The following is a 1,153,433-nucleotide window of genomic DNA, read 5'->3' on the forward strand; positions in this document are numbered from 1 at the left end:
CCCTTTCTCTACAGTGAAGGGCCTCTGGAGTGGAGGCTGTTTTCATTGTGATTACTTCTGCACAAGCGGTACTACCTGCACAGCATCTCTGGTTCTAGGGTTAAAAAGAGAGGCCTAGTCTTCAAATGTCCACAAAAGATGGGAGGGCAGTGGCAGTGCGTGAGGGCTTGGGGTTGTACCTTATACCCTGTGCCTTTCCAATAGGTCCCCCTTCTGTACCTGCTGGCATGCTACATGTCTGTTGTGGTTTGAAAACAGAGCTCAAGCAAGAAGTGACTATGATACCTAGGTTCACCACAGCTTGAGTGTTTGCTGCCACAGTCTACTTTGACCAGATTTCTGTCAGGAAAACCAAGATCCACATCAGAACTTTTCACTTAAGGAGTTTTCCAGTCATCTTTCAACTTGGCCAGCTGTAGAATCATGCAGGGGGACAAGCCTTTGCACTATCACATCCCTGCCACCATGCTGTTGTCCAGACCAGTGCCCCTTTCTCTCTGTCCTGTACGCACATGGTGGCAATCTAAAGGGATGTACAGAGATGGCCCTGGCTGCCCCTGGGCTTCTCATGCTGCTGCATCTCTCCTTCCCCCTCACCTCCAGCCTCAGTGTCTGACCCTGGAACCCACTTAGAGTGTAAGCCACATCCCAATAGGCAGGAAACAAAGGGAATAAGGGTCTTGTCCCCACCTACCTGTTGGAAGCAGGACAGATTTTAACCTTTGGGCTCCTGATGCTGGAGGAGAGCTCAGCATTTTCAGGAGCTCGTCAAGCAGAGTGCTGGCAGTCATTGGAGGAGGAGGAGAAGGAGGCAGAGAAACAGGAGGAAAAAGAGGAAAGCCACCCTGACAGGGAATGACAAGTGTCCCATAACCTAGCCAGCATTGTGTCTGTGAGGACATGCAGTCATCAGTGGTAACTGCTGTGTTCAGCTGGCTACTCATGGAGAGCAAAGCAAGAGCCTGTAGGATCTGATATTCTGTGCCTAAAACAGAGAAATAAACAGACTTAATTTTGAATAATAGTGAGACACATACGTATTAAGAAATGGTGATTGTTTTGTTAGAAGTGTGGCAAGGAAAGCAGTATTTTGTAGAGTTTCTGTGAGACTGTTCTTGCAGCTGTCTGTAGTAAACACAAGAGAGTTTGTGCAGCTTTGATGAATTCAGAGGGGTTTTTCTTCCTGTAGGAGCCACTGATGTCTCCTGGAAAACATTATGTTTACTTTTTACTGCTTTTTTAATTTGAAGTCTAGCAGAATGACAATCCCTGCCATGGGGAAATCCTGTCCCATGTTGTACGCCTTTGGCAGAGGCCGCATAGCACAACCTCAGGCAGCTGCATTTTTTGCAGCTGTACTTCTGCATTTTCATTAGAGATGATGGGTTTGTGCTGATCCGAGGGTATAACATGAAAGCTGTTCTTGTGTGTCATTCAGAATTTTGCTTACTAATGTTAATACACTAGAGGAAAAGAGCAGATGGCTCTTACAATACGGCAGACCGTATAACCACTAGAATATTTACTTGCAAATAAAGAATATTCAACAAAGAAATATTTACGGCAGTTGTAAGGAGTCCAAAGTTACTGTTTTTCTGAGCAAGATAACATAGTAAGGAGCAGATCAATCACTGCCTTTTAAAATGAAATAAATAGATGGAATAAAATGAAATTATCAGTTACAAATATTTCAAAGGGAGACAAAAAGGCTTAAGGGAGACAAATGCATTCTGTGCATAACTAGTCCAACAAATTTACCAGTGAGGAATACTGTGAAAAGCCAGAGTTTAAACTTTTTCCAAGTTTATGGATGAAGAGTCCAGCAAGGCTGACAGAAAGCAAAGACTGAAAAAATGTCTCCAGTTCGGATAACCTCAGCTGCAGAGCATTGGAAGCAGGAAGATAAACTCCCGGTAAAGATGCTTCCATATCCTTGGAAGGAGCGCAAGAGCCTGCTACAGCACACTGCAAGAGAGAGGGTACAGGTCTAGAAGGGCTTTTGATAATATTTACCAGAGCCATTCATATGTAACATTAACCCCAAAACAGAGACATAATGAAATGGCTGTTATGGATGACTTCATAATTGCCCCCAGGGAACAAACCGGGTCACCAATTAATTATATGGAGAAGGAGCAGCAGTGGCTTATGAACTTCTCCAGAGACATAGTTTCATGCATTAACAAAATAAGCAGAATAGATAAAAACTAAAATAGAGTAGCTGTGCCAATAGAATTTTCTCCAAATGAAGTGTTTTGATATTTTCTCCCATGAGCTGACAAATTTATAGAACTGATTTTTTTTAACTTTACAATGTGTGTACATATATATAGACATACATACGTTCATTTAAACTTTTCCAAAGATAGAGGAAAAACAGAAACCTCATAAGAATCACAGCATCTCACAGAAAGAAAAGGAGAACACTAAGAAGGAAAGAAATTATATTTGAGCATAGGAGAGTTTTGAATTGCAATTATCCTGTTCAAGACATAATATGTATTTTAAGCAATAAACAAAATCACACATATCAAAATAGAACTTTCTGTAGTGCCCAGTGAAGATACCTATCACAAACATAAAACCAACAAAACAGCTTATTCCATGCCAGCTTACTGTTTATCAGCTAGAAACAAATCTAAGTGCATCATTAATTCAGGCCATCAGAGAATAGATCTGTATTAAAGAAAATTAACTCCATCGGTCAAAGTCAAATAGAAAAAACTTGTTTAATAATATGTGTGACATTAAATGCATCCACCATGCTCCAGGGCCATGAAGAAAAGCTCAGTGAGAGCAAGACTCCTTTGGCTGGTAAAAGTACAGATGTATATGTTTATGCACACACACACGCACACATACAATTGCCTGTGATAAAATCACGCCTTGGCTGAGGGATAAGCAACTGATCCAAGACACTTTGAATTATAAGAATTTTTCATATCTTGATTCCATGCCATAAAACTTAAATAGTTTTAGCACTGAAAGGAAAGGTCATTTTCACCAAGGCAAGAGAAAGCTTCTCCATGTTTTATGTATTTTCATCTTTATTTGCAAGTCAATACATTCTGAATCTCTGTAGGTTTCCATTAAAGTGGAAATTGCAAAACCCTTTACCTTGATGGAAACTTGAAGTTAATATGCTCTAAGCCTTGCGTGACTCCTCTTTTTTTATATATTTTATTTGTATTCACAAATCTGTAAGGAAATTTCTGAGAAGCAGATGATTAGAGGTGATTCTGGCACACTGTCTTAGAGGAGCCAGAATTCCTTAAGCAACAAATTCAAATCAAGGTTACCATTAAAAATACAAAAAGGCTTATGGCAGGCAGCTGCCATGGAGCTGCAACTGTAAAATAATACTGAGTTTATTGTTATCATTGTAAATTTTATCAGTAGATACTTGAATGAGAAGCCTGAGCAAAACTCCAGATACTACAATAGGCAAAGCCGTGTTCAGTAATTACAGAATTGTGAAGAGGGTTATTTATAACCCATTTTGGTTTTAAGAAATGTGTGTACTTGGACATGATACCACTACATTGGGCTGTGTCTGCAATGCAGGTGCCCCCCCAAGGCTGTGTCATCTGTAAATAAGACACTGTGCTACCTGTGTGTCCAAAAGGACCCCTCTTGTGCTGTGTCTGGGCAATGCATCTGGCACCCTCAGGGACACAGTGCATCACACAGCTTGGGGTCCATCGAGGGTGACTTGAACACCCCATGATTCAAGCTTTGGTGGGACTTGTTGGCAGGCTGAGATCAAGGCAAATTTAAATGAAAATGTAATCAAATTGGTTGCTAAGCACACTGTGATCTTCAAACCACCCAGGAATGCCCACCTATGTCCCATGGAGACCCTGCTGAGATCATCCTGAAGCATCAGATGCATGCAGAACAAAGTCAAGTTAAAGCCTGTTCCTTACCAGCCAAAGGCCAGACTTTCCTACTGAAGAATGGCAAGTTGACTGACAGCTGCAGCTTCTTAGTGCTATTCCCTGGAGAAACCCAAGGAAAAAGGCATTTCCCAGATAGGATGGGTTTAAAAAAACAGTCAAGACCCTAAGTGAGAAAACACCTTCAAGGCCACATATAAATACAAGGCACGTGGTTTCAATACAGCTATGCCCAGCTACATGAGGCCCAAATTTTGTTCTTAATGATAAGCAGGAGTATGGCTGATGTTTTCCTACAAAGACAGAAATGACCGGTTATCAGACACTAGACCTCATCTGCACTGTACTGAAAAACTGCAGGAATTATGCTGACTTCATCTATTTTAATCTCCCATGACAGAACTGATTGAAATACAAAATGGCAATTCACAATTACTTAAGAAAAGCAGAATTTGAAAAGTGCTTTGGAAATAACAGTCTTCTGCATCAGCAGAACAATCTAATCCCTGATACTAATGATGTTGTTTTACTGATGAAAAAAATAGAAGCATGCAAGATTAAATAATTGCCATGAAATAGACATTTCTAATCGAGAAATCAGATCTCCTGAAAGAAAACTGTGCTCTGTTTTCTTTCTTCCTCTGTGTGAAACTGATCAAACACCACTAATAAGAGCATGCATCTCGTTTCAGTATGTACAGAATCAGGCTGACAAATGATTTCATTTTAAATTAAAGTTATATTACAGGAACAACTGTCATTCTTCTAAGTGAATTCGTGTCAGATAGATTTGTGTAGACAAATTTACGTCAAACAAAAGACAAAGCTCTCCTCTGTTTTCCTCTCCTCTCCATCTTATGCTTATTAGACTCTTTTTAAAGGCTTGTTAGGATATATTGCAATTAGGATATATAGTAGGCTATGGAAGGATATATAGTAGGCAAAACACACTGAAAGACTCTCCAGAGCTCTATACAACGGCGTTTTTCACTCTCAAGGATTTAAAAATTAGAAAACAAGTAAATGAGACAATAACTTTTTCTTCATGAGCTTTTTTCTTGGAGATTTAAAGCTGCCTGCCTGAAATGTCCAATTCAGAAATACAGAAGGAAAAAAGATTAGTGTCAGTGTTACTTCAATGAGAAAAATCTCTTATAATAGATTTTAGGTTTTTCAATGTGTTGCAAGAGCAACCCAAATATTTCCTCAAATAGGCAAACCTGACACATCTTCAGAATACTTAACAGTTTATATATTAAAATAACCCCAACAACTCAGACTGAGACCTTTCAAATCCAAATATAGAAATATATCAAAATCCACCATAGAAGTTGTCATCAGGAAACTGATGAAAGCAAGAGCAAACCCCGAACAACACAAGCTGGTTATGTGGCTCAGTGAATACTGCAGTAGGGAGAGGGGTAAGGATCCATATGGAACTAAACAGACCTTTGAATATCTTGTGCTGAAAATTGTTATTTCCATATGCTTAGAGTGGACTCATGCTGCCGATTGGGATCACAATGCTTTTTTCCTCTTGAAGTACAAAGTGTCAGAACCATGAGGACACTGACATCCCTGACTGTTCCTGCAGCATCTCCTAAGGTGTCCCACCAACTTGCCCATGGTTGAGGACTCCTCTCAGCCCAGCTGTCCCACACCCACAAGCCTGGTCTGGCCTCGGGTGCTGGGGATGTCCCTTACTGCCTCCAAGCTGCCCTGCTCCCTACTGGGGTGATGGGCTGGCTCTGCCCTGCCACCCTATAGGAAGCTCCACTCCAATCAATCATTCCCAGCCCCAGGGAGCAGCCTTCTCTTTCCCAATACAGACACCTCCACAAGGTGTGAAGCTGTAGAGCATCAGGCCCACCAACTAGAAACACAGGTTCTGTGTGAGTGCTTGCTGTGTACCAATAGGGTTGCCACAGGGTGGGCTTGGGTGGAGCTGGTGTTCCTGTGAAGTCTGATGGGAGGCAGAATACATTATCCCTTCTACTCTTCTTTGGAAACACAAGTCTTTGTTTCAATGAACAAATACCATATAGAACTTAAATAGAATTTGATTTTGCAGCCTCAGACTGCTTAGAGCTGTCTTTCTAATGTGCATACCCTTCAGTCTCCCAAAGAGGTCAACCTCACTGACAATCCAGTTGTTATTTAAAGGCTTGATTTAATCAGGAAGAAGCATACTTAAAAAGCGTGCTATTACCCAAAAGCAGACATTACATAAATTTCATTCTATTTTTACATCTTCCTGGCTTCGATCTCCTGAATCTGACATTAACCATAACAATCACACATGTGACTAAACCAGGCCAAATTCTCCTTTCTCTATTCCAGTATAAATATAGAAGTAATACTGTTGAAGTAATAGCTTTGAGTTAGACCCACTGCACGAGAACAGGATTTTTCTCAGTACAGGAAAGCATGCTGATTTTGAGGCCAGGTTTTTATCTCCTGTACTGAAAAGTTAGAGCACCAGTGTGAAAGAGACCACCAAGGTTGACATGAAAGACTGGTAGTCCCAGAGGCTGGGGACATGCATTAATGTGGATGGCATTTGAAAAGAAAGTGAGGCTTCAAAGCTCTTGAGCGATTTTCAAAGTGCCTTAGACTTTCAGAAGTTCAAGCCCCACTGATTTGCAGCAAGACTTGAACTTTTAAATGCATTTATTGTTTGTGCTGATGATACATGGCCTCCTAAGACTCATATCTATGTGAGATTCGGCTTCACAGCCATAACCTCCCCCTTAAGTTTGACTCTTTGGCTTCATGTTGAGACTCTCCCTTTGGCGTTCCTGAGTATGCCAAAATTGAACCAAGGGTCAGAAGATGAAGACCTTGCAGATAACTCTGGGAAGTGGACAGTGCAGTGCCCTGTGGACACAGCCCTGCAAGAAAGCTAGTGGTATTGCATGGTTGCTTGGTCATTGAGCCATGGCATGGGTGCATAGCCTGGGGCTCACGTTGCTCTCTGAGTATTTGTGTATCTCAAGTAGGAACCTGGGAGCTGTAGTGAACTTTTTTCAGGACTGGTATTACCTGAGCTCTGTTGTACAGTTCTGCCACTCTAGGAACACTACTTGGCTCGCACGGAGCACTTCAGAAATTCTGCTTTTATGCTGCAACATATAAGCTCTCCACAATAAAATTCAGAGTGGTTTAAGACAATTAAATTTGTATTGTAAGGCTTTTACAAGGCCTTCTATCTTCTGTCACATAAATAAAAACTACTTAGTCCTCCATAGTCATGCATATTTGCCTGAACTTTGAAGTTAGAAAATTCATACTTTATCCTACTTTTGCACCCCCCAGTATGTTAGGGACTGTTTACAACATCACCTGGACCAAAGGGACCACACTTTAGCAGGCCATTTCTAGCTGGGGATTTACCCATGTAGGCAACATTCCCAGTTCCCTTTTTGGAAAAGCTAATGGCTTGCTGTGTTGCAACAGCAGTGCAGAGAGACCTTTTGTACACTTAAAAACATTGCTAACTTCACTATGACTGCAGCTTGAAAAAATCTACTCGCGTCAAGCCCCAGACAGATGTCCTTTTCATGTGCAGCACAACAGGGACAAGAGGTTGCTACTCAGCTGAACAGGCTGCTCCCTGCTTCAGGTCACAGTCACCACTGCTCCTCTGTCAGAGAGGTTTATGCGAGCCTTCTCCAGCACAGTTCAGGGGAAATCAACCACCTTAGTCCTGCCCAGGCATTTAAACCGCTCCTTTGGTCTTTGCCTAGTTTCAAGGAGAATGCAGTGCCTGGATGGATGCCTGCTTTTCTACAGGGTTCCCAGAAAGGCACAATGCCTGGATGATATAATTTGATGAACTTCCAGAAGAAAACAATGTGCTGGTGTAAAAGGGTCCCTTTCAGGGTATGGAAGCTTACTTCTCTTCAAGATTATCTTTTTAGATACTGAGCACTGTTCTTAGGTATAAATGCTGTCACCAAGGGACCAACTGCGTGAAAGAAAATCCGTCTTCAGAGGTGTCTATGATCTAATAAATGACATTTACTTTGAGGGGATGAGAATTAAGCCATGCACAAGGACTAGACATACTTAGCCAAAAATCCAGTGAATTTCTCAGTGTTGTGCTTGCTGCATGTGTCTTGAGCAAACTTTTCTGTCTGGTCCCCATCATTCATCCCTGTGCAAAGTGGTTGCTCTCATGATGGGAGTTCTTCGTGGACTTTTGATCACAAACAAGCCCCTGAGTGTGAACAGAAGTGAGCACAAGGCACAAAGCAGTGGAATTCTATGAGCCATGGTGAAATCTATGACTTGCTCATTTTCCCTCATGTGCATTGCACTCTGACATTTTCTTATTGCTCCCTCTCTTTCTTCCTCTTTCTATACCACCTGAAATGGTTTTCCCAGTCTGTTCTCGATTTCTTTTCTATCACTGCAAGGTTGGTAAAGCAGAATGATCTAAGATAGGAGATGGAGATGGAAATTCTTCTGGTAAGAGCTGGGTAAGCATCAAGAAGAAGACACCTGCCTGAACTCTGTGGGAGATGGGCATACTGCTTTAGGCATCTATCCACACTTTTAGATGCCTACGTACTTCCACATGCTTGACTCCAGTTCAGATTCATAACTAATCCTGCAAATTGCAAGTCACCCATGAAGACAGCTTGTGATTTATGGCTCCCGTCTCTTTTTCTTTTTAATTTATTTATTTTAAGAAAATAGAGAAAACCTTTCAAGGGAGCCCCTACCTGAGGTGTAGGGACACTTAAATCCTGAGTCTTCTAGTGTTAAACCCCAGCCATTTTTCACTATGCTTGCGAGCAAACATATTTTATCCACTTTAATTTCCAGCTGTAAGCAACTGGCCCAGCTTCTCGGCTCTCTGTCAAGACAAATTCTGTTAGGTTTTATTTATTTGTGTGTTCTGGTACAGCTGGCAGTTAAACTGCTTTGTCTGCCAGCCCTCATGTTAAAATTCCCCTCAGCTGAATCAGACTATCTCATTGATAAATGCCTTGCCCAGCTTTTAGGGCATCTTTCTTAAAAACAACCTTCCAAATAATGCAAATAGCTGGAACAGGAGAGACCGTGTTTCATGTCAGACACTGAGAAATAAAATCAAACACATTGAACTTCTGGTCTTGGTTATGTGCACTCTATTTTTTATGAAGGCTTGAGATGTGGTTGAAGAATCTGACTGCATTCAATGTAGTTATAAAGGAGACTGTTCAAACAGTACCAGCTTACGTGACTGAGGCTGTTAAATGTCAGCAGGGCTAATAAGGCCTTTAAGGATTGTCTTCTCAGAAATATTTAGCTGGTGTTCCTTCCCATTGGCTGATTGATCCCTTTGGGCATCATCAGCTATCCTGGGACTGGGAATCAAAAGTTCAGACTGCTCAAAAACTGTCAGGTCACTCTCCCCTTCTTATACAAGAGAAGTAAAGACAACGTAAAGCCATGTGAAGATTGCTGGATTGCGTAGATAATCCAAGGAGCGTAGTGGTGGCCAGCTGTGGTCTTGATTCCTTTGAGTAAGGCATGGTCTTATAAGTGGAGCTTTGCAAGTCCACTGTAGTCCCCATAACACAAAACAAGCTGGGAGATGCAGTGCCCAATTGAAGGTGAATGATCTATGTAAAATACCTGTGAAAAAAAAACATATAAGATTTTTATTTTAAATAGCATAAAAATCACACAGTCCAAAGAAACCGCAGAGTGTGGCATGCCAAATGCAAGACACTGATTCTTGTGGATCATGTTTTGAGAGGGAAAAGGCAGGCATAGCTAGTGAGTTTTCAACCTAATTGTTGAGGCTTTTTCTCTCTGCTTCTCATCCTGACTTTATCTCCTTCTCCATCTTGTTTCTTGTCGATGGGAGAGCTGGGGAATGTCTGTACATCCCACAATGGGGATACAAGTTAGTGGATGTGAGGCAGTGCTGGCCTTTCATATTGGAGAGCCAGAGGATGTATAGACTATGTCGTTCCACGCCACTAAGCCATTGATAGTGCTGCAGACAGAAAAGGCCTAGGAGCATCACCACTTCTGTCTACATTTTTTACACAAGGAAGCTAAAACACGTCTTCTTTTCCTCAAATGGTTGTATATATGTATTGGAAATGAATTCAAAGCTAGCAAAGAAAGACAAAATTAAGAACACAGCCAGGATAACTTGTAACTAATAATTATCGGCTTTTGACCCAGCTTTTATTTATAACATATACTTATGGGAAATCTGTGATTGTTTCAAAACAATGCTAATTAGCAAATTTTAGAATTAGGACCTGCATAGCTGAACAAGGGAGGAATTACCAGAATCATGTACCAGGAAGTCTAAAAACTGGGAATTTGCTGCAATCACTTAAATTCCTAAACTTAAAAAAGAAAAGGAATGATAACACCTATTAGTAATTAAGTGAGATTTCTTAAAGGCTTGATGTTAAAGACCTTCTAAGGCCTTTAGGCCTCTAGGCCCAGCACTTAGCTTCAAAGGTCATGTAGTACACAGAGTATCATCTGAAGGTCATAGAATCATAGAACAGTTTGGGTTGGAAGGGAACTTTAAAGGTCATCCAAACCCCCATGCAATGAGAAGGGACACCTACAACCAGATCAGGTTGCTCAGAGCCCTGTCCAACCTAATCTTGGGTGTTTCCAAGGATGGGTCATCTACCACCACTCTGGGCAACCTGTTCCACTGTTTCACCACCCTCATTGTAAAAAATTTATTCCATATATCTAGTCTGAATCTCCCCTCTTTTAATTTAAAACAATTACCTCTTGTCCTTTCATAACAGGCCCTGCTGAAAGATGTGTTCCCATCTTTCTTACAAGCTCACTTTAAGCATTGAAAGGCCTCAAAAAGGTCTCTTCAGAGCCTTCTCTGGGCTGAACAACTCTAACTCTCCCAGCCTTTCTTCACAGAAGAGGTGTTCTATCCCCTGATCACTTTTGTGGCCCTTTTCTGGACCCACTATAACAAAAAACATCTTCCCCGTACTAAGGACTCTAGAGCTTCCAGGTGGGGTCTCACTCCTCCATCATCATCATCATCATCATGGCTTGACTTCGCGAACGAAGATTTAGGAAGGGCTTTACCCATGCTTACTACAGGCGCGCTGATGACTAAGAAGGCCAATGTAGGATAGGCAAATCCGGCTACAAAAAGCACAGCAGATGATCTCCTTGGGCGGTACAGGTGGGGTGCAATTCTTTCTTCATTGTCTTTTCTCCTCGAGGCTAGTTCTTCGTAAACTCTCAAGGGAGTCAACAGCATTATGTATGGTGTGCCTCCAAGTCTCCCGATTGGAGGCCAAGGCAGACCACTGATGATAGTTGATTTGGCCAAGGCGAAGATATTGTTTCAGGGAGTCCTTATATCTCTTCTTTGGGGCACCTCTCTTGCGGCTACCGGTGGCAAGTTCACCATAAAACACGATCTTGGGGAGACAGTGATCCTTCATCCTAGAGACGTGCCCTGCCCAGCGCAGCTGCAATTTCAGCAATATGGCCTCAATACTGGTGACCCCTGCTTATTCGAGCACAGTGACATTAGACACACAACTCCAACTCTCCCAGCCTTTCTTCACAGAAGAGGTGTTCTATCCCCTGATCACTTCTGTGGCCCTCTTCTGGACCCACTATAACAGAAATATGTCTTCCCCGTACTAAGGACTCCAGAGCTTCCAGGTGGGGTCTCACTAGAGCAAAGTAAAAGGACAAAATCACCTCCCTTGACCTCTTGGCCATGCTTCTTTCAATATTTCTTAACAGCATGTGATATGTATTAAGTCCAGAATAGGGGTTTAAATATTTTTCCAGCACTGAATGAATCAGATGGGTTTATGCACAAGGGCAGTGATTATGCTGCTCATGAAATTTGGTTAATGATGGAGCAAATGAACCTGCCACCCTCACTTGGACAAGCTGTTCCAGGAATCACTGCACATTAGAACTTATCAGCACATCCATCATCTTCCAGTGAATGCTTTGGCATGCACTCTTGCTCTACCCAGTGGAACCTATTGAAATGCTATTTTCTAAACTTGGAATAACACTCTGTTAATATCATTCTCATTACTACTTTTGCTGATGGTTTTGTTGAAGATGATCATTATTATTGTGAACAAGAAAACCATGTGCTTGTTTTGGATTTCAATATTTGGGGAAAAGAATGAACTCCTCAAATGTTGGTTTTCCCTGAATGAGACTATTTGTCATATATAAATGACATTGTTTCCTACCCCAGTTCATGGACAAAAATCTGCATCTTTAAAAAAATATACAAACTATACAGAGTCTGTATCCTGAAACAACATGACCAAAGTATAATTTATGACTCGCTTTCTGCCTACCAGTTAACTCTCTGTGGCCAAATATTTCACCTCAACATAGATGGCTCCTGAGAAAGTGATCTCTAACTTTGTAAGCATAGGTGAACTTAAATCTCTGATTTTGGCCTCTTAATTCAGCCTGAAATTTCAAAAGCATGGACATATGTTATCATTCACCTTTAACTTTAAAATTTACCTTTTAGAGCACTCACCAGGAAACAGGTGGATGGGCTCAACACCACATCCTTCCTTGGCCTGAGGAGATTTACATTTTCCAAAAGATTTCTGTAATAACAAAGACAGGTACCTTCCACTCCTCCTTTTAAGACTGGAACACTACATAGGAAGAAATGCAAGACCCTGAAGTCAAAGGGCAAGCAAAGTCCTGATTCTGTGGTCTAATGCATGGTTTCCCAAATGCCATTTGTTGGCTGCCACTGTTGGAAGCAGGTTCCTGTATCCCCCTAAAGCCCAAATTGGGGACTGTAAACATTATCACTGAACATTATCACTATTTTCTCTCAGTCCTTCTCTGCTCTCCTTGCAGTCCCACCATTCTGCTTCACAGCCCCATCACCTCTTAAGATCCTCAACCCATAAGTGAAAGCTCCACATATTCTCCACTATGCCTTCTCTTTCCCAAATTGGTTCTCCAACCACAATGCCCCAGCCATCTATGGCACATCCTTATTTCAACAACCCCCTTCCTCTCACTTTCTGCAAATGTCTTTTTTCCCATGACCTTAGCAGAAGCACATGGCCCAGCAACTGATTTCCTGTAGGCACATGAGAAGAACAGCAGGGGAGGTCTGGGAGCTGGAGACCACTTCACACATCAATAAGTTACTGGCCAGCCAGTGACAGGAGCAGCTGTGTGAAGGCTCTTACTCTGATTTGTAAAAGGTCCTGGACACAGGAAAAAACAGCAGTTGTTGAGACTAGTTTTGCCTGGCTTACATGCAACACAGTGTGGGAACATCTCGCCTACCAGTTCTGACTTTCATCTGGCAAAGGGCCGTTTTTGTCCCAGTCCTTGATCCTCAGGTCATGTCTGCTTTTTATCCATCAGTTTTGTGTAAAATGCATATGCAGTTTTAGACATGAACTCCTTCCAAGCTGCTTCCTCCTGGCTAAGTGCTTAAAGTTGTTTTCCTCTGCAGAGAGCTTTGTTGTCCCTGATTTAAGACCTAAAAAAATCCTTTATTTGGGTATAGTCACTAGTACATCAGAGCAAACATCACTGTGAAGTCTGTGCTTGTAGCTAAATACTGCCTTGGAATTATCATTTGCTGCTCTGCTGTAATGTTAAGCATTCATATGTTAATCCACTCTTAAAGGCTGTTGTGCCTGACTGTAGTGTAAGGCTTTATTAAAAGACAGCAAAATTATTAGTTTGGTTTCTGCTAATTTGATACAAGATGCTTAATATGAAAAGTGGAGTATACATCACTGAAGAGAATTCTGGAGCACTGCTTATTTCTTTCCAAGTGCAATATTTTCATCCTATTTAATGCATTGCCATTGCTACCGACACAGCTTCCAAATTTCCTATTCCTTAAAACATAAAATATTCTTTATAAAGATCGTGTATGTGTATATGCTGATCTTTTTCCATGCTGAATAGATTTGACCATGACATATATCAGCTGAAATATCAAATATATGCAAATAAATGTAGTGGTTTGGGGTTTAAAATCAGTATCACAGAGAAGGGAATGAGAACAGCAATTTCCAGGTTAATTCACTTTGCAACTTCTTTCAGTCTGAGTTTGAGAATGAATCGTGAGTTTCGCTGTAAAAAAAAAGGTAGATGGATGTTTCACAGATATTCTTCTGAATCCTCCACTCCATATCTTCTTTTTCTCTCCGCAGAAGCCAGTGGTACTCTGATCTCCTTGAACGCTGTAAATTAACTCTGAAGGAATGGACAACTCCAACAAAAAACCCCACACAAGTCTTCTGAGGAGCCAGCAAGGGAACTAGAAAAAACAACTTGATTTGCAAAATCTCACCTGACCCATGACTGCATCTCTGCTAATACAATACTAATTTAAGACACCTTTGTACATCAGGTACTGCAACTCCTCAGCATGTTATCTTTGTACAGTTATTTTCTTTAGTCTCCCAGTATATGGTGGAACAGAGAAATCACATTTACATTCCATGTTTATGAAAACACCCAAATGCTATATATAAAACTTTAAACAATTTTCTTGCAAGATATTGCAACACAGTTCATGTCATATGAGAGTCCAAACCAGGCTTAAAAAACACAGCCTGTTAGCACCCCATTCATATTCCGTCTATCCTCTGCCAGGCAGCTGCTTAACACAAACTGACTGATTAGGGTGAATTGGTTATTTGTGTTGTGGTCACCAGCATTTCCAACCGGGAACTGAAACTGTAGTTCCTACTCGTATCCCTTCTGAGGGTCAGCAAGTTTCTTCTGTGGTTATTCAGGTTGGAGACCCATTTGCAATCATAAAGGCAAATTTCAAAATGAAATTAAATGAAATTAAATAAAATTAAGGTGTAAGCTTTGTCCTCACTAGAAGAGACTGCTCCTATGGGCACATGCTCCTAATATAGATATATCTCCCTCCCATCAAGAAGGTTTTTCTCTGTAAATCTTATACACTTCCCAATGACACACACACACACACTCAAAATGGTATGTAGGCAGAGGACATTTCATTGAAAAATCCAGATTCTAAAAAGAACCAAATGTTTCAAATTTTGATCTAAAAAAGCTAGTATTGTGTCAATTATACTATGTCAGTCACATACAGTAACACACATGGTGACCAGAAAAAGGTCCTGACGGACTTTTCTCCTGGTGTGTTACATGGATTCTGGTAACGCAGAAATACCATGTTGATCTTCGCATGTGCAGTTGTGTATAATGCACCGCAGTGTCACACTTACTGGTATATTCAGAGCCGTCTGCATGTGACTAGAGTGCCATTACATGCATAGTCTTCTTTGTATGCATTTTTTCCAGATCCAAGGATGATTGTGTTGCTTTACATTACAAGTTTTGTAATCTACACAAGCGGACAACCTCTTCAAAGCCAGTTCAAAGGAGAAAATTATTACACCAGATACATCTGTAGCATTCCTGGTTTGCCAGGGCCTGCAGGTCCCCCTGGAGCTGGCGGATCCCCAGGGCCACACGGACGCATTGGTCTTCCAGGAAGAGATGGTAGAGATGGCAGGAAGGGAGAAAAAGGTGAAAAAGGGAGCGCAGGTATTGAATATTTGTGCAACCTAACACAGTAGTACAATAAAGTAAGACCTTTCATCATCGCTGTTGTATGTATGTATGTGTATGATGAATGTGAGTATGCTTCTGTGTGGGTTTAAGTGTGACACATGCATATGCAGTGAAAGAAAATGTGCAGATTTATTTTAGATATGTCTAATATGCACATGCTGAAATCTGTGCAAATAAATGTAAGTGAATAGCCTTCCTGCACAGAGACGCTAAGACAAAGTTTGAGAGAAATGAAGCATGTGTGGTGTCAAATAAACTAGTCTTATTTGTGCCATTAGCCAGGAATAAAAGATTAGCAGGTACTTAAATACATACTAAAAATGCTTAACTAATACTAGATGTTTAGTGCACAAGTACCATGTTATAGGGCTCACAGTTCAGTCAGTAATGGACTGATCAGGTACACATTCTTCAATGTGTAACCAAGGAGTATGAAGGAAAGTAGAAACATAGAAACAAAGGACCCCTGGGCTGTGGTGCTCAGTCCTCTGTTCCAACCTGCCATTCCTTTTGCAAACTTACTAGTAGCCCACACAATCATTTACTGAGTGGATATGTGTCAACGATTAACTAACTTAAAATGTTTTTGAAGGTTTAAGAGGAAAGACTGGGCCATCAGGACCAGCTGGAGAGAAAGGAGACCAAGGTCAGGCTGGTAAAAAAGGACCTGGAGGATTGACTGGTGCCAAAGGTGAAGTAGGTCCAGCTGGACCACCAGGACCTAAGGGAGATAAAGGAGACCGCGGACAGCCAGGTGCACCAGGAGTCTGTAAATGTGGAAAGATAGTGCTGAAATCTGCCTTTTCTGTTGGCATCACCACAAGCTACCCAGAGGAAAGATTACCAATTGTATTCAATAAAGTCCTCTTCAATGAGGGGGAGCATTACAACCCTTCCACAGGGAAGTTTATTTGTGCCATTCCAGGGATTTATTATTTTTCCTATGATATCACCTTAGCAAACAAGCATCTTGCAATTGGGCTGGTTCACAATGGGAAATACCGAATAAAGACGTTTGATGCTAACACAGGTAACCATGATGTAGCTTCTGGATCCACAGTGATCTACCTTCAGCCAGAAGACGAAGTATGGCTTGAAATCTTCTACGCTGACCAAAATGGTCTCTTTTCCGATCCAACATGGGCAGACAGTTTGTTTTCGGGATTTCTCTTATATGTTGATACAGATTACCTTGATGCTTTATCAGATGAAGATGAGCTCTGAAACACATGATGTCAAATGACGTTCAAACTGGACACCCCAGCACAAGAGTTTATAGAGCTGTGTGTGGGACACAAAGTTGAAAAAAAAAAACCTGGGAGTTTACTTTTGTTCTGTTAGGAACCAAATCTGAGCTCATGAGGACCTTTCTAGAATATAAGGTGGATTTTTTACTGAACAGCAGGGATATCAAAAGGAACTGTAATTAATAAAAGACTGCATCACTCCAGGACTGACTCCTCCTGAAAGTTATGTTTATAATACTATTTAAACAAATTTAACATACTGTACATTGGATTTTATATAAAATATATTAAGTTGCAATGTAGAATGGATATTTTGTACATGTCATTAAAGTAAAATTGAACAACTGACAGCAGTATCATCTTTGGTTGTTTTAAGACAGGAAACACATTAAAAAATAGAGAAAAAATAGATTTTTCCTAAGGAGAGTAATATAATAGGACTGCCTGCTTCAGGATGCAGCTAAATTGGTTACAAGGACAGTCCCATCTTATATTTACACCAACAAGTGTTATACATAACCATCTAACCTCCTAATAAATACATACAGAACTAATAAATACATACAGAACTAGCTGAGGACTGCCCAATGATAGTCATAAAAGACCAGAACAAAGGTATTAAACATATAAAATAATAAAAAACTGGGAGATCTGAAAACATGGAGATAGAAAACTAGTATCCAATATGGGTATTTCCAGTATAATTCCAAGTGGGTCTGCTATTCTTCCAATGCTATTTAGTATCTTCATGAGAAACATGGAAGAAAATATAAACTTTGTGCTAAAGGAAATTATGGATGCCAAAAATCTAATAGAACAGTAACCAGTAATGAGAATAAATTATATGGAACAAACTGAGTCACATCATTAAAGCAGATTTAATTGCATTCTAATATGGCCAAATGCAATGAAATAAATGTAGGTCACACACAAGATGAAAAACTGCATTCAGAAAATCAGTGAACTTGGAAAAGGTACACAGAACCTCATGGATAATCAGCTAAATATGCTGTTGGTACAGCCTTTTTGATGTATGACAAATGTAATTACAAGTAGACGTAAAGAGTAGTTACTTACAAAGATGCTACTTCTGCCAGTGTTTCAAAAACTCACCCAAAAATTGAATAAAAAAAAAAAAGGCTGTAATTCTACTCATGTGGATTACACGAGAGATGTAACAAGGTCAACTTATTTTTCTTCTCAGTGAGGACCAGAGGTGATTTGATTGCAGTCTGCAACTACCTGTTTGGAGATAAAATTTCTGGTAGTAGCTGGCACTTCCTTCTATTAGCTAGTAACACAGCAAGATCCACAGGTGAGAAACTGTTATCAATTTCCTCTGGGAATGAGGAACCCATTTTAACAGTGGCAGCAGTCAATCATTGTAAAAACACCTAGTAACATTATGAGTTCTCCAGCATTCAACACCTCTAAGCCAGCACTGACAATCTTTAATCGGGTGCTCTTGCTTGCCAACAATTTACAGTATTATTTTATTCATCCCAGATTTACATAAACCTGCCATTTCTAACAGCTACTCAGTTTCAAACCCTACTAGTCTGTATTGCACAACTCTTGATCCCACTTTATTCATAACCAAGGTGGAGGGAACTTTCTGGGTTTTTTCTGTGTACTTGACTTCATTGAAAAAATTACATTCAAATAAAATCACACAAAAATACTGTTGAGATGAGCACTACAATTATGTATGGAACATTAACCCTGTATATGTGCCCTTATTTCTCCACATATCTTTGAGTACATGATTGCTGCTTTATGCAGAGAAGAGGTGCGAAGTCCTGTCCACAAATCAAACTGGCAATGCTCCTACAACCCTTATTTTATTTGACAGTGAGAGATGACTGGTATAAGACAAAAGTGGATTATTAGAATTTCTAACTAGACATCTAAATTATTAGTGTTGTACAAGGGCTGCTTCCTGTGAAAAATATGGAAGAAAACACAGGTTCAGTTTGTCACTGAGCTGTACAATCATTTATACATCTGCAAATTAAGCACAATATGAGAGCAAAATGCAGCCTAATCATTATTTATAACAATGACTGATGCCAATGCTTCACAGCCATCAGTGCCTATACAGGGCACAAAGACTGTCAGCATTGCTCAGTGCTGTGTGCACTGAAATTCCACAGGACAGAACAGCCATTGTATCAGGACCATAATTTGCAGAAAACATAAATCAATAGATGCAGGATTAGACCTATAATATGTGTTATGCAGCAAAAGCAACTGATAGAAGTTTTTAATGACATTTTTATTTAAAAAATTGTGGAAATACGTTTATGCCATCTGAATCAATAGGAAGTTTATGTCAGGAGTAACAAGTCAATTTTTATTTGAATTAGAAAATGTCCTATAAAGCCAAACTTAAGGAAAGAGTATGACTGATTTTCTTCAGACTCCAGAGAAACATATGTGGTAGTTACAATAAATCTGGAAAAAAAATTCAGACAAAACTAATTTTTCACAATTGGATAGAAAAAAAAATAGGGCTTTAAGTGAAATGTTCCTGGTTGCAATCCTAAGCAAAAGCAAACTGCTTCCACGTAATAATCTTATAAAAAATGAACGAAATATAAAAGAGATATTTTAACCACACCTATATTGAAAATGACATCATGGGAATAAGTAAACCAAGAGTTATTGCTTCCTTTTACTTAATAATTTTAGATTTATGTTTGTGCAATCATACACTAGTCAGTTTAGCTTCTCTTAGTTTTCCCATTTGGATTCTGTAGTTATTTGAACAGTTTAATATTTTGGCATGAACTGTTAAAAATAAGTAATTCCATTGAATTATGTCTCTAGGCTTTGGCAAGAAGAATCTTTTTACTATATGTATGGACAGCATATGTGTGCAAGTAGTATGTGTCCCAGCCCTTATTCAGGATCTCAGGACTTTATCCTAAAGGAAATCACCGCGATTGCTATTATTTTACTTGAAAACAGATCAACTTTGATGACAGGAACTTTCATTACGGGTATTCCTCTGTCTAAATTTGAATTTGTATAGAAAATATCTTGGGATGAAGTCTTTCCTCTATTTACACTGGTAGATGGAGAGGTCTGGTTTGGTTTCAAGATGTTGTAGGATAACAAAGAACAGAATCTCTTTGGGATTAAATTTGAAATGAATCAAAGATTTCTACACAGTATATATGCCATTCTACATATGCCATAGTGCCATATAAAATTAGGCATCCAGACCAAGGCAGACCTTTAGACTTTGCCTACAGTCAGCAGAGAGAAAGTATCATCATGAGAAACACCCAGGAGAAAGCTGCAGCACCAACTCTTGGTTGGTATAGGTATGGAAATATACATAAGTAAAAACACAATTATTTGAAACAACACAGCTGCCCAGAGTCTTTTAACCTTTCAGACTTCTTTTACACCTGGTAGAGTGACAGCAAGGAAAAAGTCAGTCACGTGTTCCATTGCTGAACGTTTTTAACCTAGACAACTACTTGAACACTAAACTCCATCTTCAAATTGATATGTATTACTTTGATATGTTTTTACCTTTGCTTTTTTCACAACTGGTATACATGTCCATATGGTTCAGGCCATTAAACAATTATACCAGGAGCAACAAGTCCTAAGAATTTTTTTACAATGGTCAGGCAATGTAGAGGAAATAGTAGTGGATATCAGTACTGGCAACATTATCTACAGTCTGCAATTATTTTCAAATCAACCTAACAATATTTATGTACTTGTGGAATAGGCAAAACTACACAAAACTGACAAGCAGCTTATTTCGTACCCTACTAAGTATGTTTCATCAGTTGATGCAGTTCCTATACTACATTTTTTACCTTCCACTAGATTCAGTTCATATTCATTCACTATGACATTTACTGAATAATTTACTTTCCACTCATTGGTTTAATTTATCCATCGGCAGGTAATTCATACTCAGGATAACTATATTGATGCTATACTAGGCAATTCGGTCAGTAGGAACTTCAGTTTTATGTGAAATGTGTTTCAGCTTATGTGGAAATGTGGCTTACTTTATATATGCATTTCAGTAGGTGATGAATCCCCTCCAGGAAATAATATATGAGAGTAAACAGGAGAAAAAATAGAGTTGAGAAAGCAATATACCACAATCTTTCTCAATGAGCAATACACTGCTTTCAAGAAGCAATTTATTCCTTTCAGCATAAACCAGTTAGACTTCAGCTCAAAGAGCATTTAGTGGTTATGTTCACTTCCCTGTAACTCCTTAAGTCACCGCTCCCAACTGAGGTTATGTCAGTATTTCTGAATTTCAGAGGCACGATCCTCCCTTACACTGGCAGGAAGAAATTTCCGAGTACTCTCACAAAATTCTCAGTCTCTGATACTTGGTTTTGTCCTACCTGCATGTTATCATATCAGGTTATGAAAATTACTACCTAAAGCAAAAGAAAACTGAATTAGACATATTATATGCATATCTTTCAATAATAAATACAATCAAAGGAAAAGGTGCCTTGGATTATTTGGCTTATACCCCTCCAATCTGAATATAAAACTCTTGGTTCAATCCTGCTCAAAGAGTTGTGGAGAGATTTTTCCTCTATGCAGATTGCTCCTTCAGCAACTATTAATATAAAATTTATGTTACCTGATTTTAATCTCTAAAAGGTCAAAGATCATTGCCTAGGCTAAATTAGTTAGCTCTCCTGTCACCAGTGCAAAGAAATAGGAGAGGTAAATCTCTGACTGGATGACACTGTATGACACCTACTTTCAGAAAGGAGGAATCAGGATGTACTTGTCTCTTCACATGACCTGTACCTATGACTAACTTAGGTTAGCATTTAACTTTGAGATGTCAAAAGTTAAGTAAGATGTCTGATCTTAAAGGACAATCCACTAAGCGGAAAAGTCAGTGTCATTTAACTGGGCAATTTATGTGTCTCACAATTAAAGAGAAGATGTGGATTGATGAGAACACTGAAGTACCCTTATAATGATGGAAGTGACCTCGTCAGACCTTTCATAAAGAATTGCTCAGGTCCCCCTGGGACAGCTTTAACTGCAGTAACTTTGCGGAGAAAATTTTACAGCATATTAAGGTTGGCTAGATAATCCTCTCACACCTCCAAATTCAGCACATTCTGATCTATATAAAATATTAGAGCTTTTAAGGAAACTTAATTTTAGGTGTAGAAAACCTAAATGTATCCTGGAGTACTTCTACTTGTACCAAAAACATACAAATTTGTTTCTTTTCAACTTTAAAGCACCTGTCAAAATCCTAAGCATGACACAAAACATAACTCAGTATTTGTAAAATCATCTCTATGGAAGAACAGCCTTGATTATGTCATGTTAACAAAGGGAAAAAAAATACTGAATTCGTGAAAAACATACATGAACTATGATTCTCAGCAGGCTCGAAAGTGAATTTTTAGCAAGAAGCAGATGGGATTTCTAGAAATGAATGAATTGTATGAAGGAAACATACCAGCAGTACCTTTTCTTTCTCTACTTTCAACCAAGTGTTATCCCTATGCTTGGAAGACAGTGGACAGGATTTAAAACCTTTGAGTTGAAGAACAATCTCTACCCATCTGAAACCTGGCTAACCACTGATGCTGATGTCTCTTTCATGCACACCTGTGTTCACCCACACTATCAGATGTTCTGGTGCAGGAACACAGATTTCTAAACCATGTGTGACAAATTTCAGGAAACTTTACTTGTGATTTCTGTCATGTGGGAGTAAAGTGCACTCAGTTTAAAATAATCAAGATGAGAAGAGTTTGTTCTTGTTTGTAACCTCCCTGAGGCTGGGATCACTGTAGAGTTGCACATGGTACTTGAAATTCCTATTCTAAGAACACAGCAACACGTACTCTTATTCTGTAAATGTTGTACATGGCTTGTAGGATTTGCAGTTTTGCTTTTGTTTTAATCTGCTTTCACAAGTTTTGGCTTTGATTCTAGGCAGGCATAAAAAGGTGTATATGGGAATCCAAACTTTGCATTATCCTCAAAGCCTGAGAATAAACACCATCATTCATTGTCCACTATTCATTTCAAAACTGTTTAAATGCTGAATATGGGATCTGTGATCCCTTAGCCTGCTTGCTTCTGGGGGAACCTGCAGCGTGGTCACTACAAGCTGCCATCTACTCTGCCTATGCTAAAAAGCCATCCTTGACCATCACTGACAAAACAACAGTTTATGCCTAAGTGTCACATTGGCACCTCTAACAAAGTGGAGCAGCTCATATCCTCTTATTTGGATCACTAAGTCTGCTGTCCAATGTAATCAATGACATTAGGCTTGCCTTTGTTTTTATAACGCTGACCAAGAGAAATTAGTTGTTCCCTGCTCCAGGAAACATATGTGGTTTGAATTCCATGTGTCTCCTGTGAGTAGAGTCATTGTACTGACACGTGTTTTTAAGCAGCTTTCCATTCTGTTAAGCAAAGGTCCCCCACTGCTCCTTTAGGGTATTATAGTAAAGTTCCTTACATAATGCTGTTCGTATTTGTCCCATCATTTAAACTGTTTGTACAACTGTTCCTGAGAGTGGAATAGATTGCTGGGACAGACTTATTAGCAAAACAAGATGTTGAACCTGAGTCCTTGCCAAAACTTTGTGTAAAGATTCACCCACTGGATCATTTCCATAGTCCCACATACAGTGGGACTTAGCAGTTAGCAGAGATTGTGTATGTGTATGCTCCCCTAAGAAACCTGTACCTGTGTTCTGATGACATTTCTTTCCCATTTGTCCTGGGTTTAGCAGTAGCAGTCATTTTTCTCTTTCTTGGTAGCTGGTGCAATGCTGTGTTTTGACTTTTGGGCTGGGAACAGAGCTGATAAAAATGATGTTTTGGTTTGGCCAAGGACTTGATGAGCCTCATGCTCTGCCAGGGAGGAGGGGAAGCCGGGAGGAAGCAGAGACAGGACACCTGACCCAAACTGACCAAAGAGGTATTCTATACCACAGCACGGCATGCCTAGGAGGTAAATGGGAGTTCCCCAGAAGGGCTAGGAAGGCCTGCAGGGTTGGAGGAGGTATCGGTCGGTGCTTGGTCGGGCTGGGGTGGGGGGGGCGAGTTATCGGTCGCCTGGTGCTGAGGTGTTGTATTCTCTTTCCTTGTTATTTCCTTTATCATTACTATTACTGGTGGTAGCAGTAGTGATTTGTGTTATACCTTAGTTACTAAACTGTTCTTATCTCAACCTGTGGGAGTTGCATTCTTTCTGATTCTCCTCTCTGTCCTTCCAGGAGTAGGGGGAGGGCAAGAAGGGGGGGGAGTGAGTGAAAAGCTGTCTGGCTGGGGTTAAACCACGACACCATTCTTGAAAGATGTTGTCATGTCAGGTGTCTTCTAGCTGTGATAGTTCCTCTTTTAGCAATTGAAAATGCATACTCCTAATCTTTTTATCTGCTATGACTGTTTACTTCTTCCCATGGTCTTTCTTACAGTAGTAGTCAGAAACGAGAAACAATTTAGTCATCTGTTTTCACGTGATTCCAGCTACTAAATCTTGCAGTAACAGGCCTTCAGATGTTATAGGTGCTGTTTATGTGAAGACAATTATAAACAGTTCTAATGACAATTCCATTTAGCATCAGCAATATTGTTTATTCTTGTCATACTAAAGATACCAATACACGTTAATTTAAGAAACTACTTCGTTAACAGCTCAGTGCAGAAGAAAAGGCTCCTCTCCAGAATCAACAGAAAAACTATAAATTGCCTTGTACCTATAAAAATAGGAATTTTATATAAAGACAATCCACATTTTCACAAACTATCTGATAGCTCTGACATTTCTGCCACTCCTAGTATCTACACAGGCTGTTTGTGAGCATTTAACAAGCAGATAACCCATTCCTCGAGTCCTTCTCTAATTGGGACTTAAGGATTGTATTTCCCTTTGAGCAGGCTCTACAACTCTAATGAAGCCTTCATATCTTCTTTTTCCTCCTACATAAGTATACATAGGTATATTGATAACTTTGTAAAGTTATGATTTATCTTACTTCTTACTTTGGTTTCAGGATTGTCCTGGGTTCAGCAGTAGCAGTCATTTTTCTCCTCAGGTGGTGCAGTGCTGTGTTTTTGACTTTCAGCCTGGGAACAGCTCTGATAACACCGATGGTTTTAGTTGCCGCTCAGTCATGTTTACTCTGACCAAGGCCTTTCTGAGTCTCATGCTCTGCCAGGGAGGAGGGGAAACCAGAAGGAAGCAGAGACAGGACACCTGACCCAAACTAGCCAAAGAGGTATTCCATACCACAGCACGTCATGTCCACTATATAAAGTGAGGGCAGTTACCCGGAAGAAGTAGATCAGTGCTCGGTTCAGGCTGGGTATTGGTAGGTGGGTGGTGAGCAGTTGTATTCTCTTCCCTTGTTATTTCCCTTATCATTATTATCATTGGTGGTAGCAGCAGTGGTTTGTGTTATATCTTAGTTACTAAATTGTTCTTATCTCAATCCATGGGAGTTACATTCTTTTGATTCTCCTCCCCATCCCTCTGGGAGCAGGGGCGAGGAAAGGGAAGGATTGAGCAAGCGGCTGCATGGTTGAGTTACTGGCTGGGCTCAAACCATGACAGCTCTTTTTGGCGCCCACTGTGGGGTACGAAGGGTTGAGATAACAACAGATCTGACTGGACTGAGTCTAATCCTATTTGTGATAAGCATTCATTGTTTCGGATTAATAGTCACTTGTCACAATGCTGATATACTGGCTCTCAAAGTTGTTGCTCTTGATCTCATGGTTTCAGCATGTCCTACCTTACTTACAGCTGGTATTTGCTGTGTAGTGTTTATCAGCTGGGGGCCTTGGGCTAAGGTTCTTGTTTCATTGTACTTTATGGTAATGAGTTGTAATACAATAGAATCATTGATCATGAAACTGATCTGGCTTGCGTTCCCACTGTGGTCACCACCTCTGTACTTTGGGAGGTATATATGTTTAGCAATTACACATCTTTTTTCCCCTCCTTGGGTAGTCAACCCATGAGGGAGACATTCCCATACCTTCCCAGCTCCCCCACCAGACCGTTTACAGCATCATTTGAGAGTTCTGAAGATTTTGAATGGCCTTTAAGTACCCTTGAGACCTGCCCTGGTGATTGTGATGGGGATCACCATGTTGGCATGTATACAGAGTGTGTTTTACCCATGACCATTTCGCCTGTTCTTGAGAGTTAAGCAAGGTCGGGTTTGGGTGTTGTCTAGGGTTAGACGACGATATAGGAGGACCAAGAGATTTTCCCCAAGGCTGGACAGCCATGAGTGGCAGGGTGTGTGGGATAGTATGGGCAAGTACCTAGGCCAGAGGGGCCCGCCAGTGCTTTGGAACTTCACCACTGAACAAGTGCAAAATCCAGAAAAATTAGTAAAACACTTAAATGAGGTGTGTTGTCATTCTTGTCATACCAGAGGGGGACAAATCATGGCAATGTGCTGGGGCTTGGCCTATGCTTACAGAGCCCTGTTCAACATCGTCCAGCACCTTCAAAAGGAAAAAAATGTCCCTGGATCTGAGGGCAAAGCAACAGACAGCACAGCTACTCCAGCTCCAAGCACAGCAGCTACACCAGCCCAGCTTTTCCAGACTCAGAACATTTACCTGGTATGGCAAAAAGTCCATGTTTGCAAATTACAGCTGCTGAGAGATTATACCTTTTTAAACTCTGCTATGTTTTCCATTATTTTTCCTCAAAATGTCATGCTAAGAAGTTTAGTGAGGCTTATGATGACTTGTAAAGGCCAACTGTAAAGAATAATGCATTACTCTCCCCTTGATACAGCTTCAGTTAATACTCCGAGTACTTAAAAGCATCGCAAAACAGAGACAGCACTTGGAAAACAACTGGCTACTAACTGTCCACTTCAAGGATTTATCCCTACATGCCTTATATCAGGGTTTTTTTCACAGCATATTTAATCCAAAAAGAAGTAAAATTACCTTTTGGAATGTTGGCATACAGTCTGAATTAGAGGTTTAGCATCTCCCTTTAGTCAGCAAAGTGAAATAGGCTCTTCCACAACTGACTAGTAGTCAGGAATCACTGCTCTGAATTGTACAGGTCCTAAGAAGAGTCTGCACCTCTTCTCTACTGATAAAAAAAGTACACAGAAATTAAGTCAGACAATTTAACAGAATTAGGTACTAAAAGTTAGGAGGAGTGATTATCTGTATTGTCTTTCAGTCTGAAATAACCATCCTGGATCCTGCAAAAGTATGCTATGGATATTTGTTTTTTTTACATTACTGCAGTAACTAAAATGTGTTGCTGTCTCCAAGAGCTGCAGTCACTTCATTCTCCCCATACCTTATTCATTACTTTTCCTTTTACTGTAAAAGAAGTTGTTTACAAAACAGAAGTCTTCCAGAACTGTTTTAGTGGCTTGAGGAGGAGAAAGTGCCTCTTTCCCTTTAAAAAGCAAAGCCGAGGCTTTGTTGCTAGGGGGAGTGTTGTGCTTGGCTTGTGTTTTATACGGAAAGCTGCTGTGCAAGAAAACCTAGGTAGGAAAAAAACATTTTCCTTTATATCCGTTTCAGTATCACTACATTCTGTGTGTTTTCACGAATGAGACAGGTTTAAGAATCCAAGGGCCTCAAAATTATTTACTCGGTACTTTTGATGTAGTTACTTGTTTAAAGAGCAGTGAGAGAATCTTCACTGTGTTTCTGTTCTTAGTTTTAAGTGCTTTGGAAACTGCCTCTCAGCTAATGGAGAGCTTTATAGGTTTTGCATCCAGTTGTTTATTACATTTTAAAGTGCCTGCTATAGTACTTAAATTCAAGAAATGCTAGAAAATTGTTAAAGAAAGTGGCCATAAGGCCCTTCCCCTATGTTGCCAAGCATTCTCCATTTACGGGTGCCTTTAGGAAAGACTGTTTAAATTTGACACATAAAGCTCGATATGAAAAAGAGGTTTATGTGCCAAGTAATAAAAGTGTTGCCACTTCTTGCAGTGCTGTATTTTTCTGCTATGAAGAGGGTATTTGATGAACCTTTCCTGCAGCAAGGAAATGTTGCCATTTTGGGGTACATCACCCTTAGCCCTTGAACAGGATACTTACTGAGGGTGCTGAGGCAAACGCACAGGTGGCTTGGGAGATAGTCACATTTGCCTAAAGAAAACGCTTGTTTAGGGCAAATTCAGCTCCTTCTGCTAGTTGAGACATTTAGAAACCTGAAAATCCTTGGGGCTAGTAGCTGGTATGGGTTGAGCCTCAGGCAGGGGATGACCACGTTGCTCCTCTGCTGCTTCTGCTTTTATATTAGGCATCTCCTAAGAGACAAAGAGAGATGTGAAGATCACTTTTCATATTCTAACCTTGGCTGGAAGCACTTGAGGCAAGTATGCATGAGCCTGTGCATGCCAGTACAAAGAACCGAATGGGGAAAGGACAGATGACCTGTGAAGGCCTCAGCCTCCTCACTAGAGGAGATATAGCCTGTTAGGGAAAAAGCCCCACTTTTTACCCCCGCAAGCCATTTAATGGGGATTTTGAAATCCAGAATAAACCATTCCATTGCGAGTTACTTCTTCTCTTAGCTCAGTACATTGTCACTTGGTTTCTGTACTGGTTGGTGCGAGCTTTGTGTTGGGAACAAGTACAGCTGAGGTCTCTTTCCTGTTAATTAAAGTTAAAGCAGAACAGGAACCTGCAGTAACAATACCAATAAATTGAGTTTTACAGATACAAATTTTAAATTTTCCTAAATGATTGTAATGAAATACAGCAACTTTGCAGTGTAAACAAAGCTGAAATGTTTGGTAGGTTCCAGGTTTGGTAAAGTTGAAAAGCCAACCAAACCCAGCACTGAAAGTGAGTGGAAAAAGGGCATTGAACCTGTCTTTGTGATCTGAACCTTGCAGCTGGCTTTATGGACCATAGGTGGACTGTTTATTAAAAAGCAATGTAACAAGAGTGTTCAAACAGGATGTACAGGCCCACATTATTCACTGTTATATGGAATAATTAAATTAATGGACACATATTTTTAAATCAGTCCATTCTAGAAAAAAAAATATTTTTTTAGGTACTAAGGCTGTATGTTTAACAGTATGCCATATGAGTGTCCAGGGTGCAAAGGTTACATGGAATGTATCTCAACATCACTATGTACGTATCAAAGCGTTATCTCTCACAAGGAATTCCTGCATTGCTCGTGACAGCCAAGTGTTAGCCACCAACCAGATGAGCCACAGCGAAGAATCTCAGATGATCATCATGGAGGTAAGTGTCCAATTAGTTGAGACAAAAACAGTGTATGATTGTTTTCACTAGTAAGAATGTTTTGTATATGTAACTGTGAAAAGCGAGGCAAGTAAATAGTGTCTTGTAAGCTCTTGTTAAGCCTCAGTCAGCCAGTACCATTCTAGTTAAAGCTGGTTTGCATAATTACTCACTTCTGTGCAAATACATTGCAACCGTACATACCATATGCTAAGAAATAGGTACCTTTAATGTCTATTTTTATTCTATATTGACCCAACACTTGATTAAATTATCTACAAGTTATCGGTTAAATATATTTAGTCTCGAGTACATTGCAAAATCAGAGTTACCCTATTTTCTCATCTCTAGAAACGCTTTTGATGTGATTATGCTCAGACTGTGCCTGGTGCTATGTCAGTAAGATGTCAAAAGAGAAAACAAACACCTCCCCCTCCCCTACTTCCCCCCCCATAAACAAAACGCACACACACACAAACAAAACCCCCACAAACCAAACAAAACAAACACAAAAACCAGTCAAGCAACCAAAGCACACCAAAACCTCAAAACAAACCAACAGCTTTGTGGTTTGAAGTAAACTGTCAGGATAAGGCAAGGCACTTTAGTGTCTTCAGTAGGCTTTAATCTTGGTGGTAGCAGTGTGTTCTACCATGTCAGAACTGTAGCGTGCCAATGGCATCAGTGGAACATGTATACGTATGTGTATATATATATACATATATATATAGAAAATTGCATAAATCGGGTATTTTGATAGATCGGAGGTATCTCCGTGGGTCTGGGGTCAAGGCCCGCCTGTGCCCACAGCACAGCTCTCTGTGTGACAGGAGCTGCAGGATGAGGACGCTGCCCAGGCGGATAGGCTGCAGAAGACGCTGACAGCCCGCAGGCACAGCAGAAGGCACACGGTAACCCCACTGTCTCCCATCCCAGTTCCCGCAGCCCCGAGGTCCCCCCTCTGTGCTGCCGGCGGGCAGCCGCGGCTTCCGCGCATGCGCGCCGGGCTCCGGGCTCCGCAATGCGCATGCGCAGTCACTCGCTGCCGCCTGGCCCCGAGGGTTGGGGTACCACCAGCGGCCGCAGGTTGCGGGCGTGTTTCTTGTCCTGTCCCAGCTGCCCTCACTCATGCGCCGTCCCTCGGCCTTTCTGCCCCGCTGCAGCTGCCGGAGGCTGTCGGTCTCCCCGAGTCGCGGGAGGAGGAAAGGAACCTCGGCGGCATGGCGGCTCCCCCTGCGGCGCCGCGAGGTGAGCGACTCGAACGGGCGGGGCGGGGCGGGGTGGGGCGGGGCCGGGGGCGGGGCGCAGGGCCGCCATGCTCGGGGGGGCTCTGTGGTTTGCCCATCCCGGCGATGCCCCGGGGCAAGCGGAAGGTTCACACGTTGCAGTCGGTGTTACCGGGGCTGGGGGCTCCCGCTTCGAGATCGCTTGCGGTCATGGGCGGGAGAACTGCAGTTGAGGTCCACGTGAGCGGGGAGCGTGGTTACTCTTGCCGCCGGAGCCCGCTTAAGGTCGCTTGTTGTTCGCAGCATAGAGCAGGGATGGAGGTGTCTGTCTTGTGCCAAGTCGGCTCCGAGCATCAGGTGTGCAGTTAGAACGCTGCATTCTAAACGTGTTCCTGTGGTATTTAAATGCGGGATTATTACTAAATGTTCCTCAATAAAATACACCTTTTTCAGAGGTTTGGGGGTAGATATGTAGTATTTACATATTTGAATGTCATAGAATCAGCTAGATTGGAAAAGACCTTTAAGATCATCAAGGCTAACCCTTACCCTAGGGCTGCCAAGACCACCGCTAAACCATAGGGGCCTCATCTACATGGTTTTTGAACACTTCCAGGGATGGTGTTTCCACCGCTTCCCTGGAAAACCTTTTCCAATGCCTGATTATCCTCTCTGAAGAAATTCTTCCGAATGTCCAATCTAAACTTCCCCTGGCACAACTTGAGGCTATTTCCTCTTGTCCTGCCACTTGTTACATTGTAGATATGACCAACCGCCACCTCACTACAACCTCACTCAGGCAGTTCTAGAGAGTGATAAGGTTCTCCCTGTGGCTTCTCTTCTGCAGACTGAACAACCGCAGTTCCTTCAGCTGTTCCTCAACTTCATCTCTTGTGCCTGGAGTGTTAATCATGCTTATGATGGTGCATGGATTTATTGATGGCTATTTTAACTGTCACATGTGAAGTACTGTATTTGCTCACAAAGTAGGAGAGCACAAGGGAGCGGTGATGTAGTGGGAAGCTGTTGGAAGTGAATGTCTAATTGCAGGCTTGGAAAGAATCAGATGGTACTTGAAAATTGATCTTATATTTCTTTGGCAGAATCCCTGCAATATTCCTGTTAAATACTTAGGACTTTTAATGTTGTCAGAGTTACTGCATGGCTTTAGGGGTTTACCTAAATAAGATGCATAAATGAGCTGATTGCCAACAGAGTATTTAAAAGTCAATAAAATGAAAATCCATTGAAATATAAACACACTTAGTTTTTTGTCAGTATCAAAGTTTACCAAAATAAAAATGTATTCATTGTCCTTAAAATCATTTTAGTCATTTGCAAAATATGGTATTTGTTACAGGCATCTACAATTTAGGAATTTTTCCAGCGCTTTTAAGGACTGTGTACTTTTCTTTTGAATGGTTTTGAGTCTTATTGTGCCAGCTTGTGCTAGAAAATGATGTGCTGTTGACAGATGGAATCCAAACAGTTTTCACAATGGTTTGCATGGGGAAATCAAGAGACACCCTCTAGCGATGGTTATTTTCTTTTATAGATGCTCATTTTCCAAGAATAACCAGCACAGCACAGCAGTACTCTTGAGAAGAAAAATAGCCTTTTTTTCCCTTATGTGATGTTTTATTTTCTTAAGCATTTTGTTGCTGCTTCTGAAATCCCTGTAATTCTGCTGTTCGTATGATCAAATGAAAAGTACTGCCTGTGGTATTCTGAGTAGACTATCATTGCTTTACTTTAATTGTAGTATAATTTATCCATCTGATTTTTTTTAATTACATCTTAAGTTTTGAGAGAGACTGCACCTTGATTTGAAATCTTCGTGCACCTATCCGAACCAAAATCATTCTGATGAATATTTATCTAGAACTTGTTCTCTGTTTTGTCATTAATTCTTGACCTGCTCTTACACATACTGCATTTCTTGTTAGAAAAGACAAAATGCAAATAGACTTTTTTACGTTTCATCTCTTAGTGTACTTGCTTATTTCTGTCTCTAGTATTCCTCTAGGTAGGGAGTTGGCTATGGGATGCTTTCTTTTCTATTTGTGTACCTCATGCTAGTGCTAATCACTTTGGGCCTTCCTTTTTTTCTTTTGAAAGTTTCCAAATACAGTGAATGCTTCTTTTTACAAATACAGGCAGTGAATTGTGTAATTTGGAAAGATTATTATTCTCCCAAATCTTTTGATGATTCTGAGTAGAATTGGTATTAGTAGGGTTTATCTTAATGTATTTTTCAAATGAGAGTGGACTAAGGTCATGCTAGAAATTAGATTGCACTCTGAGTTTGGTATTGTAGGTAGCCTTTAAATGTTTAAGTTGTATGTTCAGCATACAGTATTTTCTGCTTCCAGTAAAGCTCTTGGAGTAATATCGAATCAGCCATAATGTGATATATGTTGTCTGACATTACCACTCCTAAGCACTTACACTTTGCTGCTTTATCTCCTTTTCATGAATTTAATGCCTTACATAAACCTGAAATCACCTTTTGCTTAGACCTTGACAAACAATGTTCTTTTGTAAGGACAAAGAACAAATCAGTGTTTGGCTTAAAGAACTGACAAGTAATATGATTCTGTAAGTGGAGATAACTGGAAAAACTTATTTCCCTGTGGTGTTATATGTAATTTATTATTATATATAACAAATACATATTTATTTATTTTTGTGTATATATATATATTTTTAAAGATGTCATGCACCACATAGTGTGGATGCAAAGAGAGCTACAGTTTTCTCCTTGTAAAAGGACCAGTGTTTTTTGTGTGGAATGCTGAAGCTCCTTCTGGAAATAAAAGCTAGTTATAAGAGTTGAGAAGGAAAACGTAGCATCTGAGGACTCTAAGAAGGCATGTAAAGCATTTGTCTTTAAAATGTTAATATTGCATGTATCAGTCTAAGTTAAAATTTCAGTAAGATCCTGAGAATTTCCAGGTGAATTCCAGGGTCCAGATGAGACTGAAGAGGTCTTTGCAGATGGGAAGGCAGTTACGTAGCTAAAATCAGTTTTGTTAATGGAGAAATGAATTAGGTCTTTCAAAAAGAAAAATGCTTAAGTGATAACTTTCTAAGCTACTAAGTATATAAAACTGTTTTCAGCTGAAAATATTCTGTAGACTTTTACAAAGAGATAACCTTGAGTCTTGTACAGTGGTAGCAGAATCCAAGAGAAGGAGATGGATACCTTCTCAAAATACCATGTATTACCATAATTGTGTTTAATACATAAAACTCCTGGGAGTGTTGCCTGTTGCTTACACATATAATCATGTTTATATTGTACATTTAACATGTTTTTCATTTGAGTTCATATGAGAGGATGGGTTGTAGGTATACACTTTGTGTTTCTGACTCCAAGAGCATAGCTCTCTGTAAACAACTGGATAATTCCCTTTATAGAAAAGACTAATACTTACTGAGTCTACCTGAAGAAATCATAGTCTAAGAGGATTTGATATGTAGAAGATAAGGGGGAAGAATGCCATCAGTCCTTCAAAGGAAAAGGAGGTCCTGATAAATTTAGTTATCAATGATGTGGTTGCATTCAATTTTTGTTATGGAATAAAAGCCTCAGCTTTTTGGGAGCAGCAATTCAAAGGGTGCAACAAGCAGTAATCCTCCTTTTCCATAATCTCATGATTACCCAAGTCTGTGTCCAAACATGGTATTTACTATCAAAAAAATCTAAGTATATGCCACTAATTTAAAACTGGGAATTGTATGTTTCACAGGATCCTTAGAAAATAAAATCCTAAAGCACGTAGAGTTTTGATGAGTACTTGGGGTTGGAGCATGGGTTGTAGGAATTTTTGTTTGTTTGAAATCAACTGCAGGGGTACAACTTCAGTGATGGCCACCAGACTTAACACTATTGATCACAACCCTTTAAGCCCAAGAGTTCAGCCAGTTTTCATCCCACCTACTGCTGTAGCCCATACTTCCATCGGTTTCTCTGTAAGGGTGCTACAGGAAATAACATGCACTGCTTTCCCTTCATCCACTTACCCAGTTATCAAAGAAAGTTGTCTCATTGGTCAGGTAGAAGTTTTTCCCTTCATAAATCAATGCTGATAACTCCCAGTTTTGTCTTGTACTTGACATTTGTGACAATGCTTTCCAGTATTATTTGCGCCATCACCTTCTTGGGCTCATTGAGATGATGCTGACCAGCCTGTAGTTCCCCAGATTCCCTTCCTTGAAGACAAGGGTGATGTTTGCTCAGTTTCAGTTCTCAGGAACCTCCCTTGATAATCACCAAAGATAACTGATAGTGGTCTTGAGGTGACATGGACAAGTTCCCTCAGCAGTCATGGGAACATCCCATTAGGACCCATAGATTTGCATATTCCCAGTTGGTTTAAATATGGCCTTACTTGATCCTTCTTTATTGAGGGTAACTTTGCTGCCTCAGGCTTTGCTGCTGTCTCTGGGGCTTGGTGTTCCTGATGGCAGTAAAAAAATTAAGAAAGCACTGATTATTTGGATTTTTCCTGTGTCCCTTTCTCACCTTGTCCCCTACTCTAGCAGCCTGTAACCATTTTCCTTAGTCTTCCTTTTGGATCTAAAACACCTGTAATACCCCATCTTGTTGGCCATCACATCCACTGACAGATTTGAGTGCAGGTGGCCTCTGGCTTTCCTCAGCTTATCTCAGCATAGTTGGAGAGTGTGGTAGTATCCCTCGGAGGTCACCTGTTGCTGTTTACATCTCTTACAAGTTTTGGTTTATGTATGAGCTGAGTTAGTTCATCCATCTATGAGTCTTGTTTGACATCCTGAGTGTGGGGATAGACTACTGTTGATCTTGGAGGAGGCAATCTGTTGATTCAGAGCAGTAAGCAGAAGTAGAGCTCAGAGTAGCTTGTGTGTGAAATGGGAAGTTACACAATGATGCTTTCAGTCATACATGATATAGAGTAAAATGCATCTTATTCCCTTGATTGTGCTAGAGCTATAGCACAAAAACACTGCTGGAGAAATTGATAATTTGTCGCTACGAAAAAGCAGGTAGCTTTAAGCTGGAAAAAAGAAGCAAGTCTGTAAATTCTTTACTGGTAACTGTATCTTTACCTGTGTCACACTTGTATCAGGATTTATGGCAAATCACCTTTCAAAATTAGATCTGGACAGCTCTGACAAACAGCTTATAAAATGCCAGGTAATTCTTCATACATTTTTAATAGAAAAAAAAAAAAGAAGTGTGTATGTGCTTTACTTAAGGTGGTTCAGTGTATAATGAAAGGTAATCTTTACCATTGCAGGTAAAGGCATTTAAGGAATAGTCTTTAAGGTCTGATTTAAAAAAAAAAAGTTGCATTTCTTCACATTTTCTCATGTAAGCTCTTTCCATTGGAACATGGGACTCTGTATGGTATATACGGTCTTATTCTACATAGTTAGAAACTTCTTTCAGAAAATGCCTGATTTAACATGTTACTGTGTTTCTCTGTTTCAGAATTGCCACCAGTTCCTTCTACATCAGGGGCAGGCTCTGCAGAATCTTCTGTTAGGGAGCGAATGAGAGAGAAACTAAAAGCAGCAAAGGTGAGAATCCTCCAGAAGTGCTATTTGGTTGGTTTTAGTCTTATAAGTACCAGCCACTTAATCTTGCTTGCTTTGGGCTATGTATTTTTTTTCCTAAAGTTTATATTATCATTGATTTATAATTCAAATGATACGGTCATTAACAGGATGCTTTTGTGTTTCTTACACTATTTTGAAAGTAACGGGTTTCCTTGTAAGCTTACTGTGCATCTTAATAGGGGGTGCTAACATCTAGGTGTGTAAAATCACATAAGATGATTATACATATTATAAGCTGATTAATAGAGTCTGTCCTTAACACAAACTTATATGTCTTTGATATTCTAGTAATTACTGTAGCTTTGGTCTTGCTATATTTATGTTATAACTAAACAGGTTTTTTGTTCCCTTAGTCAAAAGCAGAAATTACTTTATTGCAAGAAGATCCCAGTCCAAGACCAAGGCAATTAAAAAGCATCAAAGAAAAAAAAACAAAAGTCAGATTGGATAAAGCGGTAAGAACGTGCATTGTGTCTTGCTATTCTGATAATAAGAAGGTAAATTTGAACATGAAATAAAGACCACACATAGTCTCAAAGAGAGATTTCACCTATTTTAATGGGTTCAAAATTATATTATTGTTTGAACTAGGTAACCAGGAAGGAACCTTTCTGATTGTTGTCTTTAATGTTTAATTTGAACATTATTATTGCCTTTAAAAATAATAATTTGCTTTCATTATACTATAGACATTGTGTGAAACCTCTGTCATTTACAGGTTTCTGACTTCTGTTGCTTAAGATGCCTTAAAGTATTTAAAAGTTACTGTAACAGAAAAGACCACTGTATTATAACTTTATATAAAGTTACACAGTGAAATTTCTAGAGGCTGAATATTAACTTTATGTCATTGTACTGTATTGTATTTCCATGTTACTGTTTTATATTTTTATTATTTTTTTTAGTATAAGCATGTTTATTACAACCCAGATATTCTTCAGAATTCACAAAGGGATTACTTGCCTATAGAAAACGCATTCCAAAGAATGTGTATGCTCAAGAAATAACAGCATGTAGCTGTAACATTTTTATCTGGATTTCCAAACAATATGAATTAGCCTGGCTAAATTGCTTGCCTAGGGGAGAATTGCCTATTTATATTGGTTGTGGGGAGGTTTTTGGCAGTGTTTTCCTATAAAAAGTAATTGTTGCAGCTTTCAGCTGAGTAGTATTTTATTATGTTTGTACTAGGAAAATGTGGAAGTGATATGCTTATTAAAAGTTGTTTACTAATTTTATACAAAGTGTAGCTGAAATCTCCCCTGTGTTGCTTTTGCTTCCTGCACTTTCTTGAAAAGGTAGAGGAGTATCATAGAATCATAGTTAGGGTTGGAAAGGACCTTAAGATCATCTAGTTGCAACCCCCCTCCCATGGAGTTTTAGTGGAGTAGGCTAGCAATAACTGAGAGAGAATAAAACAAATAATGAAGTCTGCATTAAAGCACCCAAGCAATGGACGCCACCATTTTTGAATACCAGATAGATTTTTCCTGATTACAGCAGGGGCTATATGAGAAGCTGGCCTTAGCTGTTTGATTCCCTTCCCTGGTTGGCAGTGTGTGTCAGCAGCACCCTTGCCATTGCTTGTGCAGTCTGTCAGCCTCTCTTCTGTAGATGGGAAAATGTTGCATTTCTCCCCCTTGCGGAGATTAGCATGTGGTTGCTTGCGTTTGGGAGTGCAGAAACAATGATCTTGGCAGCAACGAAAAAAAGTAAGCTAACATTTATTGCAATGAGCCATTTCTTGATACTCTACAGTCTATTTCTTGACCCAAAGGAGGAAGGAGTTAAGTAATAATTAGATGTACCCTTTTAAAATAAATACTAAATCAGAACAATTGTTACCACAGGGGTTGTGTTTCTTTTTTCTTTGTTTGTTTTTCTGTGAAAATGCAATATCTAATTTCTGCATTCAGCTGGTTGATTTTTTTTATGAATCAGTAAATGAATGCTATAACTTGCCTATATATTTTTTATGCAGTCTGATAATGATAAATTTAGAGAGATGCAAGAGGATGAATCCCACTTGCCATCAAAAATAAAGTTTCGCGATACTGTAAAAAAAATTAAGGAGAAGTCAACAGTGAGTACCAATTCCTTCATTTCAATAACTGATACTGATTTGATTTGGTTTAATTTAAACTTTATATGGCTTCATGATGCTGTTTGAAGCATCAGGCAGGATTCCGTCTTAAGCAATGGAGAGGGATTTATTTAATTAAAAAATTCATAAACAGTATATTCCAAGAATTGAAATATATAAACGGAACCTTCATAAAATAAAGGAATGGCTTTGGGTCATTTGATTTTAAAAAGAAAAAATCAAGTTAATCCATTTGGACATAATTACTAGAGGTTGGAAACAAAAATGCTGCTTCTGTTTAAATCCTTCTTATTAAATGCCACCAATTGGCAGTTAGAGCAATTTACAGGTTAGTATATTGATATTTATTAGCCACAAAATACTATTATTAATTCTAATATTAGAGGATTCATCCTAACACTAAAGAGGCCTGGCTCCTTCAGAGACAAAATAACATTAGCAATTTATTTTCATATGATTCACCTGGATATCTGTATTATGGCCAAAATTTAAACTTTGGCATTCTTGATTTGCAAGTCATTTATGTGTAAAACAAAAGGCTGGTTAAAATGAAACCAGGTACCTTTCTGTAATAAAACATTGCAAGAAATATTTAATGAAACTGTAGTATAGTACTAGAGTAAGTTTCATGTATATTTTCAAAATTTCGGTCAGCTTCAGAATTTGGGTGAGTTCTCTCTGAGATAAAACTATTATTCTCTGATAAGTGTTTATACATGTTGTTATTGCTGTTGTTAATTGAAAGATATCCTTACTTGCCCTAAATCTCTTATAAATGTCATGTTAATGTACCTTTGTCTTTTTTTCTTAGTACCAGAATGATTTTCCTTCTGCTGAAGAAGCATATAATTTCTTTACCTTCAATTTTGATGCTGAACCACAGAATATGAAAGCTGAAGCCAAGAGAAGCAATGAATTAAATGAAGAAGATGAGGCAGAAGAAGAATGCATAGAAACGCAAGAGGGTGAACAAGAGGAGGATGAAACGGTGTGAGCTACAGAATAAATGTTCATATTTTTTATTTAGACTTCTTGAATTAATTTTAATAATCTAATACCAAATGGCAACTTTTGTTTCCTTAGAACTTCTAAAGGTATACATTCTAAAGATCTCCATTTTAAGAAATAGACAAGCTAACAGAGATGTTTCCACTTAAACTGTAGGATGAAGATGCACGCCTGGTTAAAGATGATTTATTCATTATAGGGCAGACAGCTGAAGATTTTCTAGTAATGGAACCTCCTGACTGTGAAAACTACTCTGAGCAGCTGAAAAAGGAAAAAGAGTTTCTCTTCATTCCCAGCATGCTAGCAGGTATGAAGATTGTGCTTATCCATTTTGTTCCTGGATTTTACGTATCGTGGCACTTTTTGATCTGCTGAAAAATCTTGTATCAGTCTGTCTCTGGCAGTAGAGAGATTTAATTGCAGTTCTCTGACACTGATCATCCAGTTAAGTCTGAAAAGGTCTGACAAAATGGATTAACTAGGGACATGAACACCTCAGCAGGTCACCAGCTGGTACGCTAGCAAGTGAACTCAGGGCATATCGGTTATCTGGAGTAGTTTAATGCTGTCTATAGTAATGGATGGCCCCTCTTTCAGTGGGGTTTAGCTGTTACATTATTTAACATGCAGCAGGTTAATTGGTATACTCATTTAGGCACAAAGGGTGGCTCTGTACATTGTAACTGTTCCCTTGGCCGTATCTGCAGTTTTTTGCCATGTGGCAAGTTTGTCAAGAGTCACGTAGGTAACATACGGATTTTTGTGATTCATGGGGCCTTTTTCTCAGAGTCTGATTTTGTGAATTGGAAATAGTTAACATTGACCATGTCTCTGACTTTTTCTCCTTATTCCCATAGAACTGTAAAGTCCTAAAAATTACTTTAGAATATAATTTGCTATTTAACATTTGAACTGGAAGAAATAGAAATGGGTCTCGGTGATTTGTACCAGAATGGACTCATCACAGCTTGCAGTGTAATGTCAAAATATTTACTGGGTAACTTGTTTTTTCTGTCTCGTAAATTCTGACATCTTCCAGTGTGGTCCACTGTGTTCTGTAGGGGATAGCTGTTACTGTAACCCTCAGTGTAATCCCTCCCTGTTTCGAGATTGCTTCTTGAAAAGTACTGAGCCCATACACACCAGTGAAATAATCCTGCAGCCAAGTTTTAAAGAATTCCACGTGCTCTTGGGCTAACATGACTTTTCATACATGTTCTGTAGTTTATGTGATAGTAGCTTAAGTAAACTGTTAATAGTGGTTGATATTGGTCTTGGTTAAAGTTTCACTTTATATGAGAAAGGCTTAGTAACGTTTGTCTAGTCAGTTGTTGCTGCTAAAAGTTTTTTACAGGGTTATGAAGCAACCATTAAAACTAAACTCCACTATGTCATTTGAAGTATTTTTTTTGGTGAGGAACTTTTTCATTATCTGCTTAGAAGACTTATGACAAGTTTATAATAGATTTAAATTGAGAATCTGTCCTGGTTAAGAAAAGGACCTGTTCTGGTTATATACTTACTTCTTTTTTCCTTGTTAGGAAAATATTCCAGACAGCATGCTTAATATGCATTGCCATTAATTTTCAGAATGGCACAGACTCTTAGAGAATTAATAAACTAGAACTCCAGTTATATTTTACATGCTTTTCTTTCTAATTTCTCATTAGTGCCTGCTTCTGAGAAGATGCCCAGAGACATGCAGCCTAGGTACCTTGAGGATGAAGGTCTTTACGTAGGTGAAAGGCCCTTTGTATCACAGTCGAATCAAAATATTTTAGAAAACAGAATACTCAGACAGGAGCAAGTAAGTCATGGACAGCTTCTTAGTTGTGTTTTTTAAAACTCTTTATCAGTGTTTTATTTTGTTACAGCTAAGTAGGTCATAGTAATATGGGGCTTTCATCTTTATAATGTTTAGCAATATCAAAACACCAGGAATTTTTATTTTCAGACATTTTGCATTTTTTGTAGGAGTCTATTTTTCGTCTACCCCAATAGTCAGAGCACCAGACTGGGTCTTAGAAAACTGGTGTCTTCCTGGCTCTGCTCATAGCCTGCTGGGGAACAAATCACTTCACTTGCCTGTGCCACACTACAATAGGGGCAGTTGTAATTTAGTTTTTTTATAAAATGCTGTGAGTGTTAGTGGTAAGTATAAAGACTTACACAAGAGATGGGCACTCTTGTGCTACTTACTAACAAAAGGAAGCAATATGGAATTTTCTTTTTGTTTTTTTCCTTTCAAATCTGTAGTACTGAATGTTGAAGGAGAAAAATCAGTACATTTAAAGTTTGAGCAAGCTCTTGAGCTTCAGATTTCAAAACTTACCTATAATACATTTGAAGATTTCATTTTGGTGTCTTAGAAGGGGTTTGGTTAATTCAGTCACAAACAGTTCATGAAAAACAGTTAGAATAAAAGGGTGACTATAAGAAGTACAGATATGCAGTTATGCCTATATAAAGTAAGAAACAATATTAAATTACATTTTTATTTGTAGGGGAAAGGGTGGTTTGGTGATGATGGTAAAATCTTAGCATTGCCTAATCCAATTAAACAGTCTTCTACAAGGCCTCCAATATTCTCACTGGAAGAAGGCATTGCACCAGAACTTGAAACAGTGTATGTAAAGGTAAGTATATTTTGTATACATGGACACCCAGTATCACAGTTCTTCTGCAGAAGCAACCCTGAGGAGCTGTAGGGTTTTGTGCCAAGAACCATGAATACTGACTGCTTTTTGGGGTTCCACAGCTAGTCTTTTAAGTGTAACCTACTTCTGCAAGTATATTCCCCCTGTATTTTTCTGTTAAAATAGTGCATGCTAAAGGATGAATTGTTTTGCCAGTAGTACTGGTTAAAACAGTAAAGTGACGGTCCATGACAAACTCATTGAAGTCTGTGAGTCACTAAGGTCTCTGTGAGGCACCCTGGATATTCTCATGCCGAAGTAGGGTAGTTCCTACAGTAGTGTATCTATAAAGCACCTGTTGTTAGGAGCTGGTAGACAGATCAGGACAGAGGTGCTCTCTTCAGCATAAGAGAGAAATAATTAAAAGGCATGTGCATGGTGGTTGTTTTACAGTTATGAAACTCCTCCAGAATAAGTCTGCATGTGCAGTTTCTCATATAGAAAGCAACCAATTTTGAGTTACGTTTCATCAGTTCAGCTCTTGTTTTGATTTGCTTTGTGTTTTTTTGTTTTTCCCCTCAGTCACAGCATGCCTATCCTGGCAAACAGCAAGATGCAGTGTGCAGTCAGTACAAATCAAAATAAGTTTCAATTAAAACAATTTACCAAGCTTTAAGCAAGCTTTAATTGTTCTACTTGTTAGCACTCTATTATCCCCTTGGAAAAACTGACTTTTTTGATTTTAAATTAGATTACTCTTTTGGGACACACGAGTGTTTCTGTCTGCTCTTATTGATAGAGATTTAATGTTGCCCTTTAATTGATGCTGGTTACAAATACACAAGTTGCAGGATGCATCCATACCACAGATCTACTCAGGATGTTTCTGCATGCAGGAAGAGTTTGCTGCTTAGATCTTAGTAAAGATAGGTCAGGGGAGCTTATGTTTCAACCAGGACACAGGAACACCATGTTTACCTCAATAGTGACATGTAAATTACTGTTGAAAGTAAATTATTAAACTTGGAAGTAAGTAAGATTAAGCCTGGGGGCTCCTTTATGGGCAGAAATATAGTTTAAGGATTTCAAAGCTGTCACTTTTATGACAGAGTATGTCATATTAAACATTTTGATGAGGACCTGAATGTGGAAGGATCTGGTGGACTTAAGCGTGTTTTGTGGACATTTATAGCAGCCCTATAAAAGAGCTATGCAACAGCTGAATTCCCCTTTCAATAGCCCTTTTCCCAGTTCCTATGAAGAGGCTGTAATGAACACTGCAGAACTAACAACTTCATCATTTGTGATACCAGAATATCTCTGGTGAATCTCTTCTGAAGAATTCTACAAGCAGCAGCAGTCAGACAGGAAGCACTGCTGATGCTTTTCTGATTTCACTAACCTGAGTTCATTAGCTGGGCTGTTTATCTGAGAGCTCAGTTCTAGGAGGAAATAAAATGATACCAAGCAAACAGGTAAAAAGAGAATTAGCAGGCTTTTCTTTTTCCAGTTCAGTGTTATTGTCTTAATTTTTCAGCAAAACCTGTAATACAGGTAATACTTCTTATTTCAGCCTCATATGGGTTATCACTGTTCTGCTGTGTAAAATACCCATGGTGGTTTTATGCCACCCAGTTGTCAATAAAGCAAAGAAGTTACCATGAAGTGTTTACAGTTTCAGAGTCAGTAGTTAGATGCAGGAAGTGCTAAATGGGTCATTTTCTGTCATAGAATCTCTCTGTAAAATTGTTTTGTCAGGGTTTGTAAATCCATTTCTTTTTTTTTTATTCAGGCAGTAAAAATGACAGCTGCCAATCAGTATCTTGTTGGACTTGGAGATTTCCAGGGCCCGTTTCGATTGGATATTGATATTTCTGGACTGATATTCACCCATCATCCCTGTTTCAGCCGTGAGCATGTGTTGGCAGCTAAATTGGCTCAGTTGTATGATCAGTATTTAGCAAGAAAACAGAAGAATCTTACCAAACTTCTCACAGACAAGGTATTTCTGTTCCATTGTCATAACTGATCAAGATAATGATGTGACAGTTTAAACCAAAAGCTGGATTTTTTTCTTTGGAGTAGAGTGATAGAATTGTATGTAATAACTAGTGTACTGTCAGAAGATAAAAACAAAAGTATTTTGCCTAGGTTGCTGTGTGTTTAGTGCAGAACTGCATTTTTTAAGGTTATGAATTTCTTTTTGATCTTCTAATTAAAATGAGCTCTATGCAGGTTCTGAGGTAAAGGGAGTATAATTGTTAGAATACAATAACATGAGTATTCCTTAGAGTATCCAAAATGTTTTTCAGTGAACGACAGTTAAGATTTCACATAAGATAATTCTTCAGAAATGTGAGGTAAATACTGTGATACAACATAGTTCTGTGTAGTAGGGCTGGTATGTTCAAAAATTACTTTGATTATTGAGTACATATAAATTCAGATTTCTGTAAATTCAAGGTGGTGATGATTTTCTACCTTAAAGGACTATTATAAGGGAAAAACAATCATTTTATGCAAGTTGATTTTATATTAGTGTAATGAGGGTCAGTAGCTGCTGTACAGATACTTCTGAATTTTGGTATAAAGCATCAGATGTAGTTCTGGTGATGGACAAATATTTCATACAGTGTCTTCAGAATAATTCTTTGGTGTATTTTAGTCTGTCATTACTTCTGAAGGATTGTCTTTAGTGTAATATGAAACAGGAAAAGAGGACATTTGGCTTCTCCATGCCTGCATCACAAGAATCTGTGTGCTGAAGGGACTTTCTGAGTGTTTCCACAATACATTGTCAGTACTGTGGGCAACTGCCTAATGTATTTTTCGTAAAAGGATTTTAACAGTAAGGTATTTTAGCTTCCATTCTTTGTTACTGACAGGTGGTTTTAAAACTTGTCTCCTCTAGGAGTCTTGTCACCTCTCTAGTCTAACTAGGCGTCCATCCTTAACGGCCAGATTGTTGCAGCCAGATAGTTCTTAAGCTCTTCTTCCCTCTTCTCCTCCCTCCCCACCATGTCCCAGTGGACCTTTCCTTATCCAGTGCTGATTCTTGCTCTTTCTTTGTATCTTAAAATACATCACCTTTCAGTCCTCATTTTGGCAGGGTAAAGGAACTTCGCTTCCTGTCTCCTTTTATAAAACATGCTCTCTGTGCCTGAGAGAGCACTAGCAGATTTCCATGTGCTCAGTTACTCTTTCTTTCAAAATTTCTTTCAATTTCTTTTTTTATACCAGTGAGTTTCATTTTGTAGTTGCCCTTACATGTTTTCAGCTGTATGTTTCCTGCTCTTCAGTTATCTCTCCAGTTTGATAGATTTGTTTAAAAAATCTTTGCTCCTTTATTTCCCACTGCTGTTCCTTATTTTCTCTCCTTCCAGCCAGTCCTCTGCATTCTCATTCTCATTCTACAGTCTTCACAGCCATGCATATTTTTGCATTCTTCTAAACTAGGTGTCCATCCTCCATGTAATCATTTGATGCCTGTTTTCAAACCTTAGTTGAAGGGGTGGCCTCTTGTCTCAACAGTATGGCTTCAAAAGTCCATTTGAACTGTACCATTGTTACCAGTTCTGTCTCATCCTTAGACCTTCAGGTTGTTACATGCAATATTTTATGCTTAAGTGCTTTGTTGCAAGGTTCCCATTTCTTTAATACAATAATCAAATCCCAATCCATTCATTTTTGTTATTTATTGATTTTGCTAGGGTTACCTCTAGTGGCTCTTCCTAGTCCTCAAAAATCTTTTATAAAAGGTGGATTCTTATGGGTTGTTTTTTTTAACCCCTTAAATTCCTGAGCTTTCAGAATAATCCCCAGATGGTGGTTTCCTATTGTTTAGATGTGTCACAGTGATGAAGTCAGTATCTCCCTCATACATCCAAGGGTCCTAATTAGAATTTCGTCTTGAAGAGTCAGCACCTCACAGACATGGCAAAACCCTGGGAATACGGAAACAAGACAAGTCAGAGTTTTCAGTTATGTAATAACTAGCTCTTTCATGTCAAGATGCATTGCACTGTATGCCTTATAAATGTCAAACTGTCTGTTACTTGTGTGTTTAAGCTGCATGTTTTGAGGAATGCGGTGCAATCTGGCATAGATAGTGGTGATGCTGGTGTTCCTAGACCTGTGGCACAACAGAGCATACCTGAATACAAAATTGAGATCAGGTAGGTATGGATCATTAAATCACTGTTTTTTAAAACTGCATTCCTTTTTTTGCTTTCCATGCTAGTACAAAATGTGATTCATGGCAGACCTTTAAATTCTGCTGTAAATTGCTCTAGAAAATTTTCAGGGCTTAAGAGTTCTTACTGATTGGTTAAGTAAGAAAAATTATTAAGAAAATACAGTTTAGGCTGAAATCTTGATTCAGAAAGGGTCTAATCTGATTGCCTTTTATTAATTATGTAGCAACTATTTACTGGTGTGTATTGCACAATTAAAATTCAGTTGAGCTTTCAATAGACACCAGTGGGATGCATGAAGCTCTCACAACAATCCAAGTGGCATAATTTTCTGAACAGACAAAAACTTTAGTTTTTTTTCCGTTGTCTTCCTCATTATTATGTATGTGTTCTTGATTCACTTCCCATTCTTAGGTATTTTGGCCGTATTTTTGCCAATGGGTTAATATACATAAAATGGTAGAATTTTGTTTTACAAAATTATGGTTATTTTTTCTTAGACAGTACATGTGTAGCAAAAATATACAGTTCTTGGCTTGGCAGTGAAAGTTAGTATTATTTTTGGCAGATGGACAGTGGTGAACTGTAAGTGTAAGCAGTATGCTCAAAATTAAATTATTTTGGAGATCTGTGCTGAACATCCTTTGAACTAGTAGATACTTAAAAATCTATCAGCTTTTCGCAATCTGAAAGTAGGGAATAATATATTAAAGAAACAGAATGTTAGATTATGTCACGGGTTACACGATAATACAATATTTTAAGAAATCTTTAACAACAATTCTACTTTCAGCCTTGAAATTTACATTTGCTTACGGTTACTCATCCACTCACTACTCTTAGTTTGGGAATTGGTTAAGATTTTCGTCTTTCAAGCATGCTGTCTTGTAATACATTAGTATTTGTACAGGGCATGGAGAATTTATAACATACAATTTTATACTGAAGGACAAAGTCTTTCTTCCATTGAAAAAGGAGTAGTTTTTATTAGTATTTTCTTAACACATCTGCTAGAGGACTAGGAGCAGGAGGTGTGCAATTACCACATGGTACTTTGGAGACAGGATCTCTCACCAGGAAAAACATGAGAATAGTAATGAGAAGGTTCACTGTGGGAATGAGATTCTTGGATTTTGGCACCAACTCTGGGACTTGCTTGATGGTTGATCTTAATTTGATAAAATATTCCTTCTGAGTTTCTTAAGTGTTTTTCTAGGCCATGAATGATTTAGTTTAGTGTCACATTATAATGAGTTGGGAGAACCTCAGTTGAAATCAGTGAGATCAGAGTTGTGTAAGTAATGTGAGATTAGTTTGGCTGGGATTATTCTAGGGCTTTTCATATCTGTAATTCTTTCTGGCTCCAGCTCTGTTGTTGGAAGCTGTTACGCATATGAAGCTCAGATGATTTCAGGAATTTTTACTGTCGTGATGCTTAATACTAATTTGGACTGTGTATGTTGGTAAAAACATCTGACCTGCCTTGTCTTTCTTTTAACACTGCATTTCCCTGATGGTCAGTGTAGTACACTCATGAGAAATTATAGATGTGAAGAGAGTGTAGCATGGAAAATCATCTAATTGCTTCCTCCACCCTCCAATAACATAACTGATGCGTACTCTTTGCTGTCTGACGATCAGAGTTGTAGTTTTCTATTGGTTTGAGGAAGAAATGTCATCTGAATACAGAAGATACTTGCAAATCAGCAATTTCAGCCCTCCTGACCTCTTTTGTGGAGGAGGAAGCCAGCGTATGCTGTGGATTGCAGGTTTCAAGGCTCTTCTGGCTGATATGTTTTAGCAGGGGTGATTCTCTACTGAAAGGTCCTGCTTCCAAATTGTATACATTAAATAAGTGTAATTACTGATCTGTATGATCCTCATGTCTTTAAGCTTCATCTTATAGCTTCATCTGGTAGACAAAGAAGAAAAGGTTGTTAAGCTGCATGGATAAGTAACACTCAGACTGCTAGCTGATGAATTGGAGAAGTATCCCTTTCTGGAAAGTCTGTATTTCTTCCTTATTTATTGTTTTTACTAAATTTGTTTATGCTTTTAAGTAGTGTAAGATGTATTGCTTCTTTCAGCTCTAACTCACCCTCCCTGTCTTCCACATTGTCTGAATATTACAAACAGTAATGTGTTACATCTTCTGTTGTTTTGGGTTTTTTTTTAAATCATGTTCTTTTTACTAGGCATGTTTAGCTACCAAGATGGTACTGGAAACTGGTACTGGAAACAGTCTGTGCTTGTGCTGCATGGACATTTACATGGGAACTGTGTTATGGTCATTAAAAGTGTTAATGAATAGCTCTTTTGCAAGCAGATGAGATGCTGAAAATGTGAAATACCAATTCTGAGGAAAAAAAAAAAAAGCCCTGTTAATTTTGTTTGTGTTAAGAATCTTGTAGGGCTGTCAGAGGACTTAAATTACTTTATACTTTGCTACATTACTTCATCTCTGCAAGCCCATTTTACTGGAGCTAGAGGCATGTTAAGTTTAAAACATATTTTATAATGTACAATGTAATATGCATTACTTCATAGCAGCAGTGTAGGTTTCCTGGGCTATTGTTTACATGAATTGACTTTAAAATGTTTTTAATGATGTACAGCTGTAATAAGCATTTCAGAAAACTTTGGGATCTCTGGAGAATGAGTTGTAATTGAAGTCAGATTGTCCAAAATGCAAGAGACTGGAGTACAGAAGGAAATCAAATCCTGACATCTTCAAGCCTGGGTTTTGTGCTCCTTGGACTTAAACCACTGCAGCCATCAGTCAAATTGAAACCCACATCACTTGGCTTTTGCTATTGCACATTTTCACTCTCCTGTTCCACTGAGTTATAAAATTCATATTGATTTTGTGCATATGTGTGTATGTTTCTAGGCAAACCAGACGACTTCGTGATGCTGAACAAGAAAAAGACAGAATGTTGCTTAAGTCCATTATAAAAGTTTGGAAACAAATTAAATCCCTCCGTGACTTTCAGAAGTTTACTAACACACCCATGAAACTTTACTTGAGGAAGTATGTTTTGATAATGCTTTTTTATACTTCATTTGCTAGCAGCAGAGTTTTAGTAAGATTAGTTGATTTGGGAACTTACAATTCTGGTGTGAAGGGTGCAGAAGTAAGAATTTGAGTAGTGTCTAGCGCTGGTTGAGCCTGCCACTATTCTTGTTGAGCTTGGGGAGGAAGGAAGGTTAAAGTAACAAGTAATTGCTGTAACAGAAAGGAATTTCTACAGGCTAATGGTATGATATCCATTCTGGATAGTGACTGCTATCAGCTTTTAGACTGTCTATGCTGATATTTTTAAATAGAACACACTTTTGATCTAACAAAATTTATCCATGAAGAAATAGACTTAGGTTACATATTACAGACTTAATTGTAGCCCGTATGTTAATTTATGCAACATGTTGATGACTTGTTTTGAAGGGAACAGGTTGATCAGAGATTAGATGAAGAAGCATATGAAGCAGAAATTCAAGCTGAGATAAATGAATTGCTAGAAGAATACAGGGAAGAATATGAGAAGAAAATGGAGGAATATAAAACTGAGCTAAAGGAGTGGAAATTGTGGAGGAAGACACAGGTTTGTTTAAATCATACAATTTTACAAGAAACATCAAAACTTGCTAAATGTGTAGAAAAAATTGTCCTTATGAAAATTTGTTCTTCTAATACAGAAGATTCAATTTCAGGGTAGTTATGCATAAATTTTGTGATGTATTTGGACACATTCTGTCTACTTAGAATTTGTTAGTAAATTAATTGTGACTTAATTGAAATTAAAACTAAGGTTTTTTGAGCACTGTCTCCTGCTATTGATTTTCAGCACTTCACCAGCTCTTTAATAGTTTTGCTGCATTCCCATTAAATTCATGCCTTTGCAAACAAAAAACATGGATGAATTTTGTGTGAATGGTGAAGCAAAGTAACTGTTGGGGTGTTTCCAGAGAACAAGCAGTTGATGTCATCTCATGTAAATTTCAGTTTTGGAATATCCCAAAACTGAATTGTTTAATGCTAAGCTGCAAAGCTTGTGCATTGGAGTTTGTGGCACACGTGCATTCACTTCAGCAGTGTGTATGCAGACAGTGTGTCTCAAAGAGCTGTGTCTGCCGGTTAACCCTTCTTCAGTCCTGACAGAATGCATATGGTAACTCAGGCTAAATGAGAAGTCGGCTGCTAGCCAGAAAGTTCAAGAAACATGTTTATTTTGTAAGTTGGTTGAGAAGGTTAAATAAATGTTTTGTTTGAAGCATATTATGTGTTGAAACATACGAGTGGAATGCAGTGCTGAATTCTGAATCTGAAGTAGTACTGTAGTGTACGAGAAATGTCATTTGTGTGTTGTGATTTTAAAATTACACAGTCATTTCTCACACATTTATCACTTATGAATCAAGAGAACAAGGGAAAAAAACTGGTGATTGAAACAAGTTCAGGAAGAACATTGTTATTTTTATATGCAGAAATCCAAAAAGAAAAAGAAGAAAAAAGACATTAATGAAGAGGAAGAATCAGATGAAGATTGTGATCTTGGTGAGGAACGTGTAAAACCCATCCCACCTAAAATGGCCAATAGTCTGGACGTTGAACAGCAGGTTAGAGAAAAAGCTGACAACTGCAGAAGGAAACCTGGAGAGCCTGCTCTAATTCCTGAACTGGTGCTGTCAGGAAACATAACTCCAACGGAGTTGTGTCCTCGGTAAGATCAATGGTGGCCTGCAGATTATTTTCTTTTGTGACTTTTCTGGTGTTATTTATTAACTGATGGTTTGCACAACTTCAGAAGCATGTGCTCACCACTCTGTTTAGCCTAGTGATAAAACTGCTCTCTGAAGTTGATACAACTTAGTTTGTTTTCAAGTCACATATAACCTTGTATATTAGTGGCTTGGAGAATGCATATATGCCCATTCCTTTTGAACCTTCTGATGTTCGTTGAGCATCTGCATGGAGCAGTGATGTGTCTATAAGGAAGTTCTTTTCAGTGTAGAGTCTAGGTCACTTTCGGGAGTACCACACTCACTAGCTAGTCCTTTACACCAGATCTCTGCTACAGTCAACAAAGTAAGGAAATAGTGTAGTAAACCAGAGATTTCAGTGTGGATAAAATAAATAGATTTACTGGTTTGTGTTGATTTCTGCATTTACACACACAATTAAACATAGATTTAGTAGACCTTACTCTTTCCAAAAACTCCTTTGTTTTGTATTTATTCAGCAGATAACCTCATCAAGGAATATTGCTTGGCTCTTTCATTCCCAGCAACTAAAAACTTAAGTCTTAATTTGATATCATCTGTTGTGTTTTGGAGGAAAGGAGTAAAAGGAAATCTTGTTTCCCTATATAACTCCTTTTATATGGAGATGGCTTTAGTGGATCTAAAATGTGACCTGTTAATTTTTAAATCACATTATATTCATGAGAAGATAAAACAACTGTTAAGTAATAGTTTTAAAGTCATTCCTGTCTAGTGACATTTTTAGAATACCATTTTAATTTAGGCAACTTCTGTTTACTCTTGCAGAATCAGATTCTCATTAAACATAACCAAGGAATAAAAAAGTTATTAAAAATTATATGACAGCTTGTTTGACATATTTACAGAGCTGAAGTTTTGCGACGAGAAGATGTGAAGAAACGCTCAGCTTTTATAAAAGTCCTTTTCAACTCCAAAGAAGTATCAAGAACCGTTACCCGACCGTTAAGTTCAGATTTCAGAGTTCACTTTGGACAGATTTTCAATCTACAAATATTCAATTGGCCAGAGAGTTTGCAACTGCAGGTAGATAATGATTTATCATAGAAACTTTTAAGAAGATGATATGAACTGTAATTCCACTTGTAATGCTTGTCTTTTGCTCTATGGTAGTGTTGTAAAGACTGAAAAACCCTTTGTAAATCATCAGTCTTACATCCCTTCCTTGCTTCTCCAGTCACAAACTTTTAACTTTTTTGCTACATTTTTGATGCTTGCGCTTTATACATACATTGGATGATCTTAAAGGTCTTTTCCAACCTGGTTGATTCTATGATTCTATGATTTATATATAAGTGTGTGTGTGTGTGTGCATGTTACATATAAAGTGACTATGGGCAGCATGAGGAAAAGGAGGTAATTGGGACATACGGTTAAATATGTTACCGGAGCAGCCTGTTAGTTTTAGAAGAACTGATACAAGTTGCAGGTAAACTTGGCAGAATGGCTTTCTTAAGATATTATTGTCCAAACAGCAAAATCATCATAATGTTTGCTGGAGGGGTATAATTAAAAAAAAATAAATCATTGCTAGTAATGTCCATAACTGCACTTGACCCAGTCAACAGTGCAGTTAAGTCAAACCACCACCACCTCTATTCCAAGCAAGAATTAATGAATGAGTCACATGAATTTTCAGGGCCAATACAGTATATTTTTAGGAGGAATATGGTCAGGATTCTACTCATGTTAAGTAACTTATTCCTGGTAGTTCAGAGGGTGTATACCCCTTGCCTGCTCAATTTATGTAATGCACAGATTGAAAGGGAAAAGAATCATAGAATCACAGAATAGTTAGGTTGGAAAGGACCTTAAGATCATCTATTTCCAAACTCCATGCCATGGGCATGGAGATCTCACACTAAGCCATCTCACCCAAGGCTTCATCCATCCTGGCCTTGAACACTGCCAGGGATGGAGCATTCACAACCTCCCTGGGCAACCCATTCCAGGGCCTCAACACACAGGAAAGAATTTCCTCCTTATATCCAATCTAAACTTCCCCTGTTTAAGTTTTAACCCGTTACCCCTTCTCCTGTCACTACAGTCCCTAATGAAGAGTCCCTCCCCAGCATCCTTATAGGCCCCCTTCAGATACTGGAAGGCTGCTATGAGGTCTCCACGCAGCCTTCTCTTTTCCAGGCTGAACAGCCCCAACTTTCTCAGCCTGTCTTCATACGGGAGGTGCTCCAGTCCCCTGATTGTCCTTGTGGCCCTCCTGTGGACTTGTTCCAACAGTTCCATGTCCTTTTTATGTTGAGGACACCAGAACTGCACACAGTGCTCCAGGTGAGGTCTCACAAGAGCAGAGCAGAGGGGCACGATCACCTCCTTCGACCTGCTGGTCAAACATTTGAATGGAGAAATCATTAATGTCACTCTGAGCCTTCAAGTGGCCAGAGGAGAGGAAAGCATCTTGCAATACTGCCAGAACAGGCGGTGTGTACCTTTCATGGTAAGGGAGAATTAGTGAGGCAGAATCCCCTTGACATCTTCACCTGGTGCCAGTGACTGTCAGAAGCAGTTATGTATTGTACAGTGATGTTCTTTATAAGCCTGGAGTTTATTATATTATTCTCTAATGCTTTATAAAAGTGAGCAGAATATACATCTAGGAAAAATTCAGATCAAGTTAGCTGCTGGTAGCTGAAATGTCTGCTAACTGGGGAATTCAGAAAGTAAATTAATACAGTTGTCTTAATTATTTCATGCTTAAATAATAGTAAAATCATTTGTTCAGATACTCTACAGTATGTTTTCAACTTCTCATGAGTACATCTGGTTTTATTATGTCTGTCCCTGTGTTTTTTTCTAGATATATGAAAAAACGGGTATGAGCAGTACCACCTTGTTGGCTGAAGTGTTCATACCTGTTCCTGAGACTACAGTTCTGACAGGCAGTGCTCCTATAGAAGAAATTGAGTTCAGCAGCAGTCAGCGTGTGGTGTTGGACCATGAAGGAGTTGGGAGTGGTAGGATCTCTTAGTCTTTCTCAGTTCAGTGTTTCTTATTTCACTGAAACCGTGTAACAGTAACAGGCTGGTATAAGTTTCAGAGTAAATTCTGGTAAGCGTGAAGGTTCTTTAGTACTTACATAGTCAGGCCTCTGACACTGCAGAGCAAGCGTGTGATGTTAATCGGTATAGGTCCGATGATGTTAATGTTTTATACCACTGAAGAACTGGCTATAAAATAAAAAGCAACACATGAAAAAAACACACTTTCAGGTGTAAAGTATCGCAGTATCACAGTATGTTAGAGATTGGAAGGGACCTCAAAAGATCATCTAGTCCAATCCCCCTGCCGGAGCAGGAACACCTAGATAAGGTTACACAGGAACGTGTCCAGGCGGGTTTTGAATGTCTCCAAAGAAGGAGATTCCACAACCTCCCTGGGCAGCCTGTTCCAGTGTTCCGTCACCCTCACTGAGAAGAAGTTTCTTCTCAGGTTTAAGTGGAACCTCTTGTGTTCCAATTTGTACCCATTTCCCCTTGTCCTTTCATTGTTTGCCACTGAGAAGAGCTTGGCTCCATCCTCGTGACACTCCCCCTTTATATATTTATATACACTAATAAGGTCACCCCTCAATCTCCTCTTCTCCAAACTATAGAGACCCAGCTCCCTCAGTCTTTCCTCATAAGGGAGATGCTCCACTCCCTTAATCATCTTAGTTGCCCTGCGCTGGACTCTCTCCAGCAGGTCCCTGTCCTTCTTAAACTGAGGGGCCCAGAACTGGACACAATATTCCAGATGAGGTCTCACCAGGGCTGAGTAGAGGGGAAGGAGGACCTCTCTCGACCTACTAACCACCCCCCTTCTAATACACCCCAGGATGCCATTGGCCTTCTTGGCCACAAGGGCACAGTGTCGGCTCATGGTCACCCTGTTGTCCACTAGGACCCCCAGGTCCCTCTCCCCTACACTGCTCTCTAACAGGTCGTTCCCCAACCTATACTGGAACCTGGGGTTGTTCCTGCCCAGATGCAGGACTCTACACTTTCCCTTGTTATATTTCATCAAGTTATTCCCCGCCCAGCTCTCCAGCCTGTCCAGGTCCCTCTGGATGGCAGCACAGCCTTCTGGCGTGTCGGCCACCCCTCCCAGCTTAGTGTCATCAGCAAACTTGCTGATAGTACACTCAATTCCCTCATCTAAATCGTTGATGAATATATTAAATAATACTGGTCCCAGTACCGACCCTTGAGGCACTCCACTAGATACAGGCCTCCAACTAGACTCCGCCCCATAGACTACAACTCTCTGGCTTCTCTCCTTCAGCCAGTTCACAGTCCACCTCACTACCTGATCATCCAGACCACACTTCCTCAATTTAGCCGCAAGGATGCTGTGGGAGACCGTGTCAAACGCTTTGCTGAAGTCAAGGTAGACCACATCCACCGCTCTGCCATCATCCATCCACCATGTTATTTCCTCATAAAAGGCTACGAGATTGGTCAAGCATGACTTCCCCTTGGTGAAGCCATGTTGACTGCCCCTCATAACCCTCTTATCCTTGATATGCCTTAAGATGGCACCAAGGATAAGGTGTTCCATCACTTTCCCAGGAATGGAGGTGAGGCTAACCGGTCTATAGTTACCCGGGTCCTCCTTCTTGCCCTTTTTGAAGACAGGAGTGACATTTGCTTTCCTCCAGTCCTCAGGCACCTCTCCCGTTTCCCAAGACTTGGTAAAGATGATGGAGAGCGGTCTAGCAATGACCTCAGCCAGTTCCCTCAGCACCCGCGGGTGCATCCCATCTGGACCCATGGATTTATGGATGTCCAGATTGCTCAACTGGTCTTTAACCCATTCCTCATCGACTAAGGCAGACCGCTCCGTTGACCTATCTTCATCTGAGGTCTCAGCGGTACAGGGCTCTTCAGGACTGCCTCCGGCAGAGTAGACAGAGACAAAGAAGGCATTCAGTAACTCTGCCATCTCTGTATCTTCTGTCACCAGGGCACCCGTCCCGTTCATCAGCGGGCCTACATTGCCTCTGGTGTTAGTTTTACCTGCCATGTATTTGAAAAAGCTCTTTCTGCTGTCCTTGACCCCTCTCGCCAGCTTTAATTCCAAGGAGGCCTTAGCCATCCTAGCAGCTTTCCTACATCCTCTAGCAGCAGCCTTATATTCTTCCCAAGTGGCCAGCCCTTCCTTCCATGACCTGTAAACTCTCCTCTTCCACTTGAGCATACCAAGCAATTCCCTGTTTAGCCACGCAGGTCTCCTGACCCTCTTCCTTGACTTCCTACGTGTCGGGATGCTCCGATCTTGAGCTCGGAAAAAACATATATGCAGAGTAAATTTTTGGCTTCCTATTTGCCTTGTTGAAGTCCTGCAACATGTTTTATCCCTGGGACACTGGAAAGATAAAACAAGGGAGAGAGAGGAAAATGGGAATCGGGAATAATACATAGCAGCATATGGAACTTTCAAGTTTATATAGGTTTGAACAGCATTATGAGATGACTGACTTGCATAAATTTGCCATGTATGAAATGCAGATAAAGCTAGAGCAGAATAATACATAAACAACTGTGGAGGAAAGAAATACAGTAAAAAAATCATTAAAACAAATATGTTTTAAGTGTCACTGGCCGTGATGACTTTACATGCAATCACAGAATCCCAGAATCCCAAGGGTTGGAAGGGACCTCAAAAGATCATCTAGTCCAACCCCCCTGCAAGAGCAGGGTAACCTAGAGTACATCACACAGGAACTTGTCCAGGCGGGCCTTAAATATCTCCAACGTAGGAGACTCCACAACCCCCCTGGGCAACCTGTTCCAGTGCTCTGTCACTCTCACAGTAAAGAAGTTTTTCCTGGTGTTCACATGGAACCTCCTGTGCTCCAGTTTACACCCATTGCCCCTTGTCCTATCACTGGACATCACTGAAAAAAACCTAGCTCCATCATCCTGACACTCTCCCTTTACATATTTGTAAACATTGGTGAGGTCACCCCTCAGTCTCCTCCAAGCTAAAGAGACCCAGCTCTCTCAGCCTCTCCTGTCCTCCTTGAACTGAGGGGCCCAGAACTGGACACAGTATTCCAGATGCGGCCTCACCAGGGCAGAGTAGAGGGGGAGGAGAACCTCTCTTGACTTACTAACCACACCCTTTCTAATACACCCTAGGATGCCATTGGCCTTCTTGGCCACAAAGGCACATTGCTGGCTCATGGTCATCCTCCTATCCACCAGCACACAAAGCTTTAGGACTGAATTTTTTAGTCATGCATTATTCTCTTGACTCTGAATTTCTGTTTCATTAATAACAGTATGCTGAACTGGAAAACTACCAGAAATATTAGGGCGTGTCTGTGAAGGAGGAAAAAAAGCTTTTGACGTAGTTTTCAGGGATTAGCCTTTCCTTCCAACCCAGATGGAAAGCCTTTCTGTGCAAGACTCTGTGGAACAGAGTCCTTCACTCTTTTTGTAGAGCAGAATCATGTTGTTTGACATTTCTCCATTTACATAAAGACAAAGGTTATTTCATAGAAGTGTTGAATAACTGGTTGGACGGGACCTCAGGGATGATCTGATCCAGCCTTTCTTGGCCATGACCTAGCTGACTCAGTGGCCTGTCCAGCCAAATCTTAAAAAGGGTCCAACGCTGGGGAGTCCACCACTTCCTTGGGGGGATTACTCTGTTCTGATTGACTACTTATTTGCAGGATGTGTCTTTAAAAATGTTCAGACATTGTGTTTGAATGCCTAAATATACTACTTTGGGTTTTTTTGTCTCTTGATAGGTGTGTCCTTTTCATTTGAAGCTGATGGTAGCAACAGGATGACTTTAATGACCTCTGGGAAAGTATCTAATAGTGTCTCTTGGGCGGTTGGAGGAAAAGGAATCCCCTTAGTTCCCCCAGTGTCTCAGCAAAACACAAGCATTTCAAGGTAATATGATAGGAATTTTCAGTGATTCAGGGGAAACTGATTATGTTAGTATTTAAAAAAACCCGAGGCTTTCATAAACAAGGATTATCATAATCTTTTTTCCTTAAATGTAGATATTTTACTTTGAGCTGTAACTCCCTGCAGATGTCTTAGGGTACACAGTTTTGGTAAACAGGTTTTAATTAGAAATTTAATCTTTTAATATATTAATTACCAACAATATTAAAGTTAAACTCAAGCTGATTAATACACTTTTATGATTTTCTAATAGAGAATGTCTGTACTGGCAAGGAAATTTCCTGTAATTTTGCTCAGAACAGAAACTCCATCTTTTTCTTAATCTGGAGTGTATTTGGGGAGGCTGTTGGGACACACGCTTTAACTGCCTTCTCTATAATTAATGATAAAGGGTACGCTATGAAAGCAGTAGAAGTTAGTGTAGGGGCTTGACACTGTTAGTGAATTAATCAGTGAAAAATTCTCATCTGTCGAATCATTCCAAGATAATACTCTTTTGCAATTTTTCTCCACCAGAAGTGTATTGACGTGCAGAAATGAGTATATTATTCCATTCAAAACAATCTTAATTTGCCCTGTGGCTGCAAATTGAGTATTGTAGATGATTTATCCATCTTGTTGCTTTTATATAATTGCAATAAAGTCAAGGAAATGGTACTTAAAGTCTGCATTTGTAATGTCTTCAGGTAACTTCACTGTAAAGCCTTAAGAGTTTTCCTGAACTTATTAACACTGAGCAAGTACCTTTTCCAGCTGATTAGATTCTGACATTTTATTTATTTAGAGGTTAGACATTGGCATCCAAATCAATATGTTGCTACTTTTGACCCAAGCTGCAAATGTGAGAGTAATTTTCTCATCAGTGTGTGAATAACCTGCTGACTTCAGTAAGATTAAAACATAAGGATGTATTCCCAAAGGCTAACTTTAAACTCTGGAGACTAATCACTGTAGTAAATGGAAAACCAGGGAATTTCAGAAGTTAGCTGTAAAAGATTCTTTCTTCATCTCTAAAGGGTGATTCAGTCATCTGTGACTTTCCATTGTTTGCTGTGAGACAGCTTTTCATGCCTAAAGTTAGTTTTTGCTACCCGTTAGCTTTTCAGCACAACTGTGATTCAGTGGCATTTGTCAGGACTGATGCCTAAAGATAAAACCTCCATGTTACCACTTTATCTGCTACTCCAGTAACTGCTGGATATTTGGCTGATTCTAACCAAGTGTGAGAAGGATCCATAAGCTCTTAAAGCTTTCTTGAAAATATTCAACTAAGCAGAGATCAAAGACTCAAATTATCACCCCTAAAAAAAGAAAGGGCAACATCCACCCTCTGTGGTATTTGATTAATAACATGCATGTCCTGGTGTATTGGGTTTATGTGGCAAGATTTTGGTAGTGGAGGGGCTTCAGGGATGGCTTTTGTGAGAAGACTCCAGAAGCCTGGCTGGCAAGTCAATGTACAAATGGCCTTCATACTAGCTACCGTAGTTCTTTGTCTGCTCTGAGTCTAATAAAGTGAGAAGTGTCCAAAGGATAAGGAGTGGAACTGGGACTTTTAGTGTCAAGGAGGGCCAAAAGCAAGGCTATGCCACAAAGGAGAAGGCTGAAAAAAGGTTCCCAGCACAGTTAGTGTCCTTGCCAGCCAGCATGCAGTCTTACAGGCATGACAGGCAGAGCAGGCTACTGGCAGCAGTCCTGACATGGCAAGGGGAGGAATCAGGCCCCAGGATCTACCCAGAAATACCAGGGAAGGGACAAGACTACAATGCAGGTCTGAGTAAGCCATCCAGGGTACAGATCAAAGATATAGGGGCAAGTGAGGACTGTCTCTTGAGAAGTACGTTTCAGTATGGATTGCCAAATATTTCATGCTACATTTCATGCTTTACAAGGAGGCAACATGGAATACTGTAGGTGTATCACAGATGTGTCAATAAGCACCTTATTACCTTGTATAAAAGTTCTTTTCCACCAGTTCCTTTGTGTTTCCCCATTGTTTTCCTTTGCAGTTCATCATTCCTCCATTCGCAAAGCTGCAATTAAGAAGTGTGTAGTGGAATTTACTGTTCAGGTTGTGGGGACCTTTTTGGTTTTGGTTGGGTTTTTTTTCCTAAGATTGTATTAAATACTTCTTTTTTTTTTCTTTTTATTATTGCTAAATCATATGCATGGTATAAGTGGGATCAATTCTGTCTTTTTAGTGCTTTAAAAAATACAGATGCTATTGCATCCATTGGCACATCAGGCTTAACTGACATGAAGAAGCTAGCTAAGTGGGCAGCGGAAGCAAAACTTGATCCAAATGACCCAAGCAATGCAGCTCTGATGCAGTTGATCATGGTAAGTGGCTTTTGCAGAGCTGTAGGGCTAATGGAGCTGTGAAACACCTACTCACCAGTACCTTCCCAGGCAACCTACATGCATGCCAGGGAGGTACTAGCATTTGAATTTGTTATGGACATACCTGTGTGAGTCTTAAGAAGCAAAATGTTTACTAAAATATGATTTCTTAATCTATTTAATAGTGACTTAATTATTAATGAGTATGATTTATTAATCCATTCAGTAATATTCTAATGGTGAAAAATAGGTATAAGGGAATATGCAAACTGATTAATTTATAAATAATAAAAAAAAATACACGTTTTGAGTTTGTTTCCTTAAGGAGCAGGAGTATTCCCAGTGCACTTGTATGATATTAAATAGGAAGTTTCTCACAGTGACAACTGCACAAATAGATCTAGTGTGTTGTAGAAGTTGCAGCTTTTCTGAACATCAAATTGAGGACCTGTTTACGTAGCTGAAATTGTGTAAATGAATCATCTTTACAGCACAGCTGCCTAGGTTACTCTGCTGTGTTGCAGTTTTCCTACTCTTTATTATGTTATGAAGAAATAGAATTTTATTGTATTCTTAAATATGTATACTTTGCTCCACAAATCCCCACTTTAAAACACTCGGTGTTTCAGTCTCTGTTCGATCTGTCTCAGTTGCTTTTGCTTAAAATGACCACCCTTGCCATACGCAAGTAAGACTTGCAGAAGTTATTTTATAGACTTCAGTCACTTTGCATGAAAGGGTTTTGGTTTCTTTTTTTAGTAAAACTATATTTTTTTTTTACTAATTTAGGCTGCTATGGGTGGAGAGGCCCGTGTTCCGGAGTTCTTCAGGTTGGAACAGTTGCAGCAAGAATTTAACTTTGTTTCTGATGAGGAATTTAATAGATCAAAGAGATTCCGACTTCTGCAGCTCAGAAGCGAGGAGGTGGCAGAGTTCCGAAACTATAAGCAAGTCCCCTTACATGAACGAGAAATCAGTGAGAAAATCTTCCAGGTAGAATGCTACCTGAAATATTTCTTTTCTAGTTCTAATGCTAATATTTGACTTGCAATGAAGTCAGTTGGTCCCTTAAAGAATGTACAGCTGTGCTGATATGTAAAAAGTGAGAATTTTAATCCTTCAGTCTTTTCTAGTTTTACTTTAAGACAGCTTCCTTCCAAGGCAATATTTCCACAGCTATACTGTGCAAGCAGACAGGTAAACCACAACAAATTTAATGAAATTCAACAAGGGCAAGTGTAGAGTCTTGCATCTGGGGAAGAACAACCCCATGTACCAGTACAGGTTGGGGACTGACCTGCTGGAAAGTAGCAAAGGGGAAAGGGACCTGGGGGTCCTGGTCGATAGGAGGATGACCATGAGCCAACAATGTGCCCTTGTGCCAAGAAGGCAAATGGCATCCTGGGGTGCATTAGAAAGGGTGTGGTTAGTAGGTCAAGAGAGGTTCTCCTCCCCCTCTATTCTGCCTTGGTTAGGCTGCATCTGGAATATTGCATCCAGTTCTGGGCCCCTCAGTTCAAGAAGGACAGGGAGCTGCTTGAAAGAGTCCAGGGCAGAGCCACAAAGATGATTAAGGGAGTGGAACACCTCCCTTATGAGGAGAGGCTGAAAAAGCTGAGTCTCTTCAGCTTGGAGAAGAGAAGACTGAGGGGTGACCTCATCAGTGTTTACAAATAATGTAACGGGTGGGTGTCAGGATGATGGAGCTAGGCTTTTTTCAGTGATATCCAGTGATAGGACAAGGGGCAATGGGTGTAAACTGGAGCATAGAAGGTTTCACGTTAACATCAGGAAGAACTTCTTTACTGTGAGAGTGACAGAGCACTGGAACAGGTTGCCCAGGGGGGTTGTGGAGTCTCCCACATTGGAGATATTCAAGGAACGCCTGGACAAGTTCCTGTGTGATGTACTCTAGGTTACCCTGCTCTTGCAGGGGGGTTGGACCAGATGATCTCTTGAGGTCCCTTCCAACCCTTGGGATTCTGTGATTCTGCTGTAGACAAATTCTAAGATAGTTTTTGTTAAAGGTGAGAGACCTTTCTTTTCATTTATTTGTAAGTGATTTCAAATACAGAAAGATAATAAAAAGATAATTCAGGCTTAGGCTTACTAACTTTTGAGCCCTTTCTGTGGAGGCTGCTGGAAGCAAGGACTAACAAAACTTAAAACCTTTTTATGTTTTGCTACAGCTTATGTTGCAGTTATTCTGCAATTGTTTCAGTTAGCTTACCCTGTCCTTGCCTGTCTGTGAAGAACCCTACTGAAATGCAATGTGTGCAGTTTTTATTTGGGTCATACTTCAATTATTTTTAATCTCAACTCCATTATAAGTGTTAAGTCACGCATGCTTTTGTTCTTTAGCAATTAATGTAGCTAAGGAGCATTTTAGTGTGTTCATTTCCTTAGTAGGATCAGGATCGTAGAATAGGTTGGAAGGGACTTTCAAAGATCATCTAGTTCTAACCCCCCTGCAAAGAGCAGGGCATCTTCAACTAGATAAGGTTGTTCAGGACCATATCCAGCCTTCATCTCTGATTCTGGCAACTGCTGCTTAATCCCTACTTCTTCTTACATAAATTTATTTGAAAAAAATTCTTTCTTCCATTACTTTTGGATTATCTCTTTTTTAAAGGTATTTATTAATTCAGTCATGTCTGGCTCTTTGCAATAAGTATTTTTCCTTTTTAAATTTTAGATTAGTTTTGTACCTAAAAAGATGTGCCACATCTTTGATACATGTTTCTGATCACATTGATTTTTAGAGACTTTATTTATTTTTCTCACTCAAAATTGAGAACTATTGTTTAAGAATTTGTTTATTTCTTTTCTTTTTTTGTTTAAGGGTAAATTGGATAAACCTATGATCATCCATTCCAAGTTAATTTTATGTGGCATGATCTTTAAAACTAAGTTTAAAGTGGAATAGTTCCTAGTTGCTTTACTTGCTATTTGGCAAAGAAGTCTGAAAATTCATAGAATTGTGGCAGTATTGTTTGGAAAATATTGTTTGGAGGTCATCTACCCACACTTTACACTGAAGTGGTGGGACTGTTGCCAGCACTAGATGAGGTCAGCTGTGTATTTGTCTAGCCAAGTTTTCAAAACCTCTAACTGGGAGATTCCATAGCCTTTCTGGATAACCTGTCCCAGTGTTTTCCAATGATTATAAAAAAAACCACAAGGAATAGATCCTGTCCAACCTGAGCCATCCAAGATGTATTTAATGGTTGTTTTCTCTTGTTGTATTGTCTGGAACTAGAGAGATGAGTTTGGCACATTCTACCAACTCAAATAGTTATGGGCAAATACAGGGTTGGTCATTAATCTGTTCCTGACCAGACTGAGTTGAACACCTTGTCTAGTGCAAGAAAGATACTGAAATACTGTAGCAAGTCCAGCACAGAGCTGCCAGTACATCTACTGGGCTGACGCACCTGACATGCAAGAAGTTGAAAAGACTAAGATTTGCTCTGGCCTAAGCAGGCAAGGTTAAGTGGGGACTCTTACAGCTTCCTTCAGGTACCTAGCAAGACAGAGCAGCAAAAACAGCAAGGCTCATCTTAGTGGCGAGATGATGACAGGCACAAGTCACTCTTAAGAGAAATTCTAGTTAAATATAATTAAAACACTTTTCACAAAGAATGTATTCAAAATCTAGAACATGTCCAGCAAGTCTGTAGAGTTACCATCTCTAGAGGTACTGAAAATTCAACTGTCAAAGGCCTTTGAGCATCCTGATTGCAGTTGTTCCTGCTGTGGGTGAGGGTTTGGATCAGATAACAACCAGAGTTCTCTTCCAACCTACATTATTCTAAGATTCTGACCTGTTCTTGTAGATCATGTTCTATATGCCTCTGACTTCTTCCTATTAGTGGACCTCATCCAGTTTCTCCACATGCTTGTTGAACAGGCAGCCCCAACTTGATTTTACCAAGTAGCTTTTAAGTGATAAGCAGCTGTGATTCTAAAGCCAACCTGCAGACTTCCATTGAGCCTGCAGGTCTGGAGAGACCCCTGGACTTGTAGACTCTGTTTTTCTTGGAAGCTGAGTGTCAGCTCTAGCCTTTTCTTAATTTATGAGACACCTTCCAAAACTTGTGAATAAAAGTTGCACCTGTCAGTACAGTTGTGTCACTCGTTACATGTATTAAAACACAGTTCACATTTCAGGTCATCCTCCATAAATACTGCATCACTTCTGTTGTAAAAGGATTCTCCTTTATATTTGCAGCTATTGCAGCTGCAGTAAGAGAAGCCACTTCCAGTTCGAATGGAATTTCAGTTTACAGCAGCAGGTCAAAGTTAGCTTTAAAAGAAGTGAGGGAAATCTTCAAGTTATTCATAGTAATTTAAACCACATGAATCTTGTAACTTAATGGAATTCTTGTCTATATTCATGGTAGTTTAGCAGTGCTGTTGCTGTATACATTAGCATTAAAAATAGCTTTATAAACCTCTGACATCTGTTTTGGTTTATAGCGATCCATACATTAATATTAATGAAATATGTGCCATTTTTCATGTATGTAATAAAGCGCTGAATATGTTTCAAATCACAAACTCTAGTAAATATCTTTAGGACTATGAGAAGAGACTGCAAGAGAGGGATGTGGTTGACAGCAAAAATTACTTAGATGCCCACAGAGCAGTTGTTGCCAACTATCTACAGAAGGTAAGCTGCAAAAAATAAGGATCCACCATATTTCTCTAGACCATATGTTGCTTCTATACTTGGAAGCTTCATTTCCATGAATATTAAAAACTTACTCATCTCTAAACATGACTTACAGACATATTTAAAGTCTCAAGTTGGGCCTGAAACTGGTCTAGTTGAACAAGTGGAGATTTATAAATGACTCATTTAATGTTACTGAAAAAGATGCCATATACAAGATGACCAGCCATTCTGGATTTTTCCAGCAGTTCTGTAAATTCTCTTTTGCTCCAGTGTCCCAGAGATTTGTACTGTTGTGTCCCAGGCATTCACTGTTTTCTCTTTCCTCCCTATTTTCCTTCTTGTAAGCTGCGATGCTAAGAACTTTATTATCTCCATGAAAGTGGCCCTAACCTGTGCAAAAGATGTGATACACATTGTGTCTTGTCCTGCAGCCTGAGGCAGAGGGCACATCTTCCATCACATCACCTTCACTGTGGTATTATAGTATATGAAAACATTGGTCATATAACCAAGAGAAGTTTGCCATTTCAGATTATTTTGGCAAAATAGGAGGTGCAAAACATGGCTACCAGTTTCCTACCAGTACTGGAAATAACAGGACATGTACTAAATCATAGGCAGCCAGCGAAACATACACTGTGATGGTAACATTGATATGATGTAGGACAAAACAGTTTGTCTGTTAGAAAGAATGGTTTGTAAAAGAATCCTAGACAATGAAGAGTGTTTAAATCTTCCGGGCAAGTGCCAGAGCCCAGATTCAGTATGATAATATAAAAAACATTATTTTAACACAGCTGTCATGTCCATGTCAGCCCCATATGTTTTGTCTGATACTTGAATGTGCACTCAAACATCAGTGCACTAAATGCAGTGCACTAAATAATGGTATAGTAGTGCAGGGTAATAAGCATTATGGTACCTTGATTTGTCACTCTTTTAGATCAAATACAATATCCTTTTTTTTAGAATAATATTTGGGTATTTTGCAGTTATTTGGGTATTTTACAGTTATATAAATTGTCAGGTGTGCTTGAAAATTAGACTTCTCCCATCAGAACTGAAATCCAGTTCACCCAGAAATGTGATCTTTATATGCCTGTTGCTTCAAAACAAAGATATAATAGTAGTAACTTAAAATCTTTTATAAATAACAAAGGGGGAGATGTATTTCAGACAGGTCTTTGGTATTGCTGTTCTGCAGTGGTGCACTATATAAAGGCATTACTAGCATTTGTGGTAGGAAAAAAAGACAAAGGCACTATGTCAATCTGCTTAAATATAGTTGTTAGGAGTCTTTTAAAAGTGGAAAAAAATAATGTGCATTTGGAGATTTGTTTGCATTTAATAGAATGCAAATATTTGCAGTAGGTTTGGATTAGAAATGTATTTTGGTCTCTTCTCCCTCTGCATTCACAGGTTCGAGAATCAGTAATAAACCGTTTCCTCATAGCAAAACACCATTTCATTCTCTCTGACCTTGTTAATGAAGAGGAGATTCCCAGCCTGGGGTAAGAGAGCTGTCTTTATTTGTTCTCAATCAAAATATAATAGTAACGTAAAACTAACTGATCTTTTTTTGCAGAGCATTGATGTGCCTAACAGCTGATGCAATTTTGTGTTTAGTGTAACATATAAACTTCCAATTACTAAGTGCACCTCTGCCAGTATTGATACACAGAGTGTGTAAAACCTTTTTTAAGAAAAAGTCTGGGTTTGGCAGAAGTTGTGGCAGCATGGGGATAAGATTTAGTCCATATAATGCATCAGGCTGTGATCTGATGAGCTGAGCATAGCCCTAGGATTGTGCCAGACTGAATGATGTCCAAATATCAGACAAGCATTGGAGCTAGTAATGCTACCACTAGTTCTGTAGGTGGTGCTCACTTAGAGCTAGTGCACATGCCCTGCAAATAATGTGCAATAGATATCTTTTTAAATAGTCATTTTCCTTATTTTACTTCTCATGTATCTGTATATTGTCAAATGCTGTTTACTTTCAGCAATGTTACTGGGTTTGGAAATGCCTTCTTTTTTCTTTTAATATTTTTTTTAAATTACTTTAAGCACTTTCTTCGAATGGCTGTTCCAATTGCCATACTTGTGGAGTATGACATTTATTAATCTTCCCAGCACAGATGACTCTTAAAGTTGCTCGCTTAAAAGCTGTGTAATCAAACAAGTTGTGGAATTTATTTTTATTTCCATGTAGAATTTGCTTGTGTTCACTGTAAACATGACACTCTTAAAGTGCAGCCAAAGGTTTTTCACTGAGCAGTATAAATCTAAACAGTCCCATCTGCTGGAGATACAGAGACTTGCTCTCTTACAGAAGAGCTCATCCTGTTTTTTAGCTCATGTTTTCACATCACAGAATAGAAGAAACCAAATGAGTCTATAACCAGCTTTTGGAGTTGTTTAAAATCAGTTGCTTCACTGATATTTTCTTATCATGAATATTAATTCATATTTGCTGATACATATGGTTAGTGAATTTAAAATACACCATGAGTTTTAAAACCATCTACTTAGTGAGATATCTCAGTAAGTCTTGGTTTTGTGTTATTTTAACACTAATTACTCTGGGGGTTTTAATTATATAAGGAAATAATGACATTGGCTATCAGTTTTCAAAGTACATTTTGGAATGCCTGCAGTTAATATCAATGATGTGTAAAAACATACATCTGCTTTTTATTCTTCTCCTGTTTTTATTTTTTCTTTGGTTCTGCTTTGCCTTGGGTTGTAAGTTCTGAGGGTCCAGGGTATGTTGTGCCATATTCATTATGATTCCTTTCTATAGCTCATTGTTTGTTGTACATAGCTGTGTAATTAGATTTTTTTTTGCTTATTCCATACAGTGGTTGTTATCTGCTAGATGCCTTGGTTTATAGCACTGTAGTTTAGATCTATCTTGAAGTTGTGTAACTGTAGCTTACCTGGTTTGGGGGAAGAACCAAAACAAAACGGAAAAACAAACATACCCACACCCCTCCCCCCAAAAAAAGTTTTTCTGCACATTTAAGTTAGAATTTCTGAACTGGAAGACAATACTGGATTGTGTACTACTAAACAATTAAAACATTTTGACATTTTCTAGTTTTGTGTGGTACTAACAGCAGCATATATCTAATGTGCATGTGTATCATGGGAACACTAAAATGTTGCATTCTATGCAAGAATTACTAACTATCTGCTATCTGTTTCATGATTATTAGTATTTTGGGACTCAGCCTCTTTAAACTGGCAGAGCCAAAACGACCATTAAGGCCAAGAAGAAAAGAAAGGAAGAAGGTCACAGCGCAGAATTTATCAGATGGAGACATCAAACTGTTAGTGAACATTGTTAGAGCTTATGATATTCCAGTGAGAAAACCAGTTATGAGGTATGTTTAAATGCCTGTTTCCAGTACAGGTTCGTTTTCTGGTTTCTGCTGTCTTGAGGAAGCTGAAGCAACTAATGTTGAAATTCAGCCATCTGTGTTGTTTTGATCCTCATGATACACATTTGTCTTTTTATTAATAATGATAAAGAACTGCTGTTGAGTGAGTTTGGAGAATAATGTGATCATTTATCAGTAACTACTAACCTCCAGAAATGTTTTACTAAAAACTCTCTTAATTTGGTTCAGGAAAAAACTGTCTGAAAGGTAACTTACAGCTTTGACAACATTATAACTCTGGTAATATCAGATGAATTATACCTTAAGCAAGCCTCCTACTTTTACTAGGGTAATTTAAATTCATAATGTCTTACTACTAAAAATAAGTATTAAAAAATCTAGTTCTTCATTGAGGGATATTATATTTGCCTCCTCAGTGGAGCATGTTGTTCTTCTCCTTCACGAACTGTTTGTTTAAGTTAATGAACTGAGCCTGATTTGGCTCTAATTTTAAAGGTGACCATTATCTTCAGGCAAATTAAGGCAATGCCTGCACTGCGTGATGTTGTTTCACACAGAGATGCTGGAGTTCTGAACAGTCATCTGGTTCAGCTCCAGAAATGATGTATTAGTGCAGTGTTCTCTCTCTCTCTCTCTCTCTCTCTCTCTCTCTCCCTCCTAAAATGAATACACCCTGCATTTAACTCAGAGGTATTTTCAAGCCAACCGATTACTGTGCATACAAAATTTAGCATCTTCTGCTGTTTTATCTCTTTACTATAATAAAGGTTCTTTTGGCTTATGTAAGTAAGTTCATACCGGGAAAAGCAATTCATATTGGAAACATGTTGATAAGAAGGAAAAGATGAAAATTTCAATTCATCATCAGTCTTATAAAAATAACTAAAGCCCCTCCCAGTCTTGCATTATATGATACCTTGTTTTGAGCTGCTTTCTCCATGAGTAGTGTTTCTTTTATAATCTCTAGTGTGGCATTAATACAAAAAAAGTTCTGTGGAAACACTATAAAAATAAACCTATTAACATTTATTTTATTTCACTCATGGGTTGCTGGTTGTGTAATACTCATATGGGTTTAATTTTATTGAAGAGGCCTTGACTGAATACCATGAAAAGTGTACACTGTTATGAATTCTGTGGGGATTCATCTCCTTGAACCGAAAAACCCGGAGCTCAAAAAGATCATATGGAGAGGGGGGAAAAAAACAAAATCTGGGCTGATAAGCTCTTCAGAAAATAAAGCCCGCAGGCACAAAGTGCTCTTGCAATGAGGCATGCAAGAGCTTTACACTCACTACCCCTTTCTGGCATTCATTTTGTGTTATTTGATGGGATAAATATCTTTCCAAGGTTAAAATCATGACATTAAAGTATCAGAAGTATTTCCAGAATTCAGAATGGTTAATACAGAATGTGAGGGATTCATAGTTTGGAATGTGTTCTCTGTCTTGTTGTTGTTGTTGTTCCCTCTCGTAGTAAATTTCAACAACCAGCCAAATCTTCAAGGTCCTTTAATGAGATGTTTGCAGCCTCTGCGTCAGCTCAGAGCCCAGCTGATAGCCCTGATTGGGCATTCAACCAGGTACATTACCAAATGAGCATTTTCTTATGTGAAGTTGGGAGCATTCCTCTCTTCCACAGACAGTAACATTAACCATCAGAAAGATGGCTTACTAGTGAGGTTGGTTTCCTTGCTCCTTGCAAAAAGCTGCAAAAGGCTCAGAGAAGGTGATAAGGAGGTCAGAAGTACAGAATGCCTAATGTACAGTGAAAAATGGTAGGACTTTACAGCCAGCACAGCGGTACTGCACATGGAGGAGGGAGGAATATGGTAGAAAGGCACAAAATCATGATTAATGTCGAGGCCACGGATAGGGATTGACTGTTTACTGTCTCTTTCAGTAGAGGGGTGAGGGATCATCAGATGAAGCTGGTAGGAGTTAGGTTTAAAACAAACAGAAGGCTGTCATTCTTCAGGCAGCACTTAGTAGGTACCCAGAGAAGTTGCTTATGTGTACTGTGGACTAAAGAGGTTTTCTTGCATTGGACAAGAAAAATTATTGCAGGCTTAGGGAAGTCCTTCATCTCAAAACAGTCGAAGCCTGGAAAAGTAATAGGAGAAAATGCCATATATGCCTGGTCTGTTCTTACTCTTCTATATGTGTCTGCTCATGGCTATTTTCACAGCCTGAATTTTGGGCCTGCCGCACTCTTACTGTAAACCACCATCCTTCTGAATGAAGGTGAAAGCCTTTTGGGGTTTTTTTTTCCCTGTTTTTCTTATGATGTCCCTTCAAAATCACAGCTTTTTGAAATACAGAAAAGGTTATGCCATATGCACTTGAATATTAATTAAATGGCCCATTAAGCCATTTTTAATCACATCAGATTTTTGTTGTGTCTAGTAGAAGTTGCTTATCTGTAATAGGAGCCAGTTTCAGAGACAGCCAGGATTGCAGCAGTAGGCTGCTTGGATTACAGATAAGAGGACACAAGTGATCTTTTTTCCACTGGTGTCTGGATCGTGTGTTCTGTTTCAGTTACCTTCTGTGATTAGATAGCCAGTAGTTTTCCCATTCTCCAGAGAAAATGTGGTTCTGTTGGTATATATGAATATGTCAAGTTTTCTGAATATACATAATCTTTTGGAAATGCTAACATACAAACATTTTTTTAAGAACTTCATAAATGCTTAGAAGTGTGGGAAGTGCAGTATTTGAAGTGTGTTGAAGTTTTATCTGGCCTTGACCAGCCTTATCTCCACAAAGTACATGTTTATTCTTCTAAACACATGAAAATGTGTAATTTCAGATGTTCTCATGAATTTTTATAGAGGTTTATTTCCTTTGTTTTGATGTCTATTCATAGGTTTTAGTCCGTCCTTTTGTAGAAGTTTCTTTTCAGCGAACAGTGTGCCGGACAACAACAGCAGAGGGTCCAAACCCCAGCTGGAATGAAGAACTTGAGCTTCCATTTAGGTACAGCAAAATGAAGCAAAATTATTTCTGAGTAATGGCAATTTAATTTGAGCATGCAAATGTATTAAATTTTCCAGCTCTGTTCAAATCCCATTTTTGGTATATTTAACCTTTTCAGAGCTCCTAATGGTGACTACAGCACCCATAGTTTGCAGTCAGTGAAGGATGAAGTCTTCATTAACGTTTTTGATGAAGTACTTCACGATGCTATAGAGGTGAGTTCATAATTGCAGGACAGTGAACATTAGCGAATATTACGAGCTTTTGAAGTTGACAGAATAAGTATTTTTGGTGTAATAGATTTCATCCTCTTGTGCCTCTTTTATCTATTTTGTCATTCCTTATGATTCTATTTCTACTCAATAATGCAAGATTATTAGAGGGAGCAATCTGTATAGTGTTGACCTTTGTCTGTACAAATTAAGCGTGTCCTTCATAATCTGCTGCTAAAGTTCAACACATGTATGTAATGGGTTTTACTGGTATTTCATGAAATTGGAGTAACTAAAATTGAGAGGCAACATGCGAACTGTAATCTGAATTCTATTCTAACAATCAGAATTTTTTACTAAATTCCAGATGAATGATCCCAATTCATGTATTTTTATTAACTTTTTATGCTGTCATCCTGATCTGATTTTTTGGAATGAGGTAAATTAAGCTCTCAGGGTTGACATAACTCCTTCCCCTGTTGAAACCAGTGCAAGCCCTCCCAGGCAGTTCAGCAGAATAGCAGTACTCAGTACTCTTGGAAATGCAGCCCCAAAATGAAAAAATGTGCACATGTCACTGAGAACACAATTCTGTCCCCAGAACTGAAATGGTGTTTGGGGGAGCAGAGGGAAGAATGACAGTCTTGAAACTCAGATGGCATCAGAGCCTTTACAGATTTTGATTCATTCATTTTTAACAATGTATAGGCTGATTATACTGGTTTCAGAAATCCCTGATAAGCAATACACGTGAGAACAATGCTTCTGTTCCACAGCATTTAGTTAGATTTTCGTACAATTTTACCTTCAAAAAGCTTTCTTAAATGCTAGCAAAATACTTCATTAGAAGACATAGCTTAATTTACCTTGTCTGAGAAGGCTCTTTTGGATGACTTCTCACATTTTTGAGTTCTTTATCACAGGTTATACAGGACTTGAACCCTGAAGTGCAAGTACATTTCATCATTGGCCATGATGTCCTTGTAATTGTTCGGTATCTGGCGTGCTTGAAAGGCATACAGAATAACCATTGCTGTACTAGGAATGAGTTTGTATCTGTAGTAAATTATTAATACATATTTTTTATTAATGCCTGGATTAAATTGCTGATTGGATTAAAGGAAATTAAGGTGCCTTACAAAGTGTTATGTTGGTCACCTTTTTAACAGGATGATCGTGAAAGAGGCAGTGGAATCCATGCTCATGTTGAGAGACGCTGGCTGGGATGTGTTAAAATTCCATTTACTACCATATATTTTCAAGCAAGGGTCAGTAACTTGGAGTAAATGTCTTAAAATACAAAACTGGAGAATGGAACAAGGCTGGTAATGAAATGCCAGATTTAATCATGTTCTCTGTACTTGTTGGCTTATTTTTATGGAATTGTTTGAAAATGCCTTTGAAACAACTGTTTTTTGTCAAATCTGGTGAGTATTTGTCAGGAAGTTCAACATTCTGACGGGAGGAGCCATAAGCAAACGTACTTCTACACTGACCTGGTGGTGGCCTGGTTTCTTCCAGTAACAAGATTAAAAGTACAAATACTTTAGATGGTTTTGTCAGTGGCTTTTGAGATCTTTGGTATGCACAGCCTTGATACATGAGCTACAAATAGGAATATCACCTAGATAGGTGATGGAAATCTTGACCTACCTTCTTTTTTCACATTTTTCTTGAATCACCAGATTTTCATCTTTGCCGCTTCCTGTCCCTGCTTTCCCCCATTCTTAGAACTTTTCAAGAGAAGCTTTCTTCAAGAGATATCAACAGGTAGTCATGGGAAAAGTAAAACTTGCAGTTCTTTATAGGGTAGTTCTTCTGTCCTTCCACCCATCCTGGGCTAGGTTAAGGAAACTCAGTTTTTCACATCAATAGTGCTATCATATTGTAACCTTGCTGCAGGACTTTTTTATGTAGGGCAGTTGCTTTCATCTATAGATCAAGTCATCATACCACAGAAGTCTCTGTTTCTTACTTCATGAAGATTTTGACATCAATTGCATGCCTAATGACATACTAATTTGCTTTTCTCTGGCTATATGGGACACTTCTCAGAACCTTAAGTGCGTAAGAGTTTAATTGATAAATTTAGGTGTTTGAGGGTTGTGGTGCCCTATAGAATGAATCTTTCATTAACTTCAAAGAAGATGTAAGTAATAGGGTCTGGCCCTCTTTTCATGAGTCTTTGGCCATCCTGTCCAGACAGTGACACATCATGTCACCACTGTTGTTACAGGTCAACAGACAAAAAGGAACAAGAACCTCTTTTTAAGAAAATGTTCCATGCTGGGTTTAGGGAAATGTTCTAATACATGAAATTCACCCACAAAGTGTGTCTGCTCACAGTCATGAGAGACTTAATGGACAGACTTAGACAGTTTAACACACTGATTACCGATATGTAGTGAAGGACACAGCCTATAATCCATCTTTGAGGATTACCAGTGCTGATGTCAACCTCTGTCCTTCATACTTCTTGTTGGTGTATCAGTCTTTCTGTTGTAGAGCCAGAGTACTTCCAGGATTCCTGTTAGTGCACTCCTATCTGTCTTTGACGAGGTCTTGCAGTTTGTGATTCCCTAAGCATAATGTGCATGCCTGCACACATCTCCCTAGCATTAGACATTCTTTTAATTGAACAGGATTTCTTACTGAATTTGAAAAACCTGATTAGTTCAGCAGTTATATCAAGGTGCATCTAGCAATTAGATTTTAGTAGCAAATGGAGCATTTCTTCATCCTGTCCCACTGCACTGCAGCAGAAATTCTGAGTGAATTATTTAGTTTTCTTCTCATCAAACTTAATTTTGTTCTTAAATGTTTGATGAACCAGCCCAGTGAGTCATCTATTCATCTTCCACATCCACTGGAGATATCCTTCCTGATGGCAGTTACCTGAATTCTGCCCAAAACAGGAGGTTAATCTTCTTGCTTTTCTCTTAATGCTACTTACATCCACTGTTGATACTTGCCCAAGCAGGTGTGGGGCATGCCGCCCGTCATCTCACACAGCCTTTTCTGAAAGACCTAATCTTCTGTTGTGGTGGCAGAGGAAAGTACAAAGGGCTGTTGAGTCTATCAGAGCACTCTTCTGTGGGGAGGCTGACTGAATGGGCCCAGTTTTAGTCGTACCCAAGATCACGAGCAGTTTCTGCGTGGAAAGTGTATACATTAGATGCTGGTGCGTCCTGCAAACAGGTAAAGGCCTGTTGGTATGATGCTGCCTTCAGAAGTGGAGTCCTACAGACTGTATTTTGCCATTTTGACAATTTTCCAGGTACATAGTGCCATACAGAGATTGCTGTTTGGAAGAAAAACAGTGAAATGCTGGCACCCTTTAAGAACTAGTGTGTATGATTTCCATTTCATTAAATATTAGTGTCCACAATATGCAAGACAGGCTGACATCCACTTGTAATCAATACATTTAACAATGAGATGTCTCATGTTTTCCCCACAGTTAATCAATATATATGTCATATTCTCTCATTTCATTGTTTTGTAATTCAGGGTAATAAAGAAGTCAAAGGAATAAAATGTTTGAATACAAGCAGCAAATGTATTTGAGAAGAAAGTTTTGCTTTTTTCTTCTAATGAGAAGTATTTATCTGTATATGTTGTAGATTGATGGTACATTTAAAGTGGATATTCCTCCAGTCCTCCTTGGCTACAGCAAAGACAAGACCCTGGGAATCGAGAGAGGTTATGACTCTGTGCAAAATCTGAGTGAGGGCTCATATATAACACTGTTTATTACCATTGAACCACAGCTCATTCCTGGAGAGTCAGTCAGAGAGAAGGTAACTAATCGGCAGTTCATCATATTCTTGCTTTTTGTTTCCAGGGGTGCAGTTCCTGAGAGGGATATAAATAGGTATGCTTAGTGTACTGAAGGACACGAATACAAGTATAGAAAGATCTTAATACAAATTCTGAGTGTTCTGCTGTGAATTTTTTTACTCAGTTCAATTTAATTGAGTGACCAGTACGTTAGATGGACACTTAATGCATAAGTAACTTCTCACTTTCACCAGGTGTCTAGTTCTAGTGTTAATAGAAAGCATATTTGTGTTCATTATCTATGAGCATATCATTTTCCCATTTATTTCTGTAGACAATAAAGTGTTCATGTGAGTATTTGTGACCAGTGGACAAAAAGGAGGTAGGAAGTGCAAACTATTTTCCTCTTTCTGTGTTTATACTGTTCAGAGAAAGCGTTTATTATTTATGGCTCCATGATGCCAGATCTTGAAGACAATTCTTTCTAAACAGCAGCTGTTACTGTTTTCAGTTATTTTATTTAAACCAGAAGTGCCTTACACTAACAGCAACAATTTGTTGTTACAATGCATGCACCACTTGCTGTTTTATGTAACATTATGCAATGATTTTGAGATCCATTCAGCAAGGATGCATGTTCTTCACACGCAGACAGCAGCAGTTCATTCTTTTCCAGTGCTGCACTTGTCATTTATTAGAGACAAACAGATCTGGAAAGAAAGGTCTATCATGATGTAATTTCCTTTTCAGAATAAATATATAAATCTGTATGATGCATTTTAAAAACCTGTTTTCCTTTTCAATTACGGTCTTGGAAACTATCCAGTCCTGGGTTCTCTTGCTCTCCTGCAATACTGTGGGAATTGTTACATGTTAGTCCTGTTGAAAATAAAATCAGTGAAGTGCATTCATGGGTGGGTTTTAGTGTTAATTGGTGTGAATGATGAGATTATTACTGTGGCTTAGAACCAGAAATGCAGTCTTAAAACAGCCTTGAAGCACTTTTAATAGATGAGACCTTATTCAAGAGTTCTGAAGTCTGAATCTTTACACACAGCAATTACTTGCTAGGAAGAAAATGCACTGAATTTGTACGGACACAGATCTCCATCTGCAGAAAGATCTGTCTCCAGCCCTGTTTCAAAAGAGAACTCATTGAAATTCAACTAAGGGATGAGATTATTGTAAAATACTTTGGACTGTATGTTACACATCTTGAATTTCAAATAATGAGCAGATGTTCAGACCTTCTTGTATAGATGCAATTTGATGCTCAGTTACCAAAAGGTTATGTATTGTATTAATGCTCAGTGAAATGCACTTTGGTAGCTATATTTAGAATGGATTTGAACACTTCAGAGGGAAAAGCAGTGTATTTTATTCAAGTCAAAGATCTTTCTGACATAAGTTCTTTTCCATTTCAAATATGACAGTAGGACCTAACTGTCCCCTGCCAAAACTCAGACGTAAAGAACTGGAAAGAGACTGAAGTATGTTCCATTCTGAAGATTCAGCAAAGAATTGTAGCACAGTAAATCACAACAGAGGAGATGAGTCCTGTTCTAAATGGCAAGAAATAAATGTGAAAGCTTCTCCTCACAAGGAGCCAATACTGAGAAGACAAGGGGCAATGGGTACAAGTTGCACCGGGAAAGGTTATATCTCCATATAAGAAAGGAGTTTTTTACAATGAGAACAGTTGTTCACTTGAACCGTCTCCCTAGATATGTCGTAAAGTCCCCCTTGCTGGAGGATTTCCAGATGTGATTGGACAGGGTGCTAGATAATCTCATCTAGGCTCCGTTTTCCACAAAGGATTGGACCAGATGGTATTCTGAGATTCCTTTCCAGCCTGGGCTCTTCCATCATCCCATGAAAGCCAAACTACCAGAAATTATGCACAGTCACTGAAGTGCACTGAAAGTGAAACCAGGAATGAGGACACTGTTGCTGAGGAGGAGGCCTGAGGAGGGCCATGAGGACAATCAGGGGGCTGGAGCACCTCCCGTATGAAGATAGGCTGAGAAAATTGGGGCTGTTCAGCCTGGAGAAGAGAAGGCTGCGTGGAGACCTCATAGCAGCCTTCCAGTATCTGAAGGGGGCATATAGGGATGCTGGGGAGGGACTCTTCATTAGGGACTGTAGTGATAGGACAAGGGGTAACAGGTTAAAACTTAAACAGGGGAAGTTTAGATTGGATATAAGGAAGAAGTTCTTCACTGTAAGGGTGGTGAGGCACTGGAATAGGTTGCCCAGGGAAGCTGTGAATGCTCCATCCCTGGCTGTGTTCAAGGCCAGGTTGGACAGAGCCTTGGGTGATATGGTTTAGTGTGAGGTGTCCCTACCTGTGGCAGGGGGGTTGGAACTTCATGATCTTAAGGTCCTTTCCAACCCTAACTATTCTGTGATTCTAGATAGAAAACAGTTGATACAGAATATCTGTTCTCTAAAATTTGAGAAACAGTAGAAAAACCAGTTGTGATTAAGAAATCCGTGTGAGTTTTCCCAGATTTTTGTTCACTTTTTGCATTAGAGTTTTTTCTAAATCTTGTAAAAACTTCACAAGGTTTAGTTTACAGCTGGTTTATTGACCTAAGCCAAACTGGATCAGTTCTTTAGCAAACGTACGGGATTTTCAAATAATCTGTTTTTCAAAGCAAAATAAGTAGAAAACAGTAAGATGCAATTTGATGTTAGAGGAAACCAGGTAAAGCAAGACAGAATTCATTAAGAGACTGTTCTGTTTTAGGTAGCATGTGTCTAATGAAATCTGTACATTTCTACAGAAACTCTACTAAAGTGACAGGTGTGTATATTCTAACCATGACAGAAGAAGTTGTAACTCTGTGTTGCAACTCCCCAAACAGATATTCCCACATATAGTTACTAGTGAAAGTGTTTAACATAAAATGACAAAAACTAAATGTTTTGCCATCCTTTGTTCTATTGCTAGCCATTTCTGCTGAAGTTAAATCATTTGAAATACTTGTGTGCTGCTTTAAGATGCTAAGCTCAGTTTTAGTTTGATTTTAAAATACCTTTTTTCATTTCTTTACCTGTTTTTCCTCCCTCTCCTTCCTGAATCTCTATCTAGATGAATGAAATGCTTAAGAAGGTACAATATTCATTAAATCAGCTGCAAGATTCCTATTGTTCCCTGTGTAAGATTTAGCTTAGTTTTGTGCTATTCAGCAATCTGCTTGCGCTTTGCACTGCTTGTCGCTGATATAGGAGTTGTTTATTTGTCAGTGATATTTGCAGCGAATGACTACATTGGAATTTACAAAGTGCCAGAGGCTGTAAGTTTTGGCTGTTAATATACAAGGGATTCCAAGTGGGTGAAACAAACTATTTTGACTGATCCTGGTACCTTTAAAAGATGACATCTTAGGTGATGTGTGAGTAAATAATTGTCATTGTTACATAGTTAATATGTGCTAGATTTGCTTCTGGAAAATCTCATCTAAAAGCATTGAAATTTTAGACATATCTGAATTATAAGGGTTCATCTAAAAATTTCTTGGACCTTCTCTGCAAATATTTTGGGTTGTCGCAGTATTATTAATATAAAAATGATAGGATTTTATGCATAGCCTCAGTTGTGGTTTTAATGGAATGCCGTGTGAGTAGCATGTGGGATAGTGCCTAACCATAATTGTTTAACTTTGAATTAGTAAGTGGTGTTACATACTCTTTCCTGCAGGTTTACTTGGCCATAACTTTTCAGTGTTCTAATAGAGCCTGCTTAGAGGTACAGGTCATTATGTGCATTCATAAGTAAATGCACATTGCCTGATTTTGCGTTACTTTGACCTCTCTTATATAACTGACATCCAAAGTATATACTGCAGGAAAAGTTCAGAATGCTGTTAGGAAAGAATTTCTCACTGCATTTATATTCCTGTAAATGGTGAAATAAGGCCAAATATAGTAAAGGCTTAAGCTCAAACTATAAATAAAACTATTTTTGTATGAATTCTACTGTCTTTTTAAGTTTGATACCCAAGAAGATGAGAAATTGCTCCAGGCAGCAGAGAAGTATGAAGCTGAATGTACATCAGCATTCCCAAGCCGTCAGTGCCTAACAACTGTGATTGACCTCAGTGGGAAAACAGTTTTTATTACCAAATATATCAAACCTCTGAATCCACCAGAGGAGCTTCTTGATGCTGTCCAAGATAGTTCTCAATCAGCAGCAGTAAGTACTTGGGAAAGACAGTGAAGTTTCTGGGATACGGATTTCCAAGTGTGTGCATTCACATGTGGGCACACTTGCACATAAGTACATACCAGTTCTATACATCAGTTGTACAGCTACACTTTTGGAAAAGGAAGGACCACAGACAGGAAATAAATTAGTAATGACTATGTGTGCTACACAGGGAGTCTATCCATAATGATGCTGGAAAAGGATATTTGTATTCTCTGAAAAAAATAGATATATGAATGAGTATTGTGCTTTAAAAGACAAAGAATTATGCCGTATCTCAATGGGAGGTATGAGTTCTGAAATGAGCTGGTTGCTGCTGCAATGCGGTTAGTGTTTTGTCATTGATATCTGTGGCAATAGCACTGGTGCTTCACACCTGGTATAATACTACTGTAGTGGGGTGAACTGAAGGAGTGACTTGCTTTGTTATGTTTCCTTGCAGGAACTGGTGGCTCGATATGTTTCTTTGATTCCTTTTTTGCCGGATAGTGTGTCATTTGCTGGAATTTGTGATTTATGGAGCACATCGGACGTAAGAAATGCATTAAACAGTTCTTTATCCTCTTGAATGTGAGGCAGCATCCTAGCAGCCCGTTTCAGGGGGATATTGTACTAGATGAGCTCGTGAGGTCCCTTCAAACTGAAATTATTCTGTGATTCTATTATTGTGAAGACTTTATTTCAGGGAATAAGGACCAAAGCTTAAAAAGCTCATCCTGATACGAACCAGAATTTTTATCTTAGATAGGTTGCAGTTGATTGACCCTGCACAGGATTGGGGCTTTAAGCTTTTCCGGGGTGTTTTTCTGTTACAAACCAATCCAAAATAGCTCGTCCTGTGCAAGTGAAGGAACACTGATTGATCAAGACTTTAAAACTAGGCTTAAAATCGATCATTGTAATTCCAAGGAACTACAGAAAAAAACACTGCATGTAATGCCAGCAGAAATGGGGTATTTAAGCCTTCTCTGTTGCATAAAGATAAATCCTGTCATCTACAGAGTAGCAGACATTGTTAATCTTATATGATGGTTTTACCATCTCAAACTCTTCTCAAAATTCAGAATAACTCAGGCAAAGACCCTGTTTCTTGTGGCACAACCTCCATTCTGCATCATGGATTTTCACAGCATTCACGCTTCATTCTGCACGTTGAAGCAGTGCCCAGTAAACAGGACAGGTCAGATCTGAGAGTAGTCTTCTGCTTCAGAAGTGGTAAAAAACACTATAAAGTGTTGAAAACACAGCTGATAACTGCATAGAAAGACTTTTTTTTTTCCTTGTACCTTAATTAGCAATTTCTGTACCTTCTGGCGGGAGATGAGGAAGAACACGCCGTGCTCTTGTGTAATTATTTCCTTGGAATGGGGAAAAAAGCCTGGCTTATCATTGGAAATGCTATTCCTGAGGTAAGAGGATTTTTTCACTTGGTCTCAGTATTAACTTGTATTCTGTGCAGTCTTTGGTTCCCACCAATGGGTAGAATTGTTTCTTGCTGGCACGTTTATTCAGGAGTTATGTGAGCATTGGTGCTGATGGAACTGAATCTTTCCAGAGAGAATTAAGAAAAAAAAGAAAGCTAAAAGTGTATCTTAGTTATAAACATAATCTGGTTTTTTTTTCCTAGACTGTCTCCACACTTAATCTGGTAGTAGCTGTTGTCCTCATAGTACACTGCCAAGCATCTGTAAACCCTGATTGGACTTTAGCTTGTATAAATGGTGTGTCCAGGACAGACACAATGGGGATAGCCCATTCACAGCGCTTCAGTTGTGAATACACAGCCTATGACAGTTTGGGTGGGATTGGGTAAAGGTTGAGAGGTGGCAGGAGAGGGTTAGGAGCTTGCCCGGGATTCTTACTGGTATGTAAACATTCTTTGATCCTCTTTACAGCTGACAGCAAAGCTGCAGCAAGATGATGGATTTGTTCAGGCTCCACAAGTCCATCTGCATCCACCTCCTCTGATACAGGCTGGTTAGGCAGTCTACTCCACCTTGGACTGCTGTGTACCTGATCACTCCCCTGAGCCCACTATGGCAGCAGTCTGGCTTAGCCTGACCAACATCTAACACATATAGATTCTTTCTCCCTTAGGAGATGCATTTATTCACAGGGAAGCACTCAATTTCCAAGTAACCAATATTGCTCTTTTCAGAGAGATGGTAGCATGGTCTATAATGCAGATTTCCACCATTTGTATCTCAAATTACCAAGCACATGTGAAAGTTTTGCTGAATAGAATTTTGGTAAAAATCCCTGTCCAAAAGTGTCTTCATGCGGAGGTACTGCAGCAGCAGGAACAGGTACTCAGGTGCATTCCTTCCACTCACAACCTGGTGGAGATGGTAGTTCTTAATAAAGCCGTCAGCTGGTGCATGCTGTAAGGAGGGGGTTATTCCAGGTATTTCAGGGTACCTGGAAATTGTAGGAAATAAGGAAACAGAAGGGATTCCTGATAGAGAATACAAAAGGGAGCTAGGAAATTCCTTATGTGCCTGTACAAGGGAAGGCTGATAGATGAGATACATGGTGTGCTGCCCTGGTGGGGCACCTTCCCCTCGGAGGCAGCCCATGGGTGAGGGTTGTGGCAGTAGTCAAGCAGCACATGCTGGTGCTGAAGTGGCACTAAACATTCCTGGATGTGGAATTTCACACTGGTTTGTAACTGAAACAAGATGACTTTCAGAATCTGTACTTTAAGACGTACTGTGTATGTCTAACAATTTCTGTGCCACATAAGAGACTGAGACCACATTATGTGTTAGTTGGTTGCATTGTAAAGAACCTGTACATTCTTCCAACCAGCATGCCCCCCAAAAGTGCTGTTAATAATAAAAAGTTAATATCCCAAACAATACAAAACATGCTGTCTTTGTAGCCAGTTTTCAAACATCTTTCTCACCCTTTTTCTTTCTTTCTAGGGACCAACTGCTTATGTATTAACTCTGGAGCAAAGTCAGTATGTGATTTGGAACACCAGTACTGGATGTTTTTATGGCCAGTATGATACTTTCTGCCCTTTACAAAACGTGCACTGTCTGATCAGCTGTGATAATGTAAGCGTTTTGTCACGTTTCTGTACACATAAGAGTTGATGACTTGATACCTGCCTTGACCTTATGCATCATTAGTTCATCCATGTAACTATATTTAGCTTGTCACTTTATTAATGATTTTACCGAATATTAAGCAGGTTTTTCAGCTACTTTAAAGAGGAAAGTTATTTTTAATTAGCAGTTAGGTGGATCATGACATCTGTTCATATAATTTTACAAATGAAGCGTACTGGAAGGAGTCACTTGAGTTGCATACGCAGTGGCTGGCACAGCCCTGTTGGGTTCTGTGTGCAAAACACAGAGGTGGCACTACAAGGCACAGAAACTGTACTGATTTTCTGCCTGGTGTTAAGTCCTCCTGTTTATTTGCTATAAAATACAAGGAATACTAGTGCATGTTCACTGTGGCATTACTCGCTGCGTGTCTGGAAGCCCTCTGAGAGCAGTGAGGGCAAGACAACAGGGTAAGAAGGAGCTGTGCAGCTTAGGGCAGGTGAGCCGGAGGAGGGGGAATGGGGCTAAGCTGGGTCTGTGCCAGGAGAGACAGAAACCCTGGGCAGGTTCCTGCCAGCAGCATTCCTGGGGACACAAACCAGGACATGATGGTGAGGTAGAGAGAGATGTGCGAGAGGCTGACACTGAGGAAACAGAAGGTCAGTTTAAAAAAAGATGCTAGGTTTTCAAATTCAGTGTAAAGGTTTGCTCCTCTGTTTTTTGGGAACACTATAAGGAAGCAGTGAGTCAGGCTTCCATTATGCACCAAATCATAGCAAACAGCTTTTATATCCTGTATTGAAAACATACCTGGGGAAGTCATCTGAAGTGTCATGCATTGTCAGTTTTGTTTTGTAATTATCAGGGGTTTTATTCTACACACAAACTATGACTTGAGCTGAGCATTTAATATTCTAAAGCACATTTATTTTAAAGTGTCAGTTCTCTTTCACAGACCGTGTTCTGGGGAGGGTTCAGTTGGTTTGGGGTTTTTGTTTAAGCAAAATAGTATTTAACCTGCAGTTTAGGCTCACAGACCAAACTGATTATCTATAAAAAAGTGGGGTGCAAGACATGGGTTCCCTTCAGTGACAGAGTATACATAGATGCTGTGTGTACCTGCAGATCCTTTCCAGTCTAAGTGATGCCATGATTCCAAGTTGCCAGCTGCAGTCAGTAATTCTGTCCATACACTACTCTCAGTCCACATTCAGAATCATGAGACATAGTAGAGCAGCACCATGCCTTTTGATGCAGGATCCCGAAGCTGCACATGAGCTGTGACTACAGCAGAGTGCCTTGTTCCATATGAACTCATACTGGCACTTGCTCTGGGAGGTCAAGTTAGTGGCACGTAGGTGGAATGTGTTCCATAGGTGTGGTTATATACCAAAAGTTAAAAAAACCTCGCTTTCTTGTAGATCTGGTTTAATGTGCAAGAACATGATTCTCCAGCAAGGATAAGTTTTGATGTCAGCAAACCAAAACGTTGGAAGTCTTTCTTCTCCAGAAGCTTTCCCTACCCTGGCCTCAGCAGCATTCAGGTATCACTGGATGTTAACAGCTTGGTTTGAAGGGTTGAGAGGCCACAGACTAAATTCTTTGGACTTCTGTGGTTAAGTGTATTCATGTAGCATTAGGTTGTAAACAGATTTTCCTAGACACTGCTTAAAAAACAGGCAAAGCAGAATCGTGTAAAGCATTTGGTTTTATAGAGAACGGATGCATGCCTGTTGTCCTTTTAACTACCCATGTAAGAACATGGGACAACAGTGAAGTAAAAAGGAACAAATCTTTTAACACAGACATATCTAAAGTAGTAGCTTGGTATTATAATGTCCATGCTTGTCTTATGGCTAGGACATCCCTAGTAAACAACCTGTGATTCCTCCAGAGTTTATCAAAGGGAGTTGAAGTTTCCTTTGGGATGAGAGAACAAACAAAAATACCCAAACACTGTTACACACAAGCATCTAGTTAATGTTTTTATCATGTCTCTAGTAACCAAGAGATTATTTTAGCATAACTGTGAACTCATGGGAGTACCAGCAGGGCAGTAACTCCTGATGTTGTTGTATAGCCAGAAGAGATTGCACATTTTCATGTTTCACTGTCTTATTTCTAGCCTGAAGAGTTAGTTTACCAGTGTTCAGACAAGGCTGCTGCAGTGGAACTCCAGGGCAGGTAATTGTACCTCCAGAACAAATGCTGTTGGTCCTGATAACCAGCACCTGTTCCCACCCAGATCCCAAAACCTGCTGTGAATGCTGGGAGCTGAGACTGGCCTAAGCAAGCCAGCAGTTCACAGGGCTGCTTTTCATGCTCCCTCATTAATAGAGAAAGAGCTGATCAGCCATGGCTGCACAGCTTCCTAATAAGCAAGATGCTATAGAGGGATGAGAAGCTGTAAACTAGAAAGGGCTGCAAGCTCCTGGCATCCACTTCTGTCAGTTAACATGCAGGCACGACACAGCTATGTTGGCATTGCTTTTCTGTGCTTTTAGGTAGCAGTAAATTTAACTGAGGTCATTTGTGATCCCCATAAACATACTAAGTGTGTCAGAGAGGACCAGTTGAGGTGTCCAGTCAGGACTAGAATGGTAACAATCACTCTGTTTTACTGCAGGATTGAGAAAATATTAAAAGAGAAGATTATGGAATGGAGACCAAGGCACCTCACGCGCTGGAACAGATACTGTACCTCTGCCCTACGGAGCTTTTTGCCGCTGCTGGAACAAAACCAAGGCAAAGATGTAGAAGACGATCATCAGGCCGAGCTGCAGAAACGGCTAGGGGATTACAGGGTACTGCTGTGAACATGTCTGGCTTGTGCATAGGAGGGTCGTCTAAATCCCTAGGATTTTGTAATGCTTTGTGGCATAAGTGTGCTAGGTTATATATTTCTTCTGCTACTGAGAGTCACAAGGACTTTTATACTCAAACAGATGTAAGGAGTGATTATCTATTTCAGTTACAGATGTTGAAGATAAAATTTTCCTGTTGAATGTAAAGATCAGAATGTACAGGTAAACTAGCTGCGCTGTTCTTGCATTATTGCTCTACCACAGAACAGGCTGACCGGTGCATTAGCTCTCAAGTCTGGTTGGTAAGAACCTGGCAGTGGTGCCGAGTAGTGTTAAACAGTCTACTTACAGCTGCAGGAGCCCACACACCACCATGCTTTGCTGCTTTTCTAGTCCTTGCTCCAACTCTTTATAGGAAGAAATTGTACTTCAGCATTCACTGCAGCCACCAGTGTGCCTGTTCCTTCTTCCTCCAGGCTGTTGTAACGCTTAGGTCCTCCTGCTCTTCATGTTCACACATGTGGCAACACCAGACACAGCGTAGCCACCGTCAAAGTGAGCTGCGGTTTCAGGTCCTGTTGGACCTGAAATGTATGATGGGCAGGAGATGCCTGCCACATCAACTCCTCAGCAGAGCAGGCAGACAGAACACAATGAATTAACACCAGTTAGAAGGCAGAAAAGCTGTAGCTACACTGTATGTGTTCATTAATGTAATTTTATTGTACTGCATTTCTAAACAAACATCTTCACTTCAAACTTAACCCAGAGAGGAGAAATGGCAGCAGCTTGCCTGGAGTACAGGAAATAGGGAGGTGGTATTAAAATAGAAAATAAGCCTTTTTTATTGCAACTCCTCAGGCCAGCATAAATTTGCATGCAGAGTAGAACAGGTTTTTAAACCTATGTATTTATTCCAGTGCCTTTACCTTTCCTCATTACCTGTTTTTCCTCGTTCTCTCTCCTAGGTCTCCGGTTTTCCTATTCACAGGCCATTTTCTGAAGTCAGACCTTTAATAGAAGCTGTACACAGCACCGGTGTTCACACCATTGACATTGCCAACGTTGAATTTGCTTTAGCTGTGTATGTTCATGCTTATCCCCAAAACGTTCTCTCTGTATGGATTTATGTGGCTTCACTTGTTCGAAATAAGTAGTACAGACAAGTCAGAATACCTACAGAAATTTGCTTATGTAGGGGACAAATGTGAGAGATTTCTCACACTGCTGATTTGAGCTATCTCAAGTATTTTAAACATCAAATGAGGGTTTCAGTAGCTGCAAACACGAGTGTTACCATCCTACAGCCACTGATGAGGCTACTTACCACCGCCAAGGAAGAGACTGAGAGCATGCAACTCCAGTACTACTAATAGGCAATTTTTATGCCGTGTTTATTGCTCTCAGTGGGACACCATTCTCTCAGAGTGTTACAGATGCCCTCATATGGTGGTGACACTGCAGAGTACCACAGCAGTTCAAGCCACCTCATTTCTAGGTATCAGGTGGTTCCTAGAATCATGCCTTGAGAATGATGGTTTTTACTAGTCAGTTTATTTTATCTACAGCCTTTCTTCCTCTTCAAAGACAGTGGCAAATACAGTTACAGTTTTCCAGTACTCCAGCTCCTGAATGAAGGAGTATTTACCCACAAGTACATTTCACGCACCGAAGAGCCATCAGTGAAGACCACACTTCAGTATTTAAGAGGCAATTTCATCTGCTGCTCCATACTTAGTGGCTGTATAATGCCAGCACCATTTAGAGGTGTAAGATGACATTTTCTTTACAAGTTAAATGCTTCATCTTTAATAAATATTTATGACAAAATCTAAGTGGAAGCTCATTCATTTTCTACAAGAATTTGATTAAATTACTTTGGAGAATGAAATCCTTAGCTGCAAGTTACCCTAATGAAAGAGTATGAAAAGAATAGCTTACCAAAAAACACATTTACATATTAATATCATAGAATCATGTAATAGTTTAGGTTGGAAAGGACCTTAGTCCTTAGGAATCACCTAGTTCCAACCCCTCTGCTGTGGGCAGGTACAACTTCCACTAGACCAGGCTGCTCAAGGCCCTGTCCAAGCTGGCTTTGAACACTGCCAGGATATGCAAGTAGTTAATATTTAACTTGGTGTTAATACTGCCAATACTGATACCTGTACTTCTGCACTTCCCTTGCTAATCACGCTCTTCCAAGTGATAATGACAGCCTTCAAAAACTGAGTCAGGATGGGCAGGGGAGACCAGTCTGCCTTCTACAAAGGTGCCCACTGATGTGGTTTAACCCATGCATTCCAGTTGCTCCCTCACCTGCCCCCACCCAGTAGGGTGGTAAAACCCATGTGTTGAGATAAGAACAGTTTAGTAATTAAAGTGCACTACTAATAGTACTAGCAATAATAATAATGAAAAGGAAAATACTGAACACCCACACACACACCAAAAAAAACCACCCAACCTAACCAAACAAAAAAACATCCAACACAAGTGATGCACAATACAATTGCTCACCACCTGCTGACATACCCAGCCCAACCCCAAGCAGCGACTGACCTCCCTCAGCCAACTCCCCCCACTTTCTACACGCAGAATGACATGCTGTGGTATGGAATACCCCTTTGGCTAGTTCAGGTCAAGTGTTCTGTCTCTGCTTCCTCCTGCTCCTTGAGCCCCTCCTCACTAGCAGAGGATGAGACTGAAGAGTCCTTGATTGGGTAAGTGCTACTTAGCAACAGCCAAAACATCGGTGTGTTATCAGTGGTGGTGTTTGAAGCCAAAACACAGCCCTGCACCAGCTACTAGGAAGAAAATTAACCCAGCCAGAATTGGGACACCACCCACCCCTCCTCCGCCTGAGGAAAACCACTCATGATCTGGTGGCCACTGAAGTTTGCACCCTAGCATGGGCTACAACACTCCTTCTTGCCATGGGCTCTTCCCCATACCGCCACACAAACACTCACACACTACTCAAACATTACTCATCTTTTCCTAGCTCAGGTTTCACTTGGCCCAGCAGTGGATCTTCTGCCTTCCTGCTAATCTCTGGTGTTCAGCAAGCAGCCTTTTTACAAATCAAAGCCATGGGGAAAAATGTGACTTTGGCTTCCTGGATTTCCTATTAATGAAAATAGGCTTCCTTGGAAGCTGTGCCAAAAATACACCTTAGCATGGTTAGAGGAACAAAAAAAAACCAAAACACAACCCCACACACATTGCAGGTTCACAGCTCTGCAACACCCACCCCATCTCTGCAGCGTGCTGGCATGGTACGCCTGCACATCACACCTCAAAAGCATGTATAACTCAAGTGCTACGCCAGGGTCATATTGGTGGGAATGTTTTATTTGAGTATGCCTTTCAAGCCCAAATACAAAACCAAATGCAAAAGGAAGGTGAGAATTTCCCTAATTTTGCAATATAAAGAACAACTTGAGGATGAGAGGAAAGGGGAAGAAACAAGGCTCCTAAAGGTGTAGAGTTGTTACCCAAACGCAAACAATACATTTCAAATTCTCTGCAGAGCTTTGTATTGTACTTACGGATTCAAAACAGAAAAAGCCCATTCACTTAACACAAAAGAATCCAGTAAAGTCTATTTAAGTGCCGAACTTGGGAGAAAGTGGCATAAAGAGACATCTGAATGTTTTCCCATCTTCCCCAAATTAAGTAAAACAAAACCCAACACCCCCAAACCAAATGAGATTGTGAGATTGTTACAACACTGTACAGTACACTCATAATTAAGATTCTGAAGTTGTGGGCAGGGTCAGGCTAGTAGAACAAATCTCACTCCAAGGATTGTTAACACAAGATGCAAACTGTAAGTAAAGTGCATGAAAGGAAGCCTGCTCAGCTAAATGAAGTAGACTGAAAGGTCAGGAGTCAGCGGTCATTCGCCAGAGCGGCAGCAGGCCCGAAAACCACACTGCAAATTCTGGCATCCACTGGCGGTTTCAGCATGAGGACCTGCACAAAAACAGAGCACATGTGAGAAGGAGAAAAGGATATTTGCTCAGATCCAGAATCCTCAGAACCTGGTGATTCAGGAAGTGTCTCCTCATTTTCATTCTTGCACTACACTTCATTCAGCACTGTGAAGTCTGAAACACTGCCAGCACTAGCCCAGTGTAAGAACCTCAATTTGTGCTCTAGTACCTTAGTCCCATGAAGGTAACACATTGAGAGTGACGCAGATGTATGATGAGCAGCACTACACAAGCAAGTTTCAGCAAGCTCTCGCGGCCTGCTTTCAGAATTGAGGTGTATTTACACAATGCATATTTAATGCCCGTTTATCAAACTCAACAACCTCATGGACAACCATAATCTCCAAAGCAATTTCTACCATAATGAAAACAGGTTTTTAGTCAAGTTTTTTTTTGCAATGAACACTTCCTGGTTGGCCAGACTCATACAGTCTGACTGGACATTCAAAAACTAAACAGAAGCATCAACATTTTGTATCACCACAGTTACCAGAAGCTGTAGGGCTAAAAACCAGCCGCTGAAAAAGAAAGAGTTGTGAGCACAGACAGTACAAACCAACACGGTGATTCTACCCACCTCCACTTACCTTTGCTTACTGTTAGCCCTTTAACTTGAAATGTTAAAGTGATCATGAGATAAGAAACTATTACATTTATTAGTACAGAATTTTATTTCCTGCAGCCTGCTTTAGACACACAAAACATTTACAATCAGATTGTCTGAACTCTGGCACCTGACATAAACTGGAAGTGGGTTGCAGAGTTAACTAAAACTGGGAAAGACCTAACCAGAAAAACCCAAATTCCCCTCCTTTGTATTTGAGACAAATCAAAGAATAGTTAAGGTGGTTTTAATGCATTTAGAAAAGACTAGCAAAATCATGTCATGAACTAGGTAGGGCACCATGCTACGTCTGGCTTGTTTTTTTCCCTTTTGAACAGGGATTCGAAGTCATAATTCAATTAATTTCCAAGAACCTGGTGTCTGCAAATCAGCTTTCTGCTTCACACGACACACCGATGAGGAATATTCTACAAGGTAATTAAGTTAACATGCATGAGACTGAATAAAACAAACCTGAAGCTATAAGGAGGGACAATGGTTATAGTATGCAAAACAGTTAAACTTCCATTTGTCAGTAAACTCATTTTCCTTTTCAAATCTTTATTCACCTGAACTAACTTTGATCCTCCAAGTCGCTTACAAGCTAGAGTCTGAAAGCCTCTTCGTAAGTCCTTAAAAAAGGAGGCTCGGTGATTCTGAATAGCTGGTTTAGCAGAGCATGTCCTGTGCAGCAGCATTTTCCAAGTTGTAGCTGACCTTCCTCATCATTGCCACAGCTAAGCAGCACATCAGCAATTCTGAAGCAACTGTCACATTTCTAGTAAAATGCCTGTTACAGAAGCACAGTTCTACAGTTCACAGTTACGTACAGAACCACGACATCCCAAGGAAGGGAATATTCCGTATATTTCAATGCCATTTTCCATCCTTTTCTTGCTCACTTTAAGAATTATCTTCCTCATGCTCGTAACTGGAACATAAAACCTGCACTTCTAGGTCTGACCAATGTCCATCTAAGACTACCTTCATCACTGGAAACAGCGAGTGTTATCTACGGAGACAATGTACACTTATCGTGCGCAGCTTTTATGTCTTCCCAGCATACCCGACTGTTGTAGTAGGGACATTAAAGTCCATTCCCTGCAATATTTGTTTATGGCTTATTCCTGCATGCACTTGTTTAACCTCTACCTAACCGATTCCACAGCTCTGACAGAACCGAGTTCCAGAAGTCCACTACACTGTTACATCTGTTTTAAATCAATCACCTGCCCACTTCATCTACTGTCACTGGGCTGCAATCCTGCAGAATTTGGAGTCACTGTTGCAGAATTTGCCTCACCTACTGCTTTCCAGTTCTGTAAGCAGCCATCGCCCTTTCAGCCTTCCCATTCTCAGACTGAAGCATTCCAGCCTTTTGTGCATCTCCTTGCAAGACAGCTGCGCAGTTCCCTAACTCTTTTCAGTAGACCTCTATCTTCTGTAACTCTGTTATACACCCCTCAAAACAGGAAGACCACATGCAGTACTCCAAATGAGTGCCTCAAGGCTTCCAGGACCATGCAGCAACACTTATCTTGTTCTCAACACCCTGATGACTCATAACACTGGTGACTTTCTTGGCTGCTGCTGCAAACAAGAAAGATCTCAGAATTAGCACCTGCTCTCTGAAATCATTGTCTGCACACTGCAACTGCCAGTTCTGAATTCAGCTTCATGCAGTCATAGTTTGATTATTTCCAACCACATACGTATAACATACATACAGCTGTACTGAAGCTCTTAAGAGGTCCTTCTGGAAATCTTCAGCAGCCCAGTACCACTCAAAAACATGGAATTTACCATGTGTATCTCTTACACCACAACAGCAATGGAAAAGCTGGGTGAGACTGAGCACAGCACAGAACTGCAGGGTGGAACTAGGGGGACAGGACACAACACAGGGGAAGACAGGGAGATATGTCACCTTCTAGATTCCTATCCATCCTGAACAGTGACCATCAAGCCCTGCCCTTTCCACCTACCATTTAACTACCCTGCAGTTTTTTAAACAGTCCCACAGCAACTTAAAATCTCAAAATCTCAGAAACGTCAAAGTAAACTGCACCGTCTGAAAAGTTTACAGGTTCATTTCTTCATTTATTAGGCACTGAACTGCAAATGACATTAACCACACCGCACTGAAATTTTTTGTTAGCATATACAGGCAATTCCCATAATTTGGAGGGTATTTTACACTCTTACTACAAGGTAATAAGTGTCATTAATGCCAAACATAATTACTGAAAAGTAAGGCTATTTGATTATGACTCATTTCAGTTATGTTTTGACATGTCAATTATTTCCTCCATCAAAAGTCATTTATCTCCTCTATAAATGGCCTAGCCCTCCTTATTCTTTTTACATTCAATACTGATAGCAAAATTCAAATGCCTTTGCTTCTGACAGCCAGAGAGACCGTGTTTTTGTTTCCCTAGCTCTAATTGCTAGAACTAACTCTGGCTACATCTCTTTGGCTTCCTAATCTCTGATTTCCCCAGTCTTTACTACTGACCCCATTTAGACTGGACTTTGTTTTCAAACAATCTGTTTGAGCTCAAATGACCTCTTTAATCTTGTCAAAAAACATTCTTTTGTGTTTCCTTTGGACTCTATACGCAAGGTCTCCATTTCATCTCGCTTCACTGATGCACTAGGTTAAGCAATATGGTAACTGTATACAGTTCCTCTTACATTGCCAAGTGAATGAGATGGTCATATCAGATCTACTTAGAATGGGGCTGACTTTCAGAAGGGTCCCTTCTCTTTCTACTGACTGTGATGACTTAACAAGTGCTAGCAGTACAGTGTGCTTTGGGCTGGTCCACCTGGGAAAGTTAATCCATTCTCATCTAACCTGCTACAGTCTACGTTACTGGTTTAGTCACCTCTAAACTGGATTACTGTAATGCTCTTTATGTGCACATCCGATTACTCAGATGCTTCAGGTGACCTAGAATAAAGGCCTGTTTACTCATGACGAACAGCTGTGTTTTCAAATAAAGTACACATGAACATGCCTTGCAATATAAGAGGAGCACAGCTATTGCATTACTCTGTCACACATACCAGTGAAACAAACATTACCAGAAGTTTTCTAGAAAGAAGTTAGGCATTTCAACAAAAACACGTAAGAGCCCAGACTGTGACCATGGTGACAGAACCCTTCCAGCCAGGACAACAGCCTGCCACCATAACAATCCTTCAGCCACTTGTTCTAGCCCTCACCTGTGGTGGCAGAAACTGTCATGTGGTCTATAGCAAGATGGATCCCTGACCTGTCTAGGAAGAGAGAAGAGGGCTCTGGGGAAGGAAGGTTTTGACTTAATTTACAAAGTAGCTACAGAAAGGCTAATGCTGGCCACAGGAAAGCAGGAATGAGCTGCAAGGAGCACAAAGGAGGGAAGGAAAGACAATTCTTTTTCACAGCCACCACCATGAGAGGCTCCATCATCAATACTGCATCCTGTATGTGATAGTAATGTAGCAACAGTAATACATTACAAGAGAATTACTAAAAAAGAGCCATCAAATTAAGCTTTACCTTTGAAAAATACATAAATGCAACATAAAGTCAAATCTGAGTTTAGTGAGTGTTGCTCTTTATCAGCCCCGTGGTAAAATGACTCTTACACACCTTTGTGAAAACACCTTGGTTATCTGTAGAACTCAGGAACTGGTTTTTGTAAGTCTAACAACAATGCACTCCCATATCAATCTGTACACAGGAGTCCATACATCTTGAGAGAAACTGCAAAGTCTTGGCTCCGTTGCTGGAAGACAGCTCAAACTGTGAGCAGTGAATTTCAAAATGCCAGAAGACTGATGCATCAGAATTACCACGACTTTATTTCATTAATGCCCTATTTCTTTAATTAAGCACCTGAGGACTCCATCATTAAAAAACTCTGGAAATTGAATCACATGTAAAAGCTTCAAAGGACAACTGCTGCAGAAATCAGGGAGCCCCATTTTTCCAATCCTGAAGCTGGGAGCACTCCTTCAAAACTGAGTAAGTATCCAGCAAGGAGACTGAACACAGCTGGATAAAATAGCCCACGGGGAAATACAAATTTTATGCAGCAAGAGACAAGTGAAACATTTAATTTTTCTTACTGATCAAATGTGCTTGAGAGATGAAAAATAATCAGCCATTAGGAAGGGTATATACTGACAGATCTGTTTTCAGCTGCGGCTGAGGATTATCTAAGTCTCCAGTGTTGAGCAGAACAGAAGTAAGAGATCCTAAACATTCGTATGCACACCAAGAACCAAAGTCATACTAACAGCAAACAAAAGAGATTTGGAAGTGTGAGCAAATTCATGGCCTCTGCTCTTAAAACCTGCATCTTATTACTGCTGTGCAGCAGCAGGCTGTGACTCAGACCCAACTGAGTCAATCCAACCAAGCTGCCCTACCTTTTTAGAGCAACTACGGTTAGACCAGCACTTGAAATGCTGAAAACTGCAAACAAACATGCCTAGCAAGCAAGCCCAGCAAACCCTCCACAAAGAAAATCCAGTGAAGCTAAGGGCCCCCACGCTCAGTGTTTATAGACAAAAACATCTGCAAATAGGCTGTAGGTGAAAGTAAAGCCCTCATTTATCAGCAGATAACAGTGATATCTTTCTTATTCAGAGATGGCTAAATTCCATGCTGTTGGCTCCATTTTTTGCTCTGCAGGACTGACGGGTTTTCTAAAATGATCCCAGTTCTGATAAACTGGTAGGTGAAGAAAATTATGAAATTATTTTCTACAAGCTTACAGAGCAGGAATCTTTCTGCAACAGCTAATAATACAACCCATGTATGTGCAAAGTAACAAAACAGATAGGGACTGATTTAAATGACACAGCTATTGCTTTCCCTATAGTTACTTTAGAAACACCAAGTGATACAGAAATAGCTCAAGCTGTTGCAGAAATCCTGCTGCCCACAGAGCAGAATAAGGCATTAGTTTTGCACTTAACAGCTCCATCAAAATGAATTTGAGTGAAAATACAAAGAACAGTACCCAGATAAAACTGTGGGGGATTCAGTTATAAAAGGTCATTTCCCACTTTAGGATTTTGCTTAGGATACCACTTCTAAGTTTTTATCAACTTCCTTCTGATAGAGAACAGCCACAAACTTCTGAGATGCTACTACTTATCAACAGATGTGAGAAGTCAGAGCATTACAACTTCACTCTCCTCTTGATTTCTCTCTACAGCAGTAACTGTTCATTCAAAGCCATGCATGATGCTTTATAGAACCAAGCAGAGCTTACAAGGCTTACAGCTTCCAGAAGGCAGTAAATAAAAGGAAGGAAATAAACAGGAAGAGGGTCAGGTCAACTTTAAAGGGTAATTCCAAACAATATTCTGTTCAAATATAAATAATTTCTTGAGGATATTAGGGAACAGCCAAGCTGTAAAGTGGTGGTCTCACACAAGGGATTTTGCCTTTGTAAACTAAATACTAATATGACATAGTGTGTTCTAGGGATGAAGCAAGAAACAGAAACATTTGAAGACAAACCAGAACATCAAGTCTGGTATTACTGACAGAAGTGAAAACAGAAGAAAACCAGCAAGGAACTGGATGTAAAAGGAAAAGGCTTTTAACTTGTCTTTGAAGACACCTTTAAACTCAGCACAATGCAGAAAGGAGAGTCAGTAAAGAGTCTTAAAAAACGAACCTTAGCATTTTCAGGTTGAAATGCCAGAAGATTTCTAAAAGCTGTAGTCTAAATAGAAGGGAAGGAAGTAACAAAAAGCAAGCGTCTCAAAAGGAATACAAACAGCGGGGTCAAAAAAGTGCATAAAGAAGTGCAAAAAAATTATGGAAGCAGATTATTTAATCCTTTGACCTCTAATATAAGCATCCAACCCAAGTGCCTCATCTTAAATCAATTTCCATGGACTGAATACCCAGATGTCAGCACAGATTTAACTGTAGTACCAAGCCTCTGGCATCCTGCTGTGGCTGCAGCTCAATAAGAGATGCAAATTATTAAGCTGAACGTCATGAACTACCAGGGAATGTAATTTTGTTTTATGCACAATTAGTTCTTACAATCCTGTGAACTCAGTTTTTATCCTCCTTTCCCCTTCCCTTCTGTTGCACTTACCCGTTTTAAATTCACACAAGGAATACAAGTCACACCATGGTTCCCATCTCTCATACTATGAATGCTTACTGGACCTAACACAACAGACTGAATTCCAGTGTGCCGAAGTGGTGAAAACACTTGCACCATAAACATTTTATGCATTTTTCCAGATCCTTCTCCAGCTTAAATCCATCTCTAAGTTGCTGAGTCAAGCAAAGACAGAAAACTAAATTACATTTTCCATAAGGACATGGAATGATAGGATCAAAGTATCCTACACCAAATCTACCAGAATATGGGAGGTTTGCACAGCAAAATACAAGTAATTCCTTGCCTAAAAACCACCACTTTGATGCCAGTCTAGTGAAGCCTCTGTCTGAACTTGTAACCGTAAAGAAAACATGAGGGGACAAGTGTGTGCTAGCTATATGGAGACTTACTTTCTATCCCCTATTACTTATGCTCAAGTATGTACACTAAAAATAACTTTCTAGGTAATACAGAACTGTACTAGTGCCAATGAAAAAGAAACAACAGCTCAAAAGAATACATGAGGAAAATCTGACTTAACAGTTGTCATAACTAATGTGTGAAACTCAGTGCTACACAGCCAAGCAAGAAAAGTGGTGTTCTGGTTGTTCTTTTTGGTTTTAAGTGTCCTCAAACCAAGCAAATACTGGTCCCCAGAAAAGCATCACACCTTCATAAAAAGACATTACCATTAATGTTGTCACAGTAGTAAAAGTGTTCATCTTTTAGAGAAGGGCATGCAGAAACTAAATCCTGCAGGCCTGCACCAGTTACAGAGAGACAACCGGAGAGGTTAAGGTGTTCCAAATGTGGCAGTCCTCCTCCCAGCATCAACGCCCTGTTAACAGACACAAGAGAGGTGTTAAGAGCCCACACAGCCTAGAATGACAAGTACTCTACCAATCACCAAGTCATGGACTTAACAGTGTCTCCTAAGAAAAAACAAAGAAATCCAAACCAGACCTTTAATAAACAATGTCCTTTTAAATCTGACAGTTTCATACCTTATAAAGGGGATCGCCCCTGAAGTGGCATAACAGACCTGAAAAATGAACTGATTTCTAGAGAAACTAACAATCCTTTCTGAGAGACTTCAATGGTGGATCACTTTGCTCATGAATGACTCCAGAGGCGACCAAGTACTTCAAGGAACTACCAAACATTCTTCTCTGAGTTGCCACCGATTTTGGCAACCCCTCCAAACTGATGAATATTCTTCAATTCACCCTGAAAACACGACACTCATTTGGTGCACTACACTTCCAAAAGTTTGACTATGTTTTTTTGGTTAGAATTAATTTGGAATCCAAATTTGTAGTTCTCTAGGACTGACAGCAGAGAGTCTGTCAACAGACCACCTTATTATTCATGCAGAACTCTATTTTTCCCCTGAGCGCAGTTTGGCTGCTGATGCAACAGCTTCATGGAGATATCACACCTGAGCAGTCTCACTCAGTGTGTCTACGAACTCACAAGGCAAGTTCAATCACAAACAAGCTCTCACACCTGAAAAAGGCACCAGGCTTGAATTACCAAGCTACAGATCCAAGACACTCTCTTTCCTCAAGGGTGCAAAATTACTCTGGTAAGTGCAAGAAGCACTTGTTACAGCACACTCTCAGGTCTTAAATGCAGTCTTCTTTCTAAAAAGCACCGAAGGGAAACCAGTACCACAACTAAACTCTTCCCATGACTCAATGAACAAATCTCCCTTTGGTCCTGGATTACCAAGTCATGAAACAGAGCAGTTAACATGCAAACTACACGCAGCATGACCTAATCAGCACCTAATGAAACTCAGCAGTACCAACACTAGAGCAGCAACAAGCTCAAACAGGAAGCACAGTTATCCGAAGCCTACTCTGAGCAAGACTAACTGGTGAGTGAAAGAACCACCACTGAAGGAGACATTAAAACAGCTGGTACTTCTGAACTTCAAATGGGGATGAAGCCTTCCATACAAACAAATTAACTCACACTACTTCTTGCTTGACTACAGCATACAGTACAGGCAGGCATCCTAAGTGCTGCAGTACACCTGAGAAGGTGGATGCAAGTACTTCAGCCTCCTCCGATTTTCACTATAAAGCAATACTACATTTTCCTGACACAATACAAAATATCAATAGAAAGTATCACACAGAGGGAATTTTTTAGCTCTTGAAGCCACCTCAATGTTCAAGTCAACTTTTCTCCTCCTTTGTTACATGAAGTCATATTTAATATGCTGCACACAGAAAATTATCATAGAATCATTTAAGTTGGAAAAGACCTTTAAGGTCAAGTCCAACCATTAACTCAGCACTGCTACTGCAAGTCCACCACTAAGCCATGGCACTAAGTGCCACATGTACATATCCACCTTGCTACAACCTCCTTTCAGGTAGTTGTAGAGAACGATAAGGTCCCCCTGAGCCTTTTCTCTAGACTAAACCACCCCACTTCCCTCAGCCATTACCCATCACACTTGTGCTCCAGACCCTTCACTAGCTTTGTTGCCCTTCTCTGGACCCACTCCAGCACCTCAATGTCTGTCTTGTAGCAAGGGGCCCAGACTTGAACACAGGATTTCAAGTGCAGCCTCACCAGTGCCCAGTACAGGGGGAAGATCACTGCCCTGGCCCTGCTGGCTGCGCTATTGCTGATACGGACCAGGATATCATTGGCCTGCTTGGCTGCCTGGGCACAAGCTCAATCATGCTCGGCTCCACCAATCAGCACCCCTAAAGTCTTTTTCCATGAGCAGCTTTCCAGCCACTCTCCCCCAAGCCTGGAGCATTTCATGGGGTTGTTGTGGCCTAAGTTCTAGATCAGGTACTTCGCCTTGCTGAACCTCATGCAATCGGCCTCAGCCCACTGATCTAGCCTGTCCATAAATTATGCCATTATCCAGATAGGCTGACCAAGATGCTACTCCAGTTTTATACATTTTCAAATGTATTGACAAGCATAATGAAAAAAAACAGTGAATCAATACAATTTCCTAACATGAAATCACTGAAGTTCAGATCTAAAAGCATTAAGACAGCCGAAAACAACAAATTCACAAAAATACTTGACTTCAGAGTATACGTCTGAAATATTTTTATTTCTTTTGATTCCACAAAGGAGAAGTTTTCAAGTTGGGTGCTGTAAGTATTTTAAGATGCAAAGAGTGCTTAAAACTTAGAAGATATTCTTCAGTAAAAATCTTCCTGCTGAAACTAAGCAGATTCACCCCAGAATGACTCACCAAATAAAAGTACAATGTCTCCTCACCTGAGAGCACGGTCTGTGATCTGGTAGCATCCAGACAGACTGAGAAACTGAAGAACTCGTGCAGTCTCTTCATCTGCTGTGTCACTCCCAGAGTATGCAAAGTCTTTTTTCTCTGACTGCTTAGTCCTTGTTGGCTTTTTACACAGTGCAGAGGACTCTGGGAGCTCCTGAATAGTTCTTAGTGCTGTCCCAGCACAACAAAATGAGTGACCGCAGTAAATCAAGTCAGTAGAAGCACAGTGCTGCTGCCACCCTCTAGTCCTTAATCCATAAATGTCTCTATTGTAGCACGATGCAGAACAAGTAAAATGGGATGTTGGTTCCATAATACAAAATCCTTCAACATTTCTGTGTCTCCACTCTGCAGCATCTTCGATGTCAGCTAAATCATCTGCATCCAGCATCCACACATAAGCAGAATTGAAGCTTTCAGAGCTGTCAGGTTTAGTCCAATGCTGCTCACTGTCTCCTCCCTCAATGATGTTTTCATTGCTGATTTCACGCAAACAATTATACTTCTTGGTGGACTGCAGAGTAATCTCTCTGTTCTTCCACAAAGTCTTAGCATTCCTGTTTCTGCAGCTTTTCAGAATACCTCTGGTGTGGTGAGTTGATATGATACCCAGAGCTCTGGAAATCCTCTCTATAGCCACATCTGTGATTTTTTCACATCCAGACAGATCAAGGTGGCGGAGATTTTGACAATAACCAACTGAAGACCAACTGAAATTGGGGAAAAAAGTGGTGTGCTTAGTTGGTTTTTAGTTTCTGTTCAGAAACAGGTGTTAAGGCTAAATATACAGAAGAATATTTCCACAAGTAAAATGCCTCTACTGCTTCACAGAATATTTAAAGCCAAGACCGAGACAAGGTAGATTTGATACTCCAAGTGTTATATATACGCTTGTATATACAAAAGCTCACAAATATTGACTTCTGAGCCACAGAAATTCCATAAAGCTTTTATTTCAACTAAAAGTTCTTGCATAAACTACAGTGTTGTTGCCAGCATCCATTCTGGTAAAATTATCTGTGTTGATAACGCATTCATTTGAGAGCCCTATATGATGCAGGTGTTGAACACTGAAATAGCCACTGAGTTTCAGTATCACAGTAAGACCCATTAATGCAGGCTCTGCATCCATGCACCATCCCACTGACACCAATGACATTTCTGCAGGCTTCAGTAAAACTCAGGCATTCACAGTTACTACATCTAAGCCCTAGAGTTTTGCCTACCATTTGCTCAGCATCTTGAACAGCAGTATTCCAAATCCTACCAATATCAGATCAAGGGAACTACTATAACTGCATGACTCCACAAAAATCTATGGACAATTTCAAGTTGTTAGTACTAAAACAAAACAGCTATTGCTATGGATAGCTACACATTGATAGATAATACACATCCAGTAGTGAAGACAGAGCATTCTGAATGGCTGTTATAACGTTACATGCTTCATTTGTTAGTTTAGTGATTTGCTACTGTGGCTTGGTTCTTATGTGTGCATCTTGAATGTGATTTCTCTTATTTCTCTCTTTACTGGCAAAGGACTAAATTTGAATGTTCCTTTACCCTCCTCAGAAAGCTGATCTTTTATATTATGCTTTTAAGTAAACAGTAACTATCTAACCTTTCAAATGCAGAGTCTGAAATATCAGTTTGAGTGAGATCCAAATACTCCAAGTTGGGGCAAAGCTCCAAGATCTGTCTAACCTGTAAAGGGAAAGAAAAATAATCAGTAAAGACACAAGCCAGTAAGACTCACACAGTGTGAAAAGGCAACATACAAATTAACGTTCTCTTGAACTGCAACTGATTTTCACTACCTAAGTGTTGTGTTTTAAACTGAAGCACATCAGTTAATAATTAGAGGCTGCACAGCCACAATGATTAAATGCCAGTTTCAAAGGGCATACCATTTTGCTAGACACTGCAGAGCTGTAGGCCAATACAAATGTCTTCACTGAGGAACCCACATGTGGGAGGACATTATGAATTAAGCCATGAAGTAAACGTTTTTCCATCTGTGCTATATTAATGGCAAGTGAACCTTCAGCTGCTTCTTCTGCAAAATAAAACCAAATAGAGACTTAAAAACATTCTTTGTGTCATTTGCAATTCACACTGTCATCTGATATCAAACAAGTTAGCAGAAAACTAAAAGAAAGCATAACAAAGCATAAGTTTCACAAAGTACCTTACAACAAACTTTTGCTGAATCTGATGTACTGCTTAGGCCTCATCTTAAAAAAAAAATACCTGCTTATCTTTCTGACAGAGTTAGCTCCAACAGCAAGTAAAACACTGAGTCTTCAAAGAAAATCATAATTAAAGGACTTGGAGAGATATTTACTACAGATTACACACTGCTCAGGGCTGTCTGGGCACCTGTTTCCACCGACTTGCTTTGTACACTGAAATACTATCTCACAGGGCATTCACACCCTTGCAATGTAACAGCTTACAACAAGTTTTAAATTAAGCCTAGAACGCATTAGGCTGCAAGATGATTCATCCAAACTTTCTGAAAAGAGGAAGCCTAGCTTTTATCTCCTTCCTGACTCCAGACACATCCCTGTAACTCTTCTACCTGCACTCATGTTTGCTCTTAAGATTAATTCATTCAGCTCACTAAAACCCACTGCTTGCTTGCCCGTGCCCTTACCCCCACTCCCATTTGTTTCTTTACCCAACCAGGAATCAGGTGAAGATGAGGAAAAAAAAAAAAAGAGTACTCCTTTCAGGAACCCTTAGTAGTTGCTAGACAAAACTTCACAAGTTCATTCTTACAACATAAGTCTACTTTGCTTAGTAAGCATTTAATCAAGACAGAACATAAGTTTCCATTTGTCATTAATGTACTGGTATAACTATGATAGAATCTGTATTTTAAACTGATTTTACAGAAAAGACTGTATTTTACACATTTATTTCTTAAAGCTATATAATCTTCAGGGAAAAAAAAAAAATAATCAGAATTTACCTACCAGATTCATCTATGTCAGCATCTTCATCCCATTCCTGGAAAGCACGACATTCATCTTTTCTATTTTTCACCCATTCCTCATCAGGTTCCATCTCAAGATCTGCTGCAGGACCACTATACCAATCACCTGCTTGGCCCCAAGTCCCCCAGAAAAAAAAGGGGGGAGAAAAAAAGTTAAGACAAACTTCTCATCAGTGCAGAAAACAGCAGTGCCATATTCCCTTGTTTAATACTCAAATATGGGATAGTAGAAATATTTAAAGCTACAAATATACTCTGATGACTTGTAACTGGCCTCACTGGAATACACACTGGTTTGTATTTGAACAGGAATTTCTGCAAAGATTACACTTCTCAACAGGGTATTTTAATTCACAGGAGAGTTTGAGGAACAAAAGCTGTAAAATACCACTTAGCCCTTACTGCAGCAATAGTTACTGAAGCAATATATCTAAAGAAACAATATTAAAATTAATGTGCATGCAGTTTTAAGTTTGAATATGCAAATTAAGAATTGATGGTAGTGAACTGTTAGCTCCATTTGTTTTAAACTTCCGTTCTGCAGCTACGTACCTTATTTCTACCTACTAACTTACTGAAATGAAAATTTTACTGATACAGGTGAAACAGCACCATTTATAATTTAAAACCCCTCCGATTCTTAAATCATAATTAAGATGTTGAATTAGTGAATATACCTGTTAGCATTCATACAAGCAAACAAACCTCAGCAAAACTAATCAACAGTTAGTATACAAAAGTTACTCATGAGTTACAACCAGGATCACTTTTTAACTGATTAGTTAATTAGTTTAATTAGTTTCTTAATTCTACAAGATGGAAGTATGTTTTGTGTATTTTTAACATTTAACCAAGTTTCTGGGCACTATCATCCTTGACAGAAGGGTGCACATCCTTCGAGCATGCTCAGTTGTCATGTTCACTGTACATGATGGCCTATACTAAAACATTCGTCCATAGACTCAGAAATTCCGAGTTAAATTAAATTTAACTTACCTCTGGCCCAGCGAACAGGGTAAAGATGCTTCCAGAGAGATCCAGTTTTAGCCAGCTGTGACCATTCAGTGCTTACTTGACTACACTGACATAACTCTTGGGGGTTAAGGTAACTGAAAATGGTCAGCATTACTTCAGGAGGAAGATTAGTAATATTTGTGGTATGCCCTGTTACTTCGGTTTCTGAAATACAGAAAGCATGTGTTAATTGAAGCACAGCCTTACAGCTTTAAACAACACTAGTGGAACTCACACTTTGACAAGGGCAGTGAAAAAAAGTGTCTGAAAAAAATGTCGAACTATTGCGTAGCAAAAGAGTTGAGAAAATATAGGTATGGCTTTGGCTTTAAAAAGCTTTCACTGTAGTCACACCTTAAACAAACAAAAAGATCAGCTCGATTTTCTGTGTGCCATTTTCTCAACTGGAAAGTTTCTTCCAACCCTGACCTTGCAGAGGTCCAAAAATGCCCCTGGAAAAACGTCAACTGCTGCTACCCAATCATAGCGAGATGAAAACAGTATCTGCTAAAAATGAAATGCTTAAAAAAATAACTGCTTTCTGTCACTGATGAAATCTATACCTGCTTTGCCACATTCCCAGGAAACAGTGCGAACATGCAGAATCTACCAGCTGGGACCACTCTCACTGAAAGCACTCAAGCTCTTGGTCAGGACACAGCAGGAAGTCTGTGCTTCACTCTTTGCAGCTGCCTCACATTTTATTTCTAACTACTGGCATAGACAATTAATTTTAACTTCTGAATGGTGATGAGCCATTCAGGTTGTAAAGTGATACTAAATATTAGGTTAGAGATTAAAATGGGACCACTACAATTAATTACTTCAATGGACAGCAGTAGGAACTATTTCCAATAGCTCTCCCCTTTAAAATAGTACAGCGAGAGCTGGAAACTACATGAAATTACAAATTCAGTGCTTTGGTTAATGTGGGTTTTGTTCTTTGAAGAGGATTTTTAATGTTTTAAGGACAACTGACTTGAAGGAAAAAAATGACTTGAAGAAAAAAAGATAACCCTAAAATAGTTTTCAGGAGTCCTTAGAGCAGGTTTTACAAATTAGTAGGGATCTGCTTTTCAGCTTAGGACACAAAGTACATAGACTTCACAGTGAGACAAGCATCGGGGTGTTTTTTGCACAGAAGCTTCAACAGTGAGCACAAGGTAAACTTCACCTGTGACAGCCTACTGCTACTTCAAAAAATATAATTGTTTCACCTGATGAATCAATATAGTTATTTGTAAACCTGGCAAGTTGTTGCAAGTAAACTACAGTGAATTTCACACTAGAATGCAGGTAAAACTGCACTGGACTGCAAACAGTGTTATTTTTCTTCTATTTAAAAAAAATGAATGCAGGACACATACTTCCCTCTCCCTAAAGACTAGAACACAACCATTGCAGAATTACTACTGTCCCAAACTGCTATTCCAGCTCGACTTAACAGCAAGTTATGCCATAAGGCTACTTCTGTCACTTCATCTGCTCAGACTCAATAGTATTTCACACCATGGACCATGATCTTTTCTGAAGGCTTCACCTGGAGGGCAGAAAATGACCAGTTCAGTAGTTCAGAGAAGTAAAGTTTCATTAAAAAAAAATAATAAAAAAAATAAATAAATCTCATTACAGAGTCGTTTTCCAAGTTTTTCTAATGAGAGCATCACATCTTACGACACCACAAAGTCAGTTTATGAGGACTTGCTCTAGTTACCAGTTTCACACCCCTGTATTACACTTTCAGTACATTAATTCCCATTCTTTGGGGCATCATCTGCTCTCTGTTAAATAAAAACTGTAACTACAGACAACTCTGGCTGCTTCAACAGTCATAAAACAAGCCTGACAGTGCACTTCAATAGTTATCCATTTATTCTAAGTTTCATCAAGAAAGGTAGTTACAGATGAATGCAAATTAAATACCTACTCTAAGAGCGCAGGTTTCATCTGACCTACTAACATGCTACAGATTTATTCCCTTGCATTACTCCACACACACAGTTTTTTCCCTTCTGATTCCTGAGAGGCCCAGAGAAGTTAGGCAGTGGAGTTAGGTAAGGCGAGTTGCTTTTCATTTGAAATACTGTCAGTTTTGATTAACTATTCTGTGGTTTTAAGCCATCAAAAGAAAAGCTTACAAAGTAGTCCTGAAAACCAAGACTTAAATGCAGAGTCTGCAAATAAAAAAATATCATTTCAATGGAAGCATGAAATTAGAATTATCATTTTTTTGCCTGTTATATCAAATATTACCATGGAAGGGAAGGAAGAATGTGGAGAAACAGGTAAACAATGAAGTATTATCTACATTATGACCTGCAAAGAAGCCTGCATCAAACAGTAAAGTTTCTGAAGTTTCAAAACTGGTTTGAAGAAACTCCCATTTGATAAAAACTATTTTATCTGCCTGTATGTAACTTTAGGTAAGATACTGGTGTGGCTTTTGAGATAAAAACTGCAGTCTGAAAACTACTTTAATCAGATGCTTCACCTTGATCTGCCTTCTCATCCACAGAATACTTGAAGACCTTCTGAAGCTCTTCTGCTTGATTCCACTTATTAAGACCTCTGAATTCTGCAGCCTCTTTCTGTGAGCAGTGCTGTGCAATTACTTTCTTCTTAATATCTTTCAATTCTTCGTAAGTAAAGTATTCCATCAACATTGGCTGAAAAACCTAAAGCAAAGGAAAAACAGTCTGATGCTTATGGAGAAAGTTGATAATGCTACACAGACCTACCAACATAGAATTTCCGTTTTCAGATACTCTCCAAGTAAAACATGTCATACACTAAGTGAACTCAAGGACAAGATCATGGAAGTTTTGAGTTCCAGCCCCCTGCTTGCCAGTAGATCACTGGTTAGTCTCAGGCAAGTTGCTTAACTGTTCTCCCCAACCAAAAAGGGAAGTGATTAAAGTTGCTTAAACAATATAACTTAAAGTACTCACATGAAAGGCAAAGTGGCAAGGAATAAAGACATGAGAAAAGATTTCTCTTGGACACACTTCGGAAGATTTACTCTCACCAGAAGCTTCGTCCCAGTTTTTGGATACCCGTAAATCATCAGACTGGCAGTACTAGTCTATGTTTCAAATATAGGTCAGAGGCTGTCTGGGAGTGTCAGTTTGAGTCATGAAGCACTGGTTTACAGGACTTTTCCTTCCCTTACATTTTACTAGACATCCCCTTAAATAATTACCTGCTCAAACAAATCCCAGCCCCAGTGGACTTTAATTATCAATTTTTTAAAGGAATAGAATTTTATCATAAATTTTCAACTTACTCAGTTTCAGAACATGTCACTTTGCAGTCAGAGAACAGAACAGTGTCATCACAGTTCTGAATGCAAACTGGCATACATAAAAACAACACTGAACCTCTAAGCCCTTTTGTCTCTATTCAGTCATTGCAGACCCTAAAGGAGATAAACATAATATTTGAGGAAAATTTTTACCTACCTCTTCTTCCTCTTTCATATGAGGAAGGAAATCCCTGGTAAAGGCTTCCAACCTCTCCTTCAGCTGTTTCGCATAGTTCAGCTGTTCATACTCATTCTGAAAGAAAGCAAAGATTTAACTGTTACCTGATCTTGTCCTTTCATTCAAAGACTGAACTGTTAAATCAACCAGCATTTCAAAGTAAGGCTCATTACGTCTTCCCCACGCATGCAACATGTTTGCTTTATTTCACAGTAAGAATGCGCACACTTACAAAGTTTCGCGACAAGCTGACAGCCTGTACCAGCCTGCTGCTGCGCAGAATGAAGTATTCCCTTCCTCCCTGGTTCCAATTTATTTTATTAGCAGATATTAATTAACTTGTCTAATCACACTTTTACTTTGGAGCAAAGAGTGAAGTCTGCCGATCTACAGTCTCACCTGAAGTTCAAAGTAATAACACACTAATCTAAGTATTTGTATGTTTTGCAGAAGAATTACATGATGACGCAGCAATTCCACTTCAGTTTTAGCATATACATTTACACTACTTATTCTATACTTCTAGCTTCCAAATTACAATCAGAATTCACAGTCAGACATGCTCTACAGACATTTACTTTGGAAACTGAAAGAACTCTTAAATAAAGATATAACTGACTTTTAAATGTTGAAGTTAGACCAACCTCTATATTAATTTGTCAGGCCTGTTCTCTGTGCCAGCAATAAGAAGCTGGTTCTTAAGTCTGCCCAGTAATTGCAACACACTGAAGTTCCTCACAGCTCTTACAGTAAACGTTGCAAGTTTTTCTTGTCAAACTTCTACAACATCAAGAAACCCTGACTGTTACAGAAAACAAAAAGCTTAAGCCATCAGGTTAAATGAACCACACTCTCAAAAAAAGTTACAAGTTAGCATATCTAAACAGAGTTAAGAGAAATCTGGTTTTCCACTCTTACGTAACAGAATAATACTAGCATCCCATCAGAGAAGGTGTAACACAAAGCTAAGTGTTAGATTTCCCCTCTCCTTTACTTCCCTTCATTTTCCAATTCATTAATGAAAACAACTGAAGACAAATTTTAAGGCTTGATAATGCACAGGGAGAAAAGAAAAAAACCAAAAACAAACCTATCTGCAAGACGCCCAGGTCAAAAGCAACCTTAGACAGTAAAATGGAATCAATTGACTGGACAGTTAATATTTTTCTTACCGAAAATATGGCCTACAAGTACTAGAAATATAATACGGGATGTTAAATTATTACTGGAGACCATAGTTCTTAGACTGCGGGAAGGAGGAGTTGGGTTCCCCAAAGGAAAGATACAGCAGAATTCAAGTAGGATTCTATTGGAGAAGAATTTAACAACTTCAAGTTGTTAAAAAGCCATCTGGAAAAATAACATTTAGAGTATCTTGAGCACTGGAACAATAACAACATTACTGAGCAACAGATTACTGGAAGGAGTACATGACTCACTAACAGAATAAAACAATGTGCTGCTTTTGCCCTTTTCATGTTTTTAACTGTGGTAATCATCTCCGTTTGTGACATTACAATGCTTCATGACACAAAAATAGATCCTCAGGGTTTCCTAGCAAATTAATTAAAAAACATTATTTCTATAGTCAGAAACTGTTTTGACCAATTAGCAGTCTTTGTATTTGAGACTTCCATGTTGTCTCTCCAAATCACCTCCAACTATGCAGTGACAGACTGCTGTCACACAATACACCTCTGGGAAGAATTTTTACTAGAAATTTAGCACAGAGATGAATGGCAAAAGAATTCGTGCTTCTGACTGGAAAGTTTTCAGTACTGTATGAAGAAGCCACAAATGCTGCTTCTTCCTCTTCACTTTCAGAGGGTATTCAAGAAAGCTGAGAAGAAATAATCACAGCATGCTCTCCTTAGGACACAAATCCTTCTTATAGTCTACTTACCTTTACATTCTTTAACCCTTTCTCAAAGAGGCTAAGCATCTCTGAGAGTTTGTTGTCCGAGTGTACATTGTACACTGTCCGGCTACGCTGCTGAAGTAAACCAATGATACACTCATTTTCAATCTGCTCATGCATTTTAAATTCCTTGAACGTGGCGTAAAGAGATTGCAGAAGAGCCCGAAAATCATTGTTGTTGGAGAAGTTGGTCTTGGAAAGCTAAAAGAGAGAAAAGCTCATAAAAACATCAATGCAAAACACATCAAGGTCAGGCTAAATCCTTATAACAGGTATTAGCTCCCATCGCTCACTGCTCCCATTATTTATAAAAGCTGAAAACCTTCAGTTTCTATACAGAATAGTGACAAAAAAAAAAAAAGGAAAAAGAATTTGTAATTTGAGCAACTCATTTCAAAGACATCAAAAATAATAAGCAATAAATGCTTTTAATTTCAATCTTCAAGTAAAACAGGTAAAAATCAGGCAGTCAAGGGCATAAATAGGAATACACAAACTAGTCTTCTATTAGAATAATGACCTTCCTATAATTTATGTATTTGGTGCATTAAAATATAATTTCATATAACTTCTTCCAGAAGTGGGCTCAGTTAAGACTGCCATTTGAATGCTACAGTTTAACATTTATAAAGTATCTCTACACATATGACTTTTGAAATTATTCCCAGAATTCGTAACTATTTTAACCTTTATGACTGGCATTGATTTTTTTATTATCAGGAACTGACAAATTCTATATAAACCCCTCAAACTTATTTTAAAACTTTCTAAAAGTCATTACACATGGTCATTTTATAGATATATTTCCTCTTGCAGGTCAGTAAAACAGTAAGGTAGTCACACTCCAATTCTGTTAACTCCCCAAAATAAGTTATCTGAACAGTTTTCTACAACTTTGTGCTTTATGAATGAGGTTTAAGTAAACCAAGGGATTTAATTTCATAATTCTCTCATTTCCAGTGCCAAATATGTAACTGCATTTCCAATCACAGGCTCTGAAGAAAAAAATGAAGCTATAATTATAGAAATATTACAAAGAACTAATGTAACTACAGTTTAACAAAGCACAATATACACAATAATGCACATTGAAATGAAAAGCATGTAACATTTAATCACACAAATTCTGAAGGCAACTGTCTCATTCCACAAGAATAAACAGAGCTTAAGAAAACAGGGAAGTGATATGACAGCTTCTTAAAGGAAGATCATCCTTGAGAGAACAATGCAGTCAAGAAGCCATTAAAATCAAGGTCATATTTAAGCAACATAAACCCATCTTAAAACAAACAAATGGAGAAAGATTTCCTGGCAGAAATCAATGTAATCTCCCCAGCCCGGTGGGTAACTGAAAGGTTTAGTTTAGCCACTTTCCCAGAGCTACACTGCAGTCTGTAATAGGAAGCTGTTAACGATAGGCCCCTGTGCCTGCCTTTTAGGATCTATTATCCACAAGGAATGCCAAGTCCTACCAAGTGAATACAAACTATACTAACTATTGGAACAGGTTTCCAATAGACCAAGAACCTACAAATTAAGACAGCACAAAGTTCTAGGTACCACAGTAATGCCATTTTAACATACATACAGTCACCATTAGCAACAATGCATTTTAAAACTGCATTTTCCTCTGGTGAACAAAGAAAGCCAGTATTTTTTCCATTCCTCTATTTTATTCCACATGCAACTTCAAGAACCATAGCTTATGGCAGGATACAAGAGCAAACACTCTAAAAATACAAATAGATTAATTTAATTCAAAAGACAAGCCACTAAAATATTCAGAAGTGGTTTAGTTTACAAAGACTCTGGAATCAAAGGAATTTACTAGAAAGGGGAATCTGAGACATACATATGCATGCATATTACTTGCATACATCAAAACCAGACATAAATCGAGATATCTAAAACTTCTATAATTTAAAAACAAACAACTCAACAAATGTACTTATTCATCCTTGCATTGCATTGCCACTTCCTGGCAGCCACTAGCAATGCAGCCAAAACACTCTGGACATCTGCCAAGTCCTTATGCAACCCCATGTCAGCTGTGCATACTGTACATTACATGCTGTACATAGGAGCAAAATGACTGTTATAATGGGAAAACAAATTTACTTAGCCTCAGCGGAGGTAGAAAACAGGACAACGTTAAGCATTGTGTTCTTTGTTTTTTCCCCTCTTTAGACCAACTACTGTCAGGCCAGGAAAAATTCCTACATCTGCAATGCACTGTGTTAGTATTAGAGGCATGAATTCTTAATGTACTGATCACAAATGGGAAAAGAACTTGGCTCTGAAGACCATTTCTATCCTATGCTAAGCTCCAAGACTGCAATACACAGCAGTTCTAGATGAAACTAAAGGCTAGACTCCCCACACTGAAAAGCAGAAGTCTGAACAGGCCCATAAGATAACTGTAAAAAAACCTTTGCAATATAGCTCCTCACCTCCAGCTGCTTGCAGTTCAGACCACAGTAAGGGTAAAGTTTGGTTTCTAATGTAGCATTTCTCTTGATCAAGGAGCGTCTCAAAATTGCTCATTCTACCCATAAGGATCCACAATACCTGAAGTATGTCCCCAAAGACCCTTTTCCCCAGGAATCCCATCTGCTCCCAAATTGACATTCTGATTGACATAAAAACATAAACAAAGCTGCTGAAGTCTGCAACAGGAAGATTATACAAAACTATTGTGTTTTGCTGTTGGGTTTAAAAATAAATGCATAAATAAATAGACTGGTTCTGATACAAAATAGCACCTTCTCATCCTCCTGACCTGAAGTCTTCTCAAGACTCAGAAACTTCTGTTAAACCTACCTATTACCATCCACAAATTTAGAATAAAGAAAGAATTTATTTGTGCATGCAATTTAAGAATTCCTGTTATAAATGTATTGTTCTAGAAGCCACTGTGACATGCAACCCTTGCATATACACCTCTGCTACTGGGACTTCCAGCAAATACGTAAGAGATTAGGAACTATGGAGAGGATATTGAAATGTAATGACTGTACTTGAATCAGAAATCGGTGCATCAAAAATGTCAGCCAAAGCTGAGAAAAAGTGTTCTTTCAGAGGACAGGTAGCCTAGCAACAAAGCCACTTGGTCACATCTGTAATTTCATTACCAGGACTGATGAAGTCTTATGACAGGGGACCAAGACTATTAACAGACAGCAGCTGCTCCACCCTGAGGTCCACTTTCACCAGCTCTTCACAACAAAAACTAGTGTAGGAGTTTAGCAGTGCAAAAAGAAAACCACCATCCCCAAACTCAGGCAGAGAATCCCAGGAAAGCAGCAAGGCAGAGAAAATGGATTGTATCAAGGATATTGGCTGACTGGAAAAAAATATAAAGCACAGCAGACGTGTGCTCCCTGAGTTGGCTTAAAACACACTGCATTAAACCAATTATCTAAGGGGTGTTAAAGGTACACAGAAGATTTCTGGACTTTTGAAGGCATCATATTTAAAAAATTGTAAGTTACAGCTCAACCAGTTTTGTGTTTGGAATGCAAACTCCAGTTGACAAGTGGTCCCACAAGCAGAAGAGGCCTGGTGTCTCCAGAAGCCTCATGAAGTTTAAGATTATACATAATCCAAACTACTTGAGCAACAGGCCAAACAACAGTCAAATTCTGTCAGAAACACTTCGGAGATCTTTGGCTGACGGCTGATACTCCAGAAGTATCCAGGAACTGTTAAATTCAGTATTATTTATTATTAAAAAAACCCCAAACAAATAAAAAACAACAACCAACCAACCAAAACCCACACACATCAACTTAATTTCAAGTAAACTGGGGGAGGTATATCAATAATCCCAGGGCCACTGTGGTGCCAGCAGTGAAGTAAGGCACAGGGTCACAAAATGTACCAAACCTGTTCCAATTAACACCATGACAAGCAGACAGGCTAACTTAAAGGCACTGTTCTAAAGTTCTTCATACTTAACTGGTCAATGTAGAGGGACTGCAGCACACAATACTTACAACTCAAGACTGAAATAAAAATCAAAAATATTGTGTTGGCTTTTTTTTTCAATCAAAACTGAAAGCAATGTAAACTAGGATTAAGAATATTAGGAAGTAAATCTTAGAAGTTTTCTACCATTGATTCAAGATCAGGTAATTCCATTCTTCCTTTGCAGGAAAGAAAACAAGTAACTCAATGAAGAAATCACTTCATATGCATCTTTCTTAAATCCAAATTATGCAATTAAAAAAGCTATGCTTGAAAAACCTGTGTAGCTCTGGCAGTCATAAAGCAGCTCGAGGTGAGTGTCCAGCTCCACTGCACTACAACAGAGCCATTAACATGGTCAAGATGAATGTACAGAGATGTGGCAAACAAACATCCTGCCTTACTGTAAGCTATCATTTCAGTTTTGTGCTTCAAGAGCAAAATGACAAGACTGGCAAGATTCACAAAAATTGCTATTCATACACTGCTTCATGTTCATGACACTCAAGTGAAGATAAACTACATTTAACTCTCATCTCCTTTGTGGCTTTAGTACTTTCATTAAAAGTGAAACTTTCTGTCAGATGAAGACAGATATCTCTATCCACAATGTTGTGAATAAATAATAAAGCTCAAGACTGGTAGTTAAATCACGGAGCAAAACACAGTATTTACTTGGTTTCTAGAAGTGTTTTACATATTTGCCAATATAGAAAAATGTCTTCTTAGAAGAAAACAATTTTCCTAAAGTGTTAGCTTACAGTGAGTAAATTGAAACAGTTATTTCCTAATATTTGTGCCAAAAATACATTAAATGAGTGGAAAAGGTTTGCTTCTTCCTTAAAAATATCCAAGCATAGTATTAGTTGGCAAGGAGAAAGTAGCAAACAGGCATAAAGAAAAAGTTTTCTGCTCTTATCAGACTAGCCCAGCAGTAAGCAAACTCTGTGCTGTGTACTAACTTTGCCAGCCACAAGTTATCTCTATTCCCAACTGCAAGCTGGAAAACAACAAAAATGTGAGGAAAGAACAGGAAAAGGAAAACTTATTTTTCCACTCTGCCCAAAGATTTCACAAATTTAAAATGGAATACTTGAAGAATTTTAAAGAGGATACAAATCCCCAAACTTCTTTATTTCAATTGAAGGTTCTCCCCATAAACACCTGTAACTTCTGAGCAACCACTAATCTTAAAAAAACATGAAGTCATGGGTGACTTCAACCACCCTGACATCTGTTGGAATGACGGTATGGCCCAGCACAAGCTCTCCAGGAGGCTCCTCGACTGTGTGGACGACAACTTCCTTCTGTAAGTAATAGAGGACAAGGAGAAGTGCCATGCTTGATCTTGTGCTCACCAACAGGGAAGGGCTCGTTGGAAATGTGGCACTGCAGGACAGCCTTGGATGCAGCGACCACGAGATGGTTGAATTTGAGATCCTCAGGACAGTGAGAAGAGCGTGCAGCAAGCTCACTACCCTAGACTTCAAAAAAGCAGACTTCAGCCTCTTCAGGAACCTGCTTAGTAAGGTTCCATGGGATATAGCCCTAGAGGGCAGGGGGGCTCAAGACTCTTGGTTGGTCTTCAAGGATCACCTGCTCCAAGCTCAGGAGTGTTGCACCCCAACTAGAAGGAAGTGCAGCAGGAGGGCCAGGAAACTTCCTTGGATGGATAAGGAGCTCCTGAGGAAAATTCAAATGAAAAAAGAGTTTTATAGAAAGTGGAAGCAAGGACAGGTGGCCTGGGAATAGTACAGGGATGTTGTCCGGGAAGCTAGGGACCAGGTTAGGAAAGCTAAGGCACAGTTAGAATTAAACTTGGCTAGGGATATTAAGGATAACAGGAAGGGATTCTACAGGTACGTAGCAAATAAAAAACAGATTAGGGAGAACGTCGGCCCCCTCAGGAAGCTCTCGGGTGAGCTAGCTACACAGGATTTGGAGAAGGCTGAGGTTCTGAATGACTTATTTGCCTCGGTCTTCCCTAGCAAAGGCTCTGACTGCACCACCCTAGTCTTGGAAGGCAGACGCAGGGACTGTGAGAATGAAGACCTTGGACCCATTGTAGGAGAGGAATTGGTTCGAGACCATCTTAAAAATCTGAACATGCACAAGTCCATGGGTCCTGATGAAATCCATCCAGGGGTCCTGAAGGAGCTGGCAAATGAAGTTGCTAAGCCGCTGGCCATCATATTTGAAAAATCATGGCAGTCAGGTGAAGTTCCCGATGACTGGAAAAAGGGAAATATAACCCCCATTTTCAAGAAGGGGAGAATGGATGACCTGGGGAATTACAGACCAGGCAGTCTCACCTCTGTGCCTGGCAAAATATTGGAGCAGATTCTCCGGGAAGGCATGCTAAGGCACATGAAAAAACAACAAGGTGCTTGGTGACAGCCAGCATGGCTTCACTAAGGGGAAATCCTGCCTGATCAATTTGGTTGCCTTTTATGATGTGGATACAGAACTGACAGACAGGAGTAAAGCAGTTGATGTCATCTACCTGGATTTGTGTAAAGCATTCGACACTGTCCCACATGACATTCTTGTCTCTAAATTGGAGAGACATCAATTTGATGAATGGACCACTCAGTGGATAAAGAACTGGCTGGATGGCCGCACACAAAGAGTTGTGGTCAATGGCTCAATGTCCGCCTGCAGACCAGTAACGAGTGGTGTCCCTCAGGGATCGGTGTTGGGACTGGTCCTGTTTAACATCTTTGTCAGCGACATGGACAGTGGGATTAAGCGCGCCCTCAGCAAGTTTGCCGATGACACCAAGCTGTGTGGTTCGGTTGATACGCTGGAGGGAAGGAATGCCATGCAGAGGGACCCTGACACGGTTGTGAGGTGGGCTGATGCCAACCTCATGAAGTTTAACCATGCCTAGTGCAAAGTCCTACACCTCGGTCGGAGCAATTCCAGGCACAGCTACAGGTTGGGCAGAGAAGAGATTCAGAGCAGCCCTGTGGAAAACGACTTGGGGATGTTGGTCGATGAGAAAATGAACATGAGCTGGCAGTGTGAGCTTGCAGCCCAGAAAGCCAACCGTATCCTGGGCTGCATCAAAAGGAGCGTGACCAGCAGGTTGAAGGAGGTGATCCTGCCCCTTTATTCTGCTCTTGTGAGACCTCACCTGGAGTATTGTATGCAGATCTGGTGTCCTCAACATAAAAAGGACATGGATCTGTTGGAACAAGTCCACAGGAGGGCCATGAGGATGATCAGGGGACTGGAGCACCTCCCATATGAAGATCAACTGAGAAAGTTGGGGCTGCTCAGCCTGGAGAAGAGAAGGCTGTGTGGAGACCTCATAGCAACCTTCCAGTATCTAAAGGGGGCCTATAAGGATGCTGGGGATAGACTCTTCATTAGGGACTGTAGTGATAGGACAAGGGGTAATGGGTTAAAATTTATACAGTGGAAGTTTAGATTGGATATAAGGAGGAAATTATTTCCTGTTAGGGTGGTGAGGCACTGGAATAGGTTGCCCAAGGAAGTTGTGAATGCTCCATCCCTGGCAGTGTTCAAGGCCAGGTTGGATGAGGCCTTGGGTGATATGGTTTAGAGCAACGTGTCCCTGCCCATGGCAGGGGGGTTGGAACTTAATTATCTTAATGTCCTTTCCAATCCTAACAATTCCATGATTCCATGATTCCATGAAGGTAACTTTTCTTTTTCATATATCACACATATAGGTCATTCCTAGATATTCTGCTTTTCATGGATAACCACTGTGCTCATTAAGACCTATACGAGAAGCCAACTGCCACTGGAGGTGCAATACAGTATTCCTAATGATCAGGGCAGACTAGACTTCCACCGCTAGTTAACTCAGCAGACGTTAAACTCATTAGTAAAATAGTAAAATCTTTTTCATTATAGAGCTGGCCGACTACTTTCATTAAAAAACCTCAAACCTAACATTTTTAGACTGTAACAGCATCAGGAAGAACTAAGAAAAAAGGCAGCATGGATTACTAGCCAGCTACAACTTTTCCCTCTTACATTTTTAGGTATTATCACTTCACATATGCAATAGCACTATAATTCAAAGGATAGGAACTTGGGACTCTGCAGAGTTATCACAATTTTATGAGCAAGAAAACTGAGGGACAAAGATCATAAGGTGTGCTTGTGTCAACACCAAGAGCATGCGGTTTCACATTAATCTGCTGTAAATTAGGGGTTGGAGGAGGAAACAGAGGCAGCTGTCCTGCCCCTGTTTCCAGCTGTACATCCCTACCGCTTCCCTGGAATACCCTCTCAAAATCATGCAGCTACACAACGAACTTATCCTGTAAGAAGTTGTGCATTTTCAGTGGGTTCATTTCTCACTTGGTCAGCTCACCAGTCTGGCAGCCCTCAGTGACACCCAGTTACATGCAGTGCCCTATATGGTAATGCACAAGAATTTCAATTTATATGGTCCCCAATAATAACCACAGTGCCAAGATAGCCTGGCAAAAAAAAAAAAAAAAAAAAAAAAAAACACTTTTCAGTGTCACTTGTTCCTTTGCTTACTCGTTATGGAGAGGTACATGAGGTGAACACTAAGAGAATCAGCTAAATTACTTCACACTCCAGCTGTTCAGATGTATGAAGCCTTAAATCAGAGGAGTAATACAGGTTTTCTACCCTGGGTGCTTTTCTTGGCTGTGGGTCAATCCACAATAACAGTAATTAGTAAGGCAGGCAGAACAAGATCTGGCAGAACTCAACAAGAAACCCAAAACTTTCAAATGCCCATCTGTCTGTCCTCTTCTCTATATAATCCTGTCCTCTATGTAATCTTGTCAGCTGGTTGCAACTTAACCAAAATCTTGACATAGCCTTAGAAAGCACACACAAAAAACCCAAACAACACTATTAACTCAAAGTTTAAGGCAAACAAAACTATTTTGTTTTTCAAAGAGCAACAGGGCAGGTAAAACCTTGTATTATTGTAACATTTTGAAAGGCTAAGGTCAAGCTGATAACTGCCAAGCATAAGAGCACAGTGGAGGTGGAAACAAACTGTTGTATTTTTATTAGGCTCTTTCATATCACCCTCTTGCATTATATACACAGCCAATTTTCTAATAAGCACCTATAGATCAGGTTTTGAATCATGAAAGGCTTTTGACAAAGAGATAAAAACACAGGACTGACTGCACCAAGACTTTCAGTGATGCAACTGTTACAGCGTTGGACCTCTCCAGGGACTGCAGCGGAAAGCACAGCTTGGGAAGCACTGGTAAAATCAGCAAAGCCTCCTTCACCATGAGGTTTCTTTCTACAAGTGGAAGTCTACTAGGGATGAAGGGACACAGGCTGCCACCAGGTCTGCAGAGATGAACACCCCCCCCCCCCAAAAAAAAAAAAAAACACATTAAAGAAAAATCTAGTACGGATATGAAATAAAAGGGCCTCAAATGAAAGCATAATGAACACCTGCAATTATGCTGTTAATTAGTTATCTGTATCACAGCATTTCTAATACACATTCTAGATGCCATAGAAGACTTCTTTCCTGTCCTATATCCTCACAGAGATAGACTTCTGCTAAGACCTGGCATTCTGGCCTTCCATCAGGACATATCTAAAGTACCAAGAACAAAATAGCAGCCTCAAGGCTCCTCTCCATTTTCCCAGTGCAGTACCTCACAAACTACAAACATAGCAAAATTCTTTGCCCCTCTGCACCAGTGACTGCAATTTTCCAACACAATAAAAGGTGGGCACTTGAAAACAAATCACTCCAGCTTAATCCATCTTGGGCACTAACTGCAAAAACAAAAAGCTAAGTATCTCAAGAATTACAACTCACACTGTTTAATCAGCTAAAGCATATGCTAGGATAGCTGCATAAAACCTGTACAAACTGATACCAACTACAGTCTCTGGCTTTTTTAGATGGCATCAGTTTCCCTCCTCCTTTTTCTTTTGTGCCACAAAGTAGGAAAGAACACATTGTTGCCCAAAGCAGAGAAAAGGCAAAGGCACATTATCACTGCTTTCCAGAGGAGCAGGCTGGAAGAGATGGAAAATATAGAGCAACATGTGAAGAGTGAACAGAAAACTTTTCCTACAATTTGAGGGCAAAAAAGGGTGCTAAGGAATTACCTGGAAAAAAAACCTTACAACTGTATCAGGCAGATGAGAATACCCTCAGATTTTTCTTATGAAGGTAAAAAAGAGAAACAGAAGGGCAAAGCATCTGAGAGGTAAGAAAAAAAATAGGTGTTTTATTAGAAAAATACCCAAATAAATAAATGGTTAGTTTGAGGTGGCAACAAGAACTAGATGTGTCCTCAAAATAAGGATTCAAACCGCTAAGCAAGTCTGAAGAGCTTCACAGGAGCTTCACTTAAACTCCAAACATGTTTTACCACTGCTGACCCACACTTCACATCTCCTTTGGCACTTCAAATGCATTTGCTTTAAAAAGTAGATATTTGAAGCACATTGTCACTTTCAGATTCACCTTCAACATATTCGTCTGCATGAAAAAAAAAAATAATCAATTCACAGCTGTCATTTCCCAATAGGTACAGCAACAAGTTACTGAACTATTCAGCATTCAGAAGCTAAGATGGAAAGTTTCCTGGTAGAATCTCTGCTGAAATAGTCAAGAGGAACAGACAACAAATTGCTCACCTACCTCTGGATGCTAATGAGGCGGAAGGAATTCCCTCCCATCTTCTGCCTGCAGTGATAGTGTAGCCCATCATTTGCAAACTTAGTAACAGTAGTCTTTATTCATTCTGAACGCAGGTGAAGGCAAGTGCTCAATGCTACAGAATGCTAATTGGTAATAACCAAACACTATGCATTTCTAAGTCAACACACACATGTTTGAAGCAGCAGTGGAATATGAATGGCAGTGTACCGAAATACTGAGAAGGGATTTCACAGAAGTAAAATGAAAGCTTTACCAACATTTGTTGATTAGAAACAGAAAGAGACTTGTCTTCATGGACCAGATTCTGTTCTCAAGGACACCAAGTGAAAAATACTTGATTCGGAAATATGAATTCAGAATGTTGATAACTTGTCTGATTTTTCAGATTTCAGTCACTCTTGCTGCCACAAAAAAAAGTATAATCATAACATCGCCATAGAATTCTCTGCTCAGTTCAACTTAATACAGGAGTATTTTTCAATCCTAAAATAGTTCATCTGCAATATCCTTACTCTAACATCACAAATTTAACACATGAAAACAAGTCATTCTCTTCAGTAGAGGCCAAAGCTTGCAAGGAAAAGAAACAACTGAATGACAATACTGAAATAGACATAAAGGTTAAAGAGAAATGCAAGTTATCAAAAGAAACCTTTGAGAGGCACTTCTTAGCTATACAGAAGTTTTGAAAAGAATCTTACAAAAATTAAGTTTTCATTGCAGGCAAGTAGTACACAAGAGCATTTAGATTTCAAAGGAAGACACAGAAAAACAGAAAAAAAAACCCAAGATATATACATGTGTAAAAGAAAAGGGATACTTTAAATCAACTATTTAACAGGAAAGGCAGAGATGACAACAGCAAAATTAAATGTCTTTGCTCAAGTATTCATGAGGAAATTAATTAGAAAAATATTTATGGCAATTTTTAATAAGGAGTCAGAAGTACAGACTAGAAAAGAAAAATACTTGTTAAATATTTATACAAGTTGAATGCATTCGAGTCAGCAGAACATGAAAAAATTGATCTGAATTTCCTGGAATAACTAGCCAAAGCAATTATTGAACCATGAAAAATAACTGCAAAGATCTTCTGCAGAAAGGCAAGATCACAGAAGACTTAAGTCAGGCAAACAGGGGGAGGACCTTAGCTGTTTTTGTTCAAACACCCAAAGGTTTCACAATAAAGCTGAGCTATTCAAGCTGCCATTTATTTGGGCAACAGCCCTTTTTCCTCCTACAATACTCAACCTGGTTCTGGAGCTTGTTTGACCTCTTAGTGAGCCGGGTTTACTGAATCACCTTTCGGTTCAGTGCACCCTATGAAGTAGCTGCTCATCAAGGGGCCAGACAAGCACAGATGATATAAACAACAATTAACCCTTCCAGCAGCAGCCAGTTGATAGATCCACCCAGTCACAGTATCAAGTCTCTCCCTACTTTTGAGAAGCAGACAAAAACCCATGAGAACAATCACCAATAACTTGCACTACAGCATTCAAAGCGTAATTATTTCTCTTATTCATTTTCCTAAAGCAGCCTGAATTTGCTGGGCAATCCCAGATTTGAAAATACATTCTTCAGCTTCAGTAACTCCACAAAACAGTAGGAAGTTTGAAATCCCATGGAGCAATACCAACTGCCTTGTCTCTGGGGAAGGCCCAGCCAAAACTTAATCTCAGTGCGTGTCTAGACCAGTGTCTGCTCCTTTAGCCCTGATCTTGTAGCTAATGAAGTAACTATCAGCCAGTACAGATTTGTTTAGAAGAAAGAATCCGATTTCCTTTTGGTAACTGAACTACTTAAGAGGAAGATGATTTATGTTAGAGATCATGCTTTCTCAAAGGTTTTTGATACTGTTTTGCCTTACAGCAAACTAATACAGTCCACAGGAAATCACAAGGTGGCTCAAGCACTTGCAAATGGTCCTCTCAACCCATAGCTACCACTGTTTCTGGCCAAACCACAATGGCATTTTCAACACATGATCAGTTGAAATCTGTCTCATGACAGATACGGCAATTTCAGCCACAGCTGGAAAGCAGGAAAGCTGGTAATATACAAGTGCTATACAAGACCATAACGTGACAACAGAAACAGTCTCTACTGGACATCGACATGCTGACTTGGAGAAGTGCATGCTTCTACACACAGGATAGACGACAGATGACAAATATGAAAGGAAATCTGATAATCAGTCCTCAGAGAAGCAATGGATTATAGAGAAGCACAAGGAGAGCATTCTGCTGTTAAAAAAAAAAAGACTGCAGAATAACACAAATAACACATCCAAAACACATCTGCTCTACTCAACACCAGCAGTTTCTCGTTTTGCACAACAGATTTCAGGCAAACACAAACATAATTAGACTGAGGTTTCACAGTAGCTTAAGCCAATCTATTTGCTGGCTGCCACAGTCCCACCCTCTGCCTCACACTGGCTTCAGTGCACAACTGACCAGCTCTTTCTGGCAGCACTACATCAGCAGAAAAACCACCATGCTTGGGGGAAGAGGAGGGGGAGCGTGAGGGGGTGGAAATGGGTTTTGCCAGCTTTTGTGAGTCTTTGTGAGTCACTTCAAGTGCTGATGGGAGCAAGAAAGCCACGCAGTCATAACAGCGGTGGTCAGATAGCTTAAATTGTTACAGAACAGCAGCTTTGTCCTCACAAAAGCAACAAGTACACTGAGATACAACAAGCCCGACCTATGTGATGAAGCAGAATGAATCAGTTTGCTCAAGCCAGAAGACAGGTAACTAAAACTGAGAATACAGCTACAATCTGCCAGTCGGCACAAGATCTGTCTGAAGATGAAGAGCAGTTCACTGGAGACAGGAAAACAGAATCTGCTCTATTTGTAGCAAAGATGACATCAGGCATTAGGAAAAGCATTTCAACTATAAAGACTGCCTGCTGTAGCACCCCACCACCTACAGGGGGGTACAATCTCAGAGGACTTAATATACTTAAGAGTAGGCAACAGATTTGATAGCATTGTGGGTTTTCTTACTGAACAGAATTCTAGTTATTATCCAAGTCCAGGGAACCATGTACAACACAGGCAAAAATGCCACTTACAAATGCAGCAAGCATACAGTAAGATCTCTGCTAGCAACAGTTAAAAATGCAAATAACTTTCCTAATGCACCAAACATCAAACCTCTGATTCACTGTTCTATCTCCCAGCAAGTCCTGGGAAAACAAAATAAACGGTGTCTCTCACTGTCCTAAAGGATTATTTAAGTACCTACATACTTAACCCACCAATAACATTATAGCTGTTCCCCTGGAAAGCAAAGCATGAATGCACCCGTCACCCTCACTAATATTTGGTGAAATTTTATAAATTCAGCCGCTAACAGACAGCTATTGCAGCGTACAGGGAACGTGAAAAACCGCAGCTAACATGTAACTCACAAAATTAAAGACCCCTCAAGGACGAACTAAATTTATAAAGAGAATGGCGTTAGAGATTATAATTGCTGTGTAAGCAGAACTAGTCTTATCTAATTACATCTCAATCACACAAGAAGGAAAGACAAACAGTTTAGAGGTTTTTCTGATGCAAAGCTAGCATTACTCTAATACAAAGGTCACAGGCCAGGCACAGTCTCCAAGTTCTGAAACAGGGTTATAGGGTGCAAGATTAGCACTTTCTGAAGCATTCATTCATTCATGCCTCAAAAAGAAAAGAAAAAAAAAAGAAAAAGAAGCAAGCAAACCCCTGTATGAAAACTTTTAGAAAATGAAATATAACACTTATTGCAAACCACACAGCTTTAATCAAATTTGCATACATTTAGGAAAAAGAATCATTCCTGCCAGAGCAGTTTTACTTTTATCAAGTCATGGTAAATTTGGTCAGAACTTCATAGGAGGCTTAAAAGTGACAGAAATGCCTCCCTAGGAACAAAACCTAATGACTACTGTATCTGGAGATTCAAACAAAACCTGTTTAGCTGCTGTCAGCAACATGCTAATACTACTGCTGGGGGTCAGGAGGCAGAGTCGAAGGCGTTTGTTTCCCTTCATGTAAAATCCACTCTGTTAAGGTATCACAAGTTTTCATGCCACCAGAAATTAAATATAAACTGCAAATGTACTCAGATAGAAAGCACAGCGAAATTACATAAGTTCTCACCTTCTCCCCTCCCAGCCCCTCTGCCCAGCCTGTTCAGTTAGCTAACCCAGCAAAAAACAACTCGCATTTTCTTTACCCTATCAGTAAACTGAACAGGCTTATACGAAGGGAGCTGATGGGCCTCAGAGCAGTACATGGTGGCATGGGGAAAACAGGGGAAGGAAGCGTGAACTCCCCATCCTCCTGGCAGCAGTAAGCTATCATACTATCTCTCATGTAACTTCACCCTTCTTTTACATGTCTGCTAGCCAATCTGGTTGTTCAAACAGCCATTTATGCCCAGAAATGGGAGGCACTACTACTTTCAGTACAAGTACCGGCTCTGAAGTGTTTTCCCGAAACCCTTCCATTCCACTCAAAGCTGCTGAAGCAAAGTTTGCCTTTCAGGCAAACTACTAAATAACCTGATGCAAACTACTAAATACCCTGATGCAAGAATAAAAAATAACTTTTGTCCACGAGTAAGGTTACATATAATTAAAGTGAAAAACCCTACCTAAGGTACCTTTAAGCTACTCGTCAATTAATCGCTGCGCATATAAACGCGAGCACAGCGGCTTGCAGACCGCTAGCGAGTACTAAGCACAGCACCGGTGCCTGGCACTGGTTAACTAACGAGAACGGGCGAGCACGCCACCTGCCCCCACGCCGCCCCCCTCAGCACAGCGGCAGCTGCTGCGCCGCGGCCGGCCCCGGGGCTGCAAGTCCGGGGGATGATGCCGGCCCCCGTGCCCCGCGGCCCGCCGAGAAGGCGTGGTCCTCGCCGAGCAGAACGGGACACCCTGCCGGGGTCGGCGCGCAGCCGCTGGGGTACGAGAAACGACGGGAGCGCGAGTGCGAAGGGGCCGAGCGGGGCGCGTCGGAGAAGGCGGCACCAGCAGCCCCGCTACCCGTGGCGGGAAGGGCCGGGGCACCCGGAGCTCCGCCGCAGAGCTGAGGAGAAGTTGCCGGCGGGGCCGGGGCGATGACAGCTGCGCACTACCGAAACCCTCCCTCCAGCCTCCGGGGCGCGGGGCAGAGGCCGTCCCCATCGCTACCTTGTCGCAGTAGAGCCCCACGAGCTGCTTCATCCGCCAGTGCGGAGCCGAGAAAACATCCACCTCCTCAGGGAAGGGAGCCATGTTCTCCCCATAGAGCCGCGGTGCTAACGGCGGCGCTAACATCCGCACCGCGCATGCGCCGCCGAGAGCCGCCCGCCACACTGCGCATGCGCGTTTGGCCCCACCCCTTCCCTCGGAGCGCAGGCTGTGGAGGGCTGGAGGCGGTCCCTCAGCGTCGGGGTTGGGCTTGGGGTGGAGTGGTTCAGGGCAGGGCGGCTGATCCGTGTCTGTATGTGGAGGGCATCGCCCAGCCCTGCTAATGCGGGGAAGGGGGGGGTGGCTGATCAGAGCAGAGGGAATTGCTCTCGGGCCACTGCCTCTTGCTACGGGGCCTTGAGGCCCACGGGGTCACCCGGCACCTCAGAGGCACAGCTTTTCTGCCTTGGGAAGGAGTTAAAAATTGTATTGGGCGTCACAGGAAGTCAAGACAACTCGTTTCGTTTAAGCAAGCTTGGAGATGAGAGTGCGTGAGGGGTAAAGAGGAACATAGGAAGTGGTGTTTGTGGGGAAATACCTAAAGGGGGCCTAAAAGAAAACTGAAGAGGGGCTTCTTATAAGGGCGGGTAGTGACAGGACAAGGGCTAATGGCTTTAAGATGAAATAGGGAACAAGTTCTTCACTGTCAGGGTGGTGAGGTCCTGGAGTAGGTTGCACAGAAAAGCTGTGGATTGTTGAATCACCTAGGTTGGAAAAGATCTTTAAGATAATTAAGTCCAACCATTACTGCAGCGCTGCCAAGGTCACCACTAAACCACATTGCTAAGGGCCTCATTGTCATCTTTTTTGAGCACTTTCAAGACTGATTCCACCACTTCTTTGGGCAGCCTGTTCCAATACCTGGTTACCCTCTCGGTGAAGAAATTTTTCCTAACATCCAACCTGGTGCATCTTAATGCCCCATCCCTGACAGTGTTCAACACCAAGCTGGATGGGGCTTTGAGCAACCTGGTCTAGTGGAAGGTGGCCCTCCCCATGGAACCGGATGATCTTTAAGGTCCCTTCCAACCCAAATCATTTTGTAGACATACATGGCCCAAACTGAACTGCAGCAGGCAATCTGCACCTAACTTCTTGCTGCATTGGTGCCAAATAAGTCGAGTTTAATGTGTTTAACATCTTAAGACAAGCAGGAACACCAACCTTTGATACTCATCTGCCCATGCGACAATTCTAAACCAGCAGGAACACTTAGCAGAATTGAGATTACACCCAGTTTGGAAAAAAAATATAGCTGTCAGCCAACAATGCAATGTGTAGTAAAACTGCTGACCAGCATGGCAATGTATAAGTGTCCCCAAAACATACTGACAAACATAATAAATGCAGCAGACTTTCTGACCAAAAGCTATTACTGTAAAAAAATCTACATTGAAGATATTAAATACACTAAAAACTCACCAATCTATAGATGTAAGCAATTAACTGTAAACAGATTGAAGTATTTCAACCAAGGGCACACGTATGTTGTTATTCCAGTATTCCTCAATGAACTGATGCCTAGGTATAAAATGTGAAACTGTTGCTGGTAAAAGTAGTAGATAGTGAATTGAGAGACCATGCAATGAGGGTTATCTAGATCACACTGTGCACAATAATCTTTTTAGCTCTTTATCTAAGGAAATGAGGCTTAAGCAATTACGGTATTGAGTGTTTCCTTTTCCATTCATCCTTTCCACCTCAAAGGATTTTGAACATGCTGGCCTACTTAAATCATATCTGCAAATATGTATGAATCTTGGAAGGTTAAATTTGTAAAACTCTGGGGGAAAAAAGCAGTTACACATGTGTGAGAGACTGATCTGAAACCAGATTCCACTATCCATTGTCTCAAAGATTGGTCTGAGAAGCTGAGGTGGAAATCCACCTATTTTTTGTCTCAGAGATGGGTGGGAGGAGTTGAGATAAGACTCCAATATCCATTGCCTGGGAGAAGGGTGTGAGGAGCTGAACTGGGACTCCACCATCCATTGCCTAAGGGATGAGTGGGAAAGAGCTGAGACTTCCATTAACTCTACCACTGGTGTGAGGAATTGCTACCCATTTTCCCAAGAATTGCTGCAGACACATGTGTGTGTGCAGACAGGTGCCGTTGAAGAGCTGGCTGCAAGACCAGGGAAACTGGTCCACCAGGAATGAGTAATACGTGACATGAAGAACAGAGGTACTCCCCCCAACTCATTATAAAAGAGGGAAAAGGTAATCGTGGAGAGGCACATTGCCAGGGAGCCATTGCCATGAGGATGACTCCAGAAGGACACCTCTGTGAGAGCACTCTACCGAAAACTACTATGGACCCCGAGGGACACCTTCCATGAGACATTGCATGAGGGCAACTCCAAGAGACACTTCACAGAGTACCTTCAAGGGAGCTCCAGAAGAGCACCTCCACGAGGACACCCACCTCCCACAGACTCTTGGGGGACGCTGTGGTCCAACTATGAACCCTGAAGAACTCCCACCACCACCGACGATGACAGTGGATCCTCAGAACACTTCTGGATCAATGGTGGTGACTATCTCTCTCTCTCTGCACCCCAAATCCTTGCTTCATTTTCTACCTTTTTTCCAGTCTGTCCTATCGCTATCCCCTTTATTACAATTTTCCCTTTTGTATAATAACTGCCTTTTTGTAATAAACCAACTAATCGATTATGGTACTTGACCTCATTTGCATCTTCATTTCACTCTTGGGATCATGAACTGAAAGAGGGTCCAGCCGTGGGGTTTCCCCCAGTCGGACCCTGACAACATGAGAGAAGAAAAAGGCAAAGCAGAGATCTTGCGCAGCTGGCCAGGTGGTTCTATCTACTGCTTGGCTAATAAGCACAGCTCTGACTTTGGGCTTGTGCACTTCTCGCACAGAGAGTGTATCATAGCATACTAAGGAGCGGCTGGGGCCTTAGGTTACTGCTGTAAGTAGAATTACGTACAAAAGACACAAGCCCGCCAGAAATAATGTTTGCTGAGGTTCTTAGCTTACAGGAGCTTTTCATTATGAGCAGTTCCAAGATCTTATTTCCAGGCCAAAAGCATGAAGTCATGCATAATTAGGGTTATTCTGCCAGCAGTTCATGCCTGAGTACTAATAGAAGGTTAACGTTCCCTCCCGTTGCACCTTCCTCTGCTGGAAGTTACCACTCCCATCTGATAGAAATAACAAGAGAGAACATGTCCGTTCCTCAGCCTCCAGGGGTGCAAAAGATAAACATATGCCAAATTTCATGATCATTTGAGTTAATTTTCAGTTTTTGATCTAGAATATTTCTCGAGCAGATATGCTGCTGATTTTGCTGACTCTCCTTCATGGGCAATAACATCTTCTAAGAGTGAGGGGAAGCTGTCTGCATCCAACATGAACTGCCAGAGCTTGGGAGACAAGATGGAACAGCCAGTCTGTGGCAGTGAAGTACAGTACAGTAAGGCAAATTGGCTGATAATGGGATTCAATTACTGACATTTTCATGGACAAGTTTAAAGGGAGGCTTGGTCCCTTTCTACAAGGCGTTACAAGGACAGAAGATTTCTCAGGGTAGTTCATTAAAGACATCACATGATCCAGTGACTGGAAGCTAAAGGTAGACAAGTTCAAGACAGATTGAAGGATTGACACTCAAGGCTATCAAACCAGTGCACAATTTCCCTGGAGGTGTGTTAGTTTAGCCATCATATGAAGAATTTGAATCAAAACTAAGAACATATATTAAAAATGGCTGGGCTGAGTCAAATCAGAGGCTCTTCTGGACTGATGCTCTGTTTCTAGAAGTGGCCACTGAGGAAAGGGAGCTCAATAGGATGAGATGAGGATCCCAGCTGTTGAGTTGGAAAGGACCTTAAGATCATCCAGTTCCAACCCCCTGCTATAGGCAGGGACACCTCACACTAAATCATGTCCCCTAAGGCTCTGTCCAGCCTAGCCTTGAACACCGCCAGGGATGGAGCATTCACAACCTCCCTGGGCAACCCATTCCAGTGCCTCACCACCCTTACAGTAAAGAACTTCCTCCTTATATCCAATCTAAACTTCCCCTGTTTAAGTCCTATCACTACAGTCCCCCTTGTCCTATCACTACAGTCCCTAATGAAGAGTCCCTCCCTAGCATCCCTGTAGGCCCCCTTCAGATACTGGAAGGCTGCTATGAGGTCTCCACACAGCCTTCCCTTCTCCAGGCTGAACAGCCCCAACTTTCTCAGCCGATCTTCATACAGGAGGTGCTCCAGTCCCCTGATCATCCTCATGGCCCTCCTGTGGACTTGTTCCAACATTTCCATGTCCTTTTTATGTTGAGGACACCAGAACTGCACACAATGCTCCAAGTGAGGTCTCCTGAGAGCAGAGCAGAGGGGCAGGATCACCTCCTTTGACCTGCTGGTCACACTCCTTTTGATGCAGCCCAGGATACGGTTGGCTTTCTGGGCTGCAAGTGCACACTGCCAGCTCATGTTCATTTTCTCATCGACCAGCACCCCCAAGTCCTTCTCTGGAGGGCTGCTCTGAATCTCTTCTCTGCCCAACCTGTAGCTGTGCCTGGGATTGCTCTGACCCAGGTGATATCTTTATAACACGTTTATGGGAGAAATCTGTCATCACCTATTTACTCAGTGATGAGCAAGATTTTGCCTTTGGCAGAATCCATCAGCTGAGTGCCAATGTTTCAATGTAAGCATGACACTCTATGAATTAAGTACATAAATAATAAAGATGTAGATATTCACAGAGGTGTGGAGGCCGTTTAATAGAAAGAGCAAAGGAACCAGCATGTTCCTCAGAAGTGTGAGTCCATGGACAAATTAAGGTTGAAAAAATACTTCATTTTTTTCTCAAGGGGAGAAAAGTAGTGTGACTGTATTTGCACAGACTATTTACACAGAAGATTAGATTAACTGATGCTATTTGATGATTTAGCAAGGCACTTAGGAAAAAGAAGCTGGAGGGAGGATAACAGTAACCCTAGAAGTTGAAGAGATTTCTTCAGTGCACAGGAAGTATGGCAACCCTTTTGGTTCTCATTATGGTTTAGAACCTGCCTGCAAGGTGGTTTGGTTCATGAAGACTTTAAAACTCATCACGCTAAAATGTTGCTATCAGTATCCAGGGGAAAGGTGGAAAATGAGCTGACAAATGTTACCCCTGCTGTGTGACAGAAGATCACCTGAGAATTTGAGTATTTATGCAATCATTGCTTTATCTGCATATTTCTTACTTCTTGTTCTTGATACATATTTCAGCATTTTTTCAACAATTAGAGAAATATATGAATTAAAAGTAAAAAATATAGCTCCTCTGAAATGAAAATAGACTGTTTTAAAATGTTGCTTTCACACACTTGCGAGGTTTGAGGAAGGTGTAACATGGCAATGAATACTGAGCAAACTTATCTTAAGTACTGAAGTGGTAAGAGGTTTTTCGTCATTTACTGAAATAAACTGTAATTCTTCTCAGTTATCAGCAGATGGCAATATCATAACCTTAAAAGTCTCGTTTTTTTGAGTGGGGAACAGTTAGATTTGAGGAAGTGATGTATCCCTGTGCTGTAATCGTTCCAGGAAATTGTTATATTACAGTCCCAGCAAGGTTCAGATTTCCGTCTAAGTTCGTCTTCTGCGTAAAGAACTATAGCCAATATTGAAAATGTTAAATGTTAAGCCTGCAGGTTTCCATGTAAATCGTATCATTTAACACTCTTTCTTATTTCTTTCTTTTTCTTTTTTTTTTTTTTTTTTGGTAAAAGAACTTGTTTTTCTCAGGAATTCATGATGAAGAACCTTTTTTTGCCTCTCTTAGTTGTCTCTGTTCTGTTTATGAGCAGCTTCTCAGAAGTGCAGGGAGGGAAATGGAAAGGTGAAGGTACAACACAAAACCTGGAAAATATTGTCATTGGAAGATGCTATGACTATATTAGGATTGTGAATCCTGCTGTGGGGTAAGTTTTGCTTATTTCTGTATTATTTTTTATGTTCTGGTTGTTAATCAGAAGCCTCATGCTTCACTTTTAGCCATGAAAGTGATCCTGTTGAAGCCAACATGAATGTAGCTGTCTGGAAACAAAAAATTAACTTTGACAGACGTCATATTAATAAAAGTAATGTAATTAAAACAAGATTTTTAGTCCTTCAATTTTTTTATTTCACATTTCCCCCTAGTGCCACAGTGTTCTGTAAGGAGAAGATACAGAAATGGTGGGGACTGTATTTCTTAAGTACCAAAGCTGACAGTGCTCCTGGGAAGACCAGCTTTACTTTGCATGCCTTGTATGTCAGTCAGGTCACGTAAGAAGGAAACACCACGTTTTATAGCTATCCTATGGTACTGAAAAAGGTTATTTACTTCATCCACCTCAAAAATCAAGTAGTAACCAACTGTGAAGTATGATTACCCATGAACTTTCATTATCTGTGTTAATTACACAGAACTGTGTTAGTGGGAGGTTGGGAGCCCATGGCAGGGGCTTGGAACTAGATCGTCTTAAGGTCCTTTCCAACCTTAACTATTCTATGATTCTAACTGGAGATAAGTGACACACTTTGCTAAAATGACCACTTTTTCTTTCCATAACATTGTTTGGGCTTTGGTAAAAAGGAAGATATTAATAAGGACGGTCTCCTGGAGTTCAGTTCTTTTTTCTGTAGCTTAATTCTTTCCTGCTAGTTTGAAGAGGTATTTGCAGAGGTGGCCTGGGTGAGTCTGCAGCACTCAAGCATGGTCATAAACAGGATTAGATTATGTTGCATAATATCAGCAAATATCACCTCCTTCCGCCAACCTCCCATTTTCAGTTCCTGCTGTAAAAGAGGAAGATACGGGACTGAAAACGAGTTAATGGCTTTTTACAAAGGCAAACTGATGTTTCTTGCTAATAACACTTATCAGAAGAATTTTGGTTCGGTTCCCCGTGAAAGAAGAAGAAAGCATCCTAATGCAAATAAAATGGTACTAAAGTTTCAGTTGAAGAATTCCAGTCAGGCAATTTTATAAACACATTACTGTGGAAGGTGCCAGTAAAATTTAACTATAGTGTTCCACATACCTACAATATAATATATGATATCAACTATGAAAACCTAAGTCAGTTAATAGTTGTGTAAGTATATGAAGTCTGGTCTGCAGCAGGCTTTAGGTAGAGTTCTTGTTGGAGTTAACAGGTGTCACTTCATTTATATGTGAAGCAGGACATGACTAATAATACAAATACGTTAAAAAGCAACATAGGAATTGTTATTCTGGAAATGTTAACTTTATCATTAACTGATTTTGGCTTTTAGAAATGTAAATGAAGTGTTCTTAGAAAGTATTTCTATATGTCTTATGTTTATGACTGTTTTGTGGTCTAATTAATTCCTGTGACATTTTCACAATGTAACTTTAAAATTGAGAAGTCTGAACACATTTATCAAAGTATTCCTTTTTTCAGAATAGCCTGAAGCCAGGCTGGACATTAGCACTGCTTTCCTGAAATAAGGCCCAAATACCATTATAAAAAGAAGAGCTGCACAATTAATTTCATATGGTGTGTTCTTTTCTCTTTCCCTTAGGTCTATAAGCAAACAGTGTAATCTAAACAGAATGGAAATTTCTTATTGCACAAGTGCAAAACAGATACTCTAATTATTTGTAACCCTTTTTATTCATTGTTTCTTTCTTAATTGCCCCCAGGCTAGCTTTTATAGAGGAATAGCCACCTGGGTAGGTTTTGCTTCTGAATTTATGGGCAAATAGAATAATTTTTTAAAACTACTTTGCTAACAGAAGAGAAGCTAGCATGGCATGCCTTTACACTGCAGCATAATTAGAACATAAAGGTGTCTATAGAAGATAAGAAAAACTTTTCCTTATCTTAGAACATGAAAAATGGCAATTAAGAGAGGCGTTTTCCAAAATGTGGAATGTCATGTAGAAGTGAGGGATTTGAATGAAAATCTGATTTCTTATAGGAGCATGCTATGTAACACAAATGTTCCTGCAGTGTTTCCCCATATTTCTTTATTTGCAGTATATAATGGAAGTTCTGAAAACATTTTTTTTTGACTGACTAGTATGAAATAAATCTAATAAGACTTATTAACGTCTATTAAGATTGGAAGGTATTGTCTGAACTACAGTCCTTCCCCACCCTGTAATTTCAAAAAGTGTTTTTGCCAGCTAAGAAATTTTGAGTAATGGAGCAGAATAATCCTTTTGGTGTACAAGCTGTTCAAACCTGGATGAGAAGACATGAAGAAAAAAAAACATGCAATATGTGAATTAACCAAAAAAATTACTGATGGATTCAGCTGTCAGGAAAGGTGTTAACAGTTCAGTTGATCATAATTGACAAGTACTGCCATGAATAAGGAGTGCTTACAGTAGACAGCTCTTTAGCAGAATGAGACATACACAATTATCAGAAGCTAAAGTTTAACACCTTGAAATAGGGTGCAAATCCTTTTATCAAGTAAATCCATTTAAACATTGGAACTACTGAACAAGGCCATGTTGCATCACTGAAGATCAGATCAAGATCCCACATTTGCTTATGATATTTTGGAATTTTTTGTATAGCTGTTGGAAGCATGACTAGGGATAACTGCAAGAGAGTCTGTGATCTGTTTCCTGCTTGGGAGCTGGTTAGCTCATCACAAGGGGTCCTTTAAAGTTTCTGTGACATTTAACATCACAAAACAGCTCCTTAAAGGATGTCACAAGGTGTAGCCTAGCAGAAACCCTGCTGCTATGGATGACATTAAATGAGCAAAACATGTAATGGTAATGTTTGGTTTACTTACCAGGACTACTGTTGTTCAAGCTAGAGCTTTGCAATTACAGCTGTTCACATTAGGATGCTGTATGCTCTTGATATACATTATTCTGTTCTGCAGAGTATTCCAAGCATAGACATTGTCACAGCATATGTGGGGAAGGTACTATGGGAAAGTGGTGAAAGTAGAAATTCTCTTTTTAATTACTCCAGGCAGGCTCAGAGCTGTGACAGATGAGATCCAGCAAATCCAGAGAGATACACTTCCTAGATGGTCTGTCCTGTCCTTCCGCAGATTATTGCCCCCAGGGCAGAGCTGGTAGAAGGGAAATGTCGAAGTGCACAGCCTAGCATCTTATTTCAGGCCTCTCTTCATGATGCTGAATCCTAACAATATTCTTGTAGCTGCTGCACAGTGACAGTACATGTCCCACATGGTCACTGTACTCCTTCCAGCAAGGTAAAGTTGCATAACCCTAGGGTTTATATACACAGAAAATATCTCTCTGTCAAAACCATTATTCTACTATCAAAACTTTCCAGTAACAACTCTTACGTTTGAATATGACATTTTAAGAGTAATTTTATGTTTCAGTAGGTTTGCACGTTTTGCTACGCTTTAATTGAAATGGCATTTTCAATCTTGAATATTTCAAAGAAAGCTGTTTTCTTCAGTATTTCTACAATGCTGGATAATAAGGTCATTGTGCAGAGTGTACCTTCTCAGTTTTTTGTTGAATTACTATGTGTCTCTAATTCAACACTGTCAATCCTAATATTTTCATTGCTATTTCTTCATAATCTGCTGCTCTTAGGAGTGAGAATGAGACAAAATGTATATGCTCTTCCTGGATTACAAGTTTGCTACCACTCTGACTTCAGTTTTGTATCTTAAACTTGTAGTGGTTTTAATTTGGGAATTTGAAGAATTTGGGAACAAATAAATTCCTTGTTCTGCTTTGAGAAAACTCTGCTATTTGTTTGAATGATTACAGGGAGAAAAACTGTTCAGAGATATGGGAAGCATTTAAAAATGCATTTATTAACAAGGATCCTTGCAACATTCTGCCTGAGGACTATGAATTATTTATCAACCTGTCCTTGCACACAATTCCACCTAACAAGGTAATGATTTTTAATGTTATGTTAACAGTCCTGTGAGATCCAGCAGATTTTCCATGACACAGTTCAAAATTGACCAAAAGTCATTATGTGGCTGACTCATGATTCATTATTTTTGCCTGTCTGTAGTTTACAAATGAGACTCTGGCTTGATGGCGTTTTTCAATGTGTTTGACTGCATTTATTTTATGCAGTAACTTTTCAGCAACTTCTCTATTTTTTTCACAAAGATCCCCCGTTTTTCCTGCTGTACTGGGTGCTTTGTCATGGTTCCTGAACCTCCACTTCTCCTTTCCTCAAGTTAGGTGCTCTGCCTGCACCTGGTGTGCCTGCTGTTTCCTTTTGCTTCCACTCCTCACAGCCAAGTCGCAGGGCAATGGCGTGTTAAACATTGACATGTTAAACAAACATAAGCAGTAACGGACAGGACTCCATTATGTGCTAGAAAACAGTAAGGGTTTAATGTGCTGGCAGTTGCAGAGAACTGTGAAAGTGCAAAAAACACAGCTCTTCACGCCATCAGAATGTGTGCTTTGGCCTTCTCTAAAAGGTGGTGCTTTAAAGCAGTTTTACATTTAGCACAGTTATTCCTTATCTCTAAATCATACAAGCGAAACCAACAAATACTGCTGTCACCATAGCTTAATTCATGAAAGAGTTCTGCAAGCACAGAAATAACAGCTAGATGAATGATTTTGTTCACCTCATAAGCCAACATAGTAGTGTGAGAGACTCCTGGTAAAACATATCTGCCTTATAAATGTCTTCTCCTTTTCCTCCCTTTTCCTAAATCTGTCTGCTGAGGAAGGCAAAGCTAGGCCTAACTATACTTAATATAAGTCTATATCCATTCCTATCATGGTATAAATACTCCTCAAGCCTCTAGTGATCAGAATTTATATCACTGTAAAAAAAAAAAAAACCAAACTAAACCAAAAAAAACCCAAACAACTTCGTTCCCCTAAAGATATAGGTAACATTTCAGGTTATTAGCTTGATTTTGAACAAATACCAAAACATCTTTAAAACTGTGTTCAGCACCCCATAATCTCAGTGTGTCCATGCCCGAGTGATGTTTCATTTGTTCTTCTCTTCTTCTCTCGCCCCCCCTTCCCCCCTTCCCCCCTTTTTTTTATGTAGTCTCTCTTCTGGGAAAATAATCATCTGCTAGTCAACAGCTTTGCTGGCAGGGGCCGGCGCTACATGTCTCTGGCTGATACTCTGTTTGGCTGCTTTGGAGATTTTCTAAACTGGTGTGGGCAGGCCAACAGCATTGGTAAGACAATGTGTACTATATTAAACATCTGTGTTTAAAACCACAGTGGAGAACAACTGCTGTGTTCTGAAGGACCTAGTTTTGCTCTTACTCCATGAAAAATCAGAGCGAGCTTCACTATCTCATTCTCTTCTGTTTTGTGTGAATATGTAACATTGTGGTCAGGGGAACAACAGTGAAATCTAAACAGTGCAGCACAGGAGATAAACCTCCTTCTTAATCCTCTGAATGCAGAGCTCTCTGCATCCCAGATACAGTGTTATAGCTGTTTTAGCCAAATTATTGAATCCACAGAATTTCACTGTTTACATGAAGTGCACAGGATGGAAAATGATAGAAAAAAATACAACTGTCGTTTTCAGTGTTGTGTCAGACCATCTTGTATGTTCAGTAAATAATGCGCAAAATACATTTAATTGCTTTCTAATATCACTTTTTACAGTCCTAATCATCTCTCTAATAGCATAAATCACATGCCTTCCTACAGAAATGGACTATGAATCCTGCCCTACCACGGAGGAATGTGAAAACAACGCGGTGGAATCTTTCTGGAGGATGGCCTCAATCACTGTAAATAATTAATTACTTCTGACTTCATTCATTACTGAGTGTGTCCTGGGTGATTCAGGGAAACATCATGGGATCAGACCAGGTTTAAGTTTGTAACTGTGTTAGATTAGTTCCTCTGATACAAATACACTGGTTTACACCAGGTGCAGTGTTCTAGCAAGAGTAACCTTTCACCTTAGATAATGTGTTAAAATTCTGTTAGCTTTGTTAGTATATATTAAACATAATTCACAGATCAAACCCAACACAGAGTGCCAAAAAGCTTTCTTCCTATGCTGAAGAAACTACTTATAGGTGTGAGAAAATAGATGTATTAATTTAATGCTCTGGCTATTTAGTTTCTTATTCTCTCTACTGCAGTGACCTGCTAGGGTGCTAGTTTAGTATTATTTTCACAATTCCGATATGTCTTCTTGATAAAACTCTTTCTTTGGTCGTTGATGCTTGCAATACAATACCAAGTCATGTAACAAATCTGTAAGTTCTGAAAAAACCCTGTTATCTATTGCAGTATGCACAGCACAGTTCTGGGGTGATACATGTCTTGTTGAATGGTTCTGCAGTTGGAGGAGCTTATCCAGAGCCAGGGTAAGAAAACTGAGTTATTTCTGTGTAAATGGCCTGATGCCTGCAAAAAAAGGGTCAATCAGTTGTTTGGGTTTTCTCCTGCATGGGAAGGTGGCTAAAAGAGCCTGTTGCATCAAAGTCTGCTGTGTTGTGGGGACAACTGTTAATTGTACTCAGATGTAGGAATTAATATGAAGTGGATGGAAACAATCCTTTGGACTCCTGCATTTTACAAACTGCTGTGGCAAGCAGGATAAATGTCCTTTGAAAGCATCCTTTAAGTGAGCCCACATAACTGTGGCAAAATGTGCATGTTTTCAAAAAGATGAGCATTACAAAATTTCTATTCAGAGACATCTCCAAGGAGAGGACATCATTACAAGGAGTGTAGCCTCTGTCAGGTCTAGGAACAAACTTGGTAAGTTCTATAGGGAAAATACTTTTACCTGCTATTTCTTCAAGACCAAAAGAGGAGGTAGAAGAAAGATTTGGCTTAAGAAAGCAAAAAAAAAGCTTATTGAGAAGAATGATAGCAAGGATTAGCTTCCTATTCTCCTTATTCCCTCATATATTAAGGACAGATTTTTTTTTTTCTGATTTATAAATGTAGCACTATGCACAAGTTCTTCTAAGCTTATATATGAAACTTACTGTAAAAGTACACCCTTGAGAACTTTTACTGAATATGTGGCTATAATGACTTTCCAGCTTTGATGAAAAATACATCTTTCTTTACCTCAGGTAACTACATCTTTCCTTACCTTGAGTCCTGTCCAAGGCAGACAAAAAAAAAAAGTCTTTTAAAGACCCATATAACAGATCCTTCTCCTGTGTGTTCACTGTGGACTAGAAGTAATCATTGAAAAGTTAATTTTATCTCCATATAGGAGAGTAGCAAGCACCATCTGTTCCAAAACACCTACTACCTACTTACCTCCATCCCCCAAAGGTCCGTCTCTGTACACAGCTTTCAACTAATCAAGAAGATATATGATTCTCTTGGGTTGGGCAGGTTGTCAGCTGGGATCAAGTCTTCTGCAGATGACAACAGCTGGCAGCAGAGCAGAGCCAGGAATCCAGTACAGATGCCTTATTTCAGAAACAGATTCACTTTTTTTTTGTTAATTTACAGATTCCTTATTTCACAATACACACAAATTAATTCCACCAGTTCCCTGGGTTGCGTGTTTGGAGGTATTGTAACCAGTGAAATTTCCACCACTGGAACACAGCCTGCCAAGAAAAAAAAAAAAGCCAATTAGTTACTCCATCTGTTTTCTTTGCTGTGTATCTTCTGGTATATTTATGGCTGAACTTCTTTAAGAGATCTTGTTTGAAAGAGGCTTGGAGTTGAATAATTAGTATCAGAAAGTAATCTCAAAGATCCACCTGTCTTCCTAAACATCTCTCTGATGTATTTTCAAGCATTTCAAAACCACTCCCAAAGTTTATCCTGAATTACATTTTGTGCACTTAAATCATCATTAAGTCACCTCTTACCAATTCAGTTCAGATTTATTTCTCCCTTCACTGCAAAATAACTTTGCTCACGTAGTTGGCAGACTTCTTTAATTATGTTAGCCAGTTCAGAAATAGGTATTCTGAAGTCAGTGGTACATTGTTCCTCCACAGTTTCTGACTCTAGTTAAGGATTCATTTGTACTTTGGAAGAAGCTGCATTTTTACTGGCAATAACATACATGTGAATGAACAAGTGGGTTAAAAACAATTGAAATCTTTGTCTTTGGTTATATTTTTGCTATGTGTTTAAGACAGGCTTGGACACCCTGAACAGACAGACAAATCTGCTGTTGTTGCTACTGGTCTCTAGTTAGCCATACTTGTCCAGAGCAGGCAACTGCTGCTATCGCCTCCTCATGTTCTACTTCATAGAAGCATAGAATAGTTAGGATTGGAAAGGTCCTTAAGATTATGTAGTTCCAACCCCCCTTCCATGGGCAGGGACACCTCACACTAAATCATGTCACCCAAGGCTCTGTCCAACCTGGCCTTGAACACCACCAAGGATGGAGCATTCACAACTTCCTTGGGCAACCCATTCTGGTGCCTCACCACCCTTACAGTAAAGAACTTCCTCCTTATATCCAATCTAAACTTCCCCTGTTTAAGTCCTATCACTACAGTCCCCCTTGTCCTATCACTACAGTCCCTAATGAAGAGTCCCTCCCCAGCATCTTTATAGGCCCCCTTCAGATACTGGAAGGCTGCTATGAGGTCTCCACACAGCCTTCTCTTCTCCAGGCTGAACAGTCCTAACTTTCTCAGCCGATCTTCATACAGGAGGTGCTCCAGTCCCCTGATCATCCTCATGGCCCTCCTGCGGACTTGTTCCAACAGTTCCATGTCCTTTTTATGTTGAGGACACCAGAATTGCACACAATGCTCCGAGTGAGGTCTCAGGAGAGCAGAGTAGAAGAGCAGGATCACCTCCTTCGACCTGCTGGTCACGCTTCTTTTGATGCAGCCCAGGATACGGTTGGCTTTCTGGGATGCAAGCGCACACTGAAGCCGGCTCATGTTCATTTTCTCATCGACCAACACCCCCAAGTCCTTTTCCACAGGGCTGCTCTGAATCTCTTCTCTGCCCAGCCTGTACCTCTGTCTAGGATTGCTCCGACCCAGGTGTAGGACTTTGCACTTGGCATGGTTAAACTTCATAAGGTTGGCATCAGCCCACCTCACAACCATGTCAAGGTCCCTCTGGATGGCATTCCTTCCCTCCAGCGTATCAACCGAACCACACAGCTTGGTGTCATCGGCAAACTTGCTGAGGGCGCGCTCAATCCCACTGTCCATGTCACCGACAAGATGTTGAACAGGACCAGTTCCAACACTGATCCCTGAGGGACACCACTCGTTACTGGTCTCCAGCTGGACATTGAGCCATTGACCACAACTCTTTGTGTGCGGCCCTCCAGCCAGTTCTTAATCCACCGAGTGGTCCATTCATCAAATTGATGTCTCTCCAATTTAGAGACAAGGATGTCATGTGGGACACTGCCGAATGCTTTTGCTTCCCCAGAAGGTTAAACTTTCTAACTCCATGAGCAGGTCTCGGCTGGCTGTCAACAGATACTGACAACCACCAGGCCTTTTACTTCCCTGCCAGAGCACCAGTAGTTTGCCTGCAGGCACCAGGAGGGTAAAGCTGTGATCACATTGCCACTGCTGCTCTCATGCAGGAGATGACAGCTGACAGTCCCTTCTAGTCTGGGGGGTATTAGAGCATTGAAAGTGGCTAAGAGACACTGCATCCCAGAGGTAGACATTCAAAAAGATCCATAATGGGCGAATTAGAGCACACACTTAGGCTCAGATTAGGACCAAGCATTCAGTGCAGACACAGACATTATAAGCTTTCTGATGAATAATAAAAAAATAAAAAATGAGAACAATTTAAAGGTTGGAAATCATTACAGTACATCTTGCTGGAATGGTTTGAAATCTGTGGCTTTGAAATGCCTGCGTCTCACAGAAAAGTCAGTTTACAGATACTAAAATAATCCTTTAGATTTGGCATCTTTATTTACCAGGAAGAAGTTCTTTACTGTGAAAGTGGTGAGACACTGGAACAGATTGCCCCAAGAAATTGTGGCTGCCCCATCCCTGGAAGCGTTCAAGGTCAAGCAGGACAGGGCTTGGAGCATCGTCCTCTAGTGGAAGGTGTCCCTGCCTGTGGCAGGGGGGTTGGAACTGAATGAGCCTTAAGGTCCTTTCCAACCCAAACTGTTCTGTGATTCTGTGATTTAGTTGCCACTTTATTATCTTGTTTTAATTGTTACTTAAATACCTACACAAAGCAATAAAGTGAAAGATTTCCTAAGCTAGGGTTAGACATGGCTAGAACTTGCTCCTTTATGGTCTTTCATATCCTAGGCATACATACTTCACATCAATGTTGCAGTGATTTTGTACATTTAAATCTATTTCTTTTGTAGAAAAAAAAAAGTGGTTTGTGTTTACCTTAGTTCCTGGACTGTTCTTATCTGAATTTAACATGGGAGTTACATTCTTTCAATTCTCCTCCCTATTTCTCCAGGAGTGGGAGGGAAGGGGGGCGGGCGGGAGCGAGTGTCTGTGTGGTTCTGAATTACTGGCCAGGCTTAAACCACGACAGTGGGAATCCCACGAGTTGAGATAAGAGCAGTCCAGTAACTAAGGTATAACACAAACCACTGCTACTACCACCAATAATAATAATGGTAAGGGAAATAAAAAGGGAAGAGAATATAAAACTAAAAGGGAAAGGGAAAAGGAAAAGAAAACAATAAACACAAGTGGTGCACAATTAAAACCACTCACCACCCACCAGCTGATACACAGCCTGACCTGAGCAGCAATCTGGGCCTTCCAGCTGACTCCCTTGGGTTTATACACTGGGCATGACATGCTGTGGTATGGATACTTTGGCTAGTTTGGGTCAGGTGTCCTGTCTCTGCTTACTCCCGGCTTCCTGTGGCCCTCCCCACTGGCAGAGTGTGAGGCTGAAAAGTCCTTGATGGGAGTAAACGTTACCTAGTAACAACTAATATCATCGGTGTATCAGAGCTGTTCTCAGACTGAAGTTGAAAACACAGCACTGTACCAGCTACTAAGAAGGAGGAAAATGACTGCTACTGCTGAACCCAGGAAATGTCTAAAAGCATTAACTACAAGAGTGACCTTTTAATTTTTTTACTAATTATCAAATATTTTGGGGTTGTTTTTTTTTTTGCGTTTTGAAAAGTTCCCTTCATTCTGGTTCACCTCTTAAGTTCTAACTTTTTTTCAGCTGAGCCCTTCTAAGATAAAGAATGTGAAAACAGATCTTCTGATTAAATGCCTTTGACCTTTGAGGGCATTCAGAATGTGAACCAGAGTTTTTCTACTCTGTTGAGTCTAATTGTCATCATTAGATATAAATGTAAAATTGAGCAAGCCCATATCCTATAGCAGGATCAAAGCCTCCATTAATGCAAATGGGAAAAGGTTATTTATTTTTCTTGTTCTGTATAGTTCGAAAAATTTGTTTCTTGAATTAGTTTTTTTGCAGATTATGAAATACCTAATCTTCAGAAAGACAAAATCTCACAAATTGCCATCTGGGTTGTGGATGACATTGAAGGACCAGACGCGTAAGTTATGTCTTCCATAAAGGTCAATTTCTCCTATATGGACCTGTATATAAAAATTGACCTTATTTTTCTTTTAGTTATATTTGCATAGGAGTTGCAATAGCCTGAGGGGTAATGGTTTTAAAGTAAAAGAGGAGAGATTCAGGCTGGATGTGATGAAAAAAAATTTTAAGTAACAGTGGTAAAACCTTGGCACAGGTTGCCCAGAGAGGTGATGGATGTGCCATCCCTGGAGACATTCAAGGCCAGGCTGGATGTGCTTCTGGACAACCTGATCTAGTTGAAGATATCCCTGCTCATTGCAGGGTCTGGACTACATGACCTTTGAAGGTCCCTTGTAGGCCAAACTATGATTCTATGATTCTATGGTTATTTTGTTGGTCCCTATATGATTACTTCACTCATGAGTGTTTACAGACCAATGGGTAAGTAGCCTTAATGCTTCATGTTGGTGCAAGTTTTAGAAACCTCAGTAGGTTCTGTACTATGCTAAACTTTGTTTAGGTAATCAGACCATAAATTAGAAAATCATTGCTAGACCACAGAAGCTGCATTTTAGGATTGTTTCTGGGTTGTTTTTTTTTCCTTTCTCCTTGTGTTTTTTTCTGTTCTGTATTTAAGAAAGAGAGCAATTGCCTAACAACAAGAATAATTCTAATTTATTATAACCAGCTTATTCTGTAGAGACAGCTGGCATCAACTTTAGCACCACCTAAAAAGCTGCCAAAGAATATTACAAATGAAACACTCATTATTATTTTACAAAACTAACTAGCTCTTTTTCTGTTTGTCTAGTGAAATATTAGATGTGGGAATATTGATTAATAGAACCTGCAAGTGCTACAGTGACTGAAGCCAACATTCCAGTATCTGCAAACTGAGTATAAAATATTAAATGACTGTAAGAAAGTGAAGCATTATAAATAGGATTGTACACCAGTTTTCTGTAGGTGTTAAGGAATACAGAAGAGCCAAAATAATGGGGATTTACTTAAGTAATTCCATCAGGTTCAGTGAAAGGAAATGCAATAATACTAAAATCTTTTCTCACAGAGAGTCCTGTGGAACTAACAGTGTAGAGAAACTAGAAAACAGATTGAAAACCCTTGGTTATGATGTCATCTGCACTGACAATTACAAGTAAGTGAAATTCCTTCGTTACTATAGTGTATTTGCAAAAGCACCTCATCTATTCTAAATGGTTTCTTACCTTTTTAAATGCAATTAATCTTGTGTCTTCAGTAAGAGACTGATATATTGGATATGATGGATATGATGGATATATGTCATATTTTTCAGACTTGGCATTTTTCAGCCATGAATTGAGCAGAACACTACACCGTATTGTATAATTGTATAATTAATTACCCAGTATCAGACAAAGAAGATGGCCTCATGTATTCCACTTCATTATAAAATCTGTATTTATATTGAAAATCCAAACAACAGTGAAAAACACTAGTAATCTGCAGGATTACTAGTTATTCTCAGTAGTATTCACAGCTCTAGTTATTTACACTAGATTGCAAGTAAATATAATTGAAGGGAAGCTTTAGACATGATAATACTGTTGATTTTGTTTTGGATTTTTTCATTTGTTTTCTTCTTTTTTCTGCCCCAAAGATGCTAAATAAAATGATATCTTCACAGGTCTGTAATGTTCTTACTTTGTGTGGATTATCCTGATGATTCTAAGTGTACCCTTTCATCGTAAGTAAAAGAAGTTCAATCCATCCTCAGTGTCATTACAACCAAATAATGCAGAAGTCAACAGTTCAACATATTCCACCTCTACCATCTATTATCTATCACTCATACACAATATGCAGTATTCTTGAATTTATTACTTACTGTGTACTGAGTGAGCAGTTTCTATCTACAAATTGCACACAATTGTCTGTGAGCACCTGCTATTCAAAATTGAGTGTTAATCAGTTCATCAATTGCACAATCACGCTGTGTATCACTGGTGGTATGGATGAAGTTTGTATATATCAGTGTTTTGATGCCAAATCTGTTACAAATTTGAAATTGCTTTCATTGATATTCTTCTGTGAATAATGAAATTGTAGGTCAAATGGCAACAGATCTAAAGGGCATTTCTCCAGCTACTAGAACTTTCAATTCCAAATTTTGAGGATTTTTTTTTTAATCTTTCATTTTTTGTGCAAACCCAATTTCTGTATTTTAATGTCTTTACTTTGGGCCAGTAGGTTATCTGCAGGGAATGCATATTACATCCAACATATAACTTTCTCAGTTAGCAAGCATCACTCCCAAACTAGGTTTTATACTCTCCCTTTCTGTCTGTATTTTGCTTTATTATAAAAAGAGGATTAAATTGATTTATTATGTATTGCAGTAAATTTACAATAAAGATGACTGTTTTCAATTATAATTAAATTTCTTAATCTATATGCTGCTGCATGTGTAGGTACACATAAGGTATTTGAACACCCAAATATGAAAACTTCCTCACAGTTTGAAAGTAGAAGGATATATGGATGCATAAAAGTTGTTCTTGAGTTACATTATTTTTATGCATAATCCATACATTTGGCTGTATCCTACCTCCTACTGTCCTTTCTGCCCTAATTCAAGCACCTGCAAATCTTTTGTATGTTGATACCTATGTAATACAGCAATGATAACTTCTGCTATGAAAAACCTGTTTTGCTACTCCTGGTTATGGCAGCAGAGAGGTGCAACTTCTACTAGCCTGACTTTGGTTGTGTGGCCGTAATGCTTCATGCAGTACAGAAAAGGTGTTGTATATCACTTTCTGTAGCATATGTTCCCTTACAAAGTGTACACCTTACACCCCCTGTTCCTGCTGGTCACTGAAAGTTTTTACTCACCTTGTCATGCAACTTTTATTCTTACATCCAAATTATATCCCAGCACCAACTTATAAATGTGTGATGAAAATGGTTGCATTTTACATATCAGATAGCTCTGGACTCCTAGGTAGTAGATCATAGAACAGGCTTCCAGTCCTGTTTGGCATTTGTTTGCTACTGGATAACTGCTCACATGGTGGATTAAAATAGGGTTTTATGGTAAGGCTTTTGTTCACGTGTCAAAAGAAAATACAGCTGCCCCATGCAAAATTGCAGTTGTGAACATGGTGACATTATTAACAAATTGGAGGAAAAGCACTTTACAGGATTTTAAAATATATAAACCTGTGAACTCCTAACAGAAGTTTTTCTCTTCTCCCAGGTTTTAAACCATTTCCCGCAAAGTTTTGTGAGGAAACCTGGATGAGAAGGCTTTTGGAAAACATTAGTGTCTTTTTCCTTTCACCTAAGGGATGAGAATACCAGTTCTCCAGTATTACCACATAACACTTGCAGTATGTAAGCCGGGGAGCAGCCACCCCTTCCTTTCCATCCACACTGGTCCTTAAATTAACATAATAACTACTGTATTCTAAGCACCAGTCTCATACTCTCTTGGGGTAGCTACTAAGCAGCTCAGCTATCATCCTCCTTAGGAAATTTCTTTGCTTCTTGCCTTCCTGAGCCTTCTATCCCCTCCTGTATAGGTGGCAGTGTAAGAGGCTTGATTCACTTCTTATCTGTGCTATCCCTAATCAGGTCAGAGTCTGAATGTTATCATTGCCTTTCCCTGAAATTTACACAGCTAAAATACTTCAAGACAATGAATACTTGCACTCTTCCCAAATCACTTCTCTGCAATAAATAATATTTGCATTGAAATTAGCTGCCCTATGCAGATGTATATAAATTATTTGATGATTATCTTCTAGATCTGTTTTCTCTGTGGATGGATCACTGCTCTCTGAGAGTCCATTAACTGACATAGGAACAGTTTGGTCAGTAGGGATGTCACTATTAAGAACATGTTACCTGTCAGGAAAAGTTTCCCTTGCAGAGCGTGTGCTCAGGGTATACACTTCTATAATAAGTAGTGAGGCTAGGCGTGCAGGCTCTGTTACATCCCCTTTCACAATGGCTATTTGCTGTTACAGTGTTAATAGCTGCCTTCTCAGCCTCTGGAGAATAATGCTCCGAGCAACAAAACAAAGTTGTCCAAGTGACTTTTCTTGTTTCCACAGTTCCTGTTACATTGGGATACCAAAGGAGAAGGCTGCGTCAGGGTAGCAGAGGGATGGCTTCTTGGGTAGCAATAGTGGCTCTTAACTCCTCTGCAAACTTGATCTATGGTCCTGTTGAGTTAAAATTTGGATTTGGGCTTGTTGTCACCCTGGTATTTGCAGAAAACTTGTAAATAAAAAACTACCCACTAGATGGCATAGATGGTTTACAAACATGAGTAGAAAAGGAAACCAGACGCAACTTATTAGTAGAGGTATTTATTACTTGCATTATTGCAATGTCAGGGGGGCTTAGAAATGGATCTGGATACTGTTGAATCAACTGCTGTAAAAATAGACCTCTAGGACCACTGCTGTCTAGATTTGCTTTATACAATCTCAAGCATAAGGCCAGAGGCAGTAAATGGATGTGGAGAAACAAGGAGGATTGGGTATGCAGGTAGAAAGAAGTGTTCCCAGGGCTTTTTTGCATAAATATCCTGTTTATAACATTGTGACAGCCAAAGGGAATCTGGTGGCAAGCTCTTACAAAGAAACTTCTACCTTAGCCCTTGGACTGCAGACTTCATCCTTGGCTACAACCGCCTGATATTTAAAAGAATCCTAACTCAGCTCTGTGCTGTGAACATCCTTTTTGTTTTCTTTTCTTCAGATCTGCGCCAGCAGCACAAAGAGGACCTATATCTTCAGACAGAGGAGGCAGCTGGAACAAGCTCATGTTTGTTTCTTTTGTGGGCTTTTTGTTCAAATTTGCTTTAGTGTACTAAGTTAATCAACTGCATCCATATCCTCTGTTTGCCTTAGCTGGCTATAAATTTGGCTTCAACTAATTTCTAAATGCAGTTTCACCCTACTTTTTGGACTACCACACGTGCATATTTAAATCATACGTAATTCTATTTAGATACCAACTACTTTTAGTATCAAAAATTATTCTACTGCCGCTAGAAAGCCTCACCCTTTATTTCCTTTTTTTTTGAATCCATTGCTCTTTCCTTTTATTCTGCAGAATTAAACTGAGAATAATACTTCCTGTTAACGTATTGCAGAAAGATAAGTGAAACTGTGCCTGTCATACATCTCCCACACAGCTTGTTTGTGAAATCAGTCCATTTGGCCTTGGAAACCTAATGTCTGATTATTGTGTTTAAGGAAGGGGAAATATGAATTCAGGTGGAAGAGAGCTTTGATCTCTCAATAAGTGGTCCAGAACTCGGGCTAAACTTACCTGAAACTGTTGTACAATAAGATTCTGGCTCGCATATTTGCACATAGTATTTTCCCACTTAATATCGATTACTTCATCATCCACACAACTGTTCCTCAGCTGGTTATTTTCTGGCCATGTCATAGCCCATAGTCAGGAAAACCAGCTCTAGAAAGTTCCACAGTTTTTCCATGATGATGTGATGGTTGATCATCGTGAATGTGATTTATGGCATATCAAATTCAGACAAGAACCTGCCAAGTCAGGCATCTGCCTGCTTGCAGTGAACTCAGTCAGCATGCTTCAGAATACATTGAGGAGAGAGCAGATGCCATCTTGAAGGTCCCTTAAATTACTTTTGTGAATTATCTAAGAATTCCAGCTAGTTGTTCCTCTAAACCACCAAGAAATGCAGCTACCAAGGTGACACATAAATCTTTGGAAAAAATTATTGTTCTTCTAGAAAATAACTTTAAGTAGAATTTTGTTGCACATTTTGTTAGGTTCTGTGTTATTTATATGTGTTGTCAGAAAATGGGATAGGATGTTCCTGTTATCTCAGTCCATCTGATTTAGGGCTTCATAGTAGATCTGCATCCTTTCAGTCCCTGGTAAAACAATATCACATTTTATGTTTGAAAGATAAGCTACCTACAGTATGTTGTTGCTGTTGCCTATTTGTCTGCCTTCAATTCCTGTAGTAACTTTTAATTTGGTTGCAATGCAAATCCCTTTATATTGTACACATAGTTGCATTTGCCTGTGTCACAGCTGGGTTTAGGCTCCAGCTTGAAGGTTTTTTGTTTCTGCTTCAGACACTTGCAGAAGTACTTAAATCAGAAGTTACAGACCTTTCAAAATCTGGGCTGTATTACAACTTAAAATTGTTCCCTACCTATGCTGAAACATTAATCCTTTAATTAGTCTCTTCAACATCCTCCTCATTTTTATTGCTTCTTTGATGCTGTCCTTAACAGCAGCTGCCAGAATAATGAGAGGTATCAGAGACATCTCAGATGACTGAACCCAAGCAATTTTGATCAGTCTTTGATTTGTCCATAGATCACGTCATGGCAAATTTTGGACTGTAGGCTGTAGAGATAGTGCTCAGAGACAGGTGTCCAAGCCACCATTTGCTTTAGTGTTGTCCTACCCACTGACTGTGTGCAGGATTTAGAGAATAGCTTATTATCACTAACAAGCGTCAGGCAACTTGCACCCACAAGCCAAGCATCCCAGCTGGTCAGCTTTTGCTTTCTATCCTCTAGATGCAATCCACTCCAGCAGCACAGTCGGTGCTGGCCAATACATATGATACCAAGAACATTGTAGGAAGTGCTAAATAATTCTGTTTGGAAAAAAAAGTAAAATATAAAATAGGGTAGATACAATTCAAATTTGAAGTTATTTGCTGCATAACCTTGTATCAAGAGCAACACAATCAAAAGCCTATTGCAGTGTTTCCTTATTTCTAACGTTCTTGCCTCTTTTCCTGTTACTTCAACTCAGTAGCAGTTTTTTCTTCCAGTATCATTTGAGTAAAGTGTCTCAAACTTACTGGAAAAGCTTCTGAAGATCCATAAAGATTTTTACCTGACCAACTAATATAGCTGGGGATAAAAAGGCAGCAAAGTTTTAGATACATAGGCTTCCTGATATCTAAGAGACAGCAAATTTTAAGCTGAGTGAGGATCGTTTGTTCTGAGTTTAATATAATGGTTTTAATCTGTATGAAAGAACATTGTGACTGGCATCTCAGAAGCAGAGGGGCAGATGTGTCAGCAAAGTGCGAAACAATAAGGTCAGTTGTTACTCCCAGAGGGAGCAAGAGATATGAGCAGAAAGTTGTGAGCAAGAGAATCCCATATCTCTATTTCTATGTTTACAAAGTATAGGAATAGTGCTATTTACACATATATTTTATGCTTATGTGGTGAGAATCGAGCAGGTATGCCTGTGCTCTGGCTTGAGCTCTCAGTAACTGCTCTGATTAGCAATGTCTCATGTAACAGCTGTGCAAAATGTAGAGAAATCATAATGTCCAAAAGGCATCTGCCCTTCTCCATAATGTTCATCAGGGTGCTTCAAATATGTATTCGAAATGTTTCAATCATTCCTACTTGCACTAGCAATACTGCAAAACCAGCCATCTCCAGGCCTGAATTCAAGGGGAGAAGTGTTTTATCGAAAACATTACAAATATTACTTCATTTTAAATCCAGTTGGATGCCATAATCCTATATAGGTCTGTTAATATCCAACTAAAGGCAAATGAAAGCAGCATGTACAGGAGCATTACAAGCTGTTCTGCATTTCTGCAGACAGATTTGTGGAAGCTCCTGCTACTAAGGGAGTATTTACTGTCTTTTCCCATTTTGTGGGCCACTTAAGAACTCAGTTATATCGTGGTTTTCATTCCTATATAGAAATAAATACAATCTCCTCTTTTGCTAACCTACTTATTTTTTTCTGCTGCACATGTTCCAGTCATTGTATCTGACAAAAACCGAGCTCTAATTCAGAGTAATTCCTTGTGTGTGCATGCACACACATTCATCTGCTCATAGCTTCTGTGATCATGTACTTTTAAATGCAAACTCTCAAATGCTCTGTAGTAAGAAGTTATGAGAATAAAGCAAGGACAACTTGTTCACCTCTCTGTCCTTTTTATACTGCTGGTGTTTATTTTTGTCATATTGGCCTGATGTGATACTCAGCTGCTGTGACTGTTTCCGACCACCAATCTTGAATGTAGTGAAACTTGACCTGAAATCTCAACAAGTTGCATAACACTGGTTGTTCAAAGAAAGATATCTCTTTGAGAGTTCTCTTTTCTATTGGATTAGCTAGAAATAATTTTGCTATGTTCTACTTCAGCAATAGAGTGTAAGGTGGAAGAAGGGTTCTTTAAGCAGGGCCAAGGAGTTTGGTTTAAAATAGCTCAGTATGGGGAGGCACAGTATCTAATTTAGCCTAATGTTAGGGTGGCTCAACACTTGACAAGTGTTTTTCTGATTTTCAGGTTTTCCTGAAATTCCATCTTCTGCCAAGTCTAAATTTATTTGCTGTTTTACTTAAGATGGAGAATATAATCTGCCAGATTTTGTTTATACTCTGCAAGCATCTGATTTCCTAGTTTCCTGCAAATTCTTAAGGCAAGGTTGGAGGAGATCCTTATTTCCTTACTGCAGCAGTGCAGTTCAAGTGCAGGCTGGCAGAGAGCGGGGCACAGGAAACTGGAGCCTGGGAGCATGGCACGTATGTACTCTCACACCATGCCAGAGTATCCATCCTGCCAAGGCTGCCCCTCTTTGCTTACCTTCTCCTCACTTTCCTGCAGCTGCAGCAGAGGTGAACCTGATCCCAGTTCCAATGAGTTACTTCACATTTTTAGCAGAATATGTGAGCAGAAAACTGTGAAGTTTGAAGTTTTATAGAAGGAAAATGAAGGAGGAAATTATAATACACATTTCTTTTCAGTAGTAGGCAGTGAAGTAAAGTAACTAGTGTTTCACTTGTGACTATCTGACTAGCAATACATCTGTGCTATTTAAGCAGTAAATGTGGTAAATCCCTGAAGTGCAGACAGAGGGGATCCTCCAGAACTCTGTGTCTGCAGTAACTTGAGTTATTCCATTAGTTACCATCATTAACAAATAAATGTTATTTTTTAATCCAGTAAATATGTTTGCCTGAGCATCAGTTAGTGATTACACCTGAGATGGTCTGCTATCGGGTGCTAATGAGTGCTTCAATAAATGATTAACAAGGAATGTGAAGTACTGTAGGCAGAAAACAGAATTGTAGGTCAAGAATCTGGCAATTGCTGGACCACCAAACTGCAGGAAGACTTTTTTTTCCATTTGCAACAGGTAAAGTCAAGAGAGCAGTGCTAAGAAAATGATAGGTATCCATATGCTACACTGAATCAGGGTACAGAGCTTGTACTCCCGCAAAGCGGAATGAATGCTGTGGGCTTTCATCCTGAACTTGCTGTCACTGCTGCCCATTAGCATGGGGTTAAATAAAAAAACAAAAGAGTTGCTGAACTGGTATGAAAAAGGAGTGATGACAAGCGATGTATATGGCATAAGTCATGTGAAAAGAAGTTAAGGACAGTAAGCACAAACAATAAACTTGCAAGTCACAGCATCAAATCCTGGACAAATATTTACACACATGTATACAAAAGCTTATATTTTACATAGTTGGTAACCAACTCTGTTGGTTTTCAAGGTTCTTGGTTTTTGATCTTTGAACCATCTCACAGATCCTTTCCAAGAGGCACGTCTGCCCCATGCAGTTCCTGTAGGAGAAGTTGTGCTATTTACGCACTCCTGGACTTAGAGAGCATACTTCAACTTTGTTTCCTGGGCTGCCTCAGTGGGATGGAAGCCTGCTGGTTATTTCCCTTCAGAATGTGTGAGCAGCATAGTAATGAGCACTGGCCAGAAAACAAGCACACGGTTCCATGGAAGTCAGTGAGGTTACTGCATCTGCTTTTCCTCTGCACTGAAACTAAACCTTGAAAGGTGTTTTGCACTAAAAAAACTACAGAAATCAAGGTAAGATCCCCCACTGCTAGGTCACAGCTTTGGTATAGCTCTCAGTTACTTGCAAACTCTTTTACTGCAGCTGTTCTATTTTGTATAAGTCAAACATGAAACAAGTAAAAATATTTTCTTCATAGTCTGGTTCATGTTGAATGCATGGTTCATTAAACATGGGTCTCCCATGCTCCATATCAGCGATTTAATCACAATACCCTTGAATGTGTCTTTGTAAATTTGTCTAAGACATCATTGTCTGACATGTCTAAATAGAAAGGCAACAAAAAAAATGGTGATAGAGAAGAATGAAGCAACTCTTTTCCTCAACCTATTCTGGACCTATTCCACACCTTGTGTCCCCACTCCACCTCCTTCCCCACCAGCAGTGTGTTTGTCTGTAGGGGAACTCTCCGTATGATGCCTTGTTCCTTGAGAAAAATCAAAGCACAAACCCCAGCCATGACTTTGCTGTGTTACAAACCCACCACTTTGGCTGAGAAAGAAATTGGGAATTGCAAAATGCAAAGAGCAGCATTGATGACATCAGGAAATTAATTCTTCAGGCAGCAGCAGCAAGGCTTAGGAAGCACCTGTATGAGTGCCAGGCTCTCCAAATGAGAGGGAAGGAGCAGATGGCCTGACACTCAAGAGAGACAGCAAGGAAAACAAGCACAGAAATGGGAGGAAGAAGCTTGGTCCAAAGCAGGAGGACATTTGGGACCCTTGGGATCTCTGTTTGCAATAAACAAAGAAGAAAATCAGTCACTGGTGTCTGTTGCCCTGTCTCACACTGAACAGCACAGGCAGTGCTGTCACGGCTCCAGCTGGCTACAAGCAAGCTCACACAGCACCAAGCAGAGAAGCAAGGGCTGATCAGACAGACAAGGGGAAAGGAACTAGATTGTGCATGTCTGTGTGGAGAATGATGAAGGAATCCCAATTACCCCTTCCCTGAACATGAGCTTTAAATACACATCCTATCATAATGTTATTCATTTGTAAGGCAGTCAAAACTGCAGTACAGTTTGAAACATCTGAGCTGAAGGACAGATGTCATGACTTCTAAAGTCACGACTTGAGGGTACATCTGTATTCTTGTCAGTGTATCTCACCAGATACTTGATCCTACTGAAATAACCTGACTGTTCATAAATCGCGTCTTAGAAACAAGCAGATTAAAATACAATTGTTCCACTGCCATTACAGTAGAGCACACCACCAGTGGAAAAAGCAGGCCACTAATTTAGGGATCTTAACTCAGCTGTGGGCCCTGAAAAGCTCTCATCCCTTCTTCTGTGTCCGCGGCCTGCTATGAAGAAATAATATGTACAAGAGTAGATTAGTTTTTTAGGCAGTGTTTGATAGGAGTTTCCTGATCAGAAAGGTTTTTAGAGCAGTTAACTAAAAAAAGTTTTTGAAAACATCCCTGAATCATTACTGAGGCAAACAAGAATTACCCGCACACAGACAAACCTTCCCTATCCGGCCAAACAGACAGGTTTGGAAAACTCATTTACTTCTCAGAAAAATTAGCACTTATTAATAAGATTTCTCCTCCATACTAATGCATGATATTTGATGAGAGGAAAAGATGCTTTGCTTCCTTTATTTGTCTAGTTGTGATTCCCATTTGAAAGGAAGGATATTTGGAAGGATAGAATAGGGTGAGACAGAGATTTCATTCTAGGATTCAAAGGAACTGAAGAGTCCAGAACTGTTTCTGCTTTACCAAATCCCTAAAGGAAACCATGGTGGGGGAGGGGGGTGGTGGTGGTGGAAATCCTGACACAGCCATGCTGTAATTCTTTACCACAGCTTCCCTTAATCTCTTCTATTTACCAAAAAAAAAAAAATTAATCCAAGAGGAAGCAGTTCTGAAAATCTTTTGAAATAACTGGTGGAAGGAACTTGTAAAAACCTGAACATCACAACCCATCCTTAAGACACTTCAGTATGCATCAAATCTTCCAAAAGAAGATCCAGAAAGTTAGCCAGAAAGGATAGTTTCTTCTGCTATCTAGAGGGCATTGCAGAGAAGATGGAGCCATACTCTTTTTCAGGGACATACAGTGAAAAACACGGGACAATGGTCAAAAAGTGCAGCAAGTGAAATTCTGACTAAGCATCAAAGAGCATCACCGTGGGAGTGGCTGCCCAGAGAGTTTCTGGATTCTCCATCCATGGAGGTTTTCAAACTCCACTAGAGAACAGCACCCCGAGCAACCTAGTGCAACCTTGAAGTTAGCCATTATTGGAGCAAGTGGTGGGACCAGATAGCCTGCAGAGGTCCCTTCCAACCTACATTGTTCAACGATACTGGGAGTTTTCAAAAATGACAATTACTACATGTTTTCTTTCTGGAAGGGCCTGTCATACATAGCACTGTCCCCTTTCTTATTTCACAATGCTAATGCATAAGTGGAAAGACAGCTCTATTTTTATAACATCTTTAGCTGTCCATAGAATTCTAGCAGTCAGTCATACTGGGCATGTTTATTTTAAAACCTGATGGCTAACATGTTTTAGCAAAGACATTTAAAATTCTAACCTAGGTAGGTAGCAGAAATTACATTCCACAGCGTTTTTCATGCACAGTCAACCTTAGGCTACCTGGAGATTTGCTCTTATACATAACTGATTTCAGCTATTTTCTTCAGGGAAAGATTAGCTAGATTTCCATCTGCCTTCAATTCCATAAATCCCAATATCTTTGGAGACCTGTCTGATAAAGTTCCTTAGTTCCACTAGTTATTCATTATAAAGCATGTGAGATCTGTCCACATTCTGCAAATCTGTATCACAAAATCATAGCTTCAGAGAATCATACAGGTTGGAGGGGACCTTTCAAAGACAAGAGTAGCTTTGCTGTGATGTAAGACAGCTTGTCCTTACTACCCTCAGATGCATCTCATCTGGACACGGGAACTTATATTCAACAAGAGTGCTTAAATGGTCCATAACTCAATCTTCACTATGGGTAGTAATTTTCTCCCCAAAATTCCTACCTGTGCACTGTAGAAAGACTGAGGACAGAATCTGCCAGTGAAGAGCAAGTCAAGGCTTTGAGTCATCTCTGCTTTTTCAGTATCCTTTGGGAATAGGTCACCTATCCCATTGAGCTGCAACTCCATCTTTTCCTTGGTGCTCATCCTGCTGCAGATGTGCCTGTAGAAGCCATTCTTGGTGCCCTTCCACACCTCACCAGTTTTAACTTTAGTTCAGGGTTGGCTTTCTTAATTCCTTCCCTGTATGTCTGTCACACACACCAGGACACCCCTGGTCCCATAGTTGATCCCCACCCCGTGCTCTTGACTTTTAGAGACACCCAGGTGCTCTCAAGACAGAGCTGGCCCTTAAAGACCAAGTCATGTCACCTGCTCACCAGCTCATCCAGCTTGATCTCCGCTAGTGCTCGCAGTCACTCTCACACCTTCACACTCCAGCTGCTGGCACCAGGGACACACGGACCCTCCAACCCATGGTCTGACCTGCTGCTGCACTCACAACCCTGTGCACACAGAATGGAGAGCCATCACACAGGGAAGTGCTGTAAAGCTGTTGACGAAGACAGGACAGACTGCCCTGTTCAAGAGCAGAGCATACTGAGCCAAACAAACTGACCACCAAGTATTTAGGTGCAGTTGACCTTTTTATTCTCTTACCCTTCTATTTCACCACTCTTTTTTTTTCTCCCAAATTACCTAAAACCCTCTCATGTCCCACTTTTGCTTTTCCTCCTAAACGTCCTATAATAAATTCTGTGTGATCATGAGCTGCTTTTCCCCTGCATCCCCCAATATACGCCACCCCTAGGCAGCAAGCCTCTTAGTACAGAAGAAGATACAGAAAGCTGCTCCCAGTGTTCATGGTGATGGGTGTCACATCTGGTTGTTGGGGCTAACGCACTTCTGGGACAGTCCTGGAGGAACACAGACAAGGTGGTTGTACCTCAGGAGTCTTTTATTTGGGTTTTTGCCTGCCTTTGTGCCCCTGGGCTTCTCTAGGCTTGTGAACATGAGTCTTTAATGGGCAGATGGCCCCTGTTATAGGCCTGGGAGGATCCAGGCAGGGTATTATTTGGTTTCCTTATCCTGCCATTGTCTCCCTAAGCCCCTCCTCTGTGGATGTGCAGATAAGCTTTATCCCATAAATTGACAGCCTGGGCAATGCTTCTGCATTTCTTCCAGATAGTCCATCCCTGCTTCCACTCTCACCCTACACTTTTTTCCCACACCTAAGCTCAGTCAGTAATCCCTGATTTCGCCAAGTTGGCCTCCTGCTACAGCTTTGACTTCCTGACAATGAGGATAAACCACTCTTCTGCTTTGAGAATGTCCCTGAATCAACTTGGTTTCTCGGGCTTCATTGATGTTCACTGTTCCCTGGGGTCACACCTACTGGGTCCCTAAAAAGGCCACAGTCATTCAGTCACAAGTGTTTCTGTCACACTGAACTGAGTACATACACAGTTTTGTATCTGTTTTCCTTCAGAAAGCCATTTTTCAACATTTCCTAAGCAGGAATTTCTGACTAATTTTCTGTTCTGATAGTGAAATTCCCCATCCTGCTGATTAATCTGTAGAAGTGGGTAACTGATTCCACGGTTTTGAGAAAACTACTACTAGATCAATTCATCCCCAACAAAACACAGTGAAGCAGCACACCTCTACTGCACCAGGTCACTGAAAGACAGCCCAGTGAGTGCTGGTGCTCAGCACCTGAGCATTGGACTGATCTACCCGGGGTGTCGATTTTGTATGGACAAACTGTAGAGCAGCTGGGCATATGGAGAGGGGCTCTACCTGAGCAACCCAAGCAGGTCTACTGCTTATTGTCCCATGCCTGCCTAAACTTATTCCCAGTTACAGATCTAACAGGTAGATAAACAGATAGACCAGAGAATCTAGTGACTCACACAGGAATGAAATAGCTTTGTGCTGGTGGCCCTAAGGCATACTCCACCCAGGCATACTTCAGCAGTGCACAAGTACTGTGTTTGAGAAAAAAGAGGCAATAAGGAAAGAGGAGAGAGAATGGTGTGAGCCTGTGCAAGTATGGAAAGGTTTTGTCTTTAATGAAGACTTCCCATTTTAGATGTTGCTTTGTCATGCACTGCTGTGCTGGCTCTTTCTTCCTCCACAGTTAAAAACTGTGTGTGTCAGCCTTAGGATTCAATCCAGCATTAAGCCCTTCATACACGTGCTGCTTCACATTATTTACACAAAAAGCAGAAACATTATCATATTTGTTAGATTTTATCCTGATTCAGAGAAAATCCATATTCAATCCATATTGTTTTTTCTTTCTTTCCTTATACCCTTGGATTCCTGCACAAATCTTGAGACAAGAAGCAGCCACACAATATCAAGCCAGGAATGTGTGCGGGGTAATAAAAAGGTCACCACCAAAGCTACAAGGCACAGTGGTGACATTTGGTCCTCCCACACTCCCCTCTTATGTGAGAATGCATAGGAAAAAAAACAGTACATTCTGGTTGAGAGAGCAGACTGCATTATTGAGAGGAAACAGGCATAGTGCTTGTCAGCATGGGCTGATCCAGCACTCTGGTTTCCCATCAAAAGCCCTCAGCAGCACATGAAACAAAATGAATAATTTCCACATGAAAAACAGGCTGCTTACAAGAGATAGGTATGAGAGAGATGGAAATCCCCAGCAGCCTGTAACGGGCAAACTGCAAATAATGACTCTCTGGTGCCATTTGGGAGGATAAATTCCTGTGCTCGGGGTCCAGCACTTTAAGCCTGTTGGCCTGCGGTTGGGTGGGCTTGCCGTGGCTTGCAGCACTCAGAGGAGGACCTGTGCTTGAAGCAGCCCAGATGACTGCAGTTTCAAACGTCCATGCTGTAAGTGGGGCTAACCTAGAAAACTGATGTTCTTGCTGTCTCTGTGAATGGAAGCTGTGCTCTCCTCCATGTTCTGAGGAGATTAACCCTCCCTAATATCCGATACTCAGACTTTAACTTATAATGAAGCATTTTGTCATTAGTAGTAATTTTAAAGATGCTACAGGAGAAGAAAAAGCAATCAGAGGAGGAATCTTTGTCAAGTAACAACAAAGTGAGCAAGGCAATACAACCATAGAATAGAATCATAAAATCATAGAATAGTAAGGGTTGGAAAGGACCTTAAGATCATCTAGTTCCAAAGCCCCTCCCATGGGCAGGGACACGTCGCTCTAAACCATATCACCCAAGGCCTCGTCCAACCTGACCTTGAACACTGCCAGGGATGGAGCATTCACAACTTCCCTGGGCAACCCATTCCAGTGCCTCACCACCCTAACAGGAAAGAACTTCCTCCTTATATCCAATCTAAACTTCCCCTGTTTAAGTTTTAACCCATTACCCCTTGTCCTATCACTACAGTCCCTAATGAAGAGTCCATCCCCAGCATCCCTATAGGCCCCCTTCAGATACTGGAAGGCTGCTATGAGGTCTCCACGCAGCCTTCTCTTCTCCAGGCTGAACAGCCCCAACTTTCTCAGCCTGTCTTCATACAGGAGGTGCTCCAGTCCCCTGATCATTCTCGTGGCCCTCCTCTGGACTTGTTCCAACAGTTCCATGTCCTTTTTAAGTTGAGGACACCAGAACTGCACACAATATTCCAGGTGAGGTCTCACAAGAGCAGAGTAGAGGGGCAGGATCACCTCCTTCGACCTGCTGGTCACACTCCTTTTGATGCAGCCCAGGATACGGTTGGCTTTCTGGGCTGCAAGCGCACACTGAAGCCAGCTCATGTTCATTTTCTCATCGACCAGCACCCCAAGTCCTTCTCCACAGGGCTGCTCTGAATCTCTTATCTGCCCAGCCTGTAGCTGTGCCTGGGATTGCTCCGAGCCAGGTGTAGGACCACGCTGAAGAAGAAAACTGGGTAACAGCAACCAGCAGAGAGGAACAGGTTTGGGGTTGGGAAAGGAATGCTGGTGCTCAGACATTCTCCAGACAGCTCACCTGTGGTATCATTGAAATCTAGGCATGACTTAAATGAGTCTTCACGACTCCTAAACTGTAGTGTTTGGAGCAGCCTTCTTATCTATTGTAGGGACAAATGCACTGCTAATATAGCTAAGCAACAGGATCTTGTACTTGGCATTGTTGACCTTCAAGAGGGTTGTGTTCGTCCACTTCTCAAGCATGTCCAGGTCCCTCTGGATGACATGCCTTCCCTCCAGTGTGTTGACCACACCTCACAGCTTGGTGTCGTCTGCTGAGGACACACTCAATCCTACTCTCTATGTCACCAACAAAGATGTTGAACAGGGTCAGTCCAGATACTGACCCCTGAGGGACACCCCTCATCACCGGTCTCTTCAAGCCATTGACTGAAATTCTTTGAATGTGACCATCCAGCCAATTCCTTATCCACTGAGCGGTCCATCCATCAAATCTATGCCTCTCTAGCTCAGAGACAAGGCTGTTGTGTGCAATAGTATCAACTGCTTTGTAGTCCAGGAAGACTTGTGCAAATGTCAGTTGCTCTTCCCTTATCAATCAAAGCTGTAACCCTATCATAGAAGGCCACCAAATTCCTAGAAGCACTGAAAGGATTCACAATGTATATTTTCTTCCCTATGTTTGCAGGTCACTATTGTTTTGGACAGGTTCAGTCCTACCTACTGCATACCACATTTTACCAGGAATTTCTGATATGAACGATTCTTTGTGTCATTGGCCATGCTTTGGGTGCCAGAACCATCCACATTTGACAGGTAATAAAAAAGAAAAAATAAATCAAACTTTCAAGTGATCAGGCTTTGGGAATGGCTGGGGGTGGTCTGTTATCCTTTGCTGCCTCAGAAATACCATCTGTAGAAGTTGCAGGCAGCGGTGCAAGCTGGCTGCTTGTCTCTTACAATAATCCTAGCGGTAGTGTGCAGGCTGATAAATTATACATAATAGACGTCCTTTCTTATAGAAGCCCCCTGCTGCAATCTGTGGTATCATCAAAGCACAGGCTGGCAATTATGTGCTTAAAGTATTTCTATCTTCCAATCTTTTCCACCGACTTTTCAATCACCCCACCCAGTGAGTTAGTGTGAAGGCTGGCAGAAGAGTGAACACACCTTGATAAAACCAGGATTAGTTAGGTTTACTGCCTTGGAAATGCATGTAGCTCAGAGGGCTCCAAAAGCTGGCTATCTGGTTATGAGACACAGTGCTTTTAAAACTGTAATCTTCCTTACAGAAGGCAAACATAACCACTGGCAAAACAGTTCAAGGATACAGATCCTTGAGCACTTCAATCTCAGGGGAAATCCTAAGTTTGTATGAGGATGCTTTTTGAGGATACTGAATTCTTGTGGAATAGTTGGTCAGCTTAATTAAGGTCATCTACTTGGGAAAACTGCTTAGGAAAGAAGTGAAATCCAGGTCACTCCAAGAACTAAGGGGATGCAAAACCCTTGTGAAACACACTGGTTTTCACCTCCCTTCGTCCTTCCCCATTTCACTCTCTCTTCTGTGCTCCCTTCTGTTCAGGGCATGCTGTTTCATCCCTTCCTTACTAAGTCACCATTATCATCTTACTTACACCTCCTGTGGAAATACTCTTGGGCCAGAACATTTGCAAGGCGTGAGTTCATGCTTACATTCATACTGAAAAAGAAACTACCAGATTCTGAACCACTGGGAGTATGTGTTTTTACTGGCATTTCTGCTGCTCCCTCAACTCTGCTTTCTCTATTTATTCATCCTGATTAGGCTGCCAAGGCTTGCTGAAAGGAGGCTTGGCATTTACATGTCTTTGACATTCCTTATGTAGTTTGAGGTGTTACAAAGTCAGCAGCAAGGACACCTTCCAGAGCTGCTGAGTCTGCGTTCATTTATTTATTCTTGATGAATCAATGTCATATCTGAACAGAAGAAAACTTTTTTCACCCATCAGGTTACTGGGAAGCAGTGGGTTTTGAACATGTAAACAAACATTAAGGGGAAAACAAACCAAATTCAGTAATCTCTCATGTCCAATAAAAGATCACAAAGTTCTTCTGTAAATACCTTACATTCATGATGAAAACAAGGAACAAATAAAGAACAATCATTCAAGCCTGCCAAGGCAAAACCCAGATGCTTACTGGAATGATTATGGGGAAAAACTTCCTTTATGAGCGAATTCTTATGAATTGTCTCCTACAGAGCTTCCTGAGCTTCCTGCAGAACCTGCAGTGGGGACCGCTGAGGGAACAGAAACAGTGTCATAAAGAGAAAACAATGTTTTCCCTGTTAAGAAGACATGACACTGTTAGGGGGAACATACAGAATAGAGTATTTCAGTTGCAAGGGACCTACAACGATCATTTGAGTCTGACTGTTTGACTACTTCAGGGCTGACAGCCAGATATGCCACTGTGAAACTGAGGCTTCATTTCTGAGTGAAAACCTCCCAACATCTGCATCATTTCTCAGAAAATAGGATCGGAAAAATTCAGATTATGCGCTTAAATGGTTGCTCACCAGTGCAGGCTTTGGTCAGAGCACAACCTTTCAGAACTGCCTGGCCTAACGGAGGTGTGCCACAGGTGCCCTTTCTCATGGTCAGCCTGTTAAAGACAGATGATCAGTAAGCAGTTATTAACAATTTATTAGTAACTTATATTTATTCTGACATGGCAGGGGGGTTGGAACTAGAGGATCTTAAGCTCCTTTCCAACCCTAACTGTTCTATGATTCTATGACATTGCATAGCTTCTTTTGTTTAGATTTTGAGATTTGAGTCTTATTTTGTGTTGGCTTTTGACTAAGGAAGAATATTGCCCTATTTAGAGAGGAGGAAAAGGGTCTAACTTCCCTCTGCAGAGAACACTGAATCTCTTGTGAGATGATTTCACACAGCCTCAAAAACCCACAAGTCACACACTAGTCTTAGAAATTCACGTGACAACTAACCAAGACCGCAAGGGACAGAGAGATAAAATACCTCTTCGTGTCTCAAAGAATTATATTTTTATGACTACTGCAAGGTTGATAACTGCCTTTGGTAAAGCTGGATTCAACACCTATCATTTAAAACCAGATTAATTTAGAGGAAACAGGTTGCATGAATTCATCTTTCAATCACACATCAGTTGGAACATGTGATGGGATCTTTATTTGAGCAAAGGCTTTGGGAGTTTTATGGGTAATTTCCTGAGATTCACTTTTGTGAGTGCCCGCTGATACTTTGCAAAGTTTAAGACAGGGAGGTCCACAGCAAGATGAGGAGCAGAAGGCAAGCACCAGCGAGGCTCTCATGTCGAGCCCCGAAAGGCCACTGTTCGGCTTTTAAAACGACTGAATTGTCCTGAGCCCGCTGGGGACAGTGCGGTGCAAGCGGGCTCCTGTTCGGGGCCAGCAGCACCCTCAGTCTCACTCTGCCGGCTCTGCCGGAGGCGGCTCGGGGTGGCCGCTGGAGGCGGGGGTCAGCCCGGCCTCCTGTCAGCCGCAGGCACCGAGCCCGGCGAGGGGCGGGGGGGGACGGCGGCGACACTCTAGAAAGCTGTGTTCCCTCTGCGCGGGGGGAGCAGTTGCTGCTGCTCCTCAGGCAGCCCTCGCAGGATGCCGTTCCAGCACGGCTCTGCCCGGGCGCGGCAGCGCACCGTCCTGCTGGTGGGGATGGTGGTGCTGCTGGCCGGCCTCGTCCTCGCCGTCGTGCTGGCCTCCATCCTGACTCACGGGAAGCAGGAGGGCAGTCCTGAAATGCTGAAGTGGAAGGACAGAGGGACCACTAAGAATCTGCAAGAAGTCATCCTGGGAAGATGCTACAACTACGTCATGGCGCGGCACTCTGAGCTGGGGTGAGTAGTGGTCTCAGTTGTGCGCCGGGTGTGTAAAGTGAAGAGTGCTGTCCCACACCTCCACCTGTCTGTGTCCACTAGGTTTGTAGCAGCAGAGGGAAATCAGGGGAGTAAGACTCCTGTTTTGCAGCAAACTGGGCAAACTCAGACAGCAGCTGTTAGTGCCCAAATGGAGGCTTTTTAAGGAAACTACCTGCAGAGCTAATGTAATACTAACCCTAGGTCAAAACATAATCAGAAATGCATTTCGCAACTTCCTTAGAGTCATAAAATAAAATAAAATAAAATAAATAAAATAAAATAAAATAAAATAAAATAAAATAAAATGCTGTATCCTAACAGGTCTGAGTATGTGAAAGTGAATCCCTTTGCTGTAAAGCTGATCTGCCAGGAATTTTGTAATGTGTGACCCCACATTCACATAATCAAAACTATGCAGGAGGGAGGAAAAGAAGAAGATTCAGCACAGATTTATAGAATGGACAAAGATGTTAGAAAGACATTAGGAAATATCTTGGTGTTATCCAAAGCAGATGTTTTTGGTATGTGGACAAGACCTCACAATGAGCACAGACAGCTTGCACAGGGAATGCAGACTGATCACAGCGCCAGCACGGCAGTCCCAGGCAAAACCTTCACCCATGCTTAGTCCATTACAGCAGGCAGGGTAACACTCCTCTGCAGCAGAAGAAGATTGCCTGGGCCGAGATCTGCAGTAGAGTGTGAGGGCTAAGAATTGTTTTATTGATCCCCTGACCACAGGACAAGGCAGACTGTAAATATGGTGTGCCCCAGGCCTCCTGCAGGTAGTGGGGACACCCAGACTCTCCAGACAGGATCCAAAGCAGCCAGGGTCTCTCAGCAGGGACCCATCCATCACTTCTGTGGCACCAGCCACTCAATTTTGTGCCTGCAGTAAACCTCCAGCAGATATTTGCACCAGTCTGGGTTGAGCACCACAGGGCTGCACTACACCTTGGCCAGGTGACAGAACCCTCCTGGTCTTTGCCTTAATAAATTATCCCTCTCTTGTTTCCATGACATTAAACTGATGGGAGCAAAGCTGTACGTAGTTTGCTTGCATTTGGACTTCCCTTGGCCTTGGATGTCTGGTGCTGTATGGAAAAGCAGTGCTTGAAAGGAAGTGGACACATGGAAAATAATGGGCCAGGAGTGCAGAAACTTTACATTAAAAACCTAAGTGGGTTTAGTGAAGGGGGATCCTTTTACGAGTAAAGTAAAAAAGTTCCCGAAGCTTTTTCAAAATCATGCACACGTTTCTAAAATCACACATTATTTTATTAGAGAAGTGTATCTAAATCTGAAAGTATTTTGAAGCCAAAGAGCCTTTGTTACTTATGCTTCTTTCATGCAAACTGAGGTGCTGAAGATGTAAAAAACCCTTTTGTGTAAATATGCTTTCAGTCAACGCCATGTACGTATTTGCTTGCAACACAGTCTGAATCTGGACCACAAATATCGCTGGGAATAATTCATTTAAGCCATTATTGCAAGGACACCATTTAAAAAATCACAAACCCATGATCACGAGTTTTCTGAAAAGGCTGTTTTTACAAGGCATGACATTTTGTGCTGTTCATAATCCAACACCCTTTAGTAGCTTCATGGCTGTGAGCTCACTTTCTTCCACATCAAATGATTTTCGTATAGTATCACCGTTTTGTTTTATGTAAGAGACAAATATGCTTGTTTACATACACTTCAAATGTTCGGGAGGTTCCTGAACAGAAAAGCAAGTGTAAGTGCTTTTTTGGGAATCCAGCTTGAGATTCCCCATTTCTGCTCCTGCTGAGCTCTGTGCAGTCTGCCATGTAACCAACTGTTCCCATTGCTGGCACTTCCTGATAATGAAGTGGGTGCCTTCAGGAAACATCAGAGAGGCCCGTATCTTTCATCCCACGCTCTTTCATGATTAATGTAGGCCTTGGATCTTGCGTTGTGTGAGATCTTTGATACACTTAATCAAAGATAAGGAGGAGGAACAGGGAACTGCAGAAACTCAGGCAGGCTTATGAGCTGCGGAAGCTGTGTCCTGTGCACGGCTAGGACTTCTGGTGCCACTGCTTCCACCATGGGAACCTTGCTGTCTTGGTTAGAAATCTTCTGATTTCCTCATAAATGTGTACAGTCTCTTCTTGCCCTTTTAATCTTACATAAACATGCGCAGTTGTTTAAAAAGCCCTGGGGTTGGAGAACTCATGGCCATTTCCTCATATTTTTACTTTTTCATGGTAGAGCCACTAAGTTCCATCTTTGACAATTCTTTCTTTTTTTTTTTAATAGCAATTTAAGCACTGCAGTAGTGAGTGAGTGTGACTACTGCTGTTTTGGAGTGCCATATTGCAAATTGGAATAGATAGCAGGTTAAGGGAAAAATGGGGAGTGTTGACATATGAATATGGACTTCTAAATATTTATAGATATCACAGCTGGAGTTAACAGAGGCCAGGAGTCTACAGCTCCCATTTCAGCTGTACTTTTGCAACTGCATATTATAACTCATGTGAGAAAGCCATGGATATGCTAGTGTACACCTTCACCACCATGGATGTGCTCGTGTACACCTTCACCATCATGGCTGTGCTCACATACACCTTCACCATCATGGCTGCTTCAGTCCTAGAGGATACCTCCGTGTGCTCTCCCTCATCTTACTGGAGCCCCAGATACTGTACACAGTGGCCATGCTCTGGTCATGTTCTTCTCTTTTCCAGTATGATTCGTGGGCTGAACCCAAGCCCGGTGAGGCCACTGGAATGAGTTTTGGGAACACCTCATGCAATCAGATTTTAACCTGTTGATTTGCTTATTCTCCATAGTTACCAAAACGTTTTGGTGCTGTATCAGACTTCTTCACTAAAGAGCAGTTCTCAGGTGCTGTTTACAGCCCCTCCTGATGATAATTCGGTTCAACTGCCTGTGTGCAATTCAATCCTTGGTTTTGTTTCTGCTGCTGGGTGGGTGACTCTTACCATTTGTACACATACAGCTTCCTCAGTTAGCTTTCCTGCTTAGATCTGTCGTTGTGCCAAAATTCAGGAGAAAGAGGCAGGGAATACCAAATGTTTATATAATGCATTCTCAGTGTTAGTCCCATTTAAAAGGAGAAAATGTGGATGGTATAGCAGCAGGCTTTGGGTGTTTTGTTCCCTGCACGTATTGTTGCATACCGGGATACTGCCGTTAAAGAGCAGTACTTCTTTTTGTCTTCCCTGGAAAACGCTGGTTGCTGCCAGAAGACGGAGCTAAAGCAATAGTTTCTCCCAGCTCAGTAGCATTATCTATTTTCAACATTAACAAAATCTGGAAGCTCTGCTTTCACTAGTCTTGCAAAAAAAAAAAAAAAAAAAAAAAAAAAACCACCAAAACCCTACTCATCAGCCACAGCCATTGGTATGTATTGCAGTTTCATCTGAATAAAAGCCAAAAGCAGTTTGGTCTGAAAGAAGGATTTGACCTCGAATTATTTGTCTCCCCATCCCAGTAGTACGGACTCCCTCTTGTGGCTAGCACAGTTCTCGTACTCCGGGTCTCATGCAACGCAAATCCAAGTTCGCAAGAATTTAGCTCCGGTGTAATCAAAGGAGGAAAGGGCAGTGAGGTCCGCAGAGCTGCACGCTCACCAGCACCAGGCTTGTGCAGGGCCAGCTCAGCACCTCAGATCTGGCACATCAGTGCTGGTCCAGACCAGTTGTGGCCACCCAATAACTTACCCGTTGCTCTAAGGATGCTGTTAAAATGGTTTTGCACCTTGATGCCCACTGAGGAAGAACAGGTAGTAACAGACATAGCATGAAACTTGTTGATAAGAAGTTAACTGGTTTAGTTTTCCCCTTCAGCAAGCTTTAATTGGCATGCTGAGATCAGATATGATCAGCACTTTGTGACCTGGGGAAGGAAGAGAGAAAACATGTTATCTGAAAGGTCATAGTCAGGAGTCCCCAGAACACAAACAATGCTTTTTCTATTTTTTTAAATCTAGAAATAAACTCATCTAACATTTGCAGCTCAAGTGATTTTTCATTCCCAGATAATGATGACTCCCCCTCAGATCTGCAGCCACTTCTCCATTTCTGATCCACCCCAACTAAGCCAAGCTTTCAAGGACCTACTTAAAACTGGATGAAGTCTAACCTCTAGCAGTGAGAGAGCACCAAGGATGCACAGAGGGAGCCAGTTCAGTAACGTGTGGGACTCTCCAGGCCCAGCAATCCTACTGTGCCTGAGTAAGCAGTGCAAACACCCAGTGATAAAGATGCAAAGCGCAGAACTTCAGTACGTTTTTCATGCAATGCTGTGTGGACACACAAGATGTACTTCCCCTTTAGATACAATTGGATCAACTAATGTTGTTTTCATAGTTTGTGGCAAATTCTTTCTATATCAAATTGTAACAGTCTGTAATTCCTTTGAATATAGTAAAAGTTGATGCGTGTCCAGGAGAGATTTGCTTCTGACTGCATGACTATGAATGCATTTTGCATTTCCATTCTTTTGCAGCCTGTGGAGATGGAGATACATTTTGTTAAAATGAACACATGGAACATAATTTTGTATGAGATGCTATTGCACTTGAGCATAATTTCTTCCAGAAAGAAATCTGGGTTTTGTTGTATGCTTACTTTTGCATTTTGCCTTCATGCTTTGCTAGGCACTTTTACACTGATTTCTTTGTATTTGTTCACTGGTTGTTAGCATTCTCACATCAAGCATGGCACTAAACAACAGCCATAATTTGATTCAGTGTCACAAAAATCTTAGCTTTATTTTATATAACCGTGACATATGAAACTTACATGAGAGTTGTCTCTTCATTAGCAAAATATGCCTTATGTAAGAGAAACCTTTACTGAATCTTCTGAAAGGTAGTGTTGCAACCTAATAGTAATTCATTAGCACCCTATTAGAGTGCATTGCAGACTTCTAAAGATTCTCAATTTAATACACATCAAAGTGCAAAGGATCTAGTTTTACTTAAAAACCCACATTATCTTAAAAAAATTGAATTGTTACTGTTACACCATCTCTTTTTGGTCCCAGAGCAAATGAATGGCTTTAGTTGCACTATCTGTGGAAAAGGACATGGGTTTCTGGTGGCAAAGCTGAACATTAGACACCAATGTGCCCTTGTGCAAAGGTGAGTGGTGTCATGGGCTCCAGGAGGAGTGCTGGCAGTGGCAGGAGGGAGCTGATCCTTCACCTCTTCTTAGTACTGGCAAGATATATCAGGAGTGCTGGCTTCAGTTCTGGGCTCCCCGGTACAAGGGGGTCGGGGACATACTTGGAGCATGTCTAATGAAGGACTATGAAGGCAACTGAAGTGTCTAACATACAGGAGGAGGCTGTGAGAGCTGAGACTATTCATCCTGGAGAAGAAAAGGCTCATGGGGATCTTATCAGTGTGTATAAATACCTGATGGGGGAAGTAAAGAAGAGAGAGAAAGCCTTTCTCAGTGGTATCCAGTTGTGGGACAAGAGCCAATGGAATTAAAATTTGCAATATAATTAAAATACAGGAAATTCCATTTAAACATAAGATTTTTTTACTTTTTTTACTGTGAGGGTGACCTAGCTGTGGAACAGGATGTCTGGAGAGTTGGTGGAGGTTCCATCCTTGGAGGTATTCAAAACCAGACTGGACATAGCCCTGGCCAACCTTCTCTGAGCCAGGACTTGGGCTATGTGATCTCCATAGTTGCCTTCCTATTATTCTATTTCTTAGAAAATGCTTTCAGACTTGCAAGAAGTCCACTGGATAACTTGGACCACCAGTGGTGCAAAAGCATTTTAGCTCACCTGTAGTGCCAATGGTGTTGATATCTGTTGCTACACTCAGTATTAAGATGATCATATAACATACTGCTCATTAAATGCCCAAGTCAGAACATATGTTACAATGCTTCAGTGTACTCTCTTAATAGTCCTTTCCATACTTAATATGCTAATGTATTGTCTTTAATACCCTTTCTGTGTCGATCTTGTTGTATCAAACGTGCAGAGCTCTGTTTTCTGTCCTTCAATATTTATAACAAGGTCTTAATTTACAATTGTTTTCCTCTGATTTGTGTGTGAGTGACTTTGACTGTTCTTGTCGTTTCTTGGTAATTACAATATAATCATTATTCTGACAATGGCAGGGGGTTGGAGCCAGGTGATCTTTAAGATCCCTTCCAACGCAAACCGTTCTGTAATTCTATGATTGTAAATATTAACAACCGTCTCAATCTTTCTTAAAGATACACTCCCTAGACTGCGAAAAGTCATCCAACTCTGTGCAAAGCTCATACTCAGTTCTGCACAAAACACCTTCCCGGGCTGTAACTCCACTGACAACAGCAACTCAAAGACAGAAATTCCTGCAAATTTAACAGGGAGATGTCAAAAGGTGTTTTGTCTTTTCTCCATTGCCAACATCAATGCACTTCTGAGGAACAGAAATGCTGCCGAAATCAGAATTTCTCTCTTGCTTTGGCAGCCATATGTCAACTCATCTGTCTGTTGTCTATATTAAGTTATAATCATATGTAAATTGTTATTAAATGACTATGTATTTCTCATATACTCAAACTTCTTACATTTATATAACGGTGGTTACATATTTACTGGTCCTTGCTGCAAGATTGTGTAGGATTTCAAATAGTATTTCAAATAGTATTTCACGTTTGGGTTAGCCTACACACACTACATCACAATTACTCCTCTGTCATATATTAAAATCTCCTTGCAGTGAGTATCTCCTTTGGTTTTAATCCCAGATACCAGAGAGAGTATCATTCTGTCCGTACTGTCCTTTTACACATTCATTAGAAGTATTTGTTGATGTTAATGTTGTTGCTGAAAGGTGGAATCCTGTTCATCGCACCCCTCCTTGCTTCAGTTCTCCTGTAGCATCTGTAGAGATGCCAGTGAAAACAGCTGTGTTCAGAGGTGATACTGTTCAGCTGACATTTTTAAATTATGGCCAAACTTCAAGAGCTGTTTAATGCCTCAGAGCACTGTGGGGAAATACAGCTTTGACTATGCATACGGATAGGAGTAATAGATCCATTTTCCCTCTAAGATCAAATGAAAACCTACCTCAGGTGTCCAAGGGTAGAAATAGATGCTAAAGATGCAATTTATCTTCCCAAGAGATGACACCAAAATAAGGCATTAGCAAAGAGCACACTCACACTTGTACTAAATCCCTGATCCACTCCCTTGTCCTTGCCCCACTGATGCTTGCTACCCTTGAAGCAGGGACTTCTCCTGACTTACTGCACTTATGCCAAATTCCAGCAGTTTTAGTTCTATAAAAGCCCCCAGTGTGCTACAAATTCATGTTAAGGGAAAAAAAACCTAAAAGAGCATCTGCAGCTGCATTAAGCCATTGAGCGTTTCCTTACCTTAACATACCTTTATTTAGTTCATTCTTATAAAAGTGTTTTTCTAAGTTCAATATTAAAAATAAAACAATAGTAATAATACACTTTCTAATCAAGAGGTAAGATGCCAGCTTAAATTTGTTCCCTTTATTGTCTGTTGATGACATGGCCCTCACTTGGAAGCTTAAACTGTAGAGCAGTTATGACTCTCTGTCAAAATACAGTCCAGGTGAGACTTCTGCCCTTCTGGAGGCTACGTCCCACTTACAGAGCATTGCTGAAACCACCATCTGCTCAAGCAGCTTGGTTTTTCACCCGGGAAAGCTGAAATTAAGCCAGAAAAAGAATCTGAGTATATAGATGAGCTCTTCCCTGGTTTATAGCTGCCACCTCGTGGTTCAGCCCTTCCCAGAAGGGTGGTAAGGCTTAGTATTGGCCTGGAACACTGATTCCCAACTCACGTAAGATACTCTAGGAGCTATAAATCAAAGCCACAAGTACACCTGTCCCTAAAAACTCATTCCTGCCAAAGGTTGAGGACCGGTGTGACAAGGAGCTATAGTTTGTTCCAGGTCATTCCTTGGACACAAGCACACACAGCCCTGAAGTGCACCCAGTGGAAATCTCACCTTGTACTCCTTTTCTCAGGCCTCCATATTCCCTGTATCTGCCATGGAGAATTTAATTGCTCTGCCTACAGGTAACCTTCCCAGAAGTCATCTTTCTTTGAGGCAGAGTTTTGGATCTCTGTCTCTATTCCCAGTCAGTTCCTTCAGTACTTTCTTTATTGGCTTGTGAACTATTCAATTAGCAGAGAGCAATACTTACAAAATCAAGCTGCCAAAAAAATCCAGTATGTCATTCCCATATTGGAAAAAAGTCAGTTACCATAAATGTTTCAGTGGCAGACACTTTGCAATAATTAAACTAAGTGGGTAGCTAGAGGCTCATACTCATTGAAGATGCTGGGATTGACAGCTCTTCCATAAGCTTCCTTCATCTTTTTTCCTTGGTAATTTTTCCCTTCTCTATTATACCAGTACTAAAACCAGCAGACAGTAATGTGTCTCCTCAAATCCTCAGCAATGACAGCATGTTGGCTGACCTCTGTTAATGCACATCTGCCTGATTTTTAGCACAAAGGTACCTGATGGGAGACTTCAGGTGCAAGAGTATGAAGGAAGCTGATCCGTTGCATGCACGTGCCCATTTCCTGACTCAGTGGTCCGGAGATGGGTCAGCCCCGTGAAGAACTGCAAAACTTTGGTGCTGACCTCAGCTGCTGCTCCGGAGAAGTCCCTTCTCCCGCGTGGTGGCAGTGTTCGCCTTGTTTTTAGCTCCTCGCACCCGCTCCTCCGGGCGACTGCGGGGGAGTCTGGCCACAGCTGCCTGGGCTGGGCTTGGAGGCAGCCCCACGGCATCTACTCCGGAGCATCAGAGGCATGGCGAGGCTGGGAGAGGGGAAGGGACAGCAGAAGGGAAAACAGAAGTGTTTAGCACATAAAAGGCAGCAAAAGGATTTTAGGTTACAGAGGGCTTCTCAACACAGGCATAAGGGTTACTGTTCATTGCATGATTTTTGACAACATAAAGAAAGCTACTTGTAAGCTCACGTGAAAAAAAACAACTGAATTCAATATGGATGTATAAATTGCGCTGCTGTCTACAGCCGACAGAGTTTACTTAAAAGAGGAAGATAAACTGGCACACAGGCAAAGATGTGTCTGTTAGATGCAGGAATATTGATACAGCATTTAGATGCTTTGACATGTGTTCTCCTGAAATGTCTGGGCTTTTACAAGTGAAGACAATGGCTTAGACTCCCAGGAGGCTATGAATTGGTCTTATGCCTTTGAGGAGCTTGGTTATAACCACAAACTTCTCACTGACGTTTTAAAGAGCCGTATTTCTGAGTGCTTAGGTGCATATCTGCATTACTGTTGTGGCTGAAGGCGATAGCAAATGAGAAGGATTTTCACATACAAACTGCAACTGCTGGGAAAGTTTGGTCTCTGCAAAGGGCAGCTGCTCAAAGGGCTCAGGGCACTGTGGCCAGCTCAGACTTCAGAGTCACAATTAAAACCTTGGTGTGTCCTGAAAACCTTGCCATGTTTTAGAAGGAAAACTCAGGACCTTGAAAAGCTCCTATTGATGGCAGGGGAGACCATGTCTCATGGGGAAAGTCTCTCTGCCTGGTAAAGCAATTCAGACAATATGGGCAGAGTTTATTGAGTTCTCCAGAACAAAGCCTGGAAGTCATTTTTCACTTGTAAGCTTAAAACAGGTTCCATACTTGAAGTATCTCTTGCAAATTCTGAGTGAAAAACTGGAGGCAACATCGCCCAAGGAAACACTGCCCTTCTTAAGAGATTTTAACATGTCCAGTGCTAACTGAAAGATATTGTTCATGGTGTAACTGAAATCAGCAGAGATGAAACTTATCCTTGGTATTATACCAATTAGATCCATTTCAGCTGGGGATGAATTTGCTCCATCATGTACAGTGAAAGGAAGAAAATAATAGAATAATAGAATCACAGAATAATTAGGGTTGGAAAGGACCTTAAGATCATCTAGTTCCAACCCCCCTGCCATGGGCAGGGACACCTCACACTAAACCATGTCACCCAAGGCCTCGTCCCACCTGGCCTTGAACACTGCCAGGGATGGAGCATTCACAACTTCCCTAGGCAACCCATTCCAGTGCCTCACCACCCTAACAGGAAAGAATTTCCTCCTTATATCCAATCTAAACTTCCCCTGTTTAAGTTTTAACCCATTACCCCTTGTCCTATCACTACAGTCCCTGATAAAGAAAAAAAATACAAGAAAAATAATTAAAAACTAATTAAAAATAAAAGATATGTTGATAGTGATTTCCCACGTACCTCAACACCATCCCATTCCTTTAAGTGAAAGGACACTCTTTCAAGGTTAGCCAGACCAGTGTACTGATATGCAAGAAATAATGACGCATAAGCTATTTTTCTAACATGCACATTAAAGTTTGGCTCTGAGGATAGCTGCTAATGTGAATATTCTTGGCCCCAGCTTCCGCTGAATAGATTAATGTGATATTCCTATAAAAGGTCAATGTATAGAAATACTCAGATTCACTGGAAAAAGCAACTTCTGCCCAAATATAAGAACAAATACAGGATATACTTTGCAGCATATAAAACATTTGGATTTAATAAGGAAACGGTAGTTGTAATGGTTATTTGTATACCAGCCCTTATTTTATGCTATACTGAGTGCAGGATGTAATCTCTGTCTCTAAATGTTCATAAGGCAAGTTCTGCAAACCTCACTTTCTAGAGAAAGGGTTGTAGGCTCTGTTCTTGAGTTTACAACAGGGTTCAGTGTTTCTTCTAGAGTCTGTTAGGTATTACTTCACATTTACCAGCATTTCCCAAATTCTATTAATTTAAAAAAAAAGAGCTTTAAAAAATGAAACATAAGATTGTATTTCTATAATTATGTATATAGTATATATATTTTGCATATTATTGAATTGGAATTAAATATTTCAGATTCTGTAGAAGAATAAAAGGCCTTAAATATTTCAGCATAAAAAAGTTAGCCTCAAAGGAAGAAATCCATTATGCATAAATAGATGATATTCACAGATACAATGCAGAATTTATAGGCAACACAGAACATGTAAAAACCCAGGGATGGAGAGCACACAAGCCCTGCAGCAGAATGGTATGTAAAAGTAGCATGTAAGTGTATTCACCATGGACTCCTGTATCCAAACTGGATTAATTTAATTGACTGGTAGACTGGTGATCTCTTTTGGACCCTTCCATTCTTTTTCTAACCAAAAGAAAACTAAATGAACACGTTTTGTGACTGAGAACTTCCCAATAAGGAGTTGGGAGCAGCCTTAAGAAGACAATTTGTTTCTCAGGCATTTTTAGGCAAGGCAGATGTGCTTGTTCCAACCTGAAAGTGTTCTCACTGGAATTCTCAGCATTCCATGTGCCAGCAAACTTCTCATATTGTGTTCAGGAGGCCCAGAGCTACAGCAGATTTCTGCCCTTAGCTCTGCTCAGCGTCAATTAAATGCTGCACATCAAATACTTTCTTGCTGTGCTGGAAAAAGGACAGGTGAAACCTTATTGATAGTGTCTACCTTAAGGGTGAGGTTGGACAGAGTAGCATATTTTCCTGGATCTGGGATTAACAAGTCCTAAAGTCTCCTCACTGCTTATTTTTTCCATAGATCAACCAAAATTGTTGTTGTATGTGCCTGGAAATCTCTTTGAGATGTGAGGCAAAACCTGCATTTCGTATCAGAGAAAGAGCTTTCCAATGGCAAATCAATGAATTACTATACTCAGTTGTAAAATTATACATGTTGATAGGTGAGGACAGTGAAAATGGAATATTGATTAGCTTTCATATGTGTTTTTTTACGTTAAAGATCTGTATTTTTCTTTCTAAAATGATGATGAAATTGCCTAGTTTCTATATCATTAGAATATACCTTATCGGTCTTCTTCATGCCTTATCATTCTTCTGTGTGGTACAACTAAAAGCACCACATCGATTACCAGCTGTAGAAGAGCTTCCCCATTTGGAGGCTAAGCACTTCTATGATATTAAACACACAGTTTTGCTCAGCTCTGCCAGGGCTGTGGATGAAGCCTCTCCTTTCCCATCTGAATGACATCCATGCATATCATCAAGTGCTGAGCTCGGTGTCTTGAAATGCTGGAAACCTGGTGCTTTGTATCTGTGATTCAGCAAATCGTCTTGACAGGACTGTGAATCAGCTTGGTTGTTGTTGCCTTGTGTGTCTTACAGCCATGACTTGGGTCCAGCAGCAGAAATGCTTTGTATGGTGTCTCTCACTCACCTCTCTGCTTTGGAAATTAAAACCCCAGGTTTCTCTTAGGATTCCTTGAATATTTTGTTTTCTGAGACGAAACTTAAAACTTTGTAATACAAAAGGATAAATGACCGGGTAACCAGCTCTCACCTGCGGCTCTTATACTGTTATACTCTATACTGTTATGTAGAACGCATTTCTGGAGCAGCTTATAAAGAAAAGTCCTGACAGGAGGCCAAATCATTTGACAGAAAGTGTGCTCCATGTAATTGTGAGATGCACGAGTGCTTACAGCCAAGCCCTACAAATTCTCTTTACGATACCACTGACTGTGCAAAGCAAAGGGGACAGCTGCCGATTCAGTAAAGTCACCTTTTAATCAGTAGGAGCCCTCTCTCTTGGCTGATGCAGTGTGGTCATGTTGTAATCCTATGTGGCAGGCAGAGGTATTTAAAACTTCCCAATGCCTAATGAAGTACCACAGTTGGGAAGATGGCCTCTGTGGGCTGCTTACAAGGTTTGCAGCCAGCTACAGGCTCCTCCAGGAGAAAATATAATACACCCAAGTTAAATTCTGCTAAGTAAAACATGTGAATGCTCCCTGACATGGCTGTGCAACAGCAAAGCAATGACTGTGCTCCCTACAGCATCTGCAGTTTGGCTTCTTATTTCTACAGTGACTGTAACTGAAAGTGTATTTAGGCTCCTGGATAAAAGAGAATAGCCTGGTAAAAAAGCATCATTGTTATTAGTCACTGCTTACCTGGAGGTAAATACGGTTTATGTAAACAGGAGACATGGTCCTTACTCTGCAGGCACTGCCCCTGTGACAGACTGGCATGGTAAGAAACGAAATTCAGCATGTGGCCAGAGCTGCCCTGTTGTCATACTGTCATACTGTCTGGCTGTTTGTTACACAGCCAGAGAGCTGCCTTGTCCTGTCCCCAGGCTCTGTCCACAGTTCAGACAACACTGTACAGTGGCAATACCCAAGTTTGTTTCAAATCAGCAAGGTCAGGCTTCAGGGTATCTGCAGCCCAGATAGAGCTCTGTAGCATAATGCACTTGGCTGCCCCAAGAGGGAGAGATGAAGACACATCCACCATAGACTCCTCATGGGGGGAGGACTGGAAGAAACTGGGACATGGAAACCTGCTGTAGTAACCACCTTACTGGTATGTCCTCCCAATAGCCGTTACCATGTATAATGCTAAGTTAGATTTGTTACTGCATAAATAAAGGCAGAAGGGAAGGCAGGGCAAGGACATCTTGGTGTAGCTTGCCTGATCCTTCCCAGTGTGATACTGACCCAAGCCCCAAGACAGAGGCATTCCCTCTGGTATGTGGTGCTGTTGCTTTCTTCTGGACACAGATGGAGTCTGGCCTCCTCTTTGCATGATGTTTATTTTCCATAAGGCTTAGGAAGGGAAGGAAGACCATTCATGTCCAGACAGCAAGGGAACAGCCAGGAGCTGACAAGTGGCTCTGAGTCCTGCAGTTTGGAAGAGGCCTGCATAATACAGCTCAACTCCCTGTGTTCCAGTTTGCAATTCTGATGCTCAGAAGGGCACTCAGTAGAAATTGTGATCAAGTTCAGCAGTAGCAATGAGATCACAGGCCTGTAGGGAGGATTAACTTGAAAATGCTTGGAAATCTTCAGTGAATTACTACCACATTTCTTAATCCCTTTAGGACTATTTTCAAGACTAATCAAATTCCACATCCTACATGTTACCCGCCTACCAAATGGTAACAAAGCCTGCAGCTGCATGTCTGTCACATAGTAATTGATCAGTGCTACTTTTATAGTGTTCTGAAGGCATTCGTTTCTTTACACAAGACTAAGTCCATTCTTCAAATGGCTTGTAGCGGGAACACACTGGGAGAAGATTGAAAACAGTGAAGAAAGAGTGGATGAGTCAGCAACAGTCAGAAGAGATCCATTCAGACAAGCAGACAGTAGGATAACGCAGTCAGCATATTACGTTTACGTAAAAACAGGGAAGAGGAGGATGCAGAACTGTGGCAATACTGTCACTGCTGCAATGAGAGGGGCAGGCTTTCCACAGGACCTGAAACTATGGGAGCATGAAGAGGAAGGGAAGTGCGCCCAGGGGGTCACAGCCTGGCAAACACATACTACAGACAATAATTACAAATTACCTTATATTTGCATTCATAACCTCAAGTACAAGGAAGCAGATGTTCTGAGCTGTTCCAGACATTGTCTGCGGCAGCCTCAACAAGGGAGCATGGCACTCCTTCAGTACAGGGATACAAAATTGCTTGTCCACACTGCAACAGATTTCCTCTCCATAGTACAAAAGGGCTCCTGCTTCTGTCAGCAAAGAGGCACTTTGCTTCCTAGGCTGATGAAGTAGTATCTTAAGAAACAAATGTAGGCTGAGGTGATAGGGTGTGTCGTGGCATGAAGCAGTTCCCCCCTTACAACTTTAGTGGAGTTCTGACTCATGCCAGTGAGAGCAATAGGGCCAGAACCCGTAACACAGTGGAGGATCAGCATGAGACTGGAAAAACCTACTGGAGACCAAGCACCTGGTCTGGATCTTGGTTGTACGTGTGCAAATCAGTTGTGGCTCCAGTAAAGTCGATACCTGCAAATTAGTGCGTAAATGAAAATAATACCAGGTCCAAACCAGCCAGAGCCCTGCTTTTGCTTTAGATAAAATTGTAGATGCTGTTTCTGTAGGGTTGAATGCTCCACGGGGATACACATGGGCATATTTTTGGCTCACTGTACCTGAGGAGGAAGTATTCTTCAGCCATAGCTTTAAAATGTAGAACCTACAGTCTGCCACGTGCTGCTGATGATTTGTCATGAATAATCAAGGAATGAAATCTTCTGCTTATGTGATATCCGCACTGCTGTTTTTAGGGGACAAAATCATAGAGGACATTCAGATGCTGCAATAATCAGTAATTTAAAATGCAGGAGAGAGAGAAAAATGTTTTAGAAGTGCTCATTCCTCATTTTATACTTAATTTGTTGAAGATATGCTGCTTTTGTAACAGGTAATGTATTTTTGTGCCTGAGCATAATTAGAACTCCTTTAAAATCTGATCCATAGTATTTAACTATAACAGAAAGAGATCCTTTCATATCCATAAATACTCATAAATTCTAATTAACTATGTTTTAATCTTTTGGCAGAGATATGGATTGCCTAAAAATATGGGAATCATTAAAACAGGCATTCATTTACAAGAATCCCTGTAATACTACATCAGAAGATTACCAGCCTTTAATGGAGTTAGCAAGTCACCCTATACCCTGTAACAAGGTAACATCAGAATGCACAGTGGGCTTCTTAAGTAGGATTGTTGAGGGATGGCATGCCTGAGCAGTGGTCTGGGTGATGGGATCTTGTCCATAATGGTTATGAGGGTCTATAGGTCCACAAGGATGGTGTTTCTCTCTTGTGCTTATTGCAGTAGTGCTGCAGTTATCACCTTTGGATCCAAACAAACCTGTTAATTCTCTGTCACTGGAAATCATCACTATGTAAGGCTTGATTCAAACCTCAGTACTGGAATGATCCTGGTGAAGTGATGGAGATGCTCCTGTTCCATAAGCATACAGCTCTCTGTAAGGAGCATGCGGTCATGCTGTCAGAGGGACACTGCTTCTGAAACACTGCTCTTCCCTGTGCAGTTCAAAACACACTACAAATTACGTGTTTATCCTATGAGAACTAGACAAAACCTTTCCTTAAAAATTCTTTACAGGCTGAGCACTTCAATTGCCACAAAAAGTAACTGCCCAAATAGATTTGGGAAATGGGAATGTGGGCTGGAGAAATAAGAACTGACCCACTAAGGGGAACGTGCATCATTTCAATGAAAACAAAAACTCCTTCATTACCATGAAAACTTTTTTTCTCCAGGAAAATTTCCTGACCAGCTCTAGTGTAAGTATCACTTATTAAACATTGTACCTTATTTACAGTCACTGTTTTGGAGCAAGACAAATGACCTCGCTCATCGTTACACAAAATCCAACCAAAATTTCTTTACTTTGGAGGACACCTTGTTGGGTTATATGGCTGATGGGGTTTCATGGTGTGGAGACCCCTCTGCCCCAGGTAATAAGTCCTATTTTTTTGCAAAACAAATATGAACATTTGAATTCCAGATTATTCTTTTCTCTTGTATACCTAAATACGATCCTTTCCACATATTCTTTTCTTGTAATTCAGTTTAAAACCTTTATTGTACTTCTGTTCCATGTTATGGAAGACTGAAAATAATACTTAGCTCTTGAGTTAATTTAGAGAACACAACTTTGGCTGTTATTAAAACACCAAGTTGCTGCTTAGACCAATGGTCACATCTAACCCTCTTTATCTAGTTTACTTGCTTCCTTCCTGCAACTTCTACGGGACAGATTGCAAAACAAGATTGCAAATCAAAAAGGTCCTGGGTGTAGGCCAGTCAAAGTGGAGGGGTAGCATGCAGGTACCTGGGGTTACTGATGCCTGCATGACTCCTGGGTTGGTGTTTAAAGTTGGCAACCACTAAACTGGGCTGGAATTGCTGAAGATGTTGAGCAAAGTTTGATTTTGCAATGCAGTCAGAGAGTATTTGTCAAGAGTATTTGCCAACCTATTTCTCACATTTAGGACCCTTTATCTTCCTGTATCACTTTTCTGGGAATTATTTGCATACAGGGCCTGTAGCTGCCTTCCTGAAATGTGTGTGAGCGTACAGGAAAACCTTTGAATGCATGCAAATTCCTTTTCCTCTTAGAGCCCTTGTCCTATGTAGTCTTCTTGCTTTTGTAGGAGCAAATCTTTCTGCCATCCTTAGTCAGCTCTCAAAGCCATCTAAACATTGCAACAATATTTGCTCTAACCTTAGCTATTTTACAAATGTATTTCTTCTCAGGAATCAACTATGAATCTTGTCCAAAACGAAGTGAATGTGAAAGCAACCCTGTCTCTGTGTTCTGGAAATTGGCATCCAAGATGGTAAGATTCAGAATAAATCTCCCCAAATCCAAGAATGTTGAAATGTACTAAGTTGCTAACACTGCCAAAAATGTGAGTTTGCAGATTGGACTTAGAACATGAAATAGTAAAAGTTCACACGAGCTTTGGTTTCAGGTGCTAAAAATCATGTGGAAATTTGTATTTCAAAGGTCCCATATTTTATGTACGGTATTTAATGTCACTGCAATTGGGGCATTCTTATTTGTGGACTGTGTGCCACTGTCTAGAACAGCACCCGGCAGACAGCTGGAGCTTTGCAAATAACGTTTACAATAACAATAGTCACCACCTTAACTAAATCAGAGGATGGAAAGTGCTAAAACAAAATTCATTTCAGCACATTAATGTTGAGAGCAGTGCCCGAATTGGCACGGGAACACTCAAAGCAGCAGGCAGTCCCCTTCCAGCTTCCTGCGCAAACCTGAAGAGCATGTCTTCTCACAGCAGTAGCTGGCAAGGTTCCTATGATGTACCCACCCATGTGCACATGCCAACTCCCCTCACACAAATAAGACCCTGCTACCCCAAGTTAAGCAGTCAGTCTGGCATTGCTCAATCAGCACTTTATACAGGAAAAGTGCCAGGCAAGAACCTGCTCTCCTGTATCAGTTTGATTTTACATGTCTCTCAAGACTTCACCCTTGATATGACTGTTAGTAGCTGACTGCTCAGGTGGAAAGCAAACATTCTGGTATGCTTCAGATCTCATGTACATAAGAAAGTCTTCTCATTGTAAAAAGATGCTGTTTTGTGGGTAAACTAGTGTACATAATTTTTCCAAGGTCAAAAGAGTTTCTATGTTCGCATTGATCAGCCCAGTTCCAGAGTCCAGGAGCGACAGACCACCACACAGAGCCAGGCTTGCTCAGCTGCAGGCTTTCTAGACAAAATAAATTTAAAATCTACTGAAACTCATGATTATTACATTAGAAAGTTACAAATAATGAAACTTTCCTGCAGTTTTACAGCTCCTGAGATCCGAGGTTGAGCCACACTTGTTTAGATGTAACACTGGGAAGATTTGAGAAGTACAGTCCCCTGTGTTACGCTTTTGAAAAATTATTTGTCTTACTACCAGATTACCTATCTAGTGAGTACTTCATGTTGTAAACTTGGAAGTCTTTAAATATTCAGGCACAAGTTTTAAATAACAGAACAGTGATTACATGATCCAGTACTTTAAAAATCAAATCAAACAAATCTCAGTGATGAGTTTGACTAAAACCACTGTGGAGAAAATTCTCAAGCCACAGAAGAGCACAGAGCATGAGTCACAAGGTAATGAATGCACAATGGTTTGCGTGTCCTTAAACTAGTGGTACCTCTGTTCTGGCTCAACCTCACCACTGGAGTTAAAGCAGAGTTATTCCAGTTTACTACAGCCCCATCAGGCAGCTGAAGTTGGGGAGCTCTGGAAAGCCCTGTAAAATCTGAAACCAGCAGTGACAGCAGAGTTCCTATATGATCGCTGCAGTCTCAGACTGACACTTCATACCTGGCTACTGCAGCTTTATCACAGTTTTGCCATAGCTTTTCAAGGCTTTCGGGGTTTTTTGCACTGACATGTTCTGTAAAAATATTGCCCAGATCCTGCACTTGTATAAGTCAGTTCTGATGACATCAAAGAGTCACAGTGATTTCCACTAGCTGCGAGTCTGGCATGGCTCTGCTCGTAGTGCCAGAATATAATGTCCATTTGCTTTGTTCAGTTTGCAGAAACAGCATGTGGTGTGGTTCAAGTGATGCTCAATGGATCACTAGAAGCTGGAGCTTTCAAAAGCAGCAGGTATTTACTCAGCATGCTACCATCCAAGTTTCTGTGGGGCCTGTGTGCTGGTGAACAAGCCTTTGCTAGTGAGTCCCAGCGCAGAATAGATTCTGATAAACACATATAGGGGTCTAAACCATTGGTTGCTGTAGAGCTGATTCACTTAACTTCTTCTATACAGTGACTGTAATTAAAATCTGCCAGAGAGTATGCAGATGGGGCAAACAGTATGCTCTTACTGCACAAAGTAACTTTATTGGTGCGTTGATGGTGCATTTATTCATTATGAATGACACATTTCTAACTGTTTATGGAGCTGACTGGATATTACCCTTCCAGACTGTGCAGTCTTCAATAATATTGAAAGACATTGAAGAATATGCTGGCTGGGGGAACAGCCGTGTTTATTTCCCTTGCTCCAAACCAAATCAATAGCAAGTAAATCATACAGGAGAAAAGACGGAAAAACCTTATCTTGTTTCAGCCTGTGGACAGTTTCAAAGGTTCTGCTGACAGTGAAATAAGAATGGGAAGAAAATATTTTACCATAAGGCAATTAAATAGCCTATGAAAATCCACTAACTAGCAAGATAATGTTCTTTCACGGAGAATAATAGCAGCACAAGTATTTGGGTTTCATACTCTGTACAACTTTCTCAGATAACTAAGAATGTTTTGCTTTTTCATGCCCCATTCTTACAGCATCTTTGGAAGCATTGAGATCTTTAACCTAAATCCAGACAAAGTCTCTGCAGTACACATTTGGCTTATGCATGACATTGGTGGACCTCAAAGGTAAGTCATGCCAGTATGAAACAACGAGAAGTGTGTGAGAGGCAGATGGCACCGCTTTGATGAGCGACTGTCTAACAGTAATAATGTGTTAAAACTTGCTGCACATTCAATCTCTTAGCTGCTTACTTTATTGAAAAGAATAACATTTGTACTGTTGTTTTCTTTAGTATTTTCCATAGGTACTCCTGAACTGTTATAGCTAAGACACACTGACATTTCTCTCACTTTCAAGAGGTCCCATGACCTTTACATTCCTTCCAACCTCACTGAACTCTACAGACTTTTAATGTGGGTGCAGCACAGAAGTCACAGAGCAGGCTACTTTTTCAGGGTGAACAGTGGAAAAATATGTTTGTTCACAGGAATAGTACAATTATTGCTGAGCAGAACTATTTTTGATAAACTAATGTCAAAGGCTGGAACAGGCTTCCCAGAGAGGTTGCAGAGTCTCCATCTGTTGGACATACTTGAAACTCGAGTGGGTCCTGGGCAACTTACTCTCATATTGGCTGGATATCTCAAGCAGTCGCTCAGCTCCTTGCCAAAAACAGAGCAGAGGCAGTCACAGACTGAGTAAGACAAATAGGAGGTGCTCATATCCTGTTTCCACCCATGTTTTCTGTCTGCTTCATCCTAGCATACGTCCTGCCTGGGACTTAGCTGCTGGTTTTCATGACTTACCCTTTCTCATCACACAGAGGACTTGATCCCTTTGTCGTTCCAGAGACTGAATAAGCTCCATTTCATACTCCTGTGGATGGAGGCAAGCAGCAGCTCTGGAGCAGCTCTAGAGCACATTGAACTGTGACTGGAACTAAGTTATTTCCCACAGATACCTTCTTGCATAAAGTTCTTGTGCAAGATACACAACTGAGTATCACATACCTTGTAAGAGCGAAGGCCCAGTGGTAGCCAAAACTCCGCACACCAATGGACTTTACAGCACATTAGCAAATAAGCTTTTGAAGAATCTTACCTGAAATAAAGCAAAGTGACTTAGTGTGGAATGTATCTGAGCTTCTTGTACACAGAAGGAACCCAAGTAATGAAAGACTTTTCTCTCTAGTGAATCCTGCTCAGGTTATTCCATAAAGAGGTTAAAAAGCATCTTAGAAGAACGAAACTTTCAGATCACCTGTGAAGACAATTACAGGTAATTACTTGCTCTTATTGGTGGTGACTTCTTAACACAAAACTAATACTGCGTCTCCCTCTTGACTCAATATAGGTTTACAGCAAGCTAGAAGGGAGTCCCCTCTTAACTGCCATCTCATCCCTTGGATGCGGCTGTGTGGTTCTCAGGAGCTTCCACTCTGGCTGCAGACCTCCTGTTGGCTGGGTCTGGGGTTTGCTCTCTGCCCTGCACTTGCCATTGAGCAAGTTCAATTGGCAACCCAGCCTCCTTCAACAGATTCTCATCTGACCAGGCTTTTACACACAGTAATGAGATCCAAATAGGAGCTTTTCCTTCGCTATAGCTTAAGCTTACTTTCTATCCAGCTGCTTTGTCAGAGTGAGGCATGAAACATGATAAGTATTAGTAATTGCTATAATTCACCATTGTCAGGAGAGAAAAACAGGAGTCCAGGAAACAGCAGCCCAAGTTCAGACTTGCCTGCTGAAGAGATGGAAAAGCCTGAGATCCTTTATCCCTCTGTGTAGTTTCAGAGACCTTCATTAGTGCTCTTTAGTGACATTAGAAAAGCAGCAAATGTTCAGTATTACCATATCTGCCAGGAACAACTTCTTAAGAGTGAAGAATTCATACTTGGGTAAGAGCATTTCCAAAAGAAACAAACATTTCTATAAACCACTGAACTCATTCCATTCGTATTAAATAAGGAAAAGTTGGTCTGCAAAGGAGTCAAATTCCTTAACTGGTGATAGAACTTTAATCCTGATGGCAGAGCAATATATTCCTGTTCAGGTATTGCTGAACCTGACTAATGGGCGCTCTGCACATTGTGAAAATATTAACACTGGTGTGGTGTGTAAATCTGATGAGCTGTGTACTCGCTTTCTCTTTGGGTACGTGCAGCCTTTAACCAGTACTCCCAGGACCTGTAAATAGGCACAGATTATTTCAGCCTATGATGAAATAAACTAGGGAATGGGGAGGAATGGGAAATATGTAGTACCTCAGATCTGTTGTGGATTAATTGAAGGAGAAACCTGAAACACACTGTGAAGAGTTGTTGACACAATTGTTGCTGTGGATCACAACTTGCTTCTTAAGATAGAATAACAAGTAGAGCTTTTTGTCAGAGCTCAACTAACACATACATAGAGAACTGTGTAGAGTGACATGAACAGTTAATTTTACTGTTCTTTATAGAGAGCAATAATAAACTAACCAATTTGTATGTGCAGTAAAACTCTTTGGAATAGATCATATAAATGAGCTTCTCTCCCCTGAAGTCATTCCAAACAGATCCATGTGGGTCCATATCAGCTGAGCATCTGTTTTTTCATGCCATGTAGCAATCCATACTGATCATTTTCTCTTGCTTTCGTCCATGGCAGCAGCACGTTCCAGAAGTAACTTAAAAATAGATTCCCTGGGTGTACTTCTAGCAAAATACCTAATTCTGTCTGACATGGTTAGCAACAGCTTTACATTATAGCAATAGGGATTACCACTGGGTAAGCAGGATGGTGAACTTCCAGCATGGCATCAACTCCGCAGTCTGTGAAAGAGATCTTACTTCTTCATAATTATTGTCTAATCACAGCATAGCTGACATGGTGTGAGTTCACATCCTACTTTATTTTGTACTCACCTGCTCTTGTCCTTAGCCCCTATAAACACCAAAGTTATCTTTTCACAGCAAGGTCTAAAAAACTATATCCTAAGCCATCCACTTGATAAGCTCGTATGTAGCATACCCTTTGACTTTCATGTTGCACATAGTGACTGTGGAACCATTCTGTTATACTTGCAAAGTGGTTACTTAAGTTTTGTTTGCCTTTGTGTCTTGTCACAGGCCAGTTCAGCTCCTTCAGTGTGTGCATAACCCTGACCACACAGACTGCAAACTTTGCACCAGCTCCACAGCAGCTCCATGAAACGGAGTCCTCCATGCTACTGAAGTTGACTGTGTGTAAAGCTGGAAAAGATATGGCTAAATAGCTTAGGGTGATAAATAGTAATGTGGTGTGTACAGAGTCCATAACCAAAACCCTTGCTGTGATACTAACAGCCACATAGCAGCAGATGATACTTTAGGTGTCATGACTGTACACACATGCACACAACACACTATTTCAGAGAGGCTGGGGGATGTTCGGTGGTTGAGGGCAGATGCTTTGCCCTGGTTTGCCCTGGTTTCCCCCCTCCTGTACAACTCCACTTGTGCCCAGGGGCTCAGAGTGGGGATTCCCTGGGGTGTGCACGGAGAAGAACAAGAATTTCCAGAGGTAGGGCTTGCTGGCATCAGCACTCAGCTTCCTCCCTGCTGGAAAGCTGGATGGAAAATGACCAAAGCATTCTACATTCTCCTTGCATCCCAGTGCAACATCCCCCAGAGAGGAACATTGCCCCACGGCACATGGTATAGATCATGTTGCTCCCAGAGACTGTGGCACCTCTGAGCAGATAAAGCAAGCAATGGGAGAGGCAGAGCCTCCTTTTAATGGGCATCATAAGTAAGTGGCTGGTGGGGAAACGACTGAGCTGAGCCAAGAAAAGACCAGAAACCACTCAGAGGGTTGCCAGGAGCTGTAAGGACATGTCAAGTGTGTAGCTGGAGAGAGAAAATAGCAAGACTGGCTCAGATGGCCCCATTAAAATCCTACTGGAAACACCACTGCAGTTCACATTACATGTCATTCTTAATATAGCAGCAAGTATAAGCCTTCCAGCTTTCATGGAAGGTCCCTCAGGCCACAGGCTGGCCAGCCCCTGGAATAGAGACAAACATCAAACGGTTGCCACAATAAGGAGTCTCTCTTGACCTCAGTTTCTGAGGTGAAAGGTGATGCCTTGCAGTGTATAATTCATATGCACAGACATGCTGCAGTACACTGAACCAGCAGGCTTCATGGATTTTGTTTGATTCCTATTCTACTGCTCTCACATGCATAGTCAAGTGCAGGTTTATAACAAAACAAAGATCTGAGGCCAGCTTGTGGTCATGGCTGTAGTGCCTTTGTGCAGTCTCATCGGCACTAACAATACTGAGCAGGTTTTGCTACAGATATACTCTCAGGTGTTGCAGCACCAGCGTAACCAGCCATTGTCAATTTGGTAGGCAAACCGAGGTTCCCATGATCCCTTAGACAGAAGGTTATAATACTCTTTGTTTTAGTGACTACCCAGAGTGTGAAGCATCCTTATGGAACTACACAAGCCGGTGTAATTTCGTGCACCTCTAGAGGAGCCCTTTCTCTGTAATACAGAGGCCTGCACTGAGCATAGCTGGACCAGACCCAAAGCCTCACCCATAATGTTTACATTAAGTGAAATGTATTTTTATTTGCACTCTGTCATGTAGCTACTTGGATGTATCGACACAGACACATACCAATGCTTTCAGATAGGTTATTTCTGACAGGTCAAGAGTTTGTCTTCATGCTCACTTTTGTACCTCTTCTGTTGTAATATAAAATGTTGACTGTAAAATCGAGACCTGTAATAAAATTGCTGATGGCAAACATTGTTAATTCATGTCACATTCTACTTAACCTCAGACTGAACATGAAAATAACTCACTTCCTAAAATTAGCTGAGAAATTCATTCCACATATGAAAGTCTATATATACCCATCCAGGAAAGCAGAGAAAGGGCAGAGTGCACATCTTCCCCAGACTACACTCACTACCTCACTTTCCATCTTATACAGAGAAGTCATCGTCTTTGCACGTGCCTGGAAGTGAAACATCCTGTGTCTTTACCTTGAAAACAGACATCTGGATATATATGTTGTTCTCAGACATAGTAATTAACAAAGGTGACTGTTTTTATCAGTGGTTAAGTAGTAAAATGCTAAGGAGCAAATCTGTGTTACTGAAAGCTGAGATGAACACTTCATACAGGCAACTGTGCTGGAGTAAATGACAACACAGGTCTCAGCAAAGAACACTTCTTTTACAGGTATGTAAAAAGACACACCTTAACAGGGAAACTTGGCAATAAACACACTTAACACCAGGGCAATAACTGAACTTGTAACTGCCTGGTTTCATTCTGACTCGTTCTGCTGCAAAGAGGGGCTGCAGGCTTTGCAGATCTGCAGTGGGTGTACTGGGAAGAGAGTGCAGGACACTAAGGGTTTGTTTGCTTTTCCCCTCTTCCACTTGCAAGGGGAGAATTGTCAGCCCAAGCACAGTGGCTGCCACACACTCTGGATATGCCTCAGCCCCTTTCCCCAGTACCACTCTCAAGTCCCACAGAGCTTGGTGTCATCTACCATGTCCTGCTGCTTGCCCTTAAGGAGGGAGCATTAATGTTGGCTGCCTTTATTTATTGGTACAGGTACACCATAGCTGTACATCTGGTCCACTAACACATACTCCAGCCTGTGTGTGTACATAGCAGAACATGAGTGAGCTCATTTCCAGCAAGCATTTTTGCTATCCATGATCACACATGTGAAATACCATGCTGACATGTCCTACCAGGCAGGTAAAATTCAAATCCTATTGCTCTGCTGAAAATTTATAAACCAAAAAATCTTCCAAACCAATACAAAGTATCCCAAATTCACAGAAAACTAAATAAAAGGAAAATAATCTGTGTGTTTTTCCTACTATGTGGAAGAAATGTTTCTTGTTGTAGTTTGAAATGTTGAGTTTTGAAAATATCTTTTAAAACTGATGAAGGTAATCTCTGTCTCAATTTGTCCAAGATAAAATGAGCTAGCTTGTGCCCCAATAGCAAACACTGCCAAAGAAAGAGCACTGCCCAGAAACCTGAGAGGAGGACTGCCTGGAAACCCACAAGGAATCCAAGTTATTGTGCGATAAGGTGATATCAGTGTTATGTACTCCCAGAAAGAAGCAGCCCTGGGAAAGCTACTTCTATGACTGCATTAGCACAGCATTGCAGCTCCCCAGTCTTTGACGTACTTACCCTGACAAGAGCCTGCAATTATTAAACTTATTTTTGAGATTAGGAAACAAATGAAATACAGAAATACTTGTTCTCCTTGCTTGGCCTTGTGCTTGATTTGAAACATGTCAGACTCTCCTAGGGTCAGGACATATGCAAGCTGCCCCATATGCCTTGTGCTTCCTCTTGCCTGACCCCAGGTACCTGCCCCAACCCATGGCTTCAGCCTCCTGAATCTCCCTGCGGTCACCTGTCAGGAGTGTCAGCTCTTTCCACTGTTTATATGTATGGACATGGGTGAAATTAATGACTCTGTCTATAGGCTTTAATTTAAAATAACAAACCTAATGAGCCTAGAGAAAAAAACTGAAAACTGGGAATAAAGGTTTAAACATGAGAAGGGCAATAAATCTTACCCTCAGGACCTTTTTTTTTCCTTAACCTTTTTTTGTGCTGTTTTTCTTTGGAGTCCAAAATTCTTAATGCAGTGACATAACATAATCTATGGGAGAACGTCTTTGAAGAATGGGGTTTGATTTTGTTTATATGTGTATTGACAGCATATAGTGCAGTGGATCTGGGTTCCCCTAGACACTCCCTAGGGGAGTGGTTTTGGATGGAACCCAACATTACTAAAGCACTGTAGAGTATATCAGTCAGAGGCAGAAGTTTCTGGACTACCTTCATGCACTTCTATGGGAAGACTCCCTGATAGCCAAAACAACGACCCTCAGATACTGTCTTAAGCAAATGAGCTCAGGAGAAAGAGTAGAAAAGGAGATTAGCAAGCCCTCAGGTAGGACACCTGGTGAACAGGTTGCACCTCAGAAACTCTCTCTTAATAGCAGTACCATTTATAGGCTTAAGACAACAATTAAATGTGCTAAGAACCTGATCCTTCCTATTAAATAGTTTGAAAAGAGTAATGCACTGGCTAATCCAAAGAAAACATTTTGCACGTAAAACATGAAGGCTGGTGAAAAGACAAAAACCACATAGTATGGCTGAATGACAGAAGCAAACACACAGTAAATACACAACAAGCCTCAGTAGTGGAAGAAAAAGATACAGAAAAGGTCTAGCTATGCCGTTGGATCCTAACAACCATATTGTCTACCTATAACCTTGGGGTGTACACCTATCTGTCCTCAAAGCTGAAGGGCTGGATTCAGTACTTGGCTAAGCCACGGAGAGGTATGCAGGCTTTAGCAGTCCTATGCAGCCTTTCCAGCTTGCTCCTTATCTTTCAGCCCCATCCCTCTGTTCTGCCAACACAAATGCTTCACTGACCACTCAATAAACCAGGACAGTCAAATGGTCTGCGGTAATGTTTTCTCCTTGCTTGGCAAAAAAAGAAGAGCTTATATCTAGCTGAAAAATATGGGAACCAGTGGGACTTTTTTGTTTCAAAGTGGGTGTTTATTTTCATCAGTGCATTGTGGAGTGAGAGAGGGCAGCTGCCTGCTCACCATTCCTCCTTTCTTGTGTGGCACTGTTTGCCCAGATCAGAAGAGCCTAGAAAGCACATACAGGATCAGCTGCTCCACACCAGCACATTTCACAGAAATACTGCTAGCTTAACCCTGATTCATTTCACTACTGGGATTTGGGTGTGCATTGAGGTAGAGTAGAGGGGGTTAAAATCCGTACTAAATGCATAAGATAGGATTAATATTATTCAAAATTCATCACTTCATTGTAAAGACTTCCTCTTTAGTCAAAGGGACAGTTCAGGCACATCCTGAAAGCAGTTATCCTGCTCTGCACTGGTGGGGCAAGAGACTAGGGATGAGGCGTGCTCCAACAGAAGCTTTTTGTCTCTCTCCAGTGGCCATGAAATTGTCTAGATTATTAGCTCAAATTTAGAAAATTAGCTTCCAGGTGGCTAAAGTTGCATAAAACAAATCCCAAACATAAGATGTTTCCCTGTGAGAAATATTCCTGAACAGAAAAGGACAACGCAACGTCCTCTCACAGAGAAAGATTAAAGGGTTTGCAAAATATGTAAGAATTGCAATTTCACAATCCATTTTCTGAGTATGCAGAGCCACAGCTCTAAAATCTGCTGATGTTGTAGGACCTGACTGTGTGATAATGAAGTCTTTCAAGCATGCCAAATTCAGTCGGTTAGAAAATCTGGTATTGTGCTAGAGAAAAAACCACCATGCTGTTATTAATCTGCTGTCTCTGTTTCATAGGTTGTTTTCTGTTGACTACTTCCATTTTCAAGACTGAGATCACATTTGCTTGCTTTAGGGTTTTCTTTTTGTGCACACATCATACTCCCTTAGATTTATTTTTGCTAATTTAGGCACAGAAGAAATTGCCTGATGCCCCCATAGCAAAAAACAGTTTCTTTCCTATTGCTTAAGGGAGCAAAAAATGCATCAGGTGTTATTTATGAATTATATCTACACCATAAATAGCTTAAAGGGTAGCTTAAATATTTTTTTCTCTTGCTGAAGTTGAAAATCCAGAAATCGGTCAATGCAAAAGGGTTACACTAATGGCTTGCACAGGACTAGGACAAACTCCAGAAAGAATATTTTTCCATTCCTACTCTTCTTGAAATACTAATCAAATCATTCGTCCTGCACTGCAATTAGACCTGGGACTTCTGCAGCTGCGGTCTGAACCTTAAGAGCTTGAGCAAAAGATCTGTCTGTGAACACTAGCAAACTACATTCCCTGTGGGTCAGACGCAGAGGGGATGCTTAGTTTGATAACCAGTCAGTTGGAGCTGCATTGGGATAGATAATAAAACTTCTTGATGACAAGGCCCTGTGCAGAAACATATTTTTATATTACATGTGCTTCATACAATGTTAGGTGACCAGAAGGAGCCAGTTTTGCTTCTCCCAAGTCAGACTTTTAACAACACTGGTATGCTTGATTTATAGCAGAGAAACATGAAACAAGACAAGAAGGTAAATAATAGAAATAATAGGTAAATAATAGAAATAAAAAAAATAAAGAAATAAAAAGGTAAATAATAGAAATAAACAAAACAGTAATATGGGTGATAACCCATTCCTTATTTTTATCAGAAGCTCATAGTTTCTATGAGTAGCATCAGACACGTCTGATGTGTGATCTGTGGGACTATTTCCGAAAGCAGTAAAATAGTAATCTATGGCTTGCTAAGTTTAAGCAAGTCCTGGGTTGCTTGAATCTTTTTTTCGTCAGTTAGCTACATTTTTCTTTGCACTGTAGCTGCATTGAATGCACTTTATTACGGATAGGGATTAATTTCTAGGGTTACTGGGGACTTGATATGCAACAGTGGGAAAACAATCCAGTCTCCAGAGTTGAGATTTCTTGCCTGGATGGGAGGAACAAAAGTTGATATTTTAAGATCACCAGGGTTATCATAATATTGAAAATGATCTTACAAATACTACAGCTTTTTAGTTTAATCCTATATCATGCCTCTACTCTGCCCTCAAATTGTGCTTTAAGCTAACATATCCTTTGCAGAGAGGCCTCATGCTTTCTGATAACACGAGGCGATGAAGCATCCACTCTTCCCATCACGGGTTATGTCAGTAATTACTCAGTACCATTACTGGAAATTAGTTTATACTTTGCCTATGCTCAGGTTCTAGCAACAACTTCTTGTATCCTGTGCTAAAAGTCTTTACTTTTGTGGGGAAGGGTAGCTTCTCATGAAAGTAAATCTTAATACAGACACGTCTTACTCTTTTTTTTTTGGTGAATTAAAGAATTTGCAAACATTTGAGGATTATTCATTTGGTACAGTCTGTGAGTTTTTACTTCACTCTCTCCTATTCTTTGCTATTCTTGTAGTGCAAATAAACATCTTATATCCCCTGCAGCAGGATTTTGGATTAGACTGACATAGCTAGAACAAAATTCAATCCCTGCTTTTATTGTGTTGATCCCTTATGAGTCATAATAAAATGATTACAGAAAGTAGTCACAGGTTTGTTGGAGCAAAGTTGAGAGGCAGATTCTCTGCTATTGAAAACCAATTCAGTTACTACTTGTCGTGGTTTAAAACCAGTCAGGCAGCTCATCCACTCACTCTCCCCCTTCTTTCTCTCCCCCTACTCCCAGAGGGACGGAGAGGACAATTGATAAGAATGCAACTCCCACGGGTTGAGATAAGAACAGTTTAGTAACTAAGGTATAACACAAATCACTACTGCTACCACCAATAATAACAATGATAAAGGAAATAACAAGGGAAGAGAATACAACACCTCAGCACCCTCAGACTGATAACTGGCCCCTTCAGCCTGACCAAGCACTGACCAATACCTACTCCAACCCCGCAGTCCCTAGCCCTTCCGGGTAACTCCCTGTTACATCCTGGGCATGATGCGCTCTGGTATGGAATACCTCTTTGGTCAGTTTGGGTCAGGTGTCCTGTCTCTGCTGCCTCCCAGCTTCCCATCCTCCCTGGCAGAGCATGAGACTCACAAAGTCCTTGGTCAGACTAAAACATCGGTGTTATCAGCTCTGTTCACAGGCTGAAAGTCAAAACACAGCACTGCACCAGCTACTGATCATGATCATCATTATGATCATGGCTTGACTTCGCGAACGAAGATTTGGGAAGGGCATTTACCCACGCTTACTACAAGCGCGCTGATGACTAAGAAGGCCAATGTGGGATAGGCAAATCCGGCTACAAAAAGCACAGCAGAAGGTCTCCTTGGGTGGAACAGGTGGGACACGATTCTTCCTGCGTTGTCTTTTCTCCTCGAGACTAGTTCTTCGTGAACTCTCAAAGGAGTCAGCGGCATTATGTATGGTGTGCCTCCAAGTCTCCCGATTGGAGGCCAAGGTGGACCACTGATGGTAGTCAATATGGCCAAGGCTAAGGTATTGTTTCAGGGAGTCCTTGTATCTCTTCTTTGGGGCACCTCTCTTGCGGCTACCGGTGGCAAGTTCACCGTAAAACACGATCTTGGGGAGGCGGTGATCCTTCATCCTAGAGACGTGCCCTGCCCAGCGCAGTTGCAGTTTCAGCAATGTGGCCTCGATGCTGGTGACCCCTGCCTGTTCGAGGACAGTGACATTAGACACATAGTCAGTCCAATGGATGTTTAGAATTGTACGAAGGCAGCGCTGATGAAGCTACTAAGGAGGAGAAAAATGACTGCTACTGCTGAACCCAGGACACTACTCTAACCAGTAGAAGCTCAGTGGATATTGTGGTCAAAATGCTCAGCTGCAGTGAAGTTTCAGGGAACCTCTCTTTCTAATACAAATTATATGCTTTACTTATCAGCTTTCCTGAAAGACAAAAAGCTCTCACCAGCAACAACATATCACAGTCTCAATTCACCAAGAGAAAACCAACAGTCCTGGCAAGTTAAAGATCTCTTTACAAACGTCTGAGTTCTCTCCAAACCTAAATACTAAATTGAAGCACAAAACCTCATAGAAACACAGCTGTAGACCTGCTGATGCTCTATAGTCCTCTTTAACTCCGCAGCCCTGCTCAAGTGCCACACAGGTTCCATCTGACCATAATTCTAATATATTTTTCTGCTTCTGGGTAGTTTCTACTAAGTCCTCCATGAAAACAGAAGTGCCCATGAGTAAAATAGATGGAAGGCACAAGCACATGAGCTGTGGAATATAACTGAATGTTGAAGCCAAAAATAGATGATTGATATTTCAAAGAAGAGGAGCAAAATCACTGAATGTCCTATGTCCTTTTGGTTTGAACTGTGTGCGCTCAGAGTGTCACAATATTACCTTAAAGTAAGTGCCACAGAGATAATTTATTGGGAGAGGACTGATTTTGATCTGGGGATGTACAGCATGACAAATTGCATCCATGCAGAAATAATTGCTTTTTAATTACAATGTCAAAAATGATACAGTCCCACAGCAGAAATATACCAGTGTGCATTTCTAAAATTGCCACTCTTTTCATCAGATTACTTTCAATTAGCTCAGCAAAAGTTACTTTGGCTAAGACTTGGCATGATAAAACTTGATGTAGTAAATTAAAAATGGATAGGAAATTATTCATATATCTCCTCCTGTGCTATTTCCAGCAGTGGGTGAGTTGTACTATATACTAATGACAGCACAATTAGAAAGTGCCTGGGCTGCCCATGAGCTGAGAGGCACCTACTGGTTAATAAATCCATGGTAGAGACTCTTGGAAAATGTCCCTAGCCAGAGATAAAAATATCATTATTATCCAAATTTGGTTAAAACCCTGCTTAGTATTTTCAGGGATATTCCATTTAATAATTACAGGGAGAGAACCCAGCCTTTTGTGCTGCTTTGTTCCCAGTTCTGAGTCCACCCAGGAAAGAGTCCAGCCCCCTGTGCATGAGTGGAGCAGCATCTCCAATGTAGTGACTGTGCTCCAGCAACCTGGTCCATGGGGTACAAGAACCAGGACAGGAAACATTTCAAAGAGCAGAGCATGCAGTGGAAGACTCCCCAGAGGAGAGCACCAGCCATTGCCTGGGCCTGCTTGAGCATCTCAGACATGAGGAAGGGAAAACAGGAACCACTGCAGGAAAAAAACTCCCCAGGGGCTGGGTCGGATCTTTGTCAATGGAGACCAAACATTTCCCAGAAGGAAAAAGCTGGAGGAGGAGTGAAGAAATACAATGCATCCTTGCCAGGGGTGAACTCTTCCTGGAGTGATTGTCAGGATTTTTGGTTATCCCAAAGAATACGTAAGCAGTAAAAAAGGTCAGTGTTTGGACAAAATCATGTAAACTCTAGAAGGCTTCACGATACGCGCTGCAACTGAAACTGCCCAGGAGAGTACGGTGAGCCAGCCTCTCTGACTGCGTCCCCATTTAGCACCCAGCAATGCCCTCCAAACACCCACATTTTTGTGATGCTCAGCAGATGCAGGGAATTTAAATCCAAACTCAGTGCTTCAATGAAATAATACAAATTTATTGGTAGCACGCATGTACTAATTATGATGGCAGACTAGCATAATAAAGATATAAAGAGCTTGTACTACTGTAATTACTATTTTCCCTGTCACGGACATACTACCTCAACACAGGCCTGAACAAAACTACAGTTCTTGTTACCAACTGAAACAGAACAAACTGTTCCCTCTAGAGAACATTGTTTCTTGGGATGTTCCTGCCTGTAAAATTCGCATGATAGCCTCAGGTAAAGGCTCTTTCCTGGCAGGTTTCTGGCAATAGTACTGTGGAAATCAAGGCTGATTAATGTTGGATTTGACCCATTGGCTTCAGCTTTAGCTTTTTAATTTTCTTCAGACAGGATCAACATCAGCGGGTTCTATGGACAATACGCTGTTTGCAACCTGTGGGGTTATTTTATGTGTTTTGGTAAGTCGTTGTAGAAATAGCACAGGAATAACAGGAATCCAGCCTGTGACCTATAGGACCTTGGACAACAGCATACATCAAAAGTATGTGTTTAAATTCCAAGAAGCATTGATAACATCTGCATTGGTGTCACAGACTCCTAAAGCTGCTGCAGGCTTTTTACTGCTCTTTCTGTCTAATAAAACTACCATACTTGAGTCTGGTTGCAGACAAAATGTGGAATGACAGCAGTATGTCCAGAATTTATTAACACACTATGCATGTACTCTTTTCCTTCAGCTCTGTCTAAACTACTAGATGTGCTGAATCCTACGTAAATGCCTGAAATCCTGGACAACAGTTCTTGATGAAAAAAGAGATGAGGTTCAAGCAAGACCACACACATCGCTCTTACAGTTTATTTACCTAAATGAACATCAAGCTGCAACACATTCCTCTTTTCCCCTGTCTTCATAGTATTTGTTATAACAGGTTTCTGCTTTATTACTAGCAAACAAGGTATTCAACATTACCATATAGCCCTTGTGGTTGAGAATGACTGTGCAGGGCTGCTGGTGAGCTAAACCCATGCCACCAGCAACACTGCCCAGCATGACCATTACTGTTGCTCAGGTACTGGTCATGATTTCCCACCTTATTCTTGCCCCAGGTCTGACCATTGCTGATCTGAAATGCCAACAGCTTTCCTCATCAGGGAGCTCTGTAATGCTGCCTGTAACTAAGCACTGCAAAGATTCAGCTAGTACACTATATGCAAACATGTCCATCATATATCCTGAGGCACTTCGTCTTTCTTCAGTATGAGATGATATATAATGAATGCATAATGAATTATTGTAGGCTTTTGACTAAACTGAAGTCTTAGGCATGACTCTTTGAATATTTCAACACACATTTGATCCACATGTTCTTATGATTGGCCATTAAACAAGATGTCTAGCAGCAGGTATCATTACTTGATCTTACTGTTTCATTATTATTGTTCTTGATTCTTCCAAAATCCTGGGCAAAGGCTGAAGTTCAGATATAATGCATCTGAAAGGGACTTTCCTCCATCTGTGGAAGCTTCCTTGGAGCATTGCGTTTTGCCTCTAAGGAAGGATGGATGCTGCAGACCTGCTCAGCTGTCAACACAGCCTAGAAATCTAAAGCAATAGTAGGGCCAAGGAATTTATTTCTTTAGTGCAATGTACAGATTTGAATATTTTAAATGTGGATGTAGAAGACATAAAACTTTGTGAATTGTACAAAAAATTGAAGTCACCACATGTTCATTTTAAAAGCTTACACACAGTGGTGGCCAGGATTGACAGCTTGTTTCATTTGCTGCACCCATTGCTCATAGATTTCGAGATGCTGATCACAAAAGACGCACGTGAATTTCCTTGTGGGTGGAAAAGGGTGTTTGTCAAACTCTTTTTCCAAGCTGAATCTCCCCTGGCAGCTCAGCAGCAATGATGCCTTCATCAGACACACTTCACAGCGTACTAGCATCTCAGTGCAAGGTTTCTTCAAATCTCAGTGAAGCAAGCTAGTTTCTGGAAAGAACAGAGAAAACGTTGTTCACATGTGCTGCCTGTTGCCAGACAGATGCACATCCAGTGTGCAATAAATCAACTTGGTACAAGAGGTGCAAGAGTGTTTCCTTTTCTACAATGATGTCCAATGAAGGTTTCTTTTATACCTCCAGGCTGGAGCCCCTGAGGCCTCTGAATGGTCTGCACTGCTCAGACGGTGCCCATTATTTGTTGTTTCCTGTGCACCAGCAGTACGTGTGTTTTGTGATTTAGTACCGTATCATGAAATGGCACACAGTAAAAGGAGCACCACACATCCTCCATGAAAGCTCTGAAGCATAATTCAGCTACCTGTAACTCATCAGCTGAAGGAACAAATCCAAAGACTCCCAGATTTCATTAAAATGTATTTCCTTATGCCATTCTAAGTTCAGAGGTCAAGTTTTAGACCCTATTTATTGACTTATGAGGACCAGAGGCATTTGGAAACACTCATCACTCCCAATAAGGGAGAGAAAATAGGACCATAAGATTGTCTAGCCTCAGCAATGTTTCTAACAAACAGCAGGTATGTTGTAGTCTCTTGCTCGCCTGCGCATGGTAGATGAAATCTGAGGTGACTGTGATGAGCAGTAACTCATCAGAGCTGGTTGCAGTAACAAGAACATTTAAACTAGTGGGAACGTGCCCCCCCAAAATATTTCAAGTGTTACTGCAAACAATGAAATCTGTTTCTTTCTGTACTTAAATTATGAATGATATTGTAACATAATAACAGCCACTGGATGAGACTATTGCTCACTACCAACGATCAGTGTGAGCTCTGGGCTGCAAGGGAATGGCAACCCTAAGAACTTTCTATCATCAATAAAAATCAGGAGCCAGCCCAAAATTAGAGTAACACTCCATGGTAACTGGATGTCCCAGTCATAAAACCAGGCAGAATGAAAACACTTCAATCCTTTTAGGCACACAACCATTTTACATAGTGTATATGGTTTATGTAAGCATGTAATTTTAAGCTGCCTTCTTCCATACATTTCTATTCATGTGTCTGGTTATGTAATCTAACAAAGATGTTTTCAAGATGCCCAGAATTTTAAGTTGATTTATTTTGCTTATAAATTAAACTGTTCTGTTGATTTCGTAATCGATTGTCCACTAGATTGATAGTTTTAACAGGGCAGTGGGAGTAAGTTTATAGACTGGCTTTGCACTACGTATCAGCTCTTCCAGAATCTAGAAACTGGTTGGATTCCCACTTCATGGTTGTTCATATTCCTTATATTCAGCCATACAGCCTCATAAACACTAAGAGAAGCCAATGGAAGTGTTGACATTTTGAATTCTTGGAGAGTGTAGGTGCAGGTGGAAATCATCCAGGATTTATATGTGCCGTTGAGACAGACTGATCAGAAGTTACAGTGAAATTGACAGCTGCTGGCCTCTTGGCATCATGGTATTCCCATTCTGTGGTGACTTCAAGAAATGAACACTAAATCGGTAAATTCTGAAGCCGAATTAATACTTAATATAAGTCCTAGGTCAGGTTGCTCATTCTGAAGGTCTTATGACTCATTGAGCTGTGCCTTTTCTTGTTTCCCTGCGCAAAGCTGGATTTCTCTCCATATGAATGGAAATCTTTGGTATCCTGTTATTCCTTTTGCTCCCTGATGACTTTGATTAATAGCAATGCAGAAGAAAGATTTATTACAGCACCTGGCCAGCATTCTGCATATGTATGAAACGTGGCTAGATTTTGTTTAGCGTGTTCTAAGAAAGTGAATCTTCCTGTGATACGTAGCAGAATGTATTCCAGCTGTACAGAAATCACGAGAGGCAATTATCTTTACAACTGCCAAAGACACTTACAGACAGATGATGGCTTCATTTGCTTTGCAGGGTTTTGATCTTTCTGTTGGCTAGATCACACCCAGAAGAGCTTTCAACTTTTCCAAAAACTGTAGTTCAGTAATCAGAAAACATAAAAAAGAGAATATTGGTCAGTTCTATTGAGTCTGCATTCTGCTCCCCCATAGCCCCCAAACTGTTTCCGTTATCCAAACCTGAGTGATAGTTTCTATCGTTCCAGCAGCAATGCCCATTTTGTTTCTCTCCTTTCATCTTTCTATTTGAATTCTTAAAGACAGAGCCTCTACCTTTCTCTAAAATTTCCTCACGTGTATATTGCCAGGGAAAGTAACAGTGTGCTATTTATCTGGGCAGAACAAAGCTGGTGACTCAACAAATGCCATTCTCAATTAATTCTATAGGCTGTCTGAATGAAGAACTGGTAGCAGCTCCTTGTGTCACACAATTAGTCTAACAAGGTAACATTAGGAAGTCAATATTATGTTCTACATGGACTAGCTGTTCTCTCAAACCAGGTATTTCAGGCAAATATAAGAGAGAAAGGTATGATCAAAACCAATCAACAATTGATACCCCATTATCAAAGTAGAAGATTTATTACTTAGAAGCACTGCTCAGTATGTTGGCAGCCACCATGAACAGGCTTGAGCTACATATTCCTGGAAACCAAAGAACTTCCATATCCACCAGGTCAGATACATACCCACTAGATACCGGTGGGATTATGTTCACTGGAGTGTTTGCTGAACTAGTATGCAGCACTTGTGTCTCGTATTCATGAAACAGCCGAAAAGGCATGGCCTAAAAGACATGACCTAAAAGAGTGTAGAAAGAAAGAGCTGTTGGTAGATGTTGTTTGTGCTACTTTCTCCTTTAGGACTGCTTTCAGTTGTTCAATTAATTCTATTTGGAAGCAGTTAATTACTTGGCCACCTCTGACTTACTGGTCAATAGTAAATTACTGTAGCTATTTCAAAGAATAAAATTAATCCTAACTAGAAGCCAAATGTACTTCTTAGTAGTACTTAAGTGAGTCCAGAGGAGCTCCATTAGTATTGAACAGACATGTCACTGAGAGCAGTGTTCTTGTATAAATAGGAGGACCTGAGGAGGAAAACACATAAAAATACATAGTTTTCAACATTCATTTGGCAAGAGATCGAGGGGTGATATGAAAACTGGTGCTTGGTAGGAAGGTGAGTTAGTTTTCATCTCTAAGTAAATCTTGCCTTGATTAAAAAGACTGAAGCAAATATACTAGCAAATATATTAGCTATACTTTTGCAGAGGGCACATTCAGGTAAGTCATTCAGACATGACTCAGTGTAATCAGCTCCAAACAGAGGTCTAAATTCAGGCATTAAGGTAACATTAGTGCTGCAATACCAGGTATAAAATAATTAAAAAAGATTTAAAAAGAATGCCCAGTTTTTAAGGAAAGGGCTCAAAACCAAACAGCACCTGCCAGTTGATGAGCTTGTAATGATTCACCAAACACCACTAAACCTGCTTTAATACAATTCTGGTTTAGGGGTTTTGCTTCATTTTGGTTTGGTTGGCATGGGTTTGATTTTTTTCATATGCCCCTGACTCATACTTTATCTGTTCTTCCAGAGGAAGGAGACATAAACCTGTGTGTTGTGCTTCTGGAGTGATCCTGGTTTACACCCATCTTCTGTTCTTCCATTGCCACAAAGACCTGTAAAACAAGTCAGTGCTTGAATATCCTCCTGAAGATAAGAGCAATGTCACAAAAGAAATATGTAAGATAGCAGAGGCACCCAGCTAAACGCCAGCAGCTTTTGAAAAGGGAAACTCCACTGGAACTTTGCTTGGAAATATACTCCAGCTGGATGAGGAAAAACTGCATACTCAGGTTCCGAGAAGTCTTTTTTAATACAATGACAGGTATTTATTTAACTTTTGGTAATAAAATTCCTCTGTTAAAATAGGTCTTCTATTTTTTTCCTTTTTTTTTTTCTTTTTCTGCATAACCATAGAATCACAGAATAGTTTGGTTTGGAAGGGACATTAAAGATCATCTACATCCAAGCCCCCTGCCATGGACAGGAACACCTTGCACTGGACCAGGTTGTTCCAAGCCACATCCAACCTGGCCTTGAACACTGCCACGGATGGAGCAGCCACAACTTCTCTGGGCAACCTGAGATCATCACCACCCTCTTAGTGAAGAATTTCTTCCTAGTATCTAATCTAAATCTCCCTCTTTCAGTTTAAAGACTATAGGCTGCCACACATACAGAGCAAAGACTACGTTCATGCCTGCAGGAAAAAAAGGCAAGACACAAAATTCCCTGGAAGCTTGCACTGCAAGGAAGAATCATAGAATCAGCTAGGTTGGAAAAGACCTTTCAGGTTGTCAAGTCCAACATATCCCACTAAACCGTTTAACTAAGGACCTCATCCACATGTTTCTTGAACACTTCCACTGCAGCCATCCTTTGGAAAACCCTTTTACAAGGAAGAAGGCTGCCATAGTATATACATCTGTAGAAAGTTGGCTGCTGTGCAGTAGCCTGAAAGCAGTCCCAGCTATTCTGGGAATCACACCACCTCTAGAGTGATTCTAGAAACCATATCTCCTTCAGGCAACAGATGTAAAGGTAACTCACAGGATTTAAGTAATATTCTATTATCCAAGCACATTCATTACATATAATTATTGCATGTATTATGGCTGTATGGAATACATTTCTGCTACAGATAATATTGTAATTCCTGGATTTTAAGATTCATCTTAACATCAAACGTTCTGTCTGACTGGAACAACTCTCCTTGTCTTTGGCACACACAGAGCACCACAGAGTGCTTATATGTGCGCACTCAGACAGTTTTGAACATGTTGCAGGCTCTCGTTATACAACAAAGTCCCTTTGATGTGTTTGACTGTTGCATGGAAATCGGTGTGAGACTTTCATGGTCTGTTGGGAGCTTCAGGTGAATTAAGTGTATCATTTCTACACAGAGCCTGCTATGATCAGTGGCTGAGGCAGCAACTGATGGGAAGCAGCAACTTGATAGCAAGTCTTTGCAGTTCTTCCACTTGGTCATTATCACTTATTTGTCTTAAAACAGCTATTCCTTGTGGGATCGATAAGCAACTTTGGAAGTTCTGGTAGCCGAATACAACACATACTTGACATGGATAGCGACATGTTTCTGGAGAAGTCTGTTCCATGTATCCTTGTTAAAGAGCTAAGGATCCTAACACATCCTTTTCTGCTAGTAGAAACCAACAGATAAAAAGCCCTGTGATATGGCCAGTCTTTATGTGTGACACTGCATTGTCTCACTGTGGTAATGACAATGGCAGGAGCAAGTGAGGCACCTGGATATCAGTTCAAAGCCTCTAGGTATTCAGTGCCTGGTAGCTCTAACCTTACTAGGATTCATGCACTTTGCCTTCTCTTTCCTGACTCTTGAAAGAGAGGTGATGACTGCAGCCGAGGTTCGAGGTTCTGCTGCTCTTTAAAGGGAGGGAGCAGAAAGAAGCTCAAAGATGTTAGAACACGGGTACCAACAGCAGTCTTGAGACCCACAGGATTAATTATACCATTTGTGATGCTAACAGTCAGGAGCCATGCGTGCTGCAGCCAGCGACTATATTGCAAGGAGCTTCTGCAAGCTGGAACCTGCTGAATTTCCTGTCCTTGAAGCTGTTTTTTTCCCATTTGATAGATTCCCATTGTGGTATCACTCTTGGAAATAGCCTACAGGAACAAACAATATAATACATTGAAATGGAATGAAAACCAGGCAAAGGCATGGGTGAGGTGCAGCAGCTACCAGCAAGTACTGAGCTGCCTTGCTCAGGGCAGCATCTGAAAAAACTAAGGTAAAGTTGGAAAGGGGAGTGGAATTTATTATCTGGGTTCAGCTATGTCTACACAGATTGAGCACGGCAGTGTAAAATGTGTAGTCTCAACACACAGTCTCAGCTACGGTTGGTCAAATTCAGGTGAGGTGATATCAGGCGGTAGGTACTCATTGGTCCCCTTGGGGGAGAAAAGAAAGGTGGAGCACTCATGGACCTTCCTCAAGTTGAAAGGTTGAGTCACTCAGCTCTATTCTACTACAAGTAGTCATGCAGTGAATGAGATTAGATATGTAATCTGTACTGATGCTGAAGTGGTAGATGAATAGAGGAAGTTGCAAAAGACACAGATGAAATTGTGTCTGAAAGCGAGTAGAAAATACCCTGCGCAAAATAATAAAAGCTCTAAAGTTAAAGGAGCTGAAATGTTACAGACTCAATACTTCATTGCCAGAGCTGTTTGCTGGGCATTAACAATGTCTCCCCATTTTTGAGTGAATAGGAAGATACATGTAAAATTTTCTAGGTAAGACTGTCATAAATTAGGAAGTAAGTTTGGAAAAGCTCTTAGCTTCCAAATTCTTTACTCCTCTTAAAAAAAAATAAAATCCTTTTCTTTCTTGATTCTCCAAATTCTGGTGAAAGTTTGAGAATTTGTGGGAGTTTGTGGAGGTTGAGTCCTCCCAAAAAGATCATCCATAGCCTAAAGCAGGTACCAAAAGTACAAATGTTCCATATTACAAGAGCAGGGAAACGGAAGCTTCCTTATCTCTGAAGCTAGACCGAGCTTCCTATCTTCAAAAGCCCTATGCTTCTTTCCAAATAAATATTCAAATTGCAATACCCATGGCATTGTCATGTCTGAAGAAACAAACTCTATTTCCTAGAAAGCGAGAGACTTTTTTCCAGAGATATTCCTGATAATTTTAAAATACATAGAAGTTAGCAAGATATTTTCAAGAAAAACTACACGCAGTTCTTGTGCAGAATGGTCTAATCAAGAGGCATTAGGAGGGGACTGCTGGAAATCTGAAGATTTCTGTTTGGTTCCTGGTTCAACCAATGATTTTTTCATTTGCCCAGGTGTGAAATGGGGCTGATTTTTCCTCATCTCAGGTTGACACTGAGAAAGCTGAGATCCTTACGTTTTCAGCTTGGTAGGACACAGGACTTGAGCTGCACAGACATAATTTAAACCCATTCACTGTTGTCCTTCACTATGTTCCTGCTTGCTCTGCTATAGAAGGTGTCAGAAAAGTCACTACCACCTTTACTCCAGGTTATTCAAACATGAAGTTCCGACACAATGACAACTGGTGCATTGCAGGAAAAGCAGCACAGAATAGACCTCAGCTTTTTCATAATGACCACAGCTGCTAAAATGAAGAATGCCAGGGAATGTTTTATTTATCCTACCCAGCTTGACTCCAGAAGCACTACGGTTGTATTGACCTAATTGACTCTGTAACTGCCTTGAAGAAAGCGATTCATATGTAGCTTCTGTCCAGTGAATGCTCTGTAGATATAGGACTGAAACACAAGGCTTAGTAAGTGCAATGGGAACTTGGATGCACTTCACCATAGACTTGTGGTTTCTGCAATTATGGAAAAGGCTGTGCATGAAATTAGACTCCAGATGCATTTGACCCAGACCCTGCTATTCCGAAATGTGCCTCTCTGGAGAACAGCCAAAATGACATACCCATGGAAATTAAAAATCCCACCCTTTTGCTGAGACAGTTTTGAGATCTGCACTCTCACATTAGCCCACCTTCTACACAGAGACATCCTTTCTCTCCTGGTGCTCCACGCTGTCCTGTAGGATACTGGCACAACTGCATGCATCGCAGGTGAAAGGCACCCAGGGACTGCTGAGATGAAGCATGTTTCATTACTGCAAAGAGGCACACGTGAAGATAAAAGTTCATCCTGAAAGAAAACAAGACAACGATGCAGCAGAAATCTAATGCAACCCTGGAGAGAAGGATGCAGCTCCAACACATGGGTCTAAGCGCCGACAGTCCTGCACTCAGAGATGTAACTCACAGCTCTGGAATCCTGGGCTGGAATTTGCTTTGGGATATGTCACTGGCTCGCTGTGCCTGGCTGGACGGCAGCCACAGGAAGAGCAATGCCTTCTGGCAATTCAGAGCAGCCAGATCAGCTGCAGGAAACAAAGTACTTAGGATTGGACATTTTCCAAGACATCTGGAGCAACTGGGCCCCTTACGCCAGGCCTCATTGTGATCTGGGACTGTTGTACTGGTGTCCATATATTCATAAGTAATTGCTCCAGTGCATGACTGCTTGAGACAAATGTGTGCTCCTAATTCCTCCTTTGCATCTTTTGACTTTCTCATCCCAATGAGCTCCTAATGGGAAGTGGTGTAGGCCAACACACAAGAGTTCCATCAGCTGGAGCTCACCTGCACTTGTAGCATTCATGTATCTACCTTATTATTAAGGAGCTGGTAGGTGGTTTTCCACCCTGCTTGGCACCAGAATAGCTCTGTCTTCCAACCTCCACAGGAGTTAGTACTGATTCCCTTTCTTACTGGAATGAATTTAGTCTGCATAGCCCGGTGTTTTCACAGGACATGCAGAGGCTGGAACTTCAGTATGAAGAACCTGCTTTATTTTTGCCATTCAGACAAATAAATAAGGCTGAATCCTTCTCAAACACAGCTTGACTGACTAATAGCAGCATCCCACACTCAGGATATTACATAGAGAGCACAATATTGCAAGTAGCAAAATAATGTAAATGAATATTCTATGAAGTACTTATGAGAGCCTTCTGAATACTGCGCACTTTAAAATACTGTGGTTAATGCCTGAGCTGATGCCAGGACTTCTTCCTGACTCTGCCAAAATCATTTAAACTCTGTGTAAGAAGACTTGACCACTGCTAACAAACAAAAAATAGAAAAGCTGTGTGTTGGTGGCACTTTCCTCACTTATTGAGGACTTCCATCTACATTTAAGCATTTTTGGTAAGTTAACTCTTCAAAGAAAATAGTACATGATACTAGATATTGGCAAGGGCCTTTATTGCTGTAACAAGAGAGAGTAACACTAAAATGCCTCCCAAACATGCTCATTTAAATAAAGAGTACATGCGAGAGTGATGGAAAAGCAAAAAGAGGCATGAGTGGAGTTACTCATAACTACCCTTCTAAAAAATATTCTCTCAAATATTCCAGCAATGAGATCATTACAAAGGGAACAGGCTATATTTTCTCCAGGAACAGAACTATTGGTCTAATTTGCTAGAAATGCCTGGGGAAATTATAATTCATGGAAGTTCAAGTTTCTCCAAGTGGAACACTGTGGTAGAAAACCATCCTTCCTAGCCCAGAGCCACTGGAAAAGCACATCTTGTGTATTCCATTTCCTCCAGCTTGAGTTTCAAAAACCAGCAAAGGTCAGTTGTCATTAGTTAGCTTTATGTTTTCTGAAATCTCTATTGTTGTAGAGTTTGGATTTCTCCTCTTCAAAAATACAGATGAAGTTTAATGAATAGGAAAGTATTTATTAGTGTTGTCCTTACATAAAAATGTGTACGAGTTTGGCATTTCCAAAGAACACAGGGGCAATGTTGAGCGCAAGTGCTTTAGCTGCTTGAGTAAAGGTTTCGATCCTGGGCCTATGTACAAACTATATGAGTGATTTTATCTCTGCAGCAATGTTTACCTGCCAGAAAATGTGTCATATGTGCTTCATACTATAGGAGAAAAGAGAGAACCAAAGTTTGCAAAGTTTTCTGACATTCTTTGATGATATTGGAAAGCTGAAGATCTCTAAAACTATGGAAAAAAACTGGAAATCTTGTTTCCCTTCATTATCACAATGACAAAAACTAACGATAATGTAGTTCACTAGCAAAATGTTGCTTGCACTGCCTAAGAAAGCTGAAGCCCACCAAGCTGCTGAAGTCTTTTTAAAAGTGCTTTATAAGCAACACTTTCCCTGCATCCTGTGAGAGATCAGTCTTCGACAAAAGCTTTCTTAGCACTTACAGAGAAACCAAGTTAAACAGAGAGAGAGAATGTTTTGAATATGTTCTGAAGTTTATTTTTCTTAACAATTTTTATGTCAAAAATACGGTACATAACCAAGAAGTGCATAGCACTGAATTCATCACTTTGGCTAGCACAGCTCAAAGAGGGGCAAGGAGGTTACTTGTATGCTTGTGGGTAGCATGTGTAACATCTATTGGTAACACTCATATAGCAATCTATGTGCAAATAATATCTATAACCTCTTCAAATATGTGTATATACAAAATCAGAAAATATATTCATTTTTTTCTTATATACACTATATAACATGAGAATAAAATCTGTAGTTTGCAGTAACTTATATGAGACCGGGCTTCCATGACTCAGAGCTTTATAAACACTTCCTCAGCACTTTTTGTCTTGGACCATCGTGATAAAAAAGTTACAGAGAGAAAGAAAGCCTTCTGGACAGTATTCCTCAGCCACCTTTTTCTGATCAATATAATCTATGTCTTCTACACAGTCTTCAGGGCTATGTTCTGGCTTTTTTCCAGTCACAGAGACAGCTGGTGGAGTCTGAACAACTTCTTTTGCGTGATGCATTGTGTTCCCATTTGCAGGACCCACTGATGTTAGTAGGCTTGAGCGGGTCAGTTTGAGATGAGCACTTCTTGGGCCTTTTCTACATACTTTAGATTTTAGGAGAGTTTTGGGGTCTTGGCATATCTGCTTCTGCTTTCTTAGGGATCGGGAGACCTGCTTCCAATAGGATTTCTGGTTTGCTGCATACTGTGCACAGCTGGAAGGGTCACCAGAGAATTCGCACCAGAACTCACCATCACCATGCCTGCATTCCACACGCACAGTAGGAGCATTCATGTCAGTCACTGCCCAGGTGCATTCAGCATTTTCTTTGGTTTTAAACTTGCCCTTAGGAGATGATTTCCCTCCTCTTGATTTTCGCCCTTTTTCATTCTCTTGGTTAGATGCAGTTCTTTTTTTTCCACCGTCTTCTATGCCTTGTCTTCTCTTTTTTCTTTCCTTCTCTCTTTCACAGTTGGTCAGTAGCATCTGGGAGACTAGAATCAGCACACAAAGAAGTCCAAAGCTTTTGATCCTCATGGTCTCTGTGTTGCTTGTTATCTGCCTTCAAAACAAAAAAAAAGGAACTCACTTCATGCTGGACTCCATTTGGCAGTTGCAGTGTTTCAGACATGGTATTACACTGCTCTTTACACCCATTAAAAAGATGTTACCAGCAAAATCCTCTGTCCTTTGTTTAGAAAATACCCGTTTCCTACAACCATTAGGTATTATCTTTGAGAACTGTAGATGGCTGTGGAGTAAGTCGTTCTGTCCCAGTTACTTAATTACCTATGCAATGTGGAACAGAAGGTAGTCACTCCCAGGACATGCGACAGCCCAGTGACTAAGGTACCTTGATTAAAATCTCTTCTGCAGTCAGAGAAGGAATTTGAACCTGGGCTTTGTCAGTCATCTCAAATGGATATCTGAAGTTACAGCATACAAAGCAGTCGTGGTTTCCATGATCTCCCATATTATAAATGGCACATAAGTGATTTTGACTTCAACCTCTGGCTATTTTTAAAAAATATGCCACACAGAAAGGAAACCATTTGGTTCAAGTTAGGCAAAATTATATCTTAGGCATCTTGAAAATTGCTTTAATTCCCTGGTTATGCCAGCATTTCAGTTTAGTGGTAGAAAAACCAAGATGGTAGTCTTTCCAGACACCAAAAAGTAACTATTGATGCATTCTTTGCTGCCTTGACTGTTAAACAAACACAATTACCTTTTGCTTTTGAAGCACCTGCAGTGTCTAAATCTCCCAAATTCAAGGGATAAATATGCAACATCAGTTTTGAAATGTAGCTGGTTAGCAAATAATTATCAAGCTGCTCCCTGTGTCTGCATGGAGCACGTTCGTTTCTGTAGGTGTTTCTCTTTAAGAAGCAGCTTTCAGGATCAGAGCATAGCAAAATGGGTTGGGGGGGGTGGGTGTGTGTGGGGGTGTGGGAGTGGAGTAGGGGGTGGGTTAAATTTGGCGTTTAGTTGGTTAAATCTGTAAATGTATGTTTCAGATGTTTCCATCATAGCCATTTCTGTGGCCAAGTTTCTCTGTTAGAAAGCAGAAAATCATGTGGAGGCATGCTAATAAGGAACCTATTTCAGCACACAGCTATCTACAAATACCTTTAGTTACAGAAATTTATAATCTAGGATATATAGATAGCAGCAGATGTGAGCAAGTCCTACGCTTGCAATGGTCTTACTTGACTTGCTTCATGCCTTATACTGCACAGAGATTTTCATTCCATAAAAATCCTCTTTAGAGAACATCAGGTAGTATTTACAGTTCTGTTGCAATCACAGCAATTAATATCATTAAAATAAACAATGATGTAACAGTAGCCTTCTGTTGCAAGCAGAACAGCGCAGAAGTAAGATAACTAAAAGACATACCTTGCACAGGGGTTGGAGATATCCAAACGCAACTCCTGATGCAACTGGGTTCCAAAAGACTCAAGAGCTAGTCGTAAAAGCAGCGTGGTATTTATAAAGGCAGAGGCACACCTTCAGGTCTCCAACAAGTCTATTACAACACAGTAGGATACTCCAGTGCCACATTCGTTTGCCTCTGACACACCTTCTTGGGAAAGTGCCAGTTCTTAGCACAAAAAAGGCAGCAAAACCAGAAGAGCTCTGGTGGAGCACAAGGTATGCTTGCGTAATTTGGATGTTGTTTTGGCCAAGTCCTTCCCTCTTCATGAGCAATGATAAGAACTTTATTAGATCCTAAGCTTCTCTACAAGAGCTTTTCCCAGCCACTGAGGGATGTATCCTGCAACGCCCTAAGAAGTTTCACCACACTGTGTTTAGCAGAGTTTGGGTAGTAGAGTTCAATGATTCTTTGTGAAACTAAAACAATTCCACAATGCATTTCAAAACTACCTTTTGAACATTTTGTTTCCTCCTGTCACAGCAACGCATTGGAGAACTTTTAAAAATGAATATAACTATGAAGTACTCTGCATTAAGGACAGCATTCATTATGGTGAGATGATTACGAGTGCAAAGCTCAGAAACAAATTCAAACTACCTGAAAATAAGTGACTCTCTGGGGTCTAAGAGCTGAGACCAACTGCACAGCACTGATTGATCTATGCTCCTCCCTCTCTCTGCCAGCTTCTGCATATGGAAACAAGTGGGTTACCTCATGAGATTTCATTATGGGACTATGTCTAATGCATATTAACCTGAAAAAGGTGGTGACAGTGAAAGAACAAGCATTAGACAAGTTGGGAATAGGTGTCCCTTAAAGAATGAATGGAGCAGCTAGTGCCTTTGTAGCTCAGTTGCTTAAGGTGGTTTTACTGGAGAAAAGTAAGTGGGACATTTGTTACATATGCTTGGGAAATACGAGATTAAAAGGTGGAATGCCAGAATCAATAAAAATAGAAATTGGTGTAAGATACAGGCAGGTCTTCCTCTTTGACTCCCATCAGACAGAAATAGAACAAGACAAAGGGACAAAGCTATAGGCAAGGCATTGTCTGCACCTGTTTGGTGATGCGGAGACTGTTAACTTTCTGTAAAAAAAAAACCCAGAAGACATAAAAGGAAGAAAAAAGTGTAATTCTGCAGTGAGTGCAGGACAGGAATGGGGGCTCTGATCTGTATGCTGGGATTATCTCCTTATCTATGCATGTTCAGCTACCTTTGATGCTTTCCAATTGAGTTCAGCCATCAGATCTGTCTTGTGCACCTTTAATTGGCATGACTTAGTATGAAAATATTCACAACAGTCCCCTAAGTGTGAAAGATTTGTGATTAGCACTGGCAAAGGCTAATGAATAAGGGTAAAATGATGTAAGGATCAGTAAATATTTAACTCTGTGTCAGGCTGGATGGGAATCAGAGAATGAGAACAATGTAAGAGATAAGCAAGGGAGGGACTATCTTGCTCAGGAATCCTGAACTAACACGACATAGTATGCAGAATATCATCTGAAATATCAGCATTTAGCAGGGATCCTCAAAACTGTGCAGGTGCACTAATGTGGCTATGGGTCCTAGTTAATCAGGACTAATTACTCTGGGGACAGCATTAAACCAAAGCAGTGGCTACGCTACCTCAGGTTCTGGATCTAATTCAGGTAGGGCTTTATTATGCCCTATTGCCTTGTGTAAGCATATAAAAATTGACTTTTTTTTGGGACAGATTAGGAGGGTAGTTCAGACGTATCACAAAAGAGCCCCAAACAACCAACAGCACCAAACCACCAGCACACACCTACTTCTCTACTGTGGCTGAACAATATCTACAAGTAAGGAAGAGAGGAAGGTTGCAATGTAGGGAAACAGAGTTACAGTGAGGAATTATGTATTCCTGTCCCAGCTCTGCCACAGGCTTTTTCAGACATTCACTAGGAGATGCCAGATGTTCTTTACCTAGAAAGGCAATATTCTTGTAGATAATGTTGCAATGATTTTTTGTTTTTGTTTACAAAATACCATTTACTGGTGAAACTAATCACAATGTATGGAAAATATTTAAGCCCTCCATCATTCATCACTTCTAAAATCACCTGTTTTGACAGCTTTGCGAACCAAAATCTGTTTCAATGTCAGTCTCGGTTCAGCTGCTGATGCTCAGTTCAGCATTATTGATGGGACATTATCAGCCTAGCCTTCCTACTTCATATCAGTGAGGGAGGACAGGGAGAGAAAAGACTGCACGAGAGAAGACTTGCCTTTCTGCTGCTTTGACATTCCTTCTATGAGGCCATGGCAGACTGGACAAACATCAGCTCTTCCTGTCTTTGACATGCAGAAACCTCTATAGAGAATTCTGCAGTTAAATGGTTATTGATATGGGTGATTACATCTTTGAGATGATCCATCTTGGCTCAGCTAGAATTCTCGCCTACTCTACTTAGATTATTTCAAAATCACAGTAAACCAGGATTTACTTATTTAGGTAAGTAAAGTGTAGTCTCAGAAGAAGGAGGCTGACCTGGATACCCTGCAGGTTTTTTGGTATGTACCCAGAATATCTGTTTGGGCCTTTTTTTAATTAGACATGAACTGCTGTTTTATGGATGTCCTTTACCTACCTGGGCATAGAGTGCATATTCATACTGTACCCCAATAATCAATGCTGGGAGTTGTCTCATCAGATGATCAGAACATTTGTTTTCTTGACTTTCATCTTGAAAAGGAAGTACACACATTTAGAGTAGGACCTGCATTTCATAGGTGCTTAATTAGCACTTAACCATCACCAAATAATTGCTGCAAAACCAAAATGAACACTTCTCCTTCATACAGTGGTTATGTATGAGTGAAACTAACAGCTTAATCATCTTATCCATCATTTGTAGCCCTATTTTGACTGATTACTTTCTTCATCTACAAATTCAGTAGTTTTTACTTGCAGTATTATTCTTAATTTACTTGTTGGCATTATGTTTGCAACGTTTTGATTAAAATAACCTAAAATTCATTACTGCCAATGTGTTTATCTTCACCAGAGATCCAACCCTCTGGACTCCCAGCTCATACCTGGCAGTCAGCAGCTGTTAATGTATTACCCAGTTACATATTGAACACACTTTCACACATAGTCAGAAAAGGGAGAGTTTGTTTTCAGGCCTGCAGAGTATTGCTTTATCTTAATAGGCAAGGACAACACTATTTTCAGTAAGTGACTGTAATTAATCCAAGGAGATCCAAGCCAGTGGTGGAACACAACCATTAGGAACATGTTCCTGAGACGATGAGGAAGCCCCTCTTGTTTCATTAGATAACAGAGAGGAAAATTCTGTGGAGCACATATATACAGGAGACAGAAATCTTTGATGCTAAATGGAATTTATAGAATGTTTTGCCTTGGCAGGAGGAGGCCTCCGGAGTTCAAACAAGGATAGGAGAATTTGAGATGCCTTCTCTCTCTTAATTCTATTGTCAAAGTTGGTGGAACCAACCTTAAAGAAAGTTTGCTTTGATTTTGGAGCAGTTCAAAGACAGGATCACCCTCTTCTATACAGGATGTTAAATGCTGCTAATAGGATAAAGATAGCTGATACTATACAAGAGTTGGTGGAAAACATACACCAATCTAATCAGAACTTAAGATTTTGGTCCCTGCACATTTGCATCTGATAATGCCACAGGGTCACCAAAGAAGAGATGGGATTTGATAAATACAAAAAAAAAGAACCCCAAACCCAAAACACAACCCAAAAAAAAGAAAAAACAAACAAAAAAACCAAAAACAACATTTTTTTCTTCTGTAGGATTTAGTTCTGATAGAAGACAAAAGTTATATTCTGTAAAGAAAAAAATTTTGGAATAAAAATAATGTAAAATAGGGATGCTACACTGAAGTGCGTGTTTCACACTGATTTTTCCAATATCAGGAAGTACTTAACCTCAAAATCAGAGTTCTATGTATTTTCATTTAATTTTGGCTCTAACGGAAGTTATCGTTTGTCTGCCTCAGTAACAGCTACAGACTGTACAAGCACAATCATTTCTTTGTCCTGTGGTTTTATTTGAGCAGGCTGCCTGTTTGATTTATTAGCATAGATATTCCCTATATTCAGGACACACCAAGTTGTTTCAGCAGCCAGGGGAAGCAACTATTGACTAATTGCCATCTTAGCCTACTAAAAATTCTATAGCTTAGAGCAATGCAAGAGTCTGTCTGTCTGACCAGAAAAGCATCAGTAACACAACCAGACAAAGGATTCCTCTCTTACAGAGAGATAAAATGAGTAAGATAATAAGATGTTATTGTACATTACTGCCTGCCATTACACTAGAGGGTTGTACTCAGGGTAACTGGGAGTCATGCATATCTATAAGAAGGAAGAATTTGACACATGACATGAAATCATCAGACACATATTGCTAAAACACAAGGGACTCTCTTATGGGCAGTGCTGTTTACCAACAATTTCTTTCAGCTGTTATGGATGCCTGATCTCTCATGAAAGCATTGCAGTAAAAAATTCCCCATATGCTTATGCAGAGGAATAGCCGAAAAAAGTCTCTACATTAAGGCAATACTGGTAGATTTACTACAGGCAAACAGGTAAAAAATGAGATTGAACCCTCCTGTAGTTCTACTCCACCTTCTCACAAAGGTAAGATTTCTTTTCCTAGTGGGAACTTTAAATGACTGAGGCAATTGTTCTAGGTTTTTTTTCTGGTGTATACGCAGTGGTCTTCACAGTATTACTTCCTCTGTAGGTGACAAAGATACTAACTAATCCTGGGAACCAAAATCAACTGAGGCTATAGCACTGTTTGGAACATCTATAATATTGCCTAGATCAGTGGTGCAATTCTACTGCACCTTGGTGTGGTTGCAGACTGATACATGATGAACATGAATGGAGTTGAAGACAGAGAAAGGAACTGGAGACAGAGTATGCACAGGCCAAGATGTGGTATATTAGAAAGTCAATCTTTCCTAGCTGCTGACCACATTTTTGAGGTTGTGTCTGGGCTTCTGTAAACCACATCTGATGTGAACCAATACGATCAACAGTATTTTCCGCAGTATTTTTCTGGCTGGGATTGAATTCATTTTTTATATCAGCCCATACAGTGCTATGTTTTACATTGGTGACTAGGACAGTGCTAATAACACACTGATGTTTTAGCTATTGCTAAACTGCATCAAGGCCTTCTCTGATTCTCAGTCTGCCACCTCTCCAAAGAGAAGGCTGCGGATGGGCAAGAGACTGGAAGGAGACAGAGTCAGGACAGATGACCCCAGCTGACCAAAGGGACCTATGGGATATTCCTTACCAGATGCCGCATGCAGCAACTGGGGGTAGACTTTCCAGAATAGCTGTTACTTGGAGACTGGGCATCAGCCTTCGTGTGAGAGGTGTAGAGTGGATGTCTCTGAATCATTTAGTGGGTTTTTTTCCCCCCATCCTCACTTATGAAGCTGTCTTTATCTTGACCCACATTTCATTCCATCTTTTGCTCTTCTGATTCTCTCCTGTATCCCACTGAAAAGGAGGGGTTAGTGGATGTCAGGTGCTCCATTGCTGTTTTGGGTCAACCACCGCAGAGACTTCAATCCTGCAAATAACTAACAAATCTTTATTTTTGTGGATTTCAGTTGGAAAGAAACCAAGAGAGTTCAGTCCATGTGTAGAACTTCCCCTTTGCTAGAAATAGTGATGGCCAAGCTACAGGAACGGTGCCTTGCTCCATGCTTCTGAGCCACAACAGTTTTCACAGCACAGACAACAAGAAGGCACAGTCACAGCTGTGACACCTCATTTGTTGATTTAGATTACTATCTTTAGAGGAAACTATTCCAGCTACATGGAAAAGGTAATCTTGGGCTAACACAAGCTATTCCTCTACAAGTCATGTCAGCCGTCATGGGCTGACCTATGCACTGACATGATTAGCCATAATGTCTATCCTCCATCATTTTATGGGTTATCCTTGAAATATAGTATAAGCATCATCTAAATGCACTTGGGCTGTAAGGCTCAAGAGCTCACATGTGGAAGAGGATCTGAAGAGTCCTGCTGAAACTCAGCAAGTCAGAAGAATGACTATATAGGTGTGCATTTCACAGCTACACTGTGAATTGGTAGCTCTCAGCGTTTTCACATCTGACGTAGGTCTCTGAAGGCACAAAGAAAATGGACAACTCTTACCTACCATTTTCATTTTACTGAGATCAGCGTGTTTGGATATATAGCAAACAGAAGACATTAACAAAGAACAAAGGTTTCTTGGCCTTTCCAGGTTCTAGTGCAACTCATTATGGTTACCAAAAGCTGAAAGGACACTCATCCTTCAGCATTTATGATAGACTTGGGGATTGACTAGCTAACCAAGAGAAGATACGCTGTCTCTGACTACATTGTTCTTTCAAAGCCTGGTGCTTTTCTTGGATCATTTCTAACTCTACAGCTCCTCCATGTGGAGATCGGTAACAAGTAAGAAATCAGTGATCCTGAACACCAGGTATTAATACTTTCCTTATTTTTTAATAGGCTTGCAGAGGAATAGCAGTATTCTAATTATTTAGTACATTCTTTAGAGGCATTCAACCCTGTTTAGCCAGAAACCCCATTTTCTGTAATGAGGTGAAAAGTAATGCAGTAGTTCTGTAGATCATGATGCTGCTGCTAATGCTGAGGTGTTACAATTCCAGTTCTGGTTTAAGTTATCATTTTTCCTCTGTTACCACATAAATTACAGAAACTAGCTTTTCCCTCATGTTTAATTCCATTTGTTCCTGTGTGGCTGTATAAGAATCTCACATCTATGTCCTACTTCATGCTATTGGGGAATTTGGGGATTTTATCCTGTACTTTGGAAAGAGGACCTAAATCCTGGTTAACTAACCTGCTGGTTGCGAACAGAGCTGAAGGCTGTGATGAGTAAAGAACAGCCTTCCCATATCCCTTCCCACACTGTCCGTCCACAGCCTCTGGAAACTGAGTCCTAGATTATTCAATATCTCGTATTATCTGTGTACCGATGATCACACAGTCTATAGGACTTCATTAAACACTAATAAGCACTAGGCTTGGGGCAAACTGTTGTTGTTCAGTAGTGTTGCATTAAGAGCATAGTCAGTCGCTAGTCACTATCAATAAGAACTACCATGGTTCTGGATTTACGAATACTGCGTTTTATTGAAGCAACAGAAGCACAGATTCGAACTGCTGCTGACGCATTCACTAACCGTGTTAGTGCTAAAATCCAAAGCTTGCCAATGACTGAGCTCATCTAGATGAAGAAAACAATTGGTAACTCGTTAAAGTTAGTTCCCACCTAGTCAGAGGCTCAAATTTTGCCAAAGAGGCATCCCTGCTTTGCAGAGGAGAGAGGAACGAGCCCATCGACTTGTCTGCAGGGGGGCTGTATTCTCATCCTCTCCCATGGAGGACTTCAAATGCCCAGTTTATACTTCCGAGAGAAGTGGAGATAAGGCTGCAGTCAAATTACCTATTGCTGCCATCACAAATGGGGAGGTAAGAGGAGGGGCACGGAAGGGGGCAGCGACTGCCTAACTTGGTGTATTTATTATCTGTAAATGAGAGCTAAAAAGAGTTTCAATTACCTTTGGTCAGGCTGCTCCAGGGCTGTAGGACTTGAGAATAGAGAACCATGAAACGTTCACATCACTCCCTCTTCCACTCCACTGAGCAGCCCATCATCCCCATCAGGGGGTTGCAAATAACACACTTCATTAATCCCTTCACCATGTATCTCACGGCCTCAGGTCTCATTCCTACAAGCAGAACTCACCTTAACCAAGGACTTTTGTGTGTCTCAAGTTCTGCCATTGAGGAGGGGCACAAGGAGCCAAGAGAGAGCAGAAACAGGACGCCCGACCCAAACTAGCTGAAGGCATATCCACAGCACATCATGCCCAGTATATAAACCAGGGGGAGTTACCCATAAGGGACAGATTGCTGTTCAGGGACATGCTGGTTATCCGTCAGCAGGTGGTGAGCTGTATGTGTATGTGTACGATGCATCACTGCTGTTCATTGTTGCATTTTTTCTCCCCCCCTTTATTTTTTATATATATATCTTTGTTATTTCCTGTTTTATGAGTAGTAGAACCTTGACACGCTTGTGAGGTGGGCTGATGCCAACCTCATGGAGTTTAACCATGCTAAGTGCAAGGTCCTACACCTGGGTCAGAGCAATCCCAGACATAGCTACAGGCTGGGCAGAGAACAGATTCAGAGCAGCCCTGCGGAGAAGGACTTGGGGGTGCTGCTCGATGAGAAAATGAACATGAGCCAGCTTCAGTGTGCGCTTGCAGCCCAGAAAGCCAACCGTATCCTGGGCTGCATCAAAAGGAGTGTGACCAGCAGGTAGGAGGTGATCCTGCCCCTTTATTCTGCTCTTGTGAGACCTCACCTGGAGTATTGTGTTCAGTTCTGGTGTCCTTAACATAAAAAGGACATGGAACTGTTGGAACAAGTCCAGAGGAGGGCCACAAGAATGATCAGGGGACTGGAGCACCTCCCATATGAAGATAGGCTGAGAAAGTTGGGGCTGTTCAGCCTGGAGCAGAGAAGGCTGCGTGGAGACCTCATAGCAGCCTTCCAGTATCTGAAGGGGGCCTATAGGGATGCTGGGGAGGGACTCTTCATTAGGGACTGTAGTGATAGGACAAGGGGTAATGGGTTAAAACTTAAACAGGGGATATTTAGATTGGATATAAGGAGGAAATTCTTTCCTGTTAGGGTGGTGAGGCACTGGAATAGGTTGTCCAGGGAGGTTGTGAATGCTCCATCCCTGACAGTGTTCAAGGCCAGGTTGGACGAGGCCTTGGGTGATATGGTTTAGAGCAAGGTGTCCCTGCCCATGGCAGGGGGGTTGGAACTTGATTATCTTAAGGTCCTTTCCAATCCTAACTATTCTATGATTCTATACTAAAATCTAATCATTAAACTGTTCTTATCTCAACCTGTGGGTTTTACATTCTTCTCATTCTCTCCCCATCTCACCCAGGGGGCAAAAGGGGATGAGCAGCTGTCCAAGGAGCTGACAAGAGGAGCCTGGAGCAGCTTCGTGTGAAGTACACTCTGGGCTTGGGCTTGACGTTCAAGCTTTAATCCAAAAGAACCATTTTCTGGAACAGAGCTTCACTTCTGCCTGGCTTGTGAGGGACAGCGGCACAGCGCCCACAGGCTCCATCGCTGTCTTGGCTGCATCCTTGCACATCTCATGATCGAGGTGGTCTGAACTGCCAGGGATGCAACCCGGAGGTGGTTGTCTCTTGGCAAAAGCCGTAGGGCTGCCACAGAAGGGAAGAGAACAGAGCTGCAGAGAGCCCAGCCACGGAGGGGGAAGCAGGAGGCACAGAGTCCCTGGCTGCACAGGCCCTGCAGGGGGAGTCGGAGCTCTGGCCCCCACAGGGCTGCTCCTCGCTGTCAGTGCAGCAGCTAACACCACACTAAACCAAAGGTTCTGTTCGACCTGGCCTTGAACACTGCCAGGGATGGAGCATTCACAACTTCCCTGGGCAACCCATTCCAGTGCCTCACCACCCTTACAGGAAAGAATTTCCTCCTTATATCCAATCTAAACTTCCCCTGTTTAAGTTTGAACCCGTCACCCCTTGTCCTATCACTACAGTCCCTGATGAAGAGTCCATCCCCAGCATCCTTATAAACCCCCTTCAGATACTGGAAGGCTGCTATGAGGTCTGCTATGAGGAAATGTACAAATGGAAGGCAATATGGAAATAAAATATCTTACAATATTAAACAACTTCTACAATTGAGAAGTTAACTTCTAGCTGAGTTCGATATTCCTGTTGTATTCAGTTTTCCTTTCCAGCTTTACAGGCTGACAAGTGTGGTGTGCTTACACAAAGCTGTTGTAGAAAGCACACTAGCAATTACATTGTTATATGTCTTTTTAAATAGCAAGGATTATTTTAGATTACATTAACTTCGAGATTAACACAAGAGAAAGCTAAGACATGATGACGATGTGCAAATTAATTACCCAAGGATTCCCTTCTCAGACGGATTTCCTCCTCTTTCTTACACATTTACAAAGTGCTTTTCTTCTCACAGCTGCTGAAAGCAGTTTTGTACACCACTTTCTAGCGCTTGACAATTTCCTTTGCTCATGTAAATGTTGCTGAGTCTGCAAAGGAGTCCTACACTGGTCTTTGCCACTGGAGTTCAGCAAACACGTAGCTGTTTAAAAGGGGCATGATACATCCAGTAGAATAATTTGTCTAGTGGTAAGGATTTTAGGTACTATTTAATTTTGGATACTGGGTTCTTTCCAAGTAATAAACACTTCTAACACAATCCTCCCCCCAGAACAGAAAGATTAATAGTGAAGAAGAAAAAAACAAGTTTGCTTGTTCCATCAGCCCCCTGTGATTTATCTATTGGATTTCATTTGAAGTATGTTCCTGCTGAAGGACACTGCTGCTGCTGATGTGAAATATTTAGCGTTCAATAAAAAGTTTTATAGTTCCCTAAGCTGAAGGAAAAGTGTTTCTAATTTCTTTCAGTTGTTAACTCACCCTGAGCCAAGAAGATGTCCAGACACCATGCAATCAGTATGAAGCAAAACCAAAGGTTTTCGAATTGATTCCAACTGCACAAAAGACTTCAGGCCCCAAAAGGCAAGGGGAAGCAGATGGCTACAGATGATGTTCCTTGTTGATTCTACTCCATGGCTATTACCTCTTCCGGTCTGATAACCTGTGAAAAACATCTCCTGCCATCCCGGTATAGCCTACCGTCATGGCAGACAAAATACAGATTTCTATGGACGGATTTTAACAACAGATCTTGGAACATCTTCCTGATAAAATGGAGCAGGACAGGTTATGCGACAGCAGTGTTCGAGGCAGGTGTTGAGGAAAGATGGAGAACTTGTCTGATGAACCATGTCTCCAGAGCCTGCTCCAGCATCCACCCCTGGGCAAACCCACCCTCCCATGGCCTGAGTTCACCAGCATGATTTAAAAGACATAAGTGTCCATCCCACTCTGGCTGCAGCCCCTGGCAGGGTCCTGCCAGCTACACCTCCCTGAGGACTGGGAGCCAGAATGCCTGCATTCTGCAGAGCAGTCAAAATGCCTGTATCTGCAAACCACCCTCCTCAGCATTGCCCAGAACACCAACCCAACCCTGGCACTGCTACATGGCCCCACCACACAGGAGCATGCACTGGGGCCATGGGCACCTCACTCAGGAGATGACCCTCACAGGGGCCATGCAACTTCTTCCCCATACAAAAACAGGCGCTGCTCAAAAACTTGACCTCCAGCTTCAGTGATGCTCATCTGAGGCATCTAAGAGCGTTGGTGGTCTCAAGCAATACATTCGGCACACAGACATGGAAACTCTTCTCCATGCTTCCTCCTGTCACCTTCCCTCACAGACCAGGTCTCCCACATTGTTGCAAGGGCACTAGATAACCTTCCCCACCCTCACACATGAATTTGTGGATTCTGATGTTAAAATCACTTAGGGTTGGAAAGGACCTTAAGATCATCCGGTTCCAACACCCCTGCCATGGGCAGGAACACCTCACACTAAACCATGTCACCCAAGGCTCTGTCCAACCTGGCCTTGAACACCACCAGGGATGGAGCATTCACAACCTCCCTGGACAACCCATTCTAGTGCCTCACCACCCTTACAGTAAAGAACTTCCTCCTTATATCCAATCTAAACTTCCCCTGTTTAAGTTTTAACCCATTACCCCTTGTTCTATCACTACAATCCCTGGTGAAGAGTCCCTCTCTGATACACTTGTAGGTCCCCCTTCAGATACTGGAAGGCTGCTATGAGGTCTTCACATAGCTTTTCTTCTCCAGGCTGAACAGCCCCGACTTTCTTACCCTGACATCGTAGGGGAGGTGCTCCAGCCTCCTGATCATCCTCCTGGCCTCCTCTGGACTTGCTCCAACAGCTCCATGTCCTTACGTTAAAGTGTTAACTTTCTGGAGACAGGATCATCTTAGTGGCTTGGTGACAGCACCCATACAGCCTGTGCCTGCCTTGAAGGGGGCTGAGAGGGAAGAATGGTGGGCAGCACTCCTGCCTGTCTGCCGATAAGGATTTTGGCAGAGGAAGTGGTGAGGCCCCTCTGGCAGAGTTTGGAGCCAAATTCTGCTCACCGTTTCCTTCGGTGGGAAAGTCTCTATCCCTCTTAAGTTCCTAGGCAAGTTCTTCATTTTATTCCGGCCGCATTTGTGGGGAGGGCCCCCTCACACACCACATTACGCTGGTAAGACAAATACAGGGGCAACCTATTTCACCATTTGCACATTAATTTTTATGGATGGCAGCAGTAGTGACAGAGTCATGCAGTTTTCTACATCTGCAGCCAGCAGACCTGAAAGCACACCTCTGTTTCCCCTCATGACTATGAGCATTGTAAGGCTGGAGGCACCAGCATACCACGGGATGGATGCCTATAGCGAGCTGCTGGTTATGCAAACAGCTTTTGAGGGAGGTGAGGAGGGGAACACGGACTTCCACTCTGCATCAGGCATCAGCTTTGTGTTTTTCTTGCTCTATTCATACTGTATTATAGCTACTTTGGTAATTCAGCACCTGGCCTCCTACCTAATGTTTATGCAGTTAACTTTGTATACAAGATGTGAAAGTGAAATAAACAAATTCTCAGTACATCTAATAAAAAGTGTCCATGAGATAGCACTGATGTCTTGTCATCATACTAACTGCATCTCTTCCACTTTGCTTTCTTATCCTGTTTTTGTATCTATATATCACATACTGTAATTCTAAAATGATTTGTGAAGTCTCATGAGAACAATTCTCTTGTTTGAGAGCTAAAAGAAACCTCCTGTGCTGCATCTGACTCCTTTCAAGAGAAGAAAGCAAACTGGGAAAAGTAACAGCAAGAGAAACAGAAAAAAGAAAACAACAATCATAAAGTTCCTGAAAAAGAAGGAATGGCAATGGGCAACTTTGGGAAATTTTAGCTTTTCCTCTGTCTTCTTATTTTTGTGGAAGATTTCCGTCCCTGTAATCCAATCCATCTATCAACTACAACACCTACTGAAATTAAGAATGCAAAACCTAAGACTGCAAACTATGCCAAAATAACCAGATAACACACCTAAACAATTCTCTCAGAAAACACCAGAGTGCACTACTGCATAGTTGAGATGATTTACGGGCAGGCTAAATGTTATTATTGACATGTGCATTTGGTCTACTTTACACACTACAAATGGTGATTTTCCTAGTTTTGGATATTTGATTTTAAGGCAAACAGACCTGATGCTCAGCGTTCCTTCTCACCTGAATCTCTTGTTGTTTTTCTGTTGTCAAAACCAGGCTAAATGAAAATAGGTATCAAAAGACAGTGGTACTGAACATGAAGTTATCCAAGATGATACACACAACTTAATGACGACATCTGCCATCCAAAGATTCTTAAGAAAATTGTCTCTCTTTTTTGATAGAAGATCATCCAAGAGCATTTTTCATACTCTAAGGAAACATGGAAGCTAACAGAGGTGTTCATTATTAAATACCCAGAACTTTTGGTTATACAAAATTAACCATAGAATTGTACAAATTAAACGTAGAAGAACCTTTCTTCTATGTTTCCATTGTAAACCATATGATCATTCAGGCCAGAAGGCATCTTGTGAGGTCTGCACTCCAACCTTCTGTTTAAAGCAGGGTCACAGTGAATTCAGACTATGCTGCTTAAACTAGGTCTAGCTGGTCCTGAAAAACTCCACAGACGGAGATTTCGGAGCCACTCTGGGGAGCCCATTCATGTATTTATCCTCCTCACAGTGAATGTTTTTCCTCACACCAAGTCAGAACCCCACCTGTATCAAGTTGCAACCATTTCTTTTTCTCCTATCACAAAAGCCAGTGAAGAAGCTGTAGAGACGTATTCTCTATAGCCACCTCATACATATTAGGGGTTAGCTATAAGGTCCCCCCAAAGCCTTCTCCAGGCTGAACAAGACCCATTCCCTTAGCCTTTCCTCACAGGAGTGTGCTCCAGTCCTTACTATTCTGGTGGCTTTCCACTTACACTCACTCCAGTCTTTCCTGGATCTTAGCTATGCGAGTTACACACACATCCTTTTACATACAGGTTCTCCAAATGCATAATTCTACTTTTCTTTGAGGCTTACCTTGTCAAAGTGGTGAATATTCATGATGCCTCTGTGGTAACCTAAACATGAGGCTCTTGAAGGAGGTGGACTACCTCACATTGCACCAAATTAGCAGCAGAAGCAGCAGGCCTGGGTATCCAGGCTCCCTGATTGCAGGAATCCAGACAAATGTTTTTGCCTGCTGTTCCTGTCAAATAAAGACAAATTCTACCTCCAACTTGAGCGGATTTCCTGAGGTGCTTATGTATATGGGGCTAACAGGTTAAACTAAAATGAATGGAACAGTAGGTTTCATTCATGCATGAGGTACTTGAAGGTTGCATTAGACTCACCACAAACACCTCTCAATTCATCCTTTCATTAATGAACAGCACTTTCATACCAGGAAGGTTACTTGAAATGTTGTAACTGTATGTTTCTAGTACTAAACACAATTAAATAGTAATGTAGCTGATACAGTCACAGCACTGTTACACCTAAGGTGGGGGACTTCACATACCATCCAGATTTTAAGCAATTTTAAAGTAAGCTCATTAAACTGATTTGCTGAGGGTGCATAGTATTGCCTAATGAAATGCAGTCCAAGTCACGCATCATTTTGGTACCAAAACCTTAACCTAGCTGAAAAATTCAGTGCTTATATTTTGGACCCTGAATGCTTTACAAAAAGTATTTAATGAAAGAGGGGCCTTTGGTGCAAGTCTGTTCAATTTCTGGTTTCCACAGTGAAGCTTCAGGTGGTCATTTCAGACTACAGAGTGCCAAGTGCAGAGCCCTGCTCTAGTGAAATAAGGTCCCCAGGAAATAGTGCACTAGCAGTTTTGACCTCTACTAAGTGGAATCAACAATGGCCACATATTAAAGACTGTATCATCAAAAGTTCTACAAGTGTCAGAGAACTTTGCTGCCTTCTGTGCTCCATGCATATACATAAAAGAGTCTTCTTGTAAACCAATGAAACCTCCTCTTTTCTGCTACTATCAGTACAGTGGGTGACGGACTCTGCCAGACTTCTCTAAATGCAAAGCACCATCTCATTGTAGTGGATACTATGGCAAAACAGTCCCTCTCCAGAGTCCATATGCATCATACAAGAAAAGTTTTAAAATGTTTTAAAAGCACATCTCAAGGAAATCCTCAACCTCCAAATAGCTCCCATTGTAGTTGATGAATGTAATTGATGTTTGCAAATGAATTACATTAATTTCTATGACAAATAAGTGAATAGGTGTACTGCTACATTTTTTATATACTCACTGCACAAGAGCCTGGCAAGGCTTATCACTGAAGTTATAAATGAAGATTAACCACATTAGATTTAAGGCTGACAAAAATACAGACTTGAGTGTGCATGTTAGCAGCAGCCAAGCTCTATTTCTCCAATGATCCCGTGTTCAGTGCTTACTGTTCCTTTCCATATCTTTCAAGAAGTTTGGGAACAGAAAGTTATTCCAGTTTTGGTATAAGATACAAAGTTTAGTGATTACACAATTACAACCTGGAATTATCAAGTGAGAATTACAAATCCGTGAGTAAAACTGGAGAAGTACTTAAGTGTGACACCCTGCAGAAACTGTTAACAGTAAGTACAGAGCACCACTAATTTCTGTGGTATGAAGTTTTTCCAGTTATATCCCTGCTGTGAAGCTCCCTTGGGAACAGAAGGGACTACTCTTAAAAAACAAACTGAATATAAACCTCTGACAACAGGCTATTAGGTCTGCTTTGTGTTTTGATGAGATTTATGCAAGTGCCCAAGTGAATAGATACAAATTACCTTTCAGAATGTTTACTGAACCCAAACAGTACTATTTCCACTAACAGATGCTAGTAATAGTGAACTCTGCAGATGCATCACAGATGAACACTTCTGATCTGCTATGTTTGGAAATGTATTCTTACATTACTCTTCTACTTCTCCAGTCCTTCCTCCCTGCTGTCTGTAACTTATCATTGCAATATAAATGTAGTAACACTGAAAATATTAATATTAATGAAAACATGTTCACAGTGGGAAAATAGTGACTCAGGCTTGTAACTCCACTTACACATTCCAGCAATAATCTCTTAAGAAACAAGCATCAAATACCATGACTTTATACAAGTAGCACCATTTAAAATTGCAAGTAAGCACACTGAGTATGTTTTTATACATTTTATTGCTTGTAATAACTGTAGCATCATTTACAGCTTTCATTTCCAACACATCAAAGAGAATCAGCACAAAAACCTATCCAAGCTCAGCACTCCTGAAGTGGAACCTTGGTTACATAAGCGTTGTACACCTTGGTGTGTAACAGACCTAAGAACAGTCAGTTCATCCAAACACTTTAAGTACAGTCACTTCATGCATTTTTCAGGGCTGTCTTAAGTTTCATGTTAGGGGTGCAAAAAGAAGAAAAAGCTACAAGATTTACAGAGATGACCCATTTTTAAACCAAAATTCTTATGTCTAAATTATTAAACTACAGCAAGGGCCCTTCTTCAGCTGTAAAAATTTTGCTCTGCAAAACAAAGAAAAAAACAAGATTAGTCACTTTGCTGTATCAAGCACAAGAAAGATTAGCAGCAGCCTAAAGACTTGCTGGTTCATGCTGCATCTATTCCCATTTCTGTCAAAATTGTGCCAGATTCAGTCACCAGTTCCTGAGCCAAAATGGAAGTAGATATAAAACCAATCACTTCCTCAAGGGCTTTGCCTTTTTAAATCCTGGCTGAAAACCTGAGACTTGTCAGGCAAGCGCCTGCATGCAATCCCCTACTGTCTCCACAGAAACTCACAGACTCTCAAACCAAGACAGTCCATTTGGTTTTACTCATTTCTTTTAGTTGTTTATGAACTACTTAAAATGAAAATTGTTAATTATTAACTACCCATTGTGATGAACAACCTTTATCCTCTGAATTTCTGAATGTAGGTTTAAGTTGTTCTAGCTGATGCATTTGTTATTTAGCTTACTTCACTGGCTTAAATATGAAAGTCAGCACAAGAAGGAAGGAGTAACAGAAGGCAGAAAACAAACCCAATTCAAACAGGTAGAACTGAAATATCATAGAATTAATAATAGATAGAACAAACATCTCAGTACCCACTGAAGACCCCACAGGAGGCTGTGAACTAGTCCTTAACTAGCAATCATCACTGAAGTTTAAGTTGTCCAGCCCCTCAGAAGCCACAGTACAGGCTTTGCCATGTTAGATTTCAGTAAATGAGCCTAGAACCTCCCTCCCCACCTCTGAAAGACCCCCAGGATCAAAATTAAACAAAATTACAACAGGATTGTGCTCAGGTATATTCTGCTGTGCTTCAAGGTGGGAGTTTTACCTGAAGTGAACCCTTAACCTCTGAAGATTCCAATAATGTAGGAGCAGAAACCGTGCAGGGATTCCCAGCAATGTTCCCGGGCCAGCTTCATTGCTTCTGTTTCATTTTCAGACCCTTGACTATGTCGGGTTGGTTTTATAAGTGGTAGTATTGGAGGTTTTAATATTTTCTTAATAGGGCTTTTCCCTGCTCCCCTTCCAGAAGTGGAAGTTTTCTGGACTGATTTGACCTGGTTTGCTGCATCTCCTGGTTCCATACCAGCAGCTATTTGCTTCATGAAAGCTGCTGAGGGAGCCTTTTGGCACATGGTGATCTTCAACACTTGTGTGGATTCGCAGGCGTGTGGGAGCTTTCTAAGTTCCATGGCAATCTGGTTCCAGTAAATCTTTGGGTTGTTTCTGAAAGCACGGCAGACTGATGGCTTGCCAGTGAATTCACACCAGTAGGTCATAGCTTGGCTTTTGCATTCAATTCTAAGTTTCATCTCCTCATCCCCACTCATGCTCATTGTGCAAACATCTTTGGTTTTAGTCCGAAAATTGATTACTTCACCATCGCTTCTTTTCTTTGGCTTCAACTTGTGTCCCAATCCTCCCAAGCCACAGATCACTACTAGGAAAAGAAGAGCAAAACTCTTCATGGTGAGAGGAGGTGACTGAGATCCTTGAGCAACACGATCCAAATAAGTGGAAGCAGTAAGTGGCTGCTCACAATTTAAAGGCTTGGTGCACAAAGGAGCCTCTTACCAGCGGAACATGGGATGGGAGGTTTATTTTTTTAAATAAAAATAATAAATCACACTTCAGTAAGCATGTGCCATAATTTATAGCCTGAGGGAGTGTCAAATAACCTGCGAACCCCCAAGAAGGTAACAGGACAAACCTTGTAAATGCAGTTATAGAGTGATAGTTGTATAACTGAGAAGCACATTCCTATGAGGATGAACATGTCATATTTGATTTGAACAGGTATTTTCCATTCTCCAGCTGCTTTATAGCCAGCTATCTTCATGCCAGAGCTTGTAAGACCATACTGAAGTAAAAAAAGATGAAAGTGCCAAAGCAATCTATGCCGCTACATCTGGGTGATTAAAATGTGTCTTACTAATAAAGGCTGATTTGTGGAATAGGTTTTCTGTGGATTTGTACAGTAAGGATCCAATGCTAACACGTCATCAGCACATGACACATGTCAGCACAGTGGGGACATGTTGAAGAATCAACTGCACATTCTGTGAGCTGTGAAAGGTTTTCAGACTTGCAGTTTTCAACAATGTTAAGGAATAAAGGTTTAGCAAAATAAGGTATTACAGGCCTAAACATAAACCAAACATGTGGAAGTGTATCACCATTGTCACACCATGGGTTGTTTTCAGCCAAAGGAGCAAGACAACAGAGCTAGCTTATCATGGGTCTCAGCAGCAGGGAAGAGACCCCAGAGTATGTCAGATATTTGTGTTTTATCACCTTCCACTTTTTTTCTAAATAGATATTTTCCTGTTCATAGTAAATGAGCTGTGAAACTGCCATAAAACAAAGGCAAGGGAACAGAAATGTATTACTGCAGATTCCTGTACTAGCAGTTTCTGCTACAGCAAGTAAAAGCAGAGCTAAGGAAAATCATGGTAACTCTCCTGGCATCCAGGAGGCCATGAGAAGAATCCCTTCCAGACTTCTGCAAGCCACAGTACATTTCTGGCTAATACGACCCCAGCAGATATGTATGATACACCAAGTCTGACCTGAACAGCTTCTGGAATGGTGAGCATGTAATTAAAGTATGCTTGAATAACTGGGGTGCTAGAAACCCTGGGTATAAGAATGGCCATACACAATGGAATAGAACACCATTTTGTATACCTAGCAGTTCAATAGGTATCAATAAATAAAATAACAAGGTAAACCCATTCATTTAACACAGACAGTGAAGCAGAACAGAAAAATAAAATTGCAAAAGGTGCTTCTCTACTAATTGACAGTAGTCCTGGCTGCTGTGGCATCCCAGCTTGTCTGGGAGTTGTCTGCTTCACGATGGAACTACTTGGAACAGCCATTTTGGGTAGCCTGAACCTCATTCTTCCAGTGAACGTGCCATGAAGTTCCCCAAGACTAAACACCATTTGTTAGAGAGAACAACATAGCTTTCTTTCCATCTCCTTTCTAAGGCAATTTTAACCACATTTTTAGTAGAGCTCTGTTTTCTAGCTTCTTGCCATTTGTACCCCCTGACTGTCTCTTTCAAAGGACAATGGTGTGCCTCTCCAGCCTTAGAGTCTCAGGTTTTAGGAGAAACAGCAATGGTACAAACCTGCTTCAGATTCACAATTCACTCTTCTATTGTTTTCTAGAGGTCTCCTTGCCCATCATCCAGCCAGACAGAAGAATCTTGTTGCCTACCTCACACTTCATTTCACCGCATCTTCATTTCAAGAATTTCAAATCCCTACTGCAAGCAGTCAAATAACTATTAATATTTGACAAAGAAATGTATTATTTACACTTGATTATGCATAACAGCACTGACAGTTTCTAGGTTAAAAACTAAAGCCATTCATCTCTCTTGTTCTAACAATTGTTAAAGAGTTCAAAATTACTTAAAGGTTACTTTATACCAGTTTCAGATCTCTTGTTCTGAAAGTTTTCAAAGTGCAATCATGGAAACAAAACAGACTACAAGGACAAACACCAAAGTTTGGACTCAAGAGCACTGGTATATTTATGTATTACAGTTAATATGTTAATGCTCAGTGTTTGTCTTGCTTCCATTTGGCATGTGTGTCCCCCGTCTGCCTGTGCATCACATGAAACAAACTCATGGTCTGTTGTATCAGTGGAAAACAACTGTCCTTTTACAAGGTAAGTCAGGATGCCAGCAGTGAACTACAGGAGCAGAAGAACTGGCAAACATTTAATTCTGCTGTCACTGCTACAGCACCACCAACAACAGGCAAGTGGTAACACCTTGAGCACTTGCAGGTTATGCGGGTACCCTCTACAACTCATTAGCTTGAATCCTTCCACCTCTGCATAATCTCTATGGAAGCTGGAAGCTCTCCCACTCAATATTCTTTCAGATCTTCCTGCTCCAATTCTTAGTCTCTTATGTTGCTTAAGCTAAGGTCATTAACAGAAGTCAAATATAGCAGAAATATTTAATCATGGTAAAAAAAATAATTTTCATCAGAAGTTAACTCAGTGCATGTCTTCTGAGACAGGTCTACACAACAAAACAACTGAGAATCAAACATCAGGTAGTTAAGCAACTTCTTTTTTATTTAAATGAACTGGGAAACTGGGAATTTTCTCAAATTAAAAATAGAAACTTTTAAAAATCTGCTGTTCTGAACATTACATATACACATATGCTACATACTGGCAATTAGAAATGTTTCCATTTATGACCTAAAAATGAAAAATTTAAGGTTATTCCAGGTTAAAGACTGGTATCGCTTTTCAGTAGGTCTTAACAATTACATGACTGTTTGACAGAATTACCCCTACTTCAAGCCAATGAAACTTGTTGGAAACAAAGTTAACAATACTGACATATGAAGAGACAATATTTTAGATCAATATACACACTTAATTCACCCACCTTAATGTTTTACTCCAGTAACAGAGATACTTTTGGGCCTCGATGAATTCTGCTGTTAATTAATTCAGCAATGCAACTGCATGCCTAAAATCAAGGCAGTAACTCTAGTAGTAGAAATGTTAACTTCAATTGTGAAACACATTTGAGTTTCAGTATTAGAAATCATATTTTTAAAATATTTAGCAAAAATAATATTGCTGCCCCCTGAAAGAGTCACAGCTTAACAGTGGTGCTATTAAGAACATTACAGAAATGAGTGTGAATGAAGAAAAGGGAGACAGAAAACGTAAAGCATTCCAAAAATCACCCACAGATGGCATTTCTCATGCTCTTTTTGAGTACTACTGAACTCTAGAAAGCTTAGCTTTTGCACTATATTATGCATCACGGACACTCCCAACCCTCCCACCCAAAGAGTTTCAAAACAAACTTCTCCAAAAAATTCCCTTTTAGGTCTATACTGCAAAACCCACTAAATATTAAATAATTAAAAAAAAAAAAAAAAAAAGAGGGAGCAAAACGAAACTGCAACTGAAGTTTTCAGAGACACAAAGAGACACTGTGGATCCCATTACACTTCAAATTTAGTCCCAAGTGATCATTCAAGAGCACCAAATAGCAACACTGATCATGCTGGTAAATTTGTGAAGAGCACTATACAAGATTAAAATCTTAACTAAACACTTAAGTCTTAAGAAAAATGTATATACAAAAGCCTCTGTATACAAAATGCATTTTTATGTAAACGTGTATGTACTGTGTTTAACACAAATCAACAATTTAAGATAAGAACTTGACCAGGTGTCAGAGAATTGCTAGGCAAAGACTGTTAATCTAATTAATTTATATACTGTGATGTAAGGTAAAAAGCTCAGTGTAAAAAAGTAAAAAACAAAAACCATTTTAATTCAAGCTTTGAACAGTGGTATTTAAGAGGCAGTGCCCTGATTGCAAAATATTCTGTACAGTAGTTTATGGCATAACATTCAATAGTACAATTGGGATTTACAGTACGGGCGACATAAATGAAGTGGCTCAGGATTTAGAAGATGAATGCAAATGCCAATACACTTGGAAGAATAATGACATATTTCCACAGAAGAATCTCGAGCCTCATTTATATAGCCTGGAAATAAACACAAAAACAATTCAGGGAATCTTTATGAAGACAGAATTATAATGTAATTTAAGTAGAATTAGGCATAGATTTTCACATGGGTATCAATGTGGTTCAATAAGTAGCTTATTTTTTACTTTTACAACTTAAAACACTCATGTTACGGAAAGCAGAGCAGCCTTCTTAAAAACAGTAAAGTAGTAATAACCTAGAATTGACTTTAAAAGCTCATTACTTACCCCTTCATATTTCCAGTACATGTTACCACTGTTCCACAGAGCTATACAAGAAAAAACACAAACCAAAACCATCATTTTCTTTTGCCCACAAGTGGAACAGAAATACTGTGTCTGACTAAGGTGAGACAAGCCGAGCTGGCATGAACTATTCTCATACTTGTACCCACTTAAGCAAGAATTTTTCCAAAGAGGAGGAAACAGATTCATGGTTTTCTCCACCAACCTTTCTTTATTATCTTTGTTATCTTTGTTTCACGATAGGAAGAAATGCTTGGATTACTATTCACTGACACTCCTTTGAGAACTTAACCTAGCCTCCCATTTTGCTCTCATAAAAACAGTGACTGTATTTGAGGTTATTTGTATCTTTGGCACATATATAAAAAAACTGTGTGAGATACCTATACAAATATAAATATACCTTATAGAGATCTCACACTTGTATTTACATATTCCATATTTATAAAGAAAAATATTGGCTTCTCTTTCCAGCAAAATAATCCACCTGATTCCGAAGGACAAAAAAACCCCTATGGGATTCTTCACACCTGCAAAAGTGCAGGTGTACAGAAATCTATTTGAATTCATGTCTCAATGTACCTCCCAAAATACTTTATAGGAAATAAGAAAAAGGAAGGATAGCACAAGAGTGAAGAGTTTGCCAAAATGAAAATTAGAAACAAGTCTATTTGCTGTGGGAATCCCAGACTGAGAAATTCAAAAAGCATGTCTCTCTCAATTAGCAGTTTTTCAAATTATGTCAGCAAACAGAAGTCAGCATTGCTGAATCTCTACATTTTATTATGGCAGCCCATTTTGAGTAACTTAAAACTTAAGATTTAAGAAAATAAAGTCAAGACTGAACTAGTGGGTCTGTGTTTAAATTATTATTTTAGGTTAGTAATTTTTAGCTTATTCAGGAGCACTGTATTAACTATTCATCAATCACTGAAATATCACAGAAAACATGCTATGAATGTCAAGAATATTAATATTCATATTAAAGATTCAAAGATCAGAAAGGCACTTCTAAGGCCTGAACGATTATTAGTTTACTCTCATGTAAAATATCGAAAGTCCTTAGATATGCCAGAAGTATTTTTGAATTAAACACATTGCAGGTTTTAATATTTAGAGAGTACCCTTAAGGTGCAGAATATATCATAATGATTGTTATTGTAAAAATTTCCTTCAGAAGGAATCAAGATTTGGTCAGCAAATTAATTATTGTTAAATAGAGTTCTAATAAATAGTAACATACACCTGATTCAGCAAAAAAATCTGGCATGACTTCCAAACTGTAAGCTCTCTTGGTATTTACCCATTATGGAAGGAATTTCTCTACCAGTACTCAACCTGTACTTTCAGTTGTGAGATCGCAAGTTAAGGCACAGTGAGCACAGATTTCAGTTGCAAGTTAGATCCTTCCTTAAGCAACTCAGACATTTTGCAACCCTAACTATCAAAACTGTGGGACACTCTATGGTATCCCTATGGAAACTGAAAGTCTCACAGTAGCTAAGATTTTACAGCACAGAAGTTGCAGATACAGAAAAGAACTCAAATCCCCTCTTTTGTAAACAAAACAGCTTTTTTATTTTATGCCATTACACTAGTTCCACCCATGCAGAAACACCCACTTTCTCTGGTCGTGTTTTCTGCAATACCCTGCATCACCTGCCTTTTCCATAGGAAAAGCTCCTCTTGCCACAATCCAAGAAATGAAACAACTTGGGATTAAGAATGCATTCCATCCTATCAATTTCAACGACTATCAGAGTATTTTAATGTGTTTATCAATTTAGGACCACCCACTGGCCTAGATAAATACCTAATCACCTGGATTTTAAGATCCAATTTTGGCAACTGCTTTGTTAAGTTGCTGGAAATGACGAGAATATCTGCTGCTACGTAAAGAATATTGGAGAAATATAAATCATACAAAATTTGCTATAGTGAGTAACCATGCAAAAAAACCCCCACATAAATAAGTGATTCTCTTTAAAACGTGCAGAAAAGTGGATAGGTGATTAATATAGTAGATTAAGTAAGGACACATGAAGGCATGCAGTTTCAGACTTGGTTTACCTTGTAAAAACAGGATTGTGTATACCATATAAATGCTCTTTATGATAACCATTATTACCATTTTCCATACTGCAATAAAATAAATACACCAAGAAAGACCATGTTAACTATAAAATGTGCTATGTACAGTATGGCTTCTAAGACATGTACATGGATGTCAGTGTTATGTGCAAAGATAAACTGTGTCTGTACAATAGAACATACTTTTCCTTTATAACATTCAGGAGTTGTGGTATAATTATAATTTTATATTTTTTTAAATACTTTTATATATAGTCCAAAAATTAAGTATTTTGGTATTCTTGAGTTGGATACTCTAATATAATCTATATTGTCTGGTGAAACAGAACACGTTACCTCATTTGAAGCAACAAGTTACATGAAAAATATAAACCCTCTCACCAGAAAAATTGTAACAAATACCAGCAAAAATGTCTTACATTTTCATCGGTATAGTTTCACCACTAAAAAACACAGAAAAGGAGGAGGAATTAACTAGACACTAATAAGTGAGTAATTTTAGCTGTACGTGCCTGTTTCTGCTCCACTGACTAGTGAATGTGTAATGAAAAATGACCAGTGTGAAAACTGAGAAATGCAGTGCACAGGCTAACTGAACAATGAGCAAAACCAAAGAGTAGAAAACAGTGAAAACAAAATTGATGGAAAAATGTGCAAGAACAGTTATCATAAAGTAAAATGCCAAGTCCCTGAGACAGAGGAACTGCAATTGAAAAAGGAAAGACTCGTTAGGAATAACTAAGACAGAAAGAAAGCAAAAAATTAATTCAAGAAGATTACAAAGCAGGCATAATTCACCTTAACAGGTTACTTAGCAAAGCTAATCACTTGTACCTTTAGAATACATTTATATAATCACTGTACACAAAGCTCTGAAAACCTCATTCTGAAATAAGTTTCTCAAAGTCAGGGCTGACACTATCTGCACAGGGTCACAGCAAGTCAAGGCAACCACATCCCACCTGCACAAAGCACTGTGTAGGCACCAACCCAAACCTGCAATACTTTAGAAGAACATACAGTTCTAATCTGACCACGCAGAAGGTTTCAGGATTATAGTGCCTTCATGTGAGATGCTACAAAAATATTGTAATCCATGTGCCATTTAGCTCACTTAGGAGTATATACTTACTCATCATATACATCCTCTGTATCCATTCTACGATAGTATTTGGAGAGTTTCACAGCAAAAATTATGGCAGGAATTAAAAATATTGACGAGCCTCCCAAACCAAACCAGAAGGTATTCTGAAACAGAGCAGAATCCAGGAAAAAGACATTGATATTCTAATCATTGTTACTGGAAGAATACAGACAAAATTAGTGGCACTGGTCTTAGGATTATCTGAAGCTCCTTATACTAGCATGGAGCAGGGCACGTTAAGTATTCTCTACTGTCAATGTGAACTAAAGTAATAACAGCACTGTTCTCAAATGTAACCAAATAGAAATGTGTCTGAAGTTGCTCAAAGCTACACAGCCATAGTGCCCTAAGAAGTTATTTCAATGTACTCAGCCTTGGGTGAGAAAGTAATTTTGCATATCAGCATTCATTTCCAGTCACATTTTTTTCTTTCTCCTTTTCTTGGTATTTTAAAGTATTCATCTTTCTCATAGTTCTTTCTCAAAATTCAAGTTTCCAGCACTTTCTCAAGGTACTTTTAAACTTGCTAACTGCAGCCTGTTTGTGTAACTAATTTCATTATCATACAGTTGAACTGAGTTATCACCAGATGTTAAAAAGATCATTTTTTCAAATTTGATTTGTATTGGCTGGAGGCATTTTGACTTTCAAGTGACTCAACTAAGTTCTATCATCAGGAAAATCATGGTCCATCTCCCACCAGATGGTTAGTGGCTACACAAAGGAGAACAGAAGCTCTATAACATGCGAGATAATCGATGATTCTGCCAGGTTAGGAGGTTTATGTTGTTAAGCATTATCAAGATTAAGCATTTTGTGGTTAAAGTGCTACCAGGGTTCGAATGCTTTGGCTTTGATTATACACATTTACTCTTGGTATAATTAGGACCTTGCTACAGGTGCCATAAATCTAAGCAATAACTAGGAGATATTTTAGGTAGTTTCCAGGCATGTGGTTTCTTATGCTCTTTTTAATACATACTGCCCTCTTTCCAAGCTCTTTTAGCAAGATGAAAAGCCAATACTGCCCTTATATATTGCAACCAGTCATGCTCCAAGTCTCCACTGTATAGGAATGAATCAAGGTCTGCTACAAGTCAAATGATAAAACCTCATTCAGGTTTTCTAGATTCTAGGGAAGATACTTGAGAAAGCTTTTCCTTCCTATTTCTCACTTCCTTCCCCCACTCCCTCTCCTTAAAGTCAGAAACAGTTACAGCTGAAACTTCAGATCTTTATGCTTTTCCACTTCAAGGTCATTCAGAATCAAGTAATCAAACAGAAATCCAGCTATTTTTCCCAAGAACTTTTATTCCAAACCAGTAGTACTGTATTTACTTTGTACTTCAAGTTGTAATTTTACAGCATTCTCGCTAATAGAAGCCTAAGTTTACAGGGAATATAAAACAAGTCCAGCACTGGTTTGGCTTTGGATTTGATCCAGATCTGAACTTTTTTTTTCCCCTGCATAACTTTGAACATGACACATTATTATCATACTTCAGAACAGTCTAGCCAGAATAATTAAATGCAGAAGTACAGTCAAAGAATTTCCCACTGCCCCAATTCTGAATAACAGAAAATATTCCTTACCACAGAATCAGTTATATAGCTGCATAGAAAAATATCTACTGCTGTATCTATCACATTGGCAATAGGCTTGCACGCCGCTACCTCCATGGCAATCTGAAAGACATTAAAAAAATAAGTATATAGTTCAAAGTATGTAAAAGAATAAAATATGAATTTCAAAACTTGCTTATAGTTACAGATGCTGTTTATTAAATTGTTTTCTCTGACCCTACCCAAATTCCAATGGGGGTATGCTATCAACTGAACATCTCTAAAACCTCAGCTTACTTTCTTAAAGGCTGCAGCTGAAGAAAGAAAAATCAAAAAATATGCTAATGACATCAATTTGAACTAAGCAGGGACATGCTCAGAGCAGTATTAGCACAAATGCTAATGGCAGATTTCAGGCTAGCCCTGGAAAAAAAAATATAGTTTTTACATCTTATTCCAATCAACACAACTCATCATTTCTGTTCTATTTCAAAAATAACTGAGCTATTTACAGAAGACAAGTTTTCCCCTTCATAGTAAATACAAATCTCTTACAAATTGAAACTATGAAACATACTATCAAAATAACATGATCATTATTATCATCTAGATTTTTCACAGTCTTTTCAAGCACAGCTTCTCTCAATGAAGTTAACGCATCTTACCGACTCCTTGACCCACTCAATATATTGCTCAAAGTAGCCAACAATGGTATCCATGTACTTTTTTGTCTCCTAGGAACAGAAAAAAGTGAGGTGAATAAAAGTAAATGAAACTTTATCTCCATGAAATCATAAATTAATTTACTTTAATTAACTAAAGCTCACCTGTACAATAACTAGAGAAGCGTTGTTATTTATGAGAAGCTGGGCAGCATTAACAGCGCTTATGACATTTTTCACCTTAACCTGGAGAGGAAGAGACAGTGTTTAATATAAGTAAATCCCTTTCAGACTGTTACAATGGCTCTCCAGCCATTTTTGGGACCCCATTCTCTTTAAAAACCAATGTTATTGTCCTGTTAAAACATGCAAATCCAGACAGAACATGAGCCGGCCTATAGATTCAAGATCACCTAACAAAATTCTCTCACTACTAAAAAAAGGAAGACATTAGTGATTATAAACAGTATCTTTTCCTGAATCCTATGTTACCAATTTATATACTAGATCAGCTTTCTCTTCCATTCTCTTTCCTTTCTGTAAAAGTAGAAATACATTCATCAATGTAGTATATATATTACAGACACATACAGTGCACAGCAAGAATACAGTGCCTGTATTACTATTAGAACCCTTACTTACTACAGTATGATTCAATACAGCTAGAACACGCTGCTAATCAATAGACGAAAGGATTGAGACAATTCTTCAATGCATGTGGAACCCTAACAAGTCTCTCAAAGAACACACACAAAGGATAATGTACCTACAGCTTGAAACTGTAGAGGTGTTTTCCAAATACATTTACAGGTCAAACACTTGTTTATCAGCACCTGATTTCATGGCTTCTTAGTCCTACCTTCCAGGTTCAAATCACAGATTCTAAGGGAAACCTAAGCTCACCTGCTGCTGTGGATGGGTGAAAACCATAACAGGAAGAACTGGGGTAGGTATGGCCCACCAAGCTGTTGCGGTTATGACTCTTAAGTGCTAGCTAGTGTGGCTGGATTCTTGCTAGCAGAGCCAAGGGAGGCTGGTGGCAACAGAAAGCTTTGCTGCCATTAAAGTAACCATTCTGCTGCGTATTCTCCCAAGTCCAGGAGACTGTGAAGGCAGCGGTCCCATTGTGTGGACATGAGCTGCTACTTAGAGGGGAAACATGGCTCTCCTGGGGAAGACTCTATACAGGTCCAGGCTCCCACAGTAAGGCTGAAGCTGCAGGAGCAGGAAGGTAACAAGTCCAGTGATAAAGAAACAGGCCCCTAGGAGCTGTATGTTGGACAAGATGTAGTTGGACAAGACAGTTAAGCTCTTTTCTCAGCTGAATTTTTGTGGTTTACTTCTTGGTTGTCTCCCCCCGAACTCCCCAAGTTTTGCATTCAAGGATTCTAGAAAAAACAACTACAGTTTTAGGAAAATGAGTAACACACCATATGGAACTGTGCTGAAGTCTAGTTTACCACATGACAATTCAGTTTACAACTCATGCTTCAAAAAAAAATTCCCAACTTTTTCTTTTCTTTTTTTTTTTCCCCCTCTGTAAGGAAGGGAAAGCCAGGGCAGAAAATGCTGTGCACAAGAAATATCTGAATCCCTGCTACTACTTCAATGCATTACAATCTTTCCCAATAACAGAACAGCTAGAAACAGAAACAGCATATATGCCCTGCATATGTGGTGAATGGACTTAAAACACATAAAAATGTTCCTGTTGCCAGAAAGAGAAGTTTACCGTAAGTTCAGATGATGTCCTCTTCAGTAACCGGATGCTCTGATTTAAAGTGCTCTATTAGAAAGGAGGGGAGAAAAAAACCAAACATTCAAGTCATTGCTACAGGTAAGAGCCCATCTCTTTTAATATTATATGCATAATTTGATCTTCTCTAGATTACTTTATATAATACATCACACTATATATAGTAACAACAGTTGTATTAAAATGAATATGACTTTTTATAAAAACAAGTAGTGATAGGACAAGAGGTAATGGCTTTACATTGAAAGATGGTAGATTTACATTAGCCATAAGGAAGAAGTTCTTCCCTGTGAGGGCGGTGAGGCACTGGCACAGGTTGCCCAGAGAAGTTGTGGCTGCTCCATCCCTGGAAGTGTTCAAAGCCAGGTTGGATGGGGCTTTGAGCATCCACTGGTCTAGTGGAAGCCGTCCCTGCCTCTAGCAGGGGGTTGGAACTATATTATCTCTAATAATCCCTTCCAAACCAAACCATTCTATGACTCTTACGCACTGTGTACTGGAAAACTTTAGATTTAACTAAGATTTATTTGGAGTGAAGAGGGAACAGTTAAAATCAGAACCAAGCATTCAGAAAATTCTATAATGTGCCACTGCAGAAGGGAAAAAGCACTTACCCTAGCTTTAACATATTTCTTGACAGTCGGTTTTGTAAAAGGAAAAAGAGATGAGAATAATTAGGAGTTAATTAGGAAGAACAGCACAGAATTAGACTGGAAGAGGAGACTTAACTCTTTTCTACCAGAGGGCTTTGATAGGGCAGGAACACTGTATCAGATGATAGGATAAACTAAAAGTCATCATGTTACGAAGAAGAAAAAGCAACACCTAGTATATACACAGCTTGATACTTATAAGCTTGGCAAAAATCAGGCAGAAGCAGCTCTTTCACATCTTTTATGGCATCAATTAAAAATACTTTTCTTTGGCTCTAAATACTCCTGTCAGGAGTTTCCAGTTCTGATTAACACTGTTAGGCGATTGCTAATTCCAAGAAACAAAGTGTGAAAATGGTAACTGCTTTTAGTAATGAAGACAAATGCTAAACAAAAAAAGAAATTGAGTGAATTAGGGTTAGGATTTTGTAAATTTCTCCCATTTCCTACTTTATTCATATATAATCAAAAATAGATATAGAAAAAAAACCATGGGGAGGAAAAAGGTCACTATTTTAGAAAGCATTATAAAGTAGTAGTATTACAAGTAGGAAAACTATTTATTAAACACGTACTTTAACCAGATTACTCTTCAGTGATACAGTGAAAATGCAATCAGTGCTTATGTACTAGCAAAAGTCCAGCTTTCTGTATTTAAAAGATTTAAAAATTCATATTTTCTGTAACTACATTTTAGTATTGCTTTAATATTTTACCATAGCTTGCTCTAGCGGAATGACTTGCTGGTTATGAATCATCCGAATGTTGTTTGCATGTCCTTTTAAGGCATTTTCCAGTGCTCCTTTTGGCTGTAAAAAACACAATTATGCAGTATTGTTCAGTAGTCTCAAAGCTTTCCAACAAAGCAAGAAACAATGAGAGTTGCACATCATCGTCGTCCATTGCGGAACAGCTGATGCTAACAACGGGATATGGCAAATTGAATTCCTCAACACAAAGAGAAGAAAAATCACCATATTAATAATTTAAACCTCAATAACTGAACCAGATACATTATACTGCTTTTCTGGCTATAACATTATCAGCACATATTTAACTGGAGAGAATTTTCACATGGTGCACTAAGTCATTTTAAATACAGAGGAGCTAGCACATCCCCCTCTAACTCACTGCAGCATGGCACCGCAGCTGGGATGAGCATTGCCCAGGTACAGGTATTTGCTTTTATTTTGGGCACTGTGGTCATCACACTGAGGCACACTGCTTTCTGAGGGGCACAGAAGTTTCCCAGCTGGTAACTTGGAAACGTGCCTGTGGAACCTATTCTTCATTTCTGCAGCTCCTGCTTTTCAGTCAGAAGATAAAAGTTTGTGCCTTGATTTTCAAGGCTGACTGCCTGTCTGGAGCTCACACTTCCTGCAAAATACCATGGAATTTGATTTTATTCTCAGAAATACATTTCTCTTCCATTTCCTTTTGATGGCAAAATCACTTGGCTCCCTGCATACATTCTGAATACATGCTGCTCACTATTTTGAAAGCGTACTAATGGCATACCTCAGAGCTGTGTTTGCTTCCTGTGTTCAAGGAAGTGGTCAGCTGTGGCACTGAGCTTCAGGATGCTTTATGTGCTGCACTGACAAGCTGAATTCTGTTACCTAACAACACCTGTGGGTGATAGCACCCTCCATACCCTGACCCAGTGTTTTGATACAAGTTTTATTCCATTTAATCCTTCCAGTATAAAAACATCCATTCAGTTTCATGTCAGGTGCCAGAAAATGTAAACTATAACCCCATGGTTGATTAATTCCAAATGGTTTTAGTTTATTCTTTAATTGATGGTTCTTGTAAACTTTAAGAGTTAACACTAATAACAAAGCGGGATTACAAAATATTCTTGGAAACCAGTACCAGTTCTGAAACAATCTAATTTTTGTACTGTGTCATGCTGTTGTGGGGGTCTGGAGGGCTTTTTTTTTTTTTTTTGCGTTTCATAGATTACAGTAAGGAAGTAATAAAAATATACACTGTGACAGTGAGCACATTTAATACTGTGGTTTTTCTTTGTCTTCTATATGAAGAAATTACTCTGCTTAATTATTCGCAATTCAAATACTTCTTTTAGATTCTATTACCAAAAATAAAAAAAAAACCCTATCTACCAGCAGAATAAATTATCTTTTATGGAGCTATGTAGAATATACCTTCAAAGAGACATCTCAGGCAATTCTATGTAAAGCATAACACATTTGAAGAAACTCAGCTTTCACTTAGAAAATAACCCAAAACATCAGCAAAAATTCCCCACCTGCATAAGGTTCAAAATGGCACAGTAAAAACTGAAAACTGAAGTGAACTGTGGCCGAAGCTACTGGTACCTGTTGAATTTAGCAGACAAACTACATGAGTAAACAGGCAACATGTGGCTCACTCATGGTACTTGGAGAGGGTAATACAATACAATACAATACAAGAAAAGCTCTGAGCAGCCTAAACCTGACATGAACGCACATGTGGCAGAAAAAAGCACTAAGATATGTGATCAAATTATATGGAGTAAGCACACCAGCGGCCTATATTGTGCCTTCTTCTCCCTAGAGGAGGGATGGGTATCTGATAAATTCCAGACAGCATGATCTCACTCTGCTCTCTATGCCCCTTAGTGATCCAAGCAATAGCAGCACATATGCAGCATAACTCTTTCTCCTACACCACAATGAAGGCATTTGTCTTAGGCCAGTCTCCAACCTTGTGGCCAAACTAGGACCCTCATTTTGAAAAACAAATATGAAGTGACCTTGACATTCATACAAAACATATTAGCTGAATATTCACTAACTTAACACAGCTGTGCCATTCTGCAGATTCATCTGCAAGCAATGCCGTAGCTGCACCCTCTGATCATTGTCCACGTGCCTGCATGCAAAAAAGCCCTTCAGAGCAAGACAGGATCTCTTTTGTGTGTTACCCTGCCACAGTGGAGCCCAAGCCCTCATTAGAGCTCTTATAAGCTGCCACAGTATTAATTTTATTGACAATTGCAAAACATTCTGCTCTGTAACTAAAACAAAATTAATTCAAATCATCATCTTCATCACAGTGTAACCTATTTTCTTTTTCCAATTGGGAGCTTAAAATGTAGACAGCATGAACAGGAAATACTCAGAGTATTCCCCTCATTTCTTAAGCAAACAGTGAAATTCAAGAAATTATACTTCCAAAGAAGAAATTATACTTCCAAAGCAGAAATTGTACAACAGTTAGCATAGAAAAATCAGTAATTAGCAATATTTAAAATACAGTTCATATCAAGTGTTTTTCTTGAAAGCTTTTCCTTACGTGACAATGCATCATGTATATAAATGTCTGAAGTACAAGAGTACTCCCACAGGAAGTCTAAATGCTTGGCTATGTATTTATACTTACAAAGTATATAAACGATGCATTTTATGTATTACTGTATTAGTGAATTAAACTTACCAGCTGGTCTGCTCTTGCTTCTAAGTCATTAGCAAATGACAGAAGATCAACTTTGGTAACACTTTTATTGATCTGAAACAAGATGTGAACAACAGAAGCAAGAGTTTATGTTGTTACTGCATACAAACACTGCACACCACCTACTTTGCCTACCCTTTACTTCTTTAAATGTTTGTTGAGCTTAACTTCTGAAGTGCTTTTGCTCCACGTTTTGTGATTCTCCAAAACACACCCCTTCACACAAAAGCAGATTTTTCTCTGTTTTGCCCACCGTTAAAAGAAACATTTCATTTTATGCTTTGTCCCAGTCAAATCTCAGTTGACTACAGTCTCACCTCTGCCAAATACGCTGCAAAGTTTATCCCTTCTATTCCTGAAGAGCTGAAATTCAAAAGATTCTCCTTCCCAATTTCATCCAGCAGGATGATTTTGCTGAGATTTATCTGAATATGCTCAATTTTAAGAGCTACATCTTCTGTATACTGAGAAGAAAACAAAATAAAGCATATAAGTGGTTTGAGCCCAGTGCATATTCGTCTATAGCTGCCCCTCCCCAAGCATTTTGCTTTTGCTGACTCATCACTTTCATGAAGAAGCACACACTGATTCTTGCTTACATCAGTTGAATTCAATTAACTTTGATGGAGTCCACCAGGTAATGCTCTTCCCTTTCCTGCAATATCCACACAGTTTAGCCATGCCATGTTCTAACCTAGCCATGCATCTTTCATACCAATGAATTACTTGCCTTTCATGACATTAGCTCTCGGGAGGACTAGCTACACAGGATTTCTAGAAGGCTGAGGTTCTGAATGACTTCTTTGCCTCGGTCTTCGCTGGCAAAGGCTCTGACCGCACCACCCAAGTCTTGAAAGGCAGACGCAGGGACTGTGAGAATGAAGACCTTGGGCCCACTATAGGGGAGGAACTGGTTCAAGACCATCTTAAAAATCTGAACTTGCACAAGTCCATGGGTCCTGATTAAATCCATCCACAGGTCCTGAAGGAGCTGGCAAATGAAGTTGCTAAGCCGCTGGCCATCATATTTGAAAAATCATGGCAGTCAGGTGAAGTTTCCAATGACTGGAAAAAGGGAAATATAACCCCCATTTTCAAGAAGGGGAAAATGGATGACCCGGGGAATTACAGACCAGTCAGTCTCACCTCTGTGCCTGGCAAAATCTTGGAGCAGATTCTCCTGGAAGGCATGCTAAGGTACATGAAAATCAACAAGGTGCTTGGTGACAGCCAGCATGGCTTCACTAAGGGGAAATCCTGCCTGACCAATTTGGTGGCCTTTTACGATGGGGCTACAGAACTGATGGACAGCGGTAGAGCAGTTGATGTCATCTACCTGGATTTGTGTAAAGCGTTCAACGCTGTCCCACACGACATCTTTGTCTCTAAATTGGAGAGACACCAATTTGATGAATGGACCACTCGGTGGATAAAGAACTGGCTGGATGGCCGCATGCAAAGTGTTGTGGTCAATGGCTCAAAGTCTGGCTGCAGACCAGTAACGAGTGGTGTCCCTCAGGGATCAGACTTGGGACCGGTCTTGTTTAACATCTTCGTCGCTGACATGGACAGTGGGATTGAGTGCGCCCTCAGCAAGTTTGCTGATGACACCAAGCTGTGTGGTTCAGTTGATAGGCTGGAGGGAAGGAATGCCATGCAGAGGGACCTTGACACGCTTGTGAGGTGGGCTGATGCCAACCTCATGAAGTTTAACCATGCCAAGTGCAAGGTCCTACACCTGGGTCGGAGCAATTCCAGGCACAGCTACAGGCTGGGCAGAGAAGAGATTCAGAGCAGCCCTGCGGAGAAGGACTTGGGGGTGCTGGTCGATGAGAAAATGAACATGAGCCGGCAGTGTGCGCTTGCAGCCCAGAAAGCCAACCGTATCCTGGGCTGCATCAAAAGGAGCGTGACCAGCAGGTCGAAGGAGGTGATCCTGCCCCTTTATTCTGCTCTCGTGAGATCTCACTTGGAGTACTGTGTACAGTTCTGGTGTCCTCAACATAAAAAGGACATGGAACTGTTGGAACAAGTCCAGAGGAAGGCCATGAGGATGATCAGGGGACTGGAGCACCTCCCATACGAAGATAGGCTGAGAAAGTTGGGGCTGTTCAGCCTGGAGAAGAGAAGGCTGCGTGGAGACCTCATAGCAGCCTTCCAGTATCTGAAGGGGGCCTATAAGGATGCTGGGGAGGGACTCTTCATTAGGGACTGTAGTGGTAGGACAAGGGGTAATGGGTTAAAACTTAAACAGGGCAAGTTTAGATTGTATATAAGGAGGGTATTCTTTACTGTTAGGGTGGTGAGGCACTGGAATGGGTTGCCCAGGGAAGTTGTGAATGGTCTATCTCTGGCAGTGTTCAAAGCCAGGTTGGACAAAGCCTTGGGTGATATGGTTTAGAGCGAGGTGTCCCTGCCCATGGCAGAGGGGTTGGAACTTGATCTTGAAGTCCTTTCCAACCCTAACTATTCTATGACATCCATTTAAGCAGGGTTCTCTGAATAGATGTTTGTCCCTCCTAAGTGGAGACCAAGATAAAAGAGAGTTCTCTTTCCTCTCCAGGAAATGTTATGTTTAAATATTTAAGCTCTACCCCTGGCCCTAACCAAGGAAACCTAGAGAATTCAGTACCTCCGTTGTGGCCAGGTCGGACACTGTCCACTCTGTTGGCCACAGGACTAAATGAGACTCCTCTAAATATGTTTAGTGGGAACTCCAGATGACCTGTTTATCATTACCTGAAGTCCTGCATGGCATCCAAATCTAAAATGTTACCTTTCCTCCACAGGCCACAGAGCAAAATATGAGCAATCTGGAAACCTGACTTCCTTTCCAGCCTGCTGTGGACACTCAAAATAATCTTCCCTGCTCATCTGGTGTATTGTTTGGGGCAGGGGCTGTATCTATTAAGTGTGGGTACAGTGCCTGGCAGAACAGAATAGGGTTCCCCTAGGGGTTGCTGTAATGAAGATTAGTATTATAGGCAACCCCAGAATTAGTACAGTCACGTGATTATAGAATCATAGAATGATTTGTATTGGAAGGGATCTTAAAGCTCATCCAGTTCCAGCTGGGCAGGGACACCTTCCACTAGACCAGACTGCTCAAAGACCTGTCCAACCTGGTCTTAAACACCTCCAGGGATGGGGCAGCAGCAACTTTTTTGAGCAACCTGTTCTAGTACCTCACTACCCTCACAGTGAATAATATCTGATCTACAGCTACCCCTGTTTCAGCTTAAAACAATTCCCCTTTGTTCTGTCCCTGCATGCCCTTATAAAAGTAATGACAATGAAGTTGTGTATTACTACAGCTTAACTGAAAAAAAATTATTTTATCCCAATCCCTTCCCACTGAAATTGGGAACCATTCTTAGGAGCACAGTATATCATATCCTGGATCAATATAAATCTGACTGGAATCAGAAGAGAACACACTAAGACAGACATTTATCTAAAGAGCAAGACTCTCATTACACACCATAAGTAGTCTTCGGAAGATGCTAGACTTGAACCTTCTATGCAAGTTTCAAAATTAAAATCAACTATATTTTTATTATTATAAAAAAGCATATCAGAGAACCTTCTGTGGTCCACTGAGACGGGCAAAAAACATCTTGTCTGTAAATAGATTCCTTTCTTTCAAATTATCTTGGCCATTTTTTGGCTCCTCACAGGATATGTTGCATATAAAACCCAAAATCGCACAAACCCCAGACACGCCATACTGTGTTCAGACACACCTCCAGCCTTCAGAAGTAATCATGCACTTGCTCATACTTTCTTTACTTACCATACTAATATTTAGGAATTCATTGATATTGAACAGGTGTTCTAGCTGAAGAGAGGTATAAATTCCTTTGTTTTCCTTACAATCACTGTAAAAATAAAAATATATGAGCCTAAAAACCACTTTGAGGACGAAGCATTATGAGAATGAGTCACAATGTGTTCATATTCTAAGAGAATCAACCTGATGCAAAATATTTTATCAAAGAGTTCAACTAATATTGTTATACATATTACACTAATACTACCTCTAATACCTCATGCTTTTGCTACTGATTCACTGTAAAAATCAGAACGTCTTCTGGAATATGTACCGTTTTTGCATGTGCTTTACATATCAAGCATGGAAGATACCACAAAACTAATATGCATAAATGGTATAAATCTTGACCATAACTTTAGTACCTGTACACATTTTCGAAAGTCAAGTTAATATTTGGATTTTTAAACAGGATGCCAGAAAGATAGTTTTTCCAGTGCTGATTTAGTAAGTAGGGAGTATCCAAAACCTACAAGACAAAATTCAGCAATGTTACTATAGTTCTGAGTTTTCAATTAATGAACTTATTCATATGCAACCTTTTGACACCTACCCACATATAATCTTATCACCCACTAATGGAAACACAAGCAAACCAGCAAATTCAACCTCTCTGGTGCAGAAAATGAGTATTAGAGCTGAACTTCACCAAGAAATGCTGAATTCACACAAAAAGTATCTCCACAAGACGACAAATGTGCAGTATTTACACTGCAAAGCAAATTAAACCAAGAAAGGATGAATGTCTCTATTTAGTGCGTAACAGGAAAATAAAACCAGACACAAACTCACTTCAAGTGTCCCATTAAAAAATAGTATACCATACATAACTGACAAGACCATCAGGACTCATGGGGATTCCAGTCACTGTTTAATAAAGTGAAGAATTTTACCTTGAATAAAGTTTTATCTTCAAAGGGCTCACAGACCAGTTTTTCTACATTTCCACCTGTGACAAAAGTGAGCACGACTACAGTCATCAGCACCCAGGAGAAAAGAAAACTGAATCCAACACCACTGAAAGAAAATAAGTTGAGTAAGTTTTTGCTTTTGAAGAACAAAGTATGTATACTTGGGGCAACAGTGAAGCCAACAGCAGCTACAATATGACAAGTGATAGGTGGTTGAAATACTTCTGTTTTCCAGATAGGTTTTTGCCCCTTGAAACATCTTACATGCTTCATCTCTGTAAAGTCTTTAGCTAAATCACATTCAAAATGCCCACATCTGCACTGGGTGTGCAAACTCTTAAGAATTAGATTTAAGAGCCACAAAAGCATACAATTTTCTTTTTAAAATTCAGCTTTCTAGCCTTGTGCTCTCAGAAGAATTTTAGACAAATTTCAGATGCAAGCTTCTCTTGCACCTAGCAGAAATGCCATTAAACCACCACTAGGAACTTCCAACAGCAACCCCCAAACTCCTAAAGTGCTCTGAGAAAGTCAAGTGTTTCCTGACTCCTTGCATGGCTTTTTTTTCTTTTTTCTTTTAAGCAACTGCTCAAGTGCACTAAAAAGCTATGAAAACCTCTTTGTATTTTCAATTATCTGTTCCCAGGTTTTGCAGTTTCCAAATGGGCTGTCCTTGTGTCAGCTGGGTTAGAGATTAATTTTATTCTTAGTAGCTGGTACAGTGCTGTGTTTTGGATTTAGTATGGGAATAAAGTTAGTAACACACTGATGTTTTATGCTGTTGCTACGTAATGCTTACCCTAAATCAAGGACTTTTCAGTTTCCCATGCTCTGCAGTGAGGAGGGGCACAAGAAGCCAGGAGGGAGCAGAGACAGGACACCTGACCCAAACTAGCCAAAGGGGTATTCCATACCACAGCACGTCATGCCCAGTATATAGACCAGAGGGAGCTGGCTGGGAGCCACTGATCACTGCTCAGGGACAGGCTGGGCACTGGTCATGGGTGGTGAGCAATTGTATTGTGCATCACTTGTTTTCTTTCCTTGGGTTTTATTCCTCTCTATACCTCTTTTTCATTATAATTGTTACTGTTCGCATTATTTTATACACTCCCCCAATTAATAAACTCCTCTGATTCTCCTCCCCATCCCACCAGGGGCCATGAGTGAGCTGCTGTGTGGTACTTAGTTGCTGCCTGGGGTTAAAAAACAACATTACATAGAAATATGTCAGCTACAGCACTTGCCTTAGAACAGCAGATTCAGAGATTTTATCCTTCAGCTATAATCCTTAATGAAAGAGAACCCAAAATTCCCAAGACCCTCAGTGGAAGTACACGAGATCACTACTGATTTTTGTTCTGATTTTTCCCCAGCACATACACATAGAAAGCATCAATTCTTTTCATGCACATGCCCTTCAAAAAAAATAAATCAGTAAAAACAACGTTCTACAGGTACCTTTTTTTTCTCATTCACTAATAAGTGAAACTTACGCCATGAGGAAGTTTCCTCCAGTGTTGGAGATGCAGCCTCTGGTTGTTGGAGAAGCATGTTTGTCATAACCACAGGTGCCACATAGCAATCCAAGACAGTAGAAGATCAGAATCAGGACCACCATGCAGCACAGGATGAGACAACCCAGCCACCTAAGGAATAAAACCCAAAGCGTTTGGTTATTAGCACACAAAGAATACACCAGAGACCTGCAGAATATGTAAGGCAATACTATATTCCCAGCTGGCCCACTCAGTTCTGTTTGAGCAACAAATATCAGCAAAAATGGTTTTCCTGTACTTACATATATTTTGGGACAGAACATGATCACTGTTGTATAATAGACAGCTGCTCCTGAAGGGCTGGGGAACAAACATCACAGGAACAAGGTGTTCCCATCCCATTACTGCAGGTGAACTGTAGTGTTCTAAAGTGCGCCAAGTGGAGCAAATAATGACTCAGAGGAGGCAGATGCTCAAACGGTAATTTATTCAAGAAACAATGGAGAAATTTATGAATGTGCACTAACCATTAGTCATGAAGCACATTACTCTTACTGTAAGGCTTACTACTTTTTGCACACAGTGTGACAGGACTGTAATAGTTAAGTAAATGTATTTAAGGCTATTAATACCTAGCTTTATGTGCCTGTGCTGGAATGCTTTCACTGTATGGAGCATTTAACAGAACTTGATCAGAAGGAAGATCTTGAATAGGAACTGAACCTTCATTTTTATTGATTAAATCCCATAACAGTTCTATCTGCCCACATATTTGGAGCACACCCATTTATTCACACATTTTGGATTTTCATTCTAGCCTTTCATCTCCTCCCAATTCACTCTGCTGCCCCTTTCCCCTTTTGTTGCCTTTCTCCCAGCTTGTATTTCTTAAGTTCACTTTTCTCTTCCCTGTACCTCTGTAGAGGGAAAGTGGGAACCAGAAAAAGGAATGCCATAATGAATATGAGTAGTCAAAACAGAAAGAAAAACATAATGCTGACAGGCACATTTGTAAAAGAATACTTATTAAGAACAATGCATCTGTAATTAAGGAAGAGGCAGACAGAAAACAATCTGGACAGCAATAAGCTTTGGTTTCACTTGTACTTGGAAATACTACTAAGTCAGGTTCAACAAGAATGGGTATTTAAGTGCCATGCAAACAAGATATTTCTCCACTTATTTGAATCTAATACAAGATTCACAGAGGCATACTGCAGCAGAACAAAGCAATGCATTTATTTGGTTAAATGTAATTTGAGCTTCAAAGAAAATACTAATAAATCTGACACATCAAGGCTCACCACAAAAACTGCCTGACAAAGAATGGGTTAAAGATTATAGATTGCAAGTAAGGCTCTCCAAGTTCAGTCTGCTTATTTTGATTTAATATTGCATAAATGCCATCAGCACACATTCTGCAGCAGTGGAACTGATTCTGACACAAAGATAGAAACAATTATTGATTACGGGAACAACTGAAGTTTCCAAATGTATGGAGAACTTGATCAGCTTGAGGACTGAAATGATTAAATCTGAACAAAGTTAAATACTATGAAATCAAAAGCTTTATGCTTCAAACTGTGAGATTATTAACTATAGGAGTCACACAAGTCTCAAATAAGAAGAATATGGAATATGTTTTTTTCTCTCAAGGTACAATTAACCTAAGCATTCCCAAGGACAAGTACTACACCAGTAGGAACAAGCATGGGTGCACGAGGATTTGTAAGGTGTGCAGCAGAATCCCTACTACTCTCTGCAGTAGAAAGGGTGAAATAAATACAGATTAGCAAGGCCTCTACATTGTTATGCTCTTACAATTAAGCTGCAAACTCAGCAAAACTAAGCCCTAAACAAGAAATCACCCTGGCATTGTGAAAAAATCCCTTCTTTTATGCATTACACCTTTGACATCTACCTACACCTATCCTCCCTGAAAAAGACATGAAGGCCTACACAGTAGGATCTACCTCTTGCTCTGTAGTGAAACAGCACCAGTTGTTGATCAACTGCAGTTTTGACTTTTACCAAAATGCCAATAACAAACAAATGCCAGTAACAAACAAATGCCTTATAGCATCTTTGTTTCACTGTGTTCATCATTAATATTTTAATTACCTTTACAAAACATTAAAATATTACAAAGTATTACCAACAGGTAGCAATTCACTCTTGATTTACTTCCTGCACATACCTGTAGAAATCGTACTGCTCCACCACTGGAAAATAATCTTGAACATATGCTTCACTTTGTGTAAGATATATCGTCAGATCTGCTAAAATCTTCTGAACAGGGAGTGTTTTTGCAAAGGTAGTGATATTTGAACCAATGGATTCCAGCACGTTTTTGATATCTAAAAGAACAAACATAGTGCGCTATTACAGATTTCATAGAAGAAATTTTCATTCCATGTATGCATTATAAAATGCTATTAACCCATTTGCCATACAAAACAAGCAAGCCATGAAGACAAGCATGAGGAAGAGACAAGCAGCAACAAAAACACTAAGCTTCAAAGTAGCACAATGGTATTTTAAAACACACATTTTATTTTTAGCATTTAATTTAATGATGAAAGATGTAGATGTCAAGCCAGAGCTCTCTCTTTCCTTTTGTTATAATTAATGTGTCACTTCTAATCTAGCCAGCTTAGATCTTGCTTTTCATGCAATATTGCATACGGTAACACTGAGCAGGACAATTAGGCACTAAGTTTACAGAGGACATGATCGAGATCTATTTAAATTCCATCCCTTGGGAATACAACAGTGAGAAAGAAATTAGACTGCCTATATTGAGAATCTATACTAGTTATTTTCAACCTTCTTAACAAAGATTACGTAAATAAATTCATTCCAATTAGTTAGCAACACTCTTGAGATAATGATCAACTAAGCCATTTTCCCCCTCAAATTAAGAATGAACATGCTACCCTATACTTACAGTTTGTTACACACTATTTAGATACACAAAGACATGATTAATTTACTTATTATACATATTTTCTATTTGTCAAATGCAGTTTCTATTCACTTTTCCCCTTCTTTCAACTTGGAGCATATTTGAAACAGCAGGACCTATAAACTGTATAGGTTGCTATTTGGCAGTAGGCAACAGTCTCCTCTTTCTCAAACAACTGCACAAGTTTTTGGCTGTTCGTTTAGATGCTTACTCTTCTAAATTCAACTGGATTCCAAAACACACTTTTTTTTTTTTTTAAAGTCTACAAATAAATGCCTTTTTTTTTCCCCTAGCAAGCCTAGGTTATTTGCTTTGTAACTCAAACCCAGTTTTTATAAAACCAAACTCCCAGCTATTTATAAACAGATAAATCAAGATGGCTTGTCTGTGTTTATATATCAGCAAATACCAACAATGAGTAAGTCTGCACTGTATTTCCGAATGAAAAGCATAATACAACTTTTAGCTCAGTTCAGGCAAGTTCACACAGTATGCTCTGCTTGTATATATACTGTGTTTCATTTTGCCCAGGAGGGGGAAAAATAGAAAGAAAAACTTACAAGGAACAGCTGTTTATATATGCAGAACAGGTCCACAATGCAAGAACAAAAATTAAAACAGATTAGTATACACACACTATACTACATTTTATTTCAAATGTCAAGTGTCCAGGTACCATCAGAGAGTAACAGTGTGTCATGGTTTAAAAACCAGGAACATCGTGTAACCCCAAGTACCAAGATAATTAAAAGAGACATTTAAATTATCCCTAAGGCTTAATTTTACCTCCCCTTTGCCATCCACTACATTTTAATACAGCAGCAGGCAGGTTCAGTTTTTTTAACACCACACTCCTAAGTATGTTACAGGCACACTGGTCAAGGAAAATGAGCTTTTGAACCAAAAAAAGATAAAACTTCAGTGTGACTTTGAACAGTAAAAAGCCTAACAAATAAAACTCCTGCATAAAATACCATACGCTCTATTTTTAGACTTAATTTTGGATCCTCATTACCACATGGTGGCTTTCCATGGGATTTTTGTGTCACCAAATCATAAAAATACCCCAAATTTTACATTTCCATTTTCATGCTATTTACCTCAGAAAAATATACTATTGGTAAAACAAAACAAAAACATCAGTAAGTTTCATCAACATTAAACAATCAAAATTAAAAGACAATTTGTCCTCACCTGATAAAATATTCCGTGTTTGATTCACCACTAAGTCTGGAGTATCATTAAATGCCGCATAACCCTAAAAGTTGAAAAAACTGTAATAAATTTCTCACTGTCAAATTACTATATTTTTCCTTTTCTACAAGGACTAAAATTATACACATTCTAAAATGTTTGTGGTAATACCATCAAAAATACATTTTTATTGCTGCCCGTTATAAAGGGTCAAAGCAAAACAGGAACTCAATTCTATTTCAGACTCAGTTTGCTCTCAAGGATAATCCTTGGGAAAAAAATATCTGGATTTAAATACACATGCATCAGTCACATCTCAGACTTTATAGCACTGTTGCCTGTCAGATCTATCTGATATAAAACTGAGAATGTACATACGATGACTCATTAAGTGAAAGGAGCTGCTGTACACCAGTCAGTGCCTCCTTCTTAAAATGAAATGCATGTTACAAACAGCAAAATGCAACTGCCTCTGAAGACACTGTTAATGCTTTCGTCAATGAAAAGGCAAAGAAAGAGTCTAAACCATAGGGACCAAGCTCAGTAGCTCATCTGGACAGAAAGAAGCTGCCACTGCAGTGGGTATTTGAAGTTTTACTTCCTGCAGACCTGATCACTTCAGAAGCAGGCAAGGGTCTAAGCCCCTTTCACATAGCCTTTGATTTCAGAAAGCGCCTGCTATTCTTAGCAAGCATTTTCAGATTGCTAGATTTTTAAATTGCTCAAACTAAGCCATTTTTGTCCAGGTGAAAATCATTGTGTTTCGCAACACAAACAGTAATCCCATTAGGTCCACTGCATCAGATTTAATGTAAAATATGTACATGAAGAATTTCTAAGACATACTTCAAAATAGCTGGAATACAATAAAAATAATTAAGAAATCATGGACTTTTCTTTAGTTTGAAGCAAAAAAATATAGAGCACACCAGCAGATCCATGTTTCTGCCTTTTTGTTTCTTACGGATTGTTCTGTCAAGCAGTAAATTAGCAATACATTTTTGATCTGTAGTACCCTTGAGATATAAAGCACTATACATTCCTACTTTCAAATCTTGGCCAAACAATGGAATAATGAGAGATATCCACCATGAGGCAGGATGAGGCGGGAACAAGAGAATTCTGCTTGCGAAAGCCTAGGAAAAACAAGTGATATAAAAGTATCCCAGTTTATTAATTAACAGTTTACTAGCCTGTCAAGAAACATACCTTTTGAACCAGACTAGAAAGGTCTATTTTAAGGACATCATTGATCTTCGCAAGCTGTGAGCTCACTCCCGGCAACTAGAAAACAAAAAGCATTCTTGACTCACATCAAAATAGTAGACTCGTTTCTTTAGTAAACACCTCAAAGGTAGGAGAGAGGGTAAAGAAACTAGAAACACGATCTGCAGTAGAACTTTTGTAGCATACTCCCAAAACCTTTGCTGTACAGCAGCAAAGCCTAACCTTAGCATTTTTGGGAAGACGTACTGTTTCACTGCCCAGAGCAGCATTTTAATGTAACTGCTTCGCACACATTTTATTCTCTTCTACACAGAAGATGAAAACAGTGACTAAAATTACCTAGAAACACAGAATATGGGAAGGTCACTTATCTCACCAGTGAGCACACATCAAGCTGTTAAGTTGCAGAGATACTATTGGGCTTATTCAAGGCAATTACACTGTAGGAGTCTGAAAAACATTGTCTTACCCCACTAAAATTGGCATTGATGTTCAGTTGATTTAGTGAATTCCTGATGATATTGCAAGTTGAGGCAGCCTGAGTTGCAGAGCATGCAGAATCATTGAGGGTGTTGCTTAGGTGCATTTTAACATCTGTCAAGTTTGCATGGAGCCTCTCTGTTCCCTCCTGCAAAACCTCTACGGAGACGCTCACATTTTCCAGTGCTTCCTTTGTTTCTCTGATGGCTGCAAGGATATGAAGTTTAAAAAAAAAAAACCTCTAGTTAGAAACCATGCTATAGATACAGATATGAAGAGAAAGTGTGCATGCATGAATGCTATATTCCTAATAATATTGATTTAAATAACCCTGCCTCCCTCCCAGAAAAACCCTCTACCACAGAATATGTTTTTATTGCACATAAAAATGCATCACTTACATCTTCTTACGAACAAATGAATATGTTCAGACTACTTTTATTGAGATTCCCAGATCACACTCTTCTACTCTTTCCCTACTCCTTACTCAGTGGTTTCAGAAAAGAACTTTAACACTTGGTCAGTAGAAATCAGAAGAAAGCCCATATCCACAAAACAGTATTTTCAGTATTTTGTTTATAATCCAACTCACAAATTATACAGCTGCAAGACAAGGGAAAGAGTTCATATTGCATCAACCAAGCATTAATGAGTGTTCAACACTGTCTGAGCTTTAGATTTCATCCCAATCAGATGAAGGAACCAAAAAAAACAAAACACTGAAGAGGTGTTTAGTAGATAAAAAAACCACACATATACAACTAAAAATACACAAGTTACAAAAATAGTGCACTTCACACAACACAAGGTTTTATTGATTTTTTACCTTTGATAGCCCTTTCCACTTTGACTTCAAGACAAACAAGAGAAATAAATCAAAAAAGGACAATGACAAGGAGTAAATGGAAAAGAATTCATGGGTAAAAAAAAAAAAAACAGAAGTAACTCAGATTCATGGATGCCTTTTTTTCCTATAAGCTGTACCTGAGTCCTGAAAAAAACCCTTAGATAGAAAAAGTAATAATGGAATATTTTCTTTGATAGGAGACATAACTAAGCATGAGGAATGCTAAACACAAAGACACAATGAAGAAATTACAGACAGCATCTCATAATAAGCTTGGCAGTGTATAGGATGAGGCCATCATATGTTCCTGACCTATTAAAGACTAACCTGCTGACCTATGGACACTCTTAAAGCACAGGCTTCCCAGTCCCACCTATATACAATGGAAAAGAATAACAACCTAGAGCAGGGAATTTGGATTTCATCTCTCTTCAATGACTGCTGAAACTAGGTATCAACAATAGCACATAAATCTTGATTTAGTTTTAAAATGCATTTATAAACCTTAAGATATCAGAAATCCTCAGTTTAAAAGAAGCCTCAAGGCATACAGAAAAATGGTAAGTTGAACCATGGTACTGCATGAAGTCATCCCATACTTCTGCACTAGAAAGACGATGCCTGTTTTACCATGGCAACAGAACACGAATATAACAATATGTACATCTTTACCTCCTGCCATTGTCAGAGCTGCATCAAGTGCAGGACGTACTTCTTTTCCCAGCTGTTCTTGAACTCTACTTCCAAGCAAAGGTCCAACATCTGTAGCATGGAGAGATTAAAAAACAAACAAAAAAAATTATACACTAGTTCAAATCAAAATACCTCTTAGTATAGGTTCTGTCATACTTAAAGTATAAACAGATAATTAAAATTTCTCTAAGGCCTGACAATCAGAGCTTAGTGACAGAAGATACTGCAGGAACACAGTTCTCCTTTAGCTAGCTATAGACCTAAGAAGGAAAGCAGTAAATCAAAATATGTCGGAGAATATTCACTAGCACTTGACAGTATAGGTAAGAACACAATCATTTCAAACTCAAGATTTCATTACATTTACTACTTTTTTTTGGACATTTTTCCCCACAGTCTAGTCCAACATCTGGATGGGAATTTTATGGCATACTCTTTTGCCACACACCGTACCTTCATAGCGTAAGAGAAAATGGATTCTTTTCCTTTCTCCTGCTCCTTGTGCACTCAGCAATGTCAAGGTCACCTGCAACCCAGATCTGCCAAGTCACCTCCACTGAAATCCCTTAAGCGTGTTAAGCATGTGTCTCTAGTCCCTGTGCCCTCATACAGTGCATGCAGCACTGATGCTCACAGTGCTGGCTGCATGCTTACCCATAGCTATCCCCACCTCCAAACCCTCCTGCTCACAAACAGAAATGAAGCTTAAATGACAAATAAACACCAAGCAGAGTTTGGTGAAGCATCTTAATTTTACACATCCTTTAGGTAGTTGCTGGGTCCCCTCCATGTTCAGATCACGGTAAACAGCTTTGAGTTTTTTGCTGTTGATGAGATGGGAATACTATGTGGTACAGAACCATCCATTACTGTCAGCACTGCCATATCTGGCTCAGGATGAGAATTTTTATCAAGCAGAAAACACTTTCAGCATTTCCTTACGGTGGGCAAACTGAAATCATCTACATTTCTCTTGAGATTTATGCTATTGTCAATTCCCTTAGAATGAAATCCTTTTGTCCCCAGGTATCACACACTTAATTCTGATATTTCACAAGTAAAAGCTAACTTTATTTATTGATGAGAGTCTCATCACAGATCCCCCTAAGTCCCTATTAGCTACTGTATTAAACTGGCACTGAGAATGAATAAATATTTGAAATTTCAGTTTGGAGTAGCTTAGAAGTTACAAGCTCCTGGAAATGCAGATGTCAATTTATTAGTTTTATAGAACTAAAGATGACACACTTGGGTGGTTTTTTTTCGGACCAGGGTGTTCCTGCCTAACATTAAGGAGACTGGTTAGCTACAACTGCTACTAATACTTTTTATAGCACATTCAATGTGCTTTAGTAGCCTCAAATAAGGCAAGACACATTGGCCTCAGGGTATGCCTGAGGTAGGCTGGCTGCCTTGAAAACTACCTTTAAAACACATTTTAAGCCTAGACAGAAGCATGGATTCTTGGTGTGATAAGCCAATTTAGGATAAGTGGCACGCTGCCACAATTGCATACTCTGATCCCAGTAACAATCCTGTTTAAAATTGGTTTTGGCATTCCTGTATTTCACTTCAGTTTGAAATGCAGACACATTTATTAATGCCCACTAAAAATGTATCTTGAATTTGAATCTGCAGTGTATGTGGTCAGCCCCTTCTGTATCCGTTCTGGAAAGTGATGCTTAGGTTGAAAAAAATTAAAATTAAGAAATCGATTGTTTGGTTGCTTCTGTTTTACCAAAATCTTTTAAAGGTAACAACACCTTGTATTGTGACTGCGCTGAAGGGGAAAGTGTAGTTGTCCTATTTCAAGTGCTATCTCCTGCTCTTCAACTGCTCATTCTGAAATGGTAAATACGTTAAGCAGCTTTAAAAAGAAGATAAGCTTATACCTCAGCTTCTAGCTGAGTAGAGGACAAAGATACAACAATAAAATAAACAGAGATCTCTCACTCATTGGAACCACACCACCAAAAGAGCTAGTAGCTCTATTCCTTGACATTTGGCTCCACAGTTAAGAACTGGTGAATAATATTCTAAAAAAGCATTAGGTCGATGTGGTTATGTAACTATAAAAAGAGAAAATAAGATAGTAGCCTGACTTACTGTATAAGCAATTTAATAACATACTATTATTTCAGGAAGTAATAGGCATTATACCAGCTCCAAGACATTTTATGTGAAAAGAATTTTCAGCTTTAGTCTCATTTATCACTGAGAATAATGCTTCTGTCTGAAAACCCCATTCCCATTAAAAAAATTTCACTTTGCATTATGAGGTATTTGCATCATCTTATTGAAGTCTTTAAATACACATCGCTAACCCCTTTTAATTCAAAGTACTTACTATTTAGGTCAGAGAGTGCTTTATCCTTAGTTGTGTTGTACTGGTTCACCAAGTACTCAATTTGCTGAAAAGATGAGAAAAAACATGTTGAAAGATTTGGAAAAAAGTAATGCTTTTAAATAATGAGTTAAACTGCTCTTCTGAAACAATCAAAATATTTGTGCAAACCCCCAAAATCCTGGTGCTCTACTGTTTTCTACCTTCCTTGGCAGAGCTATGCATTATAAAAGATGTATTTAATTGGGAAATCTATTGGAACATCTCTAAGGTAAATGATTCAGCTTATAAGTGTTAAGTAGCAGGAACCATGTTCTTATGAAGTCAGTTAGCCCAATGAGGTTTTGCATGTCTTCACCTCTGTTATTTTATTTTCTAGTGGCATTAGGTCCTCCTTCACAGAGACATGCGGCAAGTTAATGGGGTGGCAATTTTTAGGCAATTCACCAACCAAACTGGCTTCCATCTGGGCAGCCTCTCAGAGTTTAGCTGGCAGAAAGGAGCTGGCTGCTCTTTCTCAGTACAAATGGTTTTCCTAACTCCCAGTTGGCCCAGTTCAGTCACAACTTCAGGTCTACCAAGATACCTTAACAACAGAAAGCAGCAACTTGGTTATCACCAGATCCTGGCTTTGGACAAGAGGCTATCAAAGAACCATCCCAAATGATTCTTTTGAAACAACATTAAATAACCTTCAACTGATTTCTGCATGTTTAAAATAATGTATTATAAATCCTACCCCAATTGAGTTAAAGTAACGTAAAGTAACACCTTGACAAATGGGTTTACAATTTTAAATGTGTACCAATCTGGCATTCAGTCTCATGCTTTCTGTGGAGTAAAGAAAAAAACAAAACACCAACAGACAATAAGGCACCCTTAACCAACCTATTGATCATGCAGCAGTGGATGTAATTAAAATACAAACTGTGAGTCAGACCTCCTTTTTCTGAAAAGGAGAAAAAAAAATTCTTACTAATAAGGGTGTAAGTATATTTTTGTTTATTTGTTTGTCTTTCTAGGGTAACCTAAAGACTAAGAGTTTGAAGGGCTACAGGGTTTGCATTGTGTCCAGCAGTGTCACAGATTAAAGGTAATTCTGTATAACTAATGGTGTTATCGCTCAATATTCATAGTCCACAAATCTATGACATGAACTCTTAACATTGGACTTGTTTTTCCAAATCCTCTTATATGCTGTACACCTCATACCGATGACTCAAGAACATCAGTCAGGATTTCAGAGCTTTACAGCCAATTAGTTGGATTCTACAGCTTTTTGCAAGAAGCTGAAGTCCTTCTCCTATCCTCAAGATATTCTCACATACGTGCATGTGTGTGTGTGTATATGTGATATTCATGTATCTTGTCTGAGAAAATTACTTAGGCAGATGTCTCCTGTTCTCATTCAGTTCTGTCAGCAGAAAACCAGCCCAGAGTTACTGTGACTGGGATACTATCATACTCATGGATCCCTCATAATTGTGGGAATGCCACCTACTTCCAATTTATCAGCCATGTGGGAGTAAAACAGATCACTTAAATTTAATTCATTAAAATGAATGAAAGCCAAGGTAATAGGACTGTTGGACTTTTTTCTTCCTAACCAATAAAGAACTGGAATTTGCCCATGAGAAAGTTTACAAGTCTTCCTTGCTAGAATTTCTTTTTTTCTTTCAGTGTAAAAAGGATATGCAGAGGACTGCTTTTGGAACTCTAAGGAAAGCTTGAATGCAGAAAAGAGACAGTATTTCCTGTTTGGTATGGCACAGTATGACACTGCTTTAAAGTCAAAAATACTTCTGGAAAAGAAGGCACTGTAGCTCAGTCCCAGAGCACATATAAGTCAGCCCTTAATACTAGGAAACAGGAAAGAGCAACAAGAAATCCAAGTTTTCATACAATATCTTTTTTTATATGTATTCCTTTTAAAAGCGTATTTTCCCAAATGAGTCACCTTCTGCTAGTGATCTACACTAGTTCAGTAGGAGGAAAAGGGCCTACAAGCATCATCACAGCATATCCCAGGAACACAGCTCAGAAGTTGCTCAAAGAACACTGATCCATCAGGATAACTCCCAAACATTTACTGCTGTCTGAAAACGTCTTACCTTGCATCATTACTTTGTGAGAATGACAGACAAAGAATAAGCAAAATACTGCAGGTGTGATTTATACTGAATAGAAGGAAACAATTATTTTCTGCAGCACTTCTTTCTTACACCTCTTCCCTCCCATCCCCATTCCCCATACAGAAAATATTCTTTACCGCTGGAGTGTCGTTAAGGAAAATTTTCAGATCTTTAAAATTACTGTTAACCAGTTTCTTTGCTCCTCGGACTTGGTTAGTTAAATGCTGGTTGGCAGCATACGCACAGAGCACTCCAACACTACAAAAAATACAGATAATGGGTATTTATTATTGTACAGAACAAAAAAATCACAGCAAATAAAAGGTAAACATTATCAAAACAAAGGGCTTCACAAATTTCCATATTCTCTTTTTCTTACTACAAGTTCTCACTTGCACCATGAGGCAGGAGTAGAAGAATTTGCCATAAGGGCTGATACTGTACTACTAATTAAAAAAATCAGAAAGGAAAAAGCAAAGTTAACCCAAAGTCTTCTGAAGTTAGTTACTTATCCATTTGCACTGATTCTGTCAGAAAACAGCCTAGGCAAATTAGAGGGGACTTTGAAATGTTAGGCTCTTTTAGAAGTACCATTAACCCTCATACAGCTAGAAGCAAATGCTCCTAAGTTAACTGTGAAAAGGAGTATTTTACACTTGAGAACTTCAGCAACATTTACTCATAATGGCCCAATTTATTTACACAACTGCACAGATCTTTTAAAAGCACTTGAATAGTCCCTAAAATAATATATAAGGATTTCCCGATGGTAAGTGAGCTAGACTTCCAGTCAGCACTGCTGCTTATTTTCTATTTGATCATTCCCCACTGTGAAATTCTAATTACAGCCCAGAAGATCTGCATAAACAGTAAGTAAAAAGGCAATTAAAAGTCCCATGAGAGGCTTCAAAAGCTCTCTTAGTGTACATGATCCTTAGGTTTTTGTTTAGTTCAGGTGTAAAACAGACTTAAACAGGATGACTTTTCGTTTTTAAACATCTCACATTAACAGCTAACCTATCAGATAAGCACCGGAAAAATTAAGAGGGACCATCAGAGTGGCAATAGCCTCAAAAGCAGGCTGACTACAAACCCGAGGTGTTCAGCACTGACTTCCCACAGATCTAACTTGTGAGCAGCAGATCCACTCAACACACAAGCACGAAATACCCCCAAAAGGCAAAGACTGCCTAGAAGCTGCGGTCAGGTGCATCACAGGCAATTCCTGTATGGCACATTTATTCAGCCTCTTACTTTGCACTGGAGCTCAGTACTAGAGAGGCAGCACTCTGAGAAGCCATCACAAAAGTCCAAGCCAAAGGAGAAGGGAGTCACTAACACAGATGGTACTGTACTCTTCCCAGACTGATAATTTTCCTGAGTTGGAGTGTCAAGACCACTAGTAGTAAATACTACTGTTTTTAAATAAGGCTTAAAGAAAACCCATACCAGGCTCCATACAGGACAAAACACATGTGTTAAGTATAATCCTTGATCCAAATGTATGTTCAAAGAAAGCCATAATATAGCCATGCAAATGAGAAATGTGATGGTGGAAAGCAAATGGGGACCTAAAATGACACTATTTACGTATTTTACCAGGGCAAGACAGGTGAAAGCTCCCTGATGATGCTTGTCTCCTCTTATCAGTGATCCGAAAAACAAATCTTCATTTTACTTTGCCTACTTTAGCTTCCTAAAGGCTTGTTCTCCCTGTAAAACTGGTCAAGTACAAGAACTTTTGCCGCTCTGACAACTAAATACTCTCAGTTGGAAAACTCTGAGTTCAAAGCACAAGACAGGGAGAGATGGCAAGGCCTTATGCTACAGGTGCTGGTCTACTAGGATTTTTTCACTAATGTTTTTCTCAACATACAAAAATATTCAGAACAGGATGACAGAGTTGGAGATAAAGAGATTGCTCCTCTACGCAAGTTTTCAATTATGTAGTCAGAACTGCCTATTAACTACCTTCCCAGAAGTCACTAATGAATGAAGGGACACCAACATTTTTCTTGCTACTTATTTAACTAACAGCAAATGGCATAGTTTTATTTCCACTATGACCAACATTCAGGCAGCCAATCATCGGCTACTGTCCATGGAATGAGAACTCCGAATGCACCCAAGAAACCGAGTAACTTTCAACCCAAACCATTGTATGATTCCATGATAAGCAGAAGTAACCAGTTTCATTTTAGACACATGCAATATAATATTTCTTCTACAGTTATAAATGTTAATTTTTTAAAAAACATCTTTTTTTTTTTTTTTTAATATCAGAAGACGAACTGTCTCAAGCTATCAAGAAAAGTAAACATTTTTATATCGCTCTGAGGTTTGGAGTCTGTAACAACATGCTTGTTCTTTGGCCAGACAGCATTTTTATGTCCTTTCAATGTTATGGTCACAGAGCAGAAAGGTCAATTGGAAGCTAACAAAACAGTACTTTGTAAGACTTGAGCACGATAATTTTTCTTTTCAGTCTTCTAAATGGAAGGAGTGGGAGGAAACAAGACAACAGAGATGCTTTAAGGAGACAATCGCAGCTACATTCCAAATATAACTAAACAAACACACAATGTGAGAAAGGAAGGAATCTATTTATTATGTAGCTGAGGCCAACATTCAGGAAGCAGCTACAAGGAGAAAGTCATAAAGCAGTAATAAAAAGGACAGCTTTTTTTTTGTAGCATATTAGAGGACTGTTGAAACAGTCTCTTCAGGAATCAGATATTCCGCCCTCAATTTCTTGTCAGGTTTCACAGGCTGATACAAATGTTACTAAACCAGTTGCAGGAGGGGGACCCAAGATTTCCCTTTAGCTGTGCTTGCAAAAAAATTTCAAGTCATAGAATAGAAACAGATTTACATATTGAAAGAATGTTACCTCCTCACTGCTAGCTAATGAATTCAAGACAATAATGGTCCACAGATTTCTGTACCAACTTTTTCATCAATTCTTTCACATAACATTGATTCCCAGTTTCTGAAAAAGCATTACCAATCTCACAAAGCCAAGAGGACTCCTATGAAGACTGCATAAGGTACTTGCCAAAATACCAAGTACCATTCCTTTCCTTCAGACTTAGCTTTCCCTAGCTTCATATATAACAACATTCACAATTCCAAGAAAGAGCTTTTAACACAAGCTCTCTTGGGAAGGACAAAAAACTTGGCTATGTGCTTTTCTGTCCAACAGCCATGACAATTTCTACCACCACTATTAAATTTGATATATTTGGTATTACAATATACACTTTCTTAAAAATCAAATGTCCCTTCCTTGCCTTTACAATATAGAGGAATTGAGGAAATTACATTTCTTTCCCATTTCTCTGCCCCTAAACTCTTAAACCTTTGATGAAAAACATGTAATTGTTTTAATGATAAATATGGAATGTCAAACCTACCCAGCAATCTATTTGATACATTATTTCTACATCCTTTGTCCTACAGCTACAAAGTAGGTGTAGGAGCAAAGTCCTACAACTTTGTAGGACAATATTCATGTATAAAAGCTGTGAATTACCAAAGACTCTGAACGTATTTTTGACTCTATCAAAAGAAATATTTCAAGCACAAAATACGTGTACTGGAAAATGACACACTTAAGGCCTATTTACTTTAAGATTAACAACTGTGTATGTTATCACAAGTCTTCTGACTTGTTTCTTATACCTCTTCCTTGAGGAAAGCATAATTTCCATGTATACCTCACCTTCACAGAGCAGATCTAAGATCTAGCAGATCTTTTAATAAAAAAATGCCATCTTTATATATTATTTACACATCATTCCAGTAAACTTAGTATTAAAACCTCATCCTAATTACCAGAGCATTATATCACTGGAAAAGTAAGAAGAAATGTTCTTCATAATTAAATCTAGTAGCTGAAATATTCCAAAATCCACATTAACAGCATACATATGTAAGTCAGTTTGAATCTGCATGCTGGCACACAGAAAAGTCACCCATAACATACATTTAGATGATAAACCTGAAGCACATCCCCTAGAAAACCTTCCCATTCCTTCCAGTGCCTTCCTTGTTTTGCTGGTGCAATGGCTACTAACAAGACTGTCCTTTCATGTTTCAGCATAGTCGTAAGAAAAATGACCTGGGCTTAAATACATCCAAGCACATCATCTTCTTTCCCTTGTGAAAGAAGATCCAGGAAGGACAGCAGGACCAGAGCACTCAATCAGACTGAGGTCAGTAATATTAGCTTTGTAAAGTCCTATCTTGCCTTGCACAGCACTCACAGCATTAGAGACTTAGCCAGGGAGTCATATGAGATTATCTTCACCTGTGAAACCTGCAGACAAAGCTCAGGCCAACACCTCCCTTAGGGTAAGCATCTGATACTCCTGATGTCTTATACAAGAAGGAAAAGAAAGGGTGAGTTAAAGAGGCAGTTTTCCTGCTCCTGGAAAGCATGTTACTATGGATCACTGATCTGCCAGTCATGACCTGAGAAGGAACATTTGCCAGTGCTGGGATATGCTTATTACCACTAGAATAGCTGGCAGCAGACACACAAGTTAGAGAGACCAACTGGGAGGACGATCTCTTAGTTTCTCAGCTGGCAGGCAACATTCCTCAGCCACTATAACCAGACTGTAGCATTCTGCAAGCTGGTGTAAAGATAGCTGGCAATCTCTGTGAGCCAACTTCAGTTTTGGCATGCTAAGAGGTAATTTAATAGCTTACTTTGACTTCACTGTCATATGAAGAACTTTTGTCCTGTCATCATAGCAGGAATGCACCTATCACCCCCAATACCATCCAACTTCCTGTTCTTTAGAATACTGAAGTGTCATGTTTGTTAGTGATGCCTGGGAGAAGAGAATGTATTCTCATCTCTTATATCAGCATGACCTACATTTGAGCATAGGCAAGGTCTCAATTTGTCATGACAAAGAGTAGTAAAAAGAAAAAAAATCTATATTACACTGAAGTGACAGAGTAAATCCCATCTGACTGAACAGTAATACAGTATAGAGCAAAACTCGATTTTTTAATACAGAAAAAAAACATGAAATAATGATAGGAGGCAAGTGAAAATATGAAGAAGTTGAAGGAAAATAAAAAGCTTGAAGCAAACAATGTATTTTGAAAACATCTAAAGGAAAAAGAAAAGTCTTGACTGCAGTCCCTCATCACCCATTAACACATCCAGCACAGGAGTATGTATTCTCTGAACACCAATAGTGGAAAAAGAGCTCCAAACTCCACGAATTTACACTGACTGCATGTATGGTTTAAACAACTCAGTGTCCCAAAGAAAACCATTGTTTTGAACTAACGAGAAAAATCTCAAGTACAGCAAATAGTGAAGAAAGTCACACAATTGCTTTTCTCACCCCTACTACTCTATCAACAGCAAAGCATTATGTTGTACCTCAGATTCTCAACGGGATGGTAACTGAACATAGGACACAGTATCTTATGTTCATAAATTTAATATAACATTCTGCAATTGTCATTTTAAGACTGACAAAAACTTCATCTGCCGAATTCAAGCTTAAATTTTGTTTGGTTTCATACCTACATTCCTCTCAAGTATACAATGACCTGTGGATAGCAATGGTAGCAGCATTTTCATAATGCAGTCATATGTTCTTTAATAAGCAATGTATTACTTTGTCTAATAAAATCATTTCTGCACCCATAGGCTAATACAGTAACATTATTTATCATATGAAACTGCAAAGTTAGTGCTATACCAAGCTTCGCATTGTTCTCTTTATTACACTTGCCTTATTATTAAAGAAGCAACAAAAAGAAATGTTGCAAAACAGCTCCTCTGACAGTCAGCATTTTTCTTCTGTCTTTGATGCATTTCCCCACCACAGTTGTCACAGCAACGACACATACAGAAGCAAAGTCCCACAAGAGGCAGTAACAAAATAAATACGAATCCCAAGGCTGCGGAGACTATAAAACCGATTTCATAGTAGATGGCCTGTAATTCAGACAAAGATAGTGGTAACAGCAGATATCACAAAGTAACTGCAATCAATATAGAGCAAATAATTAAAAATCAAACTACAGACTAAACCATCTACAAAGTTAACCCAGGTTATGGAGTTGGTATATTTTGTCAATTGACAACTTTTCTAACAAAATGATACACAACACCAAATACTGATAGCTAATAATTATTTAGCTAGAATATTAGCTAGGTAAACTACAGGAGTGAGTACTAGGAGAAAAATACACTCATGAGAAACAAATGGGAATCAGTGCAATTGAAACGGGTTAAAGATGGACACATTTGATTTCCCAGACCACAGATTTATTATTTCTCACATCTGTTTCCAAAAAGGCTCCACAAATGCCAGAAAGGCTGACCAGATCAACAGTTCATCTGGGAGGGGGGAAGGAGGCTTAGCTTGTTCTCCATTTTAACCAGTTATGAGTAGGAAGATTTGTATGTATGACCACAAAAGGAAGTACTCCACTGTGTGATGGATTGCAATGGCAGAGGTTTCTCCAAAGTACTGAAGCTAAAAGCGCTTAGGGATTGGAAAACATGAAGGAGTGGATTTTAAACTCTCCTAGGTAAAGACATTTGTTCTGCTGCCAAACAGCAAAGCAGCAGCAACTACAAGGATACTTTTAAAAGCTGGAAGGAGTGAAAGGGAACAATGCAGTGCAATACCCTAACTAGCTTTTACACTGGAAACAGTGCAAGTGCTCCAGGACAGAGAAGCTGGGGCAGGCAGCCCTGGCACAGTCCTACACGAGGCACTGTGGCCTCAAGGGGACAAGCTGTGAGCTGGCCATGCATTTTTCCCTCTGCTGCAGACACAAGTCAGCACATCCCAAACAAGATCAGGCAAATGTCTGCACACAGAGCTAAACAGTGCAGTCTGGGCACACCCCGGTGGTCTTCCTTCCCTGATAAAGCTCTCTTTTCCTTTCCCAATTTTATGAGAATCGATTCTCACTCTAATACTTAAGAGTCCGCTTCCATTCTACAAATCTACCGGCACAAGGGTAACTTGGCAGTAAAAGGATGAAATGCAGGCTCTGTGTCGTCCTGCAAAATAAGTTACAATTTCTCACAAGCTATCAGTCATGCTCCAGTTCCAGCTTTGCTGATGCCCTTCCTCACAATCCTTAATTACCAACTGATCCACATACAGCAACCATCACCATTAGCAGAGCTGGAAATTTCTGACCTAATTACCAATTCTAGTTTGAAATCTGGGGGGGGGTGGTGGGGGGTGGTATTATTATTATTGTTATTAACTGCTGGTTAAAAGCTGTTATCCCTTCTGAAGAATATGAAATAGATGCTTGGAAGAAAAATTTGTCTAGACCTTGCAAAAGAATTACTGTTGGGGTTTTTTTCTAGTTAGCTGAACACCTCAGAAATTATTTGAAAACATACATTATTTTAATATAGGTTAGATGGAAAAATGCTACTTAAAAATAACACTGAAAATAGTTATTGATGTTTTAATAGAAGTAGTGCATACAGACATGGTTAGTTTCTTTTCAAAGCTGCACCTCTACCATGAGACATTACCTGAAGAGTCAGGACAACATTCTCTGGCTGTGGAAGTCAAAACAAATGGAGAATGTGTATAATACACAGGCAGCATGCACAAAAACAAATCACATGAGTAATGAATAATTAACCATGACCAAAACAACTGACATAGAAACAGTAACAAAAAGACACTGAAATAAAACAATGCATAGAAATACCAATAAATAATTACGGAAAAATATTTATGATAAAATACACAACAGATAATTTCTGGTTTTCTTGGTAAATGAAAGGAATCTAAGTTTGCCCAACAAATATTTCCATCTTAAATCAACAACAGACCAGTTATTTCCACACTGAGCATCTGTTTCATATCAATCCAAACACATCTCTCAAAAGAGAAGGCCAGAGATCACATTACTTTGTGGTTTAGCAATTTCTTCACAAATTCCACCTGTCATAACAGATAAGATATTCCTGACTTTTTCTTTTCAACACTTATTTTAAGCAGCTTCAATAGCAGTTTTAGGTTCTTAACACATTACAGACAAAATTCACCCTCACTTTTAACTAATTACGTAGATGTTAACTTTAAATTATTCAAAGGTAAAAAAAGAACAGGCATTCAAGAACAACAGAAGAAGTCTATTTAACAGGTTCTTAATTGTCTCCTCACCTGTAATTTCAGAAGAACACTGAAAACTAAATATTCAGTGACAGGAATTTCAGAAGAACCCAACTTCCCCTTTGTTTCCAAAATGGAAATAGAATTTCTTGTATTTTTCCCCTTCATCTCTGTACAACAAGTTCACAGCTGATAACACTTTCACTTTTCTCACGAGTGAAAGGGAAAAGGGAAACAGACAAGCTAAAGACAGCAAGACCACTCAACCCAAGGTCTGATGTGTGTGAATCAGAAATGTTCTCAAGTCCTGGGAAATTTTTTTCAGGATCGCACACATCTTTATGAAACATCTACTGTACAATATACTTAAAATGTTTAAAATCAGAACTGTACTTTTAATGGGAGGAAACCCAGTGCTTACTATCCCTTATAAACCTGGTTCCAAGAACAATTTTGGACATTTTAAGCAACACATCTCCCAGCAGAGGTAAAGCGACAGCAGCAGCCGCAAGCTGGCTCCCCCTGAGCAGGCACGGCAGCTGGGCTGGCCTGCCAGACTGCATACCCTGGCAGGGGACAGGGACATGTCATTGGTAAAGAGTCCAACTGGGAACACTAGGGGACACAGCACAGAAGTGGGAAAAGCCTCCTGGGCCACTGACACATTCTACGTATAGATTAAAAACAAGCATTAAAAAAAGATAGGAAGGAATGACAGCAGAGGCAGGTCTGTTCTTGCTGTTGAAGGGCTGTTCCTAATGCTTGGTGAATGAGTCTTCTCACATGGCCTATTTCTGTCCCTTTGCTTCTGTGATAGCACCATCTTTTGCCCAAATAAGAGTGCTTTCTTCCTGGTGTTTCCTCTCCAGATGTATTTTAAAAGGCAAATCACACCCCTTATCAATTCTTTTCCTAAGCAAAGCAAACTCTTCCAGTCTCCTCTGAAGACCTGCATGCTTCCCAGATCTACTAGACACTTTCTGAACTCATGCTAGTCCGAGTTCATTATCCCTGAATTTGAGTCATCAAAACCACAGACATTTCTAACTATTTACCCACACCCTTCAGCGACGTTCACAATTCCATATTCCCACTGGAAATTCATCTGGGATACATTCTGCAGCCACACTGACCTCTGCACAGCTATCTCTCACTGATGCTTCTGGGGGACCCTCTATTTGCCCTGATATAGTCTCCTTTTCCAAGTTTGTTTTCAGGTTTTGCACTGTAGTCAGGTCACATTTAGGACCCATATCTGTTTTGCTTTTTAAGCACACCTAATATTATATTTGCCACCCTATAATCACACTGTATTTTAGTGCCTCCACCACACAAGATTACAGCTGTCATTCATCTTAAATTTCTTATGACACAGATGCTAGTTACTAAATACTACACTTGTGCTTATGTATACCACCTATGCTCTAACTGTTTTGTTCATAGACTGCCAATCAAGTCCACCCTATGCTGCTTCATGGGTGTGCAGGCACTGGCTGTGATGCAGCACTCTCACAGAGCCCCACCAAACAAGCACATGGGATCTGCAAGAGTCACTTCATGCATCATAACAATACCCACACTCTTCAATGTCATACAGAGGTTATTACTGTAGCAATAGGCTCATTGCGAGGAAGACATGGAAGCACATGACTTTTCCCCTTCAAATCCCAGAATCATTCAGGTCATCCTGATTTACAGCTGAGTGCCTGTATGCCAAGCGCCATAGAATCATAGAATCATAGAATAGTTAGGGTTGGAAAGGACCTTAAGATCATCAAGTTCCAAACCCCCTCCCATGGGCAGAGACGCCTCGCTCTAAACCATGTTACCCAAGGCCTCGTCCAACCTGACCTTGAACACTGCCAGGGATGAAGCATTCACAACCTCCCTGAACAACCTATTCCAGTGCCTCACCACCATAACAGGAAAGAATTTCCTCCTTATATCCAATCTAAACTTCCCCTATTTAAGTTTTAACCCATTACCCCTTGTCCTACAACTACAGTCCCTAATGAAGTGTCCATCCCCAGCATCCCTATATGCCCCCTTCAGATACTGGAAGGCTGCTATAAGGTCTCCACGCAGCCTTCTCTTCTCCAGGCTGAACAGCCCCAACTTTCTCAGCCTGTCTTCATACAGGAGGTGCTCCAGTCCCCTGACCATTCTCGTGGCTCTCCTCTGGACTTGTTCCAACAGTTCCATGTCCTTTTGAAGTTGAGGACACCAGAACTGCACACAATACTCCAAGTGAGGTCTCACAAGAGCAGAATAAAGGGGCAGGATCACCTCCTTCGACCTGCTGGTCACGCTCCTCTTGATGCAGCCCAGGATATGGTTGGCTTTCTGGGCTGCAAGTGCACACTGAAGACAGCTCATGTTCATTTTCTCATCGACCAGCACCCCCAAGTCCTTCTCTGCAGGGCTGCTCTGAATCTCTTCTCTGCCCAGCCTGTAGCTGTGCCTGGGATTGCTCCTATGCAGCTGTAGGACCTTGCACTTGTCATGGTTAAACTTCATGAGGTTGGCATCAGCCCACCTCACAAGCGTGTCAAGGTCCCTCTGCATGGCATTCCTTCCCTCCAGCGTATCAACCGAACCACACAGCTTGGTGTCATCGGCAAACTTGCTGAGGGCGCACTCAATCCCACTGTCCATGTTATCGACAAAGATGTTGAATAAGACCGGTCCCAACACTGATCCCTGAGGGACACCACTCGTTACTGGTCTCCAGCCGGACATTGAGCCATTGACCACAACTCTTTGTGTGCGGCCATCCAGCCAGTTCTTTATCGACCTAGTGGTCCGTTCATCAGATTGATGTCTCTCCAATTTAGAGACAAGGATGTCATGCAGGACAGTGCCATACTCATCTTCCTGGCAAGTACACCACACTGGAGGGACTACAAGCAATTTATACAAAGTAACTCTTCCATTGCATGGTTCCTACTGCAGGAAATCAACCAGTGATACTGCTTCAAAAAGGAGCTACTCCCCTTGGGAACAGCCTGAAACAGATGGATGTTACATTCTATCTTCTCTTGCTACCAGATACCCTCTGAATTTCAACTGTTACAGGACAATCACAAACCAAAAAGAGAGAATGGAAGATATCCTTGACTTGATTAGCATGCTACATAAAACAAAACATACTTTATAGCTAGGAAACTACATGGAAACTTCATGCTGCACAAGAATCAGCATATAAATTCAGCTTTTTAAGGACAACAGCTGAAGCTAACATAAGAGCTGAGCAGTAACGGTTCCCTCTAAGTTTTTTTAGTATTTTTCAGTACAAAGAGCCTTCAATCTTTATGCAACAGACACCGTAATCACATTACAGCTGGAATTTATAAGTACACCTTAACTATGCTTAGCTTCTTTATAGTATCTTATGAACTTTTCTTTGTAATATTTTTTGAAAGGATTTTGTCCCATATTTTCTATGAAACCATCAGACTTATTATTTGCAGATTTGATTCTTGCGTCCTGCTGTTAAAGCTTTAAAATCCTATTCCCTGCTTTAGAAACAAAATTAAATTTCAAAGCCAGTTTTCATTGTTTTATGCAGAGATAAATAATTTACCTTTTGATAATCGCCCTGTGCATTTCCAAACTTCTGCTGTGCTAGTTTTCTGACGAGATCTGAAAATAAGCAAGAATATGCCAGTTTTAAACAACATACATTATAAAAACGGGGGAGGAGAGGAAGGTATAAATTCTATTGTTAAGATAGGCACAACAAAATTAAGAACAGACATCAGCAGGATAGTCAAGCACGTAACTGTTTTCATAAGCCTGTCTACTAACAAGATTTTTTATTAACTCTGAGTGCACAGGAAGATAACCAGGTGATCTGTCAATGAATCAATTCCCACTGAAATACAGTGAAGGTTTTTCTGCGGTCATCCTCTGTATCATCAAATCATTATTAAAAGTTAATCACAAACTTATCAATTACTTGGACAATGTTCAGCCCTGCTTCAGGTTTATGCCAAGTATATACATGAATACATTATAGATACACATAAAAAATTAGCTACAAAATGTATAAAGCAAGCATGCAAACAATAAATTCCTGGCTGAATGGTACAAGGAAGAAGGCCCTTATCTTGCCAGCATTATCTTAGTCATTTGGTCTTTGCCCCTTCATACCCCCCTTTTCTTTTGGTCTCTGGACCAACAGACTTTGCATGAGAGTACACGACACCACCAACAAATCAGAAAGTCTAACAGATGTCAACTTACTGTGCTTGCAGCTCCATCTAACACACTCATCTTTAACTTATTCACAGTATGGACAAAACAGAGCAACAACAAAAAAAAAAAGAAAAAAAAACCACAACAAAACAAAACAAAAAACTCAATGAAAACCACAAAGTAGGAATATAATACAAATAGCACCACTTCACATTGTAAATATCGTTTCACCGTACCAGTTCCTTTCAGTATACCCCAGCAGCTGCAATGAATGGACCTCCTTCTGGGTACATCACCAGCCCAGGATGCTATGGCATCACCCTCTTTGTTGCTACTTCAACGCAAACCCAGGAAGACCCCCCCAGCAACCTCACTTCCAGACTGCTCCTAACTTGGAGGCTCCTCTTGCTCTGGAAAAAGGTTGGACCTGATGACCTCTGGAGGTCCCATCTGATCTGAATTACTCCAAAGTTATCCTATAATCATCATGACTTTTTACTATAAACTATTTAATGGAGGAGTGAAGGCACTGCCAGGAAGCATTTTAGAAAGCTGAACTGCCAACCACTGGGAACTACTACAAGATAAAATTTCAAAAGCATTAGCCTTTCCTGTTAAATAAAAGTTGAAAGTTTTTAACCATTTTTCTAGCTGAGTGTCTGTCTCACTCATAAATTAAAATAAAAAATCCCCAACAAACACTTTACATAAAGCTTTACATACATCTATACCCATATATATTTAAAGATATCTGTATGGATATGTACAGCTACTCAAGAAAAACAAAGGACGGTTGAGGCTGGAAAGAGCCCTCCTAAGATCATCCAGTCCAACCCCCCAGCTCAGTGCACACTCACCCATCGCAGGTTACCAAGGACCACATCCAGTCAGACTTTAAAAGTATCTCCAAGGAGAACAGATAATACTTAAAAAAAAAAAAAAAAAAACAAAAACACCAACCAAAACTGTTGCGATTACTTGCAAGATGTTTAAATTGCTGAGAATGTTCCTGATTCAGTTGTTTGTTTGTTTCAGTAAGTTACAGCATGCCAGTCAAAAAAATAACAGAAATCAACCTGAATACACTATGACAAACTGACGAAGAAAACAGTATTTTCAGTGTGGTTTTGAAATTTAGAGGTTATAAATCCTGCTCATCAGAACCTAATAACTTTTAGGTTTATTATAAATAAGAAAGCCTGAAAATAGGTACATAAAGTTCCCACATGGATTGAATAAGTCAAATTGTGAGAACAATACCGGTTTCATACACTGCATAGTGGCCACTATTACACAGCCCATTTTTCCCCTTAATTTCCCAGAACGCGAGATTTCCCTGCTGAATAAAGATTTACTACTTATATTACTCTGCAATGATTTTTCAGACGTAATGTGATGCTTCAGGGTGTTTTTCTCCCTAGGCAGCACACAGTGATTGACCAGTCATTGCCATAAATTCACTATTTCAATAGCCTTCAGTATCAACTGGATTAGACATATTCCCAGTTAATTCATTTCAAATGAAATGTGGCAGTCGTATTTCTCATAAAAAAATTTGGGCTATAACTGAATCATAGAATAGTTAGGGTTGGAAAGGACCTTAAGATCATCTAGTTCCAACCCCCCTGCCATGGGCAGGGACACCTCACACTAGACCAGGTTGCTAAAGGCCCTGTCCAACCTGGCCTTGAATGCTGCCAGGGATAGAGCATTTACCACTTCTTTGGGCAGCCTCCTCCAGTGCCACCCACTCAGTAAAGAACTTCTTCCTTATATCTAACCTGAACTCCCTCTGGTTAAATTTAAACCCATTCCCCCCCTGTCCTATCGCTACAATCCCTGATGAAGAGTCCCTCTCCAGCATCCTTGTAAGGCCCCCTTCAGATACTGGAAGGCTGCTATGAAGTCTCCACGCAGCCTTCTCTTCTCCAGGCTCAACAGCCCCAACTTTCTCATTCTAGTGAGATTACCTGCGGTTACTCACTCACACATTTTTAAGTACAAACGTGCCTTAGTAGTTTTGCAGCCTCAAGAATCTCCCTTCTCATTGCAGAGGGCACTGGACTTTAAAGACATCTTTAAAGGACTCTTCCAAGCCAAACTATTCTATTATTCTACTGGGGTTTATGCAAATTCATAGCAATCACAGCTACTACTGCAACACAGAAGGGTTAGGCTAGGCAATGTTCTGTGCCAGGTACTCTGCAAACAGAAGCATCATGTTTTCAGGTATAGCTATACTGCTCACTGTAGCACAGTGAAAAGTCACCTCTGCTCACGTTTAATTCAGCCTGTGATTTTGGTTTGCTTTTATGAAGCATCTTTCGTCCCTAGCTAGTACATCTCCTGTCTAGTACTAGAATAAGATTTTATTTAAAATCAAACTAAGGTGACTCCACACAACTCTTCCGCAGTATTGGTAGCATACCACCTTGAGGCTGATTTCTGTTTCAAATATAAAAGTGCTAGGAAGGTGTGATAAAAACCAGTGTCCTCTATTTTCAAATTAACAGGATTACTTCTGAAATCTCAGCTTGACTAACTGCACACATTGTTTCACAGGACCAGTAATCCAAGGCTTTAGCACAGAACACATTTTATTACTGGGGTTAAACAGATTTACTTTGTGAGGCTCATTTACACGGCTAATTACATTACTGTTTTCTCTGTCTCCTCCCTGCTCTCATCACACATGCAAAATGCCATCTGCCCTAGTAAATCTAACTAGCCAGATGAACTGTTAATTTACCAATGCAATTTGTGATGAAATATTAAGCACCTCTGAGGAATCCCGGTTAAGAAAACATAATCACTGACTCCTGCACTGCATGAGTATTGTGTACATACATTCAATATCTCATTACCCAAGCAAGAAAAAGGGTTATCACTAGGCTTGCCTCTCAGAACTGCTCTACAAAAAGGGATAGCAAAAATAATAAGAGATTTAAAAATAAGCTGTCTGGCTATTAAGTACCACCATAAATTAGTTACAAATTCTTCTTCCAAGAAAGCTTTTCAAATCTAGGTGACAGGAAAACAGTTGGAGTAAAACCTTTGGGAATGCTATGCTTCCTCTTCACTCAAACAATTCCATTGAGCCAGTTCAGTTATAGTGCAACTCCAGCATTAATCACATTATGCCAGAAATTAATTTATCTTTTTGTGCATAATATAAAATAGTGAGCTTCTATTCTGACAAGGACTTCAAACAAACCAGTAAGAACCACTGCTGAAGCATTCATGTCACACTGAATGAAGATTTTTCAGAGCAACAAGGGAAAATTACACAGATAATACACATGATAAATTAATAACTGTTTTAATGATATCTCATTCTAATGCATAAAACAGTATTTCATCCCATTCCCTTTCATCTATAATAAATAGACCCAATGGACTACACACATACAGAAGAGTTCAGCATCTCTCTGAATATGGGTCAGTTTGACCACATTTAGTGTAATAAATAAGTAGTGATAATGAGACTGAAATTTATGAATTAAAATTACTTCAAGCTTTGTTTTTTCCTCTGTAATTATGACTCAGACTAACAAATAACTCTTGCAAGTCCAAGAAAACCAGGAAATCTGTATTAGCCTTTCAGACTTAGCAGAGATTAAAAACTTTTCAGATAAGCTTTACTGCAAGTTCAGTTTATTGGCATTTCACAATACTTGCTTTGCCTTCAGTGGGGACTTGGTTACTTCCTCAAAGTTAGACAGCCACGAGCCATTAGCCTTTACTATGGTCAGATCCACCTGCCATTGATAAGGTCTCCTTCAGCAGGTATCCCAAGCCCACCTTTGGTCCCCTTCACTGCCACCACCTACCTAATGGCTCTGCTCACTCTCAGTGTCCCTAATCCCACAGAGATCACTTGGCTCTGGTTCCACAGAGGCAAGAATTCAGTGCTATTGATGGCCACAGCATCCACAATGCTCATTGGTGCAGACTGCAGAGAGGGTCCTGCCATACTGCTCACCCTAAGCAGTCTGTCCTCTTTCTGCAGAGCATCAAGAAAACTCACTCTATAGGCCAATGCAAACTCTCACAGATGAAATCTTCCCACTTCCCAGACAGTAAGTGCAAAGATGAGTAATCTAATCCATGTGTTCTCTCATAGCCTGTTCTTTTCCAACTCCAGAGTTAACTCTCTTCTTGTCTCCCTCAGACACGGTTTATGTCCCTCCCCCTGTTTGGGGACATAACCTTTGTCCTCAGACTAAGAAAAAACCCCTCCCTTCTTAGATAAATTCTCCCCACAACTTTCAGGCAAGCTATCTCTCTATACAATTGCCATCTTTTTCCCTGAATTACTGGGAACATCAGGCTGGTTTGGCTTCCACCCTCCCATTCCTTGCAAAAGGCCCTTCTGGCCCTCTTCCCTCTGGCCTTCTTCCTTTTCAGCACAACTCCTGAGCAACCTACCTTCCCCTCGCTTTTGAAGCTCACACATGAGAACACCTACTTACATTACAGAGATGCTGAAATGAAATTCTGTTTATTCTATTTATTCTGTTGAAGAAATTATGTGCAAAAACTATAATCTTAAACCATCAGCCTTGCCTTTGGACAAGAAAAAAGGGCAAGTAAGAAAGGAGCCTTTCTGCTTTACCTCAGCACTGTCACACAAAACGAAGCCCTGGAACCTGTTACTCTACAGTGGCTGGAAGAACGTGTTTGAATGGGAGTGAAAAACAACAAATACATACTAAATTGTGCAAGTATTTTAACTCATCTCTATTGCAATCTTTTTTTCACCATCTTTTGACTTGCATATGCTGTTTCCTCTCACCAACATGATCATCGTCCGTTCCCATTCACTGACTGTGTTCTTTAATTACACCCTGATCAAAAGCACTTATCCTGTAGTACTTAGGCTCAATCTCAAGGTCCAGCAACAAGCAAAAATATAGCAAATGCATTTTTAAGGTCTCAGCAGACTTGTAGAGCACATACTGCTTTATTCATAATTGAATAGACGAGTTACTAGAACACCCAGAAATAAGTCTTAGCTTATACTGGATGCAGTGAGAAGCAACATCAGAGGGGGCAGAGCTGCAATACCAAGTAGGTAATGTATTGAGAAGCAGCTATGATCAGGACTGGAACTGTAGAAGTAGTCTAAACAGGGTGAGCTTTAACCACAGTACAGGTAGAACTAGGCATGTTGGAACCACTGAAAACAAGGAACTACAGAGCAGCCACAGCTGCTGAAGGAGCCAGGCCATGAAATTAAGGAGACCCCCTTTGATGCTTCCTGACAGAAACATCACTGATCCATTGAAGAAACTAAACAGCAGAGGATCAGATAATAGTAACAGTCCATGAACTTCATCCATGCACGCAAAAAGTTCCCCAATTTTCAAAATATATGGATACCACAATGGAAGTTTTCCAAGTTTAGCTTTCTCAGGATTGTTGTTAGTCATAAAGATCAAATAGGCAATTTAAGTTTTCCACAGAAAATCCTCACACCTTATAGCTGCCTAAATGTGAGGTTCTTCCATTAGTGCACTCACATTTTCTGTTTAGGCACATTCTGCTTTCCATCAACGTGCACAGGCAACATTAAAGAGCCTGGTCAGAAAAAGGTTTGGATAAAAAAGGAAAGAGCCACAATATTGACTGTTACAGGACACCCAGAATGAAAGCTTTCTCCTTTGAAAATAACCTTTGCAGGGGCTTTCTAGCTGTTCTTTGCTACAAAGAAAGTTCTGTTCTTGCTGAAGTTCTGGAAAAAGAACAAAAAGAGAGAAGCCTTTAGAAAAATCTTTGCTTAGGAGGCTGTAATAAATTTGCATGTATCACACAGACACAAAGTCAAGTAGAAAGCTTTGAAGAAGTATTCCACACAGAAACTGCATTCTCTCATTTTGTGAAGGCAACAAAACTTCTGCAGCACACTGTGCCACGGCAGCTATTTTTTGCCACTTACTATGCCTGCAGTAGCTACCTGAAGTTCTCCCTAGGCCACCATCTGGTAAGGATTTACAACAGATTACAGGCAAAGATTTAACTCGGTACACTGTTTTAGCACACTGCAGAGACTGAGCAACTTCTTGATAGCATGGACAGTGTAGACATATTGGATTTGTAACTTTGATCAAAGTAGTAAATATTTAGACTGTATGAACATTTTTCCTACCCCCTTCTCTTCTCAGAAGTTGCTGTAAACTAAGGGAAGCATAGAAAATCTTCTTACATTGCATAACTTGAATTATTTGAAATACGAACAGAGATAATTGGGAATGACACACTGGAGCCCTGCTGCTATCAGCTTTTAATTACCTTAGTGACTGGTGTTCTGGCAGCTTCACTGAGATTCCTTAGAATGCTTTCTCTCCGTTTTCCTATTTCTGCAAGAGTCACAATTTTCCACATATGTTCAGTATCTTTGCCATGCATACAGGTTTAAAGTATTACAGAGATCACTACTTCACTCAAAAATCAAAGCAAAGTAAAGGTCGCTACTTTGAAGTTAATTAGGCATCAAGTTTGTGTTTGTTCTGTATAGGTACATCAAGGCATCTTTCAGCTGAGTTAAACAGCCAAAGCGATACTTAGTAAGATATCCACATTCACAACTGTAATCACTGTAAAAGTACACAAAAAGAAACTAATTTGGTGTATTTTCAGAGAAAGGAAAGTTCTGAACACGATACAGATCATAGTTTAATCTTAGAACTGCCCATAGATGAGAAAAAAAATAAATCTAACTATTGAAAAAAAAAAGTGTCAAAACTGGTTTGTTTGTGGTTTTGGTTATTTTGTTTTTTGTTTCGGTTTTTCTTTTTGTGGGCTTTTTTTTGTAACTGGTAGGCTTACACTAAGATTATAGACTGATAGATTAGTCAGTTTAAACTACTATAGCTGACACTTGTGGCAGCTGGTTTCCCTTCTAACAAGGTAACTTGCTTGTGGAAAAGGAAGAAGTGTACTCAAAAGCTTTCATACCAATATGAAAAGATTTAATACCCTTAAAAGGATGACAAAACCCACTAAAATGAATATTTACACATTTATTTTTCTCCAGCAACTTTTGAACAGTGCATATTCACTTCAGAAACAAAAGCATAACTTTTGTTGAGATCTAAAAGTTATAAAAAACATCTTGAGAAGCAAAATGAAACAGTGAGAAAAAGAAAGAGGAAAAATTCTAATTCTCAGTCTTCACTGTAATTAAACACTAAATATGAGGACAGTGGGAAGAAGATTTTTTGTGAAGATCTTATTACTTTAGCCGATACCACTCAAGAAAAAGCCATCATTGTGTGGGACATCGGAGTTTGTTGTTCTGTAAACGACAACAAACCAAATAGACAAAAAATGAGAAGCCTGGGCTAACGTTATCCGATTATGACGGTCTGTAACAAAAAAAAAAAAAAAAAAGAAGTCAAATGACTGCTTGTCCAATAACAGGCAGTATCTGTAAGTATCTCACAAAATACTCCAAATGCTTCATAACGGCCAAGACAAATGAAGTAACTGAGAGGACCCTTAAAGGCCTGTGAAAATATTATTCCAGTTATATTATTCCAGTAAGTTCAGAGACATCTCCATCAGTTCCATGAACTACAAAAGTTGCAAGAGAGAATGAGGTTGAACACTGCAGATAGATAAGCTTGTAAAAATTAAATGGAGGGAGAGGTTGGATAGCAGAGCAGGTGCCATTGTTACGCTAGGAAACTCATGAAGCCTCAGCAGAGTGGCCTGAAAACCTATAAGATGTCTGCAGTCAAAGATAATTTTCAAAGAGGTTCACACACAATGTAAGCTACTAGAAAGTGTGGCTGACCCAGAACTTATTTAAATCCTCACTTCTCACCATATAAGATGCTGCAGGTATGTTCTGAAGTCTCAAATAAGCTTTCATGCTTTCAATGGTTTAGATTTCCTGGTAACAGAGGGAGAGACACAAAGAACTGTCTTCTTCACATGGTTATAATCTGACTCACCAGCATCCAAAAGACAAAACTTAGGCTTTGACCAAGGGTTAATGCCCAAGGTGCTAAATGGGATGGGCAATCTTTTAGAAAAGAAAAATGAATGCACACAGAACTTAACTCAGTGTTTTGCTGTAATTGCTGGCACACAGACACCACACCACATTCAACATATCCAACATTACCACTCCTACCTCCAGTACACACACCACACAGTAGTACCAATTATCTAGATACACAGATTTTTAGGACATGGTGCCTTTGCTTTTTTCTTTAAAAATACAAACCCTATAAACAAAGCTTCTTTATCTAGAATAATAAAGGAACAACAAGGACACCTTCTGTCAAAATATTACTGTGTACCTCCCTCCCTTCCGTTCCTTGTAGGCAGCACCCCTGGGTTTAGCTGTGCCCAGAACTCATCCCCTGCACAAGAAGGCAGGAAATGCTACTGATCAGCTCTTTGTGTCTGAGACCTTGTGTCTCTCAGTAATGTCCACAAACAGAACAGGGCTGGGACAGCTTCAAGCACTGGCCTGGCACTGCCATGCTGTAACTACTGCAGGTTTCCTCAGTACCTCACCCAGAAAATGCCCAACCTGATTGCCAGGAAACGTTCCAAACAGACTGAGAGGACTGGAAGGGGTGGAAGGCAGGTTAGGTTTGAGAAATATGAGCTGGGTCTCAATACTACACAACTGTAGGACCATTTTATTTACTAGTACAAGCTAGCCTCCAAAAAGCACTACTGCTTGAGGCACCACCCAGTCCATTACCACAGCCATCTGTGGTAAAGCCACTTCTGAACACCCTCCCTACAGAAAGTAACCCAATTCCCTGAAACTCTGCTTGATGTTGATTTTCATTAGTTTCTCCCTTCTGAACTAATAGTGTTGAAATTGCAAAGCTGGACTGTCATTTTCTAAGTGCTGTCAAGGCATGTTTTTTCTCATAGGCACAGCTGGCAGGCAATATTAAACCAGATTAGAGCAAGCACTGTGGGTACTGTAGAGAAAGGATTCCAGATGTGTGTACAGTGCAAGACTTTCAAATGACCAGCTATACTGCACTGATTAAAAAATTACTTACATATTTTCCACATCATACTTGACTGCAAAAGAGATTCCTTGTTTACATAATCCAAATGAGTGAGCAGGAAGACATCAAGAAGTGTCAATGACTGCAACTGTAGTTTTCCAGCACTCTCCAGTAGATAATGCGCATAAACCTCCCCTCCCCAAAACCTCTGTCTCTTCCCTGTCCACAAAAAACCCCTTTGACACACAATCTGTTAGATAGTGTGCGGTTTGGAGGAGTTAAGGGAAAGAGGCATCATTCTTCTGACAACTAAGAAAAAAAAAAAAAAAAATCAGACCTTAAAACTGCTTCAGAAACATTCTCAGCATGTTCCTTGTTTACATGGGTATGCCATCAAGTAGAGCATCTCTTAACTTCCCAGCACGAAATGAGCAGTGATTTTTTGTAAACACTATTTCCTTAAATGTATATGAGTGGGCATAGAAAAGAGGCTGATTTATCTTGTATCTTTCTGCTGCTCCATCTTCCCCAGTATTTACAACATTAGATACAAGAAATGTCTTTCAATGAAAGAAACACCATATTACCAAATATAGGAGCACTTTAAGTTCCCCTTCTTATCCCAGTTCTACCCAAATGACACCACCACTACTTGCTACATACAACTCTTGACACTGAAATCTGTATTTTGTTGTACATGCTTTAGCTACTACTGTACATTTATGCCACAGCTCTAGCTACACCACTATAAAAAAAAGGGGAAAACAGTTACAGAGAGTATCTTCCTCAGGGATTTTAGAGACAGGGCAAGGGGTAATGGGTACAAACTTAAACAGGGGAAATTCAGGTTAGATACAAGGAAGAAGTTCTTTACTGTGAAGGTGGTGAGGCACTGGAGGAGGCTGCCCAAAGAAGTGGTAAATGCTCCATCCCTGGCAGTGTTCAAGGCCAGGCTGAACAGAGACTTGGGCAACATGGTCTAGTATGAGGTGTCCCTACCCATGGCAGGGGGGTTGGAACTAGACGATCTTAAGGTCCTTTCCAACCCTAACGATTATATGTGGTAAAGGCACTGACTCTATAGCTCACCAAAATTGTCATTTCACAATACAGCTTAGCCAGTCTAACAGCTAACTTACTGAAGGGCAGGTCTTGCTCCTCTTCCCTTCTCAGTTCCTGCACCAGCTACTACATCTGTGCTCCCAACCCCGCACCAGGATGGAAGCTTTAAGAAAACCAATGCCTAAGCACAGGGGGGCAGCTGTCAAACACAAGCAGTTTGTCACATCAGTGCTGTTTCACACCAAAACTGCACACAAGAGAAAGGTCATTGTAATTTATGTTTTTACAAAAGGTCATAATTGCTTTGGGGACTGGACTGCAGTGTCAGAGCCCAAGTCAGAGCCCAAGTCAGAGCCCAAGTCAGAGCCCGAGCACAGTTGTTTCACCCCATGCTAGTGTGGTTATGTCCAAAGTTCCTGGGAAAGTCTCAAGTTTAAAGACAAAGGGCATTACCAACTATCCATAGCTGAGTTTAGCTCCAATGCTGCAACATCCAGACACATGCACTTTTTTATGTAGGGAAGCTGTGGAGGATTTATTATTAATAGGAAGCAAAACTAAAGTAGAAATCAGGCAGCCAAGAACTAAATAGTTACAAAAAGGAAACAAATTAGTTTTACATTAATTAAAAAAAAAATAAAATCTGATTTACTGAGTGAGTGATAAAGCATTTTGATTATTTGCTTTAGAACCTCACATCCAACACAGCTAATATATTAAAAATCAATATTCTAGGAGCTCATAAACAGGGCTTTACATATGCATTTTCTATTACAGCTACACCAGCTACAGATACAGTTTATTCTCACATAAAGTGATTATTTTTTACGGTAAAAATGTTTTAATTGCTGAATACATTTCAGGTATTAATTACAGAGATAGTGAACACAGGATAAACTTGCTGAACTCCACAATGTGCAGCTACTTTAAAGGCTGGCCAGGTGAGGAGAAAGACAAACAAAATGGTCAGAGATAGGATTCTGCATTAAAATAGTCAAGTTCTGATCCTCAGTCTTATGCTCAAACTCTTCAACAAGTGAGGCTCCACAAACAGAAGGAGTGTTAGTCCAGGTGTGAAAAATAGCCTGTTCTTGTTCCCCACAGGCCAACAGTATATGTAACTCTTCATCTTATATTCTGCCCAGGAAGTACCTGCATTCAACAGTCGATTTTTACGTTAAAGTTTTATTCCCACTACAAAGGAAACAGATTTCTCCAGAATAAAAACCAGAAGCTGGAAAAAAGCAGTTATAACTCAACCTAAGTGGCACAGTTGTTCCGCACTATGTTCAGCTACAGCAGTGTACAGTAAACAGGCCTATAGTCTTTGTCTTACTTCACCTAAAAACAGGAGCAGGACCTTTAACCCCAGCTTTTTTGCTTTGTAAACTCTTAACATTCTCATTACAAGGCACAAGCTGGAAAGCTGAAGATTTGCCATGCACATCCTGCTGGCAAGTGGAATTTGAGATTAATATTGTCTTACTGCAACTACCAACTGGTTTCCACGGGAACAAAGACAAAACCATGATAAGATATTCACAGCAGGCAGGGAAGCATACTGACCATGCCCTGTCTACACCACATTCACGTCTGAAGGTCTCCGACACAAGAGGTGACATGCACCATGTCACAGCCATGAACTGACTTCACTTTATTAATAAAAAAATGCTTCAGTTTATGACACATTCTAAGTGAAAAACTGACAATTTGCTTTGCTAGATGTCCTCTTAGCTGACAGATGGAAGCAACTAATAATTTTCTTATTACTATCTATTTATTCTAAGTGGTGCTATTAACAGGAAAGAATAACGATGCACTGTACTACGCAGTCCTCAACAAAAGGAGTTGTAGAACCATCATTTCCATTTTACAGATGCAGAAACCAAGGCACAGTAAGATTAAAGTGACCTACTGAGCCTCGGGTAGCAAACCAGTGACCAAACACAGTCTTTTGCACTCCAGTGTATCATTACTCTAAGTGAAGGCTGCTTCCCTGCATAACAGTTCACGCTTGGGAGTAAATTCTTTCCCATTTACACCAGTAAAGTCAAAAGTATTTGACTGGTGGAGCTGAAACGAGAATCTACTTATGCTCACTGAAGCATCATTATCAGATACCTTAGCACACTTTTTTAGAATAGTTTCTTGCCATATCCAAAGAGCACGGTGTTCGTCTGAAAGATTCAGCAATGTAAAAAAACTTCCTCGCCCTGGTTCTGTTACTGTGCTTTACATGAGCACTGTATTTAATCTCATTAACATCTTATCTATTAAATCTAAACTTAGATTAACTGGATGGCATGGAAAATTTTTACTCATATTGAACTCAAAGCAAGCCTTAGAAAATATTTGAATTTTTTTTCCTTTAAATTAAATGCTCCCTTTCAACTTTTAAGTAGCATATAAGAATTTTTAGATAAACAGTAAGGCTTAGCAGCATGCAAATACTTTAAGAACAATGTCTCCCAAAGACTCTGACATACTTCATATACCGATTTATCATAATAATAGAAAGCTCATACTAGCTGTCTTCCTAAAAGGCATACATGGGACTGAAGGGGTATGAATGTTATATTGTATATATTCTGCTCCATCAGAGTGCTACTGTAAGCATAAGGACGATTTGGAAAGGCAGGAATATCTACATGCAGTTAGACACCCCTGACACTTCTTTCCTCCCAACTAAGAGTAGACTGGAAAACCAAACATCCTGTACTTCCAAATATTATGAAAGAAAATAAAAGACTACTAAGATTAGATGTCTAAGTGACTGATATCAAGTCCTGCACACAAATCGCACTTCTCGTCTGTTATGGTTATATGCAATACACTGGGGCATCAATCTGGAGCTAACTCTTCTGAAGCACCAGCTTAATCATAATGACAAAGTTCTGAGCTAGAAACATCAAAAGGTTTGCTTTCTGTGCACATTTGTGATTACATTTGTTTTCACCCTTGAAGCAGAATTAACTCCATGCCAACTTGGCAGTACAAGAAAAAAACAAAAAAAACCCAGAAAACAACCCACCATTTTCAATATGTAGCTACATCATTAATATACTTTATGTGAAAATAGAACAGCATATGGCAAAAGAGATTATGGGGATTAACCAATTAAATGGTATGACTCAAACCAACACAATCCATCAGATCCGTATTTTGCAGTGAGGAAAGCAGGGCCATGGGAAAAGGACTTCACCCAATGCAAATAATGAAAGACAAACTTCTAAAAAGTAACCAATTTGGCAAAAAGTATCTGCCAGGAAGGAAGGAGAGATAAGAAATGCTAACAAGCAAAAAACAGACTTTGAACACTTCTGGATGTGTCCTTTTCTCATTAAGGCTGGATTTCACAGCACCTACTTGATGCAGAATTTACTACAGGAGGTTCCACAGTACTATAATCGTGATGATAAACTTGATACTCAAGTACTATTTACATGCTTAGGACACATAATATTAAATTTGATGTGCAAGGTTACAGACCAAATTCCTGTTAATATAAAGACACACCAAATATCTCTTTGAAATCAAGTTTCCACAAACCTGAAAGAATAAAATACTGCAGCAGGGATTCAGGCAGAATGAAGGCCTGCTCCTAAGAGTTGAATGCAGATGACAATCCTAACATACCAGGTCTTACAGAGAAGCAATCATCTTCATCTACATACTTATGCAGTATGTTCATCTAAATGTATGTATGTTTGTTTATATATTTAATGGAAAAAAGGCCACAAAAGTAGAGGTATCTGGAAACAGTTCCTCCAAAAGGTGACATTACTGTCAGCTTCATGCAATTGCCCTCATTACACCTTGTGTAATCCTGCAGGAAACAGGCCAGGATTTTGCTCCCCTCAACGCCTGGGACACTGGGCACTTGTCTGAATAGAATTCATTCATTCAAGTTCATTTGAGATCACTCTTCTACAGCTATTGAAGAAATGTCAAAAAAACAAGCAACTAATAATTCACAGGTATACCGGTACATGACCAAAGGATTTAAGACTTTAAATTACTCAAGGACTTAATATACAAATTGAAATACACACTACAAAATAATATAAACACTTATTGTATACTCTTGTAGCTAAACAAAAGGAAACAGTAACAAACCAAAGCCCTTCTTAGATTTTATCAAAGTGTCACCTTAATATAATTTTAAATCGCAGTATTATACAAACACATTAGCATTTTCTTTTAAGAGCTAAATGAAACAAAAAGCATGTTGGAAAGTTAACTGCATACAACTTAACTTTCATATCCACAGAGAAATCCCAAAAGCACTTTTTAATCAATGCAACCTCAATAAGCGCACATTTCTGTATCTTAACTTTTCATTTGAAAAAGGGACAACTTAGTAGGGAAGGAGTGGAAAATAGAAAGTCTCAATAAAACAGATGTAGTTTCAAGTCTTGACCACTTACAAAGGAATAAGAAATTATGCACAGCTGTGTAAAGGAACTGTCCTTATATAAAACCTCACTGTGGGTGCCCAGATATGGAAGCAAATGAAATTTATTTCAAGTTGCTAAGTTTCCATTTCCTAACCTATATTACACCATTTTATAACCACCTGATCATTTATCATAATATAAAAATCTAAGAGTCGTCTCTTACGGATTTAATATTAAACACAAAGAAGTTCATGCTTTACTCCTATCTCATGCTTCTGAGCAAACATAAAAAAAAGTCAGTTAAAGGAAAAAAATGGCCCCAAATGCATCAGTGACAGCTTTGAGATATGTAAGCAAAGGTCTATGAAAATCAAATGTTGAAGAAATTTCATTAACAACCTTCCCCCCACTATGCTTAGCAGAAAAATGTTATTTTATACAGAACTGTACACATTTCCAAGATGTAACATGCTACTAAGAAAGCCCTTCATATAATTTACTTCCAGATTATGGTCTTGGTATCTAGAACACGATGAAAGCATCAATTTAATTAAAAAAAATAAAAAATTAAATAGTAATTTATCTGCTTACCTTGCGGAAAAGAATTTGGTTGCACTAAGTACAGATATGCATGTACTATTTTAAACAAAATTCCTATTGGCCCAGGTTCATGGTATGCACCTGTATCATATGTCTTGGCTGGTACAAATCCAAAATCCAAAGTCCCAGGAGGCGGTTTGTATATAGGCTGTACCTCTGAAACGGTAGTTCCACAAAACAGTAGCAGCAGCAAACAGAGTTCCACAGCCATAGCTAGCAGTATTCATAAATTGGAGGTAGAGATATTTGTCCCACCAAGCCTAGAAATCTTCAATACATTCACCTGGAAGTTAGCCTTCCAGCCAGGAGTACACTGCTGTGCCCTCACACAAGGTTCTTCAACGTATTCTTGCTTTAGAGGGGTACAGAAGTCTCTTGTGGAAATCACTCAGCGCACCATCTCTGGCAAAAAGAAGAAAGAGCTTGTTAAGGTGTGTGCAAGCAAATATTAAAATGCAAGATAACCTGGAATATTATCTAAAAACTGAACACACTGATAGTTGCAAAAGCAAGCTAGATTGGACAGAAAAGGAAAAAAATAAAATCAAGATTTGGTAATAATATGGTCTAATACACACACTGTACTTGAAAGAGGGGCAAAAAATAATTATGCATAGTTCCAGGTCAGTGAGTTTTCAAATACAAACAAAGCAGAGCATTGGGACAGCTCCAAAGGAACCAAAACTAAAGGAACCATGTCTGAATTGCACTTCCAACTAAGTACAGTATGTCATATCACAACCGTTACACAATGCATTTAATCAACCACCTGATGTTACTGTAGTTTATGGCAATTATTACAAGTCATATCCCGTAGCTTCTTTATCTCAACCTTTCAGTAAAACCTTCTAGATGCCAGCTACTCCTAATCATCCTCTAAGACTGAGGAAAGAAATTATGACTGAAAAGTTAATACCACAACATAAGAACCTCACCTTCCTGACAGGTGACAACAATTACTTTCTATTAACTCAAGCTATCTCAATTCTCCCCTCAGGAACTGGAGAAGTCAACTCAACAATTTTTATCCACGGCTTGCTAAAGCTGAGTGTCATTAAGGTGAGTTTGGATGCTTACACATTTAAGAAGGCTCTGAAACTACAAAATCACAGCAGTCTAATCAACCACCACCTAAGAAATGTAAACAGAACATACACACACACCCTCGGGTTCCAACAGAACAACTGACCACATCTCCATCTACCTGGGGCTAGGCAAGATTTCTTCACCTCAGCATGGGCCATGGTGGCCTCCAAGGAAACAGGTCAAGAAAAACCCTATTAAGTAAAAGGGAACAGAAAACTTCTGCCACTTTCTGACTTCAGAAAGCTGCATGTACTTGAAGATCATGCAAGTGATCACACTGACTTTCTCACCCATCAGACTGGCTTACCTTTGATATGGCTTCAGTGATATACCAGAGTGCTGCTGCTGGGAATACCTGGGAATGTGCTTTTCATGACAAGCCACCCCCTTCAAACTGGGGAGCACCAAGCACAAACTGCCTTTGCTTAGCATAGCTGTGTCTCTGTTGCCTTTTTCAGCAGCACTACTGAACATCAATGTTTTAATCTCCACCATATTTTTCAGACTATTCACTTACAAGAATGACAGCAAAATAACACAAACGCCTCACAGCGTCAGTCAGAGCAATCCTACACCACCACCTTGACTTCCAAGGTGCCTCCAGGTCAAAGAGATGCTGAAGACAAAAGACCTAAAAAAATCAGTAACAGGGTAGGATGTCTCTCCCATGCTTTACAGTCTCTGTTAAAACACAGGCTACCTTTCTGAAAACCAACAAGAACCCGTGTTGCAGGCTTGTTTAGCAGTCTGTGCTGCCCTCAAAGGATAGTTCAAGATGACGAAAACATGGAACAGAGGAATACAAGAATACATCAAAGAACTAGACACAGTTTAGTTTCCCTGAAGTCCAATTGAGTGAAGAAGAAAAATTCAGATCTATTTTTCACCCTCATGGATAATGAAAATCAAGAAGAATGAACAGTAATAATGCTACAAATAGCAGAATTATCCAAGCCTTATTGAAAAAGGTGATGTCAGTATTCACTCTGTAATATGATGCTCAACATGGGAACATAAGAATTTAGAACATAGCAAACTGAGTATTTTCCTATCTGAAAAAGGATGTTTTGTTAAACAATAATGAAGGGGGGGAGAAAAAAAAAAAAAGTAAAGCTCCAAAATATTTTTCCAGCTTTCATTTTTTCTTGAGACATAGTTTTTCAGCCTAAAAGATATTTTTCAGTGAATTTTTCCTTTATGTGCCTATTACTACAGGGCTGAACACAGACATGGTAAAAAAACTGAAGACTACTTATGCTGCAGTTTATTGTCAAATCTACAGAAGCTCTATGGGACAAAATATCACAAGACCAGAACTATGTGTAAAAAACCAAAGTATTTTGTGTTAATGACAGAACAGTGAAGATTGGGCAAGTTCAATACTTACAGTTCACCTAGACTTTCTTAAAGAAAAAGGTTTAAAGACTTTTCTAAGTAAAGTTAAGCTTTCTAGAGATTTCTCAAGTACAGTTGTAACACTTCAGTGAGTCAGGAAAAAAGCTCATGCAGTGACTGAGCCTTCCAAGAGTTAAGGAAGTAGAAACAAAAGCACACAATACAGGGAAACATCAGGTGTCTCTGAGAAAGATGAAATTGAAAGGAAAGTGGCCTCCCTAACTGGTGTCTTAAGGCAAAGCTAGAAGACAGGGCATGTTCTCTGTAGTGTGTTCTGCTATACTAGGGAGATGGCATTAGAACAGAAAACACATGCCACTTCTTCGTTGCTGTTAGATTCTAGGTTAAGGACAATTTAAATTGCATCTAATTGTACAAACAGACAAAGCAACATCAAAACTTCCTCACAGTACAGGGAAATAATCACTATGTCTGCTAGAAATGTGAAGTTATGTATTAACCAAGCCAGAAAGTTGGCAGTTTTAAGACAAGGACATTACTGAAAGTGCAAGGACACTACCTATACTGCAGATAAAAAAAGATACCCTGCTAAGTGGAGGTACATAAGCAGCTGAATTCTCCAACTCTACATAATTTTCAGTTAAGCTTTTATAAAATTCAGATTTTTTTTCAACAGAGCGGCAAGTTTCTCTCAAATGAAAGAATCTGCATAATTCCAACCATACTTTCTTCCTCTCCCTGTGTTGGCAAATATATCACGAGAAACACACTATATGTAATCTTACCAGGCAACTCCTCCAGGCTGACACCAGATCTTCTCTATATTACATAAAAACCTAATATATTTTCAAGGTTACATTAATAATGATCAGGAACTCACAGAAACACTACTACCTCCAAGCATTCAATATGTATTCAACCTACCTAAAATAACTCAGGTATAAAAAGCTCTCAGCAGTTATCCTTATCTTGATATCTAAAAGAAACTTAGGTGCGGGCACGTTAGTAGTTAAACATGCTAGACAAACAACACTGAAGAGGAAAACATAAAAATCTATCCATGAAATTTGTAACTGTGAGAACTGCAAAGTGACACACACAAGTGACACACATAGCAGTTTATGGTGCTCTTAGCTGCAGCATGTGGTCATCGCATTTCCTCAAAACCAGCATGGCATCACTGCAGTCAGTGAGCTACAGCAACTGCCAGCACAACTCTCCCCAAGTTCAAATAAATAGTGAATGAAAAGAAGCCACATGCACCTTTGAAGAGCTTACATTAATCATCAAGATAGCCATTTTATTAGTATGCTTCAATTAAAAAAAAAAAACAAAACAAAAACAAAAAACACACAAAACAACACAAACCTGGAATACTTCATAATAATTAAAATGTTTATTTTCTGTGTGGTTTCCCAGTGTCCACCTCTAAAACACTAGAGCTTTTGCTTTTTATTCTGTGGTTGTCACTAATAACTCCACATGTACAAGCCACTGAACATAATTCCTAGGGTTTTAAACACTATCTGTGGAGAACACCATCAGCCTTTTACCAAATATGCCGCACTATTATCATATCTCTGATATACCCAGTTATTAAAAAGATTGTAATATTTTCCAAATCAAATAAAGCTTCAGGAACTCCACTGTAAGTTTCAGAGGGTGAGAGGAGACAGAGCAAGAAATGCATTAGTTCAGGAACTGCTTCCATGATACATCAACTCTAAACAACCGAGCTCAGAAACAGCATGGTGTCCAGCTCTTTGTTTCAAAAGGGCTGGCCTCCTTCTGTTTAACACTGCAATCCACGCAAATACAACACTGCAGTGCAGTGATGCAACAATGATTAACCCTGTGAACTGAAATTCAGTCAGCCAAAGGCTTGATTGTTAAAGCTCAATATGGGAGCCTGCTGGCCATGAAGCATGATGGGATGGAATACTGGAAGATGAAGTTGTACATAAGAACACAAAGGATCTGGCTATGTTGGTTACATCTTTTAATTAGTCATCTTAAGAACCCAACTCCATAATCCCCCTTGAGGCTGCTCCAGTGAGAGCAACTACCAGAAGAATGAAATAAAACATTCAAACAGGTAGTTACAGTACACTAAAATTCCCAAGCAGGTATTAAAAAAAACCCACACCACCACCTTCCCATTCAAGAGACATGATGAGCCACCCAAGTTAGACACAAGCAAGCTAAAAATGCAGAGTTTTCTGTTACAAAAGTCTGTCCCAAGCCTACCAACAATTACAACCTGTTGCCACAGGAGTAGTAGGAAGCAAATAAACATAATAAGCACAAGGGACTGCAGAACAGAGTGGCAGCACTGACAAAACCCAAACAAACAGGATCATCCTCACAAGATAGCCTCAGTATGCATCTCATGTGCTTGCTACATCTCAAAACAAGTAAATGTTCAAGTCAGGAAAAGCTGGATATTCAGAAGCCAGTTCTCTTTGAGCAGCTACTTAATAATTTGAAAATAAATAAAGAAACCAACACCAAAAAAAAAAAAATCCCACTGTTTTACAAGTCATAACCATTTGCAAACAACAGAAAGAGATCTGTAATAATTCTAAGCGAGATATTTTACCCAGAGCATCAGCAGGTCTGATTTTTAGCCGAGTACTTAGATGTTTAAAGCACGTTTTCACTAGCTGAACAACAACAAAAAAAAACCATACTTAACTTGATTTTAAGTGGTGCATTTACCCTAGCATTCATAGAGCATTCCTTATGAGAGCACTTTTCAGCACCACATACAAAATGCTGAAACACAGTAAAGCCAACACATAAAAAGGCCTGATTTTTTGCTAATGTGAAGTGATAAGGGCTGAGTACGAGTCCCAATACCAACATACTGCAACAACAGACCACACATACTCGCATTGGCAGTTGAGACCAAGTCTTTCCTCCGTCATCTTTCCATTTACTAGAACTGTAGAGATCTCTTCCTCTACCACTGTGCTTAGTCCTCGATCTGCAAACTGCATACTAACACGGTACCGCAACTATGCCCTGCTGGAACACCGACCCCTTTAATAGTTTCTTCAGCTGCTCCCCGGCATACGCGTGCAGAAGGAGACATAGCCCATGCTGACTGCCACAACTGCCCCTTCTCCCCTGCTCTCGGATGAGGTTCCGAGCTCACCGCAGAGCTCACCCCTGCCGAGATATAGGTCTGACCATCTGGGGTGAGCTGTCTCGATGTGCCCAGGCACACACGGCGCAGCAGCCACCAGCACCACCACCTCTATTAACTCCCCCGGGGCGGCACCACCGCAGCGCTCTGCCGTAGCGAGCAGGGACCCCCGGCGGCGGCGGCGGGCGGGCCCCATCCCCGCTCACATCCACAGCAGCACCGCAAAACCAAAGCAGTAGAGGCTTTGCCTCCTGCCTCCTCCGTCCCTGACTAGCCTATTTCGAGGCCAGCACCATGTCCCAGTCCCCCTGCCCCTCCCGGGCTGCTCAGGCCCCACCGCCCGCCTGCCCGCTCCTCGCCCCGGGCAGGTGCCCTCAGCGGACACCTCCTCCCCACGGAGAGATTCCTCTCTGCTGGAGATCTCCGGGGCTCTCCCCGCCTTTCCTCTGTTCAGCGGGCAAACACTCACAGCCGAACCCGAGCCCTCCTCACCCGAACCCGCCACACACGGCTCCCCGGGGAGCAAACCCGCTTCCCTCGCAGCGCCTGCCGCCCCGCTCTCGTCAGCGGGCGGGTCCGCCCTCTCTCCCCGCGGACCGGCACACACCGCCCCGCCGTGCCGCAGACCCTTCCCCCCAGCCAAACGCGTCCCTCCCGCAGAGCCCCTGCCCGCAAGCCCGCTTCCCCGGCTCCGCTCAGCACAGACCCGCCGGCCGGCCCCTCTGTCCCCACCTCACCCCGCGCTTTCGGGGCTCCCTCCTTCAGCGCTTCCATCCCGCCACTCCCCGCTCCCACAGGTCGTTCTCCCAGCCCCGACTGAGCCCGCCGGGACTCACAGAGACCCCCTTCCGGCAAACACCCCGCTCCCTCGGCCACCCGCTTCCTTCGACGGTCACTCACCACTCACCACTCCCCACACCTCTCACCCCCTCACCCGGCTTCCCACAGCAGCTCCGGGCCCGCTCTCCTCCTATGGAGAAGGGTCCCTCCTCTCCCAGCCAGGACCTTCCGCCTCCTGCAGCGGGAGCAGCCGGGAAGACGGGGGAGCCCCACCCCCACCTGCTGCCGGCCCCGCCGCGGGCAGAGCGGTACCGGGGCAGCGCTGCTCCCGGGATGCTTCCTCGCGTTCCCCCCCCCCCCGCAGCACTCACCGGCCAAGCGGGAAACGCGAGGCAGAGGCGGCGGGGCGCGGAGGGCACTGCGGGGCGCGGTACTGCCCGCTCCGCCTGCCTTCTCAGAGCGCCGGGCCGATGGTGCTGCTGCTGCCGCCCGCGCATGGATTATGGAGGGCGGGCTCTGCCCCGGACCGGGGCTGCGGGACCACCCCGGCACGCTGGGGCTGAGGGGGGAGGAAGAGGAGGAGCGTGAGGGGCTTAACCCCGGAGGGACCCGCTGGCGAGCGGGAGTTGGGAGCTTTTGTGTCGCTGATGTTGAACCGCGGTCGAGCAGATCAGGCTGAACCTGTACTCGGGCCGGCGGGAGCATGCAGTGATAGGCGACCTGTTGCTCCGAGGCAGGATCTGTCTCCTGCCCTCGTCCCACCGGGAAGGTGTCTGGGAACGCCGGGACCAAGGGCCGGCCTCTGCCGAGGCGCACCCCTCCTTTCCATCCCAAGTGTGGCCGTGCCTCACACCCTTTTTGGTGCTTCTCCTAGGGCTTGGTGTGAGTTCAGCCGGATTTGTTTTCCCATCAAGGTGACTTACCCCATTAGCTTTTGGAAAAACATCTTGTTTTACCATTCCCGAGGGGTGTCCATAGTTTCTAACGGGGTTATCATTCCTCGTCGGGCGGGTGTCCATGTTTCATTTTCCTAAGTGGTTTTGTTTGTTTCTGAGGGTGTGTGATTTATAGGTAAAACGAGAAGCACCTTTCCTACAGGTTACAGTAACATACACTTCTAAAGGCTCCTGTGCTTTCCTCTTCCTGCCCTTTTCAGGTTTTATTTGCAGCTTTGGTATTTTAATATGGTCTCCCCCATTGCAATGTTAAAACAACCATGGTTCTTATCTCTGTTACTAGATCCTTTATTTTTCAGCAGCACAAATAAGGCAAAGCAGAATTTGCACTGGATATCCAAGGTCATGCTGGTTCCTTGGAAGTACTTAGAACACTGATGGAGAAGGTGTTTAGTCTCTCTTTTGGCAGGCAAAAAGAACTCAAGGCTGTGGCAGCAGTCTGCATTGCTAATGTGAGTTTGGCCAAACATTGAACAGCTTTCCCATAGATGTTCTTTGGTGTTGCTGAACTCTACCTGCATTTCAGCTCAGGAGGTATGCCAGTGATACACAACAAAGAACACGTTGCCACATTGGCTGCCCATAGAAAGACCAGTTATTCTGACTCCAGCTAATCCTGGATTTGTTCAGCAGGAGGACAGAGTGGCACAACCCAAAACGGAGTGACACAGAGCTCAAAGAAAGGATCTTGACCCAGTTCTTTTTATAGTTCTCATATGCACCCTAAGCCATGTGTCAAAGAGGGGCAATGCTGTAGTATGGGGGAAAACACAGAACATCTTGACAAAAGGACAAACGTGTTACATTAGCAGTATAGTCTCCAGATCCATGGTACAGGTCCTGTCTTAAGCTTTAGATGAAAATTGTTCTAAATACAAGACAATTTTCTTTCCAAATAATGGGCTGTGAGTGCCCAACACTCTCAATCATAGAATCACATCATCAACTAGATTGGAAAAGACCTTTAAGATCAAGTCCGACAGTTACCCCGGGACTGACAGGACCACCTCTACACCATGTCACTAAGGGCCTTGTTTACATGGTTTTTTAACCCTGTCAACAGACTGTGACTCCACCACTTCCCTGGGCAGCCTGTTCCAACGCCTGATCACCCTTCTGGTGAAGACATTTTTTCCTAATAGCCAATCTCAACCTTCCCTGGTGCAGCTTGAGGCTGTTTGCTGCTGTCCTGTCGCTTGTTACTTAGGAGAAGAGACTGACCCCCACCTCTCCATCCTTGTTTCAGGTAGTTACAGAGAGTGATAATGTCCACCCTGAGGTGTTTCGATTTTTGCAGCTCAAAGACTGTAAACCTGTGGAAAGGAATATATCTCTCTTACTAAGCAGAGATACCTGAAGACTTTACATAGCACTGAGATGATCTGGTGGATTTGATTCTCTTGCTTCCACATAGGGTTAAAACAAAAAGGCCAAATCAAAATGGCCCCATTGACAGAGGCAGTGTCAAGTTTAAACTGCAGTGTGAAGGCATACAGCTACAGTGATAAATAACTGCAAGGGTGGAATAGTCTGAAGGAACTTGAAGAGAATCTAGAAATGTGGAAGAAAACAGCATGGAGTAACGTTTCAGGAACTCTTGCCTTGTTAGAGCCAGAGACATTAAGATTTTCTTTTGGATTGCTAATTTATATAAGTTATAGTTTTATTACCATTTATGGTAGTTTGCATCAACAGGAGCATGCAAATGGAGTTACAGAAAAAGGATACTAGCTTTTGGAGAAGAACTGAAACTAAATCAAGGCAAACACTATTAATAGAGGCATTTCTTCAGCAGAATAAGCCAACACCTATTTTCTGATTAGTATTATTCGTGTGTAACAGCTTTCCTGCTTTTTTATGGATGATGCCATTGTCACATCAGAAGTTTCTTTGTACTACTGGTATCTAGCCTGATACAAGGAGTTTGCCTCAGATGTCTGAAGTGACCAAGTTAAGATAATTTATACTGTATTAGGTACTGCAAATGTGCTCTCCGAGTAGCACGGAGTTAAAATGTCAGAGCTTGTCACTGTGAGATGGTAAATGGAAGCATGACCTCTTCAGCTGCCTCCTACTACATTGCTAGCAACTCCAAGTAAATGTCTGACCTGAAAGCGCTCTGAGCAGCTGTTGACCTTTCCTTGATGCTTCTTCTCCGCTAACTGCATGTCAGGTAGAGGCGAACAACGGTGAAGTGGGAAATACTGCACAAGTTAGCAGCCCTTTCCCTTCACTCCCTGTCTCCCTGCCATCCAAATTACAACTGAGTCAGGGCTTGCTTAGCTGCACTTACCTGCTTGGCGTTTTGCTGTATGTTCTGCAAACGATGTGCTGGTAGGTGGCTTGCATGCACAGTGTAACACAGTCACATTAGAGAAGCAGAATGTGTAAAAACAGTGTAGTCTTGGCAGGCTCAGAGAGCATCAAGAAAACTTGACCTCCAGGGACTGCAGCATCTTTTATATGTGGTCCTTTGTGTCTCAGGGCAATTGGGCTAAAATTAATCAAGATGCCTCCTAGCTTTATTCTTTGTGGCACAAACTTTTAAATGATCTCAGCACTCAGAGCTGCGGTCAGGTTAGTGAGACAGCTAAACCCCTAATTGCTCACATAAATGAGGATGCAGTCTTTCAAACCACAGCACAGTAGGTGCTAATGCCTTTGAAAACCTGCTTTATAGGCATCCAGAACAGGAACAGCTGGATGATAAAACCTGGCCGGTACTATGTGGTGAGCATTTGAAAATCTGTCTGCGTATCAGTCATCTCTGTTATCTCAGAGGAAAATCCTCAGATAACAGGAAGATACATGAGATTTAGAGCTTAACTGTAATGGTTGTATCACGTAATTGATTTTTAAGTAGAGCTTGTGATTAAAGGTCTATTAGATAAATAGCCTTTTTCATTAGTTGGAGTTAAGCGACGCATAGTGTTGCCTGAAGAATTCTAAAATCATAACTCCAACCCTTCCACCTCCCCAAAAGAAAGAGTTTGAAGTAGAAAACCTCTTACATTGTGTTTAGTTTTCCTCTGCCTATCCCCTGATTGTGTGTTCAGAGAAAAAAGGGTGCATGGAAGTGGCAGAGAGGAGCAGCATGCCTTCACTGCACCAGGGATATGGAGAAAAAGTGATTTACACCTTTTGTCAAGAACACACTGAAGACTGAATTCTGCCAACACCCCAAAATGCAATTTACCCCTCTTGTCAGCTTTAGAGTTTAGCCTGATGCCTGCCTACTTTGCCCAGCTTCCTGTGGGCTATGCCTCCCAGTCCTTCCATGCCCTCTGTTTAGCAGTGCCCTCCCTCCTGCCACCTGATGCCCGCCTTCCCTCCAGGTCTGGCTTAGCCCTTTGGATTCTGCCAGCCCTCCCAGTTAGCTAATGCAGCCCAGCAGCACCCACCAGCCACTCACATACCCCGTATCCTCCTTCTTCTCAGCTCCCTATTGACATTGTTTCTCTGACATCCACAGCTGCTTCCCTCCTTATCCTTAATTCTCCTGTGGGATGCAAGGCTTAAGGGATTATGGGCTGTGTGAGTTCACGGCCTGAACTCCAATTCTTCCAGGCTAGAGCCAAGGCTAGTCCAGACTCTGCAGGCCCTGGGAAAGCAGGGAACTAGGGTTACAGCAGGCAGGAGCTGGCATGTTAGACACAAAATACATAACGTTTGAAAGAATGATTAGGATCCATAAAATGGTGGGAAACATTACAATTGCTCTGTGCTATAGCCTGCCATGTATTTGCTTAATTTCTTACTCCTGAGGGAAGATAAAAGAAGGAAATGCACAATCTTACTCACATTCATTCTCAAACCTAGAAAACAACATGGCATTTCATTGTAGACCTTTGATTCATACCAGTTTAGGGTATGATTTCAGTGAGCCTTGCCTTCTTTTGAATGGAAGATTTATGCTGCTGTATATCACTTTAGGATGTCTTCAGAGAGCTGATGTTTTGTTAGCTACACATGTCTTGCCATTATGCTATGCTGTGCCCCTTCTTGTGACTGTGATAGATCTGCATGACAACTCATCAAGGAAGTTAAAAATTACATTCATTGCTTTTCATCTGAGGAAACCACTAGTAGCTGCTATAACATGCTTTACAGCTAAACAAAGATACAAAATGACAGGGATTAGATGATGCATGTACTAGGAACTTGTAGCTTCTTTTATGAGCTCCTCCCAATTCCATTTTTCTATCATCTCTGTGTTTTATTTCTGCTCACAAGCTTTGACACTTGCCATCCTGATAAATTACCATGTCAGGAATGGTTGAAATTAAAATGGGAAAGGCACATGTCTTTTTGACACTGGAACCAAAGGAGCATTACTTGTTTCTTATGCTATTTGATAGCAGCTTGAGGATACCTCCCCCGATTTTGGTTCCAGCTCTGGCACACTTGTGACATAAAGGTGTTGAACAGCAGCTCCTAGGTTCTCTCTGTGGGAGCTCTATGTAACGAGCTGCCTGACGGAGGGCTGAGAGAGTTGAGCTGCTTCAGCCTGCAGAAGAGAAGGCTCAGGGGAACCTTGGGGCAGCTTCTGGTGCCTAAAGGTGCCTGCAAGAAACCTGGGGAGGGAGTTTTTACAAGGCAGGTAGTGACAGGACAGGGGGGGGATGTCTTTAAACTGAAAGAAGGTAAATTCAGATGCACTATTAGGAAGAAATGCTTCCCTATGAGGGTGGTGAGACACTGGCAGAGGTTGCCCAGAGAAGCTGTGGATGCCCCATCCCTGGAAGTGTTCAGAGTCAGGTTGAACAGGGCTTTGAGCAACCTGGTCTAGTGGAAAGTGTCCCTGCCTATGACAGGGGGATGGAACTAGATGATCTTTGAAGTCACTTCCAATCCAAACCATTCTGTGGTTCTATGTTTCGGTGACATGGCCATGTCATCAAGGGCATTTCAGTTTGTTAGAAAGCAACTTATAACCTTAAATAAAAGCTTCCAAATGAAGTCATTAAACCCTCCTGCACAATTATAATGTCACCTTATAGAAAAATAGATTTTAAATAAGGTTGTTCCTGTTTACCAAACTCACACACATGGTTTAGTGCCTTTCCCCTCAGAAATGAGGGTATGTTCATGGAGCACGTCTGTTCTAAACTACTGTTTAATTGCTTGCTTGTGACCAGTTAATCGCTGACTACCACTACAGCTGTTTCTTGTGGTATACTGGTATCTTGTGGCTGGGTCCCACAAGCATAGTCATGAAGTCGAGTCCTGACTAACCAAGCCACCCAAGCACATGATGCAAGTGTCCAGGAGCTGTATGTGGTACAGCACTGAGCCTAGCCTGCTGCCTCGCCTCAAGCTACAGTAAGGAACACCTGGCAATCAGGACTGAGATTCTTCGTTCTTTCTTGTGGCTTATTTGTTTTGATTTTATTTTAAGGAATGCATTTATTCATCTCTTCTTAAAGGTAGGACCTAAGCTGGACTGCTTGGACAGAGGCAAGAGAGGCTGTGAGAAGTGGTTTAAATAAGCTATGCATCTAATAGGAGAATCTGTATGTCAGTAAGAACAAAACATTGCAGACGAACCAAGTACAGTCATAAAAACTAGGACAGAAGCAAAGTCATTGATCTTGGCAGTCAGTTGTCAGGAAAAAAGATCAGTTTTCGTCTGTTTTTTTGACCCTATGATAAACAAAAATCCCCTTAGCACAGGGCAACCATCCCATGCTTCCCACAAAATGTAATCCTACCTTAGAAGCTTAGCTGCTGCAGTGACCTTCCTTTGTCTGCTTGCTCTGGAGTAAATTCTGTCTGATGTGAGTGAAGAAGATTGGAAGAAGGTTATTTTTAATATCAGTATAAAATAATCTGTAGCACAACAAAATACAAGAGAGGAAGGCATCCTTCATTATGTTTTAAGGGAGAATGACACCACCACCTACAACATCTTGCGGGAAGCACATAAACAACACACATCGCAGGATTAACCTGACAGGGCCCCTTCGCTCTAGTTTCTATTATTAACTTTACACCTAGTGCAAGTCTCCTCACATGAACTGTATGAGGTATTATGATTTATCTTACACAGACTGTACCTCAGCTGAAAATTTATTACCAGGATGGTAAGAGGCCTGGCTTTTATATGTCCTTCACAGAGGTGTGCCAGTTATCTGATCCCTAAGTTTCTTGTAGTGTAGATACAATTCTTACTGTTACCTTTCCAGGCTTCTGGTTTAGGTGGTGAACTTCTCTGTCCCTCTCCTCATGTTAAAATTCATGCTTAAAAAACCCCCACTTCTGTTCCTTCCTAACCAAGCCCCCACTTTCCACTGGGACAGAAGCCTACTACCCACAAACTGTTCCCATGCAAAACAGAAGTGCAGCTTCTCCCCTTTGCCACCTCACAGCTCCAGCTCCCTCCTCAGTCTTCTCTGGTTTGGTACAGAAATGTTCATTATGGCTGAGCAAAAGATTGCAGCCCCAGTGATAACATGCCCCAAGTAAATGCCACTTTATCCTCTGTAATATAAGGGGGGTGAACCAGGTGTTGTTGATTTGTTTGTTTGGCTTTTGTCAAGAAAGGTCTTTACAGAATTTTATGGAGGAGATTGACTTTTTCTTCTCCTAATGAACGCATTAATTTATTATCTCCCGTGTTCTGACTCCCACCTCATTAAACTATGAGAGACAAAGTAAGGGAAAAGTATTTCCGTTGTTGAAGTCTGAAAGATATAAAAAGAGAAGCTGACCTTTAACTCTGCTCTCTTGGTTTTTTGCACATCTGAATGTTCAATGATTTTCCATATTATTCCATGGCAATACTAAGCATTTGAGAACAGGGAACATTTATGCTGTCAGAGGACACCTGAGGTTGGTTGCTTCACAGTTAAACTGTAGGCTTAAAATCTAGCCTGAGTACGAGGTAGCACATAGCTATATTTGTGCAGGCAGCAGAGCAAGAATCACTCTCATGCTTCAAGAGCCAAAGTGTGCCCCTTGGTCCTGCCCTGCTGTAGGCTACATCTTCCTTTCCTCTGTGCCTGAGTTCACAATCAAGCTGATGAGTACAGCAGGGGCTCAGCCATGTCATTGTGCTGGTTTGTTCTTTGCTCAGGTTTCCACTATCTGGCTGCACAAGTGTTAGTTCACGTGTAGTTTCCAGACTGGCACAGTTTAAAGAGTAGTGAAGTCTGGGGTGTGGGTCATTCACTTAAGCACATCCCTGCTGCATCCTTTGGCCTGGGAATGGAGGACCACACAGGCACAGAAAACAGAGACGTTGCACACAAGATCTAAGCAACACAAAGACTAACTTTCATCATCCGACTTAACTCATCACATACTTTCATGAAAGGGACTGCAGTAAGTTATGCACTCTTTGGTCTGCATTGCATCTGATGAAGAAATAAATGACCGAGTGTTGTTTCATAAGTGCCTTGATTCATAAGGTTTTTCTTTTAAGTTAGAGAGAACTGCTGTGATTACTTTGCATGTGATTTATATGCAAAACATGCAGGAAGCCATGAAAACTCACATGGTAGTTTCAACATCAAGTTCATTAGTATGGCAGACTTCTGGAGTACCTAGGTTTCAGATGACAGCAGACCTTGGTTGCTTTTTGAACTGTTTGAATGACCATCTTCTCTCATATTAAAGATTAACATTTTAGCCTTCATTTGAGGTATCTAGTTTCAGTTTCCAGTTTCTTTTCTACTCTGTTGAACAGCCTTGTGATAGTGATAAACAGTGCAGTGGCTCCACAGTACCAAGCAATACCAAATAATTAGGCGTGGTACCACTCAGTGGACATACTAGTCTTCAAGCCTAACCTCTGTTGGCCCAACACTGGTGGCATTTGGACTTCATGAGATTCTGTTAGTCTTTTGCATTGACAAACTAAAGCTGTTATGACAGTGTAGCACTGTTCTAGAAGACAATCTTGCAAAGTAGAACTTTGATGCTTTTCTCTCACTTTCTGAAAAAAATATTACTAAAAGCCATGTTAGATAATATATTTTAACACCCACCAGTACTGGTATTGCCTGGTCACTGGATTAAATTAGTGCCTGTGATGGATATGGTACAATCTATACAGTATAGGAAAAGAGGATCTGTGCTTTGAAGAGGCAGCAGTCCAAAGTGGACATGACAGATAAAAGATTGGGATTCTGATGGCAATTCCAACTAGAAAGCAGCAGTATTCTCTTCAGCATAGAAAATCTGCAAGTTCTACATGGTTGCTAAGGTAGAAAAGGTCTTTCGACAAATCTGGAAGCTGTTGTTTGTTACTCTAATGCTTTATCCATAAATTAGAGCCTGACTCATATTGTGGCATTCTTTCTGCTCTTCAATTCCCTGAACATTGAATTACCGACATTTGAAGAGCTGGATGTCTAATAGACTGAGCTTATACCGCAGTCCTTTTCCCTCTCCTCTCGCTAAATGGACACTTCATTTAACTCCTCTGCATTTTAACCTGCCTATCTGAAGAGGCAGTCACAGAAAGGCGGTACAGGACAATCAAGGGCAGCTCCCTACCAGGCAGATCATTCCCATAATCTTAATGACTTTGTGTTTGTTGTTTTGTCGTATTTAACTTTACAAGTCCTAATAAGTCCACGGTAATTTTCACCATATTCCCTAAGTCCACCAGTTCTCTGTTTCCATCACACCTTGCTCATCACAGTATGTTAGAGATTGGAAGGGACCTCAAAAGATCATCTAGTCCAATCCCCCTGCCGGAGTAGGAACACCTAGATAAGGTTACACAGGAACGTGTCCAGGCAGCTTTTGAATGTCTCCAGAGAAGGAGACTCCACAACCTCCCTGGGCAGCCTGTTCCAGTGTTCTGTCACCCTCACTGAGAAGAAGTTTCTTCTCAAGTTTAAGTGGAACCTCTTGTGTTCCAGTTTGTACCCATTGCCCCTTGTCCTATCATTGTTTGCCACTGAGAAGAGCCTGGCTCCATCCTCGTGACACTCCCCCTTTATATATTTATATACACTAATAAGGTCACCCCTCAATCTCCTCTTCTCCAAACTATAGAGACCCAGCTCCCTCAGTCTTTCCTCATAAGGGAATCCAAGCATTTACCTCTGTACAGGCTTTAATATTTGCTTTTGCAGATTTGTAGTTTTTACCCTCTGCTATTTGTAGTAAGGAAAAGAAATAAATTCCCAAATCATGCTGTAGTGATAGAAGCAATCATTCTATAAAAAGTAACCCACAATTCCCTGCAGTAAAACATGCTAGTTTATATATTCTATAGGAGCAATCTGAGTTGGTACAGTAAAGGCATGCAATTAAAAAGTGCACATCAGATGTATTTTGAGCTTTCTTTAGCAGCTGTTTCGTATTGCCAAACATGCACATTGCAGTGGTTTTGTAATTGGATTTAAGTAGCTGGCAGAGTATCTCAATACTCAGAGCAAAACCCAGCAAAACATTATCAAGAAGTGTGCATAGTAATTTCACCCAGGAGCTGCCAAAGCAAGAGCAGAGAGATCACATGCAAAATATTTCCTGCCTGTGTGAAACTGTGAAAATTCCCAGAAAGACTAGGAAACAAAGCCTGCCCTGAGATGGGAATACAGTTTACACTGAACCCAACAAGAGAAGATATATGTGTGTGGAGCTGTCAGCCAAATCTGAATTCTGGCATACATCAAATGTCATTAGTTTGTACTTAGTGGCACAGCATACCACATACACTTGAGAAAGCCTTCCAGCTGAATTTCCAGCCCAAGTTTCTGCATATTATAACCATTCTGATATTTATGTTCTGCAGTCACTTGGCAATATCTGGAAGACAGTAAAATCCTGTCTTTTGCTTTTGACTGAGAAGCCCAATTTCTTTTTTAATGTTAAAGTTCTGCCATGGGGGTGGGTGGGTGGTAGGGGGATATATTATTTTTCTAATTGGGTTCTTAAATCATAGAATACCAGGTTGGAAAGGACTTCAAGGATCATCTGGACCAAACTTTCTTGGCAAAATCACTAAAAGATTTTAATATACATTTTCTCGCTGATTTTAGAGGGGAGAGGGGAAAAAAAACCCTGGTTTTGCTGCTGAAGCAGGATTTGCAATACTACCAGCAACTGCTGTTCTATTTGTGAGCTAGGATTTCTGTCAGTGAAATAAATGGCTCAGCTCCCCAAGGTTCTCAAAATTCCCATTATCCCTTTGCCAGGTTCACTATAGTCTCGTATTTGTTATTTCCACTATATTATATTTTTTTCCATTATATTTCCACTAAAAGGGAAAAAAGGAAAAGCATGTGCATGGCTGAAGAGCTTCAAAAGCATCTCTGTAGAGCACCTATGTGGTGAAGAGCGTTGCTGTTTAACCAGAACCTGTGTATCCCAGGGCTTGGAACAAAAACCTAGGGGATGGACATTGTAAAGCTAAAACCTCTCTCCATGAATCTGTTTGTCCCACTTTCTCTCACCTTGAGAAACACAGTGTACTTGCTGCAGTTCACTTTACTGGCTGGAAAAAGCAAAGCAGTTATAATGAAACCTGCCTTTTTTCACAGCTTTCTGTCAGCACGTATTCTGTAAGTGCCTCTGGAGCCCTGTTTGAAGAGCACTGTATGGTACAGTACAGTGTCTTGGGAAATCAGGCAGATGTATGGCATGTTTAGAAATGATTTGTCTGTAAAATGAGATCATAATTGGTTAAATTGCAGGGTAATTAAGGAATTTTTGCTCTTCTTATTAGATAAACAGACTTTTTATTGCAAGCAGTTCTCGTCTTTCTAAATCAGTTCCAGGAAACCCTATAATGTCAGTCACTATTAGCATTTGGAATAGCATTAAGAGCTTTATATGAGCTCATATTAATCTGCCTAGGTTAACCTTTGTATCCAGGCTGCCTCAGTTGCTGTGTTTCAAATCTGCAGAATGTCAGTTCTTCTCAGTGGGCAGGAAGAGGTTTAGCACAGATTTAGCAATGCTTTGATCATAGTATGAAGTCATTTTGAACTATTTGTGACCAAGAAATTTTCTCTGGAGCACTTCCATGCAGTCTTATCAATTGAGTTGTTTTATCAGGTGAAGCAAACTTTTAGCTCTAAAAACTGCTATGAAGACCAGATGAACGTTGAGACAAACAGTAGTGTTGTTAGGAATATTACATTTCATTTGGGCACTGCATGTCAGAACTTCACAAATACCACTTAGACATAGAAGCTGAGCAAGAAGAGTCACCAGTTCCACTCCCAGCTGCAAGGTCTGCTCAGATCATCCTTGCCCAACCTGCACTCCAGCACCTGTGAAGGCAGAATCCCTAAGGCAGTCTGGTCCAGCACTTAATTATGCTTATAATTAGAAAGTTTTCCTAATATCTAACATAAATAATCTTTTGTGCAGATTAAGTTTGCTTCTGATCACCCTTCCCTCAGTGGACATAGAAAGCAATTGTCATTGTTTCTATAACAGCATTTGAAATACTGGAACATGCACTGGGACAAGTTACCATGTCCTTCTCCCAGTTCTTCTGTTTTCTGGATTGAAGACCAGATCCTAAAAGTCATGGTTTTGTTTCTGTCTTGTGACCTGCCTCCAATTTGTGTATGTCTTTTAAAATCTATAGTTCTCCTGTATAAACATGCAACTCCAGCTGAGGGCTCCCTTCCTCAGGAAAGCAATTTGATGACATCCCATACTATACATAGCTTCTTCTTTGTGCACTGCTGAATCTGTCTTCTTGGTAAGAGCATCCTATCCAGAATCTCTTATGAAGTACTGCTGCCTAGGCAAGTAATTCTGGGGGTTTCTGTGTATGTTTGATTTTTCCCTCCTTTTTACTTCGCTTTCTTTAACTTCATATAGTTGATCTAGGACTTTCTCAGCTTATAAAGATTATTTTGAATAATCCTGGCTCCATAGTGCTTGCTGTGTCTCAAATTGGCATCAGTTGCATATTTTATAAGGACACACTTCACTCCCGCTGTACCATTGAGGAAGGTATTGTGAGGCACAGAACTGTGTCCCAAAAAGACACCACTTCAAGTGCCTTCAGAGGTTGGCACTCAACCACTGAAACCTAAGTGTCCTGTTGCGTACAATGAAAAGAGTGACATGCCATCAGTTTGCTTGTTTACATGTGGTGCAGGGTTAAGGGAGGTTTTGTGGTAATAGCACAAAACTAGGAGTCAGACAGAGTTTTAACTTTTTTTTCGTAATTTTTTCCCCAACTTTTAATACATATATAAGAAAGTTATCATAGCCTCTCTTTTCACTGATTCCTTGTGTGTAAATGGGAAATGAAGATGCTTGTGAAGTGCTTGGCTTCTTGGGGGAGGATGGTATTGAAGTGCACAATATAAATGGTTGTGTCTCCAGCACTGACATCAGTCATGCTAGTGGAAACTAATGTTGATGAAGCCAGTGAATCTGTAGTACTTACACTCTTGGTATCAGAACCTAGGTCTATACTGTGCTGGGGTCTTGTCAGGACACTTTGCTTTGATTCGCTCTTCTAACATTGGTCAGCAGGATGTGCGTTTGTGCTTGGCTGGCACCAGCACTGTGTGAAACACAGCTGGAAACAAATTCTAATTACAATTCCCTGCGTGCACCTGGCACAAACCTTCTCACCATTAAAATGTACCAGTCACCGTTGGAAATGGGGTGTGGGATGAGCTTGTGTTAGTGGCTGTTGCTATGATTTTGTAATTCATATTAGAATAGCCGACTTCTTTCCTTTCTGCTTTTAATCTTTCTGGCAATGATGCAAATCAGTTTTTCAAAGCTTATTTGCAGCAAAAGGTTATAATAATCAACAGCGTGAAGCTGCAGTGAGGTTTGGAATCGCATGGGTAAACAAAACTCATTCCAAATAAAAATGTGACAAAATGCCTGCTCAGTGCCACAAACAGCACCAAGTAACCCACTGAAGTGGCTGAGCCGAGCACCAGCCCTGCAGCTTGGGTGAAGGGGATCTGCTGCTATGCCAGGGATTTGAGTTTCAGCCCCAAGGTGGGGTCTCAGGCTCTGTCTCAGCTCTCACATAGCCTATCAGACCCTGCCCGGCTTGTGCCTGTGCTGTGGCACTAAAGTGACCATGATGCTGAGCCTATGAGGGGAAAAGAAGAAATGTAGATGATCCTGGAGGGGTGGTAAAAAAACGTGTTGATGTTTATGACTGGCTGCTTGCTTGCTATTTAAGCATGCAGGGAGACAGCTGATAAATATTTAAGTAGCACAAATTCATTTAGTGCTGTACATGTTTAACAAGATGAATGCTAAAAAGGCTAATCAAATTAAGATTTACCAAATGTGCCTTTTTTTCTTCAGGCTTCTGTGTATCAAGGATGTTTCCACCACAGTATTAATATATTAATAAATCTTGTGCTTTGAAACCTCAGCAAACATCCTGCACCAAGGTAACCACCCTGACTTAAGCAGTATTTTGTGCCACTGCCACACATCCTTGATGCGTTTGTACCAACAAAGCATCTGCAGGTCAGACAAGGCTGGGGCTTCTGCACCTCTGTTCTGGCTGTCACCTTGAACGCTTTTGTTCTCACCTTGAAATGCTTTGCTTTTGCATGAAGACGGTATAAACATTTGCTCTTGCACACGTGCACACTAGGCTCACCAAACTCACAAGTAAATATACATGTATATACATGAAATATGTGACCCTCCCACACGTATTTGTCTCAGTCACATGCGATTGGGAGTAAATCTGAGTGTGGAAGAAGACATATAAAGCCTCAGTGAATCTCACCTGATCACTTCTGTCCTGACCCCAATACAGAAGTAAAAATATTGAACAACCTGTACTAAATTAAGTAACACAAGACCATGACTCAAGTATGCATGACTAAATCTAGTTTAGTGATTCTGTGCTTGAAGTGTGTCACCAAGCTATCCCCAGAAGAGAATGGCTTAGGTAAATTCACCGTGGGATCTGCTTGCAAGGAAGAATCACTTTTGAATACTTGTTTATATTAGTCACAACCATACAAAAGCCCTCTGGCAGTGCTGAGCTTTTGTTTCAGGTAGTAGAATACCCATTAGAAATTAAATTACGGCATTGGCATTGTTTAGTGCTTTTTCCTTTTGTTGTATTTGATTGAGAAAAAGCCTGCCTTCAGCATGACATCCTGCAGCTCTCATGGCCATTGACATCAGTACAGAAGACTCAAAATATATCTTAGCCACCATTTCATGCTTTTATTTGCTCTCCCTGCGACACTGGAGAAGCTCAGCTGAGATAAGAGTGATGTGATAGAAACACAGGTTCAACTTCACACAGGTGGGGATGGGACAAAACCGATGCAAGTCTTCTTGATGGGGTAGTCAAAGCTGAACTTCTGTTTCTTTGCTGTGAACATCTCCTCAATACAGCTCCCACCAAAGAATGGGGGCAGAGCTGCCTCTGCCCCACCACTGGTGCAGCCTTGCCTCACACAGCCAAAATCCTCAGCACCAGCATCAGTTCCCTTCCTAGCAGGCAAAGGAGGCAGTGGCTGCCTGTTACAGGGGTTTGGCTGTCCCTGTCAGGCTTCTGGCTTCAGCAGCTGCCTGGCTTACCCATGTGTTAAACCACTTACAGGAGGGGGAGTGTTTCCACAATCTGGTGACTTCTCTTAAGCAGAACTGGAGCTATAAAAACCTTAAAAATGCTTTAGGAGTAACACTATTATGCATGAGAAATACAGCCTATGTGTCCATATATAAAACAGCATTTCATATTAAATACATTTATCCTCATTCTGTCACCCATGCAAAGTTATTTGCACCATTAAAATTATGCATGACAACTTGTTTACCCATTCTGACTGCACTGGACGGGAGCTAGCTTTCCATTCCAGAGCAGAACATACATCACCTCCACACACAAATATCACATCTATTTAAAATGCTTGCTGGAAGATTTAATTCCTTTATCAATTTTGTTAGACAGTATTTCAGACAGGGATAAAGTTTACTGTGGAAAGATCTTCCTTCAGTCTTATTAGCATGCAGTAAGAGGCTGTTGAAGCTCTCTCAACAAACAGCAAGGAAGGGACACTTAGCCAGCGAGGCAATAAAAAGCCTAATGGAAGGCTACCAAAGCCACAACATTGTTTTATTTGGGGGAAGTTTGCCAGGACAGCAGGAGTGCTGGTGCCTCAGAGGCGGGAGGCTGGAATAAAGACCTGAACATTGCTGTCAACTGGAGGAGGACCCAAACCTTCAACTAAGTCCTCTGGGTTAATCTAGGAGATCAAGGACAAGGCAAATGGGGTTTTCTTGTCCTGTGTAATTCAGAGGAGTTATTTTATCTGGATTTCACAAGACTTGGTTATTTTTACTTACCAAAACACGTTGGGATGTTCTGAAGCAAGACTTCCCAGCATGTGGCCCTGCTTTGAGAAGGCACTCACTGGTGCCTTCATGCTCCCACTGGGCAGGGTTGCCTGAGGCTCATTCCACTGCCAAGACCACCGCATCTACCAGAACAGAAAGGCAGTAAATATCAGGATATGCAAAAATTAGTTGCCCTCTGCCTTCTCTATTTACAATCATTTTGCCCCAAATACAAACACTGACCTGTTATTGCAAAGAGCCACTTAGGGGTGTGAAAGCAGAGGAAGAGCTCAGGGTAAATTGGTGCTGCTGCTGAGTGAAGGTTTCAGTGGCACACAAACATTTGCAGTGCTTGGTCTCTTGCTGTGAGTATCTTTTCTTCCCTAGTCCTGGGGTGAATTGCAGTATGAGATACAGCCTTTAGAAAAACATTAATTAGTATTTCCAATCCACAGCACCTAGCTTGAGCCAGCTGTTCTTTCAGATTCATCTGCACATCACATGGCCGTTGTAAGAACACCTCCGTTACAATTTTATAAACAAATTAGACCACATGCACTTGTTTTCAGCAGCACACAGAGAGGGCACACGATTTATGTGAATTTACCCTCTAGCAGCTGGAAAGTTCAGTATTTGAACAAGCTATGCGTTGGAAACCCCCATTCATATAGTTGCAACAAAATCCTTGTGATGAATGGGGGCAGGAGGGGAGAAGGAATCATGAAATACAGTTCCCAAATTGACTGTCTGCCTGGGTGCTGGGAGCTGTATGCGCCTATGTGATTTAGAGGTTTATTTTGAGCATTATTGTCAGGCTCCTCTTGGTGCATTCTCCTCTGTTTCAGAAGCAACTGGTCAGAGCTACAAAGCGTGAGCGCATTATCTACACATCAGTGCTCCAAAATTTCCATCATTCACCTACAGAAAATACCCAGTTTCAAGAGCACACTTACCTATTCATTACACATAGCTTCCCAAGCCTCAGGCACACACTTCAGGCCATGCTTTCCTACATAAAATACACTCTTTTTTTTTTTTTTTTGCTAATTTACTCCTCCTTTGCCCTACAAATATCTATAATTCATTTTGAATATTTTATGCAAAATGCAATACTAATGGGATTTGAGTCTTGTTGATAAGGTTTCAGTTCCATAACCGGTATTCATACAAAACTTAGTCTCTGGGTTTCAAAATAGATGTGATTCACAGTGCAAAACTGCTTAAAGGCACAGAAATAATGCTTAAAAGGGGAACTAAAAAAAGGAGTAAGGAAGAATTTCTTCTTTGCCAAGCAAATGACAGTGCTGAAACCTCTCCCATTACCTGTTTGGAAGAGAATGAATAAAGAAAATGTCCATCCTTAAGCTGGCAGCCTGGTCATGCTGCAATAGAGTCTTGTTTTCAGTGTTTGTGGTGTTCAGTGTCCAGTCTGCAGGCAGCTGAAAGGGGGAAGATGTCATCTTGCCTCCTGCAGTTTGGAGCAACATGCATCCTGAAGGCATGGGGGGGGGGCCCCCCCCGAGTTCTTTTAAGTTCCAGTTGCAGAAAAATAGAGATATTTTTATTCAACCTGGAGCATTCTCTCAGTAGTTTCCAGGTGCACCCAGTTATGCCCTGAGGGGAAATAAAAAGTATTTGAACTATTGGAAATCTCATCCTCTGGGGCTGTTTCTTTACCTGCAATTTGATTGACTACAGACATATGACTTTTGTTTGCCTTCATGCAATATTTCCACTCAGTGCAATGGTTCATATCATACCCTGCCCTCATCACTCAATATCCCTCTATTCTCCATAAAGGGTGAATATTGCCTTCCTTATGGTGTTTATTGGTCATGGACAGCTCCTTCATGCTCTCAAAATCAAAGGAACCCCTTCTTTTCATACAATTGTGCTCTACACAACATTTTTGGACCAAGCTCTCCAAAACTATTCATGCTAATAGCCAAAGCAAAAGTAAGGACACATCTGAGCAAGACTGACGAATGGAGCAGTGTTGACACCAGTGTTAGCCTGCCACACTGTGCTACCCTTCATTCACCAGCGTTCATCATGAAGGAATGTGTGACATCTGAAAACTGTCAGCCCAGTGCTCCATCAGTACTTTTGACAAGCACCTAAGAGACAGGCAGAGCTTGAGCAGCCTTTTCTTGTGCAGGGCTGTTGCTCGATAGAATCCAAGACCCTCATTCAGACAGTTGTGGTTGCGTGGACTTACACTGGTATCACAGGGTAACTGTAGCTTGAAAACAGACAAGTTGCCTGGCAGAAAATTACACATCCCAAATGCAAAAAGTTATTTTTTTTTCAGGTCAGAATACGCATAAAACCATTGGGAATTACTGGGCTTCTTTTCAAAATAACATGCAAGAGGTTTACTTTGCTTTCTTTTTAAATAGCAACCTCAGAGGAAATAGTGACCATACTAAAAATAATTCTCAGATACTCATCAGAAGGATTTCTGGTGACAACAGTGTTTTACATTTCCAAGCTGGACATCAAACTGGACAGAGCAGCACGTAATGCTGGAAAATGTCTCCCTGGAGTCCATCACAGATACCAGATTCCAGTTCAGTCTCTCAACTGTTGAAGATCTGCGGGGATTATACGAACCATGTGCATGTACAAGTGTCTTCCCTGATAATCAGAGCTATCAGGAATATGACAGGAGCTGGGAAACAGACACAAATCCAACAGGATGGGTCTGGAGCAGCCTCCCCTGGCAGAACTCCAGCAGCTCCGTTCAAACGCTGTGACAGCTTGTGCAGCACTGACTGAGCCTCCCTGCAGAGTTCAGGTTTCCAGCATATGGGGGCCATGAAAAGGCGCAAAAAACTTGCACTAACTGTGCGAGAGAGAAATAAGCAGTAGAGAAGTGGGAAGATCAGAGGGGGAGAGATTATTGTATCAACACCAGATACTGTAGGAAAGGTGGTCCTAAGTGACTGGAAATGAGAAATTCTTGACAACCCTGTTTGTGCACTAGTTCATAACTGCATTTATCTCCATTTCTTCACTATTGCCAGTGAAACAGGGTCTTCTTTGGAAAGGCAGCTGCTGTTCAGTGTGCTTGGACACTGATGATTATTGTGCTCTGCCATGGCTGGCTCTCCTGTAACCCCACAGTGGGAACCACTGGGTTAAATAAGACATCATTAGGTTAAGTGAGATTATTCAAGTGTTGAAAGGCCTTGTAACAGGAAACAAACACATTGAAACTAGAAGATGGTTGTTAAAAGGAGGGTCATTGTTTAGGAAGGAAAGCGTGGTGTGAAGCCCCACAATAAGCCTTGGCAGTCTAATTCAAACTCATTTCTTTCAATCAGTTACCATGATTTACCCTATTTAAACCATAACCAACAAGGGAGAAGGACTCCTATAATAAAGTGGATGTGTTTTCAGAAGTGGTATGTGTTTAAAGAGGAAACCCTCCATGAATCTTATTAAGGACAAGGCTAAGCCACAAAGTTCACTTGGGTTTGCTTAAATAGGCATAGATAAGTGCACAAGAGAAGGAAAAAGAACTCGGAGAGGAAGCCAGCAGGGACTGCCAGGGGTACAGCTGCAAAAGCACGTGTAGCAGGACATTAAAAGAAAGCCTGTGAAGACAGGGCTCTGGGCCAAGGTGGTGGTTGCAAAGCTGATGAGATGTTAGAAAGGAAACACCGTCCTGTTTGATCTTCCGCGGGCTCTTCTAAACACCACGAGTCTTTGTCAACAAGCAGCATCACATTAATGATGCATCCCACGTTCAGTTTCCTCCTGCAGTTAAACAGTTTGAAAGACCTTTCTGAGCTTTCTCTGTCTTGGTTCAGTTGTGCAGCAATCCAGAGTGAAGATGGTGTGTAATTCCCACATGAATTTTGCACAGTAACCTCTGCTGCTCTAGGGCTTCTCATTGGATTATCATGAGCAAGACAATGAAGATGAGTGTTACTCTACTTTCAGACTCTCTTAAGAAAGCCTTCTAATAAAGCCCTCTGAAATTAATGGAACACATAGTGTGTTTGCATTGAGGAATATTTGAGTAACAGCATTTGTTTTGAACAGTGCTACTATGCCTTTTATCAGTTCTATATGCTAGAACTATCCAGGTTTATTATGTTTGGATTTTGAAACAGAAGGGTTTGATTTAAATTTTGTGATTTGGCTTGAAAACAGATAAATTTGAACTACAAGTTTGAGCTTTACAACTGAAAGAGTTCAATGAAGAGAATCATTCTACCACAAACTCCAACCTGAAGTGGAGTTAGATAGTTTCAATTTATGTTTCAATAGAGTAATGAATAGATGAAAACTGCCCAGTTTAGCACAAGAGACATTGCTGTGTTGTTTTATTTTCATGCTCCTATTCAGCTTCTGCAGCGGAATACTGCCAGAAGAAATGGTATTCACTCAAGTCAGATTAACAGATCATCAGTTAATATCCTCAACTGTCTACACAGTGATGGTCATTCCCTACACGTTTGTAGCTCCTCTAACACAGTGTGACCTGAACTACAGCACGGTGGTTGTTCTTGACACAGTAGTTATTAGCTGTCAAACAGCAAATACTCCTGCTGGTGAGGGAAATACAGACAGAGCACATCCTCCACACATGTGAGCATAGTGAATGTCATCACATTCTTAAGAGCAATTTATAGGCCGGGATTCGGCAACAGGCACACAGATTGATGTGCTTTGGAGGATGTTGCTTCAATGGAATGAAAATAGAGAAAAGATACCTTTTCAGCACTTACCCAATCTGGATCCCACTGTTAGCTTTCTACTATAGCCAATGACACTTCTGCCAGATGAACCGAGAAGCTCCAGTAGGGTATTGCTGCCACAGTCACAACTTAGCTAGTAGATATGATTGATGTATGTGTTACCTCACTGAAGCAGTACAATCATTTTTAGATTGCCATACTAAATTTGGTGCAGTGGTACATCAGATCTGGAGCAGACCTGCCTTCTCATCTCTCACTGTACCATTCAAAGACACTGAGAAATCATGAGGTCAGGGAAGAGGAAGACATATTCTAGCTCAGACATGCATTAAAGAAGGAAAAAGTGTTCACTGTGTTATCAGAATATTATTAGCTCAAGAGCTGTATGTGACTGCAAACTCAACAACTTCTGACAGCTTTTCAGTCAAATTAAATTGTTCTGCAAGCCAAATATCAGCTAACCCTGTTCCTAAAAGGGTCTGCTGTAATTGCTGCCTTGAAATGAAGCTGCACACACAGTCAAGGCAATACTCACTAGTGTGTCATGACAGAGATGGGAATTAGGACTTGTTCAGTTCTTACTATGATTGCTCTTAATAAGCCCATATAATTATATGGTAATACAATGCAAAACTACTTTGGTGGGTTCTCTGCAGTGGAGGAGCATTTTCCCCAGGGAGAAAATGTTTAGTTAAGGTGGCAAGCCTCATTTGTGCGCTGCAGTCCTGCCAGTCTTGCAGTACTCACACTTACTGTATTTCCTAATGCTGGAACTCCTGGGGTCTTCTGATTGTCTGACAATCTGCAATTTATGTATTTAGTTTAGAGAAAAAGCCTCCAGCTCTCAGAGTTACAGACAAAAGCTTCAAAAAATAAAGAATAATAGTAATATAAAACATGTCCCGGAGGTCCAGGGAAAGAAAGTGGTATCCAAACCTTTTTGTTTTCCACATCTCCTGGTGTGTTTCAATCAAGGTGCTGCAGAGCAGGGTGAACCTGCTCAGAATTTTATCTACTAAGAATGGATAATCCTGAAGCCCAGGCTTGAAACACCCTTGCACATTCCCTTGATGAAACCCCGTGCAATGACAGTAAAACAAACCGTTTCCTTTGCTTCAGGGCAGTGCTGCCTTTACCGTGGACCAGCGCTATAGATCCTTCTGGCCTTGTTCCTTACGGTAACACAGATTTTGGGTCATCAAGCTAGATACTCTGTACTTCATTTCATTAATTTCTTAAGCAGAAATAGTCTCTTATGTCCCACTGTGGAGAATGTGCTGCTGTGAAGATTAATAAAGATGTATTGGTTTTGAGACTATGGGCTGAAATGTGTAAGCATGATGCTATATTTGCACAGGGATTTATTGTATGTTTCAAAAAGCAGAAAGGATTCTGACTTAAGTGAAAGCCATTATAAGAAGCTGAGGTATACCTTTTAATATGTATATCGCTTTCAAGCAGACACAAGCTTTTAAGTAGCACCAGTTGTTAGCTAGGGGAGTTGCCTTGGGGAACTATAGTATGTTTCCTAATTAATTACCTCAGATTAAAGGTATCTTTAAACGTTACTGCATTGAAGGGCAAGCTATATTGGTGCTTTCAACTTACAACCTAGGAATTATTAATTAAATATTTTAATTAGGAAAAGTCAGCTCAAACTGAGGAGCTGCCCACATCATTCTGGAGATTATTGCAAATTGCAGTGCCCTGGAAATTGCTATCATTTGCTTTAAAAAGGCAGTGTGTATGTGCACGTGTATTGGGGGGGGGATTGGGGGGGGGTGAGGTTATGGTTTGGGTGGGTTTTGTTTGTTTTTTTAACAAGTATTTGACCTCAGATTTTCTTCATTCAGGTAAGAGTGAGGTCTTTACACTGAATTAGCACTTTATGAAATACATTCATCGGATGGGAAACCTGTCAGGGTGAAGTACATCTCTGATTCTTTGTGATCTGCTGGTATTCCATTGAGAGCACAGGCTCAGGGACTTAACTTCTTGCCTGAAGCATTTTATTTCAATTCTCCTCCAAAAATATAACACCCAAATCTTTGACACCTCACTGGAAGTGGAAGCGTAAAGAGAATTGAAGTGCAAAGGAAATCAGGCAAAGCTTGCAGCTTTCATCTCTCCTTCACAGTGCTACCTCTTGGATTTCACATCAAGACAGTGACACTGTGAGTGGAGCTGATATTGCATCTTAATTGCCTGTTTCGGGTCTTGATCTTTGATTATCTGTAACCAAAGCACCAGGGTCCCAAAGCAAAACCATTCATCTGTATTTATGGCTACTAACGCCTTAATAAATAAAAAAACAATATCAACAGAATATGAAAGAGATCAGTTTCCTAAAAGTATTTAGGAAATAAACAAAATTAATTACCATCTAAATCCTTTTAAAGTCTAGCCCAGACATGGTGCAGTTGGCTGTACCACTACATGGGGATGTCCAAAGTTTATGCTGACAGAGACAAGTTAAAGATTTGCTTTATCAGCTGTAAGATACATTAATGGGGCCTAAAGTGAAAGGCAATCATTAGTCTGTTGTTTTTGTTCCCAGTGAAGCCTCAACAGAACTGCCTCTCCTCTTGGGGATGACACTTCAAAGATGCAGACAAGTTATGGAGAGTCTAGAGGAAAGAACGTGAAGCAGCTTTAGCCTAGAAAAAAAACAAGATGATCAAGAAGAGGCATGATAACAGTCTTATATTGTTATAAAGAAAGTGATTCATTGCTCTATCTGCTAGGGTGAGGAGAAAGGAAATGAACATATTGAAGGCTTCCTCTGCTTCTGCCCTTAACAGGTAGCCTCCAGACTAAGGATGGTTTAAATTGCTGCTCCAATATCCTGCCAGCAAGTAAGAATTTGCTCTTTGCTGCAAAAATAACGCATGCCTTGCTGAAAATCCATTTCACAGTCATCACTGCAAGCAAAGAGCAGCAGGGACTGGAGGACTTTCAGCTAGGTGCAATAGAAAGGCTCCTGCTCAGGGAGATGGGGTCTCCCTCAACATCCAAGCCTCAGAGTCATTGGAGAGGCACAAAGACAGTAAGAGTCACACCAAGTGACCCTGGCTGCTCAGCTAAGATACTTTCAAGAAAGGCTTGAATAGTAGAGAAAGTAGTGGTGATGTTGCTCCAGGCTTGTGAATCCTTATCCTTCTAGTCAAGGATGAGGTGGAGCCAAATGCTTCCTGGAGACAAGCGCACAGATGATGTTTGCAGGATGGCTTTGTCATCCTCAGCCATGTGACAACATTGCATGAGCTGCTGAGGAAGATGGGAACCCTCTTGACAAGGAAGCCTCTTTGTCTGCCAGCTTTCCAGGGCATGGAGGGTTTAAGTGAGATTTGAGAGGAAAAGAGTAACAGGAGCCCATAGGTAAGCAATAACAGCTCAATCTGGACTAAAGTCTAAGGAGCAGCAGAAATTAGGTAGCTATTGTAAATCCAAGAGAAGGACAGAAAGGAACACAGGGAAATCCCTTCCCTGAATGTTTTAGTTACCTGAATACTGCCTGAGCAGCACACTGCTGCTTCTCTTGTGCAGCAAAGGACAGGGCAGAGCTACAGCCCTCACCCAGTGTTTGAGGGTTATGATGGCACACTGCCCTGCTTTGACAGGGCTTTGCTTTCTTGACTCTCATCACTGTACATTAGGACATCACTTCAGAGGTTTATCCCATTTGTTCCCTGTTTTTCCTTAAGGCCCTTTGATAAACATGGGTTCTGGTGATAGGTTAGCACTTTCCTCCTTTTATCCCTGTAGGCACCAGAAGGCACATTAGTAAGGCTTTGCACAACATATTATCAGAGCTTCTTGAGTCGTGTCAGCCTTCTTTGTCGGAACACCACACAAAGACAAATCAGACCAGTACAAAGCCACCATTTCTCCCTACCAATCACCACCAGCAGTTTCATGGGGACTCATACAGACCCTGTCACATCACTACTGCGGTAGGTGAGGTTTTTCAGTCAGCTCAGGTCTTATCCTTGGCAGCAAACCAAAAAAAAAAAACCCAAGTGGCAATCATTAGCAGTTTCCTTGTGATTTAAAAGAACAGTCTTTAGAACAGGGGAAAAGGAAACTATCGAGCAAACAAACTGCAGTGTTCCAGATTTTTTTCTGGGTAAGTAATCAGACCTGGGTTTTGTTCTTGTTGATGCTTGAAGAGTAACGCGATGATGAATGAAAGCCAGCAGAAATTTGTCAGATCATTTCAAACCAGTGCATCTCCCTTCAACAGCGTAATATACCAGAAGGTGAGAAGCAGCAGATAATCACATATGTTGATTTTCAAGAGGCTTTTGATACTCTCTCACATGATATTCTCAAACTAAGGAAACATAGAACAGATTGAAATTGCTTGGAGTAGTTGACAACGCTTGTTGGGTAATTCTGCTTGGGGAGTATTTATCACCAGTCCATCATCACACAGTAGTAAGGTCCCGCAGAGTGCTCTTCAGGCTCCATTGCTTTCAGTGTTTTTGATCAGTAGGATCGCGCTGGTGCCAGAGAAAGGTAAAGGAAGGAAGGGCTTGGGATACTCTACATGACAGGAGTTCAACACAAACTTGAGTAACCACAGAAAGAGATGGTAAAAAATGAAGCCGAAGCAGCTCTAATACAGGATTTTACATTTTGGCAGCACTGCGCTGTGGCACAAGTGCAGGCTTGGGAACAATTAGGCAGTTCCACAATAAGGATATCAATCTCACAGCACATTCAAGCTCTCCAGGGTCAGAGGTGATAGCCTGTTTTTAAGAGGTAAATCCCGTACCAGGATATGGCAATTAAAAGCTGGCTGATGAAATCCTTGTGCTCGGCTCAGCCGGGTAGAAAGACATAAGCTGGAGTTCTGTGGCCAGGACAAGCACGGGACAAGCACATCAGGGTGGTTTAGCAAAGGAGCCTGAAGGGAAACATGAACCAGACTCAGCTGCCAGGATGTAGGACAGAAAGAGAGAGAGAGAGAGAGGGAGGTGAAATTTATTCTCCATGCCCAGGGCAGGTAAAAGTAATGGAGGTTAAATTTCAGTAAGGAAGACTTAAAACAAGCAGTAGGAAGGTCTTGCAGGTAATAACAGCATTTGCAGTGTACATATTTGCTGGTCAAGAAGGCTGTGGAATCTCTGTCATTTAAGACTGAGGAAGATGTTAAGTAAATAAGGTTAAAACAAGTAAAACAAGTGAGTGCAGCAGTGAGTACTGGGGAAAACCAGGCGGAAAACAACTGAAGAGCTCAGAGGACAAACCTCAGCCCTGGAATTAGGCTGCTCTCTACCACTCTCATGGCAGGGAACCCAGCCATCAGGGCTGGACTATGTGATGAGTGCAAACACGGAGAAACAAGGAGGAAATGACAGCAGAAGGAAAACAAAAGACCCAGATGATGACATTTGTCTCCCACTGGCTGCTGTAGCCTGGTGTGCTGGACTGTCCTCCCTGATTCTTTAAAAGCTGTGACTGCTGTGTGTATGTGCGGCCCAAGAAAGCAAGGAGCTTGAAAAGGCCCCGTAGTGGAAGGGCTGGAGCTGTCATACTTGTAAGGTAACTCTTACAAATGCCCCCTTTACCTCCTATGAGGCACTGGCTGGAGCTCAGATGTTCTTACCCTTATCTCCCATGGTGTATGCCAGGCTGCTACATGCCGACACACAAACCCACCCCATTTTACATGGGGCAAGTAGAACAAAGCCTTCTTCCTGTGCCAATCAAATCATGTTATCACCATCACTGCCACAGCACCATCCCTCACCCTGGGAGCTCAGCTGTCGGCTTTGAGATGTAAAAGAAGTCTCTCTTAATGATTCTCCGTGGATGCAAATGTACCACTTACTGCAACATGAGGTCAAGTAGGAAACTTCTGTACTGTGGTACAAAAGTACATTATTTACGGTTACAAAGGGGGCTTTGACAAAGGCCTCTATGTGCAATCTACATCCAGGAGAGCCTGTTGGAGTTCACATCAGGCCATAGCCTCACCTTGGCACCCATCGGCAGAGGGAAACCATATCTGGCCAAATTCCTGAGCAGTGTAACAAAGGAGAGGAAATACCTGCTCTTATAAGATGCCCCAAACCAATCCCCCCACCCTTTACTCCACAACTCAAGTCAAGGATTACACCGATCCACGAACAAGGAGGCTTGTTCTCATCTACATACTCAGCTCTTGCTCTACCAGGGCTTCTTGTCCAGTATCAGAGAAAATGCTGCTCAAAGGAAGACCTTCCCCAGGACCTGAGCATGTACCTTTGCTTTGAAGACCTGGCGCCCTGCAAGGGGAACAAAAGCACCCACTAACCAGTGTTACAGCCAAGTTTCATTCTCAGACTGTTTTTCTTTAGAGACTGTTTTGAAGGGGTAAATAGCACTGCTTAGGAGAATGGAATAACAGTGAAGGAAGACTTTACCTTACTTTGTCCCTACCACATAAACATACACAAATGCAACTCTGAAAACATGCACTCATGAAACACATGCCATTCCTACTGTTACACTTCATGTATAAGGTTCTACCTTTGCAGAGACTATTTTCAAACATCAAATTTTGGTTTTTTTTTTTCAACTGGTTGAAGTTATCTATCAGACCCTTCCTTCCTTTTTTCTTTATAAATAAAATCATATATATGCTCTTTATAGATCATTAGCAAGCATACGAATGACACGAGCTTTAGACTGGATATAAGGAAGAAGTTCTTTCCTGTTACGGTGCTGAGGCACTGGAATGGGTTGCCCAAGGAGGTTGTGAATGCTCCATCCCTGGCAGTGTTCAAGGCCAGGCTGGACAGAGCCTTGGGTGATATGGTTTAGAGCGAGGTGTCACTGCCCATGGCAGGGGGGTTGGAACTTGATGATCTTAAGGTCCTTTCCAACCCTAAGTATTCTATGAATGTAAGTCCCAGTCTTCTGAGCATTACCCCATGGTGGGCAGAAGGAGAAAATCCCTGATTTTTTTTTTCTGGGAAAAACATTATCCTGACCAATTTCTCTTGAAGACACCACAAAAGACTTTCAAATGCTCCATAATATACTAAACAAAATTAACAGGTTTCACATGGCTTTTAGGCCAGAGCTCATTAATTAGGGAGCTCTGGTTTACAGCTGTTGCATGACTGTGTTTGAAGGTTACCCAGGTGTCCTCATACTTGTATTATCCCATAGTGAAACCATAACGCTGATAATTTGATACTCATCTCACTATCACCACAGGCTGTCAACAAGCTACTTGCAGCATTACAGCAAACCCAAAGCCAGTAATCAGAGACAAAATCTCGTCTTATTATAAGACAACAACGTTTTTAAACAGTCCAACAGCCCTTCCCAAATTAAGTTCCTGTGAGAGTATTTTCTTCTACAGGCAAGATTTATCCAAGATCTAGCTCATTTCCTTGCACTGTAAGGAGAACTTACAGGTAAACTGTAGCACCTGCAAACTGAGTATACTGTGTATTGGTTTCTTACTGTGCTCTTTCTGCTCTCATGGACTGCTCACACCAGGGATAAACCACAGATTATCCTGCTCCGTACAGTGGGTATGTGAAACTATGAAGCTTGTATTTTGGTTTCTTAGGGTTTGCGGTGTGGTTGCCATATCAAGAGCTTAGCACCTACTGCCCCTGGGACAAAGGTCCACATTACAGGAACATGGGACTACTGGAATGTTAATGTTTCAGAAAGAAGACTTGTCAGACCAATTAAATAGCAATAAAAAATGACATGTATCCAGATCAAAAGCTGAAACTTACTTTATACAAATTGCCATTTTGAACGTAAGATGTACAAAGCAGATAAATCGATTCCACAAAATCACTCTGATGCCATTAGCAGAACATCTACTGTAAAGAATCACTTACTAAACATACACTGGGGCTTTGGTCCTTGCTCTTAATGAGGGTTTAGCACAAAAACTGGCTAGAGAATTTACTGCTGCACTGATGGAGGTGAAATAGCATGTGGTCACTAAACGGCTGAACAAGCACCATAAACCATTACCTCAGATGGACCAAAATTCACTCTCCTTCTCCAATGTCGGAGTAATTTTAAGGGACTAAAGACAACTCAATTTTTTTGCCTAATAGGTGGTTTCTCTGCTACTGTATTAAGGACATTGTCTCAAATCAGTAGATAGTGCCAAGCCTCAATGCAAGGCTCCTTTCAATTACAGATACATCTTGCAGGTATCCAACGGGAACAGAGTGTTAACTGACCCTAAACCAAGGTTTCATAGCTTTGAGGTTAGATATGTGTGCACATGATACTTCAAGAATTGCTTCCAGAAGAGACTAGCTTAGCACAGCTCCTGCTGCTTTGGCTATAGAAAGAATAGTATAGATTGGGGGAATAAGAATAGTATAGACGGGAGAATAGTATAGATTGGGGAACGACCTGTTAGAGAGCAGTGTAGGGGAGAGGGACCTGGGGGTCCTAGTGGATGACAGGGTGACCATGAGCCAACACTGTGCCCTTGTGGCCAAGAAGGCCAATGGCATCCTGGGGTGTATTAGAAGGAGGGTGGTTAGTAGGTCGAGAGAGGTCCTCCTTCCCCTCTACTCAGCCCTGGTGAGACCCCATCTGGAATATTGTGTCCAGTTCTGGGCCCCTCAGTTTAAGAAGGACAGGGACCTGCTGGAGAGAGTCCAGCGCAGGGCAACTAAGATGATTAAGGGAGTGGAGCATCTCCCTTATGAGGAAAGACTGAGGGAGCTGGGTCTCTATAGTTTGGAGGAGACTGAGGGGTGACTTTATTAGTGTATATAAATATATAAAGGGGGAGTGTCACGAGGATGGACCCAGGCTCTTCTCAGTGGCAAACAATGAAAGGACAAGGGGCAATGGGTACAAACTGGAACCCAAGAGGTTCCACTTAAACCTGAGAAGAAACTTCTTCTCAGTGAGGGTGACAGAACACTGGAACAGGCTGCCCAGGGAGGTTGTGGAGTCTCCTTCTCTGGAGACATTCAAAACCCGCCTGGACATGTTCCTGTGTAACCTTATCTAGGTGTTCCTGCTCCGGCAGGGGGATTGGACTAGATGATCTTTTGAGGTCCCTTCCAATCTCTAACATACTGTGATACTGTGATACTGTAACTTGGCTAATGGCGATATTGTTGCCTTTAACAAGAATGTAAAGTTCAAATCTAATCTGCGGGAAAACTGTCACCAGGATTGTACTTGCCAACATCAACTCAAACACCCTTCTGCTGAGCCCAAGGATGGGCTGTCCAATGCTGGATTTTAGCTTTCATTGCCACACTTCCTAGTAAATCAGAGGCATCATTTCCCAAGGCCCCACAATTCCACTTCCCTGGATTACCTCTTTGAAGCTGTTCTGAATGACCTCTTTTAAACTGTCAGCATGGCACAAGTGATTCCTGAGCTACCTTGATACTTCATTGATTTTCAACAGGAACAGCAGATAGAAGCATCTCTCAGGACTGGGCATCACAGGAACATGCTCTGATGTTCAAAGTAGTCCACCTACATAAAACTTACTGCTGCTTTTATCCAACAGACCGAGAAGGGATGGGAAGCAGCAACACCAACATAAAACCTGATCCTTACCTGAACACCAGAATTGCTCTATTAAAAATATACATACCTTGCAACATTACTGTCATACCACCAACCTGAGTAATTTCTGGTATAAAAACATGAAAGTAGTAAATGCAATGCAACGTGTAATACATACAGTGTTCGTCTATTAAATACAGGGTATTTTTAGCAAAGCTTACAAAACTGCACCAGTCACCCTAAATTAAAAGGAACCCAAGGCAGTGTTGCTGCAACCCACATCTTTGTACTCACCACAAATCAACTCCTCTCTCCCCCCGATGCTCAATGCTTTCTGCAGTTTGGCTGCAAGACAGAACTGCCTCCAATTAGAGTGAAAGCTTGGCTCAACTTGATAGCATTACTCTCCTACAAAGCATAATGAATGGAAGACATGCACAGTCTAAACCAGGAAAGGCACATTTTAATTAAAATCTCAGTTTATTTCATTGCAAACATGGTAATAGTGTTTTGGTCAAAACTGAGGAATGTTTAAAACCTATTATAAGTTTGGATTTTTCTGTTATTACAGCTGCAAGCTTACTAAGAATGTTCTTTGGTGTTATGTACTCATGACCCCTCTTACAGCTCCTCTGTTGGCAGTGTTTTTTCTAAATCAAAGTGTAACAGACACTCAAGTCCTAGAAAAGGTCTACCTTGGCTCAGGCTTAGTGGGCATGGCCAGTGAAAGATACTGTTCCCCTAGAGAACAAGACACACAGAAATGACACATTAGGTTTTTGACAACCTTCATAGTCTTAAGTATCCCATACCACTACAATATGGGAAAACCTCCCTGAGATAAAGATGGCCCTGTTGTGCTGCTTCCACAGTGTTTGTTACGGCCCCCTTGCTTGCCGCTTAGTGCTTACACAAAGCTGTTTGGTTCCTTGGAGTCAGCAAAATTAACATAGTCCAAATGTCTAAGAAGCAGCAATTACTCTGAAGATCTTTCAAGATGAAACTTTGTGCAGTAACTGTGAAGAGCATTCCTGAAGCCATCACTACCCAAGACTGACACAGTTGGTGTAAACCCTTGTTTACTCACAATGGAGCAGCCCCATCTGTAAGACAATGTTTCCTAATGTCCTAATTAGACATCAGGCAGAAGTTCTTCCCTGTGAGGGTGCTGAGGCACTGGCACAGGTTGCCCAGAGAAGCTGTAGCTGCCCCATCCCTGGCAGTGTTCAAGGCCAGATTGGACAGGGCTTGGAGCAACCTGGTCTAGTGGAAGGTGTCTCTACCCATGGCAGGAGGGGTGGAACTGGATGATCTTCACGGTCCCTTCCAGCCCAAACCACTCTGTGATGATTCTATGAATGTTTCAGGGAGTTTGATTACATTTGTACTATAGTTAAGTTGAATTGATCCTTGCTTACCACCACTAAATTGATTCAGAATTGCAGCCCAACAGCTGAGCAGGCGTAGCAACCACAACTGGGCAAATACTGGCTTTAACAACAGGGACCTCAACAACCTTGCCGAATTACAAAGACTTCTAAATGAATACTTAAATAGAAAAAATTTTGCACCACAAAGAGCCAAGACAAAGTTGAAGTTTCAACAAACTCACTCTGAATGAAGAGGCAAGTAAATTAACTGTGTACTTGTGATTGTAAAACTATTTTGCTTGAGGGGAAATTCTACTTGGCTTATGAACATCTGAAAGGCTTTAGAAGATTAATTAAATAATCCTATGAAAAAACACAGTTGTTCCTTAATGCTCCCCATAATGAGTAATATTAATTATGAATATACACACTACTCAGTGTGTGCTTTTGGAATTATTTTGGCAACTGTAACTGTAGTTGAAATACTACTGCTTGCATCAGAACCGCCTAGGTTTTATTTTTGGAGGGATTTATCAATTGAAGAACTCAATTTATTCACTGCTTAACCTCCAATGCTGTTACTTATTTCATTGTTAAGAGAGGATCTTTTCACGAAAGCCTATAGAAATAAAGAACCGTATCTACAGACAAGAAATTCAGTGTTTCCGGGTTGCTTTGTGGTTTGTTCCGCCTCACCACCTCAAGAGTTCTAAGAGGAGCACCCGGGTCAGAGAAGTTGCAACCTCTCATTAAAGATGCCCTGCTAGATAGTCAAGGAATCCCTATTAATTACAAACAAAACCATGACAAAAACTAGAAAGCTTAGAGCAAGAGAGAACAATGAAATTTCATGCCAAGTTGGGCCCCTACCAGACTTCCAGAGAGTTTAAGGGAAGTGTTGCATTTGCAATGCCCTCTCTAACCAGTGCCTTGAGCACACCTTGGAACTACTGTGATCTGTACATCAACAAAGTTACAACAAACACAGTGTAACAGCCATATCCCAAAGCCCAGCTATGCTGCTTTAGCTCTAGTTACCACAATTCAAGTGTAAAAACAAAGCAATAAAGGCTGCCAACCTCAGGATGAGGTTGTGGGCAGGACTTGACTTCAGTGAAGTTACCTGTTGCCCGTTCACTATTGTCCTGTGCACAGGAAAGGTTATGCCTAAGCTTATACCACAATTACATTTGGCTTTGCTGTGTAGGTGTAACTAGTCCAGTTGTAGTAATTTACTACATAAATTGTAACTGCTTTAAGACATACTTTTACATTTACATGGGTTTTACCTTTAAAAAACAAATTAATACTAGGCTGGCACTGACACCTTCTTCGTACAAATGGCAGTAAGCAACTGCTACAAAATAAATCAGAAGTCACTGATAACCCAGTTGCTACCCACATTCATGTGCCACACTTGCAAGATACGGAAATCAGAATTTAATACAGTAAATACATTGCAAGTTCACCAACTCTGAAAATGAAGAAAGAAACGTCAACGCTGTACTTGTCCTTTTTTAAACAAATATTACAAAATTGAATTTTATTGAGTTTCACACAAGATGCACATATAAAATTGATACAGAATGTCATTCAACAGAAAAAAAAATGAAAGCAAATCCAAGCTTTCTTTAGCAACTGCTAAATAATTCAAAAATGATACACCAAATCGACAGATAATCTGAATTTCAATGTGTGAACATCTCCAATTAGTATAAAATACATCAAAAGTCAAAGAGTTTCAGATTTTTCCCCAGCACAAGTCCTCTTCTTTTTACTCTCATCCCTGAACAGTGCCCACAGATTTTGGCCGTTCCTCCAGCTACTCTTGATGGGAGAGGAGAGGCTGAAAGACTGCAGCAAGAAGTTCCCACCAGAGCAGAGCATGTTAACCTGTACGGCAAATCTCATTACCGAGTCTGCTCAGATACATGGTAACTCTGTTCAGCTGTCTCCATGTGTTATATTACTGTAGTCCTGCAAGTTTCAGGGATTATCATATACATTAGACTTTCATATGTTCATAAAGCAAATAAACTTTGTCTTTCCCACTCTGACAAACTATGAAATTAGCAAAGAGCAAATTTTGTCTTCATTTGTTTGGCACTGAAGTACTTTTATGATACCTTCCCTTGGAAAGTGAAACAAGTGCCTACTTAAATAGCCGAAAGGGATTTGAAATTAATGTGGTGTTTTACCATGATTTATCGTTAACTACAGGGTGTCTTCTGATACAAGTCTCCAGCCTAAATTTTGAGCTCGAATTCATTCCATTCTTGGTCTGAGGATTCTAAACCATCTTTCATCAATCCTCCCACAACTGCATTTCACACCAGAAATTTACATGCATTGTAATGCTTGAAAGCTTTTTATAGATCTAGTCTACTTAAGTGTGGCTAAACCCAATCAATTACAATGGATCATTCTGATCTGATTGTCAGTATGTGCTTTTATAGCATGTTTTCAGGCATGTTAATACACAGATGTCATTCTTACCAGAGTTAAACCCAAAATGCAGTGCAATATTCTTTTCTGCTGTGCTAATGCCATACATACGGTTCCAACATGACACTTGCTGCCATTAACACTGCCTTTCCTCAAAATATACAAGTGCCCCTTTATTAATTTTTCCTACAGCAACAAAAAAATCCTCAGCTTTTCAAAATAATTTGATAAATAATTTGCCTTGCAGGACACACAGCACAAGAAATGAATATGCTTCATGTTTGCCCAGTTAAGCAGAACCTTCACTACTGTGATCTTTCCTTGGTGTTCAGTATTTGGACAAAACAGTATGCAGTAAGTCCTTCATTCAAAGGCAAGATTTTATTCTGATTACAAGATTTTCAAGATACATCTTGAAAAGTTTTCTGTTGACAGGAGTAACTATCTTGACTTACTGTTTTATGTACCAATGTTTTATGCATTTGTTGATATAAGCACAAGTTTTGGATTCTGCTTGCAGATGTTTAAAATAAAACAAGGTAACTGGAAAGGCAAGCTCCTGCTCAAGTTGCATTCATTTCCAGGAATATCCTTACGCTGGAGGGACCTTCATGACAAGTAGTATGTTCTGGAAGCATGGTTTCATAACGCAGAACAGGCTTATGCTTTTTTTCCAGTCTATTTTCCAGAAAAGTGATATTGCAGCTCTGCCACCAGGCTAGAAACCCAACGATCCACCACATTTTCCACGAGGCAAGTTAAAGATCACTGACTTGACCTGACCAGATACCAAGCCAAGTTACTTGTAGAAAGAAATTAATTTTTTTGCCATTAATAATTTAAGTTTTTAAATAAATATTTATGTGCCTTTTTTGGCACTTGTCCATTCTGGTAGCATCTGCTGTCCCCACAGCTCAGTATCCTCAGCACACTGATTAAAATAAAAAATCTTAGTCGATTCTGTTTCCACAAATAGTAAACCTGTCTATCTCCAGCAAGTCTTTCTTTGCAGACCTGTGTTTTAATTCTGAACTGTCTTGGCTTATATCTTTTTCTTCTCCATCAGGAGTTGTCAGAAACTGATCAGAATTGCTTGTTACAAGTAAAGATGGCGAGTTCTCCTGGTGCACAGGTTGACTGGTAACTGATGCAGATCCATTTTCATCTGTGGAAATTCCTGTTGGAACAGGAGACAATTACAAAGATAATCACGAATGTAACACAGACATACTGACACACCTGTGATGTCCAGATTTATCCAAAGCTGGTATGAAAAAGTGTGCTGCACGAAATCAGCAGAAGCGATAGAAGAATGCTTGCTGGGAGCCACTACCTCTTAGTTTTACCAAGAGATTTCCTTTTCTAACTGCGTGAAAGGATAGAAAACGAATTCTGTAGAAGTTCAGATAACAAGCAAGAGCATAAGCAGCAGATGTCAGGACATAAACTGCATTCCTCTGGTTTACATTCTCATTTTTGTTGGCTTAGGCAAAAAGATTTTTGACAGTTATTGTGTGAATCAGACAAATATTTTCTACCGAAATGAAGAAAAGGAAACTCTGTAGTGGGAACTAGATGTGTCTAATCCTCTACATAAGCACAATAAACCTGTCTTCTCTAGGGATGGCTAATAAATTACTCATGCACTGCTACACACTTTAATAGCACTGGCTCCTAAAGCTGTTCTATTAAAGATATCTATTTTTATTCCTGCCTCTTACTTGAGTGGAATTGAACACCAGCTCCATTAACTCAAGATATTTGTAAGTAATACCCATGTATTATTTCCACATTTAAAGAATTAAAATGCACAACAAGAAGGAAATAGTTTTTTCTTATTTACTATTTCCTCATAAAGACCAAGTTATTGTTTCTAAACGAATCTGAACTGTGGAGAACAGATTTGCCTGATGTGGAGAATACTGAAGACCAGGCCAACAGAACACTGTGTCAGAATGGCAGCACTACCCAAATTACTAAAAAAACTTCTCTCTGTATAGCATCTCTTCAGTGTATACCATCTACTCCTTGAAGGTACATGGATTACTCCCCACAGTCTTATGCAAGACAAAGGTACAAAACTTGCACTAAGAAAGGAGACAAGTAATGCTAATTACAGAACTTCGTTACAAAGGTATTTTCTAACTCAGCAGCTTCCAGAGAGCTGCTCAGCCTATAAACGATTACCAGCCTTTAGGACTTCCACCCTTCACGAGCAAGTATAAGATTTTATCCTTCAAAATTGTAAACTGTGTCTGTGGTCGAGGTGGAAACTCTAAGGAAAATGAACTGACTTACATTATAAGCTGACAGAAAGCAGACCAGGTTAATTCCCTCACCCTCACACTAGTAGGAGGTGGGTTGAGAGACTGTATTGAAAAAAACTGTGGTAAGTGGGGCACAGAGATTAACCAGTATTGCAGAGCTCTGCAGTAATAATGCAAACACAGAGAAGCTGGGTAAGGTAAAATTAGTCTTTCACACAACCGAGGTTTCTAATAAATAAAGAGCTGTTAAAAGGTATAACCCCCTCAAAAAATTATTAAAAATTGAGCTTTTTCATCACAAATGAAAATTAAGAATATTCTAAAAGTCAGGAGAAGCTTTTTGATTGCTACTTTTCAATCAAAATCTTTCCATTTGCAGAAAAAATGTCTCTGCTGACTGATCTGGTAAAATTGCTGCTGCTTCAGCTAAGAACAGTCTTCAGGACTTATTTATTGCAAGTTTAAGGGTTAATCTAAGTGAGTACAACTTATTGTCATACTCAAGTGTAGTATTATCATTATGACAGTTGTTTAATGAAACGTAAAAGCCATTCAGAGTAATTCATATTACATTCTTTCATCACAAAATGAAGCAACGCTATGAATCTATTTAAAAATAAAGGTCCACACCAAGTTTCTGCCTGTGATTTGACACAGGTGAGATACAGAGATTTATGACTGAAACACTGACCGATTCTTAATTCTACTGTTGCTGGTGAGGCACTATCATGACTAATAAGCACCTTACATTTCAAGCTTTTCAAGTCTTTGGCAAGCAATAGAGTGAACACAATAAAAGCCCCACTGTTAAGCTTTCTAGGGCTGTAACTGAGCTCTTCACAGAGGAAGATATACAACCCAGTTCAGTTGACTGGAACAATGAAGGTTTCTGTTTCCTTCTATAATGTGTCACAAGAATAGAATAATGCTCCATTGCAGGTATATATTAACCGCTAATGCTGAAGACCTAGATGAGAAAACCACACTGCATGAACTTGAAGTGAGCAGATCAGCTGAAATACCTATTTGGATTTCATAAAGGTTGTTGTTAATGTGTTCATGACAGCTACAAGTAATTATACCTATGGTGTGCCACATTTTACATTAATTTCCAGAAGAAATGCCCAAACTGCTTCCTTATGAAACTTCAGCACTGCCAGAGACAATGTGTAAATATTTACTGAGATTTGTGTAAATCAGAGGACTAGATGATCTTTAAAGGTCCATTCCAACCCAAACCGTTCTATGATTATGATTTTCAAACAAAAGCATGTGGGTGTTTTGATGTTTCTATCACCTCCACATATCGGGGTGGGATTTTACCAGAGAGATGAGTATTTATAACCAAAAGATGCATGGACTAAACCCAATAAATTTTATTACAATTACAGGGTTGTGTTCACAGCTGTGATATGGTACAATTAAGGTCCAGCAACAGCATTACTGTGCAGCAAACTATATCCTACCTCTGGTTTAATACTAAATTTAGTCTGAAAGGAATTTCAGCTGAAAACATAACAAGGTAGTTAGCCTTACCTTGGGTAGATTTAAACGTGTTTTGCTGTTTGCCAGCTGGCTTCCCTGGGGTGGCAGTAAGGACAGGATTGAATAATTTCTCCTCCATTTTTGCCTCCTTCACATATTGACATGATTTCCCCAGCAATACAATACTGTTAAGGACTTTCAGAGATATTAACCTGAAAAAAAAAAGAATTTGTTTACATATTTGCATTAGCATATTAAAATAATTGCATATTATTCAGACTGCAATTATTCATATTAAAATAATTGCACATGGTTACTGCTGTCTTGGAAGGATTAGCTAACAAATTAAATCCCTTCTATAGCAAGATCAAAAAGTAACTTCCTTTTCCTAATAATCTGTTTCAGATACAATGCTTAACGTTTTGTTTATTCTTTTTTTGAGAAGGTTTTCACAAATTACAGGCTAATCATAGAGTCCTTTTTCACATTGCAGAAGGCAGTCAATAAGACTCAACAAATCCAAACAGGCAGCACTGCTTTACCATCACAACACAGACACTAATCTGCAACTGGCAAATCATTGAAAGTCCCTTTATACCTGTCTTCTCATTTGAAGAACAAGAAGGTCTCATCTACCACCAGGTGCTTTTAAATTTATCTCAAATGAGCTTTGTAAATTCTAAGCTCCATTACTAGTATTACATGACATGCAGAGTAATATCCATTCCAGAGGTGAAAGCAGAGGTGAAGCAGGCAAAGGCTCACAACAGAACAAGGAAATAGCAATCTATTCTCTGTAGGATGAATACAAATATTGTCTACACAAATCAACCTACGTAACAGAATTGAACCAAATGCAGGCTTTAAATTCATTCCCCACTCTGAAAATCTGTTTATTATGTATACCACTAACAGCCTAAAAACAAGACTTGAAGTGAACATTAACAGATTCATGGAGTGGGTCTAACTGCTTAATCATAAAGTGACCCAAGCACAATTCAGCAGCAGCTTCACTATTTCTCACTGCATTAATGTACCCAGAACTTGCCAAAACAGAAAAATACTCTGCACTTTCAAGGGGATTTTATGCAATACATTTACATGCAGAAGAAATTTAGAGATATAGAAGAATGAGCAGAGCAGACCATGCTCATTACTCAGAAGAAGCCAACATTTCAGTATCCAAGCAACCACAAAGATGATATAATTTTATACAAGTTGAAAGCTATGGTTCTCTACAATTTTATCAGGTTATCAGGACAGATTTTGTTTCTGAGAGTTAAGAAGCTCTTCTCCATTTCTAGTAAGTTTTAGAGGTTTGGGATTTTTTTTTTTTTCTTTTTCCCCCCTACACTTTTTATGCCATGTTTCTACACTTTTTATGTTATACTTTCTACGCTTTTTAGGCTTTTGTTCCAAGAGAGTAGGTGTTTACAGCATGATTTGACTCTGATTTTATGAGCTCAGAAGCTGAAAACGCCGTAAATCAACACTTTACTGTATCAGCTTCAGCTTTTCATGGAAAATTATGCAAGAATTTCTAGTGATTCTCCTGTATTCTTTTCTGCCAGTCCACACCAGGCTCAAATTTCTAACAACAGTATAAGTTTGCAGTTGTTCAGAATCCTGTAACTATTACACACTATTATAGTAAAATCTGTTCTCACTTTTCAATTAAGACAAAATAAACCAAAATCTATTTCACTCTTGTGACCTAAGCCTTCAAAGAACAGCACTTAATCCTTCATGTTAATCACATTACTTCTTCCTGCCATCTATCCTCCAAGCCATAAACAGAACTGGGCTGAAGCAGTGGAATAGCAGATGTAGGGAAATAAATGTTGGGAAAAGGAAAAGCCACTGAGCAGAATGAAGGTGCTGAGCTTGGTATACCATAGCATGAATACGTGACTCTATAATAGAGAAAACACTTTGGAAATCCACTTGTTCAAGTACTAAGAATGAGACATTTTCCAAAGACCATAGCACAGCTTTGGCAGCAGCAGATTATTCCTGCCTGATGTACTGACTGTTTCACTCTGTGTAAAGAAGTAGTAAATAAACAAGACTAAAAGTGCTTGACACAGCTATTTAGATGGCCAAATGCCTCCTGCTATACACTGCTAGTGAGGAATCACACAGCAGCAGATTCAGAGTTAGAGTACGTTGATGCTGGGCAAGTCAGACCACAGAGGAAGGAACAGAAAGACAATGTGAACCAAGGTCACATTGTCTAGTGTTTTTTATTACACAGAGCTGGTTTTAGAGAGAACATGGACACAGCACGTGGTATGCTGGGAAAGGAATCAAAGTATGGTGGAGAGGAATATAGCAAATGTTAGTATCTGGCCTATATGCAACATCCCGAAGTCCTAATATGCAACACTGAAGAGACGTGTCTCTACACTGATGTGGGCTAGACACACCAGACCAAGTTTACATTTTTTGCAGATCAAGGTCCGATTAGAGATATGAGTCCAACTATTCATTAGAACTGTGTAGTAATCCCATCCTTTTCATAAGATACTGTAAACCAGCAGCCTTCTCCTTTCCAGTGTACCTGTTGGACCACTGCCCCAGACCTAGAAGTGTTTTACTTTCCATCTTGCTGCCTTCATACACAACTTGGTAGGATGTTGGAAGAGATATTCCCACAATACCCCAGACAGATTCTCTGTGCTGCAGCAACCCGAAACACTTAATTCTTTATGATCAATTTTAAGAGGACTCCAGTATCAACAAGTACTGAGACAACAAATGTTAACACAGTTCAGTACGCAGCTTTCCTGGAAACTAGTCATCCCCATATAGTCTACAGCAAGTGCCTCAGGACAGGCAAATTAGACTGAATTTGAAGTGCAACTAAATGCATCTCAAATATGTTTTGACTGGTGAGTAGTTAAGGATAACACGGGTTCAAACTTAAACAGGGGAAGTTTAGGCTGGATATAAGGAAGAAGTTCTTCACTGTAAGGGTGGTGAGGCACTGGAATGGGTTGCCCAAGGAAGTTGTGAATGCTCCATCCCTGGCGGTGTGCAAGGCCAGCCTGGACAGAGCCTTGCATGACATGGTTTAGTGTGAGGTGTCCCTGCTCAATGGCATGGGGGTTGGAACTAGAGTATCTTAAGGTCCTTTCCAACCCTAACTATTCTATGATTCTATGTGGCAGCAAAGGGCACTTGCAAATGATTGGTTTTGGAAAACAAATTGCCACAGAACATTCAAGGCCAGACTGAATGGAGCTCTGAGCAACCTGCTAGTGGAAGCTGTCCTTGCCCATGGCAGGGGGGTTGTAACTATATGATCTTTAATGTCCCTCCCAACACAACCCATTCTATGATTTTAAGATTATATTTCCCAAGATTACTTACTGACCCATTCTTCCCAGCAAGGTGAGCCTTGCATTTAATTTTTTTTCCTCACATAGCTGTTTTCTAACAGGAAGAAATCTCACATTCAGCTACCAGAGAGAAGAATGCATGATCTGTTTGCAGTATTTACTGCTTATTTTTGTTAACAGATTGAATTACTGTTCTTTTCACAGAAAGTTTAATTCCTTAGAATTCAACTTCCCCTTTTATGCAGCGGTATGGTACTTGTCTGTCAAATTCTTTCAGTTATTATTCAACTAGTTATTTTCATTACTGAAGTTACTTATTGTGGGCTATGATAACCCAATGAATTTACAGTACTTAGCGACCAATCTGCACTCTGAATTTCAGGTTATAAGCATGTTTTACATTTATGTTCTACTGACCATAAACTGTGTCTACACTTACATTTAGACATACCAAAAGAAGCTTTTTTCACCTATTAGATCAGATAATGATAAATGTGTTTCAGTTTATTTACTTACCCACAGTAGAACAGCACAACACAAACATAAGCTAAGACTCCCTGTACTTTTATTGAGCTTGTTACGACTCTGATGAGCTGTTTTAAAGACAGAAGTTAAACAGTTAAAACACACAGCACATGATTATTACTAGAATATTTTAACAGACCTTGTTTATTTGGTAAATTCAAGACAGAAGTAAAATCATTTCTTTAACAGAAATTTATTCTAATGCTCCCCCTGGTAGTGTTAACTATTCAGGGTTTTGGTTTGAGTATGTATTACACTAGCACTTATTCGCAACTTTGCCAAAGCTACAGTCTGGTAATGTTTATTTCTCCACTGATACTTAAGTAGAATACTGAGCAAAACCCTTCCCAGAAGTCAAGGGCTGGAAGCTGAGTTAACAATTTGCGTGGAAAACGTCAAGAGATGTTGATGCAGTAAAACAGAATCAGTGTTTCACACTATGCTAACATTCTGAACACAAAATTCCTTTGTGGGCTTGGTATATGAATCCCAAGATTCAGTAACAAATGACCCTGAAACCTTAGGTTTACCTCAGTATTTCACAGTTAGGGTTCCAAGTTAGCAAAGCACTTCAGTTTGTTTTAAACCTATCAGTCTCAGGGATATCATATCAGCACACAATTTAATTGAAAAAAGCATTTCAATTCTCACTGGATGTACTTTCCTCAGTTATAAAAGAAATCAAGATTATGACCCCAGCTGGTATATTTTTTGGTAGTGCTTTTTTCTTTTTGGTGTATTTTTTTTTTTTAAATCCTATATAAAACTAGGTGAAGTCTGTCAATGATATTTTTCCCCACCTCTATGGAAAAAAATATTTAAGTCAATTCATATTGATACTCTTCCAGGAAAATGATGAGTTACCATCCTGGCTGGCAAAGCAAGGGCACAACCCGTGTTAACTGCTGCTTGTCTGTATGTATGTGTATGTGGAAAGTCAGACCAGCTATTTACACAAAACATTCTGCAACAGTTAATTCAGAACAGGGAGCATGTGGACACAATTCCAATAATGAAGTAATTCATTTTATAGCAGCATGTCCACATAACATGGTTAACTATTTCAGAATCATGTATTCCACAAGAGCTCAGAAGCTCAGTGCCCCATACTGTCATGGTTTAACCTGGCAGGCAGCGAAACACCACACAGCTCCCTCACATAAAAGAAAACTGCGTCATTAAGCATACCATTACAGGGAAAACCATGAGGACTCACATGAAAAACCTGAAAAAACTAGTACACTACTGCTAACCTTCTGGCAACCAGCTGCTTTGACTCTTCCGAATGAATGAACAGGATAATTGCCAAAAGGAATAAATGTTTAATAAGCACAGATGTAGTTTAGCTCCACTGCTACAATCCAAGTGCTTACAAATTCTATAAAATTAAAATATATTTGATTTTCTATGAAGAGATGATAAACAGTAACATATTCATGAAGTTACAATTAATATGTGATACAGATTACACTGAATGAGAACTTAACCTTGCAGCACCACTTCTGTGACTTAACACGATCATTTCGTCCTCAAAACACCAAAATGCTATCTCACAGGCGTATACTCTCAAAGTGAGATCTTACTGACAGAAAACTTATAGGAAAGATATAACTTACTAAGACAGCCAGTGGAAGAGGAATGAAGCCCATCCTTCTGGAAACCGAATCACTATAATCTGTATATGCCTAGGAAAAATGAGGAAGAATGAACTATTTATGCAAAAGAATGAACTTACTTTAGCTTCGCACACCCTCTAGATAAGAATCAATCTGCTGACAAACACTGTACTGGTATAAAGTGTACCTATTCACATTCCGAAATCCAAATGCAGTTATCTGTACTCTCAGACAAAAATGTAATACTACCATGACCAGCAAGATTAGCCTCAGCATTCTAAACCAAGAGCAACTGGAGTATAATACAAATCTCTAAATCGAGAGCCATTAGGACACTGAATCCAAATGCACCATGATATTTCATGCGCACATTATTACTAGCTTAGAGACCTTTTTGTATTAATTTGACTTTGATCCTCAAATACTGTACAGAAAAACCCATAACAGGGATAAAATTACAATTATCCATCATGCTAGTGATTTTAAATCATTCTATGAGCATCTATAATTAGCCTCAGGATAATTGTCTTAAAGTAATTTTGAAAATATGTTTACATTTGAACTCCCAAAACACAACTACTTTGCATGACAGCTTTCATGCAGTATTACAAGTCATGCCAAAGTTAGTGGCTATATGATGCTAACTTATTTTCCACAGAAGATTCCTAGGGAAAGGAATGGAGTTTTGAGAACTATAAACCATTTTTAAACATGCACAAATTATTTGTAACTGAAGGTGTCTAACTCCTTTATGAGGTATTACTACTTCATTCCTAGCAATAGCTATTAAACATTCCCAAGAAAAGTACATAAATAATAATAATAAGGTTCATTTAATAGGTAGAGGACTCATTCAGAGCACTCACTAAGGGTTAACAGACTCATCATGAAAGGTGTGCTGTAAATAGTCTTCCAAAAACCAGTACTAATAAAAAACACAAGCAGTTTGTATGCTTTTTAAATACCTATGTTCACAACAGTAACATGCAAAATAAAAACATCCCCATACATCTGCACACATGGTGAAGAAATGATATAAATTCCTGATGAATACTGTATTTCGTTGCAACCCAATTAAAGCAAAAAAGAATGGTAACTGAAAATTATCTCAATGACATCTTGTTAAGGTGAATTACTTCCCATATATCTCAAAAACGTCGAAGTTGGTACAACCATCACCTGACTACAAGTGTATTTGGAAAAGACTTCACAACAACGTATCAAATAAAGCCTGAAGTGACTTTAACAACTGGATAAAAATATTTCCTGTTATCTCTGATTAAAAAGCAGGGTAGAATTTCAGTGCTGTAGGAGTGCAACAGTTCTGCATTTCTTTAAGTATATGTTCCAGTACCCAATACCATATTCTAGGATACCCACTGTAACAACTATGTTAGTTAACGCAAGATGCCTTTATTTTGAGGCTTACGTTTTTCTGTCGACTGCTAACAAGGTCAAATGCAAGGCTGGCTCTGTATTCACTGTAGACCTGGAAAAAATCCAGCACATCGGATGTGTGATTAATTTCTTATTACATTATAGAAGCAGCAGAGATATTAATAAAATAAATCTATGCCAGGCTGAAGTAGTCCAAGCCAGTTTTAGTTAGGTCTAACTACACCCTTCAACAGATGAGCCTATCTTTCCATGATAAGGTAACTTGCGTATATATACAATAAACAGCACTACACTGTTTTAAGAACTGAATGAGACTTTAAAAAGCACTTGCTAAACTTGAGGATCATCAGAAACACAAAGTAAGAGAAATCACATATACTTTTTCCCTACATTTCATAATTGTTTAAGCTATGTGAAAGATAGGACTGGGATCAAATTAAGCAAATGAAAGCTTATTTATACACTAAGCAAGTGATCCTGCGAAACAAGGAAGCTGTATCAGAAGATAAATGTAGCTTATCTTTCTCTTTAAAACAGTTCTGCATATTAAAGACATAAAAGCATCTGTTTTAAGGATAAGTGGCAGGGCAGCTGCACTGCAGGTGTTCAAAACTTCTGAGAAAGTCTGACCTAGCAATCATAAATCTTTAGAACTCCTTACAAAAAATACAAGGTTTGTTAAATAAATCTTGCAAAATTGTCATTCATAAGCCCCATCCTCCAGCTGTTTCAGCACACTGAAGCATGTTACACTCTTGGCTATCATGACTTCATTATTGCTCTTTTCCACACTCTGTATGAAAGTAGGGCATGCATAAATGCCTCCGGCATAAGGGAGCTTATTAAGTACATCCATTAAACTTGTTTCTACACTGCACAATGTAGTTACTTTAGAGATACTGGAAAAGATAGCACTTACAAGTTCTGATCTAATTTCCTCAAAAGAGGTTCTAAAAGTGAAAAAACACTAGCTCATCACTACACAAATTTATCAAGCATATTTGAACTCGCATGACATGCAAGACAAATGGCCAGTGTATCACACCATAATACATAAAAAGTAACCTCATCTACCACTTTAAAAGCAGGACTGCATAATACATATGGCCTAAGAATTTTCAGAGTGGGAAATGACTATAACCTACTTCATATTAGTGCTCCAGGGACAGTGGAAACATGTATCTTTGATCTCAGATTCCACCTTTAACACAGAGGCAACAACAGAGGTTCAGTGGCCTCACAAGATGTTTTTCCTAAACCCTGAATTTGAACCTACATTCCACTCTGATTTGGAAAAGGTACAAGCTCCATCTAGACTTGTAGAACAAGTAACTTTCAAATTAACTAGTGATCACTTCACAAAATGATCTGCCAGTTATGTGGATTGTAGTATTTATGTGAACTGTTATGCAACACTTTCAGTAATTTATGGATCTGGAACTGCTAATTTAAAAGCAGAGGTGTTTGTTCCACATTATAAAGATCCTCAGAAATCTATTGCATCAGGAATTACCAAGTCTTCCCCCAAAATATCCTGTATCTGAAAATAATTTTTACATTTTCTGCACTGGAATAGATTTCAATATTAAAAAAACCCCAAAAGATTAGCAAAATAGACTACAACTTAAAATAGCGCTCAGCATTCCAAACAGGATACCTACATCAGCTGTGATGTCATTGAATTTTGTTATAAAGGCGTGTTTCACAATATCCACCGCAATTTCTGAAGCAACCACCATGCAAACATCTGGGAATAACACCCAAAGATGATCTGAAGGTTGGGAAGAAACGAGTCAGGCTATTTAATGTGATGCCAGTATACAGAACAAAAATTGTAACAATTCTGCTCAACAATCAAAAGCCCTCAAGAGTCTGAAGAGTCTATAACTTTACATCACCACTCAGCTTGCAGTGTGCAAGTTCTCACTTATTCCACTGCTGTTCTAGAAACCTATCAGTACTATATAATCACACCACAGTTAGGCTCAGGTTTGAAAGCCCTTACTTTTCTGTAGTTTTTGCTAGGAAGACAACCTTTGTATGTAATAGATAGTAGATGTTCAATATGTATGAAGCAGAGCACCTGTGATTTAGATGCTTAAGGTAAAATTTATGTAACTTGTAACATTCAAGTAAAATACACCACACAGATAAGGTCTTAAAACTGTTAAACCAGATTTTTAATAACTAAATTTTACTCAATATGTATTCAATATAAACTCATAAGTATAATCAATATTATGAACAGAAATTTTTACATAATCTAGCAAATTTCTATTTCATTAGCCTCATGAAATCAAGCTCTCTAAGGGACCCTTCATCCTCAATGTACACCAAGGAAACAGAAGAGCTGTGAAGAAATCATTCAAGATGCTACTTGAAACATAACTAAGAAGTTTGCAGCCTAACAGTATATACTTCTGACAGAAAGGAGCAAGTCCTTCTTATAAGAAAGCCAGAAACAGAAAAGTGAGAATCCAAGGAATTTGTCAAATTAGGTTTCCTTAATTAAATGTCCTAGTTATCTTTCAGCTTGAGGAATGAATAGAAAGATACCATTGTTGATAGCACAGGAATTTGTCATTCTGTATTAATTTTTTCTACTAGTTTACTCACCTGGATTCCATGAGAACTGTTCCATATTTCTCAGACATACAATTAACAGCAGCACGTAGTTGGTGAACCTCTCCTTTATGTCTAGATTAAAAAAAAAAGGAAAAAAGAAAATCTGTCAACCCCAAAGAAACATCTATTTGCATACACAGATATCTAATCATGCTGAGTTCTATCATTTATTACGTCTTCCTTAAATTATTTGATCAGATTTCAGGGGAGGGGATGATGGGAATCTCGCCATGGACAGGATCTCTGCACTGTGCTGTGGCCTGACTGGCGGTTTGTCCGATGCTGCATCAACTCAGGCTCCCCAGCATCAGAAGAGACTTAAGTTGTGACTTGCTATCACCTTTCCTAATGCATTAATAAAACAGACATCTTTCTTGATAGAGTTTGTGTATTTCTTGTGCGATTCTAAAAGAATCAGCACCTCCTGGTGTGAAAACGGAGACAATACACCTGCCTGCCATTTCAAGTTACTAGCAAGGCAAATTTTGTTTTCTACAGATTGCAGATATCCAAACTGCTATATACTGGATCCAGTAGTGGGGTGGGGGAAGGTATTTCAAGACAACTATTACAGCTTAGTTAGAAGGTGTCTAGTAGACTTTCACAGCACCACCTTTAAAAGGAACAGCAGGATACACCAGCTCAGTCACCAAAACTGTAAGAACTGTAACACAAAAGCAGTCTGTCTTGAGAGTGAGTCCTATGACTTGCCCTCCCAGAATAGGCAAAGTCTTTTTTTCTCCTTTGGTACCCTATCTCCAGAGAAAACCCATACATCTTGCTCCAGGAAAGATCACGATTTTACTGTACTAAAAAGCACACAAACTGCAGTCACTATATTCTAGTATAACAAAATCCCTAATTTTAAAAAACAAATTTCCAAATACTGGCAAGCCTGAAGGAAAGGTACAAAAAGAAAGCAACTACTCCTCCAAGAGACGGGAACAAAAAGCATGAAGAATTCAATCAGAATGAGAAAGCATGTGCACATGTAAAAAGGTACATTATGGGGTACACAAATTCATCTTAATTAATTACAAATTAGTATGGGCTGTGAAAAGGTCAAAGGAAACACAAGTTTCCAAAACAGAACAGGTGGCATATGTATTGGGGAAGAAACAAAGAAATCCTTCGGTAAAATAATTCTGAATATCAGAGAAAACAGGACACAGGTGAAGTCCTAACCTGCCAGTAACACTCCAACAAGTCAAGTACATTCTTCCACGCTTCTGAAATCATCAAATACTGTCCAACTACCAGAACACAGTATTTTCTGATAAAGCTAGTTAAGAGATATCAGTTGGTGCTGTCACCAGCAGATTAATATGCAGTCCAGTCTTCCTTGATCTATATTCTCTATCATACCCATTGACAGTTCAAAAATAATCACTAACTTGAGACTTTTGCCCAAAATCTCAAAAGGGTTTCATCTTGTATTTCCCACACTGCCATGATCATCATCAATGATCATCAATGCATAAGACAATACACATATCCCATCTTCAGTGCTTCAGATCCCACTTGAGAATTTCTATCTGTACAGGCCTCCCCGGGAAGTAAAGACCTTAATTCAGGCCTAAACATTAAACCATGTTTCAAGCAAGTCCTTCAGACATTTATTACCTGCTCAGAGTATTACCTCACCAGTTGACAGGATTAAATTGAGAAGGGAAATCTTTGGCCTTAAATTTCCTCTTACACTGTAAAAATAAACTTCCATAAAAATTCTCCCCCCAATAATTTCTGGGACTCGATGACAGATTGACACTTGTATTTCCCCTCTGCTTATTTTTTCTGTTCTTACTGGCCTCCCTTCTAATCTGTTATCTCTGCTGCCACAGCTGTTCAAGGCTGCCTGGAGTAAGAGGAATGACTGAGGCTGCTCTTCCTCATTCGCATCCCTCTCATCAACTGGTTGTCAGGCGCAAGCACAGGAGAAAGGGCACTTTACAACAGCTTCAACAATAAACCCAAATGATTCAGAAATTAATTTCATTTCTCACCCTTATGGAAAAGGACAAAAAAGGCTCCAAAATATCCAAAACAACCAATGGTAATTAGACCTAAACCCAATTAAAAATGCACTTTTTTTTTTCCTAGTGGTTCTGTGCAGTAAAGCCTAAAAAAGGATTGTACTAAGCCAAATCAGATTTTCAGTATTCTTCACCCCATTTACATCAACCCTGCCATTCCAATTAAAAAGGAATTCTATGCCCATATTAATAACACATTCTGCCCTTCTCTAAATCCTTTTGGGAAATACAGACATTCAGTTTAAAGGACTGAACAGACTGCCAACAGAGACTGAAAGTTGAATTGCTGATGTGTCACAGGGCATCATCACTATTAAAATGCCTGTAAAAGACTACAAAAATGGATGCAGTTGGAAATAAAGGATGTTCCTAGGACAACACTGCATGCAGCACAGACTAGTATAATTAATTAGCCAGTATCTCACACAATTGATCGTAGAATCATAGAATAGTTAGGTTTGGAAAGGACCTTAAGATCATCAAGTTCCAACCCCCCCCCCATGGGCAGGGACACCTCGCTATAAACCATATCACCCAAGGCCTCGTCCAACCTGGCTTTGAACACTGTCAGGGATGGAGCATTCACAACCTCCTTGGGCAACCTATTCCAGTGCCTCACCACCCTAACAGGAAAGAACTTCCTCCTTATATCCAATCTAAACTTCCCCTGTTTAAGTTTTAACCCATTACCCCTTGTCCTATCACTACAGTCCCTAATGAAGAGTCCATCCCCAGCATCCCTATAGGCCCCCTTCAGATACTGGAAGGCTGCTATGAGGTCTCCACGCAGCCTTCTCTTCTCCAGGCTGAACAGCCCCAACTTTCTCAGCCAATCTTCATACAGGAGGTGCTCCAGTCCACTGATCATTCTCGTGGTCCTCCTCTGGACTTGTTCCAACAGTTCCATGTCCTTTTTATGTTGAGGACACCAGATCTGCACACAGTACTCCAAGTGAGGTCTCACAAGAGCAGAATAAAGGGGCAGGATCACCTCCTTCGACCTGCTGGTCACGCTCCTTTTGATGCTGCCCAGGATACGGTTGGCTTTCTGGGCTGCAAGCGCACACTGCTGGCTCATGTCCATTTTCTCATCAACCAACACCCCCAAGTCCTTCTCCACAGGGCTGCTCTGAATCTCTTCTCTGCCCAGCCTGTAGCTGTGCCTGGGATTGCTCTGACCCAGGTGTAGAACCTTGCACTTGGCATGGTTAAACTTCATGAGGTTGGCATCAGCCCACCTCACAAGCGTGTCAGGGTCCCTCTGGATGGCATTCCTTCCCTCCAGCGTATCAACCGAACCACACAGCTTGGTGTCATTGGCAAACTTGCTGAGGGTGCACTCAATCCCACGGTCCATGTCACAGACAAAGATGTTGAACAAGACCGGTCCCAACACCGATCCCTGAGGGACACAACTCATTACTGGTCTCCAGCCGGACATTGAGCCATTGACCACAACTCTTTGTGTGCGGCCATCCAGCCAGTTCTTTATCCACAGAGTGGTCCGTTCATCAAATTGATGTCTCTCCAATTTAGAGACAAAAATGTCGTGCAGGACAGTGTCAAACGCTTTACACAAATCCAGGTAGCTGACATCAATTGCTCTACCGCTGTCCATCAGTTCTGTAGCCCCATCATAAAAGGCCACCAAATTGGTCAGGCAGGATTTCCCCTTAGTGAAGCCATGCTGGCTGTCACCAAGCACCTTGTTGTTTTTCATGCGCTCAGTGATTACTGAACCCATTCAGGCAGGACGTGAACTCTGAAGAGCTTCGGTACCTGGCAGTGTTAGCTACCAAGAAGGGCAATGAAATCCCAGGAAGAACAATTCAGAAGTGGCACTTCTACTTCTCCAAGTAGAGAACAGTCTTTAGAGCACCTATTCATTTCCTTCCGGATTCCCTGACACATCATGTAGGAATCCATAATCAGGAAGGAAAATATAATTTTGATCATGTTAATCTCAGCATTTGTATGTTTAGATCAAAAGTTGATTATAAATCATAGCATGTAAGTGAAACAGGGTTTTTACATCTAGGCAAATGCTAATATACTTTAGTGACAAGAAAGGATCAAACACTGAACAAGGAATCATCAGAGGCACTGATCTATCTTAAATGCACTCCTGCCCCCAGATCCTTCATCCTTAAAACAAACAGCTGAATTAGAATAATGGTATAAAAAACTACAGCCATATGAGAAAGCAGTGTGAATTCCAGAGACCAAATGTAAAAATATTTTGTTCAATATTTTGATCAAAGCCAAAAGAGACTTTTAAATCAGGAACAAAACAAAAAGAACAGAATTAAGGGGAAAAAAAAAAAGGCATTCTAAAGAAAAACCCCTGAAGTTTCTAAAGTTTCAGAATAAATATGTTAATTTTTTTGAGATGAGACATTCAAAAAAATCAAGGAATAATCAGGCCAAACAGCCAACTGAAGCTACCACCACAATGCACTGCACGTAATGTACTACTTCATCTGATGTACAATTGTGTCTTGTGAAAAATTTAGTTTAGAGCACAGCTTGAAATTAAAATAAGACATTTGAAAGCATAAAGGAGGCAGCCTGCTGGGCTTTCAATAATAATGAAAGAGCTTCTCTTTACAATTTTAGTCTCCTCATTCACTAGTCCTGAACCCTACAAAACTAACTATATCAAAAAGCGAATATATTATTTAAATGTAAAGAAATATTTCTTCCTGCTACAACAAATATAAGGTTCTGTCTCCTGTACAGAAATCTCTTCCAGTGGCCAGTGTTTAGACTGCCTGGGTGTACATAAATTTCCTAGTAAAAGTCAGGTGACAACGTGAAAGTACTTTTGCTACAGCTGAGAAATGAAAGCTGCTGGAGCTGATATGCTTGAAATCAGATTCCATAGCTGCAATCTCAAGCAGCTACACAAACCCCAAGATCTTTTCTGACCTCCTGCACCTAAAAGATAACAGGTTTCATTTTCTTATATAACTGTGTAACGAATGTATATCGTGCGTTCTGTTCCATTAGTTTTTACGTACATGATTCACAGTTCTTTTGGACCTGAAGTTTTACTCAATTAGTTGTTACAGCGGAATTTTAAAAGCCCATACAAAAGTGAGGAGGATCACTGACTCCACTGCACTAAGTTCAGAGCTGGAAATACTGGGAAAAACAGCATTACCATAGATCTGCCTGCTATCTACAAGCCAGCCCTGAGTACAATGCCAAGTGAAAATGATTTAATGCTTGGTATTCAGCTTCTGTATACAATTTGGTACCTTTTCACTGAATTTAAACCATGTGATTGAGAGAACAATAATATTTTAGGAAGAGTCCCAGAAAAGGTGGGGCAAAGGGTCACCTCTCTATTCACTCTGTCTAAGCTTAATCAGCTACTGTCCGCATTGTTGCCCAACACCAAAGATTGCAGACATGAGAAAGCTGCTAGAAGAAACCAAGAGGAAGGTGGGAAATATATAGGGGAATATGTAGAGGAAAGCACTGTATTTAATGCTTTATTTTAGCACTTTAGTCCAGCCATGCAGTTGTAGCACATTGTGTTCTAGGCTGCACACGACAATCCAAAGGCTAACCAGCATCTCAGCACACAGGACATAGAATAGTGTAGTACGCCAACGCAAGATGCACTACCATTTCAGTCGCAGGAAATAAAACATTTAAAGGATGACAAAGTTATCAGAATACATGAATTGAAGCAATACTGATCTATTCTTACTGAAGCTGTAACACAGTAAATATGTTTAAAAGAGGTGAAAACCTCTCCTAAAAACCTGCCTACATTATTTATCTATGAGAAGAAAAACATTGCTATTTATAACCATAATGAGAGGTGTTCTGGGAAAAGTTACCTGTTTGAAGGGAATAAATTAGCTTGTTTTGTACACTTTTCTGTGTATGTACTCACGTACTTCTATCCCCATATGGTATAATGAATGTCATCACTTTTTCCACCAGGGAAAATAATGGGAGACCTGACATTGCTATTACAGGTCTTCAATAATCATGTCTAGCAATAAAATATTGATACACATTTCTTCTAGCACACTGTTGCAGGTGCTTTTTATGGAGGAACTGACTAGCCACTTCTAATAGCAGTCCCCCATTTATTTCAACATTTATATCAAGAAAGAGGCCTCGCCTTTCAATAGGAGAGCTGGGTGCATACCTGTAACTATTTTCTGTGAGTACTGTGATTAATGAGAGAAAATTTAAGAAAACTCATCTGTTTTCTGTATTTTAGTACACATCACTTTTGGATGTTCTCACTGTAAATTTAAACATATATAATTCAAAAAATGTAAGTATTTCAATCTTGGAGACAAAAATACATACTCTTAATATAGAATAAGCATCTTACCAATGCAGCAGGAAGATTATTTTGGGTTTTTTCTAAGAATTTACAGGGTAGATGAAAATTCAGTGCTTACTTTTCAGTTATGTGACATATTCAAATTTTTGTAAATAATCTTTCATCCAAAGCATCATAAGACAACTGCCATTTCATATTTGCATGTAATATTATTGCAGTTTGCAATTAGACAAAAATCCCATCGATAGCCAGAGTTCAAAAGCTGAAGCGAGTCTTCCGAAAGTTTAACTTTGGATAAAAAAAAATTCCAAACCAAAATCTGGTTTTAAAATAAGCAGCTACATTATTAATATTTTTTTAACCTACTCAGCATTTAAGTTCTTTGGTTTGAAAACTAGTGGCTGGAATTGAAAAATATTTTCTATTTTGCTGGCTTATCTGTATAAATAGCTTTGACCAGAAAAGTCATATGCACAAAGTAGTAGAAACAAGTCTGCTCAAAGATCAGAAGATATTACACGCAAAGCTCTAAAACAACCTTAAAGTGCAATCTCTCCTATTAGTTCTGAAACCAAGAATTCAACAAGTGTTTCAGATGGCTGACAGAAGTATTAGAAATAAAAGTATTAGAAAGGCTATCTGCTTTTCCTCATAAGACACCCTGAGTATGAGCTCCCAAATATAATACTATGCATCAGAACAAGTAAGGAGTGTCAGAAGCATAATGTGTTTCCTAAGTACTGTTATCTTGACAGCATGTCAAAAGATAGTCATCACTAGTAAATCCTTCATAAGCCAACTACTTCACTGTTACAATTCTTTTTAGGGATGGGGAAATATTTCAAGACCTATCCTCCCAGCTGCCAAACAACATGCATTCGGAGACCACTGTCAACACAGAACACTACGCATTCAACTTTTCAAAAACACAGACTACTTCACACACTTTGAAGCATGGATAATATAAGTAACATAACTTCAATCTAAGATTCCTATTTACTAATGAATTCAGCACAGAGCCAATAGGATTCTTTAGAAACTCAAATAAAAGCTAGCCATTTAAGAAGAAACAGTGTTTGTAGAAGTGGAAACTCAGTGTCATCCCACTGAACTGCATGGTAATAGGAATAAGTAAGGCATTCAAGTCAACGCTCAGATTCACCATGGTAAAGTTCTTTTAAAACATTAAATAAATAAATAAAGAGAATCAGGCTCTCACTTCACATTTTCTCGTGCTTAGCATAGCTATACATACCGCTATTTGACATCTGAAAAAGATTGTTCTTCTCAAACTTCTTGAAAACGCTTCCTTTTATTTCAACGAACTGCAATGTTTAGAAACAGTTAATTTTTATTGATAAAAAATTGACATAAACAAATCAGACAAATAATATCCAAATAGACATAATACACAAAAATGAAGGATGCTGAAAAAAAACACAGGGTAGCTATATAATACTTACATTATTGGACATCATGATGGTAAGCAGCGATTTATTGTGGGAGTTGAAGGCCACATTAAGGGTTGTTGCTTGAACCATTATAAGAATAGCATGCAGGACTATAGATAGGAGGGTTAAGGAAGCATCTTAGGAAATATTTTAAAGTACAACAAACCTCAAATTTATATTTTGCTTCCAAAGTTTAACAAAAAAGTTTCTATCTCCCTATCAACTAGATTTACAGCAAGACAGCACTTAGACCTTCATAACATACCCACAGGGCTCTGTAGCATGTAGTAATTATGCTAATTTTCTTGTTCTAAAAGAGCCTAATGACATTAGTCAGGAGAAACAGCAACATAACCTGAAAGAAAAAAAAATCTGAAATAAAGATTCAGAATTAACCTAAAGATTTCAGAGAAAACAGGGGAAAGTACAAGAATTCTGAATTCATCACCACATCTATCAGAGTACATATCTCTACTTCAGTTCACTGTAAGGTTACATCACACCCATTTGCATCAATATGCATGGCTTGAAATGCCCTTCATTGAAAGCAAACATTTCAAGGAAGGTGCTTTTAACATTCCACTAAATAAACCCCCCCCACTTTCTTCCAGACCCTGTGACCCAAAATACTCAAATACAAATCAGAAATGAAAATCTCCATGAACTATCCAATTAATGGTTTTCATTTTCCTATGCATTAGGTATTTAAAAAAGCTGTCTACTACTGCAGCAGTACACCATTATGAAAGTTTTTACTTAAAAGCAGGTTAAAAGGTTTCTTCCATTAATTCTATGAGCCTGCAGAACTGGCAATTTTGCTCTGGAAGTAAAGGGACACTGATTAAGGAATCACATAAAATAATACAGAGCAATTACTGTGTAATTTGATTTAGAAAATTTTGGAATTTACTGAAGAAAAGGATACAGACATACAGCACTGCCATGAAGAAGTGAGGAATCACACCTATGTGAGCTCTTTTTCTTTCCTTGGGTTCTGTAGCTGTCCAGTAAAGGGCATCCAAAATATCTTGTCCAAATGAAGAAAACAGACGATCAGCCACCTAAAGAAGAAAAACTTTTTACTACCTTAAAGCAATATTTTTCTCTCCAACACCTGAATATGCTACCATAAGTAAAACTCAACCTAAAAAAAGTTTCCCATATTTATCACCTTTCATCTCTTGCCCATTCCATTTCCATTTTTGGATTTGATATTGCTTCTTTTGTATACTCAGCAGCTTACTTTCCCTCTCAAATTTACTATCCCCTTTTCAACAGTATTTACAATTCATAACCAAGTAGTGCTATCTTAGATGCTTCCTTGGAAGACATCCAAGTACTGTTCAAACTTCAGCCTTTGATAAAGCAATATATGTTTCCTCTAACTATCCTGTTTTTTTTCCCATCCCTCTGGGTTTAAAACTGAGGGGAGAGAGAAGAGGGGAAGAAAAGAAAGTAAATTTCAAATGTGTCATTGGAAACATCAGCTTATAGATACAAAAGGGACTGAAATTATAGAAAAGTATTTATTTCTATACAAAAATATACATATTCTATAGAAATACACTGCCTGTACTGCTTCCTTACATCTCAGAATAAAGTATATACTCAAAACGAACCTCCGCATAAAGCAGAATTCAAAAACAAGAGTACTAGAACACAGTATCAAGTGACCAACAGGGACTAGAAATTCTGCTAAAAAGGGAAAATTAGTGTGGAAAAAAAATACAAGCATCATTTTGTGTAACTCACAAAAATGTATGCACAAGTAGAAAACCCCCCTTAGCAGTGGTTCTAAAGATAGGAAAAACATGGAGAGCAATCTGAGCTTGTAATTCAATACCGCAGCAAGAAAGGTCACATGGAGTTCCATCAGTTCTCAACACTTCCATCATCAGGAAGCATGTAAAACATGCTTGTTTTACATGTAAAGCATGTAAAACATTACAGGGGAAGACTTTTTTCTGCCTATACACTATAGTTCACTAATTTTAAAACTAAGCTGCACCAGATAACAAGAACAGCACTTCAAAAATTAAATTTGCTGTCACAATACATCTGGCTAAAAAAAAAAAAAAAGAGGTATCTTTCATAGCTTACTAACTCAACCAAACAGAAATAGTACTGATTATCTCTACTTAATCAAGACAAGTGATATTTCCTTTTAGCATCTTCCTGCAAGACAGTAGTTTTGGACATGTTAAAAAAAATAATGTAAAAATGCAGAAGGGGGTGCATAATGTACCTGCAAATTCTGAACTATAACTAGAAAATATGTTCCTGGGACAACATAAGTAAACCTAGATTTGGGATAATTTCCTGACTTTGCTAATTATGGGTTCTAAATGTAAAAATCCTGAAGGGAGAGAAGTCATATAGTTTAACTTATTCAAGCCAACAGTCATTGAAGTTTCATAAAATCCGAAGGTTGAATTTAACCAAATTTTGACTGGATATCTCAAGTAAACTCTACTATATGTTACACTTTAAGCATCACCTACAAAATAAAATGAACAAAACCATGAGCTGATGAATTATAAATCTGAAGTTCAAAAACCCATCACTTTGAGAGATATTTACAGTGGTAGTGTTTTCGGCTTTAAAGTTTCGTAAATTACAGTGGTCTGCATTATCAGATTCCTGCTCATTGTGATGACCCACTGAGTAACTACACCTGGTGTGATAGCACCAACTACAGAATGCTTAAGAGTTTGGTAAGCTTTTGTTAACAATATTGTGAGGGGTTTAACAGATAAAAATGGTGGCTTTGCTTTCCTTTTTATTTAAGCAGCGCTTTTTTCTTAGCTGACAGGATAGAAAAATATTAAAAACCCACCACACAATATTGCTTCTTGCTTTTCCAAATAGGACTTACCTAAACCCTACATGCCGGCTCCAGGCTCCAGCAGAATTCCATGGTGAGTGCTGTCACCAGCGTAACGCACACTGGGGCTTCACAAGGAGCAGGAGCCGGTGGGTCTGAATCTAAAAAAGAAAAGTGTCATTTAAGCCAAAGGTGCTGAATGCTCCCCTGAGGCTGTCTATCTGGAGCATTCAGCACAGAATTTGAAGTATTTGCATTCATTGTATCTGTGCAGGACAACATTTCCTGGACTTTCCAACAGCCGAAAACATTAGGACATTGTAAACATCTCTGCAGCTCAGTGAATTGTATTAACTAAAAAAATCTTCCTATTTTAAACATTTGTGAAAATGCAAAGTTTATGACTTTTTTTTTAAAAAGCATATTTAATAGTTCCATAAAAAGCACTGCTTGCATTAGTAGTAAAGACTAACAACAAAATTAACTGAACTAGCCTAAGCAAGGCAATATTCAAACTGTTGAAAGCTGACTATCAACTAGTCAGATTCCGTGACATGTTCTGCCAATACTGTGGCTGCAACCTACCACGGTAAAAAAGCCCCTTAAAAGACATGCCCTCTACTTGGCATGTTGGGTTTCATGAGACACCATGGAAATTAAATACCGGTTCCAACTTCAACATCTAATATAATGTTTCTAATAACGTTGAGTGCTAACAGACTTCCCTCTTTCCTGAAGAACAAAACAACATCCTCCCAGCCAACATCCAAAAAACCCCCACAAACACCACCCCCCCCCAAAAAAAATAAAAATCAAACCCCCACTTCTTATTTGAGACACACTTTTGGTTCTGCCAGACATTAGCAAAGTAATTAATCTCTTCCTTCAAAACGGAATGGCACATGGCTTCCAATTCGCAGCAAATGCTGCAGTCTCTCCAATTATGTGGTAAGCACACAGTGGTGTACTTTCTAAGCTTTAAGAGAAGTGACTTGAAAGAGTCTTGAAATAAAGAGAAATTATTATTTTGAACACATTTATTTAGTATATTATTATCGCTCAATATCATAGAATGGTTTGGGCTGAAAGGGACTTTAAAGATCACATAGTTCCAACCCATATATATGGATGAATATACACACCCGAGTAAAATTCACATAGTAACTAAGTGCTAATTTAGTATTCACCCATGTTTTCAGCAAACGCAAAAATCAAAGGAAACACAACCCTAAGAATAAACAACTGATGTGGCTTGTATGATATTTATTTCACTTAGGATAATGAAGTGTGTTCCTTTTGCAATATTTTCATATTTTAAAGAACAAAGATCTTCAGACAAAATATTCAGATTTTGTACAAAGTGTACCCTCATTTTAGCAATCTTCAAACAATGGTACAGCAAGGATTAATGTTATTCAGAGATCCTAGAATCCTAGCAGAGTAACTCTCTTGTACAAAGCTCTGATTTAAGAGGCTGTACTCCTAATAGGTCCTATATATGAAGGATAGAGATAAGATTGTAACTATGAAAACATTATTTACTTTGTGAACCACTGAAGTGCAATTAAAAATTTCATGTTGCACACTACTAACAAAACAGAAAGATTCCTCCCTCATTTCCCCTGAATTTCTCTTTATCTTACCTCCCAAACCAGAATTTCCTTTTCTTGTTTCACTGTATGCACTCGTTACTGTTTACGTACTCAGGCTTTTGTTTGCTAGCCCAGACTGAGATCGGTTAAGCAGTAACACATGTCTTTGCAAACAATGAAGCTACACTTTCATAATGAAGAACTAAAAAACAAATTCTACGTCTTCTACTATCTTCCTTCTCTCCTCTCTCTCAGGATATTACCACTATTTCAAATTAATAGTTTCTATTCTTCTCAATTTAAACCTCATTCACTCCACTTACTGCATTTCAGCTTAAAGCATTTCTTCTTTCATTTCCAGTTTTTAGTTTCCAATCAACTCAACCGATTAATAAACTCCAGGAATTAGACAATGTGAAGCAGTATCTACAAAAATGTATTTTTTCATAAACTTGCCTGTTTCACTGCATCTAGGCTCAGTATGTTTGCACATCTGGGAGAATGAGATGTGCCATATTCTAAGTACAAATACTGTAACACAACAGTATTTTAGATAGTCTGAGAAAAATCATGCTTGATATTCTGATGCCAACATTCTTACCTCAAGCATGTTGTAGATGATGTAGAGCTTTATGACAGACTGTCCCCTTATCAGATGGTACATCATAGAGTAGTCAACATAGTGCATCATGAAGTAGCAGATGACCAATATAACTCCCTTGAGAATGTCACATACCTGAGCAGGTTGTAGCAAACGTCTATCACTGAAATACAAAGGGCAAAAAGTTTCACTAAATGTCATATACTCAGAAGATACAAATGTTAGCAAGTCAGTAGGAATTTACACAAGCTGTTAATCACAGATATAAGTAGTTTATTACTGCTTCTCACTCACCATAACCATCACACACATTTATAGATCACACTCCTGAACACATTGTCTGATCTCCGACATCCATTTGATTAAAAATACTGTATTTGCTGGGCAAGAACTCTTATTTCTAAAGAACCTTCCACATGCATGTCCTGTGGTTTTTAATTTACCTTCCCTCTTCCAGACAATTTTGTTTATCATTTTGAATTCATCAGTTACAGAAATTGTATTTGCTATAATCAAAAGAAAAATAAATGAAGCAGTCGTCTTCAATTTCACTATAACAAATCGGATGCTGAGGAACGGGTTCTAAATGCAATTCAGATCTTCTTTTAGCTCTAAGCTCTGCAGCAATAAATGCAAACAATTTGACATTAGAGCTTGAGTTTGATCGTGAACCAATCAATGCATAAGTTTTCTATCTGTAATTCCACAAGTAACCCAGAAGACTAAATGAGTCATTATACAATTTCACCCTATAAACTAAAGCTACAGGAAGAAAACAGCTTTACTTCAATTGCCACACTAGCAGCCATACACATAATGACATTGCTAGGCAGTATCTACTTGTCTATTTACTTAGTTTAATATTAATAGGATTCAAAGCATTTAAAAAGCCTTCAAATTAAATCACAAGGTTATTTGAGAATTTAATGTAAAAAAAATGGAGAAGTATTTCTATTATGCATTTATTTTTAATACACACTGAAGGGCTTTTGCAGAAGTTATCATTTTAGGGAGGTCAGAATCAATTAACAAAATGCAAGTTATGAATTTTCATTTGCTGTATTCTTAAATCACTAAGTTATCCAGAGATTAGACCGTGCTCCCACAAACTGGTAACACATTTAGAAAGAAAAAAATAGAGTAAGTTGATAAAAATTCATGCTATTTTTAAAAAACATCCAAACAATTACTCATGACCTTTGGGACTCAAGACATTTTACAGACCTGGCAGACAAGTCAAAAACCCCAGCTACCTGACTGATTCTATTTAAGTACAACATCTGAGCTACAGCGTTACACTTCGAGTATCTTTGCTGCCTTCTATTCAAAAGAAAGGAGCCCTGACGACAGTATTCCTGCATTGTAATACTTGTGGACCGCACAGTGTCATTCCACAATGAGCAAATCATGCTCATTCTAGGAGTATGAGTGAGATCATGCTCATTCTAGGAGTGAGATCGTGCTCATTCTAGGGGTATGAGAAAGTTTCCAGAGCACTTAGATTTACAGAGAGCAACTGCTCCTTGTATTATATACTTCTATATGCATAATCTGTGTTAAAATCAATTATATTCCAAATAATAGAGTTCAACCTGTTCCAGCACACCTGAACTGCTTATGAGTGGCTTTCTCACCCTAAGAGACATTTTCTTGCTCTCAGAAGTCAGTAATAGCAACCACACCACATTTTATTTCAGACTAAGTCCTTGACAAAAAGCCTTGGTGAATCCCCCTCCGCCCCCCCCCGACCCTCCTAATTGAGTTGTAACTGAAAACACCAATGGAAAAACTTAAAGTATCCATTTTGCAGCATATCCCTTATTTGGCTGCTGCTTAAAGAACCTATGACTATGTCCTTGCATGACACACACAGAAATGCCCTCTCTAACCTGGAAAATTTCATCTAGAAAGTTTAGTGCCCTATTTAACTACATCTCACTTAAATGATTATACTTAAATATGTTAGCATATATTGGAACATTTACAGGATTTAAGCAAGCCCATGATTATGATTACCAGTCATACACCGAGTAATGCAGCATGTTCCTTTTACTCCAGCCTACTTCAACTTTGGAAGTGTACTCAGTGTCACTTCAGTGTAAGTCCCCCCAGTCAACACTCATCGTGAACAATATAGATTGGGATAAAGTGATAAAGGTGTTATTACTTCACAACAGTAATGCCAAGTCTTAGCATTTCAAAAAGAGAATCAAATTTTGTTACTCAGAAAGTTAGCGTCTTCATTCTTCCATCCAACACCTACTTTATCGTTAAAGACAAAATATTTAAAAAAATCGATGTTTTCGAAGTTTGGCAGGATACCAGTTTGTATGAGGGGACGGTCTCTTGCTGAAATGCACTAGTAAGCAGAATCTGTTTATGAAGTACTGAAACAGTCCAGAAAGATTCACCCAGGAAAATGCTTTGATGTTATCATGTTAAAGATTTTCTGGCTCACAAGTAGCATCAAAGATGCTCAACCACCAGTAGTCACAAACCTCCGAGTACTGTACTGTTAACCCTATCACACTTCCGCTTGTGTTGATTTTCATCAGTATGACTTGACTCATTTAGGTAAAATCAACTCATTAGAAGCTACTGTAAAGGCAGGTAACAACCATCACAGGGGAATACAAACTCTAAGAACAGACTACACACAATCAAAAGCACACTGCTCTTGTAAAGGTACTCTCAACTCTGAAAACAAACTCATGAGAACAATGTCGTATGAAGATGTATCCAAACTTGCATACAGCACCCTACACACTGTAAAGATGAAGGTATTCTGAAAATGTGCTGCTTCCAGAACAAACTGAGTGTCACTACAATTCAATTCCAAGGCTGCTCAAATGGATCAGATCAACGACACTTGACCTTGACTGCTGTGCCTTACAGGAATTAAGCTTTTGTAGAATAGAGTATGTTCAAATTATGTTTTTCAAGCATTTTACCTCTAACAGTGACTTACATTTAGTTTCTCAGTAGTCTGTGTCTCTAGAAAAAAACTGCAGTATTTTTTACTTGTGACATTTTAACTAAAAATACTCACTGTTAATGTTCTATTCAGAGTTGTAGAGTGACTTCTTGTGCTTCTCATGTACATAAGAAGCAGAACCAACAATAAAACTGTGACAACTTCTTCAAAACACATCTTTAAAAGAAATCACAAAAATATCCTCTCAGTTTCAATTTACTCAGCTTGATGACAGAAAAGCTGACAGCATCCCTAACCCCTAGTAAATATAAGGGATTACTGCAAATGCTGAGTACATAAAACTGCTTTATAGAAAGTAGAAAGAATATCCTAGCACTTAAAATATATTCTAGTACTCTTTCACTGCACACTAAAAAAGACCCCTTCATATTGACTAGCAAGTAATCTATGGTCTACAAATAACGTATTTCTGACTGGGGGGAGATTAACCATGACTACTGCTTAAAACCACAAAAGCACTTTCACTGCAGCAAAAACCTTTTTTGCTCTGGCTAGTAACATTTACAAAAGGATCTGAGGTGTGGCTGTGAATATAATATGGGACAGGAATAATTATTTCCTAGAAAGACAAGGAAATCAAGTAAATGGATTAAGTCTAATGATTTGTCACCTTTTGGCAAATACACAGAACTAACTGCAAAGCCTGCAGTTATGAAATAATGTAGTCAGCGTTCAGTGGGAACTTAACACTGCAGTATTAGTATATGATCAGGCTCACATTGTTTCAATCTGTATTTGTCACAAATCATTCCTATCCTAACTGTTTAATACATATAAACACACAGAGGCTGATGTGATTTTATGCCTGCCAAAAACTCTCAGCCCACTCATAACACATATCACATTTTCTCCATTCATTTCTTTCATTGTATGTTTCTACTTATTGTCTCAAATAACTACACAGTGCCAATACTGGAAAGTACTTTCAGAACAATCTTGAGCACTAAGTAATGAAACCTCATGATTAGTATCACATACCAATTCATAATGCTGAACCCATCATCAACACCATGCATACTACAGAATGTCAAAAAAAGCTGGTATCAGCCAAGCTATGACAACTATACAAAGGTCAAGAAACAAACAAGAAATACAGCATAGTGCTGATAATACTTTCAATATCTCATTTGAAATTAGGAAGCCAAGAGGTAAAGACTAGACAGTACTGACCTACTGTGATAGCTCACAGTATGATACTGTACAACTCTAGAAACCACTGAACAGAGATAAGAGGAGTTGAAACAGCTTAGCTCATTTTAAAAGACTGTATTTTTGCAGTTGTGCATGAAGTGTGACAGAATTCAGAGGGAAAGATTTCACATGAAAATTACTTATTTTTTTTTATGAGCAAGAAAAGAACAACAATGAACATAACCATCTTATTTTGTATTTAATCATTTCAGTTACAGAAAAGCAAGCAGTAGAATCTTTCTATAGAAATCAGTTGCTCTTTTCCTTCAAAGCTACCCCAGACATGCAGTGATGCTGCAGAAGTGAATTAAATATTAATACTTTCCCAGCTTTAGTGAACTCTGCTCTTAGAAGACAGTATCACAAGAGCCTTTGTGCAAGATGTAGCTTCTTTAATATCCTACTGGATCCCAGAAATAATATTATGTGAATTGTTTCACAATTTGGCTGATTATATGGCTGAATAATAATTTAAATTACAGCTTTCACATCTCAAACCAGTAAATATGCAGATTCAGGGCATATGGACTGTCCTTCAGATGGGCCCTATTAACATACACAATTTCTGTGTTTTCACCTAATTATTTTCTAACATTATTCCATTATTACTTCTGACATTTTTGCTACAAGTCTTGCTCTCCAAAATGCTCTTTACTGAATCTGACAAGTGGTTTCATTATGCTTAAGCCTTCAGTTCCTACATTCAGCTGTGCAGACTAGATTACCAAGGAATCAAATTTTTAAATTAAACTTCTTCAAAGTATGTCAATAATAAAGAGCAAGGCTTTTCCATTCTATTATTCACTACATAAAATCTTGCATCGCGTTACTATTACTACCACTGAATACACTAAGCTGTTTAAGCATGAGATGATCCTTCACTCTGTGTGAATTCACAGTGAAAATCCAAGCACTCCTCTGCAGATAAACTCTCTTACACTGAAACACTAATTAGCAAATTAAGACAACACAAAAAATACACGCAGGGACTTCAATATTCTACAGTATACGCTTAACAAGGCATTCAAACTCCTCAGCCTTTGGGTACCTTTACCATTACACCTACTAATGGATACAAAATCTAAACTGTAAAGAACTCAGTTACTGTGCCCAAAAAATATATATTTCACAAATGCACACTTAAGTGGGTATACGAGCTTATTATTCACTTTAATATAAGTGATGTGCACGCCTTACTACTATACCACCCTATTCTACCACACCATGCTTCTATTTCAGCCCAGCCAATTAACAAAAGAAGCATGTCAAGCTCAATACTTATCACAGCGTTTGAGGAAGTTGAAACTACGGCAGAATTTATACAGTACACTGACATCAATCAAGGACTAGGAATTCAGAAAACCAGTCTGTTACAGAAAAAAGTTACTTTTCCCAACACAAGTCAAAAGCTCAAGGTTTAATACTCGTGCTTCAAATTTTCCAGTTCATGGTTTGCCCACCTTGAGACACATTTAGGAAGTGTGAATCCAAGTCCTTCCTCTGTTTAGAAAACTACTCAATCTGCGTATATCCTCCCCTTTTGCTGAAAACAAGCAACTTCCCTTATAAACAGGAAGAATTACTCTGCTACTCTGTAAAATTAAATTCAAATACTATCAGAATACTACCAAATATTCTGGGTATCCACAAATTAGTTCTAGATTTAGGAACAAGGGAACAGAAAAATCTAATTTTTTTAATGATTACTATTGATATCTGTAAGAAAATCCACTGCTACAAAACTTATTTCAAGGTATATGTAAAACAGCTACCCAGTGAAGAAAAATTTGGTGTGGAACAGTGTTCATCAAAAGCAACTTCCTTATACAAACGTAAGTTTACGGAACTAGCTCCTGTCATTTTCAAGGTATGTCTATTTGGACCATGACCTTTCAAGTATATTATCATATTTCATAAAGTAATGAGTTCTGTTTCCATGTTCTGATTGAAAAACATTAGGTTCACTCTTTCCTAAGGGGTGTGACCATATAAATGGTCATACTACCAATATGTAATGTTTGTGAGAGTTTCAACTGAAAAGCATGTTGGATTTCATAGTATCTTTAAGTTATTAAGGAAGCAAAACAGCTCAAGAGTTTGAGTGTATTGGCATTTGGCATTGGCTCCTACCCCTGCAATCCCTTTTTCATTCCAGCAGCTGTACAACTGCAGTTACTTAGCATTAAGTAGAGCATTATTAAAAATAAAACACAGTTTATTGATATTTGGCTTTAAGATGTTACAAGTCACAAGTAGCTAATGAATAAGTTTGCTTAAGTGGCTGACTTCTGAAAAGAACAAAATTGGATGTTAAATGTTTTAATAAGGAAGGCTTATGGTTCAGTCATTTTGAACATAAAATGCACCCCAGGACAAACTGTAATTTGCTCTTGCTGTATATAAAAAAGGGTCTAAACACCTCTCAGTACAGTTGTTTATGGTATGATTTTCAATACTGTCACTGAAAAATGAACAATGTTTTAACTTTTCTATTGTATACAAAGTAATCAGTACACAAGTACACTTGTCTGAGCTTAATTCCTTTGACAGCCGATGTGTAAGTGCTCTGCATGTATTATTTAAAACTCTGCATATATTAAAACTTAACTGCACAGATTGTCATATGCTATCATATGGCTACTTTACTTTCGTCTTCCAGGCTTTCTGATCCCCTCTATTCTGATTACATACGGTTTTCCAGTCACCTTGTAAAGTTGTTTGGCTTTTGATGCTTTTTTTTTTTTCTCTCCAAACCAACAAGAATTCAATGTATTTTTCTTGTTTAAGTTTACAGTTTGCTGAATTTTCAACTGGTCCCTTTAGAAGAGTCTCATCCAAATAATTCAGATTACCATAAACAATTACTCCCTCATAGCTAGCACTAAATTTCCAATACTAATCTCACAGATACAGTAATCTAAAGATACCAATGTACTATTATTGCAAAAATGCTTTAGGGGGATATTTTAATCTTAAAATAATGAACTTAACCACCTGCATGCATATACATCTATAAACTCTTAAGATAAAAGTATTACTTCTATAAATGTTATTGTACTTACACAATCAAAAAACCCCTTTCATTATATAGATTTATTGTTCAGCTAATAATCCACTGAAGAAAAGTTTTAGCACTGAGGTTACAAGCTTGAGCAAGAATTTTACAGCAAACCTTTTCTAACTGTTTTATTAACACTCTGAAATAGGAAGCCACTGAGACTTATATTAATTAGTAATATATTTCAGCTACTGAAGTGCTGGTCTAGTTAAATTTCTGTTTGGATATCTTCTCTATTTTCACATTACAGATACTTGTATGGAAACTGAACTGTGGTATTCTGGTTTATATGTAGATAGTTGTAAGTAATCTTGATCAAATCCTTTCAATGTAGCCTTCCTTAATGAACAGCTATATTATGAATTTCTAATCTTGTATGAAGCATTAACAAGAACAACCAGATCAACACATAAGGGAAAATTTTCCTGTTAGCATAGGAAATAAAGGTGTCAGGGAAAATAAAACCAAAGCCAAGTTTGCCTGCAGGGCATACACCAAGAATTTTCAAAATGTGCAAAGTGATTAATTGGACATATTTTCCTACAAATATGCTCCACTTTGAAGTTGTTTGGCTTCCAGAAGCAGCTTTTTAATCAAAATAGCTTTATTTTCTTATTTTATAATAAATTTGATACTTTAAGAGAGATACAGTGTATATATGCAGGGCTTAACTGTTATAAAACTGAGACATACAGACTAAGTGATGATACAAATGTCCCAAATGAAGAATTCTAAGATACAAACAGCTGAGTTTGCCAAGGTTTCAAATGGCATGTCATTTCTCAGACAATAAAAAGCCTCTACATGCACACACCACAGCACGAGACCATGCTAAGAATGAAACAAAACCAACCTTGCTGTTACGCCCAGTTGAAAGCTGCCTCAAAGTAAATAAAAAAAAATTGAGGTTTCAAATAAGTGACAATTAAAACAAGCCTCTATTAAGCTTTTATTTTTTTTAACAGTATCAACTATAACCGAAGTCAGTAAATAAAATACAGTACCTTATCATACGTTCATTATGCAGAGAATGAAGTCTAATACTAAGACAATTGCAATCAACTTGCAGAACTCCCCAAAATTTACATTACGCATTAAAAAACCTGCTTGAAGAACACACAAAAATACAACTATAACCCTGACTGAAACATTGCTTTGAATAAACGTAAAAAAAGCTTAAGGCATTACAGCAGGGGCTATAGCTTTTCCAATACATCATATTTTAAATTGGGCTTAACTGGTCTGCAGGCACTCTATGTAAAAAATGTTTAAAATCTATTAAAATCACAACTTACTTCCACAGTGCAGTTTTCACATGCAGCTCCATGTGAAAATACACCTATCATAAACAACACTGAATAAATGTCAGTGTGTTGGTTTCTCCTTTGAAATACCTTGGCTGATTTAGCTATACTACTCATTCGTAATCAGTCTTTTTACTGATTGCATGTGTGAATTTGGCTGGCAGCACAGAAGAAAAAAGAAAATCAGGATTTACTCACCAAGGAGGAATCCCTGTGACACCACATTCCATCCTATAAAGGAAGTGAAAGTGCTCTTCCCTTCGGTCTGATTTACAAGAAAGAAAGAAAGAGAAGTTTGTAATGTTGCTACACTATGCACTGTTATGGAAAGGAGAAAGGAGTACTGGATCTGAGAGTTTACTACAGAAAATACTGAATGCACCTGCCTCTTTTTGCTTGGTAGAAAGCCAGACATTTTGGTGGACAGATGCACTACTTTCTCCACAAACTTAATCTGACAATAGGAAGTTTATGTATTTAACAATTAAAGCCCTCAGCAAAAAGTGTGCAACAAAGTTTCAGATTTATTTAATAACCTGATAATATGAACAAAGAAATAATGTCTGTAATAGAGTGCCAGTATATCTGTTTATTTTGGTTTGTCTGGGTTTTGGTTTTGGAGGTTGGGAGTGGGTTTTGATTGGTTTGTTTTATCCCTGATACGCTTTCTTTCTACAGTTTCTTGAACTAATGTTCTTATTTCCTACTGAAAAGCGTAAATCTATGACTTCACAGGAGGATGATGGGAATTTTAAGAGATATATAATACAACTGAAATTAATGATGTTATTGCTGGCAGGAACTAAATCCACTTATTTAACGGAGAAGAGAGTGGAATAAAACAGAAAATATTTATAGTCTGTATTTATTTCTACATGGAAGGAAGGTAAAGATCTTGTCAATCAATCTTCACATACAAGAAAATTCGTAATCTACTTGTGTATTTTCTTCAGAAAACCAGATTTTGGAGGGAAAAAAGTCTTACTTTCCGTAACAATTCCTTATTTGCTTTGTGGAGAAGATAAAAAGTAGTTTTAAGTATAATTAAACTGGGAGGCCCATCAGAGTTTCACTAACATACAATTTCAGTCTTCATATCATGGTGTTTTTCAAATAATAAAGAAGAGCTTTTCCCCATTCCCACAAGAGCTTTTATTGGTGTGCAACATATTTCCAAGAAAAACAAGAAGTTAGTGTTTTAAAAGTGTCTGCAAAGAAGCAGATATTAATCTCCACAGAACATCTGCATCTGAGGTATTAATAAAAAGATGTGTCTAAACTGCAAAAGGAAACCCTACCTTTCAGCCACAGGTAGGGTTAGTTTTAGCAACCTGTCATCAAGGACTGTAATCCTGAAGAGAACTCCACCAAGTCCACTTATCTCTCTACCTTAGATTTGTTGTTAGAGCAAGGTATGTACTTTTAGGATGTCAAAGAATAGTTTAATAAGATAAGAGTATTTAGAAGAGTCAAAAAGAGTAATTCAGAAAAACTTATCTCCATGACTTGGAATACATCAGAGCTGGGTTGATTTTTTTTTCCTGTAATTTCAGAAGATGTCATTTAATTCTGTGAAGTGTTTTAATTATTAAAAGCACCCTGCTATTTACAGAGGATAGCAGTAATGAAATTGCACCTGCCAAAACCACCACAATGTGATGATTCAGCTTCTGCCAGTTTGACCACAGCGAGTTAACCAGCAGCTTAGTTTACTTAATGACAGAATCTTGGATTCTTCTGACTGAAGTTTTCAAAGTTTTATGGTCTCTGTAAAATAGCTGTGTTAACACCAATATAGCTCTGACAAATACACTGAACCACATTTACTCAAACAGAAAGATCAAGTGATGAGGAATAACTTCACAGTCAAACTGAAGCACTTATACTGTCTATGCAGCATAAGGAAACAAATTTCTTTAATATACATTACTCTTAGTTCTCTTTCAAAACTCTGTAAAATGGAATATTAAAACATGAGGAAGAGCCTATGAAGCACTCCCGTTACATTTAAGTACTGCACACAGCACCACTGACAGGAACTAGCCTGTCAAACATGGAACACGGTTTTATTGTTTTTTTTTTTTTTTAATAATGGGTAATATAGTCTTTTTCTACACTGAAAAGAGCAGCTATTATGAGGAAATAAACAAACTGAAGAGTAAACTGGAAGGGAGATGGAACACTCACTGCTCAGTAACTTCACTGAGATGTTGAGAAAAAAAAGTCAAGATGAAGGGAGGAGCACTTTTATTTACTACACAGAATGGAATATGATGTGGCAGGTTCAAGTAGCAACTGGTCATGTTTCTCAACATTTACTTGACATCTGTGAGAAGAGCAAGCTAAAAGATAAGCAGCCACCTGCTTTGTAAGTACCTTTTGTAATTACAGATATTTTAGCTCTTGAAATTATTTTGTTAGATAAAAATCAGTTTTCTGAGTGAGAAGCAAATCCCAAATCTTTTTTGCCTGAAGAAATCAAATCAGCATAACTAGAAAAACAACAAAACCCCCCACCCCACAATCAAAATGCAGGCCCTGAATATTCAGAAATAAGAATCATTATACCTGAAAAAGTTCCAGTATGTACTATAAATATGAACTGTGAACCTTTGAATAAAAGTCATCAATTTTAAAATATTAATGAATTAGACAAAGCCTCAAGTATTAACAAGTAATGAGATTCTAAGGAAATAAAGTCCATAAACCTTTGAGGAAACTGTGACAAACAAAATTGCTTCAGGAGTTGTTACAAAAACAAAGCTTTATTCACTCAAGATAATTCACTTTCACTGTATCTTACCTGATAACACTTTAAGGTTAATATAACCAAGTTGAATAGATCAAACTGGATCCTATCCTGCATCACACAGTAAAAATACTACCAAGCAAGCAGACTAAGTTTAATATTGCAGGTGTGTGTACAAATTGATACACATGCGTGAGTGTATATGGTATGTTCCATGCCACTTTCTTCAATATATTGAACAATACCCCAACCCAGCAACTGGTTCTTCAAATTTTCAATCGTAATTCAGAAGAGCAGAAAACTTGTCAAAAAGCAAAGCTGAGTTTATAAACAAGGAAGAACATTTTTAAACAAGAAAAAAATAGTAAGATCTAAGTGATTTCTTAAAATCCATTATATTTTCCTGAATTTTATTATTTTAGCAATAGTACCTTTATGATACTAACAAATAGGCACATAATTAGACCTGTCATGAGGCTAAAACTAAATAGCTGCTATAGTTTTTATTCAGCTAGGAAAACTCTCAACATAATGAAAGACTGAGATTCAGCTCTAAGTTAACAGCACAACAAAATATTACACTGCCACCTAGTGCCTATGTTAAGAATCACCGAAGTAAAACTAGGCTTTAAAATACTATTTCTTTTGCAACTAGACTCGCATTTGCTTTAATCAGAACATACATTCTGAACTACACATCTGAAAGCACTTTACATATAAAAAACTATTAATAATTCAAATATGAGCAACCACCAAAAAAATAATCAGCTACCATACCTCAAGTTTGGAGCGATCCAGAATGAAAACCCGTGTCCTTATTTATTCAAGGAAAAGTTACAACACTGATACAAATAGTCTCTTTATTTTAGGCCACACTTCAGACTTACATAACAGTTTTACCATGAAGTCCGAACTTTCAGAACAGAAACCAGTTCTATCCAATTTTTGATGCCTATACCAGAAAGGCAAACTAAACATCCTATGAATTAGCAACAACTTCTTCATATTGATCTGAACAAAACAGCAAGGCATTAAGATCTAAAATGTCTTAATATTATTCCAAGTAGTTAGTCCCATGTGATTACTGTCTTAAGATTCTTTGAAAGAAATAACACATTTTATTCAGGGGTTCTTTGAGCAAAGTTTACCCTGCAGATAAGGAAAACTGTTGTAAAGAACCAAAACAAAACAACAACAAAACGAACAAACAAAACCCCAAAAAGCAAACACATCCTGCCCCCCCCAAGAAAAAGAAAAAACCACTAAAAAATCCAAACCTCTGTTTCAATATCAAAGAGCCTATCAAAAGATATGAGCCAAGTCATTAATTCCAATCTAAGAAATCTTGAAACTGTTCAGATACATGTTGGTTAAAAGAGCAAAACTACAGGATAAGCTTAGACCTCTGTCCTTTACTAACTTGAATATGCCTAATTGCTGCTGTTATCAAACTGTTGTGTCTGAAGAAAATAATGATGACAGTGGCTGCTGGCAAAGCTTACAGATCCCACATAACCAAAACCTTTGTTTTGGCTAGTTTAGACCAAAACTTCTGTTTTACAGTGGAAGAAGTCAGTAGTAGTTTAAACAGCACTGAAGGCTATCAAACTAAATACAAACATAAATAAACATTATTTAAGGGTATCAACATCTTTCTCTTGAATCAACTTACCGTAAGCCATAGCAAGGCAAAGTGATGAACCGGAACATTGCCAGAAAAACTCTCAAAGGAAGCAGGGTGAATACATACAGAAAAGCATCCAGGCACAAAAAGATTCCAAAAAACATCAACTAAATTAAAAAATAAAACAAAAGTATGTTAGTAGCTTATAAAGAATTGTATGATTTTATGAAAATTACATTTACATATGACTAATTAACCAAATAAGCACAATACTCTCACTTGTTCAATCTGCTGAACTGTAACAAAAATAAAATGCTATGCACTTGGAAGACTATTCAGCAAAAATTCTGCACCACAACATCCAAGCAGCAAAGGCTTTTCCAGACTTCCATGGCTCACTGAACTCAGTTTTTACTGGATAGATGAATTACATGTGGATGTAACTGTAGTTCATCTTCCAATGTTGGCCTTCCTCTAAGGTTAAAGAAGTTGATGTTTTTAACCTTGGAGGCTGTGGTATGTGTCAAGCAGAGCTGTGTGCACACATGCACAACCATTTTCTGTCTATCTCCTTTTTAATATGCTTTTCTTTTTCTTCCCTTGTTAATTCCCTACTGCACAGCTAATTACCGGATACGGTAATTCTCCTTCAGAAAACATCCACCTTTTTCATACAAAGAGTATAAAATACAAAGAGGTAAAGAGGTAAACTTTCCATTGCTGCTTAGTGCTTCATCCTTAATTTACAGGAACAGTTAAAGCTGTTTTATTACAGCCATGAGCCAAGCAATTCTGTCATAAGTAAACTAGACCTAAACTCTGCCATTAGAAATCTCTTCATTAGAAAGCTCTTGTATACCACTCTCCCCCCACAAGTTTTCTTCCTCATCTGCCTTTTGAATTTATCTAAGGTTTACACGAATGAGACTCTAGACATAGGCTTCTACACTTCTGTCAGACCAGTAGCTAGAGTTTTTTCCTGCAAGGAAATCACTGGCTACACAATTAAGACTAGCAACCTCTAAGCAGGCCTATACGTCCACAACAGATATGCATTTAAAGATTTTATGTATTGCTGATGGGAAAGACAGACACCAGTTTGGGGGGTGGGGAAGGGGGGAGGCAGACCAAAGGACAAGTAAATTAAGGTCTTCTACCTGACACCAACTCATTCACCTCTAGCACTGTTTTCTAAGATTTCAGCAGAGGGTTATCAATAAAAATTATCAGGAGCGATGGTTACAAATAATGGATGAATTTGTCTACTGCATTTTAGTATGCCATTAAGTTACCAATTTCTTTGCTAACTTTTAAACCAAGTGCTGAATATCCAACCACTGAGGATGACTGGAGCTGAACATGTATCTTCCTTTTTTTTAACTCCTTAACCCATGCAAAATCGAAAGATAGCCTGTCATTTTGCCTCTCTACTCTTTGACGGCATCTTTGTAATCTAAAAAACAACTCTCCATTTTCTTTTTGACTTAAACAGAATTTTTATCTCTGCCTGGGGCATTACAGGCTTTCACATTCTATAATCGTGCATAAATATCTGCAATTGTTTAATGGCCTCATTTTCCTAATTTTTCACTAGACTGAGCTTATACACACCTGATGAAATATAATCAATACTGAACCTTCCCCTCATTTTGGTAAACATTTTTGCTGCTATATTCCAGATACTGAGGAGCTAACAGAGAAGCTTAATGAGCTTTTCCATCATCGTAACTTTTTTTTAGCACAAAAGCTCAAAGTTTAATTTTGAGATGAATTGACAAGTTTTCCCCTAAGATGGCAGAATAGGGACCACCTTTTATTTCTACAAATAACCTACTACATTGAAGAACTTTCACTGAAACTGCACAAAAAGCTTGAGTGGAAGCAGCATTTATATTACAAATTATCTAGTTTGTCTAAATAAAAAAGTACTCAGAACAATAACGAAATATTACCCTTTAAACATTATACCCCACTCTAAGAATATGTACATGTAACAAGTGCATGCTAAAGAATATCTCCCAAGATTAGGCTCTGACAAACTTACTCCAGTTTATTCTCACTCTACCCGATTATTATTTTCATTCCTACTCTGTAATTATACTATTGGGTAGCATACAACATGAACAATTAAGAGAACTCTTCTCTTCCTTTCCTAGTGCCTCACACTTTATTTCATTTAAGCAGACTTTTGAATCACAGAGCAAGTGATTCCTGCAAGATATGATGATTTGTACACTATTTAGTTTGCTAAATAGTGTAAATTTCTTTCTAGATGTTAATCATCGTACTTTTTCAACAAGTATGATTCGATTTGATATAGCTACTATGTATACTAACCTGGACTAAGCCCATGCAAAGAAATAAAGAATTTATTTCAGAATCTCTAAAGAGACAAAACATCACTTTTTAAATCCATATGCTTACTACTCAGTTTCATATTCTTTCATATTGAAAGTACAGACTGAAATATGATTTACCATGCAAAAACTATCAATTTCACCACTTACAGCATCAAGCTTATTTTTAAAAGACTGCTGGTGCTGCCTTGTTCTTACACACTGAAATTTTTATTGGAAATCTATCCTGATGATCATTCAGAATAATTCCTGTGACTTGGAGAGGGCATGTAACTGTATACATAATTACAATGGAGATGATGTAAAACTGCTATAAAGTTCTACTGAGACTCTTACCATAACTGGAATATTCTACCATAACGAGCAAAGTTCACAGTGAGACTGTGAAGACAACATCCATGGAGATGCCTAACTGGATCCAGTCCTGAGCAAGCTACTGTAGGTGACGCAGTTTTAAGCAAGGGCTTGGACTACATAATTTCCAGAGGTCCATCCCAATCTCATTCATTCTATGATTTACTGCAGTAACTGACTGGGAATTTGTTTTGTGAAACAAGGTCTCATCACAGACTAAGGATGAATTTAATGATACTGAAGGAGAAACCTGAGGGCTGCTGACAAAAGGAATCCTACTGTCCCTCCATCCACCACTGCATCTTTCTATCCCTACCCCAAGCTACACAGCTCCCCTTCTGCCCTCTGGATTCTCAAGAATACTAGCCAAGCAATTCAGCTCACTATCCCAGTGAAGAACAAACACTGAGCAAAAAAAGTGAAGCATTCACTGCCAAATTATGAGCTGATTTAACCCTTAGAACAGTCCAGCAAGCACCATAGCTCATGCAAAACAGGCAGCATGCATAAGGCAGGAGACTGAAGTGAGAGAAAGAATTACACAGGCTCTCCCTTCAGTGTAAGCTAGAGCTAAATTGATTTAGCCCTCCTAGGTAACTTCATCCCTAGAAGTTTTGAGAATTTTAGCTATGTTACTATTAATGTTATCATTACACTGCGGCCTAGCCAAACCTTATTACAGTGCTGCCTTACTCATCATCCTTGAGCACAGTGCTCTGCCTCCCAAATCAAAAAGGTTAAGACAGAATAAAATTCTCTTCTACATTATAGCAGTGGCAGCAGCTCACTGCACGGCCAGAATTGTATCTAAGCTGAAATAAAGCAGGTGGCAGGAATGCTTCAGGAAGGGCTGTAGCACTGAGAAAGAGAGGGAAGATGTGGTAATTAGTTGCACGAAGTGAAACAGAAAGCTATGAAAATTAAGTAAAAAAACTTAGATAGAAGCTGACCCATCACCATATCTTAAAGGACTGAAATCTTCCCACCCTCAAATAAATCTTTAAAACATTTTTTTTTTTGAAATCACATCTTGCTGGAGAAAGTTTTATTTTGCTAGAATATTCCTTTAAGGATCAGTGACATCTCTGTATTTGAATTAATCTGTCATCATCTGGTCTTGAAAGTTAGCCATGCCTGCCTTTACTAATAACAGCAGCAAGCAGCAAACAGGCAAAAAACCCCAAAACAAATGCTTAAGTTACTAACACTGAAAACTAATCATTACAGATGTTTAACTTTTTTTAGTAGCAAGTATTTGAAAAGTAAGTATTTATTCAAATAATGTAATACAACATATTTAATCTCTAAACTAAAACAAATCTTACAGTATACTTCACCTTTTCCAGTTCTTTTGGTATTCGCATGCACGTGTATACTCTCTCTCTCCGTTCCGTATATTTTGCTTCATTGTGTTCAAGGAAGTAGCCTCTCGTTAGCTCAGCACTGATGAACCTCAGCAATGAAAGATCTATATTCAGGAACACATAAGCAGAAGACACTTCAGGCATGACCTCCAAAGTGTGAGAAGACAGCTATGTTTTTTTTCACTTGCTACATATTTCATTTGTATTGTATCTAATCCCAAAAGTTTCTGCTGATCATAACCAGAACATCAAATAACTTGGTACAGAAGGAGCTATAACAGAAGCAAGTCCTATGCTCTACCATATCCCAGTTGCCCCAGGGGAACAACCAAAACAAGCCGATAATTTTCCCACTTCTCTTCCCAGCCAGTTGTTTTCAACCCACTTCACCAAAACATTACTCAAAGCAGTTACACTGGATGCAGTTATGTTGAGCTGACCTAATCCTTAATGTACTGACAGTCCTCCTAAATTTACTAAGCTCCATTTCAGACTTCTTAAAAGCTATTTCTTCTCCCAGCAATGCTAGCAACTTGCTCTTTATTTTGAAGAACAACTTTCTGTAAGATCAAAACATTCATGGATACACGATCCCAAATGATTCAGTGCACAAACAGTACAAGCATGCTGATCATTTCATGATCAGACCAAAGCCTTTCATGACCAAAAAGCCATCAAGCACATACAGGTCTCCTACATTTTAATGGCTATAGCTAAGTCAGTCAAAGGCTGACTGACCTATGCTTAGTCAACTCATATGGCTTCTAAAAAAGACTTTGTGTGAAGTAGTCTTACAAAATTAAGTAAAATATGAAAATTGCAATTATGAAAATTCAGGCTGTCAGGACAAGGATGTTGAACTTAAGCTTTGACACTCATTGACAAGGTCTGACATTACCATCTTCTGGTAACACTTCAGAAGTGACAGAACACTACAATAAAATCCAACATTTCTGGTTACTATTGGCATTTAAAAATAGAAACTCTTAGTGTTCACACAACATGCAAAAGATGGAAATCACCTATCTAGACAGACAGATGAAAAGCTACAGATCATTTACCATGACACAAGAACACACAAACAGTAATTCAGATTTTAGCAAAAGACTTAAGTGACTACTAGGCAGGGGGGTGGACCTTGCATGGTACAATGCTTTCCATTTTTGTGGAGGAGGAAAAGGCTGCACAACACACCCTTAGTAAAACAGACTAGTAACAACTGTTAAGAGAGGAATGCAAGTATACATGCTGTGTGTAAAGACTTCACCGAAAACTGTCTGACAGTGGCTCCTCAATATTCATCACATTGAAGATGATGAAGAACATTAGCTGGAAGAACAGCCATAAAATTACAAATAGTATTAAAGTAAAGAAGGAACCAGCTCAAAGAGATATATAAAAGAAGCAGCAGGGTGTGCATATAACCTACACTGCTTTGGGTGGGGGGCACATGTATTGTATGTAATTAGGATTTGGGGAGATGAAAAATATGCATTTTGAAGCCTGTGATGGTGCATTAACATCCTGTGTATTTCTAATATTGTGATTTATCATGTTGCTGATATAATTCACTAACTGCTGGCTCATTATGTATTAATAAATCATTTATATCAGTATTTGCTTTAAACTGAATGGTTTTTCCCTCTATGAGCTTGTTTTGACAGTGATTTTAATTGATATATATATGTATTGCTGATCCACTTCCAGTAAGCAGATCAAAACCACTGTAACACTTAAAGGTATTTACCCTAAAACAAACAAGAACAACATATAGTTTAATGAGTAGGAAAAACCTAATATTTATGGGTAAAGTTTCAATCAAAGTTCATTCCAGGGAAACAAGGCAGAAGTTCATTCTACTAAATCATTTACCCAGGGAACTACAGACCCGTCAGTCTCACCTCTGTGCCTGGCAAAATCTTGGACCAGATTCTCCTGGAAGGCATGCTAAGGCACATGATAAACAAGGTACTTGGTGACAGCCAGCATGGCTTCACTAAGGGGAAATCCTGCCTGACCAACTTGGTGGCCTTATATGATGGGGCTACAGAACTGATGGACAGTGGTAGAGCAGTTGATGTCATCTACCTGGACTTGCGCAAAGTGTTCGACACTGTCCCACACGACATCCTTGTCTCTAAATTGGAGAGACATCAATTTGATGGATGGACCACTGGGTAGATAAAGAACTGGTCGGGTGGCTGCATGCAAGGAGCTGTGGTCAATGGCTCAATGTCCGGTTGGAGACCAGTAACGAGTGGTGTCCCTCAGGGATCAGTCTTGTTCAACAACTTTGTTGGTGACATGGACAGTGGGATTTTGAGGAACCCTGTGGAGAAGGACTTGGGGGTGTTGGCTGATGAGAAACCTAACAAGAACTGGAAGTGTGCACTTGCAGCCCAGAAAGCCAACTGTACCCTGGGCTGCATCAAAACAAGCGTGACCAGCAGGTCAAAGGAGGTGATCCTGCCCCTTTATTCTGCTCTTGCGAGACCTCACCTGGAGTATTGTGTGCAGTTCTGGTGTCCTCAACATAAAAAGGACATGGAACTGTTGGAACAAGTCCAGAGGAGGCCATGAGGATGATCAGGGGACTGGAGCACCTCCTGTATGAAGATAGGCTGAGAAAGATGGGGCTGTTCAGCCTGGAGAAAACTGCGTGGAGACCTCATAGCAGCCTTCCAGTATCTGAAGGGGGCCTTTAAGGGTGCTGGAGAGGGACTCTTCATTAGCGATTGTAGTGACAGAACAAGGGGTAATGGGTTCAAACTTAAACAGGGGAAGTTCAGATTGGATATGAGGAGGACACTCTTTGCTGTAAGGGTGGTGAGGCACTGGAATGGGTTGCCCAGGGAAGTTGTGAACGCTCCATCCCTGGTGGTGTTCAAGGCCAGGTTGCACAGAGCCTTGGGTGACATGGTTTAGTGTGAGGTGTCCCTGCTCATGGCAGCAGGGTTGGAACTAGATGATCTTAAGGTCCTTTCCAACCCTAACTATTCTACTATTCTATGATTGCTCCAAAGTCTTGCAAACTTGTTTCCTTGAGTCTTCCTTTTTAATACTGTATCACTTGTAACTTTTTTGGTTTTGACTTTTTGTTCCCCCCCCACCCCTTAATACCAAGAGATAACCTTAGATACAAACATACCAGTTAGCTACTCTGTTAACTGCCCAGGTGTATTTCTTCCACCTCAGATAACCAACCTTCTCTAACTTAAAGATAATGCATCTCAGAAAACTAGTTTCCTGCAAAGTAAATATGGCATATACTCCACAGAGTAACTTAGTGGACATTTATGGGTCCCTTCCAACCTGAGATATTCTAACTGAATGGTATTTCCCCCTCCTTACCCCATAAAAATTGGTTCATGGGTCTATTGAAAAGCAAATGATTTTAGGTTTCTTCCACTTGGTTAGACTTTCATGTCCTTGAAATTAAGAAATGACAACTCCTCATGACTGGGGGTTGATCAGTACACAAGCTCCAGACTGTGACTTCAAGACAACCTCTGCAGTGAGAGGGGGTGCACTGAAGCCCACAGTTATTCAGCCACCTCCTTTCTGAGCACTTACTGCCACTCTACATTAGCCCTATCTCTGCGTCAGCTGTGAAACAAATCAGTGGCTAACCCTGCAGGAGAAATGCAGCAAGAAGAACAGCATGAGACACCAAGGCAGGACAGAGTAATAAATCATCTGAAAAACTTTAATTCTGCTATCAAAGCATCATTTTCTTCTAAAAGTAAGTAAACGCTTTAATTCCTACTTCAAATTCCTTCTCCACTTCAACTTTCCCCTCTTTCGCAGTTTTACATTGTGTTTAAACCCTATATTTAAACTGTTCAGACAGTATACTCTTAATGCTTATTCTTGTTTATCTCCCCACCTCAGGACAGAAAAGCACAAGCATACTGAAAACATAAAAGGCCACTAGTTTCTTCAAAGTAAGAAGATAATCATTTACCCAAGTTATACTTCAATGCATAGCTACACAAAGGATAACCATTAACCAGAAATGGAAAGGAAAATTTGTGCAAATGTGAAACGTACTGTACCTAGATAAGCTTCTACTGCTGTACAATCATAACTTCAATCCTAAATGCAACTATTCCAGGAACTCACTTCACTCCCCTTAATCCCAAAAACATTTCTATCATAAAGACTCAACTAAATCAGTCAAGACTAAACCAGCACAATATGGTGGGGTTTTTTTTATTTCCTTCTTCTCTAAACAACCACTCTGTATAGTGAAAAATCCCTACTTCTACTGTGTAACAAACTGCTATCATTGGACGAGTTAGAAGTTTTAGTTGCTCTATCAAGAAACCTGTTCTTCTAACATTCTCCTGTCCTGAAGAGCCAGAGAGCACCAATGTTTTTTAACTACTGCAAAGTTTATGATCAATTTCTGGAACACAGGAAATCCTGTGCATGCACACAAGTAACAATTTCCATACTTTTTACTAAGCTATTTGTTCATCTTTCAGGAACATTAGTATGCATCTTGACCATTCTTCCCCCCCCAAATAAAAAGCAATTAGTAACAATTAAGCCAATTCTTTACAACTATGGAAATTACATCAGTTTCATTAAAACCCCAGAACTGCAGTCAATGATACCGCATTTCCTATGACGTAACACATGTCAGAAAGGGACACAGCACCTGTCAAACTTGGAAGGAAAGCCTTCAATTGGTGGAGGATTATTCAAGTTAAATCCTAATTCCTACTTTTTCTTTTCTGTATTTGGTAAGACCTGTGGGATCACCTTCAAACCAACACTGCGGCAGACAGCCTGGACATCTGACCACCACTTTCAGCACTTCCCAAGTTTTCAGCAAGCAGTACAACTAAGAAAATGGTCCTAATAAAGTTATTTATGATCTTACTAACACCAAAGCAACCCTGCCACACAGAGTGATTATTATTACTAAAAAAAAAAAAAAAAAGGCAGGGCTGCTTTCAAAAATTACTCTGTAGATACAAAAAAAAAGCCCAGCTCAAGTGTAAACGTAAATACAGCTGCAGATGGACAGCAAAGACCATGACATTTTCCCTATTTTTCCCTATAAAGTCCTCAGTTAGTAGATTACATTTACTTTGAAAGGCTTCTAATAATCTGCACACAACTTTCAACCGGACTGTTATATACAGTAGTATAGCTCGTGTATGTAACAAGAACCCTTAACACGACAAGCATTTCTCGTACTTCAGAAAGTTCATCGCTCCCGCAGCTCTCCCGGCTGTGGGGCTCAGGAAATCCACCCCCGTGAGTAAGCCAGCCCCCTGCTCCTGTCAGGAACCGGTGTGCGACCCGCTCGCTGCTGTCACTCCTTGGCAGGTACCGACTGACCAGCCTGAGCCTCCGCTTCAGGGTATGACAGTGGGACAGGTAATGCTCCTGTTGTTTAACACCTCCCAAGACGCTGCGTGACACCGCGCAGAGACCCGCGCTCCCCCTCCTGAACACACTCGTGTGGAAAGCGGGGACACCACGAATCACGCTAAGGGGCACCAACACAGGCGAGTTCTCTGCCGAAACTTACGGCAAGGAGAGCGGAGGCAGCACAGCCGGACCGGAGCTGCCCGCCCGCTCGCCCGCGCTCCCGGGCTCGCCAGGTCGCAGCGCACTTTTCTAAGTCGCTCGACGAAGTTCGCACAGGGCGCCCGCACCCCTACCTCGGGTACCCATCAGGCCCTGGCCCCTCAGGCGGCCCGGCCCGGCCGGCGCTGTAAGGAGCCAGCGCTGGCGACGCGCCCCGGAGGCACCGCCCGCCCCGGGCACCACCGCCCCGGGCACCCGGTCTCCCGAGTGGGACAACCCTGCCTGGGGCCCTCGCTGCCCTCCACCCGCCCATGTCTGCGGGAAGAGGCCTCTCTCCGCGCTACCGCCCCTCACCCGAGAAGCTCCGCTTCTTCTTCCTGCCCCGGTCGCTCTCGTAGAAGCCCAACGTCTCCGCTCGCTGCTGCGGAGACGGCTGCCCCGGGCCGGCGGCGGACGGCCACGGCTCGCTGTTCCCCCAGAGAGTTTTCGGCTCATCCCGGCAGCTCTCCTGCTGCTCCGGGCCGCCACTGCGCCGCCCATCCCCGCTGCTGCCCGGCGCGGCGGCGGAGGCAGCGGCGTCGGGAACGCCGGCCATGTTCGCCGCCAGCAGCAGCGCCGCCCGCCCCGCGCCCGCCGCCCCCGAGCCGCGCGCCGCGCCGCGCCCCTGGCGGTGACTCATAACCGTGCGACAGCGGCGCGCCACGGGCACCGCGCGACTGCCCAGCGCGCGGGGCGTGGGCGGAGGCGGGCGGCGCCATTTTGGTGGGGCGCCGGCGCAGTTAACCCCTGGAGTGCCAGGGCCGCCGCTCTTCAATGGCGCCTTAGTGCCTTCTTCTGCCCGGCTTCAAAGCGTATTTTCGTGCTATAGATTCTGCTAGGCTCAAAGAAAGATGGCTGTGTTAGGGGAGAGGTCCAGCGGGCCCTCTGCTGTTAGAAGAAACGTATGTCATGTCCACGGTTTCACCCACTACAACGGGCTGGGAAACAGTGGTTCAAAACAGTTGCAAATAGCGTGTTTAATCTACACTGTGCAAATAAAGACCTTGTTCGAAAATGGAAAACGAGGTGAACTATTAACTCTAAAGCCAAGAGGATGTCAGTGAACTTGAGGTTACAGCCCTGCGCTCCCAGGTGTGTGTAGCTCTTGGGCAAGAGGCCTCGAGGTCACAGCACCAGGCTCACCTGCATGTAGGCAGGTGCTGCAGTAGCCATCTGGCTCATACGGAGCTCACCATGCTCTGCTGGGCACAGAAGAGCAGGTGACAGAGTGCAAGGAGCCCACAAAGGTCAACAGGCCCCACAAGCCCAAGAATCAGCGTCTGAAGTCTTGTAGCTCATGAAACGCTGAGGCTGGAAATGCTGTTAGTTACTGGCAGCATGATACTGGCAGTGGTAAGGCTTATCAGAGGCCATACTAGTGAAAAATAATTGTTCCTGTCTCAAAGTGCTTATAATTTATGCCAGAGTAAACATGAATGTAAAAAGCAGGAAGCTCAAGATAACAGTAAAGCACTTGTTTGCAGGGGGAATTTGCACGGGCATGAGGACAAAATACCTGGCCTGAATTTGAAGTGCACACATTCAGTTCTCATGTTCTTATCGTACATTCAAAGGCCAGATTCAGTCAGCTTAATATTTAGCCACGTGTCCTGGGAACACAAAAAGTGCTTTGTTCTTTCTTTAGAAAGCCATAGTAGTTTTCCTCTATAAGTTTCTCATACAGTTGTCTCAAAGAGCATTTCAGGCTTTGGATAGACTGGAGGTGCCCATTTCGGTTGCTGGTAGTGGTTCTAAATGCCTAAAATCTGGTAGGATTCATCCAGGCAGTGGAGCCTTGACATCCAGGCAGTGGAGCGCTTTCTACAGGCACTCATAATGCGTATTGAGTACCATATCAGGAGCTAACAGCGATAGCTACTACACATCATTAGCTTGGGTTTTCTTCTCCCATGTTTTTTTCTGCAGATGTAAAAAGCTGTTGGAAAAACAGGGTGCAGAACTAAGAGCTCCAAAAATAGCTGAAAAATTCCCCCAGCTGGAGTCCTGTATCAGTCCATGCAAAGTTACGTGACATCCTCAGAGATACTCTGCTTCTCTCCTTGTAACTGTGTATAAAAGCTATATCCATCGGTAAGATGCAGTGCATGATATTGAAGGACAACAGACTGTCACAACCTTGTTATCAGTTGTACCCAAAAGAAGTTGTTCGTAGCATCAAACATCATCGAACAACCAGCTGTGTTATTTCTCCTTCAGCCTCACTGAAACGCTATATAACAAACTGCTGGCAGCAGTTGTGATAGCACAGACATTTTCTATTCACAGGTTGACCCAAGATAACCTTGCTTAGTTTACAAGATCTTCCAGTTCTCCGCTTGAAGTGGTTCAGCTGAGGGCACGATAATAGTTTGACTGCAATATAATTCAGGTAAGAATTCGCTTGTATTTTTGATGCTTCAAAAGCACACTTAGCAGCTACCCTCAAGTTTTTACCCATAGTCTTTCTGTATGTTTTTTTTCTGTACTTTACATTGAATTTATAACCCACCATCAGTCAGAATTTTAGTGCATTCCTTTCTACGTGCAGTCGTGTATTTCAACTATAACATGGTATTTTGTCTTGGTGGCCACTTCCAGAAAGTCAACCCAACTGCAGCAAAATCCAGTTTTTAGATATTTGAGTCCTTGATCTAGCCAAGTCAGAGGGGAAGAGTTGTTTAGTGAAAAAAATGTTAGTGGTGTTGATATAGGAAGTAGTGGCTCATTACGATGTCTGCTGTTGGGAGTTATCTGGGACCATCTGCTGTTGAGAAGCTGTGTTTTGCTTTCCATAGCTTATCTGCTGTGAGACATGCTATGGAATGACTCTGCAGCATGTTGGAATCCACTTTGCAGTTTCATAACCATTCACCAATCTTCTTCCTGAAGCGGTTTCCGTAGAGCAAGACACAGTCCTGTGTTCCCACAGCTGGATTTCTGCTTTTTTTCTCCAAGAGATCATTAGCAGGTGGGGGGAGGGGGAAAGAGGAGGGTTGGTTGAAAATAATGACTGTCTCCAAGGAGAAAAAGGAGTTTCATTCATACAACAACAAAAATCATAAGGATAGTCATGCAGTGAAGACAGCCAAGGAAGTAAGAGTTATTTGAATTTTATTAGAAATGTCAGCAGTGCTGATCTTTGGGGCTTTATGCAAGCTACTTAATTTTCTGTCTTAAATCTTCCATATGCTAGATTAATGTTTATATACCTAAAATGTGTCTTACACATAATCATCACAGAGGGATTTTTGCTAATTTGCTATCAGGGAAGTTCATTCTGGCACTGTCAAGTATTAAACCTTTTATAGTGTGTCCAGTTATGCTTTAGTCTCTGAGTACTTATTGCTGCAACTACTCTGCCTCCTAGTGAGGATGGTATTTTTCTAAAGAACATTTTTACATGGTCTAAAACTCCTTTTTTTTTGGTAATGGATTCCCCCCACCCCCCCTCCCCCCAAGACCAAACAAAGGGTTGTTAAGAAGAAGATTCAGATAATGGTTAATATTTTTTTGTAATGCTTTTTGCTGGCTGAACTTTGTTGTCTTTTCAGACCTTGCCATATATGTAATTTAAGCCCACCAACTCAGATATCCCCTCTTAACATAGTGGTCTCAGTGAAGTGTGCTAAGAAGAGGTCAACTAATATCTTCTTTTTAGAGAGCAATATAAACATGGAAAAAAATATCTGTCAATAAAATTATAGATTCGTAGAATCATAGAATGGGTTGGAAAGGACCTCAAGATCATCTAGTTCCAAACCCCCTGCTGTGGGTAGGGACACCTTCCACTAGTCCAGGTTGCTTAAGACCCTCCCCGGCCTGGCCTTGGACACTGCCAGGGATGGTGCGTTCACTAGCTATAACTCATATGAGAAGTAAGTTACAGACTTACATTAGTAAATACAAAAGGAGTCTGAACTGTAGAAACTCAGTGCACTGTACCAAGCAGGGGTAAGTGAAACTGGAGAATACCTTAATTAGCAATAAAGAAGAGGCAGGTTCTATAATGATGATAATAACAATGCAACACTCATAGCTGTATGAAACAGTTATGAGCAACTGCAATACTCTGTGAAAACATCTGGTACCTATCTACCATTGTAAGCTTTTTGACAGCAAGACTCAAACTTCTAGACTTTCCAGTATAATTCAAAAAAGACTAGACACTAAAAATTTATTGCTTAATGGTTTAATTTCTTGAGTCTTTTGAAAGAATTATATTGAGTTATAGTCTTCAGTGTGATTTTCAGTCCTTGTTCATTTTTAACAATGCCATCACTTAGTACACCTTCTTTGAGGAGGAAAGTCAACAAAGCACATGATGAACCCAAATTGCAATAATGCTGTTTTTTTCCCCACCATAAAATACTCTCAGGCACTTTTGTAATATAAACATATTATTTTGTGTTGGGTTTGTGGCTTTTAGTTCATCGATCCACTTAGTATGTGGGTGCATAGTCATTCTTCTACTGAAGGCAATGCATCTCTTAGCAACAACTGATATTAACAAACTTAGTTCTAAATCTTCCAGAATCGCAGCTGTCATATATTTGCAAGGTACCAAAGTATTGGTTGGAAGTATAATCTAATTCTGTCTCAGTCAGTTCTGTTTGGTAGCTGAAGTTAAAAATATCTGTTTACGCCCACAGGAGAAAACCATGTAAAGATTTTTTTCCTCCATTTTATGTTCAGCATCTAACCAGCACATGAATTTTTGCATGGAATAATCTTAATGTATGAAAAATGACCAATATAAGAAATTGTTGTATAGCCATTAGTACCCTAATTTTTCTTAATGTTTCATTTAGTAATTATTTTTTTTTCCTTACCTCAATGTGAAATTTACAATGCTAAGAGTTTTCAGTTTTTTTCTGGAGTTGCAGGCTCACTAAAGATTAGGTTGACTCCTAGGTAAGCTAAGGGCATTACTCAACATCAGCATGTCCTTGAATAACGCAATTACAAATACTGTTATGCAATACTACAGTACAGGAAAGTCGGGTTTGACTTCTCCCTTGTACATTTCCATTATTTGTTTGCTTTGGATACTGTATTATATAGAAGGGGAGCTGCTGCACAGTTAAAATCAACATGATTTTCCTCCACACCTGCCATTTTTGAAATTCTGGGGAGAAATAATTCTTTTGAGGTACTTTCATGTGGTGTCTTATCCTGGAACCATAGTTCAAGGAGGACTGAAGGGCAGAGGTACTGGCAGTTAGTTCAGTATTACAGGTTTTAAAAAATACGCTCACATTACCTTAATATTTGTAATATTCTTTGATTTTTGTTAAGACTTCTAGAAGTTCCCTAGTGTATTGTTTTATAGCTCTTTCCCCGTAAGATATCTCGAACATTTTTTATCAAGTCAGTACTTTTTCTGTGAGCATTAATGACAGTTTTTTCTTGCCCAAGGTCTGCTCTCCATTTCTCAGTGTCAAGATTTCTCGAGGATTTATATCTTGAGCAAAATACCACAACTAATAATTAAACTGCTGCCTGTACCAGAGTGCAGATACCTGAACCTCTGACACCTGTTATGTCAGAAAAGCAGCAAATGGTCTTTTCAACATCAGAATAACTCAGTAATACATGGGGTATTTCCCACAGGATTCAAACCTTTCACATCTGCAAATAAGGTAGCAGGAAGGTTTCTAAATTTATTTGATTCCAAGTTACTTTATCACAATCTTGGAAGTGCTATAAGAAAGGCTTTGTAATCTCTTCTTTCCCCATTTTTTCTTGTTACATATCAGTAGCTATATTACATAACATTTAAAGATGGCTCTATACATGACAAGATGGTTTTAAGTGTTGCAAAGGTGCAGCTGCCTTTGACTCCATCCTCAGCTGCTTCCTCAGAAGAGCTAAGCCAGACATGAGGTGTGAGGGAAATAGGTAGGAGGAAATCAGTAGAGAAAATGCAGACAGAAAAATGGTTATGAAAGCTCCAAAAGTCATGAACTGGGAAGGGAAAAGCACTTGGGTAATACCATCTCAGCACTTAAACATGAGTTTCCTGTCCTTAAGAATGAAATTACCAGAATCAGACAAAACATGTAAGTTTCAGTCTACCATTTCTTCATATTTTTCAGGTTCAGGGAGCAGTAGTGATATCCCAGATTTCGAGTGGCCTGGGGTTTGTGTCTGAATTTACAATGTGAGTTTTCAGTCATGCCAAACCCAGGTGGAGATGGAAATCTCTGAGAATCATTAGCAACCAGAGTTGTGGTAATCCGGCCTATTGATTTTAATCAGTTGAAATTCTCAGCTCAGCAAGAGCATTTCTATTATGATAAACTATGCAGATATATACATGCATACAAGCTTTGTGCCTAAAGTTAGATTGTGAGATCTCTAGATAGGATCTTAAGTCTCTCACTTCTGGAAAGCATCTCTACTCAGAAGATAATTCAAATGTGTTAGATTTAAACATATGGGTAAGTGCTTTTCTGGTTTTAGGCAGTAAAAATGTGTTCTTAAAAAATGCTGAACCTCCTGTAGGGCAAACTGAATCAGTTGAGAGGTTTTGGGACCACTAGTTTAGATTTCTGTTTCTGGAAATCATGGCTCATTTTGTAATTACACTTGCATGTGAAAAACATGAACCATAGCATATGTAGAAAAGGAAATGTATTGCTTATAAATGTATAACTAATGGCTTTGAGACCAAACCCTCAGTCATTGTATGTAAAAAAAAATTCATGACCCTTAGTGGACTTGTGCAATTTTCATGAGGTTGGGACTGTTCTTGGATTATTTTAAGTTTGAAAGAAAAAGTGTATTGTTTGTTACTTGCTATTTAAACAGTGCTGCAGATCACTGAGCACAAAATAATGGTGAAAAACCTTATGCAGAACTGCTCTTCATGAACACAGATGTTGTTTTTATAGATATAAACACACACAAATGTTTATTTACATATACATGACAATGGAATACTGAAATCAAGATCAACTTCAGGAGCTAAGTATCATTTTAATGTTAGAAATATTCTAAAATCAGCTTGTCTCTTTCAGGCAAGGGTTCAGTATTAAGTTTTTTTTAGTGATTGTCACCCATTGAGACTGGGTTCTGTTTTTGTTATTAACTCTTACAATCCAGTTGTCAAACAATAGCATTGGAGTAAAATTTAACTCTCATTTAATTCCAGTAACTTCAATATAGTCTGCATTATCTTTTATGTATTAGTGTGCAGATGTAGATTTTTGAAGTATTTACAAACTGTGTCTATCAATATATCAAATTGTGTCTGTTAATAGCTCAGTTAAGCATTAACAGTGGTGATTTCTTATGTTATGCACCAGACCTTCTATAGTAGCATGATGAGGTAAGAGTACATTGTCAGCTGGAACTCAAAATTTCCCATACATTTTTTGCTCAAGTTTAGATTTTGAAGCAGGCAATTTTAATTTGGCAGGCTCTGTACAAATCCAATTACCATTTGGAACTTCAGGAGGATTGTTCTACTTTGATGAGTAACAAGATGTGCTGGAATGTGTTTGGGATTGCTCTTTCAGCCATGCCAAGTCATAAAGAAAGGCACTTAAAATGCTAGGTATTACTGCAGAGTACCCCTACCTGCCCTACATTTACATCAACTAGCAGAGCATTAACTGAACATGTTTTTCCTTTCCATTTTCAAATTGTTATTGTTGTGAGGTCCTGTAATTTACAAGTTACATGCATCAAAGCCACATTAAGAGGTGATAGAACTCACGGAGGGTCGTCAAGGGTAAAAGCTGAGTTTCCATGTCAGCCACTGAGCTCACATGTGGACTATCACAGCACAGGTATTGGGGAAACTTATCAAATGGTTAAAGAATCCATCAATATAATTGAAACAATATGAAAAGTATTTCTTTTTGGAAAACCATATGAAAGCACATTTTTAATTATGGCAGCTGACTAAGAAAAAGTCCTGGAAATTATGTCTCTTAACACTATTTCATTTAAAGTACTGTCAGCATTTCTGTTACCAGGATTTAACAGTGGAGTACTAGGTTAACTTCTAACTCAGCCTTAAGAATATATGCTTCTTTACAATCTAATGGCCTGTTTTGGCCTAAAAAACTTGCACAGGTATGCGTTGATGTTCATGTGTTTGTTTAGAGCATTTGCTCACAGAAATGTGTTCACATAACCCAGTACCCATACCTTCTATAGTGATGTTTATAAGCAAAAAGAGCCTTAGACAAGCAGCTACCCAACCAGCTTGTATAAGGATGACTCCCGTACATGTGGATATTTTTGTGGGCATTAGTCAGCTGCTTGGTTACAATAACTTGATCCAAAGTCTGACTCTAGAGTTATTTTAGTGACCAGGATGCACTATTTTAGTTCTGTATTATAAATCCCTATAATATAATCGCTGACAGAACCTTTATCACAGCATTGCTAGCAGATCATTTATGATCATTATGATCTGCTAGCCGATCATTTATTCATTCTACCCAGGAATAAAATGTTTGATACATAAATTTTAATAATTGCAGCCCTGCCCAGTCAGGATGACCCCTTTCCAAATGACTGGAAGTTACATGACTCACTCCCTCCTTTGTGTATTCCCAGCTGGCACATTCAGTTCCCTCCCAGTACTCCTATATTTCACGATCCATAGCAATCATTCTTCCCTTAAGTGAGATTGTTTGAACTGAAATCAAGAGAGTTATCAATTAAAATAAAAACAGTTGAATGTCTGAGTGTTGCCCCTTGGATGAAAGCAGAACTATCATCTTAATTACAAGCAGTGTACTTTATGGTAATATACAAAGCACATCTTGTTTAATAGAAATATTTTGCATTTCCAGTAAGACGGTTAAAATAAAGATCCAATAAGATGTCCTGATGTGTTTGCAGAGCACAAGCGTGTGTTTGAATTGGAGCCCATGGACAAGCAGGACTAATAAAGTGATACCTGAGAATTAACAGAAAAAAGAAAAGTAGAAAAGATAATAATATTCACAGAAGTACTGTGTTTTCTGATTTACTCTTTTCTACTCACAGCATATTCCTGGCTTCTGATTCTGGGAGTTAGGATTGCTCATGGTACCAGTTCACCCTTGCCTTCCTACTGTGTGCCTCCATGGCAGATACTGTTCTCACCTTTTTAGCCATGTTTGGTTCCTGTCCTCAGCAGCCAAATATTTAAAACTTTGCCTGAATGTTTTACATTTCTAGCCCAACTTGGGTGAGCGGGTGTAGTGCCTTTCTGAATCAGCTGCATGATCAGCATCATAGTGTCCTGAGGGCACACAGTAGTGTGTTTCACTCTGGAAAATAACTGGTGTCCTGGGAGAGAGGAACACCCTCCCATTTGTTTGCAATGACCGTTCAAACACTGTGATGCTAGAAGCCAGCTGGTTTAGGAAGTTAAGGAATAGACTGATCCTGAGCCAGCTCTTTCTGTGAAACACAGCCTGATTTCTGTGAGCTTTCAAGGAAGTAGTTGAGATAATTCAGTACTGAGAAAGCGAGGGCACTGTGTCTTACTGGGTTAGAGGCAGTTAGAGGTGACAAACATTTTTTGCAAAGATGCGATGTGCATTTGGAACTTTAGATCTGGGCTGAGGAGTGTCATTTAGGACACACACAGTTAAAAATTGTAACACATTCAGATGTGGGTCAACAACTGAGGGTTCTCTTGTGGGAAGTGGATTTTCAGCTTGGGAGCAGCTGTAACAAGCAGTTTTGCCATTTACTAAGTATAGCTATTCATTTTAATTTGCATAAAGAACATGGATATATAAGCCCCCAATTACTTTAAAAGCAGTATTTTGACCAATACAGTGAAGCAATTAGCTCAATGAGGAAATGCTATTATATAGTGGAAAGCTTGGTTTGCCAAGGATCAATTTGTTGACGTTTGAATCAAACTAGAACTTAAATGCACAGAACAAAAAGTAGACTATTTTAGTTAAGAGCTATCTCATCATTTTGGAACAAATGAAAAGCCTGCCTGCTTCTCAGTTAGAGGAGCTAAGTAATGGATTTCTCTGAAGTAGAAGACTTACAAATGATAATTTAAAACATGAGGAGAGTAAAACAGTTTATGATTTATGAGGGAATCAACATTTTTTTCTGTATTCTAGAAGTAATTTCCATAGAACTTTTTCCCTATATATAAAATGATGATACTATTATATATGCCACCTCTTCACAGAACTGTGATGCTTGATTCAGCAACCTTTGATAATATCTCTGAAATCCCCAAACAGGAAATACAACAGGAAGGAAAATACCATAACTCTGATTTGCATCTGGATTTCCTTTTCTTGAATGTTGCAGTTGTTTATGTACTGTCACAAATTCATAGCATCTCCCCTACAAGTAAAGCACAAGATTCTGCTCCAAGAATTTCCCAGTCTAAACTGGATATTATACAAGTGAAAAAATCAACTGATGATAATTAAAACTGAGTGAGCTACAAGGGAATGAAGAACATAGCTGTGAAAGGTAACGAAACCATTACTGTAATATACATATTTTGTTCATATAAAAAAGGGAAGAGACAAGGTGCTTTTTACAAGCAAGGAGGATTTCTTCCTCAGTAGAAGATGGATGTGAAGGTTGCTGATCTAACAGGCAAATGTATGAATATTTAAATTCTCCAAAGTGCAACGACTCTCGTTTATTCTTGAAAATGATAACAGGTTTTAATCATTCTGTCAGTTTAAGTGTGGATTTAAAATACAAGGACCTGCATGAAAATTTTACTTTTGCTTTTTTGTAGAATCACATAAATAGCTACAATAAATTGTCAAGAACCATTAATTCCTGTTCTAATTAAAGCGAAAGGTGATATCTAAATTCATTCATATCAGTGTCATTTAATCACTCAGAAAGAAGCTAGTAAGGATTCACTTTGTCCTCTAAAGATTGAGTAATCATGCCTGCCAGAAATAACTGTATTTAAAAAAATCTACTGACATGTATAGGGACCATCTACACAACTGAAATTAAGTCAAAATAGGGATACAGACAAGCTCTTTTAACACCATGTAGCTATGGTACACAACAGCTTCAAATAGAAAATTAAGATAAAATACTCAGAATTGCATTAGCAAAGACTCACTTTTGTGGTAAGGATTAATCTTCATTATTTTGACCATGAACCAAATTTTAACTGGTGGGAATTAGAAAAATCTACCTACAGGAACACTTTTTATTCTGGCATGGTAAACTTCAGGATCTCTTGCTCTATTCTCCCAAGAAATCAACTGGGATTAAAGATAGGATGCTGGAGATGGGATACTGCCTCATTGTAAGTAGAGTTCTCATCAGCTATGGCCTGCTTATGTTATCTGTTTAACCAAAACATGCATAGATTTTATGAATTTCAGTACAACAGATCTTTTGAGGGTCACACAATGAGCAATTACCAGTAATTGAGTTCTCCCCATAAAAACAAAGAGGGCCCTAAAGTGGCTGTGTGTTGCTTTTCCATGTTTGCAGTTCCATGAGTGAGGTAGGTCAAGTAGAGAACTAGCTCTGGCACACTTCAGTTCTCTGCTATCTTCTGTTTTACCTGCCTCTTGCAGTTTTGACAAGAGGATTTCAAGCTGACAGAGGTCATTTATGTCTCGCTTGTCAGCAGTCACTGAGTTCTGCCACATGCTGCTGTTATAATCTGGTCCAGACTGGAGGCAGTACCAGGCAGTACTTCTTCACCTGGGCTTCTGCTTCCATGTAGGCTTGGGTGGCTTTCTTTACATCAACAGTCAGAAGGAGAAGATTGCTTATGGGTCTCTTACTTATTCCTAATTTGCAGGTTCTGAATTAATGCCATTTTGAAGGACCAAAAAAAAAAAAAAAAAATAAAAAATGCAGAGACTGATCATTTCTGTGATGAAGAAATTCCATTAGGCCTGAGTATATGTTTTCGTTTGGGCATTTTGGAATCATTAATGGTACAGCCCATTGAATCCTCAAACTTGTAATAATGATAACAAGCCAAAAATCCATGTTAACAGTGATTGACATATTTAATAATAACAATACAAAGCATTGTGGATTGTGGAAACAGCCAGCAATTAAATATATTTTGTATTCTATAGACTTGCCCCAGCTAGCTAACAAGGCAAAACCAAAAGGCTTCCCAGAATACCAGAGTGCAGTTAGTTGTATTGACAGACTGAGTCTGGCCACTGCTTGCAGAGGTCAGTGCAAGACATGTCAAAGCATTCTGGGATGAATATTTGGTGTAAGAGAAAATATGCTCTGGGCATTCTATCCACCCGTGGTTTGCCTCCTGCAGGCTTTGCAAGGGATGGTAAGTTAAGTTGTGGGAGACATTCAGACTAAGCCAGTATACTGTAGGGGCTGCGCACACCTGAGATAGCATATATTCTTTTTAATTATGGCATTTCTTAGCTCTCTGTTGACCTCAGGGACCTTCAGAACAGAACTGTGTTCGTTATTCTGTGTCACTGATGCATCCAGGCTTGTATTTATGAGTAATCCCTTGATTTTTAAAACTGCTTCTTTGCTTCACTGTACTATTTCTTTTCATTGTGGATTTCTATCAGACCTGTGTAGTTGCCAGTGAAGAGTTATATCAAGAGTTGAATTATCACTCTCTCTGCTATAATTCTGATGTGGATATAAATTGTTTACACTTGTCTGATTCTAAATACAGTTTCTCTTTGAAAGACTCACTGTGAAGAAAATCCAAAGAATTCTGTAGGAGAATGTGAAATAAAAAGGTGACTATGCTTCTGTAAAATATTTAATAAATTTAGCAGCAAAGGTGAAATGTTTAATGTTGTTCACTGCTAAATTCAACATATATAGTATAGAATCAAATATGAAACACAACCTATTAGTAGTCTCTTATTCTATGCTGCCATCTTGTGACAGTAAATGTGACCAGCTGGAATAAGAAAACCAAGCCCTTTAAATGCAACCTGTGCTACTCGCTGAGGACGGTTTATTAAAATCCTCTTTCTGCTCTTACATAGTCAGACTATACCAAACCAATAGTAGGGAAAAAACAAAGGAAATACTTTGGCAATATTTCTGTTAATGCAGTCGTCAGAGGGGAGTTCCAAGCTTGGGCACTGGGTATAGGGTGGTGAAGTCATTCTCCATGAACATTTACGAGAAGGAATTTTTTATAAGCATCCATTAAATCATTTCCTGCCTACGGTAAATAGATCCACCAGGCAGCCCCTCTTAAAAACTCCTTAGAGATAATACCAAGTTAGCTTTCATATCACGATGGGAAAACAACATGAAATAGCAGCCAGCCTGTGAGTTTCTTCTCCTCTCTGTAACATAAAGAAACAGACATTCAGCTTGGGATGAAATTCAAGGTTGAATAAGAATATGTTATAGAGCATTATATCCTTCTGTTTCCACAGTTTGGCTTTGAGGAGTCCATTGAAGATGAGTGAATGAGAGCTAGCAAAGAAGGTGGCTCTTAGGTGTTAAACGTGCAGTAAGATAAGCAATGCCATGCGCTGTGTCACTAGCCCAAAGCAAAGCCAGCTTGGAAAGCCTCTGGTTTTGGTGATGCTACTCAGATTGAAGTTTTGCATGTGAAAGCATACCAGTGTACAGTAATGGGCAGATGATGCAGTGGATATTTTCACCTAACACTTCCCATGCACTATACTGTAGAAATGAGCTTTCAAAGCTGAAGGACATACTTAGTAACAATAACTCAAAATGATCCGAGGCTGAAAGAACAAGTTTGTTATGCAAATAATCATTGGGTAGATCACAGGGCATAACTTGTTCAAGAATAAATTTAGCCTTGAATTTAGAGAAAAATTTCTAACCACTTAGGTTTTGAAATGGCCATCTAGAACAGCAAAAGAAACTTGGCTAGTAACAGTATGAATCTTGTTAAAGCTATTGAAAATATGCTGGCTGGAATTCAGGAGACTGCAGTCCAGTTGAGTGGTTGCTGCAGTTGAATTCAGAATCCAACTTTTGAAAGCTGTTGTAACAATTATAGCTACATGAACAAATGGAAAGTGCTGTATCATAACAAAATAATGTAAAAAAAAAACCAACAAACCAACTCAACAACTTGAGAGACTTAGATGTATCTTGAATTGGAAAAGGGGACAGCTTGAAGGACATAGAACTACCTGCACAGAGATGAATCTGAAAGGAAATGGAAGAGAAAAGGAAAACCTGAATAGAAAGTGGAGACATCTGTTAGATTCAACTGTCAGATTCAAAAGTTAGTTCAAGATCATTGGTCCTAAGTGTGCCTAAATTTGCCTCTAACACTGATGAAGCCTGGCAGATTCACTCTTTCCCAGGGAAGCGCATTTGTAGTGAGGAGGAGGAACTGCTGGTTGAAAGAATTTGTGGTGTATAGCTCCAGTTTGGAAGCTTGCATGGAGAAAGGTGAGAAGTCCAGTTGAGGCAACCCCCCATTACTGCATTGTTTTAAATATTTTCTACTTTAATTTGTTGTTCACCTTCAGTGTTATTTAAATAGTACATGATCAGTGTGAATTAAGAAGTAACATTATTTAGAAACTAGGTGGAGCTATTTCTTTAGCATATTCGGCTGGTCTAATATGTTGCACTCTGGGTGCAGAATAAAGTGCATGTTTTACATACACAGACAATGCATGTATCAGCTATATTTTATTATGCGTACATTTGCTGAACTTCATTTCATGCAGTGATACATTTCATGCTGGATCCCAGAGCTGATGTACTGTACACATCATGTAGATTTGCAGAGTGGCTTTTCCCTTTATGTTACTATCTTCAGACTTCTTGAAGAAGAAAGTGGCAATGAGTTGAGTGGCGAAGTCAGAAACTACATTTGAGGTTGATGAGAAAAGTCTTAAAAGGAGCCAGATGTTTCAGTAACAGATGCTTTGAAATTACTGAGTTTTAGGACAGGAATATGTAAGATTAGTGTAGGAGAGGTGTGGCATTTTGCAGATCTTTTGAATCTTCCACTGGATGTAGCAAGGTAAACACACTTTCATTTACAGGTGCTCAGAAAGAGAACAGCAGGGTGGAGATTGAAGACGAGTGTCAGAGATCGGAAATTAAGCTCTTGAACCTGTACGTGCCATGATGTTCCTGCTTTCACAAAATTTGCTTTGACAAATGGTGCCAACATAACCTGCTTTCTCTGAACAGCAGTGAGATAGTGGTGAAATACATGGGTCATATATCATCTATGTACATCCTTTTGCAAACTTACTTTGTGGCTAGAAGACAAAACCATGTGGTAAGAAAACTGGGTTGGGTGCCATTTAATAAGGCTTCATGGCCCTATAACCTTTCCTTCACCCTGTAGCATTCCCCAGAGAGCTCTGCACACCTCCTTCATTCTGCACCTTATAAATGCCTTGAGTCCAATTGCACTGAAAAGTGACATGCAAGTTGCAGCCATCTCCAGAATTCAGAATCCAAACTTCTCTACTTCTGCTCATGGAGTTCCTTACACTTTTGGCTAAACAAAGCTGTGCTGTTGCTGGATGTGCTACACCTTGGAAGAGCTGGGAAGCTTCTACTTCTGCTGCTTTCATAGGAACTTGAACTTGGTAGAAAAGAACATGGTAGAAAAGCCGGCCTGTGTTTGACTTACTGAGTACAAGTGCTGGCTTTAGAAAAATAAACTAAAATCATGTAGGGCTGATCTGTGGCTATGGGACTTTGTGACTAATTCAGTCACCAAACAAGGCAGCCTGGCAAAGTAATACAGGTTTTTTTCATCCCTGAGTTGCAGACAAATTGAGGGGTATCTAATGTATTACAGTCTGTTGGTCAACGTGGAGTGGTTAAGTTTATTCCAGTTTTTAAAGATCACAGACATCGACGATATTACTTAACACCTGGTTAAATACTCATAGTTAAGGTTGACAACATAGTGGTAAAAGATCTGACTTATTTTGGTCATAGTCATTTCTGTCCCACTGTTTCCATTCTCTTGACTTTGCAAAATAAATGTCTTTTGTTAAAATTATCTTTTCTCTCGTTTTCGGAAAGTTTGCAATGCTTGCAATACAGACCAGTGGTGCATGTAACAGGGAAGGCTTCTGCAATTTGTATTTCTATCAAGTAGAAAACTTGAGGCTATTCTTAAAGTCTTCTATTATTGCTTACTTCAGCTACCTCCTCCATAGCTCAGAATTTTCATAGAATCGTAGAATAGTTAGGGTTGGAAAGGATCTTAAGATCATCAAGTTCCAACCACCCTGCGTTGGGCAGGAGCACCTCACACTAAACCATGTCACCCAAGGCTCTGTCAAACCTGGTCTTGATCACTGCCAGGGATGGAGCATTCACAACCTCCCTGGGCAACCTATTCCAGTGACTGACTTTGTGCAGCCATCCAGACAGTTCTTTATCCACCAAGTGGTCCGTCTATCAAATTGATGTCTCTTCAATTTAGGTACAAGGATGTTGTGTGGGACAGTGTCGAACGCTTTGCGTAAGTCCTGGTAGATGACATCAACTGCTCTACCAGTTCCGCAGCCCCATCATAGAAGGCCACCAAATTGATCAGGCAGGATTTCCCCTTAGTGAAGTCATGCTGGCTGTCACCAAGCACCTTGTTGATTTTCATGTGCCTTAGCATGCCTTCCAGGAGAATCTGCTCCAAGATTTTTCCAGGCACAGAGGTGAGACTGACTGGTCTGTAATTCCCCGGGTCATCCATTTTCCCCTTCTTGAAAATGGGGGTTATATTTCCCTTTTTCCAGTCATCAGGAGCTTCACCTGACTGCTGTGATTTTTCAAATATGATGGACAATGGCTTAGCTGTGGCATTTCACAACACTTACTGAAGTTGATGAGGAGACTGAAATCCAACTTTATTACAACCAAGCCCTTTTTATCCCCTTGTTCGGCACTTTCCCAACCTGCACATACAACGTTCAATCCCATTGGTCCCTGTAAAACTCTCCAGGTAAATAGTCCAATCACAATGTTGCAGACCCTCTCACAATCCCCACATCCTCTGGCCTCCAGCTGAGATTCCCACCACAACTACATCCTGGCCCATCCTCCCAAGGCTTGCTTGTTTACCTTCCCTGTCCTTCAGAGTTCCAGCTCATTGCCCCAGGGCTTGTCAAGCACCAAGGCCTCAGAGCTCATTCCCAAACTCTTTTTCATGCAAATCTTATCGCCTTCACTCCCCACACTTAGCAACATCCTTCACCAGCTCCTTCAGGACCCGCGGATGGATTTCATCAGGTCCCATGGACTTGTGCATGTTCAGGTTCTTAAGATGTTCTTGAACCATCCACTTTTCACGAGTATAGCCAGTCTATATTTTTTTTTCCCTTTTCTAAACTTGTCTTTGAAAGACAGTTATCTTCTTTCTTATTTGCTGCCTTAACGCTACTTCGTTTATGTTCTCTGTGCTATATCACTTTACAAGAGGCAAACAATGCTATTTTTTTCCTACTCTGCACAATCCATCACACACTATCTCCTGTGCCCAGATTCAGGCAGGTCAGCAAATAAATACTTTTTGTGAGGTTTCTGTCTTCTGCTCAACTTTCATTAAAACAAAAGAGGTAATGGCCTCAACAGCATGTTAAGAAGAAGAAAACGTGAATATCAATGAAGTCCAAGAACTTTTGTCTCTTGAGAAAATGACCGATTCAGAATGCTCATATAGTAAGCATGTTGATACAGCAATATGAAACAAACATGTTTTCATCTACTGAGAATTAGTGTTCTTCCCTGGTTTAGATTATGTTTCCTCAACATACATAGCAGAGGTAGATCACGCATAATGCAGCAGTGTTTCCATAAATAATTTCAAAGAGGTATTAGCTATCCTGCATTGTGTGTGAGAAAAAAAAAGACAAGCATGTTACCAAAGTTTTGCATCACCCACTGTAAGTAATCTTTCTTTGGGGCCACTGCTGAGAGAGACTTTCTTTTGACAGTAGGAATATGAAGAAACCAGAGCAGACAAGGGGAGCTTTTGAGTTCAACCTACAATACGCAGGAGGAAGGAGACTTTCCAGGACAAATAAGTGGAAATTAAGGAAAATGCTAACGGGTTGCCGGCATGGAACCTATCAGGAAATCTATCTAAACAGAAGCAAAGGTGTTGTTGGAGTGGCAGTGCTCCAGTGGCAGGTGGGAAAGAGAGCCTGAGCATGTCTTCCCTGAGAAGGTGAGAAAGGTGAGCCATCCATCACTGTTGACCAAGTGTCTGAAATGCAACTTACAGAAAACCTATTTTTTCAGTTAGAAAAGGGTGAAGGGAATTAACCTATTCTCCATCAAAGATACAGGCAGGTTGAGAATCAAGCAGTATATACGCAATTTAAAGGGAAATATATCTTGTCAAAGTAAGCTGCAATAGGCTAATTCATCACTATACCAGGGTACCTACTGTACTCAGAGAGGAGGGAGGGTTACAGGAAGGTCTTGGATCAGTCAACTGCTTGGTAAATCCTCTCGAAGGACTGTTTATCTGTTTTCATTTTAGGTGATGTTGAAACATGGGCTGAAGATAGGGAGATACATGGTTGCATACAGCAGCATGGTGTATCTTGGGAATGGGTATGAATTGTCTCTATCACTGTTATAGCCTGGACTAAAGGAAGGATGTTGAGTTTAAACACAGTTAGCTACTCTACTAAACAGAATATTCAGTAAATTCAGGTAAATCAAGAATCACCGTGCTTTTAGGTTTGTTAACAACCCAAATTAAGGAAGGACCATCCAGCCTCAGATCAGGGTTTCACTCTGCCCAGTGATTGAAAAAAAAATGAATTCTGATATAAGTGTGGCCAAGCATGAGTATCAAATTTAAGTATCTCTGTTTCATTAGTTCTCCTCAGTAGAGGAGGAGGGTTTGCTCTCATTTTCTCATGTAGTTGACACACAAAGGCTTCGTCTCTCAAGTCCTGTTGTGTTCTTCTGAAGTGACATAAATCTGCACACAAGCTCAAGAATCCCTTTCAAGTGAAATAGGAAGAGATTATTTCAAATAAAATTAGATAAAACCTAAGTGTTTTGAAAATACATCCAGTACCAGTTGCCTGATCTGGCTCTGGAGCAGGTAGTTGGTTACTTTCTGATATTTTGCTATGTTAGGCACCATAGGCACCAGGGAGCCACGAGTTTTTGAGCTCCAGAACTGTGTGCACCAGTCAGGTGGAAAGGTAAGGGCCTCACTAGTGTGGTCTCAGTCCACAGAGCTTAAATGCATGTGATGGGTCATGGGCAGGGGATCCACAGGGTATGTCCCAAGCAAGGCTTATTGTAGCTCTTTCTCACAGGTAGCTGTTTTCACACAGCTGTGCCCCATCCAGGCTGACCTGGGCCGCGGGATCTGAACTTGCATGAACTGCTGCTGCACACAGGCTCTGATGCTAGGCATATTAGAAGTTAAATCAGTGTGGTCAAAAGGTATTTCACTACCAAGGAAAAATATTTTAAGAAGTTTAGGAGCGTTGAATAACATGCATTAATTAATACTGATGAATGAATGAGTTTGTTTTAATAACCATAGTGATCAAGGACTGCCTAACGATGTCCCAGTTGCTTTCACTGGAGTAACTCACTGCAAAGGTAGCGACTGTTGTTGGTACATGGTTAGAAAAGAGCAAGCCATGTGGTGAAGAGCAGGGCAGAAGTAAGCATTGAAAGTGAAAAAGCAGAAGCTAAGAATTTTGAATTCACCAGAACTGCAGCAGCAAGCATCCTCCTGCAGGAACCTGCAGTCCCTGGGCTGGCAAGTATGAGCCAAGCTCCTGATCCAGCACATTGCTGGTTCACGAAGAAATCTGGGGAGTAATTACAACACTGCTTGCCTCAAGTCATGCCTCTGTCTTGCTAAGCTGAAAGGGTCACATCCAGATTAGAGCTAATAAGTTGAAAGTGACTCACATAACCCACTCTTCAGGAATACATTATATCTGATTGCCAGTGTACTAAACATGCGCAAAATTCATCTCTGCACAAGTATATTTTAAGCCTCTGTATTATCTACTATTGTATCTAATAAAGCATTTCAAATAGGATAAGACTAATTTATTGCCCTTTCCCAATTCAAGCCCTATCACACCATAATGTTGTACAGTTTTAATATCAAAATAGTTCAAGCAGTACCACCTTACCCACTTTTCTTATTATGTCTGGGCTTACAAAGGCTTGAGCAGCTCCTCATGTCACTTTAAAAATTTCTTTTTGTGCATTCATAGGCAAAGCAGTTTACTGGCAAGCACACATCTGTGCTGCATAGTCACAATGCATGAAGTGAGTTTGATGCTTTACTAGAGAACTACAACAAAATCACTTTTGTTACCTGCTACAGGACTGGCCAATCTCTCTCCCAACCTCCTTCACACTCTAAATATTGTTTCTGGTAATATAAGAACTGAAGGAACTGAGATTAGGATTCCTTTAAAGAGAATTTATTAAAACCTCAGAAGGCCTGTGTACATGAGAAAAAATTCCAGAGCTAAGATTAAAGTTGGCACTTTAATAACGAGTGAGATTCCTGAATAAATTGGTGGTTCCACAGGTGCTGAGCATCTGCCACTAACGTTAAGTTCCATAACAGCAGAAACCAGGCAGCTCCTATGAAAACAAAGCTCTTTTCGTAGGTACTTGAACATGCCAAAACCATCACCCTACTTCCCATCCCTTTGACTGACCTCAGTTTGGCTAACTTGCTTTCAATATGCTCAGGTACTGCACAGCTGTTCATCACAGCCACCTAAGATCAGGGATGTACGTTCACACACCTACGCCCATTGGAAATGGAAATAAGATTGGAAATACCCTCTCTCTCCAGCTGTATGCTACTTGCTTATGCTAGTGATTACTGTCCTCAGGAGGAATCTTGTCAACATTTGCTAATCTGCTTCAGACAACCACAACTGGGTTAATTTAAACAGCTGATGACACTGGTTTGCAGTAGTGGGGCTGTTTGCCTGAACTGTTCTAGCAAATCCACCCAAGATCCTTTCCAGGAGCAGAGCCGTGGGGACAGCTTCCAGCTGCTGGCTGTGCAAACAACTGGGGGTAGAATGGTTGAACAGGCACTTGGGATCTTGAGGAGGACATCCATCCGTGTCCTAACATGGAGTTATCTAAGACACTGGGAAAACAAAAATGAGTCACAAGAGAAATACTGAATAAGGACAGAGTCCAAAACAAGGGTTTGTCTCCAATTTGTTTACCATGGATGGAGATTTCCGCTAGAATTCACCGCTGATGTCCAAATGTCCTTCAGCATTACAAGACTAGTCCCTTGTGAAAACGTCTTTAATGCCTTTAAGATACCCGACGGTGCCTGAGTGCCAGCTTTGTAACCCAGCTACCCTTTTCTGCTTTATGATTTCAGAAGACAAAAGAGAATGAGAACAAGCAAATAAAATGTAATCTCTCTTCAGTAAAAAAATAATCTGTATTAAAGCTCACAAATACATCTGTTAGCTTTCAGGCATTATTCACAGCAACAATGTCTGCCTCTTATCCTTTCCTCTCAGGAGGGAAATGAAAAGCTAGAAAACACTGTTCGTTTTACCCCATCCCCAACATTGTAGTATTTTCATTTCCATAGTCAAGTATATAACTCATTCCTCTCATCCATATTTTCACAACTGTGGTAATGCAGCATTCTCTGCACTCCCTTTTGCTTTTTTTCCAAGATACATTATTACCTCCTGTACATTTTGCTCTCTTCCTTTCCACCATATTTCTAGCACATTGCATGCCCCATGTGCTGGGTGAGAATTTTAACTGATTTTATGATTGTAAATAACTCAATAGTTTTAGATTAGTGCCAGATTTAGTATAATGCTACTTCTACAGCTATGTTTCAAGTGTGTGAACACAGACTGGGCTCATCTGGGCTGGTTTTGACTACCACAGTGCTTTATCCTTCACACTGTAAACAGGATCCTGTGGCTCGCATCTGAAGATTTAACCCTGCAAATACAGGAAAGTATCATCTACGAAGCAATAAAAATCAGTAAGCTTCACTGCGATTTTCACCAACCACTCTTTCATGTACCTCAGATAGCCAGTAACATCTGGCTTGGCAGGAAGTTTTTACATGTTATCTCCAATTTGTGTTGCATTAGACACCAAAGTTACAAGGTCTGATGTGTTTTTACATGGTCTTTTCATTGTCTGCTGTGTTTTGCTAGGGATAAGCTTACTGCTTATTAACTGGATAAAACCTGCTATTAGCTTGGCTTTGTTTAATTTCTAATGTTATTTACTCTGGGATAACTGACTAACCTCAGTTAACACAGTGAATTGTTTGCCCTGTAATGACCAGATATTCTATTCCATTATGTAAACTATTTGCATAGTGATTATGATTTAATGTTATTGGTAATTAGAATTATTTGCCTGCTGGTAATGCAGTATAAATGATCTGTCATTAATCACAGGACACACCTTACCAACAGCTCTAATGAGGAAAGCTGCAGTTTAATGTCATTAAACTATCAGTCTCCTCTGGGCCATTGTTTTACATCATGGGGAACTGTTTTCTATATTTATTGATCATTTCCTGATCATTGCCATAAAAGACCTGGGGCTTTGTAAATGTCTTTATTCTTTAATGTAAGATATCACTAGATTTTGAGTCGCAGCAGTCAAAACGTATAGCTGCTAAACTTTGATGATCAAATTTTCATACTTGCAGTTTTAAACCACGTCACAAGCTCTTCCTCTTGAAGATGGACAAAGATCCAAGTCCACATCCCTCACATTATTACAAAAAACAAGGGCAATGAGAACCTGGCCAGCAGAGTATTGTCTTTAATTCAGGGAAAGAAACTTCCAAGGGGAAGCTCCTCTTCCCCTGCAAAAAGCCAGCTGAGAAATGTTATTGTTCTTTTCTTTTTTTGCACCTGCTACTTCATATCCATCTCCTTGCAATAGGCTACTAGTAAACTGGTTGGTGAGGGGAACAGCAAAAACACACTCAGAATTCTTCCTACCCCTGTTTAGTGATTGCTGTGCCTAGTTTGATGAGCTGAATGACTGTTACCATATAAGCAGAGAATTCTGTCTGCTTGGAAAGCTGAGTGTCCATTCAAAGACGACTACCACAAAACCAGCCCTATGAGCTCTGCAGTGATGAGCTAGTGTGTAACAGCAAGCTGAGTCCACACTGCAAATGTATACTGATACTTTCTGTGTATGAAAACCAGGACAGAAACATTATTTACCAGGATTTCCAAGGTAGGAATTAGAGCGTAAGAATTCCAAGACCCAGAAAAGCAGGATTTAAGGCACGCTCCAGAATCCTGCATCCCTACGCATCCCTGCAGGCCATGGACAGGTATTTCAAGGTCATATGAGAAGTCCAAGTCAGATTCTCACATATCCAGTCAGTGCAAAACCTGAATGTTCTGTCTTGTCAGGCTCTGTAGTTACTTAAAATCAGACCTATCTGATTAACCAATGTAAGATGATAGTTACTGCCAAATGAGAGACATTCTGAAATGAGAATCATGCCTAGTAAAGAGCCTTTACTATGACTTAACTGCAAGGTGTTTAGTATAAATACTTTTTCTGAGTGTCTGACGGAGCTAGTACTGTATATGAAGGATGAAAATACTTGTCACAACACTTTCTGTAATTTTTGTGGAATAAAGAACTGTTTACCTGTATAGCGATTCAGTCAAATTGCAATGCCTGTTTGTCGTGCTAAAAGATTTGAATAGTCTGAAGGAAATATTTCTATGGAAAAGCTTTATTTAGAATCAAAAGGAAAATAGCTGAATCCTACTGAACCAGAAAATGTACGCAAAGGAAGATCAGTGTGAGTAAAATATCTCTTTTAATATTTTACTGGGGGAAAAACCAAGAATCAGAATGTTATTTTTAATTTTGAGCCTTCGTAAGATGCTGAACCATCTTGGTTGTGTCTTGGAAGGTTAAACAAAAAGTCTAGTCAGTTGTATAAGGGATAGCTGGATAATAGAGGAACATAAAGAAGAATTACATATATATAAAAGGCTAATTGATGACTGATCAATGCAAATAAATATTAAATATGAATGATGAGCCTTTCTCATGGAACCTGTGTGCTTCATAAAATCTGAACTATGAAAGTCTAGCAAAAGATTTGGAAGACAAGTGTCTGTGCATTCTTACTGAATAAGGCAAAAAAACCCCAAAAAACATTTCAAAATATTTGGTGGTGTGTGCTTTGCACCAGTCTGTACCCTTTATAAAATGTCTACTGACAGAATGAAGTAGCCAAACAGTGAGATGTGCATACAGCAATATATTGGAAACATAGTGGGTGTCTTTGGTTATTCAGAATACGACAGCTACTTTTTTTGTGAAGCCAAATAAAATCCCACGAACAGTTGTCCGCTAACGTTATGCTTTTCTCAGACAAGAACAGTATGTTTCTCGAAGTCTTTTGATAAGCACAGAACAATTGCCCTATAATAACAAGAAATTGAGGGAATGTTGTTTTATGAGTTCTGTGAGCATTTTGCTAAAATAGCAGCAAATGACTTTTTCTATGTATGTAGAGATGTGTTTTGCATTTTGGCTCATTTCATTTCAGTTATTTCTTTCATCAGCAAATGAAACCATAGAGGAGTGTATTTTTCTAATTTAGAGTTAGATTTTTTTTTTCCTAACAGTGATTCCAAGAAATATATTTCAATTTAGGTTAGAATACTGCCATCCATCAGGCAGTGCATTCAGCTAAAACCGCTGGAATCACACAAACATGAGTGTTAGGTAGGTGCTACGGGTAGCAACAGTGCTGCAGATAAGCTGTGTAAGAAAACCAAAACCATAGGTCTGATTTCAGATGCAGGAATCAAGTCACGTATTAGTTTTATCAGTGTTTGTGACTTTTCTCCCTTCTCCCTCCACTTCATCAGTTAATGAGTTTAGGAAGTCCCATTAATGAATCCTCTGAGTCTTTGCAGATGGGCAGAGAAAATAGCAGGGAGCATAGAAAGGCACTGGAGAGGAGGGATACTCACAGACCCTACTGTTCCGTGAAGTTTTTTAGAACAAATCTCTTGTGGAAAAACAGTCCAGCTACACGTGTGTTCCTTGTCCAAGAGCTGAGCTAATCTGAGTTTACTCGCAGGAGTCTGTATGAAAGAGGAGTATGCGAGGAGATAGTCCTGTGGTCTGGAGGGAGCAGACGATGTGGGACAGCCATGTGCACAATACCCACGGTGTCTCAGACCCCTCACGATTATCCTTGCAGTGGAGGATCTGGCTCTGTGCAAACTGGGGCACCACAGTTCTTGCTGAGAGTCTTTGGATTCTCTTTTTCTTGTTCATCCTGAGGAATTTGGGAATTTTTAGCAATTGCTTTCTTCTCCAAGCTGAGGAGATGAAATGATTTGTAGATACTGGACTGATGCCACACTGCAGAGACTGAAAAACACCCTCAAGCAAAGGAAAGAGAATTACATATACATATATGCTAAAATACAGCCTGTACAAAACTTGCATAGCACAAAATAGGGCAGTAAGTATAAGAAAATACTGAAAAAGCTACTGCGTAATAGTTACTGAATTTACAAAAAAAATAATCAAGAAGCAATTTGCAGGGATGCCTTTGTGTATGTTATAAAATAAAACATGACTCTCTTAGCAGTTTAATTTTGAGTAATACTGACTAAACTATATGCTTGGCCTTCAGCTGAGAAGTAAAAAAGAGTAACATCTTAGAGTTATATAATACTACCTCAGTGCCTCCCTAATCCATAACAGAAACATTAATCACTGTGTCTTTGTCATGGCAGCAAGGCAGTTTGCAATCTGTCTGTGTACTTGATTTATGAACAGCTGATGGCCATTGACTTCAGCAATTCCCAAACAGTATTTTCTACTTCCTTCTGGTCTAATTGTTACAGAGCACTGACATATTCCATCTATGTACAAGGTTATAATATATATACCTATATATAACCTATACACAGGCTTAATTTTGTCAGCTCCTTCATTTTTGCCTTTCTTTGGTCTGTTTTTTGTGTCTTGCTCTCTCCACTTCCATCACAAAATGTTTTGCTGATCTCAGACCCCCAGCTCACCACCTTGGTTGAAAGTCTGAGCTTTGCCATGCTCAAGAGCAGGATCAGCGCACTTCTATCATCTAGAACTACCAGGGTGAGCTCCTGTCCCAGTTGAGCAAGAAATAGCATGGTCCTCCAGCCTATTTTCCTTCATCTCTTGGTAGGTTTCCTCTTCTCTCATAAGTTTCACATGAAATTAGGAGTTTCAAGATCTGATGCAGATTCTTTTGGGCAAGAGTCCCCAGTATGTGAACTCTACTTCACTCAAACTCTACTTCAGATGGTTGCTTTGAAGGGGAAGGAAGGGGATTGGATTTGCATTTTGTTCTTTCGCAGCTGCCAAAGAAGTGGGAAACTCACCTTGAGCTACCATTTAGAACCACCTGGAGGGTCAAAGAGAAGCCCCTCCTCTGCTTTTCCCCTCACAAACAAGGCGTGAGTCCTGAGTCTAAACACATCAGGCTCCAGCCTTTTGGAGGGCAGTGGCTCCCTATAGGTATGTACCTGCAATGACATGGCAGCTATGGAAATCCAGGCATGTTGTGAATGTGCCCCCTTTGTGTGGATTTTCTGTTGTGGTCTGGTCTCTGGGGGAATTCTGCCCATATTTGGTGAAATACCTGTGTCTTTTCTTTCTCCATGTTGTCTCAGTCCTTAGCCCACCTCTGTGCTGCGGACTGCAACTTTTAAAAGCCAAGGCTACAACCAAATTTCTATTAATCATAAGCCTATGACAGTAGAGCAGATTGCTGCATTCAGTAGCATTTAGGGGGCTATCGCTTTGTAAACTGTACTGTTGCCTGTCACAAAGCACTCTTTGTTGGTTAATGGTATCTTGGAAATAACGGTTAAATTTAAGGCATCTCCAGTTCTGGAGAGTGTGTTAAGGAAAAAAAAAAAAAAAAAGAAAAAGAAAAAGCCAACTATTAGAAAAGCTGGGTCTTTTAATGCTTTATCTCACCTCTCCCGGTAAGAGAGTGAGGAATGTATTCACACATATTTGAAGGGTGGCTTGAAGAGATAGTGGTGCCCTACAGGAACTTGTGGCATCAAAGGGTGTATAACGAGGCATAATGGGATGCAACAAGGCAACTAGGCAATAACACTATCCAGATAAGTGGTCTTTCATCCTGGAAGTATATTCCAAATGTTCATAAAGTCAATTGCAAACATTTCTGAGGGAGGATTCCCAGGTATGCTGGGTATGGGCTGGCTAGGTGGGAAGGGAAGGAGGGAGGGGAGGCTGAACTGCACCCTTGCCCTGGCTGGCACAGCACTGGCTCCCACACAGCCCTCTGCCACCCCAGAGCATGCTGGGCTGTGTGCCACAGGGGTTCACTCCCCAAGGAGCCAGCTGGAAGCCCCATAAAGCTGAGCTGAACCCAAAAGCTATTATAAAGCTCCACCTCACACTGAAATAAAACCCCTGGGGTAGGACCAGGAAGAGGGTTGGCCCAGATAGCTGCATGCAGCCCTTGGCCCAGAGCCCAGGTAGCTCTGTGGGAGCCTGTTGCTGCTTCCATGAGCATCACATCAGCAGCAGGGCAGGGGAGGCACTGACCCCGGTGTGCACGGTGGGCAGCTTGGTTCACGGGCAGGGACACAAAGCAGATCAAGGATGCCAGCGTATGTGAATTACTTAGGCTGTAGCCGCTGTAAGTGGTGAGAACAAAACACTGGCCCCTTTCTAGTGAGAGTTTGGGAGGAAATGTGAGATAAAGCAGAGCAAAGTCAGGTGGTGGGGCTGCAGAGCACGGAGGTGCTGGTTTGCTGTTTTCAGTAAAAAGCTTGTATTCTCATGATACCTTTTAAATGGGTGAAAATTTAAACGTTAATAATATTGCGATAAGCAGAAAACGACTCTGCGTCCCCCGTCACCCACGAGATGGAGCTCTCGGCTCAGGAGCAGGGAGGATTTTCTTTGTGTTGCCGAAAAATGAAACGTTTTTACTCTCGCCCTTTTCTAATTTCTGTCTTTTGCTAATATAATGCAGATTGGTTTTATACATTATTTATGGAGTCCAGAAGTGGTATAGGGAATGCTGTCACTCATTTTAATGATTTAGATATGTTTTTTATTTTTATTATACTGTATAGACTTTGGAAAACCCTCATTTGGATCCCATTTAGAATACAGGAAGTTGCCCAAACCTTGGATGTGAACCTTAATTTACTGAAATCCTTGTAAGGCTGAGAATATTTACTGCTGGCATTTATTGCTCCTGTGAGAGTCAGAGCAAGGGGGGAGGGGGGGGGGTCGGGAAGAGAGGAAAAACGGCTGTAACTTCAGCCAAAAAAGCAAAGAACATATTGGAATCGTGCTCGGCTGTGTGAGTGCAGCAGCAGGGTAATCTGCCTCTGAGCCGCTCTGCTGGGATGGGGAGGTGCCTTACCGCCTTGGAGATCAGCAGAACTCTAACAGGACTCGTCCTTTGGAGAGCTGAATCTGCTTTTCTGAACCCTCCTTTTATAGAGTGGGTTTCACAAGCACTTAGGATGCTTGGCTCGATGTACCCCATAGAGGATTGGGCCCTTTATTCTCCTGCAGCAGAAGTCCCTTTGGACTTTCTACTGTGCTCTGCAGGTAAAGGCTGTAGGGATTTTAGCTCTGTGGGGTTGCAGTGATTCCAGGGGTGCCTGAGGGAAATCCGAATGCAGGATCCCAAGCAACCCTGGCTGGAGCAAGGGGAGTGTTGCAACTGCACCACTGTGTTGCAGGGGGCTGGAGAAGGTGACCCAGTAGCCAGGAGTATGGAAACAGGAAAAGATCTCCTATTTTTCCTCCTCCTTTCAGTTGCATTGTACCTGCACAAAATATTAAGCCTATACAAGGCTTGGTTGTTAAAACTTGTAAAGAAAATACTCCTAGTAGAGGGGCAGTCTTGGGTTGGGGTACAAGCACAGGTGATTTCCTCAGCTTCCAGCCTTTCAGAAAATCAGAGTTCTGCACTTCAGGAAAATGAACAAGAAATTCCCACCGTGATTTTTCTTTTAGAGAAAAGCAGAGCAAAATTTTTAATACTTTTTTTCAGATGTTTGCTTTATGCCCTCCTGTTCCTCCCACCCCCCTTTCACTCAGCTGCTTAACCTACCTTTCAACCAGTGTCTCTGGTGGCTTGTTTGTCCTGCACCATGACAGTTAAAATGGCTAATAAAGCAGCTGGCAGGAGGATGAATGAAGGGAGTATGCCAGCTATTGCCAGTATTGTGGAAAAAATAATGGTGAAATTTTGATATTTCTACGCTGAAATTTCCTCAGAAATCTGTATATTGTAGACCAGAGAGTTCTTAAATGGATGCCTTCTTAAAGTAACAGAAAGTTCTTAAAGGTAACAGGAAGGGATTCTATAGGTACATTGCAAATAAAGACATACTAAGGAAAACGTGGGCCCTCTTCAGAAGCTATCAGGAGAACTGACTACCCTGGATTTGAAGGAGGCTGAGGTTCTCAATGGCTTCTTTGCCTCAGTCTTCACTGGCAAAGGCTCTGACCGCACCACCCAAGTCTTGGAAGGCAGACGCAGGGACTGTGAGAATGAAGACCTTGGGCCCACTATAGGGGAGGAACTGGTTCGAGACCATCTTAAAAATCTGAACTTGCACAAGTCCATGGGTCCTGATGAAATCCATCCGTGGGTCCTGAAGGAGCTGGAGAATGAAGTTGCTAAGCCGCTGGCCATCATATTTGAAAAATCATGGCAGTCAGATGAAGCTCCCAATGACTGGAAAAAGGGAAATATAACCCCCATTTTCAAGAAGGGGAAAATGGATGACCCAGGCAATTACAGACCAGTCAGTCTCACCTCTGTGCCTGGCAAAATCTTGGAGCAGATTCTCCTGGAAGGCATGCTAAGGCACATGAAAAACAACAAGGTGCTTGGTGACAGCCAGCATGGCTTCACTAAGGGGAAATCCTGCCTGACCAATTTGGTGGCCTTCTCTGATGGGGCTACAGAACTGATGGACAGGAGTAAAGCAGTTGATGTCATCTACCTGGATTTGTGTAAAGCGTTCGACACTGTCCCGCACGACATCCTTGTCTCTAAATTGGAGAGACATCAATTTGATAGATGGATCACTCAGTGGAAAAAGAACTGGCTGGATGGCCGCACGCAAAGCGCTGTGGTCAATGGCTCAGTTTCCAGCTGGAGACCAATTATGAGTGGTGTCCCTCAGGGATCGGTGTTGGGACCAGTCTTGTTCAACATCTTTGTCTGTGACATGGACAGTGGGATTGAGTGCGCCCTCAGCAAGTTTGCTGATGACACCAAGCTGTGTGGTTCGGTTGATACGCTGGAGGGAAGGAATGCCATCCAGAGGGACCTTGACACACTTGTGAGGTGGGCTGATGCCAACCTCATAAAGTTCAACAAATCCAAGTGCAAGGTCCTACACCTGGGTTGGAGCAATCCCAGGCACAGCTACAGGCTGGGCAGAGAAGAGATTCAGAGCAGCCCTGTGGAGAAGGACTTGGGGGTGCTGGTTGATGAGAAAATGAACATGAGCTGTCTTCAGTGTGCGCTTCCAGCCCAGAAAGCCAACCGTATCCTGGGCTGCATCAAAAGGAGCATGGCCAGCAAGTCGAAGGAGGTGATCCTGCCCCTTTATTCTGCTCTTGTGAGACCTCACTTGGAATATTGTGTGCAGTTCTGGTGTCCTCAACATAAAAAGGACATGGAACCGTTGGAACAAGTCCAGAGGAGGGCCACGAGAATGATCAGGGGACTGGAGCACCTCCTGTATGAAGACAGGCTGAGAAAGTTGGGGCTGTTCGGCCTGGAGAAGAGAAGGCTGCGTGGAGACCTCATAGCAACCTTCCAAATATCTGAAATGGGCGTATAAGGATGCTGGGGAGGGACTCTTCATTAGGGACTGTAGTGATAGGACAAGGGGTAACGGGTTAAAACTTAAACAGGGGAAGTTTAGATTGTATATAAGGAGGGTATTCTTTACTGTTAGGGTGGTGAGGCACTGGAATGGGTTGCCCAGGGAAGTTGTGAATGCTCCATCCCTGGTGGTGTTCAAGGCCAGGTTGGACAGAGCCTTGGGTGACATGGTTTAGTGTGAAGTCTCCCTGGCCAATGCAGGGGGGTTGGAGCTGTATAATCTTAAGGGCCTTTCCAACCCTAAGTATTCTATGATTCTGTGTTTCTATACACTGTTTCATGAATCTCTAAAAATGCAGTATGCTTTCTAAAGAGTAGTTTAATGTAAGAGACTGCCTATTTAAATGAAATACCTATTACTGTTTGTTACTATTATTTTTTTGTGATATACTGTCATTATTTTGCTTTGTTAATATTTACTGGCACTGTGGAAGGGTCAGGACATTGCTCAACAAGGAGTGCCAGTATGTGGTGAGACAGTTTTTCTCTAGGTGCTCAAAGCCGGAGTATGGTATAAAGGAAAGCAGAATGGGGCGAGCAACTGGGATATTGCAAAAGCAGACAAAGTCAGTCTATGCAAAGTTGTTCCTCTCTTAGAGGTCATATACTGCATGTGATAGTGGAGTGAATCCCAGATACAAAAGGTTATTGCTAAGGTCTCAAATCTCAAATATAGCTCACTTAGAGAGCATGATTGAAAGAGCAAGTATATAAAATTTGAACATCTGTGTTCGTGATACACTATCTAGATGCTTACAGTATAATTATAATCACAGCACCAGATTGTCTCCTGCATAAACACCTAACATGTCTCCAGTAAAGACCTTCTGAAGTACTTTAAACAATGTGCAGGTAGTTCAGATATGCAATATCTGCTCCTAGAATTAGGAAAAGTAAAATGAAGAGAAGGGATCTGCAATTTTTTGTAGAGCTGTGAGGTTAGTAATAATCCTTTATCTGTTATTGTGTGAGTGGGAGGGCACCCATCCTGAGCAAACCGCTAGACGCAGTTGTTCATTTTTACATTAAGATGTCATTTCACATTAATTTGAAGGACTCCACTGCAAAATGTGGTGGCACAGTTTCATTCTTAATAATCTCATAATGATTTCGATTTTGAGAAGATATTTAAGCATTGGAAAAGATAAGAAAATGGAAATTCAATCATTAGAACTGTTCAGAACAAGTTGGACAAATGTCTGTCAGGGATGACATAGGTATAGTTGATTCTCCCCTGAGGCAGAGGAATAGACGAGGTGACCTATTTACTGTTTTCTAGGACTTGTGTAAGACTGGCTGTAGGTGCTTAAATGCTGAAAATATTCTATGTCAAAATAAAGAAAAATACCAACTCTGTTGAAATAAATTTCAGCTTGACCTGGAGCTAAACAAAAAGTTTGTAGGGATCATATAATTCTCCAAAATCAAACATAAATAGTTCTAAAAGTCCAAAGAGAGGTGAAATCTCAAGAAAACACATGGAAGATAGGATGGGAAGTGCTCAGAAATAGCATCCAAGGAACTTCAGTGCTGCTGTAAAGCAACATTACCAAACAAAATTATTCCAGTGAAGGGCATTTATGTATTTCTAGTTCCAGACTCAACTGTTTGCCTAAAATAGAAGTTAAATAGACATTACCTTTTTCCTTTATTTTTTTTTTCCTCTTTTTAGCTCTCCCCTCTCTTTGTGTCATCACAGTGTTCCCATTAAGAATATAGCCAGCAGCTACTTTCATTAAGAGGAGCCTGTGATCTCAGCTGCAGGAAGAACAATGGAAACATGCTGTTCTTCTCAAAATGCCCCTGTGGCTATAGGCTTCTTCTGCTCTGCTTTTTCATCATAAACTCTCTTCACACCAGTGCCGTGAGCCTCAAAGCAGCCAGGGAAGAGCAGGGTCAGACTGGATTTCTGGGTACCTCCGTCTCTTGGCACAGACTGGGTATGTGCTGGCTGTGTCAGCAGGTTGAGCTGCAGGATGACTAGGCTGCTGTTCTGAATTGCTTTTGCCATGCTGGTGCCATGGTCTGGCCAAGAGTCTGCAGACCAGATTTCTTGGCATCTTTCCTAGAAGGGCACTCATCTTTTATCTCATACCATATGCTACAAAGGTAGCTGGGACTGATGGGCAGCCTGAGGTTTGCATACTGTGGACACTGGGACCTCAGCTGTAATCTCCTGTTTCCGTAAATGTGCCCTCAGAGAGCCAGGTCTAGGAGTATAGTGGGCTATATTCTGCCCATGTGACCTCTTATTCAAGCAGAGTATAGATGCAGCATTGTATTGGGATTTTACTTCCACTTAGGGGAAAACAGTAGTTTTGAAAGATAAGCTTCCCTTTTCCATAGAACTTCCAAAAATACCTGTATTTAGGGGGAGAAAAGGTTGTTAATCCTACAACATTGTCTTGAAGTGTAGGACACGGGGGTTGGACTCAATGACCTCCAGAGGTCCCTTCCAAACCTAATGCTTCTGTGATTCTGTGACAGACTTCCATAGTTTAAACTACTAAAAGAGTGTAAGGAATCACCTATTTTACTAAGATCACATAATCAGAGGAACAGAATAGTGCTTTTATCCAAGATACTCTTTTAAATTAAAATTCACTCCCAAACTGACTACCCTGGTTTATTTATAAAACCTTAAAAATTTATAGCTATTTTCTGCTTTCCCTCATAACAAGGTAGGTGTATTTGGCAAGGCCATGACCTGTGATCATTTTTTTGAGGTCTTCATTGACTGATGGGTATGGTGAAGAACCAGGCCTTTGAGCTGACACTGTTTTACTTCAGGGTATCAAATGTTAGAAAGACATAGTCTTGTTGGCTCCACTTGATGAATTCTTGCAGGTGGGATTCAATTGAATGTGTAACAAGCAGTGTACCGTGACCTGATTATTTATCTTGTCAAATGGAGTCCCTCGACATAACTACCAAGCTGCCATTGACTCTGGAGTATAACCAACTCTGTATTAAACTGTGCAGCTGTGATGTGGAAACTGCAGCAATCATTTACTTAAAAAACATAACACACAGTGCTATGTATGTTTGAAAGAAGTGAGAGCCAGTATAACAGTAACTGCTGCCTTGGTAGCCTCTCTGAAGGTGTACCAATCTCAAAATTTCACAAGACTGCTCTAAAAGGTCCTGTTTATATCATCTGAAGTGCAAATTAATGGAACATTAATGGACACAGCTGAAGTATCTTTTTTCTTAGTATTTTCATCAGCTACTTCAATCAACATAGGGGGGTATGATCAACTAGTGATTTTTCTAGATCTTGTCCACCAATGGCCTTCATTAGACTTTGTTAACACAGTTGTGGTTCCACTGCAACTGAAGGGATGTCTACCGATGTTGTAGTTTAACCTGAAAGGCAGTGAAACACCACACAGTCTGCCTGGTTTCAGGTGGGGTAGTAGCTGGTACAGTGCTGTGTTTTGGCTTCAGTCTGTGAATGTTAATAACACACTGATGTTTTATGCTGTTGCTAAGTAATGCTTACATTAAATCAAGGACTTTTTCAGTTTCCCATACTCTGCCAGTGAGGAGGGGCACAAGAAGCTGGGAGGGAGCACAGCCAGGACACCTGACCCAAACTAGCCAAAGGGATGTTCCATGCCACAGCACATCATGCTCAGTATATAGATGAGGGGGTGTTGGCTGGGAGGGGCCGATCACTGCTCAGGGTTGGGCTGGGCATCAGTCAGCAAGTGGTGAGCGATTGTACACATCACTTATCTTTCTTCAGTTTTATTCCTCTCTGTCTGATTCCTGTTATTAGTTATTGTCGTTGTTGTTATATTTTACTTTATTTCAATTGTTAAACTCTTCTTATCTCAAGCCATGCATTTTACCCACCCACTGGGGGTGGGGTGGGTGGGTAGTGAGTGAGTGGCTATGTGGTACTTAGTTACCGACTGGGTTAAACCATAATGCAGCCGTTCACTCACTCTCCCCTGGTGGGATGGGGAGAGAATGGGAAAAAAGGTAAAACTCATGGGTTAAGATACAAATGGTTTAATAACAAAGAAAAGGAGGAGGAAATAATGATAAAAGAATATAAAAAACAAGTGATGCACAGTCAGTGCTTAGAATATTCCTCCTGTTTCTAAGGGGTAAGAACTGTAAGTTTGGAGAAGGTGTGCTCATTTTCTGTACATAATAAAAATAGTGAGTCTCTGCTTTAGAAGCAAGAGAGAAGACTCCCTAAACTGTAGGGTTGTGACTGGGGCCTCCATACCAGAACGGAGAACTTTGTGGTGAGGTGGGGAAGTGAGCCTTTATCAAAGAGGTTCTTGAAGGTGAGACATTTTACAAAAGATTTGCTGTGAATTGGACCCAATGCAGAATGTCTCTGCAGTTGTGCTTTGCCTCTTCTCCATCATGCTTCCTCCAACAGGCAGCCCTGGGAGCAGGAGGGGCTGCACATCCTTCTAATGCCACGTTTCATCCCTGTGTCACCTACACAGATTGTTTTCTGCTTATACTTTAAGTCCTCTGGTCATCATAAACTTGTGCACGATCTAAAGCTGTGATACTATACTGCATTTTAGACACAAGACCAGCTTTGAGAGGTCCCCTTTGCTTGCAGAAAATCTAAGCATAAAAAAAGCTGCACATCAACACTTACCAGAGTCCGTGATTCCCGGTATTCATGGGAATTAATTGGCTGTGTGAAATTTGAGAATTATACAGGTTCACTGCTAGAACTAAGTCACAATTAGTGCCAAGTGCTTTTACCACTAAAAAAGCCCCATGGATTAGGCCTTTCAGAATAAAGAAAATCTGCTTCTGAACTTTTTGCCGCAGTTGGATACTCAGTCATAGAATAGTCTACATACTGCCAGTGCATTTACAATGTAAACGCTTTCTTTTCAAGGTCAGGGTTTTAAAGCACTAGACTGCTATTGAAACTGCAGGGGCAGAGCCTGAACAATTCTACTGGTTTTCTAAAAATAAGGAGCTTTATAGCTAAACTGCAGGATGTATTTTAAAAGAAAGAGTCTCAACATTTTTCTTTTTACTGCTACTTGTATCCCATCTCTACCAATTTTTACTGCTTTACACAAAGGCACATCTATCGTAAGGCATAAAATCAACACTCTTCCATTCCAGCAGTTAAGCCCAGTCCTACAATATTTGTGATGTTCACAATATTCAAATACATTAACACAAAACCTGACCCACCAAAGGGAATACAGCTTTACAAATGACAGAAAGGGAGAATGCCACTTGGCTACTTCAGACTTCTTAGCTGAAATTACTATGTTGAATTTTACATTTTAAAATGCCATATTTTCATTTTAAACCTGCATCCTTCAAATACCTCAGGAAATCCTGCAGCACTCTGAGGCATGAATGAAGCAATTGCTTCTTTCATTGTAAATGATTAATTCTAATCAATCGGGGCTTAGTATTCCCAAACCTTTAAAGCACTCTTGTTTAGCTTTTGCAGCATTTGAGAATGTTTATTGACCAAAGGGTGAAAATGTTTTTTCTTGTTATTGGAAAAGATTTGCTGTTAACTGTGATACTTGAAAGTGCTGAGGACTAAATTCTAGTCAGTTTGTAGCTAGGTGTGCTGGCAGCAAACCAGTGAAGTGTCAGTGCACTTACAGGGTTACCAAGAGATCATCCAGTGTTGTAAGTAAAAGATCATATATCTGCTTATATGCATATATCCCTGGAGGCTGTGACAAATGGTGATGTGTTTTCAGGTTTAGAGGATATTTTTGGTGTATACCTGGTTGTTCCTCCTTCAGATTTCAGGGTAAGCTACACTGACCATAGCTTAGTGGGCCATTTTGCTCGGATCAGCCCCATGTAAATGCTTCCAGTCTTGCTTACTGGCCCTCACTGAGCACCAGGACCAAGGAAAAGAAGATGATGATGAAAAGCCTCCTGCATGGATAACAGTGACTCATCTCATTTTCTCCTGCAAGATTTTCTCTTTGGCTCTTAGTACCAGATTTAAAGGTGAAATACTTAACCTTTCTCTTATACATGTCCAAAGATCTTGTTCTTCAATTCTAAGCAAGTCTAATACTGATGGTGTGTTATCCATCATTAACCAACTGTATGTGAACAGTTATTTTTACATGGCTATTACATCTTTGATAAAATATTTGGTTGAGTAAGTATGAAAAACTAAGCAAATGAAATTGTGTTCTTCCAAAATTTGCTGTTCCAAATGTAAAGCTTTCCTTTTCCGCTTGTCCTAACTTTTGTCCTGAAGAACAAATTTTTTGAAGTCAACCAAAATACAGCAATTGTCCAAGTACAAGTCTTAGGTGAATTTAGGTACTGGGCTGTAAAACTTCATTGTTCTTCTCTAAACATTTTCAGTTGCATCTGCATCTTTCAGCTTTTTTTTTTTTTTTTTTTTTACCTGCTGTTTAAATTAAGATTTGCAAAAAAATATGATAGGGAAACTAACAATACTTTTAGAAATAACAGAATTGTATTTGATGACCTTACTATTTTTTAGGACAAGACTCAACTATTAGTAGTTTTAGTGTGCAAACTGTATCACAGAGCTATAATGCTTTCTGATTTCATTCTTTCTTGACCCAGGTACACTAAGAAGAAAATGTTTCCATTCTTTAGCATATAGAAACCTACACATGGTTTGGTATTACTGCTGCCCAGTGCCAAAGCCAACATCTCAATCCGTGCCTTGAAGCAGGAAGACAGACAGTGGGTGGGCTTGAAGCATGAAACAAAAGGAGGGAAAGGGAGCAAGTGGGGTGAAACTGTGTGCGTATATCCAGAGGAGTTAAGTAGTCAGAGCATCCAATAGGGAGATGAAGGACAAAGACTCATCTTGTTATGTATGTTCCAAGAAATTTGCTTAAACTCAGTTCTGCCAGATCCCAAGTGGCCAAGCTATTTGGTTACTCTGTCCTTTCCAAATGTTTCTTCTTAGAGATATACTATAATGAATAAATAAAAGGTATCCCTTGGAGCAGGGATATTCTGTTCATGTTAATTAACCAGTATTCTATATATTCTGCCTCTTTTTGTTCCTGTGGTAATTATATGAATTGAAACAGCATGAATGGCACAGATGGTCAGTTTAGGATGAAACTTTCCATGGGGACAGAAAATGTTGCTGATGTTCTTGCTGTCAACAAGAGCTGAGCATGGTTGCAGGATGTGTCTCACTCCTCAGGATTCTGCTGAATGTGCATACCTGATCAGTTAGGTGCTCATATTCAGGTGGGTCAACCACTTTGGCTCCTGAGGTTTGTCCTTTTCTCTGAACTGCAGTTGTATCCAGTAAAGCAGTTCTCTCTTCTTGCAGAAGTGCTCTCTGCTCCTACAGACTCCTAAATGAGGGGTAGAGGTGGTATTAGATGGCAGTCATCTATGAGCAAGATATTTCAGTGACTAAGTTACTTTGAGGATTTATTCATAGCTTTTACTGAAATCAGTGGGAAATGCACATCTAGATTTCTCTGCAAGTCAGCCCTTAGGAGATTCAATGGGAAAGGAATGTCTGGGCATCATCTGTGTTATTAAATTTTATTTTTGATACCTCCATAGATTTTATAGCTTTGCAAAAACAGATACCAATCATGGAATTTATTGCTCATAGTACATCCAGGAAATGTGTCATAGTACATGATGGACTGAGCATAAAAGAGAGCTGTTTAGGTTTTGCTTTTCAAAAGTTAACAAGTACATGGCAATGCTCTGTAAAACTGTTAAATAGATCAATAAATAAGTCCAGTGATAGCATATTGAATTTCAATAGTCAGTAGAAACCAACACGTTAAAAATGCTGAATCTTGCTTTTCTAATAACTAAGTCTGTGTCACTTTACCACAAATACTCAACTTTAGCAATTGTCATCAAGGCCTTATTCAACAAGAGTCTAATTTTAACTAATGTATTTTACTACAGTAGTGAATTGTTGATACGCTACCTATTTTGTATTCCTTGATGAGGTTAATCCATAAATTGATTGTTTAAATTAAAATGTCTGCAGAGAAATTTTGGGTAGGCCTAAGGAATAGGAGACAGAAAAAAAGCAGTATTTGTAATGCTCTTGGGATATAGAATCAAAGGTGTTTGACTTATCTGACATCTGGAAAGCTGGAAGCATCCAGTTTTTAGGGAGAAGAGCTCAGCTATCCCAGCTTACCAAGGCAGTAGGGTTTGTTCAAGGACTTCTGCTGTGGTTGGTCAGTATTTACATGGCAAGACCTTCAGTACTGTAGCGCTGAAGCTTGCAGCACCTAACCCTGCCGTCTCAGAGACCCAAAGTACAAATTATGAACTGGAGGAGTCAGACACTAAACATATGTTCCCAGAAAGAAAAGAAGACTTTCAGACCTAAGCTGGGAATCACAGGCAGCTTTCCAGGAACTGCTGCCTGAAAAAATAAAGCATTGCAAAGCACTGATTTTAGAAGTTAACTGGAAATATTAATATGGACTGCTGCAAATAAATTTGTGTAACAAAAATGTGGAATCAAAGAGATAACAGAGAACCATAATTTTATAAATGTAACAAAAAGAAGACTAGCACCAAGATTCTTCTTAAAAGACATAAACGCCATTAACAGATGACTAACCAGTTGCTGCTAAATCTTGTCCAAGCTTTTTCTGTTGAGACATGAGAAAATGAGGACCTTTCTGTCCTGCAGGTGAGGACCTCAGCGATCAGAGATGTTCAGTTGCAGATGACTGCTGTTGTAGGGCATGCAGATCTTTATTATCTAATCATTATTACCTTATTATCCAAACATTAATACAGGCTGCCTTGTTACAAATAAAGCAAGTGAGTCTATTCCCAGGCAGACTATACCTATGTGCATGAGTGTGTATTCTGGGATTAGCTAAACCAGCCTGGTCTCACACTGTGGTCAGTCCTATCTGCACCAGGTCATTCCTCTTTTTCATCTTGATTTTTCTTTTCCTGTCATCTCTTCTGGCTGAACTTTGGCAGACACGCTTACTTTCTAAAACACTCTGTGAGGGTGGCTTATAAAATGGACTAACACCTATTAACATTACTACATCCCCTCAGGCATACTCTTTCTCTGTTTCTGCCTTATTCTTTATGTTAGGATCAATCCTTTTTTTTTTTTTTTTTCAAACTGATGTTTGTGCAGAACCTAATCTAATAGGGTTTTGGTCTCTCAGGTGCTGCTGCTTGGAGCAGAAACCCAGTAGGATATATGAAGTAGACAGGTGTAATTTAAGGCCTTGGCCAATGAGAAATGAAAAGGGTAGCTCAGCAAAAGCAGAAAAACCATCTGAGGCAGTCAGAATTAGCTATTAGACCAGGCACCAGACGTGGTCAACAGGGAGTGTACCCACAAGATGTGTTCATATTAGGCATGAAATATATCCTGACAGTGCCAAGAAGCTTAGAGCTCTGGGTGGTATCTAAACAGACACCAGATGAAGCTTCTGTCAGAAGCAGAGTGTTCACTGTGAGCCAAGTGGGCTTCCCATAATGGGAAAATATTTCTAGGAATGAGTTTATAGTGAAAGAAAACATTATAATTTGTTAATTTGGGCATAATACTTAACAAAAATCCCACATTTCATGAGCCTGCTGCCAGGCTGGAAATCAAAGGGTACAGTTATAGCCACCAGAACAGAAAAGTTACAGATATTTCATGCTTTCCTCTCTACAACTCACTTGATAGCTTCTGCAGGTAAAAAATCTTGCACATGTATTACTGAGCCTAAAACCTACACTCTCCCATTATGGCTAAATCGTCTGATGACAACTTTTTGCAGCTTCCTTCCCCTTCACAAAAAATAAGTTAATTCTTTTTCATGTCACACTGTGTTATTCCTCATTCCTGCATAACACTGTCTTCTCTGAGTAAACAACGTACTAAGTCTGCATTGCTTATGGAATTTAGTGCAGTTTGTCCAGCTTGGTCTGGTTGTTCTCATTCTGGTTTGGCCTATTCCCCGCCACTCTCCCCCCCAGCTCAGCTTTCCTGAGGTTTATAAAGGCACATTAATGGTTTTGTGACCTACTAAGCATGAACCTTGTGGAATGTGTCTGGGAGCTGTAGGTCACTACCTATATTTTATCCAAATGCAGTAATTTAATAAAAATATTGGATTCAGCTTCTAGATACATAAAGTATTTTGATGTTGTCAATGTCACTTAAATCCATTGGGAATTAAGTATGTATGTGGAAAGCAGCAAACTTTGGAAGAACTATTTAATTTTGAGAAAAAATATACCAGCCCAATGGCTAATGCACCAGCTTTTATAATATAACAGCAATAAATTTTCTGCATGCATGAGAGATGCTGACAAAGCAGAAAGTTTAGTAACATACTGCTGAAAGCTGTATGATCACCTGTAATCCCACTGCTTCCAGTAGGTGTACTGGGTACTGGATACTTATGAATGAGCAAGTCCATGTGGAAAATTACTTTTTCTTTCCCTTGGACATTATTTAACCAAAGGTATTCACATTCATGTCAGTAATTTTTGCCTGTGAAAGGGGTTTGTTATTAGGTCTCTATAATAATAATAGAACCATTATTTGCTGATTTTTAGATAAACATTTACACATTATGAGCTATTAATACCTAATTACATGTTTCAGCAAATAAGTTTTGTTTCACAGTGCAAATGCTTATACCATTTGATAGCTCTTCTGTACATATATACATTAGACTAGTCAGCACCAGGCAACTCAAATGGCATGAAAAATACTACCTCACATGCCCATTAAAATGATTTATAAAATAGAATCAGTAAAAAAACCCCTAACATGGGCTATTTATCACAGAACAAGATCATAGTTTCTGACACTTTGTTTAGTTCATTTAGATACTCTGAGACAGAGCTTTACCTGAAACTAACTTTTCTTGCCTTCAGCAGAGCTGGGCTAGGGGCAAATCATGAACAAAATCTTTGATCTTGAGTCCAGTTTCGGTGCTCTCTGAAACTGAGAGCTGCTTTTTCAGTTGTTCTGCGCAACACATTGGTGCTGGGCAGACCTTTAGGAAAGTGAAGATTTCCCTGAAGAGACCAGGCTGCATCTTCATTCTACCGTGTTTGTAGAAGCCTCAAGAAAGGACTCAGAGTTTCCTAAAATTGCAATTGCTGTAAATTTACATGGTTACTGTAGATCTTAAAGAGGTGAAGGGAGCTTTGTTTGGGGTTTGTTTTGAGAGGGTTTTTGTTTCTTTTTTTCTCTGTAGGTGCTGTTACTGAAAGGTCCTATCTCTCTAGGGATTAATGAAAGCACTAGCCTAGACTGTTCTGCTCTACTCAAAACTATCTATAGCTGTATATGCCATGTTACACAATACAGAAATTTTTTAACTTCTGGTGGGACATTATTATCATTATTATTATTATTATTGTGCTTGTGATGTGTTATTCGCACTTCTGGTCCTGGAACAGGCTTGGGGTGTCACTGCTTTGAGGGTTATTTGCACTGGACTCAGTTGAGCTGTGCAGAAATGCTTGTAGACTGGGATCAATCCAAGTCTGGATGAAAGCCTGATCTGATTCTGCCAAGAGAAGTTTTTCTCATGCCCCAAATTCTTTCTTTAACATTGCCTACTTCGTATCACAGAGCGGATGCTGACTCTTTGGTGTCAATCTGTACAAGAAAGATGTTTTTCTTGCCTCCTAATGGAGTGATACTGCTTTCTACTGCTTGGTAGAAAAGCACTACTGACACCCATCACACCTTGTATTGCACTGCACCCCAAAGGTCATCTTCACTCAAGTCAAATCATCTTAGCTACTCTTCCCAATCTAGGTCACACCCTAAAACCACCTCAAAAGCGTTTCTGTCTTTTCTGTACTGTGCTTTCAGGCATCAGGCTTGTCAAGAAGAGTCTTTTGGGCTTGTCTTGATGCAGAAGTTTGGAGGAAGTTTGATGCAGAACACAAAGTCAAGAACTGAGATGTGTGGTTGTTCCTGTGCTCCTGCTAAGCAGGCCCAGCTCTGACAGACTTCTCAGGGGGCAAATACAAAAAAGAAGGTTGTTCAGTGACTGAGAATCTGTCACACTTGTTTAGTTTAATGTGAGAGAATAGGGGCTGGTGTTGCAGCACTGGGGATTGCCAGGCACGTGCTGACCTCAGTTAGGTTGGTGACAATGCACGAATTCAGCCTGCACCCCATCTGTGATGCAATTTCATTCCACCTGAGTATGTATTTTGTTTGAAGCTTTTTGCTTCTTTGTTTGCTTGGGTTTTTTTTTGTATGAGTGTGTAGTTAGGGCTTAGGTGGGGAAAGGAGCAAGTGCCTAGTCCAATCCTGCCTGCTGTTTGGATATGTCTCTCGAAGCGACACTGCTCATTCCCGTAGGATGCCCCAGATAAGTCAGTAATACTCTGCTGTCAGTGGCACTAAGAGCTACACCTTGCTGATGCAGCAAGGGTTCTTGCCCTCTCTCACAGATGAGGTGGACAGTGAAAAAGACTCAATTCACCATTAACAGGTTGCTATGCTATGCCTTCATTTCTATGTGTTCATTTAGAGTTTGTAAGGCATTGCTCACGTGTATGGACACTCTCTCCTGCTTTGGGAGTTTTAAGCAGCTTTAAGTTCTATCAGTAGATGAAGTTTTAAATGGTTCCCTTCTGCTCTACCAAATTTTTACTGCACAGTTTGGCCAAATTGTTGGTTTTATTTGCTTTTAGGCACATTTGTACAGTTTGTTAATGCACTATAAAAAGCCTAACGATCAAATTTGACCATCTTCATGTTTCACTTATGCACACTTTCACTTCCTACAAATAAAATTCTCAGCGTCCTTATAGTCCAAACTACCCATGTGCTTGTCCTCTGTGCTTGCTGCTTATTAAGGAACAAGATAGGGGAATTTCAGACCATTTCAAATGATGGTTTTGGAATATACCCTTTGTATAATTTATGGATTATTTCTTTTTATCACATTTTAACTTTGAATATCAGAAATTCTTCTGCTGTGGGTAAGGCTTGTTATTGCCAACCTAATTTCAAACGGACTTTAAAAATCCAGTCTTTTTACCTGTTTAGGTTTGATTGTGCATGGCTTGTAGGATTATACCTTCTTAGTTTTAATGTCTATTTTTGGATGCTGGTTTGGGGTCAATGGTTAGAGACTCTCAATATCGACTCTCAATATCATTTTTAGTGCTGAAATCTCCTTTTGATTTACACATCTGAAGCGACAAAACCTCTTATTGTTATCATTTTTGAAAAATTGCCAAGATACAGCCGAATCTTTCACTGCTTGCTGCACAGAGCTGGTTCTTGCCTTCGTGTCATGTACTGTAGAATTCATTATTGTAATGCCTTGTTTACTTACATTTCTTTCTGGTAATAATAGGCTTTTCAGCCTTCAGCATTCAAGGCCTTTGTCCATAGAGGGAAAGAAAAAATCAGGCAAAACATCAGGCTCTTTCATCAAGCTTTTCAAATCTGATTTCAAAAGTTTGCTGTTAACCATTTCAGTAACACAATAGAGGAAAAAAGACCTTCACAATGAAAGATCTGGAATCAGAAATACCTCTGCAGGGAAACAGCTTTTGTTCATAAAGCTGTTTTGATGCAAAGTGTATCTTCCAAAATGTATATTCCCCTTTCAGTAGTAAGGGCTGCCTACCTTCAGATGCATTCTCCAGTGTATTCCTTTCAATGAAATCAGAAAGTAATGTGGTAGCATGCTTTCTATTGACATTTGGTATGTGGTCATTAAACATCAAAGGACGAGATTTAACAACTGATCTATACATCCCTGAAACTGTGAACTTTCTTGTACACTTCCATTAAGAATTCAGTCAAGGATAATGGGATTCAAGAAGCTGTTGGAAAATTCACAACCAATTTTCTTTCTTTTTAAAACCAAAATATCGTCTGAAAAATTGCTGTCATTGTCAACCATGCTTTGTTTTATGATTTTTTTTCACTTTTTTTTAAATAGGAAGTGTTCACAAAACATTACTTTTTGTTATAAACATATTTTGTGTGACCATTAAAACAGTAAGAAAGTCACCAACAAACCTGCCAGTTAAGAAGTGTGTGTGTACTTAATCATAGAATCACAGAATCACAGAATAGTTAGGGTTAGAAAGGGCCTTATAAGATCATCTAGTTCCAAACCCCTGCCATGGGTAGGGACACTTCACACTAAACCATGTTGTCCTAGGCTCTGTCCAACCTGACCTTCAACAGCATCAGGGATGGAGCATTTACCACTTCTTTGGGCAACCCATTCCAGTGCCTCACCACCCTTACAGTAAAGAGCTTTTTTCTTCTATCTAACCTGAACTTCCCCTGTTTTAGTTTAAAGCCATTACCCCTTTTCCTATTGCTACCACCCCTCATGAAGAGTCCCTCTCCAGCATCCCTGTATGCCCCCTTCAGATACTGGAAGGCTGCTATGAGGTCTCCACGCAGCCTTCTCTTCTCCAGGCTGAACAGCCCCAACTTTCTCAGCCTGTCTTCATACAGGAGGTGCTCCAGTCCCCTGATCATCATTGTGGCCCTCCTCTGGACTTGTTCCAACAGCTCCATGTCCTTTTTATGTTGAGAACACCAGAACTGCACACAGTATTCCAAGTGAGGTCTCACAAGAGCAGAATAAAGGGGCAGGATCACCTCCTTCAACCTGCTGGTCATGCTCCTTTTGATGCAGCCCAGGATACGGTTGGCTTTCTGGGCTGCAAGCGCACACTGAAGACAGCTCATGTTCATTTTCTCATCAACCAGCACCCTCAAGTGCAGGGCTGCTCTGAATCTCTTCTCTGCCCAGCCTGTAGCTGTGTCTGGGATTGCACTGACCCAGGTGTAGAACCTTGCACTTGGCTTTGTTGAACTTTATGAGGATGGCATCAGCTCACCTCACAAGCGTGTCAAGGTCCCTCTGCATGGCATTCCTTCCCTCCAGTGTATCAACCGAACCACACAGCTTGGTGTCATCAGCAAACTTGCTGAGGGTGCACTCAATCCCACTGCCCATATCAGCGATGAAGATGTTGAGCAAGACCGGTCCCAACACCAATCCCTGAGGGACACCATTCCTTTCTGGTCTCCATCTGCACGTTGAGCCATTGACCACAACTCTGTGTGCAGCCCTCCAGCCAGTTCTTTATCCACCGAGTGGTCCATTCATCAAATTGATGTCTCTCCAATTTAGAGACAAGAATGTCGTGTGGGACAGTGTCGAACACTTTGCATAAGAATTTTGTTTGTGGATCAGTATTTCAGATGGGTTTTCCAGAGTTAAGACAGATTTTTAGCTTTTCCAGACTTAAGACTCAGAAATAAATTATTCTTTGTAGAGATAAAAGTATTTTTAAAAGTCTCTATCATGCTCATATTTATAGCAGAATTTGAAATCTGGCCAAGGGTGTTGGCTTGATGTCAATGACACTTCTTTTTTTCAAGCTCATGAAAATTCATTTTCTTCTTGCCCTGTTGAGACACATCAGAGTTTTCTGGCTAATTGTGAGATTTCATCTAAATTGAGCAAGCTCAGTCATCTTACAGCTCCTGTCTGCCAGTTAGACCATTCTGTGCCTGAGCCATCCCCCAGCATGATGACCAAAATATATTGTTTACAGGATGCTCAGACTTTCCAGCAATGCTGCAGCTCTGTCAAAAGCATTTGCCCAATTAGAATACTGGCACTTTTGATACCAGCAACACGCAACTTCTGAAAGACCTCTGGGTCCATAGCAAGTGTGCATCTTCCAGTATTTTGATGAGGACTTCCAATTCTGAACATTCCTCTTGAATTTATGGTTAGTTTGGAGTCTTTTTACCTGATACCATAGTTATGTAGTATTTACTGGTGGCTAAATACCATTACTTTAATTTTAACCATTAAAAGCAGGAGCATATTTAAATATGGAATTTGAGTGTTTTAATAAACTGTGCGCATTTTAAAATAGTGCAGTCAGGTTCCTATTTTAGTGTAAAGATAAGGGTTGAGGTAAGGATTCATAAAGTAAACAGTTCTCTGTTCTGTATAAGTATCTTATTGATGTATAATAAACTAATTTTACTTATAATGAGTCTTGCAATACTATAAAGAGGAGAATCTGAAATAAAATAAGCTTGGAAATGTATGTTTTAATGAGTATATACTGCAGTCACATCCATCTGTAAGTCTGAACTTCAGCAGTCAGGTAATAACTGTGCTTTCAGTTTGGCATCTATCTTATGGTCAGCACTATGTCACTAAAATAATTAAGAAATATTAAGTGTCGTAAGATCTTCCATTTGAAATGCTGCATTAGAAACAGAGTTTTGCTAAGTTATTTTTACTTGCAACATTGGCACATAAGGATTTTTCCTTTAAGGCTCTTGCGGCCTGGGGGAGTCCCCACATTCTGTGCATTCCTGTGGGTTTTGAATTGTTCTTAATGGGTGAACATATGAAGATGTAAAAATGCTTTACCCCCAGCCATAAATTATTCATACCAATAGGCCACTCCTGCTGCTCCTGCATGGGCTGGGGAAACTGGTGAACAACACATGGACAGACTGATATTCTTAAGTGCTTTAGCGTGAATCATGTTGGAGAGGTTTAAGACAGCCAGCAATTCCCTGGAGATGGAGTGTGTGTGCTCTCTTCTTGGAGCATGTGCTCATAAGCAACCCTCAACTTATTCTCCAACTAGAGTGCATTCAAAAGGTCCTTCTGAGTATATTAAGTAGAAACACTTCAGCCTTCATTAGCAGGCCTAAAAGTGAGCAAGAGCATTCAAGAAAATGTTGGTACACAAGTTAGATATGATCCTGAGCCTGCAACAGGCTGCTTTCAGAAAGCATTAAAGCAGGACTGAGACTCTGGCTTGCAAAATACCAAATTCATCTGACAAAGAGAGAGATAGAATGAATGTGTGAAGCAAGCACAGGGAAGTTCACTGGTGCAAGGATGCTGCATCCTGATGCTTCAGATCAGCTTAATCATGCAGCAGAGACCCACAGAAGAGCTGGCATTATGGAAAATGCAAGCACCAGTCTGCACATATGGCTGCTAGTTTTCAGGTTATATATGAATGTCTTGACTATACGTTTTTCCCCCTGTTTAATTTTGTGATGACAGCAGCCTCCAGTTCAACAAAGTGCAACCCCCTATGGATGTCGTTGACACATACGTAAGTGCTTTGTTGAATTAGGGCCAATGGCAGTGATGATATCAATATGCGGGAACCAGATAGTAGGGGTGTAATAGACTCATGAACCAAACCCCAGAAAGCTGCTATTAAAAACTTCAAAATTAGTTGAACATTTTGTCTTGGCACCCACAGGCAGGGGAAGGCAGATACGTGAGATGCTGAAGAGCTTTTTAATTGCCCTTTTTGTTGTTGTTGTTTTGCTTTTACTTTGCTATTTTATGTCCTTGATTCCTTTTTACTCACGTATTTAAAACTAGTAACAGTGTTATTTTAAATTATTTTTTATTACACCAGAAGATATGAAGCTGCACAACATAAACCCAAAATAATTATTACTCTTGTTAGGAATCATTTTTGATGAGAAAAGCAACGTGTTAAACTTAAAAGAAAAAATATAATAGTTCTTCAAATCTTCAGCCAGAATGAGAGGAAAAGCCCTCAGAAGCAGAGATTCATTATACAGGCAGATCAATCTAAAGTATAAGGTTAATGCACTTGTGTAGAATTTAAGGATTACTGTAGGATCCTTTTCATAGTTTCATATTTGCTTGTCTTAAAACAGACTAAAATTGTTTAAATTTCCTTACAACTATGTAATTAATATATTCTCATTAGAAATCAGTTAGCTCTGATAATTCCCATTGGTACCATGGCTGATAATCTGAATGCCAATCAGTGTAATAAAAACAGTGAAATATAATTTCTTGTTGTTCAAAGTGATGATCAACTAATCAGCAGTGAATTTAATCAGAACATATCAACATCAATCAAACATATTAGTGCTTGCAAACTATAATAACCAGCTATGTCTGACAAGTTAGGCGTACTGAAACAATTGTAGACCATGTGCACACTGAAGTATAGAGTTTGCACATACATATGCAAACAGTTTAAACATATAAGAATATAAAACTTCCATGAATAAAGTAGTTAGCCTTGTAGTAAATGTCTATTCGTTGAACAGCCTATGATTTCTAAAATCTGTACTGTGCTTTATTGCTAATGGGTCCAAGAGACTCTTACAAACAATGCCACCTTTTCCGCATGTCCTATAAGTGTGTCCGCACAAAAGCTTTAGTCTCTTCCCCCTTGCTGGTGGGCAGTAAGTAGGGAGAAAAATGGACCTAACATTTTCCTACATTTTCTTTCTTTACTTAAACAGTAAGGAGGGAGTAAACTGGGGACCCTTATCTGTTCAGAGTCTCACCCCCCCCAGTGGGGACTCAAACAGATTTAAGATGTCCTTCTGGAGAAGAGCCTAGCAGGGCTTCAGAACAGAGACATGGGTTACAATTGAAATAGCTTCTAGGGCGGTAATGGACTATTTTCATCCCAGTCATCAAAATTCGGGCTATTTACTGAAGAACTTGAGCTCAGGCATATAGGATTAGTTGGAATGTATTAATTCCTCTGGTGGAAATCTAGACTTCACTCTTCAGGTCCTGACCTTTAAGATGAATATATTTGCAGTGTTTAATTCTGCATTGCACATGTTTGTGGTAATGACTGAAGATCTGAAGAAAAATTTTGAAGACTATTTGCTATTAAGAGAAGCATTTTAAATTATCTTCAAATAGACCACAAGTGTACATCAGAGCAGCATTCATCTGTTTGGGGTTAGTTTCTACGGCTGAATGAGTATTTTGTAGTAAATAACCTACTTAATTGATTTAACCTTTCTCTGTTTGCATATTTTCTAAAGATACTTCATAATTTTCTTGGATTAGTGGAAATTACTCTTTCAATAGGTTCTCTGAAGATCACCTGTAGATTGTTTACATTTGAAAGACTCGCTATTCAAGATCAAGAATGTAAGATCTTTCTGAACATCACTTGCCATGCATCGTCATTTCTGTTCACAAATTAGGATACATTTCTGTTGAAACTGCTCCGAGCTACAAGTTTAAATCCACTTTGTGAATAGTGTCATTATTTGCAAAAGTTCTTCAACACTCCTGTCTGTGAGCTCATCTGCGGGAATATTCAAAGGAAGTAAATAGAAAGAAGACAAACAGCCAAGATGCATTCACTGTTTTTCTTGAGTGAATATTCTTAGAAAATATTTAGAAGTATTGGCTCTGTTATTAGTTATATAAATATTCATACAAATCTGTCTATCAGATTGCCTCCCTGAAATTACTCAGGTTTTTTTAGTGACTTGGAGAGAAAAGTCTCTTAAAAATATATTCCTGCACATTTTCCAGAAGTATAATGGACTGGATATGGCCTTATAAATTACAGGCTTTCCCATACTCATCCAGTCATGGGGCCAAATCTCAAAGTTAACTTTAATGGGATTTTGGCTCAGGGAGGTTGGAGGAAGGGCTTAGCCTATGATTTGGAGGTTGGAGGAATTTAGCCCATGATTTATACTGCTTTCAGAAATTGCTCAGTGAAAAAAAAATACAGCAATGGTACTTAACATAGTACAGTTGCATGTAATTTATTTTCTGCATAACCCACATGAAATTTAATAAGATATAAAAAACTCACATTTTTGACCGAAGACTTACAAATTCTAGCTTTAGTGAAAATAACTACTGGCTTCTCAAATGAGTTGATCGAGTAAGGTAAAAAAGTGGAAAACATCTGTTCATTGCAACGTGGTTTATTTGATTATTTTTCTTTAAAAAAAAGGGAATTGCATTTCATGAGACGCACTAACATATGATAGAAATTAGGAAATGTGCTATAGCTGTGTTCTCAGCGGGGATGAAAAATGAGAATGCTCTGGCAGTCTGGGGAGATAGGGTTCAAACTCCAGGGCCAGGAGTTATATTAGTCTCCAGGATAAAAAGACTGATTTTCATTAAAGACAGTGGTACCCACTGCCTTTAAACCAGGAAAAAAAAATTAAAAAATTGTGGATTTAGGAGCTTCCTTTGCAGAATATCGTAAGTTGGAACAATCACCATAAAGAAAACTGTTGTAAGCTATCAGCTTTGATAATTTCTCCATAGATCTTTATACACACTTGTGTGTGTTTGATGATGAGATATCAAGACAAAGTGGCAATCAAACCCTGATGTAGTCAATTCAAACAGGTTTGTGGCAAATAAATGGAATTCAGTGAATAATACTGTTTGTGAAGTTACTGAGGTAAACCTTAAAGCAAAGCAAAATGAATAAGCAAAGCAGAGAGCTGCCCGCATCCACTGGGGATTTCATCCAGCCTGCCACCCAGAGAATAGCTGCCAGCCACAGGGGCTTTGCTCTGCACCTAAAGAATTTGGCATCCTTTGCAGAAGAGAATGGTACAAAATTGGCAATGATGTATATAATTTTACTTAGGTGTAGTAGAAATTCTTCTCATGGAACATGTATGTTGATTATAGACCCAGGGACTGTTAAAACAAGACAAAAGAAGAAATGCCCAAATTTTAATTGCCAGCAGTTCAGTAAAACTTTTCCCGTATAGCCACAGGGCGAATATGTGCTTGCTGTTCTTTACAACTATAGCACAGCAGCTAAGAGACACTGGCTTTACATGCTGTGCAAGGATGACTCAGATTAGACGCTGGGAACAGACTGCCTGGGGCAGCTTTGATGCTGGAGGTCTGTAAGAAGGAATTAGATAAATATTTGTCAGGAATACAATAGATATGGAAAACCCTGCCTTGGTGCAAATGGCTGGATCCCTAGCAGCATTCCCAAACAAAGCAATGTATACAAAGCTACAGCTTAGGTCAAAGCTATATATTCAATAAACCATAATCAGAAACTCCTCACTATTATATTCTTTTGACACCCATAATTAGTCCAAAACAACGTTTCTAATTGTACTGTTCAGGCTTTACATTTAACCTAAACCATGTATTTCCCTATAAGTAAATACACAGATAATCACAAATTCCATTATTTATTTATTTTTTTTTTCAGGAGGGACACTGTTGCTTTATGCTCAGAAGTCTACACTAAACATTTAGAATTCCACTAAGGGCAAAATCTTTCCCTTGCATGCAGTGTTCTCAGAAATGAGGTCAGGCATTTCTCAATCCTTGGCAAGAAAACTTTCTGACTCATTACTCCACCACAAAGCATCCAGAATTTCCCCTTGGGTTCCAGTCAAATTGTTTAAATACTTCGGAAAAATTTGTCTTTGACATCCCAAGAAAGGGAATATAGAAAAGATGTCCTCATAGCATGAAAGAATTAGGGTCCTCTTAGATTTAAAGCAGAATGTCTTCCAGTTTCTGAGCTATTATTATTTATTAATTCATGCAGTGGGCATCGCAAGTGCTGAAGTGCTTTACAGAATTACAAATTCTACTGTAAAAATGTGCATGTGAAAGTTCCATTGTTATGGACACTGCTGACACATGACCAGTTTTCTCGTAGGACTCAGAAATCATCAGAAATCATCATTATCTTGGTGTGGGGATGACTAAAACACCCCTGCATGATTGCTGGGCACTTCCAGATTCCCCAGAGCTTCTTGGTCCTGACATTATGACATCAGGTGCTCACTTAAAGTGCTTTGAATGCCTCCTGCGTTTTCACTTAATGATCCTATATGCTCATCCAAGCCTTCTTGTGGTCAGAAACGATCTAGCATCTCCCATGGGAGGGCAGGTAACTCCGGGTAACTGACACTGCTATTCACTTGTGTCTTTAGAGAGCCTACATACTCTGAGAATGGCTTACACAAAAAAGACTGTGAGAACTCAAGGCTGGTAGGGAGGAAGGACAAATGGCAACACTGAGTTGGTGATGAATTCATATTCCTACATCACGTACCCATCTCGAGCAAAGGGAAAAATGAGGTAAGCAAGGACCACTCTCACTGTGTTGGAGTGGCGAAAAATGGAAACTTCTCCCTCAATAAAATGGCAATTTTGTTAGTGAGAAAGCAGACAAGATCTCCTGCCTTTTAATGTGCTACAAAGCAGCTGTAAGGCAAGACAACTGGTAAGGAGAAGCTTTTCCTGAGAAGAGAAGCCCCTGCCTGTGTACATGGCTGACCACTATGCCCCTTCTGTCTCCTATGAATTGGTCCTATAAACTCTAAGACTGACTTTGATACTGGAAGGACAATGTTAAAATGATTGTAGGATTCCCAGATGGTCCCAAACACCAGACAAGTTTCTCCAGAAGCATTCATATACCTAGATGGTGATGTTTCTATGTAAGCTTAAAGTAAGTAAATAAATATACTAAATTAATTAAACTGATCAGTTTGTGATCTTAAAAATGCAGAATTATGCTTACACAATTAGCTGTTTCCAAGCCTTATCTAAGGCATGAGACGGAAGGAAAATATTACTGCTTTACTTTGTGCACAGGACTTGTCCTGGAGCTGGAGACTTTAGGATGGCTTAACACCATTTCATACTTCTATCCCTGCATGCTGCAAAGGGCAGGCCCTCCATATGTACCCCTGCTACTGCTACCTCTAGTAATCACATCATCTAATCCTGCCTAGAAAATTTCTCTTTCTGACAAAAAGAAAGCTTTTTCACCCCATTTAACCCATATTGGAAAGCAGTAACAGAATATCATTTGCTTAGTGCATGACTATATATCCAGGGCAAAGTGGTAACAGGCTGCTTTAGAGAAGGTGAAGTGTCATGTTAACATATTATATTTCAATATTAATAATTTGATTTAATATTTAATATTTCCTTTTTAGTGTTTAGATAAGAATTCAGCAAGCTTTCTCAATCATCTCCCACACTTCAGCTTCTTGAATATTGTCTGCCCTGTCCCTCACAGCACTTATTCACACATTAGGAAAATATTGACATGGTGTCGCTATCCTATTTGTGCAAAGGTCTCCTCTGCTGTTGACACGTCTGTGCCTTTAATCAGCCATAAGAGTTCCGATGTGTCATACAACCCGTGACAGACTTTTATAAGCCCAACCCAGTAGCTCTGAAAACTCCCAGTGACTGAAGTGGGAGTTTAAAATGTTTAAGGGCAGCAGGATCAGAGCAGTTCAAGCAAATGATCCCTGCCTGCATTCACAGAGGACAAAGTGAAAACTCTTGACTTTTAAACAGAGCTTTACTTACTGGGACTTCCAGCACCATATTTTTCATCACTTTTCGGCTTTACATAGCCAATGATTATTGTGATTAAGAAAGTGCTTGACTTTGTTTTCATTCAGAGTAGCAGAAAAACTCTTTTTTTATTAGCATACTACACAGTGGTTCCTGGGAATTCAACAGCTTCCAGGTCTTCAGGATCAGGCCCTGATTGAACTCATTTCAGGAAATCTTGAGACTGGAAAAACTGGCTTTTTGCCAGAAAATGAGTTGAGTAGATTTTGTTGCTTAGACCAAACAGATTAGTCCCATCCTCCAGAGCTTCCTGATCAGTTAAAGATGTTCTTTTTTCAAGATACTTTTGTCCCAAAGCAACATTTATGTTTCCCCCCCTTTTTACTGCTCTGTTTTTGTCATTAATAAAACCTGCATATATTTGCTTTCTGTTTCTGAAGAGTTTTTTTCTTACTTAAAGAAGTTTAAAAGTCTGTCTACCCCTCACTAGCACAGGATTGTAGACTGGGCAGCCAAGCAATTGTAATCCAGCCAGTAACTCACTGAGCTCCTGAGCAGATGAGTCGGACAAAGCTCTCACTGTGAGCGATGCTGGGATTCATTTCGGAAGCAAGGCTTGTGGGAGAAAACATAAATACAGGACTATGGAGTTGTTATTCATTTCAGCCTTTTCCCCTACTCTTGTAAAAGGAACTGTTCTTATACTGGACACTGCAGAAGACAGTAGTGGGTGTTTGCTAGGCTCCTGGTGACCTTAAGAGCCCTGAGAGCTTTCAGTAAGTTGTATGAGAATGAAATGTCACCAATTTATTACCATCCTGGTTTTGCTACCTTGTGATAAATGCATGAGCTGTACCACAAGGCAGACACTTTACAAGTTATTTGTGTTAACATGGCAGTATTATTCCTCCCACCTTAGGCAGCAAACTAACTGCGGCATTTAAGTGAAAAGCTTCATTTTCCACTTCTTACCTGAGCAGTGGATTCAGGCAGGCAACTCTGGATTTTTGGATGTCTAAATCAGCTAATAGAAAAGCCCCTCTCTTCCCTAATGAAGACAGCTTCTCCTCCTAACTTGTTTTTGGTGGTAGACTGAATGCTTTAATCTCCCCTGCCCCATCCAGACCGGTTTCAGAAGTTTTGCAATGCTGAAGCAAACTAAGGGAGGAAACAGCGCAGATAACGATGGAGTGTCAAATAATAGCCTTGCATACACCATACTGAACAAGGGCTTTCTAAAGGCTGTGTTTTATTTTGATGGGGTGTGTGTGCAATTTAGATTCTGTTTAGCTTTTAAACTGGCAATGAAAGGACAAAATGGAGCAAGTTAAAGTACACATTCACTTGGGTGCATCTCACCTTCAGCACTGTTCTGGTGGTTTGTTGCTACATTTTAAGAAGAAAAACTACCATAAAAATGATTTCAGGGCATAAAGCTTAGATTTGGGAGTGAAATTTTTTCAAAGCTTCAGAGTATGTGAAATGAAAAATGTGGTTCTGCCTGTTGTGGAGGTGAGGAAGGAGAGCAGTTCAATTGTAGACCTCAGATTTCTGCATGTCCTGGCACAGTCTGCGCTCTGGGTTTTCATTTAGCCCTGCACATATCTGTTCAGCTGCTCTCTTCTCTCCTGAGTATGCAAGAAATGGAAGGTTTTGAGGAGGAGAGGAATTTATGTAATTAACAAATAGAGATATTTTATTGGTTTTTTCTAAAGTGTCACAAAATCAGAAAACAAATGGAAGAAACAGTCATTGCGACATCTTGTCAATTCTACTCTGCCTTTCCTCCCACCCTCATAGGCTGTGCTGAAATGCAGCTATCTGCAAATCTGTAAGGTATGAATCATCTCACACATTGCCGAGGTGAAACCTGACAACTGTTTAACAGCACCGCTGCAACACTATGGAACATTTTAAGACAGGAAATTAAGAATACCTGAGCCAACTAAGGCCACAGGGGGAAGTTTAGATGGACAGAATTTAATTACTCGTGTTGGAATTTGGCCAGGACACCAAAATTTACACCCCAGCCCTCCTGTAAAGTGCCATCAGACCTTTAATACTAGCAACTGGTCAAAACATCAGCTTTAGATCTGCTCCAAATGAGAACAGCACTAAAAGTTGTCTAAGACCTGCTGAGGCATTCATTTAATACTGACTGACAGGAAAGACTACAACATCCCGAGTCAAGCAAACCAGCTATAGTACAAGAAAAATACCTTTGCTAGCAGCACTGGAGGCTTTTCTTCTCTAGAGGTAGCCTAATAGTCTTAATATTTTTAGGAAAATTCTCTGCATTTTCAGAAATGCATCAAGTGACTTGGCAGTCTCCTCCCCCCCCGCCTTTTCATTATCTCAGAAATAAAGGTATCCTTGTGCTGCCCTTGCAGAGCCCCCAGGTATACTTGAGTGCTCAGCCTCTTGTTTATTGCCATTTATACTGTGGAAAAGAGGCACACCATAGTGAATAACAGTGTGTTGACTTGAAAGGGAATGTTAAAGCCTGAAAGTCCATACTTTTTCACTTCTCACATTATTTTTCTAAAGAAAGCTGTATGGTATTTAATGTTTATTTGTGGGGAAGATGAAAAATCCTGTGGGTTATCTTTTCTAGAAGAGTAGGATTTCTACAAATCAGAATCCTTGAAATTCCGTAGGCTGAGGAATTATGTCAGCCCTGAAAAGCATGGATTCATTACTCACATCTTGTTACTCTGTTGACATAATTCCCTAACAGACTGGGACATGAGGTGTCCCAGTTTGATACTTCAACCTACAGTCACTGCTTTTGCCTTCTTTAAATAGTAAACAATTCTGTGTCTGAGCTCCTGTTTTCAAAAGTCCTTTGAGTAGTGCATCTATGCAAAAAAGAAAATCTGGGTTAGCTGTGGGCCACCAGCAATTTATCAAGCAGTATTAGTTATGTCTGTGGGATATTTTTCATTATCTGAGGATTATTAATAGAGACACTATGTACATGGTGATTATTCCTTGACTAATAATTGAGATAATATTGATATGAAGGCTAGTTTCATTAACACCTTAGTAAAAAGACTGTAATGGGAAGGATATTTTTTCCCTCCAATTTGTAATCAAAAGTTATTTAATAGTAAAATCAGACTTTACTTATAACAGAGGTTGCAGACTTTGGGAGTTGGCAGAGCCAGCTTCTGGGCTGCTGGGAGCCAGACTCTTTTTGATCTTCTTATTGAATGGTTTCCTTTGATCACCTAGACAATAGATCATAAAAGAACAGAGCTTTTACCCATATCTCCCCAAATTTGCAGGTAAATAATGAGATGGTCTGAACTGAGGCTGGAGTGTAAGATTTTTAACAAACAATTCTTCCCTTTGATGTAGACTTAGTAAAATTAGCATATAAATGAGCAATGCTGCTACATAAGGACATGTGGCTGAAGAATAGGGATAATTGGACTGAGTGGGTTAGTTGCTAAATGAGGTCGTTTGCTAAATGACCCACAGTTAGACTACAGGTGTGTTGGTTTTGTGAGTGGGAGATGAGATTTGAACAATGGGGTATGCTCAAGTTGGGGACCCCCAGCCGGTGTGGGTGAGGACTGGAGCTTTGTAGCTGGCCTGGAAAGCACAAAGTTGGGTGGGAGGCAGAGGAGACGCAGGCCATGCCTCTGTGGGAAGAGGTATCCTAAACCGATGCTGTAATGTCAGGATGTGGTCCATTATACTGATATTTGTCTTCATCAAGTATGCAATGCTATTCAGTATGCTAATTCATAAATCTCTGGAGGTCCATTTGCTGTGTTTGTGAAGAAGGACCATTATACTGAAGTGTCTGCCAGGGCTTGCACAGGTTAAATTCACCAAACTCAGAAAGCTGAAACAAGGGTTTAGTGTGGTTGTAGCAGGTTAACATTAGGATCTTCGAGCCTCACAGCTTTTAATTTCATCAAAGTCAGAGGAATTACCTATCCCAATGGGAAACTGACACCTCATTACAGGTACCTTGGCCTCTCTTCTCTCTGTGTGTCTGGGACAGCCCCCTGGCACCAAAATGACTTTGTTGTTCCATAGCAGGGACACATGGCTGGAGCTCTCCCAGTAGCTCAGGTGTTCCCTGGTTTACTAAATGAAAAAGAAGTTACATAACTAATGTGTTAAATTAAATACATTAAATTAAATAAAATAAATGAAGTTAATTAAGTAATTTCGTTTTGAGTCAGGTTTCAACCAGAATTTCTTAGTATGCTTGAAAGAATCATGCTCAGTTCACTGGAGCTTGATACTTGGGGCAGTTCACCTGGGGCTTCTTTATCCATTCTGACAAAAACTGAATTTGAGACTGACAGGGGACAGTAGATGGGAGGGAGAGTGACACGTAAGTCACCTGAATGGCCAACAGGATAGTGTTGTGGTACAAAACCCAAGCTCAGATCTCCCCTTTGACTGGTTTGAAGGAAAGACATGGACTAAATTTCTTCACAGAGCGCCAGCATCCTTTGGATTTGCTGGTTGTCCTTTGGCTGAGGTACTATTGAGATCATCTTTGCCCTTCAACAGGAGGTGAGATCACCCTCCCTCTAGTGTAACCCTCATGTAACATGTGAGGCTGAGGACTGAATCCAGCTCTTTCACATCTTAAGTGAGTGTTAAGGGCAATATTTTTGCCAAGATATAAATGACATTTCAGTCTCTTGTGAGTGTAACCTGAAAAAAGGGTCTGTATGTCAGATTTCCCCCCATCATAACTCTACTTTCCTGCCCTCAGAGACCTGTTAGGACAGGACTCCATATTACTGGTGTGTGCAGCATCCCTCTGGGATCTTGCATTCACTGTTGGAGCACAGTCAGAGGCTTTTTAAGCGGGTGAAGATGGGCACAATGGGCTGCAGCAGCCAACAGGGAAGAGCCAAGTACCTGCTTTGACACAAATCTTTGATGCAAGACGAGGGTTTGGGGAGGTTTTGTGAAGGTGCTTGAGGTTGGAGAGCTCTGGGTGGATATGGACAAAGAGAATTTCATGCAGAGCATTAGAAAGAGATGTGTAGCATAACAGAGGCTGGGGGTTCTCCAGCTGGGACCTAGGCACGTTCATGAGAAGGAGCAAGGGATGTAGATGATTGTAATGGATGATTTGGAAACAGGAGTTTTGGCACGGGGGTGGGGCTAGGGTGTGGAAACGATGGGCACCAAAGGAAATGGATTTATTAAACATATCTTAGATGTTGGGTTTGAGGCAAGAGAATCTACTGCCCTCACCCACCTTTGGTACTGGCAGCAGGAGTAGCCTATCCCAACTAAACAGGGCTGATTTGTGTCAGAAGAATTGATTCAAACCTTTTCTGCACTTCTGAAATCTTTCTGTCTTCACCTTTTATATTTATTAGTTCAAAGTGATTCACCAAAAGTTGACCTGAATTCTTAAACTGCATTTCTTCTGGCAAATAAACTCTTCACTAAAAACATATGTGCCTGTCACTACACTAAGTGCATGCAGTCTATTTACTTGCTGTTTGGCTGATGGCTGGCCCTTTCCCAGCAGTGCAGAGGAGATGGAAGGCATTAAGAAAAGCCCTGAATATTGCTGGCTGAATTGTATGAAAAAAAAAAAAGGCTAGGGAGGATAGGAGTGAAATCCTAGCACTGTGAGTGCCACTTGGAGAATTTTGCTTCAAAGTTTCTATTAAAAAAGGAAAAAAAAAAGAAAATCAATGAAAGCCACCCAAATGAAACCCATGCGCAGCACTTTGAAACCACACCAGTGTGCCTCACAATGCATGGGATTGTAAAAATAAATAAATAAAGGGGCTTAGTCACAGGCAACGCACTTTAATGGTTCAGCTCAGTGTAGAATAACCTCATGAATACACATTCCAGAACTGGTCTCTTCATCACATGGAGGAAAGGAGCAGATGAGCTGCAGAGAGGCACAGCATATGCTAAGACTTCACTGCTTGGCTGCAGCCCTAGCACACCTACTGTCCCTGCAGAGCCTGTTATGCAGCGGGACTGAAGCTAGCCTTGTGCTCCTCTGAAACCTACAGGCAGAAAGGATGGGAAAACAGGACCACTGAACGTGAAGCTGTTGCTCAACACCACCCTTGGTACAAGACACAGAGGTCCTCAACAGAGCTACTGGTTCAGTTCAAGGTATTTTAAGTAGCAAAGAGGGTTGAGGAGACAGAGAATAATGACAGCTTCAAAAAGGGACTGAACTGTGCTGTGCCAATAGCCTGACTTGGATACACCAGCAAGAATTGTGTAAAGAAGGACAGGACTAGCCTGCTGTCCCTAGGCTAGTGTAGTAGCATTAGAAAATGGATGTATATCCTCTAAAAGTGCAGGTCTGTGGCTCAGGCAGGTGGCAGGGCACAGGAGGGAGTTTTCAGAGTTTCAGTGGGATAGGAGGTGTTTAAGGAGTTAAAGGGGTTAAAGCAGGCAACACCTGCTCCTGGGGCTTCCCTAGAACCGCACGTCCCTAGAACTGAAAACATACCTCATGGGATGATGAAGAGTGGAACAGAAAAAGAGTAGGTTTGGGTTTTCTTTTCTACACAAACGGGTCCATTTGGTGGCACAGGGAGGGAAATGTTTCCCTAAGAAAGAGGAACAGTCATCAAGGAAAGATATGGGAAACACAGAAATCACAGGCTGAAGTAGGCTTAGTAGGAAAACAACTGAGGGTTTGAAAAATTACCAGAAAAGTGATATTCTCAAGAGTACAAGCAATAGCACAGGCTCCACTGAAAATGAGGTTAGTTTTGGAAATTAACATCACATCTGTCTAGTTCCAATAAGCCTTGTCCATTTAAAAATGGAACTCATGCCACTAGATACCTGCTATAAATAATCAAATACATTATAACCTGGACATATCCTCTACGTAGAATAATCCTGCTATAAAAACTGAGAATAAAGGAATTTGCTGGATGACTAGCACTTAAGAAATTGTTCCCTGGTGGGTTGTTTGCAGCCTATTCTCTACTTCAGTAGGAGTTTATGTTGAATAACTCACAGCTGTGGATATACCTGCACAATGGAATTTGATACTACTAATAAAGGGGTCCAAATTGGCACAGCTCCAGTCAGGACTCATTAATGTTAAGACATACAAGTGTCTTGGGTCACGTAAAAGGCTGAGTGACTTCAGCGCAGAACCATGGATGGTTGGGTGGAGGGCTGGTACCAAGTGATGAAGGATGGGGCAGGGGTAGCTAACACTGAGCTGTGTGTGCTGTGCCCCTCACCAGGGCACCTTGTGCTTCCTGTGAGGAGCCACGGGTGTGCCACAAGGCCAGCTGAGCTCTGAAGCCTTTTATCTTTGTATAGAATGTGGGGTCCTCAGCACAGCCCTTTTGTGGGAATCTTCAGAACCTGGATTTAGGAACAACAAAAAGGGAGGAGTTGGTCCTACTTATGCACCGAAAATGCGATAAAACCACCCGGGTACACAACAGCTGTGCTATGTGAGGGCTGTTCACTTCTGGTCACATTTAAAACACCAGCTGCCACAAGAACATCCCAAGATGTGAGAGCAAGCTCACCTGGAAAGCCAGAGTTGACAACTCTTTATGATTTGTAGTTTTTTCCTGTATTGTGACTCCCCTGGATTAGTCAATTTTCAGATACTGAAGGGAACTGGGGAAGGGAGGAGAAAGATGAAATAACTGATGCTTTGGGTCATCTATATCACTTGTATGTCCTTCAAGCTACCTCTCTGCAATGTTTACAAGCATATTTCTGTAGAGAGCTGGGCAGGACATGATCTGTGTAATTCACTCTGCAACATCTTGGCTTAGTCAGGAGCCTTGAGAAAGGAACCTCATCAGCCCACCCCTGGCTAAATCAGAGGCGCTTATATCTGATACTCAGCTTTTAGCTACAGCATTTTTTAAGCATTTGTTTTAAATCAAAACCAAATTTGGGGTGCTTTTAGCTTTGTGAAAATGAAATCTGGAAAAAAATTATCAAAAAGTGTAGGTTCAAATGTCAATATTTGGAAGTAACCAAAAGAAAAAGTGGAGTCAAACTAAATGAAAAGGTTCTGGTTTAATAAAATAAAAAAATTAAGAAAACATGATTTTGGGGATTATTATATTTGTACATCTATTCTAGCTGTTTCATAGAAGCCTGCAGTCACAGGCAGAAAAGTCAAATGGCCACAAACCTTCCTACTGGAGAAGCACCGGTTTGTTGGAGATTGAGAGGTGCTGGAGGCGAGGTAATAGGTGACCTGGTGTAACAGTCCCAGAATAGCTGTGACTGCAGCCAGGCCTTTGATATGACAAAATGACTCCACTGGTTTCAAGGTAAGACTGCCCATTATGTCAAAGGTTATCTCAAATTAATCCGTCTGTTAATCAGTTAAAGGAGATTGTTGCAGTTAAAAAATCAGAACAATTTTGTGTTGACCTCTGTTATCACAGATTACTAAAAAAATCTATTGATAAAATTAATAAAAAGTAAAATCAATATTCCATTTCCTTTCCAAGTCTTGGTCTTGCAGCTGTGTGCCCACTCTGGTACCTGGCACCGCCTGCGTGAGGCCCACTCTGGAAGGTTTCCTTCATTACTGATTGCAGTTTTCTTCTTCAGTATATGGGCTTTTCTTGGAAACTGCTCTCTTGTAGAGTGCTCCTTTCTGGAGTAACAGACTGCTGAAAGGCAATCAGTACAGAGACCACTCCTTCCCTCCCCAGCAGTTCCTCTCCCTACTTGAGAACTGGCTATACTGCAGGTTTCGCAATAAAATCATACTTGACAGCTCTGTTTCCATTTGAAAAGCCCACATCCCACTACTGCATGGTCTTCAACTTAAAAACACTGCATCCCTGGTGAGTACCCCTGTTCAGTTACTTGTTATAAACTGACCATTAGTATTTTTTCCCCTCCCTCACAGGAATGCAGCTGGCATCTACAGTAAAGCCAAATGTTGAGATGTTGCTGTGTGAAATTTGTGGGTTAGGCCCTTCTCAAGGGAGTTCTGACTTAAAAGAAAGAAGGGAGGGAGGGGAATATTTAAAAATAATATATTTTCTGGGAGAAAGAAAGCTGATTTAGGTTATATTTTTCTGAGCCCTTAGGCTGAAATACCAGCAAAACATGGAAGTTTGTTAAGCAAAGCCAAAACCTGAAACTTCCTATCCCTGTTGACATAAAGCAGAAGAGTTAGTTGTGATATGTAAAAATGAAATTGCATTGCTCCTACAAAGCTTGGGAGCCACAATAAAGGCTCTTGATCACTGTCCAGGGACACCTTAGCTATGAGCCCCACTCCTATAAATTGAACTCCTGTAGCACTTCACACCTGATTCACATCAGAGGAGCTGGTGATTTAAGCACAGAGAGAGTCATAGAGCTGCTGAAAAACCTGTATGAAAAGATAGCTGTCTCAGTTGCTCACCTTTTGTTATCACCCTTTGGAACATGAGTTTAACCTGGAGAGGAGATTTCAAAGAAAACAGCTGAAAATTCCCTTTCAAAATGGAGTTTTCAATCAAACACAGACACAAGCCCCAGCATCCATCAGTTCCTAAATTTCACACATTCTGACTGCTGAATTTGATCTCTCTTGGCAACCCAGGAGCAGCCCACCTTGGTTTTGATGAGTTTGTCTGTGTGGAGCACAAGCGAGTCCTGCATTTTGTTTTACACGTGGCCAGAAGAAGACGGAAAGTTAAAAACTTTGGGCAAAGCAGCAAACAAATTTTCATAAGCTATCAAAGAGAGATGAAAGAAAATTGAATAGAAACAAACCCTCAACCCAGCATCTGAAAGCACCAAACACAGTCCTTAAAAGCTTTTCCAGTACTCAGACCCCCCAAGAGATCACTCAGGGAGGATAAAACTCTATGTGATGAAATGAGGGTTGCAGACGAATGTGATAAGGAGTGTTAAATGCTTGCTTCATACCAAACATTTGCTAAAACGTTTCCTAATGCACTTACAAAGGAGACGCTAACTTTATACATTATAGCTGTTCAATATATAATTATACATAGTATCTCAGATGAATTCAGAGTTGTTGAGACAGAGCTATTAATTAAACTGGGGCAATACACAACTTGAAGATCTCCAGAGATTAGACAGAATTCATTTTAGCATGAAATAAGAACTGCGTTGCTCTCCCCTATCCCCAAACACACTCTAACAACTGTTCTCATGCCATATCACAACTGGCAAGATCTTGGACACCTGAGAAGCATTTTTACCATAAAGGACTGTGAAAATATAACAAAAATAACCCAAACCTTAAACCTCTCCACCCTTGTAAACCCCCCCCCAGCCATGCACAGAAAGAAAAGGAAAACAACCTGAAGAGTTTTAGACTCCACTTACGAGCACAGACTTAAAGGATCCTAAGTGGGAATGTCCAACAGGCATGGAAGCACCCTGGGTGGACATTTATCTGCATTCAGCTGAAGCGTGTTCTCCCACTAATGTACTGTAATGGCATTCAGCACCTGAGCTATCTGGGATGCATTTAGTAACGTATCCAAACAGAAGCTTATCAATCTCTTCCTGTTCCTTGTAAAGTTGATGGAAGCACAGTCAGGAGCTGGGGTAGTTGTGCTCTGTTGTGCCTAGATGCTTTTTATAAAGTTTTGATTCTGTGTGCACAAGTATATTATTCTCTGATGTCATCTTTACTGCATAATGGTGTTTTAAATTGTGCTTATGGATTAAGACTGCCCATAGACACATTAAAATTATTTCTTGGTGTAAGGGATATAGCTCTTTTATTTCAGAACTGATTCGTAGGGTCATAGAAGAAATGCTCCTGCAGTTAGATTGCTCCATCACTGTTCCTAATAAAGACTCTCCCTTGAAAAGAAAGGGTACTAGTGGCTGTCAAAATAACACACTAAATTAGAACAGATTTTAATACTGTGAATGTTCAGTGGAAATTCATATTTTCTCATGAAACACAGCAGCATGGTCCATACATTTAGAGACTTCCAAAAGTGATTCTTTATCCAAAGGTACCATCTGCCATTCTCCAATGCTGGGATACCACCAGACTTCCTGGTAGAAGCATAATGATACACCAGCATAACATCAGTTCTATGGGATGTTAAATATTCAGTAACTCCTCTTACATAGTAGAAGATTTGGGCCTTAGCCTTGTATAAAAATATACTGTCAAAAAGCAAGAAAAAACATACAAATCATCCAGTCCCACACAGTAAATCCAACTGCTGGGGTTACATGCGCCCCAGGGCAGCTTTAATTTGGACATGCAATATATCACCATAGGGCTACTTGATCAGAGTTGCAGTCTCAGTAAATTTTTTCAGGACTATTCAATTTCCATTAGCAGTTTCTCCAGGATATATTAGCATAAACTGGGTTTCCTTCAATATCAATCATCCATGTTTTCTCTTTCATCCTGTCATTGCTAAAATGGGATTTTCATGGAGGTCATGAAATTGCAAAATTTAGCCTGTTCTTACAACTCTTGTATCATTTAGGCTCCTTTAATGGTGTTTTGCAGCAGAAGCTGGGCAAGGAACCTCTCTCTTAGAGAAAACCCAGAAATGCCCAGTGTTTTGCCATTCCATTCAGAGGTTTCCTTCCCCTCTAGCCCCATCTCTTTCTACACACTTCATGACTTGTTTTCCTTGGCAGCTCTCTGGTCATTGGGTACTTTTGCTCTGTTCCCCAAGGGCGTAAGTTGGCTACACTTCCCTAATGTGTGAGTGTATCACCTTCTTCAGGACCAAGGTTACAAATCAGCCACTCATGACTTTCACAGAGCCTCATGATGCTGCAAGCATACAAATAGTATACAAATCCCAAGGTCCCTTCCAGAGTGAATTATCCTACAGCCTTATTACATTCATACACACCAATGCATAGATGATGAAACATGAGGATACCTTCTTTCTGAAAAGACTACAAAGCTGCAAATCCTGCTTATGAAAAGGGAGAAAGTAGGAGCTTTAAGAACTGCTGTGTTCTCACGAGGTGCAGCTGGTGAGACCAGCCCGTGGCTCATGTGAGGTGGGAGCTCTCCGGGAAGGGCACTCTGCTGACCCAAGCCCCAAAACAATATTAAGATTCCTAAACAAAGGAATTCCAAGAATAACAAAACCCACTAGTGCTTATGGCTCTTGCATGGTCCAAGTCCTTTGAAACAGCAACCAGCTCAGTTATCAGTGCTCTTAGTCACTTTATTAATGATGTGATTCTCCTTTTCTAAGTAAACTGCTGGAATTTCCTCTCTCTGATTTGTGAGGGCATTTCTCAGGGCCAGCATTTCCCTCCATTTTGCTAAAACAAACAAGAGCTTTCTCTTTGAATGTATTTCAGCATCATGAGATAAGTTTCCTTCCTCCTTTTAATAATTGCAGGGCTCCCCAGAGGAAAGTCTCAACAGCATTATTTCCTTCCAATTTCTGAGAGAGGTACAATGTTCTTGTAGGTGGTGAGATTAGATTACAGTAAAATTAATTGTTGGTTTCAAGCGTTCATTCTTCAGGCTGCAACCACAGCTCTCATAAACTTGTTACTTCAACTCACCTGCGATCTTTATTCACGTTTTCTACTTTCAGCACCAAATAGTTATGGAGCTGCAGTGTCATTTAACTGCAACCCACACCCAAAAGGCATAAAGTCCAGTAGTTAACGTGATCACTGTACCTTAATTCTCTACCTGTAGGGAGTGTTCCCAAGGACAAGGCACAAACACATGGGTTCAGACACATGAACACAGTCTCCTCGATGAGTTTACTGTGTCATTTCAAACATGGTAAGAAAAGCTCATGTAGTAGCCCAGGGCACAGGGCTGAAGGAAGCAGCAATGCCGAGGCTGCGTGGTCAGCTGCTGCCCACCTCAAACCACTTCACTGAGCCGGCCCATTTGCACATTTCTTTTATGAATAAATAAGTGAATAAATAAAATCAGCTAGCTCCGTCTGTTGTTCACCCCAAGCACAATAGGGTGGATTGATAGCTGGTAGACAGGGTTTTTGAGGAGATATGGAGAAAGTGTCCTTCCAGATTAATTCAAGGACGGCACTCTAAGGAGTCTGTTACCCATTTTTCAAGTGTTCCTGTTTTTATTTACTGAAACAACAGGAGTAATATGACACCATAAATCTTTTAAAAATTGAAATAGTAGTGCCAGTTATGAAAGATTAATACTAAGCAACGCCTTTTAGAATGTGCTCATGGAAAAGTAATACGAATGATTAGTGTTTTTGAACATTAGAATTACAGTGGATAATTGTAATGTTATATCAGCTATATAGGAGCCTTAATGGAATACATTGTGAATTTGATTATTTACATGGAAAAATTGGGGCTGATATAGTCACTGAATGATAGACCTACACTTTCGTAGCTCCTGCAAATGCTATGAAGGAGCGACATTGCTATCTATGCTGATGCACTCAGTCATGTTTGCTATTTAGCTGTAAATTCTACCCTACAGTCGATATCCTTGTGCTCCAGTTCCTACAGAATCCTGTAGTGCCTTTTAGGCTATCTTCCTGTAAGGCCTATTATAGGTACCAAAGTTCATCAAAGGAGGATTTTGTTTGCAGAACAGGGCCCATGTTGGCAGCTGAGGTTCATCCTTCAGGCAGGGAGGGAGATGACTCCTGCTGAAGTGGCCATGCAGGGTCCCTTTGTCCTGTATATCTTCTCCAAAGGTGGTTTCAAAACCGTTTGTTGGAATCACATTCAGCAAAAGCATGATTAAATAGTATGTATGCATGTTTGGGAGGCACATTTCCCTAGAGCGGCTTCTGGGTATACGTACTGCAACTCAGAGAATAAAACAGGGGCTCTTCAGATGCTTTTACGATGTCAGCAATATTAAAAGTACAGTTTCAGTCAAGACCAAAACCTCACTCCCCTGCACAAAAGGCAGGATTGTGTATATTCAGTATCTCTGTGTTGGTAATTCTCCCTGCATTTGCCACCTTGCAGGGCTCCTCAGCTGCCTTGGGATGCAGGTGGGTGCCTCTGGGCTCAGCCGAGGGGCTTTACACACTGGGCTGTAGTCAGAGTGGCTGCACCAGCCCAGGGGCTTTGCTTGCTCCTGTGAACAAGTGATTTGACAGCAAAGGGAAGAAAAAAGGAGAATTCTTAAAACCCTCTCAGCCCCCGTTGAGGGACTCATCATAAAACTACGAGACAGAACTCAGCAGAGTGGAAATCCCTGCTCTGATAAGCCCAAGCCCTAGAAGGCGAGGGATGCAGAGTTCATTGTGGAGGGGCGCTTGCTAGATGTCCTCACTCCCTTGTGCTCAGCTCTCACTGATGCTACCTACCCAGGGTGTTACACATCATTAATGTTAGAAAAGAGCTTCTAACCAAATTGAGCTGTAAGTGATTCACACCTGAAATGTAGACTTCCTTTTCTGCTGGAAGAAGACTGTAATTCAGTGAAACACCAATTCTAAAAATTCCTGGTGCATCATCCTGCACATGGGTTTGTGTCTTTTGCATGCAAGGAACTGTAAATGTACCATATAAGAGCATATTTGTTAACACAGTTTATTGGCACACTTATTGGCAAAGCATACATAAAATACAGTTGTATTATATAACACACTGACTCACTGTGTCTTTACATGATGAGTTGAACATATTAATATGCAAATGAAAAAAATTAGTTTCTCTTATAAAGTTTCACATAAATACACCAGAATAATAAAAAAAAAAACAAACCAAAACAACCCCCCCCAAAACCCCAAAACCAAAACCAAAAAGAAAAAAAAAGGTAAACCAGAAAAAGGTTTGAGGGCTTTACAAAAATATTATACAAGAAATATACTATGAAAAGAAATAACAACAAAGCCAACTCAGGTACAATAACAAAAACACAAAAGTTTTAGATTTATTAAGCTGCCCACAAAGTTAATGGATTACATGGCTTTAAAATATCTGGATCGACAGCAATTTTACAAAGCATAAACTCTCATAGGACTGGGTGTCTTTTTCCACATAAAAATATTTCTCATGTCTTCGATGAAAAAAAGACATTTCTTGTTTCAGTTTTTTGTATTAAATGATGGAACGAGAATCTACTGGCATCAGCTAAACGTAAATGAAAAATGCTGGATCCTTGAAATGTTTAACCGATGAAAGAAAAGTTAAGGAAAGAACAAAAGTTACTTTAAATTACTTTTCCTTAAAAACTGATCTTTTTCTGAAACAAGAAATTTCAGGTGCAAGTTGAAAAGCAGAAAATATATTACAATTGTAAAAAGTTTTACATAGTTACCTTAATGAGATCCTGAGCACTGATGACTTGTTTCAATATGGCCATTGTTTGATGAGGAAAAAAACAACCCCTTCCAATAAAATACATTGTCAGAAATTTGCCATGAGATGCTATTTAATTTTCAATTATTTTAACTGAGGTCAGTGCCAGTATCACATTGCATGTGAATGCTTCCAAGAAATTTATATGGAAGCTTATACAAGATTTTTCCCTAATTAAAAAAGTTGGATAGCTTTAGTTTAGAAAGAGATACTTTGAAATGATATCCATTGAAAGGTGTGTTTTTAGATTTTACTTTGAGGAATGCTGTGCAACAGTAATTAATAACCCACTGACATACACTGCAGTGGGTACTGCTGCAGAATAACCTATTGGGAAGCTTGTGGTGTGGGGTTTTCAGATTTAGTCTCCTGGTTAGCAGGAGGTTTGCTGTTCCACGGGCTGTTATTTCCCAGTGCAGGTGAATTGTTGAAATCTTCTTCATCATCCATGCCATTTGCTGCATCATACTGTGTATTCTCTAATCTAGTGATAAGCCTTTCATCTTCATCCCCAAATTCGCCGCCCATCAGAGTTGGTTCTCCTACCACCATCACATCCTGTGAACAGCACCCAATATTTGTTATATGGAAACCTTGAGAGAGAAAAAATCAACTTAAAAAAATCATGTTAGAGAATTTGCATCTCTTAACTTTGTGACATTTGAACAACAGAGTTAAAAGTTCCTGCATAGTAGGAACCAGGAGACAGGCTTACATTTTATTGCTAATTTTAATGAAAAGGTGTAACACATCTCTCTAGTAACACATCTCTCTAGAGCTTATGGCTCTGGATCTCAGAAACCCCAGAACTGAAAAGCTGGTAGTCTGAAACAAGTGCATGATTTTAAGCAAATAAGCAGGCCTTAAACTCCTGCTTGAAATATTTAGCCTTCATCCAGTAATTCTTTCCTGAGCCATTTTATTTGGAAAGGCATCAGGGTGTGTCTCGGCTGGAACTTGGCGAGATGCGTATTTTAAAAGTAGTTTAAAAGAAACCACATTTCTTAGACATCTCCAATGCGGAGCACAGCACTCTAATAAAGATGGTAACTCTTATCCAAGTCAGCCAAGCCCTTTTACGCATCCAATATACTTGACATTCTGCTACTTAATTATGGTAATTAATTTAGGTAAAGTTTTCGATAAAAACAATGTTCACACTGATTTGACAATTTGCATAGCTAATTAAGTCATTAGCAAAAACCTGCTGATTGCCAACAAGCCCTGAATTTACCATCTGTTATTTCATGGTGCCTGTCACCTAACTCCATGTAGGCAACCCTGCCGCCAATCTGTGCAGTAAGAGGACCAATCTGTCCAGCTGGTACCATAAAAGGAAGATGAAGAGTGCTAATTATAATTACACTGATGAAGCTAGTAGTCATCAAAAAATGAAGCATGCAAGAAAGAAAGAATTCATCTAATCACTGCTTTAAGTACAAATTGTCCTTCCATGAAAACAAGTAAACCGCCTACTGTACTCCAGTGCATCACAGATTTGCTGCAAAAAACCTAAGCAGCATGGGATAGAAAGGTGCAAACTTGAGATTGGAAAGCAAAGGTGCAAAGCCAGAGAGCTCTCTTGTTCTCTCTGTTCAATGGAGAATCAGGCTGCTGTGCTAACTGCTACAGAAATATGTGGGATGCATCTTTTCATGCAGCTCAGGTGGCAGGGCATCAGCTAGCATTTGGTAAAAGTGCAGTAATTCCAGATGTCTAGCTTTGTACCTGCTGATTTAACAAGCCCTTCCAAGAATCCTAGCCATCAATAGACTCATATTTTAAAGGATCTGTTCTTCCTTAGGAATGTAAAAGCATTTATAAAAAGCAAACAGAAGACAAATGTTTGCATTTAATAAGGTTTCTTTTTAATCAGCTATGTACCTCGTTCACCATGAACAACACCAGTTGTTGCCTGCAAGTATTTACAGTTTCTCATACCCCTCAGCAAAGGCTGACATGCTACAAAAGAATGTTTATATCATATTTTCAGCCTGTGCTATGTGAAAAATTTGTGAGTAGATGGAAACTGTTGCATGATTTCTTCTTTACATTGTCTATATTTTGTTAACTCCATATAGATATAAAATGTTAGGTTAAATAAAACTCACAGATAGCTTTGCGACATAGAAGTTTAAAAGACAAAGGTGTTTATAACCAAAAGTTTATTCTAATTTATTCCACCCCTCTAAACAACAGACAGTGTGTAGTGTGCACTGCTGAACCAGACCTGACCCGATTCTATGGTGAGAGCATTAATGACAAGAGAGACCTGTCAGAGGACAGCAAGTTGGGTTTGAGTGTGCAGTGTGATATGGCAGGCAAAAAGGACCACAGTGGCTGAAATACAGAATCACAGACCTAGGTGGCAACAGTTCCTCTTACTTCAACACTTGACTATGGACCTCAAGTTCTCCCTGTTGCCATACTAGCCAAAGGTCAGCAACTTGGATGAGACTTAGAGATGTGCATCAAAAATAACTGTGGAGCTAGAACAGCTGACTGGGGAGGCCATGTGAAGGAATTAAATATGTATTACATTCACCAAATGATTGGGAGGGGTAAACGTGCTTAACAGCTGCAAGTGCTGAAAGGAAGAGGACCACTTTAGGCCAATCTGATGAGCTATGAACTAGGGTACTAAGATGACATTAAGTAAATGGAAATGTAATCCCAACTGCTAAGACAATATTCCTGTTACTGAGAACTGCAGACTGAGGATTAATGACCCCACTGGAACAGTGCTAGCTTTGCTGCTCAGGTCACCTAACACTGGGCTGGGAAAATCTCAGTCTGTGGTGGGAAACATTTTGCATCAGCGGGGAGATGCTCAATGACCTTGTAAGTATGTCCAGCTCTGATTTCTAAGATTCTTTACAAATAAAATTCCTTTATTATAATGACACCCACTGAGAGGACAGTTTGCACTTCTCTTCATGCGATTGAGGATCTCTCTGTCTCTCTGGGAATGAAACTACAATTCTATTGAGGTTAGTGGAGTTTTTCCTTGTTCTACTTGAAAGATAGATATCACAGCATTAGTTACAGGACATTTGAAAAAATAGTATATATATTCTTGACAATCTTGGCACTTATAGCTATGTCAGGCAAAAATAGTGTCTCAGGAAGCGCACATGCTGGTTCCTCCCCAGAGAGGATTCTGCTCCTCAGACTGAAAGCTGAAGACCCCACCGAGTGCACCCCATTGAACCTCCACTCACTAGATCCCGTGCAATGACCACCAACCTCTGAGGAGGACTGGAAGTGACTCCTTTTAGAGCCCCTCAATGCTTCTCCTTAAATTGGCCAGTGGGGGTCACTGCTGTTGAATGACACAAGGCTCCATCCCTCCCAGGGTTGAGGCTGCAGCTCTGGAGTGCTCCTAGCTCCTGCTCATGGAGTGAGAAGCAGAATCCAAGAATTAAACCCTAGTCTCTTGCATGGCAGCATACACTGCTATGGCCTAGTTATGGTAGTACATATTTGACTAGGTTAGTTTAAAAAATGATTTAGACTGTAGTCACTTAATCTTAATTTATTTTGTGATTAGAAACAACATTTTTGGTCAAGGAATGTCTCATGATAGTAAAATATGGTTTCAGTGAAGCACTGTAAATAAAGCAGTGGATGTTTTACATTATGTGATAGAAATTTAATAATATAACCACAAAAGCAGCTTTCACGTATATCATACCTTACATCCTGAAATAACCCTAATTGCCATCCAAACTTAAATTGATGCATATGAACTACACACAGCAAATACTTCATACACAACTCAAATGCAAGCACTTCTATTTAACAGACCGGTCATTTCTCAGGCTTCATCTTTTCTATACCTAGCCTCAAAGTTTAGCTCAACTATGCCCAGTTACATAAATAAACTTTTAAACTTGGGATCTTAAAGATCATTCTATGGCTACACAATGCCTTACTGTAGCGTGGTGGTAAAAATGTGTGGTGGGCCATTTAAAATCCCCCATCCCTATGCCTGCTGTCTTTGCTGCTCTGCCCTGATCAGTGATCAGTTGGTAGATCAGATGTCACAGTCCCCAGAAGTACACAAACAGTGCTTCACAAGCCTGAGGTAATTTAAAACGCCTGAAACTATCAGGTGTGTTGTTTGAGCAAGTCTCATACTCCAAGGATTGAAAGTTGCACTAGTTTTAGCAGCCAGCATGCCCCTAAGTGCTAAGTCAAAGGAACAAGGGTACCTCCTCCTGCTTTCCTTCCTTCTTATGGAACTGCATGAGTGGTGATTATTTCAATAATTGACTTCTTATCTCCTTGTCACAAAAATTATTAACGACTGAAAGCCCCATTGCTGCCCACACCCATAATGGTCACTGCTCCCAAGACAAAAGCATCAGACTGACGCTAGTGTTGAAATGATCTATAGAAACAGAACTGACGTTTTAATTAGGTTTCAGAGTAAATACTTTGTAGAGGAAAATGGTTATCTTTCACATCTCATCATGGCCCTCTCTGTTAACTTGACATTCTGGTCTTGTTTGGAATATTTTTCATAAAGTGTCAAAACTGGAAAACAATTTGCTCACTCTTACCTCCTTACAGCTAAATCTTAGAATCTTAATTGCACGGTTCTGAGACATGGGATAATCTCTGACACTAATCTTCTGGCCTTGGCATTGCTGCTCTGGTACTACAGCATCTGCTAGAAACCACCTAAACCCACCACCATGCAAGGAGGCTCTAATCAAGACACTGGATGTAACAAAGAACATTTGATTTACTTAGTGGCATGTAATGATGCTTTATTCTTTCCAAAGCAAATGATACTTCACTGGGTTCATGGTTATAGTATTACACTCAACAGGATCTTCATTAGTAAATGAAAGCAAAATCCACCTATTAATTTCTATGGTTATGACTGAGAGCAGCCTAGAGCAATGGTTCTCAGAATTTGTGAGATTTGTGCATTGCTGTCAAATTTCCAAATTCAAATAGATGAATATGGATCAATGTGCACTGTTTTCACTGAACTTAGGAGAAAGTTATACTTAAGTGATAATAGCTGTATGGACCCCTCCTGATGAGCATGCAGGTACTACCTATAATGTACAGATCCCTGTGTACAAGTCACTGTTCTATGTACAAGAGTCTGAGCTTGCAAGAAAGTTTTATTTGAAACAGAAGAATATGAAAAATGTAAATGAATGCAATTTCAGCCAGTCAAGAGGCTTGAAAACTGAGCAAAGATTTGGGAAAACATTGCAGCTAGCTTCAAACAGAAGAGATTAGTACTGTGCAAGTGACAAGGTACTGACACACCCGAATTAGACAACTAACTTCTGTGAAATCATAGGCTAATATTAGAAAGCCATGTTTTCTGTGAACCTTGCAGAAGGAGTCTTGCCCATCTTTGATCTTAATTTTGAGGAAAGAGGAAATCGGTAATTCCAGTTTCTGCCCAATGAGTTAACGTTTCTTCCAAAGTTCATATGTGATCGAGAACACAAATGAATCTAAGTACTTTTCAAATGACTGGCAGCTATTGAGACTAAGACAGTTGAGGGGACTACAATTTCTGGTTCCTGTTGTCTCAGCTTTCCTTATGCACTAAAAAAAGCCAATGTATTTGTGGAAAGCACGGGCAGTATGGAGCCTGCTCCAAGGATGGCCTGAGAGAAGAAAACTTCTGGTGAGAAAAATGCTTCTATATTTCTGCTATTGGAGTAACTTTAGTGACACTTGGTTCTACTTCCAACACTCTTCAGTGTGTTGCATCAACATCTCTGGGATTCAGGTTAATAGCATCACTGGACAAGTAATAGGTCAACATAGGCATGAGTTGTGAAGTGCAATCACGTAGCACACTGGCTAACTGCTTTTATTTTAAGAATGCAAGAAACGTGTAATATACAACCAGGCACTTAGGCAAGGAATGTCTCAAGAGATTGGGATTGACAAGAGATGCTGAAGGTCTGCCATCAATAGCATGGGCACTATCAGAATCACAGAAACCACTGTTTTTCCTACCACTACAAGGGAAAATTAGTGTAATAGAGTGCAAGTGACTGTCAAAGGGAAAACCACTGTATTTTATTTAGAGGGTTGAGAAAATATAAAAAGTAGTTAGAGATATGAGGACAGAGAGAGACTGACCCTTCTCAAATTACTGATGAGAGGGAAGATGCATACCCACCCACTGGCAGAGACCCTTAAGATGTTTTTGAAGACTCTGTTATTAAAAATGTATCAGAATGTGTCAGCACAGTCAAAGTGCTAATAAATTTAAGCCAACACAAAGGGCACAAATGATACTGATGAATTAGGGTTCAGCAACTGAACTTCAGGGTGCAGTGCCAATCTATCTGACGCATGCATGGAGATACAACCACATCATTGCGGTCTCTGGGCTTGACTCTGTTGTCAGCACTGTCCCTGCCTGAAGAACATGAAATAATGCAGGTAGAGGAAATGTCACAACCTCATATTCCTGAAGAAGAACATGTATGTGACAATTACTGTTCCATCTCGTTGGGGGTTTGCTTACCCCCATGTATTTATCTGAAGAACTGGAAGGGGTTATGGGAAAATGACAAATCTCCCTGAAGTTTCAAGCTTTGTCACAGCTGATGGTACTCCAGCTGCTTTCCAGTCACATGGTACATTTGCCTTTCCAGACATGAACACCTCGTTAAAGAAAGAGAAGTTAATAGTGTGAATGAGAACTGTGGGTAAGGTATATGTGAAGTTCACATCTTTGCCAGAGTGTATACAACATTACTACAGGAGGGAAACAGAATAATTACTGATGTCCTAAACCAAGAAACATTACATAGAATAGAGGATAAGCAAGCATTATCTAACCAGGATTAATTTATTATCAAACAGAAAACAACACATAAGCATAAAAGTGACAGGAAAGTAGGATTTAAATTCTGTTATGGTAGACAGAGTGTGCTGGTTGGGAAGAAATCACTGGAGAAAAAGAGAAAGCTGAAGTACATGACTTCATATTAATCCAGGTCTGGTATGGATGTGAGCTCATTGTTAGGATTCTCCAGAGAAGAATATGGGAAAAATGGAATCGAAACTAGCTCTAGTTATGTGAGTCATCTGGACAGAAGATGCAGTGATGTCATTCCCCTTCTCTAGTGAGCGCGAAAATGCTCTTACCAGTGTAAAAGAATGATTTCACAAGATTTTTTTGTACTGAGCATGAAAGTCCCACTCACAGAAAGCTCTATGGCCAAATGAAGCTTTTGATTAATTGAAAACAATCAAATAGTGTTTGAGGTTGTCTTCTATCGCATATAGAGGAAATCAAGCATTAATATAGAATTATTAGCTGTAAGGTAAACTTATGTGAAAGAACTAGAAAGCAAGTTACTGCTACCTGCAGCTACCTTCAGAAAGCAGTGGCATGCCTGTAATAAGGCCCACTTCAAAGAATGCATAATTTTGAAGAAACATCTTGCTATTTAACTGAAAAGTGTTGAATAGTTTTACACCAAAATATCCTACTGCTAAAATTATTTTGAGTCCTGTCTACTCTAGAGGGTGGCCCAACCATTAATTCCATCTGGTTTGCTATCTTTGCTGTGAGAAGAGCTGTTGTATGTCAAATCAAATAGCTGAGCTTTTTCCACTTTTCAGAGTCCTAAAAATGGAACCTGTTCTTCCTTACAAAGAGTTGGGACCATCTTGCTACTCTGGTATAGAAAACAAATTGGAAAATATTGACTATGCAGCATCCTGAAAAGTCAATGAAGACTAAAAGCCCATCCCTGTATTTCATGATAAACTTCACCATTATGTCTCAGATGCTCAAATATCTCCATCAGGAAGAATAGCCTTAACTACTTCATCTGGCAGGAGTAGCCTTTCAGTACCTGATGTCAGCTTGAATATCATTGGGAGTGACAGGTAACTTTCAAAGGGCTCAATTACACTCAAACATACAAGTACACATGGCTACCGCTGAAGCCAACAAAAGCCATCTCTCCAGGGAGAAGCAGACTGAAGAGAGGCAGGGGGTCAGAGTCTACTCCTATTGAGCTGAACTTGGGGCAGGGAGTAGCCAAGATAAAATGAGTTTACTGTCCTTTAAACTTGGAGACAGCAGGAAACTAGCTGATTGCTCAGTTTTGCACCTAATTGCTGATTTTTCTTAAATATGGTTGATTATTGATCCAAGGAGTTTTCTGGCAGACAGAGTCAGTGAGGCAGAGTGGTCCCTGGCACCAGGGGATCAGGTAACTGGCCTTCAGACTGCTTTGTGCTGCCAGAAAAACCCAGAGATGCCTATATTAGGGAAAGAATCTGACTCCAGGGATGCGAGCCACACGAAAATTTTAATATGACAAGGAGAAAATATGAGTTTAATGCACTGAAACCCAAAGCTTCTGTAAGCTAGCGGATTGCTGAATCAGTTGCTAAACAAAAAAACCTTCATTTCATTTCACTGGTGTTAGTCTAGTCCTCTTTTTTATCTGGGTATTCAAACTTCCTAGGAAGTGCCTGCTTTGTGCTAACAAAAGCCCTATATTCTCTGTCAGGCTTCAGAGGAGACCAGGCCTTTCCTATCTTCTGATCAGAAATTCAATAAAAATCCCTGCATGTTGTTCTCAAGATACCACTTTGTATTTTCTATAATATCAAGCTAATTTCCCTAGCCTTAAAATACATAAGCTATTTCCTTATCAACTAAAGCGCGCTTTGTTACAATTTGGGGTCTGATTTCCCCTATATTGTGACTAAGGCAATAAATGTGACATTGTCAAAGTGCTGTACGGTTCTGGAAATGAATTGGTATTTCCCTGTATAATTAGGATGTCAACAGTTACAGCTAGCAGAGTGCATAAGCTGAAACCCACATTCCAGGGGATCGACCTTCTGAAAGTGGAGTGGTTGGAAAAAGAGATAACCTCGCAGGTAAGTAAATTCATAACCTGTTCCACTGAAGCACCTGAACCCAGCACAGACTAGAGGTAAGGTACTAATGTAGGGACACCGGAGGTCAGCTCAGGTATGGCTGTCTTGTTCCACAGAGACTTATCCTCTCTTAGCACCTGGCAAGTGGAAGTCTGCAAGACTCATGCTATATCTAAGAACATGAGGCCCAGTCTGAGTCCCATCACCAGTGGAAGGACTCCTACTGACAAGAAGGGGACCTGGCCCAGACCTTAAAAAAAAAATCACATCTTCTCCTCAATATACCCCTGCTTGAGGGTCATTCATTAAATCTGCACTGCAGAATGGCTTCTTCATATCTCTCTACTAATACCCCAGCTTCCACAGCACACTGTGCAAGATCGTTTTTTGCTCGTGATAGTTTAGGCTCAAGAATGCACCTTCTTTACAATGTAAGGGAAAAATTAAAGCACCATAAGAGATTCAGGCCTAAAAGGAAGGTGAGACTTACAGGTACCTGACTTGATAGACTCAGGTTTGCAGCAGCTGACTTTTTCTTGCTGTTGGTACTATTTGCGTTGTTCCCAGCACTGCTGTTGGAAGTGCTGCTGGTAGAGTTTTTCCTTTTTCTCCGCTTGGTTGTTGGTTGCCTTGTGGGTTCTGCTGCAATAAAATGGTAAGAAGGAAAGCAAATGGCAGGTATTGTAAAGCATGCACTAAAATGATCCATAAGCAGAAGTGGTGAAAGTTTTTCATTTAGTTTTAAGTTTCTATGTTTACTAGTAGTAGTAGTAGATTTAACATATGAACCATGTAATAATATTTGGACCCAAACCAACAGAATCTGCTTTCAATTTTATATAATGGAATAATGACGCTTATTTTCCCAGCACTATCTATAAAGATATTTAGAATCATAGAATAGTTAGGGTTGGAAAGGACCTTAAGATCATCAAGTTCCAACCCCCCTCCCATGGGCAGTGACACCTCACACTAAACCGTGCCACCCAAGGCTCTGTCCAACCTGGCCTTGAACACTGCCAGGGATGGAGCATTCACAACTTCCCTGGGCAACCCATCCCAGTGCCTCACCACCCTTACAGTAAAGAACTTCCTCCTTATATCCAATCAAAACTTCGCCTCTAAGTTTTAACCCATTACCCCTTGTCCTATTACTACAGTCCCTAATGAAGAGCCCCTCCCCAGCATCCCTATAGGCCCCCTTCAGATACTGGCAGGCTGCTGTGAGGTCTCCACGCAGCCTTCTCTTCTCCAGGCTGAACAGCCCCAACTTTCTCAGCCTATCTTCATATGGGAGGTGCTCCAGTCCCCTGATCATCCTCGTGGCCCTTCTCTGGACTTGTTCCAACAGTTCCATGTCCTTTTTATGTTGAGGACACCAGAACTGCACACAATACTCCAAGTGAGGTCTCACGAGTTTAAAAGCATCTTACCAATGGGAACAAGAAGATAACTACCATGATGCTCAAACTGATTGTGTAACTTGCTGAAGGTCACACAGCAAGCAACAATTATAATCAAATTCCAGGTCTTATTCTGATGCAGGGTACAGCCTCAGCTGGCACATCCAGAGGCAAAAGCTAAAGGTAGCTTTGTATCCTTCTGCTGCCACCGATGCAGCATACAAGCAACTGCCATTTGAGTTCCTTCTGGCTCTAATGTGGGCTTCATCTTTAAAAATTCTGCTCCCAAAAGAACATGTTAGAGCATGCCATTTGTCAGCAAGTCTTCCAAACTCAGACCAAATCAGGACAATTACATAACTTTACTTAAATAGGCAAGGAACGGAGGGGCACTTGTGCTTCTCAAAATTTGGCCTAAGCACCCCTGTGAATAGTCTTAGATGTAAAAATCTTTAATAATCTTAAAAAAGAAAGAATTATTATTTTGAGGTGTAAGAGGAAGGAGATTAGGTTCAGGCCTGTAAATAACATTATATTAGTCTCAAAGACAATTAATTATGAATTGTAGCTGTAATTTTAGAGTCACAGCAGGAAGCTGAATTACACAAATGATGAATTCTAATGGAGCCAGTAGGCATTTTGCATTCCATCTACACATATTTTTGTAGTAAATTATATCCTAGTCAGTGAAACCATCTGAACATGCACATCTATAAATCACTTGGGTCAGACTGAAATCATAGAACTTCAGAATCATTTTCAGGCTTACTTTTGGAACAGTGCTAATTCTTATTACTTTTCTTTGTAAGTAATTTTCCCCATTGTTTCTATATTAATTTAACTATAGAATAGGCAAAATACTGGAAATGAAACATACCTGGTGGGGCCACCATTCTCTGCCATTTTTGAAACAAGCAAGTCTTCAAGCAGTCTCGAGGACTTAGATTATAAGTTTTATGTCTTGACATCAGTTCCTGCATTGGCTCCAGTATTACACACAACTGAAAGAAAAAGTCAGAAGAGAATTATTTCATCCAAGCAAAGACTCAGTTGATCAGTGTTTACGTAGCTGGAAAATATATTTTTGACTTTTTTTTACCCTTGCTAACAGAGTATGCCTTGTATGACTCAGTTTAATCTGCTCTGGCATTGTAGGATCAAAACTGAATTTAAGAAAAGTTTTACTCACTATTTGCTATCTTAAACATTAAAACCTAATAGTTAAAAAAATCAGATAAACTTCAACTCTGGTTTTCCAGACCGCAGAGGTTTCAGAAGAGTAGAAAATTTTCATGCTTGATTGCCAAAGCTGCAAAGATGAATTAATAAATAATGAAATGCCCATAGCAGGTTATCATTCCCATGCAGCAAAATGTACACACAGTGATCTTCTTCTGACCTGCTGCACTCCACATGAAGACTTCTCATAAATGACCTTTTATGTTATTATCGCATGTAAAATAATTGAAGTAATTTTGTTCCTTTGTTATGAGGACTATACATTCTCTTTCCACCATGAATGACATGTCCAAGAAAAAAGAGAAGCATTTTATTTTCCTTGTCAGCTTGAACACTCTACTGTGTGAAAGCTGGAGATTTCTGAAAACATGGAATTTCAAGCAAACACCTTTTTTAAATAGTCTTGTATATTTTCTATCTGTTCACTTAATTAAAATCACTGCTTTCTGCTCCTGTTAGCACAGCAGATCTAGCATAAAAACCAGTGAGCTGGTTTCTATTCCCTCCTGTTTATCACCACAAAATCATTTCCAGTCAGTTAAACCTTATGCAAAGCCACAGAAGACTACAGAATTGCACATACATAATTGAGGGCTTACTCTTGCTTGCAGGATTCTTGTTTTTTGGTCATCCTACATGAGAAGAAAAAATCCAGGTGGATTTTGAACCCCTAGGTTCCACCTGAAATTTGCAGGGCACAAAGGCAGAAAATGTTCCTTACTTGCTGAGCACATTTGATAAGGAAATAGCTGACACAGAATAAACATGGATCTTGCACGACCTTTTTAGTCCCTTTTCAAAGCAGAAGCAATTCTAGAAGTAGGGGAAAGTTTGGGGCTTTTTAACCAACAGAAGTAAGGCAACAAGTTGGTCCAATTATTAGAACTTAGAAAGGCGACTGCAGAAAGGTGTAACTTTTGAGTTATTTACTTAATTTTATCAAGCCTTCCTGAAGAAGCATCATGGATTTACTTCAGCAGGCGATGCTTTCATTTCATGCTTTTACAAATATGTAAGGCATGAGGCAAATTCTTCTCTCTGGATTGCAGGGCCAATCAATGTTTGCTCTGTTCTCCCCATGTGCACCCTACTCTGATTCATATAAATGGCGATGCAAAGTATGCAGGGAAAATAGCTGAAAGGGAGCTGCCATGAGGACTGAGAGATTAATTCAGCATTTGAATATTATTATGTACTGGCAATGCCTTTTGATGGGCCTTTCATTAACAGCAGTTAAAACAGAGATAACATAAAGCAGCAGGGAGAATGAAGAGCTTCAGCATGAGGAATTGTTTTTTCCAACTGCAGAAATTGAATCTGCAGTTGCCTCATTGACTTTTTTCTTATGGAGACTTTTTACATATATTTTTGTACATAAATATTTGCAAGATAATCTAATAAAAAGAGAGCTGCTATCAGCCTGTGCACTTTAGGCTCATATTTTCCTCTGGTTCAATATTCTGTCAAGAATTAACAGTATCAGGTCCTAAAGTATGTGCAGGATCCTGTTTACGCTGTGAAAGAGGTGTTGTATTTTGTGTTCTTATTCAATTTATTCTGAAACCTGAAGGCATTTGCTCAGGTTTTGTGCGTGATTGTGAGACAGATTTGTGATCATAACGGACACTATTGTTTTGGTTCTCAAAAGTCTGGGTTCTGGCAGGAGTGCCTAAATTGTCTCATTATGAGAAGATAGTAACTAGCACGAAAAAGCTAGCTGTGATAATTCTTAACAAACTAGTTAGCCAGGGCAGTGCAGTACACTCACGTAGCTCTACCACTGCTGGGACTAAAAGTATGTAAATATACATGTAGGGTCTTCCAAGATTTCCTTAGGGATACTTTATACATGACACATTTACTCCTTTGTATATATTTATTGTTGGCAACAAAGAGAGTGTTTTTTCTTTATCATCTGGCAAAGATGCTTCCTATTGTGCTCTAACTGTAATGCACACTGAGGAGAACTATGCTGCCTTTGCTGCCTGTAGATATCTTGAATGCTAATCCTGTCTATAATCTCTCTTCACACACATGATTAAAATGGAATACAGACCCAAAATGTAGCAATGCCTGATTGATCTCACACGTATGGACCCAAAATGACAAGCACTGGGGCCCCTACACTAGAGCATAGGACGGTCTCATCTTCTGGGTATCTGGGAGGTGTATGCACTCACATAAATTCCTCTTCTGATTTTGGGGATTGCACAACCATTTCCCTTTCTAAAGTATGAAAACTGTAAGGTCAGCTTTGGATGTGTGAATAATATGAGGGCATTGACCTCTGTAGTGACAAGTTCATTTTAAAAGTGTCTGGCTCATGTGAATTGGGTACAAATGTAAAATGAACTGGATTAACAATGATTGATAATAAATCTCATAGTCCTTTTCAGTGACATTTGAGACCTACTTGAAACCTAAAGTGACTCAAAACCAAATCCCTGAAAGAGGAAAAGATCATGGTCCAATTATCTTCAGTCTGAGGAGCTTGCCTGTGACAATCAGTAACTTGGCTTCTGCAAAATACCAGATTAAAAATGTGGGGACATGATGCCTGCAAGAGTTAGATTGGCCAAAACCACCTGCCTTCTTTAGCTGCTAGTGAGCAGGGTAACCTGCAAGCTGGTTTGACTGCATCATTTTACAAAGTGACTTTTGAAAACAAAGCCAACTAAATGTTTTACATATTCCTACATTCATTGGCATGAGGCTTAAACTGCCTATTCCCCATAGATCACCTAATCTTATTCTGTGAGATTCCTTTCCAAAACATCTATTTTAACATTTTCTGCAAGAATTGGATAATATTAGAATGTACAAATCTTTAGTACTATAATAATAGCATTTGGAACATCAACAAACCTATCTATTCTACAAGCATTTTCTGCACAGCTCAAAAAGTCACACAGGAAAATACCCTAAAGACTTAAAGACTTTAGTGCAGTGACAATATATGATCACAGAAATAATTTTTACATTTCTAGGAACCCAGAACCTTTAATGGCAACACTTGTCTGTTAGATATTAGATATTATTAGATATTTCTGTTAGATATTTCCAAGCTCCATGTTAGAGTACCATAAAAGGTGGGTCTCATTTGCCCACACATCTGTCAACTGCCAGGTGAAATGCCCTAAATTATGTTGGATCTGATCTATCTGATTGCTTTTACTGCCTCAGAAGGACATAAGGCTCCACGTGGATGTTTCAAACACTAGAAGATACCTGAAGTGTGTGGGCAATTAAAAGAAGCCCGAAGTTAAAAGAAAAATTATGCTTCTTTTACCATTTAAAACAGATTTGGAATAATGTGTATCACAATAGATTATATACTTTCCCTCCACAGACCTAAAACCTACTGAATGAACTTCACATGATGCTTAGTAACCCAATATTATTAGAATTACTTTCCAGCCATGTTTTTTTATTTGAACTTATCACAACGATATCTGTCCATTACTGCAGAATCACTGCTATTTCACTGCCATAGCTGTGAGGTGGATCCAGCACTAGAGATGAACACAGTGCCTTACAGTGAGGCAACTCACTGGCATGAGAAATCTGTGGGTGCCTCGTACACATGGAACACATGCACACATTTTGGTGCTGTATAGAGTGTCAGGGATTTTGCTAGAGTTCCATATGGATCCTATGGACAATTCATCAATCACAGGGCTTGGATCCAACTTGAGAAAATAGTAATGTTATACCCTCGGGGCTCAAGGAAGTGAAAGTAAGGAACACAATAAAGCACATGGCTCTTTGTGTTAGTAAAACGCATCTGGAAGGATTTGACTTTTTTTTTTTTTTAATAACTTTTGGGGGGGGATTTTGAGTTTTTTCATTTTGGGTTTTTTTTTGGGGTGGGGGTGGTTGGTTTTTTGTGGTTTTTTTTTTTTTTTTTTTTTTTGAGGAGAAAACTAACATTTCAAAATGTGTCAAACCCAGTGTGTTTTAAGAAGGGATTTATATAAGGAGATACTGGAGGCACTATATACAGGAGTTAGAGGGTTCTGAGAATATGGATCCACACATGATTTCCTGTTCAGCTACTAGCAGAGCCAAAATCAGCCTTCAGAGGTAGGGAGAGTCAAATTCAGCTCTGAGATCACTCCAGTCACACCAAGAATGGTTTAAGCCTTATGATTTTTGTTCTAATTATTTTCTGAGACTAGCTGCTCATTCTGTTAGCAGTGAAGATTAGCAGAAAGACCAAGGCGAAAGCTCTCTTTTACCTTACTTTTGCATACCATAATCTTATGTATTCTATTGCTAATTTAATTAGCAATTACACTCTTCAATGAAATCTCTTGTCGCCGTAAGATTTTTATTTCCAGAAGTGAAGGTTTGTTATAAGCTGGTGAAAGTGTTGCAGTTCTGCCGGCTCTGAGCTGCAGGTGGCAGAGCTAGCCCAGCTAACTGTCTTCCCCTGCTTACATGCCAACAGCACAAAAGAACTGCAGCCTTTCAGCTTTTTCCATGCCTTTTGCATTTTAAAGAGAATTCAGTGGGACTCGAATCTTGCAACACTTGAGAGCTGAGACTGACAGAGTCACCAAGCCAGTTTCTTTGAAGCAGAGAATATATCTGGTCAGCAAGTGCTGGGCAGCCAGAGCCCCAAAGTCTACCAAAAGAAGCAAGTTTGAGAACCGTATCTTGCCATGGTTACCAGTTTTGTCTGTATAAGCAAAAGTTTCACTAAACACAATTAAAACATAAAGAATGGGATTAGCTAAAATTTTCATTTAAATTACACATAAAAATGTGAATGCAGAATGTAACATCAGTTTTTCTGAATGAAAGCAGCAAGGCACCACCTGACAGTGAAGAGACTTCCCCAAAGTTTTTACTGAAATTCAGTTTTAACTCTTTGATGCTTGACACTTCTCCTGGCTGCATCACTTGAAAACTATAGGCACTATTGCATGATCAGAGCTCAGAGAGATTTACAACCCTTCCTAAAAGTGACAAAACCCCATTCGTATGGGAGTATTAATCACTGTCTAATGTTCAGGTAGGAAGTTGACAGTGGAGGTATACTCATAATCCACTATGCAGCACTGAAGGGGTTCAGTGCTTTCTTTCAGAGATCATTTTTTATCCTCCACAAAGATTCTGAGTTGTCGACTAACAAACCTGAACACAATGACATTTTATTTCTATGCTGAAATGCAGTCTTCCCTGTGCATACCCTGTACGTGCTCTAGAGAGAACGGCTCCAGTTAATGCTGCCAGTGAATTTCTAGCCCCACTTTTTTTCCCCGGGAAAGGTCCTATTGACTTCAATGGTGCAGAATTTCTGCAAAGGACTGAAATGTCTCTGCACACTGTTTTATGGACAACCAGATACATATTTCCAGAGGTCCATGATGCGTTACTGATACTGCAGTGAGGAATGGGACACATTATGGGTATTTTTTCAGCCCCTGTGAAAGAGCTATACCTGAACGTCTGACTTCAGGAGTGGTGTCAAAGCCTTGTACAAGTGCTCTGTGCTCCCAGCAGTATGGCACTGAAACAGTAATGTTCTGCTGCAGTCCTCAATACAGCTCATTCTCTGGAGTTAGAAATAGGGAAGGCTTATAGCTGAGTTTAAATTTCTCTGCTTATGCTTGTTTTTCAAAATTAATATAAAGTATCATTCCGCTGCAGAACAGAGGGAGGAATGAAAATTTCCTAGGAACATATTGCTGCTTCTTTCACTGGCTGGCTTGCAATTCACTGCTCAAAATAGCTTGTGTTTTTTAAGAATCACATGTGAATACAGAACATTTTCATCTTAAAAACTGTCTTTGTTTTCCATTAAAACCATGGAGATATAAATGAGAAATATTTTGGAGTTTTTATGAACCAAAAGAAATGAAGGCTTTTTCACAAACTTGTTTTTCTGGAGGGGATTGCTTTTGCTTTGTTCTAAGCTTTTGTCCATTGTGTCAAGTCAAATACAAGTCTCTTCCATCAGTGCATTTCAGTGGATCAACTATATCCATGCTCCTTCCCTGCACGATAAACTTTAAGCCAAAATCAGGGCCTTTGAGATTCCCACTGCTCAACATACTGCCCTTGCCACCTGCTTTTACTTTTTGAAGAGCCACTGTAAACTCCTGCTGAGATGTGAACACTAATAAGAAATGTTCATTGTACATCCCGTGTAATGATATACATGGAACAAATAAATTATCAGTATTGAAAATTTGCAGTACTTGGTGTAGCAAGCAGCAAATCCAGTAACCACTTCATCTGAAATGGTAAAAGTAGTTATTTTAACCTGACTATTCAAAATCTAGTCCACATGGGATCATCTGTTTTAGTGAAACCTTAGATGATCTTTGGGACAGGATGAAAAGGCAGCTCTTAACCCCAATAGCTTAAGTAGTCCAATACCATCGAGTAATCCCTGACTTGTTTACTGTGACTACTGTTCTCTCTGTATTTCCAGTTACTTCTGTGCCAAAGATTTTTAAATTGGCAGTGTATAAACAGACTGAAGTCCTTTGTTTTGCTACATAGATAGGGAGAAATATGAGCTTTTGGTATCCAGAAGGAAGTGGGACACTGCTTGGAAATATGGTATAGGCACATCTACTGTATTTACTCCTAAATTAAATACATCTGATTTAAACAGATAGTAATGAAAAGGCTTAAAAACTCTTACTAAAAAATCTTTCTTTAGGCTTTGACTTAAAACTCATTAAAATGAATGGGATCACACATCTCAAAGAAAAAGTTTGAGACTAGTTCAGAGCTCAGCAAGACAGCGCTGCATCCGCTTGAGCTTGGCTCATATTTTAAGTACCTCTCCAAAACCATATGGAGTGGATATTCTGTGTTAGCTTTAAAAAATGCAGGACAGTTTCTGCAGCACAATACCATAGCAAGAGCAGATTCTGGGACAGATTCCATAACCTGAGATTTACTGGGTCTGGGATATACTTAACAGCCATCATGCCACACTGGAGAAGGTTCCATGTTTTGTGACTATTCACCATGCTTAGTCAAGAAATATTTATATTTGCAATCACATAAGAAGCTAGGAATTAGAATTTCCAGTTTAACACTTGCAATATTAATGGTCACTAGCATTTACAGCTTATTATTTATTATTTATACAATGCCAGAGAGATACATGGATATTTTACAAACTATTGAGCCCCTTGTTCTAAAGAGATTCCTATCTCAACTAGATTAAGAGGGAAAATACTAAGCCAGGAGTAATTTGGCAACAGTAAGGTATGCACATAAACCCAACAATTTCATGTAGCTGTCTACAAGTCCCTTGAGGACTACTAATATATATTTAAATGGTTCTCACGTGTTGTCACTTGAAAATATGGCTGGTTTGCTATGCAGATTGCCTGCTGCACATTAAGCAAAATGTCATTCATTTCATTGATAATTTGGTTATTTAGGAAACAATATAAGATCAATTCTGCCACAGGGCTCCTGGAATTCACTATTTCTTTCCTGTGTGTTGCCAACCCTGCAAGATGCAGTGGGATGACATGCAACTACTGAAGCTCCACGCTGGATTCACTGGTAAATACTCAGCACTCAGTAATGTTTATTCATCCTATGCTCTGCCCTGAATGCCAGCCTAGGACTCTCCAGTTTCTCACTAACACCCAGAGGTAGCGAATGATTTCTCAATAATGCAGTATTCAGCTGCTCAATTGCTCCCAAGCTACAAAGCTCATCATGTTTTTACACTGCTCTGTATCTGCAGCCATTTCAGTTCCCAGCAACAGTGAGAATGGAAAGAAGCAGCATTCATTCCAGGTAAGGCTAAGCTTAGAAAACCTGTTTTTTTCCAGGAAAATACTATGAGTGGGTAGGAAACAGAAACAGTTCTTAGCACAACAATCACCAGCAGTGCAGCTAATTCTTACTAGAGTGTTGGGCCCCAATTTAATTTCTTTATCTCTCTCCTTCACTCTTCTTTTCTTTCTTTGCCTGCCTGCCTGCCTTCCTTCCTTCCTTCCTTCCTTCCTTCCTTCCTTCCTTCCTTCCTTCCTTCCTTCCTTCCTTCCTTCCTTTTCTTCCTTTCCTTCCTTCCTTTATTTAACATATCAGCTAGCAAACGGCTTCCACCAGTGCCCTCTCCTCTCCCCTCCATTCACTCTGGAACAATTCAGCTGATTATGAAGATTTTGCTAGCTCTCATGGTCATTAATTCTGCCCTTGTGGTGGCATCAGTGACAGCATCAAAACCATGTGACTGGTCAGCAAGGAAACCAACCTTCTTTGCAATTAAAAAAGCTTCTCCCTCCTTCCCTGCATCCCACTTCAGGTTTCTCACTCCCTCCAGTGTGCCTGTACTAACATAAGGGCTCAACACTTCTGTAACCAGAAAAACATTCCCGGAAATATCCTTGTTCTTGCAGAACTGCTGCTGAAATGCTTCGCAAACAGCTGAGCACACTGTCCCCTGAGAAGAACCTTGTTTAAGGGCCTCCTTAGCATTCATATTGTGCCAAACAAAGCATTTCTTACACTGGACACGAGCATTCTTAGTGACATCTTCAGCTTATATGTAATAGATGGTGTGAAGCATCTTCCAGGTGCCATGTAATGAATGCTGAACTGCACAGATGTGCTCTCTTTTTCCTGGCTGAGGGGAAGCACTCATGCTGGAGTTGCATTTGTGGAGATAAGTTTGACATGTGCCTTATTTAGCTATCACTTTGGCGGTACGCTCATCATTACACCATGTGCTGGAATGAATTCTGTTTCACAATACTCCTAAATATTACATAAATGCTTTAGGCCTCCCAGTCATTGCTGTAACCATTTGATAACCCACTTTCCTTGGACTTCTTGAAAAAGTAGCTCTTTTTCTTTTTTTCTGTTTTATTCCTTGTGATTTCGCTTAATCTTTCTATTTAGATCTATAGTTTATGGGTTTAGAAAGAAGCTCTATTGTTTGCATTATTGCTTCTCTTTTTGAAGTTTTAGTACTGTTTTTTTAACAGATTTATAGTTTTCGGACTCTTTGCAAGAACTTTGCAACTCATTACCCAGCCATTAAAAGAATGTCCTTTCAGTAAATGCTCTTTTTTTTTATTTACCCTCTGTATAATGGGGAGATGTTTTGAAAAACTCTTCCTTCAACAGCATCACACAAGTCTTAGGAGTTCTTCATAACATTTGCACCAGCTGGGCTCATGCCTTTTCCTACTTTTGACACCACAGTGAAGAGTGAAGGTTATCTGGTTCCTTTCCTTTTTCACTGATGACAAACTAGGCAAAGTAAGGGCAGTGGAATCCCAATCGCAGAGGAAACAGCATCTCGTTATTATGTATTTTCAGCTAATGAGTAAGTCTTGCAGCAGAAGTCTCATTTTCCTCTTGATGAACTCAGTTCTGAAGTCCATGAAAACCCAGAATCTGAATAATTCACAGTTTAATTCTTCCTTATGGACCTCCTGGTGAATGTGGCCTCATCCAAGTATACAGTATATCTAAAGTATATAGATTGTTGGGTGTTTTCTGCAATGACCTGCTTGAGCCTTCTCCTTGGTCAGAGATCCTGACTACAGGAAAGGATGAATACATCAAATCACAAGCCTGTATCATAATGAAAAGTCTGGTATAGCCCATCATATTGTGTGATTCTTCTCGCACAACTATCTGTATATTCAATGATCAACAGGCAAGATTTGTGTCTTACACATCTCATATCAGAATTAAGCTCTTAAATGATTTTAAGAGAGACCATAAAATTTATCTTTGTAATTTAATATAACATTAGTGTTAAATTATATTGCAAAGTGCATCATGTTGACTGCACGATATGATACTTTATACTGCATTTGGTATTGTGCTGAGTATCAGTTTCAGACAGGTTGTCAGAACAAAATTAAATTTTAATGCAAATCGGAATAGATTAATTGATTTCATCATATACTGGATTTGGATGGAGTTCCACCATTATGGGGGGGTTAAGGCTGGTCTGTAGTAATTAACAGGAGGAACTAAGCATTTTGGATTAAATATGTTTTACTTGAACCTTGTCCTGTGAAGTAATCTCTCCTTTTTTACACCCAATCATAGGTTTTGAATCCACACAGACACCCAATAGCTGTTGGTTTTCCTCAGTGTGTTTCGGTGCCCTGGTGTAAAGCACACGATATTTGAAAGCTTTCTTAATTTCATTTTCTCTAGATAGTCCAAAAATCATACAGCTTACAATTTATTCTCATTTCATTATTACTGCCTCTGCTCCTAACACAATCACCAATTTCATTTCTCACATAGTACCAAGTTAAGAACAAAACACGGGTGACTTCCGAGACTGTTGTGCACTTCAAAAGAGGTTCATTCCTCTCTTATTTTTTTGCCAAGTGGAGATATTTAATAATCAGAATTCCTTAATAATCCACCATCACAGCCAGTTCAACAGTATCTTTAGGAAACAGCATCGGAAAGGTCTGTTTCCATGTTTGCCATCTCCCATCACTATCATGCGTGATGTTGCTGCATGACATTTCCTTCCTCTCTATTTCTCCAAAGGCAAACAAGCTACTATTCAGCAGTTCTGAGTCAAATCCGAGCACCTGATATTTCTGATATGCAAACTGTTGGCTTTTTCTATTTGCGCAACAATAAGACCTTATCAGTTTTGCCACTTTTCATTTTGACTATGAAATGCATCCACTATCACTCTTCACCTGTGTTCCTGGCAGCTCCCTTAGGTTCAGATGGAATCCTGTATGTTGTTTGTCTTGATCAAACTACTGCTGATCCAAAACAAATCGCAGCATTATAAAAAAGATCAAGAGTATAGGGACTGCTTTTGAATGCTGAAAATTTTTAGTGTGCAGCTGCATTACAACTTGGAAATAAGTTGAGGAATGTTTTCATGGTGAAGTTGTCTGGAGACAGCAAATGCTGCCTTAAAGATACTGAAAGCAGAACAATGGGAGAGGCTATGCCTGGCCAAAATACAAGTCTAAAAATCCAGTGGTGTGGTTTAAGTTTCAGTTTAGTATCTATATTTTTTGAGGATACTTCAATATATGTACCACAGATGAAGATACTCTTTATACTGAAAAACAAAACATCACCTTTGTTTGTCTTTGATTTTACAAATTCACTTTTGTACATTGCACTATTTTCAGGTTTCCTTGTACAAAAACCCAGCTTTCCCTCATAGAATAGATACACATGGAGACTCATACATACCGAGAAAATACCACAACTATGATTCACTCTTCAGACTAATGTGTACATAGCAGCTCTAATCTTATTTACAACCATGCAAAAAGAAAGCTTTTTTCCAGAGTATAAGCAGCTAGCTCTTCTGTCATGAATCTCTTCCCCCATCCATATAAAATCCTCTTGTTTCTATACTGCAGCTCAAGCACAAATGCAGTGTTTTTCACATAACCAGTTCTATTTTTAGCCTGAATTGTAGGAAGTCTGCAGCATTAATAAATGGAAGAAAAGTACAGAACTACACCACATGGTAATGTGCCAATGCAAGAGCTAGCTTGGCCTTTAGCCAATGAACTGTGGTTAGATGTTAGAGCAATGAAAGTAAAAACACCACTTATAACAGAATGATTAATAAGCTGACAAACTTCCATGCATTTATTTCATACTTTTTGAATGCCAACCTTATTAATACTAACATATTTACTATTTTATTAGTGATATCTCTCAGCCTGAAGAATATATATATATATATCTCCTTATGTAGATGCATTTTTATATATGCAATTGAGATCTGTTTAATTCTGTGTTCTAATAGAAAGGAGCAATACAAGAAACAAATGATAATTTGCAGTGCAGAGCTTGACATAGGAAAAAAAGAATAAGGAAGGAGCTTTTCTGTATAAACTAATAAAGCAACTTCACCAGACATTAAACCCATCGCTTCATGATTTTCTCTCCTATTGACTCTGCAATTCCCTTGTTTTGTACCAACATTATGAAAGCAAAAATTCTCCAGAGCTGTTACACAGAGGACAAAAGTTCACAGTTCTTACAGGGACACAGAGTCTTCCATAATCTCTCCACTTCTCACTCAATCCACAAAACTTGTCCCAGCACTGCTACGCTGTGGACAGATGGATGTTTATATAAAGACCTTGTGCCTGAATAAAATTCCATTTCAGGGTTATATAAAAACAGCAATTACTGGAAAATGGAACTTTTTAATTAAATGTATTCGAAGAAAGTAGGGATTAATGACTTTGAAGTAGAGAGTATTTAATGCTTGCAGTCATAGATCATCCACTAGTGAAGCTGTATTATCACCATCAGGCAACGATGCTTTTAAGTATTGATAGTGTGCGCGTTAATAATGCTTTAACTGTTTTCATAATGATATAATTAGGAGCACAACTAATGTATACTACACTTATTATTAAAATAATGTTTTAATAAACAATTCACAGTAACATCCTCAAAATAAATAAGGATACACTTTGGATCAGGCTTGTCCCTTGGCCCAGTGAATTGCAGATAAGCTACGGTTTGAAACCTTTTGGTAATGCCGATGCAGAAGGATACAGTTCCTGATAATTGCCCCAGAAAAATGTAATAACTGCCCATCTGATTCTCTGATTTGCAGGTAGGAAGGAAATCATTACTTTGCACTTCAATTAAAAACAGGCAATAAAACATGGGCAAAATTATTTACTGGTTCTGAAATTGTGCAGGCACAGATCAGAGCCTGGGTCACGCTTATCTTAAAAATCAAGCTCTAACTCTGTACTTCACATAGATCAAATACTGTATGGTGAGTACAGAAACCCAAGCAGAAAAGTCAAAAGAGAAAAAAAACCCAAACCAGCAACATTAGGCTTGTTTTTCTGTTAAGAATTCTATTCAGGTACAGCAAATCAATACTTTTCCTCTGACTGTACACAGTGTACTCGAGCAGTTCTGTCAGGATCTATACAAAAAACAGAGATGGGATTTAAGGTGGGTGGATCTGACGGTGAGGTGGAGGTATAACACACCAGCACACGTGGCCCCAGCTTCCCAGAACAACTGCATCTCACAGTGCCATGGGGGCATAAAGTACAGCAATGGTACCGTCTCGCACCTCCTGCTCAACAAGTACCTCATGGTGTGTCAAGACCATGGAGGTAAGCCCGAGGGAAGCACATCTAATGTCCCCTCAAGAAGAAAAAGTTCCATGACGCACAGTGGCCGCAGCCAAAAAGGATCAGACCGGCTTCTTCCCACCCTCCCCACACTGCAGCATAGCAGAGACAGGAAGATGGAGAAGTACCAACCAACCTGACAGTCCTTATGCACTTAGAAATATCAGATTGCCCAGTCTGCCTGGTATCTTAATAAATTAGATACTGGATCATTCAACTGCCTTATAACACATGATGCTGTACCTCAACTTGACCTCCCCTGCACTAATCTTCTGTGACATGCAGTGACTAAGATCTGTACTCCCTCTTCCCCATGTATTTAAAGAAATGAGCTAAAAAGCAAATAGGAAAAAAACAATCTTTTTAACCCTTTCCCTGCTTCTGTTTTTCCATTCCCAATTTTTTACAAGCCCATCCTTTTGTACTTCCAGAAATGCCCAGGAACATCACACACACCTTGCTGTGTCTGCTGTCTGGTGTTGGTGTGTGTCTTGGTTATGTCTGTGTGGAATTTCTGGTCAGTTGTACAGGTGAAACGGAAAAAGTATGGAGCAATACCATACAGTTGTTTCACAAAAAGAAACCTTTCAATGGTTGTCAAATTACTTAATCCACAGACTACTTAGATGAATAATTCAGCTGCCAGATGAAAAGGAAATGTATTTTCTGGGAAGTCTTTCAAATATATCCATTCATTTGAAGTTCTCAATAATAGCAATATTGAAGAATGTCTTCTGTGCATATATCGGTGCTACCAACTGCACTGAAGCACTGCTTTCAATGCCTTTACCTGTGCTATTAGAGTTGTGCTTCAGCAGCACGGCGACGCTGGTGTTAGACCTCCTGGGTACCAGTGATGCAAAAAGCTGTGCTTGTGGAAATTAATTTGAGCAGTCCAATGGTTTTTCAAAATATTTGTCAGATTACTTTTGTATCAGCATGTTTCAGCCTATGCAAGGAATCATCTGCCAGTTCCATTCTAGCACCAGATCAGGTATTGCCCAGCACAAAGTTAGTCTGAATTCCACAACATATGCTCTGCTAATATAGTAGAAATGTAATTTTGCTCCCATCTGATCCAGGATAAGTTTATATGGCTTGGTGATCAAGCACACAAGGATCCATTACTAATGGGTATGGAACCACAGAGTTATGAGTACATTTAAGCTCTCAGATAAAATGTGAGAAGCTCATTCTCCAGCCTTCAGGGCAGTGAGACAGACCAGTGCTTCTGTGCACACAGCTAAAGTCTACTTGCTGCCAGTGGAAGGTGGACCCAGCTGCACTTCTTACTGGAAACCATCCCTCACTCAGATTGCTTGAGAATCACACCAAGACACTGTCTGGGAGAGGGAGAGGTAGCATGGGATAAATTGTCTGAGAAAATGTGCCAACAGCTCACCTGGGTGGATATTCATATGCCAAGTCTCTACTCAGTGCTGTAGCTCTGTTTGGTTTACTAGGAGAAACACAGCCAGAGACTTGTGCCAAGAACATTGTCTACCTGGAAAGGAACTATTTATATGAGCAAATAGTGATAGGACAGGGGGAATGGTTTTAAACTGTAAGGGGGTAGATTTAGATTAGGTATTAGGAAGAAGTTGCCAGCAACATGGACAGTGGAATTGAGTGCACCCTCAGCAAGTCTGCTGACAAAACTAAGCTGTGTGGATCAGTTGATACACGGGGGGGGGGAAGAGATGCCATCCAGAGGGACCTTGACATGCTTGTGAGGTGGGCTGATGCCAACCTCATGAAGTTTAACCATGCCAAGTGCAAGGTCCTACACCTGGGTTGGAGCAATCCCAGGCACAGCTACAGGCTGGGCAGAGAAGAGATTCAGACCCCTGCGGAGAAGGACTTGGGGGTGCTGGTTGATGAGAAAATGAACATGAGCCAGCTTCAGTGTGCGCTTGCAGCCCAGAAAGCCAACCGTATCCTGGGCTGCATCAAAAGGAGCGTGACCAGCAGGTCGAAGGAGGTAATCCTGCCCCTGTACTCTGCTTTTGTGAGACCCCACTTGGAGTATTGTGTACAGTTCTGATGTCCTCAACATAAAAAGGACATGGAACTGTTGGACCAAGTCCAGAGAAGGGCCACGAGGATGATCAGGGGACTGGAGCACCTCCCATATGAAGACAGGCTCAGAAAGTTGGGGCTGTTCAGCCTGGAAAAGAGAAGGTTGCATGGAGACCTCATAGCAGCCTTCCAGTATCTGAAGGGGGTGGATAAGGATGCTGGGGAGGGACTCTTCATTAGGGACTGTAGTGATAGGACAAGGGGTAAAGGGTTAAAACTTAAAGAGCAGAAGTTTAGATTGGATCCATCCCTGGCAGGGTTCAAGGCCAGGTTGGGCAGAGCCTTGGGTGATGATCTTTAGGTCCTTTCCAACCCTAACTATTCTATGATTCTATGATTCTATGACATGGTCTATTGTGAGGCATCCCTGCCCATGGCAAGGGGTTGGAACTGGATTATCTTAAGGTCCTTTCTAACCTAAACCATTCTATGATTCTGTGATTCTAAGTTCTTTACTGTGAGGGTGGAAAGACACCAGAGCAGGTTACCTAGAGAGAAGTTGTGGCTGCCCCACCCCTGGCAGTGTTCAAAGCTGGCCTGGATGGTGCTTTGAGCAACCTGCTCTAGTGGAAGGTGTCCCTGATCATAGCAGGAGGGCTGGAACTAGATTGTCTTTAAGGTCCCTTCCAACCCAAACTGTTCTACAATACTTAATGAGAGGCTCCCATCCCTCTGGTGACTCGGATGTCCTATTTGTTTTCCATGGTGGAGAGGAGCTGGACTAATTGGACAGACCTATATTTCTGGATCAGGAAGCTGAAATCTGTAACAGATTGCTAATAGCACTATCCGTACATTACTGATGCATAGAGACAGTATGCAGTGGTCCTTGTGCTGTTGGGGACAGTGCAGCTGTTATTTCCAGACTGGCCACCACGTCCCCAGAAGACACAGTGTCTGCCTCTGGAAACTCTGACCACAACAATTATGATTTTTGCTTTTTATACTTTATATGTATATATAGAAAATAAATTGCAATTTACATCATATATGAGCAAGGCAATGTGAATTTTACTTCCAGCACATGGTTTGGGTGATTTTGCCTATGCTAACACATCAGTTTGCTTCAGGCAGTTCAGCGCTTTCAGCGAGCAAGGACAGATTTTGAACTTTTCTGCTAGTGTGATCACAGTAATGTATTCTCTATCTTCAAAACAACTTTTTAATGGGTTCCAGCCAGGACTGAAAATATCACACAAGTCACAGAACAATCATCAGATTCTCATTATCACCACTGGTGCCAGGAGAAATCAGTTTTATGGGGAAGGAGTTATGGAGACCTTAAGATTCCTGTGGTGTTTTCTTTCTTTTTTTTTCCCCAAGAAAATAGCCTCCTGGTAGAACATGCAGCATCCAGAAAGACCTTCCAATGGTTCCCTGAACTACTCTATGTCCCATCTATATAATAAGGAAACTAATAATTCCATAATTTGAAATGGGTACTGTGAGGATACTTTCTGCTCTTGCCAAATACCAGTTATGTATCAGTGAAATGGAAGCCACTGGGCTCAGTTTGGCAGTAATTCAGTAAAATAAAATGACCTATGATATATACAGAGTCTGACTGGATTCTCTGCTGATGGCTTATGTCCTTTAACACCATCTATGTATGAATCAGTGATGCATTTATGAGTAATTTTTAGTGTTCTGATACTACAGAACTGAAAATTAAGGTATCTAAACAATTACTTTTTACTTCATTTTTAAGGGACCCTTCTAATTTCTCTAATCACATTCCAGAATATTTCCTATTCAACACCAAAAGAAAATGCACTGACAATTCTTTCACTTTTTTTTTTTTTTTTTCTCCCTGCAGTTAAATCAGAATTTTTCAAGTCTCTAAAGATGGGACAGTATTTCCAGCTCTGGTGTGTCATCTCACACTGGAAGCCATTTATCACCAAGTTAAACTTCTGTGCAAATGCCTTTTGACTTCCACAGCCATTATCTTTTGCAGCACAGATTGTTAAGTGTAATTATCAATTAAGTAAATAACAATTCAGTTGTGTTTCTTACAGCAATTTATATTACAAGAGAAAAACTTCAACTTTCAATATTGAAGCAGTTTTGATGAACAGAAATAAACATGCACTTTCAGTGGTTCAAATAAGTTGGTGTATGCCAATAGGCCATATGACACTTCAGAGATCCACCAGCACTTTCCAGACTACTGGAATACTGGGATTTGTTGGGTTTTTTTTTTCTCTATATTCCTGTTCCTATGTTTGGCAATGCATAAATCCAATATAATCTTCTGACTAATATACAAATTTCACAATGGTAGCTGAACAACCAAGTTTCTCAGCTTTTACTCATGTTTTACAGGAAAGCATCTCAGTAGCATTATAGACCCAAAGATGAGCCGAAGGGATCCAAATGCTTATCAGCCACTCTGATCAACACAACAGATTCTTAGCAAGCAGCTGCATTGTCTAAACCAACTAAAACACGGTCAGTCTGTGGCTGTGTCATGGTGACCAAACTTTGCCTGTACTCACAGCATCCAAGCATGTTTGAAAAACCTGTCCTTCTTATTCTCTGCATGGTAATTTCCACACTTGTGGTTCCTGTAGTTAAACTGCAGTTCCTATCTGAGTCTGAATTAGGTTCCAGTGTGGATAATAAGCTCCATAACCTTCCCCAATCCTGAAAATGGTAAATGAAAACATCAAATCTCTGAGGTCTATGAAATGACATCATTCTTCCTTTCCTCTCCTGACTGCAGACTTGTAAGCGCCCAAATTTTTGTTTTCATAGCTTTCTGAAACAATTTCTTTTCCCAGATGTATTTCAACACACAATCCCATGTGTCTACTATCCTTTCCTCTTTTGATACTTGGTTCAGCAGATGGTGCAAGTGAACTGGCATATACAGCATTTGCTTAATCCTGTGCTCCTTTGAACTGCTGTTTTGAGACTAATGCAGCTACTTTATTATTGTGAATTGTCTGCATTATATCCCTGCCTATGTTGTTTGATTTATCTTGTTCTTCCAGAGTAGGTTCATTCTGGGAGCTGATGATGAAGAATCATACAGCCTGGAGAGCCTGTTAGCTCCACCAAAAGATGGAAACTCTTGCTAAGAAATTTCCTTAAGTCTATGAGATGACACAATCTATAAAGCACAGCCATAGCCAGAGATTTCCAAACATTAAAAATATTCTGAGATTGAATGGGAAAAGTATGAGGTTATTATAGCAAGAGTCAATTGATAAGACAGGAGGATAAAATAGTCTGCAGACACCACTGACCAGCAAAGCTTTAGTAGGAATATGCTCTTTCAGAGCATATGTTTTTAAGCTTTTAACTAGTTTTGCATACTGCAATAGAACCCTAGTCTCAGTGCTTTGGGAAGAGATATGGTACGTACACCATGAAGTGAACATTTAGGGTGTAGAGAACATGAAAAATTATGGCAATGTTTTTAGACTCACTAGATATGCCCCAGGTTCCCCAGCCCTTCAGCAATCTGTGACTAAGTGGAGAAATGAGTTAAACTCTTCTCTTGTTGAGAAGCAAGAAGACAGCGAGTATTTGTATCCAACTGTATAACCTGTGATTGAATGACCCATTAAATATTGAGTAAGCTGCTACTTACGAAAAATCTTGTTTCAGATATGTTATTGATTGACTGCCTTCTCTCCCTTCTTCCTCTCTCCCAGAAAGTAAGGCCAGAAGAAATCTTATGGAAGCTTTAGGAAGGAACAGGATCCAAAGGACACTGCGCTAAGGCTGCTGTTTCATAGGTGGCAATGCCAGCTCAAGCAGCACCATGTTGTCCCCACTGCTGTGTGAGCCCAGCAATTTGCATGGCTGTACAGCAAACCAGCAGGGAGAACAGATCTGTCCAAAAAATAAGCAAGGAAATAGGCAGCATGTGGGCAGAAATGTGTGGCTAAAACTGGTGAGGTGGGACAAATGCTCCTTAAGAAACTGGCACAGAGGGCTAATCCATGTGTGGGTTTCTGAAGGCAATTGGAGGTTTTCTGCTTGGTGATAGACAAAGGCATTTTTAGGACTGTGTTTTGAGCCAGACCCTTGCTGTCTTGTTTAAGAAAAGCTATCTTACTATAGCTCTAATTACTGCTGATTATCTCAGCTCCCCAGAAAGGGTTATTCTGGAGCAAAGACTGATGGTACTGTGGAGGCTTGTGGCTCTCAGGTCCAGACTCAGAAGAGCTCTTGGGGATCACTCTTACTCCACACTATGGCTGGGCTGCACAATTAAGATGACGTAAGAGCTGGGGACTAAATCAATTTGGCCAGAAGCCAGAATAGATGACAACAGAGAAGACCACATTTAGTTCTGTATTGCATTTAGATTTCTTTAGATCTGTCTAAGGCTCTTCTAGTATTCCCAGTAGAAAAGTATGGTGAAGAGGAGAAAGTTGTTTTTAGAAGAACTGTTTTCCAGATGGAATTGCAAAGAATGGTCATTTATCTAGCAGGCTGAACTGAAGCAATTTTTCTTCTTACTGTGACAGAAGCTGCCCTGTGATCCTGGCAGAGTAGCAACACTGGGAATTCACCTTTATCCAGGGTTAGGTATTACTGTAACATGTAAAGTATGAGGGACATGTAAACAGACTATGGCTGTTCAGCCACTTAAGATTCAACAGACTGTGTCAAAGTATTCCCTGAGCCTTGATACTCTACAACCTTGTATTCTGCCTGATTCGGAGTTTAACACACCTCTGGGGTCATGCCAGGATGGGAAGAGGCTGCATCTGGGCATAAATAAGGTTAAATCTTTACTTTCCATGGCCTTACTTTCCATGACAATCATTTGTAACCCTCAGGTCTCCCTCATACTTCCCTTTTAGTGCCAAGCAGGCAAATTAAAACAGGCTTGCCGCAGGAGGACACAGCTGAGCATAGCAGAGGATGCACAAGCTTCTCTCCCAATCACAGGGTTTTACTGTGTGCACAATGCTGCTGCATCCAGTCTGAGGAGGAGAACACTCTGCTGCTCAGAGAAGAAAAAACATACATAGAAACTCTGTCACAGTCTCTAGATAAGAACTTAGCCACCTAGCAGCTTAGCAGTAAAAAGAAGCGCTATGTTTTCCCCTTCTTACTGACTATAAAATAACCCAAGGTCGCCAATAAGCAAAATGAAGGCTCAAAACACCAACTCCACGTGCAGGCTCGAAACAAAAGTTAAAATTATATCAAACCAACAATAACTCATTCCCATGGTGTTCCACCTGCCCTCATTAAGTTACACAGAACAAATGTCAGAGATAACATTCAGGAAAAAGGTGTTCTTCTGATAAGGAAAATAGCTTTGTAGCAGTTCCTTTAGGGGGAAATAAATAGTCTTCCTTCCCTCCTTTTAAAAACAGAACAGCTGATCTATAGCTAGATTTGTGCAAAGTTTCGCACAACAACGTCCTTAAACTGCTGCTATACTTCATTCGTGTCTTGGTAAAATAACGTCATAAGGTCCCAAGATTATTATCTCACAGTGATTTCTAGATAAGATGTGCAGGTTACACGTACAAATATCTTTTTCCTAATTGCTAGCACTGCAAACTCTTGCCTAGAGTTTGAAAGTCAAGCTGTGTTCCTTCTGTCTCATATATCACCATAATAAAACACTGCATTCAGCGCTTAACAATTCTGTTGTAAAGTGCGACTCAGAAGGGAAGAAACCCTCTAACCTCTGCAAACTCCATGACTTTGCAGCACTGCCAAAAAAAATGTAGGAGCAAATTCCTACCTTACTCAGACAGGTACACAAGGACCAGAGGTATTCAAGAAGGTGGCGTTTTTGGCTGATTTTAGTTCCATTTTGTGCACTCAGATACACACTTCCAAGTGTCACAGGTTCTCCACAGCATTCAGCTTTCTCACATCCCAGAACATGTTGTGTTATGTACCAGCTGGGCACACCCAGGCTTGGCCATTACACACCTGCCAGAAGTCAAGGCAGCTGGCCTGTTCCAGAGAGGCAAGTAAAGGTATTTCTGTCACTGCTGGAAGGGTATATGGGAGGGGAGGAAAAAGAGACTGCCATTTCTCCTGCTATCTGACAGAGCAAATTGTTATTACCAACTGCGATCCCAGTATGCAGAACAATAGCAGCATTTTCCTGTGACAGAAAGAGTATGTGCACACAAACATGAGTGTATGTTAATATAGAGAGTGACTGAAACAGTGGTAATGATAACAGTCAAAGAATTAGGGGAGCTGGTCTTGAAGCTCCTTCTTGGTCTGTGACTGTGGCCGTATCACTAAATGAAACATCAGAAAAGAAAAAGCATCCAAAAGTACCTATATTTAAGCATTTGATTCCAAGAGTATGAGCCACAAAAGTCCTGCTGAGGCATCCATCTTTCACACGCCTTGGATGTGGTGAGCCTGGCACATACTCAAACAATTCAGAATTCACAAAACAGTGTGCTGAAGCCCCCTGAAGCCATAGCAACCCTAGAAAACTAAATGTGCCGGCACTGCTTTCTGGAAGTGAGGCCAACTGACAGAGAGTGGCCCACCTTCATAATTTTAAGTCCTCATGCACAAAGACAGGAGACCATATATAAATTGCCTTCCAGCAATGGACTCTACATCACACCAACTCCTGAACTGTGTCCAGCAATTATTTGAGAGTCAGCAAAGCAGGACAGGGAGAGTTCTAAAAGAGTACAGACATTGCATTCAGTTACCTAAGAACAACGCTTGATGCTGTTTAATATAGAAGGATGGACATAACCGGGAAGTCTTGAACAGACAAATGAGCTCTGACAGACCTGGACGGCTTAGCTACATAGAAGTACAAATTGAGTAAACAGAAGAGCAACCACTGGCACCTTCACTCTGCTGTTCAGTGGCTCTTCAATTAAAAAATTAATCCTGAGAGCAAATATTGGTGCATAGAAGTCCTCATTCTTAGCCAGCTACGTTCCCTAAAATCTGAGATGATCCAGCTCCTTCCTGTACTCTCTCTTTCAAGACGTTACAGCACGCTGCTCTTTTATCCTTATCACAGTGCATCAGCAGGTGAGGTTTTGAACTCCCTCAGGTTAAGGAGTACATTGGCCATAGGTCAAGACCCATAGGTCCAGACCCATAGGCGAGGGTTCTGAAACATCAGATAAAGCCAGACATCACTTATCACCTCCAACGTTGTGCTGTAAACATAAACAAAAGAATGGCTGGTTGAAACTGTCATGGCTCAGATGCCTGTGGTATCCAAAGCAAGGAACTCCAGTCAAAGATAAGCCCCTAGCTAAAGGCTGCAGTGAAGCCTGTAAGTCTGACTGTGGCTTTATGGCCTGAGCATCCTAGAGCTCCTCACCTGTGCAATAGGCAAAATTTCTTTTATAGCAATTTGTAACATTATCAAAAATTAAAAACTGCAAAACCATCAGATACTGTGAATATGGGAGTGCAGGTCGGTCTAGATTTTCAGAGTTCACAGAAAAGATGAGAAGGGATAATAAAATTCATTATAGCAAATGGCATTACTATGCTAGAACTTTCAGGTATGTTTTCAATGATGTCATGGACATATACTTTAGCAAATGCACATGGATGAACTTTTTTCCCTTCTTCATAATTATTTCTATTTTATAATAGCTGCAAGAGCCTGCAGGCAATGTATTTTCTTGCACTTTTTGGATGGCTGAAGTCATCTGGTTTTCCTGATGCTATGCAATTCATTCAAGGTGTTTAGTACTGATAACCAACCACAGATGCACTCCCTGGACTTTCCCATTGCCTCACTAACACACTGCCTAAAATGGCCAACTAATACTGGATTGGGTTTTTTTTTCAGCTAAAACTGTGGAAAACACAGAATTTTATATTAGTATAAAAATACCGATGCAAACAAACAAACAAACAAACAAAACAAAAACCAAACCAAACCAAAACAAAAAACACAAACAAAAAAGCCATCAGGGATTAATCCCTTCTGAATTGTGTTTAATATTTTTGAGCGCTCCCAAGCAGGAGGCTGAACTGCTCATCACCAAAGGCATTTTCTGCACAGTCACAATTTCTGTGATATTGTATAGATTCATACACCCTTATTTATTAAAACATAGAGCTGACTGTTATTAAATGCATGTTTCTGGCAGCTCCTGCAGATATGAGTAAAGCAGCTAATGAGAAGAAAAACTGTCCATACTGCCTTTTTCCCAAGGCACAGATCATCTTTAAGCTAGATTGTGATGACAAATGGTTGATTTCACCTTTATATATATCACCTTCCATGATTACACATATAGATTAATAGCTTTTTGGACTGCATCCATAACTAGCCCCAGAAACTGTCTCAAGAACTCGGTTCCAGCCTTACTAGTAGGAAACTGAGCAAAGATGAACTGTATTCATGTTTTGGGCAAAGCACATGTTTGTGTGCCTAAAAGAAAGGAGTGTGGGCAAAACTGAAGCAACTCACCTTTTAAATGCTTCGTCAAAGCCAGCTCAAAGAATATTAAATAAATATACCTTTTCTTTAGTTTTCTTTTTTCCCTCTTATGGCCCATTTTTTTGTAATGATAGTTCCACTGAAATCAACAACCCTCTTGCAGTTGATACCCTCTGAAGTTCTTTCTAATTTAATTGTCCAGAAAGGAACTACAGAAGAACAAAACTTTGAACAATGAAATCAAACACCGCAAGTTAAAAACCCTTTAGGTTTGTGTGAGAATATAAATTAGGAGCAAAAGCTGGCCTGATACGTCCATCTTGAGAAGTACTAAGCAGCCACAACTTCCATTTAAACAAAGGCATTATCAAGGACCAATAACTGTCTTCATAGCAGGTGTTAAAGGAGGCTACTTTCTTCTTGAATTTCACTTAAAGGAAATGGAGAGAAAAAAGCCTAAAACATCACTCCAAAACCCTCGGTGTTAAAAAAGTATTTTGTTTTATATTTTGACCCTTCCCACAATTTCTTTGGCTTTTTATTCTCTTCAAGGAAATGGTCTTGCATCATTTGGTGCAAGAAATGTGAGAGGATGGAGTCAGCAGAGAAGTGAGAGCATCTTTGTAGACAGCATCCTTCTCAAGACCCCTGGGGGGCTACCATGCTTTTGCTTATGTGGGTAGATTTTGTTTCTGCTGCTTCTCCTCTTGCTTCATGTATTTCTAATCCCTGATGCAGTAATCAGTGAAAAAGAAAATTCAAAGCTTATGTGGTCCTTTTTTATTATCCTGAAGGGAGAGTCTCTCCAAACTGGATTCATACTCAGAAGGGTCTTGATAGTGCCTGGCTGCTCTCTGGAGTCTCAGCAGAACTGGACTGATTGGCAGAGGCTTGGGAGCAAACCTTGAAGGTCAGAATATGACAGTGATCACATGCCCTTTGCTGCTGTGAAGTTCACTGATTAATCCAATAGTGTTTGTACCTTGTATTTCTAAAGGTAATGAAATATATAAATACGACAGGCCAAGCTTTGCACCACTACATCACTCTGGAGAAAGGCCACTGCTTTCAGAGGTGTTATTTGAGTTTGCATGTTTGTGTAATTGAAGCAGAATTTCATTATAACAACAGGAAACTTACTTTGGGTAGTAAAGTGGCCCACAGTAGGAATCTAAATATTAAAGTAAAAGACTATAGGAACCAGTTTATCCTTATACTAAACTAGACAATTTGAAGAAGCTGATAAATAGAGACCAGATGATCTTCAAGATACAATTAGCCACTAAGAAGGTACACAAAGGAAACAAAAGGTGTCATGAATATGCTTTTGGTGATAACATTGAAAGACTCCAAGAATATACATTTTGGTCTGAAACATTTTTATTCTCCTTACACTGTTAGCTATAATAACGAGCAAGCTGTATCTCATGGTCTGTTTCTTACTGCAATTATTTTCATAAAATTAACTCATTTTTAAAATTACATTGTTCAAGGGCACTTAGCAATAGAAAATATTCAGGTCGAAGGAGGTGATCCTGCCCCTTTATTCTGCTCTTGTGAAACCTCACTTGGAGTATTGTGTACAGTTCTGGTGTCTTCAACATAAAAAGGACATGGAACTGTTGGAACAAGTCCAGAGGAGGACCACAAGGATGATCAGGGAACTGGAGCACCTCCCATATGAAGATAGGCTGAGAAAGTTGGGGCTGTTCAGCCTGGAGAAGAGGAGGCTGTGTGGAGACCTCATAGCAGCCTTCCAGTATCTGAAGGGGGCCTATAGGGATGCTGGGGAGGGACTCTTCATTAGGGACTGTAGTGATAGGACAAGGGGTAACGGGTTAAAACTTAAACAGGGGAAGTTTAGATTGGATATAAGGAAGAAATTCTTTCCTGTTAGAGTGGTGAGGCACTGGATTAGGTTGCCCAGGGAAGCTGTGAATGCTCCATCCTTGGTGGTGTTCAAGGCCAGGTTGGACGAGGCCTTGGGTGATATGGTTTAGTGTGAGGTGTCCCTGCCCAATGCAGGGGGGGTTGGAACTTGATGATCTTAAGGTCCTTTCCAACCCTAACTATTCCATGATTCTGATTCTATGATATTCTCTGCTTTGTATGGCTGAACATTCAATCTCACACACTGGGAAAGAAAATCAGTAAGGCATCCAAGGATATGCTGGAATACCACCATAATGCTGGAGAGTTATAAAAGGCAGAGTGTTATTAAATAGACTATCATATTTCAAACGATACCATAGCTCTAATTCATCTTGTCAAATGCTAATCAGTGGAAAGGTCTGGTGCAGTGTTTAGAAGATTGAAACTTTACTTCCTTCCTTTGCATATCACTACCATAGGATTACCCCATTTTCCATTTCATTACTTTGATTGGAAAGCCTCTAGAAAGAAACCTCTGCCTTCCTCTAGACTCAGGATCTACATTACATTGTGGTATACAGAGTAGTGATACTGATGAAGCTGGGGCAGCAAAGCATCAGAGTCCTACAAGGCCTGCCCCAGAGCACTGTGATCTCTGCCTAATCACCAACACCATTTGTTTACACAGTGCTTCTATTTTACTTTGAGGTTTTGATCCAGCATGGCTGGGTCCAGCCTGCTTTATAAATGAGACACTGTGAAATCTAGGATAGGGAAAACAACTGTGAGCTTTTATTTTCTTGTGCCTCACACTTACCTTACGTAAAATCATCTTATCTTGGGTAGAAATGGTGCACAGTCCTTTAATTAAATCAGCTCTAAGTTTTGCCTGAATGATTAATAAAATAAGAAAATTCTCTGTCTTGCTAGGAAAACTCTATTCTTTTGTATTCATCCATTCTTTTCTATTTTGAAACCCTTTCTTCAAATCAGATCCCCAGGTTGATACTTGCTCCTTTGGGCTTACCTAAGAACTATAATCTGTGGCTAAATCAAGTTAATTTTCTTTTGTCAGAAAACTCCAAAAGAAAACAACAACAAAAAGTGCAATAAAAATAACCTGTTGTTGTTGTTGTTCATGAAGCATGGCATTTTCATGGCTAAAATTGCCCAAGGGAATGGAGAAATTAATTTCAATAAATTGGATTTTATGGGTATAAAAGACCTCTGAATAAATGAAAAACTATGAGATGACATTTGGATCAAAGGAGATATACCCATTGACTTTAACGGATGTTGAACCGGATCTTTGATTAACAAACTGCCTTATTGTGAATTAACAGTAAGGCAGCACCACCAACTAGAAAAGGTAACAAGGCACAGGATTTCAGAAGCAATTTGGGGTAGGGAGGAATGTTCGATATAGCACAGTTTTCTAGCTGTGCAGAATGCAATACCAGAAATGACACAATTCAGATGGAAACCTGTGTTATTTGAATAATGTCTTCTGCCTCCACTCTGCTCACAAGCCACACATATGCATCAGTACAGGTTTGGTTCAGCACCTCTGCTTAATGGCAATGCCTATAGATTCTCCACATTACATCCTACAGTCCTACCTTAGGCAAGACAAACACAAAACCACGGGCTCCTGTTTGTTAATTTGATATACCTGTTGGCGTTTCTTTTAACAGGAACAGAAGGTATGTTTAGAAATCAAATCCATGCCCAGATTTGCACTTTAATGATCATCAGATAGACACTGATATTCATATATGTGTACATACAGCAGTGAAAAAAGTTTACTGAAGTTTTTAATAGGCTAGTACAAATGAAGAATATTTGCAATTAACTGGTAAATTAATAAACAGTATGGTCCACAGGATACCTACCAATGCATGCGCTCCATTTATGTCCATATGTACATACATATATGGATAGAATTTTGTTTCTCAGAACCAGTGCAATGAATTAACCTTTTTTCTCTCTCCTCATTTTGTTTTCAATTCAGTTTTCTAAATTATGGTAATCTGGTATGAGCTAGAGTCTGTTCTAAATTGTATGGCTGAAAGTCAGTAGTCACTCTACTGAAGTGGATAAATTCTAACAGTGTGAGGCTATAACAGGTCAGACATTATACAGAACTGCTATCCTGTTCTCAAATCCAGAAGTAAGAAAGGGAAATATACAACTTAGATGTGCAGAATTCCCCAGCACTTTCCTGTCTCCTCCCTTCAGTGCTGGCAAATTTGGCAGTGAGGTCCAACTTCAAGACAGATGCTAGCTAGTATAAATCTGTACTGCTGCTCTCTTCCCTGCCCAGCACCAGCAGCACTCAGGGAGCTATTAAGGACAGTCATCATTTGAGAGGAAAGGACTTGATTAAGTTTTTCATCAGATGAGTCTCCTGACCTAGCTCTGACAGTGCTCACACCAATACAAGGGAGGTGACTGGAAGACAAATCTAGCTTTGTGTGTGCCAGTCTCTAAACTCCACAGAAGCCCAGGGCTATTTTGGGTTTCTTTTTGAACTTTTGAAATGTTCCCTCAATTTTACTGTTTAGAGTCAGGTTTTGGTTTTTAGGGTTTCTGTTGTGAATACAACATGGTGAGATTACAGATGAAAAAGTGGGAGTATACAGACAGATGTAGTAGCAAAGCGGGGAGGCATCCTGCATGCAGACAAGGATCAGGGCATCACATAAGGAAGTTGAGAGCTTTTTAGGAACATCCTAGAAACAGGATCAAACTCAAGAGTCCAAAGCAATCCTTCAACATATGTAGACATGGAAAAGCCAAATTTGACCTTGAGATGTATCAAAGAAGATCACTCAAGCAGAGATGGGCAAAGAGTAATGCCACTTTACCTGTAGTGGCTGAGCAAGGGGAAGGAACAAGCAGGCTAACCAGTAAACTATGTGTAGAGAATGATTAAAAAAGATTATATGACCTAGTTGCTTTTGATACCACAATAAACAGACTCGTGAAATAATCTTTCTGAAGCTTAAAAACATGAGGTAGGAGGGTATAGGATTCACTTTCTAAATCAGGAGTAGACCACAGGGCTGCCATAAGCTTTAAACAATGAAGACTTCCAATTCTAAAATAACTGCATCCAAGAACAAAGGTTAGAACCAGCAGCTTTGCATTAAAGCCGATTTCTTAACCTCTTCTGAGCACCCACCGCTCCCTGCATAACAATTTGCATCAAACACCCATGGATATTCAATATTAAACAACTAATTAAAATTTTTGCTGCTTTCATTGCTTTGAACAAGAAGCTGGTTTTGGCGTTTTCAGTTCTTCATACAAAACGTACCTCTGCAGCTCTCATTCCTAAACTTAATTAATAGTTATTATTTATGACTGCACTGCATACTAGTCCAAGCTTTAATTTGGTCTTCTAAAAAGAGAGCCTGTGGCTGTGTTCTTAGACTTTCTTTTCTTAATCTTTTTTTCTTTTCTGCAATAATATTACTAGCTCAAATCTCATAGCTGGTTTTTATATAGCCACTGCTTTGTCTTTGTCTCTCTTTTTCTCCCTTTTACCCTTCTGCCTTTTTTATTTTTAAACTGCTCCAGCTTAACTTCATTCTGATTCCTTACTCGTGGATGCTTCAAGGATTCACATCACTGGTTATCATCCTTCCGTTCTCATTAGTCCAGACCTTAATTGTATTTCAAAGGTCAGATGGTCTGTATGTCCAGTGGGCACAGTAGCTAGCTTGTGCTCATACACAGTATCTTTCTCCTTAACTGATACTCATGAGTTTGGTAGTTAGTGCCCTTTGTGTGAAGACTGGCCATTACCATATCCAGAATACCAGTAAAATTTGCCATTTCTGCTAAAATCTCAATTTGTTCTCTAGTCACTTGCACTCTGTTCCCATTCCTCAGTTTTCACTGACTTCTGAAATTCCTGGTATCCACAGACTCTGAAATCTTTTTCTGAGCTGTAAGAAGCAGAAGTGGTCACTACCGCACCAGCTCACTTTACTTTCCAAAGTCTGGTTTAAATTTCCATCCGATTTTTTAAAATGTTATTGGATTTGCTCCATCTTTTTTGTTTTGCTTCTTGTGTGCCACAATTTTCCCATCTATAAAATATTTCATTTTAATAAAATACTTAGAGACCAATGGGTAAAAAGCACACTGCTATTATTGTTAAAATTATGTTCTCTTTCCAAGCCATGTCCTGTCTAGAGACCGCTTCAGCTTCCATCCTTTCTTCAGAACTTTTCTAAGTTGGTGCTTCTCTACCTGTCCCACCTTCTGCAACTCTCACATTGCTGCTTCCTCGTCCCAGCCACTCCATCCTGACTACTTATGTTTTAAAAACTTTGCTGTATCTTTTTCTCTGCTCTTTCCTATTTATGATGGAGCAGCTCTTGCTAGAACTATTCTTTGATGTTGAGTCTTTATTGAAAAAAGTGAAAAGGTAACATTTGACTGTATGAGCTGTTGCAAGGAATACATTTCTTCTCATTTATTATTCTGAAAGGAAGATATAACACTGTGTATAAAGCATTAGATGCATGAAAGACAGGGAGAGAAACTGCTGTGATCATTACTAAAATAAATGCTAAGAAATTACATTACCAGAAAACCTTGGCAGAATCAGCTAATTATAGTTGGCACAGATAGATTATGGATAGCCAGCTATAGTCATCTGAATTCTGTGAGAACCTTCTGATTTCGGCTGCATTTTCCTGGGGAGACCTGCCACAAGCTGAATTGGTTTAGGCTGAAAAATTCCATCATTTATAGGAATAAAGTCTACAAAATCCGTCTGCTTTCAGAATCTCCAGTCCTTAGGTTTCTTTAAAATTTTGACAGCTTCCATAGGAAAATCTTCAGAATGATAAAATGATCCAAACCTCCTCCTTTGAGTGCTTGTGAACCCTTAACAGAACTCTTATTCATATTCATTAGGATACAGCATCTCAGAATCGCATAATTGTGTGGTTAGAAGCGACCTTAAAGCTCATCTAGTTCCAGTCCCTCTGTCATGGGCAGGGACACCTTCCACTAGAGCAGGTTGCTCAAAACCCCATTCAGTCTGGCCTTAAACAATTCCATGGATCTCAGCACATGATCATACACTCTGTTTCCCCAGCATCCCCATTTCACTGCACAGCACAAAGTAAACGAAGTTGCTGTGTATAGGACTTCATTCGTACCTACTGAACACATAGGACCGCAGCAGAAGCATGAAGCAGGGAACTGCAGAACAAGAAAAGGTGAGCTTAGAGTAACCCAATGCTGCTTTAACAAACTGTCCCTGCCCCCAAGCGCTAGTATAGTACTAAGTCATGGAAAAATCATTTTCACCAGTGTGTTCCCAGAATGACCAGCTGCTCCTTTTACAGCTCTAAAGCTAGCCTGAGACAGCAGACTGCATCCAAGAGCAACAGTTTTGTTATTAATATATTTTATTATTAGTCTATAGGTGATCTGCAAAATCAGGCCCTTGTTTTCTCAGAATGTCCACCTCCACTTAGCTGACCCCTCAGAGTGCCCTGGTGCTGATCCATGTCTCTCAGTGCCACATGAGAGCACTGGGAATAACAATGGCTACAGAGCACCTAATAATGGTAGGTGCTCTGTAGCCATTGACATTTACAGTTGAGATACTAGAATGATGCTGCAGAAAAGGAAATGAGTAGCACTGGAGCACTTGTTACTGAGTGAGGGCTACTCAATCCATACACTGAATGTATTGTGGAGTCTGTGAGAAAGGCAATGCATAATGATGTAGCTAGAAGATGATGCCATAATGTAATTCACAAAGGGAAAAGAATTCATGTTGCATGGGTGACTATGAAGATAGCATTTCTTTTCCCGCAGTATTTGACTTCATCCCTAACACACTTGCATGTAATCTTCCTTCTTCACTGAAGACACACAAACAGCTGTAAAATACTGACCTGATAGGTGCCACAAACTGTTACATATTAGAAGCAAAATAGCAGTCAAATTGCTTGAGTTTATATCTTTTCTATGCATGAAGCCATATTTAGAAAAGCATATTTCCCTGAACATTAAGGGAACTGTTGCATGCATGTCTATTTTGCATCTGCAAAAGAAAACGTTGCATACACAAGGGGCATACATACAAATGGCTTTTGATTATAATGCAAGTATCAACTTTAGAAATTTATGTCCCATTAAATAATTCATGTTATCCTCCTAGCAGATGAAATCCAAAAGTGTCTGTTGAGGAACTAAATTAGCGAAAGTGGGGGTTCAAAAAGTATTGTCCGCTGTGTTGCAATAGTAACACTTCGTTATTGGTTTATATGGAAAACAAACAAATTGTTTAATTTGTAGCCCAGAGATAGGCCTTGGTTAATAGAGCCGTACAGGATATAAGGGGAAATGGGACTGTGCTTTCCCCTGCCTAGATACCTCCCCTGATGTAAAGTGAAAGGGCTCTGCCACACTAACTCTTTTTGCAGGGGGCAGAGGCAGACTCAGCTACATTGACACCATTACTACCAGAGCAGACCACAGCGTGGAGAGGATGCAATAGCTACACATGAGCAAAAGCCCTAAAAAAAAAAAAAATCACTCCAAATCAGGCAGTACAATAAGGTAGAGACAAATTCTGGAAGCCAACTGGGCAAGATACAACTGTATTTCAAGGCTCAGGCCAGGCAGGCCAGCCGAATTGACAGTAGGGGCTGGCTTTTATAATGTCAGAAATTTCAAGAGAATAAATCACTGTATAGAAGGCAGCAAGAAACATTTGACCTCCAAATTGTGAATAGTGCTGCTGGTATAAAGCTACTGGTTTTAGAGTGTATTCAAATCCATTATGCATTGAAGATCTAAATAACATAGCTGAGCAACTAGAAAATTACATAGAAAAAAAATAAGATAATGCATGGGGACTACATTATCGTAGCTTGGTGGAAACTGTTCTTCTGAGCGTTATCTCCATCTTCATACACTGTACAGGATTCCTGTTTGTTCCTGGACTCATACTGACTGAGACTAGGATATAGGTCTTGGCCTTATTATCTGATAGTTTGTAATATCTACTACTTGATGACTTGATGAGAAATTACACTTTAAAAAGCTTGATATTAATTTAAAACCTACAAGGTTTTGTTCATTATTTCTGAGACAGCCTATTCAACTCCTAGTCAGCAGCTACAGCAAAGTCTGCTGACCCCATTGATGAGGTAATCAATTATGCTGGAACAAAACAAACTAGTAAGTAGAAAGAAAGGAAGCCTATGATTTTACACAGAGCCAGAGAAAACAGAGAGAAAGAGCATTTGGCAAATGACACAGGACAAAACATTTCATTTTCAAGTTCCAAGAAGATATATTTTAAATTTGTATTAAATATGATTTACAAAATCAATGTTCTTCTATGCTGGACAGCTTTATTTGGAGAGAATGAAGACAAACCAGGGCATGCATCCAAAGCTGTGGCTCTAAAGGCATGTGGCACTCTGGAATGGAGGTTTACATGCCAGCAACTGTGATTATCCCAACTAGCAATGATTTAGCATTCTGTGATGTCTAGAGCATAAAAAACACAGGCTATACCTTTATATCACAACCATCTGAAATCCAGGTTTAAATTCTGCCTTTAAAGAGACTGCAGCACAGCTTGCTGCTGTGTGAATGTTGGAGAATAAAAATGATTAATTCTGCCCATCAGTGAAGTTTTTGCTTATGAGTATCACAAGCCTTTGCTGTGTGCAGCAGAAAAAAAAGAAAAAGGAAAATCATTTTTATGCTTAGTTTCAAATCCTTATTCAAACCCATCTAACAGTGCTAATTACCAAACACTGGGAAGACTGAATAAGGCATCATAAAATGCTAACTTAAAACAAAAACAACCCCACAAAACAAAACACCTTAAACCTAACTGCATTTGCCACATTTTTTTTTAGTGCATGATTTTACAGTCCTGAGTGCAGAAAAGATTTTCATATTAAAATTAGCAGAAGAAAGTAATTGGAAAAGAAGTAAATCAAAATGGAAATACATCATGCAATATGAGCTCCCATGATGAGCTCAACGTCTAGAAAAAAAAGAGCAGAATGATCAATTCCTCGCCACAAGAAAGAGAGATGCAAAGACTGGCTTGGGAAAAAAAAGATTTCCTTTTGGAATCACCACAGCGGGAGCCAGAGGAAGCTTTGCACCCAAAGACCTAATGTTGTCTGTGAAGCTAACAAAACTAGTCTGGAAGAAGACTTCATCTTTTCATCCCCTTCCACTTCACTGCTCATCTCCTGAGTGCTTGATCCCAGTTTTCTTTTTCTGAGGATTTTTTTCTCCCTCCCCCCTTCCTCTCCTTGTTTTTTTTGATGTTGATGGGGGGAGCAGCATGGGTGCCTGATGCCAGCTGCCTCCTAACAGGGACCCTGCCTTTCTCATTTGCATTGTCCCATTCAGCAATTACAGAATATACCACAAAGGACCCAGAAGGGGTCAGTGATAGAGGTAGTGCTGTAAATCCAGCAAGGGTCCCCAAGCCTGGCAGAGGACAGCTATGAGTATTGTGGCCGGTGTAGGCCAGCCCATGTGTTTGCTGGTGTGTCATACTAAGGGGATCAAAGACCTCAAAAGAGAGGCGATGCCTTGTACCATAGAACACTTTGGAAGGAAAAAATGGAAATAGCCTACCTAAGCCAGCCACTAGCTGCCCAGTTTACCACAAGGGTGTAATGCAAAACTTGGCTTGACTGAGGAGGAATCCCTAGTGGGGATTTCTGAACAACGTGCCCTAGGATGCCTCACCACAGGACAATGACAGTGTGGCTATAGGGATGTTGGCTAAGCTAACAGTCACTCTTTGTACCAAACCACAGACTAAAAGAACCATGAGAAATACAATACCCACTACATAGACATATTATTTTTGAATTTATGCATAGTAAAGTTCTAATTCAGTGTAACATCCCTCTGAGGTTTTATGCCATATTCTTCTTCCAGTTATACAAACATTCTCTGCACAACTCGCACTATAATTTGAACAGTAGCTTTTACACTAACACCACATAAGCAACAATCAGCAATGGTTTATCATATTGGGAGAGTAAGTACAACCACAGGCTGTCTATAAGCTGTAGGGATACAGTGAGAGAGATCTCACCACACATTTCAGTCCTGCACATTGTCCCACTAGGAGTTTGGGAGACTTGGGGGTAGGACTTCATCCATCAGGAAAGTACTACAAGGTTCATAGACCTGAATGAATTGCAGCTAAAATGTAGACTGTCAGGTACAGCTCTACATTAGGCTGAAAATAACTGCATTTTCTAGTGTTCTTATTATCTTAAAAAAGCATCTTGTATAATTGCTCACACAATTAAAAGGAATAACATCAGATATTCTGGCCAAGTTAGCTTGCTGTATCATTAAGCAATTTGCCTCATTTATCTGCTAATGGCATGTCTAGAAAAAAGATAAATCTGAGTTTCAACCTCGAAATACAAACTCTACAATCCCATATTTCAGTGTGTGCATTGTAAGCCCACACCAGGGAATACTTTCAAAAATAAAAATAAACTTCCAAACTCTGAATGCACTTTAAGGGTCAAAAAGCAATGGGAACAAATGCATTATTTAATTGTAAAAACCACACTCGATTCAGTGCAAGGCTGAGGAGGAAGCTCAGGCTCCCAGAGGCAAGCGAAGTGAAGGCTGCTTTGAGGGACTGCTGCAGAAGGGGCTGGAGCTGAGCTTTGCCTCAGCCCTGCCTCTCTGCCTGGGAGAGTTGGGGAGGTTGAAGAGCCGGAGAAGACAGGCAGCTTTTAATAAGAATGAGCTGCCATTTTCTCGGGAACAGTGAAGCAGAGAGGAAAAATGGTGGGGAATTTCCTGCTTACAAATAAATAAATCCAAAACTGAGAAGAGAGACTGTTAAAAACAGGGGCTACTCATGCACTGCTTTGACTCCATGATAAAATTCTTACCCTTTTTAATGGCACATTGTTAGCAGCTATATCTTTATTACAGTCTCTGTGTTTCTCCTTTACCTTCATTAAGGATTAGCTCCATTTCTTACCTGACCAACACAGGCTCTGCTCTCATTACCTTGATTCAAAGCTAACAGTAACTTTTAAAAATGCTCACAATAATCATCAGCTATGGTGTGCTTACCCTGAGGTAGTTGAGGGTGAAGTTTGTCAGACCCATTCGAGTGATGTTTTTGGACAGCTGCTCCAGCACCTGAGGGTCTTGCGCCTAAACAACAGAGGAAAAAAGCATTTTCACTTTGCTTTTTGTCTATTTGGTTTTTTTTATATGTGCTTGGAGGGGTGCAGGGAGGGTTTTCTGGGAAAAGGTGCCATTCCTATAGAAAAATTATACATTGATGCTAAACGTAGGTAGTAAGTTACAGAGTTCTGCTGGCACAGGAAATTATGAAATTGGAACAGAATAAAGTCTGGTTTCCAATATCTTCCTTCTGTCCATGCCCTTTCAAAAGATAGACTTAGGAGCTCTGGGCATGCACAGCAGTGCAAGAAAGTGGAACCCCACCAAAGGGCTTCCTCAAGTATCACAGCATGCTTTAAGCCTCCAGCTTTTTGGCTGGGAGCCCCACCAAACTAAGCAGACAAAGGCAGGAATACAGAAGGCATCACTTTCTTTTTGTGGATAAGAAACTGAAGCAGAAAGAACTCATCAAGGCACCTTCAGCAGAGCTTATCCTGTAAGTGGCATTAAGCATAGGCTGGAGAACCCTCCTGGTCTAAGTTAGCTTCCCAGAATTAAACAGGGGAAATGCAAGTACAGTCCTCTGACCCTAGCCAGGAGCTTTACTTGTGAGACCAGCCTCCTCTTTAAAATGAGATCAATCTCATTACTAAAATTAATACCTGCTGGTTGCTGGCTAACCTGCTTCCACTCTCTTTGAATTGCAGTGCCCCCCATAAATACATAATGTCGCTTGTGGCCATCCTCGTTGTCCCTTAATGGGGTACTATTGAAGAGTTCAGAAGATCAGCCCTCTACAGTAAAAGATGGGGCAGGTTTTCAAACGTATTTTCTTCAGGTGTGTAACAACACTTTCAAAAAAGCCCAAACTTCTTAAGTTATTTTAAATTCCTCACTATGAACATACCTTTATCTATGGATAGCTAAGTAACTTGATGTCAAAATACAAGCACATATATAAGCCTGTGTTTTTATTCTCTATAACTATAGTCCTGAGATTAATTTGGCATATGGAGCACTACTAGTCAGAATGCTTCTACAGTGCAGAACTCAAAGTGGCAATAAGACTCTGTCCTTTGTTTGTCTGCAATGATTTACCTTATAATATTTTAACTTCAGCATGTAGAATACTTAATATTTTAATGTTCTATAGTGCGTGTTTTCATTAAATTGCAAAAGAAAAGCCATTAACTAAAAAAAAAAAAAAAAAGAGATCAGATTTATAATTCTAAAGGTTTCTAAGTAAATACATGGTAAATACTTATTTTCTGTCTCATGCAAGGGTAACATTAAGTTTGCTTCATTTAAAGACTAAACGTAATTCATACTTACAATAATGAAGTTTCAGTGAATTGCAGTTCATATCAATAAGAACAAATTTTCAGCCAATGGGCCAATGACCAAATGGGATTAAAAAGAAAACTATGTGCTAAACTCAAATGAAAACATAGCAACAGTGGCAACAATAGAGCACTGAAAAACAAGGGACTGATGAAAGAACTTGTAAAAGGATGTAGTTGCAGGCAAACCAAAATATTTATAGTTAATTGCCTTGGGTGTGAAATTTGCTGGAGTTCTTCATAAACCTAATCTTACCTGTTTGCATTAGGTCAAGTGAATAAAGGATTACTTACATGCATGGCTAGAATGCTGCGTGGGACTAATTCTCTGTATTGTCTAATAGTAAAGTGCCATGTTTTTATTCTCATAAGATCATCAAAAGTAAACTCCAAGATAAGACGTCCTTCTGTGCACACCTAGAATACATAAAATGCATGAAATAAATTCCCAGGAATTTTGTTTTCAGTGGTATTGTATCATCAATTAAACAACATTTGAACATATCAGAGCAGTATTCTATTGTTTATCTCTGGTAGATTAATTGGTTTTTGTTCTCTTGGGGAGAAAAAACGAATGTGGGAAAATGACTTCATAGGCCTTACTGTGGAAACAGTAACTTATAATACTATAGATTTTATAGCCTTTTACAAACATGGAATATTGTATGCACTAAATCTAATTTATTGCATCAATTCTCTTTCCCTCACAGTTCACTACTGCTAATTAATGACTGAACCTCACAGTGGAGGTGGCTGTGGTGCAACTGTGTGCACCTGATGTCAAGTTGCTGAACCAGTCATTCCCAACCTGTTCTACATTGCCCTTTCCTTACAATAACTTGGCATACAAACTTTCCTTTCATGTCCAGTTGAAGTACACAGTGCCCTGAATGCCTGTGGCCAAACCTGGTATTTTTCCTATTTTTTTACTTCTTGTCTTTTCCAAGTTTTGTCTTTTTCAGGCGTTTAATTCCATTTTTATTTTTCTTTCATTACTTCTATTAATGCCCCCTTCCAAGAAAAGTCAGACAGGGTGTCTGCCATCAGGCTGTATGAACTGCATTGCCACAGCAGGTTTGAGACAGGGGAGCAGAGGAGAGGTTGTAGTTATGGATAACAGAGCTGCTTCCACAGAAAGTGGCTCACGCAGCTTTATGAGGGGTCTTGTCTATGAAAAGAGACAAAATATGGGAGGAACAAATGAAGCAAGTGGGTACTACCTGGAAATGAAAAATAAAATAAATTGCTTTTAAACAATGGTCCACAGCTTTATGTGGACAACCTACTATGGTCATGGTCTTCTTTAAGGTGCAAAATACATACCTGGCATGGTATCTTGACTAGGGGTACCATGAAGTACCGTAAATAATGCCTGATCTGAAAATTAACTACCTCTGTTGTTGATTAGTTTCCAGCTTCTGCTCGAAGTGGAAAACTATTGTGGAAACAGGGTGTATCAGCTTTCAAAATAAAAGGTTTCTGCAACTTTAATTCTAACACAACTGGTATTTGAATGAACAACTAGATTCAGTTGAGTCTGTTGAGACTTTTTACAATCCCCAGATCAGACTTGGCTAGTTCCCATTTGGTCAATGTGTGGCTTTTCTGGTTAACATTTCATTTAACATCATCATGATTTTCCTGGTTGTTTCTGCAAAAACACGTAGGTAATTTTAACAGGCACACCATATAGACAATTAGGGTAGACTTACGAAGGACAATCTTGCAACAGGTTCTCATCTCCCTTTTCAACACATCTTAGTGATGCGTTCAAATTTTTAATGTAACTTATTTTGTCATTTGACCCTGATTTTGATTTTCACATCACTAGCACTATGATGAGAAATTACACAGGGGGTCCACATGCACACACACAGGATTCATACCAGAAGAAAAATCTTTTATATTAATTTTACTGTTGAAGCCAAAGACCCTGATTATTGTCTAGTTAATATGAAAATCTTTCAGGTTTAAAATACTTTTTATAACAATACCTGAGGCTTCTCAAATGTTTCTTGTCTTAAGCTCAGAACCCCACAGCTCTTAACAGATTTATTTTATGCACTGGCATTAACAAATTTTTATAGAAAAACTGAAGCACATTCCTCATTTCACAGTGGTAAAAATTTATACCTTTTATAAAGGAATTTCATTTCCTTATGCAGAGCAGGATTTTATGCATTGCTTTTAATCAATAAAATTGGTGCAGTTCTTATTTTAAATGGGCCTTTTTAAGAAAAACACACAACTGCCTTTACATAGAATCCAAAAAATCAAAAGGGTCTCCAATTAAGAAAACATTTTCTGTTGTGCTGAATTCATGTTACCGTACTGTGAGCTCTGACATTTTGTTTCTGTGGTAACCAAAATCAGCTGATTAGTTGGCATGGCAACAGAAAAGATGTAATCCCAGCAGACACACTCTAATCAATGCCCCCAGCACAGATGGTCTCCGGAGGATCAACAAGAAAGAGGCTGGCAGGCATTCAGTGCATCACGTGGCTGCTCTAGACTAGGCCAGGAAAAAACTAAAAAAGAACATTTCTCAAACTAACCAATAGCTTTTTAACCCCTTCACTGCACTTATTAATTGTAGGAATTTTAACTGCTCGCACCAATGAAAAGCAGCTTTGGTCCTGTGCCTGTTGCTTAGAGCCTTGCTCTCCTAATGGGGCATCTTTTAGAAGACTTCTCCTTTTATTAACTACCATTTCTCAAACCTGAGTCGCTGCTTGAAAAGAAACCTTAGGCTTACACAAATCTGGGAAATGCCTCCGTTTCAAGGGCTTCATCTATAAAATCCAGCTGATGGCCCCAGTGTTGGGTGCAGGTTCAAATACAGGGTGCTCACTAGCCTAGTGGCAAAGGTCCTCTCCTCTTCTCCTATGGGTAAAAAAATAACTCTCCTCTGCCAGTCTATTGGGAAATACAAACCACTAACTGCAAAAAAACAGTTTGCCCACACTTTACAGGGATCTCTTGCCCTCTAAAGACAAGCTGGGCTATTCATATTCTCACTGTTAGGCATGTTGTGGCCATACTTGTTTGAAAATAAGAAATGGAAATGCCATTTTATATATTTGTCCAATACTGCAGCATGCAGTGAGTTTCTCTAGCTAGGAAAATGTTGACATGAATAAAATGCAGCTGCAGATTTCTGATTCAATATGTGATGAGAACTATTTCAGCCCCTTATATCAGAAAATAGTGAACTTGCAGCTTAGAGGTTGGTTGTGAAGCTGAAAAAGCTATTAACAGAGTTAGTTTGTATTTTTGCATTTGTGGAACTAAAAACTAATTACTTCTTTGTGGTAGTTCTACTGGGACAAATGCAGACTTGATCTAAGGACCTACACAGTCCATTGGAGTGCTGCTTATTGTGAGAGGTCTGCTTTGTTCCACCACAGATACTGTGAGAGTAGGAATTTACCTTTGGGTACAAGATCTCTGCCCTCGGTATCTCTGCTGGAAGTTACACATACACAGCTGAGACAGTGTTCAGCTCTAACTTGTTTCTGAGAGGGTAATGTATTCTTTTCTACCTTGTTCCACTAACAACTCTGTTTTATTTTAAATTTGCTCTTAAACATAGTTACATTTTAAAGATACAGCCATTAAATCCCCCTAATTTTCTCCTAGAATCCAAACCACATCCCCACCTGAACTTTTCTACTGGGACACAGACGTTTATGTCGGAATCTGCAGGGGAAGCATCAGGGCTGAAGCAGGCTGTGTGCTGCCAAGGCAGTGGCAGACAGAGACCTCATTGCTCACACAGGACGGTGCTATGAAAGGTGCCTGTGGACCCCTCATACGAGGTGTGCACCCAGCTTGGTGCTGTAATGTTCTGCCATGATAAGCAAAAAAACCTAACTGAATCAAGAAAATTGTGCGGTATTTACTGATTCAAAAAAAATATCCTGTCTTATATTTGCTATTGCATTAAAACTTATGCAAAGGGAAATGATACAAATCTCTTTAGGAAGCTCTTAAGAGAAGCAGCTACTGTATATCACTAGTACATGTCCGCTGCACATGGCCAGCACACGACTCCTTGTGAGCAGGGAGGTAGCAAAGTGGTGCTATCTAGGACTATCTGGTCTCTTTGCAGCTTTCTTTCTCTTCGTGTCCATGTAAGTCTCTGGGGGCTGGAGCGGAAGAGCTGGAATGATGACACCATTAAACACACACCTCGCAGCTCATCAGTGCTCCACACACCAGCAGCTTCCTCTCCCCCTGCTTTGAGCTCCACTCCAAGAGCCAATAAGATGGCAGAGAAGACCCTACAGGGGGATGTGATGCAAATATGTGCTAGAACAGTGTAAGATATGTAGGTGCTGGTCATAGTACTTTCAATAGCCAGTGTCTTTTTTGACTCTAAAACCTCCACAGTCCTGCAGGCGAAGGGCCAAAATGGATAGGTGATCTCCTGCTACCCCTTCTCCTTTTGTGCCTTTTTCACACAAAGGTTAAAGTACATACTGATGAACACGTAAGATGGAAAATTATAATTTCCCATTAATTTATGAAAGAAGACATTTCAATTTAAACTTTTTTAATGTAAGGAAATATTTGTCTTAATTTGTATTTTCTACCTTTTGGTACTGTTTTTTATAAATACATGGCACTCAGTTTAATTACAGGACTAGAAGTGGCCAATGCATGAAGATAATTCACTATCAATTACAAATATTGAATATTCACTAACTGCGTATCCAGAGCATGTTTAAATCAATTGACTCCTTCCATTGACTTCACTGCCCTTTCGACCAGCATCCTACTGTATTAAATCACTATTTTCCTAGAGATTTATAGCCCTTGGACTGGGTAAGTATCAAATGTAACACATACCATCCCAAATGGTAGGTACCAGCAATGTGAAATCACATTGTTGCTTTAAAATCAAACCCAGGGAACAGGAGATGGGCAGGTTGGATTTAATTGATACAACTGATGGCTCTGGCAACCTGGCATTATGTGCTTCTCTTGCAATCTCTCTGGGAGAATTGCAGAGGATGCCCACAGAATTTTCCAGTCACATAAGGAATATAGAAAATACTAACTAAATGGCTTCAAGGGTTTTTGGTATTGAAATGATTGTAGCCTACCAGAAAAATGCAACAGCCAATTTTTTCACCCTTATACACACTGAGAAAGAAAAACAACATGCTTTATTGAGTCTTCCCTGTTACCTTGGTAAACATGGGTTTTCCATGCTGAGTGACCATGGTGCATTGATCACAGTCCACTGTGATGGATGAGTTGTGGTATGACTCTTTTGAGTGCTTGAGAATGTAATACAGGTCTGTTACACCTCCTTCAAAGACAGTGCTAAAATAACGAGGAATGAGGGTCCTTCCAATTGCTGTGAGGAAAAGACAAAGCAATATTCAGCAAATGCTCTAGGTTATAAAATCTCAAACCATTTTCTAACAGAATATGAATAATTTTAAGTGCAATGAAATCAAACTTTCATTTAATGAATATAATACATGTTCTCTGCTGTAGAAACGAAGTTGCGCCTGCTGCCATTGAAATCAATGAAAATGGCTTATTCCATTCAGAGGGAGTGGGCTCATCTTATTTAATCTTTTTACATTGATGGCAAGTTAGAGTCAGTCTTGAAACCATCTGCAAGGTTTTTTGTCCCAAACTAATTATTATACAGAAAACCGCATGGTGTCAATTATAACTGAAAGTTGGATATTACTCATAAATGTGTAGATACAAGTGTTGAGCATTTACAGAAATGTACACCCAAAAAGGCAAGGTGCATTTATATATTGGTGTTGTGTATACATATATGCTTGTCTGTGTGTGGGCACATGCATATATATAACCACCCATAAATACAAATACTCATCGCACACTCTTTATTGCAGTCCTACTGCTGCAAAATGAGAGTCCTGGGGATTGAAGAAGGACCTAAGAATGCAATACGATACATGATGTACAATATATGACTACCCACACATCTACCTGAGATCTCTCTTCAGACCAGAAGTATTTATTAGAGAGTCTCAGCAGACATTTGAACTAGTGTGTATGCACCACTTAAACACCAAACTATGGACTCAAGGTACTCAGTTCTGCACTGCTTATTCAGGCAAAACTCTCACTGAAGTCATACCTCTCACTTCAACAGCAGTTTCAGGTAAGTACTACAAAGTCTAAATCCAAATACATAATAGTGGGCTTCTGAGTGTTCTTCAGATGCACAAACTAGGAAAAGCACTGACATTAAAGGCAATTATCTTGTATGCAACTGATGTTTTCCATCTTCTTTTTTACACATAAATTTGGGTGTAACCACAAGCCTTGTATGACAGAACACTTCAGTGTATAATAGACTGATACTTCCATACCGAATGACTCAGTGCTTTGCATGCTCTAATCAATCTATAGTAATTCTGTTTGGTGGATACATAAGAATTGCCTCCATTTTACAGAGGGGAAAACCAAGTGATCTAAACTGTGTTTTGGAAGAATGAGAAAAGTCATCAACAGGCAAGACCGGTGTTTATTAGTTCCTAGTTTGTCTGTTGGGACTGTGGGGTGACTCATGCCTCCCTCATCTGCTTTATACTTTTGAGAGTAACTTCTGAAAAAATTATTTTCATAGGAGTTTTTCCAGCATACAAACAAAGGCTCCTGACCCTAAAAATGTATTTGCAAGTGGGTGTTTTAAATTAAAAAGTATGGCATTTTCACAGTAGTTCTGTGAAAACAGTTCCTGCTCTGAGCATTACAATGTGCAATATTGCATGATTGGTCATAAAGCACATTGTATGATGAAAATATACAAATATAGAAAATCAGGACTTGTTAAAGCTTTTGCTGTAATATTCAATATTAATATAATAGCATGTACACAAATATGCAACACTCTCTAGAAGTGGCTGACAATCCAATGAATACATTGAATGATGATTCTACAACTCTTGATCTTAAAACCCCCACCTACTCACCCTACTCACCATCCATATATTAATTTTCTGCAGTGTTTTACTCTAATTTAGGAAGTCTGCAGTCCAGTGTATCAGCATAGGACTCAACTCAAGCTTTAACTCAAATCCCTCCATGTTGGTATGGTATAGAGTAAAACGTGGAATTCACCCATCAAGTTAATTTCTTGCTCCCCTAAGGCTAATTAGTGCAAATTTAATTTCCTGCTAATCATCCTAAGCAGTGAATGTGTGATATGAAAATCCAGCATTCCTACTGAGTGTGATAAACCTCTATTCATGTGACTTATGCACTGCATAAATATCTTGAAAGTATTCTAACTGTATGTTATAGACCATTCCCAAAGTAGCATGGTCATATGGTGTTGCTTTCTGCCTTGTATTCACAGCTACAACACATTAAAGAAAGCTAGAAATGCATTAAATATCTTGTTCTTATTATTTTTCCTAGTAAGCATTGCCTAGGTTTGCCACACGGATATGCTACTGTGAACAACAAAGCGGGGGACCAAAAGGATGCAGAGGAATAAAGGTGCACATAAGGATATGCCCCCTGGAACCAGATTTTCAATGACAGATGCCCCTGCAGACCCTGTCTGACTGTAAAATTGAAAATAGCTAATGAAAATTAGTCCAGCATAGATGATTACAGTTAATGTACAGCTTCAGAAGAAACATTAATGGAAACTTGTGTTAATAAGCAGGCCTGTCCTCTCACCATGTGGCCTTGCCAGAGAAGACTGAAGCAGGTTCTCTCCTGAAACACTCCATGGCTTAAAAAGATCATTTCATTTCTAGGATAAACATGAAACTCTCTACAGTGGTAACAAAGTTTATTTGTGCAGGAGATAGTATTTCCAAGAACAACAGAAGGCTGTGGAAGAGCTCCTATAAAGTCCAGGGATCATCACAGACTCTTGTGTATTTTAAGTGCAAAGGACTTTTTCTCTGATCTTTTTCTCCTCCAAAACATAGGTGTGTATATGAGTATTCAAGCACTTACGCCTGTACACCCAGCTCTGCTGCATGCATACGTACAATCCTTACCTGATCATAGGCATATGTCAGATGCACTTTTCCTTCCCTTCTCACAGTAGATGGATACCCTCAGGTGTGGATGTACACACTCTAGCCCTGCCTGCCACTGTATGTCTCAACAGGATTCTAGAAACACCATGTATCTTCTGCCAGAGTCAGCTAATACTGCTTCCTAAAAGGACCCTGACTAATATGAAAGCAGTCATATGAAAAGGTTTGGTTTGGAAGGGACCTTAAATATCATCTAGTTCAAAGTCTCCTGCCATGGTTGCTCAAAGCCTCCCTATACATAGTTGCTTAAAGCCCCATCCAGCCTGGCCTTGAACACTTCCAGGCATGAGGCATCCACAACTTCTCTGAACAATCTGTTCAGTGTCTCACCACCCTCATGGTGAAGAACTTCTTCCTTATATCTAATAAAATTTTATCCTCTTTCAGTATAAAGCCATTCCCTTATGGGACAACTTGATACCTGTGACCTCAGGATGTAGTCTAGCTATCCTTGTGCCAGTAAAGCGAACCCAACACCTTGCAGAGCAGAGAGCGCTATACATGCTACTGACATTGAATTTCTTTGTGTTTTACAGCTTGGTTTTGAATCCACTGAACAAATTTTTAAGAAGGTATTTCTGTGCATGGTTTTGTAGAGCTCCTCCCTCCCACACCACGCTTCCTGAAAGGAGCATCATATGGACACCCTTAGAGCCAGCGCACAGACCTTAGACACAGGAGCACTGAGCACTGGCAGTAGCAGTTTGAGTATGCAGAGTGTGGTCTTTCCATCCAGACCCAGACCCAGACCAGAGAGTCTTCCCTGAGAGCAGCCTGAGAACACCCTGGCTTCAGGGTTGGGCTGCCAGGCAAATTTCCTTTCCAGCTTGTCAGGGGAATGCTTGCCCAGCTACTGCAAGGCTTCCTGCATACATCGTCATGGAGTCCCCTTCAACTGGATCCCCTTTAAGTCCTATCTACTATCCAACTGTTGCTCTGTAATTCTCCTCCAGTCTTTTTGCTCACCTGCCCCCATGGTCCAATCTTCCATTTTCTCATGTCATGGTTGCTTGCTTTGCACTGGTTATCTTCCAAGTTCCCTGTCAACTCCTAGTATCTCCCTGTCTTCTCTTCCCCTCCTTGCATGCTGCCCCTTTTTCTCTCACTCAGAACAGCTCCTGAACCTTTCCCAGATCCACCTGATTTCCTCATTCTCCTTATTTAAGCAAGCCCAGCTATCTAGTCACAGTTTCCTTGTTTTTTTCCACTCTCCCCAAAATGCCAGATTCACACCTTCTTGGTGCTCGTCCTACCCAGCCAGTCTGCCCCAGCTCCTCCTCCCAGGCTCCCTGCCCTAGCAGTCAGCCCTCTTTCTTGATTTTGTGTCCCACGTAACATTCTCTCTCTGCACTTACCCCCCCTCTGCCTCCTCCTAATAGCACTTAGAACAGCAGTTCTTTCTCCAAATTAATCCCATCTCTCATTCCTTCCTTCAGTTTCTCATCCAGCAAGGGACCAGGCAAAAAGGACCATTTTTGTCTGGGACCCCCACCAAGCCAAACATCTTCCCATCTGTGTTTTTCTCATTGACTTCCAACTCTCCCTCGGTCATCCTCCATCTTCCCCTTTCACCTCCCAGTTACTATGTCACCCCTCTCTTTCACAATAATGTCATGTTGCCCTGATTTTTTTCTTTTCTTTTCTCTTTTTTTCTCCTTTTCCCTCTTCTTTCCTCCACACTCAGGTCAAATTGCTTCCTTTGCAGGGCACCTGGATCCTGGGTGCATCCGCCAACAGTGCAGGAGAAGGAAGTGCTTCCTGCTCTTGTGCGCAGCACTGGCTGATCCTGTCCTGCAAGCTCTGCAGTGGAAATGCCCATGTCTCCACATAGCCCTGAGCTGCAACTTGCCTGGGTATTATTTGCAGTTGATGTGTGGGTAGCCCCACTTGGGCTCTTGCGATAAGAGTCACTGTGCTCCTGGGAAAGGGAGTCCTTGGAAATTCTGGCTGTCAGACTCTAATAAAGCCTGCATTGTATAGTTAAGAATGGTCACTTTTTCCCCCCAAAAGATTTATATATTTGATAAATTCAGTAAGATTCCCACAAAGAGGACAAAAGGGTTGCTCCCTGCTGCAAAGGTGAGCAACCCTACTCCAGAGCATACAGATTCTTAGACATTTAGAAAACAAATTTGCAAGACTTTTGTAACATTTTCTATTTGCAGGGAAAGGATAAATCCTTTTTGGATTAAATAAAAAAGAGCTAGCTAAAAGCAAAGCCAGTTTCAGCTTCATTGGCTCAAGTTTGGCAAAATTATAAATAATTAGAAAGAAGGCCTTTTAATGGGACTTATTAAACGAGATTAATAATAGATGCTACATCATCTGCCTGCAAGAATACACCAGAATAGCCACAACTGCAGATGCAGAGGGCCTGAGCCCAATATTTGGGCTTCAGAAAGCAGATGTAGGTTCGTACCCACACCTATACAAATACTAACAGGCTCTTACAGTCACATTACACAGAAAAGACCTTTTTATAGTGTGAAATGTGATACCCTGCATTGCAATATACTGGATATACTAGAAGGAAAATTCACCTGCCCCTCAGCACTCAGGCTTTAAATCACATCACTGGAATGCTGCGTAAATTATCATTTTGTCCCAAGCAGCATCTTTCATCCCCAGCAGAGTATCTGAGGATGCACTGTTTTCCATGAGAAGAGGGCACTGCCCCTTAATGTTTGCTTCATTTGTGCTAGCAAATCCCTAGATAGCAAGGCAAACTGACAAAGATCAGCTGGATTTAGCAACAGGTAATAGCTATTTATATGAAAATGTCTAGAAGAAAGGCATATCTGAAGTGACTATTTGGAACAAAATATAATGCTGTCACCTGCTGGAACGACGTAACTTTAGCCTAGTCAGTGGTGTAACAGCTTGGCTACATGTGATTTTTGTATACCTTTCTGGTGGATCAGAGACCTAACTACAATGTTAGAGCTGAAGTAAGGCAAGTAGGTTTGTGAGACTCCCACAGATATGAGCTGCCTAGAAATCAATTAATTCAATCTATGAACACAGTCAAGAAGCTTTACAGGTCAGTTACAGTTATATTACATATATTTCTGTGGAATTCTAAAGAAAAGAATGAAACTATCTACCATACTAAATGGCCCAAGGCCTGTCTCAGGGAGGGATGCACTAAGGCTAATGCTCCTGCTTTTTGGCTTGGGCATGCAACAATAATGATTAGGGTGCCCTCTGGCATCCTGATCCTAGCAATTATTATTTCCATGCTGTCCTTCCATTTATTTCCCCTTTTAAATGTGTTTGCCTGAGTGTAAAATACTTCATTCTCTCAGGAATATGTTTGAGTCTAAAATTATTCTGCCTTCCCAAATTAATCCAAAAAGTCCATTGATGTCTAGGTGGGAATTGACATAACTTGTGAAGTTCAGGGCTTTTGCAAGCCTCAGAGTAGCTATGGGCAAAAAGCCACTTTAAAAAATAGTCTGTAATATAATTGTGGCACCAGCACACAACATGTGGTGGTGATGGTAGTGTTGTTTTGGGTCCCTTTTTCCCCAAGGAAGATTTGCATTAAACAGAAAGTAAACATGTTTTTCTAGTTCACAGGAAACTGGTATTATTTGTGGGCTAGGAATAGAAGAACACTTCCTCCTTTTGTGTCCCAAAGATAGGCTGTCAAAATCTCAGTGCCCTCTCTACAGAATGAAGGTTCATGGCCTCTTTGCAGGAGCTGGGCTTCACAGCAAACCCCTCCTTGCTCGCTGAACTGCTCATGTGTTGCCTTTACAGTAGAAGCTGTCAGGGGCAAAGACCTAGATTCAACATATACATATATATACCATGTAAGATAAGTGCCAAGTTGGTATAGAAGCGAAACAATGGAAGTGTTAATCAGTGAAATAAAAATATCGGGTTTATTGCTTCCAGGCTGTTTTTTTGCAACTCTGAACCCTGTCAAATCCTATGTCTTCAATTAGAGCTAGGTTATAAAATAAGCACTAAAACAGACAGAAGTAAAAGTACAAAATATAAAAAGCATTTTAAAGTTCCACAGAATCAGCAACAGAAGGGAAAAAACCCACCCTGTTCCTATCATTTAAGGGAGCTCTGTCTGGAAGCTCTGGTGCAGCCTGCAGCTAATTATCTCATCAACATGCTATAGACGGGCTTGAGAAACTCCACTGGTTGGAGCTGTGGGTTTTTTGGCTCCCAACATAAAATGTTGAGCTATCCCATAAAGCTTTAGGCAGACCATGAAAGTGTCTTGCTCAAGTGATTATCACAGTTGGATCACAGTAATTAAACGGAGATGCTACAACTAGCTCTCCCTCAGCCAGATGTAAGGGCTAGGGAAGCCCAAAGATGACTTCCCATTGATTGCAAATGAGCTTTCCTGAGCACCCTAAAAGAAAACAGCAAGAGCTTTCTGTTAATTGCTAATTGACATCTGTGTGGGCCAGAGTTCGGCATGTCCATTTACACACGTTTTTGAAACTGAAATAAGCAAATCAGTACACACAAGGCAAAACTTCATTGCGTTACACAGGGAAGTCACTGCTGTTATTCTGCTTATACTTCTATTTGTCTAAATTTGTCCCAGGGAGCTAGCACAGCAACTGTGCTCCCTCCCAGGCACAGTCCATCTGGTTGGGATATGGAGGGAGGAATCTCTCCAGGAAGTTGGACAACAGTAAAGATCCCGGTTTCAGTACTATGACCTGTTCTCTGGAAGAGCTGCAAGGCTGGTTGCTTGTGGCAATGCCCCTCCACCTTATAAGACCTTACGCGGTGAGTGATTCAAACCCAAACAACATGTATCTGTCAATCCCCCGGAAAAGCTACTGTCAGATTTGATAGTGCAGCATGAAAGGCAGTGAAAAGACAGTCTAAGAAGTCCAAATCCTGTCTCAGAGACGTGTGGGCCATGTTGATGAAACCACCCACATGCATCCAAGGCAGAATCTGGCACACACAGACCTGTCCTTTTTTATTCCCTATCTAGTGGGTAAGACTGGGCTCCTATCATTTACTTTACTTACAGAATAAAAATGATAATGTATGATTAATTTCCACTTTTAGGAAAAATATAGTTATTTATACAAATTAAATATTAAATAAAATTAAATGTATTATTTTAAATCTATTAATACATTAGTAATAATAACATAATTGTTAATAGTAGTATACTATAATATACTATATTGTTTTTAAAAATTCAGAAAACATCTACATAATTCACAGATATCATAGATTTCAAACTCCATGAGGTTTGGAAGACAGTGGGAGTACTACCTCCGTATTGCTAATAAAGCACAGCTTTTTGAGCAGTAAAATTAGCTGTATATACACATTTTTCCCATGTTCTTACAATTTTGTTTTTATCTTTAGTAACCTACTTAGCCCTTCACGGAAATTGTGGAAATCTAAGGGTGCCAACCATCTTGCCTTTGTTCTCAATTTTGTAAGAAAACTGTAGAGTGAATGAGCAATGTGGATTCAGGACAGTGACAGAGTGACTTGAATTCTTTCCACATCCAGAACCCAATGCTTTGGGGTGGTTTTGTTTTGATCCATGTCATTTTCATGGTATCTGCAATATCTTTATTTTTTTTTTTATGTCAATAATACTGCCTACAGTTAAAAGCTACAGCCCAAAATACTAAAGCTTAAAAATTGTAAATGCCTACATTTCCCTCCCCAGTTCTTTTTATCCCATGTAATTTAATAATTGTGTTATGTTTGTGATTTCTCCAATAAGGGTTTTCTGCCCACATTTTACCCTGGTGAGGATTTGCCTCTGTAATTTTGATTCACTTGATAGTGTATTTCTCTTTCTCAAAAGTCTGTAACTAGCACTTGAATCCTCTAAAACACACTTGAGTCGAGAACATGCAACAGAAACTTCATGACAATGAGACCCACACCTTATGACCCTTATTATTATAGCCACATAATCTGCAAGTCAGTCTTAAATTCATTATCTCCTTGAAGAGACACAATATTTTACTATAATTCATTTTGGTAAAAACAGTCAGAAAACAACTATAAAAAGCTCTGTATGTGCCAGGAAAAAGCTGAACTGCATCAGCACAGTTTTTCATTGGGCTCAGCCAGCCTACTTATTACAATAAGATTTCCTCCCAACCCTTTCCTTATTATACTGGCAGCACACTGCCAGTCTTTTAAAAAATTGCTCACTACAAAATTCAGTCTTCAGATCTCGAGTATTTTAGCCTCAAGCTAAGACAGTTGATAAGATGTGGAGAGCACCCAGTGCCAGTGTTTGACCATCTCTTGAGGAAAATGCCTTTTCTTATGTTTAGATGGATTTTTCTGTGTTTCACTTTGTACCCACTGCCTCTTGCATTTCACTGGGCAACACTGGAAGAGTCTGGCTCTGTCTTCTTTACTATGAGCCCAGACTGCATATCCTTCTCCAGATGTGTCTCATCAGCACTGAGGGAAAGATCTCCTTCCTCAAACTCTCCCTAATGCAGTGCAGTGCATTGGCTGTTGGTGTCTTTGCTGCAATGGCATATTGCTGGCTCACAGTCAGCTTGAACTCTCAGCTCCCCTCCTGCAGGTCTCATAACCAGCACCTCAAACTCAAGCACAAATAGCAGAACACCAGCCTGGCACAGTTTTGTATCAGCTGCAAGCTTTTTGCTCTGTAACCCGTAACAGCACTCTAAGAACTCATGGAGTCTGTTAACTGATCATAAAACCTAAACTCACAGCCCACACAATTTGTCATTTAAACAACTGAGCTGGGTTTCTAGCAGCACAGACCAAGGCAGACCCTTACCTCACACTAAAAAATCCAGAAGTTCTTACAGAGGGCACATTTCTGAGAAAGCCTATGGTCTAAGCTGATTTTTTAGGCTGGAGGGGAGAAGTGTTTGAGTGTGGATTACCCTTAATTTTTCTCCACAGACAAAAGACGCACCTCAGATAAAGAAGCTCCAGTTTTAACTGTAAAACCTCAAAATCTTATAAATCAAACATATAGCTTTTCAGCAATGATATATATGAATAGTATAGCAAAGAGAATATTTATATTTGCATAAAAAATCTGCACTCTGAATGCAAATAAAGCCAGAACAAATGGTTTGCCTGGTCGCAATAAACAGCCACTCATGCTTCTGTTTGCTAATCTCTCTGAAGAAAGAGTATTTTAGCTAACTTTGTTCAACAACTGCAAAGAAGAAAGCTTTAAAGGCAAGCCAAAGAGGTTATTCACAGCTGTACGACAAACCACTGTCAAAACACAACAAACCACAACCAAACTCAAGCAGAAAATGACAAAATGTAAGACCGTAAAAATGATGGAAATTGTGCAGGACAGGCATTTTAGATGAATAAATGCAATCTGTACCAGCATAAAGGACCACCACAGCACAGAAAATGATACCCAGAGAAGTCGTCTCAAAAAATAAAGGCAAAAACATGAAATTCAAATGACAGGACACTGAAAGGAACAGACAAAAACCAGGCAAACCATCCACTTGTATTAAATCAAGCACACCCCGACCCCTGACTTCATCTGACCTACCAGAATACTGAACACAGCATAAACCAAACAGATTATGTAAAAGCACAAGCAAAATGACATTAAAATAAAGTCTTATCGGATGTACCCTCACACACTGCACAATTCTTTTATGTAAGTACCCAAGCTGGTCTGGGACAACACCTAGACAGAGAGCTCAAAACCCAAGCTTAGCTGCTGCAGGAAACAGGTGTCTGCTTCTCTGCTTCAGCTCCTGCTGGTGGTGGGGTAACTGACCAACCCACACATTTCACAGCAACCAACTCAATAATCTCTTGTTGATCTGAATCCAAACAGTTCCACAAAAATTAAGCCACCGGAACCACACCGACTGCCACCTTCAAGGATTTGGCCATTATCCTGGGGGTTGCTCCCCTTCCTCTCCAAGACTGTATACATATTCAAGCTATTGCTATGAAAGAAAGCATGTAGAAAGATCTGTTGGGCTACATTTTCTGGAGCAAAGTTCTGAAGACAGATGTCTACAAACATAATTCTACATAAGGGGAGAATAAACAACTGATAAAGTACTGATCTGAATAATGCATAGGTCCCTTTCACCCTTAGAAACATTATAAGAGAAGCAGTGAGTGACAGTACTACATCTGGTGGCTGGCTTTTTCACTTTTAAAGCTCCTGATTTACATCCAGGCTCAATCAGCAGCAACACACACCTTTCATTAGCTGTAACTCTGATTAATCCTGGGTTTGGTTTCAGTCCAGTTTGTATCTGCCAGACCAGCACCTCACACCACCACCATTCCTGATGAGAAGCCAAAGGACAAGCACAGGCTGCTGGGATCTCAAATGGTTCCACTCAGGAAGAATTTACCTTTCTTTGTGGATGCTTTCTGCAGCTATCCACAAGCTCCCTTTTACTGACAGAAAGCTAGAAACTGCACTTATGGCAGCTAGTTGAAGTTAGTTAAAACTACTCTTTTGCTGTGGTAGTACAGTGTAAACGTAGCCATCAATGTGTCTATACCGCATATTGCAGGCAGACACCAACTTGCTATGATAACACTCAAAGGAACCCCAAAGCCATGTGTCTGTGTAGCATAGCATCATGTCTAAGCAAGTAAACTCTGTGAAGGGGCAAGACATATTTTTTGGGGCTCCAAGCCAGATGAAAATGGTCACACACAGCATCTTGTCAGCTCCACACGTGGGCAGAACAGGCTCACATAGGCATTTGCTATATACACATAGCTGACATCCCCAATGTTGGAGGACTTCTCTTCATGGCAAGAATGAATCCCATGGGTAGGTGATGAGAAGAAGAAAGATAGCCCCCTCCCTGAACACAGGACTTCCTGCTCAAGCACTGTCAGTCAAGCATCACAGCACGGTCCACATTCAGGTGAAAAATATCAGAGGTGAAATGTGTTGATACGTGCATCAAAGTAACATAGTGGGGAGCGTGTCTGGAGAACTGGTGGGAGGTGAGGGGTTACAGTGATATGATAAAAGATACACACAGCATTCTCAAAATGCTCAAATGGCATTGAGCCCATGTGGATTGATAACCAGCATGATTTTTCTGGTAATTTTATGCTGTAGATGTATGAACAATACCTCACCAGTGGATAATATCAGTTGTCGGCTATATACATGTTTTATAACAACCAGAACACTTATTTTTCAAAAAGCCGTTGGTGGTTGGCTTTGATTTCTTTTTTTCTGCAGCAAAGCTTTCCCACTCTCTTTCTCTTTCAAGCTCTTGGAAGCGAACTGCAGAGAAAGTAAAAAGGTATTCAACATGCTAGACAAAATAATTAGGAAAATATTCTACCATTTTCAAATGTTTTGTTGGTTTTAAGAGTGCAGCTTGTTTATTACCCTTAAAACGATGGCAAGTGCCCTGTGTTCAGCTATACAAATCAGATGTCTGACACGATAATGTCAAATAATAAAGAACCACTTTCAGGAAAGGGCAAGCAATGTAACAGGTTCATAAGCTTCAGCCAGAACATGTTATAGGTAGTTTTTAATAAAATTTTATGCAGCAAATAATGCAGAATGCTCTTAACTTGAAAAAGGTACCATCAGTAGTAAGTGCTATAGCAAATCTGTGCTGAGGTTGAAATAGCCTCTTCTTATGTTTTCTGTCCTTTTAGCTGTATGATACATTTTTTCCACATTTCACAGAGAGTCATTATATCATCTTCTTGATATATTTTTGCTACAATGACTCACTGTGATTTCTGGAACCACTACAGGTAAGATGCAGCTCCCATAATGCTGAGCTGCCACTGTCAAGACAGCTTCAGGGACCTCCTGAACATAAAACGTAATGCAGACACACAGGATCAACCCAAATGCCACCCAGATCGACACCTGTGCTGATAAGAACTAAACTGAAAACCTCAGGGAAAATTGGAAAAATTAAGGACAACTGTGACATGATCCTTGCCCTGGTCCACCATACTTCCAAAAATTAACAGGGAGAAAGCTACAAAGGTGCTGGTTTCATTGAATTACACATGGAAATCATAGCTACCAACAGCTACCAACATCCAAGAACAATGAGACTGCAGGGAACCCCATGCTCCAAATATCAATCTACAACTGTTAATTTAATTGCAGGAAAATATATACAAACTTTATGATCCCATGCTGGAAACATACAAAAAAAAATTATCTTGAGGCATATTTTGTTACAGAACTGAAGAAGGTGGAAGTTATTCTCTAAAAGTTTAGCAATAACGTATCTCTTTCAGCAGTGTTGATAGGGTTAAAATGCAATGCTGCCAATAAGCATCCCTGTTGATATCAAGGAGAATGATCCAGATAGACAACTTGATGTTTTGTTATCTTAATATGCATATGACTATCTAATTCCAAATGCTACTTTGATAAATTAGATATATTTTTCAAAATCTACCAAATTTGAAAAGTGTACAGAAATCACCTAATATGGGAAAACCAATTTACTTTGGTATCTTTCACATCTCTTATGGTCAGACGGGACTCTGAATAACAAATGATACTCCACTTTGCAATGTAAACATGCAAATACGGTGCTGTCCACTACATGTCTGAAATACCCCTGGCTTTCAAATTTGTAGATATTTCACAACTAAGAATATTTTTTCTATCAATCAGCATGGCAAGCTCAGCCTAGGGTCTGGAAATGAATGTGTGTGCAGATTACATCATCATAGATAGATGACTCATTTGTCTACAAAACCTGGCACCATGTACAAGTTAGCTTGGTGGGAACCAATCCATACTTTTGCTATAAGACGAATAAAAATGGTGCTGGAATAAAATGCAGAAACGCTAGTCCAAAATTGTTATGTTGTGGGCATCCATTACACAGAAGAGTAATGTAATATTCCTACAAAATATTTTTTTTCACCATAACCATAGAAAAAGATCTTTGCTTCCTTCACTACCCTCATACATGAATATTTTCATATTATTTTTCACCCTGTTAATCCTGATCTTACTTCAGACACTATTCAACAACAAATCCTGATCCCTCATGGATCTCCACTGAAACAGCAGGAATTTTTATTGCATAACAATAAGAATTGAAGAAAAAGATCTTTATTTCTGTGAAGTTACTCATCTAAGGAGTAAGGGCAGAGGAGGAGTGCTGTACTCTGATGCACAACAGGTAGCTGCTCTGTTTCTCCTCCCCGTGTGCCTGAATCATGCCAATAAAGTACATTGCACACAACTTGAAAACCTCAGAAAGCCCCGGCTTTGCTCTGCACCTACTCACTTGTACAAACTGAATTCTGCATAACTTTTTGTTTAGCAAAATTGGGGATTAATTCAAAACTAAAAAGTCATTTTGCTATAAAAAAAGGAAAAATCACCCACATAGAACAATTTAAACAAATAAGAGCTGTTCCCAGGCCTCTGCACAAACGTTGGACTGAACATGACATTTAACATCTTTTCGGATCAGCACTCTTGTATTTTATACAATACTTTATCCACATCTCTCCTATCCTCCTGTTCCTAGAATCAACACAGCTAGAAATATAAAGTAAAAGGTAATTCTTGCATATCTCACATCTGGTTAGTTAGGAAGTGCTAAAAATCATATGAGAGAGTGTATTCTCACAGGCTTTTGAGCTTGAAATTCTTACTGTTTCCTGCCTTTGCAAGAATCTCAGAGGAAAGTGCTCCTTAAATAGGAATGGCTCATTTGTTTGCCATTGGAAAAGAGTGAAATTGCTTTGATAGCTGAGTTATGGCTTGGAATTTATAAATAACTCATTAAGTATTTGAATCTACGTGCATGTGAGTTAACACAGAAAACAACCCACAGCAACCGGTATAATACTAAAGACTCCTCACCCTTGGGATTCATACACAGTAGGTGCCCCTGATGAGTTGTGCTGAGTGCACAATGACACAATGCATGTCACAACTGCAAAGAAGATTCATGCAGTGTTTGGTCTTGCCACACTGTGCTGCCAAGTCTCACCTGTTACGGCAGATGAAACTCATACCCGTATATGGGGACCTATACTTCTGAGAGAATAAAATATCAATGCTCTCTTACAGTATGTGCTTTGTGTCTACATAACATGCCCATTGCAGAAGCAATAAACATTTAGCAAAGTGATGCCGATTTTCTTCAGGCTAATCCTCTATGCCTACACACTCATATGCAATATCCTATTGGGGTGGAATAGGAGCTTCGAACCATACGCGCACTGTGCTGGCGAAGCAGCATGAGTCTGACTTCTGAGAGCTATTCCCATGAGGTGGTGTGCAGTGTAGTCACAAGCAGTGGCTCCGAGTGACATTTCTCACCTTTAGCTTCTCCTTAAAATCCGGCACTTCCGAGGCAGATGGCAGGCTACACCCCCAAAGAGCCAACTTCACAGGAAGCCTTTGCTCTGCGTGGGGATGCTGCGTAGGGGAGCTGAACTTTTGCTCCTCCTCTGTTATTTCCACCTGTTTTTTTACCCCGAGTTTCATCACTTATATGTCATCCCATTCACATTTTACCCACATGTCTGATGTCGTAAGCCGTCTGCTCCATTCAGTGTCCTTCAAAGGGGTATTCACATGGAAGCAAGAAGGTCACCCACAGCCCTTCCATTGAAGAATTTGTGTTTGCTATTCATTTGTTATCAGTTCTCTGCATGTTCTGAGTAGTGATAAAAGCACCCAAAACTGCAGAATCTCAAGAAAGGTGATGGTTGAATTTCAGAACACAGGTTTTTGTGCAACTGTCAGAAGATTTAAGAGCAAATGGTAGTACTAACAAAACAACATTTTTGTTTACTGCATCAGATCTACAAGTTACACTTGAGGAATGACATTCTTAACAGTGTCAAGAAAAAGTGGTGTTTACTTTATAAGGAGTAAATTTTAACCCAAATGTGATCAGAAACCAAGAAAAATTCTTGTTTTTTTCAGAGAAACTTCTATGTTGAAAAAAATTACAGCATCTGTGTTGTGGGTGAGTTTTTTTGCTGCCCAGTGATTCTAGAAATTAAGAATTTTTTGAAGTGTAGTTATGTATTTTAAATACAAACCCTTTACATAGCTAGCTAACTGATGTGGAATAATCAACTCCTTCCCATATGCCATACTTACTACACTGTCCATGGTACACTGGGTTGACACATCTTGGGCAAATGTAGCAGTGTTTCCTGCCAAGTTTGCAAACCAGTCCCAAGAGGGTGGCTGGCAATGGATGTTTCTTAATGGGCACAGTGAGATGACAGGGGGGATTATTCCAACTACCTATCCATTTATGAATCTTTCTCCTAGGTTTACCAGGAATTACTACATTGTGTTCATCAAACATGAATCTAAGCAGTATTCTTGCTGAAACATTGAATAAAAACTGTACTGCTGGCAACATTAGATATGTTGAAGGAAAGAGTCATTGGCCACTTGCATATCTGCTAACCACAGGAATAAACTGCAAGATGGATGATCCGTATTATTGATACCACATTGGTGTCACTGTAACAGAAAATGATGCAGGTTTTCTTTTTGTCTTTTTCACTATTTTTTCTCAATGCATCACTGACAGTAGTAATATGAAACTGCTCTTGTTTGAAATGTAGTGGCCTAAAAAATATGTAAACTGATGCCAGTGTGTCTGCTTCAGTGTGGAAGGATCCCAGTAGGCTCTCTTTATAAGATTATTCCAGTATGGGTCAACTGTTGCAATATTCAGCAGCCTAAATATCATTAAAGGAGTTCTTCCCTACTCTGTCCTTTCTTTTCTAACACCTTTTAGAGCAAAAACTTCGATGGTTCCTCTAATACATATTTTTGAGTATCCCACTGATTTTGCTTGCTCTTGGAAAACACCCCGGTAGCCTGCAGAAATGAATCTCATGTTGCAGCTCTGCTGTTTTCAATGGCATGACAGTCCATACTTCAAAAGTGGTGTGTTCATCTGGTTTGCTCTGCCCCAGTTCTGATTCCTGACCCTTCTGCATGGTTACGAGAGACATATACTTTATATAGGATTTTTATGATAAATTAAGAACCTCGTTCCTTGAATAAGTTTTAGAAATGGAGGCTCACTTAAGAGCAAATCTCTATATGATCTGGCACAAAGATGCCATCATGAAAGACACTGACAGCAAGTCAAGATTCCCCTCAGAGTTGTGAGATATATTTTGAAAATAGGAAACAGACCAGACCATTGTCTTTATTTACTTATGCTTTTGAAGAGTGCAATACAGACACCATCCTGCCTAGGATCACTGGGGAGATTCAAGAGCAGTTCAGTCTTTGCTAAGGTGCAGAAGGGACCCTGCCCTTGAGCAGACAAATTTTGCTGTAGCTCTTCACAATTTAGGCTGTCTACATGTAATACCACTTGTCGCTGCGATGCACTGTCAATTAGCATATGCAGATTGCGCATTAAAATATGCAAACCATATGTAAATCACACTTATTTTTAAAGGGCTTGCCTAAAGAGGGGGATGTAGCTGTCACTTTTAACAATAGCAAACACCTAATAGCAAACGCCTACATGTAAAACTACTAAAAAGACACAGTAGTAGTACAGTGTCGGAGCACATCTGAACCCACATCCTCTGTCAAGACACAAAGTAAGTTTTTATGGGTTTCTTTCTGGCATTTGCTCATGGTGTACGGCATGTGCATACCTATCTGTAAATGCTTTAAAACAGGATAGCTGGAAATATTACAGCAGACAAGCTTGCAGAGAACAGCCTTTCCCTCTGAATATGTAAGCGAGGTCTGTGACAGAGATGGTTAAGTACTAAAAAGCACATGTATCATTAATAAAAAGGAAAGACTTGACCCACATTATTATGTCACTGCTTTTCTGTGAGAAGCTGAGCTCTAAAATGGAATCACAAACTTATAATGAGCCTGAAAAGTCTTAATTTATCATCATTTTCACTTGAAAATCTTGAGAGCAATTTACAAAGCCTCTCCCATGTCTTCTAGAACATTCTACGGTACACAGTAAACTGGGAGCAAGTATTTAACCAAGAAGCAATTAATTATTTTCACTCATGTCATAAAAATGGGTACTGAACATGTGGGAAATTCAAACAGAAAGCTTACTGTGAATATTTTCACTTAAAATACTGCTCTTACAGCCTAGTTCCTAACCTACACACAGTTTGTTACAAGTATAACTGTAGGACAGTTAATATTATTGAAATACTTAGAGCAGGGACATTCCAAGATGGGTCACAGTAAACATTCATAGAATAGTTAGGGTTGGAAAGGACCTTAAGATCGAGTTCCAATACCCCTGCCATGAGCAGGGACACCTTGCACAGGTTGTTCAGGGCCCTGCCCAACCTGGCCTCAAACACGACCAGGGATGGAGCATTCACAGCTTCCTTGGGCAACCCATTCCAGTGTCTCACCACTCTCACAGTAAAGAACTTCTTCCTCGTATTTAACCTGAATCTCCCTTTTAATATTGAACCCATTACCCCTCGTCCTATTGCTTCAGTCCCTAATGAAGAGTCCATCCCCAGCAACCCTATATGCCACCTTCAGATACTGGAAGGCTGCTATGAGGTCTCCACGCAGCCTTCTCTTCTCCAGGCTGAACAGCCCCAACTTTCCGAGCCTGTCTTCATACAGGAGGTGCTCCAGTCCCCTGATCATCCTTGTGGCCCTCCTCTGGACTTGCTCCAACAGTTCCATGTCCTTCTTACGCTGGGGACACCATAACCATGCACAGTACTCCACGTGGACTACATGTAAAACTTATTCCTTTTTGCACAGAGGCATGAAGCATGCTGTTATAAATGTATGACCATGAAAGAAGGACAAATCATTCATTTTGAGCAAAAGCCGATGCTAACAGACTCACGCAGTAGGCAGAGCAGAAGCAGTGCAAGATGTGACCAGCCTTAGCTGCTTTCTGCCATCCAGCTGGGAGCTACAAACACATAGGGAGACACCACAGTGGCCCTCATGAAGGCTCCTACTCCAAACAAGGGCCTGGTGATGGCTGACACTGACTTGGCAAGGCAGCATGTGACAAAAGCCCCTTTGAGGTCTACTTCCATAGGAAAAGCAGTGGCAGACAGCAGGGATGGTCATTTTTAATATAACTACAGCTGTTTCCATATGGGACTGTGCTCTAACAGTATAGTTTGCAACCATTATTTAATTGCAATTTCAGCTAACCATTTTGCAGTAATTGATGGCTGAATAAAAAATTCAACAACTGCCTATATGGCTGAACAAATTATATTCTGCTTATAATACTTTCTTAACTCAGCCACCCACTATGGCTGATATATTTGATTGCTAAATTGATTTTTCATTAATTTAATCTGCAAGGATGATTATTATTCTGAAGCTGGACCACACACAATAAAAATAGGCATTTTATTAGTCATACAGTCATAGTGCACACAGGGAAAAAGGCATGTGCCCTGGCTGATGAATCCTGGCTGATGTATAATTTGTTGTTCCAATGCCAACTTGCAGAGCATCATTACTTCATCACAGTTGGTCTGATAGAAGTGAAAGAAATTTGGGTCCCATTAGTCCTTTTAAAAAATCTTGACCTTGAAAATATGAAACTACTTGGAAAAGATTATTAAATAGCTGTATTAATAAAAATAATCCCAATACTGAAATTTTAAATTAAGAAAAGCTCATTCTCATTTCAGAAGACATTTGTTATCAAGAAGACAGCGTATCCTGAAAGTGCTCTGTAACAGTTTCACAGTAAATAAATGCTTTTAAAACCATGGAATGTGATTACCATAAAATACATCCCCGCAAAAAAATATAATCAATTAGCAAAAGGTCTTTAATACAAGACACTTTACAAATACATGTCACTGAAACTACTCACACAAATAAATGTTTGCAGGAGAGCAAGAGGGAGACCTTAATGCTTTTACAGTGAAAACTTGCTAGGAAGCAAATACACCTACGCCAGAGAATAAGAGATGTGATCAGCAACATAAATTAGTGGTCAGTGCAAAACATCTCCTACCTCTTGCTTGGTGATGTTTTCGAATTATCTCTTTTTGTTCTGGCAGTCCCCATACTGCAGGTCTTTACTATCACAGCCAAAGTAAAGCAGCAGAGTACTGCTGACCCCCTCACAGTACAGAGAGGCCAATTTTATTTCAAAGGTTAATATTATCTCTTTTGGGGAGATTTCCTTTCATTTCTGGAAGTAACCCAGGCCCCAAAGACTTCAACACGATGCCCATCAACCAATGAATTAATCAGCTACATCATAACCAGTAATATCTCAACCAGCTTAGACCCATCAGGGACCTGTCTTTTACACCAGTTCTTTAAAAAAAGGAAATGAAAAGGAAATGGAGGAAAAACTAGCTTCTGTGTCACTTTCTCTCCATCTTATGCATACATAAGAATCATAACAGCTTGTGTGATGAAGATGTGAGGAAAAGAAGTGTGGCAATACAAAAGACATAGATGGTTCTTGACATATGTCCTTTTGCTGCTTAGCAACATGCCAGTGTACTGCATGCTATTTTTGTTTCAACTTTCTGCAAAAAGGATATATATTCTGGAAGAATACGGTTGTTTTGCAGAACACTATCCACATCCTTCTGCTACGTCCATAGTGGTAAAGCAGCGGCTACTTTGCGTTGAAGAGAACCCAGAGGATTCAGTAATTGTAATAATAAAATATAGTTCAAACAAGACAAGTGTGCTCCAGCCGCATGAGCCAGGCAAACCCAAAATGCTCCCTCCTAAGAATTTTCTTCTACTTTTTTTGAATAACAACTTGTATTTAAAGTGCTCTACTAAGACATACCTCCCACCCCCAAATCCATTACTGTAGGGGAGTAATGTGAAGAACCTCTACCGAGTTGAAATTAGATAACCTGGACATGCTTTGCTTGCCAGCGCCCCTTTCTTTTCCTGCAAATGCTTTGAAATAATTTTTATTTTCTGAAGTCAGAAAATGATTTAGCCCATTACAAATATTTTTAATAGGAAAACTTTCCTGTATAGTGAATTGTTATTGTCAGGCATCTAAAGATCAACAGTTTTAGCTGCACAGAACCTTCACATTTATTATCCTGCAAGGAATGATGTGCATTTGAACTTCTACTAGTGGAATTCACATCACATTCACAATCTCCAAGAAGTTCAGTTTATATTCTGAGCCAAATTCAACCTCTTACTTCAGTAAAGCTTACTACCACACTCTTCCAGTGAATTAATTGTGGAAGTGAACATACAATTGATAGAGCAGACACTATGTTTTCTGTACTTTTTAAGATTTGTACTTGTGTCAGCAAAGAAGACTTGAGTTTTACTGGTATTGAAGGAGAGAGAAAGTAACTCTCAAGAAAAGTTTGCATCTTGCTGTTCATTATCAATTTGAGGATAAATAAGCAAGCATAGTCTAAGCAAGCTGTGCTACATATGTTGCATACAGGTGGTTAACAGCAAAGAACATTAGACCTCCTAAATCTGCAGATTTAGCCCCCTACTGACTCAGCAAATCACATCATACGATCTTTTCCACAAGCTTACTAAGCTCTGCCTTAAAACTGGTCCATTTCTTCCTCCACTGATACTACTGACTCAGACCCCATTGATCTGACAACCAGAAATGTTTTTCTAATTTCCAGCCTATATTCACTTGTATCCATTTGGTTCAAATGTCAAGTGCCACTTTTCTCCCACGATTCTGTTTCCCGTCCTGAAGACCATGTGGACAGCACTCCAGTTTCCTATCAACCTTACATTACTGGACTAAAGCCAAAACCTTTTACTTTGTTTGCACAACATAAGCTTCTGTATCATTCCAATCATCCCTATCATCCTAAAGCATGCTCCACTTGGATTTCATCTTTCTTAAATACAGGCAGCTAGTTTTTGAGAAGCGATTTTCCCAGTGCTGCTACAATGTTAACATTTCCCTGTTTTCCCGGGAAATATCTCATTTGATACTTTTTCTGATCACATTGCTTTCTTCACAGCTGTATCATACTGGTGACTCACAGTTATTCTATGACTGATTGTTACACACAGGTCTTTTGCCTCCTCTGTCATTTTCAACTGATAAGTCTCTAGCAGAAATTCTTTTCAGCAGCCCTTAAGTGCCATCCGTACTCTTAAATTTCATCTCATTTCTATTACTTGAGTCCTCAAGGTCAGAACATTTTTTCTGTGTAATATTCTGATCATCCTTTATATTAATGATGCCTCACAATATTTTGCCACCACCAAAATCCATTCCTCTGCTTCTACATTATGTGCCAACATCATTAATTAAAATGTTAAGTAAGTCAAGTCCTCTAGATTGATCCTTGAAAGATTCTGCTGATATCTTCCTTCCAGTGTGACAGTTCTCCATTTAACATAACCTGTTGTCATCTCTTTTTTTATTCAGCTCCATTCCATTCTGCAGTGCCACTACTAACATCACCTTGTTGAGCTGAATCTCCCATGTGTAATCCTGTATCAAATGCTGAACTGCAAATAATATTAGATCTACCACATTTCTTGTATCCAGGTATCCGTGTAGTCTGGGATAATAACTTTGATAAATCTATATTGCATTTATTTGAATGTTCTAATATTGTGGTTGCTTAAAAACTGATTTAAAGGTCAGACAAAATGAGATGGTAGTAAATTACCTCTTCAGAAAATTGTCATTAAAGAAATTTTATTTCAGAGCAGCCCATGAAACAAAGGCAACTTATATGCAAGAAATTAACTAAAGCATTAAATAATCAGCTATTATCCAGCAGTGATCTAAAATGGTTGTAAGAAAAAGGATAACTTATAATGTAGATTTGGTAGAGAGCCTTAGAATACAATGTGCTGCAAGAAATAAACATTCTTATATATAAACTTATGTTTTCAACATAGCTATCTTCCTATATCTATTAACAAAATAAGCATTCACGCATCTTCACAATACAGGAAAAGAAGTACAAAAGCACAGATCTGTAAGAATATATCAGGCTTCTCATAGAAGGTGGAGCTTAGCAAGAAAAAGCTATTATAAGTGCTAGGCAGAAAAATAAAAAATGACAAATACATAGACTTCTGCTGTTCAAAGAGATATCCCATTTTCCAGGCTGGTTAGAGACTGGTTAGCATTATGCTCTAGCAGGATTGTTGAGCTTGCTGTTGCTAGAACACTGTTGGAAGAGCTGTAGCTATTAGCCTGAACAGCCTAAGAGCTGTAGCTATTAGCCTAAAACCAGTAGTTCATATGTGGCTGTGGAAGGAGTTTTGGAAGATGTTCTTTGCCACTGGATACTTTTTCCTGGAGCTTTTTAAATCTTTACCAGGGAACTGTACTCACCCAGGAGGCAACCACTATGAACTGATAACAAAGATGTTTCTGAGAGCATGTAACTAAATTAACATGCAGCTGAAAGAAATGTCTGTAACACTGCAGCTTGCTAAGCTTTAAACATAACGTGGAAAGCACAGCAGCCCAGAGGCCAGCTGGGCCTCCTGGGATTGCCTCACTTGCCTTCTCCTGCTTTCTGGATTTCTGCAGCCTCCCATCCATCACATGCTGGGAGTGCTTCACATTCCCTGTGACATGATGAAGGCTGCTTACATGTCCCATCCTGGCTCAGGAGGCATATATGACATGTGCATGGCTGTCATTTGGTTGATTTGTGCTTTACTTGGATCACAGGACAACCACATCTGTATTCAAACAACAGGAGAGGGGGCCACCAAACACTTCCCAAAGAGCCTCTATAGGCAACTCCAGCCAAAATGTTGGAAATACTGTCAAGAATATATCAAATCTATCAACACTAGCTATGCCAGTTCCCTCCAGAATATTACATTAAGGTGAGTTCTGCAGCCTTAGCTCCAAATCACTTAAAGATCTAGGTGTAGGATGTTTAAAAGACTATTTAAAACTCAAGAGTGCTGACCCTTTCCCTCTTGTGCAATGTCACTCTTTCACATGAATAAAGTTAGTTTCTGCAGCAGCTTCCATCTCCCCTCAGTCGAGACTGAGACACACACTTTCAGGCTTGAAGAGCAGGTTTTGAATTTATTTCCTTAACCCTGGACTTTGTTAATATAAACCTGTAATGTAAAATGTTTTTATAGTTTAAATATGATCTACTCATGACAGTTCCTGTGTCACTATTGCATTAAATTTAATCTTGTTTCTCAGAATCATTCAAGCACCAAGAAATGCTGCTGCCACCTCAGAGATTATTTAGTTACTGAAATTAGCCAAGACCTTCTGGGATATACTGTAACATGCATGAAAGAAAAGTTAGAGTTAACAAGAGGAATGGTGGGAAAATAATAATCTGACCACACATTTTTCCAAGGAGAAAATATCAAGGAATTGTTTACAGACAAGAACAGCAAAATGAAAAAACACCCAAAACAAAACCAAAGGAATTTTTATGGTCATGAGAATGAATCAGATGATATTAATTAAAAGATGAAAACTACTGTTTTCTAAACAAAGCTATCAGGCAGATTCCATTTTTCCCTACCCTTTCTATATCAGAAGTGAAAGTTTAAAGATCCAATGCCAAGTATACTGGTAAGGAAGAGATGAAAACATTGAGGAAAATTAGCGTTTCCTAGATTACCATAATAGCTTCTTTTACTTTCTGTTAAATGTTAGACATCAATAGCAATACATGGTATTCATCACGGATACACTTGAATATAAGACTTTTTTTTTTCTTATGTGATGAACAAGAGTATACATAATTTTCTACAGCAGTAACCTGCAAAACTCTGGGAATAAACTTTGCCATATGCTCTTGAGCAGTGCTCTTGTACTGAACTACAGTATTCTGAGTAGGAAAGTAAATGGGACAGGCCCCAGTATTTCTCATTATGGACTGGAACGCTAAAAATAAATAGAAGAGAATTCAGTACTGCATAAGCACCTTCTATTACTACAGGAACTTCAGATGCCAGAATAATTCCTCATTTGCTACACAGGGAATATCACTGGAACTTCTACTACCTCTAATGCCACTGTTGTCTTTGTTACCTATCCTGTGGGCACACATATTTTACTGATGTCCCTCATGGAAGGTCATACATGTTTGCTCACTCCTTTCAAACATTCCTTTCCAAAAGAAAAATAAAGCAAACAGGGGAGTATAATCCTGCACAATCATTTTAAGGAAGGTCTAGAATGAAAAAAGAATCAGTTCTGTAACATGTTCCTTTCATTTCTATGATTTCATCGGAGAGTATTCCCCCTGACCTTCCCTCAGCAACTAGAGCTTTCAGTAACCAGCCCAGTTATCCTATCAGGGAAACCTGGAAAAGGCACCAGGCAAAGGAAGAGGACTATCGATCCCAAATTCTTCACCAACATCGAAAATAGTTCTGACACCTGTTTATGGCATGTACACACAAGAGCAAGGTACAAGATACCACTCATGCAGGTCCTGATGCCACACCTCAGCTGGCCTCAACATACATGGCTCATGTCTGCCAGACCAGATTCTATACCTCTATCAATTTGTAAGGAGTCCCCTTGGTGGTATTTGTTTTCCTGGGGTAGCTTCTAGGAGCAGCCCTGGATGCTGCTTATTATGCACAGATAGAACAAAATCCTACTCTTAGATCAGACGACACCCATAATAAGAACAGCTGCTTTCCTGCAGGCATAGTGCAGAAAAAGGTTTGCATGAAGTTTGTTCACAAGTTAACAATGAGTTAATTAGGAGCATTTAACTCACTAAAGTGAATTTACTGTAACTGCTAGTCCTATTTTTTCCATTGTTTATTACTTTTAACAATATAGTCTTAGTTTGCCATGGAAGAAGAATTATTCATGGTTTAAGCATACAAATACAATGATGTCAAAGAGCATAATGAATCTGTAGCCAACATTTAAGAAAAAAAAGCTCACTATCATATAAACTGTTACCTCATTATTTTATACATATGTGTAAGGGTGTGTGTCTGTGTGCACCTACACAAACATGTTCCCAATATAATCACCAACAAATCTTGATTACAAAACAAAGGAAAACCTTTAAAAATCTTTAAAAAAACCTTTTAAAACCTTTTTAAAAAAAGTGTTATCACATAAGTTTTAGAAAAAGTACATGGAACAGGCCAACATGCCAAAAAGCTGCCTTAACGTTTTAGATTTGGCACGCAGGTGATGAGTACCTTGTACTTAATAGTTGAAGATGTCACCTAAACAGAATGCTTTTCAGATATTTTAAGTTGTGCAAAATTCAACATAACCTTTCTAACTTACAGCTTTTTTTCAAGCTATGTGAGAAACGGCTGTACAATGCAAATAAAACAAATAACTTGTGTTTAATTTACAGATTTATTATGCACAGAAATCTTTGGAAAATTCTTATGCTCTGCTTTTACCTTCATACACAATATGTGAACATGCACATTGCAACCAGCACCACAAATATTTTTATAGGGATTCCATACCTCACAGAAAAATTTAAAACTCAGAATTCAGGACTTGAGTTTTACATCCTTCCTTTGAAAAATCTAATGTTCACTTCCATTTACTAGGCTTTTAATTTAAATACTCAAAAATACATTCATTAAAAATCATATGTAGAAAAGTAGCAACATATACCTAGACAGAACCTGTACGATGAAAGTAAAAGCTAACATAGAATCTGCAGTCTGGACACTCTGGTAAGTCTTTCAGTGTTAGATGTTTTTCTGAGAGAGAAGTAGTTCCTACTGGGATGTTATTTAATGTGGTAGACAGATTTTATCCAGCTGCTCCTTTTATATCCAGGGCAACAGAAAAAACAGACTGGAAATACTACTTTTGCAAGCTCCTACTTTTAACAAGCTACTTACAATACAGAAAACAGCTTACTGATTCTTTAACGAATGGAATACATAGAACAATATTTGACCTTGTATGCAAGGTACTCCTTGTAACAGAAAGTTATTCTACAAGAGAGTATGAAGTTAAATAAACTTAACAGGAAAAATCAACAGCACACAGATGCAAAGAGTAAATACCAAAAAAGAAATAAATGGATAATACCATTCCTGGGATATCTGTGAGAAACATTACCCGTGCTATTACATTAATTGCATTAGTAATGTAAATCATACTCAGGCAAAAAGATTATTTTTAGAACAAGGGTTTTTTTTTAATACTGTGATAGTCTCTGAATTAAACCAGCTAAAAGTCAAACTGTTTTCAAATGGAACAGTAAGCCATATGCTGATCTATAGCAGTAAATCCTGTTTTCCAAAGCCAAAAAGATTTAATTATATATATTCAAAATGTTTTTGGCTATCATAATTTTCCAGATATTGTATCCTATAGCCTTACACTCTTAATTTTATGAAACCAACACAGAATTTGACTCTGATAGCTAGAAGCTGAACATCCCCATAAGTATCCAGTGTCCCTACTGACCACTCACTTGACAGTTGAACAAAATTAGAATCATAGAATCATAGAAATTCTTCCAAGGAAGCCCAAACCCTTCCAGTTTTGGTTAGCAGACTGTAGCTAGCATCATTCCTGACTGAGGGTGTGAAGAATCCTGTTAAACAGCTATTGTAATCAGATAAAAACGTGGAAATCCTGACACTATTTCCTCTCTTAATAAGCCACTGCTGCCAGCAAAACTGGCTCTCGCCTGGAGAAGAGCTAGAAAACCACCTGCCAAACAGACTACTAATTCTCAGTACTCTTATGCATTTACAAGATATCAAATGATATTAAAAATGGCCAACCACTACACTAATGTACCTCCTCCTGGAGAGACTGAGGGTTTTATTTCCACTTTTCTATCACACTGAATCTCATGGAGAGTGCTACATGCTTCAGTGCTGGATACACATTAGTCCTGTGGCAATCTTCCTGAAATTACACATTAGAGAGGCTCATACAGCCTGAAGACAGATTTACGATTAACTGATACCTCTTTTTAAAATCCTACTCAGGAGTGTCTGAATGTTGACAAGAAACAGATTTGTACCTAATGCAGTGGAGGGCTTATTAATGAAATATTTAAACTGGGCTTTTCACCTGCGAACTATTCAGTAATCTGGAGTTGCTTTATAAGATTATGGGATGTTCATTGTTCTATCAGGTTCAAAACCAGGAGGCCAAATTGTTGGGTGGTATCTCTGTCTTATTTCTCAGGGACAGGTCTTATTTCTCAGGGGGTTCTGTGCATATAGCTAAATTTGGGATGCTTTTGGGGTATACTGCTCTGTTTCAGTGTGTGCAAATATCTCCCCTTTTCCTTTTTCCCATATATGAGTGACATGGGAATAGCGTGTATTTACGGTTGTTCTCACAGTAAAAGTTGTCTGGCTGAAAATATTCAGCTTTTTGAGCAAGTTACATGTAAGTGTGTGCTACCTGTTATTAAGTACAAACCACAACAATAGCAGCACACAATTCTTGTTCAATTACATTATTGGGTGTCGTTCAATGGACAAGATTGAACATACAACACGACAAGTTGAACATGTTGGGGTATTCTAGTAAAAAGATGGTATATCCATTAAATTTCAGCTCAGGGGTGATGAGGGCTCTTTCTAAGGCTTTTGTGCAGGGAAGAAAAAAGTTAGTAAACAATGGCAAGAAACTCTTCTTCAAACACCAAAACGTGGAGTTAGGTACTAAGGATCCTGGCTAATACATACCATATTCCTGCTGTCTTTGTAGCAAGATCGTATGACTCCTTCAGTGTTTTGTGACTATTCTACCTTTCATGAGACTTTAAAGTTAAATGTAGTTTCAAAAAGTTAAAACACTCCACCACGGGTTTACAGTCTGTATACACCCAAAACAGCTGCCCTATACGTTCCCTCATTAAACATATAGGAAACGCCGATGTTAAATTCAGACCAGACATTCTGTTCCTTTTTCAACAGATGGAAGTACAAAAGAATAAACATTGCCTATTATTAATTAAAAAATATATACACTTAATGCTATTTAAATCCATTTTTGAAACACATGGGCTGAGTACTGAACTGCATAACTAAGTCGCACACCAAGACAGAAGTCAGTAAAAATTACAGCTGACCACTGCCGCTGTGATATCCATTATGCTGGGATTTAACAATAGACAACAATAGAAATCCCACTGCAGGCCAGAAAGCTAGAGAGAAGAGTGGTTCATAAATCAAGCAAGTAACATTGCTGTTGCACTTTTATATGCATCTCTCCATTAGAAATGTCTAAGTAATCGATAGGCAAATTGTGACTATTATAACAAAATTCTTAAAATGGTTCACTGAATAAGAATACAGCTAACATGAACTTCACATTCATGTGACTTTTTGCACTAATCTAATTTTAATGTAGACATGCTGGAGTGGTTTTTCATTCTGGGAAGGTCACATACCTGAAACTCATCATCTTTGAGATGCACGGTGCCAACAGGTGTCCTAACAACATCTGGACCTGTGTCTTATCACACAAAACCAGAGAAGCTGATATGTGTATCTCTCTTCTGTGTGACACATCAGGAACAAGAAAATGTCCTTTATGGATACCTCAAGAGAAGGTTTTCTAGTTTTGCATGAAGAGACATGCACATTACCAAGGATATAACCTACAAACAGAAATGCTGCTAAAAAAAAAGGTGATGCATAGAAGAAGTTAATATACCTGCAGTTTAACTTTACCTTAGTTGGCTATTTTGGGGAATGAGTATATGCTCAAGTTAAAACCATCTAATTTTTGCCAGTAGAAAATTAGGACGTAACCCAAGAAGCTGACTTCAGTTTCAAACTCTGTAACAGACAGCAGTTGTTCTCCTGGCCCAGCCAGACAGATTCTTATAATTTTGGGGACCTAAGCTGATCCGCTGCTTCCCTCAAATCTGTTGGATATACCCCCATTCCCATCCCATAAACAGAATTGACCTCTAAGGAAAAAGAGCCACCAGCCTCATGAAGTCATAGAATCATAGAATCATAGAATAGTTAGGGTTGGAAAGGACCTTAACATCATCAAGTTCAACCCCCCTGCCATGGGCAGGGACATCTTGCTCTAAACCATATTACCCAAGGCCTCGTCCAACCTAGCCTTGAACACTGCCAGGGATGAAGCATTCACAACCTCCTTGGGCAACCTATTCCAGTGCCTCACCACCCTAACAGGAAAGAATTTCCTCCTTATATCCAAACTAAACTTCCCCTGTTTAAGTTTTAACCCATTACCCTTTGTCCTACCACTACAGTCCCTAATAAAGGGTCCCTCCCCAGCATCCCTATAGGCCCCCTTCAGATACTGGAAGGCTGCTATGAGGTCTAAGTCCCATTACTTCACGTTATCATAGGGTCTTTACCTTCAGGCAGACTTATGCCCACACCCAAGAAGACTCTTGGAAATCTAATACTATCATTTATCATTTCAGAAAACACCTTTTGGACTTGAGATGGCAGCAATTATTCCAAAAGGCAGATCAGTTTTTGAAATGCATCAAAACACACACTGAAAATCACTATTGTTAGGTTTTGATTACTTTCCTTGTTTTATAGTTGTAGCCCATTTTTTCTAGAAATTCAATTTTTGATTTTTTGGGGGGATTTACATCATCATAAATCTTACAGCTAGAATGCAACTGTGATGAATTATAGCTGCAGTACTAGGGGCCTGAAAATTCTGAATAATGCCAAAGAATATGAAAAGCTAAAAACAACACGAAAATTCAAAATAATATAAAATACAAAGTAAAACAAAATCAGAAATCACAGTTTTGAAACTTAATATGGCCCAGAAAACACTGCAGAAGTTATGTCTCTGAATTATTTCAATATTGAAAAATAATTCAGAGTCATTTGATAACAGATCTCTTCAGTGCAGACTGGGATTGCAACAGCTTGGTTACAATTTTCATAATATATGTACAATTCTTGCAGTTCTCAAATTAATTTCTTTAGGGGTATTTCAAAATTTCACTTGGAGATTTGAGGAATTCAGAAAGAAAACTGGATTTTCTGTTATGGCTGGTTGTTTGCGCTCTGGTTGAGCTTCCAGTGAAATCCATGAGATTAGCAAACCCTGGTTCTCAGCCTTTTATCACAGGTCTTTACAGTTAGGACTTCACAACAGCTCCTATGGGCTGTTCAGCACAGGCAGTACAATCAGCAGGAAAAAGAAAACTACAGATAGTTAAGTAGTTGAACGGAAGTCAGTTTTCCATGCCAAATTTTGGGATCTGTGTAAGGTCCTTAAAATTACATTCATGTCATACAGCTGATGCCACAAGGTCTCAGGCTATCCTCTCCTGCAGACTAGTCATAGCAGAGTTGTGCCTGAAATGTCTAGTGAAAACTCAAGCACTGCGAGATGGTCATCAAACAAACCAAAGCTTTCCTTTCAGCCACCCTGCTGCCTGGGCATGGATTCAGCCTTGAAGGACCATGCCATTTAGGAAAGCAGATCCTCAAAGAAGCAGTCCTTAGCACATGTGCTCAGTGAAATGGTATTTCTCTGGATGTATCTCCATGGTATCTCCCACCACCAGATCTGATGATTAATTCTGCCTGAAGGTTGCAATTTCTTCTCTGTAATTTCTGTTCTTTACCTTCTGTCCTATCCCAACTTTGTGTTGTTTTATTGTGAGTAGTGGCTCTTTTTCACATGACTGAACACAGCCACATGAGTCAGGACCTGCCAGCACATTTTCTCACCTTTTTAAGGGTGGCCTAGTCAGTGTAACTGATTCAACTGCCATCCAAGTCAGCTAACAATTGCCTGGCTGAATGGGAAGTAAGAGTGAGAAATTATAAATAGCTTTTAATTTTTTAAAAATCAGTAATTTGTTTTCTTGTAAAAATATTCTGAGCTATCCCTGGTTTTTGTTGTTGTCTGACTGCTGTCAGAAACCTGTAGCAAATACCTAAATGCTAAGAAACTACTTCAACTGAAGAAGAGATAAAGAAACATTTCTATTTAAAATAAACTTCACAGCTTAAAGACCTGTTGTTAGTCATTATTTTTGTGTAATTCTTCACCCTTTTGTTTTTGTTTCAGAAACCTTAATATGATTTCAGCATGACTGCAAAGCCTCAAAAATTGCATTTTTGTTTTTCTAGAATAAAAAAGTTTTCCCAGTACTCACCTATTTCCATTTATCTGAAAATGCTTTGTACAAAGAATTCTGAGTCACTATGAACTGTGGCATAATAAAGCTCTTCTAGGCTTCTTTTGAAAAGTGGCTGGAAGCTGTAGCTTTCTGAATATAAGTTCACTATTGTATTCTGCATAACTTCAGCACCAATCCCACTCTCAGTTGTCCATCCATGCTCAGAGTTGAGTTTTCCCTTGAACTTAAGTCAAGAGAGTTCAAACAGATCAGACTCCATGTCATAAAACAGACTTGCAGAGTATCTGCTTGGGGAAGGCTCTTTATTCAAGTAGAGCTAAGTCAACAAAGGCCTCAAACCAGCCTGTGGAACATCTGCACCTCAGTACAACAGCAACTGGGGCTGCCACCCAACCCTGCCAATAGAGGATCCATTCACCCAGCTCTTTAAATACTCCCTAAAAAGGCAAAATGTAAAATCTCTGTTTGAAAAGACTAGAAGCCACAACAACTTATTTTGGGGAAAAAAACCCCACAACAGGAACTATAAGTTGTCTTTTTCTTCACTATAATACAACTGGTTTACACAAAGAAAGCACAAAAATGTAGAATGCTAGGATTTGTAATTTAATTGCGAGTATGTGTGCAGCCATATTTTAAAATATTCTGGATTTTTCAGCAGGTAAATTCACAATGTGAATACCACATTAACATTGTAGAATATGATCCTGTAAAAGAGTTATGCATGTATTAAACTTTACATATACAATGAGCCCCACTGAATTCAGGAGTTGGCTTGAAAGAGTACTGCAAATGATACAGTTCCAAAAATAATGAACTGCATTATTCATTACATACGTAAGAAAATAGCACAGTATATACATATGTATGTCTGCTTACATTTTTATTATAGACAAGAGCTCTGGTTAAGTTTGCTTAATATTTTTTAATATAATACATTAGTTTCGGTTGCTTATGTCTTTGCCAAGCTGTAATTATTTAGCTGAAATTTTCCAGGCTAGATGTTTGCCTCAGATGAATTTTTCTTTTTTTTCAACTTTCAACAAAAGCAGTTTCTGTCTTTCCAAAAGAAAAAAAAAAAATATGTTAGGAAACAGGTTATTTGCCTGTGTTAAAAAAAAATAAAATCAAAAGCCTTTTCTTTACAGGAAAGCTTGAATACCGTGTTGTACTGAAGCAAGAATAGAAAGTATGGTAGGATGAAGAGGAAGGGTAAAATGTAAAGGTTTCACTAGTACCCAGAACATAGCTGCTACTGTGATTGAAAATCCACTTCCCCAAATCTGTACTTTTCACAATAAAATACGTCAGAGGCTGTTAGATCAGTCACCTCAGTCACCAAATGTTCTGCCTGTACTGACCATGCTCGCCCCTTTGGATCTTGCTCCTGAAGTACATCTCTTACAGACAGTGCTTTCTGTAGCTGCCAACTGCATAGTTTAAGAAATAGAAACTTATTCTGTGCAACAAAACATTCTAATAGTTCTCAACGCTGTGTTTGTTTAGTAGAAAATCAGATTTTATTTTTTTTTTTAGTTCAAGAATATCTCAATAATATCAAGGTTGCTGGCTCAGGAATAATATAAATCTTAAAGTAGGAGATGAAAATTTATATCTAAAACTGTCAGTCATTCTGAGCTAGACTGAGATGGCCAATGCTAAGTGTCTGGTGCCATCTGAAATCCTGGACTGTATCTGAGACATCCCCATGGGGCTGGCACAAATGCCACAGGCCTCGTGAAGACTTGAGGCCAAGGCAGGCAATGCAAGGGTGCTTTGGATGGTTCTGGCCAGACTTGTTCTGTGACTGAAAGCAACCCACAGCCTCAGAGCTCTTCACAACACATGAACTGGAAAGGTTAAAAGAAAAGGGTTTGACTGGAAGGGTTTCATGAGAAGAGATTAAATACGAGTTAAAGTTTTCAGTAGAGAGAGTGAACCCTGAAGGTATTGTACCACGGCAGCTTAAACTGATGTAATTCTCAGCTACCATACACCTGTCCTTTTTTCTATATATTTGTATTCTGTCTTTCTATTCCAGCTACATGTCCCCTCCCTCTCTTTTGCACCACCTCTAGCGCATGTGCAGTCAGGTGATGAGTGAGTACAGGGAGCTGCTGCAGCAAAAAAATAACCCAGCATTCAAAGTAATTAAGCTTCCAAAGACCTGCACTTTGAAAGATGTGATGTAAATGAAACTGCAGGCCAGGGAGGGAGGAAAACATGGGAGAGGTAAAAGAACTATTTAATCTAAAAGAAAATGTTGATGTGACAAAAAAATAGCTCTAAGCAATCATGGAGAAATGTAATCTAGAAATTACAAAAGAGTTTCTAAGCATTACTGCCTTGTATTCTAAAATAACTTTCCAGCAGCAGTAATGAGAAAACAATCCTAAATAATGGAGCTTGACCAATTTAATAAAGGGATTACATGATGTGGTGGCCTGTGGTACCACACTACTGGAATTACTGCATTTCTCTGTTCTACCCCTTCAGTACTGTCATTCAAAACCAAACTCCCTGTCCACAAAAGCACCATGTAATAGTGAGCACCAGTATCAATGCCCTCCAGAGCACGCAAGAACCCATGGGGGCTCTGTATAACATATACGCTAGACTGCTACCAGGTATGGTTGGAACAGTTGTCTATAAACAGACTGTAATCCATGGTATGAGGCTCTCATGTGCTGAGAATGTCACCGGTTACTGCACATGTATTTATGCCGTCCTTGCACTTACCACTCAAGTGCCATGCATCTACTGCTAATGATGCAGGAGGACACTTTCGACATCACACAGAAACTTAAAAGATAGACAACAACCACCTTACTCTTGCTTTTTCAACCTTAAATTGAGGTCTTGTCCTTGTGTGCAACTTTTAATTACATGAGCTCCATTTATTTTTACCATAGACTTGTAAAAGGATCATTTAAAAACACTCTGCTAATACACTATGTATGTCCTCACTTATATGAAAGGTGGAAGTAGTTGCTACCTATGAAACTTGTTCCAATGCGTTTCTCAGGCCGACACGAAGGTAACCCTCTATTCCAGTTCCTCATTTCAGTGTATGCTATAGTTCATGCATTCCCTTAGGACACAATTTTTATTTTTAGAGAAGCCTCTATTTGCTGACTGTTGTGAAAGGAACACTCAGGAGATGCGATTAGCAGTCACTTGTTTCAGTAAACATTGAATGTAACATATGCCTCTCAAGTAATGTGTATCCAAACATACAATTTACAAATAATTAACATCATGTTAATTAGTCACATTAATTTATGCCACTTTGTGGAATTATTTCCTCAGAGTCTTTAGGAATGCTGCCAGCAGTTTGAGCCAAAGAGTGTGAAAATTTGCTTGAAGTAACTGTTGTGACTGGCTGTGACACACAGCTTGAACAACAAGCGACTAGGGGCCATAAAGACTGATTGAAGATCAGGAAGCCGTCGAGGTGGATTGATGCTGACACCGCACGGTGAGGGCAGGAGGTGGGGAGTGCGCACTCCTCATGCAGGGCTCACACACACACACGTTTCCTCACATCCTGCCCCACACCTCCCTCACAAACCAGGTGCAGGAGGTGATGGGCAATATCCTGACAAAATTTTTTTTATTATTATGGCTTATTTCAGATGATGAATCTTAGGAAAAAAAAAAAAAAAGCTGTTGAAACCAAACATAACTTCAGAACTGATCAATGCCAAAATTAAGCTTCTCAAAAACAAAAGAGAAGCCATTTGGAATATTGGCACAATCTCAAAAGAATCAGGCACGGCTATTCTTAAATGTGTGAGGATGGAGCTACTAAACACAGCTGTACATTTCAGTAATACAATATGAAATGTGCCTTGTATAGAAGAAGAAAAAAGAGTTGCTGTCTAAGAATTGAGATGGTGAAGCCAAACACAGTAAGAAACAAAAGAAGCTATCTGCAGTCCCTTATGTTTTGCAATCAATAGTTCTGCTTTCATAAGTAATGATATATTAAAACTATATCACATTTGTATTGGGATTGCAACTTTCAATTTTTTGGAAAAATTAAATGACTCCAAACAACTCACGGGGCATGGAATAGCATCACCGGTTTCTCTTAATGCAGCTCCTGATAGAATTCCAAATTATGGTAATATTAGAAACACCTCAGCTTGCACTATATGTTCATTACATTTCTACCAAAGAAAATAAAGCAGACGGAAAAAGCAGCTCAAATGATAAATACACACAGTATTCTAGAAAGGCCACACTACAAGTGATAATTAGACATCCAGAGAGGCAGGCAGGCATATAGATAATAACGCAAAAACCAACATGCTCTGAGAAATGCATTAAGAATCTTTTGGTTTTTTAATCCTTCTTGTGCCAAGGACCATAAGCCATGTTATTAATACAAACTGACTTACGCAGCCCCCCCCCCAAAAAGACACTGTTGGCCCAGACTTGGGGTTTCAGTGCAGAGAAAATCCCCATTGATGCCTGTCCTGCTTTACTGCACCACAAGGACCTTTGCTCTCCCTCAGACAGACACAGTACTTCAGTGAATGACTTTAGTTGCTGGGAAATAACATATTTTCTTCTGCCATTCTTTTAAAAACTCTTCAGAGGTGCCCACTAGGACTTTAAACAGGAATAATGATGAATGGTATGGGCCTGATCAGTGTTGCCTACTGAAATCACTGGACAAATTCCACTTTTCAAATGACCCATATTTTAGATTGCACTTTTGCATGGTACTTGTATATATGAGCATATTAGCAAGCTACTGTCTCTGCTTCTTAACAAGCTCTAGGAAGAGCTACAGATAAGAGCACCATATACAGTGCATGTTAAATGCCATCTGAGATAAAGATGACACATAAAGGTTTGAAGCTCTTCATCACCTTTTATACACTTGTCCCACATACATCTATAGACAAACGTATCAACACACATACCACTCCACATAGTCTAAGATTATTTTCCCCAGTCCATCAAAGAACGATGCTTTCCCAGAAATATTGGAATCATTGTACGTTATCTAGCATAGACAGCTGATCTAGCCATTGAAATAAATAAGTAAACAAATACTATATGATGTACATATTTTTATATAGCTATACACACATACGTATAACATATACATATATATATGAAACCCACTACATTCCAAGTCTTACAAATTCTTTTGAGCCATGCTTATCTGTTTCTTTTTGCCTTTTATTGTCTTTATAATTCAAAAGTAATTAACCAGACTCTAGTACAACAACGTCTGAACATGTGAAAAGGACCCAATAAAGCACAGGATGCCACTGAGAACTTGAAAACAGGGTATCTTTCAGAGTTTAGGTACACTCTGCCTTCAAAGTGATTAGGAAGGAAGCAGTATGACTCCAAGCTCACTTGGTACAAGCAACCGTTCTCACTGCATACAAATTCTAAACATTTAAATGGTAGGAAAGGTACCCCATCTTTTCTTAGAGCTGATAATAGAATACTTATCCCATTAATTTGATTATTCATTACTGCTCAGTTAATTTGGAATTATCTTATACAGAATCATAGAATAGTTAGGGTTGGAAAGGACCTTAAGATCATCTAGTTCCAACCCCCTTGCTATGGAATAAAAGTATGTATTTCTAGGTAGGTTACAAGGAGTAACTTTAATGACTTGGTTCAGTTTCTCTAAGGATGTCAACATCTTTATATTCAACATTTGCCAAAATAAAGACGTTGAAAATATTTATATTTATGTAGGCCTGGATTCTGTGCATGTGCTCTCTATCCGCAGGGCTGTGGTATCTTCCTCTGTTGAGTCTGATTCTTTGACAATTAAACACAATCTCCTCTTTGTCAGTTTTAATGCTACTTCTGAGCCTTTTGCTAGAGCCTACAGCCAGTTTTGCTGAAAAGCCCCCACAGTACATTCAGGCATATCTGGACAGATGGCATCTTATTATATTCAATAGAAACACTTCAGTTCTACCTGGTATTGTACCATCCCCCAGTCTCCTTCAATGTGGCTGCCATGCCAATATGTTGTTTCTCATGTACCTTTCAAATGTAAGCGCTTTTACAGTCCTTTTTACATGTAATTCACTATATTTGCATATACAGCAGCAACACAAAAGGAACATAAGTACTAACTGGACATAAACCAGACCACATTAGAAACATGTGCCATTAATTAATAAAAATCAATGGCAGTTATGCTGGAGACATAAGAGGGAAGAGTCTAATGCAGGCCACAGCAAATTAGTTTCTCGTTTGGGTTGAAACATCATTTTCCAAATTAGTTTGAATTTAATTTATAATTTATGCACTTTGTGGCCAGAAGGGACTGCTCTGATCATTTATTTTCACCTTGTCTATATACAGGACAGAATTTTCCTGAGATATAACTCTTAAAAGAGTTATTTCATTTTAGCCTTGAACTGATAAGTCTTCCGCCTTCCCTGGTGAGCTGTTCCCATGCTAAACTATATTAATACAAGTCAAATCTGTCTCCTTCAAGGCTGACTTAGTCTAAGTTCAACTTTTACCCACCAGACCCTTATGTGCTTTTGTTTGCAACATCTAGACTTCCATTTAGCCTGTCTGCCACTGCTATGTCCAGTCCTAAATTTATGTCTCAATTATCAAATGATTCAGCTCTTTCTGCTCCTTGGATAATTCCTTTAAGCCTTCTAATTGTACATTCTTTGAGACTTTTGTTTCTATAGCATTAAATTATGGCAGACACTATTTCATATTCTCTTTCACTGCAATGGTAAACTTCTCATTTCATCCACCATATCATGTCCTATTTCTCTTCAAACATTGAACAGAATTATTGAACATTTCTGATTTTTCTGTGTTATTTGATTTTACATTCTGCATATTGCAATGGACCTAGTCTTGGATAAAGGTGACTTTTATTACTAATACTTTTAAAATATTTTTTACTATTTTAATTCTTTTTCTACTTACATATCATTGATTTCTTTAGCTCCTCTTATCCAGTGCATGCATTTTTAACCTGTAATTTAAATTATTGCTTCTGCTTTCACATTTTCCCATTATTTCTATATTTACTTGTATTTCTTTTTAAAGATGATTTTACAAGTCTTCTATCAGAGACTTTTCAGAACTTTTTTCACATTTTTACAATCATGGCTTTCAGATCAAATAATGCAATGTCTTTTAACAGTACCAAAGGCTTACAATTCCAATTTTAAATACAATATTACTAACATTTATGCTAGAAGAGATTTCAGCTGTGGTGAAAAGGTGGTGGTTTTTTATTTTTTTTAAAGTATTAAATGCAGACATTATTGGCAGCTGCCATCACTCCTGTTCACAGATATAACAAGGTCATGATCAGCAGCTGCATATGCTACAAACACGTTTTAGATTATCAGTTAACTCCTGGTTCATCAGAATCCCCAGTGCTAAGCAGTATTCCTGTGCTAATGAGCTGGCATCTTTGCTTTAGGAATTCAAAGGTAACTTTGATTCTGGTTACATCCAAACTCTCCACCAGGCAGCAACTGGGGAATCTTTATGTTCACTAGGATTTCTGTACCTAATGGGGAAAGCCTTTTCTTAAGAGTGTATCGGGTTTAACAGTGAGTGCCTTAGCTGGAGAGAAAGAAAGAATATGAGATTTAATTTCTATTACCTATATAAACTGAAAAATGATGAGCCATGTGACTCATCAGAGGCTTAAAGAACTTTTAGCTCATATAAAGATGAAACACTGAGATGTATTATTTGGTCACTTTCTGAAACCATGTAAAATCATTCCCTGAGGTACACTTCTGTGACTTTTCTAAAACCCCTTATTTACTTACTTTTTAATCCCACACAAGTGTTTTATTCAACCATTTCCCAGTGGAAAGCACTATAGGGCTCATGGTGACATTCTCCCAAAGCATTTAGTCTAAACCTCTCTTCTTTCACTGTCTGTGCACTTCCCATCCAGACCACGCTTGTCACTTCTCTCACTTTCAAACAACTGGACTTGCCCTTTCAAGAAATGGTGGTCAGTCCAAAACCACTCCATTACAAGATTCTCACAGTCTCCCAGAAGCCATTTCCTGCTTTGTCAGGGATCTCTTTATGATTCTACTGTGGCAGAGTTGTGTTAATGAATTCTGGGGCAAAGACATAAAATTTGATGGTCTAACACCTAATGATTTCAACATCTAAGAACAAAAAAATAGGAGCTTGAAGAAAATAGCATTCCTGCTTCCTGATGCATACAGCTAAATGTGTTTCCTAACGCTTACATATGGAAGCAGAAGAGAATATAGCCTTTAGAAAATAGCCTTAACTTATATAAGCAAAGGCATAAATAAAGCCAGACACATGCAAAGAATTATTATGAGAAAGGACTCAAAACTCTGGCCACAGACAGCTGAATGAACAGTGACATGAATTCTCTCATGGGTGGAGGGTTTTGTCGGTGACGTGATAATATCTCCATCTATCACAGAAACAGGCAGATGCATACAGAAGCACAGTTACACAAATGAGGCTCATTTACACATCCAACCCTCAGAGCTGCATGTTTGCATGTGAGATGTGCATTAGTTGCTTGATAGTCAAATCACAACTAAACTTACAAGTCCCTACTAAATATATTAAAAATACAATATTTAAAAGCTTTTTCACTGCTTTGGCATAAACGCTTTATAGTTCATACTGAGGGATAACTAATTATATTAAAGTCCACATTGAATTAGTCCAGAGCACAGGTTTGCTATAGCCGTTGTATAATATTTATTAACTTCTGGGAAAGGTTACAGTCTAGAAATAGAAGACATTTTCAAGTGTTCCTTAGATTTTCGTGTGTCATGCACGTTTGCCTGGAATTTTGTTGGGTTGGTTTTCTTTTTCATTTCTGAGAATTTTTGGAAGAATAAACTGGATCCCATTTCTTTTTAACACCAACAGACTCTCAGCGAATCTGTGTGTCAGGGTGAGACTGGATTCCATAAAAGAGAGGACTATCAAAAAAAAAAAAAAATCATCGTTTTAACATGGGACCATGTGCCTGCGTGGGCAATGTGCATCTACAGTTTGAAAAAGCCTAAATTCACTTTAGATCTTAGGCTGTCAAGTTATCTTTGTACAACCTTACAGGCAAGCAGAAACTGCACAAAATCATTTATAATAAAACCACAGGCAGTGGCCTCTGGTAGAAGCAAAGGTGGTAAGGGACATCAGCAGTTACCAGGCAAGCAGAAACATCTGACTACATTCTGCCCCACTGATGCCGGACCACGCAACCTGGAATCTGAGGTTATTTTTTAATAAATGTCAATGTAGAATTGAAAAGATGTTTTGAAAGGCATTTATGCTGTGCGTTAATGTCTTCATACTGCTTTATCGCTGTATGAAAAATAGATAGTGAAGGGAGTGAGGACAAGGGTTTAAAGGAAACCTATTTTTCCTTTTAGCTTTTTGTTCTGCTTTGGAAGCCTCTTTATGCATATGTTTTTGTTTAGAACAAACAAAGGTGAATAAATCAGTTGATCAGTATTCCCCTAGAGCTGCCTGTATTAACTTTCTTGGCATGATCTCATCACTTAAGTCAATATGACTTAAGAGTTTCTCTAACAGTTTATTCACCTCTAATACTATACTCTTCCTGAATCTAAACTTCAGTCTAGTGAACAGAAAAATGGCAAGCTGTAGGAACAGCAGTTTGTAGGAGCCCAGAGATTTACTGTCATAACAAAAAGAAGTTCCTCTTGCAGATCTGAATTAGTGAGCTGCTTTTCTTCAGACATAAGAAGTTCTCCATATGGTCAACTCTGTGTTTAGGAGTAAATCAGAAGTATTCCAGAAGGAAGTAATCTTTGTAGCCTTACAAGGTCCTTCATATTACTGAATGCAAAACATTGTCTCTCTTTGCTCTAGACTTTGCTGCATATAGCCTGGCTGCAAAAGTCAGACAGTCCGTTTGAAATAGTATATTGTGGGGAAATGACACGTGGATGCATTTGGAGACACTGCCTCTTTTTGTTACCACTTGTGAACACATTCAGGGAACAAGTAGATGCAAATCACCAATTTGTTCACTCAGATGTTTACTTATCGGCTTATTTTCCTAAGTGACTACATACTTAGCGCCAATAATGAGGCCTTCGTTTGCACCTAACAAAGGCGCATTTGGAAATGAACAGATGTAGGATGCAATTTGGCAGCCGCTGCCTGTCCCCAGTAGCAGACTGTACAACCAGCAAGAGAGAAAGGAAGAAGAAACACGCTTGTACTCTAATCCCTGCATCATCCAGGCGAGAGGACTGGGGGCACCCACATGAGTGGATGGGCTTTTGCGGAGACACAGAAGCACAGCGTGGCTGGAAGGCAGCAGGGTCGAGCTGTGCAGCACTGCCAAGGGTGGGTGTTGTAGCAGGAGACGGTGCCAGCAGAGCCGGTGCCAGGGAGGGCTGAGCTCCAGGGAAGCCACATGGAGGGAGGCCGTGCCCCCGGGCTGTGCCTGCTGTGGGCATGCTGCCCCAGGAGCTTCAGCCAGGCAGTGACGAGCCACACAGCACCCGCCCCGGCAGTGCCTGAAATGCCTTAGAACTGGACTTAGATAGGCAGAGGAGCCTGCAGTCACTTCAGGAAACAAGACTGAATGAGCCGGGGGGACTTCACACAAGAAAAGACTTTCTGCATCAGTGAACAGATTCTTTTCCCCCAGAACCACTCCCGGCAAAGGCTGAGCTTTCTCCCAGGTCTGCCCCAGCCTGCTAACTAAGCATGAGCAGGTAACAGCACAGGCTGGCGTGCAGTCTCCAAGGAGCCCCGTCTTCCCACAAAAACTGGCCATCAGCAAAACAGACATCAACAAATTATTTTGCTCTAAATCAACATTCTCTGCTGAGATGCCTCCTGAAAACAAATGTTTGCACTGAAGCGTTACAGCAGTGGGAGCTCACTGGGGTCCCCTCAGCTACTGCGGCACGGTCCTGCATGGGACCTTCCCTCTGGGGAGTCTCAGCAAGCTCAGCTGAGATGCTCATACATCTGAAAAGTACCAGGAACCCTAACAAAACAGGCATTTTAGCATTCATTCAAAGCAGCTATCTGCTTGATTCCCCCCCTTTGATCAACACTGAATTTTCATAAAACAGCAGAACATTTCTTAGATCTACACCCAGAATCCGACTTAGCTTTCTAGGCACACACCTTGATCCTCTCCTCATATCAATAAAAGTGTTTCTAGGGGTTTTGCTTATTTATTTATTTTGGGTTGTGGGTTTTTTGTTTGTTTTTTTTTCCTGTTTGATTATTTTCCCCCTGTTCCCTTCTAATTCACATATGATGCTCCTGGATATGCCAGTCTTCTTACAGGAAATAAATCTAAGGTCCTGACCACTGGGGACACTGGAAATCTTGAAAAAAAAAAAAAAAAATGAGGCTAAGGTACTAATTTTGCCCAGTTTGCCAAAATCTGATTTGGGTTGTCACATTATGCCTTTGTAACCTTGACTTGAAATTGCAGCTGGATAGGGCTGCACACTATTACCCCCCTTCTGTAAGAGCTGCTTCTTGTGCTGGTATTAGTGGTGCAAGCCTATCCAATCCCTTATAGGTTGGGTCATACATTCAAGTTTCCTTTTTGTCCCAGTGAATTCTTTCTGAGGCAAAGTGGCCACTGACATCAACAACAGAATTACTGAAGCAATGTACAAAACCTGAAAAGGAATGGTAAAATCACACTTTAGCAAAATAATAATCCACAGAGTAAGCATATGTCAATAGAGAGATGTTTAAATTCAAGAATATCTTTGTTGAACTGGTGTACTGATCCAAAGTTTATAAAATATGAATACATGAAAGTATATTATTGTCCTATTTTGTCTCATCAACTTACATCTCATATATAAGAAAACCTATATTAAAGCATGAATAATGATAGAATACATAAAACTATAAGCTAAAGTAAAATAGAGTAATAGCAAGGTTCTGATATTCTAGCTAGATCAAAAAGCAACCTGTCCAGGACAGAATATTCGATTTCCTGGGGAAGAATGAAGAATAAAAAAAGCTTTGAGCTTTGTACTGGCATTTATAAAGAAGGATTACATGTAGTTTATCATTTTAGCGTTTCATATTCCTGAGCAAATTCCCCATTTCCCACCAAAAAACAGCCTCATTACATTCATTTCCTTCAGTGGTTCTTTACCCCAGTTTTAACACAACCAAGATACAAATTCAGGACCAAAGCTCTTTTTGGTATTTAGTGACCTTAGCTACAAATACAGAACTGTTTGGTAAAAGATTGTTACAAGTTGCTCTGTGGTGCATTTTTGGGGGGGAGTAGCTGCACTTTGGAGGAGGCTTTCATGAGCTACTTGCCCTAATTAGACTTTAAGCTACAAATCCCATTATGTAGATCATTCTGTATTACTGCAGTTGCATTTGGAATTACCCTTCCTATTGTAGTGGAATAAGCACTGGACAGACACAAATATTTTTCAGATTGCTATGCAAAGTTTTAAGGCTTGCGTTTGCCAGGGTAAACTGCACAGGAATCACATAACTACAAAACCACACAGAGATTTGCCAACATTCTGCTTAGCATCAAGCTGATCCCACATCTTTCAGTTGAAATTTTTTATTCTTTTAATACATACTTTGTTAGTTCTCCATATATCCAGCAAGACACATTCCTTCAATTCTAAGTGCTTAGAAGGCATTATATTTGGAACCTTTTTTTTAGGTCAAAATAAACTGCTCGGAGTAGGTGGGTCCGCAATGAATCAGGATAACAGGAAAACAAAAATAAAAATGGATACAGCCCCCCAACAGCTTGTTGGTCTAAATCTGTTGCTGAAACAAAAAGCACATAGCTCCTCTGCCCATCTCTTAAATATTTCCAAACACTTCATGCTGACAGTTTACAGTGGGTATTTTATACAGTGCCTCCAGACTGTGAAATGCAAGTCTTATTGGAAGCACTGATGAAAGCAACCTCCATTTAACACTGTGTGGTGATAATTGCGCAGGAACACAGGCACAGTGCGGAAGCATGGCTTGCACGAGGTGTCAGCACCACCTCCTCATGATCAGTATAGAATCAGTAGTCAAGGATTAGTAGTCATTTGAACTCCTTTCACCTACATCTGCTTTCAGTCTGTTCCAAATGAAGATGTCTGATTTTCAGCTTTACCCACGACACTGACTTCTTTCTGCAGAGAAAATGTTAGAGTGTTTCAGTTCAGCTCATAGGCAGATGAGTCACTACATACATTCGTGCTGGAGAGAGCTGTGTTGTAACTTCACCTGTAACAGCAGTAATGGGCACTTGGGATAATGCTTTACCTCATGGGAAGTCAGAGAAAAGAGCTGCAGTTTGTACTGCAGTTGTCCGAACCTGCCACCTTCTAGCTGGGCCAGCACAGACCACTTTGCAATCACGAACTGAGGGGTAATGTGTGGCAAGAAAGATGATAGCTCCTACAGGTGCCAGATCCACCTATATTAACTTTTCACATAGCATACCCTCAGCGTATTTTCCCATACATCACATTTAAACATTACAGGCAGCACCAGCATCTGGGCTGGAAACCTCAAGGGAACCTAAAGGTGGCACAAGTGAGACTGCAAAAGCTGCAGAGACTGCTCCTCCCCCAGGAGCTGGGACTGCAGACTGTTTCCCTCCTGCAATGATTTGGGCCACCAAGCTGCTGGGCATACTTTTGCAGGAAATGTAAAGTCAAGGCTGCTTGAACAGCCCCTCCACAGGATTCTTCCATGTGATGGTGATGCTGCTCCTTTCACCGAACCTCTACTAACGTTTCTGTGTCAAGAGACACCTTCTTTCCCCAGATGTGCGTTTCCCTGCATTGTGCTTTTCCGGGCACATTTGAAGAGCTGTCACAGCTTGCTCATGAGCTGGCCACTGTGATCCAGCTTTTATTCTACAAAAATAAAAAATCCTACCTATTTTCCAATAATGGCCCAAATAATTTCAGTAGCACTAATGCAATCTGTAGTGTTTCAGACCATTACTCTCAAAACAGCAACCGTGTTCTGTTTTATAAGTGTCACCTATGTAACAGTTTAAGTTTGCAAATCACCTCTGGATCCTTTGTGATGAAAAGTGCTATATAAACTCGAGCTATTATCATTCCTACATTTCACTGCTCCATAAATGAGATACTACAGCAGCTCCACTCCAGCAATATGTTTGAGATGATATAACTCTCCCTCCCCAACATTTCATTTTTACTGGAATTAGTGATTAACAGGAAAATCACACCTTTCTCCATATCCCACCCCTCTGTGGGGTTCAGATTTTATGCCTGGCAATGTTGCACTGCCTTTCTGTAAGTCGTTTCATTGGAATCAGTGAAGAGCAATTAAATTGGCCATTAGGATGCAAAGTGTGCAGGTCAATGCAGCATCTGCCAGGGAAACCTGCCTTAAAAACAGCCCTGAGAGTCCCACCTATTTCTGAAAGAGTCAGGAGGCTATGGAAGAGCACTTCAGGCACAAGCTGCAGCCAAGAGCTTCTTTACAAACAATGGGAATATTTCTGCTATATTTGCTTTCTATGGGCAAAAGTTAAGGAAAACAATGCTGATTTCTAGAGAAGGTTTAAAATAGGAGGTGGTTGGTGTCCTGGTCTTCATTCTCTCCTGCTTCCCCCACAACTTTTCTTTTTTGCTTCAGCAGGTTTTCTCTCAGCAGAGCCCTGCTGAGCAGATCCCATTTGGACAGTTTGCTATTTCCCCTCCTCCTTTTTGACGTGCTGTAGCAATCTGAGGGAGCCAACAGTCAAAATAGACAACAAGCTACGACAAATAACGCAAGGAAAAACAGCCAGGTGAAAGTCATCTGACAGCATCCAGTTGATATTTCTGGGCAGTGAGGGGGAATGAGGTGCACCAGGCACACGCTGCCAAAATTTCTGTCACCAGAGTAAATGAAACAAGGTGGCAAAAGCAATCAGGGGGTTAAAAGAATCTTCTTTGCCCTTGTTTGCCTCATTTCTTGTTTCTCTCTTAAACTGCACCACTGGGATGAACCACAAGACTTCCCTTCCCTTATTAAAAAAGCAAAAACTGCTTATGCAGCAACTGCAGCAGGGCTCTGTTGCTAGCAGATAGTAAGGATGTATGGAGATGAGCTACAAACAGTATCCGTATCAGCGGAGACACTTATGGGGAAAAAATTGTTCTGTGAACATTACAAATTCTGGCTCTAATTAAACATTCATCTTTCACTCTTCTGGGGGCGGAGAGGAAAATCATTGTCCTTTTATACTGCAGTTAAAAGTGGAAAACATTGCATCCAGAAATACAAAGAAGAAATATTTTTCTATTCAGTAGCAGCAATGAAGGCTGAGGGTTATGCTGACTGAAGGTAATTACTACAGCTCTTTGCTTGTTCTTTAAAAAAATAAAAAGGGCTGTGCATACCTCAGAATACTGCCTTTTAGAAAATATCTGTAAATCATTCTGTGCTATAATTCCTTTAAACTGCTGGTACAAGTGCAGGCATGATTCTCCCCTAGCTGAGCTTCCTGGCCTTAAAAACAGTCTTGAAGATACGTAGATGCTAACTTGAACAAAGAGATGCAGGGAGAGGAGGAGAGGTTTTCCCAGTTGAGATCCGGTTCATTGATTGAATGAAGCATTCCTCCTTCCCAAGTCTCCGGTGAGGTACATGCAAGGCACTACCAAGTTTCTTAAGAGTGTAAAGAGACAGATGATTTTTCCAAACATTAAATAGGGAATGACCAAAGAAGCAAAAATGACCAGTATCACCAAAGTGTCCTTCTCTTTCTGAGAGACTCTCAGAAAAACATTGGATGAAGAGTGCCAAAACCCAGAGCTAAGCTGCTTTATGAGAATAACTTAGTGACATTTTGGAAGGGCTTATACACTGCTTTGGGAACATCTCTAGTTTGTCTTTTCCCCTCTCCTGTTTGAGTTATTTTTCTGTTAGCTGTGCTTTCTTCCTCTTTCAGATGGTGAATCCTCTAGAGGTTTAGTGAAGCCTGAAGTTTGTACTTGTGGAGGGGAAAGAGAGGGGGGCTGTATCTATCAATAGTAGTAAAACATTCCATATGATTCATATAAATGTTTTTGACTTTTTATATGCATCTGGGAAAGGCCTCAGCTGCCAAAACCCATTGTCCATATTATGCTTCCATTTGTCTTCAATATTCAAGGAAGGGGAAGACTCACTCCAGTGTTTTTTAGATCCGATGGCAATGAACTGGAGCTCAGTTCCACAGAGGCAGAAGATCAGAAGGAGAAGCAGTCTATAGTTAATACAGCCGATCTCCAGGGCCCAAGGGCCCCGAGATCCTTAATTCGCGTGCTCTTAGATCACCACCGTCGACTTTCTATTCCTCTTTCTTTTCTGGATTGCTCTGCAAAAGTTAACCAACATAAACCAATGCAAATTCACCACTAAGGCCAAAAGATATTTGTAACCGCTTTCACAGCTTCCCATCTACGATGCGACTGAGGAGAGATGCACACAAATCCAAGTCTAGGAAGTGATGGAAATGTAAAATACTCGTATGCATCATATGATTTCAATTGAAAGATTAAGGTAAAACTTCACTGCAAAACATTGGTGTTCATTGCGGAAGATCTGTTCATGCTGTCAAATCAGTAAACTCAATTTGATTTCTTTTTCAGCCCTGTCTTACCCTGTCAAAAACTTGGGTCATCTTGTTTCTTACATGCACTCTGAATTTCTGACCATGGACTTCTAATGCTCCAATAAGTTCCACAGCTTCTATACGAATTAAGAGCTAGATGGAAAAATGACCCATTACCTGCTATTACAGTTACTCAACAGTAGTAAAGGAAACAGAAATCTGAGATTTTATTTCCAGCTCTAGAAGAAGCATGTATTTTAGTGTGATGGGCAGGACAGCAAAGTAGAAAGAACATGTTTTTTAACAAACAAGTGGATAAAAGTTGGATCTATCAGCTCAATTTCTGTCTGTACCTGGAGAGATCTCCTGCAGCCTTTCAGATTATTTATATGTATAATGAAAAGGAATGGCTTGTTTTCCTTCTAGATCTCTTAGCATGTATAGCAAGCTACAGCATTATCATACCACTTGTCTAGGAAATTATACATACAAAATGGTGGGATTTCACTGAGCTAAGACTACAATAATCTAGGCTGTATTACACAATATAGAAAGCTGTGCTTTAAAGACCCACTATTTCATTTCTGGAAGAACTGTCACTTATTTTCCCTTACGAAGGAAACGTAAATAAATTCTTCAAATAAATGTGGCCAAGAAGGCCAATGGCATCCTGGGTTGTATTAGAAGGGGGGTGGTTAGTAGGTCGAGAGAGGTTCTCCTTCCCCTCTACTCAGCCCTGGTGAGACCTCATCTGGAATATTGTGTCCAGTTCTGGGCCCCTCAGTTTAAGAAGGACAGGGACCTGCTGGAGAGAGTCCAGCGCAGGGCAACTAAGATGATTAAGGGAGTGGAGCACCTCCCTTATGAGGAAAGACTGAGGGAGCTGGGTCTCTATAGTTTGGAGAAGAGGAGATTGAGGGGTGACCTTATTAGTGTATATAAATATATAAAGGGGGAGTGTCACGAGGATGGAGCCAGGCTCTTCTCAGTGGCAAACAATGAAAGGACAAGGGGTAATGGGTACAAATTGGAACACAAGAGGTTCCACTTAAACCTGAGAAGAAAATTCTCAGTGAGGGTGACGGAACACTGGAACAGGCTGCCCAGGGAGGTTGTGGAATCTCCTTGTTTGGAGACATTCAAAACCCGCCTGGACACGTTCCTGTGTAACCTTATCTAGGTGTTCCTGCTCTGGCAGGGGGATTGGACTAGATGATCTTTTGAGGTCCCTTCCAATCTCTAACATACTGTGATACTGTGATACTGTGATAAAATAAATAATAAATAGGTTATTTTGTCACTGAGCAGATCCTGGACTTCTGTCTTTCAGAATACCTTCTAGCTTTGATGTTAGCCCTGCTCTGGGATAAAGTTTGGACCAGATGGCCTTTCTATGATTCACTTGACTGATTTTTGGTTTAAAAGAGCGGTGAGCCTATACCGATTTTCCCCTTCCAAAGCAAGACAATCTCAGAGTTTGTAAACTAAGCCAGTAAACAAAGCACAAATAATACAACCCCATCATATTTGAAGGTTCACACCCCACCAGGAGGCTAAATTAGCACCCAGGAATTGACACAGTGATTTTTGTACGTCCATGAATCAGACGAGTCAGAAGGTATTTCTATAAATAACCAAACTCCACTGAGACATGAAAGCAACTTCAAGATGAGGAAAACCTGGCACTAGTTTAGGCTACAGATTAATTTCTTAAAATAATATGTGCTCAAACCTTTATTGGTACTGCTAAATTGGGACAGATCTACATGTGAGGTACTGGAGTGGACCACGAGACACCAAAGGTAAATGCAACTTGGTTTTGCCTAACATATACAAAAGGCAGTAAGATTTACTAAATAAAATGTACTTCTAAAACACAGAATTCTATGCAGTTCTTTGCCATATTCCTAATTTTTCCCGTTAGATAACTAACATTACTTGACTATAAACCACCAAGGCACAGCTATTATCTTCCTCACTTCTTAACCCAGGCCAAATATTTGGTGAAGAAATGTGTTTTCAAATTATGAGAATGCATTTGCATTGTAGTTTTCTGTCAGTTTGATAGAAGGAAGAAAATGTTCACCTGATTACTAAAATAATGCGTTCAGTCAGAAAAGCATGTTACGTTACCAGAAAGACTCTTTCATCTCTCTGTATTTTCTTACATGATAATTAATTAAGAAAAGCAATTATAATTTATAATTGGAATAATTATTTAATTTCAGAGCTAAGTATGCAGGTAAAGCTCTTTATTACATGACTTTTAATACTGACGGAATTTTTTTGAAGGACAGGAATTTGCAAATACCACCTTAACTTCATCCAAACCTTCAAGGAGAACTACCACCATGACCAAGCACATGAAAGTGGAGAGCCTCAGGGATTAAGTATGGAACTCAAAACCTCAAAAATAATCATGGTAGAAACAGACCTACAGGGTTTATCTTTATGAAGCATCTAAGTTACAAATGCTTAGGTCTGACCTCAAATCTAAAATTAAATAAAATAAAATGAAATTAAGTTAAATTAAGAGTTTAAGTCCTGATCATTGTTTTGATTTTTAGTTTTCTCTACCTAACTCTGGTTTATATGCAGCAAGTTCAGTTTTGCTATTTCGGATTTCTAGTAAAATTCATACTCTGCATGACTGCATCAGCCTTTATCCCATGGGGGTCAGAAATGGAGGCCTGTGGGTGAGAGCATCTCTGCAGCTCATCAATAGTGCCCTGATGAATATAGTGTACCATAAATGATTAGCTGATAATTTTATTGAAAGTCTAACTATAGTTGATGACTTTCATAAATCGTAGATCCTGGAATAAGAATCAGCTGTCATGTGATAAAAAGAAAATCCTCGCAGACTTTGTGGTTGCAAAAGAAAAACAAAACTAAACCAGACACCCCCAAGATATTTGAAATCATATGAAAAAAATAAAAAATATTATATTCTTTAAAGCTTACGGTATTTTGGAGAGTGATCTATCAGTTCTAAGCAGTTAGTTTGGGCCATGCTAGTTAAATATTTCACAATGAACCTGTTTTCTGGAAAAGTTAGTTCATTAAATGATTCATAACTTTTTTTGAGCTGACAAAATCATTGTCTTGTATTCTCTAGACACTGGCTGAGATCTTCCCTATTTCTCCCACTCTCACAAATAATCCTTCTCTGCCAGATTGCTTTAATCTCAAAACCAATGCTGGAATAAACCCACTCTTGGTATATCATCCACATTTATTCCCCTCCTTCTTTTCCAGCAATAATGCCCAGATTCTTAAATTCTGGAGGTTTAACAGAATTATAGAATGGTTTGGGTTGGAAGGAACCTTCAAGATCATTTAGTTCCAACCCCCTTGCCATGGGCAAGGACACCTTCCACTAGACCAGGTTGTTCAAAGCCCTGTCCATCCTGGCCTTGAACATTGCCAGGGATGTGACTTCCACGATTTCCCTAGGCAGCCTGTTCCAGTGTCCCACCACCCTCACAGTAAAGAACTTTTTCCTAGTATCTAATCTAAATCTCCTCTCTGTCAGCTTAAAGCCATTGTTCTGTCACTACATACGCATGTAAAAAGTCCCTCTCCAGATTTCTTGTAGTTTTGTGTTTAGTGATTTTGTTGTTTGGGAGTTTAGTTTAGTTGGTTCTTTGCCTGGTTTAATCTTTATTTGGTAATGTGAAAGGTTTTCATCAGCAGTCTTCATAATTTCACTATAGCTTACTTGTTTCAACTCACAGAAATGTCTGGTGGACACCAAGGCTGATGCTGCTACCTTCTGTTTAGATGAGTTCAGGAAGAGATAGGTAAAAATACAGACATTGCTACTTGTAGGCTACGTAAATACTTCTAAGGCAACAGTGCATCCTGTACCAGGGTGCCCTCTTCTTCCTTGCAGAACATTACAGCAGAGAGGCTCAGTACTTATTAGCAGCACAGTTGTACCCAAGCCCCATCTATCATGTACCCGAGCTGAAGCAGGAACTGCTGGATGCAAGAACAAAATTTCTACTTCTTCAGCTAAAGGACTAACTCAGAAACAACATAAGAGTTCTAATAAAGCTGTGGTCTAGCTACCAAAAAGTGGCACATAATCGTACAGGCACACTTCATATGCCCGAATCATGCCAAAATAATCAGTGGAAATTGGCATTTAGATCTGTTCCAGAAGAAACCTGGATCCCACACTTGCTCTCTCTGAGGTGACTTTGCAATAGCCTCACTAACTTCAAGTTAGGAATGATGGATATAACACTGATCAGATAGCTTTGCCATGGTCTGTATTTCAAGCAGTAGCCCAGAGACCTGAAAATCAAATTGATGTTTGGTTGAACAACTCAACAATTTTGCAACATTCCTTTCTGTCCCAAATTTATCGTAGAGGGAGAATTACATTACTCACACCTGGCACTGTGAGCAATTAATTTCTCCCAACCCCTCTCTCAAGTCACTTATTCACTAAGAGTCCTTAGTAAGACAAACACCATTGCTATTATTATATATACTGTTATTGTTATATTGACATATTATTATTGCTATATTATTGTTATATTGACAAAATGATTGGTAAACAACATTACAGCGATATTTATTGGTTAGCATTCTAACTATTTCTTTGTCCTGAAATCTACTGGAAAAATAATGGCAGGGAAGCTACACTGAGGACTCAAATACCTTTCAGGCCACCAGCATTTTTAGTGGAGGACTGAAAATAAGATTATTATCATGGGTATATTTAGCACATGTGAATTTCTCATCAGATAGTGGTCAGAGTAAAAAATAGCTTTGAAGCAAGTGAATACTTTAAAGAGACAGAAATGTTGGGAAATGTTTAAGAATTGCCACAGAAATTACAAAATTTAACATCTTTTCAAATAGTTGTTCCTGCTGTGACACAGTAAGTAAAGCTATTTATGTTTATCCAAAATTGTACATTTTCTAAAAAAATGCCTATTACTTCCTCAATAAAGAGACAGTAGTGAATTTAAAAGTTGGTATTAATTTCCTCAAACCGGTCTTCTAATGTTGTACTCAGAAAAGATCCACTCCTGAAGCAGTAATGCACAGAACAATAATTACATTAGGGATGCCCTGTCTATGTTAATACCTGACAATCTACTTAATGTGTTTATTTATTTAAATAGGGTAGCATTTACCAAAATTATGGGAACATCAACCAGCCCAAAGACAGGTAAAGATTATGAGGAAAATGAAAGGACATCATTATTACTGGCTATGAGCAGCTTGCAAAATGAAGACTGGAGGGAGGCAGACAGATGATGGGGTTGTGGCTGGGGTATTATGATGAAGGGAAAAGCGGTTTGATCCAGTGAGTAAATTCACTGGAGTCCATGGGTAAGCAGAAGTGAAGCAGCTTTTAAAAATTATCAATCGTACATAAGAAACAACAAATTGCAAAATATTCTTTTTGACTTTGACTTAGGATGGAAGTTCTTCTTAAGCACTGTAATCTGGACAATATGGGTTAAATTATAGATAGATTTTATGTAGGAAGATGTTGTGAATACATGAAATGAGGACAGAGAGTCTCTCTACTGCTTATACAAGACCCAGCAGAAAGCTAAACATGGGCTTTAACCACGTAGGAAGCATATCTGGAAGCAGTTCATCCCCTGCAAGGGAAGTGCTGAGCAAAAGTGAAGCTCATGACAAAGTAAATTCCAGACAACATCTACTGCTTGAATGTCAGTGCACTCACTGCACAGGGCATGTTTCTTGTCTGGATCAGCAGGAGAGCCTGCTTTCCTGCCTGCTCCATTCCAGCTTGTATGGGTCCTTCAGTTTAGGACGTCTCAGCCAAGGAATTTGGCAGCTCCAGCTTCCTTCCATCTTATATTACTCCTCCCAAAGGACCAGTCAGAAGTTCTTCTGGACCATGCCAATGAAACAGGACAGCATATTTGTCTCAGCCCTTGAGAAATTCAGTAGAAGTTCACCACTTCTTGCATCCTAAATCCTTCTGCTGCTGAATACATATGTATTCATTATGAAACCAATGTCTACATTGACAGTTAACCTGGTCAAGTCATTATTTCTCAAATGCTCTTAAGTTCACGTCTATAGAGCAGACAAAAAACAAGTATACATACAAAACTCACAATTACTCCAGTGAGTGCACCTTTACGTTAGGTTGCTTTCTCTGGAATAGACAGTGTTAGATTTGAATGAGCATGAATGGCATACTTTCCTCCCAGCACCCGCTGTCTACAAAAGGGTTAATTCAAAAACACCCTCAGAAACCAGAGAACTACAGGTACTCTTGATACCCAGAACATGTAATATTTATAACAGTCATACAACTTTAATTTTACTTCTTTGCCTTAGAAAAAAAGGAGTGCAATTTTTCTAAGCACAGCACTGCAGAAAAAAAAAAAAAATAAAAAATGAAGCGCTCGTTAGTTTGGAATTTTCCATTCGTTTTTGCTTCTGCCTGAAAGGCAGAGGACTGTGGGGGTTTCATAGCGGAAAGAATTTAGGCCTGTCTCCCTTTGACTTGCAAATTTTAGAAACAGTGTGCTATCCATCTAACCGGTTGGCAAGTATTTAAGGTCGATTTAATATCCCTTAAGCCAGTCATGAAGCATTATACAGCCTTGTCTCTTCTTCTTCCTTCCTCCCTCACCCTTCAACTTGTGCATGAAAGCTTAGTGAGTGTAGAATCTACATCCAGTGGTGGTCACTAATGCCACTAGAAAGTGTCATGGTAACAGCAGTTAGAGGTCTGGCAGTGATACTGCCATAAATTCCATATTTCCTTGAGCAAAATGACACCTCACCTCTTAAAACTCACACTGTTGGTCCAAAATATGGTCCCAATGAACCAAATACCACAATTAAAAAATAGTATTTTACAATACAGACTGGAAAGTGATAAGAATCTTTCCCATTGAATTTTCAGCACAATATCAGAATGTATTTATATGTCCTCATTCCATATTTTAGTTTATTTTTTCAGATCTCTAGAGTAGGTAGTAAAATGAGAGACCTAAAATGCTAAATATAAATTATGGGCAAAAATATACCATCATTGAATTCACTTAAAAAGCTCTTCAGAAAAAGAATTTCTAAAGTGCTTCCATCTGTAGTGCTCAAACCATACAGGAGTTCTTCTACCATGCTCATCACAGTGACTATATATATAAAGACACTTGTCCAGTCTATGCTTGCAAGGGTTTTTTTTCAATTCTGTTGACTGGCTTGTGCTTTGAAAAGCTGACTTTTGGGGGTAAAAATCTAACTAGACAAGCATATCTGTGCTAAAGCTGTGTACATCTTTCTAAAGTGCTTGAATATTCGTAGGAATAGGTAAGATCAAAGAAAAACCTGCATATTTATTGTGTCACCTACCTCTCCCCCCCCCGGAGTTCCAGGGCAAAAGGTAATTTGTACGTAAAATCCCATTTGTATATGTTGCTCTCTCTACTGGACATGACCTTTGAATGTAAAAAGGCAGGTTGGCACAGGCATTATCTCCCACAGGGGGAAAGGGTGGGCTACTTATCATCCCATCAACCTCAAAGCCTAAGTCACATTTGACATCAAACTAATGTCTCTCAGATGAATGACATTCACCTATTAGATGGTACTCAGAACCAGGTAAGCTAGAAAACTAATGTAGTAAGATGAGGCACCAAGGAAATATCAACACTGTTTCGTGGCTACTGTTCTCCCTTCAGTCTGTGTAATATGAGGAAAATATTATTAATTGTAATACTGCAGAATTCATATATAATTTCATCAAAATTCATATGAAGACAATAAGTATTTAAAGGCATAGTCAGTAACCCAGCATTTCATTATCTCTGCTTACAGACTAATAGAGTTCTGTATGCACCTAATCGTTCCAAAATAAATCAAGACTTTTAGCACAGTTCATGATTAAAAAACTCATCTGAAATGCGCAGCACGTTTGGTGTAAAAATTCATTGTCTTCACATTAGGTGTTAGTTCTCTTGTACAAACTTTCAGATATGCTGCTCTCATATTTTTCAGAGGATGAAATAAAAGCCCTACAGCAGAATCAAACCAAGCTCTCAGTCCCATTTTGCAGTCATGGTAATGGACAAGGCACAGCAAATCAGGAGCAAACAGATCAGCAGAACATCCTTATCAGTAAATCGCTTGCTACAGTCTAAATAGTTACCTTTCAAAATGTTGTTTGCAATACCTGAAGAGTGATATTGATTTTATATCTACCCCTTAACTTGTCTGTGTTTAAGTTTAAAATCTGGAAATAAAAGTCAGCATTTAATAAAGTGCCTTTTGTACAACCATACTGCAAACAGGGCTGAGTTCCACTCATGCACAAGTGATAACCTGCCTTCCTCCCTTCCAAAGCAAGGACAGGACTGACAGCTATGAAAGGAAATATATTTTTTTTTCTTTTTTTCATTTTGGTGGTATTGTCTGTATGCTTATAACCTGCTGTGGATCAAAGAAAGAACCCCCAGTGGCTTTGCTTCTTCTCTCCTATGCTCTATTAGCAGAAAAGAGTAATCTTTGCATAACCAATTATTTATTTACTGACATTTTCAAGCTCCAGGGCTAAAATGATTTGGGCAATTTAATTAGGTTTTTTTCCTTGCAGCACATTGCTGGGGTTGTTTTACCTTTGGAAATCTTTCTAGTTTTCTGTTTTCGTTTCAAATGCTCGCAGTGGCATCCTGTCCTTTCGCTAGAACTGGATTGAAGGCCCAGGACCCAGCTGTTGCAGCTCACTATTTCAAGTGGAAACATCTCATTACCATTTTGTGCCATGCTGTCTGCTGTACACCAGGCAGCCAGAAGAATAGGAAGACCGCTCCAGTTAAGCATGAAAAAGTGAAGTTACCAAAATTACCTATGCTCAGTACTCCTCTATAATTTAATTCCAGAAGACATTGTTTTTTTTCAAATAATATTGATAACACTTTAAAACATTCAAGACCATTGACCTAAGTTTTACAATGAAAACATCCAACTGTCATATTCTGTACATCGCCATTGCCCAGTTCTATTCGGTCTTGCCAACAAACACATATTAAACATTTTTTTCCATACTGTGTGCCCTAGGTTAACCAATTAACAACGTAATTAATCTAGCAGTGAGTAAGTTGGCTTTGATATTGTGTTGGTTCTGTACTGGGGAAGCCTGACAGCCACAGGCCTCAGGAACAAAAGCATCCCTTCTCTGAAATCTCCATGGGGACCAAGTCCAAGGGGGTCAGGAGCGTTACTGGCTCTGATGGAGCGGGACAGGCCAAAAGGCAGGCCTGAGCAAGCATGAATGATGTGTCTATTTTGCAGCCTTGTAACAAACACAAGGGAAACGTGAAAAAAATCATTATATCCTTTTATGACAGGTAGATCTATGATGGATCTGCCCCTGGTCTGGTGCACTGGTCTCCACTCACAGCCTTTGGTGAGGAAGCTCTGGTGAAGGGAGGTCCTGCAGGGAGGTTTTGCTAACCTCACAGGATGCAAGTGAGAAACTGCTTTGCTCCCTGAATACTGTCCTGATTTCGGTACCCATGGTTGTTGGCTCGATGGAGGGATGGTTTTGAGGAGACTAGATCTGACCCCATTGGAGGGTGTTTGTCTATCAGTACCTGTCAAAGGAATTATAATTGGGCAGTGCTTTAGATAGGAACATTGCATAATGTGAAGTGCTTAGGCCTGTCACAGAGCTGGTCTTTTAAATATATATTGGTTCAATCAATTTCATCTGTTTCATGTGTGGTGGAATTGCAGATCTACTCATGAAGTGAAAGCCAGGTAACACAGCTCCACATGAAAGGAGGCTCAGGACTAAGTGAGAAAGGCAGAGAGGTGCAGGGGAGCTGCAGACTGGACAGAAGATGGCAGAGCTCAGGAGAGCTCTGTCTGTCCAGGCAATGAAGCTGTTCTGGAAGGAACATGCCACACATCCCTTCTTCTGTCCTGTGCCATCAAATCTGGAGGAGCCGTTTGAACTTTAGGGAAGAGAAGACTGTAGAGACCTTATGGGAAATCTACAAATAAACAAAAAATTAAGGTTTGGTAAAGAACTGGGTGGAATACGTTGGCCTTGGAAAGATGGCTGTGAAAAAAAGAACTGAAGGAAATTAAAAACTTCCAAGATATCTGAAGACTGATTTTCAAAGCTTTAAAAACCAGACTGATTTTAGCTAGAAGTGAAGAAACTGAGGCAACAGATGTGGCAAGCAATAGACAGATACAGACCCTGCTGCCTGGATCATGGTGCATATGGCCTGACACATCTGGTGGATTTGCTGTTTTGTACAAAGTCTCTACTCTGGGGCAGAGCAACATAGTGCGTATGTCAGAAAACCGGCCTGCTTTGTTATAAGCATCAGTTAAGAGAGCTCTATGAGCTGAGGAGAGGAGGAAGCCTTTGGCTTAGTCCCTGAAAATGGAAAGTTCTTTCGATGTGTCCCTCATACGTTATAAAGTCCTGGCCTCAGGTGCCTCCACCCATTTTCAGAAGCATATTGCACTATACTATGTGCTTTCACTAAATTAACCATATGCACAGAGCCTTTCCTCCGCTGCACACCCTCCAAGCACTGAGAATAAAATTTTTTTGCCACTTGCTCAAAGGCTTACAGCTCAGTCAAATCAAAAGCAATTTTCTCTAGAAAAAGAAAAAGCACTTCCCCTTCATGAGAGCTATTTCTATGCCAAATTTCGAGTTTCTACCTACAGCCGAACAAGCTGTCGAAATCCACAAATATCCTCTGTAAAAGTTGAAAAGTATGTTTTATCTTGGTCTGCATTAGAAAATGCCTCAAACTGTGTTCAGACCAGCAAATGTGACTTCCAGGCACGTGAAGCTCGGGCAACTTCTTCATGACTGAAAACAAGAAGTCCAAATGAAAACTAGTATGCAAGTTCAATACATAATGCAGTCTGTAAGAGATTGTAATTGCGCTTGTCATTTTGCTAGTGACCCCTCAAATAATAACAGCAAACAAAAGGCATTTGAGAAAATGAGTTTTGTTTTCATATTTGTTTTGCATACGTGGCAAAAGTTGCACATCATCACTCTTCCTTGTGCAGAGGCATCTACTTGCTCAGCTCCCGCCATTTGTTCAGACATTGCAGGCAGTCACTAGAACAGTTTTAAGGTACAGGATAATATGATCTAAAGCCACAAAAAGCAGCAGCAAAACAAATGAAGGGACTCTAAAAATTCTGCAGTCCTCATGGGCCTTGGAGTGCCATTGCTTGCTCCACAGTATTGCAAATCAGGCCACCTACCTATGTCCTAAATAAAATTAAAATGTAATTGAGGCATCTTTTTTGGAAAACTCCTTGCTATTACCTTAAAGCCTCTGGTTCTACTCCTAAAAAGCAAATCAAAACAACAAAAATCCTAACCCCAACCTAACAAAATGTATAAATACCTTGCCTTTTCAAAGACTGCTTGCAGTTAAATCCTGTCTGACATTTATCTTATGCGATGTGGTCTAAGGTGAAGAAGGGAACTTTTTTTTCTCTTCTCCCTCTCCCTCCCATTTTCAATCTTTCATTTTGTGTGGAAAAAAGTTACAGCTAAAATCCTGTTCCAATTGAGTGCTATGCAAATTTGCAAGTCAGAAACCAAAGGAGTTTATTTACATCTAAAAGCAAATCAGTACACACAGGAGCTACAGCACATGAGAAGCCCCCAGATATTTGTTTATGGAAATGATTTTATTTATTCTTGTGGGCTGTTTGGTTCCTGTGGTAGCCAGAGCCAAGGCACAATTAGAACAGATGCAACCTGATACAGCCCATCTATTCTTCTCCGATCACATGGCAGTAAAGATGAATACAACCTATTCTGCTTGGTCGTTTTCATTACTTCTGATGCTACTGAAAGCCTGAACTAATATTAAATTCCATATTATGTATAGTTATTCCTAAATGGTATATTATATAACCTGAAAAAACATGACCAGAATTATAAGACAGGAATAATTAAAAGCCTATGCAAAATAACCTGAATTCACTCCTGGATTTATATTCCCATCTTTTCAAATATTTTAACTTTTAATATCTAACAGGAATATATACAACCCTAAGAAAACACGTGTGTACTTACATATATAAATAAGAACACATATAAATGAAAAATATATATAAATAAATATTAAATTCACACACCCTTAAAATTAATAAATCTACCTTATTATTGCCAGTTAACAGAATTTGCTGGACTGGTCCTCCTCAATGGCAAAGCTGAACCCACTTTCAGAGTGGTAATTTCTAGGGTTAATTGACATCGCTTCCTCGACACAATCTTCTCCACCAGCTTTATTTTATCTGCCAGAGCACCAATATGCCATGATTAGCATAAATTAAACTAAATAAATTCGGTGGGTTACTATATTATTTTATGCAAATCCGTTTATTTATTTATTTTTAAACGTTTCAAGGTTAGGGATGGGTGAGCAGCGCGATGGTGAATTCCTCACGGCACCTCGTTCAAATTCAGCTCAGAAGTGCTTAGAAACTGTGTGATATTTTTCAGAAATGTTTAGGAGAAAAAAATCCAGTGTGAAAAATATCGTCAAGTACAAACTGCTATATCATTATATACTGACCTTTTACAGAAGTACCCATGGCATGCTACTGAGAGGCAAAGAACTCAATACATGCAACTCAATAACACAGAGCATGAGAACAAGAAGCACCAAGCAAATCTGCTTGTGTGACTCAAATGAGAGGCTTTCCTGGTGTTAAAAAAGATGCATCCTGACCTCTTACTGCTCCAATTAATGTTTTTTCACAGACATTAAGAAAGGAGATGGGGCTTTGAGCAAGCTGATCTAGTAGTGGAAGTCGTCCCTGCCCATGGCAGGGGGTTTGGAACTAGATGATCTTTAAGGTCCCTTTCAACCCAAACCATTCTGTGATTCTATGATCTTGAAGAAATGGTTCATGCCAGTTGCCCCCACCAGTACTCAGAAAGCCCTTCCTTGTGAATCTGCTGGCTACAGATAAACCAGAGGTAGCTACGGTAGCTATAGGATGAGGAAGTAGTGCACATAGCGAACATACAGCCAGAACCGTGCAAATGACCCACCAGCCAAGTTAGTGCCTCTCTAATACCATTCTGTTCTGAATGGAATTTTTCTCAAAAGAGATGTGAAGAACACATGTAATTTCTTTATCACTGACTGAATCTCTCTCTGGACAAAATCTAACCCAAAACCATAGCCAACTAACATTTTATAAGGCTATAATTGCTCAAAGTAGGTATATGTTCTCCATCCTATCTGTCAGCACAGCTTGTGCAAACACACTCTACCACATCATGTAGAAATGAAACTAGCAGTGAGATTCAAAAAACACTTTAATTTGCTTCTTGCACATGACAGCACAGTAAAGACATATGCTGCTCTGGTTTGTCAAGTGTGCAGCAATGCAAGAGGTGATGGGTACAGAAGCAGACCTTGAAGGAAATGGAAAGCCAGGATGAGATTTTTGTCAGAGTTTCGATGGAATAAGATGGTGGGTAGAGAAGCTGAAGTAGAGAAAATATAGTGAAACTGTAAGCATTCCAACTGTGCTTGACACAAGCAATTCAGCTTTCATTTATTGATGAGGTTAATTTTTTTGTTGTTGTTCTCTGTTACCAAATTTTAAGATATTTTCTTGTTTGGCCAGCTACATGTAAGACAAATTATGACTGTTCCGTTCCAAAGAAGATGAAGAAAGAGCATGACAGTACATATAAAGAAGAGATACAGTCTCTAGGTAGGGACAGGATGAAACACAAGGATTCAACCAGTAGCAGAGGTCCAGAATGCACAGTAAGAGAAGAAAACTCTAATTTTAAGTGCCTAGGCTTGAGAAGGGACAAATCGATCACGGAAAGTAGGCAATTATAGTCTCTGACAAATTAACTGATAGTAAGAGGCACCTCATAAGGTCTCTGCTTAAACTGAGTTCCAAAGTGGCAGATGATCTGTGTGTTCATGTTCTGTACATTCCACAGTAGCAGAAAACAGATGAGGAAAACATCAATGTAGAAGAGACAACAGCAATGTCTCACTAATAACTTACAAATTCTTACCAGCACTTCCAAAACTGAGGTAGCCACCTGACTAGTCTTGCCAGTGGGCTGGCTGGGTCTTACCATATGCTTCTTCTCTGTACGCCCCCAGAGCTCGTGTTTATGTGTCAGAAGACATGCATGACAGCACCTCCTGCCGTCCAGGAGCATATGCCAGTAAGAATTTGAACTGAAGGCCTCCCGTCTGGAAGCCAGAATGGACACGGAAGGGTTAGAACCTGAACTCAGACCTTCATTGTCAGGGCTCATACACTGTTGATGCCAAGTCTCCAACACGTCTCTTATTTTGCTGTCCACTAGGCTACTCCCTCCCCAGACCCAGCAGCCAGATGTGAACTCGCTTGCTAGCACTGCACTAAGTCAGCAGGAAGCAGAGGTGGGTGCTTAGGTTAAAGCTGTGAGATCAGCACCAAAGAAGTCAATACCTGTTAGGACCCAGACCTTGGTGAATTATTGAAAACTGTTGTCTGGAGAAACTGTTGACTATGGAAACCATGTCAAAAACACATGTGAGTTTAAAGCACTTGAAAAAGGGGCAGTTAAAAAAAGTGCACAAAAGCAGATACCAGATGCATTGGATCACATACATTATAGTAGCTTTCTTTTACAATGACTTTCAAGATGATATCTTAAAGGATCAAAACCTAGAAGCATTAAGAAGGGTGTTAGACACTGAAAGCCGTCAGAATCCCATGTTCTATCACTGAATACATTATTGCATCTTACTTTCTAATACTGAAAATGGATAGATTTTCAGATAAAAATTAGGAGAGCTTTAATTGCACTCCCTCTCTGGATTCTTGTAATGCATGCATTTTCATCATGTTTTGTGTAAAGCATTCAGGGAAAAAATCGCATACATTTATGGTCAAATTACTGGCAGCTTAGCTTTGCAAATGCTGTAATTTAACTGTTTAACAGTAAATTAAATTTACAGTTTGTAATGTAAATAGATTGTTCTTTTTAATTCAAATAACAGTAAATAATGTATATAATAGAAATTCTGTTTAACAATGACAGACTACTTTCACAACAGATAAAATTTACTATTTCAGCTTGTATTTATTGCTAAACAATCTCACAATAACATAGACTGTTTCCAACTGTGTGGTAAAACATTTAACTTTAATAGCAGAATCTTGTCAAATTGATGTACAGTAGTAGAATGTCATAAAATCTTATTCCAAATTGTAAACTGAAGCATTAAAAATTAACTTTATAGACTAAGAAATACAGGTTGAAATTATTGCTATATGGTTAGAAAGTTAATTTAAAGCACAGGTTAAAAATTTTATTCTGCTTAATACATTTAAACCAGAAAAAATCCTAAAACTGTTGGACATTTCTGAAAGAATAAGGAAGTATTCAGGCTTCAGTTCTGCCAGATTCAGGATGATCTCTGCTAATAAGTGTTGCTACCCTCTCAAGTTCTGACTTTGGTCCTCTAGGGTGTGCAGAGGCAGGCGAGTCTGCAAGATAAGGGCCCTTATGTTAAAAATTCATGGGAAAGGTCATGTTTCTACCATTTTTGAAGTGCTGAGCGGATCAATGGAACACATGAAACAAGACAGTAAGACACAGAAATTATTTCCTGCTGACTGGCACTCTTGGAGTTAGCGCTTGGGAAATGCAGAGGATTGAGGATTGCCACCACTCCCAGCTCTGGGGCATTCTCTGCTTCTGGCCTATGACAAAGTTGGGGCTGGAGACACAGAGTGCCTATTCCATGTAGGTACCTTCAAAAGCCTCCAATCAAGCCAACATGCTGAGCTAAGCTGAGATAACCCACTTCTTAAAAAATGGGACACAGTTACGTGGGAACCTTCTGGCCAGCAGCACAGCTAAATCTCCAGTAATTAATTCTCCCTGGTGCTGACCTAAAGACTCTGTGTCACAGAAAGGATGTCCTTGCCTGGAGCAGGGAGTTCCTCGACCTGTATGGTGGGGACAGTTTAAAAGCCTGCTCTGGCCAATGTTCATCCCAAACAGGAAAGGAAACACTGAGCTGTGCAACACGCCTCTGCTTCAGGTCTGACAATATGAATGCAACTATACCAAGCCCTCTCTAGTCTGGGGCTGCAGCCTGTTCTGATGGAGCCCATCCCACTGGAAGCTTTTCCCTTTGGATAAAGTCCTCAAAATATGCTTTTATGTACCCAGCAAAACCTAAACTTGAATTTCAACGGCCAACTGTATGAAAGTCAGAGCAACACAGGGTTTTTCTCAGACAATCACAGTTATTTTTTTTATACTAATTCTTTCATTTTTCTCAAAGATTCATCTTCCTTTCTATTTTGTCTGCTTCCCAGAGACCAAATTTACCTCCCTGAGCAATGTTTTGCCCCATAACTGAACACTTCATGATAGAAGCACTACTATACCTTCAATATGACATTTCCTGTAGAGCAAAAAAGGGACTTTGTGACTTTGCCCTACTGAAGCTGAGGAAGGGCAGATATAATTGAGTATGGCAGTTGGCTGGCAGTCCCTCAACAGCAGCCCCACTACTTCAGTCTTTTCAAAATCAGCAAAATAAAAAGCAGGACGTTCAGAGCTGTGTTTTGTGGCCAGACACTAAACACATTTCTAAACTCACAGCCTGGTGTCATTCAGAAGCACACCACAAAACACAACATGCTTATTGATGATTTGGAAGTGGAATTCTTAATAGCTGTTTATCTGAGAGCTCTGAATATTATTTTCTGAGATTTTCCTCTTCATGCAGAGCCAATTGTTCTAAAACAGGCATTGGTTTTTCTTACCGTATCTATTATATACTGATGTGCATTCTTCTGAGAATTACATCAGCTACCTTAACTCATGTTTAATAATATTCTATGCAACACACACCCTGAGGTTGATACAGGATTAGGTACTAACTAATATAAGGTCTAGCATCACAGTCTGACCCTTAGTACTGGAAAACTCAGACAGCATCTTAACCTCACTAAGAACCCAAAGTGCTTTCCAGATTGAATACGCAGTAATTGATCACTCAGGCTGAGCTGTCCTCAGAAATCTCTCATCAGGATGTCAGTTGTACATGAGATATGATAGGACTACAGCAAAGATGGCAAATTTGCAAACATAAGCTGAAAATATCTAGCAGTCTTCTAAAATGAGGGATAGTCTAGCTATAAAGAGCAAAATCAGCTCCTATCCCTTAGCTGTTCTAAGACACTGACAGCTGGTTCTATCTTCCTACAAGTGGCTCTAGTTTGAGATGCTTCATTTTGCCTCTACCACCTCCTTCCATTTGCTATTCCATCCTGCTTATAGGGAGGGAAAAAAAAAGGTAGCTCACTGAAAATGTAAAGTAAATAAACCATGTATCAGAAAAATTAAAACACATAAGTCAAATGCACTGCTTTACTTGTTTTACAGATTACAAGAATTGAGACCTGTGTCTCCTCATGCTCCCGCCTGAGCTGTGCCAGAGTTCTGCCCACTCTATCACACTGCCTGCAAGAACACTGCTGAGTTACTCCTTGCAGCTTTCTCTGCAATGGAAATATTCCCTGCAGATTCAGCTTTGTTTAGTCAATTTTTAGCGAACTGAGTTTCTAGGTGGTCATGTACCTGGTAGATGAAATAGTAGCTGCTTGCTAAGTGCTGCAGGGAAACATGGTTTTATTCCTGTTTGTTTCCTTTGGAATTTAAAAATAAATGGGACCAACATCTCTATTGCAGGCTCTGAAAGAAGCTAAATTCTAGACCAAGATAAAAATTAATTTTAAAATCATTCTTCCAACACCAGACAGAAAAGTTTCATCAAAATAAGAAAATGAGCAGTACTGCTAAAATGATGTGTTGTCCTGCCGCTCCACCTTGCACTTGCCTATCTTTATGCTATGCATTTAAAAATAACACAGAGCATCTCTGTGATGCTTTTTATTTATGTGGTTCTTTGCATTTCCAGTCAACCTCCAGTGCAGGAGGTCCCAGCTCTTTTGTGAATGCATCTTGTTTAGCTTTGCAAGAAAGCAAGCTGTGAACTGTGCAGGAGCTGCAGTGCTGGACTTTAACAGCAATTCTTCACTTAGCTCTCCCCATAGAGAAGCCACTCCACATTTGAGTGATCCTAACTTCACCATAATATACTACACTCATAAGAAATTAAATGACAAAACCCCCAAAATACTACTTCTGCCTGCACTGAGAAACCTGTTGGCAAGGCTGTGCATTCCACTGCTGTAAAGGGGGAAAAGCAGTACAGTTTTCATCAAGCTTAACTGTGTCACAGAAAAACTGGAGCCACGCCACCAACTTATATTCACCCTCCAGTGAAGACAGCAGCTTGCTCCACCTCTTCTTTGACTTCAGGGATTTTATCCACAACAGTGGCATTTTAGCAATGAGAACTGTGCCTGCTAATATCATGGTGGTCCAAGTTGAAACTGTGTTTATCACAAATGCAACAGTGCCCAAGCATGGCACATTTCTGCATACAAAGAATCAGCCACGGTCAAGGAGAAAGATTTGATGAAGTTCTGCCACAAATTCTACTTTAAAACTCTCTGTTTTCATGCGTAGTGGACACATGAAGATCAGGCTGGGCAGGAGGAGGGGGAATTAACAAACCTTTGGAAAGAAAAAAAAAAGAGGAAGCTGCATAATCTGCTGTATTTCAGTTGGTCTTTATCCGCAAAATCCCAGATCTTTGTTTAAGCTACAAACAGACTATAAAAATCAGCTCGCTGGCCTCTCTCCTTATTATCCACATCCCTGCACAAATCAAATGAAGCTTTTGCTGTAAAGCTGATAAAAAACACCACACACATGAGCAAGCTGATGTATTTAAAAAGTGGTTATCATTTCTAATCCTTTCCTCTCTCTCCAGGGAATATCATCTTTCCAAGGAACACACAAAACTCCACCACTGAGCACACATCAGCACTTATACTTGTTTTGATTAGGGATTTTCTAAAATAACAATGAGCAAAGTAGTCTGGCATTATCATTGATTTTTAGCACCTAGGGAAGCAGTGCGACAGTCATCCAATTGTTTAAAATCAGTGAATAGCGATGACCAGCTCTGACAAATATTTGCACTCACATAATCTATTTCAGAGACCTCACAAAATGAACTACAGTACTTGGTTTGATAGCATGTGGATGTTTTTGCCTTTTCTTAGTAGATAACCCCATGTGTAACCCAGAACAAGAGAAGTGGTCACAAATACTAAACTTATTCCTGGGATCTCTTAGCAGGCACTGGGATTTGAAGTTATCGACTGAGATTCACACCAGTTCCAGTTCCTTTGCCAATTGTGCCAGGAAAACAAAGCAATTTTTATGATCTAATTTAGACATATCCAAATGACACTCTAAATCTACTTTAGACAATCAAGCTCAGATTCAGGCATGAAAGGACTAATACTCATTTCACGTGGATGTAAATCTAGTCTTGCACCTTGCCCCATGCCTATGAATGACAGCACAGGGAAACAGTGTGATTCCAGATTTAGGTCCCATCTCCTGGAATTCTTTCTTTTAAATGGGAACATTTCCCCAGAGGATGAAACTCCCCTCAAAATTATCAGCCAGTGCATTCCCTGGTTTCAATCTGGTAGGTTACAAATTTGAGCCAAAGACTAGCAAGTTTGACTTACAACTTCAGCAGCACTGAGCCATGAGTTAGGGTTTTAGACTTTTAAAAATATATACACACATGTAAAGAATAAGGAACAAAACCAGAGCACTTAATACGCAGACTTCTGACTTCTGCAGAATGGAAAAAGGTGCTTCTTCAATGGGGCTTGAGAACAGTGTCTTGCATTCACAGCTGTGGTTCCTGTGGTTCCTGTGTTAAACACTGTGTGAAATCCATGCATGTGATTTTTAACTTGTGTAACACACCACATGATTTATACTTCTTAGTTTCTATCAATTTAATCATGCATCAGGAGCCTCACATCTTAGATGAAGGCAGTTTACACAGTACAGAGCAGGGTGAGGTAACAGCACGCTCCCTGCCATCCAGTGGCTGATCTTGAATAAGGACAAGGAAACAGAGATAAATCTACTAATGAAAGTAGTCTTTGCTCTGTGTAAATTTTTAAGTGCTGGTAAGCAGCAAGAGCAGCACTTTAGAAGAAGCCACAGAAGACTGAGAATTCTGGAATATCAAAATCTAATTGATTGAAGCTGTTTACACCTGCAGAACTTTCTCTTCTAAATAAGGTCCTTCCTTTCAACTTTCTCTGATCCTTTTTGTCTTTTTTTTTTTTCCAGAAATTACAATACATAAAGCTAAGACAAGCCTGGCTTGCCTCAGAATCAGCACAGACAACTAGCTCTTTGAGAAAACTAACCTTAACTGAACAGGGGTATGTATTTTAAAGGAATGGAAACAAAACTGACATTAGGGAAGGAGTAAACACTGCATTCCAGCCAATTCTCCTCTCTTTAGCTAAAAGAAGTTGTCAGGGTTTTTTATTTGGCAATTTCTGTTGAATTAATAATCAGATAGACCAAATAAAACAGAAGTAACACCTGTTTAGTCTGACATGAGCACAGAGGTGAATTGGATTCAGTCTTTAGCAGCCGCCCTCAGGTGCCTGAGGAACCATAGCAAAGTAATTCACACACCGTTAGGGCAATTTTCAATGGACTTCTGTCAGTTGAACAGTTGATAAAAGCTGTCTGGACGATCAAATACTGCATAGTTCAAGATACAGAAAGCAGTGGATGTATATAAGCCCAATCAGTCTGAATGACAGATCTGCCTCCTCACTGCCTAGTTTTTTGTTACTGTTTTTGACAGCTATATATATTCCATTTTCAACAGAGTTCAGAAGTCCAGGCCCTAACTGTATGGCATTTTTAATTCACATCTACACAAATGTCATGGTATTTCTCTAGGGGGAAAAGTGTAGAAGCTGATTTTTGTGTCAGCTAATGAAATTATTATACGATTCATTCAATTGTATTTCCTCAGCCATGTATTTATATGGATACCTAACAGCTATGAGACAAATGACAGACACAGACAAGATGATGCAGTCTACACAGACTGTCACTGCTATCCAAAAATATATGAATGAAGAAGTGGTATGAAGAGACTCAGTCTTTCACAAGGACCTAACAGGTTACCTCTCCTGTCCAAAATGAGGTAGCTATGAATCACTAGCAGTTTAGCCTCACAAATCCAATGCAAAACTGCATATGACTGAACAAGCATCACCCTTTTCTGTGAGACATTTAACAATGGAGAGGGACACGAGCATTTATCTTCTCCCTCTAAGAGGCTTTCTCACCTGTAAGAAACAGAAATATAGGCCAAAGGTATCCTGAATGCTAAAAACTTAATGGGTGAAAATGCTGCCTATTTGTCTGACAACCTTTTTCCATGGCACAGATTTGCTCTTAAAATATACCTTGATACTCAGGTCTGCATTTTCAACTGCACTAGTGGTATCAGCCCCTAACCTCACGCTGGCTTGTCACATACATGCAGCACTTCTTTCCTCCATGTGCCTTTGGGAACCCTCACCTCAACCATGCAAACAACTTTCACTGACTTTGTGCAAAATTAGGTATTTTGGAATTTCCAAAGTGAGGGAAATGTTTTAAGGTCTTAAATACATGTTCTAGAATACATTCTAGGACTCTGTTGTTGAAACCTGTTGCCCATATTCATCATCCCCACAGTCTAACATCGAAGCACTGCCTTGGTAATAAGGAACACATACAAGAAACAGAACAAATGTAAGTAGGACTGGTGTTGCAAGTAAAGACAAACACTTTATTGCAAACATGGTGACCACAGTTCACACCATCTAATTCCATCTAAGATGTAGATGGACTTTCATTTGCAATAGGGTCAACTAGAAAGTCTTTACAGCTGATCTCTGCAGAAAATAACTGATGAGCTGGAGCTCCCAGTACCTGTACATGTGGAAACGCAGTTTGAGCTGTTGGATACCCATCTCCCACGTGTAGCATTGTTTAGGACAGGCAATCAAAGAAGGTATCTGAACTTGTCCAACAGAACAAATCTTACCTGAATTAACTGCCAGACTCTGAGCAGACAAGACAACAAGACATCATTTGCTAGCTTCATCCCTTAGACCTTCACCATTTGTTGAGGTGTAACTTCAGTCACAAATCACAGCAGAAAGCAACAGCTTTATTTAGCGCATACAATACATCATTTGCACAGTATTATCTGCCATAACTTTTGGTTATGAAGTAAAGAAGAAAAATCTCACAAAAGAAGTATGTAAAAGCACAAATTCTCAGAACAGCTACTGGACAGGAATCACTGGATACAGAATTTTCACCTCCAGGATGATACAAGTGGCAGAGAAAAAATAAATGAGAGCATCATAATTCACATTATAAAAACAAGAAATTATATGATAAAAATTAAAAAAAGATTGTGTGCTGAAATGGAAACTCCCTTTTCTCCATTGATAATGCGATGCAGTCAGACACACTGCAGAAGATTAGAAAGAACCTGCAAGGGTTCATTACCTTTGATTTTTAGCTCTGTGCTACATAAATTAATTTGTATTTTGCTGTAGAAAACGCAGGACTAAAGATGCCAATGTGGAAGAGAGATTTTTTTTTCCTGTGCAAGTTCAGTGAATTCTTCTAAAACCTCAAGCAATACTTACAGCAAAATAAAAATATCTGCTCTGCGTTTTATGGTGACATAAAACTCACAAGAGGTCCAGTTTAGATCATGAATACTTTCAAACTCTTGGTTCCATAGCTAGACCTCACTGACTCTGATCTTAAAATCAGACTGGATCTCTTAGAATGGTAAGTAGTATAGCATGGTATTTTGCAATGTTTCTGATCCTGAGAAAACAGTGGTTCCCATGCTATTGCAGTGCCTTCTCTCCAAAATGAGGCAAAATATAGCAAAGGTAGCAATAGAAGAAAAATATGTTAAATAAATAACAGTAAAAGAAGAGGTTAACTACAGAAATAATTTTTTAACTAGACAGTGTCTTGACTGGGCCTTTAGGAAGGGTGGTCTAAAGAAAAGAAGTCTGATTTTGTAGTGAAAATTCAGGAATTATAACTTGGAGGCTTTGTGTTTTCTTCCTAGCACCTCTATGTAACTAGAGCGAGATAATTCATCTTGGACTCATTATTTTCAGAGTTTTCAGAATACTACTTATGCAGCTCTTGTGCCTTTCACAAGAGGTAAGACCTCAGAACACTCAAAAATGATATTAAGAAAAAAATAAATACATCTTTATGTTTACTTAAAAAAACTCCCACCACAGGCTGGGCAGGATCCATGTGTTTCTCAGGTGCTAGGTTTCCCTGAATGTCTGCTATAAGCCAAATACTGAGCCTCAAGTCCCTCTTAGAAATTAACACAAAATGAAGTATCTGGGATCTGTTCTCCTCCAACCTTCTTCTCCAGTCTGACCAAACTTCAAACAAAAGGTAGGCAGTCTTTAGTAAAACTGTGCACAGAAATGTATTGCTACTTGAACAGGAAATGAAGATCCAGACTGAATCTTGTAGATTTCTTACTTTGACCAAAATTAGAAAAAAATCCCCCAACTCAATCGCAGACAAATCCAGATACCTTCTAACAGATGGCTCAGTTGGGTGCGATGAATCAGTTAAGTGGTATTTCCAAAGCATTTGAGGGAATGTTATAAGTGTATGATGAGGGAAGGCAAGCTCAGTGCTTGTCTCTAAATGTCCCCAGAAAGGAAAAATGGCTGGTTCTTCCTACCAAGAGGCAGGGAGCAGTTGTTAGAGCCAATTCAGCTTCCAACCATGTGGGAATTCTGATGATCTCAGAGGCTGCAGAGAGGCACTTCTGGATGTCATGTAGCACAGTACTACACAGTGACAGCTTAGAGCTGTTAAGTGTAATGCATCCTTCACCAGGGGGATCCAACAGCCCAAAGCCCCTTCCTGCCCTCTCCCACTTTCATGTTCTCAGATTACGCACAAGGTCAGGGTGTGAAAGTGTAAGGGGTAACTGGGCACTCCGCTGCCACACAAAGTCAAAAAAGAGCTGACTACTTAAGATGTTGCTTTAAGTAAAAGCAAAGGACTTTGTAATACCACTACCCACCCCCATGCCTTTTTCTCCTTTTTTCTTTAAGCAGAAAATTGGACTTTCCTACTCTGCAGCGTGTCTAGTGCGGAGGACTCTGATGAGATACACCTTTAGCAAAGCAACTTATGACCTTTCAGCCATCCTGAACTAATTTTCATTGCACTTTTGGCAATGGATAAAATTGGGTTGATTTCAAATAAAGGATGCTCTCATGTGGTCCGTGGAAAAACAAATAAGAGCTTGAGTCACTCCTGACATGTCTTGAGGAATTCAAGGCATCAGATTTAATAGTCTATATTAAACGTATTCTCCCTGAAATAACTTCTGGCAGTTTTGAAGCGCCCGAGAAAATACTGTGGATTGGAAACTTAAGATCATCTTCAGTGCCACTGCAATTGTAAATAGTAATGATGGCAGACAGATGAAAGCTTCTCTGCTGTTTTGAAGGAGAAACACATTACAGGAATCATAAAAGCACCTTCAGTGACAGCAAAGGAATCTATACAAAAGCTCTGTAAAAATAAACAGGGTGTTAGCTGAGATTCATTATTGCTGTCTTTGTAGATGTCTATATTTAAGCTAGTTCAGCAACAGGATAAACCTGATTATTGCTATTCTCAGTGAGCATGAGGCATCTAAGATAACAAATCAGGAAGTTAGGTTTCTTCTGGAGAAAGAAAAGAAAGAAGAAAATGCAACTTAAGAAAGGTTTCCACTGACCTAAGTCTGTCTCTTTAACATCCCACCAAACGAGTCTGAGCTACATTTGAAAAATCAAGCAAAAGAGGAAACTTCCCTTTGAGGATTTGTAGCCATTCTCACATCATCCAAGGAAACTTCTATATGTTTTGTTAAAGGATTCTTGTGTTACCCACCATCCCTGCAACATGAACCATGTCTCTCTGTGTCTGAAAAATATGCGATGTGTTAAAAAATGGCATATGTTGTTCCTTTGTTAATCTTCACAAACAAAGAGGGGAAATGAACAGGCAAAAAAAAAAGATCACATACTCTTTGGTTTGTATGGAGAGAGAAGGAGTTCTTGACATTTATGTAGCGTTAGGCAGAACTCATCCAAACACAGGCAACTAAGTATTGTATAATCTGAAGTATAATAGTAGAGATAAGAAATAGAAAAAGAGAGTGGCAAATGATCCAGGGGAACCTGACAAGGAGCTGCATATTTCAGTCCAGAAAATCTAAAACTCAGTTAAATTTCCAGAGCAATATCTTGATGAAGAGTGCTGGAGCTCTGCCATGAATTAATGAGAAGATAATTTGTCTTTAGAAGATACAGAGCTAGCTGGACACTGGCTTAACAAGATAATTATCAAATGAGAGAGAACTGCTGTGCTGCTGTGAACCTGCAGAAAGGCTCTTATAATTTGTGATGTTTTGGCCTATCTTTGTTTTAGAAGAAAGATGCATTTTTATTTTTTTTTTCATAAAATACATTCAGCTACATGGCCTGAAATAATAGGCTTACTCATATGTTATCAATCAAATATTGTCTTTCCTAGACTGCTTTACAAATAGGAAGTCTCTATGCACATGATATTTTACCAAGTCAGTTGTGCTAGAAACCTGAAACACTAATAATTATTCTAAGAAAAAGCAAAAATGTAAGATTCATAAATGATAGTGAGACTCTAAACACACCACATGATGGTTGTAATGGTGATTTTTCTTTTCCTCAAATGGCTATATATAATGACAGTCATGGATATATTAAGAGAAGCTTACAAGAACACTTGTAAAAATGACTGTAAGATTCTCTGCCTCTGAAAATTTGGTCTTTGCCCCTCTGCCTCCTCATTGCACAGGTAAGGTATATGAGCATAAAGCAAAATCACTGCTTCGCCCAAGCACTGCTGGCTTGAATGTAATTCAAGCATATTAGGATGCTGTTTTCTCATTGCTTCCTTTCTTAATAACTAAACTAGCTAGACATGTCAAATAGCATCTTTCATGAAGTAAAACAGTGACAAAAATCAGAGTATAACTATGGTTGCATAAAGAAGACAGACATAAGTGCTACAAAAGCTTGCAAAAAATCCCCCAAAACAACAACCCATAATGTTCTTCAGTAGGAATGAAAACTGGGTAGTAATGCGTACATGAAAAGCTGTACATGCTACCATAACACAGTTGTCTGATCCAGGTTTCCAGTTCCTCTTCCCTAGTATTAGAACTGTTTCAAAATTTTGTGGTAAAGGACTCATAGTTATCCCTTTCAACCCTGCTAACTTTTGCTTGCAAATTCAAAGCACACAGAATTAGTATAGTATAGATCCTATCAACAGGTTTAGAGCAATGTGTCATGGTCTGGTGAGTAAATGTCTCAGTTTCACAAAGCCAAATTATAAATGCTGGGCAATTGCAATAACCCTAACTTTAACAAAGAAATCACAGAGTGGAATATTCAATCGGAAAGAAGTGCAAGCCAAAAATTCTTACACACCAATATTATCTCATTAAAGCCTTTCTTAAAAATGGCTTTAATGTGATGTAAATGATATTTTTTGTTTGTCTCTGCATATTAGTAGATACTAAAATGTCTTTAAACAGTCATTCAACTTCAACAGAACTGAATGACTATCCCATGACACATTATACAAACAAGCAAACATCAAGTACTGACATTCTTTTCCCTTCTAGAAGGAGGTCTAAGAGCTTGGTCAGTCCTTTTTCTCCAGAAGTGGCAGTTCTGGAAGGGTGCAGGCAGGCAGAGACCTGGTCCTTGCTGTCTCACAGGACACTTCATTTTTATCTTGTAGCAAGATGCACTAGTGGTGGCCAGTTCCAGAGGATGCTCTGCTCTGGGTACATGTGCCACAGCTCTCACTGACCACTTCTGCCAAGAAGCTCTGCTGACATTTTCTGTACTAGCTAAAATTTCCCATGGACTTTACTTCCATTCCTCATACTTTTTTTGTGTTCTGCGGGTGACTGATGCACTGATCAGAATAAGCAGGTCCATGTACCTGAGTTTAGGATAGCAGTGACTTGCCAAAGAGAAGCAGGCACTGATCCCAGTTCTAGCAGTTGTAACAAAAGCTTCACCAGAAGCTAATGTGGCATTGCAGTGTGCTCAGATGCCAAGGCATGTTCAAATTGAAGCTGACAACATAATCTTAATCCTGTTTTCCTGTGCATCTATAGTGCAATAATGCAGACTGTAATTACATGATCATATATATTTGCACAAATGAACTTGATAGTATACAAATTTACTGTGATCTAGATATATGTGTGCACCTTTCTACAATCAAGAGACACATCAAGGTATATTAATATTAATTTCAAGTCATGGCAGTCCACAGTATTTCTACTGACATATTGGTTACATTCTTTTGAAAAAGTTATTGCTATAAGCAGCTAAAGTTATATTTATTATATCTGAGCTCTACATTGTAGAATCACACCATCAGATTCTAAATAGGTCTTTTATCTTTGTTACTATTAAAGAGAATTGATGGGTGAAAATAAGCATTCAGCATTACCATAAGAACATGACCAGTGATGAATATGTAGAATAGACCCCTTCAAGAGTAACATGCTTCTTTTGGAATCAAGAGAGAAGAGCAAAGGGTTATTCGCTCTATGCTATAAATGATATCAAAAGTAAAATCAAAGCAAGTTTTTTACCCAGGATGGCAGACATGTCACCTGGCAAGATGCTTAATGAAGGCATTATCACAGAGGTTCCTTCTCCAGAGATAAATTCACACTCACTTCTTAGCTCAGTTAAGGACCACTTTTCTGCAGTCAGTGGCCAAATCAGCTTTGGTCTGCGCTGTGGAGAAGTGTCCAAGACCACAAACTAGATTCGCTTCACAAGAAGGAATCAGATGGACTCCTGGAATGCACATAGTTAGTGCCAGCCATTAACAGTCATTTAGTTTATTAGAATGGACTGGACTTAGACCAATGTAAACTAAGAAAACATGTGCTATGTGGATGTATGGACTGGACTTAGACCAACGTAAACTAAGAAAACATGTGCTATGTGGATGTCATGTCCTCAACACCAGCTGTTTTGCTCTTCAATCCACTTCTGCCACTCTGCACTGCTTAGTAATTTTGATGTATCCTCTGGCTATACTGAACAACAGATTAAGACCTTAAATCAACACACTGCCCCTAAAAGTGCTAACAGTACAAACTCTACCTGTGTGAAGGTGGTTGGAGGTGCTGGATCAACAAGTCAGAATTATTGTCCAAAAGTTTCCTTTCTATTTTTTCAAGCACCTTTTCCTTACCATAACACAATTATGAAGTTGTACACAAATTCCCATTACAGATCATGCACATTTTATTAAGCTAAGTTAAACATCATCTCTCGGTATAAAATATCCTCTATGTCATCTATAACTATTATCCACTTCAACCAATTTAGTTGTGCATGCATGACGAAGAAAGCAGAATATTGAATAGAAACAGCCTAGAAAAGGCAGATACACCTTTGTTTTCCATCTTGATCAACATTTGATTGGTGCAAGGCCATGTCCTGGTTCAACATCTCTCTGCTGGAATTTTTTCCTTTTTTTTAAATAACCATGACCTGGAGCATCCCTTTGGATTACAGAATTTGATGCATAGCCAGCCATGCATGTGCAACTGTCCCTAAGAGCCAAGCCTCAGCAGAAAAGCTGGTGTGCATACAGTCTTGAAACAAAAATAGCAGTCAAATCAAAACTAATTTTCCACAAACGAAAGCACAGATCCTCAGTTAGGGAATACCAAGCTGGTTTGAGTTCAGGGTTGCTTAAAAAAAAATAAATCATAGGGACATGATTTTACAAAATAAAATGTATTTTTAAACTCTCTAATCTCATTTAATAATGGATGAAGTGATTTTTCCTTAAGGCTGAGAGGGAGCAACAAATACAGATAATACCGGTTCTTGAGAGTGAAAAAGTTTTAATGTCTCTGAGCCACTAAAAGAGGGGAGGGAAACACAAACAGTGCTGCTATGGCATGTGCCACCAAAAGTAAGTTAGTTTCATGCTCCCTGGCCCAGGGTTTCATTCTGCCTCATTTTAGTGAATTAAATCATGTACTACAAAGGAATTTGGATCTGAATGAAAGGAACAAGATTGATATCAGTCTGAAAAGTAATGCTGTGTTAATTCAGATCCAGACATTAAAGACAAAAATAAAACTGAATTACACAGTAGCCTAGTATTTCTGGACTAGATAAAATTGTATTGTTTTCATAGCCAAATGGAGATGGGAGTAATAGCTTAAAAGATATAACAAAATGGTCAGCATCTACTTTCAAGCACACAGCGAGCTGCACAGATGATGGTGATTGAAAAGCTGCTGCTGATCAGATAGCTGTCCACTGGCGCTTCTCTGCACACATTTCTCCACTACATCCAAAACAGCAAAATTCTAAGATTTTCCCTAGTCACAGATGAAAAGCAGCTGTTTCAAGCTGAATGGTTTGAAGAGCGCAACAATGATAATGAAAGAATAGCACTTTCAATACAGTATGGTCAAGGTGCTAACCCCTTTGGCTGAAGGAACACAAACAAGCAATTCATTCTGGATTAGAGGCATGGAAAAGACATCTCCTAGACTCTTGTCCAATGCTAAGCTGCATGTGTGTCCTGGGTTCAGCAGTAGCAGTCATTTTCCTCCTTCTTAGTAGCTGCTGCAGTGCTGTGGTTTTCCGCATGGTGCCCAACTTCATGCACTCGATGGACTCAGCAGCTTCATAAGGATTGGTCCATGCAGTAAAGAATGATCTCTCTCTCCCTCTCTGTGGATGTGTATATATGTGTATATATAAGAGTGATGGTATATTGAAAATGTGTGATCTGAACATGATGTGAATGGTATGGAATAAGGAGTGGATACTATCCTGGGTTCAGCAGTAGCAGTAATTTTTCTCCTTCTTAGTAGCTGGTGCATTGCTGTGGGTTTGACTTTCAGCCTGGGAACAGTGCTGATAATACCAATGTTTTCTGTTGTTGCTAAGTAATGTTTACTCTGACCAAGGACTTTGTGAGCCTCATGCTCTGCCAGGGAGGAGGGGAGGCCGGGAGGAAGCAGAGACAGGACACCTGACCCAAACTGACCAAAGAGGTATTCCATACCACAGCACGGCATGCCCAGGATATAGAACTGGGCGCAGTTACCCGGAAGGAGTAGATCACTGCTTGGTCAGGCTGGGAATTGGTTGGCTGGTGGTGAGCAGTTGTATTCTCTTCTCTTGTTATTTCAGAGATAGACTGTACTCCTTCTCTTTGCTTTCCCGTACAATACAAAATCAATGTAACACTCACTTTCAATGACTTGGAGCCAAGATCCGTCAAAAAATGTGGAGCTCTGGAATACTGGACCTGGATTACCATTTCTTCCAGTGCTGGTACAGCTGGGTACCGATCACTGTCTTTCAGGAGATGAGACATTCACAGAAGTCCAGTAAAAGAGTAGTTTGAACTCCACAAAATCAAAGGAATATCACATATCTCAATCATTCCATTCTAAATCCAATACATATTCCTATAAACTGTCCTCTCTGATATAAACTTTTAATAGTATCTATATATTGATTACATTTGTCTTGAAAAATCCCAAACAAATACTCCACAGAATCCACTCCTCCAAGAAAACAAGCAGAGACAAGAAATGCAAGGTTCTGCTTACACTGCTATATGAACCAGAATAAGCTAAGGAATAAAACCTGCATGGATCAGAATAGTGGAACAGCAAAATGTCAGCAACATTTTAAAGGTAATATAATTTGGAGTTCAGAATTCAATATGATAAAGAACGATAACCACTGTATAATACCTCAGCCTTCTCATATACAGCAGACTCAAAAAAAATCATGACTACGTTAATTCAAGGGAACTTCCAATATGGAATTGGGAACAGTATCTCCGTGTCCAGAGTCAGCTTTTGGCTCTATTTCTACTAATCATGGTGCTGCAGCTGACCCAGTTTAAATGTATTTCTATAAAGATTCCATAATTTTTGGTGATGTTGCATATTGTATTCTCCTAAGCCATTTAAAAATACTGCACTAGAGTAAACATGTAGTGCCTAAAACTCAGGTGCATCATGTGGAACAGCGCTACTGCACCACTGAAACACAATGTAAAAGTTTCATTTGTACACTAAACACAGACATGCATATTTTTGCAATAAACCCAACATTATATTAAGATGCGTATTTATGTATTTGACTGTGTTCTATTTGCATCTGCATATATGTGTGAGAGAGTAAGTTTGTGGGTAGAGGTCATCTTTTGCAGACAGCTTTTAACATCTGAACTTATAAAAGATCATCTGCACCTACAAGCCTTGTCCTGCTGGTGTTCTAGAGCTGTGAGCTCTGCAACACCACTCCCTGCAGTGTTAAGTGTATATAAACGATATAGTATTTTTCAAATTATTACAAAGTTACCATAATATACATAAAGCTCCCAGACCCATTAGGACTCACATTCTGATTCATCTACACCTGAGGATTCAAAAAGGGAAGAAAAAAATCTGATAGTTTACGGTTTAGTTATTCACTGCTCTATAAAAGGCAATTAGTTTCTAAATACCTTCAGGTGATCCGTGTGCTCCAAAGTATTATAGTTTATAACAGTTGTGGGAAAAACTACTATACTTAGTTAAGTGCCTTTTTGGTCTAGAAATGAGACAACATGAAAATATGCTCTGCCACAGTTTCCAGTTTTTTATGGTATCGCTTAGGTCATTCATAGAGTGGGGTGTTTCACTTCTGAAAAAGAAACAATGTAAGTGTAGTGAAGAAAAGAAATAAAATGAAAAATGAAGAAAAGAAATATTCCCTGACTACTAAGGGAAAGATACACATAAATTTAGGTTTGGATGGATATTCAGACTAAGTCTTGTTTCTTACAGGAACTCTGTAAAGTATGTTAGGACATTTTTCTACAAGAACGTAACAAATATTAACTGACCATCTCAAAAATCACCTGATAATTTTGAAAGTCGAAGTAATAGCAACTGAATAGTTTCAACCTCATATAAAAATATAATAAACAGCATAGCAGCATTTTTATTTCTCATTTAAAAAAAAACAACCCACCTTTATGATCCCTATTTAATGTACTGAAGCCATTTGAAACCTAACACTGATCTGCCTGCCAGTTACTTAGCAGAACAGAAAAAGTACTGACCAGTTCTTCACAACTGCCACCACTCTATGCAAAGAAAGAAATAATTTACTGTGAGTTTGTAATAGTGAAAAGTTGTTTAATATTCTGGTGCAAAAAAAAAAAAGCTATTGATTTTCATTATTTTGCAGGGATCAACTGCATTTTATTAACATTGTTTCCAGCAGAGAGAAAGAACTGAACTCTGCATATTTTGGACCAAATTGGTGAACCAAAGCCAACCACAACAAAGGGATTATTTGTACGGGGGAGGCAAAACCCCTGTAAATCACTGTGATTCTCTTAATATTAATTTTGCTTTTATTCTCACTGATCTCTGAATGGATCCTAGACTCCTACAATGTATCATGTCCTGTAATATTATGATTTCTCCAAAGAGGACTTATCACTTAATCTGTTTATATAGCAGTAGAATCAATCTGATTGGGATTTCAGTGTCCATTGCAATTAGAGGCTATATATAATTGTGCAATATTCACATTAGGAGTTTAGTAACTCTTTCACCAAGTGCCACTTTACAGACAAAGGTCTGCAACATTGATTTGTAAAACATACTTAGTAACAAGCAAAAGAGACTTGAGAAACCCATTTGTAAGATACCTAAAACCTTCTATTTATTTGTAAGATATTTGAAAAAGAGATTGATAGAACACTGATTAATAAACCTTTCCCTGGAGTACCTAACCAAGGTCATGTGTGTACATATGTGCATGCACACACATGTTGCACATGGGTGGCACTTTACAGTGAAGAAGTCCTTTATCAACCACTCAGAAGCACAGGAACATCATGCTAAGTGACAAGTCAGCAGCAGGCAGAGGTGAAGGTCTAATTCACACCTGCTAATCGCAAATCAGGAACTTAAAGGAATTATTCTTTCAGCACCTGTCAGTAATATGGAGAAAAAGAAAAATGCATTTTCTGAAGGAAGTCAGTTGGAAATTTGCATAGGAAGTCTTGCATAGCCTGTAGTACTACAAAAACATTATTCATGTCGTTAAATATGAAAACAGTAGGGTGGTTTTTCTCACACAAAGTTTAGCACCCAAGATAATAAAATCATTCTGGAACTTGTTATGATGGCTGAGACTGAACTGAACAGGGGGCTGGAAGCTGGCACTTGCTTTGGGACCAGTGACTTGAGGGAGTCAGAGATGCAGGTCAAACACAGCCCCTTGGCTGGAGGAGGCTCCACAGCCTCCTCAGGGAATCTGTTCCAGCACCTCATCTTTCTTATCAGCAGGAACTAACCCCTCAATGTGCTTTTCTAATGCAATTTAAGGCCAGCATCTTCTGCTCATCATGGATAAGGAAACAGACCACATGCCTTTTCTTGATAGGTCTTGTTATTATGTCCCATTTTCCCTTCTCCTTTTCCCCATATCTTCTCTTCTATAGACACACCAACTCAAATTCTTTCATTTTTTCTGAGTAAGTCTTATTTTAAAAACTTTTGCTTCCCTCCAGGCATTCTCCAATCAGACCACATGTTTCTGTACAAATGCCATCCAAAATATGCATTCAGTACAGACAAAGAAAAGGCAATCCAAATCAGTAGGAGAGATACAGCTGGTGCTTCAAAATACTGGATTCACCAAAGCAACTGACTGAGACAAAGTACAGATAAAAACTGCATGAAAATTAAGAAACTGTTAAACAGAATGGATAAAATATCCAAAAGCTACAACTACAATGCGAGAAAGACAAACAACTTTGGCAAAAAAAAAGTTAGTAGAAAAAAGAAGGCAATAATTAGAAGAAAACCCCTATGATAATTATGATGAATACAGTATGAAAAGCAAAGAGAAAAAAAGGAAAAACAATCTGGAAAAACACATTATGAAATAGAAAATATTAGAATGAGATGCTGAAGACTGCAGTGAACGATCCATGACTGTATGTATTGCTAAAGGAAAAAAGAAGGACCTTGAATATTATTCAAAATTTAATTAGCTTTAATTTAATTTAGAAACAGAAAATTTGCTAACATTGATATATATGTTTGTCCTACTTTGAAAAGAATGATGATCTTGAGATAAGAATGCTTCTTAGTCCGTCAGCAGCTAAAAAGGATCTTAAAAACTATCTGTTATGAGTAAGTGTTTTAAAATTAGGTGCTCTAAGAGTTTATTTTGCACATTTCTATCTGGTGCTATAAAATAATAATTAAAAGTAAAGAACTACTGAGGGAATTAAAACCCCCACACTACTGTTGTGTTGCTGTTTAAGAGGGGGCACTATACAGTCAGGTAACTGCAATATAATAACTTGATATCAATACAGACAAAATAGTGAAAAAAAATTATACAGGATTTAACTGATGAAGATTGAAGTGAAAGAGATGTAATTAATGCCAGTCAACATGGGTTTATGTAAAATAGGTCTTGTCAAACAAATCTCATTTTATTCTTTGATGAGCTTACAGAAGTTTGGATGATAAAGTGCATAGGTGTAATACACTTAAGACACCTGTAATGCATTTGACTTACTAGTGCATTGTTTATATTCTTAATAAAAATTACTAGTATACAGTTCTGCTAAAACATTTGTAAAATGGACTAAGAACTCCTTAAAACACCATTTTTAAGAAATAATTCTCTATCAGAAATCCTTAACTGGGGGGTAGAGGCACTAGTGGTGATCCACAGGCACATGTAGACCTGTTAGGCATGATTTTAATGAAATTTTCATGTATGTTCAGAAATTAAACTCTAGAGTACTGCCAAGAAAAAAACAAGACTAGAAGGGTGGTATATAAAGGTGAAGACCAAGCAGTCACACAGGATAATCTGTCTGCCTAAGCTAGGCCAATTTACTCTGTTGTACCTGAATGCTCAAATCATGTTTAATGACTGGGATTTCTCTGGGAAGAAAAAATGAAGAAGAAAGAGCATATTCCTGGAAATACTACAATCTGTTTCTCTTGGCAAATTTAATTTTATCTGAGTTATGTGACAGAAGCCAGACAACAGTTTTATAGAAACCTGGGGTGACAATGCAGCACACTGGCCTCTCGAAACCAGCTTTGTGACAGCAGTTAAACAAGTGGGTTATGTGTGGCAAACTTTCTCTGTTTATTTCCAAGCTACATTCCCTGCTTGTAAGAAATGACCACTAAATGTAGCTTACAACTATTAACCCCTGTGGAAGTTATTCAGCAAAGGGCTGGAAAGTTACTTGTATGGCACAGGTTATAAACAAGGAGAATGGTAGAATGAATCTGTTGCAGCTCACTCGCACTGTATTCACTAAATAATTTGTAGTAATGTCTAAGATACACCTATGTAAAGTATTCTAAAGGCACTCAGACAAACTTCAATAAGCTCTTTAAAGCTGCTGATTTTATCATTTAGCCCAAAGTTCATTGTACTCTGAAACTTTTGCCCAGAAAACTCCACCTCTAACTTCACAATTATCCAAAAAATCAAGAAATTAACAAAAATCAAGCAGGGTTCATGCACAAAATGGAGAAAATGAACAATAATTGCCTAAAATGCAAAGCATGGCATAGTTATATTGTACATTCCAAACACAAACTGCAGTAGCAATTATAACACAAAATCCATATTCAATTATCAGCTCCAGATTCAGAGCAACAATAAAACTGAAATCACGGTATTTTTCTAGGGACACACACAGCAAAAGAGCTCAACTGGTTCCTTCTGAAATTTGCTGCTGTGTAACATTATGCAGTGGCATATAAAATTGGATGATGGAAACCCAGAAAAAGTGCCTGAAATTCTCAGTACATTCTACACCTATAGGCTTAAATAAATCCATTTTGAGGGCTCCATTATACCTACCACACATGAAATTTTTTCACAGCTACAAATGTGATAGCTCATGCTTTTGCTTCCTCACAGTATACAGCTCCTCCATGAACGGAAAGCATTTAGTGAACAGAAGAGAAATGTAGACAGGCTCTAATTTTCTGCACAGTGGCAAGTGCATCCATTATGTGTTAGAGTCACTTTGCTCAGAAAGAGTTAACTTTCTAGCTCCTATTCTCTGCAGTGCTGCATAAACACTGCACATTATTCTTACTGAGCATGCTTCATCTTTCCTGTCTCCACAGTCTTGGGCTGTCAATCACCTGTCACTCCCTACCACATCAGCACAGTGCGCATCACCAGGCTGTCAGCACAGCAGCTGATGAGACTCTGCTAAGAGCTGTCAATCAAACTTGTTTCTCTTATCTGTTCGGGAAATATTTTGTCTCCAAGAAACAAAGAACCTGGGCAACAATGGATCAGAGTCTAGTATTTACTCTTTTAGAGGGATGAAGGCTCTTAACAGGAAATGAATGTTTTATCCACAACAAGGAAAAAAAAAATCTGCTCCATTAGGCATATTTTCTTTTCTGGTTTTCTTTAAATCCTATTTACTTCTTAACTCAATAAATCAGAGCATAATAAATTAAAGCAAATTTATTTTTCACTGTAAAATGAATTTCATGGATTTACTTTTATCTTCTATTGAATATAATTCAGTGCAGTTTAAAACAGGTAGCATCTCTGGTTTGGGAAATCTTTCCCTGACTGTAGACACTGGAATGTGTGAGCTTTCTCCCTATCTCACTGTAGCCAAAAAAGACAGACTACAGAAAACACACATACTTTACACCTTTGTTTCATTAAAATATATATTTTCTGTAGCATTTCTCATTAAAACTAAATTTCAACATAGAATTTAATAACATGAGTAGAGTTCATAGATAATAGACCAAAAAATAGCTGAAGGGTATAGGCAAGCAGGAGAAAAACATACATTTTCAGTGGATGTTTGAAAGAAGATACTATCTTCTCTCTGGAATGCTGCACCAGGGAGAAAGAACTGCAGAAGGTAAAGTTCTTGCATCCACAGATATAAAATACTGAAGAAAGACAAAAAGAGCTGCAGAGATGGGCACAGCAGTGATCTCAGGTCTCACAGAGAATCTCTGCATTAAAAGTTGAGCTGGACTTTCAAGTGCACATCTATCCAAGGCAGAATAATGTTCAGCAAAGATAACTGGTGTAGGTCTAACAAACATGGCAATTAAATTAATTAGCACTGGTGGATCACTGAACCAACAGACCTCTACTCTTCCCAGGGCAGAAGTATCTTTACGTGCTGTGCCATATATACACAAGCACATTTAAATGTAGCTCGAGTATCAGTACATTGTGCTGTCTCATGCCAAGTGAAGTAAACATAGCCCAGTGACTTCAAATCCTCATCTTGACCCATATCTGTTTTCCCCTACAGGATAAAGAGTTTCAGAGCTGACAGACAAGGAAAAACACCACGGATTTAAGAGGGCAAGTAGCAAAGGGAAGCAAACCACTTTTCTCAGTATAGAGAGGAATACTGTAAAACACAGTAATGTGAAAGGCAGGCCTAAAAATATTTGGTGTTTTCCACAAAGCTTCAGTCTGGGGCCATGAAATTAGATAAGCAGCTTAGTTTTCCAAGACAAAACAAAGTGAGTTTATAATCCTTGCACTCTCTTGGACAGGACTGTATATTAGAAGTTTAAAGAAATGGAAGGCAAATAAAAGTGGGTTTTTTTAAAACCTTGTAACACAGAGACAATGATTTACATGCCTGATTCACGTGCTCTGAGCATCTGCATCGGCTGTGGGAACTGGCTGTCCAGGTAAAAACAGAGGGCAGAGGTGAGGCTGCAATAGGAAACCCATGGAAAGGAAAAGTTTAAAGCAAGCATGGAAAGGAAGCTCCCTGAGAGGTTTGGGAACTACCATCAAGATTAGAGAAGAGCAAAACACCATGCTCCTCCTCATCTCTGGTGGCTTAAGGCAAGATCCAGAGAGATCAAGACAGCAAGAAAGGAAAAGGACTGGGAAGAGAAAAATTCTGACCATGGACAATATAACACTAGCTGTCCTTTCCCCACATACCCCACAAGATTTTTTCTGGAATTTAGTTGCTCCAGAAGAAAATATTTTAGTTTCCCAAAGAGGGAAATTATTGCCCAAAGGAAAGAGAACGAGGTGGCAGCCAGAACCAATGCCAAAGATGTAAGCAAATCTCTCAGAGGCTGAAGCAACACAAAGGCAGGCAATTTTGAGCTGAATCCTGCAGCAAAGGCAAGAGGTCAGCATCTTTCATCACTTTCAACTCTATAAATGGCTTCTTAAAGGATGCCTATTTCTCTTTTCTGAGGCTTAATCTTGGTTGCCTCCATTACTGTTTGTGCCCGCAAGAGTAAGAACAATTTGTCTCTTCCCTCAGCCAGCTGCAATGTCTTTAATGCCCCCTATGTAGTAAAGAGCTTGCACAGTGGGAAAGGAGGCAGGTGTCTTGCTGGGGATAGTGCAAGTGGAGACAAGGCACTTCAGTTTGATCTCTTCTAGAACTCCGTGCTCGGTGCTGGCACCGCTCATGTTCTGGCCTACCACCAGCCCACTGCCCAATGATTTCACCAGTTACTTGGAATAAAGGTACTGGGTGACGTGACGGTCTTTAGGAGATACAAAGACCATAGACATAATGGAACATGCAAACAGGTTGGGCCCACAAAACAGTGACCTTGATCAGGTCTCTGTGCTCAGCAAGGGCCTGCTACAGGTAGAAGCAATTTCCTGTTAATATTTGCAACCAAAGGGGAGCAGGCTGCTCTGTTCTCAACTCCTGGACATCTTTTTGGACACAAGCTTCCCTGGCAGGAAGAAAGGGTTGCTCTTAACACACAACTTCCACCCTGCACCTTCCCCAGGCAATGCTGGAGGTGTCCCTCAGCAGGCACTTGGACAACATGCACCCACAAGGCTGCTCTCAAAACTTGCTCAGATGGCAATGGAAATGCCAGACTCTAACAGCTCAAGCATGCTCTTTAGAGTATCACTAAATAGGAATATTGCTCATGTCAGAAACAATCACTAATACTGTAGTTCAGACTTACATAAATTTTTACTAATGAAGGAAAGGAAACGAGAATAAAGAGAAAGAGCTCTAAATGCTGAACTTTAATTCTAGATGTTGAAAATAACAACACCAAAAGCAACAACAGTTTGTGCAGATGTCAGAAATTAGAACCAAAATATGTTGTGTACCAGGCACTTTTAAAAACATGCCTACAGTAATTTGATCTTTCAATCACACTTATCAGCAACAATGCTAAAACCCACAGTACTGCCCCATACCAAACCATCCGGTTACAGATAGCACAACCATTATCAAGCATTTGTGACAACAGGAATATTTTACTCTTTGACAAATTCTTTCATATGCAGCACTGTTTTGCAGAAACACAACTCCTTCTGATCTAACTGGACATTAATTGCTTTTTGGCTGACGTATCTGTGCCTTCTGGACTGATAACACAACTAGCAAATCTGATATCTGACAAGTTGACTCAACCTAATCAGGACAGATCAGCTGTTACCAGCATTGCTATAGGCTGTAATTTGAGGACCTTTACAGAGTTATCACTTGCTTTGAAAGGCAAGAAACTGTAATTCTGTCAACACTAATCCCAGAACATGCGTTCAAAGTGGCTGTTATTTTTTCCTCCAGGAGAAGGTAACACTTGTCAAATAAATACCTGAGATAATTGATAAAAGGAATTAGGAGTATGTGAGTGATACACCAACAATCAGTCACTCTCATGAAAAAGAAGAACCTTGCAGGATTCAGAACACTAAGTAGAGAGCACAAGCTGTCACTGTGAAGCAGGGGTCACTCTGAATGGAGTGAAACAATTGGCAATGCAGTTTTTCAATGTTTACTTATCTCCCTGTTGCTTAGTGCTAAAGCTGACTGAATTATTCACTTCAAACAAATTGATGAATTTTACTCCTTTTTCCTGCTCAGAAATGGATACCAATGCCATCAGAGTTATTCATTGCTTCACTTCCATTCAAGCTTCCATTTAGTGCTTGATTGAGAGTGTTTTAGACTTCCGCTGCTGTTCAAACAATATGCAGGATAGGTCCTTAATGTGTGCAAACAGAACAGATCCACAGAGCTGATGGAACCAGCAAGGGTATAGCTTTTGGTATATATATTTTTTTTATACCAAAATTTGCTACAAAGTTCCCTTTGTGTAAACAATTTTGCCCACAAGACTCAACACTGCAAATGTTTGCAGAATGCAAGCATAGCCAAAGAAAATTAATAGAAAAAATTCCAAATAACATATTGGATTATTTGCCTTACTCCGCCAGGAAATAATTTTTCATGCAATAAAATTCAGAGGAGTTCCTCAAAAAAAAAAAAAAAAAAAAAACAGATTCCCAATCCATGCACTTCTTAAGGGAACTTGACGGTCACTGAAAAAAAGTGGCTTTCTCATTGGCAGGTTTGCATCAGATTTTTATAGGTAACTGTGTTTAGAAATTCAGGCTTAAAATTAGAATAAAAGATATCTCACTTACTGTATCGCTTTGGTCCATCTTCCAAACAAAATGAAAGCGTTAAAGTTGCATCATCTTCAAAAAATTCAGTTGCAAAGGCATCCCACCAGAGGTTGTCACTATCCTAGGAAGTAAACAGATCATTCACTTAACAGGAGGCAAAATGAAAATATGTTCATCTTTTGTAAGAGAAATTCAGATACAGTTTGTCCTTCTTCGCCTGTGATTTTGGAGTGTAGATGTCTATATGACATTTCAAACTCATTTTCCTGGATAAAGTTCTTGGTCTAATTTAAGCAAAAAGCTAAAATATTTAGTTTATTATACAATAAACTTTCATTTTACCAAGCACACAATAAATATGTAATGACTTTCATACTCATAAATACATGTTTTTCTTCAAATCTTAAAAATGGTTTTATAAACCAATAGCAAATATGGCAATTATGACTTTCTCCCCATATTTCTGGGCTGTGTATCTCAAATGCTTGATCCTAATAATGAAAAAAACCCTCCGTACTCAATTCTATAATGCTACATAACCCAATTATCAGCATGAGCTGACAAGAAAGTTATTTAGAAATTAAATATAATAGCCATTCCACTCCAATGCCTTTAAAATAAATACAATGCCATTGCAGGTTGATTAAATACCAGGTAGTTACTTAAATGTAATTGTTATGAGAAATCCTTACTTTTCATGTTACGTGAAGACAATATTTTAAGATGAGCTGTGCATACTTAGAGGTACAGTAATACATACAGCAAGAATTAATATAATGTACAATGTAAAGCTTATACCAGTATACCAATACAGGTGGTCTGTGGCTTTTCACAGCTGAACCAGGCATTTTCAGACCTGAGTGATCCACAAAAGGCACCCAAACCTTGATGTCTAGCACCTGTGCAAGTGATCCAGCTCACAAGGGTTTTCACAGAAGTCAGTTAACAGAATCCACCAACTGCTTCATTGAAAAGCTACAGATATATTAAACAGATGTATTTAAAATGTTTGGTGCTCATCCGCTGCTTTGAGACCCTGAGATTTGAATCATCTGCAGCATGCAGGATCAGAAACAAAGCTGGAAATACACCTCTGAAGATGCCCCAGTTGCACTCCTCAGCACCATTATATCCCACTCATGACAGCTGCCTTACAGGATGCAAGGTCAGGTTCACTCAGTGTAGTGAGCACCAAGCACCGCTTAATGCCTGAGCAATATAAAGCAAAGTCAGAAAACATTTGTTCCCTGGGATAAAATAAAAATTTAAGACAAAATATCCATCTAACATACTCATTATATATACACAGAGAAATAACTATCTTGGTTTTTTAGTTCTGTTCCCGTTTTTCCTAAAGACATTACTACTGATTTTCATTCCGAACTGATGAGCAGTATATTCTTCCTGCCTCACAACTTTGATTCTTGTCAATCATCCAATGGAGGAATTATAAAGACAGGTTTTAGCATTCCAGGTCCTACCAGAGACCTCTGAGAGACTTCTTGGCTTCCTTGCCAACACTCCCCCTTCCCAGCAGCGTCAGGACAACATGCAGCCCAGCTCTGTGGTACTTGCTCAAAATTCAGTCACACAGAGTAAAAAACCATCCCCACATCTTAGGAATCTGTTGCCACAGACAGCTGCTGCTCTCTCCTCTTTGTTGGTGTAAATCTGATGGGTGTTTCTGTGTGCAAACATCACTGCATCTACTAGCCAGGTAACCACAACAGCAAGTACAGGATATATACACCAGGTGCTCAAGAGGTGCCTAGCAAACAGCTTCTAGCAACACACCTCTGCACACCCACCCTTCACTTGGGACAGCCTGGTGGGTGACATTCTAAGCCCATAAAAGAGTGTATTGTCCAGTAAGGAATTACGAGCTACCATTTGCCAAAAGAGAGGCTGCTGTATCGCTTAACTTGGATCTTTTGGACATACTTGTTGTAGGGAAGGAAGGATTTAAGCAGTATCATACATGCATTTGCACCTCTCATTAACTCAGTAGGTATCACTGGAGCTACTCCTGCAGCACCCAATTACATGGGAAGCAAAAGGGGATCATCACACATCTGGGATGCAAAAGCACATGGGAAAGATAGAGAAGAGCAGGGAAAGTGCAGGGCCTCAGCTCAAAACCACATGTATTTGCACTCACTCTTGCTTCCAGGAAGCCTGAAGGCAAGGAAAACGTGGAGATGAAATTACTGTGGATTCCCTCCCTGGATAGATGAAATACCCAGACTCTGTCACAGTCTGGATACTGTCCAAGGTCTTTATCTTATGCTTTTTCATATTTTTATGTCAGGAAAAAGGAAAAACAGAAAATGCAACACCCCACCCACAAAATCCCTCCAAATCTTAATAGATGATAAAATCCTGTCAAGCTTGTATACACTCTACTGATTAATTCTCTGCTCCACCCTTGTCACAGGTGGGCCCAACTATTTTCACAGCCAACTGGTGAACAAAACCAAAGGAGGTGTCCCTCAGCCAAGCTGGAAAAGGATCCAGTTACTGCAAAAAAAGAGAAGGAGGATAATAAAATCACTCTGGTTTTTTTCTGCAAAAAAGGGGATGGTGAAGGCAAGGCTGCCCCCAGGCATCTTTAACTTATGCTCTGACAGGTTATGGGGGATTTTGCCAGAGTAATTATTTTTCTATTCAACAATAATGAGAAATTACCATGGCAACCTCCCTTTCACGTAGTGCACTCACACGTTCAAACATCGAAATAATGGCCTAAACATAAAAAAAAAAAAATTTAATACTTTTAAAATATTTTGTCTTAAAATAAACTTAAGGAATGGGTCAAAGGAGAGAAAAGGGCAGAGGGAGCCAGCAAGGTGGGTCAGAAGTGAAGCTGCCATGCTGCTGGAGCCAGCTACCCAAGCAGCAGAACGTCTTCCGCCATAACTGCTATTATTCCCTCTGATCCCCTTCACCTCTGGCATTATTTGTAATTTGGAGCATGGCTCAACTCTGAATAGGGTCTTCAAGTAAATGGAATCCCAGGGTTTCAATATTTGTTCCTTACTCTGATTTCTTTGGCAAATGTAATCAGATTGTAAGTACAATGATGTTCTTTTTCCCCCTCCATCTAGCAGTCCCAAATATTCATGTGTGATCTGAGAGTCAAGCTGCGTTCTTCTTTACACCTTGTACACTTGCATGATTAAGAGTCTCTAAGCCAAACGAAGCTTTTCAACTTGCCTGTGATGGTGATTGCTGAACCCAAATAGATCTTTCAACTGGAGTATAAGGCCAACTGAGATTATGGCATTTTCTCCAAATTCCTTTATTTTTACTTAATGACTTGGGAGGATGAATGGAGTTAATGTAAAAAAACAGTACAGGAAACCATGCTCAAGGGAGAATGCAGATATCTTGTAGGATAAAACTGGAATTCAGAATTATTTTGATAGATTGCAGAAATGATCTGAAATGAAGATGAAGTTTAGTCAAGTGAAGTGACAAAAGCACAAATACAAAATGGGGAATAACTGGCTAAGCAATACTGTAGAAAATGGTCCAGATCATAAAGCAAATATGTCAGCAATCTGTTGCTTTTGCAAACATGGGAAATGTCTTAGATATAATTCCCTCCTGATCCAGCAAACACTTCTCTGGAAAGACTTCAACTGGAATAGTCTGTCCACCTCTGGAGTACTGTGAGGCCAGGCCTGAGCCACCCACTCTTAAAGAACTTATCCGAGAACAACAGGAATCATTGAGTCTAAAGACACAAACAAACAAGCCAACCCCAAAAGACTCATAGGAAGCAAGGCAGAAAGACTTAAATGTGTTTAGTATAAGTCAGAAGCTCCTTGGAAAGGGAATGTGATGACAACCATATGAAAAGATTGCTATAAAGAAGATCAATCACTTGTCCATGATGGCTAACAGTAGGAGAATAATCGGCTCAATCTGCTGCCATTGCAGGTTAAGTGGTTTAATCCCCTGCTATAGATTTCTAGGCTAGTGTTTTGCATCAGGGAAAGAGCCACAGAGCATGGCTACTGTGTTCCCAAGAAGAGGAGACACAGAGGAGCCTCAGGCAGCGCTGCCCTATCGCAGCAGCAGCTCCACGGCTTGTACTCAGTGAGAAATGGACTTTTGTTTTCTGCCTCACATCACTTTTGGCCACACACATATAACAGGTGTAAACAGTATATTAAAAATAGAATCATGGACACAAGTAAACGTGATTCTGAATACACACAGAAAAAACATCTGTTCTAAAATGGGACCTTTTTTCATATATAATCACTTCTTGGGGAAGAACTGAATTCTAAACATCAACCTATATGGCTTGGCATTGGACAAGGCAAAAATAAAAAGAGATAGTGCCCTTGGGAGCTTACATTTTTCTTCTGGCACCTACAACCCTTCCCTATTGACAATTACTATTTTCAGAACTCTGTACATCCACACTCCTGTTGGCAAGATATGCGCTTCTCATATTCTTTCAAGTTAATACTGCACAAGGAAACTGCCGTCTCCCCAAGGAGAGAATGGTATTTCTCCCCTCCTCCCATTCCCAGGAAATCAAACTACACTTCAGCCTTTAGTATGCAGTTCAAGATAAGATGTTGCCATTAAATAAACCTGTAAAAACTGCACAACCATTGTAAACTATGAAATTTACAGGGTAAGTTTCATTAAAAAATTCTAATATTAATGTTTATTCAGAGAGCCCACTTACAGACCATTAAAAGCCTGAATAAGAGAAACAAATATTTTCCCCATTAGCTTTAAATTAGACTCGTCTTGAGACTACCCAACATATTTAAGGTCCTGATACAAATTTCATGGAAGTAACAAATTAACAGGAACTTATACATCTTAATTTTATACATTTGGACATTTGAGTAGTGATCTGTAGATCTGGCCTTGCAATGCACAATGTTTTCATAATGTAGTGTAGAGGAGGTTTAAATACATATTTAAAATACATAAATACTATACGAAATACCAAATCTTAAATTGATTTTCCTGGAAACCGTATGAACAGAGTGAGAGTATAACACTCATATACAGTATGTAGGTGAGAAATCCATATAGTCAAATGGTTGTCTATTATACAGATATAAGAAGATGCACAACTATTTTACATTCACAGTATCTTTGCTAGCAATATGTGGTACCCTGTAACTAGCAAAAGCACCTACCTACACAGGATTTGGAGAAGGCTGAGGTTCTGAATGACTTCTTTGCCTCAGTATTCACTGACCACACCACCCAAGTCTTGGAAGGCAGACGCAGGGACTGTGAGAATGAAGACCTTGGGCCCACTGTAGGACAGGAATTGGTTCGAGACCATCTTAAAAATCTGAACGTGCACAAGCCCACAGGACCTGATGAAATCCATCCGGGGGTCCTGAAGGAGCTGGCAAATGAAGTTGCTAAGCCGCTGGCCATCATATTTGAAAAATCATGGCAGTCAGGTGAAGTTCCCGACGACTGGAAAAAGGGAAATATAACCCCCATTTTCAAGAAGGGGAAAATGGATGACCCAGGGAATTACAGACCAGTCAGTCTCACCTCTGTGCCTGGCAAAATCTTGGAGCAGGTTCTCCTGGAAGGCATGCTAAGGCACATGAAAATCAACAAGGTGCTTGGTGACAGCCAGCATGGCTCCACTAAGGGGAAATCCTGCCTGACCAATTTGGTGGCCTTCTATGATGGGGCTACAGAACTGATGGACAGGGGTAAAGCAGTTGATGTCATCTACCTGGATTTGTGTAAAGCGTTCGACACTGTCCCACACGACATTCTTGTCTCTAAATTGGAGCGACATCAATTTGATGAATGGATCACTCAGTGGATAAAGAACTGGCTGGATGGCCGCATGCAAAGAGTTGTGGTCAGTGGCTCAATGATCAGCTGGAGACCAGAAACGAGGGGTGTCCCTCAGAGATCGGAGTTGGGACCGGTCTTCTTTAACATCTTCGTCGCTGACATGGACAGTGGGATTGAGTGCGCCCTCAGCAAGTTTGCCGATGACACCAAGCTGTGTGGTTCGGTTGATACGCTGGAGGGAAGGAATGCCATCCAGAGGGACCTTGACACGCTTGTGAGGTGGGCTGATGCCAACCTCATGAAGTTTAACCATGACAAGTGCAAGGTCCTACACCTGGGTCGGAGCAATCCCAGGCACAGCTACAGGCTGGGCAGAGAAGAGATTCAGAGCAGCCCTGCAGAGAAGGACTTGGGGGATGCTGGTCGATGAGAAAATGAACATGAGCTGGCTTCAGTGTGCGCTTGCAGCCCAGAAAGCCAACCGTATCCTGGGCTGCATCAAAAGGAGCGTGACCAGCAGGTCAAAGGAGGTGATCCTGCCCCTTTATTCTGCTCTCATGAGACCTCACTTGGAGTATTGTGTGCAGTTCTGGTGTCCTCAACATAAAAAGGACATGGAACTGTTGGAACAAGTGCAGAAAAGGGCCACGAGGATGATCAGGGGGCTGGAGTACCTCCCATATGAAGACAGGCTGAGAAAGTTGGGGCTGTTCAGCCTGGAGAAGAGAAGGCTGCATGGAGACCTCATAGCAGCCTTCCAGTATCTGAAGGGGGCGTAAGGATGCTGGGGATGGACTCTTCATTAGGGACTGTAGTGGTAGGACAAGGGGGTAACAGGTTAAAACTTAAACAGGGCAAGTTTAGATTGTATATAAGGAGGAAATTCTTTCCTGTTAGGGTGGTAAGGCACTGGAATAGGTTGCCCAGGGAGGTTGTGAATGCTCCATCCCTGGCTGTGTTCAAGACCAGGTTGGACGAGGCCTTGGGTGATATGGTTTAGAGCGAGGTGTCCCTGCCCATGGCAGGGGGTTAGAATTTGATGACCTTAAGGTACTTTCCAACCCTAACTATTCTATGATTCTAAAAAGGGGAACAGTCTCCTTGCCTAGGGCTGGTTTGTAAGGATCACTCCCAATCACGTTGCCTTTGTTATTTGCTTATCTCATTTATTTGATATTAAACATAAAGCACGTTTTACATAGCATTAAACATAACTTTAGTCTTGCAGCTAGTGGTATCTTCCAGAATCTCTGTCTCACCTCACCCTGCCAGGAATCATAGAATGCCGAACTCTATTCTGTCCATTTGTTATTTCACACCTATTCACAGTTCTAATGGTGTTGCTTGCTTTTATTTCACTTACTAGCGTGGCTGTATGCCATCTCTCAAACAATGTGTAGTAAAACTGGCAGAAAAATTTTAAGACTTGGCTTTGGTCATAAGTAGTTTTTGTTTCCATTATATACTTGCAACTTCTTGCCAAAACACTGCTCAATGCCCAAAACATATCAGTTTCTTCAGCTTACTTAATAATTAATTAAATTATTGTTTACATTCCACTTTGGAACTTATCTTCATTTGCACAGCAAAGAAACAACAGCAAGTTTCTGTTTTATTGAAAAGGCAAAATATAGTCATGCAATAGATCACGAGAGCAACACCGCCTCAGAGACCAGCTCGTGTACAATATGGGGACAACGTCCCTCTTTCTCACATAAATCTGGATTAACTTGAAGAATCCAATGGAATTATAGGGAAAAGCTCATAATGGAAAGCTACTCTTACACGTTTGCTGGAAATTCTTAATATATCAAGAATCCTATTTTTATTGCCTATAAACCATGGCACTATCAGGCAACAAAATATCAGGGGGTGGGAAGCTGTAACAGTTAATTTACTGAATGGGAAACTGTGAAAACCAAACATTAATTATTTGATTTCAGATAAAAACAGGGGGAGGAAGAGAAAGGCTTTGCAAAATATGCAAATTGATTCATGCCATTTCCTTGATGTACTCTGAACCCCGGGATGTGGGAATCAGCATCACTACAGTAAAACCATTATGCTGTAATGGTCCTGGCCATCCAGCTCAGCTTTGCAGATACGCTGCTTTGAGATATCATCACTTAGATTCTCAAATAGCAAGTCCACACTGAGCAATTATAGCAGCAGTTCAGATTAACTGAAACATGCTGATACTGATATAAGGAAGAGAAAAAATTTTCTTATGTTTAGAAGAATAGTTGACCTCTTCCTTGTTATTTGGCCACTCATATATACCCAAATTAGAGACTTTTTATTAGAGTAGTTGTGGCAACAGCTCATTGGGCTGGCAAATAGCAAGACCAGTCTACACACAGCTATAAAAATGTACAGTTCCATTACATCTAAGCCACCTAATTTTTCCTTCTACACAGATGCTACACATACATCAAGTTGGATATCCTTTTAAAATTAGAGTCCTTGAAATTATGGAGATTTTCTGAGATTCTCTAAGACAGAGAGCTGTCTGGTTCAGCCTAATAACAAAATCAAAGTAGAATGCTTGGTCTCAAACCTATTATTTGTCATTCTTTAAATTTTACTGCAGCTAGTGGACACAGGAATGAATCCTTAAATATTCACTCTGTACATGTTTCACTATTCAGCTACAGCAAACAGACACAGATTGCCATTTAAAGCTGCACCAGTACAAACCAGAAAGCGTTAATTTATGATATGAGCCATTTCACCTGCTTCCTTAATTTGAATTCATTATTACTACTCCTGGAACTTGTGCACAAGAATGGAAACGGGAAAGAAAAGGGGAAAAAGAGCAATGAAGCTGGGCTCATGACATATTACACTGCCAATTCTTACAGCCACCATGGCATCATCCTTGATATTTCACAGCAGTATTATCAATAACTAGCAGAAGATGCTCCTTTGTGCTTTTTAAGTCTACAGGATAAAATTGCACTTGGTCTCCATGGATAAGACCTATATTCTGGCTGTGTGAACAAAAAGACTGGGCATTAACAACTAATCATGTGTAGTTGTTAACAGAAATAGACACTCATGCATACCATAGTATCTGTTTGGACTTGGTATATACACAGTTCATGTTAAAACTATATTCAAAGTTGTTTTAAATTTAAGCCTTCTTTTCAATAGGTATCAGGATGTCCCTAGCTGGCTGGGAACAGTAATGGATTTCCTTACCAGTATTCTCCACCCATAATCATTGCAGACAAATGACAGACTTAAGATTTGTGTTTATCAAAAATGAACCATGGTTACACTTCTCTATTCTACCACAAAATACCACACAGCCTCAGCCTTTGAGAATGGTTTATAGAGATGGAATATTAAGTGTATCTATTATCTATTGTACTAGCGCCAGTCATATGAATGTTCTTATTTTATTCTGACATTTTGACCTGGTTTCTTTTTTACCTTGTTTACTTCCATCTATATGAGTAAATGGAAGCTACTATGCCATCTATCCCAGTGAAAAGGCAATAACTAGTATTGCCATCAGTGAATACAGAGCATCAAACATCATATGTCACTAGGGCACAGAAAAAAGTCATATCCCCAGCAACATTAGTAAAAGAGTCTCTCTGGGTCTATCTACACAACTACACCAACTCCCAAGGCTTTAAAATTTAGCCAACACAAACGCCTTCATCAGTTATTACAGTGAAAGCAACATTATTACTGACAACATTTAAATACCACAGTGGGAAAACAACAAAGACAGTCCTTGATACCTCCATTTCACACCAGACTGTCACGAACTCTTTGTTAACTGAAGCTTCACGGAAGCACCCACATGTTACAGACATACACAAAGCTGGGGCCTTCAGAGGTCCCTGCCCCTGAGCAACTGGAGTCTAAATTATGATCTAACAGACTGTATTTTGAGAGCTAAGAAACAGCTCTTCAGCTAAGTAAAAAAACCCAACTTACTCATTTTATCTCTAGTGCCTTATTCTTGTGCAAGTCCAGGCAGGAAAGGAAAACCCAGATAAGACAAACCCTACGTTCCAGCTTCTTGGAGAAATATCAGACAGTGACAGGGCTAAGTAATGCAGCAGTGAAGAGTTGATTTTATCATACATGAAGATTATACTGGTTGAAAAGACATATAGTGGAGGAGATATAGTTCTATATGACACATACCCTCTACCCTACAGGACTTTAAGAAAACTCCTGCAAAGACTCAGCAAAAGACTTTAAAAAATAAGGATATGCTGAAATGCTTTTCTGGAATGGGGTACAAATATGCATATTTTTTTTTTTAGCCTGCAAGTCAAACTAATTAAAGATTATGACTTCCTACTAAGCTTTGCAAACCAGGTAAGAGCATATCACAGTGTTGAACAGCTCTGTCTAACCAAAGAGCTGCTATTACTTGGAAAGATACAGGAAGTGGAAAAGATCCAGTGTATTGTATGTCCCATCTCCTTTACAGGGCAGGTAATCTCATGCACAAAAGTTTAATTTAGCAGTAGCAAGTCAGAAGGAGAGAAACATTTCAGAGGAAAGTATTTAAGAAATCACTCCCTTTTGTTACTATTTACAAGCATATTTAAGTTATATATTTAATACATATTTACAAGCACTTTATATACTGTTGGCTGCATTTAAGTGCTTAATAACATACCTGTGGTTTTGGGTGTTCAGGTATACCCAAAGAAATTTTAATAGCTCTGTATAATTCCAGGCAGTTCAGAGAAGCAAATGTTATGGTGCTTTACAGAAATCCTGGTAAGAAGCGATGGTAAAGAATGAAAAACCACTATGGGAATTAATAAATAATTTCATAAAAGAGATACAGTTACCTGAAAATTATCTCTTAAAAGTTACTCACATTTTTTTATTCAGCTCATCTCAGAAGCCTCACTCTTGTGATCTTTTTAAAGGATTACTACTTTAGTTTAGCCAAGTACATTTCAAGTTAATTCCTGTACACATTCTGAACTTATTAGGATTAGTAATCACAGCCACTTTTGTCAACTGACAATGTCACTGACAATATCCACAAATATTATTTATGCTAAATGTATGTTTCAGAATCTAAACTCTACTTAGGGGAGAGAAATTAAAAGGTATCCCTGAGGTATTAAGTTATTAAGTCCATCTTTCAAGACTCTACATACTTGGTCCAGTTTTGAACACTACAGCATAACTAATATCATCTGTATCACCCATTTAGCCACTAATCAGCAGAAGCTGTCAAATAAAGCTCTGTTTTTTGAAAATAATACAGCTATATTTATTGCTTCTAATGTCTGATATACAAACATATGTGCATTTAAACAATCTAACATTAAGGCTGAGATTTTCAAAGCTAATTAAAAGACTTATGCATTCATTTTCCATTAAATTAAGTAGAAAACAGATGCTGGAATATGCTGTGCAAGGCTCCAAATCCCAGCATGGAAATGGAACTTGTTGCATTAGCTGAATCAAAGCTGGAGAGTGACAACAGGGCTGGGATTCATCTCACCCCAAGACAGTTGTCTAAATTCATATGAGATAAAAAGCCTCCTGGAGATCTCTGTCTCTTCACTGACTGTAGAGGGAGCCTAGAGAATAGCTCAGTCTAGCCATGTAACTTTTACAGGGATAGAGGTGGGTAAGATAAATCCTTTTCCATGCACCTACCAGGAATTTAAATTTCAGGAAGAAAACTGGTTGAGGTTTTGGGAGCTTACATCGTGAAGGACAAACATAAGTGAAAAGCTGGGTGAAACAACCATATCTACTTTGTCTAGATTTTTACAGGCTTGGCAGGAAAACCTATAAATGATGTTCAAGATTTTTGCTCGCAATGCCCAAAGATCTCCAAGCTGCCAGGTTCCTGCTGTTTCAAATAAAAAGCTCCAAGTGGCAGACAGAAGTTGGAGCCCTGGTTAAAGATTCCTGCCAGTATGAAATGTTTTAAATGAAGAAGATGTGATTATTTGCTTGGCTTCCTACCTTTACTCCCTGGTTAGCCGCAGTTGCCAATAAAGGCCCTCAGCTCCTGTGTTTTATCTCACCCTGCACTTGGATACAAAATTCCTGTACAAAACGCAATTAAACTAGAGGCAGAATTGTTCATATGTATCTTCCTACATCCTCAGAAACCTGAAATATAAGGAAATCCTAAGTCAAGACAACACGTCAAATATTGCTATTTCTCATCCTGTTACCATCAGATCACTCAGTCACTGCTGTTTCCATCCTGTAGCACTATCCCTCTCAAGCATGTAACATTCACTAATGGGCATGTGACGGCCAAGTCTGATTAACGAAGGCACAAGAATCAGAAGTGCAAGTTGCTCTGATAAAGCAAGATGGGTTGTGCTTAAGACACTGGCTCTCAGCATACACCATCGTTTACAAGTTTTGATGGTGAGAACCACAGGGTAGTAAACTTTTTATGCTGACATTTGCATTTACAAATAAAACTCCGATTCAGACGGATAAATATGAACTACCTGTTTACAATGACAAAAAACTACTTAGAACCAATACTGCCATAATATTGCATAATAGTGTAGCAGATCACTGACAAAGGTGTTGAGGTTGCTAAACCAAAGGATATTTAGCTGCTGTCCTGAAAGAAACAAGAATGAACATAAAGAGAATGAAGCACACACTGGGAAATCCAGAGGTTGTGACAACAGAGTGATTTAGTGTGTTTGGTTTAATTATTAACTTTAAATTTTCACTTCAAAAGAAAAGGGAGAATTTATGCATGCCAAGAAGCACTCCCTTTCAAAACTCAGTCTGTACTGAGCAAAGTAAGTACAGCTTTCTTCTAAATGGCGTATGTTATCTTGTCAACCTCATTTAAAGTAAAAAGGCATCAGCAGTAATAATAAAAATGCAGTTTGGTGAACAATTCCATCACAGAAGCCAGCTATTACATACTGTAACAAATTAAAATCTCCAAAAGTCTACGCGGGTCCCCAGAGAAATGCTATTTAATAAAGCAAACACTGATATTGAATGGGACAGAATTCCATTTGCTACAGACTCCCATCCAACTGAGTTTAGCTGCGGCTGAAGCAATTAGAGAAAGCTATGATTTAATGATTACGCTAACACCCTACACAAACAAAGCTCTCACCTACCAAGTGGCCACTTAGCTGCATCACTATCACCAAATGTATGAAAATCCTTGTAGGATTTCTTTTGCTGTCAGTCAACTAGTAGCAACATGAGCAATTATTTACTAAAAATGTCTACTTAGCGGCTACCCTACTGCTTAAACATGAAAAATGTATAAATCTAAATTTAAACAAAGTAAGCAAGGCCAAGAGTGAACTACATGTGTCAGGGAAATCATCCACTAAGGTCATCCTTGTAGCTAAGACCCAGTATGGTCTAGTCTAAAGATCATAGCAGGTCAGTGTTTAATCCTTTCTCTTTTTTTTTAACCTTTATGCTGTCTGTGATAATCCACTGGGGCCTCACCTCTGGGTCCATAAACACCTAATGAAATTTTAAACATCTTTTCATCACTTCAGACTCCATGGACCTGTTAGATCAGCAGTAAAACCGATTCACTTCAGATTTCTTAAGTTTTCCGTCGATGGCATTTGTCCTTCCCTATTTTCTAATTATTTCAAAATTTCTTTGTATAAAATTGTAGGACATAAAGCAGTATAAAGAAGGACCATATGTGACAATTTGGAAAACTTGCTTACGGAAAACTTGTGAATTTGCTGGAAACTCTGGATTTCTTGGTGTGCTCCTGCCAGCTGACAAGCTCCATTGTGAAAACTGACTAAGGGTCTTTCTGATTTTTAACTTTTACATTAGTCTGAGAGTCGAGTGAATGACACCCAGGATGGCTGAGGTAGATTTTTATTCCTGTTGCCTTCCAGGTGAAAGCATCTTCTGACAGAGAGCAAGCAAAGCTTTGGAAAAAGCAGTTCCCTTCCTCCCCAGACCTTTAAGGAGCAGCATCTAGAGTCATGGTGCATACCTCTAGCCTGAACAAAAATACTAGTGTTGATACAGCCTTTTAAAACCATAAAGAATATGAAGTGCGGGAGAAAGCTCAAACACACAGAGAACTATTTTAAGGAAGAAAACATTTTTGCATAACATGGTGATTCATGTGTAGAATTGCTGCAGAGAGTGAAATAACTGCAAGAAGCTATGTACAGGAAAGCACTTCTTGGGCAGCTTAAACCTATTTTCAATGATCTAAATCTTCACCTTAACAAAAGCATACCGTGTGGGGTGTGGGTGGGTTGTTTATTTGTTTTGCTGCAGCTGTCCATTTCTAACTAAAATAAGCAATAATCATGTTCAGAACCCTATTTTTTTTTTAAGCACTATGTGTTCCTCATGAGTGCTGGAAACCCATAGCATCTACTGTTTCAGAGCTCTTCTGGAAAACTTGTGTTCAGACTACCAGAGAGCCTGAGAAGGCAGCAGTAGCTTTGACAAAGCCAAATAACTACATGGTCCCATTTCTGGGAATGCCTAACTGCCAGAGGAGCTCTCATCTGAGAGTGAGACAGAAAAGATGCAGTGCTAATGTCTTCTTAGTCTAGAGGAAGCTTATGCCAAGCTCAGCCCAGAATATGCAGATCCACATCAAGCAGCTTGATTTCTGCCAATGCAGTGATGACCACTGATAGATGTTATCATACTTCTACACACTATGTTTAATTGGAACCTACAAAATAGATCATAGCTGGATCACTGTCTAGGTCCTCAAATAAAGACTATAAAAATATCACAGATCCTCTTCTGAGGGTGCTGATTTCAGGTGCTGATTGTTCAGACATCTTAGGATTTTCCTCCAAAGGAGTCCCTCCACAGTTAGCTTGACTTTCACACCTGATCTCTGTATGCCACACTGAAGAATCACCTCTCTGCTCTAGAACAAATGACTTCTGTTCTTTTTTCTCCCTCTGGCTTCCTGATTTGGAAGAGTTTTTTCTACAAGCAAATGCACCGATACAGATGTGCGTATGTTCACTTTCTGTTGATATCCTTGGCTTCTGTAGTAGTGTCTCCTGGATCATGTCATCTGCCTCTTAAAATTGTATATATATAGGTCTCAGGCACTCTAGACTGAATGTGAACTTTTTATAACCTCCACAACATGTGAGGTCTGAAAGAGGCCCATCAGAAACTGCCAGGTCAGCACAGAGCCCACCATGTACCCCACAGCGTATCAGCAAGGACAAAGGAGTGTATTGAAGATCAAATATGCTTTGTATTAGGCAAGCAGCTCCTTATTCAGACTCCTGTGAATGTTCTAGTTCAGTAAGTCTCAACATCTGGCAGGGGTCAGATCTGGGCTGACTTCCTTCTGTCTTGATTCAACGCTCTTCAATACAGCCGACAATCACAGGCTTTCGTGTCCTAAAGCCTCGGTGGACTTGCAGAACAAGTACAGAATCAAAACAGCTTCCCCCTCTCTCCCTGAAAATACTCATGCACCTTGATTTGAGGGGACCACAAGTAGGATTATGTCATCAGTATCCTCCTCATTTCTCTGCCAATATTCCAAGCAATCATTAGTAGCAGCAGCAGAGGTAATACCAAACTGCCCAGGGGAAATGGCCTAAAAACTGGAGAGATACTGAATACTTTCAACTGTATTATACAGTGTGCTGCAGACACACTATCCTTGGCTTGTCAATTGATATATACCAACTTCATCCAGCAGTCAGGATGGGACATGAAAACATAAGTGTCTTCTACCATTGTATAGGATGAGTCTCACAACAAAGAATGCTGTAGGGAGATATCTAATCTATCAGATTATCAGCAGCAATGCCTTGCAAACATAAAAGGAGAGATGATGTTCTACTATGTTCCTATAATAACAAACACAGCAGTCAGGCATAATAAATATCTCCAAAGCAATGAAAGGTGAAAATTTGGTACTGTATGCTGGAACCACAGCCCTAAGAATTGATGTTTCTTGTTTGAAAGAGTACACTCCTTTATCATTCCTAGAAAATTTCCACCTGCCAAGTGTACTTAGATTTAACCAAGTACTTTCATGATTCCAAGGCCATCTATTGGATTTGGAGAGAGAAAACTCCCAAAAAAAATTTACTCAGTTGTGAAATAATGAGAAGCAGATATACAATTTATTCACATTGACTGCTGCTACCATAAATATCTCTGAGGAAACTATTATACATTATATTTCAATATAAATAAAATTGTAATTATTTCCCATCCAGATAATGACCAAAATGTTTCTGGGTATCTTCCCAATCTCCAAGGTCTACCCCAGAGGAGATGCAGGAGTGTCTCTTCTGCATGGTGGAGTGCTGGGAGTGAACTTAACATTAGAAAAATTACCTTAACATTTGAGATTGTCAGTCTTTAGTATCTACTTTCTTGTTACAAGCTTAGAATATCCACTTCCTCTGTTCTGATGTACAATGTGCACTCTGTAGCTTGTGCTACCTAAAAATTAACTTGAAATGAAAGGTTTTAGGTCCTCTAGACAGATTTTAATGTGTGTTCCATTTTTTTAAGAACAGAAACCTATCCTGACGGTAGTCATGGTTGCATAGAGAAGCTGGAATATGACAGAATGTATTTAAACGTGAGCAAGGGAATAAATCGAAGCCAAATTCTTTTTCTTCTTTAACACTATAACATTTAAGCCAATTGCATGATCCTTCAGAGCCTGGCTCTGCTTTGGGTAGAAGAACTGAGTGGCTTGCCTATTTTAATTGCATATGTTCACCCTCATGGCCATCCATATCAGGTAATGGGAAGCTCACTCGGAGGCATGGTGTTAAACAGAGTGCAAATTTCTCATTTGGAACAGAAGAAACTGTGATCATCTTTGATATTATCTTTTCTCATTCAGCTTCTTTGATTTGAGTGGTGGTATCAAAAGAAAGTGACCTGAACATATTAAAGACGATGCAAGTTTCAGTATTCCCTGTTGCATATGACTTAAAAATTAATGGTTCATTAATATCCAAACAGATCTGCTCTGGGGATACCTCATCAGAATTCAACACTAGATATTGTAAGCGTTTGAGAATACTGCCAATGCATTCTTTAAAAGGCCGAGAAGATGCATGTCTTGTACGTAATTTCCACTGCGTCCACCTGCTAGAGCAGCATCTCTGCTGCAGTGACAGAATAAATACATGGAAATTTAATCTTTTTTTTTTTTTTCTCTCCCATTCTCAAAGGAACAGCATTTTGCACCAATATACGAAAAAATCAGCTTATTTTATCTAATCTGTGACATACTACCCACTGGTATGAAAACAAAGATGGCAGCTCTCCTTCCTTCATGCTTTGATAGAAAATCAGTAGAGAAGTAATACAAACTGACAGGTTTTTATGACTGACCTCCTGGTACCTACTGGTGCATAAACATGCAGTTGTTAAAACTTATCACTAGGGCCAGGGTTATCCTCTCTTGACTAGAAGACTGCCAAGTCGTAAATAAGTAAGATAAAAATAGAGCTCCAAAATAATATATTCTATTTAGTGGATTCTGCTACTAAAATGTCATGTCCTAGAAAATCTCCAAACAGGAGAGTTACTATTTCAGTTTTATGTCTTTACTTTCCAGATGTCTCACAAAACTTGGTAAATAGAAAGGCCATCTATGTATCTCTTCAGTGACGAGTGGTGTTCCTCAGGGGCCCAGTAGCATTTAACATCATCATCAGTGAAATAGACAGTGGGATTGAGTGTACCCTCAGCAAGTTTGCAGATGAGACCAGGCTGTGTGGTGCAGTTGACACACCTTAGGGGAAGGATACCATCCAGAGGGTCCTGGATAAGGTCAAGAAATGGGCCCATGTGATCCTCATGAGGTTCAACAAAGGCAAGCGCAAGGTCTTACAACTGGATCAGGGCAACCCTCATTTTCAATACAGGATGGAAGATGAAGGGGCTGGGAGCAGCCCTTTGAAGAAGGAGTTGGGGGTACTTGTGCATGAGAAGCTGGACATGACCCAGGAATGTGCATTCACAGCCCAGAAAGCCAACCATATCCTGGGCTGCATCAAAAGGAGCATGGCCAGCAGGTCAAGGGAGATAATACTGCCCCTCTACTCTGCTCTAGTGAGACCCCACTTGGAGTCCTGTGTTCAGCTCTGAAGTCCTCAGTACAGGAATGATATGAATCTGTGGAAAGGATCCAGATGAAGGCCACAAGGATCATGAGAGAGGGCTGGAGAACCTCTTCTATGAAGACAGGTTGAGAGAATTGTGCTGCTTCAGTTTGGAGAAGAGAAAGCTCCAGGGAGACCTTATTGTGGCTTTTCAATACTTAAAGGCGGCTTATAAGAAAAATGGGGACTGGCTTTTTATGATAGACACCCTGAAGGTGGTGAGCTTCTGGTAAGCACCGTTCACAGTATTTGGATGCAGAGCAAGATGTAACAACTCCCTTCCCAGGTGAGCATTTCTGTTCCATGCTAGGGCCAAGTCTCTGTTAACAAGTCTGCATATTTAATTTTGCCCAGCCCTTTTGATTAGCTTTAAATCACTGTCGAACATCACTTGAACCCCACCCTCAAAAAATTACATTGCTTTTTTTTCATACTATTTGGAAATAAAAGTTGTGTCCTGAGTTCAGCAGTAGCAGTCATTTTTCTCCTTCTTAGTAGCTGGTGCAGTGCTGTGGTTTTGACTTTCAGCCTGGGAACAGCGCTGATAATACCAATGTTTTTAGTTGCTGCTAAGTCATGTTTACTCTGACCAAGGACTTTCTGAGTCTCATGCTCTGCCAGGGAGGAGGGGAAGCCGGGAGGAAGCAGAGACAGGACCCCTGACCCAAACTAGCCAAAGAGGTATTCCATACCACAGCACATCATGCCCAATGTGTAAACTGGGGGCAGTTACCCAGAAGGGCTAGATCACTGATTGGTCGGGCTGTGTATCAGTCAGCGAGTGGTGAGCAGTTGTATTCTCTTCCCTTGTTATTCCCCTTATCATTATTCTCATTGGTGGTAGCATTAATGGTTTGTGTTATGCCTTAGTTACTGGACTGTTCGTATCTCAGCTTGTGGGAGTTACATTCTTTTGATTCTCCTCCTCATCCCTTCAGGAGATGGGGGGAGTGAGAGAGCAGCTGTGTGGTTCTGGGTTGCTGGCTGGGCTTAAACCACGACAAGTGGGTTTTGAACAGTAAATATTCTGTGAAAAAAAAATCAAGACAAGGCCCATAAAATTCAGCCAGAAAAAGTACATCCCACTTCTCAAGTATTCAGTTTAATGTCTTGTCCTACCACTGCACTGCCGAACGATCTCCAGGCAGTTGTTAATAGTGTAACAGTCAACAGAAGTCACTGAATAATGTAAAAATCTTTTTGTAGGCTATTTTTCAGATTACAAATCTGATCTCAATTTGATTTGTTTACGTGGAGTTCTGCAACCAAAATTTAGTTCATACAAATGTTTGTGAACAATGGATTTAGAGGCAGGTTGCCAATATGAATGCAATCATCAAAAGAAAAATCATTTTGTGATTAAATTAAATTTATTTCCAGCAGAGACAGAGGTAGCTTACAAAAAACAAGTTGCAGAATTAGAGAATAGAGAAACCAGCATGACAACCTACTACTGCTACTAGTTAGTCTGCCACATGTTGGGATTTCTGTTTGGTTTAAAAAAATACTAGGAAATGATGAGTAAAGGTGGCCAATCATAAAGCAAGAGTAGCAAATCTCAACAGAGATAGGAAATTTGTCACAAACAGTTCATCAACAATAACACTTATCAGAACAATTCCCAAAAGTGGTCAAAAAATTTACAATCTGCTTTTGAACATTTAATGAATGAGAAACTTATAGATATCCATCTATGAGAATATGAATAGCCTCTAGAAAGAATAGGAAGCCAGAACCGAAGAATACCTTTATCACCTAAAACAGAATAGGTCAGTTGAAGTCTACCCCCAGCATATTTTTAGTAGAAGGGCCTCCATAACACAATCTCTTCCTCTCTGAAACCACTATCATGTCCACACCAGGAGATCCTAAGTCAGCTGGATTTTAGGCCAGTCCTGCCCAGGACCTATCACCCCCAAACAGCTGAAACATGGTTTGGCCAGTGCCAGGTAGCAGCTAAGCCACTGAAGGGCTGGGCCAGTAGGGGTAAAGAGCAGAAAATTCCTACATGACAACATCACCAGCAAAGTATTTACCAATAAGGCCCAAATTCAAGTCTCTCTGCAGCTTTCAGAGATTCAAAACTGCCTTCTCTAGCATCCAGGGAGTGCTTTATTTTCCAAAAGAGCCCAAAGAAGCAATATTTATCCCTTTCTAGCCACCCTCTGTCACTTTTTAGAAGGGAATACAAAATTTCAGGGTCAGGAACGTACTAAGCAGGAAGGAACTCTATTCTGGAGCTATGGGAGCCAAGCGCCTCTGGGAGATACAGAACTTATATGTCAAGATACTAACCAATAGCTTTTAACGTAGCAGGTCTCTAGTCACATCTGCATTAGCAAGCTGCTGCAATGAGAGTACAACAGCTAGTGCTGAGGATCCAATGTCCACAATATACAGATTGGGGGGTGAGGTAAGAGGAAAGAAGGGTTTAATTTCAATCAGTTTGAGATTAATCTCATGGGCCGAATGCCAAGAACCAGTCAAGACACCTTAAGGTTCAGTACACATGTGCCAAGACTGCTTTACTACGTGACCCAACATGAAGTGGAGACATATATGTAATTTGCTTCAAAACTGGCAATCAAAGTACAAACTAAAGTAGTAGCAGAGGTGAAGATGCAGCCCCTATTATTTTTTCCAAACACAATTAAGAGGAAAAATAGTGCTCATTTCTGAACCTGTTTTTTGATAAGAAAATTTCAGGTTACTATCCTCAGGGACTTTGGTGGGCAGCTGTGTGTAGGTAAATCCCAGCTCTGGAGAGCAGCTGAGCTTTCACAACAAAACAAAAAATAACCTGAAGATCGCTCCATCATGAGTTTAGTGTTGAGCTGAGTGATGGCTTGTTGAAAATGCCTGGCTTTCACACTTTACATGGCATCAGATTGTGGTTTTATTCCATTCTGGGGACCAGGCCTCTAGTAGTGCGATGACTACATGTATTTATTTTTTCCCACTTATCTAGTTTTAGGTGACTGTGTCAGCTAGGCCACTGTGCACATGAGAAATAACCAACAAAGTGGGCAACCAAAGAGCTTGTCATTATGCAGGGATTATTACTCCAACAGTACTACACACCCAGCTCATAAGAGAGATCTCAGGCTCTGTTCTGGGGGCAATTACACTAAAGCAAACCCTACTGGCTTCACAGAATTCCTGCACTTTCTGTGACAGCATCTGTGTGACAGAAATCAGAATCTGCCACTTAAGAGCAACTCTGAGCCTGACATGGCTCCAAAATGCTTGGCAGGTGCTGCCTATGAGAAGGTCTTCCTCTTTGTTCCTTGCAGGGAGAGAGCAATAAAACTCTGACAGCTTAGCTTTTTTGGAGTCTTTTTGCCAAGTGCCTGCCATAGGCCTAAAAGCATTAGAGAAACATGGTTACATTTATTATCATGAGACCAGTTGATTCTGCTAGAATATCTGAAATAAATCCCACATTCTTTAATGGCCTGGTTTGTTTTTGCAGAAAGCTGAATCTTGGTCTATGAGCTGTCATATCAGGTTCTATTTTATTCTTTTATTTTTACAGAGTATTGCTCAAACAGGAACAGCTGGTGTTGATTTATAAACACCAGAGTTGTCTTTAGAGTTTAGATATTATTTTGCCAACATTTAAGCTTAATCATTTGCAAGCAATTGTTCTGTACCATAGTGGACAGTGGTTCTTCTGCTGCCTGGAGACAGATATTTTCTAATAATTATACTAATAATGCAATTCTGAAGGATCTTATGTGCATAGATCTATCTGTCTGTATTTCTGTGTCTTCTTTCATCCAGAATTTCTTCTTAGAGAATGCCATAACATTCACTTCTCCAATCTCTTGTAAAAATATTGCAGCCTTGGTCTCTCTGAGAATCTGTGTCTTACTTGCACATGTGAATACCTTGAAGTAAATTGTGCAAATGCAACCACTTGTTTAGCTTAATATTTAACCACTTAACTGGGGGACATTTTTTGCCCTGTTTTACTCACAGTACAGTTGCCAAGTTCTGGAACAAATACTCTCCAGACAACAGTCTAACCGCCTGTGTTATCCTGACTTGTTCCCGTCACAGGGCCATGCTGTGTGCTGAAGAACACAGGAACTGTGGGATCAGATACTGTGTTCATTATCATTTCATAGGCAAATGGAATACCTGCATCTCCAAGAGGGAGCATTGAAATTTTTTATGGAAGTCAGACAGTTTTCCTCTTATTCTAAGTTTTATTAAAGGAAACCCAAAGACTTGCTTAATAAATCATTAAAAAATAGCAGAAAAAGAGGGTAGAAATGACTGGTGAGCTTTCACAAAACAGGAAAGCTACCACCCCATCTCCCAGGAACCTGAGATGTTAGGTCTAGTCTTGTAGGATTTTGAAAGAAGATGGATAACAACATGAAAAAGCTTACCAGGCACAGAGAGCCGTTCTGGCTAGCTGATCTGAATGCAAAGAGATGTGGGAGGCTTAAAATACCAAACAACAATAAAACAGCAGAGGGTATTGATGAATGCAAAGTAATGCATATGAGGGAAAACAATCCTAATTAGATCTAAACCACAATGGACCCTAGCTATTATCACTCAGCACAAAATCTCGGAACCATTATGGATAATTCCATGGAAATGTTGGTTTAATGATATGTAGTGATAAAAAAAGCCAACTGCATGGTCTCAGCTCAGAAAAGAGGTAACTGGGGATGGGTACAACAGAGGTTTGCAAGTCATAAAAGTTCTGGACTTCCTTGTTTGTGATTAGGGACTGATTATTCAGTCTAATAACCACTATTGTAGTAAATAAATTACAAAAAAAATATAAAAATCCGGGGACACCTAATAAAATTAGCTCAGTTTTCAACCCAGTAAGAGGAAGTAATTTTTCACACAATCCATAAGCTGCAGAACTTGTTGCTGCCAGGCTGCAGAGAAGACACAGGCATAAACAAATTTCAAACATATTAGGTGTGTTAGCAGAAGCAGAATGCACTGGAAATTTCTGAATGCAGTGCTCCAATGCACAACCTCTCATTTCTGAAGAACTGATATGTCAGTAAAATGTGTTTGGTCCTTTCCCAGTTTACCCATTTTTACTTCCCTAAACCATCTGCTGCTGGTGGCAGGATAGTGGACATCTGACCCCTCTTTCTCACAAATCTTTTCTTCTGCAAAGGCTGATTTCAAGGCCTGATCTTTGTGTAGGAAATACCAAATCTTGTAACTCCCTTTGGGTTCCAGTTTCATATCAGTCTCATCCCCTATTAACTGTTTCCCTCCCTTGCTTTCTGCCATTACTTCCCAATGGCACTAACCAGAGAGAGCACTATTTCTTTTCTCAGCTAAGACTGCTCTCCCACCTGGCCTCATTAAACTTTCTCAAAGATTTATAACTTCACCCAATATGATGCCTTTCATAAAAAATTTATAAGACAAAGATCACCCTCCTGCCAGATTTCAGATCCTTACTCCAAAACAATAGGATGGGGGACAGAGGGAGGGGAAGCTAAGCTATTCAACACAAGGTTTGCCAGGACTTCTCAGTGTGGTCAAAACAAACATATTTCCCCCTTGCCTAATGCTTGGAAATGTTTGAAACATTTTTTGCTAAAATTTTCCAAAACAGATTCAACTCAGAAAACCAGCCTGGAAACCTTCACTAAATGGTTAAAGTCTGGCAAAGTTATCAGCAACTGCAAACAGGGAGTTATCCTGCACAGCATTAGACAATCTTAGTAAAACCTGATCTATAACACCAGCAAGGAGCACAAAACATAGTATAAAACATGGGACTACTGATAGTTCTGATATAATAAAAGCATAGCCTTCTGTGATAGATTTTGGCAATCATTTCACTGCACATTATTTTAAGAGTGCATTATTTTATTTTGCAAGATGTCATCAAATTAAAAAGGTCCTTTTTGTGATGGGCCAAAAGGACTTTTAAAACTAGAAGTAATGAGAACATCAGCCCTGGCAATGACTGCAACAAATAATGCCCTGCAATTGTCTTTGTTTACAAGTATCCACATAATTTTTTTTAATGGCTACATTATGATTGATTTTCAAAAAATGGGAAAACAGCTGTGTTTAAAATGTGCCTTTCTAACCACAAGAGACATTTTTAAATGCAGAGAAGTGATGAGATTCACAGCTAAGACTGAGGCTTGGGGCAGTAATGTACCCCACAGAGTGCAATGAAGCTCAGCTTCACCTTCCTGGCAATGAGCATCAGGCACCAGCTTCCAGACTTTGGTGCCCTGCAGCCTGCATGGCTCAGCACTGGCACTGAGGAGGCAAAGCAGGGCACACACCACTCTAAGCACTTGGACTCAGTGGTTCCTCTAAGGCCAGGATGTGAGGCCAGGCCCGAGGGGATACCAGCTGAAAGGCTGTGTACAAAGTCCCTCTTTCTCCTGTCATACATGACTATCAAGAGATAGTCTATAGGAATAACCAAAAGAATAAAAGATAGATTTGCATATGTGACTTTTGAGTTTCCTGGCATTTCTATGCCTAATTAAGTAGTGGTCAATTAAGCTTCATCTTCTTTACTAATTATATTTAAGGAGATAAATACCCTTCCAAGCTAACTGATAACAAAGCCAAGCTCTTAGCTCTCTGGAAAGTGGGTCAAGAGTCTTTATGGGCCTGTAGGCCGGAAGATCTTTATTTGTCACAGATCAAGACTCCATTGAGCTCAATTCTTTGCTATCTGTACCTAAACACAAACAATTTGCAAAGATAAGAAAGGCTACTCACTAGTTTACGAGATCTGACCATTAATTAATCTGTTGGTTTTAACCCATAGTTCTTGCAGATCTTTACATCAGGACCTGTGATGTATCTCCCTGTATTTACAGCACAGAGACCCTTTCAGCAGAGCACAACTTCTTTGCCACTAGCGTAAAAGTAAAGCTATGTGCCATGTGCTTTTCCTCCCAGTAAAAGCTTCTACAGGAAACTCTGTGACAAGCTTCACTGAATTTTATAGAGATAAAATATTCAAATCTCCAGGGGCTCACTCCAAGTGAACTAATACAGGGGAGATCTGGGCTGTCGTAAGAGGGCTCAGTGGAGATCTGGTCTATGATTTGCATTTGAAACACGAGAAGTTGCTCTGCAGACTGAATAAATTATACTGTAATACAGGTGATGAAACACTGCTCAGAGAAAACCCCATCTGCCACCCCATAGTTTACAGTCCTCAGTCTTTCCTATGAACCAGTCAATATACTAACTTTTAAAAATAGCTTTGCACTGTGAATGTTACAGAATTATAGAATAGTTAGGGTTGGAAAGAACCTTAAGATCATCAAGTTCCAACCCCCCTGAATCTGCTGTTCAAGTAGCTTCATGATTTTTAGCTGAAATGAATTTTTTAAGCTCAAACACAGCAGAGTCATTCTCAGCTGGGTCTGACTCCCTTCACCAGTGGCGATTCTTCTCAGATTGAGGAGGGAGAATTCAGGTTGGCTGCTCACAGAGGAGTCTATTGGGCAGGTAATCAGGAATTTCATCTCTTTTTTTGTTTGTTTTTGGTCCCATTTTTTAAACAGATCAAATTTCATACAGAGAATCATGGAGAAACAATAAACATGGGAGCCTAGAATAGCATTTTTGCAGAGAGAAGTTTCAGGATAGAATAACGCTTTAATTTTTTCCAGGCTTCCCACAGTATTGCTGGCAAGCCTTGAAAGCTGTAGAAGAGCAAGCAAATGGATTCCAAATCTCTGCCATGGGCCAGACTGCATTTAGCCCTGCATGGGACTGCAAGGAGCGAGTGCAAGGGGAAAGAAAACAAAGAATCTCCTCCTGTGCCGAGGTATAAAACAGCAGGGAAACATGAGCACTGCCTCATGTGAAGATGAATCATGACATCAGTTTCTCCCAGAAAGGGCTGGGAGGCTTTAGGAGTGACTGGCAGTTGTCCCTCGTCAACACTGGCCATCAGAGCTGTTCAAACATGAGGAAACATCTTTCCAAAGGACCACTGCATTTCACCTGCCAAATTTCTTTATGACTCCTAATAGGACCTCAGTCAAAATGCATGCTGAAACATGGTTAAAAGCAAGTCTTTCTCTTCCAGCCTGCCTCTAGCACAGGCCTTGGTCTCAGCCAGAGTGCAGAAGGGACATCTGAATCCCAGGAACTCAGAAATTCCCAGTAACAAACATGTATAATGGGCGGGCTGACTACACAGCCTAGGCTTCCGCAAGATTTTTGGTCCTGTTTTTTTTCTTTTTCAAGTCTCTTTATGATCCTAGAGGCTGAGGAAATATTATTTCTAGAAGAAAAAAGCTTTGAGTATTTCAGCACACCACCCTCATATACTTGAAAAGAAGCAAAATATTCCGTCATCATAGAATCATAGACTAGTTAGGGTTGGAAAGGACCTCATTGTGGGAGGCACAAATTGAGAACTGGGTGCTTTGTTTTTGTCACGCAACAGCTGAAGGTGAAACCAAAATGTGCTTGTTGTTTTCCCTTCTAACAGACTCTGGTATGCTTTAACACTTTATCATCAATTCAGTTAAAAATCTATGCAGCATTGTCAGTCTTCAGACTTCAGGTATGTCTAGTAGTGAAACATACTGAACCTACTGAAATATAACCTCTCCTTGCCAAAACAGTGCTACTTACTTAGCACACATGCTACAACACTGTTCATGTAAAACAGTAAAACAACTAAAGGAAAGAAAGTAGGTCAGATTAGAGGGCAGGAATAAAAACATCTTCCCAATTACCAAATAAATCCCTGCCTCTGAAACCTTGCTCCTCGCCATTTGTTTCTTTGTTCAAACTGCTAACTTTGCTCCTCGTCCAAATTGTCAACTATAGGGATAATCAGTTTCTGAAGAGACCTTGTGGTTGTGCAGCAATACTTCCTATTGGGGATTTTTTGCACAGATTTCTGCCACTGCACCTCCTCTGCAGCAAAATCTGATCAACATGGCCACAACCAGCAGAAGACTGACAAAATTTTTCTCTGCTTTTGAAGACAGCAAATAGTGCTCCCTGTAACAACGTATCAGCATAACCATATGACAACGGTCTCTTTTATTAACTAGACAACCAGAAGACCCCCTTAATTTCAGCAGGATTACAAATGCAGACTATTTTACTAGTGTGCTTTTTGAAGCTATAGAAGTCATTCTTTTAAAAATAAACACTTTGGAACTTAGTCTTAAATTAGCCTTAAATGAAGATATACACAAAATACTTCAAACGGTAGAAACGATCCTTTTGCAATCATCAATTGAAACTTGCAAGTCACTCAATATTAACTTTTAAAACTGCTAGAACATCAAAACACCATGGTAACACATTTTTATCCTGTACAGCTTACTTGACGAGAGTTTGACTCTTACTGATATATTGTCACTTCTAAAAGTTCTTATGCAACAACACAGGTGTATAGGTTATATGGCATTCTGCTACAAAACCGCCACTAAGCAATGATCCTCTCTCAGCTGGCCAGAGTTTCATCTGTATATACCAGCTGTGGGTATCATCTGTTATAGCCAAAGAAATGGCACAATTATGTTACAATACAAAAGTCATGCAGATTTTACAATTTTAAAGTAAGATGCCTTCACACATCCTGTGCAAACGAATAGTCAAACAAGTAGCCTCAGCAAGGCAGAACTGTTGACAGTTTTGAACTTAGGTCTAAATGAATACTCCTTTCTTTCCCTTACACTGGCCCCTAGCGTGTTTTATGTGAGAATATTTAATAGACCCCATCAGCTCACAGTACACAAGGCTCAGAATTGGTTGCCTTTACTGAATAGGCTGGGAAAGCTGCCTCAACAAATCTGTTCATGCTTAAGGTCTTGTCGCTGCCAACAGACGTGCTTGAAACAGCTGCCTTTCCATCCTCTGCTGTTAGTTTAACTGCACATTCACAGCAGAAAGGGTGAAAGATATACTCTACAACTATGCCAAAATGAAAAGAAAGACTGCTCCTATGCCCAAAATTCAACCCTGTTGGTGCAGAACTAGTATCTGATTTTCCCTGGCTCAAGGGCTCTGAAACAAAAAGAAAAAAAAAGCCCAAGTCCTGAATTTCATCAGTTCTCTGGAGTTAGAGAGCAAAAATGCACTTCGAGAGTTTCCTTCTATTAGCCACAATAAATACATTTGAGCAATAAATATATTTGAGCAGAGGGAAGGAAAAGTAAAATAAAAGAAAGAAAAGAAGATGTAAAATAACAATAGATGCAAGGTTGACACTGGGGCAAAACTGATGAAATTGCTGGAGGATTCTGTCCTTATATAAAGATCCTGTCTTGCTGCCAAGGTCAGCTGGAGCTTGGGTTATCTGTTGCCTGAGGCTACTCTACCTTGTTTTTCATTCAGGGATCATTGTTCTTTGGTTGTTTATGTGGATTTTATTCCACTTTTTTCTTCATGCTTTGCTCCTTTTTCAGCTCGCAGCCCTAGAGCACATTCCAGAAGCCCATCCTGGTTGTGCACTGAGAAATCCAGACTACTCTGATGGGAAAGAGCAGCTCTGAGTGAAAACAGTTTTCCTCTTTAAAGGAGAGAGAGTAGGTATTTAACAAATCCTTTGTGAAAAGTAAAAAAAATCACTAATTCATTTTAAGGATAGTTTGTGTATCTAAACCAGGGAGGGGATGCCATCTAAATCTCTTTATCACCATAAATAAGGTAGGTAAACAACACACAGTTTCCACTGTATTTTACTACCATTGGATACATTATATTTATCAGTACTCAGAGATTCAGAGGGAACAACATAAAGGAGAGATGATGGAGAGGTAAGGAAAATAAAGAGAAGAAAGAGAGGAAGATAACACAGTGTATAAAATTATTTCGTATGTATAGCAGAAAAATGGAGATTTTAGAGTGGAGGTTTTCGGTAAGATTTCTACAGTAAAATGTTGTATAGCATGAGGCAGGGGGATACTGAGATACCAGAAGGTCTTGTTATAAGTGTTACAGCTCTCTTCTGCATCAGTTCATTTAAAACTACCCCAAGGTATGCCAAAGCTTCTTATTCCTTCCGTTAGGGTCGGTAACTGTAGAGGACTTTACAGGAAACATTTGCACTGAATTGCAACACATGATACATTCAGCTTTCACAGGGAAAATTGTATGAAAGGGGCAGAATCAAACCCTACCATTAGCAATGCCAGCTCTCATTGACTGAAGTGGGAGTGGGATTTACTTCCATCAAAGCTGACTTTGGCAGAGGTACTCCCAAAGAGCCATGTAATAGGCTTCCTTATCCCTTCCTCTCTGTGGGATTTGAGATGGCTTTTAAGATGCTGCATGACTTACAGACCCCTGAATGTAAGACAAATAACTAATTAAATATTTTGCCTCCTTTGGAATTCAAACTGTTAAATTTGTTGTGCAGGAAATAGGGGAAGGAGTTTAATCTAAAAAGAATAACAATTAATGTTATTAATGTAGTGATTATTTTCTGTTTCAGTTTTGTTTCAGGTATGTTCCTGTATTTTAGAGATTATTTTTTTCCATTGGTCCCCAAGATTATTACATCCTTCATGACAATTAGAAATTGCTTGTGAAACAAGTAATATACCAGGATAAAACTACTGTTTCATCCGTTTGACTGAAGGAAAGTCTGTAGAGAAGGAATCACTGTAGAATTCAAACAATCTGTTATTTAGACATGAATGATAACCTACTACTGAAAGCCTAAGGAGACCAGATTTTTAAAAGATTGCTCAACACCTGAAATCAGGTAGGATCAGTTCAAAATTCCTCAAGTACTAAATAACAACCAGCAGAAAAAAAATGTTCTACTGTGCCCATATCGTATACTTTTGCATTATACATAGAAGTTTTAAACCCATTTTTATAAAGCAATAAAGCTTGTGTAGCACAATAAGCCTTTGGTGATGGCCCTTATGTTGTAGAAAACAGCTTAGAGAAAAGGGAACACCTGGCTTTTTTTTTTATCAGCAGAAGAAACTTCTTTAGGGAAAAAAAAAAAAGCCAGACTCATTCTGTGTCTGTGCAGAAACTTCATTCGCTTTCAGAAAAAAAATTAGCTTCAGTAAAAGCTTTGAAAAGCACTTTCCAAACAGTGAACCTCATCAGAAATGGGTTTAGGTCCCTTGTATGGGATTTACAAAGTTCTTTAAGTGAACAGCATTAATCAAGGTCACTATTTGATACAAGATCTGCCCCTACACCATGTCAGTTATACAGCTTTGGGAAAAGATCTTTAAACCTCTGTAGAAAAGACTACATGGAAATAGCTGATAAACTGGTATTGATTTTCACATATCGCCCTTGTCAACAGGATTTATTGATGTGTCAATGCATGTTGTGGCAAGGATCATAGCAGGATAGCTTTAAAGTATTTATGGTGAATCTATGGGCTTTAATACACTCTGTGGTAAATAACTAACAAGTACTGTGTATATTGATTCTTGTCATGTGGTCAATGGAATCTTTAGCCCACTAATTGTTAGTATTGATAAACAGCTCATGATCTAAATGAGCAACAGGACATCATCCCTAACCAGCCCTGCTCCAAACATGCTTTTCTTCACCATTTACACCTCTCAGGAACAATGCTCACCTAAAGTATACATCAGGACTCTGACTTACTAACTCTCATGGGCTCTTAGAGTTCAGATCCCCATCCTCTACCCTGTGGTGGTTCCGCACAACTTTGAGCATCTTTAACTCAGCTGTGGCTGCAACCTTCACCTGAATTGCTCCTCATTAGGCCCTCTAAGTGGGCATCTTACTCCAAATTCAGACACTTCCCTGTACTATTAGAGGTTTACTATTTTCAACTTTTAAAGAATTCAACATTTAGCATAGATCAGACTCTGATTTGATGTCTGCAAAGAATTTTGAGAGAAAAGGATTATGGGGTTTGTACGGTGTGAGTTCATTTCTGGCAGCTCAGTGTCTCAGCCATGACTTACAATTTTATTGTCTACAAACAAACAAATCAACAGTTAAAAAGTTGTAAAAAAAATTATGAAATTCACTGCTCGTGTAAAATCAATATCCAGAACTAATACAGCTGGTTAATTAAGTAGTAGGTAAACAATAAGTAAAATTTCCATTCATACTTACACAGAACTAGGTAAACACAGCATGTGTATGCAGAGCATTATCGATTCACTCCATTAGCCTTGCATCTTATACAGAGTAATAAATACAGTTTACAATGGTTTTGAGTGTCTGTCAGATACCTCAGAGACCCACTAGCCTTGCTCTCAGCATCCCAGACATGTGAAAAAATGTCCTGTCATTAAAAAAACAACACCCCAAAAGAAACAAGAAAACAAGCCCTAAAGCTCAAAACCTGGTCTTCAGTATACCCCTTTCTCCACAGAAGTTTGGAACAAAGATGATAACATTAAAGTTATCAGAGTTGGATTAACTTGGACCAAAGACTGAAGACTAAATTAGAAAATGAAGATCAAGAAGAGCAAATGCAGGGTTTTCTCTTTTGTATATTTATCCAAACCACTCTGTAGGAGGAAAGCTAGGGATGGGATTTCAACCTTCAGTTTCGATACTGACAGGTCATACTGGACACTTAGCTACCTTCATTTGTTGGTCGGTTTTGGTTTGTTTGATTTGAAGTTGTAAGTGCCTTTGTGCATTTCTACACCAATGTATAAGCCCCTTTTTAAGAAGTGCTTTTGACTAGACACTGCTGATTACCACTGCCTTCAGTTTGCTATGCAATGCAATGCACTGAGGGCAATTTGTGGCTTGTGGTGAGCATCTGAAGGGACAGTAGTAAACCAGACAGTCTCGGTGCCTAGCCTCCCTTAAGGAGGACTGGGTGCAGATGGTAATTCTCTTCACACCAGACCTATACTAGGTAGTAATCAGTTTAATAACCAGAGAAAAACCCAATGACTTTCTAAGTAAATGTTTGTTCAAAGCACAGAGCCAACATGGTACTCGCATCGACATCAAATGTACAGTCAGAAAAACCATTTCTAGCACATAGCAACAAACGTTAAATTGATTATTTTTTTTAGCAAAATGCACTAAAGTTAAATCTATAGATGTATTTAGTGTTTGTGCTCTCTTGAGGACTTGAGTTAGTCTGTGTTACTGCACATCCCTGGATCTTTTATTCCCAATGACTTTGGAGTAAAACGATATGATGGCAACACACAGTTTAGCGAAGGCATAACAAGTCAAGGGAAACATAAACAAACATTGTCTCCTGACTTAATGACAAACTCCAACCAACTTTCTTATCCTGATTAAGAATAATACTGAGCTATGTGTTTAGCGTTACGTACATGCCTAAATCCCACTTACTTTAACAGATATTAACAGCTCGCTTGTATAGGGATCTTTTCCTCAAACCCCCCTTCATTATAGGCTGGCTACTGGCCTCATTTCTTATTCTTACAAATTCTTACTATTATATTATTAAATTATCTTTTTGCTACATTCAGGTCATCTGTCTTAGAAGCAGTGGGTATGAATATAACATAAAGCCTGAGTATCTCTTATATGTAGGCTAACAACATAAGCAGAAGGGCAGCAAAGTAAGTTCTTAAATCTTTCCAGCATTCATTAATCCAAAGTCTTATTTCAGAAACAAGAAGCTACCTTTTATAACATACACTCCAATCTATTAAGCATTGCTTTAGACCTGAATAAATAAATTTTTAACCTGTTCAGTCAAATTATATTACTTAATTCATATAACACCTTAATTAAGATCCAGAAATCCTTCTAACATCATAATAAAAGTAAAATAGGAAGTTATTAATAAAATACATTATGAAGACTAATATAATTAATAGGTTCTGGTTTGCAGGGTTAGAAGGCTGACTAATTATTGGTATTGTTCTTTACAATCTCCTGATGAGATTAATAACAAAATACCACACAGGATTTCAGCACATCTACTGCTCAATTCAATATTTAGCTAGCAATTTAGCTTCATCTGAACATCTTTCTCAGAAGCTCCTGAGACAGCCAAATATGACAACTAGGCTATCTAGGCATACATTGCAGGCAGTGTCGTGTATCCTATGCCAGAAGCTGGAAAAGGACTAGTTTAAAAGTGCAGAAAAGGCAGTACAGAGCAAGGAGAGAACCTGCATCTAAGATGTGGTACCAAAGCATGTAAAAAACAGTAAAAAAGAAACCCCATACTGTTCTTGTAAGTTACTTGACAGGCAGAAATACAGTCAGAGAAGTCCGAATGATACACAACATTTTCCTGGGATTTCTACCATCACACCATAGCTGCTTACAGTGCACCACAAAAAGCCAACACATTTCTTAAAAAGCACAACCTAAATAAAAAGGAAGTTGCAACAAGTGATACTGAAAAGCAATGTAAAATAAAAGTTGCAATTAAGGAAGATTGGGAGGCTCTTTGAATTCTCTGTTAACTGATTTTTCACCTCTGAAGAAGCTATTTTCTGCATTTTGTTCCACTCCACCAGAGCGATGTTCAGCTCTACAGCACACAACACCAAAGGGGTGGCTAAAAGGTGACGTTTAGTGGTATGTTGCTGACCAAGGGTAGCAAGGTTTGGAAGCAAGGTTTAAACCTGGCAGATAATTAACATACTGCTGCATTCCAGGCCAGAGCCATCAGAGCCAAAGGCAATGTCAGAAGGATGGGTTTATCCATCCCTGTCTTACACTTCTCCAATTTCATTAATATTCCATATATTTTAATATGCAGTTGTAAAATACTTTAAAGAAAGGGATCGAACTGAGAATATCTTGATGAAATGCATTTGGCAATGATGCATATGGTGTTTGCTGGAGACATTGCCCAGGCTGATGAAAGAAAAGGCACTGAAGCTCCACCATGAGATATTTTATGTTTTCAGTAACTATCAGCACTGTCACTAAAGGATGATCTGCAAGTGTCTCCTGTGTCCAATTATCACTACCCATTTTGGTAAATGACAAGCTATCAGGACAAATCTGTCTTCCAGACTCCTTCTGGGTATTTAAACATAGCACATTTCACTCTTACAAGCTAAATCTGTGGGCACAAGCACTATAAATGCAGTTTACCGAACTTATGGCAAGACTGGCTTTGAAGAAACCAAAAATCCTTTATATGGGTTGAGTACAGTTTCTCTCTCTTCCTCTTTTTTTTTTTTTTTTTTTAATACAGAGATTGTTTGATCCTTTCTACACCACACTGGGTCACGCAATGCAAGCAGAACTTCAGATGAATTAGGTGAATCCAGACACTCAAACTGACTGCAATTTGCAGCAATAAATGGGATTTTACCTCAATATGATTAATTTCCCCTGCAAATCAGCCCAACTACACTGTGTGGTGAAGTGTAACTACATTTTGCTGACACAACTTGGGCCCGGCTTCACTCTAGTTTCTTTGGGCAGCTCTGTAAATGATTTCTTAGATCTCATAGAGGAGAAACAGCAGATTTCTGCAAGAATCCCAAAACCTGTATGCTTTCCCCTGGGAATACCATCTCCACGGGACAAAGGGGCTTTTCATCTACAGAACCAGAGAGATTCCCTCTTCATCCATTCCTGTTCTTACCCAGGAGAAAAAAGGGAGACGATAATAAAACTTTACTGCCTAGAATTCTTCCCTGTTGATGACAAATGTCTGGTTTTAAACATTGCCAATGTTACAATTTCAAGCGCCAATTTTTTTCCCCATGTTTTTAACAACTTTTAACTGTAGCCAGTAATTCATTCATAATTAGAGGTGCCCTTAAAGATATGTGTGAAATCCAAGTGTGCAATTAATCTTAGTCCATCCACTGGAACACACACTGCCCTGAGGTGGCTGGCAGGAGCTGTTAAGGCTGGTCCTGGGAGCATTCTCCCTGCTGCTTTCTTCAGTGGTCGTGCTGGGGGAAAGATGGGGCAAAGAAGGGAATTTCTATGCAAGCCTGAATGTTCTCAGTATCTTGGTTACATCCTCCTATGTCATCCTCTTATATGCCAACTAACAGCACATAAAAGACAAGCTGCATCCCGTTTGTTTCACTGCCAGCCATGCGAGAAACTCCCTGAGCAAGCCTTTCCTGCAAACGCTGAGGCAGAGAGCTACCTTCTCAGGCTCCTTGAAACCACCAAGGAAAGGATCATTTCACAGTCAGAGTTCAGTCACATCAAGGGTTTTGCTGTGTAAGTACAGCCAAGAGACTCCAGTCAAAGGCAGCTCTAGGCAACACAGAAGAGCTGCAAATTAAGCTACCAAACTTACTCAGGAGGCCACAGAATATCCCCAAAAGGGCATAGAAGTAGTTGAAAGCCGTTAATCCCCACAACCTCTGGGATGCCAAGTTCTGTGCCATTCCTCCCTTGCTATCCAAGCAGATTGCAATGTTTATTTTTCTTGAAGTATGTTTCCAACTGTTTTCAACTTGAAAATATTCTCCAAAAACCTCTGCCCTTGCCAGGAGCAAGCGTTTCGGTGCCTGTCAGGATTGGGGCTTAGTGCTCAGCTCCTCGCACTTCCCTGTGCTTCCTTCGTGAAATGGGGAGTTACTGCTTCTTCCCAGCCCTGTTAACCTTGTTTGTTTAGATAGAAAACTTGTTGGGAGAGGAACTGTCTCTCACCATATGTACGTAGAGTACTCAGAACAATCAGGCCTTTGCCTCTCCAGGCACTATCAACGTTTAAGTAAGAAAGCCAAGTGATGATAATTCTTAGACAAAAATGCAAGGAAAATAACCTAAAAATCACCAGAATTGACATAAAACTCTCCAGCAGATGGGGGCCTAGCACTCCCTGAGGGCCCTGCTTATGTGAAGACCAGTTACTTGTAAACATTTATAAATTCTGGCAAATATGTACAGACTTCCACAAACGTAATTGCATTCTCCTCCTTTTGCATCAGAGGCAGCTGGTGCCATCTGAAATACACCCCAGCCTTACACCATATCTACACATATGTATATATCTGTAAAATGAGTTCTCGTGTCTGCTGTTGTGTTGAGGGCAAAGAAAATCCCCCCATGAAAAGGTAGTTCTAAGAATCATTATTTTTGAGGAAGTATCGTTTGTGTAGGATGCACAAAGCAAGCATTGCCTTTGGCTCACTCAAATTACTTTAGATCTCTCAGCCAAGGTAAGTCATGCTGCTCATTTACTGGTAGGGGAATTTTAGCTTAACATTTGCCTGACAAAATAATGAAAACCTGTTTTCAAAAATACAAAATGGCAAGTCAGAATGTCCCACTCAAGTGTCTCAATTCATAAGTCATTCTTATTATAAAATATAATGGCTGTTGAATACTGTAATAAAATCAGATTCAAATTAACAGAGACTGCAATAAAATCAAAAGCAAATATAACCCTGTCATATTGGAAAACTAAAATATTATAGAAAGATTAAAATTATCTTCACTGATAAGAAAGAACACTAAGTAAAATCAGTCCTTTAAACCCTGTCTGACAACTATACTAGCAAAAACGAAACCCAAGAGGACCAGAGCTGCAATACACAAAAGCCAAAGAAATTCAACCGGAATGAGACACCCACTTCCTATTTGCTGCTCTGAATGTCCCCTCCCCTGACAGAAACCAGCGGCAATGAAGTTTGCATTAGGAAGCAAACACTGGGTAACTACCTGGATAAACTGCTGCAACCAGAGCATGCTGACAGCATATTTCTAGAGAATACAGATCGTGAACAAAAGTTACCGTGTAATGTTAGAACAAAACCTCTGCCTTCATATATTTGGGAATATTAATACATAATCAGGACAGTGGATAAAAGCAGACAGGTAGCTTCCTCTTGCTACCTAACGGGGTCTGTCTGCAGGCTTTGAATCCCTGTTCTGAGGTGCCTGGAGAAGCCTGCAGCAGTGTGCAGGGCTTCATCATAAAGCTGGGCTGGCAGCCCATCAGCCGTGGAGCTGCTGCCAGGGATCGAGCATCTCCTGAGTAAGCACACCAAAGGCACAGCCCTTTCCAGCACCGTTGAAATCGAGCTCCCCAGCACCCAGCTCTGATTTCATAACATTCACCAGGCCGGCTCCTGCAGATCTGCTGTCAGCACTGCACACAACCCATCTGAATAACAGGTTGTTATTTCCATGTTTGCACTCTCAGTCCTTGCAGTGCACAGTCCAACCAGGCTGATGATGGTTTGCCAAAGCATTAACTGTGATTTGGAAAGAAGTACCTTGATTACAGAGGCACTGAAGAGCAGTGAGAGTTGTATGACAGTGGCATGCTGAAGTGTGAGGCCTGATGGCTGTTTCCTCTTTTTCCATTAAGATGAAGAGGAAACTCACTCAATGCTTCTAAAGTACAGTTTTGCTTAATTATTCCTCCTGATCACTTCCAAGCACTATTTGCACACAAACATTGTAGCAGCTAACTCTAAGAGAACAAGCTAGTTGATAAAGGCAGCTATGCAGGTGAGTCTGAATCCTTCCAAGGAAGAAGTTATTTACATCTGGTTTGAAATGAGGCACCTGAGGCTGTGCTGTATACTTGCCTCATGTCTGGGTCTAACCTGAAGAGTCCGGATTTCAGGCTCTGCATAGAACTTAGCTGAACCTCAGAGAGCAACCCCTCCATGAGTGAGAGCGAACAGTCTCCTCAAAGCCAGGGAGATCACCTAGTGCTGTCCTGCTTTGGGTCCAGATCACCCTCGTGAGACACCGTTAGTGAAATGTAGCCGATGAAGCTCTAAGCAAAGTGTGCTAAAATTTGCATGCAGCTCTTGGGTGTTATTTAACCTGCCGAGGTAATGAGCTCGTGCACTGGGAAGGCAGAGGAGAGGAGAGAGGCAAGGGAGGTGAACAACCAGTACCTCCCGGGGTAGGCACTGTTGGAGAAGGGAATGAGGGCTGCCCCCCTGGAAAAGATGCAGCTGCCAGAGTGGATGGTTTAATCCGCTCCAGTGCTGCAATCCAAGAATGCAGCACATGTAAAGTGCAGGAAGAGTGGAAAGAAGAGGGCTAAGGGGGAGTACAGATAGGAAGGACAGTATAAGGAATAAGGGAAGGGCCATAAGGGAAGGGCCATGAGGGCAGGGGTAGCCAGAGCAGGAAGACTGGCAGAAATCACACTGATTATGTATTTTATAAGCAGTCTATATATAGTTCATAGTTATCGACTGTGCTTGTACAGGCAGACAGTGATGGCTATTGGAAAATTGGTAGTCCAGCTACACAGTAAACAGAACCCTTGAATGAATCAGTTATAACTTACATAATATGTTTTCTGTGTAATAATTCTCTTCTGCATGCCATTATACTAGAAGCTATTTCTTCTAATGCAGGTGATTCTTGGAGTTTGTTTTCTGGACTATAAAGGCTGTCTGCATTCTCCCTCCCTTCTTCCCACCTTTGCTTCCAGTCAAACCAGTATATGTGATTTTACAAAATGAGAAACTTACAGAGGAGTCAACATCACATTACATTTGCATTTTAAGGAGTTTTAGGAGAGGTATACGAGAGTATTGTTCATCTCAGCTTGTTCTATTTAGGAAGGCTTAGAAAAACATTGCAAATGACATGCCTACTCTGATAAAACGCTAGAGGGCTTGGATGCCATCTCGCACTTCGGCAGAACAGTAAATACAAAGAGCCCTACTATGGGAATATGAATATTCACTAGCAACAGAGGGTGGTGAATTGTTATGCAAGTGGCAATATCCCCTGCATACACTAAAATTCCTCTTGCTTCACTCTATTGCAAAATGTTCCTTTGCTTTAGATGGATGCATATGAATATACTTTGTGTCTTTACCATTTTTATAAAGTCTGACATTAACTGATTTAGTTTTAAAAAGAACTTGAATACCACATTATTTGTACTATATTACATTAATCAGCTTGCTATAAACAGCTAAGACACAGTTTTCTGCAAGCTTAAATACTTCTGCATAAAGTAATAAATACAAACAGGAAAGCTTAGTGAGGTGTAAAGTCTTGTATTTGAACTACAAAACTGATGTAATTTTAAACTGACAATACTGTTTTAAATCTGATTGTTAACAGTCTCAATCACAAAATTTGTTAAGGTACCTTGTATTATTAAAGGTCAGAAAATGGGGCTAGAAATTCCCTGAAAAATGTGTGGCGATCCATATCCATCTCCAGCTTTGATACTCAGCACAGCTATTACCAAGCCTCCAGGAAGAATTTCAATAAAATAGCAACAAAACCCTCCACTAGCAGATCTGCTGGAGGAGTGTCCACAAAAAAAACATCACTTGGATCTAGTAGGAGAGTTGAGTTTGAATTCAATCTGCGATCTTTGGATGGACTTCACAAACAACTAAGCCACTGAGAATGGGCTAATGGAAGAGAATAATCTGGCCAGGGGAAGTAATATAGAAAAAAAACCAACCCAACCCATTACTAAAGTGCATTATATTATTAACTGTTACCACATAGTATGACAAGGCAAATAAGGAATATTTTAACTGAAGCATTTAGCCATTTCTCTTGCTTGCAACAGTCTGCAAATAGGCTCCTATTATTATTATTACTGTTTTTCTTCAGAGTTCCTCAATGAACACTGTATTGAACACATCTCAGCATATTATGCTTGCAACTGTTCACAGAGCATATTCCTTTGATAATTCATTAGATGCAGTTCAACATTTGCAGTATAGACCAGGCTGGCTAAAGCAGAGGATAAAGTTTATGTTCCCTGACTGGCTAATATAAGCTTATAAACAATTTCATTCACAACAAGTTGCAAAAATAATTCTGTTTAATTTAGTCTTGGCTCTATCTTCAGCAATAGATTTTTATAAACCTTCACTTCAGTAATTCCCCAGAAAGATCATTTTTCATTGAAAATCATCACAATATCTGCATTTGAAAAAAAAAAAATCTACAGGTGAATTGTGGTGGACTTTAGTCTCTTTATATTTAGGTTAGTAAAAAAAGAAGCCCCAAGAAGAGGCTTAAAGTGCCTTTTTGTTGTGTTAGGAAATGGCAAGGAAAAACACTTGCATAAATGCATTGAGCCCCAAAGCCACTTATGTGCCATGTTCTGCACACAGTAGCAAAGCATTCAGAAGTGAGGCAGATAATATTCTACAGAGATGCATTAGAATACTTCTCAATTTAAATTTCTCAAGACCTCCATTACAGCAATAAAGCTCACCCCAGTAATTTTACCCTTCTGAATAGGCTGAACATTAACTAAATCAGAATCAAACCACTGTGAAGCTTAGAAAATAAAAAAACAGATGAAACAAAGCTGCTATGTAGGAGCAACTTCCAATAGCAAACATAACTTTTGTTATTCTTTCCCAAAACTATGACTCAAATACAGGAAAAAATAATGTTTGAGATTTAATTAAATAAATGACTGTGGTTTTCACCTGTTACTTTATTTTGATTTGTACTATAGTCACTAAAAAGCAACTGTCATTTGATCAAAGGGGACTGCAGTCCTTAACGCTGTGATGTACAAATACAGAATACTGGAATTTTATTAGTTGTCCATGAATTCATTTTATTCAGATGCTTGTAATAATGGATATCTGTCTTTCTTAAAACTCCCAGCTCATTTTTTCTGTGCTATTAGTGTTTCAATGAGAAATAAAAATGTTGATTTTAGACCTAAATTCTAAATTTCAGAATAACATTGATGGGAACAGATCACAACAATGCCACTGCTTATCACAGCAGATGTCATTGCCCATGCATAGTCTGTGGAGAGAGGGGTCTTTACTTGCCAGTCCTATTTGGCCCTGTGTAAACCTTATTCATATGCCACAATCCTTCATACGAACCCTTCTGTATCATGACCACACCTGTGATGTGGATATGGATATGTTTTTAACAGAATTAAATGTTTATGTTTTTCTGCACATGAATTAGCATTTATTCCAGTGAAAAGAAACCTTTGCAGACTTTCAAGAGCCACGTCACTTCACAGATTTTAGACAAACAAGTATCCTGACACTTATTTTGCAGTTTGAAATTTGGGGGCTTCCTTGCAGGAAGAGCACACCGACACAACCAGGCAAACAGCTGTGCAATCAGCAATGCTACTTCTTTTTTCTCAGATCACTTTTTCAATATTCCATTTCTCTTCTCATTTCCTTAAGAGGTCTATGATGAGCAAATTAAACCACAATTAATTCGGATTCTATGTAAGAAAATGGTACAATAACTTCACTACACCTCTACTATTAGAGCTAGAGCCAAGCCCTTCAGAGAGCAGGGAGGTATTCTTCCTCTCTTTCTTTCTGTTTTGGTTCTTTTTTTTTGCTCTGCACACACACATGTATATGTTGTGCTATGTAGTAACAAACCAGCCTGTGGAGGAAGAACTTGCTCCCTGTGTACTGTGGTCCCCTTTCCATTGGTGGAAAGGTTATGGCTATGTTCAGCCATTATCTTAACAGCCTGGAAACAAAACTGGGTTTGTAATTGGCAGGATCAGGCTGCAATATTTCAAAGAAAATTGCTTGATAAACATTGTAAACATTTCCCCAGCTTTGTGGCTACCAGACTGTCTATTGTTTAATATGCTCCCCCCCTCCATCTGAATGTATGCATTTTAATGATATGAAACAGGCTCACATTGACAGAGAGCTGTGAAAAACAATTCTGCTCACTGTTTAAGTCAGTAGGTAAGTATTCTCTGACTTTTTATGTCCTCCATGCTAGGCTTTTTGCTATAAATGCCATCAGAATGTGCAACATGAAGTGCACTTTTTAATATGACAATTATACTTTGCAAACCAAAGGTCTTATCCTATAAGGTAACATGACCCAGATCCACTACATTACTTTGATGCCAGTATCAGGCATCAAGGTAATTCAGGAAATGGAATTGTAAAATTCTGTTCTCAAAGTACTCTTGAATTCCCCATTTACCTTTTGTAAGATTTATCTCAACCAGGCTGCTCTGGTATAGCCATCCACATATGAACTGCTTCTCTAAATTCCTTGTAGCCGGTGGAGAGAAATAGATGCTCAGAGGCTGCAATCCATCTGATCTATTTTAAATGTCTACATTGGAAGGAGATAAATTGTTTCTTATGTACAAACATGTTTCTCTCCAGTGATTATAAATGGAGTCTAGAAATGTGACTCAGAGGTATCCATCCACATTTGGTTGTCCAAATAGCTGCCCAACAGCTCATTGTGTAAAGATGGGCAGCCTCTCAGCCTCCTTCCTTTCCTGCCTCATCTTCTCCTAGCTCTGCAGGCCTCCACCTCCCACATTTTAGCTCATCTGACTCCACCATGGGCCAGGCCAGGTCATCAACCTGGCAAAAACTGGGGAATTTGTCTGCTGGATTGCTGGGGTACCTTTTCGTTTCTTCAGCAAGCCGAATAAGTTTGTAGAGGGTTCAAGATGTGCCATGGCAACTACATGGGTGGGCACAGCTGGAGGAGACCACCTTGACAACAACAATCAGCTTAAGAGGTTGTTGACCAAAAGCCTGGCTGGTGGTGGACCCGAGTTAACCCCAATACTCGGCCTTCTCTCATTACTCCACATCACCTCCAGTCCCCACTCAGTCCCCTCTTGCCCCCCCACAGCACCACAGAGACACCACACAACCATTATAGCTGGCTGAACTGTTTCTCTGTCCACTTTCTAACTCAGCTCTGTGAAACTGATTCCAGAGGCAATGATTTTGTAAAGAGAGGTTAGAGAGCAAACAGAGAGTTAAATGGGCATAAACTCCAGGTGGGATTAAAGAGTGATCCATTTGCTCTGGAGCTGCAGCACCAACTGGGATAGAAACAAAACGGGCATCACTGTGCCTCCTTCCTGGCTATGTCCCACAAGGAAGTGGTGATGGAGTTGCTCAGTGCTATGTAGGATTGAGCTCAAAATAACATTACCTAGTCTGACCAATTTTGGCATATTTTCCCATCTCTACCACTAGAAACCATAAGATATCCTTCAATGATTACATACTTAGTATGGGAAACTGCATACTTCTTGGCAGACCAAGCATCCTGGAAAGTTACACTGAATTTTATTTCACAGAAGTGTGCCATCTATACACTTGTTAAAATTCAGCTGAACTATAACTAGGTCTTGCATTAACATTTAGGAGCAGACTTAAATTTTCAGGAAAACATCCCTAAACAGAGGAGAATATTACCTGGTGTTTCCAAAGTTAGAAAATAGGATTGAATTAAGAAAATTGTGCTGATAAATACATATTTTTGTTACATCCTAATTCTGAAATGGGCAGAATTATTCATCTTTGAATGAAACACGGTCACCTCAGCTTTCTTGGATGATTTATTTTAGATGATTACAGATACTTAACCTGCTCTACTGTTACTTTTTTCTATCTAGCAGAAAAACAATGTTAGCTATATTTATGAAATGGTGTATACATATGCATATATACATATATACATACAAAGATGCACGCATACATATGTATAGATACTGCTCAATCAGAAACTGAAAATTTAACTCTTTGGACTCTTTAGTATTTTTAGTTGTACCAACTGTAAAGGTTCAGTTTTCTGGATGACAAAGACTTGCATGAATTCAGGTAAGATCCACAATTATTGGCAGCATAACCGTTTTGAATGATTACTCAAATAAGGAGACTAGTTGGGATTCAGATGTAAACAGCCACAGTAACTTTTATTCTGTGTTTTAACATATTTTTAAGCTGCATTGTAAGCTACAGTTGCTGATGTAATGCTCTGAGTACATCAAGTTTCTCATCCTCCACTTAAGACTGAAATAGTTGCCAATTGGGAATTCTGTGGGATAGTAACTTTTGTTTCTTAAATGGTGCTGTAAGAGCAACAATACCAACAACAAAAATTGTTTCTTTTTTTTTTTATATAAATTTGTAACTGATGTGAGATTTTATTGGAGGCCTGGGAAATTCCCAGGGAATCTGTGTGTTTTGGCAGGTCTCTATCACAGGAAAGCCTGGACAGATTTACAATGCGAAATTTTGCACATTGTTTCTCTTGCAGAAAACACAGAATTTAAGCATTCTCTATCATCACGGATTCCACTAAAATGAAAAACAATTAACGGAAGTTAATTCCTTAAAAAATTAGCTCCTTAAAAGCAGGAACAAAGCAGCTAAAAGATCTTTACATTTGACACACAAAAGTCAAATTACCCTTCTGTTTTCCCCGGGTGCTTTACCTGAATTCTTTCCCTGATCTGGCAAGTTACACAAACGCTTCTTCTGGCATAAAGAAAGAAGGTCAGGGTGGGCAACAGGGATAAGCCCAAAGAAGAAAGTCACCATCTTTAGTGACAGCAGTGACTTACACCTGCTAACAGGGTTTCTTGGGAACTGCAGCTTCTCCCTGATCCTTGAGTTTCACAGGCACTAATTTTGTGCATTATGAGTCACAGAGATGGAAAGTGTGGGCACTGCTCTGTAGCAAAGAGCATGCAGTGGAGCCAGGATTTTATTCTGCCCAATTCAGCCTACCTCCTAGGAATTAAACATAACGGCAGTGGGGATAGAGTAGCCCAAAATCGGAATTTGGAAAGACACAGACTGTTCATACCGAGGGAAAAGAAGGTGGGAACTGGCTGACAAGTAACAGTCGGGAGCTTGAAGATTTAAATCTGTGTGGCTACATGAGTGTAGGTGCAAACTATTGCAGTTTCTTGGCTTGGCTTTGAAAAGCAGTGAGTTGATGGATGAAAAATCATAACTGAAAGGACAGTAAACAGATATAAACAGGCAACAAAAAACCCCACAAAAACCACCACCAGAGGCGGTGTGGTCGAGAAGAGGAAATGCAGGGAGAGGAGGTCACTTGGGGGTGGGGTTAGGGTTAAATGAGTTAGAGAAAGCTCATATAATGGTAGTAATTGCTCTCACGGATCCTTCCTCAGAAACCGTTTGCCAAAACAAACAACTGAAGATCTATTCAGAGCACACAAAACAAAAAGGAAGTGAGGATACGAGTTCTCTATCTCCCACGTCTGAATTAAAAATCAAATGACCAGCAGAGGAGGCCACCTCCCTCAAGAAAGTTGTGCAGGTAGGGAGGAAAAACACTGTCCCTAGGCAAAGGAAAGTAACCTACTCAAATCAGCTGAAAGGAGCTCCTTGCTAGAAATACAAAATGGTGAGCTCAGACATTTAACGGTCATGGAAAGAAACTGCAGAATATAATCCAGGACACAACCATCACAAATATACAAGCTACTTTTGTGAAACTTTGCCTACAGCTTTAAAAACTTCTCAACCTAGTCAGCTTGTAGTTTTGCCTTGCAGGACAAAGTTTAGCAGTATACATTTATTTTCAGTGATTCTCTATCCCATTCCTAAATAAGCTTTGCCTCATTCCAGTTAAAATTTAAGTACCAATGATTCCTTCTCATTTCCTCAAGCAGTTCCAGACTAAGCATTGTGCACACCTGTAAAAATCCATATAAAGTAAGTCAGAGCAGAGACAACAGAACATATGATCTTTTAGCCTCCAGGAAAAAGCAAACTCCAGCTGCCCTTTGGTTCAGATTGAGAGGTACAGTTGGTTCTCATAAAGTACCATCAGAGGTTGACCCCAAACATGGAAGGATACTCAAAAAACTACCTAAGAAAAACAGATTTTGAAAGGCAGAAGTAGCCTTTAACTCGGTCCGAGGTTCAGGCTGCAGTCAATGCTGGTTGTGTCTGAGTAGGCTGGTACCTGGGATCCCCCGAACAGCCATCCTTAAATGGTAGAATGGTAACATGCAGTTACGTCTATCACAAGCAATTGCTCTGAAATAGCGTAGTGCTTCAGAAGTGAACTGCACCTTTGTTTACCCATCCTAAGGGTAAGTAATGAAATAATTCATAGAATCATAGAATTATTTTGGTTGGAAGGGACTTTCAAGATCATCTAGTTCCAGCCCCCCTGTCACAGGCAGGAACACCTTCCACTAGACTAGGATGATCAAAGCCCCATCCAACCTGCATTGAACACTTCTAGGAGTGGGGCAGCCTGTTCCAGTGTTTCACCACCCTCACAGGGAAGAATTTTTTCCTAATGTCTAATATAAATCTTCCTTTTTTCAGCTTAAAGCCATTGCCCTTTGTCCTATCACTCCATGCACTTGTAAAAAGTCCCTCTCCAGATTTCTTGTAGCCCCACTTTAGGTACTGGAAGGATGTTACAAGGTCTCCCTGGAGCCTTCTCTTTTGAGATAAAGCTGGATGAACTTTCTGAAACTCCGAAGCAACAAAAACTTGAAGTACTAGGGTACTTCCTTAGCAAGACTGCTTTATAATACAGATTAATTGACATTTGTTAGGCAAAAATAGCCTGTGTGTGAGAGAAAGAGTGAGAGAGCAGCTAACTTCCCCCCTGGCCCTTTGTTATCCATTTCTAGATCTACAGCCACTGCAAGCACAGCATCTCCTGTCCCCTCCTATACCTTCCTGACTCCATACAGGATATCCACCTCCGGGCAGCCTTCTTTCCTGAAACAAACTGTTTCAAGATTCTTGAATTTATTTTATCAGCCAATAAAATGTACTATCCGAAGGCAGGCACAATGAGATACACCATAGCACCTATCTGGTACCAGGAAAAGAAATGTGCAGAAACCTACATTTAAGTAAATATCAGAATAGGCAAGGCTGAAAAGCAGAGCTAACGTGTAGTTTGTCTCTTGCTTGTCTCAAGTTTATATCTTGAATAACCTGTATGAGGAGCCATCATTGAGAAAACATGGAACTATACTCCTAAATTTGGTGTTTAACATTAAACAGTGTGAGCACCCTTCTAGTCATCAAGCCACCTCACTGCCATTTCTCTGACCAGTTTAACCTGTTCATCTCTTGCAATTTTCAGTTTACCCAGGACCACCTTGTCAGCCCTCTTGTTAATCTCCTAGAGAAGTTTTGCCAGTCACACTGAGCTTGGGCATTGCCATCCCAGGAGGGCCTTGCAGGGCAGCCTTACACAAGTACAAAACCCAGCCTCCACACTGGGATAAACTGCAACTAATCACTTACTGCTCACAGATGGATTACAAGAATTAAATAGTTAAGGCTTTCATAGTGTTTTCAATGTATCTATGGCACTACAACACTGCACAGAACATCACAGAAATGCCTTCTCCAATAAAAAGCAATCATGCTGCATGTTTACAAGAAGTCCCCACAAGCATTCCTCTCATCTTCCTATTTTAATGTATTCAGCATCTCCAGTTACACTGCAAGGCAACACCTCCTTTCTGGATTAAGAAAAAAAGGAAAAAAGCTAAGAGGAAAAAACGTTTGGATGTCTGCAGTCATACCTACATCCTCCAACAGCTCAGTGACTAATTATCTTCTTTGTATCTAACGAGGGGTATGCTGGATATGGGTGATGAAAAACCATTTATAGAAAGCCTAAAATATGTAGCAGAATCAACTGTATTTTGCTCTGTTCTTATATACATTTCAGCAGCATAAATGCAAGAAACAATATCATTCAAAGTACATGATTAGTGTGTTCTCTTCATCTGCTTGAAAAGGGGTTGTGATAGATTACCTAAGCTCTGTGAGTCCATTGAAAATGCAAAGTCTTAAAGTTGCTATCCATTAACCTCAGGGACAGTAAAATTAAGAGTGCTGGAAGGAGCAAGAATGCGGATTCTGTTTTTCTAGTTTGCTTAACTTCTGAAAATATCTTTTTAATGTCACATCTTTTTGCACAAGCAGATAGAAAACATTTGTAAAAATAATCCTTTGTATTAAGATACTAAAAAAATATCAACCAGACTATACAAGCCATGACTGGGAAACATCATTAAAAAAAAGCCCAAAAACCGATTTATTCTGACAGTTTCTGAGGATCTTTGATATCAAAATATCTTTATAAGACACTGACAGTCATCAAGTGGATGTTTGTCAAAGTACATTTTCCAGATGTCTAAATAAAACTGGTTTACTTTGATGAGTTTTATACTGATAGCTGAAGGTAGAATACAGGCGTTGCTTCTATTTGCAGCTCTTTACTTCAATGGCTTGCAAATTTGCTTTAATGCTCCAACTATTTTTGTTGTGGTTTTTGACAATTAATTATTAAAATCATCATAAAATGCTGAAAACCTTCACTGTATTTTTAAGGGGAAAAAAATTATACAAACTCCTCTGGCTTGCACACTTTATTACAGTAGAGGTAGTAATTGTGAGGTTGGGATGGCACAAGGTGGTCACAGCAGAAGACACCCCCAGGGCGTATAATAGGGGGTTTAATGATGTTCCTTTGAAATACAGGGAAGCCCTGGCACTGATTTCAACTGGAGCAGGATCAGCTTCTCTGAGAAAACCTTTAACCAGGCTGATCAGCTGTCTCACACCCCACAACCCCATGTGTCAAAAAGCTGGGAGACCGGCACACCTGCATTGACACCCGCTTGCATCCTGCACACATTTTGGATGCACAGAAGACCTCCATAGTGTCTATAGACAACCTTCTTGCCTGTCCCCTTTAATCCCATTTAGCTTGTAAGTATGGCATTTTCTTTTTTTTTAATTCACAATATGCATTATGAAAAGTAACCTTCTTCTGACATCTTTTATGTTTTGGGTAGTTCACAGCTCAAATAAAACACATTTGTTTTAAAACCTAGTGGAAGACATAGCTGTACAGAGAAAATCTATTTACAAAGGTACCAAACTCTGTTATCGATAGTTACATGTCACAAGCTAATCCAAATAATTTAAAAAAGAGGGTTCATGTGCCTAACATTTTTCGTAAATACTTATCTCAGTTTATATAAACCAGGATTTAGGGGATGGAAAAAAGTGAAGCTATCGCCATGTGGTGACATTTTTACTCTGTTTTCTCTGTATTTATAATTTAACTGATGAGGATAAATTGACTTACTTTTCATTATTAGCCAGTCGGAACAAAATAACTTGGCTGCTAAGTACAGGCTGAAATGTAAATAACCCTGCAAAATTCCTGAGGAAATTAACCAGAGTAGCAGAGCTAAAACCAAGGGACTACAAAGAGTTCCCTACCTGTAAGGAAAGCATGAGATAACTGCATGTGTGCTGATGCACCCTGGTACCACTCACCCACACCAGAGAGGCCCTTCTCACCCAGCAAGCAGAAGGCAGAGAGTTTCTTTGCACCCTGATGCCACAACCAACTCCTCATCCACACTGCACTTCACAAAGACATGGTTGTAGAGCCCTGTACAGATAGGGGATTTTACCTAAACACCATTCCTGAACAGATAAAACAGTAGTCCTATTCTAGGTGAGACACCAAAGACCTCTATGGCTTAAGCCCATGTGCTGATGTGGCCTTGGCTGGAGAGCTGCCCCAGTTCCACCATGCCCACAGCACAGGGGGAGACAGTAACACACATCTGTGGATGCACGGAGAATAGCAGAGTTCCTGTAAGGACACACATACAACCCCAAATATTCACATGGAGGGGATTACATCTGCATTTCAAATACTGTGAGACAAGGCATTTTCCCTAATCACGTGTACTTTGAAAAGCATTATTGGTAAATCAGGAATACTCGAGTCCCAAAGAATCATAAAAACTAGCTCCAAAGATTTTTTTTTTTCAGTATAAACAGAGATGAACAATATTCTTACTCAATTACAATTAGCTTATGAGATATTAATTTACAAAGTATTTTTTTGTGCTTGTCCTCCTGAAGCAACACTTGCATTAGGAAGTGATGCAGTGTTTAAAGTTACAAAGAAGTGTTTTACCTAGAGGAGCTGCAAAGCCGAGGGGAAAGGGTGTTGTTAAGATCCATTTTTAATCAGATAAAATTTAACAAAAAAATTATTCTCTTTTTATTTGGCACAGGATCCAGTCCAGAGCATTATCAGTTATCTGTGTCGCCTGGAAGGAACTCTGGGTAAGTCACAGGAAAAAGGTGGGAGCATTGTCGTGGTTTCCTGATGGCCAGAACACTGCAGTATTGTTCTGCTTTGTTTTCCTTTCTTTATTTAATTTTTTTTCTTTTTTTTTTAAGAAAGGGGTTATCGCATCATGTCATAATTATTCTTGCAACATCCTCTTTCCATACAGAAGCAGATGCACTATTTATTGACTTGGAAAACTGTATCAATAGACATGTGCAACTCACTACTGTTACAGCTAAAAAACAAAGTCTAATCACCCAGTAATGTAGCTTTTAAAAAGATGATTCTGGTACAGCATTGTCTACTGTTTCTGTTTTATATAGTTTTATGATTTAAAGCACCAACTGTTCCAATTTTCAGTCAAGATGTACATTATTACTTGTTTTACTGAAGCACAGAATTCTATCATTTAGCTAGAAAAGAGCTGAGGTATTTATCGGTGAATTAAATGCCTCCTGCAGAGGTCCAGGAAACCTAATAGGCATATTGGTTTTAAACAAGCTCTGAGCAAAGACACAGACAGTGCCATTCACTAAACCTGAAAAGATACAGGGAAGGAACAGGCAGTGAATGTTATATACACTGATTTTGGGTGGTATTAGGGGTCCCCCCCGCCGTTATTTGTAGAAGATATATAAAGCTAAAATATTATGTTAGTACTCCGAGGCACATTCTCTTTTAATGACACTGATGAATTACTGTCTCAGGCTGAAGAGGCCAGGTAAGCTTTGTTTCCTGTTTTATAGGACTGAAGCATAGGAAGAATCCTTGTGATCCAATAGTGTTTCAATATTTTATTGTTGAATTGCAGTATATGACGAGGACTGCTGCTCTGAGTGGGGGAGAGATCCAACACTTCAAGAATATAACAGATCCAACATTCGACATATTCCTTTAATGTGTGAAAAACTGCCTTGTTAGTGAGAACAGATTCAATATTTCAGTGCAGTATGAACATTATGGCCAAGATATTTAAATCCGACTGCTGCTCCTTACATTACTAAATCTGAATTAGACACTTTAAATGAAAGTAGTCTGATAAAAAAGAAATAAATAAATAAGCCAAACACACCCAAACAGAACACTAACAAAACCATCTAGGAAATTAACATGATCCAGAGGCTTACAGGAGGAAGGTAAAAGCCAAGAGGCATGTAGAGCAACAGATCACTAACCACGATCAACAGGCTGAAGGCTTAAGTAGGGATGCCTGAGTGACCACTGGACACAATTTCTATAAAACACAGTTTCCTCCTCCTCTTTCTTTAGCATTCTAAGGGTCATGGCAGGATTACATGGGTGATGCTATGTCATCTCCTTCATGTTCTCTCATTTGAAGGGAGGGTAACAACAAAATCAGACAAACTTAGAATAAAATACGCTCTCACTATCATAGAATCATAGAATAGTTAGGGTTGGAAAGGACCTTCAGATCATCAAATTCCAACCCCCCTGCCATGGGCAGGGACACCTCACACTAAACCGTATCACCCAGGGCCTCATCCAACCTGGCCTTGAACACAGCCAGGGATGGAGCATTCACAACCTCCCTGGGCAACCCATTCCAGTGCCTCACCACCCTAACAGGAAAGAATTTCCTCCTTATATCCAATCAAAACTTCCCCTGTTTAAGTTTTAACCCGTTACCCCTTGTCCTATCACTACAGTCCCTAATGAAGAGTCCCTCCCCAGCATCCCTATAGGCACCCTTCAGATACTGGAAGGCTGCTATGAGGTCTCCACGCAGCCTTCTCTTCTCCAGGCTGAACAGCCCCAACTTTCTCAGCCGATCTTCATATATATAAATACTATATGTATTTATAAATAACATGCAATATGTATCTGGGAAGATATTAGTAGGAAATATCAGTTACAGTCCAGAAATCTCAGACTGAATCTTAAAACTTGAAAAATAAGGCAATGTGAAAAACCAGGGTTATCAGGTGTATTTATTGTTTTTCCCAGTTCCAAAGCAGTGTTTTTTATCTAATGGATTTTTACCTCTTCGTAAAGAAGTTTTCTTATTTTTTGTCCGCTAACCTCTGTTTATCATAGTACTAGGTAACCTTTGTCTTAGAGAGCTCTTACAGCAGAAATGCCTGTAAGTCATGCCTGTAAGGAACACTGTTTTCAAATCTAGTCCTCTAAAGATAAGCTACATTACCTGGGGTTCAGACTCAGACATTGAATTACCACCATCTAACATGTGCCTGTACATCAGTCAGGCAGTAACTGAGGGGATGTATGCTGTTAGCCTACCACAAATTCAAGGTAAGGCACATTATGGAAACTGCTAACACAAAGCATTTAAGACTGGTATGTTTTATTCCATGTTGTGAGGGTTAGGAGTATGCAGGGTCAGTCATGTCGTAAGATCACTGTCTGCTAAAACTGCCATTCAGTCCTAAAAGAGGAAGCTGAATTTGAATGTTCCTCTGTGGGAGGCCCCTTTCTTGTTTCAATTGGTCAGCTGTGGATTTCCCATTTAATCACTGCTGATGCAGACTAAGACATGTGTGTTTAACAGCCACACACCAAGAATTTTCCTCAATTCTTTGTATGTTTTAGGAGACTAATTTTAAAACTAACAGAACATTATTGTCACAGGCTAGCAGGAATGGTTTTGTCATGTATTTCCCACATCCAAATGAACAGGTGGTGTTCCACCTGGAAAATACTGAGTGATGATTAGTGATCAGGAGAGTTTACCGTAATATTTATGGAGATTATGACAGCTCTCAAGAGAGAAAAGTCCTGTGGGAATGGAGTGTTGGAAGAGCCCACCACAGAGAGAAAGGTTAAGCTGGATCATGCCCAAGACAAAAAGCTTGCACTAACATTTCTGTGTAGTGTTATTTTAAACACATCTCCTAATAAACACAATAGACTGTAGAAAATGTGTGCATGTGTGAGGGAATTACATTTATTATCTGAGTGAGCTTCAGTCTGCACTCAACTCTGAGAACATACATAAACATTTGCTGAAATTACTAAAGAATGAAAGCTATTTTCTGGATCATCCTCCTCAACTATTAAGGCAAAGCTAATAGAATTTAAAAAAACCCTGTCCAGATTGTGTTATTCAGTGTAGCAAATACTGCCTGTATCTGAGTCATGTTAAGTTCCTGGTACTTCTAGTCTTGGTCTCCAAGGCCAAGAGGATCAAGCAGCACCTCAGTCAACAAGTAATGGCCAACAATGTTTTTTGCCATGAGAAAACAGAGTGGTCAGGAGACACTTCTTTTTTCTGCCATCAGCAGTTTTGCTGAAAACACTGCACAGGGTAGTTCACGCTCCCGTAAGAATTCTCTGCTATCACAGGCACACACAGATTTCTATACAAAAATAAATCGTTCTTGAACTATATAAATCAGCCTTCCATTTCTTTCATGTTATCAATTAGAGTTATGGAGGTGGAGAAGGGCTGTTTTAAAAACACTCCATTCCCAGGGGTGTCTCATCAGCACCAGGTAGTTTCAAGTTTGAAGAGCGCAGAGTTCAACAGAAAATGCAGAAAAGACAAACCAAAGTTTGGGGGTGTGCAAACTGCTCAGAGTTGCAATAACACAAATTAAACAATTACAAAGGATTGTCACATGAGGCAAATGATATGCAGCCAACCAGGCTGTTAATGGTCATGAAGGGTAAACTATCACAAGGAGTGATATAGAAAGAATTGTCTCTGATATCGTGGCTACACTTAATAGAAGAACAAATATAAGAACCAAATCCGAATTCAAAAGGAAAATGGGAGAACGGAGTCATATCTACCTAGCAAAACTTTGACAGACGATACCTAGAAAAAGAGAAAAAGACTTCTGACACATGCTGGGCAAAGCTCTCTAGAGTAATGCAAATCTCAGCAAAGGCAAGAGATGACACCACTGCATGGGCAGCTGCAAGCAGGAACACTCTTCATTCTCCGGCAGCTTTAGAAGCCCAGTAGAGCTGTATGCTTACATTTTCTCATCTCTTCTGATACCAAACTAAACATTTTTTGCAGTCTGAATCAAAAGCTCTGAATTGCAAGATGAAGGACATTATCAGAGATATTTGACTGTTCCATTCATAGTACAGGTGAATAGTAGTACAATTTCCCAGGATCTAACTCCCAGTCACTCAGTCTGGCAAAGCTGCTCCTTGTGAAAGTTGTTCCCTTTCCCATGGGAATTCGAGCAAATTTAAACTATAGCAGAAAATAAGAGGAACACAAAAGCCCTCAACTTCTTTTTCATTTCCAGAACTCCCAAAACAAGTAAATTTGAAGTATTTTTAGAGCCAAAGCAGTACCAAAGACATCGAGTTTGGAAACCACTGTGTAGTCAAGGGGAAAAGGAAATGAAACACTGAAAGGGAAGGGGATGTAGAAAGACACCATGGGTTCAGTCAGGACCTATCGATCACTAGCTAGCACTGGAGAAACCTATGCATTGACAGCTACTAAGGAGTTAGCTTTTGCAAACCAAAGGTGAGAGAAACTAAGAAACAACTAAAAAATATATTGAGAAATAAAAGGAAAGAAAGAGCTTTCAAAGACCATGCTTTCCTTCCAAAAAGAAATAAGGTAGAGCTAGAGGAATCCTTTACTACAGAAACTGAGAAAACAAAGGGCTCGTATGGCCAGACATCAACCAGTATATGCTCGTAAACTGGCTATGCACGAGGGAGTTCCTCGAGACCTAACACAGTTCTCAGATTTAACCCAATAAGAAATTTTGGCCGTTGGTATTCTTAGCTCTCTGCTGTTTGCTGTTCTAGCAACATGTGCACGTAGTTCCGGCAGCAATTCATACTCTAAATACTCACTGCAATGAGAATCTTGCAGAATTACTGACCACAGTCAAAACATCATGCCTAATGCTGTGTTGTTACACTTAGTTGTGTCACTTGTTATTTGTATGGAGGGTTGGAGTGGACACAGTGCACAGAAATATTATCTTCTGAGAGAAGAAATGCAAACTGCCTGCATTGCACACACTCTGAAAAGCCTAACAAACTTGATGCTTAAGGATGTGGCATTTCTCTGATCTGACCATGCCACCAGCACATCTGACATGTTCAAACCAATGTTGTATTCTGCCTTAGTGCGACCAATCTGTCCTGCATCCTGGAGTCCTCCAACTCTGAGCCTCTCAGCACCACCCTGTCTTTCCTCTGCTACATCCCTTCTGCCATCAACGCCATCTCAGGGATGAAATCTCTTGGACTTCTTATGCAAAGGGCACATGGACACTGCTAAAATGTTTTTAAGCTAAATAAATAATAATTAAAACCTTTGGCCGGGAGCATGTTCTCATATTTTCAGAGGCATTTCTGACAGCATGACCTGCCTCACAGAAGGACTCTGCTAAAGTTGCTGCCTTTTGGAGAAGACGTTACTAGACAGCACCCAGCTGCAGCAAAAGCTGGGGCCTGCCGCAGTTGTATGACCTCCAAATGCACAGATGCCCATACAGTTCACTGTATGACTCTCTCTGCTGGTGTATGAGAGAGAACTGCCCTTCCTTATTATTATGCTTTCCATATAGTTTTCTGCATTATAGTCCATTCCTACGGGGCTTCATGAGAAAAAAATACATAACCTCTTGGTACAGCAATAAATCCTTAGCAGATCTGACTTTAGCTTTTTTAAGCTCCTCTATCTGATCATGTCATCAAGCCTCTTCCTTATCAGTCTGCTTCATGCAGTATCTCACCTTTTCCCAGCCTCACTTCTGCAACCAGCCACTTGGAGCCTTCCTTTCCTCTTTTGAGTTGTGCCAGTGACCAGGAAGGGAACCTGGCAAGCAAGCATGCAACCACCATAAAGCAGGAAGAAAACAACAATGGGTATGAAATCCACCCATCCAGCTAAGTTACAAAACCATATTGTTAACCATCCTGGCTCCCTGACCCCATTTAAGTTCTTTTATGAGGAAAGAACAAACTAACTGTTTCCATCCGTGGCAGGGAAGGAAGAGAGAGATATCATTGTTGTTCTGACACTTGGGAAGTGCTCAGATACAATAGCAATGAATGTTAATACAAGATCTTAGACAGGCAGATTAGGACATTCTCCAAAACTGGTTTCACTGTAAGAGAGAGATATGCCAGTTCATCAATGAGCTCTTGTCAGGGGCACCAAAACAGTTGGACAGGCTGAAGAAAGCAGCCTGTAATTTGTATGTTACAGATTCACTGCTAGCTTTGAGAGCTTCACTCCTTCTATTCACCCAGTCATCCAACTTAATGCTTATTTTTGCTGATTCCAGCTGAAACAATATACTGTTTTGTGAACAAGGGGGCACAGAATGGGGAAAGTCTTCTAAAAGCTCAAGTATAAAAAAAAGATACAGAAAAAGTTATCTTCACCTCAGTAATCTGTGACGAAAAAAAACCCAACACTTGGGCCCCAGATTTACAATGAAGTCAGGCACCAAGAGACTTGGGGATGGGTACAGAGCTTCTCAATGGTAGACCACTCCACAGGTGAAGGTCTATCAGAATATAACATGCAACCTCATCCCAAACTGATCTTTCAAAAAATGTTATGCAGGAGAGAATGTTTGGGGCTTAATTTTCTATTGAAATACAACCTTCTGAATGGGAACATGATGCAGGACGGATGGAAGGAAAATAACAGAATGTACCCACTTCCATCATACTTTTATCTGAGGAGATCTATTTTTCTTAACATTTCATGCAATGTAGAAGGCTTATATGCTTGTGCTAGCTTGTGACACCCTAAAAAACAAAACTGCAAAGGCTCTTCTGACATGCCAGCCTGTGAGAGCACTGACATGTGAGAAAGTGTTCAGTCTATAGATGCTCTTTCTGAGTTTCTCTGCAGATCTCACTATCTTTGAGAATTTAAATGGATGATGTCTGGCAGCTCAACTCAGGCGGCCAGGCCTTTTTATCTTTCCTTTCCCTTTTATTCGGTGGTGGTGGGGATGATCTTTTTAAGGCTTTATTATTTTTATCAATTAGCAAACAAACTTGGAAGCTGCAGTCAGGGCTAATGAACTTCAGTGGATCTCTGCTGAGGTCTCTGAGCTTGCATATTAGGACACAAGTAGAGGACAATGAAGCAGTTGATTTGTAATACAGACACTGCACAATGGAGGTAGTGTTAAAATATGGCAAGGAAACCAAACACATTTTAAACAGAAGATATGCCAACCCCTGCAAGGCAAATAAAAGGCTGCCAATGGGGAGTTTGCTCTTCCTAGTCACCTTTTATGAAGCCCTTGCAAGTACTCCTGCAGGTCAACCTGTCCCAGAAAAATCCCTCACAGAAATCCACCACAAACAGATTTTTTTAAAAAGAAGGATTAATGTATTTTCACTGCCAGGTAGAAAACACAATGCAAATTTGAACACTACGTAACAAACAGTGGTGATTTTTTTTTTTTTAAGAAAAAGAAAAAAAATCTTCTATCTATAGCACTACTGGCAAGGAATTCTGGTTTCTTGCTTTTTTATTTTTTATATAGCTCACAGTATTATTTTTAACTCAAATTTCAAATGCGAATCTTAGACAAAATCAGATGGGGAGTGTGTATGGGGAAGTGATAACAGAATTTTCTAGGGCTTTAGTTTTGTGCATTTTCAAGTGCTCCACACTCTCCTAAGTGATACTGGATTCAACTACCGAAACTTACAGAACCTAAACCCAGACTTTTTATAGAACGCGTATTCAGTTGCTCCATTTGGCAATATTCTCCTGTTGAGAACACACTGCCTATTCTATTTCAGTAAGTAAGAATTGCCACTTTCTGGCTGCAGACCATCCTAGAAGTTTACAATAGTTTGCTTTCTTTCATACATACATTACTTTCTTAGATACTTGGGGGGTTGGGTGGGGGGCTGGTAGAGGAGGATCCTGTATTATAATCTATTTTACAATTATTTACAGCTATAAAATATCAGACATATTTATAGAATCTGTTCTTCACCTTCTCTCTGTATTAGTGCTAATGGAAAATAGTTAAGTAACATATTTCAAGCCATGTATCAGTTTTCAGCTCTGTATAAACCTGCTGGTTACACAAGCTAATGTACACACTCATCACTAAATTACATTCCTGAAAAAACAACAGTTCCTCTATTGGGCCTCACCAGGTGACTCTTCTTACCCTATCTGTTAAGTCATACAATCATAGGCTGGTTTGGGTTGGAAGGGCCTTTCAAGATCATATAGGTCCAATCCCCAGCCAGAGACAGGAACATTTTTCACTAGAAAGTGGTGCCTCACCACTCTCATAGTGAAGAATTTATTCCTAACATCTAATATAAATCTACACTCTTTTAGTTTAAAACCATTTACCCCTTGTCCTATCCCCACAAGCCCTTGTAAAAAGTCCTTGTCTAGAATTCTAGGCCCCCTTTAAGTGAGCTATAAGGTCTACTTGGGGCTTTCTCCTTTCCAGGCTAAACAACCCATTCTCAAAGTAAAAAAAAATTCACTTACAGCCTTGAGCATTAGTTATAGAGCATCAAAGCTGACTAATCTAAATAGCATCTATCAACTATCTTTTACTGCCTAAAAAAAAAATAAGAGCCTCCAGGCTGTTTTAAAAACAAAGCTGTTACGTTGCCAATATTTTCCTAACTCTGCTAGCTGGCCCGCAGTATTATTCAGTTTGAGTATGTATTTTCATGGTGTTCCCAGGACCAAGCATGAGGGTTTATGCCAGTCTGTCTTTTCCTGATCTCTCTTTCCAGGCAGCCTGGCCAAGCAGTGCAGAAGAGATGGCACTGTATTGCCATGTTTGTACCCACACGGCCAGGACAATTGAAGCTAGCTTTAGGGTCTACTTCAGTTCTCAGAGCTCTGCTGACATTCCTGTAAATGAAAGGTCTCTGGCTAGTTTATACAGCTATTGTGTACAATACCTAAAGTTTAGAATTTTGTTCATTTACTAAACCAACAATTGTGGGAAGGATTTCCAAAAAGAATGAAAAAAAAAGGAAACTTCACAGCTATTTCAGTGTTTCATCTTTGTTCACAGTTTGCAAATAAAAGTCTAGAATCGTTGGTACTATAAAAGCAAACAGACGGTTGAGTAAATATTTTGGATTTTCCACACTGAAATACATAAACTCTTTTTTTATCAGTGCATTTTATAGATTAAAAAGTAGCATCAGTTGTGTGGACACAGATATTAGCTATTGGTGAAGAATTTATTCCTGATGGCATTATCTTTTTTTTTCCCCCCTGTTTTTTTCCTATTTTTTCCTCTACAGTTAAGCAGCTTTTCTCCTATGAAGATCACTAGATCACCAGACAGCAATCCACTTGTAAGCACGGTCAAAAGATGCCCTAGATAAAAGATTTGGGTTATGATTCACAACCTGTGCAATGGATGTACTATTGAGGACATTCTTGACCAAAACCACTGTACTGCACATTCATATGCAACACCGATACACAATGATTATGATTGTCAGAAATAATTTTCTTATTTTGCTATTATTTAAACAAATCCACAACAAAATTAACATCAAAGTTGGAAGATTCAAAATTGTAAATATATCGGTCCTTTGGGTGCTGCTCCAGAAAGCTTCAGAAATGATCCAGAGAGGTACAATACTCATTAGTGAGCTTCAGAAGCAAAACCACAGCTTTGTATCATTAAAAATCTTTCCAGGTACAGAGGACCATAAGAGTTAGGTCACAGTATGGCACTGTGCAGGTCTAGCTCTTGGCCTGAAAGCAGTTTGAGAGAAAGGGTGCTGCTCAACAAAGGAAAGGCAAGCAGCATGGCCCAGATCTATTTTTAACAGCCAAATCCAAAACCAGGTGAAATTTGCACCAATGAGTCTTTTGCTCATGGCCAGATTGTCTCCAGTGGTCCTGTGCATTAAACTTGAATATGGTCTGTGATAGAGCACAGCAAGTTACAGGCACTGTTTCAGTCTGCCTGGCACATGAGCCAAAGGTTTCAGAATGGACTGAATCAACTGCCAGGTCTGTCCCACATTACTCCATAAAAACCTGCAATTGGAGGAAGGGCAGTAAGCAGGTAAATATTCATTATTTCATCTGCATGAACAAATGGTTTGCCAGTTCAGTGCAGGGGAAGAAATGCAAAGGTGGCATTTCAGCCAGGTACTCTGAGTGAGGGTTAATCTAACTTTGTATTCAGTCACATAGTTTATTACAATACAGTACAAGATACATAGAATCATAGAATAGTTATTGTTGGAAAGGACCTTCAGATCATCAAGTTTCAACCCCCCTGCCATGGGCAGGGACACCTCACTCTAAACCATATCACACAAGGCCTCGTCCATCCTGGTCTTGAACACTGCCAGGGATGGAGCATCCACAACCTCTTTGGGCAACTTATTCCAGTGCCTCACCACCCTAACAGGAAAGAATTTCTTCCTTATATCCAATCTAAACTTCCCCTGTTTAAGTTTTAACCCGTTACCCCTTGTCCTATCACTACAGTCCCTAATGAAGAGTCCCTCCCCAGCATCCCTATAGGTCCCCTTCAGATACTGGAAGGCTGCTATGAGGTCTCCACACAGCCTTCTCTTCTCCAGGCTGAACAGTCCCAACTTTCTCAGCCTATCTTCATATGGGAGGTGCTCCAGTCCCCTGATCATTCTCGTGGCCCTCCTCTGGACTTGTTCCAACAGTTCCATGTCCTTTTTATGTTGAGGACACTGTTCATTGGGTCTGGATTAGAAGTGCAAGAATTATTTGTAGAAGGGAAAGAAGACGTTTGGTAGGCCTTGTGGTTCTAGATTGTAAAGTACCAATTAGGTAAGATAAAAAAAAGTATATATATATTTAAATTCAAGATTTTAACTATCCTTTTAGACTTTTTTTCCATTCCATTTTTCTTTTCCAAAAGCAAAAAAACCCACCTCTTTGCTCTGCAAATGAATTCTTATAAATCTAGAATCATTCCAAGTGATTCTATAAATCACTTTGGCATTACATGCTATAGCAATAACCAGAAACAAAAGGAATGTCACAGAGACAGAAAAGTCACTACAGTCTTTTCCTTAACTCATGAGCAGAATTTTAATAAGAAGATTTTACATTTCTTTAGTACCCCTGTCCAGATCACAAGCAGCTGAGTCAGGTCTGTGGCACTGTTCTGCAGGGCCTCTTTTTAAATAGCAAACAAACAAAACTCAACTCAAAAACCCAATCCAAATGTAGTTACATTTTGATATGAAACTATGTTTTGCAAATCATAATAACAAGGACTTAAGACATATTTTGATGAAGAGTACTAATGTGCCTTCAGCATTTAATTACTGACTTCATTAAAGAGTGCCAACAGTCCAAGGAGAGGTTAGTTAATGTCATAGATTGACATTGCAAGTACAACCTCAAAAGTCAAAAATTCTTAAACTGGACTACTCACACAAGTTAATGATTTCCCTGAATTTTCCTTGAATCACGTCTCATTGGCCCTCTCCCTTTCAATAGCAACTGGGTATCACAGTATATGGTTAACCATGGTTCCTACATGTATAAGAAGAAAAAAAAAAAAAAGCTTTTGGGGATGGTTTAAACAGTAAAAGTGTGATGCAAACAGAAATATTAGATCTAGTCTTAGATGTTATGCTTAGTTACACAGCATACAGTAAACTGAGGAATAGCACAAAAACCCCAAAACATTACAAATACGTAGACTTTAAAGGGATCATGTTGTGAGAATTGCACCTGAGATTAAAAAAAAAATCCTAGATGCTAAAATTTTATGTATACCTAGCTAAATATTACCAATTATTACACACAAGTTTAGGTATAGTGAAGATTGTAAGGAAAGTGATTAAAAAAATGCAGCCTTACAAAGGGAATATTATAAGTACAAAAATTTACATGAAATTTGGTACTTGATTTCAGAAAAAAAGCCCATCCAAAGTCAGTTCAAACAAGGCCAAGTAATGAAAGGTCAAAATATTCAGCTCTGAAAATATACAGTAGTTCAGATCTTTAATCTGTATTATTTAATTCTTTCACATTGTGTCTATTTCATTAGCTGTATTCCAGTAAATTAAATTTTGATTTTCAAAAGCTTTGCAGTGTTTTTTTGATTTTGTTAGTTCCTTCAGAATCCCTACAGTAGCGTTAAAATTTAACCATTTCTTACTACTAATCTAAAGAGAAGTTGGCCTAATTTATATTGGTAATTGATTATAATTGATGAATTAGTTAACATGATACTGTGTTGATGTTGGCTCCAAAGATTTACACAAAAACTGAACAGAAAACATGAATGATAGATAGGCTTTTCTAAGACATTTGTTTTGCTTTATTGTTTTCCTGTCAACCACTGCATTTAAAATATGCAAGATGCCTAATGGAAGAACAACTTAACAGGCAAAGATATAACAGGACTGGGGAGTTGAGATGTAATCTGTAAGGATGTGGTGCCTGTTCCCAGTATGACAAACAACTTGGGGACACAATGTGATGGAAAAGAGAAGAGGGCACCAAAGGAGAGATGAAGCAAGAGAACTTGTGAAAACTGAGACACATTGAATGAAGGCATAATTTGGAGGAACTTCAAAGCAGTCTAGGAGACTCTGCAGACATCACCATCTGCCACATACTTCTAAAGATCTGAGCTCTCAAGAGGCTACTTTCTGCAAGACATGAACATCTTCACAGAAGAGATTAGAGATACATCATGAACTATCTCATCCTGACCATTTATCATGATAAACCTGCCAAGTGCATTAAATTTGCATAAAAGGATGTGGTCGCCTTTAATAAGCTACCTATTTCTTGATTTCTCAGTGACAAAAAATGAATTGAAACACATTTAGGAAGAGTGCTGCAACTAATCGTTGAGTGAACAGTCTTTCACAGAATTGCCACACTACAATCCAGCTCTAAGATTCTGTAAATGTGCTTTTTCATTCAAAGTTTAGGTTGTCAGCTATTACAACACTGTGCATCTCCCTAAATGAACAATAAGTGCCAACTTAAACTTGTAAAAAATAAACCTCTCTTACAATGTCACTTAAAAAGGAAAAATCCACAGCACTGGTATTTTGAATGATAATCAATGGTGAAATTATCTGTATTCATTGCAATTCCCTGTATCAGCAATGGAGGTTCTGGGTGAAACTTCAACTAATTTCACTTTTATTTAAGTTTTTATGCTGACATGTCTAACATTTTCATGTGTATGTTAGACACCCAAAGGGAAACACTGAAGGATATTTAAATCTTCGTAATCTAGTGAACGTTTGTTAATAAATATTAGCTCTTTACCAAGTTATTACTTCAGTATAGTTTTTTAGATACATCCTAGTTAAGTTTGAAATTTATCTCAGTGAGGTAATAGAAGTTAATTAAGAAATCATCATCACTATAGGATATTATCCAATCTCGAATTTTCATGTCAGGTCTCAACAAATTTCAGAATGTCCTCTTACACTGCATGCTGCATCAGCAAACCCTTCTGCTTTTACTGTTCTCTTTGGTTTGTACTGTCTATAAAAATGGTATTTAAACATTCCTTCTGCTCATGGTCAGTCAGTCTGGTAAATTCTGGTAAAACCCACTACAGGAACACACCTTGAATGCATCAATTATCTACAAATGTGCATCCTTTTTCCTTCCTCTTCCCCCCAAATGATATGGTGTCCCGTCAACTTTTTTCCAGATATTGTGTTCAGAGTCTCAGTAAAAATCAGCAAGCCACAGACAAAATCCCAAAGATATTTTACAAGATGGTTTCTGTGGGATGGAAGGGACTCAGCCTCTGCTGAAGGACTGCTTCCCGGTAACAAGCTCCTCTTTCCACCAGCCACCATAAATAGGATTTACAATCTTCCTCCCAAGTGCCTGTAATACTCTAGGTTAATGCAGGATATTTTACCCCCTCTAGCGACTGGTCCCAGTGAGAATAGGATACAGCTGCTTACTGACGGTTATCACGAGCTATTCCTTCAGCTTTTGACGCTGGCAGTCCCAGATGCCAACAGCACTGCCACGCTGCAATTGCTCTGCTGGAGGCTTCTACAGCAGGAACCCCTCATGGGTCTCCTTCCCTAAGGGCCACCTGCAAGTACTTGACTAACGAGACCAGCCTACATGACTCTGTAGGAATTAAACACATTGTCTGGAAGAGGAGCAAGGCAGAGAAGTGTGTTTACTAAGCAACAAGAAGAGCCTTCAGTCTGGAAGATTTAGGCCCCAACACAAAGTAGCCTCATTCAGCCATGGCCTTCCAGAAAACCTGACAGCACACCAGCTCAGACCTTTCCTTAGCTGACCTCCGAAATAGCCCAGTAGCAGAACTACCCATTGCCCAAATGTCTTTATTTAGCAGTGTATTTACAATCTGCCTGTGCTATGGTGACAGAGCACCTCAGAGGGTTCAGTCCACTCATCCTGCACCCCCTTTCCTCCACAGGATCTGGAGAAGCATGGGGCAGCTGAAGAGATTTAGCAGAGTTTGCAGAAACTTGGCCGGCTCCTGAGGAGGCCTGGGCTGCTGGCCTAACAGCCTCCTTCCCCCTCCAAAATACTACATGCTTACAGAAGCAAGCTCATAATAAAGAACAGTGTCCTTTGAGGAGGCTGGCAGTAGGAGATCATCTGAAAGCATGGTAGTGAGAAAACAGGCCATGACTTTCACTGAGGGTACAACAAGGTTGCACCTCAAAGGCACAGTGTATGGGAAGCAAAATGCGACAGTGAAGCATTTTCTGTGAGAACCCACAAGGGAATTAAGAATCTGTTATCCTTGGGAAGAACCTGGTAAAGTCTATCACCACAATAAATAAATTGACATTCATTTATTAACCACAGCCGTCGCCTTCATTGTGATTCCTCTGCAATTACATGGTGGTGTCCCAACTTTCTAGCCCAAATCACTTTATTGTGCAACTGTTTGTGTAGTTTTCTTCAATGGATTCATGCTCAAAGCTTGAAAGTAAAGCAGTGATGTAGTTTTCAATATTTAAAAGCATGAATAACAATCTAAATAGATCTCAGATGTTTCATTTCCTCCAGCCCTTGCTGATGATTAAGCTGGTGTTGATGTAGATGATTTTTTAAGATCAGTGGTCAGTTTGATGCTGAAAAAGGTTTAGATGTCTGGGAATTCCTAATGCAATTCCTAGAAACAAATAAATCATTAAGGAGATGCAAGAGAGACAACTATGAATGCGAGTGACTGTTATTTTTTAAAGTTCTTTTATGGCGTGAAATGCAGAGACAGGTTTTAAGCACAGCCGAATGTGAAACAGACAGTAACATTTTGTCAACATGTATAAAACCCTGTAGATATAATGATATCTATTTTCTTAGCAGAAGAACTCCAAAGGTTCTCACAAATAACAAAGGAATCCATACTTTAAGGTAGCTATACAAGCAGGTGACACTGAAGCTAAGGAGGAATTTGCTGTATATTTCAGCAGAACCCAGATGTTCTAGCTGCACCCGTTTTTTCACTTATTAAAGCAGCAGCTTATCATTTACTACACCAAATAAATGAAGCACTATACAGAAAGCACATCTACAGAAAAAAGCTGCTAGGCCCAGAACTCAGGCTGTGCTGCCAAGCACACAAGTTCGCAATTGCTATGAGCAGCTCGACCCTCACTCTGATTTTTACTGGGAGAATTCCTTAGTCTCCTAAAAGAAAGCAACCAGGAATGGGGGTTTGAAGCCCATACTTAGCTTGCACAGGCCCGTGATGTGTGCACTTGACATCACAAAAATGCTGTGAGTCTGCCAGGTCAGCAGCCACAAACCCCACATGCTGCCAGTCGCAGGCTGAGCAGACACTAAAAGGCTATGAATTTCATTTAATCATCTCTTTTCCCCTTCCCGGTAAAGCAGTAGAGGCTAGGAAACTGTGGGAAAAAAATTAAAAAAAAAACAGTAAAAAATATTAACTATGAACATCCAGGGTTTGGTTTTGATAGGCATTAAAATGAAACAAGTGAAGAGTAAACCTAAATAACAAATCTCAGAAAGGTTGTTATTTATTGATACAGCTAACAATGTAGGCTACAGAGTCCACTTTTCAAGGAGTGTGTGGATAAGCTCAGCTAAATGATGTACTTCATAAAGCCTGCCAGATCTACCTACCATTCTGCTAATTTACGGGCCGTACATTTCTCTCCAGCTAGATTTCTGATTGAAAAAAGCTTCACCCCCTTTCTGTTCTTTGTTTTGCTGCACAATATTCCTTAATAGAGGGTGATGCTTGCTCTTAACCGTGCTTTCTATTATACCTTTGGCATTTTTTAAATGGGAAGTGCAAATATAATCTAAACCCCTGAACCTGCAGTTTTATCACATAGTCAACTACGGACAACACTTAAAAGCTAAATATGCCTTCTAGTTCTTTTAAGATGCCTCAAATTCACCTCTAAGAACAAAGTCACCTAAAGTTGGTAAACCCATTAGAATAGGTAGGTTCCACAAAAAAACAAATTGTTGTATCGGCTGCTGCACCTTCTTGTAGCACCTTTGTATACAACGGCCTAATGCACATTTCATTGACATAAACAAGAAAGCTTTACATAGGATGCGGAGCTGAAACAAACCTATGAAGCCTGTAAGATAGAAAAATATTTTGTTTTTCTTTTTAAATCACACCAGCACCACTGGCCCACAGACTATGTTACTTGCAATCGTGCATCTGTGTGCCATCAATCTCCAAGGAAGAGAAAGACTGCTGGGCTGAGCTCTCAATTTATGTTTCTCAGTTGACTCTTATAATCGCACTCTGTCTTCTCAAGCTTAGTGCAGCTATGTTGGTAACAAAATTTGCACACCAGGTGGGTTTATCCAAGTTCCCATGTTCCTAATAGCTCTATATACATCCTAATAATAATCTTGAAAATTATATAGGTAATTGTCTTTCTAAAAAGTCACCTTCAGCAAAACTGGGAATTCTTTCTTCTCAACAGGAAAACTGTTTTACTAAAGTAGCTGGTACTCATTGATAAAAATGGTGAGAAAAAAATATTGAAAAAATCCACCTTTTTTTTGATGCTGTCTTTCCCTGTGACATTAAACAAAGCTAAGGAAATTCTGGGGTCCACAGATGATGAAAGGACCCAAAACAGCACAAGCACTGCGCAGAATCTACTGACAAGGATCACTTGGTTCTGCAATATTGTGATCCCAATTAGGCATTAATATTCATATTCAAGACTGTGATTAAAAAGGCTCTCACTCTTGTGTGGGAGAGGACCCAACCCAGCAGAGTTGCAGCAAACTGCCTCACTTCCTCATGGACATTCAGTCCACCAACTTGATACTGCAGAAGGTGGTAGTGTAATGAAATACAGCAGAGACCATTTCAGTACTTTTACCCATCTATGCTCTCCTGTTTCTGACCAATGAATCACCATGCACACTCTTTCCAACTTCAAGCAGTCTCAGGAATTACTCAGATTTCTATGATGTGGTAATCATTAAGATACTGCTATTAGATCACCATTCAAAAATCTATCAGGACTGTGACTACCTTCATTTACATAACACCAAAAACATTCTAGTTTTGCTCAAGGTAGCCCAGTTTCTTTCAAAATGACAATTTAAACAGCCCCTTTCCCTGAGAACCAGAAAAAAATATTTATAACTCCCTTATGTATTTGCAAGCAAATAGAGGTAACGTCTGTCACAAAGCAAGATACATTAGACTATAGGTAGTTTGGGTACTGCAAGTAGTCTCCAAAAGGCAACAGATGCAGCAGACTGGGGAGGGAGGAGTTGATTTTTGTCTCTTTATTATTCAAAGTGGGTCTGTTTTCACTGGCTAATTAAATCAGTAGAGTGCAAATAATAAAAGAAAAAAATAAGTGTTGCCTTTCTTTCCTGGAACAACCTTGCTGGTTCATCTCTACTTATTTATTAGAAGAATTTATTCATTACAATACTTTTCAATATTCCCTCCCCAAATCCTCATGAAATAATATACATATTCCATTACACCAGTTCCCATTGAAAAGAATATACTTTTCCTGTGGAATTTAAGATGTCTTTCCACTGTTAAGAGAAAATGGACTTTGAACGAGCTCCTTTGATTGATATGAAACTACTGAAGAATTACGCTAAAAAAGTAATAGATTTAATAACAATATCAGATGTATTAATGTACAAATCATCCAGCAGAATGATGCCCTAAAGTGTATTTGTAGCTGCTTGGCAAAGCCAGTAGGCTTGCACAGGTGTGCTGAATTAGTTGAGAAGCAACTAAATGTGTTAATAACATTAAAAAGTTGTCTTCCAAGAACTTACAGTATTATGGTATTTTCTAGTCAGATAATTCTTTGCAGTGTATAAATACATGTAATATCAATTAAAACATTTTGATCTGTGAAATTAAATTTATTGTGGTATATTTAGATTTGGGTTTGAAAGTATTTAAAATACTATTATCTACTTTTAGCCTTTAGTTAGCTAAGATACATAGCACAACATTAAAAATGTGCTGCAGTACTCCACTGTGCTGCCACTGTAAAAGAACAGAGAAGGTGGTCCAAGTCCCAAGAATCTTATAATAAATATTTATTTACATTATTGTAAATAGGAATTAAACACATACACAACCCATACACAATGAAACTCATACACAACCCTGTCTTCATGATATTTATACCATTATATACAAATATAATATATATGACCATATATTTAAGACCATAAATCTCATCAAAGAATCAAAATACCTATCCATGAAATAAGGTACACTGCATGCCCTGAGTCCTGTGCTGCTACTGCTTCTCACACCAACAAGTTAAATGCAAGTTTGGGCATGTACATCTATGTATTATGTCTAAATGGCAGCACTGTGGACCTGAAGATAAGGGATAACAGAGGGATGCAGACCCCTTGCATCATAAGAGAGTGCATTCACTCCTAAGTCAGTATTTGGCAATGGAAGGCAACTATTTCAGCCCAGTTGTTGCCAAGTTTTTGAAAATGTCAAAGCAAAGGGAAGTGCCACAGGACATAATGCATGAGTTTATGGGAAACTCCTCTTAAATGCTCAGGATCATCATGGAAGGAAACATGGATATGCTTGTTTGAGGACACAAGTAACAACCAAGAAACTAGTGTCAGGTAATGTGAGGTGCTGAGCCTTTACAGTTGCAGAGTTCCTTCTCAGCTCCACGTGTTATCATCAGACCCATTTTAAGCTTACTGAGAATTTCTCAGCAAAATACAGCTTTGCTATAGTTAATTCACAGCTGAAATACTATCTACTTAACTCCAAATTCAGGGGCTTACAGAGTTGTATGCCCACTGCCAAATGCTTGCTATACCTTGATTACTTTTGACTGTACTACTGTCTGAACATACTCAGCACCAAAAAGTACTTTACTCCCTTCAAGCATTCTTCTGGTTAAACACATTAATGGTTGCAAACAAATAAAATATTTACTCTGTACTGCAGCCAAAACAGTGTTTCTTTATGTAATCTGAATGATACGCAAACACCAGAGCACAGGAGACAAAAACAGGTGAGGCTTAGCAAAATGATGCCACATCTTACAACACTTCACAGTAAAATACGTAAGGACCCCGAAGAGAAATAAGCCCACTACCACTTAATTTAACTGTATCTCAGAAACATCCTAGAGTAACCCAGCAAAGAGATTTCTATTGACAGTTGTATGAGAAGTCATGTATCAGTACCCATTAACCTCTGGCTTTTACCTGCTCGTTTTCTAAAAGATCCTTGTGTTGCTTCATAAGCCACAAGGTGTCACAGTGGCTCAACTGGTAGGATTCTTGTCAGCCTAGACATGAAGGTCGTGGCTTCAGGTTAGGTACCAGTGCTAACACCGCTCTGTACACAGAAGTCTGTGCTACACTGCATATTTAGAAGTGCAGCCCTTTGGATGAAACAGTCAAGGTGTAACGCGGTTGCTTCAGGATGTTCTTGATGGAGGTGTCAAATAATCTTACTGCACTGTCAGAGAACAGATGTACTTGGTGCACTGGCATCTTGACCGATCGTTTTACTTTTCATTATTAACCCTGACAGAGTGTTAAGAGGTACTAAAAAGAGCTGAGCTAATCATTCACATAAAATAGATTTTATGAATTCTACTTTGCCCTACCCAGAATTGCTAGGAATTAATAACAATTTATTTGAATGCATTAATTATTCCATTTTAAGACATAATTTTGCTCGTCTTTCATAACAAACAGTCTGCTGTACACACATAATACTCTGCTAAGACTATATGCTGTGATTGAAACTGTATGCTGTGATTGGCCATATACTGTGTCTTACTGTTTTGCATCCATGACTGGATGAGCACAGATGGATTTAAAGTTTAAAATGCCAGGAAGATTTGAATGTTTTCACTAACTCTTTCTTAATACATTTTTCTAAAGTAACTGCATGGTAAGCAGCATCCTGTCACATGGACGAAGAGGAGCCTGGAGAAGAGAAGGTTGCTTGGAGGCCTCAGAGCAGCCTTCCAGTATCTGAAGGGGGCTATAAGGATGCTGGGGAGGGACTCTTCATCAGGGACTGTAGTGATAGGGCAAGGGGTAATGGGTTAAAACTTAAACAGGGGAAGTTTAGATTGGATATAAGGAGGAAGTTCTTTACTGTAAGGGTGGTGAGGCACTGGAATAGGCTGCCCAGGGAAGCTGTGAATGCTTCATCCCTGGTGGTGTTCAAGGCCAGGCTGGACAGAGCCATGGATGACACAGTTTAGTGTGAGGTGTCCCTGCTCATGACACGGGGGTTGGAACTAGATGATCTTAAGGTTCCTTCTAACCCTAACTATTCTATGATTTTATGTCCATATGTCATATTTACTGGCTGGTCATTTTCCCATCCCCACCAGTCATTGCCATTAATTCACTTTACATTCATACACCAGTCAGTCCCCATTGCAAAGCACTCATTCTTCTCCAGTGCATTTAATTTCTAAGTATCGTAGTTCTATTTAGGCAGTTCTGGAAAATCAAAAGAGGAAATGCTGCCCCTCAGCCTAGCCCACATAAAATAAGCCAACTTCTTTCCAGAATGCCCAACAAACTGGAATTTGCATTCTCTAATTATTTGTGAGAATAAAACTCGATTGAACATTCACAGGAACACACAAAGAGCACGAACACAGCCAAAGCAAATTCACTGTTAAACTCTAGTGAACAGTCATGGAAATGTTGTATGTAGCATTTGTTGCACTCAGGTAACAAACCTTTACCCAATGTGTTGGCTTTTTATGGCACATAATTCATGCCAACACATTCACTAAAACAAGCCTACGCTTTTTAACATAACAGTGTGCATAGGTGTGGCCTTCAAAGAGTTATTACCATAGTTTACAAGCGTGCTGTTCGTAAATACAAGCAGAACTCCAGTCAGTGCAAAATGCCAAGCTTCCCACAAAACATATGGTAATTTTTTTGCTCTGTAAAATGGAGAGATGCACTATATAATGTATAACTGCGTCACATTATGTCTGAACTTCTAATTGCTTAAAATGCTACTTCAGATCACATCAACAACATTATTACTTAATTAATTACCCTAAGGGTTAACTGATACTCAAGTGATTAACTCCAGGTAGAAGTGACAGAGCTATTGTATTGCCCTCATCTACCACACCAAGTGTATGGTTGCAAATGCACATACAGAATCTATATGCTAACAATGTTTTTAATATCCTGGTATGGCAAAGAACAAAGGTGGAGAAATGCTGACTGAGTACCAAAAGGAAGGGGAGTCCCTCCTGCAAGATACTGAACAACAGGAAGAATTTTAATTTGCTCTAAGGGAACTGTTTACAGCAGTTTTTTTTTCTTTCTAGTCACAGTAACATTATTGTAATGCTGAATGGAGTAACATGGAAACATTTTTGCCACTTAAAGTGCATACAAGAATTATGGAAGGTGGTGACACTGATCTGAAAATGCAAGTTACTATCAGAATATGGGGGATGGAGACTGTTGTAGGCCTTCCTCTACTGCCCCGTAACCCATCCATGAGACCTGTTCACTGAATGAAGAAAGAATGCCATTCTAGGTACAAGGCATTTCCTATTCCCTTTTTCCAACCATAAAATACTACCCTGGTTGTACACCTAGGGGCAAAGCATGTTTTATGCCTGCCTTGCCAATCACAGGCTGGAGGATCTCTGGTCTGTAGAAAAGGAGCTGGTTAGGAATGCTGGTATTACTGACTGCCTTACTGGGGTATGAATTATGCTGAGGGTGCTTCACCTTAAACACTAATAAACTGAAAACGTTTCACACTATTCACTTTCTTGTTTTCTGGCCATTTTCCTCTCTCCCTGTGACTGGTGTATTTAAAGATTTAGAATATTTTTTTTTATAATGTGGTCATTAATATTTCAGAATCTCTTTGTAACCTGCTCTAGGACAGATGGCAGCTCTTTCTCTGATAAAATCTGCTAATGGCTGAGGCAAAACTACACAACTGGAACAAGAATCACAATAAGGTACATGAAATACCTTAAATGCGCTATGTACTGGAAGTCATCATCTTCTCAATTTGCTGCTTTAAAAATAACCTAATAAAGTATGTAGTTAGAAAAAACAAATGTCTGAAACTCCTAAAGAAAAGTAAAAGTCCCCCTCCACAGGTGATGTAAGACTGCACATAATAGTACTCAAACAGTTGTTTTTTTCCAGGTATTTAGGTTTTGAAGAATAAGCACACTGGATCTACAATTTATTCTTGGGTCTGCCTTTGTCAGTGGTTAAACCACGACAATCACTTTCATACAATACACATCTAATATTGCATTTCCCTTCTGAATACAACAGATAACGTCATCCAACCTGCCCCTGTAATTCTTCTGCATCATGAAGAATGCTCTAGTCTGCAACTAGCAGTTGTGTAAAATGGACATGATCTGGACAGATACTGAATCTGCTATACATGGCTAATTTGACGGCAAAACTCTACCCAGAGAATAGATTTTCCCCTTTTCTTTTTAAACATTCATACACAAATGCTACAGACAGATTTGAATATTTCTGCTCAGCTGACTAGGCTCGGCAAGCTGACTGTGGCTTAGAATCAGGAAAGATGGATAGCAGCAGCTATTGCAGATCATGTGTGATAGACAGTACAGCAATGCTATAATATATTAGTTGCTTGGAAGGATGCAAAGACCTAAATACTCAGTTTGCAGGTAACTAGGCAGTAGATTAAGTACATTTAGAAACATACATAAAGTTATGGCTTTGCTGTGTCAGTTGTGAGTTTGTGATTCTGCCCTGGGTATGAATATTGACAACAGAAAGAACTCAGGCAGATGTTCTAGTTTGATACTTATACTTTGGCTGTAGCTATGAGAGTTCTTCATAAAGAAGAAAACTGCTACACACTTATGCTTCCAGTCGGTACTATGCAGGCAGGAACACCACCCTGGCCAGGAGCTTCATCATGTCTTTTTGACAATGGTGTACAAACAGCAAGGTGAGGCCAAGGCAACCCAAGTCTCACATAGAGGACAGCCTGCTCCTGTAAAATTTATCACCTTCGCAAAAACTACACAACCACAACTCGTGAATCCTGAAGAGGTGACAGGCTTAGAAAGTCACCTATCCTGGCTCATGTTTAGTTCTGCTAAGGTCTAATTTTTCCACATTGGTAATTTTTCCCTAGCCCCATAAGGCACAAAAGGGCCAGAGTTGTCTCCAGAAGCACCAGCTGTTACCATATGAAGGTTTATGGTCCATTGGTGGTTCTAGTGGATCCTCACTTACTTCAGGAGTACCAAGTGTACTGTTTGGCTTAGATCACTAACTTACAAGCTTTAGTTTAGAAGGCCCTGGCTGTCTGTCCACCACAATGTCATAGAAATGGAAACAGCATTCTGATCATAAAGTGCTTTCTCTCTCAAATTCTAACAGTAACAAACAAAAAGAATGTACTGTGGAAAAGGGAGACACAAGCCTAGGGAGGAGATTTTAGCTAGGAACTCCGGGAGGTTTCTTTAACTACTATTTTTGCCTAATAAATAAGACCATTGAGACCTGGCCAGCAAGCCCTGCCCTACCACAGTACTTTTTAGAGACTAATCATCAGCCACTTTGGGGCCAGCTTGTCCCTGCCAGGATCACCCCTCTGAGGCTTCAAATAGCCCAGGAGCATCTTTTGGAAAAGAGCACCCAGCAAAACTGAGGATATATGCTGGCCTGTTTACACAGTACAGCGCAGGAAAGAAAGCTCTTCTTTGGGAGGAAGCAACTGAACAAAGTATCGGCACGGTTGGAATGCCTGTTTACAGCAGATATGCAACTTTTGGCAAAAAGATACCAAAAAAAAAAAATACCATTTGAAGTGAGGAGCCCAGCTAAAAATACTGCAATGAGTTTAGCAATCTACCCATACCCTTTTTCTCTAAACAAAGAAAGTGTATATACCAAAAACAAATGATTTTTTTTTTTTTATCTGATCTTGCAATCCTACTTCAGGCAAAACTCCAGCTTAAATAAGAGCACAGGACTGGGCCCTTACTATGATCTCTAGTTCGTTCCTTCTCACCATCCAGAGGCTTCTATTTTTGAGACTGGATGTGCATAGTAAATGTTGTTTACACCAGGGAAAGACTGAGAGTAAGTTTTTTTTAATGGATTTATGGTTTACAGAATTAAAAAGAGAAAATGAAGGGTTGAAAAGGTTTCTTTAGAGAAAATGATCTTGTAAGCATCAGAGCGATTTGCAGACAAGATCCATTTTTACACCTTTCCACTGACTCACTCTCCCCCCTTACCAGCCCCTGCCCCAAAGGCTCCCCGTTACTTACACACGCAGTTTATGTTGTATATTATAACTTGCGGGAAAATAAAAAAAGGCAGCAAGACATCCCTGATTGTAAGCTAAGGATCAGCATGGAAAGGAAACAGTCTTTTTTTTTTCTCCTCCAGCCTCATAAGAATTGTCAGTTTGTAACGATTTTAATTGAAAACAGCTGCAACTGATTTTTTTTTTTAAAGGGATGAAAAAATATATGAAATAAAAGACAATCAGTAAAAAGAGCCTTGAATCCATTCTACCTAAAGGAGTTCAAGGGTTTCCTTTTAAAACTGACCTTTTTCATTTCAGCAAAGCATGGTTTATAAGTGCTCTTTTAAAGTACTTTACTCGTGTTCCTAGAATTGCTAAGTATTAGTATATTTGTGGGTGAAAGAATATTTCCTCCAAAATGCTTTCACATATAAGTTTATGTGTTTTCTTCTCATCCAAACAAACTCATTGGACAAACTCAGACTCATGTACACAACAAGAGAGATCTGTTTGCGATATTAAGTTGCTATGTGAACAAATGTCACAACATAGATTTTTATGACCAGTCTATTAAAAATGCATCAGAAAGAAGAAGAAAAGATTATTTCATCAGCTAGCAATGTGAGGAATTAAAAAAAGAGACTTCCATTAAACTGCAGAAATTTTGTTTAGCTTTGATTTGCTTTAAATATTTGGTTGAATATGAAACACTGCCTAGGCTTCCAGTTCATTTAATAGCTTTTAAATAATCATAAGATTCTGCTTTATTTTCATTTTCATTTTCTTCCATCACAAAATCTCTACTTCTGTTAAATCTACTATACGGTTTAATAGGAGTTTAATATGCTTTGATTAACCTGACTGTCTTTAAAACAAACATGCTACTAATCAAGCTCTCTAGTCACCCCTAAAACACTGATCTCTTACTCAGAAGAAAGCTGTGTTTTGCATAGGACAGCAATGTAAAGCATAATCTCTTGTAATGACAGAGATACAGATGCATTTAATATATTGTGATATGCAGAAGTTCTCACAATATAGGGGACTAAATAGGCAAGTGAAAGGCTTGATACATTTCTTTGATTACTGGAAATAAAGCAACATCTCAAACTTTAAACTGTCAGCAACTTCAGGTGATCTATCCACAGCGTACTGCAATGTGATTGAAAAATAATGATATACACGATACAATCACCTTTTGTTTTCTTTTAAGTGTAAGCAATTTCAAATGATTAAAAATTAGAACAGAAAAGGATTTACCACATCAAAGAGGAAAAGAGGCATTTTTCAACATCAAGTTTTATGGAAAGTAGAGAAAATGTTTAAGCCAATTTACCTATGCTGCATATTGCTAGTTAGAACTTTAGAAACTGCTGATTATGCCACAACAGGATTGCTTTCTTGAAATGTTAAACTAACACAAATATAAAAATATCAAGATAAACTGAATTGGAGTGAATGGCAATGAAAACCTTAAAACCACACACAGACCAAGCAAACAGCTGCATTTTGGTTAACCAGAAAGCTAATCAACTATGATAGAAGTAAATAAGATTTATCTTTACATCTATCAGAGATTATTAAACATTTAAATACTCACTTTAATTCCCTAAATAAGGATTGTTGATGCATTAGAAAATGGCACTAGATGTTCCCAAAGTATTGTTAAGAAAACACTTTTTAATTTCCATTTAGAAAAATGTATTACCACATTAGATTTCTTTGAACAGCTTCTAAGGGAGGTAAGGTGTTTCTGCACATGAGTTCCTAACTCAGACTCCCTAATTTACTTTAGATCACATAAGAATTAGCTAGGTGGTGGACTTCTGCCAGTACTTACATCATAAAACCACCCCCTGCCTGAGTGTGATTGGAATTCTTCGCCTAAGACTGACCCTGAATTTAAAAACGCAGTTATAGGTTCTGCCTGAGGAGCCCATAAAGTTGTAAGAAGTTTGGAGAGCAACAGTTTGCACATCTAGACCAGGCTAGAGCTGCTAATTCTTTCATTTCTTCCTAAAGAAAACACGAACAACAAAGATAGCCATGCTGCATCTAAATGACCTTTCTTTAATCAAATCTGTACTTTATCTGCTTAATACACTGAGCACATCCTTCACACTGATTATTATTCCCTTCCACCCAATGCTGACAGAAACCAGAGTGGAGGAGCAGATTTCCCAGGGAGGGTCATCAAGCGCAGAGCCACTTTGAGGACACTTCTATCTCCCCAAACACACCATAGACCCTGGTGCTGGGAGAGCAGGAGTTGAAACGGCATTTATTGGTGGGTTCTCTAATGGTGTCTCTACCAGCCATTGCTTTTTTTGAATCATTTCTCACCTACCTGCAAGCTCTGGAGAGCAGCCACAGGAATTCTCTATAAAGGCAGGCTGTACGCATGGAGGGGAGAAAACTGATAGACATGACACACACCTAATCTTTTCATAGGTTCTCCAAGTATCCTCTGTACAATTTAGATAATGTACATTTTGCTCTGCCTTGGAACTTCTACCACTGCAAGGGAGAGAAGAGAATCTGACTCTACAGGATTATTAAGAACATTTTTGTTTTGTAGGAAAAGAGGAAAATCCCAAAGGCTTTCCAAACATACATTTGGGATAAGAGCTGTAGGTTCCCATCTTTTTAATGCATCCTCACTTTCTGGCTGGCTCTCTCCAGAAGCTAAGTCCAGGTGGAATCTGACAGCTTGCTAACCCCAGTCTTTTGGAAAGTTTCTTTGTAATTCCTTTCCCTTTAAGCTGCTTTGCTTGTGCTTACCTACCCCCTGGGGCTCACAGAGTACAAGCAGCCTCCCTCAGAGACCAGTGCCTACATTATTCCAAAGACTGCCTGAAGAGAAACGTTCATGCAGTAAGCCCGTATCACCCACACCACAAGCACATTCCTTCCATGACATACAGGGCTCCATCAATCTGGACTCAAAAAATTCAGAGCTAGTTATACATTCTCCAGAAGCCTTCAGCTACCAATCCCAAACATGCTTGAAAGTGCATAAAATAAATGCGAAGCCTCTACTCCCAACGTGCCCCAGAAGCCAGCATGATTCTTCACAGGCTGTCCACACCTAGTCACGGCAAGTGTCCCAGGAAACTAATTCAATTTTTAGTTTTATTAAGGAAGGTGTTTTAATTGGAGGATGAATGAGCTGAGCTGAAGCTGGCTAGAAATTACATTTCAACAAACAACAGTGCTTACAGCACAGAGCTCAGAAATTAGAAAACACAGAACCAGAATGTAAACACTGAGCAACCACAAGGCAAAAGTATTTTTACTCTGAGCAAATACAAGAAATGCTGGAGCATGAGGCCTTCATTAACTATGCACTGTCTGTCAAAGTACAATGCTGCTGAAATCCATAGCAGTACTAGCAAGCAAGGGTAGTAGGTCATTGCTTTTTGCCCACAATTCCTGTGAATGTGCATAGCAAAAAACTGCAATTAAACACACTGAAGACTGAGCACACCTCAGCAATGCAGGAGGGTGAAGTTGCTTCACAAATCCCTCAAAACTTTTTTGGTGTAATGTCTGTAAAGGAGCTGCAATCAGAAACTGATCAATTACCCGAAGTACCACTTTAAAAGTGTGTAAAAAGGCTAAAATAGCACTGACAGCTTTTCAGAACAGCTGAAGGAATCACTTAATGATACATATTTGTTCTTTTCACTTGAAAAAGTCTATAAATTGCTTCATCAATATGTACAGGAATGCAAGGAACAGAGCTGCAAGGTGCTAACAAACAAACAGTAGCGAACAATCCGCACCAAGTCCCTTCATCCTCTGAACGGCAGTGACCCTCTGCAACCAACAACTTGGGGCAAAACTGACAACCAGTTGCTGTGATTTTGGGAGCAATAAGTGCTTGAAGTTTTCAGCCAGCACGAAGTGGATTTAGCAATTATTCCACAGCAATGTTTGAAGAGGAGCAGTGGTAACCGTGTTGGAAGAGCACTTACTCCACAGCAGTTACCCAATCAGAAAGCAGGTCACATCTCGTTAGCTGGATCATATACATTAAACGTCACAGATTCTCCATGGCTTAGCTGACAATTCAGGCATGTGTGGTTTATTTTATGATAACCTCGTGTTCCCTTAAACAAACACAATACAACAAACAGATCAACCTGAGATCCTTTACCATGCTTCATGGCACGAATTTGGCAGGTATTTGCCTCTATATGAAGCTACTCGCTACAAAAGATGAATACTTTTTAAAAGTGTTTTCAGGGCACCACTAGTAAACTACTATGAAAAATTGCAGTACCAAGAATGTTTGCTGCACAAACACAGGCACATGGGCAAAAATCCAGCCTGATTCAGTTCACACACTTTTCAACCGACCAAAAAGTGTGCTTCATTTAACCATGTAAATAACAAGATGAAGCCTCCACTATATTTTTTTACTTTAAGTGACAAAAGTATTTCCCCTTGCCATTCTGCATATTCTTTGTGGTGGCTGATCTGGATTTAGAAGCCAGAGTATAAAAACCACTAACACATTATACAAAGCATAATCAACAGTGACTGTAGTTTACATTACTGGGTACTTTTGACAGCTATATGATAAAGTCGTGAACCGATCATCTCTCTTGCTAAAAGCAACTCAGTCTAAATGTAAACATGAATTTCTCTTGTCGGTCGTCCTGAACATGTGTTCTTTAAGTGCAGACTAGGAATAAGTTTCTAAAACTCTGCTCCTGTTGTCTGTTGCCATTCATTTTCAATTTTAACGAGTTCACAAAGCAAATCCAGAGAAAGGTTCATCTCTCCCACTAAACCTGCAACATTTCTGAATCAATTTTGTGCAAAAGCTCAAACGGTACCTTGCAATATTATAGCTGCAAACAACACACTAAGGCAAAGAAATTTCCTGAGAGCAGCATTATAATCAATCCTGAAGTGCTGTACTGTAATTTCAAGATTTCAGCCTAAGCTGGTATCTCCTCAAAGAGTTGCTCTGCGTGGAAACATAATGAGGGATTACCCAATTAAACTACTAAATTAATTAGGGTTCGTGCCTGCATATACTGTACTGCCTAGTGGGACGCTTCAGCTGGAATTCGGGCTGAAACCTACCACGGTCCATGCACAGGAAAACACGGCTGGGGGACTTACCTCCGTCCGCGACTGCAGCCTCTTGTTCATTTCATATATTCGGTACTCTGGTTGCACCATGTATGGTGTGTGTCTCCTATAAAATGGGCCAAAAGGAGAAGAATAGAAAGGGTCATGTGGTGTGCTGGACATCTTGCCTGCTTGCAGCGATTCAAGCTACACAGAGTATCATCAACATCCATACAGAGCACATGGGCTGTGTGTTCTTCACAGTACAAAGTAGCGGCGCGCACACACACACACACATCCAGGCTGCACGCACTGGCTGGGAACTGCTGTGGGAGCCGCTATAGCAGGAGGAGGGAAGGCGGGGGGGGGGGGGACGGGGGACGGGGGGGGACGCTCGGGCTCCAGACGGAGACTGGAGAGCTTCAGGCACCGCCGCTCGGCTTTAAAGCAGCAGTTGCTGGAAGGGTCATTTCCTGTCCGCGCTGCAGACTAGTTCAAAAATATAATTCTCCCCTCCGCCTGACAGGGGTCTGAGCTTTGGGGCTGATTTTTCCCAGCCAGGCCCCCTCAGGAACCTGGCAGCAGGCTCGTTAGCATATAGGTGGTTTTAAAGCTGCCTGAGCCAATCCCCCTCCGCACGGAGCTCGCTCGGGCAGTGCCGGGGCCGGGATTACCGCACAGCGCACCGACACAGCCCGCCGCGGACCCGCCGCCTCGCCCGCTCCCAGGTCGTGCCCTCCTCTGCCTGCTCCGAAAGCTTGTGCCGGGCTACCGGGGCTTCGGCAGCCCTCACCGCGCTGTTGGGGTGGTGTGTGGGGTGAATGCACCTCACATCAGCAGTCTGGGGGGGGACGGGAGGGCGGGCGGCGGTGGGGACGGGGAGCGGGAGCCGGCACAAAGAAACAGCCTCCGTCCTTTGCACTTCACACAATGGGGAGCTGGCAAATGCTGGTAAGAGAAACCTCCGGCAAGATGTGAAAACACAAAAGAGCCGGGTGGGAGAACGAGCCCCCCGAACAACCGCTGGCAGCCCCGTTTCCGCCGGGTTGGGAGCATGTGTTCATGAACCGTCTTAAACACAGCCGTGGGGCTGTAGGGTGGCCACGGCCAGGTGGGAGCCGGTCCGTACTCCAGGACCATTGCTCCGCATAAATCCTGTAGCGCTTCGGGAACCTTGCAGAGGAAATATGTCTAAAACTGGGGGGGGGGACGAGAGGCGTCCGAAGGAGGAGAGAAAGGCAGAGGGGAAGTAGTCACCCTTCGGAGGTGAAGGATGAACTTTATCTGTTGAATCATACTTGCAGGAAAGTGCTGGGAGAGGAGACCACGTGAACGAAAAGTCCTCTAAATCCAGAGGAAACAAAATGGGCTCATCCGCTCCGTGAGGAAGTGCGAGGTTTTAGAGGGGAGCCTTCAAATTACCTGTACAAAAAAGCCCTTGAAACAAGGCTGTCTTTAGACACAGCTGTAAAGTATCCGGCACTATTTACAGTACTGAATAAATGTAAAAACAACAATAAACAGCGCTGAATTAATCTCTCATGTAAATTCATTCAAGCAAATGGAACCACTCTAGGAACAGATTTAGTTAACTAATATGATTAAGAGAATAACAATCAGCCACAGTCACAGCAGCTCTCAGCTGGGATGCCTTGCAGGAGCACTGTGGGGTCACCCATTTCACAGATGGGGAAACCAAGGCACACGCCATTGCATTTCCTAAATTGATATAAGAATCCTGAAACATACTTGAGCATGATATGGCTTCATCCACTGCCAAAAAATTAATTCAAACCCAACTGAATGCAGGAATATCTTAAGGCAGATACTGAAAATTGTAGTTTTCACTGGCATTTATCTAAATCTGCAAAACACTGGGTTCCCTTCTCAGGAGACCTTAGTACCTTCCAGTACCGAAAGGGGCCTGCAGGAGATCAAGAGAGGGGCTTTTGGAAGAGCATGTAGGGATAGGACAAGGGGGAATGGCTTTAAACCGAAAGAGGGGAGATTTAGATGAGATCAGGAAAAAGTTCTTTCCTGTGAGGGTGGTGAGGCACTGCCACAGCTTTCCTAGAGAAGCTGTGGATGCCCCATCCCTGGAAGTGTTCAAGGCCAGATTGGACGGGGCTTGGAGCAATGTGGTGTAGTGGAAGGTGTGCGTGCCCATGGCAGGAGTGGTGGAACTGGATGATCTTTGAGGTCCTTTCTAACCCAATCCATTCTGCAATTCTATGATTCTATGATAAAATACAGAAATTGATCATTTCATTCTACTGACCACTGGTCTGGATCGCTATTTATCTTAGATGAACCAGTTGCTGTTTAGCTACACAATTTCTGTACATTGTTATGGAATCAGTTTCCACAGGAAGTGACAAGTTGAGCTGTTTTATGGACTTCCCACAGATTCTGTCACTAAACACCAAAACAACAGATAATACATGGGTATTCCATTCCTATCTTTAAATGCTCCCCAGTTATGGAGCAACTCTTACGTTGTCACACCAGTACCATCACAGGAGGTGCCCGAGTTCAGTAAATAGCATGTACAGCATTTGGCTCAGTAGTGCTGCAGTGACAGTGACGGTGCTCTGGCAGCATTCACTGGCCACATGAGAAGCCTGTACCTAGGAGAAAAGTTCCCTGCATCTTCCTGGTGTTTTAAGAGATCCCAGCAAGACTTACCTTAAATCCTAAACCAAAATGACCCCAAAATTACGCAATTGCACACTAATATACACTATTTTTGTAACTGAAGTACCACCCATAATGTTACGGATTTTACTTTGTTTGCAAAGCAAATCCAAAGTATAACATACTTGCCCAAAAAACATATTTGACTGCTTTTTGTCAGTTAAAATAGTGGAATTTGGCATAGCCTGAAGATTCAATCTGTTATAAGGACTTTTTGCTAGGCTAAAATTCACTGTTTCAGGAAGTTAAACATGGCAATAACATTACCGTATTTCCTTGAGGCTGGGATGGGTGGAAGGCAGAGGTTGCTTTAAAGTTACTTTAAAAAAGAAGGACAAACTAGGAGTACTGGAAGTGAATGATTTGCTTCCATGCTTGGGAACCGTAGACGCTCCTCCCCACCTCAGATAGGAGCTTCTGTGTACGGGTCTAGTGCAAAGCAAAAATATGCTGTGAATTTTTAATAATTCCCATTGATTAACTGGCAAATTACAGCACACCTACAGCCCACCGGCAAGAACCAAGTCCCAGGGCAGGAACCTGCTAATTACAGGCTCCAGCAGCACTTCCAGTTGCCTGTTATCATCTAGACTAGTGTGATGCGCAGAACAGTAAAACAGAAGGCAGAATCAAAGGCAAGGAGAGTTACAGGGATCCTGACAGTGTCATCTTGTTTCCCACTTGGATCTGCCACATTTGATGTTTCATGTGCTCCCCCAGAGTGCCAGCTAGGGGTGAGCAGGCAGCTCTGTGCCTGGGCTTCTCCAAAGATCCACGCCACTGGCATCAAACTACCTGAAGTGGCTCTGGGGTCAAAGGCAAATATCTGATCCAAGATTTAGGACAATCAATACATTCTTTAATCTGGAAAGTGAGTTTAACGTGAGCAGAGGAAAAAAGAGGTAAACTAGAGGAAGAGACTAGTTAGTCTTCCCAGATCTGAAAATCAGAGTATGTTTGTAGCTGTTGTGTGCATGGCTACAAACAGGTGATAGAACGGCATGTGCAGAATTGCATTTACCTGGGTGTATGCACGTGCAAATACCACAGTGCCTCAAAGCGGAGAGCCTCACTCCAGCATTCAGTGCATGGAAAGGAGGGACTGTGATGCCACTTTTGTTACCCAGTCCTGAAACCTCTGCATCTCAGCCAGCCCTTGCATGAATGCTGCAGGTGAACACCAGAGCAGAGAGGCAACAGGACAGAGGCCTACAATTCCCAATTGAGGAAGGGAAGCTGGGTCACAGTGTGCCGTCAGACCCCACCCGCTAAGACAGAGCATGTTTCATGTCCCTCTGCCCAGGCACAAATCACACAGGCCTCTGACACCTCAAGGAGGCTCAAGACATGGTGCACTGAGCTGGCTGATGTCTGGGTGCTGGATTGCCCTCTCCTGGGCAGAAACAGAAGGACCCACGTTAAGTCAAGGACTCCACTCTGACTGCTCTGGAGGACAATTTCTCTTCATTTCAGGGTGAAGTGTGGAAGGGTGCAGGTTCTCTTCCTCTGCACCCCCCACCAGTGTGAAACCCACAGTGCCTACTAGTACCCAAGATGTGTTACAATAGAAAGACCAAAAGCCTACAGCAGAAACTACCTCCAGGACACAAGCAGGGAACGAGAAGATATGAACCGGAGCGGTTTGTTCATCTGTCTCTGCTGTTTGTGCTGTCACAGGCGATCAGCTGCTGCCTTCTCATTGTGACTATTGAGCCCCTGGCACAAGGGTTTCACACAGCCTCCACTGGGAAGGCACCCACACTGCCCACTGTCATGGCACCAAGCATCATCAACATTGCCAAAAACGCCACACATAACCTAGGCATGGCCCTCGCTTTGCCAAGCTGACAGTTGAAATAGCTCTGAAGGCTGCGCTATTTTTAATAACCACTTAGTAATAATAATAATAATGCAGAAAAGAGATACAGCTGTAAATAGGTGTAATTGCTGTATTTATCCCTGGTATGCGTTGACTGTTCAGTCTCTGTCAGTAATCAGGTTTACAAGGATACATTTAAGGTGGTTTGTAGCTGTTGAAAAGACAAGGGAGACTGGTTTTAGTTAGACACCCAGCAAATGAAGAGCTAAAACCTAGAGGTACTTGAAATGAGATTTCTTGAGAACACTCAGGAAAACACTAATTGCTTGAAAAACTAAAAACAAAACTACCTTTTTGAACTGTCCTTTGTTTATACAAAAGCCAGATGGCATTGAAGACTTTTAATGGAATGACCTTAGGTAAGAGAACAAAGCTGTTTTCCTGTGAATGCTCATGAGTGACTAAATGAAATTTGTTTATTGAAAGTTGGGGTGACAGTGAAGAAGCACCAGCATTACCCCATCATCTGTAATATATGTTCAACTGCTAAGCTTAAACACAGGATTTTGACAGGTTTCAGAACTGAATACTGCCATTAATTTCTGCAGCTATAGAATGCAGTGTACCAGATGCTTGCAATTTATAAGAAATCTAGAAGCTGTAATTTGTTTGCATTAAATATTAATATATTGAAATAAAAAACATATACCGGAAAACACTGCCTTTTCACAGACATTTGTGGACAGGAAACTAAATAAATCTGTTTAATCCATTGTTAAAAATATTTGCTGGGCTCATATATGCTTCCAGGCTTTTTCCATGTAGGCTACATTGGTTTTCTCAGCCATGATAATTGTCCTTTTCTGTCATTAACATGACTATTTTTTACCAGAAAGGTTTTTTCAGAAATCTGTAAGTGGGGCCCACAAAAACAACCGTGTTGCAGAGTTTACAGTGCAGCAAGAAGGGTCCGCATGTTCTAACTGCTTCAGGCTTTCTGCAACCTCAAATCTACCTTGCATAAATTACATATAATGATAATTCGATACATATGGCGATTCTAAGAATTCTCTTCACCTATTTAGTGCTAGTGGACTAGAGTTATAGCTCGAGCATTCACCAGTGTTGCTAGAAGTACCTCTGAATAGATGATAACACAAACGGGATTTCAGATACTTTTCAGTTCTGCAGTGTATACAATATCTTACTATGCAGTCAAAATGGATATTAAATTTTGTCTTGGAACTTCATGAATGCTGAGCTGAATGCAGTCTTGAGGAGCCTGCCCACCTCTGACCAAGCAGTCTGTCTGCTTTACCCATATAGTACATGCACAGCACCTGCAGCAGACAGAGCTGGGGAAGAAAACATGAGACAGACTCAAAGTGGTGCGAATCATTTCTTGGTGTTACACTGATGGGTCTTCTAAACATAGCAAGATACAGAGTACAAACTGACTGACCATCTCTTCAATTAAGCTGTGGCAAGCAGGTATTGGGTGTGTTTTAAGTGTCCTCCTCTTGTACTTAATGCAGAGGAGATACTGGTCTGTAGGAGTTCACAGCTGTGGTCTGCCACTTCAGCTTGCAAGAGACTTCAAGCACTTTGCTCCTCACTGTGCTGTCAGTGTGCACCCTGACTGGACAGCATACACGGGAGGCCTCTACTTACCCTGCACCAGACCTTGGAACTGTAACTACGAAGTACATTGTGACCATGTCAGAAAGGATTTTTTTCAATGGATATTGCTCCGTGAGGTGTAGGGAGGAGGTGATGAGATCCCAAGTGTGAAATAGTCAGACCTTGACCTCCAGGGACGTTTTGCTGGGCTGCAGTAACCTCAGGATGCCAATTGACAGAACCAGATCATCTTCCAGACTAGTAAAATGTTAAAAGTACTTCCTATACCTTGGTTTTGTTGACTCTGAGGACATCACAGAGGCTGCTTTCCAGAATCCAGCAGCTTCAAGAATCTTTCTTGTTTTGCTCCATCTTGCTCTTGTTTCTGTGTTCACTCTATTTCTCCCATTTTCCTTCATAACATTCATACCTGCCTGTGGCCCCTTTTGAACTATGGAGTTCTTTTTGTATGAATCATTCCTAAACATCTGCCTTGGTAGCTTCCCACCCTACACGGTTTTGAGGGTTTTTTTTCCCTACTCCCATGTATGCTTCCGAGGTTTGGGAAGAAAAGGAATCACTGGAAGAAAGGAAATGCTGGAAAGTGTTATTTGAAGCAACCGAGAGTCTTCACCCAAAGAACTCAACAAGTTTAGCTGAGTGTGTTTTCCCTGAAGAAAGCTTGAAGAACTGATGCTGAGGATGGTGAATCCAGAGCAGTCAAGCAGGGGAAAGAAAGGGATGAAATTCCTGTCATTTGCCTCTTGCAGCCGTCTCCCTGCGGCTGAGGAGGAAAACAGCCTTCAGCGGCACAGAAGACAGTGCTGCGGTTTATAGCACTGGCAGACAGCCAAAGGCAAAAAATAAAAAATCCAAAGCAGTGGTGGGGGAGGCGACAGGAGCAGGCTGTGGTCTGGGAGACTGACCCTCCAGTGAAAAACAAGGCAGGGACATAGGGGCCAGAAGAGTCCGAGCCGCCCCAATACATTAGTTTCCCTTACAGACAAGAGGAATGAGAATTAAAAGCTGGTGGCGGTCCCTCAGCTCTAACGTATTAACCAATGTTATTCAAATTTTCTTAAGTCTATCTCAGTCCAAAGCAAGAATCATTATAACCACCCCTCAACACAGCAAGCAATAACCAACACCTGACTTCAACACAATCTTTAAGCAACACTTCCTCTTTTCCTCCTTGCCGTCACAAATACATGGCAGCATAGACTGCCTGTGACAGATTACACACTGGGCCTCAGAAAGAAAACAGATGCTTGAGTATGAACAATAGGTGCTCATTTTTGGCTAGCATTTCCCCCAGAAGTTCTAGTCCCTACCTGGAAAAGCTTAATATCCCTTCTACATGCACAGCTTTACCATACTGATCTACCTGTTACACACCTCACCCACTGCTCAACTTTCAGCATATTTCAATTAGTTGAAAGCTTACTTTTTAAAGGACTCAACTGGGAGCACTCAGCTTTGGAGGCATTTCAGCTGAGTGCTAATTAGCAACTAGCTGACTGTCAACTTTTCTTCTTCGAAGAGAGGGAAGGGTTGGTGATTCCCTTCTGAATTACCTGGCAATCAAATACATGTTGAAATTTATTCATTAACTTATAATAATCATCCCTAGCACTTCTTTGGCAATTTTCATCTTCAAAGCGCTTTATAAACATTCATAAAGAGAGTGTGGTGATTAGCACTATGACAAAACTCTGCAATGGGTCTCTCTCCCCATTTTACAGGTGGAGAAGGTATAGGAGCGATGAATGACAGAGGAAGTCAGTGGCAGGAATGTAGTTCTACCTCAGTTATACCTTACAGTATTTGGATCTTGCACAGCACAGACACATATACTAAGCAGAACAAGTGATGGACAGATAGGAGAAATGATATGAAAGGGAATGATGGGTGCAGAAATTCTGTGCCTGGTACCAGGGTAGGATTAATTTGTCACCAATTTGCATCCTGTAATTAGGCCTTTATCACATAACTGGGCCAAGGTCCCACCAAAGCCTATACTGCATTCACCTTGTTGCTTTGAACCAACAGGTATGCCTTACTACAAAATATGCAGAGGCAACTCTGTTTAATTTACTCATTTTTTTTAAACAAAGTCAGAACCAATAGTGGAAAGAAATACATGTTGGAAAATACTATTTCCCACACAGATTATGCTAAAGTCTTTTATTTCATGTTTCTAACTCATTCTTCATTCTTTATAAAGATTTGATCTTAAGCGCAAACCCTTGCAGTTGCAAAACACAAGCCAATACTTGCCAGGAAGTGAAAGCATGCTGAATATGATCCGATGAGTTTCTGGGTATCACTGTCACAGATACCTTGTACACTGTTGCAGATTGTACACTCAGTACATGAAAAAAGTTCAGTTACTTGTATACATGTTTTGTAGGCACAATATGTTTTTTAATTTGGCCTTTAAAATTTAAGTATATGTTATTGATTTAAATTTTGTACTTTGAAATGTTACCATGCTCTGCAGTGCTTGAATTTTGCCAAGGCCTTGTACAGCTGCATAAATGTGACTGAAATAACCAGGAGTTTTGCTTGGAAAATCTGATTATGCTGCAAGAGCAAAATGTTCCAGCTCATGAGGGCGAAAGACTGGCTGTGCCTCTCCTTTCAGTGAATAATGATTTTTCGTGGAAAAATAGAGTCTAAGCAAAATATACACTGAATAAATCTTTATCTCTTCTATGTCATAAATTCTGTTCATTCTACATCTCATACCTTCCAGGCATGATACTCAGTGTCCTATATCCAAACAGTGACCAGAAATGTGACCATGTATCTAATTCAGTGTTTGGAACCCACCACACGCATCTTAAGCATGTCCAACATGCACATATTGCAGAAAGCATGGAAAGATGCTGACATCTCTGGAGAAGCTGCAGATCTAAGCTCCCTCTGAGCTGTAACTCAGCCCACATGAGGAGCTGCTGCCTCTCATGGAGACAGGACACCACCAACCAGCTGCTCAATGGCAGCAGCTGCATCTCCCAGCTTCTGCTCTCATCACTAGCTCTGATTTTTTATTCTAAGAGTGCATTCTGCTCTCTGCTGTCTGTTGTCTTCTCAGCACCATCCCATCGCACAGATTCTGCAGCCAGGCACACCCATTCATGCTTGGTGTATTAACAGCCTGCAGTTTCAATGGCAGCACGTTTTTTGTATGAGTACAACAGCTTGTGGAACTTTATGTACATTTGTCCGTACGTCTTTGCTTGTGAAGTCTGAAGTTTGAAGGTTATTGATTAGAAAGCTTTATTTCTAATTAGAGAAAGAGAAAAAACCTCCAGCATACTTTATTTCTGCCTGACACTGTACCCAGAAGAGAACTGGCACAACATAGTCTGCAGCAAGCCGTCTTCAGTGCAAGCAGCCTAATAAACATTGCCTTGATTTCAACATCTGGTTCATATTAAATAAAACTACAGATGTGAATCCAATGGAGATAGAAATTTTGGAGGGAACATAAAAGGTTTTAAATTAACCAGCAAGACATTTGTGTTAATTTGCAAAAGCAAAAAAGCAAGTAAAATTACCGCAGGACCAGCAGCCAAACCTCCCTGTGTCTGATCTGGAAAGGGCAGTACAACAATGCTGGTTATTTTAAAACCACCTCATCCTTAACCTGATATGAAATTTCAGACTGAGTTCAGGCATGACAATTCTAACTCACAACATTCTAGGCTTATGCATTTTTAAACTTCAGATTTGGGGGAGAAGGATGAATGAATAGTGTATGAAAAGGGATATTTACTCAGCTAACAAATTATGAACATAATAAGGACAATTACAGGGCTGTTTTACATTGAGAGCATGACCACCAAATTTTTTCTTAAGTATTTCATGTATATACATACATTATAATTGCACCCCATCTAGTAATGTGTGTTATGTAGAAATCAAAACAGAGGAGGTGTTCACACGCCTTCAGTTAAGTCTACACTGACATTTGCCATTAAAAAAAAAAAATTAAATCCAGTCATGTCACATTTTGATGAACTGAGATTAGATTTTCAGAACTTCTTTCCATTATGGGACAGACCAAAGTGCTGCCAGCCATACCTATGCTCACTTAGTTTTCTGGTGGAGTAATAAAAAAACACAATGGGATGGGGGTGTCAGGATTAGTACATAACCAGTCAATGTAAGCAAGTTTAAGGAGGTTTTCTCCTTGCTGCTACTATTCCCTTTGCAGGGTAGATGGCAGGCAGTTTCTGTATGATCTGCAGTCACACCTCCATTTTGCAGCTCAGGTTTTCTAAATAGTTTCAGGGAGTACATATGATTGCAAACAAGTCAAAGGCAATAATAGTTTTTTGAAGTATTCCATATTTAAGTTTCACTTTTATTAACCGGTACAGAGGAAACACTTTAAAATAAAGTTCCCATGTTGAAAACTTGTCCAGACTAATTTCTATATGTTTACTTGCTGTTACCTCTTTCACACTTCCCAGAAGGTCTCAATTGTAAATGTATTCACTGTGGCGTAATTTTAAGCCTTTGCTACTTTGGATACTCTAAAATCCAAACTCACATTAATTTCCTTCTTTCAAAACAATCAAATTGAGTCACATTGGGAAAATCTTACTGTATTTCTGGTCTGAAGCAAAAGCAGGTGCCTGCCACTTCAGGGAAAATGCAAGGTTTTACAAAGACATATATTGCACTTGTCCTTACACTCTCAGAGTGTGGCAATGAGGCCATAATATAAAAAAGGAGAGACCCCTCTGCCTCTTCTTCAGAACTTTTTATTTACATCTGTTTGGTTTCTTCGTGCATCTCCCACAACCATTCTTCAAAGAGATTGTTCATTGAGATGAAGAGGCAAGAGTTGAGCATGAGGTGGGAGACTGGGATAGCAAGTTAAGGGACTGTACTAGCTATTTCTCAGATTTTTACAGTATATGATGGTGTTAAATGAAGTTTAACAACCAAAAATTTAAGTTAATGGTGTTTCCTGTAAGAAACCAGGAGCATATATTGTGCATACAGCTTGACATCATTTAGTGCTAATTTCAGAATGGCATTTCCATAGGCATATTGTGCTCAAATCATATTCTGCCGTTCCTACACATATCATAAGAGCATCAGATCAGTGGAATCTGTCAGTGCATATGAAGGCAGATGATGCACTCCCCAGTGTGTCTTGTAGCACTGGTTGTCCAGCTGTCCAAACTGATGTCTCTGAAGTCAGACATGGCAGCTCATGCAGCTGGGTCTTCTGCTGGCAGTGAGCTAAAGACGTAAAGGGACAGACAGCATGCTGTTGCCTTTGCAACACAGGGTTAGAAAATCACTGCACCCATGGTTCATAGGAAGTCAAGGCTCACCCATGGGATCTTGAAATGCAACTGACCTGCAGTTTAGACGTAATCCTCATCATACATTGGTTGATACTAATAACTACGTACAGCAATGGACCACAGTTAGGGACCGGCTGTTTCACAAGGGTTGGACAGTATAGTTCAATTCAGCCAAAGACATCAATACAAAGGCATTTATTTTACTAAATTCTAATGAAGCTTCCTTTTCACCATCATCCTGCCCCTCAGTCGTTATTCTCTCAATCCAAACTCAACTTTTTCTTTTCCTTTCATTCTGTTCAGTTCCCCCTAATAGCCCATTCCTTACATCTTATCCTGAACCAGAATATTTCTATCTTCACTTCAATTTCAGATATTTCTGAAACACCTACTAACTTTCCCTGCCACTGTTTTTAGACCTCTCCTCCTACCCAACATCTACTTCATTTCAACACTGTTCCTCCATCCGTCACCAACATTTACTCATCTTTCTTCAGCCCCTTGATAAGTCTCAGCAATTCTGGCAAGATGCTAGGGGAAGCTGCCGCACACAACCCTTGTTTGGTCACAGCAGCCCAGTGATGTACTGTGCGTCATCAATCCCACAGAAACCCTCTAGTACATAAAATATGGCAATGGCAGCCAGCCCAGAAGAAACTATCGAATCTGCTGATATTCTGCCAGGGTTTCATGGGAGATCAGGAAAGGTAAAAGGGAGTTCGTGGGAAATCAGAGAGATAAGCAACTTGGAATCATATGAAAATCAATGCAGCCAGTCAAAAAAGAGCTGGCTTTTTTGTTTTGTTTTGTTTCTGGCTTTGAAAAGGCAGTGATTTAGGACAGAATATTTTTATTTTATAGGAAAGCAAAGTGCTGCAGGTTAAAGTTTGATATTAGGTTCACTGTCAATGTGAAGATATACTGAAAGTTTACTGCTACTGTGATCAATCATCTGAATTCAGGTCACAGTTCCTTGAAATATGTATTCAAGACTTAGATGCAGTCAGAGGAAAGAGAAGAGGCAGTAGTGTTCACAATCACAACATGATCTGTGTGGCTTGTAGTCATCCCCATTTAACCCAGAGTTATGTCCATTCAGGTGCTCAACCAACTCCTCTTCTACTATTAAGCCAAGTAGGTTAGAGCCTTCCGTTTCTCATGAATACAGAAGCTTAGTGATTTTTAGTTTTTTAGGATATAAAAGCATGTGGTGCCACATCCTGAGAATTGATCCTAATTTTAGTTACCTTAAATAATGCTCAAATATTGTTCAGGTTTTTAATTTTGTTTTTACTTTTATCATGACTTCATCTAAATCAAGGATTTAATATCTTAAATTCAAAAGATCATTTAACAATATTACCAGAACTAACCTAGAGTCTTGGATGAGTTTCAGACAAACATATGAAGTTTGAGTTAAAAATCCTGCCTTTACAGATTTCCTATTCTTGCTGAAAACTGGACAAAGAGAACCAAAATAAAAATGGGAACACTTCCATCAAGTAATTAAACCCAAAGGAGACTGCATAGTTTAAGAACAATATGTGGCATAAGAAACTTTTCTTTTGACTGTTGCAAGGCATTAGTTTCTTTTGATTCCAGGTACACGTTTCTCAGCTGTCCTAGGCCTACTTCAAGGTGCAGGTTTCTAAAGGATGTTTTATGGCTAGGCTACAAAGTCCTGCTTCAGCTGCAGAAGGTCAAATGCTGGCAATTGCAAAGCAGAAGACAGGCCACAATGCAGTTTTCGTTTACTCTGGTCCTTGCTAGCTGCTCTACAGGACAAGATGAGTTCTGCCAGTCAGCTTAGACAGACTGTATTTACAACTGCCATTTTATACAGGTAACCACTAATTTTACATCCACAGTCATTCATTTTCACAATTCTGGGTTCAAGGAAGCACTTCTATTTTCCTGTCTTCTGCAACAAACAATGTGCATATCTCACAGCCAGCAGTCTGCATTTTAACTACTCATAACTCAGTTCTGAGAGTTATGAACCTTTAATAAATCACATCTTGTAGAGCAATGTCCAAATGCAGACATTTAAATACATGTTATTGAAAGTTAGTCTCCATTACACTAAGCAACATATTCCCAGCCAATGCACTATGTATTACCTGATGACTTTATCAGAAGGTCTTTGTAAGAGCATGTTTAAACATCAGGTCAGCAGTACCTTTCCTATAGCTATCTTTCTGTACTCCTTGGTTTTGGGTTGTCTTGTTTTGGTTTGGTTTTGTTTTGATTTGGTTTTAATCTGGTAATAAAACACAGTCAAACAGCAGAAGCTTGGTGTCTTCATCTTAGCCAGCTGTCACTTGGACACTGAATTATGCTCCTTCTTCTATGCTCTGCTTTTGGCTCTGTCCTGACAGAAGGACAGAATGATGCCCTCTTAAATATTAAGCTATAACCTAGTGTTTAGGGCACACCCCTAGGAACCAGTGTATGGACATGTGAGCCCCTTAAGCAGAAGAGAGAAAAATTTAGGTTTCCTACTTTGTAACGGTAGAGCAAATCGTATAAACAACGGGTGGAGGCAGTACCACTCCTTATTTGTGGGGAGACAGTGGGACAGTGAAACACATACCAAGAGAGTGTTGAATGTAATAATCAAAACCAACAGTGGTATACAATAGACCACCCAAAACACAGCTGCAATAGCTTTTCAGCTCTGCCATGGAAACAATGAATAGAAACAACAAGCAGAATAGTTTTGAAAATAGCATTTCTACTTTTCAAAGTAGAATTTTAAACTTTGAACCAACCAGGATAGTATTTAGGATATTTTTGCAGTTATAATTTTTGCTGCATGAGGTCAACTCTGCTAACAGCACTGGAGAGGCGTAGACCCTAACAAAGTGATAGGTTGGGATGCTGTGTAGGAGTTAGGTATGTTACAGAAGCTGCTTTAACTGGATATTTCCTGGTATTTAAAGAATTGCATTCAGAGGTTAATGGCTGTCAATACTTCATCAGAACAACCACCATTTTATATCATACAGAGATTATTACTTAGAAAAATTACATTAATTTAGTTTTGAACTTTTTCAATTTTCATTCTGCTCTCGAAATAATGAGCTTCCTGGTAGCAAAACCACTTTATTTCCAAGCCAAATCTGTAAAACTGTGACCAGAGTAGCTTAGAAGCATTTCCCTAGCAGACCTTGAAAGGTGTGTTAGACATGTGCAGAGAAAAGGTCCAGTTGATCTGCACCCTGAGAGAAACACAGGGTGATCATAGTTCAGGTTTCCAGAGAACCTGTGACTCTGACCACGATCCCATGGGGTGGCCTGCAGGGCCACCTCCTTCCAACTGTTGCTGAGTATCAGTACCCAGGATTTTCTTACCATAGGGGAAGGTTCTCAAGAGAGCATATTCATACCTGGCTATCTCTTCATCAGCACAGTATGCCTCTCAAGTGGAAGCATCTCTTGTAAGGCAGATGAATTCCCCTGTTTTATGTATATATATAAAAAAAAAAAAAGGGTATAAATGCTTCTGGTTTGTGTACAGGCTCCAAAACATAGAAGATTATGGCTAAAATTTAGGAATTCCTCAAGTTTGGAGTGCCTCAGTGATTAGATGCCCAGCTTCAAGTACCTAGGTTTTGATTTCACTGAGCTGTTGCTCATCTGCAACTCCTTCAGATTTCACCTACCATGAGAACTATCAGTGCTTCAGATACCTTTGCCCTGATTTTCAGAAGTAGAGCCAAGGAAGAAATTATTTTTCTATCTATCCCCACTCCAGGTTGGAGGAAACATTTGGAAGCATTAGGCAGAAAGACTGTCACCATAGGAAATGAATGGGTAGTCAAATCCTTTGCCTAAAAGTGTAAAGGCCTGAGGTGCAAGTTTCAGGACTAGAAACTAGTTCTCTTCAGTTTTGGTGAGCCGTGTAACCACAAAAGACCATCTTCCATGCTGTCCTTTCTTTCAGCAAGAGCACTATGTACCTACTAACTTTGTCATAATGCTAGGGGGAGGGATCTTGATGCCAGCTTCATTCACTAAAATTCCAGGTTCCTTCTTTGAAAACCCAGCCCGAACCCCACATGAGGCAGAGACTCAAGTCAAAATTAGGCTGGAGAGAAGGGTGCTGAATCCCATCCTCAGTGGAGCTGCAGTGAGGATAGTCAGTGTTGAACAACTCAAGGAGGTTCAAGCTCTTTGCAAAATTTAAAGGCGTTTAATGATGTTTGGGGCAGGGAAAGGGAGAAGTAAAATACTAGTATGTGGTGTGACTTGTATGGCCAGTGTGTGGTGCTGTGAGTTTTAGGGACAACAAAGCTGAAGAAAAGAATTGTATGATAAATTATACATGTTTCTGTAATAATAGAAATCTATAGTAACATGGATTCAAAGAGGCACAGCATTTATTAACAAATACAAACTTTAATCAAAATGTAAAGGCATTTTTTCCACTTTAAGTAGAGGAAAAGGGAAAAAAAAAAAAAAAAGAGCTAGCTCTCTCCTAAACTTCTGTGCCCTCTCACCCCCAACATCTCAATCTCCACTGAGCACACATAGATCATGTCTGCCTGAGAAGGAAAATACACAGCCGTGCAACAGAAGAATTAAAATTAACAGATGAGTCCAAGGAACAAAACCAGCTAACAAATGTATCTTGTTAGGCTGCTGTCAGAGAACAAGATTTTTATCAGGAATGCTGTTTTTCAGAGGACACCAGGATAATTTCCTCCTAATAAATTTCCATCTTATTGAGAGCGGCTAACGTTCTGCCAGTTAGAGGGAATCTCCCAAGGGTACAGCTTATGCAGCTCTCTGACCACTGGGTTAGATGTATGCACACGTTTTAAAACCCAGTGAATACAGAGTGGCTCTAGAAGCGTGTTTGGGTATTTTTAAAAATACACAAGAGCGGAAGAAGTTTGCGTCCTTTAAAAAAAGATTCACTACTTTGTATATTGCTGTCTTTCCCCCTGAATTCAGAGGAAATGAGTGTGCATAATTCCACATTCCCTGGAAGGCAAAAGGAAAACATTGGTCTAAGTAGTTTGTGGTGCTGTTTTGTAATTTCCATGAATCAAAGCATATTTTTTTTTACTGCACCACCTATAATTTTTTATAAATCTCTCTCCTTTCCCTTTAAAAATACTTAGAAGGAAAAAAGAACTGTGTGTCATAGGGTATTAGCTGATTAGTTCATTCAAACAGTGCTAATTATAGGTTTAATTGCTTAAATGTGAAAGTCATTTATTTAAATTAGCTGCATCAAACATACAGTATGCTCAAAACCTGAAACGTTTTGGTACTGGGAACCAGGGTTATTTTCTGTAAACAGAACATGCAAAATATAAGATGAGAAACAATGTGCCTCTATGTACTGATCAGCAAACTCATTTAAACCCCAAAGTCCCTCCTCCCCTGCCTCTGGGGTCGGAGAACAGCCTCATTTGAACAATGACTAATGGAATGCACTGAAATGTGCGGAGGGTTGAAAGGAGAAATACTATTCAAGCCAACAAATTCATTTCATTTGTGATTTAGAGGGGCGCTGCACCTTTCCCCTGAACTCCTCCTGAGGAAGAATGAATAGGCATCTCAAGGTTATGTAAAAACGGGTATTTTGGGTGGAAAGCTATATTGGGTCTTAAAATAATAAATGAAGAAATAAATAAAGGTTTGTTATCATGTAAAAATACAGCAGGGAAAAGATGTTTGAGCCACAACGAAAAAGGTAGTCAGAGCTGTAGTGACTACAGCAATGACAGAAAGAGTATGCTTGTGAATTAAAAAATAAGCTGTATTAAACACTCAGTGTGAGAACTCTGATCAGCGTGCAGAAGATGGGCTCAGCTTTTTAAGCTGGGAAAGAAAAGAAAGGAAAAAAATGATGAGAATTTTAAAGAACAGAAAACATTAGATAATTAACATACTGAATAATGCCTGGCTGCCAATCCCTCCATCTTCCTGTGTTGACAAAGGAATGCATACATACATATAGATAGACGTTTATTTATGTAAGAAAGAATTTTTTTAAGGAACAAAGAAATTTGGAAGAGCTAGATTCCCCAGACATATCAGTTTTCATGTTCTGTATCTCTGTTCCATCAGTAATCAAGTTGTATCTGAATGTTATTGCATTTTTCTAACCCTTCCAGTTGATATTAAGCCCCAGTATTCTCAACAACATTATGGAAGTATACACAGCAGCAGTGGCAAAGTCTGGTGGATGCAGAAAGCTCCTCTTAATTTAATAAGGGGCTTTAAACCAAACGCTATGCACCATTGACTATGCAGGAAAGCTATTTTTTGCTGCAAAATTTCCCAGCTCATGAATATCCTTGTACGCTTCCCTGTGCACAGCCTCTATCCATGCCCCCTTTTCCTGCTGAGAGGGTCATATGGCCACAGGAGAGCCTGACCCCCTGTTTACATTTCACTCTGCAGATTACACAGTGAAGAATAATACTACAGCTGGTTACTGCTTACAATGATTTAATTAAAAAAAAAGAAAACCACAACACATTAAAAGCTGAATTTCTATAAATCCATCTGTCTCTGTGCCTCTTTCCTTTTCTCCACATGCAACTTGCCATTTATTATATACTTGTAAATTTACTATACTCATTCATTACAAGCTAGGAGCTTCCTTTTTGGATGGGGAAAATACTCCCAAATATGTCTCCCATGCTTAGGAGGCCTTTTGCTTCATACAATGCAGAGCCTTAACTTAGAAAGATTAGATAGTAAAACAAAAAATATTTGGAAAACATTATGGCCTTATTTAGGTAAGGAAAGTAAGGCAGGGAGAAGTTACAATCCTAACATCATGCAGCAGTTACAGAGGAAACAACATGCTCCCATACTGGAGGGTAAGGCAACAGTTTCATCTCTAATTTTTAGAGACCCCCACCCTCCTGACGCACAGAGGTAACCCCACAGAGAAGCAGGTTTGAGGATGTCTCAGCAAAAATGCAGCTAAACGTAATAACCTAAGCAAAAAAGTGCCCAAAGATAGTATACAAATTTAGAAAGGAAGTCCTGGGTAGATTTTGCCAAGATTAAATCTAAACTGAGTGGATTTCCAATGTGATCAGGGAACAGCATGTTAAGGGAGAGAGTTGGAGACATATCCTCAGGGGATTTATGTGGTTATACCTCCAGATGATCCCAGGCAGTTGGAAAATGAGATACAAAGGGCTCTATTCTGCCCTCATTTACACAGCACTTAACTCTGATTTTCATGCCATTTAAACAAGAATGTCATGTAAAGTGTCTTGATCATTGAAAATGGTGCCAAATACATATTCTCTCCTCAAGATTACTGCATGCAATTCAGATCATGGGACATTTACATGAGTAGAACTGGTCTTTAGAAAAGAGGTACGGACATTAAAATAGAGGGTGCAAGGAAACTAATCTGAATTGGCTTATTTCTCAGATACTTAGCCAAAATAACCATGTAAATTACAGTTTCTCTATCAGTTTTACATTTGTATTTGTCAGAGCAAAATGGTATTTATATACTAGATATACTTCATATAAATGTCTAGGGTACAAAAACAACATCAGAATGCTGTCCTTTAAGAAAATAATATAATTTCCTAATATATGCAAGTCTATAATGTTGCCAATAAGATGCAGTGAGAGGGATGCATCACATCTGCCATTCATCATATGATATCATGATAATATGTCTCCTCATTTTTAGGTGCTTTAAAAGCTTAGCATTTCCCAGTTACAGAGAGTTATGTTGCCCTCTGGATAAGAGATGGAGAAATACATGGCAATGCTGACTTTCAAAAGACAACTGTTATGCAATGTAATAAATACATGGTATGTTAGTCCCCACTTAGCTGTTCTGGTACATGTTAGGAACAGGCCTGGTTTACCTTATTCCCATTATTTTCATTCTCAGCCACTTAAATGAACATGAGACAGTCAGCTGAAAGGTGTTAAGTTATATTCATGGTTGCATTTCAGTCATTGATTTTATGATCTCCTTATTAAACACCATACTTAAAGTGTAACACCAGCAGGCATGGTCCTCTTCTGGATAGGGCATGACTTTAAAAAACCCCCAGCAGATTCTCTGAGGGCACATACTACAGGTATCCTTTAAAATCATGAGCAACTATGAATGCAAAAGGCAAGATAAGGTCACAAGTGTCTTCTCAACCTCCTGATATTGACATTTTCTTGGGCTAGGTCTGTATTTAATTTAGGATGCCAGGCAAATGAGCCCAGGAAAAGAACACAGCCAGTTCCTTTATCTGTTTTATGCATTCACACTGCTGATTTTGGCTACTGTAGACTGACCTAAGAGATGGGCATTACTCTGAAGTTGGCTCATGTTCAAACCTACCTGAAATTAAGTAAAACCCCTCATTTACAAAGTACAGATGACAAACACACTGGGTTTCAAGGCTCAAGCGTATGCTCAGAACATAAGGAGGAGACTTTAATGAATCGAAACTTCTTCAATGCACATTTTGACACATTTTAATTTCACACTAGGTCTTTTTGAGTGCTGTTTGTTGCATATTTGGCCACTTTAGAATCATATTCTGTTTGGGAAATAGATAAAATAATGCAACAGGAAAGGACCCAGAACTATGCCTTATGGTAGCAGTGAAGCACTTTTTTTATGCCCCTCTCTTTTCAGTCTCTGAAGTAATGCAGCGAATAGATTGTATGATGCATTATAAATTGCATGATACACAGTAGTAATCATCACCACTACCCAAAATGATATAGAACATAACAGGAAAATACTAGTGAGTATTCTGTGAAAGCTAACTTTGAAATTTTGTGTCAGTTTATTCTAGGAGTTTTGTCCTAAAATAAAATGACAAATAAAATATCATGTAGTCTACCTGTAATCAAAACAAACCACATTTCTGTTGTGTAATGGCTACAACTGAACAGCCAACGATCTGTTTTGTTGCCAGGCTTTGAGCAGTGTGCGTATGTTGGAAACTAAAAGCATGTTTGAAATAATTCACGGGCAGGTGTGAAAAAGGCAAAATTCTTAAACTGTTCTTTTCTCTCTTGGCTGCAGGCTAGCCCATGTGGCAATGTTCAGTGGGCGCTCTTTTCCCCTAAGAATTCTCCTTGTGCTCTTCAGGCTAAAGAAAAAATGTGGCTGTATGTCAGAGGAAAAATAATGCCCACTGAGAAGGGAGAAGGTGTTAGCTTCCCTTCCCCAGGCTCAATTCATTTTCAGTTTGGATTTGCTATGAGTTCTGTGGGATAGATTAGAGGGATTCCGGCTGTAGGGATTTCCCCTTCAAGACACCTTTCTGCGTGCTATAAAATGACCAAAAGATGGTGTAAGTTTGGAGTGAACATATGGTCTTTTCCACATATTGTCTCCAAATTTGTACAAAAAAGGACACATGTCTCAATTCCTAACAGCTTTTTCTTTTAGAGAGATATAAAAGTTGATAAAACCCAAGACTAGCAAGGGAGTCTAGTACTACTTTCTTAGTCAGTGAGTACTGACTTTTTTTTTTATATCTCTAAACGTTATTAACTTTCCCGACATCAAAGCAGACTCATGCCCTTAAAACAATATGAAGAAAAAAGGTATCTGGCTGCACTGGCCTCATGTTCCATTGTACTATCACATCACAAGCTGCTGTGCTGATAGAAGAAATCACATCTCCAAAAAAAAAAAAAAAAGAAGAAGAAGAGAAGAGAAATCTATATATAACAGTCTTTGAAAGTTCTGTAAATGCACGTTAGGCACTGACTGCATTTTGTTGGCACAATACACGATGCTCTGACAGCAGAGGCGCAAAGCCATGTGTCTTTAGCAAAGACAATAGAGAAGACAGAATTTAAAGTTGCCATTAGGGAGCACAAGTGAATAAGGAGTTGTGTTTCCAATGGGATCTCCCTTTGAATTTTTAAAGCACGATAATGTAACCAGACCACCAGCTATTCTCTTCAGCCATATTGAGCACAGGTAGAGCAGTCATTCCTAAAAATATGCCCACTGAAACATTAATCGCTTGCTTTTATCTTACATACTTACAAAAGGAAAAGAAAAAAAAACACCCCCAAAAAAGCAACAACCCCAAACATTAAAATAAACTATTGCCACTTAAAGAATTGCACCAAGATTAGAATGTAACTGAATCAAGAACAACGTAGTTCTGTGCTTGCACAGTAGTGCTCTAAAAGTGCAATTCTGCTCCCCCTCCCGTGTAATCCCTTGGAGCAAGGGGAGAACTGAGTCCCTTGTGCTTTCTGTCAGGCAGCCAGGGACAAGTGGGCTGAGGGTAGGTTTCCAACAGCCACCTTCAGACAGGCAAAGGCTTCTCCTTTTAACTTTCCATTCAACTGTCTGAGACCTACATATGTACATATTCCCTCCAAAGTAAGGCACAGATCATGAATGGAAGGAGATAATTATTTGCCTCCAAAAATTGCCTGTAAGGATAGGAAGTAGAGGACAGAAGAGTTAGAACAAGTGGGGCTTTTTTGTTGCTTCCTCCCCCAGCCCTGAAATATCTATCATAAATGTGGGACACAAGCCACACATTAATTAGATAGGCTCTTAGGTATTATGATTGTCTTGGTTATGTGTATACATAGTTAATAATATAGGGGCAATTAGGAGCCATATTATTACTAAGGCCACTGTGTTCCTGTAAATATAACCACAAGCATGATCACAAGGTTATGGCATATATCTCAAGTATTGTGTTTGCATATGTGCTATTTCAAAAATACCATGAGTTTTATTGCCAGGTATAATGTTTCACAAACACTGGACGAAAGCGCGCATGTAGGTGGTAGGACTTCAGTGGAATTGGCAGATTGCAGCCAATCTAATGGTGTAATGTGAGATGTGTTTGCTATTTAATGTGTTGTGAGAAATCTAAACACAGTTAAGATTTTCATTTTTATGACTTTCATTTTCTTTTTTTCCCCAATGTTCTTTCAGTAGCACAGGCACCGAATGCTGAACAAAACCCATAATGTGATGCTTAAAATAGTTACCGTTTTTCAGAGGTACTTTTTAGGAGGTGGTAGAGATTGAGATTGTTTTCTAAATTAAGAGTCCAAGATTTATGGGTGATTTGAGTGGTACCTGGAAAATCAAAGGACTGGGAAGGAAAGAAAGAAGCAATGGTGTTGTATTCCATGGCCGAAATAAATAGCTGTTGTTGTCAAATTCTTATTACCAAGATTGAATACTTTTGCTTACTTATTTGAGAAAATACTTAAACTTGTTCATCTTAGTGTTGAAATAGAGCTTGGAAAAAAACCCCTGGGTCAGGCTATCAACTTGACAACAAGCTTCTGATGAGGTAGCAACAGAAAAAAGTGTCATATCCCTCGACTACTGAGCTCAGATACCTCCACTAGCATGGAGTGGCATGGGACACTGGCTAAAACACAAGTCTTACAGCCTCAAGGGTAAAGGTGAAATAAATATGTGCTATCCACATGGTTAGAGTGCTATGAGATCCGAGGTAATATGGACGTGTGGTTCAGGCTGCCTTTAACTCAGATCTTCCTGTTTATTCAAATGCAAAGGAGTTGGCTGGCAGCTGGCTTCAGAGCTAGACCTGCTCCCAAAGTCAACCCAAAGCTGCTGTATTATTCTACAGAGGTTCCTATGGCACACTCAGAACTGTCTTGCTATGTACAGACAAACACCTACAGTTGTACAGGAGATGCTATAACTAACACTGTGTGTCCTCTCACTCGCTTCCCATGGCAAAAGCACATGCTTTGCTTGGTAGAGTTTCAGTGTTGTTTGTTGTTGCTTTTGACATATGTATATTGTTAAATATTAACATTAGAGAGGATGGGGTCAAAGAACAGTGGTTTGCAACTGGAGGCAACAAGGTCTTTTAAATTTCCAGAGTTCATTCCAGTGTGAGATCAACCCTGGAGAAAGTTACCCTCTCCATAGGGATGAGGTCTCCTCTTCACGTAGAGTGCTCCATTTTTCAGAGAAATGTAGTGAGCAACAAATCCCTTCCACATCTGTCCTGGGTTCAGCAGTAGCAGTAATTTTTTCTCCTTAGTAGCTGGTGCAGCACTGTGTTTTTTACTTCCAGCCTGGGAACAGCACTGATAACACCGATGTTTTTAGTTACTGCTTAAATGTTTAGTCTGACCAAGGACTTTCTGAGTCTCATGCGCTGCCAGGGAGAAGGGGAAGCCGGGAGGAAGCAGGGACAGGCCACCTGACCCAAACTAGCCAAAGAGGTATTCCGTACCACAGCACGTTATGCCCAGGATGTAAACTGAGAGTTACCCGGAAGGGCTAGATCACTGCTCGGTCAGGCTGGGTATTATGGGTTGGAGGGTGGTGAGCAGTTGTATTCTCTTCCCTTGTTATTTCCCTTATCATTATTATTATTGGTGGTAGCAGCAGTGGTTTGTGCTATACCTTAGTTGCTGGGCTGCTCTTATCTCAACCCGTGGGAGTTACATTCTTTTGATTCTCCTCCCCATCCCTTCAGGAGTGGGTGGAGAAAATGGGGGAAGTGAGAGAGCAACTGCATGGTTCTGATTTACGGCTGGGCTTAAACCACGACAACGTCCTTTACGTGTTCTGGACAAGGCAATGAAGTATGCCTCCACTGTCATATGAGGCAGTGAAGTGTAAGGTGGAATATAAGCAACAGCTCCCTGAATCTGATTTAAAATCTGTGGGGAAGCCAGTGAGAGCATCAGTGGATGGATCTGATGTGCTCACAGTAGGTGGACTTGTTGACGATACACTTTTTAAAAAAAGTCTCTGTACTTGGAGGCTCTTACATGCAGAAGACAACATAAAGGGTATTCTATATGTTCAGATTTTGTGCAAGAGTAACAAATGTACAAGTGTCTGAGAGGAGATCATCAGATAGAGATGACAGTGTGTATTCACTGCATAAACTACATCCTGGGAGTTTCAGCATCTGCAAGGGGTTCAATAGGAATGTCAGCCTGCAGCCTGAGTTTACCAGTTCCTTGATGTATACTCTGATGTACACAAGGAAGGTAGAGAAGGGACACCTGTAGATACAGGTGGCCAGCTGGTACTACAGAAGTATGACACCCTACCTAGTCCATCTTGTGGATCTGGGCTGGTTTCCACCTTTCTGGGAGGCAAGTGCAGTGGAGCACCCTGGGACCATATCATATCACAAAATCAGATCTGCATTTACATTTATTTCAAAAATGCATGCATTATATTTCCTTTCGAAATTACAGGTTTAGTAGTGTGGAATAGATGCCTCCAGGATGCTATTATTCCTTGGCCAAAGTTACTGCTAACTTACCATAATCACTCACCCAGCAGGCCCTCAGAGTTGCTACAAATGAATCACTTTCAGCATTATGCTTTTGTCCTTCTTCCCCATGTAATTATTCCTGAAAATAATCTTTTATCAAGTAAATAAACCCTGGTCAGGGCCACTCACATTCCATGTAAGTGAATATAACATTTTCGGAAACCGACTATTTCTTCACTTTTACATGCTTCAATTGTCAGCTTTCCTTCAAATTCACATTCCATGCCTGCTGCATTTTAACATAAAGACTTTATATTTAATAGATTATTATCTCTGTCTTGTTATTTGTTCAAAAGTTGTCAAAAATATTCCATAGCTGTTTCTCAAGCACAAAGGACCAAAGTGTATTTTTTAAAAATATTAAACTTCAGCCATTTTAAAACATACGTCCTATTTCATACTTATGTGTAGCTCTTTTTGTAGTGTTTTAAGTGCAAGCATCTAATTTTAACAAAGTTAATTTATTTCACTATACATCCATATATTTTAGAATTTAAGGATATAATATTTACTTTTCATTTTCTCAGTATCCAGAGGGAATAAAAAGGTTAGTCGTGTCTATAGTTGGATCCTAGTAAAAATCTCATGCTATCAAAAAGCCCCTGATATTTTCAGACTTTTCAGAGAACACTTCTTCTGAAGAGTTTAAGCTGACAATTAAACAGAGAATCCTGGAAACTAGCCCACAGCAAAGAATTCATCTGTAATACACAAAATAGTGCTACAAAACAGTTACGTGTGACCTACTTATTACTTATCCCTTTATTTGGGCATATAAGCTCAGTCATATTTCACTCCAAAAGTATAGAGTATAGTTTGTATTAAACATAGTTTCATGCCTACTTGGTGTACAGCAAATACCTTGCAGTGGTGCAATTTGACAACATTACAGCATGAACAGTCCTGAACAACGAGGACAAACAAGCTCCTAGCAAGTTCCTGTGAGTTTTAGAAATGCATTTTATGGCAGTAGAAGCAACAGCCTGTTTATTTTAGCTGATCCAAATAATGTATTAATGCTAATTAGGGAAGAGATATTTACTTACAATCTTGCAGTTACAGTTTACTAAGCAGTTCTATTTAGTGTGGAGTAAAGTTAACATTTTAGTACTCCTGATATGGGTACCAAATAGGCGTAAACAACTGCAGCAGCTGGAAAGAGGCAGACTTTCTTTGACTATTATGCAAGCTTCAGCTAAATACCTACAGTTGAGGCATTTATAAAACATCATGAAATTCTTCTATGGTAGGAAATAGAAGATAACATTAGTTTTTAAGAAGAAGTTGCAAGAAAGTTTAAACCAATTAAAAACAATCCAAACAGTCACTTTTTTATAGGTACAGGGACTGTGGAAGATGGAACAGAGAGTGGAAGACAAGAAATAGCCTCTTATGCGCACGCATATGCAAACCACAAACATGTTATTACAAATCCTAGCTGTTGAGCAACTTATATATTACCATTAGTGCCACAAGTATCTCTCAACACCTTTACTGAGCAGCCCACTGTGTTGGAACAAACAAGAAAAGAAGCTAGGTGCCAATTCATGTGGGGAAGTGGATTAAGCTGGAATGGGTACAGGAATTTTTGCTCTGTACTCTGTGTCCCACCTCTCTCAGTAGTTGATGTCCCCAGAGCAAGACCACACAGAAGTTCCACAATCCACAGCCAACATTTTAATCTGAACCATAACTGGAGATTTTATTAGAAAAGATCGTGCTCCACAGCTAGATACAAGCAGGCATTGTGAGGGTTAATACCCAAATTAGAATAGGTTTGGACCTCTGAAAGATAGTCATCTTTGCTCATCCCAAAATGATTTTCCCATTCGTCATGTTCCTAAGTAAACAGTAAAACCAAAACCGTGCTCCGTGCATACACAGCCAGAGAAAATTGCCTTGGAAAGTCTTGAGTAAGAAGCCTGATATCAGAAAAGATCAATAAATTATCCTTGGGTCCAAAAGGAAAGCTGTTGGTCCTGGTTTGCATTTGACAGGCCCAGAGACAAGATGGAAACTGCTTACTTTTCTTCTTGTACCTAAACTGGTAAAGTTTACTTTATATAACTTGTGAGAAATTTAATTACAGAGCAAACTTTTTTTATTCTAGCTCCATGCCTTTGCTAATCCTTTCATCTGCTGAGATTGTTGTTGGCTGGGTAAAATGACAGAAGAAGATACTCTCAGTGAATAGTAAGCTTGCCGCAAATGCACTTAAGTAGGGAAACAAATAGATTTGCTCACAAAGATCAGAAAGAAACTTTTGTGTCTAAAACTGTGGGTTATTCATTTCAAAAATAGCTTTTTTACTTTGACATATGTCTTCTAAAAGGAGTTAAACAATTAAAAATTAAATTAAATGCTTTATTGCAAGTTCATCTAGCAGTTTTAATTAGTTGTTTCCCCAAAAGCAGACACAGTTTTGTTTGAATTCTGGCACAGACCTCAAAAATCACTTATTTGACTAGCCCAGTTAAAATCTTACAGTCATTGCCAGTGAGAAGAAATCCAACAACCAGACTAAGAGTGCAAGGAAAGCCTATAACTAATCTCCAAAAGAGGATGAGGGCAAGTAATTATATACTCTCCCAGTGCTCTGTATTGCCACGAGAGGTATCAAACACAACACAAGAAATCAAAGAGCAGAAAGAGCCAGGAAAGTGAACAGCAGTACCTTGCTGAGGAAAGATGCCCCCATTCATCTCTGGCATACAAAACCAGCCAAAACTGAGCAGAGATGTGAATGGGGAAATTTGAAGGAAGACAGCAAATGCAAAATATATTGTGTTGTAAAACAAGTGACACTCATCCACTAGCAAATTGCCAACATGTCATTCCTAATTTGGTATCTAGTTTTACACTATATGTGCAGATAGATCAGGCCTCTTTCACTGATAAGTGTACAATTTAATACAAGAATAATACTGAATGCTAAAAGTGTGAACTTGCATTTCTATTTGTATTGCTCTAGTTCACCTGCCCAGCTGTGTTTGGGGAACTTTTTGATGAAATTATCATCTTCAAGTCATAACAGCTCAGTATTGCTCTAAGATGTCAAAAATCTTAGAATATGTCAAAAATCTTAGAATATGTCAAAAGCTTTGCTGTGCATCTCTTGAGGATTCATTTTCTGTGTCAAGCATTGACACAGAGTTAACTTCATTTCAGATTTCTACGCACATTCATACATCTTCTGTAGGACAAAATCAAACCTGCAGTGACCAATGGGATGTGTGTCACATGAAAGAATCATCTCTGAAATATGTAAAGGAAATGAAAAAGAAAGTAGTAAAACTACATAATGGAGGATGTTATTAAACGTCCATTAGATTTAGGAGTTTATTTTCATTATGTCTCTGATACTGGTTTAAAATGGGCCAACCCCAAATGTAGAGGCATATGCCTCCAAAAGAATTCTCTGTCTTTAGAGAATTCACTAACGGGAAAGCTTTAAGAGCCATTGAGTTAGACCTTGGATTTGGGATTGATGTATCTGCCCTTTGCATCTTTAAGATGCTGCACAAACTTTAATTGCTAAATAAAACAGTTCAGATCTCAGAGGAGAAGTATTATGTATTTGGCTAAAGGAAAAGGAATCTCATGAAGCAATCTAAATGCCTTCAGGTAATGCAAATACAATTGCCAGTGAGTTACATGGATGCAATTCAGAACAAATTTTGGCCCCATTTGATGCAATTAAGTATTAATTAGTTCATTTTCTCCCTAATATATTAGTAAAAGAAAAAGTAAGGGGAGCTGCACAATAATGTAGAACCTGCCCTTCTGCCCCAAAATGAATGAGTCTGTAGTTAGTCAAGCATAGTCTGTTCTGCTTCCGCTAAATAACATGATGCTAGAAAATATAGCAACCAGAATATTTCTAAACAAGCTGCCACAGAATACTGCAAAACACAGTGTTATGAATCTGAACACTTCATATATTCTGTTAAAATTGTCACTGAGGTAGGGAGCCCATAACTACCTTCAGAAAGAGTCCTGTAAAGAAGGATGGCAGTGATTTTTGATGGTTTCTCTGGTACCAGATAGTTTCAGGCTTCCCATATGAAGACTGGTGCTTGAAAAGAAGTTGACTGCAGAGCCACCTTGCTCAGGAGTTCCGTACATCAGCAAACAAGGTTGCGTGAGGAATGCTGTAGCACTGATGATGAAAGCAAATGTACCTAACAACTAAAGACTCCACTTTCAGCCAAGGAGCTATGCTGTTCCATGCTTATGGGAAAAGGATCAGAAATTTCATCTTTGTGAGGTCCATGTCATAAATCCGAGTGAGGTTCCCCACCTGTTATTGGGGATTATTTATCCCAATGTGAAAAATGTAACAGGGAACAAAAAGTCTCAACACTTTGAAAAGCCACAAGACTTCCTTTCTGTTTGCAGATGGGAGATAAAACCCTTCTTTAATCATAAAATCAGCTTCAGTGAAGCAAATAAACTTACTCAGATACTTAAAAGACAGGAAAAGTTTAAATTCTCTCCTAAACTCCTTATACCCAAACTTGTCTCCTTCCAGGGCAGTTGCAAGCATTTCTTCCGGCAGAGACCTTTTAATTCCTTATTGCTGTCAGTTTCTTTTTATTTAAGAAGAGAAGCTGTGACAAGGTGTGGGTGTGGGAGCCTTGTGACAGGAGGCAGTGCAGGCAAAGTGAGTGCTGAAGACATGAGAAACTACCTGCCACTGAGTCTGGAGCTGCCTCTCAGCCCTGTGGCCACCTGGCTACAGCAGGCAGCTGGGCATCCACATACCTTCCCTCTGGATGCTGAGCAGCAAGCACACTATGGCAGCCAAACCTCGCTTTCCCCCTCCCCCAGTATTGGTGAGGAATGTGCAGTATCTGTTTTAAAAATGCAATTTTACCTGTTGGGTTCTTTTTTAACCACTGGAGTTTCTTTAAAAGATAAAAAAGATTACAAATTACCACAGAGACCATTTAATGTTTGAAGTAAATTGTTACTCTGTTCTCATTATGATGGTTGGTTTTTTGGCCTGAAAAGCCCCAAAGCTGATGTGTAGCAAAAGAAAATGAGGCACAGTCTGCAGGAACAGGCAGAGCATGGCAGCACAATGAGAAGAAGCATGCAAGGGCAGGATTTTCTTTTTAGGCATGCATCTGGAACCTCATGTATCCTAAGGTTGTCTGATTGGTTGGTTGGTGTGTTGGTTTGCTTGTTTATCTACTGAATGTATGTTAGTCAAGAGAAAAACCACAGTGATGTTCCCAAAGCTGCCCCTCTGGGTTCTGCAGGAATCCATCCTGGCAAACAGATCTGCAGACTTGGAGGAGGTTCAAGTGTTTTCCAGTATATCAACAAATATGACAAGAAATCCCACTATATTCTGAGTGATGCCATAATAATAAGTGAGGAAGAAAGTAGTACATTAGGTAATCCCCATAGAAGGCTAACTCTTTGATCTCCAGCATTAACATGCATGCCTTTACACTTTGTACATTGTAAGCATTTGATTTCTTTACCAAAAAAATACAGCTACGAACTCCACTTGAATGTTCCAGAAGTAAAATTCTCTTTGATCCAGCTATACGCCTTTTAAGCACTAAGGGAGAAAACTGAGGCCTCAGATGACCATGATGAGTAAATGAACGAGTTATCAGGCAAATGCCAAGAACTAATAATATCTATTTAGCTTAGCTGCTTCTAAATATTAAGTCCATTACGGTCCAGCTTTCTCTACCAGAGTCAGTGCGTTATCATAATTTTAATACCTTGTCTCCATACACGTTGGCAAGGCTGACACCAGGGCTTGTGTAGGTAGGGACTGTTTAGAACACTTTCATTGCCCCATTTGTGTCTGTGATGGGAGCTAAACCTAATTTTACAAATAACTTTTGCATCATTTTGTGTGGATAAAATTCATTCTCTCTTGTGTCCTTGACCCGCCCCCCCCGGCCTAGATTTCTTTTGATTTTGTTCTGTGCAGGAAGCATTCACATACTTGAGCAAATGGGAAATAATGAGCTATGACCTCTCGCGATACTGCTTGTCTGGTTACATCAGTGAACTTTCAGCAGGGGAGCCATTTCAGTGGGTGTCGGGGTAAAGGAAATGACTCACTAGGCTGGCTTATAGCTGCTTGTAACTACAGAGACTGTTAAGTAAATCCTAAATAAATGGCAATAAATAATAATTAAAAAAATCATGTTTCAGTGCTAGCACTAAAATCCAGTACCTGTATTATTAAAATTAAATGGATGTAAATAATCAAAAGTCTCTGAGCAACATTTTTTTAAATAAAAGAACTGTAATTTTTTATAATCATGAGAAAGAGGAATAAACAAAGAGAGAGAAAAAGCCAAAAGGAAGACATTTTCCAGGCTGTAGTGCCAGAATCATTCTTTCACAGGCTTTACATCACAGAGAGCTCAGATTCAGAAGATGTTGAAAATGTGTGTCTCCAGAATACACCCATCACCTTTCAAGATTTCAAGCAGGGTTTATTCATGGTTGGAAGCTGCAGTAGTAAAAGGAAGCAGTGAGAATCAGGACACATTCCTGGGACATTATAATGCATATTATGCATTGTCTCAGCTTGACTGTGAACACAGCACTTGAAAATGAACATCAGCTAATTAGTTGCATACCATAGAGGAGGCTTGAACCTATTTCATTTACTGCACAAATGATTTCAGACTATTTTCCTCAATTCAGAAGAGGCACAGCCCTCCACCCCTTTCTTGGATGTGGAATTTTACATGTGACATGGCGATGCAATCTGGAACAAAACAGAAACCCTGGAAAGCCACAGACACAAAAATAGCAATAAGAAAATTTTAGCTTCCTTTTTGCTCAAGCAAGTGTCTGAGAAACTGAAATCTGGTTCCTGTTAAAGGAGTTTGCATCTATATCACAAATGGCACCGCAATGTAGATATACCCTGGGCAGCCGTAAAAAAAAAAAGACAGCTCACTCTGGTACCACATACTATTTAATTATAACAGCATGCAGTTTAGCTTCCTATCCTATCCTATATATGGATACCCCACACTGAATTCTGTGCTGCCATGGGTCTTCAGGCTCATCTCTAAGCAAGCTCACCTAAAACCCATTCATTACTTTTACACTCTAATCAATGCTGCCATAGACGTACTCTAAGCTTATGGTTTTCTAGGCTAAACTCCTGTCAACCCCATTCAAATGATGCCACCACTTTTGAAATATAAGTACTCCAGTTTCCCCTCTGACAGACCACAAACAAGATAGTGAAAAATTGAAGTCCAAGACATTTAGGTCAACAGCAGTCTTCTGATAGCTCTGTACAATAGCTCTCGTAAGAGGCAGCTGGCTACTGGGAAACTCTGTGAGCACCATAGTATAAATATAATGAAATGACAAGGTTCTGACGTCTCTCATCCTTGTCACTAATTGCATACTTTCACAGCTCTCTGTGAGCCCTAAAACTCTGTAAACACCAGAAATGTGAAAGTTTTAGAAGATGACTAACAGCCTGAGAAAAGTTGGAGTTGGGAAGGCATAAAATGGAAATGTGTGACTGCAAATGAGACCTTTTTTAGTTATTCCTACTGCTACTGTATGACTTAAGTAAATTGTGCAGCAAATAATGCTCAGTGGACATGAGCTAACTAGTTGTTCATAAGGCCAAGCTGTAAGCTTCCATAGTCAGTGGTGTTGACCCTCCGTCACCACCTGAACCAGGTAACTCACACCTGCTAAAGAAATGAAAATGTCTCTCTACATCCTAGGGTGTGAGGTGTGTGCCAGGGGTGTTCACTTCTCAAGTAAGCCTCCTGTTCTCAAGTGCACACACAGAGCTTTGGAATAAACGTTGCTGAACATCACACTAATTGTATCCAGTGACCCATCATTTGATTCCAGTGATGATTGCAGAAGTTCAGCAAGTGATAGAGCTAACAACAGCAGGTGAACATGGCTGGTATGTGATGGTATATGTCATGCTGGTACTTTAAGCACCTAACAGCATTTTTCAAGTAAACTGAGTAGGGAATTCTGACTTTGCACTTGAACTTTCTTTTTCTTTTTTCCCCTGTTTCATTCATTGGTTAACAATACAAGAATTAAAATAATAAAAATAAATGTTGCTGAAATATGGCTGCATGGAGCAAACAAGAGCACCACATTTATGTTACTGACATCAGCTAGGAAGGGGTTGATCTAAGTCATAGATGTTATTGGCAACTGTGACAGTATAGCTAGGGAAGAAGGTCTCTGAAGAAAGGGAAATTTCTTCTTTGCTGAAGTGAGTTCCCACCCAATACGCGCATAAACTCATTGGACAATGATGTGGGTTCTGCCTCAAAAGCAGCTTTCTATCAAATCGGGATGGTTTTTCCTCACAAGTGTTCAAACCATAAATAAAATGTAAGCTCTTTATATCTCTTTTGTAATTCATGTACTGGGAGGAAAAGCTAAATATGCTTACATTTAATGAATTAGTGTACGACTCCTAAAACTAAGGTACAGTCTGACATCAGAGCTATGTGACTACTTTTCTTCTCAGGAATGACAGTGGTTGGTAGTTGTCAGTCTGACTTTTTTTTGTAGTTATCTCTAAAATAAAATCTTTCAAAGCTAGAAAATGACATCTGAATTTCTTGTCCTTCGATTTTTCTCCCCTTGCTAATGCTCTCAATTTTGTTGTCATGAGAACATACACACTAAATCCCCTAAAGTGAACCTTCACAGTAGATTGGTACAGTAGATTGGATGTTTCTTACTCTTTATCATTTGATCTCTGAAACAGTTTGTTAAGTTTTCCTCCAAAGGAATGTTTTTATTGATTGCTTCTATGGCTGTGAAGCATATTTTCTGTATTAACAGAAATGTTTGCATTTCATCTTTGTAAGTTCAGAGGTAGAACTCTAGTAACACGATACTATTTTTGTTTCCAACTAACGTCTATATTAAGGATCTCCTAACCTTTAAGGCAAGCATTTTTAAATCAGTTATGTTGAGGTTTTTTAAGAGGGAGGGAAGGGAAGAATTGAGAATCTGAGATAAATTCTATTTATTCTTTCACAGTCATTCACACATCCACAAGTGGTCAGCTTGGAAAAGTCCAGACAGAATGAACTGAGTAATGTAATTGAGGAGTCTGAATCAGAAAAATAAATTAAAGAGGAACACAGAATAAGAATAATAATAACTTTTAACCATGATTTAGCTGTAGTAGTGGGGTTGTAGTAGACATAAGAAAAGACTCAGAAATACATAACAGAGCTCAAAAAAGTGATAGAAATAGGACACCAACAATATTATCTGTTACATACTGATTGAACTGGAAAGTAAAATATTGAGTATATTATTTTGTATGGTTTATGTTGGATAGGAAGTTAGAAAAGGTCTCAAGAAGAATTTTTCCCATATTAAGAAGACTCAGGGACTTCAGAGTTTTGTGCTTTCCTGTGATATTCTAATTACTAAAGATTAGCAGGACTGATATGCATTAAGGAAAAACCAAATAGGTTTCCTGGGAGGATTGGACTCATGTTCTATCTGTTTGAAAAAACCTTACCACAGAAAAGCAGTTCACATTAATCAGCTGTGATCATTGCATCTACTGAAATCACGTGAAGCAGAGCAACCTTACTTTGGAGTTGGACATGCATAAATATCAACATAATGTGGCTTTATATGAGAAGACAAAGGAAAAGTGAAGAAAAACAACACCACTTCTGCAACACTTCTTTGTTATTTATACAAGCAACTTAAATGATATCAATTATTTTTGGAGTCAGAGACAAAAATAATATTATTGTTAAGGTTGGGCTGGATAGGAGCAAGTGGAAGCTCATAGAAGTGGAAGCAGTAATCGGAAGACTATGGGATCCTTCCACCACTAACTGGAGCAATACATTCTGCTCTACATCTCCTGAATCTAAAGCAAGGTCTTCTCCATGAATGACTGATAGATTTTTCTCTTTTATATTTAGAGTACAGAGAATACAACTGCAAAGCACAAAGGGATACATACTGTGGAGGTCTGGGGGGGATTTTACATAACTGTATCGGGTGCTTGTATGATTTCAAAAGCTACATTTAGACTCATCTTAGAGAAACGCTGATCTTCCAAGGTTGAACATGATAAAGGAAAAGGTATCAGTGATGAGACCTCTAGCAGAGAGTGGTGAATTTGACCACTTCCTACATTGAGCAGGGGTGTTCAGTGCGCTTTGGTTTATGAAGGTGCAGCTGTATTCTTCCTCCATGTTACATTTTATTTTCTCAGAACCATTTTGTTACATAGATGATACAGATTTTGGTCAGTGGTAGCCATTTCTCAAGTGTTATTAAAGCAATATTCATCATTATGTGTATTCTGCATGTGAATGGATGGAAAGATTGCTCCAGACTGGTGTTAGTCTAAGTGGAGCACAGCCCTAAGTATAGGAGAAGTCTGTGGTATCCTTACTGGATAGAGAGAAGTGTTTACTTCAGGCTTAGTCCTTGATTTCACACTATTTTATAGTATAAAATTTTATAGCATGTATATCTGACCCACACAAAGTCAGAAAAAACCCAAACCCCAACCCCAGAAGAAAGCAGAACTAGGACAAGGATCTTTAAACCTATTTTTTGCCACCAAGCAAAATTTGAAAAAAATGCAGACATGAAAGGCATTTTAGCCCCTTCCAAGTACTGTTGCCTTCACATTAATTCCAAAATTATAAAAACTTCTTCTGTAGTAAGAAGGCAGCTCCCCAGTGTTTTAAAGACATGAAGACATTAGAAACATTTGCAGCCACTTCATTGATTTTTAAAAGAAATCTAAACAATGCAATTCTGTCAGCTAATTAAAAGGGGTCTTTAAAGTTGCATTGAATTTCTTCGGGAGGATCATTACTTTCCTTGCAGCAAATTTTGGTACTTTGTTTTAAGGTTTCAGATTAAGGGGAAAAAAGTGGAGGGGAGACAATAAAGCTACACAGCAACACCTGCATACAGAGGAGCATGGACTGTTTGGTACAGCCAGTTAAAGCAGGAACCATCAATTGGGCAAGGATTTGAATGCTTTCTGGTGAAAAAGTCTTAGAGACTAGCGTTTCCAGAAAGAATAATATCATAAACTGTACAAATAAAGGAAGTGATATTTATCTTTCTTCTTATGTCATATATTAAAAAGAAATAGTTATGAAAGATAAAATTTACAGTTCCTCTTACTGGCTCAACAGGGAACAGCTTCTGACCCTGTCATTGTGCAGTACTTGTTAGTATTATTTCTTACTGGTATTCCCTAGGCACAAATCTGATTAAAAAGACTTTTGAAAGGTCACTGGGCCGAATGTCTATTCTCCATCCTAAGACATGAATTACAAAAAAATAAAGCCATGAAGAGGATGACTGAACCACTGACGAAGCAGAGGAGCAGGACTTTGCAGACCTGAACTCAAGACCCTGTTCTGCTGTTGCAAGACAGGCAGATGGAGATAAATGACTTCAGTATGTCTTCAACATCCCTAAGTATATCAGCATAGTTTTTTTCAATCCCATTTGATATTCCTCTGCTTTCTCAAGTGTCTAGACATCTCTGAAAACCTGTTACTTAGTCTCCTGGAGGGATAGTGATACTACCTCATTTAGGTGTTGAGACTCCTGAACAGTTTTTTCAGGGGCTGTAGAGTACAAACAAGTCAGCATGGCTGAGTTAACAGCCTAACCTTTTTTTATAGCCCATACTAGGATCCAAGGCAAAAAAACTGAAGCTTAACTTAGATAATTAAAGCTGGACAGTATGAATTACATTCAGTTTTCAAAATGTAGCTAATAAACTCACTTTTTCAGAGAGGCCTGGGGCAGATTAGCACATTAAAAGGTATGAAACTTGTATATTATGGTAATGGAAGCCATGAAAATAGACAAAGATAAATAACCACATTTGAAGAGTGCACTCTGTGAATCTCCTAAACATAAAGACAATTAACTTATTACAATATTTAAAAAAATGTATTAGAAAGTTAACCTTGTCAGATAGCAGCAAAAAAAACCTTGATATTTTAGCTTGTTGAGATGAGATCCCTGGGTTGGAACTGAATTAATTAATGCAGTAACAATCAGAAGAATCAAATTTCTGTTACTCCTAAGCACTGGGAGCTGACTGAATAAACCCATTCGTAGTTGCCCCGTTTCCTCATGCTCCCTCTTTTTTTTTGCACAGAGCCATTCAGGAGTCTCTATCCTGCACTTGTGGGTTAAAGTCTATTGTGGTACGTGTAGAGACTGGGAGGAGATTTGTGTCCACACCTCTGCCAAAGCTCATCCACCAACCAGGTAATCTTCCTGCTGGTAGTGGACAGTTAACTATAATTGTTTGTTGTTTTTTTTTTCCTTAAGTATATAAACCAGAGACATCTAAAATGAGACAAAGGGAATGTCTCAGATGAAATCAAATTGGACCTTTTCAAAATGGGGAGCATTCCAGTGGTTTTAATTACAAGCCTAGGAACAAGAGTTAAATATGCTTGAAGATACCTGCTCTTTCAGCTGAGCCTGGTGAGCTGGTAGGAAACTTTTAGAAGTCTGCCTGCTTTATAGCACGCAGGTTTTATAGCCTCTCACTCCATTAAAAAAAATAAATAAATTGGAAGCCTCAAGGCAGCCACATATTTAGAAGCAATGAAAACCCAACCTGTCTACCTCTGAAGCATTTAAAGGCAAATATGTTTGGGCTTACAACCGAGAAATGAAAGCATAGCAGAATGAATTAAAACATTGTGACTTTGCTGTAATCTATGTTGCTGCTTATGGCAAGAGTCCGAAGATCAAAAATTCATTCTGTGTGTCTTAATATTTAATAGAAATGAAGAATCTCTGTGCTAACAAAATTAACATTGTGAACAAACATATCTCATTACAATGTCAAACTACATAAAACCACAATGGACTATTCCAGGAGAGTCAAAACCAATTAGTTGTATCAGAAAATCTACCAGACTACAAAACAGAGAGGCCTGTGAACTTCTGCAACTGGTTCAGAGATTAAAGAAACTGCAACACAGCATGGGGACGAGGGATAAAGTGAGTGGGTTTAGAAAAACTACAAGAGAGATGAGAAGTTCATGCCCAATTTTAAAACTCACCAAGGTTTAGGATACTTTCAGTTTAGAACTGACTTTCTAAGCAATTTTAGACCTCTTCTCTTTCTAGAAATAAAATCATGCTCCCATAACTTATATAACATGCAACTCAATTAAAAAAGATTCTGTACAATATTTTAAAGACATTAAAGGAAGCATTTCCTAGCATAAATTCTGGCTCACTATCATACTCATTTAGTGTTCTGCAATTCTAAGAATATTCATAAGCCTGTTTATTGAGGAAAGATGAACATTGTGGGGCAATGTAGCTTACCATGTAAGACAACCAATTATCAGGACTTCTTTGGATTCTCTTTGTTAACTTTTTTGAGCTAAGCATCTCATCTAATTAACATATGGAATCTGCTCTACTGCTTCACAAAAAAATATGGTTTCTTGTGTCTTCTATTTGTCATCTTCTCCCTTGTCCAGTTTGTGATCATATGAAACCTTCACATCAAAGAACAAACTTTGCGGAAGTTTGGGTTTCAATTTCTTCCTCTGTCTTCTACTGACTGTATATGACCCAGGGAGTCTAATACACATTGGAAATATTGAAGAATTAAAAGACTTTTTCATACCAATTAAAATTTGAAGGAAATTTAAAAAGTTTTCCAAGGCAGCCATTTCCCACAAGACTTGCATTCCAGATGATGCATTTTCTAAAGCTTAGTGGGGAAATGAAACTTGAAAAAAAAAATTGAGGAGGCAAATACCATGCTGTTTGGGATTGTAACATAAAGAGGCATTCACTCAGATATGGTACGCCAAACATAATTGAAAGTTACCTAGTGGTCTGTGGAGAAAAGATTTGCAAAGATGGCTAATTAACAGAAAATAAGAATATGTATTTAGTGGGATTTACTAAAAGAGATTGTGTCCAATATCCAATGGAGTCAAGGAGAGTTAGACATCAAGCCTAGTTTTATTAAGCTCATCAGAGATCTCTTCCCACAGACAGAACCTCATTTGCTAGGTTTTATCAAAACATACATCACCCTACATTTTGTGAAAGAAAATCCTTGGGGTTCACAGGGTGAATGCTGCTTTGATAGTTTGTAGGATTATGAACACCTGTTAACTGGCATTGTCTCTATTTTCAGCAATGGATTTTGATAAAATCCATACTCTGCATTAGCTGCAAATTTACGCAAAGAGATATAGAAGAAAACCAGAGATGTCACATTAAAACTCTTCTGAGCACATATCTAATTTGGGTAACTTTCAAAAAAATGTATCTGAAAAAAATGTCAATGTTATTTAGCTTAAGATGGGAAAGCTGAACAGAAATTTAAATGACAGGGGTCTTTTTACAAAGAGATAGTGCCATTTTTTAGCAGAGACATTTCTCTTCACAAGTTTTTCAAATTATATGTTCTTGTGAAGGATGTTAAATGTCTGGGTTGTAAATTTCAAATTGTCACTGCATGATGAACTCCAAGATGAGAAAGGAAAGAATTACTTGTTTTTAATTCAAGCTGAACATAAGCTATTGAAAATTCATATTTCATTTGTGGATTTTGCTTAACATTCACAGGAGCTGGAAATACTACTTCAAGGCTCGCTAGCAGAAATAAGCCAGAAAAAAAAATCTGTTATGCTGCTAGTATTTCATCATTTTGAAGCAAAACTTAGAGCTCGATGAAACTGAGAATTTCCACTTTTTAAGAAATTTTCAATAAACAATTCTTTACATCTGCCTGGAGGTAAAAAAATATAATTCTTTGCTGATATACTCCAACTATTTAATTCAGTTTGACTGGTGCATGAGGCATAGCATCAAAGCAAATTAAAGTCTAATCCAAGAAGTTATAAACATTCTGATATGATTCCATCGAAAACTTTAAAAATGAAAATTCATCAGAAACATCTGATTTCCTATGCAAAGTTTCATTCTGAGGGAACATTTGTTTTCAAGAGAAACACTCTTGGCCAGCTCTAGAAAGGATGCCATGCAGCCACGCTGACAAAAGGTTCTACCTCAAATGTTATGTCTGTAAAGTATATGAAAAGTGTGAAATACCAGAATCTTAAGGATTTGTTCCAAAGTCGGAGTATCACTTGATTTTTGTGATACAGTAGGTTGCAGACATTTGGCAGGGAAAGGAAAAGGACACATTTTTCCCTAAGGATCATCACGACATACTTAACAAAAGTGCGTGTCAGGGACCTGCACCAACAGGATTAGGCTTGAAATTATTTAATAGTTCAGAGAACCTCTGCACTGTTATGTCAACTTGTATGGTTTTGAGAAGACACAATCTTTCTGCACCTCAAGCTACCCACAGCTGTTCCTTCTAGGGCTCATTTAGCTTTTCTAAAGGACTCTGAATCTCCTGAAAAAAAAAGATGCAGGCTATTGTATGGTGTCCAGATCAGTCTTGGCTCAAGAGCTGTTTGTCTTGGAAACAGAGAAGTGTCCGGGCATGTTACTGCAAAAACCCCATTTTTTGCAAGAGATTCAAAACAATGTACTGCATTAACATGGAGAAAGCAGCTAGTTTAGTCCCTTGGTTGTCTTGATAAAAGGAGTTATAACTATTTTGCCATAACAGGGGCAGATATAATAGAGGAAATAATATTTACCATCAGCACAAGAAATAAATCCCAATTTACCACCATAGGAGAGAGTAATGGGGAGACTATTGACGGATTAACTGGTGCCTCTTTTCCCTGACTCTTCCATAGAGACAACACATGCTGATGTGGGTTTATATATTTTTAAGCAGAACTGTTATGGATCTTTTATGGAAAGAAATGTTGTGTACTCTAATTTAAAAGGGATTTAAGGAAACCAAGTAAAAGTGGGGAACTGGGCTGGGGAAGGAGGAGAAATGAACTTGAACAAGAACCTCCCTGTACATCAGATTCTGAAAAGCATAGAAAGTAGTTTTGTGCAGACATGAATTACAAGCATGTTTTATTTATAGATGTGTTCCCCATGTGTTCACCTGTGGAATTCATTCCAGTGTATCAGGAAAAAAATATCATAGTGGCCTCATAGCCACCATTTGCTGCATACTCCTGGCAGTTCCCAAAATGTCTCGGAAGAGAGCACATTCCAGCTGTCTCCTGCACTCATCCTCTGCCTGAGATGCAAGCTTAACAATGCAAAGAGAGCAAAGCTACTCCCCTAACAAAGGCAGCATTAAATACTGGCAAGGAAATAAGAAACAAAATATTCCCTTCAAACATAGGGAATGCACATAAATTCACATTTTTTTCTTCTGCGGGTTTTCTTGGTAAGGGTTTATGTATCTCAGAGATTAAAAATGTAACACATACTTGCTTCAGTTGCTATGGTAATTCTGTTTTTTTCTTTATTATTATTATTATTATTATTATTATTATTATTATTATTATTTAACTGAAGAGCACTGTAAACAGCTATATAAATGTCCAGAACACAAAACACAGCTTTGCCCCAGGCATCTTCTGTTTACAAACCCCTCTTTTCTAGCAAAACTTTATTATTGTTGTTTTTAATGAATATGCACACTCTATGCATTGAAGCAAAACTGAAGCAGAGAGGTACAGGAAATTGAATCCCCACTAATGAACAGTATGGTATTTGAGATTGTTTCAGAACCCAAATGTCACAGATGTTCAGGTGGAAGTCATTTGTCATCTCACAAATTCAGAAAAGGAGGGCTATGAACAGTACTTTCAGAGTAATCATCTTTGCAGTATCACCACTACTAGTGGAAAGGGACTCCTGTGGTAGATGTTCTGGTGAAAGAGCTAAGGCAATGGCTTGAAATGAGCATTTGCTGCACTGCCTGTCCATGGAAATATTGCCAGGCATCAGAAAATTTTGCAACTTAGAAGCAGCAAAAATCTTAAACATGCTTACAGTTAATTCACTCATATTGCCTAATTTAATAGGACACTGAAAGTACCTGCCTGCTTTGACAGGCATTGGCCCTAGGCAAGCATCATTAATAGAGAAAGAAATGCTTTTCTGAAGTATTGGAGATATGCAATTAAAAAAACAAAACAAAACCCAAAAGAAAAAGGCATTTAGAGTTAGACAGAACATGGGGAAAAAGCATCTCCCCAGAACAGGTTTTGATAGCAGAAGGTATTCAAGAACAATTACAGAAATGCAGAAGCCTCACTGAAGGTCTAGTCAGCTCCCTGTCCAGTGTTCTACCAAAGTGTGAAAGTACTTGCACTGTGTGCCTGAGTGCACACAGCCCTTTTCAGCGTGCAGGGAGCGGGAACATATAAACAGCAATCCATCACAGTGTGGGTGGAGCAATGCTCGGGAGAGCAATTTTTGCATGCACAAAGATGCAGAATACTAAAACCACAGGTTATGGAAGAAGAGCTGATTAAAATGAATGGTTGAGAAAATACAAGGAGAAAGGTAAAATGTGAGAGAGAAAACACCAGACAAAAGGGAAAATAAAAGTAAAGAGGCAATAAAGAGATATAACATTTTTTTTACAGGACATGCGTCATGGTTAGAAGGATATTGCACCTTTCTGCTCTTTTCTGATGAGTGTTGTCCCAGGCCTTGTGCATCTGTCTTTTCTGGAAAAGCTTCAAATAAATTTGCTTTTCTGAGAACAGTCCCTAGACTGCAGTACTTTGACTGTGTTCTGAGTATCTCCTATGCAGCCTGGTTCCCTCCCTTCCATCCCCCACAGTTCTGCACCAAATGGGATAAATAACAGTCTTAGCAAAAAAGTTACATTTAACAGAAGGAATGATTCCCTTAGGAAAATGTTTAAAAAGATATTTGTAAGTATGTTTATGTGCCTATCTAGAAGTGTTTATGTGCTTATCTGAAGCATACCCTTTCCTGACAGAATAGGTAGGTCCATTTTATCCAGCCACCTTGTGGATCCTCCAAAAACTATCCCATGTTTCCCCTCAGAAAGTCAAATTGCCAGTTTATTCTGCTGCTATCTTGAATTTTCCCACCAAAGAAGCTTTTGAGGCTGAGCAGAACTGAAATTAAAATTGACCAGCCTGTGTGACCAGAATTGTTTCTGAAGCCAAAGGGTTTAGGAAGTGGCTAAAATGTTGCTTAGGTTTTTCATTCCTCTTTTTTCACTCTCACCCTATACTAAACATATAAATCTGTACTACAAATAACCTATAAGCACGATTCCATACAACATAGGTGCATCAATTCAGATTAGCTACATAGAGTGTGTTTTTTGAGTGAAAGCAACAGTGCAGATATTTGCAGAGCAGTTAATAGATATAAACAAAAGACAGTTTACTTTCTCCTTCCTCTTGAATTTGGCACATGGCTTCTCCATCTCTCAATCTTTATCAAACTGTAAAAGAATTAAAACACCAAGTTTTATTGCTTCCTCAAGTGTTAGCTACTCAGTTGCTAAGGAAATGCAACTACAGAGCTCCACTGTACCAAGGTTCATACTGCCTGATAGGAGCAATACAGAAAACCAATGTGCTGAACAACAGAAATACAGTCCCCGGCAAATAAAAAGGAAAAAAGTTACTATTCTGTGTAAAAGAGAATCTCAAGACATGGCTCTAAATATTGTTCCGGACCCTTCTGAGCGGTACTGCTGTCTCTATTTATTACTCACTGTCTGTATTCCAGTTAGCTCCTGCCCTTGGCATCTCTTCTTCATCTCTGCTCAGGACCACTTTGGAAGATCTGCACTGATTTTGCGAAGGTTCAAAGAACTGACCCAGCTGCAGTCAGAACCTGCACGCTCTGGTCCCATCTTCCTGTGATTACAGCTTGATTGATTGCAAGCTGTACCCTTAAGCATCAGCCTCTGGTTTTATCCTTGAGATCTTGCCTCTCAGCCTGACTTCACTCATACCAAAAACTATAGTTAGAATTCTCCCTAGCTCAGTGTGATTTTACCACTGACCAGCCCTGTGGAAAGGGAAGCATGCAGAGTGGATTCTACTTGCAACTTCTTGCCAAGTTCTAAATATGAACACCCGTTTGTTTTTGAAAATTAAATTTACTGTACTTCTGATTTGTGTCAAATATCAGTCAATGTTCAGGCCAAGAATACTGCTGCTTGAAAGGCAGCAGTCTCAGCAAGGATGACTTTTTAGAGGCAGAATGAAGGATGAATTTGGAGGACTTGCAGCTGTGTGCTCCAAACTTGAATTTAGTATAATTAGGTTTTATTATTTGATAAGCATTGACAATGTGGTCAGCTAAGTGGAAGACACAAATACACTGAAGTTAATGAGGTCTCAAAGAAATGGAATACAGGAAGCCCACGCTTGCTCATGCCCCTACAGAAAAAATGATCCAGACTTGTAGGTGTGTGCACATATGCTTATAGAAGGGATGCGGATGGCTTTTTATTAATGTTTATTGCTTTGGGTGTCTCAAAAGCAGCCAGATTTCAGGAGAGATTTGAATCTGTGTTGTTAGCCAGTATCCCAAGAGCTAGTGCTGCCACTGGCAAGGGCAGGCAAGCTCAAGAACAACTCTTATCTTCAGTGTATTTATTGGTGGTTGAGATTAAATGAAAAGAACTTAATATGTACCTAAGTCTGTTCTTTAACAGGGAATTGGGCAAAAAAGCAAGTATGGACACCTGTATAAATCTTACTAGTCCTTCACTGAAAGTATATCATTTGACATCTTTTGCACTATTTTTTATAGATTTTATGTTATTTATTTAGTGCTAAGAACCCCTTCCTGATAATCATGGACATTTGTCCATGGACAAGAATTCACTTATAAACTATTTGAAAAAAGAATTTGGAAATACACCAGTTAGTGCTCACATAGCACTGTCAGCTTCACTTGCTCTTCCAAGACTTTCAGGCTATTTTAGAAACTCTGTTCCTAAATATAAGCACACTCAGATATTATTTTAATAATAAGACATAAATTTCCTGATCATATGCTTAGCAAGAATCCTTGATTTGTTCTTCATGTCCTCTCTATCAGAAAGGAAACAAGAGAAATGTTCATGCCTCTACATTAAGTAGGCAGGAGTTTTACAGTCAATTAATCTATGCATGATATTTAGATGGAGTCAAACATATTAACTGATGCTGAGGAAATACATAATTCAGAAGATAAAAATACTGTTCTGCCATCACATTTATAATTTTGTTCTACACTATTTATGCTCTTATGGCATTAAGTTCTAAATTAGTTCTGCTTTTAATTACAAAAGAACAAGTTTAAACATGTATGGCAGGCAAAATTTTATATTGCTTATGTCTATATAAAGACATACTTTTCAATTAACAGCGTTTAACAAACATTTATTCATGCTGGTCCACAGCCTTCCTAGTAGGTTGGTTTGCAAGATTTTTTGGTTGGAGTTTTGGGGGCTTTGAGGGTTTTTCTTGGCTTTGCAGTCATTACCATGGTTTGTTACCATTGGAAGTTTCCAATACAATAACCCTAGTTAATGTCTGATGCTTTCACTTTTCTTTTACATCTATATTGTTCAAATGTCAGTGATTTTAGCACTCAGTTTAACCTTTACACATTTTTCTCCTCTTGCTCATGAAAACTTTCTAGTCTCTCCTCTGCTGGGTTTGGATGGCAGTAGACTTGAATGAATCTCTCATATATAAATGCTGCCGTTTGAATTTCTCCAAGGCATTTCATGGCAAGTCTACTGAATGACATTGTTCTTTCAGTACAGACATACAGAACATCAGCTCTAAAAGCCTGTTAGATCCCTCAGAGGAATGTTATAAACAAGGCAAAAACCCACCTTTGTATGGAGTGCAATGACCTGGGAAGCCTTCAAACACTTTAATATTTCTTCACATGAGTTTCTAAAAGTGAAGTGGATAACTTGTAAGCCTTCTGGTGCAAAAAGCCACATTAGCTAACAAACTAAAGCTAAAATCTGGTTGTACAGTTTGGAGTCTGGTTGCATAGTCCGTCATTGGATAACCTCAAGTAAAATCTTTAAGATCAGATGTAAACCAATATTCCATGTACTAAAAAAGAAAGTCTAGTTTCCTTAAAAAGGTTATTCTTCAGTCTAGTATCTGATTTTTAATGTCCATCTTATCTCAGGTAAAACTGACCCTTTTTAGAGGCTCAAAGCAGGAATCAAACATAGTCTGAAACAGTCAAGCAATTTTACATTCCCAGTAGAGATCAAGTATAAATAACATGAAGACACTGATCATTTCTATATAGCAGCTGTTCTTTTTAACACCATTTTTATCCCTATAACCCCTATAGCCTAATGAATCTCATTTGAATGTTCATCTTGTTTTCTGATATGGCAAATGAGGCAAAGAGGAGGAAATGCAGTGACTTCCAGAATTAGAGATGTACTGCAGACCCATGCAGTAATGCAATGCAAAACTCTTATCTACTGTTTTACCCACTGAGTCATGTTTCTTCCTTCATGAATTGAGATGTTCATTATTGACCATGCATGTCAGAGTGAATGTACTCTTTGTGATCTTTACCTGTATGTTTGAATTTACATTTCTTGAATACATATTCCTGCCTGTCTGTAATATAGAATACACAGCTGGTTTCTGAGTTTCTCTGTTCATTCTGGTAGAGAATTCTGATTGAAACCTCAATAAAAATAGCAGTTTATCAACTGATGCTTAAAGCATGCATTCCATCAGGCTGGCAAACATCATTATAATCAGTGGTAAGTTGTTAGCATGGGTGTTTATTTAAACCTGGCCAAGCCTCTCTAGTTCTGGAAGCTGTAAAACTCCTAAGGCTAGGCTTATGAAAAAGTTGTGTGCTAAGAGGATGAACAAAAATTCCAGACAATACAAAGGAACATTGCTTAGTGTGAAATATAGCAATATGTTACCAGCCTGGGACCAGCCTAGCAGTGAAATAATCTGGAAGGGGATTTCCTGCTGTGCTGCCATCTATGAGTTTGGCTATGTCCCAGAGAAGCTGAAAAGAGTCTTGCACATTTTGATTATTCCTACTGCTAGTTTTCTTCCACTCCCAAAAAGCAAGATCACAAAATCCCACGTTTATCACTCCTAGAATACAGCACAAGTCCCTAAAATGAAAAAGAATAATGCAGGTGACCAAGAGGATGCTGTGAGTGGGGCCCAAGTATCCCTCTTTTCCTGGCTTCTTATTCACTCATAGCCCTACATTTTAAATGTTTTGGTACCTCATCCAGTCAGGTGCTATCAGCAAGTCTATGAGAATTTCTTGGAATGTGCATCACTGTGGAACACTTTCATTGGAAATGTCTATTGCTAAACTCTGAAAAAGACACCGTGTTGGTTAAGTTTTACTTCTCTCACACTTGCTCAAAGAACAAGTTTTCAGTGATGCTTAACTGACAGAACTGTACTAACTTTATTTTGATATATACACCTATGTATACATGGCATACATTTATAATTCAATTAAATGTCCACTGAAAGAGATCAAGTCTCTTCTGAATTTAATGAGAGTAGGATTTGGTCTTTTCTGTAGTTATTCTGCAAATGACATTCATATGACATTCATAGGTTAGGAAAGCTAAGGCCCAGTTAGAATTAGACTTGGCTAGGGATATTAAGGATAACAGGAAGGGATTCTACAGGTACATAGCAAATAAAAAACAGATTAGGGAGAATGTAGGCCCCCTCAGGAAGCTCTCAGGTGAACTAGCTACACAGGATTTGGAGAAGGCTGAGGTTCTGAATGACTTATTTGCCTCGGTCTTCTCTAGCAAAGGCTCAGACCGCACCACCCGAGTCTTGGAAGGCAGACACAGGGACTGTGAGAATAAAGACCTTGGGCCCACTGTAGCAGAGGAATTGGTTCGAGACCATCTTAAAAATCTGAACGTACACAAGTCCACGGGACCTGATGAAATCCATCCGGGGGTCCTGAAGGAGCTGGCAAATGAAGTTGCTAAGCCGCTGGCCATCATATTTGAAAAATCGTGGCAGTCAGGTGAAGTTCCTGATGACTGGAAAAAGGGAAATATAACCCCCATTTTCAAGAAGGGGAAAATGGATGACCCGGGGAATTACAGACCAGGCAGTATCACCTCTGTGCCTGGCAAAATCTTGGAGCAGATTCTCCTGGAAGGCATGCTAAGGCACATGAAAATCAACAAGGTGCTTGGTGACAGCCAGCATGGCTTCACTAAGGAGAAATCCTGCCTGACCAATTTGGTGGCCTTCTGTGATGGGGCTACAGAACTGATGGACAGGGGTAGAGCAGTTGATGTCATCTACCTGGATTTGTGTAAAGTGTTCGACACTGTCCCGCACGACATCCTTGTCTCTAAATTGGAGAGACATCAATTTGATGAATGGACCACTCGGTGGATAAAGAACTGGCTGGATGGCTGCACGCAAAGAGTTGTGGTCAATGGCTCAATGTCCGGCTGGAGACCAGTAACGAGTGGTGTCCCTCAGGGGTCAGAGTTGGGACCGGTCTTGTTTAACATCTTTGTCTGTGACATGGACAGTGGGATTGAGTGCGCTCTCAGCAAGTTTGCTGATGACACCAAGCTGTGTGGTTCGGTTGATACTCTGGAGGGAAGGAATGCCATCCAGAGGGACCTTGACACACTTGTGAGGTGGGCTGATGCCAACCTCATGAATTTTAACCATGCCAAGTGCAAGGTCCTACACCTGGGTCGGAGCAATCCCAGGCACAGCTACAGGCTGGGCAGAGAAGAGATTCAGAGCAGCCCTGCGGAGAAGGACTTGGGGGTGCTGGTCGATGAGAAAATGAACATGAGCCGGCTTCAGTGTGCGCTTGCAGCCCAGAAAGCCAACCGTATCCTGGGCTGCATCAAAAGGAGTGTGACCAGCAGGTCGAAGGAGGTGATCCTGCCCCTTTATTCTACTCTCGTGAGAACTCACTTGGAGTATTGTGTGCAGATCTGGTATCCTCAACATAAAAAGGACATGGATCTGTTGGAACAAGTCAAGAGGACAGCCACAAAGATGATCAGGGGACTGGAGCACCTCCCATATGAAGATAGGCTGAGGAAGTTGGGGCTGTTCAGCCTGGAGAAGAGAAGGGTGCGTGGAGACCTCATAGCAGCCTTCCAGTATCTGAAGGGGGCATATAGGAATGCTGGGGATGGACTCTTCATTAGGGACTGTAGTGGTAGGACAAGGGGTAATGGGTTAAAACTTAAACAGGGAAAGTTTAGATTGGATATAAGGAGGAATTTCTTTCCTGTTAGGGTGGTGAGGCACTGGAATAGGTTGCCCAGGGAAGTTGTGAATGCTCCATCCCTGGCAGTGTTCAAGGCCAGGTTGGATGAGGCCTTGGGTAATATGGTTTAGAGCGAGGTGTCCCTGCCCATGGCAGGGGGGTTGGAACTTGATGATCTTAAGGTCCTTTCCAGCCCTAACTATTCTATGATTCTATGATTCTATGCCTTCACTTTACCCTATTTCTGATCCAAATCTAGTGCAATCAATGGAAAAGGACATCACTTGACTTCAACATAAGAACAGTTGTTGATCATTTAGTCAAAACTGGTAGCTTGAGATCATTTTAACACATCATCAAAAACCAGGGTGGGAAAAGTGAGACATCATCTAGTCTATTCTTTCCTTCAGCAGGGTATCAAATATAACTACCACATTCCTGACAGATGTTTATCCGGTCTGCTCTTGAAATCTCCCAGTGACAGTAATCCTGCAGTACTGTTAGGCAATGTCTCCCAAGTTAAATTATTCCTATAAGAAAAGAATTCCTAATAACCAGAATCTTTCTCCCTGCAGTTTATGACCCATATTTTCTCTGTCCGCAGCAAGGAGAAGAGTTTCTCCAGTTGATTCACATCTTTGTCAAAGTGTTATGCTAGTAAATGGGCACAGTTCTCCAGCTGAGGAAACATCTGCTCTGACTAGATCAGAATTATGGACCAGACAATAATCATCTCTCCATCCCAGTAAACCAGCTGACTTTTCCCCAGTAGTGTGCAGTGCTGATTTGTGCTACCTGCTGGTAAATGTTCAGCTTGCAATGTATTTACAGTGCCCCCCGGACCTTCAAGACCATATCTAAGCCACTTGTTTCTTATCCTATCTTTGTGCAGTTGCTCATACCTAACCCTGTACTTCTCTTCCTTGAGCTGCATGCTTTTTTCAGAGTATTTCTCAAGATCAGTTTGAATTTTACCTCTTCCTTACCAAAACCATCTGTTTTCTCCCAGCTAGGTACTGTGAATTTAGTAAGCATGTTCTTTCTCCTGGCATCTCTTTCATTACTGAAAATACGCAATTCAGCTGCACCCAGGAGAGATTCTTGCAGAGCCCTGCTCAGTATCTCCTGGTTTAACACATAAATACTATACATACTGCTTTCCAGCCAGTATTTTATTCAGTTTATAGTGATTTCATCCAGTCTGTGCCATAAGACAGTGAGAAAAGCCTCATTACAGTTGAGACATATGACATCTTTTTCCTTCATATCCATATTTTTACCTTATTAAAAGAAGAAATTAGACTAATTTGACACATTTTGTTTATAAACCCATGTTAGCTCTTATTCTTTTCCTTGTTCTGTTGTTGTTAACAAACCTCCATTATTTGTTCCAGTGCTTTTCCAGGAGCTGGTGCTAAGCTGAGTGGTGTGTAACCCCCCAGCATTGCTGTTGCTGTGTTTCATAGGTAGATACTGCAATTTTCCTTCTTGCCACAACCACATCCATGAATTAGCTGCTTGCTCAAGGCTCTGACACTGCTGATACCTATCCTTGAAGAACCCTCTATCAAACTTTATCAAGTCCAGCCCAATTTAAAATGGACCTACCTTCCTGTCAAATTCATTCATTACTGTTATGTCTTCCCAGAATGTCGGGGGGAGCATTGGTTTTGTTGGGTTTTTTAATTCTAAACTAATCTTCAAAACATTTTATCTTGTCTTACCAGGATAGCAAGAACAATATGAATTGCCTAATGCATGCTCTGATTATTCCCTGCAGCACTGTGAACATCATACTGACTGACACATCAGCAATAAAATGCTACACAGTAAAATAAGTCACTAAAAATCTAACATGTTAATTACAGAGGCACTTCTTTGCAGTAAGCCTGAGTGAAGACAGTGTAGAAGAAGCCACTAAAACAAATGTAAAATTTAGAGTGTTTTACTTTGCCTTTCTGAAGTTTTAATTGGAAAGCTGTTTTTTTTTATTAATTATCTGTGTTAAATTAAATATTCTCAGTCTAACAATTTCCAAAATAGTTATTTCTGTATTTTCTGTTTTCCTGACAATCCTCCTCATCTCTAGAACACAAATATCAAATTTTATAAAACTCAAAAATATTTTTCTGCCATTATATTAATTGTTTGGAATGGCTACTTGATTCAAACCAATTTCAGTATACAGTTATCTTTAGCCATGGTGTTCCAGAGACTGCTTTTTAGTACAAATTTGAGTTTCCTTTAATTATTCATGAGAAATGCCCTGATGATATAAAATATATTCCAAACCTACGTTTTTTTTTTCTAATACTAAGGACTGCAAGTAAATTGGTAGCCCACAGTAACAACATATGTTTATAATTACAATCACCGTCAGGGAATTCAACCTTACTGAAGGATAGAAAAGAGGCCCAAGCAGGGAAACCTCAAAAAGTACATGGAAAAAAAGAGGGCAAGGAGAAAACTAAAATGGGAAAACCACTCTTGGATAATGGAAAAGTCTCAGTTGTAAAAATAAGCACAGCTTTCAGCAGAGGCTGCAACAGAAGTTGCAATATTTTGGTGACCAAGAAATATTTAGTAGCAAATTCTTCTTTTCACAATTAAACCGATTTTGTGAAATGTTCAACCCTAAGTGTAATCTCTCTGAATTTGTCACAAAAACCCTACTAACACATCATATACCTGACAGCAAGGTTAAAATGCTAAAAATGCTGCTCTCTGTTATTACTAAAGTACGTGTACATATAAAAGTGCCATCGGTAATGCTGAATTGAGGTTTCTATTACAAAACCCATTTTGTATGTTTGATAACTCAGCTGTTTGAAATCACACTGAGCTGAAGTTGGCAAGCTTCACTTGTGTGTGCACAGGAGGTACAGGTTTTAGAGCACAGTAGTAAAAATCACTGAATTCTGAGTGAATCCTGAAAGATTCACATTTAGAGCTCAGCTTGACTGAAGAAAGCCCCTTGAACCTCTTGGATCTAATGAAAGAAAGTGGAAATATTCAATTGTCACCATTCATTCTATTAAACTCATCAGGTTTGCAAAATAAAAGTTCCTCAGGGCTACATGTACCCATTTGTCAAAATATTTTTCAATCTAAAAAAATCCTGCTTAAATTCAGTAAGCAGTTGAAATGTACTTGTATTACTTTGACTAAGAGAAAACAAATAATGAAGACTGATCTCCAATTCTTTCAAACGAATCCTGTATAGGCTGAGATTTTTCTTTTACTTTTTTCCATAGATAAATGATTTTCTAGAGAACTTTCCACAAGGTCAGTTTTGCAATTTTAAAAAATAGATAAAATTTAAATAATAGTTATCTTATATGATCAAACCTTTTGTAGTAACTTCAAAATGGTGCTAGACATTCACAATAACTTGTTTTATGTACTTGTAATTGAAGAAAATCTCTTTAATGTTGGAAAATGACTGAAGTCATAGTATTTCTGCACCTTTTTACACTGTTACAGTGAATTAGAACATGAAGTTCATGTGACATTGTGGGAAGCAGCTCTCTTACCTGGCTCATGTCTCACTCGAAACATGATTCACCCCTGAAGGGGCCACACTGGCCTAATTCAAACCTGATCAAAGCTGATGAAAGGAAAGCTATTAGACAATTGTAATGCAAAAATAAAATGAGCAGCGGTTCATTACATCTGCAGGCAGTACCAACTCACAGGACTCTAAAGGTGTAGGTCTAGCCCAGCTTCATGATTCATGTGGCTGTGACTGAATCAAACCTTCCTTTTATTCATCATCTTTCATCATTTGTAAGGATTGCATTTACACACTTCATGATTGTAGGAAAAAAATCTGATAAAGGAATTGTTCAGAAGCTAGTGAACAGTAAGAATTCAGTTCAGAAACCAGAAAAAAAATTGAAAAGGGGCAGGTTTTCAATAACATATTGTACATGTCCTCTGGAGTGTTAGGTAATAGAAGCTTTAAATTAACTTCTAGTTGAACTGTGATTTCTGGTGCTTAATTGGAATGCAAAAAGATTAAACAATAATAAATATCAAACCTCATTGTAAACAGTGTCATGAGCTATTGGTCAAACACATTCACTAATTCTCATACCCCAGGGCTACTGTATTGCAGAGGAAAAGCTGTGAACTCAAGTTTCAGGATTTAGTAAGTGTTCCGGTTATTCTATAAAGTGTTTCTGAAATACAGTAACTTATATACAAATTTATAACCTCATCAAGAAATACTATTGCTCCATCCAGCCGAAATAGTCATTGCCCTTCCGAGTCATGCAAAGCTCTGGAAGGCCATGGACATTGGCTTTGTAGCAGGCAGTTATTCAACAGAAAGATCCCTACAGGAAGAAGTCACATTGATCCAAAGACTGACTGCACTTAGATGGAGGTGTAAGACACAACTTTGTGACAGAGCCAGGAACAGCACCTGTAAATAATTTTCTGTTAAAAGAATCCTCTGACCACATGAATTTCCTGGAATAGAGGAAACTGGAAGGAAGAAAAAAAAAAATCCTGTCTTTGAATTCTTATTTCTTGATTTTGTTTGAGACCCAAATCCTCGAACTTATCACTGTGGTAATTACTGGCTACTTCTGGCAAGTGTGAGGCTCTCTTTAGATTTTATAACCCACCTTTCAACTTTTTCCTTTAGTCTCACAACAAAGGTAATGCTCCATTACTACATAATAAATAGCAAAGCCAATTTTAGGCCCTAAAAATCTATTCCCTGTAGAAATGACTGACTAGAGGGCCCCATGTTTCTTTGAAATGGCTTTACATAGTTGTTATGTGGGAAAATCTTATGCAGATCTTTCATTCTTTCCTATGTAATGCTGACTTTATCCCTGCATCTTGGATCTGAGCTAGCATTAGATGATCACTAACAAGATGAAAGCAAAGAACCCCTCAGACTTTGAGAAGTCTCAATTTATCACAGTTCCAGTTGACTTCAGTGGTTTTGTGTGCCTCATATCCCTGTGAATCTCATCCCGAACTGCTGAGCAGGTGTGTCTTGCTGAAGATTTATAATCTTAGCAGCAGAGTTTTATTTCTGAAATCAACTGTCAGAAGCTAAAATGCTTAACTTATGGTAATGAGAAAAATGATATCTCAGGCATCTCTGATTATTGTATGGCCTATAGTCTTTAAATCTAAGAACTAATTAGCCTGTTTCCAAAATATGATGGATTGATTTATTTGAAAATAAATCTGAAGGATCTTTTTACAAAATGTTTAATAAACAGGAAGTATTTTAGAATCATGACAAGGATTATGAAATTAATATATTGTTTTATACATACACATATTTATGCATAAAATATCTTTACATTTTTAGCTGCTCCAATGTTTGGGAATTTAATGATTTCAAATTGTGACCACAATCATAAACACTGCTTTAGCATTTAGATAAATAGTATCTGAAAGCCATTTTAGCCAGATCCCTTACATTGCTGCTGACTGATAAAATGATCACTCTTGAAAACTGTAATAATCATGTAATAAGGAAACAGTCTGGAATGAGAATACTGCAGGGAATAATGTTGCAGCTGGGGGTAGAAACCATTATGCAAATTATGGGAAAACACAGCAAAAGTCTCCAAGACTTTCAAAGTTCTCTAGATCCTAAAAGTACTTCACTGTTGAAGGAGTGAATACCCTCCAGAAATTGACTTCCACTGTCTGTTGTTTGACACTCGTGATTTATAGGCAACTGAAACTTTTTGCATTGTTTAGCATTTTGGTTCAAAATTAGTTGGGATGAGATTTTCTTCTAGTTTTTTCAGCCCATGGACCCCGAAAAAGAGAGCATTTGGTTTTGCTTCTTGACTGATGTGAACCCATGGGATGTCTTTTCCCTCGTATGTGGAGAAAGATGTTTTGCATGCCATTCCTCTGACATACATACAATATATGCTGTTTAAAGTATGCATTATACAGGTCAAAGACAAGAGAATTCTTTACAAGAGCTTTTGCTTGGGAATTTGTTCTTTGTATACAAATACTTTCTTCCAAATTATTGCTCCCACTTCCATCCTGAGAAAACAGTCACTGAAAACTGGGATAGTTGAACAGTTACAATACTGAAGGATCTGATTGTACACCAGGTGCACAGGTGGCAGCAGAGGAGCAACTGTCCCACAGCAACTCAAGCCACAGGGTGACACTCTCTGCTAATGATACTTATTTTGGAGCTATTGCTCAGAGGCAAAGGATCTTGAATAGAAGCAAACCAATGTGCTGTGTGACAAAAACTAAAACCAGGAGAAAGTGTTCCTTAACTCTTCAATGTGTGGAGGGAAAATATATTATGGGTACTTCCATTTGGAAGGCAGATGTGGGGACTCTCACCTAACAAATAATACCAAATCGTGTTTTGCAGTTCAGCCAGTAGTAACAGTAAAACAACTAAAAGTTGAACCCAACATGAGATAACTATTCTAGACTCTTATTAATAATAATTAACGTCAAAATATAAACTAGAAATAGGATGTATAATCATGACCTGTTCACATTTAATCTGGGGCAGAGCTTGATACCAACAATAACCCATATGCATTGAAGGTTTCTGAACTAATTTCCCAAAGCTGCAGAAAGCTCTAAGCAAGACTGATGGGGCAGAAAAAGTAAAGACAACAAAGAAATAGCTCATTATCTAACATACACATACACAAAAGTAAAGCCATGACTCTGCCATCAAAAACCAGGACAATTTGGCTGGGAAGAAAGCTAATGGCATTTGGGAAAATCCAGGCTGGCGTCAGTCCTGGTAAATACTATTTTTTTGGTAAGGATATTAACAACAGGGATTTTTAGCAACATATTGACTATTTCAAGAGGACGGATTGATAAAACATGTAGAAAAAGCTGACACATTCTCTAGCTATGACAAAAGGTAATGCACAGTGACACTGGGATGATATTTTTTAATGCAGTAATGTCATAACTGGGTGTTAAAACAATAGTGATTCAGAATAAATATTCTTAAATCAATGGTTCTCAGTAATCTGCACCCAAGGATATTAAAGGAATGGCCGAGAGAATGTTTGTCATACTAATGTTAATCCATAATAAATCTTGCTGTATTAAGGAAATTCTAGATGATTTGCAGAGTGCTACTGTGCAAATACTCAAAAAGCACCAAGTGATAAAATCAGATAACTATTGGCCTAGGTTTAATCCAGTGATTAAACCAATGGGATATCACATACAGTACTAACCTGAATAAAAATTAACACAAAGAAGCCTCAATAATTCCAGTTAATCAGTTTTACTGCTAATAAAATCTAATAAAATCTGACTTATTTTTAATGGATTACAAGTCTTGCAAAAGTTGAAAAATTGATAAATATAATTGAATTGGATGCAGTATACTTAACCTTTCAATAAGGCAGTAACTTGTAATGTGTAACAACCCAATTGAAACATGAACATTCTACAATATCAATAAAGCCCATGTTATATGAATGAAGTCCTGACGCAGTGATCAATTGCTAGCACAAGGTATCAGCAGGGAATCCCTGAGTGGGGATATTTATAGTGGCAGTCCCACTGACTTCTGTCTGGCTTTGAAGTACTCAACTTTTTTTTTTAATTATGGTTTGGAAATAGTAGTAAGATCCCTGCTTGTCAGATTTCAAATGAAAACTAAAACTTACTTGAAGTATAGAGAAGATATAGAAGAAAGCAGAATTGATGCTCATCTTTTATTAAATGGGGCCAACAGTAATATCTTTTAGATAGCAGAGATCTCACATCTAATTACCGGGACCCTGCAACTAGTGTCTGCACTCCAGTATCTATTGACATGTTCTGTGTATTCCAGTGTATAATCCTCTTTTCCATTATCTTCTAGTCTAAGAGGGCTGCAGGGATTCATACAGCATGTCCACACAGGGGAGTGAAGATCAGAGGTGAATGTGCATGCTGAGATCAAAACAGCTGATGCAGTTTGCAACTGGGAAGCAAGGCTGAACTAGCACATGCTAGTCACCACTGGGCTAGCATGGTGCCATCCTACATGGCACTGAGGGAACAGAGCTGATCATCTTCATTATTAAAGGAATTCTCTTTCTTGGTCCCCAGTGTATCAGAAGCACACCCACAGAATCTCAGATGTTAGGGCCATAAGCAACCATTAGCTGAGTCTAAGCTCCCGTATATTAAAAAACATGGAATGTTGTAGTTCTATTACAGAATGAAGAAATCAGTCCTTGTTGACATATACATAGAAAAAGAGATAAGGATTTCATGGCTTTAATCTGAAAGAGGGGAGATTTAGATTAGACATTAGGAAAAAAAATCTTCACTGTTATGGTGGAACACTGGCACAGGTTGCCCTGAGAAGTTGTGGATGCCCCATCCCTGGAAGTATTGAAGGCCAGGTTGGTTGGGACTTTGAGCAACCATGTCTAGTGGAACATGGAAGAAGGCGTGGGGGGGGGGGTGGTGTGTTGGAGGAGGTGGTGTTGGAACTAGAGAATGTTTAAGGTCCCTTCCAACCCAAACTGATCTATGATTCTATGATATGATTCTATGATTTGCACAATTGCAATGAAAGGCATAAAAATTCATCTAGTATTAACTGCTACTACTTTATTATCACTGTTATGCATGTCTGTATACCTGTGCCAGTAATACACAAATTTATCATTATCTAATCTCATTCTTTTTCAACAGTACACATATGTTTGAATCTTTTCTCTTAGGATGCAAAACTCAATGCAATTTCAAAAGATAAGAAAGAACTTAGCCTGAAAAGTCCATGTATTTGGTATATACTAAGTGGCTTTTGCCCCAAATAATATATTATACAGTACGTAACATAACTGTTAAAAAGGTCCTCACCTTTTTTGCTACATAATTCACCATTTTTTCAACATAAGGACTTCCTTTCTCAATTCTTTTAGCCTGTGTCCCCCCACCCATATTGAATTACTCAGCTTGTTTCAAAGGAAAGACTTAATATTTGTAATTCTCATATTTTAGGGTTTATTTTTCAGGGACTTTTAAATAGAAGAATCATGAACAGTAGATAATTCAATTTGCAAAAGCATGGTAAATTGATAGTTCTGTAAACAAGGTGAATAAAACTTAGAACAGAGAGTCAAAACACCCAAGAGAAATTATAGTATACCAATGAATACAGTAAGAATCATTCAGCAGTATCTGTAGTCATGACACTGAGTGGTTAGTGTATTTGGATCTCGGTAATTTCTTTTAGGAAAGTGAGTAGACAGCAGACACCAAATTACTAAATTATCCCATTACACTTTTATTTAGAAATGTACAATTAATGCAGACAGACTTTGAATAGACTGGGTTTTAACAGCAAAGTAGTGCAATTCAAGCTCAGGCACCAGCTAACAGCTAAGATATTTTTCACCATCTGCTCTTGGAAAATCCAGATTTTAATTCCCAGTACAGCTCCCACACATTTTCTCCTATTCATCTTCCATCCTAAAAGATTCCTAACCTGGTAATACTTCTGAACCCAAAATCCTGTGTAAATTCATGTCCCTCCTTGAAACCAATGGCAAAGCAAACTAAGCCTTCAATAATCCCAGTAAATTGCCCTTTAAATTGTAGAAGTCTGAAGTTGGCCATCTGGTTCCAGATGGTCTGCAACTAGTTTTTCAGGACTGTTTCTCCAGAGCTGTCTCAGAGAGCTGATTCCATTCCTGCTGGGACTGGAGCCATCAAGTCTAGGGGCACTTCACTGACACAAATGAGAAGCCACTTTTACCAGTGAACAGTATTCAGTCGGGACTCCTTCACCTTCCTTTCACCAAATTATTGATGTTTCATTTACCAGTAATTTAAACACCTCCTCCCCCCATTCAAAACAGTGGTGTACTAATTTATATGCCATAGAACACATGCAAATAACATGACTCGGGATCATCTAGAAAATCATTCATTCTGGTTTTAGGTTTCTCTGCATTATTATCATTATATACCCTGTTAGTACTTTGCTACCATAATATGAAAAATTTATGTGTTTTGATGTCTTTCAAACCAGTTTACAATTGGGAGGATCTGTCTGTAACTCAGATTAGTTCAGCAAAATTGTTTGTGTAAGTATGAGTAGATGTAACCAAACTATACTGCTGGTCCTGTATACCTCAGTCACTCTCAGTCGCTATACATTTCTTCACTGGGCAATAAGGCACCTGATCTTTGCAAGTATAAATCTATTATTTATAAACTGTTTAATTCTTTTATATAGTATGATTTTGTGGTCATGATTTGCCAAAACTTCTTTGAAAAGTGTTCATGTGTATATATACCAATGTATTTTTAAGGCAAAACTGAATGAAGGCAGAAATCCTCTGGGCTGGTTTTTGTTTGGGGTTTTTTTTCAGAAAGAATACTTCTATTATCCAGCCTCTAATTTTAACCACATAACCCCATCAATTCTGCAAAGACCTCTTGATGTTCATTCTATGGAATTAAAAAGAAATTACATGTACACCACTGATGGTACTTTAATGAAAATAATAGAATTGCGGAGGTATTGGATTGAAGAAAAGTAAATGATGTAACAAAATATTCATGAAAAAGAAAGAAGAAGTGTTATGAAATTTACTCTTGCATAAGTTTGACTTCTATTCCCAAGAAATGACATGGAGTTAAAAAATTGTAAAACTATTTCAGGGTAATAACAGAGCTGACTGGGTAACAAGAAAATTATTTCACAGAAAAATAATTTCAACATTGCTTCTATTCCACAATGTACTGAAACACAGAGCCATTTCCTGTTAAAAATAAAAATGAATTTTCATGTTTTAAAATCAATAGAAGAATTAACACTCAAACCTCAGCTGAAGCTAAGGAAATTCAAACTAGAGAAAGGGTACCTATTTTTGCAGTGAACACGATTAACCCCAGAGCAATTTACCAAGGTTTGTAGTGGATTTTCAATTATTAGAGATGCTTAAACCAAGACTAGAATGAGGTTTTGTTTTCTAATCTGTATTTTTTTCCCCTGAAAGCTAATCTATCATTCAAGCAGAGCCACAGGACTCAAGGTAAGTTTCAAACAGGGGTTCAGACTAGACAATGACCATTGGGTTAAAACTTAAACAGGGGAAGTTTTGATTGGATATAAGGAGGAAATTATTTCCTGTTAGGGTGGTGAGGCACTGGAATGTGTTGCCCATGGAGGCTGTGAATGCTCCATCCCTGGCAGTGTTCAAGGTCAGGTTGGACGAGGCCTTGGGTGATATGGTTTAGAGTGAGGTGTCCCTGCCCATGGCAGGGGGGTTGGAACTTGATGGTCTTAAGGTCCTTTCCAACCCTAACTATTCTGTGATTCTATGATTTGTAGGCTCAACAGCCTTTAAGATTCATTAGCTAAACACTACAGAGGAACAGTTAATGACATGGAAAAGAAATACCCTGGGCTTTTATATTTGTTAAGAATTATACCAAATGGGATCATGAAGTAGAGTTTCGAAAACTTTTCTGAAACTGATTTATGAATACTAAAATTTGGTCATGCACATAAAATCATGTTAAGACAGTTGAATATCCCAAGGGATCGGTGACAAGATAGGAGTTTCACTCTAAGTCAGTTTGAGTAACACCAATATTTCGCATATTCTGTTACCTATAACGCTTTCAAAGCACTTTGGAGAGGTACAAAATCATTATTTCCACTTCTTATAGTTGGATGAAGTCCAGAAAAATAACTTCCCCAAGGTTATATAGCTTGTCAGAAATAAAATCATATTCCTCATAGCAAGATCACTTCTCCAGCTACTAAACAATGTGAGCACTGCAGCCATCTTGCTGTACAGGTGGCACAGTAATGAAGGAAAACTTAGTTTTTAGAACCTTATACCTAGGCCTCCTTTTACTCTCACACACAGACAGCTCAGTGAATGTTTTACCAGACCAAATCTTTCTTTTGCAGCATTTACCAGCCCAAATAAGTGTTATACCCATTCAACATCTTTCATGTGAGTTACAAGGGAGGACAGATGACAAGAAAATAATGACACCACTGCCAGTCAGAATCACCTGAATTGCCCAGGATATTTGTTCCTTCAAATATCTGCTGTGTTGTAATCTCCTTGGAGTCAAAATAAGTCTTATTCTGCTCTTCATACTGCAGTAATGCTCTTTTGGCACTTAATAAATGAATAACGATTTTCAGCAGTATTCAGGAAAAAAGAAAACCCAACACATTTCAAGGCCCTATTTGACAAGTGTAACATTCGCTACAACACTTGCCAGGCAGTATTTAGAGTCAGCTTTACAAGTGAATAGCAAAGTTTCCTTACTGCAAAGTTTAAACGAACATTTACTCCCTGAATCAATATAAATCAGTAAATAGGCATAAACAATCTTTCCCCTGAAAGATCTCAATGTGCAAGATATTTTATAGTCTTAAATATGTTAATTCAATGGAGTAATGATAGAGTTTATACACAGCCATCTCCCCTCATGTGCACATAACTCTCTTCCCATGAATGTGAAGATCAGGCTACAGTCAGGCAGACCACACTCTTTAAGAGTGATCTTGGCAGCCCAGATGCAAACTAAACCACCTGAGCTCAAGCAGTCCTCTTAAAGCCTTCTCATAATCTTTCATTTGTACCCCAAGAAAACCCAGATCATACCTCCCACAAGTCTGCAGGAAAGCATCAGTGAATATCTCTGCTTACCACAGCCCTGGTATCCAGGCAGTATGATCTCAGAAGTCCTAGTGATTTTATTAGGAGCAACTTTTATCAAGAAGCAGCAGGTAGACACACTGAAGTCCTGTCTTGCAGAGTAGCTGTTCACAACCAAACCCCAGCCTATAGCCTGAGACAGCTTCATAGTAAAAAAACAGCTCAGTGCAAAAAGCAAGAAAGTAGCACTAATATTAGCTCTGGTTAAAACTAAACTAGGTATAGTGTATAATCACTTACATAATACCAGTGAATTAAAAAAAATCCCTCAACACAAGGTAAGTGATGTACTAGTATAAAACAAGTATAAAGGAATTTCAGCAGCATTGAGTTATAAGGAAAGTAAGTACCTGTACCTGCTCAGAAGTACTGTGGATTGTCATAAAAATGCAACACTTACTAAGCTTACACTCAATATCGAGTAGTTTACACTTTCACAGAAGACAATCCTATTTTTACAGAAAGATGCAACACACCCATTGCACATTTCAAGCTCAGCTTGTTTTCCTAGACATGTGCCATAGGAGCGTTTGGGAAAATGAAAACAGAGATTTACCAGTTCTCTTACCCTAACTATTCAGTGTCAAAAGGCCATGGGCAGGGACACCTCGCTCTAAACCATATCACCCAAGGCCTGGTCCAACCTGCTCCAGGGATGGAGCATTCACAGCCTCCATGGGCAACCTGTTCCAGTGCCTCACCACCCTAATAGGAAATAATTTATTCCTTATATCCAATCTAAACTTCCCCTGTTTAAGTTTTAACCCATTACCCCTTGTCCTATCACTACAGTCCCTAATGAAGAGTCCCTCCCAGCATCCCTATAGGCCCCCTTCAGATACTGGAAGGCTGCTATGAGGTCTCCACGCACCCTTCTCTTCTCCAGGCTGAACAGCCCCAACTTTCTGAGCCTGTCTTGACAGGGGAGGTGCTTCAGTCCCCTGATCATCCTCGTGGCTTATCTGAAATAAAGCTGAAGAACTGTTTTTTTGTTTGGGGGATTTTGAGGGGGGGTTGGGTTTGGTTTTTTGTTTTTGTTTTTTTTGGGGGGGGGGGTTTGTTTGTTTGTGATTTGGTTTTTTGGGTTTTTTTTTGTTTGTTTTTTTGGGTTTTTTTTTTTGCTGCTCCATTATAATACTAGATTAAGATGAAAAAGAAATAATGGTACTTAAAAAAAGGTAAAGCTCCATCAGACTGCAAAAAACATTCCAGAACTGAAAACACACCTCTTGGCAATTCCTGGGACTTCAATTCCTTTTTCATTCTCTTTAACTCCTGCAGTGTTCACCACTGCAACAGGCTCCTTTATTACTTAGCTTTGAGATTCTATGTTTCATTGGTCCTACATTTGTCCTTTGTTTCTTGTGTGTGTCAGAGAGAACATGGTATGATTTTCCCTTGATTTAAATATAGTAAGCAGTTCACTGGAAATCAGTTTATGGTGATCTGAGTTTAGCTTCTAGATTAGGTGTTACTGTAGATTTTGCCACTAGATTGAATCATGGCAAACAGCACTTTTGACAATGTGTTTTTATTAATGACTTCTGCTTCAAAGCTAAGAAGAAATGCAACAGTTTGGTCTAAAAAAAAAAGGGTAAAAAGCAAATAAATCTATCAGAATCTGTATTGCCTCTATAGTCCATTATTTGGGTGGCCTGGGGCATGTGAAATCCAGCAACAGTAGTGAGTTGCATGGTTGCTTCTTTGTTTCTCACTAACCATAAAATACTGAGCTTGCATTAATACTGAGCTTGCCTTTAATAATACCACCATTTTCCTTAGATAGAATTATATTCCCAGAAATCTGAAGGGAAAACAGATTTCTGCTAACTTCTCCCATCTTCATGCATTTGCAAATACACAAACTGTGAAGACTGATAAGACAAACAAGAAAAGCTACCAAATTTTCAGTAGGTTAAATATCTAGTCTGGTACATTAATACATTATATATATCTGTGTGGAATCTGTGTTGAGAAATATATGGACCTACAATACACACAGTTTGCAGTTGTATTCGCTGACCCTCAGAGAGTCACAAATTACAAGACTAAGCCACATTTTGGTGCATTGATACAACTTATGACTTCTTTGTCAGAAACTTCTGAGGCCTTACAGTTTGCCATGTATTGCACCATGGCATGTAGGCTCACTGGTTGATGACTTCCGCTTCAGTAAATGATACGTTTTGTCGGAACCTTGCAACAATCTGCTACAGAGCTCTCTTATTTTACTGAGCTCCCACCCCCTATTTCATTCTGACAACAGCAGAAGTATCAAATTCTTGCTGCTGCCTCACAAGCAGTGATGGTTCCTCTCAGACTGCTATGGTACTCAGGGAGAACAGCTCCACCAAACTTTTAAAACACCATTACTTTATCTTTTAAACCATTTCTTTACTTTACTTTTGCTATGGTATTTACAAATCTTTTCCATGTGCTATTGATTAGGAATTATAAGCTCTACTTTATTATTCCACTACGTTCACTTAGCTTTATCCCCAGTATAACCTCACTTCTCTGTTTATATCCTGGCACACATATTGGAGGCATCATGCAACCCAGAGGCAGAGGTTATGCCTATATTAGTCACTTAAACATGCCTGATACCATACTTAGAGCACGGAGGTCAGCAGGCATGGAGTGATGTGTAACCACACTTTAAACAAGCATGAGCACCCAGAAAATGCAAATGACCTTTGGGAGTGCTCCCTCACCTGGATGAATTCCTAAGCTATATGTGGGAAGGTGCTAGTGGGCACTGATGAAAGCTCTTCCAGGAACTGTTCTTCCAATGTACTAGCAGAATAGCAGTGCTTGGGACCACTTTTGGACACTGCTAAATTTATGAGTACAGCCGCTCTCTTCCTTTCTAGTTGTCCATTTGAGGCTTAGCACAAATTAGTACAGGTGTTTGACTACATCCCAGACACTTCCATAATACATAACAAACAAAACTGTGTAGAAACTGCTTTTCAATGAGTAACAGTTTGTTTTATAGAACTCCCCATACTGAAAACAATACAGTCCTACAGAGTGTAGTTTCTTATTCTAATGGTCATATGAAGAGCCTAGCAGGAGCTGAAAAGAGATCAGAAGGCTGAAGCTGATTACCAGTGCTTGAAAAATGACAGTATAAGAAGGTTAGATGTGGCTGCATCTCAGCTGGTACAGTGGAATACAAATCATGACTGGTACTATTTGATTACTACTTGATTTTATTTTATGTGAGTGAGTGCTGTCAGCAGGTCAAGGGAAGGGATCCTTCCCCTCTATTTTGCACTGGTGAAGTCATACCTAGAGGACTGTGTCCAGTTATGGGGTCCCCAGTGCAAGAGAGGCATGGACATACCAAAGAGAGTCCAGCAAAGGACCACAAAGGTGGTGACGGGATGGGAGCACCTCCCATTGAGAGCTGGGACTGTTCAGTTTGGAGAAGACTCAGAAGAATCTCATCTATGTATATCAATACCTGAAGAGGGGGTGCATAGAGGACAGAACCAGTCTTTTCACGGATGCCCAGTGGCAGGACCTGAGGCAATGAGCATAAACTGAAACACTGGAGGTTCCCTCTGAACATCATGAAATACTTTTTTCACTGTGAAGGCCTGAGCAGTGGCACAGGTTGCCCCAAGACATTGTGGAATCTCCATCCTTGGAGATACTTGAAAGCCATCTGGAAATGGTCCTGGGTGAGTGGATCTTCATGGATCTGAAGGATTGACAAAATGACCTCTAGAGGTCTCTTCCAATCTCAGCCATTCCATGATTCCATAATTACCAAATTTTCCATCCAAACACATTGGAAACTTCGATTGAAGTTCACCAGGATTCTCTCTCTCATCTTTACATATTAATTTAGATGCAAACAGAAACTCCACTGGGATGCTGAGGAGCTCCAAAGGGAAAATTATATGCCAACAGCTGCTAACACAAGTGATCAAGTCCTTATCTCCATATAGTACAGGTTTTTGGGGGAAGGGAGATAAATGCCACCATGATGGGAATAGAAGCAGATACCAGATCAATGTCCTGACATGACAGTTACACATGCAGGGTTTTTCAGGCAGCTACAATGGGAACCTATGATATAGCAGGCTGTTAAGATAGCAAAAGGCTTTCAGCTCTAAAGTTCAGAACTTTGGTCTCCATTTAAATAACCTGGATAATGTAGAATATAAAAAATTAATAAAAATTATTTTAAAATTATAAAAAATAAAAAAATGCAAGATATGAATATATAGGCTAGCTTTTGACATATTCCTTACAATTACAAACAGATATTAATAGAATGAAAAGACAAAGTTGTCATGTATTACTAAAGCTAACATGTCTTAAATAAATGGGGGCCTGAAGCAAAATGGAAACCAAATAGAATTTGGGGTTAGAAAAAGGTTTTTTTAAATCTTGTATTTCCAAAAGATGTCTGTCAAATTCCAGAAGCTGGTAGAAGAAATGCAGTCCTCCAAGGTGTTTCACAAGTTTCAACACTAAATGTTAGAACCACACGAGGTCTCTGTGTCTAATGATTTTCACCAGGAAGGATTTAGAAGAACGTCATCACAGATTATGTAAGATGGGTACACTTTTCATGAACCTGAATAAGACCAGCAAATTGCATCAGACTGGACAACACCATCTTGCATGAAATTTCTCCATAGCAGCACAGCACTCTGCATCTCATTATTAAGCCCCTGAATGCCATATCTCAAGGTTTTGCAACAGCTGAACTCAGTAGCTCTCCTGTTGGCAAATATAAATGCAATGTATCTGAAAGAGACAGTGTTATGTATTTGTCAACATTTTCTTTTCCTTTTCAGCTTGCCAGTGCAAATTCTGGGGATGAGTGAATGAGTGGATGGGAAAATCGCCCAAGCCACACAAGGGAATTGACATGTCAGTGCCCATTGTTGACTAGAAGCTCCTTAGCATGCTGCTATGAATCAACAGACATTTCTACTTTCACACTTACATAGATCTGTTATAAAAGACATCCCAGAGCTCTGTTTCATCTTGCTTGCCTTACAATGTTAATATGCTGCCACTGGGACAGAGAACAGATGTGATGGATTAACTAGCAATAAATCACATGGCAGAGAACACACAGCATTATCATTCTGAAGAGGTAGCATTAAGTATTCCACTAGAAAAAAATAAGAACATTTCCTGTTTTCCTCAAAATAACTGCGTTTTTTTATCCCATAAATTACCATCTCACTCTGTGTCCCAAACTCCAAATCTATCTGGGCTACAGTACTACTTTACTTCACTTTTAGAAATAGTATTCAGTATTTGCTCAGGTTCAATGTAAACAAGGATTAATCATACTCTTCAAGCAGTGATATGTAGCACCGTGTCCCACCATTTTCTCTTTCATTAAAACTAATGAAGAAGAAGTTTCTTACAACTTGTAGAACTCCCACCAACAAAGCAGCAACCAAAACGAAGCCCTTCTGGTCCAGTCATATCCTCCCCAGGGAGCACTTCTACTCCCCCGGCATCTATTTTCTGATGGCAAGATGCCGACTCCTACAACCTCCACAAGGAACCCAAGAGTCATAACATCCCCTCATTAGTATTTGCACACCATCTGGTGACTATTACTGAATTCACTTCTCACAGAAAATAAGTTTTTAGAATGTAAAATTAGACTTTGATATGAAATCTCTCTCTTCTCCTGCCCCCTCTTCCCCCCTCCCCAAAAAATGAAGAATTTTTAAAAGAGAAAATACAGTCGTGTGGGCCAGATACAGTTAAAAAAAGTAAAGAGTATTTCAAATGCCTTCATTGCCCTTCTTTCTAATTTATTAAGGTATGATTTAGTGCACACATGAGCTGTTTGGGTACAGCTCTTACTCTCTATTTGCTGTTGTTAAATAGGCATGCACACTGTTGGATACTGGAAAATACTATGTGATAACTTTATAGTACTTTTACTTGAACATAACATTTTTCTTCTGTGAAGATACTCATAAGATTAAGCCCTGTGTGTTTCATTTGTCCCAGCACGTCCCTAGGTGCCACAAGGGCCTTCAGATTTTGAAGCTCATTTCCACTGTAGTGCTACCCTGGGAGAAGAGAATAAGGTAAATCTTCAGTTTTGAGTCTTCAGGGGCAGTTAAGGGAATTCTTTTCCTCTGGGAGGGAAAGGGAAAAAGAAAGAGTGGAAGAGTTTTGTTTTGGTGGTTTTATTTCTTTGCATTCAATTTAGTGCCTCTTCTTTCAAGGGGAAGAAAATCCTGGCAATACACATTAAGCAATTATTTAATTTCACTAATTGCTATCAGAAATTAATCACAAACTACAATTAAGAGCAAAGCTGTGACAATGCAGTATAACTGGCATGTTACTTATTAATTAAATGAGGAATAAGTTCACAAACAAACCAGAGACAAAACTGTCTAATCAGATAAACCACTGAGTTTCAAAGAAGCTAAACTCTTGATGCTATAGCAAATTTAGGATAAACAGCTGTTCAGGTTACATGCAGCATTTATCTTTTAAATGAAATACATTGGTAATATTAAAGGAATTTTAATGCAACTGCTAAAAATTAAAAATAAAGTACCAAGGACCATATGGTCCTGCCATAAAACATTTATGTCCAAATATTTGCTCACATTCTCATCCAATGAAAACAAAGTCCTAACTAGGAAGCAGAACTCATTTCCCTCCTAACAACGGGTAAAATATCCCCCTGCCAAATTACGGACTACAGCAAGCAAATGCCTCCTTGCTTACCAGAACCAAAGTCAAACTTTGTCAGAGAAAACAGGAGGTATCTCTAAAGTTGCACCAAAATACCTTACCATTCACCAGAAGATCTCAACCATACTGCACTTGTGAAAAAAATGCAGTGAGAAAACATGGTAATAGTAATGATTATTTTCCCTCCATATCACTTAAAAACTCTAAATGCTGTGATTGAAGCATACAGGTTAGTAAAGTTAAGCATATGTACAGCTGTTTGCAAGGTCAGAGTCTGAGCACAACTGATGATCATTAAAATTTTTTTCTTAATCAATACTTTAGCCAAGAGAGATTGAAAGTTATTTTAATCACTGGTCTTGGAAACGTTGGATGTCTGATTTCAACTTTAAGGGATCCATATTCCAGAGGTTAAACCTCTTTAGTTACAATGCTGAGGATTCTGGCCCAAATCCAACAGAACACTTAAACACATGCTTGACCTAAAACACAGGCAGCTGCAGGGAACTTAAAGGTTAAGAATTTACAGGATCAGGGGAAGAATGTTCAGTACTATTCAGGATCAAGCCTAAACACTATCAATCTTTTTAAAGGATCTTGATTTCTCAACCTTCTGCTTCTACAATTTAAGGTAGAGGTATATGACAAAATGATGATGTTAAAACCTGACTATTTTCTTCTGCCCTTAGGTTCATCTATATTGAGCATTCATAAAGAAAAACATGAAATCCTGATAACATTTCTGTAATTTTAGAAAGGGGGGAAAGATGGGCGGTGTCTTAGCCTAAAGTAGGAGCACTGATTACAAAATTTAACACAAAACATGCTCAGCCGATAATTTAGGCAATGCCATAACAGGCCAAGATGGCATTGTAATTAAAAGAAATTCACATGAACTCAGAGACAGACTTAAGTGTAATTGTAATATTACAGAGGTAAATCAGGAAATAATTGCTAAAGAAAAAGTAAAACCTGTAAGGAAGGAATAGCAGTATTCCATTCAGTGTATTTAATGATACTGTTATCAAACTATCGGGGTATTGTGCCCTTTATCTGGTCTGGAAAAGTGAAGCAAATCTCAAACACCATCCTGTAAATGCTTATACTCCTTACCAAAAGGTATCTCTCAAGTGTATACTGAAATGTGTCATAAATAACACTATGCATGCAATTACACTTTCATAAGCGTATCTCCATTACTCCTGATCTCATTGCACAGAGCAGCCAGCTCAGGACACACCTGACTTGCACTGAGAGCATATTTATATCAGGCAATGGAGCCCAGTGCCCACATCTTCAAAATACAATTCACTGAGCACTAGCACCAGATTTGCATTGATTCAAGTTACTTACAGCTCTGCCTTCATGGTATGGTTCCTAAAGCATCCATCCCTTCTGAAAAAAGGGACTTACTAGCCACATCAACACTTTATGGTGCTAGAGCATTGCTGCTTTATGGAGCTGAACCACTCCCTCCTTCCTGAGCAGCATTGGCAGCCCTGTGCTGGGTGCTCAGTGATTACCTTCCAGTGCGTCACTCCCAGGCAGCTGTATCCACAACCCTCATCAGTGAAAAGCATACTTGTGCCCCATAGTACTTCAAGTCACAGTATATGCAGCTATTTCAACCATCTATTTGGTTAATATGAGACAGCTTTAGGCCTTCATTTCTTTACTGCACTGTTTGGATACCTAAAGACAAAGTGTCAGTTCTTCCCTAATTCTCAGGATATTTCCTCATGCATATAAAGGGTATTATAGGTTTTAAAGCCACATTAGTGTAAGCATAGTGCACACTTGAAGAAAGGAAGGTACTTAACTGTTTTCATCAAGGCATTTCTCATTTCTCCAAAAAGAAAACTGGTATGATTTTCTTCCTTAAAAGCAGGGACTGAACTGCTTTCTACAGATTCTTATCAGGAAAAGATAAGGCTGAAAGAGGCCTTGCTGTCATGAATACTGACCCCTCTGTGCAACTCAGACCATGGATATTTTTAAAAAAATAATCTTTTTTAAACGAGAGCACAGACTTCTAACAAAACTGCCTATTTTTATTTATTCTGCAATAGGGAATCACAGGGTTAAGCATCTAACTTAAGTTGCTCCATCGATTTTGAAAAGTGCATTACAGTGGTTAATTTAAGAAAGTACCCTCAATTTCCAGATTCAGTGTGTTGCTTTGCTTTTGTCTGTAACCTTCTAGAATTTTCTTCTCTATTTTAGTACTTGTACACCAGGACTAAGTAACCTCCTCTGATAAGAAAACAGATGGAGAGCTCAGATTCTTGCGTCGCAAAGCGTATTAAAAAAAAAATATTTGAACCATTTTTCTCTTTTTTTCTTCCAAGGCTCTCTGAAGTATTATCATCTTTGCTTGAAAAGTGGGCACCAAAACTGAACCCAAGGACTCATGAGATTTTCATCAAATCACCAAAATGAAATAATTTTCTTAAGCTTTATTTGAGATCTCTCTATTTGATATATCCAAACTTCACATTGGTTTCCCTACTGGTTTAGCTGGTAGCTCACCTTTATCTGATTTTTTACCAGCATTCAAAAGCCTTTTAAAGCTTCCTACAACAGTCACCATTTCCTAGCTGTTCTGGATTCAGCAATGGCAGTCATTTTTCTCCTTCTTAGTAGCTGGTGCAGTGCTGTGGTTTTGACTTTCAGCCTGAGAACAACAATGATAATACCAATGTTTTTAGCTGTTGCTAATAATGTTTACTCTGACCAAGGACTTTCTAAGTCTCATGCTGTGCCAGGGAGGAGGGGAAATTGGGAGGAAGCAGAGACAGGACACCTGACCCAAACTAGCCAAAGAGGTATTCCATATCACAGCACAGCATGCCCCATATATAAACTAGGAGCAGTTACCCAAAAGAGCTAGATCACTGCTCAGGTCAGGCTGCTGTCAGTTGGCGGGTGGTGAGTGGTTGTATTCTCTTCCCTTGTTATTTCCCTTATCATTATTATTACTGGTGTTAGCAGTAGTGGTTTGTGTTATACCTTAGTTACTGGGCTGTTCTTATCTTAACCCGTGGGAGTTACATTCTCTTGATTCTCCTCCCTGTCTGGGTTGAGATAATGACAGATCTGACCACAGTGTGTCGAATCATATTTGTGATAAGCATTCACTGATTTGGATAAATAGTCACTCGTCTGATTTATTGGCTCTCAGAGTTGTTGCTCTTGATCTCATAGTTTCAGCATGTCGTACCTTACTTACAGCTGGTATTTGCTGTTTTAGTGTTTATTAGCTGGGGGCCTTGGGCTAAGGTTCTTGTTTTGTTGTACTTTATGGTAATGAGTTGTAATACAATAGAATCATTGGTCACGAAACTGATCTGGCTTGCGTTCCCAGTGTAGTCACCACCCCTATACTTTGGGAAGTATATAATAGAAGTGGTTCACAATTACACATCTTTTTTTTTCCTCCTTGGGTGGTCAAGCTATGAAGGAGACATTCCCTTACCTTCCCAGATCCCCCACCAGACCACTTACAGCATCATTTGAGAGTTCTGAAGGTTTTGAATAGCCTTTGGATACCCACCTGCCTGCTGATTGTGACAGGGATCACTATGTTAGAACACATGCAGGTAGTGTTTTGCCCACGACCATTTTGTCTGATCTTGAAAGTTAAGCAGAGTTGAGTTTGGGTTTTGTCTAGGGTTAGACAACAATATAGGAGGACCAAGAGATTTTCCCCGAGGCTGGACAGCCATGAGTGGCAGGGTGTGTGGGATAGTATGTGCAAGTACCTAGGCCAGAGGAGCCCGCCAGTGCTTTGGAACTTCATCACTGGACAAGTGCAAAATCCAGAAAAATTAGTAAAACACTTAAATGAGGTGTGTTGTCACTCTGGTCGTACCAGAGGGGGACAAATCATGGTAATGTGCTGGGGCTTGGCCTATGCTTACAGAGCCCAGTTCAACATTGTCCAGCACCTACAAAGGGAAAAAAAATGGATCTGATGGCAAAACAACCCACAATGCAGCTACTCTAACTCCAAATACAGCAGCTACACCAGCCCCAAATGCAGCAGCTATACCAGCCCCAGGGACAAGTACAGCAGCTACCCAAACCCTAACAGCAACAGACAGCACAGCTGCTGATACTACTCAAACCCCAAGCACAGTGGCTGCACCAACCCAAACAACAGATACTGCAGCCATTCCGACCACAGTGATAATCACTGCAGCCAAACCAGAGGACCAGTTCATGCCAATATCAGCTGCCCTTGTATGCAAGGGGAAAAGCAATAAAGAGGCACAAAAAGCAATCTTTACAGTGAAGGAAGATGAAGAACCAATGCACTTACTACACAGGGCAGCATCTGATCAAGGGTTATTATTATGTGAATCAGAGGAAGAGTAAAAAGAGGTGACTTCCCAACCCTGGACCTCAACCAAGCTGTGGAATATATGAAAAGATTTTACCTGTCATCCAGGGGAGCACATCATCACCTGGTTGCTCTGATGCTGGGACAATGGGGCTGACAGTCATGTACTAGAAGGTACATAAGCCAAGCAGCTGGGATCACTTGCTAGGGAAGGGGGAATTGACAAAGTGATTGCAAAAGAGAAACAGTCACTCAGCCTTTGGAGGCAGTTCTTGGCAGCTGTGAAAGAAAAGTTTCCACACAAGGATGAAGTTATGAGTCGTTCGGCCAAGAGGACTACTCTAGAGAAAAGCATCCAGTCTCTGAGGGAATCAGCCATTGTAGAGATGACCTATAGCAGGCTGGATGCTGGGAATGCATCTGTAGATCCAGATGAAGTCAAATGTACACAACTCATGTGGTGGAAATTTACAGAGTGCACCATCATCATATGCCCACTCATTAGCAGCAATAACCTGGAATGACGTAGCACCACCAACAGCGGATAAAATGATTCATAAACTCTGAGAGTTCGAAGACAATCCCACCCCTTCCATCATTTAAGCTGTGGGAAAACTGTCCCAGGATCTTAAACAGTTGAGAGACGATCGATTTGATTTATCCAGCTCCCCACGTGTACCAACATACGTCTCAGCTATTAACAAAAGGCGTCTTACTGCTCGAGAGAGAAGATGTAGGAGGTATACATCACAGGCCACCCTACGGTTTTACCTGCAGGATCACGGACAAGACATGATAAAGTGGGATGGAAAACCTACTTCAGCTCTGGAGGAACGGGTGCATGAATTGAAGACTAGAACAAGGGTCAAGGATGATCAACCCATGAAAGCTGTGGCTTCAGTCTGTGGTGAGCAGGTTCCCATATAGAGTGGAAGAGCTGATTTTACTCCAGCTCCTGTGCTAAAGAAGAATAATCCCTGTCTACAAGATGCAAGTGACCAGTGTTTTGATCACTATTAGAGGGGCTCAGCCTCCAGCCAGATGGAGGTAGGGGACAATCAGATTTACTGGACTGTGTGGATCAGATGGCCTGGCACATCAGTACCACAGAAGAATAAGGCTCTAGGAGATACCAGTGCACAGTGTACCCTGATGCCATCAAGCTGTCAAGGGGTGGAACCCATCTATATTTCTGGAGTGACAGAAGGATCCCAAGAGTTGACTGTACTGGAGACTGACTGGGAGGAAGTGGCAAAAGCCACCACATTGTGATTGGTCCAGAGGCTCCATGCATCCTTGGCATAGACTACCTCAGGAGAGGGTACTTCAAAGACCCAAAAGGGTACTGATGGGTTTTTTGTATTGCTGCTCTGGGGAAATTGAGCAGCTGTCCACCTTGCCTGGTCTTTCAGAGGATCCTTCTGTTGTGGGGTTGCTGAAGGTCGAAGAACCTGGTGGCAATATCGCACCAGTTGAGACTCCCTGATTCCCATCCGTAAGCTGATCCGTAGACTGGAGAGACAAGGAGTGACCAGCAGGACCCGCTCACCATTTAATAGCCCCATATGGCCAGTGCGAAAGTCTAACACAGACCGGAGACTAACAGTAGGCTATCATGGCCTGAATAAAGTCACACCACCATTGAGTGCTGCTGTACTGGACATACTAGAACTTCAGTATGACCTGGAGTCATGAGTGATATTGCCAATGCATTTTTCTCAATTCCTTTGGCAGCAGAGTGCAGGTCACAGCACTCTTTACTTGGAGGGGCATCCAGTACACTTGGAACTGACTGACCCAGGGGTAGAAACACAGCCCTACCATCTGCCATGGACTGATCCAGACTGCACTGGAACAGGGGCAAGCTCCAGAACACCTGCAATACATTGATGACATTATTGTGTGGGGTGATACAGCGGAAGAAGTCTCTGAGAAAGGGAAGAAAATAATCCAAATACTGCTGAAAGCCGGTTTTGCCATAAAACAGAGTAAGGTCAAGGGACCTGCACAGGAGATTCAATTTTTGGGAATAAAATGGCAAGATGGATGTAGCCAGATCCCCACAGATGTGATCAACGAGATAACAGCAATGTCTCCACTAACTAAGAATGAAACACAAGCTTTCTTGGATGGTGTGGGGTTCTGGAGATTGCACATCCCAAATTGCAGTTCGATTGTAAGCCCTCGCTATCATGTGACCTGGAAGAAGAATGATTTTAAATGGGGCCCTGAGCAGCAACAAGCCTTTGAGCAAATTAAATGTGAGATAGTTCATGCAGAGGCCCTTGGACCAGTCTGGACTGGGTGAGATGTAAAAAATGTACTGTACACCACAGCTGGGGAAAATGGACCTACCTGGAGCCTCTGGCAGAAAGCTCCAGGGGAGACTCGAGGTCGACCCCTCAGCTTTTGGAGTCGGGGATACAGAGGATCTGAGGCCAGCTATACCCCAACTGAGAAAGAGATACTGGCAGCCTATGAGAGGGTTCGAGCTGCCTCGGAAGTGATTGGCACCGAAGCACAGCTCCTCCTGGCACCCCGATTGCCCGTGCTGGGCTGGATGTTCAAAGGCAGGGTCTCCTCTACACATCACGCAACCGATGTTACGTGGAGTAAGTGGGCTGCACTAGTTACACAGCGAGCTCGAACAGGAAATCCCAGTCATCCAGGCATTCTAGAAGTCATCATGGACTGGCCAGAGGGCAAAGATTTTGGAATGACACCAGAGGAGGAGGTGATGTGTGCTGAAGAGAGGCCACACCATATAATAAACTGTCAGAAAGGGAAAAGCAGTATGCCTTGTTTACTGATGGGTCCTGCCATATTGTGGGAAAGCATCAGAGATGGAAGGCAGCTGTATGGAGTCCCCGACAACAAGTTGCAGAAACTGCTGAAGGAGAGGGTGCATGGAGTCAGTTTGCCAAGGTGAAAGCTATCCAGCTGGCCCTGGACATTGCTGAACAAGAAAAGTGGCCAGTACTTTATCTGTATATGGACTCATGGATGGTGGCAAATGCCCTGTGGGGGTGGTTGCAGCAACGGAAGCAGAGCAACTGGCAGCGCAGAGGTAAACCCATCTGGGCTGCTGCACTGTGGCAAGGTATCACTGCCCGAGTGCAGAACCTGGTGGTGAAGGTACGCCATGTAGATGCTCATGTACCCAAGAGTGTGGACACTGAGGAACACCGGAACAACCAACAAGTGGATAAAGCTGCTAAGATTGAAGTGGCTCACATGGACTTAGATTGGCAACATAAGGGTCAATTATTTTTGGTCCGGTGGGCCCATGACACTTCAGGTCATCAGGGCAGAGATGCAACATATAGATGGGCCCCTGATTGAGGAGTGGACTTAACAATGGACATTATTGCCCAGGTTATTCATGAGTGTGAAACGTACTGCAATTAAGCAAGCTAAATGATTAAAGCCTCATTGGTATGGAGGACGATGGCGGAAGTACAAATAGGGGGAGGCCTGGGAGATTGATTATATCACACTCCCACCAACCTGCCAAGGCAAGCGCCATGTGCTTACTATGGTGGCAGCAACCACTGGATGGCTGCAAACATACACTGTGCCACATGCCACTGCCTGGAACACTATCCTGGGCCTTGAGAAACAGATTTTGTGGCAACACGGCACCCCAGAGAGAACTGAGTCAGACAATGGGACTCATTTCCAGAATAACCTTATAGACACTTGGGCCAAAGAGCATGGCATTGAGTGACTATATCGCATCACCTACCATGCACCAGCCTCTGGGAAAATCAAAAGGTACAATGGGCTGTTAAAAACTACATTGAGAGCAATGGGTGGTGGGACTTTCAAGCATTGGGATACACACTTACCAAAGGCCACCTGGTTGGTCAACACCAGAGGATCTGCCAACAGGGCTGGTCCAGTTCAGTCAGAACTTTTACATACTGTAGAAGGGGATAAAGTTCCTGTGGTGCACGTAATGTGCATATACTGGACATGATGTGCTGTGGTATGGAATACCTCTTTGGCTAGTTTGGGTCAGGTGTCCTGTCTCTGCTTCCTTCCAGCTTCGCCTCCTCCCTGGCAGAGCATGAGACTCAGAAAGTCCTTGATCAGACTAAACATTACTGAGCAGCAACTAAAACCATCGGTGTTATCAGTGCTGTTCCCAGGCCGAAAGGCAAAACCACAGCACTGCACTAGCTACTAAGAAGGAGAAAAATGACTGCTACTGCTGAACCCAGGACAGGCAGTTACCCGGAAGGCCTAGATCACTGCTGAGGTCAGGCTGGGTACCGGCTGGCAGGTAGTGAGCAGTTTTATTCTCTTCCCTTGTTATTCCCCTTATCATTATTATTATTGGTGGCAGCAGTAGTGATCTGTGTTATACCTTAGTTACTTGGACTGTTCTTATCTCAACCAGTGGGAGTTACATTCTTTCGATTCTTCTTCCCATCCCTTCGGGAGGGAGTGGGAGAAGAAAGTGGGGAGTGAGCGAGCAGCTGCGTGGTTCTGAGTTTAGCTGGGCTTAAACCATGACACCAACTATTGGCTTTTTCCCTTATTCATCTTCATCTGACCATATTACAACACATATCACCTGCATCCACTTAATAAGCAATCTGAGATCACTGTGTATCAATGTTCTGTCACTTTCATCATCAGCCACTTCCTCCTACCTGTAATATTTGAGTAATACACATTCTCTTTTCAAAACAGGGTCACTAAATAACAAGTTCATTTTCTGATCATTTCAAGTCTGTCAGTTAGTTAACTATAAAACACATCCAGTAAAGCTCCTAAGTTCATGCTTAAACCTTATGCACTTAACTCACACTAATCTTAAATACCTTACTGCCTGGAGACCCAGGACTTGGTTATAGAAAGGAAATAAAATGCACTAACACAATTGATCTGTGTGCCCCAGATTCCAGGTTTGGCATTTCATTCAGAGATTTCAGTGTAGCTGGAAGTCATGTTGTATACAAACAGAAAAGGTTGAGCTTGGACTGAGAAACAATTAACTAAAGTGATGAATCCTTTGTATAGAAAGGGTTAGGATTTTTTTACCTCATTCTTGTATTTTGTAAAACACTTGTACATGGAAAAGCTGGACTTCAGATAGTAAAATATTTCTTACTTTGAGGAATTTATTTAAAATTCACTCTCCTCAGATGGGAAAGTTGACTAACCAACTGACCCTGTATTAATCCCCTATCTCGATTTTTCAATTTGGGTTTGGATTAGAAGAGAACATTGTTTGGAAAATATGGATCTCTACAATCCCCGTGTTATTGTTATTAATAATATTTTTGTTATTATTAATAATATTAGTATTATTTAAAAGAAAGACCATCCTTATGAGTTTATGACACTCCCTAAAATACTTTAAAAGGAAAGAAAGAAAGAAAGAAGAAAAAGGAGTAAAATAAAAGAATGTACTAATTTACCAGAGTTATCCTGGTTTAACAGTTAACAAGCTGGATTCTATTTTATAGGATGCAGCTTAGTTCTTCCTTCAAAATTCTCTTTTCATAAACTGCCGGACAAATTTATTTACAGCCTGTCATAACATAAACCATCAACTATCTTGTATATGCACATTAATAGAATGTTCTGTTGTCTTTACCAGAAGCTATAGCATTGGTCAAGACATGGCTGAATTCTGATCCTGTCTGTACTCAGAGGAAAAACCAGTCCCTGGGTTCAGTGGGGAAGGACCAGCATTTATAATGAGAACTGGATTACTGCAGGGATATTGATTAGCTCACACTGTACTCTGAATCAAGAATTGCAGTTCCTAGGTAGGGATTCAACAGTTTGAACTCCTAAGGATTTAATTACTGAGGCTAATACTATAAAAGTAATCAAGGAAAAAAATTTCAGAAATTGTTTTTCAGAAGAAGCAAGGAAGGAAAATGCTACTAGTTTTAGGGGGGGGAAATGAGGAGCCGATTCTTTAACCAAGCATTCAGCCCTGGGACCCCCAACACAAGAGGGACATGAACTTGTTGGAACAGTCCAGACGAGGGCCACAAAGATGATCACAGGGCTGAAGCACTTCTTGTGTGAAGACAGGGTGGTAGAATTGGTGTGGATCAGCCTGGAGAAGAGAACAGTCTGGAGAGACCTTAGAGCAGCTTTCAGTGCCTGAAAGGGCACTACAAGAAAAATGGAGAAGGACTTTTTACAAGGGCATGCAGTGACAGGACAAGGGGGAATGCCTTTAAGACTAAATAGGGTAGATTTAGATGAGATATTGGGAAGAATTTCTTCACTAAGATGGGCAGTGAGGCACTGGCAGCAGTTGCCCAGAGACACTGTGGCTGTCCCATCCCCAGCAGTGTTCAAGGCCAGGTTGGACAGGGCTTTGAGGACCCTGCTCTAGTGGAAGGTGTCCCTGCCCATGGCAGGGTGGGTTAGAACTAGATGATCTCTGAGGTCCTTTCCAACCTAAACCATTCTGTGATTCTATGATTGGCTTTCAACATGCCATACTCAATAGGATAAAGACTAAACATAAATTAGTTATACATTTGTCTGGACCAGACAAACTTAATTTAAAATCTCTCCCTAGACAGAGGTTGCTACCATAGCAAGATGAGCCAGACATGAATCTGTAATAGAACCTACAACAGCTGTCTCAAAGAAAGCAAGTGCTTTCCTTGTAGGAGTTTAAAATATGGAAAGTGTCCTGCCAAAACTGAATATTAAGAAGGGGGAAAGGTCCATTACCAAAACAAGCTTTTAAATTTCACTGCCTCAAAGAGAAATGCCAGATTTTCTGTTTAAATCCTTCAGTTTCTTCTTAAATGTGTTCTTGCTTTGAGGAACATTGAGTCACCAGCTAATGCAAGTTGCAGATTCCAGTGAGAAAACTGGTAGGCAGTTATTGGAGCAAATGCAGACACTTACCACCCCGCTGAGACAGAAAATGTACACTTTTTGCTTCTGATCAAGAAATAAAGTCCAAGGACTTCTTTAATACAACTTATTTTTCCATTTAGAGCAATGGAGATATACAGACATGGATAATCAGTCCTAAACCTTATTTTATTGCCAGGTTTTCACATTCAAAATAATCACACTAGAAATATTTAAAGTAAATTTGATCACCAATTTAATCCTCTTAGTTTTCATTTTCATTTACTCACTAGATGATTCCAAACAGTGGGAAGATCTGCATGAACTGGTTTCTCCAACTAGGAGATGGCTTGATCAAGTATTCAGCAGAAGGAGAGGAAAACTTAAAAATGAGGATCAGAAAGAAAAGTTTTCAGAAGACCACTTTGACATACTCCCACTATCTTTAGTGTGCATAGTTTTTTGGTGACACGGTTCATGTATAGGACATAAGCTGTGCATCCCATAACAGTTACAGTAATACCTTTGCTTTATTAGCAATGAATTGCAATTTATATATTGCTGATGTGTGGATTTTACTCTTAATTTGTCTTTTTGTAGCAGGCCAGAGGAGAGCAGAACAGAACATTTCAGTTGGAAGGGACCTACTATCTTCATCTAGTCCAACTGCCTGAGCTGAGCTAAGAATTTAAAACATGTTATTAAGGACATAGCCCAAATGCCTCTTAAACGCTGACATGCTTGGGGAACCTCTCTGAGAAGACTGTTCCAGTGTTCGACCACTGTCTCAGTAACGAAATGTTTCCTGAAGTTATGTCTAAAGTACTTTGAAGCCTAAGTAGTATGGCTATTAGGATTATTCTTCTAAAGGGAAGAATGGTTGCATAGGGAACGAACAGAATTATGGAGGGCTTTTTAATTGCTTCTTTTTACAGAAGATTGAAATACCTAAATCTGCAACCTTTCTCCAACCATTTTAAGGCTTGTTTCAAACTTTTACTAACTGTGTGGGAGTAAGTACACTTATAAAGGACTCAGACTAAATCTGAGGTATTTCTGTGTTTGTCATCACGTCCTCATGGCATTTGTAGCCTGATTCAGGTTCCTCTGAAAGGAGTTACAATTTAAGTGCTGCTTTCTATGGGGCACCCTTAAAGCAAGGGCATAGAGCATTACTTAATCTTCCATTGAGTATACCATGAGTTTCTAAATGTGATAGCAATGCAGTGTATGAAGCTAAAAACGTCCTTGCTCTCATGTATGCAAAGTGGGATGTGCTGCTACTTCCACAGATTGCTAATGCAGCATTTTAGTGGTATTACACAAAAAATGTAAATCGGGGAATCCCAGATTTATCTTACCATCATTTACCATTTACCATCATTTTGGTCTGCAATATGTAATATGAGAATAATGGCAGGAAAAGGTGGGCTGGATGCATTTCTTCAAATGACTTGTGTGAGATAAACTAAAGTTCTGTGTTATTTTATTTAGGGTATTAAATTTACCCAGGTCACAGGCAAACAACTGCACTTTCATTAATGAAATGCTCTTAAGCTAATTTCCATTTGTATGCAAGCAACATCATCAGGTTTAGTACATGCACACAGTCGTACATACTTATACTGATATCTGCAGGAGGATAAAGCGAACAGGCTGTTGATTTATTACACACAAATTGAATGAATAAGATAACATTTTATTAGTAAGATACCATTATAAAAATGACTATAAATGGATACAATACAAGTGGTATATGGCCTTATCAGTAAATCTACAGCATGTTAGGACCTGGTATATGTTGTAATAAAAAGATAATTAAAAGTATTGAATCACAGAACCAGACCAAGAAACAGCCCAATAACAAGCTCCATTAGTGAGAGAGTATGTATTGCCAACCAGGTTCAAAAAAGACTGAAAAGTGGAGTTGATTTTTTAAGAAGGATAAAAAAACCTAAAGTCCAAGCAGGAAAGGGATAAAGAAGGGGAGCATTTTTTTGACTTTATTTAAAAGAGACTAAAATAAATCACTTGATTTCTTCTTTGAGGAGTTTTATCTCATACCTTTAATGAGTGTATCCCTGGTAAGACAGTATCTGCATTCTTTAACTGCTATAAGTAACATAGCACACTGGAAACTGTACAAATATTCCAGAGGGCTTTTTTTGCCTTTTTCATGGGGAGGGAGGGGGCAGGAAGGGAAGGACACTTGTTGGGGATGGATGTGTTGGGCTTGGGGGGTTGTTTTTAGTTTTAGAATAGCACTGTTTAACTTTGGAAATAAACAGTCTTTTCCTCATCCCTCCCCCTTTCCCCTCAGGTCAACAGCTTCCTCTCTCTCCCTCTGGTCAGTTTAATATGGAGATGTTGCCTGAGTCTTCTTGTACAGAATAAGCACACAACATTTTCTCCTGGGAGCTGGTTCATGCAAAACACTGCCCTGCTGAGAGAGTGGAAATTTACTCATAAGACATTCTTCCAGCAGCAAGACTCCAGAGGAAACCTGATCAGAATTTTTAAAGACATGCCTTGATTTTCTCTATAATTCCTTCAAAGTTTTGTGGGGAAAAAATATAAAACAAATGTTTAATGTTTGTTATGGTTGGTCTTGACCAGAAATGGATTGAGAGAGAGGGTCTCATCTGGGGATAAGAACTGAGAAGAAGACAGCAGCGGATTATTTTCAACAGATTTTCTGCTGCTATGGCTTCTCCTGCGATTTCTTTTTGTTTTCCTTTCCTCCTCCTGACTATCAGTTTATAGTCTCTGCAGCACTTTGGCTGATCAATACACCAGCTCTCCCCCCTCCACACGCAGGCAGAATCTCACCGACTTTAAGACATGCAGGTGGCATTTGCAAGATAAAACCGTTTATTTTTACTGCTTAAGTTTGCATCACTGATAGATCAAGAAAATATATTTCCAAGGAACATAGAACATGAGGAAGGTGATGATTTTAAAGATGTTATTTCTTAATACACATTAAAAAAATATGTAGATCTATAGAGTGAATTTAAAAATCTCTTAAGAAAGGAACCTTTAATTTTGGGCCTTATCCAAAGTCCAGTGTATGCTCCCCCTTACTTCAGTGTGCCTCAAACCAGCTTTTTATTGTTTAATCTTACTCTGATCGATTTCAGCAGCACAGCTCCCACTGTATTTTATTATCATAATAAATTTAACCTTTATACTCTCATAGTACCTGAAAGTCGCAACTAGGGTAGGACCCAGTATGACAGGTACTATTTACAAACTCCTTATTGAATAACAGTCCCTTCCTTCAGAGTTTTCAGGTGTTACAGTCATTTTGCAGATTGACATATCCCACAGTTGTGTATCGGTAATGCTGGCGTGGTCAGACCTAATGAATCAGTGAAGTTAGCCAGATGAAAAAGGACTTTGCAGAAGAAATTTCCTTATAAAGACATCTTTAGGAGAGGGAATACATCTCTATGTTAATCTTAAGCAAATAAGCATCCCTAAATAAGACACAATACTGGGAACTTGATTTTGTCCCTTCACTACCTGCAGTAGTAGGGAGATTGTTTTTATCTTTCCCTGCAGCAGCACTGGGACACTATGTTCATTCTGGTGACCACAGTTTTAAAATTATATTAAAAGTGGATCGAAGCATTAAAAAAATTATATGATGGATGGAGAACATAACAATGAGGTTACAAATTTTGTGTGTGTATGTTAGAAAAGAAGGTTGAGATGTAACTGCAACATTTAAACACCTTAAAAAGAAGAAATCACCAAGCTGTAAATGGCTTTTTAAATTCCACAGAAAGAGATGTAACAGGGAGCCATGACTGGAATTTATATCCAGATAAAATAAACACTGGAAGGAGGGTACAATTGTAACAATCACCGCAATGGATTCTTGGAAGTACCAAGAAAAGTAGTGGCCTGTGCCCTGATGAATTCGAATAAAAAACAACTAGAAAATCAGTGCTAGCCAAACACAAGTAACTAGGATTATTGATGAGATAATCAGTGAAATTCTGTAGATATAAGAGGTCAAACTGCACTACTGACAAAGATCAGAAGAGCTACTTGCTCGGATAAAAAGTAGGAAGTTTGAACTCATCTTTGGTACTAAGCAACTTAGATTTCTGCTAAAGTGTTTTTATTCTGGAGAAACAAGTAGTTGGTGTACTTGTATTTTTCAGATCCTGTAGGGTACGTGGCACCTCAACACAAAACCAAGTATTTGAGCTCATCATTATTACTTTATTTTCTAATTCCACTTTCTAAGCACTTCCCATAGTTACATCCCATTTCTAACTACTCAGCAGCTGTCTGTCACTGTTTCCCTGTCTGTAGTGAGATTCTATCTAGCCTGCAGGAAACGTTTTATCTCACTGAAGTGTCCAGCTATACAGTAATGCAAACATGAAAACAGGCATCGCAGTAAATGATGAATAAGAAATGCATTCAAGATTCTTCTAACTTGAAGTGTCTTGAATGAAATAAAAATAGTACAGATGAGCTACAGATAGTCCAAGTATAATCTGGTTGCTGCCATTATTCTGAAATGCATGAATTCTATGTAAGTTTCCTGTGGTCTGCTCCACAACCCCAGGATGCTGATGACTATCAGTAGACTCAGTACCAAGCAGAATCACTGAGATGCTGAACCACCCCAAATTGAATCACAGCTGGAGGATTAGCCTGAATCACAGGTGGAGACTCTTAACTGTGGATGGGACCAATTCCAGAAGGCATTACATGACACTTTGTAATAAAACTTAATGAGGGGTAGGGAAGAATGTAAGCATTCCTGGGAACTGGTGGTCTAATTTTTCTCTGCCTCAGGGACATGTAAACTGGCATTCACTTAATCACCAAGAAGTAAATATAAATTCTTTATTTTTTCATACAATAATGCAGAAAGATAGACACTATGCATATCTTCTCATGTCCATAAGCTCAGCGTGGTACTTATTTACCTCTTTCTCTCTGCTCAGTATGTTCCACATTTACCACAATGTAGTAACAAGATGTAGGTTAATAATCAAGGAGATTCATTTTAAAAAAGGTACTTTTATTATGGGCAGTTTCCAGGAAGAGAGGGTCCTTTCTCATTCATACTACTGCTCTGTGTTTTAATGCACAGGCAGTCCACCTTTGCATGGTTTGGATTCCTCACAACTCTGTACTTGTAGTTATAAAAACACTTTAGCACAAAGCACAAGTCCCTCACAACTGGCCCTTTTACCTGATGTCCACGTATATTTCTGTCATTCTGTGCCTGAGGGTGGAGGTCTTCTTTGTTTGAAACTTCCACTCTGTCCACTCAAAACACTCACCTCCTCATACTCAGAACATTCTGAACAGCCTTCTTTTCTTCGCATGCAGGCTGTGCAAAATTCAGTACAAAACTAGAGCATAGAGGAGATGTAACTTATGGTATTTATGATTCTTTGACTCCAGCCTTCCAAAAAGCACACTCCACAGAGATTCTACAGCTGCTTATGATCAATTTCAACAGTTATTCTTTTTGACAATGTGGGTAAGACTATGTGACAGTAAAATTCTGAAGAGCACCTGACCATAGGCTTTTCTGTAAGATAGTTTGCACATGGAGAAGAAACATAAAAGCTGCTTTACTTCACTCCTATTGTCACACCTCTGACAGCTTCAGTTAAAGATACCAAAATAAAGAATACAGTAGCCTCATATGTAGAAATCTTCCACCAGAAGATATGCAGATTCCCAAACACTATCCATAGTGTGCAAGCAGAACCCCTATTCCTCAGTTATTCTGCACACACAGTGTATATAACAAAAGTGTAGTGATTTGAAAGTGTAAACCTAAGTATAGAGCCTAAATTTGTCTTTAGATTGGATACACTGGAGAAGAGCCATGTCTTGGCAATGAGAAGTGCACACTGCACACTGCACATAATAGAATACAGCCTTCGGGCTCAAGTAACTACAATCATACAGACATTTGCTTTATTTGCATTATAAAAGGGAGATTCACCATGAATCTACTGGCTTAAGAGCACTTTAGCAGCTAGTGGAAGGTAAGGGAAATAAGAAAATTGTCTGGCAATTCCTTCAAGATAACTGTTTCTGTAAAACTGAATTTTGATGGAGAAAATAGATATCAACCATGTATATCTATGCCTTTATATGAGACGTTAGAGTTCATTAAAAAATGTCTTTGATTATTATTAACAGATCCTTTCCTTTGAAAATTTCTTTACAAATTCCTGCTTACATTAAAATTTTACACCAAGCCATACAGCACAATACAAATTGCATCAATTAACTACAACTTTCGTATGCTACACTGATAGAATGCAAAAGTACCTATAATACATGAATTAGACAGATAACAAAGATATAAATTGAGAAAGAAATTTGCCCAAACTTTGCAAGATAAAAAAAAGTAAATTATTTAATTTCCATTAATGAGAATGAAAAAATACTCTATTGAAAGAAAACCTTTCTAAAAGCAAAGAGCAATTATGTTTCATGCTCAAAAGACCACAGATTCCACATAAAACTCACAATGCTCCACCAATTATTTGGAGTTCAAATTCCCTTATTGTAGCAATTGAAACAATCTCAAAGAGTGCAAAAATTACCGAGTTGAAAAATCTATTCTTTCAAGTATACCATGCATTCATTTTGCACATAAACGATCTTAAAGTATTTCAGAAGGTGCTGTACTTTTTAGTTTTAAAAGTAAAAATAACATCTATCACTTTAGTAACACTGTTAGACATCTTTTAAATAGATATTTAACAGAATTACAGACATGTTGGAGAAGATAGCTTACATTCACTGAAAAGGCTACTGTAGTGCATTAGTCTTTAGATAAAGTAATGGGATCTTTTCCATGTATTAACAATCCTCAATACAAAAGGTTTCTTAAAACTTTTTAAACAGCTTTATCAAGTCAAGGTTACAAAGCCCAGATGGGTAGTTAGATGGTACATGGTTACTGAAAAGGGTATTGCCAGAATCCATACAGGTTTTGATTGCTTTAGGAAAAAGGGGAATTTGCAAGGCTTGCTTCTTTAAAACTAAAGTATATTTTAAAATTTACAATGGCATAATAAATTGAAAGATAGTCCTGTAGTGCGGATTTTTGGTTGTCTCGCTTCTAAAGAATCTTTACCAGACCAGTACGATTTAAGCTGCAGTGCATTGATTTGTCCTCTCTGACATGATCTGAGGGTGAGCAAAACACAAAGGCCAACACCACATAAAAACTTCCAAAAGTTGTTGCTGACTTCCTACTTGCAGCTCTGGTAATTGCAAAGTCCAGCAAAGTAAATGCTAATTTTATGCTATAAATAACTGTTTTAAAAGCAGCATCTTTTGAATAGGTAGAGATATATACTATTCTGGTCAAATTCCTGTTAATAGCAATAACAGCTGTATATTCAAGAAGGTGGCTACATATATATAGCTTCTAGCTTTTGCACATACATATGCATATTTATCTACAGCCATCACCCCACCAGTGATTTAAGTACTTCTAAATGTGTATCGCTTTCTGGTTCTCACTTCTACTTCTCCATCTTAATCTAGAGTGTCCAAAAAGACTCGTACACCTACACCTACAATTTATCCATTTCTCTGGTTCAAATTTCAAAGCACACAGGATCAGGAAATATAAACCCAGGTGTTTGGCAAAGCACCCAAAAGTAATAGAAAAAAATACGTTGTGTGGAACAAATGATGAATCAGTCTTTTATTCATTTTTCTGCAAGGTTTGTAGCAAATAAATGAGCCTTTCTTTTTGGTGCTACCACAGCATAAAAAGAGAATCACTGGAACATGCTGGAATAGCCATAAAAAGTGAATAAAAAATAGCAAGAATGGCTCTCAAATGCCTACATAAAGCTAAGTCAGGGCTATAAAAACTGCTGCATCTAATTCCATAATTTCTTTCTGCATTTTCATGCAGTCAGCCATTCCAAATTGTCCTGGAGTTCACTGTCCAAGGATATTGCAAAATATCTCATCTAATCCATAATACAAGCTATTATTTTTATTATCATTATTTCTTATTGATATCATCATTGCTAAAAAAGGGTGTTGACTTCAACCCAAATCATTTCTAGAACAGGACATTCACCCTTTTACTTCCCCTCCCCCAAGACTTTTTGCAGTAGTAATTTCATTTGGTTTTCTGTACACCCCTTAACAGTTTGTGAATTTTCGTTCCTCTCTAAGATATGAATATATTACACTAAGGGATATTATATAAATGAGACCATTATTCAAAATGAGAACCTTCTCTACTAAGAGCATCACTATTTGCAGAGTATGAGACAAAATAAATGTCTCCCATGAGTGACTAAATGCAAAATAAAAAGTAACCACTCAACTTTAATAGTTTAAAAATGCTATTAAACATAATGGCTTTTCAACATTCAAGCACCACTATGTTTTAAGTGATCTTCATTTTTAAAGAACTATTTTATTTACATTTGAAATATTGATGGTGCATGAAGTTCTGTTCATGTAGTAATGATAGTCAAAAGTATTTAAAATAATTGACACAAGACCAAAGTCATAAGTTTGCCCTGTCCTTAGGCCAGCAGAGAGACTCCAATGCTAAAAAACATAAATGTCCGAAGAAAAATAAGAAACACCTACTCCACTGTGTAGAATTCTTGAAAAAAGTATCTGTGACTTTCTTGGTAGCTAAAAGAAGAAATATCAAAGCAAAACCTACTAGGTTATTAAGCAATAAAGTAGTAATTCAATCTGTTTCTTTTACTGGTCAAGGAGAATTCTGGTTCTGGGTACATATTCCCAGAAATTAATTCTTTAAGTAGAAACCTTATCATCAAAATTTATGGCTGTAGAGGAACCATTTCAAAATACCACAAAGATCATGCTTGCATCAAACAGGTAAAAAGAAAGAAAGCCTGTTTTTACTTTAACCATTCCCCCTATCATTACAAGGGGACCATTCCTTTCATTACAAGGGCATGTAGCATTAGGAAATGGTGGAATGGTTTTAAATTGAAAGAGTTACTGATTTAGATTAGACATTAGGAAGAAGTTTTTTACTGTGAGGGTGCTGGAACAAGTTGCCCAGAGAAGCTGTGGCTGCCTGGCAGTGTTCAAGGCCAGGCTGGGTGGGGCTTTGAGCAACCTGCTCTAGTGGAAGGTGTCCCTGCCCATGACAGGGAGGGTGGAACTAGAAGGTCTTGAAGATCCCTTCCAACCCAAACCATTCTGTGATTCTGTGATTCTGTAAGTCCATAAATTTAGGATGCTGTATTTATAAATAAATTCACATTACTATATCTTGTGTTGCCCAAAGCTGAAAAGCAAAATCTTCAGGAGGGTCTACAATTTATTTCCCGTATTATTTTGTTAACTGATATTAAGCCTGGTAGCTATGCCAGCACAGCATCTATATACTATCTCCTCAGAGCAACAGCAGAATTTGTGGGAAACCAAACAAATACACATGTCACTTTACAGGAAAACAAAAAAAGATTACAGGTCACAGTTATGAGTCCGCAGCTGCTTGTGCCAGCAGCATGTAGAGCTGTATGGGCCTAGAGTAGCCTAGGAAACTATGTGAAAGGTTCAGATCTCCAAGATCTGTCTCTTCAGTGAAACACTGAGTTAGAAGGGAAGCGGGGCACACTGAGATGCCACAGCTGGCACACATTGTGAGCATAGCCTGTAAATTGTATAGCCTTAATCTCTCCTTTGCTCAGTTGAATTTATCCTGAATTCCTGTACACTTCTATGCTTTCCTGAAGAGTACTCCAGCGTAGCTTTTCAAGGTAGTCAATTAAAAGAAGAGAATGGTTACATCCCTTCACCCAAAATGTAAGCAGCCATGAGCAATACAGGCTTTGAAACACGCCAAGCACTATATCTTACTTTAAGGTTGGATACAGAGGATATGTAACCTCAGAAAAATTCTGCAAGACATAATAGCCTGAACTGTGAGGAAGGAGGCTTAGATCTTCCCACAATTAGCAAAGATGCTGAAGCAGATGAAGACGTCACAGGTTAAGTAAGCAATAGAATTACTATTTATTGGGTTTTTTCATTAATAGCTTTACTTTGTAGTTTGCAATCAGGAAAGTCAAACTCTTTTATAGTCTAGAATAAACGTATAATTATTCTAGAACAATCAATGTTTATTCTGGAACAAACATCAGAAAAAAAATCTTTTTCAAACAATAAAGTTTAATTGTTAAGTATAATTAATCCAGAATCCTTTTACATTCATGGAGCAGAGACTTGGAGCCAAATAGTTTAGAAGCAGGCAACCTCAACAACTTTAACACTTTTTGGGGTGGAGAAGAGGCCCCATATTGCTGCAAAGCCTGTTGGGAAACTGGTGATCCAAACACCGGGGCAGAAAAGAGTCTTCTCAATGTAATGAGTCTAAGCAGTGAGAGCTATACATGAGGCAGTGACAGACTGTGACTTTAGGATACTGTCCTGGGTTCAGCAGTAGCAGTCATTTTTCTCCTTCTTAGTAGCTGGTGCAGTACTGTGGTTTTGACTTTAGTCTGAGAACAGCACTGATAACACCAATGTTCTTAGTTGTTGCTAGATAATGCTTACTCCAGTCAAGGACTTTTCAGTTTCCTGTTCTGCCAGTAAGGAGTGGCATGGGAAGCTGGGAGGAAGCAGAGGCAGGACACCTGACCCAAACTAGCCAAAGAGGTATTCCATACCACAGGAAGCCATGCCCAGTATATAAACTGGGGGGGGGGGGGGGTTACCCAGAAGGGCTAGATCACTGCTCGGTTCGGGCTGGGTATCAGTCAGCAGGTGGTGAGCGGTTGCATTCTCTCCCTTGTTATTTCCCTTATCATTATTATTGGTGGTAGCAGCAGTGGTTTGTATTATACCTCAGTTACTGGACTGTTCTTATCTCAACCTATGGAAGTTACAGTCTCTCAGTTCTCCTCCCCATCTCTCTGGGAGCAAGGGGAAGAAGAAGGGGAGGAGTGAGCAAGCAACTGCATTTTTCTGAGTTACCAGTTGGGCTTAAACCAGATATTCTGCAGTGCTCCTCAGACCTTTTCACATCTTATTTTTCATTTGTAAATTTCTTAAGGTAGCATTTTAAAAGCCAACTATGGCATTTTATACACATTGACAGTTAAAAATCTAAACATACTTTTCACTGTATTTGTGAATTATATAAAGTCACAGGATACGATAAGGAACAGATTTAAATTACTTGTCCACTACCACATAGCAGGACAGGGACAAAGCTCAGAGAGAATTCAGAGATATATTGAGGTATCAGACTATTTACTTCTTTGCTTCCCTTTGCTTCCATCCCTTTCTGGGTAGGTGATAGCCATTTATGTGCTCCAACTGCCAACATTTTTCTGACAGCTCCGTTGTGCACCTGCACTGGTTACTGATTTCTGTCCAGCCAAAACCACATCGGGCATTTTCAACTGGCATAACCCACTGTTAAAAAACACAGGCACCACAAACCTCCATTCCTAGCTCTGATTTTTCCTTCTTATTGTGTCACAGTCAATACCACAGTGTCCAGTGCAGACATTGTAGATACCTGCCCTTGCATTGAAGCCCTATCACCTTATACACTTCTTCCTCCAATTCATTTCTACAGTTGCTTTTCTCCTCTGAGAGTCAACATCCTCCTCTCACATCATAAAAGTCTCCATATGCTATTCACAAGCACAGCACGTTGTAAAATGCATCTGTGCTTTTTCTGATCAAATTCCTTTCCTGTATTTTGAGTCTATCTACCAGCAACCACCTTTTTTCCTAATATCTGGCCTTTTCTTCAAGGCCCTGCACAGCTCTGCTTCCGAATGCTGACTTTATTCACATCTCCTCTGCTTCCGTTGTCATGGCTACAACACCAGCCTCACATCCAGGCTTCTTTTTCCCCACTGGCAATTTCAGGCTTTCTTTCAAGATGTCCATGATATTTGAAAATCCTTTAAATATTCAGCCCTGCCTAATGACCAGTATCTATCATGACATCTATAAAAGTGTGTCAAATTTTCTATTTTGTCAAAAATGACTGAGAATCTTCTTTGATTTCTAGAGCTTTTGAATGATGGATCTTCAGTGAGAAGTCTTAACGTTTCTTGGAGACCACCAAATACCCTGTCACTAAACTCATAGCTCAGAACTCTAGTAAATCAAGAGGGTCTTGTGGACTGCCTGCATATTTCTTATGGTAGCCCTGGAATGAAGTGTGGAAACTGGGGGGTAGAGGCAATGTCTTATTTTTGCAGAAATAATTTTGGATCAACGAGACACAATAGGCAGGCTTCAGGCTAAGTTCAAACCACAACTCCATCTAGGTCACAGAATTATATCTAGGGCAAAACAGTTAACTGAACAGCAATACAGCAACTGCCTTCTTCAGATCTCCAGAAAATGGTATATTTCTATGAAAGCAGAAGGTGGAAAAGTGGGAAGCAGCCCTTTCCTTTGCACAGCCTGCAGACTCTAAAATATTCAGAGGAAGAACTGCAGCAGATCTTGCAGCTACTGCCATTTCTGAGCACGGAAGGAGGACGGGGGCACTCCAAACTGAGATCTGTGGTCTTTTGTTGGGGGAGAATGAAAGGAAGAATTATCCCCAGAAAGCCACAGTTGGTGTTAAATTGTGGATACTGGAAAAGATGGCACGGCCAAGATGTCCAAGAATGTGTGAGAAGGTGAGGAAGGGAAGACACTTCATAAGCAAGAATGAGACACAGCTCCTCTCTCTCAGAGAAGCACAAGAGCAAAAACATTACAGAACTGAGGCTGCAGAGTTTGGTTCTGCTGTAATCACATGATGTGATTAATCTTCTCTTAACTACCTCCATGTCTACTTTTTATCTCCAACTCACTCATATAATTTCACTGGAGCAGATACCATACTTACATTTGTATCTTGCCAGAAAAAATAAACTACATGTGTACAAAACAGCTGCTAAGCTTCAGTCAGTACCTCTAGGGAACAGGCTGTTTGATGGCATGGAAGTTTTACATTAACAAGAAAATGATCAACCTATACCATTCTAATATCACTTTGGATTTGAAGTTTCATCACATGCATTATTTTTTTTACATTTTCTCCTACATTTTTAATAATGTCCCTAGTTTGACTTACTGTCCTGGTACCACAAAATATTAATAATTTCTAAAGAGATAAGATGCAGGCAAAAAAATCATGGGGGGGTTGTAGGTTGGCTATAATTTTATATACAGACATATACTCAATTTGTATCAGTCATTGATTTTGTAGAGAAAAGGTGAAATAAGTCATGCTGAATGTACTTGTTCCTCACCTTGGTATCCGTTGCTGCTGTTAGTATGGCATCAGCCACCAGCCTTCACCTTTCAGCAGTGTTCAGTGGAGGGAGCAAGAAGAAAGGGGCACACATTCGTTGTCATCACTGGTATTTTTCAGCATCATGATGGGTTCTCAGTCGCACAGTGGCAGCTGCACTGACAATAGGTGGGTTTACACCTGGTGTTTTCTTGAGGGAGAATAACCCAATGACACTGGACAGGGCACAAGTCACTGCAGAAGAGGTGGCAGCCTGCCCCTCTTACATAGGCATGGTTGATGAACCAGAAGAACTGCCTGCAAAGCCCCTAAGGCTGTGACCATTAGAAGCTGCAGTGGCAAATTAATTATTGGGATTTTTATCATTTTATTTTCCTCAACATTTTTTCAAGGCTAAGCTTCAATGCTTAGGGGAATGGCAAAACAAGATTTGTCTTTCCTTATCTATCATATAAAGACACGGAACAATTAGCATCAATTGGCACTGATTCAGCACATGGGCATGTAGGCCCAGGACAAAGATAACTCCCAGTCTCTGAGAAGGTTCATATCTTGAGCTGTGCTTCTGGGGCTCATCTCTAACTCATCTCTACCTTGTTGTGAAAGTAATGTGAAATGACAACATTTCTCAAATAAATAGAGAGGCCTCTTCTTTGTTATCTTCAAACAGTGTAGCAGACTACAGGCCGAGCCAGAAACCCTATAATTTATGGTTACTTTGTTCTCTATTTTAGTGAAAAACAAAGAACTTTTCATGTTCTGTCAACCCAGGCAGTGAAATGCATGTATCACAAGTCCATTGTAGTTCACACAGTCAGATACACATGGTGTTTGAGTCCCACCACACTGCACTCATGGAAATTTAGCTTTCTCTCCAGGCTTCAGCAGTGTCTTTTTTGGCTCTCCGGTGCATTTTATATATACATTTTGGAATTTAAGCAAAGCTTGATTCCTTTAGTTTACAGTTTCTGTGTTCAAGGATATGTATTAGTCTAAATGTACAACTCCAGGCTTTTCTCCCATAGCAGATCTCTTTTAAATAATGCAAATTTGTTTCGGTTCTTGTCAGCACATCAAAGCTTATCTCTGTTCATCTCCCCCTCCAATGCTCGGCAAGGTACTTCCCATTTCCTTTGACAAGACTTGATCAGAAACTGTTGGCATACCTCAGCAGATAACTCATTTTTTAAAGTAACAACCTCATCAATTCTTTTCTGTTTACATTTACAAGGTTGTTGCCATGCAAACTGACACTGTTAGTCTGATTTCTAGCCCAGTGTAAAGGTGAAAAGACAAAAATAAATAGATGTGCAGTCAAAACAGAAACTGATATTTAGGGAGACTCTGTAACACCAAGTTCAGAAGTTTTTCATAGACACATTGGCAATTGTCACTGCATGCAATGTAGTTCTCCATTCCAGGTGTCTAAGGATGGTAACTAGATTTTAGATAATGCATTTATGTCTCATATAATGCTATATTTGCAGGTAGGAGTGAGACAGCAAGAGAAATCTCTCCAGTGTGCAATGGGAAAATACAACAGTGTTTGTTTGCAGCAATGTTTAGCTTCGATAAGGTTGGGAAAAGAATTCTGTTATTTGCTGTGATATTTGCTGCTAACGTGATTCTTTTTCTGCTTGCATTTTCCCTCTTTTCCAAATCCATTCTTTTATACCCCCATGTTCAGTTTTCCCTCGTAGAGATCCTTCTGAACCTTCCTGCTTCTCCTGCTGGTGTCCCTATTTTCCCTGTTGTCTCTGCTTTCAGAGATCAGTTCTGTTCTCCCTCATGCAACAGAAGCCACCAAGAAACACTGCTAAGTTCATTCCTCCTTTTACAAACCCTGGTGCTCTTTGTAAAGAGGTTAGGACAATTGTAGACACGTTTGGAAACAAACAGAAGAAAGCCTACCCAGATAGGTAGCCAGGATTCCATAGCCATAGGCTATCAGGGCTCCCTTATGAACTTTGAACTTCAAAATTCCCCATCAACTTTTGCTGCTTTTGTTCCCTTCTAATTAATTATTTGAGTGATCAATTGGAGTTTTATCAATATAAAATCTGTGATTTTTCTAATTGTGATTCGATACAGCTTCTCTAAATCGGCTACCCTAAGAATAATGACTAACCTTTTCAAACCTCTCATCTGGAAATATTGTGATAATGAGCAATGCCTGAGTTTCACAAAGGGTGCCTGCAATATAACTATACTATCGAACAGACAGATCGTTCATAAAAGTGAAAGGTTGCTTCCAGAAAAGGCATCTTTATGCAAATGTTTAGCCCATTAAATTAACAATTCAGGTTTATTTCTTATTTTATGAATTTACCAGAAGACCGCCTAGATGATAACATTTGCTGTAGGAATGACACACTACTATTTAAGACAGAGAATAGGTGCTGATCTTTACTCCAATCCACGTAGCATATTTACAGGAATAGTCTACAAAAAATTAGATTTCCCCAAATGAAATATACTTGTTTATGCGAGAGGAGTGGGGGGAGGGATGCAAACTGCAAAGCAAAACCTATTTAATCTAGTGCAATTTATATGAATGATCTCATAGCCACAAAATAGGTCCATGTTTAAACATTTTAGTGTTAGGTATCCAACAAATATTCAAAACACCATTTGCGCAATGCACATAGATGTTGATGTTATGGAACAGCAAATGCTCTGCTTGAGGTTTTCTGGAAAAAAGAATTTACAAACATTTATTTTAGGAGGTCAATAGTGCATTCTCTCTCTTGGCCAAGCTATTTGTGATGCTATTAGGCAAGGTTATTTGCATGCATCTATGCTTATTAAAGATTCTGAAAAGCAAACTTTAGTTTGAATTTTACCCCAACATGGAACGTAATTTCTTTCTGCTTTCAAAATTAAGTCTTCTAGTCAGCTACCCCATAATGTCTATGCAGTGTCATTTTATGGCACTCATGTTCCGATACGCTAAAGCACTTAGACAGTATTGTTGACTCCAGTGCAACAATTTGCATACTTAAAGTAAGTACATACTTTTTGGGACCTGGGCCTAATACTTCCTTTCATTGTTTGTATGTATTGCAAATGGTTTCTGTTTCTTTCTGGATGTGGGATAGCTAATTATGTTTCAGTCCCTGGGCATCCAGCAAGCATAATATAAAACCACAAGCTTACAGCTTTTTCTTACTGCAATTTTGTCCCAGTGCAGGCTAGCTAAAGGTGCAGTTACAGGCATTCACTCCAGAGCAGCTTCCTCCCAATATCCAAGGAAAGTAATCTCCTGGCTATGCTAACAGTCATCCAAAAACCTACCATATAATCTAATTGAACTATCGATTCCCAAGCTAGGGCTTCTATTTAACATTCTAGAGAGAAAGAAAAGAGAGAGAAAAAGGTTTTGAAAACACAGTAACACAATGCTGTACAAACCTTCCTTAGCTTCTGTTGCTTTACGTTAATTTATCATAAAGATTATGCGAAAAACATGTTGTTACAATGATAATGTCAGTATCCCCCTCCTTCTCTGAAATGTTTCTTTTCATTTCAAGCTGCAAATTCTTAAACAGGGAATATACCTTTTCCTTAATAAGAAAGTCTAACTGCAAGGAGGAATAAAAGAATGGAAAGTGCTCCAGCATTGCATCACCTCACATCACTTATGCGTCTAGACAGCTGGTAGCACTAGCAGTATGACAAAATCTTTCTCAGTGTTTATTTTTCATTTGTTTAGCTTGTTTGTTTTGTTGTTTTCTTTTAATTTAGGAGGAGAAAAAAGAAGTGCTTGCATTTAAAAAATTCCATCAGAAACCCACTTTATCTTTCATTCTGATTGAAAGACCAGCAAACTCCCTTGACAGTTATTTCCTATGAATATTAATTAAGTTGCTACTACAGTGTGTTTACTAATCTTTTAGAAATAATGCAAGCATTATGGGGACAAGATATTAGTGCCTTGAAATTAGAAATATATTTCTAGTATTTGACCAACAATAGGGGTTCTATTCTGATAATTCTGTAAGTGCAAACCTTAGGGCTGTTTTACAGAAAGCTATATATACTGGTAGCAATATGTGACATTCCTCCATATTTTTGACAAAGCATGTCAGGATTATTCAAACCAATATCGAAGATTCTTATTTACAAAAGTATTCTGTGATGTTAGCTGATCCCAGAATATTTAGTCGATATAACTGGAGTAACTTAAATAGGAAAATGTCTTCATTTATCTGAATGACATGATGAGATTTCTTCTTGCTGGTCAAAGTATTTCCTTATATCAAAACGTATTTAAAGTAAGGGGATAAAAGCACTTCTGAATTGTTTCACTGGTAGATTTCTGTATTTGGAGATCTTTTAAGTCATGAATTAAGCAACTCTACGAAGGCAAGTTCTTCATAGAATAATTTAAAATCATCTCTGAAAGGGTTTCTAGTCTGCTTTTTAAAATTTATGTATGTCAGAAAATAACACTGGGGTTCTTCACACCAGGCCCCTTCATGGCTAGTTTGTAAATTACAGCAAACCACTCCCTATCTATTTGCCAGCCCCTGAAACTTCCCCAGATAGCTAAAAAACACATTGATAGTTAAGAGCTACAGTTTACTCTAGTCTTGCACTTTTGGTCTGGGGTAATGAAGCTGAATAACAGGACATCTGACAACAACCTAAACTAGCATCGTTCCTGCCTATTTTCCACTGGGATTATAAGAATGGAAATTTTAATCTTATGCAGTACAACAACAAATCTTGAAGGGAAAAAATTCTTTCTATTGCTGAGGTCTATATACACATAAGGGGAGCAGAGTGACATAAAAGCCCTAGAAACGATTTCCCCAGAGAAGGAATTACTTCCTTGGAGTCTCTTTGCAAGCTGTGATGAAGGAGCAGTTATATGAATACAGCCAAAGAGATGCCAGGAAAAGCACTGTAGCAGCATTGACTGCAGGCAGCTCCATGCTTGCAAGGCAATGCAGGGAAGCTGCTGTAACTGTAAGAGTGGTAACCCTAACTTTCTCAGGAACCAATTCAAGAGTGGCCCAATATTAGGTGGACAAAAAGGAAGCAAACTGAATACCATAATGCCATTTCCTCCCAACAACCTTAAAAAAGACTTAGCCCACATTTTCAGCAAGGGTTGTTCACCAAACACTTTGCACAGCTTAAAAGCAATGACTGCTTCAGGGGAGTTACCACTGTGTGAGGAGGAGAGTAAGGGAAAGAACAGCCACAATGCAGCTGGCCAAACACCAGCCTCCATCAGCCAGAGGTTCATGATCCATCTGGAGCAGAGAACAGTTGAAGGAGAAGGTGTGGGAGCACAGACATGAAGTATCATGGAAGCAGTCAAAGGAAAACAGTAAATATACTGCTGGAAACATCACTTGTTTCAAACTCATTTGGTGCTATTTGAATATTTACTGCGAAACAAGAATCTTCCTGAATTCCAGGTTCTTACATCTGTTCAGAAATGAGGGTAGGAACATTACTGGCATTATTTGTTCTAAAAGGGTCATTTGCTGGTAGATTTTCTTCAACTTTTTTTCATTAATAATGATCAGTCCCTGACATTTTTCATAAGCTCTAAAACTGGTTTTTCAATATATAGGTTACCATTTGGGTCTGGCTCTCATTCCTTCACATTTTGTTGCTATTTAATAGCAAACTGTATTGAAATTACTCTTATTCTGTTGGCAGCAGTTTGGCTTAATGTGACTAATATATCTTTTGTGAAAGAACTATCCATAATATGGACTCTGAAAAGGACCATATGCACACCTTTTAACATTTTTTCATTGCTAGAAGTGATGACTCAAGACGTTGAAGCCCAGGAACTTGTCACATTCCTCCTGATTTACCATCGTTGACAAAAGCCTATGGGTATCAGAGAAGAATTCAGACAGAAAGCCCAAGAGACCCCAGCAGAAGGCTACCTCAGCTTTCATTCTCTGCAATAGCTAACAAAATCATGAGATCATAATCTGATTCTTCCTCCATTAACCATGCATTTGCATGCTTCCTTATTATTGTTACTTTTCCCCTTGTATTAAGGAATCATCAAGAGAAACTCCTTATCAGCTGTATTATAAGTCTGCTAAAATACATGAATTCTACATCACCCCTCCCAACTCAAATTTTGAGGACTTGACCATAACTGTCGACACTATTCCTATTGATGCATAAAGAATTAATAAAATACATAAATCCTGAATGGCACAACACAGCTTTGCCATATTTAGTAGAAAGACGAGGAACTTTTTTCCTCAGGAATTCAACTGAAGTGAAACTGTATCCTGTTCAGTGGAGTACAGAGCAATTGTCCGTAATGTTTCTCTCATGTTTCAGCAATACAGAAATTTCTTGTCCTAGTCATGCTCCTTCACTATGTTATTCTACTGAAGTTTATTGAAATGGGCTCTGGCATGAAATGCTTTTGCCCAGCTAACCCATTTACTAGAAAGTGCAGCTTCATCTAGTGACTACTAATGAGCTATGGGTTTTGTTGGGCATGCTGAAAAGCATCGTCAAAAGCACTTTAGAAAGGACTTAGGCTGCAAGCTCAGGCAATGAAAACAAATATTTTAGCCATATACAATCTTGTAATTCACTTCTTCCTTCTTTACAAGGCATTATACTTCACTGGCATCCCCAAATGAAGCATACAGGAAAAAAAGGGAATTTGAAATGCACCTTTCTCCTCAGCACAAATGCAACAATTCTACACACTTTGCAATGGCCCAATGTCACCATGAATTCACTTACTGAGGACATTTTTGATGTCCATTATGTCCAAGGCTGTCAGGCTACTTTCTGGAAATCAATTACATGAAACAGCTCCTCCTTTGGAAGCAGTCTCACTCCTCAATATGATATCTGTGCTTGCAGGAGAAGGTGTAATGAAGATTATCAGAGCTAATAAAACCTTGGAGACTGCCACTGACAGAAGGGTTCAAGTATTAGTTCCAGTGATGGTAGCACCGTTCAGTGAACTGTTTCCTCCTAAAGAGCTCATAATTATGTTTCCATTTTATCTTTTTCTCCAGAGTTGCATAATTCAGAGAACCTGTGCAAGTGTAGATTGTTTTGAAAGGAACAGTGCATTTAAGGGGTTAAAATGGCAATACTGTATTAAATCCTCCTTTCACAAGTTGACAAAGGTCACAGACTATGTGGTAACAATGCTTCTAATGAAACTGGTGAATTCTTTTTAAGCAATCCTCTGAATAAGAAGTAGAGAAATTCTACCTTTTAAGAAGTCTTATATTGTTATATTTATTTCTTCTGAAAGTTGTTTTTTTGAAAAGGTGGAAAGTTGAGCTGCCTAACACAATCACATCAGTCAACAAACATAGGATTTGGACTGTTTCTCCTATTACAATGTTAGAACTCAGTCCTTTCTTGCTTAATTTCCTTTTCTCATTCCAAAACTGCTTTGTGACACCTTGAGTATGAAAGCAGCCAAATAAAACCTACCTATTTCTTCCAGTCATCTGAAACAACCTGAGGAAGGTAAAACTTCAAAAGGTTCATTACATTATACTGATGGACTACAAGAGCTGTTTTACTTGCTTCTATTAATTTGGCTTTACAGTGTGCAGAGGCAGCCTTGCAACAATAATCTGCCCACTGCAAAATCGTTGTTTCAGCACTGAAGCAATTCTTTTTGGTCACCCATCCAGCAAGCATATGAGTCATTAAAGTCTTAGACTGAAAAGATACCTAAGCGTTTGGACAACATTCAAGGAAGCAAGTGTAAAAAAAGTTCCTGATAGGAAAAATACTTTGTCTTCTTCATTTGAATTTTAAAAGGAACAAATTTTGTTTTCATACAATGCCAGGTATATTTTGCCCTATGTGCAGGATTCTCGAGCTGTAAATGTTATTTCCCTTTCTAATACCACTTTTTTTTTTTCCCACAGCAACATGCTTCCATTTATACATACACACGGAAAGAATATTCACTAACAGTGTATGTATGCTCACATATATACAGTAATTTCTTCATCTGGTTTCTCTGAGAGTTCATCTCAGAGGGCAGCAAAGCAGCACTTGAGCTGTCAGTAGAGAAGAACCAATGACAGCCAGAGAGCCATGAGGCCTACCACCTATCAGTCAAGTTGTCACTGCCCCTTCAACACAGGTGAAGAAATGTCAAACAGTATTTGCAGCAAGTTAAGCATTCCTAGAAGAGTTAGTGGGAGTGTATTGGCTCCAGATACCTGGTTTTGATTTTTTTTCTTCAGAGAGAACAATCTTAGCAGGAACTGGGAAGGCACAAAACTCGTGTGCCCTTTTAACTTTAGGTGACCTGTTTCCATCAGGACCTGAGGTAGAAGTAGGTTATTAGTGAAACGGGGTTATCAGTGAAGATAGTACACTGTCACATGAAATAATAGTAGCAAAAAATTGAAGCAATGGCTTTAAAATGAAAGAGGATAAAATTTAGATGAGATACTAGGAAGAAGCTACCTGTTGTGAGGGTAGCGAGACACTGGAAAAGGTTGCCCAGAGAGGCTGTGGATGCCCCATTCCTGGAAGTGTTCAAGGCCAGGATGGATGGGGCTTTGAGTAACCTGGTCTAGTGGAAGGTGTCCCTGTCCATGGCAGGGGGTTGGAACTAGATGATCTTGAAGGTTCCTTCCAAACCCAAACCATTCTATGAGTCTATGAGATGGCTGAACTGACATGTGAGTCTCATGAAAGGTTGAGGGATGTTGGTTTTGAGTATCACTCTCTCCTGCCATCATTTACAGACTCTCCTCTTAAATAGAAAAGAATCAGTGATGCTTAGCATCACTTAAATTTAATCTTGGTGATCTGCAGATGCTCGTGCACACTAATGTTAGGGCAGGGGGAGGGTGGTTGGAGGTTTTTTTATCCCTGCTGCCTAGCCAGAGCTAAGGTTCTGATGGCAAGTTATTGTTTGCTTCTAGCTCCTTAGCTAACACATAGAATTTACACTACTGCCTTGTTTACATGAGCATCTTAACATATACCAGAAATACATTTCCAAGGTAATCTCTATTCCTTTGCACGGATAACCCTCCAGACTTCCCTGACATGAGCTCATCAGGAAGGTATTCATCAAGAAAAGTGGGAAAGAGCCCTCTTCTCCTCAGCACTATTTGGTGCCAGCCTGCAGTACCTCTGTGAAGCTGGTCTCCTATCAGAGCCAGTAACCATGCTCTTGAATAATCTACACTGTGCTCCATGCAAGAGCTCCCCATTCTTAAATCATTTTCTTCACAGGAACATGGCATCATGCTGTACATAGAGAGTTAAATTCCTACACTGGCATCTGTATGCCAGCTCTCAGTCTAGGAAAACAAAATTACATAGGTTTCGTGGCAGACAGCGTACTTTATAACATGAGGAAAATTCTACCCACAAGGGAAAAACTGCAAGGGAAGCAACCCAGGAGGTTATTTTGGGTATGCTGTGATAAGGTAGTTTTAAAATAAATAAATAAATGGACCAGATAGTATATAAATATGATGGAGGAAAAATAAATATTCAGACAGGTTCTGCTGCTTCCTTATTTCCCCCGATGCTTTTCAGTCTCTTCACTCTCAAGCACTTAAAGCACATACCAAAAATATTTGCTGCTCCCCTAAGCCATTTTCAGCCTACCTGTCTGGTGTACAACGACAGTTCCCTTGCAACTGCAAGCCGTAGTATTGTGTTAATAATTTTTCCCTCCAATTCCACTGAGACACCAAGAGAAACTTGAAAGGAAAATAAAAAATTAAAAAGCAAAGGGATCTTTTAACATACACTGTCAAACAGCTGTGAGGCCTTAATCCTAGATGCTTTTTTTCACCCTTCTGTAACACCTACTCAAGATTTTTCTGTTCAGCAATAAAAAGATGCTCAACCTGAAAAATGAATTTTTACAATGTGTTTTTTAAAACATGGTGATCTGAGCACAGGTTCTCTCACTGACTTCACAATGGTGCCCAGAAATCCCACTTCACAAATTTGATAAGAAAGTGACTTCAGCCTGTTACCACTTAACCCTGTCACCTACCACGGTTTCCTCACTGCAGGCATTTTTGCCCAACACGCCAAGTCAGAACTGTTGCCAGCACGTGGTTGGAGCCACATTTTCCCTTAATCATCATGGACCCAAGCTGGAAGGATCTTTGAGCAAGAAACACATCATTAAGGTTTGTAAAGGCTGTATTTCCTTATTCCACTAATGTACAAGTTGAAAGTGTGTTAAATGCCCCACATCCTCCTGACATATATGGGGACAGAAAACACTCCCTTGTTCACAGAACACAGTTTAGAGAATGAAAACTGTGTGTGCCCATTTTAAATCTGCTTGTTTTAGTACAAGTGCACATCCAACATCTTGACAGAATGACAGAGTCCAGGTAAAAATTATACAAAACAAAAGAAGTCCATGGCACAGATTTTGGTTCATTTTTCCCTGTTGGAGTTAAGAGGCAGGTAGGAATGTTTCTCACATAATATTTCTATTAGCTCTTTGTGTTAATTTATCACTAACTCCAGTAAATACCAGTACTGTCGCAGTCTATATAGGGACAGCTAAAAGAACTAAAGTAAATTAATACCTAGTAGGAAGCTAAGTTTAGGCAGTTTATATGAAACTAGTATTTTGCAAATAAATAATGTTTTCATTTAAAAAATAAACCTATTTAAAATCAAATTTCAAGTTATGACAACCTTTGTGAAAGGTCCAAGAACAGGATTAGACTGTCTGATTAAAAACTTAATACTACAGGGTGGGGTTTTTTCAATCAGAATTTATCGTAGTAGCCTCTGAAGTCTAGGGAGAGAGGATGTTCTCTTCAATTCTACTTATTCAAGTAGCAAACTCTGTGATTAGATAATGACAAACAGAGGAAACACCTCTGAACTTAAAAAACATATAAATCTATTTTCCTCCTCCAAGATTAGGACTAGGACTAGAACTATACACCAGTGAATAAGGTCTACTATTTCTAAATCCTGGCAGACTCAGTCCCCAGAAGGTATTACATCAGTTCCTTCATTGAAGAAAACATTCATTTTGTTAAATAATTTTATTTTATATGTGAAACATATTTTGATAAACTTATTTATATGTTTGAGATGTTTAAATTAACTGTTTTTTTTCATTGACAGTACTATTTTATATCTATGAACTGAAGTTCAATCACCTCCAAAAGGTGATCAAAATATAAATCACTAGAATTAGTAAATACTAAAATATCCAATGCTTGAATATGCTTCAGATAATAAGCTGAATATATGCTTCTTCCTTTATGAATACCTTAAATAATGTGTATATGGGTAATCAGCAAGCATTTCTTTTAATATAAAGGCAATATTTTACGGCAAATCAACACTCAATGACAATTTCAAATTTCAACATACAAATTCATTGGCTATCAACTGCCATGAGCTAACCATTCAGAAAGCAGCAGAGAAGAGGTGGGAAAATAGCCTCTAAAAGGTGTATTACTTAAAACAAGTTTTTGCTTCTTCAGGCTTTAAATAAGTAATAAAAATGGCTATTTAAATTACTTTCATGTCAATCCATCCACCATGAGCTGCAGAGAGCTGTTTAAGAAGACAAAGAGGCAGACTAAAGAACATCTTCACTTGTGTTACTGTCAAACCTAGTATGGTTCATATTTATCATGTTATACTAATATTTCTTAAAACTCACATTTTTGCTGCATTGACTATTTCAATGAAGATACATCCATTATTCTAAATACAGGGGACTGCTTAGTCACCAGAATAAGGGAAAAAACATGTATTTGAAAAAGCACACTGAGGAGACAGCATATGACTAAGAGCCTCCATTGTGCTAAAAAGATACAACAGCAACAATTGGCAGCTAGTAGAAGCACAACAAATACATGATTACCCCTGACTAACACAGACAGCAAGATAGAAAATTACATGAAAGAAGAAATATATTCTGTAAATGAAATAAAAACACTCCCAGTACCCTGTACTTTGTACTGCATAAAAGTAAAACTTACTCAGGTAAAAAAAAAAATAAAAAAATAACTACTGAGATGTCTGTAGAAATAATTTCCAGTGAGATCAACAGTCTGAAAACCTTTCAGAAAACACTTCAAGACCCAGAATGAGATGTGCAACTCCACTGCCTTCTGTTGTACTCCTCCAGCCTCCCCCCATCCTTCAAAATCCCCTCTCAGTAACAGACTGGAGGATTTTAAGGAATACCCCCTGGACGGTCCCATGCCTGTCTTATGCAATTGGGAACTACCCATCAGGTACAATACAGCCTGGAAAGCAAACTGTGAGCAAGGAGCTGTTTGCTTACCCTGGATTCCTTTTATTGACCAAATTAACAAGAGGACATGTAACCCCTGCTTTCCCATGGAGCACAAGTGGACATAAACAGAGACTTCCCAGTGACTGAGGGAACAAATTACTCTTGTACTCTTGGGTACCTGTGATAGGGTTATTAGTGTTAAAACAAATAAACAAACCAACCTTAGTTAATGTAGAGATGGGGTTATCCCAGAGCAGTTCCTGGAAACATCATTACCAATGAAAAACTAAGTACAATCACTATTCAACTATTGCCAAAAATCACTCGTTACTATCCAGGCATCACATTCACAGATATTCACCCAGACTGGCTCAATACCATAAACGTCCTTATCCTTTCAAAATACATCAGCCAGCAGCACAGAATTCAGTCAGATCACAGAGCTGTAGGTTTGTTCCCCTCCCTGCAAAGGCTAATGTAGAACAGCATTTATAACAGGCCAGGTCCATCAGCGATATATGGATAGCAGATACTACTGTTCTCAATAGAGCACTATTGAAAGTAATTATAATTACAAAAAATAGCTTTGCAGCAACACCTACAGAAATCAGGGATTAATCTTAAATTTGTGCATCCAAACCCCATCCATTTTAGGGCAGACACAAAAAGCAGCCTGTTCTTTCAAAAAAAGAAAAAAAGAAGAGTAGTACATTCTGGTTTTATGTAGCTGGGTAAGAGGTGACAACAGTGTGAGATCTACTGGGTCTGAAGCCTTAGCTGAGGATTTTCTCTATTTTTAGCAACAGTAACAATAGCAAGTGGATGGAGAACTGCAGGTTTGAATTACATCAGGGAACAAACTCACCACACCTTGCTATGGAGCCTTCCTTTCGTTTGGTTGTGCCTTTCCATGTGAATTAGCCCACCTGGATGTATTAACCCAGTTCCACCTTAAAGGTTTTACTTTCAAATAAAATATATATTGCTAAGTACTAATATATAGAGAATAGGGGGAAAGTATCATTTATTATATCAGAGTACCTAAATAGGTAGTTGGGCTGTAAGTTTGTTAATCTGGCAAACTGTCAATTTATTTTGACATATCCATTCCTTTATGACAAATGAAAGGAATAGTTCATACCTTACATGCCTTACATTTCAATATTTAGACATCTCCAAGATGCACAGAATCACAGATACACACACAAAGACCAGCTCAGAGAAAGCTGGCACATTTGGGGATCGTACATGCTTCTGAAAAGCAACAGACTCAAAGCAAAAAAGAAAGCAAGCCAGAAATAAAGGAATCCCGGTGGTACTGCTAAAACTCACGTGCCTGAAAACAAAATAGCAGTGACTAATACATGTGTGAAGCCCAGAAATTAAATTCCAGGACAATGGATGAAAATTAGGGGATGGACAGAAGAACCCTTATAGACCAGAGCAACAACTACTTTGCCTTTTTGGCCACTGCAGTTCAAGCGAGTCCCCTAGGGAGCAAGGCAGAATGCTGCAGTTGGATTACCCTGCCCCAAAATCTTCACACAGACACTCATCACCTCCACACCATACTAGGACATGTGCATGAAGGGTTTGGCAAGGAGAGTGTGTGCTGCACCCTCTGCTTTTTCACTTGAAATAAAGTCAAGTTCCATTTTAGAGAACCAAGCTCTTCTCAACTCATGTACAAAATCTGCTGCTAAGATAGGGGACTCTGTCGATAATCAAATTAGACATGAATAGGGGGAGGGACATTTCCTTCTGCTATACTCAGATTTGCCAAATTTAGGTATATTTGTAACATTTTAGACAGTTAGAGCCATCCATCAGCATCTCTGTCACTAGCTTTGGATTTGCAAAAATGGAAACAAGATGTTGCCTTGGATTGCAGCTTTGTAAAATTCTGCAGATTAAAAAACATCTCATTACAAATCCAAGTTTTGCATGCAACTAGAAGCTACCACTGTAACATGACAACCAAGATAGATGCTACATTAAATGACCATACAAATGTTCATTTAATAAAATACTAATGTTGGGATCCTGAACTTAGTCGGATTAACTTTCTTATTATTTACATGGAAAATTGTTAGGATATCAAAACATACCACACTCTAGCCCAGAAAAACAGGCAGTGTGCTGGGGGGTGGAAGGAATCAGCATTCTGGTGTGGTAATAAAGGTTTCTTTCTCCAATGATAATCAACTCTGCATAATTAAAATAGCTCAGACTGCTGAACTAATTTTCAGACTGGAGGTTTCTTCCTGTAGCAACACTTACACACAAAGTTTCTACTGCGGCTGAATTTAATCGTGAGTCTAATTACAATTTTAATGAATATCTTCAACACTGCATGTAAACTTGCACTTCACAGTCTTGCTATCAGAGCATTTTTAGAAGCTTTCTGCATTTAATATAAAGGACTGTTCTAAGAGATGCTCATGGTAAAGCAGTATTTTTTAAAAGAAAGCTTAAACTATATTTGGCCATATTGAGATAATGTTTAAAGTTGGTTTAAAATAACTTTAATCTGTATAATTCAGAATAACTTTTTATCATTTACTTTAGGATGAGCATTTGGCTCATTTGTAATCAAGTTCTGACATCAGCATGGCCCAAACTGTATCTATTGATTTTCCTTCCCTTCCTTTCACTCCTTTTTGTAAAATACTGAAGGCTTACTTATAGATTTTCTCAGAGCAACCCCAATACTGAAAATTCTCTTATAGTTCACAGGAGAGAAGCCAGATTGAGCAATCAAGGCTGAAACCCCACACCAATAAAATACTAATTCTATCCGAATTGCCTGATTTCTTATGTAATTCTAGAGCAGTGAACTAAGAATTCTGTAGCAGCCTCACATAAATCAGAAGCTTTTTAATTAAACATGAAAACTGACAATTCGCCATGGAATTTCTTCTTCTACATACAGTTCTGTTTATTTTACACTCCCCTCATATTTGCCTTGGCCAGGCTGATGCATCATTTACGTTACAGCAGCACAGGTTGCTGGTAAAATTAAAGTGGCCTGGTAACCCAGCAGTTTGTAGCTTGTTTTCAGGTCCTAAGCAGACATGATAGATTCAAGATGAAGGATGTGAGCATTCCATAGCAGTTACTGATGTTACACTCGGAAATCACTGGGTATGAAGATGACTTTCAGTTCTGTTCAGTTCAGGCCGGGCTGGACAGAGCCTTGGGTGACATGGTTTAGTGCCAGGTGTCCCTGCCTGTGGCAGGGCGGCTGGAACTAGATGATCTTAAGGTCCTTTCCAACCCTAACTATGCTATGCTATGTATCCATCAGTACTGAAATCATCAATAAGCATTTTTATGTTCCAGAGTTAAACTTCAGTTGCAGTTTCTATGAGGAAGCCTATTCAGATGTAATGAAGGTTGCAGGGGTTATTTCTTTCCTTTGCCCCATTCCACCTGTATATTTAAATTGAGAAAATGTCTTTAGAACTTAAATCTAGCAGGAACACCTTCAATCACCAAGTCTTATTCCCTGCTTCTATATGATAATAATAATATATATTATAATTATTTATAAGTTTCTTAAACTTATAGAACTTGATGTTGATATCAGTTAGGTTTCTTATCCCACTAATCCTACTGGGAACTGTTCTAGAATCCCACTGATTTACTGGTTAGAAAACCCCTTGAATGTTGCCTGTTAAGTTTCTGTGCAGCGGGATTTCCTTTCCAGAGCCCTTTTCATTGTCCCCTGCTGTGATGCTGGCAACTTGTGCATTCACAGTTCAGCACAGAGGCTTCTCTCTCCAGCTCCAGGAACCCCCTATGCCAGATAATACCACTTAGACCTCCAACCAGCTGTGTCTCACATGTGGCCCTAGAAATAGGCTGTATTATGAAACAGATGGAGTGCTGTGTTCAAAGGAGTCTCATGAGAAGTTCTGCTTTTCCCAGCTGCAACTCTGACTGCAGATTACAGCTCCTCCCACCATGATCTGGGTATCAACTAAGTTGAGAGATCTGCTATTTAAGATTAAGGAGAAAAGGATTCAGAACCCCAAAAAGAGTATATTTCATAATAGACATAAAAAGTGGTTCAGAACAAAACCATTTTTCATTATTTGTTTTGCTTTTCCTTGCTTCGGTTCAAATGCCCATCTAAATACATCAGCTTGCTCTTGGTTTTGTTGTTTGTTTTTTTTTCTATAACTTGCATTTAATTTTATTAATAGAATAGTAAAAGTTGCTTTTCAAAATTTAGAAGAATATTCAGAAGCAGTGGAACTCTTTAACCTGTGTATTTCATGGATAAACTCAGCCATGCTTCAGTAGAAATATGAATGCTATGAGAAAATAGGGATCTTTTAATTCATTTTTCTTTACTGTGGAAAACATCACTGCATTATTGGATCATGTGTATCTTTAGCTGTTCTGTAAGAATCGGGGCAGGAAAGGGGAAGATTTTGTCTTTCTATGAGTCTTTTACTTTCAAATATGCTCTATCAGATAAAAATCTCCAACATAAGAAGTAATAATAATTTGCCCTGTTCTGTTTGGAGGCCATTTTTCTACTTGATTGAGCCTCAGTACAAAAATACTGTCTTGAGATTAAAAAAAATAAATTAAAATAAAATAAAAAAGAGCTCAAAACCAAGAAAACTAAAGCTTCTTGGGAGTTTGCCAGTGTTAACTATGCTTTTGCTTGTCCAGAGTTATTCAGCGGAGAGGTGATGCTGCAATGAGAGGCACAACCAGACAAATGGCTGTCACCGAAGTAATTTGTTCCTACAATCCCATGTGTGTAACACAGAAGCAGCTGTAACCAAAACACTGAATGATGCAGGTCTGGTGTGATTTCAAGGTTAGTCTAATCTAACCTAAATGCAAACCACTGCAGAAAGATGCAGTTGTATCACTCTTGCTCCTTTGCAGATGCATATTTGCCAGATCTTCCTTCTGCCTGTTGACACAGACAATAGCACTCGTGTAACAGGAAAATGTAAACTTCTTGGTTGGCTTTCAGTCAGACTGGCCAGGCTGACTGAATAGCTGTATGCTGGTAACACAGCAGGGTGGCTGCAAGACTACAGCCCAGTTTTAAGGGTAAGGACAAAGACTCCTCTAAAGGTGGAAACTTCTTGCAGGTAGGTCTGCTCAGACTGCTGTGATGTTCTGCACTATGCCCAGACACTTGACTCTGATTTCAGACTGATGCAATGACATTTCTGGTTTTTAAATTATGCACACAGTGGAAGAATGAAGTAACTAAAAGCACGATGAGGGCGGGAAATACCTACAAAAAGGAAAAACATAAGGAAGTTCACACAGCACTTCAGATGTACTTGCAGAGAAGAGAAGCCAAAAAAATAAGACACACAGGAGGTGGTCTGATTTTTCACATAGCACTGGCTGAATCAGAGCACAAACATTTAATAGTTTTCAGCTATCTTAAACATATAAGTCTAACAATGAAACTGTATCAGAAATTTGAGAAGCACTGCATTCCTTGTAAAAATGAAACACATGAAGTATGTGCTTTTAATCAGGGCACAGAAGAATGTGAAATTACAGAGGGGGTTGTGATCAATCTAAACCAGTTTTGCAAGTCTAACTAGGACCAGATATGAGATAAGACTGTAATTGAGATCTGGAAGAAAATCTGAGTGTTCACTGGAAAACACAGAATTAACCCTGAACTAAGCAATTAGAATCTACAACACAGCCATAGTTGTCCAATACATAATGAAGAACACGGGATTATGAAAGTTAAGCAGTTCTCTGACACTGAAGTCACAATTAAGGATACACAACTGAAGAAATATATCATGAAGATGGTTAGGGGGGTATTTCAAAGTTAATACCCATTATGGCAGTTAATGTAAGCTGCAAAAACAGAAAGAGGTAAGAGATGGAATTAAATAAATGAAATGGATTTTATCACTCATAGTAGTTTGAAAGCTCCAGCAACATGGGCTGCTGACAAGAAAACATCACCTCTGCCAGTTCACTGCTCCTATACAAGTGAATAGTCTATAACCCAATTTTAATCAAGCAGGACATCCTTTCCTTGTACATCAGCCAAGCCCATGCACCAGGGAGTAGTTAGAAACAGGTAATAGAACATAAATGGGTGAAAAATACAGCTTACAGGAATGACTGTTCCCTCTGGGGAAGGAGCTAAGCACTAAGCACATGGGTGAGAAAGAAACTGCAATAACATCAGTGCAAAAGAAGGAATTGTTACCATGTTAAAAACTCATACTACATTCAGTCTCATCAAGCAGGTAATGAGCAGCCACAACGATTAAAGAAGAGTCTGAACCAATCTGGGGACAAAATTCACCCCAGAAAACAAAATACAGCTAATTCTATTGCCTGTAGAATGTTTCTCTTATCTTATGACAGAAGCCAAAAGAGGAGCCCAAGAGACACATTATTCTGGGCACAGAAGAGAAAACCAGGTAACAGAGTGAGTACACACACTGTGCATTGTTTTAAAAATAGAAGAAATAAAAGAGAGAGGGAAAGATCGAGGTCATACTTTATTTACAGCTAAGTTACCTAGTAAGGAGCAGATATGTAAAAATGGAGCATTTTTACCACCTGCTGAACAAAAACTGCTCGTAGAAGGAAATGAATATAATATATTTCAAATATTTTTCATGATTTAAGAGGTTATTGTAATAGTAACATATTAAAAACATAAAAACATAAAAGCTCATATGCATGTGTAACAACAAAAAGCCCAAAAATTTTTTTCATAGAATCATAGAATATTTAGGGTTGGAAAGGACCTTAAGATCATTAAGTTCCAACCCCCCTGCCATGGGCAGGGACACCTCACTCTAAACCATATCACCCAAGGCATCATCCAACCTGGCTTTGAACACTGCCAGGGATGAAGCATTCACAGCCACTTTGGGCAACCTATTCCTGTGCCTCACCACCCTAACAGGAAAGAATTTCCTCCTTATATACAATCTAAACTTCCCCTGTTTAAGTTCTAACCCATTATCCCTTGTCCTATCACTACAGTCCCTAATGAAGAGTCCCTCCCCAGCATCCCTATAGGCCCCCTTCAGATACTGGAAGGCTGCTATGAGGTCTCCACGCAGACTTCTCTTCTCCAGGCTGAACAGCCCCAACTTTCTCAGCCTATCTTCATACGGGAGGTGCTCCAGTCCCCTGATCATCCTCGTGGCCTCCTCTGGACTTGTTCCAACAGATCCATGTCCTTTTTATGTTGGGGATACCAGAACTGCACACATTACTCCAAGTGAGGTCTCACAAGAGCAGAATAAAGGGGCAGGATCACCTCCTTCGACCTGCTGGTCACGCTCCTTTTGATGCAGCCCAGGATACGGTTGGCTTTCTGGGCTGCGAGCACACACTGAAGCCGGCTCATGTTCATTTTCTCATTGCCCAGCACCCCCAAGTCCTTCTCCGCAGGGCTGCTCTGAATCTCTTCTCTGCCCAGCCTGTAGCTGTGCCTGGGATTGCTCCGACCCAGGTGTAGGACCTTGCACTTGGAATGGTTAAAATTCATGAGGTTGGCATCAGCCCACCTCACAAGTGTGTCAAGGTCCCTCTGGATGGCATTCCTTCCCTCCAGCCTATCAACCAAACCACACAGTTTGGCGTCATTGGCAAACTTGCTGAGGGCGCACTCAATGCCACTGTCCATGTCAGCGACAAAGATATTAAACAAGACCAGTCCCAACACTGATCCCTGAGGGACACCACTCGTTACTGGTCTCCAGCTGGACGTTGAGTCATTGACCACAACTCTTTGCGTGCGGTCATCCAGCCAGTTCTTTATCCACCGAGTGGTCCATTCATCAAATTGATGTCTCTCCAATTTAGAGACAAGGATGTCATGTGGAACAGTGTCGAACACTTTACACAAATCCAGGTAGGTGACATCAACTGCTTTACCCCATCCATCAGTTCTGTAGCCCCATCATAGAAGGCCACCAAATTGATCAGGCAGGATTTCCCCTTAGTGAAGCCATGCTGGCTGTCACCAAGCACCTTGTTGATTTTCATGTGCCTTACCATGCCTTCCAGGAGAATCTGCTCCAAGATTTTGCCAGGCACAGAGGTGAGACTGACTGGTCTGTAATTCCCCAGGTCATCCATTTTCCCCTTCTTGAAAATGGGGGTTATATTTCCCTTTTTCCCGTCATTGGGAATTTCACCTGACTGCCATGATTTTTCAAATATGATGGCCAGCGGCTTAGCAACTTCATTTGCCAGCTCCTTCAGGACCCGCAGATGGATTTCATCAGGACCCATGGACTTGGGCACGTTCAGATTTTTAAGATGGTCTCGAACCAATTCCTCTCCTACAGTGGCCCAAGGTCTTCATTCTCACAGTCCCTGCGTCTGCCTTCCGAGACTTGGGTGGTGCGGTCAGAGCCTTTGCCAGTGAAGACCGAGGCAAAGAAGTCATTCAGAACCTCAGCCTTCTCCAAATCCTGTGTAGTTAGTTCACCTGAGAGCTTCCTGAGTTGGCCTACATCCTCCCTAATCTGTTTTTTATTTGCTATGTACCTGTAGAATCCCTTCCTGTTATCCTTAATATCCCTAGCCAAGTTTAATTCTAACTGGGCCTTAGCTTTCCTAACCTGGTCCCTAGCTTTCCAGACAATATCCCTGTACTCTTCCCAGGCCGCCTGTCCTTGCTTCCACTTCCTATAAGACTCTTTTTTCATTTGAATTTTTCTCAGCAACTCCTTATCCATCCAAGGAGGTCTCCTGGCCCTCCTGCTGCACTTCCTTCTAGTTGGGATGCAACACTCCTGAGCTTGGAGCAGGTGATCCTTGAAGACCAACCAAGAGTCTTGAGCCCCCCTGCCCTCTAGGGCTATATCCCATGGAACCTTACTAAGCAGGTTCCTGAAGTGGCCAAAGTCTGCTCTTTTGAAGTCTAGGGCAGTGAGCTTGCTGCACACTCTTCTCACTGTCCTGAGGATCTCAAATTCAACTGTCTTGTGTATGAATTCCAGTCAATACCCACTCATATCTGGAAACACAGAAGTCTAATCACATAAAAGATGCTTAGGTTTATGTAGATTACCTTTTAAACTGAGGGAAAACAGCAGAAGTGTATGACTGCAAAATCGAGGCAATTTTTGGCAGAGCTACAACTAACACAAAGGAAAATGACAGAAATATAAATTCATATAACAAAACTAACAAATAGGAAAAGTATTAACTTAGCAAGGCGCATAAGCAAATTGGGTAAGGTGAATAATCCCCAGGGAAAGCTGGCTTATGTAATACTTTTAAATGTTGAGATAAACATTCTGACACTTCCTTTTGTTTCTTCCAAGCCCCCTTGCTAGGGTGTGCTGGAAGGCATTGTGAATACGGCTGATTCTGGCTTAGGTTTTCGGGAGAGACCACTGGAGGTTTTTTAAATTGGTCAGCAGCAGATTTTGCCAGCACTCATCTCAGACTTCCCCAGCTTTCTCCAGGGTACAGAGTAAGCTGGATCAGATTTCATGTTTAAATTAATTTGGAATTGCTTTTTCCAAAAGTGCCTGGAGTTTGCAAGTGTTTCTGCTTTCCTTTGCTGGAGATGAAACATTACTTTCTGCCACTATACTTTCAGAGCCAATCTCCCACATTTCAGCCTACCTACATGACCAGATTGACCAGATCCTTCTTGCCTTCTACCACAATTCATTTGTGTTCCTTTCTAAATTTTTCTTAACCAAATACAGTTCTATTCCTGTCAAGATTTACCCAGCTCTGAGATCCCATCTGCTTGGCTATATATTCTTTAACAGATTCTGTTTGCTATATGCTGACCTAGTTCAAAGCTACATTTGCTCATTGACTGTTCTGTACTTCACCTTCTCCCATGTTTATTTCACCAGAAAACTGTATGAGTTTGCAGTTAGGTTTTTCACCTAGGGCATTTTTATAGATTAGGAACAGTACAAATTCAAGTATTGATCCCCTGGAACCCCATTTAATACTTTACCTAGATTGAAATAGTTCCACTTACCATCGCTTTTTATTCCATATGTGTAACTACCGACCTGTTCATCCAATTGCATACTACTGCATCTCTAGACTCCTTGAAGTTCTTTACTGTGGCAGTCTTGTGACAATGCTTTTTGCTTAAATACACCACATTGTACCCCTGCAGTGTGCATCTGACGTACACAATGTGTGCAAATCTAACATTACACAGGTTGGGCCACCTAATGATTTTCCTTTAGCTTTGTTTAGCAGAAAAGGAAATGGTTTTGCTCTTGCAGTGGTAACTGCTGTTCTTACACACAGGAAAATATACAGCAATTAAGACTGACTGACATTTTTCAGCTCTTCTCTCTAAATGTAGGTTTGGTTGCTCTACTTATAGTACACCCAAAAGTGTCCACATAACAAAATGCCTCACAGACAGATCTTGAATTCCTCCTGAGCTGCATCTCCTTTTTGAAAGCTCTACCATGCCCTGTAAAACTGAGAAGTTTTACTGGGCTTTAACACAGATCTCATACCATATAAAGGCTCCAAAACTCCACAGCAATTCCTGTGCAAGGCCAGGCAGAGACTAGCTATCTAGCTATAAGAAAAGCTCCAAACCTAGCAAAAATTTTGATAATAACTGGCGGGATAGATGGGAATTTATAACAAGTCAAGCAGAGAAGCAGGTCTGATGCACAAGGTTAGTGTAGTTACCCTCTCCAACCAAACCTCCCAGAGGATATACGTTTCTCACTGAAGGATAGACTGTATCAGGCAGCAGAAGCAGCTCAGCATTTTAAGGTTCTCTTTCCACCTTTGTCTGTTTTTGTTGAGAAATAAAGTCCTTTCTCCTGCCCTCTCTAAAGTCAGGCTTTATGGGGAACTTGGTGACACCACCACTTTAAGGCTTTTCAAGGAACTGGAGAAACCCAAGGGCCTGAAAGAAGGGCAATGGTGAAGCTGAAAGGGGCACTCTGAAACAGAGAAATTAATATATTGGAAAGTGGAATGCAAGAACTTCTGGATCTAAAGATGGAACTAATATGGGAACTACACTGTTTGTCTGTAGTAAGGGAAGCTTCAGTCCTCTCAGAATGGGCACCAGGATTGAGGACAGGCGGATGTCAGTTCTGTTGTAAGGATCTGCAGGTTGGGAGAGGCACAGAGTTAATTACAATTTTGGAAGGCTCACACCAGGCACACCAAAATGGCTGATAAACCTACAAGACCAACTCTTGGGAGCTAGACAGAGATACTCAAAATCAAAAGGCACACCAAAATAAACTGATATATCTAAACACTTGAAGCACATGCAAAAAATTCATACAAATGCACATACATCCACACACATACCAGCTAATCTCACAGCTCTTTGGAGGTCTGCCTTAGCTTTTTAATTTTTTGTACTTGGCTATCCTGCACTTCTAATGGGGTTATTTGTTAAATTAGGATGAAGCTACTTGTTACCCTACTAAGGGACTGGCTGTAGAGTTCAACTGAACTAGATAGGACCTTTTCTTCCTCCTTAACACAACTCAGTTAGAAGCTTGGTCATATTATTTTAAATGTGATATTAGACAATATGTAATTTTTTTTCCATCTTTATCTGACACACTGTCTGGTGCATACCATCCCATCACCACTTCCCCAGTCTTCAGTTCACAGCTGAGAGAGCAACTGGACCTGATCCATTAGATCAGTCTATCCTGTCTATTTGGTATCTTTTCAAATAAACACCTTTGCATTTTTTACATGCTACTGCCCACACTTGGAGCAGTGCCTGTAAGCATCTGCAAAATTGCCTCATTATCTTCCTTTGAAATTTCTTTGCATCAGATCTTGTGCTGAGGTAGGGTGGGCAGGAGAGGACAATGGGAGGCAAGAGCAGGTCCAGCACATATTATCTTCCACAGAGCTGCAGCAGAAGCCTAAGGTTACAAGTACAGAATAATTTTGCTGCTGTTCAGCAAGTTGAAGGATTCTTTTTCCCGGCATCCATGAAATAATTCTACATTAAGTTTAACTAAAAAGCCATGACCCTGGAGAAAGGACTTGGCTCTAAGCCAAATGTTTTTCATATTCAGTTTCACTTTCCTGGTATAAAATATTTAAGAAAACGTAATTCTTCTTAAAATAATTCTATAAAAAAGTCATCAGATTCTTGTCTTTTTTATATGTATCAGAGTCAGCCATTTCAAAATTATTCCATCCAGCACAAGGCTTCAGCCTCCCTTATGCTGTAAGTGATCAGTCTTTGTGAAAGCCTAGAGGGTTTGTACTAAAAGGCAAGCCAATAAAAAAAATAAAACTTCTTATTGCATTAAAAAACCTCTTCCTCTGATCTCAGTGTTTGTACTGTCACCAACCATTGGAGAATGTGAATGTTTCTACAGAAAACAGATCAGCGTTAATGATGCCTCTGGTAAACCATGTGGAATTTCTGGCCCTTCTGTCTGTTCAGGCTGTGGAAAAGTTCTGCTCTTGTTGAGATTTTAGAAAATTATGATTATTTAAAAAGTGTGAGTGCTTGGTTTTCTGAGTGATGTTCTAGGTTTTAAAGCCTTTCTTAAAGATGGTCAGATTTTCAGTTCACCTAATCTCCTAGAAGTTCATTCCACAGCCAAGACCTTTTGTCCCCAAGCTTTGCATGTGCTTCAGTGTCAGGTTTGGGATATGTTAACACAAACAGACAAACAAAACAAACAAAAGAAAAAGAAAAAGACACTATAATTCTGAATCTCTATAAAGTAAAAAATGGTTTAATTAAGACGAAAATATTGCAAGTTTTATAGTTCAGGCAATTGTTTCGTTAACCACAGGAGATCCTTCTTTTCAATCGGGTATTTTTTAATTACTAAGATGTTCACATTAAAAAAAAGAAAAGATCTTTAATGCTGCTGTCCTGAATGTGCAGCTGTGGAGGATGCCCCCAGTGAGGAAGTTCTTCCTTCAGTAGCAGTCCCAGTGCTTGGATCTTACCTAAAAGTGGTACTACAAATTCTACCCTATGGCTGCCCATCTGGGCAAAGGCTGTGAAACTCAAAGTCACAGGATAGATTGGGAGTTGGTTTTATTTATTTGTTTTTTCTTTTTTCTCTTTTTATTTTCTTCTTTTTTCTTTTCCCCCTATTCCTCCTTCCCTCCCACATAGCCAAGAAGACATTGATTTTCCACAGCCTGGCTGCAGCAATGCCTGTTTTCTTCTGCTCAGTCTATTTTAGAGAGGTCAGTGAAGCCACCTGATGTCTGATTTAAACAGGGAAGGAGAAAGAAATTTGAAGTGGCTGCCAGGCCAAATACTTCCTTTTTTAACAGTGCACACAGGAACCAAAAGGATCCAGAGATCACTCATCTCCTTATGTCACTGGTAATGTCTCCATTTTATGAAGTATATTAAGAAGTCAGTATATTTAGCAGCTGAACTTCATAGAACAACAGTTTCCTATTGGTTTCCATGAAGAAGTGTGAACAAAGTCAGCTATCTCTCAGAAAAAAAAAAAAGGTCACAAACAAATTACTTTAGTCCCAGAGATGTTTCTGAAAAATCAAGTGCGCTAGTATGAGGGACAAAGACAAGAAAGCAGATTACTGAACAGAAGTGAATAATTTCCTGACAGAGTATTTAGCTGGTCATCTTTCCTTGTTTGCCTCTCAGAGGCCAATCTCTGTTCTGCCAGCAAGAAGCTGTCCCACACAGCCCTCAGGTACAGCCCTTTGTTGCTTCAGTGCCAGAATGCCCATATCCATTCAGAGAGACTGGTCTCATGACAGTCTTCTTTACGAAGGTTCTCATTTTTAAAACTGTTAAAAAAAAATAAAACCCACTTCATTCTTTGAAAGTAATTAACCTTTTGGAGAATAACCATGCTGCATTTCAGAAGGTCAGTAGTTAAAGGATGAGTGCTTTTGCTTCAGTTTACCAGGCAACACATACTCCCTTTGAGACCACAGTGCATTGAGCCAAGTCTTGGGTCAGTTTCAGTGGTTTTCAAACACAGTTCACTTTGCAGCAGCAAAATGTAGCTTTTTTTTTGCTTTTTTTTTTTTTGGCTAGTACAATACTTCATGTCCAGACTACATTATAGGGTCAAGCACCAAATCATTTTTGTGTATGTCAAGGCATTTTGTAAGGTTAACATTTGCTAAGCCCATCTATTAGCATTTCTCATTGCGTCTACTAAAGTAAACAGACAGAGACATTACTGACCTCATGAATGCAAATGGATGCTCAGGCTACCATTGGGAATGTGTAGCTCATAACACCACATAAGCAACGGTGGCTTTGACTTTAAGATAAAAACTTAAAGACATATCTCTGTATTGGAATTTCTGAAAGAACTGCTGTTTATAAATATTTTTTAGTTTGAGAGGTTTTAGCTCCTCTTCTTACAGGACAAAGCACCCAACATTACTAAATACTGCAGACATACCAGTTTTACTGTTACATCTGCTTTTTTATTTTAGTTTCTCTTTAGAATTTTTTCTCTTTTAGACAAAAGCAAGCTACAAGCTCTGCTACTTTGGGCTTTTTTTACAGTGCCTTTCCTTATTCTGTTTGAAACATACTGGCAATCGCAATCATCTGTTCCTTGCATTTTACAGCCAACAGCTAAGTTGTTGATTGAGTACTGAGGGTTTTTTTACTGGGACACTAGGGCTTCCTTAATAAATGAAGCTTTACCCCTCCAGATCAATTACTTCGAGGCTGGGTTTTTTTTCAATCTGGTTAAACGCTAGACCATCATTTCCAGCCAGTCTATACTACTTCTCTCCCAAAAGGAGGCCATTTTCTGCTGTTAGTCACCATAGTGTTGATCCCTAGATTTATTCTTTTGAATCTTAGCTTAACTGAGGTTTATTTCTTCTTTCTTGATCAGATTATTAACCCCACCCTCACCTTGACTCAAACCCATTTGTTTTGGTGGGATCTTTACAGAAGGGAAAAAATCTAGGAAGTACAAGGGATCTGCAAGCTGGTGACTTGGCAGTAAGTTTATTAGCACCCTTAGTACTGACAGCTCTGGTTTTGCATTGTTTTGGATTTTCATTATTTTATTTCTTCCATTCCATTTCAGCTTTTTAATCAGTCTTCAGCCATGAAACATGGAAGCTTTGGAAGAAAATTTTTATTACCATTTCACAGCAGCTTTTTTATCTTTAGTTTATGGTTCAGTATAAATTAATCCTTCGTTAAGGTACTGTGTGGCTCCACGGGACATTCTGACATGCTTACCATATTAATCAATCAAAATTACAAGTCATCATCCTTCTCTCTCCCTTGGTTTGTCTCTCCATGTCACATTTTAAATAAAAAAGGCTTTTCCAGGGCAAAGTCCATGTCTGTTCTCAGAAGGGGTCCCAGGCATCGGAAGCATTTACAGATGTTATACTGCATTCCAGGCAGTTCTGTGCAGGAACCTTTTGAAATTAACAGATTACATTTTTTACTGTTTGATAGATATTTTTGTCTTTTACAACAATTATTTAGCACAATGATTTTACATACAACATTTGTTATTCAGCAGGATTTAGCAAAAATACCATTCGAATCTTTTAAATTTCAAACTGTATAATAGGTATTCAAGATGAAAATCATTCATCAGTGATTAGTTTCTGAACTACTCAAGTTAACCATATAAACAGCCAATTCTGCTTCCACATGCAGACTTTACTCCATGATGAAGATTATTTTAGCAGTGGAAAAAATTAAAATAGATTCAGATTTTCATAATTTGTGTTTTCTTTCAGGATTAAGGTGGGGGGAAAGAAAAGGGGGGGGGGGGGTCAATCCTAAACACAAATACAGCATATGGGCAGAGAACAGATTGAAAGCAGCCCCAAGCAAAAAGACTTGGGGTGTTGGTTGAGTAGAACCTCAACAGGAGCAAGCAGTGTGCACCTGCAGCCCAGAAAGCCAACCTTATCCTGGACTGCATCAAAAGGAGCATGACCAGCAGGTCAATGGAGGTGATTGTGCCCCTCTACTCTGCTCTTATGAGACCCCACTGGAGTACTACACTCAGCTCTGGGACCCCCAGTACAAGAGGGATGTGGACCTGCCAAAGCAACTCCAGAGGAGTCCACAAAGATGATCAGCAGGAGCGTCTCTCCTATGGAGACAGGCTGAGAAAGTTGGGCTTCTTCAGCCTGTAGAAGGCTAGTGGAAGGTGTGCCTGCCCGTGTCAGGGGTTTTGGAACTAGATTATCTTTACGGTCTCTTCCAACCCAAACCATTTTATGATTCTATGATATTTTCTCAGATTTTCTTCCCTAGTCCAAACAAGCAAATGTCTTGAAATTCCCAGGATGTTTGTTTCTCTGGTCTTAAGAGTAGGTGTTCATTGAAACTATGTTGATTTTGGCTTAATTTCCATCTGCAGGGTGAGGGGTTATATTTCACCTTCTGGAATAATGGTGAAAAGCACTTACATCAGAGATATGTCTAGTCCTGTCAGTATTCTGACTGCAGCCAACAGCATCAATACATGTAATGTTACTTTCCTAAGATAACCTTGGGCATCCATATATTTGCTGCTGAGAGACAGAGTGATGGTGGATTTGGGTGGGGTTTGTCATTAATTTGCCCATCACTATTTAAACCATTAAGTACGCTTTTCTTTATATATGCATAATAGATAATATACACATCCATACATACACAACACGCAAGTAGGAAAATCACTTTTACTTCAGTTTTAACATGCTTCATGAAATGAAGAACCCAGGTCTGTTGGTTTACTTAGGATCATTCTGGATTCTTTAAAAGCTAAATGTCAATTTGAGTTATCTGTCAGTTCACTTTGGAAGATATTTATAAAGCTGAAAAAAACTTAATATTCTAATAATATGGTAATCAACATAAATACTATGAGTCTATACAGCATAACTATTTAGTCATTATTTTGTAATAACACTCTACAACTTCTTTTTTCTACTAGAAGATACGCCACATAGAATATAAGTACCTTAGCTCTACAGAACATTTTACCTACGGGTAAGATCTGTGCATCTGAAGTGTTATGAACAATTCTTGTGGATATTTTCATGTCATATTAAAAATTTATTCTTGTGAAAATTCCAGGTGCAAATCTTTAACAATAATATAGCAGTAAAAGTGGATGCACAGGGTGCTTTACCAATAAGCAGGTTTCATCCTCAAGTGTGAAAGTGATGTCCCAGGGCAACTTTACTGTAATGAGAGGGCAGGAGAAAATTGAAGCTGATCTTGCCTTTGAGCTATGTTGACCAGTGGATCAATAGCTATCATTACTAGAGGTCCCTTAAAGGAAGTTAACTGCTACAGTGCTGACATTTAACCTGTGTCAGCTGGCACCATGTGCACACACAGAGAACTTCAAGTTTAGAATTGGCACAGGCAGAAAATGAAAGGACATTCCTAAGATAAACAGCAGCTCCTCCATGAAACTTTGAGTAGCTGTTCAGTTTCAGACAAAAGTAACATTTTGTTACAACAAACCAGTGAAGTTAGAGCTAATTCTAACACCAAATTCTACATGTTTCAGCTGGTGATGTGTACTTGGGATCAATGGTACAGAGAAAACAGTACACATCTGCATAAACCTCATTACCAGATGAAGGCATGTCATACCCATTTGATTAATCTTAAATAGCCATTGAATCACATTTCATTCCAAACATGTTGTCATTTCAACAAATTTAACTAAACACTCCCTTTCTCCTTCCCCCTGTATAAGGAAATTTCCATGCTTGATGAATACACTGCCTGTGTTGTTTGTATTCCCTGACTCAGCTGACAACCCTCTCTACAGCAGTCTGTATTTTTAACGTTGGTTCATGACCACAAAACACTGAACATACAGGTAGCACACACATGTCCATGGAATTAATAACGAGATTCACAAAATTTTGAAGACTGTTACCTGCATATAGATACAAAATGCTTTTGTCTCCAAAGGCACCGAAGAAGTAAAACCAGACTACCTGAATGCTAGATGACTTCATTTTTAACAGCGCTGTCTAGAAAACCCTCAAGAGAAATGGATTTCTGATAGCTTCATCACTGTGCAATCATCATAATAAAGGATAATCCCCTCCAAGAAAGTTATAGTCTGAATAGACAAGACAAAGGACGAAGAACAGAATGAGCCACAAATGAAAAACAAAATGTCCAGAATTAGGTAGGACCAAGTCTGTGAAATTCTGTTCCAATGCCACACTTATCAATACTCAGATAACACATACAAGCAGTGTGCTAACACATAGTGTTCTGATTCTTGTTTTGGGACCATCTTATGCAATCCAAGCAAAGACATTCAGGAATACCAGACTTAAAAGTGCACAAATACAGAAGACAATTTTTGTTCTAAATTTTTTTTGTTGCACTTTTGTTCTAAAACAATGCCAAACATAAACAATTTTGGCTTCCAAATTCTCTCTCAGAATCGCCCCCCTCTCAGACGGTAGCCCTTTGTTACAGGCGGAATATCAGAAAGTGTCTCCTGTGACGAAATCAATTGAAAGAACAAACTCTCACTGAAATCTAGAGAGGAGACAGGAGACAGAAGAATTTCAAGCAAATTACACATCTGTGATATCTTCCAATAGGAAAGAGGAAGAAAGAGGTACTTTATATGCATTTTGCAACTTATTTCTGATGAAAAACTAACCAAGTCTTTGTCTTGAGGAAATGAATATAAATTTCCTCACATATCAAGAAAGTCCATGGGGACTGATGGGAATTGGATGATAAAGAGTTCTTAATCTCTCTTCAGAGAGAAGGAGATCCTGCATAGTCAGGTCCCTAATCGCCTTTTATTTCCACCCACACTAGTAGCAACACCAGGTCGCTTTTCACCTTCTCCTTGGTTTCCATTTTTCGTTTGCACACACCCAGCCATCACTGATGACCTCACCTTCAGCTTTCAAACCATTTCTCCACAGTGCCTTAGAGCCCCACAGAACACAGTCCCAGTAATCTAATTAACCCTGGTAAATCAGTTAGCAAGCTCCAAACCCATCTTCTAATTCCAATACAAGAATGGGTTTGCTTTGATCTCTTCTGGTGCACATTAAGAATTTTCTGAGAGCAACAGCCACAGAGCAGACAGCAACGTCTTCTTGCTTGCAAAGCTTCTGAAATATTCCTTTTTAGCAGTAAATCACAGAAGGAACTGATGATACATTACGGGAGTCCTTTATGCTCTCATTCCCATCAGAATTTGTTCATGGTGTAACTTTGTACTTCTCATGACTGCTAAACAGTTAAGATAAAAAGCAATGCAACATTTGAGAAATAACTGCTGCATCCAGTGAGAGATTAACACAGTCTTTTCCCTCCCCATTTTCCTCTTCCTCCTTCAGGTCATGCCCATCCCACAGATACTTAGTGCTTGGCAACGAACAGAGTTCTCTTCTGTACTCAGACTTACTAGGACATCCACTTGAGAAGAAGGATCTAACCACACTTGAAGTTCTTTGGTGGAGCTTCTCTGACATCTTGTACTTTTCACAGAACCTTACTTGCTTCTCAGGCTATGTCCTCCAGCTCCCAGGAATCGCAGCTCCCAAGAGACAAGCTGAGCTATCACATTACTGAGGAATCTGGATAGAAGCAGCAGAGAACTACCCTAAAACTGTAACCAGGAAAAGACAGAATTGGTGGATGGTGTGTTGGATTTAGGGAAGCAATGACATTCTTTGGGGAGAATTCATATAATATAGACAAAATATATAATTTTTTTATATCAGAAGTTTGTATTTTTTCTAAGTGGTATGTTTAAATCTACCTTTCTGATGCAGTAATGACAAAGCAATATGTCACATGACTCCAGGAATTTGAGATAAATACACTTAGATTTATACGGTACATCCTGGAGCTGGCAAAACTGGAAGAGTAAACCTAACAGCTTGTAGAGAAGTCCACTCAACAGTAGGTTTAATTTATGTGAACTTAAAGTTCTGAAAATGTGAGAAATAAATACATTGGAAGAAGACAATTTGAAGACAAATTTTCTATTCCATCATTTTTATCTGTATATAACAGTTACCTGCTAGTTGCATGCTACAAGCAATGAATGTTTCTCTTTGGGAAGCTATTGGGAGGTAAGAATCAGCCCTTTCTTTCTTTAATACTCTTAGAATCATAAAATAGTTTGGGTTGGAAAGGACCTTAAGATCACCTAGTTCCAACCAGTAGTCTTGGCTCCCCCTTCCCTCTAGGGCTTTATCCCATGAAAACTTATTAAGCAGGCTCCTGAAGAGGCCACAGTCTGCTCTCTTGAAGTCCAGGGCAGTGAGCTTGCTGCGTGCCATTCTCATTGCCTTGAGGATCTTGAACTCCATCATCTCATGATCACTGCAGCCAAGGCTGCCCTGGAGCACCACATTCCCAACCAGCCCCTCCCTGCTGGGTAAGCAAAAGGTCAAGCATAGCCACTTTCCTTTGTTGGCTCTTCTGTCACTTGCAACAGGAAGTTGTGTTCTACACAATTGAGGAACCTCCTTGATTGCTTGTGCCGAGCCGTACCATCCCTCCGACAGATACCAAGGTTGTTGAAGTCCCATGAGGACAAGAGCCTGTGATTATGAAGCTGCTCTTATCTGCCTATAGGGGGCTGCATCCACAGAGTCCTCCTGATTCGGTGGCCTGTAGCAGACCCCCACAGTAACATCCCCTACTGCTGTTCCCCTTTTGACCCTGACCTACAAGCTCTCTGTTGACTCATCACCAGTTCCCAGGCAGAGTTCCATACATTCTATCTTATCATTGACATAAATAGCTACACCCCCTCCCCATCTGCCCAGCCTGTCTTTCCTTAAGAGCCTATGCCTTTCCACTCCAACACTCCAGTCATAGGATCCATCCCACCATATTTCAATGATACCAATGATATCATATCCCCATAGATGCGCACACATCTCTTATTTCTCTTGTTTATTCCCCCCAGTACAGGCGTTTGTATAGAGGCATCTGAGCCAAGTTTCAAATAAATCCAACACACTGGCTGGAGTGCCTAAAGTAGCTCTGCATTCTGCATTCATTACAAGTGCTGGCATCTTACTGGTAGTTTTGGGATGAATCAAAGTGCCCCTGTCCCTCTTCCCCCATCCCTTCATTTTGTCTTCAATACTTCCTTTTGGACACACAGAAGAGATTTCATTGTGTTGAGAAGAAAAGGAAAGCCTCAAAATATAAAAACTAATCTTACCAAAAAGCTAATGAAAGCACCATAACCCAGATTTTCTATGGCTATTGCATTAGGGAGAAAGAGTTATGAAACTTCATGCTTTTATACATTTTGTTGAGCTTGCAATCCTGGCTGAAGGAGAGAGCAAATTCTCAGGTGCTAAACATCAAATTGCTTATTGGAACAGCTGCTGCACTGAGCTGAGTAAGCAGGACATGCAAGGAGGGGCTTTTTCTAGGCTAGTCTTTGACCAGCTCCAGTGCTAGCACTTGCAAATTAAAAGGAATATCTTGCAATTAGAATATTGTTATTGCTATTTCCCTTCCACTAAATTTACAGACACAAGTGCTCTTTCTGCATCTCTTACCCTTGGTTCCACCATTTTTTGTCTGACACTGGCTAGACTCAACAATGTGTGTTTTATGTGTCCTAATCTCCAAGCTGTAAAGTCTGACAGGTTTTGGGAGGGGTGTTTTGTGTCTGTTCTTGTTCTGGAGGGGTAGGGTGGTGTTATTCAACAAATATTGGTTCAAGTGGGGGACTGGGAATATAAATCTTTTCCCTTTTGAGGACCAGTGAAACGCACTGAGATAGAGCTAATGTTAGGGAACTGCATACTGTTTTCCTTCTTCCAAAGAAAAAAAAAAATCTTATAATGTCACTAGCACATAAAACCCTTCAAAATACAGGTTGGGCTTTTTTTTCCTTTTAATATATTACAAAGAAATACATTCACTGATTTTTATGGAGGGTGGGCAGAGAATGTTAATTATAATGAAAATAACACTGATTGGAATGTAGACTTCAAAATTCAGATTCTCAAACTTCTAGAGATGAGTTTGGGTGCTTTTGTGGATTCAGAGGATTAACTGAATCATTTATTTGGGAGCAGGTAAGGCTAAACAACCATTAGTTGTTCTGTGATGGATACAAGATTAATATTAAGGCAAACAGCCTGTTTTGGCTGTCTAGATGGAAGCAGGGAATGCTGGAGCACTTTTCACTGCAGACAGTCTACACTGCCAAGCTCTGCAAGCAGGTAGGAGTGTCTGAAGTAAAAGGCACCTGATTCTGAAGAGCAGGGTCCATCAGACCTTCATTAATACCCCTCTTCACCCCCCCCCCCCTTTTTTATTGTCAGGCTTTAATTCCTTAACCTTTTATTTCAATTTGTGTTTCTGCATTATTTTTTTCTCTAATGAAGTAGGGGTTCGGCTCCTGCACAGGGATACAAGGTGCCACTCCTGAAATCTGCTCACTTTGAAGAAAAACTTACCAAGAAAGTCAGCTTCTGCTTCCAGCAGGTTCCAATTCTTGTTAGAAGCCTGCAGGAAATGGGCACACTGCAGCATCTGATTAAAGTCTTTCATTGCTTAGATTAATGCAGGGTCAGCTGGTGAAAAATCTTTCTTTAATAGAAAGCAAGCTGAAACACAGTTAAAAAGCCTATTCACTTAAAAATCTAGCCTAAAAAAGAAAATAAATCCTAAGAGTTATATGGGTGCTTTTGAAAACTATCCTAAAAATATATTTTTTCCAAATGCAAAAGGGTGTCATATTCTAACCACAAACCTCCACATTTCAATAATTAGTGGGAAATAATTATCTGGAGATCAAAAAGCTGCTTCCATATTTTTTCATCCCAATTAACAATAAGCAAGTATAAAACCACTAGAAGTTTGACTCCTGAAGGTCTAGAAGATGCATTCTCAGACACATCCAGGATGTAGTCAAGCCTTCCCTTTTCACAAGTAGAGACATTTCTAAATCACATTTTCTGAATCGTTACTTTCCACTAATTTTCATCACACTCCTATAGCCAAGCAAGAAACCTGCCAGTCACTGGCTTGATTCATAATTCCAATGCCTTATATGGCATCAGTATACCACCACTCGCCTTCTAAGTTGTCAGGTTCTCACATTTCTTGCCCTTTTAACAACCCACTCTGAGATTTAATCTCCCAGGTGCTTCCTGTTTGCAGATTGTGGAGCAATAAAGAGCTACATCAATAAATATGCAAGTTTGCTATGTCTTGCTTATTGGGAATATAGAGCTAGAGAACAAGCCTGAGAGGAACAAGAATGATATTTATGTATATTGTTCTGAAAACTTAGTAAAGAGCTATGATTACAGTTAGTTCCAGTAGAAAGTGTCAGAATTCAGAGCTTTGTAAATTTTCCTGAGTTAATTCACCAAAAATATCCAGTCATTCTGTTGACCACTGCAAAATTTGCCCTTGGGCCATTTAACTCCTAAATGAGCTACAGAGGAAATACACAACTCTGATTAAATATTTTCTGATTGGACACTTTTTAAAATAGGCCCATGCCCCAACATACGCATGATGGTAAAATACGTCTCTTGTCAAAGTAAGTGTAAGCTTACTTTCCTGTATTACTAATTTAGTGAAACAAGTTTTCTAGATCAGACTTTGGTGCCTATTTTGCAGCTGAAAGGTACTTGGTGTCTTATGCTTTAGGAAATGCTGACTGAAATGGTTAGAAAGTGTAACTTTCTGGAAGTTCACATCAGTCACTTGTTTTCTCAGTGTCCTTGAAAAGCTTAACGCCAGTGTCTCCAAATTACTGTATTTTCCTCCATTGAATTCTATGGTCTTTGCGTGTTTTGTAATGAAATGATCTTGCAATTCCTGAACACTCTGCTTGCTGTTCTGTTTCACTTTAGTGGCATGTCAGTTAGAGGCACCTTCTTAATACTCATGTGGACAAAGAGGTGGCTACCTCCAACTTCTTTTCCAGACTCTGAAGTAAGCCTTTTATTCTTAGTTCTCATTTTCCTGGTTATTTACTTTCCAAAGTCAAACCACCCATCTTTGCCTGCAGTGCTTTTACTGTAAGTATGTAAAACTTAAGTATGTTAGTTAAAAGTTAAAATTTGTATGAAGCAAGATGGAGTCACACTGTAATTTCCTACAAAGTCTATCTTCTCTTTTTGAAAAATACCATCCACCCATGATTGTTCACAGAGATACAGGACCTAAAGACTACCCTTTTCCTCCATGTCTTTGGAAAAGAAAAGTATTTTTTTGGTCCTTTTGGGTCCCAAGATATTGGAAAGAAATATATACAGATATGTGAAAAGAAAACAAGGTTGTCTCCCTGAATCTGCCTGCAAGCTGTTGTGACAATGATATGCTGCTATTACTCAGCATATTCCTCATGGAACAGAGGGCTGAATTTCAAAACTGATTAAAGTCTCTGCTATGAAAAGGCCACGGACCCCAGCTAAGAATGCAGCCAGGAGTCTTCAAAAATTGTCCCTACAGCAGCTTCATGCTAAAACAGCAGAAGCAGAACTACAGTTATTTATAATGAAAATGACTTTAAAAGATAAGGTTTGACATAGCAGTCAGAAGGGTTGTGAGGGACCCCTCTGGTAATTATTGGCATAGCATGAAAAAGATGTCATATTTCTTTTGCTCCTTCAAAGTGTGTATGGAAGATGGCAGGTGAGGGGATGAAGAAGACCATCCCCATGAAGAATTTGACACAAGGTTATATATTCATTCCTTTCCTGGTTTTTATGAGCATGGCTTCACATTGTAAGGAAGAGATGAACTGCTACCGTGATAAAGTTTAAACATATGTCAGTACAGAAGCCAAAACTCAAGATGACTTAGCTAAGCTACAAGGTTGCTGTTAGCACTTGTCTATATAGGAAACTTACTGCAAAGTGAGCTACAACACAAATCTATACTATATTATTCATTTCAAACCACCTTCCTGTGATGGCAACTTTCTCCGAATGGAGCAGACTATATATACCCTACTAATGGCTGAGACTACACTGCACTTGCTCTTCTCAGTATCTGGTTGACTTGGTAGTAGAGAGTAGCTACTGTACTGTGATTCTCTGCTTAAACAGAAGATGGAAAAAATAGTTGGAACTCTAGAGTATCTAACTCCATTATATAGAAAAGGATAAAGTTTAGATTTGTTCAAGCATTAGGAATTCACTTAAGCTACTTCATTGCTTCATATCATTTAATTTTACACTATAAAAGCCCGGGGCCTTTAAAAAGTCTTCAAAATCTCTCATTTTGCTTGCTGCTGTAGTTCAGCAATATTTAGCACAATTGTGTATTGGCCCTTTAGCACTTTTCTTCATCTTTAACATAATATATCAAAGAAGGTAGCAAAATACAAGCTGATCAGTCTCTCTAGTTTAATTTAACAAGGCAGGTCATAAAGGCTTTGTTCATTGACCAGCCATGCCAAAGTGCTGCTTTCACATATTAATGTGGTATGACTTTTACAGTCGTAATTACTATGACAAGATAAAGGGAATTAGTTAAAACTTAATTAAAACCACAGGCCTTACAACTGTGACACTGTACATATTTAGTAACTTTACTTCTTTGTTCCTGGTTTATCAAAAGGGGAAGGGGTCCACATGAATTTTCCTGGTATTACAAGTGCATCAATTAAGAAAAAAAATTAAACACTGATCATAAATAACCAGATAAGAAACAAACCTGAAATAAGTACTCCTATTCATGGTTAGCAATGAATTTCCTCACTGATACCTATGTACTAAAGCAGCAATAAAGAGCAAACTGCAACTTCTCTTACACAGGTATGAGAAGAATTGATCAAGGCAGAGGTAGAGCACAGAGATGGAAATCTGCAGTGACTCTGTGTTGCGTTATTGCTAGCCCTTTCAAAACAGGCATTACTGAACAGCACAATGAAGAGTAGAAATAAGGCTTGTCTTTTCACATTACAAATAAGGACAATCAAAACAAAACAACAGCTTTCTCTGGCTTATCATTACACTGTACAGCTCTATAGAAAGTATAGAGGGAAAGCAGATAGCCAGGTCTAATACTGTTTCAAAGTTTAACCCTGTGCAGTAGACTATAATAAGTCATCAAAATCTAGTTACGTGTGTTTTGTTTTAGCAGCTATACTATTTTCCTATGAAGAATTCAGCCATACAGATGCTCTGTTGTCATTTGTTGTCACCTTTCCCTTTCTGCTAGGCACTTCCCCAAGGGCAATATAATACCACTGTGGTACAACCTCTCAACAGCATCATAGCAAAACATTACCCTTTCCAGGTTTTGGCTGCAGAATAATTATCTATTCTTCCTGGACTATTTTAGAAGTCATAGGCTGCTTTTAGTGCAGACATTCTCAATAAGATCTGGGCTCCATGGCGACAGGTTCCCATCACTTGGATTTGACTGTTTCAATCAACCTTATGGGCTTCTAATTTTCAACAGCTTAATAAACTTTGTATGTTTCAGTGTGTTTCTTAACCCTTGTTCATCAGAAAAAAAAATAATGGCAACAACAGATAAGGAAAATACATCAAAAGCTGGAAAACTTACTGCCTCAATGGGGAAAATTGGCTCCTTCTTGGTTAAGGTAAAGTCTGGGCTGGTACCAAATAAGCTCTGGTTCTTAGTAGGTTTGTCAGCTGTTTATAATCCTGCTCTAACACACTTCTGATGAGCAGTGAAATAGTTAACAGCACTGGCATTTACAGTATAGCTAGGTATCAACATTATTACTGTTGAAATGATTTGGTCCATCATATCTGTCAGAGCTATTGTTTCACGTCCCTGCATCCAGTACCCATTTTCAACAGTAACGGCTAGGGGTTGACTTCTGTATTAGAACAGAAAAAGTACCCGCATGGGGAAGAGGGCATCTGCACAAAAGAAGCACCTCTGTTCTGATGCACCACAAATCGGCACATCAGACCTTCACTACTATAAGCTAAGGCTGGAAGGGTGTGAATCCAGGAACAGTGCCAAAACATCTAAAGATCTAGGAATTTAAGAACATTCACAGGCAAAATTTACACAAACACCTTTCTGGTTTCCTGCTGCAGAAATAGTTCACTAGACTCTCAGACCTACAACTGAATCCAACTCAAGGTCAGACTGCTTTGTAGTGACTGTAGCTCTTATAAGCAGCCATAAAATATATTAAAACCAACTAGTTCAGGTGTCAGTGATAACACAGATACAGCAACACAAAATGTGACACCACCTACCTACTTATTTAGTCAGCATCTCAGGAGCAAGCCTTGGTGCTAGCTGCCATGATCATGCCTTTCTACAGAAAACTAATGCAGGCACGTAACCCTTTGAAGGAGACAGAACATTAGAATAGCAGTCTGATTCTTCTGTTCACATTACATGACACAAAGTTTCACAAGGATCAGCAAAGGGTGCAGCAAGCTTTCCGTTCTGCCCAATGTTTTGACATTTTCTCCAAGACTTTTTGGTGTGTAAAAGCACTTTCTAAACACATTTTTAAGGAGATTGAACCTCTTCTGACTGCTGAGAAAGGGGAATTATGTGACATACACTCATGAGATTTTAAGATAGAATTAGCAGCTTACATCTCATAAGAGTAAGAGCAATTAAAGTGAGAAATAACCTAATCAATAAAGTATAATCCCTGCTCTCCTATGCTTGGTGAGCAGCACTACAGCTATTTCAATCAGACCATAGCTGCACATCAATTAGAACATATCTGTATTACTATCACATTAGTGTTATGCAAACAGGTTATATATGCCCGCATACTATAAAGTATAACATACTTTGTACCACTGTAATGTTTCTAAAGCAGATGTTGCTATACTGACAGACTAAATCTAGCACAGCCTCATCCTCATAAGAGTTAAACAAGTAGAACCAATAAAAATACATTTTTTAGGTATAACAGACTGACTCTCAGGCAAAGATAACTGCAGCAATGATTTAAAACATGACTGCTTGCAGTTCTTTCCCCCACTCACCTGGCAGAGGTAACTGCCCCCACAGCAGAAACAAAAAAAGCAAACTCCAGTTCACAGTTTAGCACAAGCCTGTCTTCACTAGCAATTTAAGCAAATGTAGCAGTGTGAACTGGAATACCCACAAAAGAGACACATGTTCCTTTCTGCTCCCTCTGCTCACCTGTAGCAAAGGGGTAATGTAAAAAAAAATAAGTCCAGTAGCATCTTGTTTCATTTCAGAGAAATCCAGACACGTGAGTTGAAGTGGGATAAGCCAGCAGAGCACAATTTACCTGGCTGATAAAGCTATGCCAGCAAAAGTCCACCATACAAACACACACTCAACAAATTTGGAACATTTATCAGATACAACTCAATTAGCACTGGAACTGGTATGCTGCAAGTTCCACATAAACAGAGTGAGAAAAACGGAAGCACAATCTATCTTTAGCTTTCAAGGTAGATGTTCCTTACTGAATAACAAAATCATCAAAATCTTCAAGTGAATGCAAATGTTAATAAACTAAAATACACACTTATCTGCAGCCCTGTAGCAACCACTGGGACCTGAACATTTGTGAATTAGTGGAACTCTTCTGGCACCACATTGTCTGCAAATGTCAAAGATGTGAAAATGTTTTTTTTTTGCCCCAGGAGTAACATATTGAGTGCAGCAGTAAACAGAAAGTTTCAGACTGCAAAACTATTTGAAACACAAAAATATCAAGAACAAAAAGGAACATTTCAGGCTGTAGCAAGGCGTGGCTACTTTGAAGACTGTGATAAATACAATGCAAACAAAAATCTGTATTTTTAATTTACAAAACACTCTCCTTTTGATCAGCTTTTATATGTTGTCATTTACTTACTGAGAGCCACAGCAACAAAATAGATTCACAACAACAAATCCAGACCTGGATATATTCTGGGAAACAGTACATTTAAACAGCCAAATCACAGAAGATACTAAATACTTTCTAAATAGAAATGTGACAATGTCAATGGATACACAAGATACAGAAAGTAAGCCATATAAACAAGGGAAAACCTTTTTGCTTTGAACTCTAAAACTACTAAGTTTAAAACACCAGTTGGAACTACTTACTTGCTTTTGGCAACCAAAACCACCCAGCTCCTTGCACTGCTGAAGGCTTCCCTTATTGCCCAGAGTCTACTCTGTAACCTGCAAACTACTGCATTCCCTGTGCTTTCTTCTAGAGTTCTATGACAAGATCCTCATGTGTTTACATTGTAATCAGAACAAAACCTCAAAGAACTGTTAGGGGAAACCTTCTTTACACCCAGGCTAACATAGAAGCATCGGAAATGTCCTACTGGGTCATACTATCTAGCCAGCCTTGTCTCCAGCCACACCAGAGACTCTGCTTCTAACAGAGGAGAGCACATCAGGCTGGCCACTGCCTGCACCGTCTGTAGGCTTCCTTTTCATGTTTGAGCTTTTCCAGGAGCTCCTTGTTCATTCATGAAGACCTTCTGGTGTTCTTGCACAACTTCGTCTTTCTCAGGATGCATTCATCACTCCTGAGACTGGGGAAGCAAGCTTTGAATATTACCAGCTTTCTTTGGGCCTTCATCCCTCCAGGGCTTTATTCCGTGCTTCTCTACCAAGCTGATCCCTGAAAATGTAAATTCTACTCTCCAGAAGGCCAGGGTGGCAAGCTTGCTGTATGTCCACCTTGCTGACCTAAGGATCTTGAACTCCACCATTTCATGGTTACTGCAGCCAAGGCTGCCCGTGAGCTTCACATTCCCCAGCAGTCCTTCCTTGTTGGTGAGAACAAGGTCCAGCATAGTCCCTCTCCTTGTGGCTCTTCTATCACTTGGAGAAGGAAGTTATCCTCAGGGCACTCTAGGAACCTCCTGGATTTCTTATGCCCTGCTTTGTTTTCCTCCAGCAGGTGTCAGGGTAGATGAAGTCTCCCATGAGGATCAGGGCTTGTAAATATGAGACTGCTCCTATCTGGCTGCTCCTGTCTGGCTGCTCCTATCTGTCTATAAAGGGTCTCATTCACTTGGTCTTCCTGGTGGTGTGGCCCTGTATCAGACCCCCACTATAATGGTAACTCCCAAGATCTCTTTTCTGAGTTGCAGCCACAAGACCTGCAGAATGGCATCAAGAGCATAGTATTTTCCAAGGACTGGGTGATTTCATTGAACGTTCCCTTCTCCAGATCATGGTATAATGTGACAGTAATGGAGTTGTTGAAAAAGAATGGTACTAGCACTGATCTCTGGGATTCTCCATTACTGACTCTTTTCCTTCCTTAAAGACCTTAAAGCTTAACTGTCTGCTTTCTAACCTTTCATCAGATTTGAATCCCAAAAAAGACCTTTCTTCTGTTTCTTCAATAACCACAATTCTCTTTTCCTCTAGGGCTCTAGCTTGTACCAGCACAAAGTAATGTAGAAATAGTCTCAACCAAGCAATAACACCCATAGTTTCCTTCTTTAAATACCTTGTGGACTGGAAGATTGTTTTCTGGGTTTCGTTAGATTTAAAGGTCTCTTGCTACAACCCTAACATTTTTCGTATGCCCTCCTTTCATCTCTGCTTCTTCTTCTCTTTTAAACAGTTCCATTGTTACTTGTACCAACCCCCATCTTTACAGCTCAAATAGACTTTTTTCCTTATTGCACCATATCAGTTGCTTTACCGACTTCCAGTGGATTAAAAAGAGCGCATTTCCTTTGTTTAAGAGGTATATTATTTTCTCAAAGAAAGTATTTCCTTAGTCTGCTCCAATCTTCTACATGTTTTCCTTTAAAAAAAATGTTTATGTCAACATTTTTAAGAGTATTTAGTGGAAGGGAAAGTTGTGTAATAATTTCATAAGCAACACAAAAGTATCAGAAATTATCTGCCAATTTGTGACTTGGTTACACTTTCTTTACATAAATGATTTACAGATGAAGTACTAAACATACCCTATTAAAGGGTTTTTTTTTATCTAGCTTGCAAGTTGCTGCTAGCTAATCTGGTACAGCAGGAACCATGTCAGAGGGGAATGATCAAAGTGTTGAACTAAAAAATAAAAGTAAAAAGGATTGGGTGACAACAGTTTGATGTCTCATTGAGGAGAGAGCAAGGCTTGGAAACAACTTTTAACATTTGATTGTACATTCAAAATTCAGTTCCTGTGTAGCATACACCAATTAAGAAATGAAGGGATATTTGCTAATACTTTTTAAACTGCTGGTGTTTTTCTGGTACTTATTAGCACCTACTTGTCTACAACGACAAGTGAATGTTTTGGATAAATGAAGTCTTTGTTAAATATTCAACAGTTCACTTCTGGCTACATATCTCATGATAAAAAGAGGCCAGCCAGTTAAGACAGATAAAGCTCTCCCAGACCTAGTGTACCCAACTGTGAAAGGGCATCTCATAATTTGAGCTAGGAATAAGAAGTTGCTGTCTGATGGCTGATGATGTTGGTAAGTCTGATCTCATGTGCTGCTAGCTACAGAGGTTTACATAATTTGATTGATTTACCCCAGAGGTATTTCAAGATTCACAATCTACCTCACCTCAATGCAGATATTTTCTGTAAATGTGAGGAAAGCCAAACATTTCTAACATGAAAAGGACCTTTTTCTCCCTTAAATGATCAAAGGGTGGGGCCAAAAGCCTATTTTAAATTAGAAATAAGAGAAAAGAGAAAGAAAAATATGAAAAAAGAAAAAGCATGAGAGATTTTGTGATCTCCTTTACAGACCTAGACCTATGCCATCGGGAGATACATGGGTATAAAACAGATAAGTCTGGAACAAAGTTATCAGACAGTATACTAACTCTCACTAATAAGGTATTCTGTGTAGTCTATCAACTCCTTTCTAGTGCCTTCTTTGTTTTCCCGGTAATTTCATTCTGCAGACTGCTATACTGGAGCAAGATTAGATCTCTGTTTATGTTTTCTTGTAACAAAATAAAATATTGATAGCAAGGTTGTTTTTATTTCATTACAATTCTAATATATTTAGGCTAATTCAAAGTGGTTACAATAAGCATTAGCCATTTCCCTTGCATTTCATTTAGGTGAATTTAATCTTCCAGTTACTACGTCAACATGACAACATTCAGAAGAGGGCTAGCTCGTAATGATGAACTAAAGCAAGTTAGTCACAGAGACAAAACTAATGTTGAGACTAGTTGGTTTTACTTTTCATTTTTCTTCTCAGCTTTCCCTAGTTGCAAGGAGAGGAACTGCAATTGCTGAGTGACATTTTGTTGTCATCTTGAACACTGAGAAAAAGAATATTATGATGTTGGATCTTGTTTTATGTTTGGAAAATATCATCTGAAGGTTTGTTAGAGACCAAACTGAAAAAAAAGGAAGTTGGAGGCCAACCCCAAATCCGAACTCCAGGGAATATTTTAAAACATTAAATTCAGGCTAAATGAAATGTTCTATTTGATCTATGACAATTGTGGGGGTATTTTTAGTACAGGGTGAGAAGATGGAAGTAAAGAGATACTGCTCATGCTCTGAAGTCCAGTGTTTAGACAAATCATTTTGGGTTAATTTTCCTGGAAGAAGTAGGTCTGGCCACTGCCTATCTTGTCATTGTCTAACACTAAGCAAAGAAGATTCTGATCTTCAACTTTTTAGTCCCCAGCAGCAGGAACTATTAAAAATCACTTTAACCTTTTCTTAAAAATAAAATGGGAAAACAGTGAAAAAAATAAAATTGTAAAGTATTAACTCACATTTTCATATTAACTACCCCTTACCCCTCTGCCCTTTACTTGTAAAGACATTTTTAAAGGGAAATAGTTCTGGTAATCTTTCAGATGATATTAAGATGGTAAAAACTGTCCTTTTAGCAAAGGTGATATGGGTGGAGATTGCTGTTAAAGTTCAGTGTTGCTTCCTAGAAAACAGGACAAGATAAACATGCACCTAAAGCAAGGCAAAAGAACAGCAAACAGCAGAGGCAAGAAGTGCCTTATTTGCTGACAGTTTTCCTGATGACAAAGGCAGACACTACACAAGGTTTTATCTGCTACTATGGGATTTGAGTGATCTGTACCAACACCAACCTGCTTAGGACATTGGTTTTAGTTGCCTTCTAAACTATGACTTCATGGCTGTGTCACAAAAGAAGTCTTTTATCCATAAATGTCAAGACAAGGCAAAGAACAAGGTGGGCATGTCAAACCAGACAGATACAGTAGAATTAAATACCACAGCCAAGGTACTTCCTCTGGTTAGGACATTTTGTACAACCACAATAACTGCTCTTTGGTGTAAGGTATCTTAGTAGTGAGTATTCTTAGGAGCAAGGTGCAGCTTTGATGACTGAGCCCTCTTCCTTAGTTCAGTCTGGCTGTTGTGGCAGACATGGCATTAGATGGGTTACTGTTTCATCTGCTTGCCGGCATCCAATAGTGTGAACAAAATCACATGGCAAGCAGAGAAGTACCAGGAGAAGACATGATTCTGTTTACCAGAAATTCATGTCATACAGGTTGTAGATCTGTCAGTAGGACTTTGGGCTTGGAAAAAACACATGCTGTGGTCATACAAGACAATAAATGTAACTTCAAGATTCCTAAGTATCCAGGTAAAAAATGCTGTGTCTACATAACTTATATAAGAACCTTAACTCACCCTGGCAGTTCATATTTGTTCAAAAACATTAGTATTGCCAGGTTTTATTCTGGATCATGTATTGCCTGTCTTTCTACAATCAACATAAAATCAGTGTAAAAGTAAGAAAGCTGGCACAAACTTCCTACCATGTTCTGACTAAATAGACAGAAATGCAATTGTGTGCTTATGCCCAATCCGGATTAATTTATCTTGCCGGATGATGCTCCAGAACATAGATCTGGTATTAATGATGATGTAACCACAGACAGTCTGTTTTGTTATTTTGGCTTTTGCAAGAAATTTTATATAAAAATTGTTTTGGACTTCTGTTACCTCTGACAATGTCAAGTCTTGGCCTCATCTGAGTGATGACACAGATTGAAATTCTCTCTGTCTGATTTAGCGTGAGATTTCTATCAAAATCTATGAGCAAGCTCTGATCCACTGTTCTTCCACTTTTCTCAGATTACATAGAATCATAGAATCAGAATAGTTAGGGTTGGAAAGGACCTTTGCAAATCCCCATTTTGTGGTATGTTGCAAAAGACCACTCACATTTCCATGTCACAACCTACTTCATTACCTTTGCTTCTCTTAAAGATTGTGTTTTCTCTTAGTAATGTTTCTCTACTTGGCAACTCAGTTTAAGACACATTCATTTTGTTTCTGTTGTCTGCCCTAAGCATTGCAAAGCCATCCATGGCAACCTTGGGCCCAAGATTCAGGATTCTATGAGAACATCTGCTAAGTAACCTATCCATCAAGGGTAAAATGCCCCTGATATTTCATCATTTTAAGGGCTACAAAGAATACTAAAGCTATGTCTCCAAGAATGAAGGCAATTTACTAAAGGCAGTGTACTGAGAATGGAGTTACAACTCTCTCCAACAGAATCCTTTTGACCACATGCTAAGAGTCAATGTTGCATCTCTCTCAGGTTGCATGGCAGGATAATTAGACTGATGAGAACTCAGGTGTTTCAGGAAAGCAGTGCCAGTAGGAGAGAGTGGGGGCCAGCTTATTGGAAAAGAACCTGGGAGTCCTGGTAGACATTAAGTTTAGCATGAGCCAGCAATGTGTCCTTGCAGCAAAGAACTGTAATGGTATCCTTGGCTGCATTAGGAGGAATGTTTCCAGCAGGTCAAGGAAGGTGATCCTTCCCTTCTATTCTGCACTGGTGAGGACACACCTGAATGCTTTGTCCATTTCTGGGCAAGAAAGACATGATGCTACTGGAGAGAGCCAAGTGAAGGAACACAAAGGTGATGTAGGCACTGGACCATCTCTCATATGAGGAAAAGCTAGGGGAGTTGGGACTGTTTAGTCTATGGAAGAGAAGGCTCAGGGGGATTTCATCAGTGTCTACATGTATCTAAAGGGATAATGTAAAGAAGAAGGAGCCAGTGGTGTTCTGTGACAAGAGCAGAGGCAAAGGGCACAGGCTGAAACACAGGAGGTTCTTTCTGAACATCACAAAACACATTTTTACAGTAAGGGTGTCTGAGCACTGGAACAGATTGCTCAGGTAAGTTGTGGAGTCTACATTCTTGGAGATATTCAAAAGTCATCTGGACATAGTCCTGGGCAGCCTGCTCCAGTTGACCTTGTTTTAGCAGAGGGCTTGGGCAGGATGATGCCCAGAGGTCCTTTCCGACCTCAAACATTTTCTGATTCCTCACATCTGCAAGCCATGCTTACCCACCTTTAAAACTGTACACCGTTTAGTTTGCAGTGGCCTGTTAGAACAGTCTTTAGCACAAGGGATGTGGCAGCAGTTTGTACTGCTATAATCTTTCTTCTCAGCAGACTTCCTAGTGCCAGCCATTTGTGCCAGGATTTATGCCAAAGGAAACTGGCAGAGGCCCAAGCAGAACCTCACCCCATGTTTTAAGGAGTCTCATAGCCAGCTGAGAGAGTTTGTTTTTCACATGCCACCACACGTTACAGCAGCACACCATTTCCAACCTTAGCCAGGCCCAAAAGTTAACTTCTTGGAAGGAAGGTATATAATGCAAAGTTCCTCCCTATCTGAAAGAAGCTAATACTGGCAAAGTTGATGAGACTTGAATATTAATTCTCTCCTTCAATCTGGCCTCTTCTTTGGATCACTGTCCTTGTTATACATTCCAGCCCATCATTTCTAAACCTAACATTACAGCTAGGATGCTCACTCCATTGATATTCCTGTTCCCATTCTGGGAAATACAGATTGGTTGTTGCTCCTTCTGAGGACTGAGAAAAGCAAAGCCCAAGTGACACTGAAAATCCTTGTGATTTTGCACCAACAATATTGAGATGTTACGTGCTTATTTATTTTTCTAGTTCCTGAAGAGCTGTTATTTTGAGAAAATTTGAACTTTTATTAAAAATAAAAAGCGAAAGAATTGTCATTTTGGCAGAGATAAGCTTGAAACACATTATGAGGATATTCTACAGGCTCAAAACCTAAACAGTTATTGCAAAGATCTCACCATTTTTAATTTAATCTAAATGAATGGGTTTGGAGAGGGGGGGAAAAGATGATACTTTTCTAGCCAGGAAAGATGGGAATACCACCTCTTCAGGCTTCTCACCACATGATCACTGTTCTCAGTTGAGCTCTAGGCAATCTGTGGCTTCTTTCTCCGAGCAGAAGCACTGAGCTTGGAGACTGTCATACGAAAATTTATCTCCTGCAATTCAAACTCTGCCTACAGAGATCACATTCTATTCTAGGAAGCAGAAGAGGATCCAGTAGAAAAAAGAAATCCTCACTTCCCTTACCTCCATGCCACTTTGATGTGGTACTTTTGGATACAATTTTTTACATGTCAAAGAATTCTGACATAGCTCTGACATATCTGAAATATGATTTTTTGGTGAACCACCACTGAAAAAGGAGTTTGGACTCAAGTCTTCTTGGTCAGATTTTACATGAATCAAAGAATCTGGAGTTTTTTTAAACTGAAGCCCAAAATCAGAGGGTAAAACCTTCCTAATTTCTCAGGTAGAAAAGGACATCAGGCTAGCAGTGGTGCTTACTGTGGAATGAATTGCTTTCCTATTCTGTGGAGACAGACTTGATAAGAAGCCTTTTAGAAGCTGAAAGATGAACAGCTGCCTAGGGAAATATAGTGGCCAAAGTTTTGGAGTAGTTTGGCAGAAGAAGCCAGAACGGAACAACATAAACTGGAGTCTTTGTTCCTGCAAAGCTGCAGTCAAGACCTAAAGGCCTGAAGAAATATTTAACAGTCCAAAGAAAAAAGGTGAATACTTCCTGGTGCTGCCAGTCTGAAAAATAGATATATATATATATATATATAAAAATATAACTATATATTATATAATTCATTTTTTTTTTTAGAAATCTCTCTCTATATGTATGTTTTATTAGAAATAAAATTAGAAATACCTACATCACTGAATCCAGGTCTTCACAGTGCTGGGTAATCACATAATAGATACTTAGTTTAGAAGACTCTCTGAACACATGCAACTTTTAACTAACTGAGCTCAGTATGGCCACATCTTCCTGTCTGAAGCTTAACAAAAATAACAAAGGCCACATACAGCAATGTTATAAAGGAAAAGAATAGAAATTCAATCTCATGTGCCCTTACAATAGGAGGGAATTTCCTTAGTGAAAGTGCGTAGTATCCTATTATCCTAGGATACTCTTCTCTCCGTAGAAAAAGAAAGCAAAGTACCCTGCACAGTCCAAGCTAGTTTGACACAGGGGGAAATTAATTGCTAACCCCAAAACCAAGATTGATTTAGTGGTCTACAACAAAAGCTCTTACTAATTGACCCAAGTGAATCAAGTATTTGCCAACCATATGCTGGGCTTCATCAAAAGAAGTGTGACCAGCAAGTCAAAGGAGGGGATCCTGCCCCTCCACTCTGCTCTCATGAAATCCCACTTGGAATACTGTATACAGTTCTGGTGTCATCAGCATAAGGACATGGAGCTGGTGGAGCAAGTCCAGAGGAGGGCCACAAGGATGATGAAGGGGCTGGAGCACCTCCTGTATGAAGATAGGCTGAGAAAGCTGGGGCTGCTCAGCCTGGAGTAGAGAAGGCTGCTTGGAGACTTCATAGCAGCCTTCCAATATCTGAAGGGGGACTACAAGGATGCTGGAGAAGGACTCATGATTACTGACTGCAGTGATAGGACAAGGGGTAATGGGTTTAAACTTAAACAGGGGAAGTTTGGGTCTGATAGAAGGAAGAAGTTCTTTACTGTAAGGGTGGTGAGGCACTGGAATGGGTTGCCCAAAAAAGTTGTGAATGCTCCATCTTTGGCAATGTTCAAGGCCGAGTTGAACAGAACATTGGGCAACATGGTCTAGTGTGAGGTGTCCCTGCCCATGGCAGGGGGGCTGGAACTAGATGATCTTAAAGTCCTTTCCAAACTTAACGATTCTATAATCCTATGATTTTAAGCACTGAAGATGCAAGGATGCTCTTATGAATCCAAAGTACACTGGACAGTCTGACAAGCTGATCAGATTGACATGGCCAGAACTTTCCATTTAATAGGAACAAATATTAATTCCTAGCAAACTAGGCAGAATTGAAGAGAAACAGATTTATACCTACTGCCTAAACAGCCCAGGAACTCAACTCGAGAAGATGTTGTGAATGCCAGAAATATGGATACATTTAAATAGTGATCAGACCAATTAACAAAAATGTATCAAGGATATTAAACTTAAACAATTGGATAGAACTTAAGGTTCAAGAAGTTCCTAAGTTGAAGTAAAACAGGAATGGAGAAGGTATGGAGAAGAAATGTTACAGTATACTTTTCTGGGTTTGTGTTCTTTTCTTACTTACCTATTACTGACTCTTATGAAGGGTGTCAGATGAGCAGATGGATCTATGGTGTCAGTTAAATTTTTCTTATATTCTTATATTGCAACATTAAACTAAGAGACAGAGAGGTGAGAGGCTCTACAGGTCATTAGTAGTGTCTTATGATGTAAGCACTAACTTTAAGCTGAAAAAGACTTTACTTTGTGGAAAGAGAAGGCATTTAAATAGTAAGCAGTGAACATTTTTGGCCTATACAAAACTCAGGCAAAATGTCCATTCTCTGCATGCACTGACAAAATTTTATCTTCTATTCTGCTCTGCCTGTTGAACCTACTAAGCCCACAGCATCCAAACTGTGTACTTTTGAGAAACATTCAACAAAATACAAATAGTTTTGGAAAACACATTGCAGAGCAAATATTAGTGCAAGGGATATTTGGGGTTTGTTTTTTTTTATTACAATATCCAACAATAGAAAGCCATTCCAAAAATTATTCCAGTGATCTTTTCAATGACTCTTCTGTAGCCTGCTGTTAATGTTTTTCATATTTCATTCCCTGTGGCAGTAACAAAAGCAAGGGATTTAGCTCAAAAACTTCATAATCACAACTACAGCCTCTTCCATTTCAGAAAACAAAAGAAGCAGCATAGAGAGAAAGGAGTTAACACATCTCTGTGTACTAGCCCATATAGAGGAGATATGTCCCTGACATCTACAAGTCCTCTTTGCTCTGGATTACACAGTGGTGCAGCAGTGCTAGCAGGTTGCCGCTACTCAAGTTCTCTTTCTGGTTTTAGGAACAAATTGTGGGATAGTGTTTAGAGATTCTAGAACGAAATAAAAGAGTCTTTGTACCACAAAAGACAGAACTCCAGGTTCCTAGTTAGAAAAAGCATTAGCATTGCCATTCCGCATTTGGTTAAAACAGCATGTGTAAGCCCCTACAGCGATGACCAAGAAGTGCCAAGCTCTCCCCACCTTCCCAGCAGCAGAATCAGAAACCTCAGTTCAGGTTTAGATGCTGTCAAGTGACAGGACCATAAAATGGCACAGCAGACAACCATAGATCTGCTCCTTGGAGAGCTGAACCCTACCCTCTACTTGAGCAACCTTTCTCAGATTCTCATCTGAAACTGCTAAGCAGTGCTACATGTATCCAGATAAAAAGCCTGGAAGCATACAGGGATGGTAAGGTTCAGACATTTTAACACAACTTCATGATCTATGACTAAGCAACCTAGTCCCTAATTTAACATTTTTTCTACTTTGTAAAGCACCAAAAGTAAAAATGCCGGGTAGAGCTGATTTCTCTTATGTCACACTAAGGCTTCTGGCTTTCACATTATACAAGACTGCCCGCAAAAGAGAAACAATGAAGTCTGTGAGATATTCTTGAAGATATGACTGAATGGATACATTAGCTTTGTAGCATAAAAGTATCCCAGAGCACATAAGAGGAAACTGAGATGCAGTCACACACATCCACAGCTTATCTTAACTTTATTACACCTTTCTCCATACAAATAGCAACTACTTAGCCTACAGGAATAGATGAAAATTATCTTGGTGCCTAGCTAAACAGTAGGATTGCAGTGTGGAGTGAAACATCTAAGCAAAGGGAACCATAATACAGCCATTTGGACAACAAACCTTTAAAAGGAGACTTGCATTTCTTGGGTAGCACTGCCTTTTCCCTCTCAAAAAACATGTTTAATTATTTCCCCAATAGCTGGTGGGGGTTTTGATTTTTTTTATTTTATTTTTTTTTAGGAAAATATTTGAAATCATTAATTTTAAAACACTGCAGAAAGCATCTCAATTACTATTATCCACTTCCTCCTCTTTCACGCTCAGGAACTGATGACAGTCAGAGAGCCCAGATGCCAGTCTGTAGATTATAATCTCAGCCAGGGTATTTGGCTCCTTGGTGAGTTCCACAGGCAGTTATTCTGGCAGCTCTCAAGTTGTCCCTGCCTAGCAAACGACTAAGGCTGTTGACTGACTGCTCAGACTACCCTGTTCTGGACATCTGTGCTTTTTCCCCTCTCCTTACTTGTAGCAGAACAGCTGTTATGTGCATGCACTGCATTTGTGCAAGTGTTAATAAATAGATGCAGAGGAATCAAGAAAAGTGTGTTTATATAGGTCCCTTTTAAGCCACAAAACACATGGTTATCCCCCGTGCTAGTATGATTACCCCTAAATTAGACAGAAAGTGTCCAAACAAGTAGACACAGAAATGACATGGCATGAAAGGGTGTATCTGGGAAAAGGTCTCCACACACATGTAAGTCTGTGGCAGGCGACGCATATTGCCTGTTGCTTTCCTCTGGAATCTGAAGAACACTTGTTTTAACATGTGCCTAAGAAAGTTGCCAGAGACTCTGTAAACCCCAGCTCTGACCTTAGCCACCTCTTTGACTTCCTGCACAGAATTTCCACTGCATCAAATGGGCCAGAAACACTTCATATGTGGCTGATCTCTCAACAATACTGGCCTTAAATTATTTATTATTTCTTGAGTGCCATTAATGTATCTGAGTCTGTGTGATACAGAGGGGAAGACATGGTCCCTGTCTCATGAGACTTAATCTAAATAAGACAGAACATTTGCAGACATTCAAAGTCATACCACACAGCATGAACAGATGAAGGGCCAGGCTTAAAATTTCATCAGTCAACTCTGCTATTATCTAACACTATTGCAGAACATGTGTGCTTTCTGTAAGGTCAGGTGTGTGTGTAAAGATCTTCTTGGATTACCTACATCAAGATGGAAAGTGACAAAAATCAGACCTATTTCACAGAATCATAGAATCATAGAATACTTAGGGTTGGAAAGGAGCTTAAGATCATCAAGTTCCAAACTCCATGCCATGGGCAGGGACACCTCACACTAAACCATATCACCCAAGGCTCTGTCAAACCTGGCCTTGAACACCGCCAGGGATGGACGATTTACAACCTCCCTGGGCAACCTATTTTCCAGTGCCTCACCTCCCTTGCAGTAAAGAACTTCCTCCTTATATCCAACCTAAACTTCCCCTGCTTAAGTTTTAACCCATTACCCCTTGTTGTATCACTAGAGTCCCTAATGAAGAGTCCATCCCCAGCATCCTTATAGCCCCTCTTCAGATACTGGAAGGCTGCTATGACGTCTCCATGCAGCCTTAGCACAGGAGAAACAAAGTCACAAGCAAAAGTTTCACTGAGACTAAGATTTTTTTCATTGGACAAACTGGTGTAAGCCATTGCGTCTGAAACACTGCTTTGTTGGTATGACCTGTCTTTATTAGAAGTTTTTGCTGTGACAGCAACATTGTAAAATGATCCTAATGTACAAAAGCCTAAAACTACTCTGAACATCAGGTACAACACTGCAGGTAGTGGGTAAATACTTTGAAGAAAGCTTAGCCTGAATTCACATGAAAGTTACTTTAAGTTTACATATAATTACATAGCTACGACTCAACAACTACTTTTATGCCTGGTCATGCTCAGTAATGCACATGTTTAATGGGTAAGAAATTGGAGGAAAATTACTTCTACTTATAGCCAAGAAGAGAATGCAGTTAGGTAGTTGTGGGGATGCAGCTGACATACTAGTTTCCAACCTAACCTACCTCATGGCAATTTGTGTATATATCCACATGTTTTGAGAGGTAACTTCACCTCCACAAATAGGCAAGATGATGATGGGGAAAGGAGTGAACAGAATTCCAGGCACAGCTGGAATCACTCACAGTTACAACTGCAAGGAAGCTGGAATTGAACGCAATAAATATGGGAAAATCGTTAAAAGGATTCAAAAGCAAAAATAACATGGTCTAAAGACTGACAGGGAACATGGCTTGGATTGGTAGAACAGAATGGACTGAGAAATCTGAATATTGAGGTAGGTGAAGTATTCAAGCCAAAAGCTCTTTCTGTCAGATGTCCTGTCTTAGACTAGCTTACAGACAGGATGTCCCCTCTGCAACAGGCAAAATGTTCACAATACTTAGTTTGGATGTAAACCTGAGGATAGCCTACCCAGACATTTTGCTTTTTATGCTTCATGGTATTTCAAATCCTGGTCTAAATTCCCATAAATGAAGAACAAACATGACTACTGACTGCCTACACATGCCCATCTGTTCAGATGGCACAGCTCCCACTAACAATTTAGTTGGGCAGTTTCACTGAAGTCTAGGTGCCAAACTAGCATACGTTTCACAAAGATAGTCTGTATGACACTACAAGCACCGTTTCCTTTGCAAGATTCCCATGTCTGGGACAGGTTTGAAGATCAGCCATCTAATGCTTCCCTGTTAGCCTGGTTTCATAAGAAACAAGATTATGCAATTGCAGTATGACTTCTCATCTGTCAGCCTGCCCCCTTCTTTCCTACAGGAGTTTGGCAAATCTCAACTAGATTTGACAGAAGGGCAATGGTTTCGAAGTTGTTATTTTCCTATTCATTTCATTAAAATGAATGGCTGCTTAGAGGATACCTTAGTGACTTCAGTGATTGAAGTTCAACTGTGTGAAGTAAAACCTTACTAGACAATAGAAAATCTACACAGGTGAATGCAGTTTTACCCATGGGAAAAGCCACTGTCAGAACTTCACTGATACTAGACAGAAGGGAATCCAACCATTAGACACAAACCTGTAATAAAGAGGACAGATGCTCACAGCACAACTTGATTTTGGTCACACTTGCCATCAAAGTATGTGACCAAACCAAATACCTGAAGGCAAATGCTGAAGAATCCCAAGGAGTTTACAAGCATTTCTGGCCACAGCTCAAACCCTCCATTTGTGTAGTAGAATAAATTGGCAGCACACTCTCAGCTTTCACAGGGCAAGCAGCGTGCCATCCACCTACATGTAGCAAAAGTACATCAGAATATCTGTTGGGTTTACAGATTTTGCGTGTTCCTCAGTAATTTCCTAATGAATGTTACAGAACTTGGAAAATGCATGTAAGCTCTCTCACACTTTCTTGAATTCAAACACTTGGTTGTGCGGAAAAACCAGTTCAATGAGCAAATCATCTATGGATCTGTACAGTACAGTACAAAAGAGAAGCCTATGTGACAGCTTCCTCCAGCTGATACAAGCCAGCCCATGTACCTCAAACAATTTTGCTACTTGAAAAGTTACATTAAAAACTCTTAGTCAAAGATACTTTGGACTGTCAAGGCCAATGGCAGCAAACACAACTGGTCTTCTGCCTCAAAAAATTGGAGTGCAGAATGGATTGAGGAAATACAGACTAGTTTTCCAAACAGAGTAGGGGCGAAAAGTGACCAATGCATACTACTCATAAGAGAGCAATTCTTTATCTTTTTTTGCTTCAGAAGAAGACAAAATCCACAAACCTAAGAGCATACACAGCTGAGCTCTAGAAAAGCAGTGAGGGATGGGGGGAACTACCACACTTGTACACATAGCGTTGATGCAACCACACAAAAAAAAATCAGTCCCAGCTGTCCTGGCAAAAAACAAGGAGGCAAGAACATGAAGAAAACTGGATTAGCAGTATTGAGGGAGATGGCCAGCACCCACAGCATGTAATTAATGTCAGCCTGGCAGGAAGAAGGAACATCCTCCTGCTTCCTTTCAAATGCACCGTGGCCCCAGATGATCCACCTCTACCAAGCAGTCTGTGGCAAAGAGCTGAATTTAAGCTGGATGTGTGAACTTTGTTGGTACAAATAGTATCAGTATTCTCACCATGAGACCTGATTTGAAGTGTAATTCTCCCAGATAGGGATAGGACATAACTATCAGGAAAGGCAGATCATCTTCACAGTTCAGAATTCATTAACAGAAATAACTTTTAATGAAACTCTTATCTGCAATTGCTGTACAATATCATCTTGATGTACAATAGCATTTTAATTTCATTGTTTCATTTTTTTTAACATAATAAATATTTTCTTTGGCAAACCTAAGTTTAATGTTAGTATTAATGTAACTGACAGTCCATCTTGGGAAGTGCATTCCCATTAGAAGTGGTGAATTTGGAAGTATATTTATTGGCCCTCTTGACCTTGCTAGCTCAAATTCAGCACAGTTTCTATTTACAGGCAGTTGACATCCTACAGAATAACTTAAATGGAGTTCTGCATGCAGAACAGTGTCATTTACAGTGATAAAGAGACAAATATAAAATGGACCAAGAAATTATCTTTTTGATTTTTCTAACTGTAGTTTAGGACTAAACAGAAAAAAACATTCCATGTGTTTTCTGAGAATCTTTTACTCTGTTAGATGAAATTGGTGAAGACTTTTAAAGGACCCAATTTTACTGGCAGTTGCTCCTCAAACTAAATCAATAACTAGCAATCTTTAATAGCAAAGCTCTTTCCATCTGAGTGGTTGCAGTGCATGTGCATAAGCTGCAGTGATGTTTATTGTATATCAAGATAGAAAAGCTAGACTTTAAATTGTGTAACTTTCCATAACACAGTTTTCCTGAGGGCTGTTCAACTCAATAAGCAGCCAAGGAAAAGGGAGGGTGAATGCAGCAGATCTGTTCTTTTCCAGCTTGAGATGCAGATGAGGCCCCACCCAGCAAACCAAACCTTTGGCATTCATCCACATGATCCTTCAGGCTAAGGAAAGAGAAGCCATGGAACAATATAGTAATACAAACCCTCCCCAGCCTTCTCATTCTAGTGCTTTCTTTCTCACAGAGATAAACTGCCCTAAATGGTAAACAAGGCTGTCAGGTTCATGGTGTTCATAACTGTAAAGCAGCCATGTAAATCTTGCTTGTAGGATGCCAGTTTTGCCCAGTTTCAGTACGATAGAAGCTACAGATTTTTCTTCCCCATTCCTCACTGTGACCATTGTGCTGGACACAAACAGGGTAGACTCCATCATGGGCAGAAACAAGTTATCTTTCCAAACCTAATTATCAGTGGAGCAACAGGAAGACTCACTCATCTGAAATTTAAGAAGTAATCAGAATCCCTTCAAGATTTTTACTGCAAGATCAACTTGCAAATAATTTGGTAGAACATCACCATCTGGTGGATTCACTCACAATTGGGTTTAGATTTTTTCCTTTATTTCCCAGATAGATCTTCAGCTCACTGAAGAATATTACATCCTAAGGTCACAGAAAAAATACAGACAATCTATTCAATAGTGATCTATAGCTTCTCCCAGGGACAGGATACAAAGGTGCAAAAAAAAGGGGGGGGGGGGGGGGTCGGATTTTCATGTACCACCAAGGAGGCAGACCTGTTAAAAAAATGGAGCCCAACTTCACTTGGCTGGATTCTAACCAACTCTTCCAGGCTGCCATTAAAATATCCTTTGTGGAAAATAACAGGCATCTCCTCCAAACAAAGTCAGAAAGCAAGCAGTACCTGGTACTGATTGGTTAAACAGTGAATTCCACACCAAAGCTAAGATTTCTTTTCCGTTTTATTCTCAGAGCTAAGCCATTATTTCACTATTGATGTAAACCATCCACTCTGCAAGAGTGCAAGACACCACTCTTCAAAAGCTCTAACTGAATAGTGGAGGAAAAGGGGAGGAAGTGAAACAGAAAATATCCATACTAGCCTCTGAAGGTAGTCTGATGTCAGTCAAAAATGAGGTTTCCTAAAAACACCAGTTACCCTTAGACCTTGCATCTCATGTCCTTGAAACAAGATGTTGAATATGGTATTTTCTGCCCACTTTCTTTAATTCTTTTTTAACCAAAAACTGTATCTATATATATATATATATATAGCAGGCTTGATTTTTTTTTTCATAGCATTATTAAAAAAAACAGCTTTTGTCAGTCTGTTTTTTATTTGTAGGAACCTTCACCCTACATTGTATATAAGCCCAGTAGCAGTGGGCCATATGTGATCACCTTCTGTGTTTATGCTGTTGTCTGAATGTCCACCTGCTTCTTTCAACTAAAATCTGAGAAAAGGTAGTGGTCTTTAGATCTGTTACATTGCTGCAAGTTCCAGCTAACTAGGCTGATAAACAGATAATAGGATAGAACTTACATCATCAGAGAGACTTCTGCAGCACAGTGACGAAAGTGCCCCAGTCACTGAAGAAAACAAGATCTTGTAAGACAATTAGGGCTTCAGTGCCCCCAGACTACATACTAAAACCCACAGACTACCATTACAGTGTAACCCACCTCCTTTATTACTATTCTTTGTAACTTACTCTCCGAGTCCACAAATCCCTTAGCCTGCCACACTTAAAACATTACATTATCCTGGTAGCAGTAGATGCTCATCATGAAAAAGCACAAAAATCAAACTGATTTCAATAGAAATGTGTGTTGTGAGACTTACAATGCTACACTAATAATAAAGCATAGATAAAAGTTGCAAAAGGAAAAGAAAATCTTTTTGGTGAGATTTTATACACACAATGCAGCTGCTTCCTACTGTGCTTGTCAGGAGTTTGTACCATGAAGTTTCCTTCAAAGCCTGTGGTGAGCAATGACACGGTGAAGTAAGGCTCTACAGCCACTCAAATTAGTCCTATCCAATGCAACTTGAAACAATGACAAATAATATGTTTAAAGATAATAATCTTCAGGCACTACCAAAAAGAAAATAATTTATCACCTGTTTTAAAAAGCCATCAAGCAGTACCAAGGACTGGATACTAACTGTCACTAGCACAGAAATACAAGAGTTAACAACAAAACACCGTTTCTTATTTGTGGGTGTGGGAGAGGTCCCATGGCAGGACATGACCAGAGAGAGAAACCTGTGTTTTAAAAGCTTGTGAAATCTCAAGGAGAATCAAAACACCTGAGCAGTGCTTGAATTATCTCAAGCTTTGTAACAGATGTAAAACAATAGATCTTTTAAAGACAGCCAAAATATATAATCAGAAGATGACAGGAAAACAGGATCAACAGCTGATCAGAGATAAATACCCTTAAGACCCTGTCAATAAAAAGGTGTACAATTTGAATTCACTGTTTTGGCAAAAGCCACTTGGGGGTGGGGGGGGTGGGGGGGGGACGTGTTTAAAAGCAGTTAAGTAATTTTACAGAAATAGTCTGGGGTTTTGTGCAAAGGGAGAGAGACTCCAGGCTTGCCTCATCTCCTAGAAGCATCCCATATTCTTAGATGTGACGTTGCCATGACAACCACAACTTGGTGACCTCGTTATTTCAACCTAATCCTGCTTTGAAATTATAGTTGCTCCACCCTTTTGCCTGGCTAGCCTGATAACATAATCATTGTAAATGAGGATGGAAAAACACAGCAGGATACCATTCCCCTAGTGACATGGGACTAGTCTCACCTTATCAGGGAAACAGACCAACAATTAAACTGCACAAATCTAAAAGCCCAAAAGTAGATTTTTTTTCTTGTTTGCTATTTTGTTTTGTGAAAAATCTAATAGCTTTTAGTGCAGGGATTCAGTTAGGAATGGGGGCTTTGGGGGAAATTCCTTCTAATTTAATTTAATGTCTTTATCAGGAAATTAAATAGTAAAAAGGAGTAGTTCTCCTTAATTATACATTTGTTTTGACTAACAGCTGGAGCAAGATTTAGGATATACACAAAGAGTCAGGACAGAACTTGTTTAGCAAATCAGATTGGGGTTTTTAGCTTCAGACTTGCCTTGTTTTATTTAAACTGGTTAAAGCAGTAAGCATTACAAAATCCCAGCTGTAGACATTGTGGAAATACTGTATTTGCTCACATGTTGCAGGAACATTACTGTAATTCTGCTCTTACTAAACACATGGACAACAGTATTGGTGCTGCTGTCACAAATTTAAAGGAAACATTTTCTTGGGTCCTTGGGGAGGGAATTCAGGGTTTTCTATGTACATAGGACATGTGAAAGCTTAAGAGGAAAAAGTGGAGCAAATACCTTTAAAAGAACATAAATTTGGAGCTATTGACATATTATCTAACTGAAGCTCCACAGACTATAGTTCACAAAACCATTTTGTGACAGTTCTTCCCTACTTCTGTCTCTCTTCCTTTTCTGGCAGAGCAGTCTGATTTCTCCCCTTCTCAGTATATGCATGGTTTAGTACATGGGGACAGATTTTACCTTAAAGGTTGTGATGTTTCCTGAGACTTCTTGTGGGAACAACATGCAAACTGAGGCAACTAGATTTGTAAATAAGAGTTATAATCAGGAGAAGAAAACAAAAAAGGATGAATGAGGAGCTACTTTGACGGAGAAGTACAGGGAATTATTAGCTTGCTCAGTACGGACACAGGGCTTCTATTACTATGGTTATTTTTATATAGATTAACAAAAAGATTTCCACAAATCTAAGTTTATGTGCCTCTACCAGCAGAGGGGCTGAGTCAGCCTCTGGGGATATGAACCCACGATTCCAGGAAGAAATTCTACATTTTAACATTTGGAAAGGCGAGGTGCTAAACAGTTCTTTCCAGCTTCTGTGTCATAATAGGTGATGCCCTCCAAAATAAATCAGCAAGGGCTCCATGCACAAGCAAAGGTACCTATTAGGCACCCACAGACATACTCAGCGGTAAACCAGGAAAACCTTTACTCAGAAACTGTCTTATTAACAGTATAATCACAAGTCTGTTAGTAGTCATCAACTCTGAGATAGCTGATGAAGTAGCACAGCAAATAAAGCAATCCTCTTATGTTAAGACTTTACACACAAAAAATCTTTTGAATACCACTTCAACAGTGCTTGGGGATAATTTTCCTGAGTAGCCAAAAAGAAACCTCAAACACCAAAGCACTATAGCCATACATTGCAGGTACAACAGGATGAGCTGAAACCTGAGCTCTTTCCTCTGTGCCATGAAAATATCTTTGTATTCAAAAGCATCTGCAATAGGCAGGGCCAAATCACCACTTGCCTCTGTTTAAAAACTTGCCACTCCCAGATAGAGAAAAGGAATCCACTGACAGCTTTAACAGCCTTCACCTATGATCAGCACAAGGTGACTCAGGCACACAGAATTTAGCTTTTTTCAACAAAAAAAAAGGGGGGGGGGGGAGACTGACAAAATGCATAGTTAGTTCCTCCATGAAAGGACCACTTAACATCCCCCTGGCCTTCCCCTTCAAGTGGGGCATTTTGCTGTCAATGGCTGATCATTAAATGATTAGAAGAAATGTGCATGTAATCATTAGACATTTATTTCTTGAGGTGTTCAGCAGGGGTTAGAAATCAGTCTCCATTAAAATATTTTTCTTAAGCTCTGTTGAATCCCAAGAGCAGAGAATAGACATGAGTAGGAGATGTTTATACAGCACTGCAGCAAAGGAAACAGGTTTTCCTTCACTAAAAGGCCAAAGTTCATTTTCTTAGAATAGCAGCACACATTCCAATATGGTGCCTCACATTTACCAAGAGCTATCAGTGAACAAGTGAACAAGATTTACATCCAGATTCAAATGTAGTTCTCCTGCATACAATAGTAAAAGGCCAAACCATTCAATACTTACTCAGGTTTTGCATCTGATTTTTCCAGCCTTTCTTGAGATCACCATATATTCTGTGCAGGCTGATTAATCCTTCTAACTACTGATTCTAACACATGAATGGGAATCCAGAAGACCCAAATGAAATTCCAAGCAAGGAGTATATTTCATCTTTTGATTTTGCATATATAATCTGACTTCTCAATCTTTTACAACATACTTTTCTATATTCCTTTAAAAAAAAATAAGAAAAATATTGTCCTTTTACATTATGTTCCTGGATTTGAACTGCACGTAAAATCATTCTCTGTTCAAAACAGCTAACATCATGGGGGGAAAAATTACTAACTCTTGTGTAGTTAAAAGTGGATTGCATAGCAGACTTTTTTCTGGATGTGGGAAACACAATGCCTCCTTACCGACCATGCTGCGGAGTCCGTAGGTATGAGGTTTTATAGACAATACAAAAGTTCTAATATACAAATGGTTTTGTGCTTTGTACAAATTCAAAACAAAAATAGTAAGAAAGCTTTGTTTTTCTCCTAGATCAGTAGTGACATCTAGTGCCCAAGAGCTAATGGAACAGCGCTTGAAAAAGAATTTTCACGGAACTGATGGATTACATTACAAAGACTAATTTTGGCTGTGGACAAAACCACCACCACAAAAACTCCAGGGTGTGGTAGAAAGAAGTAAAGCAAATAAATACTGACATTAGTTATGGGGTGATTTGAATTTGTATTGAAATGCTACATTGGCTGTAAAACAACAACCTGCTGCAATTCAAAAGAGAGAAGGGATGCATTTCAAAAACAGGGAAGAAACCGTTTGTACGAGTGTAATTCCCTAGTGAAACCTGGAAAGGCTCTGGGGCAGAGCATTCCTACACATGAATGATGTTCTTAGGACAGAGAACAATCTCTAGTTGTAAAAACACAAATTTTTCATCTCATCCAGAGAGGATAACTACCAGAACAGAGTGCAACTGCTCCAGTGTTATGCTTATTCTGGTCCAAGTTCTTGCTGACAGATAAGACTCACCGATATAGCTATATTAACTATATTAACTATTACGTTATTCCACTTAACCTACACCAGAATGCATCACTCCCTACCTGGAGATACTACTCTAGAATAAAAATCATTTGGTTACTGATAATTACCTGGATTGTGGGTGCAGGGGAATGCTGAAAGGCTACAGTCTTCTCATAGGCCTTGTCCAGTATTGGTCATACATTCTATATTATATGACATAGGAAGAGTTATGCAGGTGTGCATGTTACCCAAACAGGCAGCTAGCTCCAGTCTGTAAGTCATCTTTACTTTGTAACATACTTCCACATAATAATTTGTTCCCAAATGGCAGTAACACAGAAGCTTGGCCAGCTGCTATAATATCAATCAATGTTATGGAAACAGTCTTTGTTTCAGGGGGAAAGGATGCAACCTCCTTCCTGAGAATCACTTCTCCTTTCTAGCCTTTCATGGGGTTTCAAGGTCTATAAAGTGCTCTGCACTTGAAGTATAGAAAGCTAAAAAGATACCCAGGAAGAGATTAGTCAAAACAGAAGTAAGTTTAAGAAAGAAAAATCTGGGCAGACCCCATAGCAGACGAGATTAGCAGAAGATGTACACTCTTGATCAAAAGACAAATGTACAGTTCAAAAGCAGAGACACCAATTCTTCCTGCAATATATCTCAGACTATACTTATGGTGGAAGAAAATTATATTTTAATATCATAGGAACAAGTGAACAGTGAAGTCTGCATCAGTCTCCCTTATCTTCACTTTGTATTTATTTCTTGTCAAAGTGACTCCAAGTCTCAACATAGTACAGGATCAGGCTTGTTCAAACTGGAGAAACCATGCTGTTTTCATTTTTCATTTTGTGTAAGGATGTTTGCACAAAATAGTTAAATAGCAGATGGCTAAAGTAGCTGAAAAAGAAGTTGAGTGAAAGGAGAGCCATTTATGACCAGCAGCAGAGAGATCATTAACCACAGAGCCAGAAAAGCTGTACATGTTCCTAGAAGTTTTCAAGACAGATGCACTAGGAAAAGTGTTCAGAATTATGAAACTACTTACTCTTTGAACTTCTGAGATAAAGAGTACCAGGGACTGATGACAGAGTTTTAAGAATTTTGTCTTACCAAAAAATTACAGCTACAGTTTTTGTTGGTAAAAAATTACCCAACACAGTGACTGGCAGTGGCAGAAATGTGTGGCTTGTTACACCCAAAAATAAATCCAGCTGTGTTATGTTTGCTTGCTACAGGCAATTTGCCCCATAACTATCCCATTAGATTCCACTTGTGCTTCTATTTGTACAACAATTTAGTATGAGGTCGCTTCAAAGAAAGAGGAAAAAATCCTAGCAGACACCAATTGCTTATTCCAATCAAACAGCCCTGGAAATGTCCTCAAAACAAGGCACACTTCACCAGTATCAGAGAAAGAAAAAGGTCCCATATTTCACCTGTTGTCTTTTCCTCACTGCCAGCGAGACAACTAATGAGACTAGTGAGTTGCCTTGACCTGGTTTGTATAGAATGGTATAGAATGCAGATAAGTTTGAGAATGAAAGTTTTTGTCAACTCAATCTACCAGCAAGACGGTGGTTACTTTTAAATGGAAAAACAGCCTCGATTCCTGAACTGTGTGCAAATCATAGAATCAGAGAATAGTTAGGGTTGGAAAGAACCTTAAGATCATCAAGTTCCAACCCCCCTGCATCTCACTATAAACCATCTCACCCAAGGCCTCATCCAACCTGGTCTTGAGCACTGCCACAGATGGAGCATTCACAGCCTCCCTGGGCAACCTATTGCAGTGCCTCACCACCCTAATAGGAAAGAATTTTCTCCTTCTATCCAATCTAAACTTCCCCTGTTTAAGTTTTAACCCATTACCCCTTGTCCTATGGCTACAGTCCCTAATGAAGAGTCCCTCCCCAGCACCCCTATAGGCCCCCTTCAGATACTGGAAGGCTGCTATGAGGTCTCCACGCAGCCTTCTCTTCTCCAGGCTGAACAGCCCCAACTTGCTCAGCCTATCTTCGTATGGGAGGTGCTCCAGTCCCCTGATCATCCTCGTGGCCCTCCTCTGGACTTGTTCCAACAGTTCCATGTCCTTTTTAATGGTCTTTGGTAAGTGGTTTTCACCCCAATTCTGTGTAGTACTGCTAAGGGATCCATGGAATGTGAAATATTGCCATTATTTGACCTTTGTAGAAATTCTAAGAGTCACTGCTGGAAAATCTTTAGGGGTCCACAAAAAAAGGAAAAACAATGAAAAGAATTGCCTTAAATTGGCAGATCTTCAGTTTTGCTCCCATCCTCAATGTAGGCTGGCTGTGACCTTGCAGAAAGTTTCATAGGGCATGTTTAGCCTCAAAATGATCAGCTGTATATTTTAACATCTCTTATTTATACCTTACATTGAAATGAACTTAATTTTTACTTGTATTAAGATTTGCAGCCTTCTTCATGTGGTGTCTTTATAAATAGTGAAAGGTCAGTATCATCTATTTACAGCATAATTTAGGTATTTGTTAATTACTGTAGATTACATCTGAAGTGAGGTGATCCCACACTTGTTAGCTCTAATTACAACAGAAAAATCATTAATCATAGCCTTACAATAAAGCATAGGTACTGTAGGCATTAAATTGATGTTTAGCTTATTGTTGTACAACTCCTATGGTATCAGTGCAAATACACCAAATACCCAGAGATTACCAAAAAAAAAAAAAAAAAAAAACAAACCTGGAATGCCTCTCCTTCTTTGTAGATTTGTGATCTGAAATGCTGAATTGTCAAAGAAACCAGGTGCACATGCACTAGGGTGGGGAGTGAGAGACTCCTGATATTTCATTAAATTGAATGTATTTAATTTCCTAAACAAACCTCCACGTAAAAATTCAACTTTTTTCCCAAAATGAGACGGAAAACTAGAATTCAAGCATGTAACCTTATAAACAGATCTATTATTTCTTTGCATTAACCCTTAGATACTTTCCAAGGTGATTTTACTAATGATCTTACCTCTAAGGTCAACACAATTGAGTGTAATGTATTTAAAATACACTCAGTTGATATTGAAATTGATAAGGAATGTAGGCCTGTTAAAATTGACAAAACTTATTTTATTGCTCTTTTGGTTCAACATGTGGCTTTGCAAGCATAAAGTCTTTATTGCTTGCTGGTTGAAAAGATCCTGCTCAGGAATACATTTCATTAGTCATGATTCAGGCTCTTTTATCAGTTTTCCTCTTTGGTGCAAGTTCCAATTTGTTAATGGTACCTAGGTGCAAAGGTAGAAATGGAAATATTTCATGGAGTTCTGCAGAGCATCACTGATCAGCTAAGGTCAGAACTCTATTTTTATATCAGGAAGTTTTTCTTAAAAACATTTTCTTGTACATACAGAACAGCAAAGACATGAGTAAAAACACTCATGCTTTGTTTTAATGCTGTAACCATTGCTAGATCTAGTGCTAGATACAAGGATTGCTACTCAGACATTTCTTCCTGATAAACCACCAGAAAGTTTGGTTCACAACATGACCCCAAACCAGCTGCATTGGCAGCTGCAGTGATATGGCAAAGGGTAAACATGCAGAACTGCAAACAAAAAGCCAAGAAAAAGGACAATACATTTCCTGAATTCGTAATTTCAAAACTGTATTTAGAAGCAGCAAAATTCTACTAAGCAAGTCTGTCCTAACTTTAATTCCTATGACCACCTCAACATTTTATGGGACTAGACTGAGAACATTAATCCAAAAGGTATTTGCTGATCTGTTTCAACACATAAGCCTGTAAGTAGTAATATAAGCATAACTGAAGGAATTAAATTTGGTCAAAAATGAATGAATAGACCAAAGGAAGGAAATGCTTAAACGAATATAACAATTAGCAGAACTGCCAAAATTATTTTGCCTTCCCTGATGCTGTCTGTGTTTCCAGGGCCATATTAACTTATATCCAGCACAGTCTGTGCTGAAGCTAACTCTCAAAACAATTCAAAAGCACTTCAGATATTAAAAAAAAAAATAAATATTAAGAACCTGATAAAATAGTTGAATGCAATATACTGCACACAGAAATACAATATAACTGAAGCATAAATACCTAGGCACTAATTTAGGCTTTAGGGTAAAATATCTAAGTGTAAAGGCTCTGCCATTTATTATCTATTACACAAGTCAAAGGAGTATTTTACTGATCACAAAACCAGGGGCCTCAAAATTACAAAAGCCACTTTGTACATTCCAGTTATAATAAAGACATTAAACACTGTTCATGTACCCTTTTTTACACCTGATTCTCACCAGTCCACTTCCAGTCCAACCAGAACCTGTACTATACACTTTCTCTCCCAACCCTAACCTTTTCACTTGCCCAAATAGCAGTCAGAGACTGGTTCTCCACTCAAACTCAACGGCAAAAGTGCAGATGAATAGCTTCAAGGGAGAATTCCTTTAGTAGCCCAAACTTTTCTTTAGTTGCCCCTTCCCAGCTGTAGAGTCACAGAATCAACTAGGTTGGAAAAGACCTTTAAGAGCCTGTGAACTGCAGTGATATTAGCACTTTTGCCTAAATTATGCCTGCAAATCCACCCAAAAGGTTTTAGAATGGCCTGCTACGAGCTCACCAGTAGATAAACTCTCCACATATTTAAAATAAAGCACCTGTGCCTAGTTATATGATCATAATCAAGCCTTGAATGAGGGCTAAGTTTCTGCTTCCCAGCTAATGTAATTTGTAAAGTAATACTTTTGCCTGCAGGAAACACTATGGAGAAACCACAAAGTTGCCTCCAATTTCAAATTAGGAGATATTTCTGCAGTTTATACAGATTTGCATGACTGAGGTGTAGTCAGACATATGGCTGTTTACAGATATATGAAGCTGAGTGAATGTTTTTCCTCTGATGCTTGCTTTGCAAGGTCAAGACCTCTCCTTTCAGCTGTAGTTTAGACTGCAGTAACCCATTCCATCCTCTCTTGTAAAACAGATTACTATACCTTACTCTTGTCCACTTGGAACTGCAGCTTCTGCAGCTGCTCTCACACACAACAAAAGGTACTTGTGCTTTTCACATTTGCCATGGCCTTGGATTTGTTTGGATTAAGAAAAATTCTGATCCTGTGGTTAACATCTAGTTATGTGACTGTGATCCCTTCAAGTAGCTGAGGAAACAGGGAGTCCTCTGGCCTCTAGCTCTCAGATTTAAATACTTTGAGACTGAGGATAAGTTCAGCTCCTGATCCTACTCTTTGTTCTGTTTCTCTGAGAAGGAGAAAACTGATGAACTTTAAAATGCAGGCTTTTGCATTTCTGCTTCGAGGACTGTTTTAGTCTTAGGTGATTTCCAGATTATTTTACATAAATTCTAGCTCCTGTAATTTTTACAATTTATATCCACCCTAAATACTACCATGTACATTGAGAAAGTTATGCAATAAAAATAGAGAAGTCTGAAATAGAAAGTATTATTAAAAAGGAAAGCCAGGTAAAAAAACTGAAATTAACATCATACTTTTCAAAATTACACAATATTTTGAATTTAAATTATTGTTTGGGGTTCTTTAATATTGTTCATTTCCTATTTCAAGTAAAAGTATGATGAATCTTGACTTGTCACAGAAAAGTATACCCATACGAACGATACGTTTCATTTTATTCTTCTTGCTTCGCTAAAACTCTTTGTATCCTTTAGCCTTATTTTTGGTAGCTGGGGAAGGGGGAGACTCTTACAACCCTCAAATGAAACAGAAAGTCCTCCTTGTGCTATTTATACACTATGGACCATAAATGCCTCCTAATATTGCAGCTGTGTGGCAGACAAGCAATGCAACTGATAAATGCAATTTAGTCAAGAACAGCTAAAGAGGGAAAAACCTGACTTAAGAAAAACTTGAGACAGATTCCAGCTTTGCTTGTTAAGGTTTAAAGAAAAGTACTTTATGCTCCTGAATGACTGCTTAGGTGGTGTACTGCTTTCCAAGTCCTGAGCTTCATGCCTCTTATTATTTCTAAAGCTGACTTCAATTTTGTACAGCATTCATTTAAAATGAACTTGTATGTTTTTAATTTCTCCTTTGAATACAAACTTTAAACAAATGGGTTTGGCAGGGTGGCTTTAATCAGAAACAGAAGTTTTGAAAATGAAAACTAGGTATGCCCAGTGCACCAAAATCAGCTTTCACTCATTTATTCCTCCTTTTTTTTCTGTTATCTACAACAGGATAGTTTAGCACTGAGCTTTCTCAAAGACCTGAAGGAAAAAGAAATAATAAGAGTGCCAAAGATACTAAGTTATATATCAAATCTGTCAAAAAAATCTTTAATTAGAAGAGAGTGTCAAATGGAGCTTGTTGTCTGTTGCAAAAGAACCAGATAAAGCTGAAAGTGAGTCCAAGGTAAATGGGAGATAAGCAAATTATCAAAGATTTCAAGAACAGGAGTTTGTCTGCTCCAGTATTATGAATACATCCGAGGTTTCTTCATGCCCTAAGTTGTTCTTTATTCTTCACTACCACAAAGCAAGACAGATTTATTACAACAGTGTTAAAACCACTTTAGAATTTCAATTTCTTGCAATAGAACAAAGGTAAATTGTTTTTAAAAAGTAGAATTCCATGTGCAGATAACTCCCCTGAGATCTTTAGATCTGATATTGGCATCTCCTAGTTTCTAAAATCTTGGTATCTTGTTCTTACCACTGAAATAAACTTCCATAAGTAGATTCAACTGACACTAAAAGTAAGATTAGGTCTGCAATGAAAATAACATCCGAGTTCAGTCCACCTCAGTAAAAATCTTAGTCTTGTAAAGAAATATACACATTAGGTTTCTGTTTAAGTTCAGCTCAGAATACATGCATTAAACAAACGTACAAAATTTTCCATTGTTGGGATCCTCATTTAAATATATCTGTGCCTAAATCTGGTCATTAAGTGCATTAGATATTAAAGCCCCACTGAATTCCAAGCTCCATCAGTGTCAATTAGCATTCTGCTGTTGACTTGTAGTATCAGGATTTCATCCAAGATACTACAGTCTAGAACAATTTCTCAGAAGTCTCAGCTGCCTTATTTATCACAACAGGGTTTTATTTTGAATATATAAAGGTGAGGTTATAAAAATTATATTTTCACTGCTGATAATTTTGATTATCATGTTTATCTGTAACTGTTTAACCAAATGGTTACAGAAGTGGAGAGTCCAGGCTTTCAGATTTGTTGGATAAGACACTAGGAGTTCACATTACATTCAGTAGAAAAAGAGACACAGAAAAGAAAAAAAAAAAAAAAAGAAACAACCTTCTGTTCCTGCCAGTGTGTTTAAAACAAGGAACTAACTTCCTCCCCATCATCCAAGCAGCAATCACCAAATAAGAGCAGATAGCTTCCAACAATTTTCCAGGAGTCAAAAGCACCAGTTATTCCACACCCAGATGTGAAATCCTTCTTTTTAACTTGTAACAACTTCTACAATACAGTTACATGTTAGTAAAACAAAATAGAAACACAATACAAAACCTTAGACATAGCACCGAGAAATGGATAGGAGAATGGGGAATATCTACTGAGTACATTACAGTAGAGCCTCTCACCCAAAAGCTTGCCTATATCTCACCCACACACCCCTTACAAAAAAATTGAACTACATTCATAGATATCCAAACTGAATGTAGCCAAACTTGATCAGACACTGGACACAGTTCAGTGATGTTTTTATGGTATAAACCTGGTAAATCTGATTTATCTTGTAGTGAACGCAACAACTCTATCATAGGAAAAAGCTAAGTTAGCCCAAGAGGTGCTTTACCACCTACACTGCAGGAACAGTTACATTTGCAACAGCTCATTTAGATCTAGCTCATGAATCCATGTGCTGTACTGCATTGTACAGTACAGAAAAACAGAAATAGCCAAGACAAAGGAATGAGCTTTTGAATACCTCGAGATTTATATTCAGTCCTATTGCTTGTGGGTAATTTTTCTGACCTCCAGCGCTATAAAAAATGTTGATCTGGTACATGGAAATGATCGGCTTTCTTATTATAGATAGAATGGCCATATTTTGTCACAGTGAGCAAGGCTTTATGGAGCACGTGTAGTAATATAGGACACAACAGCCAAAGCAAGTTAGACTCATTCAAGCTCATATTAAAGGGAAATGGCAACACATCTCTTATAAACTTTTTATTAGCCCACATTATTGATGGGTTTTTAATACTGAAGTTTTAGGCATTAATATGCCTAATAATTATTCCACATATCCAAAGCAAAAAGCATAGACACCCTTTAATAAAAGATACATCTACAGCTCTTCTTACTGGCCACTGGTCTTGATATAGTTTGCAACAGCCGATTTCATGGCATAAAAACACTCTAAAAGATTGTGCTTCAAATGCGCATCATTGCTGATTCTCTTACTCTTATGTCTATACGTCAGCATACATGTACACTCTTTATACATTAGTCAGTGGGAGTTTACACATAGACTACTCAAAAACACCCTTATTTTAGAAACACTGGTTCAGACATTGCCATCTTGCTTTCAGTTAACCTCATTCAAAATAATGTCTTCCTCCCTGCTAGCTCTGATTTGATATATAACCCTTTCAGACTCATTTCTCTTGTTCTTGATGCATTCTGTTCCATTCGCTACCTGGATATAACCACACAGATTAACACTGATGCTGTACTCAGAACAGTGACAGCATTATTAGAGCACTATTTTGCTGTCCACAATAAGCTCCCCCTTGTGCCTCTGGTGTTCTGTAATTAGGCCCCTTCAGACACACAGTTTAGTTATTATGGTTCATCAGCTTATAATGCATTATTCTAAATGGCTGCATTTTCATTCTCTTTTTCCTCTTCTTTTTCACTGTTAAATAAAATAAAAAGAAAAAAAAAAACAGATAATGGAGGTAAAAAGAATTACTCACCCTTCATCTCGATCTAACATAGTGTTTATGGGCAGCAGGGATAGCAGGAAGATGTTCTTCCAAAGAGTGGAACTTGAGCAGCTTTATAGGACAACAACCTAGGAAGAAATGACAAGCCAATACCCACATTTACTGTTTGTAAATCTGAGCATTGATTCTGCTTTCACAAGTGGCTTTCATCAAATGCAAATCAGAAGCCTGGCATCTGCTTGAGTAACCAGGCAGCCCTGTCCCCCTTTCAGGGGAACAAAAGCCATACAATCAAAGGGGTTTAAGAGGATGGCAAACTTATTGTAAACTAGAAAAGGTTAAAAGTCTGCCAGGACTTAAATATACCTCTCAGAACTCCCAAGTATGAAGCACTTGTGACCTTTATGATTTATTTTTTTTTCTGTGAAATGTTTCTGTGTATTTGAAACGTGATAAAAAGTGACCAAAGAGGAGAGAAACAGACTCACTGTGTGTCTGAAAAGTGACCAAAGAGGAAAGAAACAGACTCACTGTGTGTCTGACTTCCCAACTGGTTTTGAAAGCTCCAGAAAGCAAACTTAGATTATTTTAGTTATTCTCAGGTTTCAAAGTTCCTGCTCTGACCAACATCAGTGTGCCTATTGTAATGGGGTGTACCTGCACTCCCTTGTGTCAGTGACACATCTGCAAAGGTAACAATGGCTGGAATTCACAGGGACTGCAGTTGCTGGAAAATGCCTGAATCATCAGGGTAGAGAAAAACATTTTTTTTAAATATGCTGGAAATTTACTACTTCTACTTCCTTCAGTGAAAAGCACATATTCCCAGCACCAAGGATCACCAGATTGCTATTTCTACTAAAAGTCTTATGAGGAAATACATCATTTTGCATATTTATTATGAAAATAAAGCCTTTTTCTGTCTGGTAACAACACAAAATAGGAATTTAAATAAAAATATGTTAACATTTCATGAGCTCATTAGAGTGTGTCTTTCTAAGAGCCTTATTTCTCATACATTTGGAAATAATCACAAAACTTATCCCAATGACCAAACAGCTAGAAAGCAATGTTCAAAGGTCTGAATGAACCTGAAGTGTCAGATTGATCAATTTTTCAGATTTTTGTTTAATGATTGTTTCCAGACTCCGAAGTACAGAAAAGAATACCATTTCACACGCAACTTTTAGCTTCTGAAGATGATTTGTCAATGCTGGAAAATGATTCATTCAAAGTAATGTCTGAAGGTCCCTGTTGCTGTAAGGAAACCACTCTCTATAATTATAAACAATTTAATTTTAAACAGATCTTGATTCTCATCTTTTGAATACAGTCATTGTCTAACAGAAAAACCTATGATCTTTTCTGAAGGAATCACAACTCTGCCTGGTGTTTAGAAACTCCTATAAAGCAAAAACTGGCAATCCTTTAAGGCAAAATCAGAACAAAAGATTCGAAGCAATAGGAAAAAATGTTTTTGCTGTATGTATTATGAACTATGTGAATCACTTTATGAAACCCAGTGTCACAAGATGTCATGGAGCCCAAAAATGTAAATAGATCTGAAATAGAATTACATTAAATAAATGAGAAAGCTATTGAGAACTATTAAACATGATGGGGCAAGCGTAACCTTCAGGTCAGCAGGACACACAGAAAAATACTAGGCTTACTCTATACTTTCTGTCTTTTTAATTCTAAGTTTTCAGCACCTCATGTTGGCAGATAGCTTTGTTGGATTACCCCAGGAATAAGCTAGCTTGAAACAAACAGCCTTCTCTCTGAAGCACAGAATCTGGAGTTGAAATAATGCAGATGCAACTGATGAAAATAAAACTAAAAACAGGAATGAAGATTAAAAAAGGAAGGATCTAGGAAAACGATACCAACTAGGAAACATATTCTATTATTGTAAATATAGAAGGTAAAAGTCTACTTCAAGGAAGAAACATCAAATAGATGCAAAATATGAATGTTGATTGTAGGACTAAGCATCCTGCATTCTGACCACTTCTTAAAGCCTACCCACTCTATTTGTTGTCAATGATGATTTCTCCCAAACAACAAGTCCTTACAGGGAAGATAAGGGCTACAAAGAGCAAAATGGAAAAAGGTCAAATGATTCCAGACAACAACAAAAGAAATAAAGGAAGAGGTCAAAGCATCAAAAGTGGAAAAGCCAGGATACTGGAGAGGGATGTTAAACAGAGCTCCTGACCATGACTGCACTCCCTGATACTACACAAGGAGCTGATGGATGCTGCTAAGTGGTGGTCTGCTCAGGAGCAGAGGCATCACTATCAGAAACAAGGCACTGAGCTTGACTCAGCATCTGATACTGAGCTGGCACTTCCATCTAACACACTAAGAAAGTTCTTGAGACAACATGATCCAGAAAAGAACAGAAGTTACACTGTTTTCACTCTTGCGTTCAAAGTTGATTTACACCCACAGCAAGACTTTTGAGTAACATTGCAAGACCCTTCTCATCCTAAAAAATAAAATTCTGCATTACTGTATCTATTCAAATGTTTCAGACTCCAAAAATAATCTGTAATGAGTCGTGCCCAGAATCACTCTTACCTTTGCCATGTTACTTTTCAGCTGCAGATATCCTACACTGTTTCCTGAGAAAGAAGACAAACAAACTGCTTTCTTATTGGTCTTGCAAATAAGTTGCTTTCCCAATATCAGCCTTACATAACTTATTTTCATGTAATATAGTCATCTGCATAATGACTGGTCTTCCCAGACCCTTCCAAAGAACCACAAAGTGTAAGAACAAATGTTAGCTACTGGAGCAGCACCCTTCCTTGTCACTCATAGTTTAGGCTGTGAGAATATGACTAGCAAATACCGTGACTTCAGTTATTTAGCTAGTAAGACTCTACATTACTCTTTTTTATACAGCAATTAAAACCAAGGTTTAGGGGAGGATACTCAGAAAAAAAAAAGAAAAAAAAAATCTATAGTTCAGGGTATGAACTACGTATCTGATTAAATTCCCAGCTTGGTGTACCTTATCTTGGAATACTCGTTTTGTTCAAGGTTAGAGTACCATGGTATGTTTGCTCAAGAAAACTATTCTAGAGTACCCACAGTGATGTACATTGCACAGTAAGGATGATAAGTTTAACTAATGCTATCCAAAATGCTGATAGCCTGATGTTAAGTACAGTATCTTTATTTATTATGTTTACACAAGATAGCCCCGTGTAATATGATCATGACACATAGTGATAACATTTAATACAGACATTAAACTAGTATATTATTGTTTTCTACATAATCCTCTGGCATTAGGTAGATCTAACTTGAAGTTCTGAAATATTATCAGATAATACATGCCAATTATCCTTGAAGTATGAGCCAGACTTTTCTAAAATGTTAGTTTCTAAATCCCATTAAAACAATGGGATATTTGTGTCTAAACAATTTAAGCTCCCTCTCTTCTCTCAGTACCTAAAATATATAGATTAAAGGTTAAAATTCTCCTAGTCTTTTCAGTACTTTTAATCTTTCAAGTTAACTTTACTATCAGAGGAGCAGCAGTCCTAACTGAAAGATTTTCAAAGACTTTTCAAAACAAAAACATCAAATATGTAAATTGCATTAACTTCTCACCTTCTTTCCCATCCATGCTTTCACTTCTTTCTCCTCCCATACACACAAACTTGCAGACATATTCACACAGACACAAAAAGTGCTGAAGATTAGAAAGAGTCAACATTTTTTAATGTGAAATATACTCTCATAAATGTGAAGCCACCATGGTTTGAAGTCTAAACATTCAACACATAATTTGTAACTTTAATCAACACATCTCATTTTGCTAATGCATACTGACTGGATGCCTGAGTGCTAATGAGCGTCCCTGAATGCTAATGGCTCTGTGAAACTAGATGGCCTCTGAGTATCACATGGATTATCTAAAACTTATTTGCATCTCAGATTCCCAGCACCATTCAGCTTCACCTCTCTTTGACCTTGACATTTTATAAACTAGGGAGAACAGTTGTGTTACGAAAGAAAAGCCAAAACTGAACCAAAAAATGCAGGCAAGGACATACCCATCAAGAATATATTTGAAAAAAAAAATCTGAGTTGAATATTCTCAAATACTAGAATATGATCACTGTAAGATATTATACATCTTATCTCATAATTCTTTAAAATCTAATTCTTACAGGACTTATGCTTAGGAATAGAGTTGCTGTAACCAAGAAATTGTAAGGATCTAATTAAGACAAGGATTGTGAGAAGAGTTGAACCTATTGATTTGCCAGCAATTTAAATCATTAAATATATTATACTTTACTGCATATATTACTATGAGCTAATATAATACATATATCATAAATTCAGTGATTATACTGGAAAATCAGACAAGGTTTCAGGCACTCAAGCCCTTCTTCAAATCCTATCCCATATACCAAAAGAAAATAATTCCTTTTCCCCATCATGTAATGTTTATCTGGTGATTAACAGATGTGCTCTCTCTTTGCAAAAGCCCCACCATCCTGCCTGAAACTGTTCAAGTGAGTAGACATTGCATCAATGTCCCGCTTTAAAGGAAAACTATACTCGAGGTATTATTTCAGGGCCCTGCATATCATAGCTCTTTGTAGGAAGTCAGAAATACTTTCACTGAAAGCCTATTTTCTTTTAAAATTCTTTTCCATGGTCTATTTATTTCTCTGAAGAAATTAATATATATTATATATGCACACATACATACACATATATATTTACATATTTTCAGGAAAAGAAACTTTCTTGTTTACCAAGAAACATTAGGAAAATTATAATTGAAGAATGTAATGCAAAAGTTATTTTAAAATTAACTCTCTTTCCACCCTTAATTACCCTCAGAATAAATAGATGCATGGTGTTCACATAATGTTCAGATCTGTTTCCAAGCTTGAAATGAAGTGGAAGTGCTGGATGCTTTGTTAAAGTCAAAACCCAGGATACGCCACTAAATCATCTGAACTTTTCAATGTATGGTACATTTTACTTGCTGACTTTAATATGGAACCCTTAACCTGTGGTTGTCTCAAAGATATCTCCCCAGAAAGTGTCTGATTTTGATCCAAGGACTTGAGGTCCTGGATTACCCACACCTTCTCCTCATGTTTCTTTTGCAGTGGCTTAATCTTTTCTCCAACTAAAAAATATTTCTAATATTGACTTTTGCATTTCTACTTCCAGATGATAGAACCTTTTGATACATGGAGAAAAATAAAATTCAAGACCTGTACGCTTCTGTATCTGCCTTTGCATCCACCTAAACACTACTGCTGTCTGCCTTACCCAACTTCTCCTTTTTAATATTACTTTTTCTTTCTTCTCCTCTTCTGAATTTTATCTATTACTTCAAGATTTATTAAAAATTACCAGCATGCCAGATGTCTTTCTCATTCTTTAGAGGCTGTTTGGTACAAATTATCTGTAACTCTAAATGTGTTTATCCTGTAGTGACTATCTATGCCCTGAAAAGTACTTCCTTATCCTTGTGGAATGCAAACACAAGGCTTTCCAAGTATGGAACAGAAACTTACTGAATATTTTTACATCGTCTATATCATTATTAACAATTTAAATCTCTACAGTTAGTAATGGACCTATAGCACGATTAGGATTTCTCTGACTCCTCATTATCATTAGTTTTGGGTTTCTTCTCTATTGTTCTTGGCTTCCTGATCGGTTTTCTAGATTTCCTATCTATTTTCCAAATGACATTCATTGCCATTTATTTACCATAAAAAGTTTTCTGTAACTATATAAAATTACATATCCTACAAGAAGACAGCTGACTTCATGGAACTGTCTCCAGAGACACATACATAAAAGTCCAGTTTGGATAAAACTGAAGACAAATTTCTCAAAAGCAGAGCTCAGGGAATAGCAGATTCTTATGGGAGAACTCAAACTGATGTCTGAAACAAATTATGTCACTGTACAGTCAGGAAGCCCAAGATCCCTGCATTAGAAAGGTTATGATTTAACATTTATATAACACAAGTTAGTGATAAAAATTGATATGATTATTGAAAAAAATAGATTTGACATTGTAAGGAACACCTTTAGCACATCCTAGACAAAGATCACAAAGTGTAATGTTTGTTACAGATGGACTTTGACATACTTGGTAAGTGTTAGCATCAGCTACAGTCATGGCAGGAATACATAAAGAGAACTATAATGCAAGAAAAAAGCTTACATTTCAGCATAGTTAAAGCTGTGCAGGTAACTGCAATGGAGAAATGAATTGTTCTGAATCCACATCCAGCAGTTTGCATAACTGATGTCAAAATACGAAACAGTACATCACATGGCTGGACAACACTGAATAAAAATGAGAGCATCATAATCTACAAACACTTCATATCAGTAATAATCAAACACAAGAACATCTTGGACTGATACACATGAGATTTATGCAGAATATGCCCATTAACACTACTGGAAATTTACTACAGTAAAGCTTTTAAGCAGTAATGGTAGAATAACAATCCATAATAAAATACATCAGGCAATGTAATTTAGTTTTGGAGCCTAAAATAGTTTCATTTCTATTAATTATGCTCTTATGTTAGCAAAAAGATGGTTAAGAAACTAAAAAAAAAAATATAAATGTACACTTAAGAATTTTGCAACTTTCAAGTATTTACTGTTTTAATATGACATAGAATAACATTATTATCAGACATTTAAAGAACTTTGTGATGTTTTAATTAGCCTGACAATTTGCAGCAGCTTCTCAGCTAATACTATAATGTGTAACTCACTATTTTGCACTTCCCTGGAAGTCACCTGCATTTCACTGACTGCAAACAAGAACCCAAACTGTAGGCTGGCTTTTGCAACCAGTTACAGATTGTTGTGGTGGGTGATGTACTCTGAGCAGAGGACTTTGTCAGCTACTTAACCCTCCACTGTTTCTGATAACACACTCAAAGCAAGCAAAAGTCTGTTGCTCGATGCCACACTACCTGTGCTGTGTTACTCCAGTGCACACCCGAAAGAATCCCAGAAAGTTAGTGAATCAATATCAAGCAGAACCCATGGGGACATGGGGCAATTCACGCTTCTCAGATCATCCAGTCATCTGACATCTCTGTTTTAGTTCAGCTCAATTCATGTTCAGGCTTGGAGGGGTTTCCTCTGCAGTTACAGCAGCTAACAATTTTAAATGTTGAAAGAGAAAAGGAAGAATTAGAAAAGTCAGTGGTATATCAAAAGATTATTCAGATCCTGTGGGGATGTGGGAGAAGAATGAAGGTGATTATTTGTTTCTGAACAAAGCCCAGTTTATTCTATGCCTTGATTGACTTTTGAATTTGCCAGTAATGTTTCTGTCATCTCCTGGTTAAAGCAGTCAACTTCAAACAGTACCTGTTGGAGGTACTTGAAACAAAGTACCACAAGGCTAGTCCAGTCTGAGTCTGAACTGTGAAGAAATTTTCAATTCCAGTGAGAGATGCTGTATTGATTGTAATGTTGCTTCCTGAGAAGCAGCTGAAGCATGCCTCCACCACAGCTACAAAAGAAGAATGTAAAACTGGAACTAATATATAAATTTACTCTGCAGAGCTGAGTAACAATTCACTGGGTAGCCCTCCTCTAGTTTGACCAGGACCACTCTCTATGGGCCACATTTGAAACTAGATCAGGAAATTGATGCAGCCTGAATGAAATGGAAAAAAACCAAACAAATGAGACATTAAAGATAGATCAGATCCACAAATTCTCCTATCTATAGCCATATCACAGAAGCAACTCAGCCTTCTGTTGGAACTAGTGCCACATGAAATCATGGCCCCCATAACGTGTATAAGCCAGGTAATATCACACCTTTTCTAAGTGTCGCTATGCACAATACCTCCTAAACAGGAGCCTGTTCTCACTCAAATTTTATAGGGCTTAATTCAGTAATTTAAGCATCTGCTTCAATATGTACTTTATCTGAAAGCTTAACAAAGCAGCTTTAGGTAATTACAGTACATGAAAATTCCTATAAGAAAAACAATATTAGATTTAGCTTTCTAAACTCTTCAAAAAAGCATAATTTTCTCACTCAGTTTTCCCATGTTTCTTTAAATACAGTCTTGTGTTTTATATGTAAGAAAGCTGTTTTGAAAGCTTGTGGTTCTTTAAATATTTTTTTTTCCTTTTTTTCTAAAACCATTCTTCCAAAATAGACCATCCACAGAGATGAGTAGGTTCACAGAGTTTCTAAGCTAACTGCTGCCCAGGTTAGATGCCTCTTGAGCTTTGCTACTGTATATTCACTCCTCATTACAGTAGCCATCTGAGCATTGTTTTATACTCCCTTGAAACACTCCTCTAGTTCTCATGAAAACACATGAAACCAAGCTTCACCTTGTGTGGCTCACAAAATGCAGCTTATCCTATTATTATTAATCTTATTATCGTTAATAGTGGCTTTAGATGCTGCTACACAAACATCTTAAAGTAACTCCACAAAGCACATTTTAATCCTGCTTTAACACACCCTTTTCCCAAGGAAAATAAATCTTATTAATGATTCTGATAACTTTGTGATATACAGAAACAGGTGTTGTCTTCTCTCAAATCCTTCTCCTTTTCTGCTTAAGACATAAACCAGAAGTAGGAACGTGGGCAAATCTCTGATGCGGTAATCCACTGACACAGCGAGCACTTCTGTGAAACACATGACCCCACAACACTGACTGTACACATGCTGTGTAAAGCTGTCATCGCTTTTCTGAGCATTGATGCCATGTTGGCACTCCAGGTGCATTACAGGTATGCCATAGTTAAAGCTATCTCTTTGGATATTTAATCTGTAAAGCATACAAGCTTTCTGGCTAGCAACTGCATGATTCTGTGCACATTTATGAATTAAGAATTATAACCCTAAAGTTTAAAAAAATATTTGGGATAATTTGCCTGATTTTACCCACCTTTTTAATTTCCAGTTAGGTCTTATTGAAATAACTGGAAAAATAATGGCAAATTTCTATATGTTAGCACTTTATTTTAATTAAGTTCTATCATTTATATAAATTACTATAATTTCCATAAATTCACAAGTATAAAAATATTAATGACATATCACTTTTTCATAAAATTTAAAAGAAAATTATAATGTCACATTTCCTTTTCTGTGTGTTCATAGTCTGTAACATAAATGACCCAGAAACACAAAAAGTCTCTTCTCAACAGGAATAAAAGAGGTCAAGGCAATCTCTTTTACATAAAAACAAACAACAAAAAAATCCCAATCAAACTAAAACTCCCTCAGCTCTGGTTCTCATAGACAGCAAGTAATTTCATTGTTGTTAGTCAAGAGGTATTTTTCCCCTGCCTCCCACCAATGAAATGGAGATCATCAATTCTACAGTCAGCAGCTGAAACCAGTTAGTCTTTCCTCGGACGTTACTGATTGCTCTCTAAGCCCCAGTCTACAAAAGATGTATCACTTTTCCTTTCTTAACTAGAAATTCACAAAGCAGTCACGCCAGAGCATTGCTCCTAGTGCAAACATGCATTATATTAGTTACAAATACACCTCTGTGGGTATTTTGATCTGAAGTTCGTGGCCCTGTAAGGAAGCAGTAATGGAAACCACATACAGCTTCAACCCATAAAACTATGCACATTCAAATTACGGTACCATGGATTTAATCAGTTGTTTCTCACAGCATCACAGAATTACAAAACAAGATCAATACTTACTGTAGTTTAATTTAAAATAATCATGAAAAGGGCATTTAGAAAATGTCTGTTCTCCCAACAGAAACCAAGACTAAGGCTAGAAATGGGAAGAAGCAGTCTTGCTTCTCTGAAATGGTTAAACACTAGTCATTCTCTAACCTACAGACTTTTCAGGGCACTAATACACCAGCTCTCAGAGGCAGATGTAAAACTGATGTAAGAACAGCCATACAGGCTGTAGCATCTTGAATCATTCTAGGCTGACTGTGTAAAAACAGCACCATAAACAAGAAAGAGAAGAAAGCAAGAACACCCTAATAAATAATTTTCAGAAGGGATCAACTACTTTGTCAATTGTCATGCAGCACATTGTCATGATGAATCAAACCCATCTATCATATGGTCACTCTGCAGCTTTCAATAAAGCTGAAGGATTGCATCTTTTGACTTCCAGTTTATTTAAGGCAGTGTGTTTCTGTGGATCCAAGCTTGACACTGGTTTCTCAGCAGCCTGTGTGATACGGAAAGCCACTACAGCTGCAGTACTGTAAGATGATTTTTGTGTCACATGGTATTTCACAAAATTCTCACAGGAAAACGTGTGAGAGTTCTTTAAAATGCAAGACCCATCACAGGGGAAACAGTGGTTAGCTCTGCAAAGGAAAAAATGTCACATGGCTCAACACATTCTCTCATTATTCCCAGAAGCTAGAGAAGTAGCTAGAGGCAGAAAACTGACAATAATTATATTGCCTAGAAACTGACAGCATACATAAATCTACCATATTAAGCCTTTATTCATTGATCTACTTTCCAAAGCTCATTTCAGTATTAGCCCAGAAGTAACACTGTGCAAGACATTGCTCTTCTGTTTAAAGAAAATTTAGGAAAATTTTTCTTCCACATACTGTGATAATTAAAGTTTTGTATGGTTGCTCCCTCTATCCTGTGGCAACCTGAATTGCCATGATTTTTGACTGCACTTTTCTTTCTTCCTTAGTAAATTGTCAGTAATGCACGGAACAGAAAGCAGGAGTGCTTAAAGGAGGAGTAATTCAGCTCTTGTTGAAATTGTTTTGTGTAGAGCAGAAGCCTGCAGTGATGGCAAGGCAGCTATTCCGTCCTGAACATCTGTTTATGTCAAATCACAAGAGCATAGTACAGGCAATCTAGACCCAGCAGGAAGCTTTTACAGAACTAATTTTGACATTACACTGAAAAATCATGAATCAGAGGTTTATCTAAGAGGCAAAAATAAAGGTAAGTGATACTATAGAAGGACTGGCAGACTGGCACATGGGTGCTCCTGTAGTTAGCTCATAGGCCAGCAGATTTTAAAATTAGCTTCCCTTTATTTAGGTACTAGATCCCACCTGCACTACTACTGTTACTCCAGAGACTTGTAGCACATTGTTGTGTCTGAGGGGAGAAGTTGTGGACTGAGGGGAGAAGCAGTGTAGCCCAAGTGGCAGCTTGGAAAAACAAGTTTAAAACGTCCCATGTTTCTGAAATCACTGCTGTTTTGCTGCCATTTATTGTTTAGAGGGGCCTGACAGTCTTAGTTGCTTGAGGAAACACTGTACCTCTGGTATAAACAAATTACAAATACCATTGAAAGAATGGAAAGATGTTCTGTCAAATTAACTTACTACTTATGATTATCTTTTCTCACATTTTTGTGCATGTTGGTATGCATTTACTTTATTTACTATGATTTTGGATGTCTAATTATTAATATAATACTGTATTATTTAATGACATTTCAAAGCCATACGGAGTATTAAGAAGTGTAACACTTCTATAGTTACATCTACTGCATACTGTAAACCAACAAGTAAAATAATGTCATTTTTAGAGCAACAAGATGCATGTTTGTGAATTATTTTTCTCATTTCAGTTTCAGGATACACAGTCTCCTTGAACTAATATTAGCAGGTTCACATATTGATCATTGCACAGTTTTTTAGTGTTACTTCACCTCATAGTTGTGGTGGTGCATCCCCACTTCATCCTCTGGGCTGCTTCACAATTTAAGGAATTTTGGACACGCCTTGGCCTTTGTGTAACAAATTGCGCACTGTGAAGTCAAGCGTCCCTTGACGGTACCAGAAACTCTTACATGGCTAAGGAGGGAGTCACTGATTGTATCAGTAATTCCTGTTCCCTAGCTGCAGTGGGAAGTGAGAGAACGGACAATCAGTCATTCCCTGACAGCTCCAGAACACTCCTTCCCCGACTGCAGTCCAAGTGGAACAGTACCATTGCTACTGGCAGCTTGAAAAACTTCTAGTAATTACTGACACAGGTTGTGTCCAGGATGGAGATTTATTGATGACTAAAGCCAATCCTCTTGTAACCCAAATAGTGGTCCTAAGTGAGGCCCTTTGAGCTCTGCTGGACCACAGTGGGCAGCAACCATCACCTTCCTCTAAGCGGGACAACCCTCGGAGCTCACAAACTCTAAAGTCTGCAGTGATTAGAAGACCATAGGAACCTTCACTGAAAGATGGAACCTGGGCTCAAGTTCCCACTCCTCAAGTCTCAACTCTTACCCATTGAGAAATTCTGAGACATTAGACATGGATATTTCACTGATTCAAGATGAATTTTTAACAGGTATACTTGTATATGTCTGTATCTGTCTGTGTATAAATTGTTATAGCAGTTGTAGTAAATGCTATTGATTCACTTTGTAAGTCCACCTTAATACTGCAAAGTGCTGCTAAATGACACTTGTAACCCTTTAGATGAATAATGTTGACCAGTCCTGAGACTAAGACTAGATCCAGCCTCACCAAGGCTCCCTTAGGGGTTTAGAAAGCAAGGGGGTCTATTCGGAACCTCGTGACTCAACAGGAGGGTCTCCCTCACCTGTCATGCTTATGGTCTCTTATCAGTAATCTTTAGTTCAGTTTTACCTTGATTTTCCTTTGCATGCTTCATCCACATGCTAGCCAATAGAATGAACCTTGCTGTCGAATCCTGTTAACTCAAGATTTATAAACATTAAAACTACTTCATAAATCACATTAAAATTGCTTAAAACATTCTTTGGGTGACCCTAAACCACTCATTTCACAACAATAGTCATGGTAGAGGGGAAAAGAAAACACAACCCAAATGACAGAGTAGTTTCAGTTCCAGATATTTTCATAATTTCTACAGTGTAACACAGAATAACATATACTGAGATGTTTTAATGGACAATGTAAAAATCAGACCTCGGGAATCACAAAAAAATAATTGTGTCCAGAATATGTATTCCCCATGGCTCTTGAGCCTCATGTTCCATACCTCATATATCTACTCATCCTTCTCAGGGAAACAAACTGCTTTCTTTGCTTTCAAGGAAGTTACTGAAGTGTGTATGTGGTAACTATATCAGCTCTATAAAGCAGGCTTTTTGCTTTCTTAAAGGACAGAACAGGCAGAAATTACACATTCATTCAGCAAATCTAGAGTCCTGAAGTACAAGTGAAAGAAAAACTTGAGGGACTCTTAAGACAGCAGCCAAGCAGGGGCATATTGCTGCAGATCAACCCATCCCTCCTGCAGCCTGCTCCCAAGCTGTCCCTTGGTAAGAGGGCCAGAAGGCACAGCATGTGCTGGTAAACACTGTCCTAATGGCTTGCACAAGAGACAGAACAGTTTGAAAGCATCACCTCTTGCAACCTGCTGCCTAGGTAGCACCCAGGTACTGTAGCAAAGGCACTGCCACTCCTTTCAGGGTTTGGTGCAATAAAACATGCAGAGTTCTTTTCCCAGAGTAGCTACACAAAAACATTTGGTCTGTACGTATTAAGTGTGTAACTGTTCTGTTGCTCAAACCTTTCTAAATGACTGGGTAACTCCACTTAAAAGGACAAAGGATATATTTGGATATAAAGGATATAACCCTGCTGGAAACAAGAGAGTCTATAGCAAGGACATGGTCATTAAGTCTCTAGCAAGTTCTTATTTCAAGTATGGCAAATCCTTGATTTAAGGGATTTTCCAAAATAGGAGACTTAGAATAAGTGAGGAGCATGAAAAACTTTGTGTTGAGGATGGTCTTCACCTAAAAGTAGCATCTGCGTTGCCCACACAACAGCCTAGCTGCAGAAAAGAGATGTGTAATAGTTCTTTGAGAAATCTACCATATCCACAGCTTGCACTTTTATATTTTTAGGGGTAAAAAAAAAAAAAAAAAGAGAATTTCAGCATTGAAGACTTTCTGTCTTTGACTCCATGACAGGAATACTGCATTTTTATTTTCTTCCCTATACCTACAGCTCGTACTAAGCCGGAACAAATATATGTTTATAGAGACTAAGTTTCTCCTTATTCCAGAAAGAAAGGAAGAATAAGACCCAAACAAACAACAAACAAACAAATGAACAAGCTGAGACATAATTTACACCTCTCGCTCTATAAGTGCAGAAATATTGTTTGTGTCTGAATGAAAGGGTATGAAGAATCATGACTAGGTGAAGAAGCAGGACCCACTAGTGCCCCTCACTTATTCTGTGACCATGTGATAGACAGGCACAGCCTTGTTCAGATTCTAAAGAGCTTCCTTCTATTGTTTGCTGAATGGTGCCTATTAAGTCTGGCTAAAATCCCTCCCTTCCTATTCCAATGTTTTCTGAAATCTGGTAGAAAACTGTGCTGTGCATACATAAGCTTCCATGTATCTACCACAAGAAAAGCCAAAACATTCCTTTCTTAAGCAAATTGAAGGAATATTCACAAGCCAAGCGGGAGTGGGGTGTGGAATTCTTGTGGCATAATGTGGATAAATCCTTTTTTTCTAGGGAGATTCTACAAGAGGTTTTACTCCATTAATCCCTCTTACTAGAACAAGCAAACCCCCCCATATCCACCCTTAACCATTCTTTTTTCTCTTCCTCTTTTGCAGGGTTCCTTAGTCCTAACTCTTTGCATAGTCAAAAAGAAAACACAAGTCAATGAAAAGCCAAGTGATTTTGGAACCAGCTCTAGAGCAATGATCTGCAATCTTTGCTGGATTACAGATAACAACACTGAGAAGCAAAAAGAAGCATGTAAATTCAGTGAACATAAGGAACCCACTACTACCCTCACTGATTTTGTTGCCACTTGAACAATGACAGTAATGTTGATAATAAAGGGAAAGATTCACATAAACACTGTCAGGAGTATAAAGTATTAAAAAGGAATGCACAGAGTGGGAACACAAGTTGATAGACCTTCAAGGCAGAGACAGAGATTTGCTGCTGGGTGAATATCAGAAAACCAATACTTTTATCTAGTGTGACTAAATGTCTTTCTTAAGTTGGTTGTAATTTGGCATAGTATTTTTATTATGCACAAAAAATGTTTATTCAGTATTCTTGTTCTTCTATTTTATACTTAGCAGATTGTAAATGCACATTATCTTAATATTTCATGCAATCTTTGGATTGTCAACGTTTAGATAAAGTGTATTTTTGAAGAAAATGTAGACTGGAAGAGCATTTGGATCCTATGTCAATACATTAATCACTATCACTGTCTTCCTTCTGTGCCAGGAAGGGGGGAAACTGCATCCTAAAGATGATTAATCTTTTGAAATAAAGGAAAAAAGATATTTTAGGTTGGGTTTTTTTTCTCAACTATTTCAGAATCAGTAATTAGCTCCAAGGACAAGTTTCAGCACTTCTTGGCAAAACAGATGGGAATTTTCCCATCTATGCTTCTTATAGAAAAACAAATTCATTTTATTTATAATTAAGTTCCCCATTAACTATTTAACTGCATTTTCCCTATTTCCTATGTGGAGCAAACTTTCCTCAGACTTATTTTCTTATTGTTTTCTGGGTTTTATATGCATTTACACACCAAAAGTATTAGGTAGAAATAAAGGAAGAGGACAAGTTTTTATCTATCTGAAAGAACAGCTTTTGAAAGCTTTTTGGTACAGTTTAATGTAATATACATTAAAAAATATTACTATTTTCTCTAATTTCACAAAATGCACTTCTAAGACATTTAATTCTTTAAGTCCACCTGAATCGCTATGTTACAGACTTAGCTATAAGGCAAAAAAAAAAAAAAAGAAAAACAGAGCATTCATTATATTAGTGCAAAAGTAAAGTAGACTGGCTGGTAATTTTACCTTAAATTGAGCCTTTCACACATTACAAAGTATTGAAGTATCTGGCTTTTATGTCAATTTGAGTGCATGGATTGAAACTCTGTCAGTCTGCAGGCATGAATTCATCTCCCTCTTGAAATCTCTCAGCACTACTGAGACTCTGCTATTATGTTTAAATTATTTAGAAAATGACTGTTTATGAGAAAATTAGTGATTTTATTTTTTGTAACGATACCAGAACAAGACTGCTAAAGGATCTGACTGAATCCTTGTCAGTTTTCTGTCTCGGGCTTGGAATTCTAAGGTACCTTTGAAGAAAGCTTCTTGTTTTGGTTCTGCTTAACTTATGGATAACCAGTGAACCTTCAGGCATGAAATACTCTGAAGCATCGTACCAGGTTATAGAAATTAAGTTCACAACACAACTCAGCATCTCTGATCCTTCTTTGTTTGCTCCCCACATATCTTTACTGCCCCATGATACATAATTGAATGTCCTGGGATTTTTAAATTGATAAATACATGCATAAAGGGTGACATTTAGGTGGACCTGATCATTAGCAGATTAGATCTGTAGTTTTCTTATGTTGTTTTGTAGCATACTAGAACGCACACAGAATGAAAGCCCATCTGAGTCGTCAATGAACAAGTAACAGTGAACAAGTTATTGTTCAAGTAGGATTGAACAAGATAATCAAGTAGGATTGAACAAGATAATATTGTTCAAGTAGGATTTAACTTCTCTGATCATTTCAAGAAGGTCTAGAATCAGAACTATACATGTAAATGTTACGAAGTACACCTAGAAGTGAAATGCCTAGTGGATGGAAAAGTGAAGTTCTGTAGGTCTCTAAAAAACAAAGTCCATCCATCCATCAAGAGTCCCATCCTTTTCCACCAGGCAGATTTAGATAAGATTAGTCTGGATCAAAGTAGGGAGTTACTGTTGCACACTATGAAAAGAAATCAAGGTTACTGGATCATCAAACTGAAGAGCTGTTGGAGGTGCCTCCTGCACTGCTCTAATTCATGGCATCCTCAGGCTCATCCTGTCCTTACACTATCACTCTGTTCACCTGCAGAGACCATGAGCAAGATTTTCACATGGTTAAGTAAATATAAAGGCCATTTGGAACTGTTGTTTTGTCACTTCAGCAATTTCATTTCCATTCATATGCTTTAGGGATCTCAATTTGAGGTGAAATAAAGGCTTAGGCGACTGTGCTAGATGGCAATTTTAGCCTCATAGAACAGGCTCTAATTTACATTTATCTATGTGGGACAAGGCTGTGTATGGCAGGGGCAAGGAAATGTTGCTGCCTGTCTCTCAGGCTATCGATAATAGGAGTGATGGTTAAAGAACTACTATGAAGTAACCACACAGCTCCAAGCCTTAAGGGTTAGATGCAGAGAACTTGGACACATTTCACCTAGGACTGAATCACCTGAAGTGAAATGATCTCATCGTGACTGTAACCATCATTCCTAACAACAGCAGATCTACTTCGTTTCTTCATGAACTAGAAGCATCCAGTTCAACCAACAGTGCAGAGGACAAGACATGCTATCCATATACTGCACAGCTCTTTGCTCCACAGGCACAGCAGACATGCTGCTACAATCAGATACTGCATAACCAGCAGTAACATACTGCAGCAACAGAAGTAACATGGAAATGTCTCATCCAGTCAAAATGACCAGCTTGACTGAGCAGTCTACAAGTCTCAATGGCCTACAAGTTCTCACACAGAGATCTTCAATAGAACAGCAATCTGCACTCCCAACTCATGAGTGTCTTTCCACACACCAATGGCTACTTCCCCATTCTTGAACATAGAGCAGGTTTTCTTTGAAAAGAGAAAAACAGTATTGATTTCACACTAGATTTGTGTGTTACATCACATCAGAATGTCGGTTTCCCCCTCCTCAGCAGACAGAGCCAGAAACACATTTCTATGTTCCCTGTGCAGCTTTGCCAAACTCTCCACCAGGTGAGAGAACAGGACCTTGAGAATGAAGCAATTGCAGGAGACAGCAGTGAAGAGGAACACCTGAAAGCCACTGTTCATAGTTATGGTGATATGGATGACGAGAGTCAGCAAGAGGCACCTTGAATAGTTTAAAGACTGAGACGACCCAGACTAATTCTTGTTTTGCAAGCGCCAGAGATGGTTCATAGGCTGTGACTCCCCCTTATCCCAGAGTCAATCTCTGCTTGTTTGAGCCAGCAGTCTACAGGAAATTGAGATATTGTGCTCCCCTTTATTTGGCGTGTATTTTGAACCTTACATCCCTCCAGAAGGGGGGGGGGGGGGGGGTGTGTGGAGCAGAAGAGAGCCATTCCTAAGAAACAGTTTTCAATTAGAGAAATGGGTGATGGGTGAGAGTGGGAATTCCCCATTTTCAAGTTACAATCTGAATAAAAACATGTTGCCAATTTAATTTGTAATTTTTTCCTCTATCTGTGTGTCTAACACACTACATATTAATGGAAATACTAGCTTTTTAGTCCTTACTCTAGCCAGTTACAAATCATGTGGCTGACAGTTAAATGGCCAATCTGAAGATCCCGTCTGACGTGGTGGTGGCTTTGGTATGCCCCAGGATGTAGGTCACTGTCAGTGCACAGCCTTTCTCTTATCCTTTGCTCCCATGATGCATTTAAATGATGGTGCATTAATGTGACACTCTTTTAAAATAGAAGTCAAGAGATGTAAAATCTGTTGCCCACATAGATGATTTTTAATCTGTAATTTCTGTGGCTCTTGACATCTGTCATCGAATGAATACATATTCTTGCTTTATCCTCAAGAGAAAGGCAGATTGTTGCTATCTCCTGTGCCAGTACTAATCTCATCATTTCTAAACAGCCTTATTCCTGGTTTCCAGAGGTGCAAAAGAGGCTCCTGAGGAACAGACCATTGCAGGGGTTTTGCATAAGAAACACCAGAATGCAGAAAGCTTCAAGGACTAGCAAGCCCTTCCCCCCACGTCACACATGTTCATATCACACAATACTCCCTAAAGTTAACAAACTCCATCTTGAAGACAGGGCAGTATTTTGCCCTTCTGTAATCCCTCCAAGAAGGCTGTTCCAAAACCTCATAGATCTAATGACCAAATGCTTATTCCAATCTCTAGATTAAGCCTATATCAGTTTAGTAGCAAGATGAAACTGTAATAACTAGCTTATGATACCAAAGGCAGAGTCCATCTGTTTTGGCGCCCTATTTCCCACTGGAGGCAGTACAGGACGTTTTAGGAAAGAATTTAAGAATCAAGCACTAGAAAAGCAAGGAAGAGCTGTATTAACAGTCACAAAACCAGGCATGCTAACTTGAAACACTGATTACCAACTGTAACTGAAATGAAAATTAACTGAATAAGCATATTTTCTTTGGCCCTATTCCTTCCTGACTAGTCTGAGCCTCTGAGAGGCATTTTAGGGAAGCAGATTACAGATGCATTATTATTCTTTTTTAAATGTTTCTGAGTAAATAGGTTAGGCTGAACCTTGATGTATGATGCCTGTTAGCTGGGTTAATTTAAAACTAGTCTGTATTCCAAACTGAAATATCTGACTGGATTGGGTGACAGTGGAGATCACTAAACCATACTCAGGGTTAGGATCTACAGAGACTTCAGAGGTTTGTATAAGTAGAAATGTAAGTCTTTAAAATGTTTCATTTTGGCATGCTTAAAGTTAGTACTGCTGGCTAAAAAGAATCACAGATGTGACACTAACACTGCTAGAATCTGTTTAAAACTTGTAAGATCAACTTTCTCTGTCTTACACTAGATCATTTGACAAGAAACATCTGATTAGCCAAAAATTTAGAAGTTAAATATTTCATTTTCCAACACAAATTTTTAAAGAATGGAAGACAACTTGGCTTTCAAATAACGATTACAAACAGCCACACAGACAGGGCTTTTGACGTGATCAGATCAATTGTGCTGAGTAGCAACAAATTGGACATTATGTAATTTCATTTTCACTGCACTTGCCATGAAAATTGTATGACTTCAGGTTATTAAGCTAGTAGCAGTGAAGAACATTCTTCTCAGGACGCTAACAATTCAAAATGCCACTTTCATCACCAGTGGAGGCACTGAAGCATTGATAGCTACATTCAGAGTCTTTCCCAATGTGATATTTCATACTGGTTATGACAAGTTATCTGAGTGTCTTCTGAGAAGTCAAAGAAGTGAAAGGAGGCTGAACTCCATCACTTACAATCTTTAAAATAAAAGAGGGATCAGGAAGCAGAGGTAACTGGGTAATGGAAAGAGACACAATGAGGAGGCTGCTATTATTAAAATAAGCCTGGATATAACCAAGAACATAATGGGTGGTAGAAGGCTGTGCTGGAAAATTGTAGAGGTGGGTTTGTCTTCCAGCTCCAGAATGATCCTAGACTTTACCTTCCATTTTCCACATTCCTCACTACTAGCCAATTAACTTTATAGGTCACAATGTCCTAATCTTGGTCATTACCTTCTCTTTCGCATTGTTGTGGTTTAAACCCAGCCAGCAACCCAGAACCACGCAGCTGCTCACTCACTCCCCGCCCTCCTTCATCCACCCGCTCCTGGAGGGATGAGGAGAATCGAAAGAATGTAACTCCCATAAGTTGAGATAAGAACAGCCCAGTAACTAAGGTATAACACAAACCACCACTGCTATCATCAATGATAGTAATGATAAAGGGAATAACAAGGGAAGAGAATACAATCTCTCACCACCCGCCGACCGATACCCAGCCCAATCCGAGCAGTGATCTAGCCCTTCCAGGTAACTGTCCCCAGTTTATATAGTGGGCATTGCTGTGCTGTGGTATGGAATACCTCTTTGGCTAGTTTGGGTCAGGGGTCCTGTCTCTGCTTCCTCCCGGCTTCCCCTCCTCCCTGGCAGAGCATGAGGCTCAGAAAGTCCTTGGTCAGAGTAAACAATACTTAGCAACAGCTAAAAACATTGGTATTAACAGTGTTGTTCCCAGGCTGAAATTCAAAAGCACAGCACTGCACCAGCTACTAAGAAGAAAAATGACTGCTACTGCTGAACCCAGGACACTCACCCACTCCTTTCACTAAGTCCTCCGCATACCCATAGTTTCACCATTGTAATCCCTCAGGATAACAGAAGATGCTGACAGGAAAAAGAACCAGAGTTTTCATTTCTGCAGTGATGTTACAGGTGATCCACCTCCTGGTAGAAGCAGAAGGATGTACAATTCAAACTCCTTTGTTTCCCCTGGGTTCAATGAGACTGCATTATATGTTTTATTCCAAAACACAACTTATGCCACCACCAAGTACCTGATAGTCTTTTAATATTCATTTTGTGTAGTTAGAGAAGCTTTCCACTAAAATGGTGGACTCTTGTGCTCACATATGAAACAGGTACCATAATTCTTTACACACATTTGGGAGGTCTACATTACCACAGGCAGGGTTGGTTTGTGACGTTAGCAACAGGAGGCAGCATTGTTCATTCAGGAAATACAAATCAGGGGTAAAAATGTTATATTTTCTGATTGGAACAGGTATACTGTTTCCATCACCTGCCTGATTAATTTCCACTGTACTGGAGAATAACTCAAATAGGTGATTTTTTTCATGACTGCATAAAGAACTCATAGAGTTTTGGTTCCCTTAACCCAGAAAAAATCAAGCAAGAGAAGAAAATACCTTATTAATACCCATGCCTACTTTGGCTAATTCTTAATTCAAAATTCATCTCTTAAGGGCTTTTTCCACTGTTGGTCATAAATCCACAATTTGCATCTTTACACAGAACATTCATCTGCTTGTATGATGGTGACACCCTCCCACTAAACCATGACAATTAGTGATAGCACAACCCTAGGCTTGTGCTGTTACTCACAAGAAAGCAAGGGCGTTACACAGCTTCACTTCTTGCCACACACTGGTGTTCTGTGCTCATATTTTTACCTTCAGTGTGAAGAATAAGCCCCCTCTTCCTCATGTCCATGCTTGCTCTTCTCATTTCACTCATTCATTTTACCCCAGTCTTCAGTATTGCCATCATCCTCCAGTATTGTACTTACCTGTTCTCCATTAAAACAAACTGTGCTCTAAAGCTCTAGCATGAGTTAACCCACACCAAAGACCTTCTCTTGTTAACAGTTCAACTTTGCTCAGCAATCCAAAGCAACCTATAATCACAGTGGCTGGAACCATGCCTCCCATAAAGTGTTTCTGATTTAGAGCTCAAAAAATAAAACAAAGGGACAAAGAATAATAAGTTTAACAATGAGTAAATGGAACAAAACTACTTAAGATCAATCCCTCTTTTTTCCCGCTGAACTTCAAAATTACCCTGTAAATGCCACCTTCAGTGAAAAATCATTATAGGAAAAAAAACTCTAAAGATTAAGAATTTTCCTAATCATGACATGTTTAGCTGCATTCAGAGTCCCTGCATGAAATCCCCAGAATGCAGCTGTGCACAAAACAATTGCCCTGTTTTCATCTGTTCCCTGTTGACTACTATAGTTAGGTGAAATTACTGCATTAAATGATGGAATGTAATTCAAATTTGGTACAGCTTTTAGAAAGCCTTAAACCTGAAGGTGTTTGCCCAAGTAATTCTTTTATAGCAGATGTAGGTAAGAGCAGATGCCCCCAGTACCACTTTCTGAATAGAAAGTATTAACTTAAAACACTTCACAACTGTGAAACCAGAAGAAAACCAGGAGGTGCATCCCCTTATCTGAAATCCAGTGTCAAGTTACTAACTAAAAATGCAACGGTTAAAGAGAAGATGTTAATGTGAAAATTCAGCTCTCACTGGAGATGAATAATGGGCACTTTGAGAGTGACAATTCCAGTTCTGTTCCCATTTTAAACAGTATTTCAAAAGGTATCAGGCCCTCATGAAAGAATTAACTATTACCTTGTCTAAAACTTCAACTCTTACTCTCTGACAGATACTTTTATTTCCACGATATTTGAATTTAGCTATTTATTGAATGCTGGTGGCCAGCCTCCACAGAAGCCCTGTCCCCAGGTATGCCACAGTGTTCTCAGGAGCCTGCAGCCCCATGCTCAGCAAGCAGCCCATCATGAGAGCTAGTAAACAGCCCTCTTCCCTTCAAACAGCATTTCATACCACCTACTGATGGTAAGGGCACACACCGCTTGACCCTTCCTAGTAAAATCCAAGAAAAGCATGTTTTTAGTGAATGCATGACTGCATGACAGTTAACCAGTTCTTATCCCATTAATAACATGTCTGCCCCTCCCTCATATCTTCACATAATCTGCATGCTTCTTTCCCCAGCACAGATGTTTGTATGCTAAGCATGACTTCTCTCTACCAGCAGAATGGAGACAAACCCCCCCTGCAGCAGGAACATGGCGAGTGTCTGCAGTCGCATCAGACAAGTCCTTCAGCCCTCCCTGTGGCAAGTGGCAAAAGCTCAGCAGGAACTCAACTTTTAAAATCCCTTTCCTTCCCGAGCTGGTCCTTTTCTGATCCCTTGCCTGAAATATTTTTCCCTACTTACAGGGGGTGACAGGAGCTGAGGGTTGTAAGGGCTGCCCTCTGAGGGGAGTGGCCAGCAACTGCCCTGTCCTGTGGGGACAAACCCTTTGTGCATCAAAACCACAGCAATCCATGGAAACACTGGGTGCGTTGGCTGAAAATTGCATAAGAAAGAGGGTAAGTGCATTTACGGAGGGGGGTGCTGCCTGTGGGACACCCTTCAGGGACTGTGGTCACAAGGGCCCCCCTGAGCAGACTGAGGATACTCCATGATGGGACAGTGGCGGCCATGAGGGGACCGCAGCCTTGGTCCTCTCAGGGCTGCCACTGCCCTGTCATGGGGTGTCCACAGTTCCCTCAGGAACACCCCACATGAGGGCAAGATCACAAAGGACCAGGGCAGTATGAAAACCGTAGGCAAAGTGGAGCAGAAAACCATTAGGCAGACAGGACCTCAACCTCCTACGCTGCCTGGCACCTCTCTCTGAGAAAATTTGGGCTGCGAGACGGTAATCCACAGGGAGGCTGAGGCTAGGGAGTGGGGAGGATACACAGTTTTACACGTCTGTGTAGCCTCATATTGCTAATAGTGTGGTTTCCCTATGTGCTAGCTATACAGATGGTGTAAAGGTTTTCAGGGTAACACTTTGGTTGAAGATAGGCCTACATTTGTAAACAGGAAGTTGGGGGGGGGTTTGTAAGAAGAAAGACAATTTGTTATTTACAAAATCAGTCAAATGAAAGCTATTTATCAGGTAATGTGAATAAAGCAGGTCATGAACACCTGCTGGATTATGGACTGCTTCGTTTGCTTAACGCAATACTTGGAGGCACAAAGAACTTACTTCAGACATACATAGCTCTGCCTTGCTGCCCAGGACACTATGCACTGATTTTGGTAACTGGCAGCTGGCATTTTAAGAGTCTGGTCATTCTCCACATGGAGGATGGAGGAAGACTGAGCATATGAGAAGGGTCTTAATAATTCAGAAAAAATTACAATCTTGCGGGTCAAAGACACTCTTCTTCCAGGTGAGGTTTGAGTATGGGCTTAAATAAAAAAGCTAACTAATGTGGATCCAGAATCTACTATGGGGCCTATTTATGCTAATTCCTCTGCCCTGTCACACTAAAATGTAAGGGTGCAATGGTAGGAAGAGTAATTGGTTTGTTCAAAATGAAAAACAGCATGTTATCTTTGAATTCCATCTGTGATAGCCATTAATAATTAGTGCCTGTTGTGCTGGAGAGAAAATACCACTGCCTACAGCCAGATATACAGGTGAGTGATGTCCAAATTACCTAGCTGAGGTAATTGTTGGCATAGTACTTCTTTTGCAAATCACCAAATATGGCTGGTAGCAAAGTGATAGGACTTTTGCTTGTGATCAAAATTTTACATTAATTTCAATGAGAGAGATGACGAAAGAGGTATTTTCAGTTTCTATTATTGCACTCACAGAGAGATAATTGTATTTCATTCCTATGTTCTGATTTTTATCAGTAGATCTGAAAGCACTTTTAAATGGTCTCATATACTGGGATATGAGGCACAGATGCAGATGTATTCAAAGGCTGCCAGCAGACCAGTAGCCAAAGCAGGAACAGGCACCAGGGACTCAAATCTTTAGGTTTTCTATACTTTTTTATTTGTAAGAATGTCCTAATGTGTACTTAATATCAGTATTTAAGAGGAAGTTCGTAAAGGAAAATACTGTGATTATTAGTGCAGTTCATATCTACAGGAGACACTGGATAATGAATATTAAACTACAGAAATGACAGGCAGTTGGCTTGTTACTTCTTGTTCCCTCCTAAATATCACTTTAATATTACCTACTCCTTCATTTCACAGGCAAAGGTGTTAAGTCTATAACATTCAAAACCACACCGTAATTAGTTTTTATGTCTCCAAATTCCATCTCCTTGTTCATACCAGTCTGGTCTGAATAGAGGGTGGTTCTTTCGGTTGGATTAGGAAACTCTTGTAATCTGTATGTGCAATACAGAAGTTAAATAATCAGTTTCCTTTCCTATTGTGTCCAAGCCCTTGAAGTTTGATACAGACTGGTGACTGGCAATGCACTTGCTGATAACACAGCTACACCTTGCCAGGGGACTCCCTTCACAGCCTTGGCTTCTTGATTTGTTTTGTGTGTGTGTGGTGGTGGTGTTGGTTGTGGTGTCGGGTTTTGTTTTGTTTTATTTGAAACAGATGGAACAGTTTCTAGATGTGGTATGTGTCTGTATATATACATATATATATATATAAATAATCTGCTGCATGTGCTTGGTATAGGGAAGGGCAGAAAGCCTGGACTGTGGGCAACAAACCAAGAAAGGGCAATGAACCTCCTGGTGGAGGCTGTGGCACAATTGAAATCCTCGTTGCCAAAAAGGACATAGTGATATTTTCCTGGCAGTAGAAAAATCTCCCCTATGTATTGGCAGCCTCTGCCCTCTGCCGGCATTCCTGGATATCAGCCGCAACTCTCCTGGAATCTGTGATCATACCCCGAAGGCTCTTTGCAAAACAGCACAGAGACCAGCCGTGTTTATAAAGCAAATTCTTTAGGATGTGGTGTCTCAGGAAGTGCAAGATTGACAGTGTCTGACGGGGACCTAAATCTCAAGTGACATTTGCTATTGACTTCTGCAGTGTTTTTCAGATGTCTGCCTACTTCTCACCTTGTTCAACACTGCAAGGGTTAGTCTGAAGCATCTTCACATGCTATTACAGTCCCCATCTGTTTTCTTCCAGTGAGCCAATACAAAGAAGAAGGAACAGGATAATAAATGTTATTTTTTGTTGTGGTGGTGGTTTTCATTCCACTATAAAAAAAATCATGCCTGTTTAGCACAATGAATTATTCCAACAAAAAGTTTCAAAGTGAAGTTACGGGTTAATGTAGAATGGCAACTGCTGAATGTCTCAGCTACCTTTGTACTTGGAAGCCATTCTACCTGCTTTTTCTTGGGTGCAGAGCATAAATTTAAACCTTCATTTTGTGGGAATTGTTATTAGCTAATTGGCAGAAAACTAATTTTCCCATTAAAATGTAACTTTGAAAAAATTAATTAAACCTATTGGTAAAACACAAGGATTTCACTTCATAGTGAAATCTGAGAACATTTCAGGCTCAGTCCTGAAATGCACCAAAGGTTCTGCAAACAACAGGATGGTACATGGGTCAGGCTTCACAGGATGGCAGCCCCGGGCCACCCAGCAGCTCAGGTTCATACCCACTTACACCTTGAATGTCAAAATCAGCGTCTTGCCCAGTATTCATAGGTCTGTGGGTTTGTAATGGTAGTATCAATATCTATTGTAAAAGTTTTTTATACTTAGTCATGCTTTATTAAAAGGTACTTTTTTCTACATCTGTAGGAGAAAAAGCATCCTTACAAAATGGGCCTTTCCCAGTCGCACGGCATTCTGACAAAGCCATGTCTCGTCTCTGCAAGCTCATACCTGATGCCATGTATAGCAGCCACCCCTGTTTGGGGTAACCATGCACCTATAGATGTGCCATTTAATTGCATCATCTTTACAAAGGCACTTTGGCTTGGGTGTGGAAATGTCCCTTCTCTAAGACAATGGGTAAACCTATGAAAGCCAAAACACCAACCACAAATAGTTTAGCTTGAGAACAGAACTGATTTGCATGACACAACTTATTTTTCCCCAGACCTCACTGATATTTTTCTTTAGTGAACAGCAGTATGTACCTTCAAAAGAAGGTTGTATAGAAAAGTGTCTCACTAAATTGGTTCTCTGCAAGTGGATTTTCTAATATAGCACCAGTTGTTGTACAGTCCTAAATAAAAACCTGATAAATTGTCACTCAACATGTGTAAGAAATGAACAAATGTTGCATTTCTTACATTAAAGAATAAACTTCTTGCTTCCACAGTATTACATTCATGTTGATGGTGCCATATAAACAGCATATAAACTGTCCTTGCCCATGGCAAGGGGTTGGACTAGATGATCTTCAAATGCCCCTTCCAAACCAAATCATTCTGTGTATATCTTCACAACAGACCTGCAGTCTCCACGTCCGTGTCTGCATATAGTGTGTACACCTCCCCTGTTTTCAAGGCCATATCTCTAGTTGACAGAGCTCTCACAAACCTAAAGCATCTAGGTCAGAACCACACATTTGCCTCAGGTTTTCCTATCAGGAACACCAGGTCTTTCCAGTGAAAAAAGAAGGAATTCATCCAGCCTCTCAAATATATGGATCACACCTCATCTTTTCCTGAAGCTCTCTGTTCTATCAAATTCTAAATCCAGTTTCCCCTTTTCCTCCTGTTATTAATAGCAATGTTAAGGCCTGGGTATGTCCACATAACCTACAAAAGATGCAAATTCCCTGTAGCCGTTAACAAATAAAATTCTCTGCTCATCTTAGTCCTATTTGCTGTGTTACCATCTACTGCCACAGCAAGCTCTGCAAAAGTACCCTTGAGCCATATAGCCTGCCAGGTCTTTGGCCCTGTGCTCGTACCCAGCTGTATAAAACATGTAGAATCCCAGTTGTATAAAACACATCTAGAATCCCAATTGTGCTCCCTTCACCATTCAAGAGTTTGATCTGCAGTTCAGGCAGCTTCCAAGACACATTGCAATTGATGCTTGCAAGACGACACGACACAGTGACTTGAATGAAACTTGGAAATTCAGCTAGCTTGGAAAAGGGAAGCCTTTGAGTCAGGTAAGCTTGTAGTAGGACAGCTCTTCCCTTTTCCAGGATAACAAAGTAACACCTTAGTGCTTCACTCCTTAGCAGTGCCTGGCAGCTTTGGTCTGTACTCTCAGCCTGCAGAAACCGCTGGTCAAATAGCACAACTGACAATCTTCTGTTAGAATCCAAAGCAGCTTCAAGAATTGACAGCTCTCGACTGGTTCGACAGGATATAAAAATTACCCTTACACCTTTGCAACCAGCAAAACAAAGTAAGTAAAGGGACAGCCATTCCACAAGAGGCAATCATGCAACCGTATGACCATGGTAAAACTGACGAGGACATATATCAACTCTTACTAGTGGAAACAAGGGAAAGATTTCCTGACTCATGATGATAAATCCTTAAACCTGAAGTTAATATTAAAAAAAAAAGTGCACAGAGACTGTACATACAACTTTGCATATCCAGCTGTTTTCAAGATGTTCCAAAAAATCGACAGTCCTGGTTTCATGTGTCTATGCTCAGACTAGACAATACTTTCCCTGTGCAACCAAACTGTATTTCCACTCAATGTAGCTGGATTAAAGGTAACACTTGCTCCTGCTGAAGGCCTGCCTCTGTGCATGGCTTGTAGCTCTTGTGCACCTCTACCACAGAAATGTTTTACGCAGCATGCTCAGAAGGAAGGAAGTGAAAAGTCCCCTGTCATAACCAAACTGCAAGTCCAATTAAACTGGTTAAAATGTTACCCAGGTATTTAGGTTACAGTGATGGAGACAGTACAGCATATAAAACAATATATATTTATTTAGCACAAAAAAAATCCATTCAAATAGAAGTGTATATATTTTTTTCTAGTACTTTTTTACGGCACTTTGTTTCTTGAAGAGTAAAGAACCATCATGACTAACACAAAGACATACTAATCATTTGACAGACTGACAGCAGCTTATGAGCTGTAAGGCAAATTAGAAACCTCTTTCTCAAGTGAGTATTCCCTATAGAGTTCCATTAACTTAAGTGAAACAGTGACAAGAAAAATGTTACCGGACTAGGACATTACACCCTACTGCAATGTTTCCTGCTGTTACGGCCAACACAATATGCAGGGGCACGGATAGATCTCCTGACAAAGACACAGACTACTGGAAGTTTCATCGGAAGTTGCCAGGAACACTTACTGACCGCGAAAAAAACAATCCAACCATTAGGTGTGTGATTACATGACATAATTAAGCACAGTTCCCATTTCAGAGAAAATAGGTAAGTCAACATACAATGCTCAGAATTAGGACACAGACAGACTTTCAAGCCTGCAACTTGCATTTAGAGACAAATACATGATACTTATTGGTAAACAAATGCTGATAGCTCACACTGGCAGCATAGAAATACTACTTGAAATCTGGTTCCATTCATGACATAACTAATGGATATAGAAGACCACCCAAATTAGTGGCACACAGACTTCCCATAGCTTCTCCTCTGCTGAAGTTCCATTGCCTTAAGAGGCTTACATCAAAGATGTGCTGCTGCAATTAGTTCAGTCTTCCCTCCTATAGTCACCACCCGGATTAGGCTCCCTGAGTTTGGCCGATTCTTTCCTGTTATCCAGTCATAAAAGGTTCTGTTTCAAAATAAATGGATAAAACAGGGTTAGGAAGAGGAAAAAAAAAAAAAATATTATTATCAGGTACACTGATGGAAACATAAGATAAAAGCCTATTAGTTTTACTTTTCTTCTATTGCCCTCTCCGGTGATTTCTGTGTATATTGTGAAGTAGCAGTGCCATAACTGGATTCAGGCCCTCACAACTGGCCACAGGCCCAGAAAAATCCATAGGGCTTTACAGAGCTCACACAGGATTTTCACATCTCAAAGGAAAAGGCCAGGAGCTTAAACCATCCAAGTGGCAAGCCAAAGAGTTGAACTATTTCCAGGTTCAAAAACAAATACTGAAAAGGGGAAGGAAAGGCAACTTAAGTTGCCTTTGGCTATAACAGAATTGCTAGACCCACTAGTCTCCTACAGGCCACGGTAACATTTAGATATTTAACTGGTCTCAGCAGAAGCACACAAAGCCTTAAGACATCCAAAGTATTGCAAAGTAATATGGACTCATTCAGGTAACACACCAGAACACTTCTTACCAAGACAAAAACTCGTTGCTCAAAATATAATACAGAAAGCACAGTGTATTTTTCAGGTCCATCAACCCTTGCAATGTTGCAGACACAGCAACACCCATGCTGGAATGTCCTGCCATCTGACACAATGGCACAACATTCAAGTGCCCTGTAGGGAAAGTTTTTCTGCCTCCTTCCCAAGATGCAGATGTTACCAACACTTAACATCACATGTTTTTCTTCCACAGCCAGCAAGATTTTCCATTTTCAAAACTGGATTTAAAAGTTCAGGAATTAGAACTTAAGAAACAAACCGAAATAATCAACTTAGCTCTTCCATATGGAAAAAAGACTTAAAAAAAAAAAAAAAAAAGCAAAACCACAACATCTGGTTAAGAAGAATAAACTAAAGATTTTTTTAAATGTTTTTAGGCCAACTCGATGGGGCCTTTTAAAGAGCCACATCAAACAGCTGCAGAGAGTGCTCACAAAACCATTTCCCACTCTAAAAAGTCACAAAAAAAAAGGAAATCTAATGTCAGAACTAAACTACTCTCTGAACAATTAGCAATAGGTAATGGAATTTCAGTGTCAGCTCTAAAGGACTTTAAGAAGTGTAAGAGTAAAGCCCTTTACAGTGTATGAATGTAGATCCATGTTTGGTTTCCCTCACTGTGTCCTTATTTTCTTCCTTTTGACAGCTCACGCTCAGCAGGATCTCTGCTACTCCCAATCACAGTGCAGAAAGCAGCACTTGTGCTGCACCCTCTCTAACCAAGAGGAGTGACACAGTGGGCAGGGCAATCCCAGCCTGCTCTTATGCAAACTACAGTTGGAATCTCAGCATTTTGCAACAACATTCAGGACAAGCCTTTGTGGATGATGGAAAAAAAAGAAACAAACATATTGACTAAATTTTTCTAAATAAGAGCAGGAATTTTGTCAGCTGAGAAGTGAACACACCACAGACTGGGCACAGAGTGTTTTAACAGAAAAACAAGAATCCCAAAGTTTCCATGCCTATTCGTAGTCTACCTTTAAGCCAGACAATTGTCTCTTGCATCTGCTGTCTGTAATTTAATTTGTCTACAGGCTTTATGAGGTTCTGTGGCTTACGACTGCTTAAGGCAATCTCCCTTGTTGTAATAACTGATGTAGAGATGCTGCAGTTGACAGAGTTGGGCTGATTTTCTCCAGTTAGAAAGCCTGTGCAATGAACCCAGCGTGACTGAGAAACACACACACAATGAGATGATGGAGGCAAAAAGCCACTCAAATCCAAGACTGCTATTTAGAAAGAACACGCAATAAAGACACAGTAGCAAAAGGGACAGTGAGGAATTGCTTAGTTACCACACCGATACTCACTCAGCAATGAATTCTAAGGGTGTCCAGGAGCTGAAATCTGCGTCAGGCATTGATTTCCTGTTTGCTGGTGTATCTAAGGTAACCCTGTGATTAAAAAAGATAAGCCTTCTAATTATACACTATGTTTCTGATGAGTGCCACCTGCTACTATTCAGCACTGTAGCATATGTTTGCCTCTTAGACCACGTGGTATGGATTTTCCCTGCATCCTCCACATGCAGAGAACATACAGCCATCAGTTTCAACATATACCAAAGGCTCCAACCTACAAGCCCTCACCTTCCTGGCTTGCTGATGAAATCCACCCCATTAGAGCAATCACTCAGTCCATAGCTCCCTTCTAGTCTCTCTCCTGCAGACAGGAAGAGACAGCAACAAGCTTGCTCAGGTGTACTGCACAGCACATGCACAGTATAGCCATGCTTTCACAGAGCCTCATGCCAGCTGCAAATGCAGAGGTTAAGTGCACAAGCATAGGAAGCTTTGACTTTGATGATATATATTTATGCTATATACAGTGATAAAGGGCTGAACTTTTTACAACTCCTTCCTTGAGATACTGTTGATAATCCAAGGTATCATTACTCTCTCAAAACTTCACTCAAAACCAGTTTTGTATGAAAAGCATCCCAAGAGTCCAGTGATATTGGTGTCTGCCTGTCCATATGGCTCTGTAGAAGGTGATGTTTGTGTATTAGGAAAATAATGCAGGGAGAATTCAGACAGTGTTCTAAACCCCCATATAGAACTCTTTAGTAGTGTTTGGTCCTGAATTAGATATGGACCTGGCAAGAAAAATACTTTTCATTTTGGCAACAGAATTGCTGAGTTTAGACAGAGTGAAGATCTGCTAGGCTACTTTTCTAGCTTTCCTCATCAAAAAGCAAGCTGTGACAGAAAAATACAAGCTAAACTTTTTATTTTCATATAGCCTCAAAATGATCTAATTTTACTGATCAAGCTTAGTTATGCAGCACCTTATGAAGAAGTCAAAACTTGTCAAGTAATCCTTTTGCTTTACTATTTACCCTTTACTACTACCACATGATTCAATCTACAACTGTGCTGAATAGCTCATCTCATTTTCAGAGTCCTGTCTATACTGGAAAAAAAGAATAAAAAAACCTCACGTTAATGCACGGCTACGGTTGAACTGGTTAAAGCCAAATCAAATTTCAATCCTAACATCCACTACCATTTTACAAAGGAAAATAAAAAAACAAACAAACAAAAAAAAAACAACAAAAAAAATTTCTGTGTGACTTGCATGAAGCTGTGAATAGGTGTGAGAAGCTGTTTGTGCCCTGTGAACAGGACATCACAAGCACATCCATGTGACTCCAGGTTACAGAAATAACCAAATAAAACAACACAGAAGCAACTGTGCAATCACTTACGGTAAAATGGCAACAGCAGCAGATCCAGACGGCAGGCCACTACTGGGACCTGCTAAACTCTGACACAGCTGATGCACTGCTCCTTTGGCCATGCCATAGGCAATCATCCCTGACAATTAAAAATAGGCAAATTAAAGCACAATCAAAACAGCTTTCAATGCCATCAGTAGTTTAATAAAAAACCTTCATTGTTTGATGAACATGAAGTTTAAGACCACCTACCACAGCCAGAACAGAATCATATTTTTAAAACATATTAAAACATACATATTAAAAGGGAAAAAAATAAATAAAAGTAAAAAACCAAGAAGCTCTTACTAGGCATCCAGGAAGCATCACACAAATTAGCAGCTTACAGAATTAAGTAGTAAGTTCATGTATCCAAACATACCCTGAAAGATGTGATCTACAGGGCTAACAAACCTCACAAATCTAATAAAGTAACTGTGAAAATGCTTGTAGGCTTTACTAAAGGCAATCCCCCATTCATTTTCATCTTATGCGGGTTTTGACCCAAACAGATACAGCTCGCTTCTCTCCAGAACTGTAATTCACTTGGTCAGCATGCCAAATCTAACAATCCCTTTGAAAAAAGCTACACCACCTCCCTACCCACCATGGGAGAAAATAATCTGTGCATAAGAGAATTTCTTCCTGAACACTGCTGCTTTCCAGGCAAACAGTACTCAGCAGTGTAAAAACAACAGGAATGAGAGCATAACGTGCACTGCTTGGGTAAAGAACTGGACAATCAGGGTGCTACAGGTCTGAGATGTCTCACGGTGTGCTCTGCCAAGCAGTCCAGACAGAGATTAAGTACATAGGAAAACAAATGTCTATAAAATTGGATGCCTTTCCACCTATTTATATAACCACACAACCCCTTTCATGTTCCTGAGGAAGTATTTCGTATAAATTTACAAAGGTAACTTTACGTTGTAGAAGTGTCTCCATTATATCCAACTGGACATAATGTAGCATTCCATTTTTATCAGGAGAATCATGGGCAGCAGGAGCAAGCTTGTATTACCGTTATGACAAAGATACTTGCAACTGTATGGCATTCCCCTCTTGTCCTGTCTAAACCAAACATTCTAAGTCTTCTTTAACCTGTTCACGCTTCTACATTCCTTAGCCACCACTGTCAGACTGCTTCTGTAACTGTGATTTTCAGTATTCTTCAGTTCCCATTATGCAAGTCAACATTCTCACACAGCAAAAGAAAAACCACGCTAATAGCAAACAAGAAAAAGATTACTCCTTCCATAAGGGCTGCAGTAACAAGCTTATTAAGTCCTATTTGCTAAAGTTGGGCAACATCTCTTTCCCAATTCTTCCTGATGTTAATAAGTTGCATGTGTTTGCCGAAAGCACTGCTGTGTTTTTCAGGAAAAAATCTAGACTAGCGGAAACCAGCTAGTTCAGAACATGAAAGCAAATCACTGTTTCCTTGCTGTGGTCCCTACCTCCCCCCAGACCACCAAATAACAAACAGGAAAGTTCGCTGGAGTTCACTTTTTTCATTTGTATACAGTCAGCAGCAGTACACTGTAAATTATGCATCTTATTTTCATAAAATAAGCCTTTTATCTTCTGACTATGCCAGAAGCAGCTCTAAGCATACAAGATAAACCACTAACTAGAAAATATAGCATATTTTTCCCCAAACAGTTTCAGACACAGCCTTCAGGGATGTTCAGAAAAGGGGTGCTTTAAAATTTTAGTACCTATGTCTCATGAAAATATAGCTAAAGACACGCTAACAGAAGATTGGGAAATACGAGTATTTGTCTCAAAACCTTTCCACTCCCTGCATGTGGGCTTGTGTCAGTGCTGCTTTGTTTTAATGTTAAATTGCTCCCAGATGTCTTCCTCCATGCAGACCAACCTGGTGAGGAGCAAGATGAAAAACCCAGTCAAGTTTGTATTAAATAGCTAGCAGATGTCAAAGCTGAAGGTCAACAAGCTTATCTGCGTCTGAAGCAAAGGCAGATGGGAATCAGAACATGAACAGGACAAACAGAGTCAACAGAATTAGCTGAGTCATTGCCAATGGAAAAATTGGGCAACTAAGGACTCTATTTTTCAGAACATAAACAGGACATTTTACTTTATTTGAGGCACTGGAACAGGTTGCCCAGAGAAGCTCCAGATGTCCCATCCCTGCTAGTGTTCAAGGCCAGGTTGGATGAAGCTTTGAGCAAACTGGTCTAGTGGAAGGTGTCCCTGCCGATGGCAGGGGGATTGGAATTAGATGAGATTTAAGGTCCCTTCCAACCCCAACCATTCTTGATTCTATTATTATCTTTACAGCTTGCTGTGTGCTTCTATTCTTCTGAAAATTATTTTCCAAAATTTTGTTACTGTATCATGTATTAGCCAAGTACATTTCACCATGGTCAAGGATGTTATTTAAATACAGATCTGTTTGCACTTCAGTGTCAAGAGATTCTGTACTGTTACCTGTAAAAGTACACCTCAGTGCTTTAGCAGCAATTTTCTACTTGTACTAAATGTCAAGAAACTGGAATTTGCTGCTTCATAAACCAGAATGCTCACACTAACGGACAACTGTAACTGCTGATGTCCCAGCAGTTACCATGTATTGCATTTTACCTGGGGTTCCAGACAAAGCAGCTTGAGCTCCTGTCAAAGTCAAGAGGCCACCTTCTTTCAGATGTTTTGTGGCTAGGTGGCTGGAAATAGTCGATGTCCAAACACTCTGTTTCCACATCAGATCACAGTTTTTGTATAAAGCTGATTAGGAAGAGAAGTAGTAAAATCAACTAAAAGTTAGAAGCCTTCTAACTTTAATTTCCTTACTGTCAGAATACAACAGGAAACATGCTTTCTACTATTTTCTACTTCCACATTGGCTAAAATACCAATTTATGTCCTTTGTATCTCCCTTTTCTTTAGGCTCCAAGTCCCAACTCTACAACATATATTCTAGAGAGTTACCTACTTTCTCACCACTACAAATAAAAAGCAAACTCACACAAAACTGTTCCATTAGCTCTCCATTAATGGTTCAGATTTCCAAGTTCTTGAAACTCCTATAAGGTTGCTTCAATCTGTGTTAAGAATCTCAAAACTCTCACATTAGCCTCACCCCACCTTACAGCAGCAAGATCTGACTCTTTTCATAACTTCCTCAGTGACTGCAAAAGAACTATGCTCCATTAGTATGCAGACAGAAGACTCCAAGAAACAAAGCAGTCCAACAAGAAAGTATTTCTCATTTTCAGATTACTTCATAAACCAAGAAACAACCTGTCTGCCTGACACTGGCATGGGATACCGAAGACACACACATCTGCACCGTACCAAATGAGTGTTCCAGTGCACCTACGTACTGGAGTAAGTGTGCGGCAATCGCCGGTAGGGCAGCTTACAAGGGAGGTACAACAGTAACTTCAAATGAAAGCAAAATATAAACTCTCAGCAATAGTTTTCTTTATTATCAATATCTACATGGGAAAAAAGAAAAACAGTAACGCCGAAGATTCTAGTATTTCAGAATGACCATTTCTGTAACACAATATGGAACAAGTCTAAATAACTGTGGTATAAGCCAACCACCTATCCCAAGATATCCTACTGCTTTATCAACACCATCACTATAAATCATGGTTATGATAAAGTAGCTTATTTAAGCTAACAATCTAACATAATGCAGCTGTAGCATAAGCACATATGCCTTTCAATCTTGCCACTCTTCAAAGAGAAATCTTTGCCTTTAATGTCCAAACTGGAATGGGGGAAGAACAGAACACATTTTATCAGATTTCCTCCAGACAGAGGAAACACTAGCAGGTAAAGTGTAAAATTTCATTCTGAATATTCTATGTCTACAGGCTTTTTTTCTGTAGCATGATCTCAGGCCATTAGACAGCCCCTTCCAACACTGCATTGCACGTTAATAGCTCGGAGAACTACAGGAGGCAACTGAGCTTATATGCATACAGCAATGAACTGGGAAACAACACTGTTTCTGCCCAGCTGTTGTTTTATGTAATTTGCCTGATATAGGTAAACTCAGCAGAAGTTAGTTCATAGCTAGTAACATTGAACTCTTTCATAAAGTGCATCAAGATTTTTCAGTGCAAACTGGCACATCAAGAAGTATTACTGAAAATACCAAGTGCCGTACAAATTTAAACACAAAAGTTCAGAGAAGCACTAAGCAGCATTGCGACTGAGCCATTCTGTACTTCTACGCTCACGTCCTCTTCTGGACTTGGGAAGAAAGACCATCTGAAATACCCCTATTACCATGATTTTTAAGGATTCCTCTCAGATTTCATTCACGTGTTTACTGACACGCATGTACCAAAGGCTTACACTTAGCTTTGGCGCTGCCTCCAGCCCATCCTCCTGCTACACACAAGATTGCATCCACCTTTTCTTCACCAAGGAGTTTTCCAACCTCTGCTGTCACCTACAGTACACAGAACAAAGATGCATTGGAAACGCTAGATGAGTAAGGCACAGAAGTAAATGTCAAGACTGACCCACTTTTTAGCCAGGTAACACAACACACAGCAATTGAAGTAACTGTATAAAATTAACATTTATGATCTATATGAACTCAAAGTAATCGTGTTGTAAGAGAACTACAGATGAAAGCCAGCCCAAAGAAGGTCAGATTGCAGAGTGCATGATGGTATGGGAAATAACTGATTTTAGCTGGACTGAAAGATTTGACCCTGACCTGTATCATTAACAGTTTTTATTTGTGACTTACTTTTTGACAGGTTCTTCTCTGGGTATGGTGCTGCTTAACATGGAAAATGAAACTCCAGGTCTGACCAGGACTACAGGTGTCACTTTTGATGACAGTGCAAGAAATGAACAACTGAAGATTAGCCTTTTTATTGCTTCTATCTAGACTACAACCATCAGTTCAAGTCTGGCCCCTAAATTTATATTTGTATACTTTTAAATATCCAGTATATTTTTCACTTTCAAATACAAGACTTCACAGTTTGCAATAAATGTGTTGCCTACCAATAGTCTCTGCCAAAGTGAAAAGCACACAACCTCTCAACAAAAACAAATATCCGCTGGTTTTCACAACAGTTAAGCATTAAAAAATACGTTACAAACTCTTCATTACTCTTCAATAGCCTTAAGAATTAGTAGACATAAAGAAAACACTGGCTAATGATTCAGTTTATCAACAAGAAAAATAGAATTAAAAGTTACAAATTAAAAACTAAATCCCATCTCTTGAGAATGAAGCAGAACAGTTTTTAGGCTAGCTTTGATTCTCCCATATTCACCTTTGTGGAAACCAGTGTATTCTCTACATATCCCATCGGAGCTTAGAGTTTGCATGCTTTGAGTATACCTCTTTACCTACAAACTATGTATTTAAGATTTAGGACATTCGGGAGAAGTGATGTTGCATTTTAAGGTGTCCAACTTCATCTTCATTATAGTCACCTGATTCAGCCTGTGACTTTTCAAGTCGCCAAAAGTAACACAAAATTGCATTACGTGCTGAACCTCCAAAATCCCATACCAAGCTCTTTCTGCATATTCATGCATGCAATTAAATTACAAATGATAAAGAAGGAAGCAGTGACAAGGACATGTGATGATCTTCGGGTTGAGGACACCGCCACCGGTACGCTCCTTTGCCCACAGCGGCTGCTTCTTGCCCGAATCCGGACCCATCCCTGCAGCCGCCTCCCTCCCTGCGGCCGCAGCACTGGCAAGAGCACGGATGAGAGCACGAAGAAGCGGCTGGCCGCCCCTCTCCACCGCCTCAGGCCGTTGCGCGCCAACCCACCTGCTCTGCATGCTCGGGGAAAGAGTCGGTCATCCTCACCACCACGCTGGCGCTGGCGTCCTCGTTCTCCGCCAGGTCGATGCTGGCCACCCACTGCAGACAGAGCAGCGCGTTAGCACCTGGCCGCCCAACCGCCTCACGCTGCCCCTCGATCGGGAGCGCTCCCCACCTCGCCACCTCCAGCCCGGCCGACGCTTACCCAGTCCTTGGACTTGAGGTACCGCACGCACTGGGACCCCAGCGCGCCTCTACCCCCGTACACCAGCACCCTGCCCGCCGCGGCCATGCTCCCTGCCAGCCCTAGCCACCCCACTCTAGCTCCAGCACTACTTCGCTGCACAGCACTTCGCTTGGGTGGCCAGCCGATTCCGCCTGCGCATGCGGGCTGCCCCCACCGGGGGCGGGTGCAAGGCGACAGCGCCCGCCTCTGGTAGCAGTGGCGGAGCCTACGGGGGAGGAGCGCCCTCCTCCTCCTCCTGCTGCGGTTCCGGGGCAGTCCCGCAGCCGGCGGGGAGGAGAAATCGCGGGATCTTGGCCGGGCCCCACCTGGGGCTCGGGTAGTGCCGCTGGGAGACTTTTATCTCAGGAAATTCCGCACCCTTGAGGCGGCAGTGTTGAGGGGTAGGCACCTATCTGTAGGCATCCACCCTCACAGCTCCCCCGGCCGAGGCAACCGTCCCTCCTGGTCTGAGTTCCAGCCACATGCTGTGTTACCGCCAGCATTAATTGATTAATTAATTAATTAGAGGTTATAGAGGTCCCTGTAGGGCTGAAGTAGCGGTAATCGTAGAAGTGCAGGCAATTACAGGCGGGTTTGTTCAGCACCCATGGGTCCCGCCTGTAGCTTGGATTACGCCGTTTAGCTCAGTCCCTTGGGGGGCAAGAACCGCATATGTTCGGAGGATCCGTATGTGCAGCACGGCGCAGAGCACCGGTGATGTGCCTCCCTCCGCTGGCAGGCCGAGAGAGGAGAGGGCTCCGCTCCGAGCGGAGCTGCACCGCCCCGGCGGCACCGACATGTACAGGCGGGCGGGGGGGAACAGCGGGCTCCCTACGGTTCAGGAGCCCGGAGAACCCGGCTGCCAAATTGCCTGGTTTAATCCTTGGCTCCCCGCACGCAGCTACTTACCCACGTTTAACAATCTAAAAAACCGGATTCTGCTCCTCATTTTCTTCCCATGAGGTTACAGTAAAGAACTTGATGTCATTTGAGCAGGACAATTAAACCGCTGATGAAACCTTAGCCAGCCAATAGATATAGGATTACTTTCCGCAGAAACAAGCATCACCACTCTACAGTATAACGAAGATGTTCCTTGCAACCATTTCAGGATGTTATCGCAGCAAAATACGTTGTTCATTTGATTTTTAACTGTACTGATTAATTTCTGGAGCTTCAAAGTACAATGAGATATATTCTGAAGCACCTGCTCTTCATTTGTGAATTTTGGAGCATTAGCAAGAACGGAGACGTGCCTGCTGCACAGAGGCCTTGGTGATGATTCCTTGAAACCACTAGGATGCCTGGCTGCTTTAAAAAGACTTTATTTGCCTTGGCTTCCCTAGTAAGTTTTGTGTCTTTTATCCTGATTGTTGTTGCAATGGGGACCCCAAAGTGGATAACTGGGAAGATCCTTTGCAAAACAGGAGCTGATTTGGTCAATGCCACAGATCCAGAGCTGGTCAAGTTCATTGGAGAAATTTACTATGGACTCTTCCGGGGCGGCAAAATTCGGCAATGTGGGTTGGGCGGGCGGCGCTCCCAGTTCACAAGTAAGTACAGGTTTGGTTGAATCTTTACTCTGATGTCAAGTTCAACTTTAAAAACATTTTTTGTTTAAAGACCTCATAGAATGCAAATTACTATTATTAAATTTGTATTTGTGGCTGACTTGTGGGTTTTATGGTTTGGGATCTGAGTGCAAATGTAAAATATCTATCATTTGGGGCTTTTTTCTACCAGTTGTGTTCTGTAATGTCCTGAAATAAAGACATGGAGGTGGGGGAGGGAAATCCCTAAGGCTAGATTGAGGGTTTCCTGTTGGTCTTGTGAAGGGAGTGAAAGTCATTTGGAGATGACCCTGTAAATCATACCTTCCCCTTGACTGACTCTTTCCTATGCCAAATGTTGCTCTGCAATCTCTTCATGCCTCTGCCCTCACTTTCTCTGTTGAACTCCTTAATCTTTTTATTCCTTTAAGAAATAGAGATCTATTTAGCTGGCCAGATTTCTGCATTTCTCTAGCTCTCCTAATGCAGCTGCCTGCCACAGCCAGACACTCCTAACTTTATTAATGTGTTGAAGACATTTTTACCTTTTTTCCTCGTAACTTTGGAGAGAAAAAAATGCTGAACTCTTCAATACATTTGTAAGAATTTCTACTTTTTTTTAACTTAAAAGATTTTCTTGAGGTCTCAAAAGCACTTAGACACTGATCTGTACTTTGGGTGATTACCAGTTTTTGCACATCATGTGCTGTAGTGAAAATGTTATTTTGCATTAATGATTTTCTGTTCAGTGTGTGGATCCACTGTGACTTAAACCGATACAAGTTGAAGCTGCTGCAGCCTCATCCTCTCTGTAGCCCACAGGAATGTTGTCCTGCCCAATCCTTTGCAATGGCTCTGGGAGTTGTTGCAGTGAAGTTGGTCAAGAAGTTAAGCTGGCAAAAAAATGAACCTACCAAAAAACCCATTAGTTTCCCATAGGGTCGTGGCTGACTACGCAACTGCACAGCACCATTCTAAAAACTCAAAGGCAGGCAGGACTGTGGGACTTAAGAGGAATGAAGAGAATCAGAGCAACCTTAACTTGGATCAGTTGTTAAGCTGAGATGAATGTGGACTAGTCACTTTTACAATACCCAAGTCTTGCTCAAGCTCTGACTGCAGCTGCAACTTCATGACATGGGCAGAGCAGTCACACTCAATTACTCTGTCCAGTGAATTTGAATGGATGGCAGACCAGCCATCAGGTCAAACCTCTTCCAGCTCTGCTCTGCTCCTCTGAGGCATTCAGAAATACCATGCCAGTTCTCTAACCCTATCCTGTCAGAGAGAATGAGGAAAAAGTAGCCAGTCTCCTTTAATCTCTGTACAGCTTTCTGGACTCTTTAATAAAATTTATAATTAATTAATTACTAATTAATTCTATAGCAGAGATAAAGACATTAACACAAGTAGATAAATTAAGCAGGACTTAAGCCTGAGTCCTTATTCACAGCACCTTTGTAAAGGATATTCCTGTAGTAGAATATCCCTAGTTTGTGTGATGTAGTAACAAATAAAGCATTGTGAACTAAGGTGTGTGTAATTACCTGAATTGATCACCTCTGTAAAAGATGGTCTTGTTTCAGTATAATTTAAGTCTGTAGCACCAGCACAGTGTGATGTTTACTGTTGTCAAGAAAAAACACACTGACTAGATGACGTTTTCTTTCCTTGACAGTTTTCCCACACATGGTGAAAAAGCTGAATACAGGCCTGCACGTGATCATTATAATGTTCCTCTGCGTGGCCATTTCCTTTTCTCTGGTCAGTTTTGGATTCTGCATTCTGAACGCAATAAAAGTTCCTTACCGGGCTATTAAAGGTCCAGCAGGAGTTTGCCTTTGGAACCTCATTGCAGGTAACAGCATTTACCAGTAGCTTTTACCAGTCACATTCATACACAATGTTAAATGCCCCTTATTTTGCCTAACTGAATATTTTCTTGACTTAAATACTTGTGAATAAAATGAAGGTAGCAGTGAATTCGCATCTATCAGCTTTTTACAGGAGCTGTGAATGCCAGTCGTTAGGCTCTGTCTGTACCATTGAAGAAAGGACTTTATTACCAACACTGGTACAACATTTGGCCATACAATAAAAACCAAGCATTTTGAAGATGTTTAAACCATGCCTAAACCCATCCCTACTCTGTATCACACCCACTGTTGTATTCAGTAAGTCTTCTGAAGCCCAACCATAATCTGCCTTGTTTCATTTCATTGCAGGTGGATTTCTAGTACTTGCAGTCACCAGCTTTATGGCTGCTGTGAAACTTCATCGCCTCACAGAAAGAATCGCCAGTTTTCGGGAAAATGTCTTTCAATTCGTTGTCTTAGAAGAAAGGTTTGAAGACTCTTTTTGGCTTTGTGTGGCAAGTGCCACAGCACATGCAGTGAATTTGCTGCTAATAGCCATTAGTGGGATTCATTTCCCTAAAATTAAGACTAAAACAGAAGAAGCAAATGTTACAGCAGAAGATATCATGTACTAATAAATTACACAAAACTACTTTGTCAAGTGAACTGTCACAACACAAAACAGCTTCTTGGCTCTTCAGCTTTTGATTTGGATGGATGATTTTTGTATAAACATGCGTGAATATGATATTCTGCTGTACCAGCAATTAACATGTGTAGGAAGGTGGGAATAACAAATGCAGTTACTATTGTTCTCCAAACTGAGCAGTACGTGCAGTGAATACACACTGCTCACAGGTTTCTGAAAATTTGCATTTTGAGATATTTTAGGAAACTCAAGTGAAATACAATTTCACTGAAATCAAGTGTCTTCTCTGTTTTGAAAGAAAGTGTGTGTATCACAAATCTTTGATACTCCAAGTTTATTTCAAAATAGGAAGAACAGACATCCACCAGTTAATTTCACAGAATTACCTGGAAAACATTGTGAGGGCTGTGTGAAATATGTTTGGTGATGTTAATGGCACATTGAAAAAGAACACTTCATCATCTCTAAAGCTAAAATTAAGGAGAAGCACAGGCTTAGTATGTGTGAAATGTTTCGACTGAAATTATCAAACCCCACAAAGTAAAGAAGTGAGAAAAGTAAGGTTCATGGGATGCTTGTGGACTATGAAATCAAATATATTAGCTGCCGGATGAAGGTTTCATCGCAGCTTCTGGGAGTAAAGTAAACAGAATCAAAGGAACTGCTTTTTGATAACCCAGAAAATGATAATCTGACAAAACAATTGACTTCGGAACCCTTTCAGTTCTTATGTCTATATGAAATCAAGTAAAAGTGATGTATGGTGAAACAGTATTAAAATGAATTAAAATGGTCAAATGGGTGGAAAAGTTACTTAGGGAGTACCATAATTTTGACAGGCATTCAACCAGTCTTGACTCACAAGTAATGAGTATTTCAGAGAAAAGAATATGCCACTAAGCACGTCAATTTCAGAATAAGGCAGAAGTGATTCCTAATTTACTTCCCTGTTTTTCTGACTCTGCTGATGCTTCCACTCAGTCTTTACCCTGCGCCATGACTCCGGGAAGATGGTGTGATACCGGATGGGCAGCAAACCAACCCAGTCTGTGAAGGTGCGTTAGCTGGTAACAGCACAGTACACGGACATTTTAACCTTCAATATGCATACCGGGACAGTTAGTGTCTGTGACAAGCCTACAAGCGACGCTTTGCGCACGCTCTCCTGGAGCACAGCGCAAGAGGGCAAACATCCCCTGTGGGACCGATCCCCATCCCTCGCGGTGCACAGCCCTGCACACACGTGAACCCCGAAACGCCGCTAGTGTCCCCGCAGACACCGACCTGTGACCGATACCCGCAGCCCGGCTCCGTCCCGACCTCCCCTCGGCTGGCCCCGCCCCACTCGGCGCCGGCTGATGAAGCGACCGGCGCGCCGGGGCTGGCGGTGTGCGGCAGCTCGGCATGTCGCCGCCTGCCATGCTGCTGCCGGGCGTGCGGAGCGCGGCCCGCCGCCTCGGCCGGGACCTCCCGCTGGCCTGCAGGGGCTGCAGCCGCGGCGCGGGCGGGAAGGTGAGGGGGCACAGGGACCCCCCCTTGCTCGGGGTGACCCAAGGCGGGAGCGGGCAGCCGTGACGCGAGCTGTCCCTCCCTTCCTTCCTTCCTCCTGCTCTGTTCCCCAGCCGTGGCGGAGCGTGCCAGTCGCCCAGCACTTCCCGGGTCCAGCCCCGGGCTTTAGCTTGAAAACCTGAGGTGTCGGGGTGGGCGCCTTGACCTATGGGGCTGGCGCGCAGGAGTGGAGCTGCTGTTCGTTCCAGTTGGGTGAACCTGGCTGGAGAGCTATGGCTGAGGGAGCTGCTCTTTTGTACTTGTAATCACAGGTTGGAACAGGTTTTGTTCTCTACGTGGTAGGCAAAATGATTGTATCTTTAGTTATACTATGTCTGTTTTCTTTTTCACACTTGGAAGTACTGGTTGTGGTGTCCTGGCTTACCAAAGAGTTGCATCCTGTTAGATAAACATATAAACTGAGCTGAGTATATGCAGTACCTATGATGCAAACAGTGTGCTTGCTGCCTTTTAGATGGGTCGTTAAATTTCATGTTGTTTACATCCCTGTGTATCCTTTCTTAGGGTCTTGTTCTAGGAATCTATTCAAGTGAGAAGGATGGAGGTGCTGCCCAGCTCACCAGTGCAGGAGATGCTTTTGACAGACTTGTGTCTGGAAGGCTGAGAGAACTTGTGTCCACGTAAGTGTGTAATCAGCTGTTGAAATGGATTAACATACCTACAAACACTGATAGGAGCAGTCTTTTTTATAGTTACTAAGTGTTTTTACCCATAGCACTTCCCAGGCTGGTATTTGCTTCTACCAGGCCAAGCAATTTGGAAGGGAACTCCTGTGGAAAAAACGAGCACTAAAGAAATGTGCAAAATGTTCATAGGAACTGCCTTTTTCTGTGGATCGGCAGCGAGCCAAATGTCCCAGAGCTGCTGAGGAGCACTGCGCGGTGTGGGCTGAGCGTAGTATTGTAACAACTGTATAAAGGACTTCTTTATTGAAAGAATCTTTTTTGTGTCCTAGATGTGGACCACCTTTGAAGAAAGGAAAAACACGCATATTCCATGGTTTGCATCAGGTATGAACTTTGGATTTTTATGTGTATATTGAGTAATGTGTGAGGTTTGCCCTTGCATTTTACTTTAAGCCATTCACTGCTGTGCTTGTATAAATGCTTTGCTGTTCTTCCCCCTCACACCTCTCAACAAAAGGTGTGGTTCTTGTGGGGCATTGCAGAACAGGAGCTTTCAACATTTGCATAGCCTTTTGCATATTCCTGTGCTCCCTGCACTGTGCTGTAGGTTGAGAAGGTGTAAACGAATCTGCTCCAAAGGTGATGTGCTCTGAATAACTGCTTACTGAATGAGCTGAATGAATCATAGAATGGTTAGGGTTGGAAAGGACCTTAAGATCATCAAGTTCCAACTCCCCTACCATGGGCAGGGACACCTCGCTCTAAACCATATCACCCAAGGCCTCATCCAACCTGGCCTTGAACACTGCCAGGGATGGAGCATTCACAACCTCCTTGGGCAACCTATTCCAGTGCCTCACCACCCTAACAGGAAAGAATTTCCCCCTTCTATCCAATCTAAACTTCCCCTGTTTAAGTTTTAACCCATTACCCCTTGTCCTATCACTGCAGTCCCTAATGAAGAGTCCATCCCCAGCATCCCTATATGCCCCCTTCAGATACTGGAAGGCTGCTGTGAGGTCTCCACGCAGCCTTCAGTTCTGGATCAGGCTTTTACGGTGCAAGTGTGTACTGGAATGTGCAAGGACCTTCCAGACATGACAATTCTAACACAAGGTAGTCCCATCAGACTGTCTGCTGTTTATAAGGCAAGCATTTAGTCTGCTGTGTTGCACTGCTTTCCTGAGTTCTGGAGCTATGTACCTCTGTGTAGCTTTGGTTTGTAACCTGGCAAATCATGCCAGCTCAGCTCCTGAGCTGAGGTGATAGGCCTAGCCTTGGAGGTGATTTTATTTCCCTGAGCAGAGTAGTAGCATACCAAAAAAGGTTACGCTTCTCCAGCTCACTTCTGGCCTGTGTTTTAGCTGGAAAGCTGGATTTGCTTTCAAAGGACTCTTAGACTTGCCTTTAGAAATACCAGGTTTGCTGTGTGTTGAACATAAAGCCCTATCTGCTGCAATACACAGGATTATTAACTGGATGGAAGAACTGGTTGCATGCCTGTGGCAAATGATGAGTGCAACACAGTGGCACAGCCCTGGCACTCTTAATGAGGAAATGTATGTAACAAAGTACTGAAGGTGTTTAGTATTTGGTTTGATCTGGCAAGTAAGGTCTTTTTAACAGCTCTGCTGTGGCTGTACCAATGAGGGAAGTGAATCCATTTGTGTGTTGGCTTCATCTAGGACTTCCCAAGTGTGGTTGTAGTTGGCTTGGGCAAGAAGAATGCTGGAATAAATGACCAAGAAAACTGGAATGAAGGCAAAGAAAACATTCGTGCAGCTGTTGCAGGTTGGCTCTTACATTTTCTTAAGCACTGTGTCTGTAAAACTATTTCAGTGGTGCAACAAGTTCCATTTTTGAAGCATGACTCTAGGTATGATTTTGTTTTGAAATGCAAACCTATTCTGTGGTTTGTTAAATACACTTAACTTGTCACTGATACACATGTAAATTTTTTCCGTAGTGAGAAAGGAGTTACAGGGCATGTAAATTCATCTGCAGTCAGGTAACTGCAGTTATTGAAATCAAATAACTTTCCTGAACAGTGTGAAAAGGCACTTGTTTAATCACTGCTGTTGTGAAGCTCAAGAGCACCACCAATTCACTTTATGCTCACACTGTTCTTCAGTATGCATATATAATTACTTTTGTTACACAGTTTGTAACAGATATTTGTACTATAAACTGGTGTCTTTCAGAACATCAGTAGGATGATTCAGTATGTTACCTATTATAGGCAGAGGATATTAATCAAGGATGACTGCTGTATCTAAATGTGTACAAACCAAAAATAAAAAGAGTTCTTGCCACAGAGTTTATAATCTGTCACAGGAGGTCAGTTACATGTATGACAGCTGTATACCCACAGTGGTAGCCCATCTTGTCTTAACAGCTGCCAAACATTGTGAAGTTATTTGGGTGCAAAGTAGAATTTATGGAACATAATACTATTTTGTTTATTAAAGTGTGTATAAAGTCATTTGGAAGAAAAGAGCAAAAAAACTAAATTAACAGCAAATTTCTGATACCTGCAGATAATCATAATTTGCAGGACTAGAGGAAGATAGAGTTTTTCTTTGCTATAGATTGAGCTTAAAGGAATTGGAACAACTGTGGACTTTCTTTTTTCTTGTGAATTGTCTTAATCATTACAAACTGTCCAGTCGTATTTTAGTTGAAATTTATCAGTATATGATCATTGCATTTTTAATCATTTTACTGAATGATCTTTGTAATTGGTTTACCCATCAACTTGGATGTCTTGAGTTAAAATTATTTTTCCCTTGAAATGTCACATTGATTACCACAGAGACCTGTTTTGCTGTTCTGTGCAATACTCAGCCCACTAGTTCCATACTGTGTTTTTCAGTTGGCTGTAGACAGATCCAAGATCTGGAGATCACTTGTGTTGAAGTAGACCCCTGTGGAGATGCTCAAGCAGCTGCAGAAGGTGCTGTCCTTGGATTGCATGAATATAATGAGCTGAAGCAAAAAAAGAAGCCTGTAGTTACTCCTCAGCTTCATGGAAGGTGATGACAAAAGGAAAGCTGGTTTTATTTATTTATAAAACTGTGCATGTTTATGCATGAGAAAAACACAAACCTGGAAGAATAGGGAGAATAGAAGTTAGTGAAATAAAATACCCTCTCAATTTAAGCATGTCTTGGTAAGCTCCATGCAACTCTTCCCATTTGTAACACAGCAGATAGTTTGGGAGACAGTTTATAGTAAGAAAACATTTCCTGAAAGCATAGGTGGTCCTATGACTTAGGACACTGGAAGTAATTTTTGTATCTAATAATTTAGGTTGGAAAGGACCTGTGGAGATCACCTAGTCCAGCTGCAGCTTGGATTAGGAATAACCTGAAAGTTGCATACAACTTTAAAGCTTCATCATGCCTTTGTTTAGTCCAGTTTTGAGTATCTCCTGAGATGGAAATTCCACAGCCTCACTGGCCCGTCTGTTCTAGTGTTTAACCACACTCTTGGTGAATTTTGTTTTTCTTTATCCCCTGCTGCAGTTTCCCTTGTTGAATCTTGAGACCCTTGTCAGTTACCCCCTTGCTGTGCAGTTCTGAGGTGTGTCTGTCTTCATCTTCTCTATAAACCCTATTTAAGGGTAAAGACTGCAATTAGATCTTTCCTAAATTTTTCTCTCTAGGTGAAACAACCCCAGTTCTCTTAGCTTCTCATGTGCCATGTGCTCCAGCTCCCTACCCTTCTTAGTCTTTGGCCTTTCTCCAGTTTATCAGTATTGGTTTTGTATTCAGGAACTCAAAAGTGGACATAGCTTGGTGCAGCCTCACAAATGCCAAGGACGTAAATAATTATTGCCCTTAATGTGCTGGCTAAGCTCTAATCCAGCACAGTACATGGTTGGCCTTTGTCACCAGAGTAATGCACTGCTTACTCCTGTTCAACTTGCACACCAGGATCCCCAGGTTCTTTTCTGCAGTGTTGCTTTCTGCCTTAGTAGTAGTTAGTGTCCAGCCTGACTTGCACAGAGTTGTTCTGTCCCAGGTGCAGGACTTTACACCAGTCTTTGTTAAATTTCATGGTGTTTTCCCCGATGCATTCCTCCAGCTTGACAAGGTCCCTGTGAACGGTGGCCCTACCCTCTCCATTGCAGCTGCTCCCTGCAGTGCCATGCTGTCCATGAATTTCCAAGGGTAGTTTTCATTGTCCAAGTTGTTGATAAAGGTATCAGCCTCACTATCAGCTCCTGAGGAGCACCACATGACTGACTGCCAGCTAGACCATTCAACTGTTGTCTCTTGTCTTCTGAGCCCAACAGTTCTTCCAGTGTCTCACCCATTTTATATTCTATCCCTCCAGTTCACGTTTTCTCAATTTGTCTGCAAGGATTCTATGTGAAAACCTTGTTAAAGCCAAGATAAAAGACATCCACTGTGGTTCTTTGTGCCAACCCTCTCACCGTAAGTCAGGCAAGTTGGCTAGGCATGATTTACCCAAAACATATTTATGCCTGTTACCAGTGACCATCTTGTCCTTCATGTACTGCCTTGTAGTTCCCTATATCCTTCTTGCCATTCTTAAAGATTGGGATTTGTCCTTCTCCAATCACTGGGGACCACATTCAGTCACCATGACATTTCAAACTGAAAGAGACCAGCCTTGCAATGATGCCAGCCTGCTCCCTCAGCACTCTTGGATACATGTTGCCTGATACCAAGGACTTCTGAATGTCCAGCTTCCTTAAGCAGTCCTAAGCCTGTCTTCCTCTGCCATGAGTAGTACCTTTCTTCCCTAGGCTCTGTTACTAAGCATGAGGAACTGGGGAATCTGGAAGCAGACCTTAATAATTGAGGCAGGCATTGAAAACTTAAGTCATCTCAGTTTTCACATCTGATCTTCCTTTTGCTGATGATTTACCTCTTGAGGTCCTCTTATTGCCTTTCCGACTTTGAGAGATTTGGTCTCTTGATTCTATGCCTCCCTATCCCAACAATGTTTCTGTATTCATTCTGGATTCCTTCTTCACTGTGTTGCTTTTTTGAGAGGTGGAATGCAGCTTAATGCTCTGTGCTGTGGTATCTTTTAACCAAGTAAGCCAGTTCTGTCTCAGTAAAATGAGAAGTTTTGTGCTGGCAGTGTTGCACAGTAACTAGAGGGACATCTCAATTTCCTGTACAGGCAGCTCCTTGATGTTTGTTCTGCCATTTGTTAGGGAGATGCCTTGAGTGCACTGTGAAAGGAGATCCAAATTCCAGTCATATCACGTAATCATATCTCAGTAAAGTGTAAAACAGACTTGGAGGCTTTATGTGGTAAATACAAACATTCAGGACTGTTACAATTAGTGTGGTTACAAATTTTGGAATGGGTATTAAACCTTGTGCTTAAGGATTTAAGCCAATCTCTGACTAGTAAGGATTTGAAGAGGCCTAGTATGTTAGACAGACAATTTTACATCTGTCTGCTGTAGGATTCTTCTGGCTTTCTGTGAAGCATTTGGTACAGACTAGCACCAGAGATGAGTTCTACACTAGACATCCCTTGGAATTCGTACTAAATTCCTTGTACTAAGATTACTGTGACATTCTTAATTGCCCTGATTTAATGTTGCTGTATTTTCATATAGGAAAGAACAGATGGATACTGACAACATTTTACTTTTGCAAATGTTTCCGGTCCTGATTATTGTATGTTTTTGTTCAGTGCTGAAGGCGAAGCCTGGCAAAAAGGTGTTCTCTATGCTGAGGGTCAGAACCTCGCTCGGTACCTTATGGAGGCTCCAGCTAATTACATCACTCCAATCAAATTTGCTGAACATATAGAACAGAAGCTCAAAAGTTTCGGCAATGTGAAGGTCCATATAAGGTAAATTCCAAAAACTGATTCCTCTGTAGGGTAAGATACTTTCCAGGTTATTCAGGTCTGTAGTGGGCCCCCATTTTCTCATTGCCACTTCAAATGACAAAAGCAGAAGTGTGTTGCGAGGAGGTACGAGGGGCACCCAGACTGCAAGTTACTCTCAGTAACTTAGTGAGCTTCTAGTTTGCAGGATAGGCAAGATACTGTGACACAGTGAAATGGTTCACTGCCAATTGGTCATGCAGCTGATTACTGCTTAGTTAACACAAGTGCTGCAAAGGGGAGCTTAATGAAGACTCAGTGACTAGAGGGCAAATACTAGGTACCTTTTTTCTAATACCTTTTGGTTTTGTCCCAGCAGATTTTATACAGCCCTCTCTGGGTTGTTGTTTTTTTTTATTTGGATGTGTTAATGAAACATTCTGTATTTATTGCTGTTACTGTTGTTTGAGGGGGTTTTAGCTTTTAAAAATGTTGAGGTAGAGCCGTAAAAGCCCTTGCAGCTGAATTTGCACAGCTAACACTTCCTGCTTCTGAATTACTAGTTGCTGCTCTTTGGTGGAAATGGGTTAACTGGTTGTGCAAGTGTTCTGTTGAAAAGCAGAAGACCAAGGGAAGTAAACTTTGCTATCGAGATGGTTAGCTATGGACAGATAGCTGAACTGTAACCTGCTGCAGTACTGTTACTTCATATGCCCTCAGAGACTACAGCCTCATGGGCAAGTGGCAGTTTGATGCTTTCTGACACAGAAAGTGCAGAGGAGCTGTTGTTTGTTTTGTTGGTTAGTTGGGTTTTTAGACAAGGCAAAACAAAGTTGCCAAGCAGCAACTCTGAGGAAGTATTTTTCTGTTTCACAAAACAATAATGGTTGATTTACACAAGTTTCCCAAATAACTAAACCGAAATTAATAGAAAGAAACCTTCAAGGATTTTGATATTTTAAACAATCAAAGTCACCTTGGTTAAGGTGTCCAATTACGAAATTAAACTTAATTATTAAAATTAAAATTACATAAAAAATTAATAAGTATTTCTGTTGCAGACCAGAGTCTTGGATTGCGGCACAGCAGATGGGAGCATTCCTGAGTGTTGCTAAGGGCTCGGCTGAGCCTCCCATCTTTCTGGAGATTCACTATTCAGGTGGTGCTAATGCAAGTGACCACCCGCTAGTGTTTGTAGGAAAAGGAGTTACATTTGACAGGTATGTGTGCAAATATTCTAGTGACTGAAGGGGGAAAATGCCTTCCTGCTATTCATGTTGTATGGGTAGGTGCTCATCACATCTTCCAATGCCATTCCAGTGAACTTGCCTTATATAGTAGATTGTGCTGCTTTGCCTGGGAATAAGGCAAGCTTGAGTGGTTGGACAAAGTAGGAATTGATATACCCTCGTATTATAAGGGGAAAATGGAAATTTTGGGGAAAGAAGATGAAGAATGTGCTACATTTTTTTATTTTTTTTTTTTTTTTTTGGCCTGAGCAGACCTCTGGATGAAGAATGTATGTGTTTAGAGTTGCAGTCTGTCACAGGACACCTAGATCATGCTTAGGGAAAGAGAAAATAGCTCATGCATTGCAGCTGTTCCTTTTAATGGCTTTTCATCTCACGTAGCTACTGAAGAATTTGTCAGTCTGTTCCCCTTCCATATGCTGATTTTGCCAGGTGTACTATTTTGTTCTGGTTTTGTGCTCTTTTGTTATTCTGAAGACCACTGAGTTAGTCCACTGCAGATTTTTCTGGTGTCCTAACTACGAGAAAACAAGTCAGGGAGATAAGTGATCAGAAAGGAACCCCTAACTGCCTTGTTTTCAGTATGCTTACTAAGGGGTGGCAGGTTGAGAACGCAAGTCTAGCATTTCCTGATGCTTGCTGCTGAAACATACTGATGGGCAGAATATTCTCAACGTATGCACAACATGAAACTCCTCCATGTTGATGGTACTTGTGCTGTGCGTTGCAGTGGTGGTATTTCACTGAAGCCATCATCGGGTATGGATGCTATGAGAGCAGATATGGGAGGGGCAGCGACTGTCTGCTCAGCCATTGTGACAGCAGCAGCTTTAAATCTCCCTCTTAACATAATTGGTAAGTGTGTGTGTATGTATGTGTGTGTGAGAGAGAGAGAAGCCAGAAATCTGAATTTTACAAGATTTTGTTTAGACACTAATGTTCTAGTATCAGCACTGGTTATGATCTTACAGAAATGTCCTGGCCTCTTGCAGACTGACTGCTCTCATTCCCTGTTCAGCCTCTCCTCTTTTTGCTTGCTTTGCACAGTTACTGGCTTTGCTTGAACAAGGTACTGCAACACCAAATTAAAATTGCAAAAGCATGATTTTTACATCTTCAGAGATAAATGGTTGTCAATAAGCTTACTTTCGATGAGTTTTTCATAAGTCCTGATCCTTCATTCCAAGAAGGAGTGTGGAGATCTGTAAAGGCAATTAGAAGTGAAAAGGTGTTTGCTGAGCTCCCTCTATCAGCATGTACCACAGCTGAACAGGAACAGAGATCACTTTTTGTTTCATTGGGCAAGTAGCTCAGCAGAAATCTAAACCAGCCAACCCAAACCAGTACTTTTAAGGACGAGCAATGCTTAATTTTCCTGCAGAAATATTGCACAGCTAAAATTAAATGAGCTGATTCAGGAACCGTGGTAAAACAAGCTGGGGACGACACATAACCCGTTCTAGGATAAGTTTTATGTTTGACAACCTTGACTTACAGGGCACTAGTAATTTAGTCACTTTTATTCTTCAGCCAGTAGAGGGCAGCAAAACCCACCCTCACGCCATTCCTCACCTAAAGAATGCATTGGGAATGGCAGAATCAGTGGAGCAAAAGTCTGCGTACATAATTCCACTGAAAAGTGGTGGCCTGCAGTTCGCTTATTCCTTGGGCCATGAGCAGATTCGCCGTGAGAATGGTGGAGTGCCTTTCATCCCATTCATAACTGGGACTTTGAGGCTGACCCTCTCTTTTGCTCATCTCTGTTTGCTTTTCTTATGGCTGTAGTCCTATGGTGGGACCTTGGACCCCCCCTTGACATTATACAATGTGTAATTACAATGAGCAGAGCTTGAATGGCTCAGTATTAGTCGAAGAAGTTTTTAATTTCAGGAAGAAATCTCTTTACATGTGACTAATGATACATATATGGAAAATGCAAGATAATATATGTTGCTCCTCTGATCTCACTAGTCCAGGCATAAAGTAGAAGTAAATCCTTGTGGCAAAACAGTGTAGGTGGGAGAATGTGGTGGTGCAGCATGTAGAGGAATTCCCTGATTGAAAACTGGACCATGTGTCTTTTAGTAACCCAGAAAATTTGGATTTTTGAGCATGAATTCAAGATGAGAATAGTACTGTTTCCTTAAGGAGGTGTTGGGGGGGGGGTCCTAAGTGTTTTTTCTGTGTCTTTTCTGAGAAAGAAACTAGTAATTCACTTTTCTTTTTCTCTCTGAGGTTTGGCACCCCTCTGTGAAAATATGCCCAGTGGCAAAGCAAACAAGCCTGGGGATGTAGTTAGAGCCAAGAATGGAAAAACAATACAGGTATGTATGTGAAACTTGAGGTTTAAATACTTCTAGAGAATTGGTTTAACCAAGTTATGACTGCAGTCAGAGGACATATTTGAAAAGACCCTTTAGGAAGATAAGCAGCACATATATACTGTTCTTAAAAATGTAAGCAGCATGTTACCAATTAGAAATTGTTGTCACAGGATTCTTTCAAATCTAAATATAGATTGAAGAGATGAGACAAATTTTATAAGTTGCTAGGAAAAGCTGAAAAGTGCGGTCATTTACTGCACATGCTAGAAAATCTTGTTTTAGCACAAGAGGTTGTTATAGTGCTCATAAATACAGGTTGTCTGTCCATGTGAAGAACATTATTTGCTTCCAGTGACCCTTCAGCACACTTCCCTCCTATTTGCAGTAAGACATTAAAGTATTAGTTCCCTGGTCACGTCACCAAGGCTTTTATAGTGCCAAGCTCCTTGGGACAATCAGAACTCTGAGTCATATGAGCTGTTGGTTGCCAAATCACTACCCCAGAATGCATATTTCATATTTAATACAAGATGTTCCATACTCATTTAATAGATTAAATGGTACTGCAAGTCACTGTGCAATGGATAACTGATTTTGTGCAGGAGTAGGTGGCTTAATCAGTATTTCTGTTTGTCCGAATTTCTGTGAATCTGCATCTTCGACTTGTTGAACCTTCCAGTTTCCTGAGTTTCTTTTCCCAAAACTGAGTTTAGTTGCCCCCTGATCTGAAGGAAGAAACTGGGCACATATTCACCCACCAACAAGAAATTTGCAGGAAAGTGCTAGTAGCTCAGAGCACACCATGCAATTAATCTTGAAGAATTCGGCATCAGTCTTCCCGGAAAGGGGAAAGGAACAAAGGGGCTATTGATTTTTATTTTTGAGAGGGGAAAAGTTTCAAGCAGGAAAGCAGGATAACAAGGAGCTGTTTCCAGGCATTCACCTGTGCTGCTCCATGGTAGACGATCCTCCTCAGCTGTGATTTTCATGGGCCAGATCTCTGTGTGTGCTCTGAAGCAGCTTCTGGGCTCCACTGGGGCACATTTCTAGGCTCTTCTTGGGTACAAAGACCTGTGCAAAGGAGGCTGTAGTGCTGAAAGATCACCTGGCCTCAGCTACAGATACACTTCTATTTTATAACATAACTTTATATTGATACTATCTTTTCCCTTTTTATTTTCGTTTTTTGAGTAAATTTTGGCTGCCCTGCCATTCTGTGACAGTGCATTTATAATCTGACAGCTATTTAAGATACCATGTAAGAAAGAAGTCAATGAAAGGGATGTTTTCAATAGTTAATCTGTTTTTACTATTTTTGCACCTGAAGGTAGATAACACAGATGCAGAAGGAAGACTGCTGCTAGCTGATGCTCTCTGTTATGCCCACAGTTTTAATGCAAGGGCTATTGTGAATGCTGCAACACTAACAGGTAAGCAGTCTTCCTCCCCTGCTCATTTTGTAAGTCAGTTCTTTGTTACTGTTATTAATTGGTCTGTGGATTAGTTACAGTGTGTAGATAAAGTCAACCTAAATTCAAAAGCAACTGAGATGATTTTACGTGTTTTAGAACAACTAGCACGGCTTGTGCTCTAACAAGTTGTACAGTGTCTCTAGAACTGGGGAGGGTATTGGCATGTAGCAACACAGATGGACTTGGGCTGGCCCAGCTGAGCTGGAATTAAGCAGGAAAACCTATGCAGACTTGGATGTTTCTGCACAATGTTTCCCAGCGCTTCTTCCATTTCTGAGTTAAGCCTTCCCAGCTTCTGGGACCACATGATGCAGAGATACTGGCGTGGTATCCATATGGCACTGGCCATAATGGAGTCAAAATAGCTTCTTTGTGAAGGGCTTCCTGAGTGCTTGAGCTCTGAGCTAGCCTGCACCAGCTTTTCCATCATGTGAGCTAGCTCAGGTCTCCATGATTCTAGATAATAAAATAGGAGTGTTATTATCATGCTCCCAAGAATTTGTTTGACTGAAGTATCTCTTATTTTATGTGCCATTTGCACACTTTCAGGCATAATAACATGTTTTTTGTTTCATCTCTACAGCTGTATATGAATGAGGTTATAATTCAAATTTAAAATCAGCATTGTATACGCATCTCATGAACTACCCATGAGCAACTGTAGCTGAAATGGAGCAATTATGGAAGAGTAGTTCAAACAGGAGTCTACTGTGTTGCTTAATGAATATACTAAGCAAAATCATTATCTTTCTATATATTCTCTCCTAGTGCTTTAAGTGATGTTCCATCCACTTTATCAGTTCAAATTCTGTGGAAAATTTGATTAGACAGAAGGGAAGATGATTTTAAGATCATTTGCTTATATAAAAGTATTGTCATATAAAGGGCATGATAGAAGTTTACTCCCACTGTAGATTATTCTGTGTTTGGAATCCTTGGGCACCAAGCACAGGGTAGAAGAGCTCCTGTAGAAATTTCTCTGACATACCATGTTGTTAAACTACATTTTTTCTTCTTTTTTTTATTTAATCTCACTGAGAATTGAGTGTTTGCACTACAGAAACAGTTCTGTGGCATCAAATAAATATGTAAGTAATCCCTCTGGTGTAGGCATGGGTTAGTATCTCTGCAAGTGAAATTCACAAAAGAGAAAGTATCAGCTTGGAAATTTTAGGTCTCTAAATTGCAAAATGTTCACTCCCTTGCATTTTCACAATAAGCAATAAAATTGGGATTTTTTTGGGGGGGACACTTCTATTGCTGAATGCATTCTATTGGAATATTGCTAAAAACATCTAGCTGAAACCCAAAAATTGTAGTTTAATGAGATACAAAATGTAAGTTTTATGAATTCTTGTTAATACATTTGTATAATCTAATAGGATAACACTTAAACTTCTAGAAATGCAGGTGTACTAGAATCTTTAGTTCTTGCAGAGTTCAGAATTAAAAGTGGAAAGTTCTGTGAGGAGTCAGGATGCAGAGGAATATCTCAGGTCCACTTTCTGCCTTTGTTGTATAACCACAAAGGTGTGTTTCTGTAGGTGCCATGGACGTTGCACTAGGGTCTGCTGCAACTGGAGTGTTCACAAACTCATCTTGGCTTTGGAATCACCTTTATGAGGTAGGTCAGCTGAGCTGTTAAATCATAGTAGTAATTCAGTAATAGCTGTTACTGAAAAGTTAGTGCATTACTGAAAGTCTTATTTTATGTGACTCTAAAAGGGATATTACTACATTTTGAAATCTGGTAGGAATGGTGTTAGTACTGTACCAAAATTGAAAATAATTAATAATTTTTACTATGAATTACTAGATCTTTTTTGAGGTTTCATATCATACAGCAAGCAGCATGCACATCATCTTGAGGATTTGCATGTTATGACAACTTACTGCATATGCATAAGCTGTGGCTTACTGAAAGGAATTGACAGAAGTGGTAAATGCTCCATCCCTGGCGGTGTTCAAGGCTGGGGCAGGGGGGCTGGAACTAAGTATCTTAAGGACCTTTCGAGCCCAAACCATTTTCTGATTCATTCATGTTAAAAAGAGAACTGATCTTGCTTAACAACACTGAGACCAAAATTCAGCGGGGCCTCATGAGTGACAGAAATGTGATGGCTAAAGGAAGCCTCTGAAGAGCAGATTGGGGGGGGGGGGGGGGAGGGAAAAAAAAACCGACTGAAACCCCAGTCTTTAGATTTTGGCTTTTGACTAACACTGAAGTCCCCCAAAAAAGTAGGATTTGCTACTTTTGAAATACACTGTTTCATTTTGCAATATTTTCCCAAAAACCTAGTACTATATTGGGCTAAAGATTTTTTTAGACTAACCAAAGCTAAACAAAAATAAGGACACGTGATACTGGGGCTTATCAATGCAGTTCGAAAAAATAAAAGAAAAATTTGCCTAAGCTGTCACTGTTTCTGTTTCAGGCCAGCGTCGTGACAGGAGACAGAGTTTGGAGAATGCCTCTTTTTGAGCACTACACAAAACAAGTAACAGACTCTCCTCTTGCAGACCTGAGTAACATTGGCAAGTACAGCAGGTGAGTTGTTGTATCAGCATCCTTATGTGCCCCTTCCCTTCAGTGAAGTCCTTTCATGTTCCTGCTGTTGGTGTTGCTTTAGAAACAGCACGGTTTTGTTGCTTCCCACAGAGCTGGAGGAGCGTGCACAGCTGCTGCATTCCTGAAGGAATTCGTGACTGCCTCCCACTGGGCTCATCTAGACATAGCTGGTGTGATGTCAAATAAAGATGAGGTGCCCTACCTTAGAAAAGGCATGGCAGGGCGGCCCACAAGAACACTGGTGGAGTTTGCAGCTCGACTGAGCCAAGATAGTCACAATACCACATAAAATACCTCTTCTAAATCATCCACTCTGCCTTAAGAAAAATATCTGGAAAAGTATTTTTCAGAAAGGAATAGCCCAAGAATATTTTCACTACGGCAACAAACTACAAATGCATTTTATAAACCATTGCTTGAGTAAGAGTATCTCACCTTTGAGATTTGTCATCTCCTATTATGCAGCTTAAACTATAGTTTAAACTATTGAGATATTTAGTATCAAAACAATGATGGAAAGCATCTGCCCTTTTTTATATGTGACATAAGCATACTTACTGCAAACCAATAAATCTTTTACTTGGGTGTGTGTTTTGATTGAGAGGATTAATGATGGTGATCATAGCTGTGTGAAACACAGGCACTGTGGATGGTTACTCTGCAAAGGGGTTTTTAAAGACGTTGTTCTAGCATTTTAACGTACTAAAACTAAAACTGCTGTTGGTGTGTGTTGGGATAGAAATGATGGCCTGGCTTCAGGGCTAAAGTGTGTGATGAGTCTCAAGCAAGTGCCAACACAAGCATATATTGTAACTGTTTTACAAAAGCTAATGAGTGCAGGTTAGTGTTTGCATGATTTCTGTCATTCTGCTGCTTTCCTTCTATTGGTGTGAGCCTGGGAGTCTCCAAGCAGGAATGGTATTCCCAGAATCAGTTCAAACATCGAACACTTAGCAATTACTGCATGAGGTGATGTGTTCTTGAGAATTTCGTGGTATTTGTTCTGAAACGCTGGTGTGCAATAGGTGCTGACCGGGCCGGGGTCTGGCAGAGGCTGGGGAAGCAGTGTCCAGCTGCGAAGCACGGCTGTGCTTTCCCTGCTGCTTCTTGCCGTGTAACGCGCTCCGCGCTGAGGTACCGGCTCTCGGCGCTGAAGCGGGGCGGGGCGGGGCGGGGCGGGACGGGACCCGCCCGTGGCTGCCGCCCCTCTGCGCAGGCGCGGCTGCGCTGAGCCGAGCCATGGCTGGATCGCTGAGCGGCATGTTCAGTAACCAGCCTCCGGGGCCGCCGCCACCGCCGGGACCTCCTGGCGGGCCCGGCCCGGCAGGCCTCATCCCGCCTCCCACGGGGCCGCGCAATCCCAACAACACGCTGGTGGACGAGCTGGAAGCGTCCTTCGAGGTGTGTGGGCCGGGCCGGGCCGGGCTGGGGTTGGTCGCGGGTGGGCGCTACTCTCCTACTTACATCCGCGTTTCCGCCGTTCTCAGGCCTGCTTCGCCTCGCTGGTGAGCCAGGACTACGTGAACGGCACGGACCAGGAGGAGATCCGCACCGGTGAGGCCCCGGGGCTGTGGGTGTCCAGCGGCCGGGCCGGCCTTAGCCCTCGGAGGCTTTCGGGCGGTGCCGAGGTGCTGCGCTTGGCTGCTCGGGAGCCCTGGATACGCCACGGTTTTGTTGTGCAGGGTTAGAATACCTAGGGGCAAGGCTGGGGCTGGCTCCTCCTAAAGCTTCTTATGAAGCTTTGCAGGTGCATTTGGGCTTTGCCGCGAGTGTGTGTGCCTTGTCGTTTGAGGCCGAAAGAGGTTTAAAAACTCAGTTGTTACTTTTTGGTTCTTGAACGGTGACTGACATAATTTTGGGTTGCTCACACCTGGAATCCTGTGTTCAGTTCTGGGCCCCTCATGACAAGACAGACACTGAGGTGCTGGGGCAGGGCCAGGGAAGGGCAACAAAGCTGGTGAAGGATCTGGAGCACAAGTGTGATGAGGAGTGGCTGAAGGACCGGGGGGTTTTCTGGAGACAAGGAGCCGCAGGGGGGACCTTTTCTCTTTCTACACAACTACCTAAAAGGAGTGAGGTGGATGTTGGTCTCAAGTAACAAGGCACAGAACAAGTAGAAATGGCTTCAAGCTGGGCCATATTGGAGACCCTTTCATTGAGCCTGAAATGGTTTCTTTATTCAGCCAAGTTTCACAGATTATTTTATCACTCTTTGTCATTGTCAAAAATGTACTAAAACTTGGAAAAAGTTGCTGTCTTTTTTGAGAGAAGTTCTGAGTGCTTGCAAAGCAGTGTTTCATACAGAGATTTAATGCACATCCTGGGTTTAGAAATATGTCATTTTAGTAAATCTTCAGATTTTCTTTCTAGAAAATACGATGAAAAGTGAGTTTAATAGTTGTTTTTTTGGAATCTGCTTTATTTTGTTCCTTTATTTTAGGTGTTGATCAGTGCATTCAGAAATTTCTGGATGTTGCAAGACAAACTGAATGCTTCTTCCTACAAAAAAGACTGCAGCTATCAGTCCAGAAACCAGAGCAAGTCATTAAAGAGGTATGTTTAAATTGATTACCTGTGTTGTGCTAGATCAGGTAAGCTGTGCACCAGTACAGTGAGTCACCTTGTTCAGCTGAATTTTAGGTTTCTCAATGTGATGCTGTATCTTAAGTTGGCAGAACTAGACCATTAACATGGCTCTCTCACCATGAACCTGGAGAAGCTAGAAGCCTGCTGCACTGTGGGGTGTTGGAACACAGATGACAGTTTCATGGGAAGAAACAAACCAGTTAGTTAAATTTTGTTGGGAGTAATGATCTCTGAAACATATGACCAAGGGGAACAGAACTAGTGCATGAACAGCACTTTCCCTCTGTTTCAGTAGACACTTCTCATTGTTAGAATCCCTGTAAGATCAGCTTGAAAACTCAAACAAAAAAAATTACATGTTCTTTATGTGAGGTGGTTTTTCTTCTGAAGACCATCTGTTTACTAACATGCATTTTTTTATTCCTAGGATGTTTCAGAATTAAGAAATGAATTGCAGAGGAAAGAAGCATTAATTCAGAAGCATTTGGGTAAACTGCGACACTGGCAGCAGGTCCTGGAAGATATTAGTGTACAGCACAAAAAGCCTGCAGAAATGCCTCAAGGTCCATTAGCTTACCTAGAACAAGCATCTGCCAACATTCCTGCTCCAATGAAGCAAACATAATCTTACATATCTATTTTCAACAGTGCAAAGCACTGGTGGTGTTCTTACTTTGTATGCTTTTTGTATAATGGAATTTGTACTAAAAATATAAAAAGACAGTTAAGTGAAATAAATTACCTTTTTTTTTTCCCCAAAAAACGTATGCATTGGTTTTCTGTTTCAAAGGAAAATAGGCAGAGCTGCTATTCTGGACGCTTTCTGGCAGAAGTATGTTTTTCCAGAATGCATCCTGTTCCTTCTAGCAAGGGTGGCCCCTAACTGCGTCTTTGCTGGTGTGCTGAAAAGACTTTACCAGATTACTGTTTGGTTCAGCTGGAAGATTTTAATGTTTAGTGATGCAGTGATTATCTCTAAGTACTACTGTAGAAGCACCCTTAGGATTGTCTTTATCTAGGTCAGATTAAGAGTGTACCTTTTGAAGTGGATTGTCCATCTCTGCTGGACTTTTGCTCAACTCATGAAGGGGTCTTGGGATATACCAAGTTTGGGTCTTACAGTATGAAATGGAACTGCAAAATGCACCCTGGGGGAGTATGTAATGCAGGCCCAGTGTTACTGGTGTTTGTCTTGTCAGGCTGGTGTAGGGATGGTCCAAAATGCCCCCAAAATAAAGGTCACTCATTGTGGTTGTTGGGTTATCAGTGCTGTCCAGTCTACAGAATTGGCAGTTACTGTGATGCACTATTTAATTATCTAAATGTAGCCCAAACCACATTTTTGGAGATACAAATAGCAAAAGAGTTCTGACACTATTACTAGCCAGCGAGCTTCATTCCTCTACGTAGCCAGAAAAGCCACTTTCTAAGGTCACTTTTTTGGTGGGAACAGGTAACTATTGTAACGCTGGAAATTAAGTTAGTAATTGTGCACTGAGCTTTCCAGTTTGCATTTGAAGTATTTGGGGCAGAGTGGATGAAAATTCTAACCAAAAAACTTAGCCCTATGCTTTTCTGATCCTCGGAAACACCCAGGTACTCCTGCATGTTACCGTATACCTGTCTATCCCCTTCTTGATGACGTATAAAAAGTGTCTTTTTGAAAAGTCTGATTCCAAAGTTTCCTTCCAAACCAAGCAGTTCATCTTGGAAAAAATCCTAGATACTAGGATGGAAGCATTGGTCTGTATAAGCATTCTGCCCTTCTGGCACCTTTTCACCACCACTGAGGTGCAGTGGCTGTTTTGTACTAAGTGCTTACATCTGGCTGTTTGATGTAAGAAGGTTAGGCTGGAGGTGTCCCTCTTTGCACATGTGAAATTTGTTACACATAGAATGATTTGGATTGAAAAGGACCTTAAGATCATCCAGTTCCAACCCGTCTGCCATGGGCAGGGACACCTCACACTAGACCATGTCACCCAAGGCTCTGTCCAACCTGGCCTTGAAAACTGCCAGGGATGGAGCATTCACAGCCTTCCTGGGCAACCCATTCCAGTGCCTCACCACCCTCACAGTAAAGAACTTCTTCCTTATATCCAATCTAAACTTCCCCTGTTTTAGTTTAAACCCATTTCCCCTTGTCTTATCACTACATAGCTGGGCCCTGCTGGCTGAAATGAAATGGGGATTCAAATTATACAGCTGTTGAGGACGAACAGCCCTGTCATAAACACTAGGCTGCTGGGTGCACAGTCCCCTGCCAGAGGGTTTATATAGAATCATAGAATAGTTAGGGTTGCAAAGGACCTTAAGATCCTCAAGTTCCAACCCCCCTGCCATGGACAGGGACACCTCCCACTAAACCATATCACCCAAGACCTCATCCAGCCTGGTCTTGAACACTGCCAGGGATGGAGCATTCACAGCCTCCCTGGGCAACACATTCCAGTGCCTCACCACCCTACCAGGAAATAATTTCTTCCTTATATCCAACCTAAACTTCCCCTGTTTAAGTTTTAACCCATTATCCCTTGTCCTATCACTACAGTCCCTAATGAAGAGTCCCTCCCCAGCACCCCTATATGCCCCCTTCAGATATTGGAAGGCTGCTATGAGGTCTCCACACAGCCTTCTCTTCTCCAGGCTGAACAGCCCCAACTTTCTCAGCCGATCTTCATATGGGAGGTGCTCCAGTCCCCTGATCATTCTCGTGGCCCTCCTCTGGACTTGTTCCAACAGATTCATGTCCTTTTTTATGTTGAAGACACCAGAACTGCACACAATACTCCAAGTGAGGTCTCACAAGAGCAGAGTCAAGGGGCAGGATCAGCTCCTTTGATCTGCTGGTCACGCTCCTTTTGATGCAGCCCAGGATACGGTTGGCTTTCCGGGCTGCGAGCGCACACTGAAGCCGGCTCATGTTCATTTTCTCATCGACCAGCACCCCCAAGTCCTTCTCCACAGGGCTGCTCCGAATCTCTTCTCTGCCCAGCCTGTAGCTGTGTCTGGGATTGCTCCGACCCAGGTGTAGGACCTTGCACTTGGCATGGTTAAACTTCATGAGGTTTCATATCTTCATTTCTTCTTCCATCCTGGTAATGAGTTAGCTGGATGACCTGATAAATGTACTCATTCACCTGCTCTTCATTTACATGGACATAAGAACAGTACTGAGGTAAAATGTACAAGTATACAGTGCCCATAAATCTGGAACTCGAGTGTTTCTGTCTCACGTTTCAGCATAACATAGCACTCTTGCAAAGCAGAAATTGATGATGTACAAACAAGTTTTAATGTTCATACTTACATATTATCCTAATTTGTCAGGCTGATACAAGTATTGAAGTGCAACAGGAACATTATTTTGCAATGCTGACTATACAAAAGAGTGTATTAAACAAACTTGAAAGTATTTTTATAATAATATATTATAGCCTGCTATAAACATGCTATTCTTGGAGGCATATCCCATGCTGTACAGCTTAAAATAAGAGTAACAAAAACCTATTAAAAACTTGGAAAATAACATTATTATATACAGAAATTATTTTAAACAGCTGATGAAGCAAACGTATAAATCTACAGAAATCCCTTAGAGAAGTAAGATCTTTTTTCAGCTGGAGTGATATTGACAGGATGTATCAGCGACCAAACTGCATACTGAATCTAGCAGTGGAGTGGTATAGTCTCCTGGTTAAAAAGTCTATCCATGTAACAGTATCCACAATTTCCCTATTGCTTCTTTTTTCACAATGGTTGTTACAAAACCACACTTTTCTGAAATCCATGCCTATACCTCCATAGCAATTAGCTGTAAGAGTGCAGTTGTTCCTAATTATTTATTTGGAAATTACTTTTCTGTTTTTCCTAAACCATGTATTGGATCATCATTCCATGAAAGAAAACAGGAACAGCTTTTCTAGTAATTCTGAGGAGTATGCTTTAAAAGGAAAAATATTTAGTAAACCATTCTTGATGCTGAGGGTCTTGTTTTTGGTCATCTTTGGTTTGTGGTAGCTCACTGCCGTGTGCCCTGTGCAAACAAATAAGCATTAGCATCACTTACTTACAGTCTTACCAATATCCAATATATTTTTCCTGGAAAAACTCAGGATGCTATGAATGGACCTGCGCTCACATGAATCGAATGAAGCCAAAAGGTGCCAGATACAATTTCTAGTGGGATCTCTCCTAGCCAAGTAACTGGGCTAACATCACTGGTAGTAATACAAAGGAAAACGTGCAGCTGAGCTGAACAGCCATGGAGAAATGTTTGAACATAATTCTTCATAGCTCAAAAAAATAAAAAAAGGATGCTTTAAAAATAGGAAGTTTTGAAATTCAGAAGCTGGCAGCTGCAATTCACTCTCAGAAATACGAAATACAATTTCTGCATTAAAAATATTGGGCAGAAGTTTTATTTGTAACTGAAAGATTGAATATTAGTTGGCCTTGATAATCCTATTCCATAGTCTCTCATTTTTCAGCATTCAGGATTCTTTTTTAACATTTATATTAATTTTGCTCAGCTTATAGTAACAAATATGACTTATGATGGATTCATTTAGAGTAAGGAAGTAACTTCCCTGTATGCTTCCCTTTAATATACAAATCTGACTTGCCTTGGCAGTCATCTGACATTACACAGAATGCTTTTATCATTAAGATGTAGGAATTGCCAAACTGGATCCAAGCCCATGTCCCGGGTTATTGTCTTTGGCAGCAGTCAGCACCATCTGCCTTCAAGGAAAGGGCTCTCTAGCACACAATTTACAGAATAACTACCTCAGCTAAGAGAGAGGTAGGAAAGCTGGCTTTGTCCTGAAGTGTAGCAATAGGGTTTCCTGTAGTGCTAACCACATATATTTTTAACTATTTCTTGAAGAGATAGTTCAGTTATGTTTATAAACCACTGAACATTGTTTAAATAATATCTCATAAATTTGAAGAAAAATTCAAGCTTTTCAGAGAAAACCTATCAAACTAAGAAGCTTTTAGTTAAGTATCTGCTAATACATTTTTAAATCTCTAAACCCTTTGCCAAATTATTAGCCTAGATTCATTTAAATATCTCCTCAAATAAAAATATGCCATCTACATCTGCCAAGTGTAAAAGCAAGGAAACAAAAGTAAGAAGGAAAACACATCCTTAACAGAACCACTGATACGTGCCTGAAAATTTTAAACAGCCATGCTCACTATTAGCTACATTCTTGGTTAAATACATGCAGCTCTTCTCTTTTTCTGTACTAGAAGCGGTTGCAAGCATAAGCTTTACTGGGCAGTGATTATAACCTACGTCTGCAGTGAAGTTCTGGGTCTGTCTGCAGAGAACTGAACACATGGAGGTCACTGCATGATGGGAACCTTAGATCATTATTTCCAAATGTCTAATGTGTTTGAATTGCCTATAAGATTCTGAGTGCATGATATTCGTCATCTTACAAGTCACTGCAAAACGGATAAATACCTTGTGGTGTCTGAGGACTGTGCTGATGGAAAGCCCACCCTGAGGCAGCCAGAACTCCGGTCTAAGCTTGTAGATTTTGTTATTTGAGGAGCACTTCTTTTTGATCTCAAGTCACAGCTCAAAAAGCTCTTTGCGTAGGAAGCTAAATTCGGCACACTGACAACACGACTGGGCGCCTCAATAGTTTTCTTCTTCTGTTTTGTATTGTGACAGAAAGCTTCATTACACACATGTCTTTTTACACTTTATACTATAAAACCTCAACAATACCTCATTCCCAGATTTCTTGAGAGGAGCACCCAAAAATGAATATTCCCATCTTTTTCTGAAGGCATTTAAAATAAATTCTCAGGGCATGCTGTGAGGGTCCACAGATTAAGTAGTCTAATGAAAACTTGTGTACTTGATGATTTAGATAGCTTTGCAGAGCTCAGTTAGGTGCTTTCCACCAACTTGACCTACCTTCTTTCCATGACTATTTATAGATGGTATAATACAGAAGGACTGGAATGACAAAGGGCAAAACCTGGGCAGCCAAAACACAATTAATAATTTTCCTTGATGCATGCAATATCCAAAATAGCAACTCCCAAAGGTGCGAGCAATGGCTGTGCTTATCCCAGCAGAAGACTGATGGCCTTTGGAGTTCTAGTATTTTATATTTGCTTAAACACTTTGTGCATATATACTCCTCCTGAATTTATGTTATACTCAGAAACTGACTGTAGGCTGGCTTACTGGAATTCTACTGAATAACAGTACTATAAAAAAATTCATAGGACCTTTATTATCCTGATTATCTGTAGGATTTGTGTAAGAATAAAACATCATGATTGAAGTTTTAATTGCATTGCCCATCTTACCTTCATGGAGGGAGTTGAGCATCCTCTATTAGGGTTGAAAGAAAATGATCGATTCCTGTAAGATTCATTGTTGGCTAAATGTGAATGCTGACATTTTCTTCCTTCCTGAGAGGAGAGAAAGTTATACGTATGGAAACATCCTTTTGTTGGAAGTTGGTATGGAAACATGTATTTGTCAAAGTATTCAGAAGAGAAAGTATGAGTCTGAAGCAATGTGTGAAACACTGAACAGAACCTTCCAACAGATTGCAAAATATGTATGTACACATAAAACGAATTCTTACTGCCAACTGCTTGATAATCTCTTCTTTCTCACTTAATTTGTCTTGCAGACAGCTTATAAGGTGTGCACCTTCTGATCTGGACTCCCACTTTCTTGACTTTTCTTCTAATTCTTTAAGTCTGTACCAAAGAAAATGCAGGCCAGAAAAAACTTCCTCAGACCAGGTTCAAGAGATACTCAGGCTGTACTCTGCTCAAAATTTCAAGCCTAAAACACAGGGACACAGTTAGGCCTTTCTAATAAAACAGCACTGCTAAAAAAATGGGTACCTGTACATGGATTATATTTAAGTATAGAATGTTGTGGAGCTCCAAAATAAACTGCCACCAGAATTAACCCACAACACCTGTGAGGGTTTGAAGTCCAGACCCTGGTATAAAATACTAACAAGCTTGCACATCCCATTGCTGGTCTAGTTTCCTAAAGAAACAAATCTGTGCAGCAGTATCTATGCATGTCTGTATTCATCTGTCCTCTTTTCTGACCCACTAACTTTAGAATCCACAGGCTAATTTCAACTATATTTGATAAAGGCTTCATACTCAATTCCTATAACTTCACTAAAAGAGAAGCTTAGATATACATGCTGCATTAATGAACTCTCTAAGCCAAAACCTGTAGTGAGTTCAATTCTCTAAATGCCTTCATCAGGGGAAAAGAATCAATCTAGAACTTACAACTTCTTAGACATAGCGTAGAAACACATTTGATGGACCCATGGGAAAACAAGTTACTATTTCATCAGCCAAGTTCGTGAAATTCACCTGCCGTACTGTAGTGTATTGCAAAATACAAACAACCATTTAGTGGGGTTTTTTTTTAAGATGAACATTCTTGAGATGTCTTTTAGTGTCTTACATTCTCTAGTTAGTGTATCTCAGAGTTCAGATAAAAAGATAAATCACCTCTAAATGTTTTGCAACCTGCTTAAATGCACAGGTCTCTCTTCTGGACTTACATTGTATAGTTGTGATAAGAGAAAAGGACAAGGGATAGATATATAATTAACATATGTATTATAATAACAGGGATCATTTCTGAGTGGCCTCTCCAGTACAGTCTGAAGCACCACAGGACTACTTAACTTCACAGGGGGTTGCAAAGTGCATTTATTTACATGAGCTTTTGGGGGCTGTCCTGGGAAATTTGCAGAAGAATAAGAATGAGCAAGAGCTTAACAACAAGGATGCTGCTCTGATGAATAAAATTAAGCACAAAGGCCTCTGGTATCATCTGTGACAAAGATGATTTAATACTTCATGAAATTGCAAGATGCTAAGTGCAGGTTTTAATTTAGCACTGTAAAACTTTATGTATACTGCTTTATATTAAACAATATCCAGAGTTTATCACAATATATTTGGGTCTTTTTGTGCTCACAAAGGAAATATGTATACAGTTCTATTTCATTGCTTATAATATTCTACCTATGAGTAATAACAAAAATGTACATTCTGAGTATAATTTCAAACAGAACTCTTTACCAGTATGAGCCAGAGTTTATTTAAATGACTTACTCAGTTTCTAAGGAGAAAATCTTTGCTTGGAGATGTGCCTGAGCGCTGTTGAAATCAGATAATATGCTTTCAATTTCCTTCCAGTGATCTTGTTTCAGTATGTCCAGTTCTTTTTTATGCTTGACATTGAAGTCTTCTACGAGTAGCCTTTTATTGGTATTAAAATATGTCTGAATTCTCACATTTCAATACCATTTTATTATCATTGATCAAAGCATGCAGTTTTGAGGTCTTTTATTGACTACAGAGGGTAGTTAGCTGGGTGCAGCTCTGGGCTTCAGCTTACTGATTTGACCTTGACAATTCTGCTGCAATCTGAAGCAGGACCACACTAACACTGAGGAAGCGGAAATTTATTTGGAGAAGTATTTGACTTTCAGCCTTCAAGAAATTGAGGGTCTATTCTATACAATGATGCTATTGATATTCTCTCTATGGTTCATTCGTACACCAGTCTTAATGGTCAAACATGACAGTGAAGTACTATAGGAACTCACTTGTATTAAGCAAAATTATTTTGAAACCTCTGGGATTTTAACCTGAAACTCTGATGCTGTGTTTCATCACATTGCGGCACCAGAAACATTTAATACTGCCTACCACCGTCCTAAAAATATTATATATTTTTAAAGTGAAGGTAAGAAATGTTCTAACAATATATTTTGAAAGATACTGCTTATTTAACACCATCAACTGAAAATTAAAAAATGCCTCACATTTTTTTAAACCTAGCTATAACATTGCTTTTTCCTACTGACCCTAAAATCAATATTGAAAGGTTATTTTTGACTTGCTGCCTTTTGTTTGTTAATGTTTTGTTAAACCTTGGAGAAACTTTTTCATTGTCTCAATGAAAAGCCCATGTTCTGTTACTGATTAAAACAGAGATGTCAGACTCAGCAGGTTAACTACTGTATTTTTCAGAACAGATATTCAGTTTACCTTTTTAGTTTTTCATGTATTTCTAAGCCCCTTTCATGCTTCAGGAAAGGCCAAAAGGCCCATGAACTGTGTCTGCTTTTGGAATTAGGGCACAGCCATCAAAGTGATTGATTTAACACTTGGCACAAAAAAAAAAAAAACAAAACAGAAGAGTAAGAATAAATGGGAGCAGAATCCTTGAAATACATCTTCAGGAGCAGAATAAAAGCTCTGCTTCAGACTAGCCGTTCTGGGACTTGCCCTCTTTTCCCATAAAAAACCCTTTTGTCTGCTTACATACTAATTCTTGTAAAAGGTTTCTGTACTGGAAAAAGTCACAGTTCAAGAGAATGGAAATGGGAAGGACTACTTCATGAGATTACTGGTTTCACTTACTCAGGAACTGTAGGAATAGTAATTTTAAATAACTGGTTCTAAAAATTTGGCACATGTAAATAACAAGCCACTCTCAGCTTTCAGGTCAGAAACAATTAGCATGAGACAAGGTCACTGTTGGTTAAGTAACAGTAAAAAGGCTGTAATTTATCTGCACTCACAAATTTAACTATTCCCCTACAAAAATTATTGGTCCTGCAAAAGCAAAACAAGAGCTGCAAGTTAATACTGCAGGTTTTCCATGGGTTAATTTTAGCCTGCATCAGATGCCTAGGCCCATTTGAGCTCTCGGGTTCTGCCTCCTGTTATTTGAAGGATTTCAACTTATATAATTTCCATTAATGCTTTCTTCTCAAATGCTTACTGTAGTACAGCTACACCATTTATCCCCTGTTAAGATTATCCTCCAGCCCAGCAGCTTTAGCATTTGAGGCCTTTTAGACCTCATCGCTGACATGTGAATAATTCTTCTCTTCATGAACAGAAGCTCTAAATTCCTTTAAGGTAGCTGGAGGGCACTGATGAAACTCTCTGGTTTGCAATCCTTTCTGTTGATCTTGCTTCAAAAGCTTGAAATGAAAATCACTTTCAAGTAACTCTCCAAAGAGCGCAAAGGAAAAAAAAATTCCTTCTCATGTCTTTCTCATTCTTTAAATATCTGCTGACTGGTAGACAGCAATAGAATTACTCTGACCACTCTGACAGTCTGCCAAGAGACACTCAATCCCTTGAGTGCTTTTCTTTCAACTATACAGGACATCATTTTAAAGATTCCTTTAAGGGTATACTCTTCAGAAATACTTTTACATATACAGCTTGAGTAGCTAGTGGCATACATTCTACACCACTGCAGAAATGAATTAAAAGATAGCCATTTACCAGATCCCTTAATCTATCTGCAAAGAGAATGTGTTAAGTGTGATAATAAAGAAATTCCAAAGCATCCAGCAGCCATACAAATGCACTGGACAATGAACCCAGACTTGTCCCCCATGTAAAAGGTAAGTCCTGCACTTTTTAAGTAGGGAAGACTGCTATTACTGCACTATGCAACACATGCTCTGAGCCTGTGGCTACATTAGGAGGATGGGTACAAACTGGAACACAAGAGGTTCCACTTAAACTTGAGAAGAAACTTCTCAGTGAGGGTGACAGAACACTGGAACAGGCTGCCCAGGGAGGTTGTGGAATCTCCTTCTCTGGAGACATTCAAAACCCGCCTGGACATGTTCCTGTGTAACCTTATCTAGGTGTTCCTGCTCCTGCAGGGGGATTGGACTAGATGATCTTTTGAGGTCCCTTCCAATCTCTAGCATACTGTGATTCACTTCACATTCTACAAGACAGGAAAGACTGCAAATCAACTTCCCCTCCCTGTGCCCTGACAGCATATTATAGCTTCAGGTTTTCACAAGTCCAGAGGCACTGTCAGTCTGTCATCTCTGCCCTTACTCCCCCAAAGCTAAGTCTTACAGACTACAGATGGCATTCTCAAGTGTCCCCTCTAGAGTTAATTACCCATTGGTTTCAGCTACAGAGAGTATATATAAAAAATAGACCTTGATTCTCAGAGACTGTCATATTTTTTTAGTAGCTCTTGGGTGAATTTGGGATTTGTTTATGTCTTCCAGTGCCTTTCAATGGCTGATGTTACACAGATTTTCCCAGGTCACACTTGTGGGCTACACTGGATGTATTTCTCTGTGATACATAATGAACAATTAGTTCCAATGCTTTTATTATGGCTGGAGAGAAGTGTGAAATGAATTACTGCTTTTACAAAATTCCTAACCTCTATAATTAGCACTTTAGAAAGGAGTCTGACACTCATCACATTTAGAACACCTCTGACACTGGCATCATTATTAGCATCATTACTGGCATCATATATATCTAGATAGCACTGTGAAGTGTGAGTTTAAGGCAAACCTGTGCTGTTTCTCACTATCCTGGAGATGTGCAGCTTCTTCCTTTTGGGACTTCAACTCAGGACTGAGTAGCTCCATTGTGTCCTTCAAAAGTAAATTCTCTTTCTTGAGTTCAGAAATTTCACTCTGACATTTTTCCAGTTCGTCATGGAGAGATCTGATCTGGCTCTGGCTACTTCCTTCCTAAGAAAAAGGCCAAATTTAGTTATTCACAGCCTCTCATTATTTAACATGATGGTCTCACTGGAGTTGTGTGCACTGAATTTTTGTGAAGTGAGTTTTCAATTCTATGTACAAGACAAAATATGTGATCAAAACTTCTTGAACATATTTTACTAAATATAAAATTTTACTGTAACATTATATGTAACATTTACTTGTGTTGTAGATTCTGATCTTTAAGTTGGAAAAAAGCCTGGCCATAGGGAAAAGCTGGTAAACAATTTTGAAGTGGGACATAAAGAAGGAAAACCATTCAATTTCTGTAAAAGACTCTGTACACTTTTATTATCTCTGAAGAGAGAAATTTGATACTACTGCTTTTGCAAAACACAACATGGCAATGAAGTAGGAACTGAATTCTTGCCTGTTGCTTCTTCACTGTCCTCACACTCCTCAGTTCCATTTGGAGTTCTTCTATTTGTTTTCTGAGGCTAGTGCACGATGTCTGTTGCTCAGAGAGTTCCATCCTTAGAGATCCTAGTAACGATCAGACAACAATCATTCAGGCAGTCAGAGGCCAGCTGGATGGGGAAGGTAGATACAGACAATGTAGATGGAAACATTAATGCATTACATTTTGCTTTGTTCCTCAACTCCTTCACCATTAAGTATGATGGCCTTCTATTACTAGAGAAGTCACTCAGGTAAGCTATAGTAAGATGATATGGAGCTACCACAGCAATGATTCAACATCAGAATCAGAGGTGATACTGTGGTAGTTGTTTTACAGACTACATCATTATAACTGGCTTCTTCTGACCTTGAATTTTACTGGAGCACCCTTGGGTTTCCCTGTTAAGTCCACTGGTGCTTTAGAGAAGGCCAGAAGACAGAATAAGGAGAGCTCTGGTTGTGTTAAAGAAGTACAATACTTATGTAAGCAGATCTGTCATATACTACAACCTTTGTGTATATCCAGTACAAGTTGTCTCTCTATATTGTCTCCTTATAATTTTTCTTGAAGAATTTATCTATTGAACATATAAACTTCAGAGAGCAACACATCTTTCTAGCAAATTTGAATTACTGGCAATGAAGCTCCAAATAATAAGATAATCAGTTTTTAAAAGTTAAATTAAATAAATTTAAAATTTAATTTAAAATAAATGTTAAAAAATTAAAGTTCTTTCAAATTATTCTGTCTTTATTTAAACCCCCCTTTTATACGTGAGCTTTAATAACCTGAGCTTAAACCTGGAGATATTATAGGTACTTCTAGTGGAGTGTTCTGATTAATTCTGTACAGTTTAGGGAACTTTCTATGCTGACTGAACAATATGTACGGAGCAGCTAATATCCATTGCTGAATTCAACAGAACAGACTTGAATCATATAAAATAAATCTTCATGTCATAGAAAAAAGGGTAAAATCATATCCTCTAACTGCAGTATTCCAATTTAATATACCTGATAGTGCATACTTGAAATGTTGCACACCAGACTTCTCTCCTAGCAACATCCTGTTGCTGACAGTTGAGAGACAGTTTAACAAAGACTATTAATTCTGTATTGCTGAAATTGTAGGGTATGAAAAAGGAGAATCACAAACACCTGAGTTCCTCGAAGATGGGAAAGAAAATGAATGGGAGAAAAGACAGTGCTTCTCAGCATATAATCAATCAGTAAGCTGTGCATGACATGAGACATTATACCTAGCAACACAGTTTGCTCCTTCTGTATCTGCTCGAGTTCATCATGTAATTCTTTCTTTGCCTTCTCTTCCAAGGTTTGTATTTCCAGTCTATGAGACTGATGTTGGCTCTTGAAAGTCTCATTAAATTCCTTTTTCAAACGTTCTTCCGCCTCCTGTAAGCAAAAGCATCCCCAAAACAAAATATTTGGAGCCTATTTATCATTTTGTTTTACTTGTATTGCCAGGATGAATCTTTCATTGTAAAACTTTTATTTTTTTCACCACTTTACATGACACTTCTTCAACACAAGAATAAAAATGAGCTGAAGTTTAAAAATTATACTTAATAGGTACAAGAGAAATTATCCACATACTATCTATTAGCTGTTTATCTTTGCACTATTTGACATTAGAAAGATGTTTGATTATTCAACATACAAAGCCTCCTAAATTTGACCTGTATGTCATTATCACAGAGTGTCAGGCAAAAGCTTCTGTCCTTCCTTGTATCATTCTTGCCTAGAACTTACTCTGCTGATAGAAGTGCTGCTGATACACTGTAAATGATGGAACATTTGCTTGGTAGTGGCTATGAGAGCAAACTCCTATCCTCAGTTTCATTTTTACCCACTTACTGCCTTCAGCTTGCTTTTGTTAAGTTGGGATTTAAGCCTGAATATATAAATATATAAATTCTACTTAAGGTGGTTTTACTATGCATGCTTTATACGAAGGCTTTTCCTAAGGTGTGCAATATCAACAGGAATATCTGAACTCTATGTCACAATCGCACTAACATTTTTAAAGTTGTCTTTTTCTCCCCTCAACCTGCAACATTGTTTAGAATCTTAATATATTGCATTAACATTTTGTCACTGAAATAAATCCAACCGAACCTTTAAAAGTGTTGCTTATCCACTTACAGAATTGTTTCTTGAAGGTAGGTAAGTCAAGACACATCGTTAGACATATCCATTAATAATGGATGAAAAACAATAAAACTGAGTCCTGTTAATAATACACTTAGGATTTCTCTCTTATTTCTGAAGCAAGAGCACAGCTACAGGAGTTTGTATTAACTGCAGCCTAACTAGAGAGATTAGGCTATATTATTTTATGAAATCCTTTCATTCACACTGTGATCTAAGTTCAAATGTTAAAATTAAAAAAAAACCAAAACACCTGAAGAGGATAAGGTTTCAAAATCACAGAATTATTCACTGTGTGCAACAACTGCAACCCTTTAGTAAAAAAGCTGGAGATAAATTAGTTTCGATAATTGGCTGTAAATAATATGGTTTAGCCCACAAGCAAGATTTTGTTTACACTAGTATGTCGCAAACTGACCTTGAGTTCCTGATTTTTGCTTTTCTCCAACATTTTTAAGACTTTCTGATGTGATGCCTCCAGCTGCAGTTTAGCATTCTGGTTTTCTTTAATGATGTTTTGAAGATCCTGCAAAAGCTTCTCTTTTTCCTTGTTGAACTGTAGACTATGTTTCTTCAGTGACTCCTTGAAATTACTTGCTTGCTGATCTAATATCTGCTTCAGCTGAGCCACCTTACAGAAAAAGTAAGACAGGATCAATGGATGCATTCACAATGGAGAGAAATGATGTAAATTTGAGGAACTATGAAAGGAAGAAGTTTGTATCCTTAATTTCATGTGACTTTAAGTGATTCAAATGATGTTACACACATCTGCAAATTGAATATGATATAGATTATGACCTGTGACTACATCCTATTCTTACCTCTACACTAATACGTGTTCTTTTTCTGTTCAGTGTTGCCCTAATATTTTTTTTCCATGCGTGCTGTACACACTGTTAGCTGAGGAAGCACTGCAGCTTTAGCTATCTAAATACTTGCTTGTAACTTCAGCTGCATACATATACCTTTTTGATGCAGCACCACAAAAGCTGAAGATTTACTAAGTAGGTTGTCTATATCCTTTCACATTTCATTTTCATAGCACCATATTTTGCATGATGTAAAAGAAAAGGAGGCACGATGTGCAAAGCCCTTAATTCTCATTAACTTCATGGCCACAGCTAGCATTGCGCTGTCGAAAGGGAGATATTAATGAGCTATGCCAAATCTCTCCAAAACCTAGGAATCCTTTTGGATATTGGCTGAATGTACTCCAGGTAGCTCTTCCTCACACTGGTTAGGCATGCCGACTCCTCTCCTCCAAAGGGTGCATCTCTTCCTCCTCCTGAGGCCCTTCTCAATTTCCAGATGGATCACAGCCTTTATTCATGTGCTCTCTAAACCTCTACTATTCTCATAGGTTCCCAGCGCAGAACTGTGCTCCGTAGGCTCCAGATACTGCGATCCACAGAGCTTGTGTCAGTTCCCAGAGTTCCAACTCCTTTCAGACAAAGGGCATTGTTTACTTCTGCTTTATAACTGCAACCTTCAACTACATTGTACCTCAACTTGTCTTCACTTCTAGCCCCACTTTCCACTTTTACCATTTCTTGGCATCTGCTCCCTTCTCTCTATAATTCATACAAGCCTTTATGCCCCAGTAATAAATCTTGATATTAAAGAAGAAAAATTAATATGAACCTTTTCTTGGAGACACATCTAAGAAATAATTATTTCTACTTGATCAATTTATCCTATTTTAATTGTGTTTTTTTTCTACAGAGAAACTAAATAAGCGCCTGAAAACATCATAAAAACTTGTTCTGTATCTTAGTTGTCCGTAATTTTGGTAAAAGGTTTGTGTTCACAGAATATCAGCTGAAGATGATTTGTTTCTGCTTAAGCAGTATTTGTGTGAAACATGAATGTTCATGAACTTCATGTGCTGTGGAGATTACTCAAAACCTCTTACTTGAACACACACAGGTATAATGAGAACTACATAACTCCTTTCTAAATCTGTTTTTTGTACCTCTGTAAGCAGCTGGCAAGAAAGCTACAAGAAAGCTACTTTTCCATTTTTAAGTATGTTTATGGATATAGAATTGCTCTTCATATACGTAAGTCAGTATACTGTGTTCTTTCCTTTTAAATAGTTTGTCCTTCAAATCCACAAGTCAGGTTCCTTCTCTCCAGTCACTTGCTGGTGGTTATCACTGATCTTGTACTTCAGTTTCCCTCTGATCTCCTTCCAACGGTTTGCTCACAAAGGGCCGTACTACTATTATAATTAACAAGGATTTCCTTTATCAAATGGGCTAGTGTGCTGTGCTTGAACTTCAGAGTTCCTCAGTTTTATCACGAATGTTTCACATCTGAGATCTACAGCAGTATTTGTAATTTAGACATGACGTCTTTAAAACTTAGATTACTTTATCATTTTCAAGGAGACAAATGGTTTTATTCACACACAGGGGAGGAAGAGATGGCAGCAGCAGTTCTGCTTTGTGTGTGACAGAGAGAGAAAGGAAGCATGGAGGCACAGACAACCCAAGAGAGCAAGAGTGCATGTGTGTGCCTATGAAGGTAACCAGGACATTTATTCAACTGATGAAAGCCTAGGTTGTCCAATGATAACTTAATATACAAGTGAAGAAGTGGCAACAGGTGACACACTGGAGCTCACCCTGTTTTATCCTGTAGCCCAGTGACAAGGGGACTCTTTAAATGGTGAAAAATCTGACAGAAGGAAAAAACAAACAAACCAAGCCCAGGTCTCCCACACATCCTGAGAATGTTAGGTTGGTAGATAAGAAGAAAATAAACATTCTTTCACCTAGTGTTTTGTGGACCAAGTTTTTACTGGGTCAGAAAATGAAAGATTAGTTTTACCACTTCTTAAGCAATTCCAAACCAACATGGTACATTTGAATTTCACTGATGCTATCCAACCAATTTGAGTTAGCAAATTTGAAAAAGGGCCTAGCTTTAGCTGCCCCAAACTATGTTAACTAATCATCCAGTCATTTCCTGGCTTCTTCCATTGTGTCATCCAATTAAACACAAAGAAACTGCCTGACAAACCTAGTGAAGAATAATTGCTAAATATTATTCTTGATGAAAAAAATTATTTGTCTTTAATTTCTCTGTGTGATGGGATCTATCTGCAGTCTGGATACACTCCAACACCAGGCAAATGCCAGAGCTGCTTGCTAATGATAGCTTTGTTCCCAGAGCTCCTGCAATTTTTATTCTTTCTTTGAAAAATAAGTTGTAAATCATACGATCTAACCAAAGGGGCATTTTGCCTTCTGGGTACAGGTAAAAACATTTACTTTGTCTTAACACCTATCAAACTCAAGCCAACGTTTTTCTATATAAAGAAAGTTTTTAGGTACTGCAGTTCCTTATAAAACTAACCTTTGATGTGGAACACTTAATACTGTACAGTCCCATGTATCATCTGATGTAATATGCGTTAGCATTACTATACTCAAGCTGCATTTTTTTTCTGGGCTTCTTGCAAGTAAGCCAGTGAGTAAAAAAGATGTGCCAGAAGAGTGGGCTGTGTATTTTCTAACAGAAAAAAATGGAAACAGGAAAAACGTCACTTGGATTATTTCTTTTGTGAATTAAATATTCATTTAGGCAGGACAGATAAAAGAAGTCTGTATAAACTTCAGCTGTGGTCATAACATTGTTAAATTTCAAGACACTCTTCATAGACAATTATTGGTTCAAAGCAATACTAACATGAAACATCAGATCATACTAAATAGAAATAGGCTAAGCATAAATTGGTAGCAACAGAGAACATAATTTAGTAAGAAATGAGATGGAAAATATTTCTAAATATATTTTTCAGTGATTTAGAGAAAAAAACCCTACACAAATATATCAAGCATAGAAACACTCTCATGGACTTTGCCACTTCTAAATTATTAGAGTTTAAAAAACAGACATTTCCAATGCATCAGGTTTCTTCCCCTGTCTTTCAACTAAAAGGGGTTTCAAATCCACAGTGCAAATCCTTTTCTGGAATACTTAGCAGTGCCCAGGCATTTTATTGTGTTTCATTACTTCAGATTAGATAGCTCTAGCCTGAATTTATTTAAACTGGTAAAGCAACAATTAAGCCAATGAATATTATAAATTAACACTACACCAACTCACAGCAGTCCAGAAGCTATTTGCCTCCTTTTACTATTAACAAACCAGCAACACTGTGTACTTTTATGTTTTATAGTGTCCTCCTGCTGCAAAACAAAACCTTTTGAAAAAACTGTACCTCTAATACTATTACTCATTGACTTTTATCCACCAGAACTGCATAAAAGGGTCTTAAAGATGCAGCTAATGCTTATTCACAGTACAAACTTAAGGCAACAGTATTTTTCTAGTTTCTGCTGTGTTCTTTTCAAATTTCAGTGTTATGTTTGCACTTGCCCTTTCTTAATGACAGCTGGTTTTGCCTCCCACTGTCTTCAAGTAAAGAAAAAATGAACAACTATTACTAAAAGATGACAGATAAGTTTTAAACTATTTCAAAAGTCTTTCAAGATTCATTCTTTTTTAACCATACTTACTGTCCTTCTATTGGGAAGGATATCTTTATTCTTTTGAAGTAGTAACTTCTCAGACATTGCTAGCCCATGGGTGAAAATACTGGGAAGTATAAGGCTGTGCATGCCATCACAGTTGGTTCCCCCATTTTGACTTCTGTTTTGATTATTTTAATTCACTGTGCTTGCAAGCACAGTTTTTCAATGCATTGCTAGGGGATGAATTTACATAAAAGACTTAAACTGCCTTTTGATGTATTATAGAATCATAGAATAGTTAGGGTTGGAAAGGACCTTAAGATCATCAAGTTCCAACCCCCCTGCCATGGGCAGGGCACCATAATTGAGAACTTGTTGTGTCAAAATAAGGCACCCAAATACTACAAGGTTTTACTCTTACTATGATGCTATTGCACCAAAAGGGTAATGTGGCATGAGAAGTAACAACAAAATACTCAAATTATATTTTACTGTTGTCTTTAGGCTTATTTCACAGTTGCTCCAGTTAAGTTCATAGTTAACCGTCTTCCTAAACTTATGGCAATTCCTGACCAGAGGGACAGTAGGCACACCTCTACTGCTACTATTTGGTGGTACCTCCAGTATCCACCAAGGCTCTGGACATTGCTGTGTTAGCCTTGTTCAAAGATGTATCTTGAGAAGGTGATGCCTGTGATTCAAATTTATGTACTTTCTACTTCCAGAATAGCCCTTTTAGCACATGTTGAAGAGATCCTGTAGTGCAAAAGCAAGGAACTGGATGACTGTAGTGAATTAGCAGTTGACTCACACAGGATCTCTTATATTCTTCCTTCCAAAGGACCAAATAGGTGTGAATCTGATTTCTTTATTCAGAAAAATCCCATTAATACAGAAATACCGCCACTTTGAAGTGCATCTCCAGAGAGATGAAATTATCATGATTCTGTCTACTCTGCATAGTGCTCTAGCTATGTCAGCCCAACCAAACACGTGCCTTATGCAGCCAAGGAAGCTATTTTTAGATCTGAAATTGTATCCAGGTTAGAACTGGATTAGTAACAGCACATTGCTTAACCTTTGAGGCAGAAGCTCTGGGCTGAGCCATCGAAAAGGTTCGCAGCTGGAAGCATGCCCTCAGTGAAACATAATCTTGTACAGTAAATGGTGGTTTCTTGGTTGTGAGTATTCATAAATTTATAAAAGTAAAATATTATAAAAGTTGAAATCCCTCCCCTTCCCTGGCAGTACAGCCAAGTCATTGGCTCAGAAAGTAGCTTCTAGAGTACAAAGAAAAATGCAAAATTTCTCTTCAGAGGAAGCATTTCCTGCTTTTGGGGAGCAGTTAGACATTAAGATACACCAAAACATTTCTTAGTATATCTGTTCATACTTACTATGCTGTTGTGAACATAACATGGCATAATATATACTTTTTATATTATTTATTTGCGTTTATAGGGACAGCAATTTCCCACCACTCCTTGCATTTTCCATGATTATGTGAGAGGAATAGGAGTTAGGAAACACAGGTTTCTTTCCTATTTTTCCATCTTGAATGTGTGATTTCAAGAAAAATAACAGGATGACTCACTGCCTTACTTTTTCCATCTGCAAAATGTGAAGAATAATTGCTTCACATCATCAGTGTTTTGATTTCTTTGATACCTTTGAGTAGAATACACCACCTGAACACATAGGATTTATCCTGTACATAATACTTTAAAGCAGACAGCATTTGCCAAAAAGAACTAAACAACATTCTACTCTGCTATCATGAGACCTCACTTAGAGTATTGTGTACAGTTCTGGTGTCCTCAACATAAAAAGAACATGGAGCTGTTGGTATAAGTCCAGAGAAGGGCCACAAAGATGATCAGGGGACTGGAGTACCTCCCATATGAAGACAGGCTAAGACGGTTGGGGCTGCTCAGCCTGGAGAAGAGAAGGCTGCGTGGAGACCTCATAGCAGCCTTCCAGTATCTGAAGGGGGCCTATAGGGATGCTGGGGAGGGACTCTTCATTAGGGACTGTAGTGATAGGACAAGCGGTAACGGGTTAAAACTTAAACAGGGGAAGTTTAGATTGGATAGAAGGAGGAAATTCTTTACTGTGAGGGTGGTGAGGCACTGGAATAGGTTGCCCAGGGAGGTTGTGAATGCTCCATCCCTGGCAGTTTTCAAGGCCAGGTTGGATGAAGCCTTCGGTGAGATGGTATTGTGTGAAGTGTCCCTGCCCATGGCAGGGGGGTTGGAACTTGATGGTCTTCAGGTCCTTTCCAACCCTAACCATTCTATGATTCTAAGAAAGTCAACAAGGGCCTATAAGAAAGATTCTAATCTCACACAGCCCTATACGGAGATGAACAGTCAGAGTCACCATCCAAACCTGGTACAGCCAAACTCCTCAACAAAAAGCCTTAATACACCTCCAAAGAGTGATATATGAAATTTGTCAAAATAAATAGGCTTGTTGAAATCTTCATAGATGTTCAGGAGCAGTAATTCCTGTTATTTATATCCAGAGTCCCTGCATATTTTCTCGAATGACAGTCACAGCAGATATGACTGAAATCTAACCAAAAATCTCTCAGATGAGAGGACAAATGAAGAATCTTTTTATTACTGGGTTACATTTATGTTCAGTTTACCTCAAGTGAAGAGTTTTGAAGTTTCCCAGCTAGGACTTCTTTCTCTTTCTCTAGTTGGTTTAGTTCACACTCAGATTTTCTTTTAAGTTGCTCTAGCTGTGTCTGCAGCTCCTAAGTGAGAAAAAAGGGAAAAAAAAAAAAAAAGAAAAAGGAAAGAGCATGCAATAGCTGGGACAGAACATGATAAAGCACTTTACACAGTAATATATGTTACTGTTTATACAATTATACATGCCACGCTTTTTAACATCCCTTATGTATTATTCAGTCAAAGAAGTATTAATAGTTTGGCCTGATTTCTGGTTCATTCTAGTGCTAGTGTTCGCCAATACAGCTCATATAATCCTAATCTTCTACTGGAAGCTTCCCTGAGGCAAAAAATTGTCCAGCATGAGGAGTCAGACTGTTTTGCCTTCAGTGGTGTTAGTGTTCAAAAAGAATTTAGTATGCAAGAACCATTCACAAGGTCTGAAAATAATAAATATACATTGACCATACATATAAGTAGGTGACTAATGGGCAATTAGTGGAAAAACATTATCTTACAGTGGAGCATTAATGGGTATCTTAGTGGAGTGTTATTGGATAACTTAGTGGAGCATTATTTTACAGCAGGTGTAAAGAAAATCCCAGTGAGGAAGTAAAAATGAAATTAAATAAAAAAAATACAAGACGACCTAATCACCTTATTTCTAGATATAGTTTTTGGACTATCAGTGATACATATGCAAGACAGTGACCAAGAAAGAGCCTGTAGAAAGTCTCTGTAGCGAATGCAATTGTTTACTGAAGAAAGACTGAGTGTGCAACTTGTAGAAATGTCCTGAAGTGATATATACTACAAGTGTATAAGTGTGCTTGCTCTGCCTATTTGTGCCAATTTGCTGACTCAAAACATATTCTAGCATAGACACCACAAATGTGAAAAACATGGGAAAAAAATAGCAATTAAACACCTCCCTTATCCTCTACAGTCCCTTCTCACAGTCCTGCTCCTGCCCCACCTCCATTTTTACAGCAAAACTACTTAAGAATTCAAGATAATGGAAAAGGTACCTAAAATCTAAGAAACTGAGAATTGTTGAGAGGATGACATTATATTAGGAAATAGAAGAAAAGGCAATACTGACATATTCCTTGCAACTCATAATTAAATAAAGGAGAACATATTAGCATTTCACAGTTAAAACCTGGATAACAGTTAGGTAGCAGTTCATAAGATTAAGAGAGACACATTAATATTGCAAAGAAAAAATACAGTTTTGCCTGTATGAAAAGAAGAGTATATAATAGTATCCTCAAATAATAAGTTCTCTGATTAAAACCTGGAGATCTCGTGTTTGCAGCATTCCGATTGCAACTTTGCCAATTGACTGGCTTCTCTATATCTTAGCTTTTCTATCTGGAAAATAGATGTAATAATTCTCAGACAGTTGTTACAAGCCTTAATTCCATCAGGGGATATAAACAGCATTATTAATGATAAATATTGCAATTCTAACTTTTCCTAACTCCAGCAAAACTTAGAATTTTTACTTGATTCATAATTTTTAATATGAATCTCTAAGAAGAGATGGTTATAAGCAATAAGTGCCTACTAGTATGCCTTTTTCTACTAAAGTATTTGATATTTAAATTTGATCTGACTCACATGAAGACCTGCAGCTGGCAACATTTTAAATATACCTGTATAAACTGATTCACATAAGTGAATGCTCAAAGTCCTTTTCATAAAGCTTACACTTCACAGTGCAAATGTGTACCCTGAAGCACTGCATTTTCAAGTACTGATGAAACATGAGCACTTTCACTAGCAGATAATTTACTCACACAAGTTTGAGAAATGAGATTACACAAATGTATACACTCCAGAAAGTTCATAGGCAGAAATTAATTCTTCTGACGAGCACTTAATTCCTAGTCTCCAAAAGCTAGAAGGTACTATGAAGCTCAACATTTAGTGATAGGAGCTGCATGCTTTTTATGGCTTCCCAACTTGTTAGCAAGTGATTGGATTACTTTCAAGTAAATGTGAGTCTCGGAAAGCAGCACTAAAACTGGGAAAAATAGGTACCAGTACATTCTTGGCACCAACAAGGGTCTAAAGAACACTTGACCAGTAGCCTGATTATCCAATTCTATAATATCTTCTTTTTAGAAGATGTCTGACAAACACAAAAGTAAATGAGGAGACAGAAATTCAATTCCTCCATAGTTTATGCCCACATTTGGCAAACCACTTGGGCATGCACCAAGTTGTAAGCTTCAATAAGAATTCAGGCATGTGCTGAAAACTAACCACGTATTTCAAGGTTTTCTTTCATTTGAACAGATTTCAGCTCACATTTAGTTTCCTACTGTACAGTATCATTACAGGTGGCAAATTCCCTGAAGCCAAAGAATTCAGCCACAGACAGCAGTTTTCATGAAAGAGAAACCCTTTGAAGAATCTCTTAAGCCAGTCACTGCTAATGCATACTGACAACAAAATTTACAGCTCAGCCACTTATAATTCATTGAGTAAAGGAATTGCTCAGGTAACGTGTCTGAGTCCACGAGAACATGAACCTTCCTTCTGACTCAAGTTAAATGAGGATATACAGATGTGGGTATTTGTAACTCCTCATCATTTCACTGGTAACACCTGTACTCTGAATCATTTACCAACACTTGGCAGAATTAGATCCTCTGCCACAGTGCAAAGTTTTGATTAATCAATGTAGCTGAGTATTTCAAAGCAGCAATCCATGGAAATTCAACTCAGAAACTGGATACACCTTCAATAAGGTTTTCTTTAGGAAGGACCTTATATTAGTCACTGTAAAGGTCACAGAATCACAGAATCACAGAATCCCAAGGGTTGGAAGGGACCTCAAAAGACATCTAATCCAACCCCCCTGCAAGAGCAGGGTAACCTAGAGTACATCACACAGGAACTTGTCCAGGTGGGCCTTGAATATCTCCAATGCAGGAGACTCCACAACTCCCCTGAGCAACCTGTTCCAGTGCTCTGTCACTCTCACAGTAAAGAAGTTTTTCCTGATGTTCACATGGAACCTCCTATGCTCCAGTTTACACCCATTGCCCCTTGTCCTATCACTGGACATCACTGAAAAAAACCTAGCTCCATCATCCTGACACTCACCCTTTACATATTTGTAAACACTGATGAGGTCACCCCTCAGTCTCCTCTTCTCCAAGCTAAAGAGACCCAGCTCCCTCAGCCTCTCCTCATAAGGGAGATGTTCCACTCCCTTATTCGTCTTTGTGGCTCTGTGATGGACTCTTTCAAGCAATTCCCTGTCCTCCTTGAACTGAGGGGCCCGGAACTGGACACAGTATTCCAGATGCGGCCTCACCAAGGCAGAATAGAGGGGGAGGAGAACCTCTCTTGACCTACTAACCACACCCTTTCTAATACAGCCTAGGATGCCATTGGCCTTCTTGGCCACAAAGGCACATTGCTGGCTCGTGGTCATCCTCCTATCCACCAGGACCCCCAGGTCCCTTTCCCCTTCACGACTTTCCAGCAGGTCAACCCCCAACCTGTACTGGTACATGGGGCTGTTCTTCCCCAGATGCAAGACTCTACACTTGCCCTTCTTGAATTTCATCAAGTTTCTCCCTGCCCAACTCTCCAGCCTGTCCAGGTCTCGCTGAATGCCAGCACAGCCTTCTGGTGTGTCAGCCATTCCTCCCAGTTTAGTATCATCAGCAAACTTGCTGAGGGTACACTCAGTTCCCTCATCCAGGTCGTTGATAAAAATATTAAACAGCACTGGTCCCAGCACCGACCCCTGAGGTACTCCACTAGTCACAGACCTCCAGCTAGATTCTGCCCCATTGACCACAACTCTCTGCCTTCTTCCCTTCAACCAGCTCTTGATCCACCTCACTATCTGATCACCAAGCCCACACTTCCTTAGCTTATCTATGAGGATGCTGTGGGAGACAGTATCAAATGCCTTACTGAAATTAAGGAAAACCACATCTACCGCTCTATCATCATGCATCCACCTAGTTACTTCCTCATAGAAGGCTATAAGGTTGGTCAAACATGACTTCCCCTTGGTAAAACCATGTTGGCTGCTCTTAATGACCCCCTCATCCTTGATATGTCTAGAGATGGTGTCAAGAATAAGTTGTTCCATCACATTTCCAGGGATGGAGGTAAGGCTGACCAGTCTATAATTACCTGGCTCCTCCTTCTTGCCCTTCTTATAGACTGGCGTGACATTTGCCATCCTCCAATCCTCAGGCACCTCTCCTGTTTCCCATGACTTACCAAAGATGATGGAGAGTTGCCTAGCAATGACCTCCACCAGCTCCCTCAGCACCCGTGGGTGTATTCCATCCGGACCCATCGATTTATAGATATCCAGACTGCTTAACTGATCTCTAACCCAATCCTCATCTACCAAAGCAAACTCCTCCTTTATCCTGACTCCTTCTGAGGCTACAGGAATCTTGGGCCCCCGGGGAGAGTCTGCAGGAGTAAAGACAGAGGCAAAGAAGGCATTCAGTACCTCTGCCTTCTTTAAATCTTCTGTCTCCAGGGCACCCACCTCGTTCAGCAGTGGGCCTATATTGCCTCTTGTGTTAGTTTTATCCACTATGTATTTGAAAAAGCCCTTCCTATTGTCCTTAACCCGACTTGCAAGATGAAGTTCCAAGGAGGCCTTAGCTGTCCTAATTGCCTCCCTACATCCTCTAACAACTACCCTATATTCCTCCCAAGTGGCCAGCCCCTCTTTCCATAATCCATAGATTCTCTTTTTCCACAAGTTTGCCCAGCAATTCCTTGTTTAACCATGCTGGTCTCCTGGCTCCCTTACTTGATTTCCTACCCATTGGGGCCCTCTGATCCTGAGCTTGGAAGAAGTGGTCCTTAAATGCTGACCAACTATCTCGAGCCACTTTTCCACCTAATACCCTTTCCCATGAAACTTCCCTTAGCAATTGATTGAAGAGGCCAAAGTTGGCCCTTCAGAAATCCAGAACTGTGGCCTTGCTAGGTATTCTATCCCTCCCACACAGGATCTTAAACTCCACCATCTCATGGTCACTGCAGCCAAGGCTGCCATTGACCATCACCACTTCAACCAGACCCTCCTTGTTGGTGAGTACTAGATCCAGCAGCGCTCCTCTCCTAGTTGGTTTGTCCACCACTTACATTACGAAGTTATCATCAATGCACTGGAGGAACCTCCTAGACTGTGAATGATTGGCTGTGTGAGTCTTCCAGCAAATATCGGGGTAGTTAAAATCCCCCATGAGGACCAAGGAAGGTAGTCATGAGGCTGCTTTCAGTTGCATGTAGAAAGCCTCATCAACTCCCTCATCCTGATCAGGAGGTCTATAATAGACTCCCACAACTGTATCACCCGTACCAGCCAGTCCCTTAATTCGTACCCACAGACTTTCCATTTGCTCCTCATCTGCCCCTGGACAGAACTCAATACATTCTAGTTGCTCTCTCACATAAAGAGCAACTCCACCACCTTGCTTTTCTGACCTATCTTTCCTAAAAAGGACATAGACATCCATGACCACTCATGTGAGCTGTTCCACCATGTCTCTGTAATTGCCACCACATCATAACCTTTAGACCACACAGACTTCTAACTCCTTCTGTTTATTCCCCATGCTGCATGCATTGGTGTACAAGCATTTCAGGGAGCGAGCAGAGCACGCTAGTGGCACCCTTGGGAGGCGGGAGGCCTTCTGGTCTTCATTAATACTAGAACAATGCCCCGCTAGTTCAAACCCAGCTACAACCCCCTTGCACTTTGAGTCTAACCTAAAGCTCTGTGAGTGAGCTCTGCTAACTCTCACCCTGATACCCTTTTTCCCCTGCGAGACAGGGTCTAAACAACTCTCCTTTCCCTCAAATGAAGCAATAGATTGAGAGTCCTCCCTAGTTCGCCATCCTTCAAGCCCTTTCAAGCATGTTTCTCTTGGGCTTGTCCCCAGCAGGCCCAGTTATCTCCCCTTCCCCCTTCATATCTAGCTTAAAGCCCTGTCAATGAGCCCTGCTAACTCCTGCCCCAAAAGCCTTTTCCCCCTCTGGGACAGGTGTATCCCACCCACCACCAGCAAACCAGGTGTCTCATATAGCAGCCCAAGATTAAACCCAAAACCGTGCCTTTGGCACCAGTCACGTAGCCATACATTACTCTGCAGACTCTTCCTATTTATCTCTTCACCCTTGCTTGTAACAGGTATGGAGGCAAACACCACTTGTGCTCCAGACCCTCTAACCAGCCGTCCGAGGGCCCTGAAGTCTCTCTTCATTTCCCTTGCCCTCCTTGTAATAACTTCATCACTGCCAACCTGAAAAACCAGCAGTGGATAGTAGTCAGAGGGCTGCACCAGATCAGAGTTTCCTTTTAACAGCTCTAATCTGAGCCCCAGGTAGGCAGCAGACCTCCCTGTGGGATGGATCTGATCGACAAATGGGCCCTTCTGTTCCCCTCAGAAGGGAGTCACCCACCACAATTACTCTTCTTTTCTTCTGGGTTGAAGAAGTTCTAAGGCATGAGGGTGAGTGACAAGCCCTAGGAGACTCACTAGATAGATCTACCCCTTCATCTCCATTTACCTGGCCCTGTAGTTCCAAGACCTCATACCTGTTATTCAAGGGCAACTGGGAGGGAGGAAGGGATTGCGAGGGTTTTCACTTACCTCCCAAAGGAGGGACCTCCCTCCATACCTCCCTGTCCCTTAAGTTCACTCCTTCTATTTGATGGTAGGAGGGAAGGGGATCCAGCACTTGTTCAACCACTTCCCTCTGCCCTTGCCTTAGGGTGTGGCTCCACCAATCTATTTCACTTTTGCATTCTCTGATGGCTCTCAACCTTCTACCTCCTCCCTCAGTTCAACCACCTGCCTGAGCAGATCATTTATTCGCTCACACTGCACACAAGCGGTGTCACTGGCTCCCTCCAATACAAGTGCCAGGCTCAGGCATTCGCTGCAGCCAGAGACCTGCATGGCCGCATGTCTGCAGGAAGCAAAGCATGCAAGGATAAGTGTTGCTAAGAAGGCAGTTCATCACATCAAGGATAAATTCACCTTCCTGCCTGTGAAGTTTTTCATGGAAATACACCAGTTTGACTTTCCTTTTCCTCCTCCCCCCACCCCCACCCCAGTAAGACTGTAGCAAGAAAATCCTTGCATTTTATGTTAATTCAAAGTGCCTCCAGTACGGATAATTCAAATGATGTCACTGTGACCAATAAGATTAAAAGCAGATGAATTAGAGCATCTATAAATAGAAGACCATTCCTACCTTCTGCATTTTTTTTCTTTCAGCTTCCATGAAGTTTTAGACTAGCTTTATTTCCTTTGCATGCTTCATTACAAGATCTTCCAGCCCTTTTGACAGCTATTCCTTCAGACAAATCTTTTCCTTATAGGACACATGTTTGCCTTTACAAGGCAAGTTCTCTGTGCCTTTTATTCATATCCTTTTTTTAAGTGGCTACAGTTTCCATAGTCTATAAAACACACTAACTATATAACATGACAAAACCAGGGTAGAATTCTGTGGTCACACTAGTCTATTTTGTAGTGAATATGCTATTTAGGTAGACATAGTCCACTGAAAAATACTGGCTTTATTTTAGTTAGCAATGTAGAACTGTAGTGATTCAGTCCTGTATGCCTCTTCTGCAGACTAGGAATGGGTTTTATTTTTGCTGCTCTGGTTTGAGTTGGGTGCGTAACCCACTTCCAACCTCGCAGGCTTCCTCAAGGACAACCTCAGTTCTGTGAAAAAGTACAAAGGGCAATTTGTTTTTTCTTATGTCTCTGATGTCAGGTCCAATTTTCCAGAATGCTAACATAACAGTATTATAGGAGAACTAAAAAATACAGAAAAGATTTGGGGCTGGACAATTGTTTAAGGGGAGACATTATACAAAGGGAACTCTCAGGACACATACGTTCCTCATTGAACTGAGTTTATTCCTGCATTATTCCTGCATAGCTTGTCAGAAGAACTGTTTTCTGTAGTTAAAGAAACTGAATCAGCATTCCAACTTGACCTCAACAGAGAAATTCTGTTGGTACAGAAGCAGCTGAACACTCTGCCCTGGTCTAGCTCAAGGACGTCAGTAGTTTCTTCACTATCACTGCAGCAACTCATTTACTCATTTAGTTCAGGTTATAAACAGAAGCCAGTGTTCCACTGGATGAGGTCAGAGATCTGGGAATCTTAGAGGACTGAATGCTGTAGAATAACCCAAAAGCCATTACAGAAAGATGATACTGATTTCAGTACTTTTGGCATGCCGTGCCTTTGAAAAGTTGAGAGCAAACCACCTGTTTAAGCTCTTGCACATCTTCAGAGCAGCTCATGTTCTGGCCTCTGCACAAGCCATTTGCTGTTATTTGATGTTTCAGTTCATCTACTGTATTAACAGCTTCACTTTGGGATTTCAACATTGTTTCTGTATCTCCTGTGATATCAAAATTTACATTTCAAATAGCACAAATAACTTGCAGACTTTCCAATGTGAGCAACTACTGACAAATACTTCAGTATGACATTAACAACAGTCTTACCTGCTTTTTGCAGGATTTCCTTCTCTTGAAGTAGATCTCTTTCCTTGACTACACTTAGATCTTCCTCCAGTTGTTCCACTCTGCCTTCTGATTCCAGAATTTCATGTGTTCCCTTAAGCTACACTTCCAAATCCTAAAATATCCATGACATTACTTCTATTTTTATTAAATATGTTTCTTTTTTTGTCCTCTGAACTGGTCATTTTTTCTCTCAGTGTAGTTCCACAATATAAATTTTTCACCTGCAGAGCTGGTTCAAATGCATTTTTCGTCTTCCATACCCTTAAACTGTCTCTGCTGCCAGAATGTTTGTAATGTGAAGCCATTCCCTCAGATGTAGTAGGCATCATTGTAAAGTGAACACTCATCAAGAATTATGTCAGACATCTTTCAAGTGATTAGCCTAAACTTGGAACAGGATATGCTTTCATTAATTTCATGAGAACTCATGCCAAAAGTTAATGAATATTAGTTGGTAGGGGTTTTTTCAGTTGCTGAAGTACAATGGTTTGTAACATAATGAAGATGCCTCAAACCAGAAATATCAGATCCTACAGACTTGGCTGGGAATTATCTGTCCATAAATACAGGCAAAAAATTGAACCATATTTAATGATTTATTTCTGCATGTTCTAGTCTCAGTTTCTACATGCCCAATATAATAATGCAATATCCATTCAGACAAAATTGTCATTTGCTCCTGTATGAACATTGAGTAAAACCTTATGCATTAAAACAAACCTGTGTTTAGCACTCTTTATAGTTGAAAACTTAAACTCGTTTCTTTTACCTCCAGCATATGCCAAAATTCTTCCAAAACTAGCCAGAACAGATCAGACTTAATGACTTGTCATCCTTTGTATTCTCTCTTCCACAGCAATAATAATAACAAAGTGCACTAATGTGGTGCCTATCATCTAAAGGCCTCAAACCTCTTGGGATACACTGAGAAGAAAACAGAAAATTCACCTTGCTTAAACATGAGTCCTTTTGTCTTTTAAGCCTTATAATAGCATTTCTTGTTAGTCTTTACTAATGATCAGACGTACTAGTGATTAGAGAAATGTTTCTGTTTCCCAGTCTGCCCCTTGTTCACGGAAGTGTGAAAAATCTATTAATCTGTTTAATGGTGGCATCAGAAACAGCCAGTTTAGAAAGGAGAAACTTTTCTTTATACATTCAAGGCAATATGCTCTGGTAGTATGTAAATCAGACTCATTCCAAGGACTTAGGGGATCTGAAATGTGCAAGGTGAGCATATGTCCTTCAGAAAGTATTTCAGTTTTATTCAGCTGATACTGAAGTTAGAAATTAAATTGCTAATGACACCACCTTATTTTCAGTTCCTATGTTTTACATTATTTATTCCTAAAAGACTGCATTTCTTACATGGTAAATAGGAAGAATAAATCATGTGCATAATTTTTCATGTCTCCATTTCTGCTGAATGTTACTTCAAGTACCACCAAGAAATGAGGATTTTACTTTCCTTCTTTCCATCTGTCATTTCTGAGTTCTACAGAGCCCAGACACTTTTCCGTGTTGAAACAGATACGATTTCCCTGACTTAATTTAGAACAAGCTGGCTTATCTGCATCTCTGCCATTCATTATAACCTCTGCACTTTCCTGCAGAAGTTAGCGGTTGTTCTGCTGCAGAGCTACACATTAAGAGAATAGAGTCTAAATAATACTGAGGAAGGTGTATTCAATTCACCCTCTGATCTCATGAAACAAAAGGGCAGTGACTGAACTGAAGGCTGAACTTCCTCAAAGAACATCCTCAAAGAAGAGGCACAGAACTCTGCACCATCAGCAAAATGATACTGACAGACGTGAGGGCAGGTGGTGAAAAGAATCAGAGTTGTCTTGGAAGAACACAGCTGACTGGCGTAACCACACTTCGTACAAAGTTCTGGGGTTCTCTGACTCTAAAGGAAATAAATCTTTCCCATCAAGAAAGAGTTATTCTGAAATACTCCAAGTCTAGACCTTCAAGGTGTTTTCTTATCTAATATGCAAGATTGCTGTCATAGGGCTGGGGACAGGTCTGCTAGGTGAGTTTATGTGATGGAGAGGACCAATAATATCAGAAGGAAGTGGAACTGTTGAGCCCAGAGCATGGCTGGGTGCTTCAGCTTCAGTGCAGTTCATCAGTGTCTCTCCCACATCCTGACCTTATGTACCAAATGCAACTGGTTGGCAGATTGCCCATGATGTGTCAGCAATGCAATTAAGCAGAAAGGGGCTGCAGAGCTGTGTATGTCTGAGATATACATCAGGGAGGGTAGACAGGCAAGTGCAAGATTAGAACTAATGGTGAAAGCCTCATGGCTCTGTGCATAGAACTCCACAGGTTTAAAGGACACTTCATTAAACATCATCTGGAACTAGCCACTATTTCAAGAGTCATAAAATACAACACATTTGATTCCTAACCTGCCAGCTCAGGTTTCTTACCTAACCTTGTTCATATCCATGTACTAAGCTGCTGGCAGCCACAAGGGAAAAGAAGAATGTACTCTGTAAATACCCATTGCTAGCATGAGTGCCTGCTTGGTGCTCTCTTCACATTTCTGGGCAGGAAAGGTAAAGCTCTGTTCAGCCAACACATGAATTTGTATTTTAACTTACTCCTCCCTCAAGGAACACAAAGTCTAGTGTTCAAAGAGTTCTAATGAGTTACTAATAATCCCAACTCTTTTTTTAAAACTCTCAGCACTATCTTCCTCCTAAGCCTCTAAAATTGTTGTAGTGCTTACAATGCATTTGACTCAATATATTTAAAAGACCTCTTCCTCCCTCAAATGTTTAAAAACTGATAATTTGCACTTTTATAGAAAGAGATAAAGACCATAGTCTTATACCCTACCTGTATTCTCTCCTTCAGTTTCTGGGAACGCTTCTTCATCTCATTTATCTTCTGGTTTTTCTCCTCGAGGTCTGCCTCCAGCTTCTTTACCTGCTGCAGCAAAAAACCTTTCTCAGCCTCTGAGCTCTTCCTTTGATCCATTTCTCTTTGTTGGCAATTCTTTGTTTCTATCGTAGATTGTTGAGTGGCCTTTTTCAAAGTCTCTTTTTCTTTCTCACAAGAGGCTTGCCGTTTGCTCGTTTTCTGAGTATATTCTTCACCTGCTCTCTGGTTTTCACTCTTCAGGTTTTTCATCTCATTTATTAAAGGTTGTCCTTCCACACTGTATTTTTCATCTAAAATCACTTTTTCATCTATATTTTCTCTTCTGGATGCTTTGCATTCATTTACCAGCTCATCAGATTCCTGACTTAAATGTAGAAGCTTGTTTTCAAAGTTTGTATTGGTACCTACTGTGTCCACAGAAAGGACTGCCTGCGCTTGTTTAATTTGTGTTCTTGGCTCCCTCTCTTCCATCTGCTTCTTGTACAACATTAACTCTGACAAGGCTTCTTCCTTTAGTCTCTTGTGCTGTTCTACTGCAATTTCAAGGGCCTGAATATGTTTTCTTAGCAACTGCTCTTCTTCAACTTTGCTTTTACACTGGAGAACTGTTTCCCTTGTCTCAGCAAGAATGTGCTGAATTTCTTCTTCATGAGCCTCTCTCAGAGCCTGTATACTAGCTTCATGTTCATCATTCTTAGTGTTCAGGGCATATATCACCTATTGAGAGTGAGAAAAATAATAGGAAATTAAAGTATCTGGTAAATGGAATCCATTAATTCAGTTACTATATTTATCAAGTTGTTAAATTCCAAGTTGTTAAACTGCTCCAGTTTAGTGTTTTGCTGTTGTTTCTTTGTGTTGCTTGTTTCTTTTCACTAGAAACAGACTAGACAATTATAAACTGCAAAATCTTCTGAGAAGTGTTCGGACAATGTGTTGGGGTATTTTCCTCTCACTTTCAGTAACAGCTATAAGTCTCAGAAATCAAGTTTTAGAGGACTTGAGCGAGCCTCTGATGACAATAAGCATTGTTTCAAACAATTGCTTTAAACCCTTTGATGCTTAATATTCTTCTTGAAAATGAAAAATAATTCTCATTACTATAATACAAATTATTAGCCCAAGCAGGCTTCATCTGTTACCCATGACACACACCAAAGTCGCCTCACAGAAGATGTTGTACAAACATGCTATTGCTTTGGAAAGAAAAAGCTATTAGAAGACCAAAGTAGACTGAATAGTTCAGAGTTAAACCTGGTAAATGTGCATGTTAAGCTTAAAAGACAGTTTCATATAATTGCAAAACCATAGTAAATGCTCTGAAAAAAACACAGCTTGTCTTTCCAGGCCCCATTTAGTACGCAGGAGCTAATCCAGTTGCTACTGACCATAGAGTCATAGAATCATAGAATAGTTAGGGTTGGAAAGGAACTTAAGATAATCAAGTTCCAACCCCCCTGCCATGGGCAGGGACACCTTGCTCTAAACCATATCACCCAAGGCCTCATCCAACCTGGTCTTGAATACCACCAGGGATGGAGCATTCACAACTTCCCTGGACAACCCATTCCAGTGCCTCACCACCCCCACAGTAACGAACTTCCTCCTTATATACAATCTAAACTTGCCCTGTTTAAGTTTTAACCCGTTACCTCTTGTCCTATCACTACAGTCCCTAATGAAGTGTCCCTCCCCAGCATCTCTATAGCCTCCCTTCAGATACTGCAAAGCTGCTATGAGATCTCCACACAGCCTTCTCTTCTCCAGGCTGAACAGCCCCAACTTTCTCAGCCTGTCTTCACACAAGAGGTGCTCCTTTCCCCTGATCATCCTCGTGGCCCTCCTCTGGACTTGTTCCAACAGCTCCATGTTCTTTTTATGTTCAGGACACCAGAACTGTACACAATACTCCAAGTGAGGTCTCATGAGAGCAGAGTAGAGAGGCAGGATCACCTCCTTTGTCCTGCTGGTCATGCTCCTTTTGATGCAGCCCAGGATACGGTTGGCTTTCTGGGCTGCAAGTGCACACTGAAGCCGGCTCATGTTCATTTTCTCATCAACCAGCACCCCCAAGTCCTTCTCCACAGGGCTGATCTGAATCTCTTCTTTGCCCAGCCTGTAGCTGTGCCTAGGATCGCTCCAACCCAGATGTAGGACCTTGCACTTGGCTTTGTTGAACTTCATAAGGTTGCCATCAGCCCAATTCTATGAATGTTAGTTTGGCAAATGAATTCTATCCCCACTGTAATTAGACTATTTAGGCTAATGAGATGCATTAGTTCATATTTTTGTAGCATAATACAGATCAAACTTCTGAGATACAAATCTATCCAGTTCTTCTATGTTTTAGGTATGTAACAAAAAACAGACAGCTAAATTAGTAGCAAATTAAATGTAAATAAGACCTTTTTATTCCTTCTATTGACACTGTTGGCTTTGCTTCTGTACTAAAAATTCATCTGGACTACAGTGACCTAAAAATGGACAGAGGGCATATATACAAATCTTTTATTTCCTGCACACTATCTATCTGAAACAGCTTCACAAGATGGAGTTGAATTCATCCAAGACTGTAAAAGCCTGACATTTATGGGGATATTTGAGATCTTACGGAGTTATACAAGAGTTTCACAAAGATGGGCACTGCAAAAGTTGAACAGAAAGAACTCTGATATCAAACAATTCGGCCTTTCTGATTATCTACATATGTGTGTTTGTTGATTTACAGTGATTCATCCATGAATAAGCATATCTTAAAGTGTTTATATGTAGTTCTGTGGTAGCCATAGGTGTTATGATAGCAACACAGCGTAATATAGTGCTCTTTTTATTTGAAGGCAATTCTGTCTGTATTGCCAAACTGATCAGTTTTAGAGCTGCTTTTTAAAAGCTGTTTACCAGCACAGCTCTTAAGAGTTTTACACAACATTGACCATCAGTATTTACACTCACAAGGTACAGATACTGAAATAATTTTCCAGTATTTTTCCTTTCAGTCCCAGGTTCATCTCACATAATTCCAGTCTCTTAAATGACATATCTGGAATAAGAATAGAGTAGCTATATTTGGTAGGGAGTGAAAAGCATGTGTGAGGGGCTTAGATTTCTTAAAAATATAGAGTAGCAGCCCTCTAAAAACTAAATCTCTAAAAAAGGTTAAGATATTGAGGAATTAGTTTCAGCACTCAAGCTTGAAGATTAAATTTAAAAGCATGCATTTTCAAGTCAAAATTCTTCATTGTGGTACTAGCCACTATTGAACAGAACTGTAGGAATAATAGAGCAGGGAGACCATTTTCTTCCGCTGTTTTAGATAACTCACTGAAGATGTTGGTGATGGTCTAATGCTTAGTGGAATTTAGGAAATCTCTATGATGAAGTTAGACTTCAGAGGTATCCAGATGCCACCATCAGCCTGAACACAACATAATATGAGACAGGCAGTGCTGATTTACTAGATAAATTCATAATCATGAGTGGAAATTTGAGTCTCAATGGGTGGATATTCATCTCTGTTTTGCTGGTAGAATGAAACACAGAAATGTGATCGTCAGCATCTGACCTAATTCATTGAAGAGTTGCCCAGACTAATTATTGGTTATTTCAAATCTGTGGGCAAAATTAATCTTCTCACAGTTTTTATGTCTGTGTCCCAAGTAGTTAAGTAAGGTTCATAGAATTATTTTAGTAGGGAGAAGAAATCTGCTCAGTATGTTGCAACTATTTCCGTTTCAAAGGAAAAATAGTTAAAACTCATAGAATCATAGAATAGTTATGGTTGGAAAGGACCTTAAGACCATCAAGTTCCAATCCCCCTGCCATGAGCAGAGACACCTCACACTAAACCATCTCGCCCACGGCTCTGTCCAACCTGGCCTTGAACACTGCCAGGGATGGAGCATTCACAGCTTCCTTGGACAACTCATTCCAGTGCCTCACCACCCTCACAGTAAAGAACTTCTTCCTTATATCTAAACTTTTCCCAAGTTTTAACCTGTTATCCCTTGTCCTATCACTACACTCCCTAATGAAGAGTCCCACCCCAGCATCCTCATAGGCCCCCTTCAGATATTGGAAGGTTGCTATGAGGTCTAATGACTCAATGATTCAATTTTGTGAAAATGTTTCATTACCCAGATTTTTAAAGGAAGATTTTTAAGGAGTCTAAAATTGCAGACACATTCACTGCTTTCAAAGGGTTAGGTTTTGTTGGAGTTTTTTGTGTTTTGGTTTGGTTTTGTCATTTTTGTTTGTGGGTTGGTTTTTTTTTTATGATTCTAGATATCAATCTGAAGTTCTGCCCTTCCAAATTATCTTTTAAAATCTTGTTACAGATTATGATAAACTGACATTGTCCAATTGTACAATAAATGAAGTAAATAATAAAATTCATCACGGAAAATTTTACTTAATTCCTGTTTTTTCAAAGTATTTCCTTACTTTAAATACAGTAGAATTTGGAAACCTTGCCAATATTGAATTGTTGATTTAATTACAGCCCTCGGTGAAACACATTTTTCCAATTGAATATATCCTTTCTTGGAGACATATATTATAACTTATTTAAAAACACGGTGTTTATTGCAGGTTGCGCCATTGATGCAGATCTGTGATAAACACAGATAAAATAAACCCTGTTTCTTCCTAATCCAGATTAAAGCATTATAGAGACTGGATCAAATTTTGCTGTCCTGTAGCTCACAGGTGAGATTCACATAGAGGGATTTTTAAAATGTATAAGTATTTCTTTACATGTTCTACATTGCTAATTAAGAAGCCTTCAGAACCCTCAGGCATCCATGAATTAATAACACCAGTTTCTTCTACTGCAGGCACCGAGATTTAAGTTCTTTGCTGCTGTAAGCAAATTCAACAGTGGGAATACATACAAAACTTTCTCAGAGCCTTTGCTGCTACTGTGTTAAGAGCTGTTGCTTTTTAATTCCCAGTTTATTATGTGTATACTTTGAGAAAAGAAAAGCACGGTATTCTAGGGGCTGTGGAGATTTCAGCTGCCTTGAAGTTTTCTCATCCTAGTAAGATGCAGTTCATACTCTTTATTTTATTATGACTAAATATATTCTCTACTCAGAGAGTCACTTTTCAGAACAGAGATCATGATGAAGCCTCTAGAGCACTGTACCAGCAGCTATCCTACTTCATATAGCTATTACAATTTTGAAAAATAAAGTATCAAAAGTGATAGTCAACTACAGGAGTCGCAGAAGAGCTTCACAAACAGTGGTAAAAAGACACATAAAGTTCAGTCTAGATAAATGTAATATAATGTACTTTAAAGGAGAAAATTAAATCTTCCATACACACTGAGTCTGAAATCGCTCAGGAAAAATCTTGGCGCATGTCTCTGAGCAACCTGATCTAGTTGAAGATGTCCCTGCCCATTGCAGTGGGGTTGGGCTAGATAACTTAAAGGTCCCTCCAGCCCAAATAATTTCATGATTCTATGATGAGACCCTAGTCCAGCTATTAATGCTTAAGATAATTTTTAATTATGCTTTGATTTTAAAATTTTAAGCATTCAAATATAAAGCTTTAAGCCCCAATAGTCTCTGGTGGCACTGATGATGTTTATATCATGAACAATGACTGCTCTGGATGACAAAGAGGCACTTGTCACTATTCCAACTTGACTATACTGCCTCACCACACCCTGCCTGTATTCACTTCTCTGGGGGCACAAGCCAGCAGGAAGCTGTTCTGTTCTCCAGTTTGCATTCCTCACCTTGAAAATCAGGGGACAAGGACTGTACCAACTGCACCCAGAGTGCAGCGGTGATGCATTGTAGTTGCATTGCAATGCCCTGTAGGTTTGAGACAATTTATTATGTTTATGAAATACTAAGGCATATAGCATCTTAGTAAAATCATTTAAACATTGTAAAAACATTTAAAAGTGTCACCTATAGTTCTTAACAGCCCTGTTACCAAATTCTTGTAGTTCTCTCCTCCTGAATGTAAAAAACAAAATATTCAACTGTAACCTCATGTTTACATCTAAAGGTAGCTCTCATGTAACTGGCTAAATGTCAGTGCAGAGTCACAACCAAATGCTGTAGCTTCCAAAGACAGTTAAAAACAGAAGACTTCTCTAGTAGTGACCTGTTTTAAGTTAAAACTGTATTTAAGTGCCTAAAGGCTAAGTCAAAGTTCTGAATGACAACTATATAAGAAAGGTACAATCTTATTTCAGATGAATTTTATTGAGGTCCTTAATTTCAGAAAAAAATCCCCATTTGGAAACAGTTTGTAGTTTGTTTCTGAAATAAAGGCAGTTTTTCCTCAGCAATAGGGTTATGTGTGTTCTGCTGCCCCTGAGCCCTTTGGAAGACAAATTAATATACATGAAATAAAATGCCAAGTTTGAACCAGCACTGTGGAGCCTGAACTCCTGTGTCCTACTGGGAGGTAGGATAAATTAACCCAGTCTTAGTACTGGACTAACTACATTCACACTCTTCCTGATGGCCGTAAGCACAGGCAATAAAACTCACATGCCCATCTGTTCCTACTAAAGTCACAAGTGGTCTTCAGCTCCACAGAGGCAGGTAGTTGTGTACAGGCAGGAGAAACAGGTGAACTGTTATAGTGAGACTGTTGATGTGCTTAAGATCTGACTGCAGAGGTGGCAACAGAGGTACTTCTACCTCAGTGTAACAGCTGGTTTAGTAAACCTAATGAAGACTTCACTTTGGGGAAGAAAACATGATTCTTTATGGAAAGAAGTATTTTATATACCATACACAATGCTGAAGGGCTGAAAAGCCTGAATACACAGTTTTAGTATATTTGAGACTATCTTAAGCTGAGTTGACACTGGCCTCTAATTTCAGTGTAATTCTCTGAGTTGTAAAATACTGGCATCTACATCCTAGTTCAAGAAAATGTTAGGAGAGAGGTATAATTACAGTGTTACTGAAAAGGGTTTGTACACATGTCACAGTTTAAACCCAGCCAGCAAGTAAGTATCACACAGCCACTTCCTCACTCCCCCCACACCATTCCCCAGTGGGATAAAGAAGAGAAAAAAATTGTAAAAACCCATGGGTTGAGATAAGAACACCTTAATAATTAATGAAACACTGGATATTTTGTTACCTATTGCCTGTAATGTGCATATTAACAAAATGCCAACATTTTGTCTATAAATATTAACTAGAGTTCCTTGAAAAAGTGACTTGAATTTAGTATGCAGTTTCCATTATAAAGTAGCTTTGAGTTGTTCATTACTAGGGCTGCCAGATTTTCCTCAAACTTGGTATAGTCAGTGACAAATCTATATGGTAAGAAGGTAATTCCAATACATAGATGTCACTCTTGTACCTTGAATTAATTTAAATGACAACTTCTGGCTATCCAAACAATAAGATTTTAGGTTCCTTCCTAATAGAAGGTGTGTCTTTAATGCTGCTTTTGACTAGCTGATCAACACATATGAGATTGATTGCACATTATTTTATGACCCAGGAGTTCCCTTTTAATGCTGTAAAGAAAAGGTAGTGATGACAATTCCAGAAATCATAGTTTGTGCATTTTTGTTAGCTGGTAGGTAAAAATAATGCTAGCTCTGAAATCCTGATAGAAAATTGTACATTAAAATAACGAAAACAAATACATCAGAAAGTAAAATACACAGGGATATTGATAGCTGACTTTGTTGGCCTTGTTAGTACATAATTTAAGCAGCTTTATAAAAAGCTTCTCTCTGCCTACATGGAAACCAGATTTTATATTTCTTGCCAAAGGAGAAGTATTGCTGCTCCAAAAGCATGATCTTAGTTTTTTATGCTGTTCCATTTTGCTTCATTTCTGTAGGATATTGAATAACTCTCCAGAGAACTGAGATCAAAAAGCCCCAAGCACACAGGAGAACTCTGGTAGCATAACTAACTGCAAATCAGCTGAGCCACTGTAGGCACTGGTTACTGAGTACTGTTAACACATCACAGAAAATAAGGTCAATAAACTTAGCTTTAGCTATGTGAAAAAGACAACATATTTCAACTAGGAACATGAGTAGAAAACAGGAGTGCTCTGTCAGTTGCTCAGCTGTTAGGTACTTCCAGAATAAACCATTAGTATTTGATCATATTTCATTCCTAAACCTGTCAGCCACCTTTTTTTAAATGGCAAATAAAACAGGAAAGGTTAACAGATCTAGTTAATATACAGCCATGCTACACTGGTGTAAACAGCCTATAGCCACATACACATACCAGGCTGTTTGCTGATTCTTCTATAAATTTCCACCTGCACAGTGAAGCTATTAGAACTAAAAATGAGCACACACTTCTTCACAAGTCTGACATCCTTCCTTAAATAACTAATGACAGTGGGGTTTGCTTATCTGGCTGATTTTCCACAGGAGCTTATTAAATAATGCTTCATATTTGCTACCCTGCTGACTGAGCTGAGGGCAATAAACCTCCTGGTGACTGCGGTGATAAGCAGCTGGAGTGTGTAATATTTTCAACTGCTCCACATAGAATCATTAAGGAACATCTGCCCAAACTTGTTCTCCTTCAGTATTTCTTTCCCCTGAAGGAAACAGAAAGTTCATAATTACGTTTTACCAGCAATTAACTTTTTCTTACATTAGCACTCTTTTCCTGTGACTCACAGTATCCAGCACACATACACAAAACTCTTGCCAGACTGCTTGAGCTTTTAACAATCTACTTGACCAGAAATACTGCAAATTAAAATGTGCTTCTTATAAAAAAGCTCCCAGATTCCCAATATAGAATCAGATGAACTCCTAGGAAAATGAGTTTGAGGGTAGCTCTCTACTCTCGTTAAAAATATCCCTCCACTGGTGCCCAGGAATTTGTCTCAAAGAAGGAAACATAACTGGTTTGTGGGTTAGGTAGCATTCTGATCACCAGGCAATGCCACCATCCTAGTTATTCACGTTAGATTTGGTTTGAGCCCCACTGGCAGAGGTTTGAAAAGAAGCCTGAATAGCATGAATATCTGCAGCGTACTTGGTTCTTGTCAGTCCTGCCTGAACTGCCCTTTCAATGAAAGCTGATCTGTTCTGCTTAACACTCTTCTTCAAGAGTTCATTAGCATTTCTCATCCTATCTCAAACAAAAAGGACTGTCCTGAGAATCCATAAGCACACGGAATTCCTGCAAAGAGCCAACAGATGATAGAAGCCCATACCTTGAGGCAGCAGGGAATGACACTTCTTATAAAAAGTCACCATGTGTTTTAAACCCCAATTAATTGCTAAGCAGATCAGAAATACACAGAACTGGCAGGCATGAAACAGCATGCCAAGGGTCCCATGTCTGATGGAGAAGTCTAAACTTAATTACCATTACAAAGTCATGCATTCTACTACTATTGTAGGAATACACTAACTTTAAGCCTCTATGAATTTGAGTGCATTAGTGCACTACTGTTGCAGCAAGGTACCTATCTATTAAGTGTATTTTATGTGCGACTGACAACTACACATGGACATTCCCATTCACAAGCAGAATATTTCTGGTTTAATTTCTGTAAGTTCATAAATCAAACCATAGCTCATCTGGAAACAGCTGTAATGTTATCCGATTTTAAGGTCAAAATTCAGAAGGCCTAGACAGCTCTCATTCAAATTCACCAAGGCTTCTAAACCCTTTTACCTGCCTCCACAGGAACAAAAAAAAAAATAAAAAAAATTCAGTTTGCACTTTTTAATATACCTTTTTTAAATATATATATATTTCAAACAAAACTTGATTGTCCCACATATTCATTTAGCACTGTAAGTTGTGGCTTTCAAAGCAAAAGCTAAACTCTACAAGTAATAATAAAACCCTACCATATTTTCATTAGCAGATTTCAAATGTGGGTAGACAAATATCTAATGGCAAACAAGGACCTGTGGCCACTTCTGCATTGAAATGCAAAGGCCACCTTATTCTGGGGAGCCTGACTGAGCTTACAAATATGCTCATTGGTTTTTCTCACTGTGATAGCTTAATGGGGAAAACCAACATATGTTTTACATGTCAACAGTGGGAAAGGTCAATTTTTGTGAGAAGGGCCAGTCATCTAAAAATACTAATAAATTGCCTACAAAAAAAAAGCAGTTTGCTGCCCGAAGCAAACAAAATGTTTCTAAAGGTTTGTAGTTTTGCTGCTACAGCCAAAACGGTGAAGAACAGAAAAATGCATGACTGAAGGTATGAAAACTTGCTATATTCTACCTCTCTAAAAGTAAAAATAGCAGGGCAGTAGAATAGGGGCAGTTTTCAGTATTTCTGTGTGTTTTGACTAGCTATGAGGATTCCCAGACCAACCTGTCTTATGATGTAATCAACATTTCATGCGATGATGGAAACTCCATCATCTCACCCAGTTTGGTTCTGCTGCTGATGCCTTTTGCACACCCTTCCTTCATTTTTGAGAGCAAGAGGAGGCCACTAGTGACTAACTAAAGAAACAGAATGTAAGTGAAGCTCTGTATCCTACACCTCATTTAAACATTGTGCATTTGTTTCTCCAAGTACAAAGTGAAGTGGATGAGCAATTAGAGAATTATCACCCCATCAATGAATTCTGACATCACTGGGCAGGAAGTTGCAGCTGTATAATGACAGCATACTGCATACGATGCTGGAACAGAAAAGGAAAGCACTTCAGGCAATTTAAACTCAGAAGGGATTTTATTATAATTATCCTGATGGTAACACAGCCAAGAAAACTGTGATTTGAATAGGAGATCTCAAAGTTTCTAATCCAAAAATGATCAGAACAAACTTATGCCAAGTTTAGCAAATCTGGTCTCAGATTTCACTTCTCAGATATTTGCTGTTAGTAAGCACTCAGAAATTGGAAGGGAAAGTGTATGATTAAAAATCCAATTCTGCCATAAGTTCTCTGTAAGTGTAGTGTTACTGTAGAGAAAATTGGTTCTTAAAAGCCACATTTCAAAATAAAATTATTCGCTTTTCAGAAGCACTTTTTGTTGAGCTTCAGGTACAAATCATCTTTATTTTACAGGACTGAAAAGTATTCAGAGGGGAAATTCTATTAAAAGTAATCACCCCACCCACATTTTAACAGTAAAAATTTAGCAAAAGCATCTGAAAAAAATCCCACTGCAATAATTTGGCCATGATTCCCCTCCCTCTTTTGCTGCTAAAATAGCAGAACTTACCTCCCTTACCAAAGACAAGCTTTATAGAGTTTTCAGAAAGGAGTGAGATATATTTTCCTCAAAATTTAGTTGAGATTAAAGAGACTTCAAAACTAATCACTTTATAGTGAAAGGCACAGAAGTCTGTACAGAGCATTAGTTTAGTTTGAGAGCTGAAAATCTTGAACAAGTGTTTCTTTGCTCAGATCTCTTCAATGTGCTCCAAGTCTGCTGTTGAGAAATGGAACACCCAGAAAGAGGGAGCTGGTAACTCAATTCTTGTAACTTACTATGAAGTATAAGTTATCAATAAAGCAACCCTATTACTTTTTTACTAGAAAAGGTAATACAGTGATTTGAGTGATACTTATGGACAAATTCTACTTAGCATGCAAAACTGACCAAAGATACCAAGTATCAGACAGAAAATAAGGGGACAGATCAGGACATCTGAACCAATTTACAGTCATCTTTCATGTACATTTCACTGTGGTTGAGGAATTAGCATGTTATCAATAAACAGAAAGTGCTTCTCTTGAAGAATTTTTACAGACTTCATTGCTCAAACATATCTTTGTTCAAAATAACTAAAAATTTGATGTTTATTCAGACAGTATTCTTTCAATTGCTACAGAATGATAGCTCACTGTAAAGAGTCATTTGTGTATTCATGGACAGAAAGCAAGCATCAGATTGTGTACAAATACTGTTATACACACATATAATCAAAGCACTGGTAAAATTATTGGTATAGTACAGTAAGTATAATACAGAATCCTATAATGGTCTAATTGGAAAAGACCTTACAGATCATTTAGTTCCACCCACCCCCACACCACCCCTCCCCCGCCATGGGCAGGAATATCTTCCACTAAGTCAGGTTGCTAGCTATATGTGTAAATATAGGTAGCACTTGTGTATGTATTCATACACTGATATATGTTAACACATATCATTAGATGAGAATAATGGCACTGGAACTAGTTATAGTACTAGCTCTTACTAGTAAACCAGTCTAAGTTGAACATCTTAATGACTTCCTATTGACATATATTTTTAGTGAGTGCTTTTTTTTTTTATTGTCAGCATGTTTTCATTGCTAAAATGTCTTTACCAATTGACATTAGACTACAAAACATGTAAAAATTGGATTAGTGAAGAAGGATTGGAAATAGGTTTTTCTCACTTAACAAAGATACAGCTTAAAGGTTGGTGAAACCAACCTGTGTAACCTTATCTAGGTGTTCCTGCTCCGGCAGGGGGATTGGACTAGATGATCTTTTGAGGTCCCTTCCAATCTCTAACATACTGTGATACTGTGATACTGTGAAAAGATAACTGCCACCTCGTACAGATTTTCTGTTATTTCTTAACATGGTGTGGAAAATGTTCTAAACATTCAGCAGTGTAACTCAGTATTGACTAAAATTTTAAGTACAATATACTGTGTAATTAATCCTATCTCTTCTCCAATTAGTCTTTTAGGAATGTCATGTAAAGTATCTCTACTTATGCCCATCAGGAACAATTAGGTGTAAGACAAGTATATTGTACTGTGGTAGCACAGGTCACAGCAGCTTTGCAACAATAGTACTCGAGAACCTATAAAACTCTAATCCCCGTCTTCATAATTCGGGGGGGGGGGGGGAAGGATACCGTCAACCCCTCCAAGCATCACACAGACACATCCTCTGTCCTCTCAGAGCTCGAGTCCCTCTCGCTATCCTTGCATGCTAATTAGAGCAGTTGAACGCGATTCTGCAATCGTCAGCCACAAAGGCAACCCGCTGAGGCTAGTCTGTGGCACCGGGGGGGGGGGTGTGGGGGTGAGTCTTTGAAAGGAAGTTTGTGTACACCGATGTTTTCAGCAACAGCATAGCAAGAAAGGCCAGGTTTCTCTTCCCTCCCCTCAGACGGGGGCCATCAGAAAGCTGACTGCTCTGCCGTCCCCAGCCAGGGCAGCCTAACCTCACCGGGAAGGCTACAACAGCGAGGCTTACCTTAGTGAGCTGAGCGATCTTCTTGCACATTTTCATGTGCATTTCCTGACTGCATTCCTCCGCCGAGCTGCTGCGAGCTGCTTTAGATGAATTACAAGTCCCGGGCTGATGAATCTTGTTTATGCCAGAGGCCATCAGGCTTGAATTTAATCAAGTCTGTCAGTGTACGCTCCGGTGGTGCGATCTCGTTCCTCCTGCTGCCTGGCCCGGCGCACTGCTAACCCCACAGTACTGGAGGAACTTCAGCTCCACACAGGGCGAGCTCCAGCCGCTGCCGCTCTCCCTTCTGTGCAGATGTCCCAGTCCTTCAGCAAAACACCCAGGCGAGGAGGTAGAGAACAGCATGTGCAAATATCCTCATCGGGATTATTTTCCCCCTCCGCTTCTCTTCAAATGGTTGAGCTTCTGCCAGGAGCAGATGCCAGAGGCTGGATGCTACAAATTTCCCACAGAAGTCACCGAGCCAGCCCTAAAGGCATCAGCACAGACGTTGCTGGGGATTTGTTATAGACATCATTTGCAGATGAAATTCTGTTGCTTTTTTAGGATGCCAGAGGATTGCAGAGGTCATCAGAGAAGACGGTGTTGGCATCTTTCATAAACTCTATTACTTTATCAATCCTCTCTGAATTCGGACGGACCGATAAAGTGATGAAGAAAATCTTGTTCAATTTTTGCTGCCGTGCTGAAAGCAGAAGATTCCACTTTGCTAGTGGTGGGTCTGAACAAACACTTTTTCAGGTTTATCAGAACTGGGAAGGAGGATTATCCGGTATCAGCTAAGGAAGGGCAGGGCAAAAGGGAAAAAGGAAAAATCCTTAGTGAAAACGGGAAATCCGGGTGAGGGTAAAAAGAGATAAAGCACTCTTAAGAATAAAGCACTCCAAGAGGGAAAAGTTCAAGGCAGAAAAATGCCTGCAGGCAGTGGAGAGAAGGAGTGAGAAGATAAGGTCTTGGGACAGAGAAACCAAACTCTTTAATTGCTGGAAGAAAAAGAGGGACTTCAAATATCCAGAGGCAGGAAGAGTATGAGAAACTCTTCAAGAGTGAAAGAAAATTAAGGCTGACTGAGAAACACAATGCAGAAGAAGGGAAAGGCAAGGAAGAAAAACTGGTCACATTTGCTGAGAGATGCTATGCAGGGAAGAGATGTTTAGCCCAGGTAGAACATTAATAAGAAAAGGTAAGGAACAGAGCCTTGCACACAAGGAATGACTGAGTATAGTTTCTTCCTTCATTGGCACTAGTGACAGGATGCTGCTTCCTGTGGCTGAAACTTTTTCTGTGACTAGGACTTAAGGACATGACATTGTTAATTGTCTGGTATCTGATAAGACACGTACTCACACTCAAGTTTAACTCAGTTAATACAGTTATACTATCTTCTCTACATGGTCATCAATTAAAAAAAAAGGGTAGGAACTTAATTATATGTTGATATATGTTATACATTGATACATAATCATATTTTTGATAAAACTGACAAGCTTATTACGACAAGAAAGAGAACAGAGAAGGCTGGAGCAATTTCCTAGCACCTTATTTTCTCAGAAAAAAATGCCAAACCTGAGTGAAAATAGAAAGTAAATTAAGAAAAAAATAAAGATGTTCTGGAAGCAGTTGCAATTACTGCTTTACTAGATGGATAGTAACATATAAGTATTTTCTCCTTTACAGCAGAGAACACACTGAACCTGAATGCATGGCTAGACACAGACGACAAACATAAGCAATGGCAGAGCAGAGAAGAACAGATGTCAAGTAAACTGGGAGATAAAAACAGCATTGAGATATTTTCAATCAGACTGTTTATGTAATTTCGGGAAGGAGGGTTAGAAGGAAAAACCTGAGGCTTTGGTACAAGATGGTGTTTTAGCAGAATCTGCTGATAAAACACTGATAAGACTTGTCTGTCAGTCAACACTTCAAACACTGGAAAAAGCTTCAGTTGGATCTCCTGCAACCAGAAATGCAAGCTCACAGGTGATCAAGTTCATTAGTTCCACTACTCAAGAAAACCACCTGGTTTCAATAACAGAAGTTCAGAGATGACAGCAGAGCTTTTCAATAAGAATTTGACCTCTTTTTTTTTTTTTATTCTAATTGAACTAGGGATCAACTGCAGGTAGGATTACAAGGCCAGTATGTCCACTTAACCTTCCACTGAAAATTACTGAATTCAGTGGGATTTTTTTTCTTTTTTAATACACGAGGCAAAGTTAAAACTGATCCCCCAGATTACACTCTACTGATGTTTTGCAGCCCAATTTGCATTTGAAAATGGCAGAACAGTACAAGTACACATTAACAGTCATATTATATTTCAAATGACAAAGCCGTATCAATCAAATGGCTTTAAAACTTCTCAAGTTAGCGTCTCAACAAAGGAAGATGCATCCCTAAGTAAGATTCTAACTTAATTCATAAAACACTATCCCCATTATTGATCTACACTTAAGTTCAGTTTGGTGCTGTCAAGGTCCAATTGGATAAAACCCAGTGTTGCAAATATTTTGTTTGTGATGCTCAGAGTGAAATTAAGATGCAAAAGAAATCAGTACTGCAATCAGTCAATTTATTATAAAAAGCTAATTATTATAAGAAAATAGTGATAGGACAGATTGGAAAAAAGGACAGAAATTAAGCAACAATTTGGAGTGCAGAGAGAGATAGTCACCACTGTGGATCCAGCGACATCCCAAGGGTCTGTAGTTGTCCTCTTTGGTTGTGAGTGTCTCCCAGGGTCTCTAGTCATCACTGAAGGTAGATGGCCACAACAGCTATTACTTTTCTTCCCTTTTATAACACATTAGGGGGAAGAGCCTCTGTTCTTAATGTCACATACTGCACATTCCTGGTGGATCACATGCATCCACTTTCGCTGGTCTTGCAGCCAGCTCTTCAACTATGCATGTCTGTCAGCAGTCCTTGAGATAATGGACAGCAGTTCCTCATACCAACCCTTGAGATAATGGACAGTGGAGTCCCATCTCAGCTCCTCACAGCCATCTTCGTGATAGTATTCAGCTTCTCATATCAGTCTTTGAGACAATGGCCAGTGGAGCCTGATTTCAGTTCAGTCTCTCCCAGGTCCCACAGCAGTTTTTTGACCCCACTCAGCATACAGAATTGAAGGACTGGAACCAAACAGATGCATCAGTTACAAAAGCTCTTGAAAAACTAAATAGCATAAAAACAACTTCCCTTATTTACCTGGACTTTTTATCCAGTGACCTTCATCTAAAATTACCAGAAAGTAACTGTCATGCAGCAAGTCTGGCTTACTCTATGGTACTGTGCGTTTGTTCACACACAGGACTGACAAAGGAAAGAGAAAGTATCTGAAACAGTGGGTGAGAAGTAGAGACAAGCAGAAGTAGAGCATAGCATAGGAGATAAGGTCAGTATTTCAAAGGACAACAAAACAAGCTTAAATTATTGGAGTATACTTTGCTCTGGAGCCTGAAGCACCATCCAAGGTTCTGAGTTTCATCATTGCTTCCTTTTTCAGATAGGACTGTGAAACCCACTATTCGCAACCTCCAAGCCTGTACTGCAGGTGAGATCCCTGCCCTCCCAGTCAATCACTGTATCCATCCCTCAGGAAGCAGGTAGCCCTTACTGAGTCAAGTTAGCTTAGAAAAGGACTGAAGACCCAAGGCTGAGCTGAAATAGGGCTACTGGGCAAGAGGCATGGCTGGAAGCCCCAGCTGAGTCTGGTCAGAGGCCATTAAGGCTTATTAGTGCAGTCAAGGTCTTGAAACTTAACCTGTAAAAACTAGGACAGCAAACGCCTCTATCAGTTTAACAAGTATCCAGTATCACAGGTACACTCCACGTGGAGCAAAGCCTGAATGGCCAATATTTGTGATCCTACTTCAGCATGTGATATACCTACACGTGAAATACCAATTCTGATACTGGGAATCTGGACCCCTGTACAGTATTTACCCTTAAAGCCAGTATACCTAACTGGGTTAAGATTTCAATATGGCATAACAGGAGCCCAATTTCTATTTCTACCAAGAAGTACAAAGTCTAACAGAAATATTTAAAACAGACCTCAAGAAACAGATTTCATATCCTGGGTAAAATCCATCGTAAGGGACTGCAAGGTATTCACCAAGGAAATCCTCCATCAGTGGATCTGGGATGCAGGTAGACACAACTGGTCTGCTAAATATATGTAAATCAAACATAAGTAAATTTGCATTATTGGTTTCAGTTAAAACAAAAGTCCTGGTGTTTTAAAATCACAATGATCACAAAGTTTTACCAGCTCTTCTCTTCCTGTTTCCATCCTCCTCTCCACAAACAGACTCCTATGGTGAAAAAAGATTCATGGAGTTAATTGCCCAGTAAAAATATCTTATTTCCGAGAAAATATAACCTTACAAAAACCTTAACTCATTAAGGATTTGCTGCTGATTATGCTTTTGTAGAGTGACTATTTCTCCAACATGAAATAAAATCTTTTAGAAAAATGTTAACATATAAAATTCTATGTTAGTGCTGCACTTGTGAATGTAGAATCCGTTTCCCACTCTCTAAAAGCAGATGCAGATTGCGCCGGAACCGTTTTTTTTTTTTTCAATTAATGCAAAAGACTCAACATTTAAAAAGCTGGTATGTTTTAAACATACACAAATGCACGGTAGTACAGTATGTCATGAGAAAACAACTCTGCCACATGTATAATTGTAAAATTTCTTTTTATCTATAAAATAGAATGCTTTTTCGTTCTGCTGCTGCCCTCCATTCTTCACACAGCTTGTATACCCCATAATCCTTGACACAACCATAAAGGGAAAATCATTCTACTATTTCCTTCATAAAATCTGCTTCTTAAATAAAACCCTGGGAAAATCCAGATCTGGAACAAGACTGACCCCTAGCGCTTTTCTCTTGTTAGATTTTTTTTATTATTATTTTTAATTTTTTTTTGTCTTAGAAAGTCAAAAATGACACTTCTTCAGGATGCGTCCCGCCTATTTGACGTACTGTCGTTTGATAGTATGTCATCTGTCCTTACAAATAATTGTCATCACTTGAGGTAATCAGACACCTTTTGTTTTTAGGGCCTAAACACATATAGACATGAAATACCTGGAGTTCTGAGTGTCCAGAGTTATCTACTTCTGTCCACAGTTTTGAACGGTGTCTGTAGTCCTCTAATTAATATACAACCCTGTAGTTAATATATGCTCAGGATGTTTTCCCTCAGCCAATCATCTTCTTCCTTGCTTCTCATTAAATATCAGTCCCCGACTCACACTATCTTTTGTAACCCATAACATACCTCTGGAGTTTGAGTTTACTTATCTTTCCTGATTTTAAGGAGATACAGAATTTATTACTGCTCACAAGTTTAAGGATTTCTGGGAAAACATTAGGCTCACAACAAATGCTTGACATCTTGGGGAAAATTTCCACTAGTAAAAGATTTAGTCTGGAAGGAACACAAACATGGAGTCCCAAAAGTCGATTATTCATAATAGCTATCTTTTCCCTCATAGCTGATACAAATCACAATGTTTCAATAAGAAGCACTCTGCAAGTTGGATTCAGCTTAGGTGGTTCACCCAGGGAACTAAGTAACCAGTTACTTAACTGGTTATGTAGTAAACTTAGCCCCTGTTGTTTCCTAAATCTTTAAAACAAGAAAAAGTGAACTTTAAAACAGGCAAACACACCTCGCTCTAGATAGCATAGCTGAGCATTTTTTGTCTCGCTGGATGACCGTTCTCCAAAGGGCCTTTATTACCTTTAGACACAGGCTGAGCTTCCTTCGTTCACTACCCCAATTACTTGAGTGTAAGGTTCCCGTTTACAAAATATAACTACATTCATTTTTCCAGAAGATCCCGTCCGGAGAGGACCTGGGGAGAGTGGCTAATGGCAGCAAGATAGTTTATGAGCCCTACTCAGCTATTTTGCATTGACGTACTTTCTGAAAATCCTATTACCATGTACTCCTCCATAGCCGCAACGTGGATGACCTCGAGCCTGCTTTAAAACAACCGCCGTTCAGGTTGGGAGCGCGCCCTAAGAGGCGCAGGCGAAATCTCCTCAACGCAGCACCGCCCCACCCTCTTCTCTCTCACCCCTCGCCCTCCCCACGGGAACATGGCGGCGCGACACTTCCCGCGCGCTCCCCGACTAACCGCCGCTCGTCATCACCCAGGCCCTACCCCGCCTCCAGCGCTCAGGCACGAGCACGCGCTTCTCCCCCTGTCCCCGCCCGCTGATCCTCTCGCGAGAGCTGGAGCGGTACTCGCGCCCGGTTTGAAGGTGTTGGCGCGGGCGCTGCGGCCGTTGCTGGTGAGCGCACTGTTGGTGGCGCGGGACGGGCTCCCGTGGCGGCCCTGCGGCTGGAGACAGAAGAGCAGGGGTGGCCTCGCCTGGCCTAGCAGTTGAGCGGGAGCCTTGGTTAGCCGTTAGGAACGGCCTCTCTGCCGTGCAGGAACAGCAGCTTTCCGCCTCCCGGGGCGGCTCCGTTCTAAGAGTATCCCGGAGCAGGAGAGTTCTTCCGTGACCGTCCCCCTTCTCTATAGCCATGAGAGCAAAAAAGAAGCTGCAGATCAAAGAAGCCTTTCAGCTAGCCCAGAAGCCTCACCAGAACCGCGCGAAGCTTGTTCTGGCTTTGAAGAGTACCTATGACCAGGTACGCTTGCTCTCGGGCCGGGGTCCCGCTGCACTGAGGGCAGAGCGAGGGCGCTCAGCGGCGGCCCTGCCTTTTTCTCAGGGGGCCTCTTTGGCCGTGGTCCCCCTAAAAGAAGTGTTAGACACCTGCGACTTAAAAGAAAAAAAAAACCAGGAAAACCTCCCGAACAACAAAACTTTAACGAGCCACAGGCTAAACTGTTGTACGCAGTTACCTGCTGCGAGCATGGTATAAGGACAGCTCACGGCAGGTATTAATGATGTTGCTGGAAGGTGGTTGGATACCCTAGAAGCAGGGGTGACACAGGTTAATAATGGATGATGGTGTTGATTGCCGTTCTGAAACCTGTCAGCAAGTAAATGTACACTCCAGAACGAGCCCCAGCGGACAGGATATATGCTTGCTGTAGAATTAAAGCTAAATATTCAGTGAAGAGTGCACAACAGTGGGTGTGCTCTAACGGCTTTAAATATTTAAGTGGAAGCTGTCAATTTTTCTGTGGTACTGTTTTTGAAAGATGAACCGGGTAGTTGTCTTTTGCTGTGGCTTAGTTTTCTTTTTTTTTCTTTTTTTTTTCTTTTTTTTTTTCCAGTTGAGTGATAAGGAAGATTTTCATGAAAAATTCATTCATTTCCTTAAGTATGCTATGATAATCTACAGACGGGAACCTGCTGTGGAACAAGTGATCGATTTTGCGGCTAGATTTGTTACTTCATTTTGTCAAATGGAGAAAGAGGATGGTAGTGAGGCAGGAGAAGAGGATAATTTGCTTCTGAACTATGTGTTTAACTTTCTGCTTGAGGTACAGTAGCACATTATTAAATATTTAACACGACAAATAGAAAACACGTGGTGAGGAAAACTTTCTGGTGCTATACCTGCACACTACGACTTAAAAAGTGAAAGTAAGGCAAAGCTCGTGCTTTACAAGTAACATCACACGCCCAAACACACACACACACACACCTTGCAACAACTGGATTTGAAAAGTTAGGCCTGTGAGAAAATATAAACTGTTCTTTTATTTGTCTATTAGTTGTGTTATTATAGGCTCTGCTATAGGTGCACTTACAAGTGTGAATTTGTGGAACTGTTTTGGAAATGAATTAACACTGTCTCTAAGTAAAAGTATTTGCACGATCTTTCATAGAAGTATGGTTGGCATATGTATTACTTGTTTCTGCTTATTGCAAGTCTTATATAGAAAGATCAACAGTTCAAATAACATGAAAACACAAGTATAATTAAATTTTCTTAAATTGTTTATCAGGCCAAAATCACTAGCCATTGTTGCTATTGTTTTTTTTTTTTTTGTCCTCCTAATATTTTATGGCGACAGTGTAAGTTAGCTAATGTAGTCTATATTAGGTGATATACATGTTTCTTCCTTTGTGAAGGTGTTGCTAATTATGTAAAGTGCCCCTGACCTAGGTGATGGGCCATAGCTGTTTTCCAGTTCTGTGACTTTTTAATCTTATTAAAAATGAACTTAAGTGGGAAAAGCTTTTGAAATAGAGGTGCATGTTTTATATACTGTATACAGTGCCAGCTACTTACATGTGCATGTCAATAGCCTTAAGTTAGAAATGAGAAAATTGTGATTACAGGAATACTTTTTTTTTTTTTCCCCCCAAGTCTCACAATGCGAACAGTCATGCAGTTCGGTTTCGAGCATGTCAGCTTGTTAATAAGATTTTGGGAAACATGCCAGAGAATGCCCAAATTGATGATGACTTATTTGATAAAATTAATGAAGCTATGCTGGTTAGACTTAAAGATAAATTTTCAAATGTGAGAATTCAAGCTGTTTTGGCCCTGTCGAGACTTCAAGATCCTAAGGATGAAAACTGTCCTGTTGTTAATAGTAAGTAGTATTGTTTATTTTCCTCTTTTAAAACAGATTTGTTGATTTTTTTATTAGTTTGAAACATTTTTAAACATTTTTTTAAAGCATTGAGTAAACAAATGTTAGAGGGTGTTCTTCATTCATAAACTCTGTCTCTCTCTGCTAGAGGAGGTTGTAGATGCAACAGTCAGTCATGTTTGTTCAAGGGGAAAAGACAGAACTTCTTGAAAGACAGATCCACTGGGGATTAAGTGACAGACAAATGATATTGTGTTCAGTCTATCCTGTGACCTGAATATAACTGAAGGATGATAAGAGTAATGACATGTTGTGAATTGCGGTGGAGATGCGACACATGCTTGCCCAGTTCTTACCCTCTAAGCACCCTTTTGTAGTATTAAATGGTTGAATTTGCACAAAACCACTTAGAGGGGTAGAGATGATAATGGGAAAAGAAATAATTTTGTCTCACATTATGCCTTTCTGCCCCAGGAGAGGCAAGCTGGTTACTGACATTGCTGAACTATGATTTTTGTGTGTCCCCCACTCCCACTCGATCTCATCTTATTAATGGTTCACTTTAAGAGATTAGCACCTTTGGAACCCAGGGTTCCTGATGCTGGTTTTATGCCTTTTTAGGTTTCTTTGTATATGGTGTGATTCTTAACTTAGCCTCTACTTCCATTGCCTCAATTAGATGTAGGTTTGTACCAGCAGAGCTGTTATGTAAATTATACCTGATTGAACTTTACATACTGTCTTTTGCAAAGAGTTAGTTGTTTATTGTTGTTCAGGTACCTTCTTTGAAGTTATATTTTCTAAGTGTTTGCTTGTAAGTTGCTTGTATAGGAGCATGTAAATTTAATAGTTAATCATAATCTCACAAAGCAAGAAGGTGAATTCAAGTATTCTCTGATTAATTTTTTGTCGTTGCTTTTAATTTTGAAGAAGGGTCAAGAATACAGTAAAGAGCATTACGTGGGAGATTTGCTGTTTGAATTTTGGTAGGCTTAATGGAGATTGCAGGTTTCCATTTATAGGAAAATTTGAGAATCCGTCTCAAAGGTAACAAGGATGGATAGCCAGTGAATAAAGGTGTTAAGGAGTCAACATTTGGAAGGTTTGTGGGTTTTTATTCCCCAATTAATGACAAAATTGTCATTTATAAACAGGATCTAGAGCAGCAAATTTTGGAGTTATTAACTGTAGATCCTACTTATGATTGCAAATATTATTTCTGTAGTTGAGTTTCTTTTGATATCATTGCACAAGCATGTAGTTGTCATAAATCTTAAGACTGTGACCCTAAACTGTTCCCTGAATTTGTATGAGCTGTGCAGGGGAGGGGTTTAATAACAGCTGTAGGGTTTTTAGGTTTTTTCTATCATGTTTCAAACTAATGAAAACATTATTATGACTCTTTTACTTTCAGTTTACAGCACATTGCTTGAAAATGATTCAAATTCAGAAGTGAGGCGTGCAGTGCTCTCCTGTATTGCTCCATCAGCAAGGACTTTGCCTATAATTGTAAGCCGCACGATGGATGTAAAGGAAGCTGTCAGGAAGCTGGCGTATGAGGTAAACTGAATCGCTTGACATTCCTTTCAAAGACTGACTTAAGAAAAGGTCTTTAAATCTTGCATTATCTTTCACTGCTTAAACAGTAAGAACTGCTAAATTATTTTCACTTACCAACATTTTGAGGGGAGTGATTTTTAATTTTTTATTTTTTCCTCACAAGTTCTCAAGTTAAAACCTCTGAACCTGATTACACAGCTAGCTTGATAGAAATTAGTGTTATGGTAGTACTTGGCTCTTCAGGATCATACAACAGATCATATATATAATTTATACTTTTGCTGTTTTCTAACCATACATTTTGTGATGTTTGTGAAGCAAATTTTCTTCTATGTTGCTTTATAATCAATAATTCAGTAAAGTTGGGATCACAACAAAACTAGTATAAAAAATTGCATAATTTTGGTATTCCAATTTTAAGAAGCATCAGTCTTTACATCTAGAGGTAAGGTCAAGAAGGTATGCTGCTACATACATTTTTACTGGAGGCATCTTAGGTAAGCTCTTCAAACAAATTATTCTATCTTTTCACACAGAACCATCTTCTGCTCTTTCTTAAATTCTGTTTTTTTAACTGAATCTCTTTGTTACTGGGCTTTAAGTACATACTTCAGGCATTTCATTGCAAGTATTCATTGCTCTTGGAGGTTTAAAGAGAGATAATACTTTTCATATTCAGGTGTCTCATTCAGTTAGTGCTGTCCAGCTTCTGAGCTGGTTGTTAACTTTATTCCTGATTTTTATTTTATGTTTTCTTCCATGCACAAGAATCTGCTCATTAACGTATTGGTGCAGTGCTGTTGGTATCAATATTACAGTCTTTTATTGACTTTCCATGCATGGATAAAACATAGTTAATGAATTCAGTTATCATTTGTAAAATGTATTTTAACTATTTATTTTTTTTATTAAGGTTTTGGCAGAAAAAGTTCATATGAGAGCTTTGTCAATAGCACAGAGAGTAAAATTGTTGCAACAAGGACTTAATGACAGATCTGGTAAGAGATGGTCTTTTTCAACATTTTAATATAAATATTTGAGAGAATACTTTCTGATGTTTTGGGGATAATTCATACAGAAGCTGTGGTAGCAATAATGAAGAGTTCAGGGGGAGTCATGAGGTACAAGGAAATGTTTAAACACAAGATATTCTGCTTGCTACTTTGGTTTTCTAGTCCCCTTGTACTGTATAAACCAGAAAAGGATTTCACTTTCAAAAAACTTGAAAGCCACTGAGCTTTAAAGTAGGACCAAATACTACTAAAATTAAAAAGCAATGTAATTAAACACAGTAGTAGAAACATGTAGTTATTTAATTCAGTGTATTTTGAAACGTTTCATTACAGATATTTTTGTAACTAATACATGCATTAAAGAATTGAAATGTGAACATTAACATCAGTTTGACAGTTGTTTGAAAATGTTTCTTGTGTGCTTTCAGAGAGAAATCTTCTAAGCTGGTTATTTTTTCATTTGACTAGCTTGAATGTTTTCTTACTGGCTTTTTGACTGACCTTCATTTATTTCATCATGCAGCAGCTTTATTCTTTTTGATGTCTTCTGTGCTGTATCACTTTATATAAAAAGCCATTCAGAATGTACCTATAATTGTGTGTGTTGTTGCCAAAAGATCAAAAGGTCACATGCATCCAAGTGAGACAGTTTTGGTCTCTGTCTTAGAGCATAGTTTTTATTTGCAATAATAGAAATTATATACATGAATTTCCCAATGAAAGCTGCCTGTTTTACTAAGTGCTACTGTGTTACCCACATATATTGTTTGGAAAGTCTGTACTAAGGCCTGTTGAATTTTACTCTTGAGAATTTTCCTTATTTAGTGACGGGATGCTTGTGAACTGTGAGAAATAGGACCTATGTGGATATTCACTTTGAGAGCAAAAGTACTGTGTTCACTGGTAACTGCAGCTCTTAAAGGTGTGTCATGTATGCATATGTTTTGATTGATCTACCTTTCTTTTTGGCTACTGAGGACTTGCTCTTTTTCTTGACACATAGAATCACAAGGGAAAGTATCTGCCAGAGTATGTAGTCTCACTGATTTTGATATCACATGCTCTTTGTTGAGTAAAAATTTGTTCCAAATGGGCTGCATTTGTATATAAGTCCACTAGTATTCCCTGATTTTGATCTGTTTTGCAAATTCTGTAGTCTTGAGCATGTTTATCAAAATTGCTTATCTGAGTAACTCCTAAGCTAACATGGGAGGAATCTGCTCGTTCAAGGTTGCTAGGTTGAAACTTTTGTTTTTCCATATTGGCTTCAGAACAAGGGTTTATAATTAAACAAGACCTAGAAGACATAATCCAGATTCTGCTTACTTCTGCTTTTCAGGGTGCATTCAAGCTCTCAGTTTTCCACTCTTGCTTTCTTTCATTCTACTACATTCTAGTAGTTTATGCTTCTCAATTTCTTTGAGAGGTTTCTCAGGACCTTAATTTATCTCTTTCAAGGCCTTTCTACAGATCTTTTTGAATTCCTTACTGCATTTAAGTGCTGGTTTTATTACCATAAGTTACATGTAAGAGGAAAGATGAAGGTTGTCAGTGTGGGTGTGTGGACTTTGTTTCCCTTGCATTGGATATTGTTTTCTATAAAGTCCTAAAAGCATACATGTATCACTCCTTAGTTAGTATGTTTTTACTTCCTCCAGACTATCAGCCTTTCTACTTCTGTGGTTAAATCTGTGTGTACGCATTTATGATGTATGTGTTCTAGTTGTTCCCATAAATATTTTTTTCCTTGATTAACTAGTACTCTGCTGATCCAAAAACTATTTGTTCATTGTGGCAATGGGGAAGAAGGGCTCTTTATGTAAATTTCAGAAACCAGTGGAATATCTGAATTAACACAAGAATTCTGTGTAGCAGTTTAGGCTAAAGGTCTGTACAGTAGTATCCTGCCTCTGAAAGTGGCCAGTTCTAAATGCCTGAAATGTATATAATCATGCTTCCTTAGATATTTCCTTCATCTGCAAGAGTTCATGGTCTCTAGATATTTTGGGTTGAGGTGCCATCTTCTTTCTTTGTCAAGGGGTCTTTTTTGTTTGGGTCGTTTTAGTTTTGGTTTGGTTTTGGTTTGGTTTTTTCTTTTCCTTTTGGGGATAGGGAACTATGTTGCCTCAAAAATGTAGTAGTGCCCTATAGGTGGCTCTTGTTTAATTGTTTGGGGGGGATTGTTGGTTTTTTTTTTTTTGTTTGTTTGTTTTCCTTCTTTCTTAAGGTGATGTTAAGTTCAACAGTATAATAAATTCTTTCTATAAAGCCTTCCACAGAAATAGTATTTATGAAAGTATGTTTGAAATTTGTTATTGTTTTGTCGTTTAACATTTTAAATTCCTGTATTATTAGATGCTGTTAAGGAGGTAATAAAGAAGAAGCTACTTCAAGCCTGGTTACAAATGACTGAGGGGGATGTTTTGGAATTCCTTCATCGACTGGATGTGGAAAACTGCCCAGAAGTGGCCACCCCAGTACTAAATGCTATGTTTTCATTATCCCCACTTGCTAACTTTGTTCATAACTGTAAAAACCTTGACAGCAGGTATGCAGATCAGATTTCATTCCTAGAAACTGAATGTTTTGTATAAGAATATCAAAGATTACATCTAAATGGGGAGCAGGGTAACTATTACCTGTGATAAAAGACTAGTGTAAGCCATGATGTCCCCTCGATGTTTGTGCTCTTAAGTGTTTTTGGATGTGCTTTTCTATTTCTATTTGGACTTCTTTCTGGTGGATTTTTTTATTTATTTATTTTAAAGATCTGTGTTCAGCAGCTGAAAATGACTGTGCCAGATAAGCAAGGGGAAAAAGTGAAAAATGTCTCTGATTTCTTTCCTGGACACTCCAAAAATCACACATTTAGAATTTAAGAGGGGGCAGTAAATTAATCAACTAAACAAGCTTTTTGAATAATAACTTAGTCTAATTTATTTTATCTCCTGTACAGTCTGTACAGCTTACAATAAAGGCAATGCTTCAGTTTACCCCACAGCTATGATTTTTCTCTTTTTAACTGTTTTACTTAAAAACTCCCTTTCTTCTGTTTCTCCTCATTAATGCTTCTGATCATTCTCACGTGTTTCCTAGTTCTCTTTGGCTTCCCTCTACCTTATCTGTTAAGCTAGAGAGAGCACAGTGTGGGGCTGGTTCAGTTATCCACAAACTCGATGGAGAACCAAACAGAATGGAATTACTGGACTTGTATTTCAGCCTTCTTTTGGACGTATTTTACTTGTATTAACGGAGTTTACCAGAAGTTGGTATCCTAGAGGCTTCTTGGCCACTGTTAATGTTTTATAGAATTTGATTAAGTAAATTTATAAGATATGAAAAATATGATGTGATGACTATGAAGGTCTGTAAAACCAAAGGGGATAAGAAAAGAAGAAATTAGAAGTTGTAGGAAGTTGCTCGAGAAGGCAAAAATGTGTGAGAAGAAATGACTGGAGTTAATTGAGGCAACCAGTGTAGAATGATTATTAGTGGTAGATGTCTAGTCTCAGGTTATAAACTTAAATGACAAATGTCACTGATTTGAAGAATCATAACAAAATCTCATTCTGTATTTTGGGGGAAAAATGTGTAATGTTATAGTATAAAGTGTCTTGCATTCTAGTGGTAGCTTACGCCAGATGTTTTGAAATCAGTTGATGCTACACATATTACACTCCAAAGCTATTGCTGTGGACCTGACTGGCTTCAAAAAATATCAGTAATTTCTTAGAGCCTCTGAAAATGTGCCAAAATCTTCAGAGGTTGAGAGGAAAAATTTATCTGGCTATGGACTTGTCAGTCTGACTTTGATCCAACACAAAATGGGGGTTCCATTCTGAAAGACTGGGCTGAGACTAGCAGTAGATCTATTAGACTAATGACACTGAGAAGTGAGTGAAATCATTCAGCTTGTAATGAAGTTATTTGATTTACGAAGAATATTAGACTTGTTCTTGTATGACGTTTCTGACTAGAGCTTGATTGATGCACTATCAGTATGAGAAATCAGACTTCAAATGCCTAAGTATTTTTGTTAAATTTACTTTTAAATTAAGACATGCCAGATTAATGGGAACACATCAAATGGTCAATTTTCATCTATGTGTTAGTGATTTTTTTTATTTTTTTTTTTCTTCTGATGTGCCTGAAAAAAAACCATAATTGTTATTGGTGGTTTGCAAGTAAAATGGGATTCAAGGGAGTGAAAGTACCACTGACAGTGATAGTCTGTCTTTTTTGGTTAGAGGTAGAATTAATGAACAACTTACCATTCTGGTCCTGAAAAAAGATTGTATGCCTTGCTTGGCATAGAAAAGACTATGATTATAAAAAGGAGTGGGGGTCCTATGGCTGGTAAACAGAGGATGAGCACACAGAAATACTGAGAAGCAGTTCTATAACTTTGCTTTTGACATGCTATGATTGCTACTGGAATTATGGGAATTATAATATTATAATTATAATATTATTGTTGCTACTGGAGGTATGGGAAGATCTTGTATTAATAATGGAACAAAAAAATCCATAAGCCGAAGCTGAAAAATAATTTAATGCAGTTATTGCATTTCTGCAGATTAATAGAGTTCAGTTTTCTAGACTTGTGCAGTGATAACAGTGTTGCAGAGAGTTAAGGTACTTGAGTGGTTGCACTAAGAGGTCTGAAAAGCTGAGCAGAATCTTTCTGCAAAGTAGCATGAACAGCCTTGATTTACAATACTGAGAAGTGCAATGTAGCGAGAGGCTTGGGGAGCTCAATGTCCTTGCTCAAGACAGAGGAAGCTATTTTTGTCAGTCTTTAAGTATTTCTGAGGTGAATACCTTTGACAGGATTTCATTTTAATCTTGGGAAATAATCTGTTTCTCTGCATGTGTTATCTTTGATCCTATCTTATTTATCTCTCTGCATTTTATTTTTTTACTTTTGTTTAGAAAACTGATTCCACTGGAAGACTTAACAGCTGAGAATGTGGTATATTGGAGATGTCTTTGCGAATATTTAAAATCAAAAGGTGAAGAAGGTGAAGTTTTACTAGAACAGATGTTGCCAGAACCAGCTATATATGCAGATTATTTATTAAGGTACACTGCATTTACAAATAAATCTCTTGCCACTAAAATAGATTATTTTTTTAAAGTAAAAAATATTTCTTTTATGCAACTATTCACATTTTCCTAAGCCAAAGTTGCGCTTGAATAGTGATTTTTCTTTTTTTTTTCTTTTCTTTCGTTTTTTTTTGTTGAGTTCTTGTTTTGATTTTTTTAGACTTTAAAAAAAGATTTTTGAAAGAATTTGTTTCTAGTAAAGAAAAACTGTAAAATGCAAATTTATAACATTAAAAGAATTTTTGGAATGTCTTTTTGCATAATGGCCTGATACATCAATAGCATCTAATCCTTTGCCATTTAAGATAGCACAATACTTGGTCTCTAACAGGCAGCTATCCTTTGTCTGTCTGTTCTTATAGAAATTGCTGTGTGTTTGCAAAGAGCTTGCAGGAAGAGGTTTTTAGAGCTTGCAGAAACTGACACTTTTTCATTTCAATGCTGTCCTCAAGAGAAGTGTTTCTGAAACTGAAAGTTCCTTCACTTCTGTCTCCTGCTTGTGCTTCCCAAAAAACTTATGTTTAAAGGCTGCTAAATGAGCTAATTACGGACCAATTACAGAACTATGGGGGGGGGGGAGGGGGTGTTTTGTTAAGTCAAACTTTTCACAAAAGTGAAAGTTTCTTTGTTTGTGTTTTTTTTTTTTTTGTCTCTGTGGGATTCTTTAGTCGTGACATAAAATCTGAACAGAATTTATATTTGTGAGCATGGTGACTGCTGAGAAATCTTAACTGAGGTATTGTATTTGCAAAATGTAGAGTGATGCTTCCTGAAACATTATAAATCAGACCTGCTAAAAAAATGCATTGATAGATGATTCAATTTAAAATATGCATATTCTTTTCTCACTTCAGTGACTGTAGTATATATACCAGTATTACTTCTAGTAATCGTTGCTACTTTTCAACGTAGAAGGTGCTAGCATGTTTCATAAAAGTTTAATAACTGAAGCATCTGTGCTTCCCTAATTTTGAATCCATTCCAGTATGTGCATTTTAGATCCATTCCAGTATGTGCAAATTTATTCATTCATAATTATTTTAAAATTCCATAAAACATTTGCTCTTAAAAACAAAAGAAAGGTGTGTTTTTTTTTTTTTTTCCATCCAATCTTATTCAAAATACTTTCAGTTATCTTCCCTTTCAGCAACAGGCTGAGATAAGATGAATTAGGTTTACTAGTACTTGTTTGTAGTATCAACTGTTAAACTCTTCATGGTGCCAGCAGTTGTTTTTGGATAAGATTTGCAGTTGTACCATTGAAGTCTTTATTTGTACTGTTAGACTATTGTTTAGGAGGAGCAAGAAGCTGCAGGCCATTGATACAAAAGAAAAGGTGCAGAATTATGAGCTTCATTTAGTTATTTCACTGTTATCTGGTGCAGGTAACACTCTGTTAAACGAGCAGAAACAGTTGCCTACTTTGTAATTTCAGCTGTCCTGAAATGGCAGCTATATGCAAAGTTTTTGTCCTCATTTTGAGGAAATTTTAAAAATCTCTTAAATTTAATGAGATGTTGCTGAAAAGTATCTGCAAAGCTCTGGTAAAGGGAAATATATTTTTCATAGCTTGTACAGTACCAGTACAGCTTGTACCTAGTAGGTTTAACTCCAGGTTTTCTGGAGAATGTAAATGCTGTCATTGATGGATAAAAATTTGATAAAGGAGCAATGGTTCTAGAAAAATAACAAAATGGTACCGAGTGGTTGTACTTCCCATGCCATGTGTCTGAGTAGCTGACAACAGATTGTTCTGTGCTGGCATACTTGATCATACAAAACATTTAAAATTCACAGTGCACTTGGATGGTTTTCCTGTATTTATTCTTGTAGGCACTATCATGTTCCTGAGCACGTAGAAGAGTATATAGTACCTACATATGCAGAAAAATACTAGCTGTATGCATTAAAAAAGGTACATGTATACAGTTAGTCCTAAGATGCTGCGTGGAAACCTCATAGCAGCCTTCCAGTATCTGAAGGGGGCATATAGGGATGCTGGGGATGGACTCTTCATTAGGGACTGTAGTGATAGGACAAGGGGTAATGGGTTAAAACTTAAACAGGGGAAGTTTAGATTGGATAGAAGGAAGAAATTCTTTCCTGTTAGGGTGGTGAGGCACTGGAATAGGTTGCCCTGGGAGGTTGTGAATGCTCCATCCCTGGCAGTGTTCAAGGCCAGGTTGGACGAGGCCTTGGGTGATATGGTTTAGAGCAAGGTGTCCCTGCCCATGGCAGGGGGGTTGGAACTTGATGATCTTAAGGTCCTTTTCAACCCTAACCATTCTATGATCTATGATTCTATGATACAGAACTTGAAATCACATGTGCAAGCATAACTTGTCGTTTTCTTACCGTTTTGCATTTTCAAACAAATGTCTTTTTTTAATAAAGTGCAGTATTTTTAAACTACATTATTTGGGATAAATAACCTTCTGGAACTATTAATCTATGAAAAGGAGAACACAAACCTTGATTTTTAAGGTTTGTATTTAAGATAACCACTTGTTTATACAGGACAAGAAAGTGGTGTCTGGTTTTTGTTGTTTGTTTGTTTGCTTGCTTGTTTTTCCTTTTAACTTTCCAACAATGATTCAGAATGTAATTATATCTTCTATTTGGATGCAGTTACCTTCAAAATATGCCAGTTCTTACTGAAGAACAAAGAGAAGACTTTGCTTGTTTTGAAAACCTGATGACAAAAGAATTTATAGGCCAGCAACTGATTCTTATCATAGGCTGCATGGATACCACAGAAGAGGGAGGAAGGTAAACTTTGTAAGATCTGTGTTATTAAGCTTATGGCACTCATGCATGTGGAGACGTATAGAGTCTCTGTTGGAAAAATAACGTGATCAGACTGACAAAATCTAGTTCCTATGCTGGCTAAAAATAAAAGGCACAGTCTCTGTAATGGAATTGTTCCCCAAAGTATGCCATATATTGTCTGCTTACTTTTATGGGAAAATGAGTTTTTAATGCAGATACAACATTGCTTGGGGAGAACAAATTGTTGTTTTCATAATCTTGAGACTATGAAGTTACAGAACTGTTCATTTGGAATATAGTATATAAAAACCAAAAAGAGATCAATGGATTACTTCTCAGCAGATGACTTGCAGTAAGTAGCCTGCATTTTTGTGTTTTTTAAGCCCAGCCTACTAAGGCTTAAAACGTTACAGATGTTTTAGATGAGAAGCTGAATTGGAATTTGCTGAGTCATTCCTATAATTTGAACAGCCTTTTAATGTGAAGTAATAAGAGAGAATAACTTTGGAAGTTCGTACCACCACAGGCACTTTATGAAAAATGGCAGTTATGATAGCACAAACACAACAATGATTTCAAATGCTCAGTGGAACACATTGTACATGTGACAGACTGGCAGGAGAGTTGAACTTGTAATCTTCTTTTTTTAGTTTCCAGCCAGATAATTTCTATAAAAGCATTCCACAGTATTGATAGTTTGACTCTTTTCTGCTGGTATGACCTTTCATTGGACAGTAGTGACACCTGATTGAAAAATTCAGCATTTTCTAATCAAGAGAAATCAGCTAAAATTAGGAAAAAACCCAAACATTGCTAAGTTAGAAAATATATTCAACAGTTAATATAGCTATAGAGAAGTTTCTTTTATAAGATATTTCATCACAGCAACTGAAAGTGGGTAAAAATATTCTTACATTTTCAGTTTTCTTTAATAAAAAAACAGTTTTTTTTACTCTTTCATACAGAAAGCATCTGTTGGTTACTTTACAAAAGATCCTCATTCTACCTGTGATTTCAACAGCCCTTATATCTCCACTTACGGAAAGATTACTCAGTATTGTTAACGATGATGACAGAAGGATTCAAATTGTAAGTAATTTTAACGGCTCACTGTTTTCTAGGCTTTGCCTCCTTTATATATCAAACAGCCTTTATGAATGAAGTGTAACAAAAATATCAGGAGTTAAAATATTTTTAGTTTGGAAAAACATTTAGGTGGCGGTGTTGCTGTATCCCGCCCCACCCCCTTTTTTTTTTTTTTCTATAGTTGCATTTGGTGGTTGTCTAAAGATCTTTATCATTAGATATTTGGCTGGTTTTGTAAATGCAATCCTCAAATTAATAAAGTATTTAACCTTAACAGCCTCTTTCAGAATCCTTGATTGTATTAGATCCAAGCAGTTTTGACTAAACATTTGAAGTGAGGGTAATGTACATTTCCAGATTTCAAATTTCTCTTCCCTCCTTTTAGCTGAGATAGATATTAAAACCTGTATAAGAAAAATATTTTAGTACAAGTGAAGTCTTTATATACAGCCTAATTATTTAAACTTGACTTCTGAAAATAGACCCTCAGTTTTCCCCAAATATTTTAAATGAAGCCTGGACTGAAGGACAGAAATCACTTTTGGAAAACTTAATTCAGTGGGAGAACCAAGGATATAGGTTTGTTATATGACTGCAATGGCAGAACTGTAGTAATCTGAGCATTATAGTACAACAGTAATAGTAAATGTGCACATTTCTATTATTCTAGTGAAATACACTGGTTCAATATGTTTCATTAGTTTGGTACAGCTTGAGAGGAAGCTACACTGTGGTGATCTGATACAAGATAAAATAAGACTGTTCTGTTTCATTCAGTTTTTCTCATGTTTCGTCTCGTTTTTCATTTATGTAATGGGTCTGACTTTAAAGAAAACCCCTAACCAGCTGCAAATCTCTCAGCCTAGTTCAGCTTCTAGTTCTATGCATGTATTTAGTTTGAATTTAAATTGCTTGTGAAGCCTCTTACACTACATGGGATGGTTTATAGACCTTTAAATGATAGTGTTCTTAGTTGCGTTTTGATTGACATAGTAAGAGGTGAAAAACCTCATGCTTGTTACCAGTAATTCTTTTTAAAGCATGTGTTCAGACCTACAGGAGATGGGTGACTGTGAACTGTTGGCATAGAAACTGCTTAACTTACTCATGGATATACAGTTTTCTGTTTTCTTGCTTACCTTAGCTAAATGGTGGAAAACCTTCCACTTTCATGGTTAGGCTATGTATTGTCAAATTGAGGATTTACTTGCAGTGAATTGGCTGTTAAGGGAAACAGCACAGATGTTTAATACTTTTTCAGAAGGATGGTATTTTAAATTTGGAAAAGTTAAAAGGCTAGTATCTGACATCTGAGATTAAATTAATTGCACTAATATACTGTTTGTAACAACAGATAGCAGAAATTATATCAGAAGTTTGTGAGCCGATTGTTACAGCTGAGCAGCCTGATGCTACTGAAATTAGAAAGCGGGAGCTCAAGGTAAGCAGATTGTAGCTAACAAGAAAATATATTTTTTAAACCATAATCCATCTAGTAAGACTTTTATGTAGTAGTGTATTATTGGCTAATACCACAAAGATTATAATGTTACTTTTCTTTTTACTTTGTATTTCAGTTGGCTGAAATAAAAGTGAAACTTTTTGAGGCAAAAGCAGCTTTGGAAGAATGCGTTACTCTGCAGGATTTCAGTAAAGCATCAGTGTTAAAAGAGAAAATAACTGAGTTGGAACACATTAAAAAGGATCTGATAAAAGAAGTAGAGCAACCCGAAATTAAAGAAATGCATGTGGAGAAGGTCTCTTCCTTTCCTGTACTACAAAGTGCTGGTTATGTTTTGATGTTTATTCCTTGTTTTAAAAGCAAATGTAGTTTGGCCTTGTATCATTTAAATTTTATAATTTGAAAATGAACACATATGGTATTAGTATTCTCTTCCTGCTTGTACCAGAAGCTGATGGTATGCTTTAGCAAAAAAATGAATTGCACTTAAACTGCTCTTTTGTCCTTGAGTAACTAAAGGATTCCTAAATGGCCTGTTTTTTATTGCTTTTAACTAATTGAAAACATGAGCTTGAATCTCTTTTCATTATAGCTTATAGAAAGATTTTTATTAATATTCTAGCACAAAAAATGTGTAGTGGACAAGGAAATGCTTTTTTGGGTAGGGGAAAATTATGATAAGTGTCCCCATTCTCCTTCTCACAGTCACAATTTTCATTAACAGTGTGTTTTTCTTTTCCCTGGCTCACAAAAAGGATGATCCTGAAACACTGTTGAAGTGCCTGACGATGTGCTATGAGCTTCTGAAGATCATGTCCTTCTCTAAAGGAATTGGTCCAACCATTAATGAAATCATCAAATCTCTGGTACATAGGAATAAATACTATTTATGTTATAATAAAACCAGGTAGATCATAGCTGATCCTTAGGTGCTGGCAGGATAGCTTGTGATTATTTCACAGTCACTTTGCTGTATCTGTAGTGCTGTGTTTCGTGCTTTTAAGCCTTCCCAGAACCTGCTGTCTCGGCGGTGCTTTCTTGAGTTCCTGTGCCAGATCTGGTTGTGGCAGAGGGACACTAAAATAAATCAAGAATATGGTAAGCATTTAACTAATGTATGACAGTGTTTAACAGTGCTGAGTTACACTGTGCCAAGTGTGGTGCTAAGCAATCTCCTTACCACAGTTGCTGGTATTTTAATTATTTGGAATTTTTTTTATCAGCTGAAGTTACAAGATCTCTAATAGAGAACTTTTATGATTTTATCTTCTTGTTTTTCACCTAGTCAAAAGCTTTTCGTCTAAGGGAGACTGGAACTCCTGTAGACCTTTTTTTCATCTCTTCCATGTACAAGGAAAGATGTTTGGATGAATTTCCCTCCAGCCCTCTCTGTTTCTTGGCATCTTTGAAGAGCAAAATTACTTCTGTATTGAAAAGTCAGGCAGTGGCATTATAAGCCTCTTATAGTCAACAGTATATACTTCCTAGTTTTCATGGTGAAGAGAATGGATTTTTAAGAACACTTCTGAATATTAGAGACTTTTAACTGTACCAAGTATGCAAACAAAATGGAGAAAAGTAATATGTCATTGTATGAATGGTGTACCCCCATCTGAATACTCTGTGCAATTCCTAGGCCATCTATCTAGAGTTGGAAGTGGTCAAGAGAAGGGCAACAAGGAAAAGTATGGGCTGGCTTCTGTATGAAGAATGACTAAACAAGTTTCCTATTTGTAACCTGGAGAAGAGCAGGCAGGGTCTGAGAGAGGGTAGAAGTCATAAGATGTGAGTGTTATTGGAGAAAGGGAATAAGGATTTGCTGATTTCCCCCCCCCCCCTAAAGCTAGCAACTAGCCAGCTCAAAACAAATGAAATAAGTTGATTCTTACATAGTAGGTAATCTGTGGAATTTCAAGAAAAATAAATATTATAGAATGATTAGGTAGCTAGGCATGGTCTCCCAGCTCTGGTATCCCTCAGCTGCAAATCACTGGGACCATGACAAGAATTCTTGGGAAATATCTGCTTAGTCTGTTTACATGATGCTTTATAGGAATTTGGGTTTGATCTTTTTTGCTAATGAGACAAGTGGGCCTGCTGACCTGACTGACTCAGTGTGGGCATTCTTAGAATTCAAACCACAAACAAAATTGCAATGTCAATTTCGATTACCTTAAATGAAATGGAGCCACACTTGATCTATTTCAGATGTATAGAAGTATTCTTAGAAATCCTAACTAGTGTTTATGACACAGAAACCCCCAGAAACCTTTTTTTTTTTTTTTTTTTATTAGGTCTGTTCTTAATTTTCACATTTGTTGTTTATTCCACTTTTTTTTTCTCCAAGATTGTGCTTTCTTATTGTTCATGCTAGATTTTCATTATTACACTGGGGATTTGAGGTATCTTATTTCTTGCTGTTTAAACTTGAACTCTTTAGTAAATGCAAAAATATAAAGTGATGCCATTGTAGAGTTCACCCTATATTTAGCATGGCTTTTCTTTTGCTTGGATTTTTACTATTGTCTTCTCAAAACTATTCCATATACATGTGTCCTGGGTTCAGCAGTAGCAGTCATTTTTCTCCTTCCTAGTAGCTGGTACAGTGCTGTGTTTTCAACTTTAGTCTGAGAGCAGCACTGATAACACTGATGATCTTAGTTGTTACTAGGTAACTTTTACTCCCATCAGGGGCTTTTCAGTCTCATGCTTTGCCAGTGAGGAGGGGGCATGGGAAGCCAGGAGGAAACACAGACAGGACACCTGACCCAAGTTAGTTAAAGGGATATCCATACCACAGCACATCATGCCCAGTATATAAACTGGGGGGAGTTACCTGGAAGGCCCAGATCATTGCTTGGGTTGGGCTGGGTATCAGTCTGTGGGTGGTGAGCAATTTTGTTCTCTGCCCTTGTTGTTTCTGTTATAATTATTATTATTGGTGGTAACAATTGTGATTTTGTGTTATACCTTAGTTACTGGACTGCCATTATTTTATTGCTGACTTCAAACACCATAGTTAATCTTCTTCTAGTTCTAGCTAGATAAACACGAGTAGTTACCACTTTCACATCCTGTATCAAATGGATTTTTGATTTCAGGATAAGCACATCTTAGTAGTCATTTTTTTAATTTTGATTTATGTATTTTAACTATAAAGTCTGTTATTGTTTCCAGATACTTCCTGGCATAACTAATGTCCATCCAGCTGTGAGAAATATGGCAGTTCTGTGTTTGGGGTGCTGTGCCCTTCAGAAGAAAGAGTTTGCTCGACAACAGCTTGCCTTGCTGTTACAGGTAAAACATCTGATGGGAAGTCAAACAATGGTCTGTGCAACTCAGTAAATAAAACTAGTCTTGTATCTATAATGAGCTGTTCTGCATAGTTATGTTATTTGAGAATCAGTATTATTGATTTCCTAAAGATCTGAGTCTGGAGAGTGTGGTTTCATGTAGATTTTCCCGATGTCTAACTCTATACGAGCTAACATTGTCTCTTGGTTGGTAGGACGCTGTTCCTTTGTAAGGTCATTTCTTATCTTAAAAGTTTGTAGGAATCCTTTGTAAGGATCGCTTTCTCTTCTGGATCTGGGTAAAGTCATTCATATATTTATGTTATTACAAGAATACTACAGCTTGTCTTTTCTGTAAGCCTCCTGGCCTTGGGAAACCAGACTAAAAATGTGACTGTGATTGTTTTCACATTTCTGTTGATACTCACCTGTCATCTTGAGTGTCAGATTCTAATTTCTGGATTATTAATTTTGTATGTATTAAGAAAGTTGTTAATTAGGGGAAAAAGCAATATTAAAAACCAGCTAAAGATAGCATGGCCAAATGTCTATGGATATGGAACATTCTGAATACCATAATACCTCCATCTCACCACCTTTGCGGTAAAGGTTCTGATGCTGAGCTGATTATACTAAAGGCAACACTATTGTTAACTTTTCAGATCCTGGCTTTAACAAAGTGTAGGTGGCCATCATGCTTTGAGTGTGTTGCATTCTCAAGAGAACTGATAGCAGACATTGAGATGATACGTTCAGCTCAGACAAGATCATAAAGCTGTCAATAACCATAGTAGGAGAAACTTGGTTTTCTAAAAATTTTGCATACACTATTGTTCTTAATTTGCCTTTGAGTATGTCTCATAAAAAATCACTTTGGGGAGGATTTCAGTTGTTTTAGCAACTTTAGACTTAAGCAGTTAATATTTGTAGGTATTAAACCCCATACTCTTTCTGCAGACTGCCATCAACAGCAGGGTGTTGGGCTAAACAGATCAAGGATCTCAAGGCTAACCCATGATGTATGGTTTTATTTGAATGTTAATTTGAACTATAATATATGTAGTAACCTATGCAACTTTTATTACTATTTTGCTCCCTGCTGTCTATTATGTTATGTTTATTTTATTAAGCTGTACGGTATTTCAGAGCAGCAATTGTCTTACATATTTTTTTTCTGTGGTGTCTATCAGTATGGAGTTTCTTTAGGCAAATAGACTTTCTGTTTGTCCAATGTCTCTTTATAAGCTGAACAATAATTCACACACTCTGTGAGTGAATTTCAATTGATTTTATGCAGTGGAAATTGCATAGATGACTTGATGATAAATTATTTCACAGACTGTATTATAAATTCAGGTTTAAACTCGTATCACACCTTCTTACAATCTAAAATTTGTCCCAGGTACTATAAAAAAAATTCCCAAATCAAACAATCTTTTTAAAGCAAAAAATCTTGTTGTGCTTAATGTTAACATTGGTGGTCTACCCTTAGGTGATGTACTTTCCTTATTAAACCTAGGTTTTACAAGTAGATGATCTAAAGGTAAAACTCAGTGCTTTAAAGGCAATCTTTGACCAACTTATGCTGTTTGGGATTGAGCCATTTAAAGCCAGAAGAGGTGATGACTCTCAAAGTGAAGATGGACACACTAGAACTGAAAATTGTGAGGAAGAAAGTAAAAAAATAGAGGAGGAGGAAGAGACTACTGTAGTTCACCACCTCCTGCAGCTTCTTTCTGGTTTCTTAGACAGTGAGGTAAGAAATATAAAATTTACCTTAATTTTTTTTAATGTCTTTTACAGAAAGCTTACCATCCTACTAAATTGCATATGAATATTACATGATGTGTAACTGAAATTAATAGGATAGTTGTAGAAAATGGCCACAACTTTGTCACTGATACTGACTAATGTTACTCTTGAGCTAGCTTTGAATTCTGTGCAGATGAAAATATATGAATGTAGAGAATTGATTGGCATAATAGGATGTGGACTGTTACCATAAAGTATTAGTGTAATGGGCTGTGGTTTATCTGGTGTGTGTGTGATCAGCTCTTTCTTCAGTTTCCAGAACTTAGGACAGATGCTGCAGAAGGCATAGCCAAACTGATGTTCTCTGGGAGGCTGATCAGTGCCAAGCTGCTTTCTCGTCTTATCTTGTTGTGGTATAATCCTGTGACTGAAGACGATACTCGGCTTAGACACTGTCTAGGAGTTTTCTTCCCTTTATTTGCTTATGCAAATAGGTATGGCCTTTGTAAATCATTGCGTGAAAATACACATTGGTCTAGGAGCTTAAGGAACCTTTTTGCATCTTGCACGAGTAGAAATTGCACAAAGGTAAAGTAGACCTAAAGGTCTAGTTCAGACTCCTGTGCATGTTACTTTTGAGAGTACATAATCTCAGCCAATGACTCTTCAGAAGACTTCATTAATTGCCTCTTACCCCTGTGGCCTTCCACCTTTTCTTTCGTTTTTTTTTTTTTTTTTTAATCTTTCCTAAGCCCATAATTCAAATTGCTCTTCAAGACACTGAGTAAAAGATTAATTAAAAAGATGTGCTTTACTTATTTATGCTGTTGAGCACTGCAGGTAGGCTTTGAAGTGCCGCAAAAAAGTAGCTAGCAGAAGGAATTCTTCAAAAGAAAAGAATCAGTGCCCAGCAGATATCAAAGCTGGGTGTTTGGGGTTTGGTTTGTTTTTGTTCTTTAACAACAGAATACTCCAATCTAAATTCATGGCAAATTCAAAATTTTCTGTTTACTTTTGTAGTGGACAAAGAAAGTAGTTTATGTAAGGGAATAGGAGCTTAAATAGTAATTCTCATCTTCCACTTGCTCAAAGAAATAAAATGTTTAACTTACTTTTCAGTTGCTACTAGTAGTTTTAGCCAGTCTGAAGTAGATGAGCTTTTATCTGCTTTTTTTATGGTTAAGATTTAATTTAGGTTTAATATATATGACCTTATCTATTTTTCCAAATTGAATTCAATTTTTTGTGCCTATTAATTGCCACGTTAAGAGGAGTAATTCAAAGAGGAGAGGGGAAAAATCCCCAAACAGATATATTTTTGCTGTTGTCTGAGAAAAACTAATTTCATGGTTCCTGTTTCACTGATATTGAGTAATGTAATTAAGCTTTTAACATTGATAAACTTTTGCCTGTGAATGTCTTCTGACCCTGTGAATTTTTAAGAAAAAACCTTGCTTTAAGCAAAACTTGGGTAAATCAGTGGAGAGAAATATCCTACATCTTAGTCTGGCTCACCGGGTTGGAATCTGTTTAGTTAGGAAACACCATTAGTTTTCTGTCTCAAAACATGATCTCTGTTCTGGGTCACAAATGCTTCATATTAAGATGAATCATGGAGTGTCTTTGCTTACCAATACTGTATTTTTAGAAGAGAATTATTAACTGTGTGTAATTCAGAACTGTCTGCAAAGCTGCCATTGAGCTCAAGTAATGAATGACATTTGGCTGAGCTTCATACCTTATTTTGGTCCTGATCTCTTCCCTGAATTCCGTTTGTTTTCTGGGTGCTGCTCTGTTGACCTCCTGTGTGGTCACATCTATAATCAAGAGGTTTACCCTTTGAAATTAAGTATTTGAACTCTGGGAGGAAGAAAATGTTGCTGCTGATTTCTGTAGATACTCTGTCATGTCAATGGGGTGGCACACTGATAACAGGGACAGGATCCTGTGACCAGTGAACAATTCTCTTTCGTGGAATGTTTTCTAAACAGTTGGAAACTCTCTCATGGCCTGAGAGGACAATGTTCTAGATTTGTTTTCATGATTTACAGGCAATAATCTGAATGATAGTTCAGTTATACTTGAACTACTTCAGCCTTAAAGCTGCCGAAAGGGAGCATTCTTGCTTCCATTCTTTTTTGCCCCAGCTTTAGGGCTCAAAAGGCCTTTTGGTCACCTCCTTTGGCTCAAGAATACAGCAGCAAACAATCTGCTTTTTTTGAAATTATTTATTTTTTCCTGTAGTTATTTGGGTTCAAATAGGAGGTTAACAAGTATCAGAAATAAAAAAGGCTTCACTTCCCCAACTTTTGCCTTGTACTTTTTGATGTCTTTTAAATTGTTTTGATCTGGCTTGCAGAACTATGTACAACTTGCTGCAGAACCAAGTGCAACATGATTTTTAGGCTTGCCTGGCAGGAGTTCTTAACTCTTCTGGGAAAAGAAAGCACAAATGCTTCTTCCAAAAATCTTGTTAACAACTGCGTTTTTTTTTGCCAGGCTTCCTCGATTTCTTGCACAATGAAAAGTATCCCCAAAGAAAAATGCTACCAGGAAGGAGGACTGAGCAGAGGACAGATTAATCTAAATAAAAGATTTAGAAAAATGTGTTTCTGTCCGTTAAGAGACAATATGTGTGTATATATCAGGTTTTCAGTAGTAAGGATGAACTTTCAAACTGTTGAGAGGCAGAAACTGTTACTTAAAACTTACTTGAAATACCATGTGCTTAATTGGTTTTGTGAAGCAGTTCTGATCTCCTTCTGGCTGTCTACCAAGCTTGGCTGCTCCCACATTGCTTTGACTGATGTATTGTAATAGGTCTGTGAACTTTCAGCATAGAAGAGAAAACTTAAGGGTGAATTAAGATGTAATTTTGTCTTATATATTGAAACAGGTCTAACCAGGAATGCTTTGGAGAAGCTTATTTTCCAACTCTGAAAACACTGTTAAATGCTCCTGCAACTTCACCTTTGTCTGAAATAGATGTCAGTAATGTTTCTGAACTGTTAGTGGACCTGACCAGACCAAGTGAACTGAAACATCAGTCTAAAAAGTCTCAGGACTATGAGGTACAGTGTGCTAAACAGGAGGGAAACAATATTTGTAGCTAGAGATTAAGAACTGATCCCCTTCACTTCCTGCTAGCTCTGGGCCTTTCTGAGATTCCTAGTGTCAGCAACTGGATTAAAAGCGTGATGGTTCAGGTAACAAACTCTTTTAGCTTGGCCTTCCACCAACCCCCATCCTTGATTTCCTTTCCCTCTTACAATTAAAAGAAGCACGTAGAAACTTGCACCATGGCTAACTGTCTATATTGGGGAAAGTAGAAAAATCAGATGGTGTTTATTCTGTAAGATCAGCTGCTTATATCTGAATGATCACATTGCTGTCTTTTGTAAATCCCAGCAAAATGTCTGATACTTAATTTCTTTCCTTTACAGGACTTAACAGTGCATGATAGTTTAGCAGTGAAAATTTGTAATGAAATCTTGAGGGACCCAACAGCACCAGACATTCGTATTTATGTAAAAGCTTTAAATTCGCTGGAACTCAGCGGTTCTTCCACAGAGAATCTTCTGGTTTTGATCAACGAGATTCTACAGGTAGTACATAAATAACATGATTCTTTTTTAATCACTAACCATCCGGTATTCTGATATACTTGAAAATGAAGAGCCTTTTACTTAATATGACAATGTGACTGGAATTTCTCTTTAACCAGTCTTTGAAAATTACTCTTTGATGTGTTGTTTCCAGAAATCTGAGCTCATGACACTGTATAATTTACAGATTTCAGCCACCATAGACAGCAAAATTAGCATGAAACATGAAACTTGATATATTTCAATACAGTTCTTCTGATTACTGTAGTGTAGTTAATTTTTTTTTACATTAAAATAAAATTTAATGTGGAGTTTCCCAGTCTGGAGGCTTATCTTTACTTAAGTATTATCAGCTGAAACGTTACACCTAAAGTTACACTGTACCTGCAAGATCATCAGACAACCTTAAAAGGGTGCTTGATTTAAGATAAGACGGGAAGGGATTACAAGAGTAATGTGACAGGTTTTACATTGACCTTTTTTTAATATGGGGTAAAACACAGCAAAATGTGGGATTGTGACAGAAGACAACAATGATGTATAGAAATGTTGAAAAGAATACTGATGCACTATGGGCATATCATCCAGGGGCAGCTGCGCTCCAGGACTTGGCTGGAAAGGTCCAGTAACTAATATTGTTTGGTTTTTTGGTGTTTCAGTGCCTGGTGCTGATGGAGAAAGTGTTTCTCCTTTCAACTTGACTTATCATGTCACACCTTGTATCCTTTGTGCAGTAAATTGAACTAATCCTATTAGTTAAACTTACGAATGGGGGGAAACTTTAATGAGTAAAAGAAATAGTTGTAAATGAAGTAACTTTTAATATTAAATGTCACTTCTCCAGGAAGTGAAAGATAAACTGTGTCAAAGAGCTATTGAGAAGTTCAAGATGAACTTGACAAAAGATCCTAACGTGGGCAAAGAGCACACTGAAATGACTGAGGAAACAGGCCTCTCTGAAAGGGCACAGGAAATGGAGACCACATTATCTGAAAATACTCTTCAAAATGAAGAAGGTAATTTAGGAAAGGTGTAGTTTAGTAGTAGGTATACAATGGAGTAGCTTGCTTAGATGCTATGAAAATAACTGCTAGTTTTCCCTCTGTTGAATTAACATATTTTCTGAAAAAATGGAAAAAAAACCTAGTACATAAGTATACAGTTTAAAATGCTGCTTGTAATGAACTATTTTCTGATTTTTATTGCTTTTGATCAGTTTCTGTTTTCTTATTCTCCATATTAGTATAACTAGTACTGTATTTTGAATCTTATCTCTGTCGTGCAGTTCTTTCTTCTTAACAAAGACTGTATTAAAATGGGCTTTAGTTTCTTAGCTGTTTAATGTGCTTGTGTGTCTGCTAACTACCAGTGATGACTAACTCATCTTTAGAAAGTGACTTATTAACTTGGAGGAAGAAGCAGGTACTTTGCGGTGCTTTTATGCTTTGGAGTTACCATGCCTGTGCTACTTACAGGCTGTGTTGTAGCAGTGTATGGCTGATATCTTCACTGTTGACACTGGCCCATCCTTGCTATGAGCTTATAGGTTGGAGCCACTTTTATTTTTTTTTTTTTTTCCTTTTATTGCTATGTAAGAGCTGGAAGTGGAAATGGCTGGAAGAGTTTCCACTGCCTGCACAGCTTATGCAGCTGCATGTGCCTTAGTGCGCACTGTGCTGATGGCACAAAAAGTTAACATGGTTAGGATTGCTTGGAGCAGTAAAGCAAAGATGGTGACATGCAACTGTTTTAAGCAGACCACGTTTTTGTTTAACATTTATTTGATTTATTTGTTTATATTTTCTAGTGGAGTATTTCAGGGCTTTAATCTGTTGTTTCTGCAAGTGCCAAATAACTCTTTATATCTCCTATGTTTATGGCTTCAAATACTTACTGGATGGGAAATTGCAAGTATGATTTTGAGCTAATAGTTGTACTGTTTTTTGTTACCACCTAATAATACCTTTTGGTAAGAATTTCTTACAAAACAGGATTTTGGGGCATTTCTTAAAAGTAGGCTGTAGGAGAACTCATTGTTTCTTCTGCTACCCTTCCCCAAATACATTTGGGGTCGTTAAAAATAAAGCAGCATCTACTACTTCAAATTTGTTAAATGACAGCTGTGAGCAAAAAGGGCAACAGACACTATTTTTGTCCTTCAATTGCTGCAAAGGAGATTTAGATCTGATATTAGGAAAAAAGCTTCTTGTCAATATGAGGCCACACCACTTTTTGATACAACCCAGGAAACTATTGGTCTCCTTGGCCAAGTGGCTGCACTGCTGGCTCATGGTCATTCAGGATATGGACACTCAGCTGACACAGCTGGTCCCTCACAATTCCAGTGTCCTCAAATGGAAAGTCACAGTTCTCACACCTGTGGTTCTCCAACTCAGGGGGATGGGCAGTCAGTCTCAGGTCTCTCAGATTATTAACGACAGGGGCAAAAAAAGCATTGAATGCCACTGCTTTTTCTTCATCTCTATTAGTCAGGGGACCCTCTTCAACAAGAATCAGTCCCGTGTTTTCTTTAAGCCTCCTCTTGCTATTGATATGTTTACAAAAGCCCTTCTTGGTATCTGACAACACTGACCAGCATCAGTTCTACTTGAGCTTTAGTCTCTTATGCCTTATCCCTGCACAAATGAACCACAGCTCTGTAATCTTCCTGCAGTGTCTCACCTTTCTTCCAGAGGTCATACATTTTCTTTTTGAGCTCCATGAGCAGTTCCCTGGTCAGCCAATCTGGTCTCTGCCCTGCTTGCTTGACTTCTGACACAATGGAAGGGGCTAAACAGTTGTCAGGGATAGTTTACATGTGATTGATCTGTGCTGGGACAGGGTTATAGCTGAGTGACACTTGAAGCTTCCTTCTAGCTGCCTTATTGAATTTCTGTAAGTTTAAAGGAAGAATACAGTTAAAATTGGGCGGCTTTTTTATATACCAGCCAATATTTAAAATACTGGTACTTAAGATATATTAAAAATTGATTGTCTCTAACTTCTGCATGTGCTATTCTGTTTAACAGATAATAACAAAGATGCTCTTCATACTCCAGTTACTGATGTTCAAAGTAAAGCAACTGCGAAACAGAAATCCACAAGAAACAAAACTGGGAAAGGTTTGCAGAGCTTTTTCTGGCTACAATACTTTGTTGTTTTTTAAAAAGACAAACTTCCTACTAACTTTTTGTGAATTTTTGTGAATTTTGTGAATTTTTGTGAATTTCTTTTGTGAAAACCCCCGTTCAGTCTTCATACAGCATTGTATTTTTTTAAATTTTATTAGTTAAAAGATGAAAATAGCCTTCTTCGTGGAAGTTTTTGTGCTGTCATCCTCTCCTGACAACACAGATTCTAAAAAAAGAAGTCTGACTATAGGATTTCAGGGTAATTTGGCCACAGTCATGTACAGGCATGTCAGAGAGATGTGGTACTTTGAGGGGGTTTTGCTGATGGTTTCATTTTGTCACCACATTCTGTCTCTGGTGAGTGCATAGTTACATGTGTCAATGAAATATCAAACACTGAACTATCAAACATGCAGAACTAGCTGAAGAAAAGAAACAGTATCACAGTATGAAATGAGGCTTTTGCTTATGCTTAGGACAACGAAAAGCATCATCAGAAGTGAGGTCCATGAGCAGAAGGAAAACTGGTACAAACACTGATACAACTGCAAAATGTGACAGTGAAAGGTAAATTCTCTTCTCTCCACTCTCACCCCTCTGGTGTCTGTCCTAGCAAGGACATTTAATTCAAATGTTTTTCTTTTCCCAAACCTGTATCTTTAACGTCCTCTATTCCTCATGCACAGATAAATATTTAAGAAAATAAGAAAGTTCCCTTTGAACTGGTACTTTTGAAACAGCAGCAGGTTTGACAGCTTCACATTTTATTATCATTGCTAAGAGCCTGGAGTTCTTTTTTTCTCTTTTAACATAGCTGTTGTGTGCAACAGTAACACATTCCAGCTGGCGAAAATCAGATGTTTGGCTTGCATTATTGCTCTTCTTCCAGTCACTTTTTCTGCTCCTTTTTAATAACTGTTCTGTGGAGGAATCAAATTTTTCATTTAAATTCTCTCTCCCCCTCCCCCCCCCCCCCTTTTTTTCTTGTTTTTCAAGATGTAGTCAATAAGCTTCTAGAAATGACTGATGGGTGAATATACCCAATGCGTTGTGATCTTGTAGGATATAGGCATTAAAACAACATCATCTTCATAATTTTCAGCTGTGCTCACTGTTTCACAAGAAAGTATTCCTTGGACTTTGGTGTGACCAGGGCCAGTCATTCCCATTTGCCTGCTCCTGTGTCTACTTTGACACCATCAGATCTTTTGCAAGTTTTGCTTATTTTGCAGCTGCTGACACATGGTTAATGATACTGCTGATTCTTCTCAGAAAATAGCTTATAATTAGTACAAAGTACTTTTGCTCTCTAAGACATTGCTTCAAGTTTGTAAATGTAAATCCTTTTGTGTCTGCTTAGTCTTTTTGGCCTTACTTTAAAATATTTTATGTTTTAGTGGTGATGAGATTCCAGAATCTGTCCCAGTGTCCAGTTCAAGGCCTTCAAGACGAGCAAAAACAGTGGCACTTGAAAAAACAAGAATGAATCTTTCAAGACTTTTGAGTAGGGAAGCAGATCAGTGAAGACAAAAGAAGAGAAAGTGGCCTTTGCTAATGGTGGTAGTTGACATCAGTCTTAAAACATAATATTTAGTTTGTTGTTAGCCATATTTGACGTTTTATACTATGATCTTTTATAATTCTAGAACTTTCTATGACATTTTACATTCTTTTCATATAGATGCATTTGATTTTTCCTGATACGAAGTCCATCATTCATGTAATAAAATCATATTAAAATATACTGGAACTTGGATTTATTTATTTTTTTTACTTTATAGAGAAAAATACTCTTTCTCTGCAAATAAAAATTGCTGCTGCTGGTCAGAAGTCAGTAGTTAAAGCTGTTTTGATATTTATCATTATTCAGAATGTTTGACCTGGAGTGGTTGCTTGTGATGGCAGCAACTTTGAATGTACCACCCTTTAACTGAACCTACCTTCTTCAGATTTTAGCCTGCACACCCATGGACCAGGTTTTATTGCTCGTGTTCATGTAAAACAGAATTGATCTGAATTGTGAGTTCTGCTTCCTGAAGGTATGTCTCCACTGCATAGAAAAAATGGCAAAATGGTGAATCTGGGTTACTGATTTCACAAAGCTAAGCCTGGAAGTCTGCTACTGCTCTCAATGACCTTGTTATATAAAACCAGTCCTGGGCTTTTAGGAAAGCGTAAAAATATTTGTGGTATAAAGTAAGATCCAGGAATACTTAAATACAGAAAGGGCAAAAAATGAAATACTTTCTGAGGCCGGTGTACTGTCTTTTGAAGTAGCGATTGGGATGTCTTTGTAGCTTTCAAGTTCACAACCCTTTTTCTAATGACTTGGCTAGGAATAGGCATGAGTTTCACAGAGACAATAGGGGATTTAGTTTAAACTGCTCATAGTAGTCACTGGTGGCTGAGCAGGTTCACTCTGGAAATGCTAGTCTTTTAGTTTGGAAACAGTCAATCCTGTCTGTCTTTGTTACAATATAGATAATTTTCAAGGTAGCTGGAAAAAAACAGGGCAACTGCTTGACACATGCATCTCTGCTGCTGGTGCCCAATGAGACTTCCTAAGGAACTTGCATATAAAATAGGTGAATACATTGTAAAGGGACTTTGGTAACTCTCAGGAATAGCTTAGGGACACAAGAGAAAAGCAGCATTCTCAAAGTACATTGCATAGCCTAATAACATTAGGTTATTTTCGAGCTTGCACATAGAAAACAGACAGGATTGTGTTGCTTTTCCTCTCATTCAGTTTTTGTTGGAAACCTGTCAAACCGCAAAATGCCATTGCACACTTTTCTGCTGATATTTGCTATTCAGAAGCTTATGTAACTGCGGTGAATTATTTTTATTCATCACTTTAAACAGAATTTTGAAGTCCTGAGCTCCCTCTTTTGATAATCCTTTTCTTCAAGTCTCCACTTGTGTTGCAGGGGGAGTTTGTGTTTCTGCAGCCACTTCAGATCACAGACAGCCTCTGTTCCATTGAATACTGCCTGAACCCACTTTAGAGTGTGAAGTATGGATTTTATTTTGTATCAGTTGATTGTCAGAGCTTACCCAGTGCTTTAAAGTTTAGTTTATTTTTAATTTTTTATGGTTTTAAATAATTTCAGTTACAAGTTTTCTCTCACCCTTACTCTCATGAGTGGTTTGCTCTTCTGCCACTGGACCAGCAGCAGTTGTTCAAAGTGTATCCCTCTTAGTTTTGTCTAAAATGAGTTTCTAGGGAAAGCAGGAGCAATGAAAACTTGTAGTCTTCTCTGCGAATGCCTTCCAGTTTTGCCACCTTGCTGTTCTGTTGTGTCTTGCCCCACATGCAGGCTCTGTCTTTGGCATCTCAGGAATGCTGTAATGAAAAATATGAAGTTTCTCATTGAAGTCACCTCAGTCTGTGTGTCTCTGCTGTGACTATGGCTTCACTGGAGTGTATTGACAGAAGACAGACATTGACTCTGGCAAATGAATGAGTTCAGTGGAGGCCCCTGTGCTGGTCATGGGGCCCTGTGGGAAGAGGCTACGGGAACTGGGCTTGTTCAGCTGGCAGTTGTTGAGAGGATCCCCAGGTACCTACAAGGAGTCTGCTGAGAAGATGGAGCCAGGCTCTTTGTTGTATATGTTCAGAGGACAAAAAACAATGGGCACAAGCTGAAACTCAGACCAGAATATAAGGAGAAAAAGGCTGTGGGACAGGTTGAGAACAGTTGGAACAGGCTGCCCAGAGAGGCTCTGCAAGCTCTGTCCTATGAGGTTTTTAATACCTGACCAGCTGAAGTTCCGCACAACTTGCTCTGACCTCACAGCTGGCCTGCCCTTGTGCAGAGTGTACAACCACTGGCCTCGGTCTTTCCATGCCTGAATTACCCTGTGATCCTTTTTCAGACTAAAAACTTGGCCAGCAACTGGCATGTAATTTCCAGCCCCTCTGGGCTCTTCCTCTGCCCAGTGGAGGGTTTCCTGTGCAGCAGAAAATTCATAGAATCATAGAATAGTTAGGGTTGGAAAGGACCTTAAGATCATCAAGTTCCAACCACCCTGCCATGGGCAGGGACACCTCACACCAGCCCATGTCGCCCATCCCTCCGGGAGTGGGGGGAGTGAGCCAGAGGCTGCGCAGTTCTGCAATGCTGGCTGGGCTTAAACAACGACAACACCTTACACTAGATCATGTCACCCAAGGCTCTATCCAACCCGGCCTTGAACGCCACCAGGGACAGAGCATTCACAACTTCCCTGGGTAACCCACTCCAGGGCCTCACCACCCTCACAGTAAAGAACTTCCTCCTTATATCCAATCTAAACTTCCCCTGTTTTAAGTTTTACCCCATTGTTACCCCTTGTCCTATCACTGCAGTCCCTGTAGTGGCAATTTAGGTGTGTTCTGTCAAAATGACTTAACTTTTGAGGAGGAATGGCTGCGTAACTGCAGGATGCTTGGATGTGTGTTGTATTCTTCAATGCTGATCATCAGCAATAATCAAAGTTTAAAGTTATGCAGCTGACTTTCTCAAAAGTTGCCTATGGTAGCAGCAGGGTACATCCAAAGGTGATGGGAAGCCAAGTTTCTATATATCTTACAAGCTGCAGTGAAAAAATCTTGACTTAGTTAAAAAGAGTAATGCTTACTAAAATTCTTTTGCTGGTTTTTAGTGACCTGAATTCTATGGGTTGAAAGTACCCTAACTTCCTGGCTGCTTAGTTGAGGAATAAAAGCTTAATCCCCAAAATATTCTGAATGACTTAAAATTGGCCACTTTGTTGCTCTGAAGCAATTACTGTGCATCCTCTCTCCTTCTGGCTAAACACAACAGGGTCTCCAACATGAGCTACACTAGACTTAGGTTTCATTCCATATTAGATGATAAACCAGCAGTGGTCCTTTGTTGTCAAAATGATCCCGTGGTTATTACTACATTAGTTTTTGTTTCTTAAAACCAGTTTTGTGATTGCTTTTGCTTGCTTGTCTGTCCAGACTACAGACAAAAAGACTTTCTGTTGGTAACAGTCCCCTTTAGCTGATAACTATCTCAAGAAGGGCAAGTGCTGCACCAAGCACACCTTTTCTAGTTTTGTTGTTTGTCTGACTCAAAGCAGTGGCTACTGAGTTTGGGTTATGCCTGGATCTGCCTCCCTCTGAAACCTTTTGGGTTCATCAGCCAATTGAAACTCGGTATGACACACAGGAAGGGATAGCAATAAGTTAACAAAACCAGACAGCTGCTTGGGTGTGAGACACGTTTGTAATTAACAGAAAAGGTTCCAGTATTTTCTTGGTCTTTTTTCCCTGAAAAAATCCTTGTGACATCTGCTTCAGGCACACAAACAAGAGACTGGGTGGGCTACTCAGCACAGCTTGTGAGACCATTTCTTTGTCCCTCTTAAGGGTCACCCTGGTCCTCAGGTGGGGCTTACTGAAGTCAACTCCAGTGCCTCTCCCCCAGGAAGTTCAATTCTTTTTGGCTTTCTTGCCAAATGTATTAAACAGCTGAGATACATAAAGACCCTTTAGACAGCGTGGTGTGATGATGCATGTTTATTCTTTTAACCATGTTCTGCACTGACCCTTCAGTGACTCAGTGTCCTTTTGGGATCTTGTGAGACTCACCCGAAATCACAACAACCTTTTTATTTCAGTTACTGGATAGCACCTGCAAACCAACAAACTTCTGTAAAGACGAAGTGCATCTTTAAGAAAGATGATAATTTTAAGTGAATCCTTAAAACCTTTGTTTTATAGAATGCAGTGTCTTCCAAGGAAATTGCCTTCTAGAAAATTAGTTCTTGGCAAGGACAGGAGAGACCACTTATTAAGAAGTTGAATTAAGAATCCTCTACTCTAGCTATTGAATGTATGACTCCAGAAAAGAGAAATATATCATATAATTTTATTCTAACACTTTTTATAGCTCTATTAATAATAATGTTTTGATGAATGAATTACATGAACCTTGCCAAAGCTGATCTAAGCACGGAATGTCTACAACGTAGTCGGCTACAACCATTCACTACTTTGAGTAGAGTTCAAAATGTTGATGTTTACATTGAATTTCCAAAGTACACAGAAAAAAATGAAATAGGGAAAAGCATTTACATCCATTTTAATTGGTGGCAGGCATAAATTCATAGAAACAAAGGGAGGAGAAAGACCATTTAGCAGAAACCTCAGAAAGTGCAGATACAGATTTGTTGAATGACAGTCGTTCAAGAGCTTCTCCTGCAGGCTCAGCCCATTTTAGACATTATGCTCATGACACACTGTCACATAGACGTTCTCAAGATGGATGATGAAGATGAAAGCATACTGCAGAAACAACCTGGGTGTTCGGCACATTTCACTCTGTTGGTGAAGGAGATCTCCTCATGTAATTTACCTTTTCACGGCTTTGCTTCGAGGTAGTCGGTCTCCACCTGTTACAGACTTAGTTTGAGTTGTTATTACCATAAATCTTTACATGGTGACCTATGCCACAAATTACGTAATATATTAACTTTCGTGCACAAAAATAAACTTGGGAAATAATAATTAAAGAACATAGAAAAATCACAATACTATTAACGGGGAACATCCGATTCTGATATAAATTTGTACTGCAAGAATTTCATGATGGTCAGATGTGAAACTTTATATTTAGAAAAAAGAAAAAGAACATCAAAATGAATAATGCTAGTAGTAAGAGAAAGCCAAATCACACAAGATCATTTCAAGATCAATGTAATGAACGCTTATTATTCAGCAGAAAAGAAACAATCAGGAACAATGTATAAAATAATAGTGCAAGAACAGCTGCGATCTATTTGTTCTCATCAGTTTTGAGATTTTGGTTAAAAACTTTACAGCTGGAGAGAGATGCTGCTGAAAAACTCAGATTCCACTCAGTGGGCTGATTAAGGCACGTCTTTATGGACTTCAAATGTTCAGTTTCTGTGCTCATGTCTATTGAATTCTGCGGCTCCGAGACTTTCACTTGTAGTGTGCTGTGAGAAAAGAAGTGGGGGTGGGAGAGGGGGGAAAAAAAGAGACAAAGTTTAGTACATTTTCTTCTTCCCGTGCAAACAAGCAGACTGGTAAGAGGCAAGATAAGGTGGTGGCAGCCTGTGTATTCTGTGGGGTTTTTCTACTGTTTTACTGCATTATGGTTCAGAAACACCAAGATAGAACCTGTCTGTGCAGTGCTCTCCATGTTGTCAGAGTAGATGGGGCTTGTTTCTATTGAAATGGCATAGTCCTGGTGGTTGGCAGAACCTGTCCCAGGCTCACAGTCCTGCTGGTGCTGTTCCTCTGCACAGGAAGGGGCTGGCCCTTCTTAAACTGTGTGCAGCTGACTACTGTAAAACCATAGGGCAGGAACTGGGCGAGAACTTGGGGTTGGGTGGTTTTGGTGACACTGTTAATATAGTACAGCCAGGAAAGAGTTGCTATATTGACAGCATTTATTTTGTTTTAAATCTAGGAAAGTAAGTAAAGGGAAGAAGGGAAAGAAACCCAGCCCTCTGTGGGAATCACTGAACAGATGATGCTCTAAGTGTGGACCGCATCACACTTTCATTGTGCACCTAGAATCACAGAATAGCATCATAGAATGCTTTGGGTTGGAAGGGACCTTAACAATCACCTAGTTCCCACCCCCTGCCATGAGCAGGAACACCTTCCACTCCTGAGTTCCTCAAAGCCCCATCCAACTTGGCCTTCAGCATTTCCAGGGATGGGGCATCTGCCACGTATCTGGGCAACCTGGTTCAGTGTTTCACCATCCTCATCAAAAAATGTTTTCCTTAATATACAAAGCACTGTCACTGTCTTTTCTCCATCCCTGCTAACTTTTCTCTTTCCCTGCCTCCTTCCTGCAGTGATCTGTGCTCTATGTGCAATTCATTGTTTCTCACAAACCTTTTCAAAGATTTCAAGAAGCAGATGAATGACACAATGTTGGAAGTATTTCTAATTACTGAGATGCTAAAAATCAAGTGGTATGTGTTGTAATTAAGGGCAGAAAGTAATGATTGTGCTATAAACTATCCCCACAGTTTCTCCTATCAAAGGTGTGTTTAAGCAGCAAGAATCTCTCAGTGGATCTTGTAGCGTTTCAGGAAATCAGGTCCATCACAGGATGTTTACGTGCAAAGTATCAAGGACTGAATCTGCTGCAGTATTTATAGTGTGCCCATGGGTGAACAGTCTAGCTGGGACATTCAGTATAACCTAAAATACCTAGCTTGTGTTACTCAAATACTATTCACTGACTTTGATTATACTTTTTCCGACGTCATGGGAAGTAGGAAAGACAGCCCGTGTAACAGGTAAAGTCATTGTTACATTTCACAGAGCATCTGAAATGCAATTTCTGTTCTTTTACATTTTAACGCAAGCTCTCTGGAAGGCCATGTGCCTTTCTGACAGGGTGGTGAAATGGGCATTTTTAAGTTACCAACCCTAGCTCCTAACCCTCTGTAACTGGGGTACTGCCCCCATGCCCAGCATTTCCTAGTGTGCTTACTCTTCTGCCTCTCTCGTAATGTTTTTGCTTTGTGCTATTTTCCTTCATTCTTTCTGGTCTGTGCATGCTCTTGTGGCTCTGATCTGTCCCTTCCCATAGGAGACTCAGAGTGCAAGTGTAGGTGACAGGGAAGACTTTAGTCAGTAAGGTTACTTTCTTGAATTTACAGCTTCTTCAGACTTGAACCGTTGCCTTCAGCACTGTGCAGAAAGTCAAAGGTTTTCTTACGGCCTTGGGATGAAGTGCATGTTTGAGATGGTGCTAATGCTGACTACTGCAGTCCTGCAGCCTGCCTCACCCCTACTGATTATGTGCTTTCCAGGCATGGCCAGGTAGCAAAACTTACACTCTGAACAGAAACAATCTACAGTTAAATGAAGGCTGGAATGTTACATTTGGGGATTTGTTTGTTGCTGGTGTTTCGGGGGATGGTTTTTGTTTGTTTTGGTTTTGTTCAGGGTTGTGTTTTTTTTTTTTTTTTTGTGGTGGCTGTTGCTATGTCAAACAACAGAAATGCCTCAGGAACCAAGAAACTGCGAACTCTGCAGTAGTACATACCTATAACGTGCTTTAAAGAACAGCATTTCTACTGTCTTTATGTAGCTAAAAAGCTACATAAACCTTGTTTAACAGTGGGCAAGTGCCAGACAGAAAAACCTAAAGGCTCAGGCTTCTCAAATGATTTGGCATGTTACTTCTGTACACAAACCAGGAATTGTACTGTTGGTGTGGCCCATTCTCCAGACAGCACTGCTAGGTGTAAATGCATACTAGGGCTTGGTGGAACTGTGACCATAATTCCTTCCCCTTTGCTTGGACTGCAAACACAGAGTGCCGTGATACCCCCAAGCAGCACTTGGTTCTCTCAGGGACTCCTTATATTTTAGGTTTTGTACAGGCTTGGGTGCCTGGTGTAAAAGGCAGGACTGAGTCTGCAGAATTAGAACCAATATGCTGCTAGTTGTTGTGCAGTCATTTACCTCTTACACAAGAGCTCTAGGAAATTCGGGAATCTGGCATTTTAAGAGCATGCATAAAAACAGGAACAGGAAATGTTAAATTAATGTTTTCGTCAGTTCCCCAGTATAGGTAACATCAGCATAAAAAGCTCAAGTATTTTAAGGAAATATATTTTTATCACAGTAAAAGTGGAAAACAGTAAGTCTGAGGTCTGCACTAATATGTTTGTTAACCAAGAAGAACCTAGTCTTTCTTCTTGCTTTTCACTCTTTCACCTGTAGCAATTTATGTCCTAGCTGTTGATGTAACAAGGCATGAAAAAGTTGTATTTAGATAACTTTTTTATTTCTTAAAGCAGATAACTTTTTTATTTCTTAAAGCAATCATTCTTCGTCTATTTAAGTATAACATTAAATAGACGCAGCTGAATTCCTCCAGCCAGATCCATCAGCAGATTCTACCCTAAATTTTATTCCACTCTGCTTACAAAAGGTGCACAGTGGGGCCCTCCTGTCAGGAAGACCTGCAGGTTACAGAAGCCAAGGAGCCTGCTCCAGCAGAGCCTGGAATGAGGCTGTGATGCACGTCTGCTCTACAGCCTTCTGGAGTTCTCTGCTACCAACACTTGCACCAGTAAGAGGATGGAGGTCCCTTTATCTCCCCAGACAACAAGCAATGACTGATTTATATAACAGTCTCTAAAAAGGTTAGAATTTGCCATTCTGAAGCCATCTGCTTACTATTCCAGCAATTATTATCTGCTTTCGTTTTATTCAGTTGGGATTGACTCAGTTCATCAGCTTCTGCGCATGTGATTGGTGGACATCAGCTACTGATGCTCTGTAACACTGAACATAAATTCCAGCCATGGAATATTCAATAGTTCTGCTTTCATTAGTGAATTTTAAGACAGGTCAACTGTGCTAACAGCCTAGTGAAAAGGAAGAAAAGAGTCTTTATTTTTTCAAATTCTTTGTATGATAAACTAGTGACATTTCTCGAAAACTCATGCTTTTCTTCATCTTTAACTACTCTTGAAGCGCTGGCAACATTTACTGGTTAATGTAAAAGATTTCCTATTTCAGAGTACACAATAACTCATCTTGGTAATTCTTGTCTCTTCTTAGAAAGTATATATATAAACATACATATATAAAAATGGAAATAAGACTATACCTTTTTGATCCGAAACAATTGCAAATTAAAAACCATGTATCTCAGAGAGCTGAGGTGTGTGTACCTGCAGTCTGTTGCATGCTCTATATGACTGCTTTGTGAGTGAGTATATCTGAACAGGTGACGAGGTGGGAGGCACCAGGTACCACACTGAGGATGTGGACACATAGAGGCTGTGTGCAGTGATAGGACACTCTGCTCTTGCCTTTCTTTGAATGCTGCTGAACATAAAATCTATGGGCCTAGAAAACTGTCAGAGATGACTCCAGGGTTTATTTTTCATGCGTTGCTACTCAGCTCCCAAGTCACCACTACCCAATCATCTCTGCATTTACTAGCCTCCAACAGTGTTGGAGACAGACGCAATTACCTATTTGTTACTCTAACAAATCACAGCAGACAAATTCAAATCATGCCGATGGACTCTGAAGTCCCATCTAGTCTCCCCTGGCTGAGCAGAGCACACAACCCTGTGTGTGATTAAGTTTCCAGGCCTGCTAGGACCGAAAAGGATCATCTCCACAAAAATTTCCTCCTATCATTAAAGCAAAAGGAATTCAAGGGATAGGTCTTTGAATTCGACCTTCTACTAAAGCAATCAGCAAGGGGCCTTCCCAGGCTTCCAAGAGCTGAAGAAAACCCTGGTCTTTTCCACACTTCCAGATACACTGCTCGCATAAGAGTATTTGTGAAATTTTGTGTTTCTTTAGTTTAACACAAATCACTGTCAGGATAACAGAAGTGCTGACTAATTAACAGGAGGATGTGACAGCAAATACTGTACAACGTGATAGGCTGCCAAGCACACAAACACATACAAGTATTCTTTGAGCTTCTTATTTTCTATGCAGTTTGGCACTGCGTTTTTCAGGAAAACTGGGAATCTGACACCTGTTGTATGAAAACCAAGTTGAGAAAACCTGGCTAGCTCAAGTCCATAGATTTGCTGAGTTAATCTCTGCCTACCATGTGTCAAGGCCATGCAGAAGAAACAGAAATAGGGATAAATGTTTCTTATCTGTTAGGTGACTCCTCAGCATCTCCCATTAAAGAGATTACCATCAAACGTATTTGGAGGCTGTAAAATGACTATGAGACTATCACTGCAGGGTTATGTTTCTCTAAATCTTTTACAACATTTATTTCATAAACACTTCTCCTTTCCACCTAGCTGAAGGCTAGGGCAAACTGGTTTTTACCTTCCTGTCTGACAAAGATTCTGCAAACTGCACTGTTAGATACTGCCATCAGTGAGGTGCAAACTGGCAGCCTGGAAAGCTTAAGAGCATCGCTGAGATACAGCACTGATCTAAGGCTTTTACAGAAGGGTTTAAAAAAATGCTGAGTAGGAACAGTAAAACTTCAGCAGCATAAAAAAAATAATTTTCTCTGTACAAAGCACTTAAACATTTCCCAAAAGAGAAACAGTGGAATAGATTAGGTTAAACCCCACAGCACTATAGTAGCCTCAGCACCTGCAACAGAGGCTGATTCAGTAACGCAAGGAACACTGAAATGAAAGTAAAACAAGCACACACAGATTTATTATCTCTAAAATTTAACTCGTTTCCACAATGCTCAAATGCAACAACAAGAAATCTACAAAGAAATCTACAAAAAAATTTTTTACTGTCTCATTTTACATTTATCAGATGGATTCTTGCTGCAATAAGAAATAGAGGGTTTTTTTCAGCTGAGTGGATGGAATCGTATTTGGGAATCCAAGAGAGAGAAGAAACACCCTGGATATAGATGATGTGCTCAACGAGATGAAAGCAAGCTGGGGAGATAAGCAATATGCAGGGGGCTTTTAAAAATTAGACCTAAGAGCTGGATTTAACACGGCTGGACTACTGAGACAAATAGAACAGTATAAAAGGAGAACCAAGACATGGGGGGAACTGAATGTAGACAAAAAAGACAAGGTAAGAAGTCAGAACCAGCTGTAGTCCCAGACTGAAATGATGGTGAAAAAGCTGCTTTTAGTCTTCAGCACTAACTCACAAATGTTTTCTTGGTTTGAGGGGGAAAAATAAGTGTGGGAAGAAGAAAGGAAATAGATATGAAATACATATGAAATATATGAGAAAGATAACGGAAAGAGGCTAGTAGAAATTTGCTGAGCACTTGTGGCATATCAGTGAAAGAAATCTATGACAGTCTGACAGACTTCTCGCTCTTACTATAAATCCCTTACCAGGTGAAAGAGATAGTATGGAGCAGCAGAAGTACACAATGGAAAAGATGCAGCACAAAACAAAACGGAATGAAACCAGGCTGCACACATTCTGCTGTGCTCCTGAGAGCATGTTTTGACACTCACAAATGTACTGCTTGGAAAAAAGCTGATGCATGATCTGAAAATCAATTAAAGAAGGAGAGCAAAGGATGAAGAGAGGACGCAGATAAACGTGGAACAACTGGAGAGTATTAGTCTGGATGGTCTGAACAGTGTTTCAGAGCTGGTTCCAAATAAAATCAAGGAATAAATGCTATGGTGTGAAATAAACAGCAGTTCAGCAGGACCACGGCACAGTACCAATGCAGGTTGGGCAGTTCTTTCACTAAGACATAGTGTCGTGGTTTAAGCCCAGCTGGCAACCCAGACCCACGCAGCTGCTTGCTCACTCCCCTCCCCCTCCTTTCCTTCCCTGGCTCCCAGAGGACTGGGGAAGAGTAACTCCCACGGGTTGAGATAAGAGCAGCCCAGTAACTAAGGTATAACACAGATCACTACTGCTACCACCTAACAAGGGAAGAGAATACAACCTCTCACCACCCGCCAACTGATACCCAGCCCAACCAGAGCAGTGATCTAGCCCTTCCGCGTAACTGCCTCCAGTTTATATAGTGGGCATGATGTGCTATGGTATGGAACACTTATTTGGTTAGTTTGGGTCAGGTGTCCTGTCTCTGCTTCCTCCCGGCTTCCCCTCCTCCCTGGCAGAGCATGAGGCTCAGAAAGTCCTTGGTCAGAGTAAACATGACTGAGCAGCAACTAAAAGCATCGGTGTCATCAGTGCTGTTCCCAGGATGAAAAGTCAAAAACACAGCACTGCACCAGCTACTAAGAAGGAGAAAAATGACTATTACTGCTGAACCCAGGACACACAGGCAGCTATAGTGGGTCACAAATGAAGCACAAGCACATTGGTGTGAAAATATAAGTATCACGATATACAAGAAGCAGTGGGATTGCCAACACTAGCAGAGAGCCAATGCCAATGGTGTGACATGATGGGAGCTGAGCTGTTACGAGTGGTCAGACATCCTGCTTGGGCTCATCAGCCTCCTTGAAAAAGTGTGCACACTTTCCATGCTCCTGTGAGAGAGGAAAGAAGGCAGAAAGCTGCAGGGAGAACACAGCCAGTCTGACTTACTAAAGCAAGTAATATAGAAAATAACATTCACAAAAATCACACATGGAGAAAAAAAAGTAAAAGTGAGCATTTAGATGAGAAAAGTTAGTCAGCTGAAAGCGTGCAATCCAATAAGGAGCGAAAAGAAATAACAGATGGAGGAGATATGAAAACTGAAGTAATTCAAGATAATACCTTATGCATTGTAAGGAAGAGAGAGATGTGTCTCAAGAACAGCATTATTCTATCAAGATGCACTGCAACCACTCAAAACAGTGTTTTGAAACATAACCTGGTTAGAAACCTGACAAAAATGCATGGAGTACATTTGAGTTATTGCTCAGTTACAAAAGGTTCAATATTTTATTTGACCAGTAGTGAAATAATGTCTATTTTCTTTTCTAGATTTTTATATAGCACCATTAAAAAATTCCTTACAAGCATCAAAGTAATTAAAAAATTCCAATTAACATCTCAGTTGGGACCTCAGTCACGGTTATATTCGCTTCAAAGAAGTGGTTTTCTCTTCAGATGGTGCATTAGAAATGTTCTCAGTACATATGCCTGTACATATATATAGTTACAGGTCTATAAATCATACATTTCTATATACTTGTATTTGTTAAAAAAAATTAAATCAAACCCAACAGCAAACTCTGGTTTCCAAATCTTTTCTTCTGATTTCTTTTAAAATATCTAATAACATATTTTAAATAACTAGAAAGTAAATTTTGTTAATGAGGACTCCATAAACTTTCTTTGCCAGATTACATACCCAAGAAGACCATCATGTTTTACATCACATTGAACTACAAAACATGACACCATCCCAAAGACCACGAAGGGCAGACCTGTCAAGCTGTGATGTTGCAGTGGTGTTTGCATTCGAATGCAGAATGTTGCTCTTAAAATCTTGGGCATCCCATATAGAACAATTTCCATTCAGTTACATCATCCAATTAATTGTTGATCATTGCAAAAATATCTGTCTGAATTAGAACCTGAAGGCTGTCAACAGCTTTCAGAAACACTCAGTGTGTTGGGAAACCCTCAAGATTCAAGGCCATTTGAAAGTGCAAAGAGTCTTTTTTCATGTTGACCATAGGAAACACCTTATGATAAGAAAATGCTGTTCTTAGAATATGGCAAAAAAAATCTTCTTTGAATCAAATTAGTATCCAGTTACCAAATGAATACAAGGAAGAAAGAACATAAAAAAAGAAAAATAACATCTACTGAAAGTTTACTTATATTTGAATCACAGTTTCAGATAAGTTACTAAGATTCAGCACCACCCTGTAACACCCTGCAAATAAATGTTTAGACTTTCTCCTAAAATACTTTGGAATAGTACAAACATTTCTATTGTTTAAACAGTATCTTTAAGGCACAAATGTGTAATTACAGCAAAACAAAAGGACACTGCTAGGAAAAGGATAAACAGTGAATAAATGTGGGATTATATTTGGCTTGAAAAATCTGGAGAAGGTGCTAAATCATAAAATTACAGACTAGAACTTTCTTTTGCTGGAGTGAAAGAGGAATTAGGGAAGGAAACTCTACCCAAGAATACATTCAAACAACAGCCCAGCCATCTCACACCATTTTAAATCTTACCCTCGATTCTGGAACCAGAAATACATATATATATATATATATATATATATATATATATGCACTTGTTGAATGTAACTTACTCAGTTGTTTTGAATGTAACTTTGGGCTTGTTCAGCCTGGAGAATTCTCAGGGGTGACTTTATAAAAGTCCTCCAGTACCTTAAGGGTCTACAGGAAAGCTAGGGAGAAGGTTTTTACAAGGGCATGTAGTGACAGTGGGGAATGGCTTTAAGCTGACAGACAAGGTTCAGCTGAGACATTAGGAATAAATTCTTCACTATGAGGGTGGTGAGGCACTGGAACAGGTTGTCCCAAGAAGCTGTGGCTGCCCCATCTCTGGCAGTGTTTGAGGCCAGGCTGGACGGGGCTTTGAGCAACCTGGTCTAGTGTGAGGTGTCCCTGCCCATGGCAGGAGGGTCGGAACTAGATGATCATCATTTAGGTCCTTTCTAACCCAAAACATTCTGTGATTCTATGAACTAACTGGAGATTCTAGTGTAACAAATTTTAGTTTTACAAAAATTTGGTGAAAGAAAACATCACTAGCTTTAGCAAGTAAACGATAGAGGGATGCGAACTAAGGCACAGTACACATGCCTCTATAAATTAAAGCATCTTTCTTGAACAGGAATATTTTCGCAGAGTTCTGCACCAAAATGTGGAATTGCCTCAGTATAGTGAACTGCTTTGTGATGGTCAGACTACATCAACACTTCAATTACAGAATTACAAATTTGATTGACCTCTATCCTTTTCTAACACCAACTGAAGCTCTGCTTTAAGCTGTAAATTCCTAACAGAAAAAAGGATTTTAAAAGGGATATGTACTTTTCATATTTTCAGAAGTGCTAGACAAACCTGTTTTCTCTTCTAGAGAACAGCTTAAGCAGAAAGACAGAAGCCTGACTTTGTGCAGTTATTACCAGTTCTTTCTTTAAAGCTGAATAATTTAAGCATTCCTTCAGGACTGAGGACAAATAGGAAAGCATGAGTATGGGTTTCTCAGTTTTTGAGGAAATAAAAAGATAATAAAACAACACTGAATGATGAATAAAACCCCACTTATGTTTTAAACTGGATATATAAATCCCACACAAAGGCTTATTGATCATGACACTAAACTACTGAAATTTCCTTGCAGGTAAAGGAATAAAAGACTTCAGAGTAGAGTTCTTTGACTGAAACAAGCAAAAGTATAAATCCTTAGCTCAGAACCCTCAAAAGAACCAGAGGAACAGCATACTCTAAGGCAAGATGCAAATGATGACAGTTTAAACCCCAAAAGCACCCAAGCTTTATATACCTCACACTAGATCAGATGATGAGAGAACAAGACAAGGGAAGGAAAGACTATAACCGGATTTGGCAAATGGAATTCCAGAGTGTAAAACAAGATGGAGTATTAGGTTGTGGTATTAGAGCTGCTGATGTTGCATTAAGGGGAATGAGGCAGAGACCATTAAGTTCATTTAATGAGTCAGGATTTATTATGTATGTGTGGTCAAATGTATGTCAAGCCTACCTTATTTGCTTTTATACTTCTGCATTAAAGCCAGCCCACTTACTAAGTACAGTCATTCATTTCAGTATTGGTCCTGCATCTTCTATTAATTTTCTACCTTTGTTTTACAGCCATCTGTGAAAAAGTAACTTCTCGTTTGGCAATTACAGTTATGAACATTTCTATCTGCTTACTCTGCATGACAGGTGAAACTTACTCTGATGAAAAGCCTTTGTGAAAAGAGCTAAGACACAGCTGTTGAAAAGGATTTCTCAAAATCAACAGATTTAAGACTGTTACACTAAGTCTCTTTTGCATTTTATGTAATCTAATATTTTAAATTTGTTCCCTACTAGGAGTATAAAATGTGCTACTTTATGAAAGAGAAAGCCCAAGAGACTTGTTAAAAACCAGTCGGTTTTGTCACTAGAGCAAAGACTGATGTCTTCCACAGTAGTAGGAAAGCGATTCACTTTGTAGCTTTATCCTTACTGGTCTGTACTACGACAAGACAAATAAGCAACAATAGGGGAATATTAATGTCATACTAATATAGATGTGTAAAGAGTTCACAACATTTTCCCTCCCAATTTTAAGAAAATTTAGCTTTGTCTGTTGTCATATTAATATAGACGCAGTTTTATGTGCACAATCGAGAATAATCACTCATGAAGATACCAAGTTTTCATAGTTAGATTCCTAACTCTTGTAGTTGACTTTGAAATGATTACAAAGGTTAGCAAATTCTCATTGTAAGTACTGCACTAACTTGATCTCATTAGAGATAGCATTTAAAGCCAGCATTCAAATACAATGAAAAATCAAAATTGAAAATGTATATTCTCTACCAACAAATACAATAGATTTTCTTCTAAAACTCCAGACTCTTGGAAAAAAGCCAAATTATAATGGAGAAAATTATTTTAGATGAAGAAAATGCCCTAGCTTCAAGTGATTAGAATTGATTTTAGAAGCTTTTCTATGTGAACTCCCACCCTGACACAAAGGGTATGTAAACAGGTATGTGATGTCATCACAGCCTACAGTTCTCCCTGCTACTGTAGCAGGTCCACAGCCTCCTTTGCATCTGTGATAAATCCACACCCTCAGAAGATTTTTTATATACTCACTACATTTCGAGTTCCTAAAATGGATTCTTTTATAGTGTCCTATTTTACTGTTGGATAATAGTTTCTCTTGTTTCAGCTTGGTTCTCTTCAAGACTTTTGGCCAAGTCCAAAGCAAACGAATGTGTTCTCCAGTGTTACAATGAAACACAGCAAACCACTCTCATGGAAAGAAAACACAAATGCTTTCCTAAAACCAGGCTTACATAATTTTCTTTGCCATCACAGAGGATAATAATGTTTCACTTTAGAAATTAAAATGGTCAGAACACAGATTTACAGTAAAAGGGAACCACCCCTCTACACATTGTTGAAACAGTTCAAAAGTCATGTGGACCAATGTATCCACCAGCCACCTTACCTTGAACAAAAAAGGCATTATGAAAAAGTGATTGACTGCCTTCTGTTGCTACAATGAGATCATGGCTAATTCTTGTTGCTTGGTACTACCTTGAGCTGTGAGAACACAAATGCTTTATTCCCACTTGCACATTGTAGCATAAACTGAGTATACATAAAAATTTGGTAAGTGTTCTGACTACCTGCCACAATGCTTCACAATAAAACAGCATCACAACACCTTTTTCTTTCAAGCGTATTTGGTAAGACACCAAGATCAGTTAAAACTTGAAGAAAAACTTTAAATATTGACCATAAATGTGTAATAAGAACATTTCAGGCACGACAACAGAACAATGATGCAATTTATGATACCACATCAACAAAAACACAGTCTAAATAACATATAAATGAATAATGATGTTTTCTTGTGCATTAAACTTCCAATGCAGGAGTTATGTCCGAAAACAGATGCATGCACAGCTAGAAATCATGTTTGTTCTTTTTAGCCAGCAGCTATACTTTAGACTAAAAATGCTTATACGATTTCCTTGGCTAGTGCAGACAGTACACAATGTTGAACTAATGTGCCAAAATGAGACACCGTTTTCTATGTCAGACAATCCCCCAGTACTGCAATAGTACCCCTGAAAAAGATTTGGGGTGCAAGTGTGGAGAGAATTCCAGAATTACAATTCTTTGTCTTTTAACATTTCGTTTACCAGTGAACGAAAGTCTAAAGACGACAACTGATATGAGAAACTATGAATAAAAGCGAAAGTAACAAAAATTGTAAATGAAATAATGTAAAATATCAAAATAGTTATCAGATTTCCTAAAGATCCAAAACTAAAGCAGGAAAGTTATCAGGTAAATAAAATTGAGTCCAAATTAAAACTAACATGAGACCATGTCACAGTAATAGGTCTTGTATCGCCATAGCAAGAAAAAAGTTTAAATATTTGAATGCAAAACTTTCTTTACTACAGTCAAAATTATGAAATAAAACTATGAGAGAGCTCTTTCTTCATTTGTGAAATAGAAACAGAGAGATGTTACCCTTTCCTTTTCTAGGCCTGGCTCTTACAGCAGTCTTGTGTCAAGGTTTGACCTTCCTAAAAACAAGGTTTGTATGTTGAGTTTAGCTGCAAATCAGTGAACTAAAATACAAAATCATAATCTAAAGATAAAAAATGCTGTATTTTGGAAAAGCAGGGTTATGCTGAATGAGCTTAATACAAAGAATTTTATCTATCAAATATAGCATAAAAGAAATAAAGTATACAAGAGCCACAATGTTGTTTATACTACAACTTAAATTAACTTTTCAGTTTATTATCAGAGAGTTTTCTATAAAATATAATACAAAGGCAGACATAAGGTTTTCCTCTGGTATTCTGAATAGTTTTTCTGTTTCTTTGGGCAATATAATCAGACTAGCTAACACAATATTGTTTCTGTAAATGAATACTTCTGCACTAATTGAATTCCTATTGTAGATTTTTTCTTTCATTTGGTGAGCATTTCACATCTTAGGTATTTCATTGAACTGAGTTGAGGTTTCTGTTTAAGGAGATCTCTTCACCCAGTAGAAGAAATAATTTCATAAGGGTACCCTCTTTGTAAGTAACATAACAGCCTAAGATCACACTTGTACTGCCATGTATTGTAAATATCTAGCTACGAAAATGGATTTAATTTCACACTAGCCTAAAGAGTTTCCAAGCCAATGCATTTAGCATAGTAACTGTGTATCATATTTGTCTAGCATAATTTTGCATTTTCAGTTGTTCTACTAGGATTCAATGTGCAAACACTTTATAGTCATCAGATTTCACCTGGCAATGAATGGATACTAAAACAAACCTCTGAATGACTACTTCTCAGAAGTACATAGTACGATTTTTTACCTTATGATTATAAAGTCACTACTGATTTACATTAGAAAACATTCAATGACAACTTTTTTTAAACAACTCAACGTTAATACACTGAATTTCTGCTTCATTTTCATGATTTACACTTCCTCACAATATGAGAAACTACATAGTGGAATGAAATTCAGTTCCTTTTGAAACCAATAACCAGTTGTGACTGAGTTCAGACATGTCAGAACTTGATTTGTAGCATGAGCTGTTTTAAGTTAGCTCTTTTCCTTCTATCTTGGTTCGTTATAGTCATCATAGAATGTAACACACCAACTGTAGATGAAATGTTCATGTAAAATATTATATACATTTTAAAATTCCACTTTTCTGCATTACTCTGATGCTATGCAATGGTTAATTTCATGATGTCTCTGAAATTAAAATGAGGATCATGCAATTAAAAAAAAAAAACAAACCCAAAGTGCTTAGTTGTTTGACTTCTCTAATTCCTTAAGACTATAATTTTAAGATGAAGGCGGGAACAGGAACTTACCTACTTGGTACTTTGAGTAATAAGTAGCCATTTGTCCACTACTGCATGATTGTCTCTTATGCCTTTTTCTTATATTTGTATCAGTGGTCTCCCATTGTGGACTTTTTCTTTTATTTATTCTGATAAGAATCTCAGAACTACCAGCAGGATTATCATCATGGTTTACACCACTAAATTTTGGACTGTGAAACTGGTCATCCAGCCTTTCAGTCACTTTAGAAGAAACAGATCCTTTAGATGTTTCCATTTCATTTTCATGTTTCTTTAATGCACTTTGTTTAGTAGAATGGGACCTCAAAAGAGGATGTCCTTTTTCTTCCATATAGGCCTGAGTACTTTTACTTTCAACAGCTTCAGGAGAATAAATGACATTATTTAACTTAAATGAATTGTGCTGCTCAATATTGTTGATTTTTTTCAGAAATATCCTACAATCTTTAAAGGTTTTGGCTTTCCAAGTATTTTGAAACAATTTATCTTGGCTTTGTTCTTTTCTAACATTTTGTTGGCAACAAACAGCTCCATTTGTCTCTGCACGTGACTTAAGTATATTTGCTAAACCAGGATGTGGGTTAAACTCAGACGATCCCATCATCTGTTGAACAAATGCATCTCTGGCTTCATTTTCAGTTGGCAAGAGACTACTCTGAGAGTCTATCAAAGTCAGAGTGGGCTGGATTTCCACTGTACTTTTTTCGTCGAGCTTGGGCATTTCACCATTGGTTTCCCCACTTGTACTTTTAAACAACTGGCTTTGGCAAAAGAACTGCAAATTTTTCTTTTTTGATTTCCAGCCTCCAGGAGCCTGGTTATAGAGCTTTTTCATCTGTCCCCACCTATCACACCGCAGCTTCTTAAACTCATTTCTTTTTAATCTGGCTAATGTGAAATTACTTTTCCTGCTTAAGACTGGAGACCTCACCATGTTATGGAGTATCTGTAATTTCCCTGCTGGTTTGGAAGGTGAGGATAGTGCAAACTTTTTAAAGTGCTTTCTGAAAGGGCAAGTATTAAGATCAGACTGTTTAGCTTCCATCTTTATCTCTCTAGTACTAACTACTTCTAAAGGATTGCGAGCATTTGCCTTTCTCACTAGAGAGAGAGACTGTGTTTCTGTAGTTTGCATAAACCAGGTGCAGAGTTCATTCATGTTACACTTTTTCTGAAAAAGCATTTTTATGGGTGATGTTTCAAGTTCTACAAGGCAGGAGTCTAAAGGGTTTGACATTTCAGTCTCACAGTCTTGTTCAATGGGATCCCTTTTTTCACATGCACATTTATCAAACTCATTTCCCCCCACTCGCAACCAGGTATTAGTTATCTGCTCAAATCTATTGTTCAGTTCTTCCAACAAAGTGTCACTTGAAGTGGAAGTAGGCCACCACCTGAGAGAAGGATTAGATGAAAAAATGGGATCCGATGATACTTCATTAATGGGCCCGAACTCACCATCCTTAAGATCCATTTTTACATTTCCTGAATTTCTCAGTTCTGAGGTATCTTTGGATGCTGTGCTCTGATTTGACTGCCTATGTTTTTCTGTTCGATCTTTAGCTTTTTTCAAATGGAGTTTGTAAGATTTATGTAGTAAGGCACTTCTACATGTAAATGCACTAGAAGATGCTAATGAATGTAAAAAATGAAGCGAGGGTTTTCTGTCTCTAGCAGAATGTCTCGATGGGATTTCATGTTTTCTTGACACAGTTGTAATAGCACTGTTTGATTCATCCTCTTTAGAATCTTTCTGCATGCTCTTTACTTGACCCATGTTATTGCACAGTTGATTTTTCCTCTCCTGTGGTACATTTTTTTCTAACACACTCTGCTGTTGCAAAGGAGGCAAACAGTTGCTAATACTCACTTTTCTTTCCTGAGGTGAAACTCTATTAACAGTCACTGATATGCCAGAGATTTTTACTTTTGCTGGCCTGCCAGGTTTACGAATGGTGGTTAGCGGTTTCTTAATGGGCCGTACAATATTGCTGCACGGATGTGGTGATGTCAGGTTACTCTTGATAGGCCTAACATAGTCATAACCAGAGACCTCATTTTCAGTAGAAGAATTTTGTAAGGCTTTTACTATTTCAGTAAAAGCATTTTCAGTTTCCACATTGCGCCTTGCTTTGCTGTGGTCGTTAGCAAAATTTGAATCAACATGCTGTGTGGGCAGAACACTAACTACATTTAGATTACTTTCAGACACATGTCTCTTAGTTCTTCTTGACCTTCCAAAAACAACTGTCACAGTAATATTTTTGTTGCTGTTAACTTCTTCCATTACTCCTGCATTCGAGTTGGTACTTTTACCATCACTACTAAGTTTAGGTCTAGGTTCCGTGCTTTCAGTCATGTCTACTTTTGGTTTAGGAGGCCGTCCAATAGGTCTCTTGACCTGCTTAATAACTTGAGGACCTATTTTCTTTGGTCTACCAGGCTTTCTTTTTAAAACCAATTCACTGCCACTGCTTGATTTCTCCACAACTTCATCATTTTGTTTTGAGTCATTTAAGTTAGTTTGAACAATTGGACAAGAGCTTGTAACTGATTCTGCATAAACACAACTTGACTCCTCCTTGGTCTTATTTTCACTGTAATCACAATCCTTGACACAGATTGCATGAGAAAGATCTGTTTGTCTAACCTGTTTGTCTAACAAAGTGTTTGAGTGCCCCTGAAACAAACAAATATCTGTGCTTCCTTTAGAAGATGCAGCTGCAGATGTCAGAGTATACTTGACTCCTTCACTACTATTAACCTCTGAGACAAACATAAGCTTAATAGGACTAGAGTAGTTTAAGGGAGATGAGATCTCCCCAGCTTCAGAAGTTGTATTTAAATCCCCATTGTTGGAAGCTGAACTGGATGAATTAAAGGTCAGAGATTTCAAAAGACTGTCATTTATTTCTTGATGTATAACCATTTCTTGTTTGTTTGTTGCCACGCACACTGTTTTGACTTTACTGCTGCTTGGCACATGTGAAGATGGAAGGAAGCTTTGTCCTTTGCATCTCATTTCACTCACAGTGAAAGGTAAGTCTCTTCTAGCACCTAGGTTCATAACCTGTTCATATGCATTAAGTTTTTGACTTATTCTGTAACTATCCAACAATGAGTTGTTATTCTTTCTGGCTAAGCTTATTGTATCTTCTAAACGCTCTACAACAACTTGCAGATTTGTGTCTCTCACAATTTTGCTTATATTTATGTCACTGTGTCTTTCAGCTTGAGCATCTTTATTTAGTTTCATTTTTTCCAAACTTTCAAAAGGATTTTTTTCATTGGATGACTTTCTAAACACAAGATTGTTTGTTACATACACAGAGTACCACCCAGGAGGCACAATGTTACGTTTAGTTCTGCCCAAGATCCCATTACTCTCATCCTGTAGAGGAATTTGACCAGTCTCATTTAAGGTTGCACAATCTCCTTGCATTTTTGCGAGTTTCGCCTGTCTGGCGGCAATAGCGCTGTTTTCTGAAAGAACTAGAAAGCCAGAGCTTGTGTGAAAATTAGTAAGAGGTAGTTTGAAAGACTCGGTTTGGTGTAGTGGAAAGCACCTTGGTTTGGTTTGGCAATTCACGCATGGGTTATTTTCAAGATGTTGCAAGGCCTCCTCTTCTATCACAGTAAAACTGTGTCTTTTATTTGGATATATTTTATCAATTTTTTTGGTGGATTTCTTTGCAGTTCTCTCAGAAATTGCTTTTTTTCTTACAAGGGTTTCATCAAGGCTTGCAAGCTCCCTCTTGATTTGCAAAGACTGTCGTCGAATGAATGGTGAATCAGGAGAATTATACATTGAAAACAAAGTTTCCTGACGCTTGCGAAATCTTGTTTGGATGATTTTATTTTCCATTTGTTTATCATGTTGGCGAAGTAACTCCATAAAGCTGTAATCACTTGGCTTAGCATTATGCAAAAGAGAGGTTATGAACTCTCCTAATTTGACATCATTTTCTGGTGCCCTGTCGCTGCTAGAAAGTTTTATAAGATTTGCTGCTATATCTGTAGTGCCTATTGATTTTAGCTTTTCGTTAATACGGTCCATTAAATCTTCAAAAATGGCAGAATGTTCACCTTTGTCAGCCTTCTCAGGGTTTATATAATTGTTGCTTTCTTGGTCTGTTGATAGCAACGTTGTCTCTTTTCGCTTGCATGTTTTACTTTCATATGCAAATTCTCCATTGCTTCCTTCAGCTGGCAAGAGGGACGGAGGCTGGTTGATGGAGATTTCAAGCTTGTTGTTATCTAAAGTTGGGAAATCTATAACCGATCCTTCCAATGATTCAAATTCTTTACTCTGTACAGGTGATAGTGGAGGCGGTGATGGGCTGCGAGATCTATTTGAATTTTTAATGCTGTTCAAAAGATCACAGTCCTTGGTTGAATATGTACATGCTGCTGCTTTCCCAGAATGCCAGTGGTAATTTTGCAACTGTTCAGCACAATACTCATGAGAACTACATGCTCTGTTCACCATTGTCTTAAGACATCCAATTGCTACAGCTTGGCATGACAAAGAATGGAAATCTTTAATACAGACAGACAGAGGTGGTAAATAGGTGTTTGCTCTTTGAGTTTGTAAACAGCACCTTTTTGTCAGCATATGTCCATTGCAATTACAAAATGAAACGTGAACATCCTCTTCAGTAAGGGAACTGGGAGTTTCAGAGTGGACCAAATGTGTTTGCTTGCAACTGCAAGCTATAGGAAAACTTTCATCTTGTATTAGAAATTTTAACATAGCCAAAGTCTGTTGCCAGTGATATGAACAAAAAGATTCCAAAACTTTGCATAATGTTGATTTTCCTTTTTCAAAATTAGCTGTTTCCTCTGAATTTGCATCAGCTGTTGAGCTTGAACTGAAAATGAAAACAAATCAAAACAAAATATAAATTACAGTAAAACACCGTATCTAATGTTTGTTATAATGGTAACTCAAACCTAAAAACGTGAAGTTTGCAAAATAGTTCTATTTGCACTATTTGATCTTACTTTCAAGTGTCACTAGCAACAATGTTCATCTTATCTATTGCAATGATAGTCCTACCATAAGAAAAAATCATCAGGAAAAAAATAAGGGAAAAAAATAGTTTGAAATATAGCTTCCAATATCTAAATGTAATGAGAATAAAGTTAACTTTCTGATTTTCAAGCTACCTTAATCATCAATGAAGAGAAACCTCACCAGGAACCAAGGGAGCTTAATATTACTCCCATGCCACAAAAGTGAAGCATAGAAAGGGTAAATGACTCGCCTAAGGTCACAACTCATGGCTGTGGCACAGGCAAGAATGGATCCCTCTCTCCCAAATCCGACCCTAAGATATTCACATAGCAAAGTGTATTAAATGCTCTTCAAAATACTCTTAAAGATCCTTTTAAAGACATCTTCTATTTATATATTTGTTTTTTCAAGAATGCTTAATGGGCTAACAGAAAACGGTAAAGAATAGCCACTTGCTATTGTTATTCTTTGCATATAAAAGTTTCCCTTCTAGTTTTTAAATAAACTGCAGTGGTGCATCACAGGCTCTTCATTGCAATATACTACACACACTTGGATTCCTTCATTAAACAGAGATAATCACCCGTGGAATAATTAAATTCTGTGATAAAAGTTAATATCCTTTAAATCTGAAATACAGGGTAGGCCTATATCTAAATAAACTTCTGAGCAGTTGTTCTCAAAGGTATTAACTCAAAATAAAATCACTCATAAAATACTACCTTAACTATTTAATTAATTTCTTATAAATTAAAACTAATGTCACTGATCACGTACCTCATAAAACATTTATACTGAAAAGCTGAAAATTTTGCATGGCAAAAATTAATACAGATTTTTTTCAATTAAATACAAAATCCTTATTGCTGAATAGCAACTATCAACAGATAGTCAACACCTAACTCAAATGTTTTACTGAAACCAACTGCATAAGTAGAAAATATTATAAGAATTCTGTTTTAGAAAAGTATGTATTGTTTAAACATATCACCAAACTCTGAACATGACATTAACTTTTTGCCTTGCTATTATCTTGTGTAATTCTCTGCATTTAAGCCTGCCATTTGGAAAAAAATCATTTTGATTTGGTCTACAATTGTATTATCAAAGAAGAAATATTTAAAATTTCTATAAAGTTACCTATTCATTACTTAGCTCATACCCAATGTTACTGGCATCAATAACTTTAGCTTAAAGTTTTTTACTGGAAGTTACATACAGAAATTTGTACTTTTATTGTTTCACGTGGATTTTAGAGCATAAAACACGTTAACTATGCTTAATAATTTCTTATGTCTTTTCCTTCTCCTGTAACACTTAGTATGAAATGATATATATTAGAAATTAAGCATTTAGATGATACTAACTCATAAAAGCATCAGATAATTGTGAAGGCCCTAGTTGAAATTCTAATTATGTTTAAACTTAAATAATTAAAGTATTAAAAAGAAAAAACCCTCTTTACACTTTCAATCCAAAGTAAAACCAACATTATTCAAGGGCATGTCACTGTCAGGATTTAACTAATTTGAGACACTGCTTCACTGAGAAAAGTCTGAGAGTTACTCCATCCAACAAGCTCAGGAGTCATGAGGTGTTGAAATGTATTGCTACACTTGTGAAATCAAAGCTTATTCTAGTAATACAATTATGGATAAAAACTAATTCCCCTCCCACCATTGTAACTTCAGTTAAATAATGTTTTGAAAGGCCAGATAGAACAAAAAAAAAAAAAAAAAAACAAAACAAAAAAACAACAAACCCAAAAAACAAAAAATCCCCCCAAAACATGGCATTAGAACTTCAATATTTTGTTTGTAAATCTCAGTAAGTTTGTTAGGTACTAATTTGGAAAAAAGATGGCTATTATACAGTCTTTTCAGACTCCAGGCAGGTATCTGCCTCTCTAGACTCACAATGTATGTATAACGGAGTTTCACTGGAGAGCTCTAATAGGACCTGTTTTCATAACTGCTATTTAAAGTACGCTCACTGGTGGCAGAAACTTCCAGAGCACTAATGCTTTCTCAAAGTCAGTAACCAAAATTTCCAAAGGCCTCAGAACCGCTCTGAATTTGCTATATGGAGATCAACCTGTTGCATAAACTAATATCCTGGTTATCACACACATACTGGACATTCTTCCAAAATGATTGCTTTTCAACTTATCATAGCCTAATGTCTATAACCTGCTTTCCCTTAACGTGTGTTAGTTTCTAAAGCTGTCAGACAACTTCAGCTATTCTACTGCAACAGCACCCCACTCCACATGATCTTCCAAGTTTGTGAAAACACACCAACTCCTTACTCTGTTACCATTTTGGAGAACAGCTTACTATGCAAACAAATTAAAGCAATAAAGCAACTAATTTCTTTAAAATGTCTCTGTGCAGAGCCGTCAATATACTTAAATTTTTAGGAGCTTTTCAATAAAATTATGGAATTATATTTCAGTTTCCTGTAATTGCTGCCTATAGTGCTTTTGATTTGTGTCATCACACAGTAATTTAGGCTACCCTCAAGATAAAAGGCTTAAACAATCCCCTAGAAGGAACAGCTATCACTCTCCCAATTGCATACTTCCTCCACAGAACAGTCTTATACTTTCTACAAATCACACACGGGTAGGAAACTGAGGGAGTAAGAGGGTCAATATGCACTGCTCACTCCGGTGCCTTTTGTGCACAATATCTCCGAGGACAAAAGTTAAGCATGGAACGATGTTATTTCCCTGCTGGAGGGCAGGGATGGTCAATACCATGGAATGGGGATTAACTGGAGTAAAGGCAGAAATGACATAAGGTTAAGTACTAGCCTTTCAGTGCACTATTTTATGTATAAGAACGTAAACATTTGCCTCCTCCACAAATAAAAAAAACAAACAACAAACTATCAGGAAAGAGATCTGTCAGAGGACTCCCAAAAGATGTCCTTCCCTACTGTTCTATCCTCTGTCATCTCAGCCACAGACAAGACAGATCAATCTAGAAACTTCTTTAGAGACTGGGAACAGAACATACTTCTAAGTACTCATACAAACAGCACAGAACTATTATAGAACAATAAATTAGTCCTATAGAAATGCTTGCTTTCTGACTTTCCTAAGTAAATAAATCCCTCAAAAAAGCTATGTTATCTGTAATATATAATATTTTTTAAATGCAAACTAAAGAAGTAGCTGTTATAAATGAGAAGAAAATTAGAGAACTAATTCTACGAGTAATGCATAAATTCTGAGAAATCATCTGTCTTTAAAGCTCTTTCTGGTATATAAAATACTCATAGTAAATTAGCCATTACATGCTTAATTTATGCAGTTCTTGATCTTATGCTACTGCTAATGAACTTGTGCCTCAGGAGTAAGTCAAAGGAGTCAGGGTACAGGTTTTTGTTTCTTTCTTTTTTTTTTACTGAATGAGCAAATCAATCACACATCAGTGTTGTAAATTTATGTGCAAAAGCATTGAAGTGCTTTACTACAAATTACAACGTAGAAACACGTTAACTAAACAATTAAATTCATACAATCAGATTTAGGAATATAACAACACAAATAAGAAACAGAATTACAGTACATTTACAACACAAGACAAATACATGGAATTCATTAGAAAATATTGTAATAAATAATTCATGAATTATAGTGCAATTGATTTATGCATAAATATAACTAATTGCCTAAAAATCAGTTGTTAACAAAAATCAGTCAAAAATCAAGGCAGCCACAGAGTTTTACTAAATTACTGCGACAATGGAAATACTGCAATTAAAAAACAAATACAAGTATTTGTACTGTAAACAACTAAAAAAATCAGTCTCACTAAAGTTAATATACAATTTAATATAAAATTGTCATTAGCTACCAGAAATGGTTTAAACAGCTTTACTGAGCAGTAGTTCTAAAAACAGAGGCACTGTTTTTTAATATAAAATACTTGAGAAACATTCAAATAAGTAGAAAGCATGTAGGGCTTGCTTTCGCTTTCATTTAAAATTCTGTTGAAACAGGAATTTTCAGAAATTGTCAATTAATAAGTAGCAACTGGTAACTGAATTTATAAAACAGTTCAAAATGTGTACTTTAAATGACATTTAATGGAATACATAGGGGTTGGGATAGGAGAATCTAAATATTTCCCTGCCTTTCCTTAGTTGTGTAGTCAAAGGTTAACCTAATAATTAGAAACAAATAATTCTGTTCCTTTAAACACTTACAGGTTGAGTATCATCTATAAACTATCAAAAAATATTTTAATATACTATTTCTGACCAAAAAATAAATACAAGTACTAAAATGTTGAAAATTAATTATAATATTACATACAAAACTACTGAGTACTGTTAAGTCAATAGTAAAATGATCCCTGATTTTATGAATCCTGTTAAGTTTTTGGTCAGGTCATCTTTTAAATGATATAAAAAGAGTAGTCTAACTGGCCTTCAATATAAACTTTTGATTCAAGTTTATAACATTGTCTGAGGAGTACAAAAGATCAGTATGGTACAAATATCAGGCAAAGTGTTGAAGCCCCAAATTTTTGCAAGTAAAACTGTGTAAAGACAGATCTTGAAACATTTAAGGTTTTTCAACCTCATTCTTCTGTGGGGATATATTCACAAATTAATCCTTCTGGCCCTCCCAAAATATGGCTTAATTCTTTTAAAATGAAAGATGACCCTGACATCTGCTGTTTCATGACCTTCTTGTTATCAGGTACAGTTCTGCTTATAAAAAGGATTCATTCTGTAATATGTAAGTAAACTTCAATCACTGAAGACGATTCAGTATAGATCTGAGAGACCAAAGAACTGAGACACTGGTGGTGCAGTTTCAATGGAGTATTTTGTTTTAAAATGGAAGTTATCACCTTTTTAGTAGCATTACTATGGGCTAGATTTTGCCATTAATATTGCAGTATGCTCTTTACTTTTTTAATGGCAAGTTTATCTTTAAGTCAAATTACCTCTTGTGGCCCATATGTATCTAACGTCCAGTTTAATTTATATAATCAACCTATAAAAATGTGAATTTGTTGGGGGAAAAAATGGATGCTTGTGTACTAAACGTATAAAAGTTGGAGAAAAGTTTTTCTATGCCAAATTATACATAAAAAATTACATTTTGAGAGGAAAAGGGCATTGATGTTCAGTATTGAATGTAAGAAGCAAGCCCCCATTCTTCATATGTAGACATATACTTTGTGATAGTACACAAAAAAAATAAGTATGATATAAAGTCTAATGTGAATACTTTGAAATTCATATAAAAACTGCAATATGAAGGTAATTGGTCTCCCTTAAATTCTATTAAAAGTTACGTAAAGTGAACTGCCTAACTTCTAACTACCAAATTTATAAAGAATTTATATTATTGAAAGTTCAAAACAGCTTCACCGCTTAATATCTGTACTTCTATCAAGACCCTGAACTGCAAATTTGGTTATTAGCAAAGTGATAATGTAACTTGGTATTCATTTGAAAAACTGAAAATGTTTTGAAATGTCACAGCAGCAAATACATTACAGTTACAGTGAGGTTTTTCAAAAGGAGTGTGACACAATCCTTAATAAATTTTAAGTAGTCATAACATCAACTAACCAGCACATTTCAACAAAAAAACCCAAACGAACCCAAACCATTCTCAAGCTCATTCTGTGCACATTATGAACATGCTCTAAACTGCATTCCAACTTTCTTCTTAAACCTTACAAGTTATCTTGTCAAACTAAAAAGGAAAATTATGTTAAAGTTTAAATTATTTTATGCTCTCAGTATTCCATCTTATTTCATATTTAATAACTCTATAACTACAGTAATTTCTCAGATTTCATAAGTGTACACTTTGTAAACACCAATTTCTTTCTAAACCAACAACGAAATTTTCTTAAACTGATAAAAAAAATGCAGTTTATGCCTGCTAAACACACATTTTTAGTAATGAAATCTTTTTCTTACTTGTATTGGATATTTAAGCAACAATGAACTTTTTTCTTTCACAGAATGTACTATATCCTACTAATATTTCACAAATCCACCTCCTTGTAAGGAACTAGCTTTTTAAAAAAATCCCTTGACTTGTATAATCTGAGTTACTTACAATTTATTGCAAGTATTCTGTGAAGTATAAAAGTCTGCTAACCCTTGGTTGTGTACTTCCATAATAAGATGGATTATTGAATGGGTAGAGTGGTTTTTCACCAATTAAAAATTATGCTTCACATGACAAATACTTGTTTTCCCAAAACATCTTTATGCTATTGACTACTAAATAAAACCTGAATCTTTTCACCTATTTATACAAGGATTATATTAAATACACACTATCAGAATTAAGTCAGCAACTCTATAATTCTGTCCACAGTGAAAACCCTGAATAAAACTATTTTTCAAAAGGCATGTGTGTGGTTTTTGAACTGTATAGTTTCACGTCTTCTGTCAGAGTGAGTATATGTATTTCTCACATGGTGTGTGTATATACAGACATACGTACACACACACAAAACAATTCGCTAACAATTATTCTACACAGGCTTGCTACTATTCTTGCAGCTGCCAGTCCCTGAATCTGTCATATTAAATAAGCCAGTATCTGGTAATCGGAGTTTCTTCTTCGGCGGAGTCTTCAGTGTTCCAGATCTTTCTTTTACTTTATATTCTAAAGTGCTGTGAGGTACCCCATAAATTCCTTGTGCTTTGGAAACACTCATTTTCCCACTCATTACCATTGCAATTGCTTCTTCCATTATTTCATGATCATACTGCCGATAGCGGCCACGTTTTTTTCGTGGTTGCTTATTATCTTTACGATCCAAACTATCTTCTGTATTTTCTGAGGTTCCATCTACTGTCCCATTCTTAGCATTAAGACACAAAGGAGAGAGGTCCCCATGCAGAAAGTAGGAGTCAACACTTGAGTGAGTTACAGGTCCAGAACATTCAATTTTGTTCTGTTTGGGGAGTATATTTTTCAATTTTTGAAGAGCTGATCCTTCTAAGACTGAGGAGGTTTTAGAAACGTGGTACATAACATCCAGAAGACCAGCAGTATCAGACTGTGGTTTGGACACAGAACTTATTCTTAGCTGAGGAATTTTTAATTGTACAGTAGGACTTGAAGTTTCATACTGTAGATTTTCACTTTTTTCTTTAAATTGAGTGACCATTCTCTGTAGAGTTAACTGGTGGAGGTAACTGGAAGCTGTTGGGAATTTTAATTCTGAGGTTTCAAGTAGACTGAGTTTACTTTTTTCTGTGCGCTCTGCTTGAGCTCTTGCCCACAAGGCTACTTTTTGTAGGACTGCACAAGTTTCTTTACTGTCTTTAAATGAATAACTATCACTGAAATCTCGAGTTTTGTTTTTAAAAGGTGCAGGCTTTCCTGCTGGTAAGGCTTCTAAGTGGAGAAGTAAAGTTTTTTGAGGTATGCCATAAAGTATGCCTGCTTTATTTATGTCCAGTGCTCCAGACTGAATGTCTTTCAAAGCTTTTGAGAGCAAACCATCTGCAAACTCAGCACTTCTTTCCACATAGTCCTCTCTGTGTCTGTGTAGTCTCCTGGATGGATGGAATGAAACGATGGTAAACTGATGTATGAGAGACTCTCACACAGCTATGGAAGGGAAGGGTCCACTCCTTTATTATACTCCTTGCTTCGGTAACATCACTGCTTCTGATACTTTAAAGCCTTTGAGATGTGGTAGTTAAATGATTATCCTAGCAAAATGTTACAGTTCTGGTAGGACAGTGCATCAAAAATCATACGGTGGCTTCTACAGCAGCCCTTCCAAGAACTTAATATCCTAGCTCAGCATTTGATAATATTCTCATGTGCTTGCTATATCCCCTTGTTCACATGCTTGCAGAGCAACACGGTTATAATTTTAATTATACAATTAACGTTTCATTAAATACCCAAATCCTGAAGGAGTTTTTGTTAGTAGAAACGTGACGTTACCGCTAAACAAGTAATAAAAGAGTCAACCCCCTCATAGAAAATTTGCAGCAATAAGTACATAACTACCGACAAACAGCCCAGACTTACACAAAACTAGGCTTTCTACAACAATAAGATTAAGTGCTGTAGCTAACAAGTCCATTTTGGTAAGATAAAACACAGTATTAAAGACTTCTAGCCACTATTTACAGCTCTCTAATTACAAAGCCATTTTGGTTTTAAAACTTCTTCATACCAACAAATTAGTAAAATGAAATTTTACACCATTCAAGAAATACTGCTATTGTAGTTCTATTTGTAGTAAGTTATTTGGTAAGACATACAGGTGACAAAAAGGGTCCTGCTATGGCTAGTGGATGGGAAGATGCCAAGATTGTAACAAAATCCAACAAAACAATGCATTTCACTAGTTTTGTGGTAGCTTTCAGCAGATGCAATGTTGGTTATTTTTGCTGAATAAAGAAATTTAACCATTTGCCACCACACACCATAGTCAGAACCATGATGTAAGTAGTAGTATGATGATTAAGAGCTCTCTCTCGCGCACTTGCTTGCTCTCTCTCTCTTATTAAGGAATATTAGAGATAGTCATTTAACTTGTTCATGTTAGTTGAAGAATATTTTAAATCTAAATATTAACATGCTCATTTTTGTCCAAAATTGAAGTTTCCTAAGTAAACTCTGAAAGAATGTATTTACATCTTCTACTAGCCTATTACTTTAAATGTGTTATGTAATAAATTTTCAGGTAATTTTTAGTAACATGAACTAAAGTTTGGTGATTGTTCTGATAACTTTTCTTTAAACAGAAAAAAAAAGGAAAAAGACAAATGAAACATATGATATATACATAGACACACACTTATGAGTGACAAAAATTCTTTTGAAAGCAAAATAGGAACCACGTGTGTGTCAGTATATACAAATATGTTATGAACACAAAACCTGACTTCAGAGGAGAGAAACCTGGATTGTCTTTTATATAAGCCAAAAAGATTCCTAAGAATTGCTTACCCAGACACTGAGTTTTCAGAACACAACGGGTCGTATTTTGGTTCTTCCAACCTTGCGCTTTTCTTTGTAGAGAGATCTAGCACTCCATCCCCTGCAAAGAATGAGTAGTGGTGATAGCAGTTGTTTAATGGTGATCTTGAAAATTTTGTTAGCAAATGTTTAGACCTATGGCCCATTTTTTAAGCAGTTACTTTGTCTTGTGAAGTTACTGACATCCCTTTAACAATGTCAGCTGTCAGCAAATGGGTTTAGATATGACTTGCAAGAAAACTTTTTAAAATTAAGAAAGAAATAGAAACATCCTATTCAGAAAGAATAAAATTTAAAAGAAGAATCTCTCTTAAACAGGAACACATGACTGTTTGCCTAAATATCACACATGTGTATATACCGCATTGTTTACTTTCAAGGCAAACAAAGCAACCCACTTATTCATATTTACATACTGTAAACAACCAAACATGATACTGAAGTTAAAACTGAACTAACTAATTATAGGCTTACAGGATAATTCAGGCTTACAGGGATCTCAGGAGGTCTCTAGACCAACCCCCTGCTCAGATCAGGGTCAGCTGTGAGACCCGACCAGGTTACTGGATGAGACAGCAGTACCTCAGTATCTGGGAAGAAAGCTTCAGCCCAGTACAGAGTTTTGGGCACAAGACCTATGTCATTAAATGTCCTAACAGTTTGTTTATACATATTCCCCCTGCCGCCCCCATATATATATGTAATAATGAAACTAGAGAAATGGTAAGACCTAAACTGGGGTGGGAGTCCACTCTGTTAAGTCACTGGCAAATGTTGAATTCAAGATTTATAGTTGACTGTTGAAGTCTATGAAGTACTGAAATAGAAAACCATTTTTTTAATCAATATTAAAGAACATTGAAACATAAAGCAGCTAATTAGCACATGTATTATTCCTAGTTTGTTTTCGTCTTAAAGAAAAAAAGCACATTTAAATTATAGACAAATCCCCTAAATATATTTAATTTCATATCTTTCTTTCTTGGTTTTCTGTTTCAAACTTGGGATGTTTTGTATGCCTGACCTCTGCAAATCCGATTTTGTTTCAACATGTACCTCAACATTCAGCTCTACAAGAAACCTTATGCTACCCATTTTTTACATTAGTGTCATTTTCATGTTACTGCATATTATTTCTAAAACATCATCAACTGTATCTATTTTCCCACAGCCTCAGATCCGGACATGAAGCATTGGCTGAATAGTCCAAATACCAACACTCAAAGAAGTCAGAAAAATTGTCAGGATAACTCTTTTGTACCAATGCTGCACAGAAATAGCTTTGTGTAGTAATCAAATCCATCTATTTAATTTTGACTGGTTTTCCTCATCTTTAACTGTTTTCTCACAACTATTTTGTATTATTTGAAAGGTAAAGGGAGAAAAAGTAGCATTATTCAGCCTGAGTAAAAAAATATTTATAAGTATGCTACTTGTCAAAGACGCTTCTTTACTCCTGAACACATTCCTTTCAAAGTCTTCCTTAACCCTAAGAAAGCTAAAGGAAGGACTATTTAATCACCCTTTCTGATATGCCAGAAGGAAAAGCCAATTAAAAGCACTATGGAAATATTTTTCAAGTATTACCTAGCATACCCAGCTGGAAAGTATCACAAATACCTAAGCTCGAAATATCCTCAAGTCTGTGTAACAGACAGATTTAATCTGCTGTGTTGTGTCAGTCACACAAAGTACATCTCCCTTTCTTAAGTGCTTGTGTATGCTCCCTTTCACAACAGTTTCTCCATCTTCAGTTGATATTCATAGGCACCATGATAAAATAAGTTTAAAAGAGATCACTAGAGAAAAAGTGACTTTAAAGTTCACAACTCATCAAGAGCTAATACTCCCTGTACTCAAAAAAAGTTAAAATGAAGCCAACTAGATTTCTGTAGAAAAAGAAAAGCCCAAACCCAAAAAATCAAACACCACCCAACAAAGAAAACCCAAAGACTCTTGCCAGTCTCCATAACAAAATCCAATAAAAACGATTTTAATTTCCAATATTTCAGAACTGGCTTTGCCAAGGCCACCAATAAGCTGAAAAAATATTAAAAAGAAGACAGTACTGAAAATACAGACCCCTAAAACAAAAATTAGGTACATTTTGTGCCCCTAAAGGGTAAGCAGGACTGAAGAGTCATTTCAGGTTCAAGACAGTTGGATCCTCCAACACAGCATATGTAAGCATTAAGAATATGACACCTACCTAAAGACAATGCCTTATGGGAAGCTGATCCTCAGCAGGAGTGAAAGGGAACCATGCAAGAAATTTGATATACATACAAAATACCAGCTAAAGTCACCACAGAACTTTCTAATCACTCAAAACAGGCATTTAGGCAAGAATTCTAGCAGGAACTGAGTTCCATCAGGGAAAAAACAAACAAACAAACAAAAAAAAAAAACCACCAAAAAAAAAACCAAACCCAAAAACAAACAACCAAACCACTATAATTTTAATAACAGACATGGAATTACATCTACTCTTTAGCTGAAGCCATGACTACCAAGACAACAGTCTTCATAAACAGTAACTCTGGATAATATAGAAAAGATATCAATTTTTCATGTCTGCTGCTTATGATCTTCTAATAAAGTTATTTCTGTGCAAATTAAATGATTGCGATCTTCAGAGAAATGGCTCAACCTCTAGTCTTTGCTTCTTAGCACCAGATCACCAGGTCCAGCAATACCAAAACATAACTGTGATTAAAGATCATCTTCAAAATAACCGTGAGGTGGAAGAATAACTAACAGAAACTGTATGGGTCACTCCTGAATTCCTACATTTGGTGTTTCTAACAAAATTCTTTCCCCTGCTTTTCAGCAAACCTCTCACTAGCTATTATGAACCTCCTTCCTGGGTCACACAACCTTCTCTACCCAGTCCTCATTCTCTAGGCATGGGAAAACACCACTCCTAGTGTGGGAGAGCACATCAGCCTGTCCACCACCTTCAGCTTGTTCCTCTTCTGCTCTCCCAGTAGCTCTCCAGTAATTACTGAATTAAGAATGTGAGAAATACATCCCTGTCTACTCCAGCTTTAGTTTCTGGGCTTAGTTCAGTTAGCTCGGAAGTTGTTTAAGGTCTTTTCTGAATCCAGTGACAGTGTCCATCTCTACAACCTCCTGTCAAAGCAGTTTCTGATATTTGCAAATTGCTGTGCAAAAGCTGCCCCTTATATGCTTTTCCCTTCCAAGAAGTTTCAGCAAGCCCTGCCCAGTTCTCATATTGCGCAGTTCAGTAAGTAACTCTACCTTATCCGTCACACTGTGGTAAACCTCAATCAGGTTTTTCATAGCAACAAAATTACATTGTCTTGTCTTCAATACCTTTCCTGATGATGCCTTGCCTTCTGTTGTTTATTTTCTGTGCTGCTGCATATGGAGACAATGTTTTCAGAGAACTGGCAGTAAGAATGACAATTCTTAGCTACTGCTCTGACTAGCCCCTTTTTGCTGACCTGACATGCTATTCTGTAAAATGAAAAACTGCTAGATGAAAAGTACATGGCTATGCACTGGGTGCCCATGGCAGAGTCTTGTAGTGACTGCAAAGAGATGCCAGAGGCTGCCCTGTGCTGGGCATAAACAGCTCTAGCTGATTCCAACAGACCAAATGCTGGACACAGCAGAGCTCAGCAGCCATTTGGGCAGAACCTCTGGAAAATCATATTTAAGAAAGTGTAAAAAGTGCTGGGTGGAGACAGAAAAAGGGAACAAACAGAATGAGAAAACAGCAGAGGGAAGCCCAGTGGCAGAGGAAAATGGCAGAGAAGAAACTGTTTGGTACAGACTGTAGACACCCCACACCCATTCCCCTGCACCACAGGGGTGGTGGTGGTCACAAGGGTGGCTGGAGTGAAGCTGAGCCTGGGAAAGGGGGAGGAAAGATGGTGTTATAATGTGTCTTTCTGTTTCCACTACCTGAAATAATTATTTTAATAGACAATAATTTAAGTTAATTTTCCCAAAGCAGAGTTGGTTTTGCCCATGATAGCAAGTGGTAAGCAATGACAATATCCTTAACTCATGAGCTCTCCTCCTTGTTCTTCCCATTTTCTCCCCTTTGTGCCATTGAGAGAGGGGCAAACAAGACAGTGTCAGACAAGGAGTGTGGCTGTTAGCCACCAAGGCAACCAAGGAATAAGTAAACACTCCCCTCCAAAACAATATATTTTTAGGGTTACCTTGTCATGCCGAAGCATTAAACAAACCGTTTCTTGAATATATTTACAGCTCATACAATTTGTCTTTGGAAACATTGCATGTGTACCTTTAAAAAGCACAGTGTTTTCCCCAGTACAGATGGTAAGAACAATATATGAAGAAAAGGTTATTTTTAGTAATGTTTGGGATTATTTCAATAGCCCTGAACACAGCAAACAAGAAGCCATACAGCTGTGAGCCCAGCAGCTATACTAAACTTCAACATGGACTTTCACAATATTAAACTACTTTTCAAAAATTAAGAACTGTTTCCAAATTCTGGTCCATTATTCAGAAATCATTATTTTGCTGCAAATTTTGGTGAAATCAAATGAACATTGTTAAACTGGATAATAAAATGCTATTTTAAATCATTTAAACAGAATTTTGGCTTGGATTATCCTTACTTTTCCTACTTTTTCAGTAATAGCCAACAATGACAAAGCTATAGCCTAGCTGTAAGAAGTTCATAGTGTGAAGTGTCACTCATTGCCGGCTACATTCTGAAGTCTTCCAATCTACGATGGATTAATGAAACACGGAAGTCTATGCAAATTCTCTTCATTTGCTGCTTTGTTTACAAACTATCACTGTTCCTAGAGGATACAGCAACAAGAATAAGATAAATGATCAGATAACTTGTTTGTACTTCTTTATATTTCTGCCTCTGTAAGTCACTTTGCTTAAAAGCCTGAGAGTGATCAACTCTCCCGTGTCTATCAACGGAAAGAGAACTCTGCACCAAAGTCAACTGTTCCTGGAACACTGCCCAAAGAGGTCAGCATCATTACTGCACAAGAAAATAATAAGCTACTCCAAGGTATTCCAAGACTGTTCTCCACTCAATATTTTATTCTACAAGGATGCTGCCTTTTCATTCTCTTAGTTTTGAGGAAAAATAATATTGCAAAAACACACAATACCACCCTATTTTTTCTAGATGCAGGGTACACAAAACACTTTTTCACTATAAAGAGCATTCTTTTCAAAGCCTGGAGAGTCTTAAGAATTACATGGATTAGGAAAAAAGAGCAAGACATAGGTATCTGAGACAGTTGATCCTAATTGACTGACCATGAAGAAATTGCCTAATTACTTGGCAGGAAGGTGCACAGGAATCCAAGTACCCTGCTAAGTTACTACACTTCCACATGTACAAGAAAGCAGGACATAATCTGTGACTCTGCCATCAGTCAGGCACCAGCCAGACATCCTTGGATGCCAGTGCTTAAATACTCAGTACTGAATGATTCAGTACCAGCGGTGCAATGGGTTGACTCTGGCCAGCAGCCAGATCCCCATGCAGTCCCACTCTCACTCCCTCTCAACAGGGGCAGCAGAAAAAAATAAGATGCAAAACATCATCAAGATAAAACACAGGGAGATCACTTACCAATTACCATCACAGCCAAAAGAGACGGGGAAAACTGCAATTCAAATAGATTTGGATAACGAGAAAGACAAAAGTTAAAGCACCTCTCCACCTTTTCCCAGGCTCAACTGCACTCCCACCTCCTTTACCATTCTCCCCCATCTCCAGGCAGCACAGCAGGATTGCAAATGGGGGGTTAGTACAATCTACAGGTCCTTCCTCCTTATGCTTTTCCCCTACTCCATTGTGAGTTCTCCAGAGACTGCAGTTCCTTCAGGAAATATCCAGTTGCTCAAATGTGAGGTCTTCCACCGCCTGCAGTGTAAATACCTGCTCCAGAGTGATGCCTTCCATGAGCTGCAGCAGAAGACCTGCTCCATCATGGTCCTCTCTATATGCTGCAGGGAAATACCTGCCCTGGTGCCTAAAGCACCTTCTTCCCCTCCTTCTCTGACCTTGTTCCTCCTGCTGTTTCTCACTCCTCTGCCTTCTGGCATTTTTGTTCTTTCTTGAATAAATTCTCAGAGGCACCAGAAACCTCTCGGATGTGGCTCCACTCTGACCTTCTGCACATCTTGCAGAGCTGACCTCTTCCATAGATGCAATCCCTGCAGCCTTCCCCAGCTACCAAAACCTGGCCACATAAACCCAATACAGAGGGATACTAGGTCTTGAAGTGTCAGACCTGAATATTCTGGGAGATGAACAACAGGTACTGGAGGAAAGCAAGAAGTTTTCTTATATGAAGATAAGATCATCCAGACATCTTCAGTGGCAGAATCTTTTTTTCAGTACTGAGCTAGCATTTAGCTTGGATCTACTCAGTACGAAAAACAACCCCAAAAATGATTCTAGTGATCTGGAAAATAAAACTAACTCCTTCCTCTCAACTTAAGACCAAGAATCATTGCCACAGTAAAGGAACAAGAGTGCTTTATAATTTAGATCATTAATCTTAAAGATGACTACTATAAATACAAAGCACCTGCTTTAACAGAAAATGAAATTAAGTCATTATCTGCTTCACAAGACTTGAATTGAGACAGATTTCATCTCTGATGATCCATCAGAGAAATGTATAAATTTGAACTTCCTCCTTTGTTACTGCCACTTCATTTGGAAATTGTAACAGGAAATACAAATAGCAAATAATAACAAGAGTTGCATGACAACTGAAAGACACTACTGAGAAGGGAACCATGGTATAATTTATGAATCTCCAAACTGAAGTATACTATGTTAGGCAAAGAATAATGCACTTTTAAAAATGATCCAATTGAAAAATTTCATGATTCCCTACCACAAGCATGTAATGTGTCAATATATCCAAGTTCTCTTCAGGAAAAGGACAGAGGTGAAGAGTAGGTAAAATAGTAATACACAGTCCCTGACAATAGCTAATTGAAAAAACTCTTCCTGAATCATTACACCTAGAACACAACACAAAGAAAAAGAGCGGACTGACTTTTTTCATCTTGATCTTATTTGCTTGTGTTACCACTACAGTGGAAAGCTAAGATAGCTCAAAACTGCTATGTTATGTTGATGGGAAATGCTAAGTGCACTACAACTTTCCTGGTAGAGAAGATGGCTTAAAGCCTTTCTCCAGCTGCAGCTTTGTTTCAATACTTCCCATTTCAGTAGCTCGATACTACAGAGCAAGACTAGCACCTTTAACATTTGCAAAGCATTCCAGCAAATAATGCAATATAAGTTCTGAGAATCTACAGTATCTTACACAGCTTATGAGTTTCACATAGTAAACTATGTATGCTGAGCAAATATTTTAGCCTCAGATCTTTTGCTGAAGATGCAGAATTCTAAATTTGTTGGTTAGCTTTGCCATAAGAAAAATGCAAATCATAAAAAAAAAAAAAGATTTAAATACCTCAATCTCTCTATACTTTAAATTATTTTTGAACAGATCAATAGATTTTCAAATAGCTGAGGGTGGCAGCAGAACTCTCTTCCCATTCCTGCCCTCTTCACCATCTGCCTTCCCCTTCATTCCTCAAAGATTTATTTGGGCTCAGCAAGGACCAAAACCTTTCTCTGAAAACTCTGCTCCATCATGGACACTTAAACTAGTTATTCTTTATAAGCAGCTGTTGAAGTAAGCAACAGGCTACAGTGCTGATACTAGGGAAGTACTTTCTATTGCCCTTGCAAAAGAAACATGCTTCTACCCAGCAAATTATAAATCTCTAAAATCTGTTAATTCATCCATAGCACAGGTATGTCAAAACACTGCAGGTTATTTTCTCAGGATTTAATCTATACAAGGTATTCACTAAACGGACGCATGAACTGGTTTCTGCTAACGACGCAGAACAAAAGCAGGAATTCCACATTTTCTCAATTACTTTATGACAAAGAAAAAGGATGCTTAAACTAATCTAGACTAGGTATGTTTAGCAAGGTAAATCCATGTCAGACTACTGTCCGTCCCCCAAGCACGTGTCACCTTATTGAAGACTGCATCACTGAGCACACACATATGAAATCTGCTTTCATCCTGACAAAACGTTATGGTTTTTTTTCAGAAACTAAGTTCTGCATTTCTACCTTCTTTTAACTTCTTTAGTATGGTACATGACCTAGGTACACTTTTTCCTCTGGTCTCAAGTATTATTGGATTAACATGGACTCCTGTATCTGCAAAAGACAAAAGCTGCTTTTGCCAGTGCTTTCAGGTGCACAGGAAAGAACATGGGGTTTTGGCTGGTGGGGTTTTTTTTTTGTGGTTTCCCCCTGGCCAGTTCTCTTACAATATTTTTTCATGGTGCTTAAAGGAAAATATATTAGTTTTCTTTAAGTGTTAAGTTGATGCAATGCCAATTTTCTTTCAACCTTATTTTAATCACATAGGATAATTTTTTTCCTATATACTGATTACTACTTTGGAAAAACGAAATAAAGATATCTGACACAGACTTTTTTTTTAAATGAATAAGACTTAAAAAGGCAATAAATGACAGCAGAACATAAATAAGCAGATATAGACATTTACCTTGCTGAGTATTCTGTTCTTGAGTTCGATTCACAGTGAGGTCTAGAGGGCTATCCTGTTCTTCCTGAAGGGAGTTTTCCGTTTGGTTCATTTGGATACTTTTACATATCAGACTTGGTTCAAACGATGAACCATTTCTGTTCTCTTGAATTTTGCTACTTTTTGAAATGTACTCAATCGCAAACTGACGGATCATTTTTTTCATTAATTCCTGAGCAACTAGGGGAATGTTAGGATCACAGTTCTGAGGAAGATCTAGGAATAAAAAACAACACAGGCAACAGATGCATTAAAAAACACCAAATTTCATTACTTTTCTTTAAATAAATACTTCCCATAAGCCAAACAAATGTGTATAATAAGTACATGTATAACAAAGACATTAATTCAGATGTATGCAAGTTTTTCTTATGAGCATTTCTAACTTGAGGTCACTTTGAAGAACATGTTTAGCACGCATCAGTAATTTTTACCTTATTCCTCTGTTACAGCATGCAAGTAAAACTATGTGGGTAAATCTACAACGCAAATATGGGAGTCAGAATCTCTGTTTATTGCTGGCAAGCAAGTTGAATTTTCACTTGCAGATTGCACATGTTCACATGCTTACTTTTGAAAATAGTTCTGAAAACAAACAGTAGAAGTTAAATAAAGCTATGAATTACTACTTGAAATGTCCCATGCAAACCGCAGCAATACAAGCAATTGAATTTTACAATAAAGTTGTATATTTTTATTGTAAAATCTCACAGGAATTTCAGGAATTTTTCAAAGTTCTACCAATAAAAACATCTGGCAGAAAAGCTTTATTTCCTATTCTAAACTGCAGGTACCTTATTTTTCACTTGTGTGTCTAAGACTCCCATGGAGAGAAGTGTTTCAAAAAAACCAAAAGGGATCAAACATAAGATACCTATGAATTTATTTTAATGTTATCTGTCACCTAGAAGAAAGTTAAACAACTTATTAACAAGCATAGCTGAAACTAAATTTGTTAATCACTGAAAAGGATCTGAACATAAATATGCGTGCCAGGAAGATCAACAAAGCATAAGTAACTATGTATAAGTAACAATACATAGTATAAATAACAGTGCAATTAAGAAACTCACTTAAAGCAAGCTGTGCTATTCATCAGTGTAAAACTGCATTGATGACTGCAATACTTTTATTTCACAAAACAAGCATAATTGTCTATACTCAAAAGATCTATGTTATCCTTTAAAGTGGTAGTAGTAGTACTCGTTTCCCTACCCCACTGGTCCTTCTCTTTCAACTCTACACAAACACAAACCAAAAATATCCTTTTTGATGTTTTAACCACTGCCCATCCTTGAGTTCACAGGTAATGAATGAAACAGATTTCACCAAGAAGAGACAGGGATTTAAAGATTTAAGGTAAGTATGAATATGATACAAAATAATCAGCTTTTAGGTCAGCCTGGATTGCCTTAAAGAAACACCAAAGGACATGGTGACAGTTACTGGGATACTTAACATACTCTGAAACAGGTAAGATGGGAGACAAACTGAGTTTTGTTTTCAGGGAAGTGGAGAAACCAAAAGGACTGGATAAGGTAGATGTTTGCATGCAAAGTGTAAATTTCCCAATAGGTAGTTTGGAGTATCACCCAGCATATTTGCTCAAGCATTTTACGCCAATCCATCTACTAGCAAGAATGACCACTGAGACAGATCAAAGAATCTTGCTCTGGGTTTTATCCAGTTCAGTCCTGACTCCTGAATGACCAGACTAGGGTACATGTACTTCAAATGTATTGTGTAAAGTCTAATTACTTACATTCAGAGGCTGTAAGTATGTATTATTATACAAGTATACAATGAAAGCGTGTAGAGACCTGTGATTTTAAATTCACAGTAGGAAAGTTTCACTACATGTGGGAAATTTGTAGTCACCTAAAATTTTTAAACACAACTTATTGTATTCTGGGGTAAGTATTAGGTCTCTGCGCTTAGTATCACTAGCAAATATTTCTTAATTATTATCAGCAGATGGCACCAGATATATTTTGAATGACCCAGAAAGTTTTTCTGCTAGGATAACTTATTAGGAGTGATGAATATAGCAACTTACAAAAGTTTAAATATACATGCCTACATCTGTTTAAGCTTCTTTTTTTCACATAGTTGATTTAAAACATGAGGCATGTGTATTTACTCCATGGATGATGTATGTACATACATACAACCTCAAACCCAGCAGAACAGTCTTTAAGGATCAGGAATAAAAAGTAGCTCTGATGTTCCTCTAGTTTCTCTCACATCACTGTAGATCTGATATTATTAGGATAAGAGAAGGCTAAGTAACACATTTGTATGATATAATCTGATACATTCTGTTTGTGATTGTCCAATTACAGACAGAATGCACGAGAACGCAGTAATAAAGATAATGTGTATGACTAACTGCAATGATTTATTTTAATTCAAAGCTCGCATTTAGGATTGAAACTTCCTCAGTTTATGTAGTTTTAATATTAAAATCCATATTCTTAACTACTCTCTACACTAATGCAACGTGTGATCATTAGACTGCAATGCACAATGTAGAGACCAATTTAAGTGATAGTTCAGACCACACATGTATTTAGCAGGACAATAGGCAAGGAGTTAAAAGCTCCCAAAACAGTGCTCCACAATAGTATTCTATTTCTTGAAAATCAGTATTTGCTTTTTTCATTAGAAAGTCAAAATAGTGACTTAATTTCTCTTCTGATACAATACTAAAAACCCCTGGAAATCAACAGCGAATTGCCCTCCTAGCTTAAAATCATGCTGTGAGAGTAGCAGAACTAAAAACACCTGCTTACTCATTGGCATGTTTTCTGTATTCACTCCAGCTCTCACCTTCTCACAAAAAGGCCACATTTTCCAGAACAACCCCGCCTCAACAGACACCAACCAAGCTGTCCCAGCAATATTCTTAGCTCTGCTTGTAAACTTGTCCTGTTCACTGCCAGATGACCAGCAAGTTAAAAACAGAATAAAGCAATTTATTCTGAGCCATGTATGATAATTAATTTAGTTAACTTGACTGGTCAACAACAGAAGGAATAAGAGCCAAGTTCACTCTAGTCTTCTGTTCAACATTTTTCCTTCCTCTTCTCAGTGGTCATGTTCATTACTCTACATACATTCATATCTCTGAGTTTTTTCTTAAACCCAGTGGAAAATGACCAAGAAATTCAGAAGTCAGTGAAGACAGCAACACTGGCAGGCAGTCAGTCAACACAAAACCAGTGTTTTACTTCCTTAAGAAAGCAGCTGAAATCCTGCTAAACATTCTTTCCTGATGAATTTGATGGAAAGGGACAGCAGTGCTATACAAATTGACTGTATGAGTTCCTACAGAAAACCTTTCAGATTTTGACAGGATTTCTTAAAATTGACTAAAAAAGAACTGCAGTTATTGGGTTAAGTAGTGAATACAACTCAAAACTACACCTCAGAAAGAAACACTTTTTTGTAGTTTGAGATTATGCATGCAAGATTACATTTTCATAGGTTTGCCAAATTATGCCTATGCTGTACAAGAAGCATGATCAGCAAGTGATATCTCTGTGTATCTGAGATACAACTAAACAATGAACAGGAGAACTCAGAGTCAAATGCAGGTATGCGCTATGGTGTAAGAAAGCCCTAGTTATGAATGGAAATATTTTAGAATACAGATACCTAGAAACAAACTTCAAAAAGCTTGGAGGGGAATTATTTTGGTATGGAAATACGGCACTGAACATACTCAACAGAGTTGCCCAGAGAATCTGGAAAGATTCAAGTCATCCTGGCCATTTTCTCCCTCCAGTTTTGTGCCTCAATTCCTTAATTTCTGCAAAAGCTTTTCAGGTTTCCATCTTCTCCTGGTAGGTCATGTCCTGAAGACAGAACCTGATTCACCATCAATGCATTTAAATGACCTTTTCTTTTTCTTCCCCTCCACTCCCTTAATTTTTGTTTTAAAAGGTCACATTAATATTTCATGGAAAAAAGCTTCGAAGAACATATAGTGTGAATACATACAGAACCAGGAAAATTAGTTATCCATGATCAAAATATCTGATCTAGCTCTTAACTACTGCCATGTAATGATGATCACATATGCAACACTAATAGTCACAGGGAAAAAAAAAGGCTAATAAGTATTTTTTAAAGCACATCATGTTTTTTCCTTGTAATTGTTTCTTTGACAAAGAAAAATGGGTGGAATTTAATGTTATTTAAGTGGAAAAGTATCACAGTCTACTTTGCTTTCAACACTGAATGGGTAAAGGGAAATGTCATACTTAGGAAGAAAGTACCTGGGTTTCAGATATATTGTTTAATGGAAACAATCGAAGTTTAATAAAAAAAATTACTTTGGCTTTAACTGAGGTGTCTGCTGAGGGCAGGACTTTCCTACAGACCCCTACCTAGAAAGCTAGTCTTTTATACATACCTAAGACAGGTTCCTAATAGAAAGATTGTTACTTAGTTTACCATCTTGGCAGTAATTCTATCATTCTCTTAAAAGGAAAGAGGAATCATCTTTGTCTAAGATTCTACAGACAACTGCTCATCTTATGAATGCCTGAAGATTGCACATGGTGGACAATGATATAACTTGGTTGCATGTTTTGAGATCTTTTGAACTCATTTCCTGATGACAAAAAGCCCCACAACCCTCACCTAAAAGCAAGCCTGAAAATTACAAAACCGAGCTCCACACTAACTTGTTCTAAAATAAAAGAATAGTGAGATCAATAAAAGTAACTCTCAGATTTGCTCACTAGTCTTAGAAGCTCTTCACAGGGGGCCCAAATGAAATCTATGCTAGTTACAATAGTAAGAGACAGTATATGATTTTAAGGAGTTAGCAATCAAAAACACAGAAAAAAGTGTTATTTCTATTTTAAACAGAGCCAGACAAGAATTCTACTTTCTCTAGGGGCAGAAGACAAATGGGGGGCGTGTGTGTGTGTGTGTATCTGGTTTAGTACCAGCTATAAAAACTGGTCCTTATCTAAATAATTACTTAAATTTTTTTGACAGTTTTACTTCACTTACAAAAACTCAGAAAGCAGACTTGGCATTTTCCTAATAAAACTCTTCATCTTCCTCCTATAAAGCCAAGACAATTACTTAAACACCTCATAAGTTGGTTTCGCATGCCCTTGTAGATATAGGTTTTTTCTTTCTTTTCAGTTCCAATCATTTGAACAACTTTAAGAGACTGGAATCTGAACTGAAACAATATTTTTAGAAAACTCTGCAGAAAGTACCTTTTACATAAGAATACACAAGTCCTTCAGAGAATCACAAAAACAATCGGAAAAGACTTTGGTTTTGTTATTCAGTAGAGAAAACCTTTTTAACCTAGCGTTACTGATCTGGCAGATAAAAAAAACCTAAGGGAGATGCTAAAAGCCAAATGCTCTTTGTGAAAAACTTCACAGAAGTCACTCACTCCAGTAAGGTCATGCAAAGTTTCACTTCTCCCATGATAAAAGTTCCTCTCAAGGAGTATCAAAAGACAGCATCTCCAGCAGAAGCACAGAGCAGAAAAATGTTGGAAAACACTGTACATCAAGCCCAAGAACAAATAGGAGAAAGTAGAAATTTGAAGGAATTAAAATACTTGCCTAGGGAGATGCCATGCAACTGAGTCTGTGATGAAAATATAACAAGAGTTTCAGAAGCAATGAGGTGGCAACTTCACTGGATAATTTATTTCAAATGAAAAATAATTTTAAAGAAAGCCAAGGTACAAAGACAGGCTCAAAATGCTGTTGCACTCCATTTAAAGCCCAAAGGAAAAGCAGGCTGAACAGAGAGATGCCCTGTACAGAAAAATATTTGGCACACCCCAGGTTCAAGGGCACAGTAATCTCTTCCTGCTACAGCAAGGTAAAAGAGAAAATTAGCTTTGGGTTGTTCTCCCACCTACATGAAGGAAGAGGACATGGCTCACACTCTAATTCTTTGCTGGAGCAAGGAAAAGGCTGTCACCCTATTCATACTCAGCTATTTTGACATCCAAGTACATCTACTAAACCTAAGAAAAACCTGTGGAAGTTGTAGTTACTGAATAGAGCTGCATTCACAGAAATTTAAGGAAGAAAATGAGTTATTTCTGCTGCTGGTGACAGTGACTAGCTAAGTAACTTATATGAACCAAGCTGACTTGTCAGTCATTCGTGTACTGCTATAACTTGCTGAGTGCCAGAGAACAAGAGCTACTAAATTCGCTCTTTAATTCTTTGAGTATATACTTTGACAAGAAGTTTTAACCTCTGACTTGGATATACCTGAAGTATCAGGTTTTGTGTGAGAAGATCTCAAATACCATTTTCTAACCTGTAATACACATTCTGTCACTAAAAACAGTCTTCCTGATGAAAACTAGAAGTCAAAGTTTAGGAACAGGAAACATTTACATGTTTAAAATTCCAGAGATTGGCACCTGAACTTGGCACAAAAATAAAGTAGCAGGTCATGGTTAAAAAAAAACAACCAAACAAAAAAAAAAAAAAATACAACCCAAAACCCAAACCAAACAATAAAATAAGAAAAACAGGGATTCACAAATACAACACACAATGTGATGGGACTAACAGAAAACACCAAACAGGAAGAGCAGTGCTTCACTAGGTAACTCAAGTAAGCAGAGAAAAAGATTAAGGAAAACAAAAGGAATAAAAAGAGAAATGACATTCAGTAGATAAATGAAAACTACTTAAAGTAAACCCTGAATAATTTGATTCTTCTAGATTTGTGTCATTTCTCTTAATATGAAAGATATGCTTATTACCTTTCTTTCGAAAGAGTGCATTTAGATAGTTTTCTGCTTGGCATTCAATTTTATCAGTGTTGGACTGGCCCTGAGATGACAGTTCCTCTGTAGGTGTTGACTGTGAAGAACCGATAACTGATGCACGATCCTAGAAGACATACAAAGATTATAGCATCTTTCAGAAGTTTGTCTACTGGTAGTATGATATAGAATTAAATTACTGAGCTAACATTGAGTAAAAGAATCACTAAAAATGTATTTACTATAGAACCAAACCACCTCACTCCCTCTCATAGACAAACTATCTTGAGTCAAAATGCAGTATTAACTTATTTGAAAAATTCAATTCTCCAATTCCTACTTTCAGTACAAAAACTTGGGTCTTAGGGAGTCATGCTTGATATCATGTTCATACTTACACTGACTGTTTCTTTGTGTAAATTACAAAAGGAACATTTCTCATCCATAGACCAGTCAGTTAGCTCTTCTGGCTCACAGTCTTAAAAGAAGAAAAAAAAGCTAGATGTTTTAAACAAGCAAAAATGGATTTTGAGAACAAAATACACACCCTCCAATTCTTTTAAATAAATTCCATCATAATCTAATATACATTTATTGCTACAATGTAGTCAGTAGTATTCAATTCTTTCTTGTCTAGCTCACACAGCTTAACTTTCAAAGAGGGCACCTTTTTTATGAGGAAAGGTAAACTTAGACATTTCAATTAATTACCTATCACAGTTACTTAAGGCATCTGAATACTGTAAATAAATCTCTGAATTCCAGTCAACATTCATTTTAACACCATGCAAAGTGTTAAACAAGTGTACAAACTTGTAGTAAACTAAGCTAGGAATTAAGACACGGATGCCTCACCATTTCCTATGTGTTGTACTTAAAATATTTAACTGAGTTGATATCATCACTGTAGGTAAAAGAAACCCTTATACTCACTTGTAGCATTTGATTTATTTAGAAAACTTTAAAGTAACTTTGTATGTTTTATCAGAAGGTGTACTTTAATCTTGAGGGAACGTAGAACTTCAGCAGAATGCATGTATCAAGTCCAGTCTTCTCCTATTGAATGTTTCCTTAAACAGGTTGAGCCCCATTTCAAAAGTTAAGAGTTTTCCATCTCATATACTGTTTTCTTCCCAAGCCTCCAATTGCTTTAAAGCTTGTCCTACACCAACTGTACTAATAATGAAAATTAACCTTCTAATTTTTTGTTTAAATTTACTCATGGCAAATTATTCCAGTTTGCTTTTGTGACAACATTGTTCTTATAAACACTATTTTTTTACGTATTTAGCACCTGGATGTATTTGTAGAGAATATCATTAACATGCCATTTACACTTCATTTTACTAGGCTAATGCAGTATACCCAGTTTTCTCTCATGAGATTCAACCCTCTGCACTCCATCTGCAACCACCTTTTCTGCACCAATCTCACTTGAACACCCATTTCCTGAACACAGGTGACCAAGACGTCAAGGTGATGCCTTTCTTTTACATTTACACCAGACTTCCTTAAACTGTAGACAATACTCTTCCTACAGTATCCTAAGTTGTGCATAAGTCTACCACAGACGCAGCATTTTGGCAGGTGAATGACCCTGATTAACTGCAACACCAAGGTCCTGTCCATCCCATTCATTTCCAGCTCATGCACTTACAACTTAACACCTCCCCGACCTTAATTACCAAATATGTTTCTTACTTTCGTCTGTACCAGCAAATTACAATGACAGTTCTACCAGGGAGGTTCTTGGGATTATCTGCTTTCAGTAACACTGTGCTAGGTTGACCTTGGCTGGCTACCAACCCCCATGCAGTCTCTCTCTGACCAGGGCAGGAGGAGAAAATAAGATTGAAAAACATGTGGGTCCAGATAAAGACAGGGAGACCACTTACCAGTTACTGCCACAGGCAAGCAAAACTCAACTTGGGGAAAATTAATTGCATTTATTGTTAATAAAAATAGATTTGCATGGTAAGAAAGGCAAAAACTAAAATGATCTTACCACACTTTCTTCCCAGGCTTCAATTTCACCCCTTCATTCCTGACTCTTCTACCTTCTTCCCCACCCCAATCAGTTCAAGGAGGATAAGAAACAGAAGCTGTCCTCAGATTATAAGAGTTCCTGACTGCCTCTCCTTCTCACCTTTTTACCCTGTACTAGCATGGGGTCCTTCCCACAGGCCTTCATGAACTGCTCTAGTGTGTGTCTTTCCCACAGGGCACAGTCCTTCAGTAAGGGATCACTCCAAAGGCCCACAGTTCCTGATAGAAAATGGGCTCCTGCATGGTCTTCTCTCTACAGGCTGCAGTTCCTGACAGGAGCATGCTTCAGCATGGGCTCTGCCTCCTTTGGGGCATGTCCACCTGCTTCAGTGTGGAGTCTTCCATGAGCTGCAGTGTGGCTATCTGTTCTGGTATGGTCCTCCTCAAGCTCCAGGTTCTACCTGCTTCACCATAGTCCTCTCCATGGCCTGTAGGGGACCTCCCCGCTTTGATGACTGCGGCACCTCCCTACCCTCTTCTCTGACCTCACTGTCTGCTGGGTTGTTTCCCCCACCCCAACAACTGCTGAGCCTTTACTCTCTTAAATGCATTATTATAGAGGGACCTTCAGATATAAAATGAGTCTGAAAAAATGAACTTCATGAGTGTGAACACAACCCAAATAACTGTATTATCATTTAAATCTAGTTTACTCACCTCTAAAATAATAATTGAGAATAGAATTCTGCATTAACAATATATTATATGCTTCCAGGGATGCAAAGAGCAATTTGACAGGTTGGACAGCTGATGGTCAGTAACAGACATGAGATTTTTCTTGACCGGTCAGTAACAAAATGAGTTACTGCTGCTGAATTAATCTAGCTGTCTCAGCCTATTAGATTTATTCCTTTAAGATGTCCACAGATGAAAAAAACCCACACTATTTCTTTCATAAATAAGTTTGTGTTTTTGCAGCTTCACTTGAAACCTCAGTAAGTCTGCTTATGAATGCTGGGATCCTGTGAGTAACTCCAAAACATGCCTTATATTTTAAGAGAAATTCTGCCATGGAATCCTGAATTTCCACTCCTAAAAGTCTAACTAGAGAGCAATCCTTGTGTATTGCCAAAAAAGCAAACCTTGAGAAGCATCAGCCCTAGGTAATACTAAATTTATTTAAAGAAGTATAAACTATGTACAGCACGCCACATTTAAGTATGACAGTGAGCTAAGCAAAACTGCCATTACACAGCAGATATATACCAGATACATCAAGTTACTGACATCCAACAATCTCATGTCACCACTGCAGGAAATATACTGAGACCAGTGTTAGTTTTTAACTTCAGAGACAACCATGATCCCAGAAAGAATAAAAAGGTGAATTCTGACAAAATTTCTTAAGCCATCCAAATCTTTATTTCCCCAAACCATTTTTTTTGTTCCTCAAGGAGTCATGCTGAATTAAACACATTAATACAGATATCAGTACTGAACATATTCCATTTACATCTTAAAATGTGAAATAAGTGCCTAGTAAATATAAGTGAGATAGCTTAAAAAATTTAACCCTTACTTTTCACCATCTTCTGCATCATTATAATAATGTCCTAATAAATTTTCCAGCTATTTGTCGCAACTCTGACCAAACAATCCCCTTTCTTTTTACATGGTATTACTGCTTCCTAATAGGTATATAAGAATATCAGAGATGTTTATCATGTTTCTTAAGATTCTTAATTTAATGAAAACTTGAATATCATAAATTCATGTTTCTAATATATTTTTCCTTTCCATTATGTCATCTATAAATAGGTATTCCAGAACAATTTAATGAAAAGACAAAACACACCATCAAATAAACCTTTCATCATGTACAAAGGGTTTTTTTCCCTGGCAGAGAAAGAATGATGAGAGCTGCTTTTCTTTCACAAGACACTTTTTCCTCTGTTCATAAGAGAATATCCCACAAAGACAACACACAGAAAACAGATGATCAGAGGAAAAGCTTTCTAACAGTTCAGCTAAGTATCTGTAAGTAAAATGTCAAGAACAACAATTTACATGTGAATCTACTTAGCTGAAAATGGGCATAAGCAAAGGACTAGAAAGCCTTAAGGACTCAATGACACGAGAAGCCTCAAGCCTGTTCAGGAGATGACCAAGGTCAGATACCAAGACATAGAAATTGACACCTTTGCAACCAGAAGCTGCAGTACCAAAGCAGTCAGGGGAAAAAGAAATAAGGTGCTGCGTAACAGAAGTGACAAGAACCATTTAGGCAAGCCCAAGGTAAGTCCTAGGTACACTTGAAAGAATTTCAGTGTAACAAAAAAGAAAGTTTGTAACTTTGAGGTAACTGTTGTATGGTGGCTATTTCAGTCAGGCTTCTAAGCAAGATTGTATCTGATGTTTACAAGGTATTTTCTTTGGAAAATAAAAAACACACTAAAACAGAATAAAAGTCCATGGGTCCTGATGAAATCATCTGCGGGTTCTGAAGGCGCTGCCAAATGAGGTTGCTAAGCCACTGTCCATCATACTTGAAAAATCATGGCAGTCAGGTGAAGTTCCCGATGACTGGAAAAAGGGAAATATAACCCCCATTTTCAAGAAAGGGAAAACAGATGACCCAAGGAATTACAGACCAGTCAGTCTCACCCCTGTGCCTGGCAAAATCTTGGAGTAGATTCTCCTGGAAGGCATGCTAAGGCACATGAAAAACAACAAGGTGCTTGGTGACAGCCAGCATGGTTTCACTAAGGGGAAATCCTGCCTGACCAATTTGGTGGCCTTCTATGATGGGGCTACAGAACTGATGGACAGGGGTAGAGCAGTTGATGTCAGCTACCTGGATTTGTGTAAAGCATTTGACACTGTCCCACACGACATCTTTGTCTCTAAATTGGAGACAACCATTTGATGAATGGACCACTCGGTGGATAAAGAACTGGCTGGATGGCCACACACAAAGAGTTGTGGTCAATGGCTCAACGTCCAGCTGGAGACCAGTAACGAGTGGTGTCCCTCAGGGATCAGTGTTGGGACCGGTCTTGTTCAGCATCTTCGTCGCTGACATGGACAGTGGGATTGAGTGTGCTCTCAGCAAGTTTGCCGATGACACCAAGCTGTGTGGTTTGGTTGATATGCTGGAGGGAAGGAATTCCATCCAGAGGGACCTTGACACGCTTGTGAGGTGGGCCAGCAGGTTGAAGGAGGTGATCCTGCCCCTCTACTCTGCTCTCGTGAGACCTCACCTGGAGTATTGTGTGCAGTTCTGGTGTCCTCAACATAAAAAGGACATGGATTTGTTGGAACAAGTCCAGAGGAGGGCCACGAGGATGATCAGAGGACTGGAACACCTCCTGTATGAAGACAGGCTGAGAAAGTTGGGGCTGTTCAGCCTGGAGAAGAGAAGGCTGCGTGGAGACCTCATAGCAGCCTTCCAATATCTGAAGGGGGCATATAAAGATGCTGGGGAGGGACTCTTCATCAGGGACTGTAGTGATGGGACAAGGGGTAGCGGGTTAAAACAGTGGCTTAGCAACTTCATTTGTCAGCTCCTTCAGGACCTGCGGATGTATTTCATCAGGTCCCATGGACTTGGGAACATTCAGGTTCTTAAGATGGTCTTGAATCAGATCCTTTCCTACAGTGGGCCCTAGGTCTTCATTCTCACAGTCCCTGCATCTGCCTTCCAAGACTCAGGTGGTGTGGTCAGAGCATTTGCCAGTGAAGACTGAGGCAAAGAAGTCATTAAATACCTCAGCCTTCTCCAAATCTAGGGTAGCCAGTTCTGATAGCTTCTGGAGAGGGCCCATGTTGTTCCTAGTCTGTCTTTTATTTGCAATGTACCTATAGAATCCCTTCCTGTTATGTTTCACATCTCTTGTTAGATTTAATAGTTACTGGGCCTTAGATTTCCTAACCTGGTCCCTAGCTTCCCAGACAACATACCTGTATTCTCAGGCCACATGTCCATGTTTGCACCTTTTATAAGCCATTTTTTACCCTCTAAGTTCTCTCAGCAGCTCCCTATCCAAGGAGTTCTCCCAGCCCTCCTGCTGCACTTCCTTCTAGTCCAGACACAACACTCCTGAGCTTGTAAGAAGTAGCATATAATTTACAAGAAATTTTCAACAGCATTAGGTAAATAAGCTAAAACTTTTCCCATAAGAGAGCTCAAATATATGCATACAGGAACTCTAGAGGAGCAATGTACACCTAATTGTGTGCCATCAGGCTCTCTCAGCTACAAAACTCACATTCTGTCCATTAGCTCAGTACTTTCCAATTCCTCACACAAAAGGAAAAAAAGTGTTCCGAGTTTTCTTTCAAAAATGTAAATCCTTTGATGCAAAAGGAATACTAAAACTTTAGTTACTAACCAGCCCAATACATAGCAAGCCAATAGAATTACAACCAGAAAAAAAAGATACTGTACACTATTATAACAATGTCCTGTTCCCTTTTCAAAGCACTAACATGCTTGTTTATCACAGCAGATGTAAATAAGCTTTAACCCAAATTTACACATTTCTTAAATATTTTTAAATCTGACTAGTGACATGCTTACAAACCTAAGTGGCTAAGAATATTCTTAAAACATCAGTAAAATAGTATTCCATGCTCTTGCCCTTTTCCTTTAAAATATTGTATTATGTGCATGATATGGGCCAAAGAACTTGCACAATATGAAGAGGACAAAACCACAACCAGGTTAAAGCAGTCATTCCAAACCTATTGTAAGCAAACGTTAACAGAATATGGCCACTCTGCTTCATGTACTAACAGTATTCTATGATTCTATATAGGCTATATGCTTTACAAATTACACTATCAGATAATAAATTCTAAAGAAATTAAATGGAACATTTTGAAGGTTTGATAACAAAACATTTAAAGTCATGAAAGTGAACTTGACAGAACACTTCTTTCAACACTTCAAAGAAATTTTGTGCTGGATTTTCCTCCTTTGCTTTTGTTAAAGATGGATAAATCGTTTTATATTTAACTAGGGGCTCAGGTGTTACTGACAGCTATTCCAGCAAAACTAGGCTAGGTCTTATAAGGATAATGGAAAAATATCTACGCTTTTATATATATATATATATACATATATATATATGCACACACATATAGGTAAACTAAAAGAAAAAGCTTATTTTTATATAAAGATATTAAAAATATATCTATAAAAAGCTTACACTTTCTTGACCGTTACAAGAAACCCAAGCTATCATTCACTACCTTCCATTTCCCAATTAATGTCAATAGGCAGCTGAGCAGCTTGTCTTCCATTTCTAAAAGATGCCCAAAGAAACAAAGTAGGAGCTGCAAAAAGCAGAAAGTAGATCTTTCCCATGAGAGTTTCTCAGGGAAGCTTAGCTAATCCAAAATTTCCCTGCATAGGAACAAAACCCAGGTACCATTTTACCTAGTGCTTTGCCTATGCTCAGCATTAACAAGAACATGATAAAATAAACATTAGAAAGAAAAACAGTAGAAGATTTTATTCTTAGAATTAAATACATGTATTAAACTACCTTTAACTAAAAGAAAACATAAATGAAGGCCATTGCGCTAGAGCTGACTCATTTACCTTCAAATAAACTGAGGTCTCTTCGTAGCCTTGGTCCATAAAGCCCTTCTAAAATACTTTCAAAACCTGAAAACAAAAGAAACATTTAAAACCGTAAATCAAAAGTTTCTTAAAAAAAGCAAATCCAAGAACACTGGCAGCAAGTATCTCAAATTCTGAGAGGAGTTCCAAAAATCGTTACATTTATCACACAAATATTTACTCCTTCCTCTATAGTACTATTCAACAGAATTAGAAGTTAAAAATAAGACAAGGCAATTGCCATCTGCACACAGTCAGCCTATTAAGCCATGCCCCAACAACCTCCTTAGACTTAAAATAACTACCACACAATCTTAAAGATGGGAGGATTAGCCTCATAGCTCTACAGAAGTGAAGTAGTCTCTCTCTGGCACTGAGAATTAGGATCGTGGGGGAGGGGAGGGAGCAAGAAACCTTAAAAACCAGAAACTTCTCATTCATGATCACTCGAAATTACCTAATCTGAGAGGGCTAGTATTTCTACAAATGTAAAAAAAAAGCTTATTTTGCTTCTGATACCATAACAGTTTACTCTAGTCTTCCATATCTGTACAAAAACCTTTTAAAATTGAGGATTACATAAATCCAATTATTTTCCAGATTTACCAGCTAGTCTGTTTTGGTATTTGGTAATATCACATACTGTAACTAGGGGAAGAGACAGAGCAAAGCAAATGATATATATTAAAAAAAAAAAAAAAAAAAAAAAAAAAAAGCCAGCAAATACCCTGAAGATGCATGACTACTGATACATGAAATATGATGAGAATTTACATCATCGTCATCAAAAGAAGTTTTGTTCAATATAGGAACAGTTTCCAAGTGCCCACTCTTTTCTCCTTCCAAATAATAAGCTTATTTTTAACTAAGAGGATAAATCAAAGCAGCATTTGAAGGTTCTCATTCTCAAGACCTATTTACATTAAAGATGCAATTATAAAATAGTCTTAGAAAGTACTGTAAATTAGCTACATCACATAAAAGATACTAATATGTTCAGGAAACAACTACTATCAACAAAGAACATTTAGGATCGTAAAATCTGCTCATCAGCTGTAAAGCCCTCTAAGACAATATGACATACAGCTCTAATGAAAAATGACATTTACTTTTTGGTTTAGATTGTTTGCACACTAGTTTAAGGAAGGAAGAATAAATACATACCACATCTTAAGCAGCACGTAAAATAATATATTAAAATCCTAGCATAGACAAGAGAAGCTACCTTAACACATAGGTGCTGTTGAGCTTGACAGGTCACATGTGGTTGAAATTTACCTTTCAGTTTTGTATTATTTTGTCATTTTAATGCTCTAAAGGTTATTTATTTCTATTTTAATTTTCCTGTTCTCTTTGTAATATAGTCCTATGCGAGATCACAAGCTGACAAAATCAAGTCTCACAAACATATATACACATACACTTTTTAAACACAGCCTACAAAAAGCAATATTCCAAGGCTGAAGGATACACTAAAAATTACCTTAAAGCATTATCCACTGACTCTTAGATTCAGTGTAATATAAATTCACATCTATTAGCACAAATTCCAAGCTCTTTTGGATTCAAAGGGTTACAGAAAAAAACCAAAACAACCAAGAGAGATAAAGAAGTAGAGATGAAGAAGTCTCAGGTTAAGACAGCAATTCCCCAAACACAAGAGTCTGGAAACAGAAAACATGCTATGTGTATAATAATACACATATTATACACAATAATAATGATCATTAATGTCATAAACTCCAAGCCACTTTAGCTCAGCATCTAATACTTAGGTTCTGGCAAGTTACTGTCACTGGGTAAAGACATGAATGAGTGAAGTATCTCTTGGAGACAGTTGTACTTATTCCAAAAGAACACACACTAACTTCCATGTCTTACTAGCTTTTAAATCAAACAGGAACCTTGTTTACCACTCCAGTCAGCACCAGAACCTCCCTGTTTTTCAGACACCTACCTTTTCCCCTGCCCCAAGTGTGGTGGGTGTCACTTGTTTCTGCCTTTAATTTTGTACTTACACATATCTGCTTGTCCTACTGCCTGCTCCTGCCTGTGCAAAAACATGAGCACAGAAAAACTAGTTCTATGAAACACAGGTTTGCTAAGGAAGAATGCAATTTCCAAACAGGCTTCCATACAGCTTCTATTAGGGATAGCAATTAAAACCCACAGTGTGCTTTTTCCTGAGCAAAGGACACACCGCCCTGCATCTCTGCTAGTTCACCACTTAGTTCCATCCCACTGATCCAAGGTGATGCCTCTTTTACAAGTCCTCACAGAACTTTGCCATAGAGCCACAATTTTAACATACTTGATGTGATAATTTTTTTCCTCAGGTTTGGATATTAGATCCTTTCTTTTAAAACAAAGTTTAATTATATAGCCTAACAACAGAGACAATCTTTTTCCAGCACTTAATCTAGAATTTTCCCAGAAAAGATGTGTACTACTTCCACTTTGTGCAGCTTTCTACAAAGTTGTTGCTCTGCTTTTCAGCAGCATTGATACAATTTTGATTTAGCCTAAAAATGAAGATATATCTTAGTTTCTAGTACAGCTACAGATGAACATGCACTAGCACGGTTTCATAAAATATAGCCACCTAAACACAGGCATTTCAGTAAACCTCTGTTTTACATCATGAGACAGTATGCAAAAGCAAATGGTAGTAGTAGTTCTGGAACTCTTCAGAACCTGAAAAGCCTACAGATACTGGTCAAAAATATGTTTTGCTTATATCTCTTGTGATTAAATAAATATTCTGCTTTAATTTTACACAATTTTTTGTTTCTTTTTGTGGCCAACTGAGCACTTGATTTCAAACTACCTTTCAAAACTACTAATACTTGATCCCTGACACTTTTAGCACCAAACTGAAAAGAAAAACCATTGGCTCTATTAACTTGTAATACCTCAATATATTAAACTCCCTTTACTACTACTACTACATTTCTTCTGTTACTTGCCTTACTTCTTGTGTTTTCACATAAAAAGATCAGCTTTCTTTATTACCCAAAACCCTTAGGTTACACTAACAATCTTCATATGCAGAAATTTATGATACAGCTCTTAACCCAAAGAGAAGTTTATACAGTTTGCTTTCCTGAACAGTGTTGTGAACAGCTCTTTCCCCTACATTAACTATCCCCATACTCCACAACCACCCTCCACCAAACCTACTGCTTTCCTCACTCAGGGCTAGGATGAGGATTCCCAGGACCAGGAAGGCTGGGAGTTGCGACCTACAACCACAGGAAGGGAGCTCTCTTTGGTAGCTATTCAGGTGCTGAAGAGGCAAGCAGCCCAGGAAAGAGTTCCATCAGGTTTGACACCTAAGCCTGATCACGGCCAATGTCACTAAAAAGAAGCGACAAGTGACAGCAATTGCAGACCCCCAGGGGTTGAAGACTTCTGCTCAGCAACGGGGCTGACTCTTTAAAGCTCTGCTGCTTGCCCACAGTCCAAATCTGGAATGCTGCAGGGAAACTCTTACAGCTCACTTAGCCACTTCAATTTGTCTCACTGCTGTCTCATATGATACTGCCAAAGGAGATCTGCAGCAGATCAAAGCTAACTACAGGAGTCCAGGAACAATAGTGAATGACACCAGAACCATGTGTTGATCCAGGGGAAAGGCTTTGACAGGAGCAAACACTTTCTACCAATCAACATCTGACCACATGGCTGCAGGGAGGACCCCAGCTCTTACAACATCAACATCCTCAAGAAACAGAGTGCTTGAGAGAGATAGGACTCATTTGATAATGCAAGTGTCGTTGCCAACATGCTTGCCTCTTAAGAAGGGATTCAAACTATGCTTGCCAGAGGAGTGGAGACTGACACCTAGAAAGTAGAATGGCAGAGAGGGTAAATGCACAGTACTACATAGTAGCAAAGATCTTACAGTTCCACTGAAAAGGTGGCATAAACAGGAACACATCTTAAGCAGCTGTACATGAATGCATTCAGCACAGCAAGCACAAGGGATTATAGACCAGAGTGCACAACAATCTCACTGGGAGTATGTGGTATGGTGAGACAGTTCAGACAACTGGAGAACTACAGTGAATGGATACTTGTAAGAAAAGTGAGAAAGTCAAGGACAGTGCTTATACTTTGCACTGAATAAATCCATGGGTCAGGATTCAACCGGGGAACATCATGGTGAACATCTGTTACAGACTGCCCAATCAACAGATGAAGCCTTCAAAAAAACAACAACAAAAAAATAATACACAGTCAAGGCGTTGGCTCACATTAAAAATATCAGTCCCCCTGACATCTGTTAGAAATGCAACATGGCAGCACAGAAGCAACCCTAGAGATTTTGACGGTGAATGGAGGACAAACTCAATCGAGGCAGACAAGCTCAACAGGGAAGGCACTCTACTAGACCTGCTACTCATGATTAAGGGAGAGTGGATCAATGATGTAAACAGTTAATAGTGGTCTTGGCCACAGCAGCCACGAGGTGGAATTTAAGATCTCAAGGGAAGTGGATAGCTAATAATGGCCCTGGTCTTAGAAGTCACTGATTTACACTTCTCCACCAGGAGGGGGAAAGTGGAATGAAGCTAGTAGGGCTGCTGCACTGTCTTAAGATAGTCTTAAGAGAAGCCATAAATGGGCCAAAGGCCTAAGGCAAGGGTTTTAGTGAGGTACCCTACTAACTCTTTATAAAATCAAAGAAATTGGAAAAGGTAATTACCACTACTAAGCAATTCAGAAACCATTATTTTGCGAGTTATTTCCAGTATGTTGTTTAAGTCTCTCTACAGGTTTATTCAGATTTAAAAGAGTATTAAACCAGGATTATTAAATCCAAAATAAGTCTTTAGAGTACCTTCATAACTATTTAAATAGTCTTCTTCAAGTGCTCATAGAACTTTATGATTTAAGTTTTACATAACTATTTTATCGCTGTAAACTACTGTGTCTGTCACTTTTTCAAAGCCTATCTACATTAGAAAGTGTACCTCACCACATATGAACAGCAGATGCTATAAAATTCTTTGCTATGAATGAAACAGAATAGTGATTAAATGGACACATTCAATGGAAGCTTCCCAGATTATGTACCTTATACAGACTTCCAGAGCTATTCAAGGAATACACAAGGACTCTTCCTCGCTGCATGACCAAACCCAGACATTTTTCATCTACTCTTTAGCAGTAGTGTGGCTATGCATTAAGAAGGCCTCTCCCACCCAGAAACTGGTCAACAACGAGGCTGCACTTCTCACTATGGAAGCTACCTATATTCTAGCCTGAAGGAAATCACAAGGTGCAGACTTAAAATTTTTTATGCAGGTTGGCCTAGGTTAACTTTGGACATAGTAATTGAACAATTCCACATACAAATTGACATCAAACAGTTTTAGTTATACACTGGCCATTGTTTTTCCAAAAGCTGTATTTCCATAATGTTTCTAAGAGGGAAAAGTTATTTTAACCTCACAGTTGATCCCAGTTCTCAAATCGCTCCGCTCTACCTTCCCTCTCCACATCCTCTAGGTGATCACAACTGGGACTGCAAGTACATTTTCAAGAAATCTGAATGACTCAGACTGTGTGTTAGAAGAGCCAAGAAAAAATAAATGTCATGTAATAGATGGAAGCTGACATCTGAAGACAGGAGAAGCAGTTACTATACAGTTATGAAAGAAAACAGTAGTATATGTGCAGGTTATATTTAAAAGATTTTTATAGGTTTGGTACTCTCTACATCATACTAATTTCTTGATTCTCCTAGTCTTATTTATGGCCTATTAGCTTCAGTATTTGTATTGTCTTTTCCAGACAGCCTGTTTCACAAAAGCAGATATATTTCCATTTACCTTTGCATCTTTGCTCCTTTGCTCTTTTACTCAGTGCTAGAACACAGTAATACTAAATCTCAAGGACAGACCTCACAAGACTTAGGCAAACTAGAATAATTACAACTGATGCAGAGCCACACTGAGATACTTGCTTAGTCACTTGTAACAGGATAACTGGGAACCCATGTAACTAGCTACCACGCTGCCGCCACCGAGTTTAAAAAAGAAAATAAACAAAATGGTGATGGTGACCTTATAAAAACCCTTATAATTCAAACTGTCATCACACTAATGACTTCACAGTAAGACACTCAGAAAAACCCTGTACTTACACTTGCAGTCACTTCCCCTGACCTGCTGCAGGTGTTTCCAGTTTAGGAAAGTATGAGCAGATGAAATGATAAAAAGCATTTAGTGAAAATATTTCCAAATTAATTTTTTGTTTCATATTATTCCAAGCCATAGAGACTGGTTTATTCATATCACTGGATGCCTACCAGAAATGGTGCATAATTGTTTCTTACATAGATAGGCAAAACTCACATGGAAGAGAGAGATGCTTTACAATACTGCCATCTGATTCAAATTTACTGCTCTATTTTACATCTTAATGCTGGAAGATTACCCACTAGAAGAGATCATAGTGATTTCTGTTAAGGAATTTTGAAAATACTCTGTGCATGCAAATTAAGTTCTGCTTTTTCTCTTCTTCTCCAGCATATCCTCAGTTAAGCATAGGGTAACAGTCTGTTGCACAGTGCTTTGAAGGATGGGGCATACATACATATTTTTACTATAGTGAAATAAGACTTCTAGCTTAAAGCACTACAGCCTCTGGAGGTACTGTAGGAAAAAAAGATGTGTGTTTTACAGACCCTCAAGATCCTCATTAACCCACCTAACAAAGTCAGCAGTGGACCTTCACAACTTCTGTGTTCCTAAAAAATTAACTACACAGGAACTTATATCACCCCACACTTTGTGGTTTACTATACCAAGAACCATGTCTGAATTATGGTAGTTCAAGTTGTTTTACTGAAGTCCAAAACACTTCTTATTTAACTTCTAAGGAAAATCACATCCTCCCCCGAACCCCCCCAATTTGAGAAAAATATACTGTTAAGTAACATGCATGGAAGGTTCACGCCTCCTCTTTGTTTTTTGAGTTTATTCAATATTCTGAGCAGAGTAAATGGAATGAAGAGTTAAAGTATATAAAAAAATATTGCTCATTCTAAGCAGTGTGGAATTTAGCCCATTAATGATGCTTTTCAAATCAAAACTAACATGAAAGTAGATTGAGAATTGTTCATTTCAGTTCTTAGAGGACTGTAAAGTTGAAAAAACAGTCTTTAAAATGTAATTAGGAAAATCCAAAGAACAGGATTATATTTAATAAGATTGGGCACAGTATCACCAGACACAGCATTAAAATGAAGCTTCCTTCTTTTATTTTTGGTGTTCTGTAATAGAGGTTAGTGTTCCTTTGACCACAGGAACACCGTTATCTAATTTTCATATAAATTCTGTTCCCATTCTGAAGTCATACAACCCATACATTGAGGTGGTATTTCTTAATCTATGAGGACTATTACATAAATAGTGCAAGTCTAAGAAACTAAAAATCACACTGGAAAAAAATTATAGACCAGTAATGACCAAAAGACAGATCCTGCACACACCAGTTTATTGCCACAGCCAATAGGCTAATAGCCTCCTTTACCCCATACCCTTTTATTTAAGTAGCAGTAACTTCATGGCAAGGTACAGCCCACAGACACACATTTCTGAGCTAGAACTGATATTATACAAGAAATGAAAGTTTCCCTTCATATGTGAAAATATATAAGCAGTGAAAACCATTAAGCTTGGTTCTCCCACACAACAGCAATGATATAAAAGATTTTTTTTTTCCCCTCCCCTTGGCATTTTGCCCCCTTTCACTCAACTAAAGAGTGATCCCTTCTGAAAACTACATGTAAATCGAGAAAGTATTTTATATAAATGACAAACTTCAGTTCTACTTTTCCCCATTTTATACAGTTTCATGGCTGCATTATTCAGTTTGGCTCAGTACACGAGTATGTCTGAAGGAAATTTTGTGGTTAGCTTTACTAAGACAGCTACCTTGGATTTAAACTATCATACCACAGACAGAAATCAACTTCATTAGTTTTGTCAAACATTAGAACCACTTTAAAAAAAAAAAAAAAACAAAAAAAAACAGATAAGCCAGGCAGAGTACCAAGTCTTTAAGTTTCTCTGAAAAAATAACTTGTGGTTCTCTTCAAGCTCTCTCTCAACTGTGCTTCAGTGTTTACTTGAAAGTAACACAGGTGCCAGAGCAGTATTTTGTTCTGGGTTACTTAAAAAGGCAAAAAAGTCATCTGCCTTTCTTACAAGTAATCTCTTTCATAATTGCATCAGTCACCCCTTGCATAACAGAAACAAACAAAAAAATAATATCTTTATTCAATTATTATCTTTTTCCTGTTTGCAATGCGGTTACAGAACATCTAGTCAGTAAAACTCATCAGTTAATAAAATGTGGGCCAGATTCTCAGTTAAAAACCAGCCCATTTTTCTTGCAGAACAATTCTTGAGACATGATTTAAGACAAATGTTGCATAGGGCTGGCATAGGGAGGGGTCTTGTCTAGCTTGAATCCACTTTATGCTTATAACACACATACACAAAAATGTATTTTTTTAATAGGAAGTTCTAAACATTTACCTTCATTCACTCATTTTCTTTACCATATTGATTCAGAACCCTGAGCAAACAGGAACCAACATACCAGAGATTCCAACGTGAAAGGGAGGAAATCCTTTATTTAGACTCCAATACAAATTCTGAACCATAGCTAAAATGATAGTTCTCTTCCTCTGCAAATCTTGACTTCAGGAATTAATGCAGTTGAGGACACTGCTGCTGCCACAGAGAAAAGACAGGGTGACCAAAACCAGAATGAGACTACAGAACAGCTTCACTTCTAAGTGGCTACTTTTCAGTTAGGGTAAAAATCCTTTCAACTCTCTATGCTGTGCTTTCTTAAGGGGATGTAGACAATGATGAAATACTGTTTCCAAAAAGAACATATACATCAAAAGAACTGGCTATAACAAAGCAGTTACAAGCATCAAGCAGAATACAAGAGGGAGTAATATTCCAGCACTAGGAAGGCCAACATTGGCCATACCTCTGAGGAAAAACAAAAAGAGGAAACGTCCTGCCTCCCCCCTAACTGTTCAACTACTTTAAAGAAAAGGGTGGCAGCCAACAGAGAAAAAAATATTAAAAGACTGAGGTTAGCAGCAATACTGAGTTCGGGTCGATTTTTCAGGTACTTATAAATCACATCAAGAAAAATAAGGTTCCACAGAAAAGAAGTCTGGAGTGTGGAGATGCTTCCATGCCAGTAAGAACATGCCCTTGCAAACCTGTAAATAGGAAAGGCCACATGACACCTTTTACTGTAGCTTCCAGAGGCTGCCAAAATTAAAGTTAGATTTAATTTCTGATATAGTAGCATGATATTGAGATTTGTGTGTTATTTATAATTTAAAAGGCATAAGGAAAACACTTCAGAAGTGCACTGCTCTGTGGATAAGGGGACATAAAACTGCTTCTAAATGACAGGTACTAGAACTTAATTTCTGTTCTCTTTAAAAATTCTTCTTTCTTTGAACAGTGATACAATCCCAGCTGTCACACACAGGTATTTAGATATGGAATTGGTGTGAATATAAGTGTTCTTCAAACACTGAAAATTACCCTACTGCTTTTCTTTTCTCTAGACACTACATCAAAATTATCTAGATGCCAACTATTAGTCAGAACAGTTCTGGAGATAATTTGGACCAGTTTAGAGTTTGTATCCTTACAGAACACAAAATTCAGAGGGAATAAGCAACTGTAAAAGAAGATAACATCTAGCTTGGAAAAATGCTTACGACTTCCTCATTGGTATCAATTTAACCATTCTACAACATGAGAAGAATAAAACACAGAAACAACTATCATTTTCAGAAGACCACGTGCCTGAGGCAGGTTCTTGTTTCTTAGCCACAAATGCACAAGTAGCCTGAAAAGTCTACCTATTTTACCTAAAACATTAGGGACTGCCAGACAAAAGCTTCTTTTCTACATGAACGCCTAGTCAGATGTTCACTAGAAGTTCACAGTGAATCTGTGACAGTTAATAGGTCACAATACTGTTTTACTATTACACAGTATCACACATCTAACCAGCCTCTCAAGAAAGTCTAGAAGTCAACTAATGAATAAAAAATAGGTCTGGCACACTTCCTGGATTATCATCAGAATCAGAGAACACGAAACTTTTTGCTAAGGAGAGCTAGTTGAAAGCTGTTAGAGAAAAATACAGTTATCAAAAACCACAAGTTCATTGAGCCAAAAAAGCATTTAATTCAAAATATTCCTAGCATGATGGTCTTTTAAAAACTGAAGCTTAGGATACCATACTACGCCATGGGTCTACTGCAAGGTAATGGACTTGCGAGTCTTCAAGGGCATTCCATGGAACTGATGCCTGACAATATGTTTAAAATATAAGGGAAATTTCCTAAAAGATTCAAGTTTCATGAGAATTTTCGGTTTATTTTCAATTGTCATTTCTGCATCAAACCAGCTGTCTATTCCCCACAAACTGCAGACTGTTTTGAAATGAACAAGAGAAGTCATTCTTTTCTCCCAGTAAATCCAACTTCTCATATTCAGAAACTATTTGTTGGTCTCTATTATTAAAACGAAACAAAACAAAACCAGCCATCGGATTTCACTGAAATCCTGCAATTACTGTGCACCAACACAGTGGTTCCCTGAAATCTATTGAGACATCTGCTGAAGCTACAGCACGAAAGGCATCTTGTATCTAGATGCCAGATTATAACACAGTAAGTGAACTATCAAGCCTATAAATCTCAGTACTGCATTCTTCAAAGCATGTATTTCCAAACATGCTAACACAAATGCTGAAAGCAATTTATTAAGAGTGCATTTTTAATAATCCCAGCCATACCACAACTTTACCAAGAAATTAGTGCAGTGTTCCTTTAAACTAGTAGCTAAAGTAAGTTTGCTATAAGCTTACTTTGATGCATTTTATAATACCTATGTCAGGTATTTTCACCTCTAACTTACAGTTTATTTCTATGAGTAACTTTAATAAATAAACCAGCAAAAACACTTCCTCCCCCTTCCCCCTTCCCCCCCCCCCCCCCCAAGAAAACACAAAAAAAACAGCCAGCCATTATTTTTGTATCCTGCCAAAATTCGGCTTGGGAAATGAGACAAAACTTAGAGTTGGCAACATGTCAAGTAGGTCAACAAGAACTGGACACTCTTATATATGTAAAAACTTCACTTGAAATTAAAAAAAGCTAACCAAGCCTCCTTTCTCCAAAAGGATTTTCTGGAATCCAAGGTTAAAACTGGAAGTGCTCAGATACTCCGGTAAGATTGGAAGAACTCTAAATTCAGCTAAACCATGATTTCAAATGAGTTCTTAAACATAGAATCATAGAATGGTTTGGGTTGGAAGGGACCTTAAGATCATCTAGTTCCAACCTCCCTGCCACGGACATGCTCAGTTCATAAAAAGATGACATTGTTCAAAAGCAGGTATTCTATCTCAACTTACATATCATGGACAACCAACCTGTAACCTACATCTTCTCAGCATGCTTCTGTTGAGCTTGCATGGTGTACCCAAAAAATACACACAAGTTTGATTTAACATTTGATTAAGTGGGCTGAATTCCTTCATTTCCCACTGAAGATTAAAAAGCACAAATACAGAAATGGAGACTTTAAATACAGATTTTAGCTTCACATTAGATACTCTTATCGAATAAAAGATGTCAGATATAAGAGAACAGAAAAATGTTAATTTATTGGTTTTGCTTTTGGCATTTGACACAATTCAAAGATTAAGCAGCTGTGCTTTGGTGGCATTTTTAAAATCAATTACACACATGTACAACTTCTGATAAACTTCCTCCCGATCATTAAAAGGACAAAGCAGGAAATGGTAAGATTCAAAGTGTGGGGCTCAGAATCTCATCTGCTGTGGAACAGAATTCATATGATACTCAAATGAAACCATACACCAGCTCTGAGAATTTACTGGGCAATAATCAATTTTGTAACAATTCCATAATTAATTTCTAATTACATTCTCTAAAACTCACATTACTAACAACTGTCCAACCTGACCTGGGGAACAGCCGGTGGAACACCACAAAGGAAAATCAGACACGTTTTTCAAGTGCCTAGTGGCAAGATTCCGAATACTTTAAATCATGTGGAGAACAGACAAGAGGTCTTACACAAGGTGGATGCTTTTAAATAGTAGGCTATCCTGTCTTAGAAACACTCTGTTCCTTCTGTATTCCAGCACTGGCTCCTCCTTAACAGAAGAAAACATTATTTCCAGACAGACATTCATTGTTAGTTCTAAATTTGTTAGTCTGCTTTAAAAATAATGAGAAGATATACCACTTTGTTTATGTTGTGCAAAAAAGGAATAAACATGTCCCTATTTTGCTCCTTAAAACAAACAAAAAGCACAAATTCTGTATTAAGTTTAAGCAGCTAAAAAAAAAAAAAAAAAAAAGGCATTTGAACCAGAAACTTTAAGCAAAACAGCTCCTAGTTGTTCTTTTCCCTCCTCCCCTTTCAGAAGGGTCATGAACTTAAAATAAATAGAAAGGCAGAATCTGTACCAGATTTCACTATTCCATTTACAATTTAGTGAGCTTCTTTGACCCAAGACAGCCATATCCTATTGCTCCCCATAAGACACAAAGAAAGGCAAAACAGGAAACTTTAGTACTTTGAGTTATTTGTAAGTAGGGTACCTTTCCCTACTGAATGAAACAATTAAGAAAGACAACAGCAACCACCTAGGGAAGCCAACTGCCAACTGAACAGCAAGGTCAAGAATACAGGAATAGGATTTCCTAAAAGAAAGGCATGATTACAGTCTGCATTTCCAGCAAGAGGGAAACTCCTGCAGGAATCAGATAAATCTCTGTTCCAGATTTCTGGAAAACTTAACATGAAGTTACTTATCTGGTACCAAGCTTCTTAATCAGTCTCATAGGTCAAGGTCACTCATATCCCACACAAAGAGTGAAACAGCCTTTACTACTAACCTGCAAGGTTGAGAATGAAGGAGGAAAAAATGCCAGAGCACAACCAATGCAAAATGCACAACTGACAAAGCTGTCAAGTATCCAGTTGGTAACTGTTCTGCATGCCACATAATCAGGTCAGTTGGTTGCTAAAGGGCAGGTGAAGAAGTACAGCACCACACAGAACATAAAACAGTTAACAGCTCTTAAAATACACCAATCACTACCAAGTGGCTACTCTTGCAGACAACAGCAGACAAGGCAGCTCTGGCTCTTCTGAGTTTGTGATGCTTTTGTGTTGTGATGGTTCTGAGTTTTGAATGAGGCAACCAGATGACCAGAAGCTGCGCAATCCATCGTTCCTACCTAGGAAATTAATAAGGCCTTAAGAAAACAAGCACTCACTTTACTGCCTTTAAGATGCTCTGTTAATATCACTTTCCTCAAATTTATTTGATTCCTCAGAAGAGAGTTTCTGAATAGATGCCAAGTTCTCCTCAGGCAATGGCAGTGACAGAAATGACTTCAAGTCACACCAAGTACAAGTCCACAAAATGTTACATGTGACAACCTGAAGTAAAGGCTTCAGCATAAGCCAGAAAAAAACCTCTTCATAGACCATTGTACAGATGTTCTTTAAAGTCACCATTGAAACAGTCATGTTTTGTCAAGACAACCTAGCTTTAAGAAAACATCTACACAGGGCATTTCTTATTAAAACCTATTACCTTTGGGCAGAGCACATTTGTTTAGCAGTCAGTAGACTTAGGCAAGGGTGCAGACAGGTAATGTATCCTAGCCAGTCGGATGGCCTTGCTGAAGGAATTCTCTCCAAGAAGGAGTAGCATTTGGTATTCCAACACAGAAGGCCAGTATCAAGGAGGCAGGGAGAATTGTTGTTTAAAAAGCAGCAAGGGATTAAAATGAAATACAGTACGGTGCCTTAGGAAAAAGGGAAAGGCTAAAATCCAAGCACCACCTCACATTTCTCAGCTACACATTTGACCACTGAGAGTACATGATGATATGGATAAGGACTGCATGCTTTTGGACACTGGTACAGCAGACTTACCAACTACCTAAGGCATATACATCAGTTGAAGGTTAGTACGGGTGTATGGCATCTTGAGACAAAATTTTGTCAAGTCTGAGCGGAATTTGCACAATGCAAGTGTAACAGGCAGGGAACTGATTAAAAAAAAAAAAAAAAAGGAGGAACACAACAAGCAATGCTGAACGAGATATTCCAGCCTGGAGAATCTCAGAATCAACTAGGCTTCAACCACCAGGACTGTCAAATCCACCACCACTACATGTCATTAAGGGCCTCATCTACATGGGTTTTGAACGCTTTCAGGGATGGCAACTCCACCACTTCCCTGGGCAGCCTGTTCAATGCCTGATCACCCTCTCAGTGAAGAAACTTTTCCCTAATATCCAATCTAAACCTCTCCTGGCACAGCCTGAGGCTGTTACCTCTTGTCCTATTGTTTCTTACTTAGGAGAAGAGATCAACTCCCACCTCACTACAACCTCCTCAGGTAGTTTTAGAGAGCAAGAGGTAGTTGTAAACAAGGGTTATTAGACCATTTCCTCAGGAGTCTTACCTGGATTTTTCCCAATTTTACCAACAATCAAAAGAAGCGTACAAGTATACCTATAACATTTCATTACACATTCAATTATATGACACGTAGGAATGTACACATAGAAAGGAGCAAAGAACCCACAGTCAAAACAACTTTGACCAAAGGATCTCAGTTCCTGATGGAACACAATTCCTCAGATTTAGGCATCAACAGAAAAAGGTGTGTCTCCCCAGTCAGATCTTTAACACAAAACCTACTGAAGCTTTTGGCAAGACTCTAAACATCACCAGATCTCTGACCTCAAAAGCCAGACACCACAACAAAGTGGAACACACAACAGGTGGCAGAATTCCAAAGTAAATAGTTAAGATGGTAAAAATGAGTTTATAAACCAGTATTTCCCCAATAGCCATTATCTAGTATCACTTACAAGCTTGGTTTTAGTCAGCTAAATACTATCTGTGAGTTCTGTACAGCTTGATCTATATAAGTCTTCATTGTCAATTCCTCAGGCCGAGCAGCTAACCTTTCTGTCCCTCATTCCCTTTTCTCCCCTCTCCCCATTTAACTCAATTCCAGCTTAACCTGCAAGCTGCCAGCTTGTTGCCAGGATAGCCCGCTACATATACAAAGGTCTCTAGGACCATTCCTCTGCCAAAGTAGTTCAGTTGATGCCAGGGAAGGAGTGGCCTCTCCTGCTCTTCAGAGAAGCTAGCTGACTCAGTCATACTATGATCAGTTTGTCTAAAGAGTAAATAAAACATGCTTCTTGTACTAACAGCCTCTTGTTGACAGGAACAAAAAAGAAAGTAACAGCAACAAGAAAAATTGAACTGATCTTAAGGGTGATACACCTGAACAAGTATCTATACTGAAGAAATCATCAAGTGGTTACCTCAACACTAGAGGACAGGAAAGAGGCAAAACTTAACATCAATCAACAAAAACTACCAGCAACTATATATGCCTATCTTTTACCAGCCTGTGTACCCCTACCAGACAGACACCTGCTTAGAACATATACTAGCAAAGGCATACATAGAATCATAGTATCATTTAGGCTGGAAAAGAACTTCATAGATCAAGTCCAACTGTGATTCTAACACTGTGAAGTCCACCACTAACCCATGTCCTTAAGCACCATGTCTATACTCTTACATACCTCCAGGGATGGTTACTTGACCATGTCCCTGTGCAGCCTTGTCCAACACTTGATAAACTTTTCAGTGAAAAATGTAATCTAAATCTTCCCTAGAGCAACTTGAGGCCATTTCATAAAACAGCAAATCAAATGTTCGTAAATGGGCAAATAAAATCCAAGGAACAGGATTACTAAACACATAAAGAATTACAGTGTATTACTGAAGACCCAACACAAATTCTGTGAAGTCATACTTCAAACATAATTGAGCTACCTGAAGACGTCAGTAGGCATGTAGACATGGGACACTAAGATTAAATCAAGATTTCTGAAAGACATCTATTGACATCCATGCCCAAAACCTTTAAAAACTTCCCAAGCCACAGAGGTAAAGTCCGTGCACAGATAAGTAACTGGTTGAAAGACAGAAGTAAATGGTTAGTTTTCACAGCAGAACACCACAAATGAGTGTTACTCTTCCACCCAAAAGAGGTGATCGGAAAAAGTGACAATGCACTGCCTAGTAAAGTCTAGTATTAGCAGCAAAGAAAAGCAAGAGAACATCAAGGAAACTTCAAAATATTGAGGTACTGAGGTGGTAAAATTGAACACAATTACCAAAAGCAAGTACATATTAAGTTAAATAGTGGAGAAAGTAAAATGTCATATTATGCACACAGTAATAGGCTCCAAACTGATCTATCACTTTAGTTTTATCTGGGGTTCAAACATACAGTACTGTGAAAATATCAGTTCCATAAAGAACATGTCAAATAATTTGACTTCTTAAAGGAAGAGCTTCTGCATTGCTTCCTAGTTTGTCACCACATAAATTCACACTGCTGTTATCCCAAATACACATAACTCTAGTTTCCTCATCTCCAGAAGAGAGAACAAAGAAAACACAAGAAAGGAGGGGAAAATTATCAGGTTTCATGAACAGCTTTTCTGCAAGGAACAGCTGAGAACTCTTCAGTTTGAGGGATGGAAGAGATCGCCAAGGAAAGATAGGTCTTTTCAATACCTTGGCTTTTTAAAGTAATTGTTTCATACAGTGTTTCTACTTCTTGTTTTAGAACAAAGAGAAGAGTCACGTAACAGTATAACCAGGGACAGCAGTTACTAACTGAAGTTTCGTATGGTTTTGAAAGCACATACCCATACAAAATTAACAATAACTTATGCCAGAATAACCTAGTATATCACTTATAAAATCCAAAATACCTGTTTTTTTTCCCAAGGATCAAGACAAGCGTCATGGAAGGCTTAAAGATATTTCAGAAATATTACTAGGTATCAATATTTTTTTTTCCCCAGCAATCCACAAGTGGCTGCAGACACTAGATCTTAGGCTACACAGACTTGCTCTGATCTAGTAGAGCTGTTCTTATCTGATAATGCAGAGACAGATTATTAAGATACTCATTCAACATGGTCCGGAATATACCTCATTTGAACTACTGTTTAGCATGACTCTGTAGAACCCCTTCAAACTGTGTGGGGGAAAATGAAAATACTCAAACAGATGAAAGGAACAGAGAGCTTATTATAGCCTCTCACTGCAACTGGGGTTGTACCACAGTGCAGACAGTAAATTTTGGACAATATCCACTATTAGCAGTTTGTACTAGATGGTACATTTGTAGCTACATTTTTGACACTTGTCTGCAAATTACTTGCTTAAAATTCAAATCCACTACAATGACTTTTGAATCATTAGTGCTCATTATCTGCTCAGTTTTTACTATGATATTTGAATAGGAAGAAATATGGAAGGGAAAAATATAAAGGAAAAACTTGAGGAAAACCACTAAGTAACAGCACTGACACAATGTATAAAACCAGGATGAATTGAGGCTAGAAGTGTCCTAATTTCTACTGAGAATGACTTAGGGATCCATTAAAAAAAAAAAAAAAGGATAAAAAAACCAACCCCCCAAAACAATCAAGTCCTTTCAAACAACTACTGCTTAGTATTGTGAAAGTATAATAGCAAGGTAGTAGTCTTCTTGCCTTGATTGCAAAAGACTGACATTTCCTAAATGAGGTGGTAGGAAGAAGCATATACCCCTTTTCCTCAAGCACCATGACATGGGATATCTGGCAGCAGTATATAAAGAAACAGATGGCATTAGACACATGGAGGAAGAAATTGCCTAGTCTCCCAAACCAAAAGATGAAAAGTGTAATTTGCCTTGGTGAGCATGTTTGTGGTGTGATGCAAGTCACCTGAAGACACTCCATACACGTGTGAAGACACATACGAAAATCGAAAGCCGAGATAAAACAATTTGTGGAGACACAAAGTTCTTAAAATGGTTTTAATGTCACCAGCAGTAAGTAAAAGGAAAGGTTTGGAAGCAAAGACAAACGGGTGGTTTTAAGAAGTCAAAGACAGAAAATGACCAATTATGAAAGCTGAAGGATTAAGAGATAGGGTGGTCCAAGAAAAACAAGAAAACTGAAGGAGCTTGAACTAGGTAAGTCCAGAGTCACCGCATTATTCAGCTGGTAGCACAACAAACTTCTGAGACAGAATTTGGCATGCTTAGCACTAAAGCCATTGCACAAGGCAGTCTAAGGCAGCAGTGGATCCTAAGAAGATCCTTTTTTTCTTCCCCTTCATCAGATGGCTAACACCAGAATGACCTACATATCTGTACAGGTCACAGAGCAGGTGCCATTTGATAATCCTCCCCCATATTTAGATTAGGAGGCTTAATACCTACACTTAGGTAAAGTCAGAGCTTCATATTTAACTGGGCCTAGCAGCGGTACTCTCTCTGTTCTGTGAGCCAAACAGCTGCAATCACAAGCTGGAGTCCTTTAAAGCAGTCTTCTATAATCTACATCATACACAACAGCAATATTAATTCACTGTCAAAAGATGTCTAGCAGTTTTGCACCACTAGTATTCAAGCTGGCATTACAAAAAAACTTTAGTGCTTTTAGGATGAAAAGAAATTTTTTAAATATGATGCACAAAGGTTTTTGACAGTAGTTGTAAAAAGCAGCAGCATATTCAACCCTATCTTAATTACACTGCCCTCTGACCTATTAGTGGCCCAGCAGACTAGAAATGCACTAAAGCTAGTTTATAAAGCAGTGGAATTCTGACTGTGAGAACTACTATTCATTCACCTGTAAGATTTTTAACTACCCTTTAATTAAGACGATTTGAAGAATGATAGGAATGAAGGACAATAATTATTTATAATGTGAAAATTAAGCATTTTTAAAAGCAGCAGTAACATTTCAGAATAAAACCTATTGCGAAATGACAAATTTTTCCACAACAGCTCTTTAAACAAGAGTAATCAATCCCCAGATGCCACAAAAGCTAGGATGTCTCATAACTGGAAAGCAGGATCCTACGAATTTATACAGAAACTGAAAGCTGAGGAACATAAAGAGGTCAGAAATTCAGTGACTTAGAAAAAAAAAAATCATCTCTAGTAACATTTACTCAACTCTCACTGCTACAACACATGCTGATATGGAGATGCAAGCCCAGATGGATGTTGAGAAGCAAACACCATTAGAAGCAGCAGCTGAGAGTCCAGAAAAATTTTGTCAATGGTAAAATGTTAATCTAGAAAGGGGCTAATCCAGCTTTCAAGATACTACACAGGAACTCTGTGCCAGAAGTGGAAACAAAAAGAAAGATGAAAATCTGATACAGGGATCTTCTGTCTGCAGGGTCACATGCTGCTCACCACACCCCATAAAAGGGAATTCAACCTCATTTCTGCAGATTCAGAGTCCCCTAACTCTTTGTAATACCTCTGCTACCCCCTCCTTACAGGCTCAAATAAATGAGTTGCTACCATCCACCTTCCCTTCCCTACTCTTTCATTGGTTCTTCCTGGCTTCTCTTTGCCTTTAATGGATGGAGGGATAGGGGGAAATACATATATGAGAATAACTTCACACCCTCAAACAAGGTTTATTTTCTTTATGTATGGTAAAGAAATTTATAATGCCATCCTGTTTTTAGCAAGTTTAATACTAGACATGCGAATCACAAAAATTCAGTTTTGTTCCAACCTCTATCAGTGTTTCAACCTATCTTATCAAAGTTCCCTCCAAGCACATGGAGCAGAGCAAGGTTCACAAATACCATAAAAGACAGTAGTCCTAACTGGGATGAAGAATTTTAAGTTAGTGACGTATAAAGCTCTGGCTGACCTCTACACTTTACATAAATACACTGAATTCTAAAGGTTAGAATAACAACCTTGTTTGAAAGCTTGATACTCTAGTCATATTCAAGAAGAAGGGATCCATTGTAACTATCTATTCAAAGCATCCATATAATACAGCTGATAATAAAAAAAAAAGGTGAGGGTGGATAAGGGGAAGAGGTACTGTTTTTTCCCCCATTTTAACTGAAGGCAGTACAAGCCCTGGCTACTTGCCAGCAGCTGGAATACAACTCCTGAACAGCATACACTGATCTGATATATTGATCAGTATGACACATTCCTGTTACTTTCCTTAAACAACTACCAGTACTTATTACCATAGCACAACAGTTCAGGAGACTCAACAGAAAACTAACCCGGAGAATAACAGAAGGGCAGTTCACTGTCACATCAGAGGTTTCCCTACAAAGGGAGAACAAATGGAAGGACATTATTGTTAGTGGTACTTTCTTCCCGCTCTTGTCACAAATTTAGTTGATTAGAATGTTGTCCAGCTAACTTAGTTTCAAGTTCACTTCAAACCCTCAAACACTGTTGCCAAAATAGGCAATTACTAAAAATCAGAAACTTTGTTTTCTCCAGTACAGCTACTTCTACTTGAACTAGGGAGAAAGCAGGTTACAGGTTACGTAGTAAACCTGATTAGGAAACTGATCCACGTTAAACTAGATCTGACCTTTTCTTTCTTATTCTTCCTCCTGCCACGTTTCCCCTCCCATTTTCTAGGTTAGTGTAAAGCTAGATTAGTTTTACAGCCTAGCTCACTGAATTGTTTAATAAATGAATGCTCATAGCAGTTGACATAAATCATGTAGGTACAGTGAGTCCAGAAAGAAAAACAATAAAATTGCGTAATGCATCAACAAAAAGAAAACCCTGAAAGTTACCAACTTCAAGCATTAGTACAGTTACTGAATGCCAATTCAAGGGAAGAACAGAGACTGAGCTGCCATGACAGTATCTGTACTCTGGGGTTTTGGTTTACACAAGTTCCAGTTTAGGAAACTCTTAGAGCCTGCAGTGTAGAAAGACTATCAGAGTCTGAATTTCTCAGCTCACTATCAGCAACATAAAAAGTAAACAGCTACCATATAAGAACATACAATAAGAAAGTTCAAGCTATGCCTAAAAACATTGACAAAGATTACAGTAGTTCCTGGAACACTTAAAAACTGAATTGCTTCCACATACCAGTATCTACACATAAGGAGCACCAAAAAACATAAATCACAGGTTTTATCAACACTACTGAAGATATGTATATCTACTTGCATGACCTGAATCACATTTCTGTTCTGAGTGGAAAGAATTCAAACAAAGCATTGCTTGCATCCTGTACAGTCCATGGAATTAGTCTTTGTATACCAGGCAGTTTTGTCTTCAAAAATTGTGCTCCATACAACCTTATAATTGCAGGTGCACAAGAGATAAGTGACCTAGTACTGCATCTACCGCTAGATATGTGGAACTTCCTCCCTCTGCCTTTTAAACTAAGCCTCTAGTGTTTGTACTCTTTTTGTACTGTTTTTGCAAGTAAAAATTTCTCTGAGTCAAATGTAAGATATCCCTTTAAAAAAACATAATGACAGCAGTAGGCAATTATTTCTTTCTGAGAGAAAAGCTGATGAGTTGAAATGGATTGTTACAGGACACAGAAAAGAAGCTGATTTAACACTATGTATTTGAAACAAAGACAGTCCAACACAAGCAAAACAAACCCCATGTGTTTTCTCTCATTTCAATCTAAAGACAGTTAATGCGATACCTACAACTGCAGCAACTTCCAATGACACACTGACCATTTTTTCCTCTTCTGTCAACCTGCTTAGTTCAGGGCAAATGGGCATGGTACATTTAGGGCTGTGCTCCACGCCTGGCATTGACAGTGACACAGGCAGCTGAACCAATCCAATGGCTTATTTCTGCTACTATCCATCCTATTTCTGTCACACAGTCCCACCCCATCCTTATGCTAGCACCAGCAGTCATCAGGTTTGGGGTTTGCTTTTTTTGTTGTTTTGTTTTTCTTAAGTTCTTAACTCCTCTCAAAAGAGTTGCCCAGCTAGAGAGTTACAGCAGATCAGAGAGGGGTCCAAGCAGTGCTGATACAAGCATGTGAGCAGCAGAAGCACAGAGTCAGGATTGTGATTTTTCCATTCTGGTAATAGTTCCGTAAGACTTGAGCATACAAAATGGTACTCCAGTGTATTCTTAGATTGCGGTTTCATAATAAGTGTTCAACACTAATGCTGACTTGCAAACCTGCCTCTATAATACCAGTTTGAGCTATCCCATTACATGATGCCATCTTTCCCCACCGCATCAAAACTGCCCGTGAACCTGTGCTGTGATTCTGATCTAGACTTAATTCATGTTCTTCTCCAACCATTGCAGGAGGACTGAGATTAGTTCCTCAATCTGTTTTACACTGGAATCAGGCCATGATTGCACATCACAGCTCAAAGGATGACAGATCCACAGAAACACCTTATACCAGTATTACTGGCTATCATACTGGATGATGGAAGCTTGTCCACTGTTTAAAAGAAGCTAGAGTGCCAAGAAAGCCAAAGGGGTAAAAGCAGGTATCCTTTTGAAATCATTCTTGTATACAGGCTGTTGGTGGCTTGACAGGTAATAGAGCATTAAGCCACCAAAGCAATCACTAACAGATAGGAAAAAAAACATTATAAATATTATATAGTAAAGTAACCAGTTCTGCCACTATTATTGTGGCAGCTACATAGAGTCACCTACAGCTGCAACAGTATTACAAAAAAAGTGGCACTAACCTGAGGCTAAGTACTTACAGCCACAGTGAAAGTGAGAATGCTTCTGTGTATTGTGGGGATAAAGATACAAAGTACTTGATGCAAGAGTGTTCCAAGTGTGGGGATAATACCAAAAGCAGTAGCTACAAGTCTTTCATCTGCAGGGGGAATTCCTCCGCTTGAAAAGTGCACTTGAGAGGCAGCTTGTTCAAAAACAGTAAGCTGGAGCAGAAGTTCAAATAGGTTAAAAAAATAACAAAGTCTACATCCATCAAAACAGAATTAGATACACTGATGTATCCTAGTTCAGAAGCAAAAAAGTCTGAAAAAATATAAGAGAAGTAAAGGAGTACTATATGCTAGATATCACAAGCATATAAAAATGGATTTTCACTTCAGTCAAGTTTCAGTTTTCATAAGAAAGCAATACCAAGGCTATTTCCCTTCAAATGTGTGTCCTTGAGCTGCAGGAGAAAAGTAAAACTTCTACCCTTCCCCTCCCCTCAGGCAGCAGTATATATACATTTATATATATACTTCTTTTAAAGTAGCCGTGATAGTATTTTAAACTTTCATTTTCACAATGCAAGATTATTCAGATGCTTTTATATTTTCACAATACAATGCAAGACCCTAGCAAGAACATTTCAACATCCATGACTGGAGTTACCTGGTAATTCCCATTAAAAAGCCTCAAGTCACTGCTCCAAACATTACACACAGGATACTGTGACAAGGAAGTAGGAAGCACCACCTCAGCATTTTCTTGCATCCCAGCAATTACTAGGTCCCTCCTCTCTGCCTATTCAATAGTTATTGGGACTCAATGTACTTGCCAAGATGCAACCTGTAAAGTTCAAATGAAATCAGTCAGTGGGATCAATGACTGCATAAATCCTGTTTCTTAATGCTGACCATGGTATGAAGCTAGACTTTTATAGTTCCATACTACCAAAGCCTCTCGACTCAATTCACATTACAAAGTTTTAATCAAAGAGCATCAAAAAGCAATTTTTAACCATTCCAATATTCCCCTATATAAAATACCTTGCAATTTAAACCAACATGGAACTCAGTTGCTAGCTAATTTAGGTACTCTGAACTTTCTGTCACTTCTCCAGAAACACAGAACATAGAATTAGGATATGTTGTTTCTTTGTTACATAGCAAAGATTGTACGTAGGACAAAACATATACCAGTAAGCACTGTTATAAACAATATTTGTTATCATGTATTGTGCATGATTTAAGAACATCAACACAATAAAGATCTTCAAGCGCCTGCCAAGATCATCTCATTCTGAACCCTGATCAAGTCATGCAAGAGTTAGGTACATGCATAAGCACAAATCTAGGCATCTTAGGAACATTAGTGCCTAACACAACCACACAAAGACTACCATCTGATCAGCCATTTTGTACTGAACACCTACTTAGAATTTCAGTGAATATAGTCAATTAACTTACAATGTGAAGTCTTTTGTACCTTCAAGTATGTCTAGATACCAAATAAAATAATTCTCCATAATGTCAATGAAATTTTATAGCTGTTTTTCTTCTCTAACTCTTTAAATGCAGAAACATTATGGCCTGAGACTTTAAATTACATTCCACAGGTCACAAATTAAAATAATAGGCTGGCAAAACCCAAGCTTTTGATTCTAAAGCCCATGTAAATACCTAAGTCTGTTCTGACAAACAAAGAATTCGGCAATGGAGCCCTTCAAGCAGAGGTCCCTAACCATGAGTCATCCCATCAGTACACTGCAGGCAACTGAGCATTACTTCTGTCTCACTGTTGCAGGTATGAGCAGTCTCTTGAGTAACACTCTCAAGTTCTACAATCACCATCTTGGAAGCAGTATCTCTGACTTGGTTTACCACTTCTACAGTAAGTGACTGAGGAATCCTGTACAGGCAAAGGATTTTAAAATGCTCAAGTGATTATACTACAGAAAGGCAAATATCAAACTTAGTATCAATGAATGATACAAGACACCGAAGTAATGTTGGTTATCCAAAAGCTTTAGCAGAAACAGTAGACATGTTCAACAAGTCTACTTTCCTGCATTGCTTTCTGAGCAGTGTTAGACAAATGATAGTACACAGAACTGCATTAACTGCCAATTTTTTTTTTTTTTTAATTAAATAAAACCCCTAAGGGTAGAATGATCCAAGTTTTCTGTTGGTGGTGGTGTTTCATTTGTTTTAGGATTGACAATAAGCTAGTTCAAGAACTGGGGGGCTACTACTTTACCACATCATCTTCCTCACTTTGCTACAAATGTATGATTCTTGAGAAGGGTGGAAAAAGAAAAAGTAAGTTATGACAAATCCATCCTATTCACCACTTCTCCTCCCACCATGCTGCCATTTCAGTCATCAACCTGACAACTTTTCAGACCTTCCAGTTAATACTGACTTTGTTACTCTTCAAATCCTTAGGAATACTTTGCTTAGTGAGAACAATGAACCATTTCTACTTCGGAAGTTAATTTGAGATAATGTAGGAAGTTATATTACAGAAGCCAATGCTACAGGATTTCAAAGGAGTAAAGAAAAAACCCCTCAATCCAAACCTGTTAAGTGTACTCTACCTCCATTAGCCTGACTACTTACTTTCTTGCCACTTTATTTACACTTTCTCTCAGATAAGGGCTGCTCAACAGGCATGCCAAGTTAACAGTTCTTAACTGAGATAGCTCTTGACTAACTATTAAACCATAACCAACCTCCTTCCTCCTGAGCACTTGCTAATCATTTCAGGGCTCCCTTCTATTAACTGAATTTTGCATTTTGAGCATACAAAAGAATCATATTCTACATAGCTTTTATTAAGAGGAGGAGAAAATTGAGTCTGAAGCAATACCACAGTGACATCAGTGTAAAAAGTAAGGATTTTAGCTAAAAATTAAAACTGAAACACCATTAGGTAACAGCCACTTAAATATTGAGAGAGATACCCCTCCATCAGATTTAAATTTACCACATCATCTATGCCGATAAACTAGCTCTCCTTACATATTCTAACTAAACTACTTTATTTCCACAATAAGCATTATATAATGTATTAGGGTACAGAAGTACATGAACACTGCTTTCCTAAGCAATATAATTTGAAGGCTTAAACAGGCAGTGCAAACATACACAGGTACCATAAGACATACACAGGTGTGGTAACAGGTGTTTAAAAGTGTTATTGGGACAACACAGCAAGGACGAAAAGCATGCGTGCATGATAATAGATAAAACACAAAAGGCTAATCGCCTGCAATTGTAAGTGTGCCTACTTGTTAGACGTTTAGTTCTTTCCCTGCTCTCGCCTCAAGCACACGCAGAAACACTGGAATGAGTTGCTGCGTACTCTCCCGGTCACATCTAGACGCGTTTCTTCCGCTCGGAGTGGATGAGCACCGACACTCGCACGCTACTTGAAGACCAGGGATCAGTTTGATCCACGTTCCCAAGAAGGGCAGTGCGTGTTGGAACCACAGACAAGAGACTCCTGGCATAGAGGCGCCCTGCTCCCCACCAACGCACAGAAACCACCGCCCGGAGCCCGGCGCCCCCCGCCCGCAGGCGGCACTGCCGCGGCGGCACGCGCGCCGGGAGCCGTTACCCCGGCCGGGGCGGCCGCCAGGGCCCGCGCTCCCCCGGCCCCGCCCCGCCGCGTCACGTGACCCCGGGGGAACCTCGCGGCACGAGAGCCACCGGGGCAGCCCCGGGGGCGGGGGGGAGCGCGAGGGGAGAACGGCCGTCGCCATGACAACTTCCAGGGGGAGGGAAAACTTCAAATCCCAACCGTCAGTGCAGGAGCGGCTCCCTCTTAAAGGCGCACACACATACACATATACACACACACGGGCGGGCTCCCTTCCCCCCTCCGCCCCCCAGGCACTGGTGGTGGAGAAGAAGAGGAGGGGGGCAGCCACCGGCACTCACCGCGCGAACGACGAGAAGCAGAGACAAAAGGACCCGAACCGAGAAAGGGTCTCGGTCGGCGGCGAAGAGAGGGACCGAGTGTCCCCAGCCGAAGCCGTAACAACCCACCTCAGGTCCCTGAAGGCGGCTTAGGATCACAGCTCTCCCCTCAGACCCCCTCTCCGCTTCCACCCTCCAAGAAAGCCTCGGGAGCCGCTCATCCATCTCTGCTTTTCCCCCCGCCCACCCGGGAGATCCGGACACCAAGCGCCTCGCCCGCTTCCCCCTTTCCCCACCTGAGACCCCGTTCCCTGCCGCCCCGCTCCCCTCAAGGATCTCGCTACCCCCTCCTCTCGGTCTCCCCACGGCGGCCGTGGTACCCCGCCGTTCCCCCCGTCTCTTACCCACACAGTGCATGAGCCGGTGCCGCCAGGAGTCGAGTTCTCGGCGGACTCCCCTGCGCTCCGCCGTGCAGCGGGGGCTCCGGCACTGGGAGGTGGCGGCAGGAGGAGCGGGAGCCGCGGCGGCCATTCTGTCTGTTCCCTTTTCCATCTGCCTCTGACCTCACGCCCGCTCATTTACATACGAGCGCGCGCTCCCCCGGCTCCTCTCCCTCCCTCCCCCCCCCCACCCCTCACTACCCCCCTTGCCTCGTCGGGCGCGTGCCCGCGTCCCCCCTCCTCTCCTCTCCACACCTCCCCCCCCCCCCGCACCCGATCAGCATCCGGGGCGGGAGCGCGCGCCGCCTGGCGGGGTGATTGACACGTGTCGTCGATCCCGGAGGAACGCCCGCCCGCCCTCCTTCCCCCGGCAGCAGCCTTCCCTCAGGCAGCGGGAGGGGTCGGTGCACGGCCCGAAACCGGGTACCCCCTCACCCCTTTTCCCATCGTTTCCCGGCCTACAACTCCCGCGGGGCAGCGCGGCCCCCGTGCCAGCCCAGGCAGGGCCGACTGCAGCGGTGCACGCCGGGAGGTGTAGTGCGAGGGCGGGGGAACGGCACCCACCACCAACGCTCCTCCAACGGCTTAGCGCAGCCCGAGCCCCCACACGGCAGCGCGGCCTCAGAGCTGCCTCCAACCCTTCGGCTGCAGGCAACTCTGAGCTAAGAAGGGCTCAAACAGCGGCGCAGGTCTCGCCGCATAGCACGGTGTGCGGTGGGGCTGCCTGAGCGGGGCTCCCTCATGGCCCCCCGCCGTCTCCTCCACCTCCGTGCCTGCACCTGTCCCCGGGCCGCTGCCCGCCATGGTACCGTTCATCGTCCCTGCTCCACCGCCGGCACTGACGCAGCTGGCTCCGGAGGAAAGGCGCGGGGCTGTACGTTCCTAACTAACTCACCAAGTTCAACCTGTACGGAGATTTTCAAAGTTCTTTCAACTACTGCTCAGCTCATCAGGCTGTTTGTAGTGGCTTTTGCCTCAGCCTGCTTTCGATGTAGAACTGGGCAGGGCGGTGAGCTGGGGACTGGCATCAATCAAAACACAGCGTTATCCCCCTCATTTAGTATGTAAACTACTACTAGTTATTACTATTTATCCAGTCAGTTTAGTTCAGTTTCTGGGAGCACGCCTGAGAAAGCTCACTCTCAGCTTAGGGATGCCTTCAGAACGGAAGCCAGATTAAAGATAAGTGCAAGAAAGTTAACACGCAAACGTCAGGGTGGATTACTCGGAGCATAGCATTTGACAACTGCCTGGACAGTCGGCTTGGCTGCTCTGCGCACAGTCACCCTCACACTGTACCTCCAAACTCCGGCACAAGACAGACATCCCCCAGCACCAGTCTGATGTGACAAGTGCTATCTGCGCCTTGCAAGAGAGCAATTAACAGTCTTGAATTCCCCAGACAGAAAAATCATGATCTTGCTGTTTTCTCAGATCCTGGTGCATCTTTGAGTGCCTCCTCCTCCCCCATGCTCCCCTTCTCACAACGGTCTTTGTATGCAGCATTACTTCAGCAAGAAATGGCATTTTCTGTGCCTATTTGCAGGTTGTGATAGAGCATTTTAAAAAGCCATAGAAAAGAAAATACATCTTTGATTCTCCCCTCCCTCCCCCATAAGGGTTGAAGGAGCAATGCTGGAAAGAATCATGTCACCCCTATCTGTACACAGGTTTTTTTCTTGTGCTAGAGGATGAGCAGTTAAAAACAACAATACTGCATTAAAGCTGCAGAGGGGCTTCAACTTTGAACAAAGGACGGGAAGCAGCTCCCCAGTCATTCATCCCTCTACTCATCCGTGTAGACTGCCGGTGCAACCAGAAGCAGGGCTAGTTGGAAATCAGCCCTTAACACCTTTCAGTGGAACGTTTCAGGAGCATGGTAAGACGAGTGCAGGTGAAAGGCAGCCTAACGTTTCCTCTAGCTTTTCAGCATGGCAGCCAGCAGTAAATAGCAAGCAGCAGCTACATTCTCCATCACCTCAACCTCATCTGTCACAAGTACCTTGCCTCTCTTATTTACACTGGACTCCGAAACAGCAACAAAAATCATCAGCCTTGCTTCAGAGAACTAACAGAAACCAAGGCAACTCTGGGAAGGCACTGTCAAAACCCATACAAATGAAAAAGTAACCTTATTTGAGTAGAAGGCAATTTCGAAGTGATAAAATCCTCCAGGTTTGGGTTTGGTGGTTTATTGGGGGGGGTGGGTGGGTGTTGTTTTTGTTTGTTGTTGCTTCTCCTCCCCCCCCCCCGGACTTAAAACCAACAATAATAACAAAATCCATCCTGTGTTTGCTTCTCCTGCAAACACTCCATGGTGGAACCGTGAGCTTCTAATAGATGTTCTTTTTTTGCATGTGAAGGACATATTCAAGGACTGCTTCTAGAGCACATCACTGAAGATAAGTTCTGCCTCCACTGGCAGGAATGAACAAAACTTTGCTAACAAATGACAGGTCACATCTTTCTTGGTAAAGAAATTTCATAAAAATAAACTTTATCGCTTCTATAAGGCAGCTAATTGAACCTAACGAATTCAACACACATGAATTTAAAACACTATTCATTTAATTGAATCCCTGAGGTTATCTGACATAAATCAGTTTTGTAGGGACACAAATGACCTGCATCTGAAGAGTTTTATTTCAAGATGTCTATTATTATTAAATAAAGAGTAGAGAAGAAACTGCACTGCCCCCATATTTGGTTAATTTAACATAGTTTTTGTTGTAGTTTCAGGGTTCCTTCTGTTTGACAAAATTCTCCGTGCATGAAAGAAAAATGTAATAAACCTGGCTGACAAAGTTAGGCAGATTTCAGGGAGCAGGAGGAAGAAAGGGGAAAGAAAGAAAGAATTTCAAACTGAATTTTTTTGTGTCCCTGCCCATGGCAGGGGGGTTGGAACTTGATGACCTTAAGGTTCTTTCCAACCCTAACTATTCTATGATTCTATGAATTTTTATAGTTGCTTAGATTTTTAACTCCTAGGCCTTCTTAAAAGTCTGCCTAGACATCAGATATGATGTGGAGAAGAGGTTTTGAACCACTCCCTCCATTTGAGACGTTTTATTCTCCCTAACTTAAAACTGAACCAGGTAACCAAAGATGCTGCTTCATCAAGCCACCAGAGATGTTACCTTTACATTAGCTGTACTATTTTTTCTTCTCTATGAAAATGACTGTTCAGCCAAGAGGTCACTTCTTACATTTGTACTTGATTTTATAGAAGCATTTCCACTTTTCCAAACAAATGTTGGAACAAAACTCCAAAGCAATCTGATTGAGAGCAGAAGCTGGAGCAGCGAGGGATAATTTTGATTCAGTTAATTTTAGTTGCCTATCCTGGCAAATTTTTAAGGAATCAGAGAGTCACAAAGAAATGGCTGTGGAGGCAAAGCCCAATATAATTTTGTTTGAAGATACAGGAATTGACACTACTGTTCTTTCTCTGTGTTTCACCTCATATTAATTTGGGGGTAAAGAGAAATTAAAATAGTCACAGATGCTTACAGTTTGATAGCACACAAAAAAATCCATCAAAATCTGGCATTCTGAATTAATTTTTTTGAACACACATTGGGGAGGTTTAGCTATCCTATTGAAGCATTGCAAAATTGTTCATCACCAAACCCTCTTTATAATTAATCCCCAAAGGTGAAATTTGCTCCTGTGCAGACAGCTTTGCATGGCTCTTCGTCACATAAGTACTGCTTTGCAGAAACTGGGGGTAAGGTTGAAGTGTAATTAAAACAGTTTAACTTGAACAGTCAAATCCCTATAGTAAGCTGTTTGCAGATGCTATCTTAGAGTGAACACTTCCTGAAGTGTTGAACTCCCTCTTTCATATGAATGCAATTTGTAAACCTGGAAATTGTCAGTGACTTGATAAAACAAAAAGAGTTAACGAATCGTATGATAGCTTTATGAATGAATATTCCAGGGAACCATTCATACTTACAAGATGTACCACAGCTGAAAATAGAAGGGTAAAGTTGAATGACACTAGAGAAGGTTTCATGATAAACAGTATCATGATCATTTAGATACAGTGTCTAGTCAAACTGAGTAAGGGCTTAGTAATCAGTATGAATATTAGATTGCCAATACATGACTACTTAAACCTATTTGCAATATCAATTTTCCTAACAATTTAGCACATTATAAAGAATTCAGAGATGCTCATAAAATATAACACTTTCTTTTGCAGTGTCAGATGTAGGAAAAATATCATCATAAGTGATCCATTATATAGGTCATTTTTCCTTTTTTTTTTTTTTAATTATAATTTTTCACTCACTGATCATTGAGGACTTAATCTTAAAAAAATGCCAGGGGACTTAGCACAGAGCTTCCATAGAGCAGCTTTGAGGAGCAAACCCCCAGTTCTGTTCAGCAATCTGCATATGCTTTTATTCATGCTTTGAAGGCAGAATCCCTGTGGTCACTCCTAAAGGCACATTCATATGAGGTATGTAGGTTGCTCTAGAGGAGCCTGCACAAAGCAGAGGTGAGATTCAGGAGCTGGAAAAGTGCACCTATTCAAAAGCAATAGGGTTTTTCAGGTGCAATCTCATCCTCAGATTCAGGCTGTGATTAGTGTATGCCAGCACAGATACTAGTTTTGTGAGACTCTGAGAAGATGCAAAAAAAGCTCCATCTCCTCAGCTAGAATACTATTAATTTCAGAGATTTAAACTGATACACTGTACTGAAAAATGCTGTGGCTGACTAGGTCAAAAACCTCAACACAAGGTAAGCAGAGACAGCTAGGGAACGATAATTATTTTTCATTGCAGCCAGGTCTGAAACATTACTGCTCCACCTACTATTTCACCTACTGCCAGCCAATACTTCTACTAGTCCAAGGCTGATATACAGCCTATTCTTTTTCTGCAGAGGAGGAAGGTAACCTCCAGCAGAAGCAGCTGGATCAGCAGCTGTAAAACAGTACGACAAGAATTCTGTGAGAGAGGGAACATCCTACTATCACTTCCCTGCCTATGGTGGCAAGCAGCACCACCCAGGTGAAAAGATTATACTTAATCTAACAGTTTAGACTTTGAATTTCCATAATAACCTCAATCCACGTGAAGTTACACAAAGATATCTTTAAAATCCAGAATTATTTCTTTAAAAAAAGCTAAATTCCTTCACAGTTGGTTGCTGACATCTGGGTTAGGGGCCATGTGAACCTTGAAGCTTATGGCCAAAGCATTCACTTGCATCATCATCAGTTCTAGCAGGGAAAATGAAAGCTCAAACTCAAACAAGAACATCTGGGAAAGTTTCCATTTAACAAACAGGTGAATTATCTAACAGGGCAGAAAAGTCAGGCAACTTCAGATCTACTCATTGTCTTTTAAATCACCAGGAAGACGTGATTGCAAGCATTCCTGTGGCTTTAGACCTCTTATCTCCCTGTGCTCCTATAAAATTCAGAATAGCTTAGAAATGGAGATGTGTGGAGAGGCTATAATTTAATACCAAATATCTTACAGATGAAGAAAGAAATGACACATATATGAAATCTTAGGGTATAATATTTGGTGTTCCGTGACAGTGTATTTCAGCAATATATAAAAAGTACTGCTGTCTCCTAATTGCAGGGTCTGCTTTTGTGAATCTCAACAACTAGACCATATCACCACCTTCAACATATATGCAGAATTGAATCTATGCACAGGTTAATAGAAAGCTAGCTGAGCTGTACAGTAACTTTTTTTAGACAAAACCCGCTCCTTATTCTCTAGAGGAGTTATTATTTCCTATAGAAAAGTACCAGGAAATTCATTAAGTGAAACTTTCTTCAGGTAGAAAGGCAACACTAAGGCAATCAAGTCAGCACTATATTTGTGCCCTGCGATTGACCTAATTCAAAATACATGGAACATAATTACTGCAGGAAGATGACAATTTTTCACAAACATCCTTATTGCTTGTATAGGAAGGGAAAAAAAATGGGAGAGTGCTTCTTATGTTCTAGTGCTCTTAAAGCTGTGAGGATGTAAATAAGTAAAACAAAGTTTTCATCTGAGCGGATGTTTTCTTATCAGACCATCTAATTAATTCAGCAAAAACCAGCCAACCTTTCAAGAACACCGTATTCTTCATGTCCTGTCTACTTAAATCAGCTAGTATAGTTAAATAGACGTGTCACTTCCATGTATCAAACTGGACTTGTTTATAGCAAGCAAGCATTATAGTAAAACTCTACAGTAAATGTTTATGAAATAGATGCATTCAGTTTTACATGGGTAACTATAACATGAATAGAGGTCTCGGTTTATAACGCTTTAGAATACACAGTGAATTTTTTTCACAGGTTATTTTCAGATCTTTGTTTATCACTACTTCAGAGGCTGAGTTTCTGGTGATACTGGGGCCAAAGGTCCATGGTCTCATCCCACACATGTTCTCTATGCACAAAAGCACACATTTTTGAAGTCTGCATTGCATTTAGGCAAACCTCTAGAGCTAGAAAAATAATAATCACCACATGACTTCTGCAGTGCGCCGAGTACATTTGATCAGAGTGGAAGCCAAAATGTTACTTTACAGAATCACTCTTCAAAGCAGAGCTACATTGCAGTGGACAGTAAGGTAGAATAAAATAGGGCTCTAAACAATACAGGCCTCTAAGGAGAAATCAAATTCTAATATGCAAACTATATGAAAGACTCTACAGTATAAAAATCCAATTAGAATACTTTGCAACTAGAAATATAGTAATTTTTGTTAGGTACTAGTTTAAAACATTTTTTAGTCTTTGTGTTCTGATGAGGATGATATAGAATCATAGAATCATAGAATGATTAGAGTTGGAAAGGACCTTAAGATCATCAAGTTCCAACCCCCCTGCCATGGGCAGGGACACCTCGCTCTAAACCATATCACCCAAGGCCTCATCCAACCTGGCCTTGAACACTGTCAGGGATGGAGCATTCACAACCTCCTTGGGCAACCTATTCCAGTGCCTCACCACCCTAACAGGAAAGAATTTCTTCCTTATATTCAATCTAAACTTCCCCGGTTTATGTTTGAACCCATTACCCCTTGTCCCATCACTACAGTCCCTAATGAAGAGTCCATCCCCAGCACCCCTATATGCCCCCTTCAGATACCGGAAGGCTGCTATGAGGTCTCCACGCAGCCTTCTCTTCTCCAGGCTGAACAGCCCCAACTTTCTCAGCTGATCTTCATATAGGAGTTGCTCCAGGCCCCTGATCATTCTCATGGCCCTCCTCTGGACTTGTTCCAACAGTTCCACATCCTTTTTATGTTGAGGACACCAGAACTGCACACAATACTCCAAGTGAGGTCTCACGAGAGCAGAATAAAGGGGCAGGATCACCTCCTTCGTCCTGCTGGTCACACTCCTTTTGATACAGCCCAGGATACAGTTGGCTTTCTGGGCTGCAAGTGCACACTGAGGCCAGCTCATGTTCATTTTCTCATTGACCACCACCCCCAAGTCCTTCTCCACAGGGCTGCTCTGAATCTCTTCTCTGCCCAGCTTGTAGCTGTGTCTGGGATTGCCCCGACCCAGGTGTAGACCTTGCACTTGGCATGGTTAAACTTCATGATATCCTATGTTTCAGTACTAGCCTGGCAGAAAAAGGTGCACAAGCAAAAGGAGCCAGCTTGAAATGCCAAAAAAACCCCCCCAAATTAGTCTTCTATACATTAGACTGGTGTTTAACATGTCATTATTTGACTATTAAAATTAAATTTAAAGAGAAGGTAAAAACCAATATATACTCCTAAGTGACGTCTCCATAGCACTATCAATCAAATATGGCTGTTTTTTCCTTCCATTTAAACTGTTATCCTATGTTCCACACAGCTGAGTAATGTCACTCACTCTCTCTAAAGTTTCCCAAGTGGCCAAGTAATTTAAGTATGCCATCACCAGAACAACTCTGCAGCTGAAAATATACTGCTATTAAACCCAGAGAGAATAGATCACTAATTGCAGCTTAATATTAGAGATAGACATGAAATACTGAGCCAGCCATCAGAGCATGTGCTGGTAATCCAAACTTACACTATTATTGAAAAGACAAAGAATTGTTTACTGTCTTCATGAATGACTTTTACAATTATGCTAGCTAAGAACTCACTAAAGCTGCATTCTACAACGTCTGCTGGTTCTGCTGCAGATCACAGATTAATTATTGTTTAAACTAAGGAGGAAGTTTTCCCCCACAAACCTACTCTTCCCTGTGTGGAAGGTCACACTGGGTGAGTTTTCCTGTATGCCACTGGTGCCAACAAATCATGTGACAAGATATAGCACACATGGAGCATTAGAGGATGTGGTTCCTTTCTGCTAGGATTACAGTCTAAATAGAACAACACACAGTTCACAAGTTGGCTGCCTTAAAAAGAGCCATTTTCCCAGAAGCAGAGCGCAGTCCTCTAGCATCTCCCCAGGACTGGGTGAGTGTATTTGACTCTCGGTGGAGAAAGGTGTATCCCTGTAACAGGCTTGGAGTTTTTTGTTTGCAGAAATTCATGTTTCATAGTCCTTTGTACATTTTCCAGCTGTGGTTTCCAGCATAGGCTGCAATTTTATAACCAATCTATGCAGCATCCACCATGGGAGATGGTAGGAAATGAGACTGAATGGCTCATTGGTCACTTGGGTAAAGCAGTTTATTTCCTGTAACTTTACTTGCAGAGTTACTACCTCTTGTTTTATGACTTAGAACAACTATTTTTATTACATCTATAAGCTTCATCTTATCAATTTTATGTATAGCTTGTCTTTTAGCTGATTTGTCAGTAGTTCAGGTTATGCTATCTTCTGAGTCTCACACTCAACTCCCTTCTCCTTCTTTTCCTACCAATACCATTTCTTCCATTTTCAAGCTAAACATCCTGAATTGAAAAAAAAAAAACCAAAAAAACAAACCAAAAAAACCTTCAAAAACAGTAGAAGAAGAAAGGAGGAGCTTTGTGGATGAAATTCATCCCCTTGTGCAAAGTAACAGTAACATGATTTCTGAGACCCAAAATAATCTGCAAGTAATTTCATTATAGTTATTCCTGAAATGCAGCTATTTCTCAAGCGAGATCAGTGCTGGGGGGTTTAGTTTGCTAGAGCCTTACACCGCTTTGCATAACTGCTTTCTTCAAATGCTTGGGCTTTTGTCTGTTGGTTCTCAATAGGTATCTTTTCATGTGGTTTCAATCAATCTCTGTAGTGCTGAAAAAGGACTGAAGATAACATTTTTATTTTGCAAAAGCAGTTAATTCAATATAGCCAAGATATTTTCTTATTGTTCCTTTTTTCATTCTTTGATTTTAAAATCAAAGATGTTGAATATTTTTCCCCCATGTTATTTCTCATGTAGCCTTTTAGAAACTTTATCTGATTATTTTCTTACATTGCCTGACCATTTTCACATGAATTTTTAAAGACTATTTTTGTATTAAGTGAATTCAAATTAGCAGAACAATTACAGATTCACATCAAGTATCCCTTTTTGGGACTATGTGAAGTGATCCCCTCAGCTAATATAAAAATTAAGTCACAGTAGGCTGAATATGACATCCTGAACAGCTCCTCATTGGATTCCTGCTGGGAAAAGCAACCAGCAGAGTAGATTTATTGGAGATCGTCATCAGAAAAAGCATAACATTGTTGTTGCCCTTTCCCATAATTTTATCATCCCTGGAAAGGTCTTTTTCATTCCAAATATTAATGGGTTCAGTGGCAAACAGAATTAATCTTTTCCTTCTTAAGCAAGTCCACTTCCTCTAAAAACCAAAACATTTGTTTCTTCCCTTTCTTCCTCTTGCTTATAAGTGTTCTAATTTCTACTGTTTGTCTTGAAGGATATTTTCACAGCTAGTTATCTGTATTTCCTGGCAGTACCTCCCTACAGTCCAGAGCAATATGGCTATGAAACTGTTGTGGATCTAAAAGTGCCATAACCAGTTCAGAGCAATGCTGGGATCCTGTTCCTTCAAGTTTGACCCCAGTGATTCAGATACATTCCTTCTCCATCCAGTCTCTCCTATTGTACTATTTTCCATTGTGCAGTTTTTCTCACCTTTCTGCTTGTGGTTGACTCAAAGTATGTTTTCAACCTTTTCTGCACTATTATGTATGCAATTTCTTCCAAAAGGAAGCCAAAAAGTCTTCACTGATTCTACAGTCTTGGGGTTAAAGAAATAACAGAATTTGTAATGCAAGTGTGAGATCTGACAATGTTTTTTCCTTAATGTAGGGGCTCTATCTTAACTGTAGTGGTTTACTATTAAAAATAAAAATAACCATATACTTGAGTGCTACACAAATATTGTTAAAAGCCAAGACTGTACCACCGCTTCATCAGATTCGGTTAAGTTTCATACCAAGTACTTTAGGTACCTTTGTAATAAACCTTCCACATTTAGATAATTTCTCACATTCTCAGGCTTTTAGGCATTCTCACATCCAGCTTTTTAGATATTTATCAACCAGATGTTGCTGCCATAAAATAGATTCCAGTATCATTCATCTAGTCATTCAGACCAGAGAGTCAAAGGAGGTGCTATGAATGCCTTAAACCAGCAGCAGTGGTTGCTGATCACTAAAGTCGGTTCTAATCTTTTATCATTATATCTACAGGACTATTAAACAGGAAAAGATTTAGCTACAAACTCATTGTAGAAAGCACATAAGCTTTTAAAATCCAATGCAGTTTTGATCTTGATTTTGATCCATTTATAAATTTTATTTTGAAGATAGCTTTTTCAAATCTGAAGACTGGAAACAGCATCCCTAGAGATTTGCTAAAAGCGGTCATACACTTCTACTGATAATTCAGCTACTTCAAACTGGAATTCTTTTAGAACTCAAATGATTACTCAAGTCTTGATGATTTATTTTTAGTGTTTATTTTAGCAACTTGTTCCATAGTTCTTGCATAGCCACTTTGATTTTAGACAAGTCCTCTGCCAAGTTCCCTCCTCCAAGAAATAAAGGGTTTGGCATAAGGATCTCCCTAGCTTTTCCCACCTCCAACACTGATGCAAAGAACTCATTAAGCTCCTCAGCAGTGGCCTTTCCCCCTGTGAACGCTCCTTTTATACGTGGAATGCTACTTCTAAAATAAATCTTAGCTCCATTTCCACTTCGACCTTGTACAACTGTTTTGCATTATTATTGGCAACAGATTATTGGGAAGAACACCTTTTCACTGCAAGAATCAATATTTTTTATCAGTGAAAATATTGTATTTTAAAACATCTTGCATTTCCTTTGTAGAAAAGGAAAGGATAGGAAGAGCATACAAGTTGGAATATAAATAGTCTCGGTGACAGAATTTTCACTGTGGTGTAAGGGATATTAGGACTTTTAGTTGAAATGTTTTTCTCTTTGGTGTAGCCATACTAGGTGTGGCCTGTAAAACAGGAGCTTGGTCTGCTGCTGAGAAATTCCTGCATAGGTCTGTATAGAACTGTAGGTTGCTAGACACGAGCTTGTGCATATGTGAAAAGTGATCTTCCCAAAACTACTACCTCCTAAGCTAAAACAGAACTTGGCCTGTCACGTGGAAACCAGTCAAGGCCAACACAACTTGCTATGATGCACAAGTATCTTTATGTGTTATGTGCTTCATAAGCGTACTAATTTACCATCACAAAATTCCTCCTGCCCATGACTATCATGCTTTTGTCTTGGTTCTCACAATTCTCCCCACAAAGAGTCCCTGGCTAGATACGTCGGAGCTTCCAAAAGGTTTGCACACTCTAGCACTGGAAAAGTCATGCAAGGAGTAACTAAAACTCATCTCCCCTTATTTTTATACATGGGCAATCCGTTGATTAAGTGTAAGGGAAACTGAGAAAAAACTGTTATTCCCCAAATTTTGAGCTAATTTTGTGCCCAGTGAGGGGATAACTGTGACAAGTTTCCTACCTCTGTGCAATTACAAAACATTTCTCAAATTTAACCAAACATGCCAATCTTGCTGTTTCTTGTCTCTGCAGTGCTAAAAGCAGTCTCAGCATTCTGTTTTTCCTGTGACATGCACACTCCTGTTATTCTCAGCTGCTCAAAGCAGTTGGTTAAAACAGCCATACTTTCTCCTGTTAAAGATACCTAACAGCACTGTGCTTAATGTTTAAACAGCTCCATGTGTACCCAATTATGAAAGCAATTAATTTAGTCAAAGACTAGATTAACTGCCATCTGTGGCCTGATTGTTTGTTAAATTTGAGTACTTCTGATCAAAATTGTCGTAAACAAAGTCTTATATAGCATGTGACAAATCAGCATTGCCCAAGGACATCTTGATATGAAGAGAGTTCAACATTAAGCATTAAATATTATTATACCACTTCTATTACCAGTTTCTACAGCATATATTAACTGTCATGCATTTTACTTGTTTCTCAGAAGTGAAACCCTGGAGTTTGCTAATAAAATAATGCTGCTGTTAGTGATGTAACACATGATATAAGAACCATGTCTAGGGCAAGAGTATAAACATATACACAGTGGAGGAACAAAAAGCTGAGGGGAAGGTATGAAACCAAACCATGCTGGAGAAACAAATGAAGCTGAAGGCTGACCTAAGATCAGCTCTCGTGATAGGACCCTATGGATGTACAGCTAGCCACCGAATAGGCAATGTGACGATTTAGCTAATTCATAAAAAGTGGGCTGTATGTAAAAAGAAAGAGCCTGTGAGCCAGCAAACAAGCAAGCCTTGCCCTAAGGCCTTGGTGGTGTAATAGCTATCAGGCTCTTCTCTGTACTCAGAGATACCTATTGTAACTTCCTAGCAAGAAGAATAACGTGTTGTGTCTCCCATGATCTGGTTGTACATCATAGACTTATTTCAGAAAGAAAACATGATTAAGAGTGACTCTTTCCCCTCTGACCTCTATGTCCTAGCCTTTGTTAAAAGAGCATGAAACATCATTTCAAGAACATCATCATTCTCAGGCCAAAATCACTCAATAGCCATGATCAACATTTGTGAGATCTTTTGGAGATTCCTCAAAACTGTACTTTTTAAACAAGTAAGCAATGACAACTTTCTCTTAAGAAATATGCTTTACCATGAAATATGCTAATTTTATTTTGTAATCGTGTTTATTAAGTCAATGAAAGGATCTATTTAAAGATATAAACTTAAGTGACTCGTGATTTTAGACACTGGAAAACAGTCACCCTTTTGGTCATCTGGAAAGACACTTCCTCTTAGTAACAAAGATATTCATGAAAGCAATAACATGCCTTGGACCAAAGAAATGCATTTAAAACAAGTCTTCCAAAGTCAATATGCTTCCTTAAAATGCCAATTCATAACATTAAAACCAACCAATCAAAACAAACAAACATTAAATTTGAAGAAAAAGCTCAACTCCATGCAGAATTTGAATGACCTGCAACAGATTTCTCTCTCAGAAGCAAAGCCATACACACACACATAAACCAATAGCAATCCCTTGTCATATAAGCAAAGCTCAGCATGAAAATGAAAGTCAGAAGAAAGGAGTATTAAAACATGTTAAACATTTTTCCCTCTTTCACATTGCTTCTTATAATTATGACAAGATTAGAGAGACAAGTGAGTATTATCTTACCAATTCAGCAGAAGTCTGTAAAATAAGGGTCATTATGACAAGTTCTTTTCTGTTGTATATTAAGAAAAAAAGAAATTTGCTTCTTTGTATAAAGTGACAGACAAGAGTAGGTAGAGGTTGTAAGGAAATCCTCTTGGTACAAACTATAGAAACCTCCAAACTGCAGAGTTTCCTGAGGTTTCATTTTAATGAGCTTTCGTTTCATTTTGATATTGTTTGCTTGAAAAATGATGACTAAGAAATCAACTTTCCTCAAAATATTAAGTGATCTGGTAGGCATCTTGCTTCTCTGCCTGAGAAGAATCCTGAAGTTTATAGAGAAATTGCTTGAGGGTCTGCTAACTTGCCTCTAGCATAACCAATCTTCCTACCTTCAGCATGTACTATCAGCTTTGTGAGCAGTGTCAGCAGATCTCTTTTTTTAAAAAAACAAAACAACCAAAACAAAAAATCCCACCAGAATAAAAAATTTTAATGTGCCACCTTCAAAAGAATCTGAGTAAAGAAAAAATATTCAAATACTCACCCAGTACAATCACTGAATAATGCAAAACACAAGCTAATCACTCCCTAGATGAGGGCTATAAATCAACATCTTTTTCTCTTCTAGAAGAGTTCCACTTCAGATTGGAAAATAGGACACAAAGGTTATTTTTATCTAACCTGGTCACCCAAGCTTAAAGTTTTAACCAATCCTATTACAATAGTCAATTGGAGTTTTTGCACATATATGCTATGTTTTATTATCAAATCTGTGACTGAGCACAGAGAGAACTACCTACCTGTAGTGCTCTGGCTGTTGCACTCTAGCCAGGTGAAGTCCATCGGGGAGAGGGAAGTAGTTCCTCTGGGAGCAGTTAACCTTTTTCACCTGGGAGAAGGTTTAGGTGTGAAAGAATAGGATTGGCACAATAAGTGATTTCTTTTCTACATGGTGAGGAGAATAAAATCTTGTCTATTTAGGTGAGTGAGGAAGAGAACATAGTTAACTGGAAACAAAATTATAAAAGAGTAAGGGTTGAGTTAAAGGAGTGTGAATACTCAAACAGTTAAATCGTAGAAGGAATGGAAGGAAGTCCGTTTTCTTAAAGAGATTATGCAGAGTATATTCAGTTTGGGAGACCTGAATAAGAAAACTGTACTTTGAGGAAGGTCATAGCCTTTAGGGGCTCAGCAGGTAGGGGACAGGTTTGTTCTCAAACCATTTCTTAAACGTATGTCTCAGTATTTCTGAATTTGCTCTAGTTATAGCAGTGTGTTCTACTTCATTATTATTTGCCTAATGGAACTTCTTTTTAGGGTTTATAACTCTATATCACCTTTGGGTGTCTTTATATTTCAAAAAAGATAAAGCTGAGCTGATGTTAAGCTTGTGGATGAATTTGGATTCTTTTTAAAGTAAGCTTAGGCCTTGATCCTGCAAGACAATTTATGTGGACCATGTAGCAATCTTCCAAAAATTCCATCAGAGTTTACCTGCAAATAAATGAATATATATATCTATCACTAAAAATAAAGGTATTTGTGTTCTTGTTTCATCACTCAGATCTGTATCTGTAAAATAATCTTTCATTATCCTGTAGCCACTTGTTGTTACTTTTCAGAAGTGAATTTTTAGTAAAGCTTGGTTTAAAATATGCAAGACTGAGGGTATATATAATATCTTTTTGCTCTGGAGAAAAGAGTAACACCAAATCTGAAATATAATTTCCGTAGGGATGATTTGCCTATCTCTGAAATTAAATGAGTATTTAGCAATGTGAACCACACTTTCAGAGGGTGAAGATCAAACTTTGGACTAACAAATGGCCTTCCTGATGTTGTAACTGTCTGACTTGATTCTGGTATGACCAGAATACACTGCATTTACTGAAACCTGGGAGTTTTTCAGATCAGTTAATAATATTGTTACTACTTGTAATGAATTATGTTGGAGAACGCTTAGTAAACACAAAGGTGTGGAAGGGTTTTGGTATGAATTCAGTGAACATAAATATTCTGTGCTGAATGATCATTTTCAAGAATAAATGTTCCGTTGTTTACAATGATCAATAGGATTATACTGACTCTAGCTCATGGTTTGTTATTTGTTTGGATTTTTAAATTTGATTTAATCATATCAACTTTACGTAGTTCTCATTCTTTAAAAATTAACATTTTAATTAAACTGTTCTGAATTTCTTTCTTTGTAAATATTTACTCAGAAAACTGCTTCACCAGTGTGAGAGACAGGAAACAGCTGTCTGCCATATCCACTGAGCAGTTATGGATGGAATTACTGAAAACTTAACAACCGTATCTATTTATCAATAGAAATAAGAAATGGTACAAACTGTTATTATATGAGGAAAAACAAAAAAACAAAGGGGAAAGGAAGAAATGTTTTTATATAAATAGTCTATTGCTTAGAAACATAGCAATCTCTGGCAAAAATCAAACAGACTTCTAAATAAAGGTCAAAATGGTATGGCAGCAGTAAGAAAGCCAACAAAACTAGCATGAATAGAATTTACTCAGCTTCATTCCCCTTCCTTTAATCTGAATTCTTTCCTTCTCAGCTTCTGTATAGAATTATAAAATAGAGTCTATATAAAGATACACTTATCGGTTATACCAGTGTATGGCTGTAATTCAGGAAAGCACTTAAGTAGGTGATTAACTTCAAGCATCCACTTACCCACTTTCCTAATTATGAACTTAAGTGCATACCAAAAGTTCTTTCCTGGATTGGTTTTATGCTATGCCTGTTGACTGCAACAGAGCTATCTGAGCTAGTTTGAAAGCAGCTTGCTCAGGGGCTGGGAACAGCCTATTACCACAACTGCCTGGCATTTGGGGCAATTTTACTGACTTGCTTCCAGTGCTCAAGCTGCCTTGGTAAAGCCTGCTAAGTCATGCAGCTTGCAGTGTATGCTTCCTTCTGTTAGTATGCTCTAGTTTCTGCAGAGTAGTTGTCTCTCTTGACTTTCCCAAGATCCTGCTATTTCTTTTGTAGGGAAATTGCTAATAGACCTCAAAATCAGAGGAATTGGATAGTAGCTCAAGTAAAGGGTTTATGATGATGAAGACTGAAATGTGATCCAAAAAGACCTTGCTCAGTAGCCATTTCATTCTAGATGCACTTGAGTTTCTTTCTCTGTTTGCCTTTAAAGGCCTAAATGTGTCTACAGTTTTGGTTTTGTGCATGTTCAAGGCTGCCTGGAGCTTGCCTGTGTTCTGCCTCAGTGTGGCAGAGATCTGGGAACTGCTTCTCTACAAAATCCTCTAAGCAGCTTGATCTGGGAGGGATTCTCAGAGCATACCTGATACTACAGGATTAGGCCCCATACAAAATGAAGTTATAATGTCTTTTCCAAACCAGTGCTAGGCATCACTTTCTGTAATGGCAGCTATAACTACCTGCAGACTGTCACTGAGCATTCCCATCTTTAACAGGAGCATCTTAATAACCTGGGTTTTTTTTGGTTGCTTTTTTTTTAGTAGATAATCCTGAAAAAAAAAACCCAAACTCAACCTCCAGAAAAACAAACAAACAAACACCTCATAAAACTCTTGGAAGTCTTTCTAAAGGCTTGCTTCTGGCACTTAACAGTTCTTTGCTTTATTGTTTGGCTTTTAGTATTACACTACAATGTAGTATACTGTTGGCTGATTATATTTCAAATTAAAAAACTCTGTCCCCATAGATTTTGTGCCTGAAAATGACCAAGTGAATAAGATGTTCTGGGTAATCTTCCCCAATTCCATTTGTCTTTTACCATCTTCATGCTTTGGCAATATTTACAAGTAGAAGGGAAAGCAAATTTAGGGCAGTGTATTACCATACTCATTATAAGTGGGTGCTTAAGTCTGCATTGTGTTTAGCTGCATGAAGCATGTACTTAAATACTCTTGAATAGGGATGCATTTAGCACGGGTAGTTTAGATGCCTGGCTAAACACCAGCTAAAGTGAAATAGCAGGGCCTTAGAGTTCAACAGGCAGTAGGCCTGAGGACGCTTGCACTGATCTTACTTAAAGAATTGATTCAGAACTGGGATAAAATAACAGCAAGGCTGATCTCCTCCTGGCTGTAAATGGAGACAGAGTTTATGTGATCTTAATTTTAACCATGTTATTTGTAGTCTCTTATTTCTTGGTTCCATATTTTTGCTGCTCTGCAAGTGTTCACTGAAGTTAACAGGATATTTGCTCAGATATCCTGTTAGTGGAAACTATGGCTGTTAAAACCCACATCTGCTGTTTGGAATTGTAATGAACTCATTTAAAGTGTTTTAAAGACATATAAAAAGTGGAAACATGATTCCAACAAAAAAGACTCTCAGGTCTGCATAGAAGTTTGACGTGAGGATGGAGTGTCGGCATTAAATATCATCTGGGTTATTGAAGATTTTGATCCTTTAATTGGGATTGTTTCAGTGCATTTTATTGTAGTAAATATGCTAGGGCATGCTCATGTAAATATGAATCATCAGTGTACTATCAGAAATATATAAAGTAAATAAGTAGTCATATAAGTAAAGCTATAACTCATAGAAGAAACATAAAAGTAACATCCCTGCTGCAAATTTCTCTCCTAGTTGTAACTCCATTATCTCTCCAGGTTCTCACTAAAATTATGGTGGATGTTAATTTTGCACACACTGTGCTCAGTAATACTGTATTTTCTTCACTTGTATCAGATAATTGTTTCAATTTAGATTTTTGATGTGTTGTGCCTAAGAAGTAGAATGAACTACACTTTTTATATTCTCACTATCAAACTGATGCCAACATAGAACAGGTCTGTTTACTGTTGCTTCCTCGTTTCTAGTTTCAGTTCAGGTAGCTAGCAACTACTGTCTTTCCACACAAGGTATACAGTCTTATCACTCATCTTGCATGGACCGTGTCTTGGTCACTCAATAGCCCCATATATTTTTTGTTTGAATGTCTACAGTTATGTGGACATATTGTGCAATAGTACTTTATTGTTACAGCCTCATTTATTTCTAAATTTTATTACAAGAAAATTCAGGCAGTCTTTTGAAATTGAACTGATTAATGTTACAGACTAACTCAATTTGCGGTTAAGATTTAAAAGATCATTATTATGCTTTAAATGTGAGACTATGAATTAAGGATTTTGATTGAGTTTTGGGGGTATCAGTGCTAGGTATAAATGAAATATGAAGTATATATTAAAACATTGCCTCAATCTTTAAACGTATATTTAATAATCAGGCACAATTCTTATCTCAGACCGTTACTCTTACATGGGGAAGTTAAGTGGCAGGTTATCTCTGTTTTTTTAGTTTGACCATGGTGCAATTTAATATAGTGCCGTGCACAAGCCAGCATATCAGTCTTTAGGGACCAGGTATTAACTGGAAATTGCTGGTGTGCAATATCATCCTCCATTGCTCTCCTGAATTCTCTCTATCCCTGACAAGACCTACATGTTTCTGTAGCAGTTGTGATGGAAGTGGCAGGACTGGAAGACTGAATGGAGCTGACCTTAATGACTCTGTGGTTCCCCAAACCTCTTAGATGCTCTCCTAGCACATACCAGCAAACTTCTGACCCATTTACAAAACAGGGCTGAAAAGACCAAGACTGGGAAATGGCTGTCTATTGCATAAACTTATCTTATTCTTAGGTAATTTTTGTACCTTGTTAGGAGCTAATTCACAAAATTTTATTTAACATGTGTCATTCTCATTGTTTAATCCATTAAACAATTAATGTTTGCAGAAAGGAAGTCTAACCTGGAAAACAAAGCATTTTGTGTTGTCGTAAACCATTTTCATGGTAAATAAAATGATTTTAAAAGATGTACAGTATTTCACAACCATTGTGAAAGACGAGTAAGAATAACTATTTATTTAAAATATATATAGCATACTTTACTGTGAAGATTCACTAAAAATTAAACTTTGTGGATAGGATTTCATGGGTAGCATTCTTTGATAGCTATTAAAAAAAAAGAAAATATAAATTACTACAATATTTTGAACTCCATAGTCATTATATTCTAATGACATTTCATGATTTTAAAGATTAAACTGGAACTAAGATATAAGTTGTTAAATACTTTAATTTTATCTACATTTTGGTGACAAAAATAATTTTAATACTAAAGGACAACTGTAGACTCCTAATGACTTGAATACAGTTTGACTGTTTTCATGAAGTGCTCTGTGGGATGTCAGAATATTTAATTCAGGATGTTAAAAACATCCCAAAATGTCACAATAATTATATCACAGCAGGCAATTAAAACACTGGAAAATGCCAACTGACTAAGTGTGTTCTCTGTTATTTAGGAAACTAATGAGTGAGTGACACATAAAGCAGAAAATACAAATTATAACCACAGAATCCAATATACATTATAATTGCTTTTAATGTAAAATATGTATTAAAATAAAGCAACCTGCCTTAACAAAAGCAAAGAAATACTTATTTAAAGCTGCAATTTGAGCCTTAGGCTCTATAATTTCCCACATTTAAGAAACTGTTTTTATTTTCCCCTTCATTATTTAGTTAATTAGTTATATATTTGTATTATGACACTGTAATATGGGCTTGCTAATGAAACCCTTACTAAGTAGAGAGGTTCCAGTCACTGCACTGTAATAGTCTCTGCCAGCATTCTCCACGTGTCCTTAAATTAGTCTAAGGACAACTAGGGAAGATCTGTGTGCTTGCAGGGTGCAAAATACAACTCCCTTCACAGCAGGTCAGAGGCACTGTAAAATCTGTATTGACTCAGGGAAGTCACAGTGCAAGTAAGGATGCTGATGCCAACACAGAAAACAACACAGGCTTGGAGGAGTTCTTGCAGAATTTGTGCATTTGAATGGCAATGGGTTAATCAAAGTGGCAATGCAATAAGAGAAAGAGGGTTTCAGTTTAATTTATATAGGGATTTAATCCATAATTATTAAACTGATATCCGACTCTAGCAGATGCTATGAAAATCAAATTGTCCTATTCAACTTAGGGGGAAGAAGTATTCTAAGAAGCATGACAGTTAAAAAGATAAAGGAGGGGCTTAATAAAGATAACAGTAGGCAATTATTCGCATTAGATAATGAGGCAGGCATAAGTATTACTACTGCAACTAAACAGCTTAAATAACAGAAAAGTGTATGAAGTGCCAGGCAGAGAAAGAAACTGCAAGAGGTAGCTGAGGAATCACTGTTGCTGATCCTATGCAAAGCTACAGTTGGCAGCAGTCTGTTTGCTCCATCTTAAGGTTTTCCGTGGCAATCATTACCTGGACAGCCAACAGCAGTTTAACTGTCATGAATCATCGATGCTCCTGAAGGGCACAGCCTTAGTTGTTTATTATTGACCTGTCCCTTGAGCAGACATGAACATTCATGGAGCTGCAAGGTGGACAGGATCTGGCGTTCATCTGGTTAGAAACAACCCCCCTGCCACTTATCTGGTCAGAAATTAAACCCCCAAATATAATTTTCATGGGTATGAGCTCTCTGACAAGTGCATCACATGTCTTCCTGAATGCTAGTGCTAGCACAAGAGAGGGGACAGGAACTGGGAAAGGAGGGAAAGATACAAGCTCAACTCTTTCAGTAGTAGTGCAGATCTATAATGAATTAAACTAATTGGGGAATTGTGGCATAAAATGTCATGTTGCATACCCAATTGCAAGAGTTCAGACACAATGAATTATCACTGCATTGACCTGACCAATGGAAATGGCTGTACGTAGCACTCTTTTAAATTGCTACCCTTTTACAGTTCCTTGACATGAAATAATCGTTGGATTTCTGTAACAGAGCTGCATGCACTGAATGCCTCATAACTGTCTCAGGAATTGGTTAATCTGTTTTTACGTAGCCCCTGTTGCTTGTGCTTAAAAACTTAAGCTTGGCTGCTTTTTACATTTCCAGATGATCCATTTGTAGCTGAGTTTCCTTTTTGTATCTGGCATCATATGGTGGTCAGTCATCACTGACCCTCTACAACACTTGTATTGTGTGTTGTTTTAGGGTGTGCTGTTTTGCTTCTGGCTCTATATTCATGTCATTCCTTGGGCAAGTTGTTGCCAGCTGATATCTGTCTCATTATATAGCTTTCAAACACCACTTGCTGCTGGTAGACCTTCAAAAGCAAGATTTTTGGGCCAGCTGGTTACATGTCCTTCTACTGCCAAAAAACCAAACCCCACTCTTCTGTCTAGTTTTGGGGCAGAGGAGATCAAAATGTTGTCTTTCCTCATTTAGTTGCTGTTAGATAAGCTTACATGTCACAACTACCTGGGGGTTGATTCCTATTCCCATTGAAGTCTGAACCAGTGCCCTGAAAGAGACCCCAGTACTCTGGGGGTCTAAAGGCTAAATATTTCAGGCATAAAAAATCATGTTCTTCCTTGTGTTCACATACAGACTAAATGAATTGTTTCAGTGTGTCAGCTCAAATAAAACTGAGGATCCTAATTCTGTTACCTTTATATGTACAGGTCCTTTTTTTTACTATGAACACCTTCAGGAGTGTTCTTCTTGAGTCACTGAAATGGTCTATCAGTAGTTTGGCTTCTGGTGACAATTATCTTAAAGTAAGGATATGGGATGTGTTTATCTGAGATACATAGAAAATGCTTAGCAATACTTATATATATAGATATATATATATATCTCAAAGAATTTTAACTTAGCAGTCAAGCCAAGGTAAAGATAGCTGGTAAGACTACTGGCTAATTCCATCCCTGTAAAACCTTTTGTTCCATAAAGTTCAATATATTTCTCTCTCCACTAGTTGCCATGAAATAGAAAACATTTTTGTGCTACATATTAAGAAAGGGTGGATAATTAATAAAACCCAAACATCTCCAAAACCCAATTGTTAGAAATTCTTGTAGTTAGCATGGACCTTACTTAGCTCTGTATTTCAGTCTCTTGTTTGGTTTATTGCATTAAGGAGAGCACTAAAACAGAGAGAGGCATACTTCATGGGATATCTTAAAACAGCAGACAAGAGGCACTTGCAACAAGCAATGTCTTCAACTTCACTATCTTCAATACTCATATTATTATAGATTTAATGTAAAAAACACTGAAGGCTCTAATTCTGAAAGGTACATCAGTCACTTCTTTTGTCCTTCAGGACTTATTTTATGCCTGTGCTGGTGTTGGGAGTGATGACGGGTGAAATTTATCTAAGGAAACAATGAAAGGAGAAATCTTACTTGTTAATCTGGTTTTCCTGTGTTTCCCTATACTAATCCAGAAACGTTTCACTTTGTTTCACACACTGAAGCAGAACCAGTTATTTTAACCCTGACATCTGTCTTTCTGAAGTCTTCCCCCTGCCCTTGCCCCTAAGACAGGCTTTCAGTCTACTTTGCAATGATGCCAGCTATTCCTTTTAAACAGGTTTGGTGGTATTTTTTTTTTCTCCTTTACTATGAAAGAATTAATCTTGCAGAGCAGGTGCAAAGAAGAGGGTTAAAGAAACCAATTTAACAAGTAGGAATTACTGAATTGTGATTTCCTTGAAAAAGAAAATCTCGACTAACAAAGATTATATTCATTATTATGAGGCTCTTTTCAGTACCAGAGGCATTAGAAAAGGTATTTATAGTTGACCTTTGAAGAATCATAATTTCTTTCAGTAGAGAACTGCAGAATTTTGTAGTAAACGTTTTATTACATTCTTTCAGTTAAAAAAGACACATTTTTTGTAAAAGAAGTTCTAAACCAATTTTTAGAAGACCAATGAAGCAATATCATATTATGTGAACAATTTCTGTTGCTTAAAAAGGTGAAGGAACCCTGAGGATATTTTTAGTCCATATAAGGTAGAAGATTAAATATTATAAATAAACTTCTAGCATGCACTTCTAAGCTTGAACTTTGTACTTTTGCAACACACCAGGAATTTCTTCCTGTTGTCCTGAGGGAAGATTTTTTTTTTCTTTTTTTTACAAAAGCATGGCTTTAAATATTTAAAAAAAGTATGGAACCAGAAAACTAGAAAATAATTACTGTTCCTGAATGACAAGAAAAAAAACTAGCCTTCTTGCTTCAAGAAGCACTGTAAAAGACTTTGTTTTTTTCAAAGGTGAGCTTTCTTTCCTTTATATTTGTTCAGATTTTTCCCTAGTTAAACCTGCTTTTCTAAAACCACATTTGAGTACAGCACCATGCTGCAAGCTGCTCTTCTGCAAATGTGCATGAATGACTGTACTCACAGTAACTAGAGGCCTTTTAGCATCAGCATGGCTACTCAATATAGACTAATTTTTAGCCATTAGGCTATAATAAAATATGTTATCAATATCCCACATACTTTTGCCTCTAAGGTAGCTATATAGTTCACGTTAAGTATATAAATCAAAACCCAACCAACCAAAACCCAACCCAAACCAAAAATCCACACATATTAAATTATATTTAGGAGATGCCTTAGGAAGTTTCGCTACCTAAATGACTTGTACTTCATTATGTTTTTTTGGTGTATTAATCTCATATGGTATAAAGAAATAATTTTAAGGTCAAATTTAAGACATTTCTAAAGGATTTTATAATAAAATGCTCACTTCCTGTTAATTATTTTTAATATAAGTTCCCCAAATTATTTTCAGCTAGTTTTACATTACTTTCTGAAAAAAAAAAAAAAAAAGATCTATTACAAAGAAAATCTATGGCAGCATTATATGATACAATTGCTCCAGCTTTTGAATTGAAATAAATACCTTTTAATATCAATCTTGAAACTGAAAGTCACAGTGAAATCAACACCCCCCTTTTTCCTGTTCTCAGTGTTGCCAGAACACTGCAGAAGAAAACATCTACATTTCAAAATTAGAGATTAAAAATTGTACACTGAGTTCTGGCATCTTCTGAAGATTTTTTTTTCCAAATTTGTGATTATTAAATTATGATACCTAGTGTGTTTAATCTAAGCGAAGGTCTTGCAGTCCATACAGTCTTAACCATAGAGCTGAACAACCTCTGTATTTCTGCTTTCTCTTTTGTCACCTGGCGGTGGCTGCAAATTCATTACCATAGTATCTTCCAATTAAAACAGTCTTTCATTGAATCAATCATCTTTGTTTGACAGCATTATCGAAAAATAAGAACTTAGTAGGTTTGGGGGTGATTTCCTTGTTTGTTTGTTTTGCTTAGGGATTGTAAAAGGGATACAGCAAATGAGAGACCAGCATTTTGGGAATATTTGTTATTTCCAATATTGACAGCTTTCTGAAAGGGGAACTGGCTGGCAGGAACAAACAAAAATTAATTTCTGCTGAACTATAAAGAACAGTACAGGTGCTGTTATTTCATTGTAGTGGGGAGCACACAGCTCCACTAGAAACACACAAAAGCCAGTTAGCTCTTTTAAGGCTGAAAAAAATCCTTAAAGAAGGATTGCAGAGGTGTATACAGTACATGGGACTGAGAAGATATCTGTATATTCTTTGTCAGAGACTTGACACTCATACAAGTTTTATATCTCTCTTAGTCCCAGTATAATTTTCAATGAGCAATAAACTGTTAATCTCAAAAAAGCAGTTAAACCCTACTAGCAATATGGCTTGTGTTTATTAGAAGCAAATATGGAAATACATGATAGTTGCCTTTAGGAAACATAGACATGGATCACTACAGTGCAGTTGGTGGCTTGTTTTACCCTTGGGCCAAGGTCAGAGGAGGCAGATCCTCAGAGCCAGTGTAATTAGGTGTCACATAGAACCCTCCTAATTGTCTGAAATTAAGCTTCTAGATCTCATTCGTGAAGCTTGTACCTGAGACTTTATTAATATTTAATTAGGAGTTTGCAAATAATGACTCCTTCATTTTGGGGGCTACCCTGAAAACTTTACAGGGGAAAAAGAAAAAGGCATCTGAACAGTAAAACTAGTGGAGATGCTTTCAGTTGGTCAGTGTTGTAAATCTCTTTTCTTCATCTCACAGAGCATCCTGATGTGCTAAAGCTCCTGTCCTCTGCCACTCACTTTTTTTTCCAGCTCCTAAATCGCTTCCATGTTTGGGTGGGCATGCAGCACCTCATGCAGACTGTCTTAGTCCATGTGTATACTGTCTGGGCTACAGGAAACTGCTGGAGTTATGCTGCCTTGTTTTAAATAGGGGTATGAATTTTGGTCTATCTTCTCCAAACAGCTGTCAGTTATCAGACACATTTGTAGAAGTTTGTATTTTCATGTAATTGATTTTAAAGTGGTCAATGGGATGAAAAGCTATTTGAAGATGTGGAGTACAGATGTCAATTGCAGTGCTGTTATATAAATACATTAATTAGGAAATCAGAATAAAATTGATTCGGGAGGGTTCAGGATAGAAACTGGGGCATATGAAAAGTTTCTTAAGGGGGAAAATAGCAAAATCATCTTAGCTTGAAAAGCATTCTTTTATGTTGTTCAGGTCAGGTAAAATAGCTGAACTGAAATGAAAAGTATGATTTCTGGGTTATTTCACATCTTACAAATTGCTTCTGTTTTAAAACAAATATGTAGTTCTGAAAAAAAATTAACAGTAATTCTTGTAGAAAATGTCTGGTGTAATCGATTTCCCCCTATTTCTGATGTTTCACTTTTCAACAGATCTACTTATTCAATTGCCTTGATTAACTTTTTTGTAGAACTTAGATTTGGTACTCTAAGTGGTATAATTATTGTTTCAGACACTACTTTATCCATGCATAGATCATTTACTTGAACAATTTTGGTGATTTATGAGACATGCTATATTTGTGACAGTAATGTCCTTTGACTTCATCCTAATAAGAATAATTGTCTGCTTATTTAGGGAGTAGGTGTCTGAAATCTTCCAACCTCTTGTTTGCTATGATTTGCCTTGATCTGGCCTGTTAACCCAACCTGCCTCTTCTGTTCTTCCACTGCTCATCTGTCTGTTGGCAGAGACAGAGAGATATGAAAGGCAAGAAGATCGAATTATCCATGACCATGGAAAGTAGGTCAGAAAGCAGTGATAGATTTCTAGTGTTTTTCAGTCTGAAAGCTATTCAGCTGAAAAATCTGTATGTATTAGGTTTTGGGCTAATTAACATTTTAGTCAAAAATCAACCCCCTAATTTAATTACAGATTCTTTCACATTTTAACTCTCACTCATTTCCTAAAAAATCATCACTGCAGTTGTACATAAACAACAAGGAGAAATACATATAGCTGTGATTTCCCCTCCTGTGCACTGATGACGTTATTCCTGAGAGACTTGTAAATTCATTACCTGTTAAACCAAATCCCTTTCTGTCTTTTCTCTTTAAGTGATTTTAAATATTAAAAAGTCCTAATCTCTCTGTCCATGAAATCCAGTTGCAACTGGTGAGGATACAAATTTGAAAAGCACTCTTTTAATGTTAAAAGGTGACGATATTAATCTAGCCTTGAGACGTTTCAAGAATCCTTTTCTTCCTTAATGCCTTCCCTCGTGAACTGAAAGACTTCAGCCAGCTTTGGTAGCCCTATTCTTATGCATGATCTTTCAGGAGGGAATTAGCAGGGTTGCTTAGGAAAAATAACTCTCACAGTCAGAAAAATCAATAGCATACAGTGAACAATCATTAAAAAAAATGAAATCTAGTGTCAAGTTAACTGGAAGAAGCAAAGACAGTTTAATCCATAACTTCTGTTTATTTAAAAGAAATATCAGTGTCCCAGACTTTCCAGGAAATCTTCTTAGAACTGGGTATCCAAAACATTAATTAAGCACTGAAATAAATTCCATGATTTTCAGTGCTGGAAGAACTAGCTCAGATTTTCTGTGCTGAACACCCACCTCAGGCTTGATTTGTTTTCCACTGTCACAAACGATATTTCCTTGGCACTGCAAACTGTAAACCTGCTAAATTGCTGCCATTAAGTGATTGTGGTCTCTGTGTGACTGAGGCAACCAGTGTCTAACCTGCTCCAGTCCTGTGCCCCATCCCAGCTCTGTGTGACATGTATCATGTCAGGCTCAGTGGTGGGAGCATTGTCTGCTAGAATTTGGAGAAAAAACATCACTTGCTACACTCGAGGTAAATAAACAACCACTGATCTGCCCTGGTTCAAAGGGAGAATGCACACAAGGCAATTTCTGCCTCTTTCAAGCAGCCTTTTGAGACAGTGAACGCTCCTGAGATACTTAAAAATGACAGAGCAGTAAAAAAATGGAATAGCTCCTAGTTGCTCCTGGCAGGTTTGTGCTCCATTCCTGAGCCTGTGTCCTCGTTACCCAGGGAACAAGGCACAAGACATCTCTGCTGGGCACCCACTCAGGCTGTCGGGTTGTTAGCTTAATTGAGGGTGGTGTCCTTAGTAGGGATTGAAAAGTCCCTGAAATTATTTATTTATTTTTAATCTATAAAAGAGATTAAAAGTACATCAGCTTTTAGATAGTTTATAGTTAAAGAGTACATTTTGGAGTGCAGTTAAATAAGACTGGTGGCAGGATGGATGTAGTTTAGGTTGGGTCAATCACTGAGAGTGCTCACAAGCACCCTGAAGCTTTCCTGACTTCTGTGAAAAATATTTAAATGCTATGTCGAGAATGCAAGTGGCAATGAGGGAGTAACTGCAGTCTCATTCTCGTGTTGTGGTATATATAGAAAAATTCCTTTACTTTAGCAAACTTATAGGAAGCTTTGAGAACAAGCAATACTGTGTTTATGTGGTAGTGAGGGTTTTGTTAGGGAGGCTCTGAGTGGCTGAGCGCCCTTTGCTTGTGGCACTTGCTCTGGTGCCATTATTAATATTTACAGAAGGCGGCACCTACAACTTTCAGACTTTATAGGAGGCAAAGTCTTTGTCTCAAATTTATGAGCCACCTCAGAAGAATTCACTAGTGCATAGTCTAATAGTATAACTGAGAAATATGGTTTAACCATTTTTTCAGCTTTGTTAACTTGTTCAAGTGGCACTTTTGTCTTTTCAGGCTGCGAAGATATAGTGCTTTATCAATATAATGAACAACAGAATACATATACTAGAATTGACACAGTGGATCAGACCCATAGCCAGACTTTTCCAATAGCCAGGAATATAGAGCGAAGATGAGAGTACCAAAAACTCCAATAGGCAGCTACAGTAAAAGATTTCTCATACATTAAATGCCATCCTGAATTTTAATGCACAGTGATTGGTTTAAACCATGAGTTTAAGTTTTTTACTAGGTCTTTCAGTTAAAAGTTTTATATCTAATCCTTTCTTGGATTCTGTTAAATTGAACCCGCTGTTTCATAAGCTCCACAGAAATGCCTGAATTTATTCTGTCAGTTTTGTTTCTGTCATTGTGCTGATCAAGAAACCCCTTTTTATTTGTGACATTTATTTTCTCATGGGAGGTGGGGGGGAAGCACTCAGCCTATAAATCAGAAATGCTCTGTGAAAGAGAAACCATGATTCATTATTTCAGAGAAAGACACATTGTGTGACAGTTAGAAATCCTTTTACCTGCTCTGACCCAAGAAAGCCCTAGTAAAATCTGTAGTACAGTTTGACTGTTTATGTTCTGCCTTGCTAGATCATCCTGTGCTCTCTGCTGAGAAATGTAAAACTTCAAAATGGATTAAAAGGATTATCTCTAAAAATGCATGTTTTGCTTATATGACTGATGACTCTCCAGCTAGGAGGTTTATTGCAAATGTTTTCAAAGTTTTGGGAGAGCCTGGAATCCCAGTAGCCCAATGCAATAATCTGCAAGTTTCCAGTTATCCTCCTTTACAGGACAGTATGCTCAGAACACTATGACCTAGCACTGTGTATTCCCAGACCTGACCTAAAATAATGTAAAATCTTTTTTCTGACTCCTAATGAAGGGATAGGATAAGAAGGAATTTACGTATATTTATTACATATGTATGGTATTTAAATGAAACTGTTGAAAGCCTCACATAGATACAGAATAGTGAATAAACTAGGGGAATGACAAACGGGCTTAAACTCTGAAAATGTAATAAAATATGTTTTTCCAAAATAAAGCATAAAAACTTGTGTGTGTGTGGATGGGAGAGGGTGGGGAAGGAAATCAATGTTTTATTGGCACTTCTAAGAATGAGTTGTGTAACTTCTTTGTAAGGAACATACTTTTCTCAGAATCATGGCTATAAAACTTTTTATCATTATGTGTCCTGTACCTATTTGATGGTCTTTTCATGTCACTGTCTTTAATTGCATAAAATAGAAAAAGGCAAATACAAAATAGGGTGATGTAACTGTTCCACAAGTTACACAATTTAATAGTTACACACTAGTTACACAAGCTCTGGATTAACAGTTTTATATAATTCATCGCTGGAGCCTGACCGGACTTTCAAGAAAAGTCAATCTCGAATTACCCTATAACATATCTTTGCAGCAGAGCAACTAACAACTTGTCAGCTTAGTTGAAGAGCTAAGAAAACTCACACCAACTTTGCCTGGTTCTTAATATTCAAAGGAATTTGAAAGGACAATTAATTCCCAACATGTCTTGTCGTACAGGAGCTGGTCTTCAGAAAGTGAATTTGGAGCTTCCTGAAAATCAAAAGCACTTGATATATTTCAAGTTGGGCACCTGAAGATAAAGTGCATGCAACCAGCTTTTGAGCTTGACATTGTTATTTTTGTTCTGAGTTTGGTCTCAGTTTTCTAATCTTTTTGCATTTCTCTTGTTTGCTCTGCCCATTGCCTTTTAGACAGGACAGAAAAGTTGTGGGTTCCACACAGTGTCATGGCTGCTGTTTTCCAACAGTGAATTCCAAATAGCTGAAGAAAATGAATACTCAGATTCTTGAAATATCAAGCAACATTTTGACTTTGAATTGCTGTATGTTTCAGGTGTTGCCTGTCAGTTTATAGATGATATAGATTAAAAGCTACCAGATGGCCATACTGGTTTTCCAAGTCCTCTTCCCTGCTCTGGGCATGTTTTTGGAGAAAACCCTGTACTCCAGAAGGACGTGAGGACAGTCTTTAAAATAAGATGAAAAATATATAAAGTATGTAAGTATGGTTCAGGGTGTACAGAGTGAAGAGATAATTCTCCAAGAGGTCACGAAGTATTGAAGGTGTCGTAAAAAGTTACTAGAGACAACTGGAGGCCAAACTATGAAGTACTTACTATGGGATGTACTAGTGACAACTTTTATTCAACCCTTTTTTTCTATGAACAAAAAAGCAGCCAGGCTTTTCCACCTGGGCTAAATTTTCCAGGAGTAACTAATGTTGAGGAAGGTCTGAGAGGTGATGCAGGCTAGATCTGAAAAGATGTGATTATGCAGCATCTGGATGAGGTGAAAACTTCAGTGAAAATGCTTCACCTAGGAAATAGCTGAGCTGATTCAGGATGACTTTAAGTGATCCAGGTGATTGAACTAGGGATTCAAACCTTTCATGAGTTTGTAATATGGGCGAAGGGTATGATGAAAGGGCTTGTTCTTTTCCTGCAAGGAGCAGTGAAGTAAGATTAGGTGCACTTAAATGTTGTGTTAGTTGTTGGGGTTTGGCATATTTAATTTTTTGAAAATGCTGTCTTCTGTTGCCATTCTGTGGGACTCATTGTAGACTTGTGCTTCTGAACTTATTACAGTAAATTCAGTTTCCAGTTTTGCTGGAAAAAGGTACTGCTTTATGTGCAGTGTGGTGTTTGCTTAGGGACTTTGTCCCTGACGTAAAGGAATTAGCATGGACAAGAAAGTATGAACAAGGATCTTGTCCCAAATGCTGGGAGACAGACTTCCCTTAACCTGTTTCCAGAACACCCTACTTTGCTTGTGGAAGTGCTTAATAACAAGGCCATAATTTTAGTTCTATGTTGAGAAGATATAATCTGTAAGGACCGAATATGTGGAGGCTATGAGTTTAAGCAATGACTTATGTGTTTTCATAATGTCCTGATTAACATGAACTAACATTTTCAGTGAGTAGTAGCTGTACCTTATTCTTCTCAAGAACCTTTCACAGGTGTGCAGGATGAATATACTGCATAAAATTTAGATAAGTGCCATCTGATGCCTGAATATACCTCAAGTAACTACAAGTAGAAATTAAACATCTACATAAGGCAGTAAACTGCTTTTGAACATAAAAATGAGTACCATTAGTAGCTGGAATTTGCATAGAACCTTTTAAATTGAAAACCACTTTTGCTGCACTTAGAAACTGGTAACATATGGTGGCAGAGCACAGAATCAGGCTATATTTAGTCTTGTTTGACAGGTGTAAAAACAAATGTTTAGATGAAAGAGGATGGGTTTTTGATGGTACCATATCCTGAAATGAGTATTTTTCCAGAAGTGAAATGCCTGCAGATTTGCCTTTTGGCCAGTGAATATTTTCTTTCCTTAGAAGCAGAGAAATTCTGTGGTGATACACACCTCAGTTTTTGCTTACAGAGCTTAACTATGCTCTTACTAAAGGTAGTTCAAAACTACCAAAACCATTGCCAAAAGAATTAGATGGCACAAATACTGGAAGAAAGCATATTGAAAAATCGTAACTTCAAAAAAACGTATGTGGTAGCACAGCTTAAATGTATAATTCTGTAGGTAAATGCTGTGGAAAATCCATCACATAAAATAAAAGGAGTAGGCATGTAATCATTTCAGTGCTTTACTTGGGGCAGAAGCCTTCCTCATAGCAGACTTGAGTGGAGTGTGCTCAGTGGGTTAGTCAGTATGCAGTTCCTTGTTTTAGTGCTGGATCAAGGCACTATTGAGAGTTCAGACTGCAGTTTTGTCTAGTAAGGGAGATGAAAAGACATTCGGTGTATGACATTGGCAGGAAGGTAGGCAGTTCCAAGCACTCTATAGCTGCAGGTAAGTGGTCCACAGTTTGATTTTTAAATTCACAAGGTGCACCCAAGTCATGTATTCAAGAATGTGGTTGTAACTATTGAAGCCTGAAATCATTATTTCTATTACATGAAATGTGCAAGTCTCATTTCATGGTATCAGTTTGAGAACTAAGGCCTTAAAACCCCTTTTGTACTGAAAGTCTGTGACTTGTGGCAAAGTGGCTGCAAAGTTGTCAGCAATCAATCTCCTGTGCAAGCAGTGTACTGCTATTTCCACTATATATTTGTATTCTAGCAGTGTGGTGCAGTCAATGTGGTATTTTTTTTTTGTGATATTTTCAGGTAGTCTTGAATAGGGTTCTTCAACTGAATGGGAAAGCTCAGCTGCTCTGAAAAGTAATATCTCTTAATTTCCATGGGAAGTAGTAGTAATTTTCTATTTGCAGGTTTGGGCACTATATTGTGAAAACTAAAACCCAAACCCATGCAATATAGTACATTAAGATGTTATTAAGATGTAAGAAACTCCTGTGTTTGGTAATGGAAAAGAGAGCCTGAATATGTCCATAGCTGTTTACCCTGACCTGCCAGGTGCTACAGGGCTCAGGGTCTCTTTCAGAAGCTACTACTTACTGCCTCAGGGTCCACCTGAAATCCCAGCTCCTACAGGGACAGGCACCACAAAGACTAACTGAAATGGCTCCAAATCAACCTGGTTCACCTTTTGGGTTTCTTTATCACAGCTCCACAGAAATTGAAAAGCACTGAGAGTGCTTTAGTGCTTAATTATCACCAGCACCATAGTGTCAGTTGTCCAGCAACTTGACTCACACTTCTCCTTCAAGGTTGTCTATCAATTCCTTAGGCACAATCCTAGAGGTTATAATTTTCATCATGTGCCTTTTTAATTGGTTAATTAATTTATTAATATGCAAAACATGTACACAAAAACTAGTCATTAGTAGCACCACATGTTCAGTACAAGCTATATATACTTGAAAGCTATTTCTGGTGTTTTCAAGACTGCATGTCTATCTCCACACAGTACCACAAGTAGAGACGTTCTTCAATGGACTATGGGCATCTTTCCTGCCAGTCTCTACTTCAGATGCACAGCTATGATAAGTAGACTTTGCATTTTTCCTATTTTCATATCCTTGTGTTAATAACCTTTGCCCAGTTTCATGTGAGTGTTCATCTGGTCAGTTGGACTCTTTTTACACTTGGGATGTACACTAGCTGAGATAGGGACATGTCGTTACATATGTGTACAGTGCTTTGTACAGTTCTCAATCAGGAGCCACCAGAGTTCTACTCCTGAAGTGTTTCAAAGCATCTGAATCTGGCAGCAGAATTTAACACTTCCAGTTTGTATCCAGTTGGCATTATCAATCTGTTTCAGTATGTGTCCGAGTGCTGTTTTAGAGATCTGTAATAATCAACAAATTTCTATCATTACTGAGCTGATACTGTGGCATTTAATTTCTAAATAGCAGCATGAGCTCACAAGTTAAAGAGGAATCACTTAGAAATAAGAATGCTGTTCCTGATTCCTTTTCTAGAATATGCCCAAGTATAGTGATTTGCATTAAAAATATCTGTTAGTGTCATGTATTTACTGTGTGCAATTAAAAGTTTAGAGTGACATAATGTCACCAGAAATAAACAATAAAAAATAATAAAAAGTGCAGTTTTGCACAACAAAAAAAAAAAAAAAGGACTAAGTCCTGCACCAAAGAACCTCATTGCTGTGAATTGAGTATTTCTCTATTTGCACATTACAGTGAAAATCAGGGTCCTAATGGTAACTGATTGTTTGTACTAAAATTATAGACAGCTTCCATTTTCTATTTGTCTCTCACTGCACGTGGGAATGGAGTTGTAGTTAATAATTTTATTTTTGCAAAATGCATGCCCTGATCCCTTTCCCCCCCCCAGTATTACAAAAAGAGCTCAGGTCATAAACCGATCTGTAGTTAAAAATTAAAAAAAATCATAGTGACAAAAAGTCAAAGATGAGTCACATGAATGAATAAGGATGGCTATAATAAGATATCGGGAATTAGAGTTATTTATGACATACGAATGGCAGGAAAAAGGAGAAGAAAACAGAGCAAACACCATAGCAGTGAATTACAGCATTTAATGACAGTCTTGATTACTGCCATCGTTTAAACCCAGCCAGCAATCCAGAAACCGTGCAGACGTTCCCTCATTCCCTCTCCCATCCTCCCCCGGAGGAATGGAGAGGAGAATCAAAAGAATGTAACTCCCATAAGTTGAGATAAGAACAGCCCAGTAACTAAGGTATAACACAAACCACTACTGATACCACCAATAATAATAATGATAAGGGAAATAACAAGGGAAGAGAATACAACTGCTCACCACCCACCGACCGATACCCAGCCCAACCAGAGCAGTGATCTAGCCCTTACAGGTAACTGCCCCTAGTTTACATCCTGGACATGCCGTGCTGTGGTATGGAATACCTCTTTGGCTAGTTTGGGTCAGGTGTCCTGTCTCTGCTGCCTCCTGGCTTCCCCTCCTCCCTGGCAGAGTGTGAGGTTAAGAAAGTCCTTGGTCAGAGTAAACATTACTGAGAAACAAGTAAAACATGGGTGTTATCAGCTCTGTTCCCAGGCTGAAAGTCAAAACCACAGCACTGCACCAGCTACTAAGAAGGATAAAAAAAAGACTGCTACTACTGAACTCAGGACAATTACTAAAGCATCTTAAAACCTGATGATATTTAGGATATTGGAATGAACTCTTCAGTGGCCCGAAAAGACAATGTTTTAAAGGAAAGATACCTTAACTGGTCCAACCACAGTACGATGAAGAGTGGATAGCTTTCAGGTACATATCTTTACTTTCCACACAGACTTTCAAAACTATCCTGTGTTTTGAAGTGTTATTTCCTAAACCAGTTGAATTGCTTCCAGCAGTTTGTCAGCGTATTCCAGGAAACAAATGATCTGCCTCTTTGAAGGACTATGTATTTGTCAGAAAACCAAGTGCTACTACTAACTTCTAATGTCCAATTGGATTGCATTTGGATCATCTTGTATCACAGGAATATAAACAAAAATTGCACAACTATTCAGGAGTATTTCGTTACTACTTCCAAAGGTACAACAAGACACTTTCATTACCAAGAGTCTTGCACGATCTATTGTTGTTGTGTTTAGTCAAATGCTGAATCAGACTCTGTACTGGGTTTACTTGGTGAGTCCTGGGAAGGGGACAGCGGCAGGACAGCCTCAGTGCAAGCAGCCCGGGCTGCCCCATGGCAGACACACCCGGTTCCAACTGGCTCCAGCCAACCTGCCACAGGGCACGGCTGAGCCCCTCAGCCATGTGCTGGAACACTGGGCAGGCTGAGGGCGCAGGAGGGTGAGGAACAACCCTGCAAACAAGGCCTAGAGAGTGAGGAGGGGCAGAGCTGCTGCAGGTGTTGGAGCAGGTGTTTCCCTGCAGCCAGTAGCAGACCCCATGCCAGAGTAGGTGAATATTCCCTGGAGGAGCTGTGGCCTCTAGAAAGCCCATGCTGGAGCAGGGCGAAAGTGTGAGGAGGAACCAGTGGCAGAGAGAAACTGTTACAGACTGAGCACAGCCCCCATTCCCCTCCCCACCCCGCACCGCTCAGGGCTGGGGGAAGGTAAGAGGAGGCAGGAGTGAAGTCAGGCTTGTGAAGAGGGAGGGAAGGTGGTGTGTTCATTTTTGTCTTTGTTTCTTACTACCCAAATCTATTGTAATTGGTACTAAATGAAATTTATTTTTCCCAAGTCAAGCCTCTTTTGCTCATGATGACAACTGGTAAGTAATCTCCCAGTTTTTATTTCAGCCCAGGAGTATTTATGTATTATTTTCTGCCTGTGTCCTATGAGGGGGAATGACATAGTGGCTGGGTGGGAGTTTGGTTCTTGGCCAAGGATAACCCACTACAAACAGAATAATTTTCCTTAAGACAAGTGCACTGTAATTCAATTTTCCATAAACCAGAGTACAAATGTACATATTATCCCTCATTTTCTGTATTTTTGTATTTTTGCCTTTATTAAGAGGAAGCCATCATAAAGTAGTCTGTTACGGTATTTTATTTTCATTCTATAGTGGATGATCAGAAAGAGCTAAGCAAACATGCCTTCATATTCAAGTGATTCAGTTCCTGAAAGGGTTTTCATCCTAGTCCTATTTTTCTTATTTGCTACACTGCAGAGTTCAATTTCTGTGTGTAAACAGGTATTTCATCTACTTTTCTAATCTATAATTTTATTAATATTGTTATTTAAAGAATCAAACTGGGAACAAAAGGGGGATGGGGAGAAGGGGAGAGGCAAAAACGTGTCCTGAGCATAGCAAACACCTGCAAGAGGCCACAGCTAATTCCTGAAGAGCATTTAGCCATTAACAACTGCTCTCTGTACACCTTTATGGTCATTTGAAGAAGATACCTTTCTTGCTTCTTAATTGCTGAAAGCTCTTTAAAAGGGTTTCACTTTCCACTTTTTTCATTATTATAACCACTACTAAATGCGATTACTTAAAATAAATACATGGCTCCTCAGCAACACTTGTGAGTAGGAGCATATCCTGATCTGCTGCCCTGTGAAGGCAGTCCCGGTTGTCTCCAGCAGTGTGTAGAGTCACATTGTGCATCGCTCCCTAAAGCCCTGCTTGGCCACTTTCCCAGACTGCCCTCCATTCAGATCTGAGTTCTGAATGGTTTTCAATTAATGTAACGAGGCTAATTAACTGTATAAGAGTAGGGATTTTCCTGGTGTTACTGACATTGTGTCTATTCAGTGGTACCTTGGAAATTCAGTGCTTCTTATTCCAAAAGAAAAGTACACAAAGTCAGCAGGTTACTAGGGGTGAAAATAAGGAACACAAATTTCTTTCTTTGCCTCTGAACCTGAACAAATTGCAAAGCTGTTAGAAACAAGCTGTCTAATCAAAATGAGACACCTTTCTGACTGGGTCTCCAGCGACTTTACCAGGCAGCCTTTGCTAAAATTGGTATCATGTGGCATTGCTGGTTTGATTTTATAGTTGAAGAAAGTCACTGTACTGGTACCTAGCACTGAAGAATAAGAACTGTTAAATATAGCCATCATGTACAAAAAAAAGACTATCCCCTGGGCTCTTTCTCATGGTAATGTAATATTTTTGTGATAATTTTCAATGCCAGGCAGTGCTAATGAGAAATTCCCTGTATCATCTTGTCTAAACCCTGGTTTTGGGTAGCACCCTGAATATTGAGAGGCGATTTAAAGCCTCTTATTCAAGATCCTTACCTTGAGGTTGTCACCAAATGTGCCAGTTAATACCTTTTCTTTTTTTTTGTGGGGGGGGTGCTTCACTTGCTGCAAGAAGGTGGAGCGTGGCCTAGATTATATGAGCTATTGAACACCATCAAACGGTAACAAATTCTGATAAACACAACATCTTGACACTTGAACCATTTACCTGAGACTAAAAGTATAGCCATCTATTTGCTAACCCTCTGAGACATCTGATTGCAGGTTTTATGGAAATGTGTTTTAAGAAAGATGTTTGGAGTATAACCTTAGCTGAATAAGAAAGGCATTTTAGTAACATACTCTATTGAATACTTCGTACATGATTCTGTGTCTGTGATTAAGACAATATATGGCAGTGTATAAAGTATGCTATCCAATTCATGATTTCTTACTGTCATATTTATGCATGTTTATGGGTTAGAAAAAAATATTTTTATTATGAGAGCTAGTTGTTAATCAGTGAACAGAACTTCAGTAATTAATTTTTTTATCTATTAAAGAATTCTCACTATTTTATTCATATGAAACCTGAAAGTCAGTAGTAAAGTAATGAGAATATGAAAGAAAACAATAACACTTGTTTCATCTTACTGAATAGTGAACATCAGGATCTGGAAGGAACTCGGTTTAAGAAGAAAATGTATTAATATACAACAGTATGAATATTTCTAAAAATATTAGTGTTAGCTGTGGCACTAACATGTTACATTAGTATTTTATGTTAAAAAGCATCCTAATATATGAGTAATTTTAGTCTGCAAACCAAGAATGATACCCATATTATAGGTAACCACTATAGTACAGACTATTTAAGTGCGAGGAGGAAAATACTCCCATAAGTCTGGACATACACCAACTCCAATCCTGTTGTAGGGGTTTGTTGTTTTGTGGGTTCTTTTGGTTTTGTTTTTTCAGTTGAGCTGAATCTTGAATTTTGTGGTCAGCAACTAAGGCGTAGACTGTAGTAATGATATTTTCAATTATTTGTTATTCTGCAGTCTCATCTTTACAGTTTTCTACTTTTCAAAGCCATCATTAGAAGTCACTAGGGAGTCATTTCTGCCCCTTGGAGGAAAGAGAGTTCTTTGACTGTAATACAATCCAGGGCTATTCAAGATCCAATCTAAAGTTTATTCAATTAAACAGAAAGACTGCCACTGATTTTACTGAGGTTTGAGTCAGACTTTAAGTAGTACACTGTGATTTTTAGTGGCATTTATCTGAAGGAATAGGTGCTTACTGTTTTTTCATATGGACAATAGGTACTTACTTTTGTCTCAGCACAAAAAGTGCAAAACATTAGTGTTTTGATTCTCCTGAAGTAAATATTCTACAGGATTCAAGGCAATGGTACATCTAAAAAAGGTAGGATGAGAGAATAGTTTAAGGACAACAAACTGGCCGATGGAGACATGTATTGAAGGGCTGAGCTCCTACTGCTAGTTAACAGAAACCCAATCAATAAATCACCTCTGAAATGTAACACATAGCTCATTAGAAGTTACCTACTGAAACTGCTTCCCTGATTAAAGATGTATATGTAATGTGTTGCATGTGGAATGTGGAATAAGGCCATTTTACTGATGCTCCATTCATTCAGTTTATTTTAAAACTGCTTCTGAGGAGAAGCTCATAGAACAAAATTAAACCATTCATGGCTGACCTATGTAGTTATTTTTTATTTTCTCTTTATAAAATCAGTTAGACAAAGATCAACAAATGTATTTTGCAGGCTGTCATTGTAAGTTATAAAACATTGGCAAAAGAGCCAAAAATGAGGACAGTGGTATCAACAACTTTACCATTACTGCCTTCAGAAACACAGCAAGCCACCAGCAGCACAGGGAAATGACAGTTTAGTGACAAGAATGAGAAATACAAACAAAAAAAGATAAATGTTTTTGTTGTTGTCTTTCTAACAGTATTTTATCTTTCACATTACTCTTAAGTTGTTTATGCACTTGTTTTCCATCTTTCTGTAATTTTTATGTGACAAGTATTGTACCTTTTGTTTTTAAAAATGAAACTCTTACAACTGTAACTTCTAATCCTGCTAACTTTCCCAAATTCCCACAATTAAAAATCCTATAATAATGAAAATTGTTGTGAGGACATTAGACCTTTTCAATTCCAATGCAATAGTTTCTGTTTTATTATTATTTTTTAGTATGGAAATGTCCTCAAATGCCCTTACACTTTAAACTCTCAAATACTATAAATTAGCTTAGAAAAGCATTACATTTCTGAAAGCATGTGCCTCCATACGTGAATTGTAGACTTCTAGTTCTCTCAGTAACATGCATTTAGGTAGTTTCCTAATCATTGAAGACTTCACTGAATCCCAGAGTCACAGAACAGCAGAAACTGGAAGGCATGCTTGCTCAGGCAGTTGCCCAGCACTGTGTCTAGCTGGGTTTTGAGTATCTCCAAGGATGAATACTCTGCAACCTCTCTGGGCAACCTGTTCCAGTCTTCAACTACCTTCACAGTAAAAATTTATTTTCTTATGTTCATTTTTTATTCTGTTTAGCTAAGACCTACTTCAGTAGAGTGTCTGCATAGCTTCCAGGCAGAAAAGGACTCTTCAAGAGCAAGAGCAAAAGAGCAAATCTACTGAAAATTGTTTTTCTAGGGCAGTACAGATGCACAGCAGTAAGGGTGAGTGAAGGTTCTGAGTTACCAGCTATTAATAAAAAATAGCCTTCTTTAAACATAAAAAAAAAATCTGAATTTCAATTCTGAAGTATTTAAGGTGCATATCCATTACTTAAGATTAAAAAAAAAAAAAAAAAAGACCAAGCTATTAACTCACAAAACATGTTATTTTGGTGTATTTAGTGCCAATTGGATGAAGAGAGGAGGAAGTACTGTACAAGACATTACTGGGTCTAGTATTATGACAGCATTTCCGTTATAGTAACACAAAGCTACTAGAAAGCACATGATTCTTATTGGCCTTATTTTGTTTGCTAATACTACACCTCAAGTGGGTAACCACTTTCTTTGTAACTACCATGCAATAAACCCCTAGAAAGAAAACATCCTTGCAAGTCAGAATTCATAACTCCAAATTCCATCCCAAAGATATTAAGTTTTTTCTTCTGTAAGCTTTTCTTCTGGTCAGATTCCAGGTTTGCCTTGGAGACCATAAATGGTTCTGACTTGAGAACAAAGTTGCCTTTTCATCCCATCATGATTTAAATCATACACAGGCATAATTATTTCAGTTGATTTCCAGTGAGACTTCACTTGTTTTAACTTTGGTTTTGTTTTATTGATTGAGGAGAAAATGTGCAGGTTTTTTCACTCCAAGTTTGGGAGGTTTGTATTGCATTTTAGACCCCCTCACAACCTTTCCTACTGACACAAACACATGCATGCTCTCAAAGGGGTTACTAAGGAAACCAGAAACTGTGGTAACCTAGAGTAGAGGCACTCTTATTTGTCCAAGGAGATGGAAAGGAAAATTCAGGCAATGCACACTACAGTCACACTGAAGGTCCTGATCTTTGCTTTTCCCTTTAGCTGCCTCAGGCCTGCTGTTTCTCATATTCTGCTTCCAGCAAAGCTATCAAACCAGAATTCTGACTTAGATAAAAGGAGATGAACATAAATGAGGGTAAATGGATTTGGGCAGTATACTATACCAAACTGGTAAATATATTTGATTTTTCTTTTTAGCATTAGGTCAAAAAATCCCTGTAACTTTAATTGTTCTTGTAGCGTTAGCATAGCAGCTTGGTCAGCAATGCACCATGTTTCCTTCCTTTGTTCTGAGGGCTAAGGTGTTGAGTTAGCAATACTCTTTGCAGAACCTCTTGTCAAGCTGTCCCCCTGCACATGCTTATACCTACTTCTAATTCTGCTCTCATAAATAGTCTCACTGAATAAAAGCTATCAAGAGCTAGTAAACGCTCTATCTTTGCTAAGTAGTGGTGCTTCATTAGAAGTGAAGGGAGCTCAGAAGCTTATCAAATTAGTCTGGAAATATTTCGCTTGTGCCTTATAGAAACAATCCTTTTATCACTGAACGCAGCAACAAAACAGTCTCTGATTGAAGGCACCCAACAAAATTTAGTAATGGATGATGAAAAAAATGTACATCATAATAAAGGAAGAGTTTAATCTTGACCATGTTCATTTCTTTAAAGCTCCTCCAGGGCTGTTTATGCTGTAGGATAAACTCATTAATTTAGAAATGGGGAAATACAAATTGCCTATAGCCGAATCCATTTGTATATCTTTACTAATGGCCTGATTCAGCAACAATATTGAACAGCACCAATGCAAATAGATTTACTGAAATTAGTGAGATTATTCCCATGAGCTCATTTAAATCAGGATTACAGGACTGAAGCCTGTGCTAGCAGAAAGTGTAAGCTGTGTCAGAAAAAAATGGTTATAGTGTTTAACGTATTGCTTAATGTATTGGTGCAAGAAATTGCTAGCATCAAGTATTTTTCTAAGTGAAGCAGCTAACTGAAGAAAAGAATGTGCCTTTATTATTTAAGCAAGAATAACAAGAGGATATGTAAAAGTTCATGCTCTTTATGCATGGCTTCTGGAAAATTGGAAATTAGGAGAATGACTCCATGTACCATACATTACTGAATTAGGAAAGAGCATGAAACAGACTAGTTATATTATTGATTTATTTTTATTGCTGAGTAGATGCCATCAATAGCAAACTGATTAGTATCACAGACAAAATGTTTGTTGCTGAAAAATAAATATACTGAGCAGAACTGTGGCATTTTGTGCAGGTAAGCTAGAGAGACAGGAGATTGTATGAAATCCCTCCCGTTTGGCATATCTACTTCAGGGGTAGCCAGGATTTTGTTGCTATGAGAGAGGGAGGAAGCTAATCTGTGCTGAATTGTACGCAGAGCTTTTTAGTCATACAAGCAAAAACACAAGAACTAGGAAAAAAAGAAGTCTGATACAAACAGATTAAAGGAGTTAATTAAATGGGAAGTCACATTATAAAATGGCACAAAGTCCTTTTTGCTATCTGTGTGAATTATGACCTGAGGTTGGCAGTACATATTTTGTTGGATTAGCAAATATTTACAAAGTGAGCTACAGTTCAGAGGGCATGAAATGTTTGAATTAAGTATTAAAAAAATACCTGAAATTTTACTGCTATCATTTGCTAATTAATATTTTAATGGGACACAGAATTTAGGTAAATGTTATTCTTACTTTGACAAATAGTTTGACTGCAGGTAAAAAAAGCTGATGTATGTATTGGCCAGAACATACGATTTTATGCTAGGTCCTTTTGTACTACATTTGATATGCTAATATGGAGTATTTGAATCAACAGTGTCACTCCTGTTTGCATTTGCAGGTTAAAACTCTTGTTTATGCAACTGTGGGGCACAGATTATAATGGAGGTGTTGTTCAGTTTTGGTGGCGGAAGCACTGCAGAAACCTTACAAACTCTCCTCCCCTGGGGAGCCCATGCATCTTAATGGGAGCAACATTAAAGACACAGAGCAGAAAGTAGATACAACGTATTAAAAGCAGGAACATTTCTCTTGTGTGAATCCAGATGTACCAAGGAAGGAGGAAAGTCTCACTTGAGGGTTCCAGAGAGGAAGGAAACCTCCTTTGCTAGTCAGCAGATCAGTAAAGGGAAAGATGTGAGGAGTGGAAGTGCGAAAGGAAATAGTTAATGTGTTCTTTCTCTACCTGCTCACAACTTGCAGACAGAGCGGTAGAAAAGTGGCTAATAGTCTGCTTGATGACTTGTCAGGCTTGAATTATGTGTCTTCTTCCCTGTAAGTGGAAGGGAAAAAACAAGATAAAGGTACAGAAAGTAATAGGTTTCCTGATACCTTCTTTTCTTATCGAGCCTCTCCACTGTTACACTGTATGTGTCCTACAGCATGCTTAGGCTTCATTACCCATTATGACCAATGTTAACCATACCATCTGCTTCTGTCTTACTCAGTGTTTATGGTAGTGAGCCCTTTTTCTGTCATAGGTGGTAGCTGCGTTTTCTTAGGGTGAATTGTTAGAATAGCTTATCTGAAAAAAAAAAAGAAAAGAAAAAAGAGAGAGCATACGTTACTGTTGGAGGCTTGCTTTGGTTGCCTTGTGACTAACCCAGTACTTCAAACTTTCAGGAGCAGTGAAGAACAGTTAATTATATTATATCCTTGAAAAGAAATGCAATGCTGTTGTTTGCTTTAATCCAGCCTATTAATATGGCACCACCACATGTTCATAACAAATTTAGCTCCACAAGAAGATATAAGTCTATGCCAAAAAACAAAATAATTGATTCCTTGTTTTGGCCGTATCAGTATATTTCAATTCCATGGCCTTTGATATTTATCTAAACCAGGCCTATTCCCCAGCTCATTGTTAGAATTTAGGTAGCCCATTGCAGTTTTTCGGTGCATAGATTTCATCTTCTAAATTTATCCATTTATTTTCAGTATGAAAGTCTGGACAAAAAAATGGGAGAGAGAGGAAAATAAAAACTGCTGTCGAGGATGTGTACACCTTTTTAATTTCTAGCAAATAGAAATCCAGCCTCTTTCCTGGTGAATAACAGGAAGATTTAAGAGCCCAAACAGTCTATGACTGTTAAATGGACTTTTTCTGTCTATTGGTATTCATGTGTGCAGACACATTTTTCATTTTAGATTCCCTATTACTTATGTCCACAACTACAGAAGATAAGTCTACCAGCCAGTCAAGTGTGGATGACTCCATTTAGTTTTCACCTGTGTTTAGGCAGATGAATCCTTCTCAATCTGTCTACTATACAGAATAAAGCTTATCTGTTGGATTAGTTTTTCCATTGAATATCTGCTGTTAGTGATGCATTGGTCCCTGAAATTAATTCTGTGGAACACCCATTCTGCCTCTGAGCCCATGACTCCATCACAGCTGGCTCTGTATTTCTATTTTATTTTTCTTCTGTGTTCAAGTTCTTGTCTGTTTGTTTAGATAGGGAATATGCAAGTCAGATTTTTCAGCAGATCTGCTTGCCAAAGAATACCATTTAATCACCTTCTGTATGTCAAAGGTTGTTACACTGCATACTGATCTCCCCTAGAATCCAAAGATTTCAGTCAGTGAAAATCATTCCAAATGTCAGGAGACTTAGACAGCAGCATATTCATTGTCCTGGATGATATGTTGCAAGAAGCAGCAGAATTTTTCTCTTTCCAGATCTAGTGATAGAGACATGATAATATAAGCTCAATACTTCATTCAGACATGCTAAGGAAGTGGACTGTACAGCAGCAAAGCAAGCAGATTGACCTGTCCTGTGTCCCTTCTCTGGCATCCAACAATATAGTGAGTCTTAAAAAAAATGCACTGAATGCATCTCTCACTTGTGTGTTGCAGAAGAAAGGAAAGGAAATCTTCCTGATATGATTGAAGGCTTGACTGAATCCCTGAAACATCAGTTTTGATAAATAAAATACTATGTGAATGCCAGACCAGTGTTACTGCTCTCCAGTTATTTTTAACATTGGCAGGTGGGGATTTACCAGGGCTAAGTAACCTCAGGCTCTCATTTGGATCGTTCTCCCTCCCAGTTGTTCCTGTCACAGATCCATGCATGATACTTTGGCTTTTTTCCAACTCCTGGAACATGGACTTTGTGGAGGGATATGCCTGCTTCTGCTGCCTTGCTACAGAGAGCCTCTGAAACACATGAGAAGTTGGAGCATAGCATCCCAACAGAGGCATCTGTACCATTCCCAGGGTACCTGCAGTCTGTACCCACACCCCCCTGCTTATGCATCGCTGGCAACGTGAGCCACTGTACAACCAGGCACGAGAACCCTTCTGTGCTGCATGGGGTGATGGCTGGCCTGGGTCCCTGATTCACCCTCAAGCTTGCCCATGTCTGACATTGGAACTACACCAAGAGTCTCCCAGTTTTTCAGAACAGTCCTAGACTGTTCCAGTGAGCTCCCCAGCTAGTTGCTGTGGGGATCTTGGATATAAGATGCTCAACTTTGACTGAAATAATTAATTTTAGCAAATGCTTCTTCACATCTTTCTTTGTCAACAGATGGTAAACTTTTATTGCATCCTTAACATCATATGGGATGTAACATCTCCTTCTGCTTCACTACAAATACAGGATAGAAATAAATAGTAGATAGCTCTGTCAAATATACATCACTACTTGTGACTTTAATAACTGCATCTAGCAAAAAACATAGTAATGGACTTTGCTTTGTTTTCTTTTTTGTTGTTTTGGCTATAGCCAACTCTGTATTTTGCTGGAGAAAGGTGACTAAGAAGTTCTAGGGTAGTGGGAAAAACCTAGATGCTATGAATATTGTGAATCTGGCTGAAAAGCAAAATATTTTTATAGTTACTTAGAACTTACTTTGGGCTCAGTAAAACTTATTTATCTCCTGGCTTTTCCAGGTACGTGCTGGCTTTGTGCATCGGGTGTCTTTTGACTGTATCACCAGGTAACTTGGGTGCCAGGCTTAAGCCTGATCACATTCTGCCATTCACACACTGCTGTGCCCATCTAAGAAGCTCTCCTGTAACTGCGTGCTTAGAAGTGCAATCCTGAGGCACCGAGATGGTTCTCCAGGAGCAAAATTACAGCTGCTGAGTTTGCAGCCTCAGCCTTTGTATCATGTGAAAGAAGCTGAATTGTTTCTGGGCAAGAGTTGTTTTGAGATTAATGTCTCTCTATTTTGTTGTTTCTGAGGCTGAGCTAGTGAGCTCTATTAGACCCAGCAAGTTCTTCATCCATAACAATAATAATTCACAACCTGGGTGGATGTCAGTTGACTGTGTGTTTAAATAAGTAGTTCCATGAACACTGGAACTGATGAAGTCTAATTTGATAGCAGTTTGCATCTCACAGTTAACTGACTTTTTAGCTATATTATACTAAACCACAGTGTGATCTCACCCTTCTTTGACATCAATTAGCATAAGTAGAATTTTTGTAATGTGAAGTACAGAAATTTATATTTTTGGGTCTCTCAGTACAAAGCCTTCTTTTGAGTTACCTGCAGCCTTTATTATGATTATGAGGATCTGTAAGCAGAAGCTGATGAAATGACCAGGAAATATGACAACAAACTCAATTGTTCTTATTACCCTGATAACAGTAGTGTTTGGAATGGGAATGATTAGAAGACTTTTCAGAGAGAAGAAAGAACAGCATAATTAAGCTTAGGTTTTGTTTACCTAATGCCCTGGGGTGAGAGGAGAAGGCATGCCATTCGTTCATAAATCTAAATAATTAATTGAAATAAAATGTGACTCTGCAAGAGCAGAGAAGCATTAGAACCAGATCATACAGTTTAATTGTGTGTTGTATTTGCCAAAGACATGCTGTTTCACTGAGATCAAATTAATAGCTGAAATCAGGCAGGTGAAAACAAGTGCATGTGGGGCCTTCATGATGTTTTATCAAGGCGTTCAGTTTTTAATAAACATGGAAGAAAAAATTGTACAATATCCATCTTTATTAAAACAAGATATAAATTGAGATTCTGGTTTTCCATGAGATCATCATTTTTGTCAGAAAGCAAAAGGTGGTGGAAGACTGAAAACTGCACTCACCTACAACTGATGAACAAGCTGTTATGCCAGTATAAGCTTTGAGAAAGATTTCTCAAAAATAGAAACCAGGAATAAAATCATAATGAACATTCATATATTCTATTTTTGTGAGATCTATTCATAGATTATCTGATTCTTCTTATACCTGTTTTACATCAGTTTTACAGTAAAGCGACCCCCCCAATTCTTTCCCTTGTTTTTCTCTAAGAGTTGCTCTTCTGTGGAAGATTTGTAACTTAATGACAACCATTGAGTAGATGCAAGCTATGAGAAATCTTCACGATACTGAAAATGTATTTAAAATATGGAACTATTGCCTCCACCCCTCAGGGTGTAAGGAAGGGGTATTGTCCAATTAAAAACATACTTACCACTTTTCTAAGTACAGATATCTTTTACCTTAAAATTGCCTGCAGTACTCCATAAAAATAAGTTCTCCCTCCTTTAAAAAACAGAATAATTAGCGTTGAGGTCAAAACCTGACAAAGGCAATGCTTTTGAGAAGGATATGGGACAACACGTGGGATGATGTGGGATTTCCAGTCCATTATGAGTTCATTTTCTCTTAGGAAACAAGATGTAATAGTTACAAACCCTTGTCAGGTCTGAGAGTTTTGAAGCAAACAGTTTAATAATGACTGCTTACAATTTTTAATCTAATATTCTAAAAAATAAACATTGAAAACCATATTATGTACTAGAAAAAAAAAGTTACTTATCAGTGCCTCAAAGAAAAACATATCACTTCTGCATTTTGTTTGGTTGATACGCTGGAGGGAAGGAATGCCATCCAGAGGGACCTTGACACACTTGTGAGGTGGGCTGATGCCAGCCTTATGAAGTTTAACCATGCCAAGTGCAAGGTCCTACACCTGGGTCAGAGCAATCCCAGGCACAGCTACAGGCTGGGCAGAGAAGAGATTCAGAGCAGCCCTGTGGAGAAGGACTTGGGGGTGTTGGTCAGTGAGGAAATGAACATGAGCTGGCTTCAGTATGCGCTCGCAGCCCAGAAAGCCAACTGTATCCTGGGCTGCATCAAAAGGAGCATGACCAATGCAAGGTGGTTGGAACTAGATGATCTTAAGGTCCTTTCCAACCCTAACTATTCTATGATTCTTCTATGATTCTATGCATAGCTTGTTTTATATCCTTTATTCTGGTGCCTAATTTCAGGCATCCGTGTCTGAAAACTGCGGTATGGTAGCACAGCTTTCTTTTAAGAAGGCACAGATACTTTTAAGAAACTAACACAGATACTTTTAAGAGTGTCTACTGAGTTCTGCATGCAAACTCTTCCATCCATTTTCCATTTGAATTACTATTTGAATTCAAAGAGGTATCTCTAACATAGTATTGAGAACTCCACGTAAGGGCTAAAAAATACAGCCAGAAAGGATCTATCAGAGAGCATTTAATAAAAATAGAAAACATCTGACTGTAAAGTGTGGAGGGGAAAAGGTATAATGACTTTTAAAAGCAAGTATAGGAGAATTTATGGAGCAAGAAGCTTTAATCACCATTAGAGGTCTTAAAATCAAAAGCAGTAATTTTATAATACATAAATTCACCATGAAGCAACAATATTTTGAACCTTATTATAATGGATACATTTGACTGAACTTGAAGTTTAATAAATTTGGCTCCTTTAGTAAGAGTTATTAGAAAGTAAATAGGTCTTCTGATTAAATCTTGAAAATTATGATTCCGTATCAGGAAGAGGACTAATTTCCTTAAAAGCTTACCCTAATACAGTGACACAATGAAGAGAAATAGAAAAGCAGTCTATGAGATGGAAGGAAAGCCAAAGAGAGAGAAGTAAGTAATCTTCAACTTAGAGCATAGAAAATTTGTAATAAAGTGGAAATTGCAAAAAGTTCTGGCTGCCAGTAAAAGGGGTAATAGAATATTTTCTTTTTTTTTTTAATTACTTTGGGAACAAAGATGATCCTACTGGTGGGACAGGCCATTATGAAACTGGATATGGCTAAAGTGAAGATAATTACTCAGGAAATGCTCAACAACTTCCTATTCCTTCTCTGAAAGATTGATGTAGAAGAGTTACATAAGACCAAGGAAGAACTTTCTGCAGAGCTCACTGAAGTAGAGCAGATACCACTGGTGATGTCAACAGCTGGAGCCTAGAGCTTGAAAAGAGCTGAATAAGCTGGCCAGTCTGCTGGTATTAATGTCAATGCACATTTGAATACGGGGGAAGTTCCAGACAGTTAAAAACCAACCCTGTAATTCAAAAGGGCAAAGGAGGCAGTTATGTAAATATATTCTTGTTATCCTGAAATCAAAACCAAATGAAATAATGTGCTATCTGACAAAAACACTGAAGAATAGGAATAGAATTTATTGTCATTAATGTGACTTTAAGGAAATAGAATCAGAATCACTGAATGGTTTGGGTTGGAGGGTCCCTCAAGATCATCTAGTTCCAGCCCCCCATCATGGACAGGGACACCTTCCACTACACCAGATTGCTCAAAGCCCTATCTAACCTGGCCTTGAACACCTCCAGGGATGGGATATCCACAAGTTCTTTGGGCAAGCTGTTCCACTCCCTCACCACCCTTACAGAGAAGGATTTTTTCCTCATACCTGTATCTCCCCTCTGTCAGCTTAAAGCTATTCGCCCTTGTCCTGTCACTACATGCCGCTGTAAAAAGTCCCTCTCCAGCTTTCTTCTAGGCCCTTTAGGTACTGGCAGGCCAGTAAAGATCTTCCCTGAGCCTTCTTTTCTCCAGATTGAACAAGCTCAACTATCTTAGCTTCTCTTCATAGCAGAGGTGTAAAGACTGTGTAAAGATTTTTATAGTAAGTACAGCGAATAATTTGGGGAAAAACAGATTTATAGCACAGAGCAGCCAACATAGTTTTACCGAGGGGAAGTCATGTTTGACCAATCTTATAGCCTTCTATGAGGAAGTAACTAGGTGGATGGATGATGGTAGAGAGGTAGATGTGTTTTTTTCTTGATTTCAGTAGGGCATCTGATACTGTCACAGTATCACAGTATCACAGTATGTTAGAGATTGGAAGGGACCTCAAAAGATCATCTAGTCCAATCCCCCTGCCGGAGCAGGAACACCTAGATAAGGTTACACAGGAACGTGTCCAGGCGGGTCTTGAATGTCTTCAAAGAAGGAGATTCCACAACCTCCCTGGGCAACCTGTTCCAGTGTTCCGTCAACCTCACTGAGAAGAAGTTTCTTCTCAGGTTTAAGTGGAACCTCTTGTGTTCCAATTTGTACCCATTTCCCCTTGTCCTTTCATTGTTTGCCACTGAGAAGAGCCTGGCTCCATCCTCGTGACACTCCCCCTTTATATATTTATATACACTAATAAGGTCACCCCTCAATCTCCTCTTCTCCAAACTATAGAGACCCAGCTCCCTCAGTCTTTCCTCATAAGGGAGACGCTCCACTCCCTTAATCATCTTAGTTGCCCTGTGCTGGACTCTCTCCAGCAGGTCCCTGTCCTTCTTAAACTGAGGGGCCCAGAACTGGACACAATATTCCAGATGAGGTCTCACCAGGGCTGCGTAGAGGGGAAGGAGGACCTCTCTCGACCTACTAACCACCCCCCTTCTAATACGCCCCAGGATGCCATTGGCCTTCTTGGCCACAAGGGCACAGTGTCGGCTCATGGTCAGCCTGTCGTCCACTAGGACCCCCAGGTCCCTCTCCCCTACACTGCTCTCTAACAGGTCGTTCCCCAATCTATACTGGAACCTGGGGTTGTTCCTGCCCAGATGCAGGACTCTACACTTTCCCTTGTTATATTTCATCAAGTTATTCCCCGCCCAACCCTCCAGCCTGTCCAGGTCTCTCTGGATGGCAGCACAGCCTTCTGGCGTGTCAGCCACCCCTCCCAGCTTAGTGTCATCAGCAAACTTGCTGATAGTACACTCAATTCCCTCATCTAAATCGTTGATGAATATATTAAATAATACTGGTCCCAGTACCGACCCTTGAGGCACTCCACTAGATACAGGCCTCCAACTAGACTCCGCCCCATAGACTACAACTCTCTGGCTTCTCTCCTTCAGCCAGTTCACAGTCCACCTCACTACCCGATCATCCAGACCACACTTCCTCAATTTAGCCACAAGGATGCTGTGGGAGACCGTGTCAAACGCTTTGCTGAAGACAAGGTAGACCACATCCACCGCTCTGCCGTCATCCATCCACCGTGTTATTTCCTCATAAAAGGCTACGAGATTGGTCAAGCATGACTTCCCCTTGGTGAAGCCATGTTGACTGCCCCTCATAACCCTCTTATCCTTGATATGCCTTAAGATGGCGCCAAGGATAAGGTGTTCCATCACTTTCCCAGGAATGGAGGTGAGGCTAACTGGTCTATAGTTACCCGGGTCCTCCTTCTTGCCCTTTTTGAAGACAGGAGTGACATTTGCTTTCCTCCAGTCCTCAGGCACCTCTCCCGTTTCCCAAGACTTGGTAAAGATGATGGAGAGCGGTCTAGCAATGACCTCCGCCAGTTCCCTCACCACCCGCGGGTGCATCCCATCTGGACCCATGGATTTATGGATGTCCAGACTGCTCAACTGGTCTTTAACCCATTCCTCATCGACTAAGGCAGACCGCTCCGTTGACCTATCTTCATCTGAGGTCTCAGCGGTACAGGGCTCTTCAGGACTGCCTCCGGCAGAGTAGACAGAGACAAAGAAGTCATTCAGTAACTCTGCCATCTCTGTATCTTCTGTCACCAGGGCACCCGCCCTGTTCATCAGCGGGCCTACATTGCCTCTGGTGTTAGTTTTACCTGCCATGTATTTGAAAAAGCTCTTTCTGCTGTCCTTGACCCCTCTCGCCAGCTTTAATTCCAAGGAGGCCTTAGTCATCCTAGCAGCTTTCCTACATCCTCTAGCAGCAGCCTTATATTCTTCCCAAGTGGCCAGCCCTTCCTTCCATGACCTGTAAACTCTCCTCTTCCACTTGAGCATACCGAGCAATTCCCTATTTAGCCACGCAGGTCTCCTGACCCTCTTCCTTGACTTCCTACGTGTCGGGATGCTCCGATCTTGAGCTCGGAAAAAGCAGTCCTTGAACGTCAACCAACTATCTTGGGCCCCTTTACCTTCAAGCAGCCTAGCCCATGGGATTTCCCCTAGCAATTGCTTGAAGAGGCCAAAGTTTGCCCTGCTAAAGTCCAGGGTTGCGATTCTACTTGCTATTCTACTGACCCTACCACACAAGATCCTGAATTCTACCATCTCGTGGTCGCTGCAACCAAGGCAGCCCTCAACCTTCACTCCTTCAACCAGACCCTCCTTGTTAGTGAGGATGAGATCCAGCAGCACACCTCTCCTGGTTGGCTCATCCACCATTTGCATGAGGAAGTTATCATCTATACACTGGAGGAACCTCCTGGACTGCGGCTGGGTTGCCGAGTAGTCCTTCCAGCAAACATCAGGGAAGTTAAAATCCCCCACGACGACCACAGCCTGTGACTGTGAGGAACTGTCTCCCACAGCATCCTCATAGATAAGCTAAGGAAGTGTAGGCTTGATGATCAGGTACTGAGGTGGATCAAGAGCTGGTTGAAGGGAAGAAGGCAGAGAGTTGTGGTCAATGGGGCAGAATCTAGCTGGAGGTCTGTGACTAGTGGAGTACCTCAGGGGTCGGTGCTGGGACCAGTGCTGTTTAATATTTTCATCAACGACCTGGATGAGGGAACTGAGTGTACCCTCAGCAAGTTTGCTGATGATACTAAACTGGGAGGAGTGCCTGACACACCAGAAGGCTGTGCTGCCATTCAGCGAGACCTGGACAGGCTGGAGAGTTGGGCAGGGAGAAACTTGATGAAATTCAACAAGGGCAAGTGTAGAGTCTTGCATCTGGGGAAGAACAGCCCCATGTACCAGTACAGGTTGGGGGTTGACCTGCTGGAAAGTCGTGAAGGGGAAAGGAACCTGGGGGTTCTGGTGGACAGGAGGATGACCATGAGCCAACAATGTGCCTTTGTGGCCAAGAAGGCCAATGGCATCCTAGGGTGTATTAGAAAGGGTGTGGCTAGTAGGTCAAGAGGGGTTCTCCTCCCCCTCTATTCTGCATTGGTGAGGCCGCATCTGGAATACTGTGTCCAGTTCTGGGCCCCTCAGTTTAAGAAGGACAGGGAATTGCTTGAAAGAGTCCAGCAGAGAGCCACAAAGATGATTAAGGGAGTGGAACATCTCCCTTATGAGGAGAGGCTGAGGGAGCTGGGTCTCTTTAGCTTGGAGAAGAGGAGACTGAGGGGTGACCTCATCAGTGTTTACAAATATGTAAAGGGTGAGTGTCAGGATGATGGAGCTAGGTTTTTTTCAGTGATGTCCAGTGATAGGACAAGGGGCAATGGGTGTAAACTGGAGCATAGGAGGTTCCATGTGAACATCAGGAAAAACTTCTTTACTGTGAGAGTGACAGAGCACTGGAACAGGTTGCCCAGGGTGGTTGTGGAGTCTCCTGTGTGTGATATTCAAGGCTCGCCTGGACAAGTTCCTGTGTGATATACTCGAGGTTACCCTGCTCTTGCAGGGGGGTTGGACTAGATGATCTTTTGAGGTCCCTTGGGATTCTGTGATTCTGTGATTAGATATATGATAGATTCTAAGCACTTGCCAGTGGTGAGTCATCATCAACTGGTGGATTTTCTAGTAAAGCACTACTCAGAATGGTATTAGGTTCAATGCTTTTTCAACATTTCAAAAATGATATGAGGAAGCAAATATGAAATCAATTATGATAAAATGTGTGGTGGAGATGTAAATAATGCTGGAGATTTGGCAGTCATTTAAAGAAATCTGGATTGCTTAGCTGGACATATGCAAGGAATACTCCTGTTCAGGAGTATTTTATGTAAAAGTTCATCAGTGAACTAAGACTTTAGGCAAGACTTTAGGAGACTTCAGCCTGGTGTATGTATGTGATAGTTTCAGTCTTATCAGCATCTTTTGCTGTGTGAGTTTTCCCTAACATAGCCTACATTTCTGTATGTTTAGCCCAGCAATTTTGGTCCTTCTCATAGATTTTCAAATCTTTTGGCCATGCTGTTCTTCCACTTTTCACTCATGAAAATATTTATTGTGAGAATTTTAGTATCTTTATGATAAAATGTACACACACATCTGTCTTTAATTTTCAGCCTGTTAGCTATGATGTAATGAGAATAGCAGTGCAGGAGTCACCCGAAAGATAAGTTGAACACACATAGTTGTACACAGTATTTTTGGAAGGGTCGCTACCAGCATAAAAGTAATGTATTTCTTGCATGAAGAAATAAAATAATCTTAGCCTTCCTTCAGTAGAGATACTAATTAATTTAATAATATACTAATAAATACTTTCCCTTGAAGTACTGCTTCAAATGCTTTGCCAGTTCATTTGCTCTCATATTAAGTTCACATTGTTTTATAACCTGGACAATATTTTTATAATCCTGGGTGCTATCAATATAAATTTTAAAGCATGAGATTCTTTTGAAACTAAACTACTTTTTGCCCCATACTGTTAATGCACTACTTTGACACCAACACATCTTTTACAGCAAGGCTCTTAATATTGTCATCTGCTGCTGCAGTTCTGTGCCTTGTGCCTATGAAGTGATTTTTGAGCTAAGGATCTTTCTTCTTTTTGCCTTTACTGTCTTGAGCCTTCTTTCAAATATTGTCTCGTAATTTCATTTGTATTGTTTGATCAAGTGGCTTTAGTGCTGCTTTTGAAGACTTATTTGACGTATGTTTGCTTTTCTGCGTCCAGGATCATTTCTTGTAGTATTTTGTGGTCTCCATAACATGAGAATATCATCTGTCTTGCATAAACCTTATTTTGATTTGGGTGACTGCTTGGCAAATTCTATTTACTGTTTCAGGATAAAACTCACTCCAGAGATTTTATCCTAGATCCCAATAATGTTGTTTTTTTTTTTTTTTTTTAACTTCAGCAAAAGCTCAGTCTCCCACAGTTGCAATATTAGATTTTCATTTTTATCTCAAAGAAATAGTTACTTCATTCTTTGAACTATTACATAAAACATATAAATTGTGTTTTATTTTTAATGTGACAATGCAGAGCTTCTCACATTTCAAAATCACAACTTCATAGTTATCCTCCTCTGCCCGAATTAACTGAAATCTGTTAAAAACAAGTACATCAGAATAATTGGCTATCAAATTAGAGCTGCTCCTGATTCTTCCTTTTAGCTGGTGACTGTTTAATACTATAGGAAGCTTTAAGAAAAACACAATTCTAGTTTAAGACATTCTCCAAAAGGAATTGATATTATTGGCTTTGAATTCTGTAGAAGGAACAGTGAGCAACACCGAGGTAACTGTGGCTTTTACATTTATAACAATCATGTATGTGCAAGTGCAGGCAAATAAAAAAAAATGAGGACAGTTAAAATGTTGAAATTTGAATGACTTGATTTTTTCAAAATGTTGAATTTTTGTAGCAAATTACTAAGGCAAATTACAAGGACGAGTTCTTTATCAAGTTACCGTTAGCAGTGTTTGTGTGGGTTTATAATAAACACAGAATCTCAATTTTAAATGAAAAGCAATCTGTGTGCTTGAAAGCTTCTTGTTTTTTTTCCAGCTCTATCAGATATTATGATAGCAGATATATCCTTTCATCATTTTAAATAACTCCATCCTCCATATTTACTTCCTATAACATTTCCAGGTTTGAAGTTACTTTGGCAGATACTGGTCGTAAGGAATTGTTCAGGTCCTGAGAGACAGATGGATGCTACAGGGCAGGGTAATATAGTACTGGGAGCCTGATAGTTTCATTTTGTGCAGCAAGGGATGGTTGGCTGCAGCAGGTATGATTGGTGAGTGTATGGGGATCTGAGGGATTCTGCACATGGGCCTAAGGCCTTGAGAATAACCATGAAAAAAAAGGAGAGGCAGATTAGGGTGGCTCTTAGCTTTTGTGACTTTTAAGATGACTGAAACATAAGACATTGCTCTGCTGCAGATTGTATAAAGGCACTACTATTAATTGTTCAGAGTCTCTGGAGGTTCAGTGCAGAAAAACTTGTGGGTTCCACCTTGAAATACTGCCAGGTTTGGCTTCAAGTTCACAGTAATTGAAATATTGCCTAAGGCTTAAGTGGGAATACAGTCTGTATGTCAGATTATTTAATTAGTGGTCTTATCGCTTCAGTGAGCCCTTGTGTGGATGTGTTCCACACACTACCATGTGGAGGTAAAAAATGAAAAGATTCCATGAATAGCTGTAAAAAGACCTGACCTACAAAAAACTGATGCAGGTCTTTCACCCCATCATAGAAGCTGTGGAGAAAATTCAAAGACTTTCCATTGAGGACATTGCCTGATAGATATTAAAAAACAGTAGCTGCAGAACTCTCTGAATAAAGGATATTACATCATGTTTCTATATGATCTTGGGTTGGAAAAATTAGGAAACATTCATTTACTCTCTGTCAGTTATGAAAGAAATGGTTTCTGACAACTTCAGATTTATATGAAGGAGACAAGGAAGTTTTTCAGCTCCAAACACTAAGTCTTGGGTTGTGATATGATTGAAAGCACGCGCCCTCTACTCACACGGATCTCAGACAATGAGGAAAATCATTGCTCAGAGAGTTATTCAGAGCTGCTCCTCCTTTGTGTCCAAACTAATCAGAATTTGTTGACTAAAGGTAGAGAAGGTGGAACTAAATAATTTTAGATATATATTTGTGTTAAAAAGTGGTTTAAATATGCTGAACATGACTTTGCTTATAAAGGTTATAAATACAATGGAAAAATCTAAAAAGAATCCCATGGAATTGGATATAACTACCGAAGACCAGCACAAAACTGGCTCTTAACGAATGGTAAAGCTGACAACTTCTTTGTGTCTGAAAAACAATACTTAATGACTAATTTTATTAAAAACTGTGTTTGTGGTAAAAATGAGTAGGCAAAGATGTGAAAAGATATGGCATTTCTCTAAAAGACAAGTAGGAGGAGAACGGGAGAAAATCTTATATAAAGCTTAATGAAGAGGCTGTATCTTCAGCAGTGTTTCCTGAGGTTAAGGAGTTTGTTCAAACCTTTTATATTCCTTAAAAAAAATCACAGGAACTAATTTTCCACATGACACTGGACAGTTGGTTGTTGGTTTTCTTTATTATTATGTAGTCATAACTGCAGATATGCAGTCATGTCTGCAGAAATATTTGCCTTTGTGTACACTTGACTAGGAATGGGACTAGGAATGTTTCAGGATTCTTTGGAAATTTGGTCCACAAACTCTTTAAGGCTTTGTGTGAAGGACTTTTCAGATACTAAATCCAGCACTTTTGAAGGTTTTTGCTTATGATTTAAAAAAAATGAATAAATATATGTATTATATTATATATTTTTTCAGTTACATTTTATGGAACATTTAATACCAGATTTTTGAATATCTATAAAATGTGATGTCTTTTTTCACCAAAAATCATTCACAGGTGGACATTTCTGGAGCTACAAAGTTATTTCTGTCATTTCACTTAGAAAGGGTGGATTGCTTTATTCTCAAGGGCTGCATAAATTTATTCAGAGGACTTTCCCCTTTAAAGGCGTTTCAATTTTTATGACATATGCTTACACTTATTTTTCCCTTAGATATTTTATGTTATAATTGAGCTGAACATGAAACTTGCGGTTACAAATTCCACATTTCTGTCAAAAGTAATTCTCTTGAGGATGACATGTGAGTTATTTGCAAAAATACTTTATAGGTAGCACACAATTCCCATCTTTAAGGAAGCCAATAATACAGCTTATACTAGAAACTTAACATGGTGATAGAAATCTTTGGGAACACACCAAACAAAACATCCTGCATGCCACCGATAGCATTTGCTGTAACCGTGCATGCACATGTATCACTAGTTTTTGATCACCACTTGAACATATTTCCTACACTTTCAAACTGACTGTGGAGCATGAAGTCCACAGAAATCTGGATTAAAGGCTCAAAAATGATAAAGCTTCCCTAGCAGAGCTTTTGCTCTCGATGCAGAGGAAGTTTTCTTTGTATACAGCTAGCACATATTTTTAAATCTGATGGATGGAAGAGATTATGTGTACCCTGGGAGAAGTGCTGCGTCACCAAAGGATTCCCTGGAACATTAGCAGATTTTTTTCTTATGCATTCTATACAAAAACCTTACCAAGCTATATTTTACTTGACATCAGACTATTAACTCCCATCTGCACTTATGGAAGACTTTTTATAAAATTAAATGCTTCTCAAATTATGAAATAAATTGTTAAAATACATTTTGACCAGTAGTTTTCTACTTTGCCAAGAATTAGGTGGGATAGCAACAGATGTAGCAAGTAAATATGGCTCACACATTGACGTGTTACATTTACTTTATAAACATGCTGTTTAAAATTGTGGTGGTATTGTTGCTTTTTGGTGTTGTTTTTTTTTTTATTTTATTTTTTATTTCCAGAAAACAGAAAATCTGAAAAATACAGAGTACATAATTTAGCAGAGTTCAGGATATAGGAAAGGTATAGTATAGTAGGTCTTGAACTCCAAGGCTGAGATTCACTTGTTTAAGTAAATGATTTTTTTCTTCTTCCATTAAGCCACCACATTAGTGATGGGCTTGGCATGATTACCAAAAGATGTATAGATCTGTATTTAAAAGAGTGCTACAGGCTTTTATCATGCTACCGGAGTACTCTCACTAGTCTATACAGCTCTCCCCAAAGTAAATTTAAACCATAGTTTATATTCATATGCAAAGTAAAGCTTTCTTTGAAGGCTGTGATTATTACCATGTTTGAGGTTAAGCACATATTTATATAAATTGCTGGAGAAGGGGTAGTCTGTTCAGCATTTTGGAGAATCAAATCCAAATGTCCTGAATCAACTGCTACTGGTTTAATTTCCATGGCTGTGAGATCTGTCCCTGTGGGGTGTAGGGGAAAAAAAAGCAGCAGCTGTAATAGTTGTAATGAAGACTTTCTTTGTTGATGAGTGCTTTAGCCCTAAAATTGAGCTAATTGAAAATTGAAAATTGAGCTAAACACATAAAGTGTTGTGTGAGGAGTCAGTTCTTGCAGAAAAATAGAAGATGTGAGAAGATACAGGTAAAACATGGAAAGGGAAGTGCACAGGAATATAAGGCTGGAAATGGTCACCTGCATCATCAGATCTAATTCTCTGTAATCATAGAATCATAGAATAGTTAGGGTTGGAAAGGACCTTAAGACCACATAGTTCCAACCCCCCTGCCATGGGCAGGGACAACTCCCACTAAACCATGCCACCCAAGGCTCTGTCCAACCTGGCCTTGAACACCACCAGGGTTGGAGCATTCACAACTTCCCTGGATAACCCATTCCAGTGCCTCACCACCCTTACAGTAAAGAACTTCCTCCTTATATCCAATCTAAACTTCCCCTGTTTAAGTTTTAACCCATTACCCCTTGTCCTGTCACTGCAGTCCCTAATGAAGAGTCCCTCCCCAGCATCCTTGTAGGCCCCCTTCAGATACTGGAAGGCTGCTATAAAGTCTCCAGGAAGCCTTCTCTCCTCCAGGCTGAACAGCCCCAACTTCCTCAGCCTGTCTTCATATGGGAGGTGCTCCAGTCCCCTGATCATCCTCGTGGCCCTCCTCTGGACTTGTTCCAACAGTTCCATGTCCTTTTTATGTTGAGGACACCAGAACTGCACACAATACTCCAAGTGAGTTCTCATGAGAGCAGAGTAGAGGGGCAGGATCACCTTCTACCTGCTGGTCACATTCCTTTTGATGCAGCCCAGGATGCAGTTGGCTTTCTGGGCTGCAAGCTCACACTGAAGCCGACTCATGTTCAGTTTCTCACTGACCAACACCCCCAAGTCCTTCTCAAACCTGTAGCTGTGTCTGGGATTGCTCCGACCCAGGTGCAGGACCTTGCACTTGGCATGGTTAAACTTCATAAGGCTGGAATCAGCCCACCACACAAGCGTGTCAAGGTCCCTCTGGATGTCATTCCTTCCCTCCAGCATATAAACTGAACCACACAGCTTGGTGTCATCAGCAAACTTGCTGAGAGTGCACTCAATCCCAGTGTCCATGTCATCAACAAAGATGTTGAGCAAGACCGATCCCAAAACCGATCCCTGAGGGACACCCCTCATTACTGGTCTCCAGCTGGACATTGAGCCATTGACCACAACTCCTTGTGTGTGGCCATCCAGCCAGTTCTTTATCCACCGAATGGTCCATCTGTCAGATCTATGTGTCTCCAATTTAGAGACAAGAATGTCATGTGGAACAGTGTCAAATGCTTTGACAAGTCCAGGTAGGTGACATCAGCTGTTCTACCCCTGTCCATCAGTTCTGTAGCCCCATCAGCTTAGTCTGATTTCTCTTGTTGAAATGCTGCTCTGGCCTGAAACTCGTGGGCATTCTTTTCACATAGGGCAGCCAGGCATCCACATATCAAATACAGTAATATTCTAGGACCATGTTGTTCTTGTGAGCCTTTTCAAATAATTTAGCTTAACCCAACATGTCACAGAGCTCTCTGTTAGAAAAGAACTTGCAGGTGAGTGAGCTGATGCTGGGACTGCCATGTGAATTTGTGGTATCAAGGTAGCACTTGGGCATGTATCTTGGACAAATTGCCTAGACTTCTTACAGTGTCCACCCCTGACCTGCAGGTCCTCATAGTCTACAGGATCTTTAATTTCCTTTAAAATATGAGGGAACTGTGTATTTGAACAATGATTGCACTTTTTGTGGATCTAGCTACTAATAGATTATAAATTTTAGGCACCTAATTCCCTTTGAAATCAACTAGAGTGTGAACCTCCTGTTAGAGGGTTTCTTAAATGTCCATCTGCATTTTTATCTGTCAGCATCTTATAATTCGGTTTCTTATTCTTAGCCATCTTCTTTAGCATGTTCACAGGAGAAATATGTTAAGCATCACAAAGCTGGGGACCAGTGAAGTACTCACATGGATAGTGGTCGATTATACCTCTAGGCCATGTGATCCTGCATTCACTTCAGCTAGCTTCATCCTTTCAGAAAACACTAGCAGATCAATTGTTTCCAGAGCTGTGAAGCAGCAAGGTTAGGCCTTTTGCTCAGCATGTGTGTAAAAAAAAATATGTTATTGTAACCTTCATTGTTTGAAGAATGCTCGGAGATCAAAAACAGTGTTCTTTATAATTGCTTTTGTAAAAGCAGCCTTAAACAAAGAAACTGGAGTGTTTTATATGGTGAAGGGAGAACAATGAGGGTCGGGGAAAGCTGGACTGTTAAGAACGCTGCATTACAATGGAGATTCGCAGAGCATCTTGGTAGTCATTCACCAGGCCAAGGTGACACAGCTATAAGCAGTTTTCCTAAAGTATGAATTTGCATTTAGAATAGGAAGGGCTTGTTTGCTTCTTTATTTTCTGTGAATTTCTGGAGCCTGAAATGTGTGCTATTCAAGAAAGGAGTGCAACATCAAAATCTCAGGAAGTCTTCACAACAAAAAATGAGGAAAATAGGCAGCTCAAGTATTTTTAAGTGCTTTATTTAATAGCTTAAAATATTTCTCCTCTATTTGACTGTGGGGTTTTTGAGCCTTTTGTTTTATTATATTTGAAACTTATATTTAGTTCAGGAAAAGTAATTTTAAGATTTCAAAGTCCCAGGATGAAATGTTTTGATGTTTTCTGAGCTTTTTATATGTAATTACCCAGATTTTTCAAGGTCAGTTCTTTCTTGCTTCAAATGAAGAGGTATTTTCTGATTCAATATATATGACAGAAATATTCACATTGGTGTTTTTAAAAGCTCTTTTTACAGTAAGGACACAGTTATTACTATTTGATAGCTGTGTTACATGTATTCTAGTATCTATAATTAGTGCAGAATATATTCATTAATGAATATCTCTTGTTTCTTGGAAAGCTTAATTTTTTTTATCATGTTTCCAGTGAGATTTAGTATAGATTGGTAGTATCGTGTGCAGACCACTAATGCAACCCCTGGCCATGGCAACCTTACTCCATATAGTGTATCCAGTATAGAATATGAGAAGTGTATATAAATGTCCTTAAAAGTATTTAGGCAGTGGTTTGATTAGTGTGTTTGGGACTTACTGCTCCAGATACTGTATTCTTTTATCCTTAGGAAGGAGCCACAGCCTAGTTTTGGAAAGACCAAGGGTAAATTATTCAGATATTTAAGTGTTTTAGGCATTACAGCAGCTAAATGGTTCCACTGCTGTTCTGGCATCCTGAAGCAGTTCTGCTGTAACTCACAGGGATACTAATGATAACTTTCTGGGTGCACTTCTAATGGGCAACTGTCCCTGCAAGTCATTGCTGGCTCCTGCCCCACAAGGCCTCCAGCCTCTATCTGCTGTGAGGATGATGCCCAGCAGCTGGGACAAGAGTGTGAACCAGCACACACAGCACAGTTGCTTTGGGTTTACACCCCTGTTTCCAAGAACATATTTTGGCTCAGACTCCCCAGGATGAGGTATTAGGGCAAAAGATGAAGACAAAGCAAATGCTAAAGGCCATGAGGACTTGCAGAGTACTAAACTTTAGACCCAGGGGCCTCATGGCATATTCAGCTGTGCCAGTGGGAATACTGGTCACAGGAGATGGGAGAATTAGCAATGAAATAGAACAGGAGCAACAAAGTAGCCTTATTATTTTTTTAATCCCAGTTAATACAGAGAATTAATGTAGCAAAGTGAAATAATTGATTTTAAGTGAAATTAACACAAGTTCACATCTCACAGAGCTGTGATAGTATCATGCTGCACCTGAAAGTTCTGCAGAAAAGATGAGAAAAAACGTAGTTTTTGAAACCCAGTGAGTCATCTTATGGAGGAAGTCCCGTCTGAGTAAAAGAAATGTAGCTGGAGGGACTGCAAATATCCTTCTTAAATGCAACTTTTAGTACTCAAAGGTAACTGACAGAGCTTGGTGTGATTTTTCAGGCAGTGTAAAGGATGAGTTCTGATAATAATATCATACACTCAAACTGAAGCTGTATTCTCAATGAGTTCAAGTACAGCTAGCTGACATGATGCTGAACATGACTTGTCTTTGCTATATCAGCTGCAAAATCAGCATTATCTTGGCAACTGTTAAAAATGGAATAGGATGGAAATGTCCTGTGTAAGCAGGACTGTTGAGCTACTGTGTAAATATAGAGTTTTTATTACTGTTTTATTATACTTTCACACGTAAAGGAAAATACTGTTACAATATCCAACATTTAACTCGCATTTCTAAAGCAGTTTTTAAAAATTATGATAGATGTTAACAAATATGCTTTTGGCTTTACTGCAGTATGAAGGAATATATCATAAAATGACCAAAAGATAGAACGCTTTGGTCAATTTCTTCAGAAGTATTTTATCGGAAGGTTTTACTGTCCCTCCCATAAAACTTATGCAGCAAACATGTTCATAGAGCTAAGGCTTTCATATTCTTTACCAACCTCTACACTAAAAAAATAGCTTCTCCCTTTGTGAATATTTAATAAACACTATGCTGCAGCCAAATTGTATTTTGTGGAGAATTCATTTGATACAGAAAATATTTTAGAGGACATTTACAGAAAGAGTATTAAGGAACTAACCATAAAATTAATTTATGTCTATGTATTGTGGTTGGTGTTTTTTTCTTTTCTAAACTTTAATAAAATGGTTTAGCAAATATTTATGTAAATTTTGAAGTATGATACAATATTTTACATTTGTTCCAGTACACTGAGCAACAGAATTTCAGTAATAGCAGTATACCTCCTCCAAATGAAACCAAACAACCCTCATTTTCATCTACAAGAAAATACTGTAAAAATCGCACAAATGAATGTGAAGATTTGGATTTCAAAATTGCTTGGTAGGGTTTAGACCTTCAATCTCTCATCATCATGGCTTGACTTCGTGAACGAAGATTTGGGAAGGGCTTTACCCACGCTCACTACAAGCGAGCTGATGACTAAGAAGGCCAATGTGGGGTAGGCAAATCCGGCCGCAGCAGAAGGTCTCCTTGGGTGGAACAGGTGGGACACGATTCTTCCTGCATTGTCTTTTCTCCTTGAGACTAGTTCTTCGTGAACTCTCAAAGGAGTCAGCGGCATTATGTATGGTGTGCCTCCAAGTCTCTCGATTGGAGGCCAAGGTGGACCACTGATGGTAGTCAGTATGGCCAAGGGTAAGGTATTGTTTCAGGGAGCCCTTATATCTCTTCTTTGGGGCACCTCTCTTGCGGCTACTGGTGGCAAGTTCACCATAAAACACGATCTTGGGGAGGCGGTGATCCTTCATTCTAGAGACGTGCCCTGCCCAGCGCAGCTGCAATTTCAGCAATATGGCCTCGACGCTGGTGACCCCTGCCTGTTCGAGGACAGTGACATTAGACACATAGTCAGTCCAATGGATGTTTAGAATTGTATGGAGGCAGCGCTGATGAAAGCGTTCCAGGAGTCGCAGGTGATGACGGTAGATGACCCATGATTCAGACCCATATAAAAGAGTAGACAATACAATGGCTCTGTAGACACTGATCTTTGTACTTTTCTTCAGGTGTTTATTACACCAGACTCTTTTATGGAGTTTTCCAAAGGCTCTATATGCCTTTGCTATTCTGTTGTCTATCTCTTTGTCGATCGTGGCATCCGAGGAAATGATGCTTCCCAGATAGCTGAACTGCTGAACTGTCTTAAGGTCTGACTCGCCGATGGCAATATGGGGATGGCGATAATCTTCTTGCGGTGCAGGTTGGTAGAGGACTACTGTTTTCTTCAAGCTGACTTCCAGCCCAAAAACCTCAGCCGCCTCCGCAAAGCAAGATGTTAAACGCTGCAGAGCTGCTTCTGTGTGGGCAACAAGGGCGGCATCATCAGCAAAGAGCAGTTCACGGACAAGATGATTTAGGGTCTTAGTGTGGGCCTTCAGTCGCCTTAGATTGAATAGACTACCATCGGTACGATATCGAATATAAATGCCGTCTTGTTTGTCGAGGTCTGCTGTAGCCCTTCGGAGCTTCATGCTGAAGAAGATTGTGAGTAAGGTTGGTGCGAGAATGCAACCTTGTTTCACACCACTGGTTATTGGGAAAGGCTCAGAGAGTGCATCACCATACCTGACTTGGCCTTGCTGATCCTCATGTAACAGAATAATCATTTTGAGGAACTTGGGGGGACAACCCAATCGTTCTAACATCAGCCACAAGCCTTTCCTGCTCACAGTGTCAAAAGCTTTGGTGAGGTCAACGAAAGTTACGTATAACCCCTTATTCTGTTCTCTACACTTTTCTTGCAAATGTCTGAGAACAAATATAATGTCTGTGGTACTTCTATTAGCCCTGAAACCACACTGACTTTCAGGTAGAAGTTCTTCTGCGATGGCAGGTACTAGTCTGTTCAATAGTATTCTTGCAAGAATTTTACCAGCAATGGAGAGCAGAGTTATACCAGGGTAGTTTGAGCAGTCTGACTTGGCACCTTTTTTCTTATACAGAGTGACGATGATTGCATCATGAAAGTCTGACGGTATTTTGCCTTGTTCCCAACAGCACACAACTAGCTCATGAAATTTAGCGTGGAGTGCTTGGCCTCCATGCTTCCATATTTCAGGTGGGACTCCGTCAAGTCCCAAGCTGCCTTGCCAGTTTTCACCTGCTGTATGGCCTTAAGAGTCTCTCCCATGGTAGGGGCTAAATCCAATTCGTTTTTCACCGGATGTTGCAGAATGTGCTGGATTCCTTCGCCTTGGACTACACGATTAGCACTAAAGAGGGTTTGAAAATGTTCAGACCAATGATTCAGGATGGAGATTTTATCTGTAAGAAGCGTTTGTCCATCTGCACCAAGTAAGGGGCTTTGAACCTGGAATGTGGGTCCATACACTGCCTTCAGAGCCTCATAGAATCCTCTGTGGTCACCCAAATCTGCACATAGTTGAGTCTTTTCTGCTAGGTTGAGCCACCACTTGTTCTGGATGTGTCTAAATTTCTGTTGGAGTTTGCTACATGCAAGACGAAAGGCTGCTTTTCTTACATGGCAGAGTGGGTGAGCGAGGTGTGCTTGATGAGCAGATCTCTTTCTTGTCAGCAATTCCTGAACCTCCTGGTTGCTATCGTCAAACCACTCTTTGTTTTTCTTTGAGGAGAACCCAATGGATTCTACGGAGGACTGCAGGATGCTATTTTTGATATGTTGCCAAAGTGCTTCAGGAGAAGAATCTATACGTTAGTCTTCAAGCCTAGTTTGAAGGTTAGCCTGAAAGCTGTCCCTCACTGCAGCTATTTGAAGATTATCAACATTGAGCCTCCTCCTCGGAATGCCGCCCCTCTTAGGTTTGGGCTTGAAGTGGAAATTAAGTTTGCAGCGCACAAGGCGGTGGTCTGTTTGGCATTCTGCACTAGGCATCACTCTGGTCTGGCAGACATCAAGAATATTTCTCTGGCGCACTAAAACATAATCAATAAGGTGCCAATGTTTAGATCGAGGATGCATCCAGGTTGTCTTCCAGCTATCTTTCTGCTGGAAGATAGTGTTGGTGATGGTAAGCTGTTGCTCTGCACAGAACTCTAGTAAGAGATGACCGTTGTCATTGCAGCTGCCAACACCATGCTTGCCTAGTACTCCTTTCCAGGCTACTAACTTCAGAAAACTCCCAGGAAACTATTGCTTTATAAAACCAGTGTCAACATTTCAGCCCCTTAGAATCTATTCAAAGCCATAGGAAACACAACATTACCACCCAAATCTTCTGATTAGATGGATCAGGATTCTTTCCCTCTCCCTTTTGTCTCACTCTTAGGTGCCAGCTCTCTTCTACTTCTACTCCCAAAGGAGAGGACATAAGGAGATACCTGCTTATTCCTTTTTAAATGTGAAGACCCTCATTCTGCTCCATCACATCTCAGCAGCTTTTCTGTCTTCTTTCTGCTCCCAGTCCCAAAACAAAACAAAAGCACTGGTCTAACTCTTCTAGCACTGCTTTCAGTACTGAAAAAAACTGTACATAATGCTTTTTTGCTTCTTATCCCAAGATTTCTCCCCATTTTGTGGCCCCTGATTGATCCTTCAGTTCTGTATTTGTGGTCCTTGTTCTTAGTCTCCTTTGAATAAATACAAATCGCTGGTTATATTTGCCTATGCTTCAAAAGCAGAATAGCAGCAGGTAAGCAGTAGGTTTGGCTGTATACATCATTACTGACACAGTCCTATTGGTCATGCTTAAGCTGGTCCATAGCGAATTAGCATCTTAATGTATTCTATGACTTTCTGCTCTTCAAGTAGCTATTCAGGTTTCTTCCGTAAAGTTGTTTTGTTTAGGGAGCTGTCAGGCTTTTTTACTTGTGTTGGGGTTAGCTATGCCTCTGCGGATATCCCGACTTGACAGGCACTCTTCGACAGTTCCCTAACAGCAGGAGATCTATCAGAGGTCGTATGTGCTGGACTTCCTCCTTGACAAGGGAGCAGAGAGGAACGACCCCTGTAGAGCCTTCCAGACTGTAAAAACAAAGAAATGAGCTACTGTAGCACTCGGTCTTTTGGTCTTTTGATATTAAAGCAATCGCTCCCTGTCAGGACTTCAGTGCCTCATTCCTCTTCCTGGGGCCAACCTCCTCTGTAGTACTCGCATCAGATGCTGATGCCCTAGGCTCTGCTTGATCCCTCTTACTACTTCCTTTGGCATTTGCCAAATCACCCACGCTATTCATACTGGAAGTCTTACCCAGCCGCTTTGAAGCCCTTAGGCAGAGTTTGCTCTGTCCAGATGCACTGTGGTGACCCTCTTTTCTGCATCAGCATAGCTGTTCTATGTCTCCCCAGACAGATGAGGGAGAAAAAGGAAAGCCTTTTTCTCAAAGAATCCCAAAGGTTGTCTTCAGGCAGTGACTCAAGTTAGAATAGGCGGCCAGTGCTCTGAGTCTAAACTGTCTGTATCACATTTTTAAACAGAACAGCAGATAAAACTAACAAACATTAGGAGGTTTCCTTCAGAAGGAAGGCATCTGCAGCTTAGCGAGGCTGTCTGCCAACCTTAACATGCAAACCTAGCTGTAAACAGAAAGGACCAAGGGTTGCTACTTTTCTACCTTGAGGATGTTATACTTGTTCAAAACAAGTCCTAAGAACTGATTTTAACACTTTTTAAAGGAGTCTCTACTCTGGATAATTTCAAATGCCCTGGAAAGCTCTTTCTCTGCTCTTATGGCCTTTGTGTGTGAACACAACGGAGCTTGTGTATCTTCATTCCTCTACATCACACCAGGACCTTTGTGGTTCTGTTGTTGTTCTCTTACATTCAGGGTTATGACTGAATTCTTCCCAACTTCAGCTAGATAATTCATAAGGCTTTTAGGATTTCTCTTGCCTCTTTGGGATCATCTGCCAAAATGACTGTCTGATGAATCTTAGCTAAGTAATAATTTTGAGCTAAGCCAAACTCAAGGGAGACAGTGATGGCTTCCCCTGAAAACTATGGTGCTTCTTAAAAACTGCATTTAGCTCTAGCAGCCCTTCATCAGAACCAAGACAACTCCAAGAAAGGCAAGATTGGAATTTGGAAGTGTTCCTCTTGATGAGACTGATCTGATGACTTTTTTTGGGTGAATATATGCTGTGAGATGAGTGTGGAAGGGAAGGATATAAAAGTAAGAGGAGAAGCACTGGATGTAATCATGGCTCTTGGTAAGAGGAACGTCGGCTTTTACAACAGCAAGCTGTGAATGGGATAGTGGCATCAGCCAGGTGGACATTTCCTTGTAGATAGTGTTTTTCTTGACCCAAACGTACACTGAAGGCCTGTAATCTGGTACTGCGTATGTGTGTGTATGTCTGTTGCCATGTTTACTACTCCCAAGTGTGGGCACAACAAAATCAGCATTCCTGTTTTCTTATTCAGCCTTTCTTATTCATAAGTGACAGAAATGATGACAAACTTCACTTCACTTGTTGGACCAGAGGGGAAGGAGATGTATGGCAGCTTTCTCCCGTGCCTAGTGTGTGCCATGGATCTTGACGTTCAAGACTAGTTTGACTATCTGAGGAAGCTGTTTTCGGATCAAGAAGAAGAAGGAGGCCGAGGAGCAAGAACAGTATATGACTAGTCTGATTTCTTCATTTAGCTCATATCCACTGCTCTTCCCAGTCTTTGTCTCCACAGATGTCATTGGTTGTGAGAACTGGGTCAGACCATGGCTTTAAGGTTTTGCAAAGCAGTGCTTAGTTCTTCTGGTTTTAAACCTGGAAATAAATCAAAACTATTTAATTAATCTTACTATATATTTCATAAGTACTCCAGGTTTGAAGTGTCTTGGACCTCAGTCATTAAACATATACCTTAATTATAATCTATATCCTTCTTAAGGACTGCCCTAAAATTACTGTTTCAAATCTCCATTTCACATGTGTATTTTTAGAATGGGAGGATAGGACTAATTTTAAGTTTGTTTGAATAAATATAATTGTGTATAACTATATTTTAAAATAACTTTATCGGTTACTGTGACTTCCATTTTGCTACCCCTTTAAAATATTTGTCTTGAAAGAACATTGTAGCATTGTCTTTAGCTTTCTTTTTTCTGACTCATGTGCTGGTGATTGACAGATACAGCCTTAGAAGCAGCATAGCAGTTTTTTGGACTGGGATCCCTGTCAGTGTATGCTGCTACATTGAGCTTTTCACCTCAGCTAGAACATGAATAACTTGTGCTTTCAGGAATTAAATGTCACATTCACAGTTTCTTTGATTCTTTTCTGATTGGTTTTCTTCGAACAGAAGGAACTGTTGTAATGGCCCCAGCTCAGATAGAGACCAGAGAACATATTCTTTTTCCCCTTTGGATTATTTTTTTTGACAGTCTTCCTGGTTTTGTCAGATTGTTCAATATACCGTTTTGCTCACATGGGAGAAAACAGTTATTATGTTTTACTTGCCAATGGCGCAGAAAATGACATGAGTGTTTTGCTTATTGATCATCTTAAAGTTCTTCATGAGCATTAGGCATCTATAAAAATTGGTTATTACTTTTGATTAGAACCAAGATTATTTTCTTTTTCTTTTAAGATGCACCTATTTTGCATGCAAGTGATTTAGAACAGTGTCATTAGTAAAATATGTGAGAGATACTACCGATCAGACACATACGTTAAGTATTCTGGTGTCACTATGAACATAAGCTTGTTACAGAGACCTGTTGTTGGCAAGCTCATTTTGAAAAAGTCATTATTATAAATTGCTTCAACTAGTCAGATCATATAAAATCTACTTGTACTGTAATATTCCAGATGCTTTATTACTGTTCTTCAGTGTAGTGAGTTGCCAATTTCTCCCTCCTGAGAATGTATGACAGATTGTAATACAATCTGTTGACGTTCTTGATTGTAACTAAAGTATATCATTGTCACCCATGCTAAAAAGCTGGGACATATAGTGTAAATATGTAATTTTGTGAAATGCATGCTCGTGTTTTGTGTTCCAGCAATTTCAAATGGTACACGACAATATACTTGATCTGGTGAAGAGGCGAATCAGAGCCAGAAGAAAACAGCAGATAATTAAAGCAGTAAAATATAGTGGATACACTGATTCTCTGAACAATACATGTTAAATTGTCTTTAGTGTGTGTGCAGGCATTTGAAGAAAGGGAGAGTCAAAAAAACAGAGGAAATTATATTTTTGTTGGTCCCACCCTGCATTTTCTTCTATAAAAGGTCCAGGCACAACAGCCGTACCAACACAACGTTGCAGATGGCTTGAAAGTGAATGGCAGAAAGGAAGTAAGTTCACATGCTTGTGCCACAGCACCTCACTGAGCTGTCACAGAAGGGCAAAGGCATGGCATGGTGTGTGCTCTGGTCTATGAAGGGAGGAAGAGACTTTTGCAAGGTGATGAGATTCTTGTGCTGTGGGGCCAAAAAAAGAATTCATGGTGGATTAAAAGAGTGAAAAATATCACAGCCAAGTCAATGACAGGAAATTAGTTAGGAAATGTAGATTATTTCCTCCCTTCCCCTGTGGAGGAAGATCAGGGATAGAAAGGCTTTATTTGTTCCCTCACCATCATAATTTCTTAATGTATATTTCCCTCTCAACTTCCTTTCCATCATAGTGTTTCTTCATTCAAGTTCTTTGTGGTTGGAGCTCAGGGAAGTGTTAGGCACATTCCCACTTAGCAAATGATGTAGCTACCTAAAATGTAGCTGACTTGGTCTGGTCCTCTCACTCTCTCACATCTACACATGTAGTATCTTCTCTGAGCACCTTGGTCATGAGACTGGAGACCTAGACCTGCCACCAGCTTTGGGTACTGCCACTGTGTCATACTCTCAAAGCTCTTATAACCCACAGCGGGATTCACGTGTAGCTTGACCTAACAGTGACTGCCTATTAAAGCAGTGGTCCTGCTCCCCTTGTCTATGTTTGGCTTCTCCCACTTGATTGGAAGTTGCAGTTGTGCAGCAGAACACCACCCTGCAGAATCACAGCTCATTTTTGTTGGTCCACCACTTGTGGCTGTGCAGACTTGGGGTAGGACTCAGACAGCTTTAGAAACCTTCCCCTGGAGGGCTTCCCACTCCAGGAGTGCCAGTTTGGATGGGCTCCATAGAGCTGTAACACAACATTGTGCCATCAGATTTCCCAGTGGAGATAGTGATCCTTCCTTCCTGCACATAGTGCTTCTGTGTTCCCAGATGGACTGTACCCCACAGTCATGAGATACTAACATTTGGATATACTGTGTTACAACAGCAAAGAAAAAGAACTTGTGTTTTCCACATTTCAAATACTTAAATAGGGCTGTATGACAGGAACTCTCCTGTGGTCTGTCTAGGCAACACATAATCCTGAGGATGAGTCTTGAAGAAAGAAAGAAAGGAATAAAGTAAGACATGGTGGTTTTAAGCCTTTTTCCCTTTAAACCCAATTTCCCCTCCTCTGCTTCAGCTGACTGTTTTCCAAGGCTTCAGGGTTTTTTATTTTTTTCCCCTTCCCCTGTTAATTTTGTAATACATGGATTAGCAGACAAAGAGAAAAAAATGAGGTGGTAGCTTTACTGCTAGTCTTCTACTAAATGTCTTGGAAAGATACAGTAATCATAGAATCATAGAATAGTTAGGGTTAGAAAGGACCTTAGGACCTATAACAGAAACTGTCTCTTGGAATTCAGGTATAAGATCAGGCTCTGTCATAGTGAAAAGCACAAGACACAGCTGCTCTACTAAAATTGTAAGTAGTACATGCACATTTGTAAACACACTTCATGGAATACATTGGAAACAGCATGTAGCTATCTCAGGCTATAATTTGGTCTGAGACAGAAAATAATGATGTTAATTCACAGCTCTATTAATTACACTGAAAGTGTTATTTTTTAAACATGTCACATTGAAAACAGCTTTTGTTCTTAATTGTATTTGATTTCAGTAGAGAAGCTCTGTAATTTCCATGGTGTATGAGGTAGCTGTGAGTACACACTGGAACAAAAAGCTGATTTATAAAAGGTATGTATATTGGAAAGGAATTACTAGGTTCTGCCTACATCTTTGAAAGGAGCTCATAAAGTCAAATAGGTGGTCCTGCTTCCCTGGCAGCTTGTGAAGCCATTCACTGGGAACCAGATCAACTTTCAGTTAAGCATGTTGCTCAGGTCCTGTTCTGTCTTTGCTTGTGCTGAATAATACCTCCCATTGGGAAGTCAATCATTTCCATGTTGTCAAACCAGTAATTGCAGAGGTGGCAAAATTGGTAGGTTACTGTACAGGCAAATTTTATTTACATGATATTTTAAGTTTTAGGAGAACTAGGAGTGTTTTTATTCTTAGAAGGTTGAATATAGTTTCCTGAATATTGTAGAAAAGTATATAGTTCCATTAGTTAATTTAAATACTGCATAAAACTCAGTAAGTGGCTGTTTATTTACTACGAGCCAATTTAAATATGTAATATTTGGGTTTTCTTCTTTCTGAACATGACTAGTCCTATCTGTGGACTATGTTACTGTACAAAGGGAAAGTATTAATTGTATACGAAGATTTGAAATATACATGTATATACTTGCTTTTTCTGGTAGCAGATGGTGCTGAAAGAAGATCATCTCAAAGGGGTCATTGCAAGATAATATGGAGATCAAACAAACAAATTTATGTCTTAAGATAAGTCACGTTCAGTAACATAGACTTTTGTTTTAAGGTGATACATTGCCGGTAGTTTAAATATTAACAAAAAATTTTCTGTGGTACCCAATACTTCCGCATGCAAGTAGGCCTGTTAATGTCAAAAATTTCCAGACTAATGCCCTTTGTCTCTTTGTTATTTTTATAACATCTATTTCCTTAAAATTCCTCACGAGATCAGCTAACGATAGCGTTATTAAACTGAACATGATGAAAAGAGAGCACTGAGGCACAATCAGCCATTTTCTGCAGTGATATTCTTAAGACGTTATCTCTAAAACCCCAATAAAATAGTGTCATAAATGTTGTCTTGGATTATTTTCAAAGCTTAGTCTGTTCTGACACCAAGCTTCACAGATCCATCTGGCTTTTAAGTATGCATTTCTGTTCAGACTGTGATGAGTTTGGTGGCCCTGGCTGCTTTTTCGGGGAGCAGCCCCTCCTTTTGCTACATCTGCTCATGGGGTTTTCCTGTAAAAGAGCCCCCACAACTATGAGCATATTTATATATAAATATAAGATAATCTCAGCATGAAAAATTTTAAAGTGATGAGGAAAACTTTCAGGAATTCACCTGGCTGAACCGTGCTTAGCCAGGCTGACCCATTTTCTGGTTTCTCTCCCTGCAGGTTGCTAGCTTGTGATGGAGGGATTTCTGTAACAGTGTGGGCTGGGTCATCGAGATAGCTGCTTAGAAGTGCCATGAACCCTATTTATTATAGTGAAAGGGAAAAACCCCACAATGATGATAAACTGTGATACTGAATAAAGGGAGTTGGCAGTCACCGTTTATGTGGACATGGAATATGACTTAGAAATTGGAAAGATTGCTATTGCTACTCCTGTGTGAAATATTAATTTAAAACCATTGCACAGAAACATTTGGGCTTTGCTTTTATTTTTTATTATTTTCAGGGAAGAAAACAAAATTAGTAGTGATAGACTTTGTATATGTACTTACTAATTTTTGTGAAGAATGCTCTATAAACATAAGCCATATTTTCCTGTGGATTAGTATATATCACATTCTGTTCTACATCAGGACCATTGTTTTGTCCTCCAACAAATAGATAGTTCTCTTTAAAGGATAAGAAATGAGAAGCATGGCAGTAGGTCAGTGGGTAATATATATCTGCTCTCACTTGTTTAAATTTTATTTCCTCTTTACACCCTGGCTCAGCAGTATCTGGAGACTTGTTCCCTGGGCTAATGCAGTCTTTCCACATGAAAAGTGCTTGATCTGTTCCTTATCTACACTCCAGTTGCTGGCACCAGTGTTTCATCTGCTTGGTGTGAAAATGCACAGAAAGCAAATACGTATCACTCCAGTGCTGAGGTATCCTTCTTCTAGAATCTTTAGCTCAGCTTAGTTTCATTAAGCGAGGTTTTTCCTTTCAGCAATATACATGACCTCTTGTCCTTCACCCTAGAGAGAGAGTGAAAAAATAAAGAAAGGAAAAAGGTCTATGAGGTTTCAAAAGCAAAAATGCTTGGAGCCATACTGCCTTTCAAAGAGAGATAGTGAAATTTACCTTGTGTATCTAAACATATATAGAATTATTACATCCTTATTATTGCACATAACTACACAGACGCATACGCGCACATTCACTCACTCTACTTGTGACATGGTAGCTATTAACAATGGTGTTCTCAAAAAAAATAAAAAAACCTAGCGCTGTTTGTTGCTAAAACCTTTTTTCTGCTATTAGCATCAATACAAGTCCATGCTGCACATTAGCTAAAATAATTAGTTCAATTTATCATGTCCTTTTTTATTCTAGAGCTTTTATGTGGTATTTATAGATGTTCATTTAAAAACGCACATCTGCATAACACTGATTTTTTTTTTTAGAGAAGCAAAGGCTTGTTTGCTCTTATTAACTGGTATGATTTGGGGCTCAACATTATGAAAATCAGATTACTATTAATCTACTAAAATTCATTACACTTTAACCTCTAGCATGACATTCTGAAATCTGGAATATCTCTTAGATCTCACTCAAGGAAACTCAGAGATTATTTTATGAATATTAAAAATAAAATAATTTTCAATGGAGACTTCCTATTCAAAACCACATTTGCAGTAATTTAAATTAACATTCCCTGTAAACCCCCACAAATCTCTGCACATCAGAGGTGATTAAAAAGAAATTAAAAAAAATAAGAGGGTGATGAACTGCCACAACAGCTTAGCCATGCACACACTATTCAATTACCAGATTACCAATAGAAGAGAGAACTGTAAATCATAATGGTGAAAAATTTCAGTGACATGCCACAAGCCATGTATTGTATCAGTCAGAACAAAAAGAATGTAAGAAGGTAGCAGAAGTAAAGCCCTTAATTCACTGATTGTGTGTTTAAAAAATTAATCATTGTAATATTTAATTATAAGCTTTTATATGAATAATTTAATAAAATAAATCAGGAGCTTATAGGAAGACAATCTTAATACAGTAATAAGTATGGGTTTTCATGTGCCTCTTCTATTTCAGATTATTGTTAATTATAGATATGAACAGTTCTAAGTACCTTCACATGTAGTGTTTAATTATCAATATTTGTAATTTATCATCTTTGCATAGTCGCTCCGTATTGGTATTATAATATCTTGTTTTTAATTAAAATTAATACAAAATTTGGCATATGTAAAACTCCTAGCATTATGTAGAGATAATTATTTACATAAAAAATGAAGTCTATTTATATAAAAAGTGAAGGCCTTTGACAGTGGGAATGTTATCAGCAGCTACTGACCAACCATCTTCTCCTCAATAATTAAAGAAGCAAGTAAATGTACTCAAATTTAGCTTTTTAACCTCTGCAGTTATGCAGTCTCTGTGCTGACTGTAGACAGTAGTGAAAGATACTGGCATTATTCCAGGGACATTTCTCTCAGCCTTAAATAAATACCATAGAATTGTAATCAACATATTGTGTGCAGATCCTGCTGAGCTAAATTTCTTTTCATAATGAGTGTTCTTAAGCATTTGAAATAGAAATCAAAATCATAAATTCTTTTTGTACGGGATTAAAAAAACATGAAGTACTCCAGTATTTGATCTTGAAAGTTTGCTTTTGTAAACAACTGTGGTCAAACCCAAATTTTGATATAAAGTTATTAATTCTTTCATTCTGCTCAATCTTTATGGGGTTTGAATAACTAATGGGTCCAATTCCATGAACTATTTCCCTGCCAGTTTGGTTTACCAGACTTTTCCTTATATTAGGAGACAATAATTTGCAGCGTCAGTCCCTGAGGACTTTATGAAGAGGATTCAGTCTTCACTTATGCCTGGGTGGGGTTTGTATTTACAATTGCTCTGGAGTTGTGTGGTAGGCTGCAGGAAGTTTTGCAGGATTAAGACGACTGTGGTGAGTATATGCTTTTATTTCCAAACAAATCCTGCTTGTATTATTTTTGAAAGGTTACTGAATATATATAACAACTTCAAATGAGACTAACTGACCATCTGGCTTAAAAGATTCATCGCCAGGAGATTCATAGCACCCCTATTTCAGGATTACACCCAGTTCCCTATTATTGTTGCAGCTACCAAAAATACAGCCCATTTGAGGCTTAATTCCTCAAACACAGCTCACCATGAGTGGTGTTAAATGAACTCAGCAAGCACATAGTCCAGATTTTTAAAGAAATGTGTAGGTTTCAAGATACTGAAAAGCTTCATGCTTACTAGCAGAGATGGCAATTACATGTGTAAGTGCTTTGAAAAAGATCTTCAAAGCCAGTATCTGTGTTGCAAACTACCTAAATACATCTCAAGTAAGTAAACAAGTTACCATACCCTTATATGCTACTATAAACTCTTGAAAATCAAAGGCAGAAGAAGCATTGAGTTTAGTATTTGAACAGACTGTGAATTAAGGCAGCCTGTGCAAATCCAAGGGGTATACAGCTGAGATACTTGGCAGGAAAGATTAGAGCATGGTGGCTGTATTCATATCTGAGTATACCTCCGCCACTTCAGCTCATGGCTCACTGTTCTCCCTAGGGCAGACAGCTTGTCACCTCAATTTAGGAGATAGCAAGGTGTCAGTAAGATTTGGCTCAGTGAGAGTTGTCCTTGTCGATTCACTTCTTGCTTTGAGAAATCTGTATTTAAATGCTCATTAAGAAGATTTTACACATTACCTTTTTCTCCACTTCAGATCTATTACAAAATTACAGTGATATTCATGATATAGTTTACTAAGTTAATTATCACTTGTGAAGCTCAGTCTTCTCCTGCCCACCATTTCTTTTGCAGCTATTTAGACATGCCAGTTTTCTTCATTGGCAGCAGCCATTCTAAGGTCTTAATTTACTAACATTTAAAATGTTTTGTTATCTCAGGTGTCTCACTGGGGTTCTCTTAGCTGGGTATTGCTAGAATTCTGTTAGAACTGGTCAAAAGCTTGCTTCAGGATGTCATGTTTAGTAGGTGATAATAGTGCTGGTTGGTGGCTGAGAACAAAGGCTGCTGAAATTGCCAGAAAGAAGCCAATCCCTCTCAGAAAATTAATAATCAGAAAATGGTCTTTGCTAATGGTCGTACCAAAGATGGATCATGAATTTGTTAGGAATCAACATGCATTATCTGCTGAATGCAGGCCAAGACTGCTGTTTGACATTTACCTGAGTAATAGAGGGAAAAGTATCCAGCTAGGAAAGTAAATTACTGTGCTAAGAGGAGGAGGATTCCTACCCATCTAAGCCATATAAAAGTTCTTCTCTAAACAAATACAGTAGAAATTGGCAGAAAAAAACACTTAAGTAGGAATTTCAATTGCAGCAAGCTATGAGAAGAAATGTAATATTTATTCCACTTGCACCTGCACATTTTCTTCTCTTTGGGTGACACAGTTGTTATCTGTAATAATAAGGCACTGTAATAGGCACTATGCAGTAGTGGTAAGGAAAGACTCCCTTCCCAGAAAGGCTGTGGTGTAAATGTGACAGTCTAGGTGTCAGGCTGGGCCTTCTCTGCTGACTGACATGGTGGCAGCAGCACCAGCCACATGGCACAGCTGGGGATGGCCCCACGGAGGAAGCACACCTTCCTCCTCCTTCTCCTGCTCTCACATGTGCACTGTCTCATGTGCACAAGGACCTGCACAAGAGCTATATTCTTGGGTGAAAAAGTCATTGCTGGTGCGATGGAAGAATCACTTGGAATGAATTTTACTTGCAGGTGACCTGTTGGTTCAGTATGTGCTAAGCAAACAAAATAAAGCAGGGGAAAAGGAAAGCAAGAGCCATGGAATGACTTACTTCTAAGGCTGAAATTCTTTTCCTATTTAAATATAGATTTATTTTTATTAAGCTGAAGACAACTGACTTTTGGACCACCTAATAAAGACATCATCTTTCTCCATTACCCAAAGTTTCAAAATCAGGATGTGAGGTCTCTCTAAAAGACGTTCTAGCTAAACCATAAATTATACAACCAAACATTGAATCTATGATCAGATTTAGAAGATCATCACAAAAGCCCTGTGTGGGGCCCACAAAAACTACAGGTCTGTTATTTATGAAGTGTCACAGAGGAACAGTTGTGCACTGTGAAAACCAAGACTGGCTGAAGTCCTCAGTGCTAACTTACAAATTCTGATAGGATCACTTATGTTTTATGTAAATACACTTTGAAATAAATGCCTAAAACCACTCTCAGGGGGCAAGATCTATAAATTAAACATAATCACATAGGCAGTGTACACAAGCACTTTTTCATAGTAATGCATGTTGCCTATCCTAAAAGTACCTGTTTATGACAATACACTAATTTAATTTACTAAAATAGGGTATTTATAAAAAAATTCAGGAACGTGTTTGTCTTCCCTGGTGAAAGTAAGGTGTTAACAGCTTTTGAATGATACACAGTATCACATTTTGTAGACCTTGGGGATATAAAGTGGAATCAGCTTTGTTTATGGGCACAAAAGCTGACGTTCCTGTAGCAACATTGCTCACTTTTGTGAATTTCTTTTAAACCATGTTTCAGCAATCTGAATATTATTTTCTTTTGCAATTAATTTGTTGGAATTATGAGAACTGCCTGAAGACCAAAACACTATTCAATGGGAAAAGAAGGGTATGAACTGTACCTTACTTTCTTCCAAGAAAACCACCCTGAATTTTGGATCCCTTGCCATGATCTACCCCTGACTTTGCTAGAGCTGTTGAATTTACACCAGATAAAGATTTGGAATAGAGTCTCTTTATCTTTCCCTTTTGGTATAATCAAACACCTAAATTCTTTTGATTTACTTTGTCTTTCTATATAATTGAACTATGTTTTTCCCCCCAGAGTTGTAATTACTTCCTTTTTCCAAGAAGCTCTTGGGGGCTGCTTTCTCTTTGCAGTTGATGTTTAGACTCTGTGCTGATTTTACTGTCATTTTAATTGCTGTTGAAAAGAAATTGTAGGCTATATGCAAGTTGGACAAGTCTCATCTCTATTTTAAAGTCTCATTTTTACCGCAGCATTTACAAACCCAGGTTACCTATCACAGAGATGGTTTTACAATGATTACATGTTTACTAGTCATACCATCATTTCATATACTAACATTTATTTCAGAAACACATGTGATGCAGTCCCACATGAATTAGTTTAACTGAGCTCATGTATAATTAGTGTTGCTTTCCACCCCCATGTTTGCTACCTTATCCAGCTGGGAATTCTGCTTGTACTTTATGTTCCAGAAAAATCAGAGATTGTCAGTGTTTGAACTATTTTTTTTCATATATTCTTCAGAAATCTGACTTGTTTCTAAGTTAGAATTTCAGAGTCCCTTTTGTTTTTTTTTTAATACTTTAAGAGGTATGAACAAAGGTATTTTTTAGTGTCTTTAAAACTCAGTTATGTAGTCTTATATATTCCTGCAGTGGTGGCCTCCTCTAAAATTGCTGCTTTTGTGCAAATGTCTCTGTACCTCTCTAGGTTGCATAGTTATCATGGCATTGCAGAATATGACGTCTGAGGTCATCTGGTCCAAAACCATTCTTAAAGAGATTCTCTGAAGTTACATCAGTTTGTCTGGAGCCATATCCAGAGGACTTTGAGATGTCTCCAAGGACAGAGTGCACCTCTGGACAACCTGCTCTGAGCACCACTTTGCTCACTGGGAGTTTTTTTTTCGCCTCATAGAATTGTCCTTCTGTGACTTGTGTCTGTTGCTTCTCATACTTCCACTGTGCCTCTCCATGGAGAGTTTGGCTCTGTCTTCCCTATGATCACCCATGAGGTAGAAAGCAATAAGGTTCCCCCTCAGCCTGCTCTTCTCCAGGCTGAACAAACCCTCCTTCAGCTTCTCAATGTACGCCATGTGTCCCAGCCCCTGCCCATCTTGGCAGCCTTCCACATGGGCTGTTCATGTGTTATAATACTGCACAGCACATACTTAATGAATCCTCTCAGTACAATGAATTCTGGCAGCCTGGTGGAGAAAAAACAAGAAAATGGCATGGAAGATCAAATTAATTTCACTCATCCCTTTTCAAGTGCAGATGACAGGCAGTATAGGTATTAGGTGGTATATGATCCAGGAAGGACCTCCCTGACTACACCTAATGGTTGCTGTCTTTTGGGGGATTCATATTTTGTGTGCTGACCAAGGATTTTGGCAAATATAAAATGTGCAAATTGGACATATTTTTTTTTAGGAACTGTCCTACAATTCTGTTTGATGAATTATTTATGTATTGTATTTGCTTTCTAGTCTAGTAACTGTAGCACCTGTGAAAGTAATAAAACCAAAGTATATAAAAAGCCAGCATATCAGTATTAATGTTTCCATGTGCATGCATATATCCTATATATTTCATGAAAGATTCTTTGGTTTTCATATATTTTCGAATGTTATACCTTCATATGACTGTGAATATCATAAATTATGTAGAAGTTAAGATGACATTTGTCATCTCACATTCACTTTGTGCACTTATAGGTGCTACTTGTAGGAGCAGTTCTACTTTTTAGGGCTCTACCACATCTGCTTTGAGGGAGAAAACCTCACAAGACCTGATAATTCCCTTGTTGTCAACTTTTTCTTTAGAACCGTGCTTCAAGAATGCTGTCAGTATCTCTGTAACTCCAAGAATTTCGCTTTAGTCAAATTTGTGTTCAGAGGAGGATTGTGGAGGGTGTCCTGCTTACCTGGTCATTTTGTGGCACTAGAAAATGAAAAGGACATTCCGTTAATTCCTATGCTTCTAGAAGCATCCTCCTCTTACTTAACTTATGCTGCAAACTGCCCACCCTACTCCATACCAGTAGATGCCATCAGTGAAAAAATATGATTGGCACATGATTTTTTTAAATGAAAGAAATACATATGTATCCTAGATGTGGTTTCCTCTTTCCCTAGATCAAAAGGCCTGCCTAGCCTCTGGCTTCTACTATATTCTTAGTAAATTCTTCATTTATTCCTGCTTCCTTAAAAATCTTTGTCACACATTTTTTCTACTACTATCTGGAATTTTTTCACACCATTCCTCTCTTTGTGTGTATAAATACATATATGTGTACACACACACACACACACACATATGCACACACATATATAGAGGGGTGTGTGAAAGAGCCCTACATGAATAAAGGCAAAACTTGCCCTGATGACCTCACCAGTGATGGGAAGGCCAGGAGAAAGTGAAGCCATTTCATAAGCAAAACAAAGGTGTAAGGTGAAATGCTTTACTACCTGGCCCAACCACTCTCCAAATGCACTTTGCTTTTGTTTACTTTGACAAAGGCTGTACTGGCCATTTTTGATGGTACATGGAGCTGGCTGCCTGCAACACAAAAGACTATTTAAAGGACATCTGTGATTCGTCAGACCAGTCCCTTAGACCTAGGTGGCTGGGATTTGCTTATGTTAATCCCCCCAGGATTTCAAGTTTTAATTCTCCTCAGGAAATCTTTTCCAGAGTGCTGTGACTTAAATAGATATAAGTTCCCTGATAAACACAATGGTTAATGAATGTTCTAATAAAATTCCCAGTACTAGCGACAAGCATAACTACCCTTATAGCCTGCTTTTGGTGGCTGATGTTAAGTCCTAGCTTTCCCCCGAGACTCAACTCAGACACGCTGCAGTTTGTTGTTTTGTCATGTGTAAAATATGATATACTTTTGTAGGTGCAGAACACCTTCCTGAAGCAGAACATTTCAGTAGTAACATGGCTTTTCAGTTTGCTAAGGTGTTCAAAGTATGTTAGTTCATTTTGTCTGTCAAGAAGGTTGCAAGAGGAAGAAAACAAATGGCAGCAGTATGACTTAATTGTGAGTGCAAAGGAGATTTTTAAGGAAGGTAAATTTCACTCAAACCTAAAATTTTGCTTGGTAAGCCTGTATACTTACTCTGTGGCCAAAATATTTGGTTGTTCGTAGGTGAATTATAAACTGTTCCTTGGAAACCTGTGGTGTTATTTCATACCTTTTCAAATGAGCTTTGTACCACAACATGCTGGCTTATTTTCAGCTTTGTGAAAGTTTTTAGCTTTTATCTTGTATCGCCTCTGTGCTCACACACAAGGCAGCTTGTTTCCCCTTAGGGTGAGAGAGTGAGATATGGCTGTAAGGACTGATCTTATTCCCTTCTGTTTTCCTTCCTCTACCTCAAGTATCTGAAATGGTATCAACAATTAGAGGGAATTTGTAATTCCCTGGGTAATGTAAACATTTGTAGTTAGTAATTACAGAGGCTTTTCACTCTCCTGGCCCTGAAGAAAATGAGCTGCTGGAAACTAATAAATACTCTTTCGAATGTTTTGTGGTATCCTTCCAATTGCCAGTTCCCTCTTTAACCTTTTTCTGATGCTTCCACTAGTGATGAACTACAAAATGTCAATAGTGTTAGGCATCTATGAAGTAGATAAGCTCTCTCTGGATAAAAACACCCCAGCTTTTTCCCTTAATAAACAAAAAGGCCATAATTCTCAGACCTGGGAAACTGCAAGTTTTGAGAGAGGGAGAATGATTCACTATTCCTGCCTTGGTGTCCTTCAGGGGTCAACTGAGTATCATTTTAAGCCCTTATACATCTTATTAGATAAATTACTAGGCAGTGAAAGCAGCTTCAGTGCCTAAAGTAGCCGCCCAGCAGGATAAAGGCACTGTGCTGAAGCCAGAGATAGGACCCATCGTTCTAGGCACTGTGTCAAAACACTGAGTCCTAATTTATTCATCAATTAATGCCTACCTTCTAGCAGAAACCAAACTGCTGCAGCGGAGCATGACCACTAGTTATTAGGGGTCATGGTCTAGACCTGAGATGATGGTCTAACACACCGCCTCAGACTGTAGCGAGTGCCTCATCTGTTTCCCCACCAGACTTGTGCAGTGGAGTGGACAAGCTGTGGGGTGCTCAGGGCAGGCCAGATTACCGCCAGCACTCATCTCACGTATGAATACTCATATTCACACTGGCAGAACTAACAAATTTGTCTGAAGTCCCACTTTCAGGGCTACTGCTAGTTAGTCAGCAGGCTTAGGAAAGGGAATTCCCAAAGGTCTGCACAGTCCCATGTGCGACTTCTCTCAATTTGGGAGTCTAGAGACAAATCTGCACTTAACACTAACTCTTGTGGGACCTTTCCATAGAGGTAAATACGCTGCAGAGGGCAGAGTGGAAGCATTTTAGCAGCTGATGAAAGACCTTATTACAGCAATTGCCTTAAAATATTCCCGGAAGGGAACATTTTCACAGCTGCATCGCATACCTGGTAGGACTTTAAGGTAAAAGTGGGGAAGCCTCTCTTGCATTAGTGTGCAGAGATGGTGTGACCACATGATTTCCCAGTGTGCATCAGGAAAGACAAGAGTGGTCAAAACCAAACAGCCTGTGAAGAATCGCTAAATTCTGAACAATGGTACAGCCGCTGTTACTTTTCAGTGTAGGCAACATGTTGCATTCTTGAGAGTTTGCAGAGAGCTTAAACCAGTTTTTTTTTGACACTGACTTCTGAACACCTCAAAATGTGTTATCTGAAAAGTCGATCAACGCTTTAGTTACAATTCAGATTTATTAAGTGGCTTATTGCATTTGTATGATTGTGTAGTTTAGCTTTCAGACTGGTTGCTGTGGTTGATGTTTTGAGATGGGGAATTCTGACTCATATCAGAGAAATAACCTTCTTGCAATATATTTTCATTATATAATTTTTGCTTCAAAATTAAGCCAAATGAGATTTATTTCAGCAAAAAGGAAGGAAATACCAAATTATGAACTGCTGTGTGTTATTTAAGCTTTTCGATGTGGAAAGAATTAATCAGTCTTGGTTAAACTGCAACCACTTTTGGGGAGTTTAAGTCTTCAGTGCCGCAAAGGTAGTTTTTTGTTCAGTTATGACCATACTTTTGCTAAAGAGACATTCATATTGGGCACATTTCTAACTCCTTGTTTTAATTACTACTCCACTTAATTTTGGGACATTAACTTCTAATGGTCTTGTTTCAAGTTTTCTATCCTTATTAGTGTGAAAAGAGGTTACCAGGGTATTACCCATCATCTGTGAGTACATCCATTCACAGGTTCCCTTACACAGAACTTGATTCAATCTTTGGTACTTGATCTTAATAAACAGGTTTTACTACTCTTCTGGCTTAATATAATTCACATTGTTATCCCATAGTTGCCCATATATTATTCAGATGGGTCAAGCTTCTCTAGGCCTATTATGCACATTTCAGTTTTAACACTTAGTCCCATTACAGCTTGCACTGTAGCACATGCCATATCAATGGTGTGTTTTCAGATGTTACCCAGATATCACACTCAAATATTGGCAGCTATTAAGTCATTAAATCCATAGGAGAGAGAGAATCTTGTGATGAAGATACAAAATCTTCCAAGAGAGGCTGCTCATATTAACTAACTCTAAAATCTTAGTAAAGATTTAAGACGGGAGAAAAATACGACAACTGCCTTGTGGGACAAGATAAAGCCAGGGAGAGATCACTCACCAACTATGGATAGAAGAGACTTGACTTGGGGAAATTAATTTAATTATCACCAATCAAATCAGAGGAGGATGAGAAATAAACCCAAATCTTGAAACACATGCCCCACATGCCCACCTCCTTCCCTCCCTCCCTCCCTCAACTTCACTCCTGATTTCTCTACCTCCTTCCTATAAGTGGCACAGAGGGATAGGCAATGGGGGATTGTGGTCAGTTCATTACACATTGTCTCTGCTGCTCCTTCCTCCTCACTATCCTCCCCTGCTCCCATGTGAGTCTTCCCAAGGGCTGAAGTTCTTCACTAACTGCTCCAGCGTACTCCCTTGCAGGGGGTTAAGTCCTTCAGGAACAGACTACTCCAGCATGGGTCCCCCTTGAGGTCTCAAGTCCTGCCACCAAACCTGCTCCAGCATGGGCTCCTTTCTCCATGGGTCCACAGCTCCTGCCAGGAGCCTGCTGTAGGGCAGGATCTCAGAGTCTCCTTCAGGTGCATCCACCTGATCCACTGTGAGGCCCTTCATGGGCTGCAGGTGGATCTCTGCTCCACCATGGATCTATATGGGGTGCAGTGCAATCTCTGCTCCATTGTGGATCTCCATGGGCTGCAGGGATATCTCTGCTCCAGAGCTGGAGCACCTCCTCCTCCTTCACTGATTTTGGTGTCTGCAGAGTTGTTTCATATATTCTCACTCCTTTTTTCCTAGCTGCTGTTGCACAACAGTTTTTTTCCTCTTCTTAAATATATCCCTGATTAGGATGTTAGAAAGAATGTGCCAGAACTCTTGAAGTACTAGAATGGATTGTCCCTGGGGGGTGTGTGTGAATCTTCATCACTTGAGAGCAGGCTGGACGAACTGGTCAGGTATGATATTTAACTGATTTTGGCTGGGGTCATGGGCACTTTCTAAATGTCTGAGATTTCTTTCAACTGTATTATTAGATGTTTCTAATATCATAAGTGATGTTGTAGCATTCCTTTCTTTGGGACTTCATACATGCAGGTAGAATTTATTGTAAGATCCAAAATAACAAAGACAGCAAAAGAATATTTGTGGTTTCAGTGTCTTGTCTTGTTTATGTATTTTTTTCAGGGCGCAGCATATTCTGACAGTATCATTTTATTCCAGATAACATGTAAAACTAGGACTTTATAGATATTAAATGACTTACAATTAACCTTACTGGCTTTGGTGAAATTAAACTGGGAACATTTTTAAAAGAGAAATTAATATTAATAGAATATTAGCTACAGAATCGGAGTTGGATCACAAGCACTGCTTGGCCTGCCAATGAATTTGACTGTCTTACAGTAGGCTCATTTTTTTTAAAGCTCTTCCATCTATGTGGATTCTTATGCTAAATCTTCACAACCATAATTATTGAATAGCTTACATTTTGCTTAAGAAAATCATTTAAGTGGGATCAGTATGGGCAATTCAGAAATTCAAGTAATTACTTAAGATGCCAGTATGTTAAATAAGCACCTGTCTTGATTTGGACAATATGTCAATTAAGGCTTAGCCCAAGTGCTACTTAGTAAAACTTAGAGCACTGGTTTTAATGCTGCTATCAGATGTGCAAAGTAAAGGGAGTAAGCTCACCTCTGCTTTAACCTTTCATAAACCTGACTGACTCATGGGTGGGGAGACAATCAATATGTGACTCTGCACTCCTTGGACTGAATATAAAGGTACCATGCTCTGGCATGACTGAGGGAAGGGGTGGCGGTGGAAATGCAATCTGTTGTCACAAGGTGATTTATTATTCAGTGGATCATGAGATCTTCCTGGCCCTCAGAACTCCTGTTTAATTTGCACCTCATTGAGCCAGCAAGGATGAAACCTGCCAAAAATCACTAAAACATGTTTGCATAAGGGGAAAGAACTAAAAAGTGCTTCCAATGCTTGAGTGACTGCCTAGAACCGCCAGTAATAAACACTGTTTGTCTATTGCCATGGCAATACAATGACGTGCTTGCCTCTGTGCTGTCATATTCCATGATGGTAGCTATAATGTCACAAACATACTTGTGCTTTGTAGGCAAAACAGAAAGAGGAAATGGAGTGAAACAAAAAGCACTACTGTTCACATGCTTCACTGCTAAAGGGATGTGCGGAAAATATGCATGGTGTCTTAAATTTGGCTTAACTTTTTCAGTAGACTCTAAAATCATTCTTTATGCAGAAAAAATTTCAGTTGATGGAAAAATGGAAACGTTAGTGAGGAACGAGACATCTTGCTCGCTCTGCCCCAAAAAAGAAACTAAGAAAATACGCAGCTTCCACTTGGCTCCTCTGGACTATCTGAAGTACCGATTCCCTTGGAAATTCTCAAAAGCACAGATGGTAGAGGTGGAAAAGGCTTATGAGGTCACCTAAAGCAGTACCTCACCAGCACGAAGAAGTTTTGTGTTGTCAAGAAATTTTTAAAGAGAAAGTCATGTTTACTGTTAGCTTTCCTGCTCAGCTTAGACCTGTAGTTAATCCCTGAAAAGCTGTTTATTTCCTTGAAGTCGCTACAGGGGACACCATCTCTGCAAAGCTAAAGTTTACTCTAGATACTTATTATAAAGACAAATGTCTACTTTCAGTAGCTCTACTTGAATAAAACTTCATCCTTATAACAGGTGGATTTTCTAGGAGAAATTTTATCTTTTCTGTAGAAACTATATATAAATTTTTATAACTCATCATCACTTTAGCTTTTGTAGATACCACTTGAATTCACTTGTGTAAATTAGTGTGAATTCACTCAACCAAATGGGTCTATTAATATCCACTAGAGATCTGGTCCCTAGTCTTTGTCCTGAATACAGGGATATGTATATTCTTTTGTCTATCTGCACTGGAATATGCTAGAAAGTGCCTGTCTGCTAAAAACATTAAATCATTGGGTGTTTTTTTGTTGTTTGTGTGTTTGGGTTTTTTTGATTTATTTGGGGCGGGGGAGGAAGTGAACAGGGAGGCTTCCAGAGGCTTTCAAGTTGCTAGCTTAGCAGAAAATGCAATAGAAACCTCACCTAAGGAGGTGATGTTTCTTCTGTTCTCATCCTTTGAGAATATCTCATTCACAAATGTTTTTGTTTCTTGTGTGTAAAATGCAGATAATGGTAATCCTTTGTAAAGAGCTTTGAAATCTCTATTTGAAACATGCTGTTCATAGCTGTAGCCTACAGGCTATTACTGCTTTTAAATGGATTGCCATCCTGATTTAGCAGAGAGAGGTGGCATTAATCCTGAAGTCTCTTGGACTGTGGCATAAGGTTTCAGGCTTGGTTTCCCCACTTACTGGCCTTTCATGCATGTGTAAAACTCTTCTCTTTTGTCTGTTGAGGTATGGTCTGAGACACTGAGTGCTGAGAGAGCCAGTGAGATTCTCAGTTTGGTGGTGCTATTAATAAATATTGTGATTGTTTTTAAAAGAATTGTACTGATTTTCAGAGGACAGCCAGAATCGGGGCTGGGCACAGCCAGAATGTGCTTTTTCAATGAATGCATTCAGTGAATGACAGTACAAAAATGTTGTGTTTCCTCCCTACCAATAGCTTAAATATAAACTGATCATAAGTTAAATACAAAATAATAATGTAAGTCTGATTTATCCTCAGTGACATCATACAGTTATGTTGTGCACTTGAAATTTGCCGAATTTTACTGTAATTGCCAAGAATATTGTGACTCTTGACTCTAAAAATAATCATTTTTTCTTATCTCGACAATGTTTCTGAGGGAGGAAAGCCTAAGGGGGTCCTTAAGGCTGAGAAAGATATTGATGTTATTCCATAAGATTTTCTGAGTAAACAACAGTAGTTCTTTGCTCCATGAGTGTTTTCAATCATATTTGATTATATTTTTTCAGTGGGAAAATTATTTCACCTGTCTCCAAGTTACACCCTGTCCCGGGTTTAGCAGCAGCAGTCATTTTTAAACCATGACACACCCATCTGAGATTCCAGACTCTTTATGGTCCGTTTGGATATCAGAAAACCTGGAGGAAGAATTAATGATTTCCTTGGGTGTCCCTGTTCCCTTGCCTCTGGTAGGAGGACCTCCTACCATATTGGCTGCCTTTGAATTGTCATTTCAGAGGGTATTGTGGATTGGAACAGAACCATATAGCCTTCCACAGGCTTCCTTTTTTTCATGGTTGGATATTATGGAGAAATTGCTATAAAAATTGCTATTTGAATATTCCTTCCTACGAAGTAGTGCTCTACAGCAGTGCTGCAGAAGAAGAAAAGAGGGTGCCCAGTAGGCTTAAAGTGCCTTCAGAAGTATACATGAGAGCTTGAAATAGATTCTTCTTTTCCTCCCCTCTCCCATCTCTGTTATAATTGTGTTCTTTAAATGACTGGAGAATTGGTTACAGATGGAGAGGGTTCTCCCACGTACACTGCAGCAAACAATATTAAGGCACACTCAAGGGAGATGGTGCTGCTCTTAGCTTTTCTATGTTCTCCCTGGGAGCCAATGGTCTAGGCAAACCAAATGTCATAGCAGAAAGGTGGTGCAATAGCCTGAAGTTCTAGGGAGCAGGGCTTGATTCTTATCCTGCAATTCTGAAAAAGTCCTAAAAACATACTCTGACCAAGCCATGCTGTAAGAGCTGTATACTAGCAGAGTAGTTTGTTTCTGAGGTCTAGACTCATGCTTGTTGAGAGTTCAACACTTTTGATTATGCACTATAATTACAGGACTTAAAACCTTCTGGAAAACAGGACAGGATTGCTTGCTATAAATAGCTGTATCACTTTGCATGTGCTGAGATGTATTAATAAAATGCAGCCTAGACTATTTATTTTAACTTTGTTCTTATTTCTGTGAGTGACATTCACTTTGTTGGGTTTTTTGTTTGGTTGGTTTGTTTTGGTTGGTTGGTTTTTGTTTTTCACCCTTTCTTTTTTCTACCTCTCTCATTTAGGTTTAGGAGAAGTACTAGTGCTACCTATTGAATTTCATACCACAGTACTTTTCACTGTGGGGAAGTGGTGGGGGAAGAAGTAATGTTGCTTGGTTTTAATACACAAGTATATATTTTTTGAAGATCCATTTTTGGATTTAAGCATATGGAATCTCAACATCTTTCATATTTCTATACAAAACTGTCAGACAAAAGTTGTCAGAACAAAACAACAGACAGTGGGACTGAGAAGTTTTTCTTCTGCCTCCTGATTTCATTGATTTGTTTTCCATGAAATTGCATGGAAGGAAAAAACCCTTACATGCACAACAGTTTTAATTTTCATCATAGTGTACTCACTGGTAGTGCAGACTTTCAGCTGTAATGTAATCCTGACCTTTTCTCTGAAACCTGTGAAAGTTTGCAAAGTTTCCAGAGGCAAAATCTGTCTAAGGGTGCTGTACATTTAAAGTAAAGGGACAGAAAAAAGAAAAGCATGGCTTTTCACTTTGGCAAATTAATTTGTCGTTCTGATCTCATGCCCCTTTTTGTTAAATCAAACAGCCATTTATCGAGTCGGACATCCTTACTGTTCTAAATTGTGCCCCACTGAGACCTTATTCAGTTTAGCTTACACACTCAGTGGAGAGCCAGCAGTGTTTATTATGAGGTTTGAACAGCAGGAGAATCATTTACACTGGGAAATTTGGATGTAACCCTTTTACATCTCGTGATAGAAATTGCTGGTCTTAAGGAGCCTGTCAAGACAGAAAGAAAAGATCACTCTTTCTGTGAACCTGTTTTGTAATGGAATAAGTTACATAGGAGTGGTTACAAAGAAACTGAAAAAAACCCATAAACTAATTGATTTTACTGGTCTTCACCCCAGACTTAGTGTTTAAAATTTGGACTAAGTTTCTGTACGTGCATATATGTACAAAGTGTTTTGTATCTTTTTAGTGTTTCCAACAGAATTTATAATGTTTTTCAAAAGCAGAATGAAACAAGAAAAAATATTTGCAGAACTGAGGAACTCATCCTCACATGATACCTGATGTAACGTGACAGCAGACAGCAGAGATGTTCAGTAAAATATCACTTATGGCAATTAAATAATTGACCAGGTGCCTCCAATAAACAGGTATACATCAGGGGAAATGCCATGTCAACAGCATTCAATCTGCATTAGCAGAAAATTATAAACAACTGAGGTAACAAAAATGTGATATTAAAATGAACTGATTGCATCTCTAGAAAACACTATTAATTGTTTAGATTGAATTTTATATTATCTAGGAGAAGAATGGAAAAACATGTTCTAATATTTGTAAAGAGGTATGAGCACTAAACCACTAGTCCTAAAATAAAGTGCATTTGTATGTAAGATTTTGCTTTAATCAACAATACAGAGAGGATACAACTGGGAGTTTCAGGTCACAGCTCAGCTTCTCTTCTAAGAAGCAGTTTCTCTTTTATTCCCTCAGTGCTGCCATTTGTGAAAGAGAGATTTGTATTAGGAGAATTGCTAATTTCTAAATGTTATTTTAAAAGTTGTAGGCAAATGCTTCATGTAATTTTTTACATAATACTTTAAGAATTTTTTCGTTTTCTGAAAGTTGTTTTGAGTCTATTCCCATTTCCTTTCCCAAGTAACTCACATTATGTTCCCAGAAATACAAATATTCAACAGGGCAAGGATTAAACTGCCTTGAATTTTTCTCTAAACAGGGTCATAATTTTTAAAAACAATTACCAAGAAGAATTGATCAGAACACAAGGCTACCCCATGCTTGTTTAAAAATATGGATTTTAACTTATTAGTTTTGATATCTGCAATCATTTTAGCTTGTTGATCATTTATCAGCGGGAATGCTTTAGTGGGCATTCCAAGTATTAAGAACTGTTCTGAATGGGAAACAAGTGAGGAAATAACACCTTAATAACAGCCTGAACTTTTGTTCAGGTATTTTCCTCTTAGAGAAAAAAGAAGTATTGCTGTTCTGGGGAAGGCTCCTGCCCTCCTTACTCTGGTCATACAGGCCTGAATAATAAAGTATTGTGCCATTAAGCACTTTATGGTTGGCTGGTGCATTATTGAGTTATGGCAAAGGGCGATTTAAGTTCCTTCTTACTGCAGCAGCATGTTTCTGGTACATATCATTCTGCCTTTAGCTTAACGTCTGATGACAACTGGCAATAAGGTAATTAGGAAGATGCTACTGCTGACTTGAATTATAAATACACTATTAAATGCAAAAAACATTATGTTCACTGCTGAACTGTACTGTTGTTGCATTGTGCATTCAAACCAGGAAATGTTGAAGTTTAAAGTGGCCTTTACTCTGCCCCCTGGTGTATGTGCATTACAATAAAGCATTTAATTACATGATTTCAACGGTTTCTCATATAATAGACTGCACAAACATTCTGTAGTTTTGAATTTTAGCTACAAACAAAAAGCTTACCATAATACTGCTCTTTTACTTTTCTGTATAAATTAAATGTTCATGTCATTTCGGGGTATGTTGTAAATACTGTGTTAAGAAAACTTCAGCAGAAAAGAAGTAAGATTAAAATAAACATTAATAGCAGATAATATATACATGACAAATCCATGCTGTCAGCATAAATGTCCTTTTGTACTTCGTATTTTAGAGTTTTAATTTTTGACAAACATGTTTAGGAATGTGTTGTGGTGTCGTGTCGTGTCCTCTGGGAGTGGGGGGAGGAAAGGGGGGGAGTGAGAGAGCGACCGTGTGATTTACAACTGAGCTTGAACCACAACAGAATGGGACAAAATCTTGTTTTCCTGAAATCTCTCTATGAAAAAATGCTGTTAAAAAGCTGGATTTTTTTTTAAGTATTATTACTACTATGCTATTGCTGTAATTACTGCATCTCCTTATCTCTAGCATTTTAATATTTGGAGCACACAACTCTCCTTTTGTGAGGTGAAGAATTCAAGCACGGAGATAGGTCCCTAAATTGTTTTAGTTCTCACACTGCTTTCTGACCTGCTGTCACTGACAAGATGATGTATGCAGATTGCCTTTGAAAACTAGACAACGTGGACACCACTGGGCCCATGCTAAGTGGTCCATGCTTACTTCTCTCATAACTTGCACAGTACAGGGTGCTTTCTATGCAGTACTGTCCCCCTTCTTTAGTGGCAAGACTACTTAGCATAGATAAATCCATTTTACCTTACGATGGCAATCCAAAGCTCAGCAAAATCTTAAACTTCAATTTGCAGTCAGTACCATTACAGGCATCAGGAATATAAGGACACTGAGTACCACTACCCCCTCTCTTAGAAATCTTTTTTAGGGTTAAATAACTCTTTCTCTGGAGATGCGCATCTTTTTCTTTGCACTGTTGGGAGGAAACCTTGATATCTGGTGTAGCTTGGATAGTTTGCATCATTGTAAGTTTAATGAGATCAGCTTGGTTCAAAGAGTCTAGTCCAAAGTTATGTTGTGAGCTTACGGCTCATCAGGATGCATGAGCAGGACTATCTATCTGATTCAGACTGTCACCCTTATCAATGGGACCTTCTTCTTGCATCTGCTGTAAAATCAAAACTCTGAGCGTTAGAAGTTAAAGAAACAGCCTCATCCCCTGTGGCTTGCTAAAAATCCCATGAACTGGAATCAGTTAAATTCTTATGCCCTTTTCAACTGAATGAAAAATGATTTAGTGAAACCCAAGTGCATTACCCACTACTGCTAGCCTCTATGCTTGACTGAAAGTTACAGTGCATTGGCTAAGCCTGAGAGATTATGAAGAAGATGGGACTGCATAAATCTTGCCCATAGACATGCTAAACAGCTACTAATGTTGTGTGTAGTCATTAAAGTAAGAGATTCCATGTTAGAGGCTACAATGGAATTTCAAAGTTGAATTTCTTATTAGCTCTCCTGTAACTGAATGGTTCTT

The 1,153,433-nt window shown here is 39.4% G+C and overlaps 16 protein-coding genes and 2 long non-coding RNA genes across 60 annotated transcripts; 9 read left to right on the plus strand and 9 right to left on the minus strand.

Moving 5' to 3' along the window:
• Nucleotides 1-13,786: 13,786 nt before the first annotated feature.
• Nucleotides 13,787-86,745, plus strand: LOC133226372 (complement C1q tumor necrosis factor-related protein 7). Of its 3 annotated transcripts, XM_061379861.1 has the most exons (36): nucleotides 28,795-28,981; nucleotides 29,812-29,892; nucleotides 30,145-30,229; nucleotides 35,684-35,772; nucleotides 36,165-36,266; nucleotides 37,793-37,894; nucleotides 38,727-38,903; nucleotides 39,080-39,230; nucleotides 40,594-40,730; nucleotides 41,428-41,559; nucleotides 43,352-43,561; nucleotides 45,628-45,734; nucleotides 48,643-48,783; nucleotides 49,198-49,354; nucleotides 50,238-50,473; nucleotides 51,380-51,557; nucleotides 53,347-53,503; nucleotides 57,286-57,433; nucleotides 59,653-59,791; nucleotides 60,581-60,784; nucleotides 64,371-64,463; nucleotides 65,889-65,980; nucleotides 67,688-67,855; nucleotides 69,350-69,455; nucleotides 70,742-70,851; nucleotides 70,970-71,066; nucleotides 72,233-72,331; nucleotides 74,687-74,863; nucleotides 78,838-79,041; nucleotides 79,496-79,585; nucleotides 80,349-80,462; nucleotides 81,978-82,112; nucleotides 83,528-83,650; nucleotides 84,232-84,290; nucleotides 84,733-84,910; nucleotides 85,879-86,745. In XM_061379861.1, exons 1-36 carry the CDS (start codon nucleotides 28,817-28,819, stop codon nucleotides 86,065-86,067), a joined length of 4,932 nt encoding a protein of 1,643 aa, XP_061235845.1. In that variant the 5' UTR covers nucleotides 28,795-28,816; the 3' UTR covers nucleotides 86,068-86,745. The 3 variants fall into 3 exon arrangements, with proteins under 3 accessions (XP_061235847.1, XP_061235845.1, XP_061235846.1); XM_061379862.1 differs by lacking the exons at nucleotides 28,795-28,981; nucleotides 29,812-29,892; nucleotides 30,145-30,229 and having other exon boundaries at nucleotides 35,721-35,772; nucleotides 36,148-36,266; XM_061379863.1 differs by lacking the exons at nucleotides 28,795-28,981; nucleotides 29,812-29,892; nucleotides 30,145-30,229; ... (31 more) ...; nucleotides 84,733-84,910; nucleotides 85,879-86,745 and adding exons at nucleotides 13,787-14,283; nucleotides 15,213-15,458; nucleotides 16,078-17,280.
• A 1,501-nt stretch (nucleotides 86,746-88,246) lies between these two features.
• Nucleotides 88,247-124,293, minus strand: FBXL5 (F-box and leucine rich repeat protein 5). Its single transcript, XM_061379836.1, has 11 exons — nucleotides 124,127-124,293; nucleotides 108,303-108,518; nucleotides 106,379-106,474; nucleotides 105,412-105,595; nucleotides 102,903-103,085; nucleotides 101,887-102,012; nucleotides 100,816-100,964; nucleotides 100,530-100,612; nucleotides 98,896-99,618; nucleotides 96,327-96,475; nucleotides 88,247-88,888 (listed from the first exon to the last, which is right to left on the minus strand). The coding sequence occupies exons 1-11, from the start codon at nucleotides 124,250-124,252 to the stop codon at nucleotides 88,812-88,814; spliced, it is 2,112 nt and encodes a 703-aa protein (XP_061235820.1). The 5' UTR covers nucleotides 124,253-124,293; the 3' UTR covers nucleotides 88,247-88,811.
• A 5,599-nt stretch (nucleotides 124,294-129,892) lies between these two features.
• Nucleotides 129,893-159,684, plus strand: BST1 (bone marrow stromal cell antigen 1). 3 transcript variants are annotated; one of them, XM_061379659.1, is made up of 9 exons: nucleotides 129,893-130,110; nucleotides 133,917-134,046; nucleotides 135,184-135,319; nucleotides 135,807-135,889; nucleotides 136,401-136,477; nucleotides 141,499-141,591; nucleotides 142,645-142,731; nucleotides 143,242-143,301; nucleotides 159,031-159,684. In XM_061379659.1, the coding sequence occupies exons 1-9, from the start codon at nucleotides 129,941-129,943 to the stop codon at nucleotides 159,194-159,196; spliced, it is 1,002 nt and encodes a 333-aa protein (XP_061235643.1). In that variant the 5' UTR covers nucleotides 129,893-129,940; the 3' UTR covers nucleotides 159,197-159,684. The 3 variants fall into 3 exon arrangements, with proteins under 3 accessions (XP_061235643.1, XP_061235644.1, XP_061235645.1); XM_061379660.1 differs by lacking the exon at nucleotides 159,031-159,684 and adding an exon at nucleotides 146,325-146,766; XM_061379661.1 differs by lacking the exon at nucleotides 159,031-159,684 and adding an exon at nucleotides 144,814-145,724.
• A 49-nt stretch (nucleotides 159,685-159,733) lies between these two features.
• On the plus strand, nucleotides 159,734-186,677 carry CD38 (CD38 molecule). The gene is made up of 8 exons (XM_061379662.1): nucleotides 159,734-162,221; nucleotides 177,616-177,745; nucleotides 178,411-178,546; nucleotides 179,349-179,431; nucleotides 181,162-181,238; nucleotides 181,923-182,015; nucleotides 183,082-183,168; nucleotides 185,000-186,677. Exons 1-8 carry the CDS (start codon nucleotides 161,983-161,985, stop codon nucleotides 185,079-185,081), a joined length of 927 nt encoding a protein of 308 aa, XP_061235646.1. The 5' UTR covers nucleotides 159,734-161,982; the 3' UTR covers nucleotides 185,082-186,677.
• A 19,976-nt stretch (nucleotides 186,678-206,653) lies between these two features.
• Nucleotides 206,654-209,223, minus strand: FGFBP1 (fibroblast growth factor binding protein 1). Its single transcript, XM_061379644.1, has 2 exons — nucleotides 209,088-209,223; nucleotides 206,654-207,750 (listed from the first exon to the last, which is right to left on the minus strand). Exon 2 carries the CDS (start codon nucleotides 207,723-207,725, stop codon nucleotides 207,009-207,011), a length of 717 nt encoding a protein of 238 aa, XP_061235628.1. The 5' UTR covers nucleotides 207,726-207,750; nucleotides 209,088-209,223; the 3' UTR covers nucleotides 206,654-207,008.
• A 16,201-nt stretch (nucleotides 209,224-225,424) lies between these two features.
• Nucleotides 225,425-228,856, minus strand: FGFBP2 (fibroblast growth factor binding protein 2). Its single transcript, XM_061379787.1, has 2 exons — nucleotides 226,610-228,856; nucleotides 225,425-225,788 (listed from the first exon to the last, which is right to left on the minus strand). Exon 1 carries the CDS (start codon nucleotides 227,247-227,249, stop codon nucleotides 226,623-226,625), a length of 627 nt encoding a protein of 208 aa, XP_061235771.1. The 5' UTR covers nucleotides 227,250-228,856; the 3' UTR covers nucleotides 225,425-225,788; nucleotides 226,610-226,622.
• A 1,004-nt stretch (nucleotides 228,857-229,860) lies between these two features.
• PROM1 (prominin 1) lies at nucleotides 229,861-295,197 on the minus strand. Of its 12 annotated transcripts, XM_061379645.1 has the most exons (29): nucleotides 295,140-295,173; nucleotides 289,562-289,648; nucleotides 288,390-288,800; nucleotides 272,742-272,800; nucleotides 268,570-268,596; nucleotides 266,792-266,997; nucleotides 261,167-261,287; nucleotides 258,901-258,964; nucleotides 256,533-256,622; nucleotides 255,003-255,220; nucleotides 254,516-254,590; nucleotides 253,307-253,370; nucleotides 251,345-251,504; nucleotides 249,145-249,297; nucleotides 247,631-247,754; nucleotides 247,103-247,206; nucleotides 246,702-246,786; nucleotides 243,226-243,372; nucleotides 242,891-242,962; nucleotides 240,163-240,255; nucleotides 239,408-239,425; nucleotides 238,770-238,823; nucleotides 237,203-237,283; nucleotides 237,041-237,109; nucleotides 236,406-236,498; nucleotides 234,801-234,916; nucleotides 233,648-233,716; nucleotides 231,560-231,600; nucleotides 229,861-231,329 (listed from the first exon to the last, which is right to left on the minus strand). In XM_061379645.1, exons 3-28 carry the CDS (start codon nucleotides 288,607-288,609, stop codon nucleotides 231,582-231,584), a joined length of 2,601 nt encoding a protein of 866 aa, XP_061235629.1. In that variant the 5' UTR covers nucleotides 288,610-288,800; nucleotides 289,562-289,648; nucleotides 295,140-295,173; the 3' UTR covers nucleotides 229,861-231,329; nucleotides 231,560-231,581. The 12 variants fall into 12 exon arrangements, with proteins under 12 accessions (XP_061235629.1, XP_061235630.1, XP_061235632.1 ...); XM_061379646.1 differs by lacking the exon at nucleotides 289,562-289,648 and having other exon boundaries at nucleotides 295,140-295,197; XM_061379648.1 differs by lacking the exon at nucleotides 268,570-268,596.
• Nucleotides 295,198-328,084: 32,887 nt separating this feature from the next.
• TAPT1 (transmembrane anterior posterior transformation 1) lies at nucleotides 328,085-378,279 on the minus strand. The gene is made up of 14 exons (XM_061379658.1): nucleotides 377,987-378,279; nucleotides 372,062-372,192; nucleotides 368,062-368,180; nucleotides 355,093-355,255; nucleotides 351,001-351,136; nucleotides 350,088-350,185; nucleotides 349,880-349,949; nucleotides 342,271-342,351; nucleotides 341,316-341,425; nucleotides 339,686-339,745; nucleotides 338,257-338,325; nucleotides 336,632-336,708; nucleotides 332,826-332,986; nucleotides 328,085-330,199 (listed from the first exon to the last, which is right to left on the minus strand). The coding sequence occupies exons 1-14, from the start codon at nucleotides 378,225-378,227 to the stop codon at nucleotides 329,973-329,975; spliced, it is 1,743 nt and encodes a 580-aa protein (XP_061235642.1). The 5' UTR covers nucleotides 378,228-378,279; the 3' UTR covers nucleotides 328,085-329,972.
• Nucleotides 378,280-446,444: 68,165 nt separating this feature from the next.
• On the minus strand, nucleotides 446,445-833,848 carry LDB2 (LIM domain binding 2). Of its 12 annotated transcripts, none has more exons than XM_061379723.1 (9): nucleotides 833,814-833,848; nucleotides 669,199-669,274; nucleotides 589,710-589,812; nucleotides 500,606-500,778; nucleotides 495,708-495,830; nucleotides 494,017-494,100; nucleotides 458,084-458,207; nucleotides 456,294-456,445; nucleotides 446,445-447,460 (listed from the first exon to the last, which is right to left on the minus strand). In XM_061379723.1, the coding sequence occupies exons 1-9, from the start codon at nucleotides 833,831-833,833 to the stop codon at nucleotides 447,230-447,232; spliced, it is 1,086 nt and encodes a 361-aa protein (XP_061235707.1). In that variant the 5' UTR covers nucleotides 833,834-833,848; the 3' UTR covers nucleotides 446,445-447,229. The 12 variants fall into 12 exon arrangements, with proteins under 12 accessions (XP_061235707.1, XP_061235708.1, XP_061235706.1 ...); XM_061379724.1 differs by lacking the exon at nucleotides 833,814-833,848 and adding an exon at nucleotides 669,383-669,509; XM_061379727.1 differs by lacking the exon at nucleotides 833,814-833,848 and adding an exon at nucleotides 450,149-450,291 and having other exon boundaries at nucleotides 447,326-447,460; nucleotides 456,294-456,442; nucleotides 669,199-669,511.
• LOC133226330 (uncharacterized) lies at nucleotides 669,829-670,682 on the plus strand. The gene is made up of 2 exons (XR_009729475.1): nucleotides 669,829-669,964; nucleotides 670,452-670,682. It is a non-coding gene; the product is annotated as an uncharacterized LOC133226330 (long non-coding RNA).
• On the minus strand, nucleotides 702,960-872,849 carry QDPR (quinoid dihydropteridine reductase). Of its 3 annotated transcripts, XR_009729474.1 has the most exons (8): nucleotides 872,673-872,848; nucleotides 872,474-872,566; nucleotides 871,021-871,117; nucleotides 869,293-869,433; nucleotides 866,677-866,785; nucleotides 865,280-865,363; nucleotides 862,724-863,411; nucleotides 702,960-702,971 (listed from the first exon to the last, which is right to left on the minus strand). XR_009729474.1 is itself a non-coding variant. In XM_061379732.1 (7 exons), exons 1-7 carry the CDS (start codon nucleotides 872,757-872,759, stop codon nucleotides 863,303-863,305), a joined length of 720 nt encoding a protein of 239 aa, XP_061235716.1. In that variant the 5' UTR covers nucleotides 872,760-872,848; the 3' UTR covers nucleotides 862,574-863,302. The 3 variants fall into 3 exon arrangements, 2 of the variants coding, with proteins under 2 accessions (XP_061235716.1, XP_061235717.1); XM_061379732.1 differs by lacking the exon at nucleotides 702,960-702,971 and having other exon boundaries at nucleotides 862,574-863,411; XM_061379733.1 differs by lacking the exons at nucleotides 702,960-702,971; nucleotides 869,293-869,433 and having other exon boundaries at nucleotides 862,574-863,411; nucleotides 872,673-872,849.
• A 351-nt stretch (nucleotides 872,850-873,200) lies between these two features.
• On the plus strand, nucleotides 873,201-877,381 carry CLRN2 (clarin 2). Its single transcript, XM_061379737.1, has 3 exons — nucleotides 873,201-874,246; nucleotides 875,922-876,101; nucleotides 876,469-877,381. The coding sequence occupies exons 1-3, from the start codon at nucleotides 873,994-873,996 to the stop codon at nucleotides 876,732-876,734; spliced, it is 699 nt and encodes a 232-aa protein (XP_061235721.1). The 5' UTR covers nucleotides 873,201-873,993; the 3' UTR covers nucleotides 876,735-877,381.
• Nucleotides 877,382-878,102: 721 nt separating this feature from the next.
• Nucleotides 878,103-892,925, plus strand: LAP3 (leucine aminopeptidase 3). 2 transcript variants are annotated; one of them, XM_061379947.1, is made up of 13 exons: nucleotides 878,103-878,260; nucleotides 878,822-878,937; nucleotides 879,273-879,327; nucleotides 880,629-880,734; nucleotides 881,816-881,975; nucleotides 884,626-884,787; nucleotides 885,825-885,983; nucleotides 886,744-886,868; nucleotides 888,249-888,337; nucleotides 889,665-889,767; nucleotides 891,354-891,433; nucleotides 892,245-892,357; nucleotides 892,440-892,655. In XM_061379947.1, the coding sequence occupies exons 1-13, from the start codon at nucleotides 878,153-878,155 to the stop codon at nucleotides 892,501-892,503; spliced, it is 1,440 nt and encodes a 479-aa protein (XP_061235931.1). In that variant the 5' UTR covers nucleotides 878,103-878,152; the 3' UTR covers nucleotides 892,504-892,655. The 2 variants fall into 2 exon arrangements, with proteins under 2 accessions (XP_061235931.1, XP_061235930.1); XM_061379946.1 differs by having other exon boundaries at nucleotides 878,104-878,260; nucleotides 892,469-892,925.
• Nucleotides 892,926-893,578: 653 nt separating this feature from the next.
• Nucleotides 893,579-895,684, plus strand: MED28 (mediator complex subunit 28). The gene is made up of 4 exons (XM_061379734.1): nucleotides 893,579-893,779; nucleotides 893,866-893,932; nucleotides 894,819-894,931; nucleotides 895,392-895,684. The coding sequence occupies exons 1-4, from the start codon at nucleotides 893,618-893,620 to the stop codon at nucleotides 895,587-895,589; spliced, it is 540 nt and encodes a 179-aa protein (XP_061235718.1). The 5' UTR covers nucleotides 893,579-893,617; the 3' UTR covers nucleotides 895,590-895,684.
• Nucleotides 895,685-898,238: 2,554 nt separating this feature from the next.
• Nucleotides 898,239-941,587, minus strand: FAM184B (family with sequence similarity 184 member B). Its single transcript, XM_061379735.1, has 12 exons — nucleotides 940,897-941,587; nucleotides 927,703-928,464; nucleotides 916,264-916,374; nucleotides 909,548-909,760; nucleotides 908,220-908,373; nucleotides 906,848-907,044; nucleotides 906,347-906,528; nucleotides 903,101-903,277; nucleotides 901,585-901,702; nucleotides 901,301-901,405; nucleotides 900,438-900,631; nucleotides 898,239-899,000 (listed from the first exon to the last, which is right to left on the minus strand). Exons 1-12 carry the CDS (start codon nucleotides 941,029-941,031, stop codon nucleotides 898,910-898,912), a joined length of 2,439 nt encoding a protein of 812 aa, XP_061235719.1. The 5' UTR covers nucleotides 941,032-941,587; the 3' UTR covers nucleotides 898,239-898,909.
• Nucleotides 941,588-947,410: 5,823 nt separating this feature from the next.
• NCAPG (non-SMC condensin I complex subunit G) lies at nucleotides 947,411-975,944 on the plus strand. 2 transcript variants are annotated; one of them, XM_061379718.1, is made up of 21 exons: nucleotides 947,411-947,560; nucleotides 948,153-948,362; nucleotides 949,196-949,424; nucleotides 950,839-950,984; nucleotides 951,898-951,982; nucleotides 954,353-954,545; nucleotides 956,930-957,079; nucleotides 959,732-959,872; nucleotides 960,838-960,961; nucleotides 962,313-962,399; nucleotides 962,536-962,715; nucleotides 963,176-963,286; nucleotides 965,598-965,717; nucleotides 967,233-967,469; nucleotides 967,778-967,959; nucleotides 970,362-970,536; nucleotides 970,909-971,070; nucleotides 971,915-972,086; nucleotides 974,100-974,192; nucleotides 974,678-974,768; nucleotides 975,599-975,944. In XM_061379718.1, the coding sequence occupies exons 1-21, from the start codon at nucleotides 947,453-947,455 to the stop codon at nucleotides 975,723-975,725; spliced, it is 3,123 nt and encodes a 1,040-aa protein (XP_061235702.1). In that variant the 5' UTR covers nucleotides 947,411-947,452; the 3' UTR covers nucleotides 975,726-975,944. The 2 variants fall into 2 exon arrangements, with proteins under 2 accessions (XP_061235702.1, XP_061235700.1); XM_061379716.1 differs by having other exon boundaries at nucleotides 967,766-967,959; nucleotides 974,678-975,944.
• Nucleotides 975,945-980,060: 4,116 nt separating this feature from the next.
• Nucleotides 980,061-1,059,509, minus strand: LCORL (ligand dependent nuclear receptor corepressor like). Of its 13 annotated transcripts, XM_061379800.1 has the most exons (9): nucleotides 1,059,224-1,059,347; nucleotides 1,055,569-1,055,745; nucleotides 1,032,196-1,032,261; nucleotides 1,025,003-1,025,082; nucleotides 1,024,602-1,024,731; nucleotides 1,017,794-1,018,048; nucleotides 1,009,170-1,009,260; nucleotides 995,194-1,000,055; nucleotides 981,019-981,173 (listed from the first exon to the last, which is right to left on the minus strand). In XM_061379800.1, the coding sequence occupies exons 4-9, from the start codon at nucleotides 1,025,048-1,025,050 to the stop codon at nucleotides 981,160-981,162; spliced, it is 5,400 nt and encodes a 1,799-aa protein (XP_061235784.1). In that variant the 5' UTR covers nucleotides 1,025,051-1,025,082; nucleotides 1,032,196-1,032,261; nucleotides 1,055,569-1,055,745; nucleotides 1,059,224-1,059,347; the 3' UTR covers nucleotides 981,019-981,159. The 13 variants fall into 13 exon arrangements, with proteins under 13 accessions (XP_061235790.1, XP_061235791.1, XP_061235784.1 ...); XM_061379797.1 differs by lacking the exon at nucleotides 1,055,569-1,055,745 and having other exon boundaries at nucleotides 1,059,224-1,059,509; XM_061379798.1 differs by lacking the exons at nucleotides 1,055,569-1,055,745; nucleotides 1,059,224-1,059,347 and adding an exon at nucleotides 1,040,833-1,041,039.
• A 35,339-nt stretch (nucleotides 1,059,510-1,094,848) lies between these two features.
• On the plus strand, nucleotides 1,094,849-1,133,578 carry LOC133226390 (uncharacterized). The gene is made up of 2 exons (XR_009729494.1): nucleotides 1,094,849-1,095,253; nucleotides 1,133,262-1,133,578. It is a non-coding gene; the product is annotated as an uncharacterized LOC133226390 (long non-coding RNA).
• The last annotated feature ends 19,855 nt before the right edge of the window (nucleotides 1,133,579-1,153,433 follow it).

The sequence above is a fragment of the Neopsephotus bourkii genome, unplaced genomic scaffold (assembly GCF_033783945.1).
Source record: "Neopsephotus bourkii isolate Nb327-2 ecotype Australia unplaced genomic scaffold, CSIRO-AGI_Nbou_v1 NB_1780, whole genome shotgun sequence".
Lineage (NCBI taxonomy): Eukaryota > Metazoa > Chordata > Aves > Psittaciformes > Psittacidae > Neopsephotus > Neopsephotus bourkii.

Coding starts and splice junctions, on each gene's coding strand:
- LOC133226372 (XM_061379861.1), top strand. CDS start 28,817: ATGAGTGTCCAGGGTGCAAAGGTTACATGGAATGTATCTCAACATCAC. Junction 36,267..37,792: donor AAGTCAGATTGGATAAAGCG/GTAAGAACGTGC, acceptor TTTTTTATGCAG/TCTGATAATGATAAATTTAG. Junction 84,291..84,732: donor GCAGTGGAACTCCAGGGCAG/GTAATTGTACCT, acceptor GTTTTACTGCAG/GATTGAGAAAATATTAAAAG.
- FBXL5 (XM_061379836.1), bottom strand. CDS start 124,252: ATGTTAGCGCCGCCGTTAGCACCGCGGCTCTATGGGGAGAACATGGCT. Junction 100,965..101,886: donor TGCTGACATAGATGAATCTG/GTAGGTAAATTC, acceptor TTTATTTTGCAG/AAGAAGCAGCTGAAGGTTCA. Junction 96,476..98,895: donor ATCACAGACCGTGCTCTCAG/GTGAGGAGACAT, acceptor GTCTGTTAACAG/GGCGTTGATGCTGGGAGGAG.
- BST1 (XM_061379659.1), top strand. CDS start 129,941: ATGATGAAGAACCTTTTTTTGCCTCTCTTAGTTGTCTCTGTTCTGTTT. Junction 136,478..141,498: donor GGAGCTTATCCAGAGCCAGG/GTAAGAAAACTG, acceptor TTCTTGAATTAG/TTTTTTTGCAGATTATGAAA. Junction 141,592..142,644: donor GACATTGAAGGACCAGACGC/GTAAGTTATGTC, acceptor CTTTTCTCACAG/AGAGTCCTGTGGAACTAACA.
- CD38 (XM_061379662.1), top strand. CDS start 161,983: ATGCCGTTCCAGCACGGCTCTGCCCGGGCGCGGCAGCGCACCGTCCTG. Junction 181,239..181,922: donor GGAGCTTTCAAAAGCAGCAG/GTATTTACTCAG, acceptor CCATTCTTACAG/CATCTTTGGAAGCATTGAGA. Junction 182,016..183,081: donor GACATTGGTGGACCTCAAAG/GTAAGTCATGCC, acceptor TTTTCTCTCTAG/TGAATCCTGCTCAGGTTATT.
- FGFBP1 (XM_061379644.1), bottom strand. CDS start 207,725: ATGAGGATCAAAAGCTTTGGACTTCTTTGTGTGCTGATTCTAGTCTCC.
- FGFBP2 (XM_061379787.1), bottom strand. CDS start 227,249: ATGAAGAGTTTTGCTCTTCTTTTCCTAGTAGTGATCTGTGGCTTGGGA.
- PROM1 (XM_061379646.1), bottom strand. CDS start 288,609: ATGGCTGTGGAACTCTGTTTGCTGCTGCTACTGTTTTGTGGAACTACC. Junction 258,965..261,166: donor TCCTTAACGACACTCCAGCG/GTAAAGAATATT, acceptor TCATCTTTTCAG/CAAATTGAGTACTTGGTGAA. Junction 237,284..238,769: donor GGACATCATCTGAACTTACG/GTAAACTTCTCT, acceptor CTTCCTCTCCAG/GTTAAGGTGAAAAATGTCAT.
- TAPT1 (XM_061379658.1), bottom strand. CDS start 378,227: ATGGCCGGCGTTCCCGACGCCGCTGCCTCCGCCGCCGCGCCGGGCAGC. Junction 355,256..368,061: donor TTGCCTTGCTATGGCTTACG/GTAAGTTGATTC, acceptor TTTGTATTTCAG/TGATAGACGTTTGCTACAAC. Junction 330,200..332,825: donor CACGTTTAAATCTACCCAAG/GTAAGGCTAACT, acceptor CTGTTCCAACAG/GAATTTCCACAGATGAAAAT.
- LDB2 (XM_061379719.1), bottom strand. CDS start 669,330: ATGTCCAGCACACCACATGACCCTTTCTATTCTTCTCCTTTTGGCCCA. Junction 494,101..495,707: donor GCAGCATTCTAGCCATGCAT/GTAAGTAATCCT, acceptor TCTGTTGTTTAG/GCGCAAGACCCTCAGGTGCT. Junction 458,208..494,016: donor TCACCCTCAACTACCTCAGG/GTAAGCACACCA, acceptor TTTTTCTTTCAG/TTGTGTGTAATACTGGAGCC.
- QDPR (XM_061379732.1), bottom strand. CDS start 872,759: ATGGCCGCGGCGGGCAGGGTGCTGGTGTACGGGGGTAGAGGCGCGCTG. Junction 872,567..872,672: donor ACCTCAAGTCCAAGGACTGG/GTAAGCGTCGGC, acceptor CTCTGTCTGCAG/TGGGTGGCCAGCATCGACCT. Junction 866,786..869,292: donor TGCTTTGTCTGGAACCCCAG/GTAAAATGCAAT, acceptor TTTAATTGTCAG/GGATGATTGCCTATGGCATG.
- CLRN2 (XM_061379737.1), top strand. CDS start 873,994: ATGCCTGGCTGCTTTAAAAAGACTTTATTTGCCTTGGCTTCCCTAGTA. Junction 874,247..875,921: donor GCGGCGCTCCCAGTTCACAA/GTAAGTACAGGT, acceptor TTTCCTTGACAG/TTTTCCCACACATGGTGAAA. Junction 876,102..876,468: donor CCTTTGGAACCTCATTGCAG/GTAACAGCATTT, acceptor ATTTCATTGCAG/GTGGATTTCTAGTACTTGCA.
- LAP3 (XM_061379946.1), top strand. CDS start 878,153: ATGTCGCCGCCTGCCATGCTGCTGCCGGGCGTGCGGAGCGCGGCCCGC. Junction 878,261..878,821: donor GCCGCGGCGCGGGCGGGAAG/GTGAGGGGGCAC, acceptor ATCCTTTCTTAG/GGTCTTGTTCTAGGAATCTA. Junction 888,338..889,664: donor AGAATGGAAAAACAATACAG/GTATGTATGTGA, acceptor TTGCACCTGAAG/GTAGATAACACAGATGCAGA.
- MED28 (XM_061379734.1), top strand. CDS start 893,618: ATGGCTGGATCGCTGAGCGGCATGTTCAGTAACCAGCCTCCGGGGCCG. Junction 893,933..894,818: donor CCAGGAGGAGATCCGCACCG/GTGAGGCCCCGG, acceptor CCTTTATTTTAG/GTGTTGATCAGTGCATTCAG. Junction 894,932..895,391: donor CAGAGCAAGTCATTAAAGAG/GTATGTTTAAAT, acceptor TTTTATTCCTAG/GATGTTTCAGAATTAAGAAA.
- FAM184B (XM_061379735.1), bottom strand. CDS start 941,031: ATGGCCTCTGGCATAAACAAGATTCATCAGCCCGGGACTTGTAATTCA. Junction 909,761..916,263: donor TTCAAAACTCTTCACTTGAG/GTAAACTGAACA, acceptor TTTTTCTGTAAG/GTGGCTCAGCTGAAGCAGAT. Junction 907,045..908,219: donor GGAGCAAACTGTGTTGCTAG/GTATAATGTCTC, acceptor GATCGTTACTAG/GATCTCTAAGGATGGAACTC.
- NCAPG (XM_061379718.1), top strand. CDS start 947,453: ATGAGAGCAAAAAAGAAGCTGCAGATCAAAGAAGCCTTTCAGCTAGCC. Junction 962,400..962,535: donor TTAGAAAGCGGGAGCTCAAG/GTAAGCAGATTG, acceptor TTTGTATTTCAG/TTGGCTGAAATAAAAGTGAA. Junction 963,287..965,597: donor ATGAAATCATCAAATCTCTG/GTACATAGGAAT, acceptor TATTGTTTCCAG/ATACTTCCTGGCATAACTAA.
- LCORL (XM_061379797.1), bottom strand. CDS start 1,059,371: ATGGAAAAGGGAACAGACAGAATGGCCGCCGCGGCTCCCGCTCCTCCT. Junction 1,025,083..1,032,195: donor AGACCTCAGTTTATTTGAAG/GTAAATGAGTCA, acceptor TCTTCTTTTAAG/ACTGTGAGCCAGAAGAGCTA. Junction 1,009,261..1,017,793: donor AGAACAGAATACTCAGCAAG/GTAAATGTCTAT, acceptor CATTCTTTGCAG/GGGATGGAGTGCTAGATCTC.